Raw genomic sequence first — 1,153,433 nt, forward strand, 5'->3', positions numbered from 1 at the left:
TCTAGACAATGAAAAGCTGTTTAGTAAAACAATTTCTATCACTCCAGGTAAAACCTCTAGCTTGCCCTGCTTCACAGTACAGAGCAGAATGAACACTGTGCCTTTCACTCATGGTTTAATTTTAGATCCTGACCTGCTGAACTGGGTTTTATTTGTCCTTCCTTCTTACGCCACCCCTAGGAAGTCAGGCGTTCAGCATATAACTGTTTGTCTTTTAAACTGTCACTGTTAAAACAACAGGCCTAAAATGGAGTCACTTATGCTAAGCTCCACATCACCAAATGGAGACTCAGAATGTCACCCTCTCCCAGAATAGGAATCTAAAATCAGTCAATCAGGAATCACCTGGTCAGCACTAGTTAATCGGCCTGATAGGCCCATGCCATCCCCTAAAGGAAAGTGACCTGTCACAACCAATCCACTTTCTGCTATTATAACTTCCTGGTCCACTCCCTTCTGCCTGTAAAGGTCTTTCATTTTGTACAACTCCTTGGAGCTTCTATCTGCTAAATGAGATGCTGCCCAATTCATGTATCATTGAAAAAAGCCTATAAGATCTTTAAAATTTACTCAGTTGAATTTGTTTTAACATTACTTCATTTTTAAATGTTAATTAATGCTGTAAAGAAGAGGGGCAAATTTACACAGTTCCCTTAAAGTGGCTGGTGGCCAAGGTAACGTTTCTGGAGACTAGTATTAAATGAGCTTATTTTATTTATTTTTTTAAGATTTTTTCGATGTGGACCATTTTTTAAAGTCTTAATTGAATTTGCTACAACATTGCTTCTGTTTTATGTTTTGGGTTTTTCTTTTTTTTTTGGCTGCGAGGCATGTGGGATCCCAGCTCCCCAATCAGGCATCGAACCCGCAACCCCTGCATTGGAAGGTGAAATTCCAACCACTGGATTGCCAGGGAAGTCCCAAATGAGCTTATTTTAAATACTTCACAAAATGTTAGTTAAATTACTTCTGGGAAACCACATATAAACCAATTTTAGCACAACAGCTCATCTGTAAAGTGAGTTCTGCAATCAGTACTGTCCTTTCCCAGCTCCAGGCCTAAAGGCACAGAGGACTAGAGCACAGCATGACTACTTACTAGAGGGCTTTAATTCAATGTGTATTTATAGCAGCACCTGTGGAATTCAGTTAACTACTGAGTTCACCTCCAGTTAAATCAAAATTTATTTGCATGATCATTAACAATCTATAGATAACTCCGAAAAGCAATAAGGCAGCTAACTTCTAAATCAGTGCTCTGCCATGAACTACCTCTTCGACCTTGGAAAATACCCGTCCCACCTCACCAGGCCCCCCGCTCCTACCCTCCAAAATGACTGAGTTTCCGTGGCCACTTGCAGTTGTAACATTTGGTGGCTCAAGATTTTGGGGGAAAATATGTGAAGACAGCATGCTGATGACAGGGGGAGTTGGATTACATTAGGCCAATGGTCAGGAAAATTTGACCTGAGGGCCAAATCTCGCCTGCCCCCTGGTTTGTTTTGTTTTTGAGTCAAACTATTTTTTTTTTTCAGAATATAAAGTCCTCAACATGTATATTATAGTGATACTTTTTTACTTCTTGTATTGGGGTAAAAAAACACATAACATAAAAATGGTTAAGGTGGTAAATTTTCAATGTACAGTTCAGTAGCATTAAGTATATTCACATTGTTGGGAAACAGATCTCCAGAATTTTTTCATCTTGCAAATCTAAAACTCTATACCCATTAAACAATACCCCTTCTTCCCCTACCCCCTGGCCTTGGTAACCACCATTCTATTTTCTGTTTATGTGGATTTGACTATTTAAATACCTCATCCAAATGGAATTATCCAGTATTTGTTTTTTTTGTGACTGACTTACTTCTCTTAGCGTAATCTTCTCAAGTTTCATTCATGTTGTATTGCAGCATGTGACAAGATTTTCTTCCTTTCTTTAAGGCTGAATAATATTCCATTTGCCATATTTTATTTATCCATTCATCCATCAATGGACATTTGGGTTGCTTCCACCTCTTAACTACTGTGAATGGTGCTGCTATGAACATGCGTGTGCAAATCTCTCTTCAAGACCCTGCCTCCCATTTTTTCACCATATACCCAGAGGTGGGATTACTAGATCATATGGCAATTCTCTTTTTTGAGGAACCTCAACACTGCTTTATTGATCTGAAACAAACAGACTGCCAGATATTTCTCCAGCAAAGATGGACTTGGTATCAGCAGAGAACTGCAGTTCAGGGTCTGCAACCATGGTGAGCCATGTGCAAGTCTCCGTATAGCAAGGGAAGGAGCACACTTTTATAGAGGAGGAAAGGAAGTTGGGAGGGCTCAGTAAACAGAGAGTCCATGACTTCTCATTGGCTGAATCCTTGTCAGGAAAGTAGAAAGTAGTCTTTCTTCTTCCTGTCGGGCTCTACTACCATCGCAGGGTGAGAGAGCTCTCCCTTCTGGTCTCCCAACTCTATGTAATTGAGGTTTGCGTTTATTAAATTTTTAATACTTTCCATAGTGGCTACATCATTTTACAATTCCACCAACACCAAGCAAGTGTTTCAATGTCTCCATAGCCTCATCAACACGTGTCATTTTCTGTTTTCTAGATATTAGCCATCCTACTGGGTATGAGGTGATATCTCATTGTGATTTTGATTTGTATTTCTCTGATGAGGAATCTTGAACATCTTTTTGTATACTTGTTGGCCATTTATATATCATCTTTAGAGAAGTGTCTATTGAAGTCCTGTGCCCATTTTTAAATTGAGTTATTTGATTTTTTGTTGTTGAGTTATATGATTCTTTATATATTCTGGGTATGATTTGCAAATATTTTCTTCCATTCCATAGGTTGCCTTTTCACTCCATTAGCTGTGTCCTTGATGCACTGAAGTTTGTTTGACATAGACCCATTTGTCTATGCTTACTTTTGTTTCCTGTGCTTTTACTCTCATATCTAAGAAATCCTTGCCAAGTCAAATGTCATGTTTTTCTTCTGTTTTCTTCAGTAGTTTTATAGTTTTAGGTTGCCACCTGTTTTTGTATGGCCTGTGAGCTAAGAATGACTTTTTTACAGTTTTACATGTTGGGGGAAAAGAAATCAAAATCAAAAATAATATTTTGCAATACCTGAAAATTACGTAAGGTTCAAATTTCAGGGTTCATAAAAAAGCTTTATTGACATAAAGCCACATTAACTCATTTACATATCACCTGACTACTTTTGCACTACAGGGGGCAGAGCTGAGTTGTTGCAACAGAGACATATGACCCACAAAGCCTAAAATATTTACTATCTGACCTTTTACCAAAAGTTTGCTGACCTCTGCGTTAGACTATTTTGAATCATGAAACTTTAGATGCATTTAAAAAGGAAAAGTGAAAGAGGAAACCAAAGTCACCAATACATATGTATTTTGTGATTAAGAAAAATTATTAGATGTCCAGGGGTTTTTTGAACTTTTATATTTGAGTTTATTCTTCATTTAACTTTTAAAACACCAGTTTTAACTTTAAAAACACTGCTTGTGTTGAATATAGACTTCAATTTTTAATTCTTATTAGACTGTCAGGAGGAATCCACTGACAAATTAACCAGAAGAATATGGGAAGACCCGCCATGGTTTTCTCCAATGAGAGAGGAGCCCTCCTACACCTAAGTGGTTCAAAGAATATGACTTGAGGGAAGTCTTCTTCTGGGCACACTGATTGTGAAATACCACTCATTCTTTGTTCTCGTACTTTTTTGCTAATGTTATTTTGGGTTCCCATGCAGCTGAACTACACAGTTACAACAAAAGATTTAGAATACAGAATCAAACATTTTCCAAAATCTAAACATCAAAAACTGACTGTTAATGTTGAAGGCATTAAGTCTTATTTATCCTCTTCACCCTAGCTAACTAAATATTCTATCTTGTGAAGGTTGGGCCCTAAGATAGATTCTTTCCCAATGACTTGTTGGATTAATTGAACTTCTTTTTACATTCAGTTTGCTGCCCAAAGAAACTTGACTTGATTCCTTCACATTATGATGCTTTCATTGCACTGCTTTGTGCAATGTGTGTAGTACCTCTGATTTCGGCACTGCTATTGATAGCAGTGAGTGTAGCTCTGGCCAGACCTGCCACTAGCATATACAGAGCCCAAGGCAAGCGTATTAACAAGGGACATATTCTACATATCTAATTATTTAAAAGTCATAAATCAAGCTGACACATGGTTAAGTAAAACATATTTGATCCTCCTACCCTGACAAAATACACCTTCATAAAGACAAGGAAGCCCAGGTTCTTTGGAGCTCTCAGCCTCCCCAGAGTTCTCCACCAGACCCTGGCCATCCATCTGGGAGAGCTGGCCTTTGGTCCGTGATACCAGCTCCAGAGCTTTGCTCTGTACCGTGATGGCCTGGAGCTTACCCATATGAACCCTTTCCCATATCTAAGTTCCTTCCATTCCCCGAAGAGCCACCCCTTGGCCACCCATGGGCCTTGGGGTGCATACAGCACTGTGCTGCCTGACCTTGGGAGGGTGGACATGGGGAAGAGGTTTGTGCACGCCCTGGAAGCACGCTTGGGAGCATTTTGGCAGGACTCCAAATTCCTGCGTACCTGGAGAGCATTTAGACAGGTCCCTGTGGCACACCCGAGGAGAGGTGCAGCCAAAGGAGGCCAGAGTGGGCTCTCAAGCACAGGGCTTTTTACCTGGGTCTAAGGGTAAAAGACTCAGGACAGTCTTCAGCATGTCCCGAACTGTACACACAGCCAGTCCAGAATCAAAAACTATGAACCTCCCGCATCTGTAAAAAAGTTTACTCAGCTAGTCATGTGGCTCTAACATCAGTGATTCAGTGAAAAAATTTTCAGGAGTCCCTTAACCCTTTTTAAATTGCCAACCACATTTCCAGCACAATGTTAATTCAACTTGAATGGCATGTATTATGGGCAGGGAGAGAAAAGACTTCTGGCCTTCTTCCCCCCAAACCCCTCTGGTATCTGATTGTCTATAGGCTGAGCAACTAATGAGGGTTACTTGTCCCAGTCCTTCCCATCTACCCCTAAATTCCCAAATCTCCAGCCACAAAGAGGTGTGTGTCATCTGCTTCCAATTCAAGAACAAAGAATACTGCTCTCTGTGGTAAACTGCAGAATCCTCTCTTCCCCAGAAAATATTCACCTCCTAAGCCCCAGAATCTGTGAATGTTACCTATGTGGCAAAAGAGACTTACACATGTCATCAAGGATCTTAGGATGGGGAGATTAGCCTGGATTATCCAGGTGGGCCCTAAATGTAATCACAAGGGTCCTTAGAAGAGGGAGGGTAGAAGGTCAAAGAGAGAAGAAGGCAAGGCACTTCCCTGGTGGTGCAGTGGTTAAGAATCCGCCTGCCAATGCAGGGGACACGGGTTCGATCCCTGGTCCGGGAAGATCCCACATGCTGCGGAGCAGCTAAGCCTGTGTGCCACAACTACAGGGCCTGTGCTCTACAGCCCGTGAGCCACAACTACTGAGCCCACGCGCTACAACTACTGAAGCCCACATGCCTAGAGTCTGGGAAGAGCCCACATGCCATGGAGCAACTAAGCCCATGCGCCACAACTACTGAGCCTTTGTGCCACAACTACTGAAGCCCACGCACCTAGAGCCCGTGCTCCACAACATGAGAAGCCACAGCAATGATTAGAAGCCTGCATACTGCAGCGAAGAGTAGGCCCCTGTTTGCCGCAACTAGAGAAAGCCTACGCACAGCAACAGACCCAACGCAGCCAAAAATAAATTAATTAATTTTAAAAAGAAAGAAAAAAGAAGGCCATGTGGCAACAGCAGCAGGGATTGGTGTGATGCAGTCACAGCCAAGGAAGGTGGGCAGCCTCTGGAAGAAACCAGCCTTGCTGACACACTGAATTTAGCCCAGTGAAAATGATTTTGGCTTTTGGCCTCCAGAACTGTAAGAAAATATATAAATGGGTATAAATCACCAAATATTTTTTTCCTTTTTTTTTTTTTTTTTTTTTTGCGGTACGCGGGCCTCTCACTCTTGTGGCCTCTCCCACTGCGGAGCACAGGCTCAGGACGCGCAGGTTCAGCGGCCACGGCTCACGGGCCCAGCCGCTCCGCGGCATGTGGGATCTTCCCGGACTGGGGCACGAACCCGTGTACCCTGCATCAGCAGGCTGACTCTCAACCACTGTGCCACCAGGGAAGCCCCAAATCACCAAATTTAAGGTACTTTGTTACAGTAGCAATGGAAAACCAACACATTCTCCTTTAAGCAGTCTTTGAACTGTGATAACTATATATATATATATATATATATATATAAAATATTTGTCCATTAGCATAACACTCATGAGTAGACACATAGGTCTAAACTCTATACTGTGACTTCCAGGTTGAGCTCTGAGAGAACCAATTTCCAGGATTTAGAGGATCAAATTTCCAGGTTGGTGGTAGGAGTCATGGTTGGAAGATTCAGAGAAAGGAACAGAAGTCCTAGTGTTGGGAGATATTGGTAGGGAAGCAAAATTTACCAAACCAAAATGTGTCTCTTGGCGTGAGGAAGGAACAGAAGACTCGGGAAGCTTTTCTTTGCAGCTCTCACTTAACTGCCTAAAAGAATTTAGATAGAGGGCCTATTCCAGGAAAGAACTATCACCAGAGGTATCTATAGTATAATATGAACTAGGTGTGGTAGACAAGGGAGGAACCTAGCAAAGTCTATTAAAATTCCCCTTTGTGTCCCATTCTTGGTTTGGCCCAACAAACATTTATTTATTGATACTAAACATTTGCTCTCTTCATTCTTCCTATGAATTTACTTCTTTACTTTTGAAGTCCCAGACCCCTACTCCCTTCTCCTTGGTCCAGGATGACATATATACCTCATTTTACTTGGTTCTTTGGAATTTTCTGTGGATTCCCTGTATGTTCATAATTAAATTTCTTTTTTTTCCTCCTGTTAATCTGTCTTATGTCATTTTAATTATTCAACCAGCCAAAAGAACTAAAAGGGGAAGTGGGAAATTTTTTCCCCTCCCGACAGATTGCTTCTGGTCCTGCCATGAACATGTCATTAAGCACCCTGAGCCTCTGTGACGTTAACCTGCACAATCACTAAGATCCCTTCCAATTCTAAAATTCGGAGCTGTAGCAAAACATGGTTTCCCTTTGAATTTCACATTCACATGTTACTGCTGTTACAATCGCTCTCCAGCCAACCTTTCCAGCCTCCCTGTCCACCACGAAGCCTGCATGTCAACCACACACACACATCCGAGCTTTTGCACACATTTCTTCTTCTGCTTAAAATTATCTTCCCTGGGACTTCCCTGGTGGTACAGTGGTTAAGAATCCGCCTGCCAATACAAAGGACACGGGTTCGATCCCTGGTCCAGGAAGATCCCACATGCCGCGGAGCAACTAAGCCTGTGTGCCACAACTACTGAGCCCGTGTGCCACAACTACTGAAGCCCGCTTGCCTAGAGCCCATGCTCTGCAACAAGAGAAGCCACCACAATGAGAAGCATGTGCACTGCAACGAAGACCCAGCATAGCCAAAAATAAATAAAATAAAATAAATAAATTTATTTTAAAAAAAAGAATTTATCTTCCCTGGCTTCACCCCTGAGCACTCAGGCTCATCCCTCAAATCAAGAATCACCACCTTTGAGGAGCTCTCCCACCTTCTCAAAGCAGAATGGTCATCTCCGCCTTGGTGCTGTCAGAGAACTATTAAAGCAGGTAGTAAATTATAGTATGACTCTTTGTTTCCATTTCTGTTTCCCAAACCAGAATGTGGGCTACTCATATGCAGACACTCTGCCTGATCCATATGTATACCTCTAGCACCTACTCCTATGCTTGGCACACAGCAGACACTCCTATTGTGTCTGTGGACTGAATAAATGAATGATGATTCCCTGAATTCTGCAGAGCCTACTTGGGACTGGGCAGGAGTGGGATGTGGGGAGGGATAGAAAAGAAGTACAAGAGGACAGGAAATTTATGTTTCTGCAAGACTTCCAGAGCCTTGGAGAAAAAGCTGAGTCTGATGTGTGCGATGATTTAGTTCAAGGCTGTCCTCAGATACTCGTTGTACATTCAATCTAGCATCTCTCTTGACCTTGCCTCAAAGTCAGTTTTTAAGTGGAGTTGTCAGTGTGAGCTACCTTGCACAGCATTCTGCTGATTAGAAGCTCTTAACTGGGGCAGATGGCAGGCAGCCATGTATGATTTGTCAGCTTTGCCTCCTTGTGTGCCCTTAGGCAGAGGCTACAACTTTAGAATTTTATGGTAGCTAGTTAACAATTCTGGCCTTATAGACCATTCTGAGTAACAACTCATAAAACCGTCTACATTCAGTGTTCTTTCTTAGGCATAAGAAATACCCTCTCCCTACTCCTTGAGTGATCTGGATATGTCTTCCATCTTCTTGATACAAAGGACAAAGGACAAACGTACTCAGAAAATCTCCTTAAAGTGGAAATGAGGTTATCATTTCCACACACCTTAGAAAACCTATGAAGTCTTTTCACAATATATAGACTGATGATAATTTACAATGTGTCCTTGATCATGCATCTCTCTCTCTTTTGCGGTACGCAGGCCTCTCACTGTTGTGGCCTCTCCCGTTGCGGAGCACATGCTCCGGACGCGCAGGCTCAGCGGCCATGGCTCACGGGCCCAGCCACTCCGCGGCATGTGGGATCCTCCTGGACCGGGGCACGAACTTGCATCCCCTGCATCGGCAGGCGGACTCTCAACCACTGCGCCACCAGGGAAGCCCCATTGCCTCTCTCTTTATGATGTAGTCATCTCTGTATGTTCCTTTGCTGTTTCATTCCATATACTTGTGTCATTTTAGAATTTTACATTTGAGATTCAGCTTATTATTTAAAGGCACCACTTTCTGTACCTTTTTCATGTACCAGACACTATGCTAAGGGCTTTACAAATCTTATTTAATCCTCATAACAAACTCAGGCACTAAGCATTATTATACTGTTTTTATAGAGGACAAAACTAAGATTTTGAGAGGCTAGTTAACTTTCCTGAGGGCACAAAGCTAGTAAGATGTGGATGCAAGACCCAGGCCTGTGTCTGTTGGAGAGTTCCTCTTCTGTTTCAATTCTTCTTAAAAAAATAGTTAATTTATAATAGTATATTAGTTTTAGGTATACAGCATAGTGATTCAGTATTTTTACAGATTGCACTCCATTAAAAGTTATTAGAAAATAATGGCTATAATTTCCTGTGTTGTAAGATACATCCTTGTTACTTACCTACTTTATACATAGTAGTTTTATCAATCCCATACCCCTATCTTGCTCCTCCCCCCTCCCCTGTCCCCACTGGTAACTCCTAGTTTGTTTTCTGTCTGTGAGTCTGTTTCTGTTTTGCTATATACATTCATTTGTTTTGTTTGTAGATTCCACATATAAGTGATACCATGTAGTATTTGCCTTTCTGTCTGACTTATTTTGCCAACAGGATATTCTCTAGGTCCACCCACATTGATACAAATGGGACAATTTTATTCTTTTTTTATGGCTGAGTAGTATTTCATTGTATGTGTATATACACACACACAATGTATATATATATATATATATGCCACATCTTTATCCATTCATCTCTTGATGGACACTTGGATTTCTTCTACATCTTGGCTATTGTAAACAGTGCTGTTATGAACACTGAGGTGCATGTATCTCTTCAAAATAGTGTTTTCATTTTTCTAGATATATACCCAGGAAGGGACTTGCTGGGTCATATGGTAGTTCTATTTTTCAGTTTTTTGAGGAAACTCCAAACTGTTTTCCATAGTGGCTGCACCAATTTATATTCCCACCAACAGTGTACAAGGGTTTCCTTTTCTCCACATCTTCACCAACATTTGTAATTTGTGGTCTTTCTGATGATGGCCATTCTGACAGATGCGAGGTGATATCTCATTCTGGATTTGATTTGCATTTCTCTAATAATTAGTGATATTGAGCAACTTTTCATGTGCCTGTTAGCCATCTGTATGTCTTCTTTGGAAAAATGTCTATTCAGGTCTTCTGCCCATTTCTTGATTGGGTTGTTTTTTTGATATTGAGTTGTATGAACTGTTTATGTATTTTGGATATTAACCCCTTATTGGTCGTATCATTTGCCAATATTTTCGTCGTATCATTTGCAAATATTTTCTCCCACTCCAAAGGTTGTCTTTTCATTTTATCGATGGTTTCCTTTGCTGTGCAAAAGCTTTTCAATTTAATTAGGTCCCATTTGTTTCTTTTTCCTTTTATTTAAAAAATAAATATTTTTTTTATTTATTAAAAAATAAATATTTCCTATTTATTTTTGGATCCAAAAAACTATTGCTGTGATTTATGTGAGAGAGTCCTCTGCCTATGTTCTCTTCTAGGAATTTTACAGTTTCAGGTCTTACATTGAGGTCTTTAATCCATTTAGAGTTTATTTTTGTATATGGTGAGAGGAAATGTTCTAATCTCACTGTTTTACATGTAGTTGTCCAGTTTTCCCAGCACCACTTATTGAAAAGATTGTCTTTTCTCCATAGTATATTCTGGCCACCTTTTTCATAGATTAATTGACCATAGGCATAGGGGTTTATTTCTGGGTTCTATTCTGTTCCATTGATCCATGTGTCTGGTTTTGTGCCAGTACCATGCTGTTTTGATTACTGTAGCTCTGTAGTAGTCTGAGGCCAGGCAGTGTGATTGCCCCAGCTCTGTTCTTTTTTTTCAAAATTGCTTTGGCAATTCTGGGTCTTTTGTGGTTCCATATGAATTTTAGGATTATTCATGCTAGTTCTGTGAAAAATGTCACAGGTATTCTGATAGGAATTGACTTAAATCTGTAGACTGCTTTGGGTAGTATGGTCATTTTAACAATTTTGATTCTTCCAGTACAAAAGCATGGGACATCTTTTTACTTCTTTGTATCATGTTCACTTTCCTTCATTAGTGTTTTATAGTTTTCAGAGTATAGGTCTTTCACCTCCTTCGCTAAATTTATTCCTAGGTATTTTACTCTTTTTGATATGATTTTAAACAGGATTTTTAAAAAACTTCTTCTGATGGTTCATTATTAGGGCAGGTGGGGCCCACATGGACTCTCAGCAGTGTGTGAGCTATGGTCGAGCGATTGCCATCAGAGATTTGGGCTGCTTCTGATGCACGGCTTGAGTTAGCGCTAACGAGAGCCACCACTGCCCCACCTAGGCTCTGCCCTGGGTCCGGGTCACATCTGTGTCCCATGATCAAGTCTTCTCCCTGGTTGTGGCCACCCCAGATCCAGTGCTGTGCTGTGGCGTGGAGTGAGCAGGTCACAGAAACCTGGGGGCCATTAGAGCAGACTTCTCTCCACCCTGCCTCGAGGGCAAGCCAGCAAGCACACTCCTCATGCGTGGAGTCGAGGCTTCCCACAGACCCTGTTAGTCTCGGCAGTCCTCCAACCAGCCAAAGGGGCTCATCTCCCCTTCGTAGGACCCCAGGACCAGTGCATCCAATCTGCGGCTCTCACCACTCACACCCCAGGGCAGGTGTCTGCCTGTGCAATCTCCCTTTTTTTCTGAGTCCCCTCCCAGGGGCATGGATCCTGACACAATTGCTTTTCTTCCCTTCCTACCCGATTACGTGTGGATCTTCTTACAGCCTTGGTTGTACGGGGGTCCTTCTGTTTCTAGTTAGTTTTCAGTGAGAACTGTTCCACACGTAGATGTATTTTTGACTTGTTCGTGGAGGGAGGTGAAATCCACGCCCTCTTCTCCTCCATCTTCATGGATCTCCTCTTTGTTTTAGTTCTTGAAGTCAGAGAGAGCAAAGCTAAGGACTGCCTACATGGATCCAGGCCGGAAATGAAATATAGGTTTATGATGTACATGTAAATGAACACTGAGGGGGACATTGGTGGAAATTACAATGCTTTTTAGAAATTCAGATTAACCTACAGCCCCTGTCATGTTCTGTGCCATCATTAAGGTGAAACTTTGACTGTGGATTAGGTTTTATTTATTCCTTTAAAAAATAAAATAAAAACAAGATCTGTATTGTATCCTACAACCTAGTTCTTCTGTGGAAGGATAAGGACTTCTGAGAGGATGTCCAACACAACCGTAGTGAGCTTAGGATTCATGGAATGTCCCCGATTTGCAAGGACAGTCTGAGATTCACTGTTGGGTTGGTCTACAAGCTACCCAACTCCCAAAGAGCAAGAATCATAGACTTCAGTGGTTTCCCAGATGTCTATGGATAAGAACAGCTGATTGCATTAAGATCACTGGGAAAGTATGTTTCAAATATAAACAGACAGGCCTCACCCAGGAGAGGTTTTGGTAATAACAACAACTAACACTAACAGTGTTTACTATGTTCCATGCACTGTTTTAAGCATTTTACAAGCATTTACTCATTTAACTTGCTTAACAATGCTGTGAGGTAAATGCTATTATGGTCATCACCATCTATCAACAATGAAACTGAGGCACAGAGAGGTTAAGGAACTTGCCCAAGGCCACCTAGCCATTCAGGGGCTCAGCCAGACTTAAACATAAGCTGTCTGGCTCCAGATCTGCACTTTTAACCTGTATGCTATACTCTCCATAATCTATGTTAACGAGTTGTCCAGGTGATTCTGATGTGCATCAAGGCTTGGAAATCCTGACAAACCTCGATGATATTTGAATCTCCTCTTACAACCCTGTACCCAGCAGTCTCTCAGCTAGGGTTGAAAGCCAACCACCTCAGGACAGTCTATTTTTGAATTTCCAGTCAGTAGCTATAGCAACCTCTGCTTCATGGAGACTAAGACATAACCTGGGAAGAAGCATATAGGATGGAGAGAGTGTGGAAATAAGGCGGTGTACTGTACTGGCTCATACAGCTTGGAAGAGCTGTTTGTGTGCATCTCTTCCCAATACTGTGTTTAATGGCATTATGTTGGTAGCTTGAAGTCAACCCTGATGGGAGAATTTACACCACAGAAGTCAGCACACACTACAAAACAAGGCTTCTTTTCCCCCAAAGAGCCAATAGTTAAACATTTACCAGCACACCACTGGATTTATGGCCTAATCCCAGCTCAACCACCTATTGGCTACATCACTTCAGGCACATTGTTTAAAACTTTCCAAGCTTCATTTTTCTCATCTGTAAATATGGGAGGAATGACAACTACGGAAATCAAATGAGGTAAGAAATGTGGAAGCATTAGCACAGTTTTGAAAAGATGAATAAAGAATAGGCACTTTAGGGCTTCCCTGGTGGCGCAGTGGTTGAGAGTCTGCCTGTCGATGCAGGGGACACGGGTTCGTGCCCCGGTCCAGGAAGATCCCACATGCCGCAGAGCGGCTGGGCCCGTGAGCCATGGCTGCTGGGCCTGTGCGTCCGGAGCCTGTGCTCCTCAACGGGAGAGGCCACAACAGTGAGAGGCCCGCATACCGCAAAAAAAAAAAAAAAAAAAAAAAGGCGCTTTACAATAATGTTCCTTTTTCTTCCCATTTCCCAATTGCTCCCCAACAATGAAAGACATCTGTCAAATTCCTCCATGTCTTCTCCTTCCCAAGCTAAAATTCCTTTCAATTGTCACTCACTGTTCAGTGTTTCCAGATCCTTTTTCATATTGGGATACGTCCGACAGAGATCACAGCTGTAGCTCCCTTTGGGAAGTGTTTTGGCTATTTCTCTGAGTCCCCAAAGAGCACTTGTGCTCTCAGTGTGATCAGCTGCCCTTCCTAGTCCAGCTCACTCTGCTTGCAGCCCCTCTGCCTGCAGCTTGGGCCTGTGCCAGACATTCTGTTGCTTTCAGTACTATTAGTGGTGCACCAGAGCCCAAGAAAATCGTATTTCTGTGGCAAAGGGGGAAGACCACTCCTATTCCCATATGATTTGATTATCTTTCGCAAGTACCAAGGATGTGTTGCTTAGATCCCAAAGGCCCCCAAGTCTTGAAGATTTTATGAAATTGCTGTTTAATTGCTTTACTCCCAATCCTTCTCCATAGGAATCAGGTATGAATTTGAAGGGGAGGGATTGCCTGAATCAGGAGCTAAATTCAAGTGACAAAACTTAAGCCCAGACCACTCCTTGCAACAAGTAAGGCTTTGCAACTGGGCCAAGGTTAGCTGCCTGACTCTTCCTTTTGGTTCTGTTCTCTCAAGAGGTTCATTTGTCCATCAACCAGCCAGACAACCCATGCCAGTCTGACTTCCAGTGGTGAGCTCACATAGACTCAGCTTGGGGGCTCCTACAGAATTCCTCATGAAGCAGGTACCCAGAGCTGAATACCATATTCCAGGCAGTGTGGATATGCAGCATGGAGAGGGAAGATCCCTTCTCCAGGGTGGAACCCTATAGTTTTATAAAAGTTGCCTAAGATGGAATTAATTTTTAAAAAATCATCACACTGTTATTACCTGCTCTATAAAAAATTAAATTAAATTTAAAAAATCATCACACTGTTTTTTATATAAACTGAACTTGCCGTTTGCAAAAAGATTGTTTTTAGGTTGCGGCTTACTTGTATCTTCCACTAATCTCCTATTTGTATGGTTGATTCTTTGAACATAAATGGAGAGCTTTTAAGTCTATACCTATGAAACCTTAATGTATTGCATTAGGCCCATCACCCCAGCCTATTGAGCCTATCATCTTAGGTTACAGTTTGGTCTCTGTCAAATATCCTTTCATGTGGCAAAAACGTGACTAAGGTGATCGGTTTTTACTGAAAGGTATAAGAAAAAGGCCTCTTGGACAACCAGACAAATGTTTATCATTTACGACACAGCAGTAACTCTCCTGGCTCAAAACACCGTTGGTAACCTGAGCAATCCAAATGCTAGTGACACTATTTTGGAGGCCCCAAATCTGTCTTTGTTTCTCTCTCTCTGCCTTTTTATTCACTTTGCTTCTACTGCCCCCTTTGCTGCTGCTGCTTTCTACTGGCTTCCCTCTATATCTTGGATTGAAAATGCCCTTAACGTGAATCTGATGGGGTCTGATAGTCACCACACCATCTGTGGGGCAGATTTCTCATGCGGACCACTCACAGGCCACTGCTCTGTCGTGACTAGCTTAACCGAGGATTTTCGCTAGAATAGCAATTAGCCCACTCAGATGTGGCCGACACGGTGAAGTCACCTGACAAAAATGTGTTCATTCAACAGATATTAATTGGTCACCTACTGTGTGCCAACTGTTGTCATAGTGGCTGGTGGTATACACCAAGTCCCTGCTCTCAGGGAGCAACCATAATAAGAAAGACAGTAATTTGACAAAAATTTAGTGGTAAGTGCCATTATACATATACATAGAAGAGGTAATGAGAGAGACTGGGCTGGGGGAAGGGATTAGAGAGAGTTGACAGGGAAGACCTCTTTGAAAAGATAAAATTTAAGCTAAGACTTAATGATGAAGAGTTACTCTTGTCAAAAATCTCTGTAAGTGTATTCTCACACATTCCAGAGAAGTCTAGCAAAGGTCTGAGTATGGGAATGAGGTTGGTGTCCAGGAACAGAAAGAAGGCCAGTGTGGTCGAACTACGGGGCGTAAGGGGAAGAGAGGCAGAAGATAAAATTGGAAAGGCAGGCAGAGGCCAGATCATTTAGGAGTTTTAAATACGGAATGTGTGTTGTGGGTGGGAAGCATGATCTGGTTTAAACAAGATCAGAATGTGGCACCATCAGAAGGTACTGCCTGGAGATGTCTTATTCAAGGTGTCTGGCCCTGGCAGGCACTTAGCATTTCATATGTTGTTCAGTCCACTCATCCAGAAATTCCTGTCCCTCCATCTTTCTGTCACTTATGACTTTTTTTTAAAAATAAATTTTATTTATTTATTTTTGGCTGTGTTGGGTCTTCATGGCTGCGTGCAGGCTTTCTCTAGTTGCGGCAAGTGGGAGCTACTCTTCGTTGCGGTGTGCGGGCTTCTCACTGCGGTGGCTTCTCTCGTTGTGGAGCACGGGCTCTAGGTGTGTGGGCTTCAGTAGTTGCGGCACACGGGTTCAGGAGTTGTGGCTCACGGGCTTAGTTGCTCTGTGGCATGTGGGATCTTCCTGGACCAGGGCTCGAACCCGTGTCCCCTGCACTGGCAGGCGGATTCTTAACCACTGTGCCACCAGGGAAGTCCCTGCTTATGACTTTATAAGCGTGCTTTTCAATGTTCTCATCCAGGTTATGATATGAACATTGCTTAAGAGAGCATCTGAAGGTCCCAGCCATCAGCAATAATGGAAAAATCCGAAACCAAGGTCCAGATCACAGTACAGGAGGGTGGGCTGAATGACCAAGGGGATCGCTCAACTTTCCTCCCCATGCTCTCCCCCACCCCACTGAAAGAGTGAAAACCCGTCGGAAGCTAAAACATGAAAAAAAAATCAGCTCAAACTGAAAAAGAAAAAAGGAGGGGGGGAAAGAAAAGCAGCCCTGCTGTCATTCAGGCTGCGAGGATGAACACAGAGCCAGCTGCAGAGTTAACAGGAAGCACTGCTCCCCGCCAGTCTTATGGCAGCTGTAAAACGCTACATCCCTCCTCTTTGAATGGCTGCTTCTTTCCTTCCAAGCGTGTCCCAACCCATCTTATTATTTCCATATCTCACTGGGGATTCCTAATTGCTAAATAGCCCTCCATTCATGGCAGCGCCCACCACCTGGTTTACTTCTTCTCTTAAACTCACAGCAGAAGCAGCATCTAATACAGAGCTATTTCTTGCTTCCCTTACGCCCCCCTCAGAATCCTCCAGAAGGAACCTCAGACTTACAAAATGCTTCCCTCCTCCCTCTCTTTAGTGCTCTCCCTCACCGCGCGCGGTCAGTAAATCTGGTTTTGTGGGACCACAGGTTTGTGCCTGGGCATCTTAATACCCTGCTCACTCTGACCCCTCCCTGCTTCCTTTCCCCTAGTGACTCTGAAATATGGTCCTGGTGAGGTAGCCATTCAATTTTAAAACTGAGATACTAGAATTTGAAATTATAAATGATAAAGATGCATTCACTTCTCATCTGTGTGCTATTTGATTAGTGGAGTAGGCAGTGATATTGCTAGTTTTGCTACAGAAGAGGGGGTAGGGGACTGCGTCTCGACGTGCTCTCAGAAGCCCATGTCCTCAAATCTCACCAGGATTCCTGTTCCTATTGGCAATTTCCTTCAACATACACTCTTTTAAAAACTACTCTAGGGGCTTCCCTGGTGGCGCAGTGGTTAAGAACCTGCCTGCCAGTGCAAAGGACATGGGTTCGAGCCCTGGCTCGGGAAGATCCCACGTGCCGCAGAGCAACTAAGCCCGTGCGCCACAACTCCTGAGCCCACGTGCCACAACTACTGAAGCCTGCGTGCCTAGAGCCCGTGCTCCGCAACAAGAGAAGCCACCGCAGTGAGAAGCCCGCGCACCGCAACGAAGAGTAGCCCCCGCTTGCCGCAACTAGAGAAAGCCCGAGCGCAGCAACGAAGACCCAACACAGCCAAAAACAAACAAACAAACAAACAAACCCACAAAAACAAAAACTACTCTAATTTTGGGACTTCCCCAGCGTTCCCATGATTAAGACTCCTGCTTCCACTGTAGGGGGCAGGGTTCAATCCCCGGTAGGTGAACTAAGTTCCCACATATCGCATGGCACGGCCAAAAAAAAAAACTACTCTAATTTTGTATAAAAAGGGTTCTAATAGCTACCAGCTGATGTTAATTTTTAGGGTTTCCAGAATTAGCAAAATGGCCAGCAAGAATGCTGAAGCTACTACCAGGAATGATTATGTTTTCTTAAGGTAATGACAGAGTTCACTGTTACTACAATATGGAATTACAAATATATGTTATTGATACTACCAGCTCCATGCTTGACCTTGCTTTTCCACGAATATAAATTTTACTGTTTTAACGTTAATCATAGGTTGCATATATGATGTTGCCCCTAAGAACAAAAGAACTGGAGTAAACTGTGCTCAGATACAGTGCGGAGTAAATATGTTCATGGAGTAGAAAGATCGTGGGTTTGGACTCAGATCTCAGATCGTCTTTTCTTAACTCTATGACCTTGGGCTATCACTTATCCTCTGGGCAGCAGTTTCCTCATTTATCAAAGAGATAATTACACCTACCTCGCAGGGGTGTTTTGAGGTTAGTGAAAGTACATGCAAAGTACATGTGCAAAGTCCTAGCACAGTGTCTGACACATAACAGGTGCCCAGCGAGCAGTTGCTATTCTTATGAATATCAGTCCCACCTAGTCCCCAACTACATAATTCCTCCTCCGCCCACATTGTGATGCCACCTCACACCCACTCCAGCCCCCACTCCCCACTGGGGGGCTCAGCTCCGGGCCGGTGTGTAGGCTAATCCTGACTGCAAAGTCCAACCATCTTGGCCGTTGATTTTCTTATCCTCCTGCTTCTGCTTTCAGATCTGGACCTCTGCCCTGTTCCCACAGGCCTGACTCTTGGTGCTCTGTCCAGTGCCAGGTCCCTGTCCTTGGGACCCTCTTGTCAAACCTCCCAACTCTCATAATCCTTCCTCTACCAGGAGGATCGAGGATAACAGTCTCGCTCCCAAGGCCAGTCCAGCAATGCAGTCCTACCACCAGCTAACAAGCCTCCCCGATTCCACTGCTTGGAGTTCCAAATATCATTACCTGTTCTGTCCTTCCGAAGGCCTTGCCCCTCACCTGTTGGGGGATTCCAGTTCCTGGGAGTTAGATCTCCCTTCATCTGGCTTGGGTAATATGTCCTACCTTCTGGAATACACCTTTCTCCTAGTACCTGTTCTCTGAATACCTGTCCCAAGCCAACTATCAGGAATCCCAACGCTGATTCTGGGATGCTGTTCGTCTCTCCTGCCTATTCATAGTGGTAGACGGATCAAGATAGTAGAACCATCATACTGAAGCCTTCAACTTTAACCCTAACCCGTTGTCGTACCCTAATGTGTACCCTAAACCGTACCCGTTGCCTAACCCTAATCCTAACCCTAACCCTTACCCTAATCCTAACCCATACACTAACACTAACCCATTGTCATACCCTAACCTGTACCCTAAACCGTACCCGTTCCCTAAACCTTACCCTAACCCGTACCCTAATCCTAACCCTTACAGTAACACTAACCTGTACCCTAACACGTACCATAACCCTAACCCATTTTCATACCCTAACCTGTACCCTAAACCGAGGGGCACACTGAGGTGTGTAAAATCTGGTTAAGTCTTTGACCTTTTGACCTTGTAAATGGTCAGGAAGACTGCAAATATCAGGATTGAAGTACTCTGGGGAGGCAGGCAGGTCACCGCCTCTGTGGAGTTTTAAATGAATCTGAAATGATCATGTATTAAAGAGCTGGAGAGTTCGGCTGCTCTTAGCATTAATGTTCACTGGGGACAGAGTTTTAGTTTAGATAGTAGATTAGTGTTGTAATTTCTATCGCCACTTCTTAAAAAACACAGCTGTCAGTTGGTTGTTGAGTGTATTTGGGAGCTAGAAAGTATTAATAAGCAGGCGTAGCTGGTACTACTTTGTCAACATTGTCTCCTAGGTGTGGCCAACTCGGACCAGCAAGTCACTGGGCTCGGTCACCTTTATTTCTGACGAGGCATCTGGGCAAATTTCAAGCACTGTGTGTTGTTATGAAGAATTTTTTTTCTAATGCTTCTACCTGCCTGTTGGCAATAATCTAAGTTATAAAGCAGGCAAATAAAAATAGCATTTTATATAAAATAATGCATGTTCACTTTAGAAACTGAGAAAAATACAGTGAAGTACAAAGATGGAGATAAAAATCACTATTCATCCCAGCATCTAGAGATAAATACTGCTAACATTTTTATGCTATCATACTTGTAGTTTAAAAATTCAGTTTGCATATAATGTTATGTGTTTATTAGGAAATAACGTTTGGGGGAAAAATAATAACAGTAATGACCATCACTTACTGAGCCCTTATGTGCCAGCTTCTGTACTAAGTTCTTTAATATGTATTAACCTATTTAATTCTTTCAACAGCCCTGAAAGGTAAGCTGGTGAAATAGAAGTGTATTCAAACCAGGCAGCCTGTCTGGAGTGTGTGTTCTTACCCGACACACTATACAAAGAAAACAGAAGCTACTCATAATCCAAATGGATTCAGAGGACACCTTTAACATGTTACACTTCAAGAAACAATTTTCAAAATTCACCAGAAGTTGTATCTTGTGATTCAAGAAGAGAGATATTAAACAATGCATCAATATCAATAACATTTAGTAGGTCTTTTATATGGCGCTGCTCCAAACTTTAACATTTTCTCTCACAAGCAAAATGATAGCATAAAAACTAACCTTTTGTCAATTATTTTATTTCATAATGCATTTGATCAATTATATTGAGCATCAGTGACTAAGGGGAAAAGTCTGAATGAAGAGGGAAATAAAGTAAGGAAAACAGGAGCTTCCCCGGTGGCCCAGTGGTTAAGAAACCATCTGCCAATGCAGGGGACACGGGTTCAAGCCCTCATCCAGGAAGATCCCACATGCCACAGAGCAGCTAAGCCCGTGTGCCACAACTACTGAGCCTGCGCTCTAGAGCCCACGAGCCACAACTACTGAAGCCCGTGCACCTAGAGCCCCTGCTCTGCAACAAGAGAAGCCACCGCAATGAGAAGCCCCGCACCACAACAAAGAGTAGCCCCTGCTCGCTGCAACTAGAGAAAGCCCGCGCACAGCAACGAAGACCCAGTGCAGCCAAAATTAAATAAATAAATTTTTTAAAAAAGAGAGGAAAACAGCAGTGCCTGACTACAGTTTAAAATTAGCCTCTTCTGGACTAGATTACTCTTCCATGGACTACTGCAATGGTTCTCTCCCTGGTCTACCAGCATCCACTCTGGCATGCTTCAATCCATTTTCCACAGCAGCTAGAGTTTCCTTGTAAAACACAAATTTGGCCTGCTACCTCTTAGAATAAAGACAAGCTCCTTACCTGGTTCACCAGACCCTGCAAACCTCACTACCAAAAGCATTCACAGGCTTCCCTAGGTGCCTAAGACTCCCAGGCCCTCTCCCTCCCAGTAGCCCCTACTGTGCCCTCTGTCTGCATCACTGTCCATAATACTGCTTCTCCTTCCTCAGCTCAGAGGACGATACCTCAGAGGAGCCTTTCCTGACCTCCCTGAATAGGCCAGATTCCCATCCATTGAGTACTTATGGCACTGGCCACCTCTCCTTCTTAGCATGTCACAATCCCAGTTTTAAATTGGTGCATTTGACCATTTATTGGGTATCTGTCTCCCTGACTAGAGTGTGAACTCTGTGAGAACAGGCTCCATGTCACCAATAGATCCCCAAGGTCTAGCATGGTGCCTGGCACAGAGTAGGCACCCAAAAAGTTAGTAAATGAATGACTAAACAAATATGTACTGAAAAGTTTACTTCCTATTTTTATAATAAGTTGCTATGTGAAATACTGTGTAATTGAAGTGATAATATTAATTTATATAACATTAAGAAAAAACAGTCTGATACAGAGTGAACACTAACCTGATTTTACTGTCCAATAGTGAGCAGAAAATTAATCCAACAGGAAGGGATTCAGCTCTGTGGGATGGAGCCTCAAGGAACAGAGGTGATACAGGGTTTTAAAGCCAAATGCATAATGGTCCATGATCTAATGTGCTTGCTGATTGGTTGAATTCAGGAAGTACAATTTAGTTCAGACAGTACAATTAAGTCACAGACAAAAACTGACTATTTCACCATCAGGGCACTTTGCTGCTGGTTGCAACCAGTATTCTTAGAAAAGCTATTCCAGTTCTTTCTTCTGGAGTCCTGACTGCTTGCTATCTTGAAATTTCTCTTGCCCTCCAAAACTCAGTTCTGCAGATGCTCACTTTGGGGACTCACCCAGAAAGACTATCTTTCCTTTTACCTGGTTGGTACATTGGTGTGCATTCATCTCTAAAACAAGGCCGATATATCTTTCTCAAAGGATTCTCATATAGATTATTAAGATAACTCAAGAAAGGAAGATAGTAAGTGTGTAATCTACTACCTAATAAAGACCACTTAGATGTTATTGAAAATGGTGTTAGTGACTCATATGATACAACTGTTTTTGTTTAAGGACCAGTATGCCAAGCCCCACTAAATTTTGCTGTGCTAGTAAAGACTATCCCCATTTCTATATTGGTCTTCTAAAGGAGAACAGGAAAGATATCTTATGGAGAATCTCCCTGAACAAGTTTTTCTTCAATATATTGTTGACCAAAAAATTAATAGTCAATGTAAGAAAGAAACAGAAAATTTTATTTGAGCCAACCTGAAGATTATAACCCAGGAGACAGTCTTCCAGAAAGCTCTGAGGACTGTCCCAAACAGTTAAGTATGGGAAGATGCAAGAAACTGTGTTCCTAAAATTCTCTCCTGAAAATATTTAACTATTTGAGGGTCAATCTGCCAGTTCTCCCAGAGCCCAAAACGCTTCATCCTGATCTTTGCCCTGAATTCCTTTCAGGGTGTATCGTAGGTCAGCAACTACAGTGGCTAATGACTGGATCCTTGGAGAACTGGATGGTGGGCTATGTTCTTTATTTTACAATACCCCCTCTTTCAGTTTTAATTTCAACCTAGGTTTCAGACCCATTTCATGACCAGTTTGTCGCACGGTGCTAGGAACACTCATTCTCAGGTCAGGCGAGGATTTCGTTGTGCTATTACTGCACTAGGCCCTATTACCAGTAGCGAAAAGCCTCTGGACCACCTGTCTTACTAGTCTGTCATGGTCCAGGAAATCATTTCCTCTTATCGCTTCTTCCCATATCTAGAGTTACACTATTATAATTATCGATCTTACAGAACTATATATTTGGTCAATCATTTCAAATCACTTAGTCATCATTATTTTTAATAAGAAGCTGGTCATACATTTGGTAATGCAAGAAACAACAATCTTGTAAAATAGGCAGAAAACAAGTAATATAGCTAGTAACATTAATAAGTTCATAAGTAATGTTATCTCCTAAGGAGTTACATGGCTGGCACCAGAAGAAAAATAGATCGTCATGGTTGAGCAGGTATTTCTGCCCTGGGGGAGGTCTGGTTAATGCATAGTGCAGATGCACGATGCACACCAGAGGGGCAGGAGGAGGCCCAAATGGGCAGAGAAAACTTTTATGTTTAAATTTTTCTTGTCTTGCCTTAAAATATGAATTTCATTTCATCGATATTAAATGAACTCATGCCTTCAGTACCATAAAATTCAAGGCTGCGGTTGTTCTGGGAAATTTCTTAGATGTCTTTTGGAAGTAAAGCCTTAGAAGAGTGGAGGCCATGAAGCATAGAATTCGGTCAGAGCTTTAGGTTCTTTTCAGCATCTCACCTCTATTTCTTAGAAGCTGTGTGACCTTAGCGTCTCAGAGCCTCAATTTTCTCATCTGTAAGGTGATCATATTAACTGATCACCAGGTTATTTTAAGGACTAAAAGTTTTCATGGGAAACTTAACTCCCATATAAACTGAGTAACCATCATTTGTGTATACAATAATATCACTCTTATATACAATAATAATAACTGGGCCTAGTGCTCCATAGAAACACAACCATATTACCCCATCTATTGGCAGTAAGTTAGTCATATGCACCTAATAAATTAAAACCAAGTTCCCTTACCAAGTTTATGGTTAATCTCTCTAAATCTAAAAGTTTATGTCTCCTCTGACCTCAATCCTGTACTAATTGAACACTAATCAAGCAGAGTCCGATGGCTATAATGACATTATAGACAACAGCAATTTACATACTAATAATAACTATAATACATGGTATTATAAATATCATCATTAATGTACAAACTCAGATTGTTCCTCCAGGGCGAGATGAGCTAACAGACCCTGGAGCTGTGGACCACCTGGCCAGAGGCTCATAAACCAGAGACATGCTGACTCCCAAAACTACAATTAAGAAAGGTCACAGGTCACAAGACAAAGATTAATCCCAGGCTTTGTTCTACCCCTATAAAAGAACCCCTAGCTCAAAGACCAAGTTGGAATGGATATAAGGCTTGTTTCCCACTCTGTTGCTTGGCACCCTGCAATAAATCCTACTTGGCTGCAAACTCCTGCTGTCAGAGTTTAGCCTTCTGTGCCATGGGCACATGAGCCCTTTTGCTCAGTTACAAAAGCTCAACATACTAAAGGGTTATGGGACCCCAAACACAAATGCAGAAAGACGACCAAATGACCATTATGGGGTTTAAAACCTTAACGTTGGCATATGCTTGAAGATAATGTCATATCTCTAGTCAACCAGAGAGGAGTACATTAATACGATGCATAAATGCAATGTCCCCACCTGATTAAAGGCATTATATTATTAGTACATCAATGATATTCTAAATGAAAATTTTAAAGAAAAATATGTAAGATTTGATGTGAGATAAGCAGAAGTAAGCTGTCTGAAAACAAAATAAACATGTTAAATTTAGTCCTACATGATACTGGCTTTAAAGAAAAGTCTCCAGGTAGAGTTGTAGATGAGAAAGCATCCACCTTCCCTGTGTGTACATATGTTACCAAACCAAACTTGGGTCTGCTCACCCCCTGTGCAGCAAAGCCAATTTACTCATGCAAGGTTGTGGTGAAGGAAAGCACAGCATTTATGTGCAGGGGACCAAAAACAGAATACGGGCAGCTCATGTTTGAAAGATTCGAACTCCTTGATGGCTTTCAGGGAAGGTTTTTTAAAGGCAACATTTGGAGTGAGGGCTGAAGGGTGCATGACTTTCTTCTGATTGGTTGGTGGTGAGGTAACAGGGTGATCGTTTCAGCAATCCTAACCATCAGCCTCTGGTTCCAGCCAACCTGGGGTCTAAGTGCTCGTGGTTAGTATGTAGTCACCACCCTCCACCTGGATCAAGTGGGGCTCTTAGTTCCTGCAGAACAACTCAAAGATTTCTGTCAGATTGTTCTGTATACCCTTGAGGAGGAACGAGGACTCTGTTTTATCACTGAACCATTGCCATTACTTTTCTTGTTTAACTGCTTTGTTTCTGCATTCCCTCACTTCCCTAATTAGTAACTGCTTGAGCCTGCTCTTTGGAACTAAGGGAAGGCCTAAGAGACTAAAACCTTTTCCTACAAGCAAGAAACGGGGGACATGGAGGGCCTTTTGTACCCGGGAGGGCTCTACAACGTTCTGCTCAGTTTTAATCCCGCGCCCCCTTCTTTGATATTCCTCAATCCTGAAGGGAACAGGGGCAGGACAAGAAACAGAGTAACGGGCTTCCGTGGTGGCACAGTGGTTGAGAGCCCGCCTGAAGATGCAGGCGATAACGGGTTCGTGCCGCGTTCCGGGAGGATCCCACATGCCGCGGAGCGGCTGGGCCCGTGAGCCATGGCCGCTGAGCCTGCGCGTCCGGAGCCTGTGCTCCGCAACGGGAGAGGCCACAGCAGTGAGAGGAAAAAAAGAAACAGAATAACATTTTGAATAGAGAGGTTAATCATAAACTCAGCATGGGAACTTGATTTAAGGGGGACTCAGTTTCCTGTATATGTATGTATTTATCTATCTACATGTGCATACATATAGCATATGTTTTCCCAAAGAAATTTCCATTTATTTGCTTCAAATAAGTCATTTTATTTGTCATTCCCCTCATTTTATTTTCAAGGTGGAGAAAGGATTTCATGAATTATTCAAACTGTCTTTTTATGGCTGAGAAAGGTCCTGCTATCTGAGAAGCAGCCTGATCTGAGACAATTAAAAACAGGCCTACTTTTTGTGTGACTTTTAAAGTTCTTGGTAGCTAATGTCTAGAAGCAAAAACTGTGTGTAGACATTGCAGCCTGATCCTTCCTGAAGGAAAATCCTAAATCACCAATTTCAAAAGCCTTAGCTTTGCTAATAAGGAACATTGAAATCTGCAGCCATTATGTTTCACTTTAAGCAGATTTCCTTACAATTCAAAAGTACAAAGAATCAATCTCAGTGCCCTGAAGGCTCTTCAGGCTATTGCTCAGCTATTAATCATGGGGGGGGGGAAGCTATTTTCAACTTAATTGGTTGGAGGACAACCTATAGATATAAAAAATGCAATTTACGGCCCACTAATGAACAGCTATTTAAGAAATGCTCACATTGAAAACACTATTTATATACATTATAAGAAATGTATAAAGCAGAATACTGCTTAATTCACATAAAATCTTGCTGGTCTTACTTGCTTGGTCTGTTTTTTCAGTTCCTATCTGCTGCTTCAATGAGTGAAAAGAACCTCTAGGCAGAAGCCATTGAAATACGCTTTAAACTCTGTATTTTCATTATATATTGCTGGCTGAATCATAAATGCTGATGCTGGCAAAGTAGTCACAGTAGAACAAAGGGGATTTTTAGGTGCTTCATCTTCTCAACATCACTTTATTACTATTGTTATAAAGCTTTGGACAATCAGTTACGGTTTGACCCCCCCGTTTAGCCAGCTTTTGTTATATTTTGTTACAGCTCAAAAATCAGTTGAGAAACTCTCTATCAAGGCTTAGAATGATAGAATTTCAGATTCAGAAGAGATCCTAAATCAGTGAAGCTCCTATCAGAAAACAGAATTCCATGCAAAGGGTTTAACTGAAGATAATTTAATGGCAAGATGATTTACAGGGATGTGGGCAAGGTTAAGGGATCCAAAAAGGGATGAGAAACTGAGGCGATAGATGGGCCCCAGGCTGAGCAGCTGGAGTTTGTCCCCTGAGGGCAGATACACCAAGATGAAGAGGAGGAGAAGCTGAGCCCCGCCCAGGTAAGAGACAACATGTTTCTCATTCTGGAGGTCAAGGAGACATTCCCGGCTACACATGTGCAGAAAGGCTCCTCAGAGGTCAAAAGGGAGGGGGCGTCACCTCATAGGAAGGGATGTCAACCTACCCATATATCTCTTTACTAGAATCCATCTTGGCTAAGAGATGTGCGTGACACACACACACACACACACACACACACACACACACACACAAACACACACGGGAGGGTCCTGAGATAAACCAAATACAGACTCAGAACCAGGCAAAGCAAGATGATTGGCCAGAGGAAACCTGGAAGAAATGCCCCATAAAAGTGATTCAAACTACCACGAGGGCACGACCTTCTCTCTGAGCCTGCCCGTGTGTGCCCATTCACACGTACTCTTTTTCCTCCTAATAAGCACTTTACTTGATTCACTACTTTCTGTCCTTGTGGGAATTCATTTCTACAAAGCCAAAGGGCCAGGGGCCTTGTCACTGGTCACTGGTCCCTGGTGGTCTAGTGGCTAAGATTCAGCACTCTCACTGCCTCAGCCTGACTTCAGTCTCTGGCTGGGAACCGAAATCCTGCTTCAAGCCGCTGCAGGCCAAGCCACCCAAGATCAGAACCACCCAGGACTAACAGTGGGGTTGTTACTACTTTGACCGAAAAGGACAAGGGCAGAAGACAGCGTCACGAGTGCTGGGAGAGTTGGAACTGTGGAGGGAGACAGCTGCAGTCCCACCCAGAGGAAGACAGAACCACTGCTGGAACTGAAATGCTGAGGCAGGGAAGCAGCAGGAGGAAGGACCTCCATTTCCCGCTCTCCATCCCCTGGCAGTGCCTCCTACTGGATGAACCCCAAGGGAAGCCAAAGGCAGGGAGCCTAGATGATGATGTCTGTAAGGCTCAGCTCCCGCTTGGGTACAGAGATCAGGGTAGAGACCGACAGAATGGATGAAGGGGCGGAGCAGAGAATAACCCAACAAGCCCCTTAGAGGCCCGTAGGTCTAGTGATCCTCAGACATGTGCAGGCAGCAAAGCATGTGGAGATCAGCTTAGTCCTTACACAATAACTTGAGTCTAGCTAACTTTAACTGCACGCCTACCACATGCCAAGCCCTGCTAAAAGCAGGTAAATTTGGAGATGCCTAAAGCATCTCCAAATTCAATTCAACAGAATCCTATATAATTGTATATTTACTTTTTTTTTTTTTTTTTTTGCGGTACGCGGGCCTCTCACTGCTGTGGCCTCTCCTGTTGCAGAGCACAGGCTCCCGACACGCAGGCTCAGCGGCCATGGCTCACGGGCCCAGCCACTCCGCGGGCACGTGGGATCTTCCCGGACGGGGTAAAAAGGCATATTGTTTACTTTCTCGAGCCTTTTGAATTTTGAACCATGTGAATATATTATCAATTTAAAAAAATAAGGAAAAGTAAAAATTTTTAAGTCAACATAAAATGGTAACTGGTATGGCACCCCCAGGAGGGATCTATAGGCTGGTCTGGGGGTGGGGATGGGGTAAAGCCAGGCCTCCTAGAGAACGTGATGCCTCAACTGAACACTGAGAGAAGGCAGAGACCGGCAGGAGCGGAAGGCGCTGAGGCAGCTGAGATGGTTTAAGCAAGAGCACAGAGGAAACGTGCGAGAAGCTGTGCATGACTGAGCCAAAAGCTGCAGTGGCAAGTGACAGCAGAGGGGACAGGACAGCGAGCAGGGCCAGACTGTGGGAGCCTTGTGGACCCTGCTATAAAGTTTGGATTTCATCCTGAAAACGAAGAGTCATTGCACCAACTTACACTCCCACCAACAGTGCAGGAGGGTTCCCTTTCCTTCACACCCTCTCCAGCATTTATTTGTAGACTTTTTAATGATGGCCATTCTGACCGGTGTGAGGCGATACCTCATTGTAGTTTTGATTTGCATTTCTCTGACAATTTGCATTTCTCTGACAATTAGTGATGTTGAGCATCTTTTCATGTGCCTACTGGCCAGCTGAATGTCTACTTTGGAGAAATGTCTATTAAGGTCTTCTGCCCGTTTTTGGATTGGGTTGTTCATTTTTTTGATATTGAGATGCATGAGCTGTTTGTATACTTTGGAGATTAATCCCTTGTCGGTCCCATCACTTGCAAATATTTTCTCCCATTCCGTAGCTTGTCTTTTCATTTTGTTTATGGTTTCCTTTGCTGTGCAAAAGCTTGTAAGTTTGATTAGGTCCCATTTGTTTTTTAAGTTGGTGCAGCCACTATGGAAAACAGTATGGAGGTTTCTCAGAAAACTAAAAATAGAATTACCATATGATCCAGCAATCCCACTCCTGGGCATACACACCTGGACAAAACTGTAATTCAAAAAGATACACGCACCCCTATGTTCATAGCAGTACTATTCACAATAGCCAAAACATGGAAACAACCTAAATGTCCATCGACAGATGGATAAAGAAGATGGGGTACATATCTACAATGGAATATTACCCAGACACAAAAAGGAACGAAATAATGCCATTTGCAGCAACATGGATGGACCTAGAGATTATCATACTAAGTGAAGTCAGAGAGAAAAAGACAGATACCGTATGATATCACTTGTATGTGGAATCTAAAATATGGCACAAATGAACCTATCTACAAAATAGAAACAGACTCATAGACATAGAAATCAGACTTGTGGTTGCCAAGGGGGAGGCAGGGAGGGAGAGGGATGGACTGAGAGTTTGAGGTTGCAAACTATTACATTTAGAATGGATAAACAACAAGGTCCTACTGTATAGCATAGGGAACTATATCCAATCTCCTGGGATTAACCATAGTGGAAAAGAATGTAAAAAAAAGAACGTATACATGTGTACACCTGAGTGGCTTTGCTGTACAGCAGAGATTGGCACAGCACTGTAAATCAACTCTACTTCAATAAAAAAGAAAAAAGAGTCATTGTAAACTCTGGGGTTAAGGATGGCTTTGAGGGAGGTGAAACTGCAGATACAGAAGCTATTGTTCCAGTCCCTGAAACACAGGTACACTTTATTCCATCAGGTGACCCTAGAACAACTAGGCCAGCAAGAAATCCAAAAACAAACTCAGCCTGAATTACAAAGACAATGTGGCATATATATACAATGTAATATTACTCAGCCACAAAAAAGAATGAAATATGGCCATTTGCAGCAATATGGATGGACCTAGAGAATATCATACTAAGGGAAGTGAGTCAGATAAAGACAAACATATGATAATCACTTACATATGACATCACTTATATGTGGAATCTAAAAAGTAACACAAATGAATCTGTATACAAAACAGAAACAGACTCACAGACATAAAAAACAAACTTATGGTTACCAAAGGGGAAAGGGATGGGGAGGGATAATTAGGAGTATAGGATTAACAGACACACACTGCTATACATAAAACAGATGAACAACAAGGATTTACCATATAGGACAGGGACCTATATTCAATATCTTGTAATAACCTATAATGGAAAAGAATCTGAAATATATATACATAACTGAATCACTTTTGCTGTAAACCTGAAACCAACACAATACTGTAAATCAACTGTACTTTAATTTTTAAAAATCATCTCCAATCAATTTCCCTTTTTAGTCATGGTGAGATCAAAGTTTAACACATTATAGGTGTTCAATACAATATCACATATTGACTAATGGTAGTTTATAAGACTAACAGTATTTTAAGATTTATATCTAGTTTTGACATTAACTCAAAGAAGTCCATGTATTTGAACTTTTACTTATATTTGCTCCAAGATAATTTAATAAGTTAGTAGGTTGAGAGAGAAGGAAAACCTAGGAGGAGGAAAGCATGGGTTTTAGAGTCAGAAATCCCTAGATTAGGTTCCCAGTTCAGACTTTGATTCATGTTGTGCCTTGGCAAGTGGCCTAATCCCCTTGAACCTCAGTTTTCTCGTCTCTCTAATGTGAATAAAGAAACACCACCACCTGCCATTCTATTTTCTCCCCTCACCACCCTCCTCCTTATGAGGCAAGAATGTAAATTAATGAAGCCTAGTTTTCTCAGTGCTTCCACTTAGAAACACATAAAGGAGCACCACAGAACTTCCAAGGCATGGTCTAAGGTACAATGTATGCATTATATCCACTGCCAGCTACAATCATCTTGAAGACAGACACCACAGTCACACATTCATTCAGCTATTCAACAACTTATGAGCTCCCCCACGGTACTGGACATGGTGCTACTGCTGGCGATGGAGAGGTAGGTGAAACAGGCATGGTCTCCACCCTCACAGAGATCATGGCTAACAGGGAAGCAGGTGAAATTACTCAACCCACAAACAAATATAAAATCGCTCTTTGTGAAAAGTGCAGGGAAGGAAAAGAGGAGGTACATGTGAGACCGTAACGAATGTCATTTCTATTGCGAGCATCTTGGGGCAAGTTCTCTAGAAGTAGAACCTGAAGTGGGGACACTTGTGCAAATGATTCATTCAGAGAGTGCTCTCTGGAGAGGCCTCTAAGGGACTGACAGCAGCAGAGTGAGGACGGGCGGTGGGGGGAATCTGGGTAAAGATGGGTTTCAGGAGAACTCTAGCCTCAGCCTGACCCTACCAGGAGCTCTGAAGCTTCCTTTCAGAACCAAATTTGTCTCAGAGGCAAGAGGACTGAGCTGTTTTACCCCCATATCACTTAATAATTGGTTAAGGCTGCCCTCTTCGGGGAGAATAACCTCCTAGGCATCTTTCATCCAGGCAGTTCCCATCAGCCAAAGGCAATTCTCTATAGAAAGGTGCAGGTGTGAGCAGCTAGCAGCAGCCACACCTGTAGTGGCTAAGGAACGTTCACCACCTGGGTACAGGCGATGAGGCGGGGCTTCAATAGCATCTGCTGCAGAGCGTCTGGGGAGGCTTTTCTCTAAAGAAGTGAGTTTTGAGCTAAGACTTGAAGGATGACTGAGAATTAGCCAAAAAAGTGTATTCCAGGCTCAAGAGATGACATGTGCCTAATGAAAAACAAAAAGATCACCAGGGCTGGAGAATTGTACTGTAGAGGCAAGCGGATCAAGATTATTTTGGGGAGAACCCGAGTCATTTTGGATTTTATCCTAAGAACAATGAAAAACCATTGAAAGGCTTTAAGTGGGGAAGAGACATAGTCCTCCCCCCAGTATTTTCATAGCTCCTTGGACTGGTCAGGAAAGAGTGAGAAGAGGGAAAGGGAAGATGTTGGGAAACTCGATAGGAGGCTGGTTTATACTCATCTGGGCTATGAGGGATGGTGGTTTCCACTAGGGTGGAATGGGGATTGAAAGGAAAAAATGGACTCAGGATATATTTTGAACGTAGAACCAACAGAGTTTGGTGATGAATTGTCTGCAATGGGGAAAGTTTGATATCTCGATGGAAGATCAAAATAAGAATTTATATTTATACTATTTCCCCTCTTTTGTCTATAGTATGCAAAACACAGGCTCAGAGCCTGGTGTTAAGGGGCGTTTTTTTTCCTGCCTTCCCCTGTTAGCTGATACGGTGTACTGAAAGAGACTGACAATAAAGCAAGGTAACGAAACAGCCACTCTGCAACAGCTAACCAAACATCTAGGGATTAAAGTGTGTATGAGCTTTCTACAGCGGCACAACAAGTTGACGCAAATTTAGGGGCTTAGAACAACATCTATCTATTATCTCACAGGGTCCGTGGGTTACGAGGCCGAGCACGGCTTACCTGTGTTCTCTGCTCCAGGGTCTCACAAGACTACAATCAACATGTCAGTCAGAGCTGGGGTCTCATCTGGGGCTTGGGGTCCTCTTCCAAGTACACAGGGCTGTTGGAAGAATTCATTTCCTTGCGGCTGTAGAACTGCCAACATCTTACTTCTTCAAGGCCAGCAGAGGAATGGCTTTCCTCTCTACCCTTTTAAAGGGCTCACCTGATTAGGTGAAGTCCCCCCAGGGCTAATTAACTTAAACTCAGCTGATTAGGTGCTTTAATTCCATCTGAAAAAATCCCTTCACCTTTGCCATATAATGTAACCTAATTACAGGAATGAGTTTCCATGGGGAGAGGGTTATATGAGGACACGGGTCACTGGGGGGTCATCTTAAAATTCTGCCCACTGCACACTGAAACTAAAAAGAGAGCAATAGAAAAGAGTTTGATGCCAGTTTATGGATTTGGTAGGAATTTTAAAAAATACCTTTATCATTAAATTCTACTTCAGGATTAGCAATCTCTATACAAATTTGGTGAAATCAGCCAGGGTTAAGAAGAGAGGGATGCCTACAGGAGATCCAGGTAGATAGATAACCAACTGACGTGACTAGCTTCTCTCCCTGGAAATCTAAAGTACTGAATTGGCAGATCGTCATTCCTATAGTTTCTGAATTGCCTATTCTTTTCTCAGATACGAGATAACTGAGCAAATGTTGAAAATAGGTTCAATTCTTACTTCTGTAAGAATCTTACACCCATGTCTGAAGAATAGCATCTTGTGACTCAGGTGATTTCATACTCTTGCAAATTTGTTTTGAGATCTTTATAGAAGCTTTCCGCACATTAAATTAGATCCTAGATTTTGTCTTCTTCATCCCTCTCTACCAAGCCTGTTGGAGTCTTCTCGTGAAGATTTAGCAAGTTTAAGTCTATCCTAAAGGTAACCCCTGGAGTCATTTAGAGCAGAATATTTGTCTAGAAGGCACTGTAGGTCTTCACTACAGGAAAGACAGTCTCTAGGAAGGTTTGTGGAGTGCATAGAGCCCAGGGGCAGAAACTTTCGGTACATATCAATCCAGTGTGAGTCAAGGAGCACTGAGTGGAGAATCAATGGAGAAGAGCAAGATGAGGAGGCAATTCATGATTGAAGAGTCCCAGAAAGACCCCTGGGTGAGCAAAGATCATCACAATTTGGGGTCATCTAGACCAGGAGGAAATGAAGGTGAGGAAGACAGAAAGTCACATTTTGCTAGCATCATAAATGCTGGACTTAGTCTCCTATAGAAGAGAAATGGTGGCCTGAATGGAGGTAAGTGGGAGTTCAGATTTTTCAGAAATTACTTTTCCTCTACTACACTTGATTACAGTTGATTCCTAGCTAATAAACACAAACCAGAAGTTTGAGGAATGTGAAGTTGTTTGTATAAAGTGCCCTGCATTTTCTTCTGCCTCTGCCCTCAAGGATAAACCAGGTAACCTATAAGTATTATACACACAGGCATTCACTCAAACTCAGAAGCATTCAAAACATAGAAAAGTGCATAAGAAGGACTTTGACAATAGTGATGTGGGGGCCATGAGCTACATTCCCAGGGACTGATTGTGGCCTCTGTTCCCATGGTGATTATACATTCAACTCAGGACTTCCTTCCCACTCAGTGTAACCTCCATTAAGAAGCAAGAAACAAAAGGAAATAAAGCCAAAGCACTTCAGTGAGTCCAGACTGGGCACAAAGACTGCCAGCACCACAGCCAGACTCAGGGAACTGCTCAAACTGCCACATTACACATCTCATGGCACACTAATCGCTCCTTCCTCATTAGGGGGCCATTGTACAAAAGGCTGGATCAGGAAAGCTTTATGAAACATGCAAAGATTTTTTGCTCCAATTCATTTGCAGTTCCCTTTATCACCTTATTAGTTATGCCCAGAGGAACAATTCTAAATTTCCTTTCCTATGTCCATTTGTAAGAACCTCTGTGACTAATACATCTGTGCGTGTGTGCGTTTGAATGTGTGATTGTGATACATGATGATCAGTAGATAGAAGCAGTACTCTTCCCACATGGTTCCTCGCGCACAATACAAATTTTCTTTTGGAAATGTAACCTCATTTTTTTCCCTTTAATTCAACTTTTTATTTTGAGATAGTTGTAGATTCACATGCAGTTGTAAGAAATAATACAGAGATCTCACGTACCCTTCATCTATCTGTCCAATGGTAACATCTTTCATAACTGCAATACAATATCACACCCTGGAAATTGACATTGATGTAATTAACTGACCTTCTTATTTCACCAGTTTTACATGCATTCATTTGTGTGTACTTAATTCTATAAAATGTTATCACATGTGTAGATTCACATAACCATCACCATTTCAAGATAGAGAACAGTTTCATCACCTCTGGGATCTCTCATGCTACCCTTTCACAGCCATACTCACCTCTTCTTCTCCCTGTCCTTCTCCCCTCCCTGCCTGAACCCCTGGCAATCACTAATCTCCTCTCCATCTCTATAACTGTCATTTCAAGAATGCTTTATAAATGAGATCATATAGGATATAACCTTTTAAGATTGGCGTAATTCTCTTGAGGTCATCTGTATTGCACTTATCAAGAGTTCATTCCTTTTTAGTGCTGAATAATAGTCCATAGTATGGATGTACCACAGTTGGTTTAACCATTTACCTATTGAAAGACATTGGGATTGTTTCCAGTTTGGGGCCATCATGAATAAAGTTGTTACTAATATTCATGCAGATGTTTTCATCTCTCTGGGATAAATGCCCAAGAGTACAATCACTGGGTTGTATAGTAAGCACATATTTAATTTTATTTTTTTAAAAACCTGCCAGACTAGGGATTTTCCTGTTGGCACAGTGGTTAAGAATCTGCCTGCCAATGCAGGGGACATGGGTTTGATCCCTGGTCCAGGAAGATCCCACATGCTACGGAGCAACTAAGCCTGTGCTCCACAACTACTGAGGCTGTGCTCTACAGCCCACTCGCCACAACTACTGAAGCCCACGCACCTAGAGCCCGTGCTCCGCAACAGGAGAAGCCACCGCAATGAGAAGCCCGCACAGTGCAATGAAGAGTGGCCCCTGCTCGCCGAAACTGGAGAAAGCCCATGCACAGCAACGATGACCCGATGGATCCAAAAATAAATAAATTAAACAAACAAACAAACAAAAAACAACCTGCCAGACTATTTTTCATAGTGACTGTACCACTCTGAAATTTTAGATTCCCACCAACAATGCATGAGAGATCCTGTTTTCTCTGCATCCTCACCAGCATATGGTATTATTAGTATTTTTGATATCTCGTGTTTTTTTTTAATTAATTAATTTATTTTTAATTTTATTTTTGGCTGTGTTGAGTCTTCATTGCTGTGCATGGGCTTTCTCTAGTTGCAGTGAGCGAGGGCTACTCTTCATTGCAGTGCGTGGGCTTCTCATTGCAGTGGCTTCTCTTGTTTCGGAGCACGGGCTCTAGGCGGGTGGGCTTCAGTGGTTGTGCGTGGCTCACGGGCTCTAGAGCGCAGGCTCAGTAGTTGTGGCACATGGGCTTAGTTGCTCCGTGGCATGTGGGATCTTTTCGGACCAGGACTTGAACCCGTGTCCCCTGCTTTGGCAGGCAGATTCTTAACCACTGCACCACAAGGGAAGCCTGATATCTCGTGGTTTTAACTTGTATCTCTTTAATGGCTAATGATGTTGAATATCTTTTCATGTGCTTATTTGTCATCTGTATTTCCTCTTCAGTGAAATGTCTGTTCCTGTCTTTTGCCCATTTTCTGATTGGATTGTTTATTCTTTACTGTTTTGAGCATATTTACATATTCTAAACACAACTCATCTATTAGATGTGTGGCTTGCAAACATTTTCTCCCAGTCTGTAGCTTGTCTTTTTACTCTCTAATAGTATCTTTCATTGAGCAAAAGTTTTTAATTTTGATGAAGTCTTGTTTAGCAGTTTTTCCTTTTATGGGCTATGCTTTTGATATCAACTCTAAAAATTCTTCAACTAGCCCTACATCCCAAAGATTTTATGTTATGTGTTTTTCTAAAATTTTATAGTTTTACGTTTAAGTCTATGATTCATTTTGAGTTAATTTTTGTATAAGGTGTGAGGTTTAGGCTGAGGTTCATTGAGGGGCAGGGGGCAGGGGACTCTAGGAATATCCAATTGCTCCAGTACCATTTGGGGGAAAAGGTATCCTTCGACCACTGCATTACTTTTGCATCTTTGCCAAAAATTAGTTGGGCAGATGCGTGTGGGCCTATTTCCGGTTTGAGATAATCACAAAAGATGCAGATGAAAATGACAAAGCTTCAAGAGCCTAGAGAGATGTTAATAAATGTGGAAGACAGATAAATTATTGTAATTCAGCATAAAGATAACTGTTATCCCCAATAAAGAATCCACTGAGTGGAATGTCAGATAATGTAATCAAAGAGAATTTTCCTAAATGAAGGAAGAAGTGAATCTGCAGATTGAAAGAATATATCATGTTCCCTGAAATTATGACAAAAATCACTGAACACACGGGAATTCCCTTGCAGCCCGGTGGTTAGGACTACGTGCTTTCACTGCGGAGGTCCTGGGTTCAATCCCTGGTCAGGGGAACTAAGATCCCGCAAGCCGTGTGGCATGCCCACCGCCCACCAAAAAAACCACTGAACACAAAGCTACACAATATTAATATATATCCTTAGTTAAGTTATTAGACTTCAAGAATAAAATAATTTTTTAGGTTTTCAAACAGACAAAGCAAGCCATATTTAAAAGTGGTAAAAAAGATACGGTTAGCCTCAGACTTCTCCAAAGCAACATTCAATTCAAGAAAATAATAGCACTATGGTTTTTTTTGTTTGTTTTTTTTGTTTTTTTGCAGTACGCGGGCCTCTCACTGCTGTGGCCTCTCCCGTTGCGGAGCACAGGCTCCGGACACGCAGGCTCAGCGGCCATGGCTCACGGGCCTAGCTGTTCCGCGGCATGTGGGATCTTCCCGGACCGGGGCACGAACCCATGTCCCCCTGCGTCGGCAGGCGGACTCTCAACCACTGCGCCACCAGGGAAGCCCGCATAAAAGTTTTTTATTTGATGAAGTCCAATTTATCTCTTTTTATTTTTCCTTTGGTTGTTTGTGTTTTAGGTGTCGTATCTAAGAAAACAATGCATAATCCAAGAACATGAAGATTTACATCTCTGTTTTCCTCTAAGAGTTTTATAGGTTTGGTTCCTTCATTTACATCTTTAATCCATTTTGAGTTAATTTTTATATATCATACGCGGTAGGAGATCCAACTTTATTCTTCTGCATGGGTGTCTAATTGTCTCAGCACTATTCGTTGAAAAGACTGTTCTTTCTCCACTGAATTGTTTTGACACCCTTGTCAAAAGTCATTTGCCCATAAATGTGAGGGTTTATCTCTGGATTCTCAATTCTATTCCATTGATTGTCTTTTCTTATGCTAGTACCACACTGCTTGATTACTGTTGCTTTGTAGCAAGTTTTGAAACTGGGATATGTGAATCTTTTAATTTCATTCTTTTTTTTCCCATGATTGTCTTGGCTATTCTGGGTCCTTTGAGTTTCCATATGAATTTGAGGATCAGGTTCTAAAGTATACAAAGAATCTAGCTGAGATTCTGATAGAGAGTGCACAGAATCTGTAGACCAATCTGGGGAATATTGCCATTTTAACAATACTAAGTCTCCTGATACATGAACATAGGATGTCTTCCCATTTATATAGATCTTCTTTAATTTCTTTAAATAACGTTTTGTAGTTTTCAGAGTATAAGTTTGCACTACTTTTACTAATTTTTTCCTAAATAATTTATTCCTTTACTCTATTATAAATGGAATTATTTTCTTAATTTCATTTTCAAGCTGTTCTTCTTTTTTTTTTTGCAGTACGCGGGCCTCTCACTGTTGTGGCCTCTCCCGTTGTGGAGCACAGGCTCCGGACGCGTAGGCTCAGCAGCCATGGCTCACGGGCCTAACGGCTCCACGGCATGTGGGATCTTCCCGGACCAGGGCACAAACCCGTGTCCCCTGCATCGGCAGGCAGACTCTCAACCACTGCGCTACCAGGGAAGCCCTTTTCTTCATTTTTGAAGGATCATTTTACTAGATATAGAATTCTTGACTGACAGTCTTTTCCTTTCAGGACTTCAAATATGTTATCTCAGTGCCTTTTGTCCTCCATGGTTTCTGATGAAAAATTAGCTATTAACCTTATTGGATCAAGTGTATGTGACAAACCGCTTTTCTCTTGCTGCTTTTAAGATTTTCTCTTTCTGTAGTTTTATTATTATGATGTCTTGGTGTGGATCTCTTTGAGTTTATTCTACTTGGAATTTGTTCAGATGTTTAGACATGTAGATTAATGTTTTTCATCAAATTTGGGTGTTTTGGATCATTATTTCTTCAAAGCTTCTTTCTCTCCCTATCTCTCTGTCCCTTCCTTCTGGAACTCCCATTATGTGTATGTTGGAATGCTTGAAGGTATCCCAAAGGATTCTGAGGCTCTGTTCATTTTCCTTCATTCTTTTTTCTTTTAAACCCACAGACTGTTAATCTCAGTTGATCTATCTTCACATCTTCTGGTTCTTTCTTCTACCTGTTCATATCTGCTGTTGAGCCCTTTCAGTGAATTTTTCATTTCATTTATTGTACTTTTTAATTCCAGGATTTTCATTTAAAAATAATTACTATCCCTTTATTGATATCCTGTATTTGATGAGACATAATTCTCATACCTTCCTTTAGTTTTTTAGACATTGTTTCCTTTAGTTTTGTGAACATTTTAAAAACAGCTTATTTTAAAAAGTTTTTGTCTTTTAAGTCCAATGTCTTGGCTTCCTCAAGGACATTTTCTATTGATTTTTTTTCCTGTGCATGACCATATTTTCTTAGTTCTTTGAATGTCTTGTAACTTTTTTGTTAAGAACTGGACATTTAAAATAATATAATGTGTCAATTCTGAATATCAGATTCCACCCCCTCCCAGACTTTGTTGTTGCTGTTTGCTTTTGTTTGTTTAGTGACTTTTCTAAGTAAATTCCTTAACGTCATGTGTTACCACTGAAGTCTCTGCTCAACTAGCTTAATGGTCAGCTAATGATTATACAGATACTTCCATAAGTGCCTAGAACCAATGAACTTCTCAGTTGTTGTTGAGGAGCTCTGCGTATGGTATACCTTCAACACTTGGCCAGACAGTTGACAACTGTGCCTTAGCCTTCACTTCCTGCTTGCACAGAGCCTCAAGGTCAGTGCTGTGGGAGGGTTTAGGGCCTTCTCCTGTCTTTCCTGGGCATGTGTACAGCCCTGGGTATGCACACAGCCATATACATGTGCATGGCCTTCCAGATTCCCAGGAATACATCTGGGCTTTTCAAAGTCTCTATAGGTATACCTCAGATATATTACAGGTTCAGTTCCAGACCACCACAATAAAGTGAATATTACAATAAAGTGAGTTGCATGAATTTTTCAGTTTCTCACTGCATATAAAAGTTACATTTATACTATACTATAGTCTATTAAGTGTGCAGTAGCATTATGTCTAATAAAACAATGTACAGACCTTAATTTAAAAGTTATCTCTTGCTAAAAATTGCTACCCATCATGTGGCCCTTAGTAACATTCAAGATCACTGACATCACAGATCATCATAACAAATATAATAATAATGAAAAAAGTTTGGAATATTATCAGAATTACCAAAATGTGACACAGAGACACGGAGTGAGCAAATGCTGTTGGGAAAATGGTTCCAGTAGGGCTGCCACAAAACTTCAATTTGTAAAAGGCAGAATATCTGTGAAGCACAAAAAAGCAAAGCGCAATAAAACGAGGTATCCTGTATAGACAGCTCAGGCCCTAGCTTTTCCTTTTAAGCTTCTTGGCTTGCCTATTGTTTGCCCTTACTCTTATCTACTACCTCCAGGCAGCCACCCAAAGTTAGATAACTGCCTCTAAATATTTTTGACAAACATCCCCAGAAAAAGGTTTTTTGCTTTGAGTCAGGTTAAATAAAGGCAAACTTGCAAGTGAGATCATCCAGGGAAGCATGAGACAGGTCAAATAATTCCAATTCTCTGGATTTGAGGCCTTGAAGGAACTCCAGCCCAATTTTGCCCCCTCTGGTGGCTGCCGATTTTCATCTTGGTTGTGGAATCCTGGTTTTCAAGGCTACCATGGAGTTAGGAGGAAGAGGGTTAAGGATAGAGTTAAACACTATAAGTTTAAACACTATAAAGCACTATAAAGCTCCCTTTGCTTATTGCAATTTAGGTGTTTTTATTGGCGGGGGGGGAAGAACTCCCCAGATTACTGCAAGACTTGTTTCATTTCCAGAGTTTTGAAAACGTTGATTCTGGCCATTTTTATTTTGGCCACGCCACATGGTACGTGGGATCTTCATTCCCTGACCTGGGATCGAACCCATGCCCCTTGCAGTGGAAGCATGGAGTCTTAACCACTGGACCGCCAGGGAAGTCCCAGATTCTGGCCATTTTAAAAACCAGTTTTCTCATTTATTTTATTAAAAGAAGGGAGGATTTTCAAGGGTTTTATTCTGTCATTTTCCCTGACGTGTTAAAATAAGTTTGAATTAAGATGTGCTAAAATTTCCCAGGTGCTTCCTGTGATTATACCTAAATATTTTTCTATATATGTATGATGTTTGTATTTCTTTATTAATGTTAACACACATGTGTTTTAGAAACATGAAAGGATAACCTTGGTTGTCCTTATTATATAATAGATCCTGTGGGCTGAACCTGTGGTTCATAGCAGAAGGGAGATGTGGAGAGAGATGAGTCTGGAAAGATGAGTAGGAGTCAGCTCATGGAGGGACCTATCTTCCATACTAAGGAGGCTTCACTTTATCCTGACCAAGGGAAATTACTGGGGGGTTCTTCATAATGGTACTATCATACTAAAAGTTGCATTCTAAAAAGATCCCTTGGGCTTCCCTGGTGGCGCAGTGGTTGAGAGTCCGCCTGCCGATGCAGCGGACACGCGTTCGTGCCCCGGTCCGGGGAGATCCCACATGCTGCGGAGCAGCTGGGCCTGTGAGCCATGGCCGCTGAGCCTGGGCATCTGGAGCCTGTGCTCCGCAAGGGGACAGGCCACAGCAGTGAGAGGCCCGCGTACAGAAAAAAAAAAAAAAAAAAAAAAAATCCCTTGGGCCAAAAACTATGACAGTGGGGCTGGAGTAGATTCAAGAGGCAGGAAAGGGGTGTATCAATTGGATGTTGAGAGTGGGGAAAAAGGGAGGAGCTGAGGATGAAACTGGGTTTCTGTTTTGGATGTCTGCTGAATGGAGGTAACATTTGCTGTTTTGCATTGAATATACAGGAATAGACTCCTGGGCAAGACAGTGAAACGCATTTTGGACAAGTTGATATTGAGGTGCCAATGGGATACTCAAGTGTAGTTGTCTAGTCACTGAGTGGTTAAGGGGGCCTGGAGCTCAAGAGAGAGGCCTGGTTGGGTAGACAGGAAAGGCCTCAGGTGAAAGTGGAAACCATCAGGGAGAGTGTGCAGTAGAAGAGGCCCAGGCCCAGGTCCAGAACCCTGGGGAACAGCAACTTTCAGGGCAAAATGGTGTGGTGCTTAAGTGCAAAGGCTTTGGAGCCACACCGCCTGTTATTAGTGTCCTGACCTCAGGGCAGTTATTTACCCCAGTTTCTGCATCTGTAAAATAAGCATATTGAATAGCACACTTAGAACAGTGCTTGCGATGTTTAGTTTCACTGAGATCTGTGAATAAAGAGCTGTCCAAGAAGGTGAAGAAGGGACTAGGAGAAGGAGGAGGAGCTCTTAAGGTGCAATGAGGAAAGACAATTTCACAGAGATTTACCATGTCAAACTCAGCCAAGAGGACAGTACCAGAAGGTCTATAAAGTGTCCATCTTTCAGCAATTAGTGGTTTCACCAAGAGCAATTTCTATGGAATGGAATGAGCCAGACTGTAAAGTGTTGAAAAGTGAGTAGGGGTCAACACTGATACTTTCTTCCCTCCCCTCACGGCGCCTCTCTCTCCCACTAGAGGTTTCCTCTAAGGACAATGAGTTATGGATCATACTCCCCTTTTTCCAATCAATTTCGGCCACCAATAGGATAATATGTTGTACCAGGTTACCTTTCATTCTTCTACTTTTGTGCCTTGCACGTCATAGGCGATTGAAGTAACTGCTGATACAGGGGCTTCTACAGACTCCTTAATTCGCGTTATTAGACTGCTCGCACCACGTCCAGGTCCATTCCTTCCACGACTGCTTAGAGGAGTGTCATTCCCATCATGGCCACTTGGTGGGGCCCGCCCTCTCGTCTGGGACCTCAGGTCACGATCCCGGAAGCACATCCTTCGCACAGGCCCGAGGGAAGATGATGGCGGCGGCGGCCCGAGCGGTGGTGTTACCCGCGGTGCGGCGGAGGCTCTGCGGTTTCACCGAGAGGCTCCTGGCCGGAGGTGCTGCCGGGCGGGTGAGCTTCCCTCCACTTGTTTGGGTGCCGCCGGGACCAGGCTAGGCCGGGCCTCTCCCGCAGAACTCCGCGCGGCGAGCTTGAGTCTCGGGCGCCCGGCCGGGCCGCGGGCGTCGGATCCACACACCACCCCAACGGCGGGTCGGGCCTTCCCAGCCGGGACCCGTGGGGCATCAGGCGGCCGGGGACGCTTACCTCCCGCCGGCGCTGGTCTGGCTTTGGTATCCCGCAGCGCGTGACCCGCCAGTGACGTGTGGCATGACCCTGGTTTACCGATCCCCTGCCCTAGTCACTTGGGAGTCATTATAAAGAGTGCGTGTTGATCACAAAAATCGCAGTGGTTGCCATTGGGGGAAATTAAAAAGTGAGGACCCCACCCCGCCCGCCCCGAGTTCTCTTTTTTCTTAAAACTGAGCGTCTTCATCATCAACTCTGCTTCCTGCGAACCAAGGGGTAGCTAAAGGAAAAGTTTGTCTGTATATGTATATTTCTCGTGCAAGACTAGCTTTGTCTAGAGGAAAAGAAAAGCTGGGGACGGGCGAATAGTCCATAGCCAACAAGTCAGTCAGCCAGAGTATATCTTGAACACCTGCCCTTCTTTCTGCCTTCTCTTTTTCTGGCTTTTTAAAAACGGCTTTTCTTAAACAGTGGAAACCTTAAGCATTTCTACGTTGTGTATAGGTATTTTTATATTTTTCGCTCCCTTTCTTGGCTTCCCCCACATTCACCCACCCCCGCTTCCGCCCTCTATTGTGAATATTAAACATTTCTAGGAGAAGTATTGAAATAAAAGTAGTTTCTTTCAGGATAATTATCATAACCGTTTATTTGCCGTAAGGAGAGGGCATATGTAGACTTGTTGCTGGCTTTAGGAAAGTGGTTGGTTGAGGAATGTTATCAACATAGGCCAGCCAAGGGGTGGGTCTCAATGGAATAAAAGTTAAGGAGGAAAGAGTACTTTATAGAGTCTCTTTGGGATAGATTTGGTTTTCTAATCAACATTTCATATTAGAATAGTGATATGTTTTGCTTCTTCCCTCCACCCCCAACCAGTCACTATATTTTGGAGGAAACAGATTGAGAAGTACACAGGCTGCTACACAAGTTGTTCTGAATGTCCCTGAAACGCACGTAACCTGTTTGGAGAACGGACTCAGAGTGGCCTCTGAAGACTCTGGGCTCTCAACATGCACAGTAAGTGCTTTAGTTTGACTCCTCATTAGGTGAGAGAGCAAACTGTTGATTTTAATTTAAGCTTTTCAGTTGGTTGGCAGGTGGTTGAAAGTAGCAGCAATTATTTTGCCGACAAGTGACTGTCACTTGTGAATCTCTTCCTGTGATACTTCCATACCACACGAGTGTCTACATCTGGTTCTTGTAGCCTGTTGTGTCATGTAGTGTTGATAATAATGAGAGAGATATATTTGCTGGACTACTCTGTGCCAAATGTTTTTACATATATTGTCTTATTTGATCTTTAAAATAGTTCTTTGTAGCAGGGATCATCATATCCATTTTACAGTTGAAAAACAAGATCAGAGAAGTTAAATGGTTTTGTCCAAGGTCACACAGCTAATACATGACAGAACCAGGATTTGAACCTAGATTTTCTGACAGTCTCTGATGTTCTTTACACTATACTTATTAATTGACTGTAGTAACACATTGGGCTAAGAATCTGGGTCCTCAGTAAAGCTGGCAAGTAGGTATTTGTGGCACCCAGCAGTAGCCTGATGACCAAAAATTTTAAATCTCAGTTCATAGGACCTTACTGTCAGTCCACTCAAGAAGACTTTAATGTTAAGGCTGGAAAGCATTTGTCAGAAAAAGGAAGAAGACTGCCCCCTACCCCTACCCTGTCCCCTCAAAAGAAAGAAGATGTTGTCTTATTTAATTCTTACTTTATTGCATTAAGGTTGGGCTCTGGATTGATGCTGGAAGTAGATATGAAAATGAGAAGAATAATGGAACAGCTCACTTTCTGGAGCATATGGCTTTCAAGGCAAGTTGTAAGACTTTTTTTTTTTAATGCATTTTCTTTAAGAGGCAGTAAACACAAAATCTCATTCTCAGGTAAGGAGAACTATAATAGTATAGCATGTTTTACTTTTATTTTTAAAATCTTTTTTTCAGGATAATTACCTGAAATAATTACTGATAATTGCTCTGTAGAGCAAAACAAGGATTTTCTCTTGGGATGTAAGGGTCATTTGAACGTACGCCACTATTTCTGAAGCCTGATGTACTTTAGAAACCAAATTTGGTCCTTACATAGGCTTATGTCCTCATATTCATTGTCTGAAGTGTTTAGAACAGATGAGGGATAAAGGAAGAGGTCATAATTTTTTTTTTCCTCTTTTATTTCAGGGCACCAAAAAGAGATCCCAGTTAGATCTGGAACTTGAGATTGAAAACATGGGTGCTCATCTCAATGCCTATACCTCCAGGGAGCAGACTGTATATTATGCCAAAGCATTCTCTAAAGATTTGCCAAGAGGTATTGTTATTATTTATACTGCAGATATGTAATTTCCACAGGAATTCAGAAATGATTTAGTGCTGTTTACATTATGTTTGTTGAGAAAGAAAATGAAAAAAATGAACCAAACTTTGGGTGAGGGGCCACCTGTTTTTATTTTTTCCTCCAAATATGAGAAACGATAAAAATATTTGTAGGCTGCAGGACTTGTGCAAACCAGGCCCTAACACTTGATTCAAATATTACTTCCTCCAGAGCCATACCTGTGTAGTGAACTATTTTTAATTGTTTTATTATTTGTTTACTTTTACTGCCTACTTTTTGTTTTGTTTTTTCTCTATCCTGTTATCTGAATATTTTATTTCTACAAGTCAGAACAGATTTTCTATCTACTGACTGCTGGGCTTTGTTTTTGAACAAAACTTGCTTGCTTCTTTATTGCATTTGCACATTCTGGTTCCTCATCCTGGAGTGCACTTCTTTCTTACTGTCCTTTCCATTAATTTTTTTCAAAATTCAATTTATTTAAACTAAAAAAAAAAACAAAAACCCAATACAGATCACCGATCCCCCACCCCCTGCCCCAGCAATGATCAGTCTGTTCTCTGTATCTATGAGCTTGGGTGTTGTTTTGTTTTCGACTTTTTTTCCCCCACATATAAGAGAGATCATATGATATTTGTTATTTCTCTGTCTGACTTTTTTGCTTAGCATAATGCCATTGAAGTTCATCCATGCCATTGCAAGTGGCAAGATTTCATTCTTTTTTAGGGCTGAGTAATAATACTCCTCTTTGTATGTGAGTGTGTATTTGTGTATCACAACTTCTTTACCCATTCACTCATTGATGAACACCTAGGTTGTTTCCATATCTTGGCTGCTGTACATAACGCAGTGAACACGGAGGTAGGTCTTTTCAAGTTAGTGTTTTTGTTTTCTTTGCATAAATGTGCAGAAGTGGAATTGCTGGATTGTATGGTAGTTCTATTTTTAATTTTTTAAGGAAATTCCATGTTGTTTTCTATCATGGCTGCACCAGTTTACATTCCCACCAACAGTGTAAAAGGGTTTCCTCTTCTCTACATCCTTGCTAACCCTTGTCTCTAGTCTTTTTGATAGTAGCCATTCTGACAGTTATGGGGTGATATCTCATTGTCATTTTGATTTGCACTTTCCTGATGATTAATGATGTTGAGAATCTTTTCATGTACCTGTTGGCCATCTGTGTGTCTTCTTTGGAAAAATGTTTATTTAGATCTTCTGCCCATCTTTTAATCTGATTGTTTGTTTTCTTCCTGTTGGTTTCTATGGGTTCTTCATATATTTTGTATATTCACCCCTTATCAGATATATGATTTGCAAATATCGTCTTCCATTCAGGAGGTTGCATTTTCATTTTGTTGATGTGCAGAAGCTTTTTAGTTTGATGTAGTTCTACTTGTTCATTTTTGCTTTTGATGTCAGGTTCAAAAAATCATCACCAAGACTTATGTCAAGGAGCTTACTACTTCCTCAGTTTTCTTCTAGCAGTTTTATGGTTTCAGGCCTTCTGTTCAAGCCTTTAATTAATTTTGAGTTAATTTTTGTGTATAATAGGTGTCCAGTTTCATTCTTTTCCATGTGGCCGATTTTCCCACACCATTTATTGAAGAGACTATCCTTTCTTTGTTGTATATTTTTGGATCTTTGTTGTAAATTAATTGATCATATATGCTTGGGTTTATTCTGGGCTCTCTTGTGCTCCACTGATTCAGTACCTGGTTTTATGTACCATACTGATTTGATTACTGTTCTTTGTAATGTTTGAAATCAGGGAGCATGATGCTTTCAGCTTTGTTCTCTTTCTCAAGATTGCTTTGGCCATTTGGGGTCTTTTGTGGTTCCATACAAATTTTAGGATTGTTCATTATATTTCTGTGAAAAATGCCATTGGAATTTTTTTTTTTTGCGGTACGCGGGCCTCTGACTGTTGTGGCCTCTCCCGTTGCGGAGCACAGGCTCCGGACGCGCAGGCTCAGCGGCCATGGCTCACGGGCCCAGCCGCTCCGCGGCATGTGGGATCTTCCCGGACCGGGGCACAAACCCGTGTCCCCTGCATCAGCAGGCGGACTCTCAACCACTGTGCCACCAGGGAAGCTCGCCATTGGAATTTTGATAGGGATTGCACTGAGTCTGTGTATTGCTTTTGGTAACTTGGACATTTTAACAACATTAATTCTTCTAATCCATGAGCATGGACTATCTTTCCAATTCCTTGTGTTGTCTTCAGTTTCTTTCATTAATGTCTTGTAGTTTTCCTCGATTAAATTTATTCCTAAGTATTTTATTCCTTTTGATGCAATTGTAAATGGGATTACTTCTTATTTTCTCTTGCTGATAGTTCATTATTAGTGTATAGGAACAGAACAGAGTTTTGCTTATTGACTTTGTATCCTACAGCTTCACTGAATTCGTTTATTAGTCCTAACAGTTTATTTGATGGAGTCTTTAGTGTTTTTTATATGTAATATCATGTCATCTGCAAATAGTGATAGTTTTACTTCTTCCTTTCCAATTTGGATGACTTTGATTTCTTTTTCTTGCCTAATTGCTCTGACTAGGAGCAATTTTTTTTATTCCTTTTTTGTTACAAAAACTCTGAAGCAGAATAAGCAAGTGTTCACTTAAAAGATTATTGATGATTGTTTTCATAGCAATAAAATAAAATAGATTTTATTTTTATTTTGTAGAAGTAAAATATTCTGACAGCATAACTATTTTTTGTAGTTACCATGTTGTAGAGTGTTTTGGATATCTTAAGGGAAAGTTATTACACAAAACATTTTCCCAATGGGAGAATTAACGAAAAAATGTAGCAGTTTTAGTGCTAATTGGTGAGACTATTAATCTTTAAGGTCCTTGTATAGTTGTAGTTAATTTCATTACTTTGAAATTTTGGATTCCTAATAGGCTTTCATTAATAATGTTTGAATGCCGCTTTACACAAGTACCTTTGTATATATGTAATTTGTGTATATATCATCTCATTTGATCAGCATAGTAATCAGATAAGTGTCTCCACTGTGCAGTTGTGGAAATTGAGGCGCAGCCCAGACTGTGACTTTCCCCAGATCACATAACTTAGTGGCTTACTGTGGACTCAAATGCGTGTCTTCTCACTCAGATTCACTGTGTCAGGTTGCTTTGTCAAAACAACAAAACAAAACGCCTACCACCTGCAAATAAATAAAGTAAAATTTTCATAACATGGTAGCCTAACTTGTGCATTAAAACCAGTGAAAATGAAAACAGTGGAGGGTGTGTTAGTTTGAATTGCAAAAAACATTGGTTAGATTCTTAATGATTTCCGTAGAAATAGTTTTTGCCCCAGGACTAGTTAGGCACTAAGAACAAAGGGCTAGGCCAGGCTACTTTAAAGGACTGTTGTTTCTAGCCTGTTTCTCTCCTTTATTTACACAGAGAACAGCAAAGAAAGCAAAAAAGAGGACTAGAGAAAGAGAATTTAGAAGACCTTTTTTTTTTCTTTCTGGCTTCTGGCTGGGAAGGACAGAGTCCCTGTTAGTGGGAGTGGAAATGGAAAAGAGAGGCGCTCTTTGAGGAATCCAAAGTGGAAGTGCTCTCTGAAGCAGATCCCACTTTGGGAATTTGCTTGAGGCTTTTATACTCTCAGTTGGGTGAAACCTGGTGTGTGAGGTAATAATTAGATGCTTAGACAAGTGGTCTTCAAACTTTTATGATCATCCATTCTTATCAGTAAGAGACTTGAACATATATCCTCAATATAGGTATATGTATAAATTAAATACATGTACTGCTGTACTAATATATACAGTATTACATATACATTAGAAAGAGAGAAGATTCTGAGTAAAACATAAATATTGGGAAATATGAATCCCCACTTTAGAAGGTACCAATCTAGACTACTACTTCCACATAAAGGGGGGTCTTCACACAGGATCCCTTGTCCTCCCGTCTGTCTTTGGGCTCTTCCTTACCCACCTGGGCCTTTATTTCCCTTGTCTGGATAGGTTTTTTTTGTTTGTTTTTAAATTTTATTGGAGCATAGTTGATTTACAGCATTGTGTTAGAGAGATGGTTTTACAGATAATTTTTTCTTTTTGCCCAGGATCTCGGTCCCAGCCTATTCTAGCAGTCTGTTTTGTCATGTTGGGTAGTCTGTAGAGGTAATTAATTACAGGAGGTCCTTGGTATTTGAACATTATTGCTTCTGAGACAAGTCACCTTAAAGTGAACTTAAAACAAGGAACAGAAATTTACAGCAGAGTAACAAAATGAAACTAAAGTTTATAAATTTGTTTTATATTGACTAAAATTTAGATTGTGATTGCAACTATATACTAATTCTTCAAGGATAGTTTAGGTTTTCCTTTTTTGGAGAAGTATGTACTTTTTCTGATAAAATTGCTTAATAGCATGATAAATCCTTTAGTTCACTTGTGGCTTTTTGCAAATTAGGGTCATTTTTGTATAAATACTTGAGGGTTTTATCAGTTTTTCCAAGGGTCACTTTTAATACTTTGATAGTCATGTTCTCTCTTTTAGGGTACCTATCCTTTTTTTCAAATGTTAACTGCTCCAGCTCTGTTGGATCATCATTTATCAGTGGCTTTACTAATTAACGGTCAGAATCTAACCAGCATTGACCAGAATCTAACCAACATTGACCATTAACTGGAGTTAAGTGGGGAAAGACATTTGAGAGGGCACTAATTCTGTAAGTGGTTCATTGGGGGTATATATTAGATTACGATGGTTCTTGGCTTCTTAATATAGTAGCCTCGTTGCTGTGGGATCTTGGGTAGTAACTATTTGGGTGATGTCGGCTCTCTGTGTGTACCTGTGTGCTCTGAGTAGATAGATAATTTTCTCCTTACCATTGTCACAGAGAACAATATACAGTTATATGCAGATTTCCATGACCGTTCTGAAGTGGTTGTAGGCAGTCATTTTACAAGTGTTGTGGGGACTTCTGGCAAATTTAGTCTTCTTCAAGTTCATCTGTACCACAGGGGATTGCATTTCTCATTTTAATTTAGTCCTTCTAGGTATATCAAATTATAGAAACATTTATTTCTTCTCAGTTTAATCATTTAGTCAGTATTGAGTGATGGTCACTATCATTGTTTCTGATGCTAATTTAATAGATTTTAAACAGTGAAAATTTAAGATTTTAGTGTTTCTTCTTGTGTTTTACTTTCAATAAGCTGTAGAAATTCTTGCTGATATAATACAAAACAGCACATTGGGAGAAGCAGAGATTGAACGTGAACGTGGAGTAATCCTTAGAGAGATGCAAGAAGTTGAAACCAATTTACAAGAAGTTGTTTTTGATTATCTTCATGCCACAGCTTATCAAAATACTGCACTTGGACGGACAATTTTGGGACCAACTGAAAATATCAAGTAGGTATAATTCTCAGATTTTTTTTTTTTTGAGAAAAAATTTGAATTGTGAAAATTAACATTCACATTCAAAAAGTATGTTTCAAAAAGTAATTTTTTACCCCCAATAATCTGAATGAAATTGTACTTAAGCTACACTTTAGCCCCACCTAACTCCCAGGTGTCTGGATTTGTAGCTACTTCTGGAATAAACAAGTGATGGTATTAAATCTTTTTTTTTTTTTGATATATACTTTGATACTTGTTGCATATATTCTATTTCTGACTGCATTTAACTTAGAATACCTTTAAGGTCCAATTTAATTTCAGGTGTATTATGTGAGGATCTGTGCTTTTAAATTTCCTTTTAATATTGCTTTTCTTACTCCACTTACAGGTCTATAAATCGTAAGGACTTAGTGGATTATATAACCACACATTATAAGGGGCCAAGAATAGTACTTGCTGCTGCTGGAGGTTAGTTTAAGTTTCTGTGACTGTTTTAAACACAGAGTGATGTACTTATCAGTTTGATCCTATTGGCAGATGTCTTTAGAGTTTTTATTTAGAGAGCAGATTGTTAAATGTGCTGGGTAAGGGCAGTATGGAGCCCTGGAACCAGACTTTTCCTGTCTTCTCTTTAGTAGAGTTTTTCTTTTAATTTTTATTTATTTTTGGCTGTGTTGGGTCATCGTTGCTGCACGCGGGCTTCCTCTCGTTGCGGCGAGCGGGGGCCACTCTTTGTTGCAGTGTACGGGTTTCTCATTGCGGTGGCTTCTCTTGTTGCGGAGCATGGGCTCTAGGCACGCGGGCTCAGTAGTTGTGGCGCACAGGCTTAGTTGCTCTTCAGCATATGGGATCTTCCCGGACCAGGGCGCAAACCCGTGTCCCCTGCGTTGGCAGGCGGATTCTTAACCACTGGCCACCAGGGAAGCCCAATAGAGTTTTTCAGTGGGAAAATGTAGTGACCCTCCAATATATAAGTGTGCACACATAATGGAATTTCCTTGTAAGAAAAGGGCAAATGAGTGAACTGGGAGATAATGAGACTTGGAAGATGGTGTTCTATGGTTTGGGACTCTCTTGAGATTTTGAATTACTTCCTGAGAACCAGCTTCATCCTTGGTCAGGCGTGGTATGAGTATGTTACGTTGTTTATTCATTCTTTGATGTGTTCGTTCTTTCAGTAAGATCTGCTAGTTACTGAAAAGGGGAAGTATATAGGGGATTAGGAGAATATTTAATGGGAATCTGAACATGCAGGTGGCATCAGGACAAGGCTTCCTTGTGAGAACATGTTTGAAGCCAGTGAATGAAAGAAAATTCACATTAGATTTTGCTAGATTTCCTGGTAATCTGAATTTACGCAAATTGTACATTTTATTGGTTTCCAGTTTTGTGTTCTCTTTCTTTTTAGGACAAAGTGAAGATACATGGAATGTTCTTTTGTGTAAATTTTTCTCTTTAGAAATGACAATAAATTAAAATTCTAGTTGCCCTGGATAGACTTTAGGCTCATTACTTGGGAATAATGGAGAAGATGAAAATGAGGGTTAAATATCTTAAAACATGTTGCCTTTGTGTGGCAGATAAGTGTGCTCTGAAGTTATTTTGAATTAGTAACATTGTTTCTAAAATGGCTGGGGTTCAACAATTGAAACTGCCTTGGAAAGGGGAACACTATTGGTTGGATGGGGCCTCAGCAGCTAAGCTGTCAGGGATGTCTCTGCCATTGTTGGTGGCATATGGATGCAGTGGGTTTTATCATAGTTCATTGGTTCATTTTGACATCATCAGAGTTGGGATATCTTACAATTAATTAATGGCCTATCCTAGATTAATTAGCATTTTGTCTTATTGGTACATAAGTGATGATATTTCTTATCAACAGTGGCATCTTAACTTCAGTGAAATAGGCCAGAGCTAGCTTGATTAAAAAAATAAAATTTATCGGCTCCCCTGCCTTTTGGATAGAGGTAAGCTGGGGCAGGTGCTGAATATCTGGAACATCCAACCAGGAGGGCTATAGGTGAAGGTAGTAAAACAGTGGAGGTGGTTGTTAAGTGCTGAGAACTGTGTGCATGTTCATGGTTCTGCACTCTCTGCTTGTCATCCTTGTATCACCAGGGTCTTCCTATTGTTTTGTCACCCTCTGGATTGATATCTAAGGTGGCTCTCCTACATAGTGATTGTGAAAACGTGTGTAATCATTCACTGTCTTGTTTTATACCAGAGATTTGTTTGGAAAATATGGGTGTAAGTTGTGCTTTTATGTTCTAATAGAATGTTTCATTAAAAAAAAATCTTGTGGTGATATTTTTTAAGGCACTTACCCACGTTTAAATTTGTCTTGTAAGTTTAGGAATCTTTCACTGACTGAATCTGTTTGGATCCCAGGTTTGGAAAATAAGGGATATAGAATCTAAGTAACTCTTAAGTTTTGGATGGCAAGTAGTGAGTGTTTGAATAGCTATGAATTTATTCAGAAATTTGTATGAGGTTATTTTGTTCCTGTATTTTGATAGCAGAGCGCAGAGAATGAAGCGTATCTTGTATCCAGCTTTCTTTAAATGACAGTTATTCTTTTCTACTTTAAAAAATTTATTGAAAGGTGACTTTTCCTTGCTAGTTTGCATTCTAGGAGTTTTAATTATTTAATATAACATGATTCTGTATGGAAAATGGTATTTTCAAGCTATCTTATTATCCTTATCTGTGAATCCATTGGTATGTTATGAAAACTGTGATGGTTCTTCAGAATGAGAAAGCTGTGCAGCCCCAAGCCTTATAACCAGGGAAAGAGTGTGCTCTGTGAGCTTACTCTTAAAAAGGCTTTTAGTCAGAGCAAGTAGTCCATGTGTAACCTGTATCACATTATACCACCTTGAGCTTATTGTAAACAGAAGTATTGGCAGTTCGTTGTGTGCTTTACATTGCACTGCTACTGGATATATAACATATTTTCCTTCAATTTAGGGGTTTCCCATGATGAACTGCTTGAGTTAGCAAAGTTTCATTTTGGTGACTCTTTGTCCACACACAAAGGAGAAATACCAGCTCTGCCTCCCTGCAAATTCACAGGAAGTGAGGTAGGGCAAGCCTCCTAAGCTAGTGTTTAACCCTTTGGGTTTCTTGTGTTGTATTTATGAATGTGTGTAGCAAATGTGCCTGTTTCTAACAGTAAAATGGAAGAAGCCAAAGGAGTCCAGCCGAGGATGGACTCAGTTGTTTATATTCTTTCCTGTTCCATATATTTAACCACCTATTTTTCTTTCCTAAGTAAGGTTTTAAGGAAAATATAATTTGGGCTTTTTGTGCTTTTTCTTTGATACTATGCCCATTTTCCTATTGTAGGGCATAAAAGTTAATCTTTTATTTTAAAAACACCCCAAATTTTGACTTTTAATCAGGTTTATTCTTGGCTAAGTTCTGCCCACAGTACATTTCTGGGGGGTAGCTGTTAAAGCCAGAACTTGTAGAGAACCTGCTACATGTCAGCTGTATCTTTAAGCCTCATTAGAAGCTTAGTTTGCCACATTAGGGATGATGCTCATATAGTTGTATCCGGAAAGAAGCCTGATGTTGGCAATTGCATAAGACTGTAGCACTGGCAGTACAAAAATAAGCCTGTTATGTCAAGATTAGCTTAAATTTAGAGTCAGAAAAATTCAGACTGACAAAAGATTATTTCTACCAGTGAAATAATGCATCGCTTTTTGACCAGGTAATTATCTGGTGGCTGTGTCTGGATTATTTCAAGTGGAGATCTTTTGGTGAAATTCTTCTAGACTATACAGTGTAATGAGGCCTAATTGTTTAAAAAATAAAGGAGTGTCATGGTGAGCATTTTAACTTTGCAGTAAATGGAGCTGGTGAGTTTGTTTCTTGTTAAGCATGTTATATAGTGGTAATCTCAACTAGAGCTTTGTATCCTTTATCCTAACTAGATTCGAGTGAGGGATGACAAGATGCCTTTGGCACATCTTGCAATAGCTGTTGAAGCTGTTGGTTGGGCACATCCAGATACAATCTGTCTCATGGTTGCAAACACACTGATTGGCAACTGGGATCGCTCTTTTGGAGGAGGAATGGTAAGTGATTTTAAAAGTAAATTTCCATAATAAATGAGAAGATGAAACTTCGTAGTATGAATTTTGACTTAAAATATAAACTGATCCTGGATTGCATCCTGGGCCAGAAAAAAAACAATTTTTTTCTTTTGCCATATTGGCAAATTTTGAATAAGGAAAGAAGGATTTGTTAATAGTAATATATCAGTGTTAATATCCTAATTTTAATAATTGTACTGAGGTAAATTTCCTTGTTTTTCAGAAGTGCACATTAAAAAGTATTCAGGGGTAAAAAGGATATCTGCACTGTACTCTCAAACAATTGAAAAATATGTTAAAGAGAATGATAAAGCAAAAAAAAAAATGGTAAAGTAACAGGTGTTAAGGAATTTGGATAAAGGAAATTCTTTGTACTGTTTGTTACTAGTCTGTAGTCTGAAATTACTTCAAAATACAAAGTGTATATATTTATACTCAAAGATTTTGAGAAAATACATTTCATATAAGTATCTTAGGCTTCACATGCAATATAATTTCAATTTTTTAAGCAAACAGCCCAAAGCTCTACAAATTGGGTTGATAATAGCTAATTATTTTTATTTTAAATTTTTGTTGTTGTTGGCAAAGCATATTGGCATGGGTTATTCAATTTTTTGGTTGATATGGTTATAAATGATTATTAAACAAAGCTGGAACACAGAATTAGAAGTCATAACCATATCTCACATCAATCACTGCTAGAAGTGGAATGCTGGGCTGGATTGACCAAGGGACCCTGTAAACATACCTGAACTACAACCTGTGAGGTCAGCCCATTTTTAATTTTAATTTTGGCCTGATTGGATTTTTCCCTTTTTTTAATTTTAATTTTATATTGGAGTATAGTTGATTTACAATGTTGTGTTAGTTTCATATGTACAGCTAAGTGATTCAGTTATATATACACATATATATCCATTCTTTTTCAAATTCTTTTCCCATTTAGGTTATTACAGAATATTGAGTAGAGTTCCCCGTTCTATACAGTAGGTTCCTTGTTGGTTATTTTATACACAGTAGTGTGTATATGTTAATCCCAAACTCCTAATTTATCCCTCCCCCAACCACGTTTCCCCTTTGGTAACCATGAGTTTGTTTTCAAAGTCTGTGAGTCTGTTTCTGTTTTGTAAATAAGTTCATTTGTATCTTTTTTTTTTTTTAGATTCCACATGTAAGTGATATCACTGACTTCACTTAGTATGATAATCTCTAGGTCCATCAATATGTATTATTTTAGAAGTGGGTGCAGCTACTAAATTAATTACAAGGATTCACTGCTTTAACATTATGAATTTCTCTGGGGATGATGCATTGGGCTGGTGAGATTACTATAATTCTTAGTTTCAGTGAATTTTAGCTTTATTATTGAGATACTGCTGGATAAAACTGAGAAACTCAGCCTTTTAAGGCAGTCACGATTTTCACATCTCATTTTTCTTTCTGGTAATTTGGACACGTATACCTACAGTTCTCTTGGACAGTTTTTTTCCCTTACAGAATTTATCTAGCAAGCTGGCCCAGCTCACCTGTCATGGCAACCTCTGCCATAGCTTCCAGTCTTTCAACACTTCCTACACAGATACAGGATTATGGGGAATCTATATGGTTTGTGAACCAGCCACTGTTGCAGACATGCTACATGTTGTTCAGAAAGAATGGTGAGAAAAAATTTAAATCATGCTTAGAATTCCCACTTTAGACTAGTTTCTTTTTACACTGTTGATGCTGATTAATTTTTTATGGTGATGTTATTAGCATTTTATTAAGAGAACAAGACTTAAGTAGTAGCAGCTACTGCTGTGTTTTTAAAGATCACAGATGTTTCTTCTAAGTTTCATGTGAAGCTGATTTATACTATAGAAAATTCTTAATCATTAAGAAGCAGATTACTTCAGAAAGAATATCTTAAAAGTTAAAAATGTTTAAATGCCAACTAGAATTCTAGGAAATATTTCTAAAAGTTATCTGGCTTGGAAAGGCTGTGTTATGAAAATGAACCTGAAGTTGCCATTGCTAAAAGAAAAATGTAGTGTTTTAGTCAAAACTAGTACCTTGAGACAGGCAGAAGGGCCCAAAGCTTCTTGGAAAACTTTTATTTAGCTCTGGTCCCTTTCCTCCACCATTCTTAAATGGCTTACATCTCTCTAAGTCTAGTTGGAGTGTAATCATTAATTATTAGGTTTAAGTTAGACTCAACTGGATTCTTTTGAGAAACCAATGACCCACTGACCTATCTATCCCCTAACAAGTCAGATCCTATCAGATGGGGATTCATGAATTTTCAAAATGACTGTAGCATTTCTCAAAATGCGGTCAGCCTATTTTTATATTGTATTGAATCTCTGCTAACCATATCATTTTTGAGAAATTAACACTACCAGGAAAATAATCAGTAATATTTTAACTTTTGCTTAACTGTTGGGATCATTAGTAATTTCAACTTTTTACTAAATTGAAATCATAATCACTTGTACATTGTGGTGTAATACATAGAAATATAGCATCCTTTCTTTCTTTTAGGTCGTTAACTCATGAAACGCATAACATTTTCAAACTCCTTTGACATTTGATTTTTCCAAATGGTTTTTAGGATGCGACTCTGTACAAGTGTCACTGAAAGTGAAGTTGCACGAGCCAAGAATCTTCTGAAAACAAACATGTTGCTGCAACTTGATGGTAAAAGAATTAAAGACATAAGTCCTATTTTCACATGGTTGACTTACGTTCCAGTACTTAGTTTTTTCCCTTTTCTTTAAAACAGGTTCCACTCCCATCTGTGAAGATATTGGTAGGCAAATGTTATGCTATAATCGAAGAATTCCCATCCCTGAGCTTGAAGCAAGAATTGATGTAAGTAGTTCTTAGATACTATTGGGTCTTGTGTAAAATGATGCTTGTTACAACACCTGGAGATACACATCATAAATCTTGCTTTAGCTCTAAAATGTCCCAGGTATAGAATGTCTGCACTACTACAAAAAGCTCTGAATGCTTGTGTCTTCAATTTTTCAGGCTGTAAATGCTGAGATAATTCGAGAAGTGTGTACCAAATATATTTACGATAAGAGTCCAGCTGTTGCTGCTGTTGGTAAGCCTGGCTCCTTTTCTCCTATGCAGAAAGTTGGCTAAGGACTTTCCTTCTCTTTAGTTGTAACTGTCCTTTCTTTTAATCCTTAGGTCCCATTGAGCAGCTACCAGATTTTAACCAGATTTGCAGTAACATGTACTGGCTTCGTGATTAAAATGCTCCTAATAAACATATTTTGAACATATATATTTATAAAACCGAGACCTGCAAGTCCTAAAGAAAAAAAATGAACATCTATACTGGTAAATATGAATGAAATACTATCTCAGACTTTGAAAGAATAAGACCACCACAATGAATGGTAGATCTCTGAGCTCTGAGAAATTATACTGGAACAACACACTTTAAGTATAGTTTTAAGAATAAAATTTTGTACAGTATTTTCAGTTTTATTATAAAAATGCACACACAACAAAGATTGTCATAAATCATTTCTTGCCTCTACTTGCATTCAGCACTTGCTCTTGAGCAGCTTTCTTTGCTTTTACCATTTCGACAAGTTCCTAGGAAGGGAAAAAGATGTTACTTACACCGAGAAGTTGTCAGAATTTGCAGACATTTCTAGTGTTTGGTATAAGTATGTAAACATCCAAACTGGGGTAAATCTATACTGAAAAAGTTGATTTTTTTTTAGTAACTGTCAGAGCTAGAAAGTTTCTAAGGTTGGTTATTTCTAATATTGGCCCCACGACTACTGTGGTATTGAATAAGCACAAAAACATAATTTAAATGATTGATAATGGAATCTACACACTAAAGATCTACAACCTTATATCGTTTCATGCAGTCCTTCTTTGTCCTGCCAGGCACTGCTTCTGCTATTTTTTCCCATCTTTCAGGTGTATTTACTGGGTACGTTTTCAAAGCTTGTTCCAAAAGCTTCTGTTCTTCTGTTGTCCAAGGGGTGAAATCTGTGCATGGACCTGTTTAAGAAAAAATTTTTTTTGGAAAATTTTATCCTAATTGATAGAAAACTGTCCTGGAACACCTTCCCAGATGAGTCTTTTGGTACACATCTTGGTAAGAGCCCATTTGAATCTGTGATGTGTAATCTTGAACAGACCAAATTAGATGCACATATATACCTCTAGGTATTAATTAGGGAAAAAACTTTAGATAGCTCACATCCCAGAAAAATAAGAGACTTTAAAGCACAATATGCTTTGTATTTCTGGTCTATCACAATCTCTAATCTTATATTCACCAGACTTTAAAAAAAAAAAAATCAGATTTAACATACACAGTTGGACTGCTGGGTTCGAAACCACAATCACAAGTCATTTAAGATTTCTTATAAATCTAGTTCCTTATAGCATAGGGAAAAGAGCTGCCTCCTACTTAAAAACTTTTAGCTCGATGAGAGCCTGGAAACCATTCTCATTTTACACTGGGAGAAACAAGTTTAACAAAGCTAAGCCAAGCTCCAAGCTCCCATGGTTTTAATGCTGTAGAGCCAAGGTGAGATTAGATTCCATTTCCAGTGTGTCACTGTCACCACGTCCACTAAAATCTTGTGGAGCCTACGCTGTGCATCTCTACTAAACCAGACCTTATGTTTGATAGAACACCTCATACATGTATCAGAAACAAATATATTCCTTCCTAAGATGCAAGAAGTATACATCCCACTTCTATAGGAAAATGAAAATGTGAAAATGGTTAAAATGATTTGGTTATTCTAAGTTAATGGATTACTGACAGCTTAGTTGTTTCAGATCATGCAGTGAAAACACAGTGGCACCTGTCCTACCAGCAGTGAGACTACCTCTTCAAATTGTAACCTGTGAGATCAGATACAAAGTAAAGCCTAGAAATCTAAGTTATTTGCCAATTAAAAACATACTCACAGACACAGTGAACAAGTTGAAAAACAACACACCTTAGAACAAGGCAGAGAACTTGTATTTGAAGACAGATTAAAGACTGAAGCTTTTTTTGAAATCAGCTTTTAAATTCCAGGAACCCCTTAGTGGAATTTCCTTTTATTAGTTTGAAGCCCCATTTAACACCATAGATTTAATTCATTTCCTCTCTCTTGGAAAAAAGATGGAACTGACATATAATTATTATCTGCTGCTTATTATCTGCTGTTATGATCCAGGGACTTCCCAATACCAAAATGAATGAAACATATAAAATTCCTATGAGAAATCACTATTCCAAAAACTGTGGCCAGCTTGCTGTTTACTGGAGCAGTTGAAGAGAGAGGGACCTGCCCATTAAATCCATAAAAAGAGGTAAAGGAGTCAGGCCCAAGTACCATATCACTCCCGCCCTCACAGGGTCACCCACCTGCCAGAAAGCACAACCATCACTGTCTGCCTCCAGCACGGAAACTAGTCCCACAAGAAAGGGCTGAGAATAATGCAGTAATATCTGAATGTGTCTGATTTTTGTGGATGGCGTAAGGGGCAAGAGAATTACCTCCTTTAGAAGTGCCTTCCAAGTGTTCTGAAATTTCTACTTTGTTACTTATCTTTCTGAAAAGAGCCAAAATAATGCCCAGCCTAGACAAAAGTCACCCAGTTTTGCAAATGCAACTTGCAAATGCAGAATGATTTTTTCCTCTTCATAGAACATTGTAAGTCTCTCCTAGTATTTTCAAATTGAAATTTTGGGATAATGAACCAGACCAAGAATACAGGAAAAGTAGGACTGTTAAGACAGGGACAGGTCATCATGAGGAGTCAAGGCTGTCAGTTAATCCCAAAACATACATTTGGCACTGTGATCTGGAAAGCATATCCAAGATAGCTTAGTTTAGGGAGAAAAGGACTGGTGGCTCACAAACGCGTGTAGTGAAAGAGAACTTTTCAAAGTTTTGTCGGCAACTCACAGTAAGGAAAAAAATGTAACATCTCAGACACTTATACACATGAACAGAAGTTTCACAAATACCCACTTACGTAATAGGTGTAATGCTCTCTGATATTTTCTATTCATGACCCATTAAACTGATTTCATGACCCACCTCTGAGTCATAATTTGCATTTGAAACATACTGGTCCAGAGTAATCAAATTAACTAGAACACCCAAGACATGTCAGCACAACAAACTGTGTCTGTATAACTAACTTATTCTGAGCCACGTAAGTTGCAGGCATGCTGCCCCTTTACTCCTGTCTTCCCTTAAAAACAAGGACCTTTCCTTATATATGGTGTATTTTTCAAAATCAGGAAATCAACCTTGATAAAAAATTATCTAGTCTACAGACCTTATTCAACTTTCAATTGTCCCAATGTCCTTTAATACTGATTTGTAAAATCTGGTGAACAAAACAAACAGAACCCCTCCCCTCATGGCATATGAAATGGAAGAACTGTAATTCTCAATGGTGCTAATGTAAAACTGTCCTGAAAACATCTGCTTTATACCTTTCAGTCTGCTAAATGCTTTCTATTCCATTCACTCTGAATGTAGACCGTAGATCTTGTATACTCTCACAGATACATGGTTAGCATTTTCTACTCATAGAAAAATAAAATTTCATTACCTTCAAATCGTTCTGAAGGTGTTGCATTGTCTGCTTGACACACCACACCATGTTCTTTTTTAAACTTATCAAAAGCCTTTCTGTTTATGTCATCTTTTTGATGAGGGTCTGAAAAGGGGAAAAAACTTTAATACAGATCATCTCATTTAGTCTTTCATTGCGTAGATTATTTTTAAAATATGTATTCAAGGTAGCAAAAAAATTGATTTGGCAAAACTAACTCACCAAGTTTTTGAAGACTCTTTGCTTTGCCAATAACATCTTTGGCGGTTCTCTTGACTCCAGAAGAAGAATGTATGTTCATGTAATTAGCAATAACTTCCCATCTAGAGCAACCGATACAAAAATAACGAAAAACCCCAAACAAAACCCAGAATGATCCCACATTTTTAATGCAGAGGGGTTAGCTGTAACATCTAAAGAATTAGCTCTAAATTGGTGGTCTAATTATTACTATTGCCTGAACTATGTTTTTTGCTTTTCATATGTTTAAATCAACTGTGTATAATCTTGGTTTCAAGTTTGTACAAAACCTTACTGATTCTGTGTAAAAATCAACAGAAATAAAAGCACACATTTGTGTATACTGCCATTTGGACACATACTTAAGGAGACAGATCATTCTGAAAAGAGAACCTTAGTTTCCTCATATACAGAATAAGGGACGCTGGATCTCTAAAGTTTCTTTGAGTTCTCAGCTCAGACTCTGCAGTGAGCTCCAGTTTGAGGTCGGAAGCAACAAAGAAGGATTAAGACTGAAAGAGAAACTATGGAGCACAAAACCTAGTGCCTACCTAAACCACAATGGACTAAGCCAACATGAGAGTCAAGGTTTATGTCTTATGATCCTTAATTTCCTGAGAAATTGATGAAGCATCCTGCTGTATGTATGGATATACATATGTGTGTTGGTATAAGCTGCTAAGACTAGCAGGTTCAAAATGCTTTCCACACTTTGCACAGAACTTAGTGTCCAGGTCCAAGCACATCTCTGGAAGTTTGCTATAATGTGCTGCTATTTGGGTGTCTACATTATCCCTAGGCTCCAGTATGTGTTGAAGAGAAGTTTCATTAGAACCAGTACCTTGAATTTGTTCCAGCAGGGAAGAGATTCACAGCTTTAATTAGTAATTGCAGATCATCTTCTGACCAGTGTTTACTGCCATTTCCACCTCCGCCAGTTGATTTCTCTGCATTCTTAGATGCCTGTCGCATACGAGCCTCAGCTTCCTCTTTCTCTTTTCTAATTTGCTCATTTATTTCTTCTATCTACACAAATATCATAGGTAAGTCAGGGACTTAAAACATCTTACTACTCTACACTCCCTTGCTGGCTTGTGGTTCTCGACCCTCAGCATCATCCAGGCAGGGACCCTACACCACCCCCCAGGCCAGCCCCAAAACCACAATCAGCCTTTTCACTCTGGCTTCCAGGCTGCCTATCTCTGCTTGAGGAACAAGAACCAGCCTTGGCCTGACCTACCCTGTATTCCTATCATATCTCTATTTGCCTTGGACACTACTTGTCAAGTCTATAGTCATTGGGTTATTCACCCACAAGGCCATTTCAAAGCTCATACCCACTCTTTTGCAGATAATGTCATTTACTCTCTACAAAAAGGTAAAAGCACAGCAAAGTGGCCTTTGGTTTATCTTGAAGTTCTACCTTTTACACTGTCACTTCCAGTGTACCTTCAAACATGCACAAGGGGAAAAAAAATCTTTACTTGATGTTGTTGCTCTGTCAGTTGCTATCTTGGAGTCATCTCTGACTCATTTCCCCACTTCAATCCCTTAGAACCAGTCACCAAGTCCCAAAGATTTCAGTGATTCCCATTATCACTCACAGTCCAAGTCCTTCCAGTGAGATTCTTACACTAGTCACACTCATCCAATGCCTCTTGTCTACAAATGCCAGGTTAATAGCACAATGTTCACCCTGTGTTACTCAAAGATCTGTGGTAATGGAAACTGGTCATCTTGGTATTCAAAACCTGCTTAATTTGGCTCTACTCTTCTTAACTAACTTAAACTCCCGCTTCTTCTTCCCCTAACTTTCTACTCCTACCTGTATTTTACACTGCTCCCCTGACCTTCATTTAACACTGTCGTCCTTCAAAACTGGCTCAAACCCTTCACTAAGCCTCCCTGACCACTCCAACCTGGTGTTGGCACTTCCTCTCTAACCTACAGCATTTACTGGGGGCCCTCCATCTTTTGGTCCTTAGGCCTTTTCTCTTGAGCATAACCGTTCCTGAACTCCTTTGTGGCAGCAATAGCATTAGGCTTTTCTCCAAATCACCTAGGCACGGGGCTGTATATGGTAGGTACTAACACTTGTTGCACTGAATTGAATTTCTGGGCCTGTTTCCTCATCTGTAAAATAAAAGGTGTAGACTAGACAGAATAAAAATCTCTTTTGGTTCTAAATGTTATTATCCAACAAAAATGCTCAAGGAATAGTCAACACAATGATTTTTTTCTAACAGTGATTCTGAAAAATCTATGATTAATGTGCTAGATAACCACAAATCAAACAACTATATATGGTAACAGCTATACACACTTAAATCCAATTTAAGTCAACCCAAAGAGAAATGAGACACTCTTTGCCCCTATAGTAACTTACATGTTAGGTGGGGAAACACTGAGGTGAAAGCAATACTAAAGCAGAATTAAATGCTAAATACAGGTAGAAGTGATATGTTTTTCTATTACCTGTTTTTCCAGAGCAGCCTTTCCTACTTCTTTTGTAGACGATGTGAGTGTTTCATTCAAGCACTGTAAACTTAAAGGAAAAAAGGGGATGAAATTTTATCCTAAGCCCAAAAGAAGACTTTAACAGCAGCTCTACAGTTATACCTCGCCAGTTCAAGCCGATCACAAAGTTTTTCCACTTCCTCCATCATTTTAACACGTTCTGCCTCATTGTCAGAAAAGTGATTCCAGGTCTAGAAGTATGAACACAAACATTTTCATCATCTCTACTGGCACTCAAGAGTACATCCATAAACAACTACCAAGCATGAAGTCCTTGAGAGGTTCTTAGGTTGACTGTATGGCCTCCTGGCCACCAACAAGCACATTCCCCGGGCACCATGCAAGGCTTTCCCTGGCCAGCCGGCAATAAGGAGGCATTACTAAATGGATGGAGGTGCAAAACAGAAGCAAGGTGATGGTGCAGAAGGCCTCTGGATGATATAAGACAATGAATTCTCAGAGAACCACTGAAGAATCAAGAAATTCTATATAATGACAAATTAAACTCCCTTTGTTAGGCTGCCTGTTCTATTTACTGTGTGCCAAACTGTAAAAAAGACAGTGTGTTAAGAAACAGGAAGTTCAGCAAAACCTGATATAACTAGAGATTATGCTTAGAATGGAATATTGTGATGTGCCTGGGTGAACAAGAATTGGAAAGTATCAATACTTCTCATGCTGCTTTCAGCTGCTGCTGACCCATCTCTCATTCCTCACTTTTCCTTGCTTCCTTAATCGATGCAATCTGGTGCTAAGGTTCCAATGCTTCTTTTACTGTGACACTTCCCTCGGCTTCCAAAAGCCTTACTGATTTTCTTCCTACCTGCTTGGGTCACTCCTTCTCAGGCTCCACTTCCTCTGTCAGTGCCTTAAGTATTGGTGTTTGCCAGTGTCCCATCTCCACCCTCCTTGCTCTATACTCTCCCCCCTGGGGGGATCTCCACTACTTGCCACTGAGATGTAGACGACTCTGTGACAATCCCACTCAACTCCAGACTTTACATCAAAGTTAAGTCACCTACTGAGTATCTTCATCTGAGTATCTCAATGCACTCAACATGCCCTAAACTGAAATCATTCTTCCCTGCCTTTTCCTCTTCCTTTGTTTTCTGTTTCACTGAATAATGCCATCACCCATCCAGTATTCCAAGCAAGAAACCAGGACATGTATTAACCCTTACTCCTCTTCCACCTCCAACATAAAATCAATACCCAACAGGCAACACCCAATCTTACCTCCTAAATGTTGGTTCATTTAATCTACCACCTTCTATTCCCACCATCTCTTTTAGTTCAAGGCCCATGCTCTCACCTGGATTATGCAAAAGACTCAATATGTCTCTGCCTCTAGTGTTCTCACAGCATCCTGAGCATAAGTGACTCAGGATCAGAGTCACTTTTAAGCTAGCAAGATATACAATGCTCTTCAAGACCTGGCCCTTCCTTCCTCTGGCTCATTAAACCTCACTTTTCTGGATCTCTACACTCTCTCAATGCTCCCTGATCTCTCTCATCTCTAATCCCATACACACACTGCTTCACCTGGCTGAATCCCACTAGATCCAGAAAGCCTTCCTTGACCACCTGTTCGGTACCTTCTTGTCCTAGTACCCATCTTAAAGTGTTTCACTGGCCTGTTTTCTTGTCATTCTCCATCGTTAACCAGCAGATTCCTGAAGGCAAAGACGGTGTCGTCATAGTATCAACATCAATTATAACTGCTTGACACATAGTTAAGTGCTCATCACATATTTGATGAATGAATAAATGAACTCATGCAGGAAAGGAGCTATAATAAGTTACCAAAGGCCAGAACTTTAACCCTCATTTAGGCACCATCTCTAAGAACTATTCAAGTTTTCTATTTTCTAACTGACCTTTTCAAGTTGTTGATTCAGTTCTCATTATGCCAAATCTAACAAGTGCTACATGTGAATGATCTCATTTAATCTTCACAACTCTATTTCTAGGTATCATTTCAGTTACTGTATAGGTGAGGAAACTGAGACATAAATGGGTTGAGGGAACCTCCTGAGGACCAGAGCTAGGACATGGGAAGTGGAAAATTACTTTAAATCTGAGTCCATGCTCTCAACAACTATGATATCCTGCATTCTTCTCAGTATAATTTTCTAGGTGAAATCTGAGGAAAATCTTTCATTTTTTTCTATTTAGATTTTCCTCTTACTTACCAAAAGCTTGAAGAGACATCCTGTGCTTGTATTTTTATTAAATGTCTTTCAAAGCCTGCTAAATGGGGCAGGTTAATTTCATTAACTGAAGATTTAGGATGGCATATATTAGAATACATATACTAGTGTCTAGAGCTTCTGGACAGTCACATGAAAGAGTCTTCTATACACAGTAAACATTTACATACTTGCTGAATTTAACTACAATGGTGTAGTATACTGTGTGGCAATCTCTACTATAGCTTGGAATTTCATTAATTTATTCATTTGATGCTACTTGATATGGAACAATACTGGCCTCCAACTTCACCAGTTTAAAAAGTAAGACCATCTCTTGGACAAAACTATATTTGAAAACTTTTGGGGTTTTTTAGTCAATATTTTTTAGTAAAAACTGTACCTGAACACAAACTACCAGTACTCAAATGAACGATATCCCTTTATTTAGATAAAAATGAAAGCTTTTAGATCCTTAAAAACAACCCAAGTTTAACTTCTTAAAGAACTTTTTCTTTGATAAACATTGATTTTACACCATTAAGGAAGTAACCAGTCAAAACCAATTTGTGGCACATTTTCAGAACAAACGATCCAATTTCTCCAACCAGGGGAAGGGGGAGAGATGGTGATGGTAGGGGACCTGCAACAGACACAACCAGGAGACACACGGCTGAAATCTTTGATCTTATTTAGATAAAAAGACATTGAGATAATCAAGAAGGTGTGAATATGGAACAAGTATTAGAATAATAAACAACTTTTTTTTAGGTTTGAAAATGGCAAGATGGTTATGTTAAAAAAGAAAAAAACAACCAACCCTATCAGAGTTGCATACTGAATATGCATGTGTGAAATTTTTAAAAAGTGAATTTAAAAACGTTTATATTCTGAGATAAAATGTGTACAGTAGTTTATATTTCCATAGTATAGAAATATTTTTAAGCTTAATCAGCAATTTGATTTACTTGTATGTAGTGCTTGTTCAATCACAGTCTGACGTACCTTGCATGAGTTTCGAAGTTTTTGTCTTTCCTTCTTAATGGCTTTTTTCTGGATATCTTTTTCCTTCTTTGCCAATAACGCTTGTTGTCTAACTTCCTCTTCTTCTTTTTCCTTTGCTAACCGAGCAGCTTCTAATTCAGCCTGTCTTTGCTTTAATAATGGAAAATAAAATCATTTAATAAAAAAATTAGAATTCCAAAATGCTCCATAATCTTATTCCAAAAATACAATTTTTAATAACTTAAATTACACAAAGGTAAACATCAACTTATCAAAGACTGAAGGAAAAGCAGATGGTAAAGTTCTATAAAAATTTATTAGAAATGTAAAAAGGACATATTAGAAGTGAGTGTAGTATTAAGAAATTTACATGACATTATGTTTTTGCTCAATAAGAATTTGCTGGTAAGGAAGATCGTTCTATCAACTGTGCCAAATGTCATGATTCTTTCAGAGTAGCACCTAATTCTCTACTGCTAGATTACAGTATTTAAAAATAGATCTGAAGATTGAAGATTTTATGAACATTTAAAATCCAACTTTGTCAAATGTCATCTTACCTTCTCTTTAGCTTCTTGCTCCTTCCGTTTTGCCTCTGCTTTTGCTTTCTTTTCTGCTTCTTTCTTGGCTTTTTCTTCTTCCTTAAATTTTTTTATCCTTGGATCACAGCTATATGCATTATCTACCAGAAAAAAAGTTAATCTTTTGAATTTCTAACATTTAATTAAAGAACTTTAAAAAACACATCAATTATCCTTACCAACTAATGTTCTTATTCTGTTCATTTCTTCTTTTTTCCTTTGGGCCCTTGTTGCTCTGTTCTGCTTTTCAATCCATCTCCTTTCATCACGACTATAAAATAGGAAATATTGTAAATAAACTATTGCTTATGGATGGTATGACAGGAAAATGTAATACTTTATAATTTAGCTACAATGCAAGTAATGTCTTGAAAGGTTAAAATGCTATGTCATTATTAACATTAAAGGGTAATAGTACTTACTATTATTTTTGGTTAATTTTTTGGGAACATTCATGTCAAAATAATTTCCCTACACATATAGGGAAAATGAAAATAAAACTGGTTAAGCAACCGGAAGAAAAAGAATTTGCTGACTTGAGCTTTATTGACAGTTACATTCCTTGGCAATTTCTTAAGCTTCATAACCAACTATTGATCTGGCACTATCAAGCTTAACTTGTGAGATAGGATCTCAAAATATCAAAAAAACTCATTTAAAACGGATACACAGAGAAAAAATGCAAAAGAAAATATATGTGGTATATTTTTACATCATCACAAATACCAAAGAACCAAACAAATATCTTCCTTTATTAATGATTTACATACATACCATTCTGCTTTTTCTTTTTCTTCTTCATCTAAATAAGAGAATTCTCTCCAAGAATCAAAATTATACCTAATATAAACAGAAATAAAATAAAATCAAGCCAAAACAAATGAAAAAAAAAATCTTCCTTTTAAAATTAAGTTAGGTGCATATAATTTTAAGAAACTTTAATGATAAGTGGATGAGTTTGTTTTAATAGATCCCTCCCCTCTCTTTTGATACTGAACTAGCACTATACCCGAGTCTTTTTCTTCTTCTTTTTAAAATGACATTGTATTTGGTATGAAAGTCTAAAATACTCATCACCCCTAAAACAAAATCCCAGCTCCCTGCTATCTCTTCTGAGTATTAGGTTTCTCTCTTGCCTGGGACTTGATAAAGTTTTCCCTGCCTTCACCGCCACTAGTCTGTCAAGTTTTAAGGGAACCTAGTAGTGGTTACTTTATCTGGTTTGTAGAGCTAAATTTTGTCATTTTTGTCTTACAGTGACTTTGTGTTTTCATATTTACCAGATACTTAATGAGAAAATACAGCACACATAATATAAAAATGGAAAATGAATACTGCGCATTAAAAATTAATGAATTAGTTATAGAGACAACATCGTCTTCATCATATATTCAAGTACTGAAAGAAATAGCTAAATGAAAAATTATTTTTAATGATTCAAATAACTCCTTATTTTTCATTTTTTACTGCTACAGTGTGCTTGATATCTAGAAATCTGATAAATAGAAAACAGATTGAAAAAATAATCATAAAAGCCTAAATATTACATAGGAGATAATACAGCATTCTGTGAAAACCTTTTTGATTTCTAAACACAGTGCTTTTGTTCATTGAAGGTTCTGCAATTTTCCCATCCCTCAATTAATTTACAGAAGTCAGTCGAGCACTTATTGAATACTTACCTTCTTAAAAAATGAAAGCATGGGAGAAACAGTGTAGTCACTCACCAGAAAGAATAAAATGCATCTACATCTTCAAATGATGAATTCATATCACCAAGTTTAGGGACATTTTTTTTATTTGACCATCTGAAATATTGAAAAAAAGAAAAACTCAAAACATTTTGTACAAAAAGTTCAACAAGCTGATTTATTAAAAACAACAACAGTTTTTACTAATCCCCTACAATATCCCTCCCCTATGTCCTCCATGACTAAGAGATGGAACTGGGAAATCAGCAGTGCAGTGCTGAAAAATGCAGGTGCAATAAAAGGGAGGGCAAGGGGAGAGGGGGTGTTCTAACCCTCAGGTTATCTTCAGTTCTGTAAATTACAGGGTTGTGTAGCAGCTGCCAAGCTGGCCAGGAAAAACAGGCTCTAACCCCACTTGTCAAGCTCACTTAGTCCTGCCCCTAAACAGGCAGTACGGAAGTGACCGGTAGGCCTTGCCTTTTAAAAAATGTGAATAATCACAGATGGAATAGATTTCCACCCCCTTATCGCCACCACTTTCCCCCTAAGAGTCAGACTTGTAGGTTCAGCACTTCACCCACCATCTCTAAAAGGACCCTGAGTTTGCTATTGACCTGTGTTTTTCCACTCTGTGAAACCATCCCACAAAAAGATATAATACACTATATATATATATATATATTTTTAAAACCACCTTCAGCACTGTTACAAAACAAATGTGAGGAGAAAGGGTGGAGGAAATAATTAGTCTGCATCAAACTGCTAATCAAAGTGCTTCTCAAACTTAGCTGCCCATTAGAATCACCTGGAAGCATTAAGAAAACCTACAGGCATTCCAAACCAATTAAATTAAAATCACAATTTCTCCAGGTGGAACCCAGGCAGCAGGAACTGTTCAGGCTCTCCAACTGATTCCAATACGCAACTAAGATGCACTCTCAGGAAACCTTCCAATGCAGATGGAACCAAAAAATGTAGATTATCGGTTCACACTACTTAAAAACTGATTTTAATGAAATAAATTACATATGCTTTAATCTTAAATATAAATCATCCTTTGTCAGAGAACCTTATGATAATCAGACGCTCAAAAATAGAACAAAAGCTTTCCTAAATGATAATGGGCCAAATGCAGCATTAACAAAGGGGAAGGAAAGAATGGGAAATTACTGTCACTTAAGTATCAGCATCACATTACATAAAGTCAACCATCGTTCCCCCAAAGGAAATTTAAAAGAAGAACATCCCATGAGTTGTAATTTCACTAAGGAAAGGAAGAACTTCCATTTAGAGAGCAAAATAAATTAGTATAGTAAGTTCACCAGAGGCGCTCAATATTGTAGAGGATGAGGAGGACAAACACAAAACTATTACTAGCTATTACTAGAGGAAAAAACCAGAAACTTGGAACTACAAGAAGCCAACCAACAGAGCATCATAGCACAACCAGCCTCTGCATTCAGTTCAATTAAAGCTCATTTTTCTAAAAAAAAAAAAAAAAAAAAAAAAAGCCAGCCAATAGAGCATTATGATCACAAGGGGATGCCTTAACGCACCTGGAATTCCTTTCAAACACTGGGGAAAACACTTCAAAGAAATTGTCCTTTGCTTCACTTTTAGAAGGAACTGAGTTATCAAAAGTAGGATCTACACTGTTAAATGCTCGTCTTTTCACTGGATCAGATAACATTTCATAAGCTGAGGAAAAAAATCATAAGGTCACATCACCACAATGCTACATTTTTTTCTTAAAAAAAGTTATTTTTCATATTTAAAAATTTTGTGTGCTTGTGGGGAAGGGAGGATTTAGGTAATAGCTCTAGCACAATGGGACTTGAGAACTTCTTTAAGTACCTCTTCTGGAAGGCAAAGGACAAAACAATAAACACTCAACCGCTTTTTTTTTTTTTTTAAACAATCCTGATGTTTATTTATCAAATTTCATCAGTGGAGTCATCGACCGGCTTTTAAAATAAGGGCAGTTTCATTATAATAGCATACTTGGCAAACCATGTAAGTCCAGAAACACTCAACCCTTAGGAAAGCATGACTCTGAGGAAAAAGAAATAGCTAGAAGACTAACTGTTAGATCCCAAGGTTGTGAAAGATCAAAGGATCTTTGACATCCTGAGCACTATGTATGAGTGGGCCAACAAAGAATAAGTTTGAAAGGTGTGTATACAATTTTTTAAAAATTAGCATCAAACTGTAAAATTACATTTAAGGAAATATTTAGGTATGGTGGCTCCCTCTATTAATTTGCTTAATGAGGATATGGCTATTTAAATATCCATTGATGGCTGGGGGGCGTCCCTTACTAGGATAGAATCAACTTCTTCATTTAAATAAGCAAAACGTCTGAGGAACAGTTTAGCCCCGCAAAGTGTCTGAAATGGGAAAAGATCTTAGTATTCTCATTATTAAACATAATAGGTATAAGAATTAACTCTAGGATGTGCTTCTCAAAAGAACCGCCTGGAGAATCTTGTTAAAATGCAGACTCCAATTCAGGAGGTCTGGGGCAGAGCCTGAGCTGCTGCAGTTCTGACAAGCTACCAGGGTTGCTGATGCTGCTGGGTAGGAGAGCCTCACTCTGTGCGGTGAGGCTCTGGGGGAGATTACCAGAAATAACCAGATGTTAACTAAAGATGTTTCAAAATGTTATGGTATAAATGAAGTACAATACGCATAGGACACCTAATCCCAGCAATTAATACATAATCTTCACTAACGGAAATTTCTGACTCTAAAGCGTTTTCTTACCTTTAGTTATGCAAGTGAAGTAGTCATTATCTCCTTCTTTTATTGGTTCACCAGCTGCTTTCCGTTTGTCTGGGTGATGTTTTAAAACCATTGCTTTATCTATAAAATAAGTCAGATTTAGATAATTTGCCCTTTTAGGCATCAAAGCTAAAAATAAAGATGAGCTAAATAGAGCCATTTCTAATAGCACAGTATTAGTTTAAAAAATATTTTCTCCTACAGTAAAATATATGCTTATTAAACAGAAATTACAGAGAAATTGAAATAATTATTTTAAGAACTGGCCGAAGTGCCAGCACCCAAAGACAAGTGCCGTTCATATTTTGGTGTATTTCCACACAGACTTTTTCCCCCTTAAGCATATGCTTTCAAAAATGTAGCTATAATCATTTTATATATACCAATTTAAGTTGTGATTTTTTTCAGCTTAACATTACAGCACTTCCATTTTCCACGCTGTTGCAAACTCTTCAAAAAATTTTAATGACTACTTAATACAGTATTTCAAGTAGATTCACCATAACTTATGTAACTGTTTCTCTACTGCTGGATATTTAGATTGTTTCCAATTCTTCACTACTGTAAGTTAGTCAATTTGAATCATTTTGTAGAGAAGTATTTTTCCATATTTAGGACTCTTTCTTCTTAGGATATACTCAGAGAAGTGAATTAGTGACTGAAAATGTAGGAACAAGTCCCGTTCTAAAAGTCATACCACTGCACACCCCTATGGGAACATCCTTTTCACCACAACCTCAACGCTGGACCCAATTATTTAAAACATGATTATCACTGGTGCTCAACAAATTTTTTGCTGTTCTTTATTTGTACCCTTCATCCTTCATTTATGGAGGAAAGAGAGGCTGTCTCAGTTTTTTCTTCTTAGTTTGTGTGAGTCACTTTACAATGACTAATGGCTGGCTGTCAACATCTACTGAGCATTTAATATGTGCCAGCATTTTTTTTTTTTTTTTTTTGCGGTACGCGGGCCTCTCACTGTTGTGGCCTCTCCCGTTGCGGAGCACAGGCTCCGGACGCGCAGGCTCAGCGGCCATGGCTCACGGGCCCAGCCGCTCTGCGGCACGTGGGATCTTCCCAGACCGGGGCACGAACCTGTGTCCCCTGCATCGGCAGGCGGACTCTCAACTACTGCGCCACCAGGGAAGCCCGCCAGCACTATTTTTATCAGTTGATCTTCTCAGTAACCCGCTGAGGAAAGTACTATTAGTTTCTCCCTTTTACAGATGAGGAAAATGAGGCACAGAGAGGTGAAATAACCATTTAACCTCTATGCAACCTGTCTAAAGTCCTGGCCAAGCTGGGCTCCAGTCCAAGCAGCCTGACTCCTAAGCCTGTGCTTGTATGCTGCCTCTCCTAGTCAATCATGTTTGATACTAATGCTTTCCACAACTGCTGTGATTATTCTTGTTGTCAAAAAACATTCAGTTTTTTAATTTATATTTACTGATCATTTCCTTTATAATTTTATTCCAGTACTTATAAATGTAGGTCTTTCATTCTGCAAAAGTTTGAGATATATGTTTCTATTTTAATATTTTCTATGGTCGGAATTGAAAAGCTTATTTTTTTTTTCAAAGTCCTAATACCATCTAATAATCCTCCCTTCTCTACTAATTTGTGACGCCTCCTTTATCACAGTAAATTTTACCAGGGTCTGTTTCTGGTTACCTATTCCTGTCCCAGGATTATCTTTAAAATGACTATAGCTTTCTAATTTGATGGTAACTTCCAAAATCTGTGTATTATTTTTGTGTATTTTTCTTGCATCTGGCTACCTGACTCAGGTCTTTCAGTTTTTAGGTAGATCCTATATAACCTACAAATAATATATTTCTTTCTTTCCTTCTGATAGTTCTCTCTCCTTTAATATCGTTAATTCTCTGACCCAAACTCCCAAATAGCATAAAAGTAAGGGGCAGGTAAGTTTCCCCCATGGGTTTTTATGGGAATATCACTAATGTCACACAGTTAAAAGTTTGTTGGCAGTGAGTGTGAAATACTTATCTAAGTAGGGAATTAACTGCATTTCCTTTCAAAGTTGTATTTACCAAAAAGGAGTGGATATTAAATTGTACTATATGTACTTTCACATTCTTCTTAGGACATCACACTGACATATTTCCTAAGAGAAATCTTGTTCATGGGCATTATTCTTTAATATACTGTTGAATTCAATTTGCTATCTTTTTAAATTAATTAATTTTGTTTTATTTATTTATATTTTTGGCTGTGTTGGGTCTTCGTTGCTGCACATGGGCTTTTCTCTGGTTGTGGTGAGCAGTGCGCGGGCTTCTCATTGTGGTGGCTTCTCTTGCTGTGGAACACGGGCTCTAGGCACGCGGGTTCAGTAGTTGTGGCTTGTGGGCTCTACAGCGCAGGCTCAGTAGTTGTGGCGCACGGGCTTAGTTGCTCTGCGGCACGTGGGATCTTCCCAGACCAGGGACTGAACCCGTGTCCCCTGCGTTGGCAGGCGGATTCTTAACCACTGCGCCACCGGGGAAGCCCTAATTTGCTATTATTTTAACTGGGTGCTTTTTTTTTTTTGGTATTATATTCATGGGTGATATTTGTAGTTTTTTTAAAAAAGCTCTTTTTGCCAGGTTTTAAAAATTAATTAGAGTAGTTTTAGGTTCACAGAAACATTAAGAGGATGATTAAGAGATCCATATACCCTCTGCGCCCATACATGCACAGCCTCCCCTCCCTGCCCCGCCTCATCAACATCCCCCACAAGAGCAGTACACTTGCTACAATTTTTTTTCATCTAGTTTTTGTTTTTTTTTTTTAATTTGGCTGCACCACGTGCCTTGTGGGATCTTAGTTCCCTGACCAGGGATGGAACCCAGGCCCCAGCAGTGAAAGCGCTGAGTCCTAACCACTGGACCACCAGGGAATTCCCGCTGTTTGTTAACAACTGATGAACCTACACTGACACATCATAATCACCCAAAGGCCACAGTTTTCACTCTTGGTGGTATACATTCTGTGGGTTTGGATAAATGTATAATGACATGTATGCATCATAATATATAAAGTAGTTTCACTGCCCTAAAAATCCTCTGTGTTCTACCTGTTCATCCCTCCTCAACGCCCCCAACCCCTGGCAACCATGAACTTTTTAGTGTCTCCATAATTCTGCCTTTCAATGCCAGGTTTTCATACTAGGATTACATTAATGTCACAAAATGAATTGTTCCAAAAGCAGTTTACATTCAGCATGAGAATGTTCAATTCCTTAGGCATCTGAAAAAAATTCATCTAAGAAATCACTTAGGCCTAAAACATTTTTTAGGAGATAATTCTTGGTAACTCTTTAAATTTCTTCAATTCCAAAAAAGCCAATTTTATCAAATTTTCAAATTCACTGCATTTAATAGTGGTCTCAGTTAAAAATATCTTCTGTAATTGTTTTCATCCTTTCTGTATTTCACTATTTGTTTCTTCTTCTCACAAATCCATTGTAAGATATTGTTTTATCTATTTTGTCCCTCCATCCTCCTTAGTATTATTCTTTTAAACATTTGAATTGAATGCCCATTTTATTTTTTCCCTCCTTTAAAAAAGTAACATAGGACTTCCCTGGCAGTCCAGTGGTTCAAACTCCACGCTTCCACCACAGGGGGCCCGGGTTCGATTCCTGGTTGGGGAACTAAGATCCCACATGCCACACAGCGTGGCCAAAAACAAACAAACAAACAAAAAACGTAACACAACAGTTGAAGGCAATGAACTTATTGATGGTGCAGCTCTAGCTGCCATCCCATATGTTTTGACAGGCAATGATCTTACTTTCATGAAAAGAATCTATCAATACAATTTTTATTTCTGTCTAGGTGCAAAAGAGTATATTTCATTTCCCAAGTGATTTTTTTTGGTTTGTTTAATCAGATCTATTTTATTAAATTGAGAGAAAACTTACATAGAATAAAATGTTCACATTTTAAGTATTTGGTTCAATAAGTTGACAACTGTATATACTCGCTTAACTACCACCCAAAAGAATACAGACTATTTCCATCACTCAGAGTTCCCTTGTACCCCTTTTCCAGTCAACTCCTACCCCCTACCATCTGGGGCAACCTCTTTCTGATTTCTGTCACCACAGATTATGTTCGCATGTTCTTGAAGTTCATATAAATGGAATCATACAGTATGTCTTTGTATCTGACATAATGTTTCGAGATTCACCACCTTGTGTATATTAGTAATTTTCTGAAAACTGCTGAGTACTATCCTATTGTATACAGCAGTTTGCTTATCCATCATTCTGTTGGTGAACATCTGGGTTTCCAGTTTTTGGATATTGTGAATAAGGCTGCTATGAATATTTTTGTACAAATCTTTTTATGGGCATATTTAGTTGTTTCTACATATACTGCAAGGGTTCAGAAACTGTGACAAATACACTTTTGGTTTTTTTGAGCTCCAAGATTTTTCTTATAGTCAAGTGTATTATCAATTTCTCCACTAACACTCAAGAGAAGACATTTTCAACTTCTAGCTGGTTTGAGCAGGAATGGAATTTATTTAAAGGTTATTAAGCGGCTCACAGGAACTGAGAGTCTGACTATCAGGCTTGGAAGCTAAGTAGCCAGGAACAATAATCACACCATACCAGACAGTTCAGTGGTGTGATGACCCCACCACTGTTGGGCACTGCAGGAACAGAGCACAGGCTCCTCCCATGGCCAGTGCTTGGGGAAAGCTATAGCTTCTCAAGGCGCTGCTCTTCCACCCCTGCTGTCAAAACAGATGCTGTTCAGCTCGGCCTAGCTCACATCGGTTCTCCTTTGAAATGCTGAGGAGTAAAACCTAAGTCACATGCCTACAAACATTCTCAATCTCAAGTCGTATCTTTTTATAATAATTCAGGCAACTTTTCTTCTTTATTTGCAATTACTGTCTCTGTTACATTCATTCTGACCTCTTCTTTAGGGAAATCTGACATCTCTTTATTCTTTCCTTCTGAATCTTGGGAACATTCCTCAAGGCTGTCCTCTGCTTTACTTTGTTTTCTAATTGTACGTCAGCCTTTCGAATTCTAAATGCTGCTCTCCTGTTTTTAGTTTCCAGGCAATTCTACTTTTTTCTCGCTAGTCTCTTTCTGCAGTGCCTATGCTGCTCCCCACCCCCTGCTCCCAAGGCAGTGTCTTCATATCTCACTGACAACATGCAGCAATTAAGTTTTCTTTTGAACCTGATTATAAAGTCTGAGACAGATGATGTCTCAGTTTTTTGTTGGATAGTCTCCTCTTATGCTACAATGTTTTTTTCTTCATTGACTTTTCCACCTAATCACCTCTAGTCATTCATGTACAGTAGGGCATCCTGAGATTCTCCTATATTCTGTTCCAGGGGTGGGGATGGGAGAGGCAAAAGATGTCACCCAATATTAAAAATAAGGCAATGGAGGCCGAAGAACAGCTGTTGTGTATATTTACTGAAATTTCAAAGACTTACCTCTCCGCCCTTCCCCACCAAAGATAAGTTTCTGGGATGTTTTGAGGGTACATTAGCAAATGGGCTTTTATTGTACATTCATATTTCTATTATTATAAAAAGTCTCTATGATTTTTTTAAATATTATAGTTGATTTACAATACTGTGTTAGTTTCAGGTGTACAGCAAAGTGATTCAGTTATATATATATATATATTTTTTTTTTCTGATTCTCTTCCATTACAGATTATTACAAAAAGTCTCTGATTTCAAATTTTTAAGAAGCATAATATGAAACAGTTTTCAGTTTAAAACATGGGAAGTATTTTAAGCTAAAATGATTAAATTTAGGAAGCTCAAATCAAAGATTTTACTTCCATGTAAAGAATAGCAAACCTACATGCATCATATGCCAGTGTGGCAATTTTCCTTCAAGAAAAACATTGAAATACCACTGTTAGTACTCAAGTACTTTCTCTTAGCCCATCATTCAACTTTTCTAGTGTATTCTTTTCAGATAATGCAGAAAAGGAAGAAAAGACCACTTACTTTATCCACACGTAATTGAATCCCTAATTTTCATTATAGAAATTCAAAATATCAATAAACAAAATTAAAACTTTTTACACACTATTATGTATAAAATAAGCTATAAGGATATATTGTACAACACAGGGAATACAACCAATATTTTATAGTAACTATAAACGGAGTATAACCTTTAAAAATTGTGAATTGCTATATTGTACACCTGGAACTTATATGATATTGTACATCAACTATACTTCAATTAAAAAAAATAAATAAATTAAATAAATAAAATGTAAAAAAAACCCCAGCAACCTCCTTTATGTGTGTGTTTGTGATAGGATTCAAGAACTAGAAGGATCTCAACGGTCATCAGTCTTACATTATTATTAGGTTTGTCTGTGCTAATGATTATAAATTTGCAAAGAATAACTTTGTATTTTTACTTTTGGACAAGATTTCAGAGAGCAGTAAGTAGCAACTGTCTATTTTACAGTGACAGAGGAAAGAGAACAACAGTCTGCTTCTGAATAAATACTGAGAATATTCAGCAAGGTGGCAGAGAGTGAATCGCAAACCCACATAACGTTAATAATCTGTACAGTCAGGGTGCAAAACTTCTGGCAACAGAATATTCAAAAATTAATCTCGGGGCTTCCCTGGTGGCGCAGTGGTTGAGAGTCCGCCTGCCGACGCAGGGGACACCGGGTTCATGCCCCGGTCCGGGAAGATCCCACATGCCGCGGAGCGGCTGGGCCCGTGAGCCATGGCCGCTGAGCCTGCGCGTCTGGAGCCTGTGCTCCGCAATGGGAGAGGCCACAACAGTGAGAGGCCCGTGTACCACAAAAAAAAAAAAAAAAAAAAAAATATTACCCCAATAAAACAAACGGACTTAACAGAAGCAAATGGATGTTTCTTTTACAATTATTATACATTTTTTATCTTTAGAGAAAGAAACAATTCCTTCACCTTAAAACACCAACTGCTTTCCTAGCTCTCAATCACTTCTGGTTCTTTCACAAATTATATGTGTCAAGAAATATTTGGTATCTGTATGTTATTCTTTCATACAGTAAGACTTTGCAAATACTTTTCCAGGGCAAATGAATTTTCCTGGCATTTATGTATATTGCAATGACTACTCATACACTCTAACATATGCTTAATCTAAAATCATGCCAGCTTTTAAAGAAATCCAATAATAGGTCTAAAATAATCTCATCAATTCCTTCACCTTGTTAAAAAGTATTTCCTGTGACTTTCCTACATACAAGCATTAATGAGAAAATTTTGAGTTTATCTACTAAGGCTCAACTAGCATTTTTCAGCGTGAAGTAGGTCTCATTCAGTCATCTTCCTCCAAGTGCAAGACTTTCTCTGTCCCTGATTCCCTCCTCCTTTTCCATATGGCCACAATCTTACCTCCTCTGACCTCAATATCCGTTCTCTAGAGTAGAGGGCAGAACTCTGTCCTAAGACAAAACAGAAAGCTCATCACCTTCACCTCTTTCATGAAACTTTACTAATCAGGTGAACCGAATGGTGTGTAAGGAATTACGTCCACAGGACTGCAAAGGACAGGACAGTTCAACAGTTCAGAGCACTAAGGGGATGGTGTTTCATAAGGCCTATAAAGACTGGGTTGCCAACAATTCCTGCCCCCGTCCCCCCGCCCCAATTTTTAACCTTGTCAATGAAAAGAACAATGAAACATCAGATAACTCTTTCTTCCGCAAAAGAGACAGGGTGCTATCAACAAAGATGTGACCTAAGATCACAAAAGAATATTGAAAAATCTAAGTAACAAGGCAACTTCCACTAAGTACAGCTGGCCATACTTCCAAGGGGAGGTGAAATATTATTTTTTAAAAGCTTGTTATTGGAAAAGTGTTCTTTATCCTGTCACAAACACACACACACACACACGCCCTGATTTCTTGTTTCTAATGAGAAAGTCCATTCATGAGACTGCATTTTTCTGGTTTTGAAGGTAAGAGACTGTGGTTACACATCATTATACCATAGAACACATGTTAAATCTAGAGTTATGGCTATAGACTATGATCTTGCATATCTTTTCAAGAGGATAACATTTCCTATACCAGATATTTGATTATTTCAAAATAACTAAGTACTTACGAGCTGCTTTAATCTGTCTCTGTGTAGCTTTGTATCTTACATGGCCGAGTCCAAGTACTGCATAATGATCTTGGTTCTGATAAAGACACAAAATGGGAGTCAAGTTTGAAATGAAGCCATATATCGTATTCCTTGTGTTGGTACCCTAAAACAGTTTCCCAAAGTGAGACTCTCATAACAGAAGTCTAGTGAGATGTTCCATATAAAATGGGTTCTGGGACTTCCCTGGTGATGCAGTGATTAAGAATCCGCCTGCCATTCCAGGACACATGGGTTCCAGCCCTGGCCCGAGGAGATCCCACATGCTACGGAGCAACTAAGCCCGTGCGCCACAACTACTGAGCCTGTGCTCTAGAGCCCATGAGCCACAACTACTGAGCCTGTGTGCCACAACTACTGAAGCCCACACACCTAGAGCCCGTGCTCCTCAAGAAGAGAAGCCACGGCAATGAGAAGCCCATGCACCGCAATGGAGAGTAGCCCCAGCTCGCTGCAACTAGAGAAAGCCCATGCGCAGCAACGAAGACCCAATGCAACCAAAAAATAAGTAAATAAATGAATAAAAAAAAAAAAAATAACGGGTTCTGAGGTCATGGAAGTTTGGGAAATGTGGACCATTGTATACAGCCTTCTTAATAATTTGTACACACAGAAGCCAAACAAAGGCTCTGAGAAGTCCTGCAATTAAAAAAAAACAGAAACAAAAACAAGCAGACGGAAACCTATATAGCCCAGCATTTTCCAAAACTTGACCAAAGAACTCTTGGTCTTGTATTTCTCTTAATACATATTAATATGCTATGGCCATCCTTAAATCAAGGTACAGCCAGGAAGATTTCAGAACTGAGGGGAGCATTACAGTAGTCCCAGTAGGTTGGGCCAGTGGCAATGACAGGACAGGAGCCATGGAGCAAAGAAGGCTGGATGGAAGTTTTGAGAAACTGGGGATGAGGCTTCTCTGGATAGGAAGCACCTGCTTTCATTTCTGCTTTGGTTAACATCCTTACAAATCTACAGATTGAGGTAGCACCTGAGTGAAGGCTCCTTACCCAAAGGGTGCATCTAGTATTGGAAAATGAGTGGGGAGAAAGAGGGCTTGAGGGCATAAAACACAGAAGAAAAAAGTCAAATAGGGTTGATTGGTTTTCCTTTAAATTCAGGACTGCAAACTCCCTAAGGATGTGCTCCTTTATTATGTCTGGCACTCACACTTTGTTCCAATTGGTTTGCTTTTCCACTCCCTAAGACTATTATTACGTATTATTACATACTTCAGTCCTCTAGTCTTTCCTTAAACCTCACAGACCCTGCTCCACCCTCTCATCAATGGCCTTGCCTCCTGCTTAATGAAAAAATTTAAATTATCCTACTCAAATTCCAGCATCTTTCTGCCATCTTACCTGCACCCATGCATCTTTCCCTTTCCCTCACCATTGAGAAAGCCTATCCTACCGAGACAACTTACTCCATCCCTCCTGGTTCTGAACCACCTTCTCTATGTCTCTCAAATGCTAGCATCTTTCAATTGTCTTCTAAATTTCAACTGGATTATTTTCATCATTGTACGAAGAAGCTCTGTTATCTCTCATCTTTAAGACCCTCCCATGACCCCACTTCCATTTCTTTGCTGCCCATCAAAATTAAACTTCTTGAAAAAGCCATCCACAGAACATTTTTACCCCCTCTAGCATTCATTTTCAAACCACTCCAATCTAGTTCTGCTCTGTCCATTCTCACCCCAGGGGCTATGAAGCTGCTCTCTTCAGTATCAATTTCCAGCTGTCAAACACAAGATGACCCAGCTGCCTTCACTTGACTTCAACTCTCAGTGGCAGCACAGCTGACTCTTTTCTTGAAACGTTATTTTCCTTTAGTTTCTGTGAATCCACTGTTTTCCTCCCATCTTCCAGTAGCGTTTTTCAGCCATTTTGACTGGCTTCTCGAAGCCCTGCCAAGCTCAGTCCTCGGGCTTCTTTCTCTCTATATACTTTGGTCCAAGGTGACGTGACCCATGCCAGGGCTAGAAGACGGTAGGTGCCCTGTAATTGCTCGCAACTCCCCAGTTCATTCTAGTGTGGAGTCCTGAGCTCCAGATGCAGAGACACGACGCTCCCCACAAACTTCCTTTTCCTGCAGCCCTGTGCTGGTGACTGACACCACAGTCTAGCAGGTGACTCAAGCTGGGATGATCACGGGTCTTCCCTATATGTTCCCTTCTCTTGGGCAGCACAGCCCAGGTCTCCAAGACCTGTCAAGTCTACCTCCCCAAAAAGCAAATCCGTCCCTTTGTCCTCAAAACTTGGCTACCAATTTAGTTCAAGCATCAAGCACTCATTCGCAGGCTTGGATTACGGCACTAGCTCCATAAAGGCAAACTGTTCCCTTCCCCTCTGGTCCTGCCCTCCCTTTTCAAGCAAGTTTCTGTACTGCCAGGAGAACTACTTTTCTAAAATTAGCTCAGAAACTTTTGATGACTTCTTACTGCCCCCAAAATAAAATATAAATTCCTTCCTTGGCATGGCATGAAAAGGACACAACAGAGTTTCATCTAGACTCTGTTTTCAGTCTAATTTCTCACTGCCACCCCTCAATATGCTACTCTACCCTTCACCAATCCCTGAAAAGGCAGTGCATATTCTTTTACTCCTTTGTGTCTTTGCATATCTATTCCTTCTGCCCGTAACACCTTTTTTCCCTTCTTGTTTCATAAACTGTCACTTAACCTTTTAAGACCAACTCAGACATGGCTTTTTCTGGATTTCTCCATCAGAGATAGTATCCTAGGGCTACTGCTGTCCCACTCAGGGCTTAACAATAAACAGGTGCTCAATCATGATTATTTTTGTTGAAGCATCTTAAAACATGGCTTAATAATGGAAAACTGCCATCTGACCGAACAAGATTCAGATATTAAGTACCTTCCAGTCTTTGGGATCAAGTGTTTTCAGCATGGGAAACTCTTCTAACTGCAATTCTTCATCTTCTGATTCCTCTGATAATTCTTTCTTATCCTCCAGTTCCTGAAAAGAGGCAGAAGCATTTCTGTTTCTCCTCTTAACAAAAGCTTCAAACCATCTTCCCACAGGTTCAACTTGACAGAGTGTTGAGGCTGTGATTGAAAGCGTTAAGAGAGGCTTCAATGTATTGCATGGAATAAATGTGTCAAGGCAATAAATAAGATCAAAACAGTGACAGCATCAGAATATAATTTTAAAACCATCAACTGAGAAAATAACTGCAGTAATCCAGTTAACATGAGGGTTAGCAATAATCATTTCCTAGTATTTACAGAGAGAGATTCAATCAACCTCCTCCAGTTATCTGACAAAACAAGACATTGGGCAATGTCAACAATAAATCAATACTCTTCTGGGGATATGAAAGGAAGATGAGGAAAAGGGAGAGATGTTGCAAACTGCTTTCCTTTTAGACTTGTAATAAAGCGATAAATAATTATAAACTGTCAAGAGCCAGCCTCATCAACAAAAATCTAAAAATAACTCAAAATATCTTAATTATTAATACCTGAATTTAGATAGCTTTCAAAAATTTTAAGAATCCACTAGCAATGATTTTTTCTGAAAGACAACTTTCAAGCAGCTAACAGGAATTTACTAATGAAACTGCTTTAGTGGAACAGCTTTGAATCTGAAATCAGAAGCTCTGGATTTCAGTGCAGGTTTGAAAATTAGTAGCTATATGAAATGAGTCAACGATGCCTTCAACTGTAAAATGGGAACAATACCTATCTTATCTGGTTCCTTGGAAGGATTGAATGACAAACGATAAAAGCACTTTGAAAGTCACAAACTGTTAAATAAATGTAAGTCTTTATCATTATTCCTGGAAAGTGGGGTAAGTCACTATATATGTGTACATTAACAATTCAAAAAAGGTAGTTTGGGTCAGGAAAAAAGTGAACATCTTAATTTTAATTTCATATTTCAAATGAAAGCAAAAAGCTTTACTGTCTGGTAAAAACTCAGATTTAAGTCTTCCTTTGTACCTAATGGCCACAATTTTGTAAAAATAGCTGACTTTTCATGTTTTGTGTTGGGAAATTAAGATTTCTTCTACCATTCACAGGAGAGCATTCAAAAACACTATATTCAAGAAGTACTACCTGTGTAGTGTGGGTGTGACTTTCAAGAACATGACCTTTCAAGCCTTTCCCTCTACTTGTGAGATTACACAGAAACTTCTGTAAGCAGGAACACAACACGTGCCGTGAGATACGTCCAATATCACATACAAGCGTCTGTACACGTGGCTATGGTAATCAATGAAATCACTGAAATTAGAGACCCTTTAAGTTTACAATACCATGACTGTCCTGGGCTATAAATCTAAGAACCTACAGCAGCAGGACAAATTTCACCCCCCCCTTTTTTTTAAAACTGAAGATAGTTGACTTCCACAGAACAAGTTTCACTTAATGACTGCCTTTAAAAGTCTGTCTACACGGGTCTTACCACCAGCATACACAGTGGTGTTTTCATATTGAATATGAGGAGCACTATCTGAGTCGGGACATTTAAAAAACGAAGCCGGAGCAAACGTAAAAGGGGAGAGAGGTGTTTGAGCTCCAGCTGTAAGGCTTTGTAGGGCCCCCGGCACGTGGGGTGCTCGCTGTGGGCAGTCTCCTGCCGTAGGCAAGATGCTTATGCGAACCTTTTTAGGATACTGGAGGGTTCGGTCCCGAACTCCTCCGCCCAATCCATGAGTCAGCAGCCGCGAGACAAGGAAGAAACTGCGGGGGCAGAAGGAAGACGCCCCCCTTCCTCCTTCCTTCCAGTCTGGGGAAGGACTTCTGTATAGCAGGGAGCAAAAAGACACTTGTCATGGCCCCACACTCTATAAGCTACTTGCCAGGGGCAAGGGTAGAGAGGTTTCGGGGTCGCCAAGGTGGAGGCCCGAGGCAGGGGCTGCTGAGGCTAGACTGAGCAGGGGTTGAGTGGGCACGTACCAGAGGTCAGAGCATGGCTGATGGCGGTGCCCCGGCCTTCCGCAGCGCTTGGCAGGAGCAGCATGATGACGCCGGAGCCAGCCCCGCGGGCGCAGCACTTCCCGTTCCAGGCGGAGGGCTCTTAGAGTCCCGCCAGCTCTACCTCACCGTCCGAGCCTCGCGCCTTGGCTCTACGATGTCCAGGAACCGGCGCATGGAGACGACCAATAACTACTTCCGGGATGAATCTTTCGTGGTGCGTAGGCCTATCCCACCCCCGCCAACGTATGCGGCTGTCTAGGTCCTACTGACTCAGATCCGGGTGGGGACCAAGATTCACGAATGAAAGGTTCCTAGGTTTATCAGTTCCCTGGTAAAAAGGATTATTTGCCTCGTCCAGGTAGAATATGGAATACGTAGGACATAATTTTCTATAGCAGCTCTTACTATATTCTTTTCCTTTTTTTTTTTTTGCGGTACGCGGGCCTCTCACTGTTGTGGCCACTCCCGTTGCGGGGCACAGGCTCCGGACGCGCGGGCTCAGCGGCCATGGCTCACGGGCCTGGCATGAGGGATCTTCCCGGACCGGGGTAGGAACCCGTGTCCCCTGCATCGGCAGGCGGACTCTCAACCACTGCGCCCCCAGGGAAGCCCTTCTTTTCCTTTTTAAGTTAACTACTACTTTATTAGTTTGAATTGAACCGTTGATTTTAGTAGTAGCTCTACTTGTATAAATAGAAAGTGAGATGTGTATGAATTAGTATTGACAATAACAGTCTATACATTCATAGAGAATTCTGTACATAAACCTGTAATGCGTTTGTGTTTACCTAAATATTAATAGGAGCTAATGTTTGTGCTATTACTAATTTATCTGGGCTATCGCATTTAATACCCATATCATTTGCAGAAGAAACCCCTCTGTAGTATTAGACTCTAATCCAAGGCCAGCAATCATTTTACCCTGCTCTAGCAGCATGAAGTTTTCTTTCAAGATATTCCCAATTACAGGACTCTATTGTTTAATGTTTAATAAAATTAATTATACTTCTCCTGTATGATTCCTTCTAGGACTGAGGTCAAATGCAAGAATTAGCAAAAAGAAATCAGTGGGTGGGAATTCACAGACTCCACCTCCCATCCTCCACCCCCCACACAGTTATCTGGAATAGGTTGTGCAAAAGAGAAGAACTGATGTGCCACTCTTCTGCAAAGAGACCCAGAAATTAGTAAATTATTATCTAGGAATTACATTTTCACTGTTAAATACATTGAATTGGCCTGTGTATCTGCCACATGACAAAATTGTTACTTCAAAACTGACATTTCAAACACTAAACTAATTATCTCACCCTAAAACTCTTCCTGACCTGTAGCCACTGTTAAAACAAGCTCTAAGGGTCAAGGTAACCTGACTCCGCTTTCTTACTTTTTTCTCACACCTATCCCAATTATTCTCACCATAACCTCTAAGAGCATGAAGGTTATTTTTTTTAATTGTGGTAAAATACTCATAACATAAAATTCTCATCGTAACCACTTGAAACTGTGCACTCTGTTGTGCAACCAATATCCAGAACTCTTTTCATCTTGCAAAACTGAAACTCTTATATGCGTTAAACTCCCCATTTCCACCGCCCCTCAGTCCCTAGCAACCATCATTCAACTTTCTATCTCTGTGAATTTGACTACTATAGGTACCTCATATAAGTGGAATCATACACTATTTGTCTTCTTGTCACTGACTTATTCCCTTAGCATAATGTCTTCACAATTGCAGTGTGTGCCAGAATTCTTCTTTTTAAGGCTGAATAATATTCCATTGTATGTACATTTTATTTATCCATTCATCTGTTGACTGGGTTGCTTCCACCTTTCGGCCATAGTGAATAATGTTGCTATGAACATGGAGGTACAAATTTCTCTTTGAGACCCTTTCAATTCTTGTGTGTATATACCCAGAACTGGAATTGCTGGGTTATTTGATAATTCTATTTTTAATTTTTTGAGGTACTGCCATACTGTTTTCCACAGTGGTTGCATCGTTTTACATTTCCACCAGCAGTGCACAAGGTTTCCATTTTCTCCACGTCCTCACCAACACTTTTTTTTTTTTTTTGATAATAGCCATTCTAACAAGTATGAGGTGGTATTTCATGGTTTTGATGTGCATTTCCCCAGGGCCTAGTGAAGCTGAGCGTCTTTCCATGTGCTTCTTGACCATTTGTATAACTTCTTGGGACAGATGTCCATTCAAGTACATTGTCCAGTTAAAAAATTGGGTTGTGTTTTGTTACTGAGTTTTAGTTCTTTCTTTCTTGGCGGCTCCACAGGCTTGTGGGATCTTAGCTCCCCATCCAGGGATTGAACCTGGGCCCCTGCAGTGAAAGCTCTGAGTTCTAACTTCTGGACCGCCAGGGAATTCCCGTTTTAGTTTTTATATATTCTGGATATTAGCCCCTTATCAGATATATGACTTACAAATATTTTCTCTCATTCTGTAGGTTGCCTTTTCACTGCTGACTGGGTACAGAAAGGTCAGGCTTTTTTTTTTTTTTTTTCATTTCTAACTTCTATAACTGTCTAACTGCTCTCTTCCATTCCTCATCTCCCGAATTCATTTCTTTCAAAACCTGCTCTCTTCTCTGGCTCTCCTGTATCTGAAGATGGTACCATTCTTTGGCAGCAGGGTCAAACATGGAAACCATTTACCTCCTCATCCCTTGTTAGTGTCAAATTAGTGAACAACTTCTATTTACCTTCACTCTATGTATAAATCTAGTCACTACTCATTGCGTATCGAATAAGCCAGGTACTTTACAGACATTGTTATTTAATGCATCCACAATGCTGTGAGGTCAAGGGGAAAATTAAAGCACAGGGATTAAAGAAGTTACCCAAGAGTACAGAGTTTAAATGACTAAAGCAGGATTTAAACTCAGCGACCTGAGCCTGAGTTGATCTTGCAATCTGTTGCTCTGGGAACTCGCCACGGTGAGGGGCTAAGTGAGAGCAACGTTCCCTCCTAACAGCGAAACCTTCTCACTCCCCTTCGCTGCTCTCCCGCCGCAGGGCCTGTCCTCCGTTGCGTTCTTCCGCCCGTTTCTGGGGCAAAAGGGCCCGCGGAGACGGCCTTATTTCCGGTGAGGAAGGGAAAGGCAGGAGCGCCACCGGAAGCGAGGAAGGTGCTGTGTAATCACCCAGCAAGCTGAGGTTCTTGGATCTCCTAAAATGCCGGATTACCTCGGTGCAGATCAGCGGAAAACCAAAGAAGAAGAGAAAGAAGACAAGCCCATCCGAGGTCAGTTGACGTAGGCAGGAGCTCCGGGCCGGGGCAGGACCATCTTGGCCCGGGGTCCGGGATGGGGGGGTTGGATTCCTGCTCGGCGCTCTGTCGCTTTTGTGCCGCTAGCGATTTGAGTCTGGTGCTGCAGACGGGTTGACTGGCCTGTCCTCTCCGTCTCCCCTCTACCAGCCCCGCGTCCTGTGTTCATCTCTCGCTGATCGAAATTTTTATTCACATTCAGCTCTCAGGTCTTGAAGGAGTCACGCGCCCCGCTTGGCCTTGCAGGCCTTGAAAAGTTCCCCGCGTGGCGGTGCTTGGTCGCCTGGACCCTCTTTGCTGTCCCTCCTCCCCCTCAAATGACAGCTTGCTGTTATCACTGTATAGCCAGGATCCTGAGACATAATTTTCTTTTTTAAAAAACATTCCTTTGACTAGATAATTCATTCACATGATTCAAAACACGAAAGCGGAAGAGATAAATGGAAAAGTGTCTCATCCTTGACCCCGGCCACCTCTTATCCACGGAGGCAACTGATGTTGCCGTTTTGCCTCATCTTTCTAGGCATTTTCTGTGTACATTCAAGCAAGTTTGTTTGTATATTCCTTTTTTTTTTTTTAACATAAATGTAACATGCTGTACATCTTGCTTTTTAAAAAATTTTAATGATATAAGTTCATATCATTATGTAGAGTCAGTGTGGTCTGTATAGTATCCCAAATGATTGGGTGTTCAGTAATAATCATTATTGATGGACATTATACGAATGAATAACCTTGTTAATATAACTCTTTACTACATGCACAAACACAAGCTGTAGGGTAAATTTTAGAAATGAAGTTGTAATTTTTATAGACACTGCTGGGTTACTCTCCTTAGAGACTATACCACTTGACCCTTTCCCCGCAGCACGTTCGTTCTTGATTTCTTCCCAGTAGCCCCTTTTGTAAAAGCCTCATCTTTATGCTGTTTTCTTTTGTTCCTTATAGGCTATTTTAAAACATTCTTATGGTGAATTTTTGTTGTCTTTCCTTCCTAAACAACTTCAACCTCTCCTAGCACCCTTTCTTCTTAATATCCACCCAGCCCTCAGAGAAGGAGCATTTCCTCTCCACTTTGATCTCACTCTTTTCCCTTGAAAGAGGTACTCAGTCACCTAGTGTAAAATTTAGTCACAGAGATGTAACATTTCATCGGGGTATTTCTCTGGGTAAGTTATAATTCTATAAATATATTAACAAATTCATCCCTTGGATACAGTTATGACTAATGTGTGTAGCATTTTTCTGCGCTTCTTCATCCATGTCTTACTTGATCTTTAGAGCAACACTGAGGCTAACAATTTTCCAGGTGATAAGACTGATGCTCAGAGAACTTAAATGGTTTTTCCAAGGTTACTTAGCAAATGCGTGATCTTGCTGGGACTAGTGCCGAGGTCGTTTTGAATCTCAAAGTCTGTTCTTTGGGCTCCGTGTTCTTGTTATGTCATATCACTTTGAAGCTATGTTATGTACTTTTTAAAATCTGCCTTCACCCAGTTAGATAAAAGTTCCTTGAGTCCAGGAACTATCTGATGGTTGTGTTTATATCATTACAACTTTTCACAGTTTTTCTCACTCAATGCAATCTGAATTGAACAGAAAAGAATTGTAAGTTCTAGTTTCTTTTGTTTGAATTCATGTATTATCTTTTTTCCTTTAGCTCTGGATGAGGGGGATATTGCCTTGCTGAAAACTTATGTAAGTCCTTTCAGTGTCTACAAAATATAGATGTTTTGTGTTGAAATAAGGACTCTTGTTGGTATTGGCCTTCCAGAATAGTTGGAAGAGACTGTCCAGCTGTTTAATCTTCACTGATGAAAAGTTATCTACCTACAGTTTCTATTTAGTATGGATCAAAGAGTAAATACTCAGTGTGTCTAAGCTTATACATTATCTCTGTACTATTTGTAATTAAAGTGCGGTACTATATTGAAAGATATTTGAAATAATTTACTATATTTAGAAATATTTACTATATTTAAAATGTATGAAAATGAATTAGATCTGAAATGGTAAGTTTTAATGCATAGAAATGGACTTGAATTTTAGATAATTTTAGTCATGATTTTCATTTGTTACCTTGCATAATGGTTTGCTGCCTGTTTAGGGGAATATATTGGTTCAGGAATAGTTCTGAAAATGATAGATTCCCTCTCTCTACTCTCATTTCACAAGCTTTAGGACAATAATAGCTATTACAAGTGTAACTGTTAAAAGTTTTTGTTTATAGTTTAATACATTGTTGGTATCCTGATATTCTAATTAAACTGACTTTAACTCCTAGGGTCAGAGCACTTACTCTAGGCAAATCAAACAGGTTGAAGATGACATTCAACAACTTCTCAAGAAAATTAATGAGCTCACGGGTATGTATATTTTTTATTTCTGTTTCCCCTCTTTTTGGGTAATGGTTTGATTATATCAAAGGAGCTGAAATACCAATGTCACTCTTCCATGAATCACAGACTTTAAAAAATTATTATCCTTCCTATCTGTTAAGAAATTGGATCTCATTTAATAATCTCTTTTCATTTCCTTTTACAAGAAAGTTTAATGCTTAAGCAATTAAGAAACATCATCCTTTAAGCAAGTATTGTTTCTGCTGGTCAAAGCCAAGTTCAGTTGACTATAATAAACAAGTCAGAATTTCTTCTTGAATAAAAATATGATCTCACATGGTACTGCTTGAAGTAAGCGGGCTATGGCCTAGTAGTCGGAAACTTTTCTTTTTGGGAACTTGAGTGGTGAAGTTTTATATTGTTAGTATTTGACTTGCACAAAAAAATGTCAAATATGACATCACATCACATTTTTGGCCTGTGACTACTTTAGGGCCGTGGTTTTCAACTGGGGTCATCCCCCTAGGACATTCAGCAGCATCTAAACTCATTCTTGATTCTCCCAACTTAAGGGGGAGGTGGTGCTAGTGATTAGTGGCTAGAGGCCGGGGACGCTCCTAACCATCCTGGAATGCACAGGATGCCCCCCACAGTAAATTATTCAGTCCAGAATGGTAGTGGTGCTGGGGTGAGAAAGCTTGCCTTACAGTCCAGTGAATTTTGTAATCTTTCTTTACGTAGGTATTAAAGAGTCTGACACTGGCCTGGCCCCACCAGCACTGTGGGATTTGGCTGCGGATAAGCAAACCCTCCAGAGTGAACAGCCTTTGCAGGTTGCGAGGTACGCATAGTGCTCTGTGGAAATTTATTTTTATCTGTACTTTCAGGTACTTTTTCAAGCCTTGGGTATAATGTAATAATAGTTCGTAAAGAATTTTTATGCCATATTCCAAGTAAATGCAGCTTTCTCCAAAAGTATCTGGGGTTAAAACTTTATACTTTAAACAATTATTTAAGAAATAGGTGAAGACATAATCATATAAAAGATTCAAATGATACAGGAAGATACAGAGCAAAATATGAAAACCTTCCTTCCCATCTAACTACTGAAAATAATTTGGTCCTCTTAATCCTCCAGTGCGTTTTCACGTATATATTTACATACAAAGAAACATCCTGTTTTCTTTTTAGATATAACTGCATATTTTAGAAATCTTTCATTGTCTTTGTTATAGATGTACTTTTTTTTTTTTTTAATTTATTTTTGGCTGCGCTGGGTCTTCATTGCTGTGTGCGGGCTTTCTCTAGTTGTGGTGAGTGGGAGCTACTCTTCGATGCGGCGCGCGGGCTTCTCACTGCGGTGGCTTCTCTTGTTGTGGAGCACGGGCTCTAGGCGCACGGGCTTCAGTAGTTGCAGCACATGGGCTTCAGTAGTTGTGGCACGCGGGCTTTAGAGCGCAGGCTCAGTAGTTGTGGCACACGGGCTTAGTTGCTCCTCAGCATGTGGGATCTTCCCGGACCAGGGCTTAAACCCGTGTCCCCTGCATTGGCAGGTGGATTTTTAACCACTGCGCCACCAGGGAAGCCCAGATGTACCTTTTTAATTTCTTGTTTCTCTTGTTTTTTAAAAATTACATAATATTCTATGGGTGTTGGGTTGTTTGCAATTTCTGTTATGATAACAGTGCTGGACTGAACACGCATGTTAAATATTTCTCTACATATGTGCATACATTTCTATAGTATAGCTTACTAGAAGTGGCATTATGGGGACAGAGGCATTTACCAAATGGCAAACCCAAAAAAAGTGGTTTGGCCAGTCTACATTCTTACCCAAAGGTTTTGAGGGAAATGCGTATTTGCCTGATCAATGTAAGATATGTGATTATTGATTTTTAAACTTTTGCCATTTGGGCAAAAAAAATTAAAAAAAAAACAATTCACTTTAATTTGTGTCATGCTGATTAGTAATATGATAGCTACTTCTTATACTTATTAAACATTTGTATTTTTTTGACCATTCATGTTTTGTTCCATTGGATTGTTTCTTGTTAAGTTTTAGGAATGCTTCATATATTGTACATGTTAATCTTTTCTTAAATATGTTACAAATATTTTTTCTCAGTCTCTCACTTGACTTTTAACTTCTCAGTACTTTTTGTTGTACTGTTTTAACTTTTTAGGAGGTAAATAAAATATATTAGCTTTTTCATTATACCTTTTGGGTTTTAATGTTGCTTAGAAAGGCCTAGCCCAGTCCAAGATTATAAACATGTTCTCCTGTGTTTTATTCTCATTATTGAAAGTTTTGTTTTAATTTTGCCTCTTTAATACAGGTTATTTTTCTTTCATCTTATCCTCCTTTCCTTTTTCTCTTTCCATGCTTTCATTTATTTGCTTTTTAGTTTTATCATGGTTTTAAAGAGTTAAATAGTTCTATGACAACAGTTTCTCCTAATTCCTCTTTACTAGAGGCACCTATTTTCAAAACTTCTAGGTGGTTATTTTGGTTTCTGCCTTTCTATTTCTAATGGATAGCGTCAAGTTTTGTATATTGTAGATCACTTTTTGATTTTTTAGTTTCAGGTGGTGCTTATTGGTTTTCCCACCATGAAAGATGAGGATTTTGTTTTGCTTTGTTTCCTCTACGTTCATCCCAAAGACATGCCCTTCCCATCCTTACGGCCTCATAATGTAATTATATTAAAATTTTGGTTAGATCCGCATTTAGTGTTTTCATAATTATGGCTAAGTAAACCCTATTCACAAAGAGCCATTAGTAAACTGTGATTACTTTTCCTTTCTTCTACCACTTTTTGTTTTCCTTGCCCTAACTGTCTCGTTTTTTCATTTGCCTTGTTGTCTATGTATATTACTAACTCAACCCCCCCGCCCCGCCCCCGGGTTTTCGCAGTCATCTCAGTTATTCTTCAGATGCCTTAGGTCCGTCAGGTTTTCTCACGTGTACCTCGGGTGCATCAGCTGCATCACGTATTCTCTCAGGTTCATCTTCCTGAGCAAGCCTTTCCCAGCACTTTCTGACCTGCTTCAGTCTGGACTGGTTGCCTGAACGCCTGCTGAATCACGAGCATCCTGTGACTTCTTACCCTGGAGGTTCCCTTTGACTCTCTCCTGTTGCTTGTGTATCACGAGTTTCTCTTTCTGATTTATTTACACCCTCACTCGGTGGCCTGTATTCTCTGGTAGCTTCCTGAAAGGGTCATTTGGGAGGTACCATATGAGACCACATATGTCTGGAAATATCTTGGCTGATAGAAAATTCTTCTCCTTCAGAATTTTGAAGGCATCGTTACATTGTCCTCTGCCTCCCGGTGGTGTTAGTCTGAAGCCATTCCGATTCCCAGTCCTATGTATGTGACCTTTTCTTCCTCTGAAAGTTGTAGGCTCTTCCCTTGTTCTCAGTGTTCTGAAATTCCATGGCTTCGTGCCTTGGTGTTGGTGTGTTTTCAGCAGTGGTGCTGCGCTCTCATGTCCTTCAGTGTGCACATTTTCTTGAAGCTATTTATTTGTAAATAGTTTCTTTCCATTTTCGTGGTCCTCTGTTCTGGACTTGTGTTACAGGAATATTGGACCTCCTGGAAATGCTAATCTTTCTCTCCTGCTTTTCTCATTTTGTCTTTTTGTTAGATTTTCTTAACTTTGAGTCTATGTATTGATTTTTTTCCCTCTCACTTAAGTTTTTAATTTCCAAGAGCTTTTCTTTCTTTCAGTGTATATGTTGTGTTGTCCTGTTCTCATATCATGGTTGTAATATGCTGTCAACGTCTAAGGAAGTTAAGGATAACTGGAAGGTTTCTGTTTCCTCTAAGATGCTTTTTTCCTCTTTGCTTGCTTGGTGTCTGTCTTTTATGTTAGATGTCTGGTAATCTTACTTTGTGCTTTTGTTTAGTGGGAGACCAAAAAGCTGATAGAAGCTCTAGATTCAATAGTGAGGCATGTCTATCTCAGGCTTCACTGTAGCTTATACGGTTGAATGTTTAGTTGGGGAGCCTTCAGGGTCAGTGTCTTTAGATCTTTCATTTGGATGGTCACTCTTCCCAGAGAAGTTGTCTTCAGTCTCATGTTGTCTCCAATCTCCAATATTTTGGAAGAACAGTGGAGATAGAGGGCTAGGGAATGTCAGTGGCAGGTTCGCTTATGTTTAATCACCCTTCCCCTCTCACCTCCACACTCTGATTTTCAGTGAAGTTACCACCACCCTACCCCTTGCCCCAGCATTTCTTGACACTTTGTTTTACTCTCCAGAATATTTTCATCACCTCCAAAAGAAACCCCGTACCTATTAACTGTCCCTGTTCCCCTCTCTCACTGGCCCCTGGCAACCACTCATCTACTTCCTGTCTCTATGGATTTGCCTATCCTGGACATTTCATATAAATGTAATCATACAAGGCATGACCTTTTTCTGGCTTCTTTAGCTTAGTGTAGTGTTTTAAGCTTCATACATGTTGTAGCTTGTATCAGAACATCTTTTTTTTTTTTTTAATAGCCTAATTATATTCCAGTCTAATTTCTCTCTTCGTTGATACTCTCTGGTGAGACATTGTTCTCATACCTCCCATTAATTCTTTAGACATGGTTTCCTTTGGTTTTTAAAAAAAATATTTATGACAGTGATGAAAGTTTTTGTTTAGTAAGACCAATGTCTAGGCTTTCTCAAGGACAGTTTCTATGGACTTTTTTCCCTATGTATGGGCCATATTTTATTTCTTTTTGTGTCTCATAATTTTTTGATAGAAACTGGACATTTTAAATAACGTCAGTTCTGGAACTCAGATTTCCCCTATCCCCAGGATTTGTTACTGTTGCTGTTCCTTGCTGTTTTTTTCTTTGAAGTGTTTTTGGTCAGCCTCGTTAGCCCCAACTGGTAAATGCCACCTCAGACAGTTGATGTTAAACAATTGCCACCGATTGTTTCCAGTAAATGTCCTGTGGGCAGGGGGTGTGTAGACAGTGAGCTCTGAGTCTGGTCAAATAAAAGCAAGTCCTGAGAATGGAGCTTTTCAGCTAGCTGCCAGACAGGTCAAATAGTTCTCTGGGGTTGGGCTTTTGGGGAGCTCCAGTTCTTTGTCCCTGCCTTCCCCCAGGAAGGCTGCTTGTTTTCACATCTACCACGGCTGTGAGGCCGTTGGCTTTCAAGTCTTGTGCAGAGCTGGGGAGAGGGCTATGGGATGAAGGCGAATTTAAACGCAAAATGCTTGCTGTTCTTACCAGGATTCAGCCCTTTTGTTTTTTTTTGAATAAACATTCTTTGGATTGTTACAAACCTATAGTTTGAGTTCTGAAAATGTTGATTTTCAATGTTTTTGCCAGTGTTCTCTTTGCTTTTAAGGATGAGCAGGTTTTCAAAGGTCCTTATTTAAAGTTCTGCAAGTTGAGGTCCCTGTATATATACTTTTTCAGCTGAGAATTAAAAAAATCCCTATCTGTGCAACACTGTTGGCAGGGTCTGTCAGATAAAGTAGTGATAGATACTTCCTATATATAAAATTCTACTTCCCTGGTAGACCTTTTCCAATAACAGAAAATGGAATCCTGTCCACAATTTATGCTGCAAGGACAAAGAATTCTTTACCTTACTCTTAGCTCTACCTATATGCACACGCCAGAGACTATTTTGTATTTCCCTGTATTTGTTGCTACAGCTTATGATATAAGCTCTTTCCAATATGAGTTCTGTTTTTTGTTTTTGGGTTTCTTCTGTAGGAAGATAGTATAGAAAATAGGCAGTAGACTACCTTCTACTGTGATGTATGTGGGGTTTCAGATTCGCCTTCACCACAACCCACAGGAAAAGAATATATTTAAGTGAAAAACAGCAACAGTAATAATTGATTTGAAGTATAAACTCAGGAAAGAATGAACATATTTATTACTTGACGTAAGACAAGATGACTGTCTTTTTATAGGAAAAATAAAAAGGAGAATACCTGGAGATATAGAGGAGTATTACTAATAAAGCCATATAGTTATGAAAATCAAGAAAGAACTTTTTTTTGTAGTTGAGCATTTGTTTTTGTTTTTTTTATACAGCAGGTTCTTATTAGCTATCTATTTTATACATATTAGCGTATACATGTCAATCCCAGTCTCCCAATTCATCACACCACCATCCCGCCTCCCTGCCACTTTTCCCCCTTGGTAAAGAGAACTTCTTAATGATGAAATATTTGGGTTTAATTTTCCAGGGGAATGTATCCTTTGAAATTTTTATGGCTTGGCTAAAGTTGAGCAGACCCTTGGGATTGAGCATATTCTGTAGAGAAGGATCCTTAACAGTGGCCCAGTTTCTGCAGTTCTAGTTTACACCTGCTTATTCGTGTACTGCATACCTAGGGGAGAATCTAGTTACTTGAATTCATTATTAGTGGTTCAGGTTCCTTACTCTAATCAAGCCTTTTGCCATGTTAGATGCACAAAGATAATCAATGCTGATTCGGAGGACCCGAAGTACATTATCAATGTGAAGCAGTTTGCCAAGTTTGTGGTGGACCTCAGTGATCAGGTTGCACCTACTGACATTGAAGAAGGGATGAGAGTTGGGTAAGATTTCTATTTGCAGTAAATACTCGTCTTTCATTGAAGATGCCATGTCACATTCACACCCTTGGCTTGCTTCTGAATGGGTGAACTGGGTGCCATGGAATACCGGGGTAACCTAGGAGAGGGCTGCAGTTGGACAGCCTTGCTGCTGCTGCATCTGTTTCCTGACCTCCCCACCCGCACTTGGCCTTTTATGGCCTCAAATGTCATGATCAAACTAAGTACAGAATTGTAGAGTTGAGTTTGCCAGTCTATTTAAGGTAACATGGTGTAGGAGGAGGAAGCACTTGCTCTAGGATGGTTATAAGGATTAAGTGAGTTAATGTAAATAATGTATATAGAACACATGATAATTCACTCAGTAAATTTTTTGAATGTATTGGTGAGGCTCTTTTTTACCTCCTTAGTGTGGACAGAAATAAGTATCAGATTCACATTCCACTGCCTCCTAAGATTGACCCAACGGTTACCATGATGCAGGTAAGAAACCACGAGAGGGAAAAGGAATGGCATGACTAATTGCATCCATCTCAAAAAAAGGTTGAAACTTTTTAACTAATAAAATATTAATATGTGGGTATGTATTGAAGAGTTGCCAAAATTTTTAAAACAATTTTTCAGATGAGAAAGTCTTTATCGGTCTTTATTTTAGTAGTTTGTCTCTCTCTCACTTAGTGTCATAACAAGTAATATAGCAAGTGGGTCTAGGACCCTGGGCAGTGTATTCTATTTTTATTAAAATTCTTACTTGCTATAAATCTGATTTTTCTTTTAGGGTATTGGGTCTGCTCTACTGGATAGAACAATTGGATTAGTATGCAAAAGCGTGTGGCTCTATGTTGTACATTTTCATCCCTCTCTTAGGTGGAGGAAAAACCTGATGTTACATATAGTGATGTGGGTGGCTGTAAGGAACAAATTGAGAAACTTCGAGAAGTAGTTGAAACCCCACTACTTCATGTAAGTGGTTGAGTCTGTTGCCTTTTAAATTTCTTTGTACAAAGATGTGAGAGCCTTTTGTGTACTGTGCACTAAAATTATGCCTATATATTAGTTTTAAAATTTTATGTTTTCCTAAATGAAAATTTTTGATGGGGTAGAGGGTAAAGGTTTGGAGAACTGGTAAGTTCCAGAAGAGAAAGTAAAAGGGTTGAGTCGTCAAGCCTATTCAAAAAAAAAGAAGAATCTGCTATTTAGAGTGACAAGGGAGGTTGAGGCGTAACCTTTAGAATAGGTTGTTGTAGAAGAAACAATGTGTTTTAATGCTATCAAGAAGAAATGGGCTTTAATTGAATCAAATTAAGCCTGGGGGGATAATGGAAAAAACTAGAATATTAAATATGAGACAATACTTTTGTTCTTTAAACACTGTAATTTTTTAAAATTAGGGAAAAAAAATGTCTTGTTAACCCTGGATAATAGAACTACCTTTAAAAGCCATTCAGCCTTGTGTATTAATGAGTCTAGTTTAGATCTTATGTCTTATTCATAAGTAAAATTCTTATTTAGATTAAGTATATAAATTGTGGACTGAATAATTTTGGTTTAAATATATTGATGTAGAAGTAGTCTTGTTTTTATTATAGAGAATTGATAAGTGTAAAAATCATGTCTCCATCACAGCCAGAGAGGTTTGTTAACCTTGGCATTGAGCCTCCTAAGGGTGTGCTGCTCTTTGGTCCACCGGGTACAGGCAAGACACTCTGTGCTCGGGCAGTTGCTAATAGGACCGATGCTTGCTTCATTCGAGTTATTGGATCTGAACTTGTACAGAAGTACGTCGGTGAGGTAAAGTAAATTGATAATAATCAAAGAATATGTAGCTCTATGAAAGATTTATAAAGCATAGATGAAATTAAAATGGGAATTCCAAATTGAAGATTGAGACCTGAAATTTTTTGATTGATGCATTGTAATTAGTAGGTCAGAAGCCCAGAAGCCACCAGCATTCCCGTGCGGTCATTTGGAAATAAACTGCTGAACATTTTTAATCAGTATGCTCCCTGCTCAGAAGGGTGACATTTTCTACAGATTTGGTTTGTAATATCAATAACCCAGTAATGCCCAGTGAATGCATTCGAAAGTGTATTCACTTCAGGGGCAGTGTTTTATGTTGTTCTGAGAAAGAGAACAGAGATTGTCTATGTGTATGTGTATGTGTGTGGGTGTATGTACACACATGTATGTACACACACACACACGTTTTTTTCATTAGAGAGTAAGTCTAGGGCTGAATATATCTGAAACATTAATGATTAGTATACTTACAGTGAGAATTAGAACAAGGATCTGCATGAGTTGAGATACTTTTATTCCGTTATCAAAACTTACAAATCAAATTCATTGATCAGAAATGCCAAGTGATGGATCAAATGCTTTTATTTCCTCAAGTTTTATTGATTGAAATGGTGCCTTTATTTTATTTAATCGTGTTAATTTGACCTCTTCAGGTCTTAAAGTTATTGGCTATTTAATAGGTACAGAATCATGAAATTACTTAATATTGTTTTAAAGCTAATAAGATTAATTTGATGGAATAGGTAACAAACTTCAGTCTTTCTGAAAAAGCTTTAGGTAATAATGGTTGAGAATACTGTTAGGAATATTAAAAAGTTTGCAGTATAACTTACTATATTTTAAAAGATTTTAAAACCAACTCTGAATTAACACTTCTTTTCATCAGGGGGCTCGAATGGTTCGAGAGCTCTTTGAAATGGCCAGAACAAAGAAAGCCTGCCTTATCTTCTTTGATGAAATTGATGCTATTGGAGGTATGAATGGTATCTCAGAGAACTTTACAACTGGGTTTCATGAGAATTCTGTAGTAGTATGTGTAAAGTTCCCCTGATACATTAATCTTGTACAGAATTTTAAATTCCGACTCCTTTATGAGCTTTAGCACATCAGAGTCACGGATCTAATAAACTTTAGGGCCACACCATAAAGGAAAGATGAAGCATTATATATATAGCATTGGTATTTCTCAAAGTCTTTATCTTTGAACTTTCCCAGTTTCTTTCCTAGGGCACATATTTTCACTTTAGCAACTCCTAACTTGGGATACAGCTTCACCTAATCGGATCAGAAAGCACTGGGGCATAATTTAATTGGTGGTAGTTTTTCATAAAGTGTACATAAAATAACATTATTGGCTTCAGAGATTTGATGAAATACAGTATTAGCTGTGCAATCTAGACAAGTTATTTTAACTACCTCTGAGCCCCAGTTTGCTCCTCTTATAAAAGAAATGATAATTCCAGCCTTGTTTATTTCATGGGTTTTTGAGAGGTTTGCAGTCAGTCATAAATGTGATTGACTTTGAAAACTGTATACTGTTCTATAGGCCTTGGCTATTGTTACAGTCTATAAGAGTAATAGTTCCTATTAGCTGCAGATACCAGACAGTTGTTATTTAATGAACTCAGTGACAAGAAAAGTCTTTAAAAATATAGTGGATGCTGTAACACTGTTTGGGGACTGTGGTTAGGATACCTAAAGTCTTGCTTTTAGACTGGATGGATGTTGTGGGCTTTGGACATTCTGCAGGTAGTGTTCAAGGGCCATAATTTGACCACAGTCTGTAGATGCCATGTTGTGACCCTGAAGTCATTTTTGTAGTATCATTGGAATAAGCCTTATGATGTCAGGATGCTCTGAAACTGTGGCTTCCAAAACGGATTTTGTATAAAACAGTATTAGGGTGAAGGAAGAAAATACTGGTACTTTCCTTCATATTTAATTTTAATCTCATTTTTAAAATTTATATTTTTTGTATTTTATAATGTACATAATGCATTAATACAACAGTATGTATTTATACAATTTTAAAATGAAAAAATGTATATGGAGGCCTCTTCTTGTGCTATTTTGGTTGAAATGAAGAAGAGTATTGACATTAACCTAGAGTATTCTAATATATCCAAACCAGTGTGATAGTAAGCTGTTACAGTTCTACTGTATTACGGATTTAGCCATAGTTTTAAGGACAGTTTTGAGAAATTTAGAAGAGTACGGCATTTTCTTACATATACTCAAATACCACTGTAGTGCTAATTTTGCATGTATTCTTTTGCCTAGTCCAGGTGTATACTGTGTTGAATGGAGGTGTTCTTCAGTGACTTAAACCAAAATCCTTAAAGAGGATTTAAAAAAATACTTTAAAGGAACCTATGTTAAATCAACCTATGATGAGTCCTTTTCTCGTTAGTTTTGTGTAAATCAGGCTGTTCTTACAGGATTTGCTTAAAACTGAGAGGTTCCCTTGGGCTGGAGGGTGTGATCTGAGCTGAGATTTACTGTGCAGAGTGCTGCTCTGAGTAGATGTGAAGAGTGTCTTTCCTCCTGTCTTCTCAGGGGCTCGTTTTGACGATGGTGCTGGGGGTGACAATGAAGTGCAGAGGACCATGTTGGAACTCATCAATCAGCTGGATGGGTTTGATCCTCGAGGCAACATTAAAGTTCTGATGGCCACAAACAGACCTGACACTCTGGACCCCGCGCTGATGAGGCCCGGGAGACTGGACAGGAAGATTGAGTTTAGCTTACCTGATCTAGAGGTGGGAACATCATTTCACGGTAGAAAAGGGATTCTTGAAATTTTTTCTTCCTGTGCTGTTTTCCAGTTTAATATTTGTCAATTCCCCTATTTTTAGGGTCGGACTCACATTTTTAAGATTCATGCCCGTTCAATGAGTGTTGAAAGAGATATCAGATTTGAATTGTTAGCACGACTGTGTCCAAATAGCACTGGTAGGTAGAAAGGTCTTGCTTCTATTTGCTGGTCTGTCTATTTGGGCTGCTTTAATTAAGCCTGTTCTTTTTGTTTGAAAGGTGCTGAGATCAGAAGCGTCTGCACAGAAGCTGGTATGTTTGCCATCCGAGCACGGCGAAAAATTGCTACTGAGAAGGATTTCTTGGAAGCTGTAAATAAGGTCATCAAGTCCTATGCCAAATTCAGTGCTACTCCGCGCTATATGACATACAACTGAGCCCTGGAGGTGTTCGTGAAAACACTTTTCATTGGAATCCTAACCTTATACAGAATTCTTAATAACCATTTCACACACAAAATAAGTGGTTTTCAAAATTGTATGCTTTTTTCTCAGATGTCGTTTCTCTGTGGTACAATAAAGGGTGATATCTAATGCCGTTAGGCAGAAAAGCTGTTTTTTGACTTGCTACCATTTTTAAAGTTTCCAAATTGTGAAGTGCTTGCTTTGACCACATATGTTCTAGGCATATGCTGGTTGAGTGCTGTACATATATTATCTCATTTTATCTTCCCATCTGCCCAGTGATGTGGATTTAACAGATGCAGAATTTTCCTACCTCGTTTCCTTGTAGCAGAGCTGGGATTCAAGTCCAAGTTTGACAGCTCCATCGCCGATGTCCCCATCCATTATGCTCTTCTGCCCTCATCACAATGGCCCATCCAGGCACATGATCACATGTGTTTCGACAGGTTTTTTCCTACAACGTTGAATAAAGCAGCTTTGGCTAAACTATGTTTAAAGTGTAGGAAGCATCTGATGTAATGTGTTTTGCTTTGCCATTTGAGTTGATTTCAAATTAATCAAGAAGAATTGTTGATTTTAATGACTAGCGAAGTAGTAAAGCAAAAAGAAAAACATACACATATAATAATCTCATTTAGAAAATCCGGAATTGGCTTTATACAGAAAAGTACTTATTTTCATCTTATAAATTAATGGTTTATTAAACCATTATAATTTAATGGTTTAAAATTTCAGTAAAGCTCCCGTTAGACTTCGGGTCTATAGTGAGGTACTTCTAAAATAAAAGTTTTTATTAGAATCTTAAACAAAGCTCTTTAAAATGATTTCTTGTACAGCCACCACCAAATTCCCTCCCCTCTTCCACAATCACCCCTTCCAGGCCCCTGCCAAACACTGAGACCCAAACACAATAAAGAATATTTTTATTGTAGTTCAGTATTCACAAGTAATGCAAAATAGTGAGAGATGGATACATTTTAACTCACAAAAGAAAAAGTTGACAACATAGAAAATGCTGTGTTGCACTGAAATATTTAAAATATGAAAGTTTTAAAGCAGAATAAAGCTGTTCACTCATAAAATCCAACCAACATCCTTTCTTTCTCTTCATTTTTGTGAACTTGATGAGAAAATTTTTTTTCTAATCCTGCCCTAGTCTTTCATGAGGTATGAAAGCGAACCATTTCCAGGTTATGCTGATAAGTGAATGACTAAAGATGAATGTTTTTGTGCTGTTTTGATCAATGTAAGCATTTAGAACACACTCCTTCAAGTCTTACCACTTGTTCATATTGCCACATACATCAGATGCACCAACGTGAGACAACTCAAGTTGGTTATGTGGTGCTCACTCAGGCCTAACGTGTCATAGGCTGTGAATAATCTTGACATCTCAGTTTCATGATGAAAATCTAACTGGTCACACATCAAATCAATGCACAATGAATTATCTGAAAAATCTGGGTGTTTCTACCCAGGCATATGTATGCAGATAGCATCAATGCTATCTAGATTAGCATGTTTGTACCCCATTTAAAAAGAAAATATACACATTCACTGGTAACTCCCTCCACCTAAAATATGTATGTGTGCATAAACACGTGTATATGTGTGTGTACAAACATACATGTTTACACATATTAGTGTGCTGATAAATCAATACAAAGGGTTTATGACTTCAGAAAAATACTGTAGCGATCCCTTAAAAAAAACTTTTAAAAAACATTTTAAAAATGTGATTAGATTTATAAAATTTAATTTTCACAAAGCTCAGGTTCATCTGTTACATAAAGCTGAAATGCTATACACCAGTACAATGAAAACCCTGGTAAGCCTTTTTTAAAGGCAAAGTGGGTTTTTGAGATGCTCAAACTTGTTTAAATCCAAGTCAGTAAGCAGGCAGGTTACCTGGTGCAGTCCTGGCTTTTGAACGTTTTGCTGCTGGGATTTGAGGGGTTTCAAAACCACCGCACACATTTTGGTTAGCTATATGTTTGGAGAATTAGATAACACTTTTATCAGTCCTCAAACCAACTTTTATCAGCACTCAATCCATGTTATCAAGAACCTACACACTGAATCCTAAAAGCATTGCTGAAAAAAAGGACCAAAAGCATTTCTGCACTCACTAAAGCATACAGGCTCATACCAAGGAACTTGTGTTTGATTTTAGAATTTGAATTAAAGGGGCAGACATAATAAAGTCGTCTTCACCACATACACTTCCTTCCCTCAGCCCCACACAAGGGTACCCCCCCCTCGCCCCCCACTCCCCAAACAGGACAACACACCCACCCACTCTGGGGCAGATTCTCTGGGTTTGCTACCCTCTCCACACACTGGAGGGCAGTCTCATTTTCTCAACATGTACCTTGGGAGGCAGACACCTCCGTTCTCTGTTAAACAGGTAAGGATACAGGATCAAACCACATGGATATTTTAGATGTTACCTGAAAACTACAAAATGCTTCTCCCAGAGCCTGCAGAGGATTCATACCCTTCACTGTTTCTCTGAGTCCCACTGCAGGTGAGATTGGCCTTGGGATCCCTCTCAGCTGCCATATGATTGTACAGTCAGCGTCTATGACCTGAATGAGGGGTTTCCTGGGCCCTGGTTCAAAACTGTTTGCAAACATATTCCATCCGGTCATGAGACAGAGAACAACCATGGTCATGTTGCACAGGATTTGAGAAAGACAACATCACTATATGGGGCCTTCCTGGAAATAGGGCTTTCCCATATTTCCATAAAATGAGGCTAGTCTAGTCCCTATATCCATCAGTGTGGATTATGCCCTTTTGGATAGGGCAGTAAGAATCTGAATTTGAACCAGGGCTGAAAAACATAGAAAGGTATATACTAGCAGATTTTAAGGTCCGGAAAGAAGGAGGTAGAGACAAAACTTGATTGTAAGTAAAAGAATTCAGGAAATTTCCCACCGTATGAAATAACTCTAAGTAAAACATTCCAAAATATTTACATATAGATAGAATACATTTTGAAATACATTCTTATGATATCAGAGGCATGCCAAAACAAAAACATATTACCCCTCAGTAAGACTTAAATGCTTTTTATGTACATGGTAGAATTCTATTCAAAATAGGTTAAAAATTAAAGGACAGAAAAGTTAAATACAAATTTGTAAGCTACAGACAAGTACTTTTTTTGTATACTGCTTTCAATCTATCAATAACCAGGACTTGAATATCTGCTGTGTGTAAAGCATTTATTGAAGACTGGTGCTAAAGATTACGCAATAAAATGTTTTAAAATATTGTTTAAAATCCTTAAGTTCTACTTTAATGGCTGAAACGATACAAGCCCTTTTATAAAAGTTTCTAGTACAAGCTGAGGTCCTATAACTACATGCTCTTTCAGAAGGCAGTCTGTATCAGAATGCAGATGTATCTGACGATTGCAAAGGAAATGACTGACTGCAAATCTAATTTCACTCTAGATCTAGATAAAGTATTGATTAGAAAGGGGCGGGGGTCTACTCTGAATTAAATTAGTAAAGTCACTGAGAAACTTGATAAGACTTAAAGCAAACAAGCCGTAGGGTTTGGTTTGGACTAGACCCATGCTAACCTACTTCTTTCCTGATGCGCTTTTCCCCTGGAAGTGTTTTCTTCATGAAAACTAAAACAAGGAGTCAATAAGGAAACATGTAAAACAAAAACAAAAACAACTATTAGCAGGAAATCTTAGCAGATGAGGCTTTAGGCAGGTTGGCTAATACTTGTGCTGTGATTTGGAGTGAGCAGGTGGTTAGAATTACAGGAGCAGGAACTTCTGATGACAAACTGGCTTAAAGGTCTCCCTGCTCCTTTTGAACAACTGTAGAGAAAATGCTTCAAACAACATTTTACTCACTCATCGGCTTAAAACTGAGTTTGATGAAGAATTAACTAACTCTGTGGATTTAGAAGGAAGGTATTAAATTATACCCAGGAGGGGGCTTCCCTGGTGGCGCAGTGGTTGAGAGTCCGCCTGCAGATGCAGGGGACACGGGTTCGTGCCCCGGTCCGGGAAGATCCCACGTGCCGCGGGGCGGCTGGGCCCGTGAGCCATGGCCGCTGAGCCTGCGCGTCCGGAGCCTGTGCTCCGCAACGGGAGAGGCCACAACAGTGAGAGGCCCGCGTACCGAAAAAAAAAAAAAAAAAAAAAAATTATACCCAGGAGTCAGTTTTCTAAAATATGTGGTAAATCAGTTTTAGCAACAACAACAAAACTTCTAGGGCCTCCTACTGGCCACAGGTGTGACAATTTGAACACCAAAAAGAATAACTATAATGCACTGAAACACATTAAAACTACAACAATTCATGAGTGTATAATTATACGAAAAAGGAAAAAGAACCTAATTCGTCACCATCTATTAAACCAACTCCTTACTTTGAAGTTGATAACTAAATGGAAAAAAAATAATTTAACCTGCCCTTCCAGTAAGAACTATATTTAAGGATGACTAAATAATTCAAGTTGAGGGAAAGCTGTAGTTTACACGGAAACACCAATTGATAAATGCAGAAGAAATGAAAGAATTGGAAAAGAAAATGCACACACCTTAATAAAATTGCTGCTTTAGGCAAGGATTAACACTAGACGTTAAAACCTCTGGGTGAACGGCTAATGGAGAACTGGGCATTCATTCAACGCCAAAGGAACACCATACAGATAACTCACTAGTCACAAAGGAGAAAATATAATTGGGGGATTGGTTGTCATATTAATCCAAGTGATTTATTTTAGCATCATTAATGGTAGGTCAACTAGATATTACTTGTTTTCTGTTGTGATGCGATTTGAAGCACGTGCCTCATCTATGCACGTATCTCATCTAGCAAGAAATGTTTTATTCGAATTCATGAAGCCTTTAGTTAGACATAACTTCTAGATCATAGGTAGTTCAGGAAATAAAGGGACAAACTAAATAACACCTTGAAAAAGCGAGTGGACACACTCACAAGATGGGATTCTACAGGACAACTGCCCCAACTCCCTTTAACAAGTCAATGTCATCAAAAAAGGGACAGTGCTAGATTAAGACACAGTTATGGGACTTAGGGGGACATGACCATTTGTAGTGTAAGGTCACAGAATGAATACTAGTTTGGATAAACCAACTACAACTGTGGAGACAATTGGGGAAGTTTGAATATGGTCTGAGGTAAACATGTTCTAGAATGAGAAAGCAAAGATGGATGACTGAAAAGAACAGGTCACAGAACACTATGTAGAGTATGATCTTATTTTGGTTAAAAGATGTAAATATATATGGATAGAAAAAGATCTGGAAGGACATGCATTAAGGTGTTAGCAATAATCTTTGCTGGTAATGTAATGTTTTTCTTATTTTTGCTTGTCTATATTTTCTAATTTTCTGCAATGTACCTACATTGCTTCTGTAACAATAAATGGTTATTTTAAAAGAAGAACTTCTAGAAAATTGTGGGTTTGCCTCCTCTGTGAGATAACTGATTCCAGAAAGTCTGTAGATCAACAAGTACAAAAGCAAAGAACTACTACCCATCTGGTGACAGGGTATCTGATTTGTGGATAAAGTACTTAAATAAATTCTTTAAGTTCACAAAGATAATACTAAAGAGTAACAGAAATGTCACTACACAATAAATGCAGGCAAGAGGCTAATAATATCTTTGAAATAGTCAATTAAAAATATACAAGTAAGATACATCTTGCTATGCGTCATTCACCCTCCAAATCAAGCCTTGTATTTACTAGTATTTACCTACTAGTAGTATTTACCCTTAGGAAAAAAACATTTAGTGTCTACTATTTAAAGTGTGTAGGTTAGTAATTTCACGAGAAGCTCATACCCCATCGCAGGCTGAGCTCCTCGTCTAAGCTTCCGGAGTGGCGTTGGGCTCAGAGTCCTCCTGGGGAGGAGCAGCCGTGGCCTCCTGTTCGGCAAGTGCCTCTCGAACTTGGCTGCCTAAGACTGCATCGTGAATGCTGTGGAACAGCAGATCCAGTAAGGCAGGATTTTCAAAGAATTGATTTCGAGTGAGGTCACTCACGACTTGTGCTATAAAAGAAGAAGGGAAAATTAGCCCAGGGACTTCCCTGGTGGTCCAGTGGTAAAGACTCCACCTTCCAATACAGGGGACGTGGTTCAATCCCTGGTCGGGGAACTAAGATCCCACATGCCGTGGGGCAACTAAGCCCACCCACCAGAACTACTGAGCTGGCGCGCCTCAGCTAGAGAGCCCGGGTGCCACAAACTACGGAGCCCACGTGCCCTGGAGCCTGCACGCCACAACTAGAGAGAAGCCTGTTGCGCTGCAATGAAAGATCCTGCAACTAAGACCTGATGCAGCCAAGAATAAATAAAATAAATAAAAAACAGAAAATTAGCCCACACTCTGGGTGTCAGTCTTAAACATTAAAAAAGTAACACTTTCATATAGTTTAAATATTAAAATGATATAATAAAAATTATTTTTTACCATACATGGTATTATTCTTTGGTGTAAATGTACCCTGGTTTATTTAACTGGTCCCTTTTGACAAATATTTTTTAGTGTTTTGTTCTTAGAGACAGTACTATGATCATTAACCACGTACATGTGTTATTTTGAATGTGTGTAGCATACTGTTGGATTTGCTGGGTTAAAGGTAAATGCATTTGTAATTTTGAAAGAAAATGCCTGTCTGCCCTCCACAGAGGCTGCTCCAGTTTGCACTCCCACCAGCAATGTCTGAGGGTTCCTGTTGTCCCACAGTGAGCCTACAGAGCCTGCTGTCAAACATTTTCAATTTTTGCTATTTCGGTAGGTGGAAAGTGATGCCTTTATGTGAATTTCATTTTCAAGCACTGTTTTAGCCAAAATTTATATTAAAACAAAAAGAGCAGGCATTGTCTGGAAAAACCTAAATGATTTTATATAACTATGTTTATGGCAGCCATTACATAAATAATTACTAAAAAAATATACCAGCCCTGAACAATGGTTTATTAGCTCCTTTCCTCCAACTCCCGTGCAGGAGGCCTACCACCAAGTGACCCAGGGATGTGAGTGCTGTAAGTGGCAAATTTCAAAGCTAGCTTTAGATTTTCAGAATAATTTTCATTTTCACCTAAAACTAAAATTAAGGGAAAATACTTCCAAATGCAGTTATTTAAAAAAACAGAACCAAAATGTTAAAACTTCTCCCATTCTCAAAGTGCACTCACCACTGCATCCTGCTAAATACACGTAAATGCCGACATCTCCATATTCTTTTACAATCTGTAATAATGTTGAAATAAAGTTTAGTTTCTCTTGACTCTGTGAGGTGCAAGTTTCTTTCTACCAATACGTATTTAGTGATATAAGATGCTCTGGTTCATTCACTTGAGCTACTCCACTTCAATAATTATGCATTTTGAACTAATCATTTAAAAACCTGTATTTTGTTTGATTTTTATATCAACAGTGATAATTTGGAACATCAAAGAATTCTTGTCAAATTTTATTCAAGTGTAATAAAGGTATTATGGTAATGGTTTTTAAAAGAATCTTCTCGAAGAGGTATATACTGTAATATTTACAGATTATATGATGAGTGGGATGTGCTTCAAAATAAGAGAAGGGGAAAATGGGTGTGGGGATAAATGACACAAAATTGACCATGAACTGATAATAGTTGAATCTGAGTGATAGTTACACGGGGGTTCATTACACTCTGCTCTTTATTTTGTATATTTTCGATATATTCCACAATCAAAAGTTGAAAAACAAAAACAACAACAAAATTTTGAGAGTTGAAAAAGGACCCTAGTTCAATTCTCTGATTTTACTGATGGTGATACTGGGCACAGAGATACTAAAAGACTTGTTAAAGATGATGCTTACCCCTGCCAGAGTTTTTACACCAACGGAATCAATAAAATTGACTTGCGTAAAATCCAGAATGATGGTGTGGACGTTATCCCCTGGGGGCATAAATCTTTGCAGTTCCTCAGGAAGTGTGCTCTTGGTGACTATTGGGGGATATTTTATTTCATTCTCCTCTTCCTCAGGCTTGGTGCCATCTTCTCCATCTACTTCTGCATCCTATGTTAAAAATCAAACCAAACCAGAGCGCTATGAACAACTCATATTTCGGTTCTGAGAAAGATTTATGAGGGAAAAATTAGTCCTCACATGCTCAAGTTTCTGACTATACCAGACCATTTCCAAAATATTTGCTATATCCTAGCCCTGTAATATGACAAAAAAGGATATATACACAATATTCAGTTTTAGCTGTTTCTTTTTTTCTTCCTCCTCTTCCTCTTTTTCTTTTGTCCAATGAAATCCACTCTCTTTAGTCATCATATACATTTTCCCCTAACTTCTAAAATAGTCCCATTAACTTCAACATGACAGACCACAGACAAAAACCAGTCTTTGAGGTTTTTTTACTATCAGCTGAATGAATCTCTGACAAAGTAATAATGGTAACATTTATTAAGGTACTGTGTGATTTCTATTTTTTAAAACCATGTTTTCCTGGGCTCCTATCACTACTTATTTCAGAAGCATTCTCAAAACTGACCTTACCATGTATCTTTAATATACAAAGGATACTTAGCTTGTTTCTAAGCTTTCCTACTTTAGGGACTTGATGCTGTGTTAAAACTTCAGTCATGGGGCTTCCCTGGTGGCGCAGTGGTTGGGAGTCCGCCTGCCCATGCAGGGGACACAGGTTCGTGCCCCAGTCCGGGAAGATCCCACATGCCGCGGAGCGGCTGGGCCCGTGAGCCATGGCCGCTGGGCCTGCGCGTCTGGAGCCTGTGCTCCGCAACGGGAGAGGCCACAACAGCGAGAGGCCCGCATACCGCAAAAAACAAACAAACAAACAAACAAACAAAAAACTTCAATCATGAATAAAGGTGGGGGGCACTGCAGATCAAGAGACAAGGGAAAGTTACAATGAAGGGATCACTCACCACTTTGACGACGGTTGCATTGGCCATGTTGGCATTTCCAACTTCCTTAGCATACTTCTTCATGGCCTTTCTTCTTGCTCCCATTATGAAGGCTGGGTTCACTCCAGTCTTTACAGAAGGGCAATATATGCAAAAATAACTTCTTGGCTCCCAGGAACCCACCCAAAGCAATTAATCTTCAAATCTCTCCATCTGACTGTTTTCTATGCCAAATTATCACCGTAACCCTTGCTCTACCTTTCCCTCAGATGCCCTGAACTGGGTTATCCCTCGTTAAAAGAACAGTAGTAACTTTTCTTATTCTTGGTCTTGATTCAAGACAACCAGAAGCTAAATATTAAAGAGAATTTTAAAGTAGTATTTTTCAAACTTAGATCTCTCAGAGACTCTGTGGATTGACTGGAAGGTTTTCCTCCTTGCTGCAGAGTGTGGGGTGGAGTCCTAATCATGATCAAAGGAACCCAAGAATAAGAAATTTAAAATTAGTTTTTCGCTTCTTTAAAAAAATATATTTTTGAAAAGGTAATACATGCATATGATAAAAGAGAATGAATAGCGGTGTTGGTTACACAACAACGCGAATGTACTTAATTCCATCCACTGACTTGTATAGTTCCAAATGGTTAAAATGATAAATTTTAAGTTATGTAAAGAAAAATAAAACAAAAAAGATAAATTTTAAGTTATGTATATTATACCACAATTTAAAAAATAGAGGCAGAGAAAAACAAGTAGTATAAAAGGTATACCAAGACATTTAAGTGGCCCCCCCATGGCTATCAATCCTCAGATTCCCTCCTCAGAAATAATCACCCTTAGTTTCTTGTGACTCACCTTTCTTTTTAATGCACTGCTATATAAGTCACTATTTGCATAATAAATTGGGGCATTTATTTGGAATATTTTTATTCCAGGAACTTCTTTCACCTGAGAAATAAAATGTTAGTGAATTTAATATATGGAAATATTTCAGAATCGAAACAGCAATTGTCTCCCTCTTCTAACTTGAAAATTAATACAGAAGTTGCTAAGTGACCTCTGACAGTGTTTAAATAAAATAATGTCACTCTAGCTGACCTACTCATGCTCTGGAGGAATGCGTGCTGAGCAGAACGCCTTTAAAAATGCACACCTTTTCATTTCTTTTAAAAGTCTTTCTTTGTTTCATTTTTACCATAAAGTACAAAGAAGAAACTGAAATATTTAAAAAAAAAAAGAAGTGGGTAGGAAAGGCGAAGCTGCCACTCAGACTGTGACAAGCAGCCAAATAAAATGAACAGAGGCTGATACTGGTTGATTCACAGAACGTAGGCAGGAGTGAAAATGGACCCAAGTGAAACAGAGTGAAAATTTTATCAAGAAGCCTCCTGGGGCTTCCCTGGTGGTGCAGTGGTGGAGAGTCCGCCTGCCGATGCAGGGGACACGGATTCGTGCCCCGGTCCGGGAAGATTCCACATGCCGCAGAGCGGCTGGGCCCGTGAGGCATGGCCGCTGAGCCTGCGCGTCCGGAGCCTGTGCTCCGCAATGGGAGGGGCCACAACAGTGAGAGGCCCGCGTACTACAAAAAAAAAAAAAAAGAAGCAGGAGGGCTTCCCTGGTGGTGCAGTGGTTAAGAATCCGCCTGCCAATGCAGGGGACATGGGTTGGGGTCCCGGTCCGGGAAGATCCCACATGCCGCAGAGCAACTAAGCCCGTGCGCTGCAACTACTGAGCCTGCGCTCTAGAACCCGTGAGCCACAACTACTGAAGCCCGTGCGCCTAGAGCCCGTGCTCCGCGACAAGAAGCCACCACAATGAGAAGCCCGTGCACTGCCAACAAAGACCCAATGTGGCCAAAAATAAATAAAATAGAATAGAAATATTTATATATTAAAAAAATGAAGCAGAAAAAAAAATGAAGCGGGAGAAATTCCATAGCCCCACCACCTACATTTTACACTGCTAATACTAGTATTTTACCACCAGTTTAAATTCATCAGAAGGAAATCACGCCCATACAGACCACCCTGGCAAACAGCCTCAGTATTTTGTAAACATATACTTTAAGTCCAAGAATATATGTTTATCCTCATTAAAAAAGGAGGAAAAATAAATATTAGGAGGTTGTGTAACTGATGTGTAGTATAAACTGTAAAACTGAATCCAGACAGTACACTGAAGTTCAGGCTTTTCGCTTTGACCACCACACCTCCCTGCTCTCCACCCCACTCTTTGTCCTAAGTAAAAATAATATCTAGTTGGCCAGTCACATCACATGCTTACAACCATTTAAAATGATAGAAAAAGGTCCTACCTCCTCATACGCGTCTATGTCAATGTACACATCAGTGTCAGGAAGCTGCCCAAGGACTATGTAGCTCGGACTGAAGACAGAGAAGGAGCGTGTTAAAATACCACCGTGCTGGTGTGCAGGACTTGACGGAAACACGAGGTTCTGCACGTTGGATTTGCTAGTGACTTCAGGGATACTTGACCCTTTTATGGTGCCTCTTCGGAAGGGCTCCACATATATTCACATTCCCAGTGCCATTCCAAGGCTAACACACCCCACACACATCCCCAAGACGTACGCTATATACGCACACAACACATACACCTCACAACACACAGAGCGCCCACACACAGCACATACGCACACCACGTACATACCTACTACATAACACTACACACACATCCTGTACATACCATCCAGATAGCACACACACAACCTGATCAAGACAAAAGGCTCAGGCATCTAAAGATGGGGGCAAAAATGAATTCAGTGCAGAGTTCAAACCATGCCAGGGACATGTGTAACTTGATCTCATGTTACTGGGTAGACAGAATTATCTTCCTGTTTTAATTCTAAAGCAGGAGAGGGCATTTTGTCTCTAATAAGAGTCTCTGACTCATGGAGCAGTGGGCGGGGGGTTAGTCAACAGAAGGTGTGGGGAGAAAAAAATCTCAAATCAGCATAGAAAGTTTTCTGAAGGCTGGTGTGAATAGATTTTAAACATTATTTTTTTAAAGCACAAATTCCGAGTTCTTTTTATAGGACAGTCTGGCTCAAATTAGATACTGAAATGATGACAGGTACTACTTCTTAAGCACCTGGTATTACCTTATTATAGCCCATGAAAAATCCTACTGGGCTTATTTCTGCCGTCATGTGGAAGAGAAACTGAAGTCCAGTGGGGTTAGGTGAGCTGTTCAAGGTCAGAGAGCTTGGCAGAGTCAGAATATGGCTCAAGGTCTTGTACGGACATTCCATGGTCTCGTTACTACGCTCTGGTGTTCTCAGCGCATATGTGCAAGTGCTTTGTGAGTCAGAATCTACAGCAGAAATGTCAGGGGTTTTTCTAGGTGGATTCCTTCAACAAGCATTCAGAGAACACACACTATATGCTGGTACTGGGCTCTAGGAACCTCGTGTACACAACCGAGGTGCTCACAGTCTAGTGACGTCTGTGGACAAATATAACACCAACGACTGATACTGGAGATGGGAGGCAAGGTTCTCAGTTGAGTTCCCAATTATGAGAAAACCTTCCATACGAGACTCGAAACGTTGTCCACATGTTGCAGTCTAGTGCCAGCGGGCGGAGGTGAGTGAGGGGTGGACACGGGGACCACACAAGTACACAAGTAACTGGGAGACTTGTGAGGTGCTGGAGGACCACAATGCTGCTGTGGGCGCACAGGGGAGTTGGGATCTCTCTGGCTGGGTGAGCGGGGTCTAAACTTACGTGGATATCAACAGGCAGATGAGGAAAAGGCCTTCCTGACCAGCTGGAGTGCTCTGGAATCCCGCTTCCTCAGGTCTAAATACTCCCTGTTTCTTCCCTAATCACCCCAGGAGCAAGAAAGTCTCTCTTTATGAACTCTGATGGGGTTTTATTTGGCCATCTCTTATGCTTATTATCACTTGTACCTTGCTTACACTTAACTGAAGCACTTACAACTGTGTATTCCAATTTCTTGAAGATGGATTATAAAATGCTGATTAAGAGTTAGCCTCTGGATTCACAAAAACTCATATTTGAATCATTGCCTACCACTTGCTGTGTGATCGAAGTTACTCAATCGATCTAGGCCTCAGTTTCCCCATCTGTGAAACGGGGATGCTAACAGTCATTGGGCTGGAAGGATGGATGACATAAAGCGTGGATCTTCGCACACAGCCAGGCACATAACTAATTACAATAATTTAGTGCCACCATTACTTCATTACCATGATTAGCATCATCATTATCATTATGTATCTGTCATACTTAGGAGAGTGCAGCCTTTTTGAAGGGAAGGACTATGTCTTATTTACTGCAATATCCCTAGAGTCTAGTATCTCCCTGGGAACCTAGTAGTCCCTCCAAAAAAACTGTCCAATTAAGATTATAAGATTATAATTATTTTAATATGTTTTGCCCCCGCTTGGGGGCAAAAACTGAATTTCCGTCACATTTATAGCATCACCCACAGCGCCTGCATGGAGGAGGCATAAGGAACTATTTGTTGATGAACTGATTGTCCCTTGACCATGTGGGCTTTGAGGGAATCTGGGTGTTTGGAAGACAAGCAAAGCCAGTGAAGCAGCAGCCCTCTCTGGACAGCATGCCCTAATTACAGAGAAAGAAGCAGCTGAAAATAAACATGTAGCCTTGATACTGGCTCCCCAAACTCTAACCTACAAAGACCCAGCACAATCACCAACAGGGACAGAACATTAAAAATGAACTTTAGTTAATTATTTGGGGGAGAAAAATAAGCAGAGCATTTAAAAAACAACCTGCCTAACTTTAAAATTTATGATAAGAAATCATAAACTATTATTTGGGGAAAAAAAAAAACCACCAAAAAGTGAAAAAAAAATCTCCAATTCTATTCCATGGCTTGTTAAAGGATATAGATATTTTTAAACCATGATGTTCACTAAAGCTCTGAGATAAAGAACTCTTGCATGTACTAATAATGCTCGTATAAAAACGGGGGGGAGGGCTTCCCTGGTGGCGCAGTGGTTGGGAGCCTGCCTGCCGATGCAGGGGACACGGGTTTGTGCCCCGGTCCGTGAAGATCCCACGTGCCGCGGAGCGGCTGGGCCCGTGAGCCATGGCCGCTGAGGCTGCGCGTCCGGAGCCTGTGCTCCGCAATAGGAGAGGCCACAACAGTGAGAGGCCTGCATACCGCAAAAAAAAACCCCAAAAAACCAAAAACAAACAAACAAAACCGGGGGGGAGGGTGAACTTCTTTTACATAAAAGTGGGTGACAGGGTAGAGTTTGTTATTAAAAACAGTGTACTTTTTGAGTTTAGATTCCACATGTTTACATTTCCCTCTATGTCGTTTCTGAAGAGGAAAATGCTCATTTCCTACGCTGTAGAGTGGGAAGCATCCCATCATTTCTATCTAGCAGCCCTTCAATATACCACAATCAAAACTTTAAGAACTATCGTGTGATTTGCAACTACAGGCAAAAACAGACTAACCTCATTTTCATTCCTCCCGTGTTAAATTTGTTGCGTGCATAGGATGTGTCAGGCACTGTGCTAGGCTCTTCATGTGCATTATTCTCATTTGAACCTTACTGTGACTCTTTGAGGCAGCAAGTAATAGTCTCATTTTATAGAGGCAGAGACGGAGGCTCCAAGAGGTCACGTAAAATCACAGAGCTTATATAGAGTGTGCAGCCAGGACTTGAACCTAAGGTTGTCTGACTCCAGTCAGACTATTTGAAAACATAATGTTTCCTTTTTTTTTTTCCTTTATAGTGATTTATTTATTTATCATGCACAGAGTATTTTTTTAAAGTTATTTTATACCTTCCCCATTGGGCTCAGCTTCGTGCTAGAAGAGATGACAGGTGATAATATTTCAGGGTGGAGGAAGGAACAGCTGAAGCCCCACATATGATAACTTGGTGTCAGCGTCTGCTCCATGTTATCAAAACCTATGTCAGCACCCGGTGCCAAAGCAGACTGCAAGAACACACAGTTCACTTACCCTCACAAGAGGGTAAATAAGCCAGGGTGCCACAGGGGCCAGAATGGCAGGAACCATGAGACAAACTAGGCTCTTTTAAGAAAACCACTGATGGAATTATAAACTGTGATAGAGTAGAGCATCTGGCACGATCATACTGAGTTTTTCATTTGGCAGTTTGTTTATTTAGTCAACAAGCCCCATGAGTCCTCAGTTCCCTTTCATGCTAACCAGAAGTAACCAAAGAGCTTACTTTGACCAGATCGAGCTTTGATCTACGTTTAAACTCACTGTTGCAGTCTCAGGCAGGACACACACCCATGCCAATCTGTGCACTCACCTCTGTGTTCTGTAAATCACAGTCATCAGTGCGATGATCACAGCAGTAATCAAGCCATAGTCCAATCCCAGGAACAAGGAGGAAACAAAAGTGGTAAGCCAGATGGTCTAAACAAAAGACAGAAAGCTTCAGGTAGAATCATGAGAAAAATTTCCTAAGAGTCACTCACTCTCACACACACACACACACACACACACAGAGTACCTAGCCTTGTTGCCTAACTGGATACTGCATATAATAACTGGCCACAGTAACTTATCTTTCTCACATTTTTATCAGCAACAATACATTTGTTGCTATGACATATTCACCTAGCAATCACCTTTGTTACTTACCAGCTCTATCTTGCTGGTTCTCCAGAAAAAGGGGAGATCTGAGAATTGCATAAACATTCCTTTCAGGTTGACGATCACAATGGCCGACAGCACAGCCTGAAACACAGCACATTCATGCGTGCCTCTCCTCTTGTGTCCAGAGACCCCCTCTGCTGGCCCTTCACTGTCCTGCGGCTGCCCTCCCACCGTCCTTTCCCCACTCCCTTACTACAGGGCAGTGATGGTACATGTGGAGACAAGAACACCTGGATTTTCAGGACTTGGTTAGCTAAAATGGGACTTGAAAACCAGGCTTATATCCTAGTAGCAAACCTGCATGGTGGTCAAGAGGTTCAGAATTAAACGGTACTCAAGGACTTATCTCACCCATGGTCTTCCTGCATTATGATTTTCTCTATGCTATAGCATTCCTGAGCTCTACTGGATTAAATGTTCCAGTAACTAAACGTTTTATGAGTGTAGGCCACCTCAAATTTTTAATGGGAGTATAAGGTCATAGAAGATCAAAGAGAGAAGGACCTTGGAGATTAGCCAAACCCAAACCTCCACTTTGCAGATAAAGAAACTGAGAATCAAAGATGCTGAGGTGGCTTTCCCTAGGTCCCCGTTGCTGGCAGACTGTGGAACAGGATATTGATCCTAGCCTTGGCCCTTTCTCATACCACCTCACTAGGGTTACAGTAAAAACCCATGAGACAGCCACAAAAATATAAACAAATAAAATAGCAAAGTCTCTATACATGAGAAAACCTCACACCAAGTCTAAGCTACATACCTGGGGTAATGATTCAAAGAGGAATCCAGTGGCTAATATGACCAGCAGAATCATTAATGAGGCCAAACAACCTGCAAGCTGAATGAGAGAAGACACGTGGAAGGGGCTTTTAGGAGACCTGAGTAAGAGGCGGGGCATCGGTTGGTCTTAGTCTTTTGATAATCACTGTGGGAAGATATGGCTTCATATAAGTCATCCATACCATTACATAAACCTGTAACTCATTCCCACTCCCTTTCTGAGGTTTTGGTTCCTCATATAGCCTTTAAACCAGAAGCTGAAATATTTAAATACCCTGAATGAAATGCCCGTGCCAGGGGTGGGGGAAAGGAGTTGTATGGTGCTGACCCAAGACTCACAGGGGCCAGAAGAGTTCAGATAAGGCTTTTACCATCCAAAGTGGTAGCCACTAGCCACATGTGGCTATTTACATCTTAAAAAGTAAAATCAAATAAAATTAAAAATTCAGGTCTTGGTTGCACTAGCTACATTTCAAGTGCTCAAGAGCTACATGTGGCTAGTGGCTGCCATACTGGACAGTACAGATATCAAACATTTCCATCACAGCAGAAAGGTCTATTGGATGGTGCTGGCATCCTGCCCATACTCACTCTCAGGCTTTCATGACAACATCCTATGTCTGAACTTTGAGGTTTACTGGTAGCAGGGAGTGTTGTTTAATTTTTCGATTTGACTGGCGAATATACCCCTTTTCTGTAGATTCAGTTCCTTGTGATTTGCTTCAACCAATCATGCCTTTCTCTGATTCATACACAGCTCACTGGAGCATGGATCTTCAGGCAGAATACAATCAACAGATTAAAGTTTATCACCCAAATCACCAGACCTTGGAGGCCAGTTGCATACGCACCTGTGTCTTCCCTCCAGTTCCCTCCTGGACAAGGCTTCGAGACAAGGAGCATGAAATTGCAAAAGTCTGGAAGAGTGAGCCAGTGGAATTGCACAGTCCCAGGGCAATGAGCTCCTTTTCCACGTGGAAGCAAAGCACAAAAGAGATCAGTTATTTTTCAGGAAGCCAGGCATGATGGCCCATTTAATGCACATTTTCAGCAGTACAGGCTGTCTCTTCATTCTCTTTCCAGATACAAGAATTTGTTTAACATGAGTTCAAAACAGGAATTAATGCATTAATTTCTTGAATTAATTCAAGAAAAACACCTTGAATTTTTATTGTGTTGGAGATAAATGTTGCGCTCACCACCTAGCCCCCTCTTTCCCAAACACACTCTCTACACAAATAATGCTTTTGTTTTTAAAGAAAACTGCAGCAAAACGGACAAAATATTTTTGTCGTTTAAGAGAAAGTTATTGGTGAATAGGACTGCTGGCATCTTTTAAATGCCTGGGCTCTTGTTTATCAAGGAACCCATGCCAGTGTCCTCTTGGGACCAGTGAGTGAGTCCTGATCTCAGGGCAACTTCCGGGTTTCCTAGATGGATTACTGTGTCTCGTATGAATATGGAGCGTCTAGTCTCCTCTTAGAAATGCACAGTGTGAATTTCTAAGATAAATACACACTGGGTATTTATCTTAGAAACAAATAATGGCTCATGGTATTCAGATTAAATACTTTATCTGTAGCTATCTTATAAAAAAAGGCGGCAAAGAATGTATTATGGGGTTTAAGTGATGAATCATAAACTCAAAGTTCAGTGAACAAAGAGAAGGCTTTCCTGTAGAGTAAAAATGGTTCTGGAAAAACATTAGATTCTCAGGCTGTGAGCTTTAAAAATAGGGATAGCGCCTAGAGGAGTATGGCAAACTGTCAACCTCAGATTGGAGACTGCACCTACTGATGAGGTGAGGTAGGAGTCTGTACCTCAGTGTTCTGATGATTTAAGGCACACAAACCACGAAAAAACTGTAGTGTTGAATAAATACATGCTTCAAATACATCCATCACCAAAGCAATTTTTTTTCTACCAAGATGGAGAAATCCAGTTTATTTGTCTCCTATAGTAGAGCAAGATGACTGTGCCACCAGGAAACATCCGCAGGAAATTAATGATTTTTACCTGATTGCCATCAACCTGGTAGCCATGCTTATTTGCCAAGGTCTTGGCCATTGAGATGGTCACTGAAAATCCAACGATGGCTATGGCAATGGCATCCACGTACACAAGGTGGAAGAGGCTGGTGTCCGGATTGGCCGGAGGTAGCAGCCTGAAAGGTGAAGCTGACTTTAACCTGGGCATTGTGACCACTGGAAAAAAACATGCAGCTAGAGGGGAGCATTGTAGGGGGGCATTATCTGCAGATGAGGTGATCAACACTTGGGTACTTGTTTGGCAAAAAGCAGGGCCCTCTTTGACACACAAGTTCTTTCCAGGCCCCAACCCCAGAGTGCCGGCTTTCTACCTGAATGGGTTATCAGCAGAGATCAAATGCCGTTTTATTTAGAAAAGGAGTAACCTCATACCTCACGGCAGCCCGTATGGCAGGTGTAAGTAAGACTCAGAGCAGGTAGAGGAGAGGGTCAGCGAAGCGCTCAGATGCCACAAGACATTCGAACCAAAAACTGAGGTGAGGAGGGAGGTGGACAGGGGCTATCATATCAGAGAATTACTACCGTCCAGGCAACACTAGGTACTCACTGCTCTCCCTTGCTGTTTGGTGTAGGGACCCTGCTTCTTCCCTGGATCCCTTTAGGTGAGCGTCTAACGTGGGAAATGAGCAGCAGCAGATTATACTCCTTGGGTCACACCAGGGAATCTTAGGAATCTGGAGGGGCCAAAAGCGTGGCTCCTGGAGCTCCCCAATGGGGAACCTAACTTTTGTGGTCCATTCTTATAGTTTGGAACCTTTGTCCTAAAAGAACAGAATAGGTGTTCCCCAGAATGGTACGGGGGAAGGGGCAAGAGAGGTTTTCAAAGGCACCTGCTCCAATTCAAGGCACTGGGCTAAATAACAATATCAATTAATTGATGTACAATATTATTACTGTTACAGTCATTCATTAGGCGCTTCCTCTTGTGCCAGGTTCTGTGTTTATCTATCTCCAACAGCACTGTGAGCTAGGTACCGTTATAATCCCCATTTTACAGATGAGGAAAATGAGGCATAGTGAGGTCAAGTAACTTGTCCAAGGTCAAACAGCTCATCTATTAAGTACAACAAAAACCACAAAGAACCCGTCTCTCCACACTATTTCTCATACTGTGTCATATCACAGTGACAAAGGGGCTGTCTCAGGTTCTGAGGTAAGGGAAAGGGAGGGGAGCAAAGGAACCTAACGTATGTTAAGCCTAGATTATGTGCTACATGCTTGATATATGTCATCTCATTTGCCCTCACAACAATCCTTTTAGATGGGTGCCATTATTACCCCAATTTATACGTGAAAAAATGGATGCCTGCAGATGTTAAGTAATCTGCTGAAGACGGAGCAGGGAACCAGACGCAGGGGGTCTGCCTATAGAACTCACTGTCTTTTCCTTGCACTTTGCTACATAAACACTAACTAGGAGAGAAGGCCTGGCAGCAGGTTTGGGTCTGAGGAATAAGAATATGAGAAAAGAATGTATGCTGCAATGAGTGAAGAGAAGTAAACCAAGGAACATGATATATTGCTGTGAGTGGGATCTCTAACAGTCAGCTGTCACTGTCTGGACACTGTATTATATATTTACGGTGTGTGTGTGTGTGTGTGTGTGTGTGTGTGTGTGTAGATAAGTGTGGTAGTTTGTTTCCAAATACAACCACCACCAATTCCTCGCATACTTCTGTGTGCTGCTCCCCTATCTAGATGTGGTCTGTTTCCCCTCTGGCTGAATCTGGGCTGGCCTTGTGATTTGCTTTGGCCAACAGAATGTGGTGGGAGTGATGTTGCATGAGTGCTGTAAGCAGCCTGGCAGCTTCTGCTTTTCTGTCCTGTTGCCCTGAGCTGACACCTAAAGAACCTGGCTACACTGCTGGAGACCCGTATGGAGAGAAGATGCCAGCCAGCCCTCAGCTGTTCCAGCCACTGCAGCTGAGCTGTCAGACATGTGAGCGAGGCCTTCTTGGATCCTCCAGCCCTGGTCACCCCTTCAGAGTCTGCAGCTGCCTGAGAGACCCCAAGGGAGACAACCACTCAGCTGAGCCCCACCTACACTGACAAACTGCAAGCAGATAAACGGACATTGTTATAAGCCACTGTTCTTCAGCAGTGAGACTCACAGATCACTGAAGCAGCATGACTGTATACAGATAGGAAGTCAGGGAGGCATTATTGATTGCCTGCCTGGTTTTGGGCAAAGTTCCAGAAAGATAAGGTTTCTGGGAAGTCAAGTTTCAAAAAGGTAAAATGTTCTTAGTTTTTAAAAAAATGTTTAGCTCTCCTAGAGCCTGCGTGCCACAACTACTGAAGCCCGTGCTCCGCAACAAGAGAAGCCACTGCAACGAGTAGCCTGTGCACTGCAATGCAGAAGTAGCCCCCGCTCGCCGCAACCAGAGAAAGCCTGTGTGCAGCAACGAAGACCCAACACAGCCAAAAATAAATAAATTAAATAAATAAATTTATTAACAAAAAAAAGTTTAGCTCTCATACGTAGCGGGAAAGCAACATATTTGGGTATAATGCAATAGGGAAAGGAAGGTATTAGGTAGGAATGATGGTGGCATGTGAATTTTTAAAAGGAGAAATCTAAGCGTGAAAATTCACATGTAGATTATTTGTGATTAGTTATTGAATAGGGTTATCTACTGGATCCAAAGACACATGTTTATCACATGACGAATTATGTTAGTGAGCCAGGTGTGAGGTAATGGAAAGATCACACAACTGGGTATCAGAAGATTGAGTTCTGGGTCCAGGCTGGGACATACCAAACTTCACTCACGTCTCTCAAATGTCACCTTCCTTGATACCCTACCTAAAAGAGCAACCCCAGCCCCTCCTATCTCTTACCTGGCTTCCCTTGTCTTCATAGCATGTCTCACTATTGATGTATTGTCTATCTCTCCTAGTAGAATATAAGTTCCATGAGACCAAAGGCTTTTATGCTTGCATGTTCACTTTTGTTTTTAACTGCTGTGTCCCTGGCACATAATAGGCACTCAATAAACATATGCTGAATAAATAGGAATAAATGAACTTTCTTCTCTGCTAAATGAAGATAACATATATCAACAGTGTAATTGTGAGCATCAACTGACATGGTGGGTATAAAAGTACTCAAAAAATTATAAGTGCAAATAGAAAAACAAGGGTTATCACTGTGTTATACCTTTACATTGAATCATAAGTAACACGTTTATGACAGCAGTTCGCTGAAGTTGAATGCAGGCTTCTGAACTTTGGCTTAAAAAGCAACTCCTGCTGCCTGTGCTTCCCTGGAGATTCTTAGGTGGTTCCAGGGGCAAGGCCTGATGGAATATACCAGGTCCTGTCAATGTCCAGCATCTGGGCAAATGTCTAACTCTTCTTTTGGAAAGAGAGAACAGAGTGGCAAGAAAGAGACAGTACCAGGAACAGAAAGACAGAGACACGCAGAGCGGTACAGAGACAGCCAGGGTATCAGAGAGGGACAGAGTGAGATCAGGAGAGGCTCGCAGTCACTCTCACTCCTTCAAATATAAAAATAATAGTAAAATTTTTAAAATGTACAATTAGGTACAAGAAAAACAGATGAAGCAAAGAAGTAATATATGATTTAAAACTAGAAACCTGATTGAAATAATGAGCCACAGAACTTTCAATTAACATGTCTTGAACGTGCACTGTGCATGCCAAATGCTACACTGGCTGCTTTAGACACATTTTCTCCTGTAACTCTCACAACTGCTCTTGAGATAGTCATCAATTACCATGCTTACCTAGCAGGGGAGGAAACTGAGGCTTTGAGAGGATAAGTGACTTGCCCAAGGTCACAAAGCTACTAAGTGGCAGGCTAGATTTAGGCCGTTTTGCTTTTAGCTCCAAAGCTACCCAGGAAGAGATCTAAAAAACCGATAAATGCTAAATAGGAAACAGAACAAAACGAAAACCCACATACCATTTGTTGGTAGGACTGTAAAATGGTGCAACCACTTTCAAAAACATTATGGAGGTTCCTCAAAAAGTTAAAGCAGACTACCATATCATCCAGCAGTCCCACGTCTATGTATATATCCAAAAGAACTGAAAGCAGGGTCTTGAGGAGACACTTGCACACCCATGCTCAGAGCAGGATGATTCACAATAGCTAAGAGGTGGAAGCAACCCAAATGTCCACCAACAGATGAATGCATAGACAAAATGTGGTACATACATAAGGTGGAATTTTATTCTGCTTTAAAGAGGAGGGAAATCCTGTCACACGCTACAACATGGATGAACGTTGGTATTATGCTAAATGAAATAAGCCAGTCACAGAGAAGGCAAGAGTACTAGAGTACTAGAGTACTCGGATTCATAGAGAGAGAAAGTAGGGGATGGAGGGAAAGGAGAATGGAGAGTTATTGTTTAACGGTATAGTTTCAGATTTGCAAGATGAAAAAGTTCTGGAGATCTGTTTCACAACAATGTGAATATGCTTAACACTACTGGACTGTACACTTATGAATGGTTAAAATGGTTAAGTTTTATGTTATTTTTTTCTTAACCACAATAAGCCACCCCCCCCCCCCACATAGCCAAAAAAACCAAACTCAACCCCCCGCAGCAAACCCTCAGCTATTTGATATGTAGGAAAAAAAAAAGATTGTTCATTGCAATACTAAAGCAGGAGTTAGAAGCAATAATAGATCCCTTGATTATTCAAGTCACACGGTTACTTGAAACTATTTTCCTACCCCAGAGGAAGTGTCCCAACGACATCCACATTGTACGATTCATGCAGGCTAAACCCAGCTGAAATGCCAGTTCCCATAACCACCTGAAACAGACACAAAACCAAACGTACCTTTAGAAATGAACGTTCAAACACCACAAAAATAAGCTTCAAAGAACTTGTTAGCCAAGCCAAATCTATTCTCACTTTCTCGGTTTTTTAAAAAAAGAATTATAGTTAGCTTCCAGCAATTCTAACTTCTCCTAATGACCCTTCTCCACAAAATTAAAATGGACTCTACAGTCTCCTTGTGGCCTGGAATTCTTTTCTCTTTACTTTGTTCTGTTCCATCCTGAGGCATTTGGCTAGTTGGCTACAAACAAAGAAACCATAAAACCTTTCAGGAGCTGGCTTTGCCTTTGGGGCAGGTAAAATGAGGCTCTGGCCAAGGTGGCACAAATAAAGGACATGAAATATGTATTGTGAGGGTGGTACAGTGACAGTGTATCATTATAACATGTAGGTTTGGATCTACTGCACAATCTTCCTATGGACTCTTGTTTCCAGGACAGCAGCACCAAGGTGGTTAGAGGCCTCCACCAGCACCCCATGGCTATCTTCTCCCACGTCTGTTGCCAAGTCAGGGTCAGGGTGAAACCGCCCATCACGGAGTGTCCTTGTACATAAGGTTGCCTGGATTGTCGGGGCACAGATTCAGTCTGTGTGTAAAGTACGAGCCTTAGTGAGCTACAAGAAGAGAAAAATAACAGAAGGAGAGACAGCAACTTTCTTCATCCCAAAGAACCACTGCTTGTAGAACTTTCTGAGTGGGTTATCCAGGAGCGAAGGCATAGGGCTGGCCAGGGAAGGGAGCCAGACCCCCACCAAAGGGGGCTGCTGCAGGGAACCAAGAAGAAGGTAAGCTCATTATCAGACACAGCAGCCCGAGAGACCAAGGGCGTGGCTGCTTCCGGCCGCTATGATGAAATGCCCCTTCTTTGTTGGTTGCAATGTCTGTCACCCTTAATTACATCTGTTGTGCATCGCAAACTGGGGGAGTGCCCAGAAAATTCAAATCCACAGGATACACATGGCTCAAGTTCCTGGAGCATCAACTTTATGCAGTGATAAATAAATTGAAACCAAAGCTTTCCTACCAACACAAACAGATGCACTGTGAAACAGAACGCAGAACCCCAAACAATTTTATGATAAGAAAGGAACCGTATGTTTAAAGAGAGTCATGAAGATTCTGTCCCAAGTTTTCCAGTATAGCTTCCCTCTCCCTTGCTCTGAGGAGCATACAGGTAAGAAGTTAAAAAAAAACCCAAAAAACAGGTTCAACCACAATTATAATGATAGAATTCTGGAGAACCATTGCCCTGGAAAACATGAAGGAACCTTTAAAGGGAGTCTGGAAAGTGGACAAAACTAGGATCCCAAGCCAGGAAAGTCAGTCTTCATCATTTACTTCATGATTAGGGCTTGCCTTTCTCCACTGCCATGCGAAGGAGCTGAGAACCTCTTGCTGTTCTCCAAGAGGAAACAGGAACTCTGGGCCCAACCCCAATGAGAGAACAGGTCTTAAAACAGTGAGAGACAGTCCAATTCGGGTATAGACAAGATGAAAGCAAGGAAAAGGGTCAAAGGGCCTGGCTTCTTTGTGAGCTATACGAGCCAGTGGTTTTTGTGGCTGGAACTTTTAGCTAGCTCTGGATCAGACACCTATACTTTTTATTTCTTCTCCTTGTGGCTCCCAAACTATACACCAGACGCAAGAGGGAAGAGATATGGGAACATATGTATATGTATAACTGATTCACTTTGTTATAAAGCAGAAACTAACACACCATTGTAAAGCAATTATACTCCAATAAAGATGTTAAAAAAACAAAAAAAAAACCATACACCAAAGTGCTCCAGGCTCCCAAGGAGAACTCACCAGGACACTGTGGGACATGACTTTCAAGGAAAACAGTGACACGTGTCAGACACCAAGCAAACTTCTAGTTTGAGGTAGTTCACAGTTTCGATATTAGTTCCTACTACATTCCTTTCAGTCACACCACATGTTTGCAAAGCTGGGCATTCAGTGGTCACTGTGATAAAAAAGCAGGTACCATGCAAAAATCAAAGTGAACAGGAAATGATGGTAGTGGTGTCCATCTGATTCCCAGGTTTGAGGGATTGTGAAGTGCCCACCAGCCGCCACACGCATTCGTTAATAAATTACTGTGGTGATTTAAGAATGTCATAAAATATATTTTACGTGCATTATTTTTACAAACAGTTCTTAAGTTGTTAGACATAAATACGTATGAAGTTGTTTGGACCTTACTACTTAGTAAATGGAACTATTACTTAGGCATTTCTTTTGGCCTAGGAGTGCCAGGAACCAAGAAAGTTTGGGAACCTTTGTCATTTGCTCTTTTCAGAATGGAAACAGCTTACTTTTCTCAGGTTATTAAAGTTTATATGTTCATTATAAAACAATTAGACAATAAAAACTTTGAAAAAGAAAAATCTCCATAATTTCACTCAAAGATAATTTACATTCACATTTTTATGGACAGACTTCAGCTATATTTTAAAAATCATCCATGACTCTGTGTTAATGCTTTTCTTTTTCTGTCAGTGTATTTGTAAAAGTTCCCCTTGACAAATTCCAACCTTCTCTTGGCAGAAGTGAGAGGAAAGAGGTCAAGTCTCCTCCTCCCGGGTCCACTTCTAAACCCCGCACAGAAATAGGTAGGCGTATGCTGCTGGAAGCTGACTTACCGCAAAGAACTCTAAGGGGATGGGCGCTGGCAATTTCTCTTTAAATCTCTCATTAAACTCCTTGCCACCCAGCAGCAAACCAAAGACCATCAGCCCAACGCCTAGGGAACACACGTTGAGGTTTTTAACATTCTGCAACACAGCAACTGTACTCTGTAACACAGTGAACACTGGATGTTACATCAAGCAAGAGCCCCTGAATAGACAGAGACAGTCTAGTGCTCTAATTCACACCAGCCATCCCATTAGCGGACATCTCTAGCTAAAGGTTCTCAGGCTGAAGTCTCTCTCTCTGCAGCTTTCACCAATTAGGAGTCATTTTTACCCAGTCATACAACTTGGTAGTTGTAATCCTTACCTGACAATCTTATATTACAGTGTTCTTTGCTACGCTAACATCTCAATGTAGGATTTTGTAAAATTCAGAAAAGTAACCCTGAAGCTGAGTCCTGAGCATTAGGAAAGGACTAGGGGTAATATCAGCAAAAAAAATTCATAGGTAAATACATACGAAAGCTTTTAGGAGCTGAAGGAGGGAGAGAAATCACTGTTAGCAGATGAAAGACGAATCAGGTGAGCTTTGAAGGGAAGAGAGTGGCTGAAGCTTGGAAAGAAGCCCAGGAAAGTTAGAGAAGAAAGCCGCTTAATTTTCTCCTAAGGCTGCAGTCTCGGCACCCCAAATGCAGTCAGTACTTATCTGGACCCTGGAAAAGTAGGTTACCACCGAGCCCAGGCTACACACTTTTCCTATCAATGCCTAGGAGCATTCTCTAGTATGCTTGTCTGTTCTATTTCCTTTGTGACAAGGCATTTTGAGAAATCTCAGAGTAAGAAGCATGTTACCAGCTATTACGGGAAACGAATAATTTAGTTATTTAGGGAATGCTCCCACAGTTGGACTCCATTCTAATCAATGAAGGACTCAATTTAACTGTTACTTCCTCAAAGCGACTTTCCTAGACCGCTAATCTAAAGCTTGCTCTATTCAACTTTAGAGCAGCCTGATTTTTTCTTCATAGCACTTAACACAATTTGTACTTAATTACATATTTATGTGATTAGCAGTTTACTATTTGTCTTCCCATTGGACCGTAAACTCACTGCTCTGCCTAACACAGTGTCTGACACATCAATACCTCCAAAGGCTATAGATCTCTCATTCCAAGGATAGCTTTAGCAGCATCTCAGTTCTGGTATGTAGTACTTACACTGTCATTTGGTTTTAATAATTTTCATAACTTCCTCTTTACCCATGGGTTATTTAAAAATATGTTTTTGGTTTCCAAATGTACGGGGGTTTTAAAGCTATATTTAGTTATTGATTGCTAATCTACTGCACCATGTGAAACAACACTGCAGTTTTAGAATTTGTGATCAGTTTTACGTGACCACTCTCAACGTGATCAGTTATTACCATTGTTACCTACGTGCTTGCAAATAATTTATATTTTCTCTGAGTTGGGTAGAGGGATCTATGTCTATTTTATTAGATTAAACTGGTTAATTGTGATAGTTACACAATAGATCCTTTACAGACTTATTTTTTTGCCTGCTTGAGTAAGCAGTTTTTGAGAGAGATCTATTATCCCATAATGCCTTTAAATTATTTGTTAGTTCCCAAAGATAATCTAATTTGTCATAAGAAAAAAGCTGTTTCTTTAGCTAACTAGAGTCAAGGTGAAATAACCAAATAAAGACCTAACCAGGGACTTCCCTGGTGGTCCAGTGGTTAAGACTCCGTGCTCCCAATGCAGGGGGCCCGGGTTGATCCCTGGTCAAGGAACTAGATCCTGCATGCCGCAACTAAGACCCAGCACAGCCGAATAAATAAATAAATATTTAAAAAAGACCTAACCAAAAAATTCCTTGTGAGGTAGATAGTATCATATATTAAAGAAATGAGACTTTAAGGTTTAATTTTCCTTGTAGTGCTCTTCTCAGAAAAGCCTTAGAATAACTAAATCTTCTCCACTTTATTGAAATTCTTGGAAATAAGAAAAGTGAGCCTTGAAGGTAAAAGAGATACAGAAGAGAAGGGGGAAAAATAAAGAAGGGAAAACAAGTACCAGTAAGTCGGGAAGTTGCTTACTTACATACACCACTGAAAAGATCCCACTGTACCGCTTTGTTTTAACTCCAAACAGGTATTTTAACATGGAGGTGAAGACATGCACAGCTGCCGCAGTGGTAAACCCACGGACCAGGGGCTCCGTGAGATATATGGCCACAAATCCAAACCTACAGACACCTAGGCAAAACTATTTTTTTTTTTTAATGACAAAGAAACAAATAAATCACATGATAGGTCAGGAAGTTAAAACCAACAGAAAACATTAAAAAGTTCTTTCTGGACCATTTTCTAACACTACAAACTTGCACCTGCAGCAAGTAAGTAGCTAATAAAATCAATCACTGGTTATGCATAAAACAACAGAAGGCTTGGAAGGGCCTGGAGCCCCACGGAGCAATGGGCACCCCCGTACTCTCTCTGTCCCTCAGAAGTGGGGGTAGGCTTAGTCATGTCACTTCCTGCCCCTTCCAGGCCCTCTTCCCATTACTAACCCATCCCGCTTCAAACTAGTCTTGCTTTTGGAATCTCTAAAGTATCCAACTGAAGCTAGCTAGTTCCTATTCAGTATCAATTTAAGTAAGGCATGCAGTGGGACTGGCGTTCCTGAGCTATGAACCCTGAGCTCTGGAGTTTTGCTGGCTGACCCTATCCACCATGTAGACCAGCCAAGTGTGCTCAACAGATATTTATTAAATGAGCAAATGAGAGCCCATTTCCACATCTGTGAGTCTTACCTGAATGATTCCTGTAAGTAAGGTCACAGACATGGCGACTTTCACTCTCAAAGCATCTCTTGCCTCCGTACTGTTGGTTGCGTTTACTCCTCCTGGAATGACTATATCATCTGGTACTAATCGAACAGCCACGCCGCCTATCATCAGGCTAATAACTGCAAATGGACCTGAAATAAGGAAGCATTAATCAGGGAAATTATGTTCAGTATGTCTGATGTGGTTGTTTCCAGTACCCCAGGAGACACAGGTGAGGTCAATAAATCCTCCTTGAAATAACACTGCACTGTGACAAAATCTTCCATCCCACACACTCTTCTAGAACCCTGACATTTCCCCATGAAGAGGTGGTCTAATTCCTCTCTCCTTGAATCTGGGTGGACTCGTGACGTGCTAGTAATCAAAAGAATGCAGCAGAAGTGATACTGCGTGACTGCTGAGGCCAAGTAACAACAGGTGATGCGGCTTCCCCCTGAGAGCTGTACTGCTCGCTCGTGCTGCAGCCCTACAGGCAAGAAAGCCCCAGTCAGGACCACATGGAGAGAGGGTGAGGGCGGGAGGTAAGAAGAGAGGGAGGGGAGTCCAGCCTTCCTGTAGCTGCTCTGGCTCTAGCTCCCACCTGACTCTTAACTGCTTGAGAGACGCTGAGCCTAAACTGCCCAGATGAGCCCTTCCCAAATCCTGACCCACAGGAACTGTGAGAGATAATCAAATGGTGGTTGTTTTTAGCTGCTAAACTTGGGGGGGGGTTATGTGTTACCCAGCAACGGACAGCTGAGACCTTGGGTGTGTTGGCTGGTGGCAGCCTCAGGCAGCATCAACACTATTATGAAATCCATATAAATCTGATCCTAAATACACTAAAGAGAAACCAAGTACAATTCAGTGCCTAAAATAAGATGAAAATGCGTTATATGCATAGTAATTAGGAACTTGCAGTATCACTAATAAAACAGAGGAAAAAAAAGAGATGCAGGCAAATTGTATTATGAACTCAAGCACTTATTTCACAGATTTCAACAATTGCTCTTTTTACACAAGAAAATTGTCTTTTTCTATTATGCCCAGATTATGAGAAAGCTGTTAGTTCTAGAAAACTTGAGGGGGAGTGTATTCTTTAAAAGCACCTACTGGGTATACAGTAACAAAAGTTGTTACTAAGCAGATGTCCTAATAACAAACATGCTGTTTCTTTGGCACACTGCAAAGCTTGGAAATCCAAAAGGAAAGGTACTAAAATATCAACTGTAAGGTTTACCTATGGATATGTGTCTGGAGGTTCCAAAAAAACAATACATGATAACGGGGTAAAATGAAGAGTACAGGCCAAACACCGGAGGCACAGCTGCCAACATTGCAAAGGCTAAACCTGTGGGATAAAAAACCAAACAGAAACGGGGAGCTCATTAGAAAACAGAGGGCTATGTGTGTTTTTCTCTTGGTTCTTTATCTATGATGAACAAGTGAAAATCATGTTAATTTAAGCAGATGTGTTTTAACATACCCACCCTTCCATCCCACTCTTACATGGAATCCTATATTTGTGTTCAGAGAGTCCAGGCTGAGACAGTTTTCCTTGTCATCTCCTCTTTGCCAGGGGTGGATTTTTTTCTGCTTTATTCTTTCCCAAATTACATAACGGCAGAAAGTCTTACTTGACTGGTGCAGTTGTAATCTGGTGTTGATGCCCAAATACCAGCTGTTTCTCCAATGGGGTGTTTTCAGGGTTCTCTGGAGACCCGTTTTCAGTGAGGAACTCCCACTGTACTATTCCCTGGCCGATGTAATGCCGCCCCCACCGACCTAGGCCCCTTACAGGTTCCAGTTCTTACACCTCCTCCAGGTTCTTTCTGCTGGCAGCTGCTCATCCTGTAGGCAGACTTCTGGGCAGGTGCCTTTCAAATGAGCCAAGCCAGGTTACCTCCCAGGGTGCCCAGTTATCTGATGCTTTACCCCAGTAAACTGTGCAAGTGTAGGCCATGCCCACAGGAGGGGTCCTCTTCATTTTGCTGTCATAGGCAGTTCACACCCTTTCACCTGTAGATTTATTTTTTTTGCAAGAATTAGGCAATAGTGCCCACAAACTCCAGGGGACACATGTCCAGTGCTCCAAGTGATTCTCTTGCAGTCCTTCCTTACTTCCTTAACTTTAGGTGGAGGGGAAATGCATAGGGCTTTTTTCACCTTTCTCTAAAAAATTCTCATTCCAAATCTAGTATCAGTCTTCTTGTCCCCTTACATCCTGTTGGGGTGATGCACTAAGGAGAGAGCATGTGTGTCATTCACTCATCGTTTTGCATGGATGGCCTGGAATCCCTCTTTAGAGCGTGTAAGCAATAAACACCCTTTGTTCTCAGCTTTGGGGCCTCACCAAGTGTCTGGAATAACTAGAAAGTTCATGTAACGCATTGTCATATTGTGGATAAGAACATTTTAGCAAAAGAAGAGTTGGGAAAGCATCCCTATTTCATATGTAACAATATGGTAAGTTTAATGTTGCATTTAAAAATATTTTTTATTTCTAGCAAAGAAATGCACGTCCATAGTATAAAAAGCCAAGCAGTACTAGGGAGGCTGGGAGGAAAAGCCAGCACTCTTCTGCCTTACTCTAGGTTCCACTCCCCAGAAGCACTCACTTCTAACTCTTTCAGCTGTTTTTCTACCATTTATCTCCATTTTTCTAAATCAGCAGTTCCTACATGAGAGGATTCTGCCCACCCCCAGGGGATATCTGGCCATGTCTGGAGACATTTTTTATTACCAAGCCTGGGAGTGGGGCTGCTGCTGCATCTAGTGGGTAGAAGCCAGGGATGCTGCTACCCACCCTGCAATGCACAGGATGGGCCCCCACCACCAGTGTACATGGTACAGGCTGAGAAACCCGTTCTACATAACCTGTTCACATTGTTACTTCTTGGTTTATCGTTGTAGATATAAACTGTTGACCTTCTGTAATGCCTATTTTTTCAGATTCCTCTAGGTTATGATTTCATGGTTATGTGACTTTTTTTTCCTTTCTAGAAAGTTTTGGGATCTTCTATTTATTCCTGGTATTCTGATACCGTTTTACAATGGTGTGTCTTGTTTTAAGTTAATTTTTCATGAATTCTGATGGGTACCTGATGGTTGCTCTCAGTCTGAAAACTCATGTATTTCAATTCTGAGAATATTCTTTGTCACTATAGCTCTTTTCTCTGGGTACAGGTGACCATCTGCCTTGTGCTGTAAGTTCTTGCAGGCTCTTTGGAGCTGAACAGGGCAAGGAAGAGCCTTTGTGAGCTCACAGTTCAATGGGTAGATGTTTACATAATGTCTACAGGTCCAAAAAAAGTTGTGGAATGGCACTTCAGTGAAAACCCAACTAGGCTAAATTCTGAGGATTTCTTTGACGTATTCATTTACATGCGTTCACTACAGCCATTTCCTGTGGCTCTGTCAGTCCAACTTGACTGAATGTCGGTCTAGCTCCTATTTCCCACTCCAGATGCCCAGCCTCTGTCTGCTCCTCCCCCTGCCCTCACCTCTGCCTTTAAATACATCCCTTTCTCTATCCTTGGGGTGTTGGTGCCAAAATTGTTGTGGAGAATGGTCCTAAACCTGATTTAAGGCTTTTGTTTAACAGATTTAATAGATTCGATAACTCAGTCACTTGGAAAATTAAAAACTCAGCTAACTGATCACTGGGAAAAATATATATATATTTTTTTTACAAATCGATTGTTCAGCAATTAGTTTTTGGGCAACTGGAGAAGGGAACAGATTTTCTGCCAGCTTACCTAGAGGCTGTTCAAGCCATTATCACCTTTTGACCACATTGAGTCACTGTCACCTCTAATTGTTCTCCCTACATTCATCCTGGTGACTTCTCGCCAGCCAAGTCCATTCCCCACACGACAGTCTCAGTGATCTCTTACCAGAAATACCCAACTGAAAAAAGCACGCTGACAGCTTTCACCGCGCTCAGAACGAAATCCAAAGGGGCCCGTCAAGGCTGTGCACACCTGCCACTGCTTGCCTTGCCAGGCTCCAGCCCCTCACTCCCCACACTCCTAGCACCCTGCCTCTCTCATAATTCTTCAAACACCCAATTCTCTTCCTGCTAAATGCCTTCACACATGCTATCACTTCTTCCTGAAGTGCACTTCTTCTCATTCTTTACCTCCCTGCTACTCGTCCTTCAGGTCTCACTTCAATCTCATCTTCTTAAAGGGGTTTTTGTGACTTACCTACTTAAATTAGGTCCCCCTAGTATCACCATGTCAGAGTGCCCTGTATCTTCCTTCACAGTGTTTACCATCATTTGCAATTAAAAACTGATGCGTGCTGTTATGTGCTTCATGTTTCTTTCCCTGATTGGATAGTTAGTTCCATGAAGATGGGGACGGCCAGGCAGATACTTGATGTGTGTGAATAGATGAATAATCAATGAGTGTTTTCTTAAATTCTTACATCACATATAAAATCACACAAAGGCACAAGAATTCAGTATATCATGGTCCCTTGTAGTAAGAATATGGACTTATAAGTCAAGAACCTGAACAAGGACAACCCCTGAAAGAAACACAACATTGTAAATCAACTATACTTCAATAAAAGTTAAAAAACAACAACAAAAAAGGACAACCTCAACAACATGCTCATGGAGTGACTGATTAACTTGGCGAGAGAAAGGCAATGCCCAGCCAGCTCCTACATGTACTGGTCTGTAAAACAGTATTACCACATTCTACAACTAATATCTCCGGGGCTTTTAAAAGGTTATTTAAAAGGGTTATTTCTGGAGAATTCCTTTAAACAGGTGAAGGTTACTAGAGCTATAATGATAAAAACTATGAATTTCCAATCACGATGAAATTAAACAGAAAAATGGTCAAGCAACTGTTTGAGGAGATGGTAGCGAAGGACAGAAAGAAAGAAATATATTCTACTGACCTTGAGGAAGCTGCAGCACACCTGTGCTTATGCCTGAGACTATGTCACCCAACACATACTCCTTGAATCTGTATGCAGGCAACCACTTGGTTATGGGGAGGAACATGTAAATGATATTTCGTATTTTCTTAGGGGTACATCTGGAGGACAAAGAAATAGATAAAATGAGGACCATTTCTGTAGAATTCACACCAAGGCATTTTCCCTTCCTCATATCCTGGAGCAGTAAGGAAGAATTCAAAACTGGTGCCGAGGATGACTCTTCTACTCTGCAGAGGTCAGAGACAAGAAGACCTGCTTATTATTATTATTATTTTTTAAAAATAGGAACATCTGGGCTTCCCTGGTGGCACAGTGGTTGTGAGTCCGCCTGCCGATGCAGGGGATGCGGGTTCGTGCCCCGGTCCGGGAAGATCCCACATGCTGCGGAGCGGCTGGGCCCGTGAGCCATGGCCGCTAAGCCTGTGCGTCCAGAGCCTGTGCTCCACAACGGGAGAGGCCACAACAGTGAGAGGCCCGCGTAACGCACAAAAAAAAAAAAAAAAAAGGAACATCTGAATTGTCTCCACTCTAATGCTCTACAACTGACCATGAAAAAAAAAATTAGCTTCAAAATAGTTGAGATATCCCAGAAGCTATTATTTCAACAGGTGAAACACTGAATGTGCTTCCTGTGTTGGTGTAAAGTGAAGTAGGGGAATTATTTACTGATTGAGTTAACTCTTGGATGTGGAACCAATGACCAGCATCTACCCACTTAGTTTTCCCTTTCCTTATAAAATGAAGGAAATTTTCACAGGTATTATGGGCTTTATGAATATGTCTCTGATTAGGTAAACTCAAAACACCATTTGTCACGGGAGCACTGTAGCTAAGTCTATGTCTGGTTATCTTGGTTAGGTGAACACCATGCTGAAAAAACCAAGGCTTTGCATTTAATCCCCGGATGGTTAAATTAACTTTGATACACAGACTATATTCTGGACCTCAGCCAGTCCTTTTGCCAGTCTATGCCTATAATCAAAGACATCAGTGAGTAAGAGTATGGACAGATGAGTTCCATCACCACTATGACAGCCTCAAGTCCTCCTGGTGATGAGGAAGCAACTTATTCCATTTAAAAGGATAATGTATTACTGCAGCATGCATGGTATTTTATACAGTGCCTTTAGTGGTTAAGAGTATCTGGTAATTAGACGCAGGAAGATACGGGAAGCAAAATGTCAGGCAACTATGGCAAGAGCACTGAATTTGAGTGAAACAAACCAGATTTCATAGCAGTCTCCTGGTTTAGAAAATTGAGATATTAACAGCTGCATTTATATAGTGCTTGCCATGTGCCTTGCACTTTGCATATATTAATAGGTTTTAACCCCAGGAACTCGATGATGTAAGCCCTAATTACTATTCCCATTTTACAAAGCAGGAAACTCAAGTGCACAGCTGGTGGGTGGCTGGGACTGGGATCAAAACTCAGACAGTCTGACTCCAGTGCACATACCTTCAACCTCTCGTGATGTCACACCTAGAGCACAGGGTCACTGTGAAGCTTATATGAAGCTGTGGTCTCAAGGGTTCAGGAGGCAGCAATCAGATGGTTTGCAAAATCAGGTGTGCAATCAGGTACACATGTCAGGCACACATGTATTACATAGCCATGTTGCTGGCCTGGGAATGGTAAGTGTCCTAAGACACTGAGTGTCCTTGATAGCTTAGGTTGGGGACTTAAATGCATAGATTCAGGGTGTTGCCACATGGAGTAGAAGTCAAGTGGGAAAAAGAGGGGTTGGAACATTCCTGAGAGACAAATGGAAGAGGTGGATATTATGGAGGTGGGTGGAGAATTGGAAAGTGGGTTGTTTATATAAACCTTTATACAGACATAAAGCATAGAAGGAATTTAATAAATATGGTGAAATATGTAATGAAGCTTGTGTTCCATCAAATATCTACCACTGAATGAACTGTGTGGACAGCTCTGCAAATCACGAGTGCTCACCATTTGTTTTTTCCTCCACATTGCCAGATTCTCTTTATACATTTGACCTTGCTTCTCTCATAAGTGAATGACAGATTAAAGGAAATAAGTTGAAACAACATACGTGAATGCCTGTTTCAGCTTATCCCCAATGGATTCCGAAATCTTGTCCTTCTTGTGCAGTCTTTCCTGGAGGACCGGATGACTAAAGATAGGTCTTTCCACATAGTACCGCTGGGTTGCTGCAAGGATTTCACTTTCTTCAACATGATCCATAGTACTCTGAAATTATTCATCAATAGCAGGAGACGAGCATTTCCTGAGTTTCACTAAGGGAGAAAATAAAAACTCTGTCAGATGCCAAAATCCTACTGATGACCGTTTCGATGCATCTCTTCTTGGCGGTATTATTGCAAGTTTTTCTGAGGACCTCTTCATCTTTGGACACCCAGAGCATCTAACCTAGTGATCTGGACAGAGTAGGCACTAATAAATGAAAGGAAAGCAAAGTCAGTAAAAAACATGTTGTCTCTCCCAGGGCAACGAGGGGGTAGTGTGCATACTTTAAACAAAGGATCGTGCTAACTTCAGTGGCTAAATACTGCAGCAAGTTGGCTCCAAGTCAATATTAAGGGAACAGGGAATCAGGCTGACTCTAACCATTTACACATCAAAGAAAAAGAAAAAGGAGCAAGATCAGTGCTTAAATTGACCCTAAGTTTCTTGAAGGTACATTAGCCTCCTTTCCAATTCTGTATTCACATTTGGTTACTCCTTAAATTAGTCTATGGTTCAGAGCTGAGGCTTATGTCTCCACAAGAGCTACAAGTTGAAAACATCAGTGCAATGTTATAATCATTTTAAAGTTTATTGTGTTGTCATGTGTAAGACTATTAGGATGACTGATATATCTATATTTATATCTATCTATCTACCTACCTACCTATCTACATAATGAATACTACTCATATGAGTAAAAGAAATGATTAAGGAATAAAAACCCAGTATGTTTCTGCACATGGGAATGTGTATCAGGATGTTAATTGCAGCTTTATGACAGTGAAAAGTTGGAAAAAACCCAAATGTCTACCTATATGCAATAAAACATAAATTTTTGTATAGTCATAAATTGAACGCTATGCAGTAATTTTTAAAAAATGAACTAAATCTGTATGTCATCATCAATAAATCTCAAAAACTTAATTTTCAATAAAAATGCAAGGCACAGGTGGGTACTTCAAGGATGCAATTATTTAAACAAAGTTTAAAAACCTTACCAAGCAATAATGTAGGTTGTTTGTGTACACACATATATGTAGTAAATGTATAAAAGCATGCATGTCAATGACAAGCACTAAGATCAGGATGTTGTTACCTCTGGAGAGAAGGGGAACGAGACTCAGAAGAGATAGGGAGCTTCAACTAACTGAATCTGCAATGTTCACTTTGTAAAAAAAGAACTGGCACAAAAAGAGCAAAATGTTAAGATTTGACTAAGTCATGTGGTAAGTACACTGGTGTTTAATACACGACTCTGTCTGTAAATTTGAATGATATATTTTATTTTTATTATTTATTTATTTATTTATTTATTTTTGCAGTACGCGGGCCTCACTGTTGTGGCCTCTCCCGTTGCAGAGCACAGGCTCCGGACACGCAGGCCCAGTGGCCATGGCTCACGGGCCCAGCTGCTCCACGGCATGTGGGATCTTCCCGGACCGGGGCACGAACCCATGTCCCCTGCGTCGGCAGGCAGACTCTCAACCAGTGCGCCACCAGGGAAGCCCTGAATGATATATTTTATAATAAAAATTAAGCGCACAACAACAACTAAAGCCATCAGTCCTAACTGAAGGAAGTTAAGGGCAGAGGAGTTGGGGGTTAGCATGGGTTAATGGTTAGGTGCCTGTGTGGTGACTGAGTGAAGGCAGGGGATTATTGATGCTGGTCAATCCAATTCCCTTATGGTGAAATCTTAACATTCAAATTGAAATTACGTTCATGTTTTCAACCAGGAAACATCACGCAAAATAAATACCTAAGTCTAAGGAGGCTGAAAATTAAAAAGTCTAGAATAAAAGGGAATTCTAGCAGCAAATGCAACTAAGTATCAGGACGGATGATATGAAAAGATAAGCCTGGAGAAAGAGGATTCTGCAGTAGAATCTGACAAAGTAAGATTGTACATCTTTTGTTTTACAGTTAGCAAGGCTGGTTGGCTTTTCATCTAACTTTTTCTTTATTATTCCAGGAACTCATCATAATATTCAAAAATGACTGGGCTGAGGTATGCGGGTGGGGTCTGAAACACAGCAACACCACCACTCTGCCTTCCCCCTGCCCCCAACTCCTCCAGAACATCACGCAACAGCATCATAGAACCATATGCAATTCAGGCAACCTCCCATGCTGCTTTAAGCCTCTGTGCCCATGCCCAGAGTTCCATTCACTCTGACAAGAAATTGTTTCTTTCCCCTCACTCTCCTTCCACTTTCTCCTCACCCTAATCACTGTATCTTTCAAAAGCCAGGTTTTGTCCTTTGCTTTCCTGAGTCCCCTCTCACCTGTAATCCCCCGTGATGTCGGTCTATACTCGCTGCTTCATATAATTTTCTGTTTCTTCCCACTGTATAATTATTGGTCTCCTCTTCTAGATTGCAAATTCCTTGAGGCAATACCATACCCTGAATTCCCAGGACCCAGTTCAGTCCTTGTCTTACTGATGAATGTACACAGTCTTTGGACTGGTGCATCATGTTGTCGATAGTGTATGCCACGCCTCCTCTCTGTTACTTCATATTACAGAGGATTAAGTCTGCTCTGACATTTTAATTTAATTATTTATGCTTCTGGACACCTCCTCCTTGGTTGTCTTCTGTCCTACTTTAGAAAGATAACTTCTTTCTTGATATAGCCACTCAAAGAGAAAAAGACCAGGTAGATCTGAGGGAGGTTTAATAAGAATCCCTGTTGCAAAAACCTACTTTTACCACTGATTTTACTGTTACTCCACATGAATTTGCCCAGTTGTCGATGGGATGAATTGTGATGACCACGTCTAGGGATGTGTTATCGTAGAAGGCAGTAGTGACCAAAACTGCCCTCTCACCACCTGGGGAAGGTTTTAAAGGACTGGTGTCTGGCCCCACTCTGAACCTCCTGAATTAGGGTCCCATAGGTGGGGCCCGGACAGTGGGCACTTACTCTGAGTAGGTGTGAGCACACATCCCTGTACCTGAGTGGCAACCTTCTTTGAAGTTTTCAGAGTCACATAATAGGTTAGGCTGAAATGTAGCAGAAGAAATAAAATATTTCTAACATATTAGAGATCCTTCTCTTTATTCTCAGAAGTCCTTTGGCCACCCCCAACAGGAATTCCTCATTTACACCTATTACTCGGAAGGCCATTTATCATCTTCTCATTTCTCCCCCTCACAAAACCTGGAAATAATTTCTACCTCATTAAGCAGGGCAATTATATGTAAGTTTTAAATTTCTCCAGCAAGATTCAGATGATCAGCTAGGTAGGAATTTAACATATTTAGAAATACTGGCTTTCAACTCTGCCTAAACACGGAATCTCCTCAGGTGCTTTTGAGAAACAGCAATGCCTGGGCTCTACACCAGACCAATTAGCACAGAGCCTCCGAGCAGGGCCTCTGGGAGGTGTGGCCCAAGCATCGTTTTTTAGAGCATCCTAAGATGATTCTAATGAGCAGATAAAGTGAAAAAAACCACTGTTTTATAACCTAAGAGAGAGAAATACATATGAAAAAGACATAGGAAAATCACAAAGAAATATCTGAAAACAAAAACCAATTATAGGCTTTTCCAAAATTAATAATGAATCAGTGACATGATTAAAGCCAGATGAGTTTTTTTTAAAGTAAACTTTATAAAATAACATATGCTATGCTATAATACAATACATATAATATGCTATAATGTAATATGCTTACTGAAAAATCCACGAAATAAGTTTTGAAGAGGAATATGAAATATAAGGACATGATTTACCAGTAAAAAATGTTTCTTTGCATTTGCCATTTTCATTCAGGGCACTGGTTCTCAGCCCTGGCTGCACACTGGAATCACCTGACTCTACTGCCAGGGATTCTGATTTAATTGGTCTGGGAGGCAGGCAGGGATTGAGAGTTTAAAAGCTCTCCAAGTGATTCAAATGCACAGCCAAGGTTCAAAACCACTGACTTAGAGGCTGGCAGTATACACACTCACATTTACCTACCCAACCAACCAAACAAAAAGAAGAAAACTGAATAGGGTGTAAATAAATTGTGTGCAATGCATTATATTACTGTCTTTGCTTATGTGTATCTTTGAAATATTTAATAAAAACTTACAAAAGAGAGAATTATCTAGCTTAGGTTTCTCCAGCAAAGTCTTATTTCTATTTGTATATTCTCATAACAAAAGGGAGTTGTGTGTAGGTGGGCAGTGCAACATCCACTACACTTCATGCAAATGCTGAATAAAACTGAGGTCTTAGTTGTTACAAACATTCCATTCAAGGTTTAAATTAGGATCAAATATTAAAGGAATTTAGACCCCAAAACATTAGATGGACTTAGGAAAGCCTTAGGGTATGCACTCTCTGCAGTGTTGCCAAATAAAATATAGGATGTCCAATTAAATTTGAATGTCAGATAAGCAACAAATAGCTGGTTAGTATAAGTATGTTCCAAATTTTGCATGGGGCATACTTATATTAAAAATTTATTGTTTACCCCAACTTTAACTGAGTATTATATTTTTCTTTGCTAAACGTTGCAACAATAACTCTCTGTAGGTCAGGAAGAGACAGAGAAAAGATGGGATTCTCAAATTTTTGAGGTTTTAGGACCCTGGCTACAGTCTATGTCCTCCTTGAGATATCTGGCAGTTCAAAGATGTCTCAACTGGGAAAGAAAAGGACTGCTGAGAAGAGTAAAGGAGAAGAGGATGTTATAATGAAAGGCTGTCCTATTGGGGAACTTTTTATGTTCACCACAATGATTAAATAATTAAAGCCTTGAAGGCTATCAATAACCACCTCATCAGAAGAAGAGAGGCAAAGTAACCAAGGGACCAATGCAGGAGATCAAATGACCAGACGCTTATCTGACAGATAATGAGCTTCAAGTGTGCTGATTGCAATTATAAATCACCAAGTTGTAAGACTAAGTACATAAACCCTCACATGAGAAAAGTCACCTCTCAGATGGCCCAAAGGGACAAGTCTTCTGGCAGGCCCTCCAACGAAAATACTAATAACAGAAAAGCAAATTGATCTAGACATTCAAGCCCTGCTTTCCATAGCTATGAAAGAAGGGATTTTAAAACAGTTTAGAACGCCTTTCAACATAGATTTCTAGATCTGAAAGTAATCTTGGAAATCATACAATTTAACTCCCTCACTTTGTGAGAAAAGGAGCTCATCTTCACTCACTTGATTTATCCAAAAATATTCTCAGAATGCAAACCTTGTTTCCCATTCAAAGTAGTCATCAAATATAAAAGGCTCAGATATTTATAAATAAAAATGTAAAACTACATTTTTATTTATAACAGCAGCAACATTTTAAACTTCAAACTAAAGGCAAGAATTAATTGCTTGACAATTATGAAGATTCACTATGCTTTTGTGGAAGATGCTCCAAACTGGAGGTTGTGGGCAGGGTCTGGCCCTAGTTCTGCCTCTCAATCATCTGAGCTATTCTATACTGTTATGACAGGATCAACTAGACCAGGAGTCCCCATACTTGGAAGCACACTGGAATCACAGTGGAGAGTGTCAAAAACCACAGATTTCCAGGCCCTCTAGAAATTCTGATTTAGTAATTCTGGAGTCTCTATTTTTCAAAGCTCACAGAGTAAGACTATAGTCCAGAAAAGAATTACAGTCCAGAAATAATTTTTCTTTCACCTATGACATTACCAGCCTTTCCCTGAAAGCAATTTGAAAAAGCTGCTTCCTCTTTTCTACACTTCTGGGACTTTTAGCATAACCAAGATAAATTCCCTGCTTTTCCTTATTAACAACCACTGATTAATTAAAGAGGCCCAATATGTAGAAAGGCCATGCAAGATCCATGCAAACTGGTCCTGAATGTAGATTGTAAGCTCCATGAGGGGAGGGCCACTGTCTGAACACCTAGCACATAGTGGCATGCAGCTTGCTGACTGAATGCTCCCAGAGTGTTTTTGAGTGTTGGGGGCCAAGGTTGCTGGAGGATGTAGCCTGGGGCTCTTCCCATCCTTTCCCTCTTCTTTTATAATTATCCACCTCCCCTGAGGAGGAGGCCACCTACCTCCTCAGCCAAAGGATTCTTAGATTAGTATCCAGAGAGGCAACACCGTATGGTAGGCTTTGGGTTCAGAGAGACTGTGTTTGTAGACTGGAACTGGCACTTGATATGTGTTTTTTGCAAGCCTTCATTTGTTTATCTATAAGTGGAAGTTCGGAGCATAGGCTGTGAAATCACACAGATCTAAGTTCCGGTCCTGGTACTGCCCTCTTGCTAGGACATCTAGCAAGTTACCTGACCTCCCTAAATAGGGTGACCATAAGTCCTGGCTTATGCTTGCTGTCCCAGAGTAATTCTTACTTCCAGAATGTCCTGGATTGGAAAAATAAATTATATGTTTCCTTCCGATTCTTCAGCTATACCACTCAGATAAAACCTCGTTATATATCTGTGAAAATAAATTAGAAAATGTTTCTAAAGTACTTACATGGGGCCTGGCACACAGTAAGTGCTCAGTAAGTGTGACCATTACTACTGTGGAGAGGGTACCTAATTTCCTTCAACCTCGGGTTGCTCATTTGTAAGTGGGGATAATGGTTTTCCTTTGTTTTCATTTAATTGTCTTTTTGAATCACTGACATATTCACAAGGCTCAAAAATTCATGTGCAAAAAGAATTAAAGTGAAGTTACACTGCCATTCCGTGGCTGGGAGGCAATCATGGTGTCAGTTTCCTGTGTGTCTTTCCAGAGATATTTTCTATATAAGCAGATATGGGTATATGGTCTTCTTCTTATAAATGGTAGCATGACTTAACCCCATTCTACACCTTGCTTTTTTCACTTACTATATCTTGGTGATCTTTCCATATCAGTACAAAAAAGTTTCCTCTTTCTTGTGTTTTTAAACAGCTGCATACTGCGCTGTTACGTGGGTGTTCCTCAATCTGCTTGGCCAGTACTAGTAGTGCTACATTGAGGCTTCATGTAAGAATTATGAAGCGCTTAGAATAAGGCACTCAATATTTATTATTTATAATTACTATTACCTTTTAGACAAACCTCACATTTATTTCCTTTCACCTGCTCCATTTCTCGAGGCCTTGGGTCTCCATTTATTCATTCGTTCCAATACAAACCTACTTAGTCTCTACTTATATGTTTGGTTGAAACATGCAAGTTGACTATGCTTACAGATTAATAAACTATGGTACATGCCCTCAGGGAACTTGTCATCTAATGTCTTTGCAGCAATCTATATCCTTTTAAGGATGTCTTACAGGTGGCTAGGGGCATATGAGATAATGGAACATACAGGGGAACATAGGAGGTTCTGGGGATGGGGGCAAGAGATCATTGGTGAGGAAATACAACACTTAGGAAATCAGATCAAGGGCCTTTGATATAAAAATCATGTTACTTTTTTCCTTCTTTTTATAAAAGTAATATATAAGCACTGTGAAAATTTGGAAATTTTCCATTTTTCTCATGCATAAATGATACATAGTAAATGTATATTGCAAATACATATGTTTGTATGTAATGTTTATTAACTTGGCTGAAACAGTCTTAATAGTTTTGCATTAAAATTTTTTTTTACTTAACATTATATCATAAACATTTTGCCATGTCAATAAACAACTTCAGGGACTTCCCTGGTGGCGCAGTGGCTGAGAATCTGCCTGCCAATGCAGGGGACACAGGTTCGATTCCTGGTCTGGGAAGATCCCACATGCTGTGGAGCAACTAAGCCCCTGCGCCACAACTACTGAAGCCCACGTGCCTAGGCCCTGTGCTTCGCAACAAGAGAAGCCACCGCAATGAGAAGCCTGCACACCGCAACAAAGAGTAGCTCTCACTCACCACAACTAGAGAAAGCCCGCGCGCAGCAACAAGGACCCAATGCAGCCAAAAATAAAGAATAAAATTAAAAAAATAAACAACTTCAGAAGATATTTTTTAATGATTTTATAATATTTTCTAATATATATGTACCATGATTTAGTTAACCACCTTCCTTATTATTAGACACTTAGGCTACTGCTAATTTTCTGCTATCACAAGTGAGATTTTGTTTTTCGATCTGAGTTTATGTGTGTAATGGTAATAAAATATAGTTCATATTTAAACAACGTTAATGCTCATTTTAAGTAGTGGATAACTTACAAAGTGAGTACATAAAAACTTAAAATTGACTTAAAAATATTATGAATGATTGACATTTATGTGAGCTTCTTGTCTATACACAATAATTAGTCATTATAGTATAACATTTATTGACACTCTGCCATTGAAGAATCACAGTATCTATGGAAGGTAGGAATTACCCACATTTTTCAGGAGTAATAACAGCTGGGATTGGAATTTAGGTCTGCTCACTGCAGAAACCATGCTCTTATGCTATGCTGTCTCATTAACTGTGCATCAGATTAATCGTATCAAAATGTTTATCTACTTTTATCGAAATTATATTAATTATAGGCATATGTTGTCACTTGTGATTTGTTGCTTAGGAAGCATGGTGGTCTTAACCAAATTAGAAGCAAGATTAGAGGTCAAGCAAGGTTTCAGAGAGGATACTGCACTGCAAGTAGCTCTTGAGGCAAAAAGTGAAGGTGTGTGACTCTGCACACAGAAGTGAAAGGTAAAAATTAATAGGACCTATTCACAGAATACCAAAAGCACTGGTAACAACTTTGTTTTAGGTAGTTATAGGAAATGAAACTGGAGAGGTCGAATAGGATGAGGTCTTATAGGACCATAAAAGGCAGGCTACACATTCAAATTTGAAGCCATATGCTCTAGCTATTTGAATATATTCCCATCCTCCTTTGTCCTATACAGAACTACTGATCAAAACCACCATACCAGGGACTTCCCTGGTGGCACAGTGGTTAAGAATCCACCTGCCAATGCAGGGGACACGGGTTTGAGCCCTGGTCTGGCAAGATCCCACATGCTGCGAAGCAACTAAGCCCGTGTGCTACAACTACTGAGTCTTCCTTCTAGAGCCTGTGGGCCACAACTACTGAGCCCGCGCGCACCTAGAGCCTGTGCTCCACGACAAGAGAAGCCACCGCAACGAGAAGCCTGCACGCCGCAACAAAGAGTAGCCCCCGCTCTCCACAACTAGAGAAAGCCTGTGGGCAGCAACAAAGACCCGACGCAGCCAAAAATAAATGAATAAATAAATTTATAAAAACCACCATACCATGGAAAAATTATTCAATTCCACTAAAGATACTGAATCCCTTCCAGCACTAATTTTCTGTGACTCCTTAAGTTGATAAATTGCAAGATTTATTTTCCAACTAGGAACACATGAAAGATCATGAATAGTCAGAAGATATGCCTCCAGAATCTTCTTTGGGACAAAAAGCTCAGTAATTCATATTGGTGCTTAAGTTTGAATGACAGATATTTTAATAAGAAAGAGTTCTCTAGTTTAAGTGAAAATGAAAGAACTACTGGCTTACCAGTCATTTCTTTTTCTAAAATAATAACTTTAGTCAAAATAATACAGACATGATAAAAATACAAGTATTATGGAAGGGCTAATCACAAAAATAAACAGTTTTCCATCCCTCTTTTCCCCAACTCCAGCTGTATTCACTGAAGCGACCATTTTCTTAAAACCAGTTTTTGTTTTTAGTTCTTCTTGTGGGCTTATTTTTAACTCTAAATCAGCATTTTCAAAAAGAGTGCTATTAGTATTTTGGGTGGGACTTGTGTGGAACTGTGCTGTGCACTTTGCATTTTCATCTCCGATACTAAATAAATGCTAGTAGTGCCCTCCAGCCACTATGATACATTTCCAAATCTCCTCTAGAATTGAGAACTACTGCTCTAAGTAATATAATTATATGGCTATATATTTTTTAACATCTTTTTTGGAGTATAATTGCTTTACAATGGTGTGTTAGTTTCTGCTGTATAACAAAGTGAGTCAGCTATATGTATACATATATCCCCATATCCCCTCCCTCTTGCGTCACCCTCCCTATCCCGCCCTCTAGGTGGTCACAAAGCACCAAGCTGATCTCCCTGTGCTATGCAGCTGCTTCCCACTAGCTATCTATTTTACATTTGGTAGTGTATATATGGCCATGCCACTCTCTTACTTGGTCCCAGCTTACCCTTCCCCCTCCCCGTGTCCTCAAGTCCATTCTCTACGTCTGTGTCTTTATTCCTGTCCTGCCCCTAGGTTCTTCAGAACCATTTTTTTTTAGATTCCACATATGTGTTAGCATACAGTATTTTTCTCTTTCGGGCTTACTTCACTCTCTATGACAGACTCTAGGTGCGTCCACCTCACTACAAATAATTCAATTTCGTTTCTTTTCATGGCTGACTCTATCTTTTGATTTATTGAAATTAGACATTTATGAATGCTTACCATGAAAAATGAATATTTAAGTCTCTACATTGCCTGCAATTTTTTGCTAGATTGTATTACTTAAAAAGAAAAATTTATTCATTTTTGGCTGCATTGGGTCTTCGTGGCTGCATGCAGGCTTTCTCTAGTTGTGGTGAGGGGGGGCTTCTCATTGCGGTGGCTTCTCTTGTTGCGGAGCACCAGCTCTAAGCGCGTGGGCTTCAGTACTTGTGGCACGCAGGCTCAGTAGTTGTGGTACACGGGCTTAGTTGCTCCATGGCATGTGGGATCTTCCCGGACCAGGGATCAAAGCCGGGTCCCCTGCATTGCCAGGGGGATTCTTAACCACTGCACCACCAGGGAAGTCCCTGTATTACCTTTTAATTTGTTGACCTATATAACCAATATAGGCTAGGTCATTCTCTCTATTCTTTCCTTCTGGAATTTCTATTAGACATTTGTTGGAGCTTCTCATTATACCACTGTGTCTTTTAACCTCTGACATTTTCCATCTTTTAACCTCAATGGGTTGATTCTAGGCAATTTTCTCAGATTTGGCTTCTAGTTCACTAATCTACCTTTGGCTCTAATATGTTGTTTAGTTAGTACATTAATTTTTTTAAAAAGCCTATATTTTTCGTTTATCTTCTTTTTGAAATATGCTTTTTTGTGCACTATTTTTTTCCTTTTTTCTATTCTTTTTACCCCTTTAATAATTTTTTTTCTTCCCCCAGTATGCGGGCCTCTCACTGCTGTGGTCTCTCCTGTTGTGGAGCACAGGCTCCGGATGCGCAGGCTCAGTGGCCATGGCTCACGGGCTCAGCTGCTCCGCGGCATGTGGGATCCTCCCGGACCGGGGCACGAACCCGTGTCCCCTGCACCGGCAGGCGGACTCCCAACCACTGCGCCACCAGGGGAGCCCACTCCTTTAATAATTTTTAACACACTTATGATTTTTTTCACATATTTTTATTATTTTCAATTCTTTGGGATCTGATTCTTCTATTTGTTTTGTTTGCTGACACTCCCTTATGGTGGTTTGTAGGTTTTTAAAATTGTGAGCTCATATTAAATGGGAGGGAGGTGCGAGGAGGTTCCCTGTCTCCTTGGGCCTGAGGTCACGTCTTCCTTCCAGATTTAAATGGCATGATCCCATCCCCACACCCCAGGATCTGTATCCCCCAGAGAAACTGCTATGGTTGTGCTGAGTATAAGCTTGCACTTAGTGCTCTTTTAAACCATTTCCTGCATTCTTCTGGCAGTCTTTATTTTAAAGTTAACTACTTATTTAAACATGTCATTGTGTTTTATTCTTTATTTTTGTATGTTTGTACTGAAGGGAGGTCTGTATGACTCAGTTTAGTTCTCCAGGTTGCTAGATGTCCTGTTATTATAACTCTGTGAATATAGTTCATTACTGGTTCTATCTATTGAACAGAACTTACTTAGTTCTTCTTAAAGTCATTCTTCTTGGAGTTTACTGACTACTTGTTTTAATTTGTATCAATTTCTTTCTAAGCCTGGTACAAAGCTGCCAGTCTAGGATTGCATTTGGGGAGTAACACTCTTATTTCACATGTTCCTCCTTCTTACTTTTTACTCTCTTTTTGCTAGAGCACATCCTTAGGTAACTGTTTCAGAAAGGGTACTTGCAAGTAAATTGCCTGAGTCTTTGAAGATCTGAAAAGGTCATTTTACTCTCACACTTAATAATTTTACTGGCAACAGAATTTTAAGTTCAAAATCATTTTCCCTCATAATTCTGAAGGCATTGCTCCACTGTAGTTTAGTATCCAATTCAATGATGAGAAGCTTTACATCAATCTTGAGTGACTTTATTTTCTCTTTCAGAAAGTTTTAGGAACCTCTCTGTATCCTTGACTCTGAAATTTTATAATGATTATATCTCTATATAGATATTTTTCCATTCATTTGATGGATCATTTTTATCTCAGGCTTTTCCTCAACTACAGGAAATCTTTTCCTAGTATTTTTTTTGTCAACTTCTTCCCTTCCATTTTGTTTTCTCTTTCTAGAGCCCCAATAGGCTGAAAGTGGATTTAATGAACTATTTCTCTATGTTTCTTATCTTTTCTAGCATATATATTCTCCATCTCTTTGACATTTCATTGTACATTCCAGCAGATTTCTTAAACTTTTATCTTTCAGCTGCTCTAATAAACTAATTTTTATTTTAGTAATTATTTTAAAAATTTTCAAGATCCTTTTTCGCCTGTTTTTTGATTATACTTTTTCTTTATAGAATTGTGTTTTTGTTGTATGGAAACAATATCTTTTTAATCACTGAGGGTACTCACATTTTTTTAAAGCTATTTTCTTTCTTTTTTTGATAGTCCTTAGATTTTTATTTTATTTTTTTAATTGAAGTATAGTTGATTTACAATGCTGTGTAGCTTGACTTGAGGATGAGGAGGCAAGAGCTGGCCTTCAGGCTAGGGGCACCTCTCTTTTCAAATGCCAGAAACAAAATGGGTTTACTCTTCAATGCCAAATGCCCAGTCTCTCTGCTTTCAGGCCCCCCTGCTTATGCCTGCTCTCTGTCCTTGCTGACTTCATGCTCAGAGCTTCTTTCTAGAGGGTCACTCTCCCTCCCCTGGTGGTCCTTCCTGATCCTGGTGGTGATCCAAATCTTGGTTCTGTTTCATCAGCAACTTGCCTCCAAACATTTCGCTATCCCATTCTCTTCAGAGTTCTTCCTACTATTTGTATAATGTTAAAGCCATTTAAAAACAGTTATAGGACAGAGGGAAGGCAAATGCCTGTCCTTAGTCTGTCATCTTTCATTTTTACTTATTTTTTTTCATTTTGCAAATTGGGTGATTGTGTGCTAAATTTTACATAGTAAACGTATTTTCAATATAAAGTATATATAGATGTATGGAGAAAAATGTGAAAGCATTTACCACAAAACGGTAAACAGAGGTTATGTCTGGAATTGTGGGTTTTATTTTCTTCTTGCCTGTACTTTCTAGGATTTCCACAATAGACCCTATTATTTTCATAACAAACATAATAAAAGTAAGTTTTAAGTGCTGATAATAGGATTGAAAGGTACTTTCTGTTATACTTTCAGAGGAGGGGTCTGCAAACATAGGCGACCCTTGCATTTGAGAGGAAAGGTGAGATTTATGTTCAGAGACCTCTGAGAATCCCAGATTTGAGAATACCACTAATCGAGAGATGGATGGACCCAAGCTACCAGGTTTATGTTTTTGTTACATGCTTCACATACAACCCGAGGAGGCAGGTAATAATTTCTCCACTGCCAGTGACGCATTATCAGGCCCTTTCAGATTTGTTCTCCACTGATAATTGAAACCAAAACCACTACTACAGGAATCACACACCAATACCACCTACAGGGGCCAGGTAGGTAATGACAATGATTGAAGTGAACCAGGTGAGTCTGTGCCAATCTCAAGAGCACATGCCAAGTCCGAAGTGGTCACTGCTAGTCAGCTCTCACTGAATGTTGGCTTCCATTTTAAACTTTCTTCATATTGAGGTTCGACTGACATATAATGAACTGCACAGATCAGTGTTTGGTTTAATGTGTTTTATCATGCATTTCAGACCACTATGCACAGAACCTTTTCATCATACAGAATTTCTCCTAGTGGCCCTACCTAGTCAATCCCTGTCACACCCCCATGTCAGGGAGCCTCAGTTCCGATTTCCATCATCATAGATTAGTTTTGCTTATTCTAGAACTTCATATAAATAGAACATTCAATTTTCAAAGAGAACTTGAAACTGTATTTTAATGAAAACTTTCTTAATTTTTAAATGTTGGAAAACAACACAAATTTTTATAAAACAATATGCGGACCCAACAAATCACACAGGCTACATTCTATTCACTAGCAATGCAACCACTTTGTGTCTGGACTACAGTATAAACCAAGGATATACATTGTATAAGTTTATTAATTTCTCTCATGATTGTTGGTTTTGGTACTGACCATTTTTGTTTCTTATTGACTAGTGGCACATTCTTTAAAAAGGAAGGGCAAGCCTAATCTTCAGGGCATCAAGAAAGCAAAGATGGGAAGACTGAATCCCACTCCAGAGCCAACCTTGGGGATAAAGAAACCACAAGGGGAAATATCAGTATCGCCTGATTTGATGAGGAAACAAAAACTGGTTAACATCCAGAGGGGGTAACAAACTAGAAACAGAGATCACAGGGCTTCCGTTGTTTTGGCTAACCAGTAAGAAGCCGCATCTTCAGTTCACCGTAGCAGTATCGCACGGAAAAGGCCCTACAAGATCTTCCCCACCCTCCCAGACTCCATCACACAGCCGCCCCTTTCTTTGCTGATTTCATTTCCTTCCACTTCCCCCCTCATCACTCTGCTCCAGCCACTCGGACCTCCTTGCTGTTTTGTGTATGTGCCAGGCCCACACCTGCCTCAGGGCCACTGTGTTGGCTAGAAAGCTCCACTCCCAGAAAGCTCCATAACCTATTCTTATCTTTTCTTTTCTTTTTCTTTCTTTTTTTTTTTTTTTTTTATCATCTCCGGGTCTAGTCTCAGGGTCACCTTCTCAGGCCACCTTATTTTAAATATTGCCCAACCAACTCCTCCACTGCCTTCCTCCCAGCTTTCTTTTTCTCCATGGCACGTATCACCATCTAACTCACAAAGTATTTTACTTCTTTATTTTCTGTCTCCCCTCCTGCCTTCGCAAAAATGAAAGCTATAGGAGGACAGGTGCAAAGCAGAAATTCATTAGACACTTGTTGAATGGATAAGTGAATCAAGGAAGGAAGGAAGAAACAAAATACCCTGCTAGCTTTGGAGACTGTTGTTAAAAGTGTTCAAGAAAACAGGGACAAGTTAAGGAGATGTTATCATTTCTAATTACCTTGAGGAAGTAAAGATTAAAAAGCAAACTAATGATAATTGAAACCAAAACCTAAGAACCAGACCAACCCTGATTACACTTACTAGCTTCAAAAATTAGATTTGTGGGAGGACAAATGCTTATATATAAACACATAATTGGGTGTTTGAGTTTAGCAAGAATTAAGTTTTTCATTAGATTTAAAGTTATGATGATAAAACCATCTTTTTCTAGCACATTTGTTCCTATCTTAATTCATTTTAAGACGTAGATAAAGAATAAATTGTGAAATAACAAAACAGCCTGTGCCCAATACCACTAAATCTTTGGGAACAATGATCAGCAATAAACATATAAAACGAATCCAATCTTAGAATTTTTTCTTTGTGCAGCCAGCTCTAGGAGGATGGAGAGTGCGGGGCTGAGCTGAATCTGTGGTTCTCCATCACATTTTTGACTCCAGGTAAGGGCAGCTCTGAGACACAAAAGTAAAGAGCCCCAGAGCCAGTAGCTTTCCACTCCAGAAGAAAATATTCCCCAACCTAAGACATTATTTAGTATTAAGTCAGGCTCTGGGATTGGTCAATGCTGAATTAGACCAAGTATGTCCAGGCTGCCAATTCACCCATGAAGATACCACTCCACGCACTGTGTATGGAAGATGCAGGGAACACGTAGGGATCGTGGGCCACAAGCCCACATCTACCAACACACAGCAGGTGGGATCCGATTTGCCTAAAGTTTAGAAAACTTGAGAATAAATGTGTAGCAGCTCTAAGACCAATAGCAGAGAGAAAAGAAATTAAGTGTAGCTCCTTGCAATCCATGAGCCTCCTTAGCCTTGTTTTACGTTTCCTTCTTAATGCCTTTCCATCTTTTGTCAACTTAGGTCCATTTCCCTTTACTGATCTGACAGTCACACATACACAGTTTGTTTTCTTCTTCTAAGTGTTTTGGGATACGAAGGGCAGTGGGAGGAAAAAAAGGGTAGGATAAAGAGAAATAAATTTCATGGATTACACTTTAATAACTCCTATCTCTAAACTGAAGAATAATTTTCAAAGTGTGAACGTGTACAGAATTTACAATGTAATGGCAACAAGATTAGGTCCCAACAACTGATGAAAGTACACAATGTGCTCTTATCTCAGTTCTGGTAACTCGATAGTCTACAACTACTTGAGAAGGTGTGAGGATCATTTTTTTATCTCAGTTTGGACACAGAAGCTCACATTTCAGCAACGATCGATGTGATCATCCTTATCCCTTGCTGACACCTTCTCCCCAACCCCAGAAAGTCACAGATCACCTCTAGGAGAAACTTTCAATAGGCTAGTAAACACTGGCATGGATACCGAGAGAAGAGAGATAATCGTCTCTGGGGACCTTCAGGAACAGCTAATCATTTTAGATGGGCAGAGTTACACCTAATTCAGTCCATCAAAACGAACGAGGTGCCGAGAACTCGCAAAGCATTGTGGGAATATTGAAACCACGAGAAGGCACAGCATCTTCCCTGAATAAACTTAAATTGCTTGATTTGGACTGCTTCTTAGAAAGGCATGTTTAGGCTTGGTTACCGTGGAGTGGACATAATGCTGGGCCAAGCTACGCATGAAAGCAGATTTTACTGTTTTTAGGTTACACAACCTTAGAATCAGTTCTTAGCGTTTATTTAACCCAGTGATTCTCAATCTTGGCTGGACATTAGTGTTTCCTGGGGGTGTGGGGGGACTTGTAAAAAACAGAGATATCTGGGCCTGCCCCAGACCAATTAAATCAGAATCTCTGACCCAGTGTATACACATATTTTAAATAAACTCTCCAGTTCCATCAAATGCATGAAACTACACAGTAGTTGAGAACCACTGATCCCATGACACACACTTTATACATAGAAAAATTAAGGTCCAAATAATTTAATTGATTTGTTACTTAACCAAGATCACATACCTAGTTAAGGAGAGAACTTGGATTAAAACCATGATCTCCATTAATTTAGTAATCCAGTTAATGTCTATCAATGACATTCTAGGGTTGTGACCAGTTACCTAGTTGTCACTCAAAGATAAGATAAGTTAAAACTGGTTCATATCTAAGGATCAGTTAGGTTGGTCCTGATCCAAGTTAAAAGGAGACAGTAAACCGTGACGGTTCTGGCATTCTCTTTCTTACCATTTTCTTCCAAATAGTGCTACATGATTTAGGCTTCTGGAAATATTAAGGAATCTTGTAGTCCAGGTAAAATTCATCACTACCTATGACTCACTCTCCCATTTTACTAGTTCCAGGGGCCTCTACTTACCCAGATCCAACGTGCAGCACACAGAGCAGGGGGCAGGGTCCCCAGATGGGAGGTCTAGTGCAGTTCAGTGAAATCTTGATCTGTGAGGCTGAGAGCTGGAGATGGGAGAGCTTGCTCCTTGGCCCTGGGGATAGAAGAAGGAAAGTTAATCCACTGGTTACTGTTTCTTTTTAAAACAATTTATGTCCAAAATATTCTTAATGCTGTCCACTCATTCCTAATACTAACCAACTCTCTCCAAGACACAACCACTGCTACCACAGTGGTTCACATTGAATATGGTAATTATATATCTATCTTCTTCCCAAAGGTGAACTACTAGTATGTGTTGTGTGAGAGTAAGTTCAAATTTTGAACTCAACCATTCCCATATTAGAAAAGTTGGCAGGTGATAAACGGTTCTGAATGAGGCATCAGTGCTAAGAGAAAAATCATCTCAGAAACACTTTCCTTGAGAAGAACAAGAAAAATTGAAAAACGAGATTCATGATGTTCAAGATAAAAGCTGATCTTGAGCAACTAAAAAATTAATAGGACTAATTTGTCTTCAGTCTTTTACAACTAATACAATTATTACTTCCCATTCACAGAACACTTACTCAAAAGGCCAGGTATTTATTCCATTTGAAGTAAATTAAAATATATCTACAGTCTGTGGATTTACCCACATCCTTGCTTCATTTCCATTTTCCTCCGTCTACCTACCTTTTGACTTATTTACTGCTCCTGTTCTTTTTTTGTTTTTTTAATAAATTTATTTATTATTTTTGGCTGTGCTGGGTCTTTGTTGCTGTGCACGGGCTTCTCACTGAGATGGCTTCTCTTGGTGCAGAGCATGGGCTCTAGGCGCACAGGCTTCAGTAGTTGTGGCTCATGGGCTTAGTTGCTCCACAGCATGTGGGATCTTCCCGGACCAGGGCTCGAACCTGTGTCCCCTACATAGGCAGGCAGATTCTTAACCACTGTGCCACCAGGGAAGTCCCACTGCCCCTGTTCTTAAGCAAGATACCATGAATCCTCCAAAAGATACACAACATTCTAAATGAGTGTGCATTTTTTCTAGGGATCAAGTCCCTAGCTTTGGCCAGATTTTAACAAAGGCCTGTCCCCTCCCCAAAAGTCCCCTAGAATACAACTGTTTTCAAGGGTAAAATGGGGAAGCTGATGATCATGTTGATGGCTTCTGGTATCTACAGTTAAAGGTTTTATGAAGTTGGTCTCTGGAACTATTTTCAAAAGAAGGCTTGAAAGATTTCATGAAACTGGATCTATCTTCCAAAAGAATGGACTTAGGTAAGACAGTTTGGAAAGCACCAGAAATTAAATTTATTCATGCTGACTCTGTCTTCTTTCGTGCAAGATTTCACTAGTTTGCAACCAAAGGAAAGGAAAATCAACATCTAATTTTTCTTGTTGATTTTGACTTCATTAACTTAATGGTAATGCAAAGGCTAAGGAAAACATACTTTCTTATTTAGTTGTATTACTTAGAAAACCTTTTACTTTGGAATTACTAAAATGCAGACCACCTGCAATGGCACGATAAAATTGCCAAATGATTAAGTTATCAGGGGCTACACATGGCATTTAGCATGAAGAGAAGCCCAACTGTTTTTGATTTTAAATTGAACAGGCAGTGCACACCTGCATCTACACCTTACAAATCAGTCCACTGTTGTTGTTGTTGTTTTAATTACAAAGTTCCACCATCTTCCATTCTTCTGCAGCTCTTAGCAAAGCACCTCATACAGGAAAGGTGCTCAAATTCTTGTTGGATTGAGTCAATTCTTTTGGTATCACTCATAAATTAATGAGGAACGTGTAACTCTGTATAGTTTCAGAGTAGTTAAAGAGAAAAAAAAAAAAAGAAAGAAATGCTACGTAACAGAATTGGGGCTTCAGGTGTTACTTAACAGGCTAGAATGCTTTCCAGCAGTGCACTTAAGATATCAGCCATAGCAACCTTACCTAGGAATTCTTCCCCCTGTTTCTTTCTAATGCACATTGGCTTGAATTTCTCTCTCCTGCCTCCCGTCCCCTGCCTGAAAGTCTTCAGAAACAAAGAAACACTACAGAAATAATTAGAAGGATTGCCTGGCAAAAACCTATTTCAAATTTCACTTCAGAAAGGCTTATGCATCCTATTGCATGCTTCAAATTCCTCTCCATTTCCAAGCTCACCTTAAATGATACATTTATATAACACTAGAGATTCCCAGCTCTCAGATAAGAAAAAGATGAATCAGTCCACCCTCCACCCCGAAATTGCCATTTTTGTTGTGTTTCCATTCAGGTTTTGAAAGTTTTAGACCCCACATTGATACACAGTCCTCATCACGGGGAGGAAAAGAAATCTCCCCACCTGCCTCACAGCCTGTGTGACCGCTGCTTTAGGGTTTCCATCCTGCTTCATCGTGGGTCTGGCCCAGAGTGCGCCCCAACTAGGCAGTCAATGCAAGCGAACTGATTTCCTGATCGACTGTTTTACAAGTCAGGGCTTTCAGAGGCCATCATGTCAGGGCGGCTATTACGGTAGAGCGCCCACTGCTTAGGCCGGAGACTTGTCTTAGGCGGGAGGCCACCACTACCAAATTCTAGGGCAGGAAGGCTCTCAGCAAGCCCTCCGCTCAGGGAGAGGCCGGAGACCCGAGGTTCAAACGTCCCCCGGGCGCCGGGAGGAGGCGGGGAGCAGCCCAGTCTCCGAACCACAGCTCCCCTGGGGGAACCAGAGCCGTCCAAGCGGCGAGCGCATCCCGGCTTCCAGCTTGGCCGGGGGCGGCGCTGGGCTCCAGGGAGAAGACGAAGGGCAGCACCGAGGCTGGGGTACACGCGGCCTGAGGCTACGCACAGCGGGTTAAGGCGGAGGGTTCTGGGCGCCTGAGAGGCTACGAAAACAAAACTGTAAAGACCAGAGGGTTGCGTTAGAACCACAGGGGCGCACACGTCCAGTGAAGACGCAAACGTCGGGTAAAGAAGCTGTGCGGCCGCGGCCTCGGGGGGGGGGGGCGGGTTGGCAAAGGAAGGCGCTTCTTCAGACTTTATCCTGTCAGGGGTGAGAGACGGCCAAGGCGTGGGCACGTCAAATGTTGACTTCGTTTTAGGAAAGGGGTTTTCGGAGAGGTAGAGAGCCCGAGACACAGAGCGGAGCTAAAGACGCCCGTGGGCCCCCGCGGACCAGGCGGGGGGCGCTCCGCGCGCGTCACGGCCGCTCCCGCCCCGGCCCCGGCCCGCGCGCACTCACCGGCCGGCGCTGCCCGGCGCTGCCCTGGGCGGAGCCGCCGCCCCGCCGCGCTCCGGAGCCGCTGCCGCCTCGACGCCGCGCCACTGCTTCCTAGACCGGCAGTGGAGGCGCGGCGCCCGGCGCGACCCGTAACCCGAGCCCGCCCCGCCCCCCGCCGCGCCGCGCGACCCCTGCGACTCAGAGCCTCCTCTCGAACTTCTAAGGTGGAAGGAAAGCCACACCCCGCGCGTCCAGCCCAGCAGTGCTGCGCGAGCCACACCCACGCTCGTCTCCCGCGGCCCACGGACTCCTCAAGATGGGATTCGTGCAGCAAACAGAATAGGACAAGCGGGAGTATTCAAGCGGGAAACATTTCATTGCTTACTGTCATTTTTTTTTTTTAATGAAAATACCCTAACAGATATTTCAAAATACACTCATTATGGAGACTCACGTTGACACAGGAACAATGACAATACTGAATTGACAGTGCAGTTGTTTTGTTTTGTTTTTGTGGTACGCGGGCCTCACACTGTTGTGGCCTGTCCCGTTGCGGAGCACAGGCTCCGGACGCGCAGCCTCAGCGGCCATGGCTCACGGGCCCAGCCGCTCCGCGGCACGTGGGATCTTCGCGGACCGGGGCACAAACCCGTGTCCCCTGCATCGGCAGGCGGACTCTCAACCACTGCGCCACCAGGGAAGCCCTGTTTTGTTTTTTAAAGCTTTGATAAATTGCCTCGGATGAACACTACCTGCAAACATGCGCGACAGATTCTTTCCCAGGCATTCGAGTTAGAATTTACAAATCAGCTTTTGTTTTTTATTAAGTAATGCAACATAATATGCGATTTAGGAGAAAGGAATATAAATGGAGGGGAAATGGAGACTGGAAAGAAGGAAGGGATAAAAGAAGCAAAGAAGGAAGGGAAGAGCCTGTTTTGTTTTTAACACCTAGGATAAAAGAGAGCACCGTGCCCAGAGTGCACGAATCCAAGAAGGTGAGGGGTAGAAATGATTTCAATGTAAAAATTTTCCTCTGGCTTTGTCTTAGCAAGGATTATGGTTGGTTCATTAGGGTCATTTTTTTTTTCTTTCTGCTTTTGTGCGTTTCCAGAGTGCATACTGTTGTGACACGTGATGAGCTAGCTATTTGGCAGCGGGTCTTAAAGCTGAAAAGCGCGCTTGGAGACCCAGTGGCGTCTGAGCAGAGGCCGGGTATCACCCTCGCAGCGCGGGACGGGAGAGCTGGAAATTTCCTCTCTACTCCATAGGAGGGCACTCTCGTGAAGAGCACCACACCAGCCTAAGAGTCCTGTGATGAGGAAGTTACTGGTATCTCGGCCTGTGTGTAAAACCAACTTTGCTTTTCTTCAGGCTTTGATCATCCCTGAATAAATCCTAACAGAGTGAGATACTGAGAAGGAATGGGATTCCTGTGACATGAATTTCTATTGTCGTCCATTTGACACTGGTCTTTGCCATCTTAGGAGATTACCTTGTCACACACAGGTCCTGCAGCCCAGTACTTAAACTATAATGTACATGGGAATCACCTGGGGATCTTGTTAAAAATGCAGATTCTGATTCAGTCGGTCTGGGTTGGGCCTGAGATATGTTCTAACAAGCTCCTAGGTGGGGCTAGTGGGCCGATTGGAGGACCAAATATTGAGTAGCAACACTGTAGACAGGTGAATTATAAACCATTTTTGGAAGTAGTGCTCAGGTACCTAATATAATAACAATTGTAATAGTAATACTGAGTAACACTTATTCAGTGCTTGGCACATGTGCTTGGCATTGTTCTTAGCACCTTACCTGTATTAACTTATATCACAACAACTTTGTGAGTTAGTGCTATTGTTTCTAGTTTAGAGATGAGTTTACTTTCAGTTTGGTGGTTTGATTTAATTTTTGAACTTGTAGATTAACATTGACCTCCAAAGTGAAAGCTATACAAATGTTAATAGTCAGAGAAATGTCTTCCCTCCTTTGTTCCACTCATGCCACCCAATCCCCCCCCCCCCCCCCGGGAGTAACCAACGTCATGATTTTCTGTCTTATTCTTCCTGGTTTCTCTCCATAAAGCTAAGAAGGTATAGCTATGTGTTCTGTTTCCTCTTCTTTCTTAAAGAGTGACTGTAAATGCTCTTTTGTGCTTAGCTTTTTTCACGTGCCAATATCTATGGAAATCACTCCATATCACTTCACAGAGATTATCCTCATTCTTTTTTACAGTTACATAATACTCCATTGTGTATATGTACCACACTGTGTTCAAACATTCATGTATGTTTGGATATTTATGTAGTTTCCAACATTTTATAGTTATATTTTATTACAGTTAGGAAATTTAGAGGAAGACCAAATAATCAACTTCGAATCACCTAAACTATGAACATGAAAGAAATTACATTAAAATTAGGAATGCCTGGGTTTCTTCAGTGTTTAAGGGAGTTGTTTAGTTTTTGTTACGGTGATTGCAGAGGTGGTGAAAAGTGCCTGACTTATCATAGTATGTCTGTTTTCCATGGATAGTAACATTAAGGGATTCTTATAATAATTTTGCTGTTAGTTTACTGTCTCTAGATTTACTGAGGCAATATTTCTTACACACAGTTTCTGTGCCTTTTTTATTATTCACATGTATATCCATATATTATTCAACCAGTATTCTCTCCATAAAAGTCATGTTTCCAGACTTTTCTTTCTCTGCTGTATTGGCATGGTTTCTGGACACTGGAACCAGGGGCTGGAATAAGGTAATAAGGCCGCTGGAGAGAGGCAGACTTTCCTATTGTCATTGCATGGTCTTCTGTGTCTATAAAGACAGCATCCATTTCCATCCATGTTGGGTTTAAAAAATACTGTGAAAATTCATTTATAATAAGCACCCAAAGGACTAAATAGAAGATACAGTTATGATGACAAGCTCCTCTTACCTCTGAACTGGGATTCTTTCAGTAACAGCTATTTTTTTTCTTTTCTTTCTGCGCAATAAATACATAGTCACTTTTTGTATTTACTACTATATTTTGTATGTGAAGCAGTTTGTAGTTTCTCTAGAGAAGTATGAATCCTAGCAACATTCTTATCAGACAACTTAAAATTATTCCTCAGCTGTTGTCCCAAATCTACCTGTTAATTCCAGTCTCCCAGCTTCTTTTCTTAACTCCAACCCCTCTCCGCACTCTTCTCAGAGTGGACTTATCCCGGTGCCTCCTGGGTAAAGCTGAATTTTGTTAGTTTGAGAAAGTACTCCCCTTCCCTCCCTCCTAAGGCCCCCAGCAACCCTGGACCCTGACGTCTCTCCAGGCTGCTCCCTGGCACCCCTCCTCAAATACAAATGAGCTTTGACTCCCCCAAGGAGCCAAGCTGCTTCCCGTCTTTGCATTTTTGCATACGCTGCTCTATTGCTAGAATATATTTCCCCATTGAATCTGCCTGACAAAGCCTATTTATTCTTTTTTTTGGCCGTGTCACGCAGCTTGCGGGATATTGAAACCAGGCCCCCAGCAATGTGAGCGCCGAGTCCTAACCGCTGGACCGCCAGGGAATTCCCTATTCTTTTTTTTTTTTTTTGCTGTAATATTTAGATCCTCACATGAGAACAGAAATATGACAAGCCCATTTGTATGCACAGAACTCATTCAAGTCTTAACATTATATTATCTTTTGACTTTTAAAAAAGAAATAAAATGTTTTAGATACAATGTCTTCCACATCCCCCACTCTGATCTTATTTCCTCACCCGAGGTGACTACCATCATGCATTTGTATGTATCACTCCCATACATGCTTTTATAGTTTTGCAATGTATGCATGTATTCATAAGCAATATACAGTATTTGCAAGTTTTAATATTTGATAAATGGCATCACACTACATTTATAATTTTGCAACTTTTGTTGTTATCGTTAATAGGTATACTCTAAGTTTATCCATTTTCACCACCAAACAATGTTCTATTATGCAAATAAATTACAATTTATCCATCCTCTTGTTGATGTACACTTGGATTGCTTCCCATTATTTGCCAAGTACAAATAATGCTGCTGTGAACATTCTTGCACAAATCTCTTTGTGTATACATGTGAGAGTTTTACTATGGTAAATACCCAGAAGTAGCTTCGTCATGCTGTATACACAAATACAGTTTTTACTGATATTGTAACATATTCAATGTTACTAATACTATACTACTCTCTACAAAGATTTGTATTAACTGTATTTTCTTATTTGCAGTATTCTTGATGTCCTAGCAACTGGGGTCTTGCTGACATATACAATTTGCTGTCAGAAATATCAACTGGAAAACATTAAAATGAATGGGTACATGTTTTAAGTGATCCCCTCTAATTCTTTCTTTAACCTTGGAACATAAGGAAGAGCGTGCTAGTGACAACCTCAGTTTGGGGAATTTTTAAAGTAATACAGGTGTTATTTCTTAGGTAAAAGGTAAAATACGTGTGATATTGAATATATTTAAATTAGATATGAGTGTAGTTTACATTAAAATGTACAGTGAATAAGAGACAACAGTGTAGAAACCATGGAAACTTGGCCATACAAATACTTTTTATCAGTTACTAAACTTTGTTTCCTTTAGCAAGATAAGTCAGTTGAGCCAACAATACTTGAATTCCTACTTTAACTGTGTTTTCAAATTAAATAAACCAATAGATGTGAGTAGTCCCAACTTATGCTATTAAAATTTCGAGGGGATGAATTGGTGGGGAGTTCAAATCCTGTTCTGATGGCGAGACACGTGGATGGGAGCACTGAAAATATCTCAGCCGTAGGCAGGGGGTAGTTCTATGGCACATATAAGTTACTTGGAAAGATGAGGCTTTGGGAAAAATTCAACCCCTTGTACCAATGAAAAAAATGAAACAAAAATACCACCAAATGGTGAACCAGCAGCAGATAATTTGTGAACGAAGAATCAACAATTAAGATACAATATTTAGAAATATTTATGGGCCACATATGCACCGAATTATACAATATGTCATATATTAGGTAGAAAAAAGAAGGCCTTGTATCTCCAAGGCAATGATTTACAATGGATTTGATACCAGACTCAAAATAAAATTTAACTAAACTTCTCAGTGAGATCATCCCTTATCGTTTCAATGGGAAATCCAATAATCTCCAATCTCATTGGAGATCATCCAATGAGAAATACTACTGCCACTCAGCCCTTTATTACCTGGCTATATTTTTTTAGCCCTCTGGAAAGCCAACAAATTCAACAATATCAACATATTTATTTTTTTGTAGATGTTAAAAAACAAGCAGGGAAAATGTCTCAATCAGCATTTTTATCCTCAACACTTAGCACAGTGCCTGTCAAATAGCAAGCACTCAGTAGATATTTGCTGAATGAATGCATGAGTACTTATTATGAGCTAGGAATTATGTCAGCAGCTAACAAAATTTTCAGGAGTTAAATAATTTTCGAAATTCTCTACTGGCTTTTCTTAGTGTAATTACAGAGTGAATAATAGAAAAAAACTGAGTAAGAGAAAAATGGCAACATTGAGAGTGTGGCTTCATAACTGCTATTATCAATGATGAAACAAAATTAAAAAACAGTAAATATATTTGACACTGTTCTTTCCAAACCTGACCAGGCTTACAAATCCTACAGAAAATTTAATTAACAGTAAATAAAGACAAATGAACTTCAAATGGCTTTTGAACATAATTTTTATTTAAGCATGGGCTTTTAGCATGGTTCACCCTAGAGTGCAACCTTTTTGTTAAGTTAATAGAGAGTTCAGGGCTACCGGGCCATTATAATGTTGCTGGTGTTGGTACAACTTCATCAGAAAGGTATGAATATGACCCGCAGGAAAAACAATCCACAAAGAGAACACAATGAAAACATCCACTGTTTTACAAATCACTCTGTTACCACAGACACAAAATGGCGTTACTGTTAGTAAATCAGCCACAGAACACTTTAAAAGAATCTTTAGACAAGGAAATGGGAATTCCTTTGTGGGAGACAGGGTCTTCATCCACAAGTTTTAATTAGAAAATATTTCAAGGTCAGGCATCTTTCTTATCCACAAAACAATGCTAAGCCAACATACATTTCAAGGGGTGTATTAAAGGAGATACCATATCTTTACAACCATCTTCTTGAGTAGGTATTTCAATGAATTTTCTGCAGAATATAAGTAGCCTGAAATTCAGCAGCAAAATATTGCAACATAAGTAACTACAGTGTCCATGTGTTGTTATATTGTAGAAGAGACTACATAAAGGACAAACAATGATAATTTAATCATATAAAACATGATACATAGCTGAAATACAGTCCACTTAAATAGCTTTGTGACCAAGAATGTTAAATACTGTACTAAATGACATTTTAAACATAAAATCTCTTAAACTTTTGTGCTTAAACTTTTTTTTCTGTTAAACTATTTCTTATTTTCAATACTGCCACTGTAACTGATATTACCACAGATCACAATTTGCACAGACACATCAACATGAAGACATTTACTTATGAGAAAATAAGTCACTTGTCATTAGTTCACAGTGTGGGAAAGTGGTGTCTACTCAGTCTTGAGAAGGGCTTTCAGTTAATCACCAAGTCCTTCACAGAAATTTCCTGATATCAGATGCAGTACAAGATTTAAAAGAACGGAAAACAACACAGCACAAGTTGGAAGGAAAAATAAACTTTTTGATTCCTCATGGGTATCGTCTAAGCGACCTTCGTCTTCTGTTGTAGAAGTGCCTGAGCCCATGTTGTCGTGAAAAATTCATCATGTAATTTTGTTTGCGAGTGCTGTTAAAATCAGAAAGGATAGAGGCAGGGGAGGGAAAGGAGAAAGAGCATGTAAGTCCCATCATTGAAAGCACAATCTAGGACCTTAGTCTAGGTCCTAAGTTACCCTGATACTTATTTGAAAATTTTCAGGGTTAATAGGTCATGCTGACATTACCACCCCAGGACAGAAGAACTAAAGGCTGACACCTGAATTCACTGCCTTTGGCCTTGAAGAAATCCCCTTCTTTTCATGAGTGAGGTCCGAACCAGAAAAAATGGTAAATTCTCTTGATTCATTGCAAAAGTGGACTGAAACTCTTTGGATCTTTAATTTTATTCCTGAACTCTTTCTGAAAACATTTACTTGGATGGAGTTCATTTGAGACAAAGTGCATGCTGTACCCGTTACCTTATTTAAATACACCTTTAACAAGTAGAAAGCATAATTTGATTCTTTCAGCAAACATTTTCATTTAAAGATTAAAAAGCAGAAACAAACAAAGGGAAAACAAACTTGTTATCTGAATCAGCTTGACCTTCCTATTTTATGCAGTCTCAGGGGCAAAATAAGGAAGTAAGTTTTTTTCTCAGAAGGTCGGATTCCACTGCCTTCCTCAAACAATAAGCAGCTTGGGTCATATTCTATACACATGGCCTTATGAAGGAGATACCCCACTAAAAAAAGATCATAAAATACTAAGAAAGTGTAATTCAATGTATAGATGTAAATATGTGTGTATATATTCCCCCCATGTATGTACATACATGTTCATGCATACATACTCTACGTGAAGCTGATAAAAATACTGAAAATGGATTTTAGGAGCCTGTAGGAATATGCACGATACTCGTAGAGACAGCTGTTAAAGTTCTGGTATGGAAAATGTAATTTAAAAAGGATCATTATCCATAAGGTCACTGACAAGAATCAGACTCCTTTCACACATGGACTGGAGTGACAACATGTCTCTATGTAGCACTGAAGTGTGGTTTTTAAGTGTGAGCCTCTTAGTATTTTCCAAATTCACTGAGTCTCTTGAATACTGTCTGGTCCTAAAGTCTTTTCCTCCTTAATTTTATGGGAACATAAAATGCGTATGGAGCAGGATAATGTCATGTGATGTGCTATCACCATGAAGGTCAGTCAATATGACATGAACCTGAGTCACGGTAAAGAGGTGGGAATGGATAATTTTGCACCGAGCAGTGTATTCTTCTGAGTTATTAATGATCAACAGACCAGGCAAGGTGTAAAATGATACTGTTTTACCTAGGATATTATACTAACACTTGTAACATACAGAAGCCTTTAAAATAGGATTTTCTAGATGTTTGATCATTCGAAAAGAGATTTATAATAAAATCTCTCAAAGGAAAATGCATAAAGTGAACTTCATCAGATATGTTTAATCAAAAAGCAATAGTATCTGTGCTGAAAACTTGATAAAAAGAAGACATCACATTGATATATATTTTGGAAAATAAAGTGCAAATAACTTTTCACCCTGGATTTCTATACTATAAAAATGCTAACTAGAAACTATAGAATGGAAACAAAATATACTCTGAAGACACTGTAGAGAAAAAGAAAAAAATCAGGTTTCGTCTTCAGGTAGCTTGACTATCCTCCTTGCTCCCCTGTATCAACCAAGTTGACCCGTTTCAATGTCATAGTTGAAGAAGGAAATGAATGTATCCATTATTCATTAGCTGCTATAAGTACTAGTTGCTGCCTATGTAAAGTCTAGTTACAAAAAACGGACAATGACCTAATGTATTGAACTAATCAAGTGTCAGGAGAAAGAATCCTCTCACCTCTTTGGTCACAGAAGATTGGGACTGGCACTAGCTGTCTTCCTGCCAGCATCCTAGGACATCTTGTGGCCCTTTCCCTGAATTTCCCTGAGCTATTACAGTGGCCCCCTAAGCTAGCCTCCACATTCTCTCCCCTTATGAAAGAAACACCACTGAAAAGATACTATGAAATACTAAGAAAGTATCACCGAATGTGTAATTGTATGTATGTGTGTGTGGGTATCTTCCCACACATACGTACAATTAATTTTGCACACCAGTTTCAGCAAACTTTCCCTCAAATGCTGGCTTTATCTTGTTAAAACAAACAAACAAAAAAAACCCATTCATAATCCTTGTAAGTCAACTTCGCCAGCTATTTCAAGTCCTCCACATGTTTCACCTTACTCTGTTTTTCAAGTCCTTTCATCCGCTACACCTCACACAGTCATCTCTATTCAAACTCACCTTGAGCCCCTTCCATCTGCCTTATTGGACAATCCCCAACACAGCTTCCTCAAATTTCTACTTATTTTTCAAGTATCACATTTTCTTTCTTGCTCACCCCCTGCAGTAGGGATTTGCCCCCGTTCTGTGAACCCTCATACTGCTCATTTTCTGCTTTGCGTGGAGATGATTTGTGTTCACATCTTGGCTCCCCATGACTAAACTGCGGTGGGTATCGTGGATGGGCCCCACTCCCTCCAGCCCCACATCATAGCGCTGAGCCTCCTGCCTGACCCCTGGGGGGTCAAGGCATGTTTGTTAAACTTATGGTGACTTACTGATTGGATTCCTGTTGTAAATCATTACTCTTTAACTATAAGGAATAATTGCAAAGTTAAAGCAATGAAAATATTCTGTTGAAAACACATTTAAAGATATAAGGTACTCAAAGAGAATTTAAAATAGTTAAAATATCTTACATGGAAAAAAGATAAACTCAGAACACTCAAGATATTTAGTTACCTTAATGTGACCAAGATGGACATGAAAGTGACCTCAATATCCGGGAACAAAGGAACATTTAATTTGAACAAAAGTTGATGTGCATGTTTAATGGCTGTAAAGCAACTTCTCCATATAACTATTTACTTACTATGCACTGATTTAAATTCTTCATTTTTGTATGTGAGAAAATAAATATTAACAGGTTGCAGATCTTTTAATACCTTGATAATCGATCAGGCCAGCTTGGAAGCTGACTTCTACTTTAGGAGGCATTTTGATTCATTGGATACCCTTTAATTTTGAATACATTTTTGTATCAGTAGCATATCTTTGGATCTCTGCGAATGTTGATATGCACTCAGCATTTGCTATAGATGTCTAGTGTTTTGTAGTCACATTAGAAATGGCCACATTTTCAAATCACACTTGAAACTAACTAGTAATTTTGTTATGTAAAGCATAAATATCTCTGGAGACAGTTAAGTTGGAACCTAACAAAGCAGACTTTTCCAGTTCATAAGCTTTTGAAAATCAAGCACCATGGGAAGCTATACCGAAGTGCTGCCTGCTTCGAGGACCATTTAATAAACTGACATGGTTATTAAACTTGTTGTGGCTTCTAAAATGTCTAAGTTATAGGATTGGGCATTAGGGGAATGTTAAACCAGTTTAAAGATCTCATGCTTATTATCTTCTTTTGTGAAGCAGATCTGAGAGCCTATTTTTGGTTTTGATACATGTAGATGTATAGTTATAGATAAACTTATAACCAAAATAATTAAGGTGTGGTGGAATTTTAAGGATTTATTTCTTCACTGTGATTATAGGGGAAAGTATTTTTATTATAATTCCAGTGAAAGCAGGTAATATTCATCCCAAGGTATATCAACTACAGTACTTATCAATTTGCTTTGATTCTGAATAGAACTAGGTCCATTTATAAACTCCCATTATGAGTTAAGTCACTGAAGGAAGGGAGAACGATGACTTCTTGGAAATGCTAACTTAAATTTCCATTATCACTGAGGGAATTTGGGGACTTTAGACAGCATATGGAATAATAAAATGCTTCCCTGTTTCTGCACAGGAAACAGGGATATTGCAAGTTTTTTCAAGAACTAGTGACTGTTCTCTCGAACTGCTCTTCTTCACTGGAGCCACTATCTTAGGTTATTATTATGAAAACATTTGACTGATTTTTAATTGATTCTAAAGGAAATGGGGAAGATAGAGACTTGGCAGAAGTAATTTGAACTCACAGAAATTTAGGCATTTTTACTGTTCGGTAATTTATTTTTCATCAAAACAAAATGATACAATAAATAATATTTTATACCAATGCAAAAATAAGAATCCAGTGACCGCCATTATCTTTCAGAGGAATACTGATGAGAGTAGAATGGGAAGCTGCCACTGAAACTAATCAATGAAACTGCGCTGCATATAAAAAAGAAAGTACATTTTACTTTCAAGGCCATGTGTCTTCAGGAGGGCTACATGTAGGTAAGTGTGGGCTCATATACCTCACAAATGTAGAAGGTTTCATTTTTCTTTTCCCTGCTGACTGGGGATAGGAATAATATCTGATATTGTGTACCCTGGGGAATTGTAAGGATTAAACGAAAGCTTCTAGTAGAATATACAGATGTTTAATAAATGATAAACACTTTACCTTCTTTCCTAAGTTTTAAAGTATCTCTATTAGAGAGCAAACGTAAATATATACTTAAAAAGGCCAATCTTACCTAAGGGTATCATCTAGAACTCACAAATATTACGAATAAACCCATTCCCTTTTGCCTGTTCGTTTATTAACTTAGAATAGAATTAAGAAGTCTAGGCATCCTCACTCATGTCCAGCACAAGAGATCTTTTGAAAGACACTGCATTTAATCAAAGCCCCTAGCTCTTTTCCACACATTTCTATTTTCACTTTCCCCTCATAACACACTTATAAACTGTTAACATTTCAAGAGCACCTAACAAAATCCCAGGCACAGAGTCAAACATTCAAATGAAGGAATGCTGATTGGCACTCTGATCTATGCTCTTGTGCCCCATATTGTATACATCAGAAAATTACCACAATTTGGCCGAACTCCGAGTTTACGTGATATAGGTTTCAAGTGTTCCAGTATATTTCAGTATCACATATAACTTTGTTTTCACAGGTTTTTTTTCAGTTGCAAAGGTCTTCTACAAAACTTCTCAGTTAACGTAGGTAACACTGATGAAACTATTAGTAAACAGTTCCCCAGAATTAGTAAGAAGACTTACCTTACTCTAGTGGAAAACCAATGACAGCAAATAATGAAATATAACACAAGTTAAAAAATGCCTTTCAACACATGCAGCACTGTGATTAGTCATAAAAGTCTGATCAGGTTTAGATGCGATATAGGATTTTTCATCTCTTTTGAAAATAAAAATTAAAGAAGTTATTTCTTATTCTTCTATACCTAATATATACATATATTTAACTTTTCTATGTAATGCAACATGCAATATTTGCTCATAACCGTATGTCAAGGTACATGTAGTTATAGTACTACATTTGGCAAAAATGTTGCATATAAAGTATAAATATGAAAGTAATAGTTTAATAACTACCATTAATTTTATTATTTGATTTTTCAATTATTTACATTTTAGAACATACTTATTCCTGAATATATTAAGGAATGGGCTCTTAAAAATACGTAAGTCCTCTATATCAAACAACACAATCAAATTTAATAAAGGATAAATATGCTTTGCAACAAATGTAATATGCTGTTCTCCATAAATCATTTGTGCCAAAAATGTGACAGTATCTTGATAATGAATACATGAGGGAATGGCCATGATGGAACTCATATTATAAAATCTGATAAATGCCTTTAAGACCATAGTTAGCAGCATATTCATTTCCAATTCTCAGCAAATGTGGTAATAATTCACTTTTTAGTAAATCAATTCACAAAGGCTGACTCTTTACTGAGCAATTTGCTTTCAAGGTACACATGCAAAAATTGGCCCGCTTCATTGTACACATGACAGGTTGTGACTTAGACACGTACACAGGAAATGTGATGTGTGAATGAAATGCATAGTTGGGTAAGGGAGATTCTTAGGGTAGAAGGATGAGTGCCCAGCAATAAGACAAAGGATTCCCTTTTATCCTAAGAAGAACCCCACCAGCATGGATCTTGTGAGGGATCTGCCCAAATGTATTCAAAAACATTTACTGAAAAACAAATATTCTACACTAGCCAATGAATTCAGAGAAATTAGGTTTCTGATGCTTGATCGTCAATGACCGTGTTAAGCTGCATCACTCAGACTTTACGGATGAGTACTTTTTGTAAGCTAGTGAGGCTGGAAAAAAGTGATCTGTCAATTCAGTTCATCTGTTCTGTGGCAGATTAGCAAGGGCTTATCATCATGAAGTGCTTTTCATGTGCAGGTTTTATTGAAAAACATCATCAGAGTGGGGAGATTACACTTTCAAACAAGCATAAGGCATAAATGACTTCGCTTGTTAAATGCTAAAACTGTGGTTTTTATCTTTATGGTGTGGGGCTTATTCTGTATATCCATATTTATGAAACTCAAATCCTTCTGGATGGAGTATTTTAGAATGAAACCATTAAATTAAAAACATATTCTCTATCTTGCTCATTTAGGATGCACTCCTAAACTCTGAAATATTTTCAAAAGTGCTACGTTTTTTTCTTATCAAACTCATGTATCTTCTTGGTTCATATGGGCAGTACTGACGTTAGACTCAAGATACCATGCGTGACCACAGTTTTTCTTTCTAGGAGTTTTTAGCATGTTTCCTTAGTGCACATGCACAAAAGCTGAACTATGGTAATAAAGCTAGATTAGGGCCAATCTTTACTCAGAAAAGAAAATATGTTCTAAAAATGTATACCCCCAACCATTGGTTGCAAAAAACATATTAGTTGCCCTATCTGTGGCATTCAATTAGGCAGGGCTTGTATCTCTTGAGATATGCACCTCAGCCTCCTGTTCCCTCCACACTTAAGGAGTTAACATTATTAGTTCCTATAACTAAGTGTTATTATACAAAAGTATAGTTAATTAGGAGGATATTTTGAATTTAATAGGGTTTTATGGGAGTATTCCACCTCTCCATTTCTAAATATACATCTACTGCAGCAAAGTTATAATTAGTAATATTTGTGAATTGTGACATGAACCTTGGCTGGCTTCTTTGTGCTTTACTTGGTTGCAAGACACTTGGAAAAATTATTATATTTTATTTTTCTGAATTATCTGGAACTTCATTTTTAAGCTCATCAAATGAATAAATTAAAGTAACTGTTTTGTAGAGCTACTAAGGGAATATTAACTAGCAAATGCCTTAAAACTTTTTGCGACTCTTCTGAAAATAAGCAGTTTGAAAGAATACAGTGGCATAGAAATATTAAATCCTAAGACAAGAGCAAAACATCAAAAACATAGTTCTGAAAATATAATTTCTTTGTACCGTATTTTTTAAACAACTCATTGATTGAACTCAGCTTTATGAAGTATTTCTTCTTTCCAAAAAAGAAGGAAAACAAAGTGACTCCTTTAGTTTTAACAAATTTTAACATATTATATATATACACACACATATTTATATAAATATATAAAATTTTACGGTTACACGTGTAAAGTTGTAATTTAAAATTATTCACCAAAAGAAGACTGAATAAAACTCAAGTCATGCAATACTCTGCATGTGTGGCAATGCTCTTTTCTCATTTGAAATGTTTTAGTGCCCTGAGACTTTGAAACAATCATGCAGAATAAGAGCAGACAGGTGCCTACGTGCTAAATTCTTTGAAGTCTTAAAATTCTGGAGATGGAATAAAAGTGAAGTCTTTATAAATACAGATTATTGCTCCAGAAGAATACCAGAAATGCTAGGTTTCTGGTATCTTATATAATCTGACCTTGATTCTTGTAATAATATCATGATTCTGGTTACTGCTTATAAAAATTAATACCAACAACAGGTATACCAGAAGGTTCCCTGGGTAGCTGTGTGGTGAGAACCTCTGAGGCAGCAGGTCAACTCTGTTCTGCTCCCAAATTGTAAAGGGGTTATTTTACACCAGGGAGTATATTTGTACTTCTGACCCCACCTACTCTTTAATCTTAGTACACGGGAGGGAACTGTGGTGATAATATGCCTTTGAAATCCAAAATGGATAACTGCAATTGCTTGGTTGGATGGGGGGATAAGAAATATCCTTTCAAACACATGACATGTTAACAATTGTATCTACCCAAGGTCAGTATTAGCATCCTGCCTTCTATTGAGGACTGTCAAGCTTTGAACCTTCCATAAAAGTTGGTAATGCTTTGTCAGGCACAAGAAGCCCCATTAATGTAAACTGTCTTGGCAAGAGACTTGAAAGATAAAAACTGGTTATTGACTCTAAATTTGATTCTCAACCAGTTTATTAGAATGAACTGAGGTGCTTTTAAAAAAGACCGATGCTCAGGTCTCACTGAAGATCAATTTAAAGCAACTAACCCGTAGGTATGGGCATGGACATTGGGACGCTCATTGATGCTTCCAAAAGCTCCTAAGTGATTCTGATGTTCAATCAGATTGAGAAGCGCTGCTCTGAAAGGAAAGTAGCCAGAGCATAATGGCTAGAGGGTTGGGTTTTGGTCTGTCTGGATCTCTCTCTCTCTGAACTCACCATACGTCATTCGTTTTAGAGCCCAGGTTAGTCTATTCTCCTAGAATAATGCAGTCTGAGGAAATCAAAATCTAAGTAAAACATCAGCCTCATAATATAGATTCAAGTGAGTCTGGACTGTTACTTTAAACTTCAACTTTATCTTATGGAGGCAGAGCCCAGCAAGTTGTCCAAAGCAGCAGAGCGCACAGTGGGAACTTGTGTAGGAACCGGGTTGCTCTTGGATTTGGGGATTGACATGGATGCCATGCAAGCAGGTGCCTCAGTGAAAACTAAGACGAGGGCTAACTCAAGATTCAGCTCATGGCTATGATTGAAAGAAAACAAATCTGGTAGGTTTCCTACCAATTAATCACTTAAATTTGCTTTCAAAATGACTGAAATCAGCCAAGGGACTGATTTCGTTTTCGATCTGGTAAACAGAATGAACATTTGAACCTATCTACCGAGAAGATTCGCCTCTCCTTGCCAACCACTTGGAGCCATCAGTCCGAACCCGTCGAGACATAAGCATTCCAGTTCTACAGGAACTAGATTGTTAGAGAAAAAGCAAGTCATCTCACTGTGGAACAGTCAACCCAGTTAGGTGAGAGCGCTGACAACTTTATTCTATGGGAGAAACCATGGGGAACGCCCTTGACTTCTTAGGCGCTGGGATTGGTCACGAGGAATCTGAAACCACAAATTCTTTCTTCTAGTTTTGACCATGTCATTAAATGGAAGAATGCCCCAGGCATCTGTTGCTAGGACAGGTGTTTGGTGTTTGTAAGTGGGCACATGTCCTAGTGATACTCTGTACATAGACCAGTACAGATCCTTTTTCTTTTCAGGGTGTCATTCCATTTTATAAGGCAACTCAGATCTGGTAGTAGGCATTGTTTCCCATTTACCTGGAGACTTCTGTTCGATCCAATTTAAGTAATGTTGTCAAACCCTTAAATAAACCTTTGCTTATTGAAGTTTTCTAAGTTATATTAAATTATATTTGGGGCTTTGTTATTTCACTGTTGACTAGAGCTGTAGTTTGCAATTGTGGAAGAGTATAAGCCAAAGTGGTTCCATGGGGGTTTCTCATCAGGGACAGTTCTTACTGAATTAAGGAGCATGCCATATCAAAGAAATTTCAAACCTTTCTGAAATGGACATGAGATGCTATGTATCAGATACTCACAGGACGACCTCCACATGGTCCAAAGCCCATTGATCATGACCTGTTCCATTGTGGCGTGGCTGCCACCAGCGCAATAAAACTCCTTTCATCCGTGCCTCCCTGGGTCACAGATAGAAGGACAGAGAGATTAAACACTAGAACACAGAGAACCTTCTGGTAGGTGACTTCCAGACTTCAACTACAATAGTCTAATCTTAATCAACATAACTTTGGGTATGGAATTTAGATTTGCTCAGGTCATAGTAGCAGCATCAAGTTTTATTGGCTACTCAAGGATTTGCAATCCTTCTACATCTCTCTCCCTTCTTCCCCTTGCTCCACTAGTACCTGGAAGAGTCACATCTTTAGTCAACAAATGTGACGTGCCTTCTATGTGATGGACACCGTACTAGACGCTGGGGTACCATGCCAGGCAAAACTGACTAAGCTGCCTGTCCTCAGCAAATTTTTAAACCGGTGTACCCAGCAGAAGATTAAAAATGTTGTTTCCTAAACGACTAGAAACAGTGGTTACTGGGAGGGAAATATGCACAAAGCACCCTTGAATTTAATTGCTTTTCTCTCTTCCCTCTCGACCTTATCCTGGCTCCCAGTTGTGCCTGTTGTCATAATAGAAAACGGTAACACAACTCTGGAGATCTGGATTAGTCTTGGTTCTGCCACCACCTACTTTTGCGGCATTGGTTCAGTAACTTCACCAAACACTGTTTATTGTTAGGATCATGTGTGACACCATGCTTCTGCTCTCTGACCGCTTACAGGGGGACGTTGTAGGACACCCTCTGAGCCTGTGTGAAGTCCTTCGGCTGGTGCTGCGCGATGACGTGCCAGGTGATCCCGTTGTTGACGCTGTACTGCAGCAGCACGGCCTTGTCCACGGAGTGGGGGCCACTCAGGTCGCTGTTGCAGCTGTCTGTCTGCGACGTACTCCCAATTTGCAAAACAAACATGATTTTGCTGAACAAACACAGGGGAAACCATGTGTAAACAAAAGTCAGGAAGTATTCAAGGAGTTATACGTTCTACTTTTTTATCTTTCTCGTTCCTAAAGTCCATAATTTTCACGTTCATAATATAGTAAAAATAGAAGCATCCAGTCTTATGACTAAGTCACATAAATAACAAAATTTATTGAACTTATCTTTTACATCATACATATGAAAAATAAGCCCAGAAGGCTGGTGTTCTACACAGTGAAAATTTTGACTTTCAAAGATCTTTTTTCTTCTTATGACATTAGAAACCTTGTTAGAGTATTTCTCCTGAAACACCTTCTGCTCTCTGCAAAGTGATATGGGCCAAATAGGCAGCTGAGGACATGGAGAGGACAAGAAATAAAATCACAGTATTTATGCTACATGATTTTTACAAATAGCTTCAAGCTGGACAGAATCTGGACAAGGATAAACCATCATGTTTATTTTAGGAAAGGATGTCTGGAGATCAGAGCAGAGGGAAAACTGAGTTAGACACATAGGCTCTGGACAGTATCTGCTATCGTGTTTGACGTGTCCTTTTGTTTTTCACAGGCATCCTTGCCCTTAAAAGATACAGTTTTTAAACATAGGAAATCTATCCTCGTAAGATTCCTAGTGATTAACAGGTGGTCAAATAAAGAGCCTGACTTAAACTGGTAAATGCATTATTTCAATGCATTAATCAATTTAAAGCAGTTACTTGCATGACATGGTGTGCAATCATTAACTAAGTGGCTAGCTGTAGCTATATATGGGGTCAAGGAAGACGTCAGGTTGATCTAGATGAGGTACCTCTTTTTTGGTAGGAAAAAAATTGGGGATGGGTGGACACAACAACTTCTGGTATCTATGGTTAGTTATATGGTTACTCTACAGGAATTAATTTTTTAATATTTTTATTGTTTGTCATATCGAAGGCCCCCCAACCTGCCTTTCTGCCTCTGAAAATACGTTACTAATATTAAGCTTCAAGCAAACATCTACATTCCCACTAACCCAGCATTTAATTCTCAAAAATACTCACGCACTTTTCAGCATTCAGTGAGTAGTCTAGTACTTTGCAACCTTTATAAAGCCCTGGAATCTCTTCTTGAATTACACAGACAATAAGCTATTTTTGCTCTGGCTAAGGTGGTACAGCTGGGAAGGGCAGGTGGGGAAGGAACCCTCTTGGGTCTCTTTTTCTCTGTCCTTTCTATTCTGCATTACCGTGCAGCTCATAGAGCATGTGAACTTTTCAAGTTCCCAGCCATCCAGCCATCGGTCCTCCACTTCCTTTTATAGCTACATATGCTAAATACAGGAATATGTATGTTTGCATTACTACGAATCTTCTTCACATTCACATTTATATTTACATGCTTGCATATGTTCCATATTAAATTATCTATACAGATTATTCATAACCAATTATTTATTTTTGTCAACTTTATTGAGATACAACTGGCCTCTAACATTGTATAAGTTCACGGTGTTCAACATGTTGATGTGATACACTTATCCATTTCTTATATTTGGCCATTTCTCCAGGCTTATGCCTATGTTACCAACACTCAGCCAGTGTGTGTGAAGAGATACAAGGTAATTCTACACTAAATTTAAGCAAAGCATAATTCTGAGTTGTGAAAACATATAATGCTTTTTCATACCAAATTCAGGTGATATTTAGGTTTCCACTGCTTAGTGGCACCTGTGCCATGAAGTTCATGATCACGGCTAACAGCAGACAATGAGGCGCTTGTGACTGATTCTATGTCTGGACTACAACCTGGGAGTTGTATTACCTTGCTCGAGTGAGATCCAGAGGTTTGGTGGCAGCCTGCCTTATTTGACAGCCGTTAAAATAGAGTGAGTCTCCATGGGCATAGGGTGCCAGCTGCCCACAGCCACTTCCTATCACTCCACCTTGAATAGTCTCCCAGTTTGCCTCAGTGACTCTTGCGGACTCAAAATTATCTTTAATGTAACTGGGAAGATCATGACTGAAAACAGAGCAATCATCTCCTACAGGGAAAGGAATAGTTGCAAAAATTAGCTGGAACAAGCAGAATCATCAAAGATTAAGAACAAGCATTCAATTTCAGATTTAATCCAATCAATTTCAGATTTATTGTAAGAATGACAAAATACCAAGCAGATATAGACTCCCAGAAATACATGTTTCTCTTTTATTTCAGTTGACTTGTGTTGCTGAAAAATACCATTATCTTTGAGTCAATGTTTACTAAAATATGTAGGTGCTAATGTGCTTATTTCTTGTATAAGCCCATTGTTAAAAAACTACAGCATCTGGTTGGGCCTGTATGTTTACCAATGACATATCTCCAGAGGGTGATCTCACCCCGGCATTAGAGACAACCTAATTTCTGGTCCCCTAGCGTGATTTTGTAGCAGAAAATAAGTCATGTTCTTGTTCTCCTTCTAGCTCTTATATTTGATGATTCTTGACAGCAGAGTCTATATTTTATTCATTGTTGGATCCCAGCACCTAGCACAATATTGAGCACATATAAAATATTCCATCATGAAGCTGGGATAAATACATGAATAAAAAACTGGAAGTGTCTCTCAGAGACCACAGATCTGAAATATGGGCATTTAAGGAAGGTGCTACTTTAGCTAACGTGTATGTCTTCGCATTCCTCCTGCATTCCAACAGCACAACTTTTCTCAACGTGTACAATAGTTCAAAATCAAAAGGTCATAGCTCTGTTGGATCAGAGAAGAGGGCATATTCCAGACACCTAGGACTCCTTGTGAGACATTTGATTTGTTCATTTGCCTAAAGTTCAAATTCTCCAGCTAATATATCAGCAGACCCAGTTGGTCTCAGCGGTAATGAGACCAGGGGAAAAAGATGGCAGCTAAGTAATTTCTAACCTCAGAGACGTGCAGCGGTCTACATTTACCATACTCATTTCACTTGGAGGCAAGGAAGTAGCATCCACCAAGAAATCTAAATGGATTCTACTCAATTCAAATCTATGGGTTCTTCCATTGTACCCTTGGGGAGGCTATATAATTTGGTCCTCTTTGGATAACTCTCTCAGCTCTGAGAGACAGCAAGGCTGACTGGAAAGGACAACTTGAGTTCTGGTCTTCTTACTGACATGTACTTGCTATGTGACCTTTAGGCAAGTCACTTAACTTCCCTGAGCCTCAGTTTCTTTACCTGTAAAGTGGGAATAATGATATTAACCACAGCTAATTTATGGGGAATATCATAAATACTAAATGACTCTGCTGAATGTATTGGTGGATACTGTGTAAATGGTAAAGGATGAGGCAGTGTAAAGATTCACTCAGAAAAGATTTACTGTGCATTGCTATTAGGCTCCAAGGGTATAATGGTAATTGGATAGCGTGAACTTTGTAACATAGAGGCTGAAACCTATGAGAAACATTGCATCAAAAGAAAGCAGGGCTGCAGGCCTTCAAACAGGCTGACATAGCAATCTCCTGTTAGGAGTTGACTGAATACTCTGCCCCAAATACACAGTTAGCCTCTGGAAATTCAAGCAGTGAAAGTATATTTTTTTGAGTCATGAAGGTTTTTTCGTATGTGACAGAGTGACCTGGGAAACAGAACATCTTGAATTGTCGGCTCCATCTTGGGAGGACAGTGGCTGCTCCTTTCCCGGTCCAGGGAGAAGGAATATTGGTCCAGTATCTAGGGACAGGCAGCCAGGCCAGGCAGAAGAGAGGTCCAGAGTGGAAATCAAGTGTGAAAGGTAGGGGTTGGAGCAGGGAGTTATACAGAAGTTGGAGAATGTGAGGTACTATAGAATATCCTGGGAGGATAAAATCTGCATTTTTAAAAATTCAAGGAACATAGCATAAAATTAACCTTGGTAATTCATTCCAGAGGTAAATATCTATGTGATCAAAGAGTGTATCATCTATCTCAAATCCCTCAGGCCAGAGTTTCTATCCATTTCCTAGCAGCCTTTGCACACATGTTGAGATGAGAACTCCACGGTCTCCTGTGTCAAGAACGACAAAATGGGATTCTGACCTTGGAAACTTTCATCGCAGATGCAGATGGCGCCGGTGGTGCAGTACCCGTGCCCACTGCAGAGCTTGGGGCAAGCCTCTCCGATGTACACGTGGTCAATTGCCCAGCTCTGCTTCTCCGTTTCTTCGCCCTTCTGGATCCAGCGAAACTGGGTTGCACTGAAAGTCCCACAGAGAGCAGAAGGGATTCAGAAGGCTGTTATTTTCCATGGCTACGTCCAGCATCCAGCCTCTGGGAATGGGGGCTATTTCTAAGAAAAGGGCTTCCCAAACTTCTCCCCGAAGCATCCAATTGGTGGAGGTGAGTGAATGTGTACCCCTCACATTCTAGGAGTATATACCCCAAAAGCCCTGAAAATTTTACGTGAATTTCCTATTCTGTTCCGTAATAAACCTATTTTTCCTGTAGTGGTGTGTCATTTTCAAATCTTTGAGGAAAATAAATGCTGCTCTAGGAAGACTGTGCTCCATTATATTTACCCTGCGGCTTTGCGTAACCCAACCAGCCTGGCATAACCCAGAGGGCACTGATTCTGGGAGGAGCAGCACAGCCTTTGGGGGCACAGAACACCGGGGCAGATACGGTGCCAAGTCCAAGTCTCTGGGCATTTGTGACTCTGGGCCTGGGATTGAGTTTGGTGTGTGCTGTGGTATTTAATCAAAAGAAAATCTGACGTGTATGAACCATTTACAAACAAGATCCTATTTCTTCTTGGGACATGCAATTGCCATTTAGGGGCATGGGTTGGTGAGAGGAGGGGGAGATGAGGGGAAAGGGTACTAGGGCTGCAACTAAAAGTCTAGCCTCATTTTATCAGTTGCTCTCGCCTCATTGTATGTGCTCTGCCGAGACAGGCAGACGATTCCACCAAGTTGACCTTAGTATGCAACCTACCTGGAGGAGACATGGTCAGGCAGCTGGATGGTGATTCTCTTCCAGCTGGAGCTGTTGACAGCATTGTAGATGGTGGCTTCATGGAACTGGAAGGGGGAGCAGCCAATGCTGTTTGAAGAGGAAGGAAGGCATTGGGTCTGAACGAGTTGCCAGGAGTCGGACCTGCAGAAACCAAAAAGGCTGCATTAGACAGCTCTTCAGAGAAATACATGACCTGTCTTATGTCAAGGGAATGCTTTAGGGCTGGGTTAACTTAAGACATTTTAATGTAACTTTCCTATTTCCTATATATATTTATAATTACAGATAATAAAAAGAAAAATTGAAAACTATCTCGTATGAGATAGATCCTAACTCTTTTCAGGCACATTAATATACTCACAGATGACAGAATAAAATGATGGCAGGAACAGAGTGGCATTCTAGCGACTTCCTCCCACTGATATGGTTACAAGAACTACACCTGGAGTCGACTGACAAAGTTCTCTATCTACCCAAACTTTCTCACTATAATTCATTTTTCAAAGTGGTGGTGAGAGGCAGGCCTGCCAGCACCAACAAGGCAACCTTCCTCTGTCAGACTGATGCTCGGTACTGCTACTATGCTTTAGGAGGTGTGACTGTAGCTAAAGCGTGTTCAGACCTTTCATTGATCTATATTTTTATTAGGGCTGGTTGAGAACAAGCAACGTGAATAAAAGAGGGTTCTACTTTGAGGACAAACTTAGTGTCTTACTTAACTTACAATGTAAAGTTTGTTGGCTGCCGTGTAATATAACATTGATTTTTCTTGGTTTGAAGGAAAAATTTGAAAATAAGATACGTGTGTGAATTTTATACAAATGAAATTTTTACATGTATGCACAGGAACTGCCACTTTTAATACATAAGAATGCTCCCCTGTAAGCAGCTGCCTTAAAAACAGACAAACACTTGAATTGTATATTCTTGTTTGGAGGAAATGTAAAACATTGTTTCACAAACCTTGCATCCTTAGTGTACTCCAACATTACGGAATGAAGGTCACCACAAGAAGTAGCTTCACAACCCACCACAATCTAAAACAAGCAAACAATTGATATGTGTCAGGCTAGATTAAATAATACCTCTCATTAATTAGAAATCCCATCTCTGTTCATTACGACTCTGAAAAGTAATCAAGAAGTATTCAGAGAAGCTTTTAAAGAGCAGCCTGCCAGGACACCAAGAATACATTCTTTGGACCTTTGTTAAAGTCATGCCATTTTGCAAGGAGATGAGAATTAAGTTTAAAAAAATACTATTTCTATTTACTTAATTAGTATAACATATTAATCATAAATTTGGGGAAGATAAATTGGTCAAAAGGAAAGCAGTATTTGGAGAATTAAAGGAAGGAAACAAAGTATCATTGGTTCAAAACATTTTCATTGATATCCTATCTTCATTGATGCTACCATTAAATTTTTATTTGAAATTAAAAATAGCAATTTTTAATTACTTAATATTTATTCCTAGTCTTTTTCCATTTCCATGTGAATAAAAGCATTCCATATTATGTGCAATTAAATGCTTGAATCATCAATAATGCATAAATGCTAGAAAAATTTGGTGATTCAAATTTGAGTTCTAATCATCTACTCAATCAATAAGTCCTATTTCAGTGCTGATAGTAGGGAAGGTTAATGCTAATAACTTTAGACTATACGCTTATTCATAAAACAACCCTGGTTTCAGAGATAGAATACAAAGTATATTCCAATAGTGGAAATGGAAACCAGAACACATACAATTAAAATGCTGTGGTGCTTCACAGGAAGGAGAGATTGAATCTTATTAAGTAGGTTAGAAAATAGTTCATCAGAAGTGGGAGATCTAAATTATTCCAACTACAAAAAGAAAAGATAATTGTGTGACGTGATAGAGGTGCTAATTATCACTATTGTGGCAATCATATTCCAATATATAAATGTATCAAATCAACATGTTGTATACCCTAAATTTACACAATGCTATATGTCAAATATATTTCAATTAAAAAAATAGAAAAGAATTCATCAGGTAGAGTGTATGTGAACTGTCCCTGAAGAATGGGAAGAGTCTGAGAGGTAGAGACAGGAGAAAGACATTTGGGTGGGAAAGCACTGTGGCATGTCTGGAGTGCAGCGTGTGGTGTGTTTTGGTCTAAGTGTAGAGTATGTGGAATATTGGTGGAGGAGGTTGGAAAGATTGGTTGAGTTTGACAGACCATGAGTTGTAGTCAAAGGTGTTTGATCTTAATTTGGTAGGCAGTGGGGAGTCATTAAGGGTTAATGAGCAGTGGAATGATGGGGTCAAAGCTGGGCTTTGTAAGAATCAATCTGACTGTGCTGTTGAAGACAGGTGGGAGTGGAGAGAGATTAGAAAGGAAAGGACTACTCAATGGCCTATTCATTTAATTAGGGCCAGAATAAAGGTGATAATAGTGCAAACAGAGGAGATGGGATGGGTGCCAGGAACACTGGGAATTAGAATTAAAAGGATGTAGTAACTGATTAGATGTGAAAAGTGAAAAGTCAAAGACTAAATTAAAATTTAGAGCCAGTGAATAGGTGACAGGCAGTGCCATCAAGAGAAATAGGAAAATCAGAAAGAGAAGTGGGCATGGGGCAGGAAGATACGAAGTTCACTGTTAGACATGTTGAGTTGAGGTGCCATTAAGACAAAGGTGTAGAGATGTACACAGGCTATTAAAAGTACTGAATTGACTGTTGATGGGCCAGTCAAGGTTGGATATGCAGATTTGGGAGTTGCTCTTAAAGATGTGATATTTGAAGCCAGAGGATGAGTGAAGCTTCCAAAGGTGAGAATGTCTGTGAAGAGAGAAGAAAGCCAGGGAGAAGTACTAAGAAATGCTGATATTTACCAGGTTGAGGGAAGAAGAGGAACCAAAAAGGAGACAGACGTGGATATCAAGAAGGTAAGAGGAGAAGCAGCAGAGAACCCAGAAGCCAATAGCAAAGAGAATTTCACGAGCTGGAGAAGACAAGGAAAAGAGTGCCAAATAGTACAAAGAAAAGGAAAAATGAGGAATGGGTGAAAGCTGAAAGCTGTTATGGATATGGTGTTTAGAAAGTCTAGGGTGACTTTATTTTTTAAACTTTTTATTTTATATTGGAGTGTAGCCGATTAACAATGTTGTTTCAGGCACACAGCAAAGCAACTCAGCCACACATATACCGGTAACCATTCTATGGTGACTGTAAAAATGCAGATTTAGTGACCCTTTGATCATTAAATTTCTGGGGACAAGCTTTTTTTTTTTTAAGGAACAAATTGACTTGGCTAGAGAAAATTTCAGTCTCTTCAGTTCTGGGTTGATAGAGGCAGCAAAAGAGGAGGTTCCAACCAACTTAATCAAAAAATGCTCTGATGTGAGCCTGGTAGAGGGAAAGCCTTAAGGGACATGGCTTGGAATTAGGGGTGGTGTAACACTGGACATGACCTAGAGCATCCTTCATATCACTAAGTTAAAGACAGTCCTGAGGGAGTGGTAGCATTTGGGGGGCTTGCCTCACCCTACAGTCTCTGAAGGAGAGTTTAATACGGAGCTGAGGAAACCAGAAAATTTGTTTGTTTGTTTGTTTTTTCAACATATCTCTAGGAATTTTTCATCTTGCAAAACTGAAACCCTACACATAATAAGTCCTCATTTTCCCCTTCTCCCAGCTGTGAATACATTTTTATTATACTGATAAGGATTCTTACTATTAATTGTGATTATAGCACATCTTTTTAAATAAGGGTATTAGAACTGATCTGTCTCTTTAAAATGATCTAGTAATAAACTGCATTTCTGTAATGCCCCTTTTCAGTGTGTTCTTCAGTGAGAAAGACATTAATTGATATTGCTTTATCTTTCTCTTTAATTGTCTATTAATTACCTCCTATGCCTTCCCTTCCATTCTTCTATATGAATAAAATATGCAATTATAAGAAGTGAGAGTCCTTTTCAAATCTTTGAGGATTTGGGAAGTTCCAATTGGGCTAATGTACAGGTTTGTTTTTGGAAGTCAGAGACAAAAGAAAAATGGAAAGACATAATGAAAAAGGATAGATAAAGAAGCAAAGTGGGGCTTCCCTGGTGGCGCAGGGGTTGAGAGTCCGCCTGCCGATGCAGGGGACACGGGTTCGTGCCCCGGTCCGGGAAGATCCCACATGCCGTGGAGTGACTGGGCCCGTGAGCCATGGCCACTGAGCCTGCGCGTCCGGAGCCTGTGCTCCGCAACGGGAGAGGCCACAACAGTGAGAGGCCCGCGTACCGCAAAAAAAAAAAAAAAAAAAGCAGCAAAGTGGCTTGATGTATGAAATAGGCATAAAGAGAAAGTGTTAGAGAAATGGAGGAGAGAGACAGACAGAAAGGGACAGAGACAAAGAAACTAATAGGCAGATGTGCCTATCTGAGCTTTTTATTTCCAAGTTTGGAAAAGTGAACTCAAGATTACATATCTGAGATACAATACAGTTACATTTCTTGCTATGTTCCAATATACTTAGATTTTAACCTGTGTTCAAATAATCCTACAAGATAAAGGTCTTTGTGAAAGATAACTTCTTTTATTGATAAAGTCTCTTTTAATGAATGAAATCAATCATTTCCTTGGAGTTGTTCAAATAAGTATTCTCTCTATACCCCCTCTCCCCAATGTAATGCAGACTCTGGAAGAGCCGCTTCCCCTTACTTTAAACTGCATCATGTATCCTGGCTGTATAATGAGTTCTCTGGAGGAGAGAGCATTGTGAGTCTTGTCCTTCTTTTTATTTGGCCAGTAGAGGTGGAAGGATGGATTGCCACAGAATCCTGCTGTCCTCACTGCATTAGGGTAAAAACTCCAGTTTTCTTCATGGGAAGTGCCTTCTGTTAAGGTAAATTGAAAGCAATATGGCATGTTATTCTCTTGAATTAATTGGTTTAGTGTTGAACTACTTGAATGTCTATGCTCTAGCTCTTTGCTTACTCTTTAAGATTGACTTTTATTTTATTTAATTGGTATAATATACAAATCCAAGATGAGAAATCACATCTAGAAAAGATTATTAAATGCTAGAACAATGATTACTCAACTTTTAAAATGTAACTGCTAGACCGGTAACTTTCCCCACTGCAAAATTTTTCCTGGTATACTTTCAAACCAATACAATGTGTATCTCTGCACAGAAATTCCTAAAGAAACAGAAATTATTTTGGGCTACTGAAATTTCAAATTATACTTAGAGCGAGACATTTTGTCTTTAATGAGATTTATTAAAGTCTTAGTTGACATTTCAACATAAATTCTTAGTTGACATTTCAACAAGCAGCCAACCTTGAAGATGTATAAGCTATTGTGCAAAATAATAGCTAACATTCGTTGATCAGTAAATATGTGCTAGGAACTCATCTAAAGGCTTTTCATATAGTAACTCATGTAAAGACATAAGCAGACAAAAGACTCACAGAAAAGATTGTTCAATGTCTTGTTTCTTACCATCATCAAAAGTGTCGACCAATTGACTGGGATTGATTTCTGCTCCACCAATCAAAATGTTGTCTAGTGCCCACTGAGCACGCTCTACCCCGGAGACCACAAGTCCATTGCTGATCACAAAAGGCTGCCACCAGCGAAGTCGAGTTGTGTTGGTGAGGGCATCCTCGGGAAGAAGGATGTAGTCGTGTCTGACAGAAATGTATTTCTGATAATCCATCTCATGGAGCAAAGTCCAAGTAATTCCTATAAAGCAAATACACCAAAAAAGTAACATATCTGGAAAAAACACCACAAACCACCAGTATACTGCGGTTACCGTAAATTTCCCAAAGAAATCTTCAGCCAGATAATGAGAACTGATTTCACTGACTTTAATGTAAGTGTTCCCCACTTATACATATTGCTTCAAAATGAGGCTGATGATATAAGGGGAAGAAGGGTATTTAGAAATACTTGGCCACAAATAGAAACACTTAAGTAAAAATTATATACTTTCTGCTTCTAAAATTTTGTTCTCGATTCCTATATGCATTATTTCTCATAAATAATGAGAAACACCCATGTTTTGCATGTTTCTGGACAAGAACTCCTAGTATTTTAAAATATAGCTATTATAATTCTATGCAATTTGTGATTTGTTGGACGAATATGAAGCTTCTGTCATCAACTGGTAAGAGAGTAGGTGGAATGTTTATGTTACTTAAGAAAACACTTTTTGAATACCCTAAAATACTTCAGGGTCATCTATTTATCTGCCAGTTATTAAGAATGATACCTATCTGCTAAAGCTGATTTTCTAAAGACCTCATGGTACTACTGGCCTGGTTTCAGCTACTTCAGAATAATGAAACAGAATCTTCTTAAAAGTGTGACAGACTCACGAATTGACTATCTTTTTTCACAACTAATGACGTTTTCTTGTAGCTCTTCTATAGCATTTATTACATGCTTGTTCACATAAAAGCTTTTTAAAACACTTTAAAATGTTTTCAAAATTATCTTTTACTTGGAAGACCAAGCAAAAATTTATTTCTTAATTGTATCATTTATAATCAAGCTTCTGCTAAGCATCGTGATTATTTTCTTTATTCATAAAGTTTGGAGTTTATTTTTTTAAATGTGATTTCTCTCTTGTCCCTTTTTGGGTAGATTTTGTATAACACAGAAGTCACACATATATAGAACGTGTAATGCAACTAAGGTCTGTAGCTTTCTCTTTGTGGCTTTCACTATTTGCACTGCCAGGTCAGCAAAGCTTTGCAGGGACTTTGCTGAGGGGCACTGGATGGAATGTGGCAATCTGCTCCAGGGCGTGGCTTTCACCCCCAAAACGTGCCTCCATCGGTAGAGTAGTCCAACAGCACGCCTTCCTTCCGGCAGATGGGCCGATGGCAGGAGGTCATGTTATTCTCACTACCGATGCGCCCCCAGTATTGCAGGAATCTGAACGCAAGCACATATTATCCGTCAGAACAGTTAATTAGAACAAATCGTCTACTCAAGTCCTGGATAACAGCTTCTTCCACACGCGTTCTGGTTCGGGGGCCAACTTACTAAGTTGTGACAAAAATAACAAAAAATTGACTTACTTTGCCCCTCTGAGATCTAAATCTTGGGTAATAGCTTGTCTCACTGTGGATCCCCCAAAATAGAGTGCAGTGTCCTCTGCAAGAATCCCACACTCAGTACAAGTACTTCCACCTTCCAAGGACATCCATAAATCAGGCTTGATTTCTTCACTGTCAAAGCGTTCCTTCAGGAAAGTCTGGAAAAAATTAAGTGGCATGTATTTAAAAATAACAATTTTAAAGAATAATTATGGAATAGTTAAGACAATACAGAATTACATCTTGGACTTGAAAAGAATTAGAGCTGATTTCAAATGCTTTTCCAAAAGATATTAAAAGAAACCCAACAGGATACATCTATAGTATTCTTTTCCATCATATATTGAAGATCATTTAAACTGCTTAAATAATGTTTAATATTGGAATTTAAAATCTAGAATCTTAAAATAAAACAATTGTAAAGTTGAGTATAGTAATACTCCTACTGGTAAAACGTTACTTAAGCATGTACTCTCAAAATATACTTATTTATTTATATATTATATAAAAATACTTTTGTACTTTATTTTGTTTCTATGAAACATGAACAAAAATTGAAAATTTAAAGGAGTAAGATAAAATAAAACAGTTTTAGCACTTTCCCCCCAATATTCCCCGATTATCTTGTTCTCCCTGGTAGTACGTGCCCCCGACCTTGGAGATTGATTTAGGAATCCAGAACCCTTAAACCTAATACGTATTTTTAAAGTTTCCATACAAAGGATTTATTGACTGGGGGCCCCAAAGAATGTGGTTATAAATTATTAGTCTCACTCTTTTTTATTTATTTTTTAAATTTTTTTATTTTTGCGGTACGCGGGCCTCTCACTGTTGTGGCCTCTCCCGTTGCGGAGCACAGGCTCCGGACGCGCAGGCTCAGTGGCCATGGCTCACGGGCCCAGCCGCTCCACGGCATGTGGGATCTTCCCGGACCGGGGCACGAACCCGTGTCCCCTGCATCGGCAGGCGGACTCTCAACCACTGCGCCACCAGGGAAGCCCCTAGTCTCACTCTTAAGTTGGTTCTTGATGCACGGTCCGCAATGAGAGTACATGCTTCCTTCAGGGGCTTTAACGTTACCTTCAGAGTGTGAGTCAAGTAGCAGTTTGGCCCAGAGTATCCCGGATCACAGATGCACTGTTCCTTTAAGCAGTCCCCATGGCCTCTGCAGTTGTCCAAGCATTCAGGGCCCAGATAGAAATTGTCAATTGCCCACTGAGTATCTGAGTGCTTCTGATAGAACCTAAACCTTACAGGACTATTGGCAACACAAGAGCAAAGGAGTGAAGAACAAAAGTTAACTTTACTCAGGTCCATTTTCCTGCGTGTATATTCAGTAGTCAAGAGAAAAAACATTTAAATCATTCTGACAAGATGAAATGGGTTAATAAAAGATGTCTTCAGAGTACCACTATCTTTCTAGAAGTGGAAGTTTAAAGCCAGTTCAATTTACATTTTAAAATACGTGAGTAAACTTGTAAAAAAAACCCCACCAAAACCACAGTGGAATCTCTATTTCAAGCAAAAGGAACATTTAAAAATGCAAATCCGTAACTATCATAAATCAGGTGGCTTATGAACTGGAGTTCAGTGGCTGTGACACAATTTCGATTCATTAATCGTATTCCTGAAATTGTACAGAAGGTGAATCAATCCTTTGACAGAGCCTTGTCAGCATACACACGGCCCTCAGGTGGTTGGGAAACAGCAACTTCTGAATTCCTCAAAGATAATGAATATTCTCAGAGTAACTGTGCTAATTAGAAAACAATTTTGAAAGGGTTATATATTAAAGGAAAATTTCCCTGAGATTTCAATTTTATCATTGCTCTTCTCTGTCTTCTGGGGAAAATACAAGCCTCATAATTAACCTTATATTAAAATATGCCACCCTATTTTGGTGGAAAGAGTACACAGTGCATGAGGGAACATTCTGGGACGATGTGAATGTTCTGTATCTTGTTTCATGTGGTGGTTACGTGGGTTATACAATGGGAAGAACTCACTGTGAGGAACAATTAAAATGTGTTCATTTTACTGAATGTAAATTATACCTCATTATAAAAAACAGAGTAAAGACAGGAGGGGGAAACGAGGAAATGAGGTTGTGGTGGCTCCCCAGCATCCATTTCAGCACAGATGAGTCATATGAGATAATCACTGTAATATAATGCCCCTCACTATTGACGGAGTCAGGAACGGGCATTCTTGAAGTAATTTGTACCAATGCGATGCAAGGAGGCACTTGCTCCAGCTCTGTTAGAAAGAAAAGCGACTCTCTCTCTCTCTCTCTCATTGGACACAGGTAAGGATACACTGTGCTCCAGCTTTCTGGAAGTCATCTATGTTCACGAGGAGAACCAGCCTGAAGACTGAGTGTGACATCCATGTGTGGACAGTGGAGCGAAGAGTAAGAGTAAGAAATAACAATGTCCTTGAAGACACTGTTGAGCTTGTCAATCAACCAATCCTAGAGTCCACTTATCTTTGGGTTTTTTTTCATTATAGATATAATATATTTCATCTTCAATTGAGCCAAATTTAATTTGAATTTGAATGAGTTTTCTGTTACCTGCAGCTGAAAGTATCCTGATTGTTTTCTAGCATGTTAATTGACTAAGCCCTTTAGATTTGCAGCAGAAAACTGTGAGTGGTCATGTAATAAATGATCTCTAAGGGACTTTTTTTTTTTGCCATGTGTAAGCACCTTATTCAAAAGATCTATATGTTCTGGTCCTATATCCTAACTCTGTTTTTTTTTTTTTTATTTTTTTTTCCTAACTCTGTTTTACAAGAAGGTTCTTCATTTAGCCAGAAACTGTGATTCATATGGTAAAAGTATACCTGTCATCTTCATTAATGTATCTTTCCCCCTAATTTTATAGTTGAAGGGAAATTTTTAAAAAATATATATTTATTTATTTATTTGGCTGCACCGGGTCTTAGTTGCAGCATGTGGCATCTTTGGAAATTTTTTGTAATTGCCTAAATTAACTTACCCACATACTTTTCAAAAAACAGTTTAATCATCTTGGCTCACTACTGCTCCAGGCGAATTACTTTTCACTGCAGGTGCAGAACATAATGCTTTGATAAGAAAAAAATGAAACCTACCTACAAACTGCATTTGTACAAATAGCATGAAGAGTTAGGATCTGTACACATAGCATGATGAGTTAGGTTTTGTTCTTGGCTCTATCATGGATTGACAAGGCAGTAATGTGGAAAGCGTATGATGTACAGTGGACCACAATTTACAAGGTGCATAAGGTAGCATACGTGTTTTCAACTGGCTCCAAGGCCATCACTATTGCTCTGTCCCCATTTTCAGACACTGAGGTATGGAAAACAGAAGGGCCTGTCAAGGCCTATCTTGACAAGTCTGAAGATTACAATTTGAGGTCTCCTTAAATTAGCTCATCATGGAGGTCACCAGTTAGAGAACCTTTAGAGTTAGGGAGGAAGAGAGCATTTCATCCACAATTACACAATACTTTCAGGCTGACCACAGTGTCCCTAAACCTATTTCTAGTGCTTGGAACTAGGCTTTATTTTAATTTTCTACTTACTTTCCAACTAAACTTTCAGGAAGTGGGTAGGTGATCCTTTTCCATCCTTTAGTTGGAAAGAATACAGATGGCTGAGAAACACTTCCAGAGCATTTTGGGTCTGCAGGTAAGCACTGAGGGACCAGATAACTCCAGCTCACACCAAAGTCAGTAGAGTACTGCACGTGAATTTGATTCTGGGTGACTTTTTCAGATACTTTACATCCAACAGAGATCTAACAAACGGAAATGCAAGATTATTAAGGTATTAAAACCATATTACATGTTTCTGCTCTAAAGACTTGGTAGCAAGAAAGTTGCTGATCACTGACAGACAACCACATCTGTCCTGTATTTTCAGGTTCATTATTTGCTCTGCTGGTAGATGGCGGAGTTGACATGATTGTCCAAGGTGACAAATTATAGAAAGTGCCACATATATTGTGCAGGGAGTTTGGAGAGAAGCTGAAATCTGCGCTTCTGCCATGGCTGGCTGATTGCCTTGGTACGCCTGGACCTACTCTTACAAATTGTTGTTTGTTGTGCTAATGGGCTGGCACTTCTGTTTGGCAGAATGCTCGACCAAGAAGGATTACTAACAGCTTTACCAAGTTTACTGTTTTGTTATACAATTTATGACTCTCAATAAATCACTTTTAACTACAAGTAAGATGCAATGAAGTAATTACAGAAGGTACTTTCAACCCTAACCCTTTGTTGATGGAGATAGTCATAATGCAACATTTGTTGCTAATACAGTGGGATTGAGGTAGACAGAATAAATTGATTGAAAGAAAATCTTGGCCAAAATTGATGTTGGCATTAATGCTAATCATGCCTTTGTTTTCTATAATTTTCTTTCTCCAGAAACACTGAAATGCTTTTGTAAAGAAAGTAGGTATATAAAAAAAAGTAGGTATAACCGCAATAGCTTTAATCTTCTCTTAAAGGAAGAAAATTGCCTAAATCATATAATGATTTAGACTCAGGGAATTGAAATCAGTATCCTACATTTTGTTTATCAATATTTTGCTCTATCAGTATTTAATCCCAGACAGAAACACATTTACTCTTATGTAAGTTTCATCTTGAAATAGTTCAAAAATAAAATACTTTTAATCATTAAGTTATATATAGTTGGGATGTATTGATATATTATCTTAATATTAAATTTCATTTTTCAAAGTATGTATTAAGTCAATAAAGTATTGTATGATCATTTTCTCCACAATTTTTTTCATTTTTATATTGCTGGTGTATGGCTATTTATGTAATTGAGGTCATCACATTTTCACCTTGAATTGCATGATCCAGCCTTCAGTGGGGGTCAGGTCATGGGTCACTGCATACACTTCTCTTCCATCGTGACTACCACAAATCATGACACCATCAGGGGAGTCACAGAATCTTTCTACTGTACAATCATCATGGAATAGCCAGTGCTCATTTACTTAAAAAAAGAAGAACAAAAATTTTATGACAGATTTATGACAAAAATACTTTGAAACAAATTTTCACTTTAGGCAACATCTAGAATTATGTTAAGTAGAAATCTCTCTTATTACATACCATCCATAGACAAAACACTAATGTAAGCACATCGTTTTAGGAACATGGATACCGAGAGATTGAGATATATCAAGTATCCAATACTAGCTAAGTCTACATTTAGAAAGAAAGAGTGTATTGTATGTGTTACAGATGAAAAGCAAAGGAAAATATATACCCATTTCTTTTTTCTGACAGGTGTTTAACTTTTTAGGCAGAATCTAAAGAAGGAGGAAGATTTTTAGTAACATGATAGCCAAGTGAGTTAGCTATTTCTACTCAAATTTTGGTAGTACCTTCTGGGCAATTAAAAACATTGTAATAGTAAAACTCATAGAACCAGAGAGTAGAATAGTGGAAGGGGGAAATGGGGGCTTGTCAGTCAAAGGGCACAAAGTTTCAGTAATGCAAGGCTGAATAAGTTCAGGAGATCTACTGTACAACATGGGGCCTACAGTTAACAATTCTGCATTTCATACTTAAAAATTTGCTAAGAGAAATCTTAATGTTAAGTGCTCTTACCATAACAGAAAAATCAATATTAAAAAGGGGGGGCAGGAGGAAACTTTTGGAGGTGATTGATAAATTATGGCCTTTATTGTGGTGACGGTTTCATGGGTGAACACTTATCTCCAAACTCATCAAATTGTATACATTAAATATCTAAAGCTTTTTGTACGTCAATTACACCTCAATAAAGTGATTTTTTTTAAAAAAGCTTCTAGGCGTCTAAGGAAAATTTAAGCAGCAAGGTTATGATCTGATCAGTGTAGAATAATCCTATTGTCCCTCTCTCTCAAACACACACACACACACGTGTGTGCGTGAGCACACATTCGTGTCCGTCACAATTCCCTTTCCCTTTCGGAAGAGGTGGTTTGTTTTTTTTAAAAATAAATTTATTTATTTAATTAATTTATTTTTGGCTGTGTTGGGTCTTCGCTGCTGGGCGCGGGCTTTCTCTAGTTGCGGCGAGCGGGGGCTACTCTCCGTTGCGGTGCACGGGCCTCTCATTGCAGTGGCTTCCCCTGCCGCAGAGCACAGGCTCTAGGCTCGCGGGCTGCAGCAGTTGTGGCACGCGGGCTCAGCAGCCGTGGTGCACGGGCTTAGTTGCTCCGCGGCATGTGGGGTCCTCCCGGACCAGGGCACGAACCCGTGTCCCCTGCATTGGCAGGCGCATTCCCAACCACTGCACGACCAAGGAAGCCCAGAAGAGGTGTTTGAACATAATGATTTTATCCCAGAAAGGTTAGAAATGAAACATATCTGTAAATCTCATCTAATTCATGATACACTTTGATTTCATAGGTCCAACGTTTCTCTGCAGTTTCCTGGTTAGCTCCAGCATTCACAGTGAAGATGAATGGGTGCAACTGGAGGCTTGGGTTACTGTGCAAATCACAGAGTTGGCTGGCCTCAGAAGACTCAGAGAAGAGACCAAACAATTTAATTGGAATTGAGCCTTCACTAGTGTTGTGTCTTTTTGATTTTGTCTGAGCATAACATATGTCTGTAGAACAAGCAGTTTATCTCCAGGACTCAAATGGCTACCACAATGCCATTATCTGTTAAGTTTTCATTCCATGGGATTTGGAGCTTCATTTAGTCCTATAGCACAGATACAGGATTCAAGAATCAAAAGGCACAGAAATTTGAATTCCAATAAGAATACCCTGAGTTTATTCTGGGGTACATATTTTATTTTATGCTAGAACTCTGCAATCCTGATGAAAAAGGGCTTACATTAATCAGCTAACACCAATCTCTTCCACAATATAATAAACTACTTATATAAGTAGATATTACACTTTCTAGGAGCACCGTCTTTGCAAGACAAGCAGGAGCTTAACTGTACATCAAGAATTAGTCTAAAGTAAAAATCACTATTTTAGGTACTTGAAAAATACGTATTTGCTTTTATTCGTACAGAAGTTGTACTAAAATTATTCACTGATCATAAACTCGCTTATGTAAACCGTTACATAGGGAAAAATAAATGAGTACTTGAGCAAAGTTCTGAATCAGATCTATGTAAGTCTTCTCAATAACCTTCTTGAAAGAGTAAGACTACTTGGTAGTGGTGAAGAACATTTTATGCTTTTTCTATTTAAAGGGGTGATTTTTATTAAATATTTGCAGTTATACCACTGTGCCATGTGCAACACTAATAAATAAATAAATTAATAAGAATAATTAATCTAAATATTCAATGTTTAAATGATAAAAATTATAATGGAATATTATACAGCTATTAAAATTATATTTTCAAAGATACTTAAGGACAAGAGGAAATGGTAAGGATTTAATTCTAAATGAAAAAAGCAGGCTGCAAATATGTATAATTTAAGATTATAATTTTGTTAAAAATACGATTATAGGGCTTCCCTGGTGGCGCAGTGGTTGAGAGTCCGCCTGCCGATGCAGGGGACAAGGGTTCGTGCCCCGGTCCGGGAGGATCCCACATGCCACAGAGCCGCTAAGCCTGCATGTCTGGAGCCTGTGCTCCGCAGCGGGAGAGGCCACAACAGTGAGAGGCCCACGTACAGCAAAAAAAATACGATTATATAGAGGTATAGAAAAAAAGACTCTAAGAAAAATATCAAAATATTGATGATGGTTATCCTCTGGGTGATTTTCATCTTCATGATTTTCTGTATTTTCTTAATTTCATACTTGGAACATGTGTTGCTTTTAAAATAAAACACTAATAATTAATAATTAAATATTTTAAGTTATTAAAATTCCTCACATTTCAACTGTCTTCAGCATAGATTTCATTCCTCCAGAAGGTTCTTATCAGTCTTATTATTGTAAAATACAACCAGATTGTCCTTTCTATGCAAGAGGCTAGTGCAGAGTTGGATATGGCACAGTCCCACTGTCTGATGAATCTATAGTGGTACGGTATATCTGTTCGATAGCACTTGCAGTGTTGATACGATATGTGTAATTAAACATCACTACTTCACCTGAAGATACCACGTTTTATGTAGTATAACCAAGTATGTGGTGTGACAAAGCCATATCCTTAATATACGACATCACTTAAAAAAAGGTGACCAGAATAGTGTCACGAAATGAAAAGAAGTCGTTAAAAATAAGAACAGCATGGAGAGATCCTTGACAGTTCACTGGGACACTGTGATACTCCTATCAGGAATGAAGAATAACAAGCATGACCTTGGACACTTCTGAAAACATGAAATACCATCACAAACGCATCTGACGTGCAGCAAAACAAAACACTTGTCCTTGGAGAATAAAACAAATGTCCAAAAAATGTTGGCTTTCTAACCAAAATAAAAAACAAGAAACGTAGAAATGAAAATTTTTAAAAAGAAAATTACCCTATTAATAAAATTATTGAATGCTATTAAAACAAACTTGCTGGCTTGACCGAAAGAAAAGATTTAGTTACAATGTAAACCAGGAAGGTTGAGAGAAGCAAAAGGGTGACACCCTTTTCACTGTTTCTGTACCACTTGAGAGTCTGTAAAAGGTTCCACATTCCACTTTTTGGAAAAGACCCAAATGGATTTTCATTTAGCATCAGTGAAAAATTTACCTGCAGTTTTGTCCTCCATAAACATGTCGAAAGCAATTCTTCCCACAGGGCCAGCGTCCGAGGGTGAACGCTCATGCTGGGGCACTGGGGCGCTGCTGAATGTGTCCAGCATGACGGTCCTCTGGTCCGCAGATCCTGAGATGAGGACGTTGTCAATGGCCCAGTCGTTCTGGTCCAGGCCGTCGTGTCTCGGCTGCCACCAGCGAAAACGAGTAGCAATCTCTTTAGCGTCAGAGGGGAGAAGGATATTCACGAATCTGAAGAAAATGATGGTTGGGGTGGGGGGGAAAGTCTTGTCAAATATCTCATGCGAGGAAGGGATGTGCAACCAGAGATAAGATATACATGTCACATGGAGGATGAGGAGAGGACGTTAGCTAAAATCGTTTTTAAAAACCACGATAAATTGTCTTAATTTTACGAAGTCTCACAAATCACTAAATTGGGGAAACAGAATGTGAACAAATTCAAGCATTCTGGAACTACCCCCTTGCTCTAACTGTCCCTGGGCAGGACTGAGAGGGACCCTACAGTTTTCTGCTTGCCTAGAGACCCTCCAGATCGGTAGGCATAGGGTATATGCACTTTGGTAGACCAATACTGACTTTTTTTCTGCCACTCAGGGGTTGGTTTCATCTGTTTCCTTCCCCTGCCACCTTGATTTTATTCCACTCCCATGTGTGCCAGAAATTTGCTTGGAATTTGGACACTAGATTGTGGCAGGACATTTGGGTTCTCAGCCTGAGAGTACCAGGATATATGTAATTACTTCATCAGTTGCCTGGTTTGACATCGACTTTATGCTTTATTGAAAACATTATACTTAGAAATGCTGAGTGAGAACCATGGGCTAACAAGCCCAGCAGGCTGCCCCTGACTCAATCACCAAAGACAGACATGGAAACACATGGCTCCACCCTCCAACATGAATCTTAACCAGCTACAAATAAGGTTGGAAATACCCCTTAATCACAATGATGCATTTAAACCTCAGGAAGATATCAAACCCCTTCGAAATGATATTCACAACTCATAAAGTCTGTTGGGGAAAATAATTTCATGAGGTTTACTCTCTCATAAAGTCTCATCTTTTTATCCATGCTAATCTACCTCCCTTTACATTCCAGGGCTGCCTCTGCGTGTTAGCACTGCAGTTCATCCTGGGAAGACCCCTTAAGTAGAGGGCTTCAATATGACCCCTGGGTTTTCGTCTTTCACATGGAAGAGGTTTTGTTATTTTAGTTTTGCCTACATACTATCTCCTTGTTGATTTTATGTTCCCTTCTTCTTCTCTCTTTGATGTCTTCCTTGAAGTATAATGACCAGAAGAGTAGGAAGTATTCCAGATGAGGGGCAATCAAAATCCATTCAAGGCTAGGATGTTATTAGTTGGATTTCCAGTACTTGGATTTTAAATACTTTTTAAAAAATATTTATTTATTTATTTTATTCATTTGGCTGCTCTGGGTCATAGTCACGGCATGCAGGATCTTTAGTTGTGGCATGTGGACTCTTAGTTGTGGCATGTGGGATCTAGTTCCCTGACCAGGGATCAAACCTGGGCCCCCTGCATTGGGAGTGCAGAGTCTTAGCCACTGGACCACCAGCGAAGTCCCTTAAATACTTTTTTTGATTATGTCCATCATTTTGTGCACCCTTTGGGCCATGATAACTCAGTGGATCTTGGTCTTAGGGAAGGGAAGTGTAGACTGTGAATCCCAGGCTCTCAGCTGTGTAGTAGCTGGCAGTTTGGAGACCATGAGTCTTTAGGTAAATAATCTTTTCCAAAGTTAATTTCCTCATGCATCTCAGTTTTGAAGCTCACCTGTGCCCCTCCTTTCCCTCTTTTATTGTATGCTCACCTTGTAAGATCTTTCTATAATTTTTCTCCTTTGAATTGGCATGTTTAATTAACATTTTAAGAAGTATTAAATAACATCAGAAATCTATCTGTTCCTGGAGGGACACACAATCACACTTCTTTATCCAGAGCAACAATCTTTTATCTTCATTTCTCTATCCTGATAAATCCTTGACCACATTTTAAAATCCTTTGGAGTGGAAATTTATCCAAGGCTGCTGAAAAGTGTAAATAAATTATGACCACTGTTCCTGCCGTGGTGAATTTGTTTCTCCTTCAGAGAACTAAAGTGGATTAGACAGTTATGCTTTTACCCTACAGAAACATAACTTCCTTCTCCCTGTATATTATGCTGTTAAAGTGTTCAGGAACTCATATGTGAGAGTCATTATAACTTTCTCCATAAACAGTTTACTTGCCTTGCCTACTATCTCCTGCTAATAGGTGAGCACATTTTTTTGCATTATTACACTGTGTACCACTTAGTTTCTATCTGGAATCCTTTATTGGTGTCCAACTTTAATGCAAGTGCAGTATTTAAAACTTTTGCTTATGGCAGAGACTGCTGGCATTTCCTTAATTGCCATATTCCCCATTCTCCCTTCATATTAGGAGCCTATCTTTTTAGCGAGGCGAATAATCACCCAGAATAAAGACACCACGTCCAGACTGCCTTGCATCCGGGTGTGTCTCTGTGACTAAGTTCTGGCTATTAGAATGTGAAAGGAAGTGTGGACAACTGTTAGGAAGTGTCCTTAAAGAGAGACAGCACACTGCTCTTGCCCCATCCTCCTGCCTGCAGGCTGGAATGTGGGTCCTCTCAGACCAAAGCGTTGAGAGTGGCAGAAGTACCAGTTAGAAGGAACCTGGGTCTCTGGTCCTGGTCGAGCCGCTGTAGCAGCTCTGGGTTACTTCCTTCTGGATCTAACTTACATAAGAGAGGAAAAAACACCTTTTAAGTTATTTTACGTTTTCTGTAATTCACAGCTGAACATATTCTTGACCGATAGGTTGAATTTAAATTATCATTTACAAGATTCTTGATTGTTTTTATTTTACATAATTTTTAGCTTGTACCTGGTTTGCCATGCACTGAGATTATCTGTTTCTCCTTTTATTTATTCTGTTTCTTGACTGGGCTGCAATCACTCCTCCCCTCCCCTCCTTTCTCTTCCCCTCCCCTCTGCTCTGCTCTCCTCCAACCTTCTCTCCTTCTCTCTTTCTCTCCTATATCACCTTCTTCTTCCCTATTCTCCTCCTACTTTAATAAATATGCTCTTTTCCTTTTTAACAACCTTTGGACTTTTCTAATCAGCCACAACTGTTTTTTGCCCTTCAAGAGTCCATTCTTAAAAATGACCCATACATTGTGTTTCTTCAGGGTTTTTCAATAAGGAATTTAAAAATAGACTCTAGGCTTCTTAAGGATATTTACATTTTGTGTTTATTTTCTAGCCCCCAATTCTCTAAAATGGAGTGAACACTATATAAACAAACAAATAAATTACTTTTCTGTTTCCACTTTCCCAAAATGCTGCTGAAATTAATTATCATATATTCATTAATTTATATGAGTTTTTACAGTGGATCTATTCATTACTGGCATTGTGATTGTGTATTTTATCTTATTTACGGATTCACAAACTAGTTTTTTTTGAAATAAAAACCCCAAACCAGCTGTTTATCTAGCTCAGAAACCTTGTCTTCGTGTTGGTCTCAGAGGCATCCTCTACTGGTGAGTGTGGTCCAGGTCCCCTGTGGTCCCTGTGATGGATTGCTGGCAGGCCTTACTAAGCATCTTCGCTCAACATACTAGTTTTAAGAGATAAAATAGAATACAAACCCAGGTTTACTGTACTGGTCATAGAAGATTTCCATTAGCAGGTTCCAGGTAATGCCTCCATTGACAGAATATTCCAAGAGAACACCTTGGTTACGGTTGTTTGGTGTGATCAGGCATCCATACATGAAGTAAAATTGGATAAACTCAGAATTAGTGAGGTTTAGATCCACTGTGACCAACAGCCGACTGCAACCCTAAGGAAAAGAAGCAGAATGCAACAACACGGTGATAAGGAATCGTCATTACAGGTTCTAGGTATTCTCTGGCTTCCATCCTTTCTTTTGCAATACAAGTCACACAGTATTGCAATAATGATTTTCTTATCTCTCCTATTATACTAACTCCCAGTATGGCCTTTAGCATACAGTAGGTACAAAGCAAATATATGCTGAACTTTGAAATTTCAGTATTAGAATTTACTTACAAAGGGCAATGTATTCTAAAGAGATTCTCTTCTATTTTCTTCTAAGCAATACGAGAGCTGAAATTAAAATAACTATTCTATATTTTTATTAAATTATTTCTAGCTATTTATAGGTATCTTTTAGACTTTTAAAAAGGTATCAGCTATTAACAAAATAGTATACTGAGATGACTATTTTAATATGCAATTGAAAAATGATGTCCAAAAATGTAATACAACTTAATTATAATTAGCAATATTAGTTGTAAGCTTTTTAAACTTTTATAGTTGATTTTAATGTTTTCTATATTAATTCATTAACATAGTCATTTCTTAGTTGAACCTATGAAGAAAACTAGGCCTCTTAGAGTTCCATCTAAGCTAGGAGGAGTACTGTGAACACTGCATTCTTTCTTTTTTTAACATCTTTATTGGAGTATAAATGCTTTACAATGGTGTATTAGTTTCTGCTTTATAACAAAGTGAATCAGTTATACATATACATATGTTCCCATATCTCTTCCTTCTTGCATCTCCCTCCCTCCCTCCCTCCCTATCCCACCCCTCTAGGTGGTCACTAAGCACCGAGCTGATCTCCCTGTGCTATGTGGCTGCTTCCCACTAGCTATCTATTTTACATTTGGTAGTGTATATATGTCCCTGCCACTCTCTCACTTCGTCCCAGCTTACCCTTCCTCCTCCCCGTATCCTCAAGTCCATTCTCTAGTAGGTCTGTGTCTTTATTCCCGTCTTGCCCCTACGTTCTTCATGACCTTTTTCTTTTTCTTAGATTCCATATATATGTGTTAGCATACGGTATTTGTTTTTCTCTTTCTGACTTACTTCACTCTGTATGACAGACTCTAGGTCTATCCACCTCACTACAAATAACTCAATTTCGTTTCTTTTTATGGCTGAGTAATATTCCATTGTATATATGTGCCACATCTTCTTTATCCATTCATCTGTCTCTGGACACTTAGGTTGTTTCCATCTCTGGGCTATTGTAAATAGAGCTGCAATGAACATTTTGGTACATGACTCTTTTTGAATTATGGTTTTCTCAGGGTATATGCCCAGTAGTGGGATTGCTGGGTCGTATGGTAGTTCTATTTTTAGTTTTTTAAGGAACCTCCATACTGTTCTCCATAGTGGCTGTATCAATTTACATTCCCACCAACAGTGCAGGAGGGTTCCCTTTTCTCCACACCCTCTCCAGCATTTATTGTTTCTAGATGTTTTGATGATGGCCATTCTGACCGGTGTGAGATGATATCTCATTGTAGTTTTGATTTGCATTTCTCTAATGATTAATGATGTTGAGCATTCTTTATGAAACATTGAATTCTTAATCACTGTTGATGATTATAAAAATCCAACATAATATATGTCCTCTTGCTACTCTTGGGCTAAAATACTAGTATATTTCATTGGCACAAATGTAAACTCTAAGGTAGGACGTGGTAGGGCAGTAAAGAACTGATAGTGAATTTGTAATTTTTAAAAATTAAATGGCCTGTAAAGGGTATTTAATTATAGTATTGGAGAAATTCTACTTTTAAACAAGTCATCTTTGGCAGCAATGCATAATGGCTATAAAGTTTCTCAAAGCAATTTGCTAACATTGCTGCTATCATTCACAAAATAATCTGCTATAAATACACATGTTTAGTAATTACTAACAATTACTCTTTCTTGGATAATTTACATAAGGGATTAATTATTGTTAATAAATTCAGGAAACTGAAGCTCATTTTCCAGATTTTTGGCTCCCTAAATCCCAAATCTGTTGCAAGCTCAGGAATTTTCAATTAGAGCATCATTCAGGTGGAAGACCTTCACACATTGTGCAAGCTCTCTATCCCAGGGTGGAAATTCGTTTAAGTCCTTTTTAAATGTGTACTTAAATATGCCTGTGCTGACACTACCCTGAATAATTAAATTGTTGCAGCTGATTTGTGATAGGAAAGTGTTGAAAATAATTAGCATTTTCTGATTTGTAGAAAGTTGTGAGTTCACATCAGGGTTGTGCATTTAGAGTGTCTAACTCCGCATCTTGATTTGCCAATTAAACTTCAAAAGAGACTTGACTTTTTGGGGGGAAACTCAGAGGATGCAGAAATGAATAAACAGTAGCCAAACACTAACCCCACTGAAATGGAGAGCCATTCCCGAAGCCACAGCTCCACACACAGTACTTAATTTCCCTCCATTCACGGTCAGCCAGTTCTGGTTGGATGGGGCCCGATTGAAGTTGTCTTTGAGTTGGGTTGGAAGGGAGGTCTGGGGCTCATCACAGTACAGGCCACCCCACTGCTCGTCACAGCTGCGAGTGGAGAAAGAGAAAAGAAAAGTCAACATCAAACAAAGCCCCTGCAAGTGTTCTCTCAAATTAGTGAAGCTAACTCCTTTTCCTAGTCCAAGATGATGAAAGGTTAGTTATCTTCACAGAGCTTGCTGGAATTCACCTGCTCTCCTTAACAGTGCTTTAGGTTAGAAATAAGCTGTGAATTAACTGCCTCTAGGCTTTCCTAAAGTAGTGCCTTGGGCTTACAGGTGGAGAGAGAAGCAATTTGAAAGAATTTACTAAAGCCCTGTCCCTGCATGACACAGCTCTGGATGGCTGATAAGGAATTGCAGCTACCAAAGTAAACTGGTTGGTCCTAATAATTTATGAAACTGGTCTTTTTAATAGAGGCTTTGAGCCAATCAGGGATCCAAGAGGCCACGTTCCAAATAGCAGAGGGTACTTTGGATAGTATCTGCCATCTTTGACCACAGAAGTGAATTCCCTGTTCAATGTTGGAGGAAATATGAATATAGGACTGGGAGGCTCCGGGATCTCAGAGGTCATGCTAGATATGGGTTAGAATCATTAATCAAAGGAAAGATTCCCCAGGTGTACAGGGATTAGTGGAGAAGGAACTAAATTCTCTATCAGCATTTTCATTCATAGTATCCCATTGAACAGCAGAGTCTTTGAAAATAAAGCACAGAGCCCTGTAGTACACAACACACACACACACACACACACACACACTCACACACACACACACACACTCACTCTCTCTCTCTCTCTCTCTATTTAGATCCTTCCAAAGATACTAAGGCTCTCTGAGTAAAACTGTAGGTCTCTCCATCAAATACACCTGGCAAATTGATCAGGCATTTATATACTTCCTTATGCAAATACCACAGGAATACCATTCAAACCACAAGTAAGGCATATCACTACATACATTCAGACCTAAGTGAGAAAAATACTTAGGATGTATTATTTTCAGTCAGAACATATTAAACTCCTGAACTTCTTCTAATGTCTTTTTCAAGGCTCAGGTATATCACAGAAACATAGAAGAAAATAAAACAAGTCGGGCTTCCCTGGTGGCGCAGTGGTTGAGAGTCCGCCTGCCAATGCAGGGGACACGGGTTCGAGCCCTGGTCTGGGAAGATCCCACATGCCGCGGAGCAACTAGGCCCGTGAGCCACAACTACTGAGCCTGCGCGTCTGGAGCCTGTGCTCCGCAATGGGAGAGGCCGCGATAGTGAGAGACCTGCGCACCGCGATGAAGAGTGGCCTCCGCTTGCCACAACTGGAGAAAGCCCTCGCACAGAAACGAAGACCCAACACAGCCAAAAATAAATAAATAAATAAATAAAATTAAAAAAAAAAACAAATGTTCAACTACAATTGGTGTCTTTAAAAAAAAAAATCTGTGAAAAAAAAATAAAATAAAACAAGTCAATTATAACTCAGCCTTCTCCCTACAAGATATTGTTCAGTTCCTACTCTCTAAGCAAGAACAAAGATAGCCATAAACTCCATAGTTAGCTCAAGGTCAGATTTCAGGAAAAATGTATCAATATAACCTAAAGCAGCTTGGAAGTGATTAAAAAACCAGTTTCAGAAAAATTTCCTGGCCAGAATGTGAGTCAGGAACTTTCTGTAAAAGGAAGAAAAAAACCTACTTACACACAGTTTCCTTGGATGCACCTTCCATGGCCACTGCACATATCTGTGCAGCCATCCCCGATATAGACATTATCTATTGCCCACGTCTGCTGCTTGTCAAAAGGAGCTGGTTGATGCCAACGGAAACGAGTGGCTTGGGACCTTTGAAGAAAAAGAGAATTATAATGAAGGATGTGGTGGACAAGAGAAAGTGTTCTGGTATGTTTGAACAAGTGCATGGAGGAGTGTTACACAAATGCACGTACATCCTCACCTGTGTTCCGAAAAATGTATTCATTACGGCTAATTCTTTGCCAAACTTTGATTAAGAAAACCAAACCAAACTGAACTGCAATAGCTTGAGAATATACTGTGTTGGCCGAAAAGTTCATTCGTTTTTTTCCTTAAGATGGCTCTAGTACCGCTTAGCTGTCTTTAACTTCATTTGAAACAATTTTGTTAGATTGTACTGGGACAGCTGTCGTATCAGTGTGGCAGAAGGTAGTGGAACAAAACGGTGAATATGTTGTTCAGTAAAGTTCTTGGTGAAAATAAAAAAAATGTGTCTTTTGTTTTTACTTAAAAGCTGAAGGAAAGTTTTGGCCAACCCAATATTTTAGGCCAATGAGCTTTCTGAGCCTTGTAAAAACAGACTAAAACAGATACTAAAACTAGTGCTAAAATCAGTAGCCTCATGGGACCAGTGAGCCCTGAATTTTGTGTGGAAATCATTGTGGAAGGACAACAGGGCTGCTGCCAAGCTGTATTTGCACTTTAGGAAAAGATGTTTGTCCTTGAGCAGCCATAACCCCTCTGCATTTGAGTCGGGGAGAGGATTTCAACTCCTAAGCGCTCCCTAAGGCCAGACACTTTTGTACAGGAGGCACACTGGTCAGCATTTATGAGGAATTCTCACAATGAGAGCCTTAGGAAGACTGGGGGTGTATATCAGAAGGATCAGTGAAACCCTAGATAAGATAACTGGACAGAGAAGAGAGAGGATAGTAAGACTCTGTTAGTAAGGATAGAAAGGATAGTAAGCTCTGTTACTCCCAGACTTATTTTATATTGATTTAAATGCAATGTAAATAAAACCCAAACAGAGATTCTCCCATTCTGGAGAATATATATTTGCTCATTTGCACAGCTTGGGGGAGAGTCTTGTTCATAAGGACAAATAAACTTATGTGTTTAGGGACACTAGATGGCAGTAAAATCCAAACAATGCCTGAGGCTCAAGTGAGCTTGAACATTCAAAGACCTTGGAGGAAATAATTAGCCAAAGCAACTCCTGTTTTATGGATTTATATACTTTTCTCATTAAGAGATATGTTAACCACTTGACTGAAAGATACCTGTTTTAGGCAGGACCAAAGACCAAATAACAGCAAGGATTTAAAATTTTCCAACTGAACACATTTATATTAAGTTTAGAAAATAGAAAAGAAACAACAGAACTCAAATCTTCACTCTGAAAATAAATCGTTCAGTTTGATATCTATTTGCTGAGCAGCTATGCACTCATTTCTCCATAACCTATCTTGCTCGCCAGCTCCCATCTGTTCGTCTCAGCAGAGAAACGTCTACCTAATACCCTCCTGTCACTTGCTATTGCATTTAACTTCAATCCCAAGCTCCTCCTTGGCCCACAAGGCTCTGCCGGAGCTCAGCCCTCTCCTCTGGTCCCTCAGCCTCCCTTCTGGAGCCCGGCTCCTCCTCTCAGCTCCTGAAGCTCCCCCAACTCTTTCCTGCCTTCTGCTGACATGTTATTCCTTTCTGCCCGGTTAACCTCTGTGTGTCCTTCAGGTCTCAGAGGGAATGTCAGGTCTTCACAGAGAAATATTCTTTCAGATCCCTTTAAAAACTACATTTCTTCCATAGCAAATGGTTCTTTTCCTTTCATAGTATTTATCACAAATTTAGTCATATATTTATTTACATATGTATTTCTTTTTTTTTTCTTTTTTTTTTTTTTTGCAGTACGCGGGCCTCTCACTGTTGTGGCCTCTCCCGTTGCGGAGCACAGGCTCCAGACGCGCAGGCTCAGCGGCCATGGCTCACGGGCCCAGCCGCTCCGCGGCATGTGGGATCCTCCGGGACCGGGGCACGAACCCGTGTCCCCTGCATCGGCAGGCGTACTCTCAACCACTGCGCCACCCGGAAGCCCTGCATATGTATTTCTTAAATGTCTGTCTCTTCCTCAGAAAAGTTGTAAGGGAGGAGGGTTAATCTCTTTTTGTTTAACATTGTACACTCAGTGTACAGCACCTAGCCCTTAGTAGGTGCTCTAAGGTGCAGTGAGCTGGTATTCTCAGAGTAAGTAATATGAAGATGCCCCCGCTGTGGTTGTGTAACTCAGTGCTCTGCTCATCAGTTAATTTTTAATGACTAAGTTTATTAATAGCTATGCCTGGTACATGCAGCAACATCTTATAAATAACATAGTGGAATATCGTATTTCCCATAGGACATCATGACTTGGATTTTAATAACAAGTCAACACTTACATACTTATTCTGTCCTATAGATTATATGTTTCTGAAGGGCAGGAAATATCTCTGTATTCCTTCAAGGAATACTGTTTTATATCTTCAGTGTGCATAGATAGTGGGCAAGTAATAAGATTTCCTTGTTCCCCTAATATTTTATATATGCTCCATTACCTTTAAAATTTTTTAAATTGAAGTATAGTTGATATACAATGTTTCACGTGTACAGCAAAGTGATTCAGTTTATATACATATATTCAGTTTTATATATATATATAGGGTTGGCAAAAAAATTCGTTTGGGCTTTTCTGTAACATCTTATATGTTCTTTTTCATATTCTTTCCCATTATAGTTTATTATAAGATATTGACTACAGTTTCCTGTGCTATACAGTAGGTACTTTTTTTTTTTTTTGCGGTACGTGGGCCTCTCACTGTTGTGGCCTCTCCCGTTACGGAGCACAGGCTCTGGACGTGCAGGCCCAGTCGCCATGGCTCACAGGCCCAGCAGCTGCAAGGCATGTGGGATCTTCCTGGACCGGGGCATGAACCCATGTCCCCTGCATCAGCAGGCGGACTCTCAACCACTGCGCCACCAGAGAAGCCCCAGTAGGTACTTTTTAAAATCTATTTTATATATAGTACTGTGTATCTGTTACTCCCAAATTCCTAATTTATCTCTCCCCCCTCCCTTTCCCTTTGATAACCATAAATTTGTTTTCTATGTCTGTGAGTTTATTTCTGTTTTGTAAATAAGTTCATTTGTGTCATTTTTTAAGATTCCACATATAAGTGATACCATATGATATTTGTCTTTCTCTTTCTGACATATTTCACTTAGTATGATAATCTTCTGGTCCATCCATGTTGCTGCAAATGGCGTTATTTCATTCTTATTTATGGCTGAGTAATATCCTATTGTGTGTGTGTGTATATATATATATATATATATATATATATATATATCTCACATCTTCTTCATCTATTCATGTGTCGATGAGCATTTAGGTTGCTTCCATGCCTTGGCTATTTTAACAGTGCTGCTATGAACATTAGGGTGCACGTATCTTTTTGAATTAGAGTTTTTGTCTTTTCCAGATATATGCCCAGGAGTGGGATTGCTGGATCACATGGTAGCTCTGTTTCTAGTTCTTTAAGGAAACTCCATACTGTTCTCCATAGTGGCTGCACCAATTTATATTCCGACCGACAATGTAGGAGGGTTCCCTTTTTTCCACATCCTCTCCAGCATTTATTATTTGTAGACTTTTTGATGATGGCCATTCTGACAAATCCATCACCTTTTATTAAAGCTCTTATCATGTTTTAATAAAAGTGCCTATTTATGCATAGTTTCCTCTGTTGGATTATTCTCCTTACTTACCATTTTACTGTTGGTGACTCCGATAGATGGGGCTTCATAAACCTTTACTGAAAGAATGTTTAATTGGCAGCAATAAAGGTGGCCAGAAAGAATCAAATAGGAGACGTCTTGAGAGTGGTCGGGCAGGGGCTGGGGGTCAGTGGTGGAGAGGGCAGTGATTTGATGACTGTTAAAGGCGGGGGGGATCTTCCTAGCAGTTGGGAGATGGCAGAGCTGCCTAGCATGAGGTGACCCTACCCACCAGAAAGACAAGATCCAGCCCCACCCACCAGAACACAGACACCAGTCCCCTCCACCAGGAAGCATACACAAGACACTGAAGCAGCCTCACCCACTGGGGGCAGACACCAAGAACAATGGGAACTACAAACCTGCAGCCTGTGAAAAGGAGACCCCAAACACAGTAAGTTATATAAAATAAGAAGACAGAGAAACACGCAGGAGATGAAGGAGCAAGGTAAAAACCCACCAGACCAAATAAATGAAGAGGAAATAGGCAGTCTACCTGAAAAAGAATTCAGAGTAATGATAGTAAAGATGATCAAAAATCTTGGAAACAGAATGGAGAAAATACAAGAAACATTTAACAAGGACCTAGAAGAACTAAAGAGCAAACAAACAATGATGAACAACACAATAAATGAAATTAAAAATGAAATCAGTAGCAGAATAACTGAGGCAGAAGAACGGATAAGTGACCTGGAAGATAAAATAGTGGAAATAACTACCGCAGAGCAGAATAAAGAAAAAAGAATGAAAAGAATTGAGGACAGTCTCAGAGACCTCTGGGACAACATTAAATGCACCAACATATTCAAATTATAGGGGTCCCAGAAGAAGAAGAGAAAAAGAAAGTGTCTGAGAAAATACTGAAGAGATTATAGTGGAAAACTTCCATAACATGGGAATGGAAATAGTCCAGCAAGTCCAGGAAGCGTAGAGAGTCCCATACAGGAAAATCCAAGGAGAAACACGCCAAGACACATATTAATCAAACTATCAAAAATTAAATACAAAGAAAAAATATTAAAAGCAGCAAGGGAAAAGCAACAAATAACATATACGGGAATCCCCATAAGGTTAACAGCTGATCTTTCAGCAGAAACTCTGCAAGCCAGAAAGGTGCAGAAAGGAGTGGCATGACATATTTAAAGTGATGAAAGGGAAAAACCTACAAGATTACCCTACCCAGCCAGGATCTCATTCAGATTTGATGGAGAAATTAAAACCTTTACAGACAAGCAAAAGTTAAGAGACTTCAGCACCACCAAACTAGCTTTACAACAAATGCTAAAGGAACTTCTGTAGGCAGGAAACACAAGAGAAGGAAAAGACCTACAAAAACAAACCCAAGACAATTAAGAAAATGGTAACAGGAACATACATGTCGATAATTACCTTAAATGCAAATGGATTAAATGCTCCAACCAAAAGACACAGACTGGCTGAATGGATATAAAAACAAGACCTGTATATACGCTGTTTACAGGAGACTCACTTAACACCTAGGGACACATACAGACTGAAAGTGAGGGGATGGAAAAAGATATTCCATGCAAATGGAAATCAAAAGAAATCTGGAGTAGCAATTCTCATATCTGACAAAAGAGACTTTAAAATAAAGACTATTACAAGAGACAAAGAAGGACACTACATAATGATCAAGGGATCAATCCAAGAAGACAATATAACAATTGTAAATATTTATGCACCCAACATAGGAGCACCTCAATGCATAAGACAAATACTAACAGCCATAAAAGGGGAAGTCGACAGTAACATAATCATAGTAGGAGACTTCAACACCCTACTTTCACCAATGGACAGATCATGAAAATAAATAAGGAAACACAAGCTTTATATGATACATTAAACAAGATGGACTTAATTGATATTTATAGGACATTCCATCCCAAAACAACAGAATAAACTTTCTTCTTAAGTGCTCATGGAACATTCTCCAGGATAGATCATATCTTGGGTCACAAATCAAGCCTTAGTAAATTTAAGAAAATTGAAATTGTATCAAGTATCTTTTCTGACCATAACACTATGAGAGTAGATATCAATTACAGTAAAAAAAATTAAAAAATACAAACACATGGAGGTAAACAATACACTACTAAATAACCAAGAGATCACTGAAGAACTCAAAGAGGAAATCAAAAAATACCTAGAAACAAATGGCAATGAAAACACAACGACCCCAAACCTATGGGATGCAGCAAAAGCAGTTCTAAGAGGGAAGTTTATAGCAATACAATCCTACCTCAAGAAACAAGAAAAATCTCAAATAAACAACCTAACCTTACACCTAAAGCAATTAGAGAAACAAACAAAAAACCCCGAAGTCAGCAGAAGGAAAGAAAGCATAAGGATCAGATCAGAAATAAATGAAAAAGAAATGAAGGAAACAATAGCAAAGGTCAATAAAACTAAAAGCTGGTTCTTTGAGACGATAAACAAAATTGATAAAACTATAAGCCAGACTCATCAAGAAAAAAAGGGAGAAGACTCGAATCAACAGAAATAGAAATGAAAAAGGAGAATTAACAACTGATACTGCAGAAATACAAAGGATCCTGAGAGATTACTACAAGCAACTACATGCCAATAAAATGGACAACCTGGAAGAAATGGACAAATTCTTAGAAAAGCACAACCTTCCAAGACTGAACCAGGAAGAAATAGAAAATATGAACACACCAATCATAAGTAATTAAATTGGAACTGTGATTAAAAATCTTCCAACAAACAAAAGCCCAGGACCTGTTAGCTCTACAGGTGAATGTGATCAAATATTTAGAGAAGAGTTAACACCTATCCTTCTCAAACTCTTCCAAAATATAGCAGAGGGAGGAACACTCCCAAACTCATTCTACAAGGCCACCATCACCCTGATACCAACACCAGACAAAGATGTCACAAAAAAAGAAAACTACAGGCGAATATCACTGATGAACATAGATGTAAAAATCCTCAACAAAATACTAGCAAACAGAATCTAGCAGCACATTTAAAGGATCATACACCATGACAAGTGGGGTTTATCCCAGGAATGCAAGGATTCTTCAATATACAAATCAATCAGTGTGATAAACCATATAAACAAACTGAAGGATAAAAACCATATGATCATCTCAATAGATGCAGAAAAAGCTTTTGACAAAATTCAACACCCATTTATGATAAAAACTCTACAGAATGTAGGCATAGAGGGGAACTACCTCAACACAATATAGGCCATATATGACAAACCCACAGCCAACATCATTCTCAGTGGTGAAAAACTGAAACCATTTCCACTAAGATCAGGAACAAGACAAGGTTGCCCACTCTCACTGCTATTATTCAACATAGTTTTGGAAGTTTTAGTCACAGCAATGAGAGAAGAAAAAGAAATAAAAGGAATACACCACTGTAAAGCAGTTACACTCCAATGAAGATGTTAAAAAATAAAAATACAAACAAAAAACCATGGTCCACACCCCCCCCAAAAAAGGAATACAAATCAGAAAAGAAGAAGTAAAACTGTCACTGTTTACAGATGACATGATACTATACATAGAAATCCTAAAGATGCTACCAGAAAACTACTAGAGCTAATCAATGAATTTGGTAAAGTAGCAGGATACAAAATTAATGCACAGAAATCTCTTGCATTCCTATACACTAATGATGAAAAATCTAAAAGAGAAATTAAGGAAACACTCCCATTTAACACTGCAACAAATAGAATAAAATACCTAGGAATAAACCTACCAAAGGAGACAAAAGACCTCTAGGCAGAAAACTGTAAGACAGTGATGAAAGAAATTAAAGACGATACAAACAGATGGAGAGATATACCATGTTCTTGGATGGGAAGAATCAACATTGTGAAAATGAGTATACTATCCAAAACAATCTACAGATTCAATGCAATCCCTATCAAACAGCAATGGCATTTTTCACAGAACTAGAACAAAAAAATCTCACAATTTTATGGAAACACAAAAGACCCCAAATAGCCAAAGCGATCTTGAGAAAGAAAAGTGGAGCTGGAGGAATCAGGCTGAGTTCAGGCTATACTACAAAGCTACAGTAATCAAGACAGTATAGTACTGGCACAAAAACAGAAACATAGGATAAAGCAAAAACAAAAACAGGATAAAAAGCCCAGAGATAAACCCACGCACATATGGTCACCTTATCTTTGATAAAGGAGGCAAGAATATACAATGGAGAAAAGACAGCCTCTTCAATAAGTGGTGCTGGGAAAACTGGACAGCTACATGTGAAAGAATGAAATTAGAACACTCCCTAACACCATACACAAAAATAAACTCAAAATGGATTAAAGACCTAAATGTAAGGCCAGACACTATAAAACTCTTAGAGGAAAACATAGGAAGAACACTCAATGACATAAATCACAGCAAGATTCTTTTTGACCCACCTCCTTGAGAAATGGAAATAAAGACAAAAATAAATTAATGGGACCTAATGAAACTTAAAAGCTTTTGCACAGCAAAGGAAACCATAAACAAGATGAAACGCCAACCCTCAGAATGGGAGAGAATATTTGCAAACGAAGCAACTGACAAAGGATTAATCTCCAGAATATACAAGCAGCTCATGCAGCTCAATATCAAAAAAACAAGTAACCCAATCCAAAAATGGGCAGAAGAACTAAATAGACATTTCTCCAAAGAAGATATACAGATTGCCAACAAACACATGAAAGAATGCTCAACATCATTAATCATTAGAAAAATGCAAATCAAAACTACAGTGAGGTATCATCTCACACCAGTCAAAATGGCCATCACCAAAAAAATCTACAAACAATAAATGCTGGAGAGGGTGTGGAGAAAAGGGAACCCTCTTGCACTGTTGGTGGGAATGTAAATTGATACAGCCACTATGGAGAACAGTATGGAAGTTCCTTAAAAAATTAAAAATAGAACTACCATATGACCCAGCAATCCCACTACTGGGCATATACCCTGAGAAGACCATAATTCAAAAAAGGGTCATGTACCACAATGTTCATTGCAGCTCTATTTACAATAGCCAGGACATGGAAGCAACCTAAGTGTCCATCGACGGATGAATGGATAAAGAAGATGTGGCACATATATACAATGGAATGTTAGCCATAAAAAGAAACGAAATTGAGTTATTTGTAGTGAGGTGGATGGACCTAGAATCTGTCATACAGAGTGAAGTAAGTCAGAAAGAGGAAAACAAATACCGTATACTAACACATATATACGGAATAAAAAAAAAAAACCTAGGGGCAGGACAGGAATAAAGACACAGATGTAGAGAATGGACTTGAGGACACAGGGAGGGGGAAGGGTAAGCTGGGACCAAGTGAGAGAGTGGCATGGACATATATACACTACCAAATGTAAAACAGATAGCTAGTGGGATGTAGCTGCATAGCACAGGGAGATCAGCTCAGTGCTTTGGGACCACCTAGAGGGGTGGGATAGGGAGGGTGGGAGGGAGACGCAAGAGGGAGGGTATATGGAGATATACGTATATGTATAGCTGATTCACTTTGTTATACAGCAGAAGCTAACACAACATTGTAAAGCATTTATACTCCAATAAAGGTGTTAAAAAAAAAAAGACAACATTATACAACAGAGAAGCTGGTGATTCAGTGTGAATTTTCTGTCATTCATCAGCATTTTAACTTTGGAATGTGTTTTTCTTTCTCTCCTTTTGTTAATTAAATAAATGGCTAAAAAAAAAAAGAACTTGTAATTCCCTTGACTATTTCTCCATGATTAACCCAATAATATTATGTTTAGTTACTTGGTTTTCTTAGAATAAGACCTTTTCTTTGCAGTTACAGTAGTTGGGAATATCATTGAAAAATATCCTCCTACTCTAAATTTGTTTACCTGCCAAAAGGTACAGACTCCTCCAACCCCATTCCATCACTCCAGTCCTTCCACAATCTTTTTCCCCCTTCTTGAGCTTATCACCATTCCTTTAAACTTCCTGCACACATGGAATAGCTTCTGTGCTGCGGCTAAAACCACCTGGCTTCCAAAGTGTAGTAGTTAATCTTTAAAGACAGTGGTATCAGCCAGGTCATTAGGGCCAGTAGAAGAGAATGGATCATTTTCAAACTGTGACTTTAAATAGCCAAGTCACACCTGAGCCTTCCAGTGGCAGCTCCCACACCCCATCTTTCTTGGTGGATTTGGGTTACCTGCCCTTCCACTGACTCACTCTGGTTCTCAGGTGACATTTCAAGAACGATGCCACTTGAGTCACCTTTTATTTTTAGGTCTGGGGTTAGTAAAGGAGGAGAAGAAGGCATATTCAGAGTAGGGGCTATGAAATTGATTTTGGCATCTTCCTATTTTTTTCAGCCTTTCTCAAGAACGCCTGGCATCCTCCCTTTCTGTTTCTTCTCGGACCATATCTCTTAGGCAAGCAATAAAGATGTAGTACTAATACAGTGGTTAAGCCCATGGGCTCTGGCACCAGACAAGCTGTATTTATTTCCAGTATCTCACTGAAACTGTTCTTTTGAAGGTCATTGACTATCTCCTTATTGAAAACTCTAGTAAATTTATTGTGAAACTTTCTTCTTCTTGACTCTATGTAGCATTTGTCACTGATTTGATCTATCCCTGCTTGATATTCTATTTTCACTTGGCTTTTGGATACCACTTTATTCTGATTCTCCTTCCTCCTTGACTGCATCCTCCTGGTTCCTCTAATAGCTATTTCCACTCATTCTGCTATTAAATTTAGGGATCCTTTCTTTTTAAATGCTCTCCTCTGGAGAGCTGCTGCAGTTTTATAGCATTGCCTATGACCTCTATGTTCACGCCTTCAAGGTTTATTGTCTTCCCCTGGGCTCCAGTCTTCATAGCTCTGTCAAAAGGATATTTCCATCACATTTAATTCAGCATCTTTTGATTAAATCTGCTGTACTGTCCCTCCTGGAATCAGCTTCAGCTCACTCCTCTCTTCTTCTCACCACTTTCTCAAGCTTCAAACTTTAAAGTCATCTTTTGATGTGTGCAAGGGAGAAGAAGTTAGTGACTGAGTTTTATCAATTCTTTCTCTGAAATGTCCTATAATATCTACTTCATCCCCCTCATGTTAGCTGTACCCCAGATCCTTGTTACTATGTACAGTCATTATCACAATGCCTTTGTCTTTCTCCTACTTGAGTCTCTCTTTTCTCCCAATTTTTTTTTCTTGGAAGAATTAGTCTCAGCTCAAAACTCACCATAGTTCATTTTCCCTACAAGTCTAAACCCCTTTGCCTTGCTTCAATGCTTACTATAAATTACCCCAACTCTGCTAACAAACAACTTCCCATAACTTACAGATACAAGCTCCCTCTTTAATCAGCAACCTCTGTGCTTCTCCCAGACTCACATGCCCTGTTCACATTGTTCCCCTAATTTAGGATGTTCTTTTCCTTACCCACCTAAGTCCTAGCCATCCTTTGAGGCCAGGGTCCATCTTTTCCCGAATCCCTAACTCTGGCATTCAACACTGTCTCCCATCTCTCAATACCTACAGCATTTCCAGCCCATTCCTCAGTGAAGCTCTAAATTTTACTCAGCATGTATTATTTTTAAGTTGTTTATTTTCCCATAATCAGATTGTAACCTCCTCCAGGGCAGAAACTTAAGATAGCGTCCTACCATTACTATGGGCTCACTCTTTTTAAGTTAACTGAGGACGACTTCTTAGTCTGACTGAAGTCTGGTAATAAACTTGAGCTATGGTTAACAAATGTGATTATGTAGTTAACTCATAAAAGTAAAAACGACTTACATTTCAGTAAATGTTTACAATGTCCCAAACACTTCCAGGCACATTGATTAGCTTTTTATATGGTAAAAAATATCTTCATTTTTCAGATAAGGAAACTTAAGCTTAGGGACGTGAAATGACTTGCTTAGAAGCTCACAGGGCTGAAAAGTGGGAGCCCTCCACTAAACTGCAATACTTTCTGGTCTTTTTCTTTTCTTTCTTTCTTTCACGAAGATCTAACTTCACCAGTGTAAATGGGGAGGATTAGAGACTACGATTCTATCTACCCCAATTTATTTAGGTTTCAACAGAGCAATGTCTGGAGCACAGTGTGACGTATCTTGTGTTTAGTCTCACTGGTGCTTTCCTGATGAAAAGCACCAGCATCCGTTCAGTTTTGCAACTCAGAGACCAGGGAGTCATCTTCGACATTGCCCCTTCCTTCACTGTCCCACATGCATTTCATCATTAAGCTCAATTTTATTGCCTCCATCTCTCTTGAACTTCTTCACTTCTCTTCATGTCTGCCACATCTTAGTCTAAGCTACCAGCAGTCACTGTCTCTTAAAGGGCCTCCTTACATCTACTCTTATCCTCCCCAATTTGTTCTCCAGTTAGAATAAGCTTTTCTGAATGCAAATCTGATCATGTCTCCCCATCCCCAAGCATTTTAGCAGGCTTCCAGCATCCATATAACAAGCCCCTAAATCTTTTTTTAAAATTAATTAATTGATTTTTGGCTGTGTTGTATCTTCGTTGCTGCACATGGGCTTTCTCTAGTTGTGGCGAGCGGGGTCTACTCTTCGTTGTGGTGCGCGGGCTTCTCACTGCAGTGGCTTCTCTTGCTGCAGAGCACGGGCTCTAGGTGCGCGGGCTTCCTTTGTTTGTGCCTCACGGGCTCTAGAGAGCAGGCTCAGTAGTTGTGGCACACAGGCTTAGCTGCTCCATGGCATGTGGGATCTTCCTGGGCTCGAAACTATGTCCCCTGCATTGGCAGGTGGATTCTTAACCACTGCACCACCAGGGAAGTCCAACAAACCCCTAAATCTTTAGTATGACCGACTCTCCATGGTCTGACACCATCTTACACCTCACTCCACTTTCTCTCTTGGTGTCTGATCCATTATATCAGCATCTCAAATATGCCTGCTTCCTCCTACTACAGGGTGTTATCTTTACCTGGAACACCCTTCCCCTTCCCCTTCTCCTAGTTAACTCGTATCCTTCCTTCACATCACACTACAATTATTTTCTCAAGAAACTGTTCCTTGACCTTCTTGACCAAGGCAAATCTCTCTATGATGTATAATCTCTTAGCACCATGCAAGTATCCTCCATCACTTATCAGAGTTGAATTTCATATTTACTTCTCTGATTACTAGTGATTTCTGGTTAATACCTCTCTCCCGCACTAGACAAAAAGTTCCTTGAGGCGGGGCTAAGTTCAGCCTCTCACACGGACCTAGGTAATAATGAAATACTTAAAAAATACTTGTTTAATGAACGGCTTAATGCATGAATAATCACTACTGATGACTACTAGTCATTTCAGTTTGGTTAATGGTTTGATGTCAATTTGTGGACACCCAACCTCGGTTGACTGTTTCCACCACTGTGCCAACAATACTGGGAGCCTAGCTCTGTGGTCACATGATAAGTGAGTGGACAAACTACAACTGGCACATTGTCACAGTCACTCCTAATTCCTACTTAGCTCATAGCTTTAAGTTGTCAGCATCAGGTTTGTTTATAGTGAAGAACTACAAACTAAAATCCTCAATTCTGTCCTGGCAGATGACATAAACACTGATGTCCCAGTATTTTACAGATGTTGAGGCAGTAAGTTCAACTCAGAATAAGGAAGCACCGCATTTAAAAAGCAACTGGATGAAAGAGCAGATATAGTATAGATTAGCTATCTTGAGTTTGAGGCAAAATGCTCTGAGTCTGGTACATTGTTCTAATGATCTTTGGCGCATGGCAAAGCACAGTTAGAAGGGGGTCTGGCTTGGGTTCCAGCCATGCTCGTTTCTTTCTGAATTACCCAAAGGGCCTTGTTATAAAGCAGTGTTGCCTTTAAGACCATTGTACAACATGAACTTTGAGGGTAATATAATAAACAAACTGCATATTTTCAATATGATTACAAGATGAAATGCATGCTCATCAAATTTTTAAAATATCATTTGAAAGGGTCAAAATTTTTATGGGTATGTGTAAGAGACAAAAGATAGATTAAAAGATGAGGATTAATTATTTTTCTTGAGTAAAAGACTCAAGGGCATAATAATGAGCAGGAGTATATCTTAGAATGTCGTTTGTTTGCAAAATGCTACCATGTTGCTGGGTAATAATTCACAGAATTCATAATGACTTAAAAGACTACCACCTTAATAGAGTTTTTTTTTTTCTATTTTACTTATTAAGATCGCCTTAATAATTCATGCATGGCAATACCTTTAACGAGCAACAAAATCTCACGTATCTCATTTAAACTTGGCAACTCTGCTGACAGTTGATATAGTCTTGCACCCCTGAGCCAGCAATTGTACAGGAGCCCTAGGCTGTTAGTAGGTGAACCCATCCCATTTATGATAATCCCAGGAGAAGTTAAGTCCTAGATGAACGGCTGAATTTTACGATCATTTGCTAGGAAGATTTATTCATTCTTCATTTGTGGGGAGGTGAGAGAACAATAATGAGCCCAAACTATAACTCCCGTTCCACAGACGGCATTGCTGGCTTTGCTTCTTTCTTAACGGCAGCAACTGATTACCATTTTCTACTTAGATGGTGAAAAGAGAGAGAGGCATGTAACACTATCCCACTAGGCAAGGTGAGTTCTCTGCTCTACTCAAGCAGGAGCGCAAATACACAGATAGTTTAGACTTAACTTCTCTACCAGCATCTACCAGGCAGTTTTATTAAGACACTGTCATTTCTTAAAGACACAATGAAGGAGCATTTACAATTGTTTCTCACATAAAAGAACATTCCAGGTGATAATTCTCAAGATACTGTTCAAAATAAAATTTCAAAAGCAGACAGTAATTTTAATACACATTTTTATGCTACATCCGTTTATATGATACCACTCACTGCTATATTTACAATAGTCTGACTGACAGAAAATAGACTCCATTTAAATCCATTAAGACTTGTTCTTGGCCTAGTGACTTAAGTTGGAGAAGCTCACTGAGCTGGCCACTGTTTCCTTTCATATGCCATTTAAAAAAATATTAGAGTTAAAAGTCAGAAAAGGCCTGGATTTAGGGAAAACACAGGACAATGTCACCACAAAAACTGGTTTCTTTTTTACGTATTAAGGTCGCTTTAATAATTCATGCATAGCAATATCATCAACAAGTAACAAAATCTCATGTAACTAATTTAAACTTACTGTGCTGAAATTGGACATGCCAAATTATATCACATTCGGGTTCACTACATGCAGAAACATCCATACCTGGTGTAAGGTGGGAGAGGCAGAGTAATTCTGGTCCATTTGTTGAAAGTATCTGACACCAGGATTCGCTGCAGGTGATAGCGATTGCATTCAACATTGGTAGGCAGACAGTCCCTTACCAATGGGTGCCATGACAGTCCAAGGTCTACTGAGTATTCCAACTCAATAGCTGAAACAGGAAGCATTATTCTGGTTAGAAATACATATCTGCAGATCCAGGAACCATAATTACTTACGTTTTCATATGTTTTAATTTCAATCAAATATCATTTGATTTTCCCCAAATGTATTTCCTGGTTTTATTTTTTCCTCTGTATATTACTAGTGATTATTTTTAACTTTCCATATTAAAATAATTTTTCTGTTAAGGGGATATGATCAAGTGAAACATAAAGTAAATTTTCCTGAAGCACTTCTTTAATTGCGAAATTTTCAGAACAATTCTAACAAATCTATTGCTTCACATGCAGTTAAAGCAATAATAATAATAGTTATAATTTATATATATTTATTATTTAATCTAATAGTTATAGGATATATATTGTATAAAAACATTATATAAATTAGATATAATTTATGTATTATAATAACTATATTTTGTCTGTTTATTTAAAGGTTAACATACAAATACAGAACGTAATAACCATATGTTATAATGACTACTTTTTAAATAGTTAAAAATATTGAGCAGCCTTCTCAAAATTTAAGCATTCTATAGGGATCCTGACCAACTTATGCCAAACTTTCTCTGGTATAGGTGAAACTCCTAAGAAATTGACAAATCGGGCTTCCCTGGTGGCGCAGTGGTTGAGAGTCCGCCTGCCAATGCAGGGGACACGGGTTCGTGCCCCGGTCCGGAAAGATCCCACATCCCACATGCCATGGAGCGGCTGGGCCCGTGAGCCATGGCCACTGAGCCTGTGCATCCGGAGCCTGTGCTCCGCAACGGAAGAGGCCACAACAGTGAGAGGCCCGTGTACCGCCAAAAAAAAAAAAAAAAAAAAAGAAATTGACAAATCTCTTTTGCTTATATATCCTGCTTTGTTGTGTTATGGAATATACTGGGAAATCAGAGAAGCATAAAGAGGGAGCTGAAGGCCATGTAGTTCGTGCCAAAGCAGGAAGTCAGGCTGTGGGTCTTATGGAAAGAGATTTCTTTCTTTCCTTTCTCTTCTTCCAAAACATTCAACCTACATGCTATGTTTTATATTTCTCTCTCTGGTCCCTTCTTAAGACTTTATAAACTACTTCAGCCCATACCTCCCTACTGAAATTTCCTAAGACCATGATTCTCAGTCTTGGCTGCACACTGAAATCGCCTGGGTACCTTTAGAAACTACTGATGCCAAAGTCCCACCTGCAGAGATTGGGGTTTCACTCTTGTGGGGCAGGCCAAGGTGCTGGGAGCTTTTAAGTTTCCCAGGGGATTCTCCCATGCAGCCAGCGTGGGACCACTCACTGGTCCTGGTGGCCTAAGTTTCCTGGTGGCCTTTTCTAGTTAAATACAATGGCCTGTCTCAGTCTTCATTGTTCTTGCCCTCCCTACAGCCTTGGACATTATTGATGACTCCCTGGTTCTTGAAGCTTTCCTTTCGTTTAAAGGACATTATTCTGAATCTCCTGTCTTATTTCCCTCTGACTTCTGTGCTAACTAGCCCAGCTATGGGCATCTTTCCAGACTCCATTTCTGGCCTTCTATTCTACACCTGTCTTCCTTGGGCTTCAACTGTTATCTCTGTGCCCAAATCTCCCAGTTTTACATCTCAAAATTGATTTTATTCATTCAGCAAATGTTTATTCAGCCTGGCATTGTCCTGGATGCTGGCATACCGTGATGCACAGTATAGACAAAGTTCCTGCTTTCTACACTGCAAGCCCTCCGCACTAAAGGATACCACCACTTAAAACTGTTTTCACCAAACTAGAGAAAGACTCATCATTGTCCCTCATAAATAAACATCTCTTCTTAACTACCAAATGCTATCAGTGACAATGCTTTTGCACTAGTTTTCTGGGTTCAGAATTTAGAAATTATTTTAGAAATTTTACTCCTTTCTTCTTTACCCTCTATGTTCAACATGTCACCTGGTTTTGAGGTTTGCTGCTTCTTTCCTTTTGGTTTGCAGTGTCTCATACTAGTTTTATCCATGCCCTTTCTCTTCATGCCACGTAATTCAGGTTTTCATCACTTCCTACAGAGACAACCACTGACACTTTTTTGTTGGGATTCTTCTCTACCCACCTTCATTGGCTCCTGGGCTAATCTCCCTAAAACCCACCATGCCACTCCCCTGCACTTGTGCCCTCTTTTTTTTTTTTTTTTTGCGGTATGCGGGCCTCTCACTGTTGTGGCCTCTCCTGTTGCGGAGCACAGGCTCCGGACGTGCAGGCTCAGCGGCCATGGCTCACGGGCCCAGACGCTCCGCGGCATGTGGGATCTTCCCGGACCGGGGCACGAACCCGTGTCCCCTGCATCGGCAGGCAGACTCTCAACCACTGCGCCACCAGGGAAGCCCTGTGCCCTCTTATTCATGACCTTGTCAAGCACAAATTCCTGTGCCTGCCTTTTAATGCCCTTCTTAATTTGCTGCCAACTCTTCTTGGCCACTTTCCTCTTTCATTTTTTTATTCAGTTCCATCCTTTCAAGAGGTTTACCCAGCCTACAGAAGAAAGCACATGTGACTGGGCTTATGAAGGCAGAGTTTCAGTCCTGGTTCTGCTGCATGCTGACCATGTCATAACTCACCTCCCTGGTCTCTAGCTGACTTCCTATGCTAATGAAGGAGTGGGTGTCTAGGACCCTGAAGTCCCTATCTATTTTCAAAATTAGCACTCTACTCTCCTCCGTTGGATGCAAATATTATCTGTTCAGGCTGGTCTGCTCATGGTTTACCCATGGACCAGGAGAATCCCCGCTTTATGCTGCCAGCCCAGCCTGGGGTGTCCTCTCTTCCCCATTCACCCTTCAGATTCACTCCAACCATCAATGCCCACTTGGGACTTAGCTTCTTTGTGAAATCTTCCCAAACTTCTTGGACTGGCCATCCATTGATTATCTCTTCCTCGGCTGAACTCTCATTACATTTTGCATTAGCACCACTCCATACAGCACTGGATTTAGTCATTTATTGGACTCACTTTCTGAAGTATCCCCTCAACTAGACTGTACCTAGTGAAGACAGGCTGTGTACCTTATACTTTTCCAAGTTCCACCTTTACTGACTAGTTTACTGTTGACTGATTGAGTCTGAAGTAGAAAGAGTTCTTCTGGGCTTCCTTCTTAGATCTGTCCATTAAATTCAGACTAATGGAAATATGAAAAATCTGGATTTTGCAGGACCTTGGAAGTAACCAAGTTCTCCAGATTTTGGACCGCAAGAATCTAAAACATTCTAGTGTGAACATTCTAGTTTGGATCTCTTGGAAGAATAGTGATACTGGGTGGTGAAAAACCCGAAGGTCCCCAGAATCCTGACAGATCTGCAAATTCCAGTGAAGGGTCCAAGTATGCAGAGATGTCAGTTTTTATAGCTCCTAAGATAGGCTCGTGTGTGTGTGTCTCTGTGTGTGTGTGCGCGCGCGTGCACGCGTGTGTAAGGTATGCATAACCTAGAAGATGCAAACTGGTCACAATCACGGTGGTTTAGAATATGCTATGACCCACGGTGGCAGAAAGTATCAGACAAAATAGGAACAGCAAAATTTCATGATTCCTGGGAGATGGAAAGGAGACAATAACTGGACTAATCTAAAGCCCTATGAATTAAAACCCATGTAAATACAAATGTATGTGTAAATCCTATCGCTTATTCTGACATTCTCTATATGACGAGAGCCCTTTATTCTGTAAATATGATCCTTAAAAAATCCAGATTTATAAACGGAGATAAATTGGGGGCTATTGTTTATAAAAGAAGTCTTCATGGACATATGCTTAAAAATAAGCTCACAGTCTGAGGTTTTAAAAAATAAACGTCTAAAACTCAATTTACACACAGCATTTTCAAGAATGCAGTTAGGTTTTGACCGAAAGCACACTTGTGTTTTACTTACAGACTTCTTGGAGGTGTAGTATAGTCCTTTGACAGAGGCAGCCTTGGATGCCCATTTACACTTCTCTGTCCCTCTACCTGGAAAGGGAATACTTACCATAACAAGAGTCTGTGACCGAGCAGGAGGCGGCAAAATCTATCTGTAGGAATGAATCCTCATTCACAGCAATGTCTGTGGTGACCACATAACGGGTGCTGGCCTTTTCGATGAAGACTAGGGCATCACCAGTAGAGCCACACACAGGCATCTTGGTGCCTCCGGGGTGAAGCAGCCATTTCCTACTGTCCAGAGTTGTGAAATCATCCTCCAAGACTGTATTACCAGAAATATTTCCTCCAATAAGAATCTGAAATATATTTTTTAAAACACAACTTTTCAGTTTGGTTTCGAGATAGGAGAAAGTTCATTTCTTTTTGTTTGTTTGTTTTTATCTGTCAGATCGCTCAGAACTGGCGTTATACAGCAAGCTTAATGTTAGAGGGCCTTTCAGCATGCTCCTGTTTCTGTGGTCTGTTTGCCCACCTGGCAAAAAGCTACAGAAACAAATCGAAAGACTGACAAAACCATTCACAGCCTTCATGGGCCAAATTGTGCCTTTGGAAACTACACGTACCCAAGCTGGGAACGCAATGTTTGGCTTACATTATTTTCCATGTAAAAATTCTATTTAAGGACATTTGTACCCTAAGGCATTTCAGTTCCAATTCTTTGCATGGATCCTACCTTCTGTTAACAGGTTCTTTGAGTTCTATTTGATATGCGTATTATTATGTATGAAGATCCTTCAGAACTGTCCATAAGGATGTTAGGGAGATTTATTTATTTTTTTCTTTAAAGGCTAGGAAAGAGGATTGGGCAACTACTGCATGTGGCACCAATGCTAATTTGCACATTTTCCTTTTCAGAGAATTATAGCCTTGTATCATGCTTGATAAGGTCCCTCTATCCATATGGCAGAATCCTCTTATGAGCAGAACCTGGGCCTTCTGTTGTGTCGTTTGTTTTTATAGGCTCAGGCAGTTGAAGGAATAGAGAATGAAAGGAACCTAAATGCCACATCTAATCTAGCCGTGTGCCCTTGGGTAAGTCACCCAACTGTGGGTACTGGGCTTCCTCTACTGAGCGAGGGGTTGGACTAACCGCTTTCTAAAGCCATATTTGGCTCAAGTGACAACATTGTAACAGTTAATCCTGAAGGGACTGACCTGGTCGATTACCCAGGGACTGTAGAAGTGCCCATTTTCAGATGGTTGCCACCAGCGGAGACGTGTAGAAGCAGAACGGGCTTTCAAAGGTATCTCCAGGGCTATGTACCTGCCCACATTGCTGGAGTTGCTGAAAAGGAACTCTTGAAGGAGACTCCACGAGAGGCCACCATTGAGAGAATACTGTAGAAGCACAGGTTGGCTCCTGGGGTCTGGAACACCTTTACCACATCCCAGTCTCATGAAGAACTGCACAAATCTGATGCGAGTAAAATCTACTGTAGACTTTTACTTGAGTGAAAATTCACACCATTAACAAAAGACAAGTGCACAGGATAATAGGGGGAATGTATAGCTTTAACGAATATCATGATTTAACCAAGTCCGAAGCAATTGTTTCAAAGCCTGACTTCCCTTTTTAATGTGAAAGGGAGTTAATAAAATGTGAAGTCTGAAAAAGGGTATTCTGTACCCATATTTATATTTGGCACTCCTCCAGAGGGGAGAGTCTGAGGGAAGTGAGCATTCACTGCACCCTCTGGCTATTCTATAAGAAGATGGGAGGGGTCCAAAGGCTGTCCAAGTTTGGGAGTGTCTATTGCTATCTATTCAAGATAAATTCGTATCCTTGTCCTTAGTACCTGAAACTGGAAGAGTGTAATCAATGTTGTTTATGCTGTTTATTGGCAAAATCATCCATTCCCTGGTTCTACCAGTAGTTTTCCAGATCTCATATTGTTGGTTTTGTGAGACACATTTAAATTCACCAGTTGTAGCACCTCCCTGTGAGAGGCCAGGCATCTTTTGCAAGAGGTGTGTCGAACCTGAGCCTCTTTTCTGTCTTTTGCGCCAGGGGCAGGAGGGCATGAGTGTGGGGTGGTGGTGCTGGTGGTGGGCTGTGCCAGGCTCTGACTGTTGCTGGGTCTGGGATGGATGATACTGGCCATCGAGGACTGTGGCAGTCAGCCAGTGGCAATCTTCCCAGCTGGCAGGGAGGTGGACAGAGTGGCAGCAACCAGCTGGGGTGCCAATGAAAACCAGCTCACATGTTATCTTTGGCAGGCGAACTGCTGGTGCCTGGTCTGGCCGCTGTGCTGGCTGGTAATGCAGAATGAATTTCACATGCAACCCAACACACATACCCAATTATGGATGCATGTCAAACATATGAAATATATTGGGGCTTACAATAAAAGTTTGCAGTTCCATATATAAAATCATGCACTCTTCATGGGTTCCTCCCCTCCCCCATCTCCACTAACTGGGCATTCATTTACCTCATAACCCTGAGAAAATTGGGATTTTATATGGAGGTCAATATATGCAAATCTTATACAGCATGCTACTGAGATGAGATAAATAATGGAGCTTTTAACATTGGATTAATGACAAAAATACATGGTTAGTGCCTTGTGAAGTTTATATCTATAAAAACAATAATCACTTACAGAGAAACACTTTTAGCACATTGTCTACTTGTATTGGGAAAATGTTTATATTAATTTATAGATAAACCATGTTAGAATTACTTGGAAAAATCTAATAATTTCTAAATTAGAGAACTCAGCTGCCAATGATAAATCTTAAATAAAGAGAAACAAACTACGTGCATTAAAATAGGATGGAGATAAATAAAATCTTGCTTTCTATAACTGTAAAATTATTATCTCATAGATAAGAGTTGTATTTTCTATGAAGCATGATCAAATTTATAATTCAATAAATGAAAGATTTAGGAGGAAGAAGAGGATAAATATGTTACAGTGTATGTTAAGATACTCTGAAATGTTTCAAAAGATGAAACATGATTTCTTTGTTCACTGGCAAAAATAGGTCAGGGTTCCATTTTATACATGTTAAACTGTATTTTCTATTTTACTGGCTAAGTTTTTGGCTCATCAAATGATCAAGGGATACACATCTTGACAGGACATAATCCTCTGAGCCAGTTTAAAATGTTTGTTTCTGAGTGACTGTGCTCAATTTAGAAAATGAGTGCTTTGAATGTATGAGCAAATCATTGGAAAGAAATGCTTATAAACAATAAGGCTACACTTTAGATGTTCTTAAATTGCTAATGGATATAAAATTAACTGTGAATAATTTGTGCATGTATTATATTTCAATTAAGCTTTCTCCTAAGAATGGTAAAGAAATTCTACATAGTCCAAGTGCTAATGAAATGTATTCTGTAGAAGGTGGATAAAGAAGATGTAACATTACTTTCTTGAAGTTAAAGTGAGTTAAATGTTGTCATTTCCTAGTCATCCACCATGTAGAAGACCAGGTATAAACCTCTGTCCGTTTAGCTGTGTTTCATTTCTGATCCAGTTATTGTTCAAATCTCTCTCAGTTTTAGAATGGAAATTATATAAATTGTGTCTTAATGGAGTCTTTGACAAGAGAGAAGCTCAGCATTTACAATGGAAGGCCTTGTCCTTGAGATCTCTGTTTCTTTCTGATTTGATTATGTTCTGCTACTTTATATTACAAGGTGGCTCTTCAACAGCATTTAAAAATGATTACCTAGCATGTGATAAATCCAGATCTCGTGTCATCAACATGCGTAAGCCATCTTCATTGAAAAAGAGGTTGTTTCCACTGGAAAGGATTCCACACTTCCGAGATGGCTTTCCACCACTCATTAATAAGAATCTATCAGATTCTAGCTGACCTGAAAAAAGTGGAAAATGTGGTTTACCTATGACCCCAAATACAGTCATATTATTTTTTTAAAGGAATTTAGTAAGTGCTTTGTGCAGTTTTAAAATATGAAGTCATGAATATTGAACTCATATATTTTGGGGATAAGAAGTCAATTCAACATTTTAGCTTGTCTGAACTGTTTAACCTTGGCTGTATGATTTAAGGGTTCACATGACAGAAGGAGGAGGCCTTTTCCTGAGTATCTACGGTCCAGCCAAATTGTTCCCTCCTTCTGCTCCTCTGCACTGCAAAAAAAGACACTGGCTAGTCAGAGTGGTTCAGCCCAAAATTTAAAAAGAGTAATGAGACCTTTCCACCGGCCTCTTTACTGTGTCCTTGCTACTGAGAGGACAGTATCAGGCCAGTGTTATATAATATTTAAAAAAACACAAATTTAATGGGAGAAATTTCAGTATAATTTAATATTTCCTATTAAATAATGTCTTTCAAAACCAGCTTGCCAATCTCTTTAGATATTCACCTTAGATCTAATTTACTTTTTTGATTGTGGTAAAATGCATATGACATAAATTTTGCCCTTTTTACTATTTTAAAGTTAATGATTCAATGGCTTTCAATACATTCACAATGTTGTAAAACCACGTTGTGTTGTGCTAACTAGCTCCAAGAATTTTTTCATCACCATAAAGAAAACCTTGTACCCATTAAGCAGTTACTGCCCATTTCCCCCTCACCCAGACCCTGGTAACCACTAATCTATCTGTCTCTATGGATTTGCCTATTTTGTGTTTCATAAAAATGGAATCATGACATGTGGCCTTTTGTGTCTGACTTCTTTCTCTTAGTATAATGTTTTCAAGGTTCATCTATATTATAGTATGTATTGGTATTTCATTCCTTTTTATGGCTGAATAATATTCCATAGTATTGATATACCTAAACCTAATTCTAAAATATACCTTAAAACCATAGATATATTATAAAAAATTTACAGACAACTTGGGAAAAAGAAAAAAATCTTTTTTTTTTTTTTTTTTTTTTTGCATTACGCGGGCCTCTCACTGTTGCGGCCTCTCCCGTCGCAAAGCACAGGCTCCGGACGCGCAGGCTCAGCGGCCATGGCCCACGGGCCTAGCCGCTCCGCGGCATGTGGGATCCTCCCGGACTGGGGCATGAACCCATGTCCCCTGCATCGGCAGGCGGACTCTCAACCACTGCGCCACCAGGGAAGCCCAGAAAAAATCTTTTAATCTCACTATCCTAACAGAGATAGCGATTACATTTATTTAAGACTTTCTCTTGTGAGAATGTTTTTCCAGTATTATCAGAAAGCATATCCAATGGATATACAATTAACTGTGAATAATTTCAATCATTAGAGCACATACATTTTTCTACTTTGTCACATATCTTCATACATAATGACATTAGATTCTAGGTATAACTGAGGTGCATAAAGTGACAAAAGGCTGCATAATGAGTTGGTGATAAAGCAATGACAAGAATTTATATTTCTGGAAACTTGCTCCTTCTACCCAAGATTAACCCTCTATAGGCATTTCCAAAATTATCATTGATCAGAAATTACATGTGATAGAAAAAAATGGCTAAAATAGCCTTAGTTCTTCTCAATTACGGTCTTGTTCACTCTCATTGACCATTGTTTCAAGAATGGAACCCTGTGAAATTCAGAACTAAATGAAGGCTTGGGTGGTCCCAAACGTAATGATAAATAATGAAATATCAGAGTAGAACTTAATGATTACTTCTACATTACAAATTGTGCTTAAAGTATACGTTCTTTCACAAAGCTACATGGATTTTATATGAAGAAATTACCTTCAAAATCATCCTTGAGAAAATCAGGATTTTTGGTGCTTATTTTACAGGTTGGACCTGAGTAGCCAGGATCACATATACACTTGGTTCCATTGATACAACTCCCGTGTCCGTTACACATCTCTTCACATTGGGGACCGATATAAACATTATCAATGGCCCATGTCACTGGCTGAGAGCCAGCAGGATAAAATCCTTGGTACCATCTGAAACGCACAGATCTGGAAAAGAGATACAAGCCCTTCAAAATCTAATCAACACATTAATGTAAGTAAGCACATCTGATCAATGAGCAGTGGGCAGTTACTACCTCTGCACCACACTCAAGAAGTACAAAACATGGTTCAACATTTCAGGACCATAAACTCCATTCCTCAAACTCCAGGATTTTGCCAATAAAGTTCCTGCTTTCTATAAGCCTTTCCCAATCCTATCACTATGTCAAAATTCCACTTGAGCTTCCACCTTTTTCAATATTGACTTTTCTTGGTAAGGATTTTTCCATTAAATACTGTCTATGTTCTACATAACTAATCTTTTCTTAATGGAGGTAAAATTCGCAAAGTATAAAAGTAATAATTAACCATTTAAAGTGTACATTTTGGTGGTGTTTAGTACCTCCACAGTGTTAGCCAGCTATCACCTCTATCAAGTTCCAAGACACTTTCATCACCCCAAAGGAAACCCTGTGCCCATTAAGTATTCTCCCCTACACCCAGACCCTGGCAACCACTAATCTGCTTCCTGTCTCTGTGGATTTACCTATTCGGGATATTCCATATAAATGGAATCATATGCTATATGAGCTTTAATGTCTGGCTTTAGTCACTTATCATAATGTTTTCAGGGTTCATCCATGTTGTAGCAAGTATCAGAATTTCATCCTTTTTTATGACTGAATAATATTCAATTGTATGGCGATATCAACTTTATTTATCCATTCGTCAATTGATGGACATTTGTTTTGTTTCCACCTTTTGGCTATTGTGAATAGTGCTTCTGTGAATATTCGTGTACAAGTATTTGTTTGAATACCTGTTTTCAATTTTTTTTTTGTAGAATCATAGTGGATTTGGTGGGTCATATGGTAACTAACTCATCCCTTAATTTCTCTCTCTTCCATAATTTTGATGGAATTTCCATTATTATAGTTATCACAGCTGGAGGTATTTAAAAGCACACCTATTTGCCTCATTGGCTATGAGCTCCTAGAGGCCAATGCTCATACCTCTTTCTTTTTTGCACTCTTTCACGGTGCCCAGTACAGTGTTTCACACATAGCAGATGCTCAATTAATGTTTCTTGAATGTCATTTGTTATGGAAAGCCTTAAAAGCCAAACTAGGGTGTTTTTGATTTTATCCTATTGGCAACAGAAAGTCCCAAAAGATTATTTTAAAGAGAGGAGTGACAGAGTCAGATTTATTTTTAGTTCAATGTCTCTTATTTCTTAATTTCTTTTTTTTTTTGCGGTACGCGGGCCTCTCACTGTTGTGGCCTCTCCCGTTGTGGAGCACAGGCTCTGGACGCGCAGGCTCAGTGGCCATAGCTCACGGGCCCAGCTGCTCCGCGGCATGTGGGATCCTCCCGGACCGGGGCACGAACCCGTGTCCCCTGCATCAGCAGGCGGACTCTCAACCACTGCGCCACCAGGGAAGTCCTCTTAATTTCTTTTTAAATGAAACGCAGTTTTCCTTTTTACTTGAAAGATGATTGTCCTATCACGTTGCTGACGATAAGTTAGCTACTTAGAAATAACCTACATATTTAGGTAGCAGGCCAGAAATAGTTGAGTATATTTTATTATGTACAAAACTCAGTTCGAAGAAAATAGGCTTTATTTCAGAGGAGCTAGATATAGAGATGGCATGTGCACTCATATTTGTACCCTGTGAATCTGTCCAATTTTCAATTATATAGAAACCAAATTCAGAATAGTTCTTTTTATTTGAGAAACAAATTAGAAGTCAGTATTAGAAGCATTTACTAGACTTCTAAAGTTTAGCAGATGGTAAAGTAGATGGAGTCAAGTTCCCACATATAATTTTAACCCTAATTTCATTGTTTATATCAAGACTCCAACTATATTAAGCTGCCGCCAAAATGCCAGTTCATAATTAACTTTTATTTTCTAGTACTTGTCAGAGTTTAGTCTTGGCAAGAAGCACTTCCTACCTGTTGAACTTTCAGTCTGCTGAGCTGAGGGAAACGGCTGGAGTTTTCCTTTGAACAGAGCCTACCTCGATTTTGTTTGAACTTCTTATTTATTCAAATGTTCTGAATAAAAATGAACCACCTTGGTTGGATATTTATTATTGTTCACCTGTCTTGACACAGAAACTGCAGGCACTATGATAAATGGACTGAAGGGTCTGGTTTCACTGTGGTTCCCAGTCTGCTGAAATCTTATTTTGAAAATTTCTCACTGCCACCCTCCCTGGTGAATGTCAGCATCTGTTCTCCCAAGCCAGTGGCATCCAAAAGAATCTGTTTTTTTAATGTAAACTTAAAATTTCAAGCACACAGCAGTGTCTTCATTAAATAGGGGTTTTGGTTGACTCATTATGAAACTGCATAAAGCAAAAGCAATTAGGAAGTTTTAAAGACAAAAAGACTCTAAATGAAAAAGACACAAGGGTGATGTGAATAAAATTCGATGGAAGATCAATACTTATGCTGCAAATGTGAATTGACTATATGTAAAGGCAAGAAACAGCCATTTCTGCACCTGAAACATTCAGTATAGTTTTTTGGTACCTAGTGTCCTGTGAGTGCACAGAAAAAGGCAATTTAAACATGGGTAATATATTTTTTTTAGCATGTAGCACTTGTGCCATTATTATGTACCATGCTGAATACAAACCAAGGAATGGTTCACTGAGTTGGAGAAAATTTAACTTTTGCCTTCCAGCAATTCATGCCTGTGTGGGTCTTAAGAAGAGTGCTAATTGTTTTCCTGAAACAAGGACTAGACAACACTTCTAAGGCAAATTCTTCTCTTTGCAGAAGCAGTTGAAGGCAGTTTGAAAGGTAGGTTTACACCACTGTGAGAGTGGACATGCCTCCTTAACAGATTTACTTTCCTTTCATAGAAATGAAAATCACATGGAATGTAAATAACATGATGGTTTAAGTTCTGTACCTTTATAATTAGAGGAGGTATATTTTAAACTGACTCCCAATATACCAGTCGGTGAAAATTCAGCTGTCTGCATTTCTCTCGTTCAGATTTCATCTCCATGCCTTATGTGTAAGCACAGCCTGGTGGACAAAGCCAACTGGTAATGATGCAGGCTCCATGATCCTGGAGCATTGTCCTGGGGTGGGTAGCTTCATTTAGTACCTCTGGTTGGCAGTGACTGTATATCACATGCCTTTAAATCGGATTATTTTCATGTGGGAACTTGCGGAAGCAAGTCTCAGTTGTTAAGACAATCTAAAATCATGGCCTTCACCCTATCTTTAGGGTTGTTTTCTATTTAATCTAATTCTCAGCTGAGCAACTGGAAGAAATTAGCGGTCCACTAAAAAGGAAACCTGGAGCTTTTCACAGTACCATAATGATCATGGATATTGGTCAAAGGAGCCGAAGTGATTGTTCATCCAGCCATTTTCCCCTGCCTGCACTGCCCATAAGCACAGATTTCTGGCATTTATGTTTCTGTTGCAACGCTTGGCCTTCTGGCTGTAGCTGATTTGCTCAGATTTTCTTTTCTAGAAATGTAGAATTAAGAGTTCCAGAAGATGAGAGCTGGAGTTTGCTGACTGACGTTAACATAGCATGATAAAAAGGAGGATCACGAACTCCTTTTGCTGATGCCCCCAAACTTCCTGAGTGGAGTCCATGCTCTTCCCCAGTATTTTTCTAATAAGTTCTTCCACTTTTTCGGTAAGCCTCTTTATATTTCTCTTAACATATGATCTTAAATAACACGACTGATTTTGGATAAAAAATTTTTCCTAAGCTATATCCCCCTGCTCAATTCTGCTATAGACAAGTTCACACCCCACCCCCGAACACCCCAATAGCAGCTTTCCGGTTGTGCTGGCTGAGTCCTTCAGCTCTATTTATTCCTGGTCTTCAGAGATTCTCCTTGCCTCCTCAGCTGTCACTTCTAAAGAATCTTGAGGAGAAGGGCTTCCCTGGTGGCGCAGTGGTTGGGGGTCCGCCTGCCGATGCAGGGGACACGGGTTTGTGCCCCAGTCCGAGAGGATCCCACATGTCGTGGAGCGGCTGGGCCCGTGGGCCATGGCTGCTGAGCCTGCGCTCTAGAGACTGCCCTCCGCAATGGAAGAGGCCACAACAGTGAGAGGCCCGCGTACCGCAAAAAAAAAAAAAAAGAATCTTTTGGATGTTTTGCTTAGTAATGCTTGTTTTTAAAAAACAATTAGATTTTCTAATAATTAGAATAATATCCTGGTGTAATAGTAAGAATTAATAAATTACTTGATAACACAAAATATTAGTATTTAGCAATCAAATTATAAAAATTTTGCTAATGATATGATGAGGAGTGAATGGATTTATGTTCAAAGAGAATGAAGACTTTTTTTTTTTTTTGCGGTACGCGGGCCTCTCACTGCTGTGGCCTCTCCCGTTGCGGAACACAGGCTCCGGATGCGCAGGCTCAGCAGCCATGGCTCAGGCTCAGCCACTCCGCAGCATGTGGGGTCTTCCCGGACCGGGGCACGAACCCGTGTCCCCTGCATCGGCAGGCGGACTCTCAACCACTGCGCCACCAGGGAAGCCCTAGAATGAAGACTTTTGAAGATTCACTTTCACCCTTTTGGAAACATACTAGGTGTTAGTAGTTTTGCTTGAAGACTCAAGACTTCTAATTATGCTGAGTTTCACATCAGGAATGTAAATCTATCTCCATCTTGAAAGTATGATATTAGTACTTCCTTCTTTTTTTGGCATGCCCTTAAGTTTTTATTCTGAGAGAAAAGACAAATTCTGAGGCAGACTGCTTTGCTGACTTCCTCTCTTTGTTCACTTATACTATTAGTTTTATTTTTTTGAACTATACTTTTCATTTCTATTGGAATTGAAGTCCTTTATCTCCAAATAGCTTTTCAACAGAAGAGTCAAAGATATGTAACAAGAATGCTGAGAAAGGTTGAAAAAGTAGAAATGCCTGGGGAAAGAGCGCTAACAACTTTTTTTTTTATGAGACACCTGGAATATTCTATGGGCTTCCATCCTCCATATGTGCCCTCTCCTTGCACGAAAGACATAGGCAGATGTTCAAAAGTAAAAATTCTAACTGCATTTATATTGTGAGGTAGGGGGCAGAAGGGAGACGGATTATAACACTAGGGAAACCATATTTCTGTTGCTTCCTAACTGATCTAATAAAGACCCATGGGGATATGAACCCCAGGATGGGGTGCTGCCCAGGGTGTGCTCCTTTAAATCTATCTTCAAACTATGAATTAGTAGTATGTCAGTTTCCTATGTTTTAAACATCCACTGATCTACTTTCAGTGGAGAACTGAGGAAGAAATGTAAAGTGAAAATTTTCCTGATAAAGTGGCAAGGCAACCATGACATCACGGAGAAAACTGTGAAATGAGAAGAACATGGTGCGAAGCAGCAGGTCCTTACCCGCAAAGGTGCAGCTTCCCAAAGTGCACAACCTCCCTCCTCCAGCCCTGGGTGGTCCCCGCGTAGTAGGTGCTGCTCGGGTGGTGCTCCGTGGAGCACAAAGAGCTGACATGGCTGCTGCTGTGGTAGCAGAGGGGGAGCAGCAGGTGCCAGGTCGCCCCAAAGTCCCTGGAAAATTCCAGTCTGACCGGATCAGCAGAGGAGCTATCAGTTGAGCATCCGACATTGATCTTGGTGAAGAAGAAAAAATGATACAAATTACCTCAGAGCAACAAGCCTTGAAATGATTCACCACTTCATTATTTTCTCGAGAGTCCATTTTCCTGGGAACTGTCTTGCTGAAATACTTAATACCATGAAATTCTGTTTTGCCTGAGTAATACTGCATATTACTTTTAAATAACACTTTTTCATAAAGAACCTCAAAGGGCCTCATGAAAAATTTACTTTCCCTCATTTCATAAAAAGCTAGGAAGTGAACAAGGCAGAGGTTGGCATGGAATTCCAAATTTTACCTTTAGCCCACTTTCACTGCCAAGCCAAGCAAATCGTAATGAAAAGACTGCTTCCCTAATTCTAACCGTTAGCTTTTTTTTTTCAGACTGCTGGATGGAAAGAAGACCTTCTACTTTCCTTCCTGTGATACCTTCAAATAATCCCCAAAGTACTGCACATGGAGAATCTTCAGTATGTTTTCAGTCTTAAAACAGAACAAAATACAATTATTGTCACTATTTCCCTGGCACAGGGAGAATATTCTCAGAAAGACCTTTTTAACAATTAGGGAAATAACCACTCCATTCCTTTTTCATACTGTCAAGTGAATTAAACTAAAACTTAAATAAAGCATGTGATTCTTTCTATGAAAAAAATTTTCCCACTTCCAATTGGGGTCAACATTTTCTTGCTGTCAGAGCAACCAGATATATTTATATAATATTTGTTGTTCTTGAACTTACTCCTCTTACCTTATGATGAGTAAACTATGGACATTTGATAAACTTTTCAGCTATAGGCATTTGTCTCTACCTAGATTCTTCTGATAACAGAACTCTTGAAAGGGCCACAGGGATTACTTTTTATTAACATTTAAAGCATAAATGTTAGAAAATATAACAGAAGGTTATATAAGTAACTTAAAATAAAATCAGAAAATATAACAGAAAGCTTAAAATAGATAGAGAATAATTTCTCCACTAAGGCATCATTTGGTCTCTGACTTTAAGATGAAAGGAGCAACTCTAATTTAGAGGATGCAGTTAATCTAGAGCAAATATTCAAGATTTTTGTTGATGAAATTAGGCACTGTCCAATGGTTGGTATAGATTTCAGCTATGAAACAAGTATCTTCAAAAGTTAATGCGGTGGGGGGGGGCGGGGGCTTCCCTGGTGGCACAGTGGTTGAGAGTCTGCCTGCCGATGCAGGGGACACGGGTTCGTGCCCTCGTCCGGGAGGATCCCACATGCTGCGGAGCGGCTGGGCCCGTGAGCCATGGCCGCTGAGCCTGCGTGTCCGGAGCCTGTGCTCCGCGACGGGAGAGGCCACAGCAGTGACAGGCCCGCGTACCGCAAAAACAAAAACAACAACAACAACAAAAAAGTTAATGGGGGGTTTCCCTGGTGGCGCAGTGGTTGAGAGTCCGCCTGTCGATGCAGGGGACATGGGTTCGTGCCCCGGTCCGGGAAGATCCCACATGCTGCAGAGCGGCTGGGCCCGTGAGCCATGGCTGCTGAGCCTGTGCGTCCGGAGCCTGTGCTCCGCAACGGGAGAGGCCACAACAGTGAGAGGCCTGCGTACCACAAAAAAAAAAAAAAAAAAGTTAATGGGGCCCTCCCGGAAGGCCTTGGGGCACAGCGGTCCCACCCCCTGTGCCCAGAACGGAGCCCACGTCTCCACAGAGCTGGAACTCCTGGCTCGGGGTCTCTTCCCTCCACTGTCACTGAACTGCCCCGGAGCCTGAGGGGAGGACGGCCTCACTGAGGCTGCCGGCTCTGGAGGGGCCCCAGCAGCCGAAGCCGTGACAGTCCTGGGGACCGCGGGCCGGATCAGTCATCCTGGGTAAAGCCAGCTGCCATGTCATGAGGACACTCGAGTAGCCCTAAGGAGAGATCCATGTGGCAAGGAACTGAGGCCTCCTACCTACAACTGCGTGAGACATGAAAAATGTTCAACATCAAGAATTATTAGAGACATGCAAATTTAAACTACAAAAAGGTATCACCTCACACAAGTCTGAATTGCCATCAGAAAAAAATGTCTGCAAACAATAAATGCTGAATGGGTTTCTGAGAATGGGTACCCTCCTGTGCTGTTGCTGGGATGTAAACTGGTAACAGCCACTAATCAGAACAGAATGAAGGTGCCTTTAAAAGGTAACAATTGAGCTACCATATGATCCTGCCGAACCACTAATGGGCCTATAACCCGAGAAGACCAGATTTCAGAAAGACACAGGCACCCAAACGTGCACTGCAGCGATATTTACACCAGACATGGATGCAACCAAAATGTCCATCTACAGATGAATGGGCAAAGAAGAAGTGGTCCATGTACACAATGGAATATTAGCCATGGAAAAGATGAAACAATGCCATTTGCAGCACCACAGATGAGCCTAGAGATAATCATACTACACAAAGTAAGTCAGAAAAAGAAAGACAAATATCCGATGATATCATTTACTAGTGTTATCTAAAAAGTGATACCCATGAACATATTTCCACAGAGAAAGGCCCATACAGACTTAGAAAAAGGTGAAAGGAATGGAAAAATTAGGATGTTGGGGTTAACATGCATTTAATAATTCATATAAAATATATAATCAAGAAGGACCTACTGGATGCCAAGGGAGGTCTACTCAACGCTCTGTTAATGACCAACATGGGAAAGAGTCTAAACCTAATTAGATATATGTATACGTATGAATGAACCAGATTCTGTACACCTGGAACAAACACAACATTGTAATCAAATTTATTCCGATAAATAAAAATTAAATTAAACAAGAAAAAGAAAAAAAAAAGTTAATGGGAATTCCCTGGCAGTCCAGTGGTTAGGACTCCATACTACCACTGCAGGGGGCATGGGTTCTATCCCTGGTTGGGGAACTAAGATCCCTCATGCCATGTGGCGTGGCCAAAAAAAAAAAGTTAATACTATTGAACCCTAGCACAATGTACCTTTGGTTCTGCTGATTTTATCTAAGCTTTTGAAATATATAAATGTTTTTCTTTTATACATTATTAGTTTGCTGTCTTGAAAAATATAAGGAGTCTGTGAATATTAATGAAACACCCAGAACTTATAAGAAACAGTATAGTATTATTTTATCTGTAAAATTCATGACACCATGATAAATATTATATAAATGTGCTGGCATGGTATAGTTACATTGACCTGGATCCTAAGTAATATATAAAAATTGTGACTATAATAATACTAGAATAGTATGGTCCTTTTCATTTTTATAATGTTTGAAATAATCTATTTTGACAATTTCCCATTGTAGTAGGTGAGGAGATTATGTCATAAATAAAGGACCAAAATTCAGAAATAAACCTTAGTGGAACAATTGGTTCTGCTAATAAAAGTGAATTATGATGTAAAATCTCTTTTGTCCTTGCACAAAAATGGAAAGTCATAATGCATGAAATCATCTGAGATTTTCCTCCTCTTTCCTAGCTTTTGTTCAAGATAAAATTTAAGGCATTTCTAATAGAACAAAATCAAGTACCTCAAATTGTATGATGGTGTTCTCATTCACATTCAGGTCACGAGCAGTAATGGAATGCTCACCAACTTCATTTGAAACAAACACCATAGCTGAATCTTCCTCGCTGTTATACAAGAAAACAACAAGGAATCCATTTAGGCAAAAGATCATTGTGACCTGTAGAGAGCAGGGGTTTTATTTTTACCTTCTCAATTAAGTACTTACGGTGCTCCTTTGGAAGAATATGGGCAATAAAGACCAATGTTACCACCAGGGTAGAAAAACCAATTGTCTTCTCTGGGCCCAAAGTCAAAAGTATCTAGAAGCATCACAGGGTTGTTTAAATTATTTCCATCGATGATGAAGTCATCAACAATCCAGATTTCTTCTTTCTTACCTAAGGCATTTTTGGATAAAGCAAGTTTTTTCAATGGTGAAAATCAGATGGACATTTTTGCTCATTGGAAGAAAGTAAAGGACAGAAGGTACTCAGTAACAACCGATTAAACAGATGCCTTCTAGACAAAGAAGCACAAACTATGTAAGTGCGTTTACACGGATTAAAGTGTGAAAAAATTAAGCTTTCAGTGCTATTAAATTGACATTGCATGGAGCAGCTTCACTAATTTCAGAAGGCTGGTAAGAGTCTGCTGCCCTTCCCGTCACAGCGGTGCTATGGACCCTCTACCACAAGAGTGGGCTTTGAGTTATGCTTTCATGGTTTAGGGGACTCTGTATGATACCGGAATCTGTGAGGATGGGTGGTCAGCCTGTGGATTTAGTACTGAGTTACACTAACTAGTCTATTCATGGAGTAACTCAGGACTTTTTAGAGTCAACCCATGACTTAGAATCATGCTTCCTTCAGGCTGAAGGATCATGGCCATTATAACACTGGCTTGATGCACAATTTTATTTAGGTGTTAAAAACTACACAGAAGAAAATATTCTGTGTTATATAATACTTTATTTTCCCCTTAAAGCATTTCAAAACTTGTATGCTTAGTTGAAGATATGTGGGAACATACAGAAAACTAGGAAAATCACTCCTTAGGCTGTCAGAATTTGACTCAGCCACTTAGGCAGGGTGTTTAAGGAAGATATTACTGAGCAGATAAGAAGGGTGAGCTCAGTGCTTTTGTAAAAAATTGCTTGGATTTAACTGGAAACAAGGTGATAAGACCATACCAAGCAGAAACAAGATTCCTCAAGGATGCTTTTTCACTGATTCCTACTTTTAGTAGAATTCTTACAAAATATAAAAAAGGATCTGTAAATAGGAGCCCGTGGAAACAACCTGATGGTTTAAATGAAGTCACATGTGCCTCTCCCTCTCTAATCCTATCACTATTCTAATCCTAGTAGCTTTCTTCCCTTTTCTTATTTTGGAAGCAGTTGGTGAAAACAATGAAGAACAATTGGTGAGCATTCCAAACATAACATGAAGACAACTATCCTCTGGACTGTGAAACTGGTTGCATTTCTTTTTTTTTTCTTTTTTTTTTTTTTTTTGAGGTACGCGGGCCTCTCACTGTTGCGGCCTCTCCCGTTGCGGAGCACAGGCTCCGGACGCGCAGGCTCAGCGGCCATGGCTCATGGGCCCAGCCGCTCCGCAGCATGTGGGATCTTCCCAGACCGGGGCACGAACCCGTGTCCCCTGCATCGGCAGGCGGACTCTCAACCACTGCGCCACCAGGGAAGCCCAGGTTGCATTTCTTTTTTGGACTTTTCCTCAGTGATTATACAAGATTATTTTTTCTGTTCACGGTAAATTAAAATTATTTTTTGACTTACTAGTAATGAAGGAAATATTCAGGTTAAATTTTAGAGATGGAAATACATTTTTCTTATCCATTTCTGTGTTACCTCTGCAAAGAATCTGCTTAATATGATGTCTCTGTGCTTACTTAGGCCATTAAATGCATAATTTGGTAGAGTCTGGTCCTTTATAATCAGTAGTTAGTAGAATTACAGGAAGCAATAAAACATTATAAATTTGTAAAATCCTTCTCTGTAACCACCATTTGAAAATACTGTTAAATTATACATTCACGTCAGCTTATCACTGAGGCAAGTGTATGTGATAAGAATATTTTATCTCAGGCACTATCTGCTTTGTGTCAGTTCCTCTCACTTTGTCACGGCTTTTGCTGTAATGCTGTTCTATCTCACTAATGAAGTGCCATACTCAGAAGAACTATGGGGACTTCCCTGGTGGTCCGGTGGTAAAGAATCCACCTTCCAACGCAGGGGACACGGGTTCGATCCCTGGTCGGGGAACTAGGTTCCCACATGCCGCGGGGCAGCTAAGCCCATGTGCCACGACTACCGAGCTCGCGTGCCTCAACTAGAGATCCCAAGTGCCGCAAACTACAGAGCCCATGTGCTCTGGAACCCGCGTGCCACAACTAGAGAGAGAAAACCCGCACGCCACAATTAGAGCGCGCCACAATGAAAGATCCCACGTTTCGCAACTAAGACCCGAGGCAGCCAAAAAAAACAAAAACACATAAATATTAAAAAAAAGAACTATGTATTCCTAAATGAATTCAGTAAAAAATGTAGTTACAACTGATGAATACCTAATGGTAAAGCTGGATTAAATTTTAAAAACCTTCGCTCTGTGACAGGATTTAGCTGTATTTACATCAAGAGAACTTAGGAGTCAAGCCCGAAGATAATACATAGTCAAGTATGAAGATAAAGATATATAAAGCTAAATATTCCTTGAGACTCCTCAAAAGCGAAGCATGTAAAAGGTGCTGTGGATAGCGAAGCCACTCAGCTGACAAACGCTTCCTCCACACCTTAGCAGCAAGCATGCTGACGTGCAGCAGTCAGTTGTGATCATAGGAGAACATGTGCATTCTTACCATTGTTATAAGGTTGCCAGAGTCTGAACCTTGTAGCGTTGGTTTGGGCAGTGTATGGCAAGGGAACATTAATGAAAAGTATGTTGGTCATTTGAGGAAAGTAAAATTCATCCATCAGGTGCCAGGTGATTCCCCCATTGGCGGAGAATTGTAATAGAATAGAGTGGGACCTCTCTGGGGTACCTAGAAAGAAGGTAACAGAGGCATGAACACATCATTATAAAAATGGGGAGATGGTATGATCTTAGACTATTTTTTTTTGCATTGATGCATAAGCTGACTTATATTCACATAGACACCTTAGAGCCCAAATGCTTCTGAGGCAACTTAAAGTGATGATGGGTTGGGATTTCTGTATAAATAGATCTCAAAACACACACCAAATCTTGCATTTTCACAGAATAGTATCTCCCTCTTTTTCTTAGATATGAACACATATCTTTTTGTATTTCATTTAGGAAATATCACATCAAAATTTTTTGATTCTATAGGCATCACAGTTCTACAAAGGGCCAAACATTTAAATCTCAGAATACACAGAAAATCTACTTGAGAATTTATTATATCCAAATGGCATTATTTGTCAAGAAAATTAGTCAGTTAATATGAAAGGTCAGAACGACAGAGTTGACTTTTGGGGTTCACTGTTCACATCTGTGAAAGAAAATCCCAAGTTTCCATAAGTTAAATTTTTTAAATTTAAATTTCTTACGGCTAGAAAGAAGTGGTGGAAAAAAGACTCAGGGACATGATGATAAATTTAACTACCACAGGACTAGTATGATTACTACATCTGTATGAACTTATTATAAAACAAGTAGTTATCTTACCCTTATATTAAAAGGAATATATATTATAGAACATTTGTGAACACTATGTACTCAAATTTATGTTAGCTCTCCCATATAACAAAATTTATAGGCCTCAAATCTGTTACTTCTCTGTGGAGGAGGAATTATAAATGGGGAAATCTGCTTGAAGGGAAATAGTGAATTCATACTCATAGAAATGGCTTACCTTTTGCTATAAATCGAAGTGAAAACTGGACATACATTGTATTGGTACAGTCTAGATCTCTTGAAATGAGCATCCTTAGTCCTTCCTATAAACAAAAACACATATGTTAGGCAATCTTCTTTCATTTGCAAAATTATTTTCCTTTGATTTTATACATCTAACTTACATTAGCTAAATGATACATAATGATCAAGAAGCAATACTTGGTCCAGTTTGGAAGGAAAAATTGATCATTTCCCCTTTCAATGGCTTTCATTCCCTATGCCTAAATAACAATATTTCATTGTCTCAACTCCAAGTCACACTTTGCTGTGACTTATAGAAAGCAGTGAAAGAATGATAGCATTACATATCTACAGGCCTTTTTAAAAAACAGCCTCCTTTGATCACAGCATGTTGTGAGAGGAATAACGAGGAAACAGACGGAAAATGTGCCAAGTGCTCCTGCTGGAAGCTGGGAGCTAATAGGTAACTTTTTCAGGGTTCCATAGAGTCTTAGGAACTTACTCATTTGCGTGCTGTGACGGCCCTGGGAAGCTCTCATTCAGGCTGACACAACACCCTCCAGTTGGTCAAGTTAAATAAGGCATGACTAAGCAAGTCCCCAAGCCCGGGCTGGAACCATTCATGCAGAGAAGCCAAGGAAGGCGGAAAGTGATCATATTGGCTTTGGTAATTTTTTCTGCTAATTATTTCTGGCTGCCTGGGATTGACAGCTCCATAGCTTGTTTTCTCCATGTGTACACAGGGTTGCGGTGACAGCCAGTAAAACAGAACTTCACTATGCAGATGTCCTAGGTACAAACAGCCCTTTCGGTTTCTCAGGTCTGACTCTGAATAAAGTGGCTCTTTGGTGGTGTGGGGCTGTGTGATACTGAGTGGACACTGTCTATCGATTTCTTAATTATCAACTAACAAATACCAAATGGAATCTTAGGTAGAGAAAGCAAATCTTCCTCTTCTTCTTAACATTTATTATAGAGTACATTCTTCAATAGCTGAACATTTTTAAATAGGACTGATTTTGTAATAGTAACCATATATTGAGTGCCTACAACATGCTGGGTTCTAAAAGAACCACTTTACTCCTTTAAGAAGCACCTATCACTCCTAAGGGAAATATATTATTATCTTCCTGTTGCAGATAAGGAAACAAAATCTGAGAGGGACGGTAACTTACCCAAGATTGCAAACGTGAGGATAGCAGGATTTGAACTTAGATATGTCAGATTCTGAAACTTATCCTCCACCCTTTAAGATACCATTATTTTGTTTATTAAATTATTTTTTGGTTTGGGGAGAGATATCCAGCTAATGTTAAATTTAGAATTTGAGAATTATTTGATATGGTAATGAAAAAGCAACTGCATTTATACCCATCCTTGAACTTCACAAAGCATAGATTCAAACTTCCTGGATTAAAGGCTGCTGTGTAAAAGCCTTATATTTCCAGTCTTATTTTTCTTTTATCATAATAACTCACTGCCCTGCTCAGTCCCTGATGCTTGATCACTGCACGTCTTTATGTCCTTACCCTCTGCCTCATACACTTACAAACAGAAGGCCTTGGATGTTTTTACAGCTTGGCGCCATGTAGAGGTTAAGCTTATGGGGAAAGGTCACTTCTTCATCTTATCAATACAGTGAAAAAGCTTTGAGGTGGGTAGTTAATAGATCCAGTTCATAAATATCCCTTGACAACGTCAAGATAAAGGAATATGATTATTCTTCCCCCTTGATTATGGAATGTGAGTATAAAATTGTTCCCATGGGTCAAAATAAGTCAGCCATAAAAGAACCCATTTTATAGTGTATCTTGTAGGAGCAATTTTTTTAAAATTTATTTATTTTATTTATTTTTGGCTGCATCGGGTCTTACTTGCGGCACACACAACCTTTGTTGAGGCAGGTGGGATCTTTCATTGTGGTGTGTGGGCTTCTCTCTATTTGTGGCGTGCGGGTTTTCTCTTCTCTAGTTGTGGTGCGCAGGCTCCAGGGTGCGTGGGCTCTGTAGTTGTGGTGCGTGGGTTCTAGTTGAGGTGCGCAAGCTCAGTAGCTGTGGCCCGCGGGCTTAGTTGCCCTGCAGCATGTGGGATCTTAGTTCGCTGACCAGGGATCGAACCTGTGTCTCCTGCATTATAAGGCAGATCCTGCATTATAAGGCCAAGGGAAGTCCCTTGTAGGAGAAATTTTGTTGAAAGTTGGCATGATCTGTAATTATGAAAGTATCTTTCTTTCATATTTAAAATTTTGTTTATAGTTAAGCACTTGATATTGATAATTGCCCAGTGGAACTGTCATGCCCAGCTTCTGCATATATTCTAGTTCATACACATGTTTTTTTTCTCATCCTCGTCCAGATTCAGTAATCCATTGTGCTAAAAGTGAAGTTATTTTAATAGTGGATAGCACTCCTGAATCTATAAACATTAAAAAGAGCCTATCATTTCCTTTTTCACAAAAGAATGCCTTTCTAGGTCAAACTACAACCTACTGAATGGCACACGCTGAGCCCTCTCTGCATCTTGCAGAGCTGATAGATAATATGTCCAACACATATAATGCTTGGCTGCCCTTGCATTTGGATGGCTACAGGGAACATATAAAAGACTATATGTCTTCCTTGTTTATAGGATCTAGAGACCAGTTTAATTCTACTGCTTAAAATTTTATCAGGTAAAGATATTTGAATCACAGGACTTTATCTTTTTTGGTCTTGTCAACTGCTTCAAGTAGATAGTGGTAATGAGAGCTAAAGTCTCAGACAAGACTTAAAAACGTACACACAAAAAAACAGAAGATTCCACCCCGAAATGTCCTGCCTCAATTTTTTTTGGCCCCTTATAGCACTCAGGGACTTATAAATCTCTCTGACCCTTAAAGTGCTTTTTCTATCTCATCTAAAACTTGAGAAGAATTCTGGATTCAAACAAGGACGATAGTCAGCATCTATTAGCTATAATTGAAAAAGTTCCAGGGTGTCTAATTTTCTAACTGTTAGGTGTTAATTATTAAGGACGTACAGAAACCCATGCAGATTTTTGTTAAAGATTTCATTTGCACACCTAGATTAGCCAATTTCCCCAGCTGAGTGAGACAGGATGTAGCATGTATTCACATATGAAGATGTGCCAGCTCAGCACTGTTTCACACAGTTGCTTACCAACCCTCTAACCAACATCTAGATTGAAATACAAAAAATACACTAATGATGTTTGAGAATGTTATTTAACTTGGCTTAAATGTTTGGTTTTCTTAAAGTCACCAAATGGTTGTATTGGTAGGAGGAAAAGAAAGAAAGTGAAAGGAAAAAGCAAAGATCTTCCGTAAAATCAATTAAAAAATATTCTAAGTTAGATACTTAATTACACATAAAATGCTACATTCAGAAGTAGTATATATATAATTTTTACATATATAATTCCAGCAGAGAGTAAAGAAGGTCTGATTACCAAAGCAAAGGAAAAATTTTATGCCTAAGTGATCATAAAAAGTGACTGCAGTGAATATAAGAGGAAACATTTTTTGTTGTTGTTGTTGACATGAGCATATTCATGTTCCTTAAGGAACCTGTTTTACTGAAATATAAATTACATAAAGGAAAGTATCAAATTATGATGGAATTATCACAAAGTAACACAGCTATGTAATTTCCATACAACTCAGGAAACAGAACATTACCAGCAGTCCAGATGGCCCCTAATTCTCTCTTCCAATTTATACCTCATTTTCTTCTGCCCAAACCACCACTATCCTGACTTCTAAAACGATGATATGTCCTAGAAGACAATAACTATATATAAAATAATACATCATCTGAACAGAAATGCATGTGTGTGGAGCAGTGAGTGAAGTAGGGAATTCAGTGGCAGTGAAGAAGAATCTTATCTGACCCCTTTAAAAATGAGCGATGTTCCAGATTTGATGGTTTCACCATTCAGATTCCCCCTCTCTGCACCATATACTTCAGGCCAAAGGTCGGGATGTAAGTTCCCGTTGAAATCATCTTTAAGAATCGAGGGCAGAGGAACGACAGGAACACAGTAGGTTCCACCAAAGCCCCGGTCACACCTAAGAAAAAAATGAGCGGAGAAAAGGAATTATCTGTCGTGAGATCAAGAAGCCATCTTTATCTCTGCATTACAAAGAAAGAATCTGCCAGTTTTATTAACTTACACACAGCGTCCGGCATCACAAATCCCTCGTCCTGAGCACATCCAAGGGCACCCGGAGGCCAGCACAACGTTATCAATAGCCCAGGAGTCAGCCCCCATGGTGTAGTTGGCTTGGATCCATCTGAACCGGGTCCTGGGAGAGCTAAGCAAAAACAAACAAACAAAAGAAAACGACCAAAAAAAAAAAAAAACAAACCACACTTGGTTTGAATGGCAACCTTCAAAGCACAAAAACATTTATTTTAATTCTTTCCCTTTAAAGTGCCCTCTCTGGGTTCCAGTTCCCTCTTTATTTGAGACACTTCGTTTTCATACCAAGTAATGGATGTTGTTTACTCTTGACCCACAAACAGGAGAGTAGAAAACATGCTTTAAAAATATTTCACCATTTCTTTCATACAAGAGCCTCTGAACACATGTGAGATGGGAGAGTTACTTTGAACTATCAATTTATTCTGTGTTTGAACTACATGCAGAACCTTAGTTTTTGCTTTCAGGCTTTTACTACTTTTCAGTACTGGGAAAGAGATTGAGGATGATAACCATGAGCATAAGTTGGAATCTTACAAAGGTCTTGCCATGAGGTCTCTGTTCTACTGCTCCCTAAATGGTTTCTGAGGTAGTAAATGGAAGCCCTATCCAACCTCTCCCTCTATTTTGGTTCCTGAGGGCCTGGCTCCCTTAAAGGTGAAGACTAGAATGATGTGATGTACTCCCATGTTTTTTATTATATTTGCAATCTGTTATTTGGAATATACTGTCAGAAGACCACTTTATCCAGAAATATGTGCAGCCTTACCAAACAGCAGTCTCTCATTTAGGAACAGATTGCACAGTAGAAATGTGTTAGTTATTTGGAAAGTAGAACACAGCTGACTTGAAGTGGAATTTCAACAGTAAAATCTCAAGTGCTATAGTTTCCCCTACACAAGCTCTCCTTCAATGCAACACAGCTGCCAGCATGGTGGCTCTGAAACAGAAATCTAGTCACATCAACACTCAGCTTAACACCCTTGAAATGGTTCCCCAACACATGCAATGTCAAGGCCAAACCTCTAATAAATACACGGCCCCTTCATCGTCTGCCCTCTGCCCTTGCCTCATCTTCCCCTATTGCCTCACAATTATACTCTGATAGCATGGAATCCTTGCACTTCCCCATAAACTCTTGTTTCTTCTGGCCTCTGGGATTCTATTTTGGTTTACAACAGCACATATGCCCCTCCTCCCCAACAAGCGCTTTTCACTCAGACAAGCTCTACTCACTTATTTAGACTCAGCTCAGACATCAGTTCCTCCAGAAATCTCCCTCCGATCTCCCCAAACTGAGTTAGGTAGTATCTCCCTGTGTTTCAATAATACCATTGGGTTTTGCTTCTGCTATCATTTTATAAGATAACTATTTAGATACCTGTTACCCTAAATAATATATTTGGATCCTGGCATCAACTTATTCATTTTGTGTCAGAGACCTAAAACATAATAGATATTCAATAAATGTTTGTTGAATAAAAATAAAGTGAATAAATGAGCTACAAGTTAGCACTCTTTAAAGCTCTGGGGTCCACAGGAAACTATTTTGGGTTATATACTAAAATGCTTTGATTTCCTGTGTTTGTTTGTTTTTTTTCTGCCACTTGTTTGTGCCTCTCTGAATCCAAATTGAACCAGGAAAATGGAAACCACTGTAAATATTTAACACAGAGGGAATTTAACACAAGGAATTGGATGCACAGTTCATGGCAGAGCATGGGGGCAGTGAGGAAACCGGAGTTTAATAAGTCAGGAAGCACTACAAGTCCAAAGATGGAGGGACACGAGAGGAGATGAGGTTAGTGCCCAGGGGTCAGTGTCACATGGAAGGACATCTCGGGGGAGCTAGAGCTGCTGAAGTTGGCCAAGATGCACTTGAGATAGAAAGGGAGGGGAAGGAACACCCTGGTTTAACTTTATTTCCACTCTCCAATTTCTTGCCAGTATCTGCTACTCTCTAAATCTATCAGGAAGCCAGCAAACACATGCAGCTGGCAATGCAGCTTACAGAGGACAATTTGCCTACAATTCAGAGCAGAGCAGTGGAAGGGAGATACAGGGATGTGCGGGGAGCAGCCCCAGGAGGGTACAATCTCTACCACCCACCATAGTACACATTGGTTCCTAGAAAGATCCCCAAATTATGCAAATGCCTAAACCACAAAAGTGGGAGCCTGCTGTAAGCCCTAATATAACACCTGAATGTGATCTGAAATACTGTGGAGGGAAAGAAAGATGTAAAAGGATATGAGCATCCCAAAAGAATGAACCTTTTACTCTTATTCTGGTACTGAGATTAAAAAAAACCCAAACAGGGGCTTCTCTGGTGGCGCAGTGGTTGAGAGTCCGCCTGCCGATGCAGGGGACACGGGTTCGTGCCCTGGTCCGGGAAGATCCCACATGCCACGGAGCGGCTGGGCCCGTGAGCCGTGGCCGCTGAGCCCGTGCGTCCGGAGCCTGTGCTCCGCAACGGGAGAGGCCGCAACAGTGAGAGGCCCGCGTACCGCAAAAAAAACAAAAACAAAAACAAAAAAACCCAAACAACTAAGGATACTCTTCCACATGTGATGATTTCACAAACTGCTTCATGTGGATAAGTATCAGTCTGGTTATTGGGTAGATATTTGTTTTTACAACAGTTTAAAAACTGAATCTGGTGGGCAGCCTTCACCTTGCTGAAGAACAGAAAAGTTCAGTCTTGGAAAACTCTCGGAACTCTTAACCACATTTAAAAATTGTTACCCAAGCACCTTGAACTTTTCTTTCCCCCCGGTATACTCCATGCATGATTATCATGAGAGAGTAATAGAATTGCCAAGTGGCATCATAATTATTTTCCAGTTAGGTGATAGAAACCTGAAGTTCTGACATGTAGCCAAATGACAATTCTCACATGGTGGAGAGTGGAAGGTAGACAGTGATCCGCTTCCAATTCTGGAATCTCTCGGAGGTGTAAACTGAACTTTCTGTGTAGTGCAGACAGCCAATGGTTGGAGGAACACACTCTTCGGTGACAAGATGCCAGTCCCTGCCATTGTTCAGAGAATACTGGAGCTGTATACCGTGGGAGTCGCTAAAGGGCTTACTACAGCCCATGCTCATTTCAAACTGCAAGAAAGTCGATGCTGACACATGAAAGTCCCAGGTCTCAGCATAACGAGGTTTTCCTACAAAAAAGGAAAAGTTTAATGGCAGCACATAATTGTGCTCTTTTCTTATTTGGTGTTTCTGCTCACCATGCTTTCAGTGGCAAACAAAAATCATGGCTTATCTATAGTGTCTCACATGTGCTTTGGCTTTTCATCTCACGTTGACTATTTTTATCTAGTTAGCATAGACTCAGAAATATGGAAGGCTGCTAACGTGAAAAGCTTTACCATCTTGAGACAGGCTAATAGAGAGTCTGCAAATTGTAATTCTGCAAATTATGAAACATGGGAATGTTTTCAGATAGGTACTTTTGCCCCACTTTTAAGAAACCTTAGTCATATTATGCATGCCACGAAAGACAGTTCCTGCAGAAACTGTTATTGGGTTCACCAAGTTACATTAAAGGACAACACAGGTCTTTACTTCCAAGAGCCCCCCTCAGTACAGGCAGTTATGCACACAGTTTTGCATTAGAGAATCTGCTTTTGGGTTTTAGTTAATTTAATCCTCCAGTTAATTAAATATTCTCCCTTTATCTGGTGAAAATGTATACCTATGTTTTCAGTGAATATCAGAGCAGTATCCATAGAGAGACAGTCAGTATTGACTTGACCTCCTTGGATTCGATACCAGTTGGCTTGCAAATCTAAAGAGCCATCAAATTTGTCTTGAAACCCAGTTTGAGAGCTGTCATTCATTCCTATAAGGACATCATCCAAGGCCCACTGGGCTGAATGCTTCCCTGAAATCAGATGAATAAAGGCAGTTAGAGAAGGTTCATTATATAGCAATATGAATATCTTTATGACTGTGGCTTTAAATCAAATTATCTAGAAATTGACAGCAAATTAAGAAACACACAGTACAACATGGCTTTAACTGGATGATCTAAATGCTACCAGGAAACTTGGGGTGAGCAGTAACTTGCCATGTTGCGGTTGCCACCATCGAAAAGCTGTTGCAGGTGTCTTTGCCTCTCGTGGAAGGTCGATGGAAATGATCTGTGGTTCCAGAAATGACATGAAGTCCAACTCTCGAAGCAAATGCCAGAGTATCCCATTGTCATTTGAATATTGAACAACAAGCCCTGAGTTAAAAGACATAAATCCAGTTACTTAGACAGCTCTCCTAGAGGCAAAAAAGGCAAGGAACAGTATTATTTGAAATGGCAAGACTGCAGGAGAAACTTCAGATTGCATCTCATAGGATGAGGGCACATTCATCTAACTTCCAAGGAATGAATTAGTAGACCTGAAGGCTCATCAATTTCTTGACAGTTTCTAACGCACTGACTCCTAGGAAGTGGGGGGAAAAAATACATAAGCTCTTTTTAAAGACCACTCAGCTTTGTATGAGTGATGAGTAGGTTGGTAAGGGAGACATAAAAATCCACTCCAGATTACGTATTTGAATTTTAGATTCTGTCCTGAACTTTACAAAGTCTCATATCATTATTATATACTCAGAAAAAATATCTCAATCTCCCAGTACAAAATCAAGAAGTGCTCTTTGCCACCAGTGTACCAGATAGGAAGCACAGCCCAATTTGAAATTCTATTAAGCAGAATAGAATTTTTACTGGCACTTCACACTTTGTCAGACCTTGGTCACTGAAGACTGAATAAAGACAAATTATTAAATAGCAAAGCAGAAGAACTCACTCCCATCCGATGGTTCTACCTTTCTACCTTTCTAGTTCTACCTTTCTTTCTCTGTGTCACCTTTCCCCTTCACTTATCGCTTCTACCCCACCTCCCTCTGCCTGTCACCAGGTGTGATTTAGGGAAATGCATGTTAAAGTTTAAGATACTTCGTGTGCTATTCCTGCTACCTATCCCAGAAAAATTTTTCTTTTAAAAGAGGACACAGGGAAAGGGTAATGTTGAATGCAAAGGAAAAAATTGCTAATGATGAAATGGTAGGAATCAACAGGATATATATATGATCATTAGCAATTAATAAAAAAATATATTTTACTTGATGGGGGGGGCAGAGGGCTTTCTTGGCATCTATCTGATTGCTATTCTATAACTGTTCCTAAGACTGGCACTGAATATTGATAATTATGACTGGGGATATTGAAGTGCTTTCTGAGTATTCACAGAAATTACGTTCAGTAAAGTTGCATTTGTTATATTAATTTTATTATGTTCTAATCTTTTTGTAATTGCAATAATTCATGGTTCTTACAATAACTTTTTAGTTTCCTCATTATTGACTAACCAGAACATCTCAATCCCTCTGTCATGTTGCACAGCAAAGAATTTACTAAAATTAAGTTTCAAGAAATAATATGATAAAATATAGAACTAAAAGAAAGCCTTTTAAGGTTAATTGATGTTACATGGAATTACTGTCACCACATCTGACAAGGGGTGATGCCAGAAATAATAATGACTAAGATGCAAAAGAATTGGAAATCTCAGGAGAATTAATCCTACCATATTTAAAATAGAAGAAATCATCGTGTTTGATGAGAGGATAAAAACAGCTCAAAGAATAGGAACTCTTTGGGGAGGCAGTATGCTGTGTATGCGTGTAGACATGTGCAGTTGGAGCTTCAGTGGGTGGAGGTGAGACCCATGTGCTGGAGAAGGGAGAGAACCACACCAAAGTTCATGAAGAACACTGAAGCTAGGCTCTTTCTCATTTTTATTCTAGTCAAGGTGAGGAGCATCTGAGAAAACTCCAGTCTCCAACCCTCGATGTTTTCTCAAAATATAGTTTTTCTTGTAGATATTAATTTCTTTGATATGGTTTATATTTAATAACATAGGGGAGAGAGAGAGAGGGAGAGAAAATGAATAATTTAGATAGTTATCTGGGTGACCTATTTAGAAAGCAGATACGGTACCAAGAAATGAAGCGTCACAAGACTAAAATCTCACTGGTGGTCCTTTAGCACCTTCTACTCAAAGTATGGTCCAAGGACCAGTGCCTGCATCACCTGGGAACTGGCTCTACCTGTGGTGTTTTTACATGTCCACAAATTCTTTGACACTCCTGCCATCAAAAGTGAAGCTTAATTCTCTTTTTGAGTGTGGCTGGACTCAGTAACTTGCTTCTAATAGAATATCGTAGAAGCGGCAATGTGTGACTTCTGAGAGTAGGCCATAAAAGGCGCTTGCACTTTCTTCCCTGCTCTCTCATGGTTGTCTTTCTCTGAAGAAAGTCAGCTGACAGGTAGTAAGGACACTCAAGCAGCCTATGGCTAGGTCCACTGAAAGAAACAGGCCTCTTGCCAATAGCCATGTAAGTGAGCATCTTGGAAAGAGATCCTCCAGCCCTGGTTGAGTCTTTAGATGACTGCACCGTCTTGGCTTTTATCTTGCATGCAGCCTCATGAGAGGTCTGGAGCCAGATCCACCCAGCAAAGCTGCTCTTGAATTCCTGACTCACAGAAACTAGAAGATAACAGATGTTGCTTTAGGCCACTCAGTTTTGGAATAATTTGTTACGCAGCATACCACCCAAGTCCTACTGAATCAGAATCTGCATTTGAAAGCCTCCTAAAGGATTCAGATGTACACAGGAATATGAGAAACACAGCTCAAGAGGTCCATACTCCATTTGGTTTCTTCTTGCTGCCTTTCTCCTCATTAACTTTTTCAGGAGTGTCACTTATACCTTCAGGCAGCCACAAGATCTACAGAGATGAGGGCACCAATTCTGCAGGACAATGAAGTGCCTTGCAGATAAGTATGAAAGAATGGAGAAATGCAAGATAGGGAAACAGCAATACCCATATTTTATATCAGTCGCTGAGCCTCTTTAGCTGTGTCATCTAAACACTGTCCATCTGAATAAACCAAGCCATCTTAGCTCATCTACTGAGTGTTTAAGGAACATAAAACATTTCCCTTTTTAAATTACAATTTCATCTACAATCTTCCCAGTCTTATTGAAAATAGCCTAATTTTGATTTTAATTCCAAATATGTAAATTGAGGCTTCAGCTTGAGTATGTAAAAAATTGTTACTTTCATCACTAGAAGAGATTTGTTCAAGGATTTAGGCAGATTTACATTTTAACAACCAGTTTTCAATAAAAGACTGAGAAATGCCTGTGGGATGTAAATTACACAGGCAGCAGTGAGTTCAAGAAAATGGCTCAGAGTCGTCGAGAAAAAGTTGTGTTCTTAAAGGAATCCTAAGGGAATAAGCCCAACAGGGCAGACAAGAGCATTTGTAATCAGAGGTTAAGTATAGAGCAGAGCTTCAGGTCAGTAAGTGGATGCTTCCCACTGTACTCTGGCCAGAGTTGGTCTTTTTTTCTCATATACAAATAGGGGTACGGATTTGTAATTTTCAGAAGAGTCATGCACATATGCACATGCACACAGTTGCTACACTATGCCAACCACAAACTATTTTTAAATAATAATTTTATTACAAGGGTTAAGGACAACATTAAAGTGCTCTACCTCTCCAATCAGCAAGCAATGTCTTGGGACAGGACCCCATCTACCTTTGCATCCCTCAAAGCTCCTGTCTCTGTGTGGGCGGAGAATGTGCTCTAGAAATACTCCTTTGCTTTGAACTACATATTGTTTCTGCAGGGTGATCCTGTAAAAACTTAAATCAGGTTACATCACTACCTGACCTAAAAGCCTCCAATTGGTTTCCCTGACGACAGTGGATTCCGACCCCACCTCCCTACCACGACCAGCAAGGTCCTGCCTGACTGGGCCCCTGCCCCTCACCCCCAAGCACTCCTCGACCTTCACATGCCCCAGGCCACCTGGCTTTCTTTCTGTTCCTCCAATACCACAATTCTTTCCCACCTCGTGGCCTTTGCTGTTTCTTCTGACTGGAAAACTTCCCCTGAGCTCCTCCTGTGCTGGCTCCTTTTCACCCTTTAGATTTCAATTTAAATGTCACTTCCTCAGTGAGGCCCCTCCCAGACCATTCTATCGAAATCTGCATCTCCCCCTGCATAAGTTTACCTTCCATCTCATCAGCTTATTTATTTCTGTCTAGCCCATCAATCTAACATCTTGCTTATTTCTTTTCTTTACTGTTGATTTTCTGACTCCTCTTACTAGAATGTAAGTTCCCTTAAGGGCAGGGCTTCTGTCTGCTATGCTCATCATTGCCCCACTAGTTCTTCCCATTCTGGCATGTGGTAGTCTGCATGTCTTGTCCCCTTTACCACACACTCTCTTTCCTTCTGCCACATGGCTGGCAACATCCAGAAGCTCCCCAGCAGCTGTTTCATTATCCTGGGTGCTGGAATGAGGACCTCAGATGACCCATGAGGAAAATGCAGCACAAAGGACAAATCCTTTTTGTTTTAACCCACAGAGATTTAGAGGGTTGTTTGTTATTGCAGCATAACCTAGCTCATCATGATTGATGCATCCGTCTTTCAGTGACACTGTATCGGTGCCACCTAGACCTGTGTCTAGCTTAGAGCAGATTCTTAATAAATGTTTGTCAAGAGATTAGGAAATGCAAAAGAGTCTATATAAGTTTCTAGACTGCTGCTTCAGTAAACAGATTATCTGGATAATTACTAGACTAAAAGTACTGAGATACTTAGAAAAAGTCATGGAAGCTTTCAGTTAGTGATGATATGGCCAAGGACATTTAGAATTGATGAACAGAGCTATTGGTAGCTCTATTGACTAACAGGTACTATAGTGTTTAAGCCAATATGTTTTACATAGTCATGCCTGAGAGAATAACAAACTTAGAAGCTGCAAAATTCTTCATATACTATTTACGAGATCAATGTTTGGAGGAAAACCTATCTGAGAAGCTCATGGATTTTGTACCAGGAACCAACTCATATGCAGGGTCCCTTAAGGAATCCCGTCATATCTGTAGAGCAACTGAAGGCCACCTATGTATGTTTCAAGCCTTATGAATTTCTTTCAGCACTGAATCATGGAGGCAAAAGATGGTATGGATGCCTAGAGAGAGTAGAGTTCTGGGCAAGGAGAGAGGCAGTGTGCATGGTGGTTAAGGCATAGGCTCTAGAGCCAGCATGAGTGGTTTGACTCCCTGCTTATCTACTTACTGACTGAATGATCTTGGGTAAGTTACTTGACCTCTCTGTGCCTCAGCTTCTACATGTGTAAAATAGGACAAATAACAGTACCTATGGCAAAGAGGTATGGGGAGGATTAAATGCATTAACAGATAAAACACTTGGTACAGTGCCTTGCATATAGTAGGTACTCAGTAAAAGTTCATGTTTATTACTACAAGAACTGCTCCTTCCACCAAAGGATTCTAGTACCCTCAGAATGCTTACGGGCGGGAAGCAGAGTATGATCCGCATTCAGCAATACCCTATGCAAACAAGTTCCTAGACCTAAACCGTGCTGAATGTAAAAGTCTCTGCAATTTTGTTTCCTCCCGTGTAAAGTTATAAAGGAACAGGTTTCCCTGTTTACAGGCTTAAGGATCTGGATGAGGAATCTTAGAGACCAAGGCTCTATGTAGTTACCCACTCACTGATGGAGAAGAGAAGAGAAGGAATGATTTAAGGTAGTGTATCAGTTTACAAAATCCCGGCCAAACTTTGGGAGGAGAAAGAACTAATTTGCTAGTAGTAACTGTAATTTCTATGGAAATATAGCAGCTTACCTTCATTTCTAGCTCGTGGTTTGATGCAGGTAATCCCTGAAGTTTTGCTTCCAATTTGTATATAAAACTGAACGAGTCTGGGGGAAAAAATCCCAAAACACTTCAGTTTACTTACAAATAGATGAGCTCAGAAGAGATTTAGCCCTTTGTATTTTGACACATTAAAAAGTAAAACTCCTATAATTCTTAGGTACTACTTTTAAATTCGAAGGGCATATGACAAACAGAAACTACAAAGATTATATAGTAAGTTAATTCTGTAACCATTTGAGAAAGTTAATTAATATGACCATTAATTTTATTCTGGAATAATTACTGAAACAAAAGGAAACAGTTTAATTCCACTTCATTGTGACAGTCTGATATGATTTAATGAAATCACTGAAATGGGAATTCCTTTAAATTGAGAAGATACTATCCTTGGAAACTCAGGAGGAAAAATCTAACATTAAAAAGTTGAATGCTGGGACCTCCCTGGTGGTGCAGTGGTTAAGAATCTGCCTGCCAATGCAGGGGACACGGGTTCAATCCCTGGTCCAGGAAGATCCCACATGCTGCGGAGCAACTAAGTCTGTGAGCCACAACTACTGAGCCTGCGCTCTACAGCCCGCGAGGCACAAGTACTGAGCCCGCATGCCACAACTACTGAAGCCCGCGCGCCCTAGAACCCGGGTGCCGCAAATACTGAGCCCACGCGCCGCAACTACTGAAGCCCGCGTGCTCTAGGGCCCACGTGCCACAACTACTGAGCCTGCGTGCTGCTACTACTGAAGCCCGTGTGCATACAGCCCGTGTTCCGCAACAAGAGAAGCCACCACAGTGAGAAGCCCGCGCACCGCAACGAAGAGTAGCTCCTGCTCGCCACAACTAGAGAAAGCCTGCACACAGCAACGAAGACCCAATGTAGCCAACAACAACAACAAAAATTGTTAAAAAAAAAAAAAAGTTGAATGCTGTATTTGTTTAGGGCCAGATAGTTACCTGTATTACTGATTTAGACTCAGATGGTTTAATTTTTCACAACTGACACTCACTCAGTGTGATGTAAACCATGCCTCAGTCCACAGTAAACCAACCTACATGGCAGGCACACCTCTGTGACAAGGACTCAGAAGGAAGGGAAAGAGATTGAAGGCAGAAAAACTATGACACAGAACCCCAGATTTTAGTGAGAAGAAGGTCTAAAAGTTTCAAACATTTCTTTGGTTTCCTTTCTTCCAATTCTAAAATAGTTTGACTAAAAATAAAAACGCACAGTTTTATTTTAGGTGTGCTACTATTTCATTTGCCCTTAAAACTAAGCATTTATTTATTTTACCAGTAGGTGTCAGTGTAGGTATTTTAAATTTCTGGAACAGTTTTCAATAAGTGAATACAAATAAACTTAGATAAGTGGGGGTCATGACATTTTTGGACACAGAATTTAAAGTTGAAAAAAATTCTTTGTTTCTCCTGGCATATATTAAAATTAATACCAAATAGTCTTCATAATAACACAGAACTTTAGAAAACCAAGCTGACATATATCAGACACACAAGCCTTGGTGATGACTGTATGCTGATTAATGAATTGGAGTATAAGTTTTGCAGAAACTGCCTATTTTATTATAAAGTTATGCTTTATTTTTATATATCAGAATCTATATAGAGAAACATTACTATGTAAACCCTCAATAACAGAACAGAGTGTTGTAGGTTAGAACACTTGGCACGGTAAGTACTATGTTCATGGAGAAGTATACCAATTAACTATTCACCTGATATTCCTGGTGTCCAGAGGGATGGTCCTTGCTTCCCTTTTTCCGGGGCCACTGAAGTACAGAGACTTGCCATCGTTAAGTGTTCCACAGCCCGTTCCAATCTGGCCTCCGGTTATCTTGTACCACAACGGGCTGAGCTTCCCCTCAAACCTATCGAACATCTCACTGTGGTTAGGGACAACAGACACACAGGTTCCTTGTGTGGCTTCCGAGAAAAGAAATACACAGGAGAGAGGTTTTGTTAAAATCATGAGACATTGGAAGGTACATTCAGTGCATGGGCAAAAGAAGCATTGCCACAGGTGTTAGGGGAAAGAAACCACATCAAAATTTGAATCTCCCAATCACCTGTCTGAAATACAGCCATCACTTCTAACATCAAAAACACTATTCTGCTCCTATAATTTTAAATTTTTAAACAGAGAGACATCAGGAACCACACATTTCCATGATTCTTGTTACTCAGAGGATTTGTGTAAACTGAGAAATAGATTTTGTCCACAACAAAATTGGTTCATTTGTTCTTTGTATTAGTGGATCAATAAGGGGAGTTAATCCCAGATTTAAAAGAAACACCCTGGAACCACGAGTGACAGCACTCTCTACAGAAGGCCTGCAACAACATATGTTTGTCTTTGGTCATGCACCAGATGAAGGGCAGAGCACTGAAAAGCTGGGAAGGATCCTTTGAAGTTCCCTCCAGGAAAAATTCTATAAAAAGATTTCGGAGCTTATAATATTTTCTCCAATTTTACTCTTTAATCTCAGCTTCCTTTTTATTTTGCTTGTAGCAACATCCAAGGGTGACTGTGGTCAGAAAATACTTCCCTTGTAAAGTTCTCTTTTGGCAGTCTTGGGTTTATCATTTCATAAGTTGATTTTTACTTTAAATGTATACAATTACATTTTGTATAAAAGCAATGTAAAGAGCACAGGCAGCCAAGTGGTTAAGAGCTCGGCTGCCAGGGTTTGAAGCCCAGCTCCAGCAGCTCCTAGCTTTGTGACCTTGGGAGAGTTCTATACCTCTCTGTGTCTCAGTTTCCTCAAGTGTAAACAGGGACAATAACAGTACTACACTATAGGGTTATTTATTGCTAGAATTAAATGAGGTGAAATAAAAACACCTACTATAGTGCCTGGCATAAAGTACGGATTCAAGCGACATTAATTATTTTTATTATTACTATTAAGTAAATATACTTTAGGAATGAAATTTGTGTTGTCATGCATTTCCTTCTTAGGCAGTTCAAAACTACAAAATATATCAGCACCTCATTTGCCTGGGTTACAAATTCCTACAATTAGGACTTAAAGAAGAATAAACTCAGAATCTATTTCCTTGGAAGAAGTAACATGAAATATAGTAACTAGAGACGAATATTTTACAAACAAATCATCAGACATGTCTGCAGCCTTACCGGTGTACCCCAGGTCGCAGAAACACACCCCTGAAACGCAGTCCCCATGGCCACTGCAGTAACTGGGACAAGGCTCTGATATGTACACTCCATCCAAACCAAAGGGAGGCACATTCTTCTGTGAGCTGCTCTCTTGGATCCATCGGAATCTGGTCTTACTGTTGGGAAAAACAGCACAGGTGTTTCTTGTACCAGTATCTCATACCAAAGCACTGAAATACAGAACGTTTCAGAAAAACTCAAGAGAGATTTAATATTTATTTGGAAGCCACATTCACTTGATTGGTCACTTAACCTTCATAAGGTGTCTCTCTCAGATCTTTCTCAAAACTTCTTGATTTTTTTCTTCAGCACAAATGTTTCAATATCAGGAAGATCAGATAAAGAAGATTCTGATGGCCAGAAACATATTATATAGGTTTTTGCTTGTACATTTTAAGAGGCTATTTGGGAATCTTTGAAACCATCAAACAGAATGGTCTTCGTTGGGACAAATGAGAGGACTCTGGCTATTTGCCATTCTCATGATTCCGGGAGGACAGAGTCAAGTTCGTACTGACAGCTCTATTCCCACCTGTTGCCTCTTCTTACCTTCAAATCTCCAAGATGCTCATTCTATAAACTCTTAGCAACCAGCTGGGCTGCCAATGAACACTGGTAACTGCCAACAAACAAAAGAGGGACCTGGTCCCAGTGCTTCAAAACCCTGGAACACCAGTGGCCTGGGCTACTGCCCAGTCCTATTTTCCCCACAACAGTTGTGAGGTTGCCAAACCAAAACTTGTCCCAGTTGCTTTCTAATCTTTCCAATCCCTTCAACACATCTCTTTTCTTTTCAAATATATGGAAATCCACACACATCTATAATTTCATACCAAGAAAACACCTCTTCCTTCTCAGTTCTACTAACATTAAAGAGGGAAGATGGATTAGGTTATCTGGATACCAGTTAATTTTGCTGCCAATATTTATAGACTTTTGAGTGAATTCAGTCTCTTAGTAAACAAGAATAAAGAATCTTAAAGATTAATGAAGATTGTCAAAGATAACTGTAGACAAAGGTTCCTTTTCCCCTCTATTATTGTGAAAATAATACAGCAGTATTAGAATGCATTTCTTTCTGGCTCTTCAAATAGCTTTGGTAATTTGGCAACACTGAATCATAACCCTAGCTTTTTTTCATTATTTTAAGTTACCTACTTTTAGCAAATTTGCAAATGTAACCACGATGTTGTTTTCTAGGTTTTAACTAATGCAAGTCTTAACACATTCTTCATTGTGTCAAGAGGAAGGTGAACACATCTTTTATTTACTTTGGAAATAATTCAAAATATATTGGTCTTATTTTTTAAGGCAAAAAGACAATTGAATTGAAGATTAGAAAAACAGAGCAAAACCAAAAAACAGAAAGGAAAAGAAAAAACTGATGGGCTTTGGGAAAATTCCTCCCAATAAAGTTGTGACATTATTTAGCCTGTGAAGATATTTTTCCTTTCAAAGGAAATAAATGGAATTGATGAACAGCATCTTTTGCCAATTGCTCGTAAGAAAATGGTAAGCCCTCTATGCCCCTTCCAAAAGATAAGCTGCATATCTATGATAAAAGAGGAAAACATACCAATTCCCTGACAGAAGTCGTCTTTAATTAGAAGTCATACTTGCCTTTTCTTTTACGTTTCTATAATATAAATAGAACCCAGAGAAACATGGATCTATGATTTCCACCACATGGAAAGTGAAAAAAGGGGTAAGAATAGTTTCTTTTCTTCACCTAGGCTCTCTGACCTGGGCAAGATGAGGGCATCTCTCTATCAACTGTTCTGTTTCATGGAAGAAGCAAGTTCAGACTGAGCCCCAGAAGCATTCAGAAAGTTGAAGAATCCCAACGGTAGGTAGAATTCTAGAAGCTTTGGTCATTCGATAGGGAGTGAAGGGTAAGTAAAGCCCTTTGACTCATCTCTGATTCTTGGGGTCCTGTAGTTTTCATTATAAAAATAAAATAATCAAGGTCTGGTCTGGCCAGAGAGATGAGGCACCCTTGTTTGTAGATTCTGAGGCTGCTATAGACCCAAGAAACAGAGTAGGCTGTTAGATACTTGAGAAGGCAAAAGACTTCAGGAGCTCAGTATTAAGGCATCCATATATAAATAAATTAAAAAAAACCAAAACGACTAATCATTTGATTAATAGGGTGTCCAGGACATGGTGAATTATAGCTGAGAGTCCTAGCTGGAAGCCCATATTTCAGAGTGAAAGGGCAAGAGATGGCACCTCTTTTCCTTCTTTTAATCTTTGTTAGCTGGCTTTTAGTTGGAAGGTACAAATCAAAGCAACAAAGATTTCACTGATCATGACATAAGCAAACTTTGCTTTATCTCCATTTCTCCATGTTATGCCTGGTTCCTGATGCGTACTGCTTTTCTGTTCTCTTAGGAGCACAACCTTGGAAATGAGCAGAAGTAATTTAGCAACCTTAGGGCTGCTTGAAGAAGAGGAAGAACTAGTAAGGAATTTACAGAAAAACATAATCATAGACCATCGGAAGAAGGGAGGAAATAAGTAGGCCAAAGTTAGCTAATAGCATGTCTAGATTCCACACAGTTAATCTTTTTTTTTTTAAATAGAGGAGATGTAGCTTTAAAATGATTAATATTATTAATGTGTGTGTGCACATGTGTACATGTGCTATTCATATCTTTTCAAGGAGACACAGCAGAATGCAGAACAATGATTTCTTGCTGAGCAGCACTGAATTTATTTTGGGAAACATATTTTAGAAAGGGAGGTGTCTTCAATTAGCTAATCACCTGTTGCTGGTCCTTACTCTTCATTCAACCAGCATTTACAAGTGCCTATAACATGCCAGGCGGTGCCAGGGCTGGGTACATGATGGGGAGCAGAATTCCTGCATGGTTCCTACCTTTATGATGCCCACAGTTGAATGAGAAGACACATTTAATCAAACCCCTGTGCAAGGAAATGTACACGTGCAACTCTGATAACTATCACCATTAAGAAGGACATAGAGCCAGGAGAGCATGAGTCTTAGAGGTCTTTGACCTGACAGTCAGGAAGCTCTGGGAAGGTGTTATAGGACGTGATGATTGAGGAAAAGACAGAATTTAATCTTATGTAATTTAACTAGAAATAAACCAGAGTGCAATTCGACTATTCATATCGTTGAACAAAACTTCCCCTTTGCCCTGCATGTTCTAGATAAGGAAGAAATAAAAGGTAAGACTCTCTCTCTCTTTGTTCTCTTCCCCAACTGCCACCTTTGTTCAAAGGATGCCTGAGTGACCAGGAGAACCAGTTTCTACCCCTCTCCCTTCCACCACCACACTTCAGAGGGGTGTTGCATCTGCCTCTCAAACCAGGAAGGTGCATGTGCACCTGCTTGTCCTGTGATAGGTGGTGGTGGAGGAGACATTCTGCAGCATAGTAAGCAACGGTGTTTCTAGCCCTTTCCAGAGAAATCGACTTCTTGCATTCTGCACAGGGAGCCTAGAGCAGGCTGAGGGGCATGCTGTGTGGTTGGGGAGACAGTCAGGAGGGATGTACCAGCACATATTTACCACCACCAGTGTCTCTCCTCTGTAGGCAAGAACCAAGAGACTTAACATGAGCACAAACTGCTCCTTTGAGAAAATCAGCTTCGAAGTATTCGTCAAAGAGCAATGTTTTAGTAACTATTACAAGCATGTTGCCTTGTGGCAAAATAGGTCCAAACTTTAACAATTTTCACACTTAGAATTCTCAGCTTTCCAACACTGCATTTGGAGATATCTGAGTTTAACATATTGCAGAAGAAACAACAACAGCTCATTTGTTGGGTTGAAGTAGAAACATATTTACTATTCTGTAGCAGAGAGCTCTGCATCACAAATGCCATCCACCAGCAAGCTGGACGGTATTCAAATGAACCACAAAGCCAGATGCTAATGAACAAGATTTCTTCTTCCAAAAGCTGAGGTCCAAGAAAATATTGATAAATTGGGAGCCTCAAAATTTTGGCTCACTTTGTGATGTTAAGGACAACCTTTTTTTATTTCTCAGATGTGGCTTTACCAAGCGGGTGTTTCCACTCAGCGTCAAACAAACTGCAGTTTCAGATTCAACTTTGTATTATCTGGCTCTGGAGTATTGCACCAGAGGTGTGTTCCTTGGTTCCTGATTCTATTGGCTACTTTCACAGTGATGTCTTCCAGCATCCTGGTCTCCTAGTCACTGCAGCAAAGATGCAGCCCTTGATGCACTCCAGCTTAATGGCATGCTGCACTTGTCTATTTGGAAGAGATGTGGTTGGGCCACAGTTTCAGAAAAGCATGGGGAAGAGGCAGGCAGTGGTGGAGGAGAGAATTACAAGGGCTGTACTGTTACATACCTAGCTTGAAATGGGCAGAAAGCAGGATGAAAGGGCTATTTAGCTGCAAACACAGATATGTTCTTATGGACAGATGTCTCAGAGGATGAAGCCTAGAGGGTAGAACCAACAGCTGAGAAGAACAACAGATTAGGGAGCCACTCGTAGGGAGCAGAATTATCTCAATCAAGAAAACTTTCTTATCCTGGACATTGCTCATGGAGGAGGGAACCCTAGTAACAACAATCTTGCTAGCTTTCAGAATCCCTATGAGCCAGTGGTTGTTATGTGATTCCCATTCTTTTCTCTTTTTTTGAGTTGGGGTGTCTATTGTGTTTATCTTGTCATTGTCTCACTGTTGCATGTTGCGTAATGGGTGGGGTGGATAACTTGTTTCTTTAGGTCATAGGTCAATGGGTCAAGAGAAGCCATATCCAGGGAACTCTGACTTGACAGAAATCATGAAATCAGTGACTTAGTACCTGATGCTGTGATGAGGTGAGCGTTTGGGGGTTTTGGGAGGAAAGTGAGTACATCTGCTTGGGGGAGACATGTGAGTCATTAGGGCTAGGACAAAATATGGTAGGTTGTTACAATAATGTCCCCCAATGGATCATACTAAATCTTCTTCTACAAGACTTCCCTGCACTTCTTATCAAAAAGGGGAGTCTGCTTTCTCACCCTCTGAATCTGGACTGGCCTTGTGACTTGCTTTGACTACTAGGATGTGGCAAAGAAGACAGGGTCCTGCAGCTTCTATTTTTGTTCTCTTTGAACCACCTAACCGTGGAAACTTATGAATACTGGGATGGATACTGGGATGAAGACCACTATAGAGAGAAAAGTCCTACTAACCCCAGACACTAATCAATCTACCAATTGAATGCAGCTACATTATAAAGCTTAGGAGAGACCAGCAGAAGAAATACCCAGCCAATTCCATAAAACCATGAGAAATAATAAACCACTGTTGTCTTAAGCCACTAAGTTTTTGGAGAGGGATGTTGCATAGCAATAGGTGACTGTACAAATATTATCCTAGGCTGTACTGAGGAATATGAAAAAGGAATAAAGATGATTTTTAAAAAGTAATGCATCTATGCATTCCTGATCTTTTTGCCTTCCACGGGTTAAGAGATGACATGGTCTGGAATAGCTGTCTTGGATCCAGAGATAGAAGTTGTGTGTTCAGAATGGCAGAGACACCCTGTAAACTCTGAAGTCCTCACCTGTGGACCATTATGCAAGAAAGAATGGATTTCTAACTTGTTTAAGTCTTGTTAAGCATTTGTATTTGTTTCTCTGTTATAGTAGCTGGGCCTGTATCCTAACTAAAGCAGAATGCAAGTCAAATTATTAAATTTCACTAAAGAAGGTCAACTCATCAACTCTGCCACATACACATCAAATCATTTGAGTCCCTCTTTGATACATAACAAAGTACACTGGCATGTAAAGACAAAAAAATTACTTATAAGTTGACTTGGATCCACTGACTGATAAACCATTTCTTGGAACAGCTGGCATTTAAACATTATGTTCCAAAGTTTAGTAGATTACCACACAAACTTATACATCCTGGCCATACTTCTTACCCATTTAGGAAGTCTGTGTACCAAAGTCTAAGGTGTAATTTTTGGAGGTATGCACATCTAAGTACTGAGGGAGGCAGATGAACACAAGCAGCATATCCAGCTAGATGCAAATTTGGTCATCAATTAGGTGAAAGATTATAGACAGAATGGTCTCTACAAACATTAGAAGTAAGCCACTCCTACAGATTTTCTAGCTTTTATCACTGTATCAGTCAGGATGAGATAGGTTGCCAGCCTAACATGCAGCCCCTAATCTCAGCGGCTTAACCCAACAAAAGTTTATTTTTTGCTTATGCTATAATGAAAGTCTGTTGATTGTAGACACTCAAGGACCCAGACTGATGTAAGCTTAATCTCAAAAGAGGCTTTCATGAAGCAGAGAAGATAGCAAAATGCACATGAGCTCTGAAAGTCATATGTTTAATTTCCACTCACATTTCATTAGGCAATGCCAAACTTTATTTTTTATATAAATTTATTCATTTATTTATCTATTTATTTATTTATTTTTGGCTGCACTGGGTCTTCGTTGCTGTGCGCGAGCTTTTTCTCTAGTTGCGGCAAGCGGCGGCTACTCTGCGTTGCGATGCGTGGGCTTCTCATTGCGGTGGCTTCCCTTGTGGAGTATGGGCTCTAGGCGCACAGGCTTCAGTAGCTGCGGCACACAGGCTCAGTCGTTGTGGCTCGTGGGCTTAGCTGCTCCATGGCATGTGGGATCTTCCCAGACCAGGGCTCAAACCCGCGTCCCCTGCATTGGCAGGTGGATTCTTAACCACTGCGCCACCAAGGAAGTCCTGGCAATGCCAAACTTTAAAGGGTGTGGGGAAAGTATAATCCTACCATATTTCAGGAAGGAAGTAAGCTGGAAATACTGATGAATGGCACTAATGAGTATATCAACCATATATTAATTTACATCACCAGCAGTGCCAGTAGTCTTCTTATACCATCTCAGCTCTGCACAGAAATGCTTTGACTGAGCCACAACTGAATGTTATGTTCTAGGATTCAATTAAGAAGTGTCTACTTGAAGAATGCTTCATCTTTTGAAAAATTATAGAGTTAAAACACTGATTTTCATGTTACCTACTCTACCTGACACAAAGATACATATACGTACTATAAAGGTATTCTAGAATACTGAATGTAGAAATATATGATATATATATCTGATATATATTATCAGAATACATGTATTTTCTTTCTTTTTACCCAACAATGAGAACCAAATGACCCTATCCCCTGACCTCCCTCACTATGTCCTAGCTGCCAGGAAGCTAAGAGTTAAATTTGTTGCCCTATTACTGAAACTAATTTGCTTCAAGTTCTTGATCCATTTATCTCATTCTTCTGTCAATTGATTTTAAATCTTTTTCCCTATTGTTTTAATTATTTATCTTAATGGTCATTTAAAGGGATCTTTTATATTGTAAGATATCTCAAATTGTCTATTTAAGGAGGCATTACATTATCACACATCTCTATATAGTGAAAGTCTGATACGATAATGCCTTATAACTCCCTTAGCTTTTAAACATCTTTTGTTCAGGGTTGTAATCCAGTGCCCAGAATAGAACTTGGCACAGGTAGGTGGCTCAATAAATATTTGTTGAATGAATGAATGGATGAGTGAGTGAGTGAACTTTTTCACAAGTATGAGCGTCATTTCCTCAAGAGTCCTTAGAGCTAGAGTTTATGAATTCTCTTAGGTTATTGAGATAAATGAGATGAAGATACTGAGATAAATATATGCTCCTCAGAAATGGCAACTATGGCACATAATAGGAATGGTCACTTTACCTGGATGCAAGAGACCTTGGAATAACAATGGTGATTCTCGTCCATTCTTCAAAGTCCCCTGTGTGATACAGGGTGGGCTCACTCAGTTCTCTGGAGTTTCCTTCACATCCTTTGCCTGCAGAAGCTGGGTAACAGCCTTCTTTCACCAGAAACCAGGACATCCCAGCATCGTGAGAGTACTGAAGAAGAACGGGGGCAGCGCTGCTGAACTGATTGGCACACCCAATGTTTAGCTGTTAAAAGGAAAGACAAAATTATACAAGGTTTTGGTTTCAAGTCATCATTTAACAAATTAGGTGCTACAGCCATCAGGGCTCTTTCTACTGAGTTTGCACTAAATTTACGATGATAAAACACGGGCAGCTCAATTCCAACCAAGACCCTTTCAAAGGTTCTGGAAATCTCTGTATAGGCAAGCAATAGGTGATTTTCAATAGAAAGCGGGACCAGTTGCCCATTTTGTGGATTTCCTGAGATTATAGAAGGGAAGAGAGAAGCACAGATGGGACTGGAGTCTTGCACAAAAGATAAGAAGCCAAGAAACTGCTTTTTTTTGCTTTCCCAGATAGAGGGTATAAACAGAGGGAAGCAGACGATAAAGGACTGCCCTCTTCAGAACATGAAGGTTACTGAAGCTGTCCTCTGCTTTCAGTGGAACAAGCAATTTTACTCTGGTTTCTTACAAAAGCTCAGTAAGAAATCATTCTCAGCTTAGATGAAAGAGCTAAGTTCTTGTCACAGCATCAAATAAGCAACATAATCCAGAAATAAAACTATTACTCTTCTGTGTACTTGTGTAGATGATTGTCATCACAGGATTAACAATATTCAAAAAAAATTGTAAAAACATGCAACCTAAATCCCAATGCCCTAGCACAACCATTTTTATTCTTGTTTTCTCTTCTAAACTTTATAAAGAAGCATATCAATACCTAGAAGTAGTATTACTGAATCAAAATGCAGAAACACTTTGAATTTCCTATTTATATGTGTTCATTTTTAATCACCTGGGTTCAAATGAATCAGTTTTACACAGCACTCAATATTATTATAATTTTAGACAGTTTCTTTATAAATTAATAAATATATAAATGATTGTATTACTGTTTTAGTATATATATATATATATATTTTTTTTTTTTTTCTTTTTTTGCGGTACACGGGCCTCTCACTGCTGTGGCCTCTCCCGTTGCGGAGCACAGGCTCCGGACGCGCAAGCTCAGTGGCCATGGCTCACGGGCCTAGCCACTCCGCGGCATGTGGGATCTTCCCGGACCAGGGCACGAACCCGTGTCCCCTGCATCGGCAGGCGGACTCTCAACCACTGCGCCACCAGGGAAGCCCCTAGTTTATATTTTTTGATAATTGTAAATGTCAAACTCTTTTCCTGGTATTTAATTACATGCTATCTTATATAAATGATCTATTCATATCTTATTTCATTTGTTGGTTGGTGCCACCATAGAATTTTATTGTATAAGACTTTATAACTAAGAATAGTCAAATTTTATAGAAAAAAATTGAAGAACTCAAAAGAACATAATCATGACCAAAAAATAAAGGACGCAGGAAAGGTAGGCCCATAGGCAAATAACACTGGGTCAGAGTTCAAGGGCCAACCAGCTCATCTTTGTGACTATAAGGTAGCTTGAGCCAGTCTTTCAAAACAGGAAGACTCCATATTTTCCTTAATTCCATGCTCAGAGCTAGAAAGCGTCTCTCAGAAGGATTTAAAAATGTGGCTAATGGCAATTTTATTGTGATTCATTTCTCCAAGTTTACATAGTTAAATGTCAAGAAAATAAATAAAGACTTGACCCTCTCAGATGCATGATTACCTTTCGTAACACAAACCCTTTTATTATATTACCGGTTAGTAAGCACAGTCTTCGGTGGGCATGTGGTGACAGCATTCACACTGGGCACACATAGTTAGCTTTTTGTCTTAGACTTATTATCACTGCCACTGTTTCTAAAGTAAGCAAGTCGATGGAACTTTCAGTTCTGTGACATCTTCGTGATTTTTTTTTTTTAATTGGCCTGCCTCTTAACTGTTGATGTCTTCTAGAATGCAGTTCTTGGCTTTCTTATCTTTTTACTCCATACATGCTTCCTAATCTCATTCACAATCATAATTTCAGATTCCTTCTGAATCCCTATGACTCCCAGATATGGTCGCTCTCAGGTTCTCTGCACAATGTACATAACTACTTCCTGTGCATCTGCCCTTCAGCAATCCACAGGCATCCCTAAATCCTATATTTGCAATTTCAGTGACTGGAGGCAGAAGTGTGGGAGTCATTCTAGAATCCATTCTATCACCCAGTAGGTCACCCAAACCTGTAGACTACACACCTTTAACATCTTTCAGGCCCATCCATTTATTTTATAATCCCAGGCTACGCCTTAATCTGGCCTCCTCATTTCTTACTTTGATGACTGCTCTAGCATCCTCACTTTACTCAACATATGCCCGACAATCTGAGTACTTCTCTCTGCCTCCTCTGCTATCCCACAGGTCCAAGTTCCCATCATCTATTATTGGGATCACCACAATAGCTGCCCAGCCAGTCTTTCTATCTCTGCCTTTGACTCTGCCAGTGTACTCGCAACACAGTCACCGGAGTGATTCTTTAAAAGCCTAAGTCAGAGTATGTCACTCTTCTGCTAGCCATTTTACTTAGAGCAGAAGTCAAAGTCTGACCTTATTTTTTTCTACCTGTCTCCCCTTCCTCACTTTGCTCTAGTCACAGTGGCATCCTTCTGGTTTCTTGAACTTTTCCAAGCACACTCCTACTTCAAGGCTTTTGTCCTTTTTGTTCTCTGTGCCTGGAGTGCTCGCTGCATGACTCCCTCCTTCACTTTTCACAGGTCTCAGATTAAAACTTTTATTAGTGAGGCTAACTTGACAACCTTTTACAAAATAGTAATTATCCTCCACCACCCTAGTCAAACTCTCTATTCCTAGTTATTCTCATAGCCTAGAACTGAGCCCGGAACATAGTAGATGCTTTACAAATATTTGCTGAATAAATGAATGAATGTATTTGTTGATGATAGTTTCCCCTCCTGTTAAGTCAACAGAATGATCTTTCTAAAACACAGGTCTGATTTTTACATTCAATGGATTAAACATCTTCCATGACTCATCGCTCTTGGGTTAATATCCAAGAGACTTAGAGTATCATATAAAGCCCATTAGGACAAGCCTTATCTCTTATTTCTGTGGCAAATACTCCAAACTCCTTAAATTTCTGACATTTCCATTCTCACTTGCACTTTCATGTGTTTTCACATATTTGCACATTCTGTTCCCTCTAACTAGAATCCCCCCACCCCCTCCACTTTTCAGCTGGCTAAGTCTCTGTATTTCCAGAAACTTCCAATTTCAACTCATCCATCCATCTATCCATCCATCCATCCATTTATTCAACTAACAGATAATTTTGGAGCACCTGCCATATGCCAGGAACTATGTCAGGTACTCCTATAGTATCAGAGCCTCTCTCTACTGCAGCACTCCAGCGACTGTATTGCAACTGTTCACTTTTCTGGCTCACTTGCTAGTTTCTGAGCTCCTTAAGGGCTTGGGCTATATTTCTCATCTCTATGTTCCTAGAGCTTAGTGTTGACACATGGCAGGCAGTCACAAAAACTTTACCAGCACCGTGACTTTTGTAAAAATAACACCAAGTTCTTATTACAGATCCCAAATATACATTAATTATCAATCCCCAAATCACTCATATTACATACCTATTATCAACTGATAGCCACAAATCAACAGTTTTCTGCTGGTGTGATTCGAGAATTGAGACTTTTCTTAGGCATTATGCATTGTTGCTGGTTGTTTAAGTACTTGAAACATTTAATAATGTTTTCTCTATTTAGATTTCTAAACTTCAGAATACCACCTTGCAGAGTTCAACACCTACACACTATCATGATTTTGTGACTAATTAATTAGAAAACGTGCAAGATGAGAGAGAGCATATTATTCTGGCAATGTATTTGCTATTGCTGTAATTTTGTTCCCATTTTAGGCAGTACCAACAAATTAATATAGAGTCATATACTGTTATGAGTGTTCTTTCCATGGCAATTTAGCATCAAAATCTAAACAGAGAAGGACAACATTTCACTAATCATCTTATTTATGACTGACTTGTTTACAGACCTCTGGAAATTATATTTGAAGAGCTTCCTGTAAACAGCTGATCTCTTTAATAATTCCATTTGTAACTTATTTAGCATCTGCATCCTGCCATTATGTAAGGACCATGTAATTGTGCTGGCTCATTGAAACTGCATTACTTTCGACCCCAGAATTCACCAATGGGATTTTATTATAAACACAATGAAATTTTGATTAGCGTTCTAAAAAAGGAGCTTGTCAAAGTAAATACTTGTTATACATATTGACATGTTATCACAGCACAGAAAACAAGCAGCTCTTAAGAGAACAATGAAAATTAAAGTAAAAATTTACTCAATCAAAGGAAGAGAAATTGTTTGAAAACCCCATAGTAAAAACATAAAATTACTCATGAGTCCAAAAAGCACTAGTAAGCTGAAAAGGAGAACTTTTCCATTACCATTCAGAAGCGTGGGATTTATTAAGTCACAATCAGATTGAAATCCTCAAAGTCATCTTTCTTTTTAATTGTGGTAGAGTTCCATGAGCCCTTAAAGAAATACAATGACATAGCCACAACTCCTGGGGCTCATTAAAAACTGACAAGCTGTTTCCCTTATGGGTAGAGCTAAAAAGCTTTGCCATTCTAAGATTGTTGGCAACTTTGTTCAGATGAGTCCCTACTTTACTAGAATATGAATATTTTGTGTTCTTTGTGAATTTCATTTAGAAATCTGGAAGATGGCTGCTCCTTAACCTGCAAGAAGTTTGTGCATAAATACCTTAAACTGCAGCACATATCCAGGCTTCAGCGTCAAATCTCGAGTTACTGCAAATCGATCCCCATCTGATTTTCCAAACACCATGGCTGATGGCGTGGCAGAGCAGAAAGTTTCATTTTTAACCATTCCTTCGTTAGCCAACATCAACCACACACTCATTTGATTCATAGGGTAATCAAAAGCCGGCTTCTCATAAAAGTTCTAATAGGAACAACACAAACAACACAGAAAGGCAATTTGGTAGCTTTGAAAACAAGAAAGGAATTTTCAGATCATGACATGCAGGGCCATGTACTATTTGTATTTCTAGGAAAATACAGCAGACTCTCTAAATTAACTTTTTTTTTTTTTTAAAACTGCCATGAACTTTTTCTCCTGATTATTTAACTGGATATATTTTGCCACTGTGTATCTAATCATTTCATAAACACACTAATAATCATATTTAATGACTTGGTAAAACTTTCTAGTCTTGTTTTTTGTTTTGTTTTGTTTTTTTAACATCTAAATAATCTATGAACTAGTAGCATAGAGAGGTAAAAAAGTTAAGTGCAAACACAGAAAACTAAACTACATGTTCAAGTGTCAAGCACTAAATCTTTGGGGGAGTGAGTAGTTATTTGATCCCATCCTCTTTTACCATTCTATGTCTTCTTGGAGTTCAGACATAATGAGAAGTACCTGGGGTAAAGTTGGGTTGACAACTGGGATGATTTGTTTTTGCTTCTCGGACAGAATGATGATGTCATCGACTGCCCACTGGTCATAGCCCTCCCCTGAGAACACAGGCTGCCACCAGCGGAAACTGGTGCAAGGCGTCTTGGCAGCAGCTGGCAGCTCCAGATAGACAAATCTGCATAAAAGCAAATCATTTAGCGTTGGGAAAGGAAAAGCTGTGTTTTTCTTAGCAGCTGTTAAAATAACACGAGTAGCAACAAGAGAAAGTTATGTTTTGTTTGATGTCTTGGTATTTTTGTAAAGTTTCTAAGTTTAGACAGATAAGACAAGAGGTTTAAAGTTGTAAGCAAGGTTAGTCCTGATCCTGGTTTTTCCGTTTGTAATTGTATCTTTCGGAGGCAAATATTTCAACTGCGTTTGATTCATTGAACAGTGTCTTCTGACTACTATGACAATGGCCATAATATTTTAAAGAAACCCTTAAGAAAAAGCTGTTCCTTTGTATGTTATTGCATTAAAATAGCATTACAATTTTTTCAAGGCAGTTCTTACTTATTGGGGGAAAACATAAATAAGCATTAAAAACGAAACATAAATCACCCATAAGCTACCACATGGGGTTGGCCTCTGTTAACAATTTGATGTATATCATTAAAGCATGTAATCTTTTACATAGGTGAGATATATGTATGATTCGGTATCTTACAGTTTAAAACTTAACATTATATCATAAGCACATTCTCATGCCAATAAAATAAGTTCTTAAGATCATTTTACCATTTATATAATTTTTCATCACACAGATGTGCTAGTATTTATTTCACTTTTCCTTATTATAAATAATTCTGTGATGAAAAATCTTTATGTATAAAGCTTTATGTATACCTCAGTTTATTTATTTAGGGAAGATTCTTAGAAATGGAATTACCAGGTCAAATAAACTGGTCACGTTTAAGGCTCTGGATTTTTCCAAATTCCTTTCTGGGAGGGTCGTGATGGTTTGCAGGATGACATGAGAGGACCTGTCTTGCTGCTCCATGTGGAGAGAGCACTTGGTGTTATCATTAAAAAATGACCATTTGACTGTTGAAAAATGGTATCTTTTTTATTGCCACAGAGGTTGGATATTAATCATATTTTATTAAACATATGTCTTCCCTGCTGTGTAACATCTACTCATTCCTTTTACCCATTTTTCTATTGGGATCTTAGTGTTTTTCTTGATAATTTATTTGTATAAGCTCTTTATAGGAACACTGATCCTCTATTTCTCGTATTTGTTGCATATATTTTCTCAGTTTGCTTTCCTTCTTTTCATTTTTTTTCTGTTTTCTTTGAAATATATGTGTTACATGTGTATGTAGTTTTACATCTGTATGTAGTATATTTCTGTGTAAGCAGTCCTTTTCTTTGTTAATTCTTGCGTTGAACTTATGTTTAGAAAGTTCAGGTCTTTTTCCAAGATCAGATAGCAACCTAAGTGTTTAAATCTTTAACCAGTCTTTAACAGTTTTTGCTGATGTAAGGTGATAATCTAAATAGGTACTTTTCCCCAAGAGCCTACCCATTTTTTTCTAACACCATTTGATTGAATAACCATTTCTTTATCATTGGTAGTTGATGTGTCTTTTTTAATATATGTTTGTACAGATATCTGAGTCAATTTCTGGGTCATCTATTTGGCTTGATTGTTCTATCCATGCACTGGTAGCATTCTACTTTAATACTGTAGCTTATACAATATGTTTTAATATTGTGCAGGGCATCCCTCTATATTTTGTCAAAAGTTTAAACTATTTTTGCCAGTTTATATTTCCAGATATAAAGCTCCCCCCCAAAAAATGCCACTAAGATTTTGATTGGAATAGCATTAAATGTAAATTAAGAGATTTCTTCATATCACAATGTTCAGTTTTCCTATCCAGGGATGCTGTATTATTTTCCATTTATTTGTTTTCTTTTATATCTCTGAAGGAAGTTTTGAAGTTTTATCATTTCCTTTACAGAGATTCTCAGTATTGTTTCTTAAACTTATATTTATTTATGTATTTGCCATCATGGGGCCTTCTTCTGATATCTTCCAATTCAGAATTTCTTAACCAGTTTAGTGTCATACAACTCTTTGAGAACGTGATGAAATAGCCCCTAAAGAAAAACTCCCTTAAATAAAAATGGAATATCTCTGGAATTTGAAAAAGCTAGTGAATTTTTGTTTGTCTATATAGTACTCTAGTTGCTTTACTGAATTCTCAGTAATTTTCAGATAGACAATGCTATTACTTGGAAAAAATAATTTGAATAGTTTCAAACTGTTGTTTAAACCAGTTTGGCCCCATTATCAATTCCCCTTCTACTGTATGGGGGGAATCTCACCAGGCTCCATCTCCCACCCACCATCCCTGACTCTCTCCTTGGATGTTATGACTCTTGTTAGACCTAGTTGCCTCTTCTCTGGTTTCCACCTCTCCCCCTGTGTGCCTTAGAAGAAATGCTTTGGGTTGGTCTGTCTGCATACCTAATTGTGTTATATTATGGAGAGTTATGTCACCTTGAAATAACTCAATGTTTTAAAACAACGAACATATGAACCTTCAATCTACAAAATAGCTCTATTGTAAGTATTATATCTAAAATATATTTAATTTGTAAGAATTGGATCTACATATTTTTCAATAATTTTTTTCCAATAAAATAAGGTTCAGTTGTAAAATGCAAGACAGGGATATTAGTATGGTAAGGCTTAATAATAATCAAGGAGATAATAATTATTATCGCACTGGAAGGAGATTGGGGCTGGTTACCTGGGTTTGCTGAAGTCTGAGAAGTACATCTCTGCCAGCAGGTGCCACTGGATGCCCCCATTGTTGCTGTACTGGAGAAGGATGCCCTCCTCTCTGCTGTCGGGCTTGTTGCACGCAGCACTCTCTCCACCGATCTGTATGTAGAACTGGACAAAGTCCACCCAGGAAGTATCCAGATCCCAGCTCACCAACCGTCTTTTTCCAGCCTTTCGGAAGAACAGAAAAATCACAGATTCAATTATCTGGGAGCAATTAGTTGTTTCCGTTTCAAATTCACATGAGCATCCTAGCACTATGTGGAGATGATCTTATTCTCATTTATTGTTGAGAGGAGCAGCTTATGCCATTTAACTGCTCCTGGATCCATTCTATTAGTCTCTACATCACTGACTCCCAGATTCGGTTATGAGATCCTTGAGAACTGCTAATTCCACCAAAGGGTACTCAAAAGTCTTTAATAATAAAGCAAAATTCATTTTAATGAAAACACTCCCAGCATTCGCTTTGGAAATCTCCTCCAGGCAGAGTCATGGAGAAGAAAGACCACATACATACTTTGAAATCAGCTGGAGCTGGGTTTGAATCTCAGCCCATGATTCATGCTGTTCACTAGCTGTGTGACCTTTCTGAGCTTTTATTTTCCTCAAAGTTATAACATGGGTAATAATACCTTCCTTACAGGGTGTTGTGACAATTAGATGAAATAATATGTTACATAACTTGCCTAGCACACGGCATCTCTTCCTGAGGGGACAATCTCTTAATAGATATGCCCCGGCTCTCCTCCTCCCTGGGAATTGAGGTAAAACAGGCAAGACACAAACTTCTTGACAAAAAGAGAGTACTGAAGTCTCTCGGGCTCCCAGTCAGTCTATTTCTTGGAAATAGAGAGGGTGGGAGGGATCATTAAATAAGTTTTTGCAACCATTAAATGGTCTCTTTGTGTCTTAAAAATGTTAAAAACTTCCTCAAATCCAGCAACTTGCTTCTTTTGCTTAGTGCATCCCCTGCCTGTCACAGTTCTGTTGTGAGGTATGAGATACAAATTGACAAGGTTTGTCATCATTTCTGTTGTCTCTAAACGGTTTCATTGCTAACAGGATTGAAAAAAAGTTTGCTGATAAGATTCTTTCACCCAAACTGATTCTGTCAAAGCTAATCCATGGACTGCACTGAGTGGTCTTAGAGAGTTTCTGAGGAGTTCAATTAATATTTGGGAAGAAAACCTGAGACAGAATACACAGTATAGAGAAAAGCACTCCTCACACTTATAATTTAAACCCTACTCTAATCCACTAAGTTAATTAAGAAAGGGTTTCAGTTATTAGAAGTCACAGGGGAAATACTTGGGGATAATTATAGGAGTACACTGTTACTGATAAATCTAAAGCCAATTAAGAGATTCCAAAATAGACAAGGGTGCCAGCAAAAAGAGAACTGAGGTCAATCCTGAGACAGAAACTCATTTTTTGGAACTCTCAATTTTATGTATGTATTAGAAGAAATCTTAAAATATGCATTTTCAACGTGTTAGATGTGCTTTTCATTTTTCTTGCTGTTGATTTGAAATAGTGTTAAGTGGAAACAACTCAGAGATTATTATAATCTGATCTAGAATTTTCGTGCCTCAGGATCAGTACAGGAAGAATGAATCTGAGAAGGACCTAGCTGGTTAATTCCCACCCAGCAAACTTCTAAACGATAAAGATCTAAGGTGAGGAGAATGATAAAAATCCAACTATCACAATTAAATGGTTGGAATGATTGGTCAATTGTGAAATTCACAGAACAGTGTTGTTCTTCCAGGAGACTATGGCGTTGCTCTATAGAGATTTTGAGAGTGTTTTGTGGGACTTTTTTTTTTTTTTTTTTTTTGTGGTACGCGGGCCTCTCCCTGTTGTGGCCTCTCCCGTTGCGGAGCAACGTGCAGGCTCAGCGGCCATGGCTCACGGGCCCAGCCGCTCCGCGGCATGTGGGATCTTCCCAGACCCGGGCACGAACCCGTGTCCCCTGCATCGGCAGGCGGACTCTCAACCACTGCACCACCAGGGAAGCCCTGTGGGATTTTTTAAAAATGAAAAATATCATACTAATGCTTGGTTTGGCACTGAAGATGTTTTTTCCTAGAGAGTAGTACAAGTCATTTTCTTTTGTTTGGTGACCTGAAATGCTGAACATTGTTTTAAAGGGGGAAAAGAGAGAAAAAGGAAATGGCTCAGGGCAAACTATTTTGTCAGAATTTAGAATCAGATGTTAACACACGGTTTGCAGTTTTTCTACTATACTATGATCAATGTATTTATGTATATGTGTAGATATATATAAACACGTAATATGCGTATACATGTGTTGGAGTAATAGATTAAGGACCTCCTCATTCCTAGAGTGTGGAAAATACCCTCCAATTTCCCCCAGCATTCTAGGTTAAAATGTCTCCAGTGTTTAGATAAAATAATACAGAATTTAAAGGTAATGCCTACAGAATCTAGAGCCTTTATAACAAAACCTCTAAAATGCTTTATAAAAACTTTACCTTTTGACTTCCATTAAAATCTTCTTTAATCAAAATGCCAGTAGAATAAAAGTCTACTATATTTATTTGAAAATAACCATCTCTTTATAACTTTCTGTTGTTTTCCAATTTTCTTTCATCCATTCATTGATTTCTTTCTTCAGCAAATAATTACCGGTTGCCAGTTATACCAAGCTCAATACCACGTGTTATAAAAACAAACTTGAAAGGAGAGTTCACAGATACGTACGTGCAGGGAGAGTAATAACTTAGGGCTGCAGAGCAAGTTCTACCCCTTGTTAAATCCCATTTGGTCATATGATTAATGATCAATGCTCCAATCTATTCGGTCTCAAGGGTATTTATTGATATGTAAATGCCTAACGCAAGGCATGCATTTCTGAGTTGAACATCTTATCTAGAAGTTTGGCTCAGTCAGTAAGACTGTGCATTTTGCTGGGTACTGTGAGAATAAAAATAAAAATATGATCTATATATGTAGGGAACACAGTGAGAGGGGCAGTCAAAGAAAGGAAAGATCAGTGTACTTTGCCCTAGTCCCAGAAAGCCCCATGGAAGTGAAACTGAGCAGGACCCTGTGGGGCTTCTGGGCACAAGAGCCTTTCCGTGTGCCCCACTCCTTGTTTGTAGGGAATAGACTCCAGCCTCTATGACCTTCCCTGAGTCCCAAAGGACAGATTCAAACAGTTGTCAATCAGGGAAGGGAGGGTATGCAGAGACAAGGGAGGAACGGCCAAGAAACAATAATGCAGCCTTGGTGCAGGGCTGTGGTTCTGCCTCAAGGGATACACATTAACAATATCTTTTGAGCTCTTTATAGAACTAAAACCCAACAAGTGGCAGATGTCAGCATTCTTCATACCAGAGAAGACCACCTGAGGCCAGATTAAAGGAGCCAGAGAAGCCTATCAAGAGATCACCTGAGATGAGATTAAAAGAGGGCAAGGGGCTTCCCTGGTGGCGCAGTGGTTGAGAATCTGCCTGCTAATGCAGGGGGACACGGGTTCGAGCCCTGGTCTGGGAGGATCCCACATGCCGCGGAGCAACTAGGCCCGTGAGGCACAACTACTGAGCCTGCGCGTCTGGAGCCTGTGCTCTGCAACAAGAGAGGCCGTGATAGTGAGAGGCCCGCGCACCGCGATGAAGAGTGGCCCCCGCTCGCCGCAACTAGAGAAAGCCCTTGCACATAAACGAAGACCCAACAGAGCAAAAATGAATAAATTAATTAATAAACTCCTACCCCCAACATCTTCTAAAAAACAACAACAACAAAGAGTGCAGGCCCTGCACACACCCTAATCTTATCAGCAACCCCACCCTTGAACTATTGCTATAAAACTCCTCACCAAATCCTCCCGGGGTGGGAAACAGTTTTTCAGGGCAGGAGCCCACTGTGTCCCCCTTTGCCTGGCAAAGCAATAAAGCTATTCTTTTCTACTTCACCCAAAATTCTGTCTCTGAGATTCGATTTGGCACCAGTATACAGAGGCCAAGCTTTCGATGTCAGAAGCAGCAGGATTTGGGCAAAACACTGCAAGGTTTATATGGATGTGAGAGGCCGTGGAAGGCATAACGGAAAGCAGTGGAGGCTAAGCAAAGAGGGAAATTGGCAAAATCTGGGATGATGAGGAGAGCTTCCTGTTTGGAGCAGAGGACTCATGTTTGGAAAAAGAAAATAAGTTCTGTAGTTAGGGCAGCAGTATTGGAGACTATCCTGAACACTGGTGATGGAAGAGTGACAGGACAGAAGCATGTTTTTAGAGAAATTAATCTAGGGTGGTCTGCAAAGGTCTAAGGAACACTTCCTTTGGGTTATTACCCCTTCTTTACTTCAATTATGCTGGCTGGTGGCAGGTACCAAACTGTGTATCCCACCTCTCTGCCAAAGGAGTGAGTACATAACTCTGGCCATGCCAATCATATCACAACATTCCCCAGACATGTGACTGGCCAATCAGAAACCTTTCCCACATTTTCCTATGGAGTTGTTTATAGAGCTCTGTGGCCATGGTTTCACTCTCACAATGACAGCTGACCTGAAAAGAGTCTCCTCTTAAGGAGAGAGCTCTGTGGGCATTTGAGTTTCCAGCTCCATGTATCTCTGAGTCAAGTTTCATCTAAGCCCTCCCTGTTTTGATTACAAGAACCAATTTTCCTTCTTTTTTGCTTAAGCTAGTTTCTCTCACTTAGAATTCAAAACAGATCTGACTGATACAAGAGAAAAAAGTAAAAATATGATCCTTAGATATTTTGACAAAAATTTAGGGAGAAAGCTGGTTTCGGAGAGGAAGAGAATGATTTTATTTTTGAAATGCTGATTTTGTTAGTGGCAGGGCATACATATGGAAATATTCAATGATACCAGTTTGAAATTTATTTTCATAAAATGTAATTATGATAGCTAACACTTATAGGCCATTTCTATATGCCCAACGCTATCCTTTATTCTTTACCTGCATTAACTCACCCTCAACATCCTACTTTACAGTCGAAAAAACTGTGACACAGAAAGATGTTATAACTCTGCAAGGTGAACCAATTAATTAGTTTTGGAGCCCAGGTATAAAGCCAGGTAGCTTGACTCCAGACATAATCTTGAATTAAGTGTTAGAAATATTGATATGTAACCTTTATATGTTTAAAATATCTGTGTGTATGCACACATGTTTACTGGGGTGTTTGGGTAAATATTGGTTAAGGATTCATAATCTTGTTTTAAAATTGATGCTTATGGGAGACACAATCTTTTCATTTCTGCATGATTATACAATGTACCCAGATCTATGCAATGAATATTGGTCACTTATTGACTATTATCTCTAAGAATAATGACATGGGGATCTTAGATGTCAATGGATAAGAAATATCATTAAATGGAATCCATCCCTGATTTTCTGTCATTTTCCAGCTTGTTTACTTTGTTATTTACATTTTCTTGTTCACATTTTCTATCTTGTTTACATTTTCTATCTGATTCTTTGTTCTGCACCTGCCTCAAAACGAAAGCTGTACCTATTTTTGCATTTGCATACATTAACTTGTCTTGGATTTCTGCCCAAACAGGTTCTGCAACACATCAGCCCTATGGTATATCACCCACCTTTGTGTACTTGCTATGTGACGTGGAACGGGACATTTTCAGTTGTCCTAGAATTGGTGGCTATAGTCCCTGCTGGAAAGAAGTGGTGCTGGTCACCCCACATTCTAAAGGGAGCTGCCAATAATTAGGGTTGAACACATTGCTCAGGTTGGAGAGCTGGACCTGCTCCCCTCTGCAGTCCTTTCGAAAACTATATGAAGAGATGAACTGGAGGAGGCAGGAAGAAAAGAATGTCCTGTCTGGACTGTAGCAAGGGAGGAGAGGAAGGTGGTTCTCTCAGCCGCATCCCTCACCAAGCAACACGGGTTAGGAGTATTCCAAGAGAATCAGACTTAGGGATTCTGGCTGGCACCTCAATCCCTAGTTGGTATGTACTGATCTGTCTGCTTCCACTGGGAAAGCTGAACCCTGCAAGAAAACCGTCTACTCAGAGTCCCTGTTATGAGGTGCCCCCAAATTCATATGTTGAAAGGCTAACCCTTATAGGGATCGTATTAGGAGGTGAGGCCTTTGGCAGGTAGTTAAATGATGAAGGTGGAGTCCTCATGATGGGATGAGTGCCCTTATAAGAAGAGACAGGAGAAGGCCTGCTTTCTCCCTCTCTGCTCTCTCTCCACCATGTGAGGATACAATGCAAAGATGGCCGTCCTGCAAATGTGGAAGCAGGCCCTCACTAGACATTGGATCTGCTAGTGCCTTGATCTTGGACTTTCCAGCTTGCAGAACTGTGAGAAAAAAACATTTGCTGTGGAAGCCACCCACTCTATGGTACTTTGTTATAGTAGCCCAAGTTGACTAGGACGGCCCCACATCAGCCGATGCCACCAGCAGCCACCAAACTGAGCTGAAATAGGACCTGAGAAGTCTGCTCTTGATGTAGAGCTGGTCAGTACCCTAGGAATGGCTTTGCACACCCCTACCCTCACCTTTATTCCTCCTTCCTCCAATCATATTGTTGGGATTAATGGAGTGGCAAATTGAATAAACATTTCTAGATATGTTTTCTACATGTTAGGTACCGTTCTACATGATTTACAAGTACTAACTCATTTAACCTGCATAATAACCCTAATGAGGCAGATACTCTTTTACAAACGAGGAAGCCAAGTCACAGAGAGGTTAAGGTATTTGTTCCAAGTCACACAGCTAGGAAGTGGCAGAATCAGACTGAAACAGGCAGTCTGGCTCCAGAGTTGCTGTTGTTAACTTCTAAGCTCCACTACCTCCACCACCACTCACGTCCTCACCCCCAGGCCCACGTGCTCACACACCCTCCAAAGCCGGGTATGAGAAGGGGCCAAGACCCTGCCCCACTCAAAGCCCCCCAAGACACAAGCCTGGCTGGCACTGGAGGAAAGGAAAGCAATGAGCTTTAAATCAGGTCCAAGAAAGGCAGGAATTTTAAACCGGCCTATCTGGATTTGTAGTAAGCAAAGACAAGCATAAAACTATGAATTTCCCAAATGGAGCTAAGGCATAGAAATTTGACAAAGTCCAGTCAAAAGCAGGGAATGTAGGGAAAAATAAAACTGCATCCTATTTGTACCTTCTGAGTTCAGACGGCTCCAACATCAGTCACATATTGAAATAGCTACTGTCCTGATCACTTACTCCTGGCTCTTAGTCCTACCTTGCTGAAATACAGAGATGATCCAGAAGAGATGACTCCACACCCTTCTTCTGGTTTTACAATTTCTCCCCCAATAACTTCTTGCCAGTCAGACTCCCAAGCATTTGGGTCCTCAAAGTCCGACATGATCGTGGAAGGAAGGGCAGCTTCTGGGTGGCACTCAGTGCCTTGGTATCCCTGGTCACACCTACGAGAGAGGAGGGCCGAGTGAACAAGTGATGGACTACTGTGTGAATGCCACAGCCATCTGACCTGCAACATTTCCTATATCTCACTTTTGTTAGGTATTAGCATCTCTACTAGACTTTTCTCTACAGTGCAATCTTTGAATATGGTGGTAGCAACCTTCAGTTTTGCACAAGGGGGAAAAAGGGATAGAATCCATTCTTAAATAGTGCTGTAACAGGAGAGATGAGGCATCAAGTAGTAACGAAGAAGGATACAGGCGTGTGTGCACATGTGTGATGGGGGGAGGGGAAGGATCGTGAGATCTTCCCGTAGGTTTAAAAGGTCCCATATAAATGTTTTTCTGCTCACCCAACATTTAATTGTGGCCGTGTTTTATAGTTCCTCTTTCTGATTAGATTATGTCTCTTTTAGAGTCTTTAAGTATTCAAGTGTGTTCCTATCTCATCCTCATTAGCGATAATCACCATCTCCCACGGTACACAACCTTGAGCTTCTGGTGAAGTGCTGTAGGAAAGCGTGTAGCAGCTGTTTGACTAGACCTTTAAGACTATCAAGGGAAGGAAGGGGAAAGCAATAGCAAGGCTCTGTTAACTAACAAAGAGGACTTTGGGGCTAATTGATAAACTTTGAAATTTAAACCCAGGAGGTTACATTTTAAGGTTTACAATCTATGGCTTTATACCTATTGAAATACAACAATATCTTTTACATCTAGAATAAAGACAGAAAGGAGGATCGTTTTCCTTTGGCGATCTCATTATTTATCAGGTGATCCCTATAACTGATGACAGCTGCTGCGGTATGGCTATAAACACACATCCGGAAAAGCAGAGTCAACCAGGCCTCCTGACGCACGTACCTGCACACGCCGTGGTCGCAGGAGCCGTGCCCACTGCACATGTTTGGGCACTGCTGCCCAATGTAAATGCTGTCTAACGCCCACTCGTCTTGGGCAGTGTAATAGCTCTGACTCCAGCGGAAGCGGGTGGCGCTGGACCTAGAAACAAGGCACAGTAACGAAAACAGTATTTTAACTGACATGGGACTGTATAGACAAAGAACGGTGGAGCTCAAAATCCTTCAGAGAACGAACTCTCTGGAACTTGAATTTAGCTGCTAATCATCCACCATGAAGGAAAGCCTATTTTGTATATACCTCAATCTTAATTTATTTGAGACTACATTTAATTAATAAATTTGTATTTTAAAGAAAAACACAATATCAGATTTTTGTTGTTGTTGCACAGGGATCTGATGCGCGGAAAAGAAAGGAAGTAAAACGATATTTTTTAAAAATAAAAATTTGTAAGAAACTGTCTCTTTCACAGATGAAAATGCGCAGTGTTTAACTTAGAGTAAGGCAGTTTCTTAAAATAAACGTATCAGTAGTTATTGGAAGACTTCCAGTTAGCTCTCAATATAAAACAAAAGTTTTGTTTGGAGGTATGGTTTTGGGGTTGACGGGATGGGCTACAATGTACTATTTTACAAGTAAGAACATCTGGGTGCTAAATCCTGCTTCTTATTTCTAAAACATTAACTTGCTTAGGTTTCACGGACAAGCTGATGTTAAGTGGAGATAAAAACTTTAAAACAGTCCATTACACATAGAGAAACACTTGGGACCCTGATTCATCTACACTACATATAAAGTCTAAAAAAGAGGATGTTTTGAGAGCAATGGCAGGAAGGTTTTCATTCACTGACTACCATAAAAAAATTCTTTTAAAATCACATCATACTTTTCACCTCTAAGAACTTTCAGGGATCCATGATTAGTTCTTTCTGGTCAAAGCGCAAAAAAAAAAAGAAAACAAAAAGAATTTGCAGAATTAACGTGCATGCTCAGTTCCATTAATTAAACCCTGCCCAAGTACACTATCTACAGATACACTTGATCTTAATGGCTCTGAATGATCCATTAAAGTCTACTGCATCAATTACCCACATATTGAATACTCCCTAAGTACATAACAGGTTGTTAAAATCCAGACTAAGCCTTTACTGTTTATTTTACTAATGATCTGTGGCTAATAGGTTGCATTTTTATTCCTAGTAGGATGATTCCAGGAATCACTGAGGTGCATCCACTAGACACAGGTTAGCGGGATATCAGTGTTCTTCATGGTACATACGATGAGACAGGTGCACCTCTTCTATGGTAATAGTTTATATTTGTAATCTAACAGCCATCACAATTTTCACAGTCCCATTAAGAAATGTTTTTTAGAAAAGCCTACTATAAAAGTAGGTACATTATCTTAGAGCCCCACAGAAAACAAATAAATTAAGACGCATGCACCACTGTCATTTAAAGGAGAGATGACTATATTTCTTTTAAGATTGATTACAATCTGAGTCAAGTCTAGGGTCACATGTATCTAGACGGTGAACTCCTTTGGGGACAGGGATATGTTTTTGTCTCAGTAGTTTGCACAGGAACAGAATAAAGTAAGTGTACAAAAACAGTCTGCTAAAAAATGAGCCGATGAGTGGAGGGACAAGGCCAGGAAAGGGCAGCCTGTTTCTGACTTCTGCAGGTAACAGTGTGAAGAAAGTGCTAGGAGTCAGGCGACCCGTCCCCCAGGACCCTGGCTCTGTAATTTATCAGCTGTGTGATCTTTACTGGAAAATTTAAGACTTCAGGGACTTCTAGTTCCTCACCTCTCAAATAAATAGATTGGGCAATCTGATTTCTAAGATCCCTTCCAGCTCAAAAATTTAATGATTGCCCTGGTGGTTTGTTGACCGAGGTGATAGTTTATTTTCTTTAGAGTCACATGCTTACATGAAACCCATGGCATACATTATTTTGAAGTTTTGATGTTTCAAACATTAAAATGGGGTTGGAGGGTTTCAGAACCTGACCTAGATTTCTCAATTTATGCTTCTAAACAGTCACATGTAAACACTCTCCAAATTCTTTTTATAAGTAAATTAATCCTTACATGTACCTATGAACTCTTGAAAAGATACTTCCTTAAGATAAAAAGCTTAAAAAGTGAATTATTCCATTTAAAGTGACAATCCACAGTTTCATGCACTGATGTTAATTAACAGAAGAGAAAGCAAAAGAGGTTGAATATTGGCTTCGTTTTTAGTGAGAAAAAAAAATTAGTTGTGTGAGCAATCTCCAGCTGGTCACATGTGAGAACACAGGGTGTGATCTCACTGATTTGCAGCTGCATCACTGCTAAATATCGCCCTCAATACAAATATTTAATTTGCCAATTTTCTCTTTCTCTCTCTCCCTGCCTCTGCCTCTCTCTCAAAACTAAGTATTCTTAGGAGGAAAATCTTGTATACTTTGGATTGAGTCTGGAAATAGCACTACTGCTGTGTGGATCATGAAATGAAGTTGACCTACATTTAAAATTCAAACTATGGATTCTCAAAGGCAACAAAACTTGACAGTCTTTTCTTTATTTGATTTTTTTCCTCTTATAAACTTCTAGACTGAAATAAAATACCACTGAGTCATCTCTCGATAGTTAGGTAACTGAGGAATCAAGGTAAATGAAGTCCGGCTAAATTGTATTTTCTACCTTCAGAGTGACTATAATTACATTTACCCAAATATCCTGAAACTCATTCAGTCATTAGGTGTTGATTTGTTCATGAAGTCAGCAACTGACAGCTGCTTGGGTCTCATTAGGCCCTGTTCTTATGTAAATGTCTCTCACAAAAACAAAATTAATTTTCATTGGGTAACAAATGTTCAGTTCATATACAAAATAATTTCTTTGAGCAGGTGTATACATGTTCAGTATTCCACTCTAAGTTGTCCTATCTAGCATTTATCTTCTAAGGTTAACAGATCTTTGACAGTGCAGACCAAATTTGCTTGTCTACGTTCAATTTATAGTTGCATACGCTGGACAATCAAAACAGCAGAAGATTCACCAAAAGGAATATTGCTTCACACTAAACTGTACTTCCTTGCCCCAATGCTTGGGAAAAACATGCAATCTGCAAAAGTTTGAAATGCATATAATAAAGTTATCAAGAATGCCAAAGAGAATAAATGTACTTTATCTTTATAGCAGAGCTTTAAAGCATTACAGATCTGAAAACAATGATAATAACCAGTTGAACACTATTTTTTTGAAATACTATAGCAATAATGTTTAGTTTACGTATTAGTCAGTAGAAATGTTAAAATAAATATCCTATTGGGTGGTTTGTTTTTAAGAAATATTTTTACTTTCTTTACCCAGGGCTTTGAGGGAAATCTGGAAAAACAGAATTCAATTATTTACCTACATGTACTTAAAGGCAAATTGTCAGAGGAATGATCTAGTAGATTTTTTTTTCAGTTTGTAAAAAGAGATGGTTTGTAATAAAACATCTCTTTAGTTCATCAAGGCACACTGAATTGAAATTTATTTAATTTCCCAACATTTAATGAGCACCCCTACAACATGACAGGCTCTGTGTTAAAACTAAAGAGTTTAAGGATCAATATATTTCCTCTCAAGTGCTGAATAAACATTGACAAGAACCAGACCTTTTCTTACTATACTAAAACTTTCAACCTCGTGGTACTATCTTTTTTTTTTTTTTTCCTTTTTCTTTTTTTGCGGTACGCGGGCCTCTCACCGCTGTGGCCTCTCCCGTTGAGGAGCACAGCCTCCGGACGCACAGGTCCAGCGACCATGGCTCATGGGCCCAGCCGCTCCACGGCATGTGGGATCCTCCTGGACCAGGGCACGAACCCGTGTCCCCGCATCGGCAGGCAGACTCTCAACCACTGCGCTACCAGGGAAGCCCTATCTTTTAAGCTAAGAAAATAATAATGCTACATACCATCTCAGTGTAAAATAACCTGCAAAGGCTTTTTCGATAAAGGACGATACTTTTTGGATATTACCTAAACTATATTAATTAAGAATTATAATTTAAAACTTTTCTGGGAACAAAAGGACATCTCTAAAATACACTATCAGTATTATCTTGTCATCATAATTTTGAAATTGTACCCCACATGTCAATGAATAAAAATCAGTGTTTTTTACATAATGAGGGTAATATACATAATGGCAAAATAATGGGGGCAAATTAAATAAAAGAAGCTCAGTAGCTTTGCACCAAGTATGACCAGTATTTCAATTGTTTGATTTGTCACTTTTTATAATCTTGATAGATATGCTTGGAATATCATTGAAATTAAATAAAAATCTTGATTATATTCCCAGCAGTAGATATAAAAAAGTAAGATGTTAGAAAAAGTAGCAACTTGTTATACAAAGCATTAATAGAGTATCCAGGAAATGGCTCACAGTTGGATATAAAAAAACTGTGGAAATCAAATTTCAAGCATTTTGTTCCAACCGACATAATGATGAATCCTTAAAAATAATCGAGGAGACATTCTTCTATAATGTAGTAATTCAATCTTCAACTAAAGGAGGTATAATAATAATTCTAGGTAGTTATCTAACCAATTGTTTTTTTGTACAGCCTAACTTACATAAAATAGTCTGAGAAGGGTTGATTTAGTAATTTTTTTTTACAAAAGGGGTCTTGGAAGGCAGATACCACAGAAAAATATAATTTTTGTCTCTTTTATGCTTTTTCTGCTACACAAATCACAGAATCTTAGAATTCCAGAACTGCCAGGGACCTTTTAAGATTGTCTAGTTCAACCTCTTCATCATACACATAAGGAGTCACGTTTGAAGAGGTTAAATGGCTAAAGCATGTAGTCAATCAGTAGAGATATACTGAGAACTCAGCCCTTCTAATTTCTAGTCAAAGGTTCTTTCCTGGGCAAGCTCGTCCTATCCCAGGGTTTAAACAGGACTCATACTATTTAACTTTTCAACCCAAACCTCTTTTCTGAGCTCCAGGTTCATAAGTCCAATTGGCTTCTTGACATTTCTGCTTGAGTAGATAAGTATCTCAAACTTCACATTACAAAACCTAAGAAGCACTATGTCTCTTAATTCTCTGCCCTAAATCCACTCCTCCAATCCCTCCCATCTCAGTCAGTGGTATTATCATCCAACAATGTTCCCAGGCCCAGACTTTAGAAACTGCTTTTGATTCTTCCATTTCTACCTCAGCACCAATCTGGTCCATCAACAAGCCCTATTTGATTAAAATACATTTCATAAAAGATGTCTCTTTCCACGTTGTTACTATCATACTCCAAGCCACCTAAACATCTAATGCCTGGACCTCCCCCCTCCCCGCTGGAACTGGTCTCCCTGTCTTCACTCTTTATCCTACAATCTATTCCTCACACAGGCCTCAGAGTGTTCAGTCTAACATGAAACAATGTAACATTTGGGGAAAATGTGCTTTTCTCTTTCATATTATCAAATGTTTAACTTTCTCCCTAGTTACTGAGGCTTCTGCTTCCTGGGGGATGATTTCCATTGTTACTGAAAGAATGTGAATAGAGAAAAAGAGTGTATATTAAGTTTTTAAAAGAAAAAGAAGGGCTTTGAACCAAGAAAACAGCCATGCAATCCAAACTGTCTTGACATAAGAGTTTTTAGATTCCTGTATCATTCTCTTTTTTTTTTGCATTACGTGGGCCTCTCGCTACTGTGGCCTCTCCCGTTCTGGAGCACAGGCTCCAGACGCGCAGGCTCAGCAGCTATGGCTCACGGGCCCAGCCGCTCTGCAGCATGTGGGATCTTCCCGGACCGGGGCACGAACCCATGTCCTCTGCATCCGCAGGCGGACTCTCAACCACTGAGCCACCAGGGAAGCCCTCTATCATTCTCTTTTATATGTCAAACCCAAAGGAACTGGCTCATTGAATTTTCCCAAAAAAAGAAAAGTTGAGGCAAAAGGGAGATGAGAAAAAGCCAGGACAGTTTGGAAACCAAACTTTCATTGACTCTATTTTTCAAATAGCCTAGGAATAAAAGAAAGATCTTTTTTTTTTTTTTTAAGAAAGATCTTTTGATGCTGAAAAAAAAAGAATGCATCTTGCCACCTTGTGCTTAATTCTTCTTCATATTCGTCATGCTAAAAGAGATAGAAAAGTTAAAGTGACAGCCATATCTGAAGATGTCATCTCTCACCAAGTTTTCTGGGGAAGAAGCACTATGACTCTTTTCCACTGTGTGAACTCACTGGCATGGTAAATACTTGCTGATGTAAATTCCTGACAACTCGGCATACTTGGAAGGCATTCCTAAAAGAGAATCATGCAAAAATTCAACTCAGCTTCTGTTTCCTCCAGGGCAATATGTTTACTCTCTCAACTCAAGTGAAAAAGACCTTGGAGAAATCTAATGTTACAACCTCAACCATTTGCAACATGAATGCAATCTATAAATTGTCCTTCTGTGAAGCTAAAATATTTGGGAAATAATTTAAATGAGATCCCACAGTGGAATTAAATGTCTTCCAATTCTCACATGGAAAAACAGAAAATGGATTAGGATCCATTTTTTGGCCTGTTAGCATAACATTGGCATTTGGTAAAATTATCCTATTCACTATGTATTTATTCATTTATTGCAATATCAGACCACCAGTATGTATATATAAAGAAGTACATTTTATTCCAAGAAACTGGAATTATGTATTTCTTTTTTAAAACAAGAGATACCATATTCTTAATATGATCTACCTGCAGGTGAAGAGGCTTAGAAAAGAACAGATGAAGACATGCTATAGAGAAAGAAGAAAGAGGCATTTATAGAAAAAGAGAGCTAGAGAAAATAATGTTGAAAACACCATCCCAGTATATCTAGTCCTGAAGTTATTCCCATTTTTAAAAATTTTCAATTGCCCTTTAGTATCTGATAATGCAGAATGTGGCATCCTTGTAATCCACTGCTGACTTGATGTCAATTCTGTTACAAATAACATTGTTCCTTTTCAACCAAAACTAAACTTTTAGAATTGCAATTCTTTGCTTCCTGTGTTAAAACGTGAAGGCTACCTATCACAAACTTTAGAAAAAATAGACTTACCTCTTGTACGAGGTGCCAGGTGAGGCCATGGTTGGTTGAATACTCTAGTTTCACCTGGTTGTCCATGTGTGGAGTGTATTTCTGGCCACAGCCCATCACCAAGCTGAACTGAATCATGTAGGATGCTCCTATCTGCATTGATTGTGTTTCCACATAGCGCATACTTGAGGCAAGTTTAGAATCTCCTGTAAAACTGAAAGACAGAGGTGGAAATCAGAAAATTAAAAACAGCAATATATTAGGGAAAAATTAAGCTCTTTGTTTCATATCATACATCAAAATAGTTTCATTTTACTTATTTAAACCTTGCCAAGCTCTAGAATGGATTTTAGTTAATCTAAAAAAGGCAATTTGAAGGCTTCCCTGGTAGCACAGTGGTTAAGAATCCGCCTGCCAATGTAGGAGACATGGTTCGAGCCCTGGTCGGGGAGGACCCCACATGCTGCGGAGCAACTAAGCCTGTGCGCCACAACTACTTAGCCTGCCCTCTAGAGCCCACGAGCCACAACTACTGAGCCCACGCACGCCTAGAGCCCGTGCTCCGCAACAAGAGAAGCCGCTGCAATGAGAAGCCCACGCACCACGACGAAGAGTAGCCCCGGCTCACCTCAACTAGAGGAAGCCTGCGTGCAGAAATGAAGACCCAATGCAGCCAAAAATAAATAAATAAATTTATTTAAAAACAAAATCTTAAAAAAGGCAATTTGAAACAATCTGCCTATCAAGGAAGCAACATTTTCTTTTAAGTTAATACCTACAGTTGTCAAATATATTTGAAAATGGGTACTCACTCATATACTGCTCATGAGTATAAACCCTTTGACTCATTTCTTGGAACCTATCCTAAGGAAATAGTCCTAAATTCAAAAATAATTTTATAAAATACGATGAATATTGTAGGTTTACTCACAGTAGTAATTGGCAACCATTTAAATGTCAAACTATAGGGAAAATGGAATGCTTTAGTAAACTGGTATAGTCACGATAGATTGTCCATATTTCAAATATTAATGAAGGTTATGTAATCAAATTAACGTGTATGTGAAAAAGTAAGTTTTAAAAAAATCCACAAAATGATGAAAGAAGGAAATTCACCAGAATGTTTGCAGGGGCTGTGTTTGATGGTAGGAAATGGGACAATTCAAAACTTCTCATTTTTCTTATTTTCCAAATAGTCTTTAATGCTCAGCCATTAAATACTGAAAACATGATAATGCAGTTCTAATGGTTGTACCTCAACTCAAAAATTCCCATGTTTTACTCGTCTCAATTGAGTACTACGGGATTATAAACTGCTTGAAGGCCCGCACAATTACTTTTTCAGAGAAAAGTGCTCAAGGAATTTATAACCTACGAGAGGAGATTAAAATATGGACATGCTTCACTGTAGTTAATATGGGTCAATGTAAATATTCCCAGGGCCAACCACACTGGGGTTTGTCTGCCACAGTACTTGGTACTGCCATTCTGAAGCAGGTCAAGTACCACTGTTCAATGGTAAGGGGGCTTAGCTGACAAAGGAGATAATGCAATGCTCCATGAAATCTTTGAGGCACTTAATATTTTTTCTTAATTCCCCTTTGCTGAATCAGCAAAATAAGAAGCTACTACTCTGATTTGCTTCTTGCAGAGTTTAAGATGTTATTATTATTTTAATTTTAATTTTTTTTTTTTTGCGGTATGCGGGCCTCTCACTGTTGTGGTCTCTCCCGTTGCGGAGCACAGGCTCCGGACGCGCAGGCTCAGTGGCCATGGCTCACGGGCCCAGCCGCTCCGCGGCATGTGGGATCTTCCCGGACTGGGTCACGAACCCGTGTCCCCTGCATTGGCAGGCGGACTCTCAACCACTGCGCCACCAGGGAAGCCCTAAGATGTTATTTAAAGATGGAATTTTGCCTGTATGGAAGATCATCATGGGTTTGGGCTCAAGGCTATAAAATTTAAGAAGCTTTTTCCACACAATGACTAATTACTGTTTAACTAAGTTTTAAACACTTGAACAACAAATAGAGTAATAAAATGTAAGAGCCCTAATCTCTGCTTTAGTGTACTATTCATAAATGGTCTTATTTAGTACTGCTAGGCTTACAAATCCAGTGCTACAACTTGTTTGTTGCTATTATAAAGATGCCCACCAGTTGCTGAGTTAGGCCTATATCCTAAGACAGTGCTAAGCACAATGCGCATATTACAATACATCCTTACAATAACTCTATGAAGTAGGAACAATTACCTCTAGTTAACAAATAAGGAAATGGGGATAGTAAATGGTACAGACTCAATGAGAAATCAGCTTTGCCTGACTCCAAAACCTCTCAACCAATACACTATCTCTTTGTCCTTCTATTACTCTAAGATGGAGAAGAAAACACTGTCTTTTTTTTTTTTAACACTAGTTTTGAATAATTTTCAGTTATACTTAATTTAAAAAGCATTAACTTTCTGTTACTATGCAATGATGCCCTGATGTTAGAGATGTAAAACCATGATTGCTGCTATGTGTTAGGGCGTACAGGATGTGATCTAGAAAATATGAAGCTGTAGGATGCATTTTTTAACAATATTACAAAATAAATCAACATAGAGCAAAAATAATAGTAAGCTATATAGGCACAAACTCATCTATATAAATTCCAGAGTCTTTAAAACAGGCAAAAAAATCCCAAATGCTTCTCCCTGTGAGAAATGAATGCCGCTTTTTGCTTCAAGGGTTATATGCTTTATGAGAAAGGCAATCAGAGGCAGCCAACTAGGGTTGATTTAACTTTTTACTTTAAAGGCACATATTCCCTGGGCATCTGGTAAAAAAACCACAGAGTGCATGGAAGCACATGGGCTGAACGGTCTACAGGCCACACAGAGGCACTAAAACTTTCTCACTCGTGTCATGTACATTGTCTCTCCACCCCAGCATTTCTGAAATAATTTAAGATTATTTTCACAATCAGCTCCTTTTAAATTCCTCCCTTCTGAGATGGTTTAGTGTCCTGGCAATTCTACACAGATTCAGAAAGAAGTGCTACGTTTTGTAAATAGTGCCTGCACCCAAATTTTGCATAGTAACAAATTAACCATGAACTTGGTTGGAAAGAGGAAGCATTCAAACCTGAGAAGTGTGTGCTCTGTGAGTTACCCTGATGATAACGGCTTTTAAAGGTGCCAAGACACCAAGAAAGAAACAAGACAAAAAGTATAAAAGGACAAGTTAAGAGGCTAAATGAGGACAGTTAAACAGTGACAATAGAATTCTTATTTAGCATGAATGTTCGTTCCACTGGTAATTGTGGGCAGATATTGTTGGGTAGGCTGATCAGCTGCCATCCACAGCCCCTCTCTTCCCCAGTCACCTTGTAGTGATTGGTCTGGGGGTTGCCCAAGTCCATCATAAGTCTCACCAATGAGACGTAAGTGAAAGATGCTAGGTGGGTATACTCACTCAGCTTTAATATAAGCTTTTAAAAAAGAGACAGATGGAGTTGGCTGGCATGTCCTTTTGCCTGTTGCTCCTACTGTTTAATTCCTCCCTAACGGGGCAGTAGTCAGCCTATGAACAAAAATATTCAGTTGGAGCTCTCTTTGCTGAGATGGTGGAGTAGAAGGATGAAGAGAACATGGGTCCCTGATGCCCTTGTTAAACTGCTTACCAGCCCTGGATTGCCAGTCCTAGGACTGCTTGTCACAAATGACAAATAAGCCTCTTCACTTTTGCTTATGCCACGGTCAGTCTTTTCTGGTTGTTTTTGTTACAACCCAGAGCTGAATGCATTTCTTTCTTTCTTTTTTTTTTTGCAGTACGTGGGCCTCTCACTGTTCTGGAGCACAGGCTCCGGACGCGCAGGCCCAGCAGCCATGGCTCACGGGCCCAGCCGCTCTGCGGCATGTGGGATCTTCCCGGACCGGGGCACGAACCCGTGTCCCCTGCATCGGCAGGAGGACTCTCAACCACTGCGCCACGAGGGAAGCCCTGAATGCATTTCTGATACACCTGTCATACTTCATGGTATTGCAGGATACCTCTCCTGATGTCTTAATCTGAAGCAAAATAACCCAAGAAGATTACAGACATCTGTGCCTTAAAATCTTTTTCTTTTTTTTGTGCCTTAAATCTTGACCATTCATAGAACAAGTTCACTCCAATGTTTATGATTTATTCAAGACTGGCTGAAAGCCAAGTGATAGTAGGTCTGACGTTTTCCTCCTGAATACTCTGATGTTCATACACAGATGGAATTTTAGGGGAGAGAATTTGAAAGACTGCAATCCTTAAATTTACAAAACTGCTCCTCTTTGCTGCTTGTCTAAGTCAAGATACATTTATAAAGGCAAAACTGAAACTGAACTTCTCTGTTGCAATCATAGAAACAGAAAAAAATTGTCCACATCAGCATTTTGGGGAGATATTCCGGAGACAGAATGCCTTGGGAATCGGAGGCTCAGTTCTATTCATGTTGATTTGCAAGAGTGCCTCAAAAATAAAGGAACAATAAAAAAAGTCCTGCATCTAATTATAAGATTTAATGAGAGAATAGGGATAACACTTTCCATTAGGACAAGCTTACCTCCCTGTGCCTTTTCATTTCCACCCCTAAGAAGGCTAGTAGGCTCTCTGTTATGACACTGGTAAGTGGACGACACCATAATGTAACTCAAGCCTCCTTAGTCGTATCTTAGTCCAGAGTATAGGTCCTTCGCCTCCCCCTTCCTTGCTTAATCTCCGCTACTGCTGAGGATCTATTGTCCTGACCAGGCTGGAAGCCTCTCTGCAGGGAGAGGTCACATCTTGTTCACCACTACATCCCTCACAGCACTCAGAGCCTTGTGCATTTCAAGAAGCACCTGGTGTTAGTACACGACATCGTGGTTTTCTAACAGCTGGATTATTTCATTTGACCTCTGAGTCAAGACCATTTGGGAGATATCAGGGATCCTCAACATTGTATTACAGAGAAGGAAAACTGGGAGGTTGAGCTGTTGGCCTCCAGGGTCACACAGTTACTAAAAAGCTAGAAACCAGGTCTTCTGATTTCCACTTTGATATCCTTTCCACTATGTCATGCCTACCAAAGGCATGTAAAGAATGTTAAATAAAATGAGCACATGAGTGGGGTGTCTTGATGGGAGAGAAGACAAGTTTTCCAAAACCACAGTTACTTAAATGCTGTAATGAACACAGACAAGGTTTTGAGGTTATCCTCACTTAAAGAAATTGCTTTCTGTGTTTCCCTAGAGCCTCATTCCCATCTCCAGAAAAAAGGCTCTTTTATATGAAAGGCAGATACATCTAACTAAACTAAACAGGAGAATACTCAGGCCACCAAGTTCTTTAAAAGCAAATTCATGTAAAACAGCCAAATCACCTAGCGACTGAGCCATTTTTGACAACTGATCCATCTCTTTCAGAATAGTTTGGTAAGTAAACAATGTGGCTGTAGTGTCACTACCCATGGGCCACAAGAGAAGACAACGCACCAATATTTACATTTCTTAGAAATCTAAGCAGTATTCTATCATTTTCAAGAACCCCATGAAATAGAACAGCTCTGCATAACTCATTTTCAGAGAAGCAGAAGACCAACACAAAGCTGTTTTTAGTCCGATACTATTCAGAAGTTATATTAATTTGCAGAAGGACATGTGAATGAATTTAAGCCTCTCCATCATCCTTTTTTCCGGGGGGGTTTGTTCTTGTAATCATCAAAAAATGTTTACTAGAGTTGACAGAAAAACTTGCTGATACTGTGGAATTAAAGGTGGCATTTAAACTCATTTGTTATTTCTATAATATTATGTCTCAAAACAGAAATAACCATGATTTTAGTGGATTATATGTTTTACACTTATTGGAAAAAAAATCTGACATTATAGAAGCATTTTTTTAAAAACTAAAAATTCACAATTCTACCTAGGGATGACCACTGCTAACATTTTAGTGTAAGTACTTCCAGACTTTATGTTTACACACACACAAATATACACACATACTAACTTTTCTTTCTTTTAAAAAAATTATAAAATTGTAATAGTCCTGTTTTTTTCTTTCTACAAACTGTTTCATTGCTGTCTTTCCAGATCGAAAAATATGGTAAGACACTGTCATTTTTAATGAATAAAGCCAATCTCCAATTATGGAAATCTTTGGAGGTTGTTTCCAGTTTTCACGGTTATAAACAATGCTTCTATAATATGTATCCTTGTATATCTTTGTGTACTTGTCCAATTATTTTCTTAGGATAAATTCCTAGAAGCAGACTTACTTGGTCAAAGCAAAATTTAAAAGTTAGCACTTATTGCTAAGTTGCCCTTCAAAAAGGTTGTACAAAGTTACACTTACCAAAAAATATTAACAATGACGGACGGAGCTGCTGATTCTCACCACATATCAACACTGAACATGCACAATATTTTTCATTTCAGCTACTCTATGCAGTCTTTTAATCTATATTTATTTGATTACTAGAGAAGTTAACATGCTATTTATGTTAACCATTGCCTATTTGTAGTTTTTTGGGGTTGCCTTTTCATGTACTTTGCCCATTTTTACAGTTGGCATTTATCTTTTCCTTACTTATTTGTACAAGTTCTTCACATATTTGGGAGAAATAGTCTGTCATATATTTTGCAAATAGCCCCTTGCTCCCAATTTCTTGTCATGTTTTGTTTTCAGGGAGGTCACCCCCCCTGTTCACAAAAACAAGTTTAAAAATTTCAAGTGCTGGAATATGTGACCTTAATAGGCCCTGCTTTTGGTGTCATGCTTTATTGGTATCTATTAAGTCAGCCTCAGAGCCTAGTTCATAATCATTTTTTGCAAATGTCTAATGGACACATGAAAGGGATTTGTATTTTTTATTTGTAGGGTACAATTTTTTTTCTTTATCGATTAAACCACCCTTGTTATTTACCTCTCATATATTTCTCTAGGTCCTCACCTATTTTTTGTTTGCTTCATCCATCAAGGACTCAAACAAAATATTAACATCACATTCTGGATTACGGTTGTTGTAATTTTCCCTCTGTGATTCTAACGGGTTTTACATTATGCTCACCATTCTGTGGTATTCAGGGTGTGGAGGCCCCTGACTTTTCATATTCCTGTGGACATCTATCCCTCATGGCATTGCCTGTGTCTCTAGCCCCAGCTTCAGCCTTGAAGAGTTTAGTGGGGCCAGGTGTGAGGGTCCACCCAACAATTTTTTTTAACATATTTATTGGAGTATAATTATTTAAAATATTGTTAGTTTCTGCTGTTTAACAAAGAAAATCAGCTGTATGTAAACATATATCCCCTCCCTCTTGCGTCTCCCTCCCACCCTCCGTACCACACCCCTCTAGGTGGGCACAAAGCACCGAGCTGACCTCCCTGTGCTATGCGGCTACTTCCCACTAGCTATCTATTTTACATTTGGTAGTGGATATATGTCAATGTTACTCGCTCACTTCATCCCAGCTTACCCTTCCCCCTCCCCGTGTCCTCAAGTCCATTCTCTCTCTATGTCTGTATCTTTATTCCTGTCCTGCCCCTAGGTTCATCAGAACCATTTTTTTTTTTTAGATTCCATATATATGTGTTAGCATATGGTATTTGCTTTTCTCTTTCTGACTTACTTCACTCTGTATGACAGTCACTAGGTCCATCCACCTCACTACAAGTAACTCAATTTCGTTTCTTTTTATGGCTAACATTCCATTGCATATATGTGCCACATCTTCTTTATCCATTCATCTGTCGATGGACACTTAGGTTGCTTCCATGTCCTGGCTTTTGTAAATAGAGCTGCAATGAACATTTTGGTACATGACTCTTTTTGAATTATGGTTTTCTCAGGGTATATGCCCAGCAGTGGGACTGCTGGGTCTTATGGTAGTTCTATTTTTAGTTTTCTAAGGAACCTCCATACTATTTTCCACAGTGGCTGTATCAATTTACATTCCCACCAACAGTACAAGAGGGTTCCCTTTATCCACACCCTCTCCAGCATTTACTGTTTGTAGATTTTTTGGTTATGGCCATTCTGACTGGTGTGAGGTGATACCTCATGGTAGTTTTGATTTGCATTTCTCTAATTAGTGATGTAGAGCATCCCTTCATGTGTTTGTTGGCAATCTGTATATCTTCTTTGGAGAAATGTCTATTTAGGTCTTTTGCCCAGTTTTGGATTGGGTTGTTTTTTTGATACTGAGCTGCATGAGCTGCTTGTAAATTTTGGACATTAATCCTTTCTCAGTTGCTTCATTTGCAAATATTTTCTCCCATTCTGAGGGTTGTCTTTTCATCTTGTTTATGGGTTCCTTTGCTGTGCAAAAGCTTTTAAGATTCATTAGGTCCCATTTGTTTATTTTTGGTTGTATTTCATTTCTCTAGGAGGTGGGTCAAAAAGGATCTTGCTGTGATTTATGTCACAGAGTGTTCTGCCTATGTTTTCCTCTAAGAGTTTTACAGTGATCGGCCTTACATTTAGGTCTTTAATCCATTTTGAGTTTATTTCTTTGTATGATGCTAGGGAGTGTTCTAATTTCATTCTTTTACATGTAGTTGTCCAGTTTTCCCAGCACCACTTTTTGAAGAGGCTGTCTTTTCTCCGTTGTATATTCTTGCCTCCTTTATCAAAAATAAGGTGACCATATGTGCATGGGTTTATCTCTGGGCTTTCTGTCCTGTTCCATTGATCTATATTTCTGTTTTTGTGCCAGTACCATACTGCCTTGATTACTGTAGCTTTGCAGTGTAGTCTGAAGTCTGGGAGCCTGAGTCCTCCAGCTCTGTTTTTCTTTCTCAAGATTGCTGTGGCTATTTGGGGTATTTTCGGATTCCATACAAATTGTGAAATTTTTTGTTCTAGTTCTGTGAAAAATGCCATTGGTAGTTTGATAGGAATTGCACTGAATCTGTAGATTACTTTGGGTAGTAGAGTCATTTTCACATTGTTGACTCTTCCAATCCAAGAACATGGTATATATCTCCATCTGTTTGTATCATCTTTAATTTCTTTCATCAGTGTCTTATAGTTTTCTGCATACAGGTCTTTTGTCTCCTTAGGTAGGTTTATTCCTAGGTATTTTATTCTTTTTGCTGCAATGGTAAATGGGAGTGTTTCCTTCATTTCTTTTTCAGATTTTTCATCATTAGTGTATAGGAATGCAAGAGAGTTCTGTGCATTAATTTTGTATCCTGCTACTTCACAAGACTCATTGATTAGCTCTAGTAGTTTTCTGGTAGCACCTTTAGGATTCTCTATGTATAGTATCAAGTCATCTGCAAACAGTGACAGCTTAACTTCTTGCCCAATTTGTATTCCATTTATTTCTTTTTCTTCTCTGACTGCTGTGGCTAAAACTTCCAAAACTATGTTGAATAATCGTGGTGAGAGTGGACAACCTTGTCTGTTCCTGATCTTAGAGGAAATGGTTTCAGTTTTTCACCATTGAGAACGATGTTGGCTGTGGGTTTGTCATATTTGGCCTTTATTATGTTGAGGTAAGTTCCCTCTATACTTACTTTCTGGAGGGTTTTTATCATAAATGGGTGTTGAATTTTGTCGAAAGCTTTTTCTGCATCTATTGAGATGATAATATATTTTTTCTCCTTCAATTTGTATATGGTTTATGACATTGATTGATTTGTGGATATTGAAGAATCCTTGCATTCCTGGAATAAACCCCACTTGATCATGGTGTATGATCCTTTTAACGCGCTGTTGGATTCTGTTTGCTAGTATTTTGTTGAGGATTTTTGCATCAATGTTCATCAGTGATATTGCCCTGTAGTTTTCTTTCTTTGTGACATCTTTGTCTGGTTTTGGTATCAGGGTGATGGTGGCCTCATAGAATGAGTTTGGGAGTGTTCCTCCCTCTGCTATATTTTAGAAGAGTTTGAGAAGGATAGGTGTTAGCTCTTCTCTAAATGTTTGATAGAATTCACCTGTGAAGCCATCTGGTCCTGGGCTTTTGTTTGTTGGAAGATTTTTAATTACAGTCTCAATTTCAGTGCTTGTGATTTGTCTGTTTATATTTTCTATTTCTTCCTGGTTCAGTCTTGGCAGGTTGTGCTTTTCTAAGAATTTGTCCATTTCTTCCAGGTTGCCCAATATATTGGCATATAGTTGCTTGTAGTAATATCTCATGATCCTTTGTATTTCTGCAGTGTCAGTTGTTACTTCTTTTTCATGTCTAATTCTATTGATTTGGGGGTTCTCAAAGACTCAAGAAAAATCTTGATGAGTCTGGCTAATGGTTTATCCATTTTGTTTATCTTCTCAAAGAACCAGCTTTTAGTTTTATTGATCTTTGCTATCATTTCCTTCATTTCTTTTTCATTTATTTCTGATCTGATGCTTATGATTTCTTTCCTACTTCTAACTTTGGGGTTTTTGCTCTTCTTTCTCTAACTGCTTAGGTGTAAGGTTAGGTTGTTTATTTGAGATTTTTCATGTTTCTTGAGGTAGGATTGTATTGCTATCAACTTCCCTCTTAGAACTGCTTTTGCTGCATCCCATAGGTTTTGGGCCGTCGTGTTTTCTTGTCATTTGTTTCTAGGTATTTTTTGATTTCCTCTTTGATATCTTCAGTGATTTCTTGGTTATTTAGTAGCATATTGTTTAGCCTCCATGTGTTTGTATTTTTTACAGACTTTTTCCTGTAAATGATATCTAGTCTCATAGTGTTGTCATCAGAAAAGATACTTGATACAATTTCAATTTTCTTAAATTTACCAAGGTTTGATTTGTGACCCAATATACAATTTATCCTGGAGAATGTTTCATGAGCACTTAAGAAGAAAGTGTATTCTGTTGTTTGGGGATGGAATGTCTTATAAATATTAATTAAGTCCACCTTGTTTAATGTACCATTTAAAGCTTGTGTTTCCTTATTTATTTTCATTTTGGATGATTTGTCCATTGGTGAAAGTGGGGTTTTTAAAAGCCCCTACTATTACTGTGTTACTGTCGATTTCCCCTTTTATGGCTGTTAGCATTTGCCTTATGTATTGAGGTGCTCCTATACTGGGTGCCTAAATATTTACAATTGTTATATCTTCTTCTTGGATTGATCCCATGATCATTATGCAGTGTCCTTCTTTGTCTCTTGTAATAGTCTTTATTTTAAAGTCTATTTTGTCTGATATGAAAGTTGCTACTCCAGCTTTCTTTTGATTTCCATTTGCATGGAATATCTTTTTCCATTTCCTCACTTTCAGTCTGTATGTGTCCCTAGGTCTGAAGTTGTTCTCCTGTAGACAGCATATATATGGGTCTTGTTTTTGTATCCATTCAGCCAATCTATGTCTTTTGGTGGGAGCATTTAATCCATTTACATTTAAGTAATTATTGATATGTATGTTCCTATTACCATTTTCACTGTTTTGGGTTTGTCTTATAGGTCTTTTCTTTCTCTTGTCTTTCCTGCCTACAGAACTTCCTTTAGCATTTATTGTAAACCTGGTTTGCTGGTGCTGAATTCTCTTAACTTTTGCTTGTCTGTAAAGGTTTTAATTTCTCCATCAAATCTGAATGAGATCCTTGCTAGGTAGAGTAATCTTGGTTGTAGGTTTTTCCCTTTCATCACTATAAATATGTCCTGCCACTCCCTTCTGGCCTGCAGAGTTTCTGCTGAAAGATCAGCTGTTAACCTTATGGGGATTCCCTTGTATGTTATTTGTTGCTTTTCCCTTGCTGCTTTTAATATTTTTTGTTTGTATTCAATTTTTGATAGTTTGATTAATATGTGTCTTGGAGTGTTTCTCCTTGGATTTTCCTGTATGGGACTCTCTACGCTTCCTGGACTTGCTTGACTATTTCTATCCCCATGTTAAGGAAGTTTTCAACTATAATCTTGTCAAATATTTTCTCAGAGCCTTTCTCTTTCTCCTCTTCTTCTTGGACCCCTATAATTTGAATATCTTGGTGCATTTAGTGTTGTCATAGAGGTCTCTGAGATTGTCCTCAATTCTTTTCATTCTTTTTTCTTTATGCTGCTCTGTGGTAGTTATTTCCACTATTTATCTTCCAGTTCATTTATCTGTTCTTCTGCCTCAGTTATTCTGCTACTGATTTCATTTTTAATTTCATTTATCGTGTTGCTCATCATAGTTTGTTTGCTCATTATTTCTTCTAGGTCCTTGTTAAACGTTTCTTGTATTTTCTCCATTCTATTTCCAAGATTTTGGATCATCTTTACTATCATTTCTCTGAATTCTTTTTCAGGTAGACTGCCTATTCCCTCTTCATTTGTTTGGTCTGGTGGGGTTTTAACTTGCCTCTTCATCTGCTGTGTGTTTCTCTGTCTTCTCATTTGTTTAACTTACTGTGTTTTGGGTCTCCTTTTGCCAGGTTGCAGGTTCGTAGTTCCCATTGTGTTTGGTGTCTGCCCCCAGTGGATAAGGCTGTTTCAGTGGCTTGTGTAGGCTTCCTGGTGGAGGGGACTGGTGCCTGTACTGTAGTGGGTGGGGCTGGATCTTGTCTTTCTAGTTGGCAGGACCACGTCTGGTGGTGCGTTTTAGGGTGTCTGTGGACTTATTATGATTTTAGGCAGCCTCTCTCCTAATGGGTGGGGTTGTGTTCCTGTCTTGCTAGCTGTTTGGCATGGGGTGTCCAGCACTGGAGCTTGCTGGCTGTTGGGTGCAGCTGGGTCTCTGGGAGAGCTTTTGCCAATTGATATTACGTGGGGCCTGGAGGTCTCTGGTCGTCCAATGTCCTGAACTTGGCTCTCCCACCTCAGAGGCTCAGGCCTCACACCCAGCTGGAGCACCAAGACCCTGTCAGCCACGGGGCTCTTGATGTCTGTTTTCCTTCCTGCTACCTTCCTTCTCCCCCTCGCTTAGAATCCTTGGGCAGCCATCCTGTCACGGAGTCACCTGAGGGCTGGGCGTTGGGTCTGAGTCACGTGGGGCGCTGGGTGCTCCTCTTCTCTGCTCTGGAGCGCAGTGTCAGGGGTCTCGAGTGGCGTCTGAGGCCCAGGTTATGGATTCCACCCAGATTTACATCTGGGCCCCCCCATGCAACTTTCACTCACTCCACTCTCATCAACAAACTTTCCTCCCACACCCCACTTCTTCCAGAAGCTCATTCAAGTTTCAAAATCCAAAAATCGTTCAGCATTTTCTCTGTTACATTGCCACGATCACTTCAATGAGGAGTTTAGAGAAAGAGTATGTAAAACATGTGGGGTTAACATATTGTATTCATATGACAGTCTGATTTATTAACTTTCCCCTTGTTTTCCTGACTACATTCTTTCCACCAGTTTCTCAACTGGAGTAATTCTCCATGTAAGAAATTTCTAGATACAAATTCATTTTATGACAATCTTTTTTTTTTTTAATAAATTTATTTATTTAAGTTTGGCTGTGTTGGGTCTTCATTGCTACGCACAGGCTTTCTCTAGTTGAGCAGGGTCTACTTTCGTTGCGGTGTGTGGGCTTCTCACTGCAGTGGCTTCTCTTGTTGCAGAGCACGGGCTCTAGGCATGCGGGCTTCACTAGTTGTGGCTTGTGGGCTCAGTAGTTGTGGCTCATGGGCTCTAGAACACAGGCTCAGTAGTTGTGGCACATAGGCTTAGTTGCTCCACTGTATGTGGGATCTTCCCAGACCAGGGCTCAAACTTGTGTCCCCTGCATTGGCAGGCAGATTCTTAACCACTGTGCCACCAGGGAAGTCCCTGATAATCTTTTTCACTTACTTCAATCTATAGCTTTGAACAAATTTGAAATTTCTACATGTAATGCATTTTGTCATGTATTTACTCAATACTTCGTTTTAAAAATCCTTATGGATTTCTAAGTGACTAAACCACTCTGTATTTATCTTGTTAGGCTGAATTGGCAATAGAAGATATTTTGGAATACATGTGCTTTTCAGCATGTATTTCAGGCTCCTTTTATACTTTTGTTCCTAGCATCTGCTTTATTTTGCTTATTGTTACCATTCCTACTTAAAGTACATAGTTTATATTCTTTAGCTTCTTCAGTGTCATTTCCATTTTCTCAGTTTGGAAATTTATACATGGTTCTTCAAGTCAGGACTAACATTTTACTTTAAGCTATATGACGCTTAAATTGAGCTGCCTGGCTGCTGTTTCTTCAGCTTTTACAGAAAGCAGCCTCTTGGCAAACAAAACTCAGCAAAATATTGGACACTTAGTAGCAGTTTTGTCTCAAGGATCAGATAACTTTCTGTGTGGGAGATAGAATGGGGGGAAATGTGTCACCTAGGTTAGACATTCAGGCTGTTGTACACAGTGGCTGTTACCACAGTTCTCTCTTTATAACCAGGTTGCACGCACATACATGGGTGCTACGTGAGATTGGTGGGTGACTCGCCTTTGTTGGGAGTCCGGAGGTCCATCTGCACCCCAGTCACCCACCTTTGTCTCCTGTGAAACTAGCTCAATTCTCCCAAACCCTACATGCCAGCAGTTAATTCCAATAACTTAAAAAAAAAAATCTAGTTTTAACGTTTATAGAAATTTAAAAAGTTTACAGAAATTTGTTGGTGAGGTAATGCTTTCAAAGATTTCTGTCGAGTCTCAGCTGAATCTTCTTTTTGTCCACCTCACAGCAGTTTTAGGAAATGTTCAGCAGCTGGAAGTAAACTGCGGCAGAAAAAGGGAAATGTCTGCCACAGTCGTTGCCCTTAAAATCAGAGGGGGAGTCAGCATGAAGCACAGCCTGGGCTTCGGCCCCCAAGAGAAGCAGAGAGAGAGAGGGAGACCGAGGGCCAGAAAGGGGACAGACTATCAGAGAGCGGGGAGATCAAGGACCCAGGGGAAAATAGCTCCTCTCAACTCTCATAATGCCTGCCAGTCTCTTGCCAGGAACCTGTGGGTGTGTGAGTAGTGAAGTTGTCAGGGACCCAACAAGACTTCCCTCCTCTTCTGGCGGGAGGAGAGGAATCAGAGAAGCTTTAGCTGTTGCCAGCCTCTGTTAATAACTTCACCTCATCTCAGATCTTTGGCTATCCAGAACCTCCTTCCTCCTGTTATTCTTCCATACTAACTCCAGAACCAATTTTGGTTGAAGTGAACTTACCCAATCCATATTTACACTGCTTATAATTAGGGCTTGCCTTTTCAACACAATCCTGTTGTCTCTGTCATCCCTTCCCTGTTTCCTCTTGCACCTCAATTCCTTTCAGGAAGGAACACACTGGCCCATGTAGTTAGGCCTGAGAGCCCTGAATGAAAATGTTTAGCTTGGAGGGAAGAGGTGAGGCGAGAGAGAAAGATACATGAGGAATCTTTGAAATTCTCTCTTTCTTTATCCTTCCAACTATGTGCAGCCGTATAGCGTGTACTAACTTAGTTAGTACTGAAGCAGGGCCATTTTAAGACTTTCATAGGACTTTGACACTTTTAATTTTGGGAACTCCATCACACATCATGGCAAACATATTAAAATGCACCCATGTCTCACATTACATATGTATTTTTTGTTGCAAAAACCTTCAAGTGGATTTTATAATTTTGCCTTTAAATTTTACTTGGCTACTGGTAATGCATGGAATATACATTTGCCTATGATTTCTCAACATACTCAGGAATCTGACCAAAAAATTATTTCTAATAGCATCAAATTTCATGAATATTTAAATTTAGCAATTAATGGGGTTGGCATATGTTGTGTTTTGTAGATATTTAATTTAAATTTATTAATTTTAGTTTTGCAATTTTCTTATCATATTTTTGAAACAATATTCATTTTCCAAGCCCCTGGACTTCTTCCAGTTACCTGGAAAACTTGGAGGCCTGGCACTGAGACTAATGAAAGAACTTCCTAGGAAGAGGCATAGGCAATGCAAAGGTGCTGGGAGAGGAAAGAGCTTGGCTCATTGGGGTAGAGTAGGAAGAACGATGTGGTTGGGCAGGATTGAGTGAAAGGCAGGGAGGCAGGAGAGGCTGACCAGGTCAGGCCACCCAAGGCCTACCACGAAGCTTTGTGAACCACTGTCCATAGAAAGTAACTACCTCAGCCTATTAAATTTCTTTTTCAACGAGCCAGACATACCTTGAATCTAGATCATGAAAGGCAGATTTCTGTTATTAATTTGTTTAGTGGTACGTTCTCCTACTTCTGAAATCTCACGTAGCCACTTAGTCTAAAGGGAGATTTTTAGGAAAATCTAACTTTGGAGAAATAAATGACTCAAAAGTCAACCGTTTGGACATGAATCTGGGAACATGGCCATTTTATTCATTCCTTTGGCAGGTCCTAAGCCTCTGTTCTCCAATATATATTTTCAAGTGGTCCATCAGCCTGTTCCTTGCAACACTGCAAGCATATGTGGATGACACTACTGGCCTCTGAGCTTAGCTCCTTCTACTGCTTCTCCTATTATCATTACCATCTATGCTCACACAGCAGTTACAATTATATTAAAAATATGATTACATCACTCCCTTGCCTCAATTTATTTACTGGGTTCCCATAACACTTAAAATAAAATCCAAAGTCTCTCTGTTGCTCTATAAGGCCCTAACATAATCTATCAATAGTTCCTTGCTTGCCTCAGGACCTTTGCTCTTGCTGTTTCTGCCTGTAATGATTTCCTTGCACACTTTCAAATCAGTGTTTCTTTCTCATATTCTGGTCTCTACACTCCCAGGAAGGTTTCCCTAAACATTTTACCTAAAATAGTCTCACTCTCCACTTATGTCATCTAACATTCCATTCCTTTATCCTCACAGCAATTACCACTATCTGGAATATTATTACAAATTTGTTTACTTGCTCACTTTTGATTTTCTCCCTAGAAAATAAGCTCCACAAACAAAGGGCTTTTCTATCTTCATCTTTAGTACCAAGTGCTATACCTTCAGGACAAACAGCACTTGTAGTGCAATCAATAAACAGTTGAATGTATAAATTAGCCTATCAACAAATGAAAAATTTCATGTAAAAGGATGAAAAAGCCTAATAAATAGGATTTATTTTAGAAAGTCATTTATAAATTTATTTGGGGGTATATTCAATTATATTACCAATTTTATAGAGGCATTGATTCCCCTGGGTACTGAAAATACTTTCTTCATAGCTGTTGAAAATAATAGTGACTTTTCAGTTTGTCACTCAATGTATTTACCTTATCTATTTGCTAAGCTTCCTAATCACTTGCTGAGAAATGGTAGTTGAAGTGGCTCTTGGGAGCCAGTTCACCCCAACTGACTTTCTTCAGCAGCACAATTTGGGTTGATTTATTATTCTAATAGTTTTTGTAAAAAATAATCCCAAGAAGACTCTAGGCTTACTAATAAACAATTTAAGCTGACAAAATTTCTATGTAAATTATGGGTTGATGTTCAATGAAAGAAAAATCCTAAAGATATTTACTTGGCTATCATTTTTATTCTATAAGCAAATTCATTTTATAAAGGGATAGTTATAAATTTGTTTCTCTTGTGACCTAAGGGATCAAGGCTGTCCAAAGTTTCAGCAGGGCACTAATCCAACCTCTCCTTTGTTAATGTTTACCCATGACACATTCCTTGTATTAGTATCAGGCAACCTCCTTGACTATTTTCATGAGACCAGTCCAAAGGAATATAGATCTGCATGTAGAAAAGACTCTTGACTCTTAACCCCCGCAAATACATATTCCTATTTTTAAAAATTAACCAAAAGGTAGCAGAAGAAAAGGTAGATCTCATTAAAAAGTGTTTTGCCCACTGCTTGCTAAATGTCTGTTAGATCTGCCTGTGGGCTTGACAGTCCCCACAAATGCATGTCAGGTTTGTGCAAGCATGAGCTCTGAAGGGATTTTTCTAGGCCAGTTAGGAAATCTTTTTGTGTTATCCATTACTACACGTTACTGTTGATTCTTGATGGTTCTTATAATCTAGAAGTACCTTAACAACTACTTTATAGCTCCTCTTGTACAGCTTAAAACACATTCCACTCATTGTTCAGTTCTGCTATATTATTATATGACTATTATATAATGCTAAATTATTGATTTTTTTCAATTGGTAATAGAGCCACAGTACTATTTCCTACCTTTTACTGCAAGTGAATTGTGTTTAATTTGTATTATGAGATAAAAAGGCTTTTAGGATCCTTTTAGTCTGGGATTTTCCCCTAGGCAACTCTTGCTTCTCATAAAATATACAAATTCTTTTTTGTTGTGCATGTTTATAGATGCCCCATGAGATATGAACATATATTTTTTGAATCCAGTTTTGTTGAGATATAATTGCCATATGCCATTGTATTAGGCATACAACACAACGATCTGATATATGTATATGCTGCAAAATGATCACTGCAATAAGTTTAGCTAACATCTATCACCTCACAGTTACAAAATTTTTTCTTGTGATGAGAACTTTTAAGATCTACTCTCTTAGCAACTTTCAAATATAAAATACAGTACTGTTACTTACAGTCATAATGCTGTACATTACATCCCCAGAACTTATTAATCTTGTAAGTGAAAAGTTTGTGCCTTTTGACTCACTTCACCCATTTTGCCCATCTTCCACCCCCCACCTCTGGCAACCACCAATCTCTCTATCTATGAGTTTGTATTTTTTCAAAGTTCATCCATGTTGTCACAAATGGTAGAATTTCCTTCTTTTTTATGGATGAAAATACTCCATTGTATGTATCACACTGTCTTTATCATACATTCACACATTGATGGACGCTCTTGTTATCTCTGTGTCTTGGCTATTGTAAATAATGCTGCCACAAACATGGGGGGGGAGGAACAAATATATTTTCAAGATAGTGATTTCATTTCTTTCAGATACATACTCAGAAGCAGAATTGCTGGATTGTATTTTTAATTTTTTGAGGAACCTCCATAAAGTTTTCCATAATGGCTGCACCAATTTACATTCCCACCAACAGTGCACAAGGATCCCCTTTCGCGACATCCTCGCCAATACTTGTTATTTCTTGTTTTTTTGATAATAGCCACTCTAACTTGTGTGAGGTGATATCTCATTGTGGTTTTGATTTGCATTTCCCTGATGATTAGTGATGGTGAGCATCTTTCCATGTACCTGTTGGTCATCTGTACGTCTTCTTTGGTAAAATGTCTATTTAGATCCTTTGCCCATTTTTTTTTTTTTTTTTTTTTTGTGGTATGCAGGCCTCTCACTGTTGTGGCCTCTCCCATTGCGGAGCACAGGCTCCGGACACGCAGGCTCAGCGGCCATGGCTCACGGGCCTAGCTGCTCCGCGGCACGTGGGATCTTCCCGGGCCAGGGCATGAACCCGTGTCCCCTGCATCGGCAGGTGGACTCTCAACCACTGCGCCACCAGGGAAGCCCCCATTTTTTAAAATAATTAATTAATTTATTTATTTTTGGCTGTGTTGGGTCTTCGTTCCTGTGTGAGGGCTTTCTCTAGTTGCGGCAGGCGGGGGCCACTCTTCATTGCGGTGCGCAGGTCTCTCACTATTGCAGCCTCTCTTGTTGTGGAGCACAGGCTCCAGATGCACAGGCTCAGTAGTTGTGGCTCACGGGTCTAGCTCCTCTGCGGCATGTGGGATCTTCCCAGACCAGGGCTCAAACCCGTGTGCCCTGCAATGGCAGGCAGATTCTCAACCACTGGACCACCAGGGAAGCCCTGCCCATTTTTAAAATTAGATTGTTTAGGGGTTTTTTTTGGCTAGTGAGTTGTTTGAGTTCTTTATATATTTTAGATATTAACACCTTATCAGATATAGGATTTGTAAGTATTTTCTCCCATACTGTAGGTTCCCGTTCCATTTTGTTGACAGTTTTCTTTGCTGTGCATAAGCTTTTCAGTTTAATATAGTCCCACTTGTGATTTCTGCTTTCATGGCCTTTGCTTTGGTGTCAAATGCAAAAAAATAATTGCCAAGACCGATGTAAAGGAGCTTACTGCCTATGTTTTCTTCTAGGAGTTTTATGGCTTCAGGTCTTATGTTCAAGTCTTTGATCCACTTTGAGTAAATTTTTGTGTGTAGTTTTGTGTAGTCCAGTTGTTTTCTTTAGTGTTTGGCTGTTCAGTTTTCCAAACACCATTTATTGAAGGGAGTCCTTTCCCTATTGTATATTCTTGGCTCTTTTGTCAAAAATTAATTGATCATATATGGATTTGTTTATTTCTGGGCTCTCTTTTCTGTTCTCTATTGATCTACATGTCTGTTTTTATGCCAATACCATACTGTTTTGATTACTATAGCTTTGTAATATAGTTTGAAACCAGGGAGTATGATGCTTCCTGCTTTATTCTTCTTTCTCAAGATTGTGTTGCCTATTTGAGGGTCTTTTGTGGTTTTTATACAACTATTCGGATTGTTTCTTCTATTTTTGTGAAAAATGCCACTGGAATTTTGATAGGGATTGCACTGAATCTGTAGGTTACTTTGGGTAGTATGGACATTATAACAATATTAATCATTCCAATCCATGAGCACTGATTATATTTCCATTTTTCTGTGTCTTCTTCAATTTCTTTCATCAACGTCTTACTGTCTTCAATGTACAGATCTTTCACTTCCTTGGTCAAATAGGCATTTTATTCTTTCTGATGCAATTGTAAATGGAATTGTTTTCTTATTTTTTCTTTCTGGTAGTTCACTGTAAACATATAGAAATGCTATTGATTTTTTGTGTATTGATTTTGTATCCTGCAACTTTGCTGAACCTGTTTACTAGTTCTAGCAGTTTCTGTGGAGTCTTTAGTTTTCCTATCTATAATGATATAATATCACATCATCTGCAAATAAAGACTGTTTTACTTCTTCCTTTGTATTTTGGAGACTTTTGTCTTTCTTGCCTAATTGCTCTGGCTAGGACTTTCAGGACTATGTTGAATAAAAGTGGTGAGAGTGGGCATCCTTATCTTGTTCCTGATCTTAGAGCAAATGCATTCAGCCTTTCATCATTGAGTGGGCTTGTCATAGATGGCCTTAATTATGTTGAGGTATGTTCCCTTTATATGTACTATGTTGAGAGTTTTTATCATAAATAGATTTTGAAGTTTGTCAAATGCTTTTTCTGCATCTATTGAGATGATCGTATAATTTTTATCTTTTATTTTTTTAATTTTATTTATTTTTCTACAGCAGGTTCTTTTTAGTTATCTATTTTATACATATTAGTGTATATATGTCATTCCCCATTTCCCATTTCATCCAACCACCACCACTACCCCTGCCACTTTCCCCACTTGGTGTACATACGTTTATTCTCTACATCTGTGTCTCTATTTCTGCCCTGCAAACCGGTTCATCTGTACCATTTTTCCAGGTTCCACATATATGCATTAATATACGATATTTGTTTTTCTCTTCCTGACTTACTTAACTCTGTATGACAGTCTCTAGATCCATCCACATCTCTACAAATGACGCAATTTTGTTCCTTTTTAGGGCTGAGTAATATTCCATTGTATATATGCACCACATCTTCTTTATCCATTCATCTGTCGATGGGCATTTAGGTCGCTTCCATAACCTGGTTATTGTAAATAGTGCTGCAATGAACTTTGGGGTGCATGTGTCTCTTTGAATTATGGTTTTCTCTGGGTATATACCCAGTAGTGGGATTGCTGGATCATATGGTAATTCTATTTTTAGTTTTTTAAGGAACCTCCATACTGTTCTCCATAGTGGCTGTATCAATTTACATTCCCACCAACAGTGCAAGAGGGTTCCCTTTTCTCCACACCCTCTCCACCATTGGTTGTTTGTAGATTTTCTGATGATGCCCATTCTAACTGGTGTGAGGTGATACCTCATCGTAGTTTTGATTTGCATTTCTCTAATAATTAGTGATGTTCAGCAGCTTTTCATGTGCTTCGTAGCCATCTGTATGTCTTCTTTGGAGAGATGTTATTTAGGTCTTCTGCCCATTTTTTGATTGGGTTGTTTGTTTTTCTAATATTGAGCTGAATGAGCTGTTTATATATTTTGGAAATTAATCCTTTGTCTGTTGATTCATTTGCAAATATTTTCTCCCATTCTGAGGGTTGCCTTTTCGTCTTGTTTATAGTTTCCCTTGCTTTGCAAAAGCTTTTAAGTTTCATTAGGTCCCATTTGTTTATTTTTGTTTTTATTTCCATTACTCTAGGAGGTGGATCAAAACAGATCTGCTGTGATTTATGTCAAAGAGTGTTCTTCCTACATTTTCCTCTAAGAGTTTTATCGTGTCTGGTCCTACATTTAGGTCTCTAATCCATTTTTAGTTTATTTTTGTGTATGGTGTTAGGGAGTGTTCTAATTTCATTCTTTCATATGTAGCTGTCCAGTTTTCCCAGCACCACTTATTGAAGAGGCTGTCTTTTCTCCATTGTATATCCTTGCCTCCTTTGTCATAGATTAGTTGACCATAGGTGCGTGGGTTTATATCTTGGCTTTCTATCTTGTTCCATTGATCTATATTTCTGTTTTTGTGCCAGTACCATATTGTCTTGATTACTGCAGCTTTGTAGTATAGTCTGAAGCCAGGGAGTCTTATTCCTCCAGTTCCGTTTTTTTCCCTCAAGACTGCTTTGGCTATTCGGGGTCTTTTGTGTCTCCACACAAATTTTAAGATTTTATGTTCTAGTTCTGTAAAAAATGCCACTGGTAATTTGATAGGGATTGCATTGAATCTGTAGATTGGTTTGGGTAGTATAGTCATTTTCACAATATTGATTCTTCCAATCTAAGAACATGGTATATCTCTCCATCTGTTTGTGTCATCTTTGATTTCTTTCATCAGTGTCTTATACTTTTCTGAGTAGAGGTCTTTTGTCTCCCTTGGTAGGTTTATTCCTAGGTATTTTATTCTTTTTGTTGCAATGGTAAATGGGAGTGTTTCCTTCATTTCTCTTTCAGATTTTTCATCATTAGTGTATAGGAATGCAAGAGATTTCTATGCATTAATTTTGTATCCTGCAACTTTATCAAATTCATTGATTAGCTCTAGTAGTTTTCTGGTGGCATCTTTATGATTCTCTATGTATAGTATTATGTCATCTGCAAACAGTGATAGTTTTACTTCTTCTTTTCCAATTTGTATTCCTTTAATTTCTTTTTCTTCCTTGATTGCCGTGGTTAGGACTTCCAAAACTATGTTGAATAAGAGTGGCGAGAGTGGACATCCTTCTCTTGTTCCTGATCTTAGAGGAAATGCTTTCAGTTTTTCACCATTGAGAATGGTGTTTGCTGTGAACCCATGTCATATATGGCCTTTATTATGTTGAGGTAGGTTCCCTCTATGCTCACTTTCTGGAGAGTTTTTATCATAAATGGGTGTTGAATTTTGTCAAAAGATTTTTCTGCATCTATTGAGATGATCATATGGTTTTTAATTCTTCAATTTGTTAATATGGTGTGTCACACTGATTGATTTGCATATATTGAAGAATCCTTTCATCCTTGCAAATAATTCCACTTGATCATGGTGTATGATCCTTTTAATGTGTTGTTGGTTTCTGTTTGTTAGTATTTTGTTGAGGATTTTTGCATCTGTATCCATCAGAGATATTGGTCTGTATTTTTCTTTTTTCTAGTATCTTTGTCTGGTTTTGGTATCAGGGTGATGGTGGCCTCATAGAATGAGTTTGGGAGTGTTCCTTCCTCTGCAATATTTTGGAAGAGTTTGAGAAGGATGGCTGTTAGCTCTTCTCTAAATGTTTGACACAATACACCTGTGAAGCTATCTGGTCCTGGACTTTTGTTTGTTGGAAGATTTTTAATCACAGTTTCAACTTCATTACTTGTGATTCGTCTGTTCATATATTCTAGTTCTTCCTGGTTCAGTCTTGGAAGGGTATACTTTTCTAAGAATTTGTCCATTTCTTCCAGGTTGTCTATTTTATTGGCATAGAGTTGCTTGTAGTAGTCTCTTAGGATGCTTCACATTTCTGCAGTGTCCATTGTAACTTCTTTTTCAATTCTAATTTTATTGATTCCTCTCCATCTTTTTCTTGATGAGTCTGACTAAAGGTTTATCAATTTTATTTATCTTCTCAAAGAACCAGCTACTAGTTTTATTGATCTTTGCTATTGTTTTCTTCGTTTCTATTTCATTTATTTCTGCTCTGATGTTCATGATTTCTTTCCTTCTATTAACTTTGGTTTTGTTTGTTCTTCTTTCTCTAGTTCCTTTAGGTGTAAGGTTAGATTGTTTATTTGAGATGTTTCTTGTTTCTTGAGGGAGGCTTGTATTGCCATAAACTTCCCTCTTAGAACTGCTTTTGTTGCATCCTGTAGGTTTTGGATCGTCGTGTTTTCATTGTCATTTCTCTCCAGGTATTTTCTGATTTCCTCTTTGATTTCTTCAGTGATCTCTTGGTTATTTAGTAACATACTGTTTAGCCTCCATGTGTTTGTGTTTTTTTAAAGTTTTTTTCCCTGTAATTGATTTCTAATCTCATAGCATTGTGGTTGGAAAAGATGCTTGATATGATTTCAATTTTCTTAAATTTACTGAGGCTTGATTTGTGACCCAAGAGGTGATCCATCCTGGAGAATGTTCCATGTGCACTTGAGAAGAAAGTGTAATCTGCTGTTTTTGGATGGAATGTCCTATAAATATCAATTAAACCTATCTGGACTATTGTGTCACTTAAAGCTTGTGTTTCCTTACTAATTTTCTGTTTGGATGATCTGTCTGTTGGGTTAAGTGAGGTGTTAAAGTTCCCCACTATTATTGTGTTACTGTTGATTTCCTCTTTTATAACTGTGAGCAGTTGCTTTATGTACTGAGCTGCTCCTATGTTGGTGCATATATATTTATAACTGTTATATCTGCTTCTTGGATTGATCCTTTGATCATTATGCAGTTTCCTTCCTTGTCTCTTGTAACATTCTTTATTTTAAAGTCTATTTTATCTGATATGAGTATTGGTACTCCAGCTTTCTTTTGATTTCCATTTGCATGGAATATCTTTTTCCATCCACTTTCAGTCTGTATGTGCCCCTAGGTCTGAAGTGGGTCTCTTGTAGACAGCATATATATGGGTCTTGTTTTTGTATCCATTCAGCAAGCCTGTATCTTTTGGTTGGAGCGTTTAATCCATTCACGTTTAAGGTAATTATCGATATGTATGTTCCTATTACCATTTTCTTAATTGTTACGGCTTTGTTTTTGTAGGTCCTTTTCTTCTCTTGTGTTTCCCACTTAGAGAAGTTCCTATAGCATTTGTTGTAGAGCTGGTTTAGTGGTGTTGAATTCTCTTAGCTTTTGCTTGTCTGTAAAGCTTTTGATTTCTCCATTGAATCTGAATGAGATTCTTGCCGGGTAGAGGAATCTTGGTTGTAGGTTCTTCCCTTTCATCACTTTAAATATGTCATGCCCTCCCTTCTGGCTTGTAGAGTTTCTGCTGAGAAATCAGCTGTTAACCCTATGGGAGTTCCCTTGTATTTTATTTATCATTTTTCCCTTTCTGGTTTCTAAAATTTTTCTTTCTTTTGTTTTTGCCAAATTGATTACTATGTGTCTTGGTGTGTTTCTCCTTAGATTTATCCTGTATGGGAGTCTCTGTGTTTCCTGGACTTGGGTGGCTATTTCCTTTCCCATGTCAGGCAAGTTTTTGACAATAGTCTCTTCAAATATTTTCTCTGGTCCTTTCTCTCTCTCTTCTCCTTCTGGGACCCCTATAATGCGAATGTTGTTGTGTTTAAGAGGTCTCTTAGGCTGTTTTCATTTCTTTTTATTCTTTTTTCTGTTGCCCAGCAGTGAATTCCACCATTCTGTCTTCCAGATCACTTATCCGTTCTTCTGCTTCAGTTATTCTGCTATTGATTCCTTCTAGTGTAGTTTTCATTTCAGTTATTGTATTGTTCATCTCTGTTTGTTTGCTCTTTAATTCTTCTAGGTCTTTGTTAAACATTTCTTGCATCTTCTCGATCTTTGCCTTCATTCTTTTTCCAAGGTCCTGGATCATCTTCACTATCATTATTCTGAATTCTTTTTCTGGAAGGTTGCCTATCTCCACTTCATTTAGTTGTTATTCTGGGGTTTTATTTTGTTCCTTCATCTGGTACATAGCCCTCTGCCTTTTCATCTTGTCTATCTTTCTGTGAATGTGGGTTTTGTTCCACAGGCTGCAGGATTGTAGTTCTTCTTGCTTCTGCTGTGTGCTCTCTGGTGGATGAGGCTACCTAAGAGGCTTGTGCAAGTTTCCTGATGGGAGGGAATGGTGGTGGGTAGAGCTGGCTGTTGCTCTGGTGGGCAGAGCTCAGTAAAACTTTAATCCACTTGTCTGCTGATGGGTGCGGCTGGGTTGCTTCCCTGTTGGTTGCTTGGCCTGAGGCAACCCAACACTGGAGCCTACCTGGGCTATTTGGTGGGGCTAATGGCGGACTCTGGGAGGGCTCATGCCAAGGAGTACTTCCCAGAACTTCTGCTGCCAGTGTCCTTGATCTCACAGTGAGACACAGCCACCCCCTGCCTTGTCAGGAGACTTTCCAACACTAGCAGGTAGGTTTGGTTCAGTCTCCTATGGGGTCACTGCTCCTTCCCCTGCATCCTGATGCGCACACTACTTTGCACGTGCCCTCCAAGAGTGGAGTCTCTGTTTCCCCCAGTCTTGTCAAAGTCCTGCAATCAAATCCCGTTAGCCTTCAAAGTCTGATTCTCTAGGAATTCCTCCTCCCGTTGCCGGACCCCCAGGTTGGGAAGCCTGATGTGTGACTCAGAACCTTCACTCCAGTGGGTGGTCTTCTGTGGTATAAGTGTTCTTCAGTTTGTGAGTCACCCACCTAGCAGCTATGGGATTTGATATTATTGTGATTGCGCCCCCTCCTACCATCTCAGTGTGGCTTCTCCTTTGTCTTTGGATGTGGGGTATCTTTTTTGGTGAGTTCCAGTGTCTTCCTGTCGATGACTGTTCAGTTAGTTGTGATTCCGGTGCTCTCGCATGAGGGAGTGAGCACACGTCCTTGTACTCAGCCATCTTGAACCAATCTCTCTCTTTCATTTTATTAATGTGGTGTATCACTTGACTGATTTTCAGATGTGGAATTACCCTTGTGTCCCAGGAATAAATCCCACTTTATCATGGTATATATTCTTTTAATGTGTTGTTGAATTAGATTTGCTAGTATTTTGCTGAGGAGTTTTGTATTTATGTTCATCAGGAATCTTGGTCTGTAATTTTCTTTTCTCATGACACCCTTGCTTAGTTTTGGTGTCAGAGAAATGCTGGCCTTGTAAAATGGGTTTCGAAGTATTCCTCTCTCTTCTATACTTTTTGGAGGACTTTGAGAAGAACTGGTATTAATTCTTAGAATGTCTAGTAAAATTCACCAGTGAAGCCCTCTCTTTATCTTTTGTGTATCTACTCTGAGTTTTTACTTTGTGGATACCATGAGGTTTATATAAAACATCTTACATTTGTAACAGTCTATTTTAAAGTGATAACAACTTAAGTCAAATGCACACTAAAGCTCTACATTTTTACCCCCCTCCACAATGTTTCATGTTTTAGGTGTCATAATTTACATCTTTTTTATCTTGTTATCTGTTAACAAATTATTATAGTTACAGCTATTTTTTTTTACTATTTTTGTCTTTTAACCTTCATACTAGATTTATAAGTGATTTACTCACTACCACTACAACATGAGAGTATTTTGAATTTAACTACATATTTACCTTTAGCAGTGAGATTTACACTTTTATATCTGTTCCTGTTATTAACTAGAGCCCTTCTGTTTCAGCTTGAAGACTGTCCTTTATCACATTTCTTGTAAAGCCCATCTAGTGGTGAACTCCTTTAGCCTTTTCCTGTCTGGAAAACTCCTTATCTCTTCTACTAAAACGAACTGCCAATTCTAATATGCTATGATGACCATACCCTCATAGTTTTACACATTTTGAAACCAAAACTCTAGATCATATGACAGGAATGTCCTTTCCACCTGTATACTTAGCTAGTCTACTAGATAAGACAGAGGAACGTAAATGTCCCTTGGTATTATCACTAATAGTATTAGTCAAATAATCTTTAATAAATCTCAATTAAAATAATTCCCTTAGTGATCTTAAAATATATGGAAGAGGCTTTAAAGACTATTTTTAGAACACAAAGCAGACAGGTTCTGATTTCAGATACTATGTATGGAAGAAAGGAAAGTACTACAAATAATTAAAGGCAATTCATTTCCCCATGGAAAAATGTGCTCTAAGATGACATACTGTAAAGTGATTTATAGCATATTGACTGTAGTTCTTCTAATGAAAAAACAATTGTCCAAGTTTTCCCTGGAGAACACTCTCAGTAACAACAATCCATGCTCATGGAAAGCCATGAGTTAGAAAATGAGAACCAAATGAACTCTCAGCTGGCAAAAGCCAACAATAATTAATTTAACACCAGTCATTTGTAGAGAACGTGTAGACATTTCAAAATTTCCCTTGAGAAAAACAGGTCATTGAATGGCAGAGGCCACATATTTGAATATGTTCAAAGAATTTTAACTTAATAACATGCTCCAAAGGTTTTACATTAAAAAAACCCTTGTTTTTAGGACTAGGTAGTTTTGATAAATAGTTGGTCAATATCATCATTTGAATTTCAGTATTGTAATAAGTGTTTCTGAAAAACAGCGCTAAAGTGAGTTCACACTGAACTTGGAACTTGGACTATATATTCTTCAACAGCAGCAGAGAGAAAACGGTGTCATTAAATGGGGCTTTATTCTGATTCATTGGCTAAGAAAATGGGAACAGTTTGAAATCTTCCATGTTGTTTCATTTTAATGAGCAGAGAGCATTTTTCATGTCCTTATTAAAGCGGTTAATGTGTTTCTCTAGTCTCATTATCACCACCAGAGTATAGTCTCTGTTGTTTCATAACCAAGACAACTCCTTTTCGTTTCAGAGAAGTCAAATTTGATTGCTCACATGTGGCTGTTAATAAAACTCCTGTGGCGCTGCTCAAGGTGCCCATGGGGATTGTACAATTATTTATATTTTCTTATGGTTTTCTATAATTATTGCGATTGTACTTTCACAGAGTAAATGTATCTCCACCAATTAAAGCAGTGGTGGGTTAAGAATATTCATCAGACTTGTGTGAAAGGATATTGTTCTTAGGGTTTTGCAAAGCACAGAAATTAAACTGCTGTTATCATGTATTCAACCCAAGTGTTAAAATTAAAATGCTCAGCAACTTTGGAGTTTATCTGAGCAGATGTTAACTATTTACGAAAAAATAAACATTATACAGGACTTGCATTCATGATATGATTCTTTGTTGTATTCAAAGTGCTGGAAAGAAAAACTGCTACACAAACTTGGGGGATAGTTTATGGTATATGACCAATTTGGATTATTGTTAATTCAGGTCAATTTAAAATTGCAGAACCATAAAATTCCAAGAAATCTCATTTTGCTTTACATCTTTGTATCTTATTTGCTTCACCCCTTTATTTTCTTTGAAGACTCCAGTACTAAGAAACAGCATGCATAAAAATAAGCATCTGAGGCTATCAACTAGAAAACACACAATATAACCTTTCATATTTTGTCATAGAGAAATTTCATTCTATCCAGTCTGACAGTGCTTGCAGCAAAAGTGATCAGCTGTACTTCCATGCCATTAGCTGTCATTTTGATGCTAGAATTTTCGCCTGCTGTGTGTGAGATGTGACTGTCCATGCACAATTCCCATCAAAGGTAATTTTATGTGCAATGGTGTGTAAAATTTACCTCTAATTATGATAAGGTCACTGATGGGTCAGTTATGATATGTTCTAGGGAGACAATTGCAGTGAATAGCTTTTGGCAAGATTCATCTGGAGAAATTAAATTGGTCTGACCATGACTCAATAGAAAGTAAAAGACTCTTAGAAAATTATTCCTCAATCATGTTTAAAGTTCTAAAGGAACCCAAAGAGGGGCAGTTTGCACAGTGGTGAAGGTCGTGAGTTTTGAAATTATACAGACCTGAGACTTAACCTAGGATCTCTATGCCTAGAAAGTCCTATCTGATCTGGCTTCTGCATATCTCTTGGCTTCTATTTCTGACATTCACTCCCTCATTACCTGGGCTCCAGCACCATTGGCCTTCCTCCTGGTTTTTGAACATGTCATGGTCACTCATGCTTTGGGAGTCTTTGCACCACAGAGTTTCCTGTAGTTGTACGCTCTTCCTTCAGATCTTCATGTGCCTGGAACTTCCTGCTCTTTTACTTTCCAATTAGTGGAATGTGTTGTTTCCACTCTCTGAACTACCCAAACACAGCCTCCTCGTCTCTATCTAAAGTTGCCACCTCCTAACTAGGTAATCACTATTGTGTCATCCTACTGATGTTCTTGAAGTACTAATCATAGTCTTAAGTTATTTATTTACTGCTTAATGTATAATTAAGTTTGCATCTGACGATAGGGAGAAAAAAAAATCTAAGAATGAAAGGTATCTTGACTAGGAAATCCCACACTCTTGAAACCCCACTGACATTAACCATACAAGTCACTGGTCCAATATTGCTTGATAAAATGGACTAAAAAGAATATCTTTGGGTTGGAGAAACTTCTTGGACTTTATGTAAGACAGCATGACAATAAAACACGTGATGAGGAATTTTTTTAAAATAGTCATTAGAGTGATTTCACTTTTCACTATGATCATGATGGACCTCCATGAAGAGAGAATATGTTAGTCACTTTAGTTATTAACACTTCTTGAAGAGGGTTTTTATATGTAATGGTGGGAAAATGAAAATTTGAGATGAATAAATATAGTGAAATTTTATATTTATTTAAATCTATCAGTGTTTTGTTTTTAGTCTTCTTTCCCAAGGTAACTTACTTATAGACATAACAGCGACTTTTCAAATGGTTCATGTTCAGCTAATATTTGTCAACAAATGACTAAGTGCTGGATGGACTGGAAGATCATCTTTGGGTTTCAATCCTTAATGCAAATTGTAACAATAACCACAAGAACAAAGATGAAATCCTTACCAAAGGGTCCAGTCGTGGCCACAGTACGGCTGAACATTTCCAAGGTAGAATCCCAGAGATTGAGTGACCTCCACAAGATTGGTAAAGTCAAGACTAATGCTATTGAAAAGTACAGATGTCATGATAATCTCATCAATAGCCCATACATCCTCTCCCTGGGAAGAATGATATGGTTGCCACCATCTGAACTGAATTCCAAACTGTCTTGCATCATCTGGTAATTCTACAGAGATTATTCTAAAGGAGAAAATAGAAGTAAAAATTCAGGTTACTTTGATTATCTTAAAATACAAACATTTAAAGCAGGATCTTTTCTTCCTACAGTATAATATTTGAAAAAAATAATTTTCCCACTATGACAAACATTCTTGAGATTTCCAATTTCCTGTCTGACTCCAACAAAGTCTTCTCAACACATCTAAAACTGTGACTTTGCTTGCACTCAGCTGCTCTCAGAAAAGCTAACTCAATAAAACATAGTTGTCAATGTGGCAGGATTTGCCTAAGTCTGGTAAAGGATCTTGGGCAGCTTGTTACACACATTATACTTTTGGGCTGGTTGGAACCATGGCACTTCCTCATTCCCATGAGTTCAGCATAGTGTGCGAGGTCACTTGCTGTGTCATGGTGGCTGTGACAGTAAACCTGTATCTGACAAATGGGGAAGAAAATTAAGAGTAGTATCTAATTTCCAGGAGCAATCATTGTACACAGCAGCAGGAACTATATATTAATTGCCACTGCAATGACATCTGCTTGAAAGCTCCATAAATCATAGTACCATGCTGCTCAAATCCGTACACAAGGTGCGATGCGAAACAAATGGCAAATGGAACATTTATCTCCATCAGTGTACAATTATACACCAGGAGAGGTGTTTGCAGTAAATGTACACTGAAGGGACTGAATCTTCTTCCTAGTGAGCAAAGAAAAACTCCCTAAGACAGGTGACTAGCTGGATAACTTAGAAATAAATTATTTAAAAACTTCAATGTCTAAGGCTGGATTTACTGAGAAATTAGATTGATTTTCATATTTGTATTATGTTCATCTTTAGTTATTACACAAAGAAACATTAAATCACATCTTGAAAATGTAATTTTTTGCATACTGAAAGTTATTAAAAGTAATATCTATTTTTACTTTAAATAATCTGCATATGAAAATATGAGGTGGAATAACACGATTATCACCATTGATTATATAAACAGTAAAAAATTGGTAGGACTTTTTGTAATGTGAGAAAACATACTTTTTAAATGATGAGAAATCAATGTTCAAATACAGAAATATAAATTAAAAAACATTTCTTAAACTAAAAAGACATAGCTATAACAGGTTTATGATTTTTTTAAGTACTTTCCACAATCTGCTGAATTTTTTTAACCAATGTGAGTTTATTAAAAGAAAAGTACTTATTAAAAACTTAATTATTTCAGTAATTTTCACTTTAATTTTCTAAATATTTATTTATTAAATAATTAAATAATATTTATGTTTACATATCAAATATAGAATAAAATAAACTATATTCAAACTGGCTCAACAATGAAAACATCATGCATTAATTTAATAATTTAATTTGCATTATGTTATTAGAAAATTATAATTTTCTTTTAATATTAATAATTTTAAAAGCAGTTACTGTTCTCTCTGATGAAAGTAAATATAATATTAAAAATTAACAACTGAGAAGTAGAATTTTTCGTGCAACTTTAAAGGAAAATAAAGTGCATATGTGTGTGAGAACAGTAACTGAAGTGCCCAATATTTTCCCCAGCAGAGATGTGAAGACTGTGAGTCTGTAGTCAGACTCTTGGGTTAAAGTATGCACTTTGTCACCTCATGGTTGATAACTCTGCAGCTTAAGTGAAGGTATTTAACTTCTATGTGCCTTAGCATCTTCATCTGTGAAACTGGGATAATAATATCCTCATGGCAAAGTCAGAGACTTTTTTCTATTTTTCACTATTGTATCTTAGCACCTAGAATAGTGTCTGGCATATAAAAAGAGTAACTTCTTGCTGCATAGATGAAGTACATATTATCAGTATACCCTGACAGAGGTTCAAACACAGAGGCACAAGGAGGTTAAAGATTTTCTTTTAGGTTAAGCAGCTTTTAACTGACAATGCCAGGCTATGGACCTAGGGAACATGGCTCTAGAGTCTGCATCTTTTACCCCTACGTTATATCTTGGAGTGGGGTGGGAGTCTCTGCTTTACCACTCTATGCATATTACAGTGGCTTGTTAGAATGGCTATGGAGCCATTTGACCAGAATATTCCTAGATGAGAACCCAGGGACTTAGGTCAACTTTCTGTCTCAAACTTCCTTTTTTGGATAGGTACTAAGCTCATGGATTTCCTGTAATCAAATATAATAATCAAGACAAAAATAAAATATAATTAGACTTTACAATAATTTTAGAATAAGAAACCAAGCCCTATAATTAAGAAAAATCTAGAATAATTTGTCTCACCAAAAATATATAGTTTTATATTAATAAGAATGCCAATTAGTTCACAAGGCAGTCTAGTCAGTTAGAATTAAAAGATTAACTTAGATATATTTACAGACTTTAACTTTTATTAATATCAAGCAGATAGAGTTCTTTCACTTACTGAGTGAATTATAGGTAAGGAAATTATGAGAAATCAGCTAGGAATAACAGTAGTTAGCCAACTATCACATCTAATTTATGGATCACACTTCATTTTCGAACAACCATGGCAGAAAGGAACAATATGGAATTCACAGCAATTACAGACAGCAATTTATACTGAAGAAAACACAGCAAATGGCTAAAGGCATCAATAATTAACTGTCTCATGGAGAGTTTACATGGTTTGTACTATTTCTCATATAAAACATAATTTAGTGCCTAGAATATATCAAATTCTACTTCTGCCATGTCACCTTTTATTAATATTTATAAGAGAGAGGGGGAGGAGGGAAGAGTCTCTTGGACAGAGGCAATATATATAAAATGAAAGTGTTCTTGGTTCCACTACCACATTCTCCTTTTAAAAAAATCTCCCCTCTGATCTTAATCTTTCAAGCTGTGCACATACCTAATGCTGAAAAGCCACCTTGGTTCTGCTTAGAAGAAAAATGTTGCTGTCAAATGGCAGACAAGATTAAATGTACCTCTGCAATAGTACATTAAATGTATAATTTCTTTTCATATCAACCAAGATTAATTAAATTTCATGCTACAAATTGATTACTGAATTTTGAAGCTGTCCATCCTTGTTAGAAAAAATTGTGTTTTGGGCCAATTTAACTTAGGACAATGATATTTTCTTCATGCTTTCATCATTTTTATTATCACCTTGATTTTTGCTTAATTTTCTTTTAATGCTTATTATGGAGAACCTATGAAATGTTTCTTTAGGATTCATATGTCTCTACTGAGTGAGAAAGTTGAGTTTAGTCTTACATTTACCCTTATAGGGAAAAGACTCAACACATCTGGTGCATTCTCTTAAATTTTACAACATATAGTATTTACCACTCATAATAATTGTTAACTATTATCTCTGTTACATGCTACTTCATCTTCTAATGAAAATAAAAGTTCTCATCTATTTGCAAATACCTAAATGAAGGGATAGCTCTAGGCAGAATTTTAAAGTATATAAACTCTATCATCATTGCCCCTGTCCTTCTGCCATGGTGCCAATGCACACTTCAGTGCCCAAAGTCCTCACTCTTTTTTTTTTTTCTTTTGCGGTACGCGGGCCTCTCACTGTTGTGGCCTCTCCCATTGTGGAGCACAGGCTCCGGACGCGCAGGCTCAGCGGCCATGGCTCACAGGCCTAGCCACTCCGCGGCACATGGGATCTTCTCGGATGGGGCACGAAGCCGTGTCCCCTGCATCGGCAGGCGGACTCTCAACCACTGCGCCACCAGGGGAGCCCTCCTCACTCTTTTTCATATCTTTCCATGATCAACATGTATGTACTCCCAGGAAGGTAAACTGTATTAGCTCTTTATATCGGAAAGTGAATGTAAGTCACAGTGATACCTCCTCTAGTTCTATTTTAACTTTCCCATCCTCCTCTTCTCCTGCTATTTTGAAGGAATTTCAGTGAGCAAGTCAATAACTGTTCTAGAAAAGGAGAGGACTCTCTGGACTCTTCCGAAATCGTATCACAAATGCTGATTACCACTCTCCCAAACTGAAGGATGGCCCTACTTCAAGTAAAACTTAAATCTCACAATTGTGACTATATATTATGAAATATATAAGCCAAAGAAAAATAGAAGTGGCCTGAAGAAAGGGCTTTAAATACAGCCTCCACTCCATCTTTGCCAGGGACTCTACACATGCTAGAAAAACTTCTTTATACCCATTACTTAATTATATTACATGCAAATTGGTTATCAGATTTTATGAGTTATTATCTCATATAATTTATTATAATATATTATCATACATTGCTAAAAATATTTATCAACAGCATTTATAATTTAGTACCATATTAAAATCATACCTAATAGTTTGCACTATAGTTGAATAAGGAAAGTAGTGTTAGTTATTTTTCTCTTTCCTAGGTATCAAAATATTTCCCTTAGATGCACATTTAAGAATATGAGAATAAATTTCTTCAAATTACCAGAAGTCAGTAGGGCAAATGAATTACAAGAATGCAGCTTCCCAGCTTTTCATTGCAAGAGGCATCAATCTTTGTCCTCACCATCTCTCAGTGCAAAAGCATCTGGACTCTTACACCACTTGAATGATGATTTCCCCAGGAAGGAGATATCACCCTCACCATTTTTTCCAAGTGTTTTCCAACATACCTGGGCTCATGATAGTTGAGATATGAATAATGCTCCAAGAGTTTCCAAGTTATCCCATTATCATAAGAATAATGCAATAAAACACCTTCACCAGGCTGGTCAGGGGCTTTGCATGTGCTCAGAACAGACTTGCTCCCCAGCCTCAACGTGAACTGGAGAAACCTAGACACGAATTGCCTATAATTAGTGTGCATAAACATTTTAAATCATAACATTCATTTTGGCTTTTAAAGAATTTTGAACAAATTTAAATAAACTACTCAAAAGCTGTAGGTTTCCACTCATCCCTCTTCTATAAAATGTAAGTAATTTCACTGTGAGATGTATGAATATATGTAGAAGGTGAGGTCACTGCATGTGTTTTGTAGACAGATATAACTATACAAATATAACGGTATGTTTATACATATTTGTATACTACATACTTGTGTACATACAGTTAAAACGCCAATCATTCTTTTGCTGCATTATTTATTAAGCACTGGGGGAAGGAGAGATGTAGAGTAAATCTAATCAGCCTCTGCAAGCTGTCAAGTAAATAAAACTACATAAATAATTAACTAGCCCTTGGCTTAAAAACAGTTTTGATGCTAACAGTTCATATTTTAAAGAATCTAGTCAGTCATTAGTATCTTAACATCATCAGTGAGCCTTTTAATTTATTAAAAACCAGGGCAAATCAACTCTATATAAACTATAAGCTTCCTCTCATCCTGGTTGAAAATCAGAAGATATATATTAGTAAAAAAGAAAAAAGTGAAAATTAATAGATCTGAATTCAATTGTTATCTTGTTTCTGTATGTATTCCACCCTGCTTTAACTCACCTGGATTGTGAGCTGTCAAGGAAAGATGTAATTAGCTGACGCCTCCCATCTTTGTTGAAAACCAGGGCCTTACCACTGGCCAAGACACCACAGCCAAAGCTGACTTCAGCACCACGGATAGAGTAAAAGTTATGGTAAGAGGAGAGCCTGGAACTGCCAAAGCTTTCAGAAATAAACATTGGGAATGTCTGGGATGCCATCTCACAAGCTGGGCCAGAAAATCCAGGGTCACACCTGAAAAAGAAACAATGATATTAAATCTTAAACTGTTGGCCCTTTCAGGGATTCCTTTATCCACTTTGGGGATGAGGAAGTCCAGAGGCCCCGACTGGATTGAATGGTAATCAAAGCTCATTTGTCTTTGGAGAATACTGAATGTGAAGACTTGATATGGGAGAAGTAATTGTAAATATCCCAAAAGAATACAGCCTTTGCACAGTCCTGCTGTAAAAAAAATCTTATGATTAAAACAATAATTCAGCACTCACCTTCAACCAATGCCAGTAATTTATCTGCAAATGCATCTATGCTTGTGCACATTTCCAGTTTAAAATCTTTGTAAAAGGTATATTATATGTATATAATTTTATTCACAATGATGTTCATTAAATTTGTAAAAGAAACAACATAAATAAAATACTTCTATAAGATATCTAGAATAAATTTCCTTTATGAACAAATGTAAAAATACACATTCTGTTTTTGACAGTAATTACTGGAAATATTTGGAAAAGATTGGAAACTAGATTGGCATTATAAAGGGAATGTATACACCCTTGACCTAGATAGATGTCCTTAGCAGAACTGTGTTGTCTCTCAGTGGAATTCCACATTAGCGGTGCTTCAAGAAACACACACACACACACACACACACCAGCCTGCCTGCTGCCATGTAAGGATGTGCTGTATTTATGTTAGCTGACTAGAATATATATGGAGATCCCTGAGTCTTCCGTCAGTGAGAAAACTCATCACAGATGACTTAATAATTGAATATCAGAAACTTTCTATATTTTAAGGAGTTTGCTCATCAGGAATTAGTTTCAAATTCTTTATTTTTACTGCACTATTTCTTTCTCACTATATTTACTATGTTTCCCATTATAAAATTAAATTGGTGTCTTTTTGGGTGGGTGGCAGGGTTCTCATCTAAGCATTCAAAACACTCTAAAATTTGAAGCAAGCCTTTTATTTTTACTTATTTAAATTTTTTATTGAAGTACAGTTGGTTTATAATGTTGTGTTAGTTTCTGGTGTACAGCAAAGTGATTCAGTTATACATATATATATTCTTTTTCATTATGGTTTATTACAAGATATTGAATATATTTCTCTGTGTTATACAATAGGTCCTTGTTGTTTATCTATTATATATATAGTAGAGTGCATCTGCTAATTCCAAACTCCTAATTTATCCTTCTACCACCCCTTTTCCCCTTTGGTAACCATAAGTTTGTTTTCTATGTCTGTGAGTCTGTGAAATAAGCCTTTTATAAAGCAAGTGTACCAATGAAGTGATATTATGGCACAACTCATAAGGTTACTTCTTTAGCACTAGTGCAGAAACTGGGATCTATGCTGGCCTCACAGAGGGTCCATGGAGAGTGTGAATGTCCTGAAATCAAACGCCAAATTTTATGTGTATTGGATATTCTTTGGGGGGGGTTATAGTTATCATCATTTTATCAAAAAGGTTGCACCTTGGGCTTCCCTGGTGGCGCAGTGGTTGAGAGTCCGCCTGCCGATGCAGGGGACACGGGTTCGTGCCCCGGTCCGGGAAGATCCCACATGCCGCGGAGCGGCTGGGCCCGTGAGCCGTGGCTGCTGAGGCTGCGCGTCCGGAGCCTGTGCTCCGCAACGAGAGAGGCCACAATGGTGAGAGGCCCGCGTACCGCAAAGAAAAAAAGATATATATATATATATATATCCACATATACCTATATGTGGAACAATTCTCATGGAAAACTAACCGGAAACCGGCAGAAGAACTCCTATACAGTCAAGGCTGCAAAGAAAGATGGCCATGTAACCAGGCAGGGTGGGGAAAAAAGGCATCAGTTTGGGACCTGTACCTCTGGGAGGGGTCTAAGAGGAAAGGAAGGACTGTATGGTTGGACCCTCACCCTGGGAAGTGAGCCACAGACTGGGCGTCCCAGTCCTGGGGTCCTACATGGAGGAGACAAGCCCCCTTGGCTGCTGGGAGAACAGCTGGGACAGACAGAAGGGCTGAAGAAGCCTAGACTCCACTCGCAAGGAACGCACGGGTGCTGGCTTGCCAACAGACAGGGCAGAGCGAGCTCTGGACCAGTGGCTGCTACCTCGCCGTGCTCCCCAATCCAGGCTAGGTGAACAGTCCGGTCCTGCTCACTCTGCAACATGGCTTGGCATGGGATCTAGGGCAACCAGGACCCGGGAAAAGACTCCATCTAAGGACGCAGAAATGGCCTGGGGTGTGGTCTCGGTAGGGTAGCGGCCATTGCTGCTTCTTACTAAACAGTGCTTCTGAGGCAGCCCAGACCCCCGGTGACAACACAGCTCCTCCAGCCCCCACGGTCAACACACTGTGACCCCCATTCCCGGCTGAACAAATGCTCCAACCCTGCCCACATCACAGCTTGGCATTGGATCTAGAGCTGCCAGGTCCTGGGCGAAAACTTGATATAGGGGCACAGGAGCAGCCTGGGGTGCCTGGGGTTTGGGTGGGGCAGTGCAGCTTACTCTGGCAGCACCATGAAAGCAGCACAGACCCCTGATGGCAGTGCAGCTGCTGAAGCCCCTGCGGCTGGCTCCCAGCCAAGCAAATGCTCCAGCCCTGCCCACTCCATGCCACAGCTTGGTGCTCCATCTGGGGAAGACAGGTCCTGGGAGAAAACTCGATCTAGGGACAAAGAGGAGGCTTGGGGGCTTGGGGTGTGGTCCATGTGGGGCGGCGGCGGCCATTGTTGCGCTTACACACCCCAGAAGCAACCCAGACCTCTGATGGCGGCTCAGCCGCTTCAATTCCTGCAACCACAAGCACCGACCCCCAGTCCCAGCCGACCAAACTCTCTGGCTCTGCTCACTCCATGCCACAACCTTGCACTAGACCTAGGAAATGACAACAGGCAAAGGATGCAAACTTGGGTTGCATCTGAGCAGAGCTGCAGATACCTACACAAGCAGCACGTCAGACTTCTGTAAGTGCAGTAGCCTCACTTACTTCAGCACTCTCCTCCACTGGGGCAAAGGCCCCAGTGCCAGGAGAAGGCATAACGTACACTTAAAGGGAACAGAGCCAGCTGGAGCCCAACGCTCAGGTCTTCCCCTCCAGCAACTGTGGAGCAGACCCCACCCCTGACATGGCTCTAACACTCATGGAGCAGAGAGGAAGTCCCGCCTCACACCTTGCGCAGGCTCTAGCTCCTCCAGCATCAACCACACCCCCTATCAAGGTGATAGTGGCCAGCAGACCCTGAGGAAAGATGTGGCTGGCATCCACGTCAAATCCAGTCCTCACACCAAAGACACTGGGCACATGCAGTCTACAGTCTACTCTCACATAAAAACACCCCCTTAGGCTTCCCTGGTGGCACAGTGGTTAAGAATCCACCTGCCAATGCAGGGTACACAGGTTCGAGTCCTGGTCCAGGATGATACCACATGTTGTGGAGCAACTAAGCCCGTGCGCCACGACTACTGAGCCCGCGTGCCACAACTACTGAAACCTGCACACCTAGAGCCTATGTTCCACAAGAAGAGAAGCCACTGCGATGAGAAGCCCGCGCACTGCAACGAAGAGTGGCCACCCCACTCACCGCAACTAGAGAGAGAAAACCCCTGAAAAAAATAATGGAACAGAGATAATTAGTCTACCAGACATGGATTCAAAAATTTGGTAATAGGGGCTTCCTTGGCTGCCCAGTAGTTAAGACTCTGCCCTTCCAATGCAGAGGGCGTGGATTCAATCCCTGGTCAGGGAACTAAGACCCAACGTGCCACGTGGCATGGCCAAAAAAAATTTATAAAAGACAAGAAAATTCTTAAAAGTCAAATCACAACTCTCACATTGTGCATTAAAAAAAAAAAGTTGGTAAGATAAATGCTAACTGAATTAAGAAAGACTATCAGTATAAACGCAGATCATCTTAACAAGGAACTAGGACCCAATCAAAAACAGATAATTCAATTTCTGAGATAAAAAACACTCTAGAAGCAATGAATAGCCAACTAAATAATACAGAAGAATGCATAAATGATCTGGAAGACAGAATAATGGAAATTAATCAGAACAGCAGACAGAAAAACAAATGAAAAAAATGAAAGCAACATATGAGATCTATGGGATAATATAAAACATGCCAACATATGCATAATGGGTTCCGGAAGGAGAAGAGAGAGAAGGGCATCAAAATGTACTTGAAGAAATTATGGCTGAAAACTTCCCCACCCTAAAGAAGGAAACACATTCAGGTGCAGGAAGCACAGAGGGTCCCAAACAAGATGAACCCAAAGAGACCCACACTAAGACATATAATAAAAATGGCAAAAGTTGAAGATAGAGAATTCTAAAGACAGCAAGAGAAAAACAGTCATACACAAGGGAAACCCTATAAGGCTATCGGTTGATTTCTCTGCAGAAACTTTTCAGGCCATAAGGGAGTGGCATGGTATATTCAAAGTCCTGAAAGGGAGAATCTGCAACCTAGGATACTCTACCCAGCAAGATTATCATTTTAAACAGAAGGAGAGACAAAGACCTTCTCAGAGAAGCAAAAACTAAAAGAATTCAGCAATACTAAACCTACCCTAAAATAAATGTTGAAGGGTCTCCTCTAAATAGAAAAAGAAGCAAGAACCTACAGGAAAGGGAAAATCCCAATAGGAAAGGAAAATATATAGTGAGGACTGAAGATCACTTAAATAAGCCAGTATGTAGATTAAAAAACAGAAAAATTATAAAAGCAACCATAACTACAATAAACAGTATAGGGATAAGCATGAAGATGTAAAAAATGACAGCCAAAACACAAAATGTGGGTGAGGAGAGTAAAAAATGTAGGTTTTTTAGAATGTATTTGAACTTAAATTATCAGTTTTATCAGTTTAAAGCAAGTAGATATAATTATGGGTCAACATATATGAACCCACAAATAAAACATATAAAAGAGATACACAAAAATCAAAAAGAAAGAAATTCAAGCATACTACAAAAGAAAATCATCAAGCTACAATAGGAAAAAGAAAAAGAAATGAACAAAGAAGAACTATAAAAACAACTGGAAAACAAGAAATAAAATGGCAATAAGTACATACCTATCAAAAATTTTGGAGAGGATGTGGAGAAAAGGGAATTCTTGTATACTTTTGGTGGGAATGTAAATTGGTGCAGCTACTTGGAAAAGAGTATGGAGGTTCCTTAAAAAACTAAAAACAGAACTACCATATGATCCAACAATTCCACTCCTGGGTATATATCCGGAAAAAACAAAAACTCTAATTCGAAAAGATACGTGCACCCCAATGTTCATAGCAGTACTATTTATAATAGCCAAGATACAGAAGCAACCCAAGTGCCCATTACAGATGATTTACATTAGAGGATGTGGTACATATAATATATAAAATGGAATATTACTCAGCCATAAAGAAGAATGAAATGCTGCCATCTGCAGCAATGTGGATGGACCTAGAGAATATTATGCTTTTTGAAATAAGTCAGAAAGAGAAAAACAAATACTATATGATATCACTTATGTGTGGAATCTAAAAAATAATACAAATTAATGTATATAGCAAAACAGAAACAGATTCACAGACACAGAAAACAAACTTGTGGTTATGGAAGGGGAGAGGGAGAGGAGAGAGACAAATTAGGGGTAGGGGATTAACAGATACAAACTACTATATATAAAATAGATAAAACAAAGATTTACTGTATAGCACAGGGAACTATATAACCTATAAAGAAATATAACCTGCAAAAATACTAAATCACTATGATGTACACCTGAAACTAACACAATATTGTAAAGCAAGTATACTTCAATTAAATAACAAAGTTAACCCGACACTCTAATCTCAGTGGTGACCAATGTCTTGGCTCATATATATAATTTCCAAATGATCAGGTTCAAAGCACTTTTATGATTTTTATGATTTTTTAATGATTTTTTTATGATTTTTTAAATGAGTTTTCCATTAATTAATTATTTAACTGGCTAATTAATGACTCTTTTTTGTTTGGAGGACAAGAAGAGAGACTAGATGATCCATTGTTGAAAACTTACCTGTATAAAAAAGACTGTGGTTTCAGTAATTCTCAGGATATCTTATAATTAAATACTATAGGTGAATGACATAATGACTATCTATTCATGCTATAAATAAATATAATGCAATGCTCTGATGGTGACCGGATATTCAACTGTTTATGTGTAATTTCATACTTCATATTCAACATCATTATTATATAAAATTCTTTATATATCATTTTGAAGACTCAAAAGATTTTGAAAAGTAAGCAAGATTTGAAGTTACATTTAGAGATGATGAATTTTCTTATCAAATCTGTTAATTTGGCCCACTCCAGTTTCCTTGAACATTGGGTCTATGGGTCATTATTGATTTTTATAATTCATTTACAAAGCATGCCAGGAATTAAAATATGACTCATGAACACTAGAACAAGTTTATGGGGAAATATCATATTGAAGAAACTAAAGATGGAAAAGGCAGCCATCAAACTATGAAGAATTCAAATTTGTTCACGAATTTACATGAAGTATGCTACATCTGTTCACAATTTAGCCTAACAGAAAATTTATTTATTAAGCAACTTCCACTTACAAAATACGTTTAATATTCTATTACACTTAAATTCCATTTGGAGTATGCTACTTTTAGTCTTGCAAAGACCTTAAAAGCCTAAAACGAAATTAAAACAAACTAATATGACCCATGGTTTCCGTATATAAAGCACATATCAAAAAAGAGAAGTATAGATATTACTCAGAACTGCTTACTTGCAACCATGTCGAGTGCACTGTCCTCTGCCAGAACAGAATCTGAGACACGATGGACCAACATAAACTGCAGGGCAAAAGAGAGCATGTGAAAGATGGCAAAATCACTGGAAAGACGACCAAGAACACCATCAGCATGTGAAACAATTTTGTGAAGCAATACCCATGAAATCTCGTTCCTTGTATGTATGTTGTGCACAGGAATCCAGATGACATATAGAGTGCTGCGTGACAAGGTAAGTGCTTAGTTACAAATCTGCCAGAACTCTTTTAACTTAAATAATCCTTTCAAGATTTTAATCTTTCATAGCAGAGGAAGTAGGGCCACATGATTTGGGTTCCTTAATGGAGTCTCTTCAGCTAACATGATTTCAGGCAGAATATTAGCGCTTCTGTTTTGAACTCTCCACAAAGTTTATATTCTTCAGGTGGAAATAAAGAATTTAGAAAGGCTCAATTTGATATATCAAAAAATAAATAGATTATAATTTAATTTAAAAAACTGTAATGTCATTTTCATCTGAGGAAAATCTATACCACCACAGATGATTGTTGTATGTATTTCTAAACATTAATTCATCCTTCCTGAAGTGGGGACTTAAAATCTGTGGTTGAGCATAAAGTCTTCTCTACAATGCAGACCTTTTTTTAAATGGTGGGCTTGACTGATAATGATCTTACAAACCTAAATTCTAACCTTGGGAATGCTGAGAAAAGGGCCCGTGACTGTCGAATGGTAGGTTCTGAGATACTCAGACTCAAATACATTTAAAGATATTAAACTTTTGATAATCAGTACAATCAGTAACATACCAAATAGTGTGAAAGTGGGACAAACCAATGAGGAATTAGAGACGCAATGGTTACTGAGACCTCCCGTATTCAATTTCAGGCATAAACAAACTTACTATTCATTATCATTTTCTCCTCTGTCTTGTAATCACATCAAAAGAGTTAAGCAATTTTATTTTAAAAAAAAACTTTCCTGTGGTCTATGCTTCTACAAGCATTTAATCCCTGGAAGTCAGTTAACAGGTGCAGCTGTTAGGGAAATGAGAGCTAATGAGATGCAAAGCAGGCCAGTGGAAAAACTCTTTCTCAAGGAAACTGTTGGTTTAGGAAGAGATTAGATAGCAGGCTCAGTTGTTCAAAAGGTATTGGTTTTAGGTGTCAAAAAACCCTGGATTCAAATTTTGGCTTCACATGGGAAACTGTGGATAAGTGATTTATCCTGTCTAAGCCTATGTGTCCCTATCCTTTAAAGTGGGATAATATTCCTTGAGGAAAGAATAAACTAAATGTTTCATGCCTGGAACCTGGCACCATATGGTTATGATCATCATCTCATACTAGAGTCAAGTATCCTTCACCACCTTCCTGCCCCACCTGCTTTGATGGCTCCACTGGACACCGAGTGCTGAGGAATCAGAAAGGGGCTTCATCCTTCTTTAACATGGAAGAGTGTATGGATTGTTTTCCCAGCCCTCTTGATTTTATGGCTGTTGTAGGATTTGCTCTAAGTCCTGTAAGCGGTTCATTGCATTCTGCGGGGCTGCCCTATGGTGTACCAATGTCATACATCACAAAGTCCCCATCATTAAAAAAACTCAACAGTAGAATAAAACTTTCCAAGTCAATGAAAAAATTGGAAATAAGAATTTTGTTGTCATCTTCCCCTGCTAATGGTGAAGTCATTAGGATTTGCAGTATGAGTAAATTTACAGGCTCTGTTTTTCTAAGAGTGTGGAAAAGATAGTTTTCTTCACTATTATCACTGATGCAATCCAGTTTTAAAAATTAAAAAGTGGTAATAAACATATTGGGCTCTAGGATCTTCCATTTTGCTAAGAATTTCAGGATAATTTCCAATATTGATCTGTTTTTTTCTGTTTGTTTTCTTTGATATAATTCTGAAATTCCATAGTGAAATGGAGGAGACTTCAAGGGTTCTTTGGCAAGTTGACACACATTTCCCTTGGGAGGGAGTGACAGTGTGTCCTCCTCTTGCCTTTGAAAGAAACCAGAGAGCAGGTTCTGCTTCCGTGAAAGCCTCATGTATAGAATAATGTCAGAATTTAAGAGATTCTGCCTCTAGTTCTGCATTCGACCCACACTCCTAACCATACCTATTCCATGTATTTTTATCTTTTCTCATTCTACTCAAAGCTTGATCTTGGGAACTCAGGACTTTCTGACTTAGAATCATGTTGTATTAGCCTTCTTTAGGAAATTTAGATATTCTTTTCACAGGCTTATGTGACTTCATTTGTGCTCTTAGTTTCCTTATATGCTTTATTTCATTACTGACTTTCCAATTTCTTTTATGATTATTTAAAGTAATCTAAGTTCATTATAGGACCACTGAAAAGTATGACAGCAGGAAAATGTCATCCATATCCCATAAACCAGAGGCACATACTCATTCCCTAGAGCTAATTAACAGGTGTATTAATTCAAATACTATGCAAAATAGTCTACCAATGGAGAAATTCCATCTTAACAAATTCATCCTTAGACATTTTTGCAAATACACTATGTTTGCTTCCATATGTTTATATCCATACAGCTCATAAGGTCTTTGAAGTCTGGGTCTTTTATTGGTCTTCTTTGAATACAGATTGTTTAAAAAATTTACATTGGCTCATCACCAAATTATCTTGCCTGAAGTTACTCCTGAGTTTCAAGAATGTAAAACTTCTTGAATTATGTATCAATTTTTAAATTTTCAAAAATAACAAAAATATTATTAAGAGATGGAAAATCAGCATGAAACAACAGTGTAGGCTTTTCCTGCTTTATAAAATGGACACAAGTCAGTGGCTATACTACTAAATTTGCTTAAGTATTGATATTTTGTCCTTCCTTCCTTCCCTCTACTTCATTGTAGTATAACTCTTCAGTCAGATTTATATACTCTCTGAAAATAGGGAATCTATGAATCTGCCTGTAATGAGAATTATTAAAAGAGTTGGCTATTAATAAAAAATATAAGAAATTTACGGTCATGCACTCCAATAGATTAAATATTATCTTTTCTCAGTGCACTTGTCATAAGTGATATTGGCTTTAATGTAATGCAACAACATTGTTTATCAACAATTCACTTAAAAATTAAAGATAACATAGGATATTGTATTTCTGAATTTTCCTTTTATACTGTTTTCTGAAAAAGAGGTAAAAGTTTCACTTCAGAAGTTTCATTTTAGAGATGATGTTTCCTGATGTGTGGTGTCTGCATCTACAGGAGAAGCATTCCAGATGTTGTGGTAGCTACTAAGAGAAGAATGGGTCTTATTTTAATACATGCAGGATGGTATGTATGTTAATTTTGTAGAAAACATTCAGGGAAAATGTTAGGATATCCCTTGTCATCAACTGCAAGTCTGAGTTTCACGACTTTATGCATTTTAAAATAATGTATGTTGAAACATACAGTCTAATATTGCTGACTCCACTGTCTTTTTTTCTGATTGTGCATCCCTGGGCTTCTAACGGAATGCAAAGGAGAAAGGGAAGAAAGGGCATTTAATGAATCGCGAGACCATGACTGAGAAGGGTGATTAAGTCTGTGCTGATGAACAAAAGCACAGGAAGACGCTACATCAATGACATATGATTATGACAGACATAAACTAACCATTATCAATTGCCCACATGTTTCCAAGGATTGGTCCCGTTTGTCTCCAGCAAATTCTGGTATCCCGGGTTAGTGCTGCGTTAGGAAGGGGAATCGTTATTCGGTTCCACCTGCAAGAAATTTAGCACAAAAGAGCTTCTTAGCACAAAACAGCTTCACATCCATGTTCACATCTTTTGAATCTATTTTACATGCTTTTGAAGTTCTAGTCTCTGTATGCTTAAGATAGCACTTAAGTTTGGTAATGGACTCTTTAAATTCACCTGTGGAGTTTGTTGATCTATTTATCTAGTGCTTATCCTGTAAAGTGGCAAGTATTTTACATAGTCATCTTTAATTCTCTTAATAGTCCTTAAGGGGGTCAATCATTGTCCTTAATTTACGTGGAAAGTTAGAGTAAATAGCATTACACAAGTATCAATAGCCGGCAGAACCAGGATTTGAGCCCAGGTTCAATTCCAAAGCTTGACTTTCTTCCACTTGTCTATCTTTTCTTAAGTAAGTATTTTGGCAATAAGCCTTATGGCAGTAACTATAGGGTCATCGTATAGAACTTAAATTTATGTAATCCAAAATATAAAAGCCAAATACCTAAAGAATGAATGACTCTACAAATTGTCATCTTGCATCAGATTTACCAAAGTTACTGTCTGTTTTAAAAATGAGATCACTACTAAATCAGATGAAAAAGAGAAGGCAGCTTCCTTACCTGTTATGCCAAAAACACTAATCTCAGGCTTACTCATCGACTTTGAGTCTGCAACATGGATTCAGATCTCTTGCTATGTTAGAATGCACTCACCCACTGTAGTTTTCCGAGGAGTAGATCGTGCTGTGGGGAAGGTGTGGCCCAGCACAGATCTCAGGCAAACATTCAGTGTGGAGCAGGGACCAGGAACGCCCATGGTTGGTAGAAAACTCTAAGCTGACACTGATAACACCAGACCAAGCACAACAAAAAAGGGGCAAAGATAACAAATGTAATGAAATGACTCATCTCTGGCGAGGTACATTAAACATCTGTAGAACTACTGTACAAATTAAGATGCTGTTTCCAAAGTGATTGTTTTCTGCTCTACTGAAGTCTGACCAGCTTTCAAAAGGCAAGCAGTTAAATTACTGCTATAGAAACAAAATATGTTTTAAAGACAGCGAATGGGAACTTGAGTTTGTGCTCCTGAATCTGATAGATGGCAAGGCAATTACCATGTCTCACACTGCCGCTTCATCCTGTGAATGTCAGACTGACAAAATCCTTAGAAAGGACAAGGGCAACACTTCAGCAAGTGAAACCGAGAAGTCATAGCTCTTGAAGTGCTAATTGATTTCTGTGCCTGTTATTACGGGGTCACTAACCAACTGGGGTCAAGCTTTTCTTTGGTTGTTTTTTCTGCTCTCTCAGCAATCTGTCGGAATGGATGGCTGCCACAGCTCCTCCAAACACCTCTGATACCTAAGACCAAGCTCTTAGCATAAAGCCATTTCTAATCAAAATCTATCTAATCATACTCTACATATTAATTGAAGAACTTTTTTCTTCCTTTGAGGAAAAGTGTGTATTTTGTTAATGGATATTTTATTAAAAATTCAGCTGAAAACCTACTGAGAAGTTGCTCTGATTTAATAGCCAAGTCCACATGTTCATTGTTAATTTGTCCACAGGCGCACAGAATGCGGCTTCCTACCTGTTCCCAGGTTGCTGTGTTCCACATCCCAGATTAATGGAAAACTGTATCATGTGAGACATTGTAGAAGGGAGAACAGGTAAGACGTGGAAAAAATCTATGGCCCAGACATTCCTATTATGTCCTTGATGGTTCTTTTGTCTGAGACAAAATCTGGTAGCAGGAGTCTGAAGTTCAGGATTGATGACTACAGAAACCAAAGATGGAACCTTCAAAACAAAGGAAACCAAAATCACTCACAACCTTCCCTACGGGAGTCTGTGAATTCTCCTAAATTCAATCTTGCAATTACTATGTACATAACTGCCATTGATTAAGCACCAAGCAATATTCTGTATGTTCCATTTGTTATGTCATGTAGAAGATGCTGTCCTCATGGGGCACTCATTTTAGTCACTCAGAATTCCTCCTTTGCAGACACCTGGAACTCCCTGTGTGTGACTGATCAGGTCCTCTCTACCTGAAGATAAACTGGTTTAAGGTCTTTAAAAGTTATCAAAGCATATGTATCCATTTTATGTACCTTAGCACAAGATAAAAGCAACTTGACATTTCATCATCAGTCTTCTTTTAAAGTGTATTGTATAATATGAATTCTTTGCCAAACTAGGTATTCTGAAAATAGGACTCTAAGTGGAAACAGCCAGAGCAAAGAGTTAATCCACAATAACTGACGTATTGATTTGGTCTGAGGCATGCAGCTGACCAGAGCGGGTGTAACCCTACCTAGTCACAGCTGGAAGAGTGGTCCATTATGAAATCCCAAATGGTATAACTTGGGTGACCGTAGCATGTGGAGTGTACTGGATACTTTCTTTGGTTGTTCCCTATTCTAGCCTTGATGTTTATCTCCTGTCTTCCTAACTGAAGCTATGAGATGCTAGAGGCTGGCTGTGTTCAAGCTTTTTAAAGTCCCGAAGGTGCCATCAACGTGGAGGGAAGGCTAACTAGTAATGAATGTGTGAGTGTACTCTCAGCACAAATACATCCACTATTAGAAAAGGATAATTTTATACCTTGTGATAAGCATCACATAATTTTGAAGATGTTTGCAAATAACTAGAGCCAACATCTGTCCTAAATCCAAAGGGCAAATCTCTGGCTCCAAAGACTCAAACTCTGGCTCAAATTATCAAAGAAAAAAGCAAAGGTAATAACAATCTGTACTTTTACAATGTCTTCTGCCTAGGAAACCTCAAATGCTAAATTAATAGTCACTATGCCTGATGCCAAGTCTGTGAAGCTGCATAGTTAGAGCCACTTTTAGGGCTTTCTTAGGGACAAGAATAATTGTCAGAGTATTGGGCTCCTCCTTATTGTCTCTAATGGGCTGTAATTCACTCTTCCTGAAAAAACCTCACTTTTTGTTATATCAGGAAAAAAAAGTGAACGCTAAAATAATGTCCATGTCACTGTTTTAAAGAAATGTGGCAACTTCCTTGGCTGCCAGAAGAGAGATTTATCCTCTAGCACGTCATCTAGCATGGTCTTCATGGTTTTGACCTGGACTGGGGTGGGGCCATCTGACACAGATTGGCATGGGTACCTTATATGAGGAATAGGAAAGGGTATCCAGTGTAATGTGCTCTTTTCTTCCTTCAGTCTTTGCATACAGGATGATATCATTTTCATGAGACTCTCCAGGGTCACAAATCCCTCCTGCACAAAAAATTTTAAGTGTTAGAACCAACTTGCATCCATTAACATGTAAAACGTAGTGTTAAATTTCAGGATAAAAAATAATTATGAAACCCAGATGTCACTTAAGAATGACCCTAAACAAAGGTAACCAGACCCAAAGGAAAAATTTATGAAGATAGTTCAGATAGGCCATGCTAAAGATCAAAGACTTGACATTTGTGAAGTCCAAACTATTTACTTAATGAGATTACTCAAATAATAGTCTGCAACAAACTGTGACTACCTGTCCATATCTTAACTCTCATTAAAGAAGTGTGCTCTGCTTTTTAATAAACCATTACTTCCTTATATTTGAGGTCTTTATGGCCAAAGTTCAGAACCTATTGATTATGGTTCTAAAAAAATTGTGGTGACTCACTGAATCAAGGATTTCTGAAGCAGTGTGTTACTTAAACTGTTGTATGTAGTACCTTTAATATTTTAGCACATATTAGGTATTTGCATTTTTTTTTTTTTTTAGTACTTAGGAAAAAGATTTCTTTTTAACATCTTTATTAGGGTATTTGTATTTTAGATGCTGTTCATTTTACATTTTTACTTTTGGTACTTCATTTCATTCTTGGAAGCTATATAGAGTAGTTTACTCCCTATCACACTACTTTATAGTCATATGAAATGATATAAAGTTAGAACTGAGAGGTAGTTAAGATCATCCTGATGATGCAACTGAATAACAGAGCAAGTACCTGAAACTGAAGATAATTTAACCAGTTGGTGGAAGAGCCAGGAGTTGATGTTATGTCTCAGCCTTTGACCCTCTATTCTACCGCATTCGGCCAATAATCCTTATTACTGCTGGCTTCTATCAATTGTCAGCTTAACCTGGATTTTAAAGGATTACATGTCTAACCAGAAACCTCTCCCCACTCACCATTATCCTTCATAACAGCACCAAACATAATAGCAGGAGTGGTGATATGTACATGGATTTCCTGGCAAATATTCTACCCCTAAGGTCCAAAATTTATAACATTAACTTTTTATTATTATCTTTTAAAAAAACCCTCTTCCAGTTCTTAAATCAACCACCATTAATGTTAATTTTTATCTACAGGCAATTTTTGTTGCTAATACTCTACGGTGACAAAAAAGCAACCTCAAAAACTCTAGAATAAAGTTACCCTCTAAGAGTTAATCTAATAAAATCAATAAATAATGCCTGAGGGCTTCCCTGGTGGTGCAGTGGTCGAGGGTCCACCTGCCGATGCAGCGGACATGGGTTCGTGCCCCGGTCTGGGAAGATCCCACATGCCGCAGAGCGGTTGGGCCCGTGAGCCATGGCTGCTGAGCCTGCGCGTCCAGAGCCTGTGCTCCGCAACAGGAGAGGCCACAACAGTGAGAGGGCCGCATACCGCAAAAAAAAAACAAAAACAAAAACCTGAGACTCACCATCTGTATAAAAAAATAAAGTGTCAATTATTGCAAGTGTCTGGCTTAAACTCGATCTGGGTAACTGGGATCTGATCCTGGGGAGAAATTACTGAAATGTGATGTTAGGTAAGAAAGCTAGAACCTGACCAGTACAAGAAAGACCATGATAACAGAAGTAACTTGGATGGTGGTATTTGTGAAATCTGGCATGTTACATCTGTCAGACATATGTAACTTGGCATATAATAAATATTTACTGAGTTAAGTAATCTGAATTGAGAATAGAGAAGCCAGATATAGGGATAATGTAGACCTCATCCTAAAAGATGTTTATTGTTCAATGGCAGCAACCTGTTGAGAAAAATCTCATGATTTTGACAACTGATATCATATTTTTAGCATTTCATTACATACTTTAAGATTATAGTAAATATAGCAAGTAAAGCCATTCAAAATGACAGTCTGGTGGGGGGGGAGAGGTGGGGGAAAGACCTCCATGAAAATTAAATTCTTTTTTAAAATGTAACTTTTAAGAATTGACTATTGAGCCCATATTAAAGACTTACCAAAAAAAGAACAAAAAAAGGTGAAAGGTCACAGGCAGTGTGGGTTTAAAGCACCACATCCAGAGACATAGGAACTGAAACAACAATTCTCTCTAATTTCATTAAAATTTGTTCCCTGTAAATCCTCTCTGCTCTCTCAAGAACAGTTCGTGAACTGCACCTGAGTTTCAGAGAGAACAGAAACCCACATGGGAGGCTCATCCAGCCTAGAATGACAGAAGAAGAAAGTCCAAAAGGAGCCAAGACTTTAAAATGATGACAGACTTTATCTGAAAGATCCCTCTTGGGGCAATTTATCAGTTCTGTGAAGTTTCAGTGACAGCAGCTCCTACAGAAAGACACGGATTCTTCTTCAGCTTCATTCACTTTGATGTACTGTGGAAAGGTATGACTCAAAGGGCGTTTAGTACAGCAATTAAGGTACAGAAAATTTCAATAGAAACTAGATGGACAGTTAGTTTTAAAGTATTTTAAATCCTGTTTTAAGTAGATTTAAGACACTCATTTATATTAAGAAAGTGATTTTTTTTTTTATTGACTATGTGCGGGACATTGGGCCTAAAGGGGAGATAAGCCCTGACCTCAAAAAGTTTGTAATTTAGCAAGTAACTAATACACATGTCTAATATACATGAAAGAATGATGATTAGCAGTAAACTGTGTTGTGCTGCCATAACTGCAGTCAAAATTCAGAGAAAAGAGATACAAGTGTAGGCTAAAAGGGCTGGGTATATAGGAGATGCTAAGTAAATATCTGTTGAAGGAATAATAAAGAAAACAAACCAAAAAACCCAAATGAATGATGTATATTATGTTATTTTTGTCATGTTCACTGCATTCTGGCTCTAAGAACAGTGCTGGATACTAGTCCTCAAATAATTTGTGTTGTATAAATGAAAATGTGTGAATGAAGGAAACAGAACTTGAACCAAACTTTGAAAGTTGAGCAAATTTTCCAGAAATGGTAGTCACAGCAGACTGATATGAACCAAAGGATGAAACCAGGAAGGACACGTAGGCAGTGTCTAAGAAGAAAGGAGTGTGATCTGATCTAGATTAACAATCAGTCACTGATTTTCCTAAGGCACCATACTTAGTGAGGGGTTACTTATAAACTGTCTATCATATCTTAAATCTCTTCCCATATTGTTTTCTTTTCTATCAGCTACCAAAGTTTTGAAGTCTCTTCTGTAGAATCCAGTCTTATCCTACCTTATCCTACTGTCATCCTGTCCTAGCCTAGCCTAGCCTACCATATCCTATTCTAAAAACACCTTTGCTGATTCTGCTTTCTCCTCAAGGTCAGACCCCATTTCTTTCCTTGTGTTTACTGGTGAACTTCCTGAAAGAGCAGTTCTCAGTCAGTGCCACGTCTCCATTTCTTTTAACTCTATGCTCTTTGGCTTCCCAGGCACCACACCATGGGGAGTCACAGGTGGGCTCTTAGCCCTGTCCTGGTTGACCTCTGACCTCTGTCTCTGTGGCCTTCCTACACTGCTGATCACCTCCCTGTCATCCCATCCCTGAACCACTCTCTTCCTTTCCCTCTTTAGCATAGAACCACGCCCTCCTCCTGCATTTCCTTATGCCCTTTCTCAGCATCCTTTGTCTACTCCTTTTCCTTCTACCTATACTTAGGTGAGGGTTCTCCTTAAGGAGTTTTCATGTCCTTTGCTTACTCTGTCTCCTGCTTGGGAGAACACAGCAACTTTAGTGGCTCCGGTTATCACCTGTATACTGACAACTTTCAAATCCGATTCAGCCCCTGAGTAGAATTTCTGCCTTCATATGGCCTTTCAGAACCCTCAACCTCAACAAATCTAATATCAAAATCCTCTACTGCACACTTGATCTTTATTGTGATCATACTTATTTTTGACATTTCCTATTTTGGGAAATGGCACCATTCTTCCAAACATCCAGGAGAGAAATGTGTCCTCTCAAGACTGTTCTCATAGTCCCTAGTCAGTTGGGTGTGAACTTCAGTTGGTTCCTTCTCCAGTTATTCTATCTCTGTCCCCTCCTGCACATTATTGCCACCATCATTGCCATACTTCCTTTGTTGCTTAGACCAGTGCAATAGCTTCCCTAATTTAGGGTTGCCAGCTAAAATACATTGCATGACCAATACTTATACAGAAAATTATTCGCTGTTTATCTGAAATTTAAATTTAAATAAGTCTCCCCCACCACTCACTAAATCTGTCAACCCTATCCTACCTGGTCTTCTATCCTCTAATTTCTGATTATTTCAGTCTTTCCTTCACACTATGCCAGAATTATCTTTCTAAAAGAAAGATGAGAATATATTATAGAACTGACAGAAATCATCTGATGGCTCCATGTTGCCTAGAGTAGGAGAATCCAAATTCCTCAGTATGATGTTAAAGAAAGTCACTCACTACTCTGGCTTCAGTTCACTTTTCTAGTTCCAGTTTATGTCTTTCCTTTCAACTATACTGGGAAAATCACCCAGCCCCAAACATGTCATATACCTTTATACTTGTGATTTTTCTCAAAATGCTGGCTTAGCTTGAACCTTCAAGTCTAGTTCAAATACCATCTCCTTTGTGAAACTCTACCCTAATCCCTCCACTACAATACCCAGGGCTTCCTCTGCACTTCCATAACATTTTCATTCCATTACAGCCAAACTGCAATCTCTTTTATAGTTAAGTGTTACTTGTGGGCAAGGGCTCTTAAGTAATTTTTATACATAAAAAACCAAAGATATATTGAGTCTTAAGTATTTATTAGACACCATTTTGAAGGCTTTGCATGTATTAACTCATTGATCAGTAACTCTGTGATTTAGGTATCATTATTTTCCCCAGTTGTAGTCTCTATATATGCTAGCTCAGTGCTCTACATTCAATAGGAACTCATTAATTTTTTTAATCGAATGGAGATGCTTTTATTTGGGATAAGGTACTTTGGGTCTATTCAAGTGAATGTTTTCCTCAGAGTCAATATAATTTTAATTGATTCATTAATAATCTGCTTTGTTCTAGAAAGAATTAAAGATGACTTAATCTCTTATATAGAGATGACAATCTCTTACATAAAGGCATCGAATGGTTTGATTTACCGTAATTTACTACTAAAAAATGAAGAATTCAAATATATTTTGTGAAAAATGAAAAAAAGGGAAAATACTTAAATTAGACAGCCATATTAAATGTTTATTACAATTTGCCAGGGGGTGACGGCAGTTCTTAAAGTTTCCCAGGAATCACTCTTAATAAAATGAGAGCCAGTTTGAGTTCTAATTATTTAAAGGAATTGAGGTCTGGGTCTTTAAATATACAACTCATTTCAGAGTTAAGGTGAGGATATCCTTATGGCAGGAAGATTATATTATTATATTTTATATCCACAACTTCCCTGTTACCAAACAGATCATTATTGAAAATGAGGTTGCATCACACAGGCAATGTATTTGAGAGCATGATACAATCTGAAGTTTGCTTTGCCACTCTGAGCTGTAGGAGGTGAGGAATGTGAGAAAAATAATAGGCACTGCAGAAGCCTAGACTTGGAAGGTCTGTTTGTCCTGATGAATTGACATCTTTGCTAGTAAGGTCAAAGGTGGACAGTGTTTATTTCCTGTTTCACTTCCAGGTGTTGCCTGTGCTTTTCCAGTCATTTAACAAAAAGGCATGTGACACCTACTCACATTTCTGGAATGACATCCAGTGAAAGAGTATGTAACTGTGGCTCTTGCTGACGAAAATGATAAATTTCAGAGGACACCCATTTCAACCCCCTAATTCCTCCTTGGGTATTTTTCTAAACTTTTAACTATTTATTTGCTCTGCAGTCATCTGAAGAAAAATAACATCTTATAAGCACTTTTTTCCTTTATGTGTTTGCCAACATATTAGAAAGTACAGAATAGTATTAAAGCATTAAAAAGTATAATAAATCTGTTTCTTTCTTAGCTTCCTACAACGAAAGAGTTATGCAATGATGAGATATCCATGAAAACAAATGATTCACCTTGATAATTGTATTTTGGGGAGGCTAGAGGCTTCAGACAAAGGAGTTACTTTGTTCTTAGCTTCTCTCTTGTTGTCTTTTCAGCTATAACCATTGCAGGAAAGGTGGAAGGAAGGTCTAAAGGCATTTTGTCTTTAGGCCTAGTCATGCAAGAACAAGACTAGCTCTTGCACAGGATGGTTCCAGCAAGGCTGGTGTGAGGCAGGTGTGAGCACCACAGACTTTTGCTCAACCAGTAGAACTCATAGTTCATGAATTTTAATTTTATATTGTAGACAACAAACAATCTTACTTCCTCAGGAATAGGTGCTCATCTAGAATTTGCCCTAGGTCAATAAAATTTGTTCAAAATGTACCTACCCATAACAAAGTAAAACCTCAGGTTCCCGTAACCAGTTGTGTCCAGGTAAGGAGTGCATATTTTCCTCTCTCCATCTTTGAGGAAGACCATTGATAAACCTGATTCTATTGTTCCACATTCTGTACCAATGACAGCTCCCAAGATGTCCCACCTTTAAAAAATGACAATCACTAAGAGTTAAAATAGTAAGTCGAAACTTTATAGCGTATAACATTTTATTTTTAATGAGGAACATATACTTAGCAATGAATAATTCTGAAATAAAGATGTGGTACTACAGGCACTTCCCTGATGGTGTTGTGGTTGAGAATCCGCCTGCCAATGCAGGGGACATGGGTTCGATCCCTGGTCCAGGAAGATCCCACATGCCGCAGAGCAACTAAGCCTGTGCACCGCGACTACTGAGTCTGTGCTCTAGAGCCCACGAGCCTCAACTACTGAGCCTGTGTGCCACAACTACTGAAGCCCGTATGCCTAGAGCCCATGCTTTGCAACAAGAGAAGCCACTGCAATGAGAGGCCCACACACTGCAATGAAGAATTGCCCCCGCTTCCCACAACTAGAGAAAGCCTGAGCATCAGTGAAGACCCAATGCAGCAAAAAATTTAAAAATTAAAAAGAATAAGATGGGGTACTACAGATCGTGGGTAATGAACAAAGTTTAAAACACATTCCATTCACAATTACAGTTTTTCTGTAGAGGATAAGTTTAATCAATACTACGTATAGTTTGTCTACTACATGATAGCCTTTATTCTCAAAGCACTTACAGTTGAGGTGGGGAATCAAATTTGAACTAAGGAAAAAGGAAATCATAAAAGATAGTGCCATAGTATCATAAATAACTTGTATGCTGTTTTGCACATTAAAAAATAGTCATAGGATGAAAAGTCATACAAGCTGGAAAGAATCTAGCAAGCTTTCAAAAAGGGGACGGGATTTAAACTGTCAAATAGGTATTTGAATATGTAGGAAAATAAAAATATCTAATATATAAAAACTCTTATATCTCCTTAGTATTTATCTCTGCTCATGTCTAATTTGGCCACCACTTTTCACACAACTAACTTGCTTACAGACAGAGGAAACTGGGACACACAGAGGTAAGTGGCTTGCCTAAGGCCGACTGCCTGTTTGGTTTTAAATTGAGATCTTCTGTTTCTTAGTTCACTGTTATTTTAGTAGTTACAGTTCTAAAGAGGACACTGTGCCAGGACAATTATGTTGAACTGGTTGAGACCAAGATGTTTAGGAAATGCTTAATTTTTTGCCTTTTAAAAGATTATTATCGGGCTTCCCTGGTGGCACAGTGGTTGAGAGTCTGCCTGCCGATGCAGGGGACACGGGTTCATGCCCCGGTCCAGGAATATCCCACATGCCGCGGAGCGGCTGGGCCCATGAGCCATGGCCGCTCAGCCTGCGCGTCCGGAGCCTGTGCTCCGCAACGGGAGAGGCCACAAGAGTGAGAGTCCCGCATACCGCAAAAAAAAAAAAAATTATTATCAATCATTCAAGGAGAAGCAGCTCTTTTTCCTTTTCTTCTTTCAAAAAACTTTTTATTGCAGATACTCTCCTTGTGTTACAGTCTTTCAGATTTATCATTTCTTTTCTTTTTTCTTTAATTGGAGTAAAATTGCTTTACAATGTTGTGTTAGTTTCTGCTGTATAATGAAGTGAATCAGCTATTCAAGGAGAAGCAGCTCTTAATAGTACTGGACCACTGTAAATATCAGGAACCTCTCTCGACTCATACAAGAAAATTTCACACTGGTTCATTGGTCTTTCACCTGCTCCATTTATCCCAATAAAGCCACTCAGCCTACTGCTCCATAAAGCAAGTTAAGGTTATAAATGATGCATATGATGACTCCTTTTAGGCATCCATCTGCTTTAGGGTATTTTTAAAATGAAAAATTAAATTGGAAAAGATCAGATTGTCATGGACTGAAAGAACGTTTTATTCAAGTGAGAAATGAGATTAGTAGTCTTTTTCTCTTATTAGTTGTAAATGATTAACTCTTTTAGATTAATCTAAAGAAATTATTTTCATTGACTTCTACCACTGAGAGGGCTATATGAGATATGATCCAGGCTATACATTTCTTTTTAATCTTTATTTTAAAGTCCAACATATTCAATTTTACTCCAGTCTTTATTTATCCCACTGTAACGGTTGGAAGATAATAAAAGTGAGGTTATTTTCTTTAGAAACCCAAATATTTAAAATCAAAGGCTTGATTTAGTTGGCTCTGAAGAGAAAAAAGCAGAGAGAAATCTGAAAATCATTTTGTAGAAGTCTCATTGCTTTAAATAAATTATCTTGCATTTATTAAAAATTCATAGGAGCTTCTTGTAGCACAAGCTCATTCTTCGTGAATTTGTATGAACACTGGCTCGAGCTTAGTTGGAGGCAAAGTATCCTTGAGGGGATCCCAGAGCTGCATCAACTACTGAGGGACCTCAGAGATGCCCTTTCACCTGCCTGGACTTCAGATTCCCTCTCTGTAAGGTTGCAAAGTTATGGTCTTTTCCAATTACAAAAATGTCATGGTCTCTGACTCTCTCTTAATATAATAATTACATGAAGTAAAATTATAGCACGACCAAATCTTTGCGGCCAGCAGTGGTATTTAAAGAGCTCTATAGTTTTGGCAATCTTGGATGACACCACAATTTCCCTGAAAAGGAGTGTTACTTTTCTATGGTTTAAATTATGTTTTCTCCAAGGAAATGTGGTTCTTTGTGAACTGCATCTGAAGGAATGTCTGCTAGAGGGGAGAACTCTCTGCAACAGAGCAATTTATATTTATCTTTGATGGCTAATTCTAAAAAAAGATCCCTTACATTATTTATTATAAATACATTGGTATCTATTATTTATAATAGAGTGGGGCGAAGTCGGAACACACAAAAAAAGTTTAATAATCAATAAAATGCCTTAAGGCAACTTCATTCCTTAGAGGTAGAAAGGTCACAATAATATTTAATTTATATTTTAAAGTATGTCCTTCTACTTTCTGTGTCAAAAAGAGAGTTCTTTTTGTAAGCAAAAATAATTTAAAGACATTTCTTAGCTGGAAAGCTGATGATCCTCCCTATCAGCTGCTTTGGAATGCTTTGAGAATAAAATTAATTATGTTTGCATTAGCTTATACTTTAATAGTTTTAAGAATGATATGAGAGTATACGTATAACCAATTCACATTGCTGTACACCTGAAACTAACACAACATTGTAAATCAACTATACTCCAATAAAAATTTTTAAAAAAGAATGATACGAGAGAGTAAAACTTAAATGTTCTCACCAAAAAAACCCCAAACAAACAAACAAACAAAAACAGATAAATATGTGAGGTGATGGATATGTTAGTTAACTAGATGGAGGGACTCCTTTTACAATGTGTATGTATATCAAATCACCACAATGTACACTTTAAATATCTTACAACTTTATATGTCAATTGTATCTCAATAAAGCTGAAATTAAGAATATTTTCTTCACAAGCTTAAAAAAAGAATGACGCATATTCTTTGAAGGGCAATCTGGCAGTAACTATCAAAATGAAATTACATACATACATATATATGTATATGTACACATACATGTCTGATTCTCTAATTTTCTTTTAGGAATATCTCTTTCAGAAATACTTTAACAAGTACACAAAAATTTTATTATAATATTCTTTGTCTATCAATAGAGGTTTAGTTAGATAAACTGGTATAGTGCCTTTCTGAAATAATGATATATATTTACTGGCAGAAGAGACATTCATAATATATTGTTAAGTTTTAAAAAAACAAGTTGTGGGACTTCCCTGGTGGCGCAGTGGTTAAGAATCCACCTGCCAATGCAGGGGACACAGGTTCGAGCCCTGGTCCGCGAAGATCCCACATGCCGCGGAGCAACTAAGCCCGTGCACCACAACTACTGAGCCTGCGCTTAGTACAGCCCGCGAGCCACAACTACCAAAGCCCGCGCGCCTAGAGCCTGTGCTCCACAGCAAGAGAAGCCACCGCAATGAGAAGCCTGTGCCGCAACAAAGAGTAGCCCCTGCTCGCCACAACTAGAGAAAGCCCGCGTGCAGCAACGAAGATACAACGCAGTCAAAAATAAATAAATTTATAAAAAAATAAAATAAAATATCAAGTTGAGTATAGTAAGGGAAATGTGACTCTAGTGTTTTTTTTTGTATAGCCAGCAAAATTTCTGAATGATATATGCCAGAATATATGCCTACATTTCAACAGTGTGGAGTGGGATTAGCATTGGAGGACTTTTAGTTTTTACTTTACACATTTTTTTTTTTTTTGCAAAAGGAAAATCATTTTCAGAAAAAAGAAAGGTATTCAATTTATAATTCAGAATGAAAACTTAAATGATCTCATCATAGGTTGATGAAATTACTAAGAATATGAACATAGGCAATAGAGGTCTTACATTTTAATCACTTTTTTCCCTACAAATATTGGCATAAAAGGCTCTAAAGGGTAGTGGAACATTTCACATTATCTATGAAAATTTATTTATATATATTTTTTTGCGGTACGCGGGCCTCTCACTGTTGTGGCCTCTCCGCTGCGGAGCACAGGCTCCGGACGCGCAGGCTCAGCGGCCATGGTTCACGGGCCCAGCCGCTCCGCAGCATGTGGGATCCTCCCGGACCAGGGCACGAACCCGTGTCCCATGCATTGACAGGTGGACTCTCAACCACTGCGCCACCAGGGAAGCCAAAAATTTTTAATTTTATTTCCCAGAACATATTAAACCACCTAAAGTTGGTGACTTTAGGTTTGAACTAAGATATAGAATACAGCCTGGCTATTAAGATCCTACATTTACCAAATTCATAAGGTTTTTTTTATCTACTAGATATTCTCTGAGGTTGAATAAGTTCATTACATCCATAAGGTCTCTCTCTATTTGGGATGAATTCTCTGATATTTAATATGGGATGTGCCATAGGAAAAGACCCTCCACATTCCTTTATATTCATGAGGTTTACCTCTAGCATGAGTCCTGTGAGGTCATTTTGACTAAAGGCTTCTCCACCTTCACTGCATTTATAGGTTTTTCCTCCAGCATGACAGCTTAGGTGAAGGTAAAGGATAAGCTCTATTTGAAGGCTTTCCTGCATGCTGTGCATTTCAAAAATTCTTTTCTTCAATCGGTTCCCCTATATTTCACTCAAATTCAATTTTGCTTTAGGTTTTTATTACATGCATTGTATTTATTTACACTCTTGCTGGAATAACATTAATAAAGAATATTGGCTTCAGAATGGTAGAAAGCACTCAGCTTTCTCACCAATAAGACAGAAATATGACCTAGACTGAGGATGTTTAGAGAAAATGATGTACTGCCTGGCGTACTACAGTTTCAATAAGTGTTAGTTTCCTTTTCTCCCCCTGTAAAATGTAGTACTATTTTTGTTTTAAAATAAGCGAAAGTGGCAATTCAAATGAACTTCTAAATTATAATGAGTATTTTTATTTTTTTCACACTAGAATTAGCAGAGCAGCAATCTTAGACAATGTTGTAGTACAATATGCAAAGGGTAATTGCTTAAACAATTTAAGCAAGGGGATGCTTAGCTGAAAGAAAAACTGTACTTTCTATCCGTGGGTTTTTTTTACAATTTAAGATTTCGGCTACAAATCTATCGGGGTGCTTAAATTTATTACTTATGTGATCTAAATGGTCAAGTGGGTTTTACTTTAATAGTAATGAACATGCCTGTAAAAAAAAAAAAGACCCACTTAATACAGTGTTAACTCAGTCTGTCAGTCTATCTTAAATTCACTTACCCTGAATTAGAAGCTTAAATAAAATGCCAGAGGTAACATAATTCTTCTGGGTAGGATAGAGGGAAGAACTGTAGAAAATAGCAAGAAGATGCTCAAACTGTTCTGAAGAGTTCTATGTAATTTTAAAGCCAATTTTTAATAAAAGCATCAACTGACATTGAAGGGGCTATAATGGAGATTGTTCTTGTTGGTCTATATGCAGTTTTGGTTTTCAAGGTATATGTAACATTCTTTGGAACTATCTCCTCAGAACAAGGAAGCCAATATAAATTTGTTTTATTGAGTTTATATTGCTTTTTCCTTGGTTTTATTCCAGTGGATAGCATTGAAATTCAAGAAAGGCATTTTGAGTCAGTTTCAGGACTGACCCTCTTTTCTAAGCAATGCAATTAAAAAACATAACTAATAACTTGTATTTTGGTCTCTTTATAGTAAATCACCTATCAGAGATTAAGTCATGGCTGACCTGAGGAAAACATTATCTGTGCTCAAATTTTTTTCTATAATCTTACATGAGCTGTTTTAAAATATATTTCTTGAAAGAGCTTCTTCAGAACAAATTTATAAAGCAGTTAATAGGGTGTGACGGTAGCAGAGCAGGATTGTTAGGACCGGAGGTTGGAGAGAACTGGAAATAGTCAGGTCAGAAGTCCAGAGACTAATCTCTCTGACCATTTGATAAGTCCTGTTCGCCCTCTGGCATCTTTTGCTGGCACGTGGGAGAATTCTGGTACGTCTTGCTGGTACGTGGGAGAATTCTGGGTATTCCATCTATTTGTTTTCTAGTATGATAGCAATATTCTCATTATTGGAAAATTGGAAAATAGAAAGAGTAGAAGAAAAAAATCACCCATAACCATACTACCCCAGAGACAAGAACAATTTATATTTTACTATATTTATTTCTAATATTTTATATGTATATTTCCAAGTGGTCATGATAATATTATACAGATGGTTTTGTATTTTGCCCTTTTTCATTTACATTAGTAATATACACATTTCCAGGTTACTATTAACTCTTTATAAATGTGTCACATAATATTTTATTACATATATGCCAAACTAGTCATTATGTCATTGTCATGTTTCAAAATACAAAGCTAAATAATTATACTACTTAGCATACTTTATGGGGCTGAGGAATAAATTCTCAATTTCCTAATGCTCCTGAATATGTTCTAGATAACCCTGAGCTATGTTTTGTGAGGGGTCAGAGTTCTGCTTTTCCTTCGTATACACTCCTACATATTCAGGACTGCCTTGTGGTCAGTGTGCAGCAGGTGAACTACTGAGGAAAGACTATAGAAAATGAAACATGCTGAAGAAGTGGGCATCTGAACATTTCAGTGCCAGCAGCCTCCTCTAAAGCCTTCTACGGAAAAATCCTATCACGGGCTAGTGTTATGCCAAGCTGTGAGGAATTAAATCACTTTGGGAGGATTCAGATTTCACTCTCTTCTTTCTGTGACTTCAGTAAAGAGTGTCCTCTCTTGAAGAGGGAATGAGTTGCTGTATTCTGGATGCTCACATGGACAGCTGGTTTGGAGAGGGGAAGGGGTTATTAACGAACTCAAGAATGGCAGTGCCAAAAACAAAGATGTACACATGCTGCAAATTACAGAACGGTTTAAAATTTCTATGAAGGAATTCCAGAACAATTTTAGCATACCTAATCATATGAACTTATTCTTTTATTATTTGAAAATTTACTATGTTTCAAAACAGAAAAACAATCTGTGTAAACAGAAAGTAATTTTAGAACCCACATCAAAAGCAAACCAGAACAAGAAGTCTTTTTTTTTTTTGCGGTATGCGGGCCTCCCACTGTTGTGGCCTCCCCTGCTGCGGAGCAACAGGCTCCGGACGCGCAGGCCCAGCGGCCACGGCCCACGGGCCCAGCCGCTCCGCGGCACGCGGGATCCTCCCGGACCGGGGCACGAACCCGTGTCCCCCACATCGGCAGGCGGACTCTCAACCACTGCGCCACCAGGGAAGCCCAAGAAGTCTTTTAACAGCTTGCAACAAGTTTACTCTGATCCACTTTAGCACTTCCATGGTTTTAAAATATATCCAATTATCATTTTAACTAATACTGTCTTTTTAAAAATGACATTTCATTGGTTTATTTAGAGAATCCAATATAGGTTTCGCTGGACTATTCAACTTTGTGTTTCTTTCATATCTTATTAGTTACTATGAATATAATTTTTCTTTGAGTACCACTTTGGTCATATCCCGTTACCGATAATAAGCATAGTTGGAATAACAACCAATTTTTAAGTCTTCTGATTGCTTATTATATGTCATGCATTGTGCAAAGTGTTCTTCATATACTGTTGCATAGGAAATTGAGTCATTTGTGGTGATGTGGATGGACATAGAGTCTGTCATACAGAGTGAAGTAAGTCAGAAGGAAAAAAACAAACACCGTATATTAATGCATGTATATGGAATCTAGAAAAATGGTACTGATGAACCTAGTGACAAGGCAGGAATACTGACACAGATGTAGAGAACAGACTTGTGGACACAGTGGCGTAAGGGGAGGGTGGGACGAATTGAGAGAGTAGCACTGACATATACACGCTACTATGTGTAAAATAGATAGTTAGTGGGAAGCTGCTGTATAGCACAGTGAAATCACCTCGGTGCTTTGTGACGACCTAGAGGGGTGAGATGGGGAGGGTGGAAGGGAGGCCCAAGAGGGAGGGGATATAGGTATACAGACAGCTGATGCACTGTGTTGTACAGCAGAAACTAACACAACATTGTAAAGCAATAATAATCTAATAAAGATGTAAAAAAAAAAAAGCCACACACACAAAAATACTTCTTTTTAGCCCTTTAAATGCTTAAATCTGAATTCTACTTTATCGGATTTGAATATCTGAAATTAATATGCCTCCTTGCTTCTTTTGCTGCATTTATCTGGTATATTAGTTTCTCTTCTTTGACTTTCAACTTCTTGTGTTGTTCTAGTTTGAGTCTCTCATAAATAGCAAACATATAGCTGATTTTTAAAAAACCTACTGTGAAAACCTCACTTAATAAATGAATATATCTCACTCAAATTTATTGTGCACTGATATGTTCAGATAGTACTGATATGTTCCTGCCAAATTGTTTTCTGTTTTCTATTTACCCTGTTTTTTATTGTTTATTTTTTGTCACTTTCCTGGCATTTGTTGGACTAAGTACTCTGTTTTATGTTAACCTAATGCTTTAGAAGTTATGTAGCCTATAAATTGCAAATTTCTTTTTTTTTGAACTTTTGTATTCTATTTAACTTATTTTTTTATACAGCAGGTTCTTATTAGTTATCCATTTTATACATGTTAGTGTACATATGTTAATCCCAATCTCCCAATTCATGACACAAACACTTTCCCCGCTTGGTGTCCATACATTTGTTCTCTACATCTGTGTCTCTATTTCTCCCCTGCAAACCAGTTCATCTGTACCATTTTTCAAGGTTCCACATATATGTGTTAAAATATGATATTTGTTTTTCTCTTTCTGACTTACTTCACTCTGTATGACAGTCTCTAGATCCATCCACGTCTCTACAAATGACCCAATTTCATTCCTTTTTATGCCTGAGTAATAGTCCATTGTATATATGTACCACATCTTCTTTATCCATGCATCTGTCAATGGGCATTTAGTTGCTTCCATGACCTGGCTATTGTAAATAGTGCTGCAAAGAACATTGGGGTGCATGTGTCTTTTTGAATTATGGTTTTCTCCAGATATATGCCTAGCAGTGGGATTGCTGAGTCATATGGTAATGCTATTTTTATTTTTTTAAGGAACCTCCATACTGTTCTCCATAGTGGCTGTATCAATTTACATTCCCACCAACAGTGTAAGAGGGTTCCCTTTATTCCACACCCTCTCCAGCATTTGTTCTTTGTAGATTTTCTGATGATGCCCATTCTAACTGGTGTGAGGTCATACCTCATTGTAGTTTTGACTTGCATTTCTCTAATAATTAGTGATGTTGAGCAGCTTTTCATGTGCTTCGTAGCCATCTGTATGTCTTCTTTGGAGAGATGTCTGTTTAGGTCTTCTGCCCATTTTTGGATTGGGTTGTTTGTTTTTTTAATATTGAGCTGCATGAGCTGTTTATATATTTTGGAGATTAATCCTTTGTCCATTGATTCGTTTGCAAATATTTTCTCCCATTCTGAGGGTTATCTTTTCATCTTGTTTATAGTTTCCTTTGCTTTGCAAAAGTTTTAAGTTTCATTAGGTCCCATTTATTTTTTTTTGTTTTTATTTCCATTACTCTAGGAGGTGGATCAAAACAGATTTGCTGTGATTTATGTCAAAGAGTGTTCTTTCTATGTTTTCCTCTAAGAGTTTTATAGTGTCCGGTCTTACATTTAGGTCTCTAATCCATTTTGAGTTTATTTTTGTGTATGGTGTTAGGAAGTGTTCTAATTTCATTCTTTTACATGTAGTTGTCCAGTTTCCCCAGCACCACTTATTGAAGAGACTGTCTTTTCTTCATTGTATATCCTTGCCTCCTTTGTCACAGATTAGTTGACCGTAGGTGCGTGGGTTTATCTCTGGGCTTTCTATCCTGTTCCATTGATCTATATTTCTGTTTTTGTGCTGGTACCATATTGTCTTGATTACTGTAGCTTTGCAGTATAGTCTGATGTCAGGGAGTCTGGTTCCTCCACCTTCGTTTTTTTCCCTCAAGACTGCTTTAGCTATTCGGGGTCTTTTGTGTCTCCATACAAATTTTAAGATTTTTTTGTTCTAGTTCTGTGAAAAATGCCACTGGTAATTTGATAGGGACATTGCTCTGCCTAGTATAGTCATTTTCACAATGTTGATTATTCCAATCCAAGAACATGGTATATCTCTCCATCTGTTTGTGTCATCTTTGACTTCTTTCATCAGTGTCTTATACTTTTCTGAGTAGAGGTCTTTTGTCTCCCTTGGTAGGTTTATTCCTAGGTATTTTATTCTTTTTGTTGCAGTGGTAAATGGGAGTGTTTCCTTCATTTCTCTTTCAGATTTTTCATCTTTAGTGTATAGGAATGCAAGAGATTTCTGTGCATTAATTTTGTATCCTGAAACTTTACCAAATTCATTGATTAGCTCTAGTAGTTTTCTGGTGGCATCTTTATGATTCTCTATGTATAGTATCATGTCATCTGCAAACAGTGACAATTTTACTTCTTCTTTTCCAGTATGTATTCCTTTTATTTCTTTGTCTTCTCTGATTGTCGTGGCTAGGACCTCCAAAACTATGTTGAATAATAGTGGCGAGAGTGGACATCCTTGTCTTGTTCCTGACCTTAGAGGAAATGCTTTCAGTTTTTCACCATTGAGAATGATGTTTCCTGTGGGTTTGTCACATATGGCCTTTATTATGTTGAGGTAGCTTCCCCCTATGCCCACTTTCTGGAGAATTTTTATCATAAATGGGTGTTGAATTTTGTCAAAAGCTTTTTCTGCATCTATTGAGATGATCATACGGTTTTTATTCTTCAATTTGTTAATATGGTGTATCACATTGATTGATTTGTGTATATTGAAGAATCCTTGCATCCCTGGGATAAATCCCACTTGATCATAGTGTATGATCCTTTTAATGTGTTGTTGGATTTTGTTTGCTAGTATTCTGTTGAGGATTTCTGCATCTATATTCATCAGTGATAGGGGTCTGTAATTTTCTTTTTTTATAGCATCTTTGTCTGGTTTTGGTATCAGGGTGATGGTGGCCTCATAGAATGAGTTTGGGAGTGTTCCTTCCTCCGCAACTTTTTTGGAAGAGTTTGAGAAGGGTGAGTGTTAGCTCTTCTCTAAATGTTTGATAGAATTCACCTGTGAAGCCATCTGGTCTTGGACTTTTGTTTGTTGGAAGATTTTTAATCACAGTTTCAATTTCATTACTTGTGATTGGTCTGTTCATATTTTCTATTTCTTCCTGTTTCAGTCTTGGAAGCGTATACCTTACTAAAGATTTGTCCATTTATTCCATGTTGTCCATTTTATTGGCATAGACTTCCTTATAGTAGTTTCTTAGAATGCTTTGTATTTCTGCGGTGTCTGTTGTAACTTCTCATTTTCATTTCTAATTTTATTGATTTGAGTCCCCTCCGTCTTTTTCTTGATGAGTCTGGCTAATGGTTTATCAATTTTGTTTATCTTCTCAAAGAACCAGCTTTTAGTTTTATTGATCTCTGCTATTATTTTCTTTGTTTCTATTTCACTTATTTCTGCTTTGATCTTTACGATTTCTTTCCTTCTGCTAACTTTGGGTTTTGTTTGTTCTTCTTTCTCTAGTTCCTTTAGGTGTAATGTTAGATTGTTTATTTGAGATGTTTCTTGTTTCTTAATGTAGGCTTCTATTGCCATAAACTTCCCTCTTAGATCTGCTTTTGCTGCATCCCATAGGTTTTGCATTGTCGCGTTTTCATTGTAATCTGTCTCTAGGTATTTTTTGATTTCCTCTTTGATTTCTTCAGTGATCTCTTGGTTATTTACTAACGTATTGTTTAGCCTCCATGTGTTTGTGTTTTTTACATTTTTCCCCTGTAACTGATTTCTAATCTCATAGCATTGTGGTCAGAAAAGATGCTTGGTATGATTTCAATTTTCTTAAATTTACTGAAGCTTTATTTGTGACCCAAGATGTGATCTATCCTGGAGAATGTTCCATATGCACCTGAGAAGAAAGTGTAATCTGCTGGTTTTGGATGGAATGTCCTATAAACATCAGTTAAATCTATCTGGTCTATTGTGTCATTTAAAGCTTGTGTTTCCTTATTAGTTTTCTGTCTGGATGATTTGTCCGTTGGTGTAAGTGAGGTGTTAAAGTCCCCCACCTTTATTGTGTTACTGTCTATTTCCTTTTATAGCTGTTCGTATTTGCCTTATGTATTGAGGTGCTCCTATGATGGGTGCATGTATATTTATAATTGTTATGTCTTCTTCTTGGATTGATCCCTTGATCATTATGTAGTGTCCTTCCTTGTCTCTTGTAACCTTCTTTATTTTAAAGTCTCTTTTATCTTATATGAGTATTGCTACTCCAGCTTTCTTTTGATTTCCATTTGCATGAAATATCTTTTTCCATCCCCTCGGTTTCAGTCTGTATGCGTCCCTAGGTGTAAAGTGGGTCTCTTGTAGACAGCATATATATATATATATGGTCTTGTTTTTGTATCTATTCAGTAAGCCTGTGTTTTTGGGTTGGAGCATTTAATCCATTCACATTTAAGGTAATTATCGATATGTATGTTCCTATTACTATTTTCTTAATTGTTATGGGTTTGTTTTTGTAGGTCCTTTTCTTCTCTTGTCTCCCTCTTAGAGAAGTTCCTTTAGCATTTGTTGTAGAGCTGGTTTGGTGGTGCTGAATTTTGTTAGCTTTTGCTTGTCTGTAAAGCTTTTGATTTCTCTGTCAAATCTGAATGAGATCCTTGCCTGGTAGAGTAATCTTGTTTGTAGGTTCTTCCCTTTCATCATTTTAAATATATCATGCCACTCCCTTCTGGCTTGTAGAGTTTCTGCTGGGAAATCAGCTGTTAACCTTATGGGAGTTTCCTTGTATCTTATTTGTCATTTTTCCCTTGTTGCTTTCAGTAATTTTTCTTTGTTTTTAATTTTGTCAGTTTGATTACTATGTGTCTCGGTGTGTTTCCCCTTGGGTTTATCCTGCCTGGGACTCTCTGCGCTTCCTGGACTTGGGTGGCTATTTCCTTTCCCATGTTAGGGAAGTTTTTGACTATTATCTCTTCAAATATTTTCTCCAGTCCTTTCTCTCTCTCTTCTCCTCTGGGACCCCTGTAATGCGAATGCTGTTGCATTTAATGTCCCAGATGTCTCTCAGGCTGTCTTCATTTCTTTTCATTCTTTTTTCTTTATTCTGTTCCATGGCAGTGAATTCCACCATTCTGTCTTCCAGGTCACTTATCCGTTCTTCTGCCTCAGTTATTCTGCTATTGATTCCTTCTAGTGTATTTTTCATTTCAGTTATTGTATTGTTCATCTGTGTTTGCTTCTCCTTTAATTCTTCTAGGTGTTTGTTCTTTAATTCCTGCATCTTCTCCATCTTTGCCTCCATTCTTTTTCCGAGGTCCTGGATTATCTTCACTATCATTACTCTGAATTCCTTTTCTGGAAGGTTTCCTATCTCCACTTCATTTAGTTGTTTTTCTGAGGTTTTATCTTGTTCTATCATCTGGTACATCCCTCTGCCTTTTCATCTTGTCTATCTTTCTGTGAATGTGGTTGTTTTCCACAGGCTGCAGGATTGTAGTTCTTCTTGCTTCTGCTGTCTGTCCTCTGGTCTAATCTATTTTCTTTAGCACACATATTTACCCTTAAAGTTTTCTATTAACATTAAGAGTTACCCAAGATCTATATCCTCACTCCAAGCAAGTTAAGAACTTTGGCAGTATTTTAATTCCTTCTTCTTCTCTTCTTGTCAGTCTCCCTCTGTACCTCTCATATTGAGGTCATCTGGGCTTTAATTCCAATTTTTTATTAAAAATTTTCAATAATCAATACTTTTTTCAGTCTGAACTACAAGCTTTACTTTTTTCCTTGCTCACCCCTCTTTCTTGAATCTATCATATTTCTCTTGGATTTATTTCCAGGTATACATCTTCTAGTAATTCTTTCAGAGAGCATTCAGGAGTAGTAAACTTTCTGAACCCTGTGTGTCTGAAAATTTTTATTTTTCCCCAACACTTGAATGATATTTGACTGGAGGGGAATGTTATGTTCCAAATAATTTTCTCTCATAACATTAAGATAACTGCCTCATTTTATAAAATTATGCTTAGTGTTACTAAGGAAAGTATTATACAGTGAATCTCATCTAGAAGCTTTTAGCATTTCCTCTTTTTTCTGCATTCTAAAGTTTCTCCCTGATGGTCTAGGACTGGATATTTTTCCATCCACCTTGCTAAACATTTTCATTCATAGGAACTATGTCTTTTTCTTTCTTCTTCTTTTTTAAGTCTCGGGAACTTGTCTTCAATTATATTTCTGAATATTTCATTCCACATATTCCCTCTGACCCTTCCTCCTTTTGGAATTCCTATTATTTCTAATGTTAGAAGTGCCAATCTCCCCTGTACACTTTACATTTCTTTTTCTTACATCCAATAACCCTAAGTTTTGGAAAGATTTCAAGACTCAAATTTCCAGCTCATTAATTTGTTCTTCAGCTATGCTAATGCTCATATTCAGAGGGAAAAAATCCATTAAATTTGTTTCAACAATCATATATTTTCATTTCTCACATCTCTATTTTTTCCTCACAAAATCTGTTTTAATTTCACAAATGCTGTATGCTCTCTTATCTCTCTGAGGGTATCAATTATACTTCTTATAAAATCTCCATTTGTTTATTCTGCTACTTCTATTTTCTCAGCTCTTAGTTCTCTAGTTTGATGAATTTTTTTTAATGGAGTGGATTTTCCTCAGATTTGATGATTCTAGACCATTTGCTTAGATTTGTATCTGCTATTCTTCCTTAGTTTTGGTGTAAAAATGCCCACCAATGGGAGCAGATGTGCCCTTGGGTGGGGGGTACCATAGGGGTCCTGGAGGTTTCCAGTTTCCTGGCATTGCCCTGCTTCTCCATTCCAAGTGTCCACATTCATTGTCTGTTCCTAGGGGCAGACATGCCTGCACAGAAGTGTGTGTAGTCAAAGACTCACCTACTTAGCAATCCCGACAGCAGGACTCCAGAGACCCATCTGATTCCTGTGTCCAGTACCTAGGACCCTTTTGTAGTGTGTCATTCAATATATGTTTTGGATTATAGTTTCCTCCTTCCATCAGATCCTTTTCTCCTCTCTCTTTCTCTATTTTTTTTCCTTCTTTTGTGCAACACTTCATAATTCCTGACTCAATTAGGGCACACTCTGTTGTCATTATAGATTCATTTGCTTGTTTTCTGTAGTTTCCAAGGATTTGGGGCAGGTGGGGAAGACTAGAGCATGCTGTGTTGATTCAATAGTCTAATATTCAATTATACAGCCATAAAAAATGAGATAATGCCATTTGCAGCAACATGGATGTACCTAGAGATTATTACACTAAGCGAAATAAGTCATAGACAAATGTCATATGATATAACTTATATGTGGAAGTTAAAAAAATGATACAAATGAACTTATTTACAAAACAGAAATAGACTCACAGACATAGAAAACAAACTTACGGTTACCAAAGGGGAAAGGTGGGGAGGGATAAATTAGGAGTTTGGGATTAGCAGTTACAAAATACTATATATAGAGACTTCCCTGGTGGTCCAGTGGTTGAGACTTTGCCTGCCAGTGCAGGGAGTGTGGGTTCAATCCCTAGTCGGGGAGCTAAGATCCCACATGCCTTGTGGCCAAAAAACCAAACCATAAAACAAAAACAATATTGTAACAAATTCAATAAAGACTTTAAAAATGGTCCACATCAAAAAAATCTTTAAAAAAATACTATATATAGAATAGATAAACAATAAGGTCCTACTGTATAGCAGAGGGAACTATATTCAGTATCTTGTAATAACCAATAATGGAAAAGAATCTGGAAAAAGAAAAAGAAAAAAAAAAGGATCTGAAAAAAGAATATGTATATATATATGTATAACTGAATCACTTTGCTGTACACCTGAACCTAATACAACATTGTAAATCAACTACACTTCAAAAAAATAGTTTAATATTCATTACATGTGTGGAGCTTCTCTAACATGAATACTTTGGTGACAGCAAAAAAACAGATATTTTTTAAAGTTATCTGAATAGTTAAAAACATACAATGTTTTCATTTGGGATGAAAGACAAGTATACAAATTCCATATTCTAGTAATGTGTTTTTCTACAAAGCCCCCTCCCACCCAAAGACAGCCTCAGATGGGTGAGATATGGTAGTTGCTAACTAAATGATGTTTGTGAGGTTAAGCCAAAGTTCAGAAAGGCTCACATAAATTAACAGTGTATCTATTTAAGTTTCTCTCTTGCTGAAGTAACAGATGTGTCTTTAGGAAAAAGAAAAGAAACTTTAAAATCCCACGTAAAATAAGCCTATCAACATACAGCTTTATGATGTAAAAGGCAAACAGCTTTTGCATCCTTGTGATCTGAGATCAAATAATTTGACTCAAATGGAAAGAAAACAGGAATATTTGGAAAGTGGTTTCCAAAAAAGTCATAATGACACTGGCTTTTTTTTCTTGCCATTCATATGAAATGTTTTGAAGCTATTATTAGAGAGGACTGCATATTCTTTTTTCTCTCTCATAATTCTTTTTTTTTTTTTGGTACGCGGGCCTCTCACTGCTGTGGCCTCTCCCATTGCGGAGCACAGGCTCCGGACGTGCAGGCTCAGCGGCTGTGGCTCACGGGCCTAGCCGCTCCGTGGCATGTGGGATCTTCCCAGACCGGGGCACGAACCCCTCTCCCCTGTATCGTCAGGCGGACTCTCAACCACTGCGCCACCAAAGAAGCCCTCTCTCATAATTCTTATGGGAGAAAAATATAGTTAAACGAGATGAAAATATTATATCCATATTAATAATTTAATTTCTCTGTCTTAAAAGAAAGTGACCTCAAAGCTACAATCCAATCAATTTAATTGGTCACTCTTGAATAGAGTGGGGGTTTACCACCTACGTTTTATGTCTATTTTAGCATGTGAGCTTTTGATGATAAATTCTGTGGGTGGTGATGGCTGAGGGGAGGAATGAGACAAATATTCAGTAAATCCGGCTGATAAAACACAACAAGAATTTCACTACCAAGTTCCTAATCTGTGTTTCTTTGTCAGCTCGTACCCTAGGTAAAAATGCTTCATGTTAATTTGATTGTGACAGGATTTTTTCCCTGGAGCTTTGATTATAAATTATTATAACAGCTTTCTTTCTCAGATCAATAAAGCATCGTTTGGGAATGCGTGGATGTGGAGAGGGGGCACACACACACACATTCACATACAACGCTATGGATTAAAGCAGCATTTTACCATCATCCCCAGAGAAAACACTAGTCTCATTATCCTTTTATACCTTTTTAAATAATATAACGCCAATGTGGATAAATGGTTCACCAGATGAGAGCACAAATGAGGTAGTTCTGAGAGGGGCGGTGTGGTCTGATATCCTAGGGGAAAAGCTACAAATAAACCTAAGGTGTGGTTGCTAGAATAATTAAGCTGCTTTTAGAATTAAGGTGAATTAATTGTGTTCTAATTAGAGTGGCACAGGTGCTTTTGTCGAGCACATTATTCTACGTTATTGGAACAGAAATCTGCTGACAATGTCACAGCCTGAAAGTATCGGCCTCTTATCTGTGACCAAAACCTGATATATCTCAGTACTGAGAAGTGGCCAAAGAAACCACCTGAGTCACTGAGCGAATGGAATTTGCTCTGATGTTCCTCTGTATCTGTGCTGAATTTAGCTCTTTTTTTTAAGCATAAATACTTTTAGTTCATTTTGTTTGTTTTGGGAGATGAATATTTTGGTTTAGCCACAAATTCTCACATCAGTAGTGCTCTGAGATAGCAGAATGTCTGATCTGTTAATTGGAATATATTTTTTGCCAGCTATTTTTCTGGATTAGTACATTAATTTTCTAAAATGTGCGTGGTTTCTTCTAATATCAAATCTATTCCTTTCTAAGCTTAATTCATAAAGGTTTTTTTGTGTGTGTTTGTACTAAGTCTCCACTAATGTTAGTAGCAGAGAGCTGTATGGACCATTAATCCATCCAGTAAGCATTCTTTTGTTCTTTTATAGATGATTTTTGATAATACAGCAAGCTAAAACAAAGAAGAGGGCATTCTAGGAGAGGGAATATGTGGATATGAAGGCCATAGGTAAAAATAAATTGTATCTCTTCCCAAAAGAATAAGAGGACATTAGGACTTCGAGGACAGAGATAACTTGGTAACTAGCTAGCCAGCTAACTACATAAATAACAGGAAAGGGTTTACGCATGTATCAGAATGGTACCACTGGAGACTTGTGTTTCTCTCTCTGCTTTAGTGGGATGGAGACTGGATATCTGGACAACACTGTGGCATCATTTGTGTTCCTAGAGGATGTAGGTCTCACTGAAGAAAATGACCTACAACTGCTGCATAGGTGGTATTAGCTTGGAGAGGTGAAGGACTGGAGGTCACGAGTCTCTGGTGCTTCAAAATTTGGGACCCTCTCATAGGCAGTTAAGCTCCATCATCAGGAAAGGGATTTGAATTGGTCTTTTATATCAGGGGTCAGAAAGAAAGAACTGATATGGTGATGTAAAGCTGGTGATGGATCTTTTATCTCTAGAAGGTAGGTAAAGAAGACTTGGCATGCATTGTCAAAGTTCTAGACCCCATCAAAGCCCATGGGTCTCTGAGGGGAGTGGAATGAGCCCTATGTAGTACAAGAGCTACAAATGAAAGCAGCCAGGTTCCTGGGGAGATCCTGGACACAAGAAAGAGGAACAATGGTTGCTGGTCCCTCAAGGAGACACCACAGCCACACTGGACATGGGACTTCAAGAGTGACAGGAACCTTGAAAGAGAAGGTTCTGTGGACTGAAGGGCTTGAGCATCACTGCTAGGCTTGGAAAGGTCAATAGTGCACCCTTGAGGGGGTGGGGTCCCTCAAAGTGTCAGTCTCCTTCAGAGGCTTCCCACAGCTGGACTTCCCTGAGGTGGGGAAGAGCAGGGCTGGGTCAGCTGCTGTAGAAATCTAGCTTTCAACAGTGAGAGACCCTGATGTGGCAGCAGAAGGTCAAGCAGCAGTAGCAGTGGCTTAGGCTGCTGGTCAGGTTTCCCTTTTATTGGGTCCAAATGCAGTTTCTGGGCAATGCATAGGAAGTGGGGAACCCAAGAGGTCATCAATAGTGGCCTTCTTGTCCCTCTGACACTTAGAATCCCATCCAATTTTGATTGAATTTGTTGAGATCAGAGGGATGTGACTACCTCAAATGTTGTGTTCTGGGAAAGTTCCTCGTAGTTAAGCAGTAAATTATTGCTATTTCATATCCATCATGAAATTACACTTTATGTTAATTTCATTCATCTTCATCATAGTCTTAGAAAACATACACTAAACAGCAGTAAGGACCTGGTGTTATGATTACAAGTGTATACTGCAAAAAAAAAAAAAAAAAAAAGCCAGGTGCAAACCAGAGAATTTCTAGAATTTCTTTCCAATTCATACTACCTTATGAATTGTTTCTCTGAACCTATTAATTTTTTTCAACTTGAATTTCTGAAAGTGCTACTCAATTAATAGGAAATATCTTAGGGCCACTGGACCCAGAAGAAGTCACATAGTTCAGAATGGCCAGAAAATACTACCACCAAACCATCCTCATTGTTTCAACCTCAACCCCATATTCTTTCTTTAAATATCTCTCAGGGGCTTCCCTGGTGGTCCAGTGGTTAAGAATCCCCCTTCCAATGCAGGGGACGCAGGTTTGATCCCTGGTCAGGGAATTAAGATTCCCACGTGCTGCAGGGCAACTAAGCCCACACGCCACAACTAGAGAACCTGCACACTACAACTAGAGAGCCCATGTGCCACAACTACAGAGCCCACGTGCTCTGGAGCCCACACACCACAACTAAGAGAAGCCCACACACCTCAACTAAGACCCAACACAGCCAAAAATTAAAAAATTTAAAAATATTTTTAAAAAATCTCTCAAAGATTAAATTTTATCCCCTAAATCAATTTTTACAGATCACAGCCACACTCCACTGAAAATCAGGTAACAGCATCTATAAATCTCAGACCCCAGGAAGACAACTGAAAGTCTCAATATAAAAGTAGTGGAAAGATTTTATATTCTATACGCATTGAAAAATAAAACACATTTTCCCAGTAAAAGCTGAAGAAACAAAGATGAGATATAAGTGATTCAACTGAAGTTAAAAGGTATTTGCAATCACAAAAATTAGTATGCATAAAAACAGTTGATTACTTAATAAAGAATGTTTAACATAAGTGTACCCCTTTTGGCTTGTCTATGATAAGGATCACCAGTATTAAGCATACTTTTGCTATTTAACAATATGCATTTAAAATATTTCCAGTGGAATAAATGTAAGTGCTATACACAGCATGGGAGATAACAATTACTTACCCTGTAGGCTGGCTCTCAAATTCTTCTGACCACTGCTCTTGAATATCCTCTGTAGAAAGATCTACATCCCGGGTGGTGGCAAAATTGAACTCACTGCCTTCATTTCCATGGAAATAAATGGAGTTCCCATCTGACTGACAGCTATGCTGTAGATAAAAAGAGAGCATGGGGTGTCTGTTGAATTGGTTTTGTAGCTATATCTGTCTTACTCATGTATAATTAGAGTTTTTAGAAAACTCATTATGTTATTCCCTCTATGGTGGACTCCGAAATCAAAAGAAATTGTTACCTCTTTTTTTTGGTCTTGTTTAATTCAATTACAGTTTCTCTCTAGCTTATTAAGTTATCACAAAAAAGGAGTCAAGAGGCCATTTGAGCTTTGCCACCTCAGCCTTCAGTATGAAACAAGAATATTTTAATTGGAATAATTTCCCATCTTTACCACAGTCCTTGTTGTGGGAATTAAGTGTGATAATGACATGTCATATATTTTCAATACTGTGGTTACAGGCTAAATCACACTGACCTTTTCAATATTCCATATATTTCTGGCTTGCCATTCAAGCCTTTCACAATTTGTCTATAAATGGGACATGAGCCGAATAGCTTGCTAATCAAAACATGGAATACAGAAAAGGTCAAAGTAATCCCTGATATGATCATATATTCTCAGCCAGCTTTTGAGTAAAATGTCTGACCAGACCTAGGAAGTGCATGATGTCCCCAAGGAGGACCTCATAAACAACAAACTTTGTTATTCTCCAAAAGAACACCAGGCTTACAAAGAATAAAGAAAAATAATTTTTTGTGATGCTTTTTTTTTAACCTACATTTTTTCAGCTTAAAGTGAATAGTCAAAGGCAAGATCCAACTCTGGAGCTGAGTAAACTGAGTATTTAGTTTTAAAAAATATGATAAGTTTTTGCATTAATCATTTTTTGGTAATGTCACACATAGAGAAATGCTAAAAAATGAAAGACCAAACATTCTTTTAAGTTTTATATACTCTTAAAATAGGAATGAAGAAAAATAACTGGACAGAGAGTATCAGTTGGGCCCAGTGACTGTAAGTTCTGCAGGGCAGGGGTCATGTCCCTGTATTCCAGGTTTTAGCACAGTGCTTGGCATATGGTAGGAATTCGAAAATATTTGTTGAGTAATTCAATAAATGAATAAATGAATGATATGGTTATGCCTTTCAGGTAATTAACTAATCTGTTATGGAGAACTCATGATGTAGTAAGCGTTAAGGAAGGTACTGGAGGGAAGGGGTTTATAAGAGTATAATAATATCTAATCTTTGCTCTAAAAAATTACAGTCTAGTTGATATTTATCAAAGGCAGCATATGGAAAGCTAATGAGTGGAGGAAGGTAGGAATCACTGTGTCCAGGGCTGGTCTAGATGTGCAGGCTTCATGTATGAGCAGGTCTTCAATTGGCTTTAAAGGACTGAGAAAAATCCAAGTTGGATGACAAATGTGAATAAATTACATAGGTGATAAGTAGGCATAATTTTGAGAATTAGACTGGAGCCTGACTGTAAAGGATCTTAAATGGTAATCTAAGAGATCTCTGCAATATGCCATCAGCAGTGATGTTCTAAAATAGAGCAGTGATGCGTGCAAAGAAATGTTTTATGACTATTAAACTAATTATGGCAGGTAAAATCAATGGGGAGGGATATCAGACTTCTATACTGAAAGAGTAAAAAAGCTTTCAGAAGCTTCCAGAAGTTCAAGAGAATTGGAGCATATGATCTTGGGGGAGTCATTTCACAGCACTAAGACGTAAGGCATACCCACTGGGCCTGCCATCAGCTTAGATAATACTGTAGTGTGTGGCAGGCTTCACCTGCCTGAGGCTCTTCTTCACACCACAGTGAGTACAGATTATTCACGGATGTTAAATTGAGCTCATTATATATGATCCTTAACCCAGGTACATTGATCAAAACTAGGATTCAGGGCTTCCCTGGTGGCACAGTGGTTAGGGGTCCGCCTGCCGATGCAGGGGGCGCGGGTTCGTGCCCCGGTCCGGGAAGGTCCCGCGTGCCGCGGAGCGGCTGGGCCCGTGAGCCGTGGCCGCTGGGCCTGCGCGTCCGGAGCCTGTGCTCCGCAATGGGAGGGGCCGCAGCAGTGAGAGGCCCGCGTACCGCAAAAAAAAAAAAAAAACAACCAAAAAAAACCCCTAGGATTCAGTTTATTTAGACAATAGATTTTAGAAGTTTCACTACAAAAAGAAAAGTTGTAACTACGTGAAGTGATGGATATGTTAACTAACATTATTGTGGTAATTATTCTGCATTAAATACATCTATCAAAACCCCCCAAAAAACAAAACAGTAAATAGAAACTGTCAAGCAATGACAAACCCAAGGATCCTCTACTACTATGCACTCTGTAAAGATAATGAATGCTAACTAGAATAACAAAGATTACTTTCCTAATAATAAATCCACCGAGCTCTAAATAGTGGTTTTCACAGTTATCTTCCCATTCTGGAATCCTGAACAACTATGGCCTATGTTTATTTAGAATTAATATAAGGACTCTGACACTGATGCAAATGACATTAGGTCACTGTCCAAGGAAAGGGCATATATGAAATATTATACATGTGAAAACAGAATAATCTATATTACAATTTAAAAGGTTATATTTGTGTAATGAAAAGAGTGACTTGCTTAACATAAAACCTTGGTCATTTCTGGCTAAACATCAATTTAATTATTTTCATTTTGATTCTGTTTACCTCAGAATTGTTTGTTAATATTTTAAGACTGTGTTATACATAACTATGCTTTGCTACTCTTCCAAGATTTATATTATTAACATATTTGATGCATATTTTAATTTAGTTGAGATAGAAAATTTATGTAAAGAAACACATCATTATGAAACTGAATACCATACTGTTAAACTCACTTTACAAAATTAAAATGATTTGGTGTTTTAGAAAAATTGAAGTTTTTTTTTTTAAGATTTATTTATTATTCATTTTTGGCTGCGTTGGGTCTTAGTTGCGGCACACAGGATCGTCGTTGCGGTGCGTGGGCTTCTCTCTAGTTGTGGCATGCAGTTTTTCCCTTCTCCAGTTGTGGCGCCCAGGCTCTAGGGCGCATGGGCTCTGTAGTTTGCGGCACTTGGGCTCTCTAGTTGAGGCGTGCGGGCTCAGTAGTGTGGTGCATGGGCTTAGTTGCCCCGTGGCATGTGGGATCTTAGTTCCCCAACCACGGATCGAACCTGCGTCCCCTGCATTGGAAGGCAGATTCTTCACCACTGGACCACCAAGGAAGTCCCTTAAGTATATTTTAAAGGATCTTTTTGTTAGTTATTTGGCTGTTACCAAATACATTTGGTAGTTTAGTAGATCATTTGTAAATTATACAACTATTAAAAACTGGCTATCAAAAACATATTTTTTATATTTAATATTGTATCTATATGAAATGATGGATGTTCACTAAACACTGTGTTAATCATTTCCTGTGTGTTAGTCAAATCATTATGCTGTACACCTTAAACTTCTATGGTGTTGTATATCAATTATATTTCAATAAAACTGGAAGAAAAAAATTAGCTATCAATATACCTTTCTGTTATTATAACTGCTAGCGCCAGCGTATGAAATACAAGTAATATTTACCATAACAAGTATGAAGAAAACCTGAGAAAAATGAACACTCACTTTGAGTGTTAACCAATTTTCATAATTGCAAATCTAAAAACTAGTAGGATGTCTTTGCCAAGTTTCCATGAAGGACAGCATGGTATAGTTTTTTACATAGTTTATTTTTATAGGGAAGGAGCTGTTCTTCACCAATTGGCAGTAAAAGGACAATACTCGAAGTCTAAATTCAAACAAACAGGGCAGTGGTTTATAACAGTCAGTGCTGGACTTGCACTGAAACGTCTTAACCCTGTCTGTCGAGTTTAGGGGAAGATTCATATTCCACTCTATTCTCTCTTCCCAAATGGGCCCAATGCCCTTTTGGGTGTGGAGGGGGAAAAGTATTGCTCTTTGAATGTTTTCGTCATCATAGTCTTAGTACATCAACACATTGCTAAAGAAAGTTTGTGACAGACCCAAAGCGAACAGCCACAGCTCAGCGTGAAGTGAATCAAATCCCCCTGTCTCTTAGGAGGATGGGGCTGCCAATTTCTGGGCAGCAGGGCCTGGAGATGCACTGAGTGCACACACTACAATGGATGGCTTGCTCTGCTCCCCACCATGCTAAGGAGATCAGGACATAATTTCTGCCTCAGCCATTATGAGTAGAACAGATGTTTTCAAGGTTTGGAGTAAGGGTAATATAAGCCAGCTGGGTACTATTGGGACTATAAAATAGGGGATAGTCTGTGCAAAACTGGTGAATTACTGAGCCATTTGAGCAGGAATGGGCCTACCGAGAAGTTGATTATGTATAATCCTTATATTTAGGAATCCTGGGAAAGATAGGGGGCCAGTCAGGGTTCTCATTCTGAGGATTCCTGTGTCAATTACAAGGCTAGTTAGAGTTTTACATTAATTCTACTTTAGAATTGGTCACAGGGGGCTCAGTGTCTTAGTATTGGACTGGTTTCCCAGATGCTCTCCAAACTAAGAATTTATGCCTGACTACATTCAGATTGAGATAGAGCCCCTGTGCCTCTGCTTGTTTGAGATTACATCTCTGCCTCTGAATGGAAATCCACCACCTGTGTGGGTAGGGGTGCTTGAACTTTCCCGTAGAACCCAATTCAATTAATTTAGCACTTACATGAGCTGAGGTGATTAAGGTTAGAAAAAACCCCAAAATACTGGAAACGAAAAACATTCTTGACAAAGAATGAAAACTCAGTTACTGTCCATCCTCAAGGAGTTTGGGGATTGGAATCAGAAGGCATGTTCTGATGCATTTTCTCTACTGAATGGCTACATGGTTTTGCACAACTCATTTAACCCATCTAGGCCTGTTTCTTAGGCTGTGGAATGGGGCCAATAATATCTATTTCCTAGAGACGCTGTTAGAAGCACAAATTATATTTTATGTGGAAGTATTTTTTTGAAATCTCTAAGTGGTACAAAATAATTGTTATTTTATTTCTAAATATGCACTTTTCCACGAATTTCTAAATATGCACTATTATATTCCCTTTGCAATATATACCCTTGGCAGTAGGTTATAGAGAAATAGAATATTTAAATCTATTTTAAATTGTTTCTCATTAGTCACTAAAATTCTTCAGATCAACTTAAAACCTTTAGTAAAATGTAAAAGAATATGTTGCACAATACAATATGGTAAAATACTACAAACATTCATTCATTTTCAGGGCATACTGAACCATCAATTAGAACTTTAAAAGTTCTCCAAACTTTGGCAGATTACCAAACATTTTCCTTAGGAAAACTTAATAATGCAAGATGTGTGCCGCCACTTTTCTTACAGATGAACTGTATATCTATGTATTTATGTTAAAGAGCCAAACAAAATGTGAACTGAAAGAATTTCAGAAAATTGCTCTCAGTGATTTTAATACCCAGCTGTTTTTGTTCAGCATCTATTCAAACTCATGTCATTTGCGAGACAATTAAAATCTAAACAACTTCGTAAGACAGTTAAATGTCTAACTCTGTGAGATACGTGAGCTTTAATATGACAAGAAGAATACTTTGGAATTCAGGGCTACTTTATTTTGAGTATGGTAAAAATATAGCAGGTTTTCTTGAGTAAATGATTACAAATAACATGTGACTTCCTGAGTCTTAGCCTTTTTTTTTTTTTAACTGTTGAATTGGAGACAGTTTTAATAACGGAAACGTCCAGCATAAATGAGGGTACAAGAAAACAAGACTCTATTGGTTATGATATAAATTGACGGGATTATTTTGGTTGAATAATTTCGCAGTATCTATTTTAAAATTTTAGTGTTTAATGCAACCGTACCCAGAAATTCCACTTCTAGGTATCTGTGCTATAGACAAAAATAGCATGAGTGCTTGAAAATATATGTACAAGGCTGTTTACCACAGCATTTCTTGTTATAGAAAAAAAAGAGGACAAATTTCCATAAATAAGGAATACTTAAATGAATTACAGTAGAGCCACATGATGAAATACTACACAAACATGAAAAAGAACAAAATTGATCTGGAAGGTGGATGAGCTGCTATCTTAAGTGGAAAACACAATTAACAGAACATATTATCATGTGAGTCTTAGCTTTTGACTGACTTACGGTGAGTATATATCAGGTAATTAAGAATTTATTTTTGGTAAAATAAAGGTATAAATTCTGCAGATGGCTCTATATATTTCTTTCTATCCCTAGCCTTCCTAATTAAATTAATGATGATGTTAATTATTATTTTTACTTCATTATTTTAGCATTGACCAATGACAGTTTTTAAAATCACTTAAATATCATCCTTATTTGTTTCCATCTGTCAATCAAAAATATTTTTCTACTTTGCTGTTAAATGGGTTTCCTTTACTTGAAAAGCAGAACACCCTGTAACTGACAAGAATTTGCCATTCAGAAAAGCATCGACAGGAAACATCAGTGAAAATTCCTCAATATAACAAGTCTTTGGCCACAATTCAGGATAGCATTTTTCTAAGGCTGCTCCCTATACGCTGCTGGAAATGTTAATGATTTCACCTCTGTACTTGTAAAAGTACTTACAATTGCCTTCACCATAGTTTAATTAGGTTTTCATCAAAGATGAACACTGAGGCACCTCTTAATATTATCTCCCTGGGGTCTAATGGCCCTGATGATTCTTTCAGACATCTGTAGCCTTACAATTTAGTTTTGACGATATCCTTTTAGTTGGAATGAGTATATTGGGCATTTGGGCAATGCCAGCTTGCAGAGAGCTGGTGGCAGATGGAATGAAATCTGCCTGGTATGCCTTCCCCTCCACATGAGCAGAGAGCCATCCATTTCCTCCATTAAGGAGTTGTCACTCAGCCCACCCAGCTGGAAGACCATTTTTGATAGCCAAGCTGGCTGGTGGCAGACAATTCAGATACAAAGCACACTTTAAAAGGAGCTAAAACATCATTTGTAGGAAAATTGAAAATGCACAGCTTCCACCACAGCCAATTTTTTAATGACTGTAATATTTTAAGTGATTATTTTTGCCACTTCAGATTGCTCCTTTGAGAGGAGAGGTTTTTAAATTAAAATCTAGGCAACGCATAACAGTTGAGATATGAGGAGCAGAGGAAAGAGAAATAAGATGAATAAAATTAATTAAAATGGCATTGTTGGCAGAGCCATAAATTAGCCACTGGTTGGAAATAAAATATATTGGTATAGGAGTTTCTGGATTAAACTGGTATGTATGACTGAGTGACTAGAAATGGACTGATCTACACCCTACAAATCATTGTGTTTCCTAAGCCTTTCACCATGCTATAGCTATTATCATATAGAAATATATATATTTCCTACATCCTGGTTCAATGGTCTTTAATGGTACAGACTTTCATGCTTATAAAAAAAATAGGAAGAGAATGATTTCTCTCATGAGGCAAAATGAATTTCTGTCATTTTCCACACGTTCAATTTCTAGGTAATTTAATGCCAGTTAAAAAACTGAAAACTTGGCTATAAACACAGTCCAGGTGCAGGAGGGCTGAAGTGCATTTTCTCTAGTCAACACAATAGATTCAACCACAGTGAGCAAATTTTAGGGAGCTTAAAAAGTGTTTCTTTCTCATTATTTTATGGATTCATTAAGCATTTGAACCACTTTGTACTACGATTCATAAAGATTCAATTCATGGTATATTTTGTAACAAGTGTGTAATTATTTGGCAATAGTTATGACAACTCTAAAATGGCAATAGTGACAGATTTGAATTGGAGTAATGAGAGAAAGAATAACAATGTAAAATTCCATAGGGCAGTTGTTAACCTTGTCTGTAGGGATCAACTTAACTTTCAGAGCATCTGAAGTTTTCAGACTGGCCTCCTCAAATTAAGGTCAAGAATGCCAGGCGCAACGTGGGAGGCTGCAAGATACTGAGGAACAGAAGGGCTGGGGCTTTATAATACAATGTAGTTGGCTTTGAAAATCAAAGCTGTTTGACCTTGAAGAAGCCACTTAACCTCTCTGAGCCTCTATATTTTCATCTGTGAAATGGGGCAATTGTGAGGATTAGATGAGATAGTGTTAAGTAACATGCTTATTCTAAAGACTGATGAATCTTAGGAAATCAGTAAATGCTAATTCCCTTCCTTCTTTCGTCCCCTATCTTCATTCATTTATTTAAAAAACCTTACCTTAACGAGTGCCGCTATGCAAATAATTGGGCTATGTGCTGTGCTAAGTACAAAGATGATGGGTAATGTTACTATGTTTTGGATGTTCAGACAGAATAAAATAAATTTCACATTGAACAACGTATTAACTTAATTAGTGATTAAACGTGTCAGCTTCAGACCATAAACAAACAAGAAAAGGGTGCATAGTCAAGGAGGCTCTGGGGATTTGTTTGGTTATTTTTAGTAGAATTTATCGAAATTATTTGTTTCTGTGTTACTGCCACTCTTGTCATGGTGACTTGGCTCAATTCCATGTTTCACTAATGCTATTCCACATTAATTACTGTACAAATAGGCTGCATTGGGGGGAAATTGTGAAAAGCACACTACTTACGTTTAACCCTTCATCCCCAAAGTACTCTTATTAGCTTAAAATATATTCTGGCTCATTCTACAATATCACGTAGCCACCTCTTGGGGGAAACATGACAATAAGAGCAATGCAATCCAAAGTGAAGAACATCCCAAGCAAAGGGAATTTACAGAGACAGCATGCAATTAACCAAGCTGGAATCTGGCCAGAAAATCATAGGTAACATTCCGATTCTTAATGGAAAAAGACGTGGGAACATGGTCTCGCCACAAGTCTTACTGAGCTCAGGTTTATCCTCATTAGAAAGCCGGTACTCAAATCCCTCAAGTTACAGACCAGATAGTTTCCAGTACAGCGATTTGCAAAGCACATTTCTGGAAAGCATATCTGATTTCCTCCTGTTTGTCCTTACATTCTAAAAAAGGAAAATCACTGAATGGATTTTTTAAACCTTTTTCTGGGGTGCCCAATTCATGGAAGACAAGTTAGGCATTATAGTAGGCAGATACTGTTCTGCCAGGGGATTATATTCCCAAAAAGCACATTTAAAAATAAATTCTGCTTTGAATGTGATCACCCCTTTCACCATTTGTCTTTGACTTTTTTCACTAGCCTTGACTTGTGTTAAGACTACATTTTCAGGCAAATAAATTTACATTTTTTTCATAATTTGGATATTATAACCTTTATTCTCCATTAATGATTCAACAGTTTGTGACAATAGTATTAGACAGGTGACAGCAGAATTCCAGAATGAAAGCTCCAATTTTTATTCAGGACTGGAGATCTGCCTAGTGTCCACTGGGACAAGGAATTTGGCAAATGCATAATGTACAAGAGCTATAAGAAAATTAATAGACTCTCTTGCTCTGACTTAATTCTTCTCCTTAATGGGTTGTTGATTCACCTGATGGCTCTTGTCTTCATTAGGGCCTTTTGGTGTTTGTTCAACTAGGAAAATTGACACTATCATTGGATATTTATCAACAGTAAATGGAGGAGAGAGGAAGCAGTCTAACTGCAAGTAGAAATACTTCTAAATTCTGTATACTTAGTTACTCCCAATCCTTGGCACACATCTGCAAAATTTAATAATTTACTTTTTAAGAAAATTTCTTTTAAATACATTTGAGCACAGCCTATTCTAAAGGACAAACCTTCACAACAGAATCTGTGACATTTAGTACTGATTTACTTCTCAACGCAAGTTGACATAAAAGTGTAAAAGGAGTAATCTGGAATTCTTTGCTATCCATACAATGAACTAGGGTAATAAATAGAAAAAGATTAGCAGATACAGGCACAGCAATCAGAGTGGGAAGATTTCTTAAAAATAAAAAAATACGAGGAACAGCCCATATCTCCTAGTGATCTGCACTTAATCTGTGAGTCAATTCCAGAGTTGACAGAAGCCAGTGATTTATGCCTTTGCAAGCTGAGGGTAACCAGGCTAGCTGAGCAGATATAAACATTTATTAACAGTGAGTGAGCAAAGTGTGCTCTCTCTCTTTCTCTCTCTCTCTCACACACATGCAGATATCAAGGAGTTGTGGATGATTCCTGCTTTCAAAGTAGAAATTTTGGCTGCCACCAAAGATGGGAGTGAACAAACAAACAAAATGAAGCAGCTGCTTGACCAATATTTACCTCCATGGCGTATTGATCCATCTGGAAATTCTGCTTTGTTGGGTACTATTAAAAGATGAAGAAAACAGAAAAAAACAAAAACCAAAAAATCTGCTCATAGCTCTGTCCAAATCATTTGTTCCTGGGTTCTCCTCTGAGTACTTTCCTGACCTTTGCAGCTCTTCTCTCTAAGGGTGAGTTACAGAAAGCAGGTAGCTGTAGCAGCTCCAGGCTGACCCTTTAAAATCCTACATTTAGTGTTTTTCTTTGAACTTGAAATTAAGGACATTTTCAGATGGCAGGATGTGTTTTTGAGGAGTTGGGAAGAGATGACTTTGATGGATTTGTCCAGATGTTTCAAGAATGACTAAGGACAATTAAGCACTAAGTACTCAGGGCCTTCACAGACATGCAATGTTCCCCTACCACAGATATAAAACTTGGAGGATAAGGCCTTCCTCATAGTGCTGGCACCTACAGATGATTCATGAAATGTCACCATTACTACTGCTGCTGCTGCTACTACTACTTATAATTATGGTTATTATTATTTATTATCCAGTATCCATACTACTCAATGGAGATGGACATGAGAATCCTACCCAAGGTGAAACATTGATTCTTGATTCTATATGTCTTAAATGGAAGGGGCCAAAACATTCATTTCCCTTAAACCTTGATGACAAAACCAAGACCGTCTGCAATGAGTTGGAGCACCAGAAGTTGCCCTGAGATTAATCATTCCCCCATTTCAGGCAGGAAGAACGTGCCTCCCACTATTAAATGTGGCAAAACACCCACAGCCATCTGATAGAGAGCAGTGCTGTCAGGGGATGGCAGCTGTGGCAGCAACAGCCAATTCTAGCAACTGCAAATGATGGACTAACAGAGTATACTCCGTATCTTTAGAATAGACACAACTGACACAAATAATTCTTGATTAGTTTAGAAATTGTATATAAAAGTAATTTAAAAAAAGGATGCAATATTCTGTAAAAGAAGGAAATACCATCGTAACTAATAATGAAGGCAGGTGTTTCACTGTCAAGTGGGTTCAGGCTCCTTGCCTTGCTGAGTCCACAATGGACCTGCTGTGGAGACTGCTAATGAGGCTGGTGCTGTGGCTAGCTTTCTGACTTGCAGTACTAGACTTATTGGCATTCAGACCCCCACCTATTTGGTTGTGAACAGAGGCCTGCTTAGGGATTCATGGGAAATAAAAAAATTATGATGGTAATTAGAAGCACGATAAGAATGTGGTGCCCCTTTTCTTCCAAGTGGGCAGGTTCTCTGGAAAAACACTGGAAGCTGAGTCAGGCAAGGCCATGACCTTGTAAAGAGAATGGAGGAGAAACACAGACAGCTGTCTAGGAAGAACATATTAATTCTGTAACCTCTTACAGTCCTCTTCAGCTTACCAATACAAATAAAAAAGTGCAACAAACATAAGGTCGGGTTCTACATTAAAAGCCGATACTGTTAGACATCTACTTCCTATTAATTACTAAAGAGCCAACAGATGGTAATGGCCTTCTACCAGCCCAGGGCAGATTTAAACTGGTGACCTATAATTGCAGTTCTCCAGATCACATAACTCCTTAAGTTAATTACTCCATTTGGTCTTCTATCCTTCTTCCCTACTTGAGATAAACAAGGACAGGCTCAGATGAAATGAATTAAATAGTACCAAAGAAATTGAAAAAAAAAATCTCAAGAAGATAAGGAGAAATATGTACTATGAACGCCAGTGACTCATTTTTATATTTCCTATTTGACCTGCCACCCTCAAACATTATTTTCAACATCAACTGGACACTTTACATACTCACTACTCTCTATTACCTTATTTTATGAATGGTAGCACTTAAAAAATCACTTGTTGTTAATCAAGAAAACTACTATTAATATTATAATTACATAAATGTCATTTCAACTTAATTCCAGTGGAAACTATTTCTTATTTTGATTGCCAAAGTTACACCTACGTGCAATACTTGTGTCCAACCTAATCAATTTACTGCATTTGATTTTGATATTACTTTAATGACATATAAGGATGACATAATTTGTGAGTTCTGTATTTTTTCTATCATTATCTCCCCCCATTGTAGCTATCAGCTCAATCCTTTGCCTTTTACATATTTTTCTCCATATTCACTTCCCTGTAGGGTTTATTTGTTCTCAAAGTTTTCAGTGAAGAGGACACATACTTATTAGTCCTTTATATATGCCAGGCACTGTTCTAAGGGTTTTACATGTATCTTCTTATTTAATTATCACAACATGAGATGGATACTATTACTATCCCTGTTACAGGTGAGGACGCCAAGGAACCAAGAGGTTAAATAACTTGCCCAAAACCACATGGCTAATAAACTGTGAAACCAAGATTTGAACCCAGTTAAGCCCATTTTCTTAACAGTTGTGCTATATCCAGTCCCATTCACAATATTTTTAGCTGCCTGCATGTCATCGCTGAATATAAAATTTATCTTCTTTCCCCACAAGCTAGATCTTGATATTTTTTCAGCTTTTCATTCGTTCAATTAGCACAATGTATCATGTACCAATACTGGAGATTCAAGAATGGGAGAAACAGTTCCTGAGCTTAAGAAGCTAACACACTAAACAGGGAAACAGAAACATAACCACAAAGCAATGTTGTAAACACTCTCATAGATGTATATTTACGGCATAACAGAATGTTGAAATGGAACTAGGTTAGTGTTGGATTTGGTTAAGGTGCCAAGAAAATAGGTAGCGACTGCTCCACATTCCAAAGAGAGGTGATGGACCAACTATAAGGACTTAGCAAAAGAGGCGGTAAAATGGCTTAGCCACTTACTCAAATTGAGAGCACACAAGCCTGAAGCTGAAGTATGTAGGCAGCTGGAAAGCAGAGACATGATTCCTTTAGAGAGGGGTGTTGGTGAACTGTGGGTCACACCCATGCCCTCGTCAGGGGAGGAGGGTACCTTCCCCTTGCCTCAAGCCTGGTGCTCAGGACTTCAAGAACACCCCTTGGAAGGGATGATCTAAAGGCTTAGACTAGTGCCTGGGGCTGCCCGGCAAGTAACAAGAGGGCTGCACTTCAAAGTAATTAACTTCTCTTCTCCCAATGATGGATTCAAGGTGAATGTTTACCATAGACTAGAATTGGGCCCATGCGCACAAGAGGCAGTCTGGTTCGTCTAAGATCCTGCCCCCAAGGTCTTCCTGGAGGGGCAAGGAGCCCTTAGCAGAAAGAGGCTGAGGTCATGAGTCAGAGGCCCAGTGGCTAGGAGTGGAAGTAGACATGACCTGAGAGATGCATTGGGGAGCTACAGGTGAGAAATCCCCAGTTCTGGTGAAAAGTAGGGGCATTTCCAAAGAGCTTTTTGGTAGAACCAAGAGAGAGCCAGCTTTGATCACTTGCCAGACCAAGGGATCAATAATTCCAGCTTACAGTGTCTGCCTCTTGATTCTTCTCCTGCCTCCTGACCCAGCCCTGGATGGTTCAGAGGCTAAAACTCATGGCGGTTAGCGAGGAGAGAGAAGGAGCTGACCTCTATCTCTATCCCTACTCAGCAGACCTAAGCTGGAGGAGAGGAGAAGATATGGGCGAAGCTTGGAGTTTGCATTATTACGGTGAACTATGTGGTATTCGTTATGGAATGGAGACTGGTGACTAAAGTGATTGATTGCTTTTTTGGTCTAACAGTAGTCTGGGGACCTACCTTAGGTTTGTGCAAAAAGGATACAGATTAAAAAAGCTGTCTGAGTGAATGTGAATGGTCACTAGCGAGGAAGAAAGAATGTTTTTTTGTAGCCAGTCTCCAACCTCAAGTCCTGCTTATTCAACCTCATGGTTATAGCAGCACAGAGAGGAGCCAGATGTTAACTGTGCAAAACTTCACCCAGACAATGACATTTGAACTGGGCCCTGAAGGATGCTGGGGAATGACTAGGCATAGAAAAAAGAAAGGTGGAAAAGCATGTCTAAGGGGGTGGGAGTGTGAAATTCTGTGTTGTGTTTGTGGGGCTGGCACACAGGGAAGCAGGAGATGAGGATGAAAAGTTAGGCTGGGCCGAGATTGGAAATCGCCTTGAATTACATGCTAGGGAGTTTGACTTGTCTCCTCTAGGCCTACACAGGAAGCCATCAAAGGTCTTGAGTATGGAGGATGCATGATGTAATTTCTTTTAAGGAATGACCATGTCATTTTTTGTCACTGGCGTCCCTTTGTATGATCCTTGGCTCCAACCTCCTTGTCACAGGAAGTCTGCTACCATGAGACTGTTGATTTCTCTTTCTTTAGTGTCCCCCTGTTCTCACTCTATTTCACCTTCCCTATAGGTTACTGCAAATGCCTCCTACCTCCATATGGAAAATATTTTAATACTCCTTTCTCCTTAAGTTCACTTTAGGTCAGCAGTGGTGGACCAGTAACTACGATTGTGAAAATAATATCAGCTGTTGTAGTGTGGAAGAAAAGGAAGCAACCAGTGCTTGGCCTGAACTTACTAAATTCTGATGTATCAAAATCTGTCACCCAGAGAAAGGAATATATAGTACAAATGGAATAAAGCTGGAGCGAGATCAAGAAACACGAGAAAAACAAGAAGCTTTCAGCCTATAGTCAGAGAATGATGGTGAAGAAAATAGGCAGATAAATTAACAAATAGATGATGGGAAGAAACACAGGACCAATAGGGAGCATGTCAGTTTACATTTACTACTTGTAAGAGCAAAGTTATGTGGAGCTGAGAGCAAGAGTTCTGAAGTCGGATTCCTGTATTTGAACCCTGGCTCTGCCACTGGAAAAGCGGCATTCTGGACAAGTTACTCAACACGTCCATGTCCACTTTCCACATCTGTAAAATGGGGCTAATAGAGCACATTTTTATAGGTTTATAAAGATCAACTATATGAGATTATACATATATAATCTCACACACACATCTGGAAGAGCAAGTCCCTAGAATAATAAGTGAACGATAAAAAGTAGCTGTTCAGACTTCCCAGGTGGCACAGTGGTTAAGAATCTGCCTGCCAATGCAGGGGACACGGGTTCGATCCCTGGTCTGGGAAGATCCCACATGCTGTGGAGCAACTGAGCTCCTGTGCCACAACTACTGAGCCTGCTCTCTAGAGCCCGCGAGCCTCAACTACTGAAGCCCGCATGCCTAGAGCCCGTGCTTCGCAACAAGAGAAGCCACTGCAATGAGAAGCCCGCGCACTGCAACGAAGAGTAGCCCCCGCTCGCCGCAAATAGAGAAAGCCCGCGTGCAGCAATGAAGACCCAACGCAGCCAAATAAATAAATAAGTAAATGAGGAAATTGTTCACGTTCAGAGCAATTAAAAAAAAAAAGTAGCTATTATTATTTAACCAAAGGGTATCCTATCTGTGCTTGGACAATTTTCCTTGAATAAACTCTACTTTGTAATGATGCACACTTTCTTGATTGCTGTTAGACTCGATCTTCGATTTAGTTAAGATGTAAACATCTTGGAGAGTTTTAATGAATATAGAAAAGATAACGTATAGGTTGAACAAACAAACACCCTCAAAACTAAAAAGTCCAAAATAAAGCAATGTTCAAAACATGTCCTATGACCAATAGGAACATCGAGATATGCCTTCTAATTGGTTGTATTCGGTTTTCATCTCAGAGGCCACCCGGTAAAGGAACAATATTTGGTGGAGAAATTGCATACAATTTAAATGAACAATTTTTATTTCTAGAACTCCAAATCACTTGGCAAAAGCAATTTTTCATGCTTAAATGTTTGAGCCAAAAAGCAAAAGGTTGGTCATGCAAATGAGTTAAAATGACAAACTCTTAGATTTTATCATTGCACTTATTTGAAATTTTAAAAAGAAATATCAGCAGGACTTCCCTGGTGGCCCAGTGGTTAAGAATCCACCTTCCAATGCAGGGGACGCGGGTTCGATCCCTGGTCGGGGAACTAAGATCCCACATGCCGTGGGGCAACTAAGCCTGCACGCCACAACTACTGAGCCTGTACGCTCTAGAGCCCGTGTACCACAACTACTGAGCCCACACGCCACAACTAGAGAGAAACCTGCACTTTGCAATGAAGAGCCCTCCTGCCACAACGAAAGATCCTGTATGGGGCAACTAAGACCCGATGCAGCCAAATAAATAAATTAATTAAAAGAAACATCAGAAAAAAGTTTCTACTTGATAGCCAAAGACCCTGGCATAAATCATTACTACAATGACTTTTTTCTTAGTAGGCCTAGGTAACTAGGCAAGTCTCAAACATGTGATTAGTAAGCTTATGAGTAAGATGAGAGACCACAAAGCAAAAGTATACTCCACACAAAGTTGTAATTTAAGTAACCATTACTATGAAGCAAAACCACACTTCATGCATTTTTATCATGGGTGGTACCAAAGTACAGTGCATTAAGGCACCAAAAAGCTAATTAGATTAGTATAATGATGACTTACAAAACAAGGCATAAAAAGTACATTTATATAGTAATGGGAACTGAGACGAAATAATCACCGATGATTATCACGGGAAAAGGATGTGAATCCCAGGCCCCGAGGTCTCCATGTGTTTCCTGGGTTTCTTCTTGCCAATGTTGAACAGTGACAACAGAAATCCTTCTCTTAATCAAGTAGTAGTGGGATATGACATGGGATATCCTTACAAAGGTTCTTTTCCATACCCATATGAAAGGCATCCATGGACTCTCTTTAAAGGAACCAAATTTTTAGAGTCTTTGTCAAAACAAATTTCCATAAGGTTTCCTGGGTGTTTTCTCATGCTGAGCAAAGATGATGTCTGTCCCTAATGCTAGTCAACTAGTGTAATTTCATCAACTTAAAACAAAACGTCTACAGTTTGATTTGTTAAGCAACAAGATATTGTGTCAGGGGAGTTTCCTAAAAAGGTGAAGGTTTTCTAAATAATTTGGAACCATTTTGAATCATGTTTCTAGAATTCAAATAAATTATTAAAAGGAGATGAGCATCTTAGATCTTTATATTCTGCTTGGGACTCCTCCTGTGACCTCACCTCCATGGAGCACAAGATTTTTTTTGTACCAGTGAGTCACATTTTAAAAAATTCTCCAATCTGCATCTGTACTTTATTTGTATATACTGAAAACTTGAGAGAGTCCAGTTGAGGGTCTAATGGTATTTTAAAATATTGCCTAGGCACAATTTCTTACTCTACACACTCTCTGGACAGACAAGTTCATGATTTCAATTATCATTCAAAAGGTTGATAATTGCCAATTTTGGATCTTCCTCTGAGTTTCTGATCCATACATCTAAGTTCCCACCAGATGCTGCTTCTTGCCTGCCCCCCCCCCCCAGGATTATCAAAATCAACATGTCCAAGGTGAATTCAGCTCCTGTAATCCCGTTCCTCTTCCTGTTTCCTGTTTCAACAAATGGCATCGTTGTTTCAACAACGATGCCCAAACCTTGTCCTTGACACCTCCCACTCCATCATCATCTCAGTCAGTCCCCAATCTTCTCCATTTCCTCCTAAAAATCTCTGAATCCATCCATATTTTCCCATCATCTCTCCCCTACTTCTGGTCAATGTGATCACCCATAGGACTACTGTTTGCAGCCTTCTATTTGGTTTTCCTGTATGCACTCTTTCCCTTCCATTCTGTCCTCCAGCCTCGAAGGGATATTTCAAAACTCAGATCTAATTATCTGACTCTTATTCAGAGTACTTCAGCGACTCCCTATCAACTTCAGGATAAAGTTCAAACTCTACAGCAGCTTTCAAAAGCTTTAAGGTTTCACCACTGGCCATATCTTCAGACTTTATCACAAGTCTCAACTCAAAATCTGTTAGACAACTATTTGGAACATTGTCCAAGGCCTCTGCTTTGTGCTATCACCTTCCAGCCTTTATGTATGTGATTTATGATTCTAGAAACACTATTCCTCCCTCCTGGCCAATTTGAAATTACCCTTCATTCTCCGCTTGTATCCCTATTCTCTTGGATAGTCTTCTTAATCCCTCAAGTCTGGATTTGGTACTGTATGTTGTATTTCCACAGCACTCTAAACTTTCCCAGCAAATCAACAATGATGCTACTTTGCACATGCATGTTGACATGTCTAACTCCCCCACTAAACTGACAGCCAATGAAGGGAAGAGACATATCTGCCTTTTTGTGTTTATATTCTCTAGGTTCAGCCCAGTACATGGCACCATGGATTCTCAAAAATACTTGTTAAAGGGATAAATAAATGAATGATTTTCCATGCTTACAAGGGAGGGTAAAGTAATATTACCTGTTCTTTTAATAGTGGCTTTAGTAAAACTGTTATCTTTGTACAATTTGGTTTACTGAGCTTTAGGTTTTAGAGGAGAGGAGAAGGAACAAAAGATAGATCAAACCTTCACTGTAGCTCCTGGGAAGAAAAGCCAGTTGCCCGTGTCTATTGGATCCAGATTATCTTCTAAAACAACTTGTCTGTGAGCTGAGTTGATGACCAGGACGTTATCTAAAGCCCAGCAGGCTTCATATACTTCACCTACTCGGAGATTTTCCTGCTTCCACTGAAACTGGACGTTCTCCCCTTTGGCGTCTTCAGGAAGGTAGAGGATATGGACGATTGTGCTGACATTGGAAGGGGCTCTGGAGAGACGAGAACTGGTGTCACAATAAAGTTCAACAGTGTCCACTTTACTTTTCTTAGAGATCCTTTTTGTTTCTTAATTAAGACTGTGGTTTTCTTATCTTAAAAATATTGTACACATTACAGATTAAATACTAACAATCGCATACCCCTTAAATCTTTTAATACATGCTGATTATTAAGATGTTCGTATTGAAAGTTTAAATATTAAATGTCTTAATGAGCTTTACGTTTAACACAAGGCAGGCAGTAAGCATATTCAGGCAAGCCAGTAAAGGGATAATTGAAGAGAAAATGGTACACAACTGCCATGTCTCCTGTAAAAAATCAAAGTGTATCCAGCACAGTTTTTTGTGAATGGTAGACACTCAATCTAAAACCATATACTTGGGACTTCCCTGGTGGTCCAGTGGTTAAGACTCTGTGCCTCCATTGCAGGGGGCACACGTTCGATCCCTGGTCGGTAAACTAAGATCCCACATGCCATGAGGCCAAAATAAATAAATAAAATAAATAAAAGCGCTTTAAAAAAAATAAAAATAAAACCATATATTTTTTATGATACTGAGAAGAAGAAAAGGAGAAAAACTATAAAATTATCTTAATTTTAATTCTTATTTTGAAATTTTGCATCTATTAGAGATCATTGTATGCTATACGTTTCATAATCAGTCTTTATGTAATAGTTATTTTATTTATAGTAACCAGATACATTTTTGTTTTGAAAATGTCAGATTTGCCATGAGAATTAAATGCTCTCATTTTGAATTCTTTATAATTCCATGTAGACCAGTCTTTAAAAACATGATATAATTTAACATGATTTTTATATTACATCTGTTACATCTAGGTCCTTTTGCTATATATATATATATATATATATATATATATTTTTTTTTTTTTTTTTTTTTTTTTTTTTGCGGTACGTGGGCCTCTCACTGTTGTGGCCTCTCCCGTTGCGGAGCACAGGCTCCGGACGCGCAGGCTCAGCGGCCATGGCTCACGGGCCCAGCCACTCCGCGGCATGTGGGATCTTCCCAGACCGGGGCACGAACCCGTGTCCCCTGCATCGGCAGACAGACTCTCAACCACTGCGCCACCAGGGAAGCCCTGCTATATAATATCTTTATTAGACATTTTATTCTACTAAAGTAGAAACCTGCTACAGTAAAAATGATGGCTTTAGCCAAGATTAAAAGTAGTACTAAAATACAAACTAGTAGTACCCAGGGCTTACTATAAATCAGTTTTGAAAGGACTAGAGAAAAGCCATAATTTTCACTCACCAATGAAGCACATAGAAATCCGCAGAACTGTCTGTGCAGGTTATGAACGGTGTACCTTACCTTTGGGGGTAATCAATTCCCCTTTCCTTTAAAATATTTAATGATGACTATGTTTTTAACTTCAAAAAGAATTTAACGAAGATGCTACATTTTAGTTTTAGGAAGTGATTGAAAATATGTCCACTCTGATCACTAATAGTAAATTTGCATTAAATGAGTATGATAGTTTGGTGCCTGGACTAAAATTGAAAGTCTCATTTAGTGAAAAATAAATGGAATCAACTGAGTGTGATCTTTATATCTTGTAATTAAATGTGTACACTCACTATTTGCCATATCAAAAGCGTGTAGCTGTTTTTCAGCAAGAAACAGCACTACAATGTATCTAAACTACGGTGTATAACTATTAGAGAAAAAATGGAGGCATGAGTAAAACTTCCAATACTTATGCTGCTTTGCTTAAAGCCATTTATATAAATCAGTATTTAATATGAATGCATTTTCATAATAACTGCTAGAAATTAGAAGGAAGAGCAAAATGCTCTGTTATAAAATTGGCAAGTGGCACAGCATGTCAGAGCTTGGCTTGTACCAGGTGTCTATAAATAATATCTTATCCTGCCACAGAGGGAGACAATCTATTAAAATCCATGAGTTAGAATCATTTTTCTCAGTTTTTGGTTAGACTAGAGCTTGAACGTGTGAGACTTTTATTTTTATTTGAAATACTACTAGAAACTTTGGACAGATTGGTTTAATATTAAAGACTAAGAACCTAATATTTATTCTTCTCTCCCAAATAAATCACAATTCTTTCAATATGGAAAAATGGTAAGGAAAATAGCATGAGAAAAAAGAAAACTGTCACAGAACTGATGGAAAATGTTCTACGTGAGTCATCCTAATTTAAGAACTAAACTGATCAGAATAACCACTTAATAAAATTTCAAGGTATTTTTTCCTTTAAATACCTCACCATACCTGAAATTAAGCACCCATTTTGAATTTTATTTTATGATTTAAACTACACAGAAATAGTTAACATAGTTTGAGTTTTGCTAAATTTAATCAAATATTTTCAACCTGAATGAACTTCTCCCTCTTTAAGCATCAACCTAATTTTCTTTTTTCCAAGGGATTTTTTTTAAATAAAGAAAATGTAATAAATGATTACAAGTTGCATCACAATTATGATAATAGAATTTTAGAACTGGCCTTAGGGAAGTTAGAAGGAAAATGACAGAACTAGAGATTGGATCCAAAAGGCTATTAACTCATTATCATCACAGACTGGAAGGAATTTAGGTGGTAATCTGATATATTCCTAGGCCTATAAACCAGGCCACAGCCAGGCCACCTAAAGAGATGGGTGGTGATGTTATTTTGGGGAGAATTCCATCAGAAAGGTTGCTACCTCAAATGTACTTTTACCAAAAATAAAGAGTTTGTTATAGCTACTACTGACAGTGGTAAGTATTGAATGGAAAATGACACTTTTAACAATACCTTGTTCAAATAGAGCAGGTAATAATATGTGCATCAATGTAATTCAACATAATTAACAACCAGAGTACTTTTAACCATGAGGAATAAAGCCAGTGGGAGAATGAAGGTAAACAGGGAAGCAGAAATCCACCTACGTCAAAATTTATGAAGATACTTTAAATGATAACAAACCTAATTTTCTCAAGCTGAATCCAGTCCACAGTATTATTCTTGGCATATGACACAATGATGCAAGGGTCTGAATAACTAAAGCGACATGAACCTGAACCTGTAAATAGCAATAACAATAAATTTCAAAGTTAATACAGTGTAATTACATATTATCCTTCCTGATAAATACGCTAGATAATTTTCTAACCACGTAGATAGTTATCTGATCATTTCCCCATTCTTCTAACTATGCTAAAATTTCTTGTAATCTGTTCTGATAAACATTATTTGATAAATAATTTTAAGAGTTGAAAAAAGGTAAAAAAGGTGAATTTCAGGTCTCTTTAGAAATACATGAACTTCTAAATTAAATTTCAATATAAGCGTTCAGTTCTATGCCAAGAAATATCTAAATATTATAGAATGATTAATATGGATCTTACAAGTCAATATCAATAATGATTTCATTTAATGGCATGTGAGTCATTCAGCTGCATGAAGAATAAAAATAGCATTCTTCTTCTGTGTGTGTGTTATTTAAATGATGAGGCAGTATGTGAGAAACTAAAATACTGTAAAGTAAATTCAAGTACTAAATGAATGAGAGCTATTGGAGATATGATTGATATTATTCTACTACAGCCCAACATTAAAGATTTAAAAGAGAGACGTCATGTCCCATTGTGGATATCCGGTCATTGTTTTTCACTATTATTTTCAATACTGGAGATATGACTACCAAAGAAAGTTTTAAAACTCTGATAAGAATTTGTTTTTACATGTTCATTGCATACAAGAAAGCACAATTTGACTGTAATATCAAAGATCTTCGCAGATTCCGAAACCAGCCATGAAACATAAGCCAGGAGTTTATTGTAACTCAATAGCAGGGTTTTTTATACTATATTAAAAACAAATGAGCCAAAATAAAAAGAAATAGCGCAATTTATTTTTAACTCTCATCCATCTGCTAGAGGAGTCCTGGTTTCAGCAAATGGCATCTGTTGGTTTTTACATTTGTAGTACTCAGGAGTTCCAAGCTTTAATCAAACTCATTTATTTTATTTCAGTGGTGTTTAGTACAACACCAGTTAGTGTGCAATTGCCAAAGTTGGCAGTGCGCTAAAAAGGCCAAACAGCAGTTTTCCTAGATTTATTCGCACAGCTAAGATGTAGATGAAAACGCATGAGAGAAGGCTACTGAAAGGAAATTTCCACAGCAACCCTGAGCTCAAACAGAAACCTACTTTATGCCACTTTGATCATTGCTAAGTTCCACCTTTCTTAAGCAGCTGCTTAAAATAAATATCAAACTGTGGCGCCGGAAATGGAAACAGCCAGGATTATGTGAGACAAGCTTCAACACCAAGAAATATGAGGTCTGACAGACAATCTGTCTTTTCAAAAGACAGTTCAAACTAGCCTAAAGAATGTAAACGGCATTTATGTGCTTCCTTCGTGTTTTATACACCATAAGTACTTAAAAGCAAATGTATAAGGTGAATCCCAAAAAAGGAAAGGATAGAACAAATGATAACCAAAAAATGTTCCTTACAGAAGCAATTCAATGGAAATTATTTACAAATTGAAAAAAGAGAAGGAAAGCTGATAAACATGAAAATAAAAATGTGTCTAAATATGACCCTGATGACCAATATGACCCCTTTCCTGTCTATTTTCTTATGTTACCATCTCAGTGTTGTGAGAATAAGTTTACTATGCACCCATAAAACAAAAAAGGTACCTGGCCGGTGACTCACTTTTCCTTAGTCATTAAACTCTTTTGTACCTCAACTATTAATGTCTTCTGAACTCATCTCCGCCTCACTATTGTCAATGGACTCTCAGTAGCTCTTGCCAAAACTTTTTAATAATGATTAGCTGGTCTCCCTGTCTTCAGCCTTACATGTCCTCACCCAGCCCCACTCTTGCCAGTGCTCTTCCTACAAGTGAACTGAATTGTTACCTCCCTGCTTATAATCCTTCAACAATTTTTCAGTCCCTTCAGGAGAAAGCAGTACTTCTACCCCAGTGAGATAAAGGTGCACAGTTTCTAGAGATCAAATGTGTACCCTGGAAAACAGAACTAGCCCAGGGTTCCCATGTGAAAAGATAGCTCAAATGCCACAGGGACTCCCAACAAAGGAGTGGACAACTAGAAGACCAGGACTGAGGTGTGCGGTACGAATGGACAGCCAGAGGAGAGGTACTGCCCATGCCAAGGGAACTTCCCCTCCTGGAAGAAGCGCCACCCAAGAGAACCAGTCGGCTTTGGAAGGCTGCCTCCCTCTGGGAGCACTCCCCATCAAACTACCATCCCAAATGGTGCCAAGCCAGTGAATAAATGATTCTCCATGCCCACTCCTAATACAGCTGTTCCACATAGACTGGGTGAATTTCTTCTTCACATAAGCCCTTCTGAATTGCAGCCCCACTGTCACATAGACTTCTGTCAACAGAATAAGATTTCCCCTTGCCCAGGTTGACAACGGTTGCTTGACTCTGTCTGTGATAAAGGGAGGAAAGAGTTAATTTACGTCCACGTGCCCAGATGCCTAACGCCACCCCCAACTCCCTGCCCCCAGATCCGGTGGTGCAGAGCTATCACATACCTCAAAGCACCTCTGATGCAGTGACGAGACAATAATGAGCAGGTGCCACCTACAACAGGTACTTCTTTCTTTCCCCTCTTAAATCGAAGATGTTTAATTGCCAAAGCTGATATTTAACACCAGAAAGGAAAGACAAACCCAAGTGAAAAATGCAAAATATCCTCTCACTTGCAGATCCATTTTCTCTCTTTCAGATCACTTCCAATGTAATTGTAATCCTTCACTCTAAAGTAGTAATTTTGCAAGGATTTAAACAATTGCTGAAGGAGGGAAGATACTTTAGAACCATGGTTATAAAAGTATGGCCTGAGAACCATGATGAACTTAAACGGGTCTAAAAATTCAAACTCTTTCTTTGGTTCTTACCGACAAATGAGGAAATTCCAAATATTTTCATTTTTACCCACATCAAGGATACAAGTAGCCTACAAAGTGATTAAGGGTTCCTAAAGTTTGATACTCATAGATAAAACTGATGAACTTCTAGAACTTACTGAGGACCCCCAACTAACAGTCTAGGATATCTGGCTCCAGTGTAGAGCTACAAACACCAGGATTACTGCAATATCCCCAGTTTGGGGGAGGACAGGATATTTTGTGTTAAAGGTACCTCATGAATGTTGTTTCCAGTTGGTCTTGGCTGTCAATTCTTGATTTTAAATTGACAAATAAATTGATAAAGATAAACCTACATGAATTTACTGTAACTGTCATTTACATTATTATTGATTATTTAGTCAACCCCACAGCACATAATGATGGATACTTTTTTCAGCAGCATTTCTGGCCTATTATTGTCTTACAGTTTGTCCTATGGCTTAAGACATATATGCACTGCAATATAACTACAAGCCATCTCTACTCTTCTGTGAAAGGAGATATCTACATAATGCCTTGAAACTATCTTGCAACAAAACTACCTTTCATTGATGATGTCCTGAATCTGTGCTATTGAATTTGTGCCTATGAATTTATGCTATTTTAATAACTTGCTCTGCATTATCAAATTATGTATAAAAATACTGGGTTATTTTTTAAATTTTTGGAATTTTAACATACAATCATATGTCTAAGTTCCTTTTTATTAGGTTAACAATGCACCATGTATAGTTAAGAAAAACAGAGACCCAGACAGTAATGCCCTCATCTTTTCAACCACTGCACCAGTGTTTTCTGCCTTCCTCCTGTTATACTGGATGAAGCGTTTCTGTTCTTACCAATGGTGAACCTTCTCATGTGGTCTAGATCCCATCTTCTCTTGTTCTTTAAGATTTCCCCTCTTTCTCTTGTATCACCAATTTCTGCCAATGAGTTTCCTGGATCATTCCTACTGTCATACAAACATCATAGAAACATACAAAGCATCTCCCATCTTAAAAAAGTTTTTTTTGATGTCACACCCCTAACTTCTGTTCCTTCCAATCCTATTTTTGTTTCCCTTTATAGCAAGACTTCTCAGAAGGGCTGTCCAGTGATTGCCTCCACTTTGTCACATCCTCCGATTCCCTTTCCCTTCCACCCCGAAACTGCTCTTGGTTAGGTGTCTGGGGAGTCCGTGTTGCCAAATCAACAGATCATTTCCCCATATTCAGGTTACTTGACTTCTCAGCAGGATTTGTCACAGTGCATCCCTCCTTTTTTCTTGGATACTTTCTTCTACCACCTTCTTGATTTTTCTCCTGCTTCACTGACTGCCGCCTCTCAGTCTCTTTTGTTGCCCTTTTCCTTCTTGATCTCAAATTGTTTTGGTAGCTTTCTCTTCTCTTATCTACATTGCCTCCTTTTACTTTGAAGCTTTAAATAATATCTATAACAGATAATACCCAGAATTATATTTTCCATGAGATCCACACTTATAGATCCAACTGCTACTCACCATCTCTAATGGACAACTCAGGCTCTTTAAGTCAAAATTAGAATTATTGGTTTTCCACCCCCCAAATATCTAGGATACCCTTTTCATTTCAAATGACACCACCCCAGATGCTCAAACAAAGCACTAGGTGTCATCTTTGGTTCCTCCCTTTGCTTCACTGCCCACTTCCAACCCATCAGCCTGGGAGTTCTGACTCCAAAATATTGTTCAGCTTCTATTCCTCTCTACTGCTACCACCTTACTCAAGTCAGGGTCATGTCTTGGTGGTTTTCTTACTCCCTTTTTTATCCTCCTATAATCCATTCTCCACACAGCAGTAAGAGGTCTTTCAAAAACAGAGGAATCTTTTAAATTGTTTTAGCGATCATGTCATTCATTCTTGGCTTAACATCCTCTCAAGGTTTCTCAGCCCACTAGGAATAAAAGGTTGAGCTCCCTCCGTGACGTAGAGCTTCCCTTGTACCACTCTTCTCGTTTACGTGTTCCAGACACTGTGGACTTTTCTTTCTCCTCCCTGAACACTCCATCTCAGGGCTTCCATGCCCCTTCTCTCTGCCTACAACTACACTGATTATGTCAATTTCCTCATACTCTATTCTCTCCTCATTCCATTCATATCTTTCCCCATAGACTACCCCTTGGCTGGGTCCATCTTCTCTCTTGGGGTTCTGTGCAAACATCACCTCCTCAAAGAAGCCTTCCCTGCGCATTCAATGTAAACACCTCCATCCCCCAGGGTCCAATCATCCTCCATCTTATCACTCCATTTTACGTTATTCATAGTACTTACCACTGTCTAAATTTACCTGTTTATTTACTTGTTCACTTGATCATTGTTCATCTCCTGTTAGAATGCAAGCTCCACTGAAGGAGGAACGTGTCTGTCTTGTTTACTACTTGTGTCCTTGGTACCCAGAATAGTGCGTGGTGCACAACAGAAGCTCAGTAAACTCTGGCTGGATCATAAATAAGTTTGCTGTAATTTCTCCATTTCTTTGTTTTTACTGTGTTATATTTATACTAGAAAGGGGAACTATAACCGTAGATCGATGGGACTTAAGGACTTTCAATTTGCCTGAGTTGGGTCAAAGTGAAAAGGCATCTGAGAGCCGTGCTGTAGAATATCTGGGCTGTATGTATCCTTACCACAGATTAACTTTGGTACTGTTATATAGTCAACAGGGCAATAATTCCCCCATGTTAATTAGAAACTGCCCTTAGATGACTTAGATGGTTACATAATCCAGTCTGCTTTTGGAATAAAAATATCAGAGACAGATTACATGAGTAATTATGGTACATTTTTATCAGCCAGATAAAGTAATGTGAGGAATAATGATAGCCAGATGAATTATTTTACTTATTAGTAAAGTCATAATGGCCCAGCATAATTAAAAATAAGCAATTTGCAAAGTCATACAAAGTACTCAAAAGCCACATAGAATACCATCCCCAAGGCACATGTTCTGACCTCTCCATCAGGAATCATTTTCTACTGCATTAAAAAAAAAAAGAAAGTTTCTCAAATGTAATGTCTTCTTTTTTTGCGGAACGCGGGCCTTTCACTGTTGTGGCCTCTCCCGTTGCGGAGCACAGGCTCCGGATGCGCAAGCTCAGCGGCCATGGCTCACGGGCCTAGCCGCTCCGCGGCATGTGGGATCTTCCCGGACCGGGACACGAACCCGTGTCCCCTGCATCAGCAGGCGGACTCTCAACCACTGCGCCACCAGGGAAGCCCAAATGTAATGTCTTCTTAATAGTAAGACATTATCTAGTCCTTTCAAGTTGATTTATTTTGTGTCTGTTTGAATATTTAACTAGATTAACACACTGTTCTAAGGGAGAAAACCCACTTTTATGTCTAGGAAGAAACCTAATAAAATTGTAACCTTATAGAAAAATGTTACTCTAAATTGTAATGTTATAAAATCTTTGATGATAGGTACATCTTATCGTCATATAACCTTATCATCACATAGCCTTAAATAGATCTTATTTACTCTTTCTCATCTGAAGGAATTCTATATGATAATAAATTCAATGCTTGTTAGTATTACTGATAATTCTATATAATTTTTTAAACTTCAGTTTTTAGAGTAAAATTCCCTCTGATATAAGTTATCTTCCAGAGAGAAAGTATGTGTAGGGCTTAGGAGAGTGAATGGTGGGGGCAGGCTGCCAGGTTTGCAATCTGGGCTCTGACACTTTTTAGCTGTATGACCTTGGACAAGTCGCTTATCTTTCCTGTGTCGAGTTTCTACATTTGTTAAATGTGAATAATAATAGCAATCACTTCACAGAACTGTTGTGAAGATTAAGGCGTTAATGCATTAAAAGTGCCTAGAAAACAAATCTTGGTCCAAGTTAAGAGATTTCAGGGGCTTCCCTGGTGGCACAGTGGGTTGAGAGTCTGCCCGCCAATGCAGGGGACACGGGTTCGAGCCCTGGTCTGGGAAGATCCCACATACAGTGGAGCAACTAGGCCCATGAGCCACAACTACTGAGCCTGCGTGTCTGGAGCTTGTGCTCCGCAATGAGAGGCCGTGATAGTGAGAGGCCCGCGCACTGCAATGAGGAGTGGCCCCCAGTTGCCGCAACTAGAGAAAGCCCTCGCACAGAAATGAAGACCCAACACAGCCATAAATAAATAAATAAATAAATATTTTTTTAAAAAGGCAAAATTCCTTTAAAAAAAAAAGGTTTCAGGTATGATTCAGTATTTTTGTTTCATTTCATAAATTCATTTACCACAGAAAGAGGAGCAAATATTTGTTTATGGGCTAAATATTAAGTTGAATTACTGCTTAACAAAGAACTTACAGCACATTTTTCCCCCCATCGATTCTTTGGTTTGGGGCTATTTTCCAGCTCTTTAATGGAAACGCTGTAAGTTCAACCTGGAGATGAAAACTGAGACCCAAGTGAGTAATCTACCTGTTTGTTAGCATCACTGTAAATGTGTTAGAGGGGAAGAAAGTTGTCTACTTGATAAGAAAAAGAAGGCCCTTTGGGATCAGTATAATGAAATATACTTTATAAGGTCTTTACAATTGCTAGAGTGGAAATTTGATTTTGCAGTTCCTAGCATCCAAAGAAAACAGGAAATCTGATCTAAGTTTTAGTAGTATCCACAAAGAAAAAAAAATTCTAGTAACTCAAGAGAGCAATTAAGGTTTCTATGAGCAGAGAGGTACTACTCTGTGCATGTCCACTTTATAGGTAAGGGCACGGCAGCAAAGAGAGGTTAAGCGATTTACTCTAGACCCAAATGGGATTCAGAATTGGGTAGATCAGAACCCATGCCTTCAACTACTTCACTATACTCCTTCTGGTGCATAAAGCACACTTTAAAAAAACCAGACAAACAGTGCTTCATTTTCACATGGTCAGAACATGTTGGGACAGGCTTTTGTGCTTCTGCTTCTACTCAGGCTCCTGACTTGAGCCAGATGGTCCTTTTTTGGTAAAACCTAAAGGACTGAACCCCACCTGTAGCCTCAATATCAGGTTTACTTGGGCATCACTTTCTCTGCAGGTTCCCTGCCCATTTCCCTCCTTTCCCTGCCCCTGTAGTCAGTCACCCAAATCTGCACACCCTCCTCCTGCAAATTTATTGAATCTATGCCTTTATTTTACCTTCACCACCACCTCCTGAGGCCATCTCTCACCCAGATCAGTGTGATAACCTCCTATCTGGGCACTCAGAACAAACACAAAAGGTATTATAAAGAACATTTTTTTGTCATTTGCTTTAAAAATCTATAGAAAGGCATTTAAAAGAGATTTTAAAGAATAGTTGTATTCCAAAGAAGTAAATCCTAACACCTCCCAACTCAGAAAATTTTAATTATGTGGAAAGCATTAACCTGATATAATATTACAATCAGGATTAAATTTAAGATAACACTATAATCCACATTTGTATCCTAAATAACGCATTCCATAATATCTTGTAAATCTGTTTCTGAAATAATCATTTTACTATAAGGAAACAATTAATATTTACAAATGTAAAACAGTGCCTAGTACTTCTTATTTAAAAATAAAGAAATAAGAAGAATGGTAAAGCTTATTTCTAAAAGGTTGCTTCCTTTCACTGTTAGAGAGACTCATCACTATGATTCTAAGAAATATTTTTTTGTAATCTCGGTTTGATCTTTGAACCACTTATTCAATTTAAAATTGCAACTAAAATTGGTATCAACTTTTACCCCCCCCCCCGGGTTCTATTTAAATAGTATCATCCCTAGTATAATTTAGAAAACAATAGATAAGTAACTTTCCACTTTTTTTATAGGGAGTCAGGCCCAGATGATCAATCTAACAGTCAATCAATCAATCAATGAGTCAACCAATTATTAAAAATATTTCTTATTTCTGAGGTACTCAGAAGCCTAGTTATTTTCTCGTGATTCAGTCCCACTTCCCTTGACTTTGGCTGTCATTCAGGAAAAACTAGGAAATGTATACACTTTGAATAGCCTTTCCCACTTAAGAAGTAAAATATCATTTAGAACTGACATTTACATAAGCTGTGTGGTGATCCGTTAGCAGTCCACATGCCTCTTATGTTGGCCGTTCCCTCTGCTGGGCTACCTCTCCGACACAATTCAAGCCTTTGATCAATGGTTACATCCTCAGTGGCTGCCCCCTGGCTGCCTTCAACAAAATGCTACTCCTCATTTGATGACCCCTGATTAATTTTCTTCATTGCATTCATTATTCCCTGACATTCATTTGTTTGATATTCATCAGCACGTCAGCCCTATCAGGGCAAAGATTTTGTTTTGTGAATCCTGTCTCCCCAGTGCCTTGAGAGCTACTTCACACAGAATAGGAGCTCAGTGAATAGTTGTTGAATGAACGAACGAATGAATGAATGAGTGCAATTTAGGAAGCACTTTAAACTCTAGGAAGAAAGTCTTTTGGAACTGCAATGATACCATTATTATTATTGCTGTTGTTACTGGCTCTTTTGTAGCATTTCTTTTCAGCAGGATAAGGAGATGGAGGTGATTTATAGCCTCTGTCCACCAGCACAGAGACTGTCACTCTTCTGGGAAAGCTAGAGGGGCAGCACATTTGTTCTCCGATGCTGAGAATTGTTAGGGAAACAACACTGCATGGCTTGGCTGATGCTGCTTTTCTGTTCCTCTACTTAATATCTTTCTCTGATGGCAAAACAGGCTACAAGTATAAATTAGCTACAATTGGATGAATAAATGTATCAAAGGCAACTACTGTGATATTTCTTGTGGGGACCCCCTGAACTAAAACAGACAACATCATAACCATATTTTCAGACAAAATGTATTCCTGGTTAACTCATAGTTCACTCTTGTCACCCAGTTCTAGGATTTAGGACTACAGTGGGAAGACATTTAAGAGATCATGAAGATGTACACTCTCACTTTACAAACAAGTTGTCAGGGGTTCACACAGGCTCCACCACTTCCCCAAAGTTACACGACAAGGCCAGCTGGCAGAGAAAGGACGATATGGCCCGACTCTCAATCCAGTGTTCTTTTCCCTTCCCCATGTATATCAACAACAAAAGTTGTTTATCAACAAAAATGAGTCACAGAGACATGGAAATATTCTCAATGAAAAAATACATGGCTTAAAATATCTACATTGAAAAAATTTTTTTCTTATTTTGCATTAATGACTATTATTTACAGGGAATCAGAATACTAGGTGGAGCAGTGTATGGAAATCTCCATGATTCCTACATATGACTACTGAGATAGGCAAAAGTAATAGAATATTAAATAAAGGGAAGGTGATAGGATGTGATTGGTATTTGGAAGGGAAGTTGAGGCTTTCCCATGAAAGAAGTGTGAAAATGACAATAAGTTTATTATAAGAATACAAACACATCTTTATCAGTATGACATCTATAAATATAATGCTCAATTCTAACATGTTAGTGTAGACAGTGGACAGGGTAGACAGAAGTGGATTTACCATGAAGCTCATGGAGCTTAAGCTTCAGGGCTCTGCACTTGGATGAGCACCTTCCAAGGCCTTGGGAGGAATTCTAGCAATGTGTTCACATGACCATGTTTTATAACATTTGCAACCAATTGAGACTGCTGCCTCCTTTCTTGACTACTGCCTTACCACGTTACCCTCATGCCAGGTGGTGTTGGAGTGGCCATGGCAGCTTTTGGGATCCATTTAAGGGGAAGTTGAGTTGGAGATATGTTATGTGTGTGTGATACAGTTACACAGTTATGCAGGTCACTTCTATTCCATAGTGCAGTCATCCTCAGCGTAGAAAGAGCTTCTAGGAACATGCCTACCACCCACTGTGATGAAGTACCTATGTCATCATGACTCAAGAACAGTGGTAATAAACTGTTCAGTGAGTGACATCAATTCAGAGTTGCTAAGATTGGTCACTGTGCAAGAGAAGTCAAAATGCCCTGCAGTCTTGTAGTTCATGCATGAAAGAAATTAAGACAGAGATTTTTACAATTTGCTAATGATCCTAAAGACGTACATGATATATCAGTAAGGAATTGTGAAGGTAAGATGTTAAATAAATGAAAAAAAAACCTCTGATCCACCAAGCTAGAGGCAGAATTATTTTTCTAGTCACTAAATAAAAATATTATAGAATTGTCATATGCAGAGGCAGTTTAAGAATATGCACCCAAAGGTTGCAAGAAAAGAGTATTTCAGGCAGTTAACAAAGACGTTATGTTATATTTTTGGAGTTTATGATGCTTGTGGTATTGTCAACTTCTAAAGATTTGTAATTTGTTGTGATTTCTTTTCTCATTCTAAATAAATATTCACATTTGTACCTAATTTTGAATGTGTAATTTTGTATTCTTTTCCTTAAAGACAACCTAGCCCTCACCCAAATTGTGTAAGGTTCAAACATGGACCCACAAAACCTAGACCCACCCCTGTACAGAGCATGCCCTGAAGCGTGTTCCTGCACATTTCACCAATGTCTTAACTCACACGGGAGCACCAAGGTCTAGATTACATGGTTCACTTTCCACTTTGCTTAACATGGCACATTCCAGTGACAAATGTATTGTAATGCAGGACAACAATAAAAAGAGAATGAGAAGATATGATTCTTGAAACTATTTTCCTTCTCTATTACTTCAGGCAGATCTGGCTCAATTAAAATATTCTTAAAAGGAAACTATCACATTACAACTAGACTAGGATGGATGAAATGACTTGTAAGTAATTGTTTGCTTACATAAGAAACATGCCATTCATTTTTGGACTGTGTTGGAGACCACCTGAGTGAACCTCAGGAGCTCAACAAAAGCCAGTGAGAACCTGTACCTTCCAGGATTTACTAAGTGGAGTGTTTCTGTGCAGTGCTGGCCGAGAGGCTCTTAAAGGGCTGTTAGGGTTTATAATGCCAAGAATACACAAGCACGTGAACAAGTACCAATTATGTGCTAATCAATGAAGCCCATATTAAGCACACTGAAAACCTGTTCATTGTGCAGTAGCCCGTTAACTATAATGTACATGTCTGGAGAAGACGCTAGGGAACTTCCTAGAGACAGCAACTTCCCAAAATTCACAACTAAACTTCTTCCTTTCTTCTCATCTCTCTTGGGTGGTTGCCATAAAAATAAACAACTTAAAAAATAGCTTGATTTAGTATAAAATCAAGACTACTTAAAAAATAGATATATTAGTCATTTATTCTATTAAGAATTCAAGAGTTACTCCCTTTCTCAAAATAACAGTCATACAAGTCCATAATCCCTTAAGGTAAGATAAACTTCAGGATCCAAATTACTTACTTATTTACTTAATTTACAGATTTCAGAAAGGTAACATGGTAAATATACCATATGTTATGCAACATCCCCAGCAAGGTCTGAGGCAATACCCTATAATGAAACATATTAATATTTCTACAGTGAAATACATGAAGATTCACATAAGTAGTATAAATAAAGATTATAAATAGCCTTAAATCATTTCAAGTCAGGTCTGGCTGCCAAATGAATTCAGGTCATGGGAGGCTTTGCCATCGCATAACTATTAAAAAAAAAGGTTTGTGGTTTTTCTGAGAGTTTTTGTATTGTAATATGGAATTACAGATTAGGAATTGTGAGCCTGTGTCTCCAGTAGCCCTCTCTATTTCTTTATTTCTTTTTACTTTTATAGTAAAAGGATAAATCAATTGGTTTTAGTCTCCCAAGCCCAGGGTAGTTTTATTCTTATTTGGTTATGCCCTTCTTCACAAAGCCCCAGACTTTTCAAAGTAAATCAGAACAGAAACAATAGAAGGAGCTACTGCCTCTTGGGGGTTCGGTAGTGGTTGCCGGGAGCAGGCTCTTTCCTCAAAGCTCTGCCTGAAAAACAAGCTGCCTTTTTAAATGTGGCACAGGGCCACAGAAGGAGAGAAGTGATCTCGCAGAATTTATAGATGGGGAAAAGCACTGCCAGAAATCATGCCTCTAGATAGTGGAGCGGGACCCATAAATACTGAAGGCTCGAGGAGTGTCTGGACAGAGCCCTGCTGAGGATTCTTGCAACCCAAGCGCTGCTGCTGCCATTCCTCAAAACTCAGACCTCAGAGACAAGCAGGGTGCCCAGAGCTGCATGGAAACAACAGCATTTGATATAGAAAGATCATAAAGTGATGAAATCGATGTAATCAGGCTACTTAGAACTCCCTGCTAGGACTGGAGCAAATCTTAGCAGATTCAACCCATCCTTTCATCTTTTCAAGGTAGATAAATGGAGGACAGGGCCATTAACTAGAGGTTGTAGTGAATGGAAAAAGATAAAGAGATGAATGGGGAACTTTTAGAGAAGCTTTTCAAAGCCAGACACTGTCACTCCCAGGGGATGTTACATGTTACTGTAGGCTAAGGCATTCAACAAAGGGACTTGCCTCATTCTATATAGTGAAAAATGTGATGAGCAACATGAAGATATTGGTATAATAAGCAGTTCTGGCAATTATCTATATTTTTTTCCTCCAGAGAGATTTTTAAGGACAGTACTACTCACTACGGAGAAAAGGCTCATTGTATCCACAAGCACTGAGAAACACAGTAAAAGCTTATTTGCCACCGGGCAATTCTTCTAAGTAATTCTGCCACAAGCAAGTCATGGACCATTATTATACAGATGACCAATATTTTGATAGTTGCACAAACTTCTTCTCAAATATTTCACTGGAGGCAGCTGTGCATGTTTATTTTCCAGTAACAACAATGATGTAGAACAATGATTATACTATACTTAGGTTTTTATTTCCTTCATTACCAAGTCTTCCAGAAAAATCCTAAGGGTGTTAGCTCTCTCAGCCCATGGCATCAAAACAACCTACCATAAATAGAGCAAAATCTTTGTAATACGGCCAGTCTAGAAGTACTACCTAATACACGGGACCTAAATTGTGACTGCTGGTTTTAAGCAGATAATGCTGTAATTTCCAGGATAACCAGTTTTATATATTTCTTAGTTTTCATGTTTGTTTTATTCCTCTCCTAGTAGAAGAACCTAAACTTGATAAGATTTTATGTACCTGTTCATACTATTTTGTAACGTGGCACATCTGTATATATCTGTTTCATTAGTTTATAAATTTTGTAAAAACTGTAAGCAAGTTTGTCCTTTAGCAGTGAGTTAGCTTCTTGCCTGGTTTACCCTTTGAAGCCAGTTGTTTTGGTTACTTATTACCTTCACGTACCTCAGGTATCCACAGAGTACTTGGATACTGTTCTTGGCTGAGCACCAGTCTCCCTGGCTCCTCTGAGGCATTCTAGTAGCTGCTGTCCCCACATCTAACCCTGCCCACACATCCTGCCATGCAGCACTGCTTCAGGCTCTCATAAAATACAGGCTCAATTCGCCTGGCCTGTGCCTGCACAGAGACAGCAGCTCATGCCTCGATGAAGTTCAGAGACTGTAGCCAAAGGGGAAGCAGTCTGATTTGTGGGTAAGAGGCAGGGAAGGAAAAAATGGTTACTGTATCGGATAATGCTTTGTGGCAGCCCAGGCAGGACACATCCTGGGGCTTCTCAGTCCCAAATGACAGGGATGGGAATTGTGACTGAAAGGAGCCCACAGATATTACTTTAATTAAGAATAGTTCCATTCCACACAAGAGGAAATTCTCAAATTACTCTTGGATCTGTCAAGAGCAAGTGAATTCAATTTTGGTAAAATATGATGACCGAAGTTGAGATAAATCATTATTTTAATAATAGAAATTGTCGGTTTAGAGAAATCAACATGTCCAAAATCTTCGGCTGCCCCAAAAGATCAATTAAGCAATTATTTGAATATGAAAATCCAGAATTTATGTCTATAAATCTGTTTTGCCCACCAAAAAAATACCTTTCGGGGGAATTAAGCATATTTTTAAATGAAGAAATATATTTCAAGGATAGTGTTGCAAAAAGGACCATTATATGAAAGTAAAATTTCCATTTTAAGCATCTACTAAAAATTGATATTAAGGATTAAGAGAGGTCAGATAAAGTAACAGTAAAAAAATCCTCACAAATATTCTATATTTATGCTATACATAGGCTAAAAACATGCTACCTTGAATGAAACTCAAAAAACCTCTCTCATAAAATATAGAAAAAGAGCCAGGTTTTAAAAGCAGCTCTTCTTCCCCTTATGCTTTATATTTATTTTTAAAATGAGGCTACTAGTAATAATTTTTGTTTTGACTGACTTTATTAGTAAACAGGCTATTAGATCTGCAAGCCTTTCCTTCTGAATAAATGTGACAGTATGTGATTTATTGTACTTAATATTTTGCTCCTTAGTCACTTCCTTGGCTGAAATTCCCAAACCTCATTAGGTGACTTCTTTCAGTTTATGGCAGACGGACAATGACCACAGGATATAAAATGAACAGCTGTCCTCCTCCCCTTTGTACCTTTCTCCCTTTCATTCCTATTCCCCATTCCCTCACTTCCAAAATATTTGTATTTTTTCCTGCCACTCCTATAAGAGAGAAAGGGACCAATTCCCTCCTGGTTTATGGAATGCCATGCCATTTCCAACCAATTTCAGGTGCCCAGCCCTTTGCAAGTTCCCTCCCAAGTCCACAACATAGAGGTTTCATCAGATCTTATGTTGAGAAAAACACAAGGAAGACAAATGCAAAATGTGTCAGGCTTTGCCAGGTTCCCTGCTGAGCAGCCCTCCTTCCCTGGGGTGGAGGCCATAAACCAAGTCCCGGTGCTCAGGCTTGGCTCATTTTCTAGGAGGACTGATCCCCACCTTTGGCAGCAGGTGCTAAATAACGTCCCTCTCCACCCCCAGCAATCTGGAGACTCAGCATTACCACCCTTGTTGCAGTTCGGGCTTTGACCTTGGTCTCAAGGTCTTAGAATGGCCACTGCCTTATCTCCCTGAAGGGAGCCATCGCTCTAACCTTGCTTGTGATGCTGAGTCTCTGGGGCAGTACCACACCTGCTCTTGTCAGTCTCCCTCCCAAATGATAAAGTCCTGCCTTTGGATCTCCCTCTTTCCTGGACTTTCCAACAGGCTTCCCTCTCACCCTCCTCTGTGGTCTGCACCCCTCCGTTTCTTCTCCCACATGGACTTCCCCTCCCCCACCTCCACCTATTTGATAATAAACTCCTGGAAGGCTGGGCAGTTTCTTAGATTTTGCTTTCCCTACATTGGATGTATTCACATCCTAAAGATCTGTGATAAAAGAATCCTTGATCAACAGTCCTTGATTGATAAGAAAGGGAAAACTGCTGGCTCAGACCAGGTTTTAATATTGCCCATGGATTTCATTCAGCAGGCCCCCTTGCCTCAGCAGTCAAGAAGGGTCTAGTATTGAGCACCAACGTGGAACCTCACTAAATCTCTTTCCTAACCTAAGAATAGAATTCAATTCAGTTCATATTTATTTAGTTCTAGTCGTGAGTAAAATTCTGCCCTAAATACAAAGAGGGATCCTTGTACCCTCCTTAGTCCTCACGGAACATTTAAGCTATAAAGGGTGAAAGTGGATGTGCATGAATGGCCAGAGTATATAAATCAATGCAGAGTGAAGTAGGCATCGCAAAATAAATACAGAGGAAGTAGGGATTCAGAGATAGGAGGATGTGGCAATAAGATGAGTTTTCATGGAGGAAAGACCATTTACTCTATATCAATGATCAATTTCTTCTCATCCTATTGTTCACTGTTTTATCCCTTCTACTAGAACAGCCTTCAATAAATATTAGTGAAACATATTTATGAATGAATTATTAACATTTATTTTTAAGCCTCATCAAGATGAGTGACAATGAAATAAATATTTCAAAAGAGAAAGGGTACAGTATCTTTCAAACTGTATTTTAATTCACGTAAAGACAACTCTTTAGTTATCAGTTTCAATAATGCAAAGACATAATTAATCTCAACAATCTTTGCCAGAACCTTATACTTAGTAGCATCTTACACTATTTCAGAATATTCCCCTTTATTACGTAAGATAGGACTTAAGAACTTGGGGTGAGGTGGATTTGAAAAATATATAAAGTTCATATAAACTGGTCTTTTAAATATACATTCCCTAAAAAGGTCAACTCCAGGATGAAGAAGAAGGATAACCTGAATTAAAATCAGTTCCAAACTTTAATTATTAAATAGATAACCCAGAAGTGTTCCATATATAAATATTTCAATTTTTGTGTTAATATAGATTCCTGAAGATCTAAAAATCAAGTAATAAACAAATCTTATTTTAATATCTTTTATATCCAAGAATCTTAAACTCAAATAAAACATGTATTTAACCTTAAAAGCACATGTGTTAAGCTAATTTTACCATTAAAATTTTCTAAACTTCTGTTTTTATTTATGTATGTTTTGAGCTCAAGTCACCAGAGATTTTTTTAGCCTCATACTCAGAGATTCCCGTGTTTTCAAAAGAGTTTTTCATGACTTCATAATAAATTCCCCAAGGTCTTACTTACTTACCAAGGAAAGTGACTCTTAAAAAAAAAAGAGAGTCTGATTTAGAAATACATCTCAGGATATTCACAACAATTCCTACCAAGATATAAGAGGGCTCAATTTCTCCTCCTTCTGAATTAGCTGTTCCAGGAGTTGAGGGACAGTTTCTCTACTGAATTAAGTTCTAAGTAATTAAGATGTTTGTGAATCAGGCTCGAGGGAAAAACTTCCCTCATGCTAAATGCAATATAATACCTCTTATAAGTGGCATTTTATTCATTACATCTATTTGAGAAAGATCTCTTTTCTTTTACAAAGCAATCTTCCAATTCAGCAATGAATACCTCTAACTTTGTAATTTTCTAGTTTTTATTTTTCAAAATACAAAATGAGTAGCTCTCATTTATCTCAGAGACTCGGTAGCATGTACAGCACAAAGGAGAATAATCCAGGCCTAAGAACATTTTCATATCTTAATCTGTAAATATAAAACATTTATGATATAATGCCTTTCCTCTGCTTGAGGTGATAAAAAACAAACAAAAAAGCAGTGAAAACAAACAAACAAACAAACAAAACCACACAGGACTTCCCTAGCAGTCCAGTGGTTAAGACTCCATGCTTCCAATGCAGGGGGCCCGGGTTCGATTCCTGATCAGGGAACTAAGATCCCACATACCGCAACTAAGGGTGTGCACCACAACTACTGAGCCTGCGCACACTAGAGCCCGTGCGCCACGACTAGAGAAGCCCACGTACCTCAACGAAGACCCAGCGCAGCCAAAATAAATAAATAAAAAACACACGCACACATTCCCACAAAACCCAAAATCTTTAGGATATTTATAAGTAAAACCAAAGAAAAAAGGTACTAACTCTATAAATTATGAACAAATAAAAGATTCTAGGTAGTTCAATAATAGCAAACTGATAAACACATGCATATGTATTTTCATCTACTGGCTTCACTAGAAGCATAGTTTACTGGTGATTCTCTGTTTCCTTCTGGGTCATCTTTTCCATTGACTGAGGTCCTCAGATCACCTCCCCCAAATTTCTTGGCGTGAAATGTCTGCATCATACCAATTTAGCACTTGGCTACATAATATTACAGATGTCTCTGTAATAGTTACTTGTCATTCAGGCAAGAAATATTTATGAGCATCTACTAATTTTGAGTCCCTAGGCTAGGGGCTGAGAATAGCATGATGGACAAGACAGATTTACCTCCCATAGCAAACTGTTCTTCATAATGTATGTTTTTAAATGCTTTACTTTCAATCCCCATTTAGCCAATGGATTCTATTAATCTGAAAAAAAGAGCTGGGCTAAACTGAACAAGCATATTACTTGGCAATTTCTTGTTGAGTGAATCAATGCAGATTTACATTAAGGAAGGGACAAATCCATTCTTAACACAACTGATCTTTCTTAAGGAAGATCACACACACATTGAGAATTAATTTCATTACATTTCTTTATTGCTCAAGAGAGAAGGAGGTCCTTTTCCGACCTCTATTTCCTTCTTAAAACTCCCAGCTGATGCAGATTAGCTCTTCAGATGGACACAAATGTTGTGACATTTCTCACAGCCACCCCAGGCGGTCCTCCTGCTCTAGGAGAGCACTCACGTTCCCAGCCTTGCTTATGTCACTCTACCTCCTCAATTGGAAAAACTTTGTCCTTTCCACTGACTCATGCTGTTGACTTTCAGGGATTCTCCTCTCTAAGAAGCCTTCCTGAATTGCTCTACTCTGCAGGACCTAACACCACAGGGACGTGTACACACGTCCATCTATGTTTATAACAGTCTGGCAATTCTCTAGATGTTCCATGCTCCATATGCATCCAGAGCCTTCTACCACACCACTAAACACTGTAAAAATGTTGTTTTCTCACTTTTTTGTCTTTCCATAGTTAACGTTGGCTCAGAAAAGCCTAAGAAGACAACAAATAGTCAGTGAAATTTTGTTAGGTGAATAATGGATCCAAAGCACTACCAGCACTTCCCTTGGACCGAGACCCCTGCCTGGGAAAACAGAGTTTGGAGGCATCTGTAAAATAGTGGTTTACAAGGGCATCTTCTCAAACTTTTCTTCCTGTCCCAGAGGAAATCTAAAGGAAATGGGTAAATGCCCCTAAGCTTACAACCATAAATTCCACAACTTGAATCTAATGAATCAAGTGAGGATTGTAGCAGATTGATGCCTCAGCACAGAAATGGATATGAGATCTTTCACTGGAATGGAAAAATGAAAAGTTGTTCTAAGAATATTTTAGGACATCTTTCAAGATGATTTAGCTGTTGATAACCTGGTACATTTCAACTTGCAGAACTGTGTTTTCAGGATGCTTTAACTTTAAAATTCATTGGGTTAAGATAGTCTGTATATTTATATGTGTGTGTGTGTGTGTGTGTGTGTGTGTGTGTATTTAGAAAGAGTTGGGATAGCATTGGTGCTAAACATTGGCATGATGGAGTTTATTTGAGACACTCCTTAGTAATTCAAGACATTTCTATATGGACTATCTTGGATAACGCTTGTGATGAAATTAAAATGTTTATAAGAGCAATATAAAAATATCAAGGCAATAATTTATTCAATTGTGGTTATATAGCCATAATTATGAACATACTTATCATTGAGGCCATAAATAATGACAGAATCCCCTAGAAAATGGCCTATATTACATCTGAATCATCATGATATACAATGAACATTTAACATCCCAGAGGACTCCTTAAGGAGTGACTCTAAATCTGACTGACCATATTTAACCACACTATTTGAATAGATTTGGAAAGTTCCACAAGGCACAAATAAATATAAATGTTGAACTGTCTATACACAGTGTTTTTTTTTTATAACACACTTAATATAATTTTTGAAGAGAATATAAGTTCATTGGCTACTTGGCTGCGATTGCTACTTTGGTTATTGTGGGGCTTGTAAAGCTCAGGATGAATATACACAATTATGACGTTTCTGGAATTTGTGTATGTGCCCCAGTCTAGTCCTCACACCATACACACAAATAGAAGAATACTACTCCAAGCATTCATCATGAGATACACAAAACCATTTCTGGAAAGTTCTGCCCGCTATGCCTATTTACCATACAACACCATACAGCTAATGGTTTGCCACTACATTGTTTCTCAGCCACTTTAATACTTCTTAGTTCCCAAGAATTTTTATTCTCAAAATGCAGTAAGCAAATTCCCCAATGAAGTCGCTAGGCAGTAAATTATAATTTAACTAAATATTTTGTTTTATTCCCAAACAATGACATGTTAAAATTTCACTTTTTATTCTAAACCTTCCACTCAAAAAAGATTTCTAAGTGTATTTTTTAGTTATAAACTTGACATAGCTATCTATCTATCCATCCATCCATCTTTTTGCAACTCCCTGATTCAGTTACTCTTCCAGTCTTCTAACCTGGTATTCAAATCCATGCTTTGTAGTAATACAAGCAACTCTCTGGCTCACTGAGCTGCAGCCCTCTGGCTTGTGGGGAAATCAAGGATTCTTGCTAAGTCACATTTTTGGGTCTAGTCTCAAGCCTTTGGGCATGGTGCTTGCTCTGGGTTTTGGGTCTCAGGCACCAAACCTTACATTCTCTGATAAACACACCTTCTTGGTCCTCTTTCATCAGCTCTATTGTTGATGGTAGGGTGCTATTGAAAGGTGAGGAAATGAATCTATGCCAGCTCCACAGTATACTCTTTACTATTTACAAAAATAGAATTTTTTTTTCCTTTAAGGAAGGATAATTTAATTGGTGCTGGATCTCTGCTACCATGACTAAAATTTAAATATAGTAGAATTGTGAGGCATATATTTTAAAGAGGAATCTCTTGTATTCTTTAATTGCATAAAGATATTATCTGAAATTAATATTCAAATAAATGCTCAGAATACAGATAAACAGAAAATCTAGCTTATATTTTATATTAATAGCATAATGAATTTAAACACATTTGTTCTGGTTAAGAACCTCTAAGTTACACTAGCCCGTCATGCTAGAGTTTTAAAAATCTGTTTTTGTAGCACCACAACTTTTTAAAAATGAGCTTTTTTTCTGATTATAGAAGTGTTACACGCTCACTATAGAAAATTTAGGATACACTTGTTAATAGATCAAAATTTAGGATACACTTGTTAAGAGATCAAAGAAAATCCTCTTTACCAAAAAACGCATTATTTTGTTTTTGCCAATGCTTTTCTTATGACCACATATGGACTTCTGAATAGTTTGTAAATTGTTATAGGTAATGCTATCAATGTTAGAAGAAGAGTCCAAACCGTAGTCAGGCAGGTTCGCATTTTTACTTACAGAAGCTGAAAGGAGGCAACCTGAGGAAAAAGTGACAACTACAATACATGACTTGAAGAAAATTGTTCTTAGGCACAATCAACCACAGTGGGCTGTGAGAGCACTGATTTGCAGTTAGGACTAGAAGGCTAGTGAGGGAAACAGTCCTTTCGCTAACGGGGGATGCCCAAAGATATGAGGGTGAAGACAGTGGAAAGTGGACGATGCTGTCTCAGGGGCATGGCTGCTAGCAGTCCTCATGTCATGGGGAGAGGCCAGGAGGTTTCCATGTTATGAGACCAAGACCAATAAACTAGCCCCCATCTAGATGGCAACATCTTTCTTTACCTAGAACATTCCCTTTGGAAACTTGTGTTATTTATTAATATACACTTCTGAAAATTCAAATGGAAAATAATATAATAGACAGCAAAACTATAAACACTTGATCAAAAGATACCTGATTTTACTGAATGCTTTGGGTAGAAATTTTTAGCTCTAATACAAAGGCACTTAAAAAAGAAATACTGCCAGATACAGTCATTTTAAAATTATCTGTGTCTGAATTAAACACAGATTATTTATGTCAAGCATGAAGCCTTAATTGGTTTCTCTGAACCACCAATGATTATCTTTTTCACTGCCATTCAGTAAGAATGCAGGAAATTTAACAGATTTCAATCTTAATCTGAGGAAAACATTACTAGTAAGGTAATTCTGTATAATATAAAAACCCAATACATTCAAAATCCACATGTAAATACCTTTAAGATGTTTCAGATTATTTGGATTATTTTTAAATACCACTTGCTGCCAGAGAGAAGTGAGAACAGGATGTAGCATTTACAATTTTTTAATTTCACTTCAAAAATGTTTTAAATTATTTACTTCAGTGTTAAGACTTACTCTCCTCTAAATCTAAAAGTATTTGGCACCATAATCCTGCTTATACACTATGATTAAACAAACACTTCCAAGTTAAATTGCTTAACTGCTAAAAAACTTACCAATGGAAAACTGGAGGACAGAAGCTGTTGTTGTATTAAGGCCTGTGGTAATCTAGAAAAAGGAATATAACAAAATAAGACAAGATAGAAAGAGAGGAGGAGAAAGAGCAGAAGATTCAGGAGGAGGGAGAGTGTAAAATATAGAAAGGAACCATAAACAGAGGTTATGTTTATCCAGCGGTTAGCTTACTTCTATCGACATGTCAGAACACAGATGTATTTCTCTGTGAGATCCTCACTTAGGCACTGCTGGTACATTTCTCAGGGTCCTATCGAAAACTCTTTTTTAGTATAATTTACCAGGCACATAACACAGTCCCCTCCACTCACCCCACCACCTCCCCTCTGTCCTCATCAACAGACCTGGGGCCCAAGAGAATATCATAAAAAGTGACCGAACAAAAATTGGGACCAAAATTAAGAGCAAATGAAAAGAGTAAGAACGTTTTGAAAAATAAATAGAATTACAACAGGTAGAAGGTGCAGGATATCTTTGGGGGAAGATGAAAATGTTGTAAAATTGATTGTGGTAATGGCTGCATAATTTTGTGAATAAAGTAAAAACCTTGAACTGTATACTTTAAATGAATGAATTGTAGAATATGAGGATTATTTCTCAATAAAACTGTTACTTCCCCAAAAAGTAATCAAATTATGGGCCTAGAAATACTCTTCCAACACATTTTTATTATTTTCCCTTAGTTTCATGAAGAAGAATGCCTAAATAGTTTTCCCCCTTTTAAAAAAAGGAATGGTACCTTATTTAATTTTAAATAAATTAAAAATTTTAAATATATTAATTAATTAATTCTTTTGTTCATTCATTCATTCATTCTATGGAGTAGTGACTTTGACCCATACCAGCTTAAGTAAGATGGGAAGTAAGGTTCTCATTTTCAATGACTCGTTTGTTGGGTTTCTGACCCCATAAGGTAAGGTATGGGATGCCTCCCATGACTGCACCTCATAAAACAAAAAGTGTATAACTGTGTTTTCAACATGGCAGAAGCAGTAGACTTCTTAAATGTCAAAATAACATCCTTAGACTTGTCCCTGCACTGTGTTAGCCCCCATGTGATGGAGCCCACAATGCAGAAGAGTCAAGAGATACCCAGTTCATGAATCGCCATGGGAATTCGTGGACAAACAGTGAGCCAGCCTCTTGAAGTGCTAGAATTCAGCTGAGATGTGAATATCAAAAAGTTGAATGGCACTTCCCATTTCTACAGCACAATTTGGAAACATGACTGAGCATGTGTTTTAAATATGTGGCTTTAAAGTTCATGAAGAAGCAGAAAAGGTAGTAGAGGGGAGGGCAAGACAGCCCATTTTGTAAGTTGTCTAGATATCAGTATAGGTATCAGTTCCTAATTGATTTTAACCATAGCAAAAATCACTGGTGTCAGGATGTCAGGTAAAATTCTTTATTTAAATCTCTCATTATCACAGAATATTTAAGAGAAAGCTGGCCAACCATGCTCAGAACTGTTTCCTACTTCCTTCCTCTCACCAGAGTCATTAGGGAAAAATGCATTAATAGAATTTTCTTTAAATAACAAAAATACTAGCTCCTTTTCAAGATTCCTTTAGAAAAGGTTAGCAGACATTTGGTGCTGTCCAAAATGCCCAAAAGACATTTGGTCCACTACAAAAAGTCCTTGATATTTGGTCCTGTCCAAAGCAATTTGATGTGGACCAAACAAGCTCATGGATGTTTTGGATAGATCAAACTTCAAGGACCCTTTGGTGTGGACCAAATGTCTTATGAACCAAATGTCTCACGGATGTTTTAGACAGAATCAAATGTCCTGCGAGGTTAAAAGAAATCTGTTTTTTTTTCCCTCATAACTTTTAAAGTAAGTTCAACTTCTTATCCTCATGGGTGTTCCACTTGGAAATTTTGATCTTAAAGTCCAAAGAGGCACATGGAAATTTTAAAATTTTTTCATAAAATTGAATGAATGCTCTTTTCCCCCTCTGATTTTATGTAACTGAGTAGATTCCCAGATGAGTTATGAAACACTCCTGAATATGAGTTCTTTGAAACAATGGTATGGTATTATATAAGTTAAAAGCACCACGGCTATTGTTATTGCTAGTGCATTAAACAGACCAGAGAGTCTTTGATACTTATGCTGGGGGTGTAATAAATGATGCTTGTGTCACCTGGGTGATCAAGTTTCACAGCCGTGACCTCTGCTAGCAAACAGTAAATCACTTGAAATAGTGCCAAATTTCAATTACATGTGCTAACTGAGGGTGACCCTAGACTTCGATTAGTCATTGATTCCACACTTTTTTCTTCACTGGGGAAGCTAAGGACTGTTGACTCCCATTCTTTTACCTTTACCCATTTAGTTTATTAGTAACATTGTCAGCTATGAGAAAGAACAGGAAAGATGAAGAGAAAAAAAACAATGAAGCATTGCCTATAAAACCTATTCACCTATATTCACATTTGAGTATTATAAATTATTTATTATTCTTGAGTTCAAATATATGATTTCAGTCTGCAAAGTTATGTCTTTGTCAGAATGTCTGGGACATTCTGAAAACTAAAGGACCTCTTAAAGAGATTTTGATAAATATTACAGCGACTATGAATGTCTGAGAGAGAACTTTTTCCCTACCAAATCTCACTGCTCTTAAATTATCAAATAAACTCCAAATTATAGAAGATTATAGAAAATTAATATGCTGACTAAATGAATCTGAATAATTCACTGCAGGCTGAGGCTGTTCATTCTACGCTTCTTCGCTGCAAATTTTTACTGAGTTTAATCCTGTTTTAGCCCAAACTCCTCCTTGTAACTAAAATGCATTTCCAAATATGAGAGAATAATTGAGCAAATATTTTATTTTTAAAAAATGAAAAGTAACATGACTACTTTTGTTTTAAGCTCTGAGAGAGCACATTTTCTCTTAAAGGAGTGGGTAAATGAATTCCTCATTACCTTCATTTCAGACTAGCAAAATGAATCAAGCTAGGTGCCACCCCCTGAAATATGGAGACTTCCCTGAAGTAGTGAAACGTGTGAGGGCTGCACAGCAGAGCAGCAGTGGAAACTGAAATGCATGGTGTGCCCATGTGTAAGCGGGTACCACCTCTCACTGGCTCTGGGTTTTATTGAAATGAAATAGCCATTTGACTAAATTCACAAAATGGAAATGCTCTTTTAGGCATTTTAAAAAATAAAGCATTAACCTACTAAGGTTCTTTACCTGTGGTCGGTGGTTCTTTGTTTCACAACTTCAGTAAGAATTGGATTTATGAAAAATTTTATAGATTATTTTTTTAAAAAGTGATGTTTGGGGCTGATAACTTTCATCAGTTCTCACACACCACTGTTTTAACTGGATTCAGTTTTGAAGTGCCGTGCAAATATTTGAATTTTAGTGGACAACAGCGTGTTTACTGACCACTGAATTCATCACTTTTCTTTCGATTGATCTTTCTCTTGTAAACACAACTTGGGTACAATATATATTTCTGCTCCTGGGATGCCAATATGGTATAAAAATTATTGGAAATTAGAAGTTGCCAGTGTGTAAAATGTAGATGTCATCCTTATCTTTGTTAATGTATCTTCATTCTATTCCCTTTGAGTCTACAACACAATTCATCCTAGGAAAATACTTATGACGAAATATAAATCTGTATATGTTTTTTCCTTTCTTGGATAAAGAAAATTATTTTGAATATTTTCCTTTTTAGTTGAAAGGCTGATCTCACATTAATTATATAACACAATTCAAAACTAGCCCACTGGGTGTATAAACTCTAATGCTAAATAAACTGGGATACAGTGAAACCTTCAGGATTAAATATATTACATGGGATCAAATAAACTAGATACTTCAGTTTCTATGCTACAGAAATATGAATTCTGGTATTATATTCTTAGATATGTTTATTTCTTATTAATCAGAAACAAAAAAGAATTTACCAAGCATTTCCAGAAATATTACTGAATGGGTGAACATTCTAAAATAGGCATTTATTCTAAGCTTGATTAACTATGACAAAAATTTAATTTTGTTTTAAGGTTTATAGATAATTAATTCAGTCATGGTACATTATTTAAGATGTACTAACAAATCTATTTTTTCAAGGAGAATTTCACTACAGAGTCATATTTGCCTGCAGGAATGTTATAATATCTTGTTAAGAGTTGAATTATGAGCACCTATTATTTTAATTTGCATCCAATTAATTCTGTTTGTGTTTTAATTTCAACTAAAAACTCTTCAGTTTATCAATGTTCTGAAGCTTGTATGTTTAATAAATTAAATTTATCTATTGCCATGAAAGGAGTATTCAAGTAGCATAAAATAAGAACCATGTTATAAAAACTAATTGACTTTCACAATTTGATAACTAAATCTTATTTTAATTACCTAGCAAGGTTTTTTTCCTCCTTTTTACTGTGGAAGCCAGTCTTTTGGCCACTTTTTAAATTAATGAATTGGAAACATAACGTGTGATGGAGGGGTGAAAAACACAACTTTGTTACTAAAAGCTCCATCATAAGGAAGATGTGGGACAAAAAAGGAGAGGCATTGAAACTCAAGTCAAAAAGCAGAAAAGCAAAGCAAAAGAGATGTTGCGAAAAGAAAATTAGATGCAAAGAAATTGAGCTAGAAGTATAACACAACAATTGCTTTTATATTGTTTTTCAAGAATGTGAAATGAAGGTAGTCTTGGTGCCAGAAAGAAGTACCAAGTGACAACAAAAGGCTCACTAGCCACATGCTGATGGCTAGTGGTTTTATTGCTTTCAATTTAGAATGCTCATGTTTCATTTTACATATGATCCAAGGACTTACCTTTGGCAAGCAAAATCTAATCATCTAAATTAAAGTAACCTACTACTGAACAATTTGGCATAAACCAAAATTTTAAAAAACTGGTTTATTCAGTGTGCTCTTTCATTTAAAAAAAACTCATTAAAGTTCCTAGGTGGTTAGGAAACAAAGTTTAAAAATAATGTGATAAAATTGCTCATCTAATATTTTTGGCTTGCAAGGAGAAAATAAGAAGTGTAAAAGTAAAGCTTTATACAAGAACTTATAGAGTCACAAATTATTTAGCTATGATATATATATATATATGTGTGTCATATATATATGTCATGCCTGTCATACCCATATTTTTAAAAAGGCATAAAATCACAATGATGCACCATGTTTAATGAGATCCATTGATGCTGCCAATTTTATTACTGCATTCTTTATTTTTTACATTTGAAAATAAATTATAAAATCACTGCTCCTAATTTTGAGATATTTGCAATAGGACTCATAAATAATACTGCAAATTTTCATCTGAACTGGAATTGGGTAGGAAAACCTTTTGTTGGCAAAAAGTTCAGTAAAGACAATGTATTTGGAATAATGTACATAAATAGCACATACTTACCAATTCTCTTGGACCATATGGCTCACAGAAGGTGACAGCATTGCCATGCATAATTGCACCACACTGTTCTCCAGTCTCACAGTTGTTACATTCAACCCTGTGGGAACACAGAACACAACCTCAGGCTGTGAACTAAGTAGCACAATGTGGTTTATCACTCAGGTAAAGAAAGATGTAATAGTTGTTGTTATTCAGTTGAAATCAACATTTCAAGGAAGATAATGGTATTTTGTACTGTGACATGTTAAAGAAACATAAAAACAGAAAGATTTGAACTTCAATCCCAATTCTTTCAGTTACTCGTAATGGTGGGCAAGTTACTTAACCTCCCAAAGTTTCAGTTTTCTCATCTGTAAAATGAGGAAAATAATATGGACCTAAATATCACATAATTATCATGAGGATTAAATGAGAGAGTGTATATAAAACACAGAGTACAGAACCAATCTCACAGTAGGCACTTAATGGCCACTGGTATTATTATCAATCATTACATAATATACTATGCCCAATACAAGTATTTTGCTAATATGAAAGATAAGCAAAGTAATATACACTTATATAATGAACTAAAACCATATATCTCTGAAATCAAAAGGTGTTTTACAAATTTTAAACCTTTTTCTTTTGAGTTATGATTAATGTCAATGTTTAAAATAACTGTCCTCAAATAGATTTGCATGTCTATGAAATATACTATGTAAAAAATAATGGAATCAGATTGTACTTAATCCACATAGTAATATGAAATAAACACAAATTCTAATTCAAGCATATTTTGGAGACTGAGTTAATATTAACCTTGTAAATAATTCAATTAGTTGCTTTATTATTATAAAGTGAAGTGGCTAATAAAACCTTAGAACAGAATCTCAAAACTAAATATATTCATGTCTTCAGTATAAATTGACAATATGAATATTCTGGATTTGACTTTGCATATTTACAATAACATTGACAATGATTTGCATCATGATACTTCAACCTAGAATCATTACATGTACAAAGAAAGAATTATGTTTCCTCAGTCTGAACCTCAAATCACATGAGAGCTGTATTTCATGCAGAAAGGACATTTTCAAAGACTTTCACATTCTAGGTGCCAAACATTATGGAAAGGGCACCATGCCCTTTGTTTTTGAAGATCATTGTACCAGGCCCTTTTAGCTGTTTGCTAATCTCAGAGAAAAAAGGGAGCAGGAAGCCCTATTCAAATAGGAAGAAGACAAAAGTGTGAAAAGATACCAGGTAGCCCATAAAGCCAAGAGGCAGAAGCACAATAAGGAAGTAAAAACAAAAAAACTACAGATTAATTTTTCCCAAGGAGTGTGATTATGATAAAAGTACAGAGAAGTAGCACTGAACTTATAGTGTGCTTCTTACTTATTGATAGATGAGGATTATTTGGCCTCCAAGGCATTGTGAAATGGCTCAAAAGAAATACAAGCTTTGACAGAGAGAAATTAAAAGATTGCTCAACCCGCACAATGACTATCTGCCATTTTCCTCCAGTGATTCTAAACTAAAAGCATCATTGTTGATGTGAAGTCCGAGGTCTGACATTTGAATCCTCATAGCAATCATTCGATCCATAAATATTGATCAGCACTCCCCAAATCAACTGTATATCAGAAAAACTGTATCTGTATAAATACATGTATTACAAGTCTCCATCACCTACAGTTTTGATTAAATAGGATTCATGTGCAGCCTAGGTATCTGTATATTGTTTAAAGGTTATTCTAGCATAGGTAGCCTACAGCCTGGCACTCAGGAACCAGTGAATGGACCACAGATGTTTGATGTGTTAGGAGAACCACTTCTATTTTGTGGAATAACAGGAGTTAAAAAAACAATAAACAGAAGAAAAAGGCAATCAGATACAGCCTTGTCCCCACTTGGCTCAAAGACCCCTCTGGACCTTTCTTTGTTGTGCTGTATAGCTCCAGAAACTTAAAATAAAATTACAAAGGCACTGGTACCCTGTTGAAACTTAAAGATTCAGAATTAGCAGCTATTATTTACTAAGTTGTTGCTACCTGGAGGTACAATGGCTTCATCAAGGATTGATGAAACAAATCCGTTAGCTTCTTGTCAAGGTCTTTTAAATGTCCTTTGCTTGAATTTCTCACAGTATGTCTGGGTTTGTCAACATAATTTATTTTGAAAGCACATCCCTCTGGGTGGTCAAATCCAACCCACTCTTAGATGCCAATGGTGTTATTTATTCATTTATCATTCATTAATTCATTCTTACAATTAACAACCATATGTTGAGAACCTATAGGCAATATGATGAGCTTTAGTGGTACAAAGACCAAAACAAAAACAGTATTATTTTCTTCCAGGAGTTTATACTCCAGAAGGAAAGGCAGGGAAACAAGCACACAATTAAAATATAGGGTGCCAACGCAATGATAGCTATTTACTGCATCCTATTATGTGCCAGATATTCTAAAGCCTATTTGAATCTTTCAACTTCTCTATAAGATAGTTTTCAGTGTCCTCGTTTTACTAATAAGAAAACTGAGCTCCAAAGAAGTTAAGCATTTGCTCAAATCCTACAGCTGTAAAGTTGACAGACTGGCAATCTGGACCCAGGACTTGCTAATTCCAACACCCATCACATTTTCCATAGCTCTTCACTCCTTATAACAGGAGTACGCGCTGGCTGTGATGGTACCTAACTTAGACTAAGGAAGTAAGGGAGAGCTTCCAAAGGAGGTGGTCCCAGAACTGGTCCTGAATGAGAAATAGGAGTTAGTCAAAGAAGAAAGGTGATGGTGTCATAGGGCACAAGGAATGCAGAGATTATGATACAAGTGAAACTGCTACTTCAGTGTGTTAGTGTGCCTGGAACCACACTGGTACATGAAGAGGGTGGCAAAGGATGGGGCTAGAAAGTGGCAGCCAGTTCATGGAAGGTGTCATGCGCCATTTACCAAGTGATAGATACTGCACTAGGAACTCTACAAACAATGCCTCAATTAATTCATATATCCCGCCTTTATTTTTATCCACATTTAGAGGACGCTAAAACTGAGATTTAGAGACATTAAATGATTGTCCAAGGTTACACAGATTGAAAATTATAGAACTGGGATTCAAACCCCCACTATTCTGCTTCCAAAGTCATGATACGATCCAACTTTTAGGAAAATTACTCTAACAAATAATGGATTAGCGGTAGAAAAGACTGGACTGTTGATATAACACAAGTAGGACACAATAGTGCCTTGAAATAAGGTGGAGATGAAGAAAAGAGTATCACTTTTTAATAGAAACATAATATGATCCACATATATAATTTTCAACTTTCTAATGGCTACAGTAAAAATAAAAAACGATAGGTGAAATTAAGTTTAATAATATGTTTTATTTAACCCAGTATACTCAAATTATATTTTAACATGTAATTATACAAAATTATTAATGATATATTTTACATTCTTTTTTTTATAAAAAGTCTTCAAATTATGGGGTGTATTTACACTTACAGCACATCTCAATTCAGACTAACCACAGTTCAGGTGATTAATAGCTGCATGTGACTAGTGGCTACCATACTGGACAGCTCAACTCTAGGGAATTACAGGGCTTGGAAACTGACTGCTCTTCTGGTTATGCTGACAACTGGAGATGACCAGCTGACAATGATTATATGTATTTGAACTTCAGGGAAAGGAGACCAGCACTGACAGGACAATTTAAGATATGGCTGAAATCATAGGAGTGCATATTATTGGGGGCCAGGGGGAGAGGGGAGGATATACTAAGTGAGAAAAGTAGAGGTCCAAGAATGGATCCCTGGGGAACAACTATATCCTTAGTCTGGTTTCTGGAAAGCTCCAACTATCATCGTGACCCTTTAGTGTGTATCAATCTGAGGCTATCCCTGCATACTTTTCCAAGATTATTGGCAGTGGGTTCATTTCTGTTCATGTTCCTAACAATCCTAATATTTTTGTGCTGCCCATCAAGGTGACTTTTCTAACAGTGAGTCTATAATATGACCTTCCTAATATTTTTTCTACCATTAAAGTTAAGCATTGTACAACCACTTACATGAATGCCATCATCATAAAGGAAACGAAAAATCACAAATTCATGATGAACACAATGACTCTGATGGAGGCCAAATAATACAAAGGGCAACTAGGAGTCATGGCTTCCCAGAAGGAAATAGTGATCCATTTCAGAAAAACAAGGTAAGTTTTAAAAACCTACACATGTTAATAAGCATCCAAATTTCAAGAACAGGAATTCTTGGCTCATCCCGGAATCTACAGCAATACCTAAGTGCTCTGAGTTCTGCCCTCATGTCTTTCTCAGAATGCCCCTGCGTCTAACAAGTTAACTTGGTTGAGTAGGGTTAGGTACCTAACCCCAATGGGTGCTCTCTGCAAATAATACTAGTAGTCTAAAATTCTACTCTTCCCTTATGAGTCGTTCCTAAGAATAAGGGTTCAATTTGCTGGATAATGAGCAGTCCAATTTTCTTTAGGCTCGGAGCAAAAAAAAAGTGCTATTTATTTCTAACATTTAAACTGTGGTCTCCCAACCAAATTTTCTCAAGAAAATGATGGGCTCTATAAAGTTAGGTAACATATTCTTCAGAGATTGGTGGGAAGAAGAAGTTTTAAATAATCCCAGTTAAATAGACTTTTATTTTTCAATTTAAAAGGAATGTGACCTCCCAGGCTAAGGATTAGAAATGAATTGCTTCTCTGCTTAAAAGTAATATCGAATATTTCTCTAATCTAAGAAAACTTGCCCCCTCTTTTTCTTCTTCTCAATATGAAAAACAGAACATAAGAATCTGACAAATACCACAGCCCATCATACGAATCGCCCACCTCAAAATATAATCTGCCATGAACAGTATGATTAAAAGACAATTTAAGGGAAATGCTTGTTATCCCTGAAGACCAGGCAAAGCCTGAATATATTGAGCCCTCTCTGAACCTATTTATCACATGCTTAGGTACCACATGAATCTCACCTATTACTACAGTTCACAGATCATTGGTCATTCGAGTTAGAGGGCATCTGAAGTATCACCGAGTCTCATCACCCCCTGTCATTTTACAAATGACAGAACAGGACTAGAGGCTAGATTCCCTGACTCCTTGTCCAATATTCTTCCTACTCCACTCTAATGCAGCCAAGAAGAGAAAAGAACTCTAATTCTACAAAACGCACGTGCATTTCAAAAACGTTTGTCATCATTTTTACTGTCAGAGTTTATCTGGAAGAGCTACAATGTGTTTTCTTAAAAGTTCTTTTTTCATTTATAGGATAAGGGATTTTGCTTTGCTAATGAAAATGTACAAAAATAAGAGAAATGTCATGGACTTCACAGAAAATGTTCAGAATGAATTCACTGGACTAAAGTACATAATCAAATTCAATATTCCTTTGGTTATGTACATCCTTACATAATTCATCCCTATTTTATATACACACTATCACACTACCATTTTTTCACTAACAAAAACATAAAGGAAACAAACAAACAAACAAAACCATAAAGGAATCAGTAAGGATGAAGGCAGGTACTTGTTGACCAGCACATCTAGGGTCCAACTGGAAACATAAAAGAAAAAGAAATGCTTTGAACCAAGATTTGTTTTTCACTCTAACAAGCTCCTTGGCAGTTTGAAACTTGTTATCTTGGTGTCAATTCTCCGTCTTTGTTTTTTATCATTTAGGTGGCTGTTTCTGTTTAGGAATTATATGCAATGTGCATTTGTGTTATAGAGAGCACACTTCTGAAGGTATAATTCTGTTTTTAATCATGACTTTAAAATTAATAGGCTGGAAAACACACCAAAGCCCCTGTTCAGGAGGCACAGAGGAAGCTGGAGTGAAATGTCCCTGGAGTGCCCCACAGTGCCCATGTCCTGCAGTGACTCACACAGGACTTTCAGGACACTGGAAAGAGGAGGAGGATTAATGAGAAAATTGGGCTCCTTCACACAACCACAGATTTATGAATGGTTGGTGGTGACATCATCCTGATAACAATAAATAAATAACTAAAATATTATTTTCTCAAGAGCAGTCTCATTACGCAACTCATTCTTCTTTTTAGATCAGAGTGAAATCACTCAGCCTTTAGTCAGTTACTCTGCTGAAACAAGTTAATCACCTGGAAACTCAGTGACAATCAGTTATCATCAAATTCTCATTTGAGATACATGCCGTTTGTCCTCAATCTATCCATAGTTTATTGCCTCTGAAGGATTCAGTGTCTGGTATTCTATGAGTCGGAACTGTCTATTCACTAGCATTTCTGAACAGAGATATTAAAATAATTTTAATATTTGATCTGATTATAAAAAGTACATTAAAAAATGGAAAGAGAAAAGAGAAATCTCTTATAATTCCTGACCCAAAGATAACAAGTCTCTTCCCCCAGTTACAGCTCACACTGCATGTGTTGACACCATCTGATGTGTGGGTCTGCACAACAAGGCCAGATCAGGGACTGGTGTATCCACCAAAGTAAATAGGACCCTGCCAGCCCTGTGGGAGCTGGGCAGTCAGCTGACTTCTGGAGATGTCGGAGCTCCTTGTAATTTCCACTCAAACCTCAACAAGGAATCAACTATATACTCCAATAAAAATTAAAAAAAAACAAACCTCAACAAGCAGAACACTCAACTTTTGACCATATTTTATAGCAAAGAGACAATGTTTTATAGTAGAAAGGCATGACTATTGTGAAAGATCAAGCTTAAAAAAAACCCTCGTGGGCTTCCCTGGTGGCGCAGTGGTTGAGAGTCCGCCTGCCGATGCACAGGACATGGGTTCGTGCCCCGGTCCGGGAGGATCCCACATGCCGTGGAGCGGCTAGGCCCGTGAGCCGTGGCTGCTGAGCCAGCGTGTCCGGAGCCTGTGCTCCGCAATGGGAGAGGCCACAACAGTGAGAGGCCCACGTACCGCAAAACAAACAAAACAAAACAAAAAAAACCCCTCGTGAAATCCTCTTCTCTTTGTAAATGTGGAATATTTTTAGAAAAACAGCAAGGAAAGTTCACTCTATAAGACTGAGAATAATATCACCTTCAACAATGTCATGCCTTTTTTCTAAGGAGCTAACATATGCTCTAAATGTGAAAATGACAAACTCCATTTATAGCTCATTCTTTCTCATTACTTCTCACTGAGGAAGGTAAGAGAACTCTTCCTATTTCACCAGGGAGTTTAAAAATTTGATCTTTCCTTTGCTAGCAAGTATAATGGCAAATATTATTTGGATTAAAAATAACTGTTCTATACCCTACTACTGCATGCAATATTCTGACCTCCTACTATGCTGAATTCCACTACATACTGCTTGAGGAAATATTTTCTCACTTGTTTCAAATGTACTTGACATTTAATTCCATTGAGTGAGTTCTTATTTCTGTCATGTAAAACAGATATTAAAGAAGGAAATAATAAGCCTCCAGATTCACACCTTATTTTATTAGTAGGACACCTCCTGGTTAACCTTTCTATTGTAGATGAAGTTTTCCCCAGAGCAATTACATCATGGTAAGAGGAAGGAGGGGGAGGAAGCAAGAGACGAAGGTTAGAGGAGAGTTTAATAATAAGAGAAAAAAGTTATTAACAAAAGAGAAGAGAGAGTGAGAGAGAGTAGAAAAAGGTGAGGTCAAGAGGGAAAAGATGAGAGAAAAAGCAGAAAAAGATGCACGTAAGATCAGAATATTGGACCATTAAACCCTAAAAATCAAATTATAATTCCACAACCCCAAAATACAGTGATATATCAGAAGTACTGGCAAAGGTGTGTCATCCGATAAAATATTTATTTTGCCAGACTTTTCTCACCTACTCACGATCTCCTGTAGTCACCTGGTCTTGAAAACTTGTAAGGTGTATGTTCCATGTTACATGGGTAAGCCTATTCGGTGATATGTCTTCCAAGTGATCAGTATTACAAAAAAGTCCCTTGGACGTCCTTCAGCAGTGATGTGGAGCCTTTGATGCCCGTGGTTTGTGTTCCCCTTCACCCAACACTGTCTTCCAAGTCTTACTGCCCATTGGCCTGGTGGACATTGAGCAAAGTGGATGCACTTTTTTTTTTTTTTTTGCAGTACGCGGGCCTCTCACTGTTGTGGCCTCTCCTGTTGCGGAGCACAGGCTCCAGACGCGCAGGCTCAGTGGCCATGGCTCACGGGTGCAGCCGCTCCGCGGCATGTGGGATCTTCCCGGACCGGGGCACGAACCAGTTTCCTCTGCATCGGCAGGCAGACTCTCAACCACTGCGCCACGAGGGAAGCCCGTGGATGCACTTTTATCCAGTTTTTTCCCAGTGACATTGTTCATCAGACTTATTAATACTTTGTTCTGATTACCTGGAAACTCCATTTACATTGTGGTTCTCATACTTGGCTACTAAATGGAGTCCCCTCTGCTGTAGTTCTCAATGGGGGCTCCAAGATACTAAGGAACTTTGAAGTAGTTTTACTCTTCACTTGACTTCTTTTCTCTTATGAGCTAATCTACTAATCACTGAATAAATAAAGCTCCAGCCAGAATAACTCACCCCTGAACTAAAATTTCAGTCTTTTTAGAGTCTTTATTCAGGTAATTATTTTTCTCAAAGCAAATAAACTTTAATAAGCCAAGTCACCAAACTTTTTGCTCCATTTCTGAATAATTTCTCCAATAAATCTGTATTTTCAAGAAAATATTACATGCAGCAGAGTCTGTGATCTCAATTTCTCTAGTCCTGTAGTATGATCTTTTACATATAAAAATGGAGATGTCCTAGTCTTTTCTTGATTCAAGCAACCTTATGCAATGCCAGCCACAGCTTTAGCTTCCTTAGCTGTAAATTGTGGGGCTTTCTGTATGATAAGCCAATTGACAGACATCTTCATTTGCCATAGGATCTGAGACAACTTCATCTGTGTCTTTCTTCTTGATTTCTCATATCCCTGTTGGCATCACAACTTATTCATCTAAGATGCTTCTTCTGACGAGCGACTCTTGTTCTTCCCTGATCTCTGCTGAATAGAACATCTCTGCTATTATTATTGTGCTGGAGGGGAAACATCTGTTGTCTTCTAGTTGCTATTTGTCATCATGTTTTCTAACAGTCCCAACATTTCCCACTAGAACATCAGAGCCTAGTGATATTATAGCTCTGGATGCCTTCTGTGATCTTCAGGAAACAAGCATTAAAGGGATAATCTGTTAAGCAAAATGAAGATTCCTTCTAGACTTTGTAAGTGCTTAGAGAGTAAAGACACCTCTTAAGAAAACTTAAAATGTTTTTAAAAATTCATTCACTTTTTTAGTTCCTTTAACTCTCTCTCTCCCTCTCTTTGAACTCTTTTTAACCCAAGTTATGAATCAGAAATGTCTCCTATTTCTTAACTTTTCTCACTGTTTTTTTTATTACTGTTGAAATTTTAAAAAATTTATTTATTTTATTTTTTTAGCTGTGCTGGGTCTTCGTTGCTGCGTGTGGGCTTTCTTGCGGGGCAAGAGGGGGCTACTCTTTGTTGCGGTGCGTGGGCTTCTCATTGCAGTGGCTTCTCTTGTTGCGGAGCATGGGCTCTAGGCATGGGCTTCAGCAGTTGTGGTGCATGGGCTCAGTGGTTGTGGCTCGCGGGCTCTAGGGCGAGGCTTTGTAGTTGTGGCGCACGGGCTTAGTTGCTCTGAGGCATGTGGGATCTTCCCGGACCAGGGTTCAAATCCGTGTCCCCTGCATTGGCAGGCGGATTCTTAACCACTGCGTCACCAGGGAAGGCCCTGAAATTTTTTATTGAGGTAAATTTGCACACAGTGTAATATATGGATCTCAAGTTTTGACAAAGGTGTACATCTATGTAACCCATGCTCCCTCAAGATTATATATAATGTATTAATCACCCCAGAAATTTCCTCATGCCCCTTCCCAGTCAATTCCCCATCCCTGAAACAATCACTAATCTAATTTCTAGCACTTTAGATAATTTTGTCTATTATAGATTTCGTATAAGTGAAATCATACAGTAAGAACTATTTTCGGTCTGCCTTCTTTCATTCAACATAATATTTTTAAAATCCAACCATGTTGTTTCAACTATCAATAATTCATTCCTTTTTATTGCTGAGTAGTAGGCCACTGAATGGATGTATCATTGTTTATCCATTCTCCTGTTTCTGGGTACCTGGGATGTTCCCAGTTTGGGGCTAAGAGGTGTATTTCTTTTTAATTAAAAAAATCAAGATTTCTCTCCATTCATGTGGAATACTGGCAGTGTTTATATCATACTAAAATAGTTAATACATAAAAAGAAACTATGGGGACTTCCCTGACAGTCCAGTGGTTGGGATTTCGCCTTCCAATGCAAGGGGTGCAGGTTCAATCCCTGGTCGGGGAGCTAAGATCCCACATGCTTTGGGGCCAAAAAGCCAAAACATGAAAAAAACAAAGGCAATATTATAACAAATTCAATAAAGATTTTTAAGAAACTATAAAAATGGAGGGCTTCCCTGGTGGCACAGTGGTTGGGAGTCCGCCTGCCAATGCAGGGGACACAGGTTCGTGCCCCGGTCCGGGAGGGTCCCACATGCTGCGGAGCGGCTGGGCCCGTGAGCCATGGCTGCTGAGCCTGTGCGTCTGGAGCCTGTGCTCCGCAACGGGAGAGGCCACAACAGTGAGAGGCCCGCGTACCGCAAATAAAACCCCCAAAAAACTATAAAAATGTAGTTGAGACACAAGTAGTAAATGCTTAAGTGAAATGTTGAGATAGAGCGTATTTGTAGGTTCTTACTTTCCTTCTAAATTTAGTTATATGAGGTTTTTCTTCCTACCTTTTTTTCTTTTTGGTTGTAGGGCTGTCTCTATAGGAACAAGACCCTACTGATCCCCCTCCACCTTCAGGAGTGTAGTCACACTGAGCACACTTGATAATGGAGAATTGTCAGTAGTGCTGGTAAGTTGGTGTTGCTCCATCCACACTCTCTCTCACCCCCTTGGGTTCAATGGCACATTTGAACAGAAGAAGTTACTATTGTGGTTCAGAGGTCTACCTGAGTGCAGCCCAGCATCAGGGCAAAGTTAAAGTGGAGAAGCCTCACTCTCATCAAGCCTAAGGTGCCACTATATTCCCATGAAGGGGTTTTGCTGTTGTCTTCATTTGTAACTTTACTTCTCATCTTTCATTCAAGCAAAGCAATCAGAAGTGGCTGAGAGAATGGGAGATAAAGGTCACTTCTCTGGCAGAGCCCCAAAGAGATCTGGGGGGCAAAGAGCTGAAGGATCCTATACTCTACATCTCAGAGAGGCAGAAGGACCATAGCTGCATGAGAGCACATCAGAGCATCACAAAGACACCCACAGTCCAGGCCCAGAAGCAGCAGAAGCTTTCATGCCCTCAAGCAGGGCTCAAGACAGAGCAATTGCCATGAAGGAGTGGTTAGGACAGGTGCGAAGGCTACCTGTGCGGACCAGTAACCAAAAACTGGATGAGATAGGGAAGACTCAGTGAGCACCTGCAGGAACAGAGGACTGGGGGACCAGAGGTGCATCCCCACCCTACCCCTTGCTTTTGAACTAATAAGCTCTCTGAAACTTAGCTACAACACCAGAAAAATGGGAGAGGGAAAGCCAAAGTTGACTGAAATTAAAGTTTTCACCACTGGTAAAAGGGGGACAATGAAAAGAAATTAAGTTGGATTATAAAAAAAATAAAGTTTTATTTCTCTGATACCCAAGTTTGTAAACAGAATTCATAACTGGGACACCTGCGTAAGCCTAAACAATTTCTGGAAGGACTGGCAGAAACTGGTAACAGTTGATGCCTCTGGAGGGAGGGAATATAGATCTAGTGTAGGAAGGTTTATTTTTATTATTTTTTAATATTATTGAACTTTTCACCAAGTACATTTAATTTTTAAATCAAATCTAATATTTAAACTAAGCAGAGAGACAATACATTCAATATTGAGTTGGTGTAAAAAAGTTTCTTGGCTCTATTCCAACTGCCGTCATACACTTGGAATAATAACTTGGTTGTTACGTTCATTCATAATAATAGTAATATAATTTTATGTTCCTTGTTTTTTGTGTATAGTCATTTGTACAGAAGATAAGAAATTTGGATATCAAAAATTACATGAGGGCTTCCCTGGTGGCGCAGTGGTTGAGAGTCCGCCTGCCGATGCAGGGGACACGGGTTCGTGCCCCGGTCCGGGAAGATCCCACATGCCGCCGAGCGGCTGGGCCCGCGAGCCATGGCCGCTGAGCCTGCGCGTCCGGAGCCTGTGCTCCTCAACAGGAGAGGCCACAGCAGGGAGAGGCCACGGCAGGCAGAAGCCCATGTACCGCAAAAGAAAAAAAAAAAAGTTACATAAAATGAAGTGGAAAAAAAGTTGATTTCGTTAGATGAAGTCAATGGAAGCAAATAAGCTGTGAGTGATTAACTTTTAAACTGATCTCTCTCCCCATCATTGCACAGACGGAACTTTAGTTTCATAATTTCTCCCTTTGCTTATCCTTAAAAATTACAAGTTAAATAATGCATATGATGCTTTTCAAATTCCATGGAAAAAATATGCTCATAAAAGCATGTTTTTCTCTTGTAGCAAATTATTGAGTGATTATTGAGTCTCAGGAATTTGTCCAAAAGCAGCAAACCAGGCCTCATGCTTCTTTCTATCTGGCGGTGAGTGGTAGTGGCAAAGAGTTATAAGTTGTCAACAAGGATTCTCCTTTTCAGTTGCCACAAAGCTGCCCAGTGGTTTCTAATTCCATGGGGTAAAAAATTCAAAGACAATATCATAGGGGACAAAAGTCACATGTCAATATGTATAGCAAGAGAACAGAGATGTCAAGAGAGTGAAAACTGCCTATGAGATTCCAAAACAACATAGGACTTTGCTACTTTATTGGAAACATTTCACTGGAATATTTGATTGTATTTGTTTCTAACTTTAGGGAGCTTATGTCTATTTTAAGGGGGCTTAAGCATCTAATATCCTCATTTTCCCCTTCTCTCTGCTATATTGTCATTAATATATATTCCATATATTATATAATACAGATATATTTAATTTGAAGTCTGTTTTTCATCCAAATACAATGAGGGAAGACTTGGGGACTCATTTACATAAATTGGCTGAAGAGTATTTTAATAATAATGATTTGGGGTCATATCTGGGCTTAGGGGAGGCATGTAGACCAATGTGCAGATATTCCACAGGAGGAAGAAAGAAAGGGAAAAAGGGAGGGAGGGAGGGAGGGAAGAAGACAGAAAGGCAGGGAAGGAGAGAGAGAGAGTAAGAGAGGCGGGGAGGGAACTGATTTGTACTGAGCAGCGTCAATACACCAGGTGAGGTGCCAGACATTTTCAGGCTCATCAGACTTTAAAACAATGCTGTTACGACAGTATTTGGCTCACTTTTACTGACAAGGAAACGGAGCTCAGAGTGGTAAAGCAAGCTTTTTGCTTTTCTCAGATACCCAGCTGGCAAGTGATTAGCTCAAGAGTCAAACCAGACCAGCCTGATCTCAAAACCCCTGCCACCTTTGTTCAACAAAGCCATCTCTCAAATGATGAGAGCTTCATGGTTTTTGTTTGTGTTTGTTTTGTTTTTTTAATCTTAAAGAGGCTAGATGAAGGAGATTGTGGGCAATAAGGGATAAAGTAAAATTACTCTGAAGCACATTTGATAGAAGACAGAAGTATGTAGCTTTTTAAAGTAAATAAAAGTTTTTTTAAAACATTAGGAAAAACCATAGCTTAAGTAAAAGGGACATAAAATCCATAACTTCGGTCAAGAAAGCATCTATCAGATCAGTCATGAAAATGGGTGAAGCAAAATCAATCATGTTTTATTGATTTTAAAAACAGCAGAATTTGGACCACATAAAAGTCACATTTTGTGTTTGTCAAGAAAACTCACTGAAGAAAATGAATTAGCTTGACAGAAATGAACTTGCCTTGAAAGAAACAAATCATCTGATAACATTTATACTAATGGGATATAAAAAAGCCAAATGTGAGGAGAACTAGATAATTTTTCTTGGGTAAAACTAGTGCTTAGAAAGTTCTTTTTTTTGGGGGGGGGCTTTTTCTTAAAAAAGATTTTCAATTTATTTTAGGAAATTTATATTTAGGATATGTTCAGAGGGAAGTGAAATTTTGTTGATAAATTATTTCTTTAAATGGCATATCAATTTTAAGACTTTATATCTCTGTCTAGTCTGATTTTTTTGTGTATTTACATTCTCTAGATCTATATTTCTTTCTAGAAAAGACATAAAAAGTTTATCTGTCTATATTTAAGCACCAACACTCTCTAAATCTGTATTTCACCTTCAACTGTCAGGTCAAGGACCACTTTCTCCAAGAAACTCTCACCAGAGTCATCCCTCCTTTTTCAGAACTGCAGTATGCTATTTGTAATCCTCTATTACACTTAAGGATTTCTATCCTGGATTATAAGCTTTTTAAAAATATGTTTTTAGTGTCTCCTCTACAGAACTATAAGCTATTTGAGAGAAGGAATCACATCCCTTTTTAATGTACTATATAAATAAAATAATTACTGCTTGATATTTGTTAAACAATGAAAATAAGGAGAAGCAAATGAATATCATACTCTGACATTTGAGGATGAAATGGTTTTATTCTCTTTCTAGTCTTGAGTATTGCTTGGATTTTGGTTGCAACTTGATTACATTAGAGTTTCTAATTTATCTTGAACTCTTAATCATGTACACAAAAACAGTTAGCACCACAGAAAATCCACATTCATATATTCTCTCAAATTACGCAGACTATAGGTCTGGGTGGATAGATGCATTGCTTCAAAATCAGCAAAAATACAACAAACTGCCAACAAATTCATGCATCCATTTATGTGTTCAACAAGTTTCTAATGAATGCATTTTGGTTCATTATTTCTTTGCCCTCCAAAATCCCATGGAGTTGCCCCTAAACAGTCTTGGAAGGAAAGACTGGAGTATAAATGAGGTAACCCAATAACATAGAAGCTGTTTGGAAGTATGACTCAAATCATCTGTCATTTTCAGATAAATCATTTCCCTTCTTTCGTTTGGCAAAATGCAATTAATAGACATAGTAAAGCATGATGTTTTCTATGTAAAGAACTTGTACAACTGAAAAAAAAAACTGATCACACCCATGGCTTTGAAGGACACCTAGATTCAGTTCTTAAAGAAGTTAAGAAATAGACATTCTTCAGCTAGGTGCTTTGTGACCACCTAGAGGGGTGGGATAGGGAGGGTGGGAGGGAGACGCAAGAGGGAGGAGATATGGGGATATATGTATATGTATAGCTGATACACTTCGTTATAAAGCAGAAACTAATACACCATTGTAAAGCAATTATATTCCAATAAAGATGTTAAAAAAAAATAAAATAAAATCACCATGCTGAACTGGAAAAAAAAAAAAAAAAGAAATAGACATTCTACAGGCGACAGTAAGCCCAGTTCCCTAGTTGAACAATTCTCACTGATACCTTAGAGCTAAAGAGCAATTTCATTTTATGTAACTACTCCAAAGAAGCAGTCAGAATCATTTTTTAAATTAAAAAAATTCTTTTTGCATTATACAAACCAAAGTGAGGCATGTTCGTATAACTTACCATATGTTTGGATTCAATTCCTTTTGGTGGGAGGAGTCAAAGTCATCTCGTAGGATAATACTGTCGCTATGAATTTCAGCTAAAAGAAGAACAAAAATTTAGAAAAGGATTATACTAAACAATAGATTTAGCTACACAAAAGAGTCAACATGCTGCATTTATGAGGAATAACAGTATTTTAAATTAAAACTGGATTTTAAATGAGCAGATGATTGTATTTGCTTTGTCCCTAAACTACTAAGTGAAAGAGTAACTCTGTTGTTTAGAAGTCTGGAAACCAGAGCCCCCAAAAAGAACCCTACCAAGGTGTCACCAGGCTGGAGAGGTGGGAAGACCAAGGTCAGCACTAACCTACAAGGAGATGTCACCCAAGACTTGCCCCTCATAGCTCGACACACCCAGAACAAGGTCAGTGTCTAACTCATTTTAGAGCATTGAAGGGAACAGAACATTGTGACTATTTATTGTCAGCTAACATTGCTGGTATTTACTAACCCATTTCCTCTTCTCTTTCCTACTATCCCTCTTGCCCTGGCTTGCTTTCTCTCATTCCCTATATTCACTCATTTTTTTATTTAATGTGTTTCAAATTGTTAACATTTTTCCCCCTTAGAGCTGCACAGGAGAAATTATCTACATGAATAAGTAAAACTCCCAAATAAAGTCATGTTAGAAGTCAGGAAGAATGCCAGGGAACCATCCATAGTCTTAAATATATTCTCATTACACTTGAGATTGTATTAAATACTTATTTTTAAGCTACAGAAGAACTCGAGTCATGCCAAAAGCAAAGAATGTTTTCATAAACTGTAGAGTATGTGATATTTCCACTGAACAGAGGGTGGACAAGTAAAAACAATTTCATGACCAACTACAATGTAAGTAGGCTCATTTTTAAGGTTGTATGAGGAATGATAATTATTTCTACTCGAGTTGTAAAAAATGAATTTAGTGCTCAAAAACCTCCTCATCTGATTCCCATGGTTTGCTGGGGAAATTTGTTTCAGCTAATATAAATTCTCTGGGTCTGTATAAATTTGTTTGGACTAGTTTACACAGGCTTTTCAGGAAAATTAAAATCATATGATCTGATTAATAAAACAACCAAAATTTTTTAGTTTTTTCAAAAGTGACATTTTACCCTTTTTGGGGGCTCACTTGAATATAATTCACTGAAATCACTGGGTAATTAAAATCACCTCCAAATATCAGGAAGCACACTTCCAAATTCTCTTTGCCACCTGCAGCCATCCTCGCCCTCTTTATACCGGGTATGCCAGCAGGTAAGCACACAACAAAGTCCGGGAAACCAGTGAATCAGCATGTATTGAGAGAAATGGCTGTTCAGACTCGAAGCCTTAGGCCTGACAACAGGGAGGATATGGATTTACACTGGAGAGAACACTGTGATGTCTTCTGTGCGTGGGAGTGATTTAATGACTCCTCTGAGCAATTAGATGCAGTGCCTGAAATGCCTACAGGGTACTGCTCTCTCAAATACCCAACCTGGTCGAGGCTCAGCTGGGCCACTGCGGGTCACCAGCCTGCCTCGGCTGCTAGAAGGCATGCTTCTAAGTGCTTGCGTTCATCTGCCAAAGAAGAGGAGCCCCAAGCTGTAGTATTACATAAAAGTAGAGCTTCTCAAGGCAGATTTTCCAAAGAGAAAAATAAATTAATTGGGTTTATAGGTTGAAAGAGAAAGCCCAAGAGACAAATACTGACCCATCTGCAAGTCCCACAGTGAGAGACATCTGAAAAAGCTGGAGCCAGCTAGGATGACTTCTTTTCATTTTTATTAAATAGTGTGTGTAGGAAACTGCTTTTAAAATAAGTCTTCACTGTCACCTATGAGAAATTTAACTCTTAAAGATTATTTACTTTCTAGAGATATTTTTAAAAAGGCATGGGTAAGCATCTATGGTTATTTGTTCATGTATTTATTTCTTTACAAACATTATTATATCATTGACTATATACTTTACAAATATGAATTCATTTAATCCTCATAACAACAATAGGAGGTAGGTACTATTATGACTTCCATTTTATAGATGAGGAAACTGAGGCACAGAGAGGTTAAATAACCTGCCCATTATCACGTTGCTAGCAAGTGGTGAAAGTGAGATAAACCCAGTTGGTTTGGCTTCAAATCTGTGCTATTAAGCACTATACAACCCTGCCTCAAGAACTGTGGCCCACTAAGTACATGGCAGAATGAAAAGATCATGAGAAAAATGAGAGGTGGCAACTTTACATGGTGCCATTAAAAAAAGCATTTAGTTATTTAAACAACCTCATTTTAATTTTTGAAGAAATGGCCAAATTATTTCTCTTTTTACAACCCAATACTACTTTGAGCAGATATCTCAGACCTGAAAGATCTCAACTCTTCCATACTCATAGCTCCTTGCCCATTGCCTCCATGCTCTACTATTTATGATGGGTAGGGGCTCTGGGGAAATTTCAGCATTAGAACACTGTGTCAAAAGATCACACTCAACAGGGTCCCAAGGATAAATGTACTAACACGTTCAAAAGTCCCTCCATTAGCCCCACTGGGCAGCTGGATCACCTCATAAGGTGAGGTCCCGGGTTCAAGCATAATCTGGACCTGAGACTGATTTCAGTGATGATCAGCGAATCAGAGAGGGCAGAGAGTTTCCTCACCTCTGTTTCACCTGCTCACATGGCAGAGGACTGAAACAAGTAGATCTAGTACTAAGGTCAGTGACATCGGGGTCTCAAACACTTACCTAGATGCGGGTGCATACTGGCCTCTGTTGGAGCTGGACCGAGAGAGAAAAAGGGAAAGATGATTGATTAGCAACAAGAGCAAAATCCATTAATAAATAATCACAAATACAGTTACAAAACTTAGTCATACTAAACAAATTAAATGGCTAGAACCTTTTTAGAGGAGTAAGAAGAAAATGCCAATTAACATCCTAAAGTAAGACGGCCAACTCACTATTCATTATATTTAAAAGTCAAAGTGAAAAGTAGAACCCCTTACATACAGGGCAGTTATTTATTATGCAAGTTAGTCAGGTATCCCTTGAAACACACAATATAAATGTGATGTGAGCACCCATTACATGACATGGGCTGTTGTGGGTGTGAGGTATAGAGACAAAAAGCACCATCCTTGCCTTCAAAGAGCTTACCATCTGGTGGAGACAACTACAATATAGTGTAATAAGTGCTATGGGAGAGTGTTCAGAGGTCCTGGGGTGAAAAGGGGGATAAGGAAGGGATACTAATTCCAGGCTGTCCAGGAGAAGAGGGTTGTCAGGAGGGGCTGCTGAGTTTTGAAAGACTAGCAGGAGGAAGATAGGTGGGGGTAAAGGAGGGGAGATATGCTTCTTTCTGGAGTGAAAGTGAAATGGCATTGAGAGGTAAAAGAGAATGGCCTTTCACAAGAACTACAACAATTTCAGCATGACTAGAAGGAAGTTTAAGAGGAGGGGATGGAAAAGTGAAGTTGGTAAGATTGGGAGGCCAAGATCATGGAACTGAATGTTAAGGAATTTGGATTTTACCATGGAAGCATGATGATCTCCTGAACATTTATCAGCAAAGGAGTGCATGTTCAAATATGCATTTTACAAAGGGGTGCTCTGATAAGAGTTAGGAAATAAGGGACACTGGCCAATTAATACTTTGGTTATGTTTTTTCCTCAAAGGACTTCCATATCTATGAAGAAATATTGCCAATTCACTATCTAAAAATTAGAAATCATGACAGATATTTTAAAATCTTTTACATTCATTAAAGAAGAACTTCAGCTGGATATTAAAAAAATTAGTTTCTATCACGATGGTCAGTGCTTCAGTTATGTTAGATGAAAAATCCAGACTTAAGAGCATTTTAAAACTAGAGACTGATGTTTGTCTTACTGCTGCATACCAACATATTATATATATTGAAAATACTTGTGCTCAGCTGTGTGAAATAGATTCTGTGGAAAGTGTCATAGATACAGTTGTTAGAATACACATGCAAATGCTCTGAATCATCACTAGTTTACAGAAATCAAGAAAAAACAAAAAACCCAGAAGAAAAATTTAATGATTTTGTGTTTTACGCCGAAGGTTATTGGCTATGAGGAGTTTTACAAGGATTCACTGAACTGTTAACTCTAAGATTTTTTTGAAACAAAAGGAATAATTGCCAATCATCCAATAACCAATGACAAAAACAAGGCACACGGATGCACGTTCCCTCACTAATATCACACTACATATGTGTGAACTGAACTTGAAGCCTCAAGGAAAGCAAGAGTTTACTTGCAAGGTAGTTGAAAACTTAAGAGAATTCATGTTGAAACTGAAACCTCCAACACACAAATAAATAATGATTTTACATATTTTCCTAATATGATCAATATGCAGATTTTAATTGCAATTGACAATTTTCTAAATTGTCTGCAAAAAAACTCCAAAAATATTTGAAGAATTTCTCGTTGATATTGATAATTTTGGAGTTGCTTTTCAACTTACGTAATATCCCTGTGAATCCCATGTTAATACTAGGCTGACACAAGAGTAAATGAATTTACTTGAACAGACATAGTTTTCAAACTGACATGTTTTTGTACCAAAGTTAAATCAGCTCTTCTGAAAAAAGATGGACAAATCTTGTCAAGGTGGGTGTGGATATTAAAGGAAAATAATTTTTTTATATTCGACTCAGTTATTGGAAGACCTTTAAGTAGATATGGAATACTTTGATAGGTCAATCCAGTTTTCAAAGGTAAAATTTACAAAATCTTAATACAGGGCTCCCCTGGTGGTGCAGTGGTTAAGAATCCGCCTGCCAATGCAGGGGACATGGGTTCGAGCCCTGGTCCAGGAAGATCCCACATGCTGTGGAGCAACTAAGCCCGTGCACCACAACTACTGAGCCTGTGCTCTAGAGCCCGTGAGCCACAACTATGGAGCCCACTTGCCACAATTACTGAAGCCCGCATGCCTAGAGGCCGTGCTCTGCAACAAGAGAAGCCACCACAATAAGAAGCCCGCACACGACAACCAAGAGTAGCCCCTGCTCGCCGCAACTAGAGAAAGCCCTCGCGCAGCAATTAGGACCCAATACAACCATAAATAAATAAATTTATTTATTTATTTTTAAAAAGATCTTAATACAGACCAAGTATTCCAATACTTAAGATGTGCTGTAACACTACCATATACAAAATAGATAAACAACAAGGTCCTACTGTATAGCACAGAGAACTATAGTCAGTAGCCTGTAATAACCTATAATGGAAAATAATCTGAAAAAGAGTGTGTATGTATATATATGTGTGTGTGCATATATATATGTGTGTGTATATGTATGTGTATATGTGTGTATATATATATATATATATATATGGAACTGAATCACTGTTGTACACCAGAAACTAATACAACATTGTAAATCAACTATACTTCAATTAAAAAATGTGCTTTAAGTGTAAAATACAGACCAGATTTCAGATAATTAGTACAAAACTGTAAAATATCTCAATTTTACATTGATTATATTATATTGAAATACTTAGTATTTATATAATCTGTGTGAATTAAACTGCATTATTAAATTTACCTTTTTTTTTGGTTTCGTTTTTTAAATGTGGCTTCTAGAATATTTAAAATTACACCTGTGGCTCACATTATACTTCTATTGGACAGTTCCAAGCAATAGCTAGGAGGGAGATCTGTACTGTTCATCAATTAAGGAAGCATTATCACGCAGGAGGTGGTGAAGTCATGGAAGCAGACCAGCATGTTACTCAGAGAGAGCAAAAAAAAAATAAAAGAGTGAAATGAAGAGGTAAATGTGCATTTCAGGGACTGGAAGAACAGGAGCTAGCAAAGGAGACCAGGAAGGACTGCATTTCATTATGGATATAAGGAAAAAAGAGAGTTTTAAGAGAGAAGAGGGTTAAAGGAGAGGCCAAAATAATTCTAATAACGCTGGTATCTACTGAGAACATTCTGTTACCAAGGCACAGTGTTAAGCAGGGTGTGTAGATGAACCCAGGGAATTTGGCCTCAGTGACAACTCTCTCAACTACTGTACAAACTACTTTTTCAAGAAGGTTCACTGCAAAGACAAGAAATGAGATTTTGTAGCACCTAACAAGGGACTTGGACCAAAGGGATGTTTTTTTGTTTGCTGTGTTTCTTAGGATATCATAGTATTTTACCATGTTCAATATTAACTACCTTACCAAAGGGGGTCTCTGTATTCATGGGATAAATTGTTAAGATGGGCAGGAAATAATACTGATATTTGTAAAATGTGTAACTTGAAAAAAACTGGGAAATAAGTTAGTTAAATTAAGTATAAAATTTATGGCAATTATCAGAAATATTTTCTAGTCAGTACAATGGGTAGATAAGTGTAACAAAATGTCTGCAGAGGCATCAATTAAATTACCTACTTGACTTTAAATGACTCTGGTGACTAAGGCCTGGATGCAATAAAGAGAATGTTATGTTTTAGTGTACTTTAATCTAAGGAGTCTACCCAAATTGATATCTCCCTTTCCGAAATTTTGGCACATGGCATTTTTCACTGAACCACCTCCAATCTAATCATCAGGGAGGGGCCATTTAGAAATGACCCTCTAAATCAGAATCTCTGAGAACAGAAACTCAGAATTTGTATTTTTAAAAACCTCCTCAGCTGATTCTGATAAAAAGCCAGCTTCAAAAACCATTGTCTTAATCCCCATAAAGTTAACAGCTGATTTTTCAGCAGAAACTCTGCAAGCCAGAAGGGAGTGGCAAGACATATTTAAAGTGATGAAAGGGAAAAACCTACAACCAAGATTATTCTACCCAGCAAGGATCTCATTCAGATTCGATGGAGAAATCAAAAGCTATAACTATGAGACAAGCAAAAACTATGAGAATTCAGCACCACCAAACCAGCTCTACAACAAATGCTAAAGGAACGTCTCTAAGCAGGGAACAAAAGAGAAGAAAAAGACCCACAAAAACAAACCTAAGTCAATTAAGAAAATGATAATAGGAACATACATATTGATAATCACCTTGAATGCAAAGGGATTAAATGCACCAACCAAAAGACACAGACTGGCTGAATGGATACAAAAATAAGACCCTTATATATGCTGTCTACAAGAGACCCATTTCAGACCTAGGGACACATACAGACTGAAGGTGAGGGGATGGAAAAAGATATTTCATGCAAATGGAAATAATAAGAAAGCTGGAGTAGCAATACTAATATCAGACAAAATAGACTTTAAAATAAAGACTGTTACAAGAGATAAGGAAGGACACTACATAATGATCAAGGGACTGATCCAAGAGAAAACATAACAATTGTAAATATTTAAGTAGCCAACATAGAAGCACCTCAATACATAAAGCAAATGCTAACAGCCATAAAAGGAGAAATCGACAGTAACACAATAATAGTGGGGGACTTTAACACCCCACTTACACCAATATTCAGATCATCCAGACAGAAAATAAATAAGGAAACACAAGCTTTAAATGACACAATAGACCAGATAGACTTAATTGATATTTTTAGGCCATTCCACCTGAAAGTGAAGAATACACTTTCTTCTCAAGTGCACATGGAACGTTCTTCAGAATAGATCACATTTTGGGTCAAAAATCAAACCTTGGAAAATTTAAGAAAACTGAAATCATATCAAGCATCTTTTATGACCACAACGCTATGAGATTAGAAATCAATTACAGGGAAAAAACAGTAAAAAACACAAATACATGGAGGCTAAACAGTGTGCTGCAAAATAACCAAGAGATCACTGAAGAAATCAAAGAGGAAATCAAAAAATACCTAGAAACAAATGACAATGATAAAATGACAATCTGAAACCTATGGGATGCAGCAAAAGCAGTTCTAAGAGGGAACTTCATAGCAATTCAAGCTCACCTCAAGAAACAAGAAAAACCTCAAATAAACAACCTAAGGTTACACCTAAAGCAACTAGAAAAAGAAGAACAAAGAAAACCTAAAATTAGTAGAAGGGAAGAAATCATAAAGAAAATGGAGAAAGTCCACATCTGTAGGTGGACTCTCAACCACTGTGCCACCAGGGAAGCCCCGTACTGCTTTTTAAAATTCCATATATATGTGTTAGCATATGGTATTTGTTTTTCTCTCTTTCTGACTTACTTCACTCTGTATGATAAACTGTAGGTCCATCCACCTCACTACAAATAACTCAATTTTGTTCCTTTTTATGGCTGAGTAATATTCCATTATATATATGTGCCACATCTTCTTTATCCAGTCATCTGTTGATGGACATTTAGGTTGCTTCCATGTCCTGGCTATTGTAAATAGTGCTGCAATGAACATTGTGGTACATGTCTCCTTTTGAATTATGGTTTTTTCAGGGCATATGCCCAGTACTGGGATTGCTGGGTCATATGGTAGTTCTATTTTTAGTTTTTTAAGGAACCTCCATACTGTTCTCCATAGTGACTGTATCAATTTACATTCCCACCAACACGACAGGAGGGTTCCCTTTTCTCCACACCCTCTCCAGCATATATTGTTTGTAGATTTTTTGATGATGGCCATTCTGACTGGTGTGAGGTGACACCTCATTGTAGTTTTGTTTTGTGTTTCTCTAATAATTAGTGATGTGGAGCATCTTTTCATGTGCCTCTTGGCCATCTGTATGTCTTCTTTGGTGCAATGTCTATTTAGGTCTTCTGCCCATATTTGGACTGGGTTGTCTGTTGTTGTGATATTGAGCTGCATGTGCTGCTTGTATATTTTGGAGATTAATCCTTTGTCAGTTGCTTCATTTGCAAATATTCTCTCCCATTCTGAGGGTTGTTTTTTCATCTTGTTTATGGTTTCCCTTGCTGTGTAAAACCTTTAAGTTTCATTAGGTCCCATTTGTTTATTTTTGTTTTTATTTCCCTTACTCTAGGAGGTGGGTCAAATCCCTTGCTGTGATTTATGTCAGAGAGTGTTCTGCCTATGTTTTCCTCTAAGAGTTTTATAGTGCCTGGCCTTACATTTAGGTCTTTAATCCATTTTTAGTTTATTTTTGTGTATGGTATTAGGGTGTGTTCCAATTTCATTCTTTTACATGTAGCTGTCCATTTTTTCCAGCACCACTTATTGGAGAGGCTGTCTTTTCTCCATTGTATATTTTTGCCTCCTTTATCAAAGATAAGGTGACTAAGGCTTCCCTGGTGGCGCAGTGGTTGAGAGTCTGCCTGCCGATGCAGGGGACACGGTTCGTGCCCTGGTCCGGGAGGATCCCACATGCCGCGGAGCGGCTGGGCCCGTGAGCCATGGCCACTGAGCCTGCACGTCCGGAGCCTGTGCTCCGCAACGGGAGAGGCCACAACAGTGAGAGGCCCGCGTACCGCCAAAAAAAAAAAAAGCAGTATGGATGAACCTAATGGCAGGGCAGGAATAAAGACGTAGACATAGAGAACAGACTTGAGGGCACAGGGATGGGGAAGGGGAAGCTGGGATGAAGTGAGAGCATAGCACTGACGTATATACACTACCAAATGTAAAATGGATGGCTAGTGGGAAGTTGCTGCATAGTTTCTAAGAATGAGAGACAACAAAAATATTCCTAAAGAAGTAGGCTTTGGCTTTGGAGAAAATAGGATACAACACACCTTTAACAAAAGTAAAGGTTTCTTCCAGGTGTCTCTGCATTGTGATAAGAAGACCAGGTCAGATGATGACCACAGACAGACACAAGGGAGGATGCACTGGCAGTGAGGGCCCTGGCAGTTGTCAGAGGGGATCGAACTGGAGAGAGGGGAAGATAGTTTGGAGTGGTTCTGTACCCAGAGAGGTGACTGAGGGGAAGTTTCATAATATGGTCCTGATTTAGCTTCACTGGTGAGGCCCATAAGACTATATATAAAGGCTGGACGGAACTTTACACTGTGAGGCACTCACTTTTTATTTTAACACCGAGCTGTTAACAAATCTGGGTATTTCTAGATTCACAAAAACGATCAGTTGTACATCCTACACTATTGAAAAAATTCACTTCTGAGAAAAATACCAGGATTTCATTTTGGTTTACACAAACCATTGATTAGTTATGAAATCATTTACCTTCCCATAAATGTTGGGGCAATTCAGATTAATATGAAGTTTCTACCAATAACTTGTAAACTTTCATAAACAATGCAACAGTTAGAGGCGAAACTTTCAGTGGTGTTTTAGAATTAAAGTACAATGATCATGGGATACCATATCTTGCAGTTGGATTTCATTGATCACTCCAAGGAGCTCCATGAGTATTGGCAATGGATAAATAAATCCAACTCATAATTCTGAATATCTATTTATTTTTACTAATCCTAGGCAAGATGACAACATCTATGTTAACAGACGACATAACATAAAGAGTAAATAGATTCATGTTTCAAAGAACACTAGATCTCATTCAAAATATTAGCACATCTTTGTAATCTTTACCTACAAAGTTAATGTCACTGAAATCCACAAAAATGTAAAAACTATGTCCTTTGTAAAGCTTGACAACTTCAAGTAACTGGACTAAATTGGAAATTGAACTTAAGTTGTATCTTGATAACTTAAGGAGTATGCCAATGTCATCAAAATGAATCAACTTAGTCAAAACCACAGATATAATATGAAATGCTAAACAGGCAAGTTAAAATGAAGATTATATTTTGCTTAAAAAAATAAAGTAAAAGCAAGCCAACAGAATGTAAGAATCATGATGGCAATCTCACTAAAGCCTCCATGTTTTTTAAAAGCATGTTTCCAGCAAAGCATTAGCAATGAAAGCATGGCATACTCTGACTTGGTTTTAGTTGAAAAAGCCAAACACCTTTAAAACTTTAAAATTATCAACACAAATTGGGAGCAATTTTCCCAGGAAAGTATTAAAAAATGAGGATCTATGTAATATCATTAGTCAAATATCTCCTGAAAGCAGGTAAACAAGAAAAAAAATGGGGAAACTTTTAATGTTTTTTTTTTTTTTTTTTGAGGTATGCGGGCCTCTCACTGTTGTGGCCTCTCCCGTTGCGGAGCACAGGCTCCAGATGCGCAGGCTCAGCGGCCGTGGCTCACGGGCCCAGCCGCTCTGCGGCATGTGGGATCTTCCCGGACTGGGGCATGAACCCGTGTCCCCTGCATCGGCAGGCGGACTCTCAACCACTGCGCCACCAGGGAAGCCCACTTTTAGTGTTTTAAGCATAATACAGTCCTTTCATACTAGATAGGTAACAAATGTTCTTAAGAGTCAAAATCACTCATAACTGTGCACTAACAATTTATTTTTCCAGATTCCTTTCAGTGTTTGTGATGGAGCCACTTAAAAGTTATTTGGGGACTTCCCTGGTGGCGCAGTGGTTATGAATCCGCCTGCCAATGCAGGGGACACGGGTTCGATCCCTGGTCTGGGAAGATCACACATGCTGAGGAGCAACTAAGCCCATGTGCCACAACTACTGAGCCTGCGCGCCACAACTACTGAAGCCCGTGCACCCTAGAGCCTGTGAGCCACAACTACTGAGCCCACATGCTGCAACTATTGAAGCCCGTGTGCCTAGAGCCCGTGTTCCGCAACAAAGAGTAGCCCCCACTCGCTGCAACTAGAGAAAGCCCACACACTGTGACGAAGACCCAACACAGGCAAAAAAATTTTTAATTAATTAATTAATTTTTTAAAAGTTATTTGTCCTCCAAATTCTGTAGTAGGACCTATCCAGGTTATTTGTTTTGGTAAAATACAAAGGTTTACATCAATAATGAATATTCTAGGTCTTTGCTTAGTCAAACATTTTCCTAGATGCTAGGGTATTATTAAATGACCTGAATATTAGGTATATAATTTCACTAACGTTTCATGGGCTATGTAAAGAAGACAAGAATGGATCTTTTTAATTGATAAGTTAATACAATTGAAAATAAAAGAAACCTGAATCATTATTTTCAGAAGATACTGTAAAATTTCTTTGGAAAAATATATTCCTTGGAGAGCTTCCCTTTTACTTAGCTGTGCTATTCTTGAAATGGTTTATTAATCTCCATGAGTTATAAGAAAAAGACTGGAATTGCCTTGAATGAATATAAGAACTCATACTAATGCAAATTTGATAAAGATAATTATGCCAGGAATAGTGAATGTGAATGATTATTATGTGAAACAACTGTAAAGAGACCCCACTTACAAACAAGACAGTCAATTCACATCATAGAGATTGAGGAGGTCTAACCTGAAAAAAAGTAAATTCGGTAGCAAAGTTTTCAAAGAAAAATATGCTTCCTGATCTCTTTAAACAAGACTATTATTTATCTGTTTAAAGTACAAGTACAAAAAGCATGTACTGACACTTTGTTGAGTAACTGTAAAAAAGCACTCAGCCCACATATGTTAACACACCTTTGTGCTGGTGCTGGTTCTAGAGTTGGCAAGAGTTGAAGTTACTAAGGAACATGCTTACTTTTTTGGAGGGTGAGATATATTTTTAAAAGCTCATTACTTTCCACTCACTGTAAATTAATCTGACCTTCACTACAATATGAAAATAACCAGTATTCAATCCCTTTCCAAACTTTTAAACACAACTAATGTTAAATATCTATTGTTTGGCACTAGATAGAGTTACTCCATCAATACTGCCTTTCATTTACTAAATATATTTTCTCTATTATCTCCAATTATTTGGAGAATCTCACAGATTATAATTAATAATTTGTCCTTATGACACTAGCAACAGAGCACTTGCTGAACTTTGCAGATAGTCAAATTCAATGGAAGATCAGAAAATTTCTGTAAACTTCAACAGGAAGCAATTGATTTCATTTGGACCTTAGAGCTCACAGCCATCCTTTTCTTAATTACATTCTAACAGGTTAAATCTCTGGATGTTTTTAGAAAATATCACAAACATGGATCATTATATGGTTTCTCAATATTAAATCGAAGCAGAAATGCTTCCTATCATCAAGTCAATTTGTCCAAGAGACAAATTACATGCTGAAAGTAAAGAAAAGCTTCATTTCTTATAAAGCATTTCTGTGTTTATGCTCTTTCAAAGGTTGAGGTCACCAGCATCTCCTGAGGTCACAGCAACCTAAAATAAGCAAAAGAATGGGGTCGCATTTAACTCCTCCAAAGGCTGTTCTTTTGACAAGTGTTTTTCTTTCAAATGCCTTATTTTGGAGGAAACTTTTGAGTAATCATGTGACTCCAAAACATATTTTGGCCAATTTGTTCAATAAATTATTCACTGCAAAGGATGGAGATTTCAATATGCTGGGCAGAAAAAGAAAGGAATGTCTGGAAACAAATTGAGGGAATGGTTAATGAGCTTTGTGTTAATATTATTGATTTTTTTTAAAAAAGCCTTTGAGTCAGGCAAACACTATATGGCGGATGATAGGCATTTCTTACAAATATAGGTATTATGTTATGGGAGCTATAGCTCCTGAATCATTTAGAATTCAAAGGCCCTAGGTAGTTTTGCCTCAGGTATCTCTTCACCTAATTTGAAATTCAAATGTATGAAACTTCCAAAGCTAAATATGACAAATTAGACACAGTCTGTGAAGTTACCATTTAATGAGCTATGAACCTAGACTTTCATCTCCCCAGGAATAATTTATTACTCTTTGTATTTTATTGCAATAAAGTACCATTTGACCTTCAAGTATGATAATTAAGCTTCCAAAAATGTTATAAATTTAGAGTGAGAATACTTCACCCTGTGTTCAGGAATATACTTATGATCAGTATAAAAGATTACTTAATATTTAAAGACAGCTAAATTATACACAGAACCAGCAATATTAGAAAGCATTTTTCTCTTCCCTTCCTCTCCTATATCCCATCTCAATTTGAATTGTGTCTCATAACAACTTATCATCACTCATATTCTAAAATATATGGAATAAGTGCAAAATGAAAATATATCTTTATAACCTACAACTGGGGGAACAGAGCACTCTTTCAGGTAAGACTTATTTTACTAGGAGCTGTCAATAATGAGATCTTAAACACTGAAACTTGTGACTCATTGTCTTGCCATGCTCGTGCCTTCACCTTTTCTAGGGGAGATATTCATACATTTTTTCAAAACTTTGCCTATGTTATGAATGAAATCTTAAGTGAAAGATCAGAATGTAAAACAATATATCATCTGAATTGTTTGTGAAGAGATGGAGATGATATATTCAAGATGAACTTGAAGAGATGAAGTTCATAGATGGGGCAGAGGAGAGGAAGTGCAGCTATAAATTGACCTGTAGCCTGAGCATATATGGCCTTTAAATAGCTTTCAGAGGTGGGAAGAAAAATCATTAGGATCATCATCATCACCAAATAATAATAATAATAACAACAGCAATATTAATACTACTACTAAGAAGAACAGGAACAAGAAGAAACCTTGTTACTAATGTTAGCAGAAATTTGTTAGAGGTCTACCAATATCTATTTCCCCTTCTTTTTTCTCACTGGACTGTGACCCCCAGTTAGAGGTATATTTCTCAGTTTCCCCTGCAGCTCCTGAGACAAAGGAATCAAGTTCTGCCCACAGGGAGGTGAGCAGAAGTGACCTGGGTCACTTTCAGAGCTGGGTCATGCCCTTTAAAGGAACGGGCATGATTCTTGGCCCTCTACCCTTCCTGCTACTAGGACATGGCCCCTGGATATGGAAGCTATGTTCTGTACACAGTAGAGCCACTCCACCAGCCCTGGACCATCTACCCCCAGACTGGTTTATGACTGAGAAATAAACACACTTCTAGCCATTTAAGCCACCTGCAGTTTGAGGCACATGCCAAAGAAGCTTCATCTATATTCTAAAAGAGTTATTTCTTGTGGGCTGGGGAATGGGTCCCTATTGGGGAAGGGTATCCTCTCTATCTGTCATAATCCTACAAGGCCAGAGTGTAATTTAGAGCTGATAAGACTGTGAGTTCCTGTGAGTAGAGATTTCAATTTGTATATCTCTGCACCCCCATGCCTAGCACAATGTTTGGCACACAGCTGCTCCAAAAATGTTAGTTGATTGGTTACTGATAACATCAATAAGATATTATTGCTAAAACCATTGCTGCTAGAAAATTCTAATGTTCTAATGCTCTCCTCTGTTCCCTCCCCTCTTAGTTACTTGTACATATGTTATCGTCTTCATTTTACCTTTTCACTTTCCTTTATATACTTAAGGATAAACTGTACAATTCGCCTTGTTCTAAAATAGATGTAAGGCAGCTAACAAAGAAAGGCAATCGAGCAAGACAATAACGTGGGAAAACAGGATAACAAATCAGGGTTGGAAAAATATATCCAGTGGAGATAAATATGCAAGATGCATGCTCTGACATTTTAACTTTGGCTCTGAAGCTCTAAAGTTACAGAAACTGAAGAGTTGAAAACATGAAAAGCACAAATATTGCTTAGGAGAAGCGTGGCTATTTCAGATGCAGAGACTTAAGAGAAGCTTCTCCTGCGGTTGCTTACAAAGGGGACACTGAGCAGTGCAATGAACATCATTTAAAATAACATCCATCAAAAAAAAATAAAATAAAATAACATCCATCCAACTGAATTTTATAGGGCTATTCCTAATAAAGTCCATCAAAGCAAAAGGAGCGCATAATGTTTAAGTATGATTGTAAAAACAGTTATGCGGATATAGGAGGTGAAGGTTGGCTGGCAATTAAAGAAACAATATTGGGTTGGCCAAAAAGTACCTTCAGTTTTTAAGTAAAAATAAAAGACACATTTTTCATTTTCCCCAAGAACTTTATTGAACAACGTATTCACCATTTTGTTCCACTACCTTCTGTCATTTTTCAGGCAACTTCATAATTCCATCGTCCCAAAACTTTTTATCTTTTTGAGCAAAGAACTGTTCCAGGTGCCTTTTACAGTCTTCCAGGGAATTGAAATTTTTTTCCATTAAAAGAATTTTGTAAAGACTGAAATAAATGGAAATCAGAAGGTGCAATGTCTAGTGACTACAGGGGATGAGTCAGAACTTCCCAGCCAAGCTGTAACAGTTTTTGCCTTGTCATCAAAGAAACATGCAGTCTTGTGTTATCCTGATGGAAGATGATGCCTTTTCTGTTGACTAATTCTGGATGCTTTTTGTCGAGTGTTGCTTTCATTTGGTCTAATTGAGAGCAGTACTTGTTGGAATTAATCGTCTGGTTTTCCAGAAGGAGCTCATAATAGAGGACTCCCTTCCAATCCCACCATACACACCACATCACCTTCTTTGGATGACGACCAGCCTTTGGTGTGGCTGGTTGCAATTCACTTCACTTGCCCCACGATCTCTCCCGTTCCACATTATTGTACAGTATCCACTTTTCATCGCCCATCACGATTTGTTTTAAAAATGGAACATTTTCGTTCGTGTAAGTAGAGAATCGCAGGCAGAAATATGGTCAAGAAGGTGTTTTTCGCTTAACTTATGTGGAACCCAAACATCGAAGTGATGAACATAACCAAGCTGGTGCAAATGATTTTCAATGCTTGATTTGGATATTTTGAGTATGTAGGCTATCTCCCACGTGGTATAAGGTTGATTGTTCTCAATTAATGTCTTAGTTTGATCACTCTCAACTTCAACTTGTCTACCCGACCATGGAGCATTGTCCACAAAGAAATTTACAGCACGAAACTTCGCAAACCACTTTTGACACGTTCAATCAGTCACAGCACCTTCTCCATACACTGCACAAATCCTTTTTTGCGTTTCAGTTGCATTTTTACCTTTCTTGAAATAATAAAGCATCATATGCTGAAAATGTTGTTTTCTTCCATCTTCAATATTAAAATGGCTACACAAAAATTCATCAATTTTGATGTCTTTTTTAAAATGCATGCTGATATGACAGCTGTCACATACAATCTAACAGAATTGTTTCGAATGAAGTTAAAGACAACTAAGTGCTGCCAGAGCCATCTTACAGAAAAAAAAGAACGAAGCTTTTGGCCAACCTAATAGTAATTAGACAATTTGTGATAGGTATGCCTGCTCTATATGGTTCATCCATTCCTTCAACTAATAGTTGAGTACCTACTAAGTGCCAGACACTGCCAGATTCTGGGAATGTAAAAGTGATCCAATATCTGCTTGATCAAGGGTTTCAAAGGGCAGGAGGAAATACATGTAGAAGTTAACACATGACAATGCAATAAGATAAACTAACTTCAATTTGTAAGTATAAGGTGGATTAGGGTTAAAAATACATATGATGGAGGAGGAGAGATTTGAACTGGATCTTTAAGGATGAGTGTAACTTCATCAGTAATATGGAGAAGGAGGTAATGTGGCGTGTATTCCAGGGAAAGAAACTGGCATATATATAAGCTACAGAGACAGGGGACAGGACAGCATGTTTGATGAAGTCAGTGCTCTTTACGGCTGAATTAGAGAGTTTGGTATTAGGTGAGGGTGGGGAATATGGAGAGAGCCTACATGCGATGAGGTTGGAGAGAGAGGCAGGGTCAGATCATGGAGGGCCTTGAAAGCAGGTTAAACTGGGCAAATGGAGGCAGTTATAGGGTTTGAGGCTGGGAGGAAAAAAATGAGGTTTGTGTTGAAGAACATTTTGATAGATGTGTGGAAAGCTTGAACCAAAGATATGGCTGTAGATGCAGAAATAAAAGCATTTGTTTAGGAGATATTGAGAAGATAAAATAAACTGGTCTTAGAGATACTGAGTAGACAGGGAAGAAAGAAAGGAATGAGGAAAGAAATATTACCTAGATCTCTGTTTACTGACTGGGTCGAATATGTCACTGACTATAACTGCAATGAAGGGGACCAGTTTTGGGGAAATGTCAAGTTCATTTTAGAATATATTGAGTTCAAGGAATCTAAGGAATCCAAATGTCAGTGCCCAGTAATAATAATGATAGCTAACATTTATAGAATATTTATGTGCTAGCCACAGTGCTATGCACATCATTATTGCACTTAATCCTCACAAGTTCACTAGGTTTCTTCTGGGCATAGAATATTGTGCCAGGCTCTTGGGAATGGTATGGGATGAGCAGAAAAGTAGGTACTATTATTTTCCCTATTTTACAGTTAGGTAATTGAGGCTTTGAAAGATTACATAGCTAGAAAGTATCAAATTAGAAATTGGAGAATTCCCTGGTGGCGCAGTGGTTAAGAATCCACCTGCCAAGGCAGGGGACATGGGCTTGAGCCCTGGTCCGGGAAGATCCCACATGCCGCGGAGCAACTGGGCCTGTGCGCCACAACTACTGAGCCTGTGCTCTAGAGCCTGCGAGCCACAACTACTGAAGCCTGTGTGCCTGGAGCCCATGCTCTGCAACAAAGACAAGACACCGCAATAAGAAGCCTGCGCACCTCAACTAAAGAAAGCCCGCGTGCAGCAACTAAGGCCCAATGCAGCCAAAAATAAATAAATTAATTTAAAAAATAAAAGAAATTGGAACCCAGGGGCATATAGCTCCAAACTCTACTCTCTCAACCACTTTGCATTACTGACTCAGTAAGCATGAAGCAAATGGACAGAGTTCAGGAGATGAAAATCACAGGTGTGAGTGAGATCACCAGGGACAATATAAAAAGTCAAAAAGAAGCTGCAGGACAGAATCACTGCCAATCCCAGATTGTATCCATACGAAGCTCAGGAACTCATTAAGGAAACTGAGAAGGAGTAGGGATGTCAGGTAGGGTGAGGACCAGAGTCCTTTGGATTGGTTGGCACCTACTGGGTTACTGATGACCTGGAGGATGACTGTTTCCATAGATTACTGGCAGTAGAGGTCAGATGGCGGGGTTAGGAGTGAAGCCTGAGAACACACATGACTCTCTCAAGAAGCTGGAGTGTGAGGGAGAATGATGGCCAGAGGAGTACTCACAGTCAAAGACAGCGTTCCTGCTCAAAGTTGCAGTGGCTTTGGCATGTTTAAACCCTGAGGAGGAGGGGATGGTGAAGAAGAAGAAGCTGACGATATGGGAAAGAGAGGGCGAAACTGTTGACCAAGACCTCAGAGGAGATGGGGGGAATGCCATTCCACTGAGTTTATGTTTTTCCTGTAAATGTATTTTGGACTTTCTCTTTTAGGTTTGGACCAATATATGAACTATTTATGAACAGGATGTGAAACTGCCTTATATTGCCACACATTCCCATGCATCTGGTATAATGTTCCACATATACCCATAGGGGACACAGCATAATATGTGTTAATAGTAATGAATTCCAACTCTTACAAACATGATTATGAAAATCTGTATTAATTATTACATTAAACAACTGAACTTTCAATGTAAAACTACGGTTGGATTAATTGGTTGCATGAAATAATACTTCACAAGAGCCAAAGTAAAGTTGTAATTTACGTGTGTTTACAACAGCTTTGCTCTCCCCCAAGTAATTATACAGATGCAAACCTAGGCTTTTCCTCCAGAATGGGGGGTAATCCAGCAGATTACACACCAGCTTGAGTAGAAAGTGTACTTCTATGGGCATCCAAAAGAAGTCAATGTCAAATTCTTGTCAGGCATAAATCTTGGTGTTTTGACTCTGGACTAGATAAAGCTGTCAAGGGGGAATGTATAGAGCCCTGAGAGCTGAAAAGAAGCCTGTTTAAATCTGTGTTCAAACATCTTAGAGTAAACAGCACCAGCCCAAAATACTATTCTTTAGGAAATTAAAAAAGCAGTCAGACCCACCTAGAGCCATTAGCAAGGAATTTTACTGTGGCCCTATGAGTCAGCTCTTCCCCTTAATCTTGTCTGTTGTCAAGATCACTTAGGGACACTTTTTGCCCGCCACTGCCCCAGGAGGGCTTCAGTTCCTTCCCCTGTTGGGTAGTTTGTGAGACCCTGAAGCAAGACTAGGGATTCCTGGATGATTTTACCAGAGCATCCTAATTCAGCTCTCTGTTTGTAAATTACAAAACATAGGATGTCAGGAACAGCAGTTGCAACTGCTACACTGACAAAATAGCCACAGGGAAACAGATGTCTTTTTTTTTTTTTTTTTTGGCTGCATTGGGTCTCCGCTGCTGTGCGTGGGCTTTCTCCAGTTGTGGTGAGCCGGGGCTACTCTTCGTTGTGGTACACGGGCTTCTCATTGCGGTGGCTTCTCTTGTTGTGGAGCACGGACTCTAGGCGTGCAGGCTTCAGTAGCTGTGGCACGTGGGCTCAGCAGTTGTGGCTCACGGGCTCTAGGGTGCAGGTTCAGTAGTTGTGGCACACGGGCTTAGCTGCTCCACGGCATGTGGAATCTTCTCGGACCAGGGATCAAACCCATGTCCCCTGCATTGGCAGGCGGATTCTTAACCACCGTGTCACCAGGGAAGTCCCAAAACAGATGTCTTTAGCTAGCAAAGGTTTTATGAATGGGAACATTCAAGTGAAACACATCATTCATTATTTTTCACTTCATCAGTTAAAGTGGATATGGTAAAACCCAATTCTGACGCTTAGTCAATTTTGACTTCTTTAGTCTGAATTAATAAAAAATTTACATTTCAGGATACTGGAAAGACATTTAGTAACACAAGTTACTAAGCATTCAAGGATAGCCAAGGGAAGTTTCTGGTAGATGTGACCTACAATTTATACAATATTTGGGTATAAAAGGTATTCTTTATTTTTCACCAGATTTACTGAGATATAACTGAAAAATAAATTTGTATATATTTAAGGTATTCAACTGGATGCTTTGATGTGTATACATATACATTGTGAAATAATTACCACTATCAAGCTAATTAACATATCCATCTCATCACATTAAAAGGCATTCTTACTGGACAGCTAAGAATGTAAAAGAATGAAATTAGAACACTCCCTAACACCATACACAAAAATAAACTCCAAATGGATTAAAGACCTAAAGGTAAGGCCAGATAATATAAAATTCTTAGTGGAAAACAAAGGCAGAACACTCTAGGACATAAATCACAGCAAGATCCTTTTTGACCCACCTCCTAGAGAAATAGAAATAAAAACAAAAATAAACAAATGGGACCTAATGAAACTTAAAAGCTTTTGCACAGCACAGGGAACCATAAACAAGATGAAAAGACAACCCTCAGAATGGGAGAAAATATTTGCAAATGAAGAAACTGAAAAAGGATTAATCTCCAAACTTTACAAGCAGCTCATTCAGCTCAATATCAAAAAAAACAAACAACCCAATCCAAAAATGGCCAGAAGACCTAAACAGACATTTCTCCAAAGAAGATATACAGATTGCCAACAAACACATGAAAGGATGCTCAACATCATTAATCATTAGAGAAATGCAAATCAAAACTACAGTGAGGTATCACCTCACACCAGTCAGAATGACCATTATCAAAAAAATCTACAAACAGGGCTTCCCTGGTGGCACAGTGGTTGAGAGTTCGCCTGCCGATGCAGGGGACGCGAGTTCGTGCCCCGGTCCGGGAGGATCCCACGTGCTGTGGAGCGGCTGGGCCCATGAGCCATGGCCGCTGGGCCTGCGCGTCTGGAGCCTGTGCTCCGCAACGGGAGAGGCACAGCAGTGAGAGGCCCACGTACAGCAAAAAAAATCTACAAACAGTAAATGCTGGAGAGGGTGTGGTGAAAAGGGAATCCTCTTGCACTGTTGGTGGGAATGTAAATTGATACAGCCACTATGGAGAACAGTATGGAGGTTCCTTAAAAAACTAAAAATAGAACTACCATATGGCCCAGCAATCCCACTACTGGGCATATACCCTGAGAAAACCATAATTCAGAAAGAGTCATGTACCACAATGTTCACTGCAGCTCTATTTACAATAGCCAGGACATGGAAGCAACCTAAGTGTCCAGACAGATGAATGGATAAAGAAGATGTGGCACATATATATAATGGAATATTACTCAGCCATAAAAAGAAACGAAACTGAGTTATTTGTAGTGAGGTGGATGGACCTAGAGACTGTCATACAGAGTAAAGTAAGTCAGAAAGAGAAAAACAAATACCATATGCTAACACATATATATGGAATCTAAAAAAAAAAAAAAACTGGTTCTGAAGAACCTAGGGGCAGGACAGGAATAAAGACGCAGACCTACTAGATGTGTGTGTTTGAAGAGGTTATGCCAAGCAGTTCACAGGCCAATGAGTATACGCCCACTCCTGCCCGTGCCTCCACCGTGATCTGTGCACACTGCGGCACCAGCAGTGGCCACGCTCGATACACTCACATCTGCTTGACACTTGCCACCTTTGTCTTACAAGGGCTCAAAAGTGTGTGTTCTCTCCTGGGTGTTCAGGGAATTAAGGCAGCAGTGGTGATCTTGTTTATTGACGTTGTAATTCCTAAGGCTTTTTAATGTTGGATTTTTAAAATTTAAGAATCTATTTGGTAAAATGGAACCCACCTTGGGCTGTGAGTCCAGCCAGAGATTTGGATTCTAATCCTGCCACTCGTAAGTGGTGTACAGTTTTGTCAAGTTAACCTTCCTGGCTTTGTTGCTAATCTACACGTAAGGAAGCTACAGAGCTAGGATCAAGAGCATACATTCAAATATTATTCCTCATCCTCTGTCTATACATACCACATACATTAACATTTTCAGCAGAAACTCTGTTTACATGATTCTGAGGAATATGGATTAGGTCTGCAGCTCTTTCTAGACTGTTTGACAATAATACTTCTTGCAAAAGACTGACTTCTTCTAGTTCCTTTCAGGTTTTCAGTCAATTCTGAAATTGCCTCAATCCTTTGCTTTGATCACCTCTAAGAGTAGTTCACAAAACACTACCACACACACAAAAAAAAATGGTCATGAAGAACCTAGGGGCAAGATGGGAATAAAGATGCAGACCTACTAGAGAATGGACTTGAGGATACTGGGAGGGGGAAGGGTAAGCTGGGACAAAGTGAGAGAGTGGCATGGACATATATACACTAGCAGACGTAAAATAGATAGCTAGTGGGAAGCAGCCGCATAGCACAGGGAGATCAGCTCGGTGCTTTGTGACCGCCTGGAGGGGTGGGATAGGGAAGGTGGGAGGGAGATGCAAGAGGGAAGAGATATGGGGACATATGTATATGTATAACTGATTCACTTTGTTATAAAGCAGAAACTAACACACCATTGTAAAGCAATTATACTCCAATAAAGATGTTAAAAAAAACAAAAACAAAAAAAACCACTACCACATCTGTCTTTAAAATCACCTAATGACATTTTGGGCAATCCCACAGATACCTTCTTGGTCTTTGCTATGTTACTTCCCACTGAGGCCTGCCTGACTTACCTGCCACCCTATTTAAAATTGCAAACTGCCTTTCCCCCTTCTACCCAACTGTGTAATTTTACCCTGCCCTATTCTGAGGTCTTTTTTTTCCCTACAGCACTTGCCACCTTCTAACATGGTATCACATTTACTCATTTATTATATCTCATATTAATTGTCTATCTTCTCCACTACAATGTAGGCTCTAGTAAAGCAGGGATCTTTGCTCTGTTCACTACCATATCCCAAGATCTAGCTTAGCCTGGCCCATGGCAGGCATTCAAAAATCCTTTGTTGAGTACTGAATGTTAAATGAATTCACTTCTTTATTCTCTACTGCTGGTGAATGAACCTAAGCATCTTCCGCTTTCAAAACAATTGGGAGTATACAACCTGGCACCCGCCTGCCCCACACCAGACTGCACATGAGAAAACTCTGTTTCCTCGTCTGTACTACCTTGTCAGCAGAATTCAGCTGGATATGTGTTTATAATTACTTAGGAGCTCAGGATTCAAGGTGAAGACATAAAATCCCCAAACCTGATTTATGTCCCAAGAGCATTCAGGGGACTCATTAGTGTTTAGATGGAAATCTGTGAATAGTTTTCAGATTTCTTAACGCAATGATTCATCATTTTTCAACCTGAGGTCAGTGTAGAGAATACTGCTTTGGTGACAGCCACACTGCCTCATGGTGTTCCCCAGCAAAAGTTCAGGGTTAAAGAAGATTTTTTCAAGAAAGACAGAGATTTTTCAGATGTATAATGTTTAAGGTGATATTCAGCAAACATTTAGAGTGTCTGTTTTATGCCAAGCATTGTTAGATGTTAAGAAAAACAAAAAATTAAGTCATGGTTGCTGGGCTCAAGAAGCTTCAAGTCGGGGTGATGGGGTGGGCATGAGTATTTAAACAAATAATTATAACAACATAGACCAATCACGCTAAGGGAGACAGGCAAGACCTCACACAGGAGGAGACATGGGAGTTGTAATTCAGAATTTTCCTTCAGTTCTTAGAAGTGATTTATTCTACCTGCTTCAGCAGAGTTGTCCCTCCTTCTTCATAAGTATAACCTTATATTTGTTGTGTTTTGGGGAAACATATATTATAACCCAAATAATATAAGCTCACTGTAAAAAACTATTAGAAAATACAGATAAGTTCAAAGAAAAAAATTAAATGTCCATAATCTCACCACACTGATCTACTTAGTCTTTTTATTTCCTCCTGGCTGACCTTGAATAAAATTTTGCTCCAGCAAGATGCCTTCCCTTTATCATTTACTGAGCTTGTACTTTGTGCTAGGGATTCTGGAGAGTATGGTCACACAAAGCCTGGATCCAGACCTAATTCTCTATGATTCAAAAGTCCTCGTAAAGGCTAAATCCAAAAGGAAATGACTGCCTCTTAGCATCATTCTCCCCTCAGGCCTCAAGAAAGGAAAAGCAGCTCCTGACATCCAGGAGCTGGCCTGGCACTCACAGCTGGGCCTTGGTGCTCTTCCAGTGAACAGAAACAATTTCACAGAACATCAGCTTCAGACAAAGCCACTCTGTTATCATGATGGGTCAAGACAGACAAAGGACCACTTTATAATCACATCTGAATGCAAGCACAACCAGAACATTGTCCAACTCACAATATACCATGCATCCCTCTCTCCTGGCTGATAGGAGTAACTGCTGCTTCTTTATCAATTACAGCCTTAGCCTGGCTCTGCTCTGCCCTCCCTATGGGTAAGATTTATTGAGATCCCCAACCATAGAATATCCACACTTGCTAATAGCATCCAATCCAGAGCAAAGCCCCACCTCCTTAAACCTGAGCCCAAATTACAAAATATAGGCCCAAATATCATAATGATTCCTTTTATAATTTCCACTTACTGACCCACACCATAGTTCCCAATGATGTACCTTTTCCCATTCTGGAATGAGCACTAAACCCCATCTGTTCAACTCTAGGTGTGCGCCTGATGGTCTTTGTCTACAAGGCAGTGAAAGTCTATAAATACTTTGTGTGTGTGTGTGTGTGTGTGTGTGTGTGTGTGTGAGAGAGAGAGAGAGAGAGAGAGAGAGAGAGAATGAACCCATCTTTCCCTTGAACCTGCTTTCCACTTGGGCTGCACTTTCTCTCCTTCCTTTTAATCTTAGATTTTTTCAAAGCCTCAACTTTAAATACTTCTCAACTCACAACAATTTGTCTTCCCTTGACTGTCTGACTCCAAACCCTGGGCAAGAGCTTTCCAACCTGTAAGGCTTTAATATGCTTAGATGCTCATGTAGTCTGGCCTCTCCTGAAACCATCCTCACTTATAAATTGCCAATGACCTGTTAATTGAAAAATCCTATAGCATTTTTCTTGTTCTCCTCACCATTCTTTTGGAAGCCTCTGTCCCTTTTGAACGCCTCTCCCATGTTGAAAATTCTTCCTTAGTACCCCTATTTCTGAAGCTTGCCCCTTCTCCCAGAGTTCCCTCTTCCGTCCCTGCAATGGCTAGCATTCCACACTGGGCCCCTTCCTCCCTTCTCCAGGGAACTCCCTGGATGAGTACATTGCCTCCTCAGCATCTATATCCTGATGTGTCTCCAAACTGCCTCTCTACTCAGCAGGCTGCTGGAGAGCCCTGTGGGATGGAAAGCAGCTTCCTCAGGCCAACACGTTGAAATCCAACCACTGTACTCCAACTATTCATTCATTCAATAACATTTATTGGGTGCACACTATGCACTGCACATCGTGGAAAGCTTTAGAGATTCAGCAATAAAGAGCACAGTCCCTACCCTCAAGGAGCTTACAGTGAACAGCAGACAAGGCATGTGCGTTAATGCTCTTATTACAACACACAATGAATAGTTATCAAATGAACGAATGCATGCTTAAGGAAGAGATTTCTTTGAAAGGCAATGTAATATGAATGCTAATACCGTGGGCTACTGGCCAAACTGCCTGGGATCCAATCCCAGCTTGGTCAATTTCTAGCTGTGTGACTTTAAGTTATTCTCACTGTGCCTTTGTTTCCTCATCTGTCAAGTGCAGATAATAATAGTTCAGGGGGCTGCAGTAAAGCTTAAACGAGTCCATGTTTGTGGAGTGCTGAGGGTGCAGTCTGGCACATAGTAGTGCTAACAGTGTTTCCATTTGCATTATTCCTGCACCTTCAGGTTATGTCACCATGCACGAGAGTCGCCAAGACCAGATAGAGGAGGACTGTAAGGGGGATCAGAGACTTTTTTTTCAGGAGGAGGTAATACCAAAGCAGGGTCTGAAAGCCTGAGCTAGACGAAGAAGACAAGAAGATGAAAAAGGGTCGACCAGGCAAAGAAGACAGGGAGGGTATAGAGTACCAATAACACTGGTGATCAAGTGACATGCATGCCAGGAATTTTAAGGAGAAAAGAAAGGATGACAAGAAATGGGGCAGGGGAGGAAAACTGAGGCCAGATTGTAAAGGATTTTCCTTGTATAGCAGTAGGGATTCTACTCTGAAGATAAACTGTTGCCTCTAATTGAGATATTGAAGGGTTTGAAGCAGGGAAATGATAGAATCCTATTTCCACGTTAGTAGCTCTGTATAGAGCACAGAGAAAGTGGGAGCAGGGAAACTAGGGAAGAGGCTAGTAAGCAATTCCCAAGGAGAGGATGGGTCCTCATCTAAGGTGGGTCAGTAGCAATGGGAAGGATAAGAGAGATGGAACCTTCTCTCCTATTTTTTCTTAAACTGCGGCTGACCCTTCAGGACTTGATCCTCAGGATGTCTTTCCTAACCACCCCAGGCGAATCTAGCTACCTCTGTGATCCCAGCCTTCAAGAACAGGAAATGGCTGTTTTTACCTTTATATCCATATTTAGCACTGTGCACTAGGACAGGGGCTTGCAGGTGCTGGATACATGTTTGCAGAATAAAATCCTTCACTGAATGCCTTTTAAGGAAGGGGATCAAGATTACATGCCATCTAAGACATCATTAGTATGTTTTCTGATTCTTTCACTTTTTTAATATGCTTAGGTGCAAACTATTATATATAGGATGCATAAACAACAAAGTCCTATTGTATAGCACAGGGAACTGTATTCAATATCCTGGGATAAACCATAATGGAAAAGAATATGAAAAAGTATGTATATATATGTATAACTGAATCACTTTGCTGTACAGCAGAAATTAACACAACATAGTAAATCAACTATACTTCAATAAAAAAAAATAGATAATATGTTTAGCCAGCAATCTTGTAATAATAGCTATCCTCAAGCTCCACAAGCAAAATTTTTGTTTAAATTCCTTAATTTAATTAAAATCAACAAACCTACCAAGTACGTTGTGACTGAAAGGCATTGTCCTGTGGTAGATATATAGAGACTGTCATTTTACTCTCTTTAATACTTATATTAGATATTCCTCATCCAATGCATAGGATATTATTACATGTTAAATTTATGTTATTTTATTTGAGGAGATAATTGATGTTTTAATTAAAAGTGGAGAGGGCCAAAATAAATATATGTTTTATAGCACCAATTATTTCCCTTATTATTCCCGACAGCAGGAAGCAATCAATCTTGTTAGCATCCTTTCCACCCTATCTTGGATGGATTGATATGATTTCAATTGATTAGGTGCTGTTGAAAAAGCTCAATGTTTTCCTCTGGTCCTGGGCTGAATAGAATTTTTAATAACATCCCAGTCTACCATCATGTAAATCATGGTCATGTGTAACATTACTATTATGTAAGGCACTTTTTTCCCTCACTGGTTGAGAATCTTTTCCCACTGATTTTTCTTGGTTTTTTCTTTTCATTTCAAATGAACCCAATCCCAACAATTCATTTACAACAGAAGAGACTCAAAAATTCAAGGCTTAAAAGAAATCAGCTTTTAGGCAATGATAAATGTCAGTAAAATTAGACATGTCTTTTCCTGACACTATGCAGTTTTCAGGATATTAATGTTCACTGCTATATGGTGTTCTATATCTTCAGTAACGTGAATATTTTTATAGTCTGGAAAAAGATTTACATTGTGGTAGATTTCTTGAGCCTACACAAAGGCTATCACACTTTTGCATTCTCAAAAGTCACAGAATACAAATCTGTTCAAATAAACTAAGAACACTGATAATATATGTGAAACTAGAATTAGAATGGGGTTTTCTGATTCAAGAGTTATTAGGTAAACAATCAGAAGTTTGCCAGTAATAGTCATCAAGTGTCTCATTACTTAGATAAAGCCATATTGATGATATATATGACTATAAATAATAAATGGTACTTTCTGAAGCCTTTCAAAAACCCACATAATTTTCCTAATTTCTGTCTTAAACCCATTAGAGTCTCCTTAGCAGAGAGATAATTAGTAGAAATTTCCTTTACATTCAATAATGTAATTCTTAAGTTAACAAGTTTCCTCCAAAATAGAACTCTGTAAACAAAAATTGATAATATGCCTATGATAATGGTGAAAATGGGATGACATTTTTTTCATTGTGTGCCTGTGCATACATTCCCATATGTGCATCTATGAGACTTTGGCATGGGTGAGAGTCTGGATGTGTATGAGGCAGTCACAAAGCTTAATGTGACTACTTAATGTACACTTAACACATCTAAAATGATGTTGCATCTGAAATTAATAGCGCACACAGTTGAAACAAGCATATAGATACTACACACATGATCACCTATAACACACTCAAATATTAAAAGCTATAAACAAATATTTTCGACAAAGTTAACAAGAAATTTAAGTGGTAAATTACGCAGATGTGTTTCTGTAAAATTCTAAAATTAGTAAGATTTATATTTCCAGGACAACTAAATATAAATCATTAGAAAAACAAACTATGAAAAGAATATAAATTTTCTCTGGCTTATTTCACTCACACTTAGTATCTTCAGAACTCTACAGATCTTTATCAATAAGTAGTAACTAAATAATTATTAGAGATATTAAGGGGTCAATAATTCCATTTTTAAAGTGTCATGATCAAGTAATAGTCATGAAATGCTTACTCAGTACATAGGACCTACCATGAATAATTTTGACACAACCAATACGAAGAAGTCAAAGATGATTCTTACCTCCTTGTTCACACAATTGCTGGGCTAAAGCATCTTTGAAGATAATCTGGCCTTTGTGTGTTGCTGTAGCCCTGAAAATGAACAGAAAAAGGTTAATACAAATCTTGTAATATGTTTGGTGATAACAATGTATTTTTAAAACTTTTTTAAAACCTCTTTTTTTTTTTTTTTTTTTTGCGGTACGCGGGCCTCTCACTGTTTGTGGCCTCTCCCGTTGGGGAGCACAGGCTCCGGACGCGCAGGCTCAGCGGCCATGGCTCACGGGCCCAGCCGCTCCGCGGCATGTGGGATCTTCCCGGACTGGGGCACAAACCCGTGTCCCCTGCATCGGCAGGCGGACTCTCAACCACTGCGCCACCAGGGAAGCCCTAAAACCTCATTTTTAAATGTTAAGTGGATATGATTTTTTTTTTTTTAAAAAGTGCCTCTGAACAGAGATAAAAATGAACAATAGAGTCAAGGCTTAAACCAAGTCACCTGGGTTGAGAATTATCTTCTGATTGGTTTTATTTTGTAAAGATACTGTAACATTTGTGGGCTTATTCTGAAAACTGCAGATGTGAGCAAATCTCGGGTAGAAGAAAAAGTATGGAAAGGATGTTTATTAAAATTTATTCTTCAGGAGACCTTGATATAAAATGTTTTGTGGTACAATAATGATATTAACACTGGAGGAAGATGCTCTTAATGTATATTTTTCTGAAATCAACAGTCACCATAACACCATAACAGATTTGAGACGGAGAATTATATTTTTAAAGTTTTTTTTTTTTAAAGAGGCCTATTTGGAGCTTTCATAATTACAAAGTCTGTCATAATAAAATATACCCTTTCCCCACTGGGTCTAATTCACCACCTGAAGGAGATGTGCATCTTTTACTTCCTCTAATCAGAGCTGTGCACATGGACTGGTGAAAAAAATAACATCCTTGCAGCAGATGCGTTATTCAATGGTTATAATAGGAACTGTCTTATTAAAGGAAGAATTATTTATGCTTTATATTTGAAGTGTTTTTCCTTAAAAAAGATTCTTTTCCGGCACAAAAGGTATTATTTAAATGAATTTAAAACAGGAAATCATGCCTCTTTAAAAAATTTGATTTCAGAAAATAAGCCATACAAAATCTTTTTAATAACTAAAATATATTAACATTAAATCTCAAGTTTAGTTCTAGCCAAAACCAGCCTAGGACAAAAATAATTTGATTCAGCCATCACTTGCTGAAGATGGATTATGTACAAAGCACTGGGCTAGGTCACAAAAGGCAACTTTTGGCCTCTGCAATTCCCCTCCATATGTGCACCCCTCAGTCAACATCTTGCCCTTTGTCCAGCCCAGCAGGACCTCATGGTTGCCCACATCCCCACTCTGGTCTCCAGGTGGATGCACACTCCTCCTCCATGCTGCATACCTTTCTGATTTCTATCCCCCACTGAATTGTTACAAGTGTCAGTCTCCCAGGACTTGAGTCTCTGGAAGTAGTCTGATAGACTAAGCCATGATGAAGTGTTAATGGGTGACATTGCTCCAAGCTAACATATTTCAGCTGTGAAACTGAAAATATTATACTTTAACACACACACACACACACACACACACAATGACACAGTAGTAAGAGTTTTGAATGGTGGGAGGGAAATATAATTGAAGAGAAAAATCACTGGGCAGCCGTCAACTCACACTATATGTGAAGTTTATAAGGGTAATCAGCCCTTGTTGTTGCATATTAATCATTATTGAAATTACAGATAAACAGATGCTACCACTCTCCCTATATATTCACATATGTTTATAGGTTTTCCATTGCTTTTAGCAAGGTGAACATGAGAGGGACTAAATTTAGGGCCAATCTAAGCCATAAACATGACCCACAGACTCATCAGTTACAAGATTTATTTCCAAAGAGAACATGGAAACTTGATTTACCTAAATATGTTTCATTATTCAAATCTCAATCAAGTCAAGAGCTTTTTCTTTCTTTTTTTTTTTACGGTACGCGGGCCTCTCACTGTTGTGGCGTCTCCCGTTGCGGAGCACAGGCTCAGCGGCCTGTGCTCACAGGCCCAGGCTCAGCGGCCATGGCTCATGCACGGGCCCAGCCGCTCCGCGGCATGTGGGATCTTCCTGGACCGGAACACGAACCCGCGTCCCCTGCATCGGCAGGCGGACTCTCAACCACTGCACCACCAGGGAAGCCTAAGTCAAGAGCTTCTGAGCTCACATATACTTCTGATAGAAACACGGCAACCATAGATGTATAATTTTAATTTGACATTTACTTTGCAAGGGATATATTTTCTGAAATCACTAACCGCCAAGAAAAGCCCTGCAACATACAATGTTTAAATAATTGTTCATTTTAGTTGTCTTCAGATTTTAAGTATATACTATTCCTACAGTAATATTTCTCGGTGGTCCACAAACTTATTATCATTGTGCCAGTGTATGCTCCCATGAACACAAAAAAACCAAAGTATCCAAATAAAATTCATGTCACAGAGGTTTTGCTTTTTCCCTGGCTATCAGAGATACTGATATATACAGGTCACTGCATAGCACCTTGTGAATCGTCCATACTGCTTCCCCTATTACTCAGTTTCTTCAGATTTAGAATTTCATTCATGCTTTTACTTCTTCTACTGTGGTTCAATGAGTGAATTTCTGAGAACTAGAGAACTGAAACTGAAGAAACTTTTATCATCTAGTCAAAATTTCTTTAGCAGTGGTACTCATTCTTCAAACAAATATTACAGAACTCCGATATATGAACAGGGGAGCCCTGTTGGAAGTTGCTGGATTCCCTCTCCTCACCCAGCATGCTCCCTACCACCCACTCCCCAAAAGGTCCTGGTGCACTTCTCTGGAACACTTGGGAGTTTGAAGTGGAAGAGTTTGAAAACCGTTGAACTAGTCTAACTCTTTACAGTGTATGGATCAGGAAACAGAGGACCAGGGAACCTGCTGAAGGTCACACAGCCTGTTAATGGCAGATGGAACCTGATTCCAGGTCTTGATGCCAAGCCTTGGATTCTTCCCACCACATCAGCAGTTTTCAAAATGTGCTCCATAGTGGTACCCAGGGGTCTCCATGGGAGTCAGAGGGATGGACAGCAGGGAATGCTTCAGGCACCATTAATTCAACCAGAGCATCTGGTTCTAATACTTGTTCTAAGTATTTAATGTTGTTTGAAGAAAGGGCTCAGCAGTTCAAAACTGGATTGAGAAGCATACTATGTGCTCTCAGAAAGAGAAAGACAAACACCATATGCTAACACATATATATGGAATCTAAGAAAAAAAAATGTCATGAAGAACCTAGGAGTAAGACAGGAATAAAGACACAGACCTACTAGAGAACGGACTTGAGGATATGGGGAGGGGGAAGGGTGAGCTGTGACAAAGCAAGAGAGAGGCATGGACATATATACACTACCAAATGTAAGGTAGATAGCTAGTGGGAAGCAGCCGCATAGCACAGGGAGATCAGCTCGGTGCTTTGTGACCGCCAGGAGGGGTGGGATAGGGAGGGTGGGAGGGAGGGAGACGCAAGAGGGAAGAGATATGGGAACATATGTATATGTATAACTGATTCACTTTGTTATAAAGCAGAAACACACACACCATTGTAAAGCAACTATACCCCAATAAAGATGTTAAAAAAAAAAAAAAAAGAAGCATACTATGTGCTCAATGCCATTCTCTGAAGTCTTTTGCTTGGGAAAAATAAAAGTAGTAATAATAATAAGAATAATGTGACTGGTAGAGGTATATATAAGGCATATATATATATATATATATACACACACACACATATGTGTCATGTATATATATAAAGCATGCATATATGGTTATTACTATTATAACACATATTATGAATTGAAATTGACCCCCTGCTAGGCACTGTTGTAAGGGCTCTACATAAATTAACTCAATTAATCTTGACAACAACCCTACTAGGTAGATACTATTACCTTCATTTTCCTGGGACACAGATCTATTGTTTGATTTGACTAATGTCATGTAACTGGTGCTAGGCCAGGATTCAAACCCAGGCAGTCTGAGTGCAGAGTCCTCACTTTTAACTGTTAACATTAAATTGTCATTGATCTGGTTCAAAGGTGGGATGGTAGCTTGTGATGTCTTTTCAGAGGGAGAGCCTGCTTTCCAGGCCTGATCTTTAAATTCATGCCTCCTTGAGACTGTGCTCTCGACTCCAACTTTTCAGTACATTTCTCTTGATTGCTTCTCCTACAGTGTTCTGAGTCTTTGGGCTTCTAGTCAGCTCATTGCAGTTCCCTTTCAACTCTATCACATTTCCTCTATCAGCCCCCACATCCCTTGCATTGCTCCTTTTCTCCACCAAATATAAGAGCGCTGGATGCTAACCTCATCAACATTGCTGCGAAAACCCTGGAAGGATACACAGGACACACACACACACGTGTTGACAGATAATCATCATGTACATCACCTTCTTTACAAACCTTTAAATCCCTCAGATCACAGTTTAATATAAAAATGCCCAACCCTACAGTAGGTGCATGGTTAGTGATTTTAAGGGTCTGCTTATTAGCACCTTATCTTTGGGGGAAGAAAGAGCAGAAGCCCAGGTGACCACCAAGAACGTAAGTACCATTGCTTTTACCCATGAATGTGTCTGCTGTACATGCCCCAGGGTGTGACATGTCAATAATGGCAAGTCTACTTTGAACACATTTAGAGCTATGAAATAATTCATGGTGGTTTACTTACAGAAGCACAGTACTTACTTCAAATATTCTACAGAAATATAAATATATATTTAAATATAATATGTAAATATATAGTTTAAATATAAACATAAATATATACATTTAAATATAAATATAAAAATATATTTATGTATTCAAAAATTGCTAAAGTCACAGTAACTCAGAGTCAAAAGTCCCTAGAGGTCATGTCCTCCAATTTTTAACCCATAATATATTTTTCTTTTGTTATAATAAGATACAGCTATGATATATGGTGACAGGCCTTATTTGTTTTCAGAATTATATTATGCAATTTATAGCTCTCTTTTAGGAGGACGTCTATCAAATTTGTGGTGCTAGTAACTATGTTGGTACTACCTTGTACTTAATTTTCCATAATTACCAGTAATTTTTTAGAAGAGTTCAGAAGCTATCCTCATTGTTCACTGTCCTGGGGAGTAGACCAAATTTCTTAAATAAGCTTCTAATAAGTACTTATCTTCTTGGGAGATGCATAGGTTTCTAGAGCAAGTTTGCCAACAAGAATCCCTATTACATAAATAATTTTAAAAGTTAGGGGGGCTGTTATGATCTATCATTTGAAAAGCTCCACAGATTCTGCCAAATGAAGAAAGTTCATTATGATCACCATATTCAGAGCTTGAAATAGCCTGAATTTAAAAGAACACACCATACTCTAGTTTTTACTGAACTCCTAGAGCAACTGTTTGTCCAAGCCATTTAACAATAAGTATTATTGTAATGAGGCACAAAGCTGAAGCTCACAGTTCCTGGAATCAGAAAGACCAGTACGTGACCACAGTGAGCTGCCGCTAACAAGCTGTCTTCGTACTTCTTTATTCACCTGAGGCTTCAGATTCTCTATATGAGGATAGGGTTAATAATAACAGTTATTTAAAGACAATAATATTCACTCTTCTGATACTTAAAGTCTCTCTACCTAAACGGATTTCAAGCTTCTGGAATAGTAGGAATAATTAAAATTATCTCCCACCAAGGCACCTGTCATAATGATTTGAACATATAAGGGAATCAAAACTATATTTTTTCAGCTCACAATTGTGCAATATTGCCATCCAGTTTCCAAAACAGGACTAAAAAGGGGTTTAAATGTAGTTGCTACAATGCCTACCCAAGTGTACTGTTTCGTTACTTCATCAATCAATTTGCTCACAGATTAATCTATAGAATCATTTTTAAACCTAGGACGATGTGCTTTACATCTCCAGTGGTGGGTGACTTTCCCACTTTTCTCCCTGATTTACTAATGCGGTCTGATATGTTCCTGTGTCTCGTCCATTGACAATTGTAAAGGCATTCATCTGTCAGCAACATGACGTTAATCTAGTGTAATATCAGCGTGCCTGTGCCAACTACCCTCCAGGAAATGTCAATAAATATGTGGAACATGGGAAAAGAGAGAGCGGTCCAAGTTTGGTCAATTTGATCTTCAAAGGAATCAATTCACTTACAAAGATTCTTGACCCCTTTTCATAAGCAAATTACTGTACCTTCTAATTAGGTTGAGGATTTAGCTTGACCGTTATTAAAACAAGAAAAAAATACCAAATTATTTAAAACATGTAAAAAGGAGTAATGAATAACTTCAGGGAGAAATTATTTTTATATTAAACTCTCAAACCACGTCAAGGCCATTGCAAAATGATTTAAAAAATGTGGATGTTTTCATAATGCTTTTGCTTTTCAAAGCTTTACTGGGCTCTTTGTTTTTATAATTACATCTTTTATTCCTAAGTCATAGCATTTTCCTTCTGTTAAATGTATAAATACTTTCTCTCCCTCCAAACACAAATTTCAGCCTTAATGTTTTTATGTGCTTATCCAATAATCACAAAGTCTCCATGTTCTTAAAAATCACCAAATATATGAATTTATGATATTTTCTGATCAAGGTATAATTTTCATCAGTAAAACAAAGAACATATAAATAAAATAATTCAAATAGGGCTAGTAAGTTAATGGTTAATGGCAACCATAATGGTTAATCCCTTTCAAGAGACTCAGCAGAGCTAACTACTCAAATTAAGAGGTAGCGTGTTGGGCTTCCCTGGTGGCGCAGTGGTTGGGAGTCCGTCTGCCGATGCAGGGGACGCAGGTTCATGCCCCAGTCTGGGAAGATCCCACATGCTGTGGAGCGGCTGGGCCCGTGAGCCATGGCTGCTGAGCCTGCGCGTCCGGAGCCGCTGCTCCGCAATGGGAGAGGCCACAACAGTGAGACGCCCATGTACCGCAAGATGTAGCGTGTTAATCAAAATAAAACCAGCTAGTTCTATTACTTTGGGAGGTAACTTAACCTCTCCTGATTAATTTCCTGATTTGTTTAAAAAAATAGTAACAGATGATCTTCAAAATTCCTATAAATTCTAAACCTCTATGATTCCATGATTCAAGATTAAGTGAGCACATATGAGCATGTACACACACACACACACACACACACATGCTAGCTGCAGCCTCTATCGAGAGAAGTGCTTCCCAAAATCACGTGGCACAGGTAACGGTGTGCTACAGCAAGCTTGCATCACCTCATGAGAGCTTGTTTTTTAAACAGTTATATTTTTATTTTAATGTGAAATTTAATATATGTGTGTGTGTATAAATGGGTTTTGCATGTATATACTATAACTACTGCAGCTATATCCCCTAACTCAGGTAAAAATATAAACTTTATCCTAGTCATTCAAGTCAAAAAAGTGAGTCACAGACTTAACCTCCTCATTCATCAGCAAATTCTGTCAATTTTATTTACTTACTCTCCAGTGTACCCTTTTTCTCCATCTCCACAGCCATGTTTTAATTCAGGACTTGATAATTTGTCATCTGATAAGCTGCAACACTCTCTTGATTGGAATCTACCTCCAGATTCACCCCCATGCCAATGCAGCTTTCACATTGTGCCAGTTTTCTTTCTAAGATTGCTAGAAATCCTTCTGCAGCTCTCCAACACTTAAAGGAGTCTGTCAAATTCCTTAGAATGGCCTGAAAGGTTCTTCAGGTTCTGGTCCCTGCCTGTGTATCCAGCCTCACCTCCCACTGCACCCTGCAATTGAGCCACAGAGTAGTCTTCATGGGTTCTAGAATGCACGATTTATTTCATGCCCGCCAAATTTTTTATGTCCTGTCCCCTGTGCGTCAAAGTCTCTTGCCAAAAATCTTTTATTCATACTCTAAAATTTATCCAGGAATCTCTTCCCCTTACAAAACCTTCTTAGATCTCTCAGGTAGCATTAGACACCTTCTCCAAGGATAGCACAGCCTATTTTCTCAGCTCTGACATAGAAGCTTCCTAATTTAAGGTGATCTGACTTGCAGCCCAGCCCTCTTTTATCACAGTCATTCTTATCATAAATTGAAACAACATGGTAAGTAGCAAATTCGTATTCATGACTGCCTAACAACCTCAACTAACACAAAATCAACGTTGATGCCTTCCAAATCCACCAAGACTAAGCCTCTACAATCCACAGTAAAAGGTTAATACTATGGAAAATTAATCAGATTAAAAAGGAATTGATTGCCTGAGTACATGATAAGATGCTATGAATCCACATATCTCTGAACCTGGCAAGAATTTGGTCAAAGGCATTGTCTGTCTTTGAAATTTTAACAACATGCTTAATTGAAACATTAAATAAGGAACTTTCAGTGCTACAAAGGATGGTTTTATCTATTCAAAGAGAGAAGTAGTTTGTCTATAGTCAGATTTCTGGGATGGAGTACTAGCACTGATATATAAAAATGAAATATTTTTCCAGAAAATTTAACAGGAAACCATAGAAAAGAAAGATTGTTGTATATAATAGGAGTTTAACCTCCATTAAAAAGTGAGCAAGGCAAGGCTTCCCTGGTGGCGCAGTGGTTGAGAGTCCGCCTGCTGATGCAGGGGACACGGGTTTGTGCCCCGGTCTGGGAAGATCCCATATGCCACAGAGCGGCTGGGCCCGTGAGCCATGGCCACTGAGTCTGCGTGTCCGGAGCCTGTGCTCCACAACGGGAGAGGCCACAACAGTGAGAGGCCCGCGTACCGCAAAAAAAAGTGAGTAAGGCATAAAACTAAAAAAGATTCCATGAAGGATCTTCCTTATCCAACATTTATCATTCAAAGACTTTCAGAAGCGTCCTGCATATTGAATCAATAATGGGAATTCTCCAAAGAGTGAATTCCAACTTTAAATGTAGTTTGAAGTTCCTTGGGAAAAAAAAAAAAGAAAGGAAGGAAGGAAGGAGGGGGGAAAGAAAAGAAAGAGAAAGGAAAAGGAAAAACAAGAAAAGGGAAAAAGAAAAAGGGAAGAAAAGTCTGGGCTTACAAGAAAAGAGCCATTTTCTCTACAACTAACATTAGATTTAGACCATGACAAAAAATTCTCCTAAAGGATATTTACAATATAGATTTTAGATGCTTTGCTTTTATACATAGTAATTTTAAAGGTATGTGTTTGTATTTTATTTCTATACACAATTTTGATATTTTTAGTGTGTGAAAAGAGATTTCAGGAATGAAAACCCAACTGATAAACTTAGGAGTTTGAATTGAGATAGTCTGGCATGAGACCAGGCCTAAAATCCTAACTCCTTTCCTTCTTTTGATAACTTTTCCACAACAATTTTATGTTTCTGATATCTGGGAGCATCTTACTATACACATCAGAAGAAATTCATCAGCTTCCCAGAAGAGATGTGGGTTGTGACATGACCACCACTGCCTGCCTATGTGGGAATTTGGCAAAATATAAATGGTCTATGTTCATCTGGCAGTTATGTTCATCTGTGGTGTTGTATGCACTCAACCAAATGTAATTGAAACCCTGATTTTCACTTAAAGTATTTTCAATAACACTGCTATGTGATACTGCATTGAAATAAAGAATAATCATTTTGGTGAAAAAGCACTGATAGTTGCAGGATATATAACACTAAAGAGAAGCAAACATTTATCACTGGCAGAGTTTTATCCTTTGTTTGCTTTGTAAATCAACAGCAAAGTGGATTTAGGGAGGGAAGATAACCTCTGAGCAGGCAAAACTATGTTTTGTCTTGTCAGTGTGCAAAAGGATTGCTCTCAACAACTATTAAAAGAAGCAGAGATGCCAAACTTCTCAGGATTGATCACAGAATTTTAAAGTAAGGGAAGGCTGATAGGACTGATTCATGTAGCAAAAAGGATTATACCCAGGTGCCAAACATCTTCCAAAGCTCCCAACTCACATGCCACTTTTTAAAAACTGAATGGAGGAGTGCTGTACACCAAAATGAAGGACTTTTTATTGTCTAAATTCTAAATAGCTTGAGTTTAATCAAGAATCGTTCTGGCTCAGAAAACCACAAGTACAACAAGAAAAGACGTACAACTTTTGTTAATAAAAAGATCATGTTCTGTCTGCCGCCACTAAATAATTATTCACAAACCCTTAAGGATTATGAATTTGATGAGGTGCTAAGGTAACAGCCTGCTTTAGGTGCTCACATTTCTTAGTCTGGCCCTGTTGACATATGATAGGTGCTCAGCAAATATCTTTTGAGTTAATTTGAATTGTGTCTTCTATAGTAGGCTACGTGTACACTAGGCACAGGAATTTTTGTCTATTTATTTTCTTTATATTGTGTTCAGTGCTTGACATATGGTAGCCACGCAGTAAATGTTCATGGAATACATGAATGATTAGTTTGCATTATGATTACTATACAATGTTAAAATGCTTTAATAAGTAACCATAAATTATGCATAAGAAACACTTAGAGAAAGATGGTTAGGTGATAATAATAGATCGTCAAGATAAACATTATTATAAGCAAGATTTATCCCAGAAATCAGTTAACAGCAAGAGCAATAAAAGTAAATAGGCTAATGTATTTGTTTTACTATTGCAACATGTTTTCATGATGTAACATCTCCCAGAGTATTCTTAAATCACCTGTAATCCAGAAATGCCTTCTAAAACTTCAAAACAAAAATGTTTTTCATACCACCTTTTAAAATCACTAAAACTCATCAAAGAAAAGAGTTTGAGTGGTTTTGCTGCTTTAAATACCTTTTAACTAAGTAAGCCTGTGTCAACTTGCTTCAGAGGCATCCTTAGGCAATGCAAGGACTAAACTGGTAAAATAGTAAACCAATTCTAAGAAAACCTTAGTAAAAATTGGAATTTTTTAATTCATTGGATAGTGAATTAAGGAGTCTGTATATTTGTTGAAACATTCATGCTAAGTATTTAGGTATCATCTCCGAGGGGACAGATAGAAAAAGTACTAGTTGCAGATACAGAAGAGGAGATTGTCCTAGGTCTGGCGCTCATTATCTACATGAATTAGGCTGTATCACTTAGCTTCTGTGTGTCTCATTTCTTTAACCTATGAAATAAACTGACTGGACTGGATAATTTCTAAAGTTCAAACAGTAGATCTGGAATCAGAAGATGTGGGTCAGCACCACAACTCAATGGTTTATGTTGACCCTAGACGAATGTTTATTTTTTGAGAGAGGATTTAAAAACTTGCACTACTTCTTGTTCAGGGCTGTGGTGAAAATCAGAAGAAATCAACTCCATGGAAAGACTGTAAAAAATGTGAGGAATTATGATGATGACATTCTGTCATTTTGGAAAATACTGGCACAAAATTGAAAAAGAATTATGAAACATATAGCCCATAGGAAAAGTCACCCCCTTATCCTCCAAAAAAAATAAAAGGGCTGTAAACTCTAAAATGTTTTATGGCTGTGAGAAAGCTGATGAAAGCTCTAATGAAGCACAGGATTTCTAACCTAGTTAATTAATCATAATGAATTAGAACAATATTGGTGTATTGATATAATACTAATATTCTTGTAAAATCCTGCCAAATTACATACAATGGTTACTTTGGAGGAAACAAGTTATAAGGCAAGCCTCTATCATAGGCAACAGTATTTAGTATTTTTTTCTGTTCTAAAAATAATTTCTGTGTATTATGAAAATTTTAAAATACAGGAAAGTATTAATGTGAAAATAAAATTACTCATATTCATGCCTAGGAGAGATAATCACTATTAACATTTCAGTAAACTATATATAGTCTTCTAGTTTTAAAAATTAGTTTATGAATACAAAGATTTTTAGAAAATTACTTGCCTAAAAAGTAGGTTTCTATTCCTTTATACTTAATATTTATTATAAATAGTTCCTATATCATTAAATATTTTTAGAACAAGATGTTGATAGGCTAAATAATATTCCACTGTATGGCTATATCATAATTTATTTATTATACTATTGTTGGAATTTTGTTTCTGTTTTTTAATATTTTAAATAATAAAATAAATAAGCTTTGATCATATCTTTTATTTTTACCTCTCATTTTACTGAGATATAATTGACATGTAACATTGTATAAGTTTAAGAAGGTGAAAGGTATTAATTTGATACATTTATATATCGCAAAATGATTACCATTAGCGCATTAGCTAACACATCCATCCTGTCCATAATTATCATTTCTTTTTTATGGTGAGGACATTTAAGATCTACTCTCTTGGCAACATTCAAGTATATGATACAGTATTGTTAGCTATAGTTGCCATGCTATACAAAGACCCCCAGAACTTGTTAATTTTGTAACTGGAAGTTTGTATACCTTGACAAATATTTCCCCATTTCCCCTACTCCCCAAACCCCTCGTAACCACCATTCTACTGCTTCTCTGAGTTTGACATTTTTAGCATACCTTGCATTTTAAGATGGATTTCCAAGACTGGGAAACTAAATTAAGGGCATAAACATGAAAGCCATAATTCCAAATAGCATTTAAGGAAAGGTACATGTCCCCATCAGCGTCCTAGAGAGCACCCATCCCACAATACCTCTGATGTCAATGAGCATTATCAGTCTATCAGTTTTCATTGCAAAGCTGTCATGCTACTTTTAATTTCCATCCCACTGATTATTAGTGAGGATACTTTGCATGTTTGTTGCTTACATTTTTCAGCTTTGGGAATTATATATTCACATCCTTGCTAATTTTGCTATGGGTTTTGTTTTTGTATTGTTTTGTTTAATTTTTTGGCCACACCACATGGCACGTGGAATCTTAGTTCCCTGACCAGGGATTGAACCTGCACCACCTGCAATGGAAGCGTGGATTCTTACCCACTGGACTGCCAGGGAAGTCCCTTCTCTGGGTTTTAATGTTTTTCTAATTGATTTACAAGAGCTCTTTAAACGTTAAGGCTATTAATTCCATGCTATATTTGTTGCCAATATTTTTTATGCAGTTTATAGTTAGTCTTTTACTGTCTTTATGATTTTTTTATTTTTAAAAGTTTAAAAATTTTGTGTAATCAAATCTTTCAATCTATTGCCATCTAATTTTTTCTAGCGTTTTCATGCTTAGAAGCTCTTTACCATTCTAAACTCAGTTAAACAGATGCTTGCATCCATTTTCTTTTGGGAATTCTTTCTACTCATCTGGAATTTATTTTAGTATTCAGCCATTCAGTGGGGATTTAATTTTTTTTCATTTATTTTAAAATGTCTTTGCATATTTTATTGAATAATCTTTGATCAACCTATTTATTATGGAACCTTTTCTATATTGTGTTTTCAGCATATATCAGAGTTATTTTCTGAAATATCTATACAGTTCCATTGATGTGAAAGCCTTTGACGATTTTCCACACTAAATAATTTCCACACTAAACTCAATTACATGGATAGACTAATCAGGGACTTGGGAGTAATGTTTTCTCATGATTTCTGACTTGATCAGAAATAGATAATTCTTCTATTAGCCATAATTATAATCATGAAGAGGAAATGCACAGTGAAAATTTCAAATCCACAGATTATGCTTATTTCTAGTTGTTAAATATCAGTTGATTCAGATAATTATAGGGAATAATTCCTATGGCAGTCTGAGAATACAGACTTGTCGGTTGAGTATTTATGTGGGTGAAAAGGAATTAATTTGAGGAAAATTTAATAAATCTGAGTCTTCTTCTCTAGAAATATTGTATCAGAGAGTGTCTGGAATTTAGACATAAGGTACAATATAGGGGGCTGAAAAGAGGAAGATGGAGAGAAACGTCTGGCATGAAGAATTGGACTGCCACCTATTTCTTTTACTTTATACACATTATCAAGAAATTGAAAACCAACAAGGCTAAAAAGAGGATCCTGAAAGCTTCCAGAAAAAGGAAATAAAAGAACTTTCAAAATAAGAGAAGAATTGCATCATTTTCATGCACTCAATTACAGCACTAGAAGCTTTCAAAATTTTCAGAGAATATTACTTTTAATCTGCAATTCTATTTCTAGCCAATCTGTCGTCAAAAATAAGGAATCAAACATTGTACCTCCCATGTATACTTTCTCAGGAAGAAATTGAGAAAGTGATCCAGAAAAAATGACAGAGTAAATTAAGAAAGCGAAAAAATCATTGATCCAGGAAAAATGAAAAGTTGTTCAAGAAAGAAAAAAAATTATAATATACCACTTGGTTCTGCAGTGAATAATATTTATATAATTATTGACTGAAACACTGATGATTGATTTTATGAACTATGTGATACATTTATACTGAGAGGATGTGGGGGATAAAAGTTGTGTGTTTGGGGGGTAATGATGTAAAAGATGTATATCTTCATCTAACACAATGTGAAGTAACTTGATTTAAGTATAATATTTAAAAATATAGATACGAATACCAGAAGGAGCAGCAAAAAATGATTACAGTGACTTACTTTGGGAGCACTACCAGGAGGAGTAGAGAAGGAAAGTCTTCCTTTTTATTATGAGCCTTTTCCTATTATATAATACTTATAACTTTTTTTGTCAAAATAAAATTTCATTTAAAAAGAAATTAGGGGCTTCCCTGGCAGCGCAGTGATTAAGAATCCACCTGCCAATGCAGGGGACACGGGTTCAAGCCGTGGTCTGGGAAGATCCCACATGCCATGGAGCAACTAAGCCCATGCACCACAACTACTGAGCCTGCTCTCTAGAGCCTGCGAGCCACAACTACTGAGCCTGTGAACCATAACTACTGAAGCCCACGTGCCTAGAGCCTGCGCTCCGCAACAAGAGAAGCCCCTGCGTGAGAAGCCCACACGCAACAACCAAGACCCAATGCAATAAAAAAAAAGAAAGAAATTAGTATCAAAGCAAGCAGAAGGAAGAAAATAATGATTAGAGCAAAAAATGAATGAAAAACAGAATAGAAAAACAATAGAAAAAATCAATGAAACCAAAAGTTGGTTCATTGAAAAGAACAACAAAATTGACAAACCTTTAGCTATACTAATCAAGAAAAAGAGAGAGACAGAAAACAATTTACTAAAATCAATAATGAAAGAGGGGACACTACTATTGACTACAGAAATAAAAGAATTATAAGAAAACACTATGAATAATTAATATCAACAAACTAGATAACCAAGATGAAATGGCAAACTCCTAGAAAGACATAAAGTACTGAAACTGACTCAAGATTAATTGAAAATCTGAATAGACCTATAACAAGTAAACAACTGAATTGGTAATCAAAACTTCCCACAAAGAAAATCCCAGGTCCAGATGGCTTCACTGGTGAATTCTATAAAATGTTTAAAGAATAATTAACACCAATCCTTCACAAACTCTTCCAAAAAATAGATTAGGAGGGAATACTTTTCAAAACATTCTTCAAGGCCAGTGTACCAAAACTAGACAAATACATCACAATAAATACAAACTACACAAATATTACTTATGAATATGGACACAAAAACTGTCAACAAAATACTAGCAGACTGGAATCCAGCAACATATTAAAAGGATTATACACTAAAACCAAGCCAGATTTAACCCAGGAATGCAAGGTTGGTTCAATATACAAAAATCATTCAGTATAATACACCACATTAATAGAAAAAGGACCAAAAAATGAATGATCATCTCAATAGATGCAGTAAGATAACCTGACAACTTCTAACATCTTTTGATGATAAAAATCATCCAACAGGGCTTCCCTGGTGGCGCAGTGGTTGAGAATCTGCCTGCTAATGCAGGGGACATGGGTTCGAACCCTGGTCTGGGAGGATCCCACATGTCATGCAGTAACTGGGCCCGTGAGCCACAACTACTGAGCCTGCACGTCTGGAGCCTGTGCTCTGCAACAAGAGAGGCCATGATAGTGAGAGGCCCATGCACCACGATGAAGAATGGACCCCACCTGCCACAATTAGAGAAAGCCCTCGCACAGAAATGAAGACCCAACACAGCAAAAATAAATATATTAATTAATAAACTCCTACGCCCAACATCTTCTTTAAAAAAAAAAAATCATCCAACAAACTAGGAATACAAGGGAACATCTTCAACCTGATAAATGTCATCTGTGAAAACTAAGATGTAATGTCATACTTATTGGAAAAAATGAAAGTCTACCCTCTAAAATTATGAACAAGACAAGAATTCTGTTCTTACCACTTTTATTCAACACTGTAATGGAGGTTCTAGCCTGGATAATCAGGCAAGAAGACGAAATACAAGGGATCCAGATTGAAAAAGAAGAAGTAATGTCATTGTGAATGACATAATCTTGTGTACAGAAAATCCTAAGGAATCCACAAGAAAATTATTAGAATTAATAAATAAGTCCAGCAAGGTTGCAGAATAAAAGACCGATATACAAAAATAAGTTGTTTTTCTATGCATGCTTAATGAGTAACCTGAAAGTAAAATTAAAAAAACAATTCCATGTACAGGAGCATCAAAAAACCCAGAATACTTAGGAAGAAATTTAGCAAAGTAAGTGCAAGTCTTACACATGACAAGATACAAAACATTGTTGGAAAAAACCAAAGAAGATCTAAATAAATGCAAAGAAATCCCATGGTCATTGATCAGAAGACTTAATATTGTTAAGATGGCAAAAATAACCAAAAGAATCTACAGATTCAACACAATATCTATCAAAATTCCAACTTGGTGTTTTCTAAAAATTTTGCAAGCTGATCAGTGGAGTAGAACTGAGAGTCCAGAAATAAACTTTCACATTATGGTTAAATGATTTTTGACAAAGGAGCCAGGACAATTGAATGAGGAAAGAGGTCTTCTCAACAAATGGTGTTCAGTCAACTGGATATCGACTTGTAAGAGAATGAAGTTGGACCCCTACCTCACACCATATTAAAGAAATTAACTCAAAATGGAATACAGACTTAAATGTAATAGCTAAAACTATAAAACTCTTAAAAGAAAGCATAGAGGTAAATCTTTCATGACCTTGTATTTGGCAATGCTTTTTAAAATACAACATGGAAAGTGCAAGCAAAAAAGAAAATAAATAAATTGGACTTCATCAAAATTAAAAATTTTGTGCAACAAAAGATACCATCAAGAAAGTAAAAAGACAACCTACAGAATGGGAGAAAATATTCACGAATCCTGTATCTGATCAGAGACTTGTATCCAGTATATATACAGAACTCTTAAAATAGTAAAAGAGAAATAAACCAATTTTAAAATGGGCAAAGGATTTGAATAAACATTTATCCAAAGAAGACATCCAAATAGCCAATAAGCACATGAAAAGATGCTCAATGCCATTCTCCATTAGGGGAAAAAAAAAAAAACCCAAATTGGGTTACCCTAGACCTACAGTAGGATGGTTAAAATAAGAAAGACAGACAACAATACGTGTTAATGAAGATGTGGAGAAATTGAAACCTCATGTATGCTGGTGAGAATATAAAGTGCTGTAGCCATTTTGGAAAACAGTTTGTCATTTCCTCAAAATGTTAAATATTGATTTACTGGATGACACAGCAATTCCATTTGTAAATGTATACCCAAGAGAATCGAAAACATGTGTTCACACAAAAATATGTACACAAATGTTCCTAGGAACATTATTCACAATAGGTCAAAGGGGAAACAACCTAAATGACCACCAACAGGTGGATGGCTAAATAAAACATGGTATATACATACGATAGAATATCATTGAGCCATAAATAGGGATGAAGTACTGTTGCTATAACATGAAACTTTCAAGGGTGAACCCTGAAAATGTGGTAAGTTTAAAAAGCCAGCCACAAAAAGCTAGATGTTGTATGATTCTATTTATATGAAATATCCAGGATAGGCAGGCATATCCATAGAGACAGGAAGTAGATTAGTGGTTTCCAGGGGATGGAGAGATGGGGAATGACTGCTGTGGATGCATGGTGTCTTTCTGGGGTGATGAAAATGTTCTGAAATTTTTGATGATGATTGCACAACTCTGAGAATATACTAAAGCCACTTAATTGTATACTTTAAAGGGATGAATTTTATGGTATGTAAATTATATCTCAATGAAGCTCTTATTAAAAAATAAAATTGAAATATATTCTAGAAGGTAGACAAGCTAATAATAGATAGGCATATAATCATTATTAAGGACAATCATGAGCGTTTTGGGGTTACTTCTGTTTTCTTGAGAATGATGTTTTAATGGACAAAACGAAGTGTTTTGTTGCTTGAAACAACCAGAGAACAGAGGTAAATTAGTATCTTTTTTAATGCTGCCATCCTTCAATGCTTCATTAAAAAGAATACAATAGGTGGCCCAAGGAAACTATAAAGCCTCAAACTGCAACCAAATTTCAATTAAACCAAAGTTTAATTTCTGCATATTATATGCAACTTTGAGCCCAGGGAGAGAACAATTTTTCTCTTCCAATGTATAAGTAGTGCTTCTCTTACCTGCCTCAGTACACATTTAGATGAAAGAAAAACACATTAAATTATTGATGTAATGATTAACTGAAAGTCCCCTTAATTGTCTAGCATACTTACAGCAAAGCTATTTGGCCCAATTCAGGCAACTACAACTACAACTCTTACAAGTACATTCAAAAGCAGTCATGTGTACCATTAAAAAAAAAAAAGAACTATACTATTGAAGTAAGCACAATGAATGCTTAGGATGTTGTCTGGATGAAGGCTGATTTTTTTCTGTGCCCTTCTCACCTAGAAATACACCCCTTTAGGTCAATAAAGAACCATATTTGGACTGAATCTCCTAAGTGTTTCAAGTAAATTCCAGTACTGCTGGGTTGCTGGGTGGAGTGTGCAAGTGGGATTCCTGGTGATGTCAACAGTTCTGTTACTAGTGAGTCTGATTTTGGAATAGCACAAATTTCAGCACAAATCTAACAATAGCCATTCACTAGCCTAATCAGAAACAGTCAGTGGCCCCAGTGAGAAATATAAAATCACTGCCAAGTGTAAGACTCAGGCAGGTGCATTTTTAGGGCAAGCAAGGAGAACGGGAGATGGGAATGGACAGTAAGAATGGTAGTGGTCATCATGGGTAGGACAAATGAAATCTTGCTAGACAGATAATTTTTTTTTTATTTTAAGGGTGTTTAAAAGGCTGATTCTAAACCATCTAGATTAGTGCTTTCAGAAATCGGAAGCTTTAACAATATACAAGGCTCCCCTGGTGGCACAGTGGTTGAGAATCTGCCTGCCAATGCAGGGGACACGGGTTCGAGCCCTGGTCTGGGAAGATCCCACATGCCGTGGAGCAACTGGGCCCGTGAGCCACAACTACTGAGCCTGCGCATCTGGAGCCTGTGCTCCGCAAGAGAGGCCACGACAGTGAGAGGCCCGCGCATCGCGATGAACAGTGGCCCCGCTCACCGCAACTAGAGAAAGCCCTCGCACAGAAATGAAGACCCAACACAGCCAAATAAATAAATAAATTTAAAAATATACAGATTACCAGGTCCCATCCAAAAATTAAAAAATAAGATAGATAACCAACAAGGACCTACTGTATAGCACAAGGAACTCTGCTCAATATTCTGTAATAACCTAAATGAGAAAAGAATTTGAGAAAGAATAGATTCATGTAATATATGTATAACTGAATCACTCTGCTATACACCTGAAACTAACACAACATTGTAAATCAACTATACCACAATATAAAATAAAAATTTTCAAAAAAATTTATTCAGAATCTCTGGGCAGAGGGCTCAGGCACAGGTGGTTCTACTTGTAGCCAGGCTTTAAAACTACTGGTCTGAACAGTTACACTGCTGTACATTTTTCCTTATGAGTCAGAAATGTTTCGCTCTCCCTCTTAGTAACATCTTGCACTGTGGTAACAGCCATCACTATCAGCAAATTATTTTATTCCATCTTTCTCCAACCAAAGACCCTTTAGTAAGGATTAAAATGTATCCTGCTGATCCCGGCAGGACACTGCCCCTCATTTCCCCTCCATTTTTCAATGTCTTTGGTTTATGGGAATCACATGTATATTTCACTCACAACATTAGCCAGAAAGAGTAATTGTTCAGTGAAGAGGGATTCCCCTATTAACCTAAAACTGTATGAAATGCTGTATTTTTAGAGTTGTCTCCAGTATAGTCATTCACAAGCTGGTGTATAGGCAGGATTTCTCAATGTCAGCACTACTGACATTTGAGCTGGACAATTCTTTGCTGTAGCGGGCTGTGCATGGTAGAATATTTAGTAGCATCCCTGGTCTCTAACTACTAGATGCCAGGTATGACCAAAAAAAGTCTTCAGACATTGTCAAGTGTCCCCTGGGAGCATAGGCAAAATTGCCCCAGTTGAGAATCACTGGTGTATAGGTTTGTAAGAACTCAGCCCATATCAAAATTATAAGATTCACACTGAACCTTCTGTTTACCACATTGAATATCATCCATTTTGACATTTATACAAAGAAAAATATTTCATATTTGGCTTATGTCTAGAAGTTTAATTATATATAATATCCCCTAATGCCAAATAGAATTTTCTATTGAAGTCAATTTCTGCGGAAGTCATAACTGGTTTCCTCCATTGCTCTGGGCAAAAGAGAAAAGTAAGATCCGACACACATTCTGCAGTAGATGTCTGTATAAATGGTCCTTGCTGGCTCAAACTAAGTCTCAGTTCTAGGAAAATTGTTCTGTCTGACTCACATTTTCTGTGACTTTACTCTTTGATTAACACAGCCCTTGGGGTTGGGGAAGTTGTAGTGGGTAGTGTTTTTGTTTAAAAGCCCTTTCCTGGAATTGAACACAATGTTGGTAGAGAAAACCCAGTGTGGATAAAAGAGAGTTCATGAAAATATAAGGCATAAACATTAAAGTTCAAAGTCAAGAACATACCACAGAGGCCAGGGATTCCCTAACAGAGCAAAGGAAATTGAGTAAATTAATCAGAAAATCAGGTATTTTACAGTGGAATCACGTGAGTCAGCATATTTTTCCTCCCTTTGCTAGGAAGACATGAACAAATCATCCAATTTCAGGAACTTAAGCTAAAAGAAAGCCTTCACTGCAAACAAAGGCAGAGCCAGTATAGTCAAAAGTGAAAAGTAAGTCATGGAAAATGAATGTATTAAAATTCCTCTGGAATTACAAGGCACTGCCCCCTGACTAATAGCACAAAAATGATGGCCCATCATAATTTTGCCCACTATTTGAATTACATTCTGGGTAAAGTAGCAACAAGGAAGACCATTTTGACACAGCTTGGGTTCTTATAATGTCATTCTCTGCCTTCCTGTGAATATTCCATTTTTGTATAATGCTGAAGAAATCACATTTTCATTTTTCTATAGTTCATTATGGCTCATTGCTGTAGCAACTGCCAAACCAGTCAATTTGTACAAATAATAGAACAAGCTTCCATTGTCTCTCATCTGACACAGCGCCAACTAGTCGGGCTACCTTTTCCAAGAGGGAAATCATGTTTTTAAACTCTTTATCTAATTTTAATGTCCCTGGAGTCATACACAGTAAATTCTTTTGGAACACTGAACTGAGCGTTATGTACTCAAGCACTTACCCCTTTAAATTAGGTCATATAAAGACTACTGATTTCCATGTTGCCATTATACAAGAACAAACCCTATATGAGTATTTGAAAGCCCAAGTGAATTTGTTTTCCTTCTGATATTTTAAAACAGTGGCAATTTAGTGACCTTGGTTTTTCTAAATTATTCATCTCCCAGCACATCAATTAGTGTTTGCTTAATTCAGATTTCTGGAATCAATCACCCTTCCCTGAAGAGGAAAAAAATGGCTGTGTGCTTCTTGTTTTGCAACTTTAATTCTCAGCTTGGTTTTTGTCTTTTAGCATCATTTATTGCAGTGAGAAGAACAGAATCAATCCTCTTACACTGGATACAAGTCATAGCATCCAAAATGTACAAAATAGAAACATTCAATGGTTAAATAAGCGAAGGGTCTGTAGAAAGCAAATGGGTACACAGCTATAGGGGCATCCTTACATACCTATATGGTATGACCTGCATCCCTGAAATTCTTAAATAGAGATTTATTCCTTTGAATAGTAACTGATCCCTCTATAAGGTCCCTCTACTTTAAATGTTTTATATGGGGATTATTTTAGACTTATGGAAAAGTGGCCAACATAGTACAAAAGAGTTCCCATACACTCTTCACTCAACTTTCCCTAAATGCTAACTCCTCACATAATCCTGGTACATTTGTCAATACTTAGAAATTAGCATTCAGATTTAACCAGTTTTTCTGATAATGTCCTCCTCCCGCCCCATAAGAATCCAATCCAGGATACCACATCATATTTAGTAAGATCTCTTGTAAATATAAAAATTTCCAGGCAGTGTAATTTATTAAATTACAAACCAACTGTATTATGAACTCATTTATTATATAAATTTTCTTCTGGAAGGAAAAGATAAGGGCAGCATAAAAATCCTGGGCATGTGAGGATACATAAAGGAATTGTGAAAGGAAAGAAACGCTGCCAAGAAAGGAGGAAACAAATCAAAGCTTTGCAAAGACATTCAATTTTGCCTGGGGCAGGCCCCTGTGCAGCTATGTGTAATTAGCGTCCTCAATTACTACATCTGACAAACTAATTTTCATTTGAGAGAAAACGACAAATCATTAATTATGGTAATAAGTCATGGATTAAAATCTTTGTGTGTGGATTCTACATGCTCTGTGATTTGTGCCCTGGGTCAGCCACCATTTTGCTCTCTCAGCCTTTCCAGCTCCTCACTCCTGGGAATCCTGTGTGAAGACATCTCTGATTGCCCAGCCCTGGACAGCACCACTCACTGACTCTGCAGAACCAATTCAGAAGGAACTCTGCTACTGGGCATAGCAAATCCTCCCTGTGATGCCCTTAGTAGCTACAGTCTTTGTTTTGACAGCTACTTGAAAGCAGAGATGTCCTTTAAGAAGCAGCAAAGTGTTGTGATAAAGTGCCTGAGCTTTGGACTCAAATTTGGGTTCAAATCTTAGCTACCACTCAATAGACTTAATCTTGGGCAAATTAAATAACCTCCCCATACCTCAATTTACTCATTTATAAAATAGGAGCAATAATAGAACCTAGCTATCTTTTGGTGGAGACGAAATGAGAAGATCCCCATGAGTATGTAGTCATCCCTGACACCCATAAGGTCTATTTCATCCCTGTTCTTAAAACCAGTCCTGGAGTTAGGCAGGACAAAGGACATTGTTTCAGAAGTAGGGTCTCAGGGAACAGCCCTGATTCTTGGGAACCCATGTTGTTCTCTATATCTCCTTCACTGTCAGGCAGATCTGGGACCCTTTCCTCACAGGAACATCCCTCCTCCTCTCCCTTCCACACTGACTCAGTGGACTTCAGACTTCCACCTAGGCACATGCTCTAAGACCTCCTGGTTATAATGCCAGGCACTACTCCAGGCACCAGGGATAAAGCAATGAACAAAAGACGTTTTGTGTCCTCAAGAAGTTTACATCATAGTCTCCACAGCTAGAGTTCCAGATGCAAACCATCATTTCTCTAGGTTCCCAGGGTTGGCTGCCCAGATTTGTCATTGGGCTCCAATTAAGGGAAACTCCAACGTTAGTGTCCCTTGGTCTGTGCTGTCCCCTGCCTGACGTAGAACCTCTGGCTAGTCTCTGCCATAAAGTCAGTGTCTTGAGCTTTGGTGTCAGACCTATCCCGTCCTTTCTACTTGCTTTCCACATCTCATGGGTTGCTGTAACCACCACACCTAGTACAGAGTTGCAATTTATAAGAGCAATAAAAACATCCATGGGGCTACAACCTTACTATTAATAATAAACAGTGTCAGAATTATCCATCTTAAGTAAATGGTTTATAGATTTAAATACTTTGTACCTCCAGGTTTCTTCAATCTTGAACGGGAAACACTTGGGGAATGACATAGTTGATGATATTTCTACTTTTAAATCATGCATTGTCTATCAATAGTATGCATTTTAAATGAATATATCTGATTACATATAAAGCAACTATAATTAGAACTATGGCAAAGTTATATTGTTGAACAAATTGTGCCTCTGTGGGGAGAGACCACTGCTTCTGGAGTACATGCTGCTCTATCAATATTCCTTTATTACCTATCACATTTATGGCCTAAGGTCTGCTTTTAGTTCCTCTAACCACCTAACCATTTCCTACCTCAGGACGTTGGCATGTGCTATGCAATTACCTTTGGGGAATTCTCTTCGACAGGCTCAATCCTCGTCATTCCAGAGGCCTCACCTTTAACACCTTCCTCAGAAGAGGCCTTCATTACCTCCCCGACTAAATCAAATTCCTTGTTATAGCTGCTCATTATAGCTTTCGCTCCTCCTTTGTGGCATCTGTCACAACTATAATTATTTTATCTGTGCGACGTAGAGTAGAGTGGTCAAGAGAACTGAATGCCTGATTTAAATCTGATTTCAGTACTTATTGGGGTAAATCACATGAATAAATGACAATTTCTCTGTGCCTCACCAATAACAGTACCTACCTCACAGAGTTGTGGTTAATTGTTAGCTACACTAATTATGATTTAATATAACAACAATGACAACAATAATAATACAAGTTCTATGGCAGGGACCAATTTTGTTTGTTCACTCATATACTTCTAGGGCTTGGCATAATCTATGGCACACAGCAGATGGTCAATAAACATCTGATGAATTACTGAATGGATGAGAAACAAAATAAATAAAAATCAAGTTTCTTCTTGGTCAGGGTTTACTGTTTAGAGGGAAAAGTTGCTCATGCATGAAATTAAGTAAGAAAACAAAGGCAAGGGGGGACCTTGAAGATGGCGGAAGAGTAAGACGCGGAGATCGCCTTCCTCCCCACGGATACACCAGAAATACATCTACACGTGGAACAACTCCTACAGAACACCTACTGAAGGCTGGCAGAAGACCTCAGACCTCCCAAAAGGCAAGAAACTCCCCACGTACCTGGGTAGGGCAAAAGAAAGAAAGAAAAAACAGAGACAAAAGAATAAGGACGGCACCTGCGCCAGTGGGAGGGAGCTGTGAAGGAGGAAAAGTTTCCACACACTAGGAAGCCCCTCCGCGGGCGGAGACTGCGGGAGGCGGAGGGGGGGGGCTTCGGGACCGAGGAGTAGTGCACAGCGACGGGTGCGGAGGGCAAAGCGGGGAGATTCCCGCACAGAGGATCGGTGCCGACCGGCACTCACCAGCCCGAGAGGCTTGTCTGCTCACCCGCCCGGGCGGGCGGGGCTGCGAGCTGAAGCTCGGGTTTCGGTTTTGGACGGAGCGCAGGGAGAGGACTGGGGTTGGCGGCTTGAACATAGCCTGAAGGGGTTAGTGCACCACGACTAGCCGGGAGGGAGTTCGGGGAAAAGCCTGCACCTGCCGAAGAGGCAAGAGACTTTTTCTTCCCTCTTTGTTTCCTGGTGCGCGAGGAGAGGGGTTTAAGAGCGCTGCTTAAAGGAACTCCAGAGACGGGCGCGAGCCGCGGCTAAAAGCGCGAACCCCAGAGACGGGCGCGAGCCGCGGCTAAAAGCGCGAACCCCAGAGACGGGCGCGAGCCGTGGCTAAAAGCGCGGACCCCAGAGACGGGCGGGAGACGCTAGGGCTGCTGCTGCCGCCACCAAGGGGCCTGTGTGCGGGCGCAGGTCACTCTCCACACCCCTCTTCCGCGGAGCCTGTGCAGCCCGCCACTGCCAGGTTCCCGGGAACCAGGGACAACTTCCCCGGGAGAACGCACGGCGGGCCTCAGGCTGCTGCAACGTCACGCCGGCCTCTGCCGCAACGTCACGCCGCCTCTGACGCCGCAGGCCCGCCCCGCACGCAGTGCCCCTCCTTCCCCCCCCTCACACCCGGCCTGAGTGAGCCTGAGCCCCCGAATTAGCGGCCCCTTTAACCCTTTCCTGTCTGAGCAAAAAACAGACGCCCTCCAGCGACCTACACGCAGAGGCAGGGCCAAATCCAAAGCTGAGCTCCTGTGAGCTGTGAGAACAAAGAAGAGAAAGGGAAATCTTTCCCAGCAGCCTCAGAAGCAGCGGATTAAAGCTCCACAATCAACTTGATATACCCTGCATCTGTGGAATACCTGAATAGACAAGGAATGATCCCAAATTGAAGAGGTGGAATTTAGGAGCGAGATCTATGATTTTTTTCCCTTTTCCTCTTTTTGTGAATGTGTACGTGTATGCTTATGTGTGAGATCTTGTCTGTATACTCTTGCTTCCACCATTTGTCCTAGGGCTCTATCCGTCCATGGTTTTTAAAAAAAAAAATTTTTTTTCTCAATAATTTTAATTGTAATAACTTTATTATACTTTACCGTCGTTCCTTCTTTCTTTCTTTCTTTCTTTCCGTCCTTCCCTCCTTTAGACAACGAATCACCCCAAATTGAGGAGGTGGTCTCTGAGAGCAAGATTTTTGATTTTTCCCCCTTTACCTCTTTTTGTGAAGGTGTATGTGTATGCTTCTGTATAAGATTTTCTCTGTATAGCTTTGCTTCCAACATTTGTCCTAAGGTTCTATCCGTCCCTCTTTTTTTTTTTTTTTTTTAAATATTTTTTAATTCAATAAATATATTATACTTTATTTTATTTTTACTCTATCTTCTTTCTTTCTGTCTTTTTTCCTTCTTTCCCTCCTTCCTTCCTTCCTTCCTTCCTTCCTCCCTCCCTCCCTCCTTTCTTTCCTTCTTTGCTTCTTTCTTCCTTCCTTCCTTTCCTCCTTTCCTTCTTTCTTTCCTCATACATCTACTAATTCTCTCTACTTTTTCTCCCTTTTATTCTGAGCCGTGTGGATGAAAGGCTCTTGGTGCTCCAGCCAGGAGTCAGGGCTCTGCCTCTGAGGTAGGAGAGCCAACTTCAGGACACTGGTCAACAAGAGACCTCCCAGCTCCACATAATATTAAACGGTGGAAATCTCCCAGTGACCTCCATCTTAACACCAGCACCCAGCTTCACTCAACGACCAGCAAGCCACAGTGCTAGACAACCTATGCCAAACAACTAGCAAAACAGGAACACAACCCCACCCATTAGCAGAGAGGCTGCCTAAAATCATAATAAGGCCACAGACACCCCAAAACACACCACCAGACGTGAACCTGCCCACTAGAGAGACAAGATCCAGCCTCATCCACCACAACACAGGCACTAGTCCCCTCCACCAGGAAGCCTACACAACCCACTGAAACAACCTTAGCCACTGGAGACAGACATCAAAAACAACGGGAACTACGAACGTGCAGCCTGCAAAAAGGAGACCCCAAACACAGTAAGATAAGCAAAATGAGAAGACAGAAAAACACACAGCAGATGAAGGAGCAAGATAAAAATGCACCAGACCTAACAAATGAAGAGGAAATAGGCAGTCTACCTGAAAAAGAATTCAGAATAATGATAGTAAGGATGATCCGAAATCTTGGAAGTAGAATGGACAAAATGCAAGAAGCAGTTAACAAGGACCTAGAAGAAATAAAGGTGAAACAAGCAATGATGAACAACGCAATAAATGAAATTAAAAGTACTCTAGATGGGATCAATAACAGAATAACTGAGGCAGAAGAACGGATAAGTGACCTGGAAGATAAAATAGTGGAAATAACTACTGCAGAGCAGAATAAAGAAAAAAGAATGAAAAGAACTGAGGACAGTCTCAGAGACCTCTGGGACAACATTAAACGCACCAACATTCGAATTATAGGGGTTCCAGAAGAAGAAGAGAAAAAGAAAGGGACTGAGAAAATATTTGAAGAGATTATAGTTGAAAACTTCCCTAATATGGGAAAGGAAATAGTTAATCAAGTCCAGGAAGCACAGAGAGTCCCATACAGGATAAATACAAGGAGAAATACGCCAAGACACATATTAATCAAACTGTCAAAAATTAAATACAAAGAAAGCATATTAAAAGCAGCAAGGGAAAAACAGCAAATAACACACAAGGGAATCCCCATAAGGTTAACAGCTGATCTCTCAGCAGAAACCCTACAAGCCAGAAGGGAGTGGCAGGACATACTGAAAGTGATGAAGGAGAAAAACCTGCAACCAAGGCTACTTTACCCAGCAAGGATCTCATTCAGATTTGATGGAGAAATTAAAACCTTTACAGACAAGCAAAAGCTGAGAGAGTTTAGCACCACCAAACCAGCTTTACAGCAAATGCTAAAGGAACTTCTCTAGACAAGGAACACAAGAGAAGGAAAAGACCTATAATAACGAACCCAAAACAATATAGAAAATGGGAATAGGAACATACATATCGATAATTACCTTAAATGTAAATGGACTAAATGCTCCCACCAAAAGACACAGATTGGCTGAATGGATACAAAAACAAGACCCTTATATATGCTGTCTACAAGAGACCCACTTCAGACCTAGAGACACATACAGACTGAAAATAAGGGGATGGAAAAAGATATTCCATGCAAATGGAAACCAAAAGAAAGCTGGAGTAGCAATTCTCATATCAGACAAAATAGACTTTAAAATAAGGACTATTACAAGAGACAAAGAAGGACACTACATAATGATCAAGGGATCGATTCAAGAAGAAGATATAACAATTGTAAATATTTATGCACCCAACATAGGAGCACCTCAATACATAAGGCAAATACTAACAGCCATAAAAGGGGAGATTGACAGTAACACATTCATAGTAGGGGACTTTAACACCCCACTTTCACCCATGGACAGATCATCCAAAATGAAAATAAATAAGGAAACACAAGCTTTAAATGATACATTAAACAAGATGGACTTAATTGATATTTATAGGACACTCCATCCAAAAACAACAGAATACACATTTTTCTCAAGTGCTCATGGAACATTCTCCAGGATAGATCATATCTTGGGTCACAAATCAAGCCTTGGTAAATTTAAGAAAATTGAAATTGTATCAAGTATCTTTTCTGACCACAACGCCATGAGACTAGATATCAATTACAGGAAAAGATCTGTAAAAAATACAAACACATGGAAGCTAAACAATACACTACTTAATAATGAAGTGATCACTGAAGAAATCAAAGAGGAAATAAAAAAATACCTAGAAACAAATGACAATGGAGACACAACGACCCAAAACCTATGGGATGCAGCAAAAGCAGTTCTAAGGGGGAAGTTTATAGCAATACAAGCCCACCTTAAGAAGCAGGAAACATCTCGAATAAACAACCTAACCTTGCACCTCAAGCAATTAGAGAAAGAAGAACAAAAAAAACCCAAAGCTAGCAGAAGGAAAGAAATCATAAAAATCAGATCAGAAATAAATGAAAAAGAAATGAAGGAAACGATAGCAAAGATCAATAAAACTAAAAGCTGGTTCTTTGAGAAGATAAACAAAATAGATAAACCACTAGCCAGACTCATCAAGAAAAAAAGGGAGAAGACTCAAATCAATAGAATTAGAAATGAAAAAGGAGAAGTAACAACTGACACTGCAGAAATAAAAAAAATCATAAGAGATTACTACAAGCAACTCTATGCCAATAAAATGGACAATCTGGAAGAAATGGACAAATTCTTAGAAATGCACAACCTGCCAAGACTGAATCAGGAAGAAATAGAAAATATTAACAGACCAATCACAAGCACTGAAATTGAAACTGTCATTAAAAATCTTCCAACAAACAAAAGCCCAGGACCAGATGGCTTCACAGGTGAATTCTATCAAACGTTTAGAGAAGAGCTAACACCTATCCTTCTCAAACTCTTCCAAAATATAGCAGAGGGAGGAACACTCCCAAATTCCTTCTACGAGGCCACCATCACCTTGATACCAAAACCAGACAAGGATGTCACAAAGAAAGAAAACTACAGGCCAATATCACTGATGAACATAGATGCAAAAATCCTCAACAAAATACTAGCAAACAGAATCCAACAGCACATTAAAAGGATCATACACCATGATCAAGTGGGGTTTATTCCAGGAATGCAAGGATTCTTCAATATACGCAAATCTATCAATGTGATAAACCATATTAACAAATTGAAGGAGAAAAACCATATGATCATCTCAATAGACGCAGAGAAAGCTTTCGACAAAATTCAACACCCATTTATGCTAAAAACCCTGCAGAAAATAGGCATAGAGGGAACTTTCCTCAACATAATAAAGGCCATATATGACAAGCCCACAGCAAACATCATCCTCAATGGTGAAAAACTGAAAGCATTTCCACTAAGATCAGGAACAAGACAAGGTTGCCCACTCTCACCACTCTTATTCAACATAGTTTTGGAAGTTTTAGCCACAGCAATCAGAGAAGAAAAGGAAATAAAAGGAATCCAAATCGGAAAAGAAGAAGTAAAGCTGTCACTGTTTGCAGATGACATGATACTATACATAGAGAATCCTAAAGATGCTACCAGAAAACTACTAGAGCTAATCAATGAATTTGGTAAAGTAGCAGGATACAAAGTTAATGCACAGAAATCTCTGGCATTCCTATATACTAATGATGAAAAATCTGAAAGTGAAATCAAGAAAACACTTCCATTTACCATTGCAACAAAAAGAATAAAATATCTAGGAATAAACCTACCTAAGGAGACGAAAGACCTGTATGCAGAAAATTATAAAACACTGATAAAAGAAATTAAAGATGATACAAATAGATGGAGAGATATACCATGTTCTTGGATGGGAAGAATCAACATTGTGAAAATGACTCTACTACCCAAAGCAATCTACAGATTCAATGCAATCCCTATCAAACTACCACTGGCATTTTTCACAGAACTAGAACAAAAAATTTCACAATTTGTATGGAAACACAAAAGACCCCAAATAGCCAAAGCAATCTTGAGAACGAAAAAAGGAGCTGGAGGAATCAGGCTCCCTGACTTCAGACTATACTACAAAGCTACAGTAATCAAGACAGAATGGTACTGGCACAAAAACAGAAAGATAGATCAATGGAACAGGATAGAAAGCCCAGCGATAAACCCACGCACATATGGACACCTTATCTTTGATAAAGGTGGCAGGAATGTACAGTGGAGAAAGGACAGCCTCTTCAATAAATGGTGCTGGGAAAACTGGACAGGTACATGTAAAAGTATGAGATTAGATCACTCCCTAACACCATACACAAAAATAAGCTCAAAATGGATTAAAGACCTAAATGTAAGGCCAGAAACTATCAAACTCTTAGAGGAAAACATAGGCAGAACACTCTGTGACATAAATCACAGCAAGATCCTTTCTGACCCACCTCCTAGAGTAATGGAAATAAAAACAAAAATAAACAAATGGGACCTAATGAAACTTCAAAGCTTTTGCACAGCAAAGGAAACCATAATCAAGACCAAAAGACAACCCTCACAATGGGAGAAAATATTTGCAAATGAAGCAACTGACAAAGGATTAATCTCCAAAATTTACAAGCAGCTCATGCAGCTCAATAACAAAAAAACAAACAACCCAATCCAAAAATGGGCAGAAGACCTAAATAGACATTTCTCCAAAGAAGATATACAGAATGCCAACAAACACATGAAAGAATGCTCAACATCATTAATCATTAGAGAAATGCAAATCAAAACTACAATGAGATATCATCTCACACCAGTCAGAATGGCCATCATCAAAAAATCTAGAAACAATAAATGCTGGAGAGGGTGTGGAGAAAAGGGAACACTCTTGCACTGCTGGTGGGAATGTGAATTGGTTCAGCCACTATGGAGAACAGTATGGAGGTTCCTTAAAAAACTACAAATAGAATTACCATATGACCCAGCAATCCCACTACTGGGCATATACCCTGAGAAAACCATAATTCAAAAAGAGTCATGTACCAAAATGTTCATTGCAGCTCTATTTACAATAGCCCGGAGATGGAAACAACCTAAGCGCCCATCATCGGATGAATGGATAAAGAAGATGTGGCACGTATATACAATGGAATATTACTCAGCCTTAAAAAGAAATGAAATTGAGCTATTTGTAATGAGATGGATAGACCTAGAGTCTGTCATACAGAGTGAAGTAAGTCAGAAAGAAAAAGACAAATACCGTATGCTAACGCATATATATGGAATTTAAGGGGAAAAAAAATGTCATGAAGAACCTAGGGGTAAGACAGGAATAAAGACGCAGACCTACTGGAGAACGGACTTGAGGATATGGGGAGGGGGAAGGGTGAGCTTTGACAGGGCGAGAGAGAGTCATGGACATATACACACTAACAAACGTAGTAAGGTAGATAGCTAGGGGGAAGCAGCCGCAAGGCACAGGGATATTAGCTCGGTGCTTTGTGACAGCCTGGAGGGGTGGGATAGGGAGAGTGGGAGGGAGGGAGACGCAAGAGGGAAGACATATGGGAACATATGTATATGTATAACTGATTCACTTTGTTATAAAGCAGAAACTAGCACACAATTGTAAAGCAATTATACCCCAATAAAGATGTTTTAAAAAAATAAATAAATAAAAAAAAAAAAAAAAAAAACTCTCCCTACAGGCAAGAATGCTTTTACATAAAGCACAAATCCCTGAGGTGCAAAAACTGTAAGGCCATCCTGTCTTCTGTCCTCATGCGAGATGGACCCAGCAGATCATCACCCTAAACAAGACCAAACACTGGTCATTTGAACTCTGTTTTCTCATAATTATTCTTCTGTATATGAATCTTTTAAAAACTTTTAACAATAATTTCTTCCTCGGGATTTTAAGTTTTATTTGTAGTTGAGGTTAAAACGGGTCATTTTTGTTCACACACAAAAAGGTAGAGATTCAATGTATGGGTTCATCAATTATTTCTTAGTGGTTCATTAGTCAACGCAGTTGTACTATAAACTGACTTTTAATTGTTTCTGCTTGTCTTAAGCTACATATATTTACTGATAAATTACATGACAAACTTGAAATTATTAAAGTATATTTCTTTACAAAAAAAAAAAAAAGAAAACAAAGGCAAGAGCAACATGAGAGATCAATAACTTTCACAAATTCAGGGAGAAAAAAATAAAAGAAATAATTTATCCCACTCAAAATTTAGTCACAGGTTCTTGAAAAAACTTTTTAGAGAGAAAAAAGAAACAAAAATGATCATGTGTAAAAAATTATCATTTTCAGTAAAAAAAAATACAATGAGATATGATCAAATAAACAGAAGTAACATTGATATTTGCCTTACATGATGTTATGCATACATTCCTTAACACGTATATGAGGGTGTTCAAATATTAAGAGCACAAAGGAAGACTGCTAGTTAAAGGATTACTATTGTAAAATAAATCACAATCCTCTAATTGGTCTTTTTCTATAAACTTGGATTTTCACATATTGGATTTAGTCTTAGACCAAGGTTCACCAGAATTTAAATTAATTTAAATATACAAGTGCTATAAAAGTCACATAAATTTAAGATACCCAAATGTAAAATTTTGAGAAGCATTTTGTTTAGTAGCAAAGGATAATATTAGCACTGTGCATTAAATCCCCAGGAAAATAAACTAAGCTTCTAAGTACCAACATAATTGCAAGTCTTCTTAGGAAATCAGAGTGCCAGTTCCATTCAAACGCTTGGATTAGCTTCAGGAATAGGTATATAACTACATCTGAAATATCCAAGCAGGGATTTTGAAAAAGTGTACCTTTCATATAAAGTGTAGATACAAGAATTCCTGCAATGCTTGTTTTACTGAACAAAAATAAAGCCTCCAAAGTAACCATGGTCACGATAAAGCTATTTTAGGAATGCTGGCACTTTTTAAAATGAAGTAAACCAACAGCATTTGTTTCACATGGTAATATATCCTATAATGAGTTATTTTCATATTTCCAATCAATATGTAGGAAGAACGTTCCCAGGCCCAGTTTCCAAGTGAGTTTAAATTTGGGTCAAAATGGAATCATCCACACAGATATATGAACAAGAAAGTTTTGAGTCTCTCTTGTGGGTCAAAAAAGCTCACTTTTTTCCTAAAACCCTTTCCAGATTTATGATTATAGTACTAAAATACTCCATCTTTATTCCTACTCAAACTCACACTTTATAAACACATTCCCAGTTGCTGCTTTTTCACATGCTATTTCACTAAAGGTATTTGTCTTTTGTTCATACCAATGACTCACAATGATAATGATTAAAACACCTATTAATATATCTAGCACTTTTAAATACATCCTAACTCTTTACTTATTCCATTCATTGCCTTCACTTAATGCCTCTTCATATGCTAGGTGTCTTTAATATACTTAGTGTTCTCTCCTCATATAATAAACTCTTATACGTTGACGTGATTAACACTATGGGATAATAAAAGACACCTGACAGGAGTGACGATAATTGAAAAATCATGAGAATAACTCCATGACTTTGCCTAGTGCTCCAATAGTTGATTCCAAAAATATTTATTCTTTGGCACCTTCTAGATGTAAGGCTTTATGCTACATTCTATGGGGGATAGATACACAAACCTTGTTAAATTGCTTCGAGATTGCAGCTCGATATCTAGCTTCTAAGGCTAGAAGGAACTTAGAGACATGTACAATTTTACAGGAACTTCTGCAAATTATAATGGGTGAAGATCATTATGAGACTTGACGACAACTTTGACTCTTACATTTCCAGGACAATAGGAACAGGCAAGATTATAGATCTTAGGATGCTGTCATTTTTTTCTTCTGCTCCTCTCCTAGCAACAGATGCAGTTATGGGAAATGCTTTAGATATTGGGGTTCATTAGCTATTTTAAAAGGTGGAAACTTTTATACAGGGGGGAAATCTCACCCAAAAAGATCTCAAGGCTATGAAAACCATTGAAAATCTCTTGAGTTCTGTGTCTAGGGGGAAAACTGCACCCAAAAATATCTCAAGGCTATATGAAAACCATTGAGAATCTTTGAATTCTGTGTTTAAGATCTTCAAATGATGTGTAATCAGAAAAAAGCCCTCCATCACGTAATTAGCTTTACCTTCACTCCTGCCGAGGGAGACAGAGTCTATCACACCCATTTATTTCCCCTTCTTGTATGGGAAAAAATTTCCTACTATTGGAATATTTTTAAAATGTTCATATCTTTATTTTTGAGACTTGTGTCTGTTTACTGACAGTTTTGCAAAACTTGATTCCGTTTGGGGGTTAAGAGAAAGGTTATTTCAAGGACATATAAGAATAATTCTAAATTATGTCTAACTCAACCATCATGATTGATAATGGAGGCAAAATATTAATGAGGCAAAATCTCAAATTTCATGAGAAGTTGCTACACAGCTTTCCTATTTCAAATAGAATGTCACTAAATAGTCATCTGAAAAGAATCCCATAATTTATGCTCTGAATCTCTGACAAATTAGGAGTAATGCCTGATACACTATGCAGGTCACAGCCTGTCAGGTAAGCATTTCTTACTGTGTGGCAGCGACAATGCATATATTAGCTATGTAAATGTGAAATCTACACACAATTTCCAGGTTAGAATATATTTAAAGAATATGGTCATAAATAATGCGTAGTAATACCAACCCTGATTCTGCGATGGCTGGGCATCCACGAATTATTTACAAGGAATAAGAAGCAAATCTTTTAGACAGATCTAATGAACTAATACATGACATCACTAAGAAATAATGCAGAAACTAGTGATAGGTTATTTCTTGCTAACAAATGAAACTCCTAAATCTTAAATATTAGTTGCCAAAACAAGTTAGAAAACAGCATCCCAAGTTACTCAGTGCAGAGTGGCTTTGCATAACGCATTTTCTCTCCATTCTTTTATGAAAGTCACATCCAGCCAAGATAGTTTTAATTTGGGGGAGTGAACAAATGGTCATGGATGAAAGAGCAAGTATTGCTGATCCAGTGGTCTAGCAGGGACTTGGCTTTCATGAAAGAATTTAAGGTTGAGTAAAATAATACCTCAGCGTCAAGGAGTAATTCAAGGTCTAAGGAAAAAAAAACTAGACTTTGCTCTTAGTTTTGTAGCTAATAGTCTGGGCGAGTGAATCTGGGCAAGTAGTATAACTTGTCCAAGCACCAGCCTTCATCTGTAAAATGGGAGCAATAGCTGGCCTGCCTATTTCACAGGTTGAGATGGATATCAAATAAGGCAAACAATATGAAAGTGTTTTGTAAGCAGTAGAAGACTCAATACATGTAGAAAAGTAAAATCTAAATCCCCAAGAGTCAATGTTTTTTCCAACTCTAGATACATGAGTGTGCATGGCACATGGATACATAACTGTGGGCACACATGCATAAAAACATACAAAAGGCATATGTGCTATCAACTTTCAAATTTGTAAAATAGTCATCAATATTTGAACGCTACCTCCATTTTCAATGTTCTACTCCTCTGGTCTAAGTATTTAAAACAATGTACCATGGTGTGTGTCAGAGGAAAGAGTCGGTCCACCCCCCCAAGTACTTCTGAATATGCCAGCTAACTTCCAGCAATTTGGATTTTTTTAACAATTTTTTAAAAATTAAAGTATAGTTAATTTACAATGTTGTGTTAGTTTCAGGTATACAGCAAAGTGATTCAGATATATATGTGTGTATGTGTGTGTGTGTGTGTGTGTATATACATATTTATTTATTTATTTATTTATTTATTCTTTTTCACTACAGGTTATTACAAGATAAAGAATATAGTTCCCTGTGCTATACAGTAGGTCCTTGTTGTTTATCTATTTTACATATAGTAGTGTGTATATGTTAATCCCAAACTCTTAATTTATCTCCCCTCCCATCCCCTTTGGTAACCAAAGTTTGTTTTCCATGTCTGTGAGTCTATTTCTGCTCTGTAAATAAGTTCATTTGTATCATTTTTTAAGATTCCATATATAAGTGATCATATGATAGTTGTCTTTCCCTGTCTGACTTACTTCATTTAATATGATAATCTCTAGGTCTAATCTAAGGGTTCTTCTAGTAGCCATTGGTCTGATGACGGCTTAATCTTGGGGTGTGAAGATTGTTCGCATTTTCCTAGGTCACAGGCTCTTTTAACTTATCAAAATGTGCTTTAATTGGTCACACAGCGACTTTTAAAATGAAGAATAAGCCAAAATGGTTGGTTTTTTTACTTAAGGGACATGCGGATATGGTCACAGAGGTGTCTAGAAAAATGCTGGATAAGCAAGGAGGAGCTGGAAGGGACATGGAATGTTTTCCCAAGTGTTTTTCTTATCAGATACTCCATGGGGATGAACACTGACTCACTATAGTTAATAAAACTTTTTATTTTTCAGCTCAAAAGAAAAAATATATGGAAGAGAACATATGGATTTTGAGTTGCTGAATAAGGAAAAATCAAGAGTATATATCTTCAGGGAAATTTTACCCATCTTGAAAAAAATGCCCTACTTATTGATAAGGAAAATATAGTATGTATTTTTCGAGAAATTTAAATAAAGTCATGCTAGTTTTTCGAATGAGGTCATAATACTACAATATGTTTTAAAAATAGAGAAAGAACCGAACATTTTGCTAACATCTGAGGTAAGTGCTAGATAACCAGTGTATCTATAGTTACTGGAGAGAAGGAAAAGGGGACTTCAGTTAAGCCCACTGGTTAAAGTAATTATCCTTGGTATCAAGAGAGAATAGAGCTCCCTGTAAGTACTTTCTTAATGACAGCCATAAAATATAATTTGCCTCTTTCACATTCTAAAAAAAGAAGAAAAACAAACCGTGAATTGAGTAACCATCAAGAGATTCCTAAAAATAATCTCTTTTTTAAAAAACACAAAAATCAGCTTGTCTTTTTCTTGGCCTTAAAAATCAAGTACCACTGCAACCAAAGCCTTAAGAGTCAGTATAATCTCTTCAGGATAGATTTAAGCCAGGAAAAGTATCTCTTCCTTAGTATCCTAAGATCCATGCTCATCCATTCAGTTAATAAGTATTTCCTGGCATTACTGTGTTACAGGCTCCAGCAAGTGCTAGAGATAGACGAACAGTAGGCAGCTTTCAAGGGAAAAGACCTCACAAACTAATGGAGAGAGACACATGAAATGACAATTATAACGGAATGAGGTAAGTGCAAGGGCAGCACAAAACAAGGACTTTTAATCCGAATGGGGACACTGAGAGGTGATAGCTGAGCTTAGTTTTAACTGGTAACTGAGAAGTCGTCAGGTTTTAAAGATGGTGGATTGAATGCAAACATCAACTTCCACTCCTTCCTGAAACCTCACTAAAACACAGTACAAGATTTTAGACAAAGGCATAAACCCAAAGAGCCAAAAAGACAGGAGAGGTGACAACAGCATCAAAATTTGGGAAACTGGAAAGCAGATGGATGAGTTGCAACTAACCTAGCACACACTAAAACACTGAATCCGAAGCCAGCAGTGGAGTAGGCTGAAAGAGACTCAGAAATTAGTAGCACTAGATGCCTTCTGAAGTTAGAAACTCTTCGTTGAAGTCCTGTTTAAGAAGCTTCTTTTAAGAGCGCCTCTCCTCAGTTCTACATAGCTCAGTGACAGGCCCTCATCATACCAGCAGAAGACTGGAGGTTTACTCTACAGAAACCCTAGGCACCTTTGAGGCCAGAGCACCATGCTGCAAATAGGAATAAACAAAAGTTTACTACTAAGTGAGACGCGCAGCTTTTTTTCCCTTCTTGGCTCCCATAACACTGCAGACCAGGTGTATACCCTCCCTCAAGAGACTGGAACATCCTTTTTGGAAACTCTGACTTGCGTGAAAGAAAAATCTAAAGATACTAAAATCTGAGACTCTCAGGGAATTAGCTAAGCCAGATAAACCTACAGTGAAAACAACTACCACCAACCTCTCTCACTACCACCCCTACCCCTCCTCACTTCCCCCACAGAAATTCTGGGTGATTTTATAGGGTCCTTTAGCCAAAGATCACAGGGCTTTTGAGGAAATTCCCCATTATGAAAGAGAGAGCAAACAAACAGGTAGAAAAAAAATAAAGAAAATAGATTACACATACCCACAAAGGAAAAAATGGTGCAGTTAAAATATTTCTATAAAAAATGGAAAGATTCAAAAGGAAAAATGTATTAAAAATTTGAAATATTGGGGCTTCCCTGGTGGCGCAGTGGTTGAGAGTCCGCCTGCCAATGCAGGGGACACGGGTTCGTGCCCCGGTCCGGGAAGATCCCACATGCCGCGGAGCGGCTGGGCCCGTGAGCCATGGCCGCTGAGCCTGCGCGTCCGGAGTCTGTGCTCGGCAACGGGAGAGGCCGCAACGGTGAGAGGCCCGTGTACCGCAAAAGAAAAAAAAATTTTTTTTTAAATATTATAGCAGAGCTGAAAGGCCAATAAAAGATTTGGAAGATAAAGCTGAGGAACTCACTCAGAAGGTAGAGCAAAAAGACAAAAAAAGATTGAAAATAAGAGCAAAAAGTAAAGAAAACTAGACGATTTGTCCAAAATGTCAAATGTCAGGTAGAGGCATACCAGAAAGAAAGTAGAGAATATGGGGATGGGGATGGGAATGGGACAAATCCTCAGTGACATAATTCAGCAGAATTTCCTAGACCTGAAGAGCAAGAATTTGCAGACAGAAGAGCCCAGTGAGGTTCCAGTACAAATGAATAAAAACAGAACCATAACAATCTATATCATCACGAAATTCCACAAACCCTAGAAGTCACACAACTTTATAAAGAAAAACAATTTTTCAAGAAAGCGTCAAGATGCAGAATGGCCTTGGTCTTCTCAAGCTATACTGGGGGCTAGAAGGTACTGAAGTATTGCCTTCCAATTCTGAGGGAAATATTTCCAATTCACAATTCTATACACAATCAACCTATCAATCAAGAGGTAGGATTAAGACATTTTCAGACCAACAAAGTCTCAAAACTTTGTGTTTTTCTACTCAAGAAATTACCAGAGGATGCTCTCTTCCAAACAGCAAAACCACAGTGACAAAAGTGGAGGGCTTGCAGGGAGTATATCAAGAAAGAGGAATATGTAAAATAAAGGAAACCAGAGAAGCAAAGCAAGAGAGAGAAAGAGGAGATCCCAGGGTACTGGCTGTGCAGCCAGCCTAGGGAGTGGCCAGTCCAGATTAGAACAGGCCAGAAGGCTCCAGGAGATTTCTTTGAGAAGTTTAAACTAATGGAAAACCTAATGGGTTTGATTGTGTTGAGAGAAGGTTTCACAACTAGGGAAGAAATACATACTCAGAAAAGAAAGCAAATAAAAAAGCAAGGAAATTATTAATTCTGGGGAAAACAAAAACTTAAGCTGGAAAGGAAAAGAAAATACAGTACAGTATATGACTCAGCTGTGAACGGTCTTTACATAATCAATACTATAGACCATTACTATTGGTCCAACCAAAATCACAATCCAGTCTCCCAGTGTAGCGAGTCGAGAGATAAAGAATTGGCAAAATAAGCATGCTATGTAGAGATATGGAGGAAAATTCTAAAGAATCAGCTAAAAGAGGATCCCTGTTGTGACCTCAGACAGCAGAAACACACACGTCAGGAAATATGTGACATTAATGACTTCCTCGGTAAGCAAAAACAGACTTGCAAAACAAGTCAGGTTTTCTCTTATGTGTAGTAAAACCTACTCCTAAATGATACAAATTCCGGTAGATACTGTTTACAGAAATTCGCTACTTTTAATAAATCCTTAATCTCACTGTTCATACAAGAAGGAACTACCTCGATTATCCTGCTGTTACTAATCCCCCTTCTTTAGTAATTTTCCCCTCTGAGGCACCCTATTCCCCAATTCTCCTACTTTCCTTCCCTTCTGCTGACATGCCCGAGGCCTCCTCTGCTCTCCTGGGTGCATTTACTCTGCCCTTTGCCCCAAGCGTTATGAAATCAATTACTTATTACACTACTAAGTAACAGTAACTTCCTCTCATTCTTTTGTCAGTGGGGCCTTGAAAGCAATAGCTCATCCATCTTCTTTTCAGAGCAAGGCCCAAATAAGTGGATCTTAAAATCATCACGACCTCAAGCTAGGTCTAATCAACTGGAACGAAAGGAAGGAGGGGAAGACATTTGTGTCAGTTTCTTGCATATGTTGGAATTATTTTCTTTGGCAGGAACATATCACATTCTTTCTTTGTGACAGTCAGCAGAGCTGATTACAGGGCTCCACAGCGGGCCAGTGATGAGGCTCGACAACCTGGCAATCTCGCGATTATCCCAGCGCCCTGTCGCAGCACAGCTGGAGTCAGATTACCCTACTCTTTGGGAGAAAAAAATCATGTCTTCTGCATGGATTACAGTGCACTCACAGTGTTTGGTTCAAAGAATAAATATCGGGCAGTGTAGCAAGGATAACAACAATGCCAGTAAAATTCTCCTGACACTAGGAGAGTTCACTTTTGTCACCCTCTTTTTTTTTTTTTTTTTTTAGGAAACTGACATATCTTGATTTCTATTTTCTGTACAGTTTGCTTCCAAACAAGCAAGGGACTGACTTTCCTTGCAGTAAACTGTAATATTTTCCTTTTCTTGGGCTGGACTAACAAGGAAAGATAAACAGGCCTATCCTCCCATAGTTAGTTATTTTTAAAATTATTACTGAAAAGAAATTTTAAGGCTTAAAATAAAAACTATTTTGACACAGCATGAATGTTCCATTTTTTTAAAAAACTTGTGCAAAAAAAGATTAAAAAATAAACTGTAGTTATTAATTCACATTGAACTACTTAAATAAAGAATATACACGAATTACAAACTCAGAGCAACTGTTTTTTCGTTATACTTCTCTTAGTGTTACCTTCTAAACCATATCCCACTGGTGGGGCAACAATAGAAACCAGTCATACCTAAATCAAAATAAATTGCATTTATCTGAAAAATGGCATAGTGTAGAGCAACCTATTATTTTTACCTGGTGCATAGAGTCATATGGAAAAGCCTGGATTTAATCACAAGAAGTGCTGTAAAATACATTTGTGACACCCTCTAACCTAACTCATGCCTACATGAGAGATTGGTACATCTTATGAATTAAACATAAGTCCTGATTTACGTTCAGTTATCCCTCATATCAAAAACTACAGTAGCAGAGCTCTGTCACTGTGAATTCATTTAATGATATTGATGAGACAGCCAGCACAGAGACTGAAAAGTAACCGCCAGTGCATAGCACGGCCCTATAAATCACTCCTGAAGAGTGGCTGAGCAATAAATAACAAGTCATTAATTCACTGTAAGTTATGCTAAGAAGCTCAAACTACATATGTACCAGGCTGTAAATAAATGTCTCTGGTACAATATTTGGAACAGGCAATGTTTGGCATTAAAACAATTTTATAAGAGCAAAAATTCATTGAGCAGAATTAATTCACTGTGAATTTCCCTTAGCAGACATAACACAGAATTTAAAAAAAAAAAAAAAATTCAACCCTAAAATTTCTTTCATCCAGAGTGAAACACATTTCAGGTATTAAAATCCAATGGAACTTTTTTTAGTGCCCCAAATTATGAATCTATCCCGTGAGTGATATAATGGTTCTGCCATAAAGCCCCTGAATGAGCTAATAGCATTTCTGTAAATAATAAACTGGTAAGAATGAGGCTAGTTATTCAAATGGTTTGCCTTGTTGCCTCTAGAGGACCAGCAGAAAACAGGTAGCTCTTTACCACTTTGCCTTCTTAAGTGAGTCAGAAAACGTTCGAGTTCAAGTGACTTTCACTAACCTCTTCCTCACCCACCAGCTCCCACCTCATGAGAGCTCTCCAGCTGCTTTCTCCCTAGCCCTCTAGAAACAGGCTCTCAAGCTGCCCAAGGGGACACCATCTGGCCGCACCCGGCCCTTCCGACCTTTGTGCAGACCCCAGGGCCACACAATTGTCTGTCCTGCCTCCTCTACTCAGACTCCTGCCTCTGCCACTTGACTGCTAAAGAGTCTTTCAAACAAATTCATTTCCAAATTTATTCTTTCCAGGTAATGAGTGTACAATTTAATGGAAACAGTTAGAATAGAAGCCTAACTGAAAGTGGCGGATCTAAAGATGAGAATCTCATGCACTACTGCAGACAGGTAAGGGACATATTTTGAAGGAAAAGAAGCCTTTTTTTGTAGTTTGTAGCTGCCTAGCGCTGGATTTTCTTGGGCTTGCATACATATAACAAAGACTGATCTTTCCTTTTTCTTATTGCTTTGTAATCTGTAATCAAGGAACTCTAAATGAGGTCTCATCAGCAAAGACTGTTAATCTGATCCTTTATGCAGAATCTGAATACAAGGGTCCTAAATACAGTAGCATTTTAACTATATTGCATTTCAAGCTGATATCTAATTTTCTGTGTAAAATCACCTTAAGGCGATCTTTTATGACCATTGCATTCTAACTTATCTAATATCAGTTTTTAAATGACTTCCTCCCTAGATACATCTGCTTGCATTTTTCAGCTTCAATATTGTTGTTATTTCCTGACTATCTCTAACATTCTCTAGGGACCTTTTGAATTTTGTCTTCTCACTGGTATTTAGTTACAAACACTTATCCATTTAGCATCATCTGAGAATTTAATTAACGTTTTCTCTTGTTTCAGGTCAATAATGAGGATGTTAATATAGATGTGACATTAGTCTCCCCGGAAGGTCACTGGGAACCTGTTCTCTTGCTACACACACAGCCAATTATCCTCTATGATCCTCTGACCAGTTGTTTTGTTTACTGTTATGTGGTAACATCCATATCCTTGTCAGTTTGAAGTAAAACTGCATGGGAACTGAGAAAAGATAACAGACTACAGACAACAGACTGTAGACTACAGACTTCATGTCTTTACGGTTACTGACACCCAGGAATATCAAAGGAGGCATACACTGAATCTTTATGATTTTCCCTAAATGATTTAGGAAAACGCTAAATAGAAGTAACTTTGTCTCCAGATAAGGAAACTGAAGCAGAGACGCCAATGACATCAGAACTTTAACAAGTCAATCTGATTACTTTTGTCTTTACTTTTTTTAAAGGGAGGATACATAGTATTTTTAAAAGCCAGTATATACATGTATACAAAATGCTCCATTATTTAGACATAGTTGGAAAATTGGATTTTCCACATAAGCAAAATTTCCAGATAAGCCCAGAAAAATGAAGCTTATGCCATGAGCATAGCAAGAAAATCTGACACTTGGAATAGTAATAATGTATCAGGAAGAAGGTCTTTGAGGAAAGGAGGAAGATTGAAGATCTCCTTTCCCTGTATTTTTCTCATCTTTTTTTCTCTATTTTTCTACCAGTTTTGACTCCTTCAATGAATCAGAAGACCATGTCTTTTCTTGTATTTAAATTTTTTCTTTTCTCTTTTTTCTCCAAATAGTGGTTTACCTAAACACACAAAATAATACTTCTTAATAATTTATTAACCATTACCATATAAGTGGACTCCAAACTGTAATATTTTAAAGAGGGGTTTTTTTCTTGTTTGTTTGTTCTGCATTTACATATAGTAATGATCAACTTTGTGTGGTCATTGGAAAAGCATCAGTTAAGGGCCCATATTAGCCCAAGCTAAACCTGAGTTGCAATCCTGCCTCTTACTAGCTATATAAACTAGCTGTGTAATGAGAAAGCTATTTAAGTACCCCAAGTTTCTGATTCCTCATCCATAAAATGGGGATAATAATACTGCTTATTTCATAAGAGTGCTATGAAGATTAAATAAGAAGAATGAGGTGAAGGGCCTAGCATAGTGGATGGCACACAGAGAGACACCTAGGGAATCATGTATTCTTAAATAAAAATAAAGCTGCATAATCTGACAAAAGATTTTCTTCTGATTTGGAAGTTTATTCTGATTGACATTTAAACAAATGAAGATTAAATTCTATACATTTATGAGTTAGTGCTATATATTTAACAACTGACCTTATTGGAAATAATACAGTTACATGAAACTGAGCCTGTCCCAGAAAATGCAGGATATAAATCACAGTCTATGTAGACTAATAAATCCAAATAAAATATCCCCATTTTCATCAGTAATCAGGGATAAGTATTGGGTTTAAGGGTAACTCCTCACTGTCTTTGCTGCATTGTTAATATGTGAAGGAAGGAAAGATGGAGAGCAGAAGGGTGGAGTTCAGCCTGCAATGCCCTCTGAGGGACCAGAGGACCAATGAGCTGAAAGATCAGCATGGTGTAGTGAAGAGGGAAGGAAGCAGAAGCCTTGGGTTCTACTGCAGGCTGTCATCATCTAGCTTGGTGACACTGAATTAATAACCTCTCTGGGCCTCAGTTTCCTCACCTTTAAAATGAGAGTTTAGGTCTTTCTAGCTAGTCTTAGAACTTGAAGTTTTTCCATGCTAAGAAAACTCTCCTCTTATCAATAATACAACTTCTTAGCAATGTTTCTAAAAAGGTAGCTTTATCCAAGTTAACTTACACATCTTTAATTATCCAGAGGAATGGCCAGTTGAAAAGGCAATTAAGGATGGAGGAAAATGAGAAAGAAATTGTAGGATTTTTCATTGTCAACTTTCAGCTGCCCAACTGTCATGCAAGCAACTTTATATACTGAAAAGATTTGTTCATGAAAGTGACTGAATTTGCAGTAATGCAGACAAATATTATTACAGAGCTATTTCTGACTTGGTTTTGCAATGGAATTATTTTCCATCTTCAAATATTTATTCGAGAAATTCAACTCAGCCATATCATCATATTTTTGTTAATATACGACCTTGTAAACTTTTACACATTTCATGATAACATACAAAAGTTTTACTCTTTCCAGGTAAACAAAATAAATCTTTGCATACGTGTTGAAGTTTCTAAGACAGGCAGCTGGGTGGATGTCTTTAAAATGTAATTTTCCTTAGATTTTAAGTAAAGTCATGAGTTTGACGTGATACATCAAATGAAAAGTAAGTTATTTATGAAACTTTAAGTGTATGAGTATCAGTACTGTATTTAGTACAGTTTTATTAACTGAACCATTTGATTTACCAATAATTCATACTTCTTGGCCAAATACTGTTATTGTGACACTTTCACACTTAAAAATGAAACTTCCACTTGTGGATTAGCATTATTGGTGGTGGGAAGTCATTCCTGTGAACTGGCAGAGGTGCAACAAAAGTGCCACAAAAATAACAGCTTTGGTAGTTACTTTGTAAGTTAAAATTTTAAACTCAAAGACTAAAAAATTGGCACACCAAAGTATGTTACTTTGAAAATCTCCATGAGAAAACAGCAATTTTTTTGAGAGATACTAATTATCCAAGGCCATGCTCATTCCCAACACTGCCGTACTGAAAAGCTCTGTGTAAAAGGATCTGAAACAACAAAAATGTATTTCAAAGGTGTTTGATATATAAGTCCCCTGATAAAATCTTTCATTAAAAACACTTTGTTTTTAAGTTCAATCATGTATAATGGCTCATAAGTTGAACTGTTATACATCAAGTTCTCCAAAACAGAATAAAAGGCACTTCTGTATGCTCTAGAATTTTATCTTTATTTTCTCAATGTAGAATTAGCAAAAGGGGGCTATAGCTCTCAAGACAGGTATCATTATGCTAAAAAAATTTAAACCACCCTTTATTTTGCATAAAAATATAAAAAGATCAGATGCAGAAAGTTATCTCCAAAAGAGAAAAAAAAGCTGTCTTATAGTGACTTTCCAGAGACTTCTTTCTCTGAAAAGACACACACACACACACACACACACACACACACACACTTGCCAACGTCTCTCCATCAGGACTGATATCATATAGACTCCATATAAATATAATTTTATCTGACACTGCAACCACTCTTCCTGGGACTGCTGCCTGTGAGACCATCACTCTCTTCTCAGTGGCACTTGAGAGGCTTCCCAGAATTTGGAGGATCATGGAAACCATAAGAACCCTGTCTGAAGTTGGAGACAGAGTCCACGATTGCTTCTAGGGTCTACCTCTTGGAATAAAACTGATAACTCACATATCATCATTTTGTAATAACAGCTGAAATTCTATTTCCTCTTACATTTCTTTAATTTGTCTGCACATTGATACCAATTTTGTCACTCTTCTGCTCACTCATGTTTACAATATCATCCTACAATTTATACACATGAAGTCAGCACTTCATTCCCTGGAAGAATCTAGCATACCCATAAACTTGAATATTTCACTGTGAATTCTCACTTCTAGGTGATTTATACGTCCGTGTATTGAGACCAAGGGTAGACAGACATCCAAAGCTGAAGGCCACGGTTCTAAAAATGTGGCCAGGCCCTCTCTATTTGATGCAATGCCTTGTTTTTGATATAGCAGTTGCAGAGATAAAGGTGAAAAAGGCATTACCCCGATGAAAAAGACATTATTTTACAGATTATTCTACATGGTTAAAATGGTCAATATTAATCATGCTCACACTTGTGTTTGTATAATAAACTATGATGTCTAAGAATCAGTCTGTAGGATTTCCTTTGGGAAAAGCTCAAGGATATTTATATTAAGAATTTACTTTCCCAGTAAAGACTAATTAGAATATGGAAGAAGGGACAGACAATGACAATGCTATAAAAAATACAATTAAGAAATAGAGAAGTGTATGTGTCATCACTCATGACAATTTTAAAGGCTCTACTATGGGCCTATAACCATTAAATAATTAAGAATTTAGAAAGTGAATATTTATATAATATAATAAAGCCACTCTCATTTATTAGTGAAATTTACATTCTGTATGTTTTCCTTACACAAGAAAAAATGGGAATGTTACATTCAAATTATACATCTGAAATAACAAAGATATTTAAAAATATATAAACATTAGACTAAGTGGCTCAGTCACTACCAACAAGTTAGTTGCAAGGCTATGCATTCCAGGGAGCTTCGGGAAAGGGACTGAATGTGTTGTTTTCAACTGAATTAGTTTGCTTTATAAAACAGACATTTAAAAGGCATTTAACAATGGAACAAAAAATATTGCAAAGTGAGAGACGATGTTTTTTTTTTGTTTTTGAGACGATGTTTTCTTAATTAAAGTGATGACTAGAGAGAACAATGATAAGGAAAGTGACATTTATCTTAATCTATCAATAACTATCAAATATTATTCTATAGAACTACTACTGTTAAAAGTTGAAAAGTTAACTACAATAAGTCTTTGTGATGCCAGCCTTAGTACAAAAATCATATGATGTTATTTTAATCAGGTTGACTTCATAGCTTAACTTTTCATTTTAATCTAGTTGACTTTATAGTTTAATATGAAAATAATATATTTTCATAATTAGTAGTGTGCAAAGAGCATTACCTATAAGGTTGTTCATCATAAAGCTGTTACAGTAGTGGACACTGGAAACATGCAAAATGTCCATAAACAAGGGATTGATTAAATACATTATAGTACAGCCATATAATAGAATACTATCCTGATAATGTTGTAGATGGATGTTTATTAGGAAAACATTTACAGTGTAACACTAGGTTTAAAACAAAGCTAGATTAGAAAATAGAATGTATGACAGAACCTCAATTTTATAAAAAATAAAACTGAACACATATATAAATCTAGAAAAATATACCCCAATATACTTAGTATTCTTATTTGTGAGGTAGTAGGAGCATGCATATGTGTGTGTGTGTGTGTGTGTGCGTGCATGTGTGTGCACACGCACGCACGCATGCAGGGGCACAAGTGTCAAGGTGCATGTATGTGTGTATACAAACATAGGTATTCACCTAGCTGTAGTTTTAAATGCTTTCTTCACTACATGAGCATTGCTTTCACAATTATAAAATAAAATTATTTAAAAACATTTAAAAAGAAGTCGTTTTTATTGTCAAGTTTAAGAAAAACAAAGCCTGTCTGCAGCATATATTTATTTACTGTCATTCTTTTAAATCGTAAGTCCAAATCAAGGCATTTTTGCATTCTCACTCAAACATAAAATACAGAATGCCAAAAAAAATTAACTTGACATTTTTACAAAAAACAGTGTCTGAAACAAACAATTGGAAGGAAAAAAGCATATATTCCAAGTATAACGCTTGGATTAAAAAATATATCTATTTTTTAAAGTCCGATTTGAAGTTACCAAAGGGCAATATGGAGTTGAAATTACAGAATAAATACTCCTTGAGAGAAAACTCTGATTCCCTTTGATCTTCAAAGAGGTCATCTCATGCTCCAAGTGAGCTGTTGAGAAATCTCCCCTTGCTATTTATTTGTATGGGATACCTGATTGCACAACATACCTAAGATCCATTGTACAAAAATTTTAAAACCTATGTTTCAATGGCAAAATATAACATTTTAAAATCAGGAATTATTTCCCTTGCATTGATGATTTACTACAGTTATTTATATTCTCAGTTTCTTCTAATAGATTTCTATTTTCCTGTAAGTCCATAAATATTGCTTTAATTCCCTGTATCCAAGGTCTTTAAACAGAAGCAGACACTAAACCCATTCTATTTATAAATTCTGATGACATATAGATAACATAGATTCAGTTGTTCATCTATAAGATATACAATATAAAGATCCTTGTAAAACTATCCATTTCAACATATTTTTAAAAATTTCTCTACTGTGGCATTTATTACCAACTAGAAAGTCTGAAAAATATCAAATATTTTATTTTAATTTTTAGAGTTAAATGTTACCATTTAAAATGCCCTGAGATATATTTACTTAGATTCTTTATCAAAGTATAAAAATAGTAATAGCATTTAACTTTAACACCAAAAACTAATGAATGTCATGGTTGGTATAATATTTAAAAGACTTTATGTTTTCACCTAACATGCTTCTAGGTACATTTTTCTGTTCCATTTTTCCCTCCCCCACACAAAATGATTCCATGCCAAATCCCTTAAATTCCTCTTTTGAAGTTTAAAATTAATTCCCATGGTTACTCTTTTATAATCTCCCATCTTTTTGAAAATACAAAATATGCTTTTTGAGAAATCAGATGAAATCCCAAATATCCTATGAGTATGTATTATGCTTTTAAAAAGGAAAAAACACACACTCATTCTCTAAAAAACTATTCACCAAGGAATCTAATTCTGTAATTAAAGGAATGAGGTAACAATTTGCTTTAAGTGTCCACTCATAATGTTAAATCAATGTTAAATTATAAAGAACTTCCATGGAAATACACAAGACATATACGTTGATTCTAAATGAAATTCATTATAAGCAGCTCTATTACACTGAATGGCAAATGAATTCTTAGTAATGAGGCACTTGATGTGTTACCGAGAACTGGGATTGACAAAAAAACCACTTAGCTCACTTTCTAATAATATTATACCAAGTTACTGATAAAGCACCTATATTTTTCAATTTGGAAGAAAAACTTTAAAGAGGATGATGTTTTACCTAACCTTTTTAATATAGTCTGCTTCCTGTACAGAGTTTTCAAAGGTTTTGCTCTTTTATAAGCTCATCTTGCCCATACCATCAGACGTCCATAAGAGCAGATGCTGGAATAATTAAAAACCTATCACTATAGACTCTTCCATCACATCACAGACTAGGAAAATGAAGGCGGTTTATGGGTGCCCTTGTCTCACTTTATCCACCTCTTCATGGTTGAGGTGTAAGCTTTAATGTGCATCCTTGCACCTCTCCTCCATCAGGAAGCCTGTCTCTGGGGATCACTTGCAGAAAATAGGACATTGAGTCCATAATTAAAGTAATCTCTTTCCAGGCAGATGCTGCAGTTGGCTCTGTTATCACATATTACAAAAGCCATCTTGAGGGCTATAAAATGTGCAGCAAATAGCTTTGGAGATGAGAAACAGCAATTTTTCATCTAATTTTGATCCATAGACATGTAAGCACTGTGTTGCTACTTTTTGGTTTTAAGCCAAATAACTATTATGGTTCTGAGATGAGCCAGGCAGTAACCAAAATTAAAGAATACTTTAGCTTTTATCCTCAAAGTGAGGAAAGCTCTTTTGTAACCATCTTTGCACTTAGCAAATAAGGATGCCATCTCATATCTGAGCATTAATGCCTGCAGGCAGATTTAGAAGAAAGGCTTATGTAGCTTAGCTTTACAGCCATACTTTCAATATATTTGCTTAAGTTAAAGCCAGGGGTTGATTAAGGGACCAACCATCTTATCTCCTTTGCAACTACAATGTACATTTTTAATTAGAAGCATTTCTACTGTTTATCTTTCGTATAATATTTTAGGGCACTGCTCTTTGAAATACATGTCAGCCCAGATAACTAATATGTTCGTATTATTCATAATCTCTTCTATAAATACCGGTAGTGGAGACAAATGGTGGAGATTTGACTAACACATTTTTGTTTCCAGCTTACGACTTGTCAATGTGGGTAAGCAAAACCTGATCTCAATATTGTGAGGTGCTAAATGGAGATGGAAATAATTTGGTTTAATATTTATTTCTCAGTGTTAAACATGACAACTTCTCAATACGAACTGATTCAATTTTAAAAAAGGTGATCTTAGAACTCCAGAAAATATGTGGTTTAAATATTTTTATTTCCTCAAACTGCTTTTTTCTTTTTTAAAAAAATTTTAACAGCAAAGTTTCATGTAGACTTGGGCCTTTCAAATTAAAATGGCATACCAGGGTATATGCCCAGTAGTGGGATTGCTAGGTCGTATGGTAGTTCTATTTTTAGTCATGTACCACAATGTTCATTGCAGCACTATTTACAATAGCCAGGACATGGAAGCAACCTAAGTGTCCATTGACAGATGAATGGGTAAAGAAGATGTGGCACATATATACAATGGAATATTACTCAGCCATAAAAAGAAATGAAATTGAGTTATTTGTAGTGAGGTGGATGGACCTAGAGTCTGTCATACAGAGTGAAGTAAGTCAGAAAGAGAAAAACAAATGCCGTATGCTAACACATATATATGGATTCTAAAAAAAAAGAAAAATGGTTCTGAAGAACCTAGGGGCAGGACAGGAATAAAGATGCAGATGTAGAGAATGGACTTGAGGACATGGGGAGGGGAAAGGGTAAGCTGGGATGAAGTGAGAGAGTGGCATGAACATATATACACTACCAAATGTAAAGTAGCTAGTGGGAGGCAGCCACACAGCACAGGGAGATCAGCTTGGTGCTTTGTGACCACCTAGAGGGGTGGGATAGGGAGGGTGGGAGGGAGACGCAAGAGGGAAGGGATATGGGGATATATGTATATGTATAGCTGATTCACTTTGTTATACAGCAGAAACTAACACAACATTATGAAGCAATTATGCTCCAATAAAGATGTTAAAAAAAAAAGAAACTATGAAAATAAATAAATAAATAAAATGTCATAACATAAAGCCAGATGCCACCAGTGCATGCCTGCAAGTTTAAATAACATAGTATAAACCCTAATTTTCTAACATGATCTTCTGGTACCTTTGTGCGTTAAGGCATTTTTTCATTCATGTATTCATGCATTCACTCAACCATCCAACAAATAATTTTTAAAGAATTTTTTTGCTCAAATAATTTTATAATACTACTTGCAAGTGAAATATTAGAAAATATGTACTCAGTATTCTGCCACCTCAAAGCCAATTTTCAATTTTACATGTTTCTTTCAGCTCTGTGTATATGCATGTTATTTTGTTTTTTAGGTAATTACTTTGTCCCTAGCATTATTAACTTTTGCTTGCTTTGTCTGATATTAATATAGTAACACCTGTAAATCAACTATACTTCAAAAACCAACTTTCTTTTGGTTAATATTTTCCTGGTATGTCCTTTTCCTTCTCTTTCCTTTTAATGCTTCTGTGCCATTATGTTTAGGTTTGTCTCTTGGAAGAAGTATATTGTTGGATTTTTGAAATTGCCTTCTGAGAGTCACAGCATTTTAGTTGGTGAATTTAATCTGTTTACATTTATTGTAAGTATATATGTATGTGTATGTGTGTATATACACACATACACACACACATATAATACCTACATGCTTATGTTATCTTATATTACATTTCACATTCTGATGCTTTTTATATTTGCCTTTTCTCCTTTCTTCTGGTGGATTAAGTTTTATTTAATCCTTTCCCCATCCCATCCCCTATTTTGGAAGTTACACACTTATTTCTGTTCTATACATTTATGTTTCTAACAATCATCCTTAACTAAGCCTACAGTCTTCCAGAATAACTGGAGGATCTTAGAAAATGTTAATACTGATTTCCCTTATACACTGATGTTGCTTAGTATTTTGTTTATTCTTTGCCTTTAAATTCTATCCTAAAATAGTTATTGCTTTATATTATATATATATATATTTATTTGTATATTCAGTGTTCATTTAGAATTTCTAACATGCTTACCAATGATTATTTATTATTGGGTCACACCATAATTTCATGCATCCTACACCTTCTGAGTTTTTCTTTTTACTAAAGCACATTCTTTTAAAACTTGCTTTAAAATGATGTCTATGTAGTAAAAACAATTAAACCTTATTTCTTTGAAAATGTCTTTATTTTGTTTTCACACTTGACTGATAATTTATCAAGGTACAGAATTCTGGGAAGATAATTATTTTCCATCCTCACTTCGAAGATACTGTTCCACTGTCATCTGATGTCTCTTGCTGCTGATGAGAAAACCACTGCCAGACTAAATTTACAGGTTATCTGCTTTTTCTTTTCAGTTGTCTTTGAGATTTTCTCTGTCTTTGACATTCTGAAGGTTCACTATGATCCATATCATTGCTAATTTATTTTATTTATCTTGACTAGATTAAAACGTTTCATGTCTTCCTTAATTCTAGAAAATTCTCCTCCATGATCTCTTGAAATATGCTAGTCTTCATTCTTTCTATTTTCCCCTCCTAAAACTTCTATTAGATGCTAATTTATTAACCTGGTGGTCTGTACCAGGACAAAAATGTAAAATTAGACTCCTCCCAAGCTGAGAGTTTTTGTTTCCCATAAGTGACTTATTTTTACCAAAGGCTCCAGTCAAATGACAAGCTTCTTTGCTGTTTTCCCAGATAGAGTTGGATAATATTTTGATACTCTAGGCTTCATGTAATAGGCCCAGTTCCTGCTCCCTCTCCTCTCCCATCTCATGGCAATAGCTACAGGCCCCACTCAGGTTAAAACTCTAGACTTGGGACCTATATTCAGGTTTAAAATACCCATAGGCCACCACAATGTGGGCTGCCACTTCCTGATCCAACTCTGATAGCTCCCTTTTTTCCCAGAATTGTGTGCTTTCTTTTTCTTTCAAACCAGTTTTTAAATATATTTTAAATGTTTACTCATTTTATCCGAAATTTCTGTGTGATTTCAGCGGGAAGAGTTTTTGCCATGCCAGCTCAGGGTTCCATGATGCCAAAAGTCCTCTGCAAACATAATTTTAATGTGCCTGAAGTTGTAAAAATAACTTTTTTATGCTTTTGTCATTTAATATTCTAAGCATCTCCCAGGTTGCTATACTGTCTTCCATAATTACTATTTTAAAAGTGACACAGAGTGGTAATACAGAATGGTAGTTAAAAGGACATGTTTTGGATCAAAACAAACCTGTCTCTGAGCTCTTCAAGTTCTTCCTTCAGTAATGATTCTAGGAGAGGCGAGGAATTTAGTAGCCTGCCTGGTACACAGGTACTCACTAAATGGAAGTTGCTATTTTTACTCCTACTACCACTATCATCATCATCTTCATCATCATCAAATAGTATTCCAAATTTCACTGCCACTCATTTTCCTATTAATGATGATTAGCCTTCCAGACCAGTTAATTTTAAATATTAGGTACATGGTGGTAGACTTTCATGGCATAAGGGCATAATGGAAAAGGCTCAGAACTTAAAACATTATGGCGGGGGATGGGGGGAGTGGTGGGTTGGCAAGGTCAGAGCAGGAGCTGAGGCCCAGGGGTGGGGGCAGGGCAGCCAAAGAGTAGCTCTGAGGCCTGAGCTCTGTATGGGAAGGTAGCCAGAGGGAATCCTCACCTGTCACACTTCGCCTACCACTGCCCACAAAGTTAAGGACCATAGAAATTGCTGCACTGACAAACAAAATTAAAATGAACAGTTTGGTAACTAGCTTTTTACATATAACTGCCCTACTTGCCCAGGTTAGCAGTTATGATAATTCAAGTTCATAGGACAACTGCAAAATCTTAGCTTTACTTTACTCCTTCTGTATGTCCTTTGAAGTACATGGTTACATTCTGTAAATGTTAAGATAACATTAGAGGAAAAAATAATTCATTTGATCCTCTAAATCAGTGCTGCGCACTAGCACTTTCTTATTTTTTATTTTATTTTTTTTAATTTTTTAATTTTTTAACATCTTTATTGGAGTATAATTGCTTTACAATGGTGTGTTAGTTTCTGCTTTATAACAAAGTAAATCAGTCATACATATACATATGTCCCCATATCTCTTCCCTCTTGCATCTCCCTCCCTCCCACCCTCCCTATCCCACCCCTCTAAGTGGTCACAAAGCACCAAGCTGATCTCCCTGTGCTATGCAGCTGCTTCCCACCAGCCATCTATTTTACGTTTGGTAGTGTATATATGTCTATGCCACTGTCTCACTTTGTCCCAGCTTACCCTTCCCACGCCCCATATCAAGTCCATTCTCTAGTAGGTCTGCATCTTTATTCCCTTCTTGCCCCTAGGTTCTTCTGACCATTTTTTTTTCTTTTAGATTCCATATATATGTGTTAGCATATGGTATTTGTTTTTCTCTTTCTGACTTACTTCACTCTGTATGACAGTCTCTAGGTCCATGCACCTCACTACAAATAACTCAGTTTCGTTCCTTTTTATGGCTGAGTAATATTCCATTGTATACATGTTTCACATCTTCTTTATCCATTCATCTGCTGATGGACACTTAGGTTGCTTCCATGTCCTGGCTATTGTAAATAGAGCTGCAATGAACATTTTGGTACATGACTCTTTTTGAATTATGGTTTTCTCAGGGTATATGCCCAGTAGTGGGATTGCTGGGTCATATGGTAGTTCTGTTTTTAGTTTTTTAAGGAACCTCCATACTGTCCTCCATAGTGGCTGTATCAATTTACATTCCCACCAACAGTGCAAGAGGGTTCCCTTTTCTCCATACCCTCCCCAGCATTTACTGTTTGTAGATGTTTTGATGATGGCCATTCTGACTGGTGTGAGATGCTAGCACTTTCTATAATGATGGAAATGTGCTAGATCTGTGCTGTCCAATACAATAGTCACTAGACATATGTGGCTAATAACTTGAAATGTGGCTAGTGCAAGTGAAGAAATGTATTTTTAGTTTTATTTGACTTTAATTAATTTAAATTTAAGTAGCCACATATAGTTACCACGTTAGAAAGTACAATTTTAAACAAATTTTAGAATGTGTGTGTGTGTATATGCACATATGTGTATGTATATACATATGTATATACATACACATATAGCCACGTGTATATATATACACAAATATACATCTGTATATAAATATACATATAATGTATATTCAGATAAGTCACAGAGGACAAGATAAGTTCTTTAAAAAAATTCTTATCTGGAAGAAGCAATCAAAATTTTATTTCATATTTGTAATAATGTCTTAATATTCAGAGATTTTACTAAAAGCAGAATTAAAATGCTTTTGCTGGTATGTATTATCCAAGTGACTAACTATATTGGCAAACTGTGGAGTTGTTGTTTCCATGAGAAAAGCTTATTTACCTGTTTCCCAGACATTTTTGTCATCACTACTTTTGACTGTGTAGGCAGTTTAAAGAAAAGGAAATAATTTCACATTTGGAGCTTCTAAAACTGGTTCCATCAAATTCTACTAATAGAGAAATAACTCAAATCTCTGCCCATATCTCATTTAGGAAATTTCTGTCAGATATTGAGAACTCCTAATAATTGTAATATGTAAAGCTTTTAGATTTACTGATTTCGATCTTTCTGCTTTCACAAGTGTTCCATGTGTTTTCAAGTAAGAAGTGCCAAGTGGAGTTGTAATCCCATCTAAACCACAAGGCCTTGTAATAAGAAGCATCTCATGGATTCCAAACCTCAGTCCATTTACTTAAGTACCCTCCACAAGGTATGATTCCATTACAGGAATGGAAGGGATGAAGGGAAGGACGGGTTTGCCACATAGTTTTGTTTTGTTCTGTTTCTAGACTTAACATTAGGAAAAACTACTATTTCTATATAAAAAGAAAAGAAACAAAAAAAAATCACTAACAACTACTGATATTTACTGTGGGACAGAATTCCATAGATGCAGGTCCATCTTTGGGCCCTAGTTAAAAATACTTCATTACTGAAGTAGACACTTTTCTCACTATAAAGCAGTTCTACTTCTCTGTTGGTCTTAAGGTTTTGATGCAAAGAAAAGCGTCAGAGAGAGATTCCAGATTTCCCTAATATACCCAGTGCCATTTACACAGAGGCTTTTTACAAGAAGGAGACACAGGAAGGGAGAGAGGAGACAGGAAAAAATGAAGGGAATGGTTCTACTTTTTTAATATCTGTAAATTTTTAAAAAATATGTTGTATAATTAATATAACAAAAATAATTTCTTCACACCTTCCTGGTGATTAATGGATATATTTTATCTCAACATTTTACCATACTCCCTAAAATTAAGGATTAAATCCCCAGGAAGCATCTTGACCTCATTTACCAAAATGCTGATAAATAAGAACACACATTAGTCCCTGAACTTAGATTATCTCCTTGTCCAAGCCTAACTGGCTATTTAACTTTGATGAAAAACAGGCCTATGGGGAAATGAGAACTATCAGGCTTCTAGCCACTCACTTTTAAGGGTAGATAATTTTTTTTTTTAATCCTGTCATTCAAAGGTATGTTTTTGAGCATCACTGAAATCATTGTCTCAAGTTGGGGAATGTCTGTTTAAAAAAACAAAACTGGACCATCAGAAAAAAATCAACACAGTTGTGACTTAGCAGATAGATGAAATTCCTCCTTTGTAAAAGAGCATAGCTGGTTTTATCAAACAGTGTGGATACGATCATTTCAGCCTTCCATGAGAAGTAATTTATCTTTGCAGTAAGCTATGCATAACCTACAAAGTAAAATAACATTTCTGTGTATCAACTGTTAGCATCCTTATCTATAGGCATGAATGCGCTACCCATAAATGCACCCATGGGGAAGTTCCTGATCTTATTTTAAATGTTTAAGTAACAAGGCAAATATCTCCAATGTTTTCTTCTGATTGATGGGAATAAATGGGCAACCACGCTATCTTTCATGGGAATCATCCAGAAAGACTAGAATGGCTCTCATCAAAAATTAAAGGCATCAGAGATATACTCAAGGCAGCATTTCAAATCTCTGCCTCAGTATTACTTTGAGCCTGTTCAGTGTTCAGAAAGTACCAGTGTCTTCAATCCTCTAAAATGATTTTTTGTCTTCTTGTTAGTGTACTTTTAAAGCCTCTCTAGGAGAATCTTCCTTTAAAATATCAAATGTTCAAATATGGTCTACCTGTATACCTCTTTGCTGCTCTGAGTTCAATTCTTTGTTGTTGCTTCAGTGTCTTAAATAGAACATTGCTTGCTTCATTCTGTTCTCAGTTGTGAGGGAGTTCACTTAAGGTTAAATCAGCATTAATTTAGGCACAAATCTGATCTTCTTTTTTGTTCCATTTTTATTCTAATATTATCCTAGCATCTGTCCAATCAGTTTAACTTAAATCTAACAGTATTCAATTTTGCCTTTAATTCACACATTCTCTCCCTATATGCAATCCCCTTGTGACAAGGGATGGGTATAATCAGGACCCAAAGAATGAACCTACATCATACATATCAAGATCAGGCCTATGTTTGACATATGAGTCTACTGTGTTCTCCACATTTCAGAAGTTTAAATCAGTGCCTTAGGATATGTGAATGAGTTAGATAATATTATAATATCTCATACAGAGATAGATTTCAAAATGAGGATAGGAAACACATGTTGTCACGTTAAAAAGTTTGAGAAATTCTGATACCCCATTAAAAACTCTAATTTTCATCATATCAATATCATGGGTATTTTATCCTATAAAATAGGTGATGATTTTAGAGGCAAATGTAGTAAAGTGGCAAAAATCACCTGCTTGAAACTGGACTGTCTTCTAAATCCAGGCTGTGTCAATCGCTAGGTGAGTTATGTTAGGCAAGTTATATAACATCTCTGCACTTTGATTTACTCATCTGTAAACTGAGAAAATAATAGCACTTCATAGAATTACCGTTGTGGAGCACAGGCTCCAGACGTGCAGGCTCAGCAGCCATGGCTCACGGGCCTAGCTGCTCCGCGGCATGTGGGATCTTCCCGGACCGGGGCACGAACCCGTGTCCCCTGCATCGGCAGGCGGACTCTCAACCACTGCACCACCAGGGAAGCCCTAGCCTTCTTTCCTTGTTAGTTTCTCACTAACTTTTTGGGTTAGAGGCCCTGGAAACTTCCTTCCATCCTTTCTTCCCTCCATCCCTACCTTTTCTCCTCCTCCTCCTCATCCTCCCCACCCTCTTCTTCTCCTTCCTCTTCCCTCTTTTCTCTCTGTACCACCTCCTGACCCTTGGGAATTTTTTTTTTTTAACTTACATCCAAAAACTTCAGATAATTAAGCTTACTAATCATTAAAGACTAATCAAATACAAAAGTAAATACAAACTTACTGTTGTAAGATCTGCATACTAAGCAGATCTCTGGATGAACTTATCACTTAAAATGTAAATGTCATCAACTGGTGTCAAAAAACTAATGACAAAATAACTTCAGTTATTATTTGATCCATTTGATATATCTGTACCAGTACAACCAGCAACTTTATCCTCAGGCCATCCTCTTCTCTGTGTCTCTCACTTGATTATTTTTAATGAGAAAGGCAGTAAAAAGACAGTCCAGGGAAGACCTTCAAGATGGCAGAGGAGTAAGACGTGGAGATCAGCTTCCTCCCCACAAATACATCAGAAATACATCTACATGTGGAAAAACTCCTACAGAACCCCTACTGAACGCTGGCAGAAGACCTCAGACTTCTCAAAAGGCAAGAAACTCCCCACATACCTGGGTAGGGCAAAAGAAAAAAGAAAAAAGAGAGACAAAAGAATAGGGACGGGACCTACACCTCTGGGAGGGAGCTGTGAAGGAGGAAAGGTTTCCACACACTAGGAAATCCCTTCACTGGTGGAGACAGGGGGTGGGCGGGAGGGAAGCTTCGGAGCCATGGAGGAGAGTGCAGCAACAGGGGTGCAGAGGGCAAAGTGGAGAGATTCCCACACAGAGGATCGGTGCCGACCGGCACTCACCAGCCCAAAGGCTTGTCTGCTCACCTGTAGAGCCCATGCTCCACAACAAGAGAAACCACTGCAATGAGAAGCCCGTGCACCAAACGAAGAGTAGCCCCCGCTCTCCACAACTAGAGAAAGCCCGCATGCAGCAACGAAGACCCAACACAGACAAAAATAAATAAATATATAAATTAAAAAAGTAAAATACATACTGCAAATTATAATTGTAAGATGCCATCAAATGTAAGACGCAACTTTAGACATACCAAAATGTAAAAGAAACTTCTGTATTTTAGAATCAATGAAATATGTCATTAGTTATTAAGAAATATTTATTGACTATACTCAATATTTTGTAATAACCTATAATGGAAAAGAATCTGAAAAGGAATATATATGTAATATGTATATACGTATGTATGTATATATATATCTGAATCACTGTGCTGTACACCTGAAACTAACACGATGTTGTAAATCAACTATACTTCAATAAATAAAAATAAAGCAAGAAAAAATATTTATTGAGGACTTTCTATTATCTATAGTTCAGTATTAAGAACTATTAGATATATAAAAATACCTAACACAGTCCCTGACCTTGGGGGATTTCAAACCCAGTTAAAAAAGAAAACACACACGTGAAAAATTAAATAATGATATGAATTAACTAATGATATGAAAACCTCATACAAAATACATTACAAAAGCATATAATTCTGGTTGAAGTTTAATTTCTAAAAAGTAATTCTCCCTACCTTAAAAAGTAAAAGCTTTAGTTTTGGAAGTTAGTCAGAAAAGAGAGAATCAGAGTATATTTATATTCAAATGCCATAGGTGGTTGTTTTATCTTTGTGAAATGTTTACATTAATGTTGAACATTAGCAATCCTCTTCAAGTACTACTTGATATTATAGATATTAACTCTTACATATACCTCTACTGAACACATAATAAATACTGTAGTAAGAAACAAAGGTAAGAATTTGCAAGACTTTAGTTCAGAAAATTTCAAATGAATTGTTCAGTGGTCCACGTTCAATCATCAGTTATCCTGTACTCTCTCACAAACTAATTAGGAAAAGAGATCAACAAAAACATCTTGCCCACATAGGAAGCAGCTACTCTATGTAAGATTCAACATAGTCATGGCTTACAATAAGCAGAGACTCAAACATTTATTAAGAATGCTAAAAAGTGCAAACTGCATCATCAAAATTTTATTATGAAATACAAGTGAGGGTGTCTAAACTTCTTTGTAATCAGTAAAAATTACTTCTAACCAAACTGTATTTTTTTTACCAACTGCTAACAAAACACTGTTTGGGGCTGACTTAAAATACCTACATTATGCTTGCCAAGTCACTTCTGATTATAATTTGGTTTCCAATATTACTGATACCAAAAAGAGGATACCCTAGATGACAGATATTTTTTTTAAAAAAACCTGGGAACTAAAAATATATATTTCTCCTCCTACCATAAATCAATACCAGAATGACAATGTATTAAACTACAATATTTCTCAGACTTCTCTGGTAAGAATCACCTGGAGTGTGAGTTTAAAATATAGATCCCCAGACCCCCTCTTCTGGAGAATATGATTCTCTGGGACAGGGAATTTGTATTTTGGCAAATTCCCCAGCTAATTATTGTCAGAGAATGTGTGGATAAAAACACTAAGGAAATACCTTTCCAGTACCTTGGTTATTTTTTTTAATATATTAATGTATATAAAAAAAGAAGCATTAACAGATATAAAAGCACTGGGATTTTGAGCACTTAAAACCAGTTGATTTGGAGGAGCACAAATCAGACATATCAAGAAAAAAAACCAATATTTGTCATTTTCAAGATCCATTTATCTTTTATAGGTAAGAAACTATATGACAAACCTTTCTAAGTATTTAGCAATGTACTTCTCTGCTCTTTTTTTTTATGTTTATTTATTTATTTTCTTATTAGTCATCCATTTTATACACATCAGTGTATACATGTCAACCCCAATCTCCCAATTCATCACACCACGACCCCCACCCCTGCCGCTTTCCCCCTTTGGTGCCCATACGTTTGTTCTTTACATCTGTATCTCAATTTCTGCTCTGCAAACCGGTTCACCTGTACCATTTTCTAGGTTCAACATATATGCGTTAATACACGATATTTGTTTTTCTCTTTCTCACTTACTTCACTCTGTATGATACTCTCTAGATCCATCCACGTCACTACAAATGACTCAACTTCATTCCTTTCCATGGCTGAGTAATATTCCATTGTATATATGTACCACTTCTTCTTTATCCATTCATCTGTCGATGGGCATTTAGGTTGCTTCCATGACCTGGCTATTGTAAACAGTGCTGCAATGAACATTGGGGTGCATGTGTCTTTTTGAATTATGGTTTTCTCAGGGTATATGTCCAGTAGTGGGATTGCTGGGTCATATGGTCATTCTATTTTTAGTTCTTTAAGGAACTTCCATACTGTTCTCCATAGTGGCTGTATCAATTTACATTCCCACCAACAGTGCAAGAGGGTTCCCTTTTCTCCACACTCTCTCCAGCATTTGCTGCTTGTAGATTTTCTGATGATGCCCATTCTAACTGGTATGAGGTGATACTTCATGGTAGTTTTGATTTGCATTTCTCTAATAATTAGTGATGTTGAGCAGCTTTTCATGTGCTTCTTGGCCACCTGTATGTCTTCTGTGGTGAAATGTCTATTTAGGTCTTCTGCCCATTTTTGGATGGGGTTGTTTGTTTTTTTAATATTGAGCTGCATGAGCTGTTTATATATTTTGGAGATTAATCCTTCATCCGTTGATTCATTTGCAAATATTTTCTCCCATTCTGAGGGTGGTCTTTTCATCTTGTTTATGGTTTCCTTTGCTGTGCAAAAGCTTTGAGTTTCATCAGGTCCCATTTATTTTTGTTTTTATTTCCATTACTCTAGGAGGTGGGTCAAAAAATATCTTGCTGTGATTTATGTCACAGTGTTCTTCCTATGTTTTCCTCTAAGAGTTTTACACTGCCTGGTCTTACATTTAGGTCTCTAATCCATTTGGAGTTTATTTTTGTGTATGGTGTTAGGGGTGTTCTAATTTCATTCTTTTACAAGTAGCTGTCCAGTTTTCCCAGCACCAATTATTGAAAGACTGGCTTTTCTCCATTGTATATACCTGCCTCCTTTGTCATAGATTAGTTGACCATAGGTGCGTGCGTTTATCTCTGGGCTTTCTATACCGTTCCATATATATTTCTGTTTTTGTGCCAGTACCATATTGTCTTGATTACTGTAGTTTTGTAGTATAGTCTGAAGTCAGGGAGTCTGATTCCTTCAGCATTGTTTTTTTCCCTCAAGACTGCTTTGGAGATTCAGGGTCTTTTGTGTCTCCATACAAATTTTAAGATTCTTTGTTCTAGTTCTCTGAAAAATGCCATTGGTAATTTGATAGGGATTGCACTGAATCTGTAGATTGCTTTGGGTAGTATAGTCATTTTCACAATATTGATTCTTCCAATCCAAGAACATGGTAGATCTCTCTGTCTGCTGGTATCATCTTTAATTTCTTTCATCAGAGTCTTATAGTTTTCTGCATACAGTTCTTTTGCCTCCCTAGGTAGGTTTATTCCTAGGTATTTTATTCTTTTTGTTGCAATGGTAAATGGGAGTGCTTCCATAATTTCTCTTTCAGATTTTTCATCATTAGTGTATAGGAATGCAAGAGATTTCTGTGCATTAATTTTGTATCCTGCAACTTTACCAAATTCATTGATTAGCTCTAGTAGTTTTCTGGTGGCATCTTCCGGATTCTCTATGTATAGTATCATATCACCTGCAAACAGTGACAGTTTTACTTCTTCTTTTCCAATCTGTATTCCTTTTATTTCTTTTTTTTCTCTGATTGCCATGGCTAGGATTTCCAAGACTATGTTGAATAACAGTGGTAAGAGTGGACATCCTCATCTTGTTCCTGATCTTAGAGGAAATGCTTTCAGTTTTTCACCATTGACAATGATGTTTGCTGTGGGTTTGTCATATATGGCCTTTATTATGTTGAAGTAGATTCCTTCTAAGTCCACTTCCTGGACTGTTTATCATAAATGGGTGTCGAATTTTGTCAAAAGCTTTTTCTGCCATCTATTGAGATAATCATGTGGTTTTTATTCTTCAATTTGTTAATATGAGGTATCACATTGATTGATTTGTGTATATTGAAGAATCCTTGCATCCCTGGGATAAATTCCACTTGATCATGGTGTATGATCCTTTAAATGTGTTGCTGGACTCTGTTTGCTAGTATTTTGTTGAGGATTTCTGCATCCATATTCATCAGTGATAGTGGTCTGTAATTTTCTTTTTTTGTAGTATCTTTGTCTGGTTTTGGTATCAGGGTGATGGTGGCCTCATAGAATGAGTTTGGGAGTGTTCCTCCCTCTGCAATTTTTTGGAAGAGTTTGAGAAGGATGGGTGTTAGCTCTTCTCTAAATGTTTGATAGAACTCACCTGTGAAGCCATCTGGTCCTGGACTTTTGTTGTTGGAAGATTTTTAATCACAGTTTCAATTTCATTACTTGTGATTGGTCTGTTCATATATTCTATTTCTTCCTGGTTCAGTCTTGGAAGGTTATACCTTTCTAAGAATTTGTCCATTTCTTCCAGGTTGTCCATTTTATTGGCAAAGAGTTGATTGTAGTAGTCTCTTAGGATGCTTTGTATTTCTGCGATGCTGTTGTAACTTCTCCTTTTTCATTTCTAATTTTATTGATTTCAGTCCTGGCCCTCTTTCTTCTTGACTCTGGCTAATGGTTTATCAATTTTGTTTATCTTCTCAAAGAACCAGCTTTTAGTTTTACTGATCTTTGCTATTGTTTTCTCTGTTTCTATTTCATTTATTTCTGCTCTGATCTTTATGATTTCTTTCCTTCTGCTAACTTTGGGTTTTGTTTGTTCTTCTTTCTCTACTTCCTTTAGGTGTAACGTTAGATTGTTTATTTTAGATTTCTCTTTTTTCTTCACGTAGGCTTGTATAGCTATGAACTTCCCTCTTAGAACTGCTTTTGCTGCATCCCATAGGTTTTGGATCGTCATGTTTTCATTGTCATTTGTCTCTAGGTATTTTTTGATTTCCTCTTTGATTTCTTCAGTGATCTCTTGGTTATTTAGTAACGTATTGTTTAGCCTCCATGTGTTTGTGTTTTTTTACATTTTTTTCCCTGTAATTCATTTCTAATCTCATAGTGTTTTGGTCAGAAAAGATGCTTGATATGATTTCAATATTCTTTAATTTACTGAGGCTTGATTTGTGACCCAAGATGTGATATATCCTGGAGAATGTTCCGTGTGCACTTGAGAAGAAAGTGTAATCTGCTGTTTTTGAATGGAATGTCATATAAATATCAACTAAATCTATCTGGTCTATTGTGTCATTTAAAGCTTGTGTTTCCTTATTTATTTTCATTTTGGATGATCAGTCCATTGGTGTAAGTGAGGTGTTAAAGTCCCCTACTATTATCATGTTATTGCCTATTTCCTCTTTTATAGCTGTTAGCAGTTGCCTTATGTATTGAAGTGCTCCTACGTTGGGTGCATATATATTTATAATTGTTATATCTTCTTGGATTCATCCCTTGATCATTATGTAGTGTCCTTCCTTGTCTCTTGTAACATTCTTTATTTTAAAGTCTATTTTATCTGATATGAGTATTGCTACTCCAGCTTTCTTTTGATTTCTACTTGCACGGAATATCTTTTTCCATCCCCTCACTTTCAGTCTGTATGTGTCCCTAGGTCTGAAGTGGGTCTCTTGTAGGCATCATATATATGGGTCTTGTTTTTGTATCCATTCAGCAAGCCTGTGTCTTTTGGTTGTAGCATTTAACCCATTCACGTTTAAGGTAATTATCGATATGTATGTTCCTATGACCATTTTCTTAATTGTTTTGGGTTTGTTTTTGTAGGTCCTTTTCTTCTCTTGTGTTTCCCACTTAGGGAAGTTCCTTTAGCATTTATTGTAGAGCTGGTTTGGTGGTGCTGAATTCTCTTAGCTTTTGATTTCTCCATTGAGTCTGAATGAGATTCTTGCTGGGTAGAGGAATCTTGGTTGTAGGTTCTTCCCTTTCATCACTTTAAGTATATCATGACACTCCCTTCTGGCTTGTAGAGTTTCTGCTGAGAAATCAGCTCTTAATCTTATGGGAGTTCCCTTGTTATTTGTCGTTTGTCCCTTGCTGCTTTCAATAATTTTTCTTTGTCTTTCATTTTTGCCAACTTGATTACTATGTATCTCGGCGTGTTTCTCCTTGGGTTTAACCTGTGTGGGACTCTCTGCACTTCCTGGACGTGGATGGCTATTTCCTTTCCCATGCTAGGGAAGTTTTCGACTATAATCTCTTCAAATATTTTCTCAGGTCCTTTTACTCTCTCTTCTCCTTCTGGGACCCCTATAATGTGAATGTTGTTGCATTTAATGTTTTCCCAGAGGTTTCTTAGGCTCTCTTCATTTCTTTTCATTCTTTTTTCTTTATTCTGTTCCCCAGCAGTGAATTCCACCATTCTGTCTTCCAGGTCACTTATCTGTTCTTCTGCCTCAGTTATTCTGCTACTGATTCTTTCTAGTGTAGTTTTCATTTCAGTTATTGTTTTGTTCATCTCTGTTTGTTCTTTAATTCTTCTAGATCTTTGTTAAACATTTCTTGCATCTGCTCGATCTTTGCCTCCATTTTTTTTCGCGAGGTCCTGGATCATCTTCACTATCATTATTCTGAATTCTTTTTCTGGAAGATTGCATAGCTCCACTTCATTTAGTTGTTTTTCTGGGGTTTTATCTTCTTCCTTCATCTGGTACATAGCCCTCTGCCTTTTCATGTTGTCTATCTTTCTGTGAATGTAGTTTTTGTTCCACAGGCTGCAGGATTGTAGTTCTTCTTGCTTCTACTTTCTGCCCTCTGGTGGATGAGGCTATCTAAGAGACTTGTGCAAGTTTCCTGATGGGAGGGACTGGTGGTGGGTAGAGCTGGCTGTTGCTCTGCTGGGCAGAGCTCAGTAAAACTTTAATCCGCTTGTCTCATGATGGGTGGGGCTGGGTTCCCTCCCTGTTGGTTGTTTGGCCTGAGGTGACCCAACACTGGAGCCTACCCAGGCTCTTTGGTGGAGCTAGTGGTGGACTCTGGGGGGGCTCACACCAAGAAGTACTTCCCAGAACTTCTGCTGCCAGTGTCCTTGTCCCTTGGTGAGCCACAGCTGCCCCCCGCATCTGCAGGAGACCCTCCAACACTAGCAGGTAGGTCTGGTTCAGCCTCCTATGGGGTCACTGCTCCTTGCCCTGCATCCTGATGCGCACACTACTTTGCACGTGCCCTCCAAGAGTGGAGTCTCTGTTTCCCCCAGTCTTGTTGAAGTCCTGCAATCAAATCCCGTTAGCCTTCACAATCTGATTCTCTAGGAATTCCTCCTCCCGTTGCCGGACCCCCAGGTTGGGAAGCCTGATGTGTGACTCAGAACCTTCACACCAGCAGGTGGACTTCTGTGGTATAAGTGTTCTCCAGTTTGTTAGTCACCCACCCAGCAGTTATGGGATTTGATTTTATTGTGATAGCAACCCTCCTACTGTCTCATTGCGGCTTCTCCTTTGTCTTTGCATGTGGGGTATCTTTTTCAGTGAGTTCCAGTGTCTTCCTGTCAATGACTATTCAGCAGTTAGTTGTGATTCCAGTGTTTTCGAAAGAGGGAGTGAGAGCATGTCCTTCTACTCCGCCATCTTGAACCAACGTCCAGTTCCTTGGTTATTTATCAGCACCTTCCAATTTTGTTTTTGGTTTGGGGAGTCCCTGATTTGAGGCTGATCACCTCTGCAGACTCTGGACTTCCTGCAAAGCTGAGGACTAGATCCAGGACTCTGCATGCTCATAACAACCCTTTTCAGGAAATTATTACTAACCTTATATAATGGGTGGGAAAATTAAGTCTCAGATTCACTTGGCCCATACCATGTATTTTGAGGGCACCCCCCAAAAAATACCTATATTATTTATCAGAAGAGAATACAATTTGATATCCCAGCAACAGTGAGGCCATAAGCCATCAAATATCATTTTAAAACAGGTTAAATGAGTAACTATATCTATTTGGACATAGGCAGTTCTGTATTGCTGGCATAGATTTAATTTGTGTTCTTTCAAAAAAGTAATTCTTGTTTTAAATGAAGAAGTTATACATGGCAAGAATTTAAATTACCCTAACAAGTGCCAACATGAGTAAGATAAAGCATGCCAAAAGAGAGAGTCAGAGCTTACTATTAAACTAAAGAAAAAGACAACATTGTACATCAGATACAGCTGGCCCTCCATATCCCCGGATTTTGCTTCCATGGTGGGTTGAATCTCTGGATGAAGAAACCACAGATACAGAGGGTCTGCTGTACCATGCCATTTCACATACAGGACTTGAGCATACATGGGAGGTCCTAGAACCAATAACCCCCACCCTCCCAGGATACAGAATTCAAAGGGCATTTTCTTTGAATTCTATGTATAATTCCTTGAACCAACTGTGGAGGAATCACGAAGAAATAAGAATTTGCCCTTATCCAATCTAATCTAATAGAAAAGGCAAGAAATTAACTCAAATAAATATAGAGTAAAATACAGCCAGCATTATAATAGAGTTACAAGCAAAATGTGACAATACACATCACTTCTGTTGCTGATGTCTTAGAAGCTTTACAGAAGATTTTTTAAGAATGCCAGCTTGGAGAGAGAGGCATGGACATATATACACTACCAAACGTAAGGTAGATAGCTAGTGGGAAGCAGCCACATAGCACAGGGAGATCAGCTCGGTGCTTTGTGACCGCCTGGAGGGGTGGGATAGGGAGGGTGGGAGGGAGGGAGACGCAAGAGGGAAGAGATATGGGAACATATGTATATGTATAACTGATTCACTTTGTTATAAAGCAGAAACTAACACACCATTGTAAAGCAATTATACTCCAATAAAGATGAAAATAAATAAATAAATAAATAAAAAGAATGCCAGCTTGAAGAAAGGATAGGAATTTAACAACTGAATTTGACAGAATAAAATGTTCTAGGCTAAGGGAAAAGCATGGCGAAAGAGAGGAAGTCATGGAATGTATAGGGAATTGTGGGAAGTACTGCCAATTTGTGCCCATCAGGAGGTGCAGGCTATGGGAGACGAGAGAAGATGATCAACAGCAAGATTTGGAAGAACCTTGAAACCAATGCCCAAGGGCTGGCCTTTAGAAGGAAGTCTTAGGATATCCAAGTTTTGAGCACTTTTGCCTTAGAAAGATTAACTGGACAACAATGTGCAAGATGGACTAGATGGGAAATAGGATGGAGGTGAACAGACCAGTTAGGAAGCTACTGCAATCATCTTAGCAAGAGGTACTGGAAGGAAAGGGTTCAAGTGTGAAAAACTTTCTGAGGGAGAAAATGATGGGATTAAATGTAATCCACCTGGGTGGGATGAATCTCACGTTTGCAGCCTGAGTAACCCAGAGCAGTGGTCCCCAACCGTCTTGGCACCAGGGACCGGTTTCATGGAAGACACGGGGGGGTGGGGAGAGATGGTTCAGGCAGTATGCAAGTGATGGGGAGTGATGGGGAGCAGCAGAGAAAGCTTTGCTCCTCACCCGCTGCTCACTTCCTGCTGTGCGGACTGGTTCCTAACAGGCCGCTATCAGTCTGCGGACTGCGGGGGGTTTGGGGACCCCTGACCCAGAGGATAGGCAGAGAGAGTATATAATCAGTGATGTGATATAAACCCTTGACATTCAACTGTGTATTATTAAGGGAGAAGAAAAGGTAGTGGTAAATTTTGGAGTATGCAGGTTTATGGGATTTTGTTGTCTGAATAGAAGGTTGGAATAGAACACTATTCAAGATGAATTCCAGCTCTGTTTCACCTGACTGCCCATAGAATAGCTGTTTCTGAACTGCCTTTGACCTTGTTCCATTGGCCTACTCATCCATTCAAGAAATATTTAGTAAATGCTTACTGTGTGTGCAGAGACTGTACTAGACAACTGGGGCAAATCAGTGAACAAAATAGAAATGCATTCTTGCCTTCAAGGAACTTGCATTTCAGCAGGAACAATCACACAATAAATAACATACATAATTAAATAAATGAAGTATATCATGTGTTAGAAGTGAACAAAGGGCTATGAGGGAAAAAAGAGACGACTAAGAAAGATGAGGAGCAGTGATTGTAAGGCAAGGGTAGGGGAACAATCTATATTGAGAGATGGCAGAAGTCACAGACTTTGAACTGTAGTTCAGAGTTTATCTAAGGATGCTGTTGGGACATTGCTCACTACATTTCCCTGTTTCCTCTTAATGAAAGCAAAGGAGAGATTCAGTAGGTTTCTATAGAGTTCTGACTTCTTACCACCATGAATCAGCTAACTGATCACATTTTCCTCTTGGCACTAGTGGCTAGAAAGCTAAAAGCTAAATCTCTAATCTGTGGTCTTCTTCTAAACCATGTATGGAGCCTCATAGCATTTTTTTGTACCTGTTTTCATCTTATTTTCTGCATATCATTTTCCTATTGCCTTGATTTCTTCACATACTTTTATCTTATTGTGTATTTTAATCAGCTAAAATCCAATTTAGATCTCCTGAGGTATAAATAAATATGCAAAAATAAACTGCTAAAATTACTTTTTTTTTTTTTTTACAGTTTTGGCCTCTTTTGACACCAAAATGAGAGGTTTTAATTAACATTAAATCTGTTAAAATAATACATTTAAATAGTGACTGTATATGTAACCTCATGAGAGGTATATTTGTAACCTAGCAGGACCCTATGGGGCCTTCCCAGGACAGACTACCCCATGTGCTACACCTGTCTCTTACTTGTAGAAAAACTTTAGCCTCCTAGGCCTTCCCTGAGTGCCAAAGCATAAATTTAATCAGAGAAGTAAAAAAATATGGAAACAAAGGCAAACAGCCAAGCAAGACAAAATTATAATAGTTTAGTCAAGGACCTTTAGTTCCTCCTCAAGGGCTACAGATAATATTCTGAGCCATGTCCTCTGAGCTGCTGTGTAGGTACTGAAACCCCCACCAGGTGGGTAACTGTATGCTGCCCACAAACACCTTGACCCCACACCAGCTGGAACCAGAGGTTGATAATATCGACTCCTGATTACCTCGCCATCAACCAATCAGAAGAATGTCCATGAGCTGATCATGTACCCCACAACCCTCTCCCTCACCCTGTCTTTAAAAAAACCTCTCCCTGAAAGCCACTGGGGATTTCAGGTCTTTTGAGCACTAGCTGCCTGGACTCCTTGTTTGGTGCCCTGATATAAACACTGTACTTCCCTTCACCACAAGCTGGTGTCCACAGATTGGCTTTACTGCGTGCAGGCGAGTGGACCCAAGTTTGGTTTGATAACACATTTGCCTTCTGTACCAGTCACAGACATTTTGGGTACTTACATGAAATTCACACAGCCTGTGCCAGCAGGTGGAGCAATCCAGACGAAGCTGAGGTTGGTTGTGGGCAGATGACTCACATGAGAGGCCACCACACTGCACATAAACTGGTTACCAAACTGGTGGTCAGACATGATCCCTGACAAACAGAAAGGAAGGGAAGTTGTTATAAAAACAATAAAACACAGTCCTTGTGATAATAATATTTTCTGGACATTTTTCTTTTATGTTAAGATTCAACATGCTGTTTGGCTTCCCCATAAGTTATGCAATTTTTTACTTCCTATTGTCAGAAGGAAATGAATCGTTTAAAACATTATTGTTAAGGAGCAATCCACTAAATTATTGCTATAGTATTTGCTTCATTTTGATTTTGTTGACTGGTCTTTGCCCATCAACAAAGACCACCAGGAACACGGTATAACAAGGTTGGATTTATTGGAAGTGATTGCAGCAATGGAGACCAAATACTATTGGGAACTTGGAGGTATCTCAGTATGAGGACGTTAGGAGGAGCTTGTTAAAATATTTGGGCTTGTGTTAGGTTATTTTAGAGAGCAGGGTGATCAAGCTGGCCCAGGAATTTCCCGATTGTAGTACTGAAAGTCCTGCATCCTGGGGACCCCCTCAGTCTTGTTGGGGAGGTTCCAGGTAAAGGTGGTTTTGCTTCTGGGAGCAAATTTATCACTGAGTATCTTAATTTTTATCTATGAGACACGAGGAATGGAGTAGGGCTAAAGCTGAGATCGATAAAAAAGCAGCGGCGGTCACGTTAGCATGGAGAGGGGATATTGGTCATTTTTGTGGTTTGCACCATGTTCTTGCTTTTGTCTGTGTTCAGGCATGATTACAAGGTGATCTTGTTTTTGTCTCAAACCACAACTGTCTCAGAGCAGATGACCTATGAAACTGCTCATGTTCAACACGAGAACATCATGGCCTAGCTGAGTACCAAGTCAGCTCGCAGCTGAGCTATCAGGAGATGCTTTTTTTTCTTTTTTAGTAAGGTGATTCTCTTATGTTTACCTCAGATATAAAATATTAATAGATAACTCAACACTAAGAAAATGAATAACTTGATTTTTGTAAATAGGCAAAAGATCTCACCAAAAAAGATATATAGATGGCAAATAAGCATACAAAAAGATGTTCAACATCATATGTCATTAGAGAATTGCAAATTAAAACAATGAAATGCCTCTACACACCTAATATTCAACCAAAGTCCAAAACACTGACAATTCCAAACACTGGTAAGGATGTGGAACTACAGTAACTTATTCATTGCTGGTGAGAATGCAAAATGGTATAGCCATTTTGGAAGACAGTTTGGTGTTTTTTTACAAAAATAAACATACTCTTACCACATAATCCAGAAATCACACTCCTTGGTATTCACTCAAATAAACTGAAAATTTATCTCCACTCAAAACCCTGCATATGGATGTATATAGCCGTTTTATTCATAACTGTGAAAACTTGGAAACAACCAAGATATCCTTTATTAAGTGAATGGATAAACTGGTACATCCAAACAATAGAATATTTTTCAGAGTTAAAAGGAAATGAGCTATCAAGCCATGAAAAGACATGAATAAATAAGTGTATAGTACTAAATGAAAGAAGCCAATATGAAAGAACTACATGCTGTATGACTCCAACTATGTGACATTCTAGAAAAGGTAAAATTATGGAGACAGTGGTTGCCAGGGTTAGGAGGGAAGGGGGGAGGTATGAATAGGCAGAGCACAGAGGATTTGTAGGTCAGTGAAACTATTCTTTATAATATTGCAGTGGTGAATACACAACACCAAGAATGAAACCTAATGTAAACTATGGACTCTGAGTGACAATGACGTGTCAGTGTAGGTTCATTTGCTGTAACAAAGATATCACTATGGTGCAGGATGCCTGGGAGGTTTGCTGTGGCCTAAAACTGCTCTAAAAATAAAGTTTATTAATAAAAAAAAACATTGCCAGGAGTGGGCAGTTAAATAAAAAATTAATTTGTTGGCTTTGTGAACTTGGGCAAATGGCTTACTCTCTCTGAGATCCAGTTTCCCTGTCTTTAAAATGAAGACACATGTCCACTCCATCCTAAAGTTATTGTGAGAATTAAATGACTCAATACATATGACAGCATCTGGTACAGTACCCCTGTATTTGGATAGGTGCCCTGCCTACATGTCATCACAGCAGTTCACACATTGCTCCATCATACCCTGGACCATCTCTCCAGGGAGTCTATGAGGGACTAGGTCTTTAATTTTTATATTTCAAGTGACTATCATAATGTCTGGCACATCACAGATACTCAAGAAATATCTTCTAAATAAATACAAGAATAATTTAACTATAAAAATAAAAGACAATGTAAATTATACACATTACATCAACTAATGAAATAGAATCTTCTAGAATAGCAAGTTGTTCAGAATAGGTCATACTGGCCAAAGAAATAGAAGAACAAGTCTATATTTTGACATATCCTAATGATGTTACTTTTCTCAAGTATGTATGTATGTATATATATATATATATATATATATATATATATATGTATTTTTAAAGCTGTATCTTGAGACAAAAGGATGAAAGTCATCAAGCCAGAGAAACCACAAGGTTAGAGAGGATGACAGACTCCAGACTCCCAAGGAAATCACAGAGTGCTGAAGGAGACTCAGTAGCCGTGACTCAGGAATTGCCACTCCCCTCTGGTCGGGCATAAAGCAGGGATCCAGTGTATGGAAAATGATACATATGCAGGAGTCAGCCCGGCCACAAATGAAAGCAAAAGTTCCAGCCACAATCATGTGGGAATGGAAATGAATCAAACAAAATAACATTTCAGGGTCTCAGAGTCTTGGTAACAGAATTCATGTTCAAATATCTCCTCACTCCTCAAAGCTCCTCTTAGAAAGTGAGTCATGTCTAGACTGCATATTACTTGACAGAATTTTATAAGGTAGCTGTAGAGTTGCAATTGCCTCATGCCCTACCCTGGGTAAATAACCTACAGGACGACATTCTTGCAATCCAACTGTCTAGCACAGCAGTTCTCCAACTTGGCTACACAGAAGCATCACCTAAAGAGATTGAATAAATACTGGTTCCCAGACATTCTGAGTGAAGCAGCAGAAAAAAACAGTATTTACAGAATCCCTGTGTTGCATCAAACACTGGGTTAGGCCCTATGGAGGTACACAGAAGAAATATAGAACATTGTCCCTACCTTGATATGACTTCAGCTGGGATGAGAAAACTGGAATAAGCTAACATTATAAACAGAACAACTAGAAAATAAGTAAGTGCTAACTGGGTGGTATTTGCGAAAAATACAAAAGAGGAGAGAAAGAGCGATTACTGTGGACAATTATAATAATGACAACTAATGTTTATTGAGCACTTACTATGGCCTGACACTATTCTAAGCATTTCATGAATATTTACTTGTTTAAGGCTCTTAACAATCCTATGCAGTAGGAGCTGTTATTTTCTCTATTTTACCCATGAGGAAACTAATATGATGAAGATAAATACTCGCTTACAGTTATACAGCAAGGGCAGTATAGCCTGGATTCAAACAAGCATCCTTGCTGCACAGTCAGAAATGGCACTGTAGACAACAAGGTCCTACTGTATAGGGAACTATATTCAATATCTTATAGTAAACTATAATAGAAAAAGAAAAAAATGACTTTGTTGAAGAGGGAGACTGGAATTGAGTTTTGAGGGAAAAACTAAGATTTCCCATATTTGTTTTTATGTACATGAGGCAGGAGAGTATAAGCACGAGATCGTACCCTCAGCTCTGTCACCCACCGCTGCATGACCTTGGTCAGGTTGCTCCCTCTCAAGCTTCAGTTCCAACATCTACAAACTGCTGGTCCATGATCTCTAAGACTCCTTTCAGTGCCTTAGCTCTCTGAGTACAATTTAAATGAACAGAAGAAAGATGGGAGGACAGCTCACAAAGGCAGACATAATGAGCAGAGGTATGCATATAAAATGAGAACAAGGAGGAGAGCAGTCAGCATCAGCTTCCAGTGTTCTGTGAAACACAATTTACTGCATCTGCCACAGTGATCACCTTAATGGCTTCTGTGTCATGAAAGACATATGCCATCTAGTATATGTGATTTGAAACCTATTCTTGGATAACTTTAATTTGAATTTGATAATCAATTTAAATTTACGATGGTGCTTTCCCTTGCTGCATGCTGGATAATAGGATATATGTATTGAGTTTTAATATTACTTGAAAAAGGGAAAATCAGATCTATGATAAAAGAATTTAATTACACTGTGTATCTCAGGGAGATATATACATGTAAAATATATATGTGTGTAGTGTAGCTATAATAAAGATTTTATTGTCATTGTTGTGGCTATGTACAAAAATTTTTTTCTGTGGAATTTCTTCCCCCGAAAAAGAAGCTATTCTTTTCCAAGAGAACTGGACTATGACAGAAAGAAAGCACTTCAAGAAGTATGGCTCTCTTTGTCTAACTTTGGATGAAGAAGTAAAGGGTATCCTTCAATCTGTGAGGTTCTATGAGACTGATAACTGGCCTGATAGATTTTAAAGCATTTATGTTATAGATACATTTTCCTTTTGAATATTGTGTACACACATTTAAAAAATAGGAATATTGACAATCTAACTATAATTTCTGTACCAAGAAATAACCAAGGTAACTTTTTAATATAACTCTTCCGTTGACAAAGTATGAGTGTTTTAAATTCATTAAATTCTTCAAACCATTGGATATCTACTTTAAAATTATCTAGCATCTACCTTCTTAATCAAAGTTGTGGTTAAAGGATAGGAATCTATGCCAGAGTTTCCTTTATCCACATTATACTTCTGCAAGATTAGGCTCACGATGTCTTTAATTGTTCTAAAGTTGCTTCCATGATCCCTTTTAAGACAGTGATACTCATTTCTGTGCCTTCCGGGATGTCATTTTCCTTGACAAGTCTTCAGTTATTTTAAGTTTGTGACTAAACCTTGTATGAACTCCATTTTCCCTCAGGAATACTCTTCTATGCTTTTAATGTGCATACCTTGAGTCTTCAGAACTTTAACTAGAATTTCTATGATTCCCCCATTTTGAAAATAAAATGTACACATCCTCATAAAAATGTAGGCCATTCGCTTCCAAGAAACACCCTGAAGATGTTATTACCAAAAATAACCAATGTACTAGGAAAATTACACATTCATGTTGGGTTTATTCTATATTTTATAGATTAAAGACGTGGATTACTCAAATCGGTTCAGTTTGTAATTTGCCATAGTTAGGGTTAAAGTGGGCAGAAGCATGTCCTGGTTTTTTCATGTGATTCAAGAACTAAGACATCTGTGGATGGGATATCACGAAATAAAGGGAAAGTACATTAAGATTATAGATTTTTGGTTTGTGATATATGTAACCTTCATATATAAAAATTATGAAATCTTAAACATTTTATTGTTTCAAACACTTTCAGAAAGTATGGCAGAAGATTTTGTCAGGAAGTTTATTAAATTCATTAACTTATGTCTGTATAAAAAGTGTAAGAACAGACAAATATTTAAGATGATGTCTGTTTCCTTTTATTTTCATCATTTTCTCTTTGTTTCAAAGGGATATCTAAAGGCTTGCATGAGTTAATAAAAAGTAGACTGTTCTGAAAATGTAGTCTGGAAAGTTATTGTTATATTTTAAGTGAAGAGAGAAAGTGAAATATGGAGTTCCTTTATGTCATTCTTTAATCTTTTCATTTGATTCAAATATGAATAACTGTTTACTTGCAGAATTTGACTTGTCTATTATTTGCCTTCTTTGCTAGGTCAATGTACACAAATATTTCAACAAAGCTAAACATGATTTTATATGCTGAAAAGTAATCACCGAACTTCCTGAAAACATACTTATTGCAGCTTATCTGTGAAGTACCAGCCTGATGAAAATGGATATGAAAATAATAGCTTTCAAGTAGTGATACAAGTTAATGAAAAGTATGGGCACCCACACTCACACATATGCACTGGGTATATTTAACTTTTAAAGCATTGATTTGAAGGCATTTGGTTTCAGATTTAGGTCTAGAAAGAAAAAAGTACGAAAACCTTTTAAAAATCTTTCTGGAATTGTATGTCTATGGGTATACATTAGAAATGTATGAGGATCCATGCTATTCCCATACGTCTTGTTGGTTATACACAAAGAACTTATTCTAAGTCAACCTGACTCTTTCCTCACTCATGCAGTTACAAAGGTGAGAATTCTTGCTTTTGCCTTCCCTCTTCATCCCTCTTCCGGCACTACTGTTTATCAAATGCCCTCTCTGTGCCAGGTGTTTTCCCCATGTTATTACCTTACTACTATTATAGAGGCAATAGAGGGGAAAGGTTGAGAGCACAGACCCTGGAGGCAGTCTGCCTGGGTTCAGATCTTTGCTCCACTACCAAGGAATTGTGGAATTTGGGGCAGGTTACTGAAACACTGTTCCTCACTTTCCTCTCCAGGAAAATGGAGATGATAATAATGGGGTGGCTCTGAAGATTAGATGAATATGTGCACATAGTTAGCACTATATGTGTTAGCTATTACTATCATTCCCACTTCAGAGATAAATGAGAATTATCAAGAGCCGGTGGATTTAAGTGACTTTCCAACACTTAAACAAGTGTTGATAACAGAGCTAGTGAACAGCACTGGAACACAGATCCATCTTCTATCTTACACTGTCCACTGGATTCCTCCCTCCTTGTGTCCATAAGACGCAGTACCTCAATTCTGGGACAGACCCCTGTGTCGATCCAACCTAAATCCAAATCCAGTGATGAAATGCAAACCATCTGAGAGTGAGCATGAAGAGGGCCCCTGCTCTAGGAACAAACTCAGGTGCTGTCCTCCCCCCACCCCACATTCCAACCCTCTCTCTCCAAAGATGTCAATTTCTTATCAGTTTTTGGATAACCTTTGTCCTCTTGCTAGACACATCCTTGAGTTAGGTACAGACGTGAGTGAGACATCTTTAGGTCAAAAGTGCTCCCCTAAGGGGCAAAGCCATCCAGTTACACTTTGGTCTATGTGGCCACTGAGTTTGACAGAGCAGCATCCTTGCCAAAGAGCTATGTAAAGTCTGCACTGTATTTAACTGAAGCTCTCTGATCCACTGTTTCAAAGCATATCTCTGCTGCCTTTCCTCCTAACACTGCATACTCTGCCTCCCCTCTTAAAAGTTGCTTGGTGGTAGATAATCTCTACACGTTGTCTGCCCCCAGCCTTTCCAAACTAACTGCACCATGCTGGCTATGTGTCCAGAACTATACTCCCCTCCTTTTCACTGCTGCACTTGACTGAATCTAGATTTCCCCACACTTAGTCCTCACTTCATATTGCATTCTTCTATATTCAAGTCTCATGAGCGTTGGTCTAGTAGGTGGAAACTAAGTTGCATGCCTTCACCCTAGAAAGGAAGTATGAAAATTCTATTTGGGGATGGTGGTACTAACAATATGGGAAACTGTATAGAAATGGTGGCCAATCATAGATGGCTTATGTCTACTTCAGAGGGCAATTTCAAAGTCTATAAAGTTCTGGATTTCTTGATCCAAAAATAGCTAAAATAACTGATAGTCTTAAAAGACCACAGCTTTTAGGACTATTTCCATGAGCCTCTACATTGAGTTCTTTACCCTTGACATTGAACGGGCTTTCTGTCACAGGAAAAGTACTGCTCATAGCAGTCAATCTATTTGATGGACAGGAGCAAAAGCTCCCCATACCCTTCCTGCACAGCCTAATAGATTTCCCCAAAAGTCACACAAGGAGAGAAGATGTGCCTCTGGTTTCTGACTCCAGAGGTGTAAATCTGGAATAAATGACAGAGTTCCTGCTAAAGGAGGAACATCAATGAGCCAGCATAATATTTATTATCTCAGCTAAAGTATACTACCTACCTAGTCTTGGAGTCACTCCAATCAATCATCAACTCTTTCTGATGTTACCTCAAAATTTTTTCAACTGTGTCCCCTCTTGCCTACCCTTCCCACCATGGCTTTATTTCAGACTTTCATTATCTTTTTTTGACCAGTGCCAATAGCTCCCAAACTGGTCTCTGTATTCAGTTTTGCCTCCTCAGGTTAATTCTCAGTACAGGTATCTTTCTAAGATGCAAATCTGATTTTATCATTCTACTGATTTAAATCCTTCAGTGCAATCCAAACTTGACAAAATTAGTCCTAAGTACTTCAACATGAAATTCTGTCCTCTATCTAACTGGGCTCATCTATCATGACCCTTGCTCAAACTTCATACTCTACAAAACCAAACTGAATATAGTTGTATGTACTTATCTCTGGTTTTGCTCCTGTTCTTTCTGCCTAGACCAGGGGTCAGCAAACTATGACCCACTGGTCAAATCTGGACTATGGCCTGTTTTTGTACAACCACTGAACTAAGAATAGTTTTACATTCTGAAAAGTTGTAAAAAAAAAATGAAAAATATGCAAAAGAGACCTACCGTTATAACCTGAAAAGCCTAAAATGCTAACTATCTGGTCATTTACAGAAAAAGTTTGCTGACCCTTGACCTAAAGTGCCCTTTCTTCCTCTGGCTTGGCTAGACCATTACTTTTCACTTAATACACACAAGATCATAAACCATCTCCTCCACGACATTTTCCTGTACAATTCCTTCTGTATCCAAGGTTAATGTTAGGAACATTTGCATGTTCTCATAATACCCAGAGAACCGTTCTGTTATTGAAGTACTCATTGCATTACAGAGAGTTATATGTCTTCCCAATTAGATAAGTTAGTTATATTATAAATTATTTTATCTATACAAATTTATCATACGCACATAATAAATGTTAATGGGATGAACTGTTGCTGCATAAAGGCATTGCAATTGACATCATATGGTATTACAGTAATTTAAATGATAGGAGCTCTCCGTGGTACTGGAGAGACTCTGCCTACAGCTTCTTCCCATACAATGCCCAGAACCTTTATGTTTTGTGTTTCTCAGTTACCTTCACCAGCCTCTATCATGACTTCACGACTTTTTCTGCTACTTTCTAGTCAACTTTCCATAGAATCCTAACTAACTCTTATCCAACTCTCTTCTGCTCCAGTTAACTGTACATACCTTTTTGGTCAGGGCATTTGGTGTGCACCAGATAGCCATATACTCACACACAATTTCTAGCCTCTTTGCAGTTCAAGGGCCCATGTGAATAATTTTGACCAATGGGATATGAACAGAAGTGAAGTGTACTATTTCCTACTTGAAGCACAGAGCAGAGACTGAGTCCTCTAGCTTCCTTTATTCCCTTGCCTTGATAGCAGTGGAAGCCACACACTGTGATAGTATAGCCACAATATGGAAATACCTTAGATTGCTGAGTCCCTGCATGGAGGACAACTACCCTGAAGAGTCTTCAACTCCTATCAGACTATCGAGATAAGCTGCAACTTGGGGTTTAATTTGTTACCAAAGCAAAACTGAATTTCCCTGATTAATACATCCTTTTAATATAACTCTTATCACACTTCATTTAATTCTATTTCCTTTATTAAATTTTAAGTTACTTGAGAAAAGTGGTTTGGTCTTACATTGATTTTGCACAGCATCAGTCAATAATTGTTTGCTAAATGAGCAGACTTAAGTCTGCTTTCCTCTTCTCCATAGTATTTCCTACTGTCAAAAAGAACAATAATCTGTTTACTTTACAGCAGTCAAAGGAAAACTGTGATGAATGTAAGCTGTGTAGCAGTAGTCAAGAGAAAGGACTCTAGAACCAAACTGCCTGGGTTCACGTCCCAGTTCTGCCATATACTAGCTATGTCCTTGTTAAATTATGTAAATCCCCTGTGCCTCAGTTTCCTTACACGTGAAATATGGAAAACAAACAATATTACCCATCTCATCAGGTTACATAGTTAACGCATGTAACGGTATAGAACAATACCTAGCCCATAATAAATACTATATAAATGCTGGCTTCTTCTACATCATTAAAACTTCTCGTTACGGGCCCTAAATTTCTATCCATGTCCCTAGAAACTTACAGAACAAAGATATATTTTTCTGGTAAAGACATTTCATTCAGTAACTTCAGGCTTTGTTTTCTTACAGAATTAACTAATAAGTTAAAAAATATTAAATCGTACAATATAAAAAAATTACAGCTTAAACATGTAAAACATTATAATTATGGCAAGCACTTTATCTATATATATCATAGTGGCAGTTTATGTGCCACTAAGCAAAGCACCGTCTAAGAAAGCACTGTCACTTAATGAATGAATTGATGATATATATTTCATCATGTTTTCAATTCTACTGATTCCAAATCAGATAAAATAAATATCAATAAATTTTTAAAGACAGATCACAAGGAAATTGTTTTCAAATATGATGTATACTACTTTCATTTAAATTTTGTTAAAATTCATACTCCACTGAGGCAGTAATTTGAATATTCTATCAGAAAAATGAGTGTTTCATATTCCTCAAGGTTAAATGACTGCAAAGTAGTCTTAGAAATTTAAAAATTCCTTTCATATTTAAAACATATTAGGAGGGGGCAGAGTCAAGATGGCAGCATGGGAAGACACAGAGTTCAGGGTCTCCTCACAACTAGGGCACCTGCTGGATGCTGGTGGGGGACCTTGATGCCCAGGGAGATGGGAGGAACCCCAAAGAGAACCGCTTGCAGGATCTTGGTTCATGAGCCGGGGGTCAGGCCAAAGCTCCTGCAGTGGGAGCTCTGAGTCTGAACCACTGGACTAACAGAGAACCTCAGACCCCAGGGAATATTCATTGGAGTGAGGTCTCCTGGAGGACCTCATCTCGGGACCAAGACCCAGCTCTACCCAACAGCCTACAAACTCCAGTGTTGGAAACCTCAGGCCAAACAACCAGTAAGACAGGAACACAATCCCACCCATCAAAAAAAAAAACAAAAAACAATGAGATGGCAAAAAAATATCTCACAAATGAAGGAGCAAGGCAAAAACCTGGAAGACAAAATAAACGAAGAGGAAATAGACAATCTGCCTGAAAAAATTCAGAGTAATGATAGTAAAGATGATCCAAAATCTCGCAAATAGAATGCAGGCACAGATTGAGAAAATACAAGAAATGTTTAACAAAGATCTAGAAGAACTAAAGAACAAATAAACAGAGATGGACAATAACTGAAATGAAAAATACACTGGAAGGAATCAGTAACAGAATAACTGAGGCAGAAGAACGGATAAGTGAGCTGGAAGACAGAATGGTGGAAATAACTGCCGAGGAGCAGAATAAAGAAAAAAGAATAAAAAGAATTGAAGACAATCTCAGAGATCTCTGGGACAACACTAAACACACCAACATTCGAATTATAGGGGTCCCAGAAGGAGAAGAGGAAAAGAAAGGGTCTGAAAAAATATTTGAAGAGATTATAGTGGAAAACTTCCCTAACAAGGGAAAGAAAAGAGTCACTCAAGTCCAGGAAGTACAGAGAGCCCCATACATGATAAACCCTAGGAGAAACACACCAAGACACATATTAATCAAACTAACAAAAATTAAATTCAAAGAAAAAATATTAAAAGCAGCAAGGCAAAAGTAAAAAAATAACATACAAAGGAATCCCCATAAGGTTATCAGCTGATTTTTCAGCACAAACTCTGCAGGCCAGAAGTGAGTGGCAGGATATACTTAAAGTGATGAAAGAGAAAAACCTACAACCAAGATTACTCTACCCAGTAAGGATCTCATTCAGATTTGATGGAGAAGTCAAAAGCTGTTCAGACAAGCAAAAGCTACGAGAATTCAGCACCACTAAACCAGGTTTACAACAAATGCTACAGAAACTTTTCTAGGCGGGAAACACAAGAGAAGAAAGAGACCCACAAAAACAAACCCAAAACAATTAAGAAAATGGTAATAGGACCATACATATCGATAATTACCTTGAATGTAAATGGATTAAATGCCCCAACCAAAAGACACAGACTGGGATGAATGGATACAAAAACAAGACCCATCTATATGCTGTCTACAAGAGACCCACTTCAGACCTAGGGACACATACAGCCTGAAAGTGGAGTGATGGAAAAAGATATTCCATGCAAATGGAAACCAAAAGAAAGCTGGAGTAGCAATACTTGTACAGATAAAATAGACTTTAAAATAAAGAATGTTACAAGAGATAAGAAAGGACACTACATAATGATCAAGAGATCAATCCAAGAAGAAGATATAACAATTATAAATGTTTATGCACTCAACATAGGAGCACCTCAATACATAAGGCAAATGCTAACGACCATGAAAGAGGAAATCAACAGTAACACATAATAGTAGGGGACTTTAATGCCCCACTTACACCAGTGGACAGATCATCCAAACAGAAAATAAATAAGGAAACACAGGCTTTAAATGACACAACAGAACAGACAGATTTAATTGACATTTATAGAACATTCCACCCCAAAGTGGCAAAATACACTTTCTTCTCAAGGGCACATGGAACATTCTCCAGGACAGAGCACATCTTGGGTCACAAATCAAGCCTTGGAAAATTTAAGAAAACTGAAATCGTATCAAGCATCTTCTCTGACCACAGCGCTATGAGACTGGAAATCAATTACAGGAAAAAAACTGTAAAAAACACAAATACATGGAGGCTAAACAGTGTGCTACTAAATAACCAAGAGATCACTGAAGAAATCAAAAAAATACATAGAAACAAATGACAATGAAAACACGAGGACTCAAAACCTATGGGATGCAGCAAAAGCAGTTCTAAGAGGGAAGCTTATGGCAATTCAATCTCACCTTAAGAAACAAGAAAAATCTCAAATAAACAATGTAACTATACACCTAAAGCAACTAGAGAAAGAAGAACAAAGAAAACCCAAAGTCAGTGGAATGAAAGAAATCAAAAGTTCAGAGCACAAATAAATGAAATAGAAATGAAGAAAACAATAGCAAAGATCAATAAAACTAAAAGTTGGTTCTTTGAGAAGATAAACAAAATTGATAAACCCTTAGCCAGACTCATCAAGAAAAAAAGGGAGGACACAAATCAATAAAATTATAAATGAAAAAGGAGAGATTACAACTGACGCTGCAGAAATACAAAGGGTTTTAACAGACTACTACAAGCTGGAGGAAACATACTCCCTGACTTCAAACTACACTACAAAGCTACAGTAATCAAGACAGTACGGTACTGACACAAAAACAGAAATATAGATGAATGGTACCAGTTACAAAGAATGCAATATGGTCACCTAATTTATGACAAAGGAGGCAAGAACACAGAATGGAGAAAAGCCAGCCTCTTCAATAAGTGGTGCTGGGAAAACTGGACAGCTACATGTAAAGAATGAAATTAGAACACTCCCTAACACCATACACAAAAATAAACTCCAAATGGATTAAAGACCTAAATGTAAGGCCAGACACTATAAAACTCTTAGAGGAAAACATAGGAAAAATACTCTTTGACATAAACCACAGCAAGATATTTTTTGACCCACCTCCTAGAGTAATGAAAATAAAAATAAAAATAAACAAATGGGACCTAATGAAACATAAAAGCTTTTGCACAGCAAAGGAAACCATAAACAAGATGAAAAGACAACCCTCAGAATGGGAGAAAATATTTGCAAATGAAACAATGGAAAAAGGATTAATCTCCAAAATATACAAACAGCTCATGGAGCTCAACATCAAAAAAACAAACAACCCAGTTAAAAAATGGGCAAAAGACCTAAAGAGACATTTCACCAAAGAAGACATACAGATCGCCAAGAGGCACATGAAAAGTTGCTCAACATCACTAATTATTACAGAAATGCAAATCACAACTACAATGAGGTATCACCTCACACTGGTCAGAATGGCCATCATCAAAAAATCTACAAACAATAAATGCTGGAGAGGGTGTGGTGAAAAGGGAACCCTCCTGCACTGTTGGTGGGAATGTAAATTGATACAACCACTATGCAGAACAGTATGGAGGTTCCTTAAAAAACTAAAAATAGAACTACCATATGACCCAGCAATCCCACTACTGCACACATACCCTGAGAAAACCATAATTCAAAAAAAGTCATGTACCACAATGTTCACTGCAGTTCTATCTACAATAGCCAGGACATGGAAGCAACCTAAGTGTCCATCGACAGATAAATGGATAAAGAAGATGCGGCACATATATACAATGGAATATTACTCAGCCATAAAAAGAAACGAAACTGAGTTATTTGTAGTGAGGTGGATGGACCTAGAGTATGTCATACAGAGTGAAGTCAGAGAAAAACAAATGCCGTATGCTAACACATAGTTATGGAATCTAATAAAAAATGGTACTGATGAACATAGTGGAAAAATAGAGCAGGAATAAAGATGCAGACATAGAGAATGGACTTGAGGACACGGGGAGGGGGAGGGGGAAGCTGGGGTGAAGTGAGAGAAGCATCAACATATATACACTATCGAATGTAAAATAGATAGCTATGGGAAGCAGCAGCACAGCACAGGGAGATCAGCTCTGTGCTTTGTGATGACCTAAAGGGGTGGGATAGGGAGGGTGGGAGGGAGGATTAAGAGGGAGGGGATATGCGGATATATGTATGCATATGGCTGATTCCCTTTGTTGTACAACAGCATTGTGAAGCAATTATACTCCAGTAAAGATGTATTTAAAAATAAAACATATTAGGAAAAGAAAAAGAGACAAAACACAGCTATTTTAAAATTTATTATAATCTATTAACTCAAATTTAAGCAAAGCATATTGGTTTGACTAAAAATAATGATGCTGGGATTACTTGAATATACACTCACTTGAATGTTCACCAAAAAGGTTCTTAACAAAGCAAGTTATTGGCTAAAGGTAAATTTAAATTTTTTCTCTCCTGTAGTTTTCATTTATTTTTAATAAATCATGCCTACTTGAAGCCTTCGAAGTTTCTTCTTTACGTACAAATTATAGCATTCCAAGCTTCAGTTTGAATGATTATGTTTCCATTGTATGGCTTCTTTTAGGCTTTATGTAAAATATATAATCTTTAATGTGAACTTGTAACCATAAGTCTTATATTGCTGGTAAAGTTTACATCATTTCCAGTTTGTATTCTTTGAGAGAAAGAAATTTAATTTTAGGTTAGGAATTATCTATCTACAGTTTCTAACTGAAAAGGCAATCACCTAAACATTTTTTAAAAGAATCCATTTGTATACCTCTATTCATAGTTGGGAAGGAAATATTAGAATTTTTATATTTTAACATCAAATGTGTAGGTTCTATAATATACAAAGTAGGTAAGTACAGGAGTATATGTATAGAATTTAGAAATTAAAAGTAAATAAATAGGAAAATAAATAATTATACATTCATGTTCAAAAACTTTACTAATAGAGGAGTCCAATTAAAAGAAAAATTTTGCTATGCTTGGTTTAGAGCCTTCACTAGGTCAGGGAGGAAATTAAGAGATTTAGTGTGAATAACTGTCTCTCTTGTGACTTTCTGACATCAGGGAATCATCAGATTCTTAACTTATTCTCCTTTGGTTGGTAAGGAGATACAAATAGTGATGGGAATAAGGACAGAAAAGGCTGTGATCTGAGCCCATTGCTGTATTTTTCAAGGGAATGTAAGGCGAACATGTCAGGGGAGCATACCAGAAGCCTGAAATCAGCAGAATGTGTTTCTGATTGGTCTGTTATGGAATTATGATCTACCCTGAAGATGCCAGATTTCTGCCAACAAAAGTTAAAGATTCCTTGAGGTCTTAACACAATGGAAGACTCATGCACAGATATTGGTAATACAAAGCAAACTACTCTAAGGATCATTATTTTGTGAGCCCAAAGGGATAGCAAATGCTTTGGGGACAGAATCAATAAACAATGACAGCAGCCTTTCAGCTTGGTTTTGAAAGGGAAGTATAATTCTGGAGGGGGGCTTGTTGCGAAAGGAACAGCATGCTCGAAGTGGAAAAGTGCTGGTCACACTGAGAGAACAAGGAGAAGTGGGAGTGGCTGGAATACAGTGCCATGCATAGCAGGCACAAGGCGGGGGAGGGGGAGGGCTGGAAAGGCAGTTGAGGTCAGAAAGGAAGGCCCTTGAATGCCTCACTTAAAAATTTGCACTGGGGCTTCCCTGGTGGCGCAGTGGTTGAGAGTCTGCCTGCCAATGCAGGGAACACAGGTTCGAGCCCTGGTCTGGGAAGATCCCACAGCCGCGGAGCACCTAGGCCCGTGAGCCACAATTACTGAGCCTGCGTGTCTGGAGCCTGTGCTCCTCAACAGGAGAGGCCGCGATAGTGAGAGGCCCGCGCACCGTGATGAAGAATGGCCCCCACTTGCCACAACTAGAGAAAGCCCTCGCACAGAAACGAAGACCCAACACAGCCATAAATAAATAAAATTCAAAAAAAAAAAAATTCAAAAAAAAAAAAATTTGCACTGCTGCAGGCACAATGAAGAGTGATTACTGGAATTTTGTATATGCAGAAGGAAATATTAAAATGGTAGTGGTGTGTAAAATGGATGGGTACAAACCAAAGAGCATAAAGGACAGTGCCTGGAAAATTACTGCAAGAGATCCAGCAAGGCATGAGAAGGGTTGGAATTCTGGTGTTAAGAGAAAGGTTTTTATTTGAATTCATTGCTTTATGCCTGGTATTAGTGTACTGGGGCTGCTGTAACAAAGTATCACAAGCTGGGTGGCTTAAAACGACAGGAATTTATTGTCTCACAGTTTGGGAGGCAAGAAGTCCAAAATCAAGGTGTCAGCAGGTTGTTTCTTTCTGAGGGCTGTCAGGGAAATTTTGCTGATGCCTCTTTCTTAGCTTCTGGTGGGGTCCAGGAGTTCCTTGATCTATAGGTACATCATTCCAATCCCCCACTGTCACATGGCATTCTCCCTGTGTCTCTGTATCTTCTTACAATTAGGACTTCATAACACAACTCAAATAAATGTAGAGGGTCATGAGGAACTGCAGTGCTCTCACTCAGAGATATATGTTTGCGATTAGTGTTCTGTGACTCAGGGTTAGGTACTGAGGCAATGCTTTATTAAGATGCTACCATATAAGAATAACTCATTTTCTAAATATTGATTGATTTTACAATTCAGACTTGCCTAAAATGCAAAGTATAACAGAATGTAACATCACATAAAATAATGAGGGGTATTACTTAGAAGCGTGGGCAGCAGGAGGGGGAGAGATAATTTACATCAAAAAACAAATATATTGACAAAAAAGTCTAGAAAAAAGTTCTAGATTTGCAATTGGAAACTGCATGCAGGAGTCCACGTGACTTTTTGAAATTAATATGTATCTTTACAGAGAGGTTACCCATTGTCATCCATACAATTTTTTTTTAATATTGAAAATCACTGGCTAACATAAACTCTAAAAGAACATATAAACAGTTACAGTATAATGATAATCAAACATTTCATTAAAGACCTTCAGACAGGAAGAAGTCATTTGTACCTAGCAAAAGTTATTAGTAAAAACTATCCTAAGTTTACTTGCCAACACAATTAATTACACCACCCCCCCCAATACTGCCACCCCACCCAACATGTTATTGATGAGAGCCAGGCAGAGTTTCGGCTTACATGACAATATGATTCTTCATAAAGATGTCACAAGAGGTGACATCAAGATCTCTTTCTAAAGACTGGAAATATGACTAACTAAGCTATCATTGAATGTAGACTTTAGGAATTTTTTTTTTAAGCAATGAGAAGTTCTCTATGAAAGACTGAGATTGCACTTCATGAAAGAGTGTGGTTGCAAAAAGCCCACCCACACTGTCCAGTTTTTAGAGGAAGTTTATTTGGCCTCTTTTAAGCAGACTGTTTTTTTCCTTTCCATGCAAATTACAGGGGTGTAATAGTCTCACCTGGGGGTATAGGGATTTACAAACACAATTCCAATTACAAGGAACAGGATTTGCCCACGTAAGGGCCTGCTCAGAGGGCTTCTAATTTGCAGTGTCCCACCCCCACCTCCGCCCAAGGCTAAGCATAATTCTGTCCACATATGGAGAGTGCGTGGATGCCTGTGACCAGTGCACCAGGTGGGAGGTTTGGAGCTTGCAGTCAGGGAGGCTGAGCAGATGATTTACAGCTGACGTCTAAGAGCTCCATAGAGAACCTCCAAGCACTGCACGAAATGCCGCCGATCAGACAAACCCGGTGGTGGCAAATGGGCTTGGCATTAACAACAGAAATAAAATATGCTAATCAGTTGTTCTGCTCCAGGAAAACAGGTCACCAGGGAAGGGGTGGGAGGGAAGCCACATCTTTAAGGATTTGCAGAAGTTTTTGGTTAAATTTCGACATTTAGCTCTAGTCATTACTTCACTAATATTTCTACCTCATTTACGACCTAGTAATGTTTTATGCAACTACCCTCTTCAGCAGTCTCTTTGGAAATCTTCAAATCCACTTCTATGGTACCAGCAGCTACCATAGCTACCAGCAGCTACAGCAACTGTGGCACTTAAAATACGTATAACATGTCTACTTCATTTTAAAATATTCTCTATGGGATGCAGTATAGTGTAACGGTTAAGTACAACAGGGTCAGCCCTAGGCAAACTAGGTTCAAATCCTGTCTCCGCCGTTTAATAGCTGTGTGATCTTCGTCAACTTAAAATCTCTAGGCCTCCATTTCCTCACCTATAAAATGGTAATGTAATAATAACTAATTTTTAGAATTACTGAGAGAATTAAATGAGTTACTATAAGCATAGCTCTTGGAATGGTACCTGGCACACAGTACTCAACAAACGTTAGCTACTGTAATTCAGTACACTGTTCACCTTTGACATGATAATTGCTTTCTTAAGTATAATACTATAAAATTTGAGTATTCAAGCCAAATACTTTGATGGCTTATAGTGGGGTCTAGGAGTTAGAAGTATGCAGAAATAAGAGGTAATGGGAGCATTGTGGTTTTTTGTAGTTGTAATTATATAGTTACAGAGCCTAAACGTCATGAAAACATAAAGTATTTGATTAAACTTAGACTATTCACAAAAGCCTTTCCTTTCTGACCTGAACCAGCACTGTCATTAGTGTATCCCTTACTGGGTATCTTTATTGCATCACCTTGATTACCCATTGCTTTATTACACAAACACAGAGACACTCCAACAATGTAGCAATGGTGCTCCCAAAGCTTTTATTCTTCATTATAGCAAATGTTGACGATGTGACTCAAATTTTATTTACTAATTAACTGATCCTATTATGTCCAACTGGCCTTAGAAATGATTACTAGCCCCCTAGGAAAAAAAATCCTTGTATGTTTTATTACACATAATGAAGACCTGAGCCCAGGCTTGCCAAAGAAAATAGAAGGCTGGTGATAAAAGACCTCAATTCTATATTTTCAAGTCTTCACAACTGTGGGGCAGTCATTGAGATTGCAGCAAAAATTTGTGGTGCAGTCACTGAGATTGTAGCAAAAATTTGATCCTTTTAGCTTTAAAACTGAAGGGTAAAAAGAGGGGAGTGGATAGAGGGGAGGGGCAATAGAGGGGTAGGGAATTAAGAGGTACAAACCATTAGGTATAAAATAAGCTACAAGGATATATTTTACAACACAGGCAATGTAGCCAATATTTTATAATAACTATAAATGGAGAATTACCTTCACAAATTGTGAATCACTATATTATACACCTGTAAGTTATATAATATTGTACAGCAACTATACTTCAATTTAAAAAAAGCTGAAGGGTGGAAAAAAACTGGCCAGTTGAAAGGATAGAGAAAAGTAGAGAAGACTATAGAAATTATCAGATTAGTTTTAGTGAGAAAAAAATGCATGTTTTGTGTATCTTCTGAGTGTGTGCAAAAAACCCTGACACTAATGCTACTCAAAAAATGGCCACTCCAATTTCACCATGATGATGCTCTGCACTTTTGGTACCTTTAAAGGTTTCATATTTAGTCTTACAAATACTGGATTATATATAATGTAAGTATAATGTTAATTGAATTTTTAACATGGCGCACAATGTATACAATTTTATTTGATTTCCCCTCGTAAAATAACTTTATGGCAACTGAACTTTTTTTCACAAAACCTAGAGTCCTAATCTTGATTTTGTTTCTGTGTCAGATCTATAGCAAGCTTCCCAAAATTGAATAAATGGAGCACAAAACATAGTGACAGAGGTTTTAGGATTTGTCTGACTTGCTTTCAGTTCACTGAGAAAAGATTACAGAGCGAAGATAAGATATCCAATGTTAGACACTGAGACCACTTCAATTTTTTTTAAATGTGCACAATGACGACAATTAACGTTCCTCAAATCCCCATGAACAAAATGTCAAAGCAATGTAAGTAAACCATTAAGCTATATCCTCTAAAGGCATTAGTGCAATTACTTATTTTATTGGCTTTAAAGATGCAAGCCAAGCCATGATAAACTGAATTGGACATATGCTGTTCATTATATCATAACTATAAATGGAAATATTTATATTTCCCCAGATGTTTCTATCAACAGCAGAAGGTAATTAATTATGACAAGACTAAAAAATAATAAGAACAAAAAAAACACTGAAATAACTTTACACTCCCCTCAAAACATTTAATATTAATCAGATTATGAAATCTGTGAGACAAATACTTCAACACTTCTTTGCTATGTTCCCTAAGGGATTAAGGTATTTAAGTTTTTATTTTAATTATAATGTGTAGCAAGCCAATTATTATATGGAGTAAGTCAGTGAATGGGATCACACTGCTTTATGGGTCCTGTGATAGTACTGAGAACTTCATGTTTAGATGCTGGAAAACATGTAATGAGGAAAAACCTGTTGAAGGAGTCTCTGAAGTGATTAAGAGTCTCATTAGGTCACATGCCAATCGCCTATGCTTATCACCTATGCTTCTGGAACAATCAGCTACAGATTGGAGGTTCCAAGAACCCCTCCTTGGACTTCAGACACTGGTCTCAAGTCCAGGTTGTTACCTGTACTTCTCAGTAACTGGCTATAAATCAGAGGTTACCAAGACCCCCTCCTAAGGTTTGATTTATTTGCTAGGGCGGTTCACAAAACTCAGAGAAACATGTTACTTACTAAATCACCAGTTTATTGTGAAAGGATATAACTCAGCAACAACCAGATGAAAGAGACGCATTGGGTAAGGTATGAGGAAGGGGCACAGAGCTCCCAGGCCCTCTCCAGATGTGCCAAATTTCCACCTGGAAGCTCTCTGAGCCCTGTCCTTTTGGGTTTTTTATGAAGAATTCATTACACAGTCACGACTGATTAAATCATTTGCGATTTGTGATGATTCAACCTCCAGCTCCTCTCCCCTCTTGGGAGGTTGAGGGGTGGGAAGGTTTACTGAAAGTGCCAACCTTCTAATCACATGGTCACCTCTGCGGACAAACAAGCCCCATCCTTAGGTTACCAAAGGCCTTTCTAAAAATCACCTTATTAACATAACAAAAGACATTTAAATGGCTCTTATCACAGGAAATTCCAAGGGTTTTAGGAGTTCTGTGCCAGCAACTAAGTCAAGAACAAATATGTATTTCTTATTATAAATCACAATATCACATATGCAAAAATAAAGTCAGATTTTGCCAGTAGGGGACTCATAAATTAACTCAGTGGCTACCCCTCAGGTTTAGCTCCCTCTGATCATAACTCTAAACTCTCTTGGATAAGACCAAGACACAGGAAGTCCAAGAAGCAAAATGGAATATAACAAGTACAAATTTTCTCACTAAAGAAGGAAAACCTAAGATTATTCGGGTAGTACAAAAAGGTGATCTTTTTGGGGTTTTTTTTAACATCTTTACTGGAGTATAATTGCTTTACGATGTTGTGTTAGTTTTTGCTGTACAACAAAGTGAATCAGCTACATGTATACCTATATCCCCATATCCCCTCCCTCTTGCGTCTCTCTCCCACCCTCCTTATCCCACACCTCTAAGTGGTCACAAAGCACCAAACGATCTCCCTGCGCAATGCAGGATCTTCCCACTGGCTATATTTCGTTTGGCAGTGTATATATGTCAATGCTACTCTTCCACTTCGCCCAAGCTTCGCCCTCCCACCCCATGTCCTCAAATCCATCTTCTATGGCTACCTCTTTATTCCTGCCCTGCAACTAGGTTCATCAGTACAATTTTTTTTTTTTAGATTCCACATATATGCATCAGTCATTTGTTTTCCTCTTTCTGACGTACTTCACTCTGTATGACAGACTCTAGGTCCATCCACCTCACTACAAATAACTCAGTTTCATTTCTTTTTATGGCTGAGTAATATTCCATTGTATATATGTGCCACATATTCTTTATCCATTCATCTATCGATGGACACCTAGGTTGCTTCCATATCCTGGATATTGTAAATAGTGCTGCAATGAACATTGTGGTACATGACTCTTTTTGAATTATGGTTTTCTCAGGATATATGACCAGTATACACTTTCATCAGTAGTGGGATTGCTGAGTCATATGGTAGCTCTATTTTTAGATTTTCAAGGAACTTCCATACTGTTATCCATAGTGACTGTATCAATTTACATTCCTACCAACAGTGCAAGAGGGTTCCCTTTTTCCACACCCTCTCCAGCATTTACTGTTTGTAGACTTTTTGATCATGGCCATTCTGACTTGTGTGACATGATACCTCATTGTAGTTTTGATCTGCATTACTCTAATGATTAGTGATGTTGAGCATCCTTTCATGTGTTCGTTGGCAATCTGTATATCTTCTTTGGAGAAATGTCTATTTAGGTCTTCTGCCCATTTTTGGATTCGGTTTTTTGGTTTTCTGATATTGAACTGCATGAGGTACTTGTAAATTTGGGGGATTAATCCTTTGTCAGTTGCTTCATTTGCAAATATTTTCTTCCATTCTGAGGGTTGTCTTTTCGTCTTGTATATGGTTTCCTTTGCTGTGCAAAAGCTTTTAAGTTTAATTCGGTCCCATTTATTTATTTTTGTTTTTATTTCCATTTCTCTCGGAGGTGAGTCAAAAAGGATCTTGCTGTGATTTATGTCACAGAGTGTTCTATGAGTTTGATAGTGTCTGGCCTTACATTTAGGTCTTTCATCCATTTTGAGACTATTTTTGTATACAGTGTTAGGGATTGTTCTAATTTCATTCTTTTACATTTAGTTGTCCAGTTTTCCCAGCACCACTTATTGAAGAGGCTGTCTTTTCTCCATTGTATATTCTTGCCTCCTTTATCAAAGATAAGGTGACCATATGTGTGTGGGTTTATCTCTGGGCTTTCTATCCTGTTCCATTGATCTATATTTCTATTTTTGTGCCAGTACCATACTGTCTTGATTACTGTAGCTCTGTAGTATAGTCTGAAGTCAGGGAGCCTGATTCCTCCAGTTCCCTTTTTCTTCCTCAAGATTGCTTTGGCTATTTGGGGTCTTTTGTGTTTCCATAAACTGTGAAATTTTTTGTTCTGTGAAAAATGTCATTGGTAGTTTGATAGGGATTGCACTGAATCTGTAGATTGCTTTGGGTATAGTAATTTTCACAATGTTGACTCTTCCAATCCAAGAACATGGTGCATCTCTCCATCTGTTTGTATCGTCTTTGATTTCTTTCATCAGTGTCTTATAGTTTTCTGCATACAGGTCTTTTTTCTCCTTTGGTAGGTTTATTCCTAGGTATTTTATTCTTTTTATTGCAATGGTAAATGGGGGTTTTCCTTAATTTCTCTTTCAGATTTTTTATCATTAGTGCATAGAAATGCAAGTGATATCTGTGCATTAATTCTGTATCCTGCTACTTTACCAAATTCATTGATTAGCTCTAGTAGTTTTCTGGTAGCATCTTTAGGATTCTCTATGTATAGTATCATGTCATCTGCAAACAGTGACAGTTTTACATCTTCTTTTCCGATTTAGATTCCTTTTATTTATTTTTCTTCTCTGATTGCTGTGGCTAAAACTTCCAAAACTATGTTGAATAATACGGGTGAGAGTGAGCAACCTTGTCTTGTTCCTGATCTTACAGGAAATGGTTTCAGTTTTCCACCACTGAGAATGATGATGGTTGTGGGTTTGTCATATATGGCCTGTATTATGTTGAGGTAAGTCCCCTCTATGCCTACTTTCTGGAGAGTTTTTATCATAAATGGGTACTGAATTTTGTTGAAAGCTTTTTCTGCATCTATTGAGATGACCATATGGTTTATATCCTTCAGTTTATTAATATGGTTTATCACATTGATTGATTTGCATATATTGAAGAATCCTTGCATTCCTTGCATTCCTGGGATAAACCCCACTTAATCATGGTGTATGATCCATGGTGTATGTATGTGCTGTTGGATTCTATTTGCTAGTATTTTGCTGAGGATTTTTGCATCTATGTTCATCAGTTATATTGGCCTCTAGTTTTATTTTTTTGTGACATGTTTGTCTGGTTTTGGTATCAGGGTGATGGTGGTCTCATAGAATGAGTTTGGGAGTGTTCCTCCCTCTGCTATATTTTGGAAGAGTTTGAGAAGGATGGGTGTTAGCTCTTCTCTAAATGTTTGTTAGAATTGGCCTGTGAAGTCATCTAGTCCTGGGCTTTTGTTTTTTGGAAGTTTTTAATCACAGTTTCATTTCAGTACTTGTGATTGGTCTGTTTATAATTTCTATTTCTTCCTGGTTCAGTCTCAGAAGGTTGTGCTTTTCTAAGAATTTGTCCATGTCTTCCAGATTGTCCATTTCATTGGCATGGAGTTGCTTGCAGTAATCTCTCATGATCATTTGTATTTCTGCAGTGGCAGTTGTTACTTCTCCTTTTACATTTCTAATTCTGTTGATTTGAGTCTCCTCCCTTTTTTTCTTGATGAGTGTGGCTAATGGTTTATCAATTTTGTTTAACTTCTCAAAGAACCAGCTTTTAGTTTTATTGATGTTTGCTATTGTTTCCTTCACTCCTTTTTCATTTATTTCTGATCTGATCTTCATGATTTCTCTCCTTCTGCTAACTTTGGGTTTTTTTGTTCTTCTTACTCTAATTGCTTTAGGTGTAAGATTAGGTTGTTTAGTTGAGATATTTCTTGTTTCTTGAGGTAGGATTGTATTGCTATAAACTCCCCTCTTAGAACTGCTTTTGCTGCCTCCCATAGATTTTGGGTCTTCATGTTTTCATTGTCATTTGTTTCTAGGTATTTTTTAATTTCCTCTTTGATTTCTTCAGTGATCTCTTGGTTATTCAGTAGTGTACTGTTTAGCCACCCTGTGTTTGTATTATTTACAGTTTTTTTCCCTGTAATTGATATCTAGTCTCATAGCATTGTGGTCGGAAAAGATACTTGATACGACTTCAATTTTCTGAAATTTACCAAGGCTTGACTTGTGACCCAAGATATGATCTATCCTGGAGAATGTTCCATGAGCACTTGGGAAGAAAGTGCATTCTGCTGTTTTTGGATGGAACATCCTATAAATATCAATTATATCCACCTTATTTAATGTATCATTTAAAGCTTGTGTTTCCTTATTTATTATCATTTTGAATGGTCTGTCCATTGAAAGTGGTGAAAGTGGGGTGTTAGAGTCCCTACTCTTATTGTGTTACTGCCGATTTCCCCTTTTATGGCTGTTAGCATTTGCTTATGTATTGAGGTGCTCCTATGTTGGGTGCATAAATATTTACAACTGTTATATATTCTTGGATTGATCCCTTGATCATTATGTAGTGTCCTTCTCTGTCTCTTGTAATAGTCTTCATTTAAAGTCTATTTTGGCTGATATGAGAATTGCTACTCCGGTTTTCTTTTGATTTCCATTTGCATGGAATATCTTTTTCCATCCCCTCACTTTCAGTCTGTGTGTGTCCCTAGGTCTGAAGTGGGTCTCTTGTAGACAGCATATATACGTATGGCTCTTTTTTTTGTATCCATTCAGCCAGTCTATGTCTTTTGATTGGAGCACTTAATTCATTTACATTTAAGGTAGTTATCGATATGTATGTTCGTATTACCATTTTCTTAATTATTTTGGGTTTGTTATTGTAGGTCTTTTCCTTCTCTTGTGTTTCCTGCCTACAGAAGTTCCTTTAGCATTTGCTGTAAACCTGGTTGTTGGTGTTGAATTCTCTTAGCTTTTGCTTGTCTGTAAAGGTTTTAATTTCTCCGTCAAATCTGAATGAGATCTTTACTGGGTAGAGTAATCTTGGTTGTAGGTTTTTCCCTTTCATCACTTTAAATATGTCCTGCCACTCCCTTCTGGCTTGCAGAGTTTCTGCTGAAAGACTGGCTGCTAATCTTATGGGATTCCCTTGTATGTTATTTCTTGCTTTTCCCTTGTTGCTTTTAATATTTTTTCTTTGTATTTAATTTTTGATAGTTTGATTAATATGTGCTTTGGCGTGTTTCTCCTTGGATTTATCCTGTATGGGACTCTCTGTGCTTCCTGGACTTGACTACTTCCTTCCCCATGTTAGGGAAGTTTTCAACTATAACCTCTTCAAACATTTCTGCAGACCCTTTGTTTTCCTCTTCTCCTTCTGGGACCCCTATAATTTGAATGTTGGTGCATTTAATGTTGTCCCAGAGGTCTCTGAGACTGTCCTCAATTCTTTGCATTCTTTTTCTTTATTACGTTCTGCAGCAGTTATGTCCACTATCTTATCTTCCAGGTCACTTATCCGTTCTTCTGCCTCAGTTATTCTGCTATTGATTCCTTCTAGAGAATTTTAAATTTCATTTATTGTGTTGTTCATCATTGTTTGTTTGCTCTTTAGTTCTTCTAGGTCCTTGTTAAACATTTCTTGTATTTTCTCCATTCTATTTCCAAGATTTTGGATCATCCTTACTATCATTATGCTGAATTCTCTTTCAGGTAGACTGCCTATTTCCTCTTCATTTGTTTGGTCTGGCAGGTTTTTACTTTGCTGCTTCATCTGCATATTTCTGTGTCTTCTCATTTTACTTAACTTACTGTATTTGGGGTCTCCTTTTCACAGGCTGCAGGTTCATAGTTCCCGTTGTTTTTGGTGTCTGCCTCCGGTGGGTGAGGCTGGTCCAGTGGCTTGTGTAGGCTTCCTGGTGGAGGGGACTGGTGCCTTTGTTCTGGTGAGTGGGGCTGGATCTTGTCTTTCTGGTAGGCAGGGCTATGTCTGGTGGTATGTTTTGGGGTGTCTGTGAACTTCTTATGATTTTAGGCAGCCTAAAATCATAAGCCTGCTAATGGGTGGGGTTGTGTTCCTGTCTTGCCAGTTGCTCAGCATGGGACCTCCAGCACTGTAACTTGCTGGCTGTTGAGTGGAGCTGGGTCTTAGCATTGAGATGGAGATCTCTGGAAGAGCTCTTGCCGATTGATATTATGTGGGGCTGGGAGGTCTTTGGTGGTCCCATATCCTGAACTCGGCCCTCCCACCTCAGAGACTCGGGCCTGACACCAGGCCAGAGCACCAAGACCCTGTCAGCCACATGGCTCAGAAGAAAAGGGAGATAATAAGAAAGAAAATAAATAAATAAATAAGTAAATTTTAAAAAATTATTAAAATAAAAAAATATTTTTTTAATAAGGAAAGAAAAAAAAGAAAGAAGAGAGCAACCAAACCAATAACAAATCCACCAATGATAACAAGCGCTAAAATGTATACTAAGATAAACATAAAAATCATAAACAAATGAGTCGCAGATAGCAAACCCCAAGTCTACAGTTGCTCCCAAAGTCCACCACCTCAATTTTGGGATGATTGGTTGTCTATTCAGGTATTCCACAGATGCAGAGTACATCAAGTTGATTGGGGAGATTTAATCTGCTGCTCCTGAGGCTGCTGGGAGAGATTTCCGTTTCTCTCCTCTGTTCGCACAGCTCCTGAGGTTCAGCTTTGGATTTGGCCCCGCCTCTGCGTGTTAGTTGCCTTCAGGCATCTGTTCCCTCCCAGACAGGACGGGGTTAACGCAGCAGCTGCTTAGGGGACTCCGGCTCACTCGTACAGCGGGGAGGAAGGGGTATATGGTAGTTATAGTTGGAATCTGGGGCAAGCCTGTGGCACCAGAGGCCAGTATGACATTGCAATAGCCTAAGGCGCACCGTGTGTTCTCCCGGAGAACTTGCCCCTGGATCACGAGGCCCTGGCAGTGGCGGGCTGCACAGGCTCCCAGGGGTGTGTGGATAGTGACCTGTGCTTGCACACAGGATTCTTGGTGGCTGCAGCAGCACCATTAGCATTTCATGCCCGTCTCTGTGGTCTGAGTTGATAGCCACGGCTCACATCCGTCTCTTGAGCTTGTTTAGGCAGTGCTCTGCCTTCTGTGGGCAGACAGGGAAGGAATCCCCTCTCCTCACACACCCTGAAACAATGGTCTCTTGCCTCTCAGGCAGGTCCAGAATTTTTCCCGGACTCCCTCCTGGCTAGCTGTGGTGCACGAGCCCCACAGGCTAGTTCACGCAGGCTGTGTTCACGCAGCCAACCCCAGTCATCTCCCTGGGATCTGACCTCGGAAGCCTGAGCCTCAGCTCCCAGACCCCATCTGCCCCAGCAGGTGAGCAGATGAGCAGACAAGCCTCTCTGGCTGGTGAGTGCTGGTCAGCACCAATCCTCTGTGTGGGAATCTCTCCGCTTTGCCCTCTGCACCCCTATGGCTGTGCTCTCCTCCATGGCTCCGAAGCTCCCCCCCCCGCCCATCCCCCATCTCCGCCAGTGAAGGGGCTTCCTAGTGTGTGGAAACTTTTCCTCCTTCACAGCTCCCTCCCACTGGTGCAGGTCCCGTCCCTATCCTTTTGTCTCTGTTTATTCTTTTTTCTTTTGCCCTACCGAGGTACGTGGGGAGTTTCTTGCCTTTTGGGAGGTCTGAGGTCTTCTGTCAGCGTTCAGTAGGTGTTCTGTAGGAGTTGTTCCACATGTAGATGTATTTTTGATGTATCTGTGGGGAGGAAGGTTATCTCCCCATCTTACTCCTCCATCATCTTGAAGGTCCCCTCCAGAATGGTGATCTTTTGGTGTATGAATGTGAAAATGCTTGGCTGTCAGTAAATATGAAATATTGCAGCACTGAGTATTTCTACTTGATTATGGCTGATACATAGACTTCAGGAAGATGAAAGGCAATGATAACTGGAAATTAATTTTAGTTATTGTATCAGTCATCCTACTGTGGTACTGGTCTCCATTTATGCCTTTATCTATCATCCATCCATCTATCTTTCTATCTACCTACCTCATCTCTCAATCTCTCTTTCCTCCCCCAGGCTGGCCCGTCTCTCTGTCTCTTTCACTCCCATGCCTCTTTCTCTTTTTGGTCCCATTCCTCTTTTATGTTTCCACCTTTCAGGTGCCCTAACTTATGGTTCCCATGTTTGGAGCATGGAACATGACAGGTCCTCACTATATTCCTAGTGAAATAAAGGATTCAAGTTTTGCTTTATGAACTCTTCATCTAAAGTGAAACATGTGATGATTCCTAGATAAGGGACCAAGGATGAAGGGGATATGACTGAAAGGCAGAAAGGTCAGCAGTAGTGAAACATAAAGTGGAGAAGGAACAGAAATCTAAGCCTTGGGCAGCCTTAGGCATCCAGGATGCTCTCTTCCAGCAGATAGGAGGCAAGGAGCAGATGGTCTAAAAGATGGTAAAAATGTTTATCTGATCCAAAACAGGCAGCAAATCAGATAATGGGCACGTCCCTTTCCCCCAATTGAGGAATGTAAAGATTTACTTAGGGAGAGCCACATATTTGAGTGAACATCTATTCAAGTTCACATCAACACTTACTGGGGAGTGAGAATGTCCAACAGGCTAGGGACCTGAAGAGCTGAAACAGGCCAAACACAGAGAGGGAAAAAGGAAGAAAAGATTTAAGAACTCGGCCATCTGCTATTTAAATAATAAAGCCCAGCAAAAGAGACTAAAAAGAATAAGCAGTAATGTGGGCCACCTATAATGAACAGTTTGGCAACTATGAAAAAGAAGTGTGTCATTTGGTGGGGGGGGGGCACGCTGCAGGGCGTGCAGAATCTTAGCTCCCCAATTGAACCCGTGCCCCCTGCAGTGGAAGTGGGAGTCTTAACCACTGGACCACCAGGGTAGTCCCAAGGTGTGTCATTTTGAATGAAGGTATTAAGATGCTTATGACTCTAAGAAGAAAAGACACAAAGCATAAAAGCAAAAGGAATAATAATGATCATTATAGTCTCTACTGAAAAGACAACTGTGACACCATGTACCATGTGAAAGAATCAGAATGTTAGAGCCAGAAGTGGCCCTGGAAGCATCTGATTTAATCCTCTCCTTTTACAGATGAGGAAACTTGGGGTCGGGCAGGTAAAGTGATATGTCTAAGGACACAGAGATCATGAGTGAGAAGTCTGGGGTTAGAACCCAGGACTCAGAGGCCCAGACTGCTATTCTGAAAATCACACACCCCTGTAACAGGGGGAATCCTTTTAATGGCCTCACATTAGTGTTCTCTTTTCATGGGACACTGACTCTTAGAGTTTTGAAAAAGCTACAGAATGGGGCTTAAAGTGGGGGCATCTAGAGGGTGGAATACAGAGGGTGGCAGACTGCTCAGTGGGATTAGACTAAATAAAACATTCAATATTTATATATCCTGTATCTATAGAGTGATTTTTTTCAAGGTGCTTTTCTGTACATTTCTTCAGCTGAATCTCCTTTGAGACTGGTAAAAGCTCCATTCTTCAATGAGGACATTCCACTCCAAGACAGTACAGTGGAGTCACATCTTACATTTCACATGAGGTAACATCACTTATAATCAATATTTTCCCTTTAAAAGTCCCCTAAGTTGCTCAGCATTGGAAGATATCACTGTTTTGTTGGCTGCGCACTGAATGTGGTAGTTGGCTTACATGAATGTGATATGTTTTGCAAAACACATGCATCCTTAAACAATAAAGTTACACTGAGCCCGGGGGATGTTCACACTACTGAAGCCATGAAGAACTCAGGCAAACTGAAGCAACAGCAGATTGACATCTCATATTTTGCCTTCCCTCAGAGGTATATGCTGTTTGGATGGGAAGATAGGTAGAATCACTTGCACCATTTATTTTTATTCTTCCTTCTGTCTCTCTCAACTATAGTAGAATTCTCATAACAAACATATATATGACACTACTCCACTCTAAGTGACTAACCCAAGGTCACAAGGCTAGTTAGTGTTATTTCAGGCTCTTAGGTGTATGATATCCTGAAAAAAGTTAATGAAAAATGTTTATTTTCAAAGGTAGAGTGTGGAAATCCCTGAACTTGCAGTCAAGACACCTTGATTTAGTACCCGCATCTGATGTTTGAAAGCCATGGAACATTAGTCAATTTGCCCAACCTCTCCATATTAGTTCCTTTACCTGGAAAAGGGGTTAATATTACCGATCTTTTACTTATAGTATGTTATATGGATCAAATGGAAAAAAATGCCAGGTAGAATATTTTGTAAACAGAACAGCCATAACAAATGCAAGAATTATTGTTATTTAAAAATATCAGTTGCTGTCTTGGAATTGATCCTGGAAATGTGATAAACTTCTCAGTCTATTACTAGAAGCAAGCAGTGAGTACTATTTCATCCCACGTGAAAGAGCACAACAACTTAAAAAGAAAAACAAACCATGATTAAAGTTGGCAAAAACATACCAAAACAGATTTGCTTTGTCTTCCTCGTTCTCCCATCGAATCAAGGTTTATTTGAAAGACCCACTATAGGGCATGTTTGATAGCAGGTGTGGGCTTGCTTCTTTTTAGGAATGGATGTAGCTTTGGTAACCCAATTTATTAAATGTGCAATTTATTATATTTTTAAAAACTAGATATTTGTGATTGTACCCCTGAAATCATTTAGACCCCAGTAAATCAATTAGATAACCAAAGTAGATATTACAAAGTAGTTATTTTTCTCTTATTTTCATATTTTAAGTCAAAAAGAGAAGTGCTGTAATTGAATTTAATCAGGCATTCCTACCAGTAAAATACTTTTGGAACATGTACCACAGTACTGGGTCTTTATTTTATAAAATATATACACTTATTACTGCACTATTATATTTTACACATTATAAAATACACAAAATTAGAAATTGTAAAAGGATAGGACAATGACAAAACTAACAGTATAAAAACAGAAGTTCTAATATTTTCTTCACATCATCCAGTGGATCATCTTCTCTGCCCCCTATGACATACACATAGCCTCCCCCATCCCCTGACATACACACACATGAGGGACATAGAACTAGATTGTTTTTGTTCATTAATTAATTAGAGAAGGAATTATTATCTATCCCTAATTACTAGCTTAATATGTCAACAAATTTCATCTACTAAACAAGGTGATACATATAGTTGTATTTTAAAATTAAATAACCCCAACCAAAAATGAGAACTAGTTAACACTGAAATTAGACTGCTTCAACCACACAACTGTACCTGAATACATGTTAAATATTACATAAGTTCTGCAACAGGTAGGTAAGTGACAGTTAATGTTTACTTGAAGCAATTTAACTAAGCATTTCTGTGTGGATCTTGTCACAAAATAAACATTATTTATGTACTCTTATTGTTGCACTGTGTGCATGAGGAAGTACCTTCATTTAAAAGAGAAACTCGATAAACCAGACTATTCATATTTCCCAGTTTGATAACAGTACCCCAAAAGGTCAATTCTTAAGAGAAAGATTAGTTCATTATATTGCCTTACTGAAAAAAAAAACAACAAAAACTCACATACAAGTTTGTTATGTGTCCTTTGGGCATGAAAATATAAAGTCACAGAAGATTCTATGTTACTTTTTTGTTTTGGAACATATATTACAAACCATTTAAAATGTGCTATATCAAAGTGGCTGAGCTTTCTATGCAGCTATCACACTTAAACAAACAAAAAAAAATACAATTTAACAGAGAATATCTAAAGATATTTCCTAGGAGAAAATCAATATTTATTCCACTGAAATACCTAAATTAATTCTTGGCTCAGAATTCTTACATTTGAATATGTTATTTAATAAAGAATCTTTGGCGCTGTTCCTGATTTGGCATATTTTCCTCTATGTCATCTTGAAATTTAATTTCCTCTTGACTGCGGGAGGCTATAATGTTTAGTAACTATGCAAGTAGATATACTACTGATTTCATTTTACAGAATAGCAAGGGGAAAAAAATCTACCAATTTTCTTTGTGTGATAAAACAATGTGTACCAATCGCAAACTGCCTAATTCATAATCCAAACCAGAGCAGACTCCAGGCAACGCTGTGAAGTCAGCCAAATTCATCCACTGCATCCTCCCACCTCTCTCTTCAATGCCTTTTTTCCTCCTGGCGCCAAGTGCTCTTCCGCTCTGTCCAAGTGCTTGACAAAATTCAAAGCACTATTTTAAGAAAAAAATTTGGCCCTACCCAAAGGCACCCCTAAGGTCACCTCCATACACAAGTGGGATGGTGTTCCATATGGATACAGATACAAAGAGAGTGCCTGAATTTTCATAATGAAATGCCACCTGCATCCCTGTAACCTAAAACACGCAGATCTCTTTTTAATCAGAAAATAGGATATCAGGAACCAATTTGAAAATTCAGCCTCTGGCTGACCAAGCTAAATCATCTGAATTTAAAGAACGCTTATAAGGGCCATGTTAATATCTTTAGGCATCCTGAACCCTATTTCTGGGTTAAAATAAACTTAAAAAGCAAAATAATGTTTTCTAAACCTACCTCCACAAGGCAATTGATTAAAGGTATTTTATTAAATTTTATTTTATAGAAAATGTTAAACAAGGAAATGCATTTGAAGATTATTTCTATATCATTTCAGAACCTTAATCCATAAGAAAGTGTCCTTAGTTAAGTATCTATATCATAAAATCCCTCCCAGAAGTCAGTACCAGAGAAAGTATGTTCATCCAGATCACCCTCCAGTATCCAGACAGAACTAGTTAACAATTATGCTTCCCTTTTTGCCTGGTATGTTATGGAACTCAGACTTAAAATCTCCCACTATGATTTTGGATTTGACTATTTCTCGCTTAGGTTTTGCAGTTTTATGAATTTTGAGACTCTGTTAAATGGTGTATATATACATATTTAAGATAATTACAACTTCTTGCTGAATTGCACCTTTTATCCTCATTAAATGTTCCTATTTATCTTTTGTAATAATCTTTGTCTTGATATTTTGTCTCATATTAACATAACCACACTAGTGGTTTTTTTTGGTGTTTTTTTTTTGCAGTATGCGGGCCTCTCACTGTTGTGGCCTCTCCCGTTGCGGAGCACAGGCTCCGGACGCGCAGGTTCAGCAGCCATGGCTCATGGGCCCAGCCGCTCCGTGGCATGTGGGATCTTCCCAGACCGGGGCACGAACCCATGTCCCCTGCATTGGCAGGCGGACTCTCAACCACTGCGCCACCAGGGAAGCCCCACACTAGTGTTTTATATGTGCTGTTTGCATAGTATATTTTTTCCATCCTTTACTTTCAATCTGCTCATATTTTTCTATTTAAACTGCACCTCTTGCAACAGGATATATGTGGATCTTAATTTTTATATCCAGTCTAACAATCTCTGCCTTTTAATTAGAGTGTTTAGTCTATCTATATTTAATGTAATTATTGATACAGTTAGGTTTAAGTCTATCACTTTTTCATTTGTCCCTTTTGTTCAGGGGAAAGTAATAAACTTACAAATTTTGTGAGGTGTGGAATGTGAAGTTTAAAGATGTGAAGAAGCCAAAAAATGTGAAAAAGGATGTGTAAAGGGTCAGGTGTGAAGTGGTATAATAAATAAGCATTTGAAACCTCACATTTTAATGTAATTAGTTTTTCTTCTTTCTTTTATTTTAGGATATTACAAGGAGAAAAAATCTACTGTATTTTATATTCACCCACTTTTACATCATTTTCAGTTTTGTTCTTTACACCTTCTTTATTTCATACAGATCCAGGTTTCCACCTACTATTATTTCCTCTTAACTGGAACAGTGTCTTTTAGAACCTCCTGCAGTGCAGATCTGATGACAATGAATTAGTTTAGCTGACACTTATCTGAGAATATCTTTTTAAAATTTATTTTGAGGATATCTATATTGTATATAGAATTCTGGGCTGACAGGTTTCTTTTTTCCTTTCCTCACTTTAATGATGCGATTCAAGTCTCCTGGCTTCCATTATTTCTGATAAAAAGAAAGCAGTCACTCTTACTTATGTCAGGTATCTTTTTTCTCTGGCTGCTTTAAAGGTTTTCTTTTCATCCTTGGTTTTTAGTTGTTTGACCAGTGTGCTTACATATTAATTTCTTTGTATTTACATCACTTGCAATTTGTTGAGCTTTTTGAATCTGTAAATTAATGTTTTTCATCAAATTTGGGGAATGTTTGGCAATTATATCTTCAAATATTTTTATGCCCAACTCTCACTCTCTTCCTCTGGAAATCCTATTATTCATATTTTAGACCATTGGCCCACAGGGCCCTGAAGTTTTTCTTCAAACTTTGTCCTATTTGATGTGCCAATTGACTAATTTCTATTTTTGTCTTCAGATTCACTGACACCTTCTTCTGCTTATCTAATAAGCTGTTAAGCTGAACCAATGAATTTTTCATTTCAGTGGTATTTTTCAGCTCTAGAATTTCCATTTGGCTCTTTTATTACAATTTATACTTCTCTGTCAAGATTCTATGTTAAATTCACTAAGACCATGTTTTCATTTAATGCTTTAAACATATTTCCCACTACTTCTTTGTACATTTTTATAATAGCTGCTTTAAAGTCTTTGCTAAATACAACAGCTTGGCAATCTCAGGATTGATTTCTATTGACTGCTTTTTTTCTTAACTGTGGTATGAAGTAAGAAAAGACTAGAATTGAGAAGAGGAAGACAGAAGAGCAAAACAACATTTTAGTGACCGCTATGTCTCTATAATAATATCTGTTCCTCTTTGGGAGGGTGATCCCTAGCTTTATAGTCTGGCTTCTTCATTTGTATATTTCAATATTTCTACATCCCAAGATAGGGCAGTAACAAGAGGCTTTAAGTAATAGAGCCTACGCTAGAAATAATGTATCCATTTTTACCAGTATTAGAAATTAAAACAATGAGATATAATGCTAACTCAACCATTTATTACTGACACTGCAACAATATATGAACTTTTTTTTTTTTTTTTTGCAGTATGCAGGTCTCTCACCGTCGTGGCCTCTCCCGTTGCGGAGTACAGGCTCCGGACGCGCAGGCTCAGTGGCCATGGCTCATGGGCCCAGCCGCCCCGCGGCATGTGGGATCTTCCCGGATTGGGGCACGAACCCGCGTCCCCTGCATCGGCAGGCGGACTCTCAACCACTGCACCACCAGGGAAGCCCGAACATATTAACAGAAATTTCAACTGTCTTAGAAGACCACATTTTGAAATATTGTCCAAGTATTAAACACAGGTTGGTTCTATAATTAAAAGAGTTTTAATGTGCTACCATGCCAAAAAAGTGGTAGATATTAATTGCAATCTAAACAAACTTACAATGCCTTGTTAAAACTACAAGGTGGATATAAACCTGTGACTTAACTTCTTAAACGACTACAGCAAAAAAAAATACACACAAGACTTAGAAATTTTTTCCAGGCATAGTCTGGAAATGTCAAAAATTGCAACCAGTTAAAACTCAAAACCCTGAATCTCTCTTTTATAATTGATGGTTGGAAAGCACCTCAGGTCCTTCTAAATGAAATTTCCTTGGAGTAAGATGATTCTGAAGAGATCCAAGAGACTTAGGGCATAATTCATATTTTAAGTACATGTGAGAGGCAACCCCCAAGAGTCTATGCACCATCACATACAAGCCACTTTCTAGCAAGCATACTTGAAGAAGCATTCTAAAGAGAACACAACAACATGAATTCCCACAGTAACCATGATGTTCTTGTTGCAGTATAGCTATTCCTTTGTTTGATTATGTACTCCTAAGGGACTACTGATTCTAGTTTCTGTCTCTCACTTTCTTTAACAATTGGCCGTTACTGATACTTTTTTAGGGTTAACTTGTATACGAAGACTGGGAAAAAAAGGCATTTCATTAGGGATTCAACTAACATGAAATGTCAGGATATATCTTTTTTTATTCCTCTAAATATATGTTTGCTTCACCTCCTATATACATATACCTATGAAAGGTTGTATGTAAGGGCAAGCCCACACAGGATAAAGATGTGGAGTATTAACTTTGGGATTTACTATACCGCTGAAAGCTCTGAACACAAAGATTTTAAATGACTATTTTCCCTACTCCCAGTTACCTCCTGTCCTTCCAAAAATATTTGATTATAAGCTTTTATTCATGCTTAAATGTATACAGAAGTACAAAATGGTATTTAAGTTATTACTATTATTAAGTTCTTATTGGTTTTGTACCTTTTCTTGACATTAGTAATACTTATATTATAATTATGCTGAGCATTAAAAGGATAAAACCTGATGCCTGGTTGATTTTACTTTCACTGTGTGAACTAATCTCTATCTAAAAAGTTTAACAAAGTGCACTCTTCAGAAGCATACCATGTGATACTTAATGTTATCTGAAAAAAAATTCTGATTCAAAATATGAAAAGAAAATCAAATCATATGCTAAAATTTTGGCTATTTAAAAAGACTCCTTGGTTAAAAAAAAAAAAGATTCAGGCTTCAAAATAGAAATTACAAGGTTTCTCTGGTGGCACAGTGGTTAAGAATCCACCTGCCAATGCAGGGGACACGGGTTCGATCCCTGGTCCAGGAAGATCCCACATGCCGTGGAGCAACTAAGCCCACATGCCACAACTACTGAGCCTGCGCTCTAGAGCCTGTGTTCCGCAACAAGAGAAGCCACCGCAATGAGAAGCCTGCACACCGCAACAAAGAGTAGCCCCCACTCTCCACAACTAGAGAAAGCCCGCATGCAGCAACAAAGACCCGATGTAGCCAAAAAAATAAATAAAATTTAAAAAAATAAAATAAAATAGAAATCACAAAATTAGCTACCTTTACTTACTGCTTTAGCACTTGGGAAGTTTCTAGACACAGAAAGTCTAACTCAAGGTCATTGACATCTCTGTACCGCTAAACCCTTTCTCAGGCTTTATTTCATTTGACTTCTCCACAGGTTTGACCTGCTGACTTCCTCTCTGCTTCTGGAAGTGCTCTCTTCCTTTGGCTTGTGGGATACCCAACCACTCTGTCTCTCCTACCTCTCACCTGTCTCTTCCCTGAGTCTTTTGCAAATTTCTCACTGCCCCTCCCATAAGTATCAGTATTTCTCAGAATTTAATCCACTCTTCTCTTTTCCCTTCCCCCACCCAGGGCGATCTCAATCACTCCTATGGTTTCAATTGCCACCTATGGAAAATAGCTCATTCCCAATTTATATCTTGAGCCAAAAACCTTCCCTGAGTTCACTATTATTGCATATTGGACACTTTCATTTGAATATCCCAACGCTGTTTGACTCAACTCATCGTCCTTGATTGTTTGTATAAAGACCGTCACCTCCTACCCAGGTCAGAAACCTGAGCGTTAGCTTTGACCCATCACTTATCCTCAGCTCCATCTTCCTAACCTGTGGATTTTATTTCTCTAAAATCTCCTATAGATGCTCTTTTCTCTGTTCCCTCAGTCATCACTGTGGCTTAGCCCCCATTACTTCTCCCATGGGTTACTGCCAAGAATGTCTCTCCTTCATTCCTGTCCTTCTCAAAATAACCTCCATATCCTGTGTCCAGAGTGATCTTTCTAAAATGCAAATTGGTCATGTGACTTCCTTGATAAAACATCCTCAAATCCAGACTCCCCGATATGGCCCATAATGTTCTCTCCTGCCACCAGAATCAGCCTATGCCACAGCCTAGAATATCCCCCTCCTTCCTGATCCCTCAATTTCACACACACAGTTAAGCAGCCTTCCTGTCTAGCTAAAAAGAAGCTTTGCCCCTTTTACATGCTCCCTTAACATTTACATGCTCTCTGACCTTTGCAACTCTGCACAGCCAGTTTACCCTCAGATTAGGATTGTGACTTATTCAACACTGTTTCTCTGCTGTCTACTTTGGTAAACAGTTATCAAATTGTTGAATGTTTATCAATTGTTGGTGTTTTCCTCCCTCTTCTCTCAACTTTCAAGTACATACACCTTGAAGCTGCTCCATTCATGAGAAATGACTCATGCAGTAACGTGACAGAGATGCCTCTGCCTACTTTGAAGACAAGAGTAGGTAGAGGTCACTAGAGACTTCCACCTGAGGGCAGCCTAGAGGTGGGTGAATGGAGCTCCTCCAACTGCAGTGTCTGGCACACTGATGGGAACGCATGACAAAATTTCCTGCTTCAAAAATTTTAGCTCTAGGGCTTCCCTGGTGGCGCAGTGGTTGTGAGTCCACCTGCCAATGCAGGGGACATGGGCTCGTGCCCCGGTCCGGGAAGATCCCACATGCCGCGGAGAGGCTGGGCCCGTGAGCCATGGCTGCTGAGCCTGCGCTCCGCAACGGGAGAGGCCACAACAGTGAGAGGCCCGCGTACCGCAAAAAAAAAAAAAAAAAATTTTAGCTCTAACAGATCATCAAAACTGCAGAATCATTTGTGCCCAGGATGGGAGTGGGATATTCAAATACTAGAATTCAATAAAGAAATAATACTGAACTTATTTTCCTGTCTTCAACTAAGGTAGATTCACAAAGCCCTTTCAAAAATATAGCCAGGGGCTTCCCTGGTGGCTCAGTGGTTAAGAATCCGCCTGCCAATGCAGGGGACACAGGTTCGAGCCCCGGTCAGGGAAAATACCACATGCCGTGGAGCAACTAAGCCCATGTGCCACACACTACTGAGCCTGTGCTCTAGAGCCTGCGAGCCACAACTACTGAGCCCACGCACCACAACTACTGAAACCCACACACTCTAGGGCCTGCGTGTCGCAACTACTGAGCCCGCGCACCTAGAGCCTGTGCTCTGCAACAAGAGAAGCCACCGCAGTGAGAAGCCCACGCACCACAACAAAGAGTAGGCCCTGCTCACCACAACTAGAGAAAGCCCATGCACAGCAACGAGGACCCAACGCAGCCAAAAATAATAAAATATATATATAGCCAATACTTTCTAATAACTATAAATGAAGTATAACCTTTAAAAATTGTTAATCACTATATTGTACACCTATAACTTACATAATATTATACATCAATCATACTTTAATTTAAAAAAATCTTTCCAAATGTTTGTCTCCACCAGATATATGCTTCTGATTACAGATTAAACCCAGATTCATTTTCTATTATTTACCTCTTTCCCTACAAGTGGGCAGATGGTCAGGGTTTGACTCTATTATTGGTCAATTTTCAAACACTGGACTTGAAGTCAAGCCATAACTCAGGCTTTTACTAACAAAATGAGCCTCAAGCTGAGACCCCAATGCTCAGCAAGGCAAAAGAAAATAGACATGTCTAAGCTATCTTGAATTTCAAGCCATTGGCAAAATATCATCAACCATATCCTCTTCAGACATGCAAAGGAGTATAACTTTATGGTTAAGAGACTGAGCTCTGCAGTTAGCGACACCCTGAGTCTATGCTCAGCTCATTGTCTCTCTGATTTTGGGCAAGTCACTCAAACACTCCTAGCTTTAATTTTCACACAGATTATATCTTTTCCAAAGCATTTTAAATATGAGTAGTTGAGCTCATACATGCAAAGCACTTAGCTACCTTCAGTAAGCTTGCTACCATTCCTTCCTCTTCACTTTTACAGGTCAGGTCAAGCAGAGATAACTGGAGTTAACAAGGAGGGGGAAGGGAGAACATCTCTTGGTTTTTCATGTTCTGATATTTGCATTAAGTGCTATGGGATTGGCCACCATAGTGAGGGAACCAAACCATACCTCCCAATTGCTTTGGTAGGATGGTGCACCGTATGCAGACCTCTGATGCTAAAACATTTGTTTCATTTTGATTCAAAGGGAAGAGAATGACTTGCCAAAACACCAACGACTATACTTCATGCAACACGTGAATTTCTCCGACAGGTGTCTCCGTTCCCAATACTGACCAGGCCAACACTAGCTAGAACAGATGGCCCAGCTGGCAGCATATGCATTTTCATCTTTTTGCAGTTTCTCACATGTGTGATGGGGTGGGTGGGGTAATGCAGTGTTTTCTAATGTTTTGATAACCTTGACTGCTGTTTTTCCCATGGGCCAATTTTGTCTTGGACATATTTCTAATTTTAATATTTGACAACTGAAGACACTGAGAGGAAAAATAAAAATGCTTTTCTAAAAACTGATCCTCCATACATGTTATCACACAGCTGGCTCCTTCCCAGACTTCATTAATTTCCTTTCCCTTGAGCCATTTTCCCACCTACATATCATTGCAATGTTTATCAAAATATCATAAAAACTGCTTCTAAGCATTTTCCACAAGCTGTAGTTTAATACAATAGTGTATTTAAGTAAGACATTCACCCTTTTCTGAAATAAAAAACTATAATAATATATTTCTTCCCAACAGTAGCCCACCTGTTCTTCATCTTTGTTACTTCCAGACTATAAACAGATGGCTGATTTAACAAGTAGGCAATTTTAACATCCACCATCACAAGCAGAAAGGTGGCACAGCACATCTAGGTAGAAAAGCTTACACATCCTAGGTGCAATTTATAAGTAACTTTTATTTAGAACCTGCAAACTGATTTAAAACACAGATTTAGAATTTTATACATGCAAATACTTCACATCTTTTTAAAGCTATTTTTACCTATTCTTTTATTTTTAGCTCAGTTGTGATGTAGAGCATGAATCATTACCACTATAAAGCTACTATTTCAAATGTAAGAAAATTAAGACACCAATAATTATAAGCTGCATATATACAATGTCCATTTCAGTAGTCAAAATTCAGAGGAAGAATCCTCCCCCTACCATCATTATCACTATAATCGTTGTCATCACCATCACCTTACATAGTGGTTAAGAGCACAACAGTTAAGAGTATGAGCTCTAGAAAGTGAGATCTAGGTTCAAATCCCTTCTTCCCTTCCTAGCTGTGTGACCTGGAAGAAACTGCTTAATTTCTCTGAGCTTCCAATTCTCTCCATCCCCAACTCCCTCTACTACTGTTCTTTTCTCCTCCTTCTCATTTCCTTACTTCCTATTAAGTGCTCAATCTATTGTAATTTGGCTTCTGCTTCTACTAAAAGTGGTCTGAGGTCACCAACTACCAGTTCTCGTTGCTAAATCTAACAGACACTTCTCATTCCTCAGCTTCTTCGACCTCCTGAGACCACTTGATCTTTTTGGTCATGCTGTCCTTTTGAAAACTCCCTCCTTTGATTTCTGTGATAACCCTCTCTCTTGGTTTTGTTTCCTTCCTTTACTTGCTCCTTCTGATTTCCTATAAATTCCTCCTCCTTAACAGACCCTTAACAATTGGCACCATCAACATTCTCTGCTTTGGACTCTTCCTCATTCAACAAACATAATCCTCTGTAATCTATCCCTCCTTACTTCTGTAGCCTCAGTTCCTACAATTAACCACATACTCTTATTTCTGGCCCCCTTCTTCTGACCTCTTCATGCTATTGATCTACTAGAAGCTCCCTGAATGCCTCATATTATATACTATTTCTCAGTCTTCCATATATTATTTCTTCTTTTTAAAAAATGTTTCTTTCTCTTCCCTTCCCTTGTCCTTTGTCCTTCAAGGTTGCTTGTTGGTTCAAGCATCACCTTGCGCTCCAGCCATCCCAGCTAAGGCACCAGATTTGTGAGTGAAAAAGTCAGTTTGGATGTTCCATCCTAAAGAGATGTGTCATAGAATAGAGACAAATTTCCCCATTAAGCCCTACCCAAATTACAGAATCATTAACAAATAAATGATGGTTATTATTTAAGCAACTAAGTTTTGGGTGGTTTCTTAGGCAGCAATAGATAAAGAAAACACTCCCAACCCACTAAATTAAAAGCTCCTCAAATGCAGAATCATATTTTGTTGATTGTCTTCAAACCAATACATTCCCTGATTCATGAAGGTCCCATGAATGAATGAATGAACCAATCAACCAACTAACTAACCAGTCAGCCAGTCCATCAATCAAAAGTCCTTAAATTTAGTATTTTTCCTTTGTTTTAATTAAATGTTTCTTTGAACGGAAGCACAACAAAATGGGGAGAGGGAAAGATAAATGAAAAAAAAAAACTAATGCTACTTAAATTCATACCCATGGAGGACCCTCCCAGCTAAAGCTCTAGCTCTGATCTGCTTCTACAGCTACAGTCTCACTTTTTCTAGTCCTTACTACATAGGTCCACTTGGGTATGTCCCCCTCTGTTACCTCAAATTGAACTTTTACAAACCCTCCAAATCTATTTGATCATTCTGGCTGTATTAAAATAATTGTTCATTCTCTAAATATAAAAGTTACCTTTGACTTCTACCGTCATCTCCTCACCAGTATCTCCAGTCTCTAGTTCCCACCAGTTTGGTTTGGCTACTTTTAAAAAATTCATCCCAAGGGCTTCCCTGGTGGTGCAGTGGTTGAGAGTCTGCCTGCCAATGCAGGGGACACGGGTTTGTGCCCCGGTCTGGGAAGATCCCACATGCCGCGGAGCGGCTGGGCCCGTGAGCCATGGCCGCTGAGCTTGCGCGTCCGGAGCCTGTGCTCCGCAACGGGAGAGGCCACAACAGTGAGAGGCCCCAACAGTGAGAGGCCCGCGTACCGCAAAAAAATAAATAAATAAATAAAATAAATAAATAATAAATAAAAATTCATCCCTTTCTTTAAAATCCTTCTGTCCCAGCCTAGTTCTGACTCTCATCATCTCACCTCTCTCACTTATATGTGGAATGTTAAACATAACAACAATGACAACTAAAACAAACAAACAAAAAACCCCAAAAACCCTTGTAGAAAAAGAGAACAGACTTATGGTTATCAGAGGTGGGGACTGAGAGGAGGAGAAATTGGAGGAAGATGGTTAAACTTCCAGTTATAAGATAAATAAGTATTAGGTATGCGATGTACAACATGATGACTATAGCTCACACTGTTTATGATATACAGGAGAGCTTTTAAGGGAGTAACTCCTAAAAGTGCACATCACAAGGCGAACATTTTTTTTCCCTTTATTCTTTTCTTCTTTCATTTCTTTGTATTCTATCTATATGAGAAGATGGATGTTAGCTGAACCTATTATGGTAATCATTTCACAATACACGTTAAGTCAAACCATCATGCTATATGTCTCAAACTTAACACAGTGATGTATGTCAATTATTTCTCAATAAAACTGGAAAACAATGGTTACCTCACAAGGTGGCACTTGATTAGTGTGACCTAATGTAACATGTGTGCTCCCCCCAAACCAGATCATATGGACAATATTTTATTCTTCTCTAATATAACCTGTAGTATTGAACATTGCTGAATATGTACCAAAAAATACAATAAAATAGTAAAATGCATGGAGAGCCTTATAGTTGCATTTCCAAGTCACAGGTGTGTCCAACGTAAAGGTCTTTCATAAGCTAAACATTTAATGTAACGCTAATTAGGTCATTTGTTTTTAGGAAGAAATGGTGATTATTTCAATAGCCATCTGCTCTTGCAAAAACAAATTACATTATTTGCAAGGGTGAAAGTAAATAGATCTTAAAAATAATTTCCGTGAAGTGACTCAATATTAAAGCCTATTATTTAATGAGTTTTATTCATGAGCAGTGCTATAAGAATAGGTGAGGTGATAGATGATGTTTGCAGTGAGGAAGCAATTTAAACTTGGTTTTTGTTAGTCTTAAAAACCAAAATTAAATCAATAGACAAAAGGAAAGAAAACAAAACGTTGGAAGCCCAGCTCTTTGGTATACACAGCCTCTGTTAATAGGATAGGGAATTCATTATCCATATCAAGAGGAAATGGACATTTTATGCCTGATAAGATTTTTTATTTATGCATTAAATTCTTTAAAAGATACCAACTGAAGGATATTCTTCATCATGGGAAGTTTGGAGAAGGGATTTATCCATATGCTAAAATCTATCAAAGCTATTTCCTGAGTCTGTACTAACAGACGCTAACCCCAATTAGCCTTTCTCAATCAAGGGATTATCTTTCATGTACAAATTAATTCACATCTTGATTTTTAAGCTATGGTGAATTATTTGTTTTGTGGGAACATAAAAGTCATTTTGATATTCAGAACAGCAAAAAAAGTAATTCTAATTAAGCAAATCCTAAAATGTTATAACCTTATCTAGGAAACAGCTATGAAATAAGGATAGCTGTTTATGGACTAACAATTGTGATAACAATTCAGGTCACCTAAACTTACCACTCCCTAATGAAATGTCACATTTCCCTGTCATTGTAAGGATGTATCTCATCACCAGTGACAATTCTATACCCACAAGATATCTGTCTTCATATTAGGTGCTATGGAGTTTATACTAGGCAGCTGCCACCCTTGAACAACTTACTAGCAATCTAGTGACAATATAAAGTGAGCAAGGAGAAATTAAGAATTGGAATAAACTATGTAGCAAAACAATATACAAATAAAGACAAAACAATAAAAAGGACAATGTGAGGACCAGTACTAGGTGATTTTCTGCTTCATGCAAATGTTGTTTATGTACAGATTTCTATTAAGGGATCTTTATTCATTAACAGAATAGTTACTCTGCAACCTCTGATTGTTCCCACCCCTGGGTTCTGGCAATGATTTAATTGCCAAAGATAAAGCATATTAGTCATGATACAAGGTAGCCGCTGAAGAGTTGGTGGAACTCAGAATCCACTTCCTCTTCTAACTTCAAAATTTGGCACCCCAGACAACTTCACAGTTTATAAGAATATTGGTATTGAATGGTGAATAGTTATACAGAAGTGAGGATTAGCTGAATCCCCTATGACAGGTCTTAGGTGCATCTAGGTGAACAGAAGAAAACTGCCTAGCCATTGCACCTAAAATGGAGAACGGAGGAGTCTGATCCTGATACAGTGTGCAAGAACAAACCAAAAGCTGAGTTGCAAGAGAGCTGGAAGCTTGCATGGATGGGAGAATATTAACTCAAATATTGACAACTACAAGGGAAATTACCTAAGGGAGAGCCAAAGTGCTAAGAGAGAGCTACATCTCCTATGCAACAAAAAGTCAAAAGAAAAATAAGTGGAGGGTGTAGCATAATTACGCTTTGTGGTCTACTCTTGTTGTGGCAGTCAGGATGGGAGGAAGGGATGGTGAACTAAGAGTTGGATGTTGTATGATTAAGAGCTTTCTGTGGTCAGACGAGATCAACACAGTCTAGACAAGAAGACATTCACAGAATGTCATATGCAGAAGAGGTGCTGTGTCTTTGCTCTAATTAAAGTGTTTTGGTGTGTACATGGGTGTCACTGGCGGAAAGGAAGATGAGTGGTTGGATATAATGAAGAAGCACCAGAATTGGGAAAGATCTTCATTTCCTTACCCTTGCCTTTGACAGTCTCAGAAGAGTTCTAGGAAGAATATAGTCATTTCTCATCTTATACATAGACATAATATGGCAAAATAACTAGGGTTGAACTAGCCCACAGAATTCTGGAGAAAACTTTCAGTGGTATGGATCAACTGTGCTCCTTTTGTTCCAGAAGCTAGTAGTAAAACAGTAACTACTCTCAGTCCTCCAGCATTTTCATTGCCTTATCCTACCCTGGATATTGCTTCCAGATATCCCAGGACATGATGAGAGTTCTAAGCTTACCCTCTGGTCTGTCCCGAAGAAATCTCATACAAATCTTCTTTCCCTTAAATAAAATCCCCTGGTCTCCGAAACTGATTTCTGAGCTCTCCTATACCAGCTCATCTAAGAAAAAATATATATAACCTGAGAACCTGGAATCAAACAAGTATTTATGGAGTGAGGGTATAGAGAGACCTAGAGAGGAATCACAAGGAACTGCTGTGGCTCTTCCCACCTCACTGGGGATTTTCAATAGCCTCTTATCACAGATGGGGCCTTAGAACAGGATCTCTGCGGCTGGCCGTTGAAAGCCATAGAGAATCCCAAAAGTTGAAGCAGAAACTGCTTTAGGGTTTACACTTCCTTGATATTACTACGTTGATAATATTTGGCATTGCCCAATCCCACTTAGTCACTTAAAATTTCTAGCGACCACTTATTTAACCTCATGCTAAAGAGATGGCCTCATTTTCTTTATCCATCCATCCACTGATGGAAATTTGTTGTTTTCATATCTTGACTATTGTGAATAATGCTACAGTGAACATGGGAGTGCAGATATCTCTTTGAGATCCAGATCTCGATTTCTTTGGATATCTACCCAGAAGTGAGATTGCTGTATCAAATGGTAACACTATTTTCAATTTTTTGAGAATCCTCCATACTATTTTCCATAGTGGCTGCACCAGTTTATATTCCCACCAACAGTGTATAACGGTTCCCTTTTCTCTACATCCTCACCAACAATTTGTTCTCCTTTTTCTTTTTCTTTTCTTTTTTTGCGGTATGTGGCCTCTCCCATTGCAGAGCACAGGCTCCGGATGTGCAGGCTCAGCGGCCATGGCTCACAGACCTAGCTGCTCCGCGGCATGTGGGATCTTCCCGGACCGGGGCACGAACCTGTGTCCCCTGCATCGGCAGGCGGACTCTCAACCACTGTGCCACCAGGGAAGCCCCTTTTTTTTCTTTTTAATGATAGCCATACTAACAAGCATGAGGTGATAACTCAGTTTTGAATTGCATTTCCCTAATGATTAGTAATGTTGAGCACTTCTTCATACAATGTAATATTATTCAGCTTTTAAAAAAGAAGGAGTTATACAGCAGAAACTAACACAACATTGTAAAGCAATTATACTCCAATAAAAATATTAAAAAATAAAAGTTCCAGATTTGGAGGGGAAAAAAAAAGAAGAAGGAAACCCTGTCATTTTGACTACATGGATAGACTGGGAGGACATTGTGCTAGGTGAAATAAGCCAGAGACAGAAAGACAAATACTGCATGATCTCAGTTGTATATGAAAGCTAAAACTCAAATACATAGAAGTGGGGGTAGAATGATAATTGTCAGGGGCTGGGAAAGGTATAAATGGGAGGTGTTGGTCAAAGTTTCAGTTATACAAAATAAATAAGTTCTGGAGATTTACTGTAGGAAAAAAAAAAAGGTCTGAAAGTATAGTAAGAAGATTCTCTAGCAAAGCCATTGCTACCCTACTCTTGGCCTCTGCAGAAAGTAGACCGATATCCCCTCCAGATGTATGAAGCCCCATAGCCCCACAGCATGATAATCCACAGGTGCTTTTTCCTGGAAGACTAGGTCCTGCACCAAAGCACAAAAACTTGGCAAGCACAACAGAAGCCAGATTTCAGCCCTACTTAGCAAGAGGCTTTGGGTAAAGTACAGACTGCTCAGCCACTCTTCACAGAAGCTCTGTTCCCCAGTTTCCAGCCACTTGTCTTATGTCTCTAGTGACTCTTACTGACCCACACTTATCATTCTGGCTTTCTGGTTCTCAGACCCCCAGGGACTCCTGATGTTCTCATTTGGCCTGCTGGCCACCGACCCGCAAGCCGTGACCTCCGCGTGCCGAGGACTCATGAGTTGCAGTTCCTTCTTCTGATCCCCTGTCACCCAGCCCTGATTATGACAAGAGACAAAAGGCAGAGGCCAAAACAGCCAATTACACAAGCTTATATTTATCGAGGGTGATAATGTCTGGAGTAGAGAGACAGTTTATACCATCGTTTAACTATTCTAAGCATGAAGATCCCAGTCTGCGTTAGAAGGTGAAAACAATCTATACTTCATGTCATGTAAGTAAGTAAAACACTCTTGCTTTCTGACCTCACACCTTTAGGAGGTGATTAGCTTTGCTGGCCGCTGTTGAGCTACATGGGAATGCTGCTAGCGAGAAGGTAGCCGATTCCACCCAAGGAGAGCACTAATGACAGAGGACTGAGGGCCATCACCCTTATTTCTCTTTTGAGAATGCTGCCAAGAATCGAACATGTAACTTATGAGCTAAAGTACACAACTCATAGAAAGTATGAAAAGCCATATAAAATTTTATATTTCTGGACATCAAGAGGGTTTAGTGAAGAAAGGCCTGGTGAAGGAGGTCCTTTTTGCTTTTCTCATTCTTCAGTCTTTACTGACAGGATCAGGCTTAAACGGAGTCAGAGGCTCCCCCCAAAGTCAGTACATCTTTCCAGGAATTATCTTATTCTCTCCACCTCATGAAGACAGATTAAGAGAGAAAGAAAGAGAGAGGAAGACAGACAGAGAGAGGCAGGCAGGCAGACACAGACAACAAGTGGGGATGACTTTCTAAAAATTGGTGAAGGTTCTTTCAGATGGGTACGTTTTCTGCAGCTATCTACAAAGACTCAAGTGCTTCCTCGTTGGAGAGGAATGAGGCACTATTAGATGCACTAACCCCCAAATCCTTGTCTAACGGCCTGGCATAAGAAACATTTTCCCAGCCTTCTCCAAGTAGGTAGGACCGCACAGAGTTTGTGCCAGCAAAAAACGTGACCTTTCTAACACTGACTTAGCTGGCACTTTTAGGGTGGGCTTCTCTAAGCTCTGGACAAGAAGTTACCACAATTCAATTCTATCTTCAATTCTATAACCTTTTTGTTGATGTACCCTTCAATTCTCTTCTATTTCTTTGATTTTACACCAGTCCCTTCCATGGCACTTCTGGCAATAGTTTGGGCACTCTGCTGGCCCCTGTGCCTCTGGTTTTCCTCTCCCCGTGTCTTTTATGCACTGCAGCTGTACCCATGTCTTGGATCTGCTTGGGCACAGTGGATGGCACTCAGAACTGTTTTTTAATCATTTTTCTTTCTAGTTAAATGAGACTTTGTCATTTCATCTCTTTGTAGATTTAGCACAATATGTCTATCAACCTGTAGAGGACTGTCCTTGGGATCCACACTGTGAGACTCTATTATGGGGAGACCAAGACCCTTTTGGTATTTAAGCAATCAAGCTCCCTAAAGAGAGAACTAAACACTACAGAAAATGGTATGATCCTTGAGTCCCATTCTCTCTCCAAATCAAGAAATGGATAGTAGCAACTGAAAGTGAAATTCCATCAAAGTCTTTATTTGCTTGAGAAGAAATTAACCACTGATCTAACTGGGCCATCCTTCATGTGGCTCTAAAAAGTCTTCCTTAGCCACTCTGCCTGAGTTAGAATAAGAAGTGCCCTTGCATCTTGAAAACAACACTGTGTTCAGTTGAGACACTTTCCAGCTTATGTCAGTGGGATTACGTGCCTGACACTGGTTTGTAAATTGTAGCATATCCTACAAATGTGCTGATTGGGATGGTGATTCTCATCTCATTGTGCTATATGTGGAAAGTAATGGTGCTGGTGAGGCAGGAGACTTATCTGCAATGGGTGTCCAGTGACTTTGCATCAGGCTCAGTAGTCTTCCCTCTAGCACTACATCTTACAGCCTTTCCTCCCAGCTCTACAGCGAACTCAACGCCAGTCACTCCGTGGCAGCAGTACTTCAAAGGATACGTTGGACCTTTTCCTCACCTGGAATTATTCTATTTGTGAAGTATTAGCTCTTCACATCCCAACTCTGACCAAATGCTCCTCTTCTTCCCATTCTTACTACTTTACCCCTACCTTGTTGTTTATTCATTAGTCATTTATTCAACAAATACCTACTAGCCTTTACAACCTCATCAAGCCCTCTGATTCCTTTACTTCTCTTGCTAATGCCCATGTTTAGGACCCTCCAGGTCTCAGCTGCTTTCTCAACCAGTTCAGACCCACTGTGCATCACGTCATCTGAACCCTGGACACTCTCTCACCAGCACCTTAGCTTCCCTTGCTTCAACCCAGGGGAACAGAGTGAACGAGAGGAAGGAAGAATATAGTGCAGTGGAGTAAACGGTAAGAAGCATCTCACTGTCCACCAAGAGTCATGCTCCCCCTGACACAGGACAGAATTGTTGCTGAGAAGCAGCTGCCCCATCTAGAACTACGTCTTCCAGTATGCCTCCTCCCAACCTCATCGTATCCAGGTGAAGCCATATGACTAGTTTTCACTCAGGGAATGTGAGTAGAAGTGATGTATCATCCCTGGGTCAAGGCAGTTAAGTAACTGTACCTTCTTTACTCTGCTTTCTCTCTTCTATCAGCTGGCAACTGATGCCGAAGGTAACCTTAGAAGCCTTAAGAAGATAACAGAGCCTCTGTCAGTCATTCAGGTCTGAATGAGTCTGTGGAGCAAACCCTCCATATTGACCAGAAACACCCACCATGGACCGATACACAAGTTAGGAAATAAATTCTCTAGTTTTAAGCCACTAATATTTTGCAGGTATATATGACAGAACCTAGTGATTCATTAGCAAATTTAAAGGGTGAAAGCAGAGATGGGAAAACAATCATTGAGAGTACATGTTATATACTAGGTAGTTTTTCTCTATAATTACACTCAGTTTTCACCACAGCCACGTGAAGATTCATTTTCTAGATGTGTATTAGGGAACTGGGGTAACTCTTTATAAGATCACAACCAACTCTGCTCAGGTTTATTTTGAAGTCTTTAAAAATTATAAAGGACTAACAGATTTGTGATATTTTGTACTTTGGAATTCATAAGGTATCTCAAATATTTGAAAGAAAAATTATGAACAAGGAGTATAAAACCTTATTCAATAGTTTTAAATATACTTTAAAATATACTTTTATAATATATTTGTTATTTTAAAATGTAATTTGGGCTTCCCTGGTGGCGTAGTGGTTGAGAGTCTGCCTGCCGATGCAGGGGACACGGGTTCGTGCCCCGGTCCGGGAAGATCCCACATGCCGCAGAACGGCTGGGCCTGTGAGCCATGGTCGCTGAGCCTGCTCATCCAGAGCCTGCGCTCCGCAATGGGAGAGGCCACGACAGTGAGAGGCCCCCGTACCACAAAAAAAAATAAAATAAAATAAAATGTAATTTAAAGTATACTTTTTTTTCCACATTATGACCAATCACCTGACAAGGTCTCACAATTTCAGCCTTTCACCTAGGGCTGCCATTTCTCTGCATTCTTCTTGATGTGCCTTCATAAACTGCTCTGCTCCTGACATGCTGTAAATATGGGCCACGCTCTGCTTGATTATGAAAAAAAAGCCAGGAACCTAAATACTATCACTCTGGACAATCCAAGTGAGTAAATGCTGCTTACATAATGAGGGAAGGGATGAGGGGACAAGAGTAGAAACTGAGCTCATGCCAACATAAAAGATACTGAAGAGAGGAAGAAAAGTGGGGGCAGGGAGGAAAGAAGAGAAATACAAGACTAAAGGAAGGATAAAAAGGAACAGAGAATTGAAAGAAATGAGCAACCACTCAGAAGCAGAAGCAGAGAAAATAAGTAAAAGCACTGAAAAGGGGGACTAAAAGGAAACCATCAACAAAATGAAAAGGCAACCCACTGAATGGGAGAAAATATTTGCAAATGTGTAAGGAGTTAATACCAAAAAATATATAAAGAACTTATACAACTCAATAGCAAAAACAAAGAAAAAAACCCGATCTGATTTAAAAATGGGCAGAGAATCTGAATAGACATTTTTACAAAGAAGACATATAGATGGCCAACAGGTACATGAAAAGATGCTCAACATGACTAATCATCAGGGAAATGCAAATCAAAATCACAATGAGCTATCACCTCACACCTGTCAGAATGGCTATCATCAAAAAGACGAGAAAGTATTGGCGAGGATGTGGAGAAAAGGAAACCCTTGTACACTGCTGTGGGGATGTAAATTGGGGCAGCCACGATGGAAAACAGTGGAGACGTTCCTCAAAAAATTAAGAACAGAACAACTGTATGATCCAGAAATTCCACTTCTGGGTATGGAAAATGAAAACACTAACTTGAAAAGATATGCACAACCCTATGTTCATTACAGCATCATTCACAATAGCCAAGATATGGCAACAACCTAAGTGTCCATCGATGAATGAATGAATACAGAAAATGTGATACATATCATATATATATAGTTATTATTATTTAGCCATAAATACATATATATACATATAAATATATGTTATTCATCCATAAAAAAAGAACGAAATCTTGCCATTTGCAGCAACGTAGAAGGACCTTGAGGGCATTACACTAAGTGAAATGAGTCAGACAGAGAAAGACAAATACTGCATGATCTCATTTACATATGAAATCTAACAAACAAACAAACCAAGCTCATAGATGCAGAGAATAGATCAGTGGTTACCAGAGGCAGGGAGGCAGGAGTCAGAGAAATGAGCATTTCTGCCATGAATGTTAAATTGCAAATCTGGGGAAATGTAGTCAACCTATCAAGAGTGCAGTATTTCATTGCCCTCCTTGTTCTAGAAGCCAAAACCTTTCCATCCCTACAGAGAAACAAAGCATCTATGTTGAGATACATGTTTTTTGTTCAATTAATTTGAGATCATCCTAAAGACTTTATACTATATTTTCACATGCACAAATCTACCCATTAGTGCTTTCTGGAGAGGGATGGGGGGTGGGGAAGTGCAAAATAAAGACTATTGGCTATTTCATTTAAAAAAATGGGGCAAAATGGGTGAAGGGAGTCAAAAGGTACAAAGTTCGAGCTATAAAATAAATAAGTCATGGGATTTAAGTTAGAGCATGGTGACTACAGTTAATAATACTGTATTGTGTATTTGAAAGTTGCTAAGAGAGTGATCTTAGAAGTCCTCACCACAAGAAAAATAATTGTGTAACTATGTATGGTGACAGATATTAACTAAACTTACTGTGGTGATCATTTTACAATATATATAAATATCAAATCATCATGTTGTACATCTGCAACTAGTATAGTGTTATGTCAATTACACCTCAATAAAAAAGTAAATAAAAAACAAATGACAAAACAAAAAACAAACCTAGAAGCAGAGGGAGAGAAAATAAAGCACTCAAGAGGGACTAAAAATAGGAGTTAAAAAAAGATGTGGGACAGGGCAGAAATTTGAAATGGGAGAAAAAAGAAAATAAAAGGAAAAGTAAGGAGTACCAATAAAAGTCATCATGCCTCTCATAAGCCTGGTGTAATCCTTCCACCAGTGGTTAAATATCGTGCTCTCCCTCCACTGTCCCTCCTCTCTGCCCCAGAATCCTGTCGATTCCCCAGGGATTCATATCATGCAGAAACTCGGGGTGGGGAAGAGGGGTGTCAACATATCCATCTCTGAGATAGTCCTTTTTTCCTATCTACATAAGAACTCTACATAAGTCCTTTTTTCCTATCTACATAAGAACTGTACTATTAAGTGTTTCAATTATTCACAAGGTAATTTAAGATTTAAATTTTTTTAATTTCTTGGACCAAACCATTTTTTAAAAATTTAGTTTCAATCACATACCCTGTTTTTTAAAAAATGACTGCAGTTCAAAAGACCAGTGCATCCCTTCAAAACTGTAATTCACTTTGCTTATTTTTTTCATGCCCTAGCATATAAATTAGTGCCTAGTTTAAAATGAAAATCACTAGGTCTTGCCAGCATAATACTGCCTTTTTTAATACAGACTCATACTACCATTCAGAAACTAAGATCAATTTAGAAAATTCCTCTATGTCTACAGGAAATAATATAGTTCAGAATATACCTGCAATCAATCATTAATCTATATGTTACATGTATAACAGGAAAGCTGATGTCTTAGCCAAAAGGGTCTTTAGTTCTGAGTCCAATATTGGAGTTTCCAAAGAGAAGAATGACTCTGGGGAAGGTTTCCTAGTCTGACAATGTAGAAAGAGCCTTGAAGAGAGGCCAGAAGGATCCCTCTGCACAGCCCAAGTGCATGGGCAGAGGAGAGAAAGACAATGCACAGGGCGTAAAGAAAGAAATGAAGATTTCCCCTTCCTGCTCCCAAAAGCTGTGTTCGCAGGTGACTCCATTTGAGGATGGAATATAAGGATGCCAGCATGCAGCTAGAGATGAGCCAGACCCCGTAGATACCCCTACAGGATGCAGAGCCCTCAAGTGGGGCCCATAAAGGACCCCAAGAACATGAGCATCCAGGCTGAGACTCTTCTCTTTCTCCTCACGTTCATCTCTAGGTCAAACGGCTGACCTCCTTTGTAGGGCAATTTTCACAAAGGAATAAAAGTTCTTATTCCTGCCATACTGAATGAGAACAATCAGAGAAACACAAAAATGCATTGAAATATGAATACTGAATGGCTACTCACCAAGTCTTGAAATGTGTATCATTCAAATTTGTGCTTTAGATGAATAACATGTTATTACATGGTCTTCTTCTCTGAGGAGGCTTACTAGCCATCGAAACTACAAATGTTAAATCTTATACGCCAAAGATCTAATGTATATAAATATCTGAACACAAATGCACACAGACTTAAGCAACCACAGTGTTGGAAACCACAGTGTTTGAAAAGCAGTGAGTGCTTTTCAAACTTCTAAAATACCACAACCCAGCAGAGAATATACTTTTTACTTTGCAGCCAAGGACACACAAATATACGCTCAAAAAACAAACAAATGAACAAACAAAAAAAAATCATGAAACAATATGTACCTTTGTCATGATGTGTTGAAACATTAGCTAAAGAATATTACATATCCCAAGGCTGAAGATCATTAAGTTATGAGAATATGTATAATTGATAAGTAAATTGGTTAAGTGATTCCCCATCATCAGAAGAGAAGACAAATCAAAAAAAGTAAAACAGTCACTGATTCTCCTTCCTTCATTCTCTGAAGACAGACTACTTTTAGTATGGCTGAGTTCTAAATATAAGGGAATACACCATAACATTAAAATTCCTATTTCAATAACACTTTCAGAACTTTCAGTGTTAAATGTAAGTGTGTGTACAAGGATTTAAATGTTCCTACTACCAAGTTTTCTTTATTCACTTTCATTTATTTCAGAAGAAATTAGCAAAAATATTCTTTACTTCCACCATAATCTATGAAACCATAGTTTTACCAAGTGTTCTATCATATTTTGAACAATTCAACACTTTATTATTTACAGAACTTCTAAGTTCTAAGATATTTTTTATATACACTACACTCTTCACTGCAGTAAAGATTTTGAAAAAAATTTAATAAAATATATGCATTCATAAATCATTAATTTTTAGTTTTTGACCAGTGATTAAAAGACTCCCTAAACAAATGGAGTTTTAAAACACTTAAATCTCGGGCTTCCCTGGTGGCGCAGTGGTTGAGAGTCTGCCTGCCGATGCAGGGGACACGGGTTCATGCCCCGGTCTGGGAAGATCCCACATGCCGCGGAGCGGCTGGGCCCATGAGCCATGGCCGCTGAGCCTGCGCGTCCAGAGCCTGTGCTCCGCAACGGGAGAGGCCACGACAGTGAGAGGCCTGTGTACCGCAAAAAAAAAAACACTTAAATCTTAAGCAGTGTGTATTATATACTTGGCACTAACCACTCATTCACTAGTCTAAACGAAAAAACTTAAAATATATTTAAAAGCATGATACTATTTAATAAAAATATTAACTTTTAAAAAACGGTTTAATCTATGCATTTTTAAATTCTTTTGAAGAGTAACACAATGGTAACTTCTGCGTTAACAAAAACAAAGAAAATTGGGAGTCAAGTTTTTATTTTCTTGGTGAATCTCCAGCTAACCATTTCAGGCACTCAAATTCTAACTCTAATAAGCCGAAAAACACAGAGGAAGCTGTGGCCCAATTTCATGAGGATATTTAAAGGCTGAGAAAGCCCATGCAATTATTAGGGTCAAGAGAAAAGCACATTAATAAAGCTTCAAATCTTATGTGTTCGCAGCAGAACAGCAACCAGCAGTTGGTGTTTTTAATATTTAGAACCAAAGAAACTAATTCTTTACTGTAATGACAGTCCACTTTAAGCACCGTAACGCTAAGCCAAACTCTCAGTTTTAACTCCACTCATGCTCTGCTCTGTCTCAACGATGTAATCTTTACATACTGTGTATATTTATTTATTTATTTTACAAGAGAAGTTCATCTGTAAACTTTCTTGACCAACCTTGACTTGGCACCAACTCATCAGTTAATTAACTGTTAACAGATTCTTCTAGACATGACTGCTACACAGATATTTTATCTTCCTGTTAATTAGTAATTATGCACTGGCAAGAAAAACAGTGTTTCTTTCCAATTATCCCAGAACTCAGTAATTATTTAAACTTGGCTAATTAGCATTAGAGGGCTGTACAGCTTCTGGGCAAATTGTGTTTGATAATCCCTATTAAAATATACATGGTGGTTGTTGACTTGCAACAAGAAAAAAAAGTGGCAGTTCAAAGGGTATTAGATACAGGACCAGGCAAACAGGGGCCCATTAAAATTCCCCCAACTGCTCTAATGAGAATGCCAAGGGTCATTTCTGCCTAGTTTACCATCTGTTTGGTTTCTGGCATGTGTCTCTGGTGTGAAGGGAGTGTCCTGAAGCCCATTTGGCTTATCACAGTGTAATCCAGTAGTCTGAAGCAATTTCAATTGTTTATAAAGTGGCATATTAAAATCAGAAGGCTACACACATGAATGGAAAACTTTTAAGTATAAAAATGCTGCCACATGGGCTTCCCTGGTGGCACAGTGGTTGAGAGTCTGCCTGTCGATGCAGAGGACACGGGTTCGTGCCCCGATCCGGGAAGATCCCACATGCCACGGAGCGGCTGGGTCCGTGAGCCATGGCCGCCGAGCCTACACATCCAGAGCCTGTGCTCCGCAACAGGAGAGGCCACAACAGTGAGAGGCCCGCGCACCACCAAAAAAAAAAAAAAAAAAATGCTGCCACATAATGGAAAGTGTCCTGATTTTTTTTAAAAAAACAAGCAGGCAACAGTTACAAGAGAAACTTTTAGACAGATTCTACATGAATTCTGGTATCTGCTCTCTACTCACCCAAAGGTTATGATGATAAAACATCTACTTTTAGGCTCCATCATCTAGAACACACATTTTAAAAGGTTAGATTTGCATTAAGGCAGGCAATAGGTCCCTAGACAAGACACAGAAAGCAATAATCGTAAGAGAAAAAATCAACAAATCAGAGTTCATCAAAATTTTAAATTTCTACTCATCATAAGATACCATTGAGAAGATAACAGGCAAGCCACAAATTGGAAAATACATTCACAAAACATACCTCTGATAAAGGACTGGTACCCCAGGATGTATTAAAACTCCTATAACTCAATAATAAAAAACAACTCAATTTTTTTAAATGAGCATAAGACTTGAACTTGACAAACGTGGCCAACAAGCCCATGAGAAAGTGCTCAACATCAGTAGTCAGCTAGAAAATGCAAATTAAAACTACAACCACCATACACCTACAAAAAATGGCTAAAACTAAAAAAACACTGACAACGCTTAATATAGGTGAAGATGCAGAGCAACTGCAACTCTACTACTAATTTGGTGAGAGTGTAAAAAAGGTAGAGCCATTCTGGAGAAGGTCTGGCAGCTTCTTATAAAACAAGAGCCATACACTACTAAGTATTTACCCAATAAAAATGAAACCATATATTCACAAAAAGACTTGTACAGGTATATCCATATGCTGCTGTATGCACAACAACCAAAAGCTGTACGCATAACAACCAGGTGTCGGGACTTCCCTGGCAGCCCAGTGGTTAAGAATCCGCCTTCCAATGCAGGGGACATGGGTTCAATCCCTGGTCGGGGAACTAAGATCCCACATGCTGTGGGGCAACTAAGAGCCCTGGGGCACCAACGAAGAGCCTGCACACCACAACGAAAGATCCTGCGTGCCACAACTAAGACCCAACGCAACCAAGTAAATAAATAATTTTTAAAAAAACAACGACCAGGTGTCTTATAATAAAAGAACAAAAAACAAAGGAATACTACTCAGCAATAAAAAAAGAATAAGCTACTGATAGACACAACATGAATAATTCTCACAAATATTATGTCTAGTGAAAGAAGCCTTATACAAAAGAGTACATACTGAATGACAGCATTTATAACAGTTCTAGACCAGGCAAAATGCATGTATCGTGGTGGAATAAAATCGAAATGATGGTTGCCTCTGGGAAATGGGAGTAAAAGTTAATGAAGGAGAGGGAACTTTATGGGATTAAGGTCTATATTTTGATAAGAGTTTGGGTTACACAGATGTGTACGTTTATCAAATCTCTTCTCATGTATACTTAAGATTTGTGCACTTCATTGTATACAAACTTTACCCAGGTAGTGGATACTCACTGTAAAATTCTTTCAACTTTGATGTATGTGTGAAAATTTTCATAATAAAATGTTAAAAGTAGATTGAGATCACTTCAATCAAATCCCTATTAAATTAATTTTTAAAACAATATCGTTTCATTAGATGAGTACCTACACATATTATAAAAACATGTAAATATAACTGTGATAGCATGTCTTTCACCAATTGATTTGGTCACATCAGACTTGCACATGGGGGAGTAGGTACCTCTGCTTTTCTGTTTGATTTTTGTGCTTCCACCAATGTGCTTATCTGGTGTATTCTCCCCCCTCCCCACCCCCCCAGCAACCCTTTCCCCTTTGGTAACCATAAGTTTGTTTTCTATGTCTGTGAGTCTATTTGTTTTGTAAATAAGTTCATTTGTATCATCTTTTTAGATTCCACACATAAGTTATATCATAAGATATTTGTTTTTCTCTGTCCAACTTCACTTAGTGAGATAATCTCTAGGTCCATCCATGTTGCTGCAAATTGCATTATTTCATTCTTTTTTATGGCTGAGTAATATTCCATTGTATATACATGCCACATCTTCTTTATCCATTCATCTGTTGATGGACATTTAGGTTGTTTCCATATCTTGGCTATCGTAAATAGTGTTGCTATGAACATAAAGGTGCATGTATCTTTTTTTTTTTTTTTTTTTTTTTTGTGGTACGTGGGCCTCTCACTGTTGTGGCCTCTCCCGTTGCGGAGCACAGGCTCCAGACGCGCAGGCTCAGTGACCATGGCTCATGGGCCCAGCCATTCCGCAGCATGTGGGATCTTCCCGGACTGGGGCACAAACCCGTGTCCCCTGCATCGGCAGGCGGACTCTCAACCACTGCGCCACCAGGGAAGCCCACATGTATCTTTTTGAATTAGAGTTTTCTCCAGATATATACCCAGCACTGGGACTGCTGGATCATATGATAGCTTTATTTTTTTGAGGAACCTCCATACTCTTCTTCCTAGTGGCTACACCAACTAACATTCCCACCAACAGTGTAGGATGGTGTGTTCTTGTATTTGTACTTATCTAGTGTGTGCCCCCAAATCTGTTTATTACATTTGAACCTGTTATTATCCTAATTTCATTAAATGCTACGTAAACTAATGAAAAATGAATACCCTTAAGAGAGAACTCTGTTGTTTCTATACAAACTAATTTTTGAACGCTTCGGACAGACTTGATAAAAAGAAACTAAAGAAATGCTGCTTTCAAATTATGGTGGAAAAGGTACCAAAACAAAGATCGCAAAACAAAAATCATAAATATTTAGAATTCTGCAATCAGACTTCACAATTCTGTTTATGTTCTTGCTCCATTTTAAAGAAACTAAAACTGGAAATATGGTTTATGTAAAAAAACAATGCCTTAACAAACAAAAATCAGTGAAACTCCAATCAGTGGACTCATATTTAAAGAAGAGCCCTTAGTTGACATCTTAAAATTGGCAAATTTGGGCTTCCCTGGTGGCGCAGTGGTTGAGAGTCCGCCTGCCGCTGCAGGGGACGTGGGTTCGTGCCCCGGTCCGAGAAGATCCCACATGCCGCAGAGCGGCTGGGCCCGTGAGCCATGGCCACTGAACCTGTGTGTCCGGAGCCTGTGCTCTGCAACGGGAGAGGCCACAACAGTGAGAGGCCTGCGTACCGCAAAAAAAAAAAAAAAAAAATTGGCAAATTTATTACATGACCGTCGTATTTACTATCAAAAGCCACACAAGTACTGCGATTCATCCTCTCCCTAGTCCATGCCCTCTGCATGGGACTGACTGCCTTTTAACACACTCTGTTGTTTTGTCATTCATAGAAAATAAACAATAAACATATCTAACCAATTTCTTTTAACTGACTTAATACCTGTACTGATAATGTCAAACAATAGGGTTTCTATAGTTTCTTTCATAGGCACGTGTAGATGTGTTAAGTATCGGAGGAAGCAAGGTGAACACTCAAACTGTGTGTGTGTGTATGTATGTGTATATATAATCCACATACAAATATATATGTATACATACAGATATATATATAGTCATTTCAGTTATCCTGTAACCATTTTCTCATGCCATTAAACATTTTACAAAAATAGAATTTTAATGGTAGCATATTATTCCCATTAACACTAACATATTTCATCATTCCCATGTTATTGGGCATTTAAACTACTTTCAAATTTTTTCTATGAAATAGTGTTTCAGTGAGCAATCATATACATCAAACTTTGTCTACATTTCTGGTTTTTTAAAATTTATAATAGATTTCCCCAAACTAAAAGAACTATGTCAAAGTATATGAGCATTTTAATGGTTCTGTTTACATATTGCCACTAACCCAGTATACACCAACATCAACAATAAATAGCTATTTTCCAGCATTGGTGTCAAAATTAAATATATGTGAGTTTAAACATCTTTGCCAAATTAAGAAATATACCTCAGAATTGCTTTAATAATGTATTTTTAAAGGTATGCTCTATTTTTATTTATTTATTTACTGTATACTCTATTTATTTTCAGCCGTGCTGGGCGGCATTTGGGATCTTAGTGCCCCAACCAGGGATAGAACCCATGCCCCCTGCATTGGAAGCATGGAGTCTTAACCACTGGACCACCAGAGAAGGCCCTTAATAATGCATTTTTATTAGAAATGAGTTGAATATTTTGCTCACATTTATTGGACGCCTGTCTTTCTTCTTTTGCAAATGGTATGAGTTTGTTGTTTGTTTTCTTTTGGTTGCCTTTACCATTAGGGCAAAATGTTTGTTCATTTTTTAATCTTTAAAAATTAGCATTTTTATTACACAAGCAGTTCTTAGCTTTCAGACAATTAGAAAGCAGAAAGGAAACACATTAGATGTTCTAAGATTATGCCATCCTTACAGTCCAGGGATTTAAAAAACCCACTTAGTCACGACGCTCTATTCTTTAAAACAGTGCTTCCCAAACTGTCCCATGCAAAACTAGCTCTGAAAGATGTGAACAGATATCCTTTGGGAAAAAAAGAACTCCATGCTAACATAACTTTTTTAACGTAAACTTATTATATGCTGTTCTTGAAAATTCACAGTGTGAAAAAGTTCATTAGACTTAACGATGTGACAATAAAAATACTGATAATCCAATTCTTAAAATGGGTCAAGGCCTTGAACAGACATTTTTTCCAAAATATATAAATGACCAATAAACACGTGAAAAGATGTTTAACATCATTAGTCATTAGGGAAATAAAAAATTAAACCACAATGAGATACCACTTCATATCGACTCTAAAAAGAAAAAAGAAAATAAGCATTGTCAAAGATATAGAGAAATTGAGACCTCATATATTGCTAATGGGCCTGTAAAATGGTGCAGTTGCTATGGAAAACAGTTTAGCAGCTCCTTAAAAAATTAAACATAGAATTACCATATGACCCAACAGTTCCACTCCTAAGTGGAATTTTAAAAGAATTTAAAATATATGTTCATACAAGAAACTTTATATGAATGTTTATAGGAGTGTTATTCATAATAGCCAAAAGTGCCAAAAATGGAAACAATCCAAATGTCCAACAGATAAATGAATAAAATATGGAATATCCATACAATGAACTATTATCTAGCCATAAATAAGAATGAAGTACTTCATCCTTTAATATGGTTCAATATGGATGAACTTGAAAACATGTTAAGTAAAAGAAGCTAGTAACAAAAGGTCACACATATCATTATTTCATTTATATAAAATGTCCAGAACAGGCAAAGCTATAGAGACAGGAATTAGATTAGTGGTTGCCAGGGGATAGGAGGAGGGGGGATTTGGGACTGACTGCTAATGGGTATAGGGTTCTTTCTGGGGTGATGGAAATGTTTTCAAGTTAGTGGTGATGGCTGCAGAACACAGTGAATATACTAAGAATCACTGAAGTGTACACTCTTAAATGGCAAGTTTTATATTATGTGAATTATAGCTCAAAAATAAAAAACAAACAAAAGCATATTAAAGATTTTAAGAAGTACTGTAACTTTCTTTAACCAGCCATATTCCAAGCTTTTTTACTCTTTATCCACATAAGACCTATTAACATACCATGAGACACTAATGTTTTCAAGAAACAGTGTGGAAAAACCTGCTATTAACACAATATTTTAAAATTCATTCTAAGATGTGGCTATCATCTCCTTGTTAAAAAGAGAAAAACAGCAAGAAAGAGAAAACGGAGGGGAAGGCTAGGGGCTTAAGGGATAGACTTCATCAACCTCATCATTATTCTAGAGCTGGTCATTTGTCCCATTCTCCAGAAGCAGAAAGCCAAATCCCAACTGAATTCTTTTATTAGTAACAGATTTCTCTCCATTTTTATTATTATTGTTAGAAATGCTATTGGATCATTGAGGTTAAAAGTCAGGTTAAAAAAGAATCATCTCATAATGCAAATAATTATTTTAAAAAGAAAACAATTAAGGATAAATAAAACATCCTTCCAGAGCCTGATGTCTGATAGCTCCATTTATTTTACTTTTAACTTGCTATTTACTAGAGTTCATGTGGAGTGGAACTTTCTGAAAGAGAACCAGAAATAACATAATTAACTAGATAATAACAACAACATGGTTCTGATGTATGAAAACACATAGGAAGAAAAGCAGGAGGAGAGCTCAGTCTGGACTTTTACCAAAATATTAACAATTTTTGCTATTCTGTTTTCCAAAATGGCAACTCCCACACTATCAAGTATCTTTCCATTCAGACATTTAGAGTCCTGAAAACAGTAATTTGTTGTGTGCTTGCTTCAGAGAGCAGCCTACATGTCTACGAGGCTACATGCAAAACTCAGCATCAGAGGGTTGAATACAAACCACAACAGAAGACAAGAGTGAAAACAGAACTGGCATTTGGTGAAGTGCCTTTATTGGACTCCTACATCTGTTTTCAGATTCACATGTTGTACCCAGAACTATTTTCTAAGCAATGCCAAGAATTTACTTTCACTTTTTTTAATACTTCAAAGATAATTATCAGAATTATTTCTAGGAAGTAAGAACACCGTAAAATTATTTTAAGTTGTTCTCAAATTTAACTGCCAGGAAAGAGGAGGCCAACCTTACTCACGAGTATTTATAAACCAATTACTGTGAACATGAAACATAAACTCATTTATCATTACCTGGATACCTCAAAAAAGGACTGGAAAACCTGAAGAGGAAACTACATTACAAGCAAAACGACCACTAGACCAGTTGTTTTAAAGTTTATTCCCTTAAGCATATACTCAATCTTCTCTCCGGTTAAAGTGGACAGCATACTGTGAAAAGCCTCACTCTTACAGAAAATAGTTATCTCTTATTAGCAAAGATGCAGGATTCCTAAGTGGTTTTAAAACTTATTGTTTAAGAAAAAGAGAGAAAAGTATTTCCGATTCTGCTTTTATCTAGTGAGGGGTAAGACCTCATTTACAGAAACTTATTTTCCAGAATTATTCTTAAAAACTTGGGCATATGAGAAAGTACCCCATGACCTAGAGTACTAATGACCAGTGCTCTATCCTTTTCGTTAGGTGCTCAGTCTTCAAAGCAAATATCTTCTTTAGTAACAAAAATTAGGTTACACTTGCCAAGGCAGAGGAGTCTCTTTGCCAATAATTTTTTAACACTAACAGGCAAAATTATAACAGAACAATTCGAAATTCATAACTTATACAGCATAGTGGCAACTTCTATTAGAATCTGCTCTAAAAATGTGACTTTACTGATGTTCTTATTTATGAGCAGCCAGTTTACTCTGTTCCTGAGCACATGGATTTGAGTAAGAATAAGAAAGAGAATGGAGCTACAAGAACTCCTCTTCTTTAGGGATACATTTTTAAAGTAACTGCAGTGGTTTCTGGGCACATATCTTATCAGGGCTGAATTCCTCTACCTAGAATCTGTGGACTGTCCAGAGAAAATAGACAAGTAAATTATTCAGGAGCTATGAAATGGATTGAATCATAGGTCAAGTGTTGGGTTTCTTTTAGGTTTTTTGTTTGTTTGGTTTTTTGTTGTCATTTGTTTGCTGTTTGCCTAAAGGAAAGAAAACAAGTGACTTAATAACTTTTAAACTAACATCTACCATTTTCAATTATGTAAAAAAAAGTGTTAAAGTTATGCAAAGGATTACACATATATACCAGAAAACCTTCCTTAATCATCTCACTTGATGTACTCTTAGACTATATTCCCAAGAAATTATAGAATCACCATTTTTTGTAAAGATCTAAGAGATAAAATTAGAACTTAGCTGTCACATATCATTCAGACATTGACTTGCCCTATGATACGGAGATGAACTGGATGATCTCTTGACATTCTTTCTACTCTCTTGATCCTATAGAAGGCACTTAATCAATCACTCTTCTATCTGAAGGCACTGGTGCCTGCCACTTCCAGGAGAGAAAGGAAAAAAGTAGTAGGCAGGATAATAAATTTCTCCAGGATCTCTGATGATAGAATATACATTTGTTCCTTTAGTCTTAAATGTCTGTCCAGATGTATAGACTTATATATACATATACACATTCAGAAATACACTCAAACTTAAAGACAATAATATTCTCTCCCTCTTATCCATACCTGTCCACTTGTGCACATACATGCATTTACTAATGTCAATGCTAGTAAACAGTAAAATACCCGATGAAGCCTCAAAGATTTTTCTTGGTTTATTCATTCAATAAATATTTACTGAGCACTTGTTATATGCCATGAGAGTGAAGGTAATAACAAGACCATCTCTCGTCCTCAAAGAGGTATAAAGGTTTTTTAAACAAGTAAATTCAGTAGATTGTTAGACATGTCTGGTAAAGCTCGCAGAGTGTAGCATGGAGGAAGGAGCAGAGAGTTCCATGAGGTGGGGACCAGGGAGGAACAGAGAGGAGGTGAGTCAGGACAGAGGCCCTAAAAGATGGCAGGATGCTTGCCCAGCAGACAGAGCCAAAAGGAATTCTAAGCAGTATAAACAAGGTCTAAAGCAGCTGGGATTTTAAAACTGTGTGTGGGTTACTATGATTGCTACACAGGTGTGTGTGTGTGTGTGTATGGTGAGAGTAGGTGACTGGAAAGGAATAGAAGGAGGCTGGGAAGAGATGGGGGTTAGGGACACTCAGGGCTAAAGCAGAGAGGGCCTTTTTTTAGTCAAGGTTTTTTTGGTTGTAATAGAAACCAACTCAAGCTGGCTTGGTCTGTAAGTGGAGTTTAATGACAGGCTATAGACCCGGGTTTGGATTATGGCTTTGCAACTCCCTGTGTGTGACCCTGGACAAGTTACCTGCCCTCTCTGTACCTTAGGTTCTTTACCAACAAGATGAGCATAATTATAGTAGGATTTTTGTTAGGATCAAAAGAGTTAATACTTGCAACACACCTGGCACATAGCAAGTGCTTGATAAATGTTAACTATTTTTAATTGTTTCTTAGAGCCCAAGAATATCTGAGCCTGGTGGGAAGAAAGCCTAAAATAAGAGCCTGCAAAGCTCCGATACCCCAGGCAGTGTTCTGTCTCTCTCTTCTCCTCTCTCTGCACGACCTTCCTCTGAGCCACTGTGGAGGAGGGCTGCACAGGGCTCCCAAATATTTACATGTGCCTTGATCCAGCTCATGAATTGCTGAACTGTGACTGAGGAGTCTTAATTCCAAATTCCTGTACTAGTAAATTTGAATGACTCAGCTTAGCTTGTGTATCCCGTGGTTTAAACTGAGGCCAAAGGGATAGGATAAAAACATGCCACAGTGGCCTATCTCCCTTAAATGGGAGAAAGGAGGGCAAAGGAGTAATTTATTTTGATTTCTAGCTATTTTCTGGTCTGAACCATAGAAAAGGTGAAGCTATTTGCATCTTCAGAGCTGTTAGAGCTGCTGATGAGTTATTTAAGGATTCTGGTGGTACTTCAGTTTGCATCCTCCTTGAACTTTTCCAATTTGCACAGCCCTAACTCCTTTTAAGAATCTGGACACTACCAAATATAGTATATCACTTAAAACTGTAGTATACCCATACAATGGAATATGATCTAGCCATAAAAAGGAATGAAGTACTGATATATGCTACAACATGGATGAACTCTGAAAACATCATGCTAAGTAAAAGAAGCCAGACACAAAGGGCCACATATTATATGATTCTGTCTACTTGAAATGTCTAAAACAGGCAAGTCCATAGAGACAGAAAGTAGATCAGTAGTTGTCAGAGACTAAGGGGAGGAAGGAATATGGAGTGGCTGCTAACAGGGATGGGGTTTCCTTTCGAGGTGACGAAATGTTCTGGAATTAGATAGTGGTGTTCATTGCACAACCTTGTGAATATACTAGAAATCATTGAAAAGTGCACTTCAAATGGTAAATTTATAGTATGTGAATTATATTTTTTAAAAAAGTATCTGAGACTGTATATGATGTCAGAACACCTGGTTTTAGTCTTCACACCTACACTCTCTCTCTTGCAGAGTCACCACTTGCCCTTCCTAAGCCTTGTCTCCTTACCTATACATTGGGGCAGGAGCTGAGCCAGGCTCTACCCAACGTACATTTCAGCTCCAAGTTCTATGGGTAAGAAATTGGGTGCAGGACTTCCTTGGTGGCACAGTGGTTAAGAATCCGCCTGCCAATGCAGGGGACACGGGTTTGATCTCTGGTCTGGGAAGATCCCACATGCCGCGGAGCAACTTAAGCCCTTGTGCTACAACTACTGAGCCTGCACTCTAGAGCCCACGAGCCACAACTACTGAACCTGCATGCTGCAACTACTGAGCCCCTGTGCTGCAACTAAGCCTGTGCGCCTACAGCCCATGCTCCACAACAAGAGAAGCCACCGCGATGAGAAGCCCATGCACCGCAACGAAGAGTAGCCCCCACTCGCCGCAACTAGAGAAAGCCCGCGCAGCAACTAAGACCCAATGCAGCCGATTAATTATTTTTAAAAATTGGGTGTATTTCCTCCACTCCAAATTCATGTCACCTCCCACTTTCATATCTTCTGCCACTTGAAGCATCTTGTCATTCTGTTTCCTATTTCAAAGAAAGAATTCTCACTTCTTTCTGAGTGTTTAAAAAAAAACACCTATTTTGAGCATATATACAAGGCAGTTGAATAGATAATCTCACTTAACCCACCTAACAACTTTGTGAACTGGCCTTTCTTATCAACCTCATTTTACACATGCAGACACTGAAGCTCAGGGAAGGAAAGTATGTGGTCCAAGGTAGGAAGAAGCAGGGCCGGGCATACAGCTGGAGCTGCCTCACTCCAGAGGTCACGTCATGGCCCCTGCACTGAGCTGCCTTTCTCCACTAACTCCTCCACTTGGCCCAAATCTCATGTCCCTCAACATTTTCTCTAGCAATTTGTCGATTAATGAATCCAACAGTTTTATTCATCATGCCCATTACTCTAGTAAGTGATTCTTTTTAGTGATCCTTTTTAGATTTAGGAACTGGGAAATAGCCCTGAATCCTTTGTCATATGTCAAATGCAAACTATATAACAGTATTTCTTAATCAAGGTAATGCTGGCATACCCAGATGGAATGAATAAAGAACAAACTTAGTCTAATACCCTATAAAGAGGAAAAATTAATGGCAATTTCATCTCTTGTCAACTATGCTCTTTGTACTATTGACTACAGTAATTTGGTTAATTAAATTATAGTCTTCGTGTTAATTATAGATCATTTACCATACCCAATAAAAGATCATGCTTCCAATCCCTCAATGTGTTTAAAATTCCTCAAGTATGTTACAAAGCATTTCTTTGTAAAGAGACAGACAAAATAAATTTAACAAGATCACCTGAGTAATTAAACTTAATTGCAGCTAATAAATAAATACCACTACTATACAGGATGTTATTTAATGAAGTTGCTAGTGGCTGCCCCTTCTTTACAGATATTATGGCCTAAACATGTGTATGTATTCATAACACGTGTATGTCTCAGTCACACAGACAGGATACCTAAGACTGAACTATAGTTAATGTCCAGGGATGCAGCAGTCCTGGTGATACTTAGTAAAGTTGTAAAAAGTTCTAGTTAGTTTTAATGTGAAGGATATCCAAAAATTAGCTTAAATAGACCCTATGTTTTTATTCTCAGTGACAATAAAACAAAGTAGTAACAAAAACTTGCATTCTGGAAATGAAAGATTAACATACAATCTAAATCTACTGGTAAAGTACACATTCTTATTAACTAGTGACCAATATAAGATTTACTAAAATTTGAAGTCTTAAAATATTTACTTTGCTTTGTAAATCTATCCCTATTCATCTAAAGTTAGAGTGTCATATCACACTGGAAAAAAATCAGATCATTAAGTTCTAATACTGCGCTTCAAAGATAATGCTGAAAATATTAAATTTTTAGGGTAGTCACTTAATCTACTAAAAACATGACAGGATTGACTGAATCCAAGAACATATCTTGGATCTGTTTACTACATTTTCTCCCCAAACTTAGATCCCACCAAGTCTTGCCCTTTTAAGAGTTTTATAAATTAACAAATGATTGACTCTCGAATGGCTAATAATTACAGAAAAAATAAATGAAACACATAGGCAATTATAAAGGTTTACGTGAAAAACTGCTAAAATGGCTGATGTATTACCTGAGTAAAATTATCTAGGAATTGCAAAGCAATTTATGCAAGGTCTAACAAAAGTTTAATTTATGCATGGTCTAACAATTTGAAGTGTGGCTGCTACCCATCAGACGTGCAAACCTGATTCTCAGGTTTTAGAGAGCCAGAATACCAAAAACTGAGTAATAATGCTTTTAGAGCCAGAATACTAAATATTGAGTAAAATGTATTTCAGTGTCTGGAAAAGGAACAATTTTTGTATGAAAGGATATTCAAATAGCATTTCACTGAGCAACCACAATAAGCCTTGAAGATTTATATGACTGAGCTGGAATTCAGTGCCAAAGACAAGAGGGAAGCATTTTTTTCTGGGATACACAAAGAGATACCCATAATTAAACATCACACTTCCCTAGAGCAGCATGTTTTCTTATACTGACAAGCAAAATGAGGTATTTAAAATCATGCACTGCTGGCATACAGTCATCTTTTGCATAGCTATTGTTTTAATGTATTTCTGGCTATTAGGCATTTGTCTATTTTTGGTCAGTGAGGTATGATTTAAAGAATTCTGGTTTCCCATAAAAGGCTGTAGTTATGTTAGTGGAATTACATTTATACCACAGTATCTTAAGGATAATTATGGCCTTATTTTGGCTGGTCATACACACATTTTATATTCAAAAGAGGGTGGCTATAACTTTAGTGTAATCAGTGCGATTAAAATTAACTATAAGCAGAAAAAACTTTCCGAAGTACCTTTTCAGACTCAACTATATGTTTTACTTCGCCTTATTTATCACAGCTAGTTAAACATATCACACATTAATTCCACGACATATTGGGAAAATGCCAAACAAGTCATGTTTGCTTAACAGTCCATCAATTAAGTCAGGGCCTAATGATAGATTATGTATTCAATAATTCTTTTGTTCTAGATCAAAGAATGCCACACTACTTCAGCCTGATCCTACTATAACTACTAAACTACCAAAAAGCAGCAATTCTGTTACATTTTCTATGTCTTCTATAAGACTTTTCCTCTACTTTCTCACCTATACCCTACTCAAATTGAATTTTTTCTATTTTATTTAAATTATAAAGAATATATTAAACTTAAATACCCAAAAACTTAATGTGCTTTTGTTTCCAAAAATGACCATTTACCTACAAAGACATTTAATCTTCTGCTTTCTATTCTATTATTTATGAAGATTAACTGTTTAACAATATTCAGGTATATTATTTTTTTTTACATCTTTATTGGAGTATAATTGCTTTACAATGGTATGTTAGTTTCTGCTGTATAACAAAGTGAATCAGCTATACATAAACATATAGCCCCATATCTCCTCCCTCTTGCATCTCCCTCCCACCCTCCCTATCCCACCCCTCTAGGTGGACACAAAACACCGAGCTGATCTCCCTGTGCTATGTGGCTGCTTCCCACTAGCTATCTGTTTTACATTTGGTAGTGTATATATGTCCATGCTACTCTCTCACTTCGTCCCATTTTACCCTTCCCCTTCCCTGTGTCCTCAAGTCCATTCTCTTCATCTGCGTTTTTATTCCTGTCCTGCCCCTAGGTTCTTCAGAGTTTAATAAACTCAAAATGGATTAAACACCTAAATGTAAGGCCAGACACTATAAAACTTTTAGAGAAAAACATAGGCAGAATCCTCTATGACATGCATCACAGCAAGATCCTTTCTGACCCACCTCCTAGAGAAATGGAAATGAAAACAAAAATAAATAAATGGGACCTAATGAAATTTAAAAACTTTTGCACAGCAAAGGAAACCATAAACAAGACGAAAAGACAGCCCTCAGAATGGGAGAAAATATTTGCAAACGAAGCAACTGACAAAGGATTAATCTCCAAAATATACAAGTAGCTCATGCAGCTCAATATCAAAAAAATAAACAACCCAATCCAAAAATGGGCAGAAGATCTAAATAGACATTTCTCCAAAGAAGATATACAGATTGCCAACAAACACATTAAAGGATGCTCAACATCACTAATCATTAGAGAAATATAAATTATAACTACAATGAGGTATCACTTCACACCAGTCAGAATGGCCATCATCAGAAAATCTACAAACAATAAATGCTGCAGAGGGTGTGGAGAAAAGGGAACCCTCTTGCACTGCTGGTGGGAATGTAAATTGATACAGCCACTATGGAGAAGAGTATGGAGGTTCCTCAAAAAACTACAAATAGAACTACCATATGACCCAGCAATCCCACTACTGGGCATATAACCTGCGAAAACCATAATTCAAAAAAGAGTCTTGTACCACAATGTCCACTGCAGCTCTATTTACAATAGCCAGGACATGGAAGTGACCTAAGTGTCCATCGACAGATGAATGGATAAAGAAGATGTAGCACATATATACAATGGAATATTACTCAGCCATAAAAAGAAACAAAATTGAGTTATTTGTGGTGAGGTGGATGGACCTAGAGACTGTCATACAGAGTGAAGTAAGTCAGAAAGAGAAAAACAAATACCGTATGTTAACACATATATATGGAATCTAAAAAAAAAAAGAAATGGTTCTGAAGAACCTAGGGGCAGGACAGGAATAAAAACGCAGACATAGAGAATGGACTTGAGGACACAGGGAATGGGAAGGTAAGCTGGGACGAAGTGAGAGAGTACCATTGACACTACCAAATGTAAAATAGATAGCTAGTGGGAAGCAGCTGCATTGCACAGGGAGATCAGCTCAGCTCGGTGCCTTGTGACCACCTAGAGGGGTGGGGTAGGGAGGGTGGGAGGGAGACGCAAGAGGGAAGAGATATGGGGAGGAGATATGGGGATATATATATGTATACATATAGCTGATTCTCTTTGTTATACAGCAGAAACTAACACAACATTGTAAAGCAATTATACTCCAATAAAGATGTTAAAAAAAAAAAATGCCAAGTGACCAGTGGGAGACCTGAGAATTTGATTATGGAGGTCAAACTACCATCAATGAGCTTCAAGTTCAGAAGCCTCTTCAGACTCTGTATCCTAGGGCTGGTGGTCATGGGAAGACTACATGCAATTTAAGATAATCAAAATACATTCTAATTCAAGTGAAACTGCCTTTTTACAGCTTTCAAAGTCACAACAGAAAATGTCTTAAAGCCTAAAACCCTTAAAGAAAATGTCTTTAAATCATTTCTAACAATTTTCAATTGTTAGATTTTTGTTTGGTTACTAGCTAAAATCTGAGGCAATATGATACATGCCTTTTATATGTTCTTTCAAAATGTGTTTATAATATACTACAAATGATATTTAATGATTTTTCTCATTTAAAGGCTCCAACTTGGTAAACGATGGTTACTTCATGCAGCCAAGTCCTCTCAAATCATCTAGGTCTAAAACCTTCAGAAAAATTCCACCTGAGACCTGTTTGTGTATGTGTGCTTCCTCCTCACCCCCACCAAAGGAAGTATATGCAAGTCCTGGAATGAGACCTCAGGTTTCAGCTCAGACTTCGGCAGCAGCTGCTTCAGGTATCAAGATTTATAATTTTGGAACACCTAGTTTTACTGAGTATTTTGCCATTGTCATCAGCATTTCATAGATGAGGAACTTAAGCTTAGAGAAGTTAAGCAACGCGGCTGAGGCACATGACTAACGAAGGTCGGGGTGTGGATCTGCAAGCAGGTCTGCCTGACTGCACGGCCCACACTCTTATCCCCCCCTAATATGTTCCTTCCGGTCCAGGCTTGGCTGATGCCAGCCTGCACCTGAACTCCTTCCGTGCCTTGTCACATCAGACCTTTAACCACAGAACGGTCTTTCTGCATCCACTGCTGGACCCGAGAGTTTGTTCTCCACGCTGACACCAGAGTGATCTCCTCAGCCTGAAACCCTCAATGGCACTCTCTGCTCAAGATCTTGAACGATCTGGCCCTGGTGTCCTCTCCAGCCTTATCTCTTGCCCTCTTGGTTCCAGGTCAGCCACTCCAAGATTTTCTTTCCATTCCTAGAACACAGCCAGCCTCTTCCCACGCTGAGGCCTTTGCATCTACTGTTCTCTTCTTCAGGTATGCTGTGTCCCACATTCCACAGACCTTTAGGGAACTAATTCCTACTCATCCTTCACATCTCAGCTCAATACCACTGCCCCAGGAAAGCCTTTCCAAACCACATGTCATTTTACTCCAGACTAGATCTCCTTTCTCTGTCACGCCCTTTCCCAGCACTCAGTACATTTCCTGCCTAGCCCCTAGCAAGATTTACTATTACATATTTACATGGTTATTTAAATAATGTCTCTCCCATTTAACTAATGTAGATGAGTGGTTCTTAAAATTTAGTGTGTATCAAAATCACCTGGAGTCCTTATTAAAAAAGTGATCCCTGCATCTCAGCCCCCCAGAGTATCTGATTCTCTGAGTCTAGAGCAAGGCCAGGAACTCTATATTTACAAGTTCCCAGGGATGCTGAAGATGCTGGACCTTGGACTGATCCAGTACAGCGGTTCTCAACTCTGGGTAAACATTAGAATCACCTGCGAGCCAATGCCAAGCCGGGCTCCCAGAGGTTTTGATTTAATTGGGTTAAGGCAGAACCCAGGACATCTTATCTCAAATACTGCATACTTATCCTAAAAACGTTTTTATCTAAAATTTAAATGTAACCAATGTCTTGTACATTTTTATTTGTTTAATCTGGTAACCCTACTTGGAAATCCTATTGTAACATAACACGTAGTATGTTATATATTTATGTACACATATTATATATATGATTGTAAGCTGACCTTTCACTTCTACAGAGCACAGAAAGGGTGAGGCTAAAAGAGTGGAATTTTTAGACTTAAATTTTTTTTCTTAAGGATTAGACCTTACAAGTAGTTACCAACAGATTATAAAAGCTTATTTGGTAACTAAAATGGGGCAAATCCTCAATGTCAAATAATTTTAACAGGATTATTAAATGACTTCTAGGTTCCTTTAAGCCCTGAGGCTGTGAACCTCATCTTGGGCCAGCAGGGTAACAATGCAGCCTCAATATTATTGCTCTGACATCAAGCAGTGAGTCATCTGGGCAGAGCTCTGCTGGGACTCAACATAGACGAGATGTTCTTTCATATATCAAAAGTAGGTAAAATTTATTTATTTAATAAGCATCCCAGAAAAAATAAAACGTTGAACACGTGGCTGCTTTAGATAATGCAATTTTGTCTTTCTCACATCAATGGAGGAAGTCTTGTGCAGTTTTCTAATCTTAGAGTAGGATCAGTGATTTCATGTCTTATATAAATTGATATGTTAAATTTGCATTTTTGATGCTGTAAAGGGTCTACTTAATTTCAGCTCGGCATGTTTATCGAATTATGGGTAAACTATAGATTTCCAAATTGAGAATCCTCTGTGATCAGTGACCATCATGTAGCCTTCTGCCCCTCCACTTAAGTAACCCTCCAGGTCTCTGGTTTAAGGACAAAGACTCCATATAAGTATTTCAAATATTAAATCACATTATTTTATGAATACTCACCGAATGTAATCATTTCAACAATTATTGCTATCTTCCACTGTGTGCGATGCTTACTTGCCAAACAATGTGACACTTTTCATCTATTCAGGATTTTAAGAACTGTTTATAAAAACAGGCTACTGAATAGATGCATGGGCATCAGAATGAATTCCAATTTCAGCAACCTAAATGACAGAACACAGGAATCTACTCAAACCCCATAGGACCAAGTGTAATAGCAGTAGTACACGGAGAAAGGGATAGAAAGACGGTAACACCAAGCTCATGGCTGGTTGCATAGTTACATGATTTATTTCAATTCACCTAACTTCAAGCAAACACACAAATATCACTTCAGATTATTTTTTCTGAAATAATAAATGTCAAATACTTTTAAAACAGATATTTCAAAAAATAAGACCTGTAACGTATAAAATGTAGACAGTCATGGGTTTCTTATGTCAGGATAGCTTACCAAATCCAAAAGCACTGGACCCTCTGATGCTCTGTGAAGCCTGAACACTTGTAGATGTGTATAGTCCTGTCACCAATAAGCCATCAAAGAAGGTGCTTGTTGAAATTGTCACTGAAATACAGGGGGAAAAAAGAAACCTTAATTCAGTCAGAATAATGAGATACATTTCTGAAGTGTTAGACATTGTCAAAACAATCTTTACTCATTATTAACAAATTATTTTTATACTATCCCTACTTAGTATTTTCTTTATATTAGAAATTACAGAGGAGGAAAAAGAAAAAAACAAAAGCTCAGAACTCCAATGTCTGTAATTGCTGGTCCTAAATTTAGTACATCAGTCCCACCTTTCTGCATTCATTTACACTTTCCCTAGCTATGTGCAAAATCATTGGAAAATAATGTAGTACTTAATAGTCAGTTTCTCCACGTCCATCACCACCCCTGAAGGCAGTCAAAGGCATTGCTGGAGTTTTGGCACTGTGATGAAACACTCTTATTTTTTTTAATATTCAGTACTGTGGGAAACAATCTTACATCAGCTGAAAGCAGAATAGTAAGCTGCACTGCATTTCTTATTGTTACTCTATGTTTCATAGATGAGTCCCCCGGAGTCTTTCAACAAAAGCGGATTAATTTGCATGAAGACAGTCAGCCCTTCTCCCTTTGAGAACAGGAAAAGAAGACCACTACATGCTTTAAGTTTTAGAACAAAGTCTACAAGAGGAGTCCAAATGGTTTTACAACCAGAAAATCAGGATGTTCCTGGGGAAAAAAGGGTCAAATTAAGTGTATCTTGTACACTACTCAGGTTTGGCTTATTAAAAAATTGTATCTTGCTCACCACCCTAAAAGTTGATCATAATTTCCTCCTTGACATGATAATTTTTTCTCCTGCATTGCCTTTATTACATCAAGATGAAGGCATTTGTAGGAAGCAGCCAGGAGAAGGTAATATTATTTTGGTAGTACACAGTACAAGCCTGTCATAAATGCTTGCTGGCAATAAGGAGAATGACCAGAGTGACATTAACTGTGATGAGAATGTTTAAATTAAACTCCAGGAAATCCAGTGAGTAGAGTGGAATGGTTTGAAACATCCATATTATAAAACATAAATAAGACACACGTATCAACAGAACAGCCTGACATCATGCTACCCCCAAAATGGCATTGGATGTTGGAATAAATCATCTCCGTATCCTTTAATAAGATAATAGCTAGTATTTTGAGTGCTGGCATATAAACCACATGAAAACCATTCAGCAGGGCACTGAGATAAGTAGTTTACATGTATTATCTCATTTCATTAACAAAACATCTCTATAAAGGGGGTACTGTTATCATTCTCAGGATACAAGTGAGGAATCTGTGACACAGAGCAATTAAGAACTTTGTCCAGGACCATGTGATAACATCTAAACCTTTTTGATGCTGTTTACCTGGCTTGTCTCCCATTTTCTCCCTGCCCTACACCTACCACCTCCCACCAAATCCCAAAGTGGCAAAGTGGCCGTGGCTAAATTTTTGTTTAATAACCTCTTTCCCACATTATTCACATGCATTATGAGTATTTGAAAAGCAAAATGAAAGCTACAGGAGTCAATATCACTGTTACTAGTGAGGAAGAGGGCCAAAGGCAGCCAGGAGGTGTCACCTATGGCACCGTGGGTGAAGCCCTAGGCCAGATAAGGGATGAGATCTGGTACTGGGCCCTCATCTACTGCTCCCTGTTCTCCAGCAAAACCACTTCACCTCTCAGAGTCTAAAGTTCCTCATCTGTAGAATAACACCCTAGTCGTCGGCCCCCTGTTTTGCTTACCCCAGATTCCCACAGTTGGTTGTATTGCTGCCTTCATTCTTTGGTTCAGTGAGGTAAAAAGTGCTTAAACTGCTTCTGTGCCCCATCCAGGAGGTTTAGAATTAGGTTACTTCCTGTTAAGTTGCCTATACTAACCACTGAACTCAAGTGCTGTGTCTCAGATTGTCCTTCACAGCAAATCAGACCCAACCTGCAGTCTTACAGTGGGCCCACGGGACCTCGCTTTTACCTACTTCCTCTCAATCCACTCCACTCTACTCCAGCAAGATCGCACCAATCCCACGTTAATGCACAAATGCAGCCCCTGTGGACTCCTCTGCATTCCTTTATGCTTCTACTCTGGTTCCTATTTCCAAGATTCTGAAAAATGTAAGGGTTTATGTGTTTGGGATTGAGGCAAAACTGAATTTGAGTCTCACCTCTTTCTACCTTTGTCCAGGGTGTGACCTTAGCGTTAGTCATGGACTCCCCACATACAAAAGGGAATCATAATACTATCAGGTCTACTGTAAGAAATAAAGACAAATACATATTATCTATCAATGTATCTAGATCCTTAACACACTATCATGCACACAGTAATGAATCAATAAAAGTCAGTTACCTTTCCCCGCCCTTTTTCAGACCTGGAAGCCCTGCTTTGCTCCTCCCTTCCTGAGAACTGGGGTCCTGTACAGACCTCCTGGCATCTCCCTCGCCAGATGCCTGGGTATGTCCAATCATTGGACTACCCACATCTGAGTCCTACTGCCTGCCAGGATTCTCCACGTACTCTTCCCACCCACTACTTCATTTCCAACCACAGTACACTCAAGTCTGAGCTGTGATCTCAAATGGGCCCAAGATAAATGAGCATCCCCAGCTTGTTATTAGTTTAACTGTCTTTCCAAAAGATACTCTTCAAGCATCTGTTCAATGCTAATTTAAAACAGACGCTAAATAATCTCGGAGAAATGGCTGAGAAAGAAAAGAACCATGCATGGCAGCTCTCAATCTTTCTTCTACTCAGCTATTCAGCTCTGGCCTCAAACAGCTATGTCCCTCTCAGCAAAACATAAGCCCTGCCATGTCTACCGTGACAATTGATAAATTCAATTTATTGGTGGCTTGTACATATCTAGGGAAGTTTCAATAGCTTAGAGATGTACATCTAGTAAGCTATCTGGGTGGCCTGTGACTCATTTGGAAACTGAGCAGGGCCAAGGTCTACTGTGCCCCTTAGATATCCAACCAGACTGTTAATCCTTTCCAGACCTCCCCTCTCACCTACCACCCAGTGCCTCTCCAGACCCAGAGGATGAAGGAAATTCTATCTTAACTCTTCCACACACCGTAAGAGGAGGCTGCTTCAGAACAGTTCTCTTCTTTACTTAGATTCTTGGGTGCTGAAGCAGCAAGGTCTAGTGAAAACAGCCCATGAATGAGAGAACTGGACTTCATTCCCAATATTATTAATTTGCTATGTCAGATTGAGCAAGGTTTTCTCTCTGCTTGGTTCTATTCCTAGTAGTGATGTGAGTACCTATTATTTGGTAACCTCAAGGGTAGGTGGGCTTAAATATGCGAGAAATCATTTCTAAACATTAAATGACTTGAAAAAAAAAAGAAATTCGTAAGAAAAACACTTACTACTCTTAGAGACTCTTGGCTTTAAATACCTTCCATAAGCTGACTACTCTCAAATTTCTATCTCCAGTCCAGACCTCTTTATAAATATACTCCAGATATATATCAAGCTTCTGCTCAACACCCCCGCTTAGATGTCCACGAGACGTCTCAACTTCAACACGACCAAAACTAAACACCCACCCCACCCTGCAAACCTGCGTCTCCTGCAGCCTTCCGCAACTCTGCTGATGGCAGCACCGCTGTTCCTGCTACTCAGGCCAAAAACCTCTAAGTCAATTTTGGAATCACCTTCTCCCATACCCTGAATGCAGTCCATCAGTAAATCCTGCCGGCTCTGCCTTCTGATCATATCCAGAATCTGACCACTTACCACACTGCTCTGAGCTACCATCATCTCTCCCGTTGTTGCATTAGACATCAATCTGGTCTTCCTGGTTCTATCCTCTCTCTACAGCCTAATCTCAGTGTAAGAGTCAGAGGAATTCTTTTTAGACATCCAATCATGTCACTCCCCTGCTTACAACTCTCCAATGCTCTCAAAGTCTTTACAGTGGCCAACAAGGTCCTATGTGATCTGCCTCCGTGCCATCTCTGTTCCCATGACCTTCTGCTTTCCTCCTGACTCACCCCACTCCAGGCACACTAGCCTCCTTGCTGTTATTCAGATATGCCAAGCCTTTGCACTAGCTCTTTCCTCTCTGCCTGGGACTCTCTTTCTGCAGATATGTGAAGGGTCAATTCCCTCACCTCTTTCAAGTCAACTCAGATGTCACCCTCTCAATGAGGCCTGCCTTAACCACAGTATTTAAAATCACAAACAGCCCCCCAGTCCCCGGTCTCTGCAATATCCACATTTCCAATGCCCCATACTTTGTTCTAACTTCCCCACCCCCACTTTTTTTCTATAATTATCACCTTCTAACACTGATATATTATACTGATATATTTAAAGTATTTTTTGTTGATTATGTTTATTGTCAGTCTCATTCTGTAGAGTGTAAACTCCATCAAAGCAGGTATCCTGAGCGTTTCTTTCAGTAATATATCTCAAGTACCTGAAACAATTCCTGACACTTTTGGGTGTTCGATAAATATGCATGTAAATATTTATTCATGAATAGCTCATTCATAGAAAAGTGAAGCCAGGTTGTCTTATCTTCAACTTGTTTCTAGAGGAAAAGTATGTTGTGAATCCCAGACTTTGTCAGTCGATGAATCCCACTTGGAGAAGCCACATGGGAAAAAAAACAGAGAAAAGTTGGCTATTTCTATATTTAAAACATTTTCCAGAGTGCAAGACAGATCAATGCAGACAGAAACTGACTCAGAGACCAGCCAAAGACATTTGTTAAAATGGCAAACCAACTTCAGTATACATACGTTCTCAGATACTGTATGTTTATAGACATCATCTAAAGAAAGAGTTCCCTGTTAAAAATGAATTGATTATCATCTATTTTTCTGCCTGCTGGAGTTGGGAATTTACTTTTTAGGGAAAAAATGAGATTTGCCTTTGGAAAAAGGCTCAACTCTTGACACTGTGGAGCAAGCATTCCCCTTCCTCCTCTAAACAGATGTAATGCATAATCCATACGTGAACTGGTTGGTAATTGGCCTCTGTTTTCAAGAAAGAGGAAATGCTGCTCAGACTCTTACGGAATTAAAGAGATATCTTCTGGGCACCAGGTCCCTTTTACTCAAGAAGATAATCGGTCTAATTTCTGTATTTAAGAAACACCTGACATAGTTTTGATTCCCTGCTAGCTTGTAGGAAACGTCAGAATGTCTGCAGCCCACATGTTTATATCGACGAGAGCACTGGAGCAAATCCCTGAGCAATCTGAGTAAGACAACAAAAACTTTACACCGAGGCACTTTGACTTTGAAACAATGTGAGGGACTTCCTTCTCTCTGCCCTATTCTCTCCCTTTCATCAAATGTTTCCTCTTATCTCTACCTGTAGCCCCCGGTTAGTCTGTCAGGGTTTCCTAAAAACACACACACACACAAAACTCCACAGAAACAAATAATTGTTTCCAACATCGAGGCTGCTCAGTGTGGTGCTCTGAAGCTGTCCTTACCTGTGTAATTCTGCATCATTAGCTTCTGCAGAATTCGGTTTTCCTTTGGGGCCTCTTCCTTCATCTTACCTTCTGAGATTTTCCTGATTCCTTTCTACCAAGCGTCATAGGATCTCCAACCTGCACTGACTCTTACTCTACCTACATGCTGTATCTTGACTTCCCTTCTTCTAACTCCACTGGGACTCACCCTTCAAGCACTATTTTAGCTTCTCTACTCTTAGCTCATCACTTGCATCCACCAACTGCTGCCATCCAGGCAACTGGAATAAACTTCTTGAAAGTGGAAGAGTGATGTATGACAAATTAAAGGAAAAGTTTACTATACACAGCACTAATATGGCTACTGACAGAAAATAAAATTGAAGCTCACATTTCTGAAAGTAAAATTATTTTAATATGCATATGAACTAGAAAGAAAACTTACAATTTTCATGGTTATAATATGTGGCTCGAGTTGATTAAATATAGATACCTGTTGTCTACTATTTTAAATAAACTATACATGAATCATAGGATTGCATATGTGGTAGACAAAATAGATATACTAATTGCAGAATGTAAAATACATAGTACTAATTCAGATTACAGCGATTTTTGTAAGTTTCTGATACCCTGATTCAGAATGGTATAGTCTCAACAGCATAATTTAAAATGTTCCAAAGCTACTGTCATTTAAAAATGTTCCCTTTAAAAATATTTGTATATGAAACTACCTTTTTGTAAATAGAAGTTATAGTTAAAATATGTATACTTGGGTACATTAGCATGGAGAACAATTGCACAAAATATTTATATTTGAACTGCCTTTAAGATAAATAACTGTTAGGAATACCTGTATCTAACTGATATTTAACTAGCCCCGTTGATAAGCAAACCCTTCATTTTCTTTCCAAGATTATCAGCCAAATGTTCTAACTAATACGCTAAGTAGGGAACAAATAATATTTTAGCAATTCACTTAAAAAGAAATGTATTATATGAATAATTGCTGAATCTAGGTAGGGGGTATACAGATGTTTGCTGTGCTAGTCTCCTTTGTTTCAGGAAAATTTCATATTAAAAAGTTGAGGGAAAGAAAGTAGCTTAGTATAAATACACTTATAAATGCACTTAGGATGAGCAAACTAACCCAAACAATAAAAATGCACTGCAAGGGCTTCCCTGGTGGCGCAGTGGTTGAGAGTCCGCCTGCCGAAGCAGGGGACACGGGTTCGTTCCCCAGTCCGGGAAGATCCCACATGCTGCAGAGCGGCTGGGCCCGTAAGCCATGGCCGTTGAGCCTGAGCGTCTGGAGCCTGTGCTCCGCACCGGGAGAGGCCACAACAGTGAGAGGCCCACATACCACAAAAAACAAAACAAAACAAAACAAAAAAACAAAAATGCACTGCAAAGTACGTAATACATTCAGACTTTAAAAACTGTATACCTTCTATGAGCCAAGAGCTGTGTTAACACTGTAATTTGGGTTTTATTAAATAGAAAAGCAAAAAGAGATATTTGGAACTAGTTCCCTATTGACAAAATGTTTATAAACTCTATCTGATATCCTAACAACTCTAGTTATTTTATGCAAATTTATCGCCACCGTGGTATTGGAGCCACCAGTTACCCATTTCAGACAGCAACGGTTTATGTAAAAATCATCAAATAATAATGTAATGACTTTAAATAGGTAAACACTTACTTAAAGAATTCAGTCTGCCTTATGATCTACTTCTTTTCATGGTTTTACAAATTTTCATGGTAAATTTATAAAATTCTTCCCCAGAAGACTTTTTTTTTCCTTAGAGTCAATTTTTCTATCTTTTATATTTTCGCATTAAACCGCTGTATGGAGAACTAGCTACTTTAATTATAGAGAAAAAAAGCAATATATATATTATGGATTGCAAGTAGTATTTTGAACCTAACAGAACATTTTAGGGAAGAAATAAAGCAAGTATATTATTACCTATGATCAGAAAGCAAATGTGTCTTATCAGATCACATAATTCCCTTGTTCAACAAACATCTCTAGCTTCCTATCATTCACAGATTACAATCTTATATTCAGTGTGATTTCAAAGTCCTTCAGGTTGTGGCCATAACCAGTCTCTCCAGTCAATTTTCCCCATTTCAGCTGAAAACACGCTTTGATCCATTTAAACTAGAACATGTTCTTTACTTCCCTATCTCCTTCCTTCCTTCCTTCCTCCCTCCCTCCCTCCCTTCCTCCCTTCCTTCCTTCCTTTCTGGCTGTGTTGGGTCTTTGTTGCTGCGCACGGGCTTTCTCTAGTTGCGGCAAGTAGGGGCTACTCTTCGTTGTGGTGCATGGGCTTCTCGTTGCGGTGGCTTCTCTTGTTGCAGAGCATGGGCTCTAGGCACGCGGGCTTCAGTAGTTGTGGCATGCAGGCTCAGTAGTTGTGGCTCGCGGGCTCTAAAGCGCAGGCTCAGTAGTTGTGGCTCACGGGCTTAGTTGCTCCGTGGCATTTGGGATCTTCCCGGACCAGGGCTCGATCCCGTGTCCCCTGCATTGGCAGGTGGATTCTTAACCACCGCACCACCAGGGAAGCCCTCCTTGCCTTTCTTTAAAGGGTACCTTCACCTAGAATGACTTCCCTTGTTTCCTTTTGTTAAAATCCTACCCGTTCCTCAGGCGCAGGCTCAAATGCCATCTCTCTCATGAAGTCTCTTCTGACCTCTTAGGGAAAGCTCCCTCTCTCCCCTCCGTGACCCCATAGCTCTCAAAAATATGGAATACTTGACACATTCCACCTTCCACAGAGCCAGGCCCACAGGAAGAGCTCAATCAAAGCTTGTTAAATTCAACCATACAATATCCAAAAGAAACAAAAATACTTATTTGAAAAGATACATGCACCCTAATGTTCCTAGCAGCATTATTTATAATTGCCAAGACATGGAGACAACCTAACTGACCACTGACAGATGAATGGATAAAGAAGCTGTGGTTTATATATACAATGGAATACTACTCAGCCATAAAAAAGAATGAAATTTTGCCATTTGCAGCAACATAGATGGACTTAGAGGGCATTATGCTAAGTGAAATAAGTCAGACAGAGAAAGATAAATACTGTATGATATCACTTATATGTGGAATCTAAAAAAATACAACAAACTAGTAAATATAACATAAAAGAAGCAGACTCACAGATATACAGAACAAACTGGTGGTTACCAGTGGGGGAGGGGGAGGAGCAATATAGGGATGGGGGGTGGAAGGTACAAACTACTGGGTGTAAGTTAGGCTCAAGGATGTATTATACAACAGGAAAATATAGCCAATATTTTGTAATAACTGTAAATGGAAAGTAACCTTTAAAAATTGTATAAAAATTTAAATAAATAATTTTTAGAAATTCAACCATACAGAAATATTTGTTACAACATAAAATAACATAAAAATAAAATATCACTGAGAATATCGTATAGCCAATGTAACTAAAAGTGTAAAATCTCTATCTCTTCTACTGAAAAAAGGGACCAGTGTTATTCATTGAGGAAAGTGAAAATAGAGGTTTCTCCTGAATGGTAACAAAAATAAAAATTAATGCAGTATTTTTACTGTAGTGCTCAAAAATCAGAAATATCTAGGAAAATTTTTGTTGAATTTTACATTTAACCATAAGAGTGATTCTTTTGCATATATGTACTTTGTGTGTGAATATATATATGTGTATATATATATATACATATTTTATGTACATACCAAATTAATCTGATAATTTTGTCACTAAGACACCCTTATCCTGACTGTGAAGCTACTCTGCTATTTCCTCAAATAAAAAATAAGAAGGGATCAAAAGGCTGAGGAGGTTGTACATATCTCTCCCACATCTGTGTTAAACTGGCAATGAGCTTAGCACTGGGAGTCTATGAATATGGATTGCTGGGTTGTGACAGCTCAATGAAAACATGATGTAGCCTTACAATTCAATTCTTATCAGTGGCTCAAAGAGTACCTCTGTCTTGAAATGACTAATTACAGAGTCAGTTATTATCTATTACAGCTTCTATTAACTGTTCCCAACAAGACCCTAATACCATTCTTCCAGAAAATCACTGTAAGATGAAAGTCTGGAAGAAGATAAATTTAGACATTTAATGCTGTTTGCATTTCATCCTAAAGCTTCTGGCTTACAAATACTCTATGGGCAATTAAATTTTGATCACTTCAAGCATATTCCATTACTACTTTATACAAAAGACCTTTAATATGCGCAGAAAAGAAACATATTTTATAATAATTGAAATGATGTTTCCATCTTTTTCAAGACGACAAACATAGGAGGACAGCAACTTGCAAAAATGTTGAAATTAAGTATTAGCGATGATGCACCTACTGCAAAGAGTTTCCATTTCTTATTTTTATATATTTTGAAAATGAAAAGCACCAGAACTAATACTGTCAATATTAAAAAAAAAATGTTGCCACATTTTGCCTTATGAACAGAAACTCATTTGCCTTTGAATACAGAACAGATTAAAGAGCCTGAGGAACAAACATAGTACTCTAAAAATGAAATCAACTGAGTTTATTTGCCACAAAATTTCATCAACAAGGTGTGTTCAACTACTGACTCTTCCTTAGTTAAAGTGCCACTAGCCCTGGTACCAAATAGAGACCATCTAAAAATACATTATAATTTATATTCAAAATCTCTATAAGAACACAATCCTCGAACTACTTCTCATTACATATATTAATTCTATTATGACTTGGTCTTATGTGGTTTTCAAATGTGAAGCCAGCCATTTTAATAACATCCCCAAACCAACAATAGCTGAGAAAAAAAATCCCAGTAAGTATGTAAAAGAAATGACTGGAGGTCAGGATTCACTGAGGGAGTGCATGAATCAGTAGCAGTGAACTAAACACACAGATCTTAAATAATGAGACCACAAACAAATAGACTCCAGTTAGCCCTTTGTGAGGGGTAGAGAGAGATCACCCATGCCTTACCTATGTGCTCTAACAGCTACTCAAAAGAGGCATGATGAGGAAGGATATGGCTGCCCACCTAGTGTCAGTCTCTAGAGAAGCAACTAAATGAACCTCACTCACCCTTTCCTGCTTCCCTAAGTCTCTACTAGATGGCTGACCTAGCGCATCTCTAAGAGCATTTTACCCTCAGATTTAAGTCACCTCCATCCTCCTCCTCATCATCCTCATCATCACAGCTAAACAATATTTGAGCACTGTATGCCAGGTACTGTTGTAAGTCTTGTAAGAATTAACTTATTTGATCATTTCAATATCCCTAAGAAATAATTACTATTAATATACCCTTTTACCCATGAGAAAGCTTAAACAAAGTGGGGGTGGGTTAAGAACCGCACCTTACGTGGCATGTAAAAGGTGGCTCTAAGAAATGGAAGCCATGCTCCTTTTATCCTGGACACACTGCATTCATCTCCTGGAAAAGCTGACACAGTGGCAGGGGCTTGACCTTCTCTTGGAAGGCACTGCTACGGTGGTACTCCCAAGCCCCAGGTGCATGGGTATAGTCCTGGGAGTATGCCCAGCAGGCTGATCTATGGGATGCATTTAACCTGACATCTGCTGTACCAATCATCACAGCCCTTTAAAAAAAAATTATTATTACTCCTTTTTTTCATTTTATATGGCTTTGTACTGTTCCTTGGGGGACAAAGGAGGCAGAAAGAATGGCCTCCCCAGAGGACTAAATAAATGCAGGGTGATGGAGGACTAAGCTAAAGATCACAATAAAAAGGTCAAAGAGCCCTGGATCAGCCCACCTCTGAAAACAGGGGGAGCACGCCCTGGCAAATGCCCTCCCACCTTTGTCTCCATCTGAAAGGAGACGAAAAAGTGAGTATGATCTGGGAATTGTGACAGGTGCAGGGAACCCATTATATGCAAAATTTAATGATGTACTAAAACATTTTCGAGGGTCTGTAAAAATGCTCTTTGCTAGCTGGAAGAGGGATCCAGCATCTCTGTGGAAGACTATTATGATATATTTATTACAGGCTCAGAGATTCAGCTGAACCACATGTAGTCTCTAAGTCTTATCTTCCCGCACCACCAGTAATAAAAGGAGAGCCACTGAGGTTTTTCCCTCTTTTAAATTCTTCCTAGGAGATAAAACGGATGTAGTCAAATGTGTTTGTGAATTTATTATTTTAAAATTAAGCCCTTTGGAAGTAAGTTGTTTAAATGACAGCATTTGGTGAATGTAAATCTTTTGTTTCTCCATCCCTCCACATTGCCTTTCTCTCTCCTTTATGCCCCAGGGCTGTCTGTCTCTCTCTTCCTCTGTCTCTCCCCGTCTCTGTCTGTCTCCTCTCTCTCTCTCTCTCTCTCTCTCTCTCTTCTCCTCTGTCTCTCCCCGTCTCTGTCTCTCTGTCTCCTCTCTCTCTCTCTCTCTCTCTCTTCCTCTGTCTCTCCCCGTCTCTGTCTCTCTGTCTCCTCTCTCTCTCTCTCTCTCTTCTCCTCTGTCTCTCCCCGTCTCTGTCTCTCTGTCTCCTCTCTCTCTCTCTCTCTCTTCTCCTCTGTCTCTCCCCGTCTCTGTCTCTCTGTCTCCTCTCTCTCTCTCTCTCTCTTCCTCTGTCTCTCCCCGTTTCTGTCTCTCTGTCTCCTCTCTCTCTCTCTCTCTCTCTCTTCCTCTGTCTCTCCCCGTTTCTGTCTCTCTGTCTCCTCTCTCTCTCTCTCTCTCTCACCGCCCCCCGCCACCCCCCCCCCCCACTGAGCATTTCTGAAAACACTAACAATCGGGGTAGAATCTCACATATCTTATTTAGGTGAAAACCCTTCCCGAGACTTGGAGACCTAGGTCAGAATAAACACCTGAGATGAGGTCCTGAACAGTATTTTTGAAACCTCCTTAAAACTGTTCAATCTATGCTAAACACAAATTCTTAATTAGTGATCTTGAATATAAAGAAGAAAAACATAATTTTACATTGATTTACCCTACTTTTAGTCCCAATTGAAGTTAAAGCAGTAATGATTTCTTTTTGTCATCCATTTTGCCTTTCATAATGTAATTCTGAAGTTTTAAAAATTCCTACAAATAATGATAAAAATCTTTAGTTTCTAGAACCAAAAATACTTATTTTTTTCTTTATAACTAGCACTTTATTATTATAATTTAGAGAACTGTTGCCAAGAATTACTGGTATTTGTGATTTATCTTTGCCCTTATTTTTCATGTATTACTTTTATATGAGGCTGGATGATACTTATACATGAAAATTTCATATTGTTGGCCCTGCACTCGATAAATTATTAAAGTGATGTGAATAGGAAAGTGGTGTTCAGATTTTCAGCAATTTTTATCCTTTTGTTCTTTGTTTTTTAAAAGAAAGACTACCTTGTCTATAACTCACCGTAACTTTTTAAAATTTAAGCAAAGTTTAACCTTAAAAGAAAGCATTTTGGGGGACTTATTATCCCCAACCTTCTCAAAGAAGTTCTAAGAAATTTTTTCTTTGACATATGGATGTTAATTAGTTTTTCCAGGCTGGAAAAAGTAAGCCTAGTAATTCTCCTAAGCACATATACAGGTAAATATGTTATAATAAAATGCACAGATGCTTAGGGAATAAACACATGTGTAATTTTTTTTCCAATATAATCAGGTGTTTAAAGCCTTTACACAATTAAAAAGCCCTGTAGTTATTTTGTTTTTATTACTCTATCTTGGATTTTTTTTTCTTTTTATCATGAAGTCCCCCCCAATTCCTCCAAAATGTGGTTTTGATTGAGTGTAAGTAAAGAAAATTTGAACTCATGTAACAAATTACAGAGTGACTCCTATTAGTGCCCCCAAGGTGTCCAAAACATAAATATATATTTTTATTTGCAACTCAACATATTGATAATATATTACAAATTTTCAACATGGTACTCATGTGTAATGTATCTTTATATGTTATGTGACAGAGATGTATCATACATCTCTTATGCTTGTAAACTGACAAAATCAACATTAATAACCAGTAATTAATAGAACTCCTAATAGGCATAGTTAAACTAAACGTAGCTGTAAAATTACTGCATATTTTTAAAGGGCATTTCCATAGTACTCTCATTTGGCACTTCTGTATGTTCATTTCAATTCACTTAGCTAATTACAAGCAACTGTGCTAACATCAAAGCATCCATTTAAATACATACTGAGTTTATTACACATATGACACACATATGGAAAAAATAAACTCTAAAACTCTACAATTAACTTAGGACAAATAGAAAACTCTCATTTATAGTCAGACATAGTGTGTGTGTGTGTATATGTGTGTATGTGCGTGTGTGTGTGTCTTGCCCAACTCATTCATTCATTAAACAAATATTTATAAAGTGCTACTACTTAATATAATATGAACCATCTTCTATGTTTATAAAAACATTTGAATAATTGTTCTTGTCCGTCTGCAGAATAATCTTTATTCCATATTTCAAAATCCAAATCATTAAATCCAAAACTGCTAGCATTGAAATTCACAAAATAATGTTAGGTAAATGATGTGAAAGAGAAATGTTTATGTACAGGCACAGCAAGTTTCTCTTCTAATAAGCTACAACTAAATGCTTTTCTAAGAATTTTAGATAAGAATAATAACTAAATAAGAAAATAATTTAAATGACATTTACACTGATAGATGGTATCTGATAGTTCTTTGATAAATTATAAAAGGAATAAATACATAACTAATTAATATAACATCAAATTGTAATTACATATAATATTTCTCTTATGTGTAAAATGGAAAATGTCACACTTTATATTTTACAACGTGGCATTTAGTATCGTGAGTTTTAAAATCCTTCTTAAAATAATAAAATCTCTTGTACTTTAGTATAAATTTGCATTTTCAATACAACCATAAGACAGTTTTTCCAAAGATGAAGATAAAGAAAAACTTCAGGTGTGAATAATTATTAAGAAACGTCTTAAGGCTTAGGAATACAGGAAAAAGTTAAGTGATTAGTTATGTAAAAATTGTTTAAATGAGAGGAGTCTGCAAAGGACTAAATGTGTTTTGCACCTGTGGTATTCCTTATTTTCTGATGTAGGATTTCTAAGAAAATCTTAATCTAGCCTTAGCGCATACTTGTTTTTGATCTGTTGGGGTGTTTTTCTTGAGAAAATTGATCTAAATTCTTAAGTTAAAGACTTGCCATAAAAAACTAGAGTTGGATGAAAGACAAGCTTGCATATAGATACATTTTTATAAACTTGTACATCTTGTTGGCAAGTATTTGTATACAGAAAGGCTTATCTAAGATAGAATTCCAAACAGAATTCAAAATAGCAGTTACAATATCTATTCAACACGGATGGACCCATATTCTACAAGTGCTAACTAATAAAATTACTACTTTTTAGTCAAATAATTGAGCATTTGGTAGAACCATGAGCCAAACTAAATTCTCCCAAAGATTATTTTACTTTATTAACTAAAACTTTCAATCACCTGAGAAGTTTGCTAAAATTCAGATTCCTGGGTCTCCTTCCTTCCCCCACTTGACTCCCCCAGGGATTCTGATTCTGTAGGATTGATATAAAGCCCAGGAATTAGCATGTTTAACAAGTGTCCAACCCAGGTAAATTCTGTGTAGGTGGTCCTAAAATAGACCAATTACAGTGATATGAAAAGTTCCAGATTAGAATAGAATCTCCAGTGAAGGCTATCCATAGGACTAAAAATTATAATTGAATTGAACTGAAACTACATTAAGAATTCCACTACACTAAAAAATTACTTTGCCTTTTATTATACTGCAGTTTCCTCCTAGTGCAAATGATGTTTAACAAAATGAGGATGTAATGGGACACCTGTTCTTAGATCTCATGGGTGCCAGTGACGTTTCTCTCACTGATAAGGATAGAAACAAATCCAGAATAAGGATTAGCGGCCAAGGCAGTAGATTAGTGGTGAGGACTAAAGAGCAATGTCAGAGCCTGTGGTGACCTATGTGGCAAATGGAGACCCCACTGTATGTCCTGACTGAATTAGTAACAAAGAAAAGAAGCTAACTATTTCCTGAATTTGGCAGGTATACCTTTAGAGAACATTTATTTACCCAATGCTACATAGGTTATGAATTCAATACCAACAAAAATAAGGGGGGAGAAGGTAGGGAAGGTTAAGTAAGTGTATCTTGTAGGAAACCCTTTCTGGGTACTATGGTGCACCCTCTGTTTTCTGATTGCTAGTAAGTCATTAGAATTTCTAGAATTTACTAATGGAGTAACATGAGGTTAAAGGTCTATGGTTGCTGGAATCCCTACCATCAGAAGGAGTCACAGTACTTCTGTTATCCATGAGACAGAGAAATAGTGGCTCAGGAGCCACATGTGTACGTTTTTCGGTACCACAGCTGGAGAATTGAGCCCATGTCCAGTGTTAGGTGATCTCACTGCCTCTTTATCTACCTTGAGCTTCAACTCTTCTCTAAAGGTATGTGGGTTCTACATTTTTCATTTGGAATAAACTTCTCGGTGGAAAAGGTGAAAACATAATTTGGATAGCTAGACTTTCCCACCATTTTCCAACATCATACAGTTCATTCTTGTAATTTATGTTCTAGAAAGACACCACAAACACTGAATTAGCAAATACTGAGCCACTGCTCCCAGGGGACAGACAGGGTTAGGTTTCTTTGAGCCTCAGGTCACAACATTTTCATCAACTCAAAATTACATAACCTTGTTTTATGTATGCTTGTGTTTAAAGACAACCTTATTTAATAGGTATTATTGACTCGTTAACATTTAACTTAGGGCCAACACACTAGGACTCATACCTGAGTGAAACTTACCTAACACACGTATTTTCCCTACATCACAACTTCCAGCACTTTGGTACTACCACTTGGGAACCATTTTAAACAGCAAAATTGCCAAGAAAAAGCACAAAAATACAAAAGATGGCACTAAATAGACTGTAAAAAGGACACTCGTTTACAGTATGAGGGCTGAAACAAGATGACAGAGCATTCACTCTCAGCTGGGAAAATGCAAGCCTGGCAGCTCCGAGAATGTCTGCAAATGACTGCAAAAGTGCTCCAAGCATGGATTTGGGGGATTACAAATAAATCTTGGCAACTAGGCAAAGTTGCAGATATGGAACCTGCAAAACATGAATACTGACTATATAATCTGCCCCATGCCAAGGGCCATCCCAATGCTTATTCCTGCCTGGAAGTCCAAGATCAAGGTGTCAGCAGGTTTTGTCTCTTCTGGTTCCTCTCCTTGGCTTGCAGATGGCCACCTTCTCACTGTGTCCTCCTGTGCACACATACGTCTGTGTCCAAACTTCCTCTTCTGATAATGACATCAGTCATATTGGAGTAGGTCCCACACAGAAGACCTCATTTTAAGTTAGCCTTTTTAAAGACCTTTCTCCAAATACAGTCTCATTCTGAGGTGCTGGGAATTAGGATTTCAACATATTAATTTGGAGGGGGACACTATTCAGCCCATAATACCATCAACGCCTCTCTAACAACACATCACTTTTCTCCAAGCTTCAGTTCACTGCAGCCTTGGACTTCCCAAAAGCACTCTTCAGGGTATGCGTCCTTGTGTGTATCTCTCTTTTGACTTTTTTCAATGCTTTTTGAAATCTGAGCTGATCAGGCTGTCTCCCTTTTATTCCTCATTATAACAAGTTATAATTTATCATCAGAATCAACAGTTTAGAGACCCCTGTCCCTCTTGGGTCTTATAAAATTCCCTTTTGGAGTCTGTGCCCAAGGGATCAGACTCCTTAAACAGTTTCTCTGCATCTTGAACACTTATTGTATTAGGAGGTATACCAAGAATTCACCAGAATTCCATCCAGGCAACCACAACCTGCCTATAAACTGCGTCTCCAGGCTTTCCTACAACTCCAGCCTCCTGGATACCTCTGTATTTCCAAGAATGTGAACACAAGGATTGCTTTCCCAGTTTCAGGCCTTTGTTCTCACCATTCTCTTCACCCACAACTCCTTTCCTCTCCATCTCTCCCTGCTGAAATCCCTCCAGTTCCTCAAGGCCTCATCTAAATGTCCCTGCTTCAGGATGCTCCTACAATTCTGATCACCAGTTCCAACGTGTGGGGGGATTTTCTCATGCCACCAAGCAATTCTCCGACACCACACCAACTGGGTGCCCTACAGTTCAACTCAATTCTGACCTGTATACCCAAAGACAGCATCAGATTCCACAGGTTAAGGGCTCAGTCCCACAAGACTGCCTCCCACTTCAGATGCCAATCACGGGTCCAGGCTGTCACCTCTGCTTCTGACCAAAGCACTTATCCAGGCATTATACATCCAAGGTCCCCACAACCCCCCTCCTTGGGTTTGATTAATTTGCTAGAGAGGCTCACAGAACTCAAGGGAACATTTTACTAACTATTGATAGACTGCTGGTATATTACAGAAGATATTAAAGGATACGAATCAACAGCCCGATGGAAGAGATGCTGAGAATGAAGTCTGTGGAAGGGACATGGAGCTTCCATGCTCTCCAAGTGTCCCACTCTCCCCAAATCTCCACATGTTCACCAACCTGAAAGCTCTCCAAACCCCATCCTTTTGGGTTTTTTATGGAGGCTCAATATATAGGTATGATTAATGAAATCATTGGCCATACGTGACTGAACTCAATTTTCAGCCCCTTTCCCCTCCCTGGAGGTGTTGGGGGTGGAAGGGAGACTGAAAGTTTCACCCCCTAATTACGTTGTTGGCTCCACTGGCAACCTGTCCCCATCCTTAGGTGCCTTCCAAAGTCACCTCACTGTAGTAACAAAAGACAAACTTATGGCTCTCATCATTTAGGAAATTCCAAGAATTTTAGTAGCTGTGTGTCAGAAATGGGGATGATGAACAAATATATATTTCTTATTATAAATCACAATATCATCTCCTGCCTAACAGAATGGCTATTATCATAAAGGCAAAAAATAACAAGTGTTGGCCAGGATGTAGAGAAAAGGCAACCTCTACGCACCGTTGCCCGGAAAATAAATTGGTGCAGTCACTATGGAAAACAGTATGCAGACTCCCCAAATAATTAAGAATAGAACTGCCATATGATCCAGTTATCCCACTTCTGTGTATTTATACAAAGAAAACAAAAACACTAACCGAAAGAGATATATGCAGCCCTATGTTCATCACGGCATTATTTACAATAGCCAAGATATGGAAACAATCTAACTGCCTATGAACAAATGAATGAAGATATATATATATGGAATATCTATTAAACCATAAAAAGATGAGATCATGGATGGACCTTGAGGGTATTATGTTAAGTGCAATAAATCAGATAGAGAAGGACAAATATGATTTCACTCATGTGTAGAAGATAAAAACAAAAAAACAAAATAAATGAACAAAAATAAACCAAATAAAAACAAACACATAGAAACAAAGAACAGAGTAGCAGCCACCAGAGGGGAAGGGGTGTGTGGGCGTACAAATGGATAAAGGGGACCAACTGTATGGTGACAGATGGAAACTAAATTTTTGGTGGTGAGCATGCTGTGGTGTATACAGAAATAGAAATATAATGTCATACACGTGAAATATATAATGTGCAAACCAATGTTACCTTAATAAAAAACAAAATTTTAAAAAATCACACCACCACATTCTGCATCCATTCAAGCCTTCATTCTCCCTCCCGAGAGCTGCAGTCACTCTCAGCTATGTGAAGCTTGCCACCTTCTACCTTGAAGTATTTATGTGTATACATCTGATATCCCTTGATAGGTTATAAGCTTCTTGGAACTAGTGGCAGTGATTCATCACATTCCCATACTACTGAGCACAATCCCTAATAGATTAAGAGCAAGTGTTTTTTAAGTAAAAATGCTCTGCTTTAAGTAAAAATTTGAACTAGAATTAGGTGAATACAGTTGAAGTCCCCCATGACTACTCTATCTTGCTTTTCTGCCAGCTATGAGAACATCACCACCCATGTCTGCCATCTGGATGCTTTACTGTTGATTCTCACAGGATACCACACCTCTGCTTCTTCCCCTGATCCTACCCCAAAGTTCTCCAATATGCTTCCACCTTCCACACAGCACTACTCCCCTCCCTTATACACAACTCTCTCAGAAGTGGTCCCTGAGGCAAGGTAGAGGGACAGAAGTGAAAAGAAGTGATACAGGGAAGGGAGGGCAGCCAACAGAAAGCACATATGGAATAAGCTATCATTGTGGACAATTGAAACTTAATCCTGTGGGAAAACTTTGGGAAATAGTATCCAATACTTGCCTCAACATTATCCCCCTTGAGGGTGAAGGGAGCTGGGGTACTTATACACCAATTCCTGTCATTCACTGGAAGGGCTGCTCCTGGGGGAGTCTGTTCCTGCCTGCAGTGCACATGGGCAGGAGCGAAGTGACCTTCCAGAAAAAGTCCTCTGGCTCAGAGATGCAGATTTTGCAGTTAGAAGCATGCTGGAGCACAAGGAAATAGCAAGGTTTAAGGATATGGACAGTGGTGTGCTGCTAAATGTGTGAAAACTGCTTCTCTGGGGCAAAAAGACCCTGGTGTTTTATTATAAATATTACAAACTCCCACCATGGCTGATGTCAAGGTACCAGCTGCTACCTCACTGAGCACTGAATTGGGAAGGGAAACAGCAGCACACCATTACTCCACCATTGGGTATTTTCCCCATAGAGATGCAAGAGACATAAACAATAATAAAATGTAGTAAAGCAATTAGGAAGTGATGAGATCTGAGTATACATTACTATTGTTTTTCATATTATTTACATATTGATAATTCTAAAAAATTTAATTTTTAATAATCACTGTGCTTAACACCTGGCTCACAGAATTCCTGAAAATGTAACACACGGCATTTGTGAGGGGATGGTTTGGGAGGGCACTAAAGTCTCACTTGCAGTCTGTTCTTTTTGAACAAAATATACCCTTTCTATACTGTATTCCAACCATGCATTTTATTCTACCTGTAGGGCAATGAGCAGAGTTGTTTAAAACTCTAGGTGGCCTGGGAGCTAGCTGGAGATGGGTCCTCCTCTCCTCAGCAGGACAGGCTGCACTCAAGCCCAGATTCCCATAGGATGGGGGGCTTCCTCCCCCATTGGAAGCTACAATACTCCATGAACCCCAATGATTTCAGAGGCTGGACAGGTAACTTTCCAGACAACTCTGGTTTCTGACTGCCTGGCCTCAAGCAGACTGATTATTCCGCCATTGGCAAGATTGCTTTTTTACTCTCTTGCTCTATAAAAAGGGAAAACCACAAGGGAGGGGAGGATTCCTCCACTGAAATACAGACCCTGGTCCCTGCCTACATCTTCTTGGGATGATGAGAGACAGCACAAACTTTCTACCTGTGGCTCTTTGTCCTTTAGGCTTTCTCAGTAATGCCTACTTATTAATCCAAACCATCAATCACATTGTAGAATTTGTCCCAAACCCTTCAGGATAGTTGGTGATCACAAAGGGATCCACCTTGCAGGACACTTCCAAATCTCAATATAGCTAGGAAATAAACTGTTGTCTAGTATTAAAATTTCATATTCACTCTGTGTATCTTTTCCACTGTGGTTCTTTCTACTTCACACCTGGTTAAAATTGTAAAATCTATCTTTGGGTTTTTTTGTTTGCTTTTCAGATTTATGTAAGCATTTGTCTCCCACTTCCTCATATTCAATGAAAATCACACACCTGCTAGACACATTATTTCTTGTCTCCATGAGATATACTTTATCCTTTGCCAGGAGCCCATTATGCTCGTAGCTTAACCATAGGCAGAAACCCAAATCCTGTTTTTCAATACTTATTTATGTAGCCAGATGATCATATCCTATATTCCTCTTTCTCTTCCAAATTCAGCTTCCCAGCTCAGAATCACAACTTCCAAAGGTGATGTGGAGGGTACGTGTAATCAGTGTGGCCATCAAGCACCTGGAGCTGGAATATATAATATTGTGCCCACACACTGACAGACATCAGCCTCTCCTCCTGTTGCTAGGCAACCATGCTGACTGGCAGCACATGCGTGCTCCTACTATTCCACCTGGTGGCGGTGGCAGCACTTATTCACTGGCTCTGGGGTCAGAATAGTTGGCAGCAGCAGAAGGCACTTCACTAACTTGGGACTCCCACTAAACTCAGACATAAAGGGATTTCAGGATGGTAATGAGAAGAATGTTCACCACACCTGCACCTAAGGAGAATCACAATCTCTGAAGAAGCAACCATCCTGGGAGGCATCCCATACAGAACAGCATTTTCACCTATTTGCTTTTAACACATAACCACCAGTGGCTGAAATGCAGAGCTATACGCATCTCCAATCACAATGGCTACACAAGAAGAGAAAAGCCATCAGCATGACTCGTTTATTTCTCCAGCCTAACACAAAAGAGTGCTCAGTAAATGTTTGGTTATAAGTGAATGAAATTTCTCTCTCTCCTAAGTATTTATGTTAAAATATATTCTAGTTTCCCTAGTTCCTGGGTTTTTAGTTGGTCTATAACCATATTTTATAAGTGATCAAATGTCCTCATCTTTTGCCTCTAAACTACTGCCTCTCTTCCTTCACTTCCTATTCACTCTTCAATTAACTGCAATCTAGCTTCCACCTCATATACTCCACTAGAACAGCTCTCACTAAAGTAACTACTGACCTCCATGTTGTTAAATCCAATGGCATTTCCAGTTCCCATCTTACTTGACTCCTCTGTACCACCCCACCTTTTCTTCCTTCTGTCTCTCTGAGCCTCATTTGTTGTTTTTCTCCTGTTTAACTGGAAATTTCTTCTCATACTTTTTTGGCCAACTGTTCCCAACCTCTAAAGGAATATACTTTAAGGTTCTGTCCTAAGCCCTCTCCAATTCTTATTCTATCTCCTATGCCCTGGCAACATCAGCATCTTCTATCATCTACACATCAGTGGATCCAAGCCTTCCTCCTCTAAGCTCCAGTAGATCCCCCTAAGTCCAGACAGCTACTTGGCATCACCACTTGAATGTCTCAAAGACATTCAAACTCAACCTGTCCAAAACCGAATGCATAATTGATTTATGTAACAAATATTTAGTGAGGACCTACTATGTGCCAGGCACTGTTCTGGAGCTGAGGGACTTCACTGAATGAGACTGAGCCCCTGACCTCAGGAAGCACAAAAATCTCTCCATTCTGCCATCTCCAATTTGATCCTTTCTCAGTGTTACCCACATTCCTGAATGGTACAGCCGTACAACCAGATGCAAAATACAAGGACTGGAATCATTTTTAACATCTCTATCTCTCTCTCGGCTCCCCACACACCCAGTTCCAATACTGCCAATTTTCTCTCTTCGATGTCTCTGAAGTCTGTCCATATCTCAGCTCTGGTCATCTCTCTATTACCTCCCTATTCCAAGCTTCTATCATGCTCACGTTTATTGCTTCAACCACTTCTTAACTGCTCTTTCAGCATTCACTCTAGCTCACCTCCCCACACAGCAGCCAGAGGGGTCTCTTCAAAAGGTAGATGTGATCATGGGACCCACTCATACCCCCAGTTTAAAACTTCTATTTAGCTTCTTTTTTTCATTGGATACAGGAAAAATACCATAAGCAATGGTCTACAAATCCTTGCTTTAAATGCTAAGCCTCATCTTGAGAACAATATATCCCTTCCCTGTCTGTTCTAACCACACTTAATTTCCCTTCCTCCCATCACAGTATCAGCGTGCCTGCTGCTGCTCCCTTTACTGGGAACCTTCTTACACACACATACACATAGCCTCTAAAGGGTAAAATTCTATTTCTTCTGCAAACTTAGCAGATAAATCTTCCTGAATTTTCCCTATGTTCATTCAGTTTACAACTATATTCTTGCTCTGAACTATTTCCATGGTTATCTGTCAACCAATGAAAGTCATCAAAGGTCAGCAGAGGATACTTACAATCTTATGTTCCATTTTTGCCCTTTAAAAAAATTAGCTACCATGTTCCATCTCAGGCTTTTTCTAATATTTTTAAGATAACTGTTCTAATTATTCCCTTTCTCCCCTGTGGTTTTCAATATCTTTTTCATCTTTATTTTATCCTCCTTGCAGATATGTTAATTGTGTATCTATTGTCTTTAACCTCAAATCTGGTTTTGTAAGGAAATGACATGTACATAATAAATAAACATATGAAAATGTCTGGTGGAAGTGAGCACTGCAGAGATATTTAATTAGTCAATTAATTGGAAGTCAGAAAACCTGGTCTCTAATCCCTGCTCACACTAACTTCACTAGGAAGACCAATTCATTTTTTTTTTTAAGATTTTTTTTATGTGGACCATTTTTAAAGTCTTTATTGAATTTGTTACAATATTGCTTCTGTTTTATGCTGTGGTTTTTTTGGCTGCGAGGCACGTGGGATCTTAGCTCCCGACCAGGGATCGAACCCGCACCCCCTGCACTGGAAGGCGAAGTCTTAACCACTGGACCACCAGGGAAGTCCCTATTTTTAAAATAAGAAGATTCTAGAGAGACTACAAACTGGACACCTGCAGGCCAAATGTGGCCATGGATATGTTTTGTTGGCACAGCAGTGTTTGAATAAACTTTTGAACCTGGTGCCTTTAGGTGGGGGCTATACCCTCTAGTTTACACAGTAACTATCACTTCCTTTCATCCTAACCCTGATAACTTCACATAGGTACTGCTGGCCCTGGAACACCGGGTTTGAGAACCCAAAAGATTATATGATCTCTCAAGTCCCTTCCAACTGTAAAAAATCATTTAGGCCCTTATTATACAGGAAATCTTTATGAAATAATGAGAAAAACTGAATTTGGTTTACATCAAAGTGTAGAGCAACGAATAAACAACAGGTAAAGCTCAAATTTAACATCCAGGTACTCAGAGATACAAAAAGTATTATGCCAAATTATTTCCAAAAGAGGAAAGAATGGCTTAAGGCTTATAACACCTGGATATCAGAATTCTAGCACAGGGATTAAGACGCACATGTTAAAATGACCTCATCCTAACAGGCTTGGAGCCGCAGGTTATTTGTCCATGTTACATAAAACACAGCACAATCTGTCAGTCTCCATAGCCTGTGCTCAGTAACAAGGCTCAGAATAGAACCAGAGGCAAATGAAGATACATTTGGCAATGAGAAACAGACCTCCCACCTCACCCCCACTGACTCTCACTTTTGTGAATGGATTCTTTCTTATTTTATTAAAATTCCCCTGCATTCATGCAAAAGCTACTTTAGAAAATCCCTAGTTCCCGAAATTATAAAAACTTTATGTCTCCCAGATATGGTAACAAACAAAATCAAAGGTATCTTTAAAGGCTGAAACAGCCAACTATAAAGCCTTTGATATGTATAATTTTGATTCCAATTTACTTACAATCCTCCTTAAATTTCAGGAATGGACACAGATTTTTCTCTAAAAGAGTTACATGGATGCTTTGAAAAAGTGCTAATAAAAAGAAAACTTATATCATCACTTTCCCAAATTTTTATGAGCTAAAAAACACATTATCCTTAAGTTTTATAAGCTTTAATGTCCCAAAGAAATTTGAAAAAAATAAGGAGTAATTTTGTAGTTTTATTTTAATTTCTATATAAAATAAATTAAAAAATAAATTACCATGTCCAATAAACATATGAAAACATTAACCTCGTTAATAAACAAAGAAAACCTAAACAGTGGTCAGATGTCAATTTCTGTCTACCAAGAAGGCAAAGATACACACACACACACAGATGAAGAAAACACCCAATATTGGAATGTGGGCACTCAATAAACTCTGGTGGACTGGTATAACCATTCTGTGGAGTTATTTGTCAATGTGTATCAAGAGCTTTAAAACATTCATGCTCTTTGATCTAGCAATTACACATCTAGAAATGTATCCTAAGGAAATAATCAAAGATGCAGTCAGAGATTTATGTTCAATACTATCACCTACAATGCTATTCATAATAATGAAAAACTGAAACAGCATAAATGTCCAATATTCAAAGAATGGTTATATAAATTATTGTACACCCACCTGAAGATCTGTCATGCAGCCATTAAAAAGCTTGTTTTTGAGGAATATGTAGTAACATGGGAAATACCTGGCAATAAAATGTTAAGTGGAAAAAGCAGGATGGCAATCTCTAGATATAACAGCAGGATCCCAATCTGTTTAAAAGTATATTTATAAAGGCTCTGCTTGCTGATCTGGGTGAAAGTTATACAGGTGTGTTCAGTTTGTGAAAACTCAATAAGCTATACATTTATGCTATTCCTTATTTTTTTGGGAGGCATGATATACATCATTAAAATATTCATTAAGTGTTGATTTATTATGTTTTATACAAATGCCAGCCAAAAAAATGGAAGGAAATTCAAAAAAAAATTTTTAATCTCAGTATTTGCCTTGGTAATTTACTGGGGTTGGAAGAAGGCCTATCTAGAAAGCAAAAAGGAGCTATAGCAATTAAATAATTTATATGAATTTTTTAGAAAACTATATGGTATATGTTGTTCATTCAAAACTGTGAGACTCATTATCGAACCTTTAAAACTACCATTGAATAGGACTTGAATTCTTACTGAGAAGGAGGTTATTGAAAGCAATCACTAAAAACTCAGATTTGGAGAGGATACTATGCTACCGTTACCAGCCCCTGCTCCACAGTTATCACTGCTTACCAGCAGCTGCTATCATTCCCACACTCATCTCCTGATGTGGATCCCCCAACCTCTCATTCCTTACAGCACCCCATAAAGTTCTAGGGCTAAGACTGGGAGTACCCTGAGGCATAAACTCTTATCTGATCCCTGATGAGATAACCAAATCTTAAACCTTAAGGATAACCAAATTGCTTTAATTTGTCTCCAGATTCACTTGGTGATGGGTGTCTGGGGGATAGATTAGATAATGGGCTTAGAGAAGAGATATCTGAAACCAAAAATTTCCAGAGCTGATTTTGTTAATAAAGTAATCTTACAGGATATCAGCTGTGGGTAATGTTTCCTTCCTTTGTAAAGCTCTTATCTATTATCTACACTTTGATGGACACTTTGGATTCCATCCTAGCTAGGAAACTTCATTGCTAAATTAATAGTAACCTCTTTTTCCAAAGGTCAAGAATGAATTAAAGTTAGCTTCTACTCAATAAACATTCAAGGCCCAAATCTTCCTCTCTGGGAAACACTACTCCCTTGGTCGCCTCCCCTTCCCCTCCTGCCCCCATACCATCAGGTCAAAACTATCCCCTCAGAAGAGATCAGCCTTCCGTAACTGTCACCTTGGGAGAGTTCTCATACAGCTGAAAAAGAGAAAGACACACTGAAATTTCTACTGCATTTACTCTGACCATAAATCTCAGATCCTCCTGTGTTTCCTCTAAATGGTAAACTGAAACACTTTTAGATACTCTGGAACTTATTAAGACAAATACATGTTGTCAAGATTGTCCAAAGGGCATGGAAGAATTCAAGCTGTTTCTTTCCTTTTAAAGGGGATTGATTGGCTTTTTCCTCCTTTAGGCAAACTCACAAGTAAAAACCCCATCTAGAGCTAATTGATTTCTTCTCTTATCTGGAATGCCTTTCCATTTTATTTTTTTTAATTCCATTTATTATTTTTAGTCTCTATCTCCAACCATACCTAGCCAGGTGAAAATTATTTTCCACTTATTAAAAGTAAATTATACTTTTTTCTAATTAATAAGGTAATGCCTACTCATTCAAACTTTTGGAATTAAAAAAAATGTTTTTAAAAATATTAAGTCACCTGAGGGACTTCCCTCGTGGTCCAGTGGATAAGACTGCACTCCCAATGCAGGGGGCCTGGGTTCGATCCCTGGTTGGGGAACTAGATCCTGCATGCATGCCGCAACTAAGAAGCCTGTATGTTGCAACTAAAAGATCCCGCATGCCACAAATAAGACCTGGTGTAGCCAAAATAAATAAATAAAAATTTTAATTAAGTCACCTGAAATACCATTACCCAGAAATCAACACTGTCAACATTTTGTTCCAGGCATGTACAGAGGGCCCACTAAACTATGCCATTTTATAAAGGGACTTCAGCATTTGCAGATTTTGGAATCCACTGGGGGTGGGGAGGGGAACCAATCAGATACTGAAGGGTGACTTTATGTACAATTATAACATTTAACCAAAGGACATTTGTCCACTATTTCTCTGATAACCAAAGAGCTCATAACCATCTTAAAACTAAAAAAATTACAAACCAAGCTGTGAATTTACTGATGATACTACCGATTGTTTCAAGCATTCATAGAACACTAGGCCAATAGGACAAAGAGAGAGAACTTGCCAGGCCGGAGTATCGCTTTAAGTAAAGTGATGTGTGCACAGCATAATTTAAAAATATAACTATAGAGAGAGAGTATCTGGCTTAAATAGCATAGTTAAGGCTTAAAATACAATTTGATTTACTACATGTAACTTACACAAACATTCTAAGCATATGTCTATTCTAAAAAGCAAAAACTAAATTAGTATCTTATTAAGGGACACATTTGTTAACCCAGTGATTCTCAAAATTTTCTCTATAGAATACAACCTATCTAGAAATCACCTAGGGGCTATGGAAGTAATGCAGATTTTCAACCCTTATCAAAGAGCCAAGAAAACAGAATTTCTAAGCACTAAATGGGTGGCAGGGAGGAAGACCTGGGGAATCTGCATGTTTAATAGGTACTCCAAATGATTCTTAAAAGTGATAAAGTTGAAGAACCGTTGCTTTGTCTCATAATTAATAGAAATGACAACTACAGTTGTTTTGAGAATCAAACAGATTTACATTTTTTGGTATACTTATAAAATATTAATAAACAGAAACCCCAATTAAATAGAGTCAGGAGACCAGAAGGGGGAGCTCTTATGTTCTGCGATCACAGCAGAACCCAAGAAGAAGAGGAAAGACGCCTGTTCTTCCTGGCAATAATTCTGCCAAAGAAAAGCCATGGACTCTGTTTAGGACAGCCCTCCCAAACTCCTTTTCCCCTCTACGAAGGAACTTTCCTCTCCATTTTTGCTGGGGACTTGCACAAGGCTTGCCGCGGTTGCAGACCCCAAATTGCAATTCTCTGCTCATCCCAAATAAACCCATTTTTGCTGGAGAAATAACTTGCAGTCTATTTGTTTTAGGTCAACACACTTTACAGACTTGGCTAGTGATAACTGCACACTTAATATGATTTATTTATGACAATGACTTTCTCCTAAATAGAATACAATAAATAATATGTGATGAGATCAAAAGAATCCTATCACTGAAATCCTAATTTTCCCCTTTCAAAAGAGAAAGGCTTCTCTCTGCTAGAAAGAAGGCAGGTTTAACCTTGGTCATGATGGATGTTAGAAGGGTGGGTAATGGGAGATAAGATGGGACACTGAACACAACTTGGATTAAAACTGTGAAAGGTGCCCTGAGCCAGAAACCCATTTCCTTCCTCAACACCAGCTTGCTCACATAACCATGCAAAGCTTTGTGCGTGAGATTTCACGAAGGGGAAGCCACGATGTTTAGTGGCACAACAATGGAAATTCAATGAGATCTTCTGAGGCTAGTCAGTACTCAAGTGCACATTTTGGGAGAATATAGTTAGTCCTTAAGACTAATTATACCAGCTGTAGCATTAAGTGCTGTGTGAGTACCAAAAACTAAGGAAGTCTTAAAAAGTTCCTTTCAGAAGTGATAAATTGGAAATTACTACCCCCCCATTTCCATAAACAATGGTTTCCTTAAAATTCAGAATCTTTTCTAGAGGGCAAGATACTGTTGGACCCAGAGAGACTAGTTTAAGTCTTCAGTGCCACACACTAGCCAAGTCCAGACCCTGGGGATTGGATGCTTCTGTGATCAAGCAGGCGTTGGAACTCCTGAGACAGACCAACTGCCTCCAGACACTTGAGAAACTCTTTTTTTTTTTTTTATCTTCATAAATAAATTTTTTTTTAATTTTATTTATTTTTTTATACAGCAGGTTCTTATTATCCATTTTATACATATTAGTGTATACATGTCAATCCCACTCTCCCAATTCATCACACCACCACCATCCCCCACCACCACCGCTTTCCCCCCTTGGTGTCCATACGTTTGTTCTCTACATCTGTGTCTCTATTTCTGCCCTGCAAACCAGTTCATCTGTAGAGGAACTCTTACTGCAAGAGGCTGGAGGTAAACTGTGCTAAGTCAGGCCAGTGACCTTGTGGTTTTAGTACTAATTAATGGCAGTAATTCTTATTAGTAAATTAATTTATAATTCTTAGTAAAAACTCTGATTTTTCTGCCAAGAATTACAAAAGTGTGGTGGACAGCAGGTGGACAGTGACTAGGAGTCTTAGGTCACATCTATAACTTCACTGAGCATAGGCTGGGAGGCGTGCTCTGACCCCAGGTTCGCTCAAGGATAAATACTACAGTGAGTCATCTGCCAAGGGGTGGCACACCAAGACTTGGAGCCCAGAAACAACCAAGTCCAATTCAATTAAGGGTTGATTTAAGTCAGGAATTAACACTCTACTTGGATTACATCGTGACCATCAAGGAGTCCCCTGAATTCTCACTTGTGGTGGTGCTACTCAGGGCTGAGAAGCAAAGGGAGGGCACTTTAATGACCATCTTTCGAGGGAGGACTTAAGGAAGTCAGATGTGATACACCTAGGGCTCAGTCTCTTGAAAATGAATCCCTGAGTGGTGCAGATTTGCAGGTTCTCAGGTAATGGGCTGAGCGGGCTTTCAATGTGGCAAGGTGGCCATAAGTGAGAACCTTTAGCCACTCACCCCTGGGGTTTGCAGACTCTGGTATGAGCAAATAAACACTAAAGACCTTGACACTAGCCAAGCTTTGGGTGTTGGAAATGGCCCCATGCTTGTTTCAGTTTGGAATAATAGGGCCCTATAACCTTTTTATTAAAGGCAATGGAAGGAGAGTCCTCCATGGTTACTTCCTGAGAAGTCGAAATTCCCAGCCCCCAGATATTTTTTCAAAAACCTATGGATCCCCCTGTAGTGCCTATGGTGGCTGGCAGTGCCTCCAGTTCACCCCTAAAATAGAAGCGCAAGAATTCTGTTAGGAGTTAAGCACACTCACAGAAAGAGAAGACGAGCTGCAAATAGCAAGGATCTCTGCACTACACTCAAATATGAGGAGCTCCCAGGGTGCTGGGGAGCTCTCAAATGGCTGACCAGGGGAAGTACACAGGGCAGAGCTGACTGATGTGAGAAAGTTCTTCCCCACCGCCAACCCTGCCTAAGAAATCCTATAATTGTATTACTTTACTAGGATCAGTCTTGATCATAAATACTCATAATCCATCATCACAAATTGAGGTTACACAACTACAGGCCTCTCAGACATTTCCCAACAGCTAGTCCTAATCTATAGAGAAAACAAGTTCTCATACATAATATCACTTCGGACCTCAAACCTGATACCTTCTCTCCAAAATGCTCTCTCTTCCAGCCCTTCCCTGAGCCAATGGTTGCTGTGCCTGCAAGTCATATCATAGCTGCTTTTCCTCAAGGAAGTTTCCCTAATTGTCTCTGACAAGGTTGCAAGCTCCATTAAATATTCCCACAAAAACTCACACTCCTCCAGCTTAGCACTTACCACACTGTAATTAAATTGTTTGAGTAGTTATTTGTTTAATCTCTATTCCGCAACAGACCATGGGCTTCATGAAGCCATGACAGTATCTTATTGCTGACTGTTATACCAGTGTTGAGCATATAATAGCTGCTGAATAGTATCTAATAAATGCATAAAAGAGCAACTAAAAATTAAAATCAAGGTAAAGTTATCACTACAATACTTTCACATTATTAAGACTATGCAAACTTAACCTCAACTATTACTTTTTTTCTTTCTTTTTTTTTTTTTTTTTGTGGTATGCGGGCCTCTCACCGCCATGGCCCCTCCCGTTGCGGAGCACAGGCTCCGGACGTGCAGGCCCAGCGGCCATGGCTCATGGGCCCAGCCGCTCCGCGGCATGCGGGATCTTGCCAGATCAGTGCACGAACCCGTGTCCCCTGCATCGGCAGGCGGACTCTCAACCACTGCGCCACCAGGGAAGCCCTCAACTATTACTTTTAAAGATAATTAGGCTTAAAATGTTTAAAAGATACTGTTAACCTTTAATTTTTCATTCTGCTCTAGCTTGTGAAACAGCAAACAAAAAAAAATGGTGAGAAGTTCAAAATAATATTTACCTAAAATAAAATGAATTATTTTGTAAACTGGGCCTGCAAATAAAAATGGTAACTAAACTGTCCTAGGGTGACCATGGTTCCAGTTAAATAATATCCAATCAAGGCAAGATATGGGTATTAAACATTCATAAGCTGCTCAGAATATTATGAATTAATCAGTGCTTCCTCATTTAAATATTTAATATTTAATGCTAGTGCTTCTACAGTCTCTTGAAATTATTATACTTTATTATGTCTTACAACTGAATAACAATAGAGTTGATATATAATATCTGAGAATTCTGGTTATGGAATCCATAGTACATTAAAGAAAAGCATGGTTGTAGTGCATTAAGCTTTTGATGAAATTCTCAACACATGTACCTCAGATGCAAAGAGATAATAATGACAACAAAAACACTTGTGGTAAGCAACAGTAAGTACTTATGGGATGTGACTGCCTTTCATCCATGATGAATTATTTGTAGAAGCTTACTAAAAATCTGGCTTTCATGAACTCCACTAGACAAATGTAAGTGGTATGCTAAAGGCATTTTAGATAATACGAAGTATTCGTGCTTGCCGTGTTAGTCTAGCAAATCTTCTAAACACTAGCTGTGGCAATAGAATAATAATCCCCAAAATGAATTCATTCATTCCAAGTCCTCTCAGCCATCTTAAAAGTAATGTCGGCATTTAAAAACTCAAGGTAATAGCCATAAAGTTTTATTCTTATATATACTCTATCACTCAGAAATTTCAAGGACAGTAACTGTGACTCACTATATCTTACAACACAGTCAGTTCCCTTAACCCTATCAGACAAGCCTCCTTGTGCATCAAAAACAAAACAATGGTGACTGTTACGGGTGAAACTGTGTACCTGCCTCCCTGCCGCCCCTGCCCAGTTCATATATTGAAGTCCTAACTCCCAGAACCTCATACTGCATCCTTATTCAGAGACACGGTCTTTACAGAGGTAATCAATCTGAAGTGAGGTCATGAGTGTGGACCCTGATTCACGATGACTGGTGTCCTTACAAAGAGAGGAAATTTGGAAACAGAACCAGACATGCAGAGAGGGAGCACAGTGTGAGGAAACACATGTAGAAGACAGCCGTGAACAAGCCAAGGAGAGAGGACTGGAACAGATTCTTCCCTCACAGCCCTCAGAAGGAACCAATCCCACCCTGGGGATTTCAGACTTTTAGCCTCCAGAACTGTGAGACAATATATACCTATTGTTTTAAGTCACCTAGTTTATGTTACTTTGTTACAGCAGATCTAGAAAACAAACACAGTGACATAAGCAAAATATTGTGTATTACAACAGAAATATTTCATTCATAAAATATAAAAAGTCAATTTCCCAGTGAAGCTGCAATTTGACTCTAGTGCATACCTTAACATGAGATCTCAGCATATATTATATATTATTAAATATTACTGCTTACAGTGTCATGTTAGTGGGGAGAGTTATAATTGCTATGGCATTTGTTCCTCTGAAATCCTGTTTTCCACACTGATATAGATTTTTACCATGGCATTGTCTTCATTCTTTTCCAAAATAAACTATTTAATTTCTGTCTATATATCTATAGCAAAGCTAACTACAGCAAAGAACAAAGTATAAAATACGGCCATTTTCACCAGATGAATAACACTACTTTTCGCTGAGTAAAGCAAATTTAGAACAGATACTCAAATGCATTAATAAGTATATCTACAAGTACACTAATGCCTAGCACTGTTGATGCCCATGACCATTATAATCATTAATGCAATAAGAATATTCAATAAGGGACTTCCCTGGTGGTGCAGTGGTTAAGAATTCGCCTGACAATGCTGGGGACACGGGTTCAAGCCCTGGTCTGGGAAGATCCCACATGCCGCAGAGCAACTAAGCCCGTGCACCACAACTACTGAGCCTGCACTCTAGAGCCCGAGAGCCACAACAACTGAAGCCCGCACGGCTACAGCCCGTGCTCTGCAACAAGAGAAGCCACCGCAGTGAGAAGCCTGCGCACCGCAACGAAGACCCAACACAGCCAAAAGTAAATTAATTTAAGAAAAAAATATTCATTAAAACATTTGAAACACTTTAAAACTTATAATATCTGCATTATTTTGTTTGGATGCCTTACACTAAAACTACATTTTTGTGACTGGAATCACATTCTCAGTATTCTAAGGAGTCTTCTATGTAAAGAAATACTTGAGGAATATACATACCCATATATATACACACATATATATATGGGTATGTATATGGTATACATATATATATACACACACTTCCTTCTTTATATAATGTGTGTGCATATATATTTAACTTCATTCTATATCAACTGATTTTTTAAAAATAATTTGGGCATCTCATGTCGAGTTTGCATAAGTTGGAATGTATTAATACATTCATTTTAGTTAGTTTAATAAGTTTTAATTCTGAAAATGCCTGTGTAGGAAAAATCCAAAACAGGAGCATTATTTACAATTAAGAAATCTCCACTGAGTGAAGAGTAATTTCCCCAAGATCGTATTTCAAAGGTCAAATCTGGGACTAGCCTGTTCATATGTGAGGAAGGCCAGAGATATTCTAGATTACACCCATTCCTTTCATTATTAGTGGACAAATTAACTAGTGTTATTTTTAAAATATAAATTTGAAAAGAATATTTTCTTTGCATCTCTCACATACTCTGTATCTAACATTTAGCCACAGATGCAGACATTCTGTGGGCTACATTTATACTTCTGTATCAAAATGCTAAGCAAAGTGAGTTATATCAAGCTTTCAGCTCACATGTTTTAAAGAAAATAATGTTTTCAAGACATAGTCAGATTTACAATTAACAGTATAGTTTACTAAGATCCTATAATACATACCATATTCTAAAATAAAATTTCAAGAAATGTATGGAAAAGTAAAACTACTAATAAATTAAGTCATGATAAATTATTCATGATAAACTAAGACATGAGAAAATTTAGCAATATGAATTTAGTTATCCAAAAAAAAGGCATGTAGAACAATGAATCTAGATATGTTTTTTTAAAGAGGCTCTTGAGCGTTTGCCCCATATTTATGCGAATATATAAGCTTTTAAAGTAAATGTCAAACATTTCAGTCAAATATTACTAAATGATTTTAACCTCTGCTTCATCTAGTTATTTGAAGATATTTCCTAGTGCCTTCTACTACCAAAAAAAAATTGTTAATCTTTTTTTTTTTTTTACTTAAAAACTCTTGATAAATGCTTTTGGCTCTTAAAGGACAGTTATCATGAAAACATTTCGTTTCCTGCACTACATACTGCCATGATGATCTATTCCTGTTTCTGTATTAAAGAGGCTGCTAAACGTTATTGAAAATACAATTTGGGTAAATAATATTGAAATGTTGATGTTCTGCAAACAAAGAATCTCCAACGCTCTGTCACTATAATTGCAGCTGACTTTTTTTAACCAGTGGGTTTCCCAGTCCTATCCCAAGTCAACCAGCAAATTTATTAAAAATCTGACACCACCTGCACCTTTGTCAGCTTACCAACTATTAAAAGTCAAGTACCTTTAACTGTAAGCAAATCACATCTATTTCAATACATTGTCTTTGGATTATATCTAAATGAAATAAAGAGGGAGGAATAATATCGTAGAGAGTAAACATGGTATTTTTGAGGGGGAGGAATAATATCCTAGAGTAAACATGGTAGTTTTGAGGGGAAATAAAGTACTATGTTCTTTAATTTAAATCTTGTAACTGCCTTATCATTATATAATCACTACTTTGAATACTGCACATATTGCCAAACCACAGTTCTAATAAGACAGGCTTGGCAGGGTGGGAGTTAGGTTCATCTCAATTTTTCTACAGCAGCCTGCTCTAAGGAGACATTTCCTTCACTTGAGTACTTAGCCTAAACTTTCCTCATCAAATCCTCCAACACTCCTTACCATGAAAACATGCTCATTATCTCCTCTGGGGTGTGTTTATGTGATTTAGCTCTCATAAGCATCTGTATTCTAGGCCCTTTTTGACTTTTGAGCCCCTAAATTTCAAAATCTAATGCACTTACATGCACACGTTCAGACACCAGTTCCAATCTGGCTAGTGAAACATCCTTTCATTGTAACAATTGTCAAGTTAATCTGAAAGAAAATAATTTAGATTTGGTATTATTACTATTTATTTTTTTTTCTGGGCTTGTTTAAAACAGTGGTTTTGTTGTTGTTCTGTTTTGCTTTGATTTTAATTATTTTATGAATTTTAAGGCAGTTAAAGGGTTGAGTACAAGAAGTAGTGAGAACTTCAAGTCTGATTCTTCACTTTATCCTACAGTCTATTTGCAAAGTCAGGAAATATAAGAAACAGATTTTTTAAAGTATGTTAATTATATACAACTCCCTACAATTCTTTTTTTAATGTCTGAATTTTAGTTTGTTTTGCTTTTCGTTTTTTACTGAGGTATAGTTGATGAACAATATTATATAAGTTTCAGGTGTACAACATGGTGATTCACAATTTTTTTTAACTTATTTATTTTATTTATCTTTGGCTGCGTTGGGTCTTCGTTGCTACGTGTGGGCTTTCTCTAGTTGCGGTGAGCAGGGCCTACGCTTTGTTGTGGTTGCGTGGGCTTCTCATTGCAGTGGATTCTCTTGTTGCAGAGCACAGCCTCTAGGAGCACAGACTTCAGTAGTTGTGGCAGTAGGCTCAGTAGTTGTGGTTCATGGGCTCTAGAGCACAGGCTCAGTAGCTGTAGCACACGGGCCTAGTTGCTCTGCAGCATGTGGGGTCTTCCTGGACCAGGGCTCGAACCCATGTCCCCTGCATTGGCAGGCGGATTCTTAACCACTGCACAATCGGGGGAGCCCAATTCACAATTTTTAAAGGTTATACATCATTTATAGTTATTATTATTATAAAATATTGGCTATATTCCCTGTGCTGTACATTAATCCTTGTAACATATTTATTTTATACATAGTTTGTACCTCTTAATCCATTCCCCTATATTGCCCTTTCCCCATTCCCTCTACCTACTGGTACACTAGTTTCCCTATGATTCTTGACTTTGCAAACACACTGTATAATACTCATTTTAAAATAAATTTTAAAATAAAATTACTTTAGTTAAAATTTTTTAATAAATTTTAAAATAGAATAAATTTACTTAAATTTTAAAATTACTTATATTTATTTAAAATTTTACTGCTTTGGTACTTAAACAATTATCATGAGTTAACAACTCGTTCTCAGCCCTTTTCCAGTTTCCAACTAAAATGAATATTTCTACTGATATATTTCTATAAATCTTTCTTTAAACACATTCTCTGTATCTCTGTACCTCTCACTTTCTCTCTCTCTTCTGATGTAAACTCAACACTATAAGAAAGTCTCTGGGGTCTTGAAATAATGTCACTAGAGATGACTCCAAATGCATAAATGGAAACATGAGGAACTAGTATCATTTCTATATAAAGCTTAGGGAGATATGTACTAAAAAAGCATACACAGCTGTTTGCATTCAAAAGTTCAGGAAATGTTTTAAAAGTCATATTATTGAAAGCTAAAGATGATGAGCAATATCATAGTGTCTCTGACACTTACACAGAAGAATGAAAGAAACAGTCTGATAAAATACCTTTTTGCCTTTAAAAAAATTTCACCCTCAGTAACTGGGAAAATGGTATTTTAACATGGAAATGGGCTCTGGCCTTAGTTTAAGGTGTCTTCCCCTGCAAACCCTTGGTTAGATGAAGTCACACCCCTCTATGATGTCACAGCCATCACTACATCCACTTCCCAGTGGGCCTTCTGGTGGAGACCAATCAGCAAAGCCTGGTTTCTCCCTTCCTCTGTTCTCATTCTGTGTGATGAGCCAAGTTCCAAGATTCCTGCTGACTTCAAAGGGAGATGCTCCAAGATCAGCACCATAGGGGAAAAAGTCAGTGCAAGAAAAAGCTCCCAAATAAAGACAAACTTGAAAGTATCCTAAACTCACATTATTGCGAGCAGTTTATTGAAAAAGTTAAAATATTGTCCTACCTAAAGCTCACAATAATGATTTGGAGGGTTATCATTTTTTGTGTGGTTTTGAATCCACATGCATAGCTTATTGCACTTTGCCAGAAAGCATCAACAGGGCTCAGGGCAACTTAGACAATGAGATTCAATAACTAGCAACGGATAGTTTTCTCCACCATTTCACTAAAAGCAGTTTGAATGTGCTCTTGCATGTTTTGGCAGTGCAGATATTTTTGAGGCATTGCTTGGGGGAAACATACATACACACACAGAGAATTTTATATAAAAATATTAAATATATTGATCTAAATATCTAATGGGAATGTAATCTCAACTAGCAGCTACAGTGAATTTGTTTTGGTAAAAATAAATGATCAAAACCCAGTAGCTTTATTTAATTTATATCCTACTCTTATCTCTTCTAATTGTTACATACAGTTGCCAAGGATACTATGGCAAGGATAGGCACCTAACCAAACACTTTGGAAGAGAATGATGTGAGTGTGTATGTGTGTTTGTGAACAAGTGTGTGTGTACATGTGAGCATGCGTGATTTATTTACTCCCACTTTCCTTTATTGGGAAAAAAGGAAGTTCTTCATATGTCCTTTCTGACAATCTACCAACAATCATTTTCCAACTATAGGCTATCTGAATTAAAGTGTGAACTGATACAGAACAAAACACACATGACATACTAGAATTCCTACATACTCTTGAGACCAAGTTCTGGCATGGACTATATAAAATGAACAATTAGACTTAAAATCAATATTGCATAAACAGATTTTATAATTAGATTATCAAAGTGGTAAAATCTGGATAGGCAAGAACCAATTTTTATTTTCTGGTAAACTATAACAGAAATGACAAGGAGTTATTAATCTGGATGTAGGCTAAATCATCATTATTTCAAAAGCACACAGACAAAAGTGTTGTCACGTATATTTAAGCTGATTTTTTTTTTAAGGACAGTAATTTCAAGAGCCTCAGAAAACACAATCAGCAAGATTGAGGAGAAAAAAAAAAGAAAAAAGCTTTTTTAGCTGAAGAAAAAGCTAAAGGCTATCTTTTATAAAAGAGGTTTTAGCTAATGGCAGATCATTCTGCTCATCAAACACAGGAAAGGATGCCAGCCAGCAGCTGTGGCCTGGTGTTCAGACCTTAAAGGTATCAGCAGTTTTATTTTTTGAACAGCATATTATTTGATTCAATCTTAACTGGGTTCCAGTCCTATCTTTGCATAGCTATGATACCTTGAATAATCCAACCAATTTTTCTGGACCTCGAATGATTTAATAAACATAAAACAGAAGTAGATTCAATGACATACAAAATGTTTTCCAGCTCAAAATCTCGTATGGCTCTCTGGCATTCTTATGAAATATATTAATATATTACCATGAACAGTTACTGAATTCCTTTCTCTAGAAATTAAAACTGAGTAAAAATAATCAAATGTCTTTCTGCTTGAACTTAAGGTTATTTTCTCCACCAGCAGAGGAATAGATATGACTTGGTAATTCCTTATGATTCTATACCTTCCAAAGTAATCCTACTCAGTGATATTCAGTGTGTACTTTCAACCTGAGGACTCAAAACTTTCTCCAATTTTAGAAAACTCTCTGCCATTATCACTCTGAATGTTGCATCTGCCTCATTTGCTGCACTCTCTCCTTCTGGAACTCCTGTTAGATGTAGGATAGTGTTGTTGCTACATTCTTGGCTCAGGTTCCTGCAACTGGTAGAGATTCAGGTCCCCACCTACATGTACCGCAGGCTTTCGCTTCTGTTTCCGCTCAGGCAACCTCTTTTCTCCCCCAAGAACCAGGATAAGATGCTCACTTCCACGTCACATGTCAAATCTAAAGGGTGGGCAGAGATTTTCTGGTACTTATGTGGAACAGGAAAACCACATCCCAGCTTTGGGCCTTATACTGAAAGCTCAGGTCGATCTTTCTTTTGTGGTTAGAGACGTTGGCTCAGAGCTAAAAATCTCAGCACCTAAGGCATGTGTTAGGTCCAGATAACCTTGTGGCCTACAGTAGCTTCTGTTCTTTCTAACTACTGTGTCTACGGGTCCTTTCTTGTTTCTGGCACCTGAAGATATCCCCTAGTTTGCTTTAGAGCTCAACTATGTACTTTAAACTTTTTTCTGTCATATTTTATCCAGCATTTAATATGTTTGAAATAGCATCAGGGTTTTGCCAGGTTAATTCACCCTCTACCTATTGCTATAACTACATTCTACACAGACAGTAAGGTTCTATATCCCTGGTGGTCCCTCAGGCACATTAAAACATCCAGTTGCACCGTCAGTTCTACTTACTACATTGCTGTTAGTCATAAGTCTACCTTGTATCTAGAAGAGCCACTACCTGAAATGAATAGATTTCCTGAAAGACAGGAGACCATGGTAAAACTGATTTTAACGTTAGAAGAGTTCAGTAAGAAAAACAAGGTCACAGTGTTACTGAATCAACCTCCTGCAAAAGAAAGGAAAGGCCAGGATAAGGCCAAACACAATTTAAGAAGTTTGACAAAAACTGTGAGTTTTAATCAGCAAGACATAAAAGTATATCCATACAGAATGATTTTTGGGTATAATAATAATTAATCTTATGAGAAAAATCTCTCCTTTGGGCTAGTTTTCAAAACTTTTTAATTAGGAATCATACTGATATATTATAATCTTTGGATAGAAGCTTGGTTAACAAGGAGAAGATAGGAAAGTGTGTTAGACTAAAACACCGTGTGTACATCTTCTCCCAAAAGGGGTCATTAGTAAGGATTTAAGAAGGCTTAGCAGTGCTAAAATTTCAATGTAGACTTGAAAAGGAGCTAGATGCTAAGGATGAAGCTGTAGAGGGCAAGAACTGTTTGGACTGAACCAAAAGAAAGAATGGGATCACTGGAATGTTAAAAGAGAACTCTCCTGGCAACTTTACAACTTGTGCTTAGAAATGACAAAGACGAACATGGAAAGAAAAACATAGGGGAGGGGATGAATGGATGTTCTTGGTGTCTTGGGATTCTCTAAGCCAGACAGAAAATTAACACTTCATATCTGGAGCTGGAAGCGGAAGCATGAACACAGGTAACAGGAGACTAAGAAATTTGCCATAAAGCAGGAAAGATAACTGGCAGTGTGCAAGAGAGGATAAATGACTCATGTTGCTGAGGTATAACTGGAGGGGCACTGGGCTGTTTGCCTTGGCTTCGTCAAGCCATTCTCATTGGAAATATCTCTGGAATTCAGTTCCCTTGAGTTAAAAAAAAAAAAAAGCGTTCTACACTGAATCTGTCTCAAGTGAAATAATATTTTTTCAAACTTTTCTCAGCACTCCAGTAGACAATTAATACATTTAGGAAAACAAATTCTTCTTTTTATATACAGTTTGCTGAACAAAAGTGAATGGAGTTACAAAAATTATCTCAGGAATTAAAACTAAGAGAATAAGTCCTTGGTTTTTAACCATAATAAAAAGTTATCTAATTCTAAGAAGGTTGATTCAACCATAATAACAGTCCTTTACATGTGTGTAACACATCATAAAATACTGTCACACGTCTAATTTAACCTCCCTAGGAATCTTGCAATATAGGGAAAGTGGAGATTACCTGAACTCTTTTGCCCTTTTGTGTAGCAAGGCCCAAGGAAGTCAAATCACTCACCCTGGTTGCATGCTACTGCAGGGGTCCCCAACCCCCAGGCCACCGACTGGTACCGGTCCGTGGCCTGTTAGGAACCGGACCACACAGCAGGAGGTGAGCGGCAGGCTAGCGAGCGAAGCTTCATCTGTATTTACAGCCACTTCCCATCGCTCTCATTACTGCCTGAGCTCCGCCTCCTGTCAGCATTATGGTGAGTTGTATAATTATTTCATTATATATTACAATGTAATAATAATAGAAATAAAGTGCACAATAAATGTAATGTGCTTGAATCATCCCGAAATCACCCCCCACCAGTCCATGGAAATATTGTCTTCCACAAAACCGGTCCCTGGTACCAAAAAGTTTGGGGACCGCTGTGCTAGTGCACACAAGTATGAAAATATGCACACACAACACACACACACACACACACACAGAGCAAGGCCTTGGTGTGATGCCTGTTCATCCCACTTTTATCCCAGGCCCTTTGTACTCCCCTACAGGGTCCCTTCCTCTCCTGAATGCATCTGTATTAGTTTTATATGTCTTTGAATATTTCCAGATGGGTCTTTTTAGATTTCACAGTCATTCCTGAATGTTTGCGTGACAGAGGGGAAATACATTAAATCTGCAGAAAATCCACCTGAAGGCAAAATATGTACCTTAATGTAGATTTGACAAAGCATTAGTAATAGTCTGGAGGATAATAAAATATAGCCCAGCTGTCCCCCAAGTACTGGAAACACTAGACACACACACTGGTCAAGTACCAACACAGACTTGGACCCCTTCAGACTCTCCTAGGAAGACCCCACCACTCCTAAATTTGGCTCACCTGACCTACACACTGTAAGAATACAATGTGTGTCTGGGAGGCCCCAGAGGGCTGTATGATGCCTAACTCCTAAATTTACTGGCTCTACTGATGTAGCCCAAGGCAAGCAATTTAAGCTATTTGTGCCCCAGGTCCTCACCGACACAATGGATAGAATAGTATCTACTGCATTATGTTCATATAAGGATTAACTAAATCAAGATAATGCACATGAAGCACCCAGCAGTGTCCACGATTAAGAAGTCAATGAATATTCCCCTCCCCTAAGAATAAGTCACTTTTCACTGGCAATTTATCGAGGGCATCAGTCCTGTCACAAATGGGACCCGGTGTCAGTCACTGTTCCAGAAACTTTCAAAACCTTGTGTAGATTTGGTACACGACTTCCACTATTTCGAGGAGAGATAGTAAGATCCATGGGCTGAGACTCCTGAAATAAAAGGTAAAGTCTGATTTGTGACTAATTTTCTGCAAGTTTAAAGAAAGTTCACATACCACAGAATGCTTCTGTCCAACATGAATAGAGCAGCTTCACGGGTAGTTTCCTACCATTCCCTGTTCTCTCAGCCACCCAACCATCCCCCCCTCCCAGCAAAGATCACATAGTAGGAAAATCTCCACTGTTGTGAAGGTCTCAGTGAGTTTGATATTTCATTGAATATCTGTGTGTGTGAGTGCGTATATGTGTGTGTGTGTGTGTGTGTGTGCGTTCATCTAAGTGGGGAGGTATGAAAGATCAAACTGATAGAGATTATCAGAATGTGTGTCTGTGTGGGTGAGTGTGTGTGTAATTTGGGTCAGATATTATGTTTGGACAAATGAAAGACTAGGGTCAGAAATAGTGTCTGTGATTAGCCATACACAAGGGACTCACTATGCAGTGGCTCTCAAAATAATCCTACCGAATCAAAGCTAAAGTATCTGAGTTTCTCCACTGCCAAACTGAAAACTGAAAAAAATCAGGAACAGTAGACTTTGTATTTTAGAAAAAACCAGAGCCCTAGAGATATCTAGTCCAAGAAAGGGATATCTGAGCCTATTTACTTCCCCATTCTAAAGACAAGAAAGTTGAGTCTGATTCAAAGATGTGTTCAGAGTTCACAAACCTCCAAACATCAGCCCAGTTATTTTTCCATTAAATCACGTGCTGCTCCTCTCCTTCCTGCATTACTTACAGAGAACTCCTATGGACTTCTTCTAACCACACTCACACCTTATGATCCCATTTACTTGCAGATGGCACCAATATTATATTCCCAGCCCAGACCCCTTCCCTGAATTCCACTTTTGCATCCTACTGCCTACTAGAAATCCTCACATGTGTGGCCAGTAGTTCCAAACTAAACGTATCCTAAACTGAACTCCGAATACGATGCCCAAACCTCCTCTTCCTGAAGTCTTCCCCATCTCAATAAACGACAACTCCATTCCCTGAGTTGCTCAAGCCACTACTCTTCAGGCCATCCTGAAGTCTCTCTCTCTATCTCTCTCCCCCCACACACAAGTTATCCTCAACAAATTAAACTACAGTACTACTCTGGTCCAACTCATCATCATTTAACAACTATATCGTTACAATAGCCTCCTAACTGGTCCCTGCTTCCATTCATGCCCCTCTGCAGTTCAATTTCAATTCAGCCGCCCAGCAGCTCAGAATGATCCTTTTGAAAGAAAGTAATTAGATGGTATTGCTCCTTGGCTCAAAACCCTCCAAAAGGTCTCCATACATTCAAGTCCTTACGAAAGCCCATGAAACTCTATAGTATCAGCTCTGTCCTTTCCCCATTTTACTAACCTCCCTCTACTATCCACTCCCCAGACACACTATCTACCCTTGCTGTGACTCAAATACAGAGGCAGGCTATGTCCTTACTGTTGTTTCTGCCTGGAAAGCTCTTCCTCTAGACAGCTGCAGAGCTCACGCCCTCATCTCCTTCAAATCTTCACTCAAAAGTCAGCTTCTCAGGGAAAGCCTTCCTCCCCACCCCTACATTCAAAGGTTCCCTAGCCCCCTTCCCTGCCTTTTCTTCTCCTTAGCTTTATTTTCCTCATCTATATTTTTCCATATCTTCTTATTTTCTGACTCTCCCATCTTGGCTATAACCTCCGTAAGGTTAGAAAGTTTCTGGTGTATTAGATGAATAAATGAATAAATCAATGAATGAAACAGTAAAATCTTCTCTAAATAAAACTGGTTCCCAAAGCAGGGCCAGAGTGACCAACTGCTAAGAAAAAACTAAAGCATATATTAAATGTGCCTATATATCTTCATTTATATTTGTGCATGAGAATGTCTATGCCAGTATATGTCCATGTGTGTGTTTACTGTGAAGATTCCTATGAATAAGCAAAGTTAACACTCTGATCTGGCCCCCCAAATCCTTGTGTATATATATAGAAAAAAGTACTGTAACTTGTTTCCCGAAGATTAGAAATGGTAGAGCCAATGTAACTAATAAAGAACACTGCTTTAAGGTGCCTTCCTCAAATATAGGCTCACTTTACTCTTCAGAAATCACTAACAAGCTTGGGCAAGCTTTTATGGATAGCTGGTATTTTGGAGCTAAGTGAACACAAGAGGGATATGTAAATTGTTAGGGAAGATGAATTTCTTTAAGCATGAATGTGGACTACATATTTGGTCAGCAAAGTGCAAATGAACAGGGGAATTTAAAATGCTGCTTGTGCAGGAAGTACAAGATAGAAAATATGTCTGATTATAGACTCTTATGTTCTCTGCTAACTAAGATAAGCATGATAATTTTGAGAGAATACAGAAGTAATAAGAAAGATATTCTACAACTGTTCCAGGTCCTGATGAAGAACCAACTCATTTTTTTCCCAAACTGAATTTTTTCAATATACTTTAAATGTTAAGAAACTGAAAAGTCATCTTTAAAATTTACAGTTGGCAATAGCTATCTCAAAAAATATTTTGATCTATTTTTCCCTTACCTGTGGAGCAACTAAACTGAGGCCTAGAAATCACAAACTGATGAATTTAGGTCCCTACCCACCATGTTTTCTATCATTTATATGCTTGTGGCAGCTAATAAACAATAAAATGGGCAAGATGAGACCAACAAAACAGAGAAGAAAATCTAGCTGATTGGGTAATACATTTACCAGGTGCCAGGTAATTCACTCATGCATAGTGGAAAATGGTGTAGTCTTGTAAGCACAAGAGCAAAGCAAACACAAACAGAAGATGCTGCTGAACTAGTTTCCGGGGTTTGTTTTTTTTTAACTTTGCTTTGAGACATACACATCAAAAATAATTCAGGATTGTGAGTCCAAGCTCTAGAAATCATTCACCTGGGTTTGAGGTCTGCTCTACCACTTAACAGCTCTATGTTCTTCATGCCTCAGCCTCTCCATGTGTAAAATGGACATAAGAGTATCATTTCAAAGAGTTGTGAAAATTAAATGAGATAATGTATATAAAGTACTTAACAAAGTGTCTATAAATAATAAGCATGAAGTAAATATTAGCTACTTTTTAATAATGGTAGCATTTAAATTCTGAGTCCCCCCCAAACATGTCTTTCTAACTGGAAGGGTCTTTCCATCTCTCTTTTCACCACAACAAAATAAAAGTAAAGTTCTTATTTTAAATTCTTTGACATAAATCGTAGCAACATTCTTTTGGATCCATCTCCTAAAGCAAAGGAAACAAAAGCAAAAATAAACAAATGGGACCTAAGTAAATTTAAAAGCTTATGCACAGCAAAGAAAACCATTGACAAAATGAAAAGAAAACCTACTGAATGGGAGGAAATATTTGCGTATGATATGATAGATAAGGGGTTAATACCCAAAATATGTAAACATCTCATACAACTCGTTATCAAAAAAACAAACGACCCAATTTAAAAATGGGCAGAAGATCTGAATAGACATTTTTCCAAAGAAGACATACAGATGACCAACAGGCACAAGACAGGATACTCAATGTCACTAATCATCAGAGAAATGCAAATCAAAACCACAATGAGCTATCACCTCACACCTGTCAGAATGGCTAACATCAACAAGACCACAAACGTTGGTGAGAACATGAAGAAAAGGAAACCCTTGTACACTGCTGGTAGGAATGTAAATTGGTGCAGCCACTGTGGAAAACAATATGGAGATCTTTCAAAAAAGTAAAAATAGAACTACCATGTGACCCAGCAATTCCACTCCTAGGAAAACAAAAACACTGATTTGAAAAGACACATGCACCCCCATGTTCACAGCAGCATTATTTACAATTGCCAAGATACGGAAGCAACCTAAGTATCCATCAACAGATGAATGGATAAAGAAGATGTGGTACATATATACAATGGAATGTTACTCAGCCATAAAAAAGAATGAAATTTTGCCATTTTGCAACAGCATGCATGGACCTGGAGGGTATTATGTTAAGTGAAATGAGTCAGACAGAGAAAGACAAATACTGTACGATATCACTCGCGTGGATTCTAAAAAGTATAATAAACTAGTGAATATAACAAAAATAAAACAGACTCACAGATACAGAGAACAAATTAGTGGTTAACAGTTGGGAGAGGGAAGGGGGAGGGGCAAGACAGGGATAGGAGATAGAAGTACAAACTACTGTGTATAAAATAAATAAGCTACAAGGAAATATAGTGCAACACAGAGAATATAGCCAATATTTTATAATAACTTTAAATGGAGTATAATCTATAAAAATTTTGAATCATTATGTTGTACACCTGAAATTAGTACGATATTATAAATCAACTACACCTCAATTAAAAAAAGAAAAGTAAGTCTTATTTGAAAACATTTAATCGGGAGTCGCGGGGGGAGACCTTCCCAAAGTTCTCTCTCTTCTTTCTGAAAAACCTCCCTTCCTCCCTCCCTCCCTCTCCTTCTCCCTCCCTTTCTTTCATTTTTCATTTCTGGATTCTCTTATTTAATCTCTAATACATTCACTTATCTACAGCTAGTTATAGAATAAACAAAACACCTGTAACAAAAGCTACTTCCCTACTCCCCTTTATGAACTCTCATCCTCCTCAGCGCCCACCACTATCCTTCAGCTAAACATCCAAACTACACACTGGCTCCCTCCACTCCTCATAATAGCCCTTATCCCCTAAACTCCCTCCCATATGTTCCTCTCAACACACACACAAACACCCCCTTACAACTTACCAGACTCTCTCCTTTCTCCTGTCCCATTACCGTTCCCATCTTTCCCTGCTGCCTCCCTCTCTTCATTCCTATGCCTTTCCAACCACCACCAAGTGTGGTGTGCCTCTACTCACAGCTCTGTGCCACAAACAGGTGGTCTGCCACAAAGTCACTGCCCTGAGGCACCTCACCACTACGAGGTTTTAGCTCTGGAGAACACAAAGTGTTCACAGAAACACAAGAGAGAAGAGAGGACACCTCCCAAAAGACATTTCACGGCAGATGTCTTTGGATACTCCATTCAGAAGTCATCATAAGTGTGTGTGTCTGTGTGTGTGTGTGTGTGTGTGCGCACTAGATAGATGGACTAATGAATTCATGAGTCTGCCACTACCAAAACATAACAGTACAACTAAGAATTAGGCTAAATGTCACAGAATACACTTTGAAATGATAATCTAACCAGAAAGGGTAAAAAAGTAAATTAGAGTAAAAATTTATAACTGTATTTTTTTGTTTGTTTGTTTTTGTGTGTGTGCGGTATGCGGGCCTCTCACTGTTGTGGCCTCTCCCGTTGCGGAGCACAGGCTCCGGACGCGCAGGCCCAGCGGCCATGGCGCACAGGCCCAGCCGCTCCGCGGCATGTGGGATCCTCCCGGACTGGTGCACGAACCCATGTCCCCTGCAACGGCAGGCGGACTCCCAACCACTGCGCCACCAGGGAAGCCCATATAACTGTATTTTTATAATAAAGAAAACTATTATGATTACTTCAGCTGATAGAAAAACTTCTGAATGTGGCCGTGAAAATGAAGCAAAACCAGCAATAATATAAAATTCCTAAGGACATAATACCCTAAACCAGTGAAGACAGTGGGGTGAGGCTAAGAAAAGAGTCCAGCTTTGGGCTTCCCTGGTGGAACATTTCCACGTAATGATCTGCCACCCTCTCAGGTAACTAAAGACGATATTTTAATCCCCAATGAATAAACAAAGGCTTAATGAAATTCACGACACAGGTTCTCTAGGTTAGGGGTTTTCATAGACATTATCTCTTTTTTTATTATCAATATAACCTTGTGGATACAAGCCCACTTCAGTACACTGGCTATCCCTAGGCCAGTCAGGTGGGTTGTGGGTAAGAGTAGCATTGGTTGAGGAAAAAAGAAGTTTTTTACATCTCTGTTGTTTTCTTTTAAAAATCTAAGCATATGTGGCAAATATTAATATGTGTTATATCTAGGTGGCAGTGCACTGATTGCCTTTTTTTTTAACATCTTTATTGGAATATAATTGCTTTACAATGGTGTGTTAGTTTCTGCTTTAAAACAAAGTGAATCAGTTATACATATACATATATCCTCATATCTCCTCCCTCTTGCGTCTCCCTCCCTCCCACCCTCCCTATCCCACCCCTCTAGGTGGTCACAAAGCACCGAGCTGATCTCCCTGTGCTATGCGGGTGCTTCCCACTAGCTATCTATTTTACGTTCTGTAGTGTATATATGTCCATTGGTTTGACATCTAGGTCTCAGGTACCAGCACTCACTACTAAGGACTAGTTGGTACTCTGTGAGAAATAACTGAGGAGAAGCAGAGGAATCTACTATGCGACAGTAATGAGTGGCTGGCCCCACTCTCAGATGTCCCAGCAGAAAACTAGTGTCAACAGAGCCACCAAAACCCCTTTCCCTGCATAATTATTTAGTCCCTCTAAGATTAGATGGGATCATTGCTCTAAAATGATTTGAATGAAGTCTCTGCAGCTGCAGTGTCATCACTCCTAATGTAGCCAATTCCAAACTGTGCACTTTATTAAGATGAAAAACAAGGAAGGGCTTCCCTGGTGGCACAGTGGTTGAGAGTCTGCCTCCCGATGCAGGGGACGCGGGTTCGTGCCCCGGTCCGGGAAGATCCCACATGCCGTGGAGCGGCTGGGCCCGTGAGCCATGGCCGCTGAGCCTGCGCATCTGGAGCCTGTGCTCCGTAATGGGAGAGGCCACAACAGAGAGAGGCCCGCGTACAGCAAAAAAAACCCCAAAAAACGGGCTTCCCTGGTGGCACAGTGGTTGAGAGTTGGCCTGCCGATGCAGGAGACGCGGGTTCGTGCCCCGGTCCGGGAAGATCCCACATGCCGTGGAGCGGCTGGGCCCATGAGCCATGGCCGCTGAGCCTGCGCATCTGGAGCCTGTGCTCCGTAATGGGAGAGGCCACAACAGAGAGAGGCCCGCGTACAGCAAAAAAAAACCCAAAAAACGGGCTTCCCTGGTGGCACAGTGGTTGAGAGTCGGCCTGCCGATGCAGGAGACGCGGGTTCGTGCCCCGGTCCGGGAGAATCCCACATGCAGCAGAGCGGCTGGGCCCGTGAGCCATGGCCGCTGGGCCTGCGCGTCCGGAGCTTGTGCTCCGCAACGGGAGAGGCCACAACAGTGAGAGGCCCGCGTACAGCAAAAGAAAAAAAAAAAAAAAACCCAAAAAACAAAAAACAAGGAAAAGGTGGGGAATTGTTTTAAAAATTAAATATATAATGTAAAGAAGAGAGGAGAGAGAAAAAAGGAAATTAAAAGTATGAAATAAATTTAGAAAGGTAAGTAAATGTAAAGGAGAAGAAACTAAATCTCGTCAGTCAAAGATACAACAAGGCAAAGGATATTATTGCTTCCTTGTTCAAATATAATCTAACCATCTAGTAATTCTTTTCACTAAACTATTTATATAATTCATTTGCAGATAAAGAGGCACTAGACTATTAAGAGCCAGTTAGAAGAGTTGGAGATGATCAACCAAAAATACTACATGATGTCAAACTTTTATATGCTGCTTAAAAGAAGAATTAAGGATAAAACCTCATAACATTTAAAAGAATTTGATATGAATTGTCATGGTTTTATTGAAATATAAAAAGCCAGTCATACCAAATTCAACTAAAATTTCAGAACGATGGAAAATAAGATGACCAATTTAGTTTGACATTTTATAGGTTTCAATACCTCTCTGTACCTCCATTATCCCAATCTTAAATTGAGAATACCAGTACCTACCCCATATGATTCTCCTATGAATAAACGAGGTAATTCCATAAAGGGGTTAAAGAAAAGCCCAGCACATGGTAATAAGAGTTCAATTAACTCTCATGTTGTTTTTGCTCATATATGTGAGTATTCCTACCATCCCTGTTCTCCCATCCATAAAATGGAGGCGTTTGCACTCACAAAAGAGATGCTTCTAAGATGAATAAGCTGGGGTTTTGAAACCCCTCCAATTCAAGTATTCTAAAATTTCAGTGTTCTATTTATGCCCCAACGACCTGTTGGAAATAAATTTTTTTTCAGCAAGATGGAAAATTAAGTTGTTGTGACACCTTTCTGGTTTCCATGCAATCTGCCTTTTTCCTTCATCCTGTCTTATTCATGTTCAAATCTTTAAAAATGCTTCCTAAAAATGGAAGAAAATCGACCCCCCAAAAATCTGTAAAAACTTTCAGAGAGTTCAATAAGATGCCTACATACAAAATATATAAAAATCAATAACATTCCTATATACTAGAAATGGTCGATTAAAAGATGTACTGTAGGGCTTCCCTGGTGGTGCAGTGGTTGAGAGTCCGCCTGCCAATGCAGGGGACACGGGTTCGTGCCCTGGTCCGGGAAGATCCCACATGCCGTGGAGCGGCTAGGCCCATGAGCCATGGCCACTGAGCCTGCGTGTCCGGAGCCTGTGCTCCACAATGGGAGAGGCCACAACAGTGAGAGGCCCGCATACGGCAAAAAAAACGATGTACTGTAAAAGATCACTTGTACTATAGAATAAAATACTTAAGACTTAGTGGGAGAAAAATGTTCTATTCAACAAATGGTAGTGGGGAAAATGGCAGAACACATAGGAAAAAATTAAATCAGTATCATTCTTCCCAGACGTGAATGAATTCCAACTGATTTGAGAGTTTAATGTAAAAACTAAGCTACTAGGAGAAAGAATTTAAGAACGTTTTTGTAATCTGAGGGTTCAGGAAGCTTTTTATATGCATGACACTGAAGGCAGAAATCATACAACAACAATAGCAGGTAACGTTCACCAGCTTATTATATACCAAACATACATCATCTCAATATTGTTATGTCTCTATGTAAGTCTTCCTTTTAGATATAAAGAAAGGGGTCTTAGAGACGTTAAGTAACTCTCACAACAGTGTATACAGCCGATCTTCATTATCCACAGATTCCATATTTGTTAATTCATCTACTCTCTAAAATTTATTTGTAACTCCAAAAGCAATAGTCAAGGCACTTTCACAGTCATTCAGATGCACAGAGTGGCAAAAACTTTGAGTCACCCAACACAGACAGCCCAAGCTGAGGTCAAACAAGGCAAGTCTCTGTCTTCTTATTTCAGCTTTCATACTGTAAACAAGTATCCTTTTCAAGATCTATTTAGCCACATTTTCACATTCCTGTGCTCTTTTTGGTGATTTTGCTGCTTGACATGGCCCCCAAACATAGTGCTGGAATGCTGTCTAGTGCTCTTAAGAGGAAGAAGGCTGTGATGTGCCTTACAGAGAAAATACGTTTATGCATGGATTATATAGTGCTGCTGGCCATGAGTTCTATGTTAATGAGTCAATAATGTATATTCAATAAGGTATCTTTAAACAGAAACACACATAAAACACACATAAAAGGCTATGTATTGATCAGTTATGAAAATGTGACCACAGGCTCACAGGAACCCAGCTCTATATTTCCTCTAGGAACCACGGTTTAGTATTTAATTCACTGTTCCCAAAGATGTGATAGATATAACTATCACATATAACGAGAATCAACTGTAAAAAAAAAAAAAGGTAGCAGAGCCAGGACTAGAATCCAGGCATTTCTGATTCCAGAGACCACACTACTAACATACTGTCATTCTCTCTCTGAAAACAGAAAACAACGAATTGGCTTGACTACACAAAAATTAACAGATAGGGCTTCCCTGCTGGTGCAGTTGTTGAGAGTCCGCCTGCCAATGCAGGGGACACGGGTTCGTGCTACGCTCCGGGAAGATCCCACATGCCACGGAGCAGCTGGGCCCGTGAGCCATGGCCGCTGAGCCTGCGCGTCCGGAGCCTGTGCTCCGCAATGGGGGAGGCCACAACAGTGAGAGGCCCGCGTACCGGAAAAAAAAAAAAAAAAAAAATTAACAGATAAAGGACAAACTGGGCAAAAAATACATGTAACATTTATTACAAAGGACTACTAACATCCATAAAAATTTCTTCAAATAAATATGAAAAGGGGGAACTTTAAAAAAGAAAAATGAGTAAAGGATCTAACAGATACACACAAAGGATCACACATACAAATCAGTAATGAGACATAAAAAAAAGTATCTGACCTCTCTAATAATCAAAGAAGTAAAGATAAAATAATTTTAAAATACTACTTTTCAAACATATAGGTTTCTCAAAGACTAAAAAGAATTATAGCACCCAGCATTAGTCTGTGTATGCGGACAGACTGCTGTACAAAGTGTAAACTAATATAATTTTTTGGAGGACAATTTGACAGTATCAGTATTTTCGTGTTATTAATAAATTTTGAACTGGAAATTTCAGTTCTAGTTACTTATACTGTGAAAGTACTTGTTGACATCAGTGAATGATAAACATGAATGAAAAAAAACGCTCTTTGAATGTTGTATTTATTATCCCAAACTTGAATATTAAAGGAAATTAAGGGGGCAGGGCCTAGGCGGGGTGAAGTTCAAGCATGGAGTGGGCCTCTGCTTAGAACCTGGGCAGAAGGGGAGAGGCAGCACGTGGAAAGGGGGGCCTCCGGAGTGTGGAGTTCCAGAGTTTGGAGAGTATCAGATGAGGAAGTAAGACAAAGAATCTAGGTCTGGAAGAGGAACCAAGATGGCGGAGTAGAAGGACGTGCTCTCACTCCCTCTTGCAAAAACACCAGAATCACAACTAGCTGCTGGACAATCATCGACAAGAAGACATTGGAACTCACCAAAAAAGATACCCCACATCCAAAGACAAAGGAGAAGCCACAATGAGACGGTAGGAGGGGCGCAATCACAGTAAAATCAAATCCCATAACCGGTGGGTGGGTGACTCACAGACTGGAGAACACTTATACCAAAGAAGTCCTTGCACTGGAGTGAAGGTTCTGGGCCCCACATCAGGTATCCAAACCTGGGGGTCCGGCAACGGGAGAAGGAATTCCTAGAGAATCAGACTTTGAAGCCTAGTGGGAATTGATTGCAGGACTTCAACAGGAGTGGGGGAAACAGAGACTCCACTCTTGGCGGGCACACACAAAGTACTGTGTGCATCAGGACCCAGGGGAAGGAGCAGTGACCCCAGGGGAGACTGAACCAGACCTACCTGCTAGTGTTGGAGGGTCACCTGCAGAGGCGGGGCAGGGGGCTGTGGCTCACTGTGGGGACAAGGACACTGGCAGCAGAAGTTCTGGGAAGTACTCCTTGGCGTGAGCCCTCCCACAGTCTGTCATTAGCCCCACCAAAGAGCCCAGGTAGGCTCCAGTGTTGGGTTGCCTCAGGCCAAACAACCAACAGGGACGGAACCCAGCCCCACCCATCAACAGTCAAGTGGATTAAAGTTTTACTGAGCTTTGCCCACCAGAGCAACAGTCAGCTCTGCCCACCACCAGTCCCTCCCATCAAGCCTCTTAGATAGCCTCATCCACCAGAAGCAAGAAGAACTACAATCCTGCTGCCTGTGGACAAAAACCACATTCACAGAAAGATAGACAAGATGAAAAGGGAGAGCGCTATACACCAGATGAAGGAACAAGATAAAACCCCAGAAAAACAACTAAATGAAAAGGAAATATGCAACCTTCCAGAAAAAAAATTCAAAATAATGATAGTGGGGGGCTTCCCTGGTGGTGCAGTGGTTTGGAGTCCGCCTGCCGATGCAGGGACACGGGTTCGTGCCCTGGTCCGGGAGGATCCCACATGCCACGGAGCGGCTGGGCCCGTGAGCCATGGCCACCGGGCCTGTGCGTCCGGAGCCTGTGTTCCGCGGCAGGAGGGGCCGCAGCCGTGGAAGGTCCGCGTACCGCAAAAAAATAATAATAATGATAGTGAAGATGATCCAGGACCTCGGAAAAACAATGGCGGCAAAGATCGAGAAGATGCAAGAAATGTTTAACAAAGACCTAGAAGAATTAAAGAACGAACAAACAGAGATGAACAATATGACAACTGAAATGAAAACTACACTAGAAGGAGTCAATAGCAGAAAAACTGAGGCAGAAGAACGGATAAGTGACCTGCAAGACAGAATGGTGGAATTCACTGCTGTGGAAGAGAATAAAGACAAAAGAATGAAAAGAAATGAAGACAATCTAAGAGACCTCTGGGACAACATTAAATGCAACAACATTCGCATTATAGGGGTCCCAGAAGGAGAAGAGAGAGAGAAAGGACCAGAGAAAATATTTGAAGAGATTATAGTCGAAAACTTCCCTAGCATGGGAAAGGAAATAGCCACACACGTACAGGAAGTGCAGAGTCCCACACAGGATAAACCCAAGGAGAAACACACCGAGATACATAGTAATCAAATTGGCAAAAATTAAAGACAAAGAAAAATTATTGAAAGCAGCAAGGGAAAAACGACAAATAACAAACAAGGGAACTCCCATAAGGTTAACAGCTGATTTCTCAGCAGAAACTCTACAAGCCAGAAGGGAGTGGCATGATATACTTACAGTGATGAAAGGGAAGAACCTACAACCAAGATTACTCTACCCAGCAGAGACCTCATTCAGATTCAATGGAGAAATCAAAAGCTTTATAGACAAGCAAAAGCTAAGAGAATTCAGCACCACCAAACCAGCTCTACAACAAATGCTAAAGGAACTTCTCTAAGTGGGAAACAGAAGAGAAGAAAAGGACCTACAAAAACAAACCCAAAACAATTAAGAAAATGATCATAGGAACATACATATCAACAATTACCTTAAACGTGAATGGATTAAATGCTACAACCAAAAGACACAGGTTTGCTGAATGGATACAAAAACAAGACCCATATATATGCTGTCTACAAGAGACCCACTTCAGACCTAGGGACATATACAGACTGAAAGTGAGGGGATGGAAAAAGATATTCCGTGCAAATGGAAATCAAAGGAAAGCTGGAGTAGCAATACTCATATCAGATGAAATAGACTTTAAAATAAAGAATGTTACAAGACACAAGGAAGGACACTACATAATGATCAAGGGATTGATCCAAGAAGAAGATATAACAATTATAAATATATATGCACCCAACATAGGAGCACCTCAATACATAAGGCAACTGCTAACAGCTATAAAAGAGGAAATCGACAGTAACACAATAGTGGGGGACTTTAACACCTCACTTACACCAATGCGCAGATCATCCAAAATGAAAATAAATAAGGGAAAAGAAGCTTTAAATGACCCAATATACCAGATAGATTTAATTGATATTTATAGGACATTGCATCCAAAACCAGTGGATTACACTTTCTTCTCAAGTGCGCACAGAACATTCTCCCGGATAGATCACATCTTGGGTCACAAATCAAGCCTCAGTACATTTAAGAAAATTGAAATCATATCAAGCATCTTTTCGGACCATAACGCTATGAGATTAGAAATGAATTACAGGGAAAACAATGTAAAAAACACAAACATATAGAGGCTAAACAATACGTTACTAAATAACCAAGAGATCACTGAAGAAATCAAAGAGGAAATCAAAAAATACCTAGAAACAAATGACAATGAAAACACAATGATCCAAAACCTATGGGATGCAGCAAAAGCAGTTCTAAGAGGGAAGTTTATAGCAATACAAGCCTACCTCAAGAAACAAGAAAAATCTCAAGTAAACAATCTAAACTTACACCTAAAGCAATTAGAGAAAGAAGAACAAAGAAAACCCAAAGTTAGCAGAAGGAAAGAAATCATAAAGATAAAGATCAGAGCAGAAATAAATGAAATGGAAACAAAGAAAATAATAGCTAAGATCAATAAAACTAAAAGCTGGTTCTTTAAGAAGGTAAAAAAACTTGATAAACCATTAGCCAGACTCATCAAGAAAAAGAGGGAGAGGACTCAAATCAATAAAATTAGAAATGAAAAAGGAGAAGTTACAACAGGCATCGCAGAAATACAAAGCATCCTAAGAGACTACTACAAGCAACGCTATGCCAATAAAATGGACAACCTGGAAGAAATGGACAAATTCTTAGAAAGGTATAACCTTCCAAGACTGAACCAGGAAGAAACAGAAAATATGAACAGACCAATCACAAGTAATAAAATTGAAACTAAGATTTAAAATCTTCCAACAAACAAAAGTACAGGACCAAATGCCTTCACAGGTGAATTCTATCAAACATTTAGAGAAGAGCTAACACCCATCCTTCTCAAACTCTTCCAAAAAATTGCAGAGGAAGGAACACTCCCAAACTCATTCTATGAGGCCACCATCACCCTGATACCAAAACCAGACAAAGATACTACAAGAAAAGAAAATTACAGACCACTATCACTGATGAATATAGATGCAAAAATCCTCAACAAAATACTAGCAAACAGAATCCAACAACACATTAAAAGGTTCATACACCATGATCAAGTGGGATTTATCCCAGGGATGCAAGGATTCTTCAATATATGCAAATCAATCAATGTGATATACCATATTAACTAACTGAAAAATAAAAACCATATGATCATCTCAATAGATGCAGAAAAAGCTTATGACAAAATTCAACACCCATTTATGATAAAAACTCTCCATTAAGTGGGCACAGAGGGAACCTACCTCAACATAATAAAGGCCATATATGACAAACCCAAAGAAAACATCATTCTCAATGGTGAAAAACTGAAAGCATTTCCTCTAAGATCAGGAACAAGACAAGGATGTCCACTCTCACCACTATTATTCAACATAGTTTTGGAAGTCCTAGCCATGGCAATCAGAGAAGAAAAAGAAATAAAAGGAATACAAATTGGAAAAGAAGAAGTAAAACTGTCACTGTTTGCTGATGACATGATACTATACACAGAGAATCCTAAAATTGCCACCAGAAAACTACTAGAGCTAATCAATGAATTTGGTAAAGTTGCAGGATACAAAATTAATGCACAGAAATCTCTTGCATTCCTATACACTAATGAAGAAAAATCTGAAATTATGGAAACACTCCCATTTACCATTGCAACAAAAAGAATAAAATACCTAGGAATAAACCTACCAAGGGAGAGAAAAGACCTGTATGCAGAAAACTTTAAGACACTGATGAAAGAAATTAAAGATGATACCAACAGATGGAGAGATATACCATGTTCTTGGATTGCAAGAATCAATATTGTGAAAATGACTATACTACCCAAAGCAATCTACAGATTCAATGCAATCCCTATCAAATTACCAATGGCATTTTTTATGGAACTAGAACAAATCACCTTAACATTTGTATGGAGGTGGAGACACAAAAGACCCCGAATAGCCAAAGCAGTCTTGAGGGAAAAAAACAGAGCTGGAGGAACCAGACTCCCTGACTTCAGACTATACTACAAAGCTACAGAAATCAAGACAATATGGTACTGGCACAAAAGCAGAAACATAGATCAATGGAACAAGATAGAAAGCCAAGAGATAAACCTACGCACCTATGGTCAATTAATCTATGACAAAGGAGGCAAAGATATACAATGGAGAAAAGACAGTCTCTTCAATAAGTGGCACTGGGAAAACTGGACAGCTACATGTAAAAGAATGAAATTAGAACACTCCCTAACACCATACACAAAAATAAACTCAAAATGGATTCGAGACCTAAACGTAAGACCGGACACTATAAAACTCTTAGAGGAAAACATAGGAAGAACACTCTCTGACATAAATCACAGCAAGATCTTTTTTGATCCACCTCCTAAAGTAATGGAAATAAAAACAAAAATAAACAAATGGGACCTAATGAAACTTCAAAGCTTTTGCACAGCAAAGGAAACCATAAACAAGACCAAAAGACAACCCTCAGAATGGGAGAAAATATTTGCAAACTAAATCAATGGACAAAGGATTAATCTCCAAAATATATAAACAGCTCATGCAGCTCAATATTAAAGAAACAAACAACCCAAACCAAAAAGGGGCAGAAGACCTAAACAGACATTTCTCCAAAGAAGACATACAGGTGGCCAAGAAGCACATGAAAAGCTCTTCAACATCACTAATTATTAGAGAAATGCAAGTCAAAACTACAATGAGGTATCACCTCACACCAGTTAGAATGGCCATCATCAGAAAATCTACAAACAACAAATGCTGGAGAGGGTGTGGAGGAAAGGTAACCCACCTGCACTGTTGGTGGGAATGTAAATTGATACAGCCACTATGGAGAACAGTATGGAGGTTCCTTAAAAAACTAAAAATAGAATTACCATATGACCCAGCAATCCCACTACTGGGCATATACCCAGAGAAAACCATAATTCAAAAAGACACATGCACCCCAATGTTCATTGCAGCACAATTTACAATAGCCAGGACATGGAAGCAACCTAAATGCCCATCGACAAATGAATGGATAAAGAAGATGTGGTACATATATACAATGGAATATTACTCGGCCATAAAAAGGAACAAAATTGAGTCAGTTGTTGAGACGTGGATGGATCTAGAGACTATCATACAGAATGAAGTAAGAAAGAGAAAAACAAATATCGTATATTAACGCATGTATGTGGAACCTAGAAAAATGGTACAGATGAACCAGTTTGCAGGGCAGAAGTTGAGACACAGATATAGAGAACAAACGTATGGACACCAAAGGGGGAAAACTGCGGTGGGGTGGGGATGGTGATGGGATGAATTGGGCAATTGGGATTGACATGTATACACTGATGTGTATAAAATTGATGACTAATAAGAACCTGTAGTATAAAAAAACAAACAAAGGAAACAACTAATACTAAACTTTCTTTGGGTTATTTGTATGGAAATATGTTATAAATGTTTCAGACCATTACATGAAATTTCTAAAAATCTTATATTTTCTGGTATAATGTTATAAGTCATAATTCTAGTTATTACTTTTAAATGTATATCTCAGAAATAACTAAATTTCCTTGTCAATTGCATTATTGTGAACTTTCATCCAATCTTTAACCGTGGTCATTTTTAAGTCTTTCGTCATTTACAGACAGTTCTGGGTGGACTCTGATGCTTTTGTAAAAATGTCCCTATGAAAGGGTTTCACCTTCAAGGAATTCATGGAAAAGACTCTGACAAGTACAGGTTTCTGGTAACTGACTATACTGCTGAACTGAATGAATAAGCATTTTCAGAACTCTAATGGAAAACTGATGAATTCATAAAAGTGCTAACAAAAGATCAAGATGAAAAAAAATTAATTACATGGGAGTGAGTGAACTGATGAGGATGATTATAATTTTTGTGACTTTCTGTTTGAATAAAACAAAAAAAAAGAAATCAGGAACAGTGGCTACCTTTGAGGGAGTTGCGCCTGGAAAAGAAACATGAGAGGAACTTCTGTGTTCCTGGCAATGTTTTGTTTCTTGATCTAGATGTGAAATACACTGTTCATTTTATGAATATGCAGAGAGTTGTATACCTATGCTAACTTCTCCGTTCTATATTATTTGTCATTAAAAAGCTAAAGAAATGAAAAAAAAAGGAAGGAAATCCTGACATATGCTAGAAAACAGGTGGAACTTAAAGACATGCTAAGTGAAATAAGCCAGGCACAAAAAGACAAATACCATGTAATTCCATTTATATGAGGTACCTAGAGTAGTCACATTCCTAGAGACAGAAAGTAGAATAGCATTTGCCAGAGACTAGGGACGGTGTGGGGTGGAATGGGGGGGTTACTGTTTAATGGGTACAGAGTTTCAGTTTTGAAAGATGAAAAAATATTCTGGAGTTGGATGGTAGTGATGGTTGCACAACCATGTGAACGTACTTAAAGCCACTAAACTGTACACTTAAAACTGTTAAAAATGTTAAATGTTATGTATATTTTACCATAATTTAAAAAGTAATTTAAAAAAAAAGAATCTAGGTCTGCCATCTTACAGTGGCGAATTTGGATAATACAGTTGTGAAAAGAAAAGATTTTGAGAGAAATTCTTTTTTTTTTTTGGTAAATTCTCAGGCTGTTGCCTGGGGAACTAGAGCAGGCAAAGTCTTAGATTTGCGATGAGTGGGCACTGCACTGAGGATGTATGGACAAAGTAGAATGCAGATTATTTGCGTTTGGACAGTAGTCATGAATAAAAATATGAAAAATAAGTCTCTATGCTAAGTTAAACAGGACAGGTTTGTATGATTTTAGGTGAAAGGAGGTCAGTCCTATCTCCCGTTTGTCCACAGTGCACTCATCAGAGGGCACTGATTCTTTTTTTAGTTAATTAATTATATAATTTTTATTGGAGTAGAGCTGATTTACAATGTTGTGTTAGTTTCAGGTGTACAGCAAAGAGAATCAGTTATACATATACATATATCCACACTTTTTAAGATTCTTTTCCCATATAGGCCCTTACAGAGTACTGAGTAGAGTTCCCTGTGCTATACAATAGGTCCTTACTGGTTATCTATTTAATATATAGTATGGCATTGATCCTTGTGTGATCAACAGAGCGATGGGATTTTCCAGTGGGGTTTTACATTAAATTTCTATATGTTTTAGGACATAATTTTGCTCATGTTGTCTCCTAACATTTTATATGCAATATATGTAGTGCTACCCACTGTTTGTTACTTGTTACTGATTTCTGTCATCATTTCATCTAACCTAAATGTTTATACAAGTGAAGAAAAGAAGCTCTATAATATGGGAATGAAATGAGGGCACCTCTACCTGAGAAATGATATGTGTTTCTTAGAAATTATGTGTGTTCATAGAATTTCTAGGTACTAACAACTTAGTAAGTTTCCTAGAGTTTGACTTTGAAGACCATATTGAAATCCATAATCTTATCCATACTTATCGTTCTTTTTTCCCCCTTAATTTATCAAAGTGGCATAAAATCACAATTCTAGTGCTAACTGTATTTTGACTTTTTTAAAGGCTGGTACAAACAAGATTTTTTTAGAAATTCAAAAAAAAGCGGGGAGGGGGGGAATTAAGTACAGCTGACCCTTGAACCACAAGGGGTTAGGGGCACAGACTCTCCACTCAGTCGAAAATCCACGTAAAACTTTATAGTTGGTCTGCTATATCCATGGTTCTGCATCCACAGATTCAACCAGCCTCAGAACACGTGGTACTGCAGTACGTATTTACTGAAAAAACTCCACACGTAAGTGGACCCATGCAGTTCAAACCCATGTTGTAGAAGAGTCAACTTTGTATTTGTGTACATCCATACAACACTATATAGCCACCAAACAAAGATGAAGCTCTGCATTTATTGCATAATACTGAAAACACAAGCTGAGTGAAAAAAAGCCGACTGCTAGGTATAATTTGATCCCATTTGTGTCTGGATGTACCTACGCAGACAAAACACATGATTGCTTACAAGTAAGAGATTCGATTGAGAGGTTAGTTTCCTCTCTCACACTGGAAGGGCTCAGTCCTCAGGACCATATCAAAGAGGATTTCATTGCCTCACACACTAAACTTTCTAAATTTTCCCACTGAGTAATCCCTAGAATTACAGGGCAAAGAGGTAGAGTACTATCCCACTGAAACGCACTGACAGGATTGAAATGCAGGTGAGGTATGGGCAGATCCCATGTCACAACTGCTGGCATCAGACACCTGACTTCTGTTTAGAATAGAGGGGGCAGTCAGCCGTTGAGGACTCTTGATGTTTGACACCACTAGATTTAGGAAAAGAAAAGGCCATGATGAGACGCAGCATCACTGTCAGACACAGGCTTACAGAAAAAGGGTAAAATGAAGTTTGAGAGTAACAGGAGTAGCTTGAGAGCTAAATTAGAAAGAACAAGAAACCTACACACTTTGCATTTCATATGTGTTCACTTTCTGGTTTATTAATATTTTCTTGGATAAAAAAGGTAGCTGCTTCACACACTGCTAATGTATGTAGGCATAAGATAATATATATGTGGTACAAGGTTAGATAGAAGTGCTTTATTAGTGGCACTCAAAAAAGGTACCATCAGCAAAAGAGTAAATTCATGATGTCAGCAATTTCTCTGATCCAGCGGTGGCTCACAACTGAGTATATTGGAATCCCAAAAAGAATTCTATGCAGGAGAGTGAACTAAACTCTGCTGAAAAAAGCAAATGTCCCCTGAAGGCTTAAGTAAAGGCATCTGGCATTTGCACTCAACCACTGCAGTCAGTAGCAATAATTCAATCCATATGGTACATGGGACAGCTTTTTCAAGAGCATTTTGAATAGTGGCTAAGACAAAGCAGGTAATGGCAGAAGGTTACTGTATCAACAGAGTGCCTTTGTGGTTCTAGGGGAGCCACTTGCTCCACAAGAAAAGAAACATAAACAAATGAGATCAATGCACTAACAATGCATGGAGTTATGATAATCCACAATTTTAAATAAGCTAGGGAAAATATTTATGTAAATATTTATCTCATCTTTAAGTAGGAAAAGACTCCCCAAGCACAAAAGTAGTATGAGAGAACAAAAGAAACAAAAATACACCTGTTTTCATAAATTTACTAACATAATCCGCATATAAAAATTCATGACAACCTGAGGGAAAGAATTTTGCCAAATTTGGAAAGATGTATAAAGATATTCACTATAGTGTTTATAACACTGAAAACAAAATGTAAATGACAAAAATGTCAAACATTTATAAATTTATAAATTATGCTATAGCCATTCAATAGAGTATTATGCAGCTCTTAAAATTATATTTTTTTGAAAAATATCAATAAAATGAGCACATAATGTTAAGAGAAAAAAGATTATAAATCCTTTTTTTGTAAATATAGATCTATTTACTCACAGGAAAAAAATATCAGCAAGTGTGTTACAATAATAATACCTAACATTATTTTCTGTGCCAGGCACTGTGTTGCTCTTTATAAGCACTGTCTCATTAAAGTTTCATAACAAACCCATAAGCCAGGTACTATCATCACTGCTATTTTTCAGAAGGGAAAACCGAGACACAGAGAGGTGAGGTCACTTGCTCAAGGCCACATAGCTTGAAAATGCAAAGTCCAGAAACCAACCCAGCTTGTGTGCTGTCAGCCCCCAAATCCCTAAGAGCTAAGTCTCCTCTGATTTCAAAGGCTTATAAATTAAAGTATCCATGTATCTTAGAAACAGAGTGGGGAAAAGAATTTTCAATCTTATCTATAAGAGGAGCAGTTCTCACAACTCCTGGAAACGTTCATGTTGAAATCCGTAAGTACGGAAACTCTGATGCTGTAATGAAAAGCCAGAATTCTCAGCTGCTGTTCCCTTCATATATTCATCACTGCCCAAATAGATTTCTCTTAAAAGATGAAATCTTTTGTTTCCTTTTTTTATGTGTTTTCTCTAACGTTGGTACATATCTGTTGAGTGCGGAGCCAAGCTATTTCGGTCTCTGTTCTTCCCATTATTTATTCCCATTCAGATGAAAATTTAAATGCAAACTATATACCCATTCATCAAAATTGCTTCAAATTTATTTATGGTACAGCACAGAGGAGCTTCTGGGAATAAGAGCTTCAAGTCTATTATAGTTTCTATTAATAATTCTAGTCACTAATTGCTATGAGAACTTTTCTGGATATGCTAACATATAGTTAAAGCAAAGCCAATCCAACAGACTACTATAAATAAAGTTGCACAGTCTCACAAAAGTCATGAGAATTTTGTAAGTTTGGAGGGTGGGAAAGTAGAAACACAGTTTTTAGATTTTTTAAAAAATTGTTATCATGGATTCAAAAGGCCAAATTGTACTCACAAACGTATCTTTATAAATTATCTTCCTGATTGCTTTAATGATTTTGGAATATCACTTTCACATAACAATTTTAAATATAACTGAGATGAGACAGGATTCTCAAGTGCTATTTTTGCTCATTGATTCATTAAGTCAAAATGTTTAATTAAGTGCCTGCTATGTGCCACACACTATCCTAGGCACTGGAAATAGAACAGCAAACAAAACAGACAAAAATCCCTGCCTTGTGGAACTTAAAGGCATTATGCTGATGGTCACAGAAAGCAAACAAGGTAAAGAGTAAAATATATAGATGATGATAACGCCTATGAAGGAAAACAAAGCAGTCCATGGGGATACAGAATACTGGGGAGAAGAGAGGACAAAGCTTTAAGAGTGTGGACAGGGAAGAACTCATTGAAAAGGGGACATCTGAAGACACACCTGAATCAGGAAGGGAGGGAGCATGGGGCTATCTGGGGAACAGCATGCTAAAAAGGGGAACAGAAAGTGCAAAGGTTCTGAGATGGGACTGAGCCCCACATGTGTTTGAAGAACAAAAAAGAGGCCCTCATGATTTCAGTGGAAGAGTAAGAGGAAAGTAGTAAGATATAAGGTCAGAAAAGTAACAGAGGAGGCAGGTGCTATGGGGCCTTAAAGGCCACACCAAGTACTTTCTCTTCTTCTTAAGGAGAAGGGGAGCAACATAAAGGATGGATAGAATTACAGAAGATTTTATTGTTCAAATTCAGGCAATATTTCTGGGAAAACAGAGGCAGACCAGAGTTTCTCCGGACAACTTGGTGGATTGGATGGTTGTCCTAGGTATGGAGCAGAGGGTTGGTTTTAACCGAATCACTCCAGCTGCTGTGTTAGGACTAGAATGAAGGTGACAAGCACTGAAGAAGGAGAAGTGATCAGGAGCCTGCTGTAATCCACGTGAGAGAGGGTGGTGGCAATGGCAGATTGTGGGTGTGTTTTAATGTAAAGCCAGCCGGACTTAGGGATGGATCGGATGTGGGATGCTAGGGAAAGAAGGTCTGGGGACTGAACAACGGTAAGGACTCAGTTGGCAATAATGGAGTTGAGGAGACTCGAGTAGGAGCTACTTTGGGGGTGGCAGGGTGAGGGAAACAAGAAGCTCATTTGTGGGTATATTAAGTTTGAGATGCCAATAGACATCCAAGTGGAGATGCTGAGTGGAGAGTAAGACATAGGAGTTCAGGGAGTTGTGAGAGAGTCACCAACATGTAGACTGGCACTTAAGGCATCAGAATGGATGGCATCCCTAGGGAGATAGGGCAGATGAAAAAAAGAAAAGGAGAAAGGACAGAGCCCTGGGTGCCCTGACACCACAGAGTCAAGGAGGAGAAGAAGAAAGAGCAAAGGAGGACTGAAAGAAGCATTTTGACATCTTCCTAGTGAATATCGGGATGGTTTGTCTACAGTGATGCATGAATGCAGAGACATGTACTCACTAATTTACCTCTGATATTCCCTTGCAGGTCACTGAACGTTAAGATCCCTCGGTGCTTGAGGTAAAGAGAAAAGTATACACATCGCAGTGAATATGGGTGTCTTGTACAGGGATAGGCAATCTGTACAGCTTTGAGAAGAGAATCAGACACTTTCACAAAAACACAAGAGCATGATAAGTCACTGTTAGGTTGGATCTACATGCATAACAAAAAGATAATTCTGCCCTCTGCCCCTCGCTCCCCAAAACATCACTAAAATCTTCACATCTGATGAAGGGCGCTATAGTACCCCAGAGAGCACTGCTTCTCCACATGGCCTGTGTTGTCAATACCTTGCTATCCCAGAGGTCATTTCATACCTTTTTTTCCTTAAACGTATATCGTGAATATTGTGGCACTCATCTGTTGTTTCTGCCTGCCTTACACCTACTCTCCCTTCTTTGGGGTAACAACACCTCAATTTTCCTTCAGAGAGAGATAACCCTCTGACCTCAACATCCATCTCATGGGATGGCCATACCCCAGGTCAGCCAATGAGACTTGTGGTCCCAGGAATTAGAATTCAGCGACACAAGAAAGGAAAGGAGTTGGAAAGGATTCATCCAAACTTTGGGGCCAGAAAAGCTGAAAATCAGAAAAAAAGCCAGAAAGTTTAAAAAAGTCAGAAAATCATGGTTCTTACCACCACGATTCCTTTAGCAGTTGACCACTCCCTGCTCCTTGATACACTATCATCATTTCTAAATCTAATGTTTGGATTTTCCTTCCATTCTGCAAGTTAACCCACCTCCTATTAATGAATCCCTTTAGCCCAAGTTAGCCAGAACCGGTTTCTCTGGCTGGCAGCCAGGGTACCCTGGCACATCTGCCACTCTCCAAACGGTACAGCTCTGTGGTAGCTCACAATAAAACACATAAATTTTCAAGTGGGTCCATTTCTCAACGTAAGTAAAAATAAAGGTTTAGAGGCTATCATAAGCAAAATAAAAGCTTAAGAAATTGTTTTATTTGGTAATATTCCAATAACCATCCTAAATTCTGGTTGTAAATCTTTCTTTTACTGACAAATCTTTCTAAGGAGAAACATTCTTTTTATTCACTGGAAATACTTATTTGTCTTTAACTAATCAAAGTAATAGACTTTTTTTTGTACCAGTTTTTTCTACAGGATGACTATCAAGCATGTACCTCACTCAAGATATCCTACTCTTTTATGTTTGCAGAGACTCCGTGCTTTTCATTATGTTGTAGAAACACATAGGAACCACTGGCATAGCTGGGACAGGACAAACTCTTCTAAGCCGTGCAAAAATCATTCAGCAATGCGGGTCAAATCAATGAGTATTATTTTAACAACTGTGAAGCACTTGATCTCCAGAGCATCTTCATTTTACTTCAATGAATACAGATAGGTATCCCTTGGGTACTCATTAGTGATACCAATTTTGTATTTTAATTTATTGTAGTTTTCTATATGTTTAAAATATTTCACAATTTATTTGGGATTGAAGTGTCTGCCTCACAGTTTCTGTTAAAAGGCTGAAATAAAGCACTCATTTGAGAGAAACAGTCTCAATAGTTTAATACCTGCATCAAGTCAGATCACCCCGTAAGCAGCCTCTTGGTTTCCTACACCACCCTGGAGGCTCACAGATTTGCCATTAGAGCTACAGCTAGGCACAGCTCACAGGCAAATGCTAAAGGGAGAGATGACCTGGTGTGTCCCGCCTGAGGAAAGAAATGATCTCTATGTGGACCTTCTCTACAGTTTTTGATAATAGCTTTTAAAGGCTACTGTCCTTTTGTTAATGTCCAATGAAGCAAATTTTTCTCTCCTAGTGAAAGCATGGGCCTCCTTCAGGCCCTCTGAGAATCTCCGTGAGTTCCATACAGGAAGCTCCTACCCTGAATCTGTCCTCCACCCTCTGTTTTATTTCCACCAGGGGTCTGTTTTAGCTTCCACCAGGGGTCAGTGGCTCTCAGTTCAGATCTGATGTCAAACTCTGGGATAAACTATAACGGTGACAAATCAGGAAACATTGGTATTACTAATGTAATTCACGTTGCCACCTCACCTGGTTGCCAGAAAACCTATGGCTGACCTTTGCCCTCCTTGGCAGGAGGTGAATTAATTTGGGAACAAGGGCAGGAGAGGATGCTTAGCCCTTTTCTTCTCATTCAAATAAGCTCAACAGAAAGTGATTTTTATAAGTCTGATCCACGTATGAAAAATAACCCTACAAAGGCGAGTACAAAACAAACGTTATCCCACTGGTGTCACTATCACTGTGAGAACAGACCTCTGATGAGCGAGGTCAGACACTGCAGGATGATCTGGCTTGTCACCAGGAGTTTCACCGTGTACCCCATCACTCAATTTCACAGGCTCTACCTGCCAACAGATAACACTCACAGGAATTTCCTGAAGAAAGAAATACATTACAAATAGATGAACGTCAATGAAATCTTTTTAAATGTCTCTCTGCTTAAATTATAGTTCTCCCCTTGTATTCATGTCCTTCTCAAGTTCTATTAGTGAGTCAAAGAAGAAATTTCCTATTTACTTGAAAATCTTCATTAAAATTACATTCATCAAAATGTTAAAAACAAATTTGAGCAAAATTTGCAAATCACTTTCTTATATTTGTATTTGCGGTGATACTTTGAGAGCATGTTAACTCCTTTAGGTCAACAGTATACTAAATGATATCTTTGCTTTGTGCTTCATCTGGAAGGTGATGTCTAGTCAAGAAATATTTAGGACTGTACAATTCTGGCCTCGTTTGGCATGGATATCATCCTTCTGGTTTGATTTTGCAATCTTTATTTTAAATGACGAAATTAGCTTTTACTTTTCCTTATTTTCTCTTTCTTCAAATGTCTTTTGTTATTTCTTATTACTATTCCTTTCTTGAAATAATTGTCATTTCTAAAAAGAAATGCATACCAGTTAAAAGTATGGATTCTGGGGCTTCCCTGGTGGCGTGGTGGTTGAGAGTCCGCCTGCCGATGCAGGGGACATGGGTTCGTGCCCCGGTCCGGGAAGATCCCCCATGCCGCGGAGCGGCTGGGCCCGTGAGCCATGGCCGCTGAGCCTGCGCATCTGGAGCCTGTGCTCCGCAACGGGAGAGGCCACAACAGTGAGAGGCCCGCGTATCGCAAAAAAAAAAAAAAAAGTATGGATTCTGGAGCAATACAGACTGAGAGCACTCCTGCATGACAGCTTTATGATCTTGGGCAAAATACCTTTCTGTGACTTAGTTTCTACATCCACAAACAAAAGGAGGATAATACTACCTACCTCATGAGGTTGTTGTGAGAATTACATGAATCAATATATGTAAAGCATATAGATCAGTACCTAACACATAATAAGTGCTATTAGAGTTTGCTATTGTTAATGTTGTTGTTATTAATTTATGCCTAAGTTCTTGAGTAACCCTTTTAAAAAAATTGTTGATAGTATCAGTGCTTGGAATGGGAATGTAAACCCACTTTTCTAAAAATGCCTAAAACCAACTAATTTTCTTATATTCCTCCATCACCATCATTGGACCTATAACATTTTTTTGCAGGATGAGGATGCAGGAAGTGTTTACATGAGAAAAGGAAGTAAGAAAATATCTGGAACCATGATCATAGGATATTTCAACATTCATAACAAAGGTGGCCTAAACAAAAAGATTACATGTTCCTGAAGGTAAGGCTGAGATGCCTGTTTCCTCTGTCGATATGCAGCAAGCAAAAGAAATGACATTATTGGATTTGGTCCTAGAGGCTGAGCCAGACATAACAAACAAGGTTAAGGTTGGGGCAGAGCTCACATTCACAACCATGTCACACATCTAAGTATTTTAAGTGTCAACAGGATTTACATATGGTGATACTGCATTTTAGAGAGATAGGACTGACAGGAAACACAGTTCATAAACAAACTCACTAGCATAAATTGTCAGTTATAAGAAACTCCAGAAATTGGAGGTCAGGCACAGGTTACCTTCTCAAAACATTACTAAAAAGTTAATATAAAATGCACTATTTTTGCCACCTGCATAAGTAGCACATCTTGAAGGATATTCTGAAAATATATTATCAAAAGTGTCTTAGAAAGTATCCTAGTTCCATCAAGGTGACCAAAAGCAATTCTATGGGAGAACCAGAGCAGTTCAGGGCTTGATACAAGAATTGTGACTGACCTAAAAGAGAATGTAAACTGAGTCATTTGTGTATTCAGAAGAAATGATTAGGATTGCACTCAGCTGCAAATAACAAGAACCTGACTGATTTTTCTTATGATATGAGAAGTCCAGAAGAGGTATTCCAGGGCTGATACAGCCGCTCAAAGGTATAAATAAAGACCCAGGCTCCTTCAGAACTCCTGGTCCACCATCCTTAGCATGGGACCATTATCCTCAAGGTCACAAGATGGTTGTACCACACCCTGCCTGGAAGAAATAGGTAAGGGCAGAGCAAAAAGTATTTGCTGAGTCCTTTTAAAAATCATCTTCATTAATTAAAACAAAAAAAATCTTTCTAAAGACCCTACCTGGTAGACTTCCACTGCATCTCACTAAATTACATGGCAGGGGAGCCTTGGAGGTAAGCATTTTTAACTAGACACATAGTTGTTCTCAAAATCAGTTAGTAAGAAAGGGCGTTTTAGTAATCACTGGGTAGACAACAAGCAATGCATGCCACATAATGAGGCATTATAGAATCTAGAAAGAGGACAGTGTTCCTCCAGTACAATCTAGGGAAAATGCCAACCAGCCCCGCTGACTTGGTTTGGATGGAGAAGCTTTCCTAGGTGCTGGAATCTGCCACTGAGATGATCTAACTCCATGCTGCCAAACAGCCTACGAATAGTCATTTGCCCACCCATATAAACTTTGATACAGTGGACAGAATACACTGGTCAGCCAATGCCTTTATCCTGACAAGGATATGTTTTATTGTAAATGAACTAGCCTTCTACTTCACCACCTAACCATGTGTGGATTTAAGTTTCCTCAGTCAGCCCCTGAGGGGTGAACTATGGGTTCACTATCGAAATCAATTTCTCTCATTTCTAGTATTGTTGAAACAGTTTTGTATTTTAAAATTATTTTACATGGGGTTGTAGACACATATATTGTAGGATTTAACAAAATACATTAAACTGATGTTATTTACTTATCTTGGCATCTTTCCTAGACTACCACCTAAATACACAAAGTTTGGTTGTTATCATGGCCATCAACTAAGGAAACATACTCAATTTAGGAACAGGAAGGTCTGACTTCGGAACTGGCTAAGTTAATAAAAGTTTTGGTTAGACTAGAACTACACTCCTCAACTGTTTAATTCTAGGCAGGTCATATCTATTTTGTCTGGGAAACACTTTCTGACCATACATATTTGGTGACAAGGTGACTTTTTTTTTTACTTTTGTGACCCTCCTTAATATACTCAGTTTGGAATTTCCCTTGAAATGGGCCACATGTTGACAAGGCACAAAATGAACAGGCATGGGTAAAGAGCTCCTATCTGTATATCCAATGCTTCAAATATCCTTATCTAATGCTGGGTGACTGTACCAGATGATAATAACTACTATCTAATATATGTATTACCTTATTTAATAACTGCAACCCCCAAATATGGATACTCTTATTTCTACATTAGAAACGAGGAAACTGAGGCTAGGAGAGGGTAGGTAACTTGCTGAAAGCACACAACTAATAAGTGGCAGAGAAAGGATATAAGCATGGGTCTCTCTGCAGCCAAAGCTTGAACTCTTCGCACTACATCACTGTGCCTCCCTAGACTTTCTTTTTAGTATAAGTCTGAGCTCTCAGCCAAGGAATCATTGAATTTTTGAGCTGGAATAGACATTAGAGTTCACAGGTACAAAACAGTAAAATAGGTCTTATTGAAGAAAGACTGTGGAACATACCCCAGAGCAACACACCTCCCTTCTTGACTCCCAATCTAGTGTTCATACCAAGTCCCCCCACCCCCTTTTCGACCTGTCTGTTAAGTGCCAGCTACCTAAAAAGGTGGCATCACTATTTCATAGCTATGCAACTGTTACAAGTCTTGGCAAAGAGACCAGCAAGTAAAGGAGATAACTTGAGGTGACTGTGGTGATGACAGAGACAGCCCTCATGCATTTACTAGAAGAGTCTCTATGCACTCAAGCATTCAAGACATCTCAAAATTGAGCTGCCTTTTAGATTCAAGCTAATTCAGTGTGCATTTTTCTAAATTCTACATCTCTCCCTCATGGTGTATATATGTGCTTCCATGCACAGACTTCTGATTCTGCAGTTTGACCCCATAGCTGGCAGTAAGTAGCTAACTCAGAATTAAACAGCTACTGGCTTGAAAGTTCTTCTAAGAGATTTTACAGTATAGGAAGAAGAGCCTACTTTCCCACCAGGAATAACTAACCCATGATTTTTAAAAAGGGCACGTGCATGTCACAGAAAGATAACATTAATTTTTTGAGAGAAATACAAATGCCTACTCACCCACTTTTATTATTGTAAACATCCAATCAGTACAATATATACTGATTATATAATATATACATATATATACACCAATATTTTTCAAGGGAAAAAAAGGGGTAGAGCTGGTGATAGGAAATCTGAAGAGAAGAAAGAAAAAGAGAAAGAACTGAAGGAGCAAAGGAATCAAGTTGTGAAGCAGAAAAGAGGAAGGAAGAGGAGAGGGAAGACAAGGCCCTGTGACATGGAGGAAAGGAGCAAAAGAAGAAGGAAAATGAGAAAATTTAGGAGGAAGAGAGGGGTCATGGGAGAAAGAAGGTGAGATACAGGTGTAAGGAGAGAGGGGCAGAGCAGGAAAGGCAGAGAGAGACGATTCTGAGGTGAGGGTAGCACTTAATGGTAAACTATTATCACTCCTTCTTCACGTAACTTGGTATGTGGGCACCAGCGTACATCAATAACCAGGGCTATTCGAAACACTCATGAGTTCTTCTATAGTTTCAAGGAATCCTTTAATCAATAAAATTTAATTTATTTTGCTTTCCAAACAAAGTTTTATGTTTCTAAGGAAAGCTAAATTAGCATTAAAAGATAACCTGAGTTTTCAATGTTTACTTCAGAACCTCAGAGTTCCTATAACTATCTCTTTGTGGCATTCAAATTACCTTAGCTTTGTTTCCTTGAACGATTAGAGCTGCCTTAAGTCACAAATCAACATCTGTACATGTGTAGTGACCCTTCTGCACACCCCCAAATCCAGTTGCTACACTTAGCTCCTACAGAAATCGAATAAAGAAGGAAAAAATGTGTGTAGTTTTAGAGAAGCACACATGTGTTTCTCTAAAATAATTGGTTATCCTGTAGGCACAGCATTCAACCCTTCAGAAGCTCTGCCTTCAATGAGATTGGCATGGCAGGTGACCGTGGGGAAAATTACTCTCTAAGCTACACAACTGACACCTAAGTGAGATTACCTCATGTGGAACTTCCTGAGAGCCAAGAATATTTTTTTTAAACACACCATTCTTGTGTTTGAACAGTCATTATGAAATCTTCATATCTGAAAATTCAGTTCCAAGTTCTGAAAATGTGTTTTTAATACTTCTTTGTTTAAGGCTGATAAGATTGAAATTATACAGTTTGGTTATTTTATTCAATATAAATAACTCTAAAATCGGTGGGGTAGGGGTGAGGTGGATTAATCACCCAAATTATTCTTGAAGCCAAAATATTTAGATAAATGAATTTTCCTTTTTATATGTATGTTATGTCATTACCCAGACATAGTTTAAAGCCCTACGTGAACATGTCCATTCTAACCAAATGCACTGAGTGCAGGGTTATCCATTTTTTCTATTTCCATACGGCATAAAGAACTTTTTAAAAAAGGAAGAACTTTTAAAAAAAAAGGAAGAACTTTATATTTTTGTGTGAGAATATATACAAGATTTTTTTTTAAATGCCAATGTTCAAAAAGCACCAGTAGCTCAATTTATGCTTCTCTAAAGTAAAGGCTATCTGAAACATATTTCAAATATATATGTATCAACAACTTTGTGAAGTTTAAAGACATAATAAATAACTGTCAAAGTGTCATTTGAAGTCATCGGAGGAACAATTACGACTTAATATGCAACATATCCTAGATAACTGATAATGTAAGGTTCCCAGATCATCTATAGAGTTGACCAATTCCAGAGGAGGAAAAAAATAAATCAAAGATAGGTTTTAGATATTGTCTTTTGAATGAAACTAATTTATGAAAAAATTTGAAAGTCAATAGTATTGACTTTAAAATCTTGTGAAAATTCTATCACTTTTAAAGATGAAAAGACAAATTTATTAGAATAAGATGGTTCTGTAAAAAATATACTTGTATGTTTCTTACAACTTTCTTATTTTACTCTTTAACATTTTTTTTTTTTTTTTGGCTGTACCCGGGCCTCTCACTGTTGTGGCCTCTCCCATTGAGGAGCACAGGCTCTGGACGCGCATGCTCAGCGGCCATGGCTCACGGGCCCAGCCGCTCTGCAGCATGTGGGATCTTCCCGGACCGGGGCACGAACCCGTGTTCCCTTCATTGGCAGGCGGACTCTCACCCACTGCGCCACCAGGGAAGCCCACTCTTTAACATTTTTAATGAAATTAAAAATAATAGTTTAAAATAAAGATTCATAAAAATTGGAGGAAAATATTCTAATTAAATAATTTCTAGTAATGTACTGCTGTGACTGAAGTAAGAATACCTGCCTAAATTAGATGTTTCCAATTATGATTCTAAAGACCTGATTTTTTTAGTGTATGACTGGAATTGAAACTCACACAGGGAATATATATTAAAGCAATATTTATATGATTTAAGAAATGATCTGAACCACATTAATAAAATATGTTTGAAATAAATTGTAGAGAGTGAAATGAAATATAAGACAAGTAGAGAAAAATGCTTTAAATGTTCAATTTTCAAAGTCATATGCAAGCAGGACACAGGTGCAGTTCACTTATAAACTGCATTCGACAAATGATTCTGAGTTTAAATATGCTGATTCCAGAATCAGAGACATATAAAAAACAAATATCCACTCACCCGATCAATAAGCCAGTTAGTTACCTTAGCAATAGCAGATAACTTTAATTCAAATTTTTTAAAAAAATCATTCCTTTGAAAGGAATTTAATCTAGAGTATATTACCAAAAATAATGTCTTGTACTTGAAAAGTCATTATATTGCAACTGCCTTTGAACAGTGATTTTTAATTAGCAACCAGTTGATTCCAGAACACGTGTATGTATAATAAGGAATAGTGGCAATTCTTACAACAAAATACCATAAATACTTTATCCTGATTATATCTTTTTTAGGTAAACATTCTGTTTCAGCAGTTGAAATTGATTTCCCCACCCACCCCACAATAGGATTAAATAAATAATAGAATGAAAATGTAGCACAAAAGGACTACCAGTGATATTGGATTTACAAAATACAATCAAATCCCCTTTTTAAAGCACCATGCTTTATTAACAATTCAGTTCCGCTTAAGACAATTTTTTTTCTCTCAATCAATATTTTAGAGCATATTTTTCACTGTAATGGAACATTTCCCCCACCTTCTGCCACCTTAATAATGGGGATTCTCGTCTTTTTAGAAATTCAGATAAATTGTCTCACCAAAGCTCAAGCACTTTCCACAGACTCATTTACTTATGCTTGGCTTTCACAGATCATGTTTTCTCTTATGTCTGACCTCTCCTTTTTGATGGTGACTGAATAAAGCCCATCTTGTGAGTAGGTAGGTCCTCATCACAGGATTTCAGGGTTACCTAAAAGTCTTTCTATCTCAAAATATATTATCTGCCTGCTCAGTGATGCCAAAATTCTTTTAAACAAAAAGGGAAAAACATCTTTCCATAGTTGTAATTAAGATTGTGGGAGAATATAACATTGACAAGTCACAGTCACTACAAATTGGTTGGGGGAGGAGTTTTAAACAAAAGCCTGAGGAGTGGGGGTGAGGAAGAGCGATTATCAGGGGAAAGGAACGGTGCAGACATCAACTCGACCTTTGTATGTTTCACAATACTGCCCCAGTCCTTAGGAGAAGGAGCAGTGAACAGCCAGGTGTGGCTGGGAAAGAGAAAGGGCTACCTGACTGGACCATCTGGGTTTCCATTTCCTATTTTCCCATCATTTGCAACTTTCTTGCCCCCCCACAAAAAAAAAAAAAAACCAGGGCCTGGAAATCATGTTATGGAAAGTGACCATATTTTGGGATTTGTGCAAAAGAGGGAAATTCTAGGAAAAAAATTTATGACCCTGAGACTTTTCTAATTCAACATGATATATATATACATATACATATATATAACCTCTTATTGCTGAGCTTCTAAACTGCATTGTACTCATCATGCAAAGACACCATAGTTCATTGTGACCAACGATGTCATCTCAAGAAAGTCATAGACAACAGATTTTAAAAGCTATAGGAAGATGACAACAGAGGTACCAAGTGAACGAGTGACGAGAACTAGCAAAAGTAACCATGCACTGTTTACAGAGTTGCCAAAACTGCAAACAGATGGATAGACTACTTAACACTGGAAATATCTGACAATTCTGTAGACACACAAATTTCAAATTCTTTTGTATTATATTTTCGTGGCTTTTTTTTCCAAAAGATTTTCAACAAAAATCTCTAAATAAATATGACACATACAGAGACCCATGATATTGAACTCTGATATTTGCCTCTCCATTTCATATTCTGTCTCACAACACAAGTTTCAGAGGGCAGCTGACACAGCCTGGTCTACAATCATGTTCTGTGTTAGGTACCACTGTACATCTCAATGCATTCCTTTAGGTAAAAAACTTAACAGCCATTAGCTGCACACAAAAACCATTCCCTCAAATGCTGACTTCAATGTAAATCATAGATAAGACTGAGTTTTCCTAACATAAGTGTTACATTTTAGAGATTCGGATGATTACAAATAAAGTCTCAACCTAATATTTTACATATTTCTTGGTTTTAAAAAATTTTGGCTGAATAACCTCCTACTTTGGTCTCCTATAAAATGAGCTAACTACCAAAGTATATTAGGTTAAGTTTTCCTATCAACGGTTCAATTCTTAAATAGATGTTGCCTAATTAATTTGTAACATTAATTTCCAAAAGTCTAAAAGAAAAGGAGACACATGTAAGCACCATTTCATTTTTAAACATTTCTTCTACCTGTAGAAAATTTTACAAGGAAAAACTCTTACTGAAGGCCTATAGCTACAGCCAGTTTCAAAATTTAAATATTTGACAAAACAGGTAACAGGAATTTAAAATCTTACAATAACCATTCTCAAAGTTTATAATAATAATTCGATCTTCTTAAACTTACATAATAAAATTTCTCTACCTTTTCTGGTGATAGAAGAGGTAGAAAGTGAGACTTTCCCACACAATACTCAACTTGAAGTATTACACTGTATTCTTACTCTCTATCATTCTTTCCTTTTCTGACTTAGGATGTGATTATGGTCAGTCTTAGGCTGACTTATACTTGCTAGCTTTATAGCAAAAGCAAAGGCTATGTCATATTTTGGTATTTTTAAGTTATCTATGCTGGCACCTTACAAAGGATATGGAAAACAGGAAAAAAAAAAAAAGGCTACGTGTTATCACAGGTCTTCCATCACAACCTGACAATCACACCTTTTAGCCCAGCCTTGACTCACTTACCTACCACTCTCACTTAGAGCTAATAACGGGCAAGCACCTCTACTAAAGGTCACACTAAGTGACAAGCTCAATCAATCAGTCTTTGGGTGAGGTCTGGGTTGCCATCATATTGGCTGGTCCTTCTCAAAAGATTCTCATGAACTCAGAAAAACACCAGACCATTCTTGGAAAGAGAATACAATAAGCATTTTAAAAGAAGGGACTAGTTGCAGAAATTTAATATTCCAAAGTCTAAAATTCCAACCGAATTAGACTCCTGCTCTACAGACAAGGCTGACACCATGCCACAAGAAAGTTGTAAAAGCACTACTTTCAATCTCTAGAAAGCATTTATTTAGGCTAAACATTTTAAAGCAGATATGAAGGGCTTTTTAAATAGAAAGTTTAAGGATTCTTATCATTTTTATACCCATATTTATCTGAAATGCCAGCTGCTCCGTGGATTATCTCCTGCTATACCAACAACTGTTAGCCTACAGGAGATGGAAACTATAATAGGAAATCACTAGACAATAGTTGGGTATCAGTATTTTTGCCTTGAAATTCTAATTAAACAGTGCCTGTCACCGCTTAAAAGCTCCATAGAAGTGAAATATTCAGGAGTTCCAGCGGAAGTAATAGACAATATCTTATTTTCCCACATACTCGATTTACTAGCTTCAAATATCAAAAACGCACGCACTACAGAAAATTCTCTTGCTTGCAGCTAAACTGTCCTTCTTCGATCAAGTTTCATTTTGATGAAGGACTCCAGAATGATCCTTTTTTAAAAGGTACCTTTAAATTATAAGGAACTTCCAGTCGCTACCTGGAAATTAAAGCTGTGCAGATTAAAGACATAGTTATTAAGAAACATCACAGAGATCATTCTAAAAACAAGTAGCAGGTTACAAGAGAGGACTCAGAAAAAAGCACCATTTCCTGACATTTTAAAAGCCACTTTTAAAAGAACAGAGTGCTGGAAGCAGCCGCTCCCTGTCAGGAGGCTTGTCTGACACTGAAGGAAACGAGAGGGACCCCTGGCTGGGGAGCAGCGAGAACTTTGCGGCGGGCCGGCGGGCGACGGCGCGGGGCGGCCGCGGGCCGGGGCGCGTCAATCTGTCATCAGCCGGTCCGCAAAGCCCAGCACCCCCCGGATGCCCTTCAGGGGGAACCCGGAGCAGGACAAAGGTCTGGAATCCAAGCACTCGGGTTAAGGAAACAAGATGCGCGTTTTCATTCAAGTGTCAGCTGCCAGAACCACGAGGGAGGAGGAAAGACCTCAAGAATTCTCTGGCGTTTCTCACCAGAACCGGCTCCTCACGGGGAGACGCGTGAGGGGAGTGTGTGGAGTGCGGGGGCGGGGAGCGAGGGGGGAACAAATCCCAACTCGCGACTCTATCCCCCGCTAACTTTGTTTTCTCTCCCTCCTCAGAGGTAATGTTGAGGTAAGGGTTGTCACGGTTCTTGGTTAAACGGCCCCTTGGAAGAAGGAAAGGGACACAAAGCTGCGCTGGGCGGCGAGCGCGGAGATGCTGTGGTACTTACCATGGTATTCTTGTCCCGGTACGTAGTAGGTGGGGTGGCCCGCAATGTGCAGGGAAATGAGCACCTCGCCCTGCTCCCCATCTCCTTCCAGCTCCCCGTGGTGGGTGCACAGGAAAAAGAAGGGAGAAAAGCGGGGGTAATAGCCCACCGCGGCGCGCACCCTCAGCGTCGCTCCCAGCATCAGCGCCAGGAGGAAAGTCCGCGGCGCCCAGCCACTGCGCTCCATAACGCCGCTGCCGCTGCCGCCGCCGCGCACCCCGAGCGCCGCTCTCTCATTCAGTTTTGGAGGCGCCGGGACGAAGGAGCCGCGTGGAGAGACGGCGAGAAGGCGGCAGAGGAAGCAGAGAGGGCTCGGGCGCGGAGCCCCGCCGAGAAGTTCCGCGGGAGACGGCAGCTCCCAAAGTTTCTTTGGGCCGCGGGAGCGCGGGGCCGGGCTGCGGACGCCGAGAGCGCGTCGGCCGGTGCCGCGGTGCGCCGCCCAGCCGCCGCCGCCGCCTGTGCGCGACGCCCCTCCGCCAGGCCTGGGAAAGCGCCCAGCCCACTCCACACCTTCTTAAAGCCCGGGGCGCGGAATCGCCCCCCCCGCCGCCACACGTGCCCCGGCCGCTCCCCCGCCCCTCCGCGCCGCGCGCCCGCCCGGCCCCCGCCCACTCGGGCTCGCTCGCCGCACCTCGCGCTGCGCAGGGCGCACGCCTGCGCGAGGCCCGGCGCCTGAGCCCAGTTCTCACACTGAAGGGCAGATGAGGGATGCGAGTCGGTCGGGTTGGGGGGAGGGGGCTCGGGGCCACGAGGTACGCGAATCTGCAGGGAGGGACTTAAACGCCTCAGAGAGAGAGAAAAAGAGAGAAGGAGACCCTCCCGCCCAGCTGTCCGGAGGAGCAAAAGGAGAGGACAGTCCCTTTTGCCCCTCAGATTTCCCTCCTTTTTCCTGAGAGGAGACGAGGGGGAAGTAGAGGGGCGGTGGGGACTGGAGCGGGCGCCGGCTTCTTTGTCTGCGCCGGCTGCGCCCCGCGCCCCTTGGGGCTCGCCCGCCTCGGAGCCCCTGGCGGCCCGCACTTGTTCCGGGGATCCGCCCGCGGCCCCGAAACGCGAGGGGCCCCTGCACTTCTTTCCCACCCAGGCCTCGAGCCTCTCCCGCTGGCCCCCGCCCGGCTCCTCGCCGCAGCGACCGAGCCTCATCTGTAGCCGGATTTAAAATGAGATTAAGCGAAAGTAGAACTGGCAGCCTCCAGTGGTGCCTGGAAATGGTGATTTGTGCTGCTCGGGTGTGGGGAATTGTGTGGCGGGAAGGGCTGGCGGAGCTGAGCCCCGACAGGCGCTCTTCGCTGGACTGTTCTATTATTCATTGCTGCTGGGTTCTTCAGGCGGAGATGGTTGTAATTTTTTAAATCGGTGTTTATTTCCTTTAAATGTCAGCTACGACCAATGTCCCTGAAATGGGGGGAGGGGAAAACGTCTGGAGAGATGCTGGCAGCGGTGATTGAAGTGGGTGGTAATGAGCTGCTGCACAGGAGGCTGCGGGGAAGAGAAATAAAAAGCACGTTTCTAACCGAGGACGGCTGGCAGGAGCCCTGCGGCATCCGGAGATGGGGGAGCGGGGTTGCCAGGTTTTAATGCCTCTCCCCACCCACCCTTGGCTTGCCACCAAGTCCAGATAAACCCGCACGTACAGAAATGAGTAGATTATAAAATTGGAAGGGATGGTGTCTTTGCCTACATTGGGGGGACGGGGCGGGGGAGGGGGACGGGGGGAGTGCGAAAAGACAAGGGGAGTCTTTCCAAGGGGAGACCTCTGTAGTCACTTCGTTGCAAAAAGAAGAGACTGGTTGTTTTCCTCTTACCCAGGCCGAGTTCAGACAGGTAGAAGGGCCACTTCTAGCTGCCTTCTGGTTTCCCTTCCTTCAAAATCCGCCAGGGCTCAACTGTTGTATATATTTGATGTAACAATCGTTACCGCTGCAGCTCTGTGCTGGTGCAGGCTTTGGGCCGTAGGTAAGTCACCTCATTTAATCCTCACAACACCCGGAGAGGCAAATGTGATCCCCATTTCACAAAGGAGGAAACAGTCAGTAACAAAGGCTGGATGCGAGGCAGCCTGGCTGCTGGCTACAAAGGCTCTCACCGGGACCTGCCTTGCAACCATCCAGGACAACCCTAGCTAGACTAGGGAAAGCCACCACCACCACCTTTTCCCCCGCAGGCAGGCGATGCTGCCTCAATTACAAGACACTCGCCCGCAGCTGGCAAGGCTGTTACCACCTCTTCCTGTCCCGTTATGTGACTAAATCCTAAGTCAAAATGAATCACTTCTAGAAAGAATCCAAAACTATTGAACATTTTTAGCTAACACTTTAAAAATGTTTACTATATGCCAAGTACTGTCCTAAGTGCTTTACATATATTAACTCCTTTAATCCTCATAACCCTATGGGGAAATTACTGTTAATAGTACATTTTACATATGAAGAAACTGAAGCACAGAGAGGTCAAGTAACATGTCCAAGGTCACACAGCTGTAATTGTGAGAGAGCTGTGACTTTGTCTTATTTTAGAGTCCCTGCACTTAACCATGGCAAACCGCTGTAAGGAATGAATGCCTCTTGTTGCTGTTAGAGGGATGGGATGAGAATTATTCTTTAACCAATGTTGGATTACCTCATTTAATTCTTACATTGGCCTGTGAAGTAGGTATAATTATCCTCATTTTTTAGAAGATAAAGTTGTGATTGATACAAGTTAAATAATTTGTCAAGGGCACTCCATAAGAAGAGGAGCCTGGAATCAAATCTGGCCATGCTTGATCCCAAGGTCGCTGCTTTAAATAAACCGTAAAGTAAAGTAGTAAAGCACTGATACTTGGTGCAGGTCACAATTGCACTTAATTCCCAGAAGGTCCCGAGTTCCCAGGAAGTCCCCCTCTTTTCACTCTGCAAGAAATATTCTCTTGTGAATCTCTCACCATGGCTTTCTTGACATTCAATTTATGTGACCAAGTTTATTTTCCAATCTTCCCCTTTTTTGTGCTTTCTTAACTTTTACAGCATGACTTCGCTCTGTGCATTTGGGTGACTTTTATACTCTGAACTACGCAGGCTCGAATCTGTGACTACAGCCCTGTGGTTGTTCATTAACAGGCATAGAGACTGTTTAAATAATGCCCTGAGTGGTGTTGAGCTGCTTAAGAAGAGGGTAAATGCTTGTACACTCCACTTAGCAGTCCTTTGGACTAGCATGTGTACCTGTGCCCTTACAGTAATAGAAGCCCAAGTTCACACATCTCTGATACCTTCTTCAGGGAATCCAGTTCAACTAATTATTATTAATACTTTTTAATAATCTTTTATATTTTAAAAAATTAATTTATTTATTTATTATTTATTTTTGGTTGCATTGGGTCTCTGTTGCTGTGCGTGGGCTTTCTCTAGTTGCAGCGAGCTGGGGCTGCTTTTCGTTGTGGTGCGCAGGCATCTCATTGCAGTAGCTTCTCTTGTTGCGGAGCGCGGGCTCTAGGCACACGGGCTCATTAGTTGTGGTTCGTGGGCTCTAGAGCGCAGGCTCAGTAGTTGTGGCGCATGGGCTTAGTTGCTCTGCGGCATGTGGGATTTTCCTCGACCAGGGCTCAAACCTGTGTCCCCTGCGTTGGCAGGCGGGTTCTAAACCACTGTGCCACCGGGGAAGCCCAATAATCTTTTTTAAAATGAAGGAGGGCTTCCCTGGTGGCGCAGTGGTTGAGAGTCCACCTGCCAATGCAGGGGACACAGGTTTGTGCCCCGGTCCGGGAAGATCCCACATGCCGCGGAGCGGCTGGTCTCATGAACCATGGCCGCTGAGCCTGCGCATCCGGAGCCTGTTGCTCCGCAACGGGAGAGGCCACAACAGTGAGAGGCCCAAGTATGGCAAAAAATAATAATAATAAATTAAAATAAATAAATAAATAAATAAAATGAACGAAAATTACACAACATGGATATAGAATCACCTTGAACATGGGGAACAGCATCTTCCTAGTGAAAAGTTCACTTTAAGTCCCACAATAACATGGCAAACTGGGTTACAATTCAAAACTTCCAGTTCCTAGCTCGTATGCTAACCCTTAGATCTTACTTCTGTTTAGTGAGCCATAATAAACACCTTGAGGAATATTTGTCTGGTCCACAAAATCTACAAACCTTTGAACTAATGGAAAAATAGAGACATACTCTTTAAGAAAATTTGGTTTACATCCCAAAAAATCTGCAAAAAAATAGAAGGTGATGTCAGGGTGAAAATGAGTGAATCTGTGGGAAAGGGAGTTTAAGATGGGGTAATATCCCTTTTTAATTAAAAGAGCTTTGGAGAAGCAATTAGTCTACCAAAAAATTACATTTAAGCATCCAGACTATAAATTCATTTCTTGCTGATAAGTAGAAATTACTGACCAGCATTTGAATAATCTTAACACAATGGAAATTAAATTATATACTATGAGATCCACAACTTTCAAATCATTGGAAGATGATGACTCTAAATGAAACACAAAAAAGCTGTTAAATTACATTTTAAAGTTGTAAGCATTCATTCACTGTCTGCCTTCACTGATTTTTTGAGTCAAAGTATCAAACGTTTTGGTGTGTATGAGAAAGTGAATCTCTTATTTACTATGTAAAAGTCAAATAAAAAGTACATAAAATCAAAAAAGTATATACATATGGAGATGGTGAAATCAGGCAACTCTATAGGCTCCAAAATGGTAATAAAATTTCAAATGAAAGAAAACCCTTCTTTAGATAGCAGTTAGTAAGCTTATAAAACCTACTACCCATAAGATGTACAATCTGAAGACACTGAGGCTCTTAAGTTAAAAAAAAAAACAAAAACAAAACAAAAAACAGTTAACTAAGTTTTTAGGGAATGAAACCACTTGGAAAGGTGGGTTATTTGAGGATTGGCTCTGATATGCATGTCTTGCCAGAACAAGTTACTTAATGTACCCCAAATAAAAATACTAAATAATTAAATCATGTGTCAATAAAAAAGCATTATACCATAAAATTTCTAAAAGAGAAAACAATTCAACACTAAAAATCCCTTTTTTAAAGCTTCTCCACTTCCAGGGATTTGCACATGCTGTTTCCTCACTCAGGAATGTCCCTCGCATTCCTTGTGCCCTGACCACACTCCTGCAGCTTTCCCCTCACCCACCTCACTCCTCACTTGGATGCTATCAATTCATCCTCCAAGTCTCAATTTACATGTTTTTGCCCTTGCCCTTTCCTGACCTGCCTCTCCCCCCAACCTAAATTAGTTCCTCTATAACTACATCGTTATATAGGCCCTAACAAGAAGTAGCTATTTAAATTGAAATTAAACTAAATTAAAAATTAAGATGGCAAGAAAAAAGAGAACAGTGGAGGCTTAACTGAAAAAGAGGTCAAAGCTAAGATCTCCGAGTAGATACTTTGGTAAAAAGTAGTGGGGAGAAGGAGGGAAAAACATTTCGGGCCAGAGCACCTACATGGAAGAAGAAGCCTATGTGAAAAGAAAGGTGGCAGATTCAAGTCCTGAAAGAGCGTCAGTGCAGATGGAGTAAAGATTATCCAGGGAGACTGGTCTTGCCCTAGCACGCACAGTGGCCAGACTGGGCAGGGCCTTGTCAACCATACTGAGGATTTTGGTCGTTTTCCTGAAAACAATGGTGAGGCATGGAAGGGATTTTGAGCAGGGACATTCCCTGGTCATGGTTTGTTTGTTTGTTTTTAAGGTCATCTTGGTTCCAGAGGGGTGAATGGACTGGAGAGCAGTAAAAGTAGATGCAGCGAGAGGATTAGAAACGTGGTGCAAGGAGCTCAGGTGAGAGATGGTGTTCTGGAGAGGTGATGGAGAGAAGAGGATGGAACTGGGAAGTATTTACAAGACAACTACAGGACTCGGTGATAGACTGGGTTACTGACTGGATAGGGCTGGGGGGAGAGAGAAGGGCTGAAGATGAATGATGCCCAGCTTTCAGTCTTTTGAAGCTTGGTGACTGTTCCTGTGCGATAAACTATTTTTAAAATATTTTTATTATATTTATATACATTATATATTAGTATATTTATATATTTTTTAATATTTTTATTAAGTAAATTTTTAATGAAGTATAACATATGCAGGAAAAAGTGAACAAATCTTAAATGTAGAGCTCAGCGCATTTTCACAAGTGGAACATGGCAAGTGAGCTGCATTCAGAGAACAAGAGCAGGAGGGCCTATGAGTCTGAGCCATCAGTCTTCCCCAAGGCATGGAAGGGATTTTAGGCAGGGACGTAATATGCCTTCAGGATGGTTAGTGTTGCATGTTTTAAAACTTTATCTAAATGGAATTATACAATACATACGATTTTATATCTGGCTTCTTTGGCTCAGCATCATGTTTGTAAGAATCATCCACATTGTTGCATGTATCAATAGTTTGTTCGTTCTTATTACTACATAGCATATGGGGGGAGGGCTATCACAATGTATTTATCGTTAATGGAACGGTTGGCTATTTTCAGATTTTGGCAACTATGAAAAATGTGGTTAAAAATACTCTTGTGCCTGTCTACTGGTAAACATATGCATACATTTCAGTTAGGAAAGGGAGCGTTGGATCATGGGGGAACCTCTTTTGACACACTGCCAAACTAGTGAGATATATAGAGAAATCTTTAGAGGTGAAAACGAAGTGAAAGCAAGAATCCAGAGATAAGCTAATGAGTATCCAACCCACCCAGGACTCTGTGACATCTCCCATTTCAACAAACATTGAACTTCCATTTTGATGGCCAAATGAGGTGTGGAAACAGGAGATAAAGCTTAGGGCCTGCCCAAGGTAGGAAGAATGATAAAACAGTGCTACTCAAATTGGGTTTGCAGATCGGTCTACAAATTATCTGTTGCCAGTCCATGTTGAGATGTGTACAGAAATTGAGAGTGTTTGGAAATTTTCTAGGGATTTTATAGTGCAGTAACATCCAAGCAATATTCCATTTTTCTTGTAACTAATTTTGATTATATTTTATTAAAAAAAAAAAAAGTACCTGCCTGTGATGGCTCACAGATAGTTTGTGAAGCACTGTGACAGGAAATTCATGCATAAAGCTATGACCCATCCTCAAATAACTAGACCCTCAACGGTAAGGTGAACTAGAAAAAAATTTCCTCATTTGTCTCAGTCTTAGTGGAGAGTAGTGATGTCAGGGGAATTCTCTCACCAAAATGTGAAAACACAATCTGGTTCTCAAGAGTTTGTGGCCCAAATTCATACATGGTTTTATTTCAAAAACCTCAAGCCAAAAATTAATTTTAAGGTGGTCCTGGGTTGAAACTGCTTCCAGGCCCTAGAAGAAATAAATTTGAATTTGCCTCTAGGAAGAAAAAACCCCATTCCTTTAAGTAAGGCTTCAAAGAATTACAACAGGTAAAGATGCATAGGGGACTTCCCTGGTGGCACAGTGGTTAAAAATCTGCCTGACAGTGCAGGAGACACGGTTTTGATCCCTGGTCTGGGAAGATCCCACATGCTGCGGAGCATCTAAACCCACGTGCCGCAACTACTGAAGCGCATGCACTCTAGGGCCCATGTGCCTCAACTACTGAGCCCTCGTGCTGCAACTACTGAAGCCCACATGCCTAGAGTCAGTGCTCCACAAAGAGAGAAGCCACCGCAATGAGAAGCCCCTGCACTGCAACAAGGAATAGCCCCCGCTCACCGCAACTAGAGAAAGCCCGCGCAAGGCAACTAAAGAAAGACCCAACGCAGCCAAAAATAAAAATAAATAAATAAGAATGCTCATAGCAATATTGATACTAATAGCAAAACCAAAAAATGGAAAACACCTAAATATCCATTAATAGAATAATAAATAAGTGATCTGATCATACAATGGAGCAAAGGTCCTTGCTTTTCTTTAACAGCTTCACTGAGGTTTAATTTAAATACCATAAATGCTATCCATTTTAAATGTACAGTTCAATGATTTTTAGTAAATCTACAGAGTTGTACAACATCATCATGATCCAATTTTAAAACATTTCCCTTATGTCAAGAAAGATCCCTCATGCCCATTTGCAGTTAATCCCATCTTCTTCACCCCCAGCTCCAAGAAACCACTAATTTACTTTGTATATATAGATTTGCCTTTCCTGTAAATTTTGTATAAATGAAATCATAAAATTTGTAGTCTTTTAGATCTGGCTTCCTTTACTTAGCACATTGATTTTGAAGGTCATCCATGTTGTAGCCTGTATCAGCAGTTAGTTCTTTTTATTCTAAAGTATTACTCTAATGTGTGGATAGATCCATTCACTCTTTGGCTATTATGAACAATGCTGCTCTGAACATTAACGTACAAGTCTTTGTATGGACATACATTTTCCTGTCTCCTGGGTAGATGCCTAGGAGTAGAATTGCTTGGGAGCAAATGTTCTTAACCTTGTTTGTGCGAAGGACGTCTTTGGCAGTTTGATGAAACCTACGGACCTCTTCTTAGAAAAATCTTTTCAAAAATTTAATGCCTTTAAATATAATATGTAGGTTTATAAAGAAACAAATTATATTGAAATATGGTTATTATCAGCATACTAAAAAAGTTATACTAATATATGTATTTTTATTAGCCCATTAAATAATTACATATAGCAGCAAGATAAGCAACTACCAGTGTCAAAAATTAATGGCCTGGGCTTCCCTGGTGGGGCAGTGGTTGAGAGTCCGCCTGCTGATGCAGGGGACACGGGTTTGTGCCCTGGTCTGGGAAGATCCCACATGCCGCGAAGCGGCTAGGCCTGTGAGCCATGGCCCCTGAGCCTGCGCGTCTGGAGCCTGTGCTCCGCAATGGGAGAGGCCACAACAGTGAGAGGCCCGCGTACAGCAAAATAAATAAATAAATAAATAAATAAATAAATAAATAAATAAATAAATAAATAATGGCCTGAGGGTACAGTCAAGATGGCGGACTAGGAGAATGCAGAATTCATGTCTCTGCAAACTAGGGCACCTACCAAGCACCAGTGGGAGACCACAGACACATAAGGGGATGGGAGGAACCCCCAGCAACCAGGTCCTAAGAAGAGGCCCCACCCCACACTTGAACATCGCCCCCCACCCGCCTAGGTCCCACCCCACCCTAGACCCCACCCCTACCTAAGTTCCACCCCCGCCTAAACTCTGCCCCCCATAGCCAAAGCTTTTTTTTTTTTGCGGTACGCAGGCCTCTCACTGCTGTGGCCTCTCCCATTGCGGAGCACAGGCTCCGGACGCACAGGCTCAGTGGCCATGGCTCACGGACCCAGCTGCTCTGCAGCATGTGGGATCTTCCCGGACCAGGGCACGAACCCGTGTCCCCTGCATCGGCAGGCGGACTCCCAACCACTGCGCCACCAGGGAAGCCCTCTTTTTTCTTCTTTTAGATTGGGGTTCTCTTTTACCTTGTTGATTCATTGTTGTTGATTCATTGATATTTTTATCTTTCCTGATAAACCTTTTCTTTTTCTAATTTTATTTTATTCTTTATACTTTGTTACTGTTCTGCTCCTTTTGGCTTGTTCTGCCCACATGTCTCCTTTTTTTTTTTTTTTCTTTTTCTGTTGTAGTTTTACTTTACCTTGTTGCAATTGTTTCCATTATATTCTTATTTTTCCTAATATATTTTACTTTTTATTCTTTGATAATGTACTGCTCCTTTTTTCTTTCTTTCTTTCTTTTTTACCATGCCACACAGCTTGCAGGATCTTGGTTCCCAGGCCGGAGGTAGGGCCCGAGCTCCTGTGGTGGGAGTTCTGAGTCCAAGGTGCTGGACTAACAGAGAACCTCAGACCCCATGGAATATTAATTGAAGTGAGGCCTCCAGGAAGTCCTAATCTCAGCACCAAGACCTGGCTGTATCTAACTGCCTGCAAACTCCAATGCTGGACGCCTCAGGCCAAACAACAAATAAGACAGAAATACAGCCCCAGCCATCAAAAAAAAAGAAACGACAAAAAAAAATGTTATAGACATAGGAGCAAGGTAAAAACCTACAAGACCAAATAAATGAAGGTGAAATAGGCAACCTACCTGAAAAAGAATTCAGAGTAATGAGAGTAAAGATGATCCAAATCTCAGAAACAGAATGGAGAAAATACAAGAACCATTTAACAAGGATCTAGAAGAACTAAAGAGCAAACAAACAGTGATGAACAACACAATAACTGAAATTAAAAATACTCTAGAAGGAATCAATAGCAGAATAACTGAGGCAGAAGAGCAGATAAGTGAGCTGGAAGATAAAATGGTGGGAATAAATGCCAGGGAGCAGAATAAAGAAAAAACAATGAAAAGAATTGGGGACAGTCTCAGAGACCTCTGGGAAAACATTAAACACACCAACATTTGAATTATAGGGATCCCAGAAGAAGAAGAGAAAAAGAAAGGGTCTGAGAAATATTTGAAGAGATTACACTGGAAAACTTCCCAAACATGGGAAAGGAAATAGTCAATCAAGTCCAGGAAGCACAGAGAGTCCCATACAGGATAAAACCAAGGAGAAACATGCCGAGACACATAGTAATCAAATTGGCAAAAATTAAAGACAAAGAAAAATTATTGAAAGCAGCAAGGGAAAAACGACAAATAACAAACAAGGGAACTCCCATAAGGTTAACAGCTGATTTCTCAGCAGAAACTCTACAAGCCAGAAGGGAGTGGCATAATATACTTAAAGTGATAAAGGGAAGAACCTACAACCAAGATTACTCTACCCGGCAAGAATCTCATTCAGATTCAACAGAGAAATCAAAAGCTTTACAGACAAGCAAAAGCTAAGAGAATTCAACACCACCAAACCAGCTTTACAACAAATGATGAAGGAACTTCTCTAGGCAGGAAACACAAAAGAGGGAAAAGACCCACAAAAACAAACCCAAAACAATTTAGAAAGTGGTAATAGGAAGATACATATCGATAATTACCTTAAATGTAAATGGATTAAATGCTCCAACCAAAAGACACAGACTGGCTGAATGGATATAAAAACAAGACCCATATATATGCTGTCTACAAGAGACTCATTTCAGACCTAGGGACACATACAGACTGAAAGCGAGGGGATGGAAAAAGATATTACACACAAATGAAAATCAAAAGAAAGCTGGAGTAGCAATGCTCCTATCAGACAAAATAGACTTTAAAATAGACTATTACAAGAGACAAAGAAGGATACTACATAATGATCAAGACATCAATCCAAGAAGAAGATATAGCAATTGTAAATATTTATGCACCCAATATACGAGCACCTCAATACATAAGGCAAATGCTAACAGCCATAAAAGGGGAAATCGACAGTAACACAATAATAGTAGGGGACCTTAACGCCCCACTTACACCAATGGTCAGATCATCCAAAAAGAAAATAAATAAGGAAACAGAAGCTTTAAATGACACATTATACAATATGGACTTAATTGATATTTATAGGACAATCCGTCCAAAAACAACAGAATACACTTTCTTCTCAAGTGCTCATGGAACATTCTCCAGGATAGATCACATCTTGGGTCACAAAGCAAGCCTTAGTAAATTTAAGAAAATTGAAATCGTATCAAGTATCTTTTCCGACCACAACGCTAGGAGACTAGATGTCAATTACAGGGAAAAAAATTGTAAAAAATACAAACACATGGAGGCTAAACAATATGCTACTAAATAATCAAGAGATCACTGAAGAAATCTAAGAGGAAACCAAAAAGTACCTAGAAACAAATGACAATGAAAACATGATGATCCAAAACCTATGGGATGCAGCAAAAGCAGTTCTAAGAGGGAAGTTTATAGCAATACAATCCTACCTCAAGAAAGAAGAAACATCTCAAATAAACAACCTAACCTTACACCTAAAGCAATTAGAGAAAGAAGAACAAAAAACCCCAAAGTTAGCAGAAGAAAAGAAATCATAAAGATCAGATCAGAATTTAATGATAAAGAAATGAAGGAAACAATAGCAAAGATCAATAAAAGTAAAAGCTGGTTCTTTGAGAAGATAAACAAAATTAATAAACCATTAGCAAGACTCATTAAGAGAAAAAGGGAGAAGACTCAAAACAACAGAATTAGAAATGAAAAAGGAGAGGTAACAATTGACACTGCAGAAATACAGTGGATCATGAGAGATTACTACAAGCCACTATATGCCAATAAAATGGACAACCTGGAAGAAATGGACAAATTCTTAGAAAAGCAAAACCTTCTGAGACTAAACCAGGAAGAAATAGAAAATATAAACAAACCAATCACAAGTACTAAAATGAAACTGTGATTAAAAATCTTTCAACAGGGCTTCCCTGGTGGCGCAGTGGTTGGGAGTCTGCCTGCCGATGCAGGGGACATGGGTTTGTGCCCTGGTCCAGGAAGATCCCACATGCCATGGAGCAGCTAGGCCCGTGAGCCATGGCCACTGAGCCTGTGCGTCCGGAGCCAGAGCTCCGCAACAGGAGAGGCCACAACAGTGAGAGGCCCGCGTACCACAAAACAAAACAAAACAAAACAAATCTTTCAACAAACAAAAGCCCAGGAGCAGATGGCTTTCACAGGTGAATTATTTCAAACATTTAGAGAAGAGCTAACACTTATCATTCTCCAACTCTTCCAAAACATAGTAGTGGGAGGAAAACTCCCAAACTCATTCTATGAGGTCACCATCATGCTGATGCCAAAACCAGACAAAGATGTCACAAAAAGAAAAAGAAAACTACAGGCCAATATCACTGATGAACATAGATGCAAAAATCCTCAACAAAATACTAGCAAACAGAATCCAGCAGCACATTAAAAGGATCATACACCATGAGCAAGTGGGGTTTATCCCAGGAATGCAAGGATTCTTCAATATACGCAAATCAATCAATGTGATACACCATATCAACAAATTGAAGTGTAAAAACCATATGATCATCTCAATAGATGCATAAAAAGCTTTTGACAAAATTCAACACCCATTTATGATAAAAACTCTCCAGAAAGTAGGCATAGAGGGAACCTACCTCAATATAATAAAGGCCATATATGACAAACCCACAGCCAACATTGTTCTCAATGGTGAAAACTGAAACCATTTCCTCTAAGAACAGGAACAAGACAAGGTTGCCCACACTCACCACTATTATTCAACACAGTTTTGGAAGGTTTAGCCACAGCAATCAGAGAAGAAAAAGAAATAAAAGGAATCCAAGTTGGAAAAGAAGAATTAAAGCTGTCACTGTTTGCAGATGACAGGATACTATACATAGAGAATCCTAAAGATGCTACCAGAAAACTACTAGAGCTAATCAATGAATTTGGTAAAGTAGCAGGATACAAAATTAATGCACAGAAATCTCTTGCATTCCTATACACTAATGATGAAAAATCTGAAAGAGAAACTATGGAAACACTCCCATTTACCACTGCAACAAAAAGAATAAAATACCTAGGAATAAACCTGCCTAAGGTGACAAAAAACCTATATGCGTAAAACTATAAGACACTGTTGAAAGAAATTAAAGATGATACAAACAGATGGAGAGATATACCGTGTCCTTGGATTGGAAGAATCAACATTGTGAAAATGACTATACTACCCAAAGCAATCTACAGATTCAGTGCCATCCCTATCAAGCTACCAATGGCATTTTTCACAGAACTAGAACAAAAAATTTCACAATTTTTATGGAAACACAAAAGACCCCAAATAGCCAAAGCAATCTTGAGAAAGAAAAACGGAGCTGGAGGAATCAGGCTCCCTGACTTCAGACTATACTACAAAGCTACAGTAATTAAGACACTACGGTACTGGCACAAAAACAGAAATATAGATCAATGGAACAGGATAGAAAGCCCATAGATAAGCCCATGGACATATGGTCACTTTATCTTTGATAAAGGAGGCAAAGGTATACAATGGAGAAAAGACAGCCTCTTCAATAAGCGGTGCCGGGAAAACTGGACAGCTACATGTAAAATGAAATTAGAATACTTCCTAACAACATACACAAAAAATAAACTCAAAATGGATTAAAGACCTAAATGTAAGGCCAGTCAGTAAAAGTCCTAGAGGAAAACATAGGCAGAACACTCTATGACATAAATCACAGCAAGATCCTTTTCGACCCACCTCCTAGAGAAATGGAAATAAAAACAAAAATAAACATATGGGACCTAATGAAACTTAAAAGCTTTTGCACAGCAAAGGAAACCATAAACAAGGTGAAAAGACAACCCTCAGAATGGGAGAAAATATTTGCAAATGAAGCAACTGACAAAGGATTAATCTCCAAAATTTACAAGCAGCTCATGCAGCTCAGTATCAAAAAAACAAACAACCCAATCCAAAAATGGACAAAAGACCTAAATAGACATTTCTCCAAAGAAGATATACAGATTGCCAACAAACACATGAAAGGATGCTCAACATCAGTAATCATTAGAGAAATGCAAATCAAAACTACCATGAGGTATCACCTCACACCAGTCAGAATGGCCATCATTAAAAAATCTGCAAACAGTAAATGCTGGAGAGGGTGTGGAGAAAAGGGAACCCTCTTGCACTGTTGGTGGGAATGTAAATTGATACAGCCACTATGGAGAACAGTATGGAGGTTCCTTAAAAAACTAAAAATAGAGCTACCATACGACCCAGCAATCCCACTACTGCGCATATACGCTGAGAAAACCATAATTCAAAAAGAGTCATGTATCACAATGTTCACTGCAGCACTATTTATATAGCCAGGACATGGAACCAACCTAAGTGTCCATCAACAGATGAATGGATAAAGAAGATGTGGCACATATATACAATGGAAAAGTATTCAGCCATATAAAGAAACAAAATTGAGTTCTTTGTAGTGAGGTGGACGGACCTATAGTCTGTCATACAGAGCGAAGTAAGTCAGAAAGAGAAAAACAAATACCATATGCTAACACATATATATGGAATCTAAAAAAAAAAAAAAAAGGTTATGCTGAACGTAGGGGCAGGACAGGAATAAAGATGTGGTCGTAGGGAATGGACTTGAGGACAAGGGGAGGGGGAAGGGTAAGCTGGGACGAAGTGAGAGAGTAGCATTGACATATACACACTACCAAATATAAAACAGCTAGTGGGAAGGAGATGCATAGCACAGGGTGAACTGCTCGGTGCTTTGTGACCACCTAAAAGGGTGGGATAGGCAGGGTGTGAGGGAGATGCAAGAGGGAGGGGATATGGGGATATATGTATGCATACTGTGATTCATTTTGCTGTGCAGCGGAATCTAGCACAACACTGTGAGGCAATTATACTCCAATGAAGATGTTAAAAAAATAAATTTTCTTTAATTTAAAAAATAAAAAATTGACACTATATATTAGACGCTAAAATCAATAAAAGCAAAAAACTCAGGTGACTATGAACTGGAAAAGAAAAAAGATACAATGGAAAGTAAGACCAGGTATGCCTAGCCTAAACGCAATACATAGATTGTCTCACTGTGTGTATACATACGGTGTGTGTCTTTGTGTATGAAATACACACTTTGGGTGTCTCGATAAATCACACAAGCACTTTAGCTCCAATACCTTCCTCTGTAAAGTGGGGAAAATACCTCCCCAGGAGATTACTGGATATGTATTAGTTATTAAAACACTTTGTAAAGAAAATATCAATGCAAATTTAAAGTGTTAAGCATTTAAAAAAAATAATTAATGGCCTTACTCTATATTTCAAGGTCTCTATATTAAGCATAAATGTGATATGGAAATATCTGTGATTTCTAATGGTGATCTAGTCACATATTACTATGGTTGGTTGCCTGCTTTATAATTGAAGGAATGCTAAACTTCAGTTATAGGTTGGTGAAAATTCTATTTCATAGATTTCTTCCACCCCCTACTGGGTCCTTAACCTATTAAAAACTTGAAATACAATATTATACTGTAGTGAAAATGAATAAAGGAGAGATACTTATTTCAACATGAATGAATCTCATAAATATAGTGTCTAATTTAAAAAGTAGCTGGAGAAAATATATATTGCACCACTTATGTAAAGCTTAGTTACCTGCTAAATAACACTATTTGCTGTTTGGGCATTCATACATATATGGTAAAGCATGAAGGAATGCATGGGAATGACAACAAATTCAGAATAGTAATTACCTCTAGGACGGAAAGAGAGGGATTTCTCCAGGGAGGGAAAAAGAGGGCTTCAACTTGCAATGATATATTTCTTAGGGTGACAGGTACATAGGTGCTGGTTATATTATTTTATATGTTTACATTTTATGTTTCCAGTGTATTTCCATATGTATGAGATATTTCATAATCAATTTTTAAAAGAATGAATTAACTTTCAAAAACATGTAATTGAAGAAAAATTAAAGCCTTTACTTAAATATCAATTATAATATTCAAAATATTAATGCCCCACATATGACTAAAATACTTTGCTATATTCAAAATTGTGAAATTCAAAAATGGAAAGTGAAAATATAATAACTTTTTTCTCACCTATCATTCCCAGTTAAGAATTTGTTTAATTTTTGAAACTGCCTTCAAAATGCTTTTAGTTATGTTTAATATTCTTTCTCTTTATATTTTCTATTATTTGAGCTCCTAGGACTTTCCCAAGACATCTTTTCCAGATAACATTTAAATTTCATTACACTATTATTTGTTGATTAGAGCTGATAGAACCTTTTGATTGTAAGCAATGCAGACCCCAACTCAAATTAGTTTAATCCAAAAAAAGCTATTACTGGTTGAGAAAACGAAAACATCCAAAGGAAGTTCTGGCTCTGCACACATTTTAAGTAACGCTACCAGGACTCCGTTCACTCTTTGTCTCTCAGCTCTGTTCTTTCCTGCAGAGGTATCACTCTCAGGCAGACCCTCTCAACATGGTAGCCCTTGGCAAGTTCAGACATACTTTATTACTACAGGATTGCGTCTCATGGATTGGCTTAGGGTTGTGTGCCAGTCCCTGAACAGTCACTGTGATGGAAATGCTGATGGTCCCTGTCAGTAGAGTGGGTAGAGTCAGGCCCGCCAAACCACACACACTATGAGAGAGGAAGGGGTGTGTCCCCAAAAGAAAATGTACCAAAAGAAGGGAAAGTGAAAGCTAAGCAGAACAAACAACAAATGTCCGCTGCATCAACCGAAATGCCTTCCATTGTCGGGCAGCGGAGGTTCATTCTGGTGTCACATATTTCTCTAGTAACTACAGCATGTCTGACAATATGTCTGAATGGATTCTTCTGCTTAATGACAAGAGCTGATCAGTCCCGGTTTTCAGGAGCAGCATTCGTGGTAAGGTAAATTTCAATTTGATCAAGAAAAATCTGGACCATTGTAAAATAGAGGCCAGGAGTCTCATGTTCCATAAAATTTAATAATAATAACAGTGTTTTCTATATGTCAATATAGAAAACCTTGACACACCTAGGCTTGTAATCTATAAGGCATATTTTCTGAGCACATGACCTTGCTGGAAACTTTCACCACAAAAAAAACATTATCTTAGAATTCAACAGCTATTAGCAGTGCTCATAAAGTAAGTTTTCTCTAACAGAGGGGATACAATTATAGATAATATCTACCCAATTTCTTTTCACAGTATTCAAGGAAATTTTCTAAGGAGATTCTCTACGTATAAATATTCCTCCCAAGGAAACAGGTAGCAAGAATTTTGCTTTTCAGGGGTTAAACTGAGGGAGATTAATAAATACAGATTCATTAAGTATTGTTCACCTACTGTATGCCAAGTAACATGCTAAGTCCTGGGGATATAAGAGTGGAGAGAGACAGTCTAAGCTCTCAAGGAGTTTGTTGTTTAATGGAGGAAACATACAGGCAAGTAATTATAATATAGTGTGATAAATAGTTTGATAAAATGAATAATTTTCATTGTGGTTTTTAGAATTGAGGTTCAGCAAGAAAAATAATGGAAAAGGATCACAGGTGTTGGGAATGCTTCAGTGGGGAATAAATGTCTTAGGGGAGACTTGGGCTAAGTCTTAAGGACAAGTAGAAATTACCCAAGTCCAAGCAGTGGGAGTGGAAAGGGCAACACAAGCAGAGTAAACAGAAATGAGCAAATAAGTAAAGATGTAGGCACTTCCTGGTAGGCCTTGAGAAGTGTGCCTACTAAAATGTATCTGTCAAGTACCCACCGAGATTTTATTCATGTAATTGCAATTAATTATGTCTTTAAAACATTTTTAATAGGTTAATATTCCTGGGAGTGGTTATGGAAGAGATATTAGTCATCGGCATCTTAGTGTCAATTAGTTTAATCAGTTTGCTGCCCTAACACTTGGTCTCTATCAGGGGTCAGCAAACTTTAGTGTAAAGGGCCAGATGGTAAATATTTCTGGCTTTTCAAGCTATACGGTTTCTTTTGCAACTACTCAGCAATATAGTCGTATTGTGAGAGCAGCCATAGGCAATACGCGACCAATGGACACGGCTTTGCTCCAACAGAACTTGATTAACCAAGACCAGCGACTTGTGGTAACAGAGCTGTGAGTTAAACCAAGGGCTTAGGATTCCAAAAACAGTGCCCTTCCTAGCCATGCTGACCCCAACAACAAACTTTGAACTCTGAATATCTGCCTGAACAGACAGCCCTTCCCCCTCTCTTAGTTTTCTCTCAAAGAGCCACCACTCAGAAGCTGTATAAGAAATTCTATCTCAGTTTGGAAGATGGTGCTGAAGAGAGACGGGAAACGCCGTCCATACCTCCTTGACTCATTCCCCCCCTTGGAGAGGAGGAGGTAGGAATCCTATACAACTAAGTGGCTTCTCTTGTTCCAGGGGTACACCTCCCTTTCAAGTTTATACTGTAAAGTATCAGAGGTCCTCCCCGCCGGCCTGGCCTATGCATGGCGCACAGATGTGCACAGAAGTAAGTTTGGCTTTGTGCAGATTACAGTGAACATTCCATTCCAATTCTGAATTTATCTCCCTCTCCTAGCACCCTACCCCAAATATACTAAATCATAGTTCGGGTTTAAGCCTAAAAGCCTATTTGACATATTACATCGCTGAAATATAGTACTATTCCACTGCTAAAGTTCTGTTAAGTCTCATGGTCTTGGACCATGAAACTCACTCTGAAAAGAATAAAAATATTGAAGGACTAGGAATCCCAAGCCTTTTGGTAGGGGAAAAAAAAAGAATAAAACTAGCTACCTTTAATAATTTATTTCTCTAATGCTTTATCCTCATTTGAATTTGAGAAAATCTTAAAGGATTCAAGGGGACTTGTTCATGCCAAACAATTTATCTCTATGAATTCATTTTTTGTGCACTTCACATGTCAGAGAAACACACACAATAATGCCACCATTACTTGCCAAGTGCATGAACTTTGATCTCAAATGGGTCATGGGTCAGTTTCAAACAAAGCACTAAATGTGAAATGATAAGCAACTTCCATGCCTATGATATTACGAGATTTTATTTTTCACATAGTGGACACAATGGCATATTTTTGTCTTTATTTTTCAGTTAATGACTATAATGTGGATATTGCTCAAAGCCAGAGAAGGTCTAACAATTTTGTTGGAGACAAACTTCTCAGCATTATACAATCCAGTCTAATATATTTTATTTCCTAATAGTTCAATGGACATTTCATTGTTCATTGATATTAGAGGATTTAATGAGAGAAAGGCCATTGACAAACTTGCCTTATAATTGAAAATCTTAACATTTTAAGAGTTATAAAACCGGTCACTATTAAAACACGGTTTGACAAAGTTGCTGTTGAAGCTGCAGACACTAACATGAAAAGTAATAATAATAATAATTTTTAAAGCCTTACCTTGGCCAAATTCTCTATCATTTATATACTTCATACAGGAAGTGTTAAATATCACACGTTTTACATTAAATTTGAGGCAAGGTATTTATAACAAGACCAATGCTGTAGCTTCAGTATTAAGATAAGTAAATGAATCTGGACCCAAAACTAAAGGTGCTCAAATTCAGCTAATTTTGTAAATAACTGAATTGTCCAAATAGTGTGACCATAGCATTAGATTTGGGGATCATAACCAATTATCTCTAACAAAACCCCCAGTCCTTTTGCAAGAACTTCTAACCTTGTGGTTCTGATTATTCTAGAGGACTTGTGAGGTTTTTTGTTTCTTTGTTTGTTTGTTTTTATGAGAACCCACAAACAGAAATCCAATAATATACTTCTTACCCAATTTAATAAGCCTACTAACTGTAAGTTGTACGCTCATTTAAAAGAAATGGTAGTTATGGTTACTTTTTAAATAGTATTTTAGCACCTTATGAATTATATATATGATAGTTTGGCCAAATTGAAGGCTTTAAAATCATTAGCATTAGCATTATTTTGCACTGGCATGGGAAGCATGAGCAGCAAATGTGTGCAACCATGCCTTAATGGTGATGGGTTTTGTAACTCTTAAAGTTAGATTTCTCAGTTTTAAGACAGATTTTGTTAATGGCTTTGCTCATATTATATTCTTTAATAAGAATTTTAATGACATTGTTAATAAGAGACTCTTAATAAGATATTGTTCCTCCTTTCTGGAAGAACTCCTAGTTGGTTCACCAAATTACTGCCTGCAAGGTGGGCTTACAAGTTTTAAAATTCAGTTGTAAATATTTATTCTAGATAGTCTTTATCTGAAGTGTTTTTGAAATACTGATGATAACAAAAATCTCCTTTCACTTTATAAGAGTTTAGAACTTAAGGTACAAACAATAATCACAATAATGTAAACCGCTAGCTGCTCGTTCTTTTCAGTAAAGGTAGCATTCAAGTCAAAGGTATTCAACAACTTATAACCTTTTTCTGTGCAGTATGATTAATTTTACATCTTTGGGGTGTCACAGGCTGAGAAAGCTGGCAAAAAACTACATTTTATGCTCTTATAATGCATAGTTCTCAGGTATTATGCTGAAATACTCCCAGAGTTATCCATGTTTTAGATCGACCATAATGTATTATATACAATATAAGGGTTGATTTCCTAACTCTCCTTTACTTTCGTGAAAATATAGTCTAGCCGCCCTGCCTTATTTTGCAGAAGCTCCTCCACTGGGTGAGAATTGGTTCTTCCAAGAGTCATTTAGAATGCCTGAGAGAGGATTTTCTCCAAGAATGAGCAGTTCAGAGGTTCCACATGAGGTGAGGTCAGAAAAGCTTCCTGGTCAGAAGGTCCAGAGAGCAGACGCCCCACAGGGAGGACACCACATGCCCCTCTGTTTAAGAGATCCACGTTCTCTGACCTGGATGGACAAGGTGATCCATGTACAGGGTGACACAGGCTGGTGAGTTATTGGGATCAAGCAGCTTTGCATGCTGACACTAAAGCCCTAAACTTTGCGTGTCAACAAGCAGCACTTTCTGGGAACTCAGTGATGGGCTTCCCCACAGCTCTTCTTCCTGCCTCTGTTAATCATTGAACTCTCTTTTTCTGAATTTCAGAATGAGCCATGGTTTTAACTATAGGGTGGCCTGATAAAGGTCATCAATGGCCTGCCCTGGGATTTCCAGGTCAAAGGAAAAGAAAAAAAGAGGGGAAAATGACAACGACTGCCAACTTAATAGAGGTCTGTGACAAGTGTTATTGTTTGAAAAATAATGTTGACCTCAAAATGACCTTCAGTACAACTGTGCTCCCTGCTCCTAGATAAACGGAGCCTAGACTAAGCTATAACATCTAAAGGTAGGATGGAGCTTCTTTTATCCACCACATTTGAGTTTTGCTAATATTTGATGTATATGACTGGTCTCGATCGGGACAACTATTGTCCTGATCTCTATATAAAGCGACTGGTTCACTGAGATTTAAAGTGAGCATGTGTGACAGATTCTCTAAGAGAGGAAATCACATGTAAATCCTCAAAGACTTTGAAGGCTCTGGCTTAGTGACTGTACCTCCCAGGATTTACCACTGATAAAACTGGGCATGATTTTATTTTCTTGGAGGCTTTTATTTTGTTACAGTCATTTTAGGCATCTGAAGGTCAGTATTCTTTGGAGAGCTTGAAGCCAAAATGATGTGTTTTTTGGGTATTTTTTTCCATAGCCAAATTAGATACAAAACAAGGAAATCTGAAGTTAGGGAAGGAGAAAATCACATTTCAAAGATTCAATAATCAGAATAATTTTCCTAACTATCCTGGCAGATGAAATTTTAAGACCTCATGTGAGAGCAGAATATGTTAAAGCAACATGTGTTTTTTATGGTCAAATATACTGTTTGACCTAATTACTCAATTTAAATATATATTTATATATAAGCTGAAGTTCAGAGATGGAGAAGGCCCTGAGGTCACAGCTTACCACGTACCAGGCAAACGCCATATGATCACCCAAATTCCAGTGAGCTGTCCATTGCTGCTGAATTGTATTTTCTAAGTTGCTTATTCTTTAATGTTAAAGTATTATTTCTAAGTTGCTTATTACTGAATGTTAAATTATTAAACAAAGGTCAGGGAAATAAAAACACAATAAGTGTTCAGTAGATGACTTAGCAATCCAACAGCATAGTTTTACTAACATTGGTACTATAGTATCAGGCCATAAATTTTATATTTTCATAACATTCTATGATTGAGAAAACACTTGCAGACACAAGCACTCATTTTATTTAGCCCTCAGACTGAACCTATGAGGTTGGTATTACCATTCCATTCTCTAGATGCAGTTGATGAGGCTCGGTGAGTTTAAGAGTACTCAACAGAGATTCACTCATTCCAACAATTACTGGTTGACTGCCTACAACGTGCCAAGCATAGCTAGTAAATTAACTTGGATTTAAATCTAATAACTAAATCTACTGATGGAGAAACTTGGTTTCAGTATCTTCCTCAACGTAGAAAAGCAGGCAGCAGCTTCTAAACTATTCGAGTTGCCATCTCAGCACTGTGCCAATCTACTACTGACAATCTGATAGCTAGAAAGCAGTGGCTTTATCTAATGCCTAAAGTACTAATTATAGACAAAAATTGTGAGATTGAGATGAGAACCACCTACCCCCTTCCCACCACAGGCCTTTCTCTGGACTTACTCTCCTCTCTGCCTGTGTGCCTGTGTCCTACTTTTTCCACTTCAATTAACTCTTCTTTGAAAAGCAATCTGAAAAAAAAGTAGGTTCTTTAAGAAAAAAAAAAAAATAAACCCAATTTTTAAAAAATACTGAAAAAGAGAGATTTAAGCACTGATATGGAAGGATTATGGAAACTGTGGGTGAAATCTGTGTAACCCTATGGAAATAAAATTGAAAATAGAGGGGGGGATGTGGTAATTTTCCAGCAAGATATAAATAACCAAAGTTAGCCTAAAAAAAGAATGAAAAACTAAACAGAGCAGCAATCATAAAAAATAACTAAAAATATATCTTTAAGAAAAGCTACAGACCCAGGTAGTTATACAGATATATTTAGTCTTAAAAAACTAATGATTCATGCCACTTAATGTACTTTAGCTCATAGAAAAATGCATGAATCTCCATTTTATGCAGATAGCAATGTCTTATTAACAAAACCCAGTGGAGAGTACAAACCAGAAACTTATAAATCAGTTTTGCTTATGAACATAGATGAAAAAAATCTAAGTAAAATATTATTAATCTAATCTAGCATTAAATGAAATGAGCAACAATTTGAGTTTATTCTAGGCATGCAAGGATAGCTCAATATTCTTTCAAGATAATTCAGTATAAAAATGAATATTGTTATGAATGTAACAATAGTATACTAAAATGAGAATTATCAAAATTTACCATCCATTCCTAATTTTAAAAACCTCCAAATAAAAAATAAGTAGAAGGAAATATGATAGAGACTGACACAAACCAAAAGCCAACATCAAACTAAACAGTAAAATGCTAAAGCCATTTCTAATGCTAAAGCCATTTCTATTAAAATCAGGGACAGTGCATAATGTCCATGTCAACATAATTGAACATAATTTTAGAGCTAATGTATTAGATAAGAAAAAAATAATTCATATAAATATTGGAAAACTTAAATATTATTTTTTGAAGGATGTGGTTATAGACATAGAAACTCCAAGAAACCAATTTAGTAAGTTAATAGTATTAAAAAATGAATGGATTTGAGGTAATATACAAAAGCACTTAGTTTCTCTTTATACTGGCAATAACCAATAGAATAACATAACATAAAATAACAGACACAGACCTCATTTATGAGATCATTAATTATGACAAAATATACATGAAGAAAAATATAAAACTGTACTAAAGAACATAAATCAAGACCTGAACAAACTGAATGATATACCCTGATCCTGAATGATGAGTTTTAACATCATAAAATCTTATATTTCCAAAGTTAATATGTAAATTTAATTCAATTCAAATATAGATATTTTAGAGCTGAGTAACATTTTAAAGGTCAACTGAAAGCATCCAAGAATAGCTAAGAAGACTCTGAAAAAGAGAATTGTGATATGGGACTTGCCTTGTCAGATATTAAATATAATACAATGCTTCTGTAATAAAATAATGAGTAAAAGAAAAACCACAAAGTATAGATAAATGATAAATGACAAAAGTAGCATTCCATTCATAAGAGAAAGTAGAGCTTATTTAATATATATAGTGCAAATACAGTAGGCTAGTCATCTAGGAAAAAAATTCAAACTTATTTCCCTATCTCATTCTATATACAGAAATAAAATATTATTTATTTATTTATCACTAATTATTAAAGAAATGCAAATCAAAACTACAATGAGGTATCACTTCACACTGGTCAGAATGGCCAAGATCAAAAAGTCTACAAATAATAAATGCTGGGGAGGGTGTGGAGAAAAGGAACCCTCCTACATTGCTGATGTGAATGTATATGGTGCAGCCACTATGGAAAAGAGTATGGAGGTTCCTTAAAAAACTAAAAATACAGCTACTATACAATCCAGCAATCCCACTTTGGGGCAGATATCTGGAGAAAACCATAATTCGAAAAGATACATGCACCCCTATGTTCACTGCAGCCCTATTTCAATAGCCAAGACATGGAAGCAACCTAAATGTCCATCAACAGATAAATGGATAAAGAAAATGTGGTATATTTATATAATGGAATATTACTCAGCCATAAAAATGTATGAAATAATGCCATTTGCAGCAACATGGATGGACCTAGAGATGATCATACTAAGTGAAGTAAGCCAGACAGAGAGAGACAAATATCATGTGATATCACTTATATGTGGAATCTAAAAAAAAAAGAGATACAAATGAACTTATATACAAAACAGAAATAGAACCACAGACGTAGAAAACAAACTTATGGTTAGCAAAGGGTGGGGGGGGCGGTGAGGGATAAATTAGGAGTTTGGGATTAACATATATACACTACTATATATAAAATAGTTAACCAACAAGGACCTACTATAGAGCACAGGAAACTATACTCAATATTTTGTAATAACCTATAAGGGAAAAGGATCTGAAAAAAAAAAAGATATACATGTATGTATAACTGAACCACTTTGCTGTACACCTGAAACTAACACAACATTGTAAATCAACTATAATCAATAAAAATTTTTTTAAAATGAGAATGTAAGACTACTCTATAAAAATACTTATTATAACATTATAGTTGCAATTAGTTATGGTATATCCATTCTAAGTAATTTTGTGTAGCTGTTTAAAGAAAAAAGTAAGATTTATATTTGTTATTTTTTAGGAATGTCCAAGTAATGTTATGTGAGAAGACAACTGCCAAATAATGTAAAGAGTATCTTCTTATTTTTAAAAATCAGACATTATAAGGTATTTGCTTTTATCTGGGCATTGAGAAAGGCTGTTAATATGTTTCCCCTGGGAGTAAAATAAAAGAGGTGGGTATAAAGGGAAACAGTATTATCTTTTAAATATATGCATTGTCCCACTTGAAAAAATTTAATTAGAAACTAAATACATACGCAAAGAAAATTTCTGGAAGATACCCAAAAGTGAAATTTGAGTATGCATAAGGGAAAGAAACTTTTCTGTTTGTACCCTTTTGTACTGTTTGAATTTGCTTTTTGAACAAGGAGCATGTATTCATTTTTAAAAATATGATAAACTAATTCCAGTGATTGAAAGTAGCTTAATGTAACCCTTAAAGGAATATTTAAATTTTAATGGATGACTCAGAACTTTTTATCTAGGAAGGATAAGTCTATTTCAAATAGATCACCAGCGCCAATAGGAGAAGAACTCATCAAAACATACCATACAGACCCATTAACTTGGTCTACCTACTCACAACTCCTTTCAAGTATTCTTGAACGTAAAAGCTTTGCTGTCAGGATTCCAAGGAGGCTGGGAGGGGAACATTTAGTATTAGAATAATAATCCATGAAATGTGGAGAAAAGAGGTCGGTAAACATATTACATACAACCATTAACACTATTCATATCACCCCACCACGTCATTTTTGTACCAGCTCGGTTAACAGATTGGAAAGAACCAGAAATCCTTATGTATCAAAATTATTTTTTGTTTACATGTCTCAAGGAAACCTAAAGTTGGTGATTGCATTTTACAAGAACACTGTGAAAAGCCATCTGTAGCTAACTTTATGTGACCAGCAGGAGGTAGATGTTGATCATACAAAGAATAGATGGCAATACTGAGAGAATAAATATTCTGCTGTTATTATTGTTATTCCTGTTATTCCAACAGGCAGAAATTACAATAACTAATAAAAGAAAAAATCAATTACTTTTATAAGTCATGCTATAATATCTGAACTGGTTGGATGTGGGGAAGCACAAAGAAACACTTAAAAGTTATTTATTACTTGTAAGTCCTCAAGTTCAATTTTCCTCTTTACATTGTCTTAATAAATTACACATCAAATAAATACCACTGAAGAAAAAAAAATAAGTAAAATGAGAGTTGAATGTCAGGTTGAGTAGAGAATTTTAATTGGAGAATAATGGTCCTTGTGATATGGATGACATTTTTAAGTAAAGTTATCACTTCCTTTCTCTCTCTCATCTCAGTCCCCAACACAAAGTGATAATTGCTTTAAAAGCAAAATACTTCTTGATACACTGATAGGTATTTTTTTCCTAAGGACTATAAGTAGCAAATTTCAACACCTGATGAATTGCTATTTCACATCTCACTTAACAAATTCAAATAGGCAGCTAAAAATCTCTTACAGGATATTCATTTATCTCACTTTAAAATGTTTGAGGTTGAAATCTGGCCCAGAAAATGGAGCAGAAAGATCAGGAAAGGGAAATTATATAACTGTCATCACAAATAATACTCTGTTCTTCTGGAACTGAATCATAGCATTTTCACCATGAATACCTATATTTCCTTCTCAGGAGAAATAATCATCAAAAATTTAGAAATCTAAATAAAATATAGACAAACATTGCACTCCTACATGTAATCATTGTGAAAGAGTTAAAAATATGAAAAAAAATACACTACATAAGTTTTTTTTACAGAAATGGAATAAACACCTGCAACATTCATACAACAGACAGAAGATAATTGTGGTCAATTATATTATACTCCTACTCCTGAGAAAATATCTCACACTCCAGGAAATGAGTTCTGAGATCCTTCCTGTATGTGGTAATATGTCCCAGTGAGCCTTATTGTCTATTAAATGCCCTACTTTCACACAGTCTAAAAGTGAATATGCATTTTTATTGATTTTTATGTACCACACCTTCAGTTCCAAACAGACTTAAGATAGCTTTAAAAGACACATAAAGTGCAACAAGACCTCATAAATTAAAAGTCTGAGCAAAGGAGAAAGGAAAATATGGATGGGAGCATTAATGGAACCGGAAATAAGGCCAAAGAAAACATGTTATAATAACATCACTCTTGCTATTCATGGGCCACAGATTTGGTGCTAAACTCTCTAGCAGTGACTGAGAAAAGGAAGACATCAAACTCTAGCATATTCTTATGAAAGGGAAAAGTCCTAATGAACCTTCAGCATTGGCTTAAATTATTTTATTTGTAATAGTAGTAAAAAATACAGTAACAGAGTAGATCTAACTCAGAGTGCTGACTATAATTTCAGGTACAATTCTGAATTCATTATATATATTAAATCATTTAATTCTCATAAAATCTAGTAAAGTAAATAATACTATTACCCCTTTTTTATAGATCAGGAAACCGAGGAACAAAGAAGTTTTTTAATCTTGCCCAAGATTAAAAATACCTAGGTATAGGTATTCTATCCCATACCTAGTAAGGGATAAAGTGAGATGTTACTAAATGTGTACTTAAACAAGGTAAAAATGCTATGGGCTTATAGTTTTTATATATTCATCCATATGAAACAAATTTAATTAAATATAAACAAAGCTACAAAAATAAGCCAGCTGACAACTTTAATTTTATATGATAAATGTTCTTTGAAACTGAATCCTGCTTGTAACAGTAATATGGAACTGAGTGCTAAGGTGAAAGTTCATTTACGTTTGGCATGCTACAAGTTGATGACTCAATTCTCCCTCCATTTTTCTCTAATTAGACTACTGAGAAACCTAGTTCATGTGGTCTGTTGCGATACTGTTTGGCCTTCCTTTGGTGAGAAAACATCCTCAATGTGTCAAGCACACCAGCGTTCTTTTAACATTCCTGACAACTATTCAAGAACTACCACTTGGGGCTTCCCCGGTGGTGCAGGGGTTAAGAATCCGCCTGCCAACGCAGGAGACACGGGTTCGAGCCCTGGTCTGGGAGGATCCCACATGCCGCGGAGCAACTAAGCCCGTGTGCCACAACTACGGAGCCAGCTCTCTAGAGCCCACGTGCCACAACTACTGAGCCCGTGTGCCACAACTACTGAAGCCCACGCACCACAACTACTGAAGCCCGCGCGCCTAGAGCCCGTGCTCTGCAACAAGAGAAGCCACCGTAACGAGAAGTCCGCGCACTACAACGAAGAGTAGCCCCCGCTCACCACAACGAGAGAAAGCCTGCATGCAGCAACAAAGACCCAACGCAGCCAAAAACAAAAATAAATTAATTTAAAAAAAAAAAAAGAACTACCACTTGGCATCAACTCTATTGGGGGCAGTTTTCACTTATAAGATACAAATGATCCAAAATATGCTTATATTAATTTTTTTCCTAGAATGCCATTTAAATAAAAACACGATATTTAAGTATTCTTGTAAATAACTCTCAAGTTCCCTCTTTTGGGAAACACCGTTTTTGTAGAAACATATTTGACCATGTTCTTAATTTTAAAAATAAACAAATTGCTCATGTATTACTAATTTTCATACTAGACAGTTATTTCTCGTGGGAGGGACAATATAAAGAGGGCAGTATGGAATTAAAATAATAATGCTTTTGGCACTTCTACAAAAAGAAGATAAGGATCTTGAAGTTAGAGTGATGACATCACACTAATGGGAAACTCAATAAAAATAACCATGATGTTCTGGTTTGATTTGAGGATATATTTTTAAATAGAGGGAAGCCAGGTTTGGGGAAAAAAGTTTATGGCAATGAACTCAGAGATGTCAAATACCTGAATTCATAAATCATATGTTGCTGGTTGAATACAGACCCATAGGCTGTATTTAAGAAGTCCTTGTATAGAAAGCTAAAAAGGCCAATAAGAAATTGAATCTGAAAAGGCACAATCTATCTGTATTCACAGATGGGCTGAGAGAATATTCTTTGGAAGTGTGCCATCCAAGAATGTATATTTATATAATGTCATTAAGCTTGGAGATCAACAAAACCTTAAAGATTGATTATTATTTCATTTGTTTCCACTTTCAGTACTGTTAACAGTTAGGATACTTTCAAACAGACTTAAACAATTATAAAATGTATTATCTCACATAATAAGAAGTCCAGTGTAGGTAGGGCTTGAGGGTTAGCTGATTTAGAAGCTGAAAGAAGTCTGGGCCCCATATTCTTTCCATCTTACTGCTTTGCCTTCCACAGTGTGGACTTCTTACAACAGGTTTCCCCAGGGATCAGAGCATGGGCGCCAGTAGTAATAAGGGTACATGATTCCTCATTCATATCCAGCAGAGAGCAAATGAGAGTTTCTCCCTCAATTATGCAATAAGAGTACTTCCTTTCAGTCTGACTTGGCCCAACATAGGTCTCATTACCAAAAGAATGCCACGAGCTGATTGCTTAAGCCAGGTTACTTAACCAATTCAGGTAAGAGACATTAGATCACCACAATTGCTTTACACTAGTTAAAGCCCATCTAGGGGCCGGGCTGGGTCACATTCCCTTAAGTCACATGGGTTGCATTTTGTGGATGCCTGCATAAAATCAGAGTTCCACTGTGAAGGGGGAAGCGGGGATACGAAGCTAGGTAGACAACTGATCTGCTAGCAATAAAACCTTTTCCTAAGAATGTCAAGGCAAAACATTTAGCATGGTGCCCTGATATACCTTGGATAGACTATAGGGGGCAGTAGTGGCTCAGTTCTCAATGGATTTCTACCATGCTGTAGTGAGGGACACTTCTCCTGGAGAGGTGTTTTTCTTTAAGAGTCAAATATCACTTGCTATCAGTAAATCATAACTGTATTTTCATCAGTGAAAATCACAGCTGCTTGGAGTTGAATGCATAGGAATAATGACTTGTTCCTTTTAACAGTATTGCATTATACGGCCTCTGCACCTCTGACTTCACTCGCAGAAAACTGTTAGTAAGAACAGTTTATGCATTTGATTAACATATTTTTCCTACCAACCGTTTGCCTGCTATATGCTATAGAATGAGTGAACAGGCAAAAGATACTTCTATGTAGGTATTCTATACAAAGCAGCATGATTAACATTAAACTCAAATGTTAAAAATGTTACAAAGATAAGCTAACAAACATGTAAACTTCTGATTTAATCAGGAAGACCTCTTGGATGAGTTGAACTCTGAGCTGGAGATGAATGAAGGGCAAGATAGAGGGGGAAGGTTTTCCCGATAAGCAGGCTACAGCGGACAAAGAAAGAATGCTGAGCAGGGTGGTGACTATTTGGGAAGATAGTAGTGGATGGGAGGAAAAAAGAAAGGACCATGGGACTAGTTCACTGATAACTCACATCAGATTCTGAATTACTGGGTAATGAGAAACCTAATGGAGGACACAGAAATAAAACTAGTATTTGTTCATTGCCTAAAATGTGCCAGACACTCTGTTGGGTGCTTAATGTATTTATTTATTTAATCCTCACAAGAACCTAGCAAAGTTTTATCGTTATCATCTTCTTTCTATGGGTGAGAAAACTGAGGATCAAAGATGTTAAGTAAATTAAGATCACACAGCTAGTAACTGGCAGAAGAATTTTAGTCAAATCTGTTTACTCCAAATCCTGCGCTTTCCCACTGCCTAATGTTGTCTCTGAATCTTAGCATTCAGAATTGACCACAGGCTCTTAGAAGAAGATCTGGGAGACGGTACCCCAATAATCTGAAAGAGGAGCGTGGTAGCTAGCAGACAGGGCGTGAATGAAATTCTTGATTATGTAGATTTAGATGAAATAATGTACAGGTTACTCACACAAATCTGTGAGGCACAGGATTCTAAAGTAACTCCAGGTTCCATGCTTGTTTAGTTGGTCAAATGATTCTGCTTCCAACCAAAATATAGACGACAAAATGTCAGGAGTTGATTGTCACTGCTATCAAGGATAGTGATTGGGCCAAGTAACATTTGAAGGATATTGTTATGTAGCCCCATGGGTTATATTGCACAGATCTCTCTCCCTTAGGGACACAGCTAAATTCAAATTTTCTTAACATGTACTTAGTACCCAACCCACTTAAAATTTGTTCTAATCTGGAAAAGAATTGAGTCGAATCTCCCTTTTTCTTGTATACATTAATGGTATAAGAAAGATATTTAAAAATCTAAATTATCTTAGTCTAACGTTTAGAGTCTAAACAAACCGAGTATTGTTTAAGGTCAACTGACAAAGAAAACAAACTAGAGGGTGAATATTCACATTACAGTATAGCACTCCATGAATTAGCAAGCTCTCCTTGTCAACTTTAAGTGCACATTCAACTCACATTTTAATCTCATATCCTCTTTTGATTGCATATGTTACAGCTGAGGTTGGTTTACAGGTTTGTTTTTCTCAATAGGGAATTTCATGGCAGAGGTTCTGTTATTTGCCTTTTAAGAAAACCTCTTTAGTCATTTAAGATGTGCATGGTAAGTGCTTGTGGAATGACAGCATGTTTGTTAAATGCAAATGTAACATTTTAAATTAGTACTATTGGAAAGGAAAGAGCTCCTGGCTCCTCTGCTTTTTTGCTACATGACTCCAAACAAGTACTTTAACACTCTGAGCGTTATCAGTGATGCCTGCTGAACAGCACTGCTGTGAAGACAAACATAGTGATGAATGAAAAAACACCTTATAAATATTATTTATTTTATTAAATAAAGTTACAACTGTGCAAACAGTTTAGACACCGTGCTGTTCTACACCTTAGCCGTGTCAATGAGTCAAACCTAGATAATTTACTCTGAAGATCTGATAGCAAGTAAAAGACACGTTCTGTAGTCCAATTGTGCTATAAATTCAGACTGGCAACCCTCAGAAGATTCCTTCTTTCCACTGTACTGAAGTGTAATAATAATAAAAAATGAAAAAAGATCCGAGAAACTAATACATGCTTTCTAGAATATCAGAGTTGTTTTTTTCCCCTTTCCCTTATCTGTTGACATTCCCTTGAGCAAAGAAGCTGACTATTTTTTTAGATTTTTGCAGTACATCTACTCTGTACAACTCAAGTCAATGATCATGTAACTCCCAAATGAGTAAGTTTTGGACTAAAAACCAATGTCAGTGTTAAAAGTATAAGATATAAAGAAAGATCCCATTGGGGGAAGAACGGGCGGACACAAAGAAAAAGAATAATGGGGGTAGCTAAAAACTATTGCTTCAGTCTCAGCTTGGAGGTTGGGAAGGTAGGAGGAAATAGAAAAAATCAGAACGGCCATAATTCTAGAGCATCCAGCAACAGTTCCTACGATGGATTCTAAAAATGTGATCCTCTTTCAATCCTCCATTCTTCTCAGATCCAGTGCAAGAAAGTATGTTGTCCACATTGTCTGCAAGAGCTACTTACTATGGTGCTGGGGAACCAAAAATAAATGTAAAATTAGTCAAAGGTCCACGTTGTTTGCATGCAGGTCCAGGCCATACTACAAAATCCCTACCCATGATCTTGCCCTGAATCCTGACCAACGGACACAGAGAAATATAAAGGGGGGATTGCATATCAGAAACCTTTGGCTGCCATGGTCCTGAGATTGGCAGCTTTTCTACCATTCACAAATGAAGTGGGCAACACATTCAACTAGACATTAAAACAATCAAGTTTAATTCGGGGGAAATTTTTAATAGAATCTGGGGATTTTATTAAATATTAAAATGGTTCTCTGAAGATTTGTTATTGGGCTTTAAAGGCTTGACTGAGGGACTCCCTCCCACTCTCCACCCCCGCCCTGAGGGTGGTTATTCAGCTCTTAGTTCTTTGGGTAAGGAAATACAATAGACCAGCTGTTCAGAGCTCAAGTCGGGGGTCATACAATCATAGGAGTGAATCTGATGTACCTACTTACTAGCTGGTGGTGTTCAGGAAGTTACTTCACCTCTCCATGCCTCCGTTTCCTCATGTATCAGTAGACATAATAATCGTTCCTGCCTCACAGAATTGCTGGGAGTGTTGCTGAGCTCTGTGAACCATTAATATTAAACACATTCCACGTCAACAGAGTAGGAAATCAAGGGGCTACAAATTTCGGAAAATATACCTTGCCCTGAAATCATCCACCAGCGTGTGGAGCACAAAGGAAAGATGTTTGGTGAGTCTCTATCAGGAGTTACTGGGTGGCTTCGATCTGTTATGGGAAGGAAACAGAAGTGACGGCCCCTCCATTTCCTGAGAAGGGCAGAGAGGACATAGGCTGCCCATATCTGCACCTCCTTGAAAGGATATTTGTCTGAGCAACAGATTGTTTAAAGTTTTTGCTTTTAACTTTTAAAGCTTTTGAAGGACTGCTTCCAAGTGTGCTTTACAAACTCTGAGCCAGCCCTTGCCTTCAGGGGGTTTGAGGGAATGGAGCTTTGGACTTTGGGGCTTAGCGGAACATTAAAGGGACTGTACATCTCTTTTCTTATGCAGCCCGCAGGCAGGGAGGATCATCTCTCATTTTAAAAAAGCTTTCATTTTTCAGGGCCCCTTGGCACCTCAGATTCATTTTACATCTGAGTTTTATAGCTGTTGCTTATTTATTTTTTTGGTAGTCTACATTTATCTTTTTTATGTTTTTGTTTTCCTCTCTCATTTCAGGTATTGGTTTTTGGGAATGCACTCTGGGTTAAGGAGCCAGCTTACACACACTAATGACAAGAATGTCCACTGTAAGCTTTTTAAATTGATGGATAATAGATCAGCAGACTACATTTAAAAGTCTTTTAAAAGACTACATTAACAATTATTTTTCAAAGTCAAGGATACTCTACTTTAGTCATTTATTTTAACACATGTAATTTAAGAAATGTCAACATGTGGGTTGTTTTTAAATCCTTTTATCTGAGGCTCTCTAAATAAGCTTTTATTATGGTGAGCCCATGTGTCCAACTTACTATGTCAAAAACAGAGGTTCCAAGAAGCTAACAGAATTACCCAAGGTCATTTAATAAGTTGTAGCCAATCCAGACATGGAGTCCAAAACCTTTGACCAGTGCAGGGTCCTGTGTGTTCAACAGAATGACTGAAAGTTTTTTCAGACATGGAAATTTTCCCATTCCCATGCTGCAAGAGTCCATTTCAGGAATCTGGGAAAGAGCTCAAGGAATATCCATTGTTATACATATTATTTTTAATAATCCTAAGGCTGGCCGTTCACAGACCACACTTCAAAACCTGTATCTTTAAACCCAGTTCAAATCTCTAAGACAGTGAGTCTCAAACTTTGATGTCAGGAACGACTTAAACTTTTTAAAAATACTGAGACTCCCCCAAAGCTTTTGTTTTTGTAAGTCAAATCTATCAACATGTATTGTACTAGAAATCTGAATGGAGATGTTTAAAAAATATTTACATATAAATTCATTTAAAAATAATAACTCCATTACATGTTAACAAGTACATTGGTTATGAAAAGTAACTGTATTTTCCAAAATAAAATAAAAATTAGTGGGAAGAGTGGCAGAGTTTTACATTTTTGCAAATCTTTAAGACTGGCTTAGATAGAAAGCAGCTGGATTCTCCTATCAGCTTGTCCATTCATTCTCCTGCCATATGTTGCTTTGGGTTGAAGTATATGAAGAAAATCTGGCCTCACACAGATACTTAGATAGAAAAGGATAGACTAGTTTAGTAACCTTTATATATAATTGTGGATATTCTTCTTTGATACTATAGCAAAACTCAACAGGTGGAAGTTCCTTAAGGGTTGGTTGCAATGTGGAATCTGAAACCCTATCGGTGAACTTTTCATACTCTCTCACATTAAAATCCACTGCTCTCACTTGTATTTTGAATATCCTTTTACGTATTCTGGATTTTATAACATTATATATTATTTGGAAAATAACATTTGGAAAAAATTGTTTCACAGAGTTATGCAGATCTTCCACATTTTGACATATTTTATTACACATATTTTTAAAAATTCATATTCACTAATATCACCACCAATATTGTCAGAAAAGTCATTAAGTATTGAGAAGCTGTCAAGCTTACAGTGGCAGATATGAATGTTCCAGAATCCTAATTATCACTTGGAAACTAGAATTTTATCATTGGCAATAAATATCTAAAGTTAGAACCTTGAACCAAGGTTTACTTGGTTCATTTTTGCAAAGTCTAAAAAGCCATATTTTACATGCCAGTTGTTCTTTCACATTAAAATTGTGTTCCATGAAAAAAAGTGGCTAGTTCAGCTCACAAATCAAACGATTGCACTATTGCTTTACCTTGAGACAATCGTTGGACTTTAGTGCTTTATGAGCTCTTTCTGTTTTGTCACACAAGTTAAAAAGACATGTTCTCAAAGACTGAAATAGCATACAATTAATGATTTTTATTGCTTCATCAGGGATGTTCTTAACTGAGACTAGTTTGTTTGTTCATTTGTTTAACTGCAAGTGCTTAATGGTGAAGGATGAGTACTTGTGCAATTTGGTACTATTGCCTTGGTTTAGGCTCAGGTACTAGCAGCTTGCTTTTGCATTATCAAAGCAAATATCAACATTGCAAAAAAAGGCAAAGAACATCTTAGTATTTTTTTAAAACTAGTTTTGACCTTGCAGATCTCTGAAAAGGTCTTGAGGACTCCAAGGTCTGTGGATCACACTTTGAGAACCACTGCTCTACAAAAACAGTTTGGGGGCTTCCCTGGTGGTGCACTGGTTAAGAATACGCCAGCCAATGCAGGGGACTCGGGTTCAAGCCCTGGTCCGAAACGATCCCACATGCCACGGAGCTAAGCCCGTGCACCACAACTACTGAGCCCGCGTGCTGCAACTACTGAAGCCCACGTGCCTAGAGCCTGTGCTCTGCAACAAGAGAAGTCACCACAATGAGAAGCCCGCGCACCACAAGGAAGAGTAGCCCCCGCTCGATGCAACTAAAGAAAGCCTGCGTGCAGCAGCGAAGACCTAATGCAGCCAATAATTAATTAATTAATTAATTAAAAACAAAAACAGTTTGTGGGACTTCCCTGGTGGCGCAGTGGTTAAGACTCTGAGCTCCCAATGCAGGGGGCCCAGGTTTGATCCCTGGTCGGGGAACTAGATCCCACATGCATGCTGCAACTGAGTTCGCATGCCACAACTAAGGAGCCCACCTGCCTCAGTTAAGGCCTGGCACAACCAAATAAATAAATATTTTTTTAAAAAACAGTTTGCTATTATTTTATATATAATCCAGCCTGGAAAATAAAAACACAAATTTAGCAGGCTGCTCTTATTTTTATTGGCTCATCTTCCCCTGAAGAGGAGATACAATGATTACCATTAAATAACCCATCATTCCCATGAAGCCATCTTTAAAAATCATGTGTCCTTCTAGAGCTGGCAAGCTAGGAAGTATGCAATGAGATGAAAACTCAACACCATTTACAGAGTGGATGATAACCCAAGTGTCAAATGATGGTTACAGTGTATGGAGGGTCCACATGCTATTGTTTTACTCTTGGTCCAATACAAAATGAGGGATTAAAAAGAGTTTGGGGTGAGTTTAGGTCACAGTGGCTCTTGAGGCTATGTCATCACAAAGGCAAACATATTCCTTAGCTATGCATGCACTGCATACCATAAGCAATAAGGAGAAAACCTTCACCTATTGGCATAAGTATTCTGAATATTGAGGGTTAAGGGAATTGTTATAGAAAAGATAATAATAATGTGATGCGGGAGAGAAAAATAAATTTCCCTTTGTCCCTTAGGTGTTCATCTGCCAATGACTGGATGTTACCCTTGGATGCCTTTCTCATTTCGGGCCACAAGATGGAAAGGAGCTTCCAACTCAGAGTAAATTTTGAACAGGCTACACAACTGCCTTCTAGCTAGAACTTTCTACATAGCCCGAACTGCTAAGAGCCTTCCAGTTCCTTCCATCTGACACAGTTTACCATACCCGGGAAACTTTCATATGTATTTTAGAAATTTCAGGATGCTTAATGATTTTTCAACTAGTTTTCAGCTATTATTGCCTTCAGTCTGTGGGTCACTGGTTTGGAGAGAAGGTACTGGATAACAGTGCTTTCTCATCTCCTCATTAACTATTTGTCTGATCCCGAGCAGGTCTCAAGTCTCCCATCTCATATGTATAATGAGGGAGCCTAAACTCTAGCATGCACAAAATCCTGGAGCTGGAAGGTCTTCGGAGAATAGTGTCTACTTCAATCTTCTCTTTGTTAGAGCAAAAACAGCCACTGCTAATTTACCACTCACTATAGCCAAGTGTTATCCTAAGTGTTCTGTACATATTCACTCACTTAATAATTAGCTTTACGAAAGAGACAGTTATTGATATTATAGTCAGTCCTGCTATAACATGATGCATGTGTTCCTAAAAATCACCAATCTATGCACTGGGATATAATACACAAAAACTTTTCAGTGGCATATTTTTAAAAAGAGAGAAAGCTAATAAAAATGGTAGCACAGTTTTATAGCTGTGCAATAGTTAAGAAATACACGATTTTACTACAATAAATATAGCACTTTACCTTGAAAAAGACCTGAAGCTTGCTTGTGGCGGTGAGCACCTGTACTCTCACCTTGCCACCCTATGTGCAGATAACTAAAGAAATACAGGAAAAGAGTGAGAGAAAAGATAAAGAGAGAAAAAGAACAGAGAGGAAAATACAAAATAGGCTGAGAAGAAAGGGGGAAAATTAACCAGAGGGGAGGGTGTCGGACTGTGGACAAGAGAGTGGAGCCAAGTTCTTGTGCCCCGTTCCAGACATAAAGTTTGCCAGCAACCTGTTTTAACAAGCCCTCAAGGAGATTTTGCACCACCCCAAAGTTTGAGGAGCAACACTGTTAGGCAAGGGATGATCATAATAGGCAGAGAAACTCTCAGTACTGGCTACCAAGAGTGAAAGACTGTGTGATCTAAGGAATGTTGGCTGTCAGATGATGAGAAAAAAATCAGTTTAAGCATAAGATCAAACACAGGTCATGTCGATAAAATGTTATCAGCACAGAGACAGATTACTTGATAAAAAGATGTTGGTTAGGGGCTTCCCTGGTGGCTCAGTGGTTGAGAGTCCGCCTGCCGATGCAGGGGACGCGGGTTCGTGCCCCGGTCCGGGAAGATCCCACATGCCGCGGAGCGGCTGGGCCCGTGAGCCATGGCCGCTGAGCCTGCGTGTCCGGAGCCTGTGCTCCGCAACGGGAGAGGCCACGACAGTGAGAGGCCCGTGTAACGCAAAAAAGAAGAAAAAAAAAATGTCGGTTATTTGACAATCTACCATTAAAAGCCAATGTTTAAATGAAAATAAGAAATCAATGATAATAAAATAGACCGAGGGGATGATTGAAAATCATTACTTTATCATTAGTGTGTAGAGTTCTGTGACTATAAAACCCCAGTTTTATCATAAGATGGCAAGAGTAGTTACAAGCCACACCTCATGGAGCACAGTATTTTCCTACCTCATCCTCCAGCACATCCAGCTGAAATATAAAGCACAAGAAATTCTGAAAACCAATTTGCCCCACATAAACTTAGAATATGGTAGCTTTGAATGGGTTATAAGGACTGGATTATCTCTTTTGTGAATACTTCAATTAAATAATTCACTTGTAGAACCTCTTTGAAAGTTTGTTATAGAGAAATATGAAACCTCATCCGTCTTTCTCATATGTAGCTGCTGGTTAGTATTATTATCAACATTTTATACCAGAAAGTGCTTCTGGCTGCAAGGGAGAGAAAACCCCAATGCAGAACAGTTTAAGCAGTAAGAAAACCTAACTAGGAGCTCAGAGGTAGGGCATCTCCAAGCTCAGCACCTTAGGGTTCCAGCTCCCTGTGCCCTCCTTTGCGCACTACCTTCATCTTCCGGCTGGCAGCAAGATGGCTCCAGCTGTCCCCATTATCACATCCAGGCTTGACAATATCCAAAGGAAGAAGAGGCACCAGCTCTTTCTTGCAGCTCTTTTTTGGTAGTCTCCCAGAAACTCCCCAGCAGACTTCCCCTCTTGTCTTACGTCTAGAATTGGGTGACATGCCAATTGTGGGTCTTATTGACACAATACACACTAGATGTCTTCAGCAGATCTCTGGAGATTTATTCTGTTAAGAAGAGTAGACTTTGCCAGCTTCATGGAACCTTAGCATCCTAAGTATCCCTGGGGCGTTTGTCAAGTAGAGTTGGCATTTAGGCATTTTTATAAAATTATTGAATATTGTCCCTTTTTCTGTTAATAAAGATACAGTCAGTTACAGTAAGGGTAAGTGTATAACTATGACTAGCTCAGACTAACCCTATGGGGTGGTACAGATGTTGGAAAGTCAACCACTATTATCACTACAAATAAGAATCTCCACTAACATTTACCATGTGTAATTTCTGTTGTGCTAGGGACTATGCTAAACCCTTTGCATGTATTATATCAGTTAAAAATGAATCCAGAAGGTATGTACTTTTATTAATTTCATGTTACACCTGAGGAAATTTGGGCTGAGGTTGGTGAATCACTTCAAATTACACATGCAGTAGATGCTGAGCTAGGACACAAGCCTAAAGACTACCCCAAAGCTCAACTCCAAGGACCACTCTGCAGTATGGAGAGAACACATTTAAAATTACTCTGTAAATTTAAATGTACAATTCAAACATCAACCCTCATACACTGTTGGTGGGAATGTGAATTGGTGCAGCCACTGTGAAAAACAGTGTGGAGTTTTCTCAAAAAACTAAAAATATAACTACCATATGACCCAGCAATTCCATTCCTGGTATGCATCCAAAAAAAACAAAAAACTAATTCGAAAAGATACATGCACCCTAATGTTCATAGCAGCATTATTTACAATTGCCAAGGTACGGAAGAAACCTACGTGTCCATCAACAGATGAATGGATAAAGAAGATGTGGTGTATATGTACAATGGAATATTACTCAGCCATAAAAAAGAATAAAATTTTGCCATTTGCAACAACATGGATGGACTTGACAGGTATTATGCTAAGTGAAATAAGTCAGAGAGAGAAAGACAAATACTGTATGACAGAAGCCCCCAACCTTTTTGGCACCAGGGACTGGTTTCATGGAAGACAATTTTTCCACTGACTGGAGAGGTGGGCGATGGTTCAGGTGGTAATGCAAGCGATGGGGAGCAGCACATGAAGCTTTGCTCACTCGTCCACCACTCACCTCCTGCTGTGTGGCCCGGTTCCTAACAGGCCACAGACAGGGGTTGGGTACCGCTGCTGCATGGTATCACTTATATGTGGAATCTGAAAAATGCTACAAGCTGTGAGCAGACTCACAGACATAGAGAACAAACTACTGGTTACCAATGGCGAGAGGGAAGGGGAGAGAGGCAAGATGGGGGGAGGAGATTAAGAGGTACAAACTATTGTGTATAAAATAAGTTACAAGGATGCATTGTACAACACAGGGAATATAGCCAATATTTGCTAATAACTATAAATAGAGTATAACCCTTAAAAATTGTGGATCACTAAATTGTACACCTGTAAATTATATAATATTGTACATAACTATACTTCAATTTAAAAGAGATTACAATATAATTACCAGGCAAAAGTGAAAAAAAAAAGACTATTATCAAGGTAAATATGGCATAACCCTCAGCAAAAGGGAATGGAAAGATGGAAGAGGAGAAGAGATACCAAGTGAGCTTGCCCTGTTGTGTTAAATGCATCCATTCTTGCAAGCTCTAAAAGTTTAAAAGAATCTGTGTGACTTCTGTGATGTCACGGATAAGGGCAAAAGTGCCTGAAAACTGGAGAAAAGCAAATGCCTGAATTTTCAAGGAGTGAAAAAGAGTAGAGTAGATTGTGAGCCAAATAATAACAGCTGACATTTATTATGAAGAAATATGCCTGGAATTGTTCCAACAATTTTACAATGTAGAATTATTATTCTCTGCATGTTATAGATGAAATACTGAACTCATGGGGTTTCTAAAAGGATTAAATAAGTGGTTAAATAAGTAAAGTATTTAGAATAACTCCTGGCACATAGTAAAACCCTCCATAAATGTAGGCTATTATCGTTATGCAGAAATCAAAGTTCTCCTCTTTATGCCTGCAGTGTGTCATCTTTATTTAATCTATATTTATTTAATTTATAAGTGTCATCTGCTTTTCTAATCTTTTTATTAGCAATATTGTACAGCAATACTGTGTATCAAAGGAGAGTGCAGTGTTGGTAGATTCATTTTGCAGGTCAAGAAACAGAGGCAAGCAAATTAAGCAATCGATGTGACATTCTTTGATTTGGTTAGTAGTTGAAGCAAGGTTAACTCCACTAACAATAGGACACAAGGGTGCTTAAGGCTCCTCTCTATGACTCACCAGTGTCAACTACACCAGAATCCAGCCTCTTCAGCAGTCTGGGGCCTGGGAGCTGAATTCCTCAGCCGAGCTTAAATTGCTGATTTGTTATTTACTGAACTATGCTCTTTTTCTTCCCTTTGTGTTTCTGGCCATTGTCTGCAAGTAGTCATAAAAGTTTCATATAATGACAGGTAAGGGACTAGGAAAAGATGCAGGCATATGAAATCTGACACTCAAAAGATGTATTTGTCTTGCAACATGCTTCAAACAAAGCATTTTCCTGGGCATTGAAACAATAATAGTGGAAGAAACCCAGCCCCTGCCAATAATGCTAAATTATTTGGCACAAGAGTCATGTTGCCCACCTCATAAAAATAGGTGTGAGTTTGGTGATTAGACACACTTTAATAATTCGAGAATGAAAAATTTTGCAAATTCTGAGCTGTGAGGGCAGCGGTTTTATTTATTGATTTGGACCAGAATTTAGATCTCTTTCATTGTGGGTCTCATTAGCACACAATTCCCACTAGATGGCTGCAACAAATCTCTGGAGATTTATTCTATTAGGAGGAGTGGACCATGCCAGATTCAAGGACTCCTAGCTTTTGCAGGTTTCTCTGGGATGCTTATCAAGTAGAGTTGGCATTTAGTCATTTTTTATAAAATTACTGAATATTTTTCTTTTTCCGATTGGTTAAGGTATTAATTATGAATTCAATTCCTTTCTCTTCCCCTAATTTTAAATCACTTCATTGTCACCTCAAATGTATTTGTTTACTAATGCAATCGAGAATCATCTGACAAGGCAACCCATACAACTGATCCCCCGATACGTGGATACTATATGTGTGTAACCATGATCTGTACAACGCAAAATCAAAAGAGGAAAATTTAAATTTCCCCCTGATGTGAATTTATATAATTGAAACCAAGAGAGTAGGTCCTTTATCAGGGAAGAGACTGTTGGGTGGTCCTACTCGTGGCTCTCTTCACCTCCTGCCCCTCAGACTGGAGGAGTCAAAGAGCTGGCAGGTAACCTGGGAGTGATGGTAAAAGTGACCTACCTACTCCTTCAACCACAGTTAAGTAATATAGTATTCCAACCCACCTAAGGCCCTTGGGTGGCAAAGGTTTATGACTGACTTTCTTCACCTATTCGTGTTGTCTCTGATTTCTACTTTTAGACACAGGGCCTTACTAGACTCTCAGGTTCTCCTGATGACCTCAGTTATCGGAAAGTGTTCCCCTGGGGCCCTCTCCCTGGGCCTTCTCTTGTCTGCCTCAAAAGTATCACCCCCAAACGACAGACCTCATCTTATGTTCTGCTTCTGCTGATGGTTGTAGTCACTCTATCTACCGTCAAGAGTCTCTAACGCCCTAGGGGAGAAAGTGAGCTTCAAATCCTTTGAGTGAATAGAAAGAAGGAAGAGACATCAAATTGAACTGGTCTAACAGTGAAAACACCTAGCAAACATTCAAAAAAAAACCCCAAAAAACTCACATCCCAAAGGGTAATTCCCTTTAGGATATCTCCTGCATGCAGCATGATGCATTAGTGTCTGTCTCCTTCCCTTCAGTTACATTACAAATATTTCCTTTCTATTCCCCCTCCAAGTACTAGAAAGAACCAGGTGCCACGATGGCATAAATAAGGGGATGGATAAAGAGAAAAGATAATTCTTCCTACAATATTATATCACTTTAGGAATCCCTACCTTAATGTGCATCATTGACTACAAAACAATTTGCTTTATTGCAACATTAAATGTATGTTATATCCTTTTTCTACATATACAAACACATATGGGACAGAATAGAAGTTTCTGTGTGGGAGTATGTGCAGATTTCCTTCTTCCCCTAGTCTACCAAAAATATCCTGTAACTTCCAGGTTATTCCTCATCCCCTTCAGTCTTGTGAAGAGGATGAGTTATTTCTCACTGTCAGAGATGCTAACTTTATTTACACAATGAAGGGCTTAGAGAGAAGTGAGGTGGTAAGAAAGTAAGAACACTTTTTTTTTTTTTTTTGCAAAGTTCAAAGGAAAAGGTGGCAGAGCAGATGTAACGAGCAAGGGCAATGGATAGAGAACTATACATTTGTATTCCTTTCAGCTTTCCTTGTAAGAGGCAAGTAAGGAATGGAATTCCTTATAAAGTATTTTTGGCTATTAACTGTGCTTTTTCATTCATAGGTTTAAAAACAGCTTTATTGAAATGTAATTCAAATATCATGCATTTCACCATTTTAAAATGCACGATTCAGGGCTGTTTAGTATATTCACAGAGTTCTGCAACATCACCATTATTTAATTTCAGAATATTTTCATCACCCAAAAAGAAACCCTGTACCCACTAACAGTAACTCCCTATTATCCCCACCCCTAGCCCTTGCAACTATAATACACTTTCTGTTTCTATGGATATTCTGGACATTTTATATAATGGAATCATACAACATGTGCCTTTTGTTACTGGCTTCTTTCCTTAGCATAATAATTTCAAGGTTCATCCATGTGGTAGCATGGATCAGTACTCCATTCTTTTTTATGACTGAATAATATTTCATTGTGTGGATATAACACATTTTGTTTATCCACCCATCCATTGATGGGCATTTGTTTCCACTTTTTGGCTGTTATGAATACTGCTGCTATGAACATTTGTGTACAAGACATATCTTTTCAATTCTCTTGGGTATATAGCCAGGAGCAGAAATGCTAGGTCATATGTTAACTTTATACTTTGAGAAACTGCCAAACTGTTGCACTATTTTACATTCTTAACAGCAATATGTGAGGATTCCAATTTTACCTTTTTACCGTCCATCGTTTAGACTACAGACATCCTAATTGGTTCATAGTACTATCTTATTGTGATTTTGATGTGCATTTCCCTTACGTCTAATGATGTTGAGCATCATTTTAAGTGTTTGTTGGCCATTTGCATATTTTCTTAGGTGAAATGTCTATTTATATCCTTTGCCCGTTTTTTAATTCGATTATTTGTCTTTATATAATCTGGATACAAGTCTCTTATCAGATATATGATTTGCAAGTATTTTCTCCCATTCTGTGGACTGTGGAAAGCTTTCAGCCTTTCACCATTAAGTATGATGTTAGCTGTGGGTTTTTCATAGATGATTTTCATCAGGTTGAGGAAGTTCCCTTCTATTGTGTGTGGGTGTGTGTGTGTTTATCGTGAAAAGGTGGTGGAATTTGTCAAAAATTTTTTCTGCATCTGTTGAAATGATCATGTGGTTTTTGTCCTTTATTTTATAATATGGTATATTATATTAATTGATTTTTGTATGTTGAACCAGCTTGCATTCCTGGGATAGATATCACTTGGTCATGTTGTATTATCTTTTTATATGGATTTAGTTTGCTAGTGTTTTACATATATATATGCAAAATCCTCATATATATATATATATATATATTCTTAAGAGATATTGGTCTGTAGTTTTCTTGTGATATTCATGTAATTTATCTATCAGGACAATACTGACCTCACAGAATAAGTTAGGAAGTGTGCCCCCTCTTCTATTTGTAGGAAGTGTGTGAAGGATCGGTATTAATTCTTCTTCAAACATTTGGTAGAACTGACCAATGAAGCCATCTGGGCCTGGGAGTTTCCTGGTGGGAAGTTTTAAAATTACTAATTCAGTCTCTTCACTTGCCATAGATCCCCTCAGATTTTCTATTTATTCTTGAGTCAATCTCAATAATTTATCTTTCTAGGAGATTGTCCATTTCATTTAGGTTATCTAAATTGTTAGCATGTCTTTTATATGCCATGCACAGTTTCAGGCTCTAGGAATAGGGGTAAGCAAACAAGACTCTACCTTGCCCTTATGCAGCAACTATTCTCTCATAAGAGAGGGAGACAAGAAGTAAAACATAAGTTCTATAATATAAAATATGAGGTCAGGAAGACATTTGATTATAGAGTACAGTTTAATAGATGACAGCTTACCAACCCATTGGACATTATATTCCAATCATAAGTTAATAAGTTAATAAATGAACATAACATGTTGGTTGGATACCTACAAGGTTTAACAGATTCTCATAATGAATTTCCTTTCATATACCAAACCCATATAATGAATAAATTTGCATATGTATTTTATTTTTGAAATTAAAGTGGTCCACAGAGATATTAATTGGTCAATAAGATAATTCATTGAAGGGAGGGACAAATCAAGTCAAAACAGCTGTTTTCTTAAATGGCTAGTTGATTTGGTGGCACTGAATCCCATCATACAGTTTATGTGAAGTAGTTTATCAGTGGTCCCCCTTCAATTTAGTCAAAATGGTGCCCTACATAGATATAGCCTTGCTGAATGGGAGGCCATCTACTTGATAGACTGTATGTACTCTACACTTGTATCATAACAATCATGATTCAGAGCTCACCTCAGGACCTTGGACAGCACGTGGGTAAGCTCTCTCATGTTAGCACATGCAAAAACATTAATTTTAATTACTAAATTATGCTAAATTCTTTATGAACACAATATCATTATCCATAATGACACTGTAAGGTAGATAATATTATTTTCATCTTTTTACAGATGAAGAAACTGAGGCTCTGAGATACAAAATCTTATAGCTAGTAGGTGGCTGAGATGGAATTTGAACACAGGAAATTTGATTCCAAGCCAACATGTTTTTACCACTGTATTATCCTCCCTTACAAGTAACAAATTATACATGTAAAACGTCTTGCTTTGTCAGTTATTTGTGGCTAACCTCACCTCCTTCAAGTTACACTCATTAACAAAGAATAATGGAGAGAACAAGTCAAAATGGCTATCTTCTATCTAAACCACTTCTTAAATATCTACACATCCTTATCCTTGTTTGCGTCCTCAGAGGCAGCATTTGCATAGACTTCATGAGAAGACACATTATGCTAGAACTTGTGATGAACTAGGATAACCCTGAAGGTAATGGGCAAAGTCAAACATTAGCAATTCCTAGACCTGCAGAAAATCTATGTGAATTTAATGGTACCCTAACCCTCTTCAACTATCCCAGCATGAAATCATCAGCTTTTTTCCATTAAAACATTTAACAAAAAGATTCAAAATACTGTACTTAATTATCTACAACATATATAAAATGGAATAAAAGTCACTCAAGCTATGTGTTTCTATATATATATATATATATATATATATATATATATATATATATATATATATATATTAGAGTGGTTCACTGCTAGTATTTTGGTCCCTTGGAGTTTCTTAGAAAACAAAGATGGGGTGACTAGAGTATTTCTAGAACAATTATGAACAGTCTTGCTGAATGAAGGCCTGCTCATTTATTGTTGCTCTTTACTTTTAACAATCTCAAAGTTTTTTATAGCAACAGAGAGGAGATTCTTTCCTAAAAATATTGAAAAACAACCCTCAGTATACATCCACCTTCAGATACTACTGGTAAGCAAATGAATCCAACTTCAAACATAAGGACTAAAACAAATTGAACAATCTGATGTCAAGCCACTTCTTGGGACTCTTATGTTGACAGTCTCACTTCTACTTTAAAGCAAATCAAACCCTGTGACTCGGGTCAAGTGTATTGTGCTTCCATTGCCTGTGTAATTCACAATTACCATAATAGGGGCACTCATTGCTCTGGCTGCATTATGACAAACACATGTGATGAATTTGTGGGGGAATGTTCACAAGCACCATCAGTCATTGTCTGGAGATTTATGGTCCACATATAAGATCAACGGCCTGGTGATCTTTTACTGCTGAGCGGCACCATCTATCTCCACCCAGGAATCTTAAAGATTTCTTGGATAATCTTGCAGGATCATCTTTTAAGAGGCATTATCCATGGCCTCCAACCCCCCTTTTCTTAAATTTTTAAAAATATTTATTTATTTATTTATTTTTGGGTGCGCTGGGTCCTCATTGCTACAGGCAGGCTTTCTTTAGTTGCATCGAGTGGGGGCTACTCCTCGCTGTGGTGCGCAGGCTTGTTGCGGAGCACGGGCTCTAGGCACGCGGGCTTCAGTAGCTGTGGCACATGGGTTCCAGAGTGCAGGCTCAGTAGTTGTGGTGCACGGGCTTAGCCACTCCGCAGCATGTAGGATCTTTCTGGACCAGGGCTTGAACCCGTGTCCCCTACATTATCAGGCAGATCTTAACCACTGTGCCACCAGGGAAGCCCTCAACCCCTTTTGACTAAAGCAAAATTGATATAAGAGAGCTATCCAGTGAGTCTCAGAAATTAAAGGACTTATTACAAATAAATATCCTATCCATGAAAATAAGCTTTTACTAACAGGTTTAGCAAAGGGAAAAAAAAAAAAAAAATATATATATATATATATATATATATATGCTCCACAATATCTGAGGATTAAGTTAGACATGCCAATACCTACTCTGCTTATAGATTTAAGGATATAAAATGTAAATTCTGAATGCAGTAGGACTGCCTTGCTAAAATCAACCACCACTGATTTGAAAGGTGGCCTGAGAGCTGCACTTAACTACAGTGACGGAGACCATGCTTACCAAATACCCATGTGCTCTCTCTATTGTAGTGCCTTTAAAAATTATGCTGGGTATAGAGTTCTTGGGATACTCTTTTCTAAAGATCAGCCTAGGGACTTCCCTGGTGGTCCAGTGGGTAAGACTCCACACTCCGAATGCAGGGGCCCTGGGTATGATCCCTGGTCAGAGAACTAGATGCCACATGCATGTCGCAACTAAGAAGTCTGCGTGCTGCAACTAAAAGATCCTGCATGTCACAACTAAGACCTGGCGCAGCCAAAACAAACAAACAAATTAATTAATTAAAACTGGCACAAAAACAGAAACATAGATCAATGGAACAAGATAGAAAGCCCAGAGATAAACCCATGCACCTATGGTCAACTAATCTATGACAAAGGAGGCAAAGATATACAATGGAGAAAAGACAGTCTCTTCAATAAGTGGTGCTGGGAAAACTGGACAGCTACATGTAAAAGAATGAAATTAGAACACTCCCTAACACCATACACAAAAATAAACTCAAAATGGATTCGAGACCTAAACGTAAGACCAGACACTATAAAACTCTTAGAGGAAAACATAGGAAGAACACCCTTTGACATAAATCACAGCAAGATCTTTTTTAATCCACCTTCTAGAGTAATGGAAATAAAAACAAAAATAAACAAATGGGACCTAATGAAACTTCAAAGCTTTTGCACAGCAAAGGAAACCATAAACAAGACGAAAAGACAACCCGCAGAATGGGAGAAAATATTTGCAAATGAATCAATGGACAAAGGATTAATCTCCAAAATATATAAACAGCTCATGCATTTCAATATTAAAAAACAAACAACCCAATCCAAAAATGGGCAGAAGACCTAAATAGACATTCCTCCAAAGAAGACATACAGATGGCCAAGAAACACATGAAAAGCTGCTCAACATCACTAATTATTAGAGAAATGCAAATCAAAACTACAATGAGGTATCACCTCACACCAGTTAGAATGGGCATCATCAGAAAATCTACAACAAATGCTGGAGAGGGTGTGGAGAAAAGGGAGCCTTCTTGCACTGTTGGTGGGAATGTAAATTGATACAGCCACCATGGAGAGCAGTATGGAGATTCCTTAAAAAACTAAAAATAGAATTACCATATGATCCAGCAATCCCACTACTGGGCATATACCCAGAGAAAACCATAATTCAAAAAGACACATGCACCTCAATGTTCATTGCAGCACTATTTACAATAGCCAGGTCATGGAAGCAACCTAAATGCCCATCGACAGACGAATGGATAAAGAAGGTGTAGTACATATATACAATGGAATATTACTCAGCCATAAAAAGGAACGAAATTGGGTCATTTGTTGAGACGTGGATGGAACTAGAGATTGTCATACAGAGTGAAGTAAGTCAGAAAGAGGAAACAATCGTATATTAACGCATATATGTGGAACCTAGGAAAATGGTACAGATGAACCGGTTTGCAGGGCAGAAATTGAGACACAGATGTAGAGAACAAACGTATGGACACCAATGGGGGAAAGCGGCGGGGGAGTGAGGGTGGTGGTGTGATGAATTGGGCGATTGGGATTGAGATGTATACACTGATGTGTACAAAACTGATGACTAATAAGGACCTGCTGTATAAAATTCAAAAATTAAAAAAAAGAAAACACCTAAAAAAATAAAGATCAGCCTACACTTTCATTATGTATTTCCCAACCCCCTTTGCAATTAGGTTAGGGCCATATGATTAAATTGACCAGTGGGCTCTGTATGTGTCCCTTCCAGGCAGAGGCATGTAGGAGCTGGTATGCCTTCTCCATCACTCTCTTCCCCAGTGGGGGCAACCTTGAAGAACATGCACAGGTGTCACAGAAGATGGAGATCTCCCTGGCCAACACTAGGCTGTGATGAGAGTGACAAACTTTTATTGTGTTAAACCCCTGAGATTTCAAAGCTGTCTGTTGCAGTTAATTACTCTGAATAATACAGCCACAAATAGATGGCACTGAGAATTCTCACCACTGAGAACAAATCTTATTTTCACTGCCAAATTGGGCATAAATCAAGAAAGAAGTTTTTCTCTTATCAAAGGAGTTAAAGAGTTCTTGCAACTATTCTAGTTCTATGGTATTGCCTTTAAAAATTATGCTGATCACAAGGTTCTTTGGGTACTTTTTTCTAAAGATCAACCTACACCTTAATTACATTGTGAGATATGTAAAATAAAGATTCTGCCCAGTTATTCCAGTCATATTAGTAGGCTTGAAGAACAACATCTAATTCCAATACCCTGGGCTTCATGTCCCAGGGGCTTCCAAACTACGGTACGCCATCTCCCCTGCAAGAGCTTTAATGTCAAATACTTCCTTGATCCACCTTTTTGGGCTGGGACCATCATATTAACTGTCTGCTTTCAAATGCAGTATGGAGGGGGTGGCCAAACAAGAAGGGCAGAGGCACCCAAACTTTTAACGAGCTGCCATCCTGAGCCATCTGCCCATAAAGAATGACTTTTATGGAGAAATCTCATTGTTATTCCAGAAGGCATCTGTCACATTACCTTAGCCACAGTGAGTGAAGCACAATGAAGCAACTTTTTGGAAGAAGACCTTGGCCATAAGCTACATTTGGCGACCCAAATGTAGCTTATGTAAGGGTTGTAAAAGACTGTCGTGTAAGCAAGAATACTGCCAGTAACTCATCAAAGGAAATCATACTCCATGAAATACGACTAAGATGTCTTGGTCAAAAAATATGTCAACTTCCTAAACCTACTCCAGATGGAGAAATCTCTATTTTAAAAGATGTCTCAAAATGTTTTCCCATTATTTGCTGAATTTTTGTGTGTCTTCTTTTCTTCCTTGATGACAGCCTTACTGCTGCGTTAGAGTAGACAAAAGGGGATTCCTGACTCTGTGTGCGTGGAGGACACAACTAGGCTGGAGGGGGAGGGAACACGTGTGACTAAGTATTTCCCGCTCCATTGGTTTCCGTCTTTGTGGAGAGACATCCATTGCAAAGCACACCTGGAATCTCTGACCCCTTCTTCATCCCCAGGAAAGGAGGAATTTTTTATCTGCTTATCTGACTTTAGGAGCAGGGACTGTGGCTCTGCAGCTTAGTCCCTCCTTCCCCTCTTTTCTCTTGGAGTTTGTCTGGTTGCAGAGAAAATGTGCCACAAGGTAAGTTAGTGGCAAAGGCTCTGCCCCTGCAAGGGGAGGTCACCGTTTTCTTGTGCTACCTGCGATGGATGGATAAGTTGGTCAAATTCTGGGGTTCAGCATTAGGAAATTCTCTCTGGTTACACACCTAAGTTACATCCTCCAACTCAACATTAATCAGCAATAAACCCAATACCTTTATCTTCATTTGCTTGACTCCTTTATCTCACAGTTCAGGACTTGGCATGGGGAGAGTTGTATGTCAATCCAAGACAAAAATTCACCATCCGAACTAAGGGGATTTGTCTAGAAGACAGTTTCAAAGTCCCAAATGGGCCATAAAGTATTCAGATTCTCTGTATTAGTCAACTGACACCAACTCAAGCTAGAAAGGGGGGTGGGGAGGGAATGGAGTTTTTACGTGAAGATACAACGATATTTCATTGAACTCAGGACAGAAAAGCTATTGGACCTTAAAAGGGAACAGGAAACAGGAAATGTGAGTCCAGCTGGCTTCACTCCACCTCTTATCTTGACAACCCTCAACTTGCTCGCCTTTCTCTTTCTCTGCTTCTCCAGACCGCATGGGGTTTTATATGTGTGTGCATGTCAGGGAGGTGTCCACACTGATCTAATCAATTGCAGTCATGAGGAAAAGAATCATATAGACCAATATGTCTACTGTATCAATAAATCAATAATGTAGTTATCAGCTAAGAGTTAGAAACGGGAAACAGCTGTATGAGGTTTGGGGGCTAAGAATATAGTGTAAAATAGTCAGATGGGAGAGAGGGACTGGAAATTAACTACAACAGCACTGGTAGTTGGTGCTGAGGGTACCTGTGAGATTTGGGGTCCAGTACTTAGAGACCAGTCATCCCAGCTGCAGTTGTGTCCCCAGTCATGAACAGCTGCTGATGTGCAGACACAGCCTAGGCAGAGAGTGGAGTTTAACCTGCACCGTTTTGTCAGGTGAGTCAATCAGAGGAAAAGAAGATGTTGATGGTATTTTCTCTGCTATAGGTAATGCTACCACTGTTCCCTTTTGGCTACCACTTAAATACATTCTTGTAGGAGCCCCCTGACTTGCTCTTCTAATTTGGGTCAATTGCTTTCCTGGCCTGCTACAGAATTCTTCTCCTGGGATTTCTTTTTATCGTGCACCCGAATTAGTGCCACCATTTCTTGCATCCTACAACTCCTTTTGAATTACTTTTTATCTTATTTTGTCAGAAGAAAATTCTTTAGAAGGAATATTTTATATGTAAATTTTCTGAGGCTTTGTAGATCTAAAATTGTCTTTATGTTACCATCACTGTTAATTGATAATTTGGGTTGTAGAATTCTAGCTTGAAAATTATTTTTCTCAGAATTTTGAAGGCATTGCTTCATGCCAGTTTGATTTTTATTCCTTTATATGATGACTTCTTTTTCTTCCATGGAAGCATTTAAGATCTTTTATCTATCCTTGAAGTTCTGAAGTTTCACAATGATATGTTTATTTATGGGTCTTTTTTTCATTCATCCTTCTCAGAATTTCGTGAGTAAATTCACTCTTAATTTAAAATAATTTAGTTCAGATTAATACTAACTTAATTTCAATATTATATAAAAACTTTTCCCCAATATATACATATACCCCTTTTTTCCTCCCTCGGTCTATTATTATCATACAAATAACATCTTTACATGTGTGAGCCCATAAACATAGTTTTATAATTATAGTTTTATAATTATAGCTTTATAATTATAGTTTTATAGATGTCTTTTAAAACAGAAGAGAAGAATTAGGAAAAAGATAATTTCAATCCAAAGATTCATGTGCTTTTAGCTCTGAGAAATTTTCTTCTATTATTTCTTTGATAATATCTCTTTTTTTCCTTTCATGAACCTCATACTTGTGAGATTTGCCATCTCTCTGTATATTTACTCTTTTATCCCAACTCTTCTATTATTTCATCAATAACATCTTTACTTTCCAAGAGGGCCTTCATGTACTCTGATTGCTCCTTTTCTATAGTACTTTGTTCTAATTTATGGATCTATTATATTTTATTAATTTACATAGTAACACTTGCTCCTGCGACAAAACTCAATATGTTAAAAAACGCATGGTGACAAGATCTCTCTCATCCAGTTCCCAGCCCTAGAGACAACCTTGCTATTAATTTTTTATGAACCCTTGAGAGGTATTTCGTGACTTTAAAAAATACACGTACTCTTTAAAATACATTTTTTTTTTTAAAATACATTTTGAATCTCTTTGAAAATATAACTTCAGTTTTACTTTTCTTTTTCCATTCTCTTTCCTAAATTATCTCGCATTTATTGGGGATCAGATATTCTCTTTATCTTGAACTTTTGATTTCATGATTCTGGATTTCTTCATATGATTCATTGTCCACCCACATGTTAACATGGACTAGATTCTTCTTTTTTAGGTAGCAGATACGGATTTTCTCCTGTTGCAAATGTTAGCATATTTTCTTGCTCATTTTCACCCCTGAGTAGAAAAGCTGCCTAGGAGCTCTCTTTATGTGTGTTAATGGTGGTAGAGAGGGAGTAGAAGTCATCAATACAACTAGAATAAGTGGTTGAGAGTTGGTCTGTATACTGATCAGGTGAATGAACAGAGAGGCCAGGCAAGTCTGCTCTATGTATTTACATAGAATCCCAGTTAATGCCATATTTTCCAACTCCCTTCTCACTCCCACATCTGCCCCTGCCAACTCCAAGTTTAGAGTCCCTCTGGGTTTTGCTTGGGAGCTCAGTTCTTTCCACACTATTGTCCTTCTTTGCATTTCCACAGAACTGTTTAGGACCATAGTTCCCACCAATTTGTAGCTGTCATTAATATCTTCCACCAGATGAAATCTCTCATCTGCTAGTGGTTCCCTCTAGTACATTATCCTTGGAAAAGTTCTGGGCATTGGTAAGTAATGTAGTTCAATACACCAATCAAGCCTGTAATGGCATTTGTTTAGTAACATAAAAGTAGAGCCCATGGTGGGGATGGGTACTTCTCTACAGAAGGATATTTTTTAATGTAAGGAGATTGTCAGTCTGTTCTTGTGGGTTTAGAGACATGTTTTGGGGGAACCCTAGAACAGAGGAGGGAGAAGAAATGCTATTTTTATTCATTTGTTCCTACATCTTCCTCCATTTGCCATCTGGAAGACTGGTGTTTTCCCGAGAGACATCCGGTAACCCTGTCTGTTCTGGGGTTTCTCCTTAAACAATAAGGAAAATGCACTGTAGTTATTATTTCTTCCTTATGAATACAGCATCTTGCAATGGCTGCAGCACTTTGGATATTATCATGGTTTCATCTCCTTGGGAATATTTCTCATTTCCTATTTTGAGGTGCATTGTTTTCTTCTTCTGATAGAAGGACCTCACTCATCTAGGCTTCTAGCAACACTATAAAATTAGAAGGAAAAAAAACTTCAGAAGTGGCAAAACAGATGATTAACAGCAATGCCGTGGCATATTATTAAGTTAAGGATATCATGCTGTTTACCCATTCACACATGCTTATTGATTTAATGTTTTGCAAATTTAGACCTGTTCAGTCTCAGCTGACATGCAGGTGCATATTCCAACCAGACTGATATTTATGCCATAAGTGAGAAATAACTTGATAATTTATGAGTGGTGAAACCCAAAGTCGAACAGGTTTTCCCTCAGGAAAGGAAAAAACACATGTGGCCCATTTTAGACAACTCTTTTCTTCAGCTTTTTCACTTTAAGAAAGTCCACACTGTCTGGTGGGGTTGTCGGAGGGAGAATTATGCAATTCAGTCAGCCCACGTTTTCTTTCACAAAGAGTCTCTGAGAGAAATGTGCCTGAGGGACGGATTTTTTTTTTTTTTTTTTGCTTGCTTGCTTTTTCTCTGCGTCTGTGCAGAGGCTGGACCTACGCTAATGAGGACAGCCTGGGAGTTCAGCGGCCACATTTGGGATGGCCAGGGGTTGTCACTAAGTGACTGGCCCATGGAGATGATATACTGAGGGAATAATTAGTAAAATAGGTCCTGGGCAACATCTGATATGAGCATCTCCCTTTCTTATATGCCCCCTGTTTGACAAAATAGCTAGAGATATCTGTTTCTTTTTTTTTTCTTTTAAACTAGGGGTATGAATTTGGTTACAAAGGGGCAAAGGACGTTTTTCTATTAGAGAGAAGGGCACGTATCAGTTTGGGGAGGAGAGGTTAGGGGAGAGTTGCTTGAAGGTCATCTTGGAAAGACACCCAAACACACTTGAACACAGGCATACATACACGCTTGCACACGTACTCATGCTCTCACATATGTGCTTAATGATGAGAAGGATGGGGAATTCTGAAGGTAAAAAAATGAGGCGCCAGCTTGTCAGTCCCCTTCTCCACAACCTGGCTCTTTGGAGAGGTCTGTGGCCACTCAAGTGAACCTGAGCCATAAAATGGATCTAAGCTTGTGTCAAAAGTTGCTTACCCTCACAGCTGCATGGATCCTTCAGAGACCATGGGCTTCAAGGCAAGATATAAGCTGCTCTGGCTTTGTTCTGCCACCATCACGGAGACAGGACCGGAAGGCAGGAAGTTGATTCAAAGACTAAAGCTGGAAAAGTGGGGAAATAGAGGCATGCAATAGTCACTGGTCCACAGCAATTCTGGAAAGCAGGGAGGCACGTGTTAATTTCTTGTGGAAGCCCAGTTCCGCTCCTTGGGAATGATTTTCTGTTGTTTTTGGTTCTTAGTTTAAGCTTATGGTGCTTCCATCAGAACAGTTCTCTTAAATATTCTGTGAGCTCTCCATGAATTCAGTCCTTTTAAGAAAGCCACAACCTCAAATCTCTTTAAGATAAGCTCTCCTCTACCTTAGAGTCCTTATGAAGCTGCTGTGTGACAATCCCTTAAGATTCTAAAAAGCCCCATTGCATAACAAGAGTCTGTAAGGCATGCTTTAAGATCTTTAGAAAAATTTTTTTGTCTATTTGAAAGAGTCTCTGAGGTGCCATCTTACATCTTCTGAGGTTTTATAAAAGGGTCCTAATGGCCCATCCTAGATTTGGTCTTTGCCTGGAAGCCGTTTCCTAATTTGAGAGTGGTCTGCCATCTTAACAGATTGAGAAAAGACATATTTTATGTTCAAATATAAAAAGGCCTGGCTTCTTTATATTTCTTCCAATTTTCCTTGAAATTGAACAATTGCTGTATTAGTTTTTTTATTTCTGTGCAACAAATTATCACAAACTTAGTAGCTTAAAACAACACAGATTTATTATCTCAGAGCATATTTTAGCTGGGTCCTCCGCTCAGGGTCTCACATGGCTAAAATCAGGCAGCTGTTATCTAGAGAAAGATCTGCTGGCAAGCTCCTTGAGGTGATGGCAGAATCATTTCCTTGAACGGTGTAACTGAGGTCTCTATTTCTTCCTGCTTTCAGCTGCTAGAGGACACTGTCATGTCCTTACTCTGTGGCCCTTCCAGAGCCTTCTCACACTTCAAATCTCTTCACAGAAAGGGACCACTCCCTTTTAGGGGCTCACCTGGTTAGGTTAATCCCACTAGGATAATCTTCCGTGGATTAACTCAGAGTTAGCTGATTAGGAACTCTAATCACATCTGTGAAATTCCTTCTGCCATATAATATAACCTAATCACGGGTGCCACACCAGGAGGTGGAGATCATGGGGGTCTGTCTTAGAATTCTCCCTGCCACAGTCATTTGTGGTTCATCTCTCCTCTCCCATTTCACCATAGGTAGCTAAAAAACCCAAGCAGAACCATCCATGCTCTTCATGAAGCATGAAGAAGCTCTTCTCCAGCTTCTAGTTATTTTTACTCTTTCCTTTAGCTCTTACTGAAAGTTTCCTTGGAGGGTTTTAGACTTCCGCTAACACTTTTTTCAAGCTCCTTTAGGTTTTTACTAACATGCTCCTTGTATCCCCTCCAGCTACCATGAACCATGAGATGCCAAAGCTGATGATATGTTTTGGGGTTTTCCTATGGCAGCAGTACCAAAATCAAGTACGAGTACCAAAATATGCATCATTTATCCACAGTTGTATAGCAAGCCACTCTAAAACTTAGCTTAAAGCAACAATCAATCTTTTTTTTTTAAGCTCACAAATCTGCCGGGAGAATTCTAGACATAGGTCTGTGTTTATAAACCAATTAACACATAAGATGAGATGAGATTGCTCTGTTAGCTTAAAATTCTCTGGGCTAGGGGTTCTACTTTTTAGCCATTAAAAATTAGTTGTTTGGACCAAACTTCCCACTGAGAACTAGGAAAGCTGGAACACATACACATACACACACACACACACACACACACACACACACACACACACACACACACCAAGGCAGTAAAAATGTGTGGGGAAACATCTTAGGGAGAGGGAGGAAGCCGAAAGAGGTGAGTCTGGCATTTGGTGCCACTATCCTTTCAAGAGACATGGCACTCTTACAAGCAGTAAATGAGAAGCTGAGCAGAACTTTAAGCAGACATAGGTCTAGGCGGCAAAAACTGAAGCTCAAGGCTTTCTATAGAGCAGGAATCTATTTATAGAGGTGAGTTGGGACCCCAAAGGGATATACACTGGAAGTACAGCCCTGCCAGATACTGACATCCAACTTCTAAACATTTCAATTTCTGGTTATAAGGTGATCTGGAGGCCCTAGCTCAAGACCAGATTCCAAAAGTAAAAGAAAATTCTCACTGAAGGAAGATAACATTATCTAGAACTTCAGCTTCCTCTCCATTTTTTTTTTTTTAATACAGTGTCTCGCACCCAATCAAAAATATTTTGGCATTTGAGAAGATAGTACTTAACCAAAAGCCAAGATAATAAAACATATGGTAGATATTTATTATTTTGCCTGATGGAGTTATCAGACATGAACTTCAAAATAATATGTTCAAAGAACTAAAAGAACAAAACAGAGAATTTCAGCAGAGAAATAAAAAGAATGAAAGAGACACTTTAGCTGGTAAATCCTCATATTAATAGTAACTGATATTAAGAACTTGATGATTAATACGCTTGACGCAACTGTCATACGTAGAAGAGTGTGCCCAACAACTGCAGCACCACTTATCTAAATTGGACATATGCTAGTTCATCAGCTACTCTAACAAATTTCTTAAGATTAAAATTAGAGAGTATATTCTCTGACTACACTAGAAATAAGTTAGATATCCATAAATAACACTACCACTGAAGAAAACTAGAAAATTCCCATATGTTTGGAACTTCAACAATATACTTCTAAATAGTTCATGTTACCCAGAAGTAATCAAAATGGAAATTAGAAAATACTGACCTGAATGATAATGAAAATTGAACATAGTAAGGTTTGTGTGATGAAATGAAAGCAGTGCTTCCAGTAAAATATATAAATGTCAACATACATATTAGACAAGCAAAGGGTCTTAAAATCAGTGATTTAAGTACTCATCTCAAGAAGATGCAAAAATAAAATTAAATGAAACCTAAAGTAAGTAAAAGCAGGGAAATTATAAAAGCAGAAATTATTTTAAAAGAAAATAAATATAAAAGAAATTAACAAAGCCAAAACATTATTCTTTGGAAAGACTATGAACATTGACAATACCTTGGCATGACTAATCCATGAAAAAAGAGAGAAGGCAAAAATAACCAATAATAGAAATGAAAAAGGGATATTATTACTGGTCCTTCTGACAATAAAAAGATAATATGAGGATATTAGGATTATGATGAGAGGTTTGCAATTTTAGGTAAAATGAAAAAATTCCAAGAACACATTAAAACTGACACCAAAACGTAGAAACTGTCCAACTGGTTCTAAAATCTATATGGAAATGGAGAGGGAGGAGGGGGAATTGGATGAAAGCAATCAAAATATACAAACTCCCAGTTATAAGACAAATAAGTACTAGGGATGTGATGTACAACATAATAAATATAATTAACACTCCTGTATGTTATGTATGAAAGTTGTTCAGAGAGTAAATCCTACAAGTTCTCATCACAAGGAAAAAAAATTGTTTTCTTTTTCTTTTATATTGTATCTCTATGAGATGATGGATGTTCATTAAGTTTATTGTGGTAATCATTTCATGAGGTATACTAGTCAAATCATTACGCTGTACACCTTAAACTCAAACAGTGCTGTATGTCAATTAAATCTCAAAACTGGAAGAAAGAAAAGGTAGAAATTGACCAACTGGTTCTAAAATCTATATGAAAACAGGGAGAGCTAATAATAGCTGAGATACTCTTGAAGAACTTTTTCTTCAGAGTTGGGAGGAGGCACACTATTGAATATCAAGACTTGTTCTAAAGCTGTTACAATTGAGATGGTGATACTGGCACAAGGATAGACTAGTAGAGAACTGGAAGAGAAAAAAAGAGAAAAAAAAATCCAGCAAAAGACCCACCCACATATGACACTTGACTTACGTAAAAGGGGGCACAGCAGAGAAGAAGGGAGAAGATGGTCTTGCAGCAAATGGTGCTGGGGCAATTGGACACCCACATCAAAGAGAAAACTGAAAATAAAATGCAGAAAATAAAATTTGACTATTCCCATGATCATGATAGGAAAAACCTCTAAACAAAAACACAGGAGTATTTCTTCATGAAGTGAGATTGGTAAAGATTTCCTAAATGGAACACAAAAAGCACTAGCCATAGAAGAAAAGATAAATAAATCAGAATAAATTAAATTTAGGAACTCCTGTTCCTAAAGTAAAAGGAACCAATAGGAGAGTGAAAGGCAAACCTCTTCCACTTTGTGGGAGAGGATGTTTGAAAACCATATAACAGACAAGGGACTTGAATCCAGAATACGTAAAAATAATTTCTATAAATCTACAAGAAAAACATAGATAATCCTACAGAAAGATAATCAGATGGCCAATAAGCATATGAAAAGGTGCTCAATTTTATTACTAAACAGAGAAATATGCAAATCAAAACCCCAATGAAATACCACTACGTACCTACCAGAATGGCTAAAATTACAAAGACAGACAATATCCAGTGTTGGTGAGACTATGGAGCAACTAGAACTCTCATGCCCTCTGGGGAGTGATATTGGTGCAATCATTCTGGGAAAATGTACATTACATGTATGCATATCTTATGACCCAACTAGTCCTCTCCTAGGCTTACACTGAAGAAAAATGCTTGCTTATATGAGCCAAAAGACACATATGAGAATATTCACAGCACCATTATCTGTAAGACCTAAGAATGAAAGAACCATAAAAACCAAAGTCCTATGAGCCATCATATGATACATACCATGTATTTTAATCATATAATAACAAAGAACATGGAGCAATGACAATTAAGGTGCAACTGCCACACATCATGGATGAACTTCACAAACATAATGTCGGAGCAAAATGTCACCCTCCCCCCAAATATATATACATATATTGTGTGTGTGTATATACATATATATTACACATGTATAAGTTGGTACCTAGCCAGAGATGTCAGGGAACCCTCTGCTAATCTCTGGAGATTTCTCTTTACAACTTCCTCCTCTATGATACTCTGCTCCACAAATCCCATGCCATTTTACCCTGCCAGAACCCACAATGAAACCTTCAGGCTCTGTTAGTTAGGGTTCCCCCTGGAAACAGCTTCCAGGGAAGCTGGGGCAATTGAAGGGTTCACCTCATTTATTTGTCTCCTTCCATGGATAAGAGTCTTGCAACGGCCTGTTATCTAATGTCTAAAAACCACAGTTTCATATATTTCCCCCAGTTTTCTAGTTATTTACAGCAGGACCACAGTAATAGAAGTGCAAATATTTGGATTCCACTCCTGGAAATTCTGATTCAAGGTGAGACCCTGGTATCTGCATTTTGAAAAAAGTATATAAAAGTGATTCTACAATGTAGTTCCCCAGTTGTCTATGATGAGAAGAAGGCCATTGTCACTAACTGACAGGCCTACGGTTCCTTATTTGAAATACTGACGGTCACATTTACACACACTAGTTGCATTTAAAAATTAGCATATATTATCATTTCAATTAGTAGGTATTTATGTATGTATGTTATTTTAACTCTACTGGGCATTCTGACTCTATGAATTTGAATTCTGAAGTGAAAATATATTCACCATTTTAAAGTATAGAATCAAGCTTGGTTGGCGTGTATGCTTAATTATTTTAAATCAGGTTGGATATCCCTTTACAAATGACATCTCTGTTCAAGGATTTTTTAAATGTATTGATCTTTTATCATACACCATGATCAAGTGGGGTTTATCTCATGAATGCAAGGATTCTTCAACATATGAAAATCAATCAATGTGATACACCATATTAATAAACTGAAGGATAAAAATCATATGATAATCTCAATACATGCAGAAAAAGCTTTCTATAAAATTCAACACTTATTTCTGATAAAAACTGTCCAGAAAGTAGGCACAGAGGGAACCTACCTCAACATAATAAAGGCCATATATGACAAACCCACAGCCAACATCGTTCTCAATGGTGAAAAACTGAAAGCATTTCCTCTAAGATCAGGAACAAGAAAAGGTTGCCCACTCTCACCACTGTTATTCAACATAGTTCTGGAAGTTTTAGCCACAGCAATCAGAGAAGAAAAAGAAATAAAAGGAATCCAAATCAGAAAAGAAGAAGTAAAGCTGTCTCTGTTTGCAGATGACATGATACTATACATAGAGAATCCTAAAAATGCTACCAGAAAACTACTAGAGCTAATCAATGAATTTGGTAAAGTAGCAGGATAAAAAATTAATGCACAGAAATCTCTAGCATTCTTATACACTAATGATGAAAAATCTGAGAGAAATTAAGGAAACACTCCCATTTACCATTGCAACAAAAAGAATAAAATACCTAGCAATAAACCTACCTTAGGAGACAAAAGACCTGTATGCAGAAAACTATAGGACACTGATGAAAGAAATTAAAGATGATACAACCAGATGGAGCGATATACCATGTCCTTGGATTGGAAGAATCAACATTGTGAAAATGACTCTACTACCCAAAGCAATCTACAGATTCACTGTCATCCCTATCAAGCTACCAATGGCATTTTTTTTCACATAACTAGAACAAAAAATTTCACAATTTATATGGAAACACAAAAGACCCCAAATAGCCAGCACAATCGTGAGAAAGAAAAGCGGAGCTGGAAGAATCAGGCTCCCTGACTTCAGACTATATTACAAAGCTCAAGTAATCAAGAAAGTATGGTACTGGCACAAAAACAGAAATATAGATCAAAGTAACAAGATAGAAAGCCCAGAGATAAACCCACACACATATGGTCACCTTATTTTTGATAAAGGAGGCAAGAATATACAGTGGAGAAAAGATAGCCTTTTCAATAAGTGGTCCTGGGAAAACTGGACAGCTACATGTAAAAGAATGAAATTAGAACACTCCTTAACACCATACACAAAAATAAACTCAAAATGGTTTAAAGACCTAAATGTATGGCCAGACACTATAAAACTCTTAGAGGAAAACATAGGCAGAACACTCTATGACATAAATCATAGCAAGATCCTTTTTGACCCACCTCCTAGAGAAAAGACAACCCTCAGAACGGGAGAAAATATTTGCAAACGAAGCAACTGACAAAGGACTAATTTCAAAAAATATACAAGCTGCTCATGCAGCTCAATAGCAAAAAAAACAAGCAACACAATCTAAAAATGGGCAGAAGACCTAAACAGACATTCCTCCAAAGAAGATATACAGATCACCAACAAACACATGAAAGGATGCTCAACACCTGTAATCATTAGAGAAATGCAAATCAAAACTACAATAAGGTATCATCTCACATCGGTCAGAATGGCCATCATCAAAAAATCTACAAACAGGGCTTCCCTGGTGGCGCAGTGGTTGAGAGTCCGCCTGCCGATGCAGGGGACACAGGTTCGTGCCCCGGTCCGGGAAGATCCCGCATGCTGCGGAGCAGCTGGGCCCATGAGCCATGACCGCTGAGCCTGCGCATCTGGAGCCTGTGCTCCACAACAGGAGAGGCCACAACAGTGAGAGGCCTGCGTACCGCAAAAGAAAAAAAAATCTACAAACAATAAATGCTGGAAAGGGTGTGGAGAAAAGGGAACCCTCTTGCACTGTTGGTGGGAATGTAAATTGATACAGCCACCATGGAGTACAGTATGGAGGTTCCTTAAAAAACTAAAAACAGAACTATCATATATGACCCAGCAATCCCACAACTGGAAATATACCCTGAGAAAACCATAATTCAGAAAGAGTCATGTACCACAATGTTCATTGCAGCACTATTTACAATAGCCAGGACATGGAACCAACCTTAGTATCTATTGACAGATGAATGGATAAAGAAGATGTGGCACATATATACATTGGAATATTACTCAGCCATAAAAAGAAACAAAATTGAGTTATTTGTAGTGCGGTGGATGGATCTAGACTCTGTCATACAGAGTGAAGTAAGTCAGAAAGAGAAAAACAAATACCATATGCTAACATATATATGTAATCTAAAAAAAAAAAATGGTTCTGATGAACCTAGGGGCAGGACAGGAATAAAGACCCAGACGTAGAGAATGGACTTGAGGACACGGGGAGGGGCAAGGGTAAGCTGGAGCAAAGTCAGAGAGTAGCATTGACATATATACACTACCAAATGTAAAATAGATAGCCAGTGGGAAGCAGATGCATAGCACAGGGAGATCAACTCGGTTCTCTGTGACCACCTAGAGGGGTGGGATAGGGAGGGTGGGAGGGAGACGCAAGAGGGTGGGGATATGGGGATATATGTATACATATAGCTGATTCACTTTGTTATACAGCAGAAACTAACACAACATTGTAAAGCAACTATACTTCAATAAAGATGTTAATAAATAAATAAAATGTATTGATCTTTTTTTTTTTTTCTTTTTGCGGTACGTGGGCTTCTCACTGTTGTGGCCTCTCCCATTGCGGAGCACACGCTCCGGACGCGCAAGCTCAGCGGCCATGGCTTACGGGCCTAGGTGCTCCGCGGCATGTGGGTTCCTCCCGGACCGGGGCACGAACCTGCGTCCCCTGCGTCAGCAGGCTGACTCTCAACCACTGTGCCACCAGGGAAGCCCTGTATTGGTCTTTTAAGAAAATCACTGAGCTCACTTACATATGGATTCTGTAATGTGTAGCAGTTTTTAGATTATGCAAATACACACACCATAACTTGCATACACTTATGTTTTTAAATATTACAATAGCATTAATAGCTAATATTTATTGAGCACTTATGTGCCAGGTACTGAACTAAATCCCTTATATTGATTATATCCTTTGAATTTTAAAACCACCATAAAACGTAGGTCTTGTCATGATCTCCTTTTATGAGGTTGCTATCTTGCCCAATGTTAGGCAATGAAAAGGTGTACAACCACAAGTCAGCTCAAGTGTTTGAGATTTCAAACTGTGCTTGTAAATACTGTGCTACAAAATCCATGTAGAATCAGAAAAATTCCCCCAATATTTTGAATTAAAGTGAAACGGTGAAGGAATTTTGAGCAAACTTTCTTTTCTCAGATTAATAAGATTTTTAAGTTTACCTCTTTTATGGAAAGAAGTAGAGTAAAAAATTGGCAAATGGGAATTTTTCTAATGATAACCCTTTTCCTTCAAGTAAGCAATGACCTTTCAAGTCAATATTTACTATTATTGATTGAAATCTAAATATACAGTTAAGTTCAACTGAAAAAGGAAGTTTTGCCATATCAAAGAACTTTGATACAGATAAAGAAGAAAATGATTAATCCTGGGGGAATCAGAACTTTGATCCCATGTTTACCTGCAGGTGAACGGCAGCAGACACTTTATCAAAGAAGAGTCATTAAAAGGAATCAGCAATTTCAGGAATCTCTTGAATCAATGCATAGCTCTCCCCTTGTTTATAAAAGCCCATTTGTCCCGTGCAGACTGGCTGCGTTCTGTGCAGACATCTCACAGTACCACACATTCTCTGTTCAATAAAGCCATAAAGGCTGAACTCAAAATAGTTCAGCCATCAGGTAAGGTATTGTCCCATCTCCAAAACAAAGTCTCTTTTATTAACTTTCACTAAAAACAATAAGGCAGTCTGTGCATATGTGCATCAGAGACTGCCATAAAAGGGAAGGGCAGGGGATAATTTTCTATTATTTCTGTGTCCGTTCTTTGTGGGTTTTTTTAAGATACACCACCTTCCTCTCCTTTGCCCTTCCACACCCTAAAACATTTGCCTGTTTCATAAAACTCAGTTTAAAGAACCTTAGGTTAATTGGCTCCACATGAATAGAAATGGTATATGCAGGTTTCTATAATGAACATTTAGGATTGTTCATCTTCTTCACCTCTTAAAGCAATTGCAAAGTGAGAGACACACCGGCCTGGAAGTCTAAGGAGCACCTGTTTCATTTAATCGTGATATAACTTGAGCTGCTGCAAAAATTGCTTTTGCAAAGAAGATGAAAAATGATAAACAAGCTCCTCTTCCCAGAGCCATAGTAGCTTATCCATAACTATCACTTCATAAACAGTTTCAATCCAAGTCTCATCTTTTGGTGTCTCAGAGGAAAGCCTTGGAAACATGGTAGGAAAATGCATGCTTTGGCTCAAACTACTTGGACTTGGATCCCAACACAACCACCTACTAGCTGTGTAATCTTGAGCAAGTCACTTACCCATCCTGCGCCTTACTTTCTTACTGGGGAGTTGGGAACAATAACAGTACCTGTCTCATGAGCAGGCATTTTTTGGGGAAAAATTCAGCCATTTTTTGACTGTTCTCATGGTTATTGTGGTGATGAATTCTCTCAATACATATCAATTTATTTGAAATAGGATAGACACTATCTGATAGTTAAGAAATCTCTAGATCAACCATATTTGCAATATATCCTAGCTAATTTCATCCAGCCTCAAGACTCTTTACAAATCCCTCCTATATACAGACCCTTCCATAACCAGGTCCTTGTCCAAAAGGACCTCATGCATATTCCTCCAAATTCCAAAATTACTGTAGCTGTTGCCTGGCTCGCTGTTGTGGTTTATCACCTACTGTTTTGTATTCTCAATTATACTTCTTTTTATTTATGAGTTGTCTTCCTAACAAGACTGTGAGCTACTCAAAGGTAGAAACTTTAATAGTTCTCTGATTCCTCTCTTATGCTTAGCAGCAGCAGCACCTTCTCATCATAGTATCTCCTCTTATCTCTTCAGCTAAGGCAATCCCCCCAAAGGGCTGACAGCACACTCAGCAGCTGGGGTAACAAACCTTCATTTCTGATGGGGGCCTGGGTGGTACATCAGAACATCCACTATAATATTCAGGACAGTTTAGTATAATAAACATAGAAGGTAGGGCCAGACCTTCCTGCACTTGGGCAGAGATTTTCTATCTGTCCTCTGTGAGCGTGTTGGGTGCAGATTTTCCTGGGGAGATGGATTGGGTGACCTCTGAAGGTTGACCTTATTTATTATCAGCCTACGTATGAATCAATAGCAGTTGAGAGGCTTCCTTGGGCAAATAATTATTGCCCTAATGAATCAAAATGTCAATGCTAACAAAGCATAAGTATCTGTTTGAGCACCCCTGTTCAATTACAGGTCCAAGGAATCCACCAATGATTCCCTTCCCCAAACCACACTCAAGAGAAGCTGAAGAAGAGCTCAGAGCTGGCTCTAAACCTCTAAAAAACAAAACAAAACAAAATAAAAACTATAAGAAACTCTTGAGAAATAGAAGGTGGTTAGGTCTAGGGTGGGGCAGATGATGAGGCATGCTCTAAAGTCCCAAATGGGGATAGGCTGGCAGGGAATTTTCTAGTTGTGTCTTTTCTCTTCCCAACATTCCCTGAGCAGAGATCATTGCCTTCTCTGCCATAACCCCAGAGCCCTTAAGATAATATCTTAGAAGCTCTGGAAGCTGCAGAGATAAAGAATATCAGGTCTCAGGGCAGATGAGCTGGCAAGCACCTGAGCAACCTGCTCTTCCTCAAAGCACCCTCAACAGCTTTAGCAATGGCATCCCTGGGTAAAAGAAGTTCCTGGGAAGAGGGACTGAACTCCCAGGGTAGAAAGGATGATGCAAGGGTGACTTAATCCTGGATTTCAGCACGAGGGTCTCTTCACCACGGGTCATTTCCCCAAAATCATTTGGGATAGAACTCACCATCTTCTAACTTGAGGAAATGCTAGCCAGGGTCTAATAAGCTTTTGCCCTTCTCTCCAGGTAGACACCACTAGCTGAATGCATAAGCCAGGGTTCCAGCGGAAAATGGTGGCATATTCAACCTGATAATTTGAGAAAACTTTAATATTAAACTATTTATAGTTATGTAGGCAGCGTATAGTGCTAGCACCAGACCTGAAAGGAGTTAAGAGGTATTAGAATCACAAGGAGAAAGTTGGGATTCTGATCTTCAGTCAAGGACACAGCCAACACCATAGGGAGCAAAGTAAGAGAATAAATACACTTGACCTCACATTCTCCCCTCCCACCATTCTCCTGATGGTTCTTCCCAGTGGCTGAACCCAATAGGAAGCCAGAGGGCGAGGGAACCTGTTGATGTTGTCTGTGTAGGTCAGCCTTAAGGGATACTGAGCAGGGTGGGAAAAGATGGTGAGTGGATCTGGAGGGATGAATGGAAGACCTCCAGAACACAAAGTTAGCTGATGATCCCAAGGAACAAATAATGAGATATCTTACAAGGACAAACACTATACAATGAAAACAAATACTGAAAAACTTGCACCAAAAAAGCAGAATTAATGTAACAAAGATTTTAAATGAATAAAATTCAGAGATATGGGTTTCCCTGGTGGCGCAGTGGTTGAGAGTCCGCCTGCCGATGCAGGGGGACGTGGGTTTGTGCCCCGGTCTGGGAAGATCCCACATGCCGCGGAGTGGCTGGGCCTGTGAGCCATGGCCGCTGAGCCTGCGCGTCCGGAGAGCAACGGGAGAGGCCACAACAGTGAGAGGCCCACGTACCGCAAAAAAAAAAAAAAAAAATTCAGAGATATAAGTAGGAATATTAGAAACATGAAGCAGAGGAAAGCAGTTATGAAAAATAGGTAATTGAACATATTGTGATGGAGAATAATACAATAAATGGGTTTAACAGCAGAATGATTATAGTCAAAGAACAAATTAGTGAGATGGAAGACCTTCCCACAATTTTGGGTGTCCAACCCTTCCTTGGGTCCCTTGAGTCAAAGTAAGTTGCCTCTCTGCCTAAGCTAATTCTGTCACTGGCTACCACACTAACATACTTTAACACTGCAAAGCTTATTGTGACTAACAAATGAACGTAGATTATGAAAAAGAAAATAGTACTAAGAGCTAACATTTATGGAGGGCTTACTCTGTAAGTACAGCACCATTTTAAGTGCTGTAAGTGTCTTAACACAGCCCTCAATAATCTTAGGAGGTAGGCTTATTCCCTTATTCCCATTTTACGTATGAAAAAACTGAGACACAGAAAGGCTAAGAAACTTATCCAAGGTCACACAGCTAGTAATTAGCAACGTCAATATTCTTAACCATTGTGACATGTTGCCTTATATAGAGTAAAACACTATAGGTATGTAGAGCATTATTATCATTTGGAAGAAATTAACATAAGAATTAGTGTCCATGTTACTGTTATTAAATAACTATTCTGAGATATGGTTTTTTTTTTTTAAATCAGTATCTCATATAGAACCTTTCAAAAACTATTCATGACATGTGGTACTTCTAACCTATGATTTCAGTTCTCTGACTTTAAATACTTCTATTACCTGAATCCAAATTAACTTTTACAGTGGCCCCAGTTTTTAGGGATGATTGCTATCAGTATTTTGGCTTATACAGCCACAGAGCCACATACAGTGTCTGTCTCTCTGTTATGCTCCCGAAGTAAGAAATGTTCATATTCTGATGTTTTATGATCAGGAAAGTCAGTAAATGACCTACACAGAGTTCATACGATATTGATAGAATATGATCGCATCATCTGAAATACATTCAGAGTCTCACTATTGAAGCTGTAAATCAAAGGGACAACACTTGTGCTGCCTGGTTCTCCTTGCAAGAGTATCTCTAAATTCATGTTAAACATATAAACAACTTTCTCAAGATTAGCAAATCAGATTCTGGTGAATCCCAATGCTTATCGAATTTATTCCCAGCAGAGGTTGGAAAGTTGCAAATTAAGTTTTCCACCCCTTCCTCTTAGCCCTCCCTGCAGAAGAATGAAGGGCCAGTCAACTTTTTGTTAAAGGAAGTACTCTAGGGAGAGAGGCTTTTTCCTTCAGGCTATTCACTCCCTGGTGTCTGGTTTCCTACAGAGTGCTAAATATTGGTGGAAATCTGTTAGATGGAGTTTGTGCATTGGGCATCCTTGTACAAGGAACAGGAAATGAAATTACCACGTCATTTCACATAAATATCAAGTTGTCACCAAGAAGGCAACAACCTGTGCCAACATTAGATGTGAACTAGTGACCCCTAAGGAGCATGATGGCTTTCGATTTAAGAAGGGTTATGAGATGGGTGAGGAAACCAAGATGGCCAGAAAATACTTGTTTCTCTTGCAGTATAATATCTGAAATTTCATGGTTGGAGTTTCACTCCTTAGTTTCACATTTTGATAGGTTATTGAATTGCAATTAATCTAAGGAGAGGAGACATTTAAAACATTTTCAATTCTTTATTATCTTATTGGGAATGAGTTGCAGATTCTATGCTGTATGTTTTAGAAATGGAAATAAAGAATAAGAATGTACCTCTGGAAGGAGCAATGAGGGACAGGAGCTTAGAACACACCCAGTGTTGTCCAACTCCTGTCTTGCACTGCCATGTCTGACTGGTCAGTGTCTCACTGGGTCACTCAGTCACTGAACCAAAGGGGAATCGGAGGGGCCTGGCCACCCCACAGGAGTAATTGGGAAGAATTCTTCCATAAAGAGGAAATCACGGTAGGCCTCAAGTCAAGTGAAGAGGGAAAGGGAGCCCCTGATGACATTGTGTTTTACTTGGTAACAACCAGTTAGATCATAAGCCAACATGTTTGAGCAGCCATAATGAAGTAACTGCTCTGGGCAAAGTTCTGCTTGAAGGTGGTGAAGGAAGAAGAATGGAATTAAATAGAAATAGAAGAACTGGTTGCCCTCGTCCTTTGAAAATCCAGTAAGAAAAATCATATAGACACACAAAACAAGGAACAGCAATTCAAAGCAACATGTCTGTTACTTCAAATTGGTAGAACAAAGGCAAAGAGTATGTAAGTGAAAGTTGGATCTGAGCAAGATTGATCAGAGAGCACTTCCTGCAGAAAAGCTCCGAGCCTCACCAAAAGGTAACGTCAGACATAAGGCATCAGGGAAGAGGTCATTCCCAGGTGTTTTTATTTCTTAATAACTGCCCAATATGTACAAATGAGAGTAGACATTGGTTACATGGGCCTCTGGGTTTCAATTACACTGTTCGAATAGAGGCAGTTCTTCAATGAAACAAGCCCCCCACTGTCACTAAAACTACTAATGTAACTATGGATTGCAGCTATGCAAGGTTTTCCTAAGTCTACCTACCTCTGTAATCTCATAATACCTCATATGTATCCCTTCCATTGTACTTGCAATATTATAATAATCTGTTTATGGCTGTTTCTCTTAAGAGTTTGAAAGTTCCTCAAGTGCTAGGATCATGTCTTCTCCATCCTAGTAACCCCAATACCTGACATATAGAGTATGGTACATAGTTGGCACTCGATAATACTTATTTATTCAATCAGTATTAACCGAGCACTTGCCTTATGTCAGGTGGCATAGAGAGGTGAACAAGATCAATGGCATTCTTGCTCTGATGGCACATATATGCAAAGCCTGACAGTGAGAGGGTAAATGGATGAAGGAGTAAAGGTTTCCATATTCAGGTGCTGTAGATGTTGCTCTGTAAGGCCTTTCTTACTTCTTGAAAGAGATAGAACTCTTTGGTTGAAAACTTGTCTCTGTCTTACCAATAAGTGTGTCCACAGAGGTCCAAGCCTTCCCCCTAGAGCAGAAAGCTTTGTTGTTGGAAGGTCAGAAGAAGGCTGTCATGGGTGGATGGCCTGGCAGGGTGAGAGGGTGCAGGATAACAAGGCCCCCAGGTCCTGAGCACCAAGAGGGCTGCTTTATCAGTCTTTTTTTTGAAATAACTTTTTTTAAATTAATTAATTTATTTTTGGCTGCGTTGGGTCTTTGTTGCTGTGTGTGGGCTTTCTCTAATTGCGGACAGCGGGGGCTACTCTTCGTTGCGGTGCACGGGCTTCTCATTGCAGTGGCTTCTCTTGTTGCGGAGCACGGGCTCTAGGCACTTGGGCTTCAACAGTTGTGGTGCTTGGGCCCAGTAGTTGTGGCTCGCGCGCTCTAGAGCACAGGCTCCGTAGTTGTGGCGTACGAGCTTAGTTGCTCTGCGGCATGTGGGATCTTCCCGGACCAGGGCTCAAACCCGTGTTCCCTGCATTGGCAGGCGGATTCTTAACCACTGCGCCACCAGGGAAGTCCCTGCTTTATCAGTCTTAAGTGGGATTTGTCTATACAATATTTTGCCTACGCTGTCTCTACTTTTCCTAGTTCAGTCAGCTCATCAATCCTAGTTACAAAATGTCTACTACTCATTTATGTGCTGTTTCTCTCAAGAATCTCATGCTGTGAATTTCTAGCTAAGTCTAACGTTTCTGTTTTTACTCTCTGAAGACTGTCCTAATAAAATTTTTTCCCCGCAGCTTGGAAAATAAAGTTTGCCATCAAAATAATTGTTGCTTGCTATTATCATCTAATCCTGAGCAGCCCTGAAATTTTTCTAAAAAGAATTTTAATAGGAAAGTAAAGCATGTCTTAAATTTATAAAATAAAATAATGACGGTTAACAATTGACTTATCATAAAATAATGGATTTTGCATTTGTCATAACTGAGTGGTGACAGACATTCCAATCTCTAAAGATGCAGAGTTTTAAAACGGAAATCACTAAATTCTGTATAGCATTTTATAAATTATCTCTTGCTTCTAAAAACCAACCCACAAAGTATTTACTACGTGACAAATGAGGAAACTTTAAGGAACTTTTTTTTCTCCTTTTCCCAACTTTATTTCACGAAAAATTTCAAGTAAAGTTGAAAAAGAGTAGAGTATATACTCAGATGCCCCCCACTTAGACTGAACCATTGTTTTGCTAACTTTGCTTTATTTATACATATATAAAAATATTTCTCTCTTGTTGAACCATATGAAAATAAGTTGCAAACATCATAAATTTTATCCTTAAATATTTCAGAATTTGTCAATTTAAAATAATGATATTCTTCTTTTATAGCCATATCATTTTCACCCTAAGAAAATTAGAAATTCTTCCCTAATATTGTCTAATATTTAGACCATGTCTAAATTTCCTCAGTTGTCCCATAAAAAGTATTTTTTGTTTTTTTATTAAGATATAATTCACATACCATAAAATTAACCGTTTCAAAGTGTACTTTTTAGTGGTATTATTATATACCATTACCACTATCTAATTCTAGAATATTTTCATCCCCTCAGGGAAATCCCTTACCCATTAGCAGTCACTCTTCTTTCTCTCCTCCCTCCAGCCATGCCAACTATTCATCTTTCTGTTTCTATGGATTTGCCTATTCTGGACATTTCATACGAGTAGAACCATACAATATGTGGCCTACATGTCTGGCTTCTTTCACTTAGCACAATGATTTTAAGGTTCATCCATGTTGTAGAATGTATCAGCACTCCATTTCTCTTCATAGCTTAATAATTCATAGCTGAAAAATAAAACTCCATTGTGAGGATGTACATCTTGTTTATCCATTCGTCAGTTGACTGGACATTTGGTTCTACTTTTCGGCTTTTATGCATAATGTTGCTATGAACATTAATGTACAAATTTTTTGTGTGGACATATGCTTTCAGTTCCTTTGAGTCTATATCTAGGAATGTAATTGTTGGGACATATGGTAACTCTAAGTTTAATATTTTCAGAAACTTCCAAACAGTTTCCAAAGCAGCTGAACCATTTCACGTACCCACTTGTAATACATGAGGGTTCCAGTCTCTCCACATCTTCATCAACACTTATGACTGTCCATCTTTTTTATCATAGCCATCCTAACATGTGTGAAATGGTATCTCATTGTGGTTTTGATGTACATTTACCTAATAACAATGATGCTGAGAACCTCTTCACGTAATTATTGACCACTTAAATAGATTCTAGGAACACTATCTATTCAAATTCTTTGCTCATTTTAAAATTAGGTTGTCTTTTGTTGTTGAGTTATAAATGTTTATTCTGGATATCAAACTTTTATCAGATATATATGATCGGCAAATATTTTCTCCCATTCTGTGGTTGAACTTTCACTTTCTTGATGCTATCCTTTCAAGCACAAAAGTTCTCATCCTTGATGATGTTCAATCTATTTTGTCTTTTGTTCCTTGTTTTTTGGTGCCATTTCTAAGAAACAATTGCCTAATCCAAGGTCACAAAGATTTACCTCTAAGTTTTCTTCTAAGAGTTTCATAGTTTTTGCTCTTACATTTAGGTCTATGATTAATTTTGAATTAAAATTTGTATATGGTGTAAAGTAGGGATATGACTTCATTTTTTTGTACATGGATATCCAGTTGTCCTAGCATTATTTGTTGAAAAGACTATTCTTCCCCATTGAATTCTCTTTCACCCTTGTCAAAAATTAGGTGACCATAAATGTATGGGTTGTTTTTGGACTCTCAATTCTGTTCCATTGCTCTATATGTCTAAACATATGCTAATTTTATGCTAGTCTTGACTATTGTAGCTTTGTAGTAAGTTTTGAAATTGTTGCGTGTGTCCTCCAACTTTGCTCTTCTTTCTCAAGATTGTTTTGGCTATTCTGGGTTCCCTGCATTTCCATATGAATTTTAATATCAGCTTGTCAATTTCTGCAAAAAAGACAGCTATGGTTTTGATACAGATTGTGTTTAGTATTTTTAAAACTTACAAAGAAAGTGATAGCCAATATGCTTTTCTAAGCAAAGAGGCTTTTTAAGGACAATCACTTTTGACTATTTTAATTGTTTCAAAGGACTAAATGCAGGGTATTTATTCTCATTTTTAAATAACTTCATTCATTTTGAAAAAAAATTACATTAAATACATGCAAAACTGAATTTCAAAGGGTGTTCATGAATAAAGATGTGTGCTGCCGAGTAATCTACAGCACTCTTACCAAGAACTAGTGCTCTTTAATCAGCAACTCTTTTTAAAAAAAAGATAATTTTGCAAGGGATTTTTTTTCTTTTGAAGAAATCTGATTGCTAATTATTAAAGAGAGTACTACATAACTCCAAACAACTAAGTGAGGAACAGATTGAAAGATGAATTTTCAGAGAATGAAAATTCAAAAAGCAACCACCACATTTCAATCTGTTGGTATAAGCTCTTAAAATGCTACTTCATAGAAGACTGATTGCCTAGGAGTTCAGTTAGCAATACTGTCAAAGAAAAAGATTTAAAAATGCTTCCCCTTAAGAGTTTGGTGCCAAACTCGTGCAATTCATTTTTTCACTGCTCTTCATCTTCCTCAATGCCTCCTCATCACTTACCCCACCTTCTCTTCACTGAGTGCTTCCTTTTGGGGGGAATTTCAGGTATTGATTTTTTTTTTTTTTTTTTTTGCAGTACGCGGGCCTCTCACTGCTGTGGCCTCTCCCGTTGTGGAGCACAGGCTCCAGATGCGCAGGCTCAGCGGCCATGGCTCACGGGCCCAGCCGCTCCGCGGCATGTGGGATCTTCCCAGACCGAGGCACAAACCCGTGTCCCCTGCATCGGCAGGCGGACTCTCAACCACTGCGCCACCAGGGAAGCCCAGGTATTGATTTTTTAAAGTATGTTAAAATAAAATTAAAATACATTATTGCTTAAATAATTTATTTTCTTACATCCAGGTCACTGATGACCCATTCTACACCAAGCTCTTGAGTTACATCCTGGAAAAGTAGCAAGGACCTGGCTGGGGAGTGTATGGATCAATTCAGGTGGGTGTGCACATGAATATCAAGGTAGGATGCTATTCACCCTCCACTGACTATACAACAAGACAGACTTAGGTGTAAAATTTCCTAATAATAAAAATGTTTTGGTACTTCTAAGACAAATTCATCTTCAATAGGACTTAAGCTTGATTAGACAAATTAATTTTTTTTCTATGTCAAATACTATGTAATAGAAGAAATAATACTCAAATATATATGTCATAACTGTGAATTTTGCCAGCTGCAAAATTTCATAAAAGATAGCTTCTTCATGGATTATATGAGGCAAATTTTAATGTCAAAGTGGCAATTTTCAATCACTCAGTTTGCTTCTGAGTTACCTACCTTCTGTCAGAAAGTCTGTTCAGCGAAGGAAATTCATCTTAATACAACTAAACAGGAAATGTACATAGTGAGGTAAATCTAATAAGAAAACTCAAGTAGCATATTCCAAAGCAAATACAAGTGATATTTTTCTTACCTAGTATTTTTTTTTTTCTGCGGTACGCGGGCCTCTCACTGTTGCGGCCTCTGCCGTTGCGGAGCACAGGCTCCGGACGCGCAGGCTCAGCGACCATGGCTCACGGGCCCAGCCGCTCCGCGGCATGTGGGATCTTCCCGGACCAGAGCACGAGCCCGTGTCCCCTGCATCGGCAGGCGGACTCTCAACCACTGTGCCACCAGGGAAGCCCCTTACCTAGTATTTTTAATTCTCTGATCCACTAGCCTCCATGTATTATCCTAAATTACCAAAAGTTGAACATATGTAGATTTAATGTGTTTGGGCTTCAAAAGGTGATGTGTTAAGTCAAATACCCACTCACACAAAGATACATTCACCCTCACTAGTTTTACTGAAAGGTTTAACCTGCCAGTTGGGTGCAGTTTCTGAGAATGTCTTTGCTTAGTCTGGTTTGAAACAACTCAAGCCTGGGCTCTCCTTGCTTCAAAATCCTTGTAGAAAATTACTGCAATAAAGTATAATTTTCCAAAGAATTGGGATTATAATGCTTCCATATTTTTAACTTGTAATTTGGTATTATTAAAGAATGTACTCTATGAAAGTAGCTTTGAAATTATTTTTTTACTCTGACACATATAAAAAAATACATTTTACATTGCAAATCAGTACACACAGGAGTATGTGTATGTGTGTACATGTGTGTGCGTGCAACAACAGAAGTTTTATGAAACAATGCTTGCCCTTACTACACGCAATGCATTCTGATATTTTCTGTTCTATTTCTTTAATTTTGTAAAATTGCTGAGTAATCCACCCAACTGATTTCACAATTCGGTAATGGACCCCAACCTTCAGTTTGATAAACACTGTTTAGAGAAAGACAGTCTTATCACATCACAGTAATCCAAGAATCGAACCTCAGTTTGTTACCTGATAATCCCAGCTTTGACTCAGCTGCTACCCCACTCTGAGTAACAGAGATGGCTTCTACTCTTCCCTGTTTTCTTTCTTCTGTAATAGTCTCAGATGCCACATACTGCAGGCAAATACAAACATGCCAAGAGATAAGACTAAGCAATCATGTAGCATCAGTCGCAGACTTTAAAAAGAATCTCTCATCTTGAACAGAAAAATCTATAAAATTGGTGATTATGTAATCAGCAATCAAGAGAAGGGCAAATATTGAAGGAGAAATAGTCCCACGAAAGCAAAACACATATAACATTCTACAATCTGCCTCCCTCTAGACTAATTTTTTATCCTCTGTCCTTCCTACTGTCAAATTTTTTGCTCAGTAGGTAGAATACGGTTGCCTCCTTTGCCCTAATGTCTGCTTTCTTTTCCAGAAAGTTGCTTTTTTCTCCGACTCATGGCAGCCTTCCATGCAGTCTCTCTCCATCCTTCTCTAGCATTCTCTGAATAATGGAAGCTCTTTTATTCAATCCAGGGCACTAGCTCTCACTTGACTCCTCACCCACTAATCAATCACTCATTGCCCAAGGATTCCCAGTAAACTCTGGCTCCCCTTCCTCCCTGCCGGAACATCTTTTCAGCTTTCATCAAACAAAGGCACATGACTACATAGCCAACCTAGATAAGAACAACACAAAACAAGAGGGGTTTAAAACTTTTTTACTTCATTACAGACAACGTCGTTGTCTATTGGGTAGATATTAGCCACTGTATCTACCCAGCATCAGATAAAGATTTGATTTGATTTACCCAGGGACTAGGTGGAATTAATTTAGCCATAGGGAATTCCCTGCCCCAGCCCTGGCTAGCGAAAAATTCCCTTTAGTGATCTTGGCCTTTCTGTTTAACTGCACATATCTCCTTGCTAGTGGGGCTGTGTCACTGTTAATCTTCCATCTCATCACTTGTGGTTATTGTTAATTATTTGTACTTTTCCTTCAGTGACTCTCTTATTACTCATATGACCAAACTGAATACAAATTAAACGTGCAACCTGGAGTGGAGTAGAACTAGACCACCAACTTCCTGTCCAAAAATGTTGTTTCAGCATCTGCCATCTCATCTTTTTGGCAGTCGTATTTTATATCATCCCATCTAAAAAAGATGGACTAGATAACATTTAATATCAGGTGACAAAGCTCAGCAGAGAAATGATATCATCCCATCTAAAAAAGATGGACTAGATAACATTTAATATCAGGTGACAAAGCTCAGCAGAGAAATGACCTGCTTGACTCTTTTTACATTATTGTTTTTCCCTGATTTTAACTAACAGATACCTACATATATATTTTTTCCCCAATATTATATAAAGGTATAAAGATAAAAGTGAGAATCAACCATCATTCCACCACCTAGAATAACCACCGGCAACACTTTGGTACATATCCATGGAGATGTTATTCTCATAAATATGTCACATACACATTAATGCAATATTTAATATTTTAGAAAATCTCAAAAGCAGTTCCTTTTGGGTGGTTGGACGAGGCATAATTTTTTTCTACTTCTTTACCTCTTTCTATGCTTTGCACATTTTAAAATAATGTCCATGCATTGGTTGCAAATCACAATAAAAGAAAGTAAAAAACTGAAAAGACCAAGCGAGGGGCTACAGTGAGGAGAGATGTCATGTGGCCAGATGGAGGTTGAGGCAGGCAGGGCACAGGCATGGGAAAGGCGTGCAGGTGGGGCTGGGGACGGGTGTGCAGAGGAAGGAAGCCCCAGCTGATCACACCTAATTCTCAGTTCCTGCTGTTGTTCTCTCAGAACTCTCACACTTGGGCACCTTCACAGTCACTTGCACGTATGTTTATATTTCCCAGGACTTCACTAAGAGCTGATAAAAAGAAAATTACCTAGATCTTTTGCCAATGTCAAGAAGTGAGGAATAATTTATATGTTTTCCCTTAACTTCTGCTGTTTGGATCATTATGAAAAACTTTGCTCATAGATAGGATGTAGCTGACAGGAAAGATGTGATGATTATCTGTGCTCTCTCCATCAGGCTTGGAGTGGAGGAAGTGCACACATCTCTGCAGGCCCGGACTGACTCCCCGTAGGCCACTATTGCAATGCAACTCTATTAAATTACACTCTTTCGCCAATCCCAGGAAAACTCCCCTCTTTCCCTAATGAAGCATCTATCACCCTTTCCACACTGAATCTATAGCCCGTTCCCTCTCCTGCACCTTTATATCTCAGCCCCATCCATCTCTTCCCTTTCTTTTACTCTAGGAGGGAGGCATGTTATATATTGCTTGTGTAATGCTTTAATCATGGATTATGGGTTGCTTTACAGCTCCCCGAATGCCTTGGCAAAGTCTCTATATAAATAAAAGTATTATTATTAAAGTCAATTAATCAGAGGCACAATTCACTTTTCAGTGTCTGAAACCTTACTGATGCAGAAAAGGCTTCTTGTTCACCTCCAGTGAAACAACATTTTTGGGAATCAGTAATATAGAACATGGGACTACAGAGGTCCTTAATTAGATTGTGCTTTGCACATACATATGGATGCATTTCTTTTTGTTGACCTGTTAAGGATCAGTGATTGATCAGCAGTGAAATAAGACACGCTACTGAGTAATTATGTTTAGGAAGTGCTAGTGAGGCTTGTCACATAATTTGAAAGCTATTTTAATTCATACTCAGCAGAAGAAAGGAGAAGCAGCTCCATGTATAATTAGAAATCTCTCACCCACCTCAATTTCTTTTGATAGATTCTCTGTCTGGAGTAGCTAATTCTTTTTTCTTTTTTAATTTTAGTAAACTTTTTATCGAAGCATACATATACATACAGAAAAGTGCACAAATCATAAGTGAACAGCTTATTAAATTTCACAACGGAAACACAAAAAAAGTACTACTCAGCTTGCCATGGGAAGTGGCCTCAGTTCCGCCGGGGGCAGCAGTTCCACCATCAAATACACCCCCGACTCCTCCTCCAGCAGGAAGAGCTATAAGCACTGAAGCCCTGCCTTTGCCTTGGTTCCACAATGTCTCAGGCCCCCTCTCAGCTGCATTGCCCTCTCCTCCAGTTCCTTCTTCTCTCCTGCTTCCTACTTCTTTTACTCCTTGAGTTAGAACTGAAGTTGCTGAGAGCCCTCATCTCCTCTCTGCCAACACCTATTCCACCTGAGCTTCCATTGCTCACTATCAGAAGGTCACTGCCTGGGTCCTACGCCACAACGGGGCAACTCCCCCTTGCTTTCCACTGGCCTAGGAATTCCCCATCATATAGGCGCTGAGTCCTCCCTTGCAGTGATCATGAAAGCACAAATGGCTAGTTCTGTGATGTACAGGGTCTGTATCCCTGTGTTGTTTCCTCTGCTCTTTGCCGCTATGATTGCTAAATAAAGCAGATTTATAATATTAAAAAAAAGTACTACCCAGCTCAAGTGATAGAATATCATCACTCCTAAAAGGCCCCCTCACACCACCTCCCATTACTACCCGTACTCAACTCCTGTCCCCAGGTTAGTTTTGCCTGTTTTGGATGTTTCTATACATGCAGTCACACAGGATATAGTCTGTGTCTGCCCAATGATTTGGTTTTATGGTACTTAGGTTTTTTATTTATTAAGTCCCTGCCATGAGGCAGGAATCATATTAAGGGCAGGGACTATAAAGACCTATTTGTGGTGGTGGGATGAATTGGGAGATTGGGATTGACATATATATGCACTAGTAAGTATAAAATAGATAATAAGAACCTGCTGTATAAAAAAATTAAATTAAATTAAAAAAAATTAAAAAGACCTATTAGAGACAGTCCTTGCCCTTGACAGCCTTTCCGTTTTGGGGAATGGGGGAAGACAGGCCTGCACACAGATGGAGGCAGGTAACTGCCAGTGGGTCTGTGAAGGAAGACAGCGGGGCTCCAGGCAGGTGGGCTTCAGTCCCACCGGGGCTCAGTAGGTAGATTAGAAAGACTTCTCAGACATCTATCTTGATACCGATTTTAAATTTTAAAATTATCTAGGGACTGGAAGACAGAGTAGGACGGCACAGTAGTGGTATTTGGGCAAGTTATTCTGAGGGCCTCCCTGGTGGTTTCTGGGTAGGGTCCTGCCTTTTTAGTTCATTCCGTCCCTCCTCCCTTTCCTAGTTTTTCCACTCCCTGGCCTCCTTAACGTTCACCTCCTCTCAACTCTCCTCCTTCCCTCTTTCTTGGTCTCCCTCCCATCAGAATCTGGAGGATCTTCACCCACATCTGCCCTGGATCTTTCTCTCCTGACTTTACCCTTGCTTCCAGGCTGAGCGGAGACAAAAGACTGGAGCCTTAGCACTCTTGAGGCCCACAGGTTCTGCCCCCTCACCTTCCCACATAGGCTTCCTTAGGGTTAGTGTGTTCAGAGCACTGCTGGCAGCTGAGGACTGAGCAGGTGGAAGGAACAGATAAAGGGAAGGATGGATGTAGGTGGAGGGTGAACAGAGGGATGAGCAGAACCATTTCAATCAATTCTTTTTGGTTTCCCGCTTTGACTCCCGTGGTCAATCAAATTCAGTTTGGCTGATTTAATATTTATTGTGCTCCTTGTACCATCACCAAGCACTATTCAATTTCAGGTGCTGAGGTGGCACAGTTAGAGTCTTGTTTCATTTTGGCTCCAGCAAATCCATCCTTCTCTCCGAAAACCCAAAAGGTGGTTTGTGGGGATTGCTCGTCCACTGAGGGGTTGCTGCTCTTGTGTCTCCTGCCAGAGGGATGTTGCCTGTTCTGTGTCAGTAGGAGACCATTTAAAACACCAGCAAGGGACCTGGACCTCCTGCTTCATCATTATGCCAAGAATCCCCAGCCTGTATTTCTTTTTCAACTGATTCTGACAGGTTGGTTTTTGTATTTTGCCCACTGGCAGCCTAAATTGGAAACTTGGCTAAAAATGAACTGGCTGAAGTTCAATCCAGACAAGATGAATGCCCAGGGTTGGTAAACTATAGAAATTGGAAGAGATACCCTGGTCTCTCTTTACACAGGGTTTTCCACAAGGGGATGGTGGAGGAAGGAATGTCAGAGGAAGGAATGTGACTATCATTTGGCAAGTGTTATATTGTGTTGAGGCAGAGTAGTGGGATGGTGGACATTAAAAGGGCTTGGGATCAAACCATCTGAGTTAAATCCTGGCTGCATCAACTAGCTGGGTGACGTTAGGCAAGTTGCTTAAACTCAAAGCCTGTTCTCCAGTCTGTCGTTTGGGATGGTAACGCAGGCCTCAAAGGTGAAAGGCTGCAGTCAGCTGGATTATGCATGTGGAGGGCCTGGTGTAAGATCTGGCACAGCTCCTCCAGAGAGTTGTGTCTTTAGCTCTTCTGGATGGGATTCTGTTTTTAAAACCAGAGGATGCTGATGTCAGGGCCCTAGGCTAAAAGCCAGAGTTTTTGAAGGGGCTAGATTTCAGGTCCGATTGAAGTTAGATTTCAAAAGGGGCATGGTTGAAACTCCAAAAATGTAGCTCTTCGGTTTGCATTTCCGTTGAACAAATGTCAAATGTCTACCATTCCATTACCTCTACAGCAGAGAGTATGTGTGTGAGGATCTTCTGGTCTTGGTGAGCTGTCACCAGAGTCCAGATCCTGAATCACAAGAGGTACTCCTGAAGAATTATCTTCTTGTGCTTCTTCAAGCTGGGAATTGCAATAAAACTTGGAAATAGTCATTTAACCCATAGAGCAGCTTAAACCGCTTAAACTGCCATTGGGAGGTAAAATCCACCAAATAAGAATCAATGGCATATAGACATTGATATACATATTTAATAGATGATATGGTATGATAGCTTGCTGGGATTATTTGTTATTGTCTCAAGGAAAGTATGGGAGAATTACACACATGTATCTTCTGTGTAAATGAAAGTATAATATTTTTATACCATAAAACACTTATTAAGAGCCTGTATTATACCTGGAATCATGTCTCATGATAGACTCAGAGATGGGAAAAGATACAGGTCCATCCCGAAAGAGGCCACAATCCAGTGTTTGAATTCATGGCTCTTCAGTGTAGTTTTTACACACAATAAAGAGAAAAGTTTCTCTGAGGAAGCACATTTCTGAAGTTATAATGGTAGAAAAAAAGATATGAGACCAAGACAACTGATTCCTTTTTTCTCTTATATGCTACATCCCCATAGCTCAGGAAATCTTGTTAGCTCCACCGTAAAAGTATATAACTAGACTCTACCGACTTCTCACCACCTCTCTTGCTACCACCCTAGACCAAGTCATTATCATCTTTCACTGGGAACAGCCTCCTAACTGATCTCCCATCACACTCTATTCTAAACACAGTGGACTGAATGGCCCTTTTAAAGCCCGCCACCCCTACACTTCTGGCCCTATGCTCTGTAGTTTCCTATTTCACTCAGAGTAAAAGCCAAAGTTGCCCCAGAGATCCAGGTTGCCATTCCCTCTCCAGCTTCGTCTCCAATCACCTCCCCTGGAGCACCCTGCTCTAGTACACTGGCCTCCTTGCTGCTCCCTCACCCATCCTCCCAGCTACCCTAGCCCAGGGTCTTTGCACTAGCACTTCCCTCAGCCTGGACCATTCTTCCCCCATAAAGTGACATGACTAACCCCTCATCATCTTCAAACTTTTACTCAAACGTCACCTTCTCAATGAGGCTTACCCTTACCACAGTATTCTAAATGGTCACACATACACACACACCCCCAACCCTGGCACTCCTAACTTGCATTTCTATCACTGATTTACTGTTTTACATTTGTGTAATTTGCTTGCTTATTATATTTATAGTTTATCCTTCTCCTTCCACCAGAATGTAAACTCTATTTTTGTTATTTTATTCACTATTCTAAGCACCTGGAACATTTAACAATACATGTTTGTTAAATGAACGATTAATCACATAACCAGGGTAGGCACATACCTTAGAAATAATCTGACCTCTCCCATCTGACACCTCAAACTTTTCAGGAATTGTGCATCGAATACAAAAACTGAGAACAATCTGTATTTCTATGCTCTAAATGAAGTTCTGCTAAGAGTGCACTTCTTGGCAATGGATTAATTTACACAGTTCAATTTGATTTCAACCACTGGATCTAAAATTATCTGCAGTGAGGGACCCTTTTAATTTTTTTAATTAAAAAAATTTTATTGAAATATAGTTGATTTATCATGTTGTGTTAGTTTCAGGTATACAGCAAGGTGATTCAGTTTTATATATGTTCTTTATTAGATTCTTTTCCGTTACAGATTATTACAGGATATTGAGTAGAGTTCCCTGTGCTATACAGTAGGTCCTTGTTGGTTACCTATTTTATATATAGTAGTGTGCGTATTTTAATCCCAAACTCCTAATTTATCCCTCCCCTGCCTTTCCCCTTTGGTAACCATAAGTTTGTTTTCTGTGTCTGTGAGTCTACTTCTGGGGACCATTTTTTTTAAGAGAAAAAAATACAATCTGCAGTAGACCAATACTTTTAAACATTACAGTAAAAAGTATTACAAGAAAAGTAAAAATAGAAATTTAAGAATTAAGTTAATAATAAAATATAATGTACTACTATTATGTTCAATGGAAATATAATTATCAAAATCCTGAGCATCTATTCTTTTTTTAAAAATTTTTTTTATTTTTGGCTGTGTTGGGTCTTCTTTGGGCCTTCATTGCTGCATGAGGGCTTTCTCTAGTTGTGGTGAGAGGGGGCTACTCTTCGCTGCGGTGGGCAGGCTTCTTGCAATGGCTTCTCTTGTTGCAGAGCATGGGTTCTAGGTGCACGGGCTTCAGTAGTTGTGGCACGTGGGCTTCAACAGTTGTGGCATGTGGGCTTCAGTAGTTGTGGCACATGGGCTCTAGAGCGCAGGCTCAGTAGTTGTGGCTCATGGGCTTAGTTGCTCCGCGGCATGTGGGATCTTCCTGGATCAGGGCTCGAACCCGTGTCCCCTGCATTGGCAGGTGGATTCTTAACCACTGCACTACCAGGGAAGTCCCCTGACCACCTATTCTTAATTTCTATTCTTACACCATGGTTGGCAAGTAAGGACAGTTGGAGAAACATGCTTTGAGAAGCACCGGACTAGACTCTGCTTCAGAGTTCACTCTGCTCTCCTGCCCTCCTGAGGCTCTCAGCATGCCTTTCCCCTTGCGCCCTCAGGTTAACAAGGTTGGCCTATGTGTTTTGCTAACTTTGTCCACAATCTCCCTCCAAGGAAGGCCTCCAGAAGCCTCCTATAGAATCCTTGCACATTCTAGTTTAACAGAAGCCTAGTGAGCTGATCTTTGGAACATACTGATAAAGCCTTATCTTTCCGAAGTCTTTTATTCTTCTGTTGGGGAACAGCAAGGCCACCATTTTCAGTTGATTTTATAGTTGATTATGCTCACTTTTACTAAAAACATATTTCTTAAAATGCAATATGTTTAATACAGTTTGTATATATGGTACTTGAGAACATCTAAAAATAAATCAAAAATTTTATCCATATCTATGAATGTAGCGGGGCAATATAATCCTTATTTTACAGCAGTTAATAGTCTATTGCCTGGATACAGTAACACTAAGAATTGTATCTATTAAAGAGAGGTGACCATTTTAAAACTGCTGAAAAAGTGTTTTGGGGGATGAAGTTGAAATATAATTCGGAAAATAAAAAAGGTAGTAAACTCATATTTTTCTAGACATTTAAAAAATCTGATACATGCAACAGAGTTCACATTTCAGTGTGCAGCAATTTCTTCCCTTAACAATACCCTGATTGAGCTTCTGTAAACTTACCAGGCATTTGTTTTCAGTTTATGTACCAGATTTCTCCATGGAGATACATCCATAACATGAAGGCATTCAACACAGAACATGACATGCAATGCCTTTATTCTGCTAGTTTAATTAATGCCGTGGCAACTGCCTGGCAGAGACGGCAGTGCAGAGGAGGCCTCTGTAGGGAACTGCAGGTTATAAGCAGTAAGAAAACCGTCAAACTGTTCCTGAGATCCAGCATATCAAAACTCGAAGCTTTTTTTGCAGCATCACTGGAGATAAATTCCAAGGAGAACAAGCAACTTGAAAAACTGGGTTGTTTAGTCTAACAAAGAAGAAAGTTAGTAATGATACAAGTCGTCATTTTTTACACATTTCAGATTTCTAGAAAATGGTTTCCCCACCTTAAAACAAAATTCTGAAACTAATATAATATTGCAAATCAACTACACTTCAATTACAAAAAATCCTAATATCCATTCAAGCTATGTAAGTTCTCAATGCCCTGAATACTTTGCTTGAGGAATTCGAGTTTCTTTCCTCCCTTCAAGGGGGATATTGAGCATCAACACGGTGCTGGGTATAGTGGTGAACACGACAAAGTCCCTGCTGCCATGAGTGAGCCGGGGGCAGACGGTGAATGAACCATCAGATACAGGATGGGTGGATGATGAATGAAGTGGAGGTGCCATTGCACACAACAGGGTCAGGGAAGGCCTCTCTGATGTTTGAGCTGAGACTTAAGTAAGGGAGGGACTGAGACCACTAAGGAAAAGGTTCCAGGCCATCGGGGCAGCAAGTGCAAAGGACTGAGGCAGGAGCCTGTTTGCTGGGCTTGAGAAAGAGCAAGAGGCCGGTGTGGTGGGAGCAGAGGGTGCCAAGTCCAAAGTGGCTGAAAGTTAGGTGAGAGTGTTAGCCAGAGGCCCATCACGTGTAGAGCCCCATGAGGGTTTGTAAGTCTACGAAACAAAGGCCTCTTTCATATAACAAATGTCTTCAAATGGCCCTTTTACTCTCTTGTAATAAAAACCTGTAGATAATATAGCCTTCACTAATAATTTTTAAAAATTAATATAATGCCCCAACTCCAGGAAGAAGTAGAAGGCCTACAATAAAATAATTCTTTCCCAGCCATACCAGAAACTATAATGAGTTAATTGGATCCTTGCACCTGTATATCAAATCACAGTGCATCTGACAATGGACTGATACCAGTGTGTTGGCGACTCAAGAGCATCATGTTGCCGTATAGAGATTAAGAGTTCTGAACAAAGCAAAGTACAAACATTCCCTGAGGTTGCATTCTTGGATAATTAGATGTGTAGCAAAAGCCTGTAAAAATTAGTTTGTGTTTATGTGTAAAAGGGACTTAGGATCTAGGCTTGAGTCATAATTAATAGATTTCAGGACTTTCAAAGGTCTTCCTGGATGCAGGACACTTTTGCATTGTGGGAAACTATTCTGAGCATCGTACAATGTCTGGCATTCCTGCCCCACTCACTAAATGCCAGTAGCACCTCCACATACTTCCCATAAGCCCCCCAGTAGACAGTATCATCTCCTTGGAAACCACTGTGATAGTCCATGACAGAGGCTTTGGGTTTTACGAGAAGGTGTTGGGGGTTTTGAGCATGGATACAGACCAGTGCTGTCCCACAGAACTTTATATAATGATGAAAATGCCCTATATGTGCCCTGTCCAATAACATGGTTGCTACCCACAGGTGGCTACTGAGAGTTTTAAATGTGGCTGTGCAACTGAATTTTTATTTTTATCAATTACTTAAATTTAAATAGGCACATGGGGTTAGTGGTTGCCACGTTGGACAGAACAGTTACAGATGATATAGATTCCTGAAAACCAGTTATTTCTTTTGTAGTCATCCCTCCCCACCTTACTTTCATGATCATTTCTTTTTTATTCTGTGGATATAACCACATTTGAAAACCTAACTCCTTGAAAGAGTTGGACTTGGACCACTGCACTGTCACTTACTTAAGGGCTAATTAAGTAAAAAATAATGGGGCCTGATACCCAACACCTTTTACCAAACATGGGCTAGCAGTGAGCTGAGCCCTTCCCCCAAATGAAGAATGTCTGACCTGTAAGCGAAATCACCTGAGGGACTAAAGTGTTCTACGAACCTGAGGTTTAGAAGACAAATCTATAGCACAGTGAGGACTGAGAATGGGAGAATAACAGGGGAAATGAAGACAGAGTTAAAGGGGCCAAGACAGGAAGCAGAATGATGCAAGAGAACAGCTTAACCTGAGGAAGGGGGTGGGCAGCCTTTAATGTAATGATACAGTATGCTCAAATCAGGGGGCAGTTATCTCCCTACAGTTGCTGTGAACTGGGTGGTGCGACTCCACTTAGGTGAACTTCCTTGCCGACTGGACCCTCCTTCACTCTTCCTGAAGAAGAAAGCATTCCTTGTTTCCAGACTTTGCTCAGCTGTTTCCTCGCCTTAAAATCTTACCAGGTCTGCAGTGTCCGGGCTACATGCCACCGCCTCCCCCTGTATGCTGTCACCACACAATGGACTGTCTTTAGTTCATCCAGTTGGATGAATCACCTTCCAACTCCTTCACTCTGTGTGCCTCTATCACAGCATTTACCCCAACCAGGTGAAAAAAGGCCTCCCCTCACTCCCCAAGTGGATGTGACCCTCCCCTCTCCTGAACCCTTTGACCCTTTCCTTGGTCATAACGTGGTGTGTGCATCCTGGTCCCGTCCCCCTCTGTAGAGTGCCTAGCCAAAGTGGGTGCTTGATGAACAGCTGTGAATGGGAATTTAGCTACTTTTCCCCTTAGCAAAGAGTCCTCAGGTGCTAGGCATATTAACAGCCCCCCGCAAAGGTGTCCACACCCTATTCACCAACACCTGTTAATATGCTGCCTTACATGGCAAAAGGGACTTTGCAGATATGACTGATTTAAGGATCTGCAGATGGGGAGATTATCCTGGATTATCTGGGTGGGCCCACTGTATTCAGAAGGGTTCACAGGGAAAGGAAAGGGGGAGGCAGGAGAGGCAGAGAAGGAAATGTGATGACAGAAGAGGAGGTCAGATTCAAAGAGGGATTTGAAGAAGCTATGCTGTTGGCTTTGAAGATGAAGGACGGTACCAAAGCAAGGAATGCAGAGAGCTTCTAAAGCCTGGAAAAGTCAAAGAAGCAGATTCTCCCCTAGAGCCTCCAGACGAACTCAGGTCTGCCAACAGGTGAATTTCAGCCCAGTGAAACCCATGGACTTCTTACCTCCAAAACTGTAAGACAATAGATCTGTGCTGTTTTAAGCAACTAAAGTTGTAGTTGTTAACAGCAGCGATAGGAAACTAATACATCCCATCTGCTCTTCAGCTATCAGAGGGCTCTCCCTCCAGGGCATGTGAGCTCCAGGGCAACTTCAAGGACTACTACTTTGAACTACACCATTGTCCTCTCAGCAACGAGGCATGCCCACTGCTCGCCCAACCTCCCAGGTCCTTCTGAGTGTCTCCAAAGGGGCAGAGACACCTCCCACCCTACCACCACCGAGACCAAGGCTTGCTCACAGAGGAAGGCCCTATTTAAGGAAAGCCTACACTTGAGAATGAATAGTTTTCACTTAATACATTGATAAACCCAGAAATGTTTCCAAACTGTGTGCCCTGAGTCTGGGCAGAGGTGGGACCTTCCTAGCATAGCCTTTGGGGTATCAGGGAGCAGGCAGCTTCCTGCAGAGGAGCTGGTATCCCGACAGTGCTGTGTGCAGGTTAAGGAGGCTCTCATTGACTTGACGTGCTCCCAGAATTCCCTGACCCCCATCACAATCTACTGGCATTGCCTGTCCAGTCGCCCTCCTTCCTGCTGGAGCAAACGCCTGTGCGTGCAGGGTCCGAGTCTGTCTTATTTGCTGCTGCATCTCCAGGCTAAGCATGTTACCTGGCTCGTAGTGGACACTGTACACCTATGTTGAGTGGATGAAGCCACTACCAGGTGTATTGCCTAGTATCAAAGAACTATCTGGGGGCCTCTGTGGGGGCAGAGGCCATAGCAGTGAGAGGCCCGCATACCGCAAAAAAAGAACTATCTAGAACCAGCACTCATGGGCAACTCAGAAAGGCACACTAGTGGGGTCTCTTCTCTGGGATGCACCCTTCAAGCCATTGTAATCTGCCTTTTACCCCTTTCTAGTTTTTGTGATTTGACAGCTTATATTCTTTCCAGTGGACATTCTCTTCATTGGCATCCATGACCCAAATTTCTCTGGTGTTTACTTGGGCCTTCCTTTTCTTTTCACTATTCCTTTCCGCAGGGTTTGATCCATGGTCAGAACTTCAGCTGCCACCCAGAAACTGATGACTCCCAAATCTACCTCTAGCTTGGAATTTCTCCAGAGATGCTCAGCAACTTACAAGTGCCTGACAGCGGTAGAATAGTCTTGAACAATACAAAGTAATAGATGACAAGGCCCTAAATCATTTAATAAAGTCAAATGGTTTTCTGGCCTTGTCACCTAACAAGGCTGGATATATTACCCTGATTTTTCAAACAAGTTCCTCACTCGAAACTGGTTACCTTAATTCTATATCTCATTTAGGCTTCTGCGGACATAAACAACAACTGTTAAGTAAGCATCCTCATTTAAAAAATCCTTCATCAAACAATAAGCCAGAAAGGTAGTCACCGATTCTCCTAATGTGGGAACAGGTAGAGGAAAATTCTGAAGGAACAGAATCAGCAGGAATAATTACATGTCCTCCATACAGAGCCCCACACCCCGGCCCCAAGCATAACCTACTTGGACAGCTACTGTTCCTCTATGTGATGATAAAGTCAATTACCTGCTCTCCATTACCCAGCATATATTTTGGCATTACAGTTTCCCGGGTCTTCTTGCATTCAACACATACATATTCAGTAGACCTGGTTATAAAGATACTGTCTATAAGCGACATCTCTGAATTCATCAAGGATGTGGCTGGATGATCCTTTAAGTGACTCTGCCAGTTGGAGAAACACTCTGTGATGGATGTTCCCATCTTTGTTTTGTTTTTTTTTATTAATGTGAATTTGGTTGCTATTTGTTTGTATATTTTCCACCTGTAATATTTCTCTTCTGTCCATTTATAATTTAATTTTACTGCTGACACTGATTTGTAACCAGAATAATTATCAAATGTCATGAATGCACCATTAACCCCAAGAGTTCACACACGAGTCCTAACGTAAGCCCCAGCCTCCACTGAGCACTCCTCAACCTTCAGTACGCTGCTACTGAATTGCCCTTCTATGGGATTAATATTTTAATCAATATACTTTTGATGTATTAATTTATAATAACTAGTTTGGGAAAGGCTTTATTTCAGATGGGTTTTTTTTAAAAATAGACAATAATTTTTCTTATTAAGTTTGTGAATCTACAGCTACAAGGCTAGGATGTTTAAGAAATAATTTTCAAACCCTTGCTGTGTTCTTAATAAATCCATTACATTGTCTCAACATTACAAGTCATAGATTTTTTTTTTTTTTTTGGCTGTGTTGGGTCTTCATTGCTGTGCAGGGCCTTTCTCTAGTTGTGGCGAGCAGAGGCTACTCTTCATTGTGGTGGCTTCTCTTGTTGTGAAACACGGGCTCTAGGCACGCGGGCTTCAGTAGTTATGGCACACGGGCTCTAGAGCGCAGGCTCAGTAGGTGTGGCGCACAGGCTTAGTTGCTCCACAGCATGTGGGATCTTCCCGGACCAGGGCTCGAACCCATGTCCCCTGCATTGGCCCACGGATTCTTAACCACTGCGCCATCAGGGAAGTCCTAAGTCATAGATTTTTAAAGTAGTAAATTATGCTCAACACATTTTCTTCCTTTCACTCTCAGCATTTCAAACAGATTCCCATGACAACTGAACCCCACAGGGTCCCCACTGGCTGCTCATGACTTATTGAAAACCTAGCTGAGATTGACTGTGGGGTCACAAGCTTCAGCAGAGGCCGCTCACCATGACCTAAGTATTTCCAACGGGAAAGAAGACATGCCTGGCTTAAACCTGTCAGCATGCTCACCCCCTCCCCGTACATGAACTTTCTGGATTGTACTCCCCCTCTGGGAGAGTAATCAAGAGCAAAGCTTCAAATGAGAAACAGACTAGCTCCTCACCACAAACATTTTGAGGCCCCTTAGAATACAATGTAATGCAAATATGCTGACTCTGCATTTGGCAAAGATAAACTGAGAGACCCTGAAATTGATGGCTGTGGTGTCTGCAGTCCCATTAACTAGGATTTCAAGGTTTATCTCAAGGATACAACCTGTGACATATGCAGTTGCTAGAGAACACAGTATTGAAGATATACTGACCAACCTAGCCTCACTAAAATTGTAGCCATGGTATAATGGTACACTATGGCTTGGGTTTGAAACGTGGCTCTGCATCTTGATTAGCTGTGCCTTGGAAATACCTCTTAATCCCTCCAAAGCTTTGGTTTCCTCACGTACCTCCCTGCGGATTTACTGAAAATATAGCAGGGTTTTTAGAAGTGGCAAATTTAAACCTAGTGTTTTCTTTTCCCTCTTTTTAATTTTTGCTTTTATATTAAATTTTTTCACTTCTACTTTATTTTATTCTGTTCTATTATTTTATTTTTACCACTGAGCCAGTGATACTCTTTGATTCAGAGATTATTTATGGTCTAGAACAAAGAATCATTGCTAGATTTGAGGGGTTTTCTTTTTGAGGTAAAAATAAAAACATAATAGTGAAGTGCATAAACTGCATAACTGTAGTGTACAGCTCAATTGAATTTTTCTATACACCAGTGTAACCACCACCACCTGGATCAAGATACAGAATATTGGGACTTCCCTGGTGGCACAGTGGTTGAGAGTCCGCCTGCCGATGCAGGGGACACGGGTTCGTGCCCTGGTCTGGGAGGATCCCACATGCCGCGGAGCTTCTGGGCCTGTGAGCCATGGCTGCTGAGCCTGCGGAGCCTGTGCTCCGCAACGGGAGAGGCCACAACAGTGAGAGGCCCGCGAACCGCAAAAAAAAAAAAAAAAAAAAAAAAAGATACAGAATATTTCCATCACTCCAGAAAGTTCTATCATATCCTCTTTCAGTTAACAACACAATAATCACCACATTTGGAGGTAACCACTATTCAGATGACCATGAATTAGTTTTTTCTGTTTCTGGTTTATTTCACTCAACATAATGTCTATGAGATTTATCCATGCTGTTCTGGGTTCTAAGAACATAAAATTTTTAAATTCTTTCTCCTATTGATAAATATTTGGTCATTTTCAGTTTTGACTATTATGAATAAAGCCACTATGAACATTCTTATACACATCTTTTGGTGGGCAAATACACTCAGAAGTTTTGAGCATATCGCCTAGGACTGGAATTGTAGTGTCTTAGTCTGGTTTTGGTATCAGGGTAATGGTGACCTCATAGTATGAATTTAGGAGTGTCCAATCCTTTTCAATTTTTTAGCATAGTTTGAGGAGGAAAGGTATTAGTTCTCTGTTATGTTTGGTAGAAACCTCCTGTGAAGGTGGCTGATCTTGGACTTTTGTTTGCTGTGAGTTTTTGTTTTTAAATTACAAATTTGGTCTGTTCAAATTGTCTGTTTTTAATTGATTCAGTCCTGGTAGGTTGTTATGTTTCTAGAAATTTGTCCATTTCTTCTAGCTTGTCCAACTTGTTGGCATACAACTACTTGTAGTATGCTCTTATGATTCTTTTTCATCTCTGTAGTATTGGTTGTTATTGCTCCACTTTAATTTCTTATTTGGGTCCTCTCTCTTTTCTTATTGGTGAGCCTGGCTGAACGTTTATCAATTTTACCTTTTAGAAAAGCCAGACTTTGGTTTCACTGATCTTTTCCATTTTCTTTTTTTTTTTTGTCTCTATTGTATTTCTTTCCTCTCTGATCTTTATTACTTCCTTCCTTCTGCTGACTTTGGGCTTTATCTGTCCTTTTTCTAATTCCTTTAGGTTGTGGGTTAGGTTGTTCATTTCAGACTTTTCTTATTTCTTGAGGAAGGCTTGTATCACTATAAATTTCCCTCTTAGAACTGCTTTTGCTACATGCAATGGGTTTTGGAGAGTTTTAGTTCCATTTTCATTTGTCTCAAGGTATATTCTGACTTCTTCTTTGATATCTGCATTGACCCATTTATTTCGAAGTAGCATGTTGTTTAGTCTCCATGTTTTTGTTCTTTTCCCTTTTTTCTTTCTGTAATTGATTTCTAGTTTCATACCACTGTAGTCGGAAAAAATGCTTGATATAATTTTTATTCTCTTAAATTTGTTGAGACTTGTTTTGTGCCTTAGCATGTGATCTATCCTGGAGAACATACATGTGCATTTAAAAAGATGTCTATTCTGATGTTTTTAGATGGAATGCCCTGTAGATATCTATTAAGTCTAACTGGGCTATTGTGTCATTTAAGAGGACTGTTGCCTTATTAATTTTCTGCCTATGTATGTGATCCGTCCACTGATATCAGTGGGGTGTTAAAGTCCCCCACTGTTACTGTATTATTATCAGTATCTCACTTTATGTCTGTTAGTATTTGCTTTATATATTTAGGTGCTCCTGTATTAGGAACATATATGTCAATGAGTATAATATCCTTCTCTTGTATTAATCCCTTTATCATTATATAATGCCCTTCTTTTTCTTTCATTATAACGTTTGTTTTAAAGTATACTTTAATCTGATATGACTTTGCTACCCCTTTCTTGTCATTTCTGTTTACATGAAGTATCTTTTTCCATCCCCTTTCACTCTGTGTCTTTAGCTCTGACACCAGGCTCTTGTAGGCGACATATATTATAGATGGGTCTTATTTATTTTTTTAATCCAATCAGCCATCCTATGTCTTTTGGTTGGAGCATTTAGTTCATTGACATTTAAAGTAATTATCGATAGGTGTGTACTTACTGCCATTTTATTACTTGTTTTCTGGTTGCTTTTGTAGTTCTTCTCTTTTCATTTCTTCTTTTTGTTCCTTTCCTTGTGGTTTGATGATTTTCTTTAGTAGTATGCTTGTGTTCCCTTCTTTTTAGTTTTCCATTGTGGTTACCATGGGATTCATATGTTATTCTGTATTTACTTGTTTTAAACTGGTAATCAAATATTTAAGTTCAAACACATTCTAAAAGATCTACATTTTTTACTCCCCTCCCCTACACCTTGTGGTTTTGATGTCATATTATACATCTTTATTTTTAGTCCTTAACTGTTTAATTGTAGTTGCTTTTGTAATTTTTTGTCTTTTAATCTCCATACTGCCTTATTGAGGTGGTTGATCCGCAGTCCTTATCATATATTTGCGTAAGTGGGATTTTCCCTTTCCTGTAGATTCTTACTTCTTTTCCACTTAGAGAAGACCCTTTAACATTTCTTTTAGCGTAGGTTTTGTATTGATGAACTATTTTAGTTTTTGCTGATCTAAGAAGTTCCTTATCTCTCTTTTAATTCTAAATGATAATCTTGCTGGGTAGAGCATCTTAGGTTTTTCCCTTTCAGGACTTTGAATATATCATGTCACTCCCTTCTGACCTTCAAGGTTTCTGCAGAGAAATCAGCTGATAGCTTTATGGAGACTCTTTACTTTTCTCTTGCTGCCTTTAGAATTCTCCCTTTATTTTTAACTTTCATCATTTTAATTATATGTCTTGGTTTGAGTCTGGGTTCATTTTATTTGGGACCCTCTGTGTTCCCGGTACCTAGATATGTTCCCTTGTTTAGGTTTGGGAAGCTTTCAGCCATAAATTCATCAAATATATATTCAACCCCTTCCTCTCTTTTTCCCTTCTGGGACCCCAATGATGCAAATGTTAGTACGCTTGATGTTGCCCAGAGATCCCTTCAACTGTTCTCATTTTTCCTGTTTTTCATTTTTTCTGTTCTGAATTCCATTATTCTATTTTCCAGATAACTCACACATTCTTCTGTACCATCTAATGTGCCATTAATTCCTTCTAATGTGTTTTTCATGTTAGTTCTTGTATTCTTCAGCTGTTTCTTTTTTATATTTTCTAGTTCCTTGTTAAAATTCTCACTGTGTTCATCTATTCTCCCTAATTTCTTTAGCATTATTACTAATGCTTTGAACTCTTTATCTGGTAAATTGTTCATTTGTTTCACTAGTTGTTTTTTCAGGGGTTTTCTCTTGCTCTGTCAATTGAAACAAATTCCTCTGTCTTCTCATTTTGTTTAACTTTCTCTGTCTCCATGAAATTAGGTGAAAGTTACCTATTGCAGTCTTGAAGGAGTGTCCTTGTGTGGGAGTGACCCTATGCAGTCTGCGTGTGCCCAGTTACTCTGTGGGAGAAGCTGGATCTGATGTGAACACAAGTCGCATCTTTCCCCAGGATGTGCAGGCAGCTATCACCTTGGTAGGAGGCGGTACTGGAGATAGAGGGGCTAAGGCCAGAGGCAGGTGTGAGCCACGACTTCTCCTCTGCTCAGTGGCCATCACTGCCCTATCAATGAGAGTTCTCTTTAATTCCTCATTTGCATAGAGGTCTTTTTTTAAATCATAAGTGGATCTTGTCAAATGATTTTCTGCATTAAATTAATCGTGTAGTTTTCTTCTTTAGTCTATTGACATGGTGAATTATATTGGTTGATTTCTGAGTGCTAAATCACAATCCTGAGAAAACTCCACTTGGTCATAATGTATTATTATTGATACTTTTATACAGTTGCTGGCTTTGATTCAGTAATAATTTGCTGAGGATCTTTGTGTCTATCTTAATGAAGGATATTGGTCTGCAAGTTTTCTTGTCCTATCTTTGTCTGGTTTTGGTATCAGGGTAACTCTGGCCTTGTAAAATAAGTCAAAAAGTATTCCTCTTCTATTTTCTGAGTTTGTGTAGAATAAGTATTATTTATCCTTTAAATAACTATTAGAATTCTTTAATGAAGAATATGGCTATTCAGGTTATCTATTTCTTCTTGAATAAGTTTTGGTTGGCTGTGTTTTACAAGGAATTTGTCCAGTTCGTTTAAATAATCAAATTCATGGGCATTCAGAATATTATCTTTCAGTGATTACATTCTATCATACGGTAACTTGTGTGTTCTCTTTTTCTTGATTAGCTTGAACAGAGGTATCAATTTTGCTGATCTTTCCCGAGCAGTAGACAGATTTTCTTCTGTTCCTTTAGCCACTTCTTCCAAGGACTACCAGGGTCTCATCTGCCACTTCACAGCTTTCTCATCGTCTACTCCTCAAATTTCTCCCCTAAGAGGCATTCTAGTGTCAGCCGTTGAGTGAATACATTTTTTTCATACACACTATATAAGTATTAGAGATAACGTATATGAGTTGTCTATTACAGTGTCAAGCACATAAATGTTCACCTGGTAATTATCACCATTACAATCACATAGTTTTAACAGTGAAAAGTGAAAGAGGAAAAGAAAAACAAACGTCCACCTCAAATGGCAATATGTGTCCAGTAATCCCTTGAGCTTTTATCCTCATCTTCCTTACTCAGGTAGTTCTTATTTATTGTAATGTAACGATGGACCCATATTTATAGTTTTAATCATTAGGTAGGCCTGTCAGTTTTACTCTGTTCTGCCTCCTACAACTTTCTTACTAATGAATTGTTTATGATGGGGATTAAAAGAGAGTCAGTGCAAACCAATCCAGCATCTGGAGCCACAACTCCAAACATGTCCTCTACTGAGCATGATTCAGTGGTGGACTTATCATGATTAGGGTAAAAAAAACACAACACAAGATAGATGGATATTTCCAAGAAAATTAAAAAAAAAGCTACCAAATATCACACACTTAAGATATACTTAGAAGGAACCTTTATTTTAATGATGAAATTCAGCATATTATTATTTTTTTTTTCTTTCTGCAGTACGCAGGCCTCTCACTGTTGTGGCCTCTCCCGTTGTGGAGCACAGGCTCCGGATGCGCAGGCTCAGCGGCCACGGCTCACGGGCCCAGCCACTGCACAGCATGTGGGATCTTCCCAGACCAGGGCACGAACCCGCATCCCCTGCATTGGCAGGCGGACTCTTAACCACTGTGCCACCAGGGAAGCCCAGCATATTATCTTTTAATTAATTTTTACTTCTGGAATGGAAAGAATGCAAATTCCTAGTAGTAAGAACAGCTCTAAAAGAATGGATTTTGGAAATTAATTAACATAATCTGTGAACTAGTATTTACAGGTCATTTTGTCTTGGCTGGGCATCACATAAATTGCTATATCTAAATCTATGACCCACTCACTCCATTCCTGTCATTTTTCTTTTTAATGTTGCAAAGATTTTTTGAAATTTTAGTATTAAAGTTAGTAATTTAGTATTTGCAATTTCAGTATATAAAAAAAGAAAATTTCACTTTTATCATGAATCCCTTCTTCCTATGGAAACAAGTAACTGAAGGTTCCTTACAGTTTAGAAGCAACTCCCCAGGGAGGGGGGTTTACCTTCTAGAGGGGCTCTGAACGCTCCTAGGCAGGAGCTCAGTGGGAAGGTAGTTTTCTGACTCAGAAGAGCTGGCCATAATTCCTTCATGTACACATTTCCCTTACACATTCCCATTTAGATACTGACAACCCCTGAATTTTTATCTCCAACCTGGGCTTCCACCCTGAACTCCAGATTTACCTAACTGCCTCCTTGACATTTCCAATTTGATACCTAACAGAAATCTCCAACTTACCATGTCCACACATGAACTCCTGATCTTATCTCCCCTACACATTTCCACATGTTCACGTTAAAAACCCTGGAATCATTCTTGACTCTTTCAAAACTGACACCCAATTAATCAGCAAATCATGCAGACATTTCTTTTAAATTATATCCTAAATCTGGCAACATGTCACCACCTCCACTGTTAACACCCTGATCTGAGCCACCATTATCTCTCACTTAGATTTTTTAATAGCCTTCTACTTTTCTTGCTTCCACTCTATTCTCAATATAGGTTCCAGTAATCCTTTTCAAAAAAATCTAAACCAGATCATGTGACTCCTCTGCTCAAAACTCTCCCCATCTCACAAAGAATAAGAACCAAGGTCCTATATCCACTCTATTTTAGATTCTTTTTCCCATATAGGTCATTATAGAGTACTGATAGGAGCTGTGTATTACAGTAGATAATACTGTGCTATACAGTAGGTCCTTATTTGTTATCTATTTTATATATAGTAGTCTGTATCTGTCAATCCCAGCCTCTCAATTTATCCCTCCTCCCACCCCCGCTTTCCCCCCGGTAACCATAAGTCTGTTTTCTACATCCGTGACTCTATTTCTATTTTGTAAATAAGTACATTTGTACCATTTTTTTAGATTTCACATATAAGTACTCAAATATATGCCCAGGAGCAGGATTGCAGGATCATATGGTAGGCCTATTTTTAGTTTTTTAAGGAACCTCCATACTATTCTCCATAGTGGCTGTATCAATTTACATTTCCACCAACAGTATACGAGGGTTCCCTTTTCTCCACACCCTCTCCAGCATGTATTGTTTGTAGACTTTTTGATGATGGACACTCTGACTGGTGTGAGGTGATACCTCATTGTAATTTTGATTTGGATTTCTCTAATAATTAGTAATGTTGAGCATCTTTTCATGTGATTTTTGGCCATCTGTATGTCTTTGGAGAAATGTCTATTTAGATCCTCTGCCCATTTTTTTTTTTTTTTTTGCGGTACGCGGGCCTCTCACTGTTGTGGCCTCTCCCATTGCGGAGTACAGGCGCCATACGCGCAGGCTCAGCGGCCACGGCTCATTGGCCTAGCCGCTCCGCAGCATGTGGGATTCTCCCGGACCAGGGCACGAACCCATGTCCCCTGCATCAGCAGGCGGACTCTTAACCACTGTGCCACCAGGGAAGCCCCTCTGCCCATTTTTTGACTGGGTTGTTTTTTTTCATATTGAGCTGAATGAGTTGTTTGTATATTTTGGAGATTAATCCTTTGTCAGTCGCTTGTATGCATAACTGATACACATTGTTGTACAGCAGAAACACAACACTGTAGATCAACTATACTCCAATAAAATTTTTTTAGAAAGAAAGTTAAAATATGCAAATGCAATAAAACATTTACAACCTATTAAAAAAGAACCAAAGTCCTTCAATGCCCTGCAAGGCTACACATGACCTGGCACCCATTACCTCTCTGATCCCATATCCTACCAAGGTTGTCTTTGCCTCCTGTATTCCAACCATATTGGCCCCCTTGCAGCCAGAACTCCTGTGCTTTGGAGGAATGGAGAAGAGATGTTTGATGAGGGTATGTGTACAAGAAACAGTCTGTCACACTAACTCAAATTTTTAAAGGACATAAAATATATTCCATCTGCATTCCATATTTTTATTTTCAGCCTATTATGCTCTGTATGGTGATTTAAAGCATGCTTGCAAATTCTGTGACACTCCTTTTATCAAGAGGTGGGTATAATAATTCCCTTCCCTTTAAATAAAAGGAGGACTTAATCACTGCCTTAATCACAATACTGCAAAAGTGATGCTATGAAACTTCTGAGGCTTGATTAGAAAAGGCCATGCAGCATCTGCTGGTTTCTCTTGGCATGCTGACTTTCGGAACCTCGTCACCATTCCATGAAGCGGAGAGAACACATGAGAGACCACGTGTAGGTATTCCAGGTAGGAGCCATTAGCCAGTGTCAGCCTCCAGACAAGGGTGAGGAAACCAGCTTTCATGTGACTCAACTCCAGTCTCAAGTTGCCCCAAGGGATACCACTTTGAGCCAAGCTCTGCTCAAACTGCAGATTCATGATCAAAATAAATGATTGCTGTTTTTGCTTTGTCATCCAGATATAGATAACGGAACGTCCTGTTTCCACACCATTTCTGATTTGTATTTCCACAAATTAGCATCTACTTCACTGCCCTCCTCCTTCCATACTTCAACTTTTGTCTCTCTCCCCTCACTTTGGTGCTTCTTTTGTTCTTTCTCCCATTTTATTATGATGACAAGCATTTTAAATAAGCAATTCTACTGAAAGAGACATATTGGCCACACATATTTGAGAATTGGTTTTTGATGTTATAGCTTTGAAATATGCTGCTTTTCATTATGTTGATGTGGTTCACATCTTTATATACTTGGATGTAAGTGATTTACAGAAAAAAACAAAACCGTTGTCACTCTAAACATTTTTGATGAAATACCAAACTTAAGTCCTACCAGTCATGTTGCACAAGGCTGCTATGAGAATCATTAATCTTCACCTGATCTGTCCTTTTTTTCTCAATATAAAAGACACAATTACCCCTTTTCTTTAAACTACCAGAACAATATAGTAACTAAAGTAAATATACCAAAACTTTTACTTACAGAGGCTATCTCTGAATGTTGTTAACTGGTGATTTTTACTTCTTCATGATTGCCCCAAATTTCCACAGTAAACATGTGTTCCTTTTATAATAATTAAAAACAGACTTTTAAATTATGTATAACAGCATTATAAAAAAAAATTCTAAATTGTTTTCTCTTTAAACAGGGGTGGGGGTCTTCTCACATTCTGGGTTTTTTTTTACAGTTTAACCCAGAACTTTTATCATAAAGAAATCAGGCAACCTGCCCAGGCTGCAGGGAGCTGTGGGCAGTGTCCTCTTCTGTTCAACATTTCCAAAGTTTTATTCTTACCTAAGCTGGGGAGTTAGCTCTCCTAGTCTAGTAATGTAAGAAAATTTCTTTTTATTGGTAAATGTTTTATTTCTCCCACATAACTTTCAGTTACAATATCACAATTTTAAAAAATCGATTTTTTAGATCTACTTATTTTTCTCTGTAGATCACTTCAGCTTAATTATTATGGTTTTACACTCACAGGCATTTGTAGCAGCTGCCTGTTTTATCCTTCCTCAAGCCATGTGGCTCTTTCCCATGTCTTCCCATCCTCTCGACTAGGCTTTAGTTATCAATATTTTTCAATTAAAAAAAGAAAGATTGATGTAGAAAACAGCAGGGGTTTCTATTTCAGCATCCTTTCTCATGGATGCTTACAGGGTTAGTGCATCTCTGTTCCTCTAAGGATCTCTTCATTTCCAGCTGGATGAATCCCATGAACTAGGATGGCTGAATGTTCCTTCCCAGAGAAAGTGAACCTAAAGTGGTTTCAGAAATTCTAGGGTACACATAAGCCAGTGCAATGCCTCTATTATTATGAAAGTTGGTCCAAAGTGATAAAATCATGTGTTTGGATCTAACATTCTCCACAGAACTAAGACGCTAAGTGGGTCTGGTTTTTCCTTTTGGGACCAAATACTAAATGGGACTTGGCCCAGGTCTCTTATTGCCACTTCTTATACTGAAAGGGATGGGGTTTATATGAATAGTGGAGAACTCTTATTTGAAAAAATAAAATTAACCTGCAGTTCTGTGGCGAGTTGATTAGCAATAGTTATGACCACCTTCTCAATTCATTTCAAGATGGTTTCTCCCTATGTCAAGAACAGTTTTCACCTCTATTCTGGTGACCCCTACATTAATGCTTGGCAGTAACTCTGATCTCTAACTAGATCCAGCTACACACTTGACACTCCACTTGGATAAGCACCTCAATGGCACACGTTCAAAACTGAACTCACGATCCTCTTCATCCCACAGACCTAGTCGTTCCCTCAGGATTTCCTATTTCGAGGAACGGCTCTCCCAATGCTGATAGCACCTGTTGTCCAGGACAGAAGTCTGTCTCCTTTGTCCACTGCTGTATCTCCTACTCCTACACCCAACACAATGCCTGACACATAGATGGCACTTAGTATTTTTTTTTGATGAATACCGAATAATTTTACGGGAACTCCCATTAAATGGGACTCTCAACTTCCTCAAAGACCAATGAAACTGATTATGGTTTATCCAAAACCCCAAGCGAATCTCTACTGCCTCTAAAATCCAGACTCTTTTCTCATGCCAAAGCTACCACTATTTACTCAAACAGCTGAATGCCTCCTAAAATCCCATCATTATTGTGCATCAACATGCAGTTAAATGAATGAATTGATTATAATTTTCTCTGCTCTACCAAATTTCTACTTCTCAAACTGTGCTTCATGAATGTGTCACTGCTGGAAAATGAACACTAACTGTGCATTGAGGGCATTTAACAGAAAATTTGAGTGAAACATTGATATCTTGATAGGAAAGATTTCTTTGAGCTCTACCAAGCATTTCTGAAGGCAAACTGTGTCAGCAGACTGAAATTACATACAAAATTATCTAAACTATTTTACATATGATACAGTCACACTTTGCAGGAGATGAAGCTTTCAAAATGTAGGGGATGAAGCTGAATAATATCAACCTCTGGTTAATTACCTCCAATCTAAGTCTCTGCTCATGGAAAAAGGCATAAGATGCAACTATGGTACTCAATAGTGTGAGACTTCAGGCAAAAGCAGAGGATGCTACTACAGCCCTGGTCACATACATGGGCAGCTGTAGCATTTCATCTACTATTTTAGAGACTCTCTGAGTACAATGCGATAAGGGATGCATTATTCCTGGACTTGGTCCATTACTTTTCTTTTCTTTGCATAGTACAAGCAGAGTAGGGCATACCTTGGAGTAACAAAGGAGGCTTCTTCTTATGCTGAGCTTTCCTTGCTCCAGACCACCTTAATTACATTAAACAGTTGTTGGTTAACTAAATCCGTCGGAGGTATACCACTAATTGTACAGCCATCACACCTTGAGGGCAAACACTGTAACTCCTCAGTCACCTGCTCTCTGATTGATCATTCTCAGTTCATGCTTTTGACTATTCAACAAGATCCTGAAAAATAAGTAATGAAACCTACATGTGAATTAGAACCCAGGAGAAAATCCTTCAATTCTAAAAGTAAGAATCCAAGGTATTGCGTCCATTTGAATAATTCAAAAAACTTTAACAAGAAGTAAGTTTCCTAGATAGGAATAGATAAGAGTACCTCTTCTCTATTTAGTTGGAATGTTGTCACATTCTGTCACTTAACTCCTTTCGAGGTCACAAATATTTCATGATAATAATAATAGCTAACATTTATTGAGCACTTACAAAGTGTCAAGTACCTTACTTAGATCGGAGTTTCTCAACCGTGGCACTACTGATACTTTGAACCAGATAATTGTTGTGGGACATGCATTTAGGATGGTTAGGAGCATCCTAGGTCTCTACCCTCCCGTACCTCACAACCAGTTGTGATAACCAAAAATGTCTCCAGAAATTGCTAAATATTCTCTGGTGGGCAAAACTGCCTCCAGTTGAGATCTACCGCCTTAAATATATCAACTTATTTATTAATTCTCTAAACAGCTGCATGAGGGAAGTTCTACTTTCCATTGTATAGGTGAGAAAATAAGAGGCACAGAGAGATTCAATAATTTATCTAACATCACACAGCTCCTAGAGATACAGCTGGTATTTGACAAAGGTAGTCTGACTCAAGAGCCCCAGCTCTTAACTGCTGCCCTAGAGGCTTGACCCCTTTTTGACTTTTTAGGGCTTAATGAAAAGAGACTTGTTGGATCAGAATCCCTTCCAGAGTTACTGAAAAGGAACTGTTATGGCAATGAAGACTGATTCAGGGATTGAAACTGACTTGAAAATAAGAGGGGGAATAGGGTCTCCTCCTTACTATGTATATCTGAGTCATGGTAATGGAAAGAAGACATTTTTAAAATGGAGGATCAACCATGTATAAAAAAATCTAAAATCCCACAGCCTGGTAACTTTGTTCTTCTACCACCTAAATCATTTTTAGATCTAGGTAGAATAGATGCTTAATATAATTTAGACACCTCCTCTTTTAACAGAAATATCTGGCCCACCAGCCAGCATCATTCTCATCATTAGATTCCCTCCTCTAATTGGTGATTTATATCTTCCAATTAGAAATTTCATTTGCAGATGACCCTTGTTAAAATGCTAATATCCACATTAAGCTCTGTTAGTCTTCGTTTAAATAAATTAATCAAGTTAGTTAGTGAGTCATTTAGCAAGCCATTAGTAAGTAAATTACAAAACATAAAGTTCTCATGGCCCAGTCAGAGGCAGGGAAAATCTGGTTACAAGGTGTTTTGCAGGGAAGCCATACGTAGGGCTGGTGGCACAGTGTGGGGCAGTACAAGATAAGCAAGGTGCTGGCCGGGGACAGGTGGCCAGCAGTGAGAAGGCAGGGAGAGTCACATACAGGAAACGTTGCCTCCTTTCTGTCTTCCCCAGTCCCCTATTTGACAATCTCTGTCCCCCCTCATATTCCAGAGCTCTTCCCTCAAAAGGCAGATTGGTCCCAGGCTATCCAAGAAAGCTGCACAGCAGACCTGCCACTTTATAGCAAACTATGAGGGGCTGAAAATCCCCGAAGTGCATTGCTCTTCCTTGAATCAGCTACTCAAACTGCCTTCTACTTGAATGATACACAGATTTCTACGTGCAGTAAGCCTAAGCCTGAATTTGCAATGCACATGGCTTTCCCCTGGTCCTGGCTTCTACAAACATCTGTGGAACACAAAATTTCACCATCTTCCATGGGACAAGAGACACAGGGTGAGGGTGCTCCACGCTATCTTGTGTAGGCAGACAAAAAGGAATTTCATTCCTTCTCCCCCTACTCAGTACCTCTAAATAAATGCAAGTAGACAACCACTCGTTTTCTTTGATCCAGAAAGTGTCAGTCACTACATTAAAAGGCTTCCTATTTGGGGGTGCCTATTGTGAGAATTTTTCTTCAAAAAGAGAATGAAAGAATAAAATGCAACTGAAATTTAAACTAGGCTCCATAATTAAGCACTTTAAAGCTGCTCAAAATAATTTTCAAGCATTTACATGCTAACAGAAAATGTCTTAAAAAATATGAATAGACAAGAAAATCAGACCCAAGGTTCATAACTGATATATAACAGGAAAAAATTTTATTGTGGAACTATTAAAGGCCAATGATTAAAAGAAGGAAAGAAAACCATCATGCATATTAAAAAGCTATGTTGGGTAGTTAATTGCAAAAGTGACCAGATAAACCTCACCTAAGCATACTGCAGTTCTCAAGTAGGCTTAGAGGTGGAAAGCTGCCCCTATATCTGATCAAACTACCTTGCCTTTTGAGAAAATCAGGGTGAAAGATAAGCATATGCAAACTTGGATCTTAAAAAAAAACAAAAAACTTCTACTTATTCTATTTTGCAACTATGATTTTTTAAAGTGGTGGCCTTAGGAAAATCTGCTTTGGCAAGCAACTGCAGAGGCTCCTGTGGAGAGGAAGTGAAAAGACTGGGCTTATATACAAGGGCTGCTGGCACATTCAAAGTGCAGGGGATAGTTCACAGAGTAAAATGTAGTCCTAAGTAAATGGGTTTCGGGCAATTTCAGTGTTAAGATAACATCATTAAGAGTAGAACAGATTGTGCTCAAACCCTGCTGTTTATAATTAACACGTTCCTTCCAAATACTCCAGGGTCCCTGGTAAATAGTCTTCTGCTCACATTCACCCAGACCAATCAGAGTATTTTCATCAGATTCCATGCTGGGCCAGCACCTGTCTGGACAAATCCAATAGAGCCAAAGAACTCCTCTCCCTGGCCAACTGAGTAGTTGGATGAACACAGCTTGGCTTAGTCATTGTCACAGTGTCCATATGGCTTTGAAGCTTGTTTTCACAAGAAATCATACAAGTATTTTATTATGTCAAAGTTCACCGTCCTATAAACAAAAACAGACAGTATGTTAGCATCCTCACCGCCCAGACTGCTCAGCTTCGTATGTATGATTCAGAGAATCACATGCAAAACAGTTCACAACTATTGCTAAACAATCCTAAGATACTGTCAAAAGCATCATGATAGAATTGACATTATTTTTTTAAATGTCACTAGGAACAGAGTTTCTTTAAAAAGTTTTTTTTCCCCAACGCATAAAGTTTGCTTTTCTAAAAAAGGAAACGAAGTTAGAATTATCCAACATTCTGTATTTCAGTTATACTACAGAAAGTTTGGATTTCATCTGAAAGCTATTTGCTTTTTGTCTAATAACCAGAATAAAGTAATTAGAGATGCAGAAGTATTTAAATCTTCTTTGCTTTTGAACATTGTTTATCTTCCAAAACACCTGTTTTATCATTACATAATGCATAGCTCATCTGTCCTCATTTGTAGTTTTCATTCTTTTCAGTCTTTTAACACTGGCTGACCTGTGTATGTATTGTAACTAAATCTGTATGATACAAGAATACGATACAACAAACAGACGATGTGAATGTATATTTTTGTACTCTGATGGCAGGCAGAATAAAATAGCAGGAGACAGAGACATATAATTATTTTCCTTTCTCTAAACTCATTCTTCACTATAAATATTCAGACTTGGAGGTTTATTATTTGAATAAATGGTCAAAATAATTAGATATAATGATCTAGCAATAAGTATAAAATTAAAGCCTTAAAGTATTCAGTTCTACAAAAATAATCATCCATGTGAGAACAGCCTTTAAAGATGCACTAATTGCATGCTCTTATTTATTAAACCATCATCAATTAGTGTTTTTGTCTATCATTTTGTAATACACTTTCTAAAAAAGTTTCTAAGCAAATGACTGACATATCAAATATTTTTAAAAATCTGGAATGGGGAACTATAGATACTGCTTATGAAAACACATTTTAAAATAGCTCAAATGAGATGCTATGGCTATTGTGGTACCTAATGATGGAATGAAGAGTACTTTAATTGTTTCATTACAATAGTGTCTCTTTAAAGAACACTAAAACTTTCCAAATTGCATAAAAACACTGTCAAAACAATTCTGTTATCATTAGCAGTAATAAAACAACTAAATATAGTTACTAAAATAAAAACTTATCCTCAGGCATAAAGACACAAAAGGTATGGTTATTATATCATAAAGCTGTTTATTTTTATGTCCTTTTCTTTCATTCAACTCTAGAGCCCCACCAAATTTACTAGTAACAAGGTACCACTAACAAATCATTTTTTAAAAAATTATGAAAAGATTTTTCATGATTGGTTGAAAAGATCTTTTTTAGAGGATTTTAGAAGGAAACAGACATAGTAGGCTATTTTTAATCATAGGTAAAAAGGAAGGTTGAATTTGTATATCTCTCCAGGCACATTTCCCCACAATGATTTTGGGTCTTAAGGTTATAAACCTAAAGTGACAAGGCAAAGTGAACTTAGTGTTAAGTAAGTTTTATTGTCTTTTGGATTTTTTTCTTTCTTTCTTTCTTTCTTTTTTTGCATTGAGTGGAAAAGAAAAAGTTTAGAAGCTAAGATGAAAACAATTAAAATTCCAACACTATGGGACCAGAAGACATTATGTGATAGACTATTCAAAGCCATATAAAATGATCAATATGAAGCCATAACTACAATATTAAGAGAGGTAAGGAGAAAAGAGAATTGCAACTATGTTGTGATTGCTACAGAGAAATGTTTGTATGATGGACTAGTACTAGAACATAAACAAATGAAAATACTGTGATTTGTTAGTGGTAGGACTCCTCCATCTTATCTAATAATCTATTTAACACTGCAGCATAATTTATGCAATAAATTTTTCTTTTTAGAATGAATGGACTGACTTAAAAATACTAAGCAATTTACACTAAAAACACTTAAACACTTAAAAACACTAAGCATTTAAAGGTTCACTACATTCCATTTCTCTGCTTTGCCACTGGGAAGTACTCAAGTAAACTGAATCATAGTTAAGATTTTTGGACTTCTAAAAAAACTAAATCAATTGTGAAAAGAATATGTAAGATCATTTCTCTAAGAAACATTTACTGCCCAAGATGTATGACTACCTTTCTCTATCATCCTTCCATCCCCCAGTATAAACAGGTGACTTACCCAACTGATCCCCACATATATTATTTTAAGACACAGCAGAATTTGATAGAATAACCACAGGGCAACATCAAAACTTAAACCACACATTCCAAAGATAGTTTTTAAATACTACAGGAGATTCTCTCTCTCATAGAACACAGATAATTATTTTCTAAAGTAAGCATCTAGAAAGAAATAGGATAAACAAAAATAATGTTGGTGGCACTCTGCCTAGGAGTAATTCTTAAACCAGAATTTAGAATACTTTAATACAAGTTAATTACATGGCATATATCTAAGGATTTAATTTTGCCTTTATCCTTTTATTTCACTTTGTTGATGCTTTTACTACATTGAAATACTTTTTTCTCATAGGATACTATTTTATTTCCTTTTACTTTTGTAGGCAGTTTGAGTTTTTTATTTTTAGCTTGGTCCTTCAGACAATTTGCAATCATACAACTTTAAGTTGCAATCTTAAGTTATTTTGTAGTGTCTACCCACTGACTGTGGAGGGAAAAAATTAGAAACTTTAACTACCGTCAACATTAAGAACAACCCAGGGACAATATTTAATACACTTCTTGTCATCTGTCCTCTCCCATACTCTACCTCCATATTCTGTGCTCCTTTCTGGAACCAGCCTCCTAATGCTTCTCTGTCCAAATCTTTCCACTGTTCCTTGGTCAAGAACATTCTCTATGTCCTCTACCTCTTCCATGAATGAATGGTTTTTTTCCTCTTCCAGGCTTAACTGAAAGTTGGCTCCCCCTGAAGGACCAAGCCTCTTCTTCAGATCTTTCCAGTGAGGTTAGACTCTACTGCAGCCCAGGCAGTCCTGGCAGGTGGGCTCGGTGTCCCTGTGCAAAAAGCTCTGCTCCTCTGAGTCTCAGACCATTCCACTAACCACCCTTTATCCCCCTGTCACCACCTCTTAGTCAGCTAATAATGCAGCACCCCGTTCAGTCTTCCTCTCTATTCCAAGATCTACCTCAGCTTTAGTGACTTCACTGCACACTATCCCTCTCTCTTACCTCCAGTGGAGACAACTAGTTTACAAACCTCTCTTCGCTTTCTCCTGATCTACAAATAATTACTGAGTATTATGTGCCAGGCACTGAACTATTAGCCCTCTACTAGCTTTACTTCCTTCCTTCCCTTCCTAGCTTAGACTCCATGGTTTGTCACTTCAAGCATTCATCTGCTAGCATCCAATGAATTCACCTGGCAAAACCCCAATCCTATGTGATTTCAATTACAGCCCTTTGCTGTCCCAGTACCTGGCATATGGAATGCTGTTGGAGAAGATCACAAGTTTCACAGATTGCTGCCACTGTAAATTCAAGGTCAGGGACCTCAACTGGGCCCTCAACACTAGCATCAAGTTGCTTTCCTTGTCAGCACTTTCTCCCATTCCCCACAGCAGCTATTTCAAATATCCATATTCCTCTCAAACTGCTAGTACTTCTGTCCTTAGTCTCAATATTGCCTCCTCCTTTACAGGCAAAATAGAAAACATCAGATCAGACCTTCTTCAACTTCTTGCCACCAAATCTCCCAATTCAGCTCCATCTGAATCCACCTTTTCCTCTTGTTATAATGCAAAGGGATTCCCCTCTCTCATCTAAGCCTATTTCTTTAACTAATATTTCTAAATCCCATGTTCTACACCTTTTCAAGGACTTTGTGCTTTAAATTAATAGCTCTCTTTTGTATCATTAACTCTCCTTCTCTACGAGTTCTTTCCTATCAGCATTTAAATATGCTCAAATCTTTAAAAAATAATTACCTGCTCACAACCCCACAATCTGGTTAGTAGGTAACAATCCTCTCTTCCTCTTTATAGCAAAAATATTCTAGAATGTAGGCACATGAGGATAGGATACAAATCTGTTATACTTCTTGCTATATCCCCAAAGCCTAGCATAGGGATTATAATGGACAACACAATAAATCTTAAGTGAATAAAAAGCATCCTATTTACTGCATCAACTTTCTTATAAATACTACTTCAATGCCCTATAACCTGACTTCTACCTCACTGTATCCCTGAAAGTGTTCTTGATAAAGTTACATATGACTGCTTTACCATTAAATCAGATACACTTGGCCTGATTTCTTGGCAGCAACTGACAATTTTGACCATTACTCCCTTGCCTTAGGTTTTTCTACCTTTCCTGTATAATATACAACTTTTTATATAACTATTTTATCCACTTAAGCTTGTATCATGAGTGTTTTCCTGTGTTTTTATCCTTCAAAATTATGATTTTAAATAACCGCACAGTGGTTTTTTTGTAAGAATATATAATAAATTACTGATCCATTCCCTTACTTTGAATATTTAGGTTGTATCCTGTGATCTAATTGTTCATTCTCTGCCACGGGTGTCTGGAACTAGGGCTACCTACTTCATCTTTGCTAACTATCCTCGGGATCTCTGATCTCCACCAAACCTCAATTTGGAATGAAACTCTGTCTCCTTAGTAGCACCCTTCTTCTTGCCGCCCCCAGAGTCAAGTCCACAATTGTTTCCTTTCATCTGAAGTTTTACTACTAATCATGATTTTTAAAAAACATGCAATACTTTGGACATTTGGCATATATTAAGTTTAAAGTCTTGCGCTGGGTTTGAGTAAGGCAATGACTGACAGTCTCTGCTCTGAGTTTCATGGACTTATACTGTAGGGAGGAAGTTCTAATTACTGAATTAATTACTTACGTAAAATAATGATAAGTCTCAGAAGATAAGGGGACCTGTATAACTGTTTATAGTGTGTGTGTGCAGGCGTGAGCGATGGGAGGTCATTGTATGTTTGAGATGGCTTCTTCAAGGAAGAGACATTTAAACTGAAATCTGAAGGTTATGCAGCAGTTAGCTAGATAAAGGAGAGGAGGAGTTGGGAAGTGCTGCATATGCAATGAATGGTGTTATATGAAGAACTGAAAACAGCCAGAGCGGTTAAAGTGCAAATACCTAGGGGAGAAGAGGTGCGTGGCAGGTATGGCTGGGCATAAAGGCTGGGGCCAGGTCACTGGGGCCTCGCCGGCTATTTTAAACATTCTGTCTTTTATCCTAAGAGTTATGGGAAACTATTGATATTAAAGACTTTTAAGTAGGAAGGTGATATTAAATTTTTATAAGATCATTCTGGCAATAGTGTGGACAACAAATTATAAGGGAATAAGAGTAGACAGAAGACCAATTAGGAAGCTACCAGAGAAGAGATGATGGTGGTCTGGTCTAGAGGGCTAACAGAACAAATGACAAAAGTGAATGAATTTGAGATACAATAGGAGGGACCCAACAGGCTCAAAAGGACTAATGCTTGGATATTGCGAGTGTGGGAGTGAGAAATGTCAAAAATAACTCCCAGGTTTCAGGCCTGTGCAACATGGCAGACTGAAGTGCTAGTCACTGAACCAGGGAACACTGGAGGAAAGCTGCATCACTCCTTTTTTGTTGGCAGGCAGAAGCAGAGGTAGGAATTGCTGAGTTTAGTTTTGTAAATACATTGATATAGGTGGGAAACATCCAATAAAGGTCAAGAATATTAGAAAAAAGGTCTGGCCTTTAAAAACTGGGGAGTAAGATTAGTGCATAGATAGTTGTTGAAGCAGGGGTAAAGCTAAAATTACCTAGGAAAAAATATAATATGAAAAGAAAAAAGAGCCAAGCCTCAAGGACCAGCTACATTTAAAGGTCAGGTGGATAGGATACGCTGGCAAATGAGCTTTAGAAGAAACAGCCAAAGAATAAATATGAAAACCAGAAGACTGGAATCATGGGCTCTAGGGGAAGAGAGTTCTGAGAGACAGAGAGAGAGGTCAACCGTGTTGGGTGCCTGAAAGAACCGAACAGGTAGTCTGAGGACTGCAAAAGGTTCTGGTGAAAGGGAGGAGATGGAATTCAGAGCAGAAGTGGAAGAATCCACCTTAGACAGTAAGAGGATCCCAACCTACTGATAAAGGAAAGACAGAAGATGGGCACCAATGTAGGTAGCTGAAGCAGTTCTCAACTGATAGTCTCGATTTAGCTCTGTGAAACAGTGAATACTGAACAGAGTGAATACAGACATTAGGACTTGTGGTTTGAATAGAGTCAAGAATCTAGGTTGAAAAGAAACCTATGAACCACATGCTCTACTGTTCAGTACATGAGGTGGAACGGCTGGGAGGCTGGTAGAAGATAATCAGTCATAAGGAGAAGAGGAAAATAGAGCCAGATTGCAAGAGTCTCAAAGAAACCCACATTTTCACAAGAAATTGGGGGAAAGTAACAATCTAGAAATGGCAACAAGAAAAAAGGATAGCACTTAAAGAGCATCCAACCCTGAGGGACTGGGGTTTGAGAAAGTAAGAAGCTACCAGTAGAGAATACTCTAGGGAAAGTATCTCCAGGTAAGAATCAGGTTTTCATTAAGGCAGTGACAAAGAATATTAGGGAAAGATAGAAGGATGGGGGAGGGAGGGAAAAAATGGCAGGTTAAATCATCAGAAAAGAAGTGCAAAAACATCACTGGGATGAGAAGGTGGATGAGGGCAGATGTGGAAAGAGGGAGGTGACTATTCTTTGGACACTGCCCATGGAAAGTAAGAAAGAGTAAACACATGTAACAAAGCAAGTTAGAGTTCCCAAGTTCTACGGCAAAATTCCAGGTCTACAATTCCTGCTTCCTTCTGAGGTTGTAAATGGAAGTGCACTTCTCTGGAAGTGTTTAATATCAATGATGCTGTGGATTAAGCAACACACAGTTCAGTTCGGTTCACTGCATATTCATCATATGGGGCACTCACAAACCTGTCCTGTACGTGATTATGATGGGGCAGAACTCAACACATACACAGTCATGACAAAATCCCTGAAGTAAACATTCAGCATTCAAAAGTTATGCCTTTGACAGAGGCTCTTAAGATACAGAGTTTTAAATACCATTATTTAGAAACAGAAAGTTCCTGCTTTATGGTCATGTGGAATGCATTCCAAAAAAGTTTCTGCTCAATTTCCTCAGTGTAAAAGTTTGCCCAGTTTTATCATAACAACACATTTCAAAACCCTCATTTCCAGTTTCAGAGTCTACATGTCATCAAAATGTCTCAATACCTGCTTCACAGTATCACAGAACTTTTAATTCAGTAGAGACTTCGGGGCAGAGGCTGCCAAGCTGTGGACTTCAGAAACTTTAAGAAACTGTAAAATTCATTAGAGGAGATCTGCAAATCCATACCTATGTCAAGCACTGGTTTTAGGCTGAATAATGTTCCATGCCTATATATTATTAATTTTGAAATATACAAAAATACTTCCATGATTAATTTTAAAAGGATTTTAAAATGGAATCATCATATTCAGAAAGGTTGGGAAGACACTGCATTATGGCTTGTCTTGTTCCACCTACCAGGCTACCCACACACTACCTCCTCTACTACGAGTCTTGACAAACTGTTATCCAGTTGCAACCATAATGGCTGGAACATTTTGCCTAACAGCAAGTACACCTCTTCATGAGGAAACTCATTACATTTTTAGATAGCTTTCATTTTGACAGACATACTTTCCTCCCTTGAATTTCTAATGCTCTAGAATTATCGAGAATTAGTTTCATCCATTTTGCACATGACAGCCTCTGAAATACTTGAGGTGGTTACCATATCCTTCCTAAGCCTTTTCTCTCACACCTTGCCCCTCACTCACAGATGTGACATGGTTCCTCATTCTACTACTCTCCTCCTGCCCCCTCAGCATGTACCCATTCATTAATGCCCCCTTTTAAAACTCCAAGCACAGCACAGCATACCACATTTGATCTGCCTATGGCAACACATAGTAGACCTATTATATCCCTTGAACAAGACACCAAGACTTTTAAAACCCTGCAGTCATCTAAAATACTTAGAACTTAAGCCAGGTCTCTTCCATCTTGTTTTAGTACCTATGAGGTTTTTTGGTTTTGTTTTTTTAATTGAGGTAACAATGGTTTTTAACATTATATAAGTTTCACGTGTAATTGTATTTTGACTTCTGTATACACTACAGTACATACTAGGTTTTTGTAGTCAACTGCCCATTAAATCCTACCTACTATGTGACCATTATTCCAGTCTGTTAAGGTCTCTCAGAATCTTGATTTTTTGCCATATAACATGTAAGCTAATTCTCCCAATTTTATGTCATTTGTAAATTTAATGAGAGGGTTCATTCTACAGTGAAACTTATGCATTCTTGGCACTAAAATGACCTTTTCTTAAATGACTAATGACATTACATTAGAAAGAAGATTAATTTTTATATTTAGTATATCATTTACATAATTCAAGACATTTAAGTTAACAATTATTCTACACTTACCTAGCAATAGCTCTGATGAAGTCCAGCGATACTGTGCATTTGTATTTTGGCCCATCAAGCTGATCGTCATGGCCAACCAGGGTTAATAGCTGAAGAGTCACTAAAGAGGTAATCTAAAAATAAAAAAGTATTTTTATGAGAAAATGGTTTAATCAGATTACATGATGCCCTTGTTTCTGAAACATTTTATACTTTGATAAAGATATATAACTGAATTCACAAGGACAGCTGCAAAGAATATGACTACTTTGAAATCTGTATATACAAATTTGTACATATGCTTAAAGTCTTAGTTAAACCAATGATCAACCTTTAAGGACTCCACTAGAGACAAATTTATTTCATTTAATGACACACACATGACTGCTAACCTTTAAAAACTATAAACAAAGGACATTCCTTCTCTCCATAAAAAATTTATGAAGTTTCTATCTCAATAGCTCAGAATAGCAAATCTGTACTCCCTTGAGAATTGAGCAGTTAAAATGTGAAAGTGGGCCTTTTTCAGAGTTGGGTATCTGGTTAGGTAAGAAATACATCCTTCAGACCTGGACTTAGTCTTCTTTTAAAACTGATCACCAACTACGTAGTCAGGAAAACACCAGGTGGATTAATACTGGCAAAAGCAAAAGTGTATCTTGACAGGTCAAAATCAAAATAACTTCACGTGCATAAGGCCAACAAAAGTGTTAAATGCTCTGAAATCCAAGAAGGAAAGCTGACCCAAGAGCTGAAATTCTTTGAGTAGCCCATTCTCTTCTCCCAATTTTTTATTCTCATCTCCTGCAGGCCAACCAAAAAGAGAAGCCAGCTATGGCAAGAAGATCTGGAGACTTGGTGACCTGTAACTGCCTGTGGCAATATAAGGGATAAGAGTTACAGTATCCGTAATACCTAATCATGTGTCTTAGGAATAAAAAAATGCTCACTTAACTTGAGATCAATACCTTGAGATGCAGTAAACATTCTGAGTAATAAAAACAGTAATAGTAGTAGTGATTTGCTTCGTACCAAGTACCTATACACAGCATCTCATTTATTCCTCTTGACCCTACAAGGTGGACACTATCATACTCATTTTATAAACGAGCCTTAGAGACGTTAAGTAACTTTCCTCAGATCCCAGAACTGGAGGTGGCTTAACAAGAATTCAAACCTAGAGTCCTTGCTCACCGTATTATGCTGCAAAGACTCCACTATGTTTCCCATTACAATTTTTAAATTTTATTATTTTTATTATTTTGGCTGCGCCACGCAGCTTGCAAGATCTGTTGCCTGACCAGGGATCGAACCCGGGCACGGCAGTGAAAGCACCAAATCCTAACCACTAGGCCGCCAGGGAACTCCCTCCCATTACAATTTCACAGGGAAAACTGTTATGCAGTGTTCAGTCAGCTGTCATTACTTTATAAACAATTTTTTAAAATGAACACATGGATAGATTACCACAGTATTTTATGTATATAAAATACTACATTTAGCAAATATAAAACATTTTTTCAATTAGAAAAGCATTTTGTATCAATAGATCGAAATATGAAGCTCTGCATTCAAAAGGCTAAGACTTTAATTTCTAATATTACAAATTACATTTTTGTCTTTTAAGACAAAAATGTCTTGAAACTTTTTTTTAAGTAAATTTATTTATTTTTTGCTGCACTGGGTCTTTGTTCCTGTGTACAGGCTTTCTCTAGTTGCTGCGAGCGGGGGCTACTCTTCATTGCGATGAGCAGGCTTCTCATTGCAGTGGCTTCTCTTGTTGCGGAGCACGGGCTCTAGGCATGCGGGCTTCCGTAGTCATGGTTCGTGTGCTCTAGAGCAAAGGCTCAGTAGTTGTGGTGCGGTTGCTCCGCGGCATGTGGGATCTTCTCGGACCACGGCTTGAACCAACGTCCCCTGCACTGGCAGGCGGATTCTTAACAACTGCGCCACCAGGGAAGTCCCGAAACACTTTTTATAGATGTTCTATGTGTTGAAAGAACATGTATTTTGAAGCTTAACGTTACACTCTCCATTCTACATATATTTATTAGATCAAGCTTGTTTGTGTTGCTGAAATCTTATAAACATTTTTTATCTACTTGAGAGAGGTACTAAAATTCTCCCCTTATAAGAAGTTTGTCTTTTTCTCTTTATAATTGTTAGTTTTTGCTTTATATTTTTGAATCTATGTTATTTGATGCATAAATTTAAAATTATGTTTTGCTGACAAATTAAATCTTTTCATTATTATCTAATGGTCCTTTTTTTTCAAAAGTAATGAATTTGCCTTAAAGTGTGTTTTTTTCTAGTATTAATATACCTATATCAGCATTCTTTTAGGTGCTTATCTTTTTTCCTATGTACTTTTCATCATTTTACTTTCAGGTTTTGTATTTTCTTAACTTTAGATAGTGCTCACATAAACAACATGTATGTGATTTTCTTTTTATAGTCAGTCTAACAACAGTCCTTTTGGCTGGACTACATACTCCATTTGCTTTCACTGTAAAGATATTCTAAAATTTTATTTCTACCATTATGTCAAGCTTTCTATTTCTCCTTCTATGTGTCTTATTCCTTTCTTTTTTTTTTTTTTTTTTTTGCGGTATGCGGGCCTCTCACTATTTTGGCCTCTCCCGTTGTGGAGCACAGGCTCCGGACGCGCAGGCTCAGCGGCCATGGCTCACAGACCCAGCCGCTCCGCGGCGTGTGGGATCTTCCCAGACCGGGGCACGAACCCGTGTCCCCTGCATCGGCAGGCGGACTCTCAACCACTGTGCCACCAGAGAAGCCCTCCTTTGCCTTTTATTGAACTGAATTATAATATTTTGAGGACTTCCCTGGTGGTCCAGTGGTTAAGACTCTGTACTTCCAACGCAAGGGGTGTGGGTTTGATCCCGGGTGGGGGAACTAATGTCACACATGCCGTGGGGTGCAGCCAAAAAAAAAATTAATCCCCACTGAGATGTAGACATTCGAGAAAACACTTGAAAAAGATAGAAAAAAGGTATGAATTATAATATTTTTTCATTCTATTGTTTTACTCTATTACCTTGGAAATAGTTTTATACTCTAATTTCCATTTTAATTTTTTTCTTTGGCCCCCAAGCTATTTTAGAATTCTTCTTTAATTTTCAACTCATAAAGTTCCTCTAGTATTTTTTTGATTTTTTTTTAAGGGGGGGATATCACAGAATATGGTCTGTATACTACCAATCCTTTGAAATTTGATGAGAAAGCTGGATTCTTCAGGGGGAAAGAAGAGGGCACAGGGACATGAATGCCACTGTGGCAAAGAGTGAAACTGACAACAGTGGTCACTCTGCCTGTCCTGCCTGCCAAGCCCCTTCCCTCTTTGTCCCAAGAATGTCTTCAGCTGATGGCAAATGAGTGAAAAACATGCCCACAAAATGGGATGACCCATCATAGGCAAACAAGGTGGAGTGAGACAAGAGTTATCTCTTACTTATACACATACTTATATCCTATCCTCCATTTTGTCTCTTGGACTGCAAAGCCTAAAATATTGACTATGTGGGCCTTTTACTGAAAAAGTCTGCCAACCTCAGCATTAAAAAAATTGCTAGATTCAGATAATTAATTTAACCAATGTAGAAATCGAGATGTTCAGTGAGTTGTCCAAAGTGATAATGACTAGATAATGACAGAAACTTACTTGACTAGGATTTAGGTCTCCTAACTACAATTCCAAAACTTATGAAAAGCATGACTAAAATGCGATCATAGCTGAGAGCTAACTTCTAATAAGTTGTATTATAATCTTGCCTGAATAAAGAATGTGTTAAAAGAATGAGCATGATCTGTAAAAAAGGGAGTGTTCAAGAGAACAGACCTGTCAGTGTGCCTCCAGCCAACAGGACCAAGGGATCCTTACCCATTAACTTGGAAATCTGGTATGTGCTGTAAGTACTGTGGAGGTGTAGTTGTCCAGCTGTCATTCTGTTAATGATTTTCTTAGTAATGTTTTATATACACATATGAGTCAAGTTGATGAAAAGGTAAAAACATGTCAAGTTACTCAGCATTTTTATAAATGTGCTCCCATTTACCTAGTTTAGGAGTTAAGTTAAATGAAACAGAAAATTAAGTTAGCTGTTAAAAATTTGTGAAATAGGGCTTCCCTGGTGGTGCAGTGGTTGAGAGTCCGCCTGCCGATGCGGGAACGCCGGTTCGTGTCTCGGTCAGGGAGGATCCCACGTGCCGCGGAGCGACTGGGCCCGTGGGCCGTGGGCACTGGGCCTGCGCGTCCGGAGCCTGTGCTCTGCGGCGGGAGGGGCCGCAGTGGTGGCAGGCCCGCGTACCGCAAAAAAAAAAAAGAAAAATGTCTGAAATAGTATTGTGCTCATTAAATGAGGTCATCTGTAAAGCAACTTAACACACAGTGCCTGTAACACAGTTAGTATAATAATATGAGCTACTATTTATATTATTACCATGTATTAGCACTATTTTTTAATTTCAAATTTAATGAATAGGTTTCTTTTCTAACAGCCCATTAATTTACTGAAAACTCAGTATATTTTATCTGAAAACAGTTTCACATATATATATATCCTATAGCTTTCTGAATAATGAGCCATGCTTGTTTAGAAAATAAAAAATAAGACTATCTGCAGATTTAACATATCTTTATGAGATTTATAAATATTGACAACAAACTATTGGTTACCTGTGGGGGGAGAGAGAAGAGGGGAGGGACGAGAGTAGGGAATTAAAAGGTAAAAACTACTATGTATAAAATAAATAAAAAATAAACTACAGGATATATTCTACAGCACAAGGAATATAGCCAATATTTTATAATAAATTTAAATGGAGTATAACACCCCAAAATATTAAATCACCATGTTCTACACCTGAAACTAACATAATATTATAAACCAACTATATTTTAATTAAAAAAATACTTCTGAACAGGTCAAGAAAAGTAATGTGCACATATATAAATTACTTTGGAGAAACACTCAATGTGTCAATTTCACCAGGAAATGATGTAGATTAAAAAAATGAGTTGACCAATAAAACCTGTATGAAAAATATAACAAATTAAAAGTTATATGGCAGATTAGACCCAGATGTAGAGAAAATTAAGGAATATGAGGATAGTTCTGAAGAAATGATACAGAATGCAAACTAAAGAGGTTAAAAGAGAAAATATGAAAGAGGTTAAAAAATAGAAAAGACAAAGTGAGAAGATCTAACATATTCCTAATCAAAGATCAAGAAGGAAAAGAGAGATGCAAAGAAAAGGGCAGAAGTAATATCTGAAAAGACAATGGATGAAAATTCATTCAAAAAGATAAAAAACACCAAATCACAGAATTAAAGGACCAAATAAATATAAACAAGGAGAAATCAAAAGAAATCCATACCTAGACACATCATAGTGAAAGTACAGAACACCAAAGATAAAAAGTTCTTAAAAGTAGCTAGAAAAGGAAAAACAGATTATCTTCACAGGAATGGCAACTGGACTGACAGCTGTTTTAAGAACAACGATGACAGATGATAATTGAGAAGCTAATTAAAAAAAAAAAATGGTGCCAGGTACCACAACAGTAACAGAATTTGCTGTTTTCTCAGGTTTTGTCTTTTTTTTTTAATGGAGTGTGCTGGATGTCTAATTTTGTTCAGATGCCTGCAGAACCTGGAAAAGCTGTTGCTGCTATTGATGCATAACATACTGCTATTGGTCTTTTTATATAAATAAATAAATCTGTCTACATATATATATAATTTGAATTTCTGGAAACTTTAGCTGTGCTGTCAACTTTGGAGAAGTATCCCAGTTGTACTGTGTTGGGTTGGCATTGTACAGAAATCAACAGCCATACTGGTCTAGAAATGTTAAACATAATTTTTTCCATTTGTACAGGGGTAATGCACTGTATTAAATATGTAAGGTCTTATCTACATCGGTTTGATTACAGAAACTAATAAAGTATTCTCTAAAAAAACCAAACAAAAAAAGAACAACGATGAAAGACATAAAATAGTGGTGTATTTTCAACATACTGAAGAAAGTGACTGTTAACTCAGAACCGTATGGCCAGAAAAAACAATCGTTTAAGACTGAGAATGAAATAAAAGGCATATTTCCAAACTAAGAACAACCAAAGGTTTGCTATCAAAAGATCCCTATTCACTCAAATTCCTAAAATCACCTCCAGGTGAAAAGTAAAGGAATCCAAGTTGGAAGGTCTGAAGTGCAAGAAGGAATGAAGAACAAAGAAACTGGTAAATGTGATGGTAAATCTAGATTAATTTGCCTGTTTAGGTGATAACAATACTATATTATGGGTTTAAAAATAGGATTAAAGTGCACAATACCAGTAATACATAAATTGGGAGTGGACAAAATGAAGTTAAAATGTCCAAGGTCCTATGGTATCTGAGAGAATAAAAGTACTCACTAAATTTTGACTTTGATAAGTATGAATGTTATAATAGTTATAGTAACAACTAAGAGAATAGAAACAAGTGTATGTACTTCTAAATTAGAAGGGGAAACCTGAAGTAGAAAAATCCAAAAGAAAGTAAGAAGAAACAAAAATAGGTAAGACAAATATAAAGTATAAAACAAGATAATAGATATAAACAAAATTACATTAGTAATTATATTAAAAGTTAACTAACTTTTGCAAATAAAAGGCAAAGATTAAGCGACTGAAAAAATAAATCCAACTATATACTGTTTAGGAGAGATACATCTAAAACAGAAGAATATGGGAAGGTTAAAGTCAAAGGACAAAATGAGATACATGACGCAAACTAAAGAGAAAGAAAAATGATGAAGGTGTCTTCACGCAGACAAAAGAGAATTAAAAAGAGATTTAAAGAAGGGCTCACTTAGTAATGACAGAATGGAGGCCCTGAGCTCCTATCTCTCATAAGCTGAGTGGCTTGAGGCCTTTACTATGAAGGGATGAGACACAGAACAGGATGAATAGCCAAGGAATAATGGAATCTTTGGGGGAAACTGAGTACTGCTGCAAGTCAGGACAAACTCATTTTCCTTCCCAGTTTAGAAACAGGTAGGGATCATGATGAGAAAGTAGGTCTGAAAGTTTAATGAATGGGAGGCTACATAGAAAAGAGGTGACATCGTCTCCTATGACAAAATATACTCATTAACTTCATTCCTTTCTATCTTTCTACCAGGAATTCATTTGCTAAAGTAGGTTAGTAATAGACATTTGAAACTCACAGATTAATCTCCCTTTATTATTAAAAATAGATTTCTTTAGTAGTTCTTTTTCTTTTAATATAGAAGACATTACTTACATTTTACTTTCCCACTGGCATTTCCTTATACTATTTCTTATAACTTCTACTTTCCTGTGATTCAAATACTCTCACATATTTAATTCAATTCTTTAATCCAAACTGTATGCTATATTTACTCTTCTTCCATTTTCTTCATAAACACAAAACCGTTAATCTAGTTAAGTTAGAATTTCAAGAATATTTTCAGATATCTGTCTTATTACTTTTACCGTATTAGTTACAGCAAATTACCAAAGGCAATTAAGTTGAAACAGACAGTCCCTTGAATCACTTTCAGTTCTACCAAGATTCCATGATAAATGAATCACATAAATTACACAAAGGATATAGTACCACTTTAAGATGTAGCAGTCAAAAAGCATTCCCAAAATATTAGTAAGATGACTGCTCAATTTGTTGGGGGGTGGGAGGGTAGGGTCTGATTTAGGAGAAGCTTATACACAAAAAATCTAAACCAAAGTGAAAACAATTAAATTGTAATGTTATTTTTCACATTAAAAAACACTAATTTCAGAGATTTTTTTTTTTTTTTTTTTTTTGCGGTATGTGGGCCTCTCACTGTTGTGGCCTCTCCCGTTGCGGAGCACAGGCTCCGGATGCGCAGGCCCAACGGCCATGGCTCACGGGCCCAGCCGCTCCGTGGCACGCGGGATCCTCCCAGACCGGGGCACGAACCCGAGTCCCCCAGATCGGCAGGCGGACTCCCAACCACTGCGCCACCAGGGAAGCCCTCAGAGATCTTTTACTCCTTGAACTTACCGTATGAACAAAACTAACATACAAATACATAATTTAGGAGAATGTTACATAAAGCAGTGTACAAATACCAACAACTTAAAAGTACTTTGCCAGTTTATGAAAATAATGCGGAGTAAAACTGAAAAAATCAAATACAAAGATTAACTTATGGGTTCAACATTTTGAATCTCAAACATATTAATTTATGCCTAGATGAAAAATTCTGGAAAAAATATATGAAACTTTTGGAAAATTATTTCTATATATGTATAAGTACCAGAATACCCACCTTCCTCTCCATTATTGAATCCTTAAAATTATCTAATTTTTATTTCCCACTGCAGAGCCATGAAACTCTTGAGGACTTGGTCTAGGTACTGTGCATTCAAAGATGAATAGCATCATGGAAAATACTGATTTACTTCCTTGCCCAACGTTAAATGTTCACGACAAAATGATGAGGTCACATCTGCAGGCTGGCATTAATGTCTAAATATTTTGATATGGTCAGTAGGATTATGGCAAAGTCTGTAGACAGTAAGGGTACTCAGGACCAGACTCAGTTTTGTATGTGAGTGTGTGCAAACATAAGATAGAGGTGGAATCAGAGTCTTTCTCATCTGCTGCAGCAGCCAAGGATTTAGTAACAAAAACGACACACAAGAGTCACTACTGTTGTTAAGACCCCAAATGAAGGAAGCGATTTAGTTCCAGCAAATAAGAATTAACTGGAATATTTTGCAGGCTATAAAATTGATGTCTTAGAAAGATTTAATCTTTGTTGGGGCAAAGCTCTCTAAATAATGGCAAAATATATTTGAATATTTTGAAATCTTCTTTAGCACTGACCAATTGACAGAAAGCTTTTCATCCAACTGAGCTAAAATAACCCTAAAACATATTTCATAAACAAATACTAACAACAAGCCTAGCCAGAAGAAAATATATCAAAAAAAAATACAGGAGGACTTCTGGTCCAGATAACATGGCACAGATTCATATTTACGGTTCTTCCCTGCTAAGTGCAACTATAAACCCTGGAAATAACCTAAATAGCAACCAAAGGACTCTGAAAGGTGGAAAGAGGAAGGCAGACTGCTTAAGGACCCAGGAATGGAGGAATAATGTAGAGGCAGGAAGTCTGAAGAATCCCCACCCAACAGCACAAGGTGACCCAGGCTCAGCATCTCCTGACACCCAATCCAGAATAGAAAGCTACCCAGGTAGGTTTATTTCTCTCCTGGACTAAACAGGAGTCCTGCCCAAAGGCTGGCAGTTGTACGTTGTGTATCTGGCAAAACTATCCCTCGTGAATGAAGTGGAAATAAAGACATTCTCAAATAAGGGAAAACTAAAGAATCTGTCACTAGGAGACCTACCTTTGAAGCATGGCTAAATGGAGTTCTTTAAACAAAAGGGAAATAATAAAAGAAGGCACCTTAAACATCAAGACAGAATAAAGAACAACGGAAAGAGCAGAAGTATGGATAAAGTAGACTATCGCCTCATGAGTTTTCTAAATCATCTTTGATTAAAAACTGACACCATCTGATAATCAAGACAATGATATTTAAAAAGTGGGAAAGTTAAAATAACCTAAATGTAAGTAAGGTTATCGTATTTCATTGGAAGTAGTAAAACATTGATACCACTTACAGAACTAAACATGCAATTACCGTATTACCCAGAAATTGCACCCTTTGGGCATGTTCACACAAAAACCTGTATATGAACATTCATAGTAGTTTTATTTGTGATAGCCAAAAACTGCAAAGAACCCAGATACCCTTCAATGGGTGAATGGTTAAACAAACTGTATATTCCATATCATGGAATACAACTCAGCAGTAAAAAAGAATGAACTATTGGTACATGCAACAATTTGGATGACTCTCAAAGGAATTAATTACGGTGAGTGAAAAAAAAGCCAATCTCAAATGTTACATACTGTATGATTCCATTTATACAAACTCTTGAAATGACAAAAATTTTAGAGGTGATTAGTGGTTGCCAGGGATTAGGGGAACAGGCAAGAGAGAGGTGGGTGTCATTATAAAAGGAGGGGTCCTTGTGATGGTAGAACTGATATATCGACTGTGGAGAGAGATACACAGACCTACACACAGAATAAAATTTCAAATAACCAAACATGCAGACATACACAAAAATGAATACGTGTAGAAGTGGAAAATTTGATTAAGATCAGTAGATCGCATCAATGGCCATTTCCTGGCTGTGAAACTGGGTGAAGGGCATGCAGCAAGAAAGAGCTCTTATTATTTCTTTCAACTGCACATGCATCTACAGCAACTCAAAAAACTTTCTTAATTAAAAAATAACACTGCTAAAATACACAAAATATAGAGGGCTTTGAGAAAGACCTTATCAACTGCCAGAAGGCATTTTATCTCAAAATATTTAAGGACCTATGAAGTAGATACTTAAACCTACTCATAGAAATAAAAACATTTTTTGACCTTTATTTACAGGGATTTTAAAGAAACTATTTGATAAAATATTGCTCAAAGTGGGCAAGTTTGAGAATATTATTTCAATATTGATAGGTCACTGGGGTGAGGCTATATGGGTTTTTTAAAGTTCACAGATTACAGATTTTCCCACTGAAAGCCAGATAATTAGTTGTGACTTGTGGTTCAGCCACAAGGAGGATTTGTAGCTGCTGGTTTCATGCTGTGAGCCCATAAAAATACCACAATGTTGCTCCAAACCTGTGGCTAGTACAACTTATCACCTCCTCTAAAGCACAGAAGGATTATAGCAAAACTGCTGTTATATAAATCCCAACCTCAGTGTTCTACATTTCCCCAAATTCTACCTTTTATTTCTATTTTTTTCAATGGTGAAAGTTTTGTTTTTGTTTGGAGGCTACAGCAACCAAATGCACTTCAAAACTTATTAAATACTAAAGTGTTCCACTATAAAAATTATTATGAAATAAAATTAGGAGCTAGCCCATCAGGACTGGAATCCTTGGAGATCAATGCCTCATTTCACAGATGAGAAAACAGACATCATAAAAGGATGACTGGCATTATCAGCCCCTAGTCAGTCACCCCTAACAAATTAATATGTTGGACATGTTAGCAGATGTTTCCAATTATTAATCCAAAAGTCCCAATGAAAAAGAATATAACATATATACCATGCAAGAGGTTTACTAGAAAGCATTTTAGAGTCGTGACACACTTTAAGTACTTAATCCTAAGAATATTTAACATATTAAAAATGCTTAGCCAAAATAATGCTTCATTTTGGGTGCTCATGAATATTAGAAGGTGGTCTGCCAAGACTATGACTACTGTAGTAAAGATCCCAGTCAGTGCTTTTATCTTTTCTTCTACTGCTCTTCAAAGTTCCTGAGAATGACACATATGTAACTGGCATTCACTCCTGAATGGTCAGTTCTACTGAATATCAGTGACCATGGGTAATTAGTAGTATAGGGAGTGGAACTTGTTGAGTCCAGGTTCTATAGATTAGATATAGACATCGACAGATCTGTATCTACAGGCTATAGATACAGGTGTTGTACTAGGCACTTTATTTTATTTTATTTTATTTTTTTAACATCTTTATTGGAGTATAATTGCTTTACAATGTGTACTAGGCACTTTGATTCCTTCAGTCCTCACAACAGCACAGCCATGAGTTAAGCTCTTTTTCGAGAAAAGGAAACATCTTCAGAGAGGTTAGTAAATATTCAAGATCACTGAGCTAATAATGGTAAGAGTTACACTGGATTTGAATACCATCTAATTCAAAGCTTATACTCCTTACACTACCCCAAAGGGAGATGCAGAATATAGGGAAGAGATCATCTTATTGAGACAGACTACGGAAAGCATTACAGAAGAAGGCACCAATAAGGAAAAGTGAGTAAAAAGACAACTCTGAAAGCATTTCACAATGAAAGGGGATACTGTGAGTCTGCTGGAGGTTAGAAACCCAGCAGCAAAGGCACTGCAGATAAAACAGAAGAAAAAACTTAAATGAAATTGTAGCAAAAAGGATAAAGAAGTATCTCAACAAAGGCAAGTGTCCTGCCCCAGGGATACAGGTAATAAATAGCCTTAAGAATTAACAATCAACAATCCTGTGAACAAAATTATCAGATATGAGAGGTTTGATATTACCAAAGTAATATTAATGTGGAATTTATTAACCTTATGACATTTAAACTTTTCATAAATCAAACTGCATATTATAGTAGACATAAAATTACTGTTTTTAAGGTTTAATTTTTAAAAGATAAATTAAGGTGGAGGAAAAAGCACAATTTCTTAAAATCTGAAATTATTAGACAACACTGAAAATGGTATCCCAAAGCAAAACTTCCTATACATTTGTGGATTAAAGATAATTTACCAAAAAAATTCATGACTATAAATCATACAAAATATATAATAGTTGAATAAATTAAAAGTTAGCATACACATTAAAAATGTTAAAGCAAAGATATGAAAAGGTCTTTCCTGAAACACTGGAATAATTGTCAAGAAATACCATTTTAATTACCTAAGTAAATTTAAATTTCTGTGGGGAAATTATTACTCCTCTTCCTGGTTTCTATTACCTGTGAAGACATATTCCTTTGCCAATAATTTTCAGACTTTAGGGAAGTATACACTGTTTTCCACAGCTGTTTTTGTTGTCTATTGTATCAAGCTCAAATTCAAATGAATGAAATTCAACTGACAAAAAATTAGCCTAGAAAATGGGTTTTTTTTTTTCAAAGTGAGGGTTTAGATTTTGTGCTAGGAAATACAGAATAAAGTTTAAAAAGAAAGTTGTACAAAAAGTCAGTCTCTTTACCTCTAAGTTTTAGCCATGTTTCCATTGATGTTTCTCCTCAAAATATAAATTCTGGTTTTTACTCCTTGGTTTAAAATCAACAAACAAAATTAAAAATCTAAAGCATCTTACTATCAAAGAGAATAGTATTTCCGTAGTCTTTATACACACACACACACACACACACATAAACATATAAATGTAACATATTGACACTAATTAAAGGATTTTATTTTACTTTAGCTTAAAATAATCAGTCTACCTAATTCAAAAGCCAAAATATTTATTTTTTTCTAGCACCTATGTCATGACTGAGGCATTCACAAAGAAAAATAAAAGCTAAAAACCTCCTTAAACATAAAATGTTTTAAAATTTACATCTTTAATGGGGTTCTACAATATTTGCTTAGTTAATCTTTGCTCTGTGTACTATTATGTTCTTTGTTCTCATCCATCCAGGGGATGAGCTGATTATTTATGTCTTAACAATAGGAGTTCATGTACCACAGGGAGGATTTTTTTTCTTAATCCGAGAGGCAGTCACTAACAAGCTTCAGCTGGAAGTGCTTGATGTTAAAACAGTGTGAACCTGTTCCTGGGCTAATAAACTATGTTCTTTCTGCCAACAAAAGGAAATCAATTTACAACTGTAATTAAATTTTAACATGCTCATTATTTTTATACTTTCATAGGTTAGTATATATGTCAACTGATTTGTGAAATATCCTATCCTGCTTGTTTTGGAAGAGCTTTACAATCTGAAACATTAAATTATTTAAATAAAAAAAATGTCAGTGTATGAGGTCCACCCAACCCAACAAGCAACACATTTGATCTGATTTCAGGCAATGTGATAATTCATGAACATATAGCATATATCAAGAAGAGTTCAACCGACATTTTTATGCATACAAAGGAGAGGTGGTGAGTGCAGCAACGGAAGGGAGGGAAATACTCTCTTTTATTTTAACTTATTTTAAAGTAATTCAACTTAAAAAAAATCATCACAGTGGGGCTTCCCCAGTGGTGCACTGGTTAAGAAACCACCTGCCAATGCAGGGGACACAGTTCAAGCCCTGGTCTGAGAAGATCCCACATGCCATGGAGCAACTAAGCCCGTGAGCCACAACTACTGAGCCCGCATGCCACAACTACTGAAGCCCATGCACCTAGAGCCATGCTCTGCAACGAAAAGCCACCACAATGTGAAACCCGCGCACCGCAACGAAGAGTAGACCCCGCTCGCCACAACTAGAGAAAGCCTGCGTGCAGCAACGAAGACCTAATGCAGCCAAAAATAAATAAGTAAATAAATTTATTTTAAAAAAGCATCACCGTGAATTTGTATTAAAAAAAAAAAGAGCAGGGAACGGACTGTTACTCTTCAAAACACTCAGATAAACAAAAAGTGATATGAATGTTTATACCTAGAGGAACTAAAGATAGCACCTCTAATCTCTGGAACTTTTTAGCATACAGATGACTGCAGATCTTTAGTATCCAGGAAGACCTTAACTTCATGCCTAGAAGAATGGGAAGTCATTCATTCAATGAGTGAATCCCATGTTCAAAGCACAGTGCAAGAGACACAAAAATGAAGACAAAGTCTGTGCCCTCAAAGAATTCAGGGTATCAGGTGAGACAAACATATAATACAATGGCAATAATACAATATGAGTGCTATACTAGTGATATGGATAAATCCAATTACCTGACTTTAGAAAAGGTAATGACTAATAGGAAGGGAGGCAAAATGTGAATTCACTGAGAAATGGCATTTGGGGGGTGGACCACGAAACGTAAAAGAGAGTTCAACAGTGGGGAGGACGGCACATGTAACAACACAACAAGGAAAACGGGTGTGCTTTCAGCGAGGAAAGCACCTTACTGTGAATGGTGTACAAGATGAATAAAGACAGTGGCAGAAAATAGTGCTAGTCTCTGAAGGGCCTCACAAGAAATGCTATGAAATGTAGACTTGCTTCTGTAGATAACGCAACTCACAAAAAAAGCATAAGCAGAAAAATAAAACCGTATTTATTTTTTAAGATTTTTGCTGATGACTGTATGCAAAATGAATTTGAAGATGTCAGTGTCAGAGAGACCAGTTAGGACAGTGTTGCAATGGTCTAACTAAGAAGTAATGAAGCTGTGGATTTAAGGCGATGGCAGTGGAGGTGGGAAGATAGGAATAAGTTTGAGACATTTGTGTTTAGGAAGAAAAACAGACTGGGCTTGCTGAACAACTAAGTGAAGGGAAAACAAAAGAGGGTTCAGAGACAATTTTCCCATTTAACTAAACTAAAAACTAGAAACTGTATTATCTTTGTTTTTCTAGTACCTAACATTGTGCACGCCACGAAGTATGTGCTTAGTAAAGGATGAACAAGTAAATGACAAGTTTTGAAACTTAGGTAAGGCTGAAAAAAATCACAGGAAAAGGTTTAGGGAATACTTTGGTTTTGGATATATCAGGTGTTGATAAACATGGCACATTCAGGTCTGATTGTTCTGTTGGCAATCTGGGTCCAGAGACAGAGAAAAAGGACTAGAAATACAGAATTCAAAAGTTATCAGCAAAGGATTTCCCTGGTGGTCCAGTGGTTAAGAATTGGTCTTGCAATGCAGGGAAAGCCGGTTCGATCCCTGGTCGAGGAACTAAGATCCCACATGCCCACGCACCGCAACTACTGAGCCCGCATGCTCTGGAGCCAGTGTGCCACAACTAGAGAGAAGCCCACACACCGCAACAAAGAGCCTGGGTACCGCAACGAAAGATTCTGTGTGCCGCAACTAAGACCCAACACGACCAAAAAAATAAATCAGTAAATAAATATTAAAAAGAAAAAGTTATCAGCATACACATAGCATTTGAAGCCAAGGGAATACATAAGACACTCCCAGATAAACCTAGCTCCCCTTCTTATTCCTAATTATTGGAAATTCAGCTCTCCACCACTATTCAGTGGCCAAGGTGAGAGAACACCTTAGGTTCCAGAGGTGACTTGGGAACAAGGACCTTAATTTCTCATCTAGGGGAAAGGACAAGGACTTGGTGTAGCACCAGCTCACGAAAAATGTCTACTATGGGCAGATGAGGCCAATATCCTCCAAAGGACTCAGATTAGTTGTGAGCTGACAAGGAATCAGGACAATTTCTCATTGGAAACCCCCTTAAGCATCAACATGTCTTTTAATCAACTTTTTACAGAGTATTTTAAAATGTAGCACACATTTCCATAATGTAGATTTTTTCCAAATCATTTAACTCCTAAATTGTTCTTATCAAAACTCCTATCCTCATTAAAACAATCCAGTCATAAAGCTCTAAGGTATGCATTTGCCTATATAGTCTCTGTACTAACAGATTTACTTGGATAGTCATGTATAAGCACATACCCATATAAACATTTTTGTGCGTGCTTTCAGCAAAATATTTGCAAAGTCAAATAAAATTTATTGGTGTTCAGTATTTTTCCCCAAAAACTGTGAATAAAGGGTATACATTTGGTATATTTATTAGAAAAGTAGTCATAAAATATTGCCTACAAAAGGTTCCAAGATATTATTTTATTCAACAGTTGAAAGCATAATTTATGCAGTATATCTACCCCTTAGGCAGTATTTTACATGTCACCCTTAAGCAATGGTTCCATTTCTCTAGAGTTCAGTAAACATGCCTACGGCTGGGCTAATACATTCACAAAGGCAAAGTGGTTACACTGAAGAAATTTAACACCAGATTTAGGGAAGACAGGAGAAAGGTAGGGGTAAACACTGTCCTTTTACAAATGAAAATGAGAAAGATTTTATCCCTGGGCAACAGAGTAAAATATAGTTGTGCTTTTTATTACCCTTGGTTATACTTAGTATTCCTTACAACAATAGTGCAGCTGGTGAAAATCTTAGTTCAACTTTACTCTTTCCAAATATGAAGCACGACAAAACGGATTTTAAAAAGTCTCCTGAAATAGACACCTACTACAGAGTGGTCTGAGAGGCAGAATGGTAATACATCCACACCAAGGGTAGTAGGAGATTTCAGAATCTAATTTACTGCACCAGTGGAGACAGAGCATCACGATGGTAAGGTTCTTCCCTGCTAGAGAAGAGCCCGCCTCTATCAAACAGCACCCCTGCTGACCTATTCATCAGCAAAGTAGGCATTAAGTAAGGCTCTTGCACTATCTATGGAATGGAATGCCTCACAATTTCAGATGTCGTTAAGAAAAAACATAGTACGATTATTAGAAAATGTTAGCATTTCGGATATTTCCTGTGATTTACATAATTTACCTTAATGGCATCAAGCATTTCAGTTGTATATTATAGAGACATTGGAATGCTGCTACAAGTCAAATGAAACACAGAAAAATTGCAAAAGAAGAACTTTTCACATTTTCTAATACTCTGGTAACCAGGGAATTTGTTTTCAGGAAAACTGCCCCTTTTGTTCACCAACTTCATTATCTATAAACTAATTCTCATACTTAAATCACTTCGTATGAATATCTTATATAGCTAGATTTTAGGATATTACGTTTCATGTTTACAAGGTTCAAATTCTTATCTAAGCAATATATGCAAAGGATAGTATTTCATCAACTATGATTTCTGAAGTTCCATGATTATCATTTGATAAATATAATTACCTTTTAAAAAATATAAATCAAACAACTATAGTTTATATAATACACAAACAAATTTTTTAAGATAAAGATGTTTTATAAGTCTATAAAATGAGTTTATTTGGTTAAAGTGCTTTTGGTTAAAAATCTATAAAAGTAGTTTGAAATACTGCATATAAAAGAGTGACATAATAACTTTTAATCATAAGGTATCTGAAATGTAGCCATGTAACTTTAAGAAAAGCCACTTAGCTTATATAATATGCTATGCATAATACACTACTTATTGTCCATAACTTATGTTTCAAGTTTTAACTGACTGTTTGATACCAATGTCATAATTTAATTAGTAACCAAATTTAGTTATGACATAGGCATCAAACAATTGTGCTCCATAACACTAAGTTCAAGGAATGTCAGAATGAAAATTTCAACAAGTAGGTCTGTTATTTTACTTGGAAGAAGACATTTAAATATCTATATTATCAAATATCATGGACTACTGAAGTGAAAAATCCTATTTTTATATATTCACTTTACAAATTTAAGTATTAGTTTTCACTTCAAGTATTTAGGTATTAGTTCCTTCAGCATGAATTAACTCTTTTTTTTTTTTTTTTTTTTTAACTCTTGTATAATCTGGAAGTTGCACACAATACTAATGAAGGGCAGAGGAAGCCACAGACTGACCATAAGGTCCTTGAGGGCAAGAACTGCATTTTCTTGACTTTTGTATTCTCTTTACATAACACAGAGCATGGAACATAATAGGTCCTTAATAAACATCTGTTAAATGAAATTTTAAGCAAAGAAAACTTTAATTCCAGCTATGGGAAAAAAGATCAATACTGACTGTGAATTTGAAGCTTGAATTAAATTACATTTAAACACTTTTAATTAAATAAATACGGACAAAAATCCCTTCACCTTAAAAAAAAACTGAAAATTATATAAATGTTCTATACATCTACTATAGCTGAAGAAAAATGCCAAATCTGTTTTTGGTTGAATACATAAATGTAACCTGCCCTAAAATTTATAGCAAAAACATCTTCCTACAGCTATAGTAAACTAGAGATTAAGCGTCTACTTCAAAAACTTCCATACGTAAAATAACTAAATCATTTTGCTTTCTGATTAATGATAAATTCATTTCAAAAATACCAAAATAGGGCTTCCCTGGTGGCGCAGTGGTTAAGAATCTACCTGCCAATGCACGGGACACAGGTTCAAGCCCTGGTCTGGGAAGATCCCACATGCTGCGGAGAAGCTAAGCCCATGTGCCACAACTACTGAGCCTGTACTTCTAGAGCCCGCGAGCCACAACTACTAAAGCCCGCACACTCTAGGGTCCGTGCTCCGCAACGAGAAGCCACCGCAATGAGAAGCCCGCGCACCACAATGAAGAGTAGCCTCTGCTCGCTGCAACTAGAGAAAGCCCGCGAGCAGTAACAAAGACCCAACACAACCAGCCAAACAAATAAAATTATTTAAAAAACCCAAAATAATTAGTTTAAATATATCTTTACCATAAACCAACACTTAAAAGAGCAAAAAGCATAAGGTTAATTAAATGCTATTACAATTAATGCAACACTTGTGGGAAAAGATCAAGTTGATTTATGACTAAAAAATTAAACTGATATAACAAACGTTAAGTCCAAATATATTCTAATATATAGTATCATGATGTGAGTTCAAAAGAAAATGGAAATGTGTATTTTTGAAAATATATATATATTACTACACTTTGCTCCATAATGCTTATTTATACTCTTGAAAATAAATTTAAAAGGACATTTTAACTTAAATTTTTTTCTTATTAAATTATGCACAACTAAATAGGAAACGATTCAGAAATTAAATATTAATTACTGAAAAATACAACTTGTCAATTTGGTACACAGAACTAAAGAACTATGCTCCTTTTCTCATTTTTCACTTGTTTCTTGAAATTAATTCAGAGTGCAGTTTCTTACAATTAAAAAAGAACTTATTATTTTAAACCTCCCAAACTGTAGAATTACAGTGAATTACCTTCAAAAGTAATTTCTCAAAATGCTAACTGATCAAATAAAATCAATAATAATATGTGATATAAGTATATGTGTAATTGAATGTCCTTAATTTTTAAAGATAATTTTCCTTTTAAAAGTCACTTTAGAAACCTGTACCAATAATTTCAGAAATAAACTCTTCAGCAATTTTATCCTCTGGGAAAATATACAGCAATATGGCTTAATATTTCATTTTATTTTATTTATTTATGGCTGCGTTGGGTCTTCGTTACTATGCGCGGGCTTTCTCTAGTTGCAGCGAGTGGGGGCTACTCTTCGTTGCGGTACGTGGGCTTCTCATTGCGGTGGTTTCTCATTGCGGAGCACGGTCTCTAGGTGCACGGGCTTAGTTGCTCCGCGGCATGTGGGATCCTCCCGGACCGGGGCTTGAACCCATGTCCCCTGCATTGGGAGGCGGATTTTTAACCACTGCGCTACCAGGGAAGTCCCAATATTTTAAAATAAATGATATATCTGACAATCTTAAAGAACTGTTCTCCTACTGCCTTCACTTAACTACAAGAGTATGGAGGGGGTAGGCCAGGTTGAGTAAGAGAAGATACAGAAATATCAAAACAATGAAATAAACAATTCAAAAGTTTCCAAACAATTTATCATTTTTCTTCAAGACAAAAAAAGATAAATTAAAAGCATAACCTGGTTTTAATATACTTTTGAAAAAAAGGCAATTCAATATCTTTTAAAGATAATAAATGGTCTTCAAAAATGTATCTCATAACTAACTTTTGAAGGTAATACCTACACAAATTACCATTTCTTGCTTATAAATAAATGGTATTCTATTTATATTCTACCACTTATAAATAAATGGTATTCTATTTACATTCTATTCATGCTGACAGGAGAAAAGAATGAAAACACCAGAATTAATGATTCATCATTCATGAAGTTTAGGTATATATAGAAAGGCTACATTTTTTTATTTGAATGAATTTTTTAAAATGACCCATGATCATGAATGTAAAATTGTATAAGGATTTGGATAAGATGAAATTATCTTAAAGGTCTAAGAAGAATTTAAAAACTATATTTCAGTTCAATAAATTTGAGCATTAACCTATTGTAAAATGTTAAATGTGCTATTATTCCTTTACTTTTTTATGAGACTAAAAAGTTAATGAGAATTTTATCTAAAATTTAGTAAAGAATAAAGAAATTGAGAAGAATGCCAACTACAATACACTATTACTCAACTATTATGAATTTGACTATTATTCTCAATTGGACTTTTAATAATATTAGAGATTCCTTAAGCTACTATTTTTATAACTTCATGACAGAATAGATTTAAACAGATTTAAATGAATGTGATGGAAATAAACTTTTGCTTCAAAAGGATTTTGAATGTATATACCACATTTAATCAATTTACTATATGTGAAAAATTATACATAATTATGTAACTGGTAAATGAAGCTATAAAATAACACATTACTGTAAAGCAAATCCTTAAAACAGTTGCAGTTAGACAAAATGAATAGAAAAATAATACTTTACCACCTTATATAGACATATTATAACCAATAAAAAGCAATTTGGTTCCAGGTGGAAAACATTCATGCAAAACAATTCCTTACCAATTTTATTTACATTTTCATGAAAGTGTAAAAGTGTGAGCGTGAACACATAACATTAAGTATCTTCAGGCAAATTTGTTTTGCAAATAAACTAATGTGTTAAATTAACAAACAGCTCTCTCTAAATATCAAAGACAATATTAACAAGTAAAGCTAGGTTTTCCTGCTCATTTTAAAGCTAGAATGCAACAATATTGCCATCTAGTGTTCATATCAAGTACTTCCAATACAAATGTGGTCATATTCTTGTTTTGCACTTAAAAAATTAAGTGTGTACAGGTTAAATACAAATTGTCATTCCTATGGGCAAGAGTACAGTTTTGATGGATAAATAAAAGGAGAAAAATAGAAAACGTCACTAAGAGATAATGGGAAGAAAAAATATAAGGCACATGGGATAAATACCTTTCTTTTGGATGCAATTCCTGCCACATTTTGTTTTTAAACATGGTATATGTTATCTGGTTTTCTTTGGTACTCTACTGACCAAACAAAAGTAAAGGTAAACTTCCTAGGGCTAGTTATACAGTCACCCCTCAGTAACTGCTGGGGATTGGTTCCAGGATACCACCCACCACGCCTCCATACCAAAACCGGAGGATGCTCAAGTCCCTTATATAAAACAGCATAGTATTTGCACATAACCTATGCACATCCTCCCATACACTTAAACCTTCTCTAGATTACCTATACTACCTACTACAATGTAAATAGTTGTAAATTCTATGTAAATAGTTGCCAGTGAGGCAAATTCAAGTTTTGCTTTTTTGAACTTTCTGGATTTTTTTTTCCTGAATATTTTCAATCTGCGGTTGGTTGAATCTGTGGATGCAGAACCTACGAATATGGAGGGATGACTGTAACTATCCCTTTGTACCGCCCCCCGGCCCCACCTTTGTGTCCCAAATGAAATCACTGAGATCAAGTCCTAAATGATTTCTCATCAAATAAACGTAAGTTCATTTAAAGCCGTGTTTTAAATATACAAAATTTATTTTGATTACTGCTAGTTAGAAGAGATAAAGAATAAAAAGACTGAGGTTGTTAACGCTGAAAAGAATTTAGCTTCATTAAAAATTAAGATACATTTGGGGCTAAATTGTTTAATTACAACATTATAGGCATTATTGAAAACAAAGACTGGTGACATTGTTCATCTATAATCACAGCCTCAGAGTAGCTAGTAGATCTCTAAATCAGCAGCCTATCATTATTTTTGATTGTCCATCCCTATAAACCTAGACCTGCTGCTAGGAAATGCTCTACCAATGTTAGGTACCATATGTAAGGTGTGACGTGTGGTGGTGGCAGTATTAGTACTAGATCAGAACTACAATGACTGCTACTACTGCTACAGTATAACCCCGCTTACTTTCAACTAATCTGGTGTGACACTTCACAACTGTGCCTTGCTTTTTTTCCTAGTCCCACACCTTTGGTCATATTATCCTCCCTCTTAGAGCTCTATAAATTCTATCCATTGGAAACAAGATGTCAGCTAATTTTAATATTATTTTTCCTTTTTTATTTACTCATTTTTGTACAACAAACATGTCGTATATAAATTAGAAACATTTAAAGAAAAAAATCCTCCTGATTCTCTATAGCCCGGCCCCATTTTTCACCTTTCCTGTGATACCTTCAAGTTCTCTCCTCTTGTCCAATCCAAAAGTGATCTCTTTCTACTCTAAACTTCTCAGCAGCACTATCTAGCATTCACTTACAGCCTTACAATATTACTTCTATGTACATGTTTTTTTATCCCCCTCCCAGAATAAATTATAAGCTCTCTGGAAGAAAGAAATGCACATTTATTATCCTTCTTTGTGTCTCCCACAAACATAATTTTTGGGCACCCAAGAAATATTAATCACATGTGATACAAACACCTTTCTGCTCTGTTTAGAAGCACTGTCTCCTTCACTTCCCTAGGCTTTCTCAAAGATTTACTCATTTTGTCATAGTGGGAAAAATCAATCTCTCTGAGGCTCAATTCCTTACAATAAAGATCATAATACCTGATGTCTATTTCAGTTATTGCAACAGCAAAAACAAAACAAAAACCTCACATGTTATATGTAGAAAGCTACTAATAAAATGTACAGTTTGACTAAAAATTAATTTCAGACAAAAGCATTTAAATATGTATATACACATGCATACACACACACACATGGCAAAAAAATCCCTGTAATACAGATTAAAACTGAATTAGATTTTTAAAACTATCAGCATTAGGGCTACCATCCACCTACTCATCTAGCTAGTTATTTACATAACCTAATAACTCACTAGACTACCCTTCTTCAAAAATGTAATAAATGTAGACACAATTTTCTATAAAGTTGACTTATATAAAAATTATCTAACTTTAATGTCGAGCACACTGAGAACATAGCTATTTTTGGTCCCCAAAGACTTCTTTAAATGAATAATCAAAAGTTACTATCACGCATTAGATTACAAAGTCTAATATCCATTCAGGAACCAAATTTATTTGAAGTGAATTAAAATGTAAATGCTATTATTTACATGTTTTTCAACCTAAAAACATACATAAAATAAAATGCTCACTGAAACATCTGAGGTGACTGCTTTTCAATAAATACTAGTTACATCATTTGGTTTTTCTTCTATCCATTTATACCATGTGCTAAGTGCTGTTTTTCTGGACCATTTAAGAAATCTACTGTAACTGCATTTTTAACAAATAGGTTTTTCTTAAATGTCACCTAAAAAAAGAACCTTAGCTACTTTATAAATGTCTTATTTCCTATTTTTATGCTACTGCTGCCATCTAGTGAAAATTTTAAGAACTTAATCATTTTGGAAAATACATCATTTTTTTAAAAATGCATACTGTCAACCTGCAAAGTATATATGTGAGGAATAAGAATATTATGGATTATTTTCTTATAAATACATTTCTAAATTTTTTCATTAAATTATATTTCTATAATTCATCAATTTAATCATGAAGCCACTTTTTTAATCAGCAAGATAATTATAATCATTTAAAAATTCCTTTATTGAGAAAAGAAAAAGACCAGAAACAAGTTGTTTCTGTCATCAAATTATACCTTTAAATATATGCAATTCAGTAACACCCTTGAAAATTGTATATTTGCAATTTCAATTACTTACCAAGGACGTTGTTCATTATATAGTTAAATTAGTAACATATGCTGACCAAAAATCTAAATGCCTGGAACTCTACTGATCAGATTACCTGAAGAATTCCATAAAGGTAAAGATGATACATAATAACCGATCATTAACATTACCTGGGAGAAGATATTTGCTGTTGGAGCAACTCTGCTATCCACAATACTATATAATATTGCTAATAATCTGTCTAGTGGAAACGGTTTTGGTCCGAGGAGATGATTGCTTGTCTATAAGAAAAAAAGATCATGGATTTTCTTCTTACAGCAGAACACTCACTTTCTGTACTATAAATTCCAATAACAACATATTTACATTGTATATAGTTCCCCAAATAGGCTAATAAATCTAACTTGCAATCTCTAAAAGTTTACCTGATATGATCATGATTTATCTTTCAACATTTTCTTCAAGATGTTCTGATTTACATCAACAAATATTAAAGGACTCACAAGTTGCCCAGTCTAGGCCTGAACATCACCCCTATTTTGCTGTTGTAACCAGATGTTAAGTGACTTAGCCAAGTCATTTGTCAAGACAGTGTACAACCAAAACAAGGGTCTAGGCCCTAACCCCTAGACTAGAACTTACTACTAACTCCTCACCATTCCTCTTTGTGCCACTGCCTGAAAAATGTATTTGTTCAACGTTAATAGTTCTAAAAAGATCAGTTATAGTAAATACTAGCTTAGAAAATGAATGCAGTGTTTCATAGTATGTGAATAAGCTGTCAGTCAGAAACAATGTAAAATTTATTAAAAATTTTTAAGATTGTAAAATGTTCATACTTGTCTACAAAGTCAATGGTACAATTACTTGTCACTAGAAAACTGCAGTGCTCAAGGGTCTATAGATAATTAGATAATTCTATTAGATAATTTTAGTAGCAATGTAATAATTTAAGTACTCTATATGAGCAAGGGCAAATAAAATGAGCAGCTTTATTTACAAGCATGGGAATAACTATTTCTTTAAAAGAATGACTGTAAGTAAAAAAAAAACCTACTCAGAATTACAAAATGAAGTATTTACCTCAGCTATTTATATCTAAAACACAGTTTAGAAATCATTTTCCAAGTCTCAAAGTTTATATGCTTTTCTTATTAAATACTTCAAACATTTAGAAAAGAGATTCATAAATACCAATGCAACCACCCAATTTTATCACATCCAAACATTATGCAATTTGTACAAAGAAGCATTAGATCACATTACAAACTGAAGCCCCCTTGCATCCCTCCCACATACCACTCTCCCCTCCCCTCCCTAGAAGGAACCACCATCCAGAATCTGGTGTTTTTATCATTTTCATGACAATTTTTGAACTACTACTGCTATATATGTGTCCATAAACAATATACAGCGTTGTCTGCATAATCTAATATCTCAAATAAATGATATCATTTTGGACATAGCACTCTACCAAACTGTTTTCCTTCAACATTGTTTTTGAGATTTATTCATTTTGATACATGTAGCTCTAGTCCATTTTTAAATTACCCTACAGAATTCCATTTCATGACAAATCAGTCTACCCTAAAAAATTAATCCCCATAATTCATCACAAAGAATACTGTGATGGCCAATTGTGTACATTTCTCCTCGCACACGTGTGAACTTCTCTGTGGGAATGCAAACTTCTCTGTGGGAATGCTCGATTAAAGTAGGGGGCAGAGAATGCTATGTGTTCATCAACACTGCTTCTTCTTGGGCACATAGGAAGACTACATGTCTCAGTCTCTCCTGCAGTTAGATGGATGCCATCCGATTGAGTTCTGGCCAACGGAATATGGGTGGCAGCGATGTGAGCTACTGCCAAACCTGGCCTTTCAAACCACTGGATCCTTTAGTCTTCTTTACCTTTGGTGACAACTTAAGAGGCCACCATGTTTCACTTGACATCGCTATACCACCATAAAAAAGGCCCACATAACTCATATCCAACTGTGTCGTGAGCAATATATATATATATACATATGAGCAATACAACTTTTATGTTAAGCCACTGAGGGTTAGGGAGTTTGTTTTTCACTACACCACTGTCCAACCTATCCTGATCAATGTAAAGTACGTTCACATATTAACTTTATTAGGTATGACCAACCTGCAGAACACGCAGACTCTTATTCTTCCATATTATCACCAACACTTGGAATCATCAGACTTTTTTTTAGTTTTGCCAACCTTAGAGTGTAAAATAATACCTCAGTGTTGTTTAAAGTTGCATTTCTCTCATTAGTGAATGAGGGTGATAATCATGTTACATTTGTTAGACATTTCCAGATCCTTTTTGTATCGTTTATCCATTTATCTACTGAATTTTTGCCTTCTTCTTATTAGTTTGTATGAGCTTTAAAAATCCTAGATACTAATCATTATCAGGTGTGAGTTCAAGAACAGTGGTTAAACATCACGGTAGGCTTTGGATTCAGAAGTCCTGGAATTGGACGCTGGTTCTACCACATTAACTATGTATTCTCGGGCAAGTTACTAAATTTCTCTTTAATATTCAGTTTCCTCATCTAGAAAATAAGGACAATGATAGCAACTACATTTATTAGGTCATTGTGAGAATTAAGTAAGATCATATGTGGAGCTTAACAATGTTTGGCTTATACTGCTCAACAGCTTTTATTATCATCATCATGATATACTTGTTTATATGTATTTTCTTTTCTACACAAATGCCTTGAAAACAGGAGACGTTTTATTTACCTTTTTCATCCCTAGCACTTGGGATTGTTAGTTAAATAAATGAATGGATGAAAGGATAATGAAGGAAATTGTATTAGAGGGAAGAAAGAAAAAAATAAAGGTAAATGTTGAGCTATCTAAATGGAACTGGTGTCCCTGTCCTCATTAACACTTAGAAGTGAATTGAGGTTAGTAAAAATTACCAAATTCCTGAAGTGTTGGGAATAAAGTGGGAGGCAATTCAGGCTGAGAATCACACTGTGAAATGCTGCTGACACTTTTCTGATTTTCACTTTTTATTTTGTGATTAGAAAACACATCTCCAATTTAAAATTAAAGTGTTCTAGTGCCATGGAGGGCATATGACATTTATCTTCTTCACAGAACTGATTCTGTATGCTATAAATGCAAACTGGCTTCCCACCTAGAGAGAAAGCCAAAGTGTGAGAAATGCCTCACTAGATTCGCTATAGCTTATTAGACAGAATTAAAGTCTGTACGAATGGAAGAAATAAGCGAAAAAAGAAGCCAAATAAATGAGATAAAATGGAATGAAAACTGGTATCAAGCCAAACCAAGAAAAACAGAGATGGGAAAATAAACTTAGAGTTATAGATATTTATACCAGAAAAACTAAAACTAGGAACAGTTTAAAGAAGTTTAATTGTGGGGAATGGGACTATGAGTGAGGAGAGGAAAAATGCTGCTTTTTCACATAAACTAAGTGGCAGATAATCTGGTATCACATACATGCATTAGGTGAATTGAAAAGCAAAATCTTAAAAAATGAGTGTCAACTGAGGATATACAGAGAAAAAGAATTATCAACTGAAGATACATAACAGATTTAAAACAACTGTTATGATTATTATTCATGTGGTTTGCTTTTAATGGTTGATGCCCTAATTGAGAGCTTCATGAGAGCAGAGACAATGGGTATTTTGTTCTCCGCTACGTCCATAGCATCTAGCAGAGTGCATGGCATAGAGTAAGCATTCAATAAGATTTCAAAATGAGAGGGAACAAAAATACAAAGGAACTACCTAAGCGTACACAGATTTTAGTAACTAAGCTCAGATTTTAAAATGACATGAACCAAAGACAAAAGAGGCTAACATAAAAGTCAAATCTATAAGAATAACATCAGAAGAACTAGAGCTCACCTAGGACTAAAGACAACTTCACAGTGTCTTTGTTCATATGGTTCCCTCTGTCAAAACTGTCTTCCTAGACTTGTACAAATCCACTCATTCCACAAGGATGGTCTAACGTGCCAGCTCTTGCACAGTCCTCACTGATCAGCACTAATATATCTCCCTCTACAACATTCTTAATTTTCTCTGTCTAAAGAATAAGGCCTAAAATTTTTAGCTTTATGTTCATTCTTTGGTTTCCTTCTTTCATTCATTCAATTTATTCATCTGTGCAATAAACACCCACCAAGTACCACCAAGTGCCAAGATAACAGAGGTGAAGAGATGGGCTTTCTTACCTTAACTGGTGAGTAAGGAAATTCCTCGACAGTTTGGCCTCAATTGATTTTTCTCTGAAACTCACCATACACTCCAGCCAATTTCATTATTTCTTGTATATACCCTATACTATCTTACCTCTGTTTCTTGGCTCAAATCATTTCCTCAACTAAAATGTCTTCTCCTCCCATCTTTGCATATCTAATCCTCACCACTCCTGAGTGCCCACTCAAAATGCAAGCCCTACTATACATCCTTCCCTCCCTACCTCAGCCAGAAGTACTCTCTCCTCCTACCCATCCTTTATGACCCAAAGCAGCTACATACATACGAAAGAGGGTACAAAATCAATGATCTGCCTATAGTGGAGAGCCTAATCAGAGATGTCTCAGTGAAAGGGCATACTAGAAAAGTCTTTCCATGCCAAGCAAATGGATTTGGTGAGGAAATCTGCCTGCCAAACTCTAGCTCTGTGTGAATGGGAGAAAAAAAGGCTTCCCTGAGACTTTTAACTAGAAGCCAGAGCTAATGCTGATGTGGGGGCAGAATTCACAATAGCTTTGTGGTCTGCAAGTCCCCAGGCTGAGAACTGAATTTCAAATGATCCCAGGTTACCAGTGTTCACAAGTGCTTGCAGAGAAGTACGCGTAAAACCTTTCAAAGGAACACATCTCAGGCCTCAAAAATTCAAAGATTAAGTTCAGCCAACAATTAAAAATAATAAAATGTTCAGGAAACAGGACATTATGTGCCCAAATCAGCAAAAATAGAAAACGTGGAATTAGACTAACAAGGACTTCTAACACTGAAATATAAGACACAGAATATTAAATAGATTTTTTTATGTTAAAGAAAAATATGACTAGGAAAAATATTAAAGTGATCAGATAGACTTGAAATGAACCAGTAAAACTTCTGAAGATTACACATAACATTACTGAAATTACAAAATTGATGTAAATAGCAGGTCAGACAAAGGTGAAGAGAAAATAAGAACAGAGAACTGAAGAAATTACCCAGAATATAGCACACAGAGATGAAAGGGAATGGAGAATATAAAGACTTAAAAAACACAGACGGTAGAGTGAAAAGGTCTATCATAACCCTAACCAGTGTCTCAGGAAAACATGTCAGAGAGAATGGAGGAGAGGCAATATTTGAAAAGTTAATGACTGAGAATTTACCAGAATTAAATAAAGCCATCATTATTCAAATTTAGGAAGCAAAACTAATGCCAAGTAAAAAGAAATTCAATCCCAGATACACTACAGAGAAACTGTAAGAAGACTAAAGTAAAAGGAGAAGAGAACTTGAAAGCAGCCAGAGAAAACAGAGGAATAACACAGGAATAAGACTCACAGCAGTTTTTTTTTTAGCAGTAATAAAGCCAGAAGACAGTAAAACAATGTCCTCAATTCAGAAGCGTATACTGAGCGAAACTGCTTTTAACAATGAGAGTGAGAAACAAAACTCACAGCTTCTATAGTGCAAAGTTTACAGTTCTAACTTCTCTATCTTCTGCCAGGAGAAACCGCAGTGGTTAAGATGTACAAGAGAGCTGAACAGTCTAAATGCTCCTTTTGGAAATTTCAACTTGCCCCACACCCCTACCTTCAAAGTTGCTTAGTGTTTCTAATTCCTAAGCTTTTCCAGATTCCTTGGGTCAAATCAGCTTCTTTTTGGGGGTTACGTTTCAGCCTTCTCTGATGTGCTTAGTCACCGACATATCTATCTACTAGTCAATTCCAAATTTTAGAGATCTCTCATCTGCTTAGTCCTTATTAATCTTTTTAATTTCTTCAATGCCATCTTTGTGGTGTTTCAAAGGGGAAAGGAGGAAATTAAGCTATATTTAATTAAAAATTCCAGGGTGGCCTTTTTCATCTATTAATTCACTAGAAAAATTTTGTGAACTCCCTTTTATCTCTAAAACCAGCTCACCTGAATTGTGCCTCCCCAATCACTGTATCCAACATAACAAAACACTACTACAGCATTATGATGGTACCATATCAATACAAGTAACTTCTTACATCCAAATGACTATGTAAATGCATACAATTATGCATTTATCAACTTCCTATAATATTCTAAATTTGTAAGTTTTTCCCATTAAAGAAATTACAACATAAATACCTTTTCGTGTTTCTTTAGAAAGTTGGTTTTCTTGATTTTCCCATGATGCTGCAATTAAGCAAAATAATTTTTAAGATGAAAGATAGTATTCCACAAAACCAGAAAGCATAATTTGTTTAAAACATGACACACATAAGAGTAACTTATGTATCTTAGGCTTTTTAATTTTATTCTATTTATCACCTAAAACATCACCTTAAAATACCAACATATTTTAGGCTTTTTAAATCAATTCTGATTGTATACAGGATTACTTGTGCATGTAAAGAAAGAGGTTTCAAAATAAAAGTGATATTTCCTAAAAGAACTTAAACTGATTTATTACAGCACATTTATTTCTATAAAAACAAAACTTCCAAAGATAAACGGGTTTTCAATTCATTCTGTAAGGCAGGCTGTCAATTCGCATAAAATTGAGAGCATTTAGTTAAGCACTTGGGATTCAATAGTAGGGAAAAAATACAGATGCAGTCCTTGCCCTCTTGAAACCAAAGACTAGTGGTAGAGATAGGCAAAAAATAAACAGACAAAAATGTATTATATTTAGTAATAAATCAAACTGCATATTATTTGTTTTCAAGAAGAAAATTCTAAAACGAGATTTCTCCAACTAATATACATGCAGAGAGCCTCCTGAATGTTCTGGATAATGATGTATGGAGTACATGATACTATAGTAGGAGCTTCAGAACAATAAAGGAGTTACTACCCTTAAAATCATTCCCATCTCTCATATTTTTAACAAAACCTTAAATTTTTTTAAATGTAGAATTATTACCTAAGTAAGGTATACCTGAACTCTTCTGTGAAACTACCTACTTCACCCATTCAGGCTGTGATCTTAAAGTGAGAAGTCAAAATTAAATGATTAAAGGGGGAAAAAAAAAGAACAGGTGGAATTTAAGCATGTAGAGATTGGAGAGGAAGGAATTCTAGATGGAGAAACCAATGTAAACAAAAGCTTGGGGAGTTAGGAAAAACAGCTAAGTTCTGGAAACAGAAAAGTTAAGTTTGAATTTTTTTCATTAATCAGCTTGTAATTGGACTTGCTCAGGATGTGTAGCAAAATATATCTGGTTGCAAGGATAATTTTCACCCACTTGACATAATGCCTTGGTAAGAGAGTGAGTGTTATAGGGAGAACACCACACAGAGCACCCGAATTCACTCTGGAGGAGAGTTGTTTGCTTAGGTGGAAGGTGATTGAGGCAATGGCTCACGCATCCTAAAGAAACCCTTTTGGGAAGTTTAAGTGTGAGGAATGCTCCATTGATGGATAAAGTTCTGAGGGCCTCTAGATTTTCTTATCAACATTCATTTCAGGAATATTGTTTTTTGCTGTCATTTTCAGACTAATTTGTCTTTCAAAATTCAGCAAGCAATGCCACCCCCTCCATGAAGCCTTCTTTCCTCAACACTTCCCTGCAAGTTGTTTATCATGCTTATCATGTTATCATGCTTACTAGACACTAATACCACCCCTCTTTTTTAGCCTGTCTGCTCCAAGACTGTCCCCACCCCAAAAGTGGCACTCACTGACCCCCAATATCCTAAAGAAAGTTCTCAAATAACACTGTTGACTGGCAAAGGTAAAGTGAGAAATAAAGAATAAATGATTAAAGGAAAATAAACAAACAAAATCGTTAAAGAATGAGTCCTAAATACATATTTAGCAATCTCTTATTCTAATCTCTATCCCTTACAAATTTACAGGTGTTGAGGAATTTCAAATATTCCCTAGATCTACAAAAATAAAGTGAAAAAGAAATAATGATTACCTTAAGAAAAAACCTTTTGTCAGTTCTTGCTGGATTATAAGAAGCGAGGTATGCAGCAATGAGAATAAACTTAGAGTAATATGGAAGTTCCACGTGAGTATATGCCGAGAGACCTAGACAACAAAATACTTTTATGAAGGTATTTAACGGGCTACCATTAGATTTTAAGTATCTCTTACCGTTTCTCACTTATCTTTTGACTTCCATATGGTACCCTCTAGTCAAAAGATTTTAAAGTGCCCTGAGCTTAAAGTGCCATGATAATGACGGTGGTGGGGAAAACATTATTGTTAATGATATGCTCTGCTCATTCTGTTATTTTTGTCTGGCTCCGCCTCTTCTAAAGTCCTGCCCTTCAAAGCCACACTCTCCATTAAACCTCCCCTGATGCTCCCCTACCACACCAAAAGAGAAAATTTGTCTGTACTGTGAATTCCTACTTCGTGTATCTTACTTACGATCTACATAAATTTATACCTTATATAAAGAATTAATTAAACATAAGTGATATTTCTTACTAAGCTACAGTGTTCACTGAAGGAGCCAAGTCTAATGTTTTTTTGTATCCCTACAGTACCTTGTACAAATAACTGAATGAATGGATAAATAAAACAATAGTGTCAGTCAAGCAGCAATGATTTTTATGGGAAGGGAAAAAGGAATCTGATATTTACTGAAATATCTAGTATGTGTAAGGTGCTTACATAATGATTACACAATGTGCTAGGTGCTTTCCTTAAGCATCTCTGAATCTCTGCAGTAACTTAAAAGTAGATATTCCTTCCATTTTAGATAAAGACACTGAGTTGGGCTCAAGGCCACACAGGCAGCAGAGCAAATTACTGCAGATTTTTTTTAAACTCTAGTATCTATTTCTTTCCATTACAACACACAACTGAAAATCACTTGTATGGTACTTCAAGCATTTAAAAACCAAAACAGGGACTTCCCTAGTGGTCCAGTGGTGAAGAATCCACCTTACAATGCAGGGGAAACAGGTTCGATCCCTGGTCAGGGAACTAAGATCCCACATACCGCAGGGCAACTAGCCTGCGCACCACAACTACTGAGCTTGCGCGCCTCAACTAGAGAGCCTGCGTGCCACAAACTACAGAGCCCATGCACTCTGGAACCCAAGCGCCACAACTAGAGAGAGAAAACCCAAGCGCCACAACTAGAGAGGAGCCCACACGCTGAAAGATCCCACATGCCTCAATGAAGATCCCGCATTCCACAACTAATTCCTGGCACTGCCAAAAATAAATAAAATAAACAATAAATAAATCTTTAAAAATAAATAAATAAAAGTTAAAAATAAAAACCGAAATGGAATCTCAATACCACTTCATTTCATGCCACTTCCCCCACTGACCCAACTAACTGGCTACTGACCCAACTTTTATATAAGAGTATTTTAGATAGTTGCTTTACTTTTTTTTAAAGTAAAAGTAAAGTTGACCCATACGGGGTGGGGGAATGTTAGGGGCACAGACACCCCTCTCCTCCACAGTAGAAAATCTGCATATAACTTTTGACTCCCAAAAAACGTAACTAGTAATAGCCTACTGTTGACTGGAAGCCTACTGGTAACAGTCAATTAACACATATTTTGTATGTTACATGTATACCTACATATATATTATGCATTCATGGCATACCTAACTTTTTCTTAATTTTTCTGATATTTCTAGGCTATGCAGTTCGTCTGCCAGTTTTTTCAAATTGTTGTGTATCTCCAAAACATTTTCCAATATATTTATTGAAAAAAAATCTGTGTATAAGTGGACCCACGCAATTCAAATCTGTGTTGTTCAAGGGTCAACTGTAGTTCTGTTGGGATAAACCCAAAGTAAGTTTCTTTAAAGAAAACAAAAGCACAAAACTTCCAAAATATAACCAAATGAAATGCATCCCCCAAACTACATTAACATAAAATTGAATTTTATTACATAACTCATGAAATACATATATACTGAGATAACATTAGGTATACAATTGATTGTTTTAACACAAGCATTTAAAGAAATATAAACTGCTTGCTTTTCACATGATATAACCCAACATGTAGAAACTGGTATTCAAACTTCATTTCTTCCTATTACGTTGGTGTGTTGCTTAAAAGAAAATCATTAATTAAAATATCATGGTAGGGAATTCCCTGGTGGTCCAGTTTTTACAACTTGATGCTTTCACTACTGGGGCCCAGGTTCAATCCCTGGTCGGGGAACTAAGATCCTGCAAGCTGCGTGGTGCAGGAAAAAAAAAATCATGGTAGCTTGCAAATTATCTTTTATAACACTACTGACTGATGCTATCTTTAGTGTTAACTTAATATCTTGATTATTAGTAACCAATTAAAGAAGTGTCTCTGGTAATTGTCTCAACACTTCCTTTGATACCTTTCAGTTGTCCTGGATCTGTGTCATCTTTCTGTAGCTTTTCCCACTGGGAACTGAAAAAAAAATGAAAGAGCAATGATGGATTGAAAACATATAAAATCAATGTACTGTACTTAAAACGAAGCCGTAGAAAAACTAAAACTTTCTTATTTAACAAAATACATTTAATTTCCTCATAAATAAGACAAATAACATATACATGTTGGTACCTCTACAAAATCATTTAGTGTATATTAGAACAATATAAACTTATATATCAATGCCCAAATGTTGAATTTTTTAAAATCTCTTTTCCTCTGATAATTATAAAGCTATCAACAAATAAATAACATCACCTACCATACAATAAAACTCCCAATATTCCAGTTATCATATTAAATACAATTGTTATACACCATTTCTGAACTCCGTAACAATTTCTTAAAGTATCATTACATCAGAAAACTGAGGCCCACAGGTTAAGTTGCCCAAGGACACCCAGCCAGTCAATAATGCAAACTCTGCAAGCATTCTACAAGGATTCAGCTCTTAGTTCCACTACCAGGGAACAAGGTTGGAGACTTTTTCATAATCTGTCCAAATTGCTTATAAAAGCTATAAAACCAACATATATTCCCAAAAACAGTTTATTGAGTGAGCATCTAACCTTCTATAGCTTTATTCTCCTTTTCTTCATTCTGCTTATCGCAATTTTTTTTTTTTTTTTTTTTTTGGTACGCAGGCCTCTCACTGTTGTGGCCTCTCCCGTTGCGGAGCACAGGCTCCAGAAGCGCAGGCTCAGCGGCCATGGCTCAAGGGCCCAGCCGCTCCATGGCATGTGGGATCTTCCCGGACCGCGGCAGGAACCCGCATCCCCTGCATTGGCAGGCGGACTCTCAACCACTGCACCACCAGGGAAGCCCTGCTTACCCCAATTATTTAATCTCAATTAGAAAATACGAAATATGTGATGATTATTGTTCTTTAATTTAGTAAATATTTTATTATACACAGGTGAATGGAGGTTAGGGGTAGCAGGGAAAACAGCTGAGTCATTTACTGTGAAGAAACTTCAAATGGACCAGGAGGTATCACCAGGCTTAGAATGCCATTTCTCTGCTACACTATTGGAGAGTCTCACTGGTCCTTTATGTCACAGTGTGACAAAAAGGTAACTAAGGGCATTATATATGCTATTATTATAAAGGAACAAAAATGCAAACTGCCCTAAATACCAAAATTTTTTTTCAAAAAGACAAAGAAAATAACCACATAGGAAATTCTGCAAATTAATACAACAGTTAATAAAACATATATATTTCCTATCAATAAATATAAATGGGTGTACCCCATTAAAGAAAAAGTTTTCAGAATGCCTCGGTAAGGCAGGTCAAATTAGCAATGCTTATTTCTGTGTTCTATACCTTTTTGTGAAAGAAACATACTAAAGATTATATATTAATTGCATATATAAAGATGTTATATTATATATGCATCCTTGTAAAAGAAAATGAGTACAAATCAGAAATTATATATGTGCTTACGAAAGGAATGAAAGGAATAATGGGGTGTGAGACTTCTTTGAGTACTTTAATAGTTTTAGGTTCTGAATTATTCTGACACCCTCTTTTACCTGTACAGCAAACAATGAGTTTATTCTACTTTGCCCTTTCTCTTTCTCTTCTTTTCCCATTTTTTAACTTTGTAACTGTGTTATTCCCAATCCTGTCAGAGTATGTAACATATACATAGTGTTCTTCTACCCTCATTCCCATCTTTTCGCTTTGAGCTAAAATTAATCAAATTTGGTGCTCATCATTCCTTTTGCTGAAGTCTCCCCAGTCATCTCCACTGCACCAGCACTGTCACTAGCAGACTCTTCAGGAAGTGTTTATGAGTATAGTGTTCCCTGAGTTCTCACATGTTTAAAACTGTTTTTCTATAGCCACGATACCTGCATGATAGGTTGGCTAGATATAAAATTCCTTGGCTTACACATCCTCTCTCAGGTTTCTTGAAAATGTTGCTCACTTGTTGTCTTGCTTTATTACAGATTCACTTTCCTTTGTAAGTGACATATTTTTGCCTTAATTTCCACCCCTTGCTTCATTCTTCACCACCAAGCCTCCAGGAGATGCCATGTCCTTCCAAATCACCTCTCCATCTCCCCTCAAAAACAGTACTTTCCCAAATCTGCCTTGTTAATTCTTGTCTACATACTCTTGAAACACTTCCTTTTGATTCTTCAGTAGCCAGTGCTCTAATCCTTCGGGTCTCACTTGTTCTCAGTATTATCCCACTCAGGGTTGGACCCTCTTTCTGGAGGTGATTCATTTGTATTTCATCACTACAAGTCAACCCCATCCCCTGTCCCCACTGTCCTCTCCTCTTTTCCTTATAGTCTTTGCTTAACTTTTCACTTCAGCATAAGCCCCAGGGTTGGCTTTGCTGGCTTCAGTTATTTATTTCACTATTTACATATAAACTGAAGTTTACAGTCAGCTCTGTAGACTCCTAGTCATATTGCAGGCAAGGGTTATGAGTGATTTTATTTGCTTTCCTTACTGACCTTGTGGAGAGAACTTGATTTAGGTGGCCAACACTATCCTATGGGAAACTGGAAGTCCTTCTATTACTATGTAAGAGTCACTTTAACAAGCATCCAAATTTTTCTACCTTTAAAAGATCAGATCACAAGCTTTTCTATTCTGTGACTTCCAAACATTCTCATTAATTATTAAAAAGAGGAATAATAATATCTTTGTAATGTTTCTACTTATTTAGAAACTATTATATTCTTTTTTTTTTTGAAACTATTATATTCTTATAATCAGCTAATTAAATCAAGCACAAAGTATAGAATAAGGTATTCATGAAAGAAAAATGATAACAAAATTGATTAGAAAGTGAAAAAAGACAAAAGCGTTGATGTTTTTAAATTTCCTATGTTGCTTTGTAATGTAGGCTAAACCTAACACCTATAAGGCACTTTATTATTCACAAATCATCTTCACATATATTATTGAAATCTTTTAAGGACTGTTAGAAGAGGGATCCGAGGTCTAGAGGTTTTAGGTGAATTGCTAAGACCTCATGAGGCAGAAAACGGCTAAGCTGGAAATCAGAACTATGTTCTCACTACTCTATGTCTGTGCAACCATGTCTCCTAAGCAGCTTCATTACTATGAAAGTCTAATAACAGACAAATGTAGATTTATGACTTGACTTATACGTTTCTTTAACAATCAATTTTTTATTATACCATTCAAATATCTAACATAAATATAAAAAACAAAGCTGAAACTGATTTTCCTGTAGCTTTCCAGATTTAAAAAAATTAGCAATTATTAAAAATATGCCTTGTGTAACATACTGGCTAAAAATTATCCTTCCCAAAATAATAAGAAATGATTCAAATCACAAGAGTTTTTCCCCAATGTGAAGAAGGTAAAGGAAAACATGTACATTTTAGTGAATATCCCAAATATAGAAAAAACACATATACTAAATAGAAAATTACCTTGATATTTCCCTGAGATAAACAGTCTGCATGGCTTTTTTCAAATGAGGTTCAATATTTCTCCAGAGTTTGCGAGTATCACGTTCACTTGCTACTCCAAAGAGAGAAAATTTCAATAATTTAGAATTACAGAAACTTTTTTCAAAAGAAATATTATTATAGTAAAATTATAGTTACCTTCTCCTTTAACAACAGGTTCACAATATTTAGGAAAATTAAGTACTGCCTATAAACAAGGAAAAAAAAGAGAAAAAAGCACTTATCTACCACAATTAAATATTATTTTTCAAGTAAAAATTTTATTAGAATTCAGGCAATTTTATTTCAATATAATTGGCTCAAGTAAAATGTTATTATAGTTTATTACTACAACAATAAAACCACAATTATCAATAACAACAGTAAAACAATATGTAAAATATTCCTTAACTGGCTAAATCCTGCCTAATGTATCAGCCTCTAAATATAAAGAAATATAACAATTCCCAAAGCAAATTTAAAAGCACATACATAGGGGCTTCCCTGGTGGCACAGTGGTTAAGAATCTGCCTGCCAATGCAGGGGACACAGCTTCGAGCCCTGGTCTGGGAAGATCCCACGTGCCACGGAGCAACTAAGCCTGTGTGCCACAACTACTGAGCCTGCACTCTAGACCCTGCGAGCCACTACTGAGCCCACGCGCCTAGAGCCTGCGCTCTGCAACAAGAGAAGCCACCGCAATGAGAAGCCCGTGCACTGCAATAAAGAGTAGCCCCTGCTCGCCACAACTAGAGAAAGCCTGCGTGCAGCAACGAAGACCCAACACAGCCAAAAATAAATAAATAAATTTATTATATTAAAAAAAGCACATACATAGAAAAGATGCCTAAAAAGAATATTCTGCAGATGATTTATTAAACTCTTAAGAAATATGCCACTTACAAACTTTAAAGCAAATAATAATATCCATTTGAAGGAAAAAGGACAACATATATTTATTATCCTATGTTCTACATACTCAGAAAAATAGAACACTATACTATTTTTTCTGAAATGCTTAAAGATCATTTCTTATATTTATTAGTATTACTAGTAGTAAACACTTAAACCATACTTCAAGCTTCAAGTTTATGAACATGATGTAACAACATAAAAAGCTGTAACCTCGTCCCTAAATAAAATCATTCCTCAGTGAAACCCAAAGGACTTTATAAAAACCATGTTTAAATTTCACATTTTCTTTTCCTACTAACAGTTTCTCTAAATAATTCCTCCTTCTTGTACTTTATAATCTACTTTGAAATGGCTGCCAGCACAGATTCCCACAGGTTTCAAGGACATCAGTGCTAAGGAGTAGAAGCTACAAGTTATTTCCCAGGAAGGACAAAGGATGAGTATTTGCTTCTGACTCCATCTCACACTGAGACCATGCACTGACCCTCGCTCCTCTCTGTAAGCCCCCCTGTTGTCATTTCCCTTGGGCACCAGGAGTCTCAGACATACAACTTCCAGAGAGATGTTAGTGATGAGCTTGAACTAGAACAGCTTGTCTTCTGTTTTTTTCCCTACTCAGAAGATGCTTGAAACGTACAACTAAATCAGAAGAGGCCTAAAGTTTAAAAGTTCCAAAACATACTAAATGTGAACACAATTTTTTTTTTTTTTTTTTTTTTTTTTTTGCAGTATGCAGGCCTCTCACTGCCGTGGCCTCTCCCGTTGCGGAGCACAGGCTCCGGACGCGCAGGCTCAGTGGCCATGGCTCATGGGCCCAGCCACTCCGCAGCATGTGGGATCATCCCGGACCGGGGCACGAACCCGTGTCCCCTGCATCGGCAGGCGGACTCTCAACCACTGCGCCACCAGGGAAGCCCCAGAACACAATTTTAAATGGTCATTTTCTCCTACATTCTATCTCAAATACACACTGAATCCCTCTAAGTAATACTTTTCAGAGCAAAGAAAAGAGCAAAGCAAAGAAAATGTACCAAGAGATATAGAATCTGTTCCTTTGAAAGCAACTGTTTTCTAGCCTTAGATATATTACCATTTTCTCTTACATGGACATAAGACCTTAAGTATTAATAAAAGGTTCTAAAAGTGAAACCAGATATTCTTGCCTCCTCCTTTTCAGATCACCACAACTAAAGTAGAAAGGTAAAAATTAAATTAAATATGAAAATTAAAGTAAATACAATTATTTTCCAAACTGCCTGTGAAGTATAAACAGCTATTCTAATGTTTTTAACAACTTTTTTTTTTTTTTTTTTTGCGGTACGCGGGCCTCTCACTGCTGTGGCCTCTCCCGTTGCGGAGCACAGGCTCTGGAAGCGCAGGCTCAGCGGCCATGGCTCGTGGGCCCAGCCGCTCCGCGGCATGCGGGATCTTCCCGGACCGGGGCACGAACCCGTGTACCCTGCATTGGCAGGAGGACTCTCAGCCACTGCGCCACCAGGGAAGCCCTTAAAAACTTTTTAAAGTAATCTTTTATATAAATCTTCAAAGTAATCCTTTATATAGATTACTAACTCAAGGTCAGTGGCTAATGAAACACCTATATAAAGCTTCTGACCATATTCAAATTCATCTAGATTCCAGACCACTATCAATACATACATTAACCTGAAACAATCTGTTAACAAAAAATTAACAAAAAGATATAAAATTGCTTATTAAGTTTTCACACCACCTTTCTGTTAATCTTCATTTTAATTTTAATAAAGTTAAACATTTTCTGCCATTAGAGAAAAGAGAAAGGAGGAAATTAAAAAAACACTCCTAACAATGTATGAAAAGAAACAACTAAAAAGACAAAGGTTTCTGATCAGGTCAAAGTTTGTACTAACCCACTGACTTCTACATTCTTAGGGTGTATTTGCTCCCAAAGGCCATATCCAAATTTCCAGAATAAATTTTCAGCTTCTAGCCTATCTTACACCCTTTCTTCATGGAAAAATATTAAAAGATGTACATTTTTTTTTTAAGCAAAATGAGCACGGACCAGATGCCGGAGCTCCTTCAAATCTCGACAGACGGTGTAGAAAACTCCAAGAAGAATGTTAATGTAGGCAGCGTAGAAATCAGCCGAATACTCTGGAGGATGATCATGGGACAGAATCTTTTGAAGGTTACCTGTTCACAGGACACAAATGAACAGAAATGACTGACCCATCACCCTAGTTATATCTTCTAGCATTTTATAACAAAGGTTTAAACAATAAATACACAGGCTCAGCAATTATTAGGAACAATGAAACAGTTACAAGATTAGAATGCAAAAGTAACACAAGTTTTGAAACTGAGGTAAAAGAATTATGAACCTAACATTCTAAGAAAAATTACTAAATTTTACTTAAGACAAATACGAAGCAATGACATCTAAAGAAAATCACAAGAACCTTATAACAGGCAACATCAATATCAAGGGCAAAAAAATAGTACGGATTCCACTTATTTTTCTAACAATTAAGTAAATCAACTAGATAAAAATAAGCGGTACTACATAAACTACCACCAAAGTGGAAAATGCTCATTTTTTGTAAAATGGAAAGAACTCATGATTTTTTTAATGAAAATCTTCATCTTTACTATGTCATTCCCTTTTTTATAAAATGTGTTTTCTTCCTACAACTTTGGTATCTTTATTTCTCTTCTACCTTAAACTCCTTATACAGTATCACATGTTTAGAGTCCTAAACTTATATTTTATCCTGCTAGAAATATATTGTAGAAGCACAGTTAAAACTAAAAAGAAACCACCTAATATTCAAAATTTCCCGGTTATAGCACATAAATCAGTCATTCACTCATTCCTTATTGCAATTCCCTCTGACTTCTTGATGCAATGGTCTCTTTTAGACTTCTCAGTTAAGAGCTCTTTGAACATGACTAGTACTTTAAGCCCAGTTCCATAGGATTCAAGACTTTCACAATACTTACAAGTGAAAATTCTCACGGGATGTTCTGATCATGTCAATTTCCTTTTGTCTAAGAATCCCTTTAAGTGAGTATTTTTACCATGGATACTCTCCCATTCACCATCAGCCTTTCATTTTAACTACTGTCTTATTCCTCACAGTCAGTTAGATATAGGTACATAACAATATATATGGCCTATCAACAGATACTAATATATAGAAATTTAGAAATAGCTATATTAATGGGATCTTTTAAACAGGGCAGTTGGCCAAAACCAAAAAAACAAATAAACAAACAAAGGCCCAAAAAACATTTCAAAGCCTATTCTCATGCCTAGAATGTTATCCTAAAGGAATTTCAGACAGAGACTGTTACTAGATCTGTATTTTAATATCACAACCACTGAAAAAAAATACACAAAGTCCAAAACTTGACTTTGGAGTCTATGTATTTTTACATGTAATAGGAGTTTTAAATTTAATGTTACTAAGCTTTTTAAAACAAATATTTGATACACTAAAAATTTCTAAAGGTGCCTTAAAACTTGGAGATAAAGATATTTATATATTGTGTTGGCCAAAAAGTTTGTTTAGGTTTTTCCATAACATGTTACGGAAAAACCCAGAAAACCCCGAAAGAACTTTCTGGCCAATCCAATAAAAGCTGACAAATAACTGGATAGATGAAAGAAAGAAGGGAGGGAGGCAAGGAAGAAAGGGATCAATGGTCAGACAGACAAACATACATAGGCAAAAAGGTGGTCTCTAAATGCACGGATGAGGAAACCTGGAAACCAGTTAAGTCTCCAGCTTAGACTGCACTCCCAAGCTCCTCCTGACTCTCTTCTGGATATCCCTTCCAGGTGACACTCAGTACCTCCTAAGAGAGCTGATTATATATGACCACTGGCCCACTTCACTTCTGACCACAGTCTTCTAAGAATTAGAACTCTCACTGGGTTGCAACAAAAGTAGAACAGCTGCTTAGTTATACAGGCTACAGACAAATTCTCAGAGTACAACTCAACATTAATGAAGCCACACCAGCTCTAACAGTCAAATTTACTAAAAATCCCATCTCTAACAGAAAGCTGAAAGCAGTGTACTAGCAGGTAATAAATAAAGGGGAGGAGAAAGCACTTGATGGGTCCCCTGCTGTACTAAAATTTCACTATCAAAATACGGTCTAACACACCAAGAACCATTTCTAACATGGAGAGGGACTTCTGCTGCCAGTCATGAGGGAGTAAGAGGGTCCAGAAATACTCTCCCATAAATAAATAAAAACTGGACAAAATATAGAAAATAATTATTTTCAGACATCAAACAACAGGCAACAAAGGACTGTGATACATGAGAAAAGTGAAATGAGGTGAGTCTTACCATAAGCCAGGCTTTCTAACTAGAGGTAATTTTAGAACTGTGGTACAGGAGAGTTCCAAAAGGAGCCCATTAATCTCAGTGAGTTGATAAGACAGAGATCAGAGAAGAGAGAGCTAAGGTAGCTAGAATGTGCAGGGTAGAATACATGAGAAAAGGAAGCTATGCAGAGAAAGAGCCCCAGAAATCTGCCTAGATGTTGCCCTTGGTTCTTAGCTGAATACCAGTACTCATATGCATAGAGTAAAACCTCAAAAGGACAAGCAAGAACAACTTCTGGGGAAAAAACAATTACTGGAGAGCTGTTAAGTCAAACAATTTCCAGAGTTCAGACAGGGCTATAAACTGTTCATTTTGCCACCAGTAAGAATGGAGAAACTATACTAAATACATGGGGCATTCAGCAGAGAACCCAAAAGGACTATATCTTAGAAGTAGAGCTAAAATTAGCCCTGGAATAAAGGCTACTCTAGACCCTCTCTCCAAAAGAGCTTAAAAATAATCTCAAAAGGGTCACATGTATCTTCAAGTGATTTAAATGCTTAACTAGAAAAGAAGTCCAACATGCAATAAAAAATTTAATACCTGTCATTCAATCAAAAATTACTAAACACATGTGAAAGTATAATGGATACCCATAATAGAGAAAAATTAGTCAATAGAAACATCCCCACAATGAAAGAGGTAGTAGAATTAGTAGACAAGAACATTAAAACAACTAATATAAACATGCTCATATGCTCAAGAATATAAGGGAAAACAAAAGCATCATGAGATTGGTAATGAAAATTCCACTGGGTTGGATTAACTGCAAATTAGACACTTGTAGATAAAAATGTCACTGAACTTGAAGACACAGAAACAAAAGCTATCCCAAGTAAAACACTGAGGACAAAAAATGATGTAAAATTTAAATAAATAAATAAGAGACTCAGCAGGACAATATCACGAGGTCTAACATTCATGTAACGTGGTCCCAGAAAAAGGTGTGGGGAGCAGAGTCGGGGGGAACAACAGGACACAGATAAAATATTTTTAGAAATAATGGCTGAAACTTTTCCAAAGTTAAAACTATACACTCACATATCCAAAAAGCTCAACAAATCTCCAGCAGGATAAACAATAAAAGATATTTTCCACCTTGCCTTTTTATTTCTGTAAAGCCCAAATAGTAATATATTATAAGGTTTATAATAAATGCATATGTTAAATGTAGGACAAAAATAGCACAAAGGTTGTGAGGTGGGAAATTATAAGTCATTGAGATTTTCAGATTGTTAACTAGAGAATAACTTAACTTATTCTGATTGATTCAATAACTATACCAAAAACCTGATCAACTGCACTATAATCCACCTGAAGAAAAAAAAAACAAAAAAAAACCAAAGCATTACCAAAAGATGAGCAGTCTGCGTGTGGGAGAGAGAAAACAAGAAATCCAAATTAGGGCCCTAGTGATACTGCTAAGAGGAAAGAGTGTCCTGAACATCAGATACCATATTTCTACAGATGACATATGTACCAAGTTATGATTGGATGACTTAGACACTAAGATTATCCTTTTGCCCTGGTTCCATGCTTACTTATTCTGACTATAATTTGGCTTATCAATTAATGCTTCCTTTTTGAACGTTTTTTTGTATGATTATGATGCTTCTGAATTATTTTAAAAAAACCTAATATGTTAAAGGCTCTAAAATTTAATAATCAGATGAACTTGGCTCCACATTATACACTTTTCAAAAATCTATTAGCTTAGGGCTTCCCTGGTGGCTCAGTGGTTAAGAATCTGCCTGCCAATGCAGGGGACATGGGTTCAAGCCCTGGTAGGGGAAGATCCCACATGCTGCGGAGCAACGAAGCCAGTGCACCACAACTACTGAGCCTGCGCTCTAAAGCCATGAGGCACAACTACTAAGCCTGCATGCCACAACTACTGAAGCCTGCGCACTGCAACAAAGAGTAGCCCCCACTCGCCGCAACTAGAGAAAGCCCGCGCCCAGCAACAAAGAAAACACAGCCAAAAATAAATAAATAAATTCATTTTTAAAAAAATCTATTAGCTTACACTTTCTAAAATTAGCAAGGTCACTTTAATTATTTATGTCCTCAAATTCTCTCCATCTCTGCAGCTTTGTATCCTTATTTTTTATAAAATTTAATCAAATTCTACAATTCATTATAGCATACTTTAATTTCAACTTCACTTGAATACCAGCATTTTTTAATAATTTTTCACTAAAATGGGTCATGAAAAACTTTAACATCTAATGGTCACAACAGAAGTACAAAGAAATTCTTTTTATGAAATCCTTTGATTTATTCATTTTCTTCCTACCCTTTTCTCTTCTCCTTGTGATTTTTCATATAAGAGGAGCTATTAAAAATTTAAGGGTTCCCTTCATCTATTTTGGTTTCCTTTTTGTTATCTCAATTATCAAAGGCGGGAGGTGTTACCTGATCACTGTTCTTGTGAAAACAGGCAAAAATGTGTTGATCTTAATAATGAATGTTTGTAGCTGATCAGTTCACAGGGATAGTGTTTCAAGGCCAAGGTCAAGGAATGTTATTTTTTCATAGCCTCTAACCATCTTATGCTTCAGTTATGATCTTTGAATCTGAACTATCATATTTGCACAGTAACAGCACAGTATTAATCTACAAAGCTACTCAGCAACAAAAAAACTATTGTATTCTTCCAAAGATAAAAATTATTAGGATCTATGAAATTTAAGATTAAACACAAACCAAAAATAAGAAACACAAGGGCTAGCACAGTTGCTACTGTAAGAGTTACAGTAATGAAAAATGAGATTTATAAAATCAAAAGATACATTCCACATAGTACTTAACTCAAGTACATGGTATATAAAGATTTCAGTACAATTTTAATGTGCTTTGCCAATCTAAACATCTCACTTGTATGGATGTAATAATCCCACTTATATATACATCTTACTGTAGTGACTAAAAAAATGTGAAAATACACCTTTATTTACAAATATGTGAGAACTGCTCTTTCAAAAAAACGTTAATTATACAAGAACAACCTCTATAAGTGCAGAAATATAAATAATATTTTATTTAAGGTTGGCAGCAAACCATAATAGATTAAAACATCCAAGTATTCCCATTTGAACATGCTAGCTTAATCTTTCAAACAAAAAAACTATTTTACTGAATATCATTTATCAAAACAATGTTTTCAAATTTACCTATGCTATAATCAGGAAAATACAAGACAAATGGCTCAAAGCATCCAGTATTTGGACGAAACTTTTCCCAAACAATCTCGCTGAGAAAGATAACAGTCACATTTCTGTCAGTCTGTAAAAGAGAGATAAATAAAAGTAACTTTGCATTAAAAAATCTTAATCAGAACAGTAATTCCATTTGAATTTTTCTTTCAAAAGAAATCCAGCAAAGTTCCAACCTATAACAAATTATTTGCATACGAATAAGCCATATTTAGAAAACCCAATCAAGGAGCTCATCCTTGTATGCAAATTTTCAAACATAATTACTTAGAATTTCCATAAAACTTTTAGGTTAATCGACAATTCAGTTACCCATGAATACTACGACAGTCACACAACGACTAATTTTATAGAAATTAAGAAACACATCTGCTTGAATGATTAAAACAAGAACTTTTTATGGGAATTTTCAAAGAAACCACATGCTTTACATCAATGAACCAAAAAAGACAAAACTTAACATCTCTCATTATTAAAATGGCTATAGTACCCAGAGAAAAGAAAATATCAGTTGCATATTTTAATGTATATTCAAGATGTTGAGTATACATTAAAAACACAAACAAGTGTGAGTATCCAAAATACCAATGTTAAGTAAACAGAAAACTTTTGAAATATATGTAGAAATTATAACTAGTATTCCTAAAATAACATTAAGAGAACAAGCTCAATGTGTATGTTATCCTTCTACAGAGTAGGCACAAATGCTAATTCTAACGCTAGAATTTATCTATAGACATCTGGCATTCTCAACACAAATTTTAATATTCCCATGTTCTTTTGGACCTCTCCCAAGTTGACAAAACAAGACATATTTGTTTTGTTCTATAACTATTCTTAGGACCCAGTCTCATATATAAATTACACTATACTTTGATGGTGATTTACTATTTATTGATTTCTAACTTATGTGTAACCTTATATTCCAATTTTCATTATTTCGAGAAATATACTTCTGGCTAACAAAGATAGCTGAGTTCAATAAATTAATAACTCCACAGAAAATGTAGCATCTTTACGAAAGAAAGGAAAAGATTTTTACTTTCAAATGCTTTTTGTCTTATTAATTTTTAAGAATCCTTCAATTCATTTCCATAGGGATAAAAAAATATGCTCTAAACACAATCCTGATTACAAAGCATTGAGTTGTTTTTGCTTTAAAATATGATTACCCAAAAGAATTTTATAAAGTCTGTTAAAAAAAATACTGAGAGGTTAAAAAAAATAGAGGCATTTATCAGTCTAAAAGGATTTTAAGGACTTCCCTGGTGGCTGAGTGGTTAAGAATCCACCTGCAGAGGACACGGGTTCGATCCCTGGTCCATGAAGATCCCACATGCCACTGAGCAACTAAGCCTGTGTGCCACAACTACTGAGCCTGCACTCTAGAGCCTGTGAGCCATAACTACTGAGCCCACACACCACAACTAATGAGCCCGTGTGCTGCAACTACTGAAGCCCACGCACCTAGAGCCCATGCTCCGCAACAAGAGAAGCCACCACGGTGAGAAGCACGCACACCGCAATGAAGAGTAGCCCCTGCTCGCCACAATTAGAGAAAGCCCACACGCAGCCACAAAGACCCAACACAGCCAAAAAAACAAAAGAAAAGTATATTAATAATAAATTAAAATATATATATTACAAAATAAATAAAACTATTTTAAGTTGGGTAATGTTCTCATCTGGAAGTACTTTCAGTGTACAGTGATACCTATCATAATTTAAACTTCATTTTAGTCTAAGTATTTAATATAAAAAAATGTGAAATGCTTTTGCTATATTTCTCTTAAATGAAATACACATTTAAATATCAAGTATGCTTTCAGAAACATCAAAACAACAATTTTCTTTTCTGATGGAGTTGAGCTTACTATGAATCTTTTCATTTTCTTCAAATAACTTCCATAATTAAAACTAAAAAAAAGTGAAAGGCCTACGTACTGTGACAGGATGCATGATCAAAGGTCTAAGTACTGTGACAAGATAAAAACAGTGGGGTAAGTTTTACTGGAAGGGCGAGAGGACAGCAAGAATGCACTCTGGCTACCAGAGAGGGAGTCCTTGAGCAAAACAATGGGAAATAGTGGACGGATTTATGCAAACAAACACAACAAAAAATAAATAAAAAGAGAGAAAGGGACCTTTACTCAATGAGGATGGGTCCCTGATGTCAGTAGTAAAATGCCAAGAGTTAATCCATCTGGGAAAGGCTAGACTGCATGAGGAAACTTCCACGATAAGTCACCAACAGCTACACTTACTCTTCTCTTGTCCTCTCCACATCTGCCCCTCAAGACTATTACTAAAAGAGGATTTTTTTTTTTTTTTTAAAAAGAGGATTTTAGGAGTCAGCCTTAGGCACACAATGATTTCAGTGGCAATCAGTTGAGAACTTCTAGCAGTTTCTCAAATTTGAGTAATATACTTAACTTTTCAAAGGTGGAAATGCTCTAGGCACTGTCTCCCCAAATATTCACTTAATTTTTATTATAATGTTCCTTAATACTTAAATAATACAGACATAAAACTAAGTAAGTATAAACTATTTATGCTCAAGGTATAGTCATAAAACCAAATATTTTTATTTATAAGTTAAATATAAAACTATAAAACCAGTAAAATTTAAATTGACATTATTTGAATATGATGAACATTACTGTTTTGCCTAAACTAAATCTTTGCTCACTTCATGAATATGGTACTAACAGGAAACAGCCACAGTCCTTTTGAGTTTAGCATTCCTATAGCAACTAGTATTGGTAAAAACTGAATTCTCTCACCAATTTCCTTTATTCAAACCACTACAAACTACTGCCTGCTGTTGCCATCATATTACTATTTGGCTTTCACCTGACATATACATAGTAAGTCTCTCCCTGTTCTTTTCTCATTAGGCCATGACAATCACAGTAGAATTAGTGTTATTCAGTGCCAACACAATTTTAAGTTGAAACACAAAGCTCATTCCAAAAACTGAGCAGCTATGAGACAGAACATCAGATGATCCAGACAGACCTATCATTCTTTTTTTAGATTACTGAAATGAAAATTTTAAAATTCTTGCAGACAGTTCAAAGTCTAGCCCATCCCCACAATTTACTCTAGCAAACACCTAAAATCTTTTAATAGAAAGCACTGTTAGCCACTTCACAATCAAAAATAAAAGCTAAAATAGTTGAAGAATGTCTTATTAAATCACAAATTGTTTTAACTTTGAAAAAATCCTCAACTTCACATGTAATAGAGAAATGCATATCAACTTTATATTAAGAGATTATTTCTCACCTATCAAATTGGCAAAATGAAAAAATGTGACAACACAGTTCTACTGATTAGGCCATAGGGGAAAAGAATTCATTCATCACTTACCAATTCTTGTAACCTAAGAAATCCAGGTAAAAGATATGCTTCCATATCTCTTAGATACTCTGCTTTATCAAGAACCTTATGAAAAAAAAAAAAGCAGTGTCAAAATTGATTTTAAAAGCCCTTTAGCAAAACATTTACATAATATAATGCAAAATTATCTGAACTTCCCATGTCAAAAAAAATGGAACTTATGAATTAATTTTTTAAACAGTATTTACATTTGTGGAAGACATTTCAAATAGGTCAAATAAGTTAAAAAATGAACTACTAACAACATGTTTCAACCCAGATTTTAGAGAATGGATCATAGTTATACTAAAATAGGTTTGTTTTAAAGATATACCATCAAAAAGATAATGAATGAAGATGCTCTAAGGACCTTTTCTTATAGGTATACAAGAAATAAAACTATGTGCATTTTTAATTACATTTAGTAAAAGATAAATGTCTACCACGTACCAATAATTACAAAGCTTTCTGACCTGAGAGACAGAAGAAAATTCTGAATTTCATCATATAAAACTTTTCTTGCTTGAACTTTGTAACTCGATACTAAACCCTGTTTAACTAGAAAACCGGTCATGTTAAGATTAAATTTTTTTTTTTTTTTTGCGGTACACGGGCCTCTCACTGTTGCAGCCTCTCCCGTTGCAGGGCACAGGCTCCGGACGCGCAGGCTCAGCGGCCATGGCTCATGGGCCTAGCCGCTCCGTGGCATGTGGGGTCTGCCCGGACCGGGGCACGAACCGGCGTCCCCTGCATCAGCAGGCGGACTCTCAACCACTGCGCCACCAGGGAAGCCCCAAGAAAGATTAAATTTTTGTTCAGTGTTATGATAATGCTACTGGGATTATGTTGCAAATTATAATCATTTAAATTAGGAATAAAATTCAAATGCAGGGAATATATTATTTCCCTGAATAGTCCAAATTGTTTTTTATCTGTTTTATTGATTAATAGATAGCTTGAAACAATGTATGAGAGTAATCAACTTAAGATATTTCATTCCTAATTCATTTAGACAAAATAAAGCTAAAATTATTTACCACTAAAAAGATACAAATTAGTTTCTCCACTATGTATTCTCAATTGCAATTTTCCCATCAATTTCCATTTTAAAACTCTCTAATACATGACACAGATTAATTCAAATAAACTGGCCCATTTGTATGCCCATTTTAATGCAAAACACAAAGCTGAAGCAATAAGTTAATAGTTCATTCTTCTGACTGGATACAATTAACCAACTGTAATTAATGGTTTTATGGTATTTTAATAAATGATCCTTCTTCAAAAGCAATTATCAGTGCCCGCTTCAGCAGCACATATGCTAAAATTGGAACGATACAGAGAAGATAAGCATGGCCCCTGTGCAAGGGTGACACGCAAATTCGTGAAGCGTTCCATATTTTTGCTAATTCACTTTGTTATACAGCAGAAACTAACACACCATTGTAAAGCAATTATACCCCAATAAAGATGTTAAAAAAAAGCAATTATCAAATAACTAATATTCAAAGAAGTTAAAATTTTAATTCAGATTCAAACATTTAAAAAATAATTTACCTGAAGGCATTCTAATAGACTTGATTTGTAAGCTTGTTTACTGACTAGAAAACATTCTCAGACATCTTTCTGCATTATTTCCTAAGTGCTGAAACTCACCAATTCATATATTAGCTAGCTGAACGTTCTACGATTTACTCTAAATAATGTTCTATGCTAAACACCTGCAAACTTTTCCACCCTAATGTTGTCATCTAACAAATAACTTATTGAATGCCTACTTTGATCCATTGGGCCTGAAAAGTGAGTTGGGTCCTAGTTATTCCTCATGGCTCTTTGCAGAAAATTGATTCTCCCTCTTCCCTAAAGACACAACTTTGAAACTCTACTTGTTGGAATCATCCAACACTCTGGGGTCATTCCTCCTTGGTCTTTAAATATTATAGCTTCTGACTGTCACATCTCTAATATAACTCCTGTAGTTTTGGATATTTCAAAATCCACATAAATGACCTCCTTCTGATATGGTAGACTCATTTCCTTAAATCCCTCTCTCCACCAGTGATCTTGTTGCCTACGCTACCCAGTGAAAGATCAACTTATTTCCTACATCACTGGTTTCTGAAGTGTAGTCTGTGGCCCCCTGTGAGGTGAGGGCAGGGGGGTGTGCTGTTTCTGATACTCTTTCAGGAAGTTGGTGAGGTCAAAACTATTTTCATAATAATACTAAAAATTTATATGCCTTTCTCATCATGGTGACATTTGCACTAATGGTGCAAAAGCAATGGTGGGTTAAACTAGAGTCATCTTAGCATAAATCAAGGTAACAGTGCCAAACTATACTAGTAGTTATTAATTCTTCACTATGTACTTGCTCTGAAGAAAAAAAAATTAGACTTTTGCTTCTAAGATGGAGTAGATGCACTTTTTCCTCTTCCTCCTAAGTAAAACTAAGAATCTTGAGTATTACATATAAAACAAATGGGGCTCTGAAAGGTGGAAAGGAGGAGGCAGACCAGCTAGGGACCTCAGGACCAGAAGAATGACAACTCACTTCACAGGGTGAATTGTCTAAGTTGTCTTTTTGCCTCACATATCCCATTTGTCGAGCTGAAGAAGCCGGCAACACAGGAAGGCCAAGCAGCACAGACCAAAAGAGCCCCAACCAAAACCTTACTTTCTCTAGCCAAAGGACCAGGAAAGGGGCAGCTTAGAGAAACTTCCAGGACTATGCACTCTCCAAGTTTTCTTTATAGAGGACATCAGTACATCACTGATTTCTTGTCTCCTCATTTCTTTTTTTGTTTTTGTTTTTGTTTTGCGGTACGCGGGCCTCTCACTGCTGTGGCCTCTCCCACCGCGGAGCACAGGCTCCGGACGCGCAGGCTCAGCGGCCATGGCTCACGGGCCCAGCCGCTCCGCGGCATGTGGGATCCTCCCAGACCGGGGTACGAACCTGTGTCCCCTGCATCGGCAGGCGGATTCTCAACCACTGCGCCACCAGGGAAGCCCTTGTCTCCTCATTTCTTCATCCCCTAAACACTGGAGCACCAGAATACTCGGTCACTGGCCTCACCTCTTTTCTAACTCACTCACTCTCTCGGTGACCTAATCCTGTCTCACAGCTTTAAGTACTACTACTGTATGCTCAGAAGTCCAAAATGGTATCTCCACGTTGGACCTCTCTTGACCTCAGACTCAAGCATCCAAGTGCCAACTCAACATCTCTACTTGGACTTAACATGCCCCAAACCAAATTCCTCATCACTCCTTCTCCCCCAGCAAGACCCCACCTGCTGCAGTTTTCCCCACTCAGATAATGACAACCTTATCCCCTCAAGCGCACAAAAACTTTTTTTTTGAGTCATGCTTGACTTCTTTCTTTCTCTCCTCCTCCACACTCACTCTATCAGAAAATTCTGTCAACCCTACCTTCAAAATATATCCAGTCCATATCTTACCATATCCATTGCTACTACTCCGGTCTAAGCCAACATGTTGTTTGCCTAGATTAATACAAATGCTTCATAACTAGTTGTATTAGTTTCCTAGGGCTACCATAACAAAGTACCACAAACAGGGTGGCTTAACCAACAGAAATTTATTATCTCACAGTTCTGGAAGCTAAAAGTCCAAGATCAAGTTATTGGCAGGGCCATGCTTCCCATGAAGGTTCTAGAGAAGGACCTGTATCAGGTCCATCTCCTAGCTCCTGGTAATCCCCTGCCTTGTGGCGCGTAACTCCAATCTTCATGTGCCATTTTCTCTATGTGCGTGTCTGTCTCTAAATTTCTTCTTTTTATTAGGACATCAGTCATATTGGATGAGGGGCCCAATCTACTCTAGTATGACCTCAAGTTAACTAATTAGAACTGCAACGACCCCATTTACAAATAAGGTCATATTCTGAGGTAGTAGGGGTTAGAATTTCAACATATGAATTTTTGGAGGAAACAAATCAACCCATAACACTAGCCTGCACTAGTGTACTCTTGTACTCTTCGTCTGATTCTCAAATGAAGAATCAAATGTACCTGTACCCTTCATTTGATTCTCAACATTACCCCTCTCCCCCTTACTTAAACTATATTCCAGCCAAAATGGCCTCCTTCATATTCTTTGAATACACAGGCATGCTCCAGTCTCCTCTGTATGCTCATGTAAATCTCTTTGCTTGGAATACTCTTTTTTCAGATATTTTCATGACTTGCCCCTCGCTTCCTTCAGGTTTCAGCTCAGTTATCATCATCTCAGTGAGATCTTCTCTGCCTTCCCCACTTAGAAATAACTAGCCTCCCCCGCCCAGGGGATTCTCCCTTACTCTAATGTACCACATCTGACATACTACATATTAACTTGCTTACTACCTATCTTCCTCAATTAGAGGAATTAGCCACAAGTGGGCAGACACTATTTTGTCTCTGTTCCATCTCCAGTATCTAAAATAGTGCCTGGCACATAAGAAGTACTCAGTAAATATTTGCATAAATAAATGAACAAAATTAAAATGTGGAAGGAACTGTTTTATACATTTAAGGAGATGCAAGAATGCATAAGATGTGGTCCCTTCAGTGACTATAAACTTAGCCATTATGAGAAGGTATTATATTAAATTTTAATTTCAATTCCAGAGATAATCATTTTTTAAAATAAGGTTAAGGTGTTATAAAATCTCACTAATGTAAAACACGTTATATATTTTCAGTTGTCTGCTAGTTATTTTCACATTGATGTAACAACTAAAACTTAAACTTAGCCAACCTAAAATTAAACAATTCATCTTTCCCAGACCTGCCCCATATATAATTGACAAGTTTGACCTTTGCTGTCTCTTCCATTTGTTCTTTTCTGCATCTTCTGACCCAACTCTAGTCCAGGCCCAAATTTCCTCTAATGGAAACAGTTACAAGAGCCTCAAAACCATCTAGCCTATGTCTTTCAATCCCCTCAAATTCACCTATTCAACATGCCTTCATAGCAGTCTTCCTAAAGCATGTTTGTTGCTCTAGTCTTCACTATGTCCTTGCCTCTCGCTGCCTAAGAAATGAAATAAAGCTCGTTAGTATGGTTTTCAAGACACTCCCTGATCTACCCCCACCCACCTTTCTACTCTTCTTTCTCTTCCTTCATACTTTAAACCCACTAAGACCAGGCTATTTGGCATTCCCTGGCCTCCATTCCCATCTGTATGCCTTTGCCTAATTCCCTCCACAGGAAATTCCTCTTTTTCAGTGTCTTCCTAATGATACCCGAATCATTCTTTTGGATCTATCCCAAATGTTACCACCTTATGAAGCCGTACCAGATGTGCCTGAATCAGTGCTTTGCATATCATGGTTATTACTAATCACATTCTATATGTAGTCATATGTGAGTACGTCATAGCTTTTCTACTAAACTGAAGCTCCCTTTAGATAAGAACTACATCTACAGACTCATAGATAAGAGAACAAACTAGTGGTCACCAGTGGGGAGAGGGAAGGAAGGAGGGGCAACATAAGGGTAGGGGATTAAGAGGTACAAACTACTACCTATAAAATAAATGAGCTACAAGGATACATTGTACAGCACAGAGAATATAGCCAATATTTTATAATAGCTATAAATGGAGTATAACCTTTAAAAATTGTGAATCACTATGCTGTACACCTGAAATTTATCTAATGTTGTACATCAACTATACATACCTCAATTAAAAAACTATACCTCAATTAAAAAAAGAAATGTATCTAAAACATTTTTATGTTGCATAAGCACCTTGTACAATGCACTGTACATAAGTCTCAAAAGAAAAACATGGAAATTGATCTAATAAATCAGTTTTCAAATAAGAGATGATACTTACAATATATACAGTCTGATCCTTGAGACTTTCAGCTTTGGTTATTTGTTTAAATAAGCGAACGAAGTCATTAAATGTTTCACAGGTTATTTGAGTAGAACATTCACCCTCTGAAGAACTAAGATGATTCAGTTTGTTTAAAATTTGTTCCAAAAGCAGCCTCAAGGTAAAGCATTCAACACAATTCACAAAGACATGTGGAAGCTGAAAACAAAAACCAAAAAAGTGTAAATAGAAAACACATATCCACAACAAGGGCTCTGCTGGATATCCGCCATTTGCCCTTCTAAATCTATACCCCACCATTCTCCAAACTGCTCTGTGCCCCAGGAGGCTGACCAGTACAGACTGCATCGCCCAGACTCATTTTCTAGCTCTTGCTGGATTCAGCCAAAGGGAAGAACCAGGAGACAGAAGCAAAGTGGTAAGAGAAAGAAGGTGAATATTCATTCCCTTGACTCCCACCCCCATCCCACAGCTTGACAGTGGCTGCATCTTCTACCAAAGGCAACAGCTCGAGTTGGGCAGCCTCTCATCAAAGGCTACACCTCTTGCTGGGGCCTGATTACAGCTCCTTCCTGTGCCATTCAGGTCTGAGAGAGGTAAAGGCTCTCAGCACATCACCATCCCTTATTGGTTCCCTTAACATTTCTTCAACCTTTGTAAAATGTTATAGTCCCTCCATTAAACACACTTTAATTATTTGAGTTTTCATTTGTTTCCTACAGGGATTGAAAGCAAACCTGTATTTCCCGCTAAAGAATTCTTACAAAGAAACCGAAGAACATGTGAATGTTAAAATTCTTAGTGGGAATTTCTTACTTATAATTTTAAAATAATATTTTTAATCATGGACACACCTAAACCAAAAAAACAGAGTAATCCCCCTATAAGGACTTACAACTAGCTCTTCATTTAGAGAACTAACAAAATGGAGGTAATTCCAGAAGTAACAAGGAAAAAAAAGATTTATAAATATAGTCTGTTCTCAAAATGAAATCACAAAAGCAGTACTGATCACTCACAGGAAGACAGCGTGTGGCATCTGGCTCAAATAATGGAACCTATAACTATTTTTAGCGACATTCTATAAATCTCACCCAATAAAGAGGCTTTTCTTTCTCAGAGTAGCAGTGTAACTAAGGCTACATTATAGTTACTTAGGCACAATTTCACCAGCATTTTCTGACCTTCTTTACCCCCACTCCTTTATGAACTACAGTCCAAAATAGCTCTGTTAAGACTGTCTTGTTTACTGCTACCTGTGTGCTATCTATGACCTTTAATGGCAGCATACTCTAAATGTCTCTTTGTGTACCTATACCAAAAGTGGTGATAATCATCATTACAATGTTTAAGCAGCAACAAAAATCAAGATACATTAAAAAATGAAATACAGCCCTTAAATATGGAACTTCCATATTCAGTTTTCATGCTTTTATTCAATATAGATATTTTTGGACACTTCATGCAGGGAGTTCCAAATGCAAATGCCTGAGCGGGGACCTTGTACACTCAGGTTCTGAAGCCTGGTATGAACCTCAGGCATCTGTATTTTAAAATGCACAGGCAAACTTCAGGATCAAAGGCTAAAATCCCTAAGTTGATATATGCCAAGAACTGTGCTGGGAATAATCTCAAGAAACAGTTTCAAGCCAGGGAAACACAAACATTTATCACATCTGAAAGGGATAAATATTAACGACAGAATTAAGCACAGAGTGCTGAGGCTGCACAACAGAGGGGCATCTAACACCGCCTAGAGAGTCAAAAAAGGCTACCCAAAGTGTAAACACAAGAAAACGTAGCAAAATAAATAAGCATTTGCCAAATAATAGGGTAGAAGAGTTGGAGTGAATGAGTACAAGAAAGCCATTCCAAGCAGTATGTGCCAAGGGTTGAAAGTAAGAGACAGCAAGAACTGTAAAATAGTTCAGTATGCCACACAAAACACACATACTCTGAGCTAGAGTTAGGACCGGGGGTAGCAAACTACAGCCTTTGGGTTAGCAATCTGTTTTGATATATACAGCCATGCCCATTTAGACAGATACTGTCCATGGCTGCTTCCACACTAAGGAGGAGTTGAGTGGTTGTAATATAAAGTACCTGGCCCGCAAGCCTAAAATATTTACTATCTGGCCCATAAGAAAAAGTTTGCCCATCCCTGGCTTAGGATATGAAAGAGGGTGTGGCAATAATCACGAACAATAGCAGCTAAACTTTATTGAGTGCTTACTATATACTAAGTATTGTGGTAAGCACTTTTCATGTATTAACTCACTGAATTCTCACAATGTCAAATGTCACTATTAGCCCTACTTTTCAGATGCGAAAGCACTACAGGGTGAACCCAGAAGAAGAACATGAGTCTGCCGGACTCTATCTCAAATTCTTAGGCATTACGTTAAGAAAGATAAACTGAACTCAGCTCATGAAGGGTCTTATATATCAGGCAAAACACCCGAACCTTTTCCTAAATATCTGATTTAAGATTTTCATGGACTAGCTGCAGGGTGGAGAACAGGCTGCACTTAGGAAACTGTTGTGGAAATAAATGAAAGAAATAATGGTAAATGAAACTCAAGTAGCAGCAATGGCTATGATTCAAGCTACATGGAGTCAAGACATTAATGATACAGAATCAACAGGATGTGTTTACTGTTCAATTTACTAAGAGAGTGAGGATAAAGAAAGAGTAAAGAGCAAGTTTAGACTACTGTGTGAATGGTGAAATTCACTGTTAGAGGCAATATGGGAAAAATGGCAGGGTAAAGGTGACATATTTAGTTTTGTACTTGTGGAGATTCAGACTTATCACTATCAATATTTCAAATATGTACAATAATGGAGAAGAAACAGATTTTAGTATTTCTAAAGAATGTATTATTATGTGTGTTTTCCCCCAAATATTATCATCCAATGAAAGTTAGAGAGAGTAATTTGGCTCAACTTAAAAAGTACATTCTAACATCAAGGCTCAAGTTATTTAACAATGCCTTCTGAAGCTTACAGTCTTTGAAGGTCTTCAACAAAAAGTTGGTCAGAAATGTTTTATGTAGAAGATATTCCTTCAGAGAAAGGTAAACTAAATATCTCCCAGATCCCTTCTATTTCTAGGAGTCTATGAATAAAAATCAATTAACACTGAGTTTGGGATATTCTTACCTCTAAAGTTTTCAACAAAGTTTGTGTTACATAGGTCTTTCCACTGGCAGTATGTCCATAAATAAAAATGGATGGAAAGCTGAAATGATGTCTCTAGCAGAGAAAAGACAAATATCAGTCTGCACATACAAAACAGAAAATAAACATTCATCAATTTGTGACAAACTTTTCCATGATAAAGTATATTATTCAATCCAAATGATTTCAACAGTCAGCATTTAGTGGATTCATCATTATACCTCAAACCTACTTGAATTCAACTCTACTCTTTCTCAAAATTTCTGGAAAATCACATTTGGCCTATCTATTATATATATTACTATACATATATATATTCAACCCTTTTTATTATTATACAGGTTTATATATATAAATGTTTGTATTTTCAAATTTGAGAGATTTAACAGATTTTTCAAGAATGATTTTGACCATACTTCATTTTTTTCTTAACCCTTTTTTATAGAATCTAAGCCCACAGGCTGCAACTTCAGTCTACATTCTAAAGCTTTTAAACTAAGCATATGTAAACACAGGACTAGAAAGAATTTCAAGAGTCCTCTGTTCTAAGGAAAACTTACAGGATACTTCTGAATTATGCTTACTACATTTACCTTGGCCTAAATGTATACATTTCATCACTGTTTTCAATGATCAAATCTACACAGCATATATTTCAAAATACATATTCCCAAGATTCTCCTGAAGTACATTATGAGTCAGCAGCCTAGAGAAAAGTAAAAATTGTCAAACACCCCTATATTGGTCTGGTCAATACTATAAATATGTTTCATTCATTCAATGAACATTAATTAGACAGCTGCTAAATGCTGAAAACCATAATGCACTAAAGAGTACAGAAATCAGTTAGAGATAAAACCTGCTTTGGAGGAATTCACATACACTTAAAAAATAATTATAAGAAAACTGGATGATGCAATTTCCGTGAAAAAGTAGTCTCTATGATCATCTACCACTACAATAGTACAGTTGACGCTTGAACAACACAGGTTTTGAACTGCTTGAGTTCATCTATACATGGATTTTTTTCAATAAACATATTCGAAACAATTCTGGAGATCTGCAACAATTTGAAAAAACTCACAGATGAACCACTTTGCCTAAACACATAGGAAAAATTAAGTATGCCATGAAGCGTAAAATATATGTAGATAATAGTATATCCTTACAAAGGCATAAGGTGAATGATATTTAATATAAAATTAATGTGTTAGTTTTCTGTTTTATAACTTTGCTCCCAAAGGATTACATTACCATACATACCATATGGTATGTCTGTGCCTCCCAGCCTCTCCCCTCTTTCTCTCCCTCTCCCTTCCTCCCTTCTTCCTACCCCTCCTTGCTTCCTATAATTGGAGAAACTGTGTATTAGCCTATCATCACAGGTAAGTGATTTTTCAAAAAATGTAACCATGTGTTTACAATACTGTATTATGAATATGACTGGAATACTGTACACCATGAAACTTTATAAGGGTTCATTCATTAGTATATAGGTAGGCTACCATGAAGGAATTCTATCCATAACAGAAGGCTACCATAAAGCAATCATATCACTGCTTCTTTGTTATCAATGTATGAATCATTATACCTGTAAATAGATATGAATTTCTTTTTCACATTCTTTTCATTTTTAATGTCTAGTTAGTAATACGTATAACAAGCCCAGTGTTTTGTATTATTAAGACAATACTGATGTAGCTATTGACAGACGATTCATCTTATAAACAATGTAAACAGTATTGATAAATACAGTATAGTACTATAAATTAGTTCTCTTCCTTATGATTTTCTTAATAACATTTCATTTCCTCTAGCTTACTTTATTGTAAGAATACAGAATATAATACATATAACATACAAAATATGTGTTAATTGACTATCGGTAAGGCTATTAGCAGTTAAGTTTGGGGTGAGTCAAAAGTTACACACTGATTTTCAACTCCACAGGGGGTCAGCACCCCCAATTCCCACATTGTTCAAAGGCCAACTGTAGTCATAAACATTTATTACATTCTAGCCACCAAGTTACAAATTTCCTTTTAGCAAGACAAATCAGGAACTCAAATTTATACAGGAAAATACTTTCTAATGGCAAATGCCTATGGCAAGAGCAGCCCAACAGATTAAAAATGGATGTTTCATACAGGGATTCTTTTCTTAAGTTTATATATAACACTCTTGTAAATTAACTAGCTCAAAAATTCTGTAACAAGAATTAAACACATGCTTGCTGAGCATCTCTGCTATATTTCACCTTGAAAGAGAAGCACAAGATATCCTTCAGGACACTTTTCCAAGCTACACTAAAACTCTCCTTTCCTGGAATCCCGCCACACTTATCTGCATCCATTATTTGGTGCTTAATAATATTCCACCTTACATCATCTTTTCTACTGTTAACTAGAACTGTATTGAACTCTTGCACTGTTATTTAACCTTTCACCTTCATAAACCTAACACAAACTGTAATAAGCCAGGATCGGGCACAGTGCCTGGAACAGAGAAGGTGCTTACTAAATATTTATTTGAATACATAAATGAATCTGCTAAGAAATATGAACCAGTTTTTTATAGATCTTTGCATCTCCTACATGCACAGCACCTTACAGAAAAGTGCTATTAAAATTGTTAAATATGACTTCTTCCTGTGATTTACACCGAATTGATATCACTCATCTCTATTTGCCAACATTCATTTTCAGGAGGACCACTTCTGTTTGTAGTGATCTGGGTTTGTCTACTCCAGGGAAGGAATGCAACAACTAAGAAAATGTTTCAGTGATAATATTGATAACTACAATTAAAAGCATTATAACTGGGCTTCCCTGGTGGTGCAGTGGTTTAGAATCCGCCTGCCAATGCAGGGAATACGGGTTCAAGCCCTGGTCCAGGAAGATCCCACATGCTGCAGAGCAACTAAGTGGCCCGTGTGCCACAACTACTGAGCCTGCGCTCTAGAGCCCTCGTGCCACAGCTACTGAAGCCCACGCACCTAGAGCCCCTGCTCTGCAACAAGAGAAGCCACCGCAATGAGAAGCCCCTCACGGTAACGAAGAGTAGCCCCCGCTCGCCGCAACTAGAGAAAGCCCGCGCACAGCAACGAAGACCCAACGCAGCCAAAAATAAATAAAGTTAAAAAAAAAAGACCCAATGCCTTTAAAAAAAAAAAATCTGATATTAAAAAAAAAAAGCGTTATAACTAGAATACTGACTGAGGGTGCAGTCCCTGACCTTAGTTCCCTAACTAATGTGCCCCTTTAGAAGGAGGGTGGTACTTTTCCACTAATACTTCACAGGCCACCCCAGACTGCCACCCAGGTAGTTGGATGAAAGCAGTACTTATGAAAGCAAACCAGAGGTGTGAGGGGAAGAACGTGAGTGTGACCCTAAACTCTCATTTACTCTCCTTACAGATGAAATCCAAGTGTGATCAATTCCAAGTCTAATTAATCAGTCTGAAGCAAAAGGCTCACTAAAGGCCACCAGAATATAATCAAAAACAGATTAAGTATGGAATTGATGAATGCTACCTCCTGTGGAAAGGACTCCGCAGCAGTGTTCATCCAGAGGAAACATTTAACCTCTTCTCTTAGGCATCACCTGATAGTCAAGAAGCCTAGACTAGACCTCTTCTGTGCTTTAACAACGCTGGAAAAGCCGCTGAAGTTTTAAACCTGAAGCACCGCGTTGGCCCTCACAGGTCTTGACAACTACCCATCCACACAGGACTTACACTAACTACCTCACTGAAACGTGGGGACTCACTTTGGAATAAGTAACACTGGGCAAACACATCTGTTGTATAAAATCCTGTTCAGCTGGGGTAAGAAGCAACTTCGAGTTGCTCTAGACTAACACCCTCTCAAAACCGTGGCGTGCGTAAAATATCACGTCCTGGGCCAACGAGCCCTAGTGCAGGCCGGTCCTTCCCGTGCAGTTTAAGAGACCGCTCACAAATTACTTTGGGTGAGGAGTGGGAGAGACCTATAACACCCCCTACCTCAACGCAAAAGACGGTCTACGGCCCCTCAATCAGAATGAAAATTTAAAAATTGGAACATGTCGCAAGACCACGGAATTGTTTGCCTCCGGGATTTGGAAGAGAAAAGATAGCTGGACTACAATACCTCTCCAAACAGGGACTGCAAGGTGGACACTTGGGACTCGCGACAAAGCACCGTGTTTTCCAGGTGAGGCATGCTGGCGGGTACCAAAGCACAGAGCAGCCCACGGCCCGCTCCGCGCTCACAGCCGCAGCCTCACCCACGCTCGGGTCTCCGCGCTCCCGCCGGAAACCGGACTCTCGGGCTTGTGGGAGGAGCCAGCGTGGCCGTGCGTCCGCGTGACGTCAGCGCGCAAGAGGAGCGTCGGGCCCGCCCTAGTCTTCCACAGCCTGAAGCGGTAGGGCTCTGAGCGCCGTAGAGGGCTTTCTGGAACCCGCTTTGTGGGGGTTGGGCGTCTCGGGCTGCGGCCTTTGCCACGCAAAGGTCGAGAGGGGGATGCAGGGATGGGCGAACAGAGAAAGCGCTTGAAGGGGCTAAGGGGGCCCTGTGGGCTCCACTAAGTCGAGAATCTGTGGGTTCGGCTTTCCCGCCTAAAGGTCCCAAATTTAGAAACTGTGAGTGCTGGGGAGCTTTGTCGTGTAGCCCCACCCAGGAGGGGGAGGCGGTCGTGGAGCCGAGGCCCGCCTCCTTACAGGGGCCTGAGGAAAGCGGGCTCAGATAACCAATATTCTCAAAAGCTGCGGGTTTTTTTCCTGAGGAGGGTGTGGAAAATTGGCGTCCGGTGCAAAAAAAAGACTGATGGAGTCGAGCAAACAACTTGGAATTACTAGTCTTGCTCCAAGCCTGAAAACAGATCTGGAAATGCCTCTCCCTCCTAATGGGAGGAAGTTCTAGTGTCAGTTTCTGAGGGCAACAAGAGTGAAAAATAATGCTACCTTTAGCATAAGGCTTTCCGTTTATTTTTTCGCGGAACGCGTGCTAGAAACCAGACGCTAGAAGATTCTGGAAATAAACAGATATAGGAGTAGACAGAAATGTATGGTGAAAAGAGGGTTTGGGATCCCGAAGCTGCTGGGTTGGGGCCATTGACTCAACAGAGAGACCTTGGAAGAATCATTGAAACATTCATTTTGAACTTTAACTTCTTTATCTATAAAAGAGAGATAGTAATAACTGGGTTATTGCTAGGGATAAAAGATTATATACTTAGTGCCTGATGTACATAGATTTAAGTCATGGATATCAGAATCTTGTATTTGTGATAGCCAAAAGGATCTTTTGGTAATCGTGGTCTCCTATAACTTATCCGCTAGTCAAAATCATATATTGAAAGCAATTCAACTGCAATTGCCTAAGTAAGAAAGAATTATAAAGGGTACAATGGCATCATCCATCAAATCTTTTAGTGTTTCTTCCTAAGGGAAGCTAGCCCTTGACCACCCTCTCAAGACGGGGTTATACATTCCCATAACACTGTATTTTTATAGCATTCAACAAAATTATAAGTAAATTATCTAAATGTTAGTCTCTGTCTCTAGCTGCTTTGTGAGAGCGGGAAACCTTGTCTTCTTCACAGCTCCATTTTCAGTGTATACTATACTGGCTGGTACATACCTAATAAGCAGTCAGTAAGTAATTATTGACCTGAGAGGAAGTGCCTTACTGCCTGGACAGGTGTAGGGAAGTTTCTCAGAGGAGGGAACTGGGATGCTGAGACTTAAGAATAAGGGTTCAGGGCTTCCCTGCTGGCGCAGTGGTTGAGAGTCCCCCTGCCGATGCTCCGCAACGGGGGAGAACAAAAAGACAAGCTAAAGACATAAAAGGGACAAGTAGGCAATCATATGCCAGGGACTGGCAAGTAATTTTTAAGAATAAACCTAGAGTGGCAGGAGATCAGGCTGGGGCAAGTGTATGTTATGCTAAGAGGATTGGACCTTGTATAGGCCACAGGGAGCCAATGAAGAATTTTAGGCAAGCAAATGACAAGACTTGACTTTTAGGATGTTCCTTTTGGCTACAGCATGGAAAATAGAATCAATTTGACTTGTTAAAAAAACTATTGCAAAGTTCTAAACAATAAATGATAATGTCCTAAACTAAATCAATGGGAAACAAGGTGACAGGGAATGGCAATTAAGGTTTATTAAACATAATGTGGCAGGCACTGTGATAGATACATTATCCCGTTTAAACTTTGCAGTATAATAGATTTGCAAATAGAAAAAGTAGCTGAAATTTATCTTACAAGTAGTGTATACTTGAACCTAGGTTTGCTTCACTCCAAAGTCCTAAATCTTTCTACTACATCATACTGGGAAGAAGCTGAATCTGAGAGAGATTTAGAAGTACATTTAGTAGAAATCAGTGGCTGCTTAAATGAGATGGAGGGGGAAGTCTCTGAGAGTAACGTTTAGGTTTCTGATTTAGCTGATTTTCGGCTTTGCCAGTAATAAAATCAAAAATAGGAGCAGGCTTATAGATTTGGTGATATCTATACAGGATTTAGTTTTATCTTTAGGACCAAGGTGAGTTTCTCACATTAAATTTGAAGTGTCTACAGGATAACCAGATAGGTCCAGTGGAAATAGAATCTGAAGCTCCCAAAGAGAGTGGCCTAGAGAAGGAGATACAGAAGTTATCACCACATAGGTAGTTGAGCCAGTCCTCTGGATAAGATTACACACAGAGAATACATGTTTGTTACACATTAAACCTGCAAATAATCCTTAAAAAAAATGTAATAGTAGTAGATGAAAGTTGGTGCTCAAGTACTGTAAATTATTTTTTCCACAGAAAGAATGTGTCTTCAAAAAATACCCCAATAGTAAAAAGCTCACTGAAATCCTTTACAGCATATTTAATAGCTGTAGTTTGGGACCAGTTGTATTAGAACTCAAGTTTTAGTTGATGGAAAAAATCAAGAGAACCTACAATCACAAGTAGATTGTTTCACTAGGTTTTCCACTTATCGGAATTAGTTTTATAAAACAAAAATTTGGGTAATACATATAGCGCTAGTTTAAGGAGTATGAGAAAATAATGTGGGAACGGTTTCCTACAGAAAAGAAAAAGTGAACACATCACAAGCCATGCATCACCAATAGTTATGCACGAGGGATGTTTTAAAGAGGGCTGAAAATTGCCAAGTCTATCAATATGAAACATAAGGAGCAAAAAGTATAGTTTTTATATGTTAAAAGGGTCTTTAACCATAATTTTAATCTTTTAAAGTTAAAACATTAAGCAAATAACATGAAACAACAGGAAAATTTATTTTTTATAACAAAGCTCAAATAACTTGTTTATAAGTGTTTATGAGCCAAAAAAAGTAACCTAACTTTACTATCTTTATTTTTAATTTTTTTAACAATACCTCTGTGCTCTTTTAATCTTTGGTTACTTATTCTGTAGTTTTTAACTTAATGATTTGTTTACTAAACAAACATAGAAGCTTTAATCCTAAAATACGCGGTGATAAAATGGGCTTTCAAGTTAATTGTTTTTCAATGCCATTTTGAAAGTCTGGTTTACATTGTGATGTACTGGCATTCCAGGACTAATAAAATATAAATTGTTTAAAAAGTAATCAAACAGAAAGAAAATCTTTAATAATGGTTATGGAACTTAGTCATGGCATCAGATAAACTAGCCGTAAACCCAAATATAGATGGAAAATTTCAAGAAAATTTTATTATAGCAAATTAATCTAATTTTATGAAAGTAATTCCGGTTCATCCCCCTGCTCAAATCCTTCTCATTTCCCCTGCCAGCCAGATCCTCACAATGTACAAGACCCCATAAAACCTGCTCCCCACCTCACCCTTTACTTTGCTCACCTCATGTTTTGCTTCTCCTCCTTAAGCTTGCTCTCTTTCAGCCACACTGGCCTCCTTGCATTCTCTGGACTATGCTGGGCATGCTCCAGCTTCTTGTGACTCTGCTCTTGCTATTCCTCCTGAAATCCTTTTCTCAATCTTAATTCGCATGGCTCACTCCTGATCTCCTTTAATCTCTGCTCAAATGTCACCTTACTAAAGGAGCCTTCTTTGACCACTTAAGTCTGTGCTGTCCCCCATTCCCCTTTTTTTCTTTATTTTGATTCACAATACTTATTCACAGTACTTATCATCTACATATTTTACTTGTTATTGTCAATCTCTCACACTAAAATGTAAGGCCTGTCAGGAGCTCTATCAAAAAAAGTTCCTGGTGCGTAGTAGGCGCTCAATAAATATTTATTGAATTAATTAATGACTTCATTTATCCCAAATGACTAGCACGAGCTCTGATACAGAGTACATGTTTAACCACATTTGGTTAATGAAATGAATTACTAAGAAAAAACTACTGAAAAATTAAAACACCAAAAAAACCCCCAAAAGTTCTAGTTTTAGTTGCAATGATGATTGTTTTCTGTGTCTTTCTGGCATCCCACCCTTATTCGGCAGTCTGATTATTGTAGTTTTAGCCACTTTGAAGACTACCGTAAACCCAAAAGAAAGAATGAAATGGTTGTTGTGCAAAAAATAAATAAGCATATAAATAAATTGGGTTAAAATCCAGGCAGTTTACTCTGAAATGAAGTTAATTTTAGGTCTTTTGGACATTTAAGGAAGTTTGAATGTGAAGGACCAGCATGGTCTTTAGAAATTGGATAGTATATCCTCAGTACCATGTTAGACATTTGTGAAAGTCCCCCCAGGTGGATGAGGACATTGTTTAGGGTATTATCTGAAAATAAACCAAATATTGACTTTTTTCTAAAGTAAACATATTTTAATAACATATAAATACTGATTAAATAATAATTACCTATGTTCGCATATTCATATTAGGAGAAAACATGAAGTAGATCTGAAAGCAATGTCATACTTGGGCAGATTGCTGTGTTATTTTATGTACCTTCTCTAACCTTAACTCTAATTCAATCTAAGCATGATGTCCACCTTTCCTGCTCCCTCCATTTACCACCTGTGATAGGCAGAATAATGGCTTCCCAAAGATAGCCATGCCCTAATTCCAGGACGTGTGAATATGTTAGATTACATGGCAAAGGGGAATTAGGTTGCAGATGGGAGGAGGTTATCAGCTGACTGTGAGATGGGGAGATTAGACAGTACTTATCTAGGTGGGCCCAGTGCAATTACAGGCATCATTTCTAGTGAAAGAGAGAGGCAGAAGAAGAACCAGAGAAATGGCAGTGTGAGACTTGGTCTGACCTTGCTGGCTTAGAAGTGAGAGGAATGGGGACAGGAACCAAGGAATGCAGGCAGCCTCTAGAAGCTGGAAAAGGGAAAGAAATGGATTCTTCCCCAGAGCTTGCAGAAAGGAATGCAGCCCTGCTGAAACCTCGAAATGAGTGAGACTCATTTCAGACTTCTGACCTCCAGAACTCTAAGAAAATAAGTTTGTGTTGTTTTAAGCGACTAAGTGTACCGGTGATTTGTTATAGCAGCAAAAGAAAACCCTACCTATTACATGAGAGTTCATTCTGATCTTTTTGCTAGGATAAAAATTTATATGTACTCCAATGATTAGTACATTTGGCCCTCTGGATCTGCAGGTTCCACATCCGTGTATTCAACCAAGCTCAGATTGAAAATATTCAACAAAAAAAAAAATTTCAGAAATCTCCAAAAAGCAAAACTTGACTTTTCCAGTCTCTGGCAGCTATTTACACAGCGTTTACATTGTATTAGATATTATAAGTAATCTAGAGGTAATTCAAAATATATGGGATGTGCATCGGTTATATGCAAATACCATGCCATTTTATATAAGAGACTTGAGCATCTGTGGAACTAATCCCATGAATTCTGACGGACTACTGTACTCGTATTGATTAGTTTCCATAGTAATCATGTTTGGAAACAACCCAGGGATATTACGTGACTAAAACGGATACTTCTCTCTTTCATCAAAAGTGAGGGCCATAATACAATATACTCTGAAGTATAATAACTTTTTTATTGCATCAAAATTATGGAACAACTCTATTAAAATTACACCAAAATATAAAATGCAAAAAATGGTGGAAATTCAAGGAAGAGTTGACAAATCCACTACTACAGCAGGAGATTTCAACAGAGTCTCTGTAAATTACTGTCAGGTTAAGAAGACAAAAATTATAAGGATATAGGAGATTTGAAAAAAAACATAATTAACAGGCTTGATTTACCACATAGACACCTTTCTAAGCACATGCAGACCATTTACTTAAGTTGACCACCATGTACACGGGTATAAAACAAGTCTAAACAAATTTTAAAGGATTGGTATCATAAAAATCATATTTCTCATTATAATGCAATCAAAATAGATGTCAGTACTTAAAAGATAAAAAATTCATAGGTTTGAGAATTCAAAAACATGCTTTTAAATAAAGTTGAAGAAATATCATATTTTTAAAAATATTTAATACTGAGTGATAACAAAAATAGCACATGTCAAAACTTGTAGAACGCAGTGAAAGCTGTACTAAGAGGGAAATGGAGGCTTAAAAGCTGGAAATTAATGCTGAATTCAACTTAACTAGTAAGACTTAAGAATAAACAAAAAGTGTAGGAAGAAGGAGAAATAAGGATAAAAACAAAACTTATAAAATAGGCAACAAATATCAAATAGGGAGAATCAATAAAGCCAAAAGTTTGGTTTTCAAAAAAGTTAACATACCAGAGGTACAAATTAATAATAAGTGGGAAAGTTTTCATAAATAAATATACAGCTAAAATTACAAAGAGAATACTATCGACAAACTTTATGCTAATAAATTTAGTTCTATGGTCTGAATGTTTGTGTCCCCCTGCCCACACCCCATCACCAAATTCATGTGTTGAAATCCGAATGCCCAATGTGATGGTGTTAGGAGGTGGGGCCTTTGGGAGATGCTTAGGGCATGAGGGTGGAGCCCTCCTTTTGGGCTTAGTGCTCTAATAAAAGAGGCTCCACAGAGATCTGCAGCTCCTTCCTGTGCACCTGCAATTCCGAGATGGTCTCTCTACACATTCTTGCCTCTCCCCCAGAGACAGAATGCTGCTTTTTGTGACTTGGTACTTGCTTGTCTGCCTGGAGGATGGTGGAGTATCCTCTGTTGTCCGTTTCTGCTTCAGGCTTAGGTGGGCCATGAACCTCAGGAGTGGTTTTTTTCTCAATAAAACTGTCCTCCTCCCCATAGCAGCTAAACTCTGTGGTGTGTCTTTGGGGAATCTTGTGTGGGAGAGTATTTCCTGCTCCATTTCTAGGAGTAGAGTGGTTTTCCTTTCATTCTTCTCCAGCTGTAATTTTAGCTTTTCACATGCACCGTGAAGGTGACAGCGTTTGCTGCCTTTCTTCCAAAGGCTTAAAACTTTTGTTTTATACAGAACAAGGGTCCAGGCAGTGCTCTTTTTCAGTTCCTAATGCCCAACATTTCTCAAAGTTCATTTCCCAAAGGAGAGGTGGCCACTTCCTTTCCTCTAGACTTGCACCTCCAAGGGAGGCTTTCTCTGCTCTGCCCCCCATCTTCCTGGTGGGCATCCAGTAGGGGTCTGTGGAGATGAGCCTGTGAGTGAGTGTGAACTCCCCTTGTGTCTGTGGCTCTACGTTAGTCACAGTCGGCCTTTAACAAATTATTTAAAATTTTAGCTGAATGTTTTTGCCTGCTTGTATGACACCTATCTTACCCCCACCTCCTATTTTGCCACAGGTGAGTCAGGGCTCCCATCCCATCTCTCCCTGGAGGAGCCTGTCTTTCCTGTTGCCAGGCTACTTGGTTTCCCTGTGATCTTAGCTCTCTGATGGGTTACAGAAAAATTATTTTTTTAGTTTATCCTGCTTTTTTTGTTGTTAGGGTCTTTCCATATATTATGCTCTTTCCATAATTTTACAGTCTAGATAGTATAGTGGAACTCAACTAGTTATTTTTAAAATCCAAGCTCATGTGTGTTCTCTCATCTCATTTTCCTTTTAACTCACTCTTTCTGCCCTTGGTTTGAACCTTCCATCTGAAAGCACTTTCATCATTGACTTAGGCTGTGTTTTCTAGGAAACCAAATCTAACACATCTGCCTATCTTAAGTGCAAGCCCCAATGCTATGAAACTCCCCCAATTTTCTCAACAAAATTTTCTAATCTCTCAAGTCTCACAGGATTTATCATTTACACTTGTTATAGCCCCTAAAACTCTCAATCTTGTATTATGAATATTTGTGCCTATGGTTTTTCAGGCACCAATTGGATGAAAATACCCAGATTCATTTATTAATTCCTTCATTCATTAGTCTAGCATTTATTGAGGACCTATCATGCCAGAGTTCTGGGGGAATGAAGTGTGACCAAAAGAGACATTGTACCCATCCTTGTGAAAATTGGAATCTAGCAGGGAAGACAGGCAGTGAAGATGTATTGATTTGGCCAAAAAGTTCCTTTGGTTTTTTTTTTTTTTTCCCTTTGGGTTTTAAGTAAAAAGACACATTTTTCATTTTCACCAAGAACTTTATTGAACAACGTATTCATGGTTTTGTTCCACTACCTTCTGCCAGTTTTCAGGCAACTTCATAATTCCATCTTCCCAAAACTTTTTTCTTTAAATTAATTAATTAATTAATTTTTAGCTGCATTGGGTCTTCATTGCCGCGCATGGGCTTTCTAGTTGCAGCAAGCAGGGGCTACTTTTCATTGCGGTTCACAGGCTTCTCATTGCAGTGGCTTCTCTTTGTTGCGGAGCACGGGCTCTAGGTACATGGGCTTCAGTAGTCGTGGCATGCAGGCTCAGTAGTTGTGGCACACGGGCTTAGCTGCTCCGCAGCATGTGGGATCTTTCTGGACCAGGGCTCGAACCTGTGTCCGCTGCACTGGCAGGTGGATTCCTAACCACTGTGCCACCAGGGAAGTCCCTTCCCAAAACTTTTTATCTTTTTGAGCAAAGAACTGTTCCAGGTGCCTTTTACAGTCTTCCAGGGAATTGAAAGTTTTTCAATTAAGAGAATTTTGTAAAGACCAAAATAAATGGAAATCCGAATCCATTGTCCGGTGAATATGGAGGATGAATCAGAACTTCCCAGCAAAGCTGTAAGAGTTTTTGCCTGGTCATCAAAGAAACATGTGGTCTTGCATTATCCTGATGGAAGATTATGCTTTTTCTGTTGACTAACTCCGGACGCTTTTTTTCAAGTGCTGCTTTCAGTTCGTCACACTGGGAGCAGTACTTTGCTCAATTGTTTGGTTTTCCGGAAGGACCTCTTAATAGAGAACTCCCTTCCAATCTCGCCATATATACAAGACCACCTTCTTCGGAAGACTGGCCTTTGGTGTGGTTGGTGGTGGTTCATTTAACTTGCCCCACATTCTCTCCCGTTCCACATTATTGTACAGTATCTACTTTTCATGGCCCATCACAATTTAAAAAAAAGAAAAAAGAACGTTTTCATCACTTTTAAGTAGAGAATCGCATGCAGAAATACCGTCAAGAAGGTTTTTTTCGCTTAACTTATGTGGAACCCAAACATCAAAGCAATTAACATAATAACCAAGCTGGTGCAAATGATTTTCAATACTTCATTTGGATACTTTGAGTACGTCAGTTATCTCCCACGTGGTACAACGTTGATTGTTCTCAATTAATGTCTCAGTTTGATGGCTATCAACTTCAAGTGGTCTACCAGACCGTGGAGCATCATCCAGCGACAAATCTCCAGCAAGAAACTTCTCAAACCACTTCTGACACATTCGATCAGTCATAGCACCTTCTCCGTACACTGTACAACTCTTTTCCTTCTCCGTACACTGCACAACTCTTTTTTTTGCGTTTCAGTTGCGTTTTTACCTTTCTTAAAATAATAAATCATAATATGCCAAAAATGTTGCTTTTTTCTTCCATCTTCAATATTAAAATGGCTACACACAAAAAAATAAATAAATAAATAAAAATGGTTACACAAAAGTTCACCAATTTTGATAAGTTTTTTTAAAATGCACACTGTCACATGACAGCTGTCACAATACAATCTAAGAAAATTGTTTTGAATGAAGTTAAAGACAACTAAGCTCAAGTAGAGCCATCTTATGGAAAAACCGGATGATCTTTTTGGCCAACACAATAATTAGGTTACTGCGTGCTACAAATGCCCTCTTATTGAATAACAATATTAATATAAATACTTACAAAATGAATAAATGAGTAGTTGAATAAATGTGTTAGTAATAACCCCTTCTCCACAATTTTTTCCCTCTTCTTTATATTACATTTAGCCTAAAATATAATGTTTCTTATGGTTCCTGTCACATTATTGAGAATTTCACTGTATATAGCCCCAGGGAATATATTTCGCAAAACTTTTTCTTTGATAAATGGTCAAAAAGTACCTCTTTTTAAGTGTTGGGTTTTCATTACAGGACCACAGTTTTCAGTGCTTCATACTCTCTGAGAGCTACTAACATATATTAGAAGTCTTTTTTAATGTTCCACTGAACAGGACCAATATTTTGAAATTCACATTTACTCAAATTCATTTCAATGACATAATTTGAAAAATTATGCCACAAAGGAGAAAGAAAGTAATAAGGATATGTAATGAAACTATATTCAAAAGTAATTTATGTCATGAAATATAAGAAAATCCAATATCAGTGTGAAATTAAATCAATATTAAATTGAAAAAGCAATTCAGTTACTTTTCCACTGCAATAGCCAGATCCGTTATTTTTACATTACTTTTTTTTAAACTTTCAATATTGCATTTCTGAGGAAAATTTATTGGATAGGCTAATTTAACACTTCTGAAAAGACATTATATTCACTTTTACTAGTGAATATTCATGATTACATTCTTATTCACAAGGCAAATAATGAAGCATAGGCTCTAGAGTTAAACAGACTTGAGTTAGCATCTTGGCTCCAACACTTGTTAACTGTGACCTTAGGCATATTACTTTTCTAAGCCTTTTTTTCTCTCATCTGTAAAGTGGGGGGAAATAAAACCTACCTTACAAGGTTGACATCTCTCTATCTCCAGGATGAGTTGATTCCCCACTCATATTGAATTTCCCCAACAGCCTGACTGTCCTTCATTACAATGCAAGCACCACAATGTAAGGCAGAGATATTGCTGTCTTTGTTCAATACGGTGATAGCTCCAGCTCCTAGAATAATGACTAGCATGTATAAGGTGCTCAGCTAGTATTTATCAATTAAATGCATGTGATGTGTTTAACACAGTGCCAAGCACATGGAAAATACCCAATAAATATCATTATGACTGTAATTATCTTGTTGATTAATTAGCCTGACCAAAACCACATTTATCTTTCCCTGCTGCTCCCACAGTTGTTCCATCTCAGTAAATCGGCATTACATTTTTTTGGTTGCTTAGGCCAACAATTTTGAAGTCATATTTATTTTTCTTTTTTCTTAATACCTCACAAATCCATCATAAATCTTGGCTCTATCTTCAAAATATTGTTGGGAGTCACTCCTCCATGGGTCTCTCAAATTTCTGCATGTCTTATGAGCAAGACACTGACTGCCCTTTTTTCAGGACTATCTCCTCTAGGATGTTTAGCCAGTAAACAGCTTTGGAAGATATAGTGTCTCTCTCTGGAGCAAAGGGGCAGCCAAGCTTTCTGTCCAGTATGATAAAGATAATATCTCTCTCAGGAGTAAAGTACAGGCATGTTTACTACTCATTATAAAAGATCCAGGTTCCCCAAGCTCAGGGTTCCCTTTCATGTAACAAAACCCACTGCATGGGTCGGTGGATATTGGGGCTTGGGCCACTCACACAAAAATGCTGTGATTAGGACATAGCATCAAAAATGCACATCATGTAAGGCTTCCTAGAGAAAATGACATGATATAAATGCTGAAATATAAGTAGGAGTTAGCCAGGGGGATTAGAAGAACGTGTAAAGGTCCAGTGCTAGAAAGAGCATGAAAACATTAGAAAAGCCGCAGATGTTTCAGCAGAGCCAGAGTGTTGTGTACAAGGTAGAGAGAAGGAAATGGAGGAGGAAGGCTAGGGGAGCACGTAAAAATAATTTGAAGAGGTAAGAGTGTCCTGGGTATAAAAGGTCATGTATGCCATAACATGGAGTTTAGACATAATCTTGACGATTATAGGGAACCATTGAAGGATTTTGAGCATGGATCTTTGCATCTTGGAAAGATCACAGTGGCAGCAGTATTGAGAACATTAAACGGGCAAGACTGGAAACACAGAGACCTTTTAAATCTCTGATTTAATAAACTGGCTTAGAGTTTTTGCGAAATTTAAATAGGGAATGGCAGAAGCAGGGTCAGATAAAGATTCAAATCTTGCAAAAGTTGTGATGTTTTCAAGTTTCCCCCTGTGTACTTCAAAGAAAAGCTATATTAAACCATAAAAATATTTGCAAGGAAATTCAGTTATGTTCTGATATTGTCTTATGTTGAATATAATCTTTTTTTGATATATCAAATATTTTTTCTAATTTTTTTCCTTTTAAAAAATATTCCAGGGCTTCCCTGGTGGCACAGTGGTTGAGAGTCTGCCTGCCGATGCAGGGGACACGGGTTTGTGCCCCGGTCCGGGAAGATCCCACGTGCCGCGGAGCGGCTGGGCCCGTGAGCCATGGCCGCTGAGCCTGCGCGTCCAGAGCCTGTGCTCCGCAACGGGAGAGGCCACAACAGTGAGAGGCCCGCATACCGCAAAAAAAAAAAAAAAAAAAAATTCCAGGTGTTTTAGAGAAATTATTGGTCAAATATCAAGGGAGACTTCCTCCTACTTGTCAGGATGTAAATTAATTACCTAGTTTGAAAGACTCAGAACATTGTGACAGAAATCAAAGAGTTCTTTATTTAAAAAAGGCTTTTTTCATTTCTCTTTAACATTTTCTTTAAATAATAACCATGTATTATCTACACACTGGTTTCTCAATTCTCTACTTGTGAGATTTCTCTCTTGGAACTGTCTCATAGTTTTATTAATGAATGCCTCTCCTGTCACAGAAATAGCTGATAAAATGATGCCCGTTTACAGTTAAACTGTGGACCTGATCTGGTCACTGATCCCCTGGGTTGGGGCAGGTGTATTCAAATGAAGTGCCTCTCTCTTTTATGTCTGAGATGATTGACAGTGAGAATGTCTGAGTACAACTTCTCCTTTCTTAATTTGGAGCACTGAAAGGTGGGCTTCCTCTATTGTTTACTAAAAATTTACTAAAAATATTACAAAGTAACAACTATGTAAAAATTCCCATGGCTGAGAAAGATAAGATTTTGAAGAGCATCTAATATTTTAATATCTTACCCTTGCAGTAACATATCAATTGTTTCTTGGGAACAGGACAGGGCAGATCTTTGTCTTTTGGTGTCCATTCATCAAGTTCATCTTTTTCTCAGATGGGGGTAGAATTCCTAAATGACAAATAGCCAAGAGTCTTGGCTGGCAAGGTGGGAGTTTCTGAGGGCTCCCTGGGACCCCACACTCTGCTAGTGCCGTGATCCTGTGATGAAGTTAGATAATCCAACATCAGGCAAAGGGTATGAAGAGAAATACAGATTAGAGAGCTATTCAGATGGTAGAATTGACAGGTTTGTTTGGTTAAAGAGAGGGAAAAGACAACAATGCCTGTCAGGATGCAGGTAGTGGCCATCACTGAGGTGAGAAATACTGGGGGAAGGGGTTTGGGGAGGAGAGAGAAGATGAGTTCTGTTCTGGGCAGGCAGAGTTTGAGGAGCTGAAAGACATCCAAATGGTCACGCGCAGTTGGCTAAATGGTTCTGGAGTTTAGAAAACCACTTGAGCTAAACACTCAGATTTGAGAGTCATTAACATCTAAATGGCAGTTAAATTCACGTATTAAGTCATTCAAGGAGCATGGATAAAATAAGACTAAAGAAGGGGAACATGTATGTCTAAAAAATATCTACATTCAGAAGTGAGCAAACAGAACAGATTAACAGATTGAGAAGGCAGCCAGAGAGAGCACAGGAAAATTAGGAGTGAGGAAAGAGATGTCATGAAACTAAGAAAGGTTCACAAAAGAGAATAATCAGCAGTGCCAAATGCTCCGGAGGTCAAATGAAAAACACACAGCATGTATCATATCACATATGCTGCTCTGTAGACTACGTTTTTCCTTACAAGATACTGCAAAGATTTTTTTTTTCATTTCAATAACTGAAGATCTGCACTGTAAATTTAAATAGCTACATGTAGCTGCTACATAGAATTCAATTGTATGGGTGCACCATAATTTAGCCAATCACCAAATGAACCTTAAAATTTTCCCAATTTTTGCTTTTATAAAAATTTTTATGAATACCTTTGTATATACATCTTGACATGCACTCACATATTTCCCTATGTTAAAATCCTAGAATTGGAATTATTAGGTTGTCACCCATACCAGCCCCTGAGAGCTGATCCTTGCCTTGATTTTTCTGTGTTTGTTACAAAAGCACCTGGTATTTGACAGAGACGTTTTGCAGCTGTGCTTTAAGAGATAGGCATGGTCAACCGCCCTGAACTGGCTCTGACTTGACCACAGGAAAGTGCTTGTGCAAAGGAGACCTAGGTGCGGCTAAAGGTTACCTATGCTTCATTACTATGCTAACATTTCTGCTAAACGGGGGGATCTGTACTCTGCTAGGCCTTAAGAAGTGTGTGCAAAGAAGCATGTAGGACTGCAAATGCCCCAGCTGCTCCTGGAAATGTCTACCCCTTTCCTAGAGTCCTTATGACATCTTCCTCCCTTAAAATTCCCTTACTCCCTTCCGTCCCAGGAGAAGGTGTTTTTAGAGCACAAGCTCTCCCTTCACCATTCCTTAATCAATGAATAAAGTTACTGCTGTGCTATACCGAACCTGGTTTCATTTGATTGGCATTTGTGACTCCAGGCAAAGAATCCATTGAGGGGTCACCGACCCCTTGGGGATCAGTAACACAGTCAAAATATCTACAGATTATTTACGAAATTGCCTTCCAGTAATTTGCTCCAATTAGCTAAATTTAGGATTTCTGAATTAAACCAGGGAGACTGGAAAGGGGTGGGTGGTCACAGCTAGTAATGCCACCTAATTCTGGGCAAAAGGAAATGAACATCCTCTCTAGAGAAAAGCGCCTACGGACAGAGTCTTCAAGGGTGAAGATCTACCAATCCTAGGGCCTGCTGCTGCAGGATAAATGGCTGCACTGACCAAATAGGAGGCAGCAGGCATGCCCTCCCCATTCTTGAACAATATGCGGAAAGCCGAGGCACATTCTCCGAGCCTGAGGCTGCACCATCTGGAGTCAGCCTGCCAATTTAGGAAAATCCCTCATTTGAGCGGCTGGGTTGTCAAGGAAGGGTGTGTTTCTGGCTGTGGGCAGGTATTTGCAGGCAGCTGCAGCTGTAGGGTAGGGAAGAAAGCCAGAAGACTGATAGAAAGACAAGTTGCCCTGGGGCTGGGTAAATGGGAAAGAGAAAAAAATAGAGCAGTTTTTTAGGGAAAGAAGCCCTCCTAGAAGGCCAGCAAAGAAGGAAGAAAGCCTTGAAGAAGACAATGAGGTAGAAGGCCCTGGGGATGGGAAATTTGATTCCCTCTAGGGATCAGGACCTTTGAACTTGCCATCCAAATGCACAGCCTCCCAGTCAAAGAAGGTGAGGGTGACCAACCCACGCCTCTACCCAACCACCCACCCAGCTCTAGGGCCGCCCTGCAAATCCGGGCCAGTCCAGAGCCAGAGGATCACCTTGCTGGTTCGGACTGTTAGGACTAGAGGAGGATGAGGGTGGGGCTTGGTCATCTATGCCCTCCCACCCCGACCCCTGGGGTTGCTGATGCTGAGGGTAAGGGGGCAGGTAGTACTCCACTTACCGCATTTAGTTTGTGGATTTTTTGCTAAACCATGAGAGTTCATCACATTGCCGTGCTGACGGCTTTTACAGCGGAGGGCCAAGTCTAACCAGAATGCAGTCCGAAATGGGCAAGACTGGGTCGGACATTAAGCGAGCAGTCTCTGCCCTTGGCCACTCTGCCCTGGCAGAAACCCTGGTTACCAGGGAAAGAGGGCCACAGAGGATGGCTGGAAGACGATTCAGGCAGATACCAATGGCTTCAGCTAGCTCTGCAGCTACTCGCCTCTGCCTCTAGATGTCGCCCTTGGAGTCAGAATAATAACTCCTGGATTCCCTGAGAATGTCGGACTCCAACAATAGGACATGCAATCTATTCTACCTTGCTCCTCAGGGGGGATGAGAAACCCTGACTGATTGAACTTAGAGACACATCCCACCCCAAAACTGAAGGGCTGCAAGGTGGGAGTGAGGGGCAAATAATTGCTCTCTCTTTCTTCCTGTGTCAGATATGTAGGAGACCAGAGGTTAGCAACTGGAATTATGCTACAGCAACTGAATCATCAGAGACTGAGACTTCTGAGACTCCAGAAGTCTCTTTGTTGCCTGGACAATAAACTAGTTTGGGTCAGGAGCTACCTCCAAACCCCAAAGGAGGTGCTGCAACTGCTTATTGACCCCAAGACCTCCAAGGTGCTGGACAGCTGAGTTTCCCAGAAAACTCTCTCTAAATAGCTGATACCTGCATCATCACTTCCTGGAAACTAAGTCATCTGTGTTTGCCCCACCGAGATTATTCTCATGCTTGCTCAATAAAAAAAGGAGAGGGGATGAAGGGGGTGTCTCTTCACCCCCACAGAGCCCACAGAGATGTAGATCTCTATGGGGTGGAGGAAGAATTGAGACACTCAGGTCCTTGCTTGGTATCCTTGGCTTGTGAGTGTCGCCCCAGTGAAAACTGTTTCTTACCACGTGATACTGCAAAATTCACCATTATCTACTTTACCACACTGTGGAAAAGCAAAAACAAACAAAAGATCATAAAAACAGCCGGAGAGAAAAGTCTAACAAGAAATCACAAATAGACTGACAGCAGACTTCCTACTCAACAATGAATACCAGGAGAGGAAGAATATTTCCGAGAGCTGAGAGAAAATATCTATCTCAAATTGTGTGCCAAGAAAACCTTCTTTCACGAATGAGAGAATAATAAATTTCTCTTGATAAGTAGACATTTAGAGAGTTTGTCACCAATGGATCTATACTTAAATTACACATAAAAGCTGTACTTCAAAAAGAAGGAAAATTATATCAGAAGGAAGGTCTGAAAATGCAAGGAGCAGTGGTGAGGAAAGAAAATGGTAAACATAGCTGAATCTAAAACATTGTCTGCAAAAAAAAATGATGATAATAGTAATAGTAATAATGTCTAATTTAAGGGTATTAGAAAAAGACAACTAAAACATGGGACAAGAATGGCATGCAAGGTGGCAGGGAGTTGACAGGAATCTAAGTGTTCCAAAGACCTTTTTCAGAGGGGAGTAAAGTTAACATATTAACTTTAGACTTCAACATATGTTGTTCTTTAAATATATTGCTTTCTATAAATCATGTCTTAACTTCTTTCCGAAAGGAAAAATAAAATGTACATCTGAAAGCTTAGGAAGTGTATAAAGTGAAAATGTCTCCTTAATTCTGTCATTTATGCTCTCCACATGGAATTTTTTGATTACACATGCACACACACATGCACACAAGCATAATCAATTTTTTATTTTATTTTTTATTGAGGTATAGTTAACTTACAATATTATATTAGTTTCAGGTGCACAGCATAGTGATTCAAAATTTTTATAGATTATACTCCATTCATAGTTATTATAAAATATTGGCTATATTCCCTGTGCTATAAAATATAACCTTGTAGCTTATATATTGTATACATAATAGTTTATACCTCTTAATCCCCTATCCCATCTTGTCTCTTCCTCCTTCCCTCTATCCACGGTAATCACTAGTTTGTTCTCTATATCTGTAAGTCTCTTTCTTTTTTGTTATATTCACTAGTTTCATTTTTTTAGATTCCCACATATAAGTGATAACATACAGTATTTGTCTTTATCTGACTTGTTTCCCTAAGCATAATATCCTCCAGGTCTATCCATATTTTTGCAAATGGCAAAATTTCATTCATTTTTATGGCTAATATTCCATTGTGTGTGTGTGTGTGTGTGTGTGTGTGTATACACATGTTCTTATCCATTCATCTGTTGATGGACACGGTTTGCTTCCATTTCTTGGCTGTTGTAAATAATAATGCTATGAACAATGGGGTGCATGTATCTTTTCAAATCAGTGTTTTCATTTTCTCTCCAGGAGAGGGTATATATCAAATCAGTGTATAGAGAACAGATGAGCATCATGATCAGTGACCAGTCACATCACTACTTTCAAAGTCTGTCTGTAATTTGTCACTGTGCATTTGTTACTAAGTTCAAATACAGACAGCAAAGTATGTAGTTGTGCTGCCTTCTTGTCTCTCAGTGATAACCCAACCCACATGACATGACATTTTACAAAAATGAATATTCAGAAGAGGGAATTGGTCACCAAAGATGAAAGTGCAGCAAAGAAATGAAAAGTGATAGCATTGGAAGGGAAATTTGAATCACTATGAATGGAGTTATATAAGAAATAGCTGTGGGTATGTTGACAATGCCACCATTCAAGAAACTCTTGACAGAGGAACTTTGTGAAGGTGAAGGCATTGACATAAATAAGGAAAGTGGTTGTAATGAAAAAAAAAAAAAAGATGTCCCAGAGAAAGTGACATTGGCAAAGATCTTCACCTTAAAGAAATGCTCAGGAATATTTCACAACATCAATAGCACAAAGGATGAAAGTCAATAACATTTTTACACACTAGTAATAAACAGTATAAAATGTAATTTAAAAAATTATTTGCCAAAACAACAATAAGTTCCTAGCAATAAATCTTAAAAAATAAGCAAGGCTTTTAAGGAACTGTGAGCTTATCACTCTAAAAACATATAGTACATGTATGAAAACTTTTAACTATTTGGTCCCACCTGCAGTCGCTTGGGAGCAACACCAGGGAAATCCTCAGGGCCGCTTGCAGGAAGACCTAGGGGTTGGGGAAGCAGGATGCGAAAAGGCCTGATATGAAGCTGGATGTATGTCCAATCAGGGAAGCCCTCAACCAGGTGTTGCTCCTCTTTCACAACACCTTCCAGCCAGACAACGATGGAATGATATCTGAAGCATCTACTGGTGGCTTCTTTATATGGGACATACTACGACATCTTGGGAAGCCCTTCCTAAATCCTAAACACTCTCAATATATGATTACTGAGGTTCATCCTTCACCTGTTTTTTTCTCAAAGACATAACAGTATTGAATGGTCCCAGTCATGGAGTATAATCACAGTTATGGAAGACTTTGTTCAAGGCACTTTGTACGTACTTCTACTGCTATTTGCTGTCAGCCCAGCAGCAAAGAACACAGATCTACTAAGTGTTCAAAGCATTCCCACTCCCGCATCTAGTTCCTGCTCCAACATTCCAGCCCAAGCCAAGAGGACACAGACGGGTCAAGGGTCTCAGGTAGAAACAAATGTAATTGAATGGTTTGTTTTGAGTTATATGGAGCCACACTCAGGCTCTCACCTTTACCCCATGTCCTACCTCTATTTTTGTCCTACTGGGTCATCCTAGAATTTTCTGAGAGGAGATTCTTCCTCATCAAGAAAAGAGGAGAATAAAATGGTTGGGAAAGGAAGAAATATGGAGAAGTGAAAAATGTAAAATATAAGGCATAAAAAATATAAATCAAACCATAGGTATCAGGAGTGAGATAGCAATATATCTAAAAAAGCAGCCAAGAAATAGAGAGAGAGAGAGAGAGTTATTGGAAAATTAATGATGGCAAATATGAATCTACACCCTCATATATACAAAATATTTACCTTACTTTATTTTTAAAAATCTAATTTAGTATGAGTTTGGTCCATGACCAGGTTGACAGAAAGCTCAATCTCAATCATACTGGAACCCCCCTAACCCCACCCTAATCTTATGAAGTACTCCAGGGAACTTACAAAATATTATGAGTGGCACTTCCCATCTTCAGTCCACCCTGGTTACTATTAATATTCATATTATCCTTGCTAGACCTTTGAAAAGCTCTTCTACTTCTTGGGCATGTGAATATTTTTGACCTCTGATCAAAATCAGAATGCTAGGTGGTGACTGTCTTATCTTGGGCTGCTATAACAAAATACCATAGACCGGGTAGGTAAAGAACAAAAATTTATTTCTCAGAGTTCTGGAGGCTGAAAATTCCAAGATCAAGCTTGGAAGATTTGGACCCTCCTCTTGGCTTACAGATAGCTGCCTTCTTGCTGTGTCCTCACATGAAAGAGAGAGAGAGAGAGAGAGAGGGCGGGCTCTGGTCTTTCTTCTTCTAAGGACACCAGTCTCATCTTGGGGCCTCACTCTCATGACCTCATCTAAACCTGATCAGCTCCCAAAGGCTCTACCTCCAAATACCATCACACTGGGGGTTAGGGCTTGAACATGTGGGTTTGGGGGGCGGGTACAAACTTTCAGTCCACAACAGTGACCATGCAGTCAACCTCCCACCCAAGTTCTGCCACCTTTCCCATTCAGCCTTAGGTCCCCACTCCCTGTGGAGCCTGCTGACCTCCAAATACTTCCAAGTCTTTAGAAAATCCACTTTCTCTCTTTCTGTCTCTCACTCCTCAAAATCATCCACTTCTCTCCATTTCTTCCTAATGTCATCTCCTCAAGGATTTCAGCCTTTTGGGAAACAAATGTCAGTAAAGGAGGTTGCCTAATCAGAGGCAAAGAAACGTAGAGGATCTGGGGGATTGGGGAAAATGCTGAGAGAAAAATACAAATTAATATCTCAACAAACTATCCTTTCACATTAAAAGTCAAAGAAACCTTGTGTAATCTCAGCCAGGCTCAGCACCTTGATTAGGCAACAGACCACATAAGAATGGGTGCCTGCACTTCCCAGACTTAAGAGAAAAGCAGTAATGAGTGGAGACCTCTGATCAAAATCCCCAATTCACAGTGTTCCCAATGCAACAACCTCAGCAGGTGACTGGCCAATCTTAGATAAATAGCCAGGTTCTGCAGTTGGTACCCAATGCATTACATATTAGCTATTGTCTACAATACATGTCTAAAATCTAGAAAGCTTGGAAAACTGAAAGTTTTTTTGGTAATCGGTTGGGAACAATATCTGGTCTGATATTACTTAAAAGTCTTCATAGTCTTCATTTGCCTTATTTCATGTGAGTAGTCACATGTTTTGCTGGTAAGATAATAATGTGCTGGATAATAGGGTGTTGTCTCAGACTTGCAGGGGATATTAAGTAGTATATGACCCATGCACCATATTTTCTTTATCAAATCAGAAACATTCTGAATTCCAAAAGACTAAGCCACAAGGGTTTTAGAAAAATGATTGTGGAAATTGTATACTTTGATCTTACTGGCTCATGCACAGAACTGTTCCACAACAGACTCCTAAAGTCACTTATTTCCAACCACAGGGACAATACAACATTGAGCAGATGTGCAGGGTAATCACACTTGAGGTTGATTAACCTGAAGGCCTGGTCTGTCCTGAGGGCAGACAGGGAGCAATGAATCATGAGGAGAGGTAGCATGTGGCCAGGGCTACCTGGCTCTCTGTGTGGTGTGTAAGTCTGCTGGGCAAGGAAGCAATAAATCCAGGATAGTAATAACTCCCTCTCTGTGGCTGGGCTTTATTTGCACACTGGGAACTAAATTGGAAGCTGAAGCTTTGTTCTATGTCCTTGAGATGGAAGTGAAGCGTAGGAAGAGACGGGAGTGGGCAATTGCTGTTAACCCAGCCTGAAGCTTGTTAGCAGAAAGGGAGCTTTGGGGGAACACAAATCTACATCTTGCGACTTATCAAGGGGTTTTACCAGGTAGAGACCACAAGCTTATTAGACCTCAGTTTTATATGACAAAGAAGATGTAGTTGGGGAAAAGAAGGCAGTAAGGAAAATGAAATAGGAAGGCACTTCAATAGGAAATGGTTTATTCCTTTACACGAGGAGACCAGGGGTAATACACAAAGAGGAAATTCTCTAAGAGGTAAAGATGCAGGCAAGAATCCAAGAAAATCAAGAAGAAAGGTACTTTCAACATTCATGGGCCTCCTTGCAGCTACTTCACAGTATGAAAAGACATCCAGGAGTTATTTTCACAGTTTGAGGAAGCATCCATAATGTGAAGTCTTTTTTGTATAATAAAGCATGAATATGAGCTGGTTCAAATGCTTTGGTAAACAGAAGAGGTGTAAATAAGTAAATAAACAAGTATAATTTAAAGTTATCTGTCACAACATGTAAGAATCTGGATTCACATTATTTTTGTTGACTGGCCTGAGATGAATGGTGCCATGTAAATGGTAATAATGACTAATAAAGATGTGCTATCACTATTCCTAGTTAGCCTTATAGAGAAGTAACACTCACCAATGCATCAATCAAATTTTCTGGGTGCAGACACCCACAGTATGGTCTGCCATCATAACAGACTCTTCTTCCTGAAAAGTCAAGGCTCAAGGGGAGGAGTGTGGAAGTTTAAAAAAATAAATAAGTGCAAGGAAGTCAGATGATTAAATTTGATTTGTGACATTACAAACAGTTGTGCTATCCTGAAGCGTCACATTTCGGTTCTTTCCTGTGTCAGAGCACAAATGTAGATTAGAGATGTTAGACAAGTGATAATACAAGGGCCTCAGTGATCTTTCTTAAGTAATTGTTTCTTGCCTAAATATTTCATTCTGTATAGAAAAAGCATATTTCTCTCATTAATAAAAAAATTACAGAGATAAGTCTCATTACCCCTGCAGATTTTTGTCTACCTTCCTCTTTTATATGCTTCAGGATAATTAATTAGTTTGTTCATTGTTTTTCACAGGAACACTAACGAGACTAGCAGACTCGAGATCATTTGTCTAGGAGACTGATGTCTTGGTAAGTTTTCATTATGCTCCGATCACTCCCACCCTTTGGTGGAAAATGCAGTGTTATGGGAGAGCTGCAAAGATGTTGTATACAAGGCTTTCAAATGCATATATTCAATTCATTGTTCTGGGGGCTCCAGGGCAGTGGCTACAGAAGGGAGAAATATGCGTAGCATCTGTTCTCAAATGATTGATGAAGACCTTTGGGGAGGGATGCATGGGTACAACCAAGTAGACAGAATAGGGGAGGCAAAATAGTAGACAGTTTTACACCCAAGAAAATAACTATTTTTGAAATGTTAGAGTAGCCTGTCAGCCTTGACATTTTTTTTTTTTTAGATTTGGAGGAAACTGGGGTGAGTAATTGCAGGCAGTGACTGTCCTTGTCAAGATATTTCCGTATTAGAGAAATACACAATATGTCTCATTTAGAGGCACCTCAAATAGAGCCATGGGGACAGCCATCAGTTGGAAAAGGTTCATAAATTCGGAACAGTCAGGCAACGGTGCTGAAGCTAAAAGCTGGCAATGTCCGTGACAGGAGAGGACATTCTGTCATCCTAAAGCATGGACCCTGCTTGAAAGCAAATCTGGACAGAACAATCTGGAAAGAGAAATAGTTCTTGAAAACAGTCAAATTGAAGGGAGGGCACAGAGGAAAAGCCTACTAAACTTCTGTGCATTAAATAGTCATTTTTAAATCCTATTTGCTTTAAGTTAATGGAATAAAAAGTAGTTTGGAGGGGAGGAGAAAGATTCTTTCTTTAGACTCATAACACAGTTGGAATCCATTTTTGCTCAAGTGTAAATCTAATGAAATGGTTGAAGCGAGGCAGCTCACTGTCTAAGCAGCCAGTGCTTTTATAGGCATCAAGCTGAAATCTTAACTGCCACACAATTTGGAAAAACAAGAAAACTTCACCCATGAAAGATTGTAGGAAACAGATATGTATGAATTAAGGTGCTAGTTGGAGGGACATAATCTTCATTGTTTAATTTCATAAATAGAGAAGCAGTTGGATGCAGCTGCCCTCTGGCATCTCTTCCAGATTTATGGGTGCCCAAACAGGCATCCTGAATTCTAATGAAGACATGTGGTCAGAATAACTGATTGCACAATCTTGTTACGTGTGGTTTTTGTTTTGCTTTTTTAATTTAGAAGTATCCCTCTTATTCTTACCACACCAAAGAAAGGAACTTAAGAAAAAAACATATATTTATATTTTTATGTAATCACATGCTTAAACAGATTTTCAGAATATATGGGAAGTCTAAGGAAGTTTGTTTCCTCTAAAACCAGGTAACATAGTCTTCCTTCCTCCTTCTCTGCTTCCTTTATTCCACTCTTCTTTCCTTTGCATTTTATATTTAGGATATGAAATCTCTGTAAGTGAAATGTGAGAACTATGTGAAAATTAGGCTAAAATGGAAAGCTTTATTCATCAGCTTTCTTAAACAAGTAGATGTGATTTTTAAATACTAGCACCATATCTTAGTCCAGATGTAAGAATAAATTTTTAAATTAATTAATTTATTTATATTTTTTTGTTGCTGCACGTGGGCTTTATCTAGTTGCTGTGAGTGGGGGCTACTCTTCATTGCAGTGCACGGGCTTCTCATTGTGGTGGCTTCCCCTATTGCAGAGTACGGGCTCTAGGCACGCCGGCTTCAGTAGTTGCAGAATGTGGGCTCAGTAGTTGTGGTTTGCAGGCTCTAGAGCGCAGGCTCAGTAGTTGTGGCACATGGGCTTAGTTTCTCCGTGGCATGTGGGATCTTCCTGGACCAGGGCTCGAACCCGTGTCCCCTGCATTGGCAGGCGGATTCCTAACCACTGCGCCACCAGGGAAGTCCCCGGATGTAAGAATAATTTTAAAAGTCGTGTCTATAAAGGAAAACCAAAGTATTAAGATGTCAGCTGACTACATTGGAGTGAAAGTATCTGCCCACATGTGTAAATTTTCCCCTTCTTATTTAATGTTCAGTGTAATGGAGTCCAGTTTTCATTCCAGCTTGAGCGAATCATATCATAACCAGCACTCAGTGCTTGAGCATGGAGAATGTTACTTGATCACTTCTCGTGTACTGGGTTTGAAGAGGGACAGACTAGAGGCCAAGAGATCCATTAGCATCTCACTCAGCTCAGTTCTTGAAAGTGTGGCTCTCACTCCCATAGGCAATGAAAATGCACTTGAGAGCAACATTTCAGGACACAGGTGGCACATGTGTATTTCTGGTTTGCTGTCTAGCTCCTCTCACCTATCATGCCAAAGGACTATCTTATATCAACCAGGGAGCTCATGGACAAGTACTAATCACTGAACCCCACTTTGCATGCCAGGCAATGCTTTAAGGATGGGTGGCCTTAAAAGGCTATGTTTACTGGCCTATAGTTAAGCACAGTAATTAAGGAGGTCAGGGCTCAGAATTCTGGCTCTAGACAAGAGAGGTCATATTCAGCATTATACACTGTTACACACATGCTTTTCTAAAAAGCCAGACTCCACAGGGAGCCTTCCTCAGAGACCAGTTGCTATACTGATAAACATCTTAGATGAGCTCACCAGAATAATAAATACAACTTCACCCAGGCAGATAGGAGTAGACTGTAATCTCAGTTTCCTTATCTGTAAAATAAGCATAATAACCGCTCTCCAGGCTGCCTGACAGTTTCTTGTGCTAGCTAAATGAAAACATATGAGTTCACTTCATAAAAACTAAAGCAGTAAACCAGTGATCTCAGCCAAGTAGCCCAGAGACATGTTTGGTTTGATAGAAGAATGTGTTTCATGTTCTCTAATTTGGGTGCCTTCAGATGAATGATAGTCCCCAGCAGGTTTAACACCTGGTATAACATTAATTTATATAAACTGCCTGACCCTAAAGGCTTTTGACTTTATAATTTTGCTTATGCAAATCTAAGATATTATTATTAACAGTGAGAAACTTCTACTATTACAATGGTGCATGCATCAATGTCTAATAAATTATAAATAAATCTCTTTCTATATCAACTGTAAATGCACCCCATCTGACTATGAACTCACTGAGGAGAAATGTAATATCTTATTCATTATTATATCTCCAAAACCTAAGATAGTGTCTGGGCATTGTAAATGCTCATTAAGTATTTATTGGGCCTAATTGAGACAGATGGTGGGGAAACTGGGTCATTGTAATAGGGTAGATGTTAAAGAGCAGCAGGATATGGAAACGCAAAAAAAGAAAAAAGTTCTAGAAGTATAAAAAGTGTCAGGCTTCTCTGGTGGCGCAGTGGTTGAGAGTCCGCCTGCCGATGCAGGGGACACGGGTTCGTGCCCCGGTCCGGGAAGATCCCACATGCCGCGGAGCGCCTGGGCCCGTGAGCCATGGCCGCCGAGCCTGCGCGTCCGGAGCCTGTGCTCCACAGTGGGAGAGGCCACAACAGTGAGAGGCCCGCGTACCGAAAAAAAAAAAAAAAAAATGTGGAAATTAGTGGTCAAGTAGAAATTGGGCTTCACTCCTTTAAAGAGAAAAGAACAATATTAAAACAACAAATATTGAGCACCAAGGGGACACTGGGACACATGCAGGATAGTTTAGACTCCAGAATATGAGGTTCCGAGAAGGGGAAATGGAGTAGGTATTTTAAAGACAAAAGACAGAACAGGGTCTGTCACATAGTAGGAAAGCCCATCTGAGTGTTGCTGCTTGGTGGGCAACACCTGAGCTTGTTGGCTAGGCAGGTACTAGCCTGGCTGGAGGTGGTCTGTTGCATATGTTAGGATTAGGATTTAGGATTATGACGTCAGGTGCCTCTGCCGTCCACGTAAGATACGTGTCTTTGATCTGTATGCAAAGTGCCCAAGTTGGGGTTTTGTCACACAGTTCTGTCTGCGCAGGTGGCCAGGTCATGGTTTATCAGCCTCCAGTCTTTCTCCTTCCTTTAGCTTCACGTCAGCAATTCACTAAGGCCTTTGCTCTCCCTCAGTAGTGTAATAAGCCACAGCCGGGACTAGAGTAGACCTTACCTGTGCCATACCCTGGACCATTGGTCTAGATGCATTTTGGCTTCCAGACTGCAACTTCTTCCTGCCTCAACTCTTATTCCATTGGGTCTGTCTCTCCCTTAGATCCCCTGCTTGTTTTTCAAATTGAATTAAAATTTCAACTCCAAAGGCTCATGCTCATCTTCCCATGGAAACCTCCTGCTTCATTCATTCATGCCTACGCATGCCCTTTCTTCCATCAGGCTGTTCCTCATACCCTCATATTCTTAGTGAGTCGAGGCCTATTCTGTTTTTCATTTGCAATGGTTTCCCCACTTTTCTTTACCGATCATTTGTAGTTTTAATTTAAATTAAATATTTTACTTTTGCAATGTAGGCTTCTGTGTGGTTTCATGGAAGTTCTGGCATAGGAATGCATTAACTCAAAAAGTCATTGCCCCAAGCATGGCCTTCTTATCTGGAAAAATGCCTTTGTCATTTTGGAAAGGACACACATCCTATGGTGAGAAAGGGAAGGGATTCCTATTTTGGCCATCCGTAAGAGGGTAGATGTAGCAAAATTGCCTCACCTGAAACAGAGGTCCGTGAACCAGGGCCTGTTGGTCACGTTCAGCCCGCTGCCTCTTCTTGTAAATGAGGCTTTACTGGAACACAGCAACATCCATTCTTTCACATATTGTCCGTGGCTGCTTTCATGCTACAATGGCTGAACTGAGTAGTTGTAACAGAGACCATATGGGCTGCAAAACCTAAAATTAAAATTCAGTGTCCAGTCATTTACAGATTGTTTGCTGACACCTGACCTTGAGTTTTCTTGATAATCTTAGCTTGTCTGGTCCCCTCCATTACATTGCAGCCTGCTTAAGCCCATACCTGTTTCCCTTGCTGCAACTTGTAATACATTCCACACAAGGAAAGAGTTTAATTTCTGATTGAATGACAAGCATTCATGCAAGAAACATTTTTTAAACATCTTTATTGGAGTATAATTGCTTTACAGTGGTGTGTTAGTTTCTGCTATATAACAAAGTGAATCAGCTATATGTATACATATATCCCCATATCTCCTCCCTCTTGGGTCTCCCTCCCACCCTCCCTATCCCACCCCTCTAGGTGGTAACAAAGCACCAAGCTGATCTCCCTGTGCTATGCAGCTGCTTCCCACTAGCTATCTATTTTATATTTGGTAGTGTATATAAGTCCATGCTACTCTCTCACTTCTTCCCAGCTTACCCTTCCCCCTCCCTGTGTCCTCAAGTCCATTCTCTACGTCTGCGTCTTTATTCCTGTCCTGCGCCTAAGTTCTTCAGAACCTTTTTTTTTTTTTTAGATTCCATATATATGTGTTAGCATACGGTATTTGTTTTTCTCTTTCTGACTTACTTCACCCTGTATGACAGTCTCTAGGTCCATCCACCTCACTACAAATAACTCAGTTTCGTTTCTTTTTATGGCTGACGTCTAAGAAACATTTTTAAGTGCACCAAATGAGCAGGAAAATCCAGAGATGATTTCTATTTTATGTGGTGGAAAGGCTATTTCCATGCCTTTTCTTCTCAATACATTGATTCTTTTAAGTTTTACTCCACAGGGGCACCATGATAAAAGCATCCCAAACTGTTGAAAAATTTTCAGGAGACATAGCCTCTTTGAGGAAGGGGACTCTGGTTCACTGGACCAGCCGTTGTCCTACTGCAGTGTTTGGCACAGAGGAGATGCTTGACAGATATTAGTCAAATGAGTGATGAATAAATGAGCTTCCTCTTCTGCAAATAACTTTATTTAAAATATGTTGTTTGAAAACATATGTAAACTTGAATTTCACAATGTTCATAGCTAGACAGTTAATTAACTAACACGCAGGCATATGTTTGTTTGGAGAATGCCAACATATTTTACAGGGAGATCATCTAAAAAGCAAGCACTGGTAAAAGAAGCCCATCAGGCCAATTATCTGTGTTATGAAGACCCCTCCAAATAACAGTATGATGATCAAAATGAACATTGGCAGCCTCCATTTAAAAAACAGATTGTGTTTTAGAATTACATTTGTAAGTCAAGACTTTGACTTACATTTCCTCATAGAAACAATCTTATAAGGAATGGCTAGAATAGTCCAAAGAAACCATTGTGGCAAGCAGGCTTTGTTTGGAGGAAAACAAACCTGGGTTCAATCAATCCTGGCCATGTCACTAAACAGCTGACTTGGGCAAGTTATTCTCCGTTGCTGAGCTTCTGGGGTTTATTTTTGCTTTTGCTTTTGTTTTTAAATCTGTAAAGTGGGAAAAAATAACGCAAGGATTTTGGGGAGAATTAAGTGTCATAATAATATACATGAGTTGACTTTCACAATTCCTGGCACATATTAAATATTTTAAAAATTTAGTTTCTCTTTTGCTAGGTAGTAGTGAAATTTATATTTGAAACCCTTCCTTCCTTTCGGCACTCCTCTTTCACCTCTAGTACCCTCACCCCCCTAGAGATCAGTGATTTAAATCCTTTTCCAGGTCTATCTCAGTTCCCAAAGTACTCCAAGCCCCAGAATAATTAAGTCTCGTTTCTCTAATGCATCTGATCTTGCGCAGGTGTTAGAAAGAAAGCAATCTGAGTGAATTTCCTTACACTCCAGGGTTAATGGCTCACCATTCTTTTACTCTCCCAAGATTGTTAACATTTTCGAAAGGGACTACTAGATCACCCAAATGAATCTCTAGCAGTCGAATTAAAATGCAGGCAGAGGAGAAGTGCCATTCCATTTCACCTATTAAAATGATCTCCGCACTTGTCACCCTAGTGGTGAGGTGGGAGGCTGCTGCCGGAGTCAGTTCTTCTAAGTCTGGGTTTCTGTGGATAAAGACGTCTGAAAACACCCTGAAATTGTACATGAGTAAACAGAGGTACATTGCTCTGGGGAGAAGGTCTTCAGCTTTCATCAGATCCCAAAAGTGATACCTTGTGACTCCAGAATGGTTAAGGATCTCTGCTCTAAACTGTACCTGATTTCACAGTTTCTCCCCTGCCTGTACTTCTGAACCCTTAGATACGCTAAACACTCAAGTTCTGATTGTCTTCACCACAGGAATCTGAGAACTCTTAGTGACTGAGCAAGGGGATGGCAGGCAGGATATGAATAGCACTGGCTATTTTCTCCATAGGAATTTTATTTTTTTTTTTTTGCAGTACATGGGCCTCTCACTGTTGTGGCCTCTCCCGTTGCGGAGCACAGGCTCCAGATGCGCTGGCTCAGCAGCCATGGCTCATGGGCCCAGCCGCTCCGCGGCATGTGGGATCTTCCCGGACAGGGGCACAAACCCATGTCCCCTGCATCGGCAGGCGGACTCTCAACCACTGCGCCACCAGGGAAGCCCAATAGGAATTTTTTAAGACAATATTTTTCCTTATAAAAGTGAATTCTCACTAAAGACAATTTAGAAATTAAGGAAAAATGGAAAGAAAAAACAGGAGAAAACACTTGTTCTAAGCATATGTGCAAATTGCTAGCTGTGTGATTAGCTTAGTTTCTTCACTTATTATTCTAGAATTTTTACTTAGTTTATTTTTTTCAGAACTCATAAAGCATTTATTTATTGAATGCAGAAGAACATCGCATTAGTAAAACATGATGTGGTAGAGATTTCATATACTATTCAGAATTAGTGTATTTTTTCCAGCTTTATTGACGTATTATTGACAAGTAAAAATTGTGTATATTTAAGGTGTACAACATAATGATTTGATATACATATACATTGTGAAATGATTACCACAAACCAGCTAATTAACACATCCCTCACCTCACATAATACCAACATCATATGGTTGTCATTTATGGATAAAATACAGTTCTGGCACATGGTTGGCACCAATAAATATTAGTTATTTTGTTATTCTCATGCCTGGGTTTCATTATAAGGTCGAGATCGAGACTTCCTTCCCTGGTGGTCCAGTGATTAAGACTCTGTGCTTCCACTGCAAGAGTCACAGGTTCGATCCCTGGTCAGGGAACTAAGATCCCACATGCTGTGTGGCACAGCCAAAATAAATAAATAAATAAAAATTTAAAAATTAAAAAAAAATCTAGTTAGTGATAACAATATTTCAGCTATTGTGGAGATTAAAGATACACCTGTATAACACTTGACACATAGCTATTATTATTTTGGTTATTAGTATCGTTATTATAACACTTTATAACTATAACTTTAATACCAGCGCAATATCCCATTGATATGAAGGCACCGTCTTTCACTTAACCATTCCTCCATAGCTGGCATGTAGGTCTGGAAACATCCTTGGTCCTTTTGCAGGGAGAGGGGGCAGCAGCTATATATAATTTTGTATTTAGGCTTATTTCTTAGTATATAGTCCTAGAAGTGAAAAGTAGTGTTCAAAGTACTTTATTTTTAAAGGTGATCTTACTTAAAGTTATTTTAAAATATATTCATATTTTAATGATTTACTATATGTTGCCAAATTAGTTTTCAAAATTGTATGATATCACTTATAAGTGAAATCTAAAAAATAATACAAATGAATGTATATGCAAAGTAGACACAGACACACAGATATAGAAAACAAACTAGTGGTTACCAAAGGGAAGAGGGAAGGGGGAGGGGGAAATTAGGGGTATAGATTAAGAGGGTCCAAAACCCCAAAACTGTTGCAACAATTTGCCACTGGCAGCAATGTACAAAAGATCTACTTCACATCATCTCACCAGCAACAAATACTGCTTTTAAGAATAATTTCTCTTAATCTGATAGGAAAAATGATATCTTGTAGTTATTTTAATTTGTAATTGCCACTTATTGATAACAGAATTCTTTTCCTACCCATTTGTTGACCACCTTCAGTTATTCTTTTGTAAATTGTTTAAATGCTTTGTTCACACATTTAATATGGTCTTAATGTTTTTATTATCAACCTCTACATCAATTTTCTTTTTTTTTAGAGATTTGTCAGTTTAATAGATTAACCCAAAGAAAACAATAATGTAATCACACTTCCGTAGGTGCAGAAAAAGCATTTGCTAATAACTAGTACCCAGTTGTAGTTTTTGTTTTTATTTTTAATTTTTTACCGTATTTATATAGTAAGAATTAGGCGTTTGTTTTGTTTGGCTAATATTTTACCCCCACTTCTTATTTATCTTTTAAGTCTAATGGAGTGGATTTTTAAAAGTAAATTTATTTATTTTATTTTATTATTTTTGGCTGTGTTAGGTCTTCATTGCTGCGTGCAGGTTTTTCCCTAGTTATGGCGAGCGGGGGCTACTCTTCAGTGCAGTGTCCATGCTTCTCGTTGCGGTGGCCTCTCTTGTTGCAGAGCATGGGCTCTAGGCACGTGGGCTTCAGTAGTTGTGGCTCACGGGCTCTAGAGCGCACGCTCAGTAGTTGTGGTGCATGGGCTTAGTTGCTCTGTGACATGTGGGATCTTCCTGGACCAGGGCTCGAACCTGTGTCCCCTGCATTGGCAGGCGGATTCTTAACCACTGTACCACCAGGGAAGCCCTAGAGTGGATTTTTTAATGGCCAAAGTAATTTTTTTAATGTAGTTAAATAATCCCATTTTTTCCATCCATGTTTTAAATTTAGTATTCCTCCTCCTTCCAGAAATATCCCATTCCCAGTTCTAATTTGTTTTGTTTTTAATGGTTTGAAATTTGTATGCGTGGCTCTAAATGTACCTTAAACTTATTTTGATGTATATCTGAGAAGTAAGAGTCTAAATTGTGGTTTAAATTACTAACTCACCATCTCAGACCATTTATTAAATAATCCTCCCTTTTCCCAATTAGATGTATCATTTATAAAATGGGTGCCTAAGAAGCAAGGACCAGTGGTAAAGTTTAAAATATGGAGGGTTCTGAAAATAAATTTTTATTTCTAGAGGTCCCAAATGCAACTACCTGCAGGGATAGGCAGGTAACATGAAACATAAAGTGACTGTGACTATGGAGTCTGGAGCAAAGCACAGACTTCCTGCCCTTCCTAAAGACATTCAAATTCAAAATGCTGGATTTGTCACTTTCCTTTTCAAGTGAAAAATGAGAAGAGAGAACCTTCCTATGTCACTTGCAATGTTTAGGCATATTTTATACTGAAAAGTAAAGAAACCTATATGTTTAGAGATAATGAGTTGAAATTAAGGGTTTTCTTAGACTCTTAGTCTTAGAGATGTTCAGGATTTTACCTTCTACAAGGTCACAAAAATGTTCTACCTGAGACCCTGAGCTGACTGAAGAGTTTTCAGGCCTCTGGGACTTGCCACCCCTCTGATACCCCCTAATCCACCAAATTTTCTGGAGTCTGTGATCAGGAAGCCAAGAAGACTGGGTATGAAGTTATCCATTTTCCATGTGGCCAACCCTGAGCCACATTTCTCCTGGGCCTGTGTCACCTGGCAAGCTGTGCTCAGTCACAAAGGGCAAATCTCCATCCTGATCAAATTGGCCTGTGTATCAGACCTGAGATAAAAGAGAGGGGCTTGCCATGGCTTTACAAAGGACAAGTCATTCTACGTTGCATAAAATGTGGAGAGTGCCAGGGGAAACCTCCTGAGGAAAAACAACTTCAAACGGAAAGACCAAAAACTAGAAGGAAAACCGCATGAAAAAATAACTCTGTTGTCTTGCTAATATTGGAGGATTAGGGGAAGGAACATATTTACCTGATTGGAATGCTTAAGCAAGTTCCTTTATTCATTCATTCAACAATTATTTCTTGAGCTGCAACAACTGTCCTCGCCTGTGGTATGGGAGATAACAGGAGAGAGTATCTAATTTTTTTTCTTTAGGTGGTAAAAATGTAACTGGAAGATTGACAATTCACAATATAGTGATTGTTTTATAGGGAGTATCTCAAGGTTTGATGCGAGTCAGAAGAGGAACGTCTAAGTCTGGCTGGGAAATAATGGAGGCTTTTTCAGAGGATGATGCTTCTGCGCTAATACTTGAATAGAAAAGAGATTGTCATCACTGACTTTCCAGGGCTTTATCTATTTGAAACTAGGTGCCAGTTATTAGCATGGAAGAAGTATTTCCTCTCCCAAATCCCCAATAATCAATACTTTAGTGAATTTCTTTTTGCTTATATATTATTTTCTTTGTATTGTTTTATTTTAAATCAGAATGTGTACCACATAAGAGTCACTTCAGCTGCATATAACAGCCGAACCAAATTAGCAACATATCAAATTTTAAAAATCATATGGGGGAGGGATGGATTGGGAGTTTGGGATTAGCAGATACAAACTATTGTATATATATTCTTTTTCATATTCTTTTCCATTATGGTTTATTATAGGATAACGAATGTAGTTCCCTGTGCTGTACAGTAGGATCTTGTTATTTATCCATTCTATATAATATATATAGAATGGATAAACATATATATATATATATATATACACACACACATCACTTGGGTGTACAGCAGAAACGAATATAACATTGTAAATTTTTAAAAATCATAAAAGTGGCTTCAACAAAATAGGAGTATATATCTTTGTACTTCTTTCTCTTGTAAGGAAGTCTGGAGGTAGGAAGGTTAGGGTTGATATGGCAGCTACATTGTTGTCAGGGGTCTTGGTTTCTTCTGTTTTGCTGCTATATCATCCTTGGTGTGCTGTTTCATGGTGCAAGATAGCTGTCAGAGTTCCAGCTCTCACACTTCAGCCAGCAGAAAGAAGGAAGGGAGATGGAAAGAGAGCTCTCTCTCCCTTTTAAGGATATTTGGTTAAATTCCATAGATAATGCAGTTTATGTCTCATTGGCCAGAACTTCATCACAAGCTTAGAACACGTGGCAAGGGAGGCTGGGAAATGTTGTCTTTTATCTAGCTAACAATGTGTCAAACTACAAATTGAGCTTGTTACTAAGGAAGAAGGGGTGAGTTGATATTGGGGGGCAACCAGCAGTATCTGCCACAGATTGTCAATTCTTCTGGACTTGAACACATACGACCTGAAGACCACATCACATCCCATAGCCCCAGAGGGGCAGCCTGGTGGAGCAAGGCCAGTAGAGTAAAAGTTTTGTGAAAAGTGGATTCTGTAGAAAATAAGTTTGGGAAAAACTGTGTTACAAAGTTAAACAGGTTTCTTTATTGCAGGATTTCTCAGAATCATTTATTTGCTAATGTCCATTAGGCATCTCTAAAGGGTCCCAGGGGAGCTCTATAACAAATTTCCCAAATATATTTAACAAGTAAATAATTTATTTTAAAATATCATTTCTTCCCAGGAGTTTTTAATGGGCTTAATGTTCCACAGGACATATTTTGAGTAATGATGATCTAGTGGAAAGATTAGGGCTTTGCAGCCAGACTAAGATATAGTAAATCCCTGCTCTTTTGCTTACTAGTAGTATATCTCTTGCAGGTTGCCTTTGAATATAAAATAAAGTAACATTAGAATTAATCCAAGTTTAGTGCTGGCAAATAGCATGCATATTTTTAAAATATAAATAGACTTTAATTTTTAGAATGGTTTTATTTTTTAAAATTTATTAATTTTTAAAATAAATTTATTTTATTTATTTATTTTGGCTGCGTTGGGTCTTCGTTGCTGCACACAGGCTTTCTCTAGTTGCGGTGAGCGGGGGCTACTCTTCGTTGCAGTGTACGGACTTCTCACTGCGGTGGCTTCTCTTGTTGCCAACCACGGGCTCTAGGTGCACGGGCTTCAGTAGTTGTGGCACGCAATCTCAGTAGTTGTGTCTCGCGGGCTCTAGAGCACAGGCTCGGTAGTTGTGGCGCACAGGCTTAGTTGCTCCACGACACGTGAGATCTTCCCGGACCAGGGCTCAAACTAGTGTCCCCTGCATTGGCAGGCGGATTCCTAACCACTGCACCACAAGGGAAGCCCAATAGAATGGTTTTAGATTTACAGAAAAATTGAACAGCTAGTGCAGGGAGTTCCCATATATCTTCTTTATCAAGTTTCTCCTATTAGTAACTACATTAGTATGGTACATTTGTCATACTTAATGAACTAATATTGATGCATTAGTATTAACGAAAATCTATCATTTACTTAGGTTTCCTTAGTTTTTACCTAATATCCCTTTTCTGTTCCAGGATCCCATCTAGAATACCACATTACATTTAGCTGTCACGCCTCCTTAGGTTCCTCTGAGCTGTGGCAGTTTCTAAGATGTTCTTTGTAAAAACAAAGAGTTTTAAGGAGTTCTGGTCAAGTGCATTGCAGGATGCCCCACTATTGGAACTTGTCTGATGTTTTTCTCATGATTACATTGGGGTTATGAGTTTGGGGGAGGAAGATGACAAAGGTAAAGTCCATTTTCATCATACTATGTGAAGGGTACATGCAATCAATATGATTTTTTTTCAATATGATTTTTGACTGGTGATGTTGACTGTGATCACCTCGCTGAAGTAGTGTTGGCCAGGTTTCTCCATTGTAAAGTTACCCTCTTTCCCCCCACTTTTCATATTGTACTCTTTAGAAGGAAAATCTCTAAGTGAGCCCACACATAAGGAGTGGAGTTACGATCCCCCTCCTTTGGGGTGAAGAAGCTCCATAACTTATTTGGACTCCTCCTGCATGGGGGATTTGTCCCTTCTCACCAGTTTGTTAGTTTATTTATTCAATCACTGATTTATATCAGCATGGACTCACAAATACTCATTTATACTTTGGGTTATAATCCAACAGTATTTTGTTGCTCAAATTGGTCCCGCTTTGGCCATTAGGAGCTCATTTACTTGGATCCCCTGCCGCTTTGACATAACCCCATTGATATGGGTTGTTTTGTTTTACGAATTTCCTTACTTTCTGGCACTGCAAGATGCTTTAGGCTTATCTCCTAATATTTCCTGCCCCAGTTCTAGAAGTCTAGTCCTTGAAGCTATCTCTTCAAGGGTCTCTCTTCCTTTCATCGGAGAATGGTATTAGAAATCCACACTGAGTGCTAGATGTGCCCGTTGCTGTAGGAGTGTCATTTCCTCAAGTCTCTGTCAGCTGACAGACCAAAGAAATATATATGTGCATACTAACCCACGTGTATACACATATCTGTAAATATTTCTATATGTAGCCATCTTAAGTATATGAAGTTAAACATGAGTTCTTAATGATGTTTCCAACTCTACTCCATCACCACAGGATCATTCTAGCTTTCTCCCCTTGCTAATCTGTAAATTTCTTCATCAGCAGTAAGAAATCTGGCTCCCATCATCTGCCATTCATTTACTTAATTGTCTAATTCCAGTGAACATGTATAGTAATCTTTGAATTGTTAACCCGTACTCCTGAGGGAAACAACTTCATAGACTAGAGTACATTATTTATGCATGGTTCCTTTTGCCTTTCATCTTACATTCATTTCCAAAGTTACTGAGGTCAGTACCTTTCCCTGGACTCCATTCAGTGAGGTTGTTTCATGCATTTGTAATACAATTAGATTTTCTTGTCACAGTCTGCATTTTTCCTGGGATCTTCCAACCTCCTAAACGATTTTTTTTTAATTTATATACATCAAAAGTCACTCCTTGTATTGTAGAATTCTGTGGGCTGTGACAGATGCATAAAGTTGTGTATCCACTATTACAGTACCACACAGAATAGTTTCAGCACCCTAAAATTCTCCTGTGCTTCATCTATTCATTCCTTCTGTTCTCCCCTGAACCTCTAGCAACCACTGATCTTTTTTTGTTGTCTCTATATTTTTACCTTTTCCAGAACATCATATAATTGGATTATAATTACAGAAAATCGTATAATTAGAATCATAAGATCTGTTCATACTCAGGTCTTTCACTTAGAAATATGCCTTTAAAATTCCTCCACATCTTTCTGTGGCTTGATAGCTCATTTCTTTTTATTGCTGAGTAATATTCCATTGCTTGGATGTACCACAGTTTGTTTACTCATCACCTATTGAAGGACCTCTTAGTTGCTTCTACGTTTTGGCAATTATGAATAAAGCTGCTATAAATATCCCTGTGTGGGTTTTTGTGTGGACATATGTTTTCAACATGACTGGGTAGGTACCTAGGAACACAATTACTGGATCATATGCCAAGACTATGTTTAGCTTTGTAAGAAACTGCCAAACTGTCTTCCAAAGTTTTTATGCCATTTTGCATTCCTACCAATGATGAGTGAGTGTTCCTGTTGCTTCACATCTTTATCAGTTTAGGGTTGTTTAGTACTGTCATTTTCTTTTAAAATTTCACCCATGCTAATAGATGTGTAGTGGTATTTCATGGTTGTTTTAATCTGCAATTCTCTAATGACAAATGATGTTGAGCATCTTTTCATATGCTTATGTGCCATATGTATACATTCTCAGGTGAAGTGTCTGTTTACATCTTTTGCCCAATTTTTTATTGGGTGGTTAGTTTTCTTACTGTCGAGCTTTAAGAGTTCTTAGTATACTTTTTTTTTTAATTTTTATTTTATGTTGGAGTAGAGTTGATTAACAATGTTGTGTTAGTTTCAGATGTACAGCAAAGTGATTCAGTTATACATATTCATGTATCTATTCTTTAAGAGTTCTTAGTATACTTTTGACAAAAGTTTTTTGCCAAAAGAGTATAGTCATAGTTGGGAGGTATTCTTTTTATATACAGTTAATACTGTAAAGAACTCTCACTAAGTATTGTTGACTAGTATTGTTCAAGCAGATCATACATAGCTATTGACTTTTAACATAATTATTTTATTCTGAACTTTATTTAATTATCCAGGCTTTTCTGATTAATTTCTTCTAAGTATTAACTCTTCCATTCACTAAAGTTTTTTTTTTCTTCCTGTAGAACAGCTAGAAAATAATATAATCTATGTGTAAGGATAAAAACTGGCTGAAATTGTATGAGTAATAGAAGGGTAAAATCAGACCTCCACCTCCAAAATAATCTACTTCTACTGTATTCGGTCATTAAAAATAGGAAGATAGAATTAGAGTAATCCAAAAGGTTCAAAAAGGCATTTAAAAAATTGCTTTGCACAGATAATAATAATTTCACTATACAGCCTTCATTGTAAAGTCAAAGGAATAGAGAATAAATGGTAAAAGTCCAGGAAGAGTTGATAGTGGCAATTAATATTCATAACAACCATTATATAGCTATAAAATATTACTGGTTGTTATAGCTAGTATATAAAATCCAATTGACTTCCTCAGAATTAGTGTAGCAATGTTATTATAGTCTGAAATCATGTTGTAAAACTGTAATCATGCTAGCCTAAATAAAATGAGAATTTGTACCAGAAAAATTCATCCATTTACTTACATTTTGCATTTGACTTAACTCAAATGCCTCCTATCTAAATTGTACATTACATAGTCCTATCAGTACAAGCTTAGTAAGAAATGGAAGCATCAGCCAAGGTTCCATCTACAGGATATCATAGAAAATGCAAAGATTATCTATTGTGGGACTAGCTGGTTAACAAGAAACTATCCTATAGGCTACTTTCTTGGATGGGGGACATGTAGAATCAAGGTCTCATAAGGCAAAGCAAAATACAGAATCAAAGGAGTTAGTTAGTTACGTCTTTTGAGTTGACTGGATGGAGTAAACTGTATGGTTCAAGTAATGCATTAGCATTCTCATTTGTACATGACTTTATAGTTTTCTATGCACCAAATCAAATGGAAGAAAATGTTGAAATAAAGGATCTCAAAACAAGGAATTAAGAGATTTGGCTCCAAATCCAAATGCCACTTACTAGTTGTGTAAACTTGGATTATGATGTTTAAAATTGTGGGCTCTGGAGGCCAGCTCTCGGACTTGAATTTTCTACATTTCTTTCTCCCCCAGCTCTTCTCCCTTCCCTCAAGTCTACCTGCCTTTTCGTTTCTTTCCTATCAACATGTCCTTTAACTTCTTTCCTCTCCCTCCTGTTTCTCTCTCTTTCATCTCTGCCTTCCTTCTCCTTTTTTTTCCCCTCTTACTCACTGCTCTCCTCTGTCTTTCACCTTTCATTTCTGAAATATATTCACAGGTTGCCCTTTTCAGCCATTCTCCAAATGTTAATAAAATAGTTAAGTATACACAGTTTCAGGTCTTTCGTTAATGTTTTTGTTTTTCTTCCTTACCACTAAAAACTCATGTTACAGAAGTCAATTATGGAAGCAGCTACAGGCAACAGAATCTCAGAAAAATGGAGAAAATCTGGAATGGGCTATCTGAACTCATTGGACCTGGTGGCTCCTAAAATCCAGCTAATAACAATAGGTAGATTCTGGCATCACACAGCACACACATAGTGGCAAAAGAGCTAATTAAGTTAGGTAATACCAATTAACACCTACAGCCACATGGAATAAAATGCCCATTGAAGGCAATACTTTGAGTGACCATGTAGCTGCTACCATAGACAAAAATAGGAAGGTTGTGAGGGCCTTAAGGGCTGTAGGATAAGCTATTTGCTTCTAATTGCACTGGGTAGCTTAAAGAAAGAGAATAAAAGCCTCAACTTATTAAATTCCCAGCTCACAGAAAACCATGGAATGTCCATAGGTAAGACATAAAAGTCTCTAATCAAAAGTAATTACAGGGCTTCCCTGGTGGCGCAGCGGTTGTAAGTCTGCCTGCCGATGCAGGGGACATGGGTTCGTGCCCCGGTCCGGGAAGATACCACATGCCGCGGAGCGGCTGGGCCCATGAGCCATGGCCGCTGAGCCTGCGTGTCTGGAGCCTGTGCTCCGTAACAGGAGAGGCCGCAAGAGTGAGAGGCCCGCGTACCGCAAAAAAAAAAAAAAAAAAGTAATTACAGATTATTCAACATAATACTGGAAGTCCTAGCTACGGCAATCAGAGAAGAAAAAGAAATAAAAGGAATACAAGTTTGCAAAGAAGTAGTAAAACTCACTGTTTGCTGATGACATGATATTATACATAGAAAACTGTAAAGATGTCACCAGAAAACTATGAGAACTAATCAGTGAATTTGGTAAGGTTGCAGGATGCAAAATTAATGCACAGAAATCTGTTGTATTCCTATATACAAACAATGAAAGATCAGAAAGAGAAATTAAGGAAACAATCCCATTTACCCCATTGCAACAAAAATCATAAAATAGCTAGGAATAAACCTACCTAAGGAGGCAAAAGGCCTGTACTCAGAAATCTGTAAAGCACTGATGAAAGAAATCAAAGATGACATAAACAGATGGAGAGGTATACCATGCTCCTGGATTGGAAGGATCAATATTGTGAAAATGACTATACTACCCAAAGCAATCTACAGGTTCAATGCAATCCCTATCAAATTACCAATGGCATTTTTCACAGAATTAGAACAAAAAATTTCACAAATTGTATGGAAACACAAAAGACTATGAATAGCCAAAGCAATCTTGAGAAAGAAAAATGGAGCTGGAGGAATCGGGCTTGCCAACTTCAGATTATACTACAAAGCTACAGTAATCAGGACAGTATGGTACTGGCACAAAAACAGAAATATAGATCAATGGTATAAGATAGAAAGCCCACAGATAAACCCACGCACCTGTGGTCACCTAATCTATTACAAAGGAGGCAAGAATATACAATGGAGACAAGACACCCTCTTCAGTAAATGGTGCTGGGAAAACTGGACAGCTACATGTAAAAGAATGAAATTAGAACACTACCTAACACCATACACAAAAATAAACTCAAAATAGATCAAAGGCCTAAATTTAAGATGGGACACTGTAAAGCCCTTAGAGGAAAACATAGGAAAAACGCTCTTTGGCATAAATCACAGCAAGATCTTTTATGACCCACCTCCTAGAGTAATGAATATAAAAACAAATTTAAGTGAATGGGACCTAATTAACTTAAAAGTTTTTGCACAGCAAAGGAAACCATAAACAAAACGAAAAGACAACCCTCAGAATGGGAGAAAATATTTGCAAACGAAACAACAGACAAAAGATTAATCTCCAAAATATACAAACAGCTCATGCAGCTCAATACCAAAAAAACAAACAACCCAATCAAAAAATGGTCAGAAGGTCTAAATAGACATTTCTCCAAAGAAGACATACAGGTGGTCAAGAGGCACATGAAAAGATGCTCAACATCACTAATTATCAGAGAAATGCAGATCAAAGCTACAATGATATATCACGTCACACCGGTCAGAATGGCCATCATCAGAAAATCTACAAACAATAAATGCTGGAGAGGGTGTGGAGAAAATGGAACCTTCTTGCACTGTTGATGGGAATGTAAATTGATACAGCCACTGTGGAGAACAGTATGGAGGTTTCTTAAAAAACTAAAAACAGAACTACCGTATGACCCAGCAGTCCCACTACTGAGCATATACCTAGAGAAAACACATGTATCCCAACGTTCATTGCAGCACTATTTACAATAGCCAGGACATGGAAACAACCTAAATGTCCATAGATAGATGAATGGAAAAAGAAGATGTGGTACATATATATATATATAATGGAATATTACTCAGCAGTAAAAAGAAATGAAATTGGGTCATTCGTAGAGATGTGAATGGACCTAGAGTCTGTCATACAGAGTGAAGTAAGTCAGAAAGAGAAAAACAAATATCGTATATTAACGCATATATGTGGAATCTAGAAAAATGGTATAGATGAACCTATTTGCAAGGCAGTAATAGAAAGGCAGATGTAGAGAATGGACGTGTGGACACAGTGGGGGAAGGGGAGGTAAGTTTGACATAAATATACTACCATGTGTGAAATAAACAGCTAGTGGGAACCTGCTATATAGCACAGGAAGCTCAGCTCGGTGCTATGTGATGGCCTAGTTGGGTGGGATGGAGCGGGGAGAAAGGTCCAAGAGGGAGGGGATGTGTGTATACGTATAGCTGATTAACTTCGCTGTGCGGCAGAAACTAACACAACGTTGTAAAGCAATTATACTCCAATTAAAAAAAAAAAAAAGACTATCCAAAGCAGAAAATCAATCAATAAATAAACCTTGTAACTTTCAAAAAAAAAAGTAATTACAGGATCACATACCAGAAAAATCAAACTCAAAATTTGATTCTCTGGATTGTTTTTTTTATAACAGCTGAATTCATGACCAAGCCTATTCTCTTATAAGAATGTTAAGGAAAGAATGAGACCCCAAGAATGGGAATTTGTGGGAAGATTTGAGTGACTCAGAGTCCTCCAGAATCCCAGACTGCCCTGAGGCTCCTCAGGGAGAAGCACCACTGGTTCCTCTGCCTGAGGCTCCTCCTGCCTCATGGGAAGATCCTGTGATTATCTCACCTCAGTTTCCTTGCAAGGAGAAGGTGATTCTCCTCCTGCTACTTGTACCATCTCCCATTGTCTCCAGACCTTTTACCTGTTCCCAGTGAGCCCAAATATAAAGTCAAACCCAAGAGTCAAAGACTCACACATCATAAGAATTGCCAGAGTTTGCTAATTTGTGTTGATGAATGAAAGGAAGAAAGGAAGGAAGGATGGACGGAGGGGAGAAGAGAATATGTATAGTAATAGATTCTAAGAGATAGAAAAAAGGAGGGGGGATAAATAATTCTAGATTGGGCTAAATTGATCAATATGAGTGCACTTAACAGAGCTTCTGGATTAATGTTTGAGAGAATTACATGGGTATTATTTGCTTGGTTGGTTGACTAACACCTAGGCTCAGCAGTGGCTACTGTGAACACTCACCAAATCCCCCTGTGATGGCCCCTGGACCAGCAGGTAGACAAGATGACCAACCTGAGGCTGTCAGACAACTTACTTCCTCTATCAATCCAAGGCTTACTCAGTGGGCTCATGGAAAACATAACTAACTCAGCTAGGGTCAGATTCTGTTGCTTGCAAAGGAAAAATCTAATATGACATTCATCTTTAATTAAAAAAATTAAACACCAGGTGTATTAGTGAGGGTTGTCTAGAAATCAGAACCATTAGGATATCATACTATTATGGAGGATGGCAAGTCCAAAATCCGTAGGGTGGGCTGAGAAGCCGGAGACTCGGGAAAAGCCTATGATAGCTTTCAAGTTCAAAAGCTATCTGCCACAGAATTCCTTCTTGCTCAGGGAGGTCAGTCTTCTTTTATTCAGGATTTCAATTGATTGGATGAATCCCATCCAATGGAGGCCACTCTGCTTTACTCGAAGTCCACTGTCATAGATAAAACGTTTAAAAAAATGTTAATCTCATCCAAAACATTCTCACAGAAATATCCAGAATAACGTTTAACCACAAACTGTGGTCCAGCCAAACTGACACAAAATTAACCATCACACCAGAAAAATAAAACTCTTTATCAGAATACTGAGAATCTGTATTTTAAATTAAGAATTATTTCTTACTTCTTAGATGTAACTCAAGAAGTGAATGACTAAGGGCAATGTAATTTGAATCCAGTTTAAAATGTTGAATTTAAATGTACCAGAATTCCCTACTATATACTTTTCTAAATTGCTTGTTCTAATGATTAGTGGTTAGAATTGGAGGGCACCAGTCTATCATGCTTACTCCCAATTCTTTTCTCTCGGTCAGTATGCTTTATTCAGAGATTGCAAGCAGGTAAACTTGGTATTCATGGTACACACCTAAATAGAAGCCTGTGAAAGATAATGGGTAAACATTAAGATTCCAAAGTTCTGATCCATAGGGTCATCAGGCTATTGATCTTGCTTGTTTATATTTGTCTTGCCAATTGAAATCCTATGATATGTCACCTCAATGTGTATTACTACACAATAGCTGCAAAATCACAGAATAGATCATCTACTTCAGTGAAAGGCAAACAGATAAAAATGATTGAGATTTAGAGAACGATTTTTCCCCCTGACAAATGGAGACTTAACAGTGAAAGCATATTCTTTTTATTTAATTCAGTCAAGATTACTTTTTCATGATATTAGGGTGATAGAGGCTCCGCAGATAATACTCTCATAAAATTTCTCTACCAAATATATACACTCAAATGAGATATAAAAAGAATCAGTGAATTATTCTGTCGAAAGAAACTTTTTTATAATAAAAATCTGCAGAAAGAGATAAATTAACTGTATGCATTATTATGTAATTATTTCACCTCCCTTGAACTGAGAATTTCAAGGACTCTGAGAGCTGGACAAAAAGCTATTTAGTTTCACTGAAGGTTTTATAAGTCTCCCCTTTAAATCAAGCATGGATTTCATGTTCAAGATGGTTATTACTTAGTGACTCACAACAGGAGGTTCTGAGCCGCTAACAGAAGTGGTATACTCAACACTAGTTACATACCAGGCTTCCCATGTCAGAACCTACAAATGCTCCCCAATCCTGCCTTTCCACAAGCCTGACTATTCTAGAAAGTGTCATAGAAGTGCATATATAAATTTATCTTTCCTGGTACAACACCTAAGAAAACCAATAACTTGTTTATTATTTCAAATCATCTCAACAGTTAAATGATAGAGCTGGGTAAGGCACAGCCAAACATCTGTATCTACTTTCGGTTTGTAAAATGCCTATGCAATTTGTGGCTCATGCAGTAGATGGCAGTGTTCTAAAACTTCCTCCATTTGCAAATCAGGACGATTGGATGATTACCTTTAATCAGGCTATTTATATTATATGTAGATGAGGCTCTGCAAAACAGTCATGCTTTGATTCTCACATTTATTATTTCCTGGGCAAATGCTACAAGGCAATGAAACTTGAATTAACAAACATTTTCTGTGTACTTTAGAGGTGCCAGGAGTTACTTGAGGAGTGCATGGAATTCCCTGTGCCTCAGGAACAGGAAAAGTCAGGGTTAAATTATGTTAATAACGGTCATCAGCAGAGACTCATCCAGCCCAGATAACATTAAGTGTGTTTTTCAAAGAACCTAATACTGAAATAAGAGTTTATATCTTAAATATTGGGCATTCAATAACCCCAGGAGAGGAGAAATTATTCTCTCCATTGAAAAATATTTCTGACGCTCAGATTTGCTTTGGAAATCTTTAGAAAATGCTTTTGGCTGAGTATTGTGCCGCATCAGTAATATGTCTGTTATTTATTTTCATTGACTATTATAGACTTGTATGCCCCTGGCTTAAAACTTCACCTAGAAGCAGTTATTTAAGCTTTGCTTTTTTTTTTTTTTTTAAATCACTCTGTTTACCATATAGCTACAATGGAAATAAAATTTTCTCCATTTTCCCCCAAAATAGGTGGAGGTTCCTATACTTGGAGGAAAATAGATTCTCAAAGGCTAGTAATAAACCAAATTATCTCCTGATAAACGAAGCATTTTGTGGAATCCACTCTTCTCCAACTTCATATTTTATTGTCCTCCAACACTTCCTGAATGCAGAATATTCAACAGCCAGTTATGGGGAGTGATTCTGGAAACTCTGCTTCATATACACCCAGTATGTGTTTTTCCCATTTTAGATCAATCCCTGTGTCATGCTCTTGGCTCCACTTCCTCCTGCTTTCTGAGGACTTTTGTTCCATTAATTATCTATTTTATCTTCTGTATCCTCAACCTTTCCTTTTTCACTGGCTTCCTCCCCTAAGCCTAGAAACATGCTCAACCTTGTCCATCCTAACAAAAATTAAAATTAAATGTCTGTTCCTTGATTCAAAACCTCATTTTGGTTATTGCCTGTATCAGTCAGCTCAGGATGCCATAACAAAATACCATAGACTGGGTGGCTTAAGCAACAGGAATATATTTTCTCACAATTCTGGAGGCTGGAAGTCTAAGATCAGGGTGCCAGCAGGGTTAGGTTCTGGTGAGAGCCCTCTTTCTGGTGGCTTGCAATGGCTGCCTTCTCTCTGTGTCCTCACGTGGCAGAGAGAGATACCTCTTCTTATAAGGCCACTAATCCCATGATGAGGGCTCTGCTCTCATGGTCTCGTCTAACCCTAATTACCTCCCAAAGACCTCATCTCCAAATACCATCGCTTTGGGGTTTGGTCTTTAACATATGAATTGGGCATGGGGGGACACAAACATTTAGTCCATACCATTGTCCCATTGTCCTTCCTTTGCGACTTTTCAGATAGCATTTTGGAAAGAACAACGTTGGCTATCTGCTGCTCTTCCTCATCTCTCATTTTCCCACAACTCTCCACAATTTGGCTTCTGTCCTCATAATGTGACTGAAATCACTTAGATCACCAGTGACCTGCCTATTAAATCCAAAGATTCCTCTTCAGTTCTTATCTTACTTGATCTCTCTTGAGTTGTTCAATGCTGGTGATCATTTTATTTCTTCTTGGCTTCTTCCTCTGGTTTCTATAAAATGATGCTGTTTTCTGTCTCCTAACACTCGAGTTTCTTCTACTCAGTCTCCTGTGGATTGTCTTCCTCAGGGACCCCCAATGTCAGGGTTCCATCCTTGGTGTGCTCCCCTTCATAATCTATATCTCTCCTTTTACTTACTCCCGTGTCTTAAATATTGCCTCTGTGGACCTCTCTGCCATGATGCAAAGGGAGCTCCTTGCCTTGCCAGGCGACATGTATCATTGACCTAGTTAATTAAATAAGGATTTTCTCAGGAGTTGAAATCTGCCTCCTTACCGATTCTGGGGGGTTTTGTTGTTGTTGTAGTTGTTGTTGCAGCAGCAATATAAAACAAATATGTCCTCTCCCTTGTCCAGGAAAACTCTTAAAATATATTTTAAAAGCTTTATGATGGACTTTCTTAGTTTTCTCTTATCAACACTAAGTAGTATATTACCTTCCATTGTTCCTCAATAGGTATGGTTTCCAGGATGCTCCAGTCACCTCTGGATACTTCACTGTTTGTCAACGTCTTTCTTAAAATGTGCCACTAAAAAAAATCAAATATAATACTCCATAAGTTAAGGAACTGATTGTCTCATGATCTGGACACTATTCTTTTTAAGATAGGATAATGTTCTATGAGATGTTTTCATGAAAAACAACCTGTCTCCAAACCACACTTCCAAAGCAAACTTTTTTTTAATGAAAAATACATGAATTATCACTCATTTCTATTAAATTTCACTCTACAGATTTTTAATCCAATATTCTAGCTACTAGAAATAATAAATTGTAATATGGAATCCATTGTGTAGTTTCTTTCTGTTCAATAAATCATCATTCCTAATTTCACATTCTGAAATTTGGATAATTTTGCTTTCTGGGAATTTATCCAAGTCACTGAGATTGTTGAACAGGATGAAGTCAAGCAAGAGCTTCTAACACGTTATTGAAGATGCTGCCTCACTTGTAGAGCTGAGTGCTTTACTCAGGATTTGCTCTGGAAGAGGGCTGACCCACACGCTGTCATTCATAAGCACCAGCTGTGTTTGTGCAAGCCGCCATAACTCACCAACCATGCTGTCATGTCAACAACCCATACATGAAGCTGTTGTGGAAATCTTCATCAAATGTGCATTGAAACTTGAGATACGTTAAATGTCTATGATGTTTCTGTGTTCCACCAAATCGTAAGTCTTATGCAAAAAGGAAAAGATTAGTTTAATATTACTGTCTCACTGAAATCATTTTTATAGCCAACGATCACTACACTTTCTATTAAATACTCTGTTATCATATATCCAAAAGTTTTCCCTTGTTCTTGATTTTTATTTCAATTTTCAAACAAATTTTAATTTCCCTTTCCCTTTCCTTTCCCATTTGTATACTTGCCTTGTGTAGTCAGGATAGGTCACTGGCCAGAGAGAATTCCTCTGTTAGAAATTGCTTCATTGTTCTGGGTATTTTGCTGACACATTCCACATCATGGTTCATTACAGTGATGGGAAACTCTCTATAGCCTAAAAAATATAGATTTCTCCTCTGAAGTAGGTCTTACCATTGTGTCACTGGAGAGTCTCTGAAGATATAAAAAACTATGCTTTTCTATCGTGCCTTGTATATGAGAGCCTCCCAAGTATGTTAGTGAGATTCAAAGTGTGATTTTCATTCAGTATTTTAATCCCAGACACATGAATATAACATATTTCAGGAAACTCTGATTAGCTATATCATGGGTTTATTTCGCACTCTGTTACAAACATTCCAAACACTTTGATTGGAGTATAAATCCTTAGCCTCAAGATTTTTCCACATTCCAAAATATTGCCTCAAAATTGATGGTTGAGGAGTCATTCCTCTCAATTGTCACAGCTTTCCAGAAACATCTTAGCCAAGCATATGCACATGTATAAATGCCATCACCTTTCTGTTTTGCCTCTTCTTGACTTCCCCTGATCTACTTGTCATTAGGGCCTTACCCAGCAGGGCATACTACTCTAGCCTCTCTCTCTCAGCCCTCTGAACACCTACTACCAGGCTGCATTTCCCCTGGAGTTTCTCTTTTACTGTCTCTTGCTCATCACTAACAACCTCCCATCCTCACTGTTGCTGGTCCATCTTTTATCTTCCCAAGTCTACATAATCAAACGCCATAAGCAGCATTTGCAGTTAGATTGAACCTTATCTACTCCGAGGTTTAAATCTTCCAGGTGTTTGCCCTTGATTTCTAGCTGTGAAATGAGACACTTTGATTCCTGTGAAAAGAATTTCAGGTCAGCAAGTAGAAGTAGGTTTTGCTTTGGGTGAGGGAGTTATTTTCTTCTGCTTCTGAATCAGATTATGTCTAATGTTGGCCCCGAAGTCATTTATTTAGGGTGCCTGAGATAAAGGAGAGCTTTGTCAGAATGGGCAGTAAGTCTAGGCCAATCCCTTAAAACAATGATTTCAAGAAAACTACAAAGCAAAAGTTTAGGGAAGAAAAATAAACACATTATCCCCCTCCCCAAATCTGGTCATATGTAGCAATTAATTTGACCAGTTATGTGATTCTTAGATTGACAGTTACCTTAATCTACAGAGAGGTCCAACACAAGGAATCACAAAAGATCTCTAGGGTAGAGTGAAAACTGAAGTTACCATTCAACATCTAGAATATTCCAAAGGGAATCAAACAACACATACTTCTTTTATAATTTGGGGGACTGTGATTAAGTCCCTTAAGAACACAATAACTGCATTGAATTATACATTTGTTTCACAAATCTCAGGAATTATGAGTTATTCAATAGCATAGTGAGCAACACTTGACCACAGTTGATTCTATATGTCTGATGGAAGCACAAGTCTCACAGGAGGTCAGTGGTAATTTCTGAGAAAATGATTAAGTTATAGCTCTCAGCAAGATTGGCTGAGACAGAAAAATGTTGGTCCCTCTGACAGGTAGCCATGTTGAAGTTCAAAAGATGACTCTTCCAACCAAAAATTAGGGTTCTACTGTAGCAGTCTACATAATGAGAAACAATTTGGTGATTCCCCATACAAGACCAATCTTATTCAGGAAAGAGAAAGGCCAGGAACTATGAAAACAATCTTTCTTTTTTAAAAAATTAGTCTACCTCTCAAATTGATTCATCATGAAAAATGCAGTATCTCATCTGGAAAAATCAAATCTGAACTTTCAGCATTTTAAAGAGGTGGTACATCAGTCAGGCTGACATTAGTAGAAGCAGAATTAGTTGGTTGCTCAGATGTAAAACTAAAGGAAAGAAGGCCATATAAAGTATTAATATAGATTTTCATAGGCACAGTGAGGATCCATGATTATTACATATAAGGTACAGGGAAGGCTAGTAACTTGAAGTACACTATACTATTATGATATAGGGATAACTAGGAACTTCATATTTGTTTTGGTTTATTCATTTTTGGAAAAGGAAATAAAACCTAGATTGCTGGAATTTCTGTAGATCTCACAAAATTTTTCTGCTTAGACATTTTGAGCAAATATCTCTAGAAATAGCCTTCCCTAGAATGGTAGTGAGGAGCTGCACCCGTAGATATATTTATCTTCATTCATTTACAATGGCATATCTTCAAGGAAATTGCAACTGGAAAAAAGTATGAAATCCATTATATAAATACACAAGTCCAGTTTCAGCGAAACTGGTATTCTGTCAGAAGGGAGGAAATTGTCTAGTGATCAAATAGAAATGAACGGATCACTTGTGGACATATCTAATTCCACTTACTTAAAGCAGATGGCCTTCTCAGCTCCCCCATGATCACTCAGTATCTTCCTCCTCCCCAACTAGGGTTAACATCCATAGATTTTTAAAGGTGATGGCCTACTTAAACTGTTTCTGTTGCTATGGTGTTAACGTTTGCACTACCTTTTTCAGAAGTGGTCCAGGAGTTGGAATGTAGAGGTTCTTTAGACCTAAACCTCATGGGAACTTCAGAATAAGTAACTTGGCATCTCCAACCTAGCATTAAGATCAGATAGTGCTGATCTTACTTAAGAATTTACATTGTCTTCAAACCAAAGCTGTGGCTTATTGGGAAACAGCAGCAGGGACCACAAATTGAGTGGCAATCAGAAGGCTGTTGAAAGTTTTTAGTAAAGGAAGACCATGAGGCAAGGAGCACATATTTTATAAGATTCAAACTCTGCAAATGGCAGTATTCCCTAGGGTGTTCCTCTGTCCTGTGGGGAAAGAACAGCTGATCACAAACGGACGTTTTGTGTCCATTTGTGATCACACAAATCAGATGGGCTCATGCACTCAGGAAGTAGCAATAGCAGAAGCAGTAGCAGCAGTAGTAACGTGAATGTACGGATTTGAATGCTGGTGTCTGTGTGGTACTTTACGTAAACTTACTAAAGAAGTACATCTCAAGTTGTGCGTGAAGTTTATTCATTTAAGAAAGTGGCATCACAGGAGTATTTTATCTTTCAATAATCTGTGCTCTCCTCCGATTTAAAAACAACCTAATGTTCTCAGTAAAAATCCTGTATTTGCATAGGAAAAAGCCCTATTTGCATTGGGTAAGTGTTCAAATATGGAATATCATGGCAGATGACGAGAAGAATAGACAAGGTTGATCCATAATTCCCATAAGCATGGAATCAACATTTTCACCTCTTGAAAGGATAAAAGGAAAAGGAAAAAATATATTTAGCAATGTCCTGGCATTTGCCATTAATTGTAACTTAACCCAGCTGCATATTTAAGAGCTGTTACAGTCCTTCAAGATTTATGTAACACAGCAGTATGATTTATTTACAAAGAGTTCCTTTGATGTGCTCTTTGAAACAGTCCAGTAAAGTTATATCTCTTCCATCCAAATAGCATTTGATTTGAATTCCAAATTCAGTCCTGGAAAGGAATACAGGGAGTCAAGTGCATTTGCTTTGGACATGAGCCATGTGCAGATCCCAGGTCTCTCAGGACTGATGTCAGCTCCTCTGTTCCCTCTGGGCCCAGCAGGTCTCCTGAGGCTGCCTTCTTTATCAGCATGGTACCCTGCATGGTGTGGACACTGTGACTTTCCACAGTCCAGCATCCAATCCCTATCCTGTCATTTGTGTTCCAGTTTCGCTCCGTAGAATTATATTCTCACCTTCACTGGATATAGACTTGATGGGTATAACAATCAAGACATACTGCCATCCCCTGGTCAAGGGGTAAGACTGTGACCCAAATTAGGTCATCAGAAGTTTTCTTCTGGGATTTTGACTCTTTTTTTTTTTAACATCTTTATTGGAGTATAATTGCTTTACAATGGTGTGCTAGTTTCTGCTTTATAACGAAGTGAATCAGCTATACATATACATGTATCCCCATATCTCCTCCCTCTGCGTCTCTCTCCCACCCTCCCTCTCCCACCCCTCTAGGTGGTCACAAAGCACCGAGCTGATCTCCCTGTGCTATGCGGCTGCTTCCCACTAGCTATTTTACATTTGGTAGCATATATAAGTCCATGCCACTCTCTCACTTCATCCCAGCTTACCCTTCCCCCTCCCCGTGTCCTCAAGTCCATTCTCTAGTACGTCTGTGTCTTTATTCCTGTCCTGGCCCTAGGTTCTTCGTAACCACTTTTTTTTTTTTTTTATTCCATATATATGTGTTAGCGTACGGTATTTGTTTTTCTCCTTCTGACTTACTTCACTCTGTATGACAGACTCTAGGTCCATCCACCTCACTACAAATAACTCAATTTCATTTCTTTTTATGGCTGAGTAATATTCCACTGTATATATGTGCCACATCTTCTATATCCATTCATCTGTCGATGGACACTTAGGTTACTTCCATGTCCTAGAGATTGTAAATAGTGCTGCAGTGAATATTGTGGTACATGTGTCTTTTTGAATTATGGTTTTCTCAGAGTATATGCCCAGTAGTGGGATTGCTGGATCATATGGTAATTCTATTTTTATTTTTTTAAGGAACCTCCATACTGTTCTCCATAGTGGCTGTATCAATTTACATTCCCACCTACAGTGCAAGAGGGTTCCCTTTTCTCCACACCCTCTCCAGCATTTATTGTTTGTAGATTTTTTGATGATGGCCATTCTGACTGGTGTGAGGTGATATCTCACTGTACTTTTGATCTGCATTTCTCTGATGATTACTGATGTTAAGTATCTTTTCATGTGCCTCTTGGCCATTTGTATGTCTTCTTTGGAGAAATGTCTATTTAGACCTTGTGCCCATTTTTTGATTGGGCTGTTTGTTTTTTTGATATTGAGCTGCATGAGCTGCTTGTAAATTTTGGAGATTAATCCTTTGTCAGTTGCTTCATTTGCAAATTTTTTTTTTTTTTTTTTTTTTCTGGTACGCGGGCCTCTCACTCTTGTGGCCTCTCCCGTTGTGGAGCACAGCCTCTGGACGCGCAGGCTCAGCGGCCATGGCTCACAGGCCTAGCCGCTCCGCGGCATGTGGGATCTTCCCAGACTGGGGCACGAACCCATGTCCCCTGCATCGGTAGGCGGACTCTCAACACTGCGCCACCAGGGAAGCCCCGTTTGCAAATATTTTTTCCCATTCTGAAGGTTGTCTTTTCGTCTTGTTTATGTTTCCTTTGCTGTGCAAAAGCTTTTAAGTTTCATTAGGTCCCATTTGTTTATTTTTGTTTTTATTACCACTTCTCTAGGAGGTGCGTCAAGAAGGATCTTGCTGTGATTTATGTCATAGAGTGTTCTGCCTATGTTTTCCTCTAAGAATTTTATATTGTCTGGCATTACATTTAGGTCTTTAATCCATTTTGAGTTTATTTTTGTGTATGGTGTTAGGGAATGTTCTGATTTCATTCTTTTACATGTAGCTGTCCAGTTTTCCCAGTACCACTTATTGAACAGGCTGTCTTTTCTCCATTGTATATTCTTGCCTCCTTTATCAAAAATAAGGTGACCATATGTGTGTGGGTTTACCTCTGGGCTTTCTATCCTGTTCCATTGATCTATATTTCTGTTTTTGTGCCAGTACCAGACTGTCTTGATTACTTTAGCTCTGTAGTATAGCCTGAAGTCCGGGAGCCTGATTCCTGCAGCTCCATTTATCTTTCTCAAGATTGCTTTGGCTATTTGGGGTCTTTTGTGTTTCCATACAAATTGTGCAATTTTTTGTTCTAGTTCTGTGAAAAATGCCATTGGTAGTTTGATAGGGATTGCATTGAATCTGTAGATTGCTTTAGGTAGTATAGTCATTTTCACAATGTTGATTCTTCCAATCCAAGAACATGGTATATCTCTCCATCTGTTTGTATCATCTTTAATTTCTTTCATCAGTGTCTTATAGTTTTCTGCATACAGGTCTTTTGTCTCCTTAGGTAGGTTTATTCCTAGGTATTTTATTCTTTTTGTTGCAATGGTAAATGGGAGTGTTTCCTTCATTTCACTTTCAGATTTTTTCATCATTAGTTTATAGGTATGCAAGAGATTTCTGTGCATTAACTTTGTATCCTGCTACTTTGCCAAATTCATTGATTAGCTCTAGTAGTTTTCTGGTAGCATCTTTAGGATTCTCTACGTATAGTATCATGTCAGCTGCAAACAGTGACAGCTTTACTTCTTCTTTTCCAATTTGCATTCTTTTTATTTCTTTTTCTTCTCTGATTGCTGTGGCTAAAACTTCCAAAACTATGTTGAATAATAGTGGTGAGAGTGTGCAACCTTGTCTTGTTCCTGATCTTAGTGGAAATGGTTTCTGTTTTTCACCATCGAGAACGATGTTGGCTGTGGGTTTGTCATATATGGCCTTTATTATGTTGAGATATGTTCCCTCTGTGCCTACTTTCTGGCGGGTTTTTATCACAAACGGGTGTTAAGTTTTGTCAAAAGCTTTTTCTGCATCTATTGAGGTGATCATATGGTTTTTATTCTTCAATTTGTTAATATGGTGTATCACATTGATTCATTTGCATATATTGAAGAATCCTTGCATTCCAGGGATAAACCCCACTTGATCATGGTGTATGCTCCTTTTAATGTGCTGTTGGATTCTGTTTGCTAGTATTTTGTTGAGGATTTTTGCATCTATGTTCATCAGTGATATTAGCCTGTAGTTTTCTTTCTTTGTGACATCTTTGTCTGGTTTTGGTATCAGGGTGATGGTGGCCTTTGCGATTTTGACTCTTGAACTGAGACTGATACAAGGAACTGGCCCATTCCAGTGATCAGTGATAACACTTTGAAAATATTATTCATTGGTTTTTGTTACTGAGGTCCCTAGCCTGCTCTGGCCCCTGTCCTCACTGCGTATTTGCTGACTTGAATTTGCAAGTCACCTCAACAACACTCTTTTCTTTTTTCTTTCTTTCTTTCTTGCTTGCTTGAATTAGCTTTTCTTTTTTTCTTTTTTCTTTTTTTTTTTTGCCTCTAGCCTGCAAACAAAGACCCCTACTCACTGAGCTATGCCTCTCAGCCTGTAAAATATTTCTCTTTGGAATATCTGTCCCCAAGGCCAATCTTCTCCATTTACTCTGCTCTCCTCACAATCTCTAATTGACACCTGGTGAGTGTCCCAAGGACTGCAAAGTGGAGATTCTTCAAGAGAATACAGTAGGGAGAGGAAATGAGATGAATAAGAATTTTAGTTACAAATATTTAGTATTTTAGATGTCAGATTCCTTTTTTTCTAAGATTGGAGGTACTTCCTTACACATCTGAACCACTGATATACCAAAATTGGATCATACTTCATCAGCAATTCAAATAAAGATATTCATTATCAACCATCAGCAATTCAAATAAGCACCTGGCACCCCTCCAGAGAACTCTGCACATCCTACTGTTCTCAGGAATGGTTCCTGAGACGATTTCTCTCTAGCAAATTGTGTAAAAGGAGGCTTAGGTGGGAGACTTCCTTCAGGGATTTCCTGGAAACCACCTTGGTGAGAGCCAACTGTACCCCCTCAAAGCCTTCTTTTTTCCCACCCTTTGTCCTATACTTTCTTGTCCTTCAAAGTCTTCCAGCTCCAATTCCATATTATTAACTTTTCTTAACATCAAGACTTCCGATTTAGGGTACAGAGGGCTCTTGGAGTCTCTTTTACCAGAGACGTTGTTTTCCATTAATTTCTAAGTTCACTTCTTTTTCTTTGTCTTCTTCATCAACCTCTTTGACATTCCAATATGTTTTCCAATGATGTTGGAACATAGTAAAACTTCTCTATTGTATTGAAAATAAAGAATATATAAGTCCTCATTACAAATCTTAAAGAAATGTTCTTTAAACTATTGATCAAAATTCATTTGTAGGTTATAAAATCAATTTAGTAAATTGTATCCAAGATTTTTTGAAAATAAAATTGTATAGAATAAAGTAGAACTGAACAGAAAATATCACAGTACTTCACTCATAATAATACCTTTTTAAATGAAAATTTTATTTCCACAATGCATAATTCATAGTCTGGTCTTTTTGTACTAGGTCAGGACCCAACTGGGATGTCTGATTGACACTATCTTCTCTCCTCTTCCACCCTTTGAGAAGGCTAGCATCTCTGCCACAACCTCCACCTTACCTTGAAGCCTATTGAAGGACGCAGTATATCACTTACAAGATGGTATAACATTATGAGCTTTGTCCTCCAAGCTCAGTAAAAAATTTGCCAATATAGGGGATGAGGGGATTTGGGAAATCCTCTTTCAAGACAAAAATCTGGTTAGCAAAGGTATAGTCTTGCTGCCTAATCCTATTTTGCATGTCAGAAGCTGAATCTCACAGTGTTATCATGTTCTTACTCTGCATTCTTTCTTTGAAGTTCCTAATTTCTCAAACATACTCTTTCACCCACATTTGGATACCCAGGCTCAATGGAGTGAAGGTTAAGTACCCAGGAAGGCAAAAGAGAAAAACACAGTCATTTAAGAACTATTATTAGGTTATACATATAAATGCTTTATGCAGTACCAAGCTCATAATAAGTGTTACCATGCATCTCTGAATGACAGTTTTGACTTGATGGCCTCTAAGTTCCTATATAACACAAGATTCTCTCATTCTAAGAACATCTGTACCATTTCCTCTTTGAACACCCCCACCTATCACCCTCTCCACCTTCCCAAGGGCCAAGTGCCCTTCTGGTGTTTCTATTGAGGTTTCTTTCTTTGGTCAATGTCCCATCTACTGCTCTTTGAGAAAATTGTTCTAAATAACTTTCCCTCTGTGCATTGATCTCTGCTTCCAAAGGCCCCAGCAGCTAATGGGATAAACTCATCTATGCTAACCTCACCTCAGTTTTCCTGCTTTAGTGATTCCCCTTAGCTATTCTTCACTCTCTTTCCCTAACCCTTACCCAATCCTCAGTCTCCCTAAGTTCATTAGGAAACCTTTCCTCCTACTTCATTGAGGTTCCTCCCTTCTAACTCAAATCATTGAAATAGCCAAGGTCCTTCTTGCTAATGCTGCCCCTCTTTCTCCTAAAGGCTGAGCCCTCTACCTAGACTCAAAGTCTCCTGCCACCACTCTCCTCTGTATGCTCATTTTCTTCCTCTCTAGTCATTTCTTTCTCTGTAGACATACTAATAATGACTTTCTAGAAAACTGTCCTCTACAACTACCCTTTCTTTCCTCCACTTCCAGATTTCTTGGCATTCTGCATGTTCTGTTTTCTTCTCTATCAATTCCTTCTCAATTTGTCTATTTTTTAAAAATTTAAATAAAAATTATATATTTTAAGGTGTACAACATGACGATTTGTTACACATAGACATAGCGAAATTATTACTACAGTCAAGCTAATTAACATTTCCTCACATAGTTACTGTTTGTTTTTTTTAAATGAGAACACTTGAAATCTACTCTAGTAACAAATTTCCAGTATTCAGTACAGAATTATTAACTATAGTTATCATGCAATGCATTAGAGCTCTAGACTTATTAATCCTACATAACCTCAACTTTGTATCCTTTGGCCAACATCTCCCCACTTCCCCCACTGCCCATACCTGGTAACCACTGTTGTACTCTTTTCTTCTGTGTATTCCACTGTTGTAGATTCCACATATAAGTGAGATCATTCAGCTTTTTTCTGTCTGTGTTTGGCTTATTTCACTTAGCATCATATCCTTCAGGTTTATGCATGTTGTAAATGGCAGAATCTCCTTTTTAAAGGCTGAATAATATTCCATCGTGTGTAAGTACGTATATATATATATATATATATATATATATATATGTATGTATGTATAACACAATTTCTTTATCCATTCTTCTGTCACTAGACACTTAGGTTGTTTTCATTTCTTAGCTATTGTGAATAATGCTGCAATGAAAATGGGAGTGTAGGTATTTCTTTGAGGTATTGATTTCATTCCTTTTGGGCATATACCCAGAAGTTGGGTTGTTAGATAATATAGTAGTTCATTTTTTGTTTTTTGAGGGAATTCCATACTATTTTCCATTTAGATTATAACCCACTGAGATATGAACACTGTATACTGAAAGGTCTCGTATGACTTTTTTTTTTTGTGTGGTACGCGGGCCTCTCACAGTTGTGGCCTCTCCCGTTGCAGAGCACAGGCTCCGGACACGCAGGCTCAGCGGCCATGGCTCACGGGCCTAGCCGCTCCGCGGCATGTGGGATCTTCCCAGACCGGGGCACGAACCCGTGTCCCCTGCATTGGCAGGCGGACTCTCAACCACTGCGCCACCAGGGAAGCCCTCGTATAACTTTTCAACTGCTGATCTTTTCAGTTCTCATTCTACCTGATCTCTTTATAGCATTTGATGCTGTTGACCGCTCTTTCTTGAAACTCCTTTCTTCCCTAACATGTTAATTAACACTTATTCATTCAGTGAATTTATTGAGTACCTACTACATGCCAGGCACTGTTCCAAAGCTGGGATAGATATCAGTGAAACACAACAACAGCAAAAACCTCTGCCCTCATGGAACTTACTTCTTAGTAGTGGTGGAAATTTTGGCTTCCTGGCTTGTATAAGTCTCCTCCAAGTTCTTTCACAGTTCTTCAGACTTTTTTTCAGCTTCACATTCTCTGTTCCTTCTTTACATGGTTATGCTCTCCCATGGTTCCTCCCATGGACCTCTTCTCTTAGTGCTTTGTCTGCTCTCCCAGTGTGATTTTGCCTCATCTCATAACTTCAATTTCCACCTACATAACATTAACAATCACGTTAATATCTCTGTCTTTATCATCAGGTCAAACTTCTAACTACATTGGAAATGTCTACTGGTATGTCCTACATGATCCTCAAATTCTAGTATATAAAATAAGATTAATAGTCCTTCCTCCCAAAACATTTTCACTCCCCTGAACTGGTTAGTAGCAACACCATCTACATGGACCCATTAATTAAAAGTTTCAAGTCAGCTTTAATTTCTTTTCAATCAAAAATTTCCATCAGTTTCATTTACTGAGGGTCATTCTCTATCTTTACTTTCACTATCTGGATTTTGGGTCTCAAATCTTGCCAGTTGTCCTATTGTAACAGCTTTCTAACTGGCCTCCTTGTCACTCTAATGTCGGATTTTCACACTGAGATGAGAGTTCTGTTGAGACAGAAATCTGATCATGACATCCTTTGGCTTAAAAATGGCTAATGGCTCCTCACTTCCTATAGGATAAAATCCAAACTCCTCACAGAATACTTAAGTCTTTCAGAATCTGTATAAACCTTGTTTCCCACCAAGATGCCCCACCCTTCTACTGGAGCCGCACCAAATTTCTGGCTCTCACATCAGCCAGTTTTGGTGCATGTCACTCTCTCTGACTGAGAAAGGAGAAGATAAATGATCATCACCGAATGTTCACTATGTGCCAGGCATTGTGCTATCTACTTCCTCCTCCTGTACTCCTAGAAATTTGTTATTTTTCCAATTTTGAAAATGAGAAAAAGCATGCTTAGAAAAATTTAAAAACCTTGCTCAAGTTCATGGAATGTTTAAGAGCTAGAACCAGGATTCAAACTCTAGTCCTTGATTCTAAAGCCCAAGTACTTTTCACAAAATCAGGCTGTGCTCTGGAACTCACCCTCTCTCTGTCCTTCAAAATCCGGTCTAAAATGCTATCTCCTGGGATTTCCCTGGTGGTCTGGTGGTTAGGATTTGGTGCTTTCATTGCTGGCTTCTCTCCCTGGCCAGGGAACTGAGATCCCGCAAGCCGCGTGGCGAGACCAAAAAAACAAAAGCTACCTCCTCCATGAAAATTTTTCTGATTCCCAGGCAGAGTTAGTCATTCCCTCCTCTGAGTTCGGGTGCCGGAGTGTACACCTCTCTGTGGCAGTTCTCGTGACACTGTATTGTAGTTATGTGAGCAGCTGCCTTCCCCTCAGCCTGTGGGAAAAAGGCCACATCCAGTTCAGCGGGGAGGCCGGCTGGGGAGGCGGAAACAGCAGCTTGCCAAAGGAGTTGAATCCCATTTCTGTTATTTATTAACCATGCAACTTTGGCCAATTTAATACACCTCTCAGAATTTCTTCACCTGCCCAATGGTGATCATAATACTGTAGGCAAGGTTTCTGGAACATAGTGGGCTCTCAGTAAATGTTGGAAAAAAAAAAACTTGTAAGAATATTTGTAGTCCTTTCAAGACCTAAATTCGCATTTCATGGGATCTTCCACAGAACTTTAAAACTGGGGTTTTGGGTATTTGTGGGAGACTGGAGGGAAAGGTGGTTTTGGGGGGGCAAAGCATACCGTTTTCCCCTCACATCCCCACCCACGTATTTTGGTATCCCCAGTGCTTGCTTTAGTGGGATAGGCCTGACCTCTTGTGGGAACTACTTGTTCTTGGATCTGTTTAGCACCTCTTCATGAGAGCCAGAACCCAGCCCTGTGCTAAGCAGGTGTTGAGAACATACCCACTGATTGACTAATTTGTTAATCGAAAACTCTCAGCATTATAAAGAAAAAATAATGTGTCTTTTATTGTACATTCGTGGAAAACACTCAGTAATAGACTTTGTTTAACAAAATGTCTAAAAAAATGTATCCCCCAAATCTCTTTCATAAAGCTAATTATTGTGTTTTAATATTTATGGGGATCTTTCTAAGTAGACTGGAAAGGATTTTGCAAACAGATTTATAACCTATGTAGTGTGTTCAAGTCAATTAAAGTAAAATTCAATGAAGATGCAACCACCTCCGAAGTAGGGTGCAGCAGAGATGTTTAACAGCTCACAGTGACACCTCACAGCAGTGTAAGTTAAGCAGCAGTTGACGAATGAAAATGAAGAATTCCATTTTCTATTTAAGCTCCAGGAGCAACAGAGAGAAGCAGAATGTAATTACCCAAATTAGAAATTTTCTGTGACACTGAGGTCACCAGCTCTGCTATTCACAGAAGGGCCAAGGGATATTTATCGATCGATCACATGCAGTGAAGAACACTGCTTTACGTCTCTGCCGATGGACAGCCCCCTCAGGCACATGGTCTCCAAACACTCCAGCGATGAAAATTCATGACAAAGATGGGGAGGTGCTTCAAGACTTCAAAAAGGCCGTCCCTCACTCCTGATTCTCTTACCCTTGGGCTCAAAATAGGGCTTGACCACCAGCTTGTCTACTGAGTGACACAAGCAGAATATAATATTAGTGATGAAGCCATCGTGTACCTTTTTATCCAGTGCAGTAGGGATGTTACTGCTGTTCAACTCGATCCTGAGTCTGGGTGCAGTGGAAACTTTCTGACCTCTTCATGCTGTGATTTTCACGTCCCCTGCTGCTGAAGACTACGGGATACTGAGGTGGGTCAGGATTTCATCTAGATGTAGAGATGTGATTTGAAGAGAGTGACTACACAATATCAAAGCAACCTTACAAAGAGTAAAAAATATCAACCATGATACTGAAACATGCCTGGCCAGAGAACTGAATATGTTTTCCTTTCTTCTAGTTGTGGGTTTGTTCTGCATCCGCAAGCTAGCTTAATCGTCCTGCACGTACCAACCATACGCCAATATAATAATATTGCATTTAATTTAAACACTGGATGAAATAAGTTTCCAGATAGAAATGAAAAAGAACAGCCTCTTGACTTCAGTTTATGTGGAACTGAATGATAATTTGACTCAGTTTTGCCTTAATCTGATAGAATTCTAAAACTAGAAACAAGCAGAAACATGTTAATGGATTTGTTGCTGGGTCAAATTTCTACATCAACTAGCCATCGTAATGTTATTATTTAATTCATTCATTTTGGTAATGGCTGCTTGCAAACAACTTACTGATACATATAGAATTCACAATTACTCTGTCCCTACGTGCTGCAGAAAGGACATCTCCATGGTCTGAAGGAGAGGGAGCCAGCAGTTTCTGTTTTACCTCTAAATCACAGTCTATTTAGATGTTGTTATAACAATTTTATCTAATAAGAAATATAAAAAAGGCTGCTTAGGTATTATCCTATGACCTCACCTCTAGCCTATGGATTGTGGGGATTAAATACTGAGATATTTTCCACCTGTGTAAGCAAGATGGCGGTCCCCCAAGAGGTTTATATGCACCTGATTTTCTGAGGATTAAGCAGATACAAATCAACGTGTTTATTACATACTCACTGTGTGCACAAAACTGTGCTGAGTACTAGGCAGATATAAGAGGAACACAGTGAGCTCTTGAATCTTTACAATATCTCAGGGATCTAAGGGGATAAGAAGGAAAACTAAGAAACAAGGGTCACACAGAATATGTATGGTAGAACCAGAAATCATGTTAGAATTTCTTTTAGTCTGGGGCTGCCCCTCAGAAGCAGAGTTTTGAATTAGTTCTTAAAGATCCCAAAGGGTTTTCAAGAACCGACATAAAGAACAATAGGCTAGTGGGAAGCAGCCGCATAGCACAGGGAGATCAGCTCAGTGCTTTGTCACCACCTAGAGGGGTGGGATAGGGAGGGTGGGAGGGAGGGAGACGCAAGAGGGAAGAGATACAGGGACATATGTATAGCTGATTCACTTTGTTATAAAGCAGAAACTAACACACCATTGTAAAGCAATTATACTCCAATAAAGATGTTAAAAAAAAAAAAAAGAAAAGAATAATGGAACCATGAAGGTCACCTTCAAGACAGCAGAGGAAGAATCATTCCTGGTCACACGAAAGGGAGACTAAATTTGGAGACCAAGGGGGCGGCTGTCATTTGTCTCCAGACTGAGATTTCTTGTGTCAGCTGACAAACTTGATTCCATCAACAGCCTCCTGCTCCTGTAACTGCCAATCCTCTCCCTAACCACTGGGTCTTTCTCAGCACAGAATCTGATCCACTCCCGAAGTCTAAACTGATCCTATAAACAAGCAAAATCTTACCTGAAGCCTGAGCAGCCTCTACCTATTTCTGTATCTCTCAATCTTTCTCCTACCCTTCACGGCCAGCCTCAGAGCAGGAATTGTCTGCATTGATTGCCCCTGCTGGTTTATCTAAGTCTTGCCTCAGGCACTAGCAACCTGGCATCAAGCTACTGAGATTGTCCTTTCAAGACCACTAATAACCACTTTCCTGTCGTTCAGCTCAGTGCTGCAATAATCCTGGGGACAGTGTCCTCATCTTGAATGTCTCTCTTACCACTGCCCCCATGACACCACCCCTTCTAATCTTCTCCCCCATCTCAGACCACCTATTTGTGGTTCGCTTCACAGGCTCCTCTTCTTCACCCACCTCTTCAATATCATTCTTTCCCCAGACTCTCTTCTTGGTCCTGTCGCTTTGTCAGTCTTCCAGAGCACCATGGAAAACGGAAATTATCTGGAACTCTGAGACAGTCACATGGGTTGGAACACTGATCCTTTCACTTATTAGCTACGTGGTCTTGACCTCTCTGACCCTCGGTTTCCTTGTCCTCCGTAAAATGGAGCTAATCATGCATAACTCACCAAGTACTTGTAAGAAATAAATGTGAAACCATAAGTAATGAGAGAATCTCAGATCTGCCACATGGTATGTGCTCATTAAATGTTCATCCTCCATCTACCACCTCTGAACCAATAATGTCTTAATTTACGTCTCCAGCTCAGACCCTCTCTCAGTGAGGGTATGTACCCCACCGGGGCCTACAAGTCACCTTAGATCCTATCTTCTACCTCACTCCTAGGTGGGGTTGCATTATCCTGAAAGGTCTTGAATCAATTATCCTCTCATTTCCCCACTATGACTCCAGCCTCACTCTGGAGCATCTTCATCCTCTATCTGGACTGCTGCAGTAGTCTTCCAGCTGGCCTCCCTCCCCTCATCCCCACCACTACCCCGCAACTCCATCTCCCTCCATAGCTACCATCGGGAGCATCTTCCCTACTGGAAAGCCTTCGCCGGCTCCCCATGGCCTAGGGAACAAAGCTCACATCTTTGCATGACGTACTGCAAAGCCTCGGAGTGTTCATCTTACTAAAACTTTCACCTTTACCTCCAGCTCCTTTCCACAGATATCCTGCCCTCCATTCTTAAGGATCTACTAGTAAGTTTCCTAACTCAACTCTCCTTACATTCTCTCTGCTGTTTACACGCCAATCCCCCTGTTGGATGTACTCCATTCCCTCTTTTTCATCCTTCAAACCTCAGCTTAGTTATCACCTTCTCTATGGAAGAATTATTCCCTAATATTTCCCATACTTCCACCCTTTTTTCATTGTTCAACTCAACAATGTTTATTGCTTTATTCAATGAATACTTTTTGGACACTGAATTAGTTACCTATCACTCTATAGCAAATTACTCCCAAATTTAGTGGTCTAAACAACAACATTTATTAAACAATATTTCCTGTGGGTCAGGAGTTTGCACACAGCTTAACTGGGTTCTCTGACTCAGTCAGAGTCTCTCACAAGGCTTCAGTTAAAGTGTCATCTAGTGCTGCAGTCATTTTTTTTTTAACATCTTTATTGGAGTATAACTGCTTTACATTGTTGTGTTAGTTTCTGCTGTATGACAAAGTGAATCAGCTGTATGTATACATATATCCCCATATCCCCTCCCTCTTGCGTCTCCTTCCCACCCTCCCTATTCCACCCATATTAGGGAAGTTTTCAACTATAATCTCCTCAAATATTTTCTCAGTCCCTTTCTTTTTCTCTTCTTCTTCTGGGACCCCTATAATTCAAATGTTGGTGCATTTAATGTTGTCCCAGAGGTCTCTGAGACTGTCCTCAATTCTTTTCATTCTTTTTTCTTTATTCTGCTCTGTGGTAGTTATTTCCACTATTTTATCTTCCAGGTCACTTATCCGTTCTTCTGCCTCAGTTATTCTGCTATTGATTCCTTCTAGAGTATTTTTAATTTCATTTATTGTGTTGTTCATCATGGTTTGTTTGCTGTTTAGTTTTTCTAGGTCCTTGTTAAACGTTTCTTGTATTTTCTCCATTGTATTTCCAAGATTTTGGCTCATCTTTACTATCATTATTCTGAATTCTTTTTCAGGTAGACTGCCTATTTCCTCTTCATTTGTTTGGTCCGGTTTGTTTTTACCTTGCTCCTTCATCTGCTGTGTGTTTCTCTGTCTTCTCATTTTGCTTAACTTACTGTGTTTGGGGTCTCCTTTTCACAGGCTGCAGGTTTGTAGTTCCCGTTGTTTTTGGTGTCTGCCCCCAGTGGGTAAGGTTGGTTCAGTGGCTTGTGTAGGCTTCCTGGTGGAGGGAACTGGTACCTGTCTTCTGGTGGATGAGGCTGGATCTTGTCTTTCTGGTGGGCAGGACCGCGTCCGGTGGTGTGTTTGGGGTGTCTGTGAACTCTCTGCTAATGGGTGGGATTGTGTTCCTGTTTTGCTAGGTGTTTGGCATGGGGTGTCCAGCACTGGAGCTTGCTGGTCATTGAGTGGAGCTGGGTTTTAGTGTTGAGATGGAGATCTCTGGGAGAGCTCTCGCTGATTGATATTACATGGGACCGGGAGGTGTCTGGTGGTCCAATGTCCTGAACTTGGCTTTCCCACCTCAGAGGCTCAGGCCTGACACCCGGCCAGAGCACCAAGACCCTGTCAGCCACATGGCTTCCAACATAGGTCCTTCTGGCTGGTGTGGCTTGTGCCAAAAGGAGACCAAGTTTGGTTCAGAAGCAAAGGAAAGCTTTATTCTCAGATTAAAGAATGGAGAGGTGTGAGCTCAAGGTCTAGAGCACACGCTCTCCCGACAGGTGGTCTGCAGTCATTTTAAGATTCAACTGGTGAAGAATTTGCTTTCAAGCTCACTCATGATAGCAGGCTTGGGTTCCTGGAGAGCTATTGGACCAAGAGCCTCAGTTTCTTGCTGGACTGTTGGTCTAAGTTTACCCTTAGTTCCTTGCCTCTCCATATGCCACACCACAGTATGGCAGCCTACTCCATCAGAAAAAAAGCAAGTGAGAGAAAGAGAGAGAGGGAAGTTACAGTCTTCTATAGCCTGATCTCGGAAGTGACATCCTCATCACATTTACCATAAATTGTTCATTAGAAGCAGGCCACTAGCTCTAGCCGACATTCAAGGAAAGGGAATTGCACAAGGGCATGAATCCAGGAGTGGGAATCATTGGGAGCCATCTATGAGAGGCACTAATTACTGGACTAGTTTTCTCCTGCCATTAAGGAACACCCAGTCTGATAAGGGAGGGAGATGTGGGTCCAAATAGTTGCAGCAGTTTGGAAAGTGCTGTGATAGAGTAGTACATAAGTGCATCAATTAGAAAGGTGCTTGGCTGCAATTTATAGCAAGTCCAATTACAGTGGCTTAAACATACAGGATTTTAGTTTTCTCACCTTATATGAAATCCAGAGGCAGGTTATTACTGCCATTGGTTCAGTGACCCTCAACAGAGAGGTTGAGATCATTGTAATTTTCTCCATCGTTAATTCATGCTTTTCTTGCTTCTGCATGACTCCATAGTGGCTACTGCACCTCCAGGTATCATGTCTAGTGTTAAGGCAAGAAGAAAGGGATGGGGTATTAGGCTTTCTCCTCCTAGAGCTTTGTGTTTGTATTTGGGAAGGATGCTGTCCTCAGAAGATTGTCCCTTGGAGGCAATGAAGTGTCAATTAAGAACATGGATTTTGGAGTCAGACTTACCAGGTTCAAACCCCACCTCAGCCGTTTATAAGTTGTTTGACTTTGTTCATGTTACCTAACTGATCTGTATCTGACTTTTCTCATCTGTAAAATGGCTTTACCAATTTACGTCATAGGATTATTGTGTGGATTAAAGCTTTAAACTTGTATAAAGATCTTAGCACCTGTGTACACTTCATGTATCTTGTCGTATTATTAATTTTGTACCTTTATCCATTAGCCAGAACTAGGTCACATGCCTACCCTTAGAAGGGTCACTGACTAACAGGAATGAGATTATATGACTGTTTTGGACCAGTGATTCATACCCTAGGGCTGGACAGGGACCTACCTACCTACGATCAAGGAATCCCACCTGCCAGCTGAACAAATTGGGCTCTATTACCAGGGAGCAAGGTGGCAGAAGGTAAAAAGGCTGTTGAGAAGGCACAGGTGTCTTGGAAACTGTGGTAGACAGAATAATATTTCCCCAAAAGTATCGATGTGCAAATCCCTGAAACCTGTGCACATATCACCTTATATGGTAAAAGATACTTTGCAGATGTGATTGAATTAAGGATTTTGAAATGGGAAGATTTTCCTCGATTATTGGGGTGGGCCTCATGGAAAAACAAAGGTTCTTATAAATGAAAGAGAAGCAGGAGAGGCAGAGGCAAAGGATGAGGTGTGAAGCCGGAAGTAGATGCCACAGTGATGTGATTGCTGTCTTTGAAGATGAGAGGCCAAGGAATGTGGGCAGCCTCTAGAAGCTGGGGGAAAAAAAGGAAACAGACCCTCCCCTGGAGCCTCCAGAAGAAATACAACTCTGCCAACAATCTGATTTTAGCTTAGTGATACTCACTTTGGATTTCTGAACTTCAGAACTGTAAGAAAATTAATTTGTGTTGTGTTAGTCACTGAGTTTGTAGTAATTTATTATAGCAGCAATAGAAAACTAGTAGAGAACAGGAAGGTGGAACCTCAACTCTCTCTCTTTTCTACTTGCATCCTAGGCTCATCTTCACCATAGCACTGTCCCATCCCTCTCACGAGACCAGGAAGCCTTTAAGGGCAAGAATGGTCTAGTTTCTTCCTGTATCCTCAAGGCCAAATACATTTTATGACACATAGTAGCTGACACTTAATTGAATGTTTTTAAACAAATAAATGGATGAATTATTAAAGAAGTCTCTCACCCACTAACAATTTGTTAAGAATTATAATAAAGGAGGTAAATTAAAATCAACTTCTAAACTCAATCAGCAAAGGTAACTGGATCCATAGCAATATAGAATACATAGGACAGGATTTTAGGACACCAGAAAAGAAACATGAAGCGTCCTAACACTGTATGGTCTGGTGTGTGTGTGTTTGTGTGTGTAAACTGCTAACACCTTCCTTCCTATGGTGGGATAAAATTACTGGAAAATAGAGAGTGAGAAGGAGACAATACCAAAAGCCAAGAAGGAAAGGGAAAATAGACTCTTCAGATCTCAAATAACATTTTACCACAGTAATTAATAAAATAAGAAGCATTCCAATTAGGTAAGTTTCCCCAAACTGAACCCATATGTAAGTAAGAATTTAAACTATTGAATATGTTACCAATATTGCTGCTAGGTTACAATATAGGTGGTTTTATGAATTGATAGCTTAGTATATTAATCACTCCCAATTGGAAGCGACCGTTTCTTCCATGAAAATCACAAAATGGAAAGTTTGTTCACTTCAACCGCCAGGCTGCTTAAAAACTACTGGTTTTCTACCAACTGATGCTCCAGCAGATCTCCAACCTCTTCAACACGGAGGACAGCCGTGCTGCCTGGAACAACACCCTCCTCCATAAACTTCCCTCTAGCCTTGATCTGAGGCTGCACCAACTGGAGCAGATGAAATAAGACAATCTGGATTGCTGCCATTTGGGACTTGCTGCCTGCGAGTATTTCTGCGGAATCCATCTCTACCTGAAGGAAAAGGAATACAGCCCCTGTGCCTGGGAGGTTGTCAGAGTGGAAATTGAAAGGTGCCTTTCCCTCATGTAAGAATCCTCGAAGAAATGTCCACAAATAAAGAATATATTTTTTTAACATCTTTATTGGAGTATAATTGCTTTACAATGGTGTCTTAGTTTCTGCTGTATAACAAAGTGAATCAGCTATATATATACATATATCCTCATATCTCCTCCCCCTTTCATCTCCCTCCCACCCTCCCTATCCCACCCCTCTAGGTGGTGACAAAGCACCGAGCTGATCTCCCTGTGTTATGCGGCTGCTTCCCACTAGCTATTTATTTTACATTTGGTAGTGTATATATGTCCATGCCACTCTCTCACTTCGTCCCAGCTTACCCTTCCCCCTCCCCGTGTCCTCAAGTCCATTCTCTACGTCTGTGTCTTTATTCCTGTCCTGCCCCTACGTCTTTAAGAACCATTTTTTTTTTTTTTTTTTTTTTTTTTTTTGCGGTACGCAGGCCTCTCACTGTTGTGGCCTCTCCCGTCGCGGAGCACAGGCTCCGGACGCGCAGGCTCAGCGGCCACGGCTCACGGGCCCAGCCGCTCCATGGCATGTGGGATCTTCCCGGACCGGGGCACGAACCTGTGTCCCCTGCATCGGCAGGCGGACCCTCAACCACTCTGCCACCAGGGAAGCCCAAGAACCTTTTTTTTTTTTTTAGATTCCACATATATGTGATAGCATATGGTATTTGTTTTTCTCTTTCTGACTTACTTCACTCTGTATGACAGACTCTAGGTCTGTCTACCTCACTACAAATAACTCAATTTCATTTCTTTTTATGGCTGAGTAATATTCCATTGTATATATGTGCCACATCTTCTTTATCCATTCATCTGTTGATAGATACTTAAGTTGGTTCCATGTCCTGGCTATTGTAGATAGAGCTGCAATGAACATTTTGGTACATGACTCCTTTTGAATTATGGTTTACTCAGGGTATATGCCCAGTAGTGGGATTGCTGGTTCATATGGTGGTTCTATTTTTAGTTTTTTAAGGAACCTCCATGCTGTTCTCCATAGTGGCTGTATTAAAAGAATATTTTTTATACTCATGGGAGGAAAAAAATACTAGTTTTCTTAAACTGTTACTAATAGGAATTTTAGACAAGAACTGTAACACTTTCAGCTACCAAACCTGGAATATCAAAGTCACTTCCCATCTGTTGTGCATTTAATTCATTTATTTAACTCAAGCCACTTTAAATTCAGTTGAAAATCAGGAATAGTTACACTTAGCTGAAGAAAAAACAGCACCTCTAATTATTTATAAAGGTCATGTTCATAGTCTTATATTGCTTCTTACACTTTTCTTTCTCTAATTTTATTACTCAAAAAGAGGAGGTATTTGGTTAACCAATTTAAGTTTGGTGGTGGTGGAATTGGGGAAAAGATTTTATGAAAGCTAGAAACCTTTTTATTTATGAAAGAAAAAGTTGATTTCTGAGCCCAGACATTGAGGAAATCAGCTTGGTTTTATTCCTGCTTTCCCATCGGAGTGCATCCCAAATTTGGGTACAAATTATAGATTTGTCACTCCTAGTCACAAAGGAAGATCCCTTCTCATTTCACTTGGGAAATGCTTCCTGTAGGACTAGAGATTTCTGAATAATGGGAAGTGGAGTAGTCAGTATATTTGCATCCCACGGTAAAGCCTGGGCCCTGAAATCTGATACAAATCTAGATTTGCCACTTACTGATGACCCTCACTGCGTCTCAGTTTCCTTCTCTGTAAAGTGGGACAATGATAATAATAATAAAACATGTATCATAACGTTGTTGTGTGTTTCTAATTTATTGATTCATATAAAATGCTCAAATAGATCCTGATTTACAGAAGGGCTATAGTAAGTGTTAGCCCTTATTATAATCTGTGGCAATTCTGAATGACCTAATGATTACTCACAGAAGTTCTCTATAATTTACTTAAACAAATCATGGAATGTTTGAGGTGGAAAAAAAGTCTTAAAACTCCCCTGGTCCAATCCCTTCAAGCCCTCTCGACAATCCAACTTTTTCACACAGTACTCAGAGTGATCTTTCTAAAATGCCGATGTGCTCGAAGACTCACCCTCCCCGATGTAAAGACCAAATTGTTTTACCTGGTTTAATGCTCTAGCTGCTCCCCTCCCCACATCACTCATCGACAATTCCAGTCTGTTTTGCCAAGATCTCCTCTACCTTGGGCCTTCTCAGGAGCTGTTGACTTGCCTCAAACACCCTTCTAGTCCTCTCACTATTCTAACTCCTGCTGAAATCAAGGTGGGGCCCCTCCTAAGTGCTCACAGAGGACTCCTGTACTTTCGTCACCAGCACTTACTACCCCATCCTGCTGTTGCCTCTGTCTGTATCCGGCTACGAATCCGGCTACGAACCCCACGACCCTTCTATGGGAAGGATCGTCTCCATCTTCTCCATAACTTTATCTTCAAGACTAAGTTCGGTGCCTGGCATGTAGTAGGTGCAAAATATTTGTTTTGTGAATGAATCAATAAATCAATGACTTTTTCACCAAGTTACTCAGAGCAAAAATGGGCTGACAATTAGAGTCTTTCTTCCATAGGCATTTAATCAATCTTTTGGACAAATTGGAAAGGCTTTGTTCAGCAGTTATTGAAGTTACCAGAAGAAATATTTCTCCAAATACCAAACTTAAACATTCTTATCAAAGAAAAAAGCCCCAGGATTATATTTTAGATGCACTCTATTTTTTTCTGCCTATTCTTCACCTCAGCTTCTCATAAACATGAACATGTTTTCACTTCTGGATGATTTTATTCTTCCCACTTGACAGATAACCATCTTTTTTTCTTTCTGTGTGTATGTTTAATGGAGCTTAGATTAACACAGATATTTTTGCTTGACAGCTTCAATTTCTGAAGCTTCTTATTATAACCAAACATCTTTAATTTAATGCTATATCAGCCATTAGGAAAGAAAAATTTTTATGATGGGTGAGTGTATGTCTCATAGTTACTATTGTGAGAAAGAGAATAAAAATAATTCACCTGATCTCACAAATGTGCTGAAAGTTTTACTTTAGGCAAAGACTGCCTCTCCCCTGTGCAAGGATTGAAGGGAGAGCCTCAGAGGGTCTGATGCTATGTATAAGCCATTCCATTCAGCCTTCACATCAACTCTGGTGGAGGGAAATGGGACCCCGACACTCTGCATTGCCAACAACTCCCTTACCTGTCGTCTTCATCCACAGGCACAGACTGTCCTGCCCGCTCTGCTTTAATAATCCCGAGACTAATTTCATTATGTTCATCTCTGTTTACTTTAATTATTGGTAGAAGCCCAGGATGCCTCTCCTCCCACCCACTCTAACTCCCAAGCAATTCTGCACATCTTCCTTTTAGATTCTACTTCATGCCTTTCCTTTCCACCAGCAATCTGAAACTCGTGTTCCACTATAAGAAATTCTCCTCAGTCTTCTCTGAACATTTCCTTCACCTTCTTGCCCTCATTAAAAGGTGGTAATCCCCTCAGGCCTCTGCTTCTGCTTTGGTCCTCTCAAATGGAGGCTGTTTTCTCTCCCACACTCCTGTGCAAGTGGGATTGCAGGTTGCCCTAGCTTCTCATTGTCTTTTGTAGATGGTAGACCATTCTTCCTCTTTCCTCCCTCCCACAAAATACCAGCTTAGAACTTTGAGTCATCAGAATCTACTACCCACTACCTCACTTGTTGACATCACCCACCAACTCCCCTCATTATTTAAAGACTTTACCTCAGACTTTATTTAAGGTTCAGGTTGCCCATGAAACAGACTCTCAGTGAGATATTTGTATGCAGGAGACCTATTGGGAACTGCACTATGAAACAACTCTTGTAAAGCAGTGAAGAAAGCAGGATTTGACTGAGGAGAAATTGATCCATGATGTAGTTGCAAGAGAAGCTTCAGCTCATTTCAGGAGAAGCAGTGGAGTTGGGATGTTCCTTCAGATTGTCCCCAGTTGATGGAAGGGGGCCAGGACTTTGTACTTCATCATCACTTTCACGCTGGAGTTTGTGTTCTCAACCAAGGCTTCCAACATACTTAGCATCTCTTGTTCAACCAGTCTGATGAACATGATCTCATTGATACATGGATACAGTGGACCTATGTGATATTCTACAGAATGTCCAGATGCTCTAGGTCCTTCAGACTATGACAGAGAAAAAGAGAGTTAATATAGCCCTGGATGAAGGCATAAATTGTACTGTGGTCTATGCCACATTTATATAAACTACTCCTGATTCTTCTTCCTGATAGGGATGAAAAAGAGTGCATTTACCAGATCAGTGGCTGCATACCACATACCTAGGCTGCATTAATCTGCCCCAGCAAAGATGCAACATCTAATACTGCAATTCGTACTTGGTTGAGTTTGCAGTAATCTACCTTCATCCTCCACAATATATATTTGATTTGTAGGGACCAAACTGCTGAATGACATGAGAATAAGATGGGAACTACCACCCCTGTATCCTTTATATTTGTAAGAGTACGAGTAATCTTGGCCATTCCCTCTGGGAGGGACAGTATTTTCTATTTATTCTCTTGGCTGGGGGAGAAGGACTCCTGAAGGCTCAGTCTTTCTGTTACTGTTGAATGCTCTCACCTCCAGAAAACTCACCTCTGGTCTCTATGTGGAGGATTGACTGAAAATTTTGTCTCCAGAGGGGCAGGCAGCCCAGTGCAGGGGCAGGAATTGCAGCCCCAGCTGCATGTCAGACTATTTGTGATATCAATTCTAGAACTGGCCATGGTATGTATCCATTACTGTTAGGTCATAGCCTGGCTGGATTAGAAGATTTATGGATTTAGAGAGGGTAGGTAGATGAAAGAGCCAACTTGTGGAGGACTTGAAAGCAACATAAAGGGAGTTGCAATTGATCCAACTAACAGTGAGGAAACCCTGGAAATTTGTTATGCAGAACAATGAGTTGATGAAAGCAGGGCTCAATGACATCAATATCCTGGCTGCAAAAGGAATGGAACATGGCAATCAACTGGGCCAAGTATGATGGAAAATATTACAGTAACAGAGGCATGAAGTGATAGGGTCATGAACAAAGGTGTTAGCTGTAGGAACTGGAAGAATGAAATAGGAATAAGATACATTCGAAAAAAGATTTAAAAGATCTTGATAATGTAATAGGATCAGTGGATGGAGGAAAGATAGTTATTAAAAAGCGATTCCACCTTTTCACCCTGAGTGATGGAGGAATGCTATTTTCTTGAAGGTAATTCAGAAATGAAGGAGGGGGTGGAGAAGAAAAGGGGGACATTCAAAATAGAGGAGGATGAGCTTGCTTTGGAAATGTTGAGTGTGAGTTGATGGTAGAATATCCTGTTGGAATTGTCCCTTAACAATTGTAAATCTGAAGTTATGGATTCAGATAAGCATTCAACAAAACTAGAAACGTTTAAACCTATAAGAGAACTTTTACTGAGATCAATTAGAATATATTCAGGTGCTATAGTGAGGAATGACAGTGGTAGTTTTTAAGAAGTTATAGAATGTTTGTGAAGTTTACAGCTGGATAATATTTGGAAACATTATGTCATATCTCCCCAAACATTGGTACCCGCCCCAAACACACACACGCAGCATTTTCCTGTTGATTTCCTCCAGTAGACTATGTGCTTCATTGCCTAAGGGAGAGTAAGGGGCAGGTAGAAAGTACAAAAGTGGTTTATAGGACCTAGTAATCTAAAAGCATAAATCCATTAGAAGTGGTATAAGCAAGAAAAGTGGGCTGAAAGAGACAGAAGGGAGAGAGGGTCTCCCTCAGATTAAAAGAAGACGCTCTTGGGATGATGGAGAGCTGAGAGGCCTATAGGTTTCTTTATGCTTTATTTCCTGATAGCACACAGGGACTGCTAGACCCCAGAGAGAAAGAACTGGATGGATTATCCAAGGCAGTGGTGCTCAACCATGGCTGCACATCAGGTAAAATCTGGAGAGAATTTTTTGTGTTTTAGTTTTTATACCAATACCGAAGTCCACCTCCAAAGATTCCGATTTAAATGGTCTAATTTGGGCCCAGGAATAGGTATTTTTCAAAATCTCTCCAGCTAATTTTTATGGGCAAAGTTGCTGGTCTAGAGCAGAGTTTCTTAGCCTCTGCACTATTAACATTTTGGATGGATAATTATTAGGTGGTGGGAGGGGCGGGGGACTGGCCTTGCGTTGTAGGATGTTCAGCAGCATCCCTGGCCTCTACTCACTACATTTAAGTAGCACCCACCCATTCTAGGTTGTGACAGTCAAAAATGTTTCCAGATATTGCCAAATGTTCCTTGGGGACAAAATTGCCCCAGTTGAGAACCATTGGTTTAGGAAAACCATAAACTCTGAGGTTCCTGGCCTCATCCATGAGTGACATGAAACTGCAGAGAGCTGGTGGAACTGTAGGACACGGTGGCCAACTCAGGGGAGATGACTGAAGACATGAGCATTGCGAACCAATGACTGATGATCAGAGTATCCTCCTGCTTCTTCTCAAGCCTAGTGCTACTCATTGTGAAAGCTTCTGAGGTCTTGGCACAACTTAGAGGTGGGGATGGAGGATGGGGGACTGGAAGAACTCCAAAGGAATTAGCGTGGAATTTCCTCCCAACTTGGTAGTATGGAGGATAGAATTAAAGATGAAATATTAAAAGAAAGAGAGGGAAGAATAATATTCATCGTGTGCCTGAGTTTGTGAGCTGACTTTTATGTCTTGTACAAGTTCATGTCATTCTGTCCTGTTAGTTATCAGAAATATATCACACAAAGCTCTACTATACACACACCTCCATGAAAATCCTGCAGTAGACTGGAAAACCAAAGCAAACTGGCTAAAATGGAAGCAGAGCTGTTGCAGTGACTGGCTAATAAGTCCATAGGAGACATCTAACCTTATCCAAAAGATATATTAATGACGTTACAAAATAATTGCTGGAAAACAAAGACCTTTGGGGGCATTTTCAGCAGCTAGAGCAATCTAGCATGTCTTGCTGGGGTCCTCCAAACTCTCTTGCTGCCTGGAAGCTCAATGATCTCAGTTGAACAGCTCAGAACTCAGGTAGACAACTGAATGAGGCATCCTCTTCCCTAAGGAAGAGAGATTATTATTCCCTCAATAATCCAAGAAATTCATCTGACCCAGACAGCCTGTGCCCTCTTTCAAAGAACAGAGTAGTTTCTGTGGTGGTTTACTACCCAGGGCACCATGTGATGACTCTGCAAGCTGTGTCTCCTGAATCCCTTCAAGGACCTTCTTCTTTTGAAGTGAAATTTCTGAGGTTTGAAGGTTTGGTGCCTTTTGGTTTCCAGAGACAAATGAACTGAGATTGAAAGTTTGGAAAAGATGGGAACAGAGCTAGTTGGTGGAGCTGTGACCAGAGCAGAAGTGGAGCCAGAGTGGAGTCAACAGGTTGCCTCAGGCACTAAAGTTATGTTGGAGTCAAAGCAAGTGGGTCACGGGACAGTAACAATACCTCCTCCTTTTTCCAATAGAAGTTGGAGCTGGTGTGGCGAGGGAGGTAAGCCACTTCCATGATCTGTCCTCCTTACTAGGACCACAGCCTTTGTCCCCTCAGTCTTACCTAGCCCAGTTCTGGAATATACTAGGAAAACAATGAACTTAAATGAATCAATCGGGTATTCAAAGAGTTTACCTCCCAAGTACATTCGCATTTTATAGAGGACTCTTTATGGAATTAAGTATTTATTCAGACCTACCTTCCTTAGACTTTAAAACAAATGAAAATGCAGACTTGAAAAGAAGTAAAAACAAATTAAACAATTTTAATTTATGTTTAAACATTGACAAGTTGACAAAATTGTAGGGAACTGTCAGACACATTCTGAGAGAAAGCCTGGTCCCAAAGAGGTAAGGAAAGTCACTGAGCCCCAACGCTGCTTGAGGGCATTTGCCATGTTAGAAAAGATACCAGGAAGCTTGAGCTTTGATTCAGCAGCCTCAGGGGTAGGGAGACAGAAATCAAGTTCTTTACCAGAAAATTCTGCTAAATGTTCAATAATGAAATATTTCAATGATGAAATAAAGCAGATACAAACTCTTTCAAAGAATAGAAAGAGAAAACATTTTCTGACTCCTTTTGTGAAGTTAGTATATCCTTGATTCCAAAACTCAAGAAGGATTGTAAGCAAAAGGAAAAATAGAGGCGAATCTCAACACATGAAAATAGTTGCCCAGGAACTAAAAACCCAGGAATGTGAGATTGGGTTAACATTAAAATCAATCAATGTAATTCATCACAACAAAAGATTAAAGTAGAAAAATCATGTGATCAACCCAAAAGATGAAGAAAATACAGCCCAAATGTCCATCAACAGTAGAGTACAATGGAATACTATACACTAATGGTAGTGAGTTAACTATACTTAATTATTACAACATAAATGAATCTTACATATAATGTTAGCAAAAGAAGGAAAACGTTAAAAAATACCTATAATTCCATTTATATAAAGTCTTTTAAAATAGACATGTAATTATTATTGTTTAGGAATGCATACACAGCTGATAAAACTATAAAGAAAAGAAGTCATACTGTAAATATCAAGAATGCTGTTACCTCTGGGAAAGAGAGAAGGGGCTGTTAATTGGATAAGATAAATAGAGGATTTGGGGGAGTGCTGTCAGGGTTTTATTTCTTGATTTCAGTGATGGTTTCTCAGGTGTTTACTTAGTAATTACTGTAATTGTTAAACTTTATTTATGGCTTATGTACTTCTAAATATGTATCTTGCAAAAAAAAAAAGTATGTATCTTGTATTTCACCTCCCCAAAATTTTTTTTTCTAAGAAAAACTTTCATGACCCACAGAAATAAAGCTCTAATAGTGGCATTTCAAACACCATGTCTGACAAGTATCAGAAGAGATATTTTTGGGTAAAGTAGGCAGACTCATCATCCCTTCAACCACATTAGACACACAATTTATCTATTCTGCTGCTCGGATGGGCAACCTTGCCCTCCACAATCTACCACACTAGCCTGGAAAACCTAGTCCTGGTCATTTATGCAGGAGTTTATTGATTTAACCATAATCTTTCAGCACTAGCCAAATCTGTTGTTTTATGATTTTATATTTTATGGTTAGTTCAACCATAACACATCATAAATTTAAATTGAAAGCACAGTAATTATTTTCATGTCTTTTAAAAAATTTGAATTACACAAACCAGTGAACATGATCCCAAAGCAACTAAGATGATTATTCACGCCTTGTAGTTTTTCTGGTTATGGGTCATAAGAAATAAGAAATAAAATACATCCAAAAAGTCAATAATAGAAAATAAAAACACAAAACTTATTATTTTTTTTGAATGATAGCAACAGCTCATCAGTGAAGAGCCTGGGTGTTGTCATGGCAACAGTAATACAGGAACGTGAACCTCTAGCCTCCAAGTCTTCTTTTTCCTTTTTCTAGTACTGGCACTAAATAATAAAGAATGGTCCCAGACGATGTGTAAAACCCATAATGTTTATAAATTAGTCTCAGTAAACAGATACAACAACCTTGAGTTTCTAAACAAATAACATGCTGATGAATGTTAAGAGAGTAGAGACATCTCTGATGAATGTACAATGCATCCACGTCCCATAAAATAAAATAATAAGCATATGGTTGGGTTTACTGGTGGCCTCTCCGTATCGGGCCTGATTAGCATGATGTATACTTTCCATTGCTGAATTTTGCTTTATCCTTATTACACTTTACTGTAATATCTCTCATTTCAGCCCTCCTATATAGACTTTCATCCATGATCTCCAATCAACATACACGATCTGTTGTACAATAAATATGTAGTAGAGGATACTGGTTAAGATAGAGCTTGGGACCAAATAGACCTCAGCTCAAATTCTAACACTCTCACTCATTTATTGAGCAGTCTGGGGTGAGTTACTTAACACTTCTAAATTTCAAATTCCTCATCTGTAAAATGGAGATAACTATAATTATAATCCCTCTTATAGGGTAGTTGTGAGACTTAAATGAGATAATGTGTGTAAAAGGACTTAGCGCAGAACCTGGCATACATTAAACACTCTAAATACTAATTTTTTATTATTATACATGAAATACTGTCTATGGCCTATAATCATAGATATTTCAAGAAGTTTTTTAAAGTCACAGAAAAAGTTTTCAGCCACATTTTTTCTACTTCTGTTTCTGTTCCTGATTTAGTATGATTTATTTCTCAGTTAATGCTTGGGAGCACTATTCAGAGACCACGCAGCCAGGTTTCCTCTGTAGCTCTCACTGCGCTCTGATGCTTCTGCTTGAGCCCAGTCTCAATCATAACTAAGAGTGCAAGTTCTGAGAGACAAGGCTTAGTTTAACTCCTGTTTTGGCTGTAGTTTGGTAAGTGAGATAAATAGAGGGTATAAGCATGTCACGTCTATGAGTATAAAAAAATAGGAGATCGGGCAACAGCTGGCAAAAAGCTCAAACCGATAACGATAATGTGAGGTGACAATCCCACAGCAAGAATTAGTCCAAAGTGTGCAGAAAAAGCTTGGTAAGGTCTAATGAGTAGAAGCAGAATTACAGTAAGGCTTAGAGTGTCCACTCATTCTCCTGTAGAAGGCTAAGAAAGGTCATAACCAGCCAACTAAGGTCACAGTCATTTGGTTGCAGAGCTTTTAAAAGTATAACAGAGTAGAATTTGGAGAACAAAGGGTGTGTCTTGATCTCAAAATAAAATCTTTACCATCAGCTAACAGCTATGGATTCGGGGTATAGACTTGAGCCAAGTTGATTGCCGTAAAAAAAAATTAAATTAAATTAAAAAATTGAAGTATAATGTACATACAGAAGCAAAGTATTCTGTGCACAATTTAATGAATTTTCACAAAGTGAGCACACTCATATACCCAGATTTAGAAATAGAACATTATCTACCTTAGGCCACTTCCCAGTCATTACTGCTTTCAGCAGTAACCATTTTCCTACCCCTGTCAATTAGATCTGCCTATCTTTTAACACTGTAAACAGAATCACACAATATATCCTTCCGTCTCTGGTTTCATTTCATCAACAATATTCTTGTGAGACTGTGATATTGTGATTTACAATAAGAAATATATATTTGGTCTTCAACCCATTCCTGATACACAGCTCCTAAAACTCTTGGAAATGCCTGGTAAGAGCCCAAAATGTGTCTTTTGTTATGTTAATGAGGTGACTTCTGGAAAGTTCTTTGGTAATCTAAGGATGGGGGCTGGTTGCCAGGGGAACCAACCATGTGATTAGAGGGTTGGAACTTTCAGTCCCACATCCCCAATCTCAAGGGAGAGGAGAGAGGCTGGAGGTTGACTCAGTCGCCAATGGCCAATGATTTAATCAATCAGGACTACAGAATGAAGCCTCCATAAACCCCCAAAAAGACAGGGCTCATAGAGTCTCTGGGTTGGTGAACACACGGAGCGTCTGGGAGAGAGCAATGCTCCTGGAGAAGGCAGGGCAACTCTGCACCCTTTCCCCATACCTTGCCCTGTGTATCTCTTCCATCTGGTTATTCCTGAGTTATATAGCCTTTTATAATAAGCCAGTGATCTTGCAAGTAAAATGTTTCTCTGAATTCTGTGAGCTGCTTTAGCAAACTAATCAGACTCAGAGAGGGGTTTGTTGGCCCTTCCAGTCTATAGCAGGTAGGTCAGAAGCACACATGACAATCTGGACTGGCAACTGGTATCTGAAGTTGGATACCAGGCAGTCTTGTAGGAGTGACCCCTTGGCCTGTGGGATCTGGTGCCATCTCATCAGACGCTATCTGCCGATAGTGTCAGAACTGAGGTAAACTGTAGTGTTTGAGAATTTCTTCTTGTTGTGTGGAACTGCCCCTCCCCCCACACACGTTGGAATTGGTGACCAGAACCTTTAGAGACTCACCCATGTTGTGTGCAGTTGTGGTTTGCTTATTCTCATTGTTATAGACTATTCCATTGTATGAATATTAAATAAAATTTTAAAAATCCATTTACTGTTGGTGGGCATTTGGGTTATTTCCATTTGGGGAGTTTTACAGAGTGGTGCAATAAACATTCTTGTACGTGTCTTTTGGTATACATTTATACAGAATCCCCTGCATTTCTGTTAGGGGACATACCTACGGGTGGAAATGCTGGATCACAGAGTATGCAAGTGTTTAGCTTCAGCAGATACTGGCAAACCAGTATCTTCACTTCAACAAAGTGGTTTTGCCAAATTGCACTCTTGCCAGCATAATATGAGACTTTCAGATGCTTTTCATCCTCACTAACACTTGGTATGTCTGTCTTTTTAATTTTAGCCTTACTGGGGGGTATGCGGTGGTATCTCACTATGGTTTTAATTTTTATTTTCATTTTTAAATTTTTATTTATTTAATTTATTTATTTTTGGCTGCACTGTGTCTTCGTGGCTACGTGTGGGCTTTTCCTAGTTGCGGCGAGCAGGGGCTACCCTTCGCTGCAGTGCACGGGCCTCTCATTGCGGCGGCCTCTCCCGCCAGGCGCGTGGGCTCAGTATTTGTGGCTCGCGGGCTCCAGAGTGCAGGCTCAGTAGCTGTGGCGCACGGGCCTAGCTGCTCTGCAGCATGTGGGATCTTCCCAGACCAGGGCTCGAACCTGCGTCCCCTGCATTGGCAGGCGGACTTTCAACCACTGCGCCACCGGGGAAGCCCTATTTTCATTTTTTTTTAAACATTACCTGTTTTTATTTATTTTTATTGAAGTATAGTTGACTTACAAAATTGTGTTAGTTTCAGGTGTACAACAAAGTCATTCAGTTATATATATACATTTTTTTCAGATTGTTTTCCATTATAGGTTATTACGAGATATTGAATATCACTCCCTGTGGTATACAGTAAATCCTTGTTGCTTATCTGTGTTACATAAAATGATTTGTATCTGTTAATTCCATACTCCTAATTCATCCTTCCCCTCCTCCCTTTCCCCTTTGGTAACCATAAGTTTGTTTTCTATGTCTGTGAGTCTGTTTCTGTTTTGTGTATATTCAGTAGATTCATCACACTGAGCAGGGTTGTTCTTCACCTGGTGAACTTGTAATAAAACTGCAACAAACCTGAAGACAACAGAAGTGGGAAGGGGAATGTTTTTTTTTTTTTTTTGTCCTACCTGGTTTCATGGAGATCTTTCTTGCAGCTTTGGTTGTATAAGAGATCTTCCACTACGTTTCCGCTGGTTTTCTGTGAGACTTGTTCCACATGTATGTTTGTGGGAGAGGTGAGCTCCATGTCCTTCTACTCCACCATCTTAATCCCTGACTCTGGAAGGGGAATGATTTGATATGGTGAGAAGTAGTCTTAAAAATTGTAAACTGACCCATTTCTTTCAAGATTGTTTCACACACACCATCTTTCCCTAAGGGTCATGCAGAGGTTGGCCATCTAGAATGAAACTGGAAGCAATGAGTCATGATACATACAATGCAAGCATTGGACTTACTGAGCACTTTTTATGGCCAAGCACCTGTTCAATGCTTCATGTGAATTATCTCTTTTAACCTCCCCAACAATCCTCCAGAATGGGTACCATTTTGTACCCATTGTACAGCTAAAGAAACTGAGCCTTAGAAAAAATAAGTGATTTGCCCACGGTGACATAATTAATAAATGGTAAGCTAGGATTCAAACCCAGGTAGCCAGACTCAGGATCTGGCACTCTTTATTCACAATATACTATGCTCTCTTTGCATCCTGTCAGTAGACGTTTAACGTTTGAGGGGAGACTGGAGCAGGGCTTTTCAAGGTGTACTCCAGAGAGAAATTAGTTATATGCCCACTATCACAAACATGATAACCTTATCAGCTTAATTAGCAGCCATGTTGCAGAGAATCCACGAAGTTCCTCAACTTGCATATATCTAGTAAGACACATGCCACAAACATGCAAAAGTAAAATCAAGACCCTAAACAATTCCAGACACTTTTGTTCAGAAGAGATGTCGCTGCAAATTCCTTTGATCAGTTATTTCTATTATCCTTGTAATAATCTTTTAGCTGTTTCTCTACTGATCACAAAATTATCATTGGCTTAAACCCTGTATCGCAAAAATTAGAACAAGACAATTTAGTAGATTTAAATAGCATAAGATAGGAAAGACTAAAGAAGAAAAAAGGAGTGGACAGAAATAAAGTATAGAGTTGGGATCTAGACTGGGTGAAAAGGCATAAATCCTTTATATTACTATGATTTCTCTGTGACTTTTTAAAATTTATTTTTTATTGAAGTATAGTTGAATTACAACGTTGTGTTCTTTGTGATTCTTTTGTGTGCTGTTTTGATGGTTACTTTGCTCTATTCCATTATTTAAATGGTTGATTGAAAAACACTTTATCAGTGACCAAATATTCATTCTGATTTAGCGATCTTTACAACCTAATCTGGATATCTTGTCACTTAAGTATGAATCTCTTTTGCTCTATGTTCCAATTATCTCTTGATGTGTAACAAACTACCCCAAAATTTCCTGTCTTAAATCAATAGCAATCGTTTATTCGGGGGCAGGGCTTTGCTGAGGTGGCTCATCACTGCTCCACATAGTACAAGCTGTGGTGGCTCAACTGGGGGCTGCAGGGTCCATTTTCAAGGTGGCTCCTACACTTGATGCAATATGGTGCTGGCTGTCAGCTGGGAGTTCAGACAGGGCTGTGGAATGGGGGGTCTCAGTTCTTCATCTTGGACTTTCTCGTGGCTTGGTGGCTGAGTTTCAAGTCTAAAAGTCAAAAGAACCAGGCAGCAGCTGTTGCCTTTTATGGCCTCAGAAGTCACATAGCTTCATTTCTGCTGTAATCACATGCCTTCCTGGACTCAAGAGGAGGGAACACAATTACCACCTCTCAACAGGAGGAACATTAAAGCCACACATTATGAAAAGCATGTGGGATGGGGAGATATTATTGTGGCCAGTTTTGGAAAGTGCAACCTGACACACTGTATGCCTTCATTCATTCATTCAATAAATATTTATTGATCACTGGATGAGGAGTTAAGTTGTCAGTGGTGAGGAAAAATATACATTTACTATCTGGTGAGAGAAGTAGGCATTATTCAAGCACCACATAAATAGATATATAATTATAAGTCTGATAAATAGTGCAAATAAGAGATCATGAGGGAGTATAACGAGGTCTAAGAGGTCGGTAAAGGCTTCTTTCTGGAAGAACAAATAAGAGTGAAACAAATAAGGTTGAGAAAGTTAAATTTCTCCAAGAGCATTCCATGCACAGAGAACAGCATGTGGAAAGGCCCTGTGGTAGAGGGACAGGAAATAGTAAGAACAAAGACATGAAGGCCTGTGTGGCTGAAGAAGTGAGTGAGAAGGACAGAGTCAAATAAATTGAGGCTGAAGAGGCTGGTAGAAGCATCCAGACCAGGCAGGAGCATGCTAAGACATTTTGCCTTTAGTCTCAGAGAAGTGAGAAGCCACTGAAGTGTTCTAAACAGAGGCAATGGCCTAATCAGATTTGCATTTCAAAAAGTACGCTGTCCTCAGTGTGAAGGATAAATGGGAGAGGGTGAAAGCAAGGAGAACAATGATGTGGCTGTTGCAGTAGTTCAGGCAAGAGGTGATTCATAACTTAGCCTGGTGGTAAAGAAGGAGAGAATTGAACAGATTCAAGAAATAGATAGGAGATCCTGCATTTATTTAGGTCTCTCCTGAACCACTGGACTCCGGTTCCTCTAGACTAACGGGGGTCAAATCTTTATAACCTTTGAATCCATACCACTTAGCCCAGCATCTGGAATTTAAGAGATAATTTAACACTGAGTATTTGTTGGATGAATGGATGATGGATGGACGGAGGGATGAATAAGAAAATGGGCACATCTCTCTTCAGTTCCAAGTTCCCTAGTTCTTTCCTGCCTTAGTGCCTTTACTGGTTTTGCTGCCTCTTCTTATAACATCTTCCCTACTTGTTCTCACTTCTCTCTATCCCCTCATCAATCCATCCCTCATCAAGGGAGCTTTCTTGGATCTAAGGCTAGTTAGAGGCTTCCCTTCTGTGCCTTCAGAATGCACCTCTATCCGATGTTGGAACTTACCACAATGCATTGCAATGCTCAATTTGTCTCTCTTTTACCTGATAGTGTGTGCCTCCTCAGTCAGGGACTGTAACTCGCTTACATCCATAACTCCAACAATTAGCACACTGTACAAACTACAGGAGGCACTAATTAGTATTTGTTTATGTCAATGAAGGAAGGGAATGCATCCGATGTGTATAAGACCCCCAAATGCAAAGGTATCAGAGCTGACATTCTGTGGGGGAAGATTAGGAGTACAACTAGTCTTCTTCCCCAGGGGGTTGCCATTGCCTCTGCCAATGGAAGAGACCAGAAGTTTGCTGGTGAGCTGTCTTATTTATTTATTTTTTTAAGAATTCATTCTTTTTTTTTTTTGATCTTCACTTTTTATTTTTAATTTTTTTTGGCCATGCTGCACAGCTAGCGGGATCTTAGTTCCCTGACCAGGGATGGAACCTGCGCTCTCAGCAGTGAAAGCCTGGAGTCCTAATTACTTTACCGCCAGGGAATTCCCCAGTGAGCTGTCTTTGTTCCCTGCACTCCCTCCCCAGTGTCCAGCTACCCCTCCACCCCTGGCCAAGAATCTGCTTCAGCATTTGAAGAAATACTCAACTGAGATTTTAGAATTCTCCATAATAAAACACAGTAGGAATGAATCAAGCCTGAAAAATTGTTAAAAGCAGGGGTTTTCAATGAAAAAATGTATTAAGTAGAATACCCCTCCCAACAGAATAATTAGTTGGAGCACTATTTCATGCTTTTAGTGAGGAGACTAATGAAATATAAATGCTCATGAAACTGCAGAATACTGTCAGGTGAAATGTGTAATGATTTAGGCCAGTGTTTCTTTTTAAAATATTTTATTTATTTATTTGGCTGCACCAGACCTTAGTTGCGGCATGCAGGATCTTTAGTTGTGGCATGTGGGACCTAGTTCCTTGACTAGGGATTGAACCTGGGCCCCCTGCATTGGGAGCATGGAGTCTTAGCCACTGGGCCACCAGGGAAGTCCCTAGGCCAGTGCTTCTTAAACTGAGATCCACACAACACATTCTTCAGCATTTTTGAGTTCTGTAGGAGAATTTTTAATTTTAGTTTTTAATTAGATGATAATTTAAAAGTTAATACAAGCATATTTCAAATTATCTGATACACTTATTGTCTGTTGAGGAGATAGGCTGAAAGACTGCACTGATGAACAGTTTTAGATCATAGGAGGGCTCCGTATTTATGATTGCATTTATGCTGAGAGATCCACCAAAGGGTTTAGTTTTAAATGTGTTGGGAAGAATGTCCAGTCCTACTACACATCCTGATGTCAAGAAGATAACATTTATCCCACAACTACTATTACACAACTCTTATTAGTTTCAAATACAGGAAAAAAAATTCACTCTTCTTTTTTACAGTGATAATTTGCAATTGAAAATCATTTTCATAGAATAAAATGTTGATTTCTTATTTAGTGACTATGATACTGTCATTTGAAAATGGTACATAAAAGACCTGTACTCAGAAAACTATGACACTAATGAAAGAAATCACAGATGACACAAACAGATGGAGAGATATACCACGTTCTTGGATTGGAAAAATCAATATTGTGAAAATGACTATACTACCCAAAGCAATCTACAGATTCAATGCAATCCCTATCAAACTACCAATGACATTTTTCACAGAACTAGAACAAAAAATCTTAAAATTTGTGTGGAGACACAAAAGACCCCAAATAGCCAAAGCAGTCTTGAGGGAAAAAAACGGAGCTGGAGGAATCAGACTCCCCAACTTCAGACTATACTACAAAGCTACAGTAATCAAGACAATATGGTACTGGCACAAAACCAGAAATATAGATCAATGGAACAGTATAGAAAGCCCAGAGATAAACCTACACACTTATTGTCAACTAATCTGTGACAAAAGAGGCAAAGATATACAATGGAGAAAAGCCAGTCTCTTCAATATGTGGTGCTGGGAAAACTGGACAGCTACATGTAAAAGAATGAAATTAGAATACTCCCTAACACCGTACACAAAAATAAACTCAAAATGGATTAAAGACCTAAATGTAAGACTGGACACTATAAAACTCTTAGAGGAAAACATAGGAAGAACACTCTTTGACATAAGTCACAGCAAGATCTTTTTTGATCCACCTCCTAGGGTAATGGAAATAAAACCAAAAATAATAAAATGGGACCTAATGAAACTTAAAAGCTTTTGCACGGCAAAGGAGACTATAAACAAAGTGAAAAGGCAACCCTCAGAATGAGAGAAAATATTTGCAAATGAATCAATGGACAAAGCACTAATCTCCAAAATATATAAACAGCTCGTGCAGCTCAATATTAAAAAACAAACAACCCAATCCAGAAATGGGCAGAAGACCTAAACAGACAACTCTCCAAAGAAGACATATAGATGGCCAAGAGGCACATGAAAAGCTGCTCAACATCACTAATTATTAGAGAAAGGAAAATCAAAACTACAATGAGGTATCACCTAACACCAGTCAGGATGGCCGTCATCAAAAAATCTACAAACAACAAATGCTGGAGAGGGTGTGGAGAAAAGGGAACCTTCTTGCACTGTTGGTGGGAATGTAAATTGATACAGCCACTATGGAGAACAGTATGGAGGTTCCTTAAGACACTAAAACTAGAACTACCATATGACCCAGCAATCCCACTACTGGTCATATACTCAGAGAAAACCATAATTCAGAAAGATACATGCACCCCAATGTTCATTTCAGCACTATTTACAGTAGCCAGGACGTGGAAGCAACCTAAATGCCCATCGAAAGACAAATGGATAAAGAAGATGTAGTACATATATACAATTGAATATTACTCAGCCACAAAAAGGAACAAAATTGGGTCATTTGTAGAAACGTGGATGGACCTAGAGACTGTCATACAGAGTGAAGTAAGTCAGAAAGAGAAAAACAAATATCGTATATTAACGCATATATGTGAAATCTAGAAAAATGGTACAGATGAACAAGTTTGCAAGGCAGAAATAGAGACACAGATGTAGAGAACAAACATATGGACACCAAGGGGGGAAAGTGGGAGGGGGTGGTGGTGGGATGAACTGGGAGATTGTGATTGACATATATACACTAATATGTATACAATAGACAACTAATAAGAACCTGCTGTATAAAAAATAAATAAATAAAATAAAATTTAAAAATTAAAAAAAGAAGTAAATGATACAGTACACCAGAGTAATATTTTGAAGTAATAATACATAATAGAGTGGTCTTTATGTGTAAAGTCACTCATTTATTCTTCTGATATCTGCAATATGCCGTGTACTACCGTTCTATGCTTTGGGGACACAGCAGTGAATCAGAAAAAGTTCCCGGTCCTGTGGAGCTTACATTCTAGTGAATGATGTCTAAGCACCAAGTAAAGCCAAAGCACATTATGGTCCAACTGTGCAAGGGAGAGTTTTGCAGTAGTTTGGAGGGAGAAAATTGGTGAGATAATTGAGCTGCCATAGGGCACATTGTAGTCCAGGCATTGCAGCCTCTAAAAAACCCGTGCCAGATCAACCATGGCCAAATTTATAGTGAGAGAGGACTTCTTGAGTTGATCGTGTCTTTATGCCTATCAACTTGTATTAGTATAGGTGAATAAATAATATTTAAGAAGAAGATTTTCATTAGGTGGTATCTTTAATTTTCTCAGTTGTGTCCTAGAAATGTTAATTTGAATTTTATTAGTTTGGTGATTTGACTATATTTAATTTGTAGATGACTTTTGGATTGATAATTGTATGAGTAGGTTTCAAAAGAAGTATAAGAATAGGGACTTAATTAAACTTAATTTGGTAAACAGTTCTATTGAAGTATAATTTACATGCCATAAAATTCAAGCATTGTAAATGTGCAGTTCCAGGATTTTTTTTAGTAAATTTCTACAGTTGTGCAACCATCATCATAATCCAGTTTTAGAACATTTAAATTTCCCCCCAAAGTTTTCTTGTGCCCATTTGAATCAATCCCTGCTCCCACCTCCAGCTGCAGGCTATCACTAATCTACTCGCTCTAGGTATTTTCCTTTTCTGGAAATTTCCTATAAATGGAATCTTTTGCACCTGGCTTCTTTATCTTAGCGTAATGCTTTTAAGCTTCATCCATCTTGAAGCATGTATCAGTAGTTTTTTCATGTCTGTGGTTGAATAAATTATGTTGTACAGGTAAAAACACATTTTGTTTATCCATTACCAGTTCACAGATGTTTAGATTGTTTTCTAGCCAGTCTGACAATCTCTGTATTTTTATTGGAGAGTTTGGTCCATTCACTTTGTTTTTTAAGTTTAAAATATGTATATCTTTACATAGAATATTTAGAATTAAACTTGTTATTTTGAGATAATTGTAGATTCACATGCAATTATAAGAAATAATACAGAGATATTCTTGTGTACCCTTCACGCAGTTTTCCTCCAGTTGGTAACATTTTGCAGAACTATAGCACTACAGCACAACTAGAATATTGACATTGATACAGTCAAGATACAAAACATTACCATCAATACAAGGATCCCCTCCCAATTACCTTTTTATAGCCACACCCACTTCCCTCAGATACCCACTCCTTCCTTAACACCTAACAGCTGTTAATCTGTTCTCCACTTCTATAATTTTTTTTTATTTTAACAATGTTATATAAATAGAAGCACAAAGTATGAAATCTTCTGGGAATTCCCTGGCCGTCCAGTGGTTATGACTCCACCCTCCCACTGCCAAGGGCCTGGGTTTGATTCCCTGGTCTGGGAACTAAGATCCCACAAACAGTGCTGTGTGGCCCCCAAAAAAGTATATACAGTAATCTTCTGGGATAGGCTTTTCTTCACTCAGCATAATTCATTCAAGCTACTCCATGTATCAGTAGTTTGCTTCTTTTTTGAAATTGCTGAGTGATATTCAGTTTGTTTGGTTTTTTTTTCTCTTTTTGGCTGCATTGGGTCTTCCTTGCTGTATGCGGGCTTTCTTTAGTTGCGGCAAGTGGGGGCTACTCCTCATTGCAGTGCATGGGCTTCTCATTGCAGTGGATTCTCTTGTTGCGGAGCAAGGGCTCTAGGTGTGCGGGCTTCAGTAGTCGTGGCTCACGGGCTCTAGAGCGCAGGCTCAGTAGTTGTGGCGCATGGGCTTAGTTGCTCCGCAGCATGTGGGATCTTCCTGGACCAGGGATCAAACCCGTGTCCCCTGTGTTGGCAGGCAGATTCTTAATAACCAGGGAAGTCCCAATATTCAGTTTTGAATGACAGCTTCCCTGGATATAGACTTCTTGATTCACAGTTATTTTTTCTGTCAGCATATTGAATATGTCATCCCAATGCCACTGGCCTCCATTGTTTCTGATGAGAAATTAGCCATAGATTGTATTGTTCCAGTGTTCCTATGAAGTGTTTTTCTCTTGCTGTTTTCAATCTTTCCTCCTTTTCAGCTTCAGCAGTTTAACTATGATATGCCTAGATATGGATCTCTTTGTGTTTATCCAAATTGGGATTTATTGACCTTCTTGGATATGTAATGTTTTTCTTCAAATGTGGACAGTTTTCTGCCATTATTTCTTCAGATAAACTTTTTGCCCCTATACGGGACTCTCATTACACATCTTTGGTACACTTGATATTGTCTCACAGATCTCCGAAGCTCTGCTTATTTTTCTTTAATCTTTTTGTTTTGTTTTCCTCTATCTTCTTCAGATTGGATACTTTCTCTTGGTTTATCTTCAAATTCGCTGTTGCTTTCTGCTGCTGAACCTATCTAATGAATTTGTCATTTCGGTTATTGAATTTTTCAACTGTAGAATCACCATTTGGTTCTTTTTTGTGGTTTCTATTTCTCTATTGAAATTTTCTATTTGTTATGTAATAGTTATTATACTTTTAGGTAAGTCTTAAACATGGTTTCCTTTCATTTTTTAAAACATATTTTTTAAATTTATTTTTTTACTGATCTGTAGTTGATTTACAATATTGTATTAGTTTCAGGTGTACCGCAAAGTGATTCATATATATATATATATTTCAGATTATTTTCTATTATAGGTTAGTATACGATTTTGAATATGGTTCCCTGTGGTACACAATATATCTTTGTTGCTTATTTACTTTATGTATAGCAGTTCATTCTTTTGTATGGCTGAGTAATATTCCATTGCATATATATACATCTTCTTAAGCCAATCATCTGTTGATGTATGTTCAGGTTGCTTCCATGTATTGGCTATTGTAAATAGTGCTAGCTATGAACATTGGGGTGCATGTATCTTTTTCAATTACAGTTTTCATCTTTTCCGGATATATACCCAAGAGAGAGATTGCAGGGTCATATAGTAACTCTATTTTTAGTTTTTTAAGGAACCTCCATACTGTTCTCCACAGTGGCTGCACCAATTTATATTCCCATCAACAGAGCAGGAGGGGTATCTTTTCTACACACCCTCTCCAGTAGACTTTTTGATGAAAGCCATTCTGACCAGTGTGATACCTCATTGTGGTTTTGACTTACATCTCTCTAACAATTAGTGATGTTAAGCATCTTTTCATGGGCCTGTTGGCCATCTATATGTCTTCTTCAGAGAAATATCTATTTAGGTCTTCTGCCCATTTTTTGATTAGGTTTTTTTTTTTTTTTGATATTGAGTTGTATGAGCTGTCTGTATATTTTGTATATTAACCTCTTGTTGGTGTATGGTTAAAACATTTAAAATAGCTGTTCGAAGTTTTTGTGTGCTAAAACCAATATTTGGGCCCACTGGGGACTTCCCTGGTGGCGCAGTGGTTAAGAATCCGCCTGCCAATGCAGGGGACACGGGTTCAATTCCTGGTCCAGGAAGATCCCACATGCCCTGGAGCAACTAAGCCACAACTACTGAGCCCGCGTACTGCAATTACTGAAGTCTGCGTGCCTAGAGCCTGTGCTATGCAACAAGAGAAGCCACTGCAATGAGAAGCCCACGCACAGCAATGAAGAGTAGCCCCTGCTCGCTGCAACTAGAGAAAGCCTGCACGCAGCAACGAAGACCCAACACAGCCAAAAATAATAAATAAATTAAAAAAATATATATATATATAAAATAAATAAAACACTATTGTGTCAAAAAACAAACAACATCTGGGCCCACTCAAAGTCACTTTCTACTGACCGATTTTTCTCCTTAGTGAGGGTTAGACTTTACTATTTCTTTGCATGTCTCTTTCTTGTTGCTGTTGTTGAAAACTGAGCCTTTTAAATAATAAATTATAGCAACTCTCGATTCTCATTTCTCCCTCCTGAGGCATTTTTTTTCAGTAATTTGCTAGGACTTAGCTTGCAGATTCTGTTTCCCTCATGGTGTGTGGCTGCTAATATCTCTGCTCAGTTTTTATTATTATTGTATTTATTTTTTAGCCTGCCTTCCTAGAGTTTTCCCTTAAGTGTGCATAGCTTTGTGGTCAGGAAATGATTTGGGTAGAGACTGTGCTCAAATACATCAAACCTGTAAGGCTTCAATCCTCTGACAATGGATTCCTCCAGCATTTCTCAAGTCTTCCTCAGCTTTTACTTTCCATCAAATCCTTTTTTGTCTCCTCTGAATGTGCATGTCATTCCTTGGCCGGAGGTGTGTGGAGAGCTTATCTAGCTTTTCTATGGCTCTCTCATTTCCAGGGTATCCCTATTGGGCCTAGGTTCAATCCCTGGTCAGTAGATCTGTCCACGGTGGGAAGGTCATTCTTCCTCCCAGAAGTCCCTGATCGGGTAGAGTCAGGATGAAGGGCTTTCACAAGGCCCAACTGTCTTGCCTTAATCATAGTCACTCCTTGAGTGGGAGTCCTGCAAGCCTCAAAAAAAAGACCGGTGAGTGGGGTGAAGTACTTATTCAAAATGAAATAGTCTACAGCCTTAAAACAAAAATCATATATGCATATAGCCTTCCCAGGAAGTCGAACTGTTTGAAAAGTAAGTTGGTATTAAAGTTTTATCAGAGGATGGATGTGATGGATTTGATTAAAGTTCTTAATTTTTCACACATTTGTTTCCTGGTAAGACGATTATATGCCCCCAGCACTTTCACTTTTGGCTTTTTCTTATGACATGCTTTGGCCAATGGAATATGAGATGACATGCTGCATGCTATATTTGAACAGAAGTTTTTAGATACAGTTTTACAATTTGCCTTAGCCTCTTACACTTCTGTCCTTATGCCAAAAACATGCCCCAGATAGGAGCTGCTCCTTCAACTTGGACTTCAGAATGAGAATACAAGCAGACCTTCAGTCAGGTTTACTGCCTGGACCTTGGTTAGCCAACCAACAACCATTGTGTGATGTGGGTTAAAAGAAAATACTTGTGTTTATAAGCAACTGAGAGTTTGGTTTGCTTCTCTAGGAAAAGCTGACTAAAATCGGCATGAAAATGTGCCCCTTCGATAAAAGTACTGAATTATCAAGATTAATATTTTTGTGTCACTATAGTAGTAAAAGAAAGCATCTGGGTGGGTTTTCTTCACATTTAGAGGGGTGTTTGGGACTATAAGACTTAAAATATACAGTATGTGGCTTGGGGGAGAGTCTCACCAAGGCCGAACCTGAGATTTGAGAGACTCAAGTGATTGCCTAGTAGGAGAGACAAGTTTTGTGGATAAAGATGCCTTTAGCAGGGAATTCAAGTAGCAGTTTCAAATATGAGCCCAATACTAAAAATACAAGTGTAGATGTTCCAAATGAAAATGTTGATTTTCAGTCAAGGTGCATCTTGAATGGGAAACTCCGTGAAGCAGGTTCAGAATGAATGGCAGATAGAATTCATTTTTTTTGAAGATCAGGAAGACCAATCAGCACTAACTTGAAAGAGAACAGAACCTACACACTGAACTTAAAACTTTAATATAATAGCACTCCATGACGGGCTTAAAAAAATCATCCCTCAAGTGATGGTCACGTTTTCATAGTATTTTACTCAATAGAGGTTACTACTTACCTTCAGACAGAATTGTTCTGAAATCCTCAAGGGCTTAAAAGGGTTAACAGAGAGATAGCTCTTCTAACATAGGCTGCTGGAGGTGTTCAGCCTTATAAGAAAATAACCTATGGTTTTAGCTGGTTCTGGAAATATGAAAAGAACTTATAAAAGGGATAACTCTTACACAGAATCCAATTCAAACTAGAGGAAAAAGGTCAGGAAAGAGAATGACTGATATTTCTATTTCCCACTTTTCTCTGTATGTGGAGTTCCACATCTCATTGCAAAGTGGTATAAACCAAGGTGCAGTGAAATCAGAGCCTTGTGATCATTTGATCTTGATTTGTATGGGGCATTGAAACACTCCATCCATCTGATTGCCAATGCTAACGTAGTGACTAAGAAATGCTTCATGATTTCTGTAAAGCTCTTTAAAAAAAAAAAAAAGGATTGGGGGAGGGGCAGAGGGAAACCCTTGGTGAGTGAAGAGAGCTTGATTTTTAGAATCTTTATATTCTGGAGTGGGATCTAATATTGGCCCTAATCATTGATTAAGTAACAGATTTTAGAAATCACCTTTTTCTCCATTTTCCAAGGTCATAGCAATGACTCACCTGAATACTAAGTACCCACTGCCTGAAAAATTATAACAATCCTCAGAAAGGATTCTCAATTTTAAATAAAATGTTTGCATCATCAGAGTCTGATATCTCTTGTTAGGTCTCACGTCATTTTTTTTTCAAGTACTGCGTTTTATCGTTTTTTTTTTGCAAAGTCATCCTGGAATAGTCTTTGTAGAACAGAATAGAATTTTACTGCAGAAAGGGACCTTAGAATTCCTCTGATGTCCCTCCCCTCTTCATCACCATAATTCTAGAAATGAGGAAGGGACCCCCAAGAGTCTTGGTTTCTCATGATTAGGTGAAGACGGTGCTGGGTTTGGATCCCAAGTCCCTTGCCCTCCAAAACATTTATACTCTCCCAAGCCGTCACAGATTAGTTTGGGATCAAAACATTTAGTCCTTTTACTCACCAGGAATCTTTTGAGTAGTGTTACACAGTCCAACTATTCTTCTTCTGTTTTCTCTTTTATAGCCCTAACATTAAAACACAGTTTGGGGTAAAACTGGGTCTCACTACTGACCCTAATGCCACTGACTTCTACTAGTTATTTAGCACATATGAATCATGTTATAGTTTCAAAATACTTTTCTATCAATAGTAACTTCTTAGCATGAACCAGGCTAGATTTATTATTTCCTCTTCCCCCAAACAGCTGTCCTGGTCACATCACATTTGATGAATGTAATTAGTTGCCCAGATGCTTAGCTGTCTGAGCTCCTAAAATCTGCATGGTGCCAGACTAAAGCTTTAGATTAAGGATAGGGACAGTCTTATCGCTGGGGTTTCTGGTTGCCAAGGGCAAGGTTGGAGATGGGCAACGGGGAATTTGGGAAGAAATAGAAGGACAATCTGCATTCATCGATGGCAACTGAAGAGTTTACATGTATTCCAGTTCTTTCCTGATTCCAAGAGTCTTGGGAGATCCTGCTTCACCCTGGAAATCTTTTGTAGTGCAGGGAAGGATAAAAGTGGGCAGAAAGGCCATTGGAAGGGTTCAGTACACCCTTGACTGACCCCTCACCTCAAGGAGCAACAACTCTGATTCTCACGGGGAAGGGGTCACTTTAGGTCAGCAATACACCAACACTGGTCTGTTCCTAGTTGCTGTTGATAAGAGGGGACACCTTGAGTGTGTCCCTTGGCATAGTGATACTGAGCATGAACCCAGAGGCAATTCCAAAACTGAAATAAGAATAAGGCTCTCCTTGGGCACGACTCAAATAGAAAAGCTCTTTGAATCACGACATTTGAATCTGAGTCACTTGCCAGTCTTTTTCTTGGTCCTGTAAAGTCAATTTAAGCACTGAGATCTAAACCAGGCTTTTTGATTCTCAGCCTTTCCCCTCTCAGCAACCTTGCATCTCAACCACCCTAGGGGAACAGTAAAATCTCTTTTAGGCACTGGTTTTAAAGAAGGACCACTTTTTTTTTTTTTGGCGGTACGCGGGCCTCTCACTGCTGTGGCCTCTCCGGTTGCGGAGCAACAGGCTCCGGACACGCAGGCTCAGCGTCCATGGCTCACGGGCCTAGCCGCTCCGCGGCATCTTCCCGGACTGGGGCACGAACTCGTATCCCCTGCATCGGCAGGCGGACTCTCAACCACTGCGCCACCAGGGAAGCCCAGAAAGATCACTTTATACAAGCAGGTTTGGGGAGATTTGAGGGCTTGGAAGAGTCACTAGAAATTACTGTCAGTTCTTGCTGTAAAGCTATCTCTGCCCCTGGGACACATGGCCTGCCAGATGGCCCCATAAATCCAATTACCCTCACCTTTCCTCTTCCTCCTTCCCTGTTAAAACACTTCTGATTTTCTGATTTAACAGCAATTTCAGGGGAGTTAAAACAGATGCAACCTAACAGAAGTCCTGACCCTCCATTGCCACCAGTGCACTGACGGGGCATCATCACGAATTACATTTTTAGAGACTTGCAAGTGTTATATTGGGCTGGCTCATATTTAGGTCATCTTCCCTCCCCATCCCCCTCCCCAATCCCTCTGATTTTTAAAAGACCTTCTGAGAGTCTACAACCAGATTTATAAGAAGTTCTTAGTCATCGCCTAAACTTTCAGGTCTCATGCTACTGTTTAACGCTGTCCTCTTGACTTCCAAAGTCCTGCCTCGTGGACCTTGAACTTCACGCCTGTAGGAAAAACTGAATGTAAGATTCCAACACTCACCCTTTTAAATTCTTTCCCAGTTTCAATCCCTTCCTTAGCTTCTGCATCCCACATCCCTATTTCCACTATGTCCCCCCTCTCCCCATACAATCGTAAATCTTCAGGTTATTAGATGAGGGGCATGGTTGGTCTTCACCACTTAGGGTGTGACCCCTTTTCCATATAATAGCCACTTATGTAGCCAAATGCCTTTTGGAGCTTTCCTTCCTTGGTCCCCAGTAGCCACCCCTCCAAACCGAACCATTCTGAGTGTTCTTACCTCTTCCTGCTAACTTCATGTTCTACCTGGTATCTCACGTTTCTCACTGTCCTATTAAGAAGCTGGGCAGGTTGGGCATAATGGCAAGACAATGTCAAGGAGCTTACGTATGTTTCTGCGTTATAATAAGGTGTGTGATTAAGTGTAGATTTAAGGGTCAAATTCTAACTGAACTCTCTCCCTTCTGCTCAGAGAATTCAGCAGTCATATGGTTCAAAATGGCTTGTTACCAAAATCTGATGCTGCCATTGAACATTCCGGTTTCCCTGCTTTGAGCAGGGGTTACACGTTTTATATCAGAGTCAGAAGGAACCGAAAAAATAACAAATAGAAACAAAGAAAGGGAGTTTGAAAGGCAGGGACTGTTAAAAGAGCAACAGAAAGACTGCAAAGTGAAAACATTAAGCTAAGGAACCAGCACAAAGTGCAGGCGTGTATAACAGCAATGCCACATGAAAATGTAAGGGGTTATATACGGATAATTTAGAGGAAATTACTCTGAAAAGAACTTTCTGGTTAGTTGGACAAGGAACAAAAACAACTACCTGCTGTCGTCGTAGTATCCTTAGCACCCAGCCCAGTGCTGCCAATGAATATTTGTATAAGAATTAGAACACTGGCCAAAATACCAGATGTTTTCAGAAAAACTATACATTTCAGTGACACAGCCACTTCTATGCCCCACAGGCCCCATCTATGGCAGGATTTGTGGGGAAAATGACCTGACTTAAAGGAAAGTATAGGGCATCAATAGGCTACAGTTCATCTGGCTGCATGGGGGGCGGGGCGGTGGGACGCGAAGAGGAAATAAGCTCTGCTGAGCTGGTATGAGACCACCCTTGAGGTGTGCCTTTTACGTTATTGTCTGCCAGTTTCCTGGCCAACTTCTGTCTCCACCTCGTCGACCCGAGGCCACCGAGGAGTTAGCCGGGGACGGTGTTCTGTGGTTGTCACTGGGAGCCTCTTGGGGCACCACGCCTCTATTTCCTTGGCGTCTCTCGCCTTCACCTGCCGCGCTGCCCCTCGCGCGTCTGCAAAGATGCAGAGGTCGAAGCACGTTGCCGTGCGGTGCTTGAAACGCTCTCAGAACGAGCCTCCGGCGCCCGGCCACTAACACCAAACGGGATCCTGGGATCGCCTCTAGGATCCCTGTGGGTGCTCCCGCCCCCTCCTGAGGTCCCCCCTCCCCAACTCTAGGCTTACGTCCCCGGGCCACGCCCGCCACTTGAGGGTCGTCCCAGGGTCGCTGAGGTCCTCCGCGCCGCTGGGCTCGCGGCGTGAAGGGAGGCGGAAGGCGGGAACCGAGGGGGGGCGCCCGAGCTCGCGCGCCACGCCGCCCAGCGCGGGATTTGCCGCCTTCAGCTGCAGCAGCTGCAGCGGCGGCGGCGGCGGGAAGAGGGGCGGAGGGCGGTGAGGAGGGCTGCAGCCCGGACCAGGAGGGAGGGAAGGGGGGCCGGGAGGCTGTGCCAGGCGAGCCGGAGGGGTGCTCGGCGCTCCCCCGCCCTCCTTCCGGGAGCGAGGATGCAGACTCTGGAACTTGCGCTGCTGGGCTGAGGCGGAGGCAGGGGAGTTGCAGCGCGCGCGGCTCGGTGAGTGTGTCTCCTGAGCGCGGAGAGGCGGGGGGAGGCGGAGGACGAGGAGGAGGCGGAGGAGGAGGAGGAGGAGGAGGAGGAGGAGGAGGAGGGGGAGAATGCCCGGAGCCGCCGCCGCTGCCGCCGCCGCCGCCGCGATGCTCCCGGCTCAAGAGGCTGCCAAGCTGTACCACACCAACTATGTGCGGAACTCGCGGGCCATCGGCGTGCTGTGGGCCATCTTCACCATCTGCTTTGCCATCGTCAACGTGGTGTGCTTCATCCAGCCCTACTGGATCGGCGACGGCGTGGACACCCCGCAAGCCGGCTATTTCGGGCTCTTCCACTACTGCATCGGCAACGGCTTCTCTCGGGAGCTGACCTGCAGGGGCAGCTTCACGGACTTCTCCACGCTGCCGTCAGGAGCCTTCAAAGCCGCCTCCTTCTTTATCGGCCTCTCCATGATGCTCATCATCGCCTGCATCATTTGCTTTACCCTCTTCTTCTTCTGCAACACGGCTACGGTGTACAAGATCTGTGCCTGGATGCAGCTCACCTCCGGTGAGTGCGCGCTCACCTCCGCGGAGGCGGGGGGACCCGGGGCGCTCGAGCCGGGGAGGGGCGGGAGTGGGAGGGACTGGGGGGCCGTGCGCTCCGCTGGGGGCCGAGCAACTTGAATCCGCTCTGGCGGGAGCCCTTGGAGGCCGGAATCCCCGGAGTTCCCCAGCCTCGACACCAGCGCCTCGTCCCGGGGCTTTCGAGAACCTCCAAAGTGTGGGGCACGCCACCCAGAGGGACGCGATGGAGGCAGGGCGGTTGCTGGGCCGAGTCCCCTACGAACTAGAGATGGGGAGAAGAAGCGGGGGCTCAGGGCGCGAGCTGAGGGACTAAGCAGGAGCTGGCAGCGAGGCGAAAAGCGGATTTGGAGTGATTGTAGTGCAGGGAGGGTCAGCCTGCTCTGTGGCTCTCTGGGACGGTTTCAGTCACCGCTTCTTGAGGGTGGTTGAGAGCTGGAGTGAAGTTGCTTGTCCCGGGAAGTTATAAAATTTTTATCGTCCATCTGGAGGTGAAAAAATTCGAATTCCGTTTTGGGTTTTACCCTTTTAAGAAAAAATGTAGCTAAGAATGTTCCTTCGCAATTCCCCAATGTTACGTCTTCAGTTTGCTTCCTTGTCAGAGCAAAGGTCCTTCCATTTCATCTTTAAACAGAGAAATCTTGAGGGAATCAAGATTTCTCAAGATCTCAGTTTTGGGGAAGTGGCTTTAGGAAGATGGGCAGAGAGGAAAGCTTGTTTCATTGGTGTTTCTGATCACTCTTTGCCTGTGGATAGATGGTTGCTAGCTGGAGAATATGAGAGTACTTTTGCTGAGCATCAAAGTTACTTTTAACCCAGAAAGGATGGGGGTGCATTTCCTGGTGGCTTTGGAGAATCCTGAAACAAAACTGACTCCTTTCCCTACCTCCCGTGATCCGGATTCCCTTTCTGCTAGTCACCTTGGGTGCCCTGCCTTCTAAAGGTAGACTCCATCCTCCAACACTTGACACCCTCCTGTTTTTGTTTTGATTTTATGGATGGTCTGGTTGTGAAGGGATATAGGATGTCTCAGGCAACCACATTCTCATGTGTATTTTGTTTTATTTTATAGTTCTCTTTCTTAAAGGTGTTACCTTCAAGATTTTGTAGTTTTTCCTATGCTTGGGAAGGTTTTCTGGGGAGTAGGGCTTTGATCCCAGAGTTTACCAGAATGTTACAGGACGATTAAGTCCTGAAGGGGGCCGGACAAGAGCATTAAGTTCATGGTCTTATACTGCTAGTTTACTATAGGAGAAGCTTGTGGGAGAATGAACTTGTTTGGAAGTATTTGCTTTGTATTAAGTATGCCTCAGCTGGTTTTGATTTGCCATATACCGTGAACATGTGCACATGAGAGGCAAGAAATGTACACCAGTAGAGAACACACTCCCCAGAAAATATACCATTATTCTTCTGAAATATGAGTTTTCTGCTTTTCCTTCTGTCCTTCCACCCCCAGCTTCTTGAAGCACCCCCCCCATTTTTATATATAGTGTTGTCTTTTATGGCCATTTCAAGAGCAGACTAACTTTGAGATTTGGAATGAATTCATATATTATTGTTGTTCTTGGCACTTAGCTCTGGTTTGACTTTGAAGATAGCAGGACGTTGAGGATGCAGATGCTTTAGAAAAAAAGAATTGGCCCTGCACAGCTAATTTTAATTTTTCTAAGTTAAATGACCTATTTAGACTGGTGATTCAAATTAGATTCTTTTTCAAAGGTCTGAAAGTAATTTGCAGGTGATGTCTCAACATGTTATAAGATATTTTATTTTTATGAGATTTTGTGCTCTAAACCAAAGTTGTTGTTGTTTTAAAAAGGAAAGAAAACTATCTTTGGTAAAGAATTACCATTTTGAAGTTAATACAAACTGCAACTATTACAATGTTTTTTTTCTTTCCTCTTCCTGGAATAGAGCACACAAAAATCATTTATTCTGCAGTAGTGAAATATGATGTCATGTTTTCAGAAATTTGACATCAGTATACTGTCCTGTTTCCCATATACCAATGTAAAATGTAATGATAGCCTTTGTACTGATGAAGATATAAGCACATTTACTTCATTTTCGGAGAAGTCCAGATCCCTAAGTCTCTGGCGTACTTTAAAAATCTTTATTTTCAATTTATTTGGTATTTTATTTCTAGGTAAACCACAGAAGGACATAATCTTATTTATTACTGAAGTATATTAATTAAAAAAGAATTGATTATGAATCAAAGTCAATTATATTAAGAGTTAAAGTCAGTTTTATTCACGGATGTTTTTAAAGGATGGGATAAAGAAGGTATATCTGAAGAAAGTCTTGTTTAACGTGCTTTTAAGGTTTTTAAAGTCTCATGACACTAACAGTAAATTTAACATAATGTATTGTAAGTTACTGTCAAAGTTTAGTTTCTAACCTTTAGGCTATTTCTTTTTAATGTTAAGAAGTCTTCTCATAATTTAAGTGTACCTAGGCCTCTCAAGTGTAATTTTCTAACTATTAAGATGAGCCTTAATGTGCCGTTTGCTTGAGACTGTTTAACCTTCATTAGAAGTCAAATGATTAAGTTGTGTATTTAGTTATCTAAGCATTTTACTAAACCTCGTATATCAGAGCCAGGTGGAATATCCCATATGAAATGATACACTAAGATGATGAAGCAGGAGACTTTCTTGTGGCAATACAACATCAAGAGTTATTCTTTTTATGATTCTGAACAATGAACTAGAAAAAGTACTTTATTTATTGGACCTGAAAATGATGTTGCTTTCTACCTAGATGTGCAAAGCGCACATAATTAATGGTGCTATTATGAACACCTGCCCTCTCCGTGCTCTCCCCTCTGAATCATCATTAACCTCAGTGGAGTGAAACTACAGAATTAGGAGCTAATACGTCACACTTCTTCCAGATGTAATCCTATACTTAGGGACTATGCTAAACATAAAGACTGAAGACAGAAAAATAATGTATAAAATAAATAATAACAATTAGAGATGCAAAATTTCCCCAATTCACAGAGAGACAACTTCTTGAGAAGAGAGATGTTTCTTCTTTCTGTATGATTTCTCTACTAATAAGAAAGAGGTAGATCTGTACTTGTCAAGCAGGGAAATGAAGTACAGATCTTTTTTTTTTTTTAAATCAGGATGGCAAGGGGATTTTGTCTTTCTGGGAGCTTGACTCTCTGCTTTCATGTATTTGTTTTCAAATCAGTATTTCAGTCTGTTTCCAAGTCTATTAATAGCCAAGTTTCATAAAGGTGGGGTTTTGTTTGTTTTACTGACTATCAACCATGTCTTAAATTTTTTTCAGAGACGCAAGTTTTACCCATTATAGGCCAATGAAATCTTTTATTTTTTTAATACGCTAAAGCATGAAGGCAGAATTTAAGGGTTTTAGACATCCACCACAGACTTTTTGGTGGAAAACTGCAGATGAGGAGGTACTTGGTTTCATCTGTGAATAAGGGGCACCGGATCCAGTTAAATTTCCATATTTGGTAGGGATAAGATAGGAGGAGGAGGTTGCATTCACCAGATCCCTATCTCTGGTCATTCTGAGTGTACCAACAGGAAGGGCCACCAAGATGGCGAGGCTCTGTGGCAAGGGTTAAGGGCTGAATTGCTTAGTTACCTTCCCCAGCCTCCCAGCCTTAGTTTTCCCCAGCTCTTTTTAATCAGCTTGTTTTCTTAAATTTTATACCTTTGTCATTTAGTTGAGATGAGAGTCACCTGAGGTAATTACTGCATTTCTTAGCCTGCAGGAAGAGCCTTGGCAATGTTATACCATTCTTTCAGGGCACCTTGCTCTTTTCTTATATATCTTATCAGCATTTGAGATTACAAATGTGTTTGTTTGTTTATTAGTTTAATGTCTGTCTTTCCCAGTATACTGAAAGTTCTTTAAATCCATGTCTGTTTTTCATATAGCATAGAGGTCAAGATCATGGACACTGGAGTAAAAAGATGTGGGTTTGAACCCTGGCTCTGCTACTCATTGACTGTATGACCTAGGGAATTAATTTCTCTGTAATTCAGTTGCTCATCTGCAGAGTGAGCATATAATTGTACTTACCTCAGGAGATTGGTGCAAGGATTAAATAAGCCAAGGTATACAGGAGAACGGTGTCTGGCACATAGTAGGCAAGCAGTATAGTTGTGTTAGGTAGGGTTACTGTTCTTATGTTATTATTACTACTGTATCTTGGCACACACTAGTACGTATATGTCTGGCACATAATAGGTGTTCATTTTTATTGAGTTAATGAATAAAAAAAGAATGATTAATGGCATGAAGAATGAAAAGAGAAGGAAGTGATTTAAAATGTCCCACATGCCATGTTGAGAAGTGAATACCATATACTTTGAAAGCCATGATGCTCATCTTTCTCATTGGTTTGTGGCATCAGCAGTAATTGCACTTAAGGAATTCTTCCAAAATTCTTTGATGGCAGTGGTTGTGACTTGACAGCCTAATTCATGATGAGCTTATTCCCAAATGGAGGGTTTTTCTGATGCATAGGTAATGATCTTTATTACAATGCTAGGATATAATTAATTATATCTTAGGATTCAGCATAATTTCCCTTACCTTTTAGTTTCTCATGAAAAAAAAAAATCATGTTATTCAAAATGGAGGTTTTATGTAAGGATCAAAAGGTCAGGCTTTCTTTCATAATAGAGGGGACTCCTGTTCCAGGTTGGGTTTCCTTGCACGCCTATAGGAGCAATCTGGACAGGAGAAGAGGATATATCTTCCAGGCTTTCCTTTCTTCTTTCTGGGCATCAGAGCAGATGTGCTCTTCTTGGACATGCAGGCTGGCTCAGATGGGTGGCCCAGCATGTGCAGAGCTCTGATGGGGAACTCTGAAGAGAGGACAAGGTCTGGATTTACTCAAGTTCAGGACCATCATCACCAGTTCTTTATCTGGGTGGTGCTGAGCATGTGAGAAAGTGAGGTCTTGCCTCTTGGAGCTGCTAATCCATCCTAAGTTCAGAGTTATGGAATGGCCCTGAAGAGGGTTTTTTCCTCTGCCAGTGCATTTCAAATACTCCCCCAGATTGCAGAGAAGAATGTGTACCCTCAGGGAAGGCAGTTTTCATTTTCTTACAACACATTTCACTTATAAGAATTTTTGATTTACCAAGCCAAACTTACAAGAAAATGATTTGAAATGAGAATCTAGAAACTGTTTTTTTTTTTTTTTGCTTTTATGTAGTATGACAAGGACTATGACAATGAAGAGATGTTGGAAAACATATTAATGTGAATATCAAATGATTTTTATAACAGTGAGATTTTAAGTGAACATTTGTGAAAAATAACAGACCCCATATAACCCATAGGTATATTATTAGGTGGTTTCTTTTCTTGGTGTGAGGCTCCATATGTAACAGCTTTTTTCCATTGTAAAAATGTTAAAAAGGTGCTTGTATGCGTTTATAAATAATATATATATACACATACGTACATAACCAGAATATGGTTTCAGGTGCTCAACATGAAAATGATTTAGTGATAGGTGCTTCTGTTTGGTGTGGTGATATCATGCAGTAAAGAGAATCCAGGTGGCCAGGCCAGTATGTTACATTTTATGTACATACCTTAGTAATCTTAAAAGTGAGTAAAATTTTAAATGAAAAACAAACAAACAAACAAAAAACCCCAAACCCAGCAGAGCATACAGCTATAGTCGCAGCATGTGGCTCAATGCCCTTCTGCGTGTGGTGTGAGGAGATAAACTATGGGGAGAGGAGTAGAGAGAACTTCAGATCGCACTGGCATGAAGCAAAGAACACTCCAGGAGAATTCTAATTTGGGGGCTTCATAGCATGATAACTGGGAGAGTTTTAAAGTGCAATTTCCATAATATATTTGAACTTTGGGGGTCAGCACCAACTTTAATTAATGTGATTTTTCATTATAATGAGTCAAGTGGAGCTTTTATTTGATATGAGGAAAGACCAAGGTGCTGACCTTTATTCTTAATAATAACAAGAAGATATTAATAATGACAGAAAGCTAAGAGGCTAAGAGGCTGGTTCACATATCAAATAGTAGGTAAGTTATTTGATGATTTAAACATAAAGCTGTTATGAAAAGTCATTAGGGCATTTTGAGGAAGGAAAGAAACAACACCATCCTCCCCCAGCATCCTAAATGTTTACATAACTAATATCATGCAGCTCTCAAATTATGATTACGATTCTGTGACGCTTGTACTGCACAAGGTCACAGCACCATCCGTAGTTAAATTGTCCTAACTGTAATCTTGAGCACATTTCTCATTGCTTCTGCTAAAATAAAACAGAAGAATGAGTAGCTTGCAAAAGGAAGATAAATAATTTTTTGATCAATATAGACATGAACCATATCTAATTACTATTGAGCAGGGTGAAAAAAGAAAGCAAACTTTTTTGAAATGGAGTTGCTGGCATGGAATTGCCAGAATGGGTCTCTCGTGCCTGGATTCTGATATCATTCCTAATGAAACCAGGTCTGCAGTAGTGTAGGGACTGTCTGTGTGTCCTTAATAGGAGAAAAGATCCTAAATGATAGGCTGTGTGAAGTTAGTCTAATTGCATGAAATTTTGAGATTATGACTTATCAATGAAAGGGCTAGTGGAAGAGAAGTGAAAGGTAGCGAAATGAATAATAAATAGTTGTAGATCAGAACAGAGGCCTTAGCTCAAAGGTAGACATGCAGAACTTAACTAATCAGAAAAGTTTCACACTAGAAAATGATGGCAAACAGGAGCTTGAAGGGAACTCAACTTTGGCTTTAGTACGGAATGCATCATAGGCCCGTTTACTTAAGTGTCTGGAAACTCCTGCGGTGGGGTGCTTTGTATGGCCGTTTTTTGGTTTCAATGAAGATCAAGAGTGAGGTTGTAAAAATCAGAGTGGGAAATGTGTATCATCATTGACAGGAAGCTCAGTATTTGAAACACAGGCAAATGGATCCAGATGTGAAGAATGACAGGGACATAGAAGAGTGACAGCAAAAATAAATGAAGTATGAATAGAGAAGACATGAAGAAATTCAAGGTTGAAAAGCCTGTGAAATTTGATAACATCAAAAGCCCGTTGAATTTGATATCATCAATGGCTTAAAAATGTATTGACACAGGATAAGCAGAGAGCTGGAATATGCATTACAGTGCAAAGCTGTGTGCAAATCCCAATTGTCAAGAAAGAAAAATTATGGATCCACCCCCCTGTATGAAGTTGCAGTAGATTCTAAAATCAAGCTATACAAAGAGAGAGATGATAGAGGTTCTTGTATGGCAGATGCAAACATAGAGGATTAAATAAGTCAACCTAAGAAAGAAAAGGTCATTGTAAAATTTGATAAATAGCATTCCTCCAGTTTCTCTTTGAAATTCTAGTTCCAGATTGTGAAGCCAGATTGATTTCTATAATGCCTTTAGTGGGGAAAGGGAACTTACAGTGAGCATTTAGGGTAAATATATTTGCAGAGCATTTTAAGAACATATATAGTTATAAACTAGATTAATTGAATTTATCTAAATTTCAGATGATTAATAACCAGCAATATTGTGATCTGTGTAATGCTACATATTATTTAACTGAATGTCCATGTTTTAACCAGTTGACTGGACAAGATGTAGTACTGACTAGTTGGCATTTTTAAAAAACCTTCATAGAGAAAGAATTGCTGTACTGTAGCATTTTACAAACCATGGTTGGTGACCCTTTGATAGGTCATGATATCAGTTTAGTAGATAATGATCAGCGTTAAAGCTTGGATTAAAAAAGAATAGAAAATGTGAATGCAATGCAGATAATAAGGGTTTTGTGAAAACTTTATTTCCTAAAATATTTACATATGTGTATGTTGACTAGATTGCAATGTATTGCTTACTATGGGCTGTATTCAAAATGTGTGAAAGATACTATTCCAGAGAAAAGATGATGTAGTATGAATTTAGAAAAATAATTACCTCTTGTTTGGAAAACTGTGAAAGTTTGCACCAATTCATAGGTAATTTTGCATTAAAGGTAGATTAGCTTTTTACCTATACTTAATCTAAACAATTTGAGACATTTTTCTTATCTCACTTCCATTAATGACTTAATGCTAATGTACCCCAATTAAATTGTGGGTTGAATGAAAATAAGAATTATTTTTTCTAGATGTGATTTGATTGACCATTTATGTGAAAAAAAAATGACATGGTCATAAAGCAACAATCTGTCTAAGCAAACATTTAAGTAAGTATGATTAACCCAGTGCCAAGTGAATATAGACGCACAGGCTTTTAGAAGTTGGAGGGATATTAAAAATTATTTAGCAGTCTCCTCGCTTCCTCGATAAAGAAATAATAATGGTAAATACTATTAAACAACTACCATTTGCAAAAACCTTAGTATATTTAGTTTGTATATTTAACCTTCACAACAAACCTACAAGGTTAGAATTATTATATACATTTGCATATGAAGAAGTTGAGGCTTAAAAAATTGTTCAAGGTCACATAGCCAGTAAATGATTTGAACCAAAATCAGACTCTTCCCAGTCTGACAGAATATTTTGCGTCTGAGGCTGAGAGAAATTGTCTTGCCAAAATTACACCTTGATAGAGTTGAAACTAACACATCTGATTCCCAGTGCAGTGCCTTTTCTGTCACTTTCTTTTTCCTCCTAACTTAAATGTGCATTTGCAACATTTTGTATCAACATGAAAGGAAGGATCTGGTATTTACAGGGAAGATATCTACATGTTTATCAGGCTTCCCTCTTCAAGCATACTTAGGTGTGATGAGGTACTCCTCGTCCTATCCTTCTCATTTTCATAAGTTAGAGCCTGAGTGGTTCTTTACCCACCTTGTCCCCTTGGTTATATCTCAGATCTCCTTGCTGTTATTCTTAGAGTGTGAATTCCTGTAGGAATGTCCGCATTACTGGCTCTGTGTCATCCATTTCTGCCCTGCGTCAAATGTAGAAACATTCTTAATAGGTTTGCTTATTGATGGCAACGGTGAAGGTGGTGATGGTAGACAGGATCACCAGGTCACAGACACAGTTCCAGAAAGGGTAAAAATAGACTTGGGCAGCTTTTGGAGGCATTAGGGAACTGGGTGTAGATTTACATCTTGACTTGGCTGCTTATTGGCTGAATGATTTTGGCCAAGTCGTCTAACTACTCTTGACTTTCCATTTTCTTGATGTCATTTTTCTAAAGTTAACATAATTGTATTTTGGATACGTAAAAAGAGGCTGTAGGTTATGGACATTAAAAACATATCATCTGCTAACCAAGTGTTGCTGTGCCTTTATCAATAAAGTGAATATTAGGAAAACCGTCAAAGACAGGGTGAAATTAAAGGAGGAAGCAAATAGGGAACAATTATAGACAGATATCTAGAGTTAGATTTCCTCAGTATAATGAGACTTTAAATAAAAACACCTGGGACTTCCCTGGTGGTGCACTGTGGTTAAGAATCCGCCTGCCAATGCAGGGGACACAGGTTCGATCCCTGGTCCGGGAAGATCCCACATGCTGCGGAGCAACTAAGCCCGTGTCCCACTACTACTGAGCCTGCACTCTAGAGCCCAAGAGCCACAAGTACTGAGCCCACGTGCCACAACTACTGAAGCCTGCACGCCTAGAGCCTGTCCTCCGCAACAAGAGAAGCCACTGCAATGAGAAACCCACGCACTGCAACGAAGAGTCCCCCCGCTCGCCGCGACTAGAGAAAGCCAGCATGCAACAACGAAGGCCCAATACAGCCCAAAATAAATAAATTAATTAAAAATAAATAAATAAAAACACCTGTGTTCTTAGGATTATTGAATTAATGCATGTAAAACACTTAAAACTGGACCTGGCACACAATAAGCACTCAATAAACGTTAGCTATGATTGGCATTGTTGTTGTTATTACTACTACTAAAGAGAGCAGGGCTGGAGAAGTGGTTAATATTCAGAAAATTTAGTAGACAGAACAATTGGACTCACAATACACAACTTAAAGAAGGATAATTTCATTTCACAACCTGTATATGCCAGACCTACCTCATTCTGAGGATCAAGAAAGATAATGGCTGTGAAAGCCTTTTAGAAACTGCAGTGTTATATAAATGCCATTGTGATTCCTAGAATAAATTTTGTACATTACTAAGAAAACACCATATTCAGTTAAGAGTTTAATTTTGTGTTGACAGGGTCTAGCTCTTCCATTTTATTTGTCTACAGCAGTGACTCAAAAGTAACAAGAATATATTTTGGAGATAATGTTGAACTATTTAATAAGTTCAACTGAACTAACCTGAAAAAAGAAGCCATGTTTTAAAGGCAATGTGGACCAGATAATCTTCTGATTGTGTCAAGACCTAAGCACTTAGGCATTCTTGTTAAGTTCCCCCCCCCACTGACAGAGAAATATTAGGTATTACCCTCTTCACAAAAGAAAAATTGAATATTCTCTATCTCTAATAACACCATGTAACAGGAACAAATCAGAAGAAGCATTTTATTCCGTGTTATTTTACAGGTAACTGTAATATATTGAAAATTAGGTTTCTCAATATGATATCTGTGAATCTTTATTTTTCCTCCTAAATAGTGATTTAAGATTCTCAGATTTATTGTGTTGCTCTGTTTTTCATTAGCATGTTAATTCCTTTCTTTAGCTTTTCTAAAGAAGGCTTTAAAAAAGCTCAACATTGTTTCTTATTAATAGTCTCCTTTCAGAGTCATGTACCAAAATGTTCATTGCAGCTCTATTTACAATAGCCAGGAGATGGAAACAACCTAAGTGTCCATCATCGGATGAATGGATAAAGAAGATGTGGCACATATATACAGTGGAATATTTACTCAGCCATAAAAAGAAGCGAAATTGAGCTATTTGTAATGAGGTGGATGGACCTAGAGTCTGTCATACAGAGTGAAGTAAGTCAGAAAGAGAAAGACAAATACCGTATGCTCACACATATATATGGAATTTAATTAAAAAAATGTCATGAAGAACCTAGGAATAAAGACACAGACCTACTAGAGAATGGACTTGAGGATATGGGGAGGGGGAAGGGTAAGCTGTGACAAAGTGAGAGAGTGGCATGGACATATATACACTACCAAACATAAAATAGATAGCTAGTGGGAAGCAGCCGCATAGCACAGGGAGATCAGCTCGGTACTTTGTGACCACCTAGAGGGGTGGGATGGGGAGGGTGGGAAAGAGGGAAATGTAAGAGGGAAGAGATATGGGAACATATGTATATGTATAACTGATTCACTTTGTTATAAAGCAGAAACTAACACACCATTGTAAAGCAATTATCCTCCAATAAAGATGTAAAAAAAAAAGTCTCATTTCAGGTTTAAAGTCATCAGCTTATTGTAAAATGAGAGTATCCATTTGTTATGACTACATCTATGACTATGACCCAAACTGCTGGATTGAATAATGAACAAATGAACATTCTCTGTTCTACATAGTATCAAGATCCCTTTGGTGGTGAATATCCAGAGCTGAGGTTGACAAGAGAACTCATTAAATAAGCATTCTGGATCAGACCATTTGCTTCTAGAGATGCTGGTGAAGAGATGCTGGTGAGCACTGCTGGGCAGCCTCCCAACTGCATCCTGCAGGGGATGGTGAATAGCTCTGCTCTTGCAGACCTCTCAGTCTGTTGGAAAGGGCTCTCTAGCAAGATGAGCTGGGATGGGGAAATGGGCCAGGATCTGTCCAGCTCTGGTTCAGTTTCCTGAAGACCCCTCCATGCACTGCAAGATGGGCTCTAGAGGGAGCTCCAGCCCTGTCATCTTCTCAGAACTTTCCTTTTTATAGGGTCAGGTCCAGAGTCATTTTCCCCCTGACACTATGTGTAAGATAGCATTTTAGAGCATGGAGGGTGGAGGATAAAATATGAAGGCTGAAAAAGAATAGGCATTCATCCAAAACGCAAGCAGTAGACGGGAACACTCATTTACCTATGAGGAAAAAGCCAGCTCCTCCTGGACTTTTTTGCAGTCCCTTGCCTTGATATAAATTCTTTGAAATTACTCTCTATAACTTATCTGACTTGTTAAGCTGTTGTGACTTTCCACTGACCTACTCTTTTTAGAGGACTCATTGGGATGGTCTTTCTCCCCTCTGAACATTTTGGCTATGGTTTCTCAGCTTGAAGATGGACACTTTGGAATAACTTGGACATCCCCGGAGAATTGGCAGGTCACTGGAGACCTGCTAATAGTAGGTTACTGTAGAATTCAAAAGAAGTTGAGGCATACAGAACTGCAGGATTCTAAATAGCTGTTTGATCTTGGTGGTCATGAACGATGCATTATGGTTGCAGGTTTCGTCTCTGTGTTACTGAACCAAACTTGGGTCCACTCACCCACTCGAAATAAAGCCAATCTGCTGACACCAGGTTGTGGTGAAGGAAAGTGCAGTGCTAACTGTAGGGCGCCAAGCAAGGAGTTCAGGACAGCTACTGCTCAAAACACCTGAACTCCCTGATGGGTTTCAGTAAAGTATTTTTAAAGGCAAGGTGAGGGAGGGGTGTGCATGTGATCAGCTCATGCACAATTCTCTGATTGGCTGATGGTGAGGATCAGGCGGTGTCACAGGTTAACTTTATCAATCCTTAGGCGCCAGTAGGGCTGGGGGCTATGTGCTCATGATCATCAAGTAGTTAATTTCTTCCATTTGGCGGTGGTTTTAGCGTCTGTGAAACAACTCAGGAAATGTGCATCAGATATTATTATCTAGGTACTTCAGAGAGGAGCTACAGCAGAGGATATGGGGGAGGGGTCTGTCCTGGGAAGATTCCATAGGGTTCTGCTTGGTTACATCTGCAGCAGCCTGAGTATGTTTTGAAATTAAAAAAAAAAAGTAGAATTGGAAATACCATTTCTTGGGAAACTTTAGGGACTTTGCAGAATTTAAAAATAATGTTTACAATAACTTAGAACATGGACCCCAGCCATAAGCAAGTAATGCTTCACATGATCAGAATGAAAAACTGGGCACCTAATTTCGTTACTAGTGCCTACCTACATATTCCAGTCTCCATTTCCTTAAACACAACAGTAACAAAAAAGAGAATGAATGAGTGCCTGCTATATTCACACATACCTTTTTCCACTGGAAGCCACTCAAAGAACACACAAATTCCGTTCTTTTCTTTTTTTCTTTAAAAAAAAAATGGAAGCTGAACTCAGTCTGGTTTCTGTTTTGTCTCTTTGGGAACCAGAAGTACAGAAAGTTCTTTAGAGGAAAACTTTCAAAAAGCACACTTCCCTGCTCAATATCAAGCCTTTTTTTTCCATCTCGTGCTCAGAAAGCATTCTTTTTAATCCTCCTCAGATTTCCCCCTCATTAGCACCAATGTTCCACTCTGCCTCCAGTGCCCTCTAAAGTGTCTGTGCCTGAACAGACCAAGCAGAAAATCTGGAACTGTCTGGATATTGTGGTTCAATAGAGCACACTAAGCATTGCTGTGGGGTCTCTTAGAATTTTGGGGCTGAATTTAACGTGCATAGAACAAAGGGGAAGAATTCTGCAATCAATGTGAGTTCATTTGATGAAGGCTGTTCCTTTCCTTTGTGTACTGTTAAAGAATTGATTTTTTTACAAAAGGTTTCTAAAAGACCAACCTAAAGATGCGGGAGGTGGTCCCTTTACACTGAAGTTTTAATTGTGATAGATTTACTCAGGAAATAGAATGTCTCATATATAATTTTTTCTCTCTAAGTCTCACTGGGATGTGAGCAGTTCATTTGGAATTTATTCCCAAATGTGTTAAACTATGACCTAAGTTTAGTGTAGAAATATGACGTATATGAAGGCAAGCATGAACTTGTACAATGGAAGATAAGGTGATTTAAATTTCTATTGTAGTTACAATGTTATTTAGACTAGCCATCGTTCTGGATTTGTTTAACATTTGCAGAATGAATCATTGTTTCAGTTCATCTGCAAACATGTTATGAATAATGTTTTATATTGTGTGTATGTGCCTTGTGTGTTTGTGTATAGGGTTTAAAAACAATAATGACCATTTGTGTATCTGCTATCCACTTTCCTGGTTATAACCACCCAGAGGTAGCCACTTCTCTGAGTTTTGTCTTATTACCCTACATTCCTTATATCACTGACGTACATATCCCGAGTAACATGTTGTTTAATTTTTGTCTTTTTCTGTTTTTAAAGGAAATGTTTTTAATATTTCACTATTTAGCATGACATATGCTGTAGATTTTTTTGGCAAATACTATTTATTAGGTTAAGGAAGTTCTCTTGTATTCCTACATTGATAAGGAGTTTTTAGATTGTGAATATATATTGAAATTTATTGAATGAATTTTCTGTAGCTATTGAGGTAATCAAATGACTTCCAACTAGTATATATTGATGAGATGAATTACAATACTGGATTTTCTGATTTGAAATATTGCATTTTTTAAAACAAAGCCAACTTTCACATACATTGTGAGACTCAGCAGTCTCTAATATTTTATTATTTTTAAAGTACTTTCATGAGTAAGGCTTTTGTTTTTTTGCATTGTCATACTGTCATTATCTAGTTTGGGTATCAGAGTTATGTAAAATTCATGAAAGTATTTGAGAAGTCTCTTTCTTTTCTTTGAAAGAATTTGTGGACCATTGGAATTACCCGTTCCTTGAATGTTTAATAGAAATACCTTGTAAAAGTGTCTGGGCCTGGTGTTTCCTTGAGGAAGATTTTAAACTGCTGATTACATTTCTTTAATTGTTATAGAATCATTCAGGTGTTTCATTTCATCTTCAGTCAGCTTTTAAAGATATATTTTTCTAAGAATTTGTCCATTTCATCTACCCTGTCAAATTTACTGGCATAAAGTTGTTCATACTATACTCTTAAAATCGTTGGAGTTGTTCATTGGCATCCTATTTTCTTTAGATAAATTTTGCCAAAAGTTTGTCAGATTTATTAGTCTTTTTATTTATTTATTTTTAATTTTTTAAATTAGTCTTTTTAAAAGAACCAACTTTGTTGTTCTTCTCCATTACATTCCTCTGTTCTATAGCACTGTTTTGTTTTTGTTTTTTTTTGCGGTACGCGGGCCTCTCACTGCTGTGGCCTCCCACTTTGCGGAGCACAGGCTCTGGACGTGCAGGCTCAGCGGCCATGGCTCACGGGCCCAGCCGCTCCGCGGCATGTGGGATCTTCCCGGACCAGGGCACGAACCTGTATCCCCTGCATCGGCAGGCGGACTCTCAACCACTGCGTCACCAGGGAACCCCTATAGCGTTAAGTTTTATTTTTATTTTTTATTTCATTTCTTCTATTTTCTTTGGGCTTATTCTTTTGTTCTTTTTCTAACTTCTTAGTTGGTTACCGAGCTCATTGATTTTTAGCTGCTTACAAACTTACAGAAAAAATGGCTTATCCATAATGAGACTTTTGAAGAGATCGTCTTTAAAAGTTTTTATTAGGAATTGCATGCAACCATCTCAAGTATGACATAAAATGAAAAAATATATACATTCATGAAAGAAAGTTCAAGTTACTTTAAAAATATTTACAAATATTCTAATGGCAGGTTTATACAAATTCACTATATTTAATATTGGATATATATTCAATATATTTAATACTTTATAATTTATTTTTCTTATATAAAGTAAATATAATGAATGTTTTTACAAAGTTACATATAAATGCTCCCAAATACTCTCCCATTTATTCTAGCAATTGATATTATAATAATTTCATTCTCGAGGTGTATCGTAGTATGAAAAACATGAGAAAAAACCCTCACCCGCTAAGGGTCAGTTGATGCCACCAAGGTCATTGTTAGCTTTGGTGTTCAATTTTTTCTCTGAAATTTTTCTTATCTGTATGGATTTCTCTTACTTTACTATTGCTAAGCCATGCACATTAAAAATATTTTTGACATTTTATCCAGCATTTTTAGGTATTCTATTTGGGATATTTTGTGGGGGTGCGGAGGGACAGTTGATCTGCCGTGTTGCCCAAAATGTAAATCCTATGGATAATATTTAGTTGACATTGCTTAGTTCTATAACCACGTAGAACTAAACTTCAAAGTGCCCAGTCAGCCAATTTATGCCATTGCTAAAAGGGGTACATGATTGGAGAAGTGTAGATTGATGCATGCAAACCAGTTTTAATTTCTGAACCCACTGCTCGAGACTCATGAATCTCCCGTGGCAAATTAGCATCATATTTTTCTAAGATGAGCTATATATTAGGAGCAAAGAAGTGAAGGTCTCCACTTCCAATGACATATGCATGTAATGTAGATTTCTCTTAGTTTTTTTTTTTTGACCCGAATTTTACTTTTTTTTATTGGAATTAAAATCTTAAGGTGTGGTATTTTAGTTTCTCTTTGTGGTTTTTTTTTTTTTTTGGTTTGTTTGTTTTTTCTCTCAGTTTTAATATAAAAGTACCAAATTAAATAACAGAAATACTGTGATTGAGTTTTCAGTTTTTCTTTTATTCTTTCATTTATTCATTTATCCTTCCTTATTGTGTGCCTGTTATGTGTACTAGAGATGATATGAAGAGCAAAATACTTTCTAATATTAAGGATCTCTTTGTGATTGGTTTTCTTCTCAGGATTGGAAAGAATATTGCATTACTAAGAAGAAAAACATGGAGGCAGCTCTATCATACTAGATGAGTGCATAAGCTCTGAAACCAGAATACCTGGGTTTGTGTGGTGGCTGCTTCATTTACAAGGTCATTGTATGACCTTGGACAAATTCTTTAGCCTATCTATGCCTCAGTTTCCTCATCTGTAAAATGAGGATAAAAATAGTACCTTTCTGGGCTTCCCTGGTGGCGCAGTGGTTGGGAGTCCGCCTGCTGATGCAGGGGACACGGGTTCGTGCCCCGGTCGGGGAAGATCCCACATGCCATGGAGCGGCTGGGCCCATGAGCCATGGCTGCTGAGCCTGCACGTCCGGAGCCTGTGCTCCGCAACGGGAGAGGCCACAACAGTGAGAGGCCCGCGTACCGCAAAAAAAAAAAAAAAAAAAAAAAAAAAGTACCTAAGGCACTCATCAATGTTAGATATTAGCATCACCATTACGATGGCTGTGTCATCATCATCACTCTAGAAAGGCAGTCCCAGAAGAAACAAAAAGAAGTGTAAAGAGCACAGTGTGTGGCTGTTCTATAAAACTCCCACATGACCTCGACATTTTATTTCTCTTTTAATCTAGAAAAGGAATCTTGTACATTTTGAAGCTGTCAATTCATTGCTTCTCCATTTCTTGCTGGGTGAGGTTAGCCCTTTCCATTCTAGGCCTTTGTGAGGATTTTATGATAGTGAGAGGAGAACAAAGAAAGATGTGGAACTTCCCTCAAGTGGATGCCCTTTTAGCCCTCTTTTTGGGTTTGAAGATTGGGATCTGTAGAATGACATCATTAGGGCTTGGACAGGAAGTGTAGCAGTTAGCAATTTAGCTCCTTGCGCCCTTCTTACTGGGAGCCTCTCGAGGACAGGGATCATGGCTGTTTTATTCACCACTGCATTTAGTGCCTAGGATGCTTGTTGTTTTAAGTTTGCTTTACCTTCCAGTGCGTTAAACGTATGCCACAATACAAAGCTCTATCCTAGGAATTGATCTAAAGACAATTTCACAGCTCTTTTTAGAGAAGGGGTCAACATAGGGATTTCCCCACAGAGTCAGTGCAACTAGAGATCCTACCACTTCTGTATGATTTAAGCTCTCCTTAAGAAAACAGGTCCTATTTTTATTTCACGTTTCAAAACAATGAAATATGAACCAAACTTGATTATGCTTTACTATCTTGTGTGTAGGAATATGGAATGACACATTCTAAATGGCTCACCTTGACAAGAGAAATTTGGCACTGAACAAATAGGTGTTTTATTAAAATCAGATATGTGGGCCCTATGCTTTGTGATTTTTGACCTTTAACACAAAGAATGAAAATGTTACAGAACCAAGTAAACATTAACATATGTGAGTATAAACCTTGTTTTTAAACAGACTGTTTTCCAAAAGAAATTCTTTTAGTTCTCAGCCTTCAAGGTAATGACCATAAAATCTGAGAGTAGAGCAAGATGGGATGATCTAGAAGACAAAGGAGGAAGACAGAAGAGAGCAATACGGTTCAAGGAGCTAGACAGATGGGTCTGTCATGTGACAGAGGCAGAAGTAATCTTCTGTGGTCTCTGCCATCCCTGCTTCAGTTACGGACATTTATATAATGGTAGCAAGAGGAGAGCTGATCGGGTAAAGTCTAATCAGGGAGCAAAATAATCTCTCTTAATCCTCCTCTGCCCCATCCTCCTGCTCTTCTTTTCAAATTTGGCTTGACATTCAAATTCTCTGGGAAGGAAGAAAAGCATGAATATATAAAAAAGATAAAACCTGTAGAGGTAGGGAAAGAACATTTTATTTGGAGGCTCACAAAAATACACAATACTGAAAAATTAATTCAAGCCTCCTTCAAAATACAGTAACATCAGTTTGCTGCTTCCTAGGGCAATAATAAAGTGGTGTCATAAGCTATCCTTCATAATCCTGTTTTTTTATAAAATGATTTTTTTACCTTTTCATTGTTATGAGTTCTTAGAAGACATCTAAATAAACCCTCAGAAATAAGAAAGATGTGTAGAATCTTGGGTGTAAAGTAGAGATGGGAAACTGGAGAAAATTGTTGGGAAATGAACTGTTCTCAACGATAAACCCCAGACATACAAGGGAGCCCTTTCATGATATTGCTCAGTTACATTGTTCACAACGATTATTTAAGAAGATGCTCATTGTCTTTGATTTTGAAATGACTTTGTGATGTCTGGCTGCTATGGTAACTGCTCTTTTATTAAAGAGTAACATTTACAGTCAATTAAAATTGTCAACTTGTTGGCATGCAATTCTCGATTTCCCTTACATTTACCCTATTTTCTGACTTATCACATATTTGATATAATCTTACTTTCTGGAAATGCCTAAGTTTCCCTTTGCTTATTTATATGTTAGATTAATATTGCTGTTATGTCTCAATAAGGATTCAGTGTTACTGCAAAGCCAGCTCCTTTTGCCTGCAATAGTACCACTTACTGAGAGCTCACTATGTACCAGGTACTGTTTTAGGGTACTGCATTTTGCCTGATTTAATTCTCACAAAATCCTGTGGGTGCTGCTACTGCTGTCATTGTTATTATTATTATTATTACCATTTCACTAATGAGGAAATGGAGGCACAGAGAGATTAATAAACCGTGTCTAGGATTACACAGCTAGAACTGTGCTGTCCAATACAGTAACCTCTAGTTACATGCAGCTAGTTAAATTTAAATTAAACTAAATAAAAAATTCAGTTCCTCAGTCACACTAGCCACACTCGAAGTGCTCAGTAGGTCCACGTGGCTTGTGTCTACTCTATTGGACAGTGTAGAACAGAAGATTCCTATCATGGCAGAAAGTTCTATTGGGCAGTGCTGTCGTGAAGCCAGGCTTGAAGCCAGGTGGTTTGCTTCCAGGGTCCACGCTCAGAACTGCACTGAACTATCTTATTTTCCCCCTTCCAGTAACAATCAAGGGACTGGTACCAAGAGTCTATGTGTTGATGTTAACCTAAGGGATAAAGGGAAGACTCATGACTAAAGATGGAATGGGACATTTATTCATTCATTCCACAAATATTTATAGAGCCCCTGAGGAGTGATAGATATTGTTCTAGATGCTGTTGATGGTGCAGCAGTGAACCAGACAGATGGATTCTCTGACCTCACAGAGCTTACATTCTGCTGGGGGCAGACAGACACACACAACTAAATATATAATGTATCAAATGCAATAAGTGCTGTGGAGAAAGCAAAGCATGGTAAGAAATGATGATGGGGAGTGCTGATGAAAAGTCTTTCTGATAAGACCCTATTTAAGAAGAGACCTGGGAGAAAGAAGACATAGAGAGGTGGGAGAGGAGCAAGCCAGGCAGTGGGAGTAGCAGTGCAAGGGCCCTGAGGCAGAGATCAGTGGGTTCAGTTAACCTGTTCAGTGCCACCTAAGATGGCAGGCATCCACAGAAATTCCTTCTCTTCCCTGTTGTCATATCTCATCTCTTCAGCCTTTCTCACCCTTGGTGTGATGTCACCTTTCTTTCCCAGTTTCTGTACATTTTCCTTTGAGCCAGATATTATTGATTTTGTAGTTTGCAGACTTTGCAACACAAAGCAAATCTTGACACCCGTCTATGATTAACCTTGTCTCAACGGGATTACAGGATCATATTTGTTGGAAAAGTCTTTTGGCTTTTCTTGGCCCCCTCCCGCCAATAAATATAGACAAGCCTACCAGATCAGAAGTTACTATATGTAAAGCCAGGCTGATAAAATTCTTCTTAGAAGAAAATTAATGGTGGGGAGGGATAAATTAGGAGTTTGGGATTAACATATATACGCTACTATATATAAAATAGATAATCAACAAGGACCTACTATATAGCACGGGGGACTCTACTTAATATTCTCTAATAACATATGTAAAAAGAATCTGAAAAAGAATAGATATATGTATTTATAACTGAATCACTTTGCTATACATCTGCAGCTAACACAACATTGTAAATCAACTATACTCCAATATAAAATAAAAATTAAATTAAAAAAAAGAAAATTAAGATGAAAAGAAACTAAATCATAGTCTAAAATTTTACTCCTGGAATCAACAGACTTACGATTTTAATTGTTAATTGTTAATAGTTTCATCAAACATAGAAAATGAATCCCAGGTCTCTGAGTAAATTTAAATTTTTTAAGACAGCCACCTTGACACCCCCTAAGGATACATTCAGCTTCTCATTTGCCAAGTATTTGGAAAGCTTTAATTCGTAAGGCAATTCCTAGGATTTCCTGTGCACCCTCCCTTCCTGACTACGGCACTGTTCCTTACATCCTATAAGTCCAAGTCCATGCTTTCCTTTTCTCTAAGATCTAGTACAACTGGATGACTACTCCCCTTTCTTCTTATTTGTGAGGACAAAGTAAGTTAATGAATTAATATAAAGTATTACTTTTATGTTTGTATTCCAAGCAATTTACATGTAAGTTACTTTTACATGTAAAATTCTTTGAATACTACCACATACCTGCTAATAGCTGTTATCATTATTACCCCTAATAGTCTATTCCCTTTCTCTGCTTTGTTTAAGCAGGTCTTGTCTCTAGCATACTACCCTTTCTTGCTGTAGCCCACCCATGTCTTCCATCCTGCCCCTGTACCCGACAACTCATACATGGAACATGTCTCCTTTGGTGAGCACTGATTCTCCTCCTAATTCTCCTAATCTATCCTGCACGTTTCAGGAGTTCCTATACCCTGAAAACCCTTTAATATCCTGTACTAGGGCACTGTTGAGATTTCACCTGTTTATAACCTAAAGGGAAGGCCTCAAGGCAGAAGACAATAAGCCTGTTTCTCCAGAGGTGGCGCTTTCTCCAATCTTTACCCTCAGTGTAGGGGGGATCATGTGGGCCCAAAACCAGGACTCCAGCCACGAGTCTGGGTCCAGTGAGTGTGGGCAGGATCCAGGTAGAACCAGCCACATGCTCCTGGCTAATCTTCCAGTAACAGTTGGGGTTCCCCAACCCCATTTAAAAACAATCTAAAAAAGCTTGAAAGTTGGCAGCTGAGAGGAGGTGAGCCTCCAACTGCACTGGATAGGCGCCTGATTTCCGTGGGGTGCCTGTGAGGGCTACACAGAAAGGCTGTGTTTCCTCTTCTGTTCTGGATGCCTCACAGAGGCTTGGAAGGGGTTGAAATGTACTGATTTCTGTTTGCAGTGGATTTGTGAGGAAGCACTAAAAGCTCTGACGAGTTCAGGAGAACAGTTTATATTACATATGTATGTAATATATATATAATTTATATATGGGTATATATGCACATCTATCACACTGTCACACTATGGGCCACTCTGTGAGGAAGGGTAAGATAGATATGCAGCAGGAGACAGTGTTGGAGAAACTCACCTTTTAAAGCTACCTGAGCTTATAGGCAGCGGCACTGAAGAGGGGTAAATTAGCGTGCGCCATGCTGCCAGAGATGTTCGATGAGACTAAATGAGGAACATAATATGTGGGAGGGATCACAGTTTTCTCAGAACTTCTGTCATTGAATCACATTAGTTTTTTTTTTTAAACATCTTTACTGGAGTATAATTGCTTTACAATGGTGTGTTAGTTTCTGCTTTATAACAAAGTGAATCAGCTATAGTTCTTTTTATTTATGTTTCCTCAGGCCTTAGTTTGGGTCTGTGTCTCTGATAGATACAGTGATAAGTTATTCATTTGTACAGTATATATGCAGAGAGAGAAGATTCTGGATGGAAGAAGTATTTGCAGAGTGAGAGTAATTCCTGTAAGATAAAGGATAATCCTTTCAAACTACCTAAAATCTGAATTATTTCACCTTATTTTCTTCCTCGATGCCTGGTTAGCCTGGAGTTAAGCTGTGAGCATCAGTGCCTAATAGAGCAGGAGCATGTGCTTCAAAGGGTGCGCAGAACCTGTATAAACTCCCAGCGATAATCGTTGTTGCCATTTAAGGAGCCCTGGGATATAACGGCGCTGTGCTGGGTGCTGTATATGTGGCACCCTGACTCTTCTTAACAGCCCTTCAGGGTAGATTTTGTTATTTGCTGATGATGTCACTGAAGCTCAGAGAGGTTATGCCCCTTGTCCACAGCCACCATGGTAAGTACAAAAGCAAGGCTTGATTCTATCTCTCTTCTTTGATATATTTTTTCTAGTTAGTCCCTTTTTCCCTCATTTCCCCCTCCCATTGCCTTCCTCACCCACTGACAAACCATTGTAAGGAGTCTGAAGTGTATCCTTTCGATTGTATGGATTCTTGTAAAAAAAAACTTCTCTTTTGTGTTCCTCTATTTTTAATTTCAGTAAATGGTATTCTGCTATAGATTTCTCTCTCTCTTTGTTATCCATGTATCTAGTTAAAACTTTTTTCTGTGCAGCACCAGGTTTTGAAGATCCATCCATTGGCTGTAGGGACTTCTGGTCCATTGTTACCGACACCTGTGCAGTACTCCACAGTGGTATCCACCATATTTCATCTGGTGACACCCCGATTGCCTCTAGGTCTCCACCCTGCACTGAGCATCTTGTCCACATCCCTTGATGAACCTGTGTGGGATTGTTTGGGAATTGCAGGACTGTAGGGCACACACATGCTAACTTTGACTGTTTTGGGTCAGTTTGCCATTTGGGCAGGCCACTCCAGTCCATATGTCCACCTGCAGGGCAGGAGTGCTCCTGGACCCTCTCATCTCCACTGGCATCTCCAGTTTTCTCATCTTTTTGTAATTTTCTAATTTTGGTCAGTCTTTATGTGTAATGTCATATCTCCTTGTTTTAATTTACATTTCTCTAGATTTTTAATGGTTTTAAAAAATCATCTCTTTATATGCTTGTTAGCTGAAATTTTTCTGCTGTTAAACTGTGTTCCAGTTCATGGGGTGAAGTTCATGGTCAGAGCTTTGCCCATCTCTCTGTATAAGCATTGTCCATTCAAAATATGATATAAGCCACATATGTAATTTCAGATTTTCTAGTAGCCACATTAAAAAAAAGGTAAAAAGAGACAGGTGAAATTAATCTCAATAATGTATCTTATTTAACTCAATAGATATGTTTTTGTTTCCATATGTAATTGATAAAACAGTTGTTCGTGAGATATTTAATATTCGTTTTTCCATAATAAATCTTCAGAATCCTATCCGTATTTAACAAAGAAAGCACATCTCAGTTCGGATGCTAAATTTTCAGTGACTGAAGTGAAATGCCACTTTGTACAAGTAAAGTTTTGTTTAACAGAAAAATACTTTACATTGTTTATAAAATTTTAGATATGTCTGATTATTAGAAAGCCCTTCTTATATTGAGCCAAAATCTGCTTCTCTCTAATTTCTACTCATTTGTCCTAATACTGCTTTCCACGACCACACATAAAATGTGTAATCTGTTTTGTTTTTTTTTATTGGAGTTCAGTTGCTTTACACTGCTGTGTCAGTTTCTGCTGTACAGCAAAGTGAATCAGCCATACGTATACATATATCCTCTCTTTTTTGGATTTCCTTCCCATTTAGGTCACCACGGAGCACCGAGTAGAGTTCCCTGTGCTGTACAGTAGGTTCTCATTAGTTATCTATTTTATACATAGTACTGTATATATGTCAGTCCCAATCTCCCAATTCATCCCACCCCCCGCCTCCCCCTTGCTATCCATATGTTTGTTCTCTACATCTGTGTCTCTATTTCTGCTTTGCAAATAAGATCATCTATACCATTTTTCTAGATTGCACATATATGTGTTAATATACAATATTTGCTTTTTTCTTTCTGACTTACTTCACTCTGTATGACAGTCTCTATGTCTCTGCAAATGACCCAGTTTTTTTCCTTTATATGGCTGAGTAATACTCCATTGTATATATGTACCACATCTTCTTTATCCATTCATCTGTTGATGGACATTTAGGTTGCTTCCATGTCCTGGCTATTGTAAATAGTGCTGCAGTGAACATTGGGGTGCATGTATCTTTCTGAATTATGGTTTTCTCAGGGCATATGCCCAGTAGTGGGATTGCTGGGTCATATGGTAATTCTATTTTTAGTTTTTTAAGGAACCTCCATACTGTTCTCCATAGTGGCTGTATCAATTTACATTCCCACCAACAGTGCAAGAGGGTTCCCTTTCTCCACACCCTCTCCAGCATTTACTGTTTGCAGATTTTTTGACGATGGCCATTCTGACTGGTGTGAGGTGATACCTCGTTGTAGTTTTGATGTGAATTTTCTCTAATGATTAGTGATGGCGGCACAACATTGTGGATGTACTTCATGCCATTGGACTGTATGCTTTAAAAATGATAAATTTTATGTGATATGTATTTTTACCATTATTAAAAAATAATCAAATGTTATTGTCATTTAACAGTGCTCTGCATAGCCAACTGCAGAGGGCCCAAATTGGAACACACCTGTTATTGTGGGTTGGTTAGGTGTAATTTAAAAGTGCCAATTTGTTGTGTTTACCTTTGTTTAAGCAAGGGATTCAGGTCCTTGACAAGGGGCCTCAGCTCCCTTACACACTTGAGATGGACATTGTTCAAGCCTATTGTTCTGAATCCCCAGCTTATAATGTGAGGGCACAGGCAGGCTTTGCTTAGACAGCTTGAAAGCATATTGAGTAGTAAAGATAATACAGAATTGGGTGGCTTTCACAGAGCCAGTGATGAAGATCTGCAGATACAGGGAGCTTCTGTTCAGAGTGCATCGACTGGGAAGACGGTCATGAATCTCTGGGCTGTCAGAAAACTGAGGTTTAGCTTGGCTGTTGTACTTGGGTTCCTGGGAATATTTTACTGCCATGGCTCTTTTCTTCACAGTAAATGCTTTTCAGGCTCGCTTTTTATTGGGAACTGTGATGTGTGGGTCCTTTCCTCTGTGTATAGCATGAGCTCTCACTTGCTGTACGGTGAATGTCAGCATAATAATCCTTTTGCAGTGGTGACAGTTCAGAGAAATGTTTTTCAAATTTGTTGCTACTGACAGAGATGAATTCCCAGCTAGAGTTATGGATCACCAAGAAAATGGGTTCTGACAGTGCCCTGGGGCCAGGGAGTAAAATGGGCCTTCCCTGGAAGAGGCTGCGTGGAGCATATGTTCAGAGATGACGTGCAGAGCCACACAAAGAGGGCCAGCTTGGGATGTCCTTCTGTTCGTGTTCATGCTTCTTCCTTCTCAACTGGAAACAACACATTGCATGTCTAATGTTCTCAATACAGAGATTTCTCCTTGGAAATATTTTCAGGTTTTTTAGAAGCAACATTAAGTATTTGAAGTTGTGAAGGAAAAATTTATTTACTGGCATAAGCGGGACTTCAGACAACTCAAAGAATCTTTAGGAGGTCCTATGTTGGGCTACCTTTATGTCATTTTTACAAGTTGAAAATGAAATTTAAAAGTTACTATTAACCATCGTATATGATGATTTCATAATTGCTGATTTCAGCCTTTAAAAAACAAATTTTAGACAAAATAAAATTTTTGAGGTGTGAATGTTCCCATCCTTAACGACTCAGTAAACATATAAAACAGCTAAGTACAATTTGATGTGGTCCTTTCCACAAAACTGAATCAGCAAACTTACACATCTCAGGCCTCCTTCTGTTTATTCAGGTCTCTGAGTGCTGCACGTGGGGACCTAGCAGCAGCTTTATACTTATAGAGGGAGAATTCTGCCCGACTGTATCAACCGTGGCCACTGTTAAGGTCCAGGCTTCAGGCAGGCCTATCTCTAAGGGACACCTATTGAAAGATGATTATTTGAGTGTGATGTAGTATGTTGGATGTCTAAGATGTGCAAGGCACTCTTTACACATGATTTTACTTTTTCTTTTTTTTTAAATATAATACAAATATTTTTTCTGTCCTTTAATTTCCAAAGTGCATTCATTTACATTTGACTGAATGACAGTACATGAATATTCTTTTACAATAGGCCAGGACATCTATGTCAGAACCTTTTTTTTTTTTAGATTCCACATATATGTGATAGCATATGGTATTTGTTTTTCTCTTTCTGACTTACTTCACTCTATGACAGACTCTAGGTCCATCCACCTTACTACAAATAACTCAGTTTCATTTCTTTTTACGGCTGAGTAATATTCCATTGAATATATGTACCACATCTCTTTTATCCATTCATCTATCGATGGACACTAAGGTTGCTTCCATGTTCTGCTATTGTAAATAGTGCTTCAATGAACATTGTGGTACATGACTCTTTGAATTACGGTTTTCTCAGGGTATATGCCCAGTAGTGGGATTGCTGGGCCATATGGTAGTTCTATTTATAGTTTTTTAAGGAAACTCCATACTGTTCTCCATAGTGGCTGTAGCAATTTACATTCCCACCAACAGTGCAAGAGGGTTCCCTTTTCTCCACACCCTCTCCAGCATTTATTGTTTGTAGATTTTTTGATGATGGCCATTCTGACTGGTGTGAGGTGATACCTCACTGTAGTTTTGATTTGCATTTCTCTAATGATTAGTGATGTTGAGCATTCTTTCATGTGTTTGTTGGCAATCTGTATATCTTCTATGGACAAATTTCTATTTAGGTCTTCTGCCTGTTTTTGGATTGGGCTGTTTGTTTTTTTGATATTGAGCTGCATGAGCTGCTTGTATATTCAGGAGATTAATCCTTTGTCAGTTGCTTCATTTTCAAATATTTTTCCCATTCTGAGGGTTGTCTTTTCATCTTTTTTGTGGTTTCCTTTGCTGTGCAAAAGCTTTTAAGTTTCATTAGGTCCCATTTGTTTTCTGTTTTTTGGGTTTTTTTTTTTGCGGCACACGGGCCTCTCACTGTTGTGGCCTCTCCCGTTGCGGAGCACAGGCTCTGGACGCACAGGCTCAGTGGCTATGGCTCACGGGCCTAGCCGCTCCGCGGCATGGGGGATCTTCCCGGACAGGGGTACGAACCTGTGTCCCCTGCATCAGCAGGCAGATTCTCAACCACTGCGCCACCAGGGAAGCCCCCCATTTGCTTATTTTTGATTTATTTCGTTTCTCCAGGAGGTGGGTCAAAAAGGATCTTGCTATGATTTATGTCATAGAGTGTTCTGCCTATGTTTTCCTCTAAGAGTTTTATAGTGTCTGGCCTTACATTTAGGTCTTTAATCCATTTTGAGTTTATTTTTGTGTATGGTGTTAGGACGTGTTCTAATTTCATTCTTTTACATGGAGCTGTCTAGTTTTCCCAGCACCACTTATTGAAGAGGCTGTCTTTTCTCCATTGTATATTCTTGCCTCCTTTATCAAAGACAAGGTGACCATATATGCGTGGGTTTATCTCTGGGCTTTCTATCCTGTTCCATCGATCTATATTTCTGTTTTTGTGTCAGTACCATACTGTCTTGATTACTTTAGCTTTGTAGTATAGTCTGAAGTCAGGGAGCCTGATTCCTCCAGCTCCGTTTTTCTGTCTCAAGATTGTTTAGGCAATTCAGGGTCTTTTGTGTTTCCATACCAATGGTGCAATTTTTTGTTCTAGTTCTGTGAAAAATGCCATTGCTAGTTTGATAGGAATTGCATTGAATCTGTAGATTGCTTTGGGTAGTATAGTCATCTTCACAGTGTTGATTCTTCCAATCCAAGAACATGGTATATCTCTCCATCTGTTTGTATCACCTTTAATTTCTTTCATCAGTGTCTTATAGTTTTCTGCATAGAGGTCTTTTGTCTCCTTAGGTAGGTTTATTCCTAGGTATTTTATTCTTTTTGTTGCAGTGGTAAATGGGAGAGTTTCCTTTATTTCTCTTTCAGATTTTTCATCATTAGTGTATAGGAATGTAAGAGATTTCTGTGCATTAATTTTGTATCCTGCTACTTTACCAAATTCATTGATTAACTCTAGTAGTTTTCTGATAGCATCTTTAGTATTCTCCATGTATAGTATCATGTCATATGCAAACAGTGACAGTTTTACTTCTACTTTTCTGATTTGGATTCCTTTTATTTCTTTTTCTTCTCTGATTTCTGTGGCTAAAACTTCCAAAATTATGTTGAATAATAGTGGTGAGAGTGGGCAACCTTGTCTTGTTCCTGATCTTAGAGGAAATGCTTTCAGTTTTCCACCTTTGAGAACAACGTTGGCTGTAGGTTTGTTATATATGGCCTTTATTATGTTGAGGTAAGTTGCCTCTATGTCTACTTTATGGAGCCTTTTTATTATAAATGGGTGTTGGATTTTGTCAAAAGCTTTTTCTGATTTTGAGATGATCATATGGTTTCTCTTCTTCAGTTTGTTAATACAGTATATCTCATTGATCGATTTGCCTATAATGAAGAATACTTGCATTCCTGGGATAAACACCACTTGATCATGGTGTATGCTCCTTTAATATGCTGTTGGATTCTGTTTGCTAGTATTTCGTTGAGGATTTTAGCATCTGTGTTCATCAGTGATATTGGTCTGTAGTTTTCTTTCTTTGTGACATCTTTGTCTGGTTTTGGTTTCCTGGTGTTGTTGGCCTCGTAGAATGAATTTGGGAGTGTTCCTCCCTCTGGTATATTTTGGAAGAGTTTGAGAAGAATAGGTGTTAGCTCTTCTCTAAATGTTTGATAGAATTCACCTGTGAAGCAGTCTGGTCCTGGACTTTTGTTTGTTGGAAGATTTTTTTTTTTTTTTTTTGTGGTACACGGGCCTCTCTCTGCTGTGGCCTCTCCTGCTGCGGAGCACAGGCTCTGGACGCGCAGGCCCAGTGGCCATGGCTCACGGGCCCAGCCGCTCCGCGGCATGTGGGATCCTCCCGGACCAGGGCACGAATCCGTGTCCCCTGCATTGGCAGGTGGACTCCCAACCACTGCACCACCAGGGAAGCCCTGTTAGAAGATTTTTAATCACAGTTTCAATTTCAGTGCTTGTGATCAGTCTGTTTATATTTTCTCTTTCTTCCTGGTTTAGTCTTGGAAGGTTGTGCTTTTCTAAGAACTTATGCATTTCTTTCAGGTTGTCCATTTCATTGGCATATAGTGGCTTTTAGTAATCTCTCATGATCCTTTGTATTTCTGCAGTGTCAGTTGTTACTTCTCCTTTTTCATTTCTAATTTTGTTGATTTGAGTCTTCTCCCTTTTTTTCTTGGTGAGTATGGCTAATAGTTTATCAATTTTGATTATCTTCTCAAAAACCAGCTTTTAGTTTCATTGATCTTTGCTATTGTTTCCTTCACTTCCTTTTCAGTTATTTCTGACCTGATCTTTATGATTTTTTTCTTCTGCTAACTTTGGGGTTTTTTTGTTTTTCTTTCTCTAATTGATTTAGGTGTAAGGTTAGGTTGTTTATTTGAGATGTTTCTTGTTTGTTGAGGTAGGATTGTATTGCTATAAACTTCCCTCTTAGAACTGCTTTTGCTGCATCCCATAGGTTTTAGGTTGTCGTGTTTTCATTGTTATTTGTGTCTAGGTAATTTTTGATTTCCTCTTTGATTTCTTCAGTGATCTCTTGGTTATTTAGTAGTATATTGTTTAGCCTCCTTGTGTTTGTATTTTTTACAGGTTTTTTCCTGGAATTGATATCTAGTCTAGAGCATTGTGGTTGGAACAGATACTTGTTACAATTTTAAAATGCTTAAATTTACCAAGGTTTGATTTGTGACCCAAGATATCGTCTTTCCTGGAGAATGTTCCTGGAGCACTTGAGAAGAAAGTGTATTCTGTTGTTTTTGGATGGAGAGTCCTATAAATATCAATTAAGTCCATCTTGTTTAATGTATCATTTAAAGCTTGTGTTTCCTTATTTATTTTCATTTTGGATGATCTGTCCATTGATGAAAGTGGGGTGTGAAAGTCCCCTACTCTGATTGTGTTACTGTCGATTTCCCCTTTTATGGCTGTTAGCATTTGCCTTATGTATTTGCCTTATGTATTTAGGTGCTCCTATGTTGGGTGCATAAATATTTACAATTGTTATATCTTCTTCTTGGATCGATCCCTTGACCATTATGTAATGTCCTTCTTTGTCTCTTGTAATAGTCTTTATTTTAAAGTCTATTTTGTCTGAAATGAGAATTGCTACTCCAGATTTCTTTTGATTTCCATTTGCATAGAATATCTTTTTCCATTCCCTCACTTTCATTCTGTATGTGTCTCTAGGTCTGAAATGGGTCTCTTGTAGACAGCATATATATGGGTCTTGTTTCTGTATCCATTCAGCCAGTCTATGTCTTTTGGTTGGAGCATTTAATCCATTTACATTTAAGGTAATTATCAATATGTATCTTCCTATTACCATTTTCTTAATTGTTTGGGGTTTGGTTTTGTAGGTCTTTTCTTTCTCTTGTGTTTCCTGCCCAGAGAAGGTCCTTCATCATTTGTTGTAAAGCTGGTTTGGTGCTGCTGATTTCTCTTAGCTTTTGCTTATCTGTAAAGGTTTTAATTTCTCCATCAAATCTGAATGAGATCCTTGCTGGGTAGAGTAATCTTGGTTGTATGTTTTCCCTTTCATCACTTTAAATATGGCTTGCCATTCCCTTCTGGCCTGCAGAGTTTCTGCTGAAAAATCAGCTGTTAACCTTATGCGGATTCCCTTATATATTATTTGTTGCTTTTCCCTTGCTGCTTTTAATATTTTTTCTTTGTATTTAATTTTTCATAGTTTGATTAATGTGTTTCGGTGTGTTTCTCTTTGGGTTTATCCTGTATGGGACTCTCTGTGCTTCCTGGACTTGATTGACTATTTCCTTTCCCATGTTAGGGGAGTTTTCAACTGTAATCTCTTCATATATTTTCTCAGACCCTTTCTATTTCTCTTCTTCTGCGATTCCTATAATTCGAATGTTGGTGCATTTAATGTTGTCCTAGAGGTCTCTGAGACTGTCATCAAATCTTTTCATTCTTTTTTCCTTATTCTGCTGACCAGCAGTTATTTCTACCATTTTATCTTCCAGGTCACTTATCCATTTTTCTGCCTCAGTTATTCTGTTATCGATTCCTTCTAGAGCATTTTTAATTTCAGTATTTGTGTTGTTCCTCACTGTTTGTTTGCTCTTTAGTTCTTCTAGATCCTTGTTAAATGTTTCTTGTATTTTCTCCATTCTGTTTCCAAGATTTTGGATCACCTTTACTATCATTACTCTGAATTCTTTTTCAGGTAGGTTGCCTATTTTGTCTTCATTTATTTGGTCTTGTAGGTTTTTACGTTGCTCCCTTGTCTTTGTCTGTAACATATTTTTTTATTGTTTCTTTTTTTTTCATGGATTGTTCGGCCTGAGACATCCAGCACTGGTATTTTCAGGCAGTTAGATAGAGCTGGTTGTTGGTGCTGAGATGAGGACCTCTGGCAGGGCTCACTGTGATTGATATTCCCTGGGGTCAGGTTCTCTGTTAGTCCAGCAGATTGGATTCAGAGCTCCCGCCACAGGAGCTCAGGCCCGACCTCCGACCTGGGAACCAAGATCCCTCTAGCTTTGTGGTGTGGTTAAAAAAAAGGAAGGAAGAAATAAAAAAAGCAGTATAGTATCAAAGAATAAAAAATAAAATAAAATTAGAAAGATAAAAAATATATTAGGAAAAATAAAACTATAATTGAAACAACTCCAACAAGGCAAAATGAAACCACAGCAGAGAAAAGAAAATAAAAGGGGGAGGGGGCAACAAGCCCAAAGGAGAGATCACTTCCAAAGTATAAAGAATAAGATAAAATTAGAAAAATAAAAGATTTGTTAGGAAAAATGAAAATATAAAAGAATCAACAGCAATGAATCAACAAAGTAAAACAGAACCCCAATCTAAAATAGGAAAAAAGAAAAGAAGAGAAAAAAAAGCCTTGGCTATGGGGGTGGAGTTTAGGTGGGGGGGTGGAACTTAGGCAGGTGCGGGATTTAGGGTGGGTTGGGACCTAGGCGGGTGGGTGGGTGATGTTTGAACATAGGGCGGGGCTAGGCAGGGCAACATTCAAGCATGGGGCAGGGCCTATACTTAGGACCTGTGCAGAAGGGGAAAGGAGGACCTCTGGAGCGTGGAGTTCTGGAATTTGGAGGTCGGGCCCTGAGTGAGGGTGTGTGGGTGGAGTTTAGGCCCAGCTCGTTGGAGGGGGTCTCAGAGGGGGATCTCCAAGTGTAGAGGTAGGGCCCTGGGTGGGGATGTAAGGGTGGGGCCTGGGCTCTGAGCAGCAGGAGGGAGGCTCCAGGGCAGAGGGTTAGGCCCGGGAGCCCAACAGGCTCCCTGATGCCTATGTGCACAGGGAAAGCGCTGGCCCCGTTCCCTTCCATTCCTTCATGCCCCTCACCCACTGTCTCCCCCCGGGTCTCCCCTGTCGCCGCTGTACCCCTAACGGTGGGTGGGTCCCGCTGGGTATAGGAACTCCTCCCCTCCCCCAGCTTCCCTCAGGGGTGCTGGTCCCAGAGGTCCAGCCTTTACTTTTGCTCCCCCATCCCTTCCTCCCACTCCCTCAGGACCCACACGGCTGGAGGGGGCCTTGGTGGGCAGAGGATCAGGCCTGGGATCTCAACAGGCTCCCGGGGGGCCCAAGTGGGCAGGGGAGACCTGGCCACGCTCCCTTTTGATCTTCTGCTCTCCCGTTGGTTCCCCAATTTCCCCCTTTGAGCGTGGGATCCCTTCCCCTCCCCAGCTGCCCCTGAGGGGTGCCGGTCCCATCCCCCCTCCACTTTTCCTCCCCCCCTCACTCCCCCCCACGCCCCACATCCTACGCGGTCACTGGGGGTTCCTCCCATCCCCTCAGGTGTCCGTGGTCCCCCACTAGTGCCTGGTAGGTGCCCTAGTTGTGAGGAGATGTGCATTCCGCGTCCTCCTAGTATGCCATCTTGACTCCGCCCCTCTGCATATATTTTAAAAATCTCTTTATTTCCATTCCATCCTTTTAGCTGAACTTTATTAATACAACATCTGCCCTTCTTCTTGTATTCCCCTCTCTTGTGGAAGGCATCACTATCCAGTCACGCAAGCCAGCTCTCCTTTGTCATCCACCTACCAACAGCCATCAGGTGCTAACAATACATCTTCCTAAATCTCTCTGGAATTGATTTCTTCCCCATTAGAGTTCCCTTTTGCAAGTCCATTTCTTCATAAGTCTGACATGTGAGCTCTTAATTGCTCTGCCACAATTTTTTTTCTTCAGTCAGTGGTCGTAACAGCATCAGTTCCAGCTTATCACCCTCTGCCTCCATGTTGAATATTTGCCTTTCCTCTGATTTTACTTTTTCTAACAGTTTTGTGCACTATATCATAAAACTGACACTCAGAAAAGTGAAAAACTCCCTCAAAGTCACACTGATAGTGTCAAAGTTGACTTCAAACCCAGGACAGTCTGATTCTCAAACTCTGTTACTTTGCTTTGCACCATTCATTTTTTAAAAAAATTAATTAATTAATTTATTTTTGGCTGAGTTGGGTCTTTGTTGTTGTGTGCAGGCTTTCTCTAGTTGCAGCAAGCTGGGACGGCTCTTCGTTGCGGTGCGCGGGCTTCTCATTGCAGTGGCTTCTCTTGTTGCGGAGCACAGGCTCTAGGCACGCGGGCTTCCGTAGTTGTGGCACTCGGGGTCAGTAGTTGTGGTGCACGGGCATAGTTGCTCCACAGAATGTGGGATCTTCCTGGACCAGGGATCCAACCCGTGTCCTCTGCATTGGCAGGCAGATTCTTAACCACTGTACCACCAGGGGAGTCCTTGCCTTGCACCATTCTAGCAAGGTTTTTAGCCACAGAGCTAATGTCTGAGTCTGTTCGAACTGCTATAACAAAATACCACAGACTGGGTTGCTTATAAACAACCGAAATTTATTGCTCACAGTTCTGAAGACTGGAAGTCTAAGACCAGGATGCCAGTATGGTTGGGTGAGAGCACTTTTCAGGGTCACAGACTTCTCCTTGTATCCCTACATGGTGGAAGGTGCAGGCAAGCTCCTGGGGCCTCTTTTGTAAGGCAGTAATCTCATTCATGAGGGTTCTACCCTCATGAATTAAGCATGTTCCAAAGGCCTTGCCTCCCAGTGCCATCACCTTTGGGGTTTAAGATTTCAACATATGAGTTTTGAGAGGGACGTAAACATTCAGCCCATAGCATCTAGTCACCAGAAAACAAGGCATAGAGCACCTACAGTTTTAAAGGAGACAGGGAAATCCAGGGGATGTTTCCCGATAGAAGACCAGGGCAATGGCAAGTGATTTACTTGAAGAGTTTCTGTTCTCTTAGAAAACACACCTTAAGCATAACCTCCTCTTTGGAGGCTTGTGTTCCCAGGTGTCATGTCCTACGGTTAACCACACCCTCCCCAGTGCTGGCTGTACACCCGCCCATGTGTCTATAGTCATACTTGTCATCATTTATGGTGTCTGGCACAGAGCCTGGCATAGAATTTAAGACCTGAATGAGTGTGTATTGAATTAATCAGGTGAAGGCGTCCAGGTGCATCTTGGACGAAGGGAAGGCCAGAGGGAGACTGGGCAGGGGAAGTAGGAGACCAGGGACGAGCTAACCAGACTTGAAGACAAGCCACCAATTTCTATGCCTGAGGATGGATCAGCTGGCACCTGAAATATAAATGCAACGACAGACTTGAAGATAAAATCCAGCCTTTCCATTCACAGTATTTTTAGCTTTAGGGAAGTTGATTTCCACAGTGGATATATATTTTTTAAATAAGTGCTTTCTGTTTTGTGTGTGTGTGTGTGTGTGTGCGCGCGCACACGCGCACTTAAATATTTACATACATTCTTGCACAAGATGAAAACAATGAAAGAGTACAGAGAAAGACTTCAGGGAGAGTGAAAATGGGGAGATCATCTGCTCTGTAGACTCAAAAATCCCCATTTTGGCCTCTAAGCTAATGACTGGGCAACTGTAGAGCCTGTGGGCCAAATCCCTCTTGCCGTCTGTTTTTGTACAGTTCTACAAAAACTGAGCTAAGAATGATCTTTACATTGTTTAGTGGTTGAAAAAATTAAAAGAAGAATATTTATGACTTGAAAATTGTATGAAATTTAAATGTCAGGGTCCATAAATAAAGTTTTATTGGAACCCAGCCACACCCATTCATTTATGGCTGTTTTTGCTACGAGAGCAGACGTTGAGTAGTTGCAACAGTGACCTTATGGCCCACAAAGCCTAAAATATTTACTGTCTGGTTGCAGAAAAAGTTTGCCAGTCTCTGCTCTAAGCCACAGTAGTGTCATCCCCTTTTAAGGCTGGTGGGAAAACAATAGCATTGTTTCAGGAGCCTTCTAGCAGAGCAGACTGATCGCATTTATAGATTTCTATTGATTTTTATGGTGCAACTTTAATGTGTGTTGGCGTGAAGGGCTGGAATAATTGTACATTGTGAAGGTACATTCTAAATAGCATCTGGAAAATCTCTCATGATTGATCTGGGTAAAAGAACTTTAATTTTTCAATTGCTTTTGAACTTTTCCATCTGAGAGTGGGCACTGAAGAGAAAGGGTGGGATGGGTAATAGCAGCCCTTTGCCCCACACTACCTCACAGGCTGCCGTGAGAATTTATGAGATAATGTATAGGCAGTGTTTGTGCTTCTTGAGGAAGTGCGGCGATCAGTATAAGACATTATTTTTAATGGCACACAGAGGGCCCTGAGGTAATGATCTTCATCTCTGACTCACATAATAATAGGTTTCTAGTAAAACAATTCAGATTTGATGATTAAATGTGTGTTTGTAATGCAGCCAAACTAGCATAGAAATCTTGGAGCCATGAGGGAGACTATTGTTACTTCAAGATACATAAATCTGTCTTGATTTGTAGAAAGACAGTTTTGGGGAGGCGCTCCTGAAAAATAAAAGTGAGGAGCAGGGAGATTAGGAGAAGGAAGAGGAAAAGCCAATAGAGGGTGTTTTCCTGGGATAAAATCCAGGCTTTCTATTTTTCTATCTCTTTCTATCTCTTTCTATTTTTCTATCTATCTTTCTATTTTTCTATCTCTTTCTATTTTTCTATCTCTTCAGGGATGGTTAACCTGTGGACAACCTGGACTCCATCTTCTTGGGACCCTCTGAGGCTCTGGGTAGAGTAAGCCTCGAATTCCTAAGGAGGTTAGAATTAGTTGTGCCAGGACCTTTGCCTAAGTAATTTTGTTTAAATCTGAAAAAATCTGGAAAAAAAAGTATCTTTAGTCACATTTTACAAGAAACCAAGGAGTTAGTATAAATTACATAAAGTCGCCTAGCTGGTAAGTTTTAGGCCAAGGATACAGATCCACGTCTGCCTGACAGCCCCGCTCATGCTTTTTCCTCTATGCTGTGTAAGAATAGAATTGCCTCCTACTAAAATTTTAAGTTTTTAATTTGTAATGTTGGGAGGATGAGTGTATGTTGGGAGGTCATGTTGCAGTAACAAATAACCCTCAAAATCTCAGTGATTTAACCACAACTTACTCCTCTCACCACATGTCCGTGTGGGTGGCAGGGTGGCTTCATGTGGATAGCGTCCTCCCTTGGGGATCCAGGCTCATGGGGCAGCCGCTATGGTGGTGCTGGCTCTAGGGTGAGGCCAGCGAGGCACCACTGGCACTCACTCTCAGGGTCCTACAAGAGCCAACCCTGCATTTACATGACCCTGGGGATGAGTGTCTCCTACGTTTTATACTATAGGCACCTCGCCTCGTTTACCATAGTTCGGTCCAAGGGGCAGAGGGAAGAGGGCTTGGTGAAGTACATGTAGCCTCTTAAAGCTTTCACCAAGGGTTGACATGCTACTTCTGTTCACATTTCATTGAAAAAGTGGGAAGGACACCAGATGTTGGTGAACGATAATAGAGTCTCCCAGAGTAGGCTTAATTTAACTTATTTTCACAGGTTTCCTCCTTTTCTTGTTAATAGATTAACTAGTTTAAGCTATTAAGGAGGTCATTATGGCTTGGAATATATTTAATTCAGATGTTGACTTTCCTATGTGGACTCATGAAAATTCAGAGAAACCAAGTGCTGTAGCTGAAGGTTCCTATATTTCAGTCTTAGAAGCAGAGTAACAAGGAGGATGTTCTGTAAAAGTTCCTGCCCCCAAATCAGCAGCCCAAACCTAATCTTGGGATTTAGCCGTTTCCTAGATGGCCTGGAGACAGAGGAGACAGACAGGCAATTATTACTCATAGATTTTTGTATTGAACATGTAATAAGAGCCTTTGGCAGTAGGCACAGTTTGATAATATTAAAGCATGATGATGGTGGGGGGCTTGTTTATGAGAGGTTGCCCTTTTCAGCATGTGTTCCAGCAGCTCCTTTTGTTGTGGGCTGCATTTTCTCTGTGAGCTGGAAACACAGCCAAACAGGATAAATGTAAAAGGAACATTAGCCACACACACAAACACACACAGCACATGCATTTTGAAGAGGTTTTGCCAGAAGAAAAATGGCTTTGAACAAGTAATAGCAAAGCTGATAGTAGATATTAGATTTTTATGTCTGCTTAGCCCTGTTCAGAAGTCCAAAGAACCCAGATCATCTACCAAAATTCTACTCTTGTCTTGGGGGCAAGTTCTAGAAGTGGAAAATGGTGCGGCACAGTCATGATTAGAATTTAGGTGTTGGAGAGAGCAATGTTAGGAGGAAGGGAATCATCAGAGTTGTAGCATCCTTGTGTTTAGGTACACTCTCACATGCACAAATTATGTAACTTTGCTTTCTTCACTTGTAAGATGAAACTGGAGGAGAACATTGTAGCTCGAAATTTGGCAATGAAAATAAAGCAAGGGATTGTCAGTTTAGAGGGACAGCAGGACTGAGACATTTCTTTTTAGACTAGAAGGGACTTCAGAGTATTTGTACTTAGACTGAGAGAAGGAGTTAGTTGAGAGAGTTACTGAAGGTGCGGGAGAAAGAAAATTTCTGCTCTAGCAAGGTTGTGAAGGAGGTGGGAGAGAGTGACATCAGGAGATCAATGTGGAAGATTCAGTCCAGAAAGGTGAGACAGGCTGGAGCGGGGCCACAGTGGGTGGAGATACGGGTAGTGAACAGGATGAGGTGGCGTCAGGAAGATAAAAGGCTTCGTGCCAGCTTGGTCATCTGCCTAGGATATGTGGTCAGGAAGGGGAGATGGACATAGTAAGGAGTAGAGAAAAAGTTTGGAACAGCTGTGTGGAGCGGAATCAAGAGAGTTACCAAGAGGGGAATAGAAACATTCTGGAGCACCTCAAGGACTCACATGAAACTGAACAACAGGAATGGTGGTGTACGCAGTTACCGTATTTTTCATACTTTGACTCACAAGGACAAGGGTGGAGGGAGCCCGAATGGAAGACGGGGCCACCTCGGAATGACTGCCCTTGGCAACTTGGCTTGGGAGAAAAACAGAGGAGTTTGAAATTTTCTGTGGTCTTTATGAGGGAGTAGAGAAGGATCAGTTGGAAGGAGAGGATGTCTTGAACACGCAGGAAACACTGGAGGCAAAACGGTCCTAAGCCAAGATGCTCTAAGACCCGTGAGTGATTGAAATAGAGTGGAAATTACATTCTCTTTTTGAGAAGGTTGAGGAATAGGGAGGGCAGAGGACTTGACTATGAGCCCAATAAGGCCAGGGCCAAAAGTCTCTTTTATTTTGATATCCCAGCCCTTAGTATATCGTCGGGCGCAGAGTAGATGCTCAGTCGATCTTCTTGGAAGCAAAGTAAGCTGAATGCTGTCTGTGATGATGGCAAAAGATGAAATCAGGAAAAAATTTCTGCAGTGACCAGGCTGTAGACCAGAATTGACACATGAAGTTCTCATCTCATTCAGAGGAGATGACCTAGTTTCTCCTGCCAAGTACCCCATCCATGGCTTTCCTTTCCTCTCTTTATGACTGGCTCCACCATAAGGGGTAATTTCCCTAACTATACTAGCCTTGCCTCCCACTTCTATAGGAAGCTTTTCTGCTCTCACCCTGATACAAAATTATATCCTTCTGCTTGCCTGCATGAATACATTATATGGTCATGGCTTTGACTATATTCTTGATAAAGAGGCATTTCAGGAGATTCAGTAAATATGTACAGAGAAATGAGAACTCAACTAACTTATGTTAGAGGTGGGTGAATCCATTTGTGGATTGTTGAATTTTGCAAAATAGCCGGGAAAGAGAAAACAAATCAAACAGCCAGCACTACCGAATGTAGGTTTTTTTTCATTTATTTTGCCAAGTGTGGATGGTTGTTAATTACATATTTATGAAAATACTTCATAGCTTTGTTGTGAATGTCCTGAAGCATGTTTTCTAAATGTAATGAAGTCTGGACTGCCTGGGGCCCTCCTGCCCCATTATTTTGCTATTAAAATTTATCTGAGAAGTGGTTTAAGTTTGCTCTGGAGTTTGTGGGTTAATTATATTGGGGTGCATTTAGCTAGGTTCTGATGATCAAACTAAAATATCAGAGAGACTTTTTTAATTTTTGAGAGGTTCTATGAAGTTTCTACCTTTACTGCATACAAATAACATGTTTGATCATCAGAGAGAACTATTTCGATGCTGAGTTCTGGGAGCCTTATGGGCTATAAATGTCAGGGTAGCCCTTTTATTTCCAGCTTGGAGATTAAATGCCCTGTATTTAAGTCGTCACCTGAGTGAACATCTTCCTTATTCTTCTGTTTCCACATTAGTGCATTGGTGTGTTGTTACACTCAAGTTTGGTCTTAAGATGGGATTCAACTTTAACCCCTACCTAGTATTAATGTTAGGTCAGATACAATGGGCTGTTAATGGCTTGAGGATATAGATTATTAGATTTTAAGCAGGTCGAAGAGGGAGGCTGCTGTCATAATGATGACCACAGTAAAATATAGTGGAATTGGAAACATCAGCACAATGGATATCTGTTTTCCAACTTGGAAATTCTAGAGCTATTCACATCATGTTAGAAAAAGTATGTTTTGGTTTATTTGTTGGTTTTCTTTTCTGGCTGCCCAGGCAAATAAAATTGAGTTTTTGTGACTTGCAGATGAAAGTGGCCGTTGCTGAGGGACTGATGGGACTTAAGGAGGGGAGAGTATCCCACAGGAAAAATTTTTTAGAATTTCATCTAAAGATACAAGGAAAATATTTTATGTCTGTAATGGTTCATTTACTAGAAGTAGCTATATCCCCAGTGCTTACTTTCCCCCTTGTACTTCTGAACTTTAAGCCTTTAGCCCAGAAGCACTTAGAAATTTGTCATTGTAATTCTTTGGCTATCATTTCTTGCCTGTGAACCCAGCTTTCCTCTCATTGGGCATTCAGTGCTTTGCTCGGTTGTTTATCCATACAGAGCAGTATTGAGTGAAGCTGTCAGCTGGTTAGCAGCGGGGCATGTGATTTAGGTATACTGTGGAATTCAGGAGGGCTATATTAGGACACCTCGCCAGGCAGCCTTTGCTGTGGGTCCTGCACTTTATTTTCCCCAGCAGGACAATTTGGGTTTGAATAACATTTTCCTTGTGGTTAAAACCTCCATCCAGCTTCTTTTGAAAGAAAATGTGAGGGAGAAAGGAAGAAAGGGACCTGAATGGTTCAGTTTGGGACTTTGAAGGCTCCGATTTTAGCTTAGCAGGAAGTTGCAGGACCTTGGCCAAGGCAAGATGCTTGTAGACACTGACCTACCTGAATGGGGTGGGGGAGGTGGGGACCCACTTCTCTGGTTTGCAGTCTGTCCCTTTATGTTCACCAGCACTTCCTGACTTTCATTTATTTCTTTGTTCCTGCCGCTGCCTAAGTCTTTCCTCTCCTTTCCTGTCCCTGACTCCCAGCCCCAGTATCTTTGTCCTGTTTCGAAATATGGTTGGTGTGTGTGTGTGTGTGTGTGTGTGTGTGCACGCGTGCGTGTGCTGTTTTGTTTTTCTTTGCATAGCACTCCCACACCAATGGTTCTATGGTTTCGGTATGGATGCTTCCATACCAGCCTCTTAGAAGGGCATGGCCAGTTTGTTCTGCACTGATACCTACTATGTGCCAAGAGCAAGGTACATACAATGTTTAATTTGTGGTAGAACAAAGTAATATAATGTAAGAGTTAACACTTACATAGCACTTACTACGTGCCTGGTGCTATTCTACACACCTCCTACATATTAACTTGTTTTATATTCACAGCTACCCTATGAGGGTTATATCTGTCAGGTCTATCTACAAGACAGACACCATACCATTTTAATAGCTTTGTTAGGTATAATTTATATACCATAAAATTTATCCATCACAAGTTTATGGTTTATAAGTTTACATCATAAGTTTACATAAGTGATTTTTAGTAAATTTATAGATGCGTGCAGTTGTCACCATAATCCAGTTTTAGAGCTTTCCATCACCCCCCAGAACTCCCTAGAGTCTGTTTACAGTCAATACTTGCTCCCATTCCTAGCCTCATGCAACTACTCATTTCCTCAATATCCATATAGATATACCTTTTCTGGATATTTCATAAATACGGAATCCTACAATCTGTGGTGTTTTGTGTCTGGTGTCTTTCACTAGCATAATGCTTTTGAACATCACACACGTAGTTGCATGTATCGGAAGTTCATTTCTCTTCATTTCTGAATTGAATTTTATTATATGGTTATACTGTTTTTGGTTATTAATTCCCCAGCTGATGGACATTTACTTTTTTTCCAGTTTGAGTATTATGAATAATGTGTGGGCATATGTTTTCATTTCTTTTGGGTAGATACCTAGGACTGGAATCACTTGGTTATATGGTAAGTTTATGAATAACTTTTTAAGAAACAGCCAAACTATTTTCCAGCGTGTATGTACCATTTTACATTCCCATGATCAATGTATAAGAGTTCCAGTTTCTCCACGTTCTTGTCCATACTTGGTTTTATCTGTCCTTTTGACTATAGCATTACTAATAGGTGTTTAGTGGTATCTCATTGTGGGTTTGATTTGCATTCTCAAAAAGAATAATGATTTTGAGCACTTTTTATGTGCCTACTAGCCGTTCACTTATCTTATTTGGTAAATTGTCTATTCAAGTCTCTTGTTTGCTATCTTCCTAGGTTTGAGTTGGAAGACTTCTTTATTTATCAGATACATAATTTGCAAATGTTTTCACCCAGGCTCTAGCTGGTCTTTTCCCACGTCAATTATTTTAATAGAGAGAATTTAATATGAAGAATTATTAACCATGTTATTAACCTATGTGTTAACCATGTACTGAAGAACTGAAAAGGCAAAAAAGGAATGCAAAAGCTTCATGGAGGCACCCACTGCAAGAAGTAGCAAACACCCTTAAGGATGGAGGAACAAAAGGAAGAGGTTAAAATTATAAGGCTTAGAAGCTTAGGGAAGGAGCTTGGTCCTCTAAGGAGAGGATGCTGCCCAGTTGGTACCGGTGTCTATGAGGGGATACGGTGAAGCTAGTTCTTGGAGTTGGACAAACTGCAAACTGGAGTTAACTGCAGCTACTGGAACTAACTGCCACTAATGGGAAGAAGAAGAAAGATTAGGGCAACTGAAAGGAAGATCAAGAAGTCCCTTTTTCCTCCTCCAGCCTTCCGCTCTCTTCCGCCCCCCTCCCCCCACATTGGCAGAGCCAAAAAGGAGGATAATGACGAAGTAGAAACGTGGCTTGCAGAATCCTAGCCCCAGCATCAAAGAATAGAGTATGAAAGGGAGAGTTTGAAGTCTCCCTTCAAGACAATAGCTTAGGGACTTCCCTGGTGGCACAGTGGTTAAGAATCCTCCTGCCAATGCAGGGAACATGGGTTCGAGCCCTGGTCCGGGAAGATCTCACATGCCACAGAGCAACTAAGCCCGTGTGCCACAACTACTGAGCCTGCGCTCTAGAGCCCGTGAGCCACAGCTACTGAAGCCTGCGCCTAGAGCCCGTGCTCCACAGCAAGAGAAGCCACGGCAATGAGAACCCAAGCACTGCAACGAAGAGTAGTCCCCGCTCGCTGCAACTAGAGAAGGCCTGGGTGCAGCAACGGAGACCCAACACAGCCAAAGATAAATAAAGAAAGTAAAATAAAATGAAAAAAGAAAATAGCTTAGTGACCAGCATGTGTAGGTGGTACTGTTATTCCCTTTTAACAGATGAGGAAACTGAGGAACAACGGAGTAACTTTCGCAAGATATTCAAGCTGATAAGGAACAGAGCTGGGATCTGAGCTCACATATCTGGCTCCAGAGTCTGCCTCTCTCATCCAGCCACATGTTTTCATAAAACATGATTTGCAAACAATGCTCCTTCCTTTTTTGAACTCTTGGATCTTGGTGGTTCTGTGGTCTTGTCAGTTGAGAAAAAGCTACCATAGTTCTTCTGAATTCTTGAATGCATAAGAGAATTATAAAATTCTAGACCCTAATGAGAGAGACCCCAGACGGTGAGCTTTGGCTCCAGTCTTCAAAAGAAACAAATCCACCTGGATTATTGCTTTTTAAAAAATAACTCTGTCTCTCACTTTCAGCTCTCCACTTCCTGCAAGATTGGAATGGTTTACTAACAAGGGCATATGTTTTTTTCTCCCCCAGAATGACCCACGAGGGATGGGAGAAATTGACATTAGAGGAGAATCATTTGGATATGGTTCTCTCTGAGGGAAAGAGTCTAATTCACTTGATTCTGTGTTTTCCAGTTGATTATGTCTTTCTCTCCTGTTTTTTAGTTGCTTTCTGGTTCTCTGAGTCTCAGAATATGGTTCACTGTTTTCACTTTGGACTTGAACTTGATGCTTTCATTCCTTAACTTGCAAGTTCTAGAGTAGTGATATTACCATGACTTTCCCTAACTGAGAAATTAGGCAAATTTTCCCTTTTTCCAGATGACTCACAGTATGGATGCTACACATACATAATTGGTTCATAGGCTGTGTGATACTTTTATGCTTAGAATTTGAAAGTGACATTAAAGAATACTTATAAGAGTACAGGAACATAATTTTGCACAGACAAAATAGTGTTGCAACAAAATAAAGTGAGCTATTTCGCTTTATTTTGATATGCACATAGCATATGAATGTTCCCCGATTCTATGAATATACCTGTAAGATTTATCTAGACCAAAAGTCTGAAGACCAGAATTATCTCACTTCACACTGAAAACATCAGAAAGGATAAAAAATTTTGGTGGGTGGATTGCTAATGGCCAGTTAATTCCTTTTTTCCTTTCAGTGAAAGTTGCAGTCCATTTAAGAATAATCTAGCTCTTTCAGAACCATTTCCTCTTTGGTGATAATTTGTTCCTCTTCCAAACAGCCATTAAAAACATTATGAATTCAGCCAGAGTAGTCAGGACCTAAACATGACTTTAGTCTTTGCTGGAGGTACTCAGACGTCCACCCACAACATAAAAATCCAGCCTCTAATGGCCTGGGCAGTGTTGAGGAAACTACTTTCTCAGGTTCACTTTGACTTGTATGATTTTTTGTCCTTTTCTGGTCAGGGAGCCTGTGAAATGGAAATTCAGGGTTGTAGGTTCTGAATATATGATGTTGCTGTGGGACCAACAGGAGCAGTAAATCTAATACTTGCATCTGAGTTTTAGCATAGTTTTTTTTTTGTTTTTTTTTGCGGTACGCGGGCCTCTCACTGCCGTGGCCTCTCCCATTGCGGAGCACAGGCTCCGGATGTGCAGGCTCAGCAGCCATGGCTCACGGGCCCAGCCGCTCCACGGCATGTGGGATCTTCCCGGACCGGGGCACGAACCCGTGTACCCTGCATCGGCAGGCGGACTCTCAACCACTGCGCCACCAGGGAAGCCCTTAGCATAGTTCTTGATGCAGCTTTGACTTCAGTGTTTACGGGATGCTGTTCACATCCTATTCATCCTAGGATCAGCCAGTTGTGATTTTAGTATACGTTAACCAGTGAATGGTGGATAATGAATTAACCCAAATAAAACACTCCGTGCCTGTCACTGACTATACTTCTGAGTAAAGGAAAATGTCTGTGGCTTAAACATGCAAAAATTTTTTTCTTGAGAGATGCTTTTTAAGAAAAACACTTCCACAGGCAAGTAAGTCTGTGAACGGCTGCATGCGTTCATCCTCTACTAATGATTCATAAAGCACGCTAACCTATTAAAGGTTCTGAGAAGTCCCACAGTACATAATGCTGGTGAACTCTGTTAATCCAACATGTTCTACTTATTCGACTGTTGGACCTTTTCCTCCATGTAATATCTAACAGAATAGTGTATCCACTGGCATATTCTGCTTTAAGCAAAATTTTCAAGACAACAAGGTGCTTGAAATTTACTTGGAAATAAGATCAAAGAAAAAAAGTCTTATTTGCACAGTATCACATTTCAGGAAAAACTGTGAAATAAATGAAATGAATTTTTAGTTGGATGAACCTAGGAAACACTTGGTTCAAAAGTATTATATATGTTTTAATATTTCTGAATTATTTTTGCTTTCTATTTATTGATGGTGTGTTATAACCTGCTCCCAGGCTGGGAATAAACATGTCTTGAATATCTGTTGATTTGGAGGGTAATTCTGTTATCTATGAATGGGATATTAAAGCTTCTTTGTAGAATAGGTATGGGGGTGGGTGGAAAAACTGGAAATTAAGACACAGCACAAGAAGTACTAGGTGGGGTTTGTCTGGGGTATTAGAAACACACAGAGCCCTGCCTTGATCTAATGGGATGGTCTTGTAACCAATTCTGATGAATGGCATCAGAGGCACTAACGCTACTGCGAATAGTTTTGGAGCCTACTAGAAGTGCAGGCTCCTCCACCAGACTGTGAGCTTCTTAGGATGGTCTTTACGTGTGTGTTTTTTTTCTTTGTCTCTTAGATCCTAGCACAGTGCTAGGCACATGATAAATAGGAAATTATTTTTTTGAGTCTTTGATGAATGACTAGAATTGGAAGCAGAGTGTTTTGACCCCACCTGTCATTAGGATCATTTTTTTATCCCTTACTAATGCTATTTGCTTTGAGCAAGAAATACAAACTATTAGTTTATTTAAAGTTCAATTCATAATGAATTTTATTGGTAGAAATAAAAATTCAAAGTGAAAATGAAAGTGATAAACACTGCACATGGTAACATTTGGTATGTTTGGCAAACTAGTTGTAAGACCAAATCTGTTTGGTAAAATTGAAATCTGTAAAAACTGACCTGGGAAAAATTGGACTTGGTGAAAAGTAATCAAAGTAATATAAAATTAACACGACTCAAAATTACACATGGCTAAATTTCTTATTGGCTAAGAGTTCTTGACAGCATTTACATTTGTAAGACTTGACCCCAGAAAAAATAAATGGATTTGGTAGAAACAATGTGTGCAAAGGAAACCTCACAGCCACTATCGTGGGTCCTCCTCTTCAGTAACGGGTTTCTGGAGGCAAGCCTGCACGGGCTAGTATTTTTCTCACTTTATTTTCCAGAGCATGCATCATTACAGCTGTCTAGCAATCCTGCATTGTCTTACCATTATCATAGCTGCCTGCCTTCATCTTCTGTGTTAAACTATACACAAATAAAAAGTATATATTTTCAGGTAGTGCTAACTGTGATGAATGAAGTGTAAGGAAGTTTTCATATAGAACTTTTCAGTGTATCATCAAATGCCAAGAGCCTGCAGGAAGGGTGATGTTAGATGAGATCTCTGAAGCCAGTCATCTCCCCCAGTAGGGGCAAGGGTAACATTGGAAGCTGTCTCCTTTCCATTCTTCTGATAATATCCCTGCTGCTTTTCTTGGGATGTAGGTTGTCATGGTGATAAGATAGGACTGAACTGGCAGGGGGTTGTGAAAAGTTGCAATATGAGAAGGAATTTTTGCTCTATAAAAGCTTTTGTCAAAATGTGCTCCTTGGTTGGACATCAGGAAGAAAATAAAGTTGGTGAAGTGTCTGCAGGGCAGTCTCTCTTACTCTGGGCTGGCAGGGAAGCTGTGGCTATACTCCTCATTGCTAGAATATATTGGTGAATTATGCTATTTTAGTCATCTTACCAGTAGTATTTATATATCTACAATTCAGAATATGTAGTTTTTTCCTTAGAAGTTCTAGGAGTCCTGCAAAGCAAGTTAGCATTGTTGTTAGTATGTAGTACACCTGAGTTATGACTTTATATTTTTGATATATTATGTAGAAAGCTTACTTTTCTTGCTGGAAATTTTGCTTGGTAAGGGCAAAAAGGAAATAGCACGAATTGGCTACATTTCCCCAAATATCTGGACAGTTTCCAGTTCCCAGCTAACTCCATTAGGACTGCAGGAAGGTCGGATATATCCCCGTTGTTGTGGGTGGCAGGGGACTGGATTCACCGTGACATCTTCTAAAGTTCCATGCCTTGTTTAATCACAGGATGGAAGGGAGGAATTTGCTGACTCACCTCCCATCCTCGAAGGTGCCTGATTTAAACCATCCTTAGGAAAGGTGACCCAGAGAGGGATCACGGGGTGCCGATAATGCTGAATACCTCTTGCAAAACACACTTAATGGTTAAAGTGTCCTTTTGTTTCCCTGCTTATTTGTTACTTGGAGGGAGACATAACTCCATTCTTTACAGGAAAAGGAAAGAAATCAGGTTTTGATGTGTCACCAAGCACACATAGGTAGGAGGAAAACGAAGAGTTTAAGGAATGAAGCATTTCAAACCAAATGCTTTGGAAAAGCATCTCTTCATCACAATATCTTTATTTTTTGGAATCAATTATTAAAGAGATGACAGAAGTCTAATTGCTTGGAATACTTAAAACCATCTATTGGCTTTTCTGAAGAATCAACTCGCACCTGTGAGAACTGGGTCAATTAGCATAAGTTGACTCTTTCACCATTTTCTGTGACAGTTGGCAAAACAGTGACTGTGCCATGTTTCACCTTTATCTCCACCCCAAATCATTGCAGTGTCTTCTCAGCATTACATAACCCCTGGGAAGGACAAATCTGCATATTAAAATATAATAATGCTTTCTGAATTTTCCTGTGTCTTCTCAAGAATAAGAGCTAAGTTTTTATTTGCCTTCAACTTAGGAACCTAAACTTTACTTCTCTGTGGCTTCTTCAATTCTTGTAAAAATTCCGTCTTGTGAAAATAAAATGGATGGAGCACTGCACTAGAATTCTGAGCTTTCCTGAAAGAAATTTACTCTCAGCTTAGTGTTTTTTTTTTTTGTTTTTTTTTTTGCAGTACGCATGCCTCTCACTGTTGTGGCCTCTCCCGTTGCGGAGCACAGGCTCCGGACGCGCAGGCTCAGCGGCCATGGCTCATGGGCCCAGCCTCTTCGAGGCATGTGGGATCTTCCCGGACCGGGGCGCGAACCCGTGTCCCCTGCATCAGCAGGTGGACTCTCAACCACTGCACCACCAGGGAAGCCCCTCAGCTTAGTTTTTAAAAAAATATCAACTCTTTGGGGGTATAATTTTCATATAATAAAATGACTTACTTCCAATGTACAGTTGAGTTTTGACAAACTGTGCACCTAACTAACACTATCACAATCAAGAGGTAGATGATTTCTATCACACCCAAATCTTTCCTTTTGCCCCTTTGCAGTCATTCCCCTCATCCTTGACCTAGGCAACCACTGATCTGCTTTCTGTCATTGTAGATGAGTTGACATTTTCTTGAATTTCAGAGAATTGGAAACCACAGTGTGTACTAGTCTTATGCTTCTTTTGCAGAGCCTGCTTTTTAAATTCATCAAAATGATTGTTTATCAGTAGTTCATTTTCTTTCATTGCTGAATAGTATTCGGTTGTATGGATATACATTTGTTTATCTGTTGATGAGCATTTATGTTGTTTCCAGGTTTTAGCTGTTACGAATAAAGCTACTATGAGCATTCATGTACAAGTCTGTGAATGCACATACTTTCACTTTTCTTGGGTAGATACCTAGGAATGGAATTTGTTGGACATAGGGTAAGTGCATGTTTAACTTCTAAGAAATTGCTATACTGTTTTCCAAAGTGGCTGTGTTACTTTACATTCCTACTGGCAACGTATGAGAGTTCCACTTTCTCCACATCTTCATCACACTTGTCATTGACATTGCTTTGAATATAGCCATTCAGTGGATGTATGATGGTATCTCATTGTTTTAATTTGCATTTCTCTGATGAGTAATGATGATGTTAAGCAACTTTTTATGTGCTTCTTGGCCACTAGTATATCTTCTTCAGTGAAGTGTCTTTTCAAATCTTTTGTAAGAGTTTGGTGTGAGAGCTCTTCATATATCCTTGGTACTAGTCCTTTGATATATATATATAGATCTTGAATCTTTTCTCCCAGTCTGTGAATTGCCTTTTTCATTTTTCTTAACAGAGTCTTTTGAAGAGTCCAGTTTATCAATGTTTTTCTTTTATGCTTTGGGTTCAATTTATTCTTGTCTCCCAACATATCATCCAGTATATTGCTCCTGAATTCTGAAACCAAGCACCAATTATATCAGGCAAGAGTGCTGACTTTTATTTTATAAACTTAGCATAGAAGTTTTGAAAGAAATAGTGCCAGATGGCCCGGAGATACAGACCTTGCTCCTTCTTGCCAACTCAGTGCAACCAGGTCCACTTCTAGGGCAAACTTGTAAATCCAGATTGATTGGCAGGTCCCTGAAGCTGCTGCATGACAGAGCCAGGTCTCCAAATTGATAACTCAGGGAACTTGAGGTAATTTGGGGAAACCTTCCACAGTTCCTGGGCGTTCCTTATTGAAGGCTGGCCTGAACCAGACCAAACTAACTGCCGATGTTGGAGTATTTCCCTTGTAAGTTTGTAAGTGTGCCTGTCCATTATTGATGTTTTCTCGAACATGAAAATGGAGTCCCTTCCTTATTCCAAGAGGCTAGTAAAGGGGTTTCTTAAGGATCATGATATATCTGAGAGAAGTACCATATCTGAAATAATAAAGTGCTTCTTTTTTAAAATCTTGGACTGGTCAACTATTTTAATTGTCCAAGTAAGGAAGCAGGACATCTGAGGAGGAGGGTGGTATAATAGACACATTGGCTAATGGACTTCCCTGTAGGTTCACCAGTTAATGAATGCTTCTAGGACAAGATCTAATAGAGAAGAAAGCCATTGAACTATCAGGGAAGAAGTCACAAAAGTTCATGCATATGTGTAGATCCATTCTGAACTTTAGGGGAAACAGAAATGGTGGGTAAGGGGATGATCTGCTACGTAGAGGAAGCAATGGATGTGGTTGAAGCCACAGTCTGTGACCCTCAGTTACAGTGCTGTCCCAGGTTTTACCAAATCTCATGTTTATCATGATGGGAAATGCCATATTTGTGTATTTATTGGACTGGTTATATGAAAATTCTCTGACTAAAGCAGAGATATTGAATTCTGCTGATGGCATAGATTTAGTGGGAAGAATACTTTGTGTGTGTTATTATAAATCCTTATCTGTTTCATTATGATACATATCATATTCTTATTAGTAAGCATAGTGGTTAAGAGCACAGCATCAAACATCCAGAATGATTGCCTTCCCGTCATAACTCCATCAGTTACCGGCTGTGCGACCTTGAACATGTAACTATATCTTCTCTCAGCCTCAAGTTTCTCAACTGCAAAATGAGGATATAACAGGACCCATCTTATAGAATTTTCTTGTGAAGATTTATTCAGATAATCCATGTGCACAGCACATGGTGAGTCCTTTAATAGACATTAACTATTATATTATTTAAAATAATATCCTTGTATATATATACATATACATATATACATATATATATATATATATATATATATATACACATAGAGAGAGAGAGAGAGAGAGAGAGATGAAAATTAAGAGTTGTTAGAGGTGGAGATGAAAAACCATAGTCCAGCACATGGTAATTTGTATTTCTAACAAGGTTCAAGAAGAAATGGAACATAAGCAAAATTCATAGATATAAATAGAAGAAAATGTTCCAGGGCTCAAGAAGACCTGAATCTACTGAAAAATTTTATCATTTTTCAGGAAAAATTAATGAAAATAGCTGTAGTCTAAACACATCTGTGTGAATTTCAAGAGTAAAGGAAAATTCTGGCAAGCATTCAGTAAGGGAAAGAAAAGTTGCCTACAGTAGAATAAAAAGTCAAGTAAGTCTTAGACATCTCCATAAGATGAAGACCATGTGTCAAAAGAATTTTAGGAGAAACATTTGTGACTGAGGAATTCTAAACTCTATATGCCTGAAAGAATCAGAAAGACATTCTCAGATTTAGAAGGGCTTAGAAAATATCTCATTTTTATATAGTCCTGAAAATTTTCCTTACAGGCATTCTCTAGCTAAGAAAGAAATGAATAAAAACAAAGAAAACAAGAGAGGGGAATTCATGTCATAAAAGGAATAGCTGAGAACATTGAAATCAGTTGTGCAGATTTAATCCTTAATTGTTGAAAATTTGTTTACTGAGAATGTAATTGTAATAAATAATTCTTGAGAGAAAATAAATACTAGTTTATTATTTATAAGCTTGTTAGAAAATCCTGAATTATTTAAAAAAATAGCAAGTGTGAGGAATAGTAAGTAGAAAGTAGTAAATATGTTCATTTTTTAACCTCAAGAGAGGGAGTTGAAAAGTACTGTTTCACTCTCCTGCTGATAATTGGTGTCATAGGCTCAGTGTATTTTTTAAAGCTGAAGGATACTTATAAGTAGAATTAGAAATAGAACTATACCTTCCAAAAAGCATAGAGACTGCAAATAGGCATGTATAACAGGGGAATTTTAAGGCATATAAGTTATACTGCAATAAAGTTGTTTTTCTTTGCCATGCCGAGTGGCATGCAGGATCTTAGTTCCCCAACCAGGGATTGAACTGTGCCCCCTGCAGTGGAAGCACAGAGTCTTAACCACTGGACCATCAGGGAAGTCCCAAGCTGTTTTTAAAAAGTATTAAAAAATTAAATATAATCCATGTTGCAAAAATAGACTGTGAAGGAAATATTAAAGTACTATACAAAGTAAAAAAAGTATAAAGCAGGATGACAAGATTAAAATCCAGTGTTCACATATGATTATATTCACATAGGACTATAAGTTAAATTGGGTGCCATTCCTTTACATGCTGACCAAAATTTACAGATCAAGTCGATTAACAAGAGAGTTCAATGAAATACTGTAAGTAAGAGCAGACTTAAATAGGGTGACTCAAAAAGGTCTACTACTGCTGAGCTTCTAGCATTTCTGCCTTATACATTAAACATTTTTCTTTTCCATATTTCCATGTCATGCTATTCATAATACATAAAGATTGATGACAATTATCTCTTTATTGTGGACTCTACCCACCTAATCTTCTTTGCCCCATTTGTTGTTTGTTGCCTTGCATCATGTTTCTCTCCTGTCTTTCTCCTCCTGCCTTCCTCCCTTCTTCCCTTCCTCTGTTCAACGTGCAGCTATTGAATGTTTACTGTGTATCAGCCACTGCACTTGTTCTGGATATGAAGTTGTTAGTAAAACAGTTACGTCTTTACTCTCATGGAATTTAGAATCTAAGGACAAATTAAGATTCCTCTTTTCACTATTTGCCAATGAATCTCTGCTCATGCATTAATATAAAACATTTTTATAAATGAATAATGGTAAGTAGGTTTTGACTTTAAAAAAATATTCCCTCCCCCCCAAAAAAAATCCAATCTCCTTCATTGAAAGCTTGGTGTTGGGTGAAATATTACTGCTTCCACTGGAACAGATGTACTGGAATGATGAGAGACACTCATTTGATTAAAAATACCAAAGATTGGCATAAAAATGTCAACTCTTATTCATCATTTGAGCAAGCCTTAGGAAAGAAGTTTTGAGGCGGGCAGGAGTGTGTTTTGTTCCCCACTGTGTGTCTCTAGACTCCAGTCTGAGATACTTAGCTCCTCCTATCTCTGCATACATTCATCCTCTTACTATATTGTAGCTCCTCTTAATTGTCTAGGGCGGTGGTTCTCAAAGGGCTTTCCCCGGACCAGCAGCATCAGCATCACCGTGGAATTTTGCTATAAATGCACATTCTCAGGTCCTATCCCATCTCTACTGAATAAGAAACTCTGGGGGTTGGGGGTGGCGGGAGAAGTTTGTATTTAACAAGTTCTCTGGGTGATTCTGATCTGGCAGGCCTCAAACTTGCTGCACATTGGAATCACCTGGAGAACTTTACTAACTCCTGCTGAGTGGGTCCCACCTCCAAAGACACTGGGTTTAATTGTTCTTAGATGTGACCTGAGTACCAAAAGCTTTGAACTTGTTTGTGAAGAGAGGTTTGAGTATCACTGACCTAGACTTTTGCAGACCATTGTTCTCTTTCTGCCCCACATCTGACCATAGTTTACATATCCTGTGTCCCATTTCCACATGCCGGCTTCATTGAGATCTTATTGTGGGGAGATGATATGCAAAGCACATGCCTGGGCTTGGAGACAGATGGCCCTGATTCCTGCTCAGGGCTCTGGCACTTACCTGCTGTATGATTGTCAGCAGGCTACCTCACTTCCTTACAGTTCAGTTTTCTCATCTGAAAAATAATAATCAAAATACTCGTTACATTCTTACCATGTGCCAGCCACTCTTAAAGGGAGCTTATCTGTAATAATTAATCTACTGCTCACAGCAGTGCTCTAAGTACATTATTTGCCCCCTTTCACAGATGAGAAAACCGAGGCACAGTGAGGCACTAGGACATGACCGAGCCAGGCTTCAAGTCCAGTTAGTCTCCTTCTACAGCCCATGCTCCTGACCACCATACTATAATGCCTCATCATAATGATAGTAACAGTTGGACCTGGGGAGAGTTTTGGGAAGATCATATATAGTAACAGGATCATATGTAGTCACAAATGTGAGAAAACCCTAATAGTACTTTAATAATTGTGCTTTTCCTCCCCTTTCTTTTCTCTTGTGAATTGTGCATGTTTTAGTGTCAGTTCTAATTGAGGCTCCTGTCTAACCCAGTGACAATGGCATGGAGGTTTCAAGTGCCAAGACAAACTATGGCTGGGGTCTTTGACATAGGATTGTCAGTATCCTTCACAAATTAGCGGCTTCTTAATCTGTTTAGACATAGACTGGCCTTGTCAATCATCATTAAAGTTAATTTTTAAAAACATACACGCGGATTGGCCCCTGTGAGTGTACTTCCTCTAACCAGATGTTCAGATAGTTGAACCAGCATCTGAAGATCTTCAGTCTGACAGTTCATGCCCTAAGATCTTAGCATTTCATTAGCATTTGCTGATGAAATACACAGCACCTGGTTCTCTTTCAAAGTGTTTCTATGAAGGAAATGGTCTTTTCTCCTAAAGAGCAACATTTAAAATTCATTTGATTTCTACATGGCAAAATGTTGCTCTCAGGAAGGCTGGACTTTGTTGTGAGTTTGCTGCTCTTTTTGACAGGTCTTTAAAGTCTGAAGGTAAGATTACAGGAATTGCTATCCCGTTTTTTTAAAAAAAGCTATAAATATGCAAGAAAGCAGTGGCACTCTTTTCTCTCTTTTCTCATCGGGGGAATGGAGAAAGTCTTATGGACCCTCATTAAAGGTTAGTTTTGAATCTTGAATGTCAGTAGGGCTTGTTGCTGGGTGTCTTGTGGAATTATTTTTGAGCACGTCATCAGTTGTCTGACCTCTAGCTGTAGCCTCTTTTAGCACTCAAGAGGGCATCTTGTGAATTCAGGAAGTGTGTTAGACATGAGTATTATTCACTTGACTTTTCCATCTGCAACCAATGTGGGTGGGAGAGATGGAAATGAGAGACATTTAGAATAATTAGAGCAGAGTATGTGGGGAGAAGAGTATGTGGGGAGAATAAGTTAAATAGTGGTCAATAATGATGGCAAAGGAAACTAAATGAAACCAACCACTGAGGGTGCTGAGGATGGGAGAAGGAAAAGACCTAGTGAATAAGCGTGTCAGGAAATGTTATCAACTCCAGGGACTGAGGGAGATTAAAGAAAAGATATAAGAATAGGGAGATCGAAGACTAGACAGAGGGTAAAGGGGAAAAGAGAAGGATCAGATGTCTTTTTCGACAGTTATTTGGACACCGAATGTGACGATAACCTGTTCGATGCAGATATAATAAATACAAAACTGAGTGGCAGAATCAAGATGTGATGGTAAAATGAGATGCCTCCTGGAACTTGGGTTGGAGCAGCTCTGTTAAGTCTGTATGAGGGACTTGAATGAAGCCAAAGTAAGACTAAAGAATGAACATATCAAAAGAGGGGTCGTCGGGCTTCCCTGGTGGCACAGTGGTTAAGAATCCACCTGCCAAGGCAGGGGGCATGGGTTCAAGCCCTGGTCCGGGAAGGTCCCACACGCCGTGGTGCAACTAAGCCCGTGCGCCACAACTACTGAGCCTGCGCTGTAGAGCCCGCAAGCCACAACTACTGAGTCCATGTGCCACAACTACTGAAGTCCGCATGCCTAGAGCCTGTGCTCCGCAACAAGAGAAGCCACTGCAATGAGAAGCCCGTGCACTGCAACGAAGAGCAGCCCCTGCTCACTGCAACTAGAGAAAGCCTGCACGCAGCAATGAAGACCCAAATGCAGCCAAAAATAAATAAATAAATTTATTTAAAAAAAGAGGGATCGCTCAGAAATGGCACATATTAAAAGGGGAATTAGTGAAAAGGATCTTGGTGAGAACCATTCAAACTTTGCCCGGGAGAGGGAAGTCTTTTTGCATCAGAAAAGTAAGGAGCAGTTGGGAACTTAAATCTTAGTTACATTTTGCACTGAGGAATTCTACAGGTGACAGAGAAGTTCTACAGGTTCTAGAGAAGTTGGGCCTCCGGTTTTCAGGCTGTCTTCACTCTTACTGCTGGAATTGATCTCTGGTGGCCTCAGCCTGCAGCACCTTGAAGCAGGAGAGATTGAAGTAAGGCCACAGCAGTGAGAGCCCTGAATCCTAGCCACTAAACCAGTGGCCAGTGACAAGGCCCTGGCTTGTCAGCTTTGTAGAAATGAATTCCCACAAAGAGGTGGAAAGTGGTGAAACATGTAGAGTGTTTATCGGGAGGAAAAATGGTATATGTGAATAGACTCACATGGGTGGACTCAGAGAGAGAGTTGCGCCCTTGTGGTAGTTTGAATCAGTTATATGGGGCAGTTCTTCTGGGTTTCCTTTGGCCAGTCATCTTGCTTTGCCTGGTTCTGAGTCCGTATTTGGTTTATCTCAGGGTTCTCCCACGTGTGTGCGCACATCTCTTAGCCAAGATGGATTCTAGTAAAGAGATCTATGGGTAGGTTGACATCACTTACTGTGGGGTGGCGCCCCCTCCCTTTTGACCTCTGAGGAGCCTTTCTGCGCATGTGTAGTTGGGAAGGTCTCCTTGACCTCGAGAATGAGAACTATGTGGTCTCTTACCTGGGCAGGGCTTAGCTTCTCCTCCTCTTCATCTTGGTGTATCTGCCCTCAGGGGACAATCTCCAGCTGCTCAGCCTGGGGCTCATCAATCTCCTGCCTCAGAATGGTCCACTTGAAAACTTGAGCAGTTAGATATTGAATGTCCAGCTTTCTGAAGTGGGGGCTGTAGGCCTCTGCCACTTGTGGAACCACTTTCCCAAACCCTGTCCCCTTCTTACTCTTCTCAAGCTCAGGGAAATCATGTTCTGCCAGGTCAGACCACTTCCTTTTCTTGTTTAAGCATTCATCTCTCTCTCTCTGTCCCAACTGGGGCCCTGCCAGCCTAACTCCTTGCTGGGCCCAACTTTCCAAACAAAGACTGGTGGTGGCCCAAAAAAGTATGAAGAAGATGTTTATTCCCTCCCTTTCTTTAACCTCCCCGCTGACTCCCTCCTCCAGGTAAAAAGGGTCTTGGGTCTTTTATAGTGAGGTTACCTTTCCATTATTTCTAGTCTCCTAAAACAACAGGAACAAGGCAGAAGCTAAGTTTTAATAGATTCTCAGGCCTCAGTAGCCCAATGTCATTAAAAATTTGTGTTTTATAACAATTCTTATTGTCCTGTTTCTGTGCTCACCTGGCAAACATCTCAAAAGGATTTATCTTTCCATCTAGATCTACCTACAGGGAGAAAATTCACTAGACCTGCTGATATAATTATTGTGGTCCTCATGGTATTTATAGTTCTTATTGTAAATTAATAAGTTGGCTTTCTGATCTCTCTGAGCTGGGTTAATGAGAAGCTGTCTGAGAGGTGTGGCCCCACTTATGTGTTGACAGACTGGCTTTAAGCTGAGTCTGCAAATCTGAAGGCCAGACTTGGCACCAGGGTAAAATCACCAAGATAATGATTGCCTCTCTAGAAGGCATCTTGGTATGCTGCCAGCCTTCCTTTCTTGGTAACACTTGAACTCCTGGGGAGGATGGACATTCATCATTTATGCATGCATTCACTCATTCATTCATTTATCCACTCATGTACCAATTCACTCATTCATTGCTTCAAGAAATAGAGGGAGTTTTACTTTAATGCTAGGATGAGCTAAGGCAACTGCACTTTCTTACCTACATTATAATACTGTGAACTATAAGTTGTTTTACATAGAAGATTAATGCATCAAATGTCATGTTCTCATTTTTGTTACTTTTAGTAGAGGAGTAAGTTTTAAAATACTTATTTTTTAAAGTTTGAAGGGAGGAAGAACTTTGGGAACGAACCTCTAAAAATTACATCTCCATAACAGCAGTAAGAACACTGACAAAGTTTATCAAAATCAACTTTTTCAGAGCTCTGGAAACTAACCAAAGGCTTACAAAAATCTGAAAAGCATTTATTAAAGAAAAACATCTGAATCTCATTAGAAACAGTGAGCTTTATGGCATTTTTACTTGTGCTCATCCCCCTTCACCCAGCTCTCTGGTAGCCTTGAATACTAGCAGCCTCACAACAATTGTAGTTGTGAAAACCAGCAACCTAGTAGCCATTGGAGAGGGCTAACAGGTTTGGAACTCTCTAAAACATCCTATCTCCAGAGTATTGTCATTACTTGACCTTTCCCACAGTTCCCTGAAAAAGCTATATTCATAGGGCACTGTCATTATTTGACCTGATTTGGACCTCACTGTCTAGGAAAATCACTATCCCTGAGGAGTGTGTAAAAAAATAATCGTGGTAATTACTTAATATTACTGCTGCCTGAAGCTACAGTGCCAACTAGGGTAAACAAGAGCCTGGTCAAAAACTTAAAAAGAAGATGTGAGAAGTAAGATGTCCATAGGAGTTTTTGAAAAGCTCTGCCATAGTCTTGGGGATATAGAAGGCTACATATATGTGCAAGGCTATGATCATGTCAGGAAAGACCAGAGAATGTCATAATTTACCATGTCTGGCTGATTTTGAGGCTCTGTAGAAGCAGGAAGTGAAGGCACTAGGCAGAGTTATAAACTTCCAGTGTGTTGCCGGTGTGTCCCAATATACACACAGAGCCCCTCAGTAAAGGCTGGGAAACTAAGTTCAAGGCAATTAAGAAAATCCCTGTCCAATCATTAGCTGACCATTAAGCTAACTGAGCAGAGAATTCTGTAGCTAGAAAGTCTGGGGTACAGACTTTATAGAATTAGTTCAGGAAAGTCACTAAACAAACAAACAAACAAACCAACAACAACAGAAAAAAAGAAGAGTAACAACAAACCCTGGATGGGGATGAGAATCTGATTTCCAAAGTTGCCACATTATATTACTTAAAATGTCCATTTTTCAACCAAAAATTACAAGACACACAAAAAGACAAATAAGTATGGTTCCCACACAAGAAAAAAAGCAGTCAATGGAAACTGTCTCTGAGGAAGCCAAGATGTTGGGATTACTAGACAAAGACTTTAAATCAGCTATATAAATATATTCAGAGAACTGAAAGAAACTATGTCTATAGAATTACAGGAAAATATGAGGATGATGTCTCACTAAATAGGGAATATAAATAGAGATTATAGAGATCTGAACAGAAATTTTGGAATTGAAAAGTACAATAACTGAAATGAAAAATTCACTAGGGGGCTCAAAAGAAGATTTGAGCTGTCAGAAAAAGAAAAGCAAAACTGAAGCAAGCACAATTAAGATTATCCAGCCTGGGCTTCCCTGGTGGCGCAGTGGTTGAGAATCTGCCTGCCAATGCAGGGGACACGGGTTCAAGCCCTGGTCTGGGAAGATCCCACATGCCACGGAGCAACTAGGCCTGTGTGCCACAACTACTGAGCCTGCGCGTCTGGAACTTGTGCTCCTCAACAAGAGAGGCCGCGACAGTGAGAGGCCCGCGCACCGCGATGAAGAGTGGCCCCCGCTCACCGCAACTAGAGAAATCCCACACACAGAAACGAAGACCCAACACAGCCAAAAATAAATAAATAAAATTAAAAAAAAAAAAAAGATTATCCAGCCTGAGGAACAGAAAGAAAAAGAATGAAGAAAAATTATCGGAGTCTTAGAGACCTGTGACATTATCAAGCATATCGATACATACATAGTAGGAGTCACAGAAGGAAAGGTGTGAGAGAAGAAAGTGAAAAACGAGGGACAGAATATTTCAAGAAATAGTGGCAAACTTGCCCCCAAATTGATGAAAAACACCAATCTGAACATACAGGAAACTCAGTGAATTCCAAGTGGAATAAATTCAGATGTTTACACCTAGACACATTATAGTCAAACCATTGAAAGACAAAGACAAACAGAATCTTGAAAGTAGCAAGAGAAAAACAATTCATTTTCTACAAGGGATCTTCAATAAGATATACAACTGACTTTTCACTGAAACTGTTAACTAGAAGGCTGTGCAGTGACATATTCAAAGTGCCCAAAGAAAAGAATGTCACGTCAATCCTTCACAAATTTATGTACAATAAAAAAGAAGTGAATATTTCCCAACTCCCTCTATGAGAGCAGTATTACCCTGATATCAAAGTCAGACAAAGACATCACAAGAAAACTACAGACCTATATCCTTTATAAATAAAGACACAAAAATCCTCAACAAAATATTGGTGATGTAATATATCTTATTGATAGAATAAAGGACAAAAACAACATGAGCATTTCAATAGACACAGGAAAAGCATTTGATAAAATATTCTTTCATGATAAAAAAAACAACAACCTAGGTATAGAAGGAATTTCTTCAACCTGATAAAGAAAAATATGAAAAGCCTTCAGCTAATATCATACTTAAGAGACTATTAAAAGCACTAAAAGACTGAATGATTTCCCTTTAGGATCAGGAACAAGACAAGAATGTCCACTCTCACAACTGCTATTCAACATCCTACTGGAGGTTCTAGTCAGGGTAACAAGGCAAGAAAAAAAATAAAAGTTATCAGGATTGGAAAGGAAGAATTAAACTTTCTCTATAAATGATCTTATATATAGAAAAACCTAAGGAATCCAGAAAAAAAATAGAGCTAATGAATGAGTTTATCAAGGTTGCAGGATAAAAAATTAATATACAACAATCAGTTGTATTTCTGTACACTAGCAATGAACACTATAAAATGTGTGAACACTTGAAAACGTAATCAAGAAAACAATTCCATTTTTAATAACATCAAGAAGAAAAAGTACTTAGGGATAAATTTAACAAAAGAAATTTAAGACATACACTGAAAACTAGCATTGTTGAAAGAAATTAAAGGACTAAGTACATGGAAAGGCATCCCATATTCAAAGACATAATATTGTTAATATGGCAACACTCCCCAAAGTAATCTACAGACTCAATGCAACCACTGTGAAAATCTCAGTTTGTTTCTTTGAAGGAGTTGAAACATTGATCCTAAAATTCCTGTGGAAGTGTAGGGACTGAAAATAGCCAAAATATCTTGAAAAAGAAGAACAGAGTTAAAAGACTCACATTTCCCAATTTCAAAACTTACTGCAAATCTACATTATTCAAGACAATGTGGTGCTAGGATAGGAATTGACATATAAATCAGGAAATAGGATTGAGAGTCCAGAAATACTCTTATACATCTATGGTCCACTGATTTTTTTAAACAAGGATGCTAAGAGCATTTGGTAGGGAAAGAATAGTCTCTTTAACAAATGGTAGTGGAACAATTGGATATCCACCTGTAAAAGAATGAAGTTGGGCCTCCTACCTCACACCATATACAAAACTCACAATAGATCATAGACCTAAATGTTAGAACTAAAGTTATAAAATTCTTAGAAGACAGTATAGTTGTAAATCTTTCTGTCATTGGGTAATGGTTTCTTTGCTATGTCACCAATAGCACAAACACAAGAGAAAAAATAGATAAATTAGATTTCATCAAAGTTAAAATTAAAACCTTTTGTGCTTCAAAGGACATGAACAAGAAAGTGAAAATACACCCCCAGAATGAGAGAAAATATCATTTATTTGTTAAGGGTCTGTTTTTAAAGAACTTTTATAACTCAGCAATAAAAAAAATAAATAACCCAATTTAAAAACAGGCAAAGCGTCTGAACAGACATTTTTCTAAGAAAGATACACAAATGTCCAATGAACATATGAAAAGATACTCAGCATCACTAGTTATTAGTGAAATGCAAGTCAAAACCCTGAGATACTACTTCACACCTACTATGATGGCTAGAATCAAAAAAATCAGATAATAACAAGTGTTGTTGAGGATGTGAAGAAATCAGAACTCTCGTATACTGCTGGTGGGAATGCAAGATGGTGGAGTCACTTTGGAAAATAGTCTGGCAGGACCTCAAACAATTAAACATAGTTACCATATGAGCTAGCAATTCCATGTCTAGATATATAACAAAGAGAAATGAAAATATATGTCCACAGAAAAACTTGTAGATGAACGTTCACAATAGCCATAAAGTGAAAAAAATAGTTCATCAAGTGATGAATGGATAAACAAAATGTCACGTGTCCATATAATGGGATATTGTTCAGCAATAAAAGGAAATGAAGTACTGATATACGCTACAACATGATGAATATTGAAAACATGCTAAGTGAAAGAAGCTAGGCACAAATATTACATATTATATGATTCTATTTATATGAAATTTCCAGAATAGGCAAATCTTTAGAGACAGAAAATAGATTGTTTACTGGGGATTTGGGGGTAGGAGTGGGGAGTAACTGCTAATGGTAATGATAATATTCTAAAATCAGGTATTAGCAATGGCTATACAACTCTGTGAATATACTAAAAACTTATTTGTATACTTTAAAAGGGTGACTTGTACAGTATGTGAATTATATCAGTAAAACTGTTTTGAAAAATCCTGGTTCAACATTTTGGCAAAGCAAACTAAAACTCTACCTAGTACAGTAGTTCTCAACTTTTAGCATACATCAAATCACCTGGAGAACCTTATTAAAATGCATATTATGGTTCAATAGGTCTGGGGTGGGGCCTAAGATTCAACATTTCTAATGAGCTCCCAGGTAATGTTGATGCTTCTGGTCTTCAAACTAATAGACTTGCAAAAAAAGAAAAAGTCTGGAAGGATAACTTCAGAAATATCAATTAATGGACCTAGTGATGTAAATTTAGGTCATTTAAATTTTCTTTTTTATACGCTTCTAAGTTTTCTGATTCTTTGAAAGTTCTTTTTTTTTTTTAAGTAATCAAAAAGATGTAAATAGCCATTTCTAAAAAGGAAAAGAAATCCTCTGCAAGCATGTTATATTTATTTTAGGCTAGTGTTAGTTTTCCATCTATCCTACATTTCTATCAGGAGAATTCCTTTTGTAAAGAAGTTATGGGTGAAAATCAAAGTATATATATTCATATTATTATTAATTTTATATTCCTTTTTAAACATTCTGGTTAGCATTAATAAGTCGATTGAGGTTAATTAGTTATAATTACTAGCCATCATCTTCTAAGGATCAACACTGCCATATGCTGTGACTAGTTCTTGCCCAGAGAGCTAATTTTATATTACAATTACCCAACATTTACTATATGTCTCATTGCCATGAAAGACACCAAAGGGGAAGAGATTCTAAAGATTTGATTTTTAAGGAGCTTGTAGTTATTTTATTAAGTACTGGATAGCTTACTAAATTACAAGGCTCATTTTAGCATGATCAACAAACATGGAGATTTAAAAATTAACTCTAGTTTTTTCCTAAATACATGTGTCCACAGTCCATTAAAAAAGCTGACTTCAGAGCTGTTTAGTTGTGGCAATAGCTGGATTCTCCTGTCTGCTCACATGCACCGTGTTCTTTTAGTACATTCAGTGACTTACCTGTGCGCCCAGCCAGTCTGCCACTTAGTGTCACTTGTATCATTACAGGCAGTAATTTTTTTCTGAAACTGGCAGCCAGTTTCTTTGCCACCTACTCTCAGACTTCCTCCTCCACTCCTACCCCAGAGATGCTCTCCATAGTTTTTATCTACTTAGTTATCAGAAGGACCCACTGACTGACAGGAGAGGCAACAGTTAGGAGACATGGGAGTAATTGGACAACAGGTGGAAGAAATAAATTGCCTGCCACTGAGATACTTTCTTCTGCATTTTTCTGTCTCAGTTTCCGCTCGGTCTCAAATATACTTTATGAGAATAAATTTCAATACTTTATGAGAATAAATTTCCTCAGCTTGGATTTTTCTAAGGCACCAGGTGATTTCACATGTTGGATTAAGTCATAATGAGATTTACTCTTTATTTCCTAATGTTCATGGTGTTCATCTACCTTTAGATCTTATAACACCCTCAAAAATAAAACTTTGCTTTTTATAAATGTACATTTACTAATAAAAGCTCTTTCTGGCTAAAAGGGATAGAAATAGGCAAGTAAGTTTAAAACCCAAAGGGGATCCAGATTGTCTACCTGGCCTCAAGAACAAGAAGGCAGGTAGGCCTGAAGGAAGGACATATTGGAAGAACACCAAGGCCCCTCTTCTTCATTCTTCTCTCTCTGTAGGGCCCCTTTCCTGCCCTTGGGTCCACGTAGAAAACATGGCAACTCCATTACCTCTGTTAACCTGAAATAATAATAAACTGCAAGACATTTCTGCAGCAAAGATGGGTTTATTTGGGATCAGCAGAGAAGTGCAATCAGGGCCTGCAACCATGTGAGCCACATGCAAGTCCCCCAGCAGCAAGGGAAAGGGCACACTTTTATAGCGGGGAAAAGGAAGTTGGGAGGGCTCAGTAAACAAAGAGACCGTGGCCTTTCATTGGTTGAGTCCTTGCCAGGAAAGAAGAGGAGTCTTTCTTCTTCCTGTTGGACTCTGTTATGGTCTCAGGGCGTGAGAGCTCCCCCTTCCGGTCTCCCGACTCTATTTAATTGAGGTTTCTGTTTATTAATTTTTTGTACCTCTGAGAAAAAGTTGATAAGATTTCAACTGACTGAAAGCAGAGGGTGCAGCCAGCCAGCGTAGAGTTATAATGCTATAAATCTGAATTCCTCAGGGGAAGGAATGACAGAGCTATCATAGTAAAGGTTCATCAAAGCTCAATCTAGGGAAATCAGAGGCATCCTCTTTTCTCCAACCCATACTCTTCATTAGATCCCCTATATTTCTACAATGAAATATGGTACAAAAGCACAATGATGAATAGTTAAGAAAAAGAAAGGTGAAAAATATGCAGAGATTTTATTCTTTTTATTTTATTTTTTTAGTTGTAATGTTTGGCTGGGTTGGGTTAAAAATCATTAGATTAATATATCCAAGGAGTCCCAGTAAAAATATGGAAATCAGAGAGGACTGACAATAAAATCAAATACAAAAATAAATTTATTAGTGCATAAAGAACATTTTTATAGAGTTTGGGACATATTTAATTTAAAGTAATTAGTAACAAGTGAATTTTCCAATAAAATTATACAAATTTCATTAAAGTAAAAATTATAGACTATAATTTTATATCATGTAACATTCTCATCTTAAAAATTACTCTAGAGCTGTAACACTAAGAGTAGAGAATCTTATTATTGTGTTTTTGGTTTCATTACCCAACAAATCATTTCACCATGTTCCTCTTAACTTCCATTAGTTATTTCATTTAAAAAATTGTTTTTACAGGCTTACCTCAGAGATATTGTGGGTTTGGTTCCAAACCATGGCAATAAAGTGAATATTGCAATAAAGCAAGTCACATGAATTTTTTGGTTTCCCAGTGCATATAAAAGTTATGTTTACATTATACTGTAGTCTATTAAGTGTGCAATAAAATTATGTCTAAAAAGCATACCTTAATTTAAAAATAATTTATTGCTAAAACATGCTAGCCATCATTTAAGCCTTCAATGAGTCATAATCTTTTGCAATAGTGGCTTCAAAGATCACTGATCAGAGATCACCATAACAAATATAATAATAATGAAAAAGTTTGAAATACTGCGAGAATTATGTGATACAGAGACACAAAGTGAGCAAATACTGTTGGAAAAATGGCGCCAATAGATTTGCTCAATGTAGAGTTGCCACAGACTTTGAATTTGTAAAAAAAAAAAAAATGCAATAAAGCAAAGCACAATAAAAGGAGGTATGCCTGTATATGAATCTCAATTTAAGTTTTGACCTTCTCACCACCCACACCACCTAAGAAAACCTGAGACCCTGGGAATTCCTGGGAAGCCGTGGCCATGCTTACAGTGGCAGCATAGGAAGAAATATGTAACTGTTGATCAGGGAGTTTTCAGCCACTTTCTCACATTACTCCCTCATTTCCGCCAAGTTACAGAACTGCCCTTTCCCCCTTCTCTGAGAGCAGACCATCCTTCTTCTCCCCCTGCACATACCTCATGGTATGTGAAAAGAAGGCACATTTCGTACCCTCCAATAACCCACTTATTCAGCAAACACAGAGCATCTACTATTTGAAAGGCAGAAGGAGGGGTGTGAGCAACCAGAAGAGAAGCAGTGTCCTAGACCAAGTTGCTTTGAACTAAACCAAGGAGTGTTTAGTTCAAAGGGAGCTGACAATGGACTTGAACCTTGAAGGGAGAGTGGGAATTCGATAGTGAATAGGGAGGGACTGGGCATTCCATGTTAAGAAAAGGGCATAAGTAAAGGCTCCTGTACGTAGAAAGTTTATCTTGAGCCCCATGGAGATGGCAAAAACCAGAACCACTTCAACAGTTTCTCATGATAGATAGACAGGGGGAGCCTGCCCAGCAGCTGCCATATCCCATTCCTCACTCTTAATCTTCTTTCCTTCGCTGGCAAACTTCTCTTTTCCCTCCTTCAGGAAACCTTCCCCGACAAAAAGAGTGTCTCCTGGGTGCTCTCATCCAAGCTACATGTGACTATATCACAGCTCCTATCACACTGTTTTACTATGATTTGTTTTCCTGTTTTTTTTCCCTTGCTAGCATTAGCATCTTGAGAGCATGGGTTAAGTTCTTATCTGTTTCGATGTCCCCAGTACCTTCCATAGAGTCTGACATATAGTGGGTGCTTAAAAATGGTTAATTTCCTTTCTATTGACTGGGCTTATAGTCATAGTGGGGGTAAAAACAGCAGTTTGCCGGAGCTTCTGTGAGCTGCTGAAAGACGGCAAGGAACTGGGGGGTAAGAAGTCACTTCCTTTGGAATTTTCTGAGGGATGGAGAGTTTCCATGAGCTGGCCTAGAAGCTGCTAGCCCTGCTGTCCTCTCACTTCCCTGGACATCCTAGGTCCTCAGGTGGGCGAGGCCATGGTGCAGCTCCATGATGCTAGGGTAAGCATCTAGGTACTAAGTTGTTTGAAATCAGAGTGAATGTTGGTATTTTGTGCAGTTTTAATTTGCTGGGTAACTTAAGATTTTTATTTATCGTTTATTTTTGCTCAAATGATGTTTTCCCACATCTCTTCTGTCACTGGGTGAGATCAGAGTAAACTGTTTACAAATTCCATTGTGTTTTTCTGTTCTTAAGGCAGTTATGTTACTCTGAAGTGGCTACTCCAGGTACCCCAGCATTTGTATGGAGGGCTATAGAAAGACTCCATGAGAGAATTAGAGCTTGACCTGCCATGTGTTTTTACAGATTGATGTCTTTGAGCAGTCATCCAGGGTCAAGTTACTTATTGAAGTTCAAAGAAGAAGACATGTATTCTCAGATGTGGTGATGGACACAAGAAGTGTCTGAACCTGCCAATTAAATATTGTTAAAAAGAACAGTCTGGCATAAATTATACTGCAACTGAAGTTGTATTTGGTGGAGTTTGTCCAACATTTAATGGGAGAATATAATTAACCCTATCTGGCAGGTCAATTTTTTCATCTGCCTAGGGGCATATTCTTTTTTTTCAAAAAATTTTATTTTATTGAAGTATAGTTGATTTACATAGGGGCATATTCTTAAGGTTATTCATAATGAAAGCCATTTGGTTACCATTTTACTGAAGAAAATCAAATATTTTACATCGAGCATACAGAGGTTCCTTAGTTTATGAGTTATGCTTGAAAAATTCCAGATTTCAATTACATTACATCTGATTTTTACCAGAGTGCATAAATGTTAAATGAAAAAAGATCTAGACATTTGACCTCAAAGGCAATATCATTTGCACTCAACCAAATTAACAAACTCAAAAACCCTTTAACACTATCTAAACTGTCCCAGCTTCTTAAAATTTTTGTGAAAACCACAGACATTTAAAAAAATTTCTCAGTATTTTCAACTCAAAAATTTTAGCCTCCTCCTTCTGAAAACCCTTCATGAGAACTAATTATGGGTTTTCCATTTTACATCATTTTTATAAATACCCCCTGTTGGTGAGGACAGCCACCATCTGTAAGGGTTTACTGGACTAACCATGTGCCTTATTACACTGCTGTAAATAATTTAGAGCTATGAATTTTATATTGACATCTGCACTGGAGTCCTATAAAAGTAACAAAATGTATAAAATTTTCTTGTTTGTTACATGGAGAGGAAGCTCTAGGGCCAGTTGTAGTCTGGGACTGGGCCCCAGTCCTGGGCTTGGCTGTCATTGGTAAGGACTCTCAGCCCCTATATAGTGATCGGAAGTAGCACAAGTAATGAACTATGTGTGGAGAAAACAGATTCTCAGCCAAAAACTCTAAACTCAATAGAACATGGCTATTATAGGCTCATTCCTAGTATTTATCTAAAATTTTGTTTATAAAGATTCCTGAAATTCTTAGAGGAAAAGAAAATCTTAAAGAAAATATTATTTTTGTGCATTTTCCAAAGGATGGAGTATTTTTGTTGTTATTTCACTATATTAACAATATACTTATTTCCTGTTTCTCTTCCTCTTCCTCATTTTTCTTTTTTTTTATTAGTCATCAATTTTATATACATCAGTGTATACATGTCAATCCCAATCGCCCAATTAATCACACCATCCGCCCCAACCCTGCCACTTTCCCGCCTTGGTGTCCATACATTTGTTCTCTACATCTGTGTCTCAATTTCTGCACTGCAAACCAGTTCATCTGTACCATTTTTCTAGCTTCCACATATATGCGTTAATATATGGTATTTGTTTTTCTCTTTCTGACTTACTTCACTGTGTATGACAGTCTCTAGATACATCCACGTCTCAACAAATGACCCGATTCCATTCCTTTTTATGGCTGAGTAATATTCCATTGTATATATGTGCCACATCTTTATCTATTTGTCTCTCAGTGGGCATTTAGGTTGCTTCCATGACCTGGCTATTGTAAATAGTGCTGCATTGAACATTGGGGTGCATGTATCTTTTTGAATTACGGTTTTCTCTGGGTATATGCTCAGTAGTGGAATTGCTGGATAATATGGTAATTCTATTTTTAGTTTTTTCAGGAACCCCCATACTGTTCTCCATAGTAGCTGTATCCTTTTACATTCCCACCAACAGGGCAAGAGGGTTCCCTTTTCTCCACACCCTCTCCAGCATTTGTTGTTTGCAGATTTTCTGATGATGGCCATTCTAACTGGTGTGAGGTGATACCTCATTGTAGTTTTGATTTGCATTTCCCTAATAATTAGTGCTGTTGAGCAGCTTTTCATGTGCTTCTTGGCCATCTGTATGTCTTCTGTGGTGAAATGTCTATTTAGGTCTTCTGCCCCTTTTTGGACTGGATTGTTTGTTTTTTTAATATTGAGCTGCATGAGCTGTTTATATATTTTGGAGATTAATCCGTTGTCTGTTGATTTGTTTGCAAATAATTTCTCCCATTCTGAAGGTTGTCTTTTCATCTTGTTTCTGGTTTCCTTTACTGTGCAAAAACTTTGAAGTTTCATTGGGTCCTATTTGTTTATTTTTGTTTTTATTTCCATTACTCTAGGAGGTGGATCAAAAAAGATCTTGCTGGGCTTCCCTGGTGGCGCAGTGGTTGGGAGTCCGCCTGCCGATGCAGGGGGCGCGGGTTCGCGGGTTCGTGCCCCGGTCTGGGAGGATCCCGCGTGCCGCGGAGCGGCTGGGCCCATGGGCCATGGCCGCTGAGCCTGCGCGTCCGGAGCCTGTGCTCCGCGGCAGGAGAGGCCGCGACGGTGAGGGGCCCGCGTGCCGCAAAAAATAAAAATTAAAAAAAAAAAAAAAAAAAGATCTTGCTGTGATTTTGCCAAGAGTGTTCTTCCTGTGTTTTCCTCTAAGAGTTTTATAACGGCCTGTCTTACATTTAGGTCTCAAATCCATTTTGAGTTTATTTTTGTGTATGGTGTTAGGGAGTGTTCTAATTTCATTCTTTTACATGTAACTGTCCAGTTTTCCCAGCACCACTTATTGAAGTCTTTTCTCCATTGTATATCCTTGCCTCCTTTGTCATAGGTTAGTTGACCATAGGTGCGTGGGTTTATCTCTGGACTTTCTATCTTGTTCCATTGATCCATGTTTCTGTTTTTGTGCCAGTAGCATATTGTCTTGATTACTATAGCTTTGTAGTGTAGTCTGAAGTCAGGGAGTCTGATTCCTCCAGCTCCGTTATTTTCCCTCAAAACTGCTTTGGCTATTCGGGGTCTTTTGTGTCTCCATACAAATTTTATGATTTTTTGTTCTAGTTCTGTAAAAAATGCCATTGGTAATTTGATAGGAATTGCATTGAATCTGTCGATTGCTTTGGGTAGTATAGTCATTTTCACAATATTGATTCTTGCAATCCAAGAACATGGTATATCTCTCCATCTGTTGGTATCATCTTTAATTCTTTTGTCAGTGTCTTATAGTTTTCTGCATACAGGTCTTTTCTCTCCCTAGGTAGGTTTATTCCTAGATATTTTATTCTTTTTGTTGCAGTGGTAAATGGGAGTGTTTCCTTAATTTCTCTTTCAGTTTTTTCATCGTTAGTGTATAGGAATGCAAGAGATTTCTGTGCATTAATTTTGTATCCTGCAACTTTACCAAATTCATTGATCAGCTCTACTAGTTTTCTGGTGACATCTTTAGGATTCTCTATGTATAGTATCATGTCATCTTCAAACCGTGACTATTTTACTTCTTCTTTTCCAATTTGTATTCCTTTTTTTCTTTTTCTTCTCTGATTGCCGTGGCTAGGACTTCCAGAGCTGTGTTGAATAATAGTGGTGAGAGTGGACATCCTTGTCTTGTTCCTGATCTTAGAGGAAATGCTTTCAGTTTTTCACCATTGAGAATGATGTTTGCTGTGGGTTTGTTGCATGTGGCCTTTATTATGTTGAGTTGGGTTTCCTCTATGCCCAGTTTCTGGAGAGTTTTTTACCATAAATGGGTGTTGAATTTTGTCAAAAGCTTTTTCTGCATCTACTGAGATGATCATATGGTTTTTATCCTTCAATTTGTTAATATGGTGTATCACATTGATTGATTTGCATATATTGAAGAATCCTTGCATCCCTGGGATAAATCCCACTTGATCATGGTGTATGATCCTTTTAATGTGTTGTTGGATTCTGTTTGCTAGTATTTTGTTGAGGATTTTTGCATCTATATTTATGAGTGATATTGGCCTGTAATTTTCTTTTTTTGTAGTATCTTTGTCTGGTTTTGGTATCAGAGTGATGGTGGCCTCGTAGAGTGAGTTTGGGAGTGTTCCTTCCTTTGCAGTTTTTTGGAAGAGTTTGAGAGGATGGGTGTTAGCTCTTCTCCAAGTGTTTGATAGAATTCACCTGTGAAGCCATCTGGTCCTGGACTTTTGTTTGTTTGAAGATTTTTAATCACAGTTTCAATTTCATTACCTGCAATTGGTCTGTTCATATTTTCTATTTCTTCCTGGTTCAGTCTTGGAAGTTTATACCTTTCTAAAAAATTGTCCATTTTTTCTAGGTTGTCCATTTTATTGTCATAGAGTTGCTTGTAGTAGCCTCTTAGGATGCTTTATATTTCTGCGTTGTCTGTTGTAACTTCTCCTTTTTCATTTCTAATTTTACTGATTTGAGTCCTCTCCCTCTTTTTCTTGATGAGTCTGGCTAATGGTTTGTCAATTTTGCTTATCTTCTCAAAGAAGCAGCTTTTAGTTTTATTGATCTTTGCTATTGTTTTCTTTGTTTCTATTTCATTTATTTCTGCTCTGATCTTTATGATTTCCTTCCTTCTGCTAACTTTGGGTTTTTTTTTCTTCTTCTTTCTGTAGTTCCTTTAGGTGTAAGGTTAGATGGTTTATTTGAGATTTTTCTTGTTTATTGAGGTAGGCTTGTAAAGCTATAAACTTCCCTCTTAGAACTGCTTTTGCTGCATCCCATAGGTTTTGGATCATCGTGTTTTCATTGTCATTTGTTTCTAGGTATTTTTTGATTTCCTCTTTGATTTCTTCAGTGATCTCTGGATTATTTAGTAACATATTCTTTAGCCTCTATGTGTTTGTGTTTTTTACGTTTTTTTCCCTGTACTTCATTTCTAATCTCATAGCGTCGTAGTCAGAAAAGATGCTTGATATGATTTCAATTTTCTTAAATTTACTGAGGCTTGATTTGTGACCCAAGATGTGATCTATCCTGGAGAATGTTCCATGCACACTTGAGAAGAAAGTGTAATCTGCTGTTTTTGGATGCAATGTCCTATAAATATCAATTAAATCTATCTGGTCTGTTGTGTCATTTAAAGCTTGTGTTTCCTTATTTATTTTCACTTCGGATGATCTGTCCATTGGTTTAAGTGAGGTGTTAAAAGTCCCCCACTATTATTGTGTTACTGTCGATTTCCTGTTTTATAGCTGTTAGCAGTTGCCTTATGTATTTAGGTGCTCCTATGTTGGGTGCATATATATTTATAATTGTTATATCTTCTTCTTGGATTGATCCCTTGATCATTATGTAGTGTCCTTCCTTGTCTCTTGTAACATTCTTTATTTTAAAGTCTATTTTATCTGATATGAGTATTGCTACTCCAGCTTTCTTTTGATTTCCATTGGCATGGAATATCTTTTTCCATTCCCTCACTTTCAGGCTGTATCTGGCCCTAGATCTGAAGTGGGTTTCTTGTAGACAGCATATATATGGGTCTTGTTTTTGTATCAATTCAGCAAGCCTGTGTCTTTTGGTTGTAACATTTAATCCATTTACGTTTACGGTAATTATTGATATGTATGTTCCTATGGCCATTTTCTTAATTGTTTTGGGTTTGTTTTTGTAGGTCCTTTTATTTTCTTGTTTTTCCCACTTAGAGAAGTTCCTTTAGCATTTGTTGTAGAGCTGGTTTGGTGCTGCTGAATTCTCTTAGCTTTTGCTTGTCTGTAAAGCTTTTGATTTCTCCATCGAATTTGAATGAGATCCTTGCCAGGTAGAGCGATCTTGGTTTTAGGTTCTTCCCTTTCGTCACTTTAAGTATATCATGTCACTCCCTTCTGGCTTGTAGAGTTTCTGCTGAGATATCAGCTGTTACCTTTACGGGAATTCCCTTGTATGTTATTTGTCATTTTTCCCTTGCTGCTTTCAATACATTTTCTTTGTGTTTAATTTTTGCCAATTTGATTACTATGTGTCTTGGTGTGTTTCTCCTTGGTTTTATCCTGTATGGGACTCTCTGCGCTTCCTGGACTTGGGTGGCTGTTTCCTTTCCCATGTTAGGGAAATTTTCGACTATAATCTCTTCAAATATTTTCTCTGGTCTTTTCTCTCTCTCTTCTTCTTTTTGGACCCCTATAATGTGAATGTTGTTGCATTTAATGTTGTCCCAGAGGTCTCTTAGGTGGTCTTCATTTCTTTTCATTGTTTTTTCTTTATTCTGTTCTGCAGCAGTGAATTCCACCATTCTGTCTTGGAGTTCACTTCTCCGTTCTTCTGCCTCAGTTATTCTGCTATTGATTCCTTCTAGTGTATTTTTCATTTCACTTATTGTATTGTTCATCTCTGTCTGTTTGTTCTTTAATTCTTCTAGGTCTTTGTTAAACATTTTTTGCATCTTCTCAATCTTTGCCTCCATTGTTTTCCCGAGGTCCTGGATCATCTTCACTATCATTATTCTGAATTCTTTTTCTGGAAATTTGCCTACCTCCACTTTATTTAGTTGTTTTTCTGGGGTTTTATCTTGTTCCTTCACCTGGTACATAGCCCTCTGCCTTTTCATCTTGTCTATCTTTCTGTGAATGCGGTTTTTGTTCCACAGGCTGCAGGATTGTAGTTCTTCTTGCTTCTGCTGTCTGTCCTCTGGTGGATGAGGCTATCTAAGAGGCTTGTGCAAGTTTCCTGATGGGAGGGAATGGTGGTGGATAGAGCTGGCTCTTGCTCTGGTGGGCAGAGCTCAGTAAACTTTAATCTGCTTGACTGCATATGGGTGGGTCTGGGTTCCCTCCCTGTTGGTTTGGCCTGAGGCAACCACACTGGAGACTACCTGGGCTCTTTGGTGGGGCTAATGGCAGACTCTGGGAGGGCTCACGCCAAGGAGTACTTCCCAGAACTTCTGCTGCCAGTGTCCTTGTCCCCACAGTGAGCCACAGCCACCCCCCGCCTCTGCAGGAGACCCTCCAACACTAGCTGATAGGTTTGGTTCAGTCTCCCCTGGGGTCACCGCTCCTTCCCGTGGGTCCCGATGCGCACACTACTTTATCTGTGCCCTCCAAGAGTGGAGTCTCTGTTTCCCCCATTCTTGTCAAAGTCCTGCAATCAAATCCTGCTAGCCTTCCAAGTCTGATTCTCTAGGAATTCCTCCTCCTGTTGCCAGACCTCCAGCTTGCGAAGCCTGACGTGGGACTCAGAACCTTCACTCCAGTGGGTGGACTTCCATGGTAGAAGTGTTCTCCGGTCTGTGAGTCACCCACCCAGCAGTTATGGGACTTGATTTTACTGTGATTGCACCCCTCCTACCGTCTCATTGTGGCTTCTCCTTTGTCTTTGGATGTGGGTATCTTTTTTTGGTGAGTTCCAGTGTTTTCCTGTCGATGATTGTCCAGCAGCTAGTTGTGAATCTGGTGTTCTCACAAGAGGGAGTGAGAGCATGTCCTTCTACTCTGCCATCTTGGTTCAGGGCCCAAAGGATGGAATTTTAAGAAATGTATTTGGCATAACATTTAAGTTAATATTTTCATTAAATAAGAATAGCAAAATCAATTTCAGCAGTGTTCAGAAGAGCAGAAAGTAAGTTGTATTTACCACATAGAAAAGGACAATCAATGGAGAAGAAAAAAGAAAAGAACATAACGTCTTGAATGATTTAGAATTTGAAAAACAAAAGCAGAAACCCTAAACTCAATTTTATTTAAGGAAGAGGAAGCTACCCAGTGCCAGATATTTTTCAGAAATTCAATTTGGAAAGGAGAATATTTGGAAAATACAAGTCAAGACAAACTAGATTTATACTAAAAACAGCCATAAATAAACTTATACATTCTCTCTTTTTGCTTTTGGTATTTGAGTGGCTCAGCTGTGGATGTTTCATTAAGAGAAAGATTCAGAAAATTGAAGACAGAACCCAGTGAAGAGAAAACAAATAGTAGAAATTATTAAGGGAACAATGGAATTAAATTACAGGGAGAGATTAAAGTAGCAAAGAATGTCTAGCTTTGCTTAGAAGTGACTCAGGGGAGTTATAATAACAGTCTACAAACATTTAAAATGTGTAGAACACCGAGAGAAAGAAGAATTATTTAGCATGATGCCGCATGGGTATAATCAAAAATAATAGGATAAACTCAAAAAGGTTATCGAAAAAAGATTCCAACCAGTGAATACTTTTGGATGACTGAATATTTACTCCTACTGGAAGTGCTGCAGGTTTTAAAACAGTGAGCTCTCTGAGCAAATAAAACAGATATGGTCCTCTTTGTTATTACTTACTAGTTTCTTCACTTGGGGGAGATCCCACAACCTAATTAAAGTAAAGTTATATGAAAGTTTAAAGTAGGGAATTGGCTTGCTTAGCCAAGGGCTTGTGACAATAGACTTTGCTTATTCTGTTCTAGTTCACCGTATCTGGCAAACTCTTTCTTTGAGACTCAGCTTTCATATCGTACTGGAGAAGGCTTAGCCACACAGGCGAGGCGTGGGCGTTTGAGCTGGGTCCTCCTGAGGCGGAGGGAGGATGCCTGCACCCTAGCACAGAGTACAGTGTGTGGAATCTGAGTTTACTTGCCTATCTCCCCCGCTGGACCCTGGGCTCCTTCAGGACAAGGACTGTGTCTTACTCATCTCTGTACCCCTGGTAGTTCGCAAGGCCCTGTGTACAGAGTAGGCACTCTGCAAAATTTTGTTACCTGGAAGAATGAATGAGAAAAAGGTGCAATTAATGATGGAGCTATTCAACTTTTCTCCTTTCGAGGGCATCACTTTGGTCTTTGGATACATTTTTAATTCTCAGATCTCTTGGCACCGTTTTTACAAATGTGCTTAAAGATATCTTTGGAGGAAAAAAAATTGAGAAAGATTATAAAGTGAACCTGCAGGATCACTCTAGAACTGATTGCAGTTTTGATGGCACAGGGGATCAAAGTATGTCCTTTGTGAGCCTAGGTGCTCGGTCTCTCTTATTACGAGACAGAAAGCCTGTAACAGAGGTGTCATTCCTTTCCGATGGCTAGAAACAAGGTTGGCACACTACAGCTACCTGGCCAGATCTGGCCTGCCACCTGGTTTTGTACAGCTTATTATCTAAGAATGATTTTTACATTTTTATATGATTGAAAAAAATCAAAAGAAGAATATTTTGTGATATGTGAAAATCTCACTTCAGTGGCCATAATCAATGTTTTTACTGGAACACAGCCATGCTCATTTGTTTACATATTATCTGTGGTTGCTTTTGTACTGTAACAACATAATTTGAGGAGTTGTGACAGAGATCATTTGGCCTGAAGCCTCAAAGATCTGTCTGGCCCTCTACAGAAAAACTTGGTTGATGCTTGCTCTAGAGAGATAATAGAGTTTCACCATACTCTCGAAAAAAATGGTATCTTGTATCTTGATCGATAAACTAAATCTTTAAATAGTTATTTTAATGAGATCACTTTGACAATTATTTTCTGGTTTTCCTACTTTCTGTAATATGGGTGAAATAGCCATGCTTAAATTTGAAGCTAAACATTTTTAAATTTTCAAAATAAAGTTACATTAAATTAAGTTTCTTTGGAGTTAGACTCTTAGCCAAATTCAACAAAGATTTAAAAAAAATGCTTATGTGATTCATTAGAGATCAATAACGATTTGATTATAGGTCCAGTTTTGCTGAAGTAAGATTGTTTGAGAAATGCACGCTATATTTTAGAGAGAGTATTTTGAGAGGTAAAGTCTGGCTTGAAAATCAAGGTTACTGACTTTTGACTCTGGGTAGTAGCAGTAAATCACCATAGTCACCTCTCCAGTCTTAAAAGGAGTCAGAATTGAGCCATAAAAGTGTAAGACAAACTGCACTGTTCAAATGCGTACTTTGTCTCCATGGTTTTCTGACTCTCTCTGTGTCAGAGAAGAACCTTTTTAGGAGGCAGAGTAGCTGAGCTCCATGAGTCTGAACTGAAAAACTCAGGTGAGTAGGTGGCACCTTTTCTTTGCTGGAAACCAGCTACCTGTGAACCTAGCTAAATATTTATTAAAATATTTTGTATTTTTATCTTGTGTTATCCTGTTTTACCTTACAGGGACTCTAAGTTCCTTGACTGCATAGCTTAGTATCCCTGTAGTTCAAGTAAAAATAAACAAACTTCTCTAGAATTACCAATACAAAGGAGGTGGAAATTAGGTTGTTCTCAAATTTGTTTTTTCTCCCTGGTCTTTTGTTGATATTTGGCAGTTAACTGATCAGAGCCATCAAACCTACTCAACAGGTTCTTACACTTACTTTAGTTACTTGAGTTTTTAAGGAGGGGTGTGTGGGTGAGTGTGTGTGTGTATGTGTGTGCGTGATTTATGTGTTTCTAATAAATTCAGGTGGGTAGTTTTTCAAAATAGTATTGATCCTATTTGTGAGATCTTACTTTTTATACTTAAGGTAAAATTGTGATGGGATTTGTCAGTCTACTTTTCTAGTGGTTAGAGTTTTGAGCCTAGCAAAACAATTTCAGTACTACAGAATTATAAAATGAAGAAAATAATGACATTTGAGATATTATTTTCTCCTGTTTAATATTTTATGGTATAAAAACTATCCTCCCTGCACTTTTACTTTTTAATAATGTAGAATTGACAGGAAATAAAATGTTTTTCATTGCTGACTTCAGTAGTACATTTAATATTTATCAGATGAATGAGAAAAAATTAAGAATGAAAGTAAGAATGAAATCCAAAGTAAGAATGAAATCCAGGTGATCAACTGTATGGTAATGGATGGAAAGTCGGGTTTTGGTGGTGAGCTTGCTGTAGTGTGTACAGAAGTAGAAATAGAATGTTGCCCACATGAAACTTATAAACCAATGTTACCTCAATTGAAAAAAAAAAACAGATGTTCCCAAATAATGACAGCTAACATTTACCAGGGAATTATTATACACTTGGCATTCTCCTAAGTGCTTTACGTAAAATTTCTCTCTTTATCCTGTCAATAGTCTAACGAACTAGGTACTGTGATTATCCTCATTTTATAAACTGGGCAATGAGAAGGTAAGTAACTTGTCTAACACAGTAACAGTGGATTCAGGATTCAAATTCCAACTGTTTAAATCAAAAGTCCAAGATTTTAACCCCTATACTATATTGCCTCCCAATCATTATCTTCCTGGCACCTTTTTAATTATAAATTTTGTTTTTAGATCTGGGACAAAACAGAACATTTAAAGCATGGATATGTTTGAGAAGATTTCAATTCAGCACATATTAGTTGAGTGTTTATTGTATGTTAGACCATAGGCCAGTGGCATTCACTTCTTATAATTCCCTTTATTCCTCACAAGAGCGCTGAAATGTAAGATTCATAATTCCTGTCTATAAAATAGGAAATGGAACCTTTAGGAGGTTAGCAAGATTCCCTGACTTAAACAGGTGAAGTGACAGCTAGAATTCTAGCACAGAGTGACTCGTTTCTGGATGTATCTGGCTAGGAGTTTCTTTTTCTTTTATTGCGCTCTAGATAAGGAGTCATAACTTTTCATAAGTATGCTGTCAAATCGTAGTCATTCACTAATTTAACGCTTTCCATTTGTAACGCAGCCACTCTCCACCCAGACCCTTGCCAATTGGGAGCTTCCTAGTGAGCTGGGACCCAGCTGAATGGAGGTGTAATTGTGCTGCAGATATATTCCTATTTGTATGGAGACTGTGAGTCCAAAGATCGTAGACTTGGATCAGCAAAGCATCCTTGCAGGCAGGGGTTAGAGGGAGCATTTTACCTTCAGAATGCAGGCCGAGTTGGACATGTTAAGAGAACAGTTTCATAGCTGACACTAGCAGCGATTGTCCAAGGAAGGGTCAAAGAGATAACCAATAATGTATTGCTGCTATAAACTGAATGTTTGTGTCCCCACAAAATTCATAGGTTGAAACCTAATCCCCAAGGTGATGGCATTAGGAGGTGGGACCGTTGGGGGCTGATTAGGTCATAAAATAGACCCCAGAAAGCTCCCTCATCCCTTCTACCATATGAGGACATAGCAAGAAGACAACTGTCTACAAACCAGGAATTGGGTCCTTACCAGATGCCAAATCTGAGGGTGCTTTGATCTTGGACTTCCCGGCCTCCAGAACTGTAAGAAATAAGTTTCTGTCATTTATAGGTCACCCAGTTTATGGTATTCCATTATGGCAGCCCTAACAGACTAAGACAATTGCCTACCACTAGTTGCCAGGAAATTCATATATTTTCTATCATTGATTCCTCAGAATCACGTAGGATGTTGTTATAACTGTCTCCACAAATTGAGACCATGTTTCATTTAATTGACACATGTATTAAAGTCAGAGGGTGAATAACATTCGCACAGTTGTGTAGTAGAATTCAAATCCAGGTTGTCAGACTCCAGAGCCCATGATCTTTCTACTGAACTAAATTTGTTCTTCTTGAGAAAGACACGTGTAGGTGTGCAGAAAGAAAATGTGATGTCATTGCTCTCGCACAGAAGCCAACTCATATCCGGTGTCCCAGGTGACTGACCGGGAAGTGCAATAAAGACAATAGATACTCACTGATCTCTTCTTGTGGCCAAAGGCTGTGTGCTAAAACCAGTGGGATTCAAAAAGACATACAACACACACCCTGCTTTCAGGGAATGTATAATTTAGGGAACATTCCAGGGTACCCGCGTTGTCTGTCTTTCTAGAAACCTGTGCTTGTTAACCTATATCTCTTTGGTCATGAGTTAGAAAGGCCTTGGACTTTGGAGTCCAAGATATGGGTTGGATTCCTGCTTGGTCACTTAATAGCTGTCGGATGATGGTTACCCTCAGGAGCCCTTCTGAGCCACAGTTGCTCTGTCTGTAAAATGGGCATTCACAGGACTTACCTCATGAGGTTGATGTGAGGGCTCAATGACATCTCATGTAACCACGTCTGACCCTCTGTGGGATACAAGAATTACTCCTCCTTTCTTCAGGTTACTCTCACTTAGATGCTAATTCTAAAAGATCAGGTCACTCTGCTAGGTTCTGTGGTTGGTGGAAGATTATAAAGCATAATCCCTGCCCTTAAGTAATTTAAAGTTTTGGGGCGATAGTCAAGAACAAAAATAGTTTTAAAAGTAGATAGGATAAGTTCTATAAGAAAGGCACAAATACTGCTGTGTGGATCTTATGAAGCAAAAGAAATGGAGAATGGGGAAAACCTTGGTGTCACTGAGGTGTGACTGAGGTCTTGAAGGATGTTTAAGATCTCAACATGAGAGATGGTGGGAACAAAATCAGTAGAGATCAACTAAGTTCTTTGTGCCTCATTTCCCATTCAGGGTGAAATAATTTTATTTAAATTAGCCCACTGTCTTTCATGGCAAACCATCTAGAAATTTTAAGTAAAAGTTGGATGACTAATAACTCCCCATTTCTTCCTCTCCACAGCTCCTGGCAACCACCATTCTACTTTTTGATTCTGTGAATTTGACAATTTTAGATACCTCATTTAAGTGAGATCATGCAGTGTTTATCTTTCTGTGACTGGTTTATTTTATTTACCATAATGTCCTTGAGGTTCATTCATGTTGTCACATATTGCAGAATTTTCTCCTTTTTTAAGGCTAAATAATATTCCACTGATGTATGCCAGATTTTCTCTATCCATTCATCTTCTGATGGACATTTAGGTTGTTTCCACATCTTGGCTATTTGTAACACTGCAGTAAATGTGAGAGTATTAATATCTCTTTGAGAAACTGATTTCAGTTCTTCTAATAAATAAGTGGCAGTAGAATTGCTGGATTATAAGGTAGTTCTATTTTTAATATATTGAGGAAACTCCATACTGTTTTCCATAATGGCTGCACCATTTTGCATTCCTACCAATAGTGCACAAGGGTTTCAATTTCTCCATTTACTCAACAACACTTGGCTTTTGTTTTTTGATGATAGCCATACTGTTGGGTGAGAGGTCATATCTCATTGTGGTTTTGATTTGCATTTCCCTGGTGATTAGTTGAGCCCCTTTTCTATACCTGTTGCCCATTTGTATGTCTTCTTTGGAGTTACTAATCCAAGGGCATAAGGTTTCAGTTAAGCAAGATTAATAAGATCCAGAGATCTGCTGTACAACATTTACCTATAGTCAACAAGTATGTGTTGTACCCTCAAAAATTTAAGAAGGTAGAGCTCATGTTAAGTGTCCTTACCACAATGAAATAAATCTTTAAAAAAGAGAAAATTACGTGACTTAAATGGAAGACAACAGATTAAAAGGGCAAGCAGATAAAAATACAAATGTAGAAATGTAGAAGCCTGCGGGGCCGGGGAAAGAAAAGAAGAAAGAACTAGGAGAGAGTAATGTAAGTAAAGTCAAGGGAACAAAGACTTTGCAAAAAGAAGACACAAAGTAGAAGGTGACCAATTAGTGTAGTGAGGGCAGAGGGCAGATATAAGTAGTTAAAAACTAAATGTGAAATGAAGAGCCTGTAAAATTGTTATAGATGGGAAGAGAAAGGGAAGTAGCTGGGGGCAAAATAGGATTGCTACTCTGGTTTTTAGATAATATAATCATGGCTGCCTTATTGTTTTCAGCTTTTCAAATTGAGGATTATGGGCTGATCATTCAAAAAATTTAGTGTACTTTTTAAAGAAATTTAATGTATTTTTTCAGATACATTAAAACATATGAGTATTAAATTTAAATTTAATTAAAAATTTGGGAAAGATTTTCACTATCCAAGTCTAAACTCATCTGAGAATAAAACTTAGTTTTGACCTAGGTAAAGCTTAAAAGAATTATGATTTTTAATTTATTTTACTTTTGCTAAATAAAGTAAGGAAGCCCAATAGTCTAAAAAGTGGCTATAAACTAATAAAAAGGTAGATTAACCCACAGAAGCAGCTATGGTATAGTTTGATTCTCCTCAATCCTGAGCTGCATTATATATTTGAAATAAAGTAAGAGTAACTTTTCTCTTTTCCTGATTAAAAGCAGAATCTTTAATCTCTTCATTATAAGTTTTAAATTATGTCCTCTAAGTGCTGATGTATAGATTTAATTTTTAGGATTAACATAATTCTTAACAATAAAAAGTGTTCATTTCTTTCATCTTAAAAAAAAAAGGTGAACAACCAGTAAGTGGCATAGTCTAGACTTGAACCCATGTATTATTATCATTCTAAATCCAATGATTTTCACTTTAGCATACTGGCTATCATCTAATTTCACTCTCTTTGGGACAGGACTACAATTAGATAGTTTATGGCTTGTTTTTCTTTTGAGCCCTCTCCCCAGATGGGATGGATTAGGAAACCCAGAAATTCCCTGCTTCACATGGTTGGACTATTTGCTCAGCCCAACTAACCCGGAGGCATGGGAGTGGGACTCTTCTTACCCAATTTTATTATCCAACACAGTTTGCAATGATAAAGTCCATCCTTTTGATCTTTGAACCTTCTTTTCTGGCTTTAACAGTATTTCTAATCTATGCCAGAACAGTATGTTTGAAATGTATTTTTTCCATTTTTGTTATTTCAGAATCCCTTTGTTTTTCAATTTCAGCCAATAGTAGGGTCAGTTTTTGAGCTACCTTGTTCTTGTGGGAGCAGTTTTTCTCCAGACTGGATTTAACTTTAACTTTAGCTTTCACATGTGAATTTGTAGTGTTTATACATACTAGCTGGTAATTTACTCACTGGATCTTCAGATATCTGGAATAAATTTGATAGTTTTCTGTATCCCCCAAATATTGATCAATATTGGACACTGTGATACAACTCTGGTGTTCCACCCTGGTGTCATATGAATTGAGCAGAGTATTATTGGAAATAAGCCCTTGAAACCAATAAGGAAGCTATTTGGCCAAATTCATTTTATCATCACAACTTCATAATGTCGATCAATAGAGTCTATCTCAGAAATAGCAAATAGGTTACACTCCACATGCCAGTTCTGAACAACTGGATAGTGCCTATCTGGACACTCAAGGCAGAAAAGTCTGAGACATGTCCGTTCTCACTGGGATGAGCTCTGTGATAGACTAGCAATGCCTGCCTTTTGTGCTGGTGGGGAGAGTGGGACAGAAAAGGAGTGGCAGCACTAATGGAGTAATCCTCCAACCTTGTTGAAAGAGAGGGAAATAGCTCTCAGACCCTGCTTCTTTGTCAGAAAACCAGAAAAGTGGCCTTCCTCCATTTGATTTGATAAAAATCTATCAGAAAGTTTAGAACTGTGTGTGCGTGTGCGCGTGTGTCTGAAAGTTATCAAGTCGTACAAATATGAAGGAATATTGGGTGAACCCTTGGTGTTGCTCTGATTCTCAGAAGATTTGTTTTTGTTCAAGAGTAGACTTTAAAAAAAAATAAAACATTCTAGACAATGCTGAAAAGTTAAGAAAGGTTTAAAATCTCTCATGATCTCATTACCTAGGGATAAGTGCTGTGAGCACATGTTATCCTACGAGCAAATTTTAAACATTTTCTCATTTGTTCAATAGTCTTGAAAATAAAATGAATGCATACTATTTCATTGTATTTAAATGATTAAAACATTTAACTATTCCCCTTTTTTGGATGTCCAAGTGATTTGCTATTATAAATAACGTGACAAATATCTTTGAACATAGATCTTTGCTTTTATGTTTGACGATTTCTCTAGACTCCTAAAAATGGAATTAGTGGGGTATTATAGATGAGCAGGCTCTGGTTACAGATTATCAGATTCCTTTTTAGAGCGGTTGTATCAATTTGTTTTCCTGGCAACTTTGGTGCGATTTACACCTCTCAGAAAGCAGTGCACTGCTGGTGTACCTCCTTTTCTCATGCTCTTCCCCTCCTCGCTCTGGCTTCTGTAGTTTTCTGGGTGTAAGAATTACAGAATGAATGCAGAGGGAGGTATCCAAAGAGAGGGGTGGTGCCGACACTTAGTGACCATATACAGCAAATTCACGGCAGAGAGATGGTACGAAGGTTTTTGATTCGTTCCGGGGCTGGATTACTGAGGCCAGGGGCCAGGAAGAGTGGGGGCAGGAGGGGAGAACATCTGTCTGTCTTCTCAAAGTTGTTAGTATTATTTCAATGGGAAGTATATGGTAGGCTCCAGTTCAGATTCTCAGTTCAACTCCACTGGCCTGTTTCCTCCAAATTTCGTGGTAGTACCCCAAGTTTTGTTTTATCTTATGTTTTCATGATTTAGCTGTGTGTGTGTGTGTGTGTGTGTGTGTGTGTGTGTGTAGGTATCTTAGAAGAAGCCTGAAAGAGGCTGAGTCAGGGATTGACAGCCAGATGCTCTTTTTTTTTCTTCTTTTCAGTATTCATTTCCTTCAGCGCATATTCATTAACTTTGATCCTCCCTAGCTTTATTGTGATAGAATTGACAAAATAATCGTGTGTAAGTTTAAGGTGTATAACAGATGATTTGATAACTGTATATACTACAAAATGATTACCACAATAAGGTTAGTTAACACATCTGTCACCTCGCATAATTACCTTTGTGTGTGTGTGGTGAGAACGTTTAAGATCTACTCTCTTAGCAAACTCCAAGTATATAATAAAGTACTGTTAACTGTAGTCACTAAGCAGTGTATTGGTTCCCCAGAACTTACTCATCTTATAACTTGAAGTTTGTACCGTTTGTACAATCTCTCCCCATTCCCCTATCTTCCAGCCCCTCATGACCAGCATTCTACCTTTTTTTCTGTGAGTTTGACTTTTTTAGAGTTCACATATAAATGAGATCATGTGGTGTTTGCCTTTCTTTTTCTGACTTATTTCATTTAGCATAATGCCCTCAAGTTTCATACACTTAGGTTGTTTCCATGTCTTGGCTATTGTGAATAATGCTGCAGTGAACATGGGGGTGCAGATATTTCTCTGAGACAGTGATATCATTTCCTTCAGGTAAATACCCAGGAGTGGAATTGCTGGATCATATGGCAGTTCTATTCTTAATTTTTCGAGGACCCTCCATACTGTTTTCCATAGTGGTTGCACTAATTTACATTCCTACCAACAATGTGTAAGGGTTCCCTTTTTTCCACATCCTTGCTGACACTTGCTATTTCTTGTCTTTTTGAGAACAGCCACTAACAGGTGTGAGGTGATATTTCCTGATTATTAGGAAGAGCACTTGAACAAAAACCAGGAGACCTGATTCCTTCACTAACCAGCTGCATGACTTGAACAAATTATTTAACTTCTCTTTGTGTCTGTATTATCCATTGAAGAACCTGACTTGTCCACAGGGTTGCTATGAGAATCAACTGGATAACATAAAATAATGAATGTGTAAACAAGTTAAAAGTTAACATAAATTTAGTGAATAAAGGGAATAATAATCCATAAATTAAAATGTTGCACCATTAAACTGAGCAACCAAGTCATTTTTGAGTTATAACACATCTTATTAAAGATTCAAACAAGGTCATGAAAAGGACATAAACAGTATACTGTTTTGCAGCAGAGAGACAAGTATGTGTGATAATGTACTTAATATTGTGTTGATTAATATGGATGATACAAAGATAATCACCAAACAATCTTGATAACTCTACAGGGAAGCAGCTAAAAAGGATATTAGTAGACATGTAAATTAAAACAGTTGAAGGATGGATTGGCAAAGCAAAATGTCTAATGCTGATGTATCCTGAGCGCCTCAGTGTGATTCTGAGTGATTTTCAGAAGTGATTCATTTCCTCAATCATGTAAGAGTATTATAGAACCCAACCAGAAATTATTTTAATGGAAAATATCTTCTGTGCTTTAAACACTGCAGAAGAGAGAAGGCATACTGACTGTGTCCTCATAAAAGTAGACTCTTTCCAAATGGATTACTTTCAGTGAGGGTATTCTAATTAAGATGTAATATGAGCTTAGCTGTATGAAACATAACTCTGTTCTCATGCTTGATCAGTTGGTTTTGAATGTGTTAACCTCTCGATTTATGACTTACAAGTTCAGCTCTAGGTTCCAATAGGTTTTTTTAATTGATAATAATGTTGATCACTTATCTTTATATCTGAAAGGATTAACAAGAGAATAGATAGCTATTGTGCCATTGGCTGTATTATGAATATCTTGAAGTCATTACTCAGAATGGCAGGTTATTTTGGCTAGATACATCCTTCACAGGAGAACAATGGAAAAGGCTTATTAGTGTAACTTTTTGACAAAAGGTGGTAGGAGGGAAAGATAATTTTTTTTTTAAGAGCATATACTCTATTTCCTCGAATTATTTTATTTTTTTTTAATTTTTGCTGTGTTGGGTCTTCGTTTCTGTGCGAGGGCTTTCTCTAGTTGTGGCAAGCGGGGGCCACTCTTCATTGCGGTGCGCGGGCCTCTCACTATTGCGGCCTCTCTTGTTGCAGAGCACAGGCTCCAGACGCGCAGGCTCAGTAGTTGTGGTTCATGGGCCCAGTTGCTCCGCGGAATGTGGGATCCTCCCAAACCAGGGCTCGAACCCGTGTCCCCTGCATTAGCAGGCAGATTCTCAACCACTGCGCCACCAGGGAAGCCCGGGAAAGATAATTTATATAGCTTTTGTATGTTTTTGGAATTTAATAGTCTTAATTCTCTGAAACATACAGGTAACATGTATGTCCTTCAGGGACCCTCCCCACTCTTTCCTAAAAGCACCCATCATAGACCTAATTGAGGCTTAGAAATAACAGTTTCAGAACAATGGAAATAGGCTGCCCTATTACATTCTACTAAAAGTATTCTATAGATAAGGACTCTTCTGCTAATAAATACCATTTTTTTCCTTTTTTTCTTTCTATTGAAGTATAGTTGATTTACAATGCGTTAGTTTCAGGTGTACAGCAAAGTGATTCAGTTGTACATACATATATATATATATGTTTTCAAGTAGATACCATTTATTTATCAGAGGTCTGTCATTAGCATGTTTATAAGGAGATTTGAACCGGTCACCTGCCTTCTTTCTTTCCAAAGTTCTTCATCCCCTTCTGGTCCACCCCACAACCCATGCACAATAACAGAAGAGGATGGATAGCAAACCTCCTCTTGATCTACTTACTACCTGCAAGCTTAGAGGAAGAAATGGTAGCTACTGGTCTCTTTGCAAAATCAACTACTGGCTTAGAATATGTCAGTTAAAGGAAAGGAAAGGGATAGGCTCTGACTTATTGCCACCTGCAGATTCCCTCCTCATCAGACCAGTCAGGTTGGTGGCCAGCATCAGCCAGCAGAGTGAGGCCCCAGACGGTGCTGACCAACTTCTTCCCTCAAATGAATTTGATGTTGTTAAGCCAACATTTACATAAAGGCTGTGATGTATGGGTCACATCCCTACATTGTTTGCCTAAGAAGTGCCTGTTTCTCCCGTTGGCCCTCATAACTTGGTTCTTCTCTGAATCCTCAACATCCACAAATAATTATACTAAGGTTTAGAAAGCACTTATTTGTCAGGTACTCTTCCAAGGTCTTTTTATATTAGTTCATTTAATTCTCAGAACAACCCTATGGGGGAGATCCTATTTTGTAGGTGAGGCAACTGAGGCACAGAGCAGTAAGATAACTTGCTTAAGGTCATATAGTCAGAGGTAGAGTGGGAATTGGAACCCAGGTGGTCTGGCTCCAGAGGCCATGCTATTGAGCAGTGCACTCCTGCCTTCTCCAAGAGAAGTTGGCTCTGTGTTCCTCACCTCTGGTAGAACCCTTCTGGGATGCCCCAAATGGTGGTGTGTTCTTCACTACAAACAACGTTTACTCATAGAAATACCATCTCACATTGTTTTTAGTATCTTAGGGTCATTGTTTATGACTCTTTTCTATTCCCATCATTGTCAAACACCAGGCAAGGCTTCCGATTCACAGGATCACCTTTTGCTAGGAAATTTTTTTTTTTTAACTTCCCATTTGACCCACTGGCCAGATTAATTTCTTTTCTGCAGAAAAAGTGATTTAAAGTATAAAACTCTCTCGCTTATTAGAAAGACAGACTTTAAAGAAGTATAATATTACAGTAGAGATGGGCTAGTTAAATGAATCCCTTTATCTCCTTTAAATGTGGCATGGCATTTCTCCATTATTACAGTGAAAGAGACCTGTATCACACAAAAGTTTATTTTTTCTTTGGAACCTGTTTGTTGGCATTTAGTGTGAATAGTAGGTGGAGAACCATAGTTATACCGAAAATGATTAACCCTCAGTCACAGCAGCTTTCATGTTTTATCCATGTGAAAAATATGCTCTTAATTAGAATTTCCATTTTGCATTTTAAGAAACATATATAGCTTCAGGAATAAGAAGAGGAAATTGTAGCTGATGAGTTTTTCAGGATCCATAGCAGAGGAATTTCTGTGTGGTTTTCTTAAAGGATCCCGCAGAAGGAGAACATTGTTAGGCATTTCATAGAATTTCTTCGGAGCCTCTATATTCTGAGCAAAACATGATTGTGTCCCAATCTGAGGACAGGTAACTCTGAAATGAAGCCCAGCTGGCCTGATATTTTTAAGAAAATTGTAAGGGAGACACTATGTGCAATCAATTAAATTGTTCTTTTTCTCCCTTTCAGAAGACAGAAACAAATTGTAAAAGCGGAGTTGCTGCTGAGAATGTAAATTGGCTGGAGTATCTCTTTATGCTGTTAGATTTATGCATAAATTGTAGATGGCACAAAGTCTTATTGACCTTAGCAGCTAAGCAGTGATCCAAAAGAGGCTCGTTGCATTCGATTTCATGCTGCCAACCAGCCGCCTTAACACTTCAGTTTTGAGGGTTGAATTCTCTTACTGATTTAAAAAGAACTTTGACAAATTCAGATAATGTTGCCATCTAAAATTTTTTATCCACCATTTCAAATGAGTGTGTTTCCAATATTTAATAATGGCATTGCTCAGGATGTGTTTGGATTTAATGGTTGTTAGCATTTCTTCATGAGTCAGCCTGAGAAGAAAACAAGTTGCCCCATATCGTTATACCACTAGTGAATGTTAACTCTGATTAGCATATAATTGAGATCATGATGAAAAACAATGAGTGCAGAAATGGATTTAAGAGCATAACTTTTTATTCATCAACTGGTGTCGGTTTGAGCAGAGCCAAGAAATTGGAAATCGAAACAGAAAAGTGGGAGAATAAATTCTTAATCCTACATCAAGGACACTTGCTTACTCATATAATCATTAATAATTTAACCATTCAACAACAACTATTTGTTAAGCATTTTCTGTTTGTGATGCCTGTGCTACGTGCTAACACAAAATAGTTATAAGATTCACTTTGACTTGAGAGCTTGGTTGAGTGGCTGTCACTCTTAACTATTCTGTGAATGATGCGTGATATGTTTTTTTTCTTACTACCAGAATGGTAGATGGATTCCCTATCCCCAAACACTATTTTGAAATTCCTACTAAGAAAATAATAAATTATAGTATCAGATTGGAGGCAGACTTTAAGTCATTGTTTCTTTCCTTCTCATTTCTTCCAGAATTTTTGAAAATTAAGAAAATTATATAATAATATGGAAGACAATTATGAAAAGTTGATAAAGCAGAGCTATTCCCTCACCCCAACCCCAATATAATATTCACCTAATTTCCAGTTTTTGGCTACCTAAGAACATATTTTCACATGCTTACAATCATAAAACACATTCTATTTTCTATCCTACTTTTTTCACTTAATGTGCTACATAAATATATTTTTAGTTAGTAGATTTTTGGGGAACAGTCTTAGATTTACAGTAGAATTGGGCAAAAGTATAGGGAATTCCCATATTACCTCCACCCCCTGTCCCAACACAGTTTCCTCTATTTACTTCTTGCATTTGTGTGGTACATTTGTTATAATACACTTGATGAGCCAGTACTGATACACTGTTATTAACTACAGTCCACAGTATACACTGAGGTTCACTCTTTGTGTTGTACATTTGTTCTTTAATTGATGAATGGATAAACTCTGGTACATCCGGAATATTATTCAATTATAAAAAGAAACGTGTTATCAAGCCAAGAAAAGACATGGAGGAACCTTGAATGCATATTGCTAAGTGAAAGAAGTCAATCTGAAAAGGCTGTACACTGCGGGCTTCCAACTCTATGACATTCTGGGAAAGGCAAAACTATGGACACAGTAAAAAAGATCAGTGGCTGCCAGGGGTGAGGTGGGAGGGAGAGATGAACAGGTGGAGCACAGGGATTTTTAAGGCAGTGAAACTCTTCTATATGGGTAGATACATGTCATTAAAAATTTATCAAAACCCATAGATACATAAATATTTTTATACTTCTAAATAGTTGTATAGCATTCTTGGTTGAAAGCAGCAGAAATGCAGCTAGTTTAAGTAGAAAAAGAATTATTAAAGGACATCAGATAGCTTCTAGACTTTCCAGGAGGTCGATAATTGGCTAGAGAGCCCACAGCAAGGTCCCAGTCAGGTCTCCAGCATGAGGAGGAAGCCACCAAGCACTAGACATTGAAGCTTGCACTGGAGACAGACTGGCACAGGTTGGTAGATACCACCTGCCAAGGGTTGCATTGTGGCTCCCCGAAAAGAGAGATTAAAGTCCTAACCCCCAGAAGGCGACCTCATTTGGAAATAGTTGGATATGTAGCTAGTTAAGATAAGGTCCTACTGGAGTAGGGTGGGCCCTTAGTCCAATATGACTGATATCCCTGTAAGAGGGGAGAGACGCACAAGGAAGAGATGGTCCCATGAAGATGAAGGCACAGAGTGGGCACCAAGGATCACCAGCGAACATCAGAAGCTAGAAGAACCAAGGCATGATTTTCCCCTGCAGGTTTCAGAGGAGGCGTGGTCCTGCCAACACTTTGATTTTGGACGCCTGGCCTCCAGAACCATGAGACAATACATTTCTGTTATTTTAAGCCACCTAATCTGTGGGACTTTGATGCAGCAGCTCTAGCAAACTAATATGCTCCTCACACCCGAATCACCTACTCACTGCCCTTGCTGTCTCCAGAGAGAAACCTTTCCCTGGCCCCTCTTTCTGGCTCGCCAGCTCCTCTTTAAAGCATGGCAGGGGCATCTGAGCAGTGACTTCTAGGACATATGCCCATGCCCTAGCTGCAGGGAAGCCTAGGGAAATGAGGAGCTGGCATTTCCTGCTTCTAGAGCCTCTCAGTGAAACTCATAAGGTATGGAATTCTCCCAGTGTTAGGAAGGAGCTCAAATGCCAGGCAACCAAAAGGAATGACAAGAGTCTGATATGATTGACTTTATAATTATGAACTTTAAGGGCTGCATAATATTCCGTCACGTTGATGCTATTTCTAAAAAGGTTTTTTCTATTTTTACGGGCAGTCACAGTAACTTCCAGATTGCTCTTATTTTATACAGTAACATATGTATGCCTATATGTTTTTGCTTCTGTTGAGCCATGTCTTGAATGGAATATTACAGCCTTCATGACTCCAACTACATATTCATAGATTTCAAAGACATCTTCTCACTTTATAACTTCACGGATAGTATACGTGTGTGCCTGTTTGATCATAATCCCAGGATTAAGTGATTTTTTTTTAAGTTTCTTTGTATTTAATTGGTAGATACCTTAAGGTTGCTTTGATTCACATTTACGTATCTTTAGAAAGAATAAATATTTTTCCACATGTCGTTTACATTTTGCATTTCTTCTGGTCTGATTTTATTGGGGCCTTGCCGTTTTTTGAAGGACGTATTTAAACAAGCACTTTTTAGATATTAGTATTGAGAGGCATTAAGTTGCTGCCAGTGTTTTTGCTGAGGATCAATCAAATTGTATGTGAAATAGCTAAGAAAACAATCCTTTTTTTCCAAGTTACATTAATTAAAATATACAAGGAAGTCCTATCCTTTTGGCATGCCTAATATGCCATAAAATGCTTAGCAGTGCCTGACCCAGGGGAAGTACACTGATGTGCTCAGTAAAATGTCAGTAACTACTAACTTTCATGTTATTTTTATGTTGTGGGTATTTTCTATTCTTCTTAAGGAAAGTAAAATCAAAACTTTATTTAGTCATTACTTCAACAAATATTTCCCGGAGGCAAGAGACTGCACCAGGCACAGTAGATGATTCAACAAGGAACATGGGTCAAGTGGCTTTGAGTTGAGTTAAGAAATGAGAAAACTTGCCAAGAACTAAAATACATTGTCATAAGCCTCCTAAAAACGAACTGTGATACAATGTGATAAACCTCCTAAAAGTGATACAGATTTTCTTAGGATTTTAGAGAAGGGAGAAGTCACTTCACAGCAAGAGTCCAGAAAGCTTCAGAGAAGGGAAGGATTTCACCCTACCCTATAAGAGTGAGTGTGATTTCAATGAACAGAGGTGGAATGGAGGCATTCCAGGAAGCGGGTATGGCATGGGGAAGACATAGATAGGAAAGCATAAATCATGCCCCAAGAATGAGAAATAATTAGTGATATTCTAACTAAAAGATAGTGAATCCCTTCCACTGTGGCAGGCACTGTGCTAACTCTGCACTGCACTTGCATTACCTACTTAAATCCTTAAAGCAAGCCTACCAGACAAATACCATTATTGTTTCCATTTTATTGATGAAAAAAACCATAGCCCAGAAAGGTTATGTAATTTACCCAGGGTTACACAGCTACAAGTTATGGCGATCGTAGCTTGAATCCTTATTTGTCTGACTCCAGAGCCCAAGCTCTTTACGGTGTGTGAGAAAATTGTTTCACACAATAAGACTAGCAGATCCAATTCGACTGCAGTTTAGAATGCAAGTTGGATGGTGATGAAAGAAAACAGAAGAAGAGGTATACTGGTGAAAACCTATGGAGGGTGCTTAAGTGTCAGGTGAAGAGGTTTGAACTTCATTTAGCAGGGACTAGAGTGCCATGGGGGTTCTGGGCAGCACAGTGACAGGTTCAGAATGTTACTTTGGAAGGGCAATCTGGTGATATTGTATAGGACTTTTTGAAACAGAGATACTAGAGTTAAGGAGATCAGTTAAAGAGAGAAATTGCCATTGGTGAGGTAACCAGAGCTTGAAATACAGCTGAGAGATTGATATAGAACAGTTGAGAATTGGAATAGACGTATTTCTGAGATGAGTTAACAGAATTTAGTGACCCATGGAAAATGGGGAAAGGGAAAGAAAAGGAAGAAGTCAAAGATGGATTCGCGTTTCAGATCTGGATGACTGGAGGATTATGATACTACTAAAAACACAGATATAGATGTTAAAAGGAGAATGGATTTTAGGGAGAAGATTATAAACTTGACATTAGACATACTGATTTTGAAGTGGATATCTCCAACAAAAAGTTCAGAATTAGAACTTGGAAGAAGGATGAAGCTAAAGCTACAAGTTTGGGGGTTCTCTGAGTGAAGATTTTAGTTGAGGGCAGTAGCCATATGCGTTGGCTGAATTGTGGAAGAAGATGAGAGGGCGACTGGAAGCTCAGGAATATCACAGTGAGGGGGAAAGAGGAAGAAAAAGGGGCAGGGAGAAACACAGAAAGTAACCGTCTTCTCTGTGTGTTTTTTTTTCTTTTAACATTTTTATTGGAGTATAATTGTTTTACAATGGTGTGTTAGTTTGTGCTTTATAAGAAAGTGAATCAGCTATACATATACATATATCCCCATGTATCCTCCCTCTTGCATATCCCTCCCACCATCCATATCCCACCCCTCTAGGTGGTCACAAAGCACCAAGCTGATCTCCCTGTGCTATGCGGCTGCTTCCCACTAGCTATCTATTTGACATTTGGTAGTACATATAAGTCCATGCCACTCTCTCACTATATCCCAGCTTACCCTTCCCCCTCCCCATGTCCTCAAGTCCATTCTCTATGTCTGCATCTTTATTCCTGTTCTGCCCCTATGTTCTTCAGAACCGTTTTTTTTTTTTTCAGATTCCATATATATGTGTTAGCATATGGTATTTGTTTTCTCCTTCTGACTTACTTCACTCTGTATGACAGACTCTAGGTCCATCCACCTCACTACAAATATCTCAATTTTGTTTCTTTTTATGGCTGAGTAATATTCCATTCTGTATATGTGCCACATCTTCTTTATCCATTCTTCTGTCCATATCCTGGCTATTGTAAATAGAACTGCAATGAACACTGTGGTACATGACTCTTTGAATTATGGTTTTCTCAGGGTATATGCACAGTAGTGGGATTCCTGGGTCATATGGTAGTTCTACTTTTAGTTTTTTAAGGAACCTCCATACTGTTCTCCATAGTGGCTGTATCAATTTACATTCCCACCAACAGTGCAAGAGGGTTCCCTTTTCTCCACACCCTCTCCAGCATTTATTGTTTGTAGATTTTTTGATGATGGCTATTCTGACTGGTGTGAGGTGATACCTCATTGTAGTTTTGATTTACATTTCTCTAATGATTAGTGATGTTGAGCATCCTTTCATGTGTTTGTTGGCAATCTGTAGATCTTCTTTGGAGAAATGTCTATTTAGACCTTGTGCCCGTTTTTGGATTGGGTTGTTTGTTTTTTTGATATTGAGCTTCATGAGCTGCCTGTAAATTTTGGAGATTAATCCTTTGTCAGTTGCTTCATTTGCAAATATTTTCTCCAATTCTGAGGGCTGGCTTTTCATCTTGTTTATGGTTTCCTTTGTTGTGCAAAAGCTTTTAACTTGCATTAGGTCCCATTTGTTTATTTTTGTTTTTATTTCCGTTTCTCTAGGAGGTGGGTCAAAAAGGATCTTGCTGTGATTTATGTCATAGAGTGTTCTGCCTATGTTTTCCTCTAAGAGTTTTATAGTGTGTGGCCTTGCATTTAGGTCTTTAATCCATTTTGAGTTTATTTTGTATACAGTGTTAGGGAGTGTTCTGATTTCATTCTTTTACATGTAGCTGTCCAGTTTTCCCAGCACCACTTATTGAAGAGGCTGTCTTTTCTCCATTGTATATTCTTGCCTCCTTTATCAAAGATAAGTTGACCATATGTGCATGGGTTTACCTCTGGGCTTTCTATCCTGTTCCATTGATCTATATTTCTGTTTTTGTGCCAGTACCAGCCTGTCTTGATTACTGTAGTTTTGTAGTATAGTCTGAAGTCAGGGAGCCTGATTCCTCCAGCTCCATTTTTCTTTCTCAAGATTGCTTTGGCTATTTGGGGTCTTTGTGTTTCCATACAAATTGTGAAATTTTTTGTTCTAGTTCTGTGAAAAATGCCATTGGTAGTTTGATAGGGATTGCATTGAATCTGTCGATTGCTTTGGGTAGTATAGTCATTTTCACAAAGTTGATTCTTCCAATCCAAGAACATGGTATGTCTCTCCAACTGTCTGTATCATCTTTAATTTCTTTTACCAATGTCGTATAGTTTTCTGCATACAGGTCTTTTGTCTCCTTCGGTAGGTTTATTCCTAGGTATTTTATTCTTTTTGTTGCCATGGTAAATGGGAGTGTTTCCTTAGTTTCTTTTTAAGATTTTTCGCCATTAGTGTATAGGAATGCAAGAGATTTCTGTGCATTAACTTTGTATCCTGCTACTCTACCAAATTCATTGATTAGCCTTAGTAGTTTTCTGGTAGCATCTTTAGTATTCTCTAAGTATAGTATCATGTCATCTGCAAACAGTGACAGTTTTACTTCTACTTTTCTGATTTGGATTCCTTTTATTTCTTTATCTTCTCTGATTGCTGTGGCTAAAACTTCCAAAACTATGTTGAATAATAGTGGTGAGAGTGGGCAACCTTGTCTTGTTCCTGATCTTAGAGGAAATGGTTTCAGTTTTTCACCATTGAGAATGATATTGGCTGTGGGTTTGTCATATATGGCCTTTATTAAGTAGAGGTAAGTTCCCTCTATGCCTGCTTTCTGGAGGGTTTTTATCATAAATGGGTGTTGAATTTTGTTGAAAGCTTTTTCTGCATCTATTGAGATGATCATATGGTTTTTCTCCTTCAGTTTGTTAATACAGTGTATCACATTGATTGATTTGCCTATAATGAAGAATCCTTGTATTACTGGGATAAACCCCACTTGATCATGGTGTTTGATCCTTTTAATGTGCTATTGGATCCTGTTTGCTAGTATTTTGTTGAGGATTTTTGCATCTATGTTCATCAGTGATATTGGCCTGTAGTTCTCTTTCTTTGTGACATTTTTGTCTGGTTTTGACATCAGGGTGATGTTGGTCTTGTAGAATAAGTTTGGGAGTGTTCCTCCCTCTGCTATATTTTGGAAGAGTTTGAGAAGGATAGGAGTTAGATCCTCTCTAAATGTTTGATAGAAATCACCTGCGAAGCCATCTGATCCTGGGCTTTTGTTTGTTGGAAGCTTTTTAATCACAGTTTCAATTTCAGTGCTTGTGATTGCTCTGTTTATATTTTCTCTTCCTTCCTGGTTCAGTCTCAGAAGGTTGTGCTTTTCTAAGAATTTGTCCATTTCTTCCAAGTTGTCCATTTTATTGACATATAGTTGCTTGTAGTAATCTCTCATAATCCTTTGTATTTCTGCAGTTCAGTTGTTACTTCTCCTTTTTCATTTCTAATTGTACTGATTTGAGTCTTCTCGTTTTTTTCTTGATGAGTCTAGCTAATGGTTTATCAATTTTGTTTATCTTCTCAAAGAACCGTCTTTTAGTTTTATTGATCTTTGCTATTGTTTCCTTCATTTCTTTTTCATTTATTTCTGATATGATCTTTATGATTTCTTTCCTTCTGCTAACTTTGGGTTTTTTTGGTTCTTCTTTCTCTAATTGCTTTAGATGTAAGGTTAGGTTTTTTATTTGAGGTGTTTCTTGTTTCTTGAGGTAGGATTGTATAGCTATAAACTTCCCTCTTAGAAGTGCTTTTGCTACATCCCATAGGATTAGGGTCATCGTATTTTCATTGTTATTTGTTTCTAGGTATTTTTTTCAGTTCCTCTTTGATTTCTTCAGTTACCTCTTGGATATTTGTGTGTTGTTTAGCCTCCATGTGTTTGTATTTTTTACAGATTTTTTCCTGCAATTGTTATTTAGTCTCATAGCATTGTGGTCGGAAAAGGTACTTGATACAATTTCAATTTTCTTAAATTTACCAAGGCTTCTTTTGTGACCCAAGATATGTTCTTTCCTGGAGATTGTTCCATGAGCACTTGAGAAGGAAGAGTATTCTATTGTTTTGGGATGGAAAGTCCTATAAATATCAATTAACTCCATCTTGTTTAATATATCATTTAAAGCCTGTGTTTCCTTATTTATTTTCATTTTGGATGATCTGTCCATTGATGAAAGTGGGGTGTTAAAGTCCCCTACTATTATTGTGTTACTGTCGATTTCCCCTTTTATGGCTGTTAGCATTTGCCTTATGTATTTAGGTGCTCCTATGTCGGGTGCATAAATATTCACAATTGTTATATCTTCTTCTTGGATCGATCCCTTGATCATTATGTAGTGTCCTTCTTTGTCTCTTGTAATAGTCTTTCTTTTAAAGTCTATTTTGTCTGATATGAGAATTGCTACTCCAGCTTTCTTTTGATTTCCATTTGCATGGAATATCTTTTTCCATCCCCTCACTTTCATTCTGTATGTGTCTCTAGGTCTGAAATGGGTCTCTTGTAGACAGCATATATATGGGTCTTGTTTCTGTATCCATTCAGCCAGTCTATGTCTTTTGGTTGGAGCATTTAATCCATTTACATTTAAGGTAGTTATCGATATGTATATTCCTATTACCATTTTCTTAATTGTTTTGGGTTTGTTATTGTAGGTCTTTTCCTTCTCTTGTGTTTCCTGCCTACAGAAGTTCCTTCAGCAGTTGTTGTAAGGCTGGTTTTGTGGTGCTGAATTCTTTTAGCTTTTGCTTGCCTACAAAGGTTTTAATTTCTCCATCGAATCTCAATGAGATCCTTGCTGGGTAGGGTAATCTTGGTTTTAGGTTTTTCCCTTTCATCACTTTAAATATGTCCTGCCACTCCCTTCTGGCTTGCAGAGTTTGTGCTGAAAGATCAGCTGTTAACCTTATGGGGATTCCCTCGTATGTTATTTGTTGCTTTTCCCTTACTGCTAAATTAATTTTTTTTCTTTGTATTTAATTTTTGATAGTTTAATCAACATGTGTCTTGGCATGTTTCTCCTTGGATTTTTCCTGTATGGAACTCTGTGTGCTTCCTGGACTTGATTGACTATTTCCTTTCCTATATTAGGGAAGTTTTTGACTCTAATCTCTGCAAATATTTTCTCAGTCACTTTCTTTTTCTCTTCTTCTTCTGGGACCCCTATAATTCTTATGTTGATGCATTTAATGTTGTCCCAGAGGTTTCTGAGACTGTCCTCAATTCTTTTCATTCTTTTTTCCTTATTCTGCTCTGTGGTAGTTATTTCCACTATTTTATCTTCCAGGTCACTTATCCATTTTTCTGCCTCAGTTATTCTACTATTGATTCCTTCTAGAGTATTCTTAATTTGATTTATTGTGTTGTTCATCATTGTTTGCTCTTTAGTTCTTCTAGGTCCTTTTTAAATGTTTCTTGTATTTTCTCCATTCTATTTCCAAGATTTTGGATCACTTTACTGTCATTACTCTGAATTCTTTTTCAGGTAGACTGCCTATTTCCTCTTCATTTGTTTGGTCTAGTGGGTTTTTACCATACTCCTTCATCTTCTGTGTGCTTCTCTGTCTTTTCATTTTGCTTAACTTACTGTGTTTGGGGTCTTCTTTACTCAGGCTGCAGGTTCATAGTTCCCGTTGTTTTTGGTGTTTGCCCCCATTGGGTGAGGTTGGTTCAGTGGCTTGTGTAGGCTTACTAGTGGAGGGGACTGGTGCTTGTGTTCTGATGGATGAGGCTGGATATTGTCTTTCTGGTCGCCAGGTCCACGTCTGGTGGTGTGTTTTGGGGTGTCTGTGGCCTTATTATGATTTTAGGCAGCCTCTCTGCTAATGGGTGTGGTTGTGTTCCTGTCTTGCTAGTTGTTTGGCATAGGGTGTCTAGCACTGTAGCTTGCTGGTCGTTGAGTGGAGCCGGATTTTAGCATTGAGATGGAGATCTCTGGGAGAGCTTTTGCCATTTGATATTACGTGGAGCTAGGAGTTCTCTGGTGGACCTGTCCTGAACTTGGCTCTCCGACCTCAGAGGCTCAGGCCTGACACCCGGCCGAGCACCAAGACCCTGTCAACCACACAGCTCAGAAGAAAAGGGAGAAGAAAAGAAAGAAAGAAAGAATAAAATAAAATAAAGGTATTAAAATAAAACATAAAAAAGATTATTAAAGTTTAAAAAATTCAAATATAAAAAAAAGTAAAGAAAAAAAAGAGAGCAACCCAACCAAAATACAAGTCCACCAATGATAACAAACACTAAAAACTATAGTAGAAACAAACAAAATGGACAGACAGAACCCTAGGACAAATTGTAACAGCAAAGCTATACAGACAAAATCACACAAAGAAGCATACACATACACACTCACAAAAAGAGAAAAAGGAAAAAAATATATATATATCTACATATTAAAAAAAAAAAGAGAGCAACCAAATCAATAAACAAATCTACCAATGATGATAAACTCTAAATACTAAACTAAGATAAACATAAAGCCAGAAACAAATTAGGCACAGAAAGCCAACCCCAAGGCTATAGTTGCTCCCAAAGTCCACCTCCTCAATTTGGGATGATTCGTTGTCTATTCATGTATTCCACAGATGCAGGGTTCATCAAATTGATTGTGGAGATTTAATCTGCTGCTCCTGAGGCTGCTGCGAGAGATTTCTCTTTCTCTTCTTTTTTCGCACAGCTCCTGGGGTTCAGCTTTGCATTTGGCCCCGCCTCTGCCTGTAGGTCACCTGAGGGCGTCTGTTCTTCACTCAGACAGGACGGGGATAAAGTAGCAGCGGATTATGGGGCTCTGGCACTCTCAGGCTGGGGGGGTGGGAGGGGTACGGGGTGCAGGGCGAGCCTGCGGCGGCAGAGGCCGACATGACATTGCAACAGCCTGAGGCACGCTGTGTGTTCTCCCGGGGAAGTTGTCCCTGGATCACGCGACCCTGGCAGTGGTGGGCTGCACAGGCTCCTGGGAGCAGAGGTGTGGGTAGTGACCTGTGCTTGCACACAGGCTTCTTGGTGGCTGCAGCAGCAGTCTTAGTGTTTCATGCCCGTCTCTGGTGTCCACGCCGATAGCCCCGGCTCCTGCCCATCTCTAGAGCTCGTTTAGGCAGTACTCTGAATCCCCTCTCCTCATGTACCCCGAAACAATGGTCTCTTGCCTCTTAGGCAGTTCCAGACTTTTTCCTGGACTCCCTCCTGGCTAGCTGTGGTGCACTAGCCCCCTTCAGGCTGTGTTCGCGCAGCCAACCCCAGTTCTCTCCCTGGGATCTGACCTCCAAAGTCGGAGCCTCAGCTCTCAGCCTCCACCCACTCCGGCGGGTGAGCAGACAAGCCTCTCAGGCTGGTGAGTGCTGGTCGTCACCAATCTTCTGTGCGGGACTCTCCGCTTTGCCCTCCGCACCCCTGTTGCTGCGCTCTCCTCTGCGGCTCCGAAGCTTCCCCCCCTTCTGCCACCCGCAGTCTCCGCCCGCGAAGGGGCTTCTAGTGTGTGGAAACCTTTCCTCCTTCACAGCTCTCTCCCAGAGGTGCAGATCCCGTCCCTATTCTTTTGTCTCTGTTTTTTCTTTTTTCTTCTGCTCTACCCAGGTACGTGGGGAGTTTCTTGCCTTTTGGGAAGTCTGAGGTCTTCTGCCAGTGTTCAGTAGGTGTTCTGCAGGAGTTGTTCCACATGTAGATGTATTTCTGATGTATCTGTGAGGAGGAAGGTGATCTCCGTGTCTTACTCCTCTGCCATCTTGAAGGTCTTCTCCTCTTCTCTGTGTTTTGATGGCATGAAAATGTGATCAAACTGGACTAGAGCACAAGAAATACCCTGGCCATACCCTTGACAAGTTTACTCTTATCCTCAGACTCCAAGTGAAAAAAAAAAAAAAGTTCAGAGAAGGTAAAGAAAGGCAGAGGGACACTTACTAGTAGAGAGCTTTGGCTGTGACCCCAGGAAGAGTTCCAGGGGCCCAGACTCGGCCACAGAGAAGACCGCATCTGCCTTGGTGGATAAACCTTAAGAACCCAGAAGCAAAGCAAGATGGAAAGCACTTTTCTGGGCCTTCTTCCAGGAGTTACAGCCAGACCTTCTTATTGCTTTTGCTACACAGAAAGGAGAGAACCGGACAGGGCACAGTGGTCAGCAAAGTGTCCATGGCAGCCTTCCCTCCCTTGCAGGTGGAGTGCAGGCAGCAGACATAAAACAGCTATGATAATCCTCTTCCTTTTAGTTAATAAAGAGACTAGACAGGTAGGTAACAAAGAGGCTTGTCAAAGAAGACAAGCTGAGAGAGATGTGGTGGTAAGTGTTGAATTCCGTGTAAAGATGGAGGAAGGTGAAAATTGAAGACAGGTTGCATTTAAGTTATGTAAAATTTAAATTTAGATGGTTGCTTGTAGCCTTCCAAGGGATGGATTTAGTGGCGCAGTGGATTAAGGCATATTGACAGGGGTGAAGAACAGTCAGGTGGGAAGCATGGAGGAGAGAAATCGTGGATGACACTTTGGGGTAATTTGAGTTGAAAGGAATGAGAGAGATGGGCCAAGGGTACAGCCAGACTGAGACATGTGTGCTTGTTATTGCATCTTGTTTGAAAGATAAGAGAGACTGTCAGAGAGAGGAAACAGCAAATGTAGTAAGTTTGTGCAAAAGAGAAACACACTTAATGAAGTAAGGTTCTGGAGGACATGAGAAAGGATAGAATTAGAAAAGGATTTATCATTGAAATTTTTTTAAAAAGGAAGATGCTGTGGGTTTTAAATATAAGTGTAGTCTTAAGGACTGGTGAGCACGAATAGCTTTGCTCCAGTAGATTTAAGGAAGAAAGAAAATATGTAGGCAGGTTTGGGTGAGGGTAGAGAAGAGAAAGGGTCGAAGTGAGTCCTGACCAGAGGAAAGGCTTTGGGGCAGGAGAAAACTGGGTGTGTTGCAGATGGCCACCTGTTAGCAGCTGATTTTTATGGAATGATATCAGAGAGTTAGGAGTCAGAAAGGAAAGACTCAAAAGAGCACACTGGGGAGAAGGAAATGGACTGAAAATGTGAGATGAGGTAGATGAAGATCACATATGCTGGGGGAAAGTCACATAAAAATCTTCTTGGGAAGAGGCCATGAAAATAATTTCTTTCTGCAGCATCTTGAACTAGAGGAAATGAAGTCTTACTGAGAATTGGAGAGGCTCAGCCAGGGAAGCCAGAGAGAAGATGCTGGCTGTCAACACTGGAGATTACATAATGCACTGGAAGAGAAAAGGCTCTACAGAAAAATAAAAAGGGGGAAGAATAAGATAAGTTGCCAAGACATAGAGGAGGAAGAAAAGAATTTGGAAATTGTTCAGACATGGAAAGCACAGATTGCCGTAGTCCTTCTAGTGATAGTCTCTCTAATTTCCTCCTCTCCCAAAATAAATTAAGTTGGGCTTAATGGCTTATAGAGATTCATTTATCTCCAACTAACTTTTATTCCAAAATTGTTACGCAAGAATTCTAGAGTGAAACTTGAATGGAATGGGCTTGAATCCCAACTCCATCATGAATTGTCTATATGACTCGAGCAAGTTACTTCACCTCTGTTAGCCTCAATTTCTTCACCTGTACAAAGGGGATAATAATGTAATAGCTATCTCATGGTGAAGATGAAATATGGTATTGCACCAAAAAAGGGTTACAGAGCCAGCAATTTGTACACATTCATTAATATTCCCTGTCACCCTGGTGATGGTGATGGTGTTGCAAAATACATTGGGAATTCAGAGATGAATAAGATGGAATCCCTGTACTCAAGGACTCAGAAGCTATTGGGAAATATATTAATACCTTTGAGTGAATCAACAATTATAGTAAAATTAATTGATTCATTGACACATAGTTACTGAGCTCCTTACAGTGTTCCAGGTGCTGGGGATATATTGGTGAATGAAACATGCCAACATTCCCTGCCTTCATGGAATTTGCATTTTACTGAGAGAAAGAAAAAATAAGTGTTAGAGTAAATAAGTCAAGTCCATTAGGAAGGAGGTGGCATGTGTTATGAGAGGAAAGGAGAACAAGCTAATGGTAACGGAGACCAGGCTGGGGAGAGGTGGTGGAAGTGCCAGTTAAAATAGAGGTTAAGGGTAAGGTAGGCCTCATGGAGCAAGATGTTTGGGGGTTGTGATGGGACATTTATAATGAAGTCATCAGAGGGGCTGCTGCTTATGGAAGCAGAGCGGTGGGCCATCTAACTTGGCCTGGCCATGGAGAGAGGAAAGGCTGAACTAGAAAGGGCCAGCAGTGGTCAGAAAGGCTTGCAGAACAATGGAAAACAGTACGGAGGTTCTTCAAAAAATAACAGAGACAAGCAATTCCAATGCTGGGTATGTACTCAAAAGAAATGATGTCTCTATCTTGAAGAGGTATCTGCAACCCCATGTTCATTGAAGCATAATTCACAGTAACCAGACATGGAAACCTAAGTGTCCATGATGAATGGATAAAAAGAATCAGTATATGTATGCAATGGAATATTACTCAGTCATAAAGAAGAAGGAAATCCTGCATCATTTGCAACATTATGGATGAACTGTGAGGGCATTATGCTAAGTAAAATAAATCAGACAGAGAAAGACAAATACACTATGATCTCACTTATATATGGAATCTAAAAAAAAAAAAAAAAAAAAGCCAAACTCATAGAAACAGAGAACAGATTGGTTGGTTGGGGGAGAGGTTGGTCAGAGGTACAAACTTCTGGTTATAAGAAGAATAGGTTATGGGGATCTAATATACGTGATGTATATTATATGTACATTGATGTAGTTAACAATATTCTATACTTGGAATTTGCTAAGAGAGTAGAGTTTGCAAGTTCTCACCACACACACACAAACTGTAACTTTCTGAGGTGATGGATGTGTTATCTAACCTTATTGTGACAATCACTTTGCAACATATAGAAATATAAAATCACCATACTGTACACCTTAAACTTATATAATGCTATATATCAGTTATACCTCAATAAAGCTGTGGGGAGTCGGTGGGATAGTGGCGCAGGAAGAAAAGCCAGTAGCGAACAGGTCTGTGAAGAAGGAACAATGGTCTGAAATGGACTTTAGCTTTGTTTTTAAAGAGATAGTATGATGCATCCTACCTAAGGTGCTTTCCTGAAATAAAACATAGCAAAAAACACCCCAAAACAAAAATCACTCAATTAGTGCTTTAGACAAAAAAATATCCTGTAAATGCTTCTTTCCCTTAAAAAAAAGGGGGAGGTGGGGAAGGGGACTGTGGTTTATAGTGTTTTCATATTAATTTTCTTACAACTATGACGACTTTACCAAGTGTGTGATTTACTGGTATCATTCTAGAGAAACTGGTTTTCAGGTTTAGCTGTCTCTCCATAGGCACTTGCTCTGCAAGAGGTGGCAGAGCCCCATGTGGCTTGAGGTCCTTTTGCTGGGAATCAGAGAACTGTCTGTCATCATTCACAGAAGTGCTGCTGAATGAAGGGACAGAAAGAAGAAAGGCTGTCCATTGAGGCACTGAGGAGCTCTTGCAGGATCTGCACCAGGATTAGACAATCTTTCAATTCATTTCAAAAGGCTCACGGCTTTCCATTACAGAGGAGGTTGTATCAGACCAAAGAAAGATAGATAAAAAATGTGTAAAAAGTATAGACGACCTGAATAAACAATAAATCCAAACAATAAATCCAAACATTGCTTAATGTAAAAGGTCAGTCAGCCAGGTCTGGAGACATTCTTGGGCATCACAGCTGGTTGGAGGAGAAGGTACTGACATCTGGTAGTTAGAGGCTACCCTAATGGGTAGAGGTCAGGAATGCAGCCGAACTGCGTGCAGGGCACAGGACAGCCTCCACCACAGAGAATTATCCAGCCCAAAGTGTCAGTAGTGCCCAGGCTGAGAAACCCTCTGATAGAACCTGGCATTTAAGCTGGGGAAAGGGAGACAAAGACATGAAGTAGCGGAGGGGCTGTAAAAAGTGGTGCAATTGGTAGATTGTAGGGTCCAGTAAGGGGAAAGGCGTGTTGGAATCATGGTAGCGGAGGAGATGAGATGGAAAGCAGATGTGGGGTTGGAGACTGGGGATTCTTGGAATGGGGATTTTGGATGGGGGTTGTCCAGGTATTGATATTGACAAAGGATGTTTGTATGAGCTTGAGTGTTTATTCCAACGTGTAGTAATTTGGTGATCTTTGTTAACTTCTCTGAGAATAAGGTTTTCTTATCTGCAAAAAATGGGTGTGTGCCTCATTTGCCTGTTACACATACTGAATGAAATAGTGTATGTAAGCTCTTAATATAGTGCCACCTGGCACATCTTAGGTGCTCAATAAATTTTACATCTTATTATTGCTCTTATGATGATGATTAGAAAGACAACTGTGGTTATTTGCTATCTTGTCACCTGAGGGGAAAAGAAGGACAAGAAATGAAAGAAAAAGAAAAAAAGTTTAGCTGAAATGCTTTTCTTAAAGATTCAGCTTTCTTCTTAGCTCTAATATCACATCTGTAGGTGATTAATTATGTTACTAATTTCTTTTTTCAGTAATGAAGTTGTTTTTATACTTTCACACTTGGGAATGCCTGAGGGATTCTCTTAACTCTGGGAGATGATTTGGTGAAATTATTTCCTAGAAGGTTTTTCTGAAGCTTTTTCATGTAGAGGACTAAATATGAAGTATTTCTTCCACCTTCTCATTTTTAACCTTTTACTTACAAAATAGATACATTCTTATCCTTTCCCAGCTCTCCCTTATGCTGGGCTGAATATTCTTAAAATAAACTATTACACATAGAAGATAAAGTTCAGGGAATCTTCTGTGTCTTTTTTTTTAGCGGTACGCGGGCGTCTCACTGCTGTGGCCTCTCCCGTTGCGGAGCACAGGCTCCGGACGCGCAGGCTCTGGCCCTGGCTCACGGGCCCAGCCGCTCCGCGGCACGTGGGATCTTCCCAGACCGGGGCACGAACCTGTGTCCCCTGCATCGGCAGGCGGGCTCTCAACCACTGCGCCACCAGGGAAGCCCACTTCTGTGTCATTTTAACTGTTTTTCCATCAACACTACCTATTACTTTTATTCACAATGGCAAAATTGTAACTTAACACCCATAAAGCAGTGTAAAATGTTATCATTGCCCCATTGACTGATGCAGTGTGCCACTAGTATATTTCCCACTTTATTGGCATGACATTTTCTATACACTGTCCATGTAAGCATTTTATTCTAATATATGGAGGGATTTCAATTTTAATTTTTCTTCTTAAGGATTGAAATTTCATCGGTTGACTTGTATGTGATATTTTAATATTCCTGTTATTCCTGTGTTCTACGCTATGTTCCAAAACATAGTGAAGCTCTTAAGAAAATGAAGTCAGGGTTTATGAAAGGGACCAAATTAAGAGCAGATCAGAGAATTTAAAACTAGACGTGCCAGGGGTAACTTTGTTAGTTCTCTATCTTACATACATTTTGCTAAGAATTCTCTTTCCCCAAGACATCCTTTATTCTTTGGACCAGCCTCATGCTTTTATTTACATTAGTGGGTTAAAAAAAAACCTTTTTGATGAATGGCTTACCATTGAACTCCACACTGCCTTATAATTAATTTCTGTGATCTTTCTCCTTTACTAGATGCAGTTCTTTGAGAGAAGAGGAACTGTGTATTATTCACTACTCTCACTGCTGCCCCACCCAGCCCCCAGCCCAGTGTGCAACACATAATAAACATTCAAAAATCATATTGAATAAAATTAAAATGATGAATAATTAGCAAACATTTATAAGGTACCTACTGTGTTCTAGGTACTATGCTAGGGATTCAAAAGCATTGTGTCTCAAGGTGTTCAGGGTCTATCTAGTCAAATCCAGCAGAGACCTCGCCATTGTCAACATTCAGTGATGTTTATGGAGAGATGGAAGGCAAGGTGGAAAAAGGGAGGACAGGTGGGAAAAAAGAATATCCTTGAATATCTCAAGGAGACCAGTCCGGTTCTCAGATGAAACCTCTGTGAACTTGAAAAGCTGTCTTCATAGATGAGCGAAATATCATTATTCCTAAACCTCTTCCAGCCTATACTAAACTATCTAAGTAAAAGGGTTTGCTAAGAACTTCGCAGGTAAGCAGCCATATAGCTTCCCTCCTACTTCCTAAAGGAAGCAAATTATTCTTTTAAATATGTTCATGGCTTATATAAAAATGAATGGTGCCGTAAGTCAGAAAGAGAGAGACAGGTACCGTATGCTAACACATATATATGGAATTTAAGAAAAATGAATGGTGCTAGCGTCAGATCATTCTTTAAAGCAGACCTGGCAGGGTCTTTGCTTGAAATTATTTTGTCAACATGTAGTTTGAATTACTGTATAAATTTGAAAGAAGAAAACCACATAGCTTAAAAACATTCTATGATCAGGTTTTGTACTTACGTAGCCTGACTTGTTTCCTGGCTGATTCAGTCTACATTAGGGCTCTTCTTTGCTGTAAGTTGAAATCATTTGCACTCTCTCCATCTAGGGTTATAAGCAGACCAGTGGTTCATGTGGAATCAGGAGTTTTAAACCCGATTTCAAATTCAAATCGTCTAGTTCTTCAAGTATTTGACATTTTTATATGCAGGGTCATGAACAAAGTAGCTTGGATTGTTCAGTTCAAGCAACCACAACTTGAAACACCTCATACATCAGTTTTGGCTGTGATGAGCATCAGTAATGAGGACTGTCACCCAGTAGTCCCAACTGCTTGTTGCTTGTTCAAAATATGAAAGCTGAGGTTATGTAGCATATGCCAGGATAGAACAAGGCTAAGTACAATGAATGGAAAGCGTCATCCCAGTAAAGCAGCAGATGACATCTCAGTGGCATAGTGCATCAAACAGGTAATGGTAACATTTCACCTTGCTTGTTTCATTTCTAAATGGTCATGTAGCCCTTTGGAGCTGCGGTCATATTATGCTGCCTTTGCCTAACCTTATCCTAAATGATGGCCATCTTGTACATGTCTGTCCACATTATGTTAAAATCTACATATATAACCTGGTAGTGTGATCCCATAGTGCCAGCTTTTTCCTCACTTAGGAAGAGACAATAGAGCAATGCATGTATGAAAACAGGATTCTAACATCATCATTAATTAAATTGTTCCATCATATCTAAGAATGCATGCTACTGTCTATGCAAAGTTTTTGGAGCCAATATCCTTTTTTCAAAGCTGAGAACAATTGAATCTTCTTGATGACTTAGGAAATAACAAAAGTAGGCATTTTCTTTTCGGGTTTGATAATTTAGCCAGTTCTTTCGCTAGTATCTGTGTATGTGTGGTCGACACATTAACAGTTGCTGTCCTGATTATATTGACTGATTATATTGTCTAATTAATGTTGAATCTAAAATTTTTACTTAATCACAGAGCTTCACATAGTACTAAAATGTATACCTCAAGCCCAAGTCACAGCTTCTGGCTTGTCACTTATGACCTGTCTTTGTGGAACTATTAGAATTAACCCCTCAGTGTGCTGGGAAAACTGGACAGCTACATGTAAAAGAATGAAATTAGAACATTCTCTAACACCATACACAAAAATAAACTCAAAATGGATTAAAGAGCTAAATGTAAGGCCAGATACTATAAAACTCTTGGAGGAAAACATAGGCAGAACACTCTATGACATAAATCACAGCAATATCTTTTTTGATCCGCCTCCTAGAGTAATGAAGATAAAAACAAACTGACACAGCAGTGTAAAGCAACTATACTCCAATAAAAAAAAATGAAAAGAAAAACAAAAATAAACAAATGGGACCGAATAAACTTAAAAGCAGGACTTCCCTGGTGGCGCAGTTGTTAGGGATCTGCCTGCCAACGCAGGGGACACGGGTTCGATCCCTGTTCTGGGAAGATCCCACATGCCGTGGAGCAACTAAGCCCATGCGCAACAACTACTGAGCCTGCGCTCTAGAGCCTGTGAGCCACAACTACTGAAGCTCGCGTCCCTAGACCCCGTGCTCCACAACAAGAGAGGCCACCGCAGTGAGAAGCCAGCACACTGCAATGAAGAATAGCCCCCGCTCACCGCAACTAGAGAAAGCCTGCGCACAGCAACGAAGATCCAACGCAGCCAGAAAAAAAAAAAAAACTTAAAAGTTTTTGCACAGCAAAGGAAACCATAAACAAAGTGAAAAGAAAACCCACAGAATGGGAGAAAATATTTGCAAACAAAGCAACTGACAAGGGATTAATCTCCAAAATATACAAACAGGTGATGCAGAAAACAAATAACCCAATCAAAAAATGGGCAGAAGATGTAAATAGACATTTCTCCAAAGAAGACATACAGATGGCCAAAAAGCACATGAAAAGATGCTCAACATTGCTAATTATTAGAGAAATGCAAATCAAAACTACTGAGATATCCCCTCACACCGGTCAGAATGGCCATCATCAAAAAGTCTACAAACAATAAATGCTGGAGAGGGTGTGAGAAAAGGGAACCTTCCTACACTATTGGTGGGAATGTAAATTGATATAGCCACTATGGAAAACAGTATGGAGGTTCCTCAAAAAACTAAAAATAGAGCTACCATATGATCCAGCAATCCCACTCCTGGGCATATATCTGGAGAAAAGTATACTTCGAAAAGATACGTGCACCTCAGTGTTCATTGCAGCACTGTTTACAATAGCCAAGACATGGAAGCAACCTAAATGTCCATTGATAGATGAATGGATAAAGAAGATATGGCACATATGCACAATGGAATACTACTCAGCCATGAAAAGGAACGAAATTGGGTCATTTGTAGAGATGTGGATGGATCTAGAGACTGTCATACAGAGTGAAGTAAGGCAGAAAGAGAAAAACAAATATAGTGTATTAACACATATATGTGGATCCTAGAAAAATGGTACAGATGAACTGGTTTGCAGGGCAGAAATTGAGACACAGTTGTAGAGAACAAATGTACGGACGCCAAGGGGGGAAAGTGGCAGGGGTGGGGGTGGTGGTTTGATAAATTGGGAGATTGGGATTGACATGTATACACTAATATGTATAAAGTGAATGAAGGGCTCCCCTGGTGGTGCAGTGGTTGAGAGTCCACCTGCTGATGCAGGGGACACGGGTTCGTGCCCCGGTCTGGGAGGATCCCACATGCCGCAGAGCGGCTGGGCCCGTGAGCCATGGCCGCTGGGCCTGCGCGTCCAGAGCCTGTGCTCCACAACGGGAGAGGCCACAACAGTGAGAGGCCCGCGTACCGAAAAAAAAAAAAAAGTGAATGAAAAAAGAATGAAATAATGCTTTTTGCAGCAACATGGATGGACCTAGAGATGATCATACTAAGTAAAGTAAGTCAGACAGAGAAAGACAAATATTAAATCATATCACTCATATGTGGACTCTAAAAAAATGATACAAATGAACTTATTTACAAAACAGAAACTGACTCACAGACTTAGAAAACAGACTTATGGTTACCAAAGGGGAGGGAGGGGAAGGGATAAATTAGGAGGTTGGGATTAACATATACACACGACTATATAAAATAGATAATCAGCAAGGACCTACTGTAGAGCACAGAGAACTCTACTCAGTACTCTGTAATAATCTATATGGGAAAAGAATCTGAAAAAGAATAGATGTATGTATATGTATAACTAAATCACTTTGCTGTATACCTGAAATTAATACAACATTGTAAATCAAATATACTTCAATTAATTTTAAAAAGGAATTAACCACTTAGGAGTATAAAATAATTTTATGACTCTAGAAAGTTTTATTTTATAATTATTTTCATATTTATTTTTTAAATTGTTTAGAAATGAATAACAAAATATGTTTCCTCATCCAAAAGTCTAGCTTTAATATGATATCAGTATGTTTTTTCTGGCAGACAAATATATTATTATTTTAAATAACTCAGTTGATAGGAAGATATCTTTGGAAGCTTTCCTTGTGTACATATACTAGCCTGTGGGAATTAAATACTGGTGTCAGGGCTAGGTTTAGTATTTGATCCAAAATAAGCAAGTAAAACACTTGCACAAAAAGAAAAATCCCTCTGATAAACTGAAAAACATTATAAAATCAGTAACTACCAGTGACATTATCTGTTGTTCTTCTTGGTTATAAGTATTTCTCATTTTATTCAGAGATGTATGTTTTTGTTGATAAAATTTTTGGTGTGCAAACATTTAAAAATTAACCCCCCAAAAGGCAACTGGGGTCACATCTGCCCTATTTTAAAACAGCAGCCGAGATTTTTTTTAAATACAGAAGGATAATGTATCAAAATATTTCGTGTTTCATCTTGGACAAGAGTGGGGCAAGTTTTCACGCTTTCCTATAGAAAAAGTTGTTAGCATCTATTAATGTGCTCCCAGAGTCTTCCTTCAGTTTTCTGAAGCAAACAAGGAGTCCCTTCTGAAACAACCAAGGGATGGGCATTTTTCCCTCACATCCTTACTGGGTACTCTGAAATAGATTTGCTCTCCCAGCTAGAAGTTTGTATGTTAACCATCCTTGATGTTACTTAAACCAAAAACAACAACAACAAACAAACAAAATAGCATAGAAAATACCAGAGCAGAATAACAGCCATTTAAAGATCCAGGAAAAGCCTTCCCTGGTGGCGCAGTAGTTGAGAGTCCGCCTGCCGATGCAGGGTACACGGGTTCGTGACCCGGTCTGGGAAGATCCCACATGCCGCAGGGCAGCTGGGCCCGTGAGCCATGGCCGCTGAGACTGCGCGTCCGGAGCCTGTGCTCCGCAACGGGAGAGGCCGCAACAGTGAGAGGCCCGCGTACCGCAAAAAAAAAAAAAAAGATCCAGGAAAAGAGCCAGAGCCATACACTCAGGGGTATATTTGTGTTATTCCTTAATTATTTCTTACAAAAAGGTTGGAATCTCAGCACTGCCACTTAGGCTGTAATCAGTACAACTCAGCCAACTTACTCTGATTTTATTTTTCCTTATCTATAGAGGTAGGGTAATAATACATAACAAGGTTGTTTGGAAGCTTAAATGAAATTATATATGTATATGAATTTGAGACCTGACTGAGGCAAATCAACAAAGAATAATGCAGGTAGACTTAGAAGTTCAATCCAGGAAAGAAAGAAAAAAGGTGACTGAGGTGGACATGTGGTTTATGAAAAGCAACGTGCCTGTTGATGTTTGAACTGTTCTTTGAAGACAAGGCTTTTGTTCTACTTGAGATACAGAAGGACAAAATCAAGGAGAAACAGTTCAGTGCTCCTCGGACTGCTCTGGCCATTACTCCTGGCAGGGCTTCAATACCAATTGAATGTGACGGTAACAGTCATTTAGAAAACAAAAAGGAATAGAAAAGACAATGGACCCAAGATGGGAAAGAAATTAAATTTAAGGCATTCTTTTAAAAATCTGGTTTGCAGAAAACCTCCTTTCAGTCTTTGTCCTGGCTGCTTTCAAGTGGGAGTAATTGATGCCTTATCGAGGAGACGTCTATTCTTTGTGGAAGCTAATGAAGACATTAGAGTAGAGATGGACCAAGACAAGGACTTAGCCAGCTCTTCTAGGGCCTGTTGCAGCATCCTGTGTGAATGCAGATTGGGGTTCTAATTGAAATTCATGTTTATGTGGGTTCATTTTTAAGCAAAGTGTTCTCTTTGAATTGGCTGCTCAGCACCCCCCTCCGCCCCATCTTTGCAAGTGTGTAAGGTGTGCATGCTGTACATCTGATGACTTAATTTTCCCCCTTTCAGTTCCCCTATATCCTAATTTACTCATTTGGTTTGTATGTATTTCAAAACGACCTTAAATCTATTTTGTGATGATACATAAAATTTAAAATGCTCAATTCCTTCCCATCTCAGAAGCCCTCCCACAACCCAGGATTTCACCTGTCTGTGGTTTCCCCTGTCTGTTACATAAAGGTAATTTTTACAAGAGTTTTCTGTACTTGCTCTCTGTTTCTTCATCTCTTGCTCACTCCTAAATCCACTGCTGTCTGGCTTTAGTCCCCACCACCTTTCTTAAATTGATTATCCAAATAGTCAAGAATGACCTCTTTCAGCAGACACCTCTCAGGCTTTCTCATGGCCTCGCTGCTATAATTGTGCCATTGTTACTGTATTCGTTGCTGTCGAATTTTAACTTAGCATTATCTACAGGTTTCTCCAATGAGGCTCTCTCATCCTTGTAGCCCTCACACCCCCTTCCCCATACCATGTTGGTATCTTCTGGTATTTAGAACTGGATTGTTTTGGGCTATATTTTTTTCTGTTTCTTTTTTTTGGTCCTTGTCTTTTTAGAGGGTAATACATTTTTAAAATTTATTGATCATTCTTATTTTCTGTATCTCTTGCAGGATTCCCCTGAGTTTATTTCTCATCTTTTTAAAGCACTTCCTCTAAGAATATTTCTAAAGTGGGCCTTTGGGTGGCAAACTTCCTAAGACCTTATCAGCCTGAGAACATATTTATTTCACCATCACATGTATATAATAATTTTTGGACATAAAATTGTAGGCTCAAAGTTTTTCCCTTCAGTACTTTAAAATATTACTTTATTATCTTTCTGCATCCAACTTTTTCTACTGGGAGATACGACTTCATTCAGATTTTTATCCTTTGGAAATGATAAGCTCTTTCTTTCTTCAAGGCTTTAGAGTTTTCTCTTGTCGTACATTTCACTATCATGCCAATCTCCTTGGTTTGTCATCTTTTAGTCCTGGAGGTTTAAAGGGGAGAAGTGGAGGAATAAATGTCCCGGGGTCGATCTGCTTCACTGCTGTACTCTAGCTCCCTGCTCCACTGGGCTTTTGGGTGCCAGATGTTGTACCACAGAAACAGGCTGGTTTTTGTGATCTTGCATGGCAGTGCTGGGTGGAGACTAGAGCAGAATTTAAAAGCTTTCCCTCAACCTCTTCTCTCATTGCACCAGACTGCACTTGACCTTGTTGATTCATGACAGCCTTTGGTTTCCCTGAGACTTTCTCAGTTTTTATGTTACTGATACTTTTGTCTGTGCAACCTCTAGCTTTTGTGGTTTCTCCAGGGTTGATTTGGCGGAAGGAACTCAGCAACCAGGTCTGGTTCGTCATCTTGTCAGAATTGGAAGACTCCCTTCAGCAGTGTTTTACACAATTGACTCATGCCTTCTTCCTAAAACACTCTCGCCTTACCTTCCTGATAGTACACTTATGGGTTGCTTCTTTTTCTTCTTCTAAGAGTCCTCTTCTGCCCATTCCTGTTCTAAGTCCTGCTTCTTGTCATACTCCACATCCTCTGGAGCTGATCCCATGTCCTTTAAAACCTCAATTAGCACCTACATGCTGAAGGTACCTCATGATCTATTTTCAGCTATAGGCTCTGCTGTACTCCAGACTTATATAGCCAGCTCACCAGTGGACATGACCAACTAGATGCAAAACACATCTGAAAAATCAGCCTACTCCATCTGAAAAAACAGCCAGCTCCTCCTGGGTTGTCTCTAACTGTAAGGCCTCCACTTAACTTTCAAAGCCAGAATCTGATTGTCCTTCCTGACTTCTCCTTTACAGCCCACATTTAATTAATTACCAAATTCTGTTGATTCTGCCTCCTCAACATATCTTAGAGTCATCTCCTTTTCTCTATTCCTACTTTAAGCCTTAATCTAGGCCACCATCATCAATCACCAGTGATGTAAATGACCCTCCTAACTGTTCCTCTCCCTCCCTCCCTATTCCATCCTGTACAGTTGGAGTGAAACCTTTAATTCAGCTGTTCTCAAACTTTTTGATCTCAGGCAACCTTTGCATTCTTAAAATTTGTGGAGGGCTCCAAGGACCTTTGTTTCTGTGCTATCCATCGATATAGATATTTACTTTATTAGAAACTAAAACCATAAAATTTAAAACACAAGAATAACACAAGCACACCAGATCAGTGATGTCATCACTGATTTTGTAGCCTCTGGAAGACTCCACGGTACACGAGAGAATGAGAGTAAAAAAGGAAAACAGTGTCTTACTATTAGTATGAAAATAGTTTTGACCACACAGACTTCTGAAGATTTTAGGAGTGCCCTAGAGCTTTGTGGACCACACTGTGGGAACCACTGCTTAATTTACTCATCTGAACCCATTGTTTCCCATTTTCAGTCACTTCATTGCCTTGCCATGGTCTCTCAGGATGTTGTCCGAAAGCTCCAGCAAGATATACAAGACCCTTCATGATCTGACCTCTGTCTGTCTCTCCAGACTCACCTGCTGTGATGTCCCTACTCTGACCTCTGCTTCAGCCAGGCTGACAACTTGCCAGCCTCAGCACTTACTCTTTCTTCTCCAGGCCATCACTCCTGCTTTCATCTTGGCCTGGAATGCCTCGTGCCCCTACTCATTCTTCTGCTTGTCTTCAACTTTGCCTAAAACCTTCCCTGAAAACCAGGCCCCTCCTCTGGTTTCCTTGCACTTAACCCCATTTTAACATTTCCCCTCTTCTTTTGTAACTGTCGTTTACTTATGTCTCCCTCAATGGACTATAAGCTCCTTGCGTCTTCGTCATGGCTTTTCAGCACAGTACCAGACACAGAGTAGATGTTCAATAGCATTATTGAATCAATGGATGAAAAAACAGATGTAAAGGGCTTCCCTGGTGGCGCAGTGGTTGAGAGTCCACCTGCCGATGCAGGGGACACGGGTTCGTGCCCCAGTCCGGGAAGATCCCACATGCCGCAGAGTGGCTGGGCCCATGAGCCATGGCCGCTGAGCCTGCGCGTCCGGAGCCTGTGCTCCGCAACGGGAGAGGCCACAACAGTGAGAGGCCCGTGTACCGCAAAAAACAAAAACAAACAAAACAGATGTATAGTAATATAAGGCATTTTTAACTGACTTACATATTTTTCTTTTAGATGCTTAGTAAATTGACATCTATTTATGGTTTTCTATAATGTGTATTAATTCACCTCTTTTGTTAAAAAATTCCAATTTAAAAACACTAGTAAGATATTAGTTATGGATACTACTGGGTATATGCTATGGACCAACTTAATTGATGGTTACGGAAAACTAACTGCCCCTGTTTGGGTCCACCTTCCCCCGACCAACCAGGAAATGGGTATGATGGGGCTAGGGCATAAAGAGAAGCAGTTCCATGTGTGTGACTACTTTCTTGGCCACCTAGAACTGTAGAATATTTGCCTGTGGGTGATCTTTCTGCTCCAGCAATAACTTAACGTAGGGTCAGAGGAGACACATGAAAATTGCATACAAAAGCTTTTCTGCGTATGTCAATTTTTCTGGGAAGGGGATGCATAGCTTTCACCTTTGAAAGGGCTCAAGGATTCAGAAAAGCCTAAGAACCACTTTACAATTAATGACTTGCTTTTCAGTGTGTAGTGGGCTATTTTATTTCCAATGAAAAAGAGTGAACTTAGGTGTGAGATCAATCAGTGTCTCAGGTCCATTTTATGATGGCATATTTATACGTACTATGACTTTGTGAGACTTCTTTATTGAATTTGTAGAGTTCTGTACTGTATGTAATGTAAAGTGAGGATGTGAGTCTAAATTAGACAGCTGCTGTGCAGATAGACTTACAAAGTGATTAGAGGCAGATTCAGACCTAAGTTTTCAGGTTAATGATAATAAATCACGTTCAAAATAGGCTTATGCTCAGAAAGCTATTTTGTAAGATCAGATTTCAGTTGCTGATCAATCCTTTAGATAGATAATCCTTAAAAACCCATCAATATGTTTCATATAGATACTGATTAATAATATGATTCATTTTATTAGGTGTTTATTTAACTATTAATTTATTAATATATTATAAATTATTTATTAAGTATATTAAGTGTTCATTAAGTGTTTTGTTCACATCTGGGATATATCTTTTTTGCTAAAGATATAATTTTCTTATTTGGTGACACCACAACATTAAAGCAAAAGAAAAGTAAACATTTAAAAATGAAAATGCATGGAAAAAAATGGGATTGAATGCTTTCCATAATATTCTTTTCAATATTCATTTATTAAAAGGTTTTATACTTTGATTTTTTTTTCCTTCCATATTAGATTTCTTTAGTTATTTTTATCACCCCTCCCCACCCAAGATATACACACTGGTAGTCTTTATGGTTAGAACATATTCTGAATTTGTTAGAGCATAAAGTGTCCTCAATCGATGGCCCCTTGCTTGGATTATTTAATATCTTTTTTCTTTTTCTCTATTTTGAAAGTTTACCTCAAGAAAGTCTGTTTCTTATTTAATTCCTATCAATTTTACATTTCCTCCTGACTGATTATTTATAGACTAACCCCATGGCCTGTGATTCAACCTCATAAAGTCAACTGTGTTACTTATGATTCTCAAACAACAAAAATAAGGCCATTGCCAAGATCCTAGAAGAGAAATGACAAAGGTAATATTTGATCTAGGAATATGCTTTGGATTTACATTTGAATATGAGGATTCTGGTGTTTTGAAAATTATAGTAGTAATAACAATAAAAGCATTTCAAATAGTAGCTGTTATACACATTTATTATCTTCTAGACCTGCACTGGGCAATATGGTAGCCGCTAGCCATATGTAGCTACTGATCACTTGAAATGTGACCAGTGCCACATGTTGAAAGGATAATATTTTGGAGATATAAGGTTAAATAAAATATATTATTAAAATTAGTTTCACCTGTTTCTTTTCAGTCTTTTAATGAGGCTGCTAGAATATTTCAGTTATATAAGTGGCTTACATTATACTTATTATATGAAGTTATATAATATTGATTGTTATAACAATTTTATTATAACAATAACATAATAGTTAATGTAATAATATTATACAATAATATTTTTATATAAAGTTACATAAGTGACTAGCAATGGTCCAGGTACTTTATATGCATTTTAATCTCATTTAATCCTTATGAGGTATATATTTTTAATATTCTCATTTTTCATAGAAGGAAACTGATAGATTAAATAGCTAACTTAGGGTTGTCTATGGTAGGACCAGTACACAAACCCAATTCGTGCTCTTAAGCAGTAGTCTCTAAACTTTTTGATAGCATCCCCTGTCAGTTCTTTTTTTGCCACCAGTGACAGCAGTGTGATTGAATAGTATTCTTTATTTATTAAAATCTTGGTTTCTTACTTTGTGATGGAGTAGTTCAATGGTCTCATTCATTTTTTTTTCTTTTTTCTTTCTTTTTTTTTTTTTTGCGGTACGCGGGCCTCTCTCACTATTGTGGCCTCTCCCGTTGCGGAGCACAGGCTCCGGACGCACAGGCTCAGCGGCCATGGCCCACGGGCCCAGCCGCTTTGCGACATGTGGGATCTTCCCGGGCCGGGGCACGGACCCGTGTCCCCTGCGTCGGCAGGCGGACTCTCAACCACTGTGCCACCAGGGAAGCCCTCTCATTCATTTTTAAAATGCATGCATTTAGTGGATCTGATGGCTGAAATATAGACCTCACAACAATATGTACATCATATGAAGGGCATCATTGACTGACTGCATTTACTAAAGCATGATGCTCAGTTTTTTTATCCACTCATTAATTATGCAAAGGCTTTTACTGAAATTCAGCTAGTAAATTTCTATTTCTCTTCATGTCTTTAAGTTGTTCTGGCACACGAATTGGATGATGTTGTAGTTTTATATTATTAAGTGGTTCCTATGAAAATTCTTTGTTAGAAAGATTTTAAAACAGGTTTAGGACTTCCCTGGTGGTGCAGTGGTTAAGAATCCACCTGCCAATGCAGGGGACATGGGTTTGAGTCCTGGTCCCGGAAGATCCCACATGCTGTGGAGCAACTAAGCCCATGCACCACAACTACTGAGCCTGCGTGCCACAACTACTGAAGCCCACACGCCTAGAGCCTGTGCTCCGCAACAAGAGAAGCCACCACAATGAGAAGCCCGCACACCGCAATGAAGAGAAGCCCCCGCTTGCGGCAATTAGAGAAAGCCCGCGTGCAGCAACGAAGACCCAACGCGGCCCTAAATAAATAAATAAATTTATTTAAAAAAAAAAAACAGGTTTAAAATGACATGAAGCCAAAAGTTAATTTTTAAAAACACTGACAAAATCATTAAATCTCTGGCAAGGCTTTTCAAGAAAAAAAGAGAAAATTCAAACTACCAATATCAGGAAGGAAAGGGGATATCATCAGAAATTTTACAAACTATAAAGAATACTAAATAATATGAACAAGTATATGCCACTTCTATGAAATGGACACTTTTTTGAAAAATACAATTTATCAAAATTGACACAAGATGAAGTAGAAAGTGTGAATAGGCTTATGTCTATGAACAACATTACATTTATTAACAAAAATCCCCTCACAGAGAAAACTTCAGATCTAAGTAGTTTCACTGATGAATTTTATCAAAGAATTAAGAAAGCTATAATAATCTTATATAAACTCTGTATAAAGCAACAGCAGCAGCAGAAGAAACACTTCCTGACTAATTTATGAGGCCAGAATAACCCTGGATACCACAGTCAGGCAAAGGCATTACAGAAAACTGCAAATGAATATTCCTCATAAACATAGACATAAAATTCTTTTAAAATTAGTGAATCAAATCCAACAATACGTATAAAAATATTATATATATATATATATATATATATATATATATATATATATATAACCAGCTGGGCTTTATCCCAGGAATGATTCAAATATCAAACAATTTTACTTACTGTATCAACAGACTAAAAGTTGAATATCATGTGATTATCTCAAATGATGCAGAAAGAGCATTTGACAAAATTCAGTGTCCGTTCATGATTTTTAAAAAATTAACTGTCAGTAAACAAAGAATAGTGTAAACTCCTCAGTCTGGTAAAGTGCATTTACAAAAAGCCTGCAGCTAAAATAGTGATGATGAAAGTTGAATGCTTTCTCCTTCAGGTCAGGAACAAAGCAAGGATATCTACTGTCACTATTTTTATTTGACATAGTAGTAGAAATCCTAGCCAATGAAAAAAGTAAGAAAAAGAAGTAAAACAAAAATTGGTAAGAAAGAAGTAAATCTGTCCCTAAATATAAGCAACATGATTGTACAGAAAATTCTAAGGAAGCAACCACAATCTTAACCACCATGACAAAACCTACTGAAACTAATATGTGAGTTTCACAATTCAAGGTCAGTACATAATACAAAGCCATAAACTTGTCACCCATAGAGTATGGTTTTAAATGAACCAAAGTATAAGTTTGGCCATATGAAATTTTGGCCTACTTGAACAGAGATTATATGGAAAGCCTAATAATAAGGGGAAGGAAAATTTGAGTAATTTAAATTCCTATATAGATAACACATACATGTGTACATGCATACATATATACATAAGCAAATGACATTCAACCTACAGTTTATATATCCTCTCTTCAGACACTCATCAAATTGAAGAGAACAATTCATTAGCTTGTTTTCTCTCTGTCCCAGCTTCTCTCAGAGTGGCACTAATTAGCACAAAAATGGTTGGGGGAGGAGAGGCGTAAGGAAAAAGGAAGAGAAGTTGCATAAACTGTGATTGTATGTTGACTGAATTAGAATGCTAAGTAGAGAATGCAGAGAAGATCATGACCAGGGTGACCTTCTGATTGGTTCAAGGCATGTGAACTATGGAACTCTATTTCTAAAGAATTGTGTGACTACATAGGTTAACTGTGAATCCTAAGGAAGACTGGGTATATACTTGTAGGATATTTACTTACACTAATATCTGATTTATGACTAAGTCATGTGAGTGGTTCCTTTCAATTCTTTTTTTTTTTTCTTTTTTAGTTTTAGTTTTGTTTTGTTTTTTGCGGTACGCAGGCCTCTCACTGTTGTGGCCTCTCCCGTTGAGGAGCACAGACTCCGGACGTGCAGGCTCAGTGGCCATGGCTCACGGGCCCAGCCGCTCCGCGGCATGTGGGATCTTCCTGGACCAGGGCACAAACCCGTGTCCTCTGCATTGGCAGGTGGACTCTCAACCACTGTGCCACCAGGGAAGCCCTCTGTTTTAGTTTTTTTAACAGCTTTATTGAGGTATAATTGATTTACAAAAAACTGCACAAATTTAATGTATATAATTTGATGAGTTTAGACAGATGTACACAGCCATAAAACCATTACTACAATCAAGGTAATAGACATATCAATTACCTCCAAAAGTAGTTGCCTTGTGCCTCTTTCTTTTCTTTCTCCCTTTTTTCCTTTCTTTCTTTCTTTCTTTTCTTTCTTTTCTTTTTTTCTTTCTCTTTCTCTCTTTGTTTCTCTTTCTGTCTCTCTTTCTCTTCCTTTATATGGTAAGAACGTTTAACCTGAGATCTTCCCTCTTAATAAATTTTTTAAGTGTGCAATACAGTATCGTTAACTATAGGTACTATGTTGTACAACAGATCTGTACAAGTTAGCCATCTTGTGTAACTGAAACTTTATACCCATTGAACAACACCCCTCCATTTCCCCCTCCCCCTAGCCCTTGGCAACCACCATTCTACTCTTTGATTCTATGAATTTGACTATTTTAGATCCCTCATATAAGTTGAATCATGCAATATTTGTCTTTCTGTGACTGTCCTCCAGGTTCATCCATGTTGTCACATATAGCAGGATTTCCTTCTTTTTAAGACTGAATAATATGCCATTGTATGTATATACCACATTTTCTTTATCCATTCTTCTGTCGATGCACATTTAGGTTGTTTTCATATTTTGGTTATTGTGAATAATGCTGCAGTGAACATGGGAGTGCAGACATCTCTTGAGATCCTGATTTCAGTTCTTTTGGATATATACCCAGACGTAGGATTGCTGGATCACATGGTAGTTCTATTTTTAATATTTTTGTGGAAACTCCATACTGTTTTCTATAGGGGCTACACCATTTTGCATTCCCACCAACAATGTACAAGGGTCCCAGTTTCTCCATATCCTCACTAACACTTGTTATCATTTTTTTTGATAATAGCCATTCTAACAGGTATGAGATAATATGTCACTGTGGTTTTGATTTGCATTTCCCTGATCATTAGTGACTTTGAACACCTTTTCATAGACCTATTGGCCATTTGTCTTCTTTGGAGAAACGTCTATTCAAGTCCTTAGCCCATTTTTTAATTGAGTTATTCGTATTTTTTGCTATTGTAGGAGTTTCTTATATGTTTTAGCTATTAACCCCTTATCTATTTCAATTCTTTTTTTAAAAAATCCTAGCCTTATTGTAATTCTTCTCCATTTCAGCCTATGTATATAGACATTGACATGAAGCTTTGGTACAAGGATTCTTGCTTTTCAAAAGATAGAAAGAATGACATTATATGTTGAATTGAACTGAATGATAAATTTATGGAGGCTGAGGGAAAATACATATCTAAAAGAGTAGATTGCTAAGGTTTTGTGAATCATTATCTTTTCATGAAGCAGTTTATATCTAGGAACCTAGATTTGTAGCCCACTGGGTAGAATCTAGGTTTTTAGGTTTATGATTCTCTGAATATTTCTTCAGCCAGATGGTTCTGCAGGCTGGGTGCCATCTACCCAGGCAATGTTAGATTATTTAATTGTGTGTTTATTAAAGCTTGCTCTTTCTGGTAGCATATTGTACCTTTTTAAAGAGTCTCCTTGGCAAACTGCTGAGTTTGGGGCGGTGACTGTATTTTTAAGTGTATCACTGGGGCTGCCAGAGATCACTCCTTACTCTCTAGAATGCCAAAGAATAGGGCTTCCTTATCTTTACATCTCACTGTACTCCTACATAGATGCCTTTGATTTTTAAGCCTGATCCTGTATTTTTGTAATATTTGGAGTGATTGTCATAAGTGATCTAGTGATTGGTGATTAAACCCTGAATCCCCTCATTGACTTGGGTTATCTTGGAGACTAGGAAGAGTTTATACCTAACAGTTGGTAACCTTGTCAGGACCCCATTTTCAGAAAGTGTAGTTAGGGTGACTTAAGAAGAGGAAGATCAGTGTGGCTGGTAGAAACGGGAGATTTTGTGGTCTTTTGTAGCCACTGAAAAGGGTGGAAGACAGGCAAGACGTAGCCCTAAGCCTTTTCCCAAAGCAGAGAGCACAGCATCACACAATACTAGCATTCCCCAGCCCTGCCCATCTACCAGGATATAATACCCACCCTGGATGGCACAGCTGGGGGTGATTTGTCAGAGGAGACAGGAGGAGTCCATGACCATTATTTCCAATGCATGGATCTTTGGCCTCCAAGGTCTGTGTTCTCCTGTGAGCTCTGATCATTTTGTGACTGCCCATCAGCTCTGAAGGATACCAACACCATTAGACATCTTTGCATGACTCCCTCGACCTACCAGGTCCACCACTCATAGATGAGGCAAAGAGTCCAGAATGTCTAGAATTTAAAAAGACCCTCCATATCAGTCATGAGAAAATTCAAAAGCATTCAAGATGAAAGGAATGGAGGCTGGCCCCAGGTGCTTCTGTGTAACCGCCAAGGACGTGTAACTGTAAAATTCCTTAATCTCAAAGCAGCTGTGACTTGACCCCTGGAAAGTGGTCTAAGTGAGGAGTGTGTAACCCCACCCCCATTTCAGTCTAAGGCTGCTCTACAGTATTCTGCACACCCTGATGACCTATACTTCTGTAGGTTGTTCGTGAAAATGATTACAGAGATGTTGTTCAGTGGTCAGAAAAAGCAGAATGGACATATTTCTTTTGGAAACTGGAAGAGTGTAATAGAGGAACATACAGAGAGGACAAGAAAAATTATAATGATAAAAAGATGTTATCAAAATCTAGCATCTTAATGGACTTATTGAAATGAAATGTAGATTAATGCAGTATTCATCCCTCCAAAGTTGACTGATCATCACCATATAAAATAGGTTGCTGGCAAATTAGCAAAACCTTTGGGCATTTTAAAGAGAATAGGGAAACTGTCATTCCACATGCAGTTAACTACTTACTCAGAAAATGGATTCTTTCTTCCTTTCTCAGGTGTGATTCAGAACAGGAGTAGAGAGACAGATACCAGGGGCCATTTGTACCCAGCAGAGCAGCTGTGACATGCCTGCAGCGTGACTTCACCATTCATTTAAGGAGATCCATGCATGGCGATTCTGACCAAGTGCACCTTCCTATAGAAAGCAAACAATAGCATTGGGTATTTTGTGTTGTCAGGACAATAATGTATGTGTCAGTCAAGTGAGTGCCAGGTTATGATTGCTCTGAAATCCATTGAACTAAGTGTTACTTTAATTGACCCACTTTGTGCATGTGTTAGAAGCCACTCCTCAGTATTTTGAGAGGTTTGTTGTTTATGGATTATGTTTAAAGGAATTTTAGAACTCTTCATTGAAGGTTCTGGGTACCTCCACTGTGTTGGTTACAGAATACCTTCTGTCAACGTAACGTTATTCTTTTCCAATAATTCTTAACCATGATTTCTAAGTTGCAGTCGCCATGTTCACTGAATCGTAAACATAGACTGGCAGGACCTAACAACAAGGAACCTGATTTGAGTAGGTTGATGATTCTTTTTAAAGAGTATGATAGATGTGGGGACCTTTCAGATATTTGTTAATTTGAATATGTTCTATAGTTGATCTGAAGTTTTGTGTTGCCTAGGCAGTTTTGGGTTTGTTTTTGGTTTATAGTAGTTATTATTTTTATTATTTTTTAACTAATTTTTATTGGAGTATAGTTGCTTTACAATGTTTTGCCAGCCTCTGCCGTGCAGCAATGTGAATCAGCCATACACATACACACATCCACTCTTTTTTAGATTTCCTTCCCATTTAGGTCACCACAGAGTACCGAGTAGAGCTCCCTGCACTATACAGCAGGTCCTCATTAGCCATCCATTTTATATACGTATACTTTTATTTTCTTACCTGAAATTCTGCTGCATCTTTTTTCTTTTTAACATCTTTATTGGAGTAAAATTGCTTTACAATGGTGTGTTAGTTTCTGCTTTATAACAAAGTGAATCAGTTGTACATATGCATATATCCCCATATCTCTTCCCTCTTGTGTCTCCCTCCCTCCCATCTTCCCTATCCCACCCCTCTAGGTGGTCACAAAGCACCGAGCTGATCTCCCTGTGCTATGCGGCTGCTTCCCACTAGCTATCCATTTTACATTTGGTGGTGTATATATGTCCATGCCACTCTCTCACTTTATCCCAGCTTACCCTTCCCCCTCCCCGTGTCCTCAAGTCCATTCTCTAGTAGGTCTGCGTCTTTATTCCCGTCTTGCCCCTAGGTTCTTCATGACCATTTTTTTTTTTTAGATAACATATATATGTGTTAGCATACGGTATTTGTTTTTCTCTTTCTGACTTACTTCACTCTGTATGACAGACTCTAGGTCCATCCACCTCACTACAAATAACTCAATTTCGTTTCTTTTTTTGGCTGAGTAATATTCCATTGTATATATGTGCCACATCTTCTTTATCCATTCATCTGCTGATGGACATTTAGGTTGCTTCCATGTCCTGGCTATTGTAAATAGAGCTGCAGTGAACATTGTGGTACATGACTTTTTTTGAATTATGGTTTTCTCGGGGTATATGCCCAGTAGTGGGATTTCTGGGTCATATGGTAGTTCTATTTTTAGTTTTTTAAGGAACCTCCATACTGTTCTCCATAGTGGCTGAACCAATTCACATTCCCACCAGCAGTGCAAGAGTGTTCCCTTTTCTCCACACCCTTTCCAGCATTTATTGTTTCTAGATTTTTTTGATGATGGCCATTCTGACTGGTTTGAGATGATATCTCATTGTAGTTTTGATTTGCATTTCTCTAATGATTAATGATATTGAGCATTCTTTCATGTGTTTGTTGGCGCCATATTGGTCATCTGACCAAGATGTGGTGGTCTTGTGTATTTATTTGTTCCTAGGACACTTAAGTGCCTTATTTTATTAATACACAGCTTGGTGTTTTATGGAACTGAAAAATCAATTTCACAAGCTTCAGTGTATAGGGAAATGGTATAACCTGATGGATAAGAGCGTTGGCTCTGGAATCAGCCTCCTTGAGTCCAACCGCAGCTTCCCTTCTTACTAGGTGTGTCCTTGGGCAAGCGACTTAATCTTTCTAATCTTTGGTTTCTTCATTGTTAAATGGGGATATTAAAGAGTATCTACCTTACAGGGTTGTTGTGAAGATCAAATAAAGTAATACACTTAATACAGGACCTGGCACATGGTAAATGTTCAGTAAACTTTTATCATCTCATCTATTAATGTTCTCACAGGCTTGAGAAATGGTACCTGCCCCTAGAGTTAATTCTCCCTTCTCTGGTTACTGCATTTCTTTTAAGGAAGTGACACAAAACAGACTTCTAGACTAGTGCCTCCTTTTTAATATAAATACCTTTTTCATTTATAACAATCAAATATGTATCTAGGCAAAGTTGAAGATATAAGACTTGGAAACAGTTAATTTCATTCTTTTATATGTCTTTAAAAAAGGGGGTTTTGCACGTTGTCATAGTCCACCAATTTTTTGGATCCCACCTCCCTTAATATCTCTCCTGCGAGTTAATAGCAGCAAAGCAAGGAGAGAACCAAGACCGTTTTTTCTGTCCTTTGGTTTAATCTGAGCCTCTTGACCCCCATAAAGCAGGATATTTCATCTTCTGCAGGAGCTGCTAATGAAAGTCAAGTGTTATAAGATGTTGTTCTTATCACCAGGAAGGTTTATTAGTTAATGCCTTCTCAGAGGGACACAGGGTAATTGGACAAAGCTGGATATTTATTTGATAAAATGCCTTGTAGGTCAGTTTCTATGAATTTTTCCTCAAGAGGACTGGGAATTATCCCCAAAATGAAAAGAAATTCTTTGGACTTGAGAAGTAATTTTCAGTAGAAATTGACTTCAGGGCAATCAGTTCTGTTTGTGTTTTCTGCTCTCTAATCACTTAGAATGACATCTTATGTTGTAGGAGGAAGAGGGCAGGTGCAGAAACAAAGATAAAAACATAATCAGTGAAGATGGGGCCACCAGTAGATCATGTGGAACTATCTATGTTCTTTCTGTATCTATAAACCCTTTCTGTAGGAAGATCCTTCATCAGAGCTATTTGTAGATGACAGTTTTATTTGGCACACATATCACATTTAGGTCTCAGCATCTTTAAATTTTTTTTCAAATTTTATTACCTGTTTTTTTTAAACTATCAGTTACAAAATAACATGCTTGCTTTGATTGGTTCATGCTAATAGATCAGTATTATAAATTCTTAACTGTAGGAGAATATTAGTTTTCAGGCACAAAGGTAGGAAAACTGTCTCACGTTAGGGACAGTATTGAAATCTGTAGTTGTTATTTTGCATTTGGTGCTGAGTACAACTTTATAGTACGTTTTGTCCTATTTCTACACCTTTTCCTCGCGTATTATATAATTGAATACCAAACTGCATTGAGCTTGGTTCTCAGATTGCAAAGTGTGGGGACTTGACCATATTGTTGGGGTAAACACTAGGGAAAAAAACTGCATTCATTCTCTAAAACCTCTGATGATAACTTACTTTAATCTGCAGTGAAAGAAAGGTTGTAAGATTCCCTCCCTAGTGGTCTTTGGGATTCACTCTGTGAATACTGAATTTAAAAAGACAATACTTTCTCTAATTGGTCAACCAGAACACTTATTTTTTAAAAATTTTTTATTGAAATATAGGTGATATACAATGTTGTGTTAGTTTCAGGTGTACAGCAAAGTGATTCAGATATATATATTTTTATATATATTCTTTTTTAGATTCTGTCCACTATAGGTTATTACAGACATTGAGTATAGTTCTCTGTGCTATACAGTAGGTCCTTGTTGGTTATCTATTTTATATATAGTAGTGTCTATATTTTAATCCCAAACTCCTAATTTATCCCTTCCCCATTCCCCTTTGGGAACCATAAATTTGTTTTCTATGCCTGTGAATCTGTTTTGTAAATAAATTCCTTAGTATCATTTTTAAAGATTTTTTTAGATTAGTGTTTTAGTTCAAAACACTTACTGATCTAGATGAGCGATTCAAATAATTACAAATTTCTCACCTTCAAGAATTTTTTCATCTAATTGGTGATACAAGTCAAAAAGCCAGTTAGGTTCTTTAAAAATCAAGGCCACCAGTGGTCTCTAAATCTTCAAGTCCAGTGACATTTGCTTAGTACTGTTTTCTTTAGCTCTTAGCACCAATGCCTGATCCTCATTTGGGGAACCCTAGGCTGATACTCCTCTTACCTTTCTCACTTCTGTGTTTCCTAAATAGAGATTTCACCAAGATTCATATCTTGGGCATTTTTTTCTATTCTCTCTGAAACATTTGTTTTTATAAAAATGCTTTAAAAACATTACTTTATACTTTTTTCTTTTTTCTGTCTGTTGATTTAAATAAATGAAAATATCCACTTATCTGAAAGTAAAAGTTTGGGACGCATGTACGATATTAAGTTGAACCATATAAAATTACTGTTTTTGTAAGTTAGAAATGGTCAAATATCGGCAGTTTTCTCTTTTTCTCATATGTTATTTGCTTTCTCTATTACTGTGTAGGAAATCCATCTTCTGTATAAATTGAGATGTGATTTACCTTTAGGCTTTCCAATACATTTTAATGAAAAAATTCTCATTTTCAACAAAATTGCTTTATTTTAATGTTATATTTTCCTCCTCAAGTCATGTGGGTAACTTCCATTATTATTAATATGGTTCACATATTGCAAAGGAAGATGGCATCCTTTGGTTCTTTCTCAGTAAAATAATTTATTGGAGTCACAGATTTAACTGGTAGACTTTTTTTGCTCCTGAAGAGTATTAAATAGCGAAAATGACAGGGATATTCTTTTCCTTCGTTTGCTTTTCCTCAGGATACAGTTTATCCATTCCTGGCTGCAGTGCCAGAATTAGAAATAACTGTAGCCAAATTTCAAGGTCTCACCCTGTAGCAGGTTCATCTCGTTCCTTGGCAGGCACAGACAGTGCTTTATATGATGACTGTATAATTACCCAGTTTTGGTAAACACACATTATTTAGCCAATACAGCAAAATGACTCCTTCAGAGCCATTACATTGCAGTTCATCAAGTAAATAGTGATTTAGCCATTTTCATGAAAAATGTGTGTTATTTCGTTGATAGCCTATCAATCCACAGCATTAAGCTAATTCCCTATCACCCTTGATGAGTATTTTGGAACCTCTCTTTAAATTTCATTTATTTATTTTTGCTGTGTTGGGTCTTCGTTTCTGTGCGAGGGCTCTCTCTCGTTGTGGCAAGCAGGACCACTCTTCATCGCGGTGTGCGGGCCTCTCACTATCGCGGCCTCTCTTGTTGCGGAGCACAGGCTCAGTAGCTGTGGCTCACGGACCCAGTTGCTCCGCGGCATGTGGGATCTTCCCAGACCAGGGCTCGAACCTGTGTACCCTGCATTGGCAGGCAGACTCTCAACCACTGCGCCACCAGGGAAGCCCTGGAACCTCTTTTTGAAAACCATTCCTGTACTATATGAACACTGTACAAGGCTCTATTTCAATGTGAAAATCACTTAGTGTAAATGTTTTTATAGTTATTTCTATTATGAACAGTCTCTCAGTGTCAGAGATAGCAGGACACAGTGCCCGGACTATTAATGTGAATTGCTTTGATAGAGAAGAAAATAGCTTTGATTGCCTTTAAAGAATGGGAAGAAATGATTTTATAATGTTTAGGCCCTGGCACAATTTTTATGTGATCATTTAAACCTGGAATAACTTAATGACAGAAGTATAAAACCCATTTAAGAAGATATGCTGACGTGTCTATCACTACTGTTTGAAAGGAGGTGTGCACTGGCTAGACTGAGTTTTAATACTAATAGAGTTAGTTTCATAAACAAAGATGCCTTTTGGATTAAAATTAAGATGATGTCTTTACTTATCTTTCAAAAGGATTCATTTCCTTCTGGATGAAGTTACGGTGTGGGGTTTTTGGTCTCTCTTCCTGGGGAATAAGCATCAAGAAGTCAAAGATAAAATTCCATGGAGACAGTGGTGAGGAATCTGTGCTCGTTTGTTTTTGCAGTGATGCATCATGCAAGGATTTCTAACGAAGCAGTGCATTAGGTTGTAGATGGAGTGCCTGCCCACTGTAATGATTTTTTTCCCCCTGAAAGGCAAAAATAGCTGCCCTGCCACACTGGGCTGCTGGGCTTTGATGGAAAATGCCATGCTGTTTCTTGCTTCTTCTCCTGATGGCATGATAACATACACTGAGCACAGGTGTGACAATCTAAGTATATTTAGAAAGCCTCTGCAGAGCACAGAAGTGGGGAATTAGAATGGAATCATGCAAGGACTCTGAAATGGAATCCCACAAGCCACACCAGGACTTGCTGCATTCAATAACTCTATGAGGACAGGGTGAAGAATAAGGTCTTGATTGCTCCTCACATATGTGGTTCGTATCTCAGTGTTTCTTTTTAGGCCTTAGCCTGAGGGTTTACCTTAATCCATTTACATTTCCAAGAAAAGTCCTTCAGTCCATCTTGCTGAAGTCCATGTGTGATTGAATCAGGGTAGAAAACTGAGTTTGAGGACACAGGGCATCTCTTCATGGTGCTTTCCCATCATCCCTTGTGGTGATAATGGCCTCAAACTCTGCCTTCTCACTCCAGCTAGTGACTCTAGGCTATCTTCCCTAAGAATGTGAAATGTCATTAACGTTTTCTATCTCAGGTGACCACTTGCTTGATAATCGGAGTTGTCTGCCTGGATTCTCTTGGGTAGGTGACACATGAAGAGGATAGTTCCTTCACATTCAACTGCTTCCCTCAGCTCACACAGCTTTCTGGTTTTGTATTTACATTTTCATCCCTCAGTTGAGTGGACATATTCAAGGAAAAGGGCCAAAAGAAAACCCCCTCCTAATGGTTGGATACTATATGGCAATTTGTTTTCTGTTTTTTTTTCTTTCCTCAGAAACATCTGTGACTGATGACTCTCAGGGAAAAAAAAAAAATCACCCAAACTTATCTGAGAAATCTAAAGAGTAGTGAGAGGCAGAGAACAGGAAGAAAGAAAAAAGTTGTTTTGCTTATGGATTTTGGCATCACAAGTGCCACCCTTAGCATTAAAAGGCCCTTCCTGACTTCTGAATTTTAAATAGTGCCTTCTAAAAAACAGTAGTAGGAAATGAAGTTACCCTTCTAGTTAGGAACAAAAAGAGAAATGGCCGCTGGCTGTGTGTTTACCCTCATGGCTTCCCTGAGGATGTCCTGTCTCCATTCTGCAGAGAGCTCTCTCTCTCTCTCTCTCTGTCTCTCTCTCTCTGTCTCTCTCTCTCTCTCTCTGTCTCTCTTTCTGTCTCACTCTGAAAAGCCTTCACTAAAGAGACAAAGCAGAGTGGAAATGAATGTTTCAGCCTCCTGTAAACCCTCCTCTACTTCTTCCCTTCCCCTTCTGTCCAGGGGGATCCTCAGAGGTGGGAGGCTCATAATAGGTGGACCAGAGCCCTGAGCAAGGAGCCCATAACTCCGCTTAAAGACCCAGTGGGACTAGGACAAGAGAGAACTGAAAGTGGAATTGAAACTATAGATTTAGATTTTGCTTTTCTGGATATCGTATGCATGTAATGGCTAATTATTTTTTTCATGGAGGGTGTCAGGGAGAGTGTCTCATGACTCATACAGATTACTACTTTCATTGATAGAATGTCTTCCTGGTGATAAGCTGGCAAGGCTGGAAAGTGTACGTGGTTGCCATGTTCAAAGTTAAGACAACTGAAGGAATTGGAGTCAGTAAGGCAAGCCAATCAATCATAAATTGATTAAGCATATCTAATCTTTAAAGTACTAGGGTATGAGGGAAGGAGGAATGCCTTGATGCTGGTGATGAAGAGTTTTGTTTTTTTCCTGTTTGCTTCCTAGTGCAATAGCTTCTTTTGATTTTAAAAGTACTATATATGAAGGCAAACAATATAGAAAAAGTATGAAGAAAGTAAAAACTAGTAATCATTTTAGTGATAGATAACTGTCAACACTTGGTTAAAGCACCTTTTTCCTATGCATAAATATATATGATAAAATTGGTTTTAGAATATATATTCTTTTTTTAGAATATACTATGTTTAAAATATTTTTATTGTGTTGGCAAAAATGATGCATGCGCATTGTTTAACATTTTCAAATAATATAGTCAAGTACAAAAGAAAGACAGTAAAAACTTCCCAAAACTATCACCCAGAAATAGCCACTGCTAACATTTTGGTGTTATTTCCTTATAGTCATCTCTCTATGCATACGTAGGTATGGATTGATTTATGTGACTTTTCCACAAATGGGGCTGCTTATTTACTCAGAGTGTGTGACATGGCAACTTCTCACACAAGACATCAGTTTTAATGGCTGTGTTGTATCTTAATCTACAGATGAATTTTTTTTTTACTGTGGCTTTATTGATGGACATTTAAGTTGTTTACATTTAAGTTGTTTCACACAGTGGTACAGGAGGCATCCTTGTACCTTTTTTTTTAATACTTATTCTTTCTTTTTTTTATTTTATTGAAGTATAATTGATCTACAACGTCATCTTAGTTTCAGGTGTACAGCACAGTGATTCAGTTATATATATTATATAACTGAATATATATATATATATTCTTTTTCAGATTCTTTTCCCTTATAGGTTATTACAGAATATTGAGTATACTTCCCTGTGCTATACAGTAGGTCCTTGCTGTTTATCTATCTGTTTATTTATTTATTTATTTTGCGGTACACGGGCCTCTCACTGTTGTGGCCTCTCCCGTTGCCGAGCACAGGCTCCGGACGCACAGGCTCAGCGGCCATGGCTCACGGGCCCAGCCGCTCCGCGGCATGTGGGATCTTCCCAGACCGGGGCACGAACCCGTGTCCCCTGCATCGGCAGGCGGACTCTCAACCACTGCGCCACCAGGGAAGCCCTGTACCTTTTTTAATATGTTAAATTTCTTTATATAGTGGATATTAACCTTTTGTTTGTTATATGTATTTCAGATACTTTTATGATTGGTAATTTGTCTTAAAAATTTAATAGAGCCTTTACAATTGTCTGGTTCTTGATCTGAGACTTGCTTGTGTAAAAGAAGAATTGCACTAGATCAGCTAAACAGGCAAGGAAGTCTTTATTCAAGACTATTGTAATAGGGCAGAGATACTGAGCCCTACTTCACTGAAAGAAACAGTGGCAAATTTAAGCGCTAGAATGAGCTAGTGGAAAAGTACTGGAGGACTTCTGGGATGGGAGGAGGTTAACTAATGTGATTTAGGACATCTGTGTTTGCTAATGGGTGCTTCTTGATGTCAAGTTCCTACCCTCCCACAAAAACTAGGAGGTTGGGGTGGTTATCTTTCTTTTTTTTTTTTTTGGTTATCTTCCTTAATGACTGCATTTTGAAGGGATGGCTCCCAGGCCCTTGAGAAAGATATTCCTGGATTATAGCACACATCCGTCTCAAAGAGGAAGAAAAAGAATTCACAATTGCAAGTTTTCTAGAGTAAACACCCTAAGAAAAGGGAAATTTAAAGGGCATATAGTCAGGAAGAAACCTGTCTAATAGTAAAGCTTAGGGGGCTGTTAAGAGTGTCTTGCTTGGTAATATCCATCTCAGGCCTAGGGAAGGTAATCAAGGCAAGAGATGGGAGAGAGATGAATAGCTTTGACTTCTCCATTTACTGGTTGAAGTGCTTTTCAGGCAGAAGCTACGACTGAAATTCATGTCGTGTGTGTACAAATGGTTGTTGAAGTAAAAGGAACATGGTGTGGAGCGGTATCAGTCAGACCATAGGTACAGTCAGACCCATTGCTTGTCCTCTGAAACACTCCACCAAGGTCAGGCAGTCAAAATCTATGTTGTAAGATTGGTTCTCACCTCTGAGAAATGAGAATTATTACTATCATTGAGCACTCAGCACTTGGATTCTCCTGGTTCCTACTTGAGTAACCTCATCCTCACCTGCCACAAATTGTACCTGTCAAGGGTATCCATAACATAGGGAAAAGCAAGAGCCCTGAGACATGCAGGCCTGGGTTCTAATCAAAGTTCTGTTATTAGTACCCTGTAGACAAGTAATTTAAGCTTTCTGAAGCTCAGTGTCCTTACCTGTAAAATGGGGATAATAACTCTACTCAAGGTTTTTGGGATAATTCAGTGGGATCATGTATTCAGAATGCCTGGTCCGGGTCCCTCACATAGAATGAGGTCAATTAATTTTTGTTCCCTTCCCTATCGTATTGTCTCCCCAACTCATTAATGCCATCCCCCTGCTTTGATTAAAAGACATGAGGGGCATAATTGCCTAACTGTTCAATTCTTTAGCTCCTATATTGCCCATCTATAAAGGTATAAATTACTTGGAAACCCTATCCTTTGGTTTCATGGTCTAGTTTGTACTGTGTGAATGATGAGTGGAAAGCAAATGAAGTGTGTAACCTGCTTATTCCATCTTGCCTTATTAGCTGTGATCAATTGGCTAGTCTTCTCTTTGTGTGTGTGTCATTTGCCTCAGAGCCTCCTGTGTTTTTCCTTTATAGTTTCATTTAATCTTGATGCACAAACTAGGTGTGGATTGCAACTTTTCACTTCATCGCCAATATCAACATTGACTATAGGCAGCCCTGTTCACCAAAAATGGATCTTGTGATTTCAAAATGCACAATAATTAGCATTTTTCTTTTAATGAGTTACTGGTGATGAGACAAGTTAATTGAGTCACAAAATACTTATCTCAGGTCTATAATGTGCAAATCAGTTGATTCACAACTAATTGAAAAGTTTCTGATCTGGAAATTTGGACAATGTATGGCAAGCACTTCCAAAAACAGAATCTAAAGCTCAATTCATAAAAAAGAGGGACTTAAATTTTGAATTCTATATATTAGTAGTTATTTCTCTCAAACTGCTAAGAATTAGCAGCTCAAGATACTGACCAAGTATACTCCTTATAAGATTGTACAAATATTTAGCTTATTTGTAAGAAAAAAATACTCAAAAAGTCAGAGCAACCTCTATTTTCATAAATCATTGCATGTATTACTCAGTGACAATTAGTTTATATTTTAAGGGTTCACAATAGGAATTTAGTTGATTACGAAGTTTTTTGTTTTTGTTTTCTGTTGACCAACAGAGCATGAAGCACCTACGTGCCAGGAGCACTCTTGTTATCTGTGTGTTACTGCGATTATAGACTCAATTTCTAGTGAGTTGACTATTACAGTTCTGCATATATAAATGAAAAGTGTCTTTTGCAATTTTATGTACTCTTAATAAAGAAAGAATATAAGTATACATTTACATTTAATTTGTAAAGTATTTATACAGTGTGATGCTTTATGTTTTTGTAAGCTCAAAAATTATGATGAAATAGTTAACTCAAGACAGAGCCGTTAAGATGCTCTCAGAAGAACTTTGTGTTTACCTGGAAGATTGAAGGGTGGAAGGGGGCAATGCATAGATAGAGGACTAATGCTATACAGCTTTTAATAAACTGATATTTAAAAATTGAAACAATGACGAGATATATGTGTGTTCAGACTGCAGTTTCAAGAATAAAAAAATTCCAATATGTAAAAACTACACCTGGAGATGTTGCCAAAGTTTTGGAAAGAAATATACAGTGGCTTCACATTTTAGCTTTAAATACTTTATGATTGTTTTCAGCTTTTATCCCCAACTCATTTTTAAAGGGTCTCTCTTCTGCTGTATTTTAAAAACCTTGTGTGCTGTTATTGGCCTGTTTGCTCTCAGCTGTCCTGTGCACTGCTAGGTCCCAGCACTCAGACTGTATTTCTCACATCCCATTGTCAGTGGGCTTTCCATTAGGTTCTGCTAACGAGAGGCACTGTTAGGGGATTGGGAGGTAAGGAGGGGCTGATTTCCAACAGTTCAGGAGAGGTAACAGCATTGTTGGCTTTGGCCACGGGGGTGGGGTGAAAGCGGGTGTCTGGGCAGCAGGGCTTTCAGCAGCAGGCTTCTGGGCTCCTGCACATGCAGCCAGGCTACAAGGACAGCCAGAAACATGCAGCATGGAACCTTGGCCCCAAGAGTGTTTCTGCTTCTCTCGCCCAGGGTAGCAGTTAATCTCTGAGTAACTTAACTTAGTAGTCTGCCTTGGCTTAGTTACTCTAAGTAACTAACTAACTAACTTAGTTACTCTAAGTAACTTAGAAGTCTGCCTTGGCTTCTAAGGTGCTTCCAACACCTGTGTAACCAATTCCTCTGTTAAATTTCTTCTTTTTAAAATATCTAGAGTGGTTCGTGTTTTCGGATCAGTTCCTAATGCACTGTGTTCATTCCCACACTTAAGTGTCACTTGTTACCTGTTAATGTGTCCAAATCCTAGTATGTTAATGTACTCTGGGAATTTAACCTGAAGCAGCAGATTTAAACCCGAAATACAGTTATAGCCTTGGGCATAAGACCTCATTCTGAATCTTTTTCAAAGAAGCCAGTATAACAAGATGGAGTGGGCAGAAATATTGCTCTGAGGAGATCAAAATTCTTGGTGCCAACTGCCCCCACTGACCATCTAAGGAATACTTCATTTAATGTTTGGCTGTGGAGAGTGTAGAAGGCAAGAATTTATAGGGATCCAAGGATTTTCATGGCTGGTTCTGCCGGGCTTGTTCCTGGCTGCATCACACCTCCCCCAAGCTATCGCCTTGAAACCTGGCAGAAGGAGAAGCGCCCCATTAGTGACTGGCACTGGAGAGGAGATAAATACCTCGGGGTCTATATATTTGTCTTTTTGTGCCTGGATTAGTAATGCAATCCAACATTTGAGCAAGATATCCTTCTTTTTGCATGTTACTTTACAGGGACTGTTAACCTTAATTTTAAAAAAGAATCCATTTTTATTGCTTAAAAAAATTTACCCAAAAATTGTATCAATGATACCTTTACCCAGCAACAATTTACATATTTGAAAATTTACATCTCCTTAACTATTGCTGTTGAGAGTATGCAAAAACAGACAAAGATATTTCTAATGTTGTTGGAACTTGTAGGTATGTTTCTGACGTGTCTAAAAATACATAAATGTGTTTTTAGACAATACTTACATCTTTGTCCTTCCCCAGGAGAGCAGGAAATGTCAACATTGGAAACAAGAGAAATAAGTGGACTGTGTTACCATGCTTCAGACAGCTGTGGGCATGTCTTAGTGCATTCAGGCTGCCCTAACAAAATACCACAGACAGGGTGGCTTATAAACAACAGAAACTTATTTCTCACAGTTCTGGAGGCTGGGAAGTCCAAGGTCAAGGCACTGGCAGATTCCATGTTTGGTGAGGGTCAGCTTCCTGATTCATGACAGTGTCTTCTCGCTGTGCCCTCGCAGGGCAGAAAGGGCAAGGGAGCTCTGTGGGGTCTCTTTTATAAGAGCACTAATCCCATTCATGAGGGCTTTGCCCTCATAATCAAATCACCTCTCCAAGGCCCCACCTCCTCCTAATGCGATCACCTTGGGGGTTGGGATTTCAACATAGGAATTTTATGAGGATACAAACACTTATTCTATAGTATTATACTAATTCTACTATTAAAAATACCTAGGTAGTTTGGAAACAATATGCTCTTCCACTGCTAAAAAGTGACCGTTGCTTTTTCAAATTCTACAGAGTCCAGTTATGTTCCCATATTGCTGTCAGTTCTTGCTCAGCCACAGCTCTGCCGGTATTTCCATCAGTTCTACTCAATGGAAGCAAACTGGCTTTTATGTGGTTGTTTTGTCATCAGTCCAAGACTTTATGGATAAGTGGAACTGGGTGTTTGACCTAGCTCTAATCCCTGCCTGTGGATTAGAAGGGATTTTAGCTGGAGTTAAAATCTTCTGATGAGAATCAAATGAAACCATGTTGTAGGACTCCACATGTTCCAACAACATAGCATTTGCCCAGAATCGTCATCTAACTTTTGGTTCCTGTTGCCATTTTTTTTCTTTCTCAAGAACCATATACCTGATGCTTTCCTTTAGTTCTACATTCCTCCCTCTAAGATGCTCACCACTGTAGGAATAAACCCATCCTAATGATTCTCCAAGGGTCACCTCCATTATTAACATCACATACATTGGTGCCCCTCTTTCCCAACATTCTCTTTAGAATAAAATGTGTTGTTTTTTTTTAATTTTTGTACTTGTATCTCTGAAGTCCAGTGGTGTCTAAAGTTAGTGGAAAGTCAGAAAAAGGCAGTTGTGAGTGTCTTAAGTGGTGTCAATAAGACTCATTGTAAAAATGGGAGGGGAGGCGTTCCTTGCCCTACCTGTCTCACATGGTTGGTGTGACAGTCAAACAGGAGTAACTAGGATGCAGTAAGGGGTAATGGGTAGGACCTAGGATTGGGGAAGGGACAGAAAACTTTAGCTTAACTCACATCTCTGCAACTCAATAGCATGGGGTCTCCTTGAGTGTATATTTCTTCGACGGTCATACAGGAATAAAAATAATTCCTACCTGTCCATTTCACAGAAGTGTATTAGGAGCAAATGAGATATGGTATATGAATATAACTTGTACACTGTAAAGTGCTAAAAAATGTATGTTATACAGGCTTATCTCTGTTCAGGAAAAAAGTGGCAAATTGACTCTGCTGGGTTAATCCATTTCATTATCCCTGTATTAGATTGTGTCGCATGACAAACACGCCATCTTCTGTTACTTGGCAGATGGCATATAGACGCATATCCAATTTAATAATATTTCTTGGGTTGATTTCTCCTCACCCAATCAAGAAATTAGATACATTTGGACAGGAGCATATTTGAGAATAGATAGTTGAAAACATGGACTGGCAATAATTGAGAATTTGCATTGAGCAAATTATTAGTTTGAGTATTAAGTCATTTGGTTTCTTTCTTTCTTCCTCCCTCTCCCCCTCCCCACTTTATGTTCTTCTTCCTCCTCTCTACCTCCTCCCACCCCCACTGCCTCTGTCTTCTTTTCTCTTCTCTTCAGTAGAGTGTTTACCATGTCTTTCACTTGTAGACTGACCCATGAATGTCCTTAGTGTTCAGTGTTTTTGTGTTCCCATAACATTAGCAGTAGGGGGCAGGTCTTTGTGCAACTTTCACCCCAGAGAGATGGCTTTGCCAGTTTTCCGTGCACTTGAGATATTTTAAAGAGAATGATTTCGTATAGAGAGTTAGGTGTTTACAAAATTATTGAAAGGGCTGGAGGAGCAGAAACCATGTGGACAATTGATTTCGAGGTTAAACTATCATAGCTGCAATCCAGAGGCCAAGAAGTGCAACTGTTCTCCCTCCCTGCCCATCCCCCAGCCTCAGTTGTCTTGCATCCTTGAAGCTGTGACTGGACACTGGCATATGGAATCCAGTTACTGAGGTTCTAACGACCTATGTTGCCAGCAGAGGCATCTCATTGGCAGAATGTATATTGCATCCAGAACCCTAGCTTCTAAGAAGCCTAGAAATGTAATTTTTAACTTCCCAGCTTTTACAAGAATGGGGTGAGAATGGAAGCTATAGCCAATAACTTCAGCTTGGGAGGCTGGCTGGCTTATATTGCCAGGTCATCCTGAAGTTTTCAGAAACGAAGAGGGGAAAATAATGACTTCGGGTTACAGAAAACCAATAAAGTGGATGTATCATTTGCACTCTCACAAGTTGAGAGCAAAGATGTGAAGATCTGCTCTCAGACTGAGAGTTGTATAGGCATGTTTCAACATGGAGCATTTTTCATGGAGAGTGACAAATTACCCAAAGTAGGAAGGACTTGGGAAACATTTCCTGCCTTTAACCACTGAGGTGCTTCCCAGGCAAGAGAACTTTGATTCACTCAGCTCTCGTGTCATTCATTCACTGGGAGACTCCAATTTAACAAGCTCACATCAAACCTTTGCCCTGTGGATGTATGGATGGTTTGATCTAGCCTCTGGTCACTGGAGTAAATAAAATGAGTGCCGACAGCTTCAGAGCTGATGGATTTATTTCAGAAATGGCTGCCGCAGATCCTTACAAGAGCTATGTAGAAACGGAGAAGTGTTGTCATGCAGGGGGGCTCAAAGCAGACCTCCATTCTGTTCCCAGCTCATCAGTAATGTGTTTTGTGCAAGTAGAGAAAGGATAAGGTGTTTTTAAACCCCTGCTACGTTTTGTGCCCTGACCTGTGAAATCAGCATGTCTGATGAGGTAGCTTTACAGCGCTATGCAGGGGGATTCATTTTGTGAATATTTCCTGGGAGGCATTAACTGGGAGTGGTGCCGAACTGGGTTTTGTTTACTTGTGTCTTAGTGAATTAGTTTATTTTTTCTTAGTGAATTAGTTTATTTTTTCTTAGTGAAAGTCTCCTACCCAAATAGCCTATTAATGATTCTTAATATTATTTACTAGGTTTAAATAACTCGTAAAACTTGGTATAAATCTTCTTCAAAGGGTGGCCATGTGACTGAGGTAGACATTAACTGAAAATCTGCATTTTCCATCAGTTTTCCTGCTCACCCCATTTGAATTTAGCTCTTGGCGATTTCAAGGACTCGTGATGTTTCCCCCTTCTAAATTACCTTTAACAGTGGTAGAACTCCGTTCCCTAATAGTAAACATTACGTTTTGTTTCTTGTTTTCTAGAAGCCCATGAAAAATGGTTATCAGAGAAACTTTAACCAACTCAAATCAATGTAGCATGTTTTTGTTGTTATTGGTTAGAGAAAGGTGACATTTCTTAACTTTCAGAGCATGAATGAGGTACAATCACTGTCCTAAATGTGAGACGAATAATGTATTAATATCTATCCCTAATCTGACATTCCCTTTGAGCACAATTATAGCACAGTTATGGAAAAGTGTAGGGAAGTAAGTGGCTGAATTTAGAATGCCACATTCTAGAATGCCCAAACCCCAGGTGAGCGTGCTGTGTGGGGGTCAGATGTTAGGTGAGAACACGCATTGCTTTGTACTTCTTTCTGAAAGTACAGAACAGTTGACAGGAGGTTGAAGAATGGACCAGCTGGGAGATACTGAGAAAAGGAGAAAATGGATATTGTTGGGTTTTTTTTTTCTCTCTCTTTTCTTAGTGTCTGGCCTCATATTTTCAAAAGCAAGAAAAGGAAAAATGGTCAATTAGAGTAGTAGTCTTAGCCAGAACTGGCCTTTGTTGATGATTCTGTGCTGCGTCTCTTGTAGGGTAATTCTGAATTTGAGAAAATGAACTATTTCACAAATGGTTTAATCCATATTCATCCTCTTATTTTTACTACCTACTCATTCGTTGTGAGCCTCTATTTCCCACATGGTCCCAATCATATAAAATACTGTGTGTAAGACAGGATTTTAAAGCATTTGTAATATCTCAGCTCAACTAACCTTAGCTGAGAGAGCAGCTCATCTTTGTGACCCTCTTCATGCCTGGCCCGGGAACAGTACCAGCATGTTATGCTTACCCAGCATTCTTAGTGCTCCCTCTGTGGAACCACAAACAGCTCTACAAATACTAATTTGCTGAACTCTGATAACGGCCCTATTATTCCCTGTTGTACAGATGAGGAGACTGAGGGACAAAGAGGGTAGGGAACTTGATCAAGGTCACATAGCATACAGACACTTGTCATGGTCTCCTCATTCATGCTTTCTCTTCATAGCAACTCCTCTGGCTTTTGCATCTCTTCCCTTTCATTCCAACCGTCATCTTCATAATCTAAATCCTGGTGGGACCTTTTCTGTCCAGTCTACATGTTGCATATAGGACTCTGCCTTCCCACCAGTTCCCAGCCCAGTTCACAGAGTGGTTATTTCTACCCTTTGTCTTGTTGAAGCTTTCTCAGTTTCCAGTGAGTCCAAGAAATCTCAGCTTTTCTGCAAAGACATCCCTCTCCAATAAAAAGACAATTTATCTTTATAAACATGGAAGTCCCATGATTTTCTCATTTGTTATATTCCTGATGCATGATCATTATGCTATATACAATAAGACAATTAAGTATTTCTTTCCAGAGGGTATGCCCAGTTATTTTGGTATATTTTCTATGTGTTTGTGTTAATGGTCTCTTAGACTCTAGAAGTCAGGAAGAGTCCTTGTAATTCAGTTCAGAGCATCCCATGCAATGTTCTTAATAAATATCTTTGACGGCAATGGTAATAGTTATTGACGATGACAATACTGAGTTGCAGGATGAGAATGTGATGTTTTGTTGTCACTGTTGAAACAAAGTGATGTGGCTTCCTCCTTGTTTTTGTCTTATCTTCCTCTCCCTCCTCCATTATTTTGACCATATTGTACCAGCCACTGTTATAAGTTGTTTCATTTAAGCCTCATCACCAGTATAAGGTGGATATCATTACACTTGTGTTACACATGAGGAAACAGATGTTTAGGTAACTTGCCCTAGTTTGTATATGGCAACGGCAGGGATCAAAATCAAGACAATGGCTTCAAAATCTATGGTCTTGACAATTACTGTATAGAGCATATAAAAACCTTGATCAACCTCAGATAGAAAGTTCTCTACCCTGTGACATTAGGCAAGTTACTTATATAAACGCTCTATGCCTCATTTTTCCTGGCTACATTTTATTTTTATTAATAAAATCTGAAAGCTGCATAATACAATTTCACATTTAATACTTCTCATTTAGGGGGATTAACTCATGGCTCCTCATGGTTATAGATCCAGAAATGCAATTCTTTTCTGATGCAGAAGAAACCCATCTTTGCTGGAGAAATAACTGACAGTCTGTTCATTTTAGGACAACACTGTGTGACTGACAGGGTCTTGGTGCCCCGGCCAGGTGTCAGGCCTGTGCCTCTGATGTGGGAGAGCTGAGTTCAGGACATTGGTCCACCAGAGACCTTGCGGCTCCACATAACACCAAACGGCGAAAGCTCTCCCAGAGAGCTCCATCTCCACACTAAGACCCGGCTCCACTCAACAGCCAGTAAGCTACAGTGCTGGGCATCCTATGCCAAACAACTAACACGACAGGAACACAACCCCACCCATTAGCAAAGAGGCTGCCTAAAATCATAGTAAGGTCACAGGCACTCCAAAACGCTCCACCGGACATGGTCCTGCCCACCAGAAAGACAAGACCCAACCTCATCAACCAGAACACAAGAACCAGTCCCCTCCATCAGGAAACCTACACAACCAACTGAACCAACCTTAGCCACTGGGGGCAGACACCAAAAACAACGGGAACTATGAACCTGCACCCTGTGAAAAGGAGACCCCAAACACAGTAAGTTAAGCAAAATGAGAAGAAAGAGAAACACACAGCAGATGAAGGAGCAAGCAAAAATCACACCAGACCAAACAAATGAAGAGGAAATAGGCAGTGTACCTGAAAATGAATTCAGAGTAATGATAGTAAAGATGATCCAAAATCTTGGATATACAATGGAGAAAATACAAGAAACTATTAACAAGGACGTAGAAAAACTAAAGAGCAAACAGACAATGATGAACAACACAATAAATGGAATTTAAAATTCTCTAGAAGGAATCAATAGCAGAATAACTGAGGCAGAAGAACAGATAAGTGACCTGGAAGATAAAATAGTGGAAGTAACCACCACAGAGCAGAATAAAGAAAAAAGAATGAAAAGAATTGAGGACAGTCTCAGAGACCTCTGGGACAACATTAAACACACCAACATTCGAATTATAGGGGTCTAAGAAGAAGAAGAGAATAAGAAAGGGACTGAGAAAATATTTGAAGAGATTACAGTGGATAACTTCCCTAATATGGGAAAGGAAATAGTCAATCAAGTCCAGGAAGCACAGAGTGTCCCATACAGGATAAATCCAAGGAGAGACATGCCAAGACACATATTAATCAAACTATCAAAAATTAAATACAAAGAAAAAATATTAAAAGCAGTAAGGGAAAAGCAACAAATAACATACAAGGGAATCCCCATAAGGTTAACAGCTGATCTTTCAGCAGAAACTCTACAAGCCAGAAGGGAGTGGCAGGACATATTTAAAGTGATGAAAGGGAAAAACCTACAACCAAGATTACTCTACCCAGCAAGGATCTCATTCAGATTCGACAGAGAAATTAAAACCTTTACAGACAAGCAAAAGCTAAGAGAATTCAGCACCACCAAACCAGCTTTACAACAAATGTTAAAGGAACTTCTGTAGGCAGGAAACACAAGAGAAGGAAAAGACCTACAATAACAAAACAATTAAGAAAATGGTAATAGAAATATACATATCGATAATTACCTTAAATGTAAATGGATTAAATGCTCCAACCAAAAGACATAGACTGGCTGAATGGATACAAAAACAAGACCCATATATATGCCGTCTATAAGAGACTTACTTCAGACCTAGGGACACATGCAGACTGAAAGCGAGGGGATGGAAAAAGACATTCCATGCAAATGGAAGTCAAAAGAAAGCCGGAGTAGCAATTCTCATATCAGACAAAATAGACTTTAAAATAAAGTCTATTACAAGAGACAAAGAAGGACATTGCATAATGATCAAGGTATCAATCCAAGAAGATATAACAATTGTAAATATTAATGCACCTGACATAGGGGCACCCCAATACATAAGGCAAATGCTAACAGCCATAAAAAGGGAAATTGACAGTAACACATTCATAGTAGGGGACTTTAACACCCCACTTTCACCACTGGACAGATCATCCAAAATGAAAATAAATAAGGAAACACAAGCTTTGAATGATACATTTAACAAGATGGACTTAATTGATATTTATAGGACTTTCTATCCAAAAACAACAGAATACACTTTCTTCTCAGGCGCTCATGGAACATTCTCCAGGATAGATCATATCTTGGGTCACAAATGAAGCCTTGGTAAATTTAAGAAAGCCGAAATCATATCAAGTATCTTTTCCAACCACAATGCTATGAGACTAGATATCAATTACAGAAAAAAACTGTAAAAAATACAAACACATGGAGGCTAAACAGTACGTTACTAAACAACCCAGAGATCACTGGAGAAATCAAACAGGAAATCAAAAAATACCTATAAACAAATGACAATGAAAACACAACGACCCGAAACCTATGGGTTGGAGCAAAAGCAGTTCTACAAGGGAAGTTTATAGCAATACAATCCTACCTTAAGAAACAAGAAAAATCTCAAATAAACAACCTAACTTACACCTAAAGCAATTAGAGAAACAAGAACAAAAGAACCCCAAAGTTAGCAGAAGGAAAGAAATCATAAAGATCAGATCAGACATTAATAAAAAAGAAATGAAGGAAACAATAGCAAGGATCAAGAAAACTAAAAGCTGGGTCTTTGAGCAGATAAACAAAATTGATAAGCCATTAGCCAGACTCACCAAGAAAAAAAGGGAGAAGACTCAAATAAACAGAATTAGAAATGAAAAAGGAGAAGTAACAACTGACACTGCAGAAATACAAAGAATCATGAGAGATTACTACAAGCAACTATATGCCAATAAAATGGACAACCTGGAAGAAATGGACAAATTCTTAGAAAAGCACAACCTTCCGAGACTGAACCAGGAAGAAATAGAAAATATAAACAGACTGATCACAAGCACTGAAATTGAAACTGTGATTAAAAATCTTCTAACAAACAAAAGCCCAGGACCAGATGGCTTCACAGACAAATTCTGTCAAACATTTAGAGAAGAGCTAACACCTATCCTTCTCAAACTCTTCCAAAATATAGCAGAGGGAGGAACACTCCGAAACTCATTCTACGAGGCAACCATCTCCCTGATACCAAAACCAGACAAAGCTGCCACAAAAAGAGAAAATTACAGGCCAATATCACTGATGAACATAGATGCAAAAATCCTCAACAAAATACTAGCAAACAGGATCCAACAGCACATTAAAGGTTCATACACCATGATCAAGGGGGGTTTATCCTAGGAATGCAAGGATTATTCAGTATAGGCAAATCAAACAATGTGATACACAATATTAACAAACTGAAGGAGAAAAACCATATGATCATCTCAATAGAGGCAGAAAAAGCTTTTGACAAAATTCAACACCCATGTATGATAAAAACTCTCCAGAAAGTAGGCATTGAGGGAATTTACCTCAACATAATAAAGGCCGTATATGGCAAACCCACAGCCAACATCGTTCTAAATGATGAAAAACTGAAACCATTTCCTTTAAGATCAGGAACAAGACAAGTTTGCCCACTCTCACCACTATTATTCAACAAAGTTTTAGAAATTTTAGCTACAGCAATTAGAGAAGAAAAAATAAAAGGAATCCAAATCGGAAAAGAAGAAGTAAAACTGTCAGTGTTTTCAGATGATATGATACTATACATAGAGAATCCTAAAGATGCTATCAGAAAACTACTAGAGCTAATCAATGAATTTGGTAAAGTAGCAGGATACAAAATTAATGCACAGAAATCTCTTGCATTCCTATACACTAACGATAAAAAATCTGAACGAGAAATTAAGGAAACAGTCCCATTTACCATTGCAACAAAAATAATAAAATACCTAGGAATAAACTTACCTAAGGAGACAAAAGACCTCTATTCAGCAAACTATAAGACACTGATGAAAGAAATTAAAGATGATACATACAGATGGAGAGATATACCATGTTCTTGGATTGGAAGAATCAACACTGTGAAAATGACTATACTACCTAAAGCAATCTACAGATTCAATGTAATCCCTATCAAACTACCAATGGCATTTTTCACAGAACTAGAACAAAAAATTTCACAATTTGTATGGAAACACAAAAGACCCCGAATAGCCAAAGAAATCTTGAGAAAGAAATACAGAGCTGGACAGTCCCACTACTGGGCATATACCCTGAGAAAACCATAATTCAAAAAGAGTCATGTACCACTATGTTCATTGCAGCTCTGTTTACAATAGCCAGGACATGGAAGTGACCTAAGTGTCCATCAACATATGAATGGATAAAGAAGATGTGGCACATATATACAATGGAATATTACTCAGCCCTAAAAAGAAACGAAATTGAGTTATTTGTAGTGAGGTAGATGGACCTAGAGACTGTCATACAGAGTGAAGTAAGTCAGAAAGAGAAAAACAAATACTGTATGCTAACACATATATATGGAATCTAAAAAAAAAATGGTTCTGAAGAGCCTAGGGGCGGGACAGGAATAAAGATGCAGACGGAGAGAAATGCACTTGAGGACATGGGGAAAGGGATGGGTAAGCTGGGACGAAGTGAGAGAGTAGCACTGACGTATACACACTACCAAATATAAAATAGGTAGATAGTGGGAAGCAGCCGCATAGCACAGGGAGATCAGCTCGGTGCTTTGTGACCACCTAGAGGGGTGGGATAGGGAGGGTGGGAGGGAGACACAAGAGGGAGGAGATATGGCAATATATGTATATGTATAGCTGATTCACTTTGTTATAAAGCAGAAACTAACACACCATTGTAAAGCAATTATACTCCAATAAAGATGTTAAAAAAAAAAAGCTTCTCATTTGGATTCATACCTTGAATTTGAATTATATTAGTAAATGTGTGTAGATGCTATGAGAAATCTTAAACTGAAGTTGGATCATTAACGCTTTGACTGAACATTTTACTTAATGTAAAATTTTCATTACTCGGTGTTAGTAAACGTGTACTATTTTAGTCACTAAAATTGAGGAAAACAATATAGATCAGCCTGTGCCACTCATGAAGTTTATATGCTTTCAAAAGGGAAAGATGAGAGGGGGAAAGAAGCTACATTTTTAGAAATGCAGCCTCACACTCCATGAAATGGGTAATATGAAGTACTGTCCTTAAAAGCTACTTCATTCTATTTTTAATAACCTTTAAACACTACATGTGTTTTTTAGAATTTTAGAAAATATAAGCAAGCAAATATAAAAAATATGACATTCATACCACTCAGAAATCATCACTGTAGCATTCTCCTGCATATGTTTCCAGATCCCTTTGTATGCAGGTATGTCTATGAGTATTTGCAAATATTCATTTTTAATTAATCAGAATGTTATCCTATTATGCCCACTATTAAGTAATCCATTACTTTTTCAGCCAATGACTTCCATTTCATTTAGGTAAAATTTCATCTCATCTAAATCAAGTCCATATTCATACTTCCCTAATGGACCCAATATTTTTCTGTACACTTGGTTTGTTTAAACCAGTATTATTATAGCTGGTTGTAGTCCCTTAAGTCTCTTTTAATTTAACACAGTCCTTTTTTTTTTATGTCACTGGCTTGATAACAAAATGCAATTTCATTGTAAAATGTCACAGTCCAATCCTTGATTGAGGATTTTGAACCTGATCAAAATAAAATTTGATGTGGCATTATAGAAACCTCCTTCATTAGATCCCTCAGGAGGTGGAGAACAAATATTAATGATCCTAATAAAAGAGATTTCTAATTTCAAATAGCTGTAATTTTAATGAAACTAAGATTTTCTCCTTTGTGGAACTAGAGGCAGTGAAATAGAGAACTGTTTTCTGAGAAATGGCTCAGAATTATACTGACATATTCTATGAAATATAAATCCAACCAACATGTGGTCTGGAGAACAACTACCAGAACCCTGTAGGGAATAAATACTTATTTCAAACATAAGTTTTACAACCTGTTAAAATACTTTCCTGTGCAATTTATGGTTGGCCTTTCTGAAGTTTTAATGACAATAAAGATTTTCTTTATGTGGATTATTCCCAGGTGGACTTTTCAGTGGAACACCCATGCACCCCACATTTTTTTTTACTTGTATCTAATACAGAATGAATAGCAAATGACAGGCAAGTCAACTAACATTATAAAAGCTTTAACACAATTGTGCTTGGTTCTTATAATCTTCCTGTCTCATCAGTTGATTCCACTATTTGCCAGGAAAACAGGTATTTATTCACTGCTAACTTTGTGCCTTTCTCTTCATGAATGTGGTGGGGAACTTGAGCTCTGGAGTCAGAACAGCCTGGTTTTGGGAATTCCCTGGCGGTCCAGTGGTTAGGGCTCTGCACGTCCATTGCAGGGGGCACAGGTTTGATCCCTGGTCAAGGAACTAAGATCTCGCATGCCACATGGCGTGGCCAAAAAAAATCCTGGTTTTAAATCCTTTCTCTACTGTGTGACCTTGGGCAAACTGCATAACCACTCTGTGCCTCATTTTTCCTGGTTGTAAAATTAGAATGAAACAGTCTCTATCTCATGGGGTTATTGTGGCGATTATACTAGATACCCATGCAAAGCATTTAGAAGAGTGCCTGGCACATAGTAAGCACTAAATAAATCTTAGAGTAAATTTATTTTAGAAATTGATTTTGACAGATGGCATATAAAGGCACTCCTCTGAAAAATGTTCCTTGATAGTCACCCTTCACTAAAAGAAACAAGAAAAAAAGTAAAATATTTATTTGGGGTAAAGTATTTATAAAGCTGTGTGGAGTACACACCCTCCTTCTCCCACCTAGACACACACAGACAGACAGACAGACACGCACACAAGCAGTGTGTACTTTTGCTCACAAGCTCACCATGCTTCCCTCAAACCTGCCATGTCAGGGAGCAGAAAGACATACCACGCCAGGAGGCACATGTGATCTACTCAGCAGAGAGTCATGTAAAATAAACCCTAAGACCTCTTCTTCTACCCACATTCACCATAGTACAAGAAAATCATTCCAGCCAGTTTAGCTCATCCCCTGTCTTCTGGAAGGTGCAGATATAAGTCATCGCTGAACAATTAGAATTTGATCTGCTTCTAAAGACCTTCAGAGAATGTCTATTTCGGGATTCAGTTCAATTCAGTTGGACAAATTTTTGAGTATTATGAAAAGGCACTGTGCTAGGACTAAGGTGAATAAAAAGAATAAGAAAATATCCTTGACCTCAAAGACCCTGTGGCTCGGGACTAGGGGATGTAATAGCGGAATAAAATACATGCTGAAAAGACATAAGGAAGGTGTCATGGAGAGGCTTTATTTCCTGTTGCAGAGAGTGGGTGAGTTGTTCTTAGTGGAGAACATGGGAGAAGCACATGCCCAGATAAAATCGTAAAAGAGATAAAGGCACAGGGATCTAAAAATAGCATACAGTGTGTGGGGGAACAGTGGGATGTCTGAAGCTCTGGGTACTGAGAAAAAAAGACTAGAAATTTAAACTGGGACCAAATCATGGAGGGCACAGAATCCTTGCAAAGAAGCTCAAACTTCATGTTTTAGGCCATGAGAGTCACTGCGGGGTGTCAAGATGAGAAGAAACATGATACGATAAGTTTAACCATATTTTTCCATGAGAATTCTTCCTTATGTATAAAACACCCCTTGTAAGCTATAAGCTTGCTCTCAATATGACGTTTTTGGTACAGATGGAAAACCATTGTTTCTAATAATATCTAAACATTATTTCCCACTTTTATTCTCTGAAAGTTATGGGAGTAGTGGTAATCAATAGAAGCTTGGGAGTAATGGTGCAGATGGAGAATCAAAAAGATGTGACCCATTATCATCAAAGGAAACCACTAAATATTTTTAGTTAACCATCCCCTACATCTGTCCTGGTGGTTTTAATCTTTTAACTAATCCAGAATTTTTTGGCATGTCACTTGAATACTCTTGTTTTTTGGTATATTAAAAATCATGTCTTAACAGAAAGGGCTCTGTGCTCAAGTATGTTTGTGAAATACACATGCTTATAATTCCATTTTGGTCACTTAACAGTTCACAAAGGCTCTGAGAAGTCCTGCAATGAAGGAACCCATTTAATTTTGTTCAGTGCTAAATTTCAAAACATAGTAGTACACACTAGTTTTTCTCAAAACAACTTTAGGAAATGCTTGTCTAGATGTCATGGCTAGAAAATAGTGAATGATTTGTTTTCTATTCTTTCTTGAGTGGAATACATGAAATTCATCAATTTTTTTTTTGCTGTTAATTTTTTTTTTTTGCGGTACGCGGGCCTCTCACTGTTGTGGCCTCTCCCGTTGCGGAGCACAGGCTCCGGACGCGCAGGCTCAGCGGCCATGGCTCATGGGCCCAGCCGCTCTGTGGCATGTGGGATCTTCCCAGACCGGGGCACAAATCCATGTCCCCTGCATCGGCAGGCGGACTCTCAACCACTGCGCCACCAGGGAAGCCCTGCTGTTAATTTTTTAGCCTCTTAATTTTGAGAAAAACTCTTAACACATATTGTCACTGACACTAGTCTCTCTTAGAAGTAGTTTTTCTTCTTGCTTAGAAGTATAGCATGTCTTGAATCTGTGCCTACTGAGCTTAGAGAAAGTGGAGTGGTAATGTGTTTATTATTGAAAACATTTATTCAATGTTCTGCCAAGCATTTTTCATTGACAGACATCTACCTTCTTCCATGTAAAATGGGCATGCCCAAAGGAGCCTCTTTGTCAAGTATTATTATAGAAAAATAAAACAAACATAAAATCCCATCAGAAGATTTTCTGACTTGGAGGTACCGCGCAGGAGACGTAAAATATCAAAATAATGTGACAGGACTTTCCTGGTGAAAGGATTGGGAAACTAGGTTTCAGATGATGTTGACTGTTGATATTGTTCCTGACTTTTGTCACCCCTTGCGTATTATAAGATCTGAATGTCGGAGGAAATGGGTGTATATAAATGACTTTCACTGGAACCTTGAAATGACTCTTTAGTCTCCTTCATTTTAGTGCTAAATGAAAAAAAAAAAGGAAAAGAAGTTTTAAGGGAATTATTTTCACTCAAGTCTTCATGTTAGATAACTTAGAAATAAATACACTCCGTCGGCGCACACATTTGGAGCAAAATTAACTGTAAAGCAGGAGAGGGGCCATTTGATAAATTACTGTTGAACATTTCATTGTGATCCTGGTCTCTGTAAAACATAATTTCTTTTAGGTACTTTCATGCATTTCTTCACTCATTCAGTAAATAGTTATCAAGTGTTGGCATTGTACCAAGCATGGTGGTATCGATCGGCATAAGCTGGTGAGCAGAGCTGGTATGGTCCCTGCTCTCATGCAGCCTGCCATGAAGAGAATATAAACATTGATCCAATAATCACACCAAAGAGTGGATGATTATGAACACAGTGATGCATTTTAAAGAAAGGAATGCTGCCCTACAAGAGCATTTAACAAAAGAACCTAACACCTGAAAGAGGACTTCACTGAGGAAGTGACACTTAACTGAGATTTGAAGGATGACCAGGAACTCACCAGATGAGGAGGGGGAAGGAAAAGCTTTCCAGACTTATGAACAGCTTATGAAAAGCCCTAGACTTGTGAACAGGCTTATGAACAGCTTGTGAAAAGCTGGTCCATGTTGAGCCCAATGCCATGGGGAATAATTACCGAACTCTCCAAAGCCCTCTCTATATTTTGCATGGAGGAGAGATCACAATGTTAACTGTGAGTGCTTTGTATATAAATTCTTACCTTTCTGTTTTTATCCATTTTTAACAATGACGATATAATATTTTTAAAGTTAAAAGTTATAAAAATCCTCATGAATCAAAATGGGCTTTTATTAGATTGATAGTTTTATAGGAACCCTTTTATGATGGTCCATTATGTTAATGAAACTTCTGATTGGTTGAGGAATTATTTTAACTTCCATAAAATTACCTGGCGAGGGAAGATGTGCGATCTGTTGGTTTCTGGTGCTTCAGTCACCAGGGATTCCTAGAAGTCACAGCTTCTGAATGAGTAAGAGCGAAGGTCATGGACCTTGAGGCAGTTTTGGTATTTGCTTCTTCAGTCCTTTCTCTTCTCTCCACTGCTCCACTCACCTGGACACAGAGAGTCTTAATGAGGCTTGGGGTCCTCCAGAGGGAAAATGGCAGGGGTGGGGTGTTGGGAACAACCAAGGCACCTCAGCTCATCTTGATCCCTCGCTGGCCACTGGTTTACCCTTTTACATGTTCTTGTAACACCCATGTCCCTGGTGTAAGGGTCCCATGGAGCAAGAATTTGTCCTCTGAGTGCTGTTTACAGGTGTGCTCCATGCATTCTGTCCCTGTATCTTAAATCTCTCTCTTAGTGAAACTCAGGTAGATACTTAACGGCTACTAAGAAAGGACCCTTCCCAAGTTTCAGGCACTCCTTGGTATGTTGCCGCACAGTTAGCTCTCAGGTATTAGTCTTAACTCCAATGCACAATAAAGTGCCCCCTGGGGGAAACAGGAATGTTCTGTGGGCATGGACTAAGGATGGGGTGGTAACTGGACAACATTACCCCAGAACCAGATCAGGGAACCATAATCTGGTTAAAAGAGATTTTTTTTTCTTTTTAAAAAAATTTTATGGAAGTATAGTTGATTTACAATGTGTTAATTTCTGCTGTACAACAAAGTGATTCGGTTATACATATATATTCTTTTTCATATTCTTTTCCATTATGGTTTATCACAGAATATTGAATATAGTTCCCTGTGCTATACAGTAGGACATTGTTGTTGGCTAAAATAGTTTTTGGGTTTTTTAAAAATCTTTTTGGCAGTGCTGTGCAGCATGTGGGACCTTAGTTCCCCAACCAGGGATCAAAGCCACAACCCCTGCATTGGCAATGTGGAGTCTTAACCACTGGACCGCCAGGGAATTCCTAAAATAGTTTTTGAGAGCTATGCAAAGTGACTGGTGAAACCACACATTTGTGCTGTCCTGGGAGATTTCCCTCCACTGTTGACAGAACCACTTTCAAGGACTAAGTGGTTGACCTTGCAGTCTAGGCTGTGCCACTGTGTAGTAGCAGCTGTTGGTGCCGTGTCCACATCTGTAACGCTGCTCCCACCTGCCCCTCTCACTTCATAAGTGTGAGCTGCTATGGACTCACACTTGTACCCTTCACTGGAGAATTGCCCTTATTGAAGGGTAATTGCCCTGCCTGAACGGTTACACACTTCCCTCCCCTCGGGGCGGGGGGGCTGTAACTGATGACTGATTGAAACAGGGGTACAAAAGCCCAGCTTCTTTTCTTTAAGGGGAAAGAACCCTGTAGTACCTGCTCTTCTCACTCTAGAGCTCCCCAGGTGACCATGCTGAAGTTACATTTCAGTTGACCGACCTCCTTATTTTATCTCTCCCGTCATCTCCCTCCTTCCTCACTTCCTTACAAGTTTGTCTCTTGAGAACACTCCTCATAAATCACTTGCAAATTACCTGGCTCATGCTCTGCTTCTAGGGACCCAACCTAAGCCACACTGGTGGTCCCAAAACCCTCTTGTGGAGCCAGACTTTCCCGATGAAGGGGCTCCGGAGGGTTGCTGCCAATTGTGTATTTGCACAGATGGAGCCTCTTTCAAGCCTCTCTTCTCACGGTGAATAGGTGTCCCGGCAGTGGTGTAGTTAGCAAAGCTCTTCTTTAAGTTGGGTCTGTCCTTTTAGGCTCTTAGGTGTTTGCAGTCCTGTGACTCTCTCCTTGCTGCAATGTGCGTAATAGACAGAGTGAGTCAGTCATTCGTCACGAAAGAGTCTAAAAGAAGATACTGCCTTTCTGAGCTTTGCTTTTCTTTCTTTCTTTTTTTTTTAATTGAATTTGTTTATTTTTGTCTGCGTTGGGTCTTCGTTGCTGTGCGTGGGCTGTCTCTAGTTGTATTGAGCGGGGTCTACTCTTCGTTGTGGTGCGCGGGCTTCTCATTGCAGTGGCTTCTCTTGTTGCGGAGCACGGGCTCTAGGCATGTGGGCTTCAGTAGTTGTGGCACATGGGCTCAGTAGTTGTGGCTTGTGGGCTTTAGAGCGCAGGCTCAGTAGTTGTGGCACACGGGCTTAGTTGCTCCGCGGTATGTGGGATCTTCCCACACCAAGGCTCGAACCTGTGTCCCCTGCACTTAACCACTTAAATGGTGAACCACTGCGCCACCAGGGAAGCCCCAGCTTTGCTTTTCTTGTTCCTTCTCTTTGCCACCTCTTCAAACCCTAAAACAGCAATTGCTTGCACCTCAGGAACACTGAACAGATTTAGGACCCAAAAGGCAGCTGGCAGTTTGCCCAGTGTGCCATCTGCCATCCTTCCCACCCCAGGTGTGCCTCCTCTTGAATGGCAGTTCATGGGCTGGCTGTGGTCCAGGCTGAGGAATAGAGAAGTTCTGGTAGATATGCTCGCATCATTCTTCTAAGAGCCAAGTCTCCATCAGGTTTTAGTTTGTTGGACAGTGTTTATTATCTGCCCATAGGGAAATGTGCACCAGAGTACAGGAAGTATGTTGGATGCACTTTATGTCCTGATGAAATGGACACATGTGGAACCACATGGATACTCTCAACCTTGGTTTGCAAAGAGATTGGAGTGTTCGTAGAACTGAGGTATTGACTCCAAAAGAGATGGAAGTCAGTAAATTCTGTGAAAATGTGCTCACTGTGATCAAAACAAATGTTTGGGGACCTCTTCATTCACTGATCAAAGGACAGGAGCCAGTCATTTCTTCTCACTCTTACTCCTGATTTGTTTTGCAAGATTGATTCTGTTCCCATAGATGCCCTTCTTGTCCTAAAGTAGGATGGAAAACATTTTCAGCAAGTGGTGATGCTTAATTAATTGTCGATAAACTGTTTGGGGGTGCTGAGATTAAACAGGAAAGGTATGGATCACGATGACTGCCACTCTAATTTATCATTTTATAACTTTTATGTTCAATTGTTCAATTTTCTTAACCAGAGAACAAGGTTTTTAAATTGATGATCCACAGACTTTTAAAATTGCACAGAAAATTTTACCATTTTTCTCCCCTAAAAATGTATATACTGTAAAGTAGATGTAAAAGTAAATATGTGGGCGAGATACCCTTGACACATTTTGAAATATTTGTAGTTCTTCCAAGTAACTTAGTAAAAAAATCATAAATTTGTTATTTTGGACACGTAGTCATTTTACATAAGATATTGATTCAAGTAAACGAGCAGAGTTAGCTTATGTGGCAACTTCACTGATGTGTTTCTAAACAGTATCCTTGAGATTTTCAAGTCTTATTAATCATAATAGGCTTGGAGATTAGAATTTTTAATTCCTTTCCCCTTTCCTCTCCTTCAACGATTTGGGGCTCTTTAAGCTCTTATATCCTTCTCTATAAAGAAAGCCCATCTAGCTGTAGAAGTAGACTCAGATGTGCAGTGCTGGTGTTTCATTTCTACCCTGTCTCCATAGATTTACCTTTTGCCTCAGCAGTTAACTAGAAATCCTGGCAATACTCTACTTCCCCACAGAATATACAGTTGGGGGAAATGGAATGGAAAATGATCACTTGCAGCTAAGCTTTAGGGGATTTTAATGTGTACATATGTGTATGACTCCCATTGTCGATCATGGTCTATTCCAGCTGAAGTTCCACATTCGTATTCCTTTCTAGGTATTTTCATTTAGCATTGCAGGTAAAGAGATGACCCTATCACGCTTGGCAAAATAACAAGAACTTTTCCATGTACAAAAACTCATTGTAGACTGAGGGGGTAGAGGGGCTAGACATAAAAACAGCAGCCCACACATTCCTCAGGGTGGGCAGGGAGATATCAGAGCTCTACCAGATACCTGCCGGGGAGTATCACATCACAGTGAGGGAGAGCCTGCCGCTCAGGGCTCTCCCACCATCCCCCTTCAGTGTAGGGGTGGGGGCATAGAGGCATAAAATAAAAGTACAGAATTATAATCCTTTTATATTTAAGTTATTTCCACTGTAGTCTGTATTTAATCCAAATTAAACTTTCTAATACTATTTCCAAAATAATAAGTTTTCTCATCCAAATTAAAATGACCAACACAGCACCCAAAACAGAAATTTTCCAACTAGAAATGTTTTATGTTTACCAATTTCATTCCATCACTGGAATGAATCATTCCATCATTCCATTTCATTACATTCATTTATGTAAACATAAATATTCTCATTCAAAAGTCATACAAAAATTACGTTTATATTCTAAGAAAATGTGTGTGTGTGTGTGTGTGTGTGTGTGTACCAGTGTTGGGGAAGTTTGTGTGGTAAAAGATAATTGGCTTTGAATGTTTCTTTCCTTTAGTATGTGCTTATTCACCAGGAGTTAATTTATTTTAAAAATTATTAAAAGATTTTTTCCGTTCTAGCATAAATTCTCAACTAGCAGATGAGAACTATAGGATCATTTGAATAACAATGCTGTTATGAATTGGATTTTATTTTAAAATGTTGGTTTTGCATTTGTGCTTCATTAAGTGATTGTTCCTCTTTTCTTATTTACAAGTAGTTAACAGGAAACAACATCAAAATTCCCGTAATAGAAACAGGATAGTAACGTTCTTGAATCACTGGACTTTCCTGGGCAAAGAGGATGCTGACTTGCCCCAAATTGTTTACTGACTCGTTTTAGGGAGAATGTTTCAGTTTCCAACTGATTAGCTCTGGAATGGATCCATTCAGAGCATGCCTGAACCTAGGATCAGACCATAGACCATACTGAATTTACTGAAGAAATGGTACCTTGCAGGGAGTATTGGGCAATAGCTCTGTCTTCAGGCTTTGCCTGGCACATGCTAACTGTTTTGTTGCCTGTGCTTTCCATTTGGAAACTTGTACGGTTACAACAGAAGAGCTTAATGAGTATTGTATAATAATACACATTCAAGCCATATGGTTCTGCACAGATGCAGAGAACAAACGTATGGACACCAACGGGGGAAAGTGGCAGGTGGGGTGGTGGTGGGATGAATTGGGAGAGTGGGATTGACATGTACACACTGATGTGTATAAAATAGATAACTAATAAGAACCTGCTGTATAAAAAATAAATAAAATAAAATAAAATTAAAAAAAAAAGACATATGGTTCTGGTTCTTACGTAAATTCTATGAAAATGTATTCTGGTTTCAAATTCATTTATAACTACCATGTCCACTAATTTAAAGGATCTGTGACTTGTGAGAGCCCTCAAATTTCTTCCTTTCCTATTTAAAATGTCTGTATATTAACACCCTCTCCCCCTTCCTTTCTGTCTTAGAGGACGATGTAGATGTTCACCTATTCCCTCCACTTGCATCTTTGCTCCCATTCCCTCCTGCCTCTTTGAGGACCTTCATCAATCCATCATCCCTCCTTTTCCACCAGACCCTTCTCCTGAGTCTGTAAAGAGGGACTCATCTCACTAATCCTAAAAGGCAAAGCATCAAACCTTCACTTTCTCCTTCAAGCAATTCTCCTTTATTCCTTATTTATTTATTCTTCCATTTTATTAAAAGAGTAATATATGTGCCCCGTTCCACTTCATTTTTCATATGCCCTTTAACCCTTTGTAAGTGGCTACTGTTCCCCCATGCCCTGGGATCTTGAAGGTTTCCAGTGAAACCTTCCCAAGTCTTGTGCTCATCTTCCGCATTCTCTCTGTAGAATCTGACTCCCACTTTCTGGGAATGTACTCCACCTTGGACAAAGGGCTTTCTCAGGTCGCCTTGGACTTCTTCGATTGCTCCTTCCCCGTCTCCTCTTCCTCCCCCACACCCACCTCCAAGTGTAGGTGTGATTTTTTAAAATCTTTGGCTCCCTTCTCCTCCGCCTAACGCTCTCCACCTCTGAAATGTCACCCCATAGCAGAGTTTTAGTGTCTCCTCTGTGTGATGACCTCCTGGTTTAGCTTTCAGTACCCATCCTCTCTCTCTAGAACTCTTGCCTCTGAAGAGCCTGCAGGCCTTTTTCACCTAGATGTCCCGCAGACACCTGCAAAAGTGAACCCTCCAACCAATGCATCAGACCAAGTCGGCTCCTCCTGCTGTGTTCTTACACCTGCTGATGCTCCCACTCGTCTCTCCAGCCCTGGAGTCACGAGGATCAGCACTGACTCCTCCCTTTTCCTTAACTCCATTGTCAAGTTAGTTTTCAGAGGCTGTTGGTTTTAATTCTGCAATAATTCTTGCAACTGTCTTTTTTCTTTGTTCTTACCACCACTATCCAAATTCAGCCCCCTCCATTACTTCTCTCCTGAGCTATTACAGTCACCTCCGGACTGATCCCCTCTCCTGGTCTCTTACTTTTCTCCACCATCGTAGAGACGCATGCTCTACAATGGGGAGCTACGAGTCACAAGTGGCTCTTGAGCACTAGAAATGTGGCTAGTCCCAATTGAGATATGCAGTAAGTGTAAAGTGCATACCTGATACCGAGTACTTAATACTAAAAGAATAATGTAAAATACCTTAATAATATTTTACATGAATTACATGTTGAAATTATATTATGATATATATTAAAATTAGTTTCATCTTTTTTGTGGTAAATAGAAATTTATTTATTTTAATTTTTATTGAAATATAGTTGATTTACAATGTTGTGTTAGTTTCAGGTACAGTAAAGTGATTCAGTTATATATATATTTATAAATATATGTTCTTTTTTTACATCCTCTTCCATTATAGGTTATTACAAGATATTGAGTATAGTTCCTTACACTATACAGTAGGTCCTGGTTGACTATCTGTTTTATATATAGTAGTGTGTATATTTTAATCCCAATATCCTAATTTTATTCCTCTCCCCCTGCCCTTTGGTAACCATAAATTTGTTTCCTATGTCTGTGATCTTTTTCTGTTTTGTAAATAAGTTCATTTGTATCTTTATTTTTAGATTCCACATATAAACTATATCATATCTGTCTGGCTTATTTCAATTAGTATGATAATCTCTAGGTCCATCCAGGTTGCTGCAAATGGCACTATTTCATTCTTTTTTATGGCTGAGTAGTATTCCTTGTATATATGTACCACATCTTCTTTATTGATTCATATCAATGGATACTTAGGTTGCTTCCATGTCTTGGCTATTGTAAATAGTGCTGCTGTGAACGTTGGGGTGTATGTATCTTTTCCAATTACGGTTTTCTCTGGATATATGCCCAGGAGTGGGATTGCGGGGTCCTATGGTAGCTCTATTTTTAGTTTTTTAAGGAACCTCCATACTGTTCTCCATAGTGGGTGTACCAATTTACATTCCCACCAAAAGTGTAGGAGGGTTCCCTTTTCTTCACACCCTCTCTAGCATTTATTGTTTGTAAACATTTTGATGTTGGCCATTCTGACCAGTGTAAAGGGATACCTCATTGCAGTTTTGATTTGCATTTCTCTAATAATTAGCGATGTTGAATATCTTTTCATGTGCCTTTTGGCTATCTGTATGTCTTCTTTGGAGAAATGACTTTTTAGATCTTCTGCCCATTTTTTGATTGGGATGTTTGTTTTTTTGGTATTGAGCTGTATGAGCTGTTTGTATATTTTGGTGATTAATCCCTTGTCAGTTGCATTGTTTGCAAATAAGAAAATTATAAATTACATATGTGGCTTTAAGTATATTTCTATTAGGTAGCACTGTTATAGCACATAGTGAGGCTTATGTTATTTTGCTCAAAAAATTTAACAGCATCTCATCACCACGAAATGATATTGACAATAGAAGCAGCAACTAACATACGTTATTTTACAAAATGCTTTCACGAAGTGCCTCCTTTAGCATCAAATCTAAATCTTTTAGTTCAGCATTCCATGCCCTGAACCATCTGATCCCAACCTATATTTCCTATGCATTCATTCACTCATACAACAGATATGCATTATTGCCCTCTGTTCCTTGCTTATACTCTCTATGCCTCAAAACCGTGCCTGCCACATACTCCCCGCTCATACCCTTGTGTTCCCATCCCTCTTTGTTTATAATGTTCCATGTCCATATCCACCCCCCCCCATAATAAAATCTTCCTTGCTTCTTGCATGCCAGAAAAATGCCCCTCATCTCCTTTAATGCTCTGTGTGGTATATACAAATTGCTCCATGACCCTCAAAAAGATCATGCTTGCTTAATCCTTTTGTCTTTCAAAATCCATAGCAAGAAGCAGAAGCTAAGATTATGGTTGGTTTCCCAATCTGTCACCCTGTTTTCTTTATACTTCTGTCTCTCCTAGGGTGTTTCTCTGGTTTACATACCTCCTCTTCACAGAAGGCTCACTCCCTTCCTCTTCTACCCCTATCAGCCAGCTAGTCACTACCTTTTTGGATTTTCATGGCACATTTATTTGAGCAGTGTCTCACTTCATTTTGTTCTCAGGATGTGCCAGACACTGTGTACATTATCTCATGTAATCCTCACTTATTACTTCACTTTGGGATGATAAACTAATTATCTGAAATCACAAAGCTCATAAATAGAGGAACCAGGATTTTAAACAATATTTGGAACCTTGCTGGTTCTAAAGTCTGTGTTTAGCCATTAACCTGTTTTACTTCAGCTTAAATGTGATTGCATACATGCCCTTGAATATGTATCTCATCTCACTCATCAGGCAGGAGTAGTGCTCACCCTCTGGGCCCAGCATAGAGCAGTCCATCTAGGGTGTGAGTACAAAGCATTCCTGGAAAGGGAGGGAGGGGAAACCTAGAAAAACTTTAGTCTCAGTTCTTATAAACACTCCAGTTCTTATGAACGTTCCCAAACTACTTTTCAGATATCATTTCTGCCTCTTTATGACATAAAATTAAAGGCCTAAGTGAAGAACAAGGTCCCTTTTGCTCACTCTATCATTCCTGCCCTAAACATCTTCCTGTCTCCCTAGAACCAGGAGAAATCGTCCCATGGACTATTATGTGATTAGAGACTGTGGTTGTTATAGGTGATTTGCTGGGTAGCTGAGCTGCTAAGGGTGTGAGAATGGAAGAGAAGATGATCTGATTACCATTATTATGGTCATCAAGTGTGATTGACAAAGCAAAAAACAAAAGCATTCTTCCCACAGCATGTTTTATGCAATTACAAGGTTTACTTGTGTGTCAGAACAAAGCCTTGCTAATTCATTTCATAAAGAAGGTTCTTAGGTTTCAACCCCAAAAGTAAAATTTCCTTTTGAACATTATTAATAAAAAATACACACATATATGTATTGTGTATATATGTATATATATATTATATATATATATATATAAAATATATATATATATATGGTAGAACAAAAAAAAAGCCAAGTGGAACGTACATTAGAAGGCTTTGTCTTAAGGTTGCCCACTCTCACCACTATTATTCAACATAGTTCTGGAAGTTTTAGCCACAGCAATCAGAGAAGAAAAAGAAATAAAAGGAATCGAGATTGGAAAAGAAGAAGTAAAGCTGTCACTGTTTGCAGATGACATGATACTATACATAAAGAATCCTAAAAATGCTACCAGAAAACTACTAGAGCTAATCAGTGAATTTGGTAAAGTAGCAGGATACAAAATTAATGCACAGAAATCTTTTGCATTCCTATACACTAATGATGAAAAATCTGAAAGTGAAATTAAGAAAACACTCCCATTTACCACTGAAACAAAAAGAATAAAATACCTAGGAATAAACCTACCTAAGGAGACAAAAGACCTGTGTGCAGAAAATTATAAGACACAGATGAAAGAAATTAAAGATGATACAGATAGATGGAGAGATATACCATGTTCTTGGATTGGAAGAATCAACATTGTGAAAATGACTATACTACCCAAAGCAATCTACAGATTCAATGCAATCCCTATCAAAGTACCAATGGCATTTTTCACAGAACTAGAACAAAAAATGTCATAATTTGTATGGAAACAGAAAAGACCCCGAATAGCCAAAGCAATCTTGAGAAAGAAAAACGGAGCTGGAGGAATCAGGCTCCCTGACTTCAGACTATACTACAAAGCTACAGTAATCAAGACAGTCTTGTACTGGCACAAAAACAGAAATATAGATCGATGGAACAGGATAGAAAGCCCAGAGATAAACCCATGCACATATGGTCACCTTACTTTTTATATAAGGGGCAAGAATATACAATGGAGAAAAGACAGCCTCTTCAATAAGCAGTGCTGGGAAAACTGGACAGCTACATGTAAAAGAATGAAATTAGAACACTCCCTAACACCATACACGAAAATAAACTCAAAATAGATTAAAGACCTAAATGTAAGGCCAGACACTATCAAACTCTTAGAGGAAAACATAGGCAGAACACTCTATGACATAAATCACAGCAAGATCCTTTTTGACCCACCTCCTAGAGGAATGGAAATAAAAACAAAAATAAACAAATGGGACCTAATGGAACTTAAAAGCTTTTGCACAGCAAAGGAAACCATAAACAAGACAAAAAGACAGCCCTCAGAATGGGAGAAAATATTTGCAAACAAAGCAACTGACAAAGGATTAATCTCCAGAATATACAAGCAGCTCATGCAGCTCAATATCAAAAAAACAAAAAACCCAATCCAAAAATGGGCAGAAGACCTAAATAGACATTTCTGCAAAGAAGTTATACGTATTGACAACAAACACATGAAAGAATGCTCAATATCATTAATCATTAGAGAAATGCAAATCAAAACTACAATGAGATATCATCTCACACCAGTCAGAATGGCCATCATCAAAAAATCTACAAACAATAAATGCTGGAGAGCGTGTGGAGAAAAGGGTACCCTCATACACTGTTGGTGGAATGTAAATTGATACAGCCACTATGGAGAACAGTATGGAGGTTCCTTAAAAAACTAAAAATAGAACTACCATATGACCCAGCAATCCCACTACTGGGCATATACCCTGAGCAAACCATAATTCAAAAAAAGTCATGTACCACATTGTTCATTGCACCTCTATTTACAATAGCCAGGACATGGAAGCAACCTAAGCGTCCATCAACAGATGAATGGATAAAGAAGATGTGGCACATATATACAATGGAATATTACTCAGCCATAAAAAGAAATGAAGTTGAGTTATTTGTAGTGAGGTGGATGGACCTAGAGTCTGTCCTACAGAGTGAAGTAAGTCAGAAAGAGAAAAACAAATACCGTATGCTAACACATATATATGGAATCTTAAAAAAAAAAACAGAAAATGGTCATAAAGGACCTAGGGGCAAGATGCGAATAAAGATGCAGACCTACTAGAGAATGGACTTGAGGACACAGGGAGGGGGAAATGTAAGCTGGGACAAAGTGAGAGAGTGGTAGTGTATATATGCACATATATGTACTACCAAATTTTAAATAGATAGCTAGTGGGAAGCAGCTGCATAGCACAGGGAGATCAGCTCGGTACTTTGTGACCACCTAGAGGGGTGGGATGGGGAGGGTGGGAGGAAGGCAGACGCAAGAGGGACGAGATACGGGGATATATGTATATGTATGATTGATTCACTTTGTTGTAAAGCAGAAAGTAACACACCATTGTAAAGCAGTTATACTCCAATAAAAGTGTTTAAAAAATAAATAAATAAAATGAGTTTCTGGAAAAAAAAAAGAAGGCGGCTTTGTCTTCATCTGTGAGGGTGAGCAGATGTGCCACTTTTAGTAAACAGCCTATAATATGCAATTTCTGAGGTGAAATCTCATTTCTCTTCTTCTTCTGTTACTATGGTTACCATCCTACAGAATTCCTGCACACACCAATAAAAAAAGGAGGAAAGGAAAGCACAAACATAAATTTCAATATTAACGTCCTTCCCTAACTGTGCAAAACTGGATACAAGATATGCTAGGGTGTGGAACGTGCTGGTCATTCTTCCGTCCAATGGTGCCCACTGCTAGGTACCTGCCTGGAGCCGCGTTAGAAATCTCTTGACTCTGATGTCCCAGTGTAACCCATCAATCCCATCTCCACTGCCACCAGGGAAGGCAGCAGACACCCCAGGGTGGACAGGCAGAACCAGAGCCCTGCGTGGCTCATGCTGATAACAGAGCCTGAACGCCTGAGTCACAGAGTCCTAACCTGTCTTAGGTGGCACAGACACCAAGTTAGAAGCCAGGATCCAAAGGCCTGTGTTTTAAGGAAGACAGAAAAACTAGGCATGTGGGTGAGGCAGGCATCGGTGCCCAAGGCCCAAATGATTTTTTGCCAAGTTTCTTTCTTTAAGGCAGATTTATCTTTGATCCTCAGTTTCCTAATCTCTAACAGGAGGACAAAAAAATAATACTTGCCCCGTAGAGATATTGTGAGGATTAAATAAGATTTAAATAAGATAATCACCATGAATGTATGCTGTGAACTCACAGTACTATAACATGCTGTTTTTCATCCTTGTGCTTATAGTTGCTACTCTGACAACAAAATCAACCGTGACTACCATTACCGGGAAAAAATCCCCATATGTTCTATCAAACCACTGGGCCCTGAGGCTTCCTTATTACCCACCTCTGTTCCTTATTCCAGATGCCTTATCTTTGCACTAGAAGATAATTGGTACAAGATCTTTTAATCTGCAGTGAATTTTAATCCTCATTTGTTGCGTTCACTTATGCTTCACTGTCTACACATGGAAACAATTTTTAATAAAATTTTCTTTTCCCTTGGCAATAAGAACGCTTAGACATGCCAGCTGTTAGGGTGAAAATGCATCCACTATCAATTCTGAGCTAAAAATAGAACATTTAAGTAAATTTTTAAATGGAAAGCTGTATACATCTATTTCTCCTTTGAAGACCAGTTCCAAAAATGTTCAATGAATTCCCTTCCATGAGGGCAGTGGGTCTAGGGTTTGGACATGGACATTCCAAGTACAGCAACTCATGGAGGGTCAAATTTAGGGAAGCATGAATGAAAGTCATTTTTTGCTCCAAAAGTGATGGCATAGAACATGGTTAGAAAGCTTCTTGATTGCCTTAATCTTATTACTGAAGGGAGTAGTGTCATCTTAACCACTTTATGGGTAAAAGAAGGATACAAGGGAAGATAAGAGTCAGGAGACATGGAATCCAGTCTTCACTTTGCCATCAACTTGATGAGTGATCTTAGGAAAACCACTTAACCCTTGTTTACCTGTTTCCTCATTTACAAAATGAATCAAAATTTCCCTACTCATCTTAACAGAGTTCTTGATATAAATTAAAGTGATTGATGTTGATGTGCTTTGAAAAAAAATTTTGTAATATATCTCAAACCTGCATTATTAACATTTTTGTTAATATTTACTCTTAATGGAAGAAGCCCGTTATGTTTACTCTGAAGTATGACCCAGCTCTTATCATTTTAGTAACTCTCTTAATATCACCCTGGCAGTTCCTGTTGGAAAGTTCTTCCACCAGTTAGTCTCAGTGGCTCCCAGGCCTTCGGAGAAAGGCCTTCAAAAGAATGAGGGAATTATTTGTTTTTGTGTTAGCTTTCAGTGCACCAATATTGTGTCATTAATTACAGAATGTTTTCCCTCCCTGAAGAGGCCTAGTGAGTAGTAATAAGATGAATTAACTCAATCTGTTACGTTAATTTCTTTTTGTTGGGAGGTTTAAATCATTAAACTAATGATCTCATCCATATTTTGAAGCAAGATAATAAACTGCATACAGTTATAATCACATTTAACCCCTAAACTGTACAGAGTTTCGTAAATTGCTTTAAAAGATCCCATTGTATTTTAATAGTGCTTTCTTAATAATAGAAGAAAAAAGAAAATACTGCTAGAAATATAGAAAATAACAAAATGCACCAACAGATTAGAAGATGTTTTATAATTTTTATTTTTCCAAATGCAGTAAATGTATTATTCTGTTAAAGAATTCTTTAACAGAATTCAATTATAAAGATGAGCATAGTACATGTGGATTCAATCATAAAGATGAGCATAGTACATGTGGATGGGTAAACATTGGCTATACACCATCCCTGATTGGATGGCTGTTTCCAGGACTGATTCAGTCCTAGAAGAAATGGGAATGTGGGTAAAGATTGGTGCCTCAGAGATTCCACAGGTAATCATAGCCTTATGACAAAGTTCTTCTGAGGTTTGTTCTTCTCAGAAATACTTGAGGGTACTAGACAGCTTCTTGAAATCTGTATCAACAACCTGCTGATTTTATCAATATCTTTGTGATCCCTTCTAATCAAATGGAAATCAGTACTAGATATTTTGAAATACAAAGTGGAAAGAATTTGCTACAGCCTAGTTTGAGATTTTATAAAGTATTGCTTGCTAAATTTTGCTTTATAAAGCTGAAAATATGTTAACATTTCACCTCTATGAAGGTAAGAAAAAGATAATTAGTGAATATATATAATAATATACTTATATATGTATTTAAAATTATATGTATGACAATTTCATTACTTAGCCTTTATACTCTGATGGGGGATGAGGTCCTTGTAGGTTCTGCGCTATCTCTTGAATCCACCCACCTATGTTTCCTCTTTCCTTGTGGACTACCTTGGGCTTTCATCCTGTCTCACCAGACCATTGTAATTAGCCTGCATTGGTCCCCCTGCCTCACGTCTTTCCCTCTTCTACACCCTTTCCTCCCCACGGAAGAATGAGTGAATTTTCTACAAACAAATCAGATGAACTCACCAGCCTACAATTCTTGAGCAAATCCCTGCCCGTGGAATAAACCCTCTCTTCTGTTCAGATGTGACCGTGTGCAGCTCTCTGAATGGTCTGTGCTCCTTTATGTCTCCCAGCCTCTTCTCCCAGGAATATTGTTTTTGACCTTTCAAATGCCTTGTCAGCCTTCAACTGACATGTGTCCCTGAGATACCCTCTCAAACCTGCCCCATCTAACCCTACACTTCTAGCAGCTTTACCCTCTAGCTTACCTGGCATATAGTTATCTTGTCTATACACTTGTCATTTTATATTGCAACTTTGTATTTACTTCTTGCCTCCTCATCTTTATCATTAATATATCCCCACGGTTTATCACAGTGTCAGGCAAAAGTGCTCAGTAAATATGTATTGAGTGGAGGAAAGAAAGAATAAAGAAAGGAACAAACTTCTTGATTTGCTGTATCCTTATGAACTTCAAATATTATTCCTTGGTTAATGACAAGTATATTTGCACAGACGCTTTACAAAATTATAAGCCAATACCGTATACCACTTTAATGCTGTTTTTCTTTCAACGACATTCATTCTGCTAATTTAAAAGCTATTAAGTAAGATAAAGCCTTCAAACCCAACCAACTAAACTGCTCCAGTCACTTGGGAGCAGTTACTGCTCTATACAATTGCTAATGTGGTTTAAACTGAAGGCAGACATTTTTAGATTTGAAGTTAAGAGCAAATAAGATGTTAATAAACTTTGGAGCTCCATCTAAATGGAATTTTTTGCTTGTGGTTTTATTTGAACTGTAGAACTGAAGATACATACTCCTATCCCTTAATTGTAAGGACGAGTCTTATTGACAAGCCACTCAATCCTTCTCTTCTGGAGGTTTGTGGCTGTATTTCCCAAACCCTTCTTGTCTCTGATGTCTACTATTAAATACCGTGAGTTCAGAGGTTCTGGGACAGTTGACCTGCCACAGCCTAAGGCTCAAGCATGTTAAGAGAAGTAAAACAGAATTCTAGAAATGACAGATTCCCATTTGAAATAGAGGGAAAATGAAAGGTTGTAACTCAAGGAAAATCTCAAAGAAAACCAAATTTATTCTGCAGCTGTACTGTGCTGGGAATAGAATTAACTGAAAAGAATTTTAAAATAATCAGATAGTGGTCTGCTTATCGTAAATGCATTTGGTCAAAGGGGTGGAAATTAGACTCCTAAAGATACCTATAAAGAAAATGATTCAGTGAAAATAGACATGAATCATCAAACCGTCACATATCATTATTGAGATTTTATGAATATTGAAACAATTTGTTCAGAATTGTTCGTGTCCACCAGAACAGTAGATCTTGTATTCTAACTGTATAACACATTACTTTCTATATTATACATGAAATATAATAGTGCAAAACACAGTTTATTTGCTAACATCTGAACTAGTTAAAACCGGTCCTCTTTATCCTATGGTTTGGAATTTGGAAATACTTTTACCTAAAAAGTAGGAAAGAAGTCAGTTTTTAATGCTTTAGTTCTTAAAAGAGATAATGCTTACCACCAAATTAAGGAAAAAATGGTATTATACTCTTCTTATTTGAAGTCATAAAGTTGTGCAAGAAAAGACCACAGAAACAGTGTCCACGTGTTGGCTAAGCCATCTGCCTAGTGGGTACTTACAGATCTCTTGACTCTGATGGCATGAATGATAGATAACTGCTCTACATTAAGATGACAGAAGATTGTACCTGTTGACCAGGGTGGGTCTAGGATGCTGTGCTCTGCCTGTCCGCATCACATACATTACCTCCTGAGGTACTTGGGTTTGCTCCTTACAAGGAAGGTGAAATGCACTAATGTAGTGTAACTTGTCTAAAAGTGACTTTCTAACCCTTACAACTCAAAGGGTTTCTAATAACATGTATTTTTCCAATGCCAGTATTGAGGGCATAAATAACATTTCTTATTGTTTATTCAACTCTATTCCATACTAACTGGTTTATAGGATGATTCTGGTAGTTCTAGTTTTCAGGGCATTATGTTTTAAAATAATAATACTCAGTTATGTCTGAGTCTTTAGAAAAGGTCACTCTTTCACACTGTCAGTGGTAGTATAAATCATTTCAAATTTTCTGGAAGATAGTTAAGAAATAGTTACTAACGACCTTAGAATTCTGCAAACCCTTGATTCAGCAATTTGCTTCTAGAAATTTATATTAGAAATGTAATTATATATGTTTGTAAATGTTTAGTTATATAAATTCTCATCACATGTTTGTAAAACGGAGGACCAGGAACAATTTAAATACCGCATATAAGGGATTGGTTAAATAAATGAAGCTTAATAGGATAGTAGAATGCTATAAAGCTGTGAAAAGATGTTCACACGTGATTTTAAGTGGAAGGATCAGGTTAAAAAATAGAAAGAACAAAGATCGCCTGTTTTGCTAAAAACAAACACATATATGCACGCACATGCACACACAAAGAAAAGACTGTAAGGATTTAGCTCTCTCTGGCTTATGGAATTATAGGTGCTTTTTATAGTCATCTCCTTTGCTCACTATTTTTTTCTGGATTTTCTATAATGGATGTTTGTTTATTTCATAAAAAACAAAAAATATTTTTATGTGCTCAAGGCAATTATTTCCAAAATGTTTTCAAGTATTCTATCTCATAGTTTGATAATTTCCATATTTAAAAAATTTTTTTCTTAAGTCTGATATTTCTTTAGCACATCCATGTAAGCCCATTTCTTTTCATTAGGCTCTTGTTTTTGTTTTTGTTTGTTTTTTTTGCGGTACGCGGGCCTCTCACTGTTGTGGCCTCTCCTGTTGCGGAGCACAGGCTCCAGACGCACAGGCTCAGCGGCCATGGCTCACGGGCGCAGCCATTCCGCGGCATGTGGGATCTTCCCGGACCGGGGCACGAACCCGTGTCCCCTGCATCGGCAGGCGGACTCTCAACCACTGCGCCACCAGGGAAGCCCTAGGCTCTTGTTTTTTATGTCTTGTTTTGTTTTCATTCGGTTGATAATGGAAATAACTCTTCAGCACAATGATCCTGCCTGTACTTGAAGATAGTTGTTACCAGTTACTCGTTTTTCCTCTCCAGGCCTATAAAGACCCCCTTCCTTTCATCTTTCTTTGGGAATCGATTTTCTATTCCTTTCATCTTTATTTGTTGTTCATCTCTGACTGTTCTCTTTCTTCATGTAGAATTTAAAATGCAGTGACGAAACTAGAGACAATCATAGAAAAGTGTAGCTAAGACAGACTATAGTGGAAGTAGTTATCCTTAACCCTTAGCTCTTCATGAACATGATATGGGTGTTTTCATAGTCATTGTTAATTGTGTATTCACTTTATAAACAGTTAATATTTCCCAGAATTTTCTCTTTTCAATGTTAATGTCTGCTGTTAGATTTTTGTCCTAAATGTTTTCTCGTTTATATGTTTACACTTATGGCATTAAATTGCATTCTTCTGATACTAAAATATCTAAAAAATATTAAAGTCATTTTGAATGTGGTCACTGGTATTAAGAGCAGTAACAACCCTTCTGATTGAGAATTCTCCACAGATCTGTAAGTGCATTTCTGATTCTGGGTCATGAATGTTGAATACAAATACAGTGGCCTCAAAAAAAGAAAAAAACAAATACAGTGGCTCAGGGCTGATTCCAAAACATACCGTATCACCTCTTCCTCCATGTTCCTTCCTTGATTCAAGTATCTGCCCCCATTACAAGAGGGCAATAAACACCTTACTTCCTACCTTGTTGATGAGACATGGTGTGTAATGGATTAAAACCTTTACCATATTTCAAGATAAATTGCTTGAGTCACTATTGCTTTGTTTTTGCTGTGTGGTGTTGGTGTAAAAGGAAATACAATTGACTCAACGTGCTTTGTTCTTCATTGAGTTACTGTGGCAGATTTTTGTTGGCCAATCCTCAGCCATGACCTGATGAAATTTTCCTAGTCTTCAAGAATTGCAAAGTCACACTGCTTATATGTAGGAGGTAGTGCATCAAAGCAAAACTCTTCAACATTTACAATTGTATCAGAGTGGCCCTGGCCCTGCAAATCAATAGTCAGACGGATGAACATTAAAGAAAAAATATATATCTTTTCTGTCCTGTGGGATGTAAATCATACAACCAGTGGAATTTGTGTCTTCTAACCCCATGATTACATTCAGTCATGAACAGGAGAAAACATTTTCCCTGGGCTACATTTATTTTTAAAGCCGTCACATTAAAATGAGATATGGAAATGAAAAGCTTTCATGTTGCTGATGTTGAAGAGCAAATTAGAAGTAAATGATGATAATTACAAAGCACAACTGTGTGTTCTCCTGTATATGCCTAGAGATAATGAGAAAGCAGAGGGTAAAAAGTTGAACATGGTTAAGATGGAGAATGGTGAGCTGTCGGTGAGCTCTACATGAAAAAGGCTTAACAACATTAATGGTGTTGGATGTTGTGGGGAAAATTGTCTGAGCATGGATGACTGAATTGTTTTGTTCAAGAGATGAAAAATTAAAATTCTTTGGGAATATAGCAATTGGCCAATTATCATATATATATAATATATTTGTAAATCCCTAAAAGATAAGCACACGATGATGAATGATGATAGTAGAAGAACCTAAGCAAGTATTCAAATAAGAATAAATACAATTAATGGAATTAGTCAGTGTTACAATTATCAGAGGATGTTGTTGTAAAATAAAAGCTAATCTCTCTTAAGCAGATTAATGAAAAGTCTTTAAAAAGTTACTCTTCTCCATTTTCAAAGATCATAGTTGTAGACCAGAGTTATATACTGAAAAGACATCTTGTACATATCTCTTCCTCCAAAGCCAAAAATGGAGTTGATTACACATAATATGTACACATTTCTTTGAAAGTGAACTTCACATTCAATTTGCTGGAATAGCATGAAAACTGACTTTGTAAGGAAAATATTTTCTTTCTCCTCAGAGAATGCAGAGCACTTCCCATATATATCTCATCATTAAACTCCTACTCATGGCTCAGGAGTCAGCTTATATAAATCTACTCTGGCAAGCCTTGCCTGAGCCCTCAAGGCTCCTAAGTGTTCCCGTGACAGTTGCTGTGCATATCATGTTCCCTGCCACTTAACCCATGACCTGTTCACTTATCTGTCTCTACCACTAGACTGTGTCAAGTCCTTGAAGCCACATTATACTCACTGTTGTATATCCAGAGCCAACATGGTGTCTAACACTAATAGTTGTTCATTAAATACATATACACTATATCATGTGGGCCTCAATTTGATCCTAAAAGGTGTAGGTTCAGATTATAATCCCTATTTTATAATGAAGAAAATGAGATTCTGAGAGCTTTATGATTTGGACAGGTCATATTGACAGTGAAAAGGCTGTTATTTAAACATTTGGTCACAGATTCCTGGATTCAAGATGGTGGAGTAGAAGGACGTGCTCTCACTTCCTCTTGCAAGAGCAGCAGAATCACAACTAACTTCTGAACAATCATCGACAGAGAGACACTGGAATTCACCAAAAAGGATACCCCACATCCAAGGGCAAAGGAGAAGCCACAATGAGACGGTAGGAGGGGCACAATCACAATAAAATCAAATCCCATAACTGCTGGGTGGGTGACTCACAAACTGGAGAACACCTATACCACAGAAGTCCACGCACTGGAGTGAAGGTTCTGAGCCCCGCGTCAGGCTTCCCAACCTGGGGGTCCGGCAACAGGAGGAGGAATTCCTAGAGAATCAGACTTTGAAGGCTAGTGAGATTTGATTGCAGCACTTTGACCAGACTGGGGTAAACAGAGATTCCACTCTTGGAGGGCACACCTGAAGTAGTGTGCACATCAGGACCCAGGGACAGGAGCAGTGACCCCAGGGGAGACTGAACCAGACCTACCTACTAGTGTTGGAGGGTCTCCTGCAGAGGCAGGGGGTGGCAGTGTCTCACCATGAGGACAAGTACACTGGTGGCAGAAGTTCTGGGAAGTACTCCTTGGCGTGAGCCCTCCCAGAGTCTGCCATTAGCCCCACCAAAGAGCCTGGGTAGGCTCCAGTGTTGGGTCATCTCAGGCCAAACAACCAACAGGGAGGGAACCCAGCCCCACCCATCAGCAGACAAGCAGATTACAGTTTTACTGAGCTCTGCCCACCAGAGCAACAGCCAGCTCTACCCACCACCAGTCCCTCCCATCAGGAAACTTGCACAAGCCTCTTAGATTGCCTCATCTACCAGAGGGCAGACAGCAGAAGCAAGAAGAACTACAATCCTGCAGCCTGTGGAACAAAAACTGCAGTCACAGAAAGATACACAAGATAAAAAGGCAGAGGGCTATGTACCAGATGAAGGAACAAGATAAAACCCCAGAAAAACAACTAAATGAAGCGGAGATAGGCAACCTTCCAGAAAAAGAATTCAGAATAATGATAGTGAAGATGATCCAGGACTGTGGAAAAAGAATGAAGGCAAAGATCGAGAAGATGCAAGAAATGTTTAACAAAGACCTAGAAGAATTAAAGAACAAACAAGCAGAGGTGAAGAATTAAAGGACAAACAAACAGAGGTGAACAATACAATAACTGAAATGAAAACTACACTAGAAGGAATCAGTAGCAGAATAACTGAGGCAGAAGGACAGATAAGTGATCCGGAAGACAGAATGGTGGAATTCACCGCTGTGGAACAGAATAAAGAAAAAGAATGAAAAGAAATGAAGACAGCCAAAGAGACCTCTGGGACAACATTAAACGTAACAACATTTCCATTATAGGGGTCCCAGAAGGAGAATAGAGAGAGAAAGGACCTGAGAAAATATTTGAAGAGATTATAGTTGAAAAGTTCCCTAACATAGGAAAGGAAATAGCCACCCAAGTCCAGGAAGCACAGAGAGTCCCAGCCAGGATATACCCAAGGAGAAACACCCCAAGACACATATTAATCAAATTGGTAAAAAGTAAAGACAAAGAAAAATTATTGAAAGCAAAAAGGGAAAAACAACAAATAACATACAAGAGAATTCCCATAAGGTTAACAGCTGAGTTCTCAGCAGAAACTCTACAAGCCAGAAAGGAGTGGCATGACATACTTAAAGTGACGAAAGGGAAGAACCTACAACCAACATTACTCTACCCGGCAAGGATCTCATTCAGATTCAATGGAGAAATCAAAAGCTTTACAGACAAGCAAAAGCTAAGAGAATTCAGCACCACCAAACCAGCTCTACAACAAATGCTAAAGGAATTTCTCTAAGTGGGAAACGCAAGAGAAGAAAAGGACCTACAAAATCAAACCCAAAACAATTAATAAAATGATAATAGGAACATACATATCAATAATTACCTTAAACGTGAATGGATTAAATACTCCAACCAAAAGACACAGGCTCGCTGAATGGATACAGAAATAAGACCCATATATATGCTGTCTACATGAGACCCACTTCAGACCTAGGGACACATACAGACTGAAAGTGAGGGGATGGAAAAAGATATTCCATGCAAATGGAAATCAAAAGAAAGCTAGAGTAGCCATACTCATATCAGATAAAATAGACTTTAAAATAAAGAATGTTACAAGAGACAAGGAAGGACTCTACATAATGATCAAGGGATCAATCCAAGAAGATGTAACAATTATAAATTTATATGCACCCGACATAGGAGCACTTCAATACATAAGGCAACTGCTAACAGCTATAAAAGAGGAAATCAACAGTAACACAATAATAGTGGGGGACTTTAACACCTCACTTACACCAATGGACAGATCATCCAAAATGAAAATAAATAAGGAAACACAAGCTTTAAATGACACAATAAAACAGATAGATTTAATTGATATTTATAGGACATTCCATCCAAAAACAGCAGATTACACTTTCTTCCCAAGTGCACACGGAACATTCTCCAGGATATATCACATCTTGGGTCACAAATCAAGGCTCAGTAAATTTAAGAAAATTGAAATCATATCAGACTTCATTTCCGACCACAATGCTATGAGATTAGAAATGAATTACAGGGAAAAAAAGGTAAAACACACAAACACATGGAGGCTAAACAATATGTTACTAAATAACCAGGAGATCACTGAACAAATCAAAGAGGAAATGAATAAAATACCTAGAGACAAATTAAAATGAAAACACACCGATCCAAAGCCTATGGGATGCAGCAAACACAGTTCTAAGGGGGAAGTTTATAGCAATACAAGCCTACCTCAAGAAACAAGAAAAATCTCAAATAAATAATGTAACCTTACACCTAAAGGAACTAGAGAAAGAAGAACAAACAAAACCCAAAGTCAGTAGAAGGAAAGAAATCATAAAGATCAGAGCAGAAATAAATGAAATAGAAACAGAGAAAACAGTAGCAAAGATCAATAAAACTAAAAGCTGGTTCTTTGAGAAGATAAGCAAAATTGATAAACCATTAGCCAGACTCATCAAGAAAAAGAGGGAGAGGACTCAAATCAATAAAATTAAAAATGAAAAAGGAGAAGTTACAACAGACACTGCAGAAATAGAAAGCACCCTAAGAGACTACTACAAGCAACTCTATGCCAATAAAATGGACAGCCTGGAAGAAATGGACAAATTCTTAGAAAGGTACAACCTTCCAAGACTGAACCAGGAAGAAATAGAAAATATGAATAGACCAATCACAAGTAATAAAATTGAAAGTGTGATTAAAAATCTTCCAACAAACAAAAGTCCAGGACCAGCTGGCTTCACAGGCAAATTCTATCAAACATTTAGAGAAGAGATAACACCCATCCTTCTCAAACTCTTCCAAAATATAGCAGAGGGAGGAACACTCCCAAACTCATTCTACGAGGCCACCATCACACTGATACCAAAACTAGACAAATATGTCGCAAAAAAAGGAAACTGCAGGCCAATATCACTGATGAACATAGATGCAAAAATCCTCAACAAAATACTAGCAAACAGAATCCAGCAGCACATTAAAAGGATCATACACCATGATCCAGTGGGGTTTATCCTAGGAATGCAAGGATTATTCAGTATACGCAAATCAAGCAGTGTGATACACCATATTAACAAACTGAAGGATAAAAACCATATGATCATCTCAGTAGACACAGAAAAAGCTTTCAACAAAATTCAATACCCATTTATGATAAAAACTCTCCAGAAAGTAAGCATAGAGGGAACTTACCTCAACATAATAAAGGCCATATATGACAAACCCACAGCCAGCATCATTCTCAATGGTGAAAAAGTGAAACCATTTCCAGTAAGACCAGGAACAAGACAAGATTGCCCACTCTCACTGCTATTATTCAACATAGTTTTGGAAATTCTAGCCACAGCAATCAGAGAAGAAAAAAATAAAAAGAATCCAATTCAGAAAAGAAGAAGTAAAACTGTCACTGTTTTCAGATGATATGATACTATACATAGAGAATCTTAAAGATGCTATCAGAAAACTACTAGAGCTAATCAATGAATTTGGTAAAGTAGCAGGATACAAAATTAATGCACAGAAATCCCTTGCATTCCTATACACTAACGATGAAAAACCTGAACGAGAAATTAAGGAAACAGTCCCATTTACCACTGCAACAAAAAGAACAAAATACCTAGGAATAAACCTGCCTAAGGAGACAAAAGACCCGTATGCAGAAAACTATAAGACACTGATGAAAGAAATTGAAGATGATACAAACAGATGGAGAGATATACCATGTTCTTGGATTGGAAGAATCAACATTGTGAAAATGACTATACTACCCAAAGCAATCTACAGATTCAATGCAATCTCTATCAAACTACCAATGGCATTTTTCACAGAACTAGAATAAAGTATTTCACAAACTGTATGGAAACAGAAAAGACCCCGAATAGCCAAAGCAATCTTGAGAAAGAAAAACAGAGCTGGAGGAATCAGGCCCCTGGACTTCAGACTATATTACAAAGCTACAGTAATCAAGACAGTATGGTACTGGCACAAAAACAGAAATATAGATCAATGGAACAGGATAGAAAGCCCAGAGATAAACCCATGCACATATGGTCACCTTACGTTTTATATAAGAGGCATGAATATACAGTGGAGAAAAGGCAGCCTCTTCAATAAGTGGTGCTGGGAAAACTGGACAGCTACATGTAAAAGAATGAAATTAGAACACTCCCTAACACCATACACAAAAATAAACTCAAAATGGATTAAAGACCTAAATGTAAGGCCAGACACTATCAAACTCTTAGAGGAAAACATAGGCAGAACACTCTATGACATAAATCACAGCAAGATCCTTTTTGACCCACCTCCTAGAGAAACGAAAATAAAAACAAAAATAAACAAATGGGACCTAATGCAAGTTAAAAGCTTTTGCACAGCAAAGGAAACCATAAACAAGATGAAAAGCCAGCCCTCAGAATTGGAGAAAATATTTGCAAACGAAGCAACTGACAAAGGATTAATCTCCAGAATATACAAGCAGCTCATGCCGCTCAATATCAAAAATACAAGTAACCCAATCCAAAAATGGGCAGAAGACCTAAACAGACATTTCTCCAAAGAAGATCTACAGATTGCCAACAAACACATGATGGATGCTCAACATCAGTAATCATTAGAGAAATACAAATCAAAACTACAATGAGGTATCACCTCACACCTGTCAGAATGGCCATCATCAAAAAAATCTACAAACAGTAAATGCTGGAGAGGGTGTGGAGTAAAGGAAACCCTCTTGCACTGTTGGTGGGAATGTAAATTGATACAGCCACTATGGAGAATAGTATGAAGGTTCCTTAAAAAACTAAAAATAGAACTACCATATGACCCAGAAATCCCACTACTGGGCATATACCCTGAGAAAACCATAATTCAAAAAGAGTCATGTACCACAACGTTCGTTGCAGCTCTATTTACGATAGCCAGGACATGGAAGTCACCTAAGTGTCCATCGACAGATGAATGGATAAAGAAGATGTGGCACATATATACAATGGAATATTACTCAGCCATAAAAAGAAACAAAATTGAGTTATTTGTAGTGAGGTGGATGGACCTAGAGTCTGTCATACAGAGTGAAGTAAGTCAGAAAGAGAAAAACAGATACCATATGCTAACACATATATATGGACTCTAGAGAAAAAAATGGTTGTGAAGAACCTAGGGGCAGAACAGGAATAAAGATGCAGATGTAGAGAATGGACTTGAGGATATGGGGAGGGGCAAGGGTAAGCTGAGACGAAGTGAGAGAGTGGCATTGACATATATACCTACTAACTGTAAAATAGATCGCTAGTGGCAAATAGCAGCATAGCACAGGGAGATCAGCTCAGTGCTTTGTGGCCTCGTAGAGGGGTGGGATTGGAGGGTGGGAGGGAGATGCAAGGAGGAGTGGATACGGCGATATATGTATACGTATAGCGATTCACTTTGTTATACAGCAGCAACTAACACAACAATGTAAAGCAATTATACCTCAGTAAAGATGTTTAAAAAATAAATAAATAAAATAAGGTTTGTCTATTTTGTACATTTGCCTAAATTTAGCCATTGACCTATGTGACTGCCAAAAACACAGTTCCTGCTACACTGGGTGTGTACATCGCTGCTGGCAGTGAAGAGGTTTTGTTCTCTTAACCATAAAATTAAAAAGTATGACTTCCTTAGGAAAACTTGTGCATTTGGCCGGAATGTAGCCAACTGCTCTCACAATCTCTCTGCTTATAGCACTGCCTTTCATTCTCCCCTTAGTTTCCTAAGGCCAGAGAGCTCCTTACCAGTGTTCATGTTCTCTCAGGACTCACAGAGGGCGTCCACGCGGTAGACACACACAGGAAGCATAAGGGAATCCACTTCTGGATCCCCAGTGTCCATACGTACTCCTTCCTAAAGCTCATCTACCAAAGACAAGACTTGCAGTCAATATGCTGAGCTGCTATGCAGGTTCTTCTTTCCCACCTCCTGTTTCATTATCACTCTTTTCCTGCTTTACAAAACAAAGTCTCTTTCAGCCTTCCAAAATCTCACTGTGGTACACTCCAGAATGTCAAACAAAAGAACAACTGGAAATACTGAAGTTGGGTAACCTCCCTTAATCAAAGCACTTAGGCAGGGCATGTGTCTTCCCTGTCTTAGACACATTGCTGTTACAGGCCAAGCATGGTGTCAGAGGCAAGTATGATTGTCCTTGTTGAGATATTCTGGATCCCATAGTGATGGCAGTTTTTCTTTAATGACATCATTGTTTCCATCCTCCACTATTATCAAAGAATGCATTGCTCCTGAGGGAGCGTTCTTTCAGAACAAAGCCAACAAATCATAAAATAAATCGTGAAGGTGGCAGCGCCTTATTTAATTCTTACAACAGTCTCTTAGCAGGGCTCCACATCCTATTACCCTATTACCCGTCTATCTGAGAATTAAGAGTCCAAAGTGAGGTGGCTGTCATGGGGATGCGTATTAATGCATTTATTAGAACGGAAACACTAGGCCAGACCGTTTCTAACAAAAAGTGTGGTTGTCAAGCCAATTGTTTGACAATAAGGGTTGCTTTGCCACTTGCGTTAGGTCAAAGACATCTAACATAAATTGAATGAGCCGGATCTGCAGCTCTGAAGTTTTGACAAAAATTTAATTGTCATGTTATTAAAAATTTTGTTGGCAAATGAGTTTTGAAATTAACAATATTTTTCCTTCTCCAACCATTTCTGAGTACACTGAGTTAGATAAGATGCCTTTAAGTGAAAGAGAAACAGGTTTAATGAATAGTTGTTTGAAGAATCTTGGTAAAATCTTTCTGGTATACTTCCCAGAACCTGATAAAGTTAATGACTCTAGTGAATAAGTATCAAAAGCTTTTACAAGATGAGTTTCTGTTTTCCAAAATGAATTAAAAGTTGCCAGAGGTGGGGAATGGTGGTGGGTGAAATGGGTGAAGTGGGTTAAGTGGTACAAACTTCCAATTATAAAATAAGCAAGTCTTGGGAATGTAATATACAGCATGGCTACTATAGTTAATATTACTGAATTGCATATCTGAAAGTTGCTAAGAGAGTAGATCTTAAAAGTTCTCATCACAAGAAAAAAAATTTGTAACTATGTATGGTGATGGATGTTAACTAGACTTATTGTAGTGATCACTTCACAAGATATACATTTACCAAATATCCTGTTGTACACCTGAAACTAATATATGTCAATATACCTCAATTTAGAAAATGAATGAAAAGATATAAGCATTAAAATTATTTTAAATAATTATTAATATTAAATTTAATTGACTAAATTTATTTGACAAATTATTTTAATGAAATTAAATTATTAACTAATTTTAATAATAAATCACCCAATGATTTTGGGCATATAACTCAAAATTTGTTCAAATAATTGGTTGGCATTCCTATAATACAATCCCATCTACTTATTTATATGAGCAACATTTCATAGTATATGTCTATAAAAATGAAAAATAGGAATCAAACTGATAATAAGCCCTGTTCATTCCAATAATAAATATCAATATAGGAATGTATAAGCTAGATCAACAGCAAGAGTAACAAACCATTAAGAGCTTCATTTCCAGTAGCATTTTACTTTGATAATTTATCAAAAATTTATAATCTACATGTGTTGTTTTGATCACTTGTATACTACTGATAATATTTATGTATTACTACTAATAATTATAATTTCTTCATTCAGAAGAAAATTAAAAATTTTTTGCCACCTGATGGTAACAGAACATTTTTTTAAAATTCTAATTTATATACTTTTTTGTTTATTTGTTTCAGAGAACTATGATAGAGTAATCAATAAAAGGTTTCCAAGGATGAAAATATAATATGTTTGAATAATAATTAGTGGAGTAAGTGGAAGGCAAATATAACTTAAAGGAGTAAAAGATTGGTATAAAAATTTGACGAAGAGTTTGGGTCTAGTTCTATTAAATAAATGATAATGGATTATCCAGTCTATGCTATTTAAATTCCATTGGGTATGTTTAAAAGGGCGATGTTAGGGTTTTGTTTTAGAATGTTAATATACTTCCTTTATACCTGTTTAACTTTATAATAAATTACCTTAGATGTTTAATTAAAAAATGGGCACAGGGGCACACAGTTTTTCAAAATTTGGAGGGGCTGGGATATATGAGCAAAAATGTTTTGAAGACCCTCGTCTTAGAGCTTGCTTTCTCTTCCAGCAAAACTCTCTTCCTCCTGTTCCCTGAGGACCCTCATTGCTCCATAGCAGGCTGATATGCTAACACTCACTTTGGTGTGGGTGACTGTTAATCACTTACTCTTCCCAAAAGGAAGAGTTCTGTACAAGGGCTTCCTGGAAATAATGATGTAACCTAAAAGAACGATGTTATAGTGAGAATTTTCAACGAGACACAAAGGCATTTGAAGGAAGAGGAAAGGTCCCAGAACTTATATGGGTGTTTTGAGATTTGCTGGGCCTTCTCTGATTGCAGATAATACAGGATGGTCAGGAGAGCCCAACCAGAGAGAGGGGAGCCATTGGCAACTTCGTGGACCGAATTGAATTTTGGCTGAACTCCTGATTGAGAAACTTAAACTCACTAGATATGTGTTGCTTTTTATATTTTAACCATGATATTTCTGATATTGAATGCTCCAGTATATATATATATGTATGTATATATGCCCAAAATAAGATTGAAACTAGTTTTGGAGTAAAGGCGGGAAACCAGCACCTTTAAAAGAAGCTGATCATTTGCATTCTTGGGTTTGTTTGTTTGTTTTTACATTGCATTGACTCACCCCTCCCCCAAATGAGCTCTGTGTCAAGAAAACACCTTTGGTTTTTTTTTTTTTTTCTGTTTCAAAAAATCAGATAAGCAGGCCAAGGTCATGGCTTTGATGACTGTGTTGACTGTTAATTTTATGTTACTGGGGAGCTGTAGACAATAACTGATACAGGAGAGACAAGCCAGCTGGGAGCCATAGACAATAACTGATACAGGAGAGACAAGCCAGCTGCGCACAGACACCTCCAGGTGCTTCTGGGACGACGACTGTAGATATCGTATTGAGGGATGGTTAGGAGCATCATTTTTACAAGTGAAGAATTAGAAATTATACATGGGGTTGTCCTTGACACTCATGGAATTCATCCTGCCTATTTCTCTGGACTTGCACAATTGTCAAGGTCTTGCAGCATGTCTCCCTGTAGCCTCAGGCTTAGCCTAGTGTTTGTCAGTGTTTATTGAACTGAATTAAACTGAATTGAGGACTCCTGATAGACTCTGACCCATGGTACTGCTCAAGAGTCTTATAATATCTTATCCGCAAGAAAAAGGCGTGTTTTAATTTTAGAACACTGATTACTGTGCTACTTTGGATAAAGACCAAGAATAATGGGGACGTTTTAATGCTGAGTCGTATTTGGCCCACAGTTCAGATTTCTTCCAAAATGTGTAGGTACTATGCCTCCCCTAAAGTATTCTTTCAGCCCTGTTAATCCCTTTTTTATGCTCAGCAGTTTGCTTTAAAAAAAAAAAAAAAAAAAAAAGGTTTTCATTCTTTTTTTTCTGGTTTGGCTTCTGTAGTGCTTAAACCACTGACAAATTATATATACCCAGTATCTCTGCCGTAATGTTGGCTTCCTAGAGAAGCAGACTCTGCTGTGGCCATATGCATCATCATGGAAATATGAGAAAGTGGTGCTGATTCAACAGCTCCTTTAGCTTGCACTGGAGTTAACAACTCCCCTTAAAGCAGTAGTGGGTGTTTGTTTCCCATTCGAGAGTTGAGCTCCTCAATGTGTATCACACATCTTAAATCTCAATATGCTGTTCACTGTTTTAGCTCTCAAATCATCCCAAGAAAAGCAGTTCCCCTCCTTTTCAAACTGCTCATGTCACCATTTCTATATGTACTAATCCACTCATAGTGGAACATAACGACATCAGTCGTTGGAATTCTGAAGACTAAGGGCATCAGTATAAATACATATGATAAATATTCAAGGAGCCTTCTAGAGCCTCCTAAATGTATGATTTTCGTGGACATTATTTTACTCTAGGGTAGTGAGGATACTTTTGGAAGTGACGGAAACCCAAGTCAGTGAATTTAAGCAAAAGGAGAAAGTATCCTTCTCTGCTGCAAGAGCAGCAGAGAAGGTTACTGAGGGATTCACAAGATTGGAAGAAGACCTTTGAGAAATCAGGTCTCAGGGACTAGTCCAGAGGAATTGCCTCCAGCTCTCTGTCTTTATCTTCTCTTGACTCTGCTTGTCTCTCCTTGGTTTTATCCTGCAAGTAGGGAAGTTCTTCCCATGTGTGGAAAAGAAGGTTGCTGGAAGACCCAGATTCATTCCTTCTCAGATAGGCAACCCTAGTAGAAAGAGAGCATCTTTTTCTCAAAGTTCATCTATCAATCCAAGAAAAGATTTGGATTGGTCCCACATGAGCCCTTTTCCTACCCCTCTAATCAAAGTTTCTCAACTTTTACTTTGCATAAGAATTACCTTGGGTACTTTTGGAAATTCAGATTCCCAGACACCACCAGCAGAAATTCCAATTTCAATGGTTAGGAAAACCACATTAAATGAGGAAGAGGTGATTTTCCAAAACAAAGGGACAGTAGCAAAACAGATACAAAAAAATACATCCGTTAAAGAGCTTTACTTAGGATTTGTGATTCTATGAATATGTCAACAACCATCTTTATGGCACAGCAGTGATACCATAAAAAGATAGAGGTGGACAAAAAGTACGGAGGCTTTTGTATGAAAATGTCATAGTAGTCCTCAGCTCTCTAGTTACAAATGACAAATTCATTACCTATTTACTTAAGTAGTATAAGTAAGTAATAGCCAGTGTCAACCTGAGAACTGTGACAGTGATTGATGTTAATCAATGATTTCTTTAAAATGGTGATTGCTATGTTCTGATTGTTTGTGTTCCCCCCTCCAAATTCATATGTTGAAATCCTAATGCCTGACTGATACTAGGAGGTGGTATATTTGGGAGGTGCTTAGGTCATGAGGGTAAAACCCTCATGGATGGGATTAGTGCCTTTGTGAAAAGAGGCTTTGTGAAAGAGGCTCCAGAGAGCTCCCTTTCCCTTCCCACCGTGTGAGGACACAGCAAAAAGGTACCAGTTGTGAAACAGGAAGATGCTCCTCACTTGACTGTGCTGGTG

The 1,153,433-nt window shown here is 38.6% G+C and overlaps 7 protein-coding genes, 1 non-coding gene and 1 pseudogene across 12 annotated transcripts; 5 read left to right on the forward strand and 4 right to left on the reverse strand.

Moving 5' to 3' along the window:
- The first annotated feature begins 42,828 nt into the window (after positions 1-42,828).
- On the forward strand, positions 42,829-68,666 carry PMPCB (peptidase, mitochondrial processing subunit beta). The gene is made up of 13 exons (XM_022554338.2): positions 42,829-42,956; positions 44,010-44,150; positions 44,872-44,958; positions 45,324-45,453; positions 50,664-50,862; positions 51,239-51,318; positions 53,818-53,930; positions 54,789-54,932; positions 56,448-56,608; positions 57,541-57,626; positions 57,712-57,800; positions 57,963-58,038; positions 58,128-68,666. The coding sequence occupies exons 1-13, from the start codon at positions 42,858-42,860 to the stop codon at positions 58,190-58,192; spliced, it is 1,470 nt and encodes a 489-aa protein (XP_022410046.1). The 5' UTR covers positions 42,829-42,857; the 3' UTR covers positions 58,193-68,666.
- Positions 58,388-85,853, reverse strand: DNAJC2 (DnaJ heat shock protein family (Hsp40) member C2). 2 transcript variants are annotated; one of them, XM_022554335.3, is made up of 17 exons: positions 85,615-85,853; positions 83,567-83,757; positions 80,649-80,724; positions 72,522-72,620; positions 71,315-71,456; positions 69,795-69,875; positions 68,842-68,907; positions 68,247-68,338; positions 68,047-68,168; positions 67,487-67,636; positions 64,395-64,483; positions 64,251-64,320; positions 62,617-62,801; positions 61,758-61,858; positions 61,533-61,640; positions 58,807-58,961; positions 58,388-58,541 (listed from the first exon to the last, which is right to left on the reverse strand). In XM_022554335.3, exons 1-17 carry the CDS (start codon positions 85,676-85,678, stop codon positions 58,467-58,469), a joined length of 1,866 nt encoding a protein of 621 aa, XP_022410043.1. In that variant the 5' UTR covers positions 85,679-85,853; the 3' UTR covers positions 58,388-58,466. The 2 variants fall into 2 exon arrangements, with proteins under 2 accessions (XP_022410043.1, XP_022410045.1); XM_022554337.3 differs by having other exon boundaries at positions 83,567-83,668; positions 85,615-85,852.
- Positions 85,854-88,742: 2,889 nt separating this feature from the next.
- On the forward strand, positions 88,743-104,381 carry PSMC2 (proteasome 26S subunit, ATPase 2). Of its 2 annotated transcripts, XM_022554362.3 has the most exons (12): positions 88,749-88,894; positions 90,579-90,616; positions 91,203-91,284; positions 91,999-92,098; positions 97,690-97,821; positions 98,229-98,301; positions 98,686-98,781; positions 99,445-99,609; positions 100,505-100,592; positions 102,175-102,377; positions 102,474-102,570; positions 102,652-104,381. In XM_022554362.3, the coding sequence occupies exons 1-12, from the start codon at positions 88,825-88,827 to the stop codon at positions 102,807-102,809; spliced, it is 1,302 nt and encodes a 433-aa protein (XP_022410070.1). In that variant the 5' UTR covers positions 88,749-88,824; the 3' UTR covers positions 102,810-104,381. The 2 variants fall into 2 exon arrangements, with proteins under 2 accessions (XP_089773895.1, XP_022410070.1); XM_089917769.1 differs by lacking the exon at positions 99,445-99,609 and having other exon boundaries at positions 88,743-88,894.
- SLC26A5 (solute carrier family 26 member 5) lies at positions 99,415-157,307 on the reverse strand. The gene is made up of 19 exons (XM_022554419.2): positions 156,212-157,307; positions 138,547-138,751; positions 136,445-136,584; positions 132,771-132,881; positions 131,516-131,682; positions 130,804-130,968; positions 128,711-128,863; positions 125,955-126,037; positions 121,217-121,364; positions 120,052-120,165; positions 119,181-119,258; positions 118,406-118,501; positions 118,071-118,177; positions 114,072-114,141; positions 112,613-112,705; positions 111,779-111,886; positions 110,700-110,900; positions 110,039-110,093; positions 99,415-108,889 (listed from the first exon to the last, which is right to left on the reverse strand). Exons 2-19 carry the CDS (start codon positions 138,696-138,698, stop codon positions 108,705-108,707), a joined length of 2,226 nt encoding a protein of 741 aa, XP_022410127.1. The 5' UTR covers positions 138,699-138,751; positions 156,212-157,307; the 3' UTR covers positions 99,415-108,704.
- Positions 157,308-164,386: 7,079 nt separating this feature from the next.
- Positions 164,387-691,778, reverse strand: RELN (reelin). 2 transcript variants are annotated; one of them, XM_089917770.1, is made up of 66 exons: positions 691,463-691,778; positions 612,446-612,556; positions 536,628-536,763; positions 464,970-465,040; positions 438,417-438,449; positions 435,664-435,742; positions 420,043-420,139; positions 414,624-414,675; positions 391,909-392,005; positions 388,704-388,944; positions 370,059-370,204; positions 349,129-349,280; positions 342,678-342,790; positions 341,132-341,340; positions 340,249-340,377; positions 339,447-339,556; positions 335,810-335,876; positions 328,809-329,042; positions 327,983-328,144; positions 323,174-323,410; positions 292,307-292,499; positions 291,407-291,519; positions 285,229-285,366; positions 284,181-284,367; positions 276,918-277,123; positions 274,120-274,291; positions 273,439-273,639; positions 268,522-268,754; positions 267,808-267,810; positions 260,764-260,921; positions 259,343-259,550; positions 257,586-257,662; positions 251,921-252,079; positions 251,546-251,734; positions 250,736-251,009; positions 247,811-247,951; positions 247,528-247,705; positions 243,635-243,719; positions 242,618-242,800; positions 239,970-240,141; positions 239,766-239,868; positions 236,032-236,261; positions 230,425-230,645; positions 228,445-228,592; positions 225,919-226,177; positions 224,810-225,059; positions 220,660-220,828; positions 205,560-205,700; positions 203,735-203,912; positions 201,184-201,377; positions 197,480-197,736; positions 193,662-193,816; positions 192,388-192,602; positions 189,899-190,076; positions 188,801-188,976; positions 188,548-188,654; positions 187,212-187,454; positions 186,426-186,601; positions 182,710-182,783; positions 181,726-181,887; positions 180,832-180,989; positions 178,601-178,820; positions 176,599-176,796; positions 175,840-175,938; positions 175,115-175,198; positions 171,174-171,376 (listed from the first exon to the last, which is right to left on the reverse strand). In XM_089917770.1, exons 1-66 carry the CDS (start codon positions 691,686-691,688, stop codon positions 171,247-171,249), a joined length of 10,497 nt encoding a protein of 3,498 aa, XP_089773896.1. In that variant the 5' UTR covers positions 691,689-691,778; the 3' UTR covers positions 171,174-171,246. The 2 variants fall into 2 exon arrangements, with proteins under 2 accessions (XP_022410099.1, XP_089773896.1); XM_022554391.3 differs by lacking the exons at positions 175,115-175,198; positions 267,808-267,810 and adding an exon at positions 164,387-166,236 and having other exon boundaries at positions 171,241-171,246.
- Positions 691,779-797,267: 105,489 nt separating this feature from the next.
- On the reverse strand, positions 797,268-870,093 carry ORC5 (origin recognition complex subunit 5). 2 transcript variants are annotated; one of them, XM_022554355.2, is made up of 14 exons: positions 869,900-870,091; positions 865,752-865,844; positions 862,587-862,787; positions 856,736-856,810; positions 853,322-853,433; positions 847,811-847,941; positions 845,011-845,059; positions 844,834-844,924; positions 841,335-841,387; positions 838,936-839,048; positions 837,158-837,205; positions 830,975-831,085; positions 806,568-806,680; positions 797,268-798,073 (listed from the first exon to the last, which is right to left on the reverse strand). In XM_022554355.2, the coding sequence occupies exons 1-14, from the start codon at positions 869,969-869,971 to the stop codon at positions 798,028-798,030; spliced, it is 1,308 nt and encodes a 435-aa protein (XP_022410063.1). In that variant the 5' UTR covers positions 869,972-870,091; the 3' UTR covers positions 797,268-798,027. The 2 variants fall into 2 exon arrangements, with proteins under 2 accessions (XP_022410063.1, XP_089773898.1); XM_089917772.1 differs by lacking the exon at positions 830,975-831,085 and having other exon boundaries at positions 869,900-870,093.
- LOC115802677 (U6 spliceosomal RNA) lies at positions 858,042-858,148 on the forward strand. The gene has a single exon (XR_004023203.1). It is a non-coding gene; the product is annotated as a U6 spliceosomal RNA (small nuclear RNA).
- A 68,418-nt stretch (positions 870,094-938,511) lies between the features above and the next one.
- Positions 938,512-938,991, forward strand: LOC149748446 (interferon tau-2-like; annotated as a pseudogene).
- Positions 938,992-968,205: 29,214 nt separating this feature from the next.
- Positions 968,206-969,088, forward strand: LHFPL3 (LHFPL tetraspan subfamily member 3). Its single transcript, XM_089917095.1, has one exon. The coding sequence runs from the start codon at positions 968,531-968,533 to the stop codon at positions 969,086-969,088; it is 558 nt and encodes a 185-aa protein (XP_089773221.1). The 5' UTR covers positions 968,206-968,530.
- The last annotated feature ends 184,345 nt before the right edge of the window (positions 969,089-1,153,433 follow it).

The sequence above is a fragment of the Delphinapterus leucas genome, chromosome 9 (genome assembly GCF_059928025.1).
Source record: "Delphinapterus leucas isolate spDelLeu-1000000601 "Yukka" chromosome 9, BTC_Dleu_Yukka2, whole genome shotgun sequence".
NCBI classification, from domain to species: domain Eukaryota; kingdom Metazoa; phylum Chordata; class Mammalia; order Artiodactyla; family Monodontidae; genus Delphinapterus; species Delphinapterus leucas.

Excerpts from the sequence above, each read along its gene's own strand:
- SLC26A5 (XM_022554419.2), bottom strand. The coding sequence starts at position 138,698 with ATGGATCATGTTGAAGAAAGTGAAATCCTTGCAGCAACCCAGCGGTAC. Across the intron at positions 126,038-128,710 it reads TCCCCTTAGAGTTCTTTGCG|GTGGTTATGGGAACTGGCAT; the intron begins GTAAGTCAGCTT and ends TGTCTGTTTCAG. Across the intron at positions 120,166-121,216 it reads ACCAGGTTGATGGCAATCAG|GAGCTCATTGCCCTGGGACT; the intron begins GTAAAAATCATT and ends CACGTGGAAAAG.
- RELN (XM_089917770.1), bottom strand. The coding sequence starts at position 691,688 with ATGGAGCGCAGTGGCTGGGCGCCGCGGACTTTCCTCCTGGCGCTGATG. Across the intron at positions 239,869-239,969 it reads TATTCTTCCAAAGGAGCACC|CGAGGAAGATTCAGCTATGG; the intron begins GTAAGTACTTAA and ends CTTGTATAACAG. Across the intron at positions 188,655-188,800 it reads TTAGATCTCAGAGGGGCAAA|ATTCCTGCAATACTGGGGGC; the intron begins GTAAGTCAATTT and ends GCTTGCGTTCAG.
- PSMC2 (XM_022554362.3), top strand. The coding sequence starts at position 88,825 with ATGCCGGATTACCTCGGTGCAGATCAGCGGAAAACCAAAGAAGAAGAG. Across the intron at positions 91,285-91,998 it reads GAAAATTAATGAGCTCACGG|GTATTAAAGAGTCTGACACT; the intron begins GTATGTATATTT and ends TTCTTTACGTAG. Across the intron at positions 98,782-99,444 it reads TTGAAACCCCACTACTTCAT|CCAGAGAGGTTTGTTAACCT; the intron begins GTAAGTGGTTGA and ends TCTCCATCACAG.
- PMPCB (XM_022554338.2), top strand. The coding sequence starts at position 42,858 with ATGATGGCGGCGGCGGCCCGAGCGGTGGTGTTACCCGCGGTGCGGCGG. Across the intron at positions 44,151-44,871 it reads CTGGGCTCTCAACATGCACA|GTTGGGCTCTGGATTGATGC; the intron begins GTAAGTGCTTTA and ends TATTGCATTAAG. Across the intron at positions 56,609-57,540 it reads CATGTTGTTCAGAAAGAATG|GATGCGACTCTGTACAAGTG; the intron begins GTGAGAAAAAAT and ends AATGGTTTTTAG.
- LHFPL3 (XM_089917095.1), top strand. The coding sequence starts at position 968,531 with ATGCCCGGAGCCGCCGCCGCTGCCGCCGCCGCCGCCGCGATGCTCCCG.
- DNAJC2 (XM_022554335.3), bottom strand. The coding sequence starts at position 85,678 with ATGCTGCTCCTGCCAAGCGCTGCGGAAGGCCGGGGCACCGCCATCAGC. Across the intron at positions 83,758-85,614 it reads CAGCCATGCTCTGACCTCTG|CCTCAACACTCTGTCAAGTT; the intron begins GTACGTGCCCAC and ends TTTCAATCACAG. Across the intron at positions 72,621-80,648 it reads GAGACAGATTAAAGCAGCTC|ATAAAGCAATGGTTTTAAAA; the intron begins GTAAGTACTTAG and ends CTTATTTTATAG.
- ORC5 (XM_022554355.2), bottom strand. The coding sequence starts at position 869,971 with ATGCCTCACCTGGAAAACACGGTGCTTTGTCGCGAGTCCCAAGTGTCC. Across the intron at positions 865,845-869,899 it reads TGCAGTCCCTGTTTGGAGAG|AGACATCATTTCAGCTTTCC; the intron begins GTATTGTAGTCC and ends TTTCTCTGCTAG. Across the intron at positions 862,788-865,751 it reads CTTTGTTGAAAACTTTAGAG|CTTCCACATGTCTTTGTGAA; the intron begins GTAAGAATATCC and ends TTTTGTTTTCAG.